The sequence below is a fragment of the Hippopotamus amphibius genome, chromosome 6 (genome assembly GCF_030028045.1).
Source record: "Hippopotamus amphibius kiboko isolate mHipAmp2 chromosome 6, mHipAmp2.hap2, whole genome shotgun sequence".
Taxonomy (NCBI): Eukaryota; Metazoa; Chordata; class Mammalia; order Artiodactyla; family Hippopotamidae; genus Hippopotamus; species Hippopotamus amphibius.
This window is the reverse complement of record NC_080191.1, coordinates 162,891,004-164,044,436: the sequence shown is the minus strand read 5'-3', so window position 1 is coordinate 164,044,436 and position 1,153,433 is coordinate 162,891,004. Positions and strand designations below refer to the sequence as shown.

Genomic DNA, 1,153,433 nt, shown 5'->3' with positions numbered 1-1,153,433 from the left:
TTTGCGTGTGTCTGTGTTGTGCATGTGTACGGTACTCAGAAAGATTTCCCTGGAAGTTACACTTGAGCTGAATCTTTAAGGATACAGAAGGAGTATAACTTCAAAGTGTGAGACAGCGTGGCTGTTCTAGGGAATTAGTAATTCCATATGGCCGAAGTACAGAATCAAAAATAAAGATTATTAGAAGACGCTTTTTTAAAATTTATTTTACTCAAGTATAGTTGATTTATAATGTGTTCATTTCTGCTGTACAGCAAGAAATTATACATATATATATATATTCTTTTTCATATTCTTTTCCACTGTGGTTTATCGCAGGATATTGAACATAGTTCCCTGTGCTGTACAATAAGACCTTGTTGTTTACCCATTCTGTATATGCTAGTTTGCATCTGCTAATCCCAAACACCTAATCCATCCCTACCCCACTTCCCTCCCCCTTGGCAACCACAAGTCTGTTCTCTGTGTCTGTAAAGATGCTTGGCATGTCACTATCAACTCGCTGTAGAAATATCCCATCTCACTTTGCTGTCAAGCAAATGAAGCTCAGGGAGACCAAGTCATTCTCCCAAGACTCAAGAGACATCAAGTACCAAACTATGATTAGGCTGGATGATTTCTCATCCTCAACATGGAAGGGCATATTTGAAAAAATTATCTTCAAGTCTTCCTTAACATGGAGACCAAGCAGTAGTTTGGAACTGAGATCCAAATTTCATATGGAAACCATGGCATAAATGTTGGTTAGGGACCCAGGTTTGTCTCACAAAAAGCTACTTTGTCTATAATGCACCTATAACACTGTACAAAACAGTTACAGTAACTGACTATGAAATACAACCAAGTTTGTGTGAGAAAACAGGCTTTAATTTGGAATGCTTGGAAAATCTCACCCCTACCTTCCTAAGTCAGGAGATGGAGACTTCTAGGGTACAGAAGGACAGGGAGTGAGAATGCAAAGGGAGAATATGATCATAGGACACTAGGGACCTGAAATATCTGGGACAGAGCATCTTTTCCAGAACAAATTCCCCAGGGACATTTCTCAGTCCTGCAGTCTCCATAATCATCTTGTCCCTCTTCTTCAGGAAACCCTTCCATGGTAGCACCTGAGGTGAAGGGCCATGTTTTTCTCCTCTTTGATGTCCCATAGACGCTTTCCTTTCCTCTTGAAATAAACGCCTAAAAATTTGGAAGTTTCATAAATGGCATTTGTTGCTAGAAATTATGGAAAATTAAGGAATTAAAAAAGCTCGAATGCCCCTTATAATTTCTTTTTTCAAGTATATCCTTTGGAGAAAGGCAAAAGTGTATAATCAGACCCACCTGTATTGTAAAGGGGTTAGGAATTCTTCTTTGGCTAGAGATCTTGGGCCAGTCAAAATTTAGTGCCCAGAACACAAGTCCTTAGTAGATTTTGTTTCATCTTTCCTTTGAACTTACTAAAAACAAAAAACAGAGGGAGGGAAAGTTAGCATGTGGTGCTTCTCCGTGTCTGGACCCACCAAGCATCCTGTCACCATAGTCCTAGATGCTCAGGAAGAGCAAGGAGTACAGGGTGGAGAAAAGAGAATAAAAAACATGGCAGCCCCTGATATCATCCTCCTTTCACCAATTGTATCTTCCTAGCCTAACAGTGACAAAAACAAATATTCAATGCTTTAGCATGTCCCCAAAATGTATAAACACTTTAAAAAATTAAAATACAGTTCTTTAAGTGTGAACGATGGACTGAGTTCATATAAATACTGGAAGGAATTCAGAGATGATCCCGTCCAACGTATTCATTCTATGCATCGGGAAACCAAGGCACACAGAGAGAACTCAATTTGTTCGGGTTCACAATGGGGACCAGGGGCATATGCAGTCAACTGAGCACTTTCATGTTCATTACCTCATTTGTTATTCATGAAACTCTGGGTTTGCCCCAAATCAGTTTGGTTAAAGCGATTTGCCTAAAGCCACACCATTAATGTGACAGCTATAAATAGACCCCAGATTTCTTAGATTCCAATTCCAGCGCATATAAGACTCTATAAAGATGGCCTTGTGGGATTCCCCAAAAAACATTTGACCTGTGGAATAGGTTAAGAACTTAAAAATAAATGATTGCATATGGGTAATCCCAGACAGCAAAAAAAAAAGCCCCAAAGTCAAAACTGTAAACAGAACTCTTCTCAGAATGAGTGTTAAATGAGCCATCTGCTTTTTTTTCTTTTCTTTCTTTCGTTTTCCTTTTTGTTTTTTTTTTTCTTTTTGGTAATATTTTACATGGCCCATCACATGGCAATTCAGGACACTCTAAAATTTAAAACTTCTGTAAAGTTTTCATTTAAAGAAAATTCTCACATACCTTAAGTCTTCTGGTTTGATCTCTCCGTGGAACAAATTGCTGTCGTTTTTGTTGTTGTTGCTGTTTTTTATTATTATTATCATTGCCATTTTCATCTCCTCGTTGGAGAGGAGAACCTGAAGCCCACAGTCTCAAAGGGAATAAATGCATAACACATACACCTAGTTTTGCTCTTTCTAAACCTGGTAGGTTACCCATTACTTCTGGCACATTTCAAACCATTTCTTGTTGTGTTTGCTTTAATCTCATGGAGAAACACATTTTGGCACCCACGGTCCTAAATAGTACATGTATATCTCAATGTCACTTTGTTCCTAGGTGAATAGTGGCCTATACATTTGAGACCAATGGATCATTACGTGAAGATTTTTGCTATAAACACTACCAGCAAAAATTGGTTTTCAGGATGTATTCATAAGTCCTCCTCTGCCAAATATATTTCAAGTTAAATGTTTAACTTTCAGTCTGTTCCTCAGATCAATGTATAAGTTAATGAAAAACTAAAGTGTGTAAATTTGTGTATATTCCTCTGAATAATGAAGATAAAAAAGGAGAAATGATGAAAAATTATCCTTTAAAACTTTCAGAGTACTTTAGTGTCCCTTTTTTATCTTTTTCTTTTTTAATTCCCTCTCACTTGGTCAATGTAAAGTTTTGTTAAATTTGATTTGTTTAAGTAAGTTCATGCTAATTTAGTGCAGAAAATGATTTTTTTTTCATTTGGTTCCAAGCAGATAGATTTATTTTCAGTTGCCTGAGCAGATATATCTCTGGGTAAGTACATGTAATAGATAAAAGTTCATAATCAGAACAGTTGTATCTTCCTCAATTCATGTGATGAGTCTGATAGCAATTCATTGTTATGTAGCCTGAAAGAAAGCCTTACCAACGCTGAATATTGTAGTTCATTTCAACCATTATGACTGAGAGCTAGGCTAGGTTGTTTTGTGAAGGTTAACATCTAGCTTCATTCTGGAACTGCTCTCAGAATCATGGAAACCAGAAGAGCACTCATACCTCATTTTAACCATCATCAGGCTGCAGCAAAGGACAAAGCAAGCAATATTTACAATGAAATTTAACTTTTATATAAAACAAAATCAACTTATAAGTTTTAAAACATCTCTCTTAAAAGCAAAATTATATTTTCATCAGTAACTTTAAAAAAAATAATTCTTTTTTCTTGTTAGGATATTTTTATTTGCAGTAACAGAAAGCCAATCAAAAGTAATTTGAACAATAGGGGTTTTCTCTTTCTTGTAAGAAGTCCTGAGGTCAGTAGTTCCAGTGAAACCTAGCAGTTCTATGAGGTAAAGCCATGATAATCTCATAACTAACAACACTGCCATTAAAGAGAGCCAGAAGCCAAGTTAATTAAAAAATGGTCAATAACATGGCTTATTACAGGTAATTTAATGTTGTAAATTGTAAAATGTTATAAGACATTAAGTAGTTTATTTATGTCTTTATTAATATGCATGTCCTAAAATATTTATGAAATGCCAATAACTCAATAGATTTCTGAAATTAAAAATTGCACTTCTAACAAATTTAAAAAGTCTGATGTCAATTATCTTAATATTGATAAAAAAAGATACGAAAGGTACAATTCAGAACTTTTTTTTTATAAAAAGAGTTTTAGTGATATTTATTTATGTAAGGATTATTTTAAATCCTTAACCCACATACACACCTGTGCTATTTTGAATTTCTGGAATTTCTGTTAAGTGTGACTTTTTCTTAAACCAGAAAAGTGATTATGTTCACAACTTAAAGAGACATTGAGTGAACGTGAATCAAATGTGAACATATACCTCCCTCCTTCTAATCTTTTACACCCTTAGAAATCACTAAATGTATGTACGCATGTATATATATATATGCAAAATTATAAATATAGAATTATGTATTAAGTACTTGTACCTATTATATATATGAATTTTGAATCAATATAAGTGAGTTAACAGTGCTGAAAATGAGGAAGATTCACCTCCATTTGACAGAAATTATATTAGGTCATTGTTATATATATATATGACACACACACACACATACACACACACAGAGGATTTGATTCCTGAGAAAAATCACAGCTCACACTAAAAGGGAGCACTGCTATAAAAGCCAGAAATGGCTTTGGATGTGTGTTTACCAAGTTTGAAGGTAATAGGTTCTTCAGAAGGAAAGTCTTTTGGGGCAACATTCAGGATAGTATGCAGAGAGATCTCTTCACACCTCTCACTCCCCAGGCGATATGCAGTAGAGAAAAATGTGGTTTTGCTCTAAGCAAGAGCAGTAACTATGAATGCTTAGACCTGAGACACAGGGTAGGGCCTTGGATGACTGGTTACATTTAAAAGGAAGAGGAAATTCACATCTTTGCAATGCCAGCTATTGGCATAACCTGACAAACAGCATTTTTCTCCCCTTTTTAATTTTGAAGACAGGCTGAAAAACACAGATATCAAATTCTCATAGGATTAGACATTCTTAAATAAAAAGATGAAGAGACAAATTAGAATCATCAATATTTGAGGAAAATCAATAACATGAGAGAGAAAGAGAGTCATCAACGTCAATAAACTTGAGAACTGACACTCAAGGAAATAAGTTCCTAGTGCAAAAAGACACTCTGAAAATTATAATTAGTATCTTCAGAGTAATGAGAGTTTACCATGTTGATGAATGAATAAGTCTGTTGTGAAAAAATACCAATTAGATATCTTGAAGATAAAACATAATTACCAAAATTAAAACCACAGTAAATTGATTGACTAGTACAATAGCTACAGCTGAAGATAAATCTGATAAATTCTTCCAAAACATAGGGGAAATGTCAGCGATAAAGTATATAATAAAAGTTAAGAAACAAAAAGAATAGATGCAAAATTGTAATAATCATCTCAAGAGAAACTTAGAAAGAGAAAAGGGAGGTAATAACAATAACAATACTATTATGGCTACTATTACATGGCTTTTTTATATATGGCTAATATAAATTTCCAGAACTGAAGACATAATTCTTTATATTGAAGAGTTTATCTATTATTAAGCAAGATGAAGAAAGAACTCCCCAATTTAGACACATCAAAAGCAAGAGTAGGTGAAAAAACCATAAAGTCTTCCAGGGAGAAGAAACATATTTTAGAAACAAGAATCAAATTATCAACCCTAGACACTAGAATAGAGTCGAGTAACGTCTTTACAATCTGAGGAAAACTTATTTTGATCTTCTAATTCGGTAACCAACTAAACTATTATTTAAATGTGAGGACAAAATAAATTCACTTCCAGCATGTAAGAACTTGGAGAGTTTACCATCACAAAACTTCTCTAAAAAGAATTATTGGTTGATGTGCTCCACAAAATGAAAAATAAAACCAAGAGAAAGATGCAAGCTACAAGGAATATAAATGGACACAGAAATCAATAGACTTAGAAACTAAATAATTATATATTATAACGAAATTAATATATATTTGAAAGTAAAGCCTGAGATATTTTTAATATGAGATGTGTCAGAAAGTTGTGGGCAGGGGAATGAAAGGAAACTAAGGGTCTTGAGAAGCTCAAGGGAAGATACTGAGCAGGTTTACTTCTTAATAAAAACCATGTTATTGTTTCTGTAAAATTGGTGCAGTTTCATTTTACTTATTATTCAGGAAAGCAGAATAATACAATAGTTACCTGAGATCCTATGACCACAGATAATACTAGATGAAAATCATTTCAGACATTTTTTTGTTTATAGATATTGACCAAAGGAGAAAGAGGGACATAACACAGAGCAATAGAAAGACCTTTTATTAAAAATATACTACTTTAATAAGTGACTGATTAATGTAATAGTATATAATGATATGTGCTAACAATAATTATAAATGCTTTACTTGAATTTAGCAGAAGCAATAGAAAGTTAAATTATTCTGAAGTGGCTGCTTTTTTGTGTGTTTCTTTGCTACCAGAAATATTATTTTGTAAAAAATTCTTCTAGATTTAAAAAATTAGTTATGAAAAAAATAGGGGAAGTCATTATGTTTTAACTACGTACTTTGAATGTAGACAGGATTGTGAATCCTTTGGCTAAAAAGATGAGCATATGAGAACTGACAATTACTGCATCAAATCCCTCCTCTCAGCTTGTGGTTTCTATTAGTTTTACACTGCTGATGTTTGTAAAATAAACTTTCTCTTCTGTTATCATAATTAGCAAAATTGTTTTCCGTTTATTTATTTTTTCTGTTTTTAAGCGGAGTCACTTCTTACTAGTCATCTTTATTATTTTTTTAAATCAGGCATTTTTCATTTCTGTATTCTTTGAGTCATCCTTTAATTGGCTAGATATTATTGTCAAGAAATGTTTTCCAAAAGGGCTTTTGCATACTTGTACTCCCTGGATTCTTTTGTGTGAGAGAATGTGGACCTGTAACTATCTTTATACAATGAATGAATCTCGATTAGTAGAATATCCTTTAGATACTGCTCTGTTGTAATCCAGAATTGAATGTTACTGGAGCAATGTCTGATTTTGGCCTGGATTTTTATATCTTGTAGATTTGTTTTCTCTAATTGGATGCTGGAGAAATTCCTTTATTATTTTTCTTCAGATTTTTTTCTGTGTTCTTTCTTTTATAGAGAGATAAAATATTACAGATACAATTTAGCTGCTTATAATTTCCTTCCTAATTCAAATCCCACCCTCTACCTCTGCAGAACTTCTATTTTGACTTTGTGTCTTGTCAGATCTCTGTAGGGTGCTCTGCTTTTACTGTTCAAATTCCATATTATGTTTTTGAGAGGTATCCAGACTAATATACATGGCTTTTGTTTATAAATATTAACTGCACATTTTTGGATGGATATTGTGTTGTTTCTAACTCATCACTAATGTAGCACTGCAATGAACACCTTAATACATGTTTCTCAGGGCATGAATACAAGAGCATGTCTTGGGGAGAAATTGAGGAGTCAAAGAATACATGTATCTTCAGCTTTATTAGATATCTCTAAAATTGTTGTCTAATCTTATTTTTCCATCAGCAGTGTAGAAGAATTCCCATCTTACAACACTTACTCTAAAATAATATGTAACACACGGTGTTACCAAACCATGAGTCCACTGGCCTGCATGCAGTAAAGCCAATCTACTGGGTTGCGGTGAAAGAAAGTGCAGCATTTATTGCAGAGCACCAAGCAAGGAGTCCAGGCAGCTAGTGCTTAAAAGGCCTGAACCCCCTCCTTCCCGCCCCTGCAATGACTTTCAGGGAAAGGATTTTTAAAGACAGGGTAAGGGAGAGGGTTTGGGAGTGTGTGATCAGCTCATGGACGTTCTTCTGATTGGCTGGTGGTGAGATAATCATGAGTCCACATCATCAACCTTCTGGTTTCATCCAGTCTGTGGTCTACATGCTTGTGGGCAGCAGGTAGTTAACTTCTTCCACGTGGTGGGGGTTTTAGTAGCTGTCAAACAGCTCAGAGGATATAGCTCAGGATATTATCCATAGCCCTTGAGGAAGAACTAAAGGTTCTTGGCTTTGTTTAATGGCTAAACTATTATTTTGTCCTGCTTGATTGTTTTCCTTTGTTGCTGCATTTTCTCATTTCTCTGATTAAATTTATTCTTTGAAACTCAGAGAAGGCCTAGGAGGCTACAGTTTTTCTACAAACAAGAGGCAGGCAGAAGACACAGGGGAGTCTGTCCCAGGAAGGCCCCATAGGGTCCTGCTAGGTTACAATGGTAAAGCACCATATGAGTTTTACTGTTACTGAGATTGAAGTAATATATACTTCACAATATGAACTGAGTTGCTTTCTCTGTATAGTGTCTATTTTATATATGTATTTATATATATGTGTGTGTCTATCTGTACATATACATATAACATATTCCTTGAAGCTGTGCTAAAAATCGACATTAAAGACACGAGCTCTGTATATTCTGAATGGAATATTTGATTATCAGTCCAATTTTTATATTATATTCATTTACATTATATTCATTTAATGCATTTATTACTTTTTGTTGAGTCAAATTTATAATTAATATTTTTCTAGAAAACAGTCATCTCTTCTTTTTATTCCTAAGGTTTATTGACAATTTAAAATTATTTGTTAAAATTTAATACAAATTAGCAAATATTTAGTACATTTATCCAATCCATTGCCTTTTCTCTCTTTTTCTTGATTAGTTTGGCTAGAGGTTTGTGCAATTAAAATTAGTTAATTTTTGTTTGGTTAAAGAATTTGCCCTTGATTTTGTCATTTATTTTCTTGTTTTAAAATTATTTTTGGCTCTTACCATTTGCATTTTTTCCTCCAATTTTTTTAGTTTTACACAGTTCCTCTTTTGTAATTTCTTGAGTCAAATATGATTTGCTCATTAACTCATGACTTATTTTAGAATGTGTTTCTTTATTTGCAAACACGTATTATGGCTGAGTATCAGTGTGAGCATTCTTTCATGTAGATGATGTCTAATTTAAAGCCACTTTGGTTCAAGAACATGATATTGATTCTTTGAAACTTAGTGAAACTCCCTTTGAGACCAAATGCTTGGATATTTAGAACAGCTAGTTAATTTTGTCTTCAAATCTTCCATATTCAGAGCTAAATTTTATTCAATTGGTAGACCAGTTGCTGATACATGTGTGTTAAAAATTGCCCACAGTGATTATGAATTTGTCCAATTCATTTTGTGAACTTTGTATTTTAAGACAATATTGTTTGGCAACTACAAGTTCATGATTGTCCTCTGTTCTTGGTAGTTTGTAGCATTTATTATTACCATTATTGTTATTATCATGATGTTGTTTCTGTTATTGTGCTTTTTTCAATTCCGCTGAACTAAAATAATTAATTTGCATCTTGTCTTTTAGGAAATATCCACTGAATTATCTGACATATTTTAGTTTGCAGCCTCATAAGTGTTAGGATACTCTTCATTCATGAATTCCCAAAGGTGCTAAGAAAGGATTTTATGTTGCTCCGCAATTCAAAATCATGCTAATAATTAATTGAGGGCATCCATGAGAGATTGCATTGGATTAGTGGGATGGTAACAGTGGTGCTGGTGGTGTGTGTATACACATGTATGTGTGTATAAATACAGCTGAAAGTGTTTGGGACTAGATAAATAAAACTTGGTGGACCTAAAAGCTTTTGAAGTGTGGTGACATGTCATGCTATACATCTTCACAATTTTAGAAAAATTTTGTTGTGACAGTTGTAGGGGGAAATCGCAGCATCATTGTTTTCACACAATAAGAATTAATTTGGCATTAGTTGTCAATAAAAACACTCTTGAAAAGCCCCTTTTTAATCCATTGTAATCCTGCATGTGCCATTAATTTACTTAAATTCTTATTTCTAGACAGTTCAACAAACTTCAGTGATATCTGTGTTGAATTCTCATGATTACTAATGATTTTACCTTTTCTGATACCGATATGCCCATTGCCATCTAATTAATTACTTAGGTGACTATGCATACAGTGTTCATTTGGAACAGGACCCTGTCTAAGGCTTTGAAGAGAAAGAAACAACAGGGCAACATTTTGTGGACTCCTACTTTAGTAATGAGGATAAATATATAAGAATGATATAATACAAAAAATGTTATGAGAGCACAGAAGAGGTTGTGGTGAATTCCACTAAGGGTTGCTACAGAGGGCGTGGTGTGAGGCGACTTCACAAATGCAATGTCACAGGATCCAAAAGCTAAAGAATGAGAACATTTCATCAAGAGGTTAAAAGAAGGAAATTCATTGCATCAGAATGAATGACTCAAGACTAAATGAAGAAATGGGAATATGCCTGACTTGATTGGGAAGAGCAGGTAGTCAAGTGTAGTTAGGGTATGAGGGGCAGGGTGAGAACAGTGGTTACTGCAACTGAATAAATGAATTAATTAAAATTATTATTATTATATCTAATATTTTTATGATGCTACTCTCTACCAAGCACCATTCTAAGTTATTTACATATGATAATTCACTTAAGCCTCAAAACAACTCTATGAGATAGCTACTGTGAGGGTAAGTCAAAAACTACCTGCACTCTGGCTGTAGAAATTATTTTAATTAACTTTTAGAAAAGACAAATACATCATTTTTCGACACAGTCTCCTTGCTTTTCAATATACTTTGTCCATCTGTCAGCAAGTTTTCATATTGCTCATTAAAAAGTGTTTTAGGCTAAGCTGCAAGCCATGAATGCACCGCTGTCTTCACTTCATCAGAAGTGACTCTTCAACCTCGTAGGGCTGCCTTTAGGGGACCAAACAGGTGAAAGTCCGATGGAGCAAGATCAGAACTATAGGAAGGATGCTGTAACACCTCAAAACGAAGATTTTGCAGCATATCAACAGTGTGGGCAGAAATGTGTGGACATGTACATCCTCAGACCACGAAAAATGAATCACTGCACTCTGCTCCTTTCATGCAAATCACAAGTGGGGCATCCATTTTTGCTCACACCCCAGTTACAAATGAACTGATGTAACACGTTCACACTTGCACAGCAGTGACTGGGGAAACAGCAGCCTTGAACGGAAAGTGCTGATAAGACAGTGCAGCCAACAGAAGTTTTAATATAACCGGAGTGTGGATAATTTTTGACTCACCCTTGTATTATTATCTCCATATCATGGGTGAAGGAATTAAGTACAGAGAAGTTACATTTGCCAAGGTCTTAGTGCAAAAAAGTAGCAGGAGTGGCATTAAAATCCAGGTATTGGGCTCCAGAGCCAGAGTTCACATTATTTTACACATTATTTTAAGTAACTACACATAGAGGGAATTTTTGCAAGATCAGCTGCTATCATAAGAAAGCATACAGATTTCATTTATTTTCTATTTCCATGGCATATATGATTCCCTTGGGGCAATAGTTGTTTGTAAGTACTGTCCAGATATAAAAGCAGAGGTGACACAGTTGGAAACTGACAAAAACTCTAGAGCCTGGCAAACCTAATATCATTTTTTTAGAATTGATTTTTAGTTTCCATTACCAAAAGCTGAACCTCATATACTGTGAAAGTAAGACAGAGTTAAAATAAGCCCTCAGGAGGAATATCAGGGTATACAACATCAGCTGCTTCTGTCACTGTGAAAATGCAAACTTGTGAATTATTTCACGCCCTTTCACAGCCCTAAAGTTCTTAGGGGCAAATGGTTTTATTTTAAAACTATTTAAACCACTTTAAGTTAATTTACCATTGTATTCTGTGTTCTGGCCTGAAGCCAGCAGCTCCCCAGTCCTAATCTGGTACCTAGTTGAATTCAAATTTTAAACTTAATGTTCCCAGTGTTGCTAACCCCAATTTCATGCACCTCCTTAGGGACTCAGACAAAGCTCCTCCCTATCACTTTCCCACGCTTAGATGTACTGCTGAAACATGCAAACGATGTGTTTTTCCAAACAGGGATCTGGTCAACTTTTCTAACCGAGCTCACACCATTGCTCATTTCCTTTACTTACAACTCAATGACTCCCTCTTCCAGAACAAGGTCCAAACCCCAGGTCTAATTTCCAGCCTTGCCAAGATTCTGGGTACATCAGTATAACAGAGATTTCCCTCCCACCCCCCATTTTCTACATGCTCTTTCTTTCAAACTTTATTGATGCTTTTTTTTTCCACTCTGAAGTATCTTTCCCAATTCTTCCTACCCCATGTTTCCCCAAAATTTACCCAAATTGCTTCACATCCAAAACATTTATTTAAGGCTTCTAAGAAAGCTCTCAACAAAGCCCCCTTGGAATTGTGTTAGCCGACATAACTTTAAAATATGGGTGCTTCTTCCCCACCCCCAAATGTTAGCACCCGCCCCTCAATGATGACCCACATAGCTTTCATAGCATTCTGTATGCAACAGATGCTCAGTAATGGTGGTTGGGATGAACAACAAAAACAGACATGTTGAAATCTGCAGCTTTATAGTGGAAGTTAGAAGGAATAGTGAAAAAACCATAAACCAAACAAACTCGTATTCAAAGCAGGACTCTGCCACTGTCGTTTGTAACATCAGACAAATAACTCTGTCTCTCTGGGCCAAAGAAGAATGCATTCGATGATTTTTAAGATCCCTTCTAGTATTTAGAATCTGTCATTTTATTATTTCCCCAGTAATATCATGCACATAAAACACTGACTACTTCTATCCTAACCCCTAATCCAGTTCGAGAAATTCTATTGAGAATATTTTGAAATATTGAGAAATATTTTGGACTATGACCCGTAAAACTACATCATGTGGGGTCAACTAGTGAATCTATTCGGTTCTAGTTTGACATTCCCTGACATTCTTGGCAACCTGGAGGACAAAAACAAAACAAAACCCTAAAAAAAACTCATTCTTAAAGAGAATTTGAGTGTAGATTTAGAGTCAAAACCTCATTTCACTAAAGAAGAATCGCAGTTCCGGGAAGGTAAATGATTTTCACTTGTCACGCAAATAATTACTAGCAGAGCACAGACTCTAACCCAGACTCCAGGAAGAGCTTTTCCTATAGGAATTAAGAATTTAAATATTTAACTGACTTAAAGGGCTGAGATAAAGGTAATGAGGAAGAGAAACAGAGAAACAAGGATGTGTTTAGAGCTTCATCGGGGCACTTGAATGTGGTGGAATTAATCACCGGGTTTTGGAAAGGCACTGTAATTGTAGTGTGTACTAACTGTAGTTCAAACATGCAGGTGGACAAAGTTTTCATTTTCTTTATTTGTGTATAATTGAACATACTGTATAAGCTGTATTCTCATTCTACCAAAAGGTAGAAAGTTAATCTTGGTCACTTTAGGGATCCTTTCTTTGTCCCAGGTTTTCGGTTAAGTTCCAAAGGATTTATTTTATGCTGAAGAACCTGGAGGCATCTGGTCCTCTACTGCCATCTAACCATTCACTGAGATATCCACCATGAATTTGATGCATTTCCCTAGGTCCATGCAGTCACTGCTCAGTCATCCCTCATTCTCATGGCCAAGAGGTCTAGTTCTCTTCCTGTGTTTCCTTGGTGCCCTTCTGCTGCTTCTGGGCCACGTTGGGCCATAGGAGACTCTGTGAGGCCAAGGTTCTATTGCACACACTCATTGCCATGCTGGGTTTTGCTTCTTGCCCAGGCTTTCCTGGGAAGCAAGGCACAGGCCTCTCAGCTCTCTAACTCTACACATCTGTAATAAGGACTAGGGTATCCTTCTCAAGGTTTTAATCTGGGGTAGAAAAAGTAGCAGAATAACTTTTTCAGGATCTCATAATATCTACATGTTCATTTCTTTGTAACCCGGTTCTCTCCCCAACCTAGGAAATATTTTCTTCTCTCTTTTTTTTTAACTTTCTAATGATAAAAAGTTGCAAATATATACAAAAATAGAGAAAATATAATGAACCCCATGCATCTGTTACCCAGATTTAGCAATCATCTACCCCAAACCAATCCTGTCTTATCTATACTCCCACCCATTCCCCACCAATGTTATTTTGAAGAAAATCCCAGACATCATATTATTTCATTTGTAAACATGTATGCAATCTCAAAATGATAAGAATTCTTTTAAAAAGCAAAACATAATCCTATTAGCACACAAAAAATAATAATTCCCTAGTATCGTCAGATATCTACTTAGTGTTCACATATTTCACACTTAAAGTGTCTAATAAATATTTTGCTTTTTTTAAACAATTTGCTTGAATTGAGATCCAGACAAGTAGGGTTTATTGTTATTGATTGATACACCTTTTAAATCTATTTTTATCTAATAGGTATGGCTCCATCAATCTTCACACACATCTCTTCCCAAAAAAACAAACAAAAAAGTTTTCTTAAAAAAAAAAAAAAAAAAACAGGTCGTTTGTCCTATAGCTTTTCAAGAAATCTTTATCTGGAGTCCAGGTGGGGAAACTCCACCCCCTGCCCCGCCCCTTCCCCTCACATATATGCATTCTCAGATACCCTCTTCAATCTATTTTTCAAGCTTTTTTTCCATTGTCTCCCGTATTAGTGCATCATATATAAACCCCAGATCGGAGTGGCCTGACACAACAGAAATATATTTCTTCAGGTAAAGTTTAGAGCAGGTGTCGCTGATCCTCGGAACAGTGGCTCTCCTCCATGCAACGATGCGGGCTCCATCCTGTCTAACACAAGCCTTTTGAGTTTGCCAAGCATGTCCCCTCATTCCAGTCAGCCAACCAGAAAGGAGAGAAAAGGAGCACGTAGAGGTGTTTTTTTTTTTTTTTTAAAATGCTCCCAGCCTGGATATGGTGCACATCACTTCCACTCACATTCCATGGCAACGCCTAACTGCAAAGGAGGCTGGGAAGTAACACTGAGCTGTGTGTTAGGAGGAAAAGGATATGGGGTGAGTAGAAAATCAGCTGGTCTCTGCTCCTCTCCAAGGGCTATACTTTTAAAGCTGAAAATCCAAAATAATAGTCTTTTTCTACTCACCCTGCTCTGCCACCTCTTTCCTTAATGAATTTACATTTACCTAGTTCAGCTTGGTAGCATCACGGAATTAAAGGGAGTACCAGGGTTAAGGAAGAAAAATATGAGTTATAATTTCAATTTTTTTTCCTGCCACTCAATGTAGTATTTTTAAGACAGGCTTGTAGTATGGTTTGATTGAGTTTGGATTCTTGATCTACTGCTATCTAGTTCTGTAAACCAGGAATTCCTCTGAGCTTCACTTCCCACATTTATAAAATGACACTAATCATGCCTTATTTCATAAGTTTGTGGTAAAAATGAAATAGCATAAACAAAGATTTTAATATAATACCTGATATAAGGTAGAATCTCAATAAATGGCAGGTAGTAATGATAAAGCGAATGATGAATTTGTCTGTAACTATGTCATTCCTCGTTACTTTAAGCCTAGTTCTATAGATCAAACCTCTACACAGATATATCTCATTTTCTGAACGTAGTCATCAAAATCTACCTGAAAAGTTTTGAGCACCTGTCTCCTCATTGTGAATGTGAACAACTACGAATGTCGGAAGCAGCAGAGTTACTAAATGATGTAAAAATGTGTCGGGACTCCCTGGTGGTCCAGTGGTAAAGAATCCATTCTGCGATGCAAGGCACGTGGGTTCAATCTCTGGTTGGGGAACTAAGATCCCACATGCCGAGGAGCAACTAACCCTGCACGCCACAACCACTGAGCCCATGTGCCTCAACTAGAGAGCCCAGGTACTGCAAACTACAGAGCCCAGGCGCTCTGGAGCCCGTGCGCCACAACTAGAGAGAAGCCTGTGCACCACAGCAAAATCCCATGTGTCACACTGAAGACCCGAAGCAGCCAAAAATATAAATAAATAATAAATAATTTTTTTAATTTGTTGATTTGAATAGTATAGATTGTAGTATGTGTTTTATTCACATTTTAAATGGATTATTTCCTTTAAATATCATGGAATAATTTTTGCTATTATTATTCTGATTCTCGTTTTCTGTTTTGTTTTGTTAGGTTTTGTTTTGCTTTAGACTTGTCAGCTTTTTGCCTTGAGCAATCTCCACAGCTGAATCTCCAAATGCCTGGAAATGGGAATTTGTCAAGGTAACTGTTGATCTTCTCTGCCAGCCTGAGGGATCCAGCTGGAAATAAGAGCAGCTGCTCTGGGTGCCCTAGTTTAGGACACTTCAAACACAGCTTTAGCTTTATGCCGTTTTAAGTACAGACATTTCAAGATCCCATGGAATGGGACACGACCCATCTACTTTATATTTGGATGCACTTTTACTGAAGATAGACTGCAGGGGTGGGGGGAGGGGAAGGAAGGGATGGAGTGAGAGCCTATTGATGCCAGGTCAATGATATCTGTATTTTTAGAGTACCTTTCACTTCCAAGAATGTGTCCACTATAGCGTGGTATTCTCAGTCACACCAGGCCCTCAAAATGTAGGTGGTTTAAAAATAAAAAGTCAGATAGTGGTATTTCACTGGAGTTGAAAAAAAAAATGAATCTGGTTGGGAATTGGGCCTGTCCAACTTTGTGGTTATTCACCTAACAGAGACCCTTCCTTCCTAGGGTAGAAGGGAGTCACCATTTCACTGCTCTGCTAACAGCCTATTTTTACGTTCAGGAAGTAGAGTTATTGCAGAATCATGAGAATTGGATATGGAAAGAATTCACGAAGCAATCCATTCCAACTGCAGGCCACTTAAGAAGAATTTTTAGTCTGTTCTCCAATGGTGGTGTAGGCCACCACATTCCTCTCACTGTGTGCTCAGCCGATTTTACCCGAGGCTAAACTTCTGTCAGTTTCATAAACAAAAGCACAGAGGTGTTAATGATCTATTTACAGTTAGTTTTAAGTGGACTGGCTTCCCATGAAAGAGGCTATGTTTCTATAACCATTTTCTTTCACAGGATAGTTACCTTTGGATACACGATATCCGAAATCCCCATATACTGATGAATATATCAGTATATATATAATTGCTAAAAATTAAACAAAACTAAAATTCTGCATAAAATACTTAAACTACCTAATGAACAATGAGACCCCAATTAAACTTTGCGAGACACGAAATACCCTTTTAAGATACTGGGACTCATCTAGGCATTATCATCCTGAAAATATATGTACAATAGCCAAATTTGAGTTATAGAGTCAGAATGTAAGAAAAAACTGAGATCTTTAAACCAGTCTCATAATTTTACTAAAGAAAAATGAGGACTTAGAGAAATCAAGGGACTTGCTTAAGGGCTCCCAAAAAATTATCTGTAGGATTCTTTACTGATTAACAAATCAGGGATCTTTGCAATACAGAATACTACACTCATTAATTGCTTAGAAGCTCTGCAAATATCTGATTGAAGTTTGCAAGTATGACTGTTCCCAAATAGCTTCAGCAGAACTGCGTGCAACATCTGGTGTTCTAGAAGTCTCTAAAGAACCTATGATGAAGTTAAGTTTGTGGTGAAATGCTTGGGCCTGGGAAAATTACCTGCTTGAAAATCCCACTGACCTTAATTCAGTTACAGAAAATAGCCCCTGAGGACAGAAATCAACAGTGTGATATTTTAGTGCCATCTCTGCTTCTGAATTGCTGGGTGAGTTACGGTGTTTACTGAACTTCTCTAAAATAAAAGTATTTAATTAAATCACTCCTAAGGCTCCTCTGAGAGCTCCATTAGTTCACCCAATATAGCTGTTCTTGCTCAATAAGTATTTATTAAAAGAATTTAGCACATATGTTCAGTGAAAGATTCTTTCATCATATAAAGTTCAGAGCATGTCTTTCATTGAAAAAAATTAATGAGGAAATGTAAACCAGGCATATTGATTTATTTTACAAACAACTATACTCTATATAATCTTTGTGAGATTATGCCCTAGTGCTCCATAATAATAAGTATACATATTTAGTTGTGAAAGGGGTCAAAGACTTGAAAAATAATATAAAAAATAAGTAGGACCACCCCCTATTGCAATGGCCTCTATTCACAGAGGAATTTTTAGGCTGAAAGTTTACCAATATGGAAAATATAAAATGAAAATGAAGGGTAAGAAGTGAAGGCAGGAGAAAGACTAAAATGTCAGGGAAATTCTTAAATTAAAATGTTTCTTCAGTGTAGCGAAAGTCCTATGAAGGAAGGGTGACCTGCTTACCATAGACCAACAGCTTACCATTGCACACAATGCCTGGAACTGGCCATTTCCTTATGCTTTCTTCAGCGAAATATTTTCAAAATCATATTTTGAGATGTTATCATTATCATTATGAAAATATGTTTGATTTATAATTTATGTGAAGTGATCAATTATCTTTGTTTTACAGAAATGGGCATCACAGTCAATACTTCTAGAAGGCATTTATTCTACATAAATTCTTATTAGTATGTTCTCTATATATGGAATTGTTTGTTGTTAAGGAATAGAGTTATAAAATGAAGTCTAAATGTTTGTCAGACAGGAAGCTTTCATAACTTAGAGACTGAGAATAAACAGTGTGACTCTCTCTCCTAAATCTTCCAACTTTATGCACCTCCTTGACGTAGTACTTCCATCACGTCGCCTGGAACTCGCGGTTGCACCCATTCCTTCACATACTTGACCTTTCCCACTGAACTGCCTTTGAGAACAGAAAACATTCCTCCTTCATAAGCCCAGCTAAGTCCTATTTCTAAGACATATTACATGTTAAATGAAAATTAAGTTCTGTGTTTTGGTGACATTACCACACTCATTATTCATGTGAACAAAGTCCATGATCCTCTCTGATCCCAAATCCCTAGTCTGAAGAAGGAGAATAACAGTGATTACTTGGCCACCTTAGAGGGGGATTGTATCAATCAAATGGAGAAGAGGGTATGACTGTAATTGTAATTGGCTCTAATAAATGAATTATTTAATGCAATTTTTCATCTTTTTTGGTGGTCACCACTTATTAACAAAAAAAAAATTAAGGCACTAAAGAAGAGAAAATAAAGTTTTTACAGGGTTGCACTTAGGGCATTAAGATGGATTTTTTTTTTCTTTAAACTATATGACAGTAACCCCTTCCCAGAAAGATTACCTGCTAATGTGAGAAATCAGTGCAATTGAATTAAAAATTTTACCAGGCAGTGTTCATTATTCATTTCACCCTTTAGGTCATGACTCTGTGCTTTTCACCCTTCAGGTTGGTTTAGCTCAGAACACGGGTATGAAGGATAGAAGACAGCACAGGCTCATAGAATCTGGTCACTTTTCTTCTGTACCACATTGATTTTTCTTTCCTTTCTGTTACCTTTCCTACATCTGGTCCAGTTCCATACCTTTTCAACCACTAGTGAAATAAATGTTTGTCAGGTTCCTCTCTCAAATCACCTTTAGACGTATTACTTGCTGAATAAACCTTCACTGGTTGATTTATTAACTTACATTGCTCTCATTGTCCCAGTCTCTCCACCTCAAAACTCACAAATTTCTTGTTTTGCAGTTACCCCAGTGAAAGATTGGAAACTCCCTAGAACCCGATCTGGCATCGCTAGGTACAATATGTGGAATCAGCATATAGAAATCCCACATTCAAAGGAGTCTTTACATTTTTATTACTTAGACTCACTGAGGGCAGACTTTGGAAATTACCAAGTCCACTGTTTTCAATTTAAGGTTGAGAAAGGAAGAAAGAGAGAGAGATGGAGGGCTCATTGTTCAATGTCACTCAGCTTATTAGCAGCAGAGCTGGAATTAGAACTTTACTTTCTGGACTCCCAATTTAGAGCTCTTTCCACTGAACAATTCCGTCTCCTTTACTAGTGCTAAAGTTTTAAATACTCAGAATTGTTCAATACCTTTAAATGGTCCAGTGTAAATTCCAAAGACTATTAGGCTTCATTCCTCCTGGGGTCACCCTGACACACAGCCCTAAGCCAGCCATTTTCAGACCAACCCAGGGACCAAGGAAGGTATCTGTGTTATTGAGTGTGAGTACATTAGTGACTACAAGTATCTGCAGTTTTAAGGACTCTTCGTGGATCACATTTCCCTGCACGTTGCACTGCAGTGACCCAGACACAACACTGACAGCTGTGGAGTAAATAAATAAAAACAGAGTATTTTGATCCGAGTGTGGGGGAGGGGCCAGCGAGAGGTTGAGGACAAGAGGAGAAAGAGGCAGACAGAATGAAGCAGCCACAGCTGTGAAAAGAACAGATGCCGGCCAGGAGAGAGGGAGAGAGTGAGAAGGGAGGAGAGGGAAGATTAGGGTTCCGCCAATGTCAGAAATGTTGAAGCTCTTGGAAAGGGATACACATACTTGGGACAGGTGGGAAGTGTTTACATTAAAACCAGAATATCAAATGCCTTCCTAAATGCTAGCCACATCGTTAAAGACCCAAGTTGACCCAAAGGAAAAAAAGCCGAAGTCCTTCCTCAGGGAGCCCATTACAGAGAGAGCCTCCAGAATTCTTTATATTCCATTCAAATTACTGGACATCAGCTGTGTGGCTGGATATCAACTGTGATGCTGTGGGCCCGTGGATCTCAGTGTGGTCTCCAGACCAACAGCATCAGCATCACTAAAGAAATAGATAGAAATGCAATTTGGGGGGCCCATTCAGATGTATGGAATCAGAAAATTGGGAGGGTAGGGCCCCAAATCGGTGTTTTAACCAAGCTTCTGGGTGAAGCTCAAGATGGACACCCTCTGCTCTGTTTACCTGACACTGCTCAGCTTCCTAACGATTCTCCGTAAACCCATCACCCCAGGCACCAGGACCCCCTGTGGCCTCACATGGTCTGTCTGGGTTCTGCAGGACTCATGCCCTGACGTTACCAAGCACAAGTCTCCCCAGAGGGGCAACAGAGGCAAGAGACGGTATAGCCTGTACCTCCAACAGCTAGGACAACAGACCAACTAAACCCACGGGACAAAACCCCCAAATCCATGCACTGAGATTCCATTTCGTATGTGTCGTCTGACCAGAGGTTAGCCCCGTGCGAGGGCAGCAAGCTCAGTCTCCAGAGCATTTTAAGCCACCTATGCAGTGCCTTTCGTTTAAGGAATACAAAGCATTGTTAAGTTATTGAACTTGAGTGTCTAGAGGACATTTGGAAATTTTGGTGGAAGGAAGTTCAGTTTAACATGAAGAAAAGCACGTTCTCTATCCCTTGACGTCATTTTTGGGTGTTGGTGATGCAGTGGCTGGGGTCAAGAGATCTACCTTTCAGGGCTACCTCTTCTGCTGACCTCTGACCCTTGAACCGTCATTGTACCCTCTCATCCCTCTTCCCCCGTCCTATAAAATGAGGAGCTTGATTAGAGAGGATACTTAAGATCCTTTTTCAGCTCTCTCAGATAATATCTTTGTAGTGAAGCCAGCAGGTGAGTAGAGCCAATTAGAGCAATTAATTAGGTGAAGCCTCTGAGTTCAATTCTCTGTGTGGTCTGCAGAGCTTGGCTCAGTACAGGCCATCCTCCTTTAATAAACATTGGTTTCCAAAGGACTCTGGTGGTTCATTTTGTATGTAATGGCACCAAGAGACGATCACCGCTCCAGAGAGGAGGATGCAAAGTACACACTGCTTTGTACCCAATAGTGTCATGGCCTCAATCATAAGCACATCGCAAAATTTTTATTAATGAAACAATCTTAGAGGTAGACTAGTAAAGAGTTTTTAAGACTAGGAAATCATCTCCTGATTTCTTGGGACTTTTTCCACTAGGTTCTGCCTTATGTTAAACACCTCAACGTATCTAAGACAGAGGGGTCCCAATTTGCCGAAAGACACCTTTTTAAAATTACAGAATATCAAAACTAGAAATTCCTTAAAAAGGAAAGTGAGAGAGAATGAGTATGTATTTAGTACTCATCCTGTACCAGAAACTGTGTTAGATGCTTTCCTATGACTATTTGACCGTAAGGAGGAACTCTAAACTTACCGTTCCGATGTCACCAGTGGGAAACTGGAATTCTCAGAAAAGATACCTGAGGATAGCTCACACTATGACTTAGGAGCAGACCTAGGACTAGATACCCAGGCTGGTGATCTCCTAACCTGTTTTGTTCCCTTTCCTCATATACTCCCTCCACCCCCTCTCCCCACCAAGGCTAGTTATCCTTCCAGAAAAAAATTTAGAGGTGATACAGAAGAAAACATGGGAAAGAAAAAATCCTTTTGATTTTTTTTCCCCTCCTACTGCCCACTCTAAAAATACCTGCATTTTAAAACTTGGGAATCCTGAAATTCCCAAGGATAGTTAAGGACTAGCTCAAAAGAGCACCCGGAGAGTGGCTTAAGTGTAAGGAATTCTGGTGCGGATTTCCAGAAAGACTTTCTCTTGCAGAGTTTGGGAATCACAGCAGCCACAGTTTGTAGATGTGGTGTCATAGTAATGGAAACGTGCTGATTCCTAACTGTGTGTCAACCACCGCGACATTACCCAATTTAACCCTCAAAGGCATCCATCGAAAGGAGCTGGGAACTATTATTATTGCCATTTCAGAATGAGGAAACAGATTTAGCAAAGTGACACAACATGCCTGAATTTAAACAGCTTCTAAGTGGCAAAAGCAGCATTTGAATAAACTTTGTTTAATTGTAGATCTTGAGCTTCTAACCACTATTCTATGCTCCCCTTGGGAACAGATGGTGTTAATTAACACCTATGTTGTCCTTCAGGGTTTACAAATGTTAATACCCTCCATCTTATTTAATCCTCATAAAAATGTGGGAAGGTGTCATGGTAGGAAATATTAAACTCCATGGAAGGGATGAAAACACCGAAGCCCTGTAAAGTTAAGGAACTGGTCTCAGATTTTGCAGGTGGAAAGTGCAGAAACAGAATTTCTGAGTCGTAGGACATTGAATTTTCCCTCACATCATAATGACAAACCCTAGCTAACCAAGCAGAGGATTGTGGAGATATATGACCAAGCCTTGGTCCAAGGCATTGCATACAGGGCTAAAAGTCAATCCCACTTGCCGCTGGGGAAGACAGGAAAGGTAGGGGCAGTGCCCAGAGGTCATGGCAGTGATGGAATATGCACTCAAGGCTTGTTCCTCTCCCTACCGAGTCCCAGGTTATTCCTTTAAATATGAGGGGGAAATGAGAGTGGAAATCATGGAAGATGGCTGTTCTTCCTGATAACCAGCAAGCATCTCTCTTTCACTGGCTTCTGATTTTTCTGTCTATAAATGGAAAAGGGAATCTCTAAGCTCTGACATCTGCTGATCCCAGGGGCCCTGGGCAGTCAGCTCAGAGTGGGAGTTAGGAGTACTCTGCCCTCCCCTTTGCAACAGGGTCATGGCTGTTCCCATTGATTCCCCACCTCCAAGTGCCACACCCTCCTTCTGGCTGTCTCTGCTGAATGCCTTCTCATCACACATTTTGGCAAAGCGTGCCTTGTGGTCTGCTGAGTCCACATCACACACTCAAGTACATTTCAAAAACAGGATATAAATAATCATATTCAGTTTAAGCCTTAACTAACATCGATTTTTATATAAAGAGAAAAATCCCTTTTTTATAAGCAAATTTTACGGATACTGGACTTCTCACCCCTAAAAACAAAATAAACAAAACATATGAAAAACAAAACCAAAAGAGAAAAGAAGGGTTTATGTGACACAGTTCTCTCTTTTTTTAATATATAAATTTATTTATTTATTTGACTGAGTTGGGTCTTCGTTGCTGTGCACGGGCTTTCTCTAGTGACGGTGAGTGGGAGCTACTCTTCGTTGTGTTGCGCAGGCTTCTCATTGTGGTGGCTTCTCTTGTTGTGGAGCACGGGCTTCAGGCGCATGGGCTTCAGTAGTTGTGGCACATGGGCTCAATAGTTGTGGCTCACGGGTTCCGGAGCACAGGTTCAATAGTTATGGTGCATGGGCTTAGTTGTTCTGCGGCATGTGGGATCTTCCTGGAACAGGGATCAAACCCGTGTTCCCTGCATTGGCAGGCTGATTCTTAACCACTGAGCCACCAGGGAAGTCCCATGACACAGTTCTTGAATTATTCAAATGCTGGTTTAATTGGAAAGTTTTCATTGATTTTTAAAGGAATGTAAAATTATTTTGCAATTACTCCATTTGCTGCTTTAAATATGTGGAGTCTTACCTTTTTCCCCATATGTCCATATTCATTGGCCATCAAAACTCTATATTATACATTTGTAAACACACAGAGATTTTGACATGCATACTATTACAAAATGCTAAGCTATAAATGCATAAGCGCTAATGAAGGTTCTAAGTGCAAGAGTTGACTATTAACCTTTCTCTTTAACCTTAGACAAGACTTTTAATATATCTAGTCCTCCATTTCTGTATCTATAAAATGGAAATAATAATCTCCACCTTGCTTCCTTGACTACATCACAGAATTTGCATAAAGGTTAAAAGAAACCATTTATATTAAACAATTTGGAAAACTACATGGCATTGTACCTGTGAGGCATTTTTGCTGTGGTTATAGTTATTTCTCTTTCTAACCTCCTCAGTCTCTATTCCATGTAATGTGAATCTGCCATCATATTACAGATGCTGCTCTCTTTAGCTGTTTTCATATCCTAGGGACATGTGACAATTTAGCTCGATGATTGTATAAATCTTTTCATTATTTGTTTTCTCAGTTACCTGTAAATCATTACTGTCTATGTCATTGTTTCAAAACTTGGGCATGCCAGGTGCCAAGTTTTATTAAGAAGATGCAGGTTATTATATTGTATTTGTTACTGATTAAAATAGTCATTTTTCTTTTCATTCGTTTTTCTATTATTTTATGATTGTTTATTGGAAATATCGCATTTGATATTTTAATCTGAATATTTGTTCAAACTATCCCATACTGCAACACCCACAACCTAATAGTAATCTTGTTGCTACATCAAAAAAAAGTTTGTCATTCATCTTAAATTATTGCAATGTTATATATCAATAATATCTCAATATTGCTGGAAAACTGTCATTCCTTTTTATGGTGGAATAGTATTTCTTCATCAGCGTTTATCTCAGCAGGGTTTTACACTTCCCTGACACCACCTCATAATCTGTAGCACCCATGGTCCAGTAAAGTTGTTTCTACACCAAAAAAAAATTTGTTTTCTTTTTGTAAGGAGTAAAAGAGTCAAAAATCACTGTGGGACACTTTAGATGTCTGTTTGCCACAGCCATCTCAAACCTACTGAATTAGCAATTATACATATATATGCATATACACGTATGAAAGATAACAAAATTTAAATTGTTTTACATAGACAATGGTGGCAGCTGTAAGATTTTGGAAAAGTCTTCATTTCTCAGTTTCTTACGGTTAAAATGAGGTAATACTCCCTTTCTATGCCTTATAGGCAGTTGTGGGGAACAATTGCAACAAAGAGTATGCTTGCCATTGATAAATTGTAGAAAGTGACCAGAACAGAGAGAATGTGTTTCCCGAATTCGTTGGCCCTGATGGTGTTTGCAGGTAGAGCTAAGCCAGGGACCAGGGCCTACATTCACAGTCCATGAATCATCACTCAAATCCTCAGTCATAAAGAGAGAGGCAAGTCTGAGCTATTCTTTGATTCGTTGTGGTTTTATGTCCTTTAAAGCCACGCCTATCTATATAAGAACCAAGAACTTATGAGAAATTCATTTGAAATGTTGGTTCTATTGGGTACAGCAACCTGGGGCCCAACCCTTTCATGATGAACCCATGTTGATTTTGTTAACAGCTTTCATCTGGTTTCCAAACTTGCCCTTATGTAACCCCGGTAAGTCCTAACGCAGCCTCAAACGTTAATGAAGACAGAAACCTCGCACATCAGGGCAAAGAGCCCTGTTCTTACAAACCTCCAATCAGTACAGCTTGGGCATCCAAAGCTACACAAAAGATGCTAGTGTTTCAGGGGTTTAACGACCAGGTGGAGGCATCCAGATCTTGCCCTGGGCTTATTACCATAACCCTGTTTAAGAGCACAGAGACCACAAAATTGCTGTGTGTGCCGCAGTGGGTAACGTAGTAATCCTTGGCTCCTGGATCATCATAGGGCCAGGGAAATGTTAAAAAGCACAGGGCCTCAGGGAGCCTCTAGGGGAACTACTGGAATGTTGTTTATCTTCAGACCGCAACAACTGGTCCAGTATTTCACAACAGGAAAGTCTGTCCTGGGGCTCAGACATTGAAGGCTTAGAGAAGCAAGGCCTGAAATAACCCCCTCCCCCTTATATTCTACCTTCTGTCTCCCCATCCTCCTGGACCTTCTCCCATTCAACAGTTCAGATAAAAAAAAAAAAAAAAAAAAAAAAAAAAAGACACAGCCAGGGCTGCGACCTTGAAATAGATACAGCTTTCTGAGCAGCTTGCAGTTAATTTAATACTCTGGCTGGGAAGGGACACAGCCTGATCCAAAAGGATTTTAGGTGACAGGGAAACTAGAAACTACGCCTTTTTTATTGTATTAACCCCTTAGTTTATAAAAATCACCCTTCCCTTCTATAGCATCTCTTTACAGAAGTTCAGATATATTCTCTTAGATCTCCTATACGGTGGAAAGGAGAAACTGATCGTGACTCAAATTCTAAAATGATATTCAGTGCCTGGTAACTTCATCTTAGCTTCATGTGATCTGGGAAATTCATTTTTTAAAAACTCAGAGTAAGTAGCTCTGTGATCTTGGATGAATTGATTAACCTCTCTGAGATAGTCCTCAAATATTCAGAGGACAGATGACAAGAGTTTATGAGAGTTTGCATGAGCTTTGCAAGTTCAGGCTCCAGGGATCTCTGAATCTCCCTGGCAGAGAGCATAGAACTCAGAAAAATCTCAGTGGTTTTATTATTTAAAAAAATGGGAATGTATTGTTGTTGCAAAAGGAATCTTTATGCACCAGACCATGAGATTGTTCCCGAGGTTTTTAGTAGTTACGGTAGGGACCCACTGGTCTCTAACATTTATGATCAAGTCCCATCACTTCAACTGCTTTTGCACAAACTGCTTCAACTCAACTCTTCTGTGATGGAGAGAAGGAAGAAAGCTGGATCCAAGAGAAACCTTCTCCTGGACAAGCCAGGATGGAGAAGCACTTCACCTCAAGACAGACGGTTAAATGATAATTGTTTAAGAGAAATGTGAGTACTTCATGTCCAACTCCTTCTTGGTCACATTTAACCCTTAGCTTTCTGGCAGGTCAAAGTGTAAACCTTCTGGTATACCTACCATGTCCTGTTTTAGGCATAAAAGAAGAACAATACTCACATTTTACACTCAAGAGAGACACAGAGAGAATAAATAAGTAAAAAAAAAAAAAATCAGCTCTAGTGTTAGGCGAAGTGAAGAACAGGTACGATTAACAGGTGATAGCTGTGGAATGCAGAGGAAACACAATTAATGCTGGCTATGGATGTCAAGAAGGCCGTCATGAAATTGGTGCCACTTGACCTGAATCTCAGAGAATATGGGGGTGAGCTCATTTCAAGCTGAAGTCAAAGCAGCAGCCAAAGCAAAAAAAAAAGACTGAAAATATGAGCGATACATACATGAAAAGTGATACATGAAAAGTAGTGGGCGACCAGTGAGGCCATAATGGGTTGTTGACCACACACCCCGCCCCCATCCTTGCAGAAGGACTCCGGCTTCAACCTGCTCTTTAAGGCACCTGTGAAGTGGAAACATTCTTTTCCAGAGCAGCCTAGTGAGGAAGTTAAAAACAAAGGCCTGGGGGTCCAGCTGCCTGGTTCCAGTGCTAGCTCTGTCACTTACCATTGTGCTACTCTGATCCAATTGGCTAACTACCCTAGACATCAGGTGCTTCCTCTGCAAAATAGGAATAATAACATTACCTGTTGTGAGACTTAAGTAATAAAAGTAATGTAAAATTCTTGGCATGGTGCCTGGCACATAATGAAGATTCAGTGTCACTCTTTTTGTTGTTACTTGCCTATTTTAGTTCTCTTATTAGATAGGTATTCCTAAAAGCCAAAGAATGGTCGATTCCTATTCTTGGCCCAGAATTTAGAATAATGTTATGCATAAAAAGGAGGACTTCCATAAACACTTAAATAAAGGAAAGAATGATTGAATTCGTATATAATAAGTGGAAGATCAAATTTCAGATCTAGACTTTCCTATCACCAGGATTTGACTTTGGCTCATGTCATTGAGCTGTGCAACTATCTTAAAACTTTACTATTTTACAGGTGCTAGTAGATATTCTGGTTGTGGTGATGTGCACTCAGGTGGACAGCTGGAGAGTGACAAGACATAGTTAGGGAATTCCTTGGACCCAGTGCTCGCCATTGCCTGGTTCTTTCTCTCTGAAGGATATTTACTTGGTTTGTAACTAAATTCCATCAGTTGCAAGATAAAAATAATTACAGTGACCACTTTATAGGGTAAACTCATTAGATGACCAAAAAAAAAAAAAAAAAAAAACCTCTTTGCAAAGGCGTTTGGCTAAAACCTAGCTGGATAATGAGGTGTCCCAGGATGTCAGACAGAATTGCAAGAACAGCGACATTTTAAACAAGCCACTTTAACAGACTCCTTATGTACTTTCTTATCCTCTGAACACATTCAGAATTAAGGATGAAAAAGAAAAACCAAAGTTGGCAGCTATGAGGTAATCAAAACTTTCAGATGTTAAAAAATATACATATATCAATACATAGAATATACATATATTAATACATAGAAATATCTAGTTCTTTTGGATGAGGAATTGGGTGCATTAAAAGAATGCATTCCTTTCTAAATTACCTTCAGGTCAGCTACAGATATTCAGCATGAGGTAGGAGTAAAAGGTAAGGATGAAGAAACAACAACAAAAATGGAATGGATGGAGACTCTAGAGGAATAAATGTAGAAAATTTTTAAAAAAATGGTTCATACCAATGGCCTGGAAGACTTGTGTGAATATTGATATTTCTGTACAATAGATCCTGAAGAGTAGACTTGCTAAAGTAAAAAAAGGATGGAAAATTTAAAACTAATAGGTGCTATCAAATTCTCCTTTCAAACTATCTGCAGCAAGTTACACTTACACTTCCTGCCTGGGGGCCCTGCTCTGACATCCTGGCCAATAGAGTCTACTGAAAAAAGAATAAGTTGAAAATTGGAAACAATCTATCAATCCATCAACAGTTAATGGATCAACACATTTTGGTATAACCATGTGGTGGACAACAACTGCACAATAAAAAGGAAAAAAATGTCACTGATGTACACAGCATCATGATAAATCTCAAACGAATATACTGAATGAAAGAAGTCATATATAAAAATAATACATACGATTCCATTCGTTTGAAGGGAAAAAACAACACTGTCCTTAGTGGCGGAAATCTGAGGCTGGAAGTGAGAGTGCATCACCTGCGGTTGTCTAAAAGGAGGAAACTTTTCAGGTGGATGGAAATATTCTATATCTTGATTGGGGTGGTGGTTACATGGGTGAATGTATTTGTCAAAGTGCTAATTATATTGCAATAAATTCCACTAAAATTTAAAAGAATAAGACAAAAAGAGGGAAGGTGTGATTCTCCAGGATTCAAATGTGGTTTGGAGCCTATCTGACCCTGGATTCTACTGTGTTTCCCCTGCCACGACAGCTTCTGTTAGAATATTTCATTTTCACTTTATATTGTTCTAAAAGTTGACATCCCAATCACCAGGGCACACCTAGACTCTTCCAGGGCTGCCAAGCAAGTAAATGAATTTGGTCCATAGTCTTTCATATCCAATATAAATTTAAAGGAGTCACCTTCAGTATGTATACAAGCTCTTACTTCCCTGAGGCATCCACACCAACCCTGGGCTACTGGAAGGCATTAATGTGCCTTCTTGCCTCACTACCATGAGCTTACCTTGGCTTTGACTCTGAGCCCTTTCCCACCGCTGAAATCTTTGCACTTATCTCTTCTTGCAGTCTTTTGATTATATTCTCTTATGGTCCTGTTGCAGAAATCGGTCCATCAAGAAACCAAGCACCACACTTGGAGGGTTGGAGAACTCAGGTTTATTAAGCCGGCGGCCCCAGACAAGCTAATGCTCTAAAGTCTGGGCCCTGAGCTCAGGGTGAGCTTTAGTTTTATAGCGGTCAGTGCACATGGTTATAGTTAGCATTGGTAGATTGGTTACTTGGTTTACAGAGCACGGAAGTTTCCAAACAGAAACTGACAAGAGCAGGTACAGAACATTCCATATTTAGCAAAACATCTTATGGTTACATTTGATTGCTAGGTCATCCTGTTTTTGTTTTTCTTTTTCGGCGCAGCAAGCATATCTTACAAAAGCAGAATGAGCATGGAGTTATTTTTAGCTGAGTACAAGTTTCTAATTTTCCACTTCAGTCCAAGGATCTTCTCCACAAAATTGAAATAAAAGAAAATATAAACAGGTTTCTAAATACACATGTTCCTACAAAACATTTTCACATGTATTGGGTTGGCCAACATAATATTATCTCATTGGATCTTCAGTAACCCTAAAAAATAAGAACATCTCCCATCACTTTCAGGATGTAATTTCAGCTCTTCCAGTTAGCTCACAAAGTCCTTTAGGATCTGGTTCCTTCCTACCCATCTGGTCTCATCTCTGACCCCCAGCCACCTACGTCCACCAAACTTTTTCCTCCAGCCAACCTGAGACACTAAGGCTTCCTAGCCTTCCTTACCCATGGACCTTAATACATGTTACTCTTGCTGCTAAACATAATCTTCTATCTTTGCCTTCTTGCCTAAAACCTAATTACCTCTAAAAGTTGGCCTGTATCAACCCTCTGAAGTCCACCTCTAATTGTTCCTAGGACTCTGTTGTAACAGAGAGCAGAGCATTCTTATTGTTGGTTTCCTGGATTTCCACTCCCACTCTGAGCTCCAAGAGGCTGGGACATGGCCCACTTGATCTTCTAGCCCTGGTTTCTAACATAACGACTGGTACATAAGAAGAACTAAAAAAAGCATTTGCTGAATGAATGAATGTGACGTGAAATTTCTGGACAAAAAGATGACTGTCCAACGTCTAAAGTCTGAATTGCAAACTAAAAGGAGGAGACAAGATCCTGATTCTGAGTTCTACCCATGCCTTAGTGGCATGACTGTAGTCTTTTTGTTTGTCAAAAAACGTCTGAGGCCAACTTAAGGACACAGAGACTGTAATTTCACTGTGTCGATCTCAGCTGAAACCAAGGTGCGTTGGCATGAGACAGTAATCACTTAACTGCCTTGTGCCTAAGAACACCAATATTTTGGACTTTCCAGACAGGCTCAGGAATGTGATTAGGAGCCATTTGAAAAATGACACCCCACACTAAAACAGAGCTTTGTGGCCTCTTCCTCAATCCCAGCTTCTGATCCTTTAAAACCGCCTTTAAAAACACTTTTTTTTTCCCTTTTCTTGTGTATGTTTATAAAAAAGGGAGAATAGGAACTCTCTTCTGAAAATGCTCCTAGCTGCCAAATTATCCACTATTTATTTAGGCAATATTGAAGTCTCTGTATTTAGAATAAACTTAAAACTGTCATATCCAATCGGCAAATGAAAGTCTATGATAGACTGTGCGGCCAGCCATCATACTTTGCCAAATGTGTACAAGCAGAAAATGACTTTGTGAGTTTGGTCCTCATGTTTTTTGGTCTTCCCTGTATCTTGCTGAGCCTTTAGAGATCTCATTTGTCTCTGTTGATATTTTTACAGTGCCATCATTAGCTAGCAGAATCTCAGGTTTGGACAGGAACCTGTTGTTGGATCCTTTCTGTGCAGTCCTCTGCCAAATGGCTCTGGAATTTCTGTTTGAAAACTTCCTCAACAAAGAACTCACTAACTCCTAGGAGAGGTTCATCTTATCTTTGAACAACACTGGCTATTTCACCTTGTGAAATCAGCTTTCCTGGAGCTTCCGTAATGTGAGTCCTAATCTAACCCTTAGAGCACAAGTATAAGGCCACCTTCATGCCAGCTCTTCAGATGTATGAAGGTGATAAAGGTAATTCCATTAAATCTTCTGCAAATGACTCCCTCACAGGAAATGGTTTAAGTCATGCTCCCTGAAGAGTCCTCTGATTTTTGAAGTCACTGGAAGGTTTGGTCTGTAGATCTAGGATCTGCCATCCATATGCCAACCATATACGTTCTGGTGAAACACAAAGAGCAGGAGCATTGACTACCTCCCTCACCAGTTTACATGAGCCCCACAGCTCTTTCCTTGACCTTATATTTTCCATTCTGCTTTCAAATTTACCTTGCAGTTTATTCTTTCATGACTCTCATATGCTCATTATATTGTCTTTTCTTCCCCCATGCTATTAAAATGTGTAGCACACATGGTATTTCCAATACAGAAAACACAGATACACAGAGAAATTTGTAATGCAATACATTTGTATATAATCGTTATTAAAGTCTCAGTTCTGTCTGGTGGCAAAAATTATTAGTTTGTTATTTGACTTTGCTTTTTTCTGACCATGAGATTTTCTCAGATCCACAGGCTGCTATCTCTGAACCCTCCAAGGAGATGCACGGAGCATTTCCCATACCTTCCAGGCCACTCTGAGGCTGCAGACCCTTCTAAGGTATATGTTTGGTCTTTTTTGTCCAGACATGATGCAACACCAGTCCTTGTTCAGTGCTGCTCCCCTGTGCTGAATAAAGTACCCTAGAACCTGTCGGAATCCATACAGGAAGTGGGGGCTCCTGATCAGCTATTAATCTCAGATCACCTCACCTGGGGAAGGTGTAATACTTAATCACTCACTTCCCAGTTCTTTCAAGTTCACCACTGAGGAGGGGGAGTCACTTTCTCAGAAACTTTCCTCAGCTTCTCTTCCCCATCTCCAGATATTTATTTAGCCATAGTAAATATGAAAACCATCCTAAGCCTTATTGCTTCTAGGCCAAAACCAATCCATGTCAGAACCTTCACTATGAATTTCTAAAAGACCCAGACTCTTAAAAGTTCTACAGCATTTTCTCTGAAGGTTTTCATCTCTATCATGGGCTTTGAAAAGCCTATTTTGAAAAGCCTTTTCTCCCGTCTTGGTTCTGTACTTCTGCAGTAACAATTCACCGTGATGGGATGAGGCTAAAGAGAATAGTCCCAGAATCTAAGAAACTGGAAGGAGGTAAAAATATCAATTAATATTTTAAAATCTTATTCAGCTTTCCAGAAAAATGCTTGGGATTCCTTGCCAGGAAGGAGGCCTTAAAAAGTATTTATAATGCAGGGGTGAAGGGGAAACTGAGACGAAGCTAGAGAGTAGCACAGACATATATATACTACCAACTGTAAAATAGTCAGTGGGAAGTTGTTGTATAACAAAGGGAGTCCAACTCGAGGATGGAAGATGCCTTAGAGGACTGGGGCAGGGAGGGTGGGGGGGACTCGAGGTGGGGGAGTCAAGGAAGGGAGGGAATACGGGGATATGTGTATAAAAACAGATGATTGAACCTGGTGTACCCCCAAAAAAATAAAAAAATAAAATAAAAAAATATATATCAATTGAAAAAAAAAAAAAGTATTTATAATGCAGAATTCCCATATCCCCGGCCTTTCAATCGTCCAGGTGCTCCTGCTGCAGGGTCTTAAGAGACAGGCTCAGGTGACCAGCAGTTACCTTGTTCCTCTTAGTTTATTAATCTCCTATCCAAGGGAAATCACTGAATGTCCTCCTATCTGATTTATCTCCTGTCCAGTTAAAATACATGTAGGTCACAAGAATTCCTTGTGGGCCTTAGAAGCTCAATGCAGAATCATAACAGCAAATGGACAGGAGGCCATCCTAGGGATGCACACGAGGAGGGAATACTGGCAGGCCCAGGGCAGTGAGGAAGGGGTGGCTGAGCCTCTCCAGAATGCATGCATATGTTGGTCTACTAACCTGGAACGGGGTGACATCCTCCTGGGTGAAAAAGGAGGATGCTACGAAAAAGTGATCACCAGAACGGAGGACTATTCCACCTCAACTCACATATAAGCCAAGGCAGATCTCCACCCTCAGAGTACCTCTAAAAAATGTTTACACTGAAGTCGATCCATCATTCTTAATCAGTTCCTTATGGGTCAATCAACTATTCAAATTATGCAGTGTTTTCTAGATCCTAGTCTCAAAACCAGGTGAACGAGGGAGTGTGTTGCCACATAGGAAACATCAGGAAACTCCCAGGACTGGGGTCAGGTTAGGTGAATGGTCAGAATGGGAAAGACAACATGACAACTCCGATGACAGAGAGCAATGAGGAAACTGGAGAAAGAGAAAAATCTCAGGGGTTGGGAGAGTCAAGAGGCTTTGAAGAGGAAGATTTAACCTGGGGTGTCATTTTTATTGCATTTCTAGCACATCTTTCCCCTGCATCCCAATTCTACCATAATCCACTGTGAGCTCAGGTAATGCAAACTCATTTTCATATCAGCAAAAGGGATTAAGGAGGTAAATCTTCAGAGGGAGAAAATATCCATGATGTATTTTAAAGCCGTATGCAGTATAAATGATTTTTCACCCACTCTTTTGTATTATTCATGCTTCAGCTCCCTGTCATGGCCATGAATAAATGAAATTTAACAAATGTCGTTTGGTCCACGGTGGCCCAGAATCACCCTAGAAGCTGAAGATCAGCTGCAACCCATTCCAGGGGCTCTTAGAGTATAAATGTGAAGGCCTTGGAGGTAATCAAAATCAAAAGACTTCCTCAGTCTTTTCAAACTCCCTTTGATAAACAAACAAACAAAAAAAACCACATGCCCACATTTAATTGCATTTGAAATTCAAAGTAAATTAAATATTGTGACAAAAAGGCGAATCAGATCAATGAAACAAAGTGTGCTCCTGTGTATTCGTGGCACAAGTCTCCCTTGAACTTTTACAGACTCTCCTTGGAGAATTAAGATATAGATCAGTGATTGGTAAACTATGGCCTGCAGCCTGCTTTTATATAGCTTCTGAGCTAAGAATGGCTTTTACATTTTTAAATGGTGATTTAAAAAAATATCAAGAGACGAATAATATTTCATGAAGTAAAAATTACACAAAATTCAAATTTCAGTGTCCATAGATGAAGTTTCACTGGAGCCCAGCCACACTCACCCTTATTGGCCGTGCCTTGCTTTTGTGCTACAGCAGCAGAGCAGAGAGTGTGCAAAAAAGAGCAGGTGGCCCCCAAGTCCTGAAATATCTACTATCTGGCCCTTTACAGGATGAAAAAAAAAAAAAAAAAAAATGTCTATCCCCTGTAAACCAATGCTTGCTTTTAAAGAGGAGAAAAAACCCAAGGAGAAGAAAGCTCTCAAGGTCACCCAGCTGGTATTTGGCAGTGTCAGCTCTAGAACCCAGTCATCTAAACTCCATGTAGGGTCTTTTTCATTATACCCTGGAGTAGGGGGTGGGGGTGGTGGAAGTGTCTCCACGGATTATACACAGCAAGCCCATGACAGAACAGACTGTAGGAACCAGAGCCACGGTTTCAAGATTTCAGGAGAATACATGAATAATGTGTTTCCTAAGGAGAAGAGAAGAAAAACAAAACAAAAGAACCCTGAAACTAATTACGAAGGTGTGTGGCAAATTCGTTTTGGCCCAGCACATGCCCTATTGTGAGATCTGGCCACCCTAACCTGGTCTGAACTGAATGCTGCATTCTGTTTTGGTCCCAGTACTTATCCACTGCTTGTGCTTACTCCTACTTTGCTGCTTTCATTTAAGAGCCCTCAGAAACAGGGATGTGGAACTTCCATGTGAGGGAGGACACTGGGAATAAACAAAAAAGAGAACCTGGGTGTGAGAGAGAGGGTGAGCTTGGTTTTCTGCTGGAGGCTACATTTTTATTTTTATTTTTTCCCGACTGGCACGTGTATCCTTTGTTTTGAATAATGGAGATAATTATACATTCAAGGGATCACATTCTAAACCCCCTAAACGATTAAGAAATCTTATTGCAAGCAATCATGAGAAAATGTAAGAGAGGATTACCCAGAGAGACAATGCAAATCATAGATCTTCAAGTCCCTCGCTTAGCACAGAGACCTAATCATCATTCTGCTCTCTTTCCCATGGCCTAATTGTTGATATTCCAGGCCTGTCTCAGGGCACAGCAATGTTCTCTCCTAAATCCTGTTCATGTGAAGTCAAAGGTTCGGATGGGTCCCTCTTGGGAAACTGCTATCTCGGTGATTTTGATTCTGACCTGTAAGCTCCCATTTACCAGCGATTGGGAATAGAACAAAAGCTTGCATTATGATCAGGCTGCAAGATTGTGTAGGGAGAAAGGAACCCTGTGTGTCATTTGCTCAATTCAACAAATATTTACTGGGCACCTACTGCAAAGCAGACATGACTCTAAAAGCTGGGATAAAACAGTGGAAAAAATATAGTCCCTGACCTTATGGGTCTATATCTATCAAGCCAGACAGATAGACAAGGAAAGAGGAAAATCAAATGTGTGTCATGAAGGATATGAAAAAAGTAAGTCCAGATTGATCGGGGACTGCCTGGGTAAGCAAATCAATTTGAAGAGTGTGTGGAACTAACTAGGAAAAGAGCTTAGAGGAGACATTTGTCAGGTCGAGGGGAGAAACGTGAAGCCCTGCAGATGAGGGAGGTCATGGATTGTTGAGAAAACTAGGGTAGGACTGATCCCTTGGGGAAGGGAGCAGCAGGCACGTGGATAAGGAAGGAGGATGACCAAGGATGGGTCTGGGAATGTCAGCCAATGCCAACCAGGAAGGGTCTTGTGAGCCTTAACCTGAGAATAAGGAAGGCAGGCATAATTGGAAGACAATGCAGAGGCTCAAAAGTGTCTTAATGACAGTGGGTGATGGGATCAGATTTGCCGTTACCTTGTTACCATAAAAGAATACCTTGCAGTCCAGGGATTATGTATCTGACTCACTATGCCCTCTGTTGCATAGGGTAACAGTAATAATAACAACGATAAGAACAGCGAATACATATTGTGTTACTATGTGCCTGGGATTGTGTGAAGCGCTTTACCTGAATTGTGTGATTTACTCTGTATAACAATCCTATGAAATACATGTTACTGTTATTTGTAACTGACAAATGAGGAAACTGAGGCACAGAGATTGAGTGGCATGCCCAAGACTGTACGATTCTTACGGAGAGGTGGTGGAATTGGAATCCAATGCAGTCTGTCTCTAAAGCTCAGGCTACGCATGGACCTGGGAATGAAAACATCAAATACAGCTTCCAACTCTGATTCTCAGTGTGACCATGGGCTTTCACTCGCTGGTTTTCTTGTCTTTAAATAATAAGAATGAGCTACATACTGCTCAATCCTTTCTCTAGTCTAATATCAAGATATAGTGTTTCTCTTAGATGTCAGCAGAAAACAGTAGTTCAGGGTAGTCATTTGACTCTTGCTGTTCCTAAGGCAAGAAATCGTTACAAGAAATCAACCCCTATAGAAGACTTATGATCTCTCTCGGGGATGATTCCAAATCTTTCCTCCTCTCCCCTGATTCCCTCAGTCTTCTTTCCCAAGGTTTGTGATGGAAATCCAGTGACAGAGCGATTTCCATAAACGTGTGTTGATTGTCAGTGGATCAGAAAATACAAGATCCCTGGAACTCTCCCCCACATGTCACTGTCATCAGGCTTTGTCTTCCTTATGGTGCATCGATGGTGACAATAATCCAGGCTCTGTTTTCTGTCTGTCAATTACACTCTAAGCTGGCCAGGGTGAGACTTTTCATTAAAGAAAAATCAACAGCTCTGAAAAGGCAGGTGTTAAAAGCTAACAAAAGGATTCAATATTCATAATGACTAAATTGTGTTTGTTGGATTTGGAGTGGCCAACAGGTACCTTTCCCTGAATTTACACCACCATCTATGATATAGAATGGAAGCCGTGATTGGCATAAAACAGCAGGCAAAGTGTAGAGGACCGTCCCATTTTAGTGTTCCCGGGATGTCAGAAGAGTATCCATGCTCAGTTGGCTTTTGATCTTGGAAACATAACTCAGTGGTCTCAGCTTCAGAATTCTTAGACTTCATGGAACCACAGTTTTAAAATCTTGGCAAGCCTGAGTCATGGCTTCAGTTTCTGTCTCCTTAGAAAAAAATCTGAGGAGCAAGTGATTTATGGTCTATTCTTCTTCTAGAAGAGCTCTCCAACCCCTGGCCACTGAATGGACTTTGAAATATGCCCACAGGGATCCTTTATCCACGGACCATCTCTGAGTGTTTATTATTCACTTTACTAGAATAGAAGCTGTTTAATCATTGTCTCTGCATTTGCTTTAATCTAGAAACTGTCAATTTATTAGCTCATAACATGCCTGAAGCTTTTCACCTTCTTACTGGAGGAAGACTTGTGTAAATTCAGGTGATGATTCTAAAAAAAGTCAGACTGATGTGAGGTTAAGTTATGAAGAGAAAAAATAATATAGCAGTTAGAGTATAGAACTAAAGTTTATTTCTGAAAAGAAGCATTCTATATTTTGTTTAAAGTGGAGTAAAACCATTTTTAACTCTACCTAGTAATAACAATTGATGAGTGAGTAAAAGAATTATTTATTATAAACATGAATTTAACCATTCCAAAGGATTTTCAGCACCAAAGTTTTAGGAAGTTACCCAGAGTGCACATTGGAGGGAGACTCCTAAAAATGAAAGTGATTAAGAAACCAGACTCTCTCTCTCTCTCTATATATGTATTTATGTATATATATTTACATATACATTTACATATATACATATGTATATACGCATATATTTATACGTATATATGTATACATATATATGTATTTCTGGGGTTGAAAAATCTCAAATATGTGTGTGTGTGTGTATATATGTGTGTGTGTTTGTGTCTTTTCATGGAAAATAATCAGGGCATCAAGAAAAATAAGGTTCAGGATAGAAGGATAAGGAGCCCAGGAGAGCCCAAGAGCAAAGCAGTGTACAGTGCGCATACCATAGAGAAGAGGGCATAAAAGAGTCCAGAGAGAAGGGATTGAAAGAATAACTGCACCTTGAATAAAACTGAGGCATTCTTGGCTTCCAGATGACGTAAAGACTGGTCACAGCTGGTCTAATTACTACAAGCACTGTGAACTCTACCTATGACATTCCTGATCTGTTGCTATTTGTCTTCCGTCTTTCTCCCAGAGTTGTTTTATTATCAAGTAAAATGTTTCTTTCCCTTTTTTTTTCCTTGCAGGAGAGACCTTTAAGATTACCTACTCCAACTCATTCACTTTACAAATGAGGAAACCGGGGCCATGAGAAGTTAAAGTGAAGTGCTCAAAGTCACCTAGGTGGAGAGTACCACAGACAGGACTAAAATCCTGAATCTTCTAATTCCCAAACCACACTTCATTCCAAGAGTCCATTCTTCCTATCAAATAATCAGCACTTTCATCTTCATCATAGTGGTAATTTCTGCAAAGGCAGACAAATACTGGAGGCAATGCTCAAATGTTAAATGTTTAAGTTAGCATTTGGGAACTTTATATAGAATTACTGGAAACTGAAAAGAAGACAAAATCATCACCTTTCTTTTTAAGAGGGTCCCAACATAATCTTCCAGCATATGTGCTTAAAATTGGTTCTTCCTGCCCGTTAGATGAGCCATCTTGTTTTTATTTGCTTACCAGAAATAGAATTTAAGGACTCAAAGGATCTTAGAGATCACCTAGACCCACTTTCTTATCTTGTAAATGAGAAAGCTGAGGTTCAAAGAGGCTGCCTTAGCAAATCACAAAATATTAGAATTTGAAGAAGCAGCAATATTTAGTCAACATCTTTTTTTAATTCAGAGAAATAGACATACAGAAAGTACTTAGCTATCATAACACCTGTATTTCCCACTACCCATAATTGATGATTCTTTATATTTGGTATATTTCTTTCAAATATTTTCATATAAGAAATAAAACTATGCAGATACAGTTGAAATACTTTTTTCCCAACCCCTAGTCTTACTTACCTCCTTAGCAACCCATGGACAGCCAATATTTGAAAACTGTGAATCCTTGCAATCTGCTTTGTATAATTTCACATACACATACAGATATCAATGGACAATACATATTCCCAGCTATGCCAGGGGGTTAGGGATATTAAATCAAAACTATTCTGATTTTGTTTGAGTGTATATGATTCTTACTAGAAATATTTAATAGAAAACTACCATATGACAACAACATTGTAAACAACTTCAATCTAATAGACCCATTTAACAGACAGGTCAGAGAGGTTAAGTGACTTGCCCCAAGTGGTACCATGTCACCATCCAGTTAGAACTCAGGTGTTCCCCCACCACTCCCATCTCCGCATTTATTTTCTCACTAGAAAAACCCCACTTGATTGTCTCTTTCCTCTTATTTTAAGTCCTCTGGATATTTCTGTTCATCATTTTTAGAAAGGCACATTTCTGTCCCACACCGCCATTCAGGAAAGAAACAATTCTGGGGTTGAGAAAGCTCATACCAGAAACAATATACTTTTTAACTTCACACTTTGTTCCGAACAGCAGGGCAGCCAGGCAGACACCAGGCTCACACACCATTATGAATCTGTCAGCAATTAGAATTCTAAACCCTATTCGGTTTTTACTTGCTTCAATCAACTTGTCACTGCAGTGAGGATTATCTCCTTTCTCAACATAAACATCAACAGAAGGGAGTGGAATGGCTTGGGTCCTTGGCGGAGGCTCCGCCAGGGAGAATGCTAAATAGCACATTCTGCAGACAGGAGGGATCTGGGGCCTTAATGGGCCATAATTAGAGGGGGCAGAGCCTATACCAGCCTTTGTGTAAGGTTTCAGAATTCCTCTCCTTACAACGGGGAGACATCTTGGGAGATGCCAGGAGCCTGCTGTTGTCTGCTTCTCGCGTCTCTGTTTCCTGAGCTAGAGAAAGGAAGGGAAAAGAAGAAAATGTGTTCCCGCAACGTTTTCACTTGAAAGCGAAGGACCCTGGGAATCATGCCACCCAACGTGCTTATTTAAAGAATTAGGAACCTGAGATCCAGAAAGGGAAGGCTGTGGCCAAGGTCAAACCCGTGACAGAGCCCAGTGTCCTGACTCCCAGTGCTGAGCTCTGCTCCCTTCAGGGGCAGTAGAAAGGTTCCGAGTCATAAGCCACTTTCTGCCCCCAAATACCCAATGATGCGAAAGACCAAGCAACACAGTGCCGTGACATGAGGACAGGGCAAGCCCAAGGTGCCAGGGTCACCGAGAGAAGACATTCATTGCACCTCAAACCCATTTTGAACATAGAGAGTGTGTAAGTATACAAGTAGCAATTAATTTGATTCCTTTCAAGTTATTTTTTTTCTTTAAGAACTTTTATTGAGATGCAATTGACATACAATAAACTGCATATATCTAAAGTGTACAATTTGATATTTTTTTCTTATTAGTAATGTATATATGACAATCTCAATCTCCCAATTCATTCCCCCCCAACCGCCCTAAGGAATTTAGAGTTAGGTGGGTGAAGACAAAGAAAGTTTGCTATCTTCTACTACTGATAAGAGCTACCATTACGTATATTAACTTCTTTAATCTTCATAATAACTTTATGAGGTTAGCACTATCATTCTCATCTTTATTTTACAGATGAAAAAAACTGAAGCATGGAGGGTTGGGTACCTTGTTCAACATTATGTGTATGATAATGGCAAAACTAAGATTGGAACCCAGATGGTCTGGCCCTAGAGCCGCCACTCTTAACCACAAGGGTAGGATGACCAACCATCCTGATTTCCTGGGATTGTCCCAGTTTTAGCAATCAAAGTCCCATATCCCAGGAAACCTCTCAGTCCTGGACTAACCGAGATAGTTGATCACCCTGTACAAAACTATACTGACTTCGTGGTTTATCAATGACTAAACCCAAGCCTCAAAAAATGATGCAGTTAGTCTGGTTGCCATATCCGTCTTCAAGCCTTGGGAGGCTGAACTCACAGGGAAGAACTTAAATATTAATATGTGCCAAGTACTATTCTGAGCAATTGTCAGGCTTTATGTTATTTAAATTCTCACAAGCCCTCTAGATGAAACATATGGATAAGAAAACAGAGGCTCCGAGAGGATTGGGTCAGTTGCCTAAGATCTCAATGTTAGCAAGTATAAAGCTAAGATTTGAATCTAGGCAAGCAGGAAGATCTTGAGACTTCTTTACAGAGAGATAGCTAAAATGAGGGCGTCTCAAAATCTGAGAGTCCTACCTCCTTGGTGTTTTTTTCCAGATATGGGAATTCACACCTAGAAAGTTAGATATAACTCTTTGAGAATTCCCTCTTTCTGAGTAGAGTTTTGTGCTTCCTTCTGACTCAGCTATGGGATACAGCATCAGCTGGCCACAAGTTGACACCAACACCCTCAAATGCCCTCCATGCTGTGTCCACACTGCTTTCCCCTCTTTGAAGATTCCTCCCCTGCCTCTGTGTGCATGCAAAATTCTTACCCATCCTTTAAGACCAGGTCATATACTACCTTTCCCAAAAGCCTTCCTTGGACTTCTAGTTTAAAATAATCCTTCTCTCTTCTTTCCCTTAGGCATCTTAAACCTTTTAAAAAGAGGTATCCCACTCTGCCTTATTCTACAGTCATAACATGCAAGGGTGGGAGAGGGCCATGCCTGGCTCTCTTGCTGTGCTGGGCCCTCTACCTCAGCATTATCTTATATCCTCTCTCAGGACTCCGCAGGACCAGAGACAGCACCTGAACACAGCCTGTAGTTTGATGGCCTCTTGAATGAATGCATGTATACATCAGTGTGTTTAGTTGTGAACTGTGATGTTTGTACATGGAGATTTACATAAGGAAAAAAATATCCAGGATGTTTGTGTATGTCAGGGGATAATTTCTTTGGCACGTCTAGGCTAGGTTTTACTCCAAACTAAAGCAAACGATTAAGGTAATTGGCTCGATGATTGTAGTAGGTATCTACCTCTATAAAACTTATCTAAAGTGTGTTTGCAAAATTATCTGGTGTTAAGAATAATGATTTTTAAATGCTCTAAAAGAAATAAACACAGGGCAAGGAGTTCGTTTCCACTTTCTTGGTGATGACCCAAACTCACTGTGTAACTTTTAGTCCTCTTTTTGCCCAAACTGTAGGATGATGATGGTGATAGAATTACATGATTTCTAGGGTCCCATCCAGCTCCACATGCCTATAATTCAGTAATTCTAATAATTAGAGTAAGTCTTTCCCCACAGGGACATTCTGTTTCCTACTGTAGCCTTGGCATTCAGAAAATTCTGGGTGAGTAGTAGTATCAATAACAAAGTCAAGGATCAGTCAAAGCCACCTGAGGAAGAAAAGGGTGTTCTGTTTGAAGGAAGGAAGCCAGAGATTCTGGAGGGACATGATGTGTGAAATGCAGGCTGGGGGTTTAATGAGTTTGAGGCGTGAAAACCCAAGCTTCAGGGCTGCATTCCCTGGCAGCATTGAGCACGGCATGTTTCCATGCCCTCTGTGGCCGAGTTCTATTTTAGCATGTGCTGGAGCTTGAATCCTCTTAACACAGCTGTGACTGTCTGTTAACTTTTAGGCATGGTTCTCCATTCAAGCAAATGGCTCTTGGTCTTATCCTGACAGACCTGGGGAAAAGCAGCTAGAGGAGGATGGACCTGGAAACTGCCAGAGAACTGATTGGTAGTGAAAGAGGTGTATTTACTGAGGTTGAGATGTAGCCAGCTTAGCCCAATGGACCAGGGTAGAGAGAAGACTGATCTATGAAGGTCAAAATCAAATGGTATGGGGCAGTCTTGCTGGACAACCCCACCTACCCAGCAAAGTTTCATTCAGCATTTGAGAGCCCCTTATGACCCTTTAGCCATTAACGTTCTTTCTAGCTGGGACACACCTCTTGAGACCTTAACCCATGGAAAAAATGAGAGCACAGATGACTCGTTTCACCATGCCCCCACCCTTCTCCCTTCTGGAATCCCCGCCAGGGCCCAAAGTGCCGAGCTGTCAAGTCCTGCCCTGAATGCTTTGGTTAAGTGGATGCCCAGCCCAACTAAGGAAGCTGTTTCAAGGCTGGGCTAAGCCCTCCAGCTGCTGGGAAGAGCAGAAGTGTTCACCATGGAAACAAGCCCCTCATCAATCTTGCAGTGACTTACAAGATCACTGGGATGCACAGGGGACCAGAGTCCCTGGAAAGACTACCTCTTTTCCCTTGAAAAGAGATGACTGCATTCTTGAAAACCAAGACAACTGCTTCTAAAATGGAGTGGAAATAGCCAGGGTTGCTTCTGCCTCCTGAACTTACGCCTAGATGTGCCCTGAGACTGTGAAGGCAGGAAGGTCCCCATTTGTGTGGATTTTGCTATTGTAGCTAGTTCTATTTGACACAACTCAATGTCAGAGGGAGAAGAGGACTCTGGATGTTATCTAGTCAAAACTCTCATCTTCGGGCTTCCTAGGTGGCGCAGCGGCTAAGAATCGGCTTGCCAACGCAGGGGACATGGGTTCAATCCCTGCTCCAGGAAGATCCTACATGCCTAGGAGTGACTAAGCCCATGGGCCACAACTACTGAGCCTGCACTTTAAAGCCCATGAGCCACAGTTGTTGAGCCCATGTACTGCAACTACTGAAGCCCACGCATCTGGAGCCTGTGCTCCACAACAAGAGAAGCCCACGCACCACAACGAAGAGTAGCCCCTGCTCGCCACAACTAGAGAAAGTCCACGTGGAGCAACAAAGACCCAACACAGCCAATAAATAAATTAAAACAAGCAAACAAACAAACAAACAAAAACTCTCATCTTTTAAAGAAATAACTGAGGGGCCTGGAGTGAATAACTTGTCCAAGGCCCAAGTAATGAATGAGTGGGAAAGCCAGGACTAGACCTAAGATTTTGCACTCCAAATCTGTTATTCCTTCCACAGTCCTAGGGTCAGAGTGAATTTTATGTGAAGCTAGTAAAGATTAAATTTCAAAATAACTCCCTTAATGAGTCCCTTCTGGGGCCCTAGCAATGTGTTACCTTGGCCATTTTTCTTTCTTTTTTTTTTTTTTTCCTTAATTTTCAAAAGTGAATTTTAACTGAAATTGGTTAAGAATGCTGTTCCTTTCCATTCTGTTTCCCCCTGTGTCACTCTTCCCCTCAAGTTGAATGTCAGAATGCCCATGGGCATTTGTGAGATAGGGTTAAAGGAAAGTAGATATAGGTTAGCATTTACCAGGGGTTAAGTCCGTAGAGTAAAATTATGCGGTTCCTAGTCACTTTCATGAAGCATTAAGGTATTCTTTGTTTTGATGTAGGACTGGCCTCCACTTCCAGAAGCAATTAGCATGAAGATTCAAAGGAAAAGCAAGGCCAAAATTCAGCTCCTATGAGAATACAAATGGTCTGGCACACAGGAAACAAAAGGACAGTGGAGAAGAACAACAGTTAAAATATGCAGAGCCAGGAGGTAGTCTGTGAAAATTCTTTCAAATCTCATATCACATATCTGGAAGAAACTTGATAGATATTTTCCATGATCAATATGAATTGTAAAGCTGAGTGAAGCTCTTCTAAGCCATCAATAATAATTTTATAAAGATGCATTTCAATAAACTGAATAAAAATGGAATTACCTATTCTCTTTACAGAAAATGATTTTAAAAATATACTGTCATAGGAAAAGGTGGTCAACCAATATGCAGTCAACACTGGATATGGATAAAGTATTATATAGGTGTGTTAATTAACAAAGATATTATGCTATTTTCTGAATTTTAAATTTTGTAGTAAATTTGTAATATCTGTATTATTTTAACTGATTGAGATGTATTTTGTCCTTCATTCAAAATATTCATTTTTGTGTCTAATTTTGTATTTCTAATATTACATTCTTTTCTTTTCTCAAAGAGAGCCCCCTTGTCATATAAGCTGCATAAAATCTGGATTCAGCTCCTGCCTGATACCTCCTTAATGAGTTTGCATTAATCACAGGATTACTGAAAATGATAGGAAATATCCTGAGTGGGTTTTGTGGATCAGGAACCCATTATTATTGTACAATCATGCTACCATCATTCTCATTGGAATTTAGCAACTTAGAAGCGTGCTCAGAGTCATTTGCATTGTGCATGGAGCAGCTTCTAATGCCAATTCATTGGGGTCAGTTTCATTGCCGGTAGCAAGAGCAAAGCCTTATAATACGTTTCTGTTACTCATCAGTGTCATGCTTGTCTACGCCTATCTCCCAAGTAACCAAACCACATAATCTCATTTCCTTTTACCAAATTCAATTCATCTTCCAAATATGTACATTTGCAAAATATGTCTGGGGGACAGGTTATTCTACCCCATTTTACAGAAGGAGAGGACTCAGTGATGGGGTGGGTTGTTGACATTCAAATTACTCAATTCCATCTCTGATAAGTTCTCAACTTAAAGAATTGCTGTGAGGAGCAAATAAAATAATGCGTATGAAATATCCTAGCCCAGACACTAGCACACGAGTGGTTGGTAAGTGTTAGTTTAATGTTGGATGATTCTTTACCGATAGGTAAGCATTTGCCAACTCAGGTTCACGAAGCTCCCAGATGCCTGGAGGTATTTCTACAGTTCCTTGGAAGAAAATGTGGTCACAGTACACAAGCTTCAAATTTCTTTGCTCCAAAATGAACCATGGATTTTAAACCTAAAGCAAGAAACCCTGCCCACTACTTTTTTCAAACTTGAGTCATTAGGGAATTTCATTGAGAAAGATTTGCAAGGTGATATGTCCCCGGAAAACTTAACTTGACTGTCAACTTCCCTACTTTCCAGCTGCGCGACCTCGATCAAGTCATTCTATTTATTTCTCTTTCAATTTCCTTATCTGCCAAAAAAAGATATTAATAACTTATAAGCCTACAAGAAAACCGTAAGATAACATATGGTAAATTTGGAGACATATACACGAGTTATTACTTTTGCACCAGCAAAGTAAAATGGAGAAGTAAAGCGAAAAGCAGATGATTTGCCTCACATTCCTCTTTCCACAAGCCCCATCACTTTTTTCCTCAGAATTACTAAGTGCAGACAAGTGTAACACACTTCATATGATTCCAGAACAGAATGTTAATGTTTATAACCTGGATAAGGTAGAAGTAAATGTGTATTTGATAAAAGGCAAAAATTAAGAGTTGCTAGAAAAAGTCTAGAGTTATCTCATCAACATCTTTATCGTCATAGAGGGGAGATGGGATCGAAACTAAAGATGATAGGGAAATGGAAGAGAAAATGTGTTATTTAAGTAACAAATGTTATCAATAGAAAAGTGAAAAAAAGAAAAGAAAAAAAAAAAGAAAAGTGAACATAAACCTGTAGGGAGGAAAGAGAAATGTCAAGGAGAGTGTATATGAACTAAGTCTGGTCCTTTCATAGAAGGCAGTCAATAGAAAATATATGGTATTAATAAACAAATATAGAGAAATACAGACACAATTTTCAAAGTTATGAAAGTCACTACTGACAGAACCAGAAAGAAAGGCTCTTAAAATAAGTTAGCACTAAGCTGGAAGTGGAAAGAGACGAGTTGGGAAGCTGCTGGTTTCCAATATAACTCTTTTGTATCGCTTAATTTTCTTTACCGTATGATAAAATACAGGCAGGAAAAAAAAAAAACCTCGAAAAGGCATGTGTTCTTTTTTATCTTTGGTGGCATCAATATAAGCTCAGATATTCAATATTGCTACTATTATTTCATTTTCAGCATCTTTTTCTTCATTCCTATACTAGTGCTATTTAATAGGATAGCCACTAGCCATATATGGCGATATGAAATTAAATTCATTAAAATAGGCCTTCCTAGGGGGCACAGTGGTTAAGGATCCACCTGCCAATGCAGGGAACACGGGTTTGAGCCCTGCCCCAGGAAGATACCACATGCCACGGAGCAACTAAGCCCGTGTGCCACAACTATTGAGCCTGCGCTTTAGAGCCCGTGAGCCACAACTATTGAGCCTATATGCCGCAACTACTGAAGCCCATGCACCTAGAGCCCTGCTCTGCAAAAAGAGAGGCCACAGCAATGAGAAGCTCTTGCACCACAACAAAGAGTAGCCCCCGCTCACTGCAACTAGAGAAAGCCTGTGTGCAACAACGAAGACCCAACACAGCCAATAAATAAATTCATTCATTCATTCAAAAAAATTCATTAAAATAAAATAAAAACTCTGCTCCTAAGTATCATCTGCTATATTTCATGACAAATGGCTACCGTGTTGGACAGCATAGGATTATGGAATTTTCCATTGTTGCAGAAGGTTCTATATCCTCACTGTAAGCAATTTCATCCACACTTAAGGTTTCAACTACCACTCATTCTTGGATGCCTCCCTGAGCTTTATCTCTAGCCAAAGATCTTGTCTCCTGAGCAACATGCCTTCACATGTACCTGCCGATTAGACAGAAATATTTTCACGTATGTCCCATAGCCCTTCATACCCGACTTATCCAAATCTGAACACCTTCTTTTCCTGCAGAAGTCATTTTCACTTCCTGCATTCCCCACTTCTGCTGGTGGAATCATCCTCTGAAAAGTCACTAGAATCTGTCGGCTGTTCTCTACCACTTGCAGCTCACTTTCCCTGAAGCTGATGGCAACCTGGGAGAGTCTCAGCTCATCTCTTCTTCCTGACACATTTCTTCTGGCCAGGGTATCTACCAGGTCATCATGTCCTGCTTATTCTAGGTGTGCCCTACACTTCTGCTAACCTAGTTCCATTCTGAAACTGTCAAGCTCCTGACTGGTGCTCTGGGCACCAGTCTTCTTTATGATTTTTTTTTTAACCCCAGTAAAATGCCATTCCTCACTCTCTGTAACGATGACACATTCTGAGTGTTGCTATGTGTTTTTATATAACCACAGCAAAGTCTGGGGAATAAAAAGACTTTTGGTAAAATCAGAACACTCTAACATCAGGGAGAAGGCCTACATTGGTCTCCTGTTCTGTAAAACCAGACTACCAAAAGGTAGTGATTTCCTGGAAGCTTAAACATGTGCTTCTGATATGGGTTGAAACCAAAATACCTAGGGCCTCAGTATCATAAAACATATCTACCGATCACCTAATATAGGTAAAAGTGTATGGTAGATGAGAAATGTGGACATTTTCAGGGAGTTTACAATCAGGTAGAAAATAGTTCAACAGTTATCTTAAATATGTCAGGTTGAAGATTCAGTAAAATGCCCAGCTCGACATCTATTTCAACCTTGTTCTGGTAGGCTTTTTTTTTTTTTTTTTTTTTTTTTTTTTTTACTGCAGCAGTTAGATAGCTAAACTTTATAATTCTCAGATCTGGATATGATTAAGTCCTAATTTAACCCAGGTCTTCCACCAATAATCTTGGCCAAGTTTCTTAGCCTCTTTGTACTTTACTTTCCTCGTTTCAAAATGGAGGTTGTGACATTAATATTATATTGAGAGATTTATTTGTGGATTCGCTGATGTAATGAATACAAAGACATTAGCACACCATTTGGTACCTATAGAGACTCAATAAATTCTTACTATCACTATTAAGAGGAATAAATGGAATGTCCTTCCCATGTCCTGCTTCAGAGTAAGTAAGGAGGAAAGGGGCAGAATATGTCACATTCATTTTGCTGGTACAGATCTAACAGATGTAATGAGGCACTGAAGCCAGCAGTTCCAGGAAAAGCTTCTGATTATTGAATCATAGCTAAGGTGCTGTGATCCTGGTACCTACGATTGTGATAGCAACTTCCTGATTGCCTAGTTTCTTGTGTGTGGCAGAGATAACTAATCCTTGGGTGGGCCAATTTTGCAGTGTTGTTCTGGGAGTCACTTCCAGAGCCCCAGCCTAGAATTTGTGACTCCAGCCTTTCTAACAATGTTGTAAATACTTAATCCCATGTACTAAAACATGTTTAAATTGTGAAATGGTTTATGTTATGTGAAAATGTACCCAACCTGATACGGGCAAAATGGAAGAAATGCCATCATGTCTCTACCACTAGGACGCAGTAGCGGCTTTGTGAGATATGTGTAACAGTAACTGGATCACACACCCTACTCCAGATGTGTCTCCTTGGTTATAAAATAGAAAGCAGTCTTGAAGCAGAATATGGAAATGGAATTCCATTTATTCTGCCCACTAAGAGGAGTTTTCTTCAGCATCATCTTTCAGGACCACCATGGAGAAGATGCCACAGCTGTCCACTTCCAGGTAATGCAGAAAATCCTGCAGAGTATCTGTAAATCAAGCTCATTTTTCTTCCTTCAGTCTATTGGTTGTAGGGAACTCTTCATGAAGCCATATGTGTGGGTTGAGAGAGAGGAGAAAATTAGGTAGTAGGATTAGGTACCGTAGTCCTCTGGGACAGTTATTCATGCAACTTGCTTAGCCCTCTGGACCTGTTTGAACCTTGTCAAGTATATATCACCCTCAACTGATAACAGAGTGCTGCTGTGCATGCCTAAATTTAAGACTTAGTGGGTCAGACCACCTCCAGTTCCTTACGGGCAGCTTAGGTTGCATTGCAACTTGGTGGTGTATGGTCAAGTGCTCAGTCTCCACTAGGGCCCAGGAGCAATCCAAAAGGAAAACTGTTACCTAAAAGAATGGGATATCTTTGCTTAATACCCTAAGGTCTATCCAGTGATTCATCTGGAGGAGCTGACCAAAGGTTCCCTGTAGCATCTCTATCTGCCGGATATTTTAAGTACCATTGGATCTAATGGGGATATAGCCCAAATGACAAAGTAGCTTTCACAGCAAACTGGACCAGTTCCAGATCCTTTTTCTTTTCTGTCCCCTACTCAAAACTAGCAACCTTTTTGATTACTTGATCAATAAGTAAGTTCAAATAGCAGACCCAAATGAGATATATGTTGCCTCCAAAGTCCAAGGAACCAATTGTACACTCTAAATATATGCAATTTATTGTCTGTTAACTGTATCTCAATAAAAGTTCTTAAAAAAAAAAATCCAAGGAACCCCATTAGGCAGGGTGGCTCTTTCTTAGTAATAAGAAGGCAGAAATTTGTCATTTGCCTTAGGAAGTGTATCTTAACATGTCCTAGACCACTGATACCCTAGAAAAACCATCAATGTGACTTTTGGTATATAAGCCTCAGAATTTGGAGAGATTTATTTCCATGCATGTGTCACACAAGTGTTGGAATAGTTGCTACTTCCTGTTCACCTGGTTATATCATCACATGATATCAGCAAGAAAACAGACCAATGCGATGTCTTACAGAACAGAGAGGTGAGCAAGTTTCCTGTTGACTAGGATATGACACAGGTTTAGAAAGGTGATGTACATTGCTCAGTACATTGCTGGTCTTAACACCTGAAAGTAAATTGCCCCTAATGATTTTTAATACCAAGTAAAAAGAAAAAAAACTTGCCAGATCAATAACTGCATACCAGGTGCCAGGGAATATATTGTTTGACTCAAGCAAAAAAACAAACAAACCAACAAAAAAAATCTGGATCCAAGACTGTAGTCAGAGTCAGCAGCAAATTCTGCTTCTAACAAATAAGGAACAAAAAATGTTATTCATGAGAAGCTGCAATGTGCCCCCAAATAATATTGACGTTTGGCCAATTTATACCAACAGAAAACTGGAGAACATGTGTGGGAACTGATTCAAAACATACTAGATCTACGTGGCAGGAATATGATGCTGGAGCATACAAAATGTTATTGATTAGAGTCTCCAGGATAAGATTCTGAATTCAATGTGTTGGAGTCACTGAAAATGGCTCCAATAGGGGGGCCTTGCAAGGGTAGCATGGGCGTGCAGAGAGCGACCCTGATGCAGGGCCTGAGGTGAAGGGATCTGCAGTATGAGGGCGCATGGAGGATGTGCAGGCTGAAGTCCTGCCACCTGCCTAGGGAGGCCCTCGCCAGAGCCTGCGCCTACAGGGACTGGTAGGGCCACTGGCAGCTCTTGGAGTGGAGGGACCTGAACTGGTACTACCCCTCTTACAGCAGGAGCCTGCAGTCCAGCAGCCTGGTGCTCCTGTCCTGGTTGCACTTGGAGAAGGGCGCAGACTCATCTGAGAGCATCATTGCTCCGTGAGTGCAATGCGATGGGGCTTGGTCCTGTCTTGGTTTAAAGAAGCTGATGCTTCCAAGCTGCAGTTCAACACTCCCAGCTGCTGTAGCGACACCATAATGGAGAAACGGTCCTTCAAGGTGCCTCTGGGAAAGGGAAGATGCTGTAATGTTTTAGCAGATGGATTCTATGAGTGGCAGCGATGTCAGGGAAGAAGCCAGAGGCAGCCCCACTTCATCTACTTCTCCCAAATCAAAACAGAAAGGTCAGAAAAAGTGGGTGTGGCATATGGGTCCGAGGACGGGGAGAAACTCTGGGACAACTGGAGGCCGCTGACAATGATGGGGATCTTTGACTGCTGGGAGCCCCCAGAGGGGAGGAGACTGCCTGTATTCTTACACCATCATCACTGTGGATTCCTGCAAAGGCCTGAAGGACATCCACCACAGGATGCCTGCCGTAGTACCAGGGTGAGTCAAAAATTATCCACACTCCGGTTATATTAAAACTTCTCTTGGCTGCACTGCCTTATCAGTGCTTTCCGTTCAAGGCTACTGTCTCCACAGTCACTGCTGTGCAGGTGTGAACATGTTACATCAGTTCCTTTGTAACTACCGTGTGAGCAAAAACACATGCCCCACTTGTGATTTGCACGAAAGAAGAGCAGCCTGCAGTATTCGTTTTTTTGTGGTTTGAGGGTGTACATGTCCGCACACTTCTGCACACACTGTTGACACTCTGCAAAAACATCATTTTGAGATGTTGAAGCATCCTCCCTATTCTTCTGATCTTGCTCCATCAGACTTTCACCTGTTTGGTCCCTTGAAAGCAGCCCTGCAAGGATGAAGATTCACTTCTGATGAAGAAGTGAAGACAGCGGTGCATTCATGGCTCGCAGCTCAGCCTAAAATATTTTTAATGACGGAATACGAAAGTTTGTTGACAGATGGACAAAGTGTATTGAAAAGCAAAGAGATTATGTCAAAAAATGATGTATTTTTCTTTTCTAAAATTTAATTAAAATAAATTCTACAGCCAGAGTGTAGATAATTTTTGACTCACCCTTGTAGATGGAGAGGAGGCAGTCTCTAAGTGGCTGGATTTTGGTGAGGTCTCAGCTCAAGAAGCTCTGAAGTTAATCCACCCCACAGAGAACATTACCTTCCACCCAGTCTCTCCTCTGGTGAACAACTCCCGAAATAGCACTCCTGAATGCCTGCTTACTGTTGACTTACTGGTCAAAAAGGAGCTCAAGGCAAGTAGTAGCAGCCAGAAGGTGTTGCAGTGGCTGGCCACAGAGTGACCCAAAAAGGAAGACCCACAGAACACCTCAAAAGGCAGAGTCAGATATGCCCTAGTGGTCCAGCCAGTTCCTGCAGAACAGCCCATTCCCCCCACCATCCCACCCCAGGAGAGGCGGCACAGGACTCCTAGAGTGATGTCTAAAGCAGGAGAAGAAGGAGGAGCTGGTGGCCAAGTGACCGCACACCCAGTAGCACAGGACTTCCAGGCAGCAAAGCCACGGTGTGCTGCGCTGAAAACCATCGTGATAACAGCTTCCAGCATCATGTGCGTGCGTGTGTGTGTGTGTGTGTGTGTGTGTGTATCGTGGGGGGGGAGGTGTTGCTTGGGAGGAGGTAGCACATTGTTCGTTAACAGTTGTGGCTTCTTGGGGCTGCCCTGGCTGAGGCCAGGAACCCCCAGTGGGTGGGATGGCAGCCTGAGAAGAGACAGGGCCACCGCCATCAACTCATCGTGAGAGGGGAGGGAGCTCTTGTGCCCACTGCCCTCTCTGGTAGGACCGGTGGAGCTTCCCTCAGGGCCTGACCTGACCTGGTGCTGCTAGCACAGGCTGTTTCCTGCTCAGCCTTTGGGCTCCTTCAGTCTTTTGGAATTAAGCTCTTAAAACATTGTATTTTTTCTGAATAAATTATATTTGATAAACTGTCTACATTTCATAAAATGCTGCTGGTGGGAGGAACTCACTGCTTTCTCCTGGCAACAGACTTAAGGAATGATTTTGTCACAAATGTGGGGCACTGGGGTTTTCTGTGGACAAAACTGCTTTTTAGAGACAATAAAAAGTCTTGGTGAGGGGAAAAATGGCTACAATCATTTGCTTGGGGTTAATTGACTAAAAGAGGGAACCAAAGGAAGTATATACTGAATAGAGTTGAAATGCTAGAGAAAGGCCCGCAGAGGCTTAGGGAGACTGTGATGCTCAAGTGGATTTATTATGCAAGAGCTTCTCAGCTACCCTCACCTATATCCCCTCAGAATATCCAGAGACTGGTCCTTCACGAAGGCCAAAGGAAATACATTTGTGAGGGGAAACCCAACATTCTAAGACAGCTTCATCGTGGCTATTCTCCATAGGCCAAAAATGACAGTGGGAGCTATTGCCATTGAATTGGGCAGTCTGCATTCAATGAGGATAATAGTATCGTGGTGAAATGAAGCAGGGCCCAGGGGCCTTCTCCTCCATGCCCTCTGCCTGCCTTTTGTCTGCAGAAAAACGTTAGCCAAAGAATGTTTCATCAGAGAAGTGAGAAAATGCAGAAGCAAAAGAAAACAGTTCAACAGGACATAATAATAATAGTTTAGTTATTAAGTAAAGTCAAGGACCTTTAGTTCCTCCTCAAGAGCTATAGATAATATTCGGAGCCATAGCCTTTGAGTTGCTTTGTAGATGCTGAAACACCCATCAGGTGGAGGAAGTTAACTACGTGATGACAAGATTGTAGCCATGACATACGCTGCCACAGTTCCAAGAACTGGCCTCAAAGAAATGGGAATAAACTGACCCTGGAACTGAAGATTAACTGTACTTCAAACAATTAAGATGATGCTGATCAGACCACCGATGACCAATGTTGAAATGACTGTCAGAGCTGACTGTGCTGTTTCTGCATGTAGCCCCCTCCCTCGGTCCTGAATCTCCCCTTTAAAGGTCTTGCCCACTGGTTGTCAGCAGGGCAAAGTCGGCCTTTGGACACACGTCCTCCCTCCTCCCCATCCCATTGCTAGCCTCCGAAATAAAGCAAACTTTCCTTTCCACCAACCTTGCCTCTTTATTGGCTTTAGTGCAGCAAACAGCCGGCCCCCACTTTCAGTACCAATGGGTGGTAGATGCTGATTCAAGTCAGACTTCCATTCACTCTTGCTTATACAGACCGAATAAAACTTAAGTGGACTGCCCATCTATTTTTGCTCTAAGGACAAAATGATCAGCTAACCAACGCCAAAGATCTCATGGATTAAACTATTCTGATTACTGCTTTGGCTCAACTGCCCATCATGGTAACCATTCCCACTTTGTCCTCTAGACTGAAGACAGAAAAAATCCCACTTAAAAATAATGTTGGTTGCTGGATACTATAGAGAAATAAGCTTGACACTGACTCAGGATAAAATATTAAATAGATACTCTAGAAAAAATATCTAACAAATAAATTTAACAGTCAAAAGAGAAAAGCAGTGATTACTAGGAGCTAATCCAGGTTCATTATGATTAATCCCTGCTAAACTGGTCTCTTTGGTTCCTTAAATGAGATTACTAAATCAGAAAAAAATGTTATGTATTATATATAGCATGAAGTTGACCATCAGATTCATGTAAATAAATAGTATAATAAAGAAAACCTGATTATTAGAGAAATGCAAATCAAAACTATGAGGTATCACCTCACACCGGTCAGAATGGGCATCATCAGAAAATCTACAAACAGTAAATGTCGGAGAGGGTATGGAGAAAAGGGAACTCTCCTGCACTGTTGGTGGGAATGTAAATGGATACAGCCACTATGGAGAACAGTATGGAGGTTCCTTGCAAAACTAAAAATAGAGTTACCATATGACCCAGCAATCCCACTGCTGGACATATAACCAGAGAATACCATAATTCAAAAAGACACATGCACTCCAATGTTCATGACAGCACTATTTACAATAGTCAGGACATGGAAGCAACTTAAATGTCCATCAACAGAGGAATGGATAAAAAAGATGTGGCACATATATACAAGGGAATATTACTCAGCTGTGAAAAGCAATGAAACTGGGACGTTTGTAGAGACATGGATGGACCTAGAGACTGTCATACAGAGTGAAGTGAGTCAGAAAAAGAGAAACAAATATCGTATATTAACACATATATGCAGAATATAGAAAAATGGTACAAATCAATCGGTTTGCAAGGCAGAAATAGAGACACAGATGTAGAGAACAAACATACGGACACCAAGTGGGGAAAGCAGGGAGGGTTGGGAGGGAATGAATTGGGAGATTGGGATACCAAATTGTACACTCTAAATATATGCAGTTTATCGTAGGTTAAAAAAAAAGAAAGAAAAAGAAAACCTAGATTTCACTACTAACAGTACACTGGCAAATGAAGAACAACAACATTCTAACCTGCACTGGTCAGCCTATATTTGAACGGCCATGCCAGTGTTGAACACAATATTTTAAAAGAAGTGTTAACCAAACAGAATAGCCCACAAACAAGAGAGGAGTTCAATAAGGGCTACGGATAATCCATCACATGTGGTAACTGGGGGTTTCTGTCAAAAAACAAAAATAAAACTACTTTGTTGGGAGAGCACTAATTAGCTGCCTTTATTTGAAGTGTGGCCATATGGAATAGGAAATTTATTCACTTGGGATAACTTCAGAGGAAGATCAAGGACCAAATAGGCAAATTTCCAGGGAGGAAGATTTGGATATAATACTTAGAAAAACCTCCAACTCACTGCAGTTGCTTAGCAGTAGAATTAGCTGCTATAGAAAGCAAGGGATTCTCTGCGCTGGCAATGTTTTCTGCATAAGCTGAGTCTGCGTCTGCTGTGGGTTTTGGTTGAGGGCATTCCTGCAACAGGTAGGAAGTTAAACCAGGTGACATTTAGGGTCCCTTCCAATCTCAGTTTCAGTGATTCCATAAAGAGTGAGCAGGGAATATGAAAGGAAGGAAAAGAGGTTCCTGAGACACATGGGCTAGGCATTGTTGGACAGGATGTGAGAGACAAGGTGGTAATTCAGAGAAACTGATCTCAACATATCCTCTATCCATAATGTAGCATCATGGTCTCTCATATCTACCTAAAACATGAGAGTTTATTAAACTGGACCTTTTGTTTTCTCACCTCAAATTATGATACATCTATTTAGAGGACAACTGTGATACACTGATTTATCAATAGATGACATGCCTTTCCCTGGGGATGGGGATATATGGAAGAAGCATTGGCTAGGAATAGAAAAATGGAAACTTTAGTGTTTAATCCCATTATTGCCCCAAACTTACCATCTGCTTTTTGAGCAATTTCTTGTAAATTCCATTTAGCTTCACCGAAAAGAAGACTAGTGAGATGCTTACTAAGAACTTTTAAAACCTGAGTGTGCGGTAGCTCATCAGATACAAGATCTGGGCTCAGAAGCAACCTCCTGACTTTGTTTCAGGTATTTCACATTGCAGCCCTGAAATGAAACAGAGCTCACATTTTTTTGTTTTGGGTTTTGAGGCTAAAGGGAGGATTTCGCAGAGGATATCATAATTCTTTCCCGTGGCTATAGAATTCTCATAGCGGGTTGCTACAATTGAGTGGAGTGAGGTAGGTATTGACCAAGTCTCAGTCAATTCCAAGGCCTTAAACTGAGTTCTTCCTCAGCTGAGGAACTGGTATCTGTAAGAAAATCAGGAGGCCTGCTCCTCTAACTGGCTTCAGAGCACGTTGTGGGAGGTGCAGACCAAAGGTGAGTTTACACATCAGTGACTAAAGTTTCCTGCCACTAAGCATAAGAAGTCACTCATGAGCAGCGTCCCTAAACCACAGCTACAGGATGTGGGCACAAGCCCTTGTATAATTGTTGGCCAAGAGCCAATGAGCATTCATCCCTGTGCAAATACTTGGGCTTTTGTTGTTGTTGTCAACCTTTGAAAACCACAGGCATTAGTTTCTCTCTTTCTTCCCCTTGGCACGAGTCATCTTCTTTTCTCCAACTTGGTCTCTTGTGTGTAAAGAATTTCTGAGGAGCTTTTAAGCCTGAATTTAATACTTTTGCCCTCCCTTCTCTTGCTCCACAAAATGCCAGGCAGAGGTGAAGCTGCCTTACAAAATATCTGCTGGCTTCCGCAGCTTTGTTTGGGCTTTTTAATCAGATAGGACATCAGAGAGCTCCACGAGTGACCTTAGCCTTTAACAAAATACAGGTAATTTCTGGAAATTCCCCCTAAACAACGGTGACCTATTGTTTTCTCACATCAGAATTAACCCGGAAACTATGACACACTGATTTAGATGGCATGTCTTTTCCTGGGAATGGAGATATATGGAAAGAGCAGTGGGGCTGGAAATAGGAGATTGGAAGCTTTAGAGTTTAATTCCCAAAATTTCGCCATCTGCTTTTTGAGCAATTTCTTTCCAGTTTCTAGGCCTTTGCTTCATGTTCTGTGAAATGAAAGCATTGGATTAGATGCTTTCTATAGTTCCTTAGCTCCAGACCTCTGTGAATGGGCTTCCTTAGTAATGCTTCAGCAAAAGCACAATGAAAAATGGGGGCTCAAGGCAAAAGATCCTCATAAATTGGCTTCTCTTTTCTGCCTTAGAGGATGGCCAAAGGTCAGCTCCAGAAAGGCCCCACTGCCCACTAGGAGGCCAGGCATGGTGATTCTTGGCAGTTCCCCTTCTTGTAAGTGTTAGAGAATCCATCAGCCTTGCTTCTGAAACCCCAATGCCCCACAGCCAGGTGTGGAAACACAAGCTGAACCTACTCCAGCATGGGAAATTTATTTTTAAATAAAAGAGATGGCAGATGGGTGTTCCAGAATCTAAATCAACAGAAGAACTTTCGAACCATCAGAACTGCCCAAGATGTAGCAGAAGACTGTGAGCAATCTGTCAGTAGGATTGTTCAAATAGTTTCTGAAAGGAGATTTATTGGAGATTTTCTAGTGGAATTTCTTGAATGGATAAAGACCAGATAGAAAAGATGGCCTCTTTGTGACCATACACTTTGTAGTTAATGCCTGTATCTAATCTTATTCCCAATCAGACCTATGATGCCCCTTAGGGAAAACGTATTGGTATAGTTCAGATGATAGCCTGAAGAAAAAGCCCAGGTATGCCTATAGGTTTGTGGGTTGTGGCCACTTAGGGACAAGGAACCCAAGTTAGAATACCATGTGTCAAATGAGAAAGAGATGGTCAGTAGGGTCCAGAGTGACCAAAAAACAATTCCCAGAAGAACTGGATTTAGTTCCCTTGGATGTTGTCCTATTTTCTGCTGCCAAAGTGACATCGCTCTACAAGCAGATCCTCAATGATTTTTATTTAATAAAATAATTTGACCTCATTTCATTGAATCCTCACAAGATCTTTATGAAGTAGGCAAAAGAAATAGCATCGTCTCCATTTTACGAATGAGGAAATCAAACCTTAGGAAAGTTAAGGTAATTTTCCAGGGTCTCATATGACTGATTCAACACTTTGCAAAGAAAAAAGGCTGTATTACGTAATCATTAGCAACACTTATTTGGAGAATCATAAGGTCTCTGGCTTTAAAGGATTTTATCAATCATCTCTTTAGCAATCCTTTTCACAATATCCACTTTATCTAGTCCCTACTAGTACACATCAAGTGATGGGGGACTCACTCTTTCAAGGAGCAATGCTTCCCATCTTTGGATATTTTTAACTGTAAGGAGTTCTTTCTTATCTTAACCTGCCATCCAAATCCCTGAATCCTCTCATCCTCTGGTCACAATCCTGCTTTCTAGATCCCCTTTATCAGTTTCTGGAATATCCCACAGGACCATCTGTGTGAAATGTGAAGACAGTTCTCATGTCATCTCTGAGATCACTCTTCTCCACACTAAATAGCTTTGGTACCCTATTGTTACAGACTGACCTCAGGGCTAAGAAATATTTCCTTCCTCTCATCTTCTCTGATTTGCTCCATTGATGATGCTGTATTGTGTCCTTTCAAAGGTCATTTGGGAACAGTCTAGCCTAGGTTCCAGGGGGAATAAATATGGAGAAATAAGTCAATTGTCAGACTGATCCTTAAATGGAAACTCAGGAGAATGTGCTGGACATTTCAGAGGCTTCTGCCAACAAATGCCACTATCTTGAGGCAAATGGGGATTTTCGGGCAGAGGTGTTATAATAATTTGCCAATTGTGCCTCCTTCAGAACCACTGCCAAAACAATCCAACGACTTTTCATTCCACTACTGTTGACAGGACAGCTAAGGATTTCAACATTTCCTTTTACAGTCTGAATAGAAGTTCCCTGCCTTGGGGACAGTAACAATATTTGCCATCATGAGGGGAAAGAAGTGGGTGCTGGGAAGTGGAAAGAGGGGGAGAAAAATACTAATGGAACTAAACAAAGATAAAGACAAAATAAAATGAGGGTTATTCAAGGTTTGGATTTTGAATGCCTCTATCAAATTGAGGTTTGTGAAATATCAGAGGACAAATCTTGAAAATTGAGGAAGTAAGCATTTTGAAGAAAAGACTTTAAAATAGACTTCATATAAGCACCCTCTCAAAAAAAAAAACCTCTAGAATTTTTTATTTGAATACCAGCTAAGGTGTTTCAACTTTGGGTCTTAGGACAGGCAAAAGGCTGATTGGAATAATGTTTATAGTGTTCGACATTAAAAGCTTCTTTCCAAAATAAATTAAAAATACAATAAAATTGAAAAAAAAAAAAAAAAGCTTTTAGAGATGAAAACAGATGAGATAATCTCCTGAGTTGTTCACAGTTAGACGTAAGTCAAGAAGAGACAAAGAGGAAATATGAGAGAAAAGAAAATGGAAACAGAATGAGTTAGCACAGTGTTTTTGGAAACATTCTTCTTAAACCTCTCTGGGATCCATAGACATTCCAGACGGGGGCACTTCTGAGACCCAAAAAAGAGGAGGTCAGTGGCATTCCCATCTCAATTTCAATCATAGTGGGCCTACTTCTATCTGTTTTACATATGGAGCATCTGAAACAGATTGCATTAGAAGGAAAGGTCTGCTATTGAAAACACAAAACTTAAACAAACAAACAAAAAAGCTGCAAAAGGAATGAGCCTTTGCAAGTTCTTGAGCAGGGAATTACATGATCAATTTGTGCTTTAGGAATATGGCAACCAAGTGTAAAATGGATTAGAAGAGGGTCAGCCTTGGAGCGGGGATACCAATTAAAAGCCTAGAGCAATTATCTAGGTACACAGAATTTAAAATGTGATCTAATAACATACCTGTGAGGATGGAAAGGAGAAAGAGTATATGAACAATTTTGAAAGAAGAATGAACTTTAAGTTTAACATCTGGGCATTGGGCACAATCTATGTCACATACAGACGTGGTACTTCTATGGTCTGAATGTTTGTGTCCCCCTCGAAATTTATATGTTGAGATCCTAAAGCCCAATGCGATGGCATTAAACAGGAAGCCTTAGTTTATAAGGGCAGAGCCCTCATGAATGAGATTAATGCCCTTATCAAAGAAGCACAAGAGAACACTCTTTCCCCTTTACCTGTAAGGATACAACAAGACATCTGAGCCCCAGGAGAGGGCCCTCACCTGACCAGGCTGGTACCCTAATCTCAGAATTCCAGCCTCCAGATCTGTAAGAAATAAATTTATGTTGTTTATAAGCCACTAGTCTCTAGTATTTCTGTTATAGCAGCCCAGACAGACTAAGACAGATACTATACAGAATGTATTTGGCAAGAAGTTTAAAGACATCCAAACGGATGGATTTCAGGGATGATGACTGGAACTATTAAAATCCCATAGAGAAATCCAGAATCTTGAAGATGCTGAATATAAGTGGCCATGGGGACGCTGATGTAGATGATCAGCAGACAGAAATGTAAAACTGAATCTTAAAGAAATACCAGGGATGGGAATATGGATGTGGAAGTCATCCTCATTTAAAAAAAAAAAGGTAACTAAAATAATACATATTGAGACCCTGATGAGAAAGCTTGGGATCAGAGCACTGAAAATAAAGACCCAGCACGTGCCTACATTTAGAGGACAGAGAAACAAGAACGTAGAGGGTCTTCCCTGCGTTTATGGTGAAGTATTCATTCGATAACATTATTTCACGGGCTTAGGAGGATTTATTTTCTGGTTTTAAGAAATTTGATTATTCTCATATAAGGTCTGAAGTATGCATGTATCAGTCTAAGCAAGCTTTTAGATCCCCTAAGATACTAAATATTCAAAATCATGTAATACTATTTAAAAGTAACGGTTTCAGTCCAAAAATATGGTGGGCTGAAACAGAATCTTCAATAATGATGTAGCTACCGATGAGGTACTTATCTACCAAAAAGAGGGTCAAAAACCAATACTCCCCCGGGCAAGGGAATAGCCAAGTTTGTTGCGGTTTCCAATGAATGACATCAGCCCCGTGTAGGTCTCAAGCAAAATGGGTTCAGTTAACACCATCAATCCCTTTCCTCTTCCAGATCCAGTGGAACTCTTGTGGGCATTCTGGATAGCTGGAACAAGCTTGGATGTGAACCCCGACAACTGAAGAGGAAAAGAAGGCACAGAGTTAGTGAATGCAGAGTAGGTCCAGAGACATCCCCTCCCCAGCCAGTCCTCACAAAAGTTGACCACCCTCCTGGAGCTGCAGCTATTCTTACTTCTTAAACAGAAATCATTTCTCAGAATCATTAACATTGCTTCTGTTAGTCTTTTAGTAAATTAATCAGTTCATAAATTATGTACATGATAAAATTAGCTGCCGCGTCTTGCTCATTTTTCATGATTCATAATTTGCACAACATTAAGAAGCCTGTTTAATAAGTATTTGCTGATAGTCTATTATGGATCAGACACCTGTCAGGTACTGTTGAAGATTCAAAGACAAGGGAGATATAGTCTCTGTCCTCACACAAGTGACATTATAATGATATAAAAAATGAACTTGTGATGATAGTACCAAGTCCACGAAAATATACAGCAAAATAAGGCACAAGATGCTAAAGAAACACAAAAGAGGGAGAAATAATATGTGGTTAAAGGATCAGCAGTGACTTCAAAGGGAAACTCTTGAGACAATCCTTTACGGGTTAACAGGGTTTCAATAGGTAAAATGAGGTTAGAGAGGGCCTAGGTAACAGCTGCTATTCTTTCCAAGCCAGCATCCTTTCCTCTATTTGAGATTCTTCTTCCAATAAGAATTTTCCTTGGAGAACCACATTTCCTCGATTTTCCTTTGGAGAACCACATTCTTCCATTTAGTCCAAATAGCTTAAATGGAGCTTACTTTAGCACATGACTCAGTTCTAACAAATCAGAGGAATCCATTCCTCTGATCGAGAGATTGGTCCAAGTATGAGCACATGACCAATGTGGTTGTGAAACGGATAGCATCCAAGCTCAGAAGTATTCATGGTCATTTTGGCCGCACAGTGAGAACCTGACTGAGACTGAAACCAATAAAAGTGAAAGAACTAAGACATGGAGAGAAAGAAATTCTTCACAAAGCCATTTGACTTACTAGATCAGCCTACCCTGAACTTTAAGTTGAATGAGTGAAAAAAATTCCTTCTTTTGCTCAAATCAAGTTGAATTGGGTTAAGAGGAGGTAATTCAGGGAGCATTGCAAAGGGAGATATGAAGAAGGAAATGAATTAAGAAAGCTCATGTCTTTGTATTTCCAGTAAGCTCTTTTATATCCATTATCTCTTCCAGTATAAGCCTATCAGGTAAGTAAAAGAAGGTATCATCATTTCCATGTTAGAAGTCAAGATTCATGGAAGGTAAATGATTTGTCCAGAATCACTCCACTTTCCGCACCATTGTAAAAAAAGAACATTAAGAATAAGGGCCTACTCACAGAGAGATCCAAATATGTTTCCTAGGCAACTGGCTTACGAGTCTAAATTAAAACTTTTAGAGTATAATCTAATATCTATCTAACTTATTAAGCATATTCAATAAACTGACCATTGTTTTTCCTTTTCTCCATGAAGAGGCCAATCTTGGCTTTGAGGGACTAATACAGAGGGATAATTCAATGAAGAAAGAAAAGCCTGCAGTCTTTCCCTGTAATCCCATTTTCAATATAGGTTTTATCCTGGATTCTTAATTTGATACCAAATTGCCTTTGGGCAAACCACTTCTCCATTGCAGGCTTAGTTTCCTTGTTGGTAAGAAAAAGAATCTAAAGTTTAGAATATATCCATCATTACTATTTGACCTAACTTATAAGAAAAAAAAAAAGGAAGAAGTAAGAAAAAAAGGCCATGCAAATAAATAAAACTGCTGATTTACCTGCTCTGTGACCTAATAAATTCACTTCCCCTTTCTGAGCCTCAGTTTGCTCTTTTGAAAAGATGCATTGAAATCTATGGTTCTGGGATAATATCAAAAGTTAAAATAGTGACTTTATGATAAACAATATAGAGTTTGCTAGGTTGCCTCGATATCTGTGGCTTTTCAAAATAAACTAAGGTATTTGTCCCTGTAATTTTAGTTAATGTAATATTTACCTAATTAACATCAAACCTTAATTTTAAAAAATAGACTTCACTTCTAAAGAATCACTGAGTAAAGAAACTAACAGACAAGTAGGATTTTGCTTGTTTTCCATGAGTTGCAGTCTATAGTGACAAAGACAGACAGACGTTATCTCTTATTACTAGTTCCCAGTCCCAGCATCCTCTTTAAGACCTTAGGATAGATCTAAATATGAGTGTTATTGAATGAAACAAGCTATAGTCACATAGCTTGGGGACTGTGGAAAGAAGGACATCACTCCTTACAGCAAACTCCATCAGTGCTTTAGTTGATTGGATAAGAAAAGCAGAAAGAAGTGTTCTTTCTTCGGTTTCCGAGAGAGAAAAGCAAAATGGGAATAATAAATTAATAACCTGAGTATTTAATCCCTATGCTTAACATCACGAAACAATCAAGGTCCGAAGTGATCTTAGGTTTAGATTCCAGCCACTTGTCTATTGTTTTATTTGCCCTGCCTCATCCTCTCCAACAAGCCACACCCCTCTACATGGCCATATCCAGTGATACGGAACTCACTGCAATCTAACCATGTCCATTCCATCACTGCATATAGTGGGAAAAAGCTATGTTTCCCTGCCCTATCCATCACTGATGGTGAGACTTTGGAAAAATCATTTCATCTCCCTGAAGCCTAGTAATTAATGATAGTGATAGTGATGGTAAAGGCCAACTGCATCAGATCCAAGTGCATTACACAAAAATATTTCTAAAACATTCTCTTTGTAGATATAAATATTATCACTTACAAGCAAGAACGATTTCAGCTTCCTTAGTCCTATTCCCTTCAGTTTCAGACTTTGAATGCCAGTTTCTTTAATACGCATGATAGACTCCAGAAAACACTTCTTAAAAACCTGTGATATGCACTATTTTAAAATAATAAAAGTTCCCTGATGCCAAAGGATATATTAAATTCTACACAGAAACCATGACTTCAAAAAACATGGGTTGAGCATCAAAGTACCTCTTCCAAGATATTTATCAGTTATAAAGGGAAAAATATGAAGTTCTAATATTTAGCAAAGAATTTATCTTCCTCATTTTCAAAAGGGATAGAGAAAAAAATCAGACTCAGTAATTTTCAAAACTTGTTCCTTAGAACACCAAATTTCTTCATAGGTTGGGTGACCATATAATTTATCACCCAAACCAGGATTCTTTTGAAAAGAAAGAAAGTGTTGGACCTCCCCAGTGGTGCAGTGGTTGAGCATCCGCCTGCCAATGCAGGTTACATGAGTTCAATCCCTGGTATGGGAAGATCCCACATTCGGCAGAGCAACTAAGCCCATGTGCCACAACCACTGAGCTCACGTGCCACAACTACTGAAGCCCGAACGCCTAGAGCCCATGCTCTGAAACAAGAGAAGCCTGTGCACTGCAACGAAGAGTAGCCCCCACTCTCTGCAACTAGAGAAAGCCTGCGCTCAGCAACAAAGACCCAACAGCCAAGAACAAATAAATTAATTAAGGAAAGAAAAAAAAGGAAAGTTAAAAAAAAAAGTGCTATTATTAATAGTGTTAAAACAAAAGATGCCTGAGGATTTGGGGAGAAGATACAGAAGAAAAGGTAAAAGGTAACCTTCAGTCCCTATAATCACACCAATCAGAGATGCTCTATTTTTGTCAGTTTTATACATTTGGGTTCTGAGTAAGATTTTATTTTTAAAAGACTCTTCCCTTAAAAAAAATTTTAAAACCCACTGTATTAAGCTTGCCTGAGAACCCCTAGCTCTGACAGTTTATTCAATCCACAAAGACCTAGAGTGCTCGTGCCTACTCATCTTTCAAAACCAAGCTCAAATCCTATCTCTTCCACAATGCCTTCCCAAATACTCAAGGCAAAAGTTATTTTTTATTCTGTTGCATTTCATGTATACATCTCAAATATTTCATCCAGTGTTCTAAGAATTAGAGTCAGATGTATGGCTGTCGATCTATACAACTAATCCAAGATTTCTCTATCTTGGAACTATTGCTGTTTGGGTCCAGATAATTCTTTGCAGCAGGGAAGTATGTCCTCTGCATTTTAGGAAGTTAAGCAGCATTCCTAGCTTTACCCACCAGATACCAGTGGCACCACAAACCCAGGTATGGCAACCAAAAGTGTTGTCCAGAGATTGCCAATGTCCCGCAGGGGTAAAATCATCTCCTGTTGAGAACCACTGAACTAAAAGAAATAGATAGCATGATGTAATGTGAGTATTAAGATCAAATAGATCTGGTCTTACATTGCAAATATGTGACCTTGAGCAAGTTATCTAACCTCTGAATTTTACACTTCCTTTTTCTATAAAATAAGGATTTTAATAGCATCAAATTCACAGGTTGGTTGCAAAGATTAAACTAACTTTAATAAACAAAGGGTTTGCAATAAGCTCTATGTGTGTGTGGCCATGTGCTAATGTCTTTCAGGAAGAGTCGGGAAAGGGGCATAAGATGAGGCTGGAATTTGGAGTCATATTGCAAAGGCATTAAAGGAAACATTGCCAATAATCAATATTGTCAAGAAATCATTAACTACATCATCATTGTCATCACTGAACTATGATTTCCCAAAGTCCAAGGTGCAATCCACCTCAACATTTCCATGGGCAATACTCTCTGGATTGACAGGATGCTTTTTCTTTTCTTTTTTTTTTCTTTAAAGATTTATTTTGTTACTTATTTATTTTATTTTTGGCTGCATCGGGTCTTTGTGGCTGCACACGAGCTTTCTCTAGTTGTGGCAAGGGGGGCTACTCTTCACTGTGGTGCTCGGGTTTCTCATTGAGGTTGGTTTTCTTGTCACAGAGCACGGACTCTAGGCACGCGGGCTTCAGTAGTTGCGGCGTGTGGGCTCAGTAGTTGTGGTTCGAGGGCTTCGTTGCTCTGCATCATGTGGGATCTTCCTGGCCCAGGGATCGAACCCCTCGGCAGGCAGATTCTTAACCATTGTGCAACCACAGAAGCCCATCAGGATGCCTTTTCATGGATCAATATGTATATATTTATCCATTTGGGTTACTGGATGCCTCCCCAGTCCTCATAAGCTTTATTTCATGAGAATTCTCTATGGCCTCAGAATCAAAGTGCTGGAAAGAAAAGTTAACACTGTTTCATACTCAGTGAACTTGCCATTTCATTCGAGTCAGACGCACTTCAGTTCTAGTCATTTCTATGAGCCCTTTAAAAAAGGAGGGGCCGTGAAGACAGCGGGACAAGCTGTGCAGTGAAAGGGAGGCAGACAAAAGGCCAAGTCCCCAAGCTGGCTCTTGAGCATTTCAAGCACCTGAACTCAATCTGTGTGACAGGAACGCAGTGTCATCTGATATGAATGCCACCAGCCACATACTTTTCTCTGAAAGCTTTTATACACCCACCCCTGGCTCTCTCTTTTATTCCAGTCTCAAAAACAGAGGGTCAAGTTTTAACAACTCCGGTTACATAGGGCCTGTGTGCTGGTTAGGGTAAAGCATAGCTCTGTGTACGTGTGTGTGTGTGTGTGTGTGTGTGTGTGTGTGTTTAGTGTTCTTCTTGACTTTACAGCAATTATTTAGCAGCTGAGTGACTGGGCCCCTGGTTTGCTTCAGGTGCTGTCTGCCAGCAGTTCACTGCCCGGAGTCTCAGTTTTCCTTATTACAACCATCGCTTGCTTCCTGTTTACACTGGGTAAAGAGACCAGGTTTCATGCCTGCAGGCCCGCATTCCTTAGCTGAGCAGGTTTTCCAAGCCTGCAGGCTACAGGTTTCAGCCTCCCTATGTAGCAAGTGAAGCATGTTGGAATAAAAAGTTAAGTCCATCCAATGCTCAACAATGGAAACCACTTGGTAAGTCACACAGCTGAACAAAATTCTTATATCATCCTTACACGTACTGCTTGGAATTATCTTTATAGAGACACTATAACTGTGGGTATGTTCAGGCATATAGAGGGAAAAAGGAAGATGCGGCGGAAGAGTAGTTTCTACAAATCCTAATTTCCATCCTCATCCTATTCCATTTTCCCAACTCTCCCTTTGCACGCGTGCGTGCGCACACACACGTATACACTTTAAACTCTAGCATAAATGAACTACTCTTTGTCCAAAAACATTTTACACACTTTCGCAATTTGCAGCTTCTAATCATGTTTCTTTTACTTAAAATGTCTTTTCCCACCTACTTTGATGCTTAAATCACTCTTACCTTGAGTTTCACATCAAACGTTATCACATTTGTTAAATTTTGGATTTATCTGTTCTTTCTGCTGGGCTCTGATAAAACCATTTGAATCTATCAACAGTATTTGTACATTAAATTATAATTTGTTAATTATGTTTTTTGCCTTCTCTGTCTACACTTTAAGTGTCCGGAGGGCAAAATCTGTTTTATTCTTCTTGCGATCCCAACAAGTATCTACAGCATTGCTCAGCAGGTAGTATTCAGTGCCAGGTGGGGACTCAGTAAATATTTGTTAGGGAATCCGCTGGCAGTCTGGTGGTTAGGACTCGGCTGCTAGGGCTCGGGTTCAATCCCTGGTCAGGGAACTAAGATCCCGAAAGCCATGCAGCCAAAAAAAATTAAAATTAAAATATATAAATAAATAAATAAATATTTATTTATTTAATTGATGTGGCATGAAACCAAGAGTTAAGAATATAAAGTTATATTTGATCGCTAAAACATTGGTTCCCTTTCACAATTCCCTTGAAAAGAAGGAGAAAGATGCCAGACAAATGTGAAAAGGGTTGGTCTGTAAATCACTGTGATTAGGCTGTAGAGCAGCCCTGGCCTACTCACTATTCTTCTACAGCTCTGGGCTCCATCGCTAGTTCCTCTCCACACAGTCCAAGAATCCAGCAAGACAATATGAAACCAAGAGCAGCCATCAATTAGATCCCTTTGAATTTTAACTTGCTTAATAAATTCTATTCTCTAACCTGCCTTCATTAACTAAGCTCACTTTAATTGTTCCTATAAATGCATGCACTCCAAGCTTCAGGTAGGTGAGAGAATGTATCACAAGATTCCTTTAACAGCTTCCTATAGATAACACCTCTAACTTATGGGTGGCCATAGAAATGGTGGTTTAAGTTGTTTTTCAGGAATATGGAGCTAGTCTAAACCAGTTCAAATTGGTTGAGACCACCGACCATTCAACCAGGCATGTGTAAGTGTGCAAAGGATGACCTTTTGATGTCAGAGGGCCAAAAACTCCACCCTCAGATTATACTAACACTGCCACTTTCTGAATACACATCCTAAGAAGAAGCATGTGATTCAGATATGCCTGCACAGAACATGGATTACCTCAATTTTTTCTTGCCTCCACTCACCTTTTCCCATGCCTCAGACCACCCTGTTTCTTTATCCCATAAATATCCCAAGACCCTTGTATTTTGGGAGGCTGATTTGAGATCTGTTCATCCATCTCCTTGCTTGGCTGCCTAGTGAATAAACCCTTTCTCTGCTGAAAACCTTGGCATCTAAGCATTTGCCTTGCTGTGCACTGGGCAAACGAAACAGATTCTGTAACAAATGGTTAAAAAGAGGAAAGATAGGACTTCCCTGGTGGTGCAGTGGTTAAGAATCTGCATGCCAATGCTGGGTACACAGGTTTGATCCCTGACCCCGGAAGATCCCACAAGCCTCGGAGCACCTAAGCCCGTGCACCACAACTACTGAGCCTGCACTCTAGAGCCAGCGAGCAACAACTACTGAAGCCCTCGGGCCACAGCTGATGAAGCCCACACACCTAGAGCCCATGATCTGTAACAAGAGAAGCTACTGCAGTGAGAAGCCTGAGCACCAGAATGAAGAGTAGCCCCCAATAGCGGCAGCTAGAGGAAGCCCACGCACAGCAAAAAAGACCTAATGCTGCCAAAAAATAAATAAATAAATTTATTTTAAAAAAGAGGAAATATAAGTCTAGAAGTTGCAAATATAAAGTGTATGAAACAATTGAGAATAAATAACCTTGGTTGTAAAATATCAATCTTATCATATCATAGCAATGACTGTGAACACACACACACAGAGTTCTTTCTGATTTTTGATCATTTCTCTGAGCACTAGCAAATTGTTTGGATGTGGAAATATAGTTGTTATTATTATAATACCTTAATCAATTCACTTAGTCACTCTACGTACCTTCACTTTTAAAAGTAGAGATAGCATCCTGACCTCAAATGGTTTTTGTTACTTGAATTACATGAACACATGCCAACTGTAATCAATAAATATAAAGTGTAACTACCTAATTTATATGAGATTGTTTTTATTACTTGTAATAAGAAAATCAACAACAAAAATTTTATTTCCTATTTTCACAACTGTTTTTTACTAGTAATGCAAAGTATGTGGACGCACAAGTTGAAAAAGGTGGGTAAGGCTTGGAAATAAGCAAGAATGTCTGGAAAGAGGCCATTTGACCATCATACTTACCAGATGTAGAGTGATGAAGAGTTAGTGAGATAGGTAAGAGAAGCAATGTATTTTGACAGTATTTCATAAATTTGACAGTGATTTTTACATCAGTGCTGAAGGACTTAGAGATAGTATAAATTTGAATTTGAATGCAATTTTTTCCATTAATGCTTCTTCCTCAGGTACCTTTCTGACCAATCAGCCCCATCACTCAGCTTTCATCCAGTGTTGTATGGTCGGAAACCTATCTTACCAGCTCAATTTTTTCTCCTGAGCTTCAGACAGACCTAAATTTCTAACTATCTGACACCAATTCAACCCCACATTCCATGGACTTTTCAAACTCAACATGTCCTAAACTAAACCTCTAAATCTACTGTTTTTTCAGTTTCCCCCATTCAAATTAATGGATTCATCATCTACCCAGACCGGACTGTGACATATTTGACTTTTTCCTCTCCTTCATCTACCATATCATACCAGTTACCTTCTTCCATTGATACCCAAATATCTCAAAGTCTCTTTACCTGCTCTCTGTTCTTAGCACCCCAGCTTAGTTCAGGTCCTTACACCTATCATCTGAGCCAATACAATCATGGTGGCTCAACTGTCTGTGTCTAGGATACTCCATGTACCTTCAAGTATCTCCACTTCTCGTCCCCTGATTTCAACTTCTGTTTCAATTCTTTAGTACTTACTAAAAATCTTTGCATTTGTATCTGCTTCCTCTATTAAGCAATGCCTTCCACAAAGGCAAGAACCTTGTCTCATTTACGTTTATATTTGTAACAACAATCATAAGAGCTGCACCTTGTAGGTACCAGAAAACATTTGTTGAAAAAAGAGCATCCAGGTACTGTAGAAGAAAAGACTCTGAGTAAAAACAAAAAATGAATTTTATAAACATACTTTTAAAAATAAATTATTCTGTCAGATTGTAAATAATCTGAAATTTTTGACTGTGGATATCTCAGCTCTACATGATTCCTTCTCCTCTACCATAATAGGTTTGCTAAATTACATTAAATTGCTTCAAGTATTTTATTTAGTTATGCTCTTCCCCCTTCTTCTACTTCTTCTTATTTCATTCATAAGGGAAATGAAAAAACTAGTCTATATCACCTTCATAAAATCTTACTATGCCAAAATATTCATATAAAAAGGATTCTATATCCCCAGAATTATTGCTCTTCTTATACTTTGACATTAATAAAACTGAGTATTAATCAAAGCCAATTTTGGAAAATGTCCTAAACACAAATAACTTTGTGACATAAAAACCAACAACAAAAGAGAAACTAAGACACAAAGAACTGGATCAGAGTAGTCATCATCTCATATCCCAGGCTGAGATCACTTGTTTTCTTAGGCAGCTGGGACTCAGGGTGGCCTCTGATTAAGAAATGGCTTGGCAAAGGAAAGTTCCAGACTGTTTTCAGGAAGGAAAAAAAGACTTCGGAAGGATAATTTGATGAGAAAAGCCTTAAAGAACATACACTGAACAGATTCACAAAGTAGTTTGATTGACTGGAAACCGATTAGCTAACGAACCACTTACCATCCTCATACCCGTGCATGGATGTGCACACGTACACACACACACACAGAGATACCTATGTTCTTACTTCCATCCAAGAAGAGCTATATGAACATCAAGTTTCCCCTTTAGCCTTGGCAGATAGGATGTCTTGGGTAAAACTTAGTGCTCCAGTCTACTAACTGCATCCATGGGCATTTGGGGACAAGTTATTCCATCCCCTTTTTATTTCCACCCCCCTTCTGGTATTTTATTTTTCAGCTTCCTTTTAAATTACTTGATTTTATTTCTATATGGCAGAAAAAAATAAAGCATTATCAAGTGCTAGAGCAATGTAGTGGCCTTTCTCTGCAGTTCCTTTACCCTGAATTTCTTCCAGCAAAGGACATTCAGAGAATAAGTGCTTTAAACATACCAGGTATGAGAAATAAGAGAAGACTTGGCCCAGGAAGTGATGGATGTAATAACCAAGGCAGTTGGTATTTATTTTTGACTTATCATAAAAAAGAATTATTACTACTTCAAAATATATATTATATTAATTATTAGATCCAGATTTCCTTTAAAGGCAGGAAATGGCTTTGGAAACATATATTATTAAGCTCTTTCAGTTGGATTAACAAGCGTATAAAAAAAGGAACAGATAAATGACTCTGCACATTTAATAAGAAAGAGAAAAAGATGAGGAGTTTGGGGAGGAACAAGAGCAGGATAGAGAGGATGGGAGAGAAGATTACGAAGCAATGCATCCCATCATTATTATCAATAAGGTCTTCTAAAAATAGGGAGGTCTGATATTCCATTTGAATCTGGGGGCATTATTATGATGTAAACTTCCACTCTATCTCCCAGAAGTCCTCAGTCTACTCTCACATAAATGCCTTTGTGCCAGTGCTGTGTTTGCTTATTGGTTTTCATTTTGGTTTTTTGTTATTGTTGATTCTGGGTGGTTACCCGTCAGGCTAAGGGCTGATGCTGACGCTTGGATTGAGGTATTGTGAAATAGAAGCATCACAAGGAGACTAGCAACGTGATCCATACAAAGAACCAATTTAACACCTGCAAGAGCTTGGTGTCAAAGGCAAACCCTGAGACCATAACCCCCTGAGGGCATTTGCATAAACCTCCAGAGAACCACTGACCTCTGCTGAGAGCAGAACTTCAACCCAACTTCCGCTACATATTAGGAGGAATGAAGGCCCCATCTAGCCTCTAATCTCAAACATTTTGCCTTAGATCCTTTTTTTATAAAATAGGGAACTTAATTAAAAATATTTGTTTATACATATACATATTCACTTGTATGAATAAGTGTGTTTAAAATAAGCCAAGAAATGTAATATATGCCATCCAACCACAGAAGGACTTTAGATGTAGACTGTCACGTTTTGAATTTATAGCGAATAAAGAGTTATGCTCTTCTGAAGTGAACAAGAACATATAAAGATAAACTTAGAGACAACAGAGAAGGCGAGAATTTCTAGGCTGTAAGCACACTCCCATGTGTATATCTGGTTTTGTTGAAAGTATAAAGGTTGCTTTTTCAACGCATTTACAGCTCCAGCTGTTTTACTTCTGACTACTCAAGAGTGTCCAAGGACTGCTTAAGTCTCTCTAGGGAAGATGAAACAATACTAGAAGGGGACCTTCCTGCCACTGATGGATTTGAAATCTATTTGGGGAGATGAGATTTAAAGGCATTAAAAACACTCTTCATTGCTTTACAATTTATAGAACATTTATATGTACTTTATCCCATTTAACCTTTCAATGTCCCAGTAAGGTTGAGGGGAAGGGCAGCTGTGCATTGTGTCCATTTTAGAGATGAGACTACCAAGGCCCAGAGGAAAAAAATGACTTAAACATGACCACAGAGCTATATCTGACTTCATACTTCACAGTATTCCACATTCCTTCCCTGAATAAAATAATTAGAATTTAATTATACACAGACAATTATATGCACCCTGTAAGCAATAAACACAAACACTATTATTGCAATTTTAAAACAATGTTACACTACAATTTTGGCTCAGAAATTAGCAAAGAGGAAATAGCATGGGATGGTTAATATAAATATTGATATTATATGTTTTTTCAAATATAAAACAGCTCTACTGTTTACTAAAAAATTCCTATAAACCTATTACAGGTTTTATCTATGTAAACCCTAGGTTGTACCTTATTTTTTTTTTAACAGTACATGTTTTAAAGTCACATAGCTTTACCAACAAAGTTAATTTAAGCATGATGTCCAAGCTGCCTCCTACCTTGCAGATTTCAAGAAACTTCTCACTGGTGTATTTCATAGGGTGCTCCGTGAAGGTAGCGTAAGGCACCTCAGTGGACCACGGATTCCAGCGGGATAATAGCGACTGCTGCTCTGGCCTCCCCCAGTAGATCCTAAGGCCTTCCCCTTGTCTCCTGCAAGAAAGGAGTTTTCCTTTAGATTAGCCATTTTCATTAGATTAAAACAAAAAGAAAAGGGTGGGAAGGGAACGTAATGCCCCATTCAGCCTCCATATAGATGCTGAGATAATTGGCTACCAACTAGTCAAACTGTTCCAGGGAATTTAGGAAGTGAGAAGAAAAGGACGGATTTGGTTTCAAACATGACGAGTTCAAGGTGTTGTTGAGAATTCTGTGGGTAAATACATAGTTAGAAATGCGAGTCTGGTGCTCTGGACAGAGGTCAGGGCTGGAAATATGGATACTAAACTCAATATTCTGATGGTCAAAATTAAAAAAGGAAGGAAGAAGGAAGAGTCAAGGTGGTGGGACAGGAATTGAAACATGGAAGACCTCATCAAAATGGGAGATAGTTTTGAGGCGAGGGAAGATGACTACAGTATCCACTAAGCAGGAAACCCAAGTAAGAAATGCCTGAAAAAAGAATCTGGACTTCCCAAGTAGGAGGGTATGTCTGATCTCCAAGAAGGTTGATGACCAATTCAAAATGCCTTGTGACCTCAGCTTCTATGTCTCACGGTTCTCTATTCTCTGCCCAAATTCCACCCACCAAAATTGCAGAAACAAACACGTCAGATCTCGTAGGAAGACTGTGCCTGGTCACAGTGCTAACCCACAGTATGTGGGAGGCAGCGACTATCTGTTACAGCCCAAGCTTGGTCATCTGGTAAACCCAAGTGCAGAGCAAGAGAAAGTCACCTTGGGAGGGATGATGGGAGGGAAGCTGTGGCAGGGGAATGTGGCCACATTGAATAACAAATTTGTAATTTCTATGGCCTCTTCTTTTGCATGTACCCATCAGAATTTACGGTTTGTGGTTTTAGACGTCTCTGAATGCAAAGAGGTCCCTGGAGGTTAAGCCAAGCTCAGGTGTTTTACATTCAACAAGCTTTAAAACTAAGTTGCCTGTAATTCTGAGCAGCCCCATGGAATATCGCAGAGCTCTCATTTCTTCTAGAAATTAAATCCTGGGATCTAGAAGGAAAAAACAGAGCTCAATTGTGATGCCTTCACAAAGCTGTCACTTCCTGTATTAAGGAAAGGTTCCTTTGGAAATCTCATTGTGGTTTCTGAATGTTTATCCGTGTAGAGATGTATGGCAACACACTCACACATATGCATACAACCCCCAAATGGCTGCTTCCTCAACGTCTCCTTACACAAGGGAAGTATGGAAAGAGCCTGGCACATTCTGCTGCCCAGTTCTTAGATTTTTGATGATTATATTTGATCATATTTGATATCCAGCTTTTTTTGTACTTAATCCTTTGCCCAGGAAGGAAAAAAAAAAAAAAAGAAAGAGAGAGGAAAATAAAAATAACATAAATACCTCTAAAGTTCCCTTTCTAACCCTTCATCTTCTCAGCTGCCAAACGGACATTTATCTTCCCTGCCCCCACCCCCACCCCCGTACTTTCCTTCATTCTTTTTTCCCCGGCCTGGTAATACGCCGTAAGCTCAATGATTATTCTATGCATGCTGCTTAATGGAGCATTCTGACTTGAATCCATTAAAACAACTGGCACGATGCAATTATTTACTGCTTCATATGTCAACTTATGTGCTGGGTACAATTTTGCTTTTATCCAAAGGGGATGAAAATCTGCCAAGATAGCTTTCCTAGTAAATACAGTTTATATCTTTCACTTCACGGAAACCCCAAATGAAGTTTAAGCGTGAAATTCAAGATGGACCCGATTTCTAAATAATCAATCCATTTGAGTGTGGCAATGCCCTTTCTCAGAGATGTAGTATACTTCTAAGTATACAAGTTCAGCCAATCTTCTCTCCTGAGCTCCAGAGGTGATAGCTGGGAAGAGAAATCTACAACTAAGTAGTCTCTCCAAAGGTAAAACTAAGGTGGTACTTCTCAGCAAATCTTTTAGTACTAGAGTGCTAAAAAAGTCTGTCATACTCTGTGAAATGTCATTAGGGCAACTGTGGAGAATATAGATGACTTTATGACCGGGAGTGCTTTATTAAACAGTTATTCGTGCTCACCATGAGAGCGGTCATCCAAGGGGACAGAGTGGAGGAAAAATTGCAACGAACAGGAAGTCAAGGAGTGTTGTGTTAGAGTCGTGGTTTTGACACAGTGCTGTGTGGCTATGTGACTATAGGCAAGCTCATTTCTCTTTCTGAATCTCAGTTTCCCCATATGTCCTTTAGGGTGTCTCCATGTGGTGATATCCTATGACCTCGGTAACTCTGTCTAAATGGTGTAGACAGCTATGGTCATGATGCTACTAGCAGTCACCCAGTCAAGGACATACAGGATCCATAAGAATCCTCTGGATTATGGCTTCTTTAGTTTAAGGGCATCAGATTAGCCCCCCTGAGAAGAACACATCTTGTGCTGCAAAGCCCACACCGAGCATTGTCCCATCACTCCTTGGAAACTTTAGCAGCTACCACGATACTTTACAAACATGGAAAAGCACAAATCAGCCACCATGTGGTAGAATAGTAGTGTAAAATTTATAAACTGTAGAATGTCAGAACTAGAAGAGTTTTTGGAAGCTACAGCCCAGTGCCTTCCTTCTGGAGATGAGAAAATTGAGTCTCGGAAAGGACTAAAACTTTCCCAAAGCATCACTGCAGATAGGTGAGAGCCCTGGTCCCTCAAGACTTTAATCAGGGATCTTTTCACCATCCTGGGCTATAGTTACCAAATACATTTCAAGTGAAGCTCCTCCATTATGCACTGTAGCTTTATTTCCAATAGACACAGAGTTAAAACAATTGCCCTAAAGAGCCTGCCATAATCTGTGGGCAAAAAGCCTGCCCGGGGATCCTAGCTAAAGGTCAGAAAGTAAATCTCTGTCTCAAAAGGAAATGTAAATTTTAAACACTCTCAACATTAGCAATTATGAGATTATTGGAAAATAAGTTAGCACTGAAAGTGTAAGGGGAAATTACAAAAAATGTTTTCATCAGGGTGAGAAGACTGGGTCTTTCTCACTGAGCTGCTCTGGTCAAATAAATCAACGTGGGATTTGTGCAGTGTATGGAGAAGGTGCTGTGACTGATCAAACATGTCAAAAGTGGTTTGCAAAGTTACATGCTGGAGATTTCTCATTGGACGATGCTCCACAGCCAGGTAGGCCAGTTGAAGTTGATAGCAATCAAATTGAGACATTAACTGAGAAGAATCAATATTATACCACGCAGGAGATAGCTGGCACACTCAAAATATCCAAATCAAGCACTGAAAATCATCTGCACCAGCTTGGTTATATTTATCGCTTTGCTGTTTGGGTTCCACATGAGTTAAGTGAAAAAAACCTTCTTGACCATATTTCTGCATGTGATTCTCTACTTAAACATAGTGAAAACATTCTGTTTTTTAACACAAACTGTGATGGGCGATGAAAAGTGGATACTGTACTATAAAGTGGAATGGAAGAGATCGTGGGGCAAGTGAAATGAACCACCACCAACCACGCCAAAGGCTGGTCTTCATCCAAAGAAGGTGATGTTGTGTATATGGTGGGATAGGAAGGGAGCCCTCTATTATGAGCTCCTTCTGGAAAACCAAACGATTAATTCCAACAAGTACTACTCCCAGTTAGACCAACTGAAAGCAGCACTCGACAAAAAGCAACCGGAATTAGTCAACAGCAAATGCACAATCTTCCATCAGGATAACGCAAAACCACATGTTTTTTCGATGACCAGGCAGAAACTGTTACAGCTTGGCTGGGAGGTTCTGATTCATTTGCTGTATTCACCAGACATTGCACCTTCGGATTTCCATTTATTTTGGTCTTCACCAAATTCTCTTAATGGAGAAAATTTCAATTCCCTGGAAGACTATAAAAGATACCTGGAAGAGTTCTTTGCTCAAAAAGATAAAAAGGTTTGGGCAGATGGAATTATGAAGTTGCCTGAAAAATGGCAGAAGGTAGTGGAACAAAAGGGTGAATATGTTGTTCAATAAAGTTCTTGGTGAAAATGAAAAACGTGTCTTTTATTTTTACTTAAAAACCAAAGGCACTTTTGGTCCAACCCAATATGTTCAGCTTCTGCTTCCCATCAATGTTTTGATGTATGTAATTTCCTACCTAGACTTAAATCCATCAGAGAAACTTCCATTCACCTCAAAACAGCCTTTCAATTCTCTTTTCTTCAGACTGAATAAGCCTAGTTCTGTAAAATTCTCTAGTAGGTTAAAAGTAATATTTTAAATCACCTTAGAGCTGGTTCTCTGAAACATTCCTAAGTCATCTATCTTTGATTCCACATTTAATTAGCACATTCTTTGTGTAGTGTATTGTCATGAGTAGAGAAATGGATACAGCTCAATCCCTGAACTCCAGAAACCCATGATCTGATGCTCTCTGGGCCTATTTTACTATCTTCTGCTTCCCAGGCCTAAAGAAGTACACATCAAAACCTGAAAGTCCCATTACGGAAGTAGAAGTTCACCTATTAGACAATTTATTTTGTTCCCACTTTCAAAGAAACCAGCTGGATCTGGTCTCTATTCCCACAGTAGTGGAAGAAAGAAAGTCAACGTACCCTCCACTTCTGGTAAATTTCAAAACCTTACAGAAAGGTAGAGAAGTAGAAGGACAGATCCATTAGCGCTTGTAAGAACTTAGTGGAGGAAGAGGGTTTTAATAGCTGGGGATTTTTAGGATCCTAGACTGTCTGAGTTGGAAGGCCCCTTAGAGGCGTGTTTCTCTTTCTTTCATTTTATAGGTATATAAACTGAGGACCAGCATTTTGAAAGACCAGGGTTCATCCTTTAGTCATGTTAATTACATGTTCTACTCAGTGACTCAGATGCAAAATTCTCCTCAAATACATTTGTTGGCAGGGTGGACAGCCCAAGCAATTACTACTTTAAGCCATCACAGCAGCCCAATAGAATCTTTGCCTCCTACACCAAAAAAGCAAAGGCATGTTGAAGAGATGAGGCTTATAGAGAAGAAACTATCAAACACGTTCCAAAGGGCCAATCATGGAAAATAAATACAGTTTAACAATACAAAAAGGAGCGCAAGTTCAATGGAGGGAAAACTTTCTTCAATTACAAGCATTGTGAGACAAGAATTATTTTTTTTTGCAGAAAGACTCCTCTCCTTGAAGTCGTTTCCAGCTGAACCGAAAACTATGACAGCTGGTCACTTGTCTGGGTTAATTTGCTCATTCCATACATTTTTCTTTCTTCAGAGAGAAGCCACGCATCCTTCTGCGCGGTGCAAGATAGCCAATATCCTTTCCCACAACGGTCCCTTCTCCTTGCATCCTGGCGTTCACAGATGCTGTGCTGAGGTATAAACTACCTGTTCAAAGAACCAAATGAGGGTGCTAGCTCCCCGGAAGGAGAAATGGCCCCTTCCATCACTACCTCCATCAGCTGCCCCTCCTTTCTACTCATCTCGAATCTCAAAGCTCCCCCCCAGAATTAAAAACATAGCTCCAGGCAGCAAACTGAGATTTATGAGGAAGCACAGACATTAACTCTTGCTCTAAACGCAGGGCGTGTGCTTGTAAGTATGGGTGAGCAAACAGAGGGAGGCCGCGCCTGAGGAGGGGCGGAGGCGGGCAGCAAGGGGGAGAGAGCGGTTCAGAGCAACACAGTGCATTTTCCAAACGGCTCCTTCCCCCTGCCTCCCAGCCGGTACTGTTGAAAGGCGGGCCTTCTAGGCCCATGAAATGTTAGTCCCTTGCTTATTTAATCTGGACAAAAGGGGGGACTGGGTTGGCACCCTGGAGGGTGTTCAATGCTCTTCTGCTCAAAGAACGACCTCAGACGAAATATTTTCCATGACAAGAGCCCAAAAGACGCTGGCTCTGAGTCAGACAATAAGATTTGCAGAATGTGTTTACATTCTCTCCGTGTCCCCAGGCTGTTCCAAACCCATCGGCAGGTGCTGCCTTTATCTGCTCTCTTTGCTCACCTGGCTCCCTCCCAGAAGTTTCCAGGGCCTTGGGCTCAGTGAGATTAACCACTTACTGGCATGGGTAACCAAGAGACTCTGTGGGTTATAATCCTTAAGGGAGAAGTAAGTGATAAAGTAAAACAGATCAGCAGCGACTATGAAGAGAGAATTCAGGGGCGGTGCGGTGCCAGAGTGGGGACTTTGGGAGTTAGGAGGCCTGCATTCAAAGGATTGATCTGCCATCTATTTGCTGAGTAACTTGAACCATTTTCTTCTCTCTGCTTCAAGGTCCTCTGTGAAATCAGGTAGTTGAACTAGATCATCTCTAAGATCCTTTTCTGTCCTAATAAATTAATATCTGTGCAGAAAGACCAAAATAATGTGTATTAATAAAGTATATTATTAGACAAAAAGCCAAAGGATAATTTAACAGCTAAGAGAAATTCTCAGAGGGCTGCTGAGACCTGACCTTTCTCCTCCTAGAAGAAGAAATAATCTTAAACTACAGAATAAAAGACCTAGGGGAAAACAAAAGCAGAACTCCAAGAAAGTGAGGGTGAATAATTACAAAAAGGGTAACAGAAAAATGTTATGGAATATCCAGGGCTGAAAGTCCTTAAAAGAGAAGTTGATCTGCTTGGGAAACTTTAGATGTACTTGTTCTTGAGGTGGTCATGTTCAGGGCTGAGGTGAAGAAGACTGAGTTCCAAACCAAAGGTACAACCTAAGATTTCGTGGCTCACAGTGTTGGGGTATGTGTGTGTGTGAGAGTGTGTGTGTGTGTGTGAGTGTGTGTGAGAGAGTGTGTATGAGTGTGTGAGTGTGTGTGTGAGTGAGAGTGTGTAAGTGTGTGTGTGAGTGTGTGAGTGTGTGTGTCTGAGAGTGTGTGTGTGTTCATAGCAAATACTTGGAATAAAATAAACATGGACGCTTAGAGTGCAAGGTACATGGTAATCAGTAAGTTCTTCTTTAATGATGATGGATGAATAAATTCACAGACCAAGTTAGGATGCCTATGAGTTTGAATGCCATGTGAGTTCATTCTTAGAATGTTACATGTTATGGACTTCCTAGCTGGCGCAGTGGTTGAGAATCTGCATGCCAATGCAGGGGACATGGGTTCGATCCCTGCCCCAGGAAGATACTACATGCCGTGGAGCAACTAAGCCCATGCGCCACTACTATTGAGCCTGGGCTTTAGAGCCCGTGAGCCGCAACTATTGAAGCCCCACGCTCCTAGAGCCCATGCTCTCAACAAGAGAAGCCACGGCAATGAGAAGCCTGCGCACCACAACGAAGAGTAGCCTCCATTCGCTGCAACTAGAGAAAGCCCGTGCGCAGCAACAAAGACCCAACACAGTCAATGAAATAAATAAATACATAAATAAATAAATTTATAAAAAAAAAAAAAAAGAATGTTACATGTTATGGCAGTATGATTCCTGAACTGGCAGTCACTAAAACCTGGGACTAATCCTAGCACCAGTGCTAACTTTCTGCGTGGCTTAGAGTTGGGCACAATATCTCTGTGCCCACAATATCACAATTTCCCTTTGCTATGTTTTCTCAATGTCTGTGTCCTCCCAAAACTTATATGTTGAACTCCTAATGCCCAAGGTGATGGAATTAGGGAGTGAAGCCTTTGGGAGGTGATTAGGTCATGAGGGCAGAGTTCTCATGAATAGGATTAGTGCCTTTATAAAAGAGACCCCAGAAAGGTCCCTCACCCCTTCAGCTATTGAGGACACAGAGAGAAGGCACCATACATGAACTAGAAAGCAGGCCCTCACTAGACACTGAATCTGCTGGCACCTTGATCTTGGACTTCCCAGGCTCCAGAACTGTGACAGAGAAATTTCAGGTGTTTATAAGCTATTCAGTCTCTGGTGTTTTGTTATAGCAGCCCCAAAAAGACTAAGACACCCTTCTTATAAAATAATAAAGGCATTGGATTAGATACCCTCTAGAAGACACTCCAACTATGCATATATCTAGCATTTCTGACCAGAAAGAGCCAAGGATTATCTACTTTTGGGTTTCACTTAAATGACATACGGAAATATTTTATTTTCCAGAAGTCGTATGAATGAATTCTTTGGATGGATATCATTTTTGAAACTCACATCCTTTTTTTTAAAACAGTTTATATTAAAAATAACTAATTCTTTTATGTCTTAAGAAAAATCATCACAAGCCCCAGACTTTAAGACATGGAAGGGATTTATTATTCATGTATGTCCTATGTCCTTCACCCCTTAATTTTGCCAAAATAGAGAACGAAATTTAGAAGAATATCTAGATTAATACTCAAACCCCCATAATACTTTCCGATCTCTAATGTTTTCCTTTATGCAGGCCAACTGTTGCACGTGAAGGGTAAGGCTATTACTCAAGTTCTAAAACGTTTTTTTTTTTGGCAGCACCATGCAGGTGCAATCTTAGTTCCCCAACCAGGGATTGAACCTGCACCCCCTGCACTGGAAGTGTGGAGTCTTAACCACTGGACATCCAGGGAAGTCCCCTAAAAGAGTCTTTTTTTTTTAATTAATTAATTTATTTTTATTTATTTATTTTATTGTCTGTATTGGGTCTTTTTTGCTGTGCGCAGGCTTTCTTTTAGTTGCAGTGAGTGGGGGCTACTCTTTGTTGTGGTGCGTGGGCTCCTCATTGCCATGGCTTCTCTTGTTGCAGAGCACAGTCTCTAGGTGTGTGAGCTTCAGTAGTTGCAGCACATGGGCTCAATAGTTGTGGCTCACGGGCTCTAAAGCACAGGCTCAATAGTTGTGGCTCACGGGCTTAGCTGCTCCGAGGCATGTGGGATATTCCTGGAGCAGGGATCGAACCCATGTCCCCTGCATTGGCAGGTGGACTCATAACCATTGCGTCATCTAGGAAGCCCCAAGATTCTTGACTGCTAAGTTTATTCTTATATCAGCTGTCTCTTCTCTCACCATCAGGCTGTCATTTCTTGCTGCTATCAACATTCCTGACTCCAGCAGCTCTTCTTTCTAATTCGCCATTTCTAGAAATTCCATTGACAAGTTAACTAGGAATGCATTACTATTGGAGTCATGGGCAATTAATTAAACAAACAAACAAACAAAAAAAACCCTCTTTCTCAGGCCCTTTCCTAAAGGGTAATGTGTCCATTTTATAGCAAAAGCTTTGGTTTCACAGATGCCACTTAAATGGAAAGCTAATCCCATGAGGTTTAGATAAAGGAGAAGAAACGCTTTTAGTGTTGGGCATCTAAATGCTCATGTTTTAGAAGGTCCATTTGTAGCTCCATGATTGTCAGAATGAAACAAACTGTGACCCCAGCATTAAAAATGATAACCTGCTTGCCACTGATGACAATGACATGAAATTTTGTCATCCTTAGAGACATACTCCAGTAGACAGGCATTCTCATATTCTGTACAAGGAGCCTCATATTCTGATCCTTCCTTCAAACCTCTAAGAGTGTAACTCCCACAATATTTAACAACTGCTCTGAGTGTCAATATTATCAGCAAATACCCATTAACAGTCCTCTATAAGGCCCAGAGAAATTGCTTTGGATAAAATTGTAAGAAAGACTCAGAGGTAGGAACAACCCCTTAGAGTTGAATCAAAGAAGGTTTCATTTATTTAACACAAGTTTACTGATCTTCAGTCTTGTACCAAGTACCATGCAAAGAGCTTGAAGAACACATAACAAGTCTTCAAGAAACTCAGAGCAGTCAAACAGCTTCGTAAAGTAGGTGGTCTTTTAGCTGGGGTTTGATGGTTATGAGGACTTTGATAAGTCAAGAAGGTGATTGAAAAACAATAGCATTAAGTGCACTGAAGACAGAGGAACTCTTGACAGCAAAGACCCAGTTGGTTTGGGGGTGGGAGAGAGGAACAGAGAAACAGAAAACTCAGTGTGTGTGTCATGAGTTGTATTGTTATGATGCTCTTATCTATTTCCAGTTAGGCTACATATGAGTCAGCAGGGTGTGGGAGACAGGCCAGAAGAAGGCTACATAACTTGGTAGGGTTGAGGGTAAGTGGTTGAGCAGGACAGTGAAAGCTCTAGAAGAGCAGCCTAGTCCTAACATAGAAGCTAGTGAGAAGCCACTGGAGAATCTGTGGGGAGTGGTTTAATTCACTGAGGGAATATGGCCCTGACAGTCACACTCAAAACTACAAAAATTAAATTAAATTAAAATTAAAATTAAATAAATAAATAAAACCCAACAACAAAAACAACCCCACCAAAAATTAGCAAAAGACCTAAATAGACATTTCTCCAAAGAAGACATACAATGGCCAACAGGCACATGAAAAGATGTTCAACATCACTAATTATTAGAGAAATGCAAATCAAAACTACCATGAGGTATCACCTCATGCCAGTCAGAATGGCCATCATCAAAGATCTACAAATAATACATGCTGTAGAGGATGTCAAGAAAAGGAAAGCCTCCTACACTGCTGGTGGGAATGTAAATTGGTATAGCTTATTACAGAGAACAGTGTGGAGATTCCTTAAAAAACTAAAAACAAAGTTACTATATGATGTAGCAATCGCACTCCCGGGCATATATCTGGAGAAAATTATAATTCAAAATCATACATGCACTCCAATGTTCATAGCAGCACTCTTTACCAAAGCCAAGACATGGAAGCAACCTAAGTGTCCATAGACAGATGAATGGATAAAGAAGATGTGGTACATATATACAATGGAATATTACTCAGCCATGAAAAAGACTAAAGCCATTTGCAGCAACATGGATGGAACTAGAGATTATCATATTCAGTGAAGTAAGTCAAACAGAGAAAGACAAATATCATATGATATTGCTTACATGTGGAGTCTAAAAAAATGATACAAATAAACTTGTTTAGAAAACAGAAATAGACCCACAGACATAGAAAACAGTCCTATGGTTACTAAAGCGGAAAGGAAGGGGATAAACTAGGAGTTTAGGATTAACAGATACACACTACTATATATTAAATAGATCAACTGTAATGACCTACTGTATAGCACAGGGAACTATACTCAATATCTTGTAATAATCTATAATGGAAAAGAATCTGAAAAAGAATAGATATGTGTGTGTGTTTGTGTATATATATATATACAAATATATATATTTATATATATATTTATATATATCATGCATATGTATAACTGAATCACTTTCCTGCTGTACAGCAGAAACTAACATAATGTTTTTACAATATAAAAATGTTATACTATATATAACAAATATACTTCAATCAATCAATCAAAAAAAAAAGAGAGGCATTTCTCCCAACCAGTTGTTCATTCCCCCAGTGAGCTAATGTAAAGACAGTCATTTTGGAGCTCACATTTTCATTTGTACCCTCTTCTCATCTGCATTAATCCACCCTCTGCCTTTTTCCATAGTGCTGATCCAACCAGCTCAGAAACTTAAAGTGACTTCCAGATGCCTACCAAATTCAGAATACTTTCCCAGCCTGACATTCAAGGCCTCAAACACTACAGTTCTAGCATTCATTTCCAATATTCAAAGCCAGAACTCCTTAAGTCTCCAACCAAACAATTCAACTTGCTGAGCTTGTCTTACAGCATTTGTGATAATTTCACCAACATGAAATTATCCTGTATACTTGTCTTATATCATCAAATGAACTGGGAGCTGTTCAAGAATAGAGTCAATGTCCAAACCATAGCCATTGCCTTCACAATATCCATCTTGTAATACATGGCCAACCAGTTTCGAAATGAATAGACCCATGGTCTTTACTGTTAAAAATACAAATCACAACACAGCAAAAATATTCCTTCCTCAGACCAGATCGATCTGGCTGCTGCTTTTACCTTTCATAGTCTACATTTCTGAACTTCATAGTTTAAAAATAATCTCTTAGGGACTTCCCTGGTGGTGCAGTGGTTAAGAATCTGCCTGTCAATGCAGAGGACATGGGTTCGAGCCCTGGTCCGGGAGGATCCCACATGCCGCAGAGCAACTAAGTCCGTGTGTCACAACTACTGAGCCCGCATGTTGCAACTACTGAAGCCCGCATGCCTAGAAGCCCATGCTCCGCAAAAAGAGAAGCATCCCAATAAGAAGCCCATGCACCACAAGAAAGAGTAGCCCCCGCTTGATGCAACTAGAGAAAGCACGCGCACCAACAAAGACCCAACACAGCCAATAAATATATTAATTTAATTAGTTAATTAATTAAATTTATTTAAAAAAAATAATAATCTCTTAAATTGTTTTGTTTGTTTAAAGGAGATGGGAGAATCCATCCATTTTGAGGTGTATGTAAAATGAGATTTTTAGAGAAATGCCCAGGACAGAGGGGTCGTACTTTTGCATGCAGGTGGTCTATCTGTGGTCCTGCTCTGAAAGCACTGTGCTGCAGATGCTGGCATGCCAGGTCCATGTTGGGGCCCTTCTGTGCCAAGAAGCTGCCACATATACAGAGGAGAGGTTAACTCTTGCAAAGCTACCAAGAAAAAATGCCACACAATAAAGGAAACAATTTTGAGGCAACTCCTTATATCATCAATTGGGATATTTGGCAAATTGCATTGGCCTCAGGTTTGTGTAAGTTTTTGTTTCCTTTCTTAAAAGGAAGTTACTTTTGAGTGCCCCAAATAACCAAGTTTCAACAAGCACAGAGTAGCTAAGTTTAAAAAAAAAAAAAGCTTCTTCTGAGAAAACACTTCTCTGAATCTTATGTTTCCATTTCCTCTCAAGAGGGGTTATGAGGAGATGGTCTGGAATACATAAAAGGGCAGTTAGAGAGACCAGTTATGATAAACTCCTGGCCCAAGTCTCCATGGCCCTTCGGAAACAACCCCAGCTGCCGAGGACGGCAATGGGTACTGACTCCGACTGACAGAGCAGAAACCCAGATCCTCTCCCAACACTGCCCCTTGGACCACGTTCCCATGGCTGCAAACGTCTGGCTTTTTCCACTTTGGAGGAATTGAAACTGAATAAATTTCAAGACATTGTATGTCATATACTTATTTATTTTTCCCTTTGAGTTTATGAAAACACTTCCTGGGGAAGTTTATTGATGGTATTTAATACAGTACTTTCTGTGGACAAAGCAAGAATGCCCATCTCTAACTTCCACACACAAATGTAGTCCACAATTAACATCATGTTCCCTCTTGGTCATGGTCAACGTCAGCCATTCAAACTGTTCAGCGAGAATTGGGTATTCAATGGCCCCTTCCATCTCTGCCCAAAGGGAATATACTCTACGTATCACAAATAAAACTCAGACAACAAAAAGCCCACGGTATTTAATGAGCTACTTTGATATAATAAAAGAAGTTGTAAAGTTTAGAGGATGCAGACCTGGGTTCAAATTTCAATGCCTTCATTTACTATGTGGCCTGGGGAAGTCACATTAATGCTCATAGTCTGTTACCTGGTTTGCAAAATGGAGATAAGAATGCCTACCTTGCAGAACTATTACAGGGTTATATGTAGAGTGCCTGGTACCTCTCAACACAGGTTTTAAAGTGCTCTTTTAGCAGAGCTCTGAAAATTAAATCAAAAGAAAAATCTGAATTCTCTTGCTCTCCTGCTAGTTTCTTTTACATTTTTGCAAAATCTGCCAAATCACAATTTGATGGCAGAGGATGTAAAGAAGGAACCTGGTGGGACTTCCCTGGTGGCACAGTGGTTAGGAGTCCACCTGCCAATGCAGGGGACACAGGTTCAATCCCTGGCCCGAGAAGATCCCACATGCCGTGGAGCAACTAAGCCCATGCACCACAACTACTGAGCCTGCACTCTAGAGCCCTCAAGCCACAACTACTGAGCCCACGTGCCACAACTACTGAAGCCCATGCTCCTAGAGCCCATGCTCCACAACAAGAGAAGCCACTGCAATGAGAAGCCAGCGCACCGCAACGAAGAGTAGCCCTCGCTAGTTGCAACTAGAGAAAGCCCGCAAACAGCAAGGAAGACCCAACACAGCCAAAAATAAATAAATAAATAAATTTATTTTAAAAAAAAAAGAAGAAGAAGGAACATGTGTAAAATACTAAGATATGTACACAGTTAAGAAATTCCAGACATTTCCTGAAATAGAACTGATTTACCTACATTCCACAGTGTATATTTGCTTTGAGGTAGGTGAGGTAGGGTTTACTTGGGGTTTTTGATTCACCTTCATGTTGCAATAGTATTGCTTTGCATACTTATGAGCTTGGGGTTTCATGATTTTGCTTCTACTTAAGATTTACCTCTACCATAGAGCTTTATATTTCCACCCAGGCCCAGAGCAACAATACAGACAGAGACCTGAGAACCTCCCTCTTATCTCAGTCCTGGTGTTCTCTCCCACAGTGTGGCAGCTTTGCATACTTGAGTAAAAACAATCACTCCATCTCTCCGACTTCCTTCCACAGGTGTGCTCCCCAAATGATCATCTCTTGAACACGGCTCAGGCCTAAGTACACATTCATTGGCAGCATGGTACGCTCTTAGGAGGACAAACTCATTGAAGAGCCCTGAAAGCCAGTGTGAGGCCATTTGGGCCAAGAATTCTAGCATCTCAGGTCCCTAGACCATGGTCTAAAACAATGCTTGACAAAAACTTTAATATGTATTTGAATCACTTGGGGACCTTGTTAAAACACAGATTCTGATTGGACCAGTGGAGTGGGTCCTGAGGTTCTGAACTGTACTTCTAACAAGCTCCCAGGTGATCCTAACACCACTGGTCCTAGTAACAAGTAGCTGGGAGGGAAGGACATGGGCTATGCGTGGGCATTTCCCTTTGGCCCTAAGAGCCCCTCACCCTTTAGGGTTGGACACAGCTAGACAAGGATCAAAAGAGGGCTATCTACAGTGAGGACCTAGGGCAAGGGTCTTGGTTGGCTGGTAGAAGGCACAACGGTTTGTACATAACTGCAAGCCAGGAATATTAGGGAAGAGGTTCCGTTGGTAATCTATAGTTCAAGGCAAAATCCAAATGCTATAATTTCAACAGTTTTCCTATCATATAATGGAATTATCAAACAGAAGTCCTCAAGAAAATTCATTTTTCATCAAGAAAATAGACTTGTATCAGGTTTGGTCGAAGATTATTCAAATGCTTACAGTGATGCAGCTTTCTATCATAGAATCTACCTTTGTGTGTGTGTGTGTTTGTATTTTAAAGCAAAAACAATGACAACAAATACCTAGTTTCTTCAACCATTCCTCATTTGACAAGGTCAAAAATTCCTGATCAGCCAAGTTACCCTCTTCTGAATACATTCCAGTTTTTCAATGTCCTTATTAAAGTATGTGGCCACGAAAGGAAAACAATACTCCAACAGTGATTCACTGATTGTGGAATACACTATGACAGCCCCCTCCTTTTTTTCTAGAGGCTGTATATCTGCTAGTTAAGCCAACAACAACATTAGCTGGGCTAGTGGCATACCACATGGCTGACTTACCTGGAATCTACCATCAAGTACAGTTTCTAATTTCTGAGTCTTTTTCATACCTGCTGCTGCTAAAATATCTTGTGAAGAGTTGATTTTTCAAATTGACCTTTGGAGAAGTAGACATGGAAAATATAGCTCATAGTTAAATTCCACCTTTGGCACCTGATCTTTCATAAAGAATCTTTTGATCAGAAACTATAAGGCAGAACAAACAAACCCTTCTGATGACTTATTTAGGCTAAAAGCTTAAGGCAAAGCAAAAGGAATTCAATGTGCTATATCATGGTAAGACAGGCATTGAATTACCAGCTTATCATACAATGTACCTCCATTTTAGAAATAATTCTTGAATTAAGGGAGATAAAGCCCCAAACAGGTGAGCTAGATTAAATAGATAGATGATTAGATAGATAGATGATAGATGATAGATAGATAGATAGATAGATAGATAGATAGATAGATATAGATAGATACATAATAGATAGATACATAATAGATAGGTAGGTAGGTAGGAAGGTAAATAGATTGATCTCCTATCTCTCATCCTGGCCAAAACTTAAGAAATGGCTTAAATGTTAAAAACAAAAGAGTTTAAAAATGAAACCAAATAAATCATCTTCCCACAACATAATTAGCAGGTGGCAGAACATTTCAGTGTCTGGCAAAATTAATTCCATTTGTATTATGAGCATTATGCAAAATACTGTAAGAGCCACAAAGACAAAGGTTGAGCATCATCTGTAATTAATCCTGCATCATGCCTAATACAGTAGCATGCACCCTTGGGAACTTCTACTAATCATTGAAATTAAAATCTGCATGTACACAAATCCCCTAAAGATGCTTCCGGTCCAACCACAGCCTTCTTCCACCATATCCCCACATTTCTACAGAGAGCAGAGAAGAAATGAGTGTCAGAAGAGCAAAGTAGCTTCTTCATAATAATTTAAAGGTCAAAGAGACCAAGGCCCTTTTTGTAATCAGAGTGATTGCCCAATAGAGTTTATGTCCACTAAGTACTGAATACTAACCACAAATGAATTTTCATTTAAAGCCATAGAGACAATGGAATTTTAAAGAAGTAAAAGATTGAACACTGTCTTAGCAACAATATTATTCATTCAGCAAATGTGAGCTCAGTGGGACCAAATACTACCCCAGCAGCATTCACTGGAGATAAACCAGGGAAGTCCTCTGCATTAGATTGTTCACAGCCTTCTGGGAAAGACACACGTGGTCTAGGAAAGAAAGGAGAAGAAAACCATGAAAAGAAAAGCAGAAAGGGAGATTCCACCACTGACTTAAGGATCAGTGAATCCTGAAAGAAGTAGCAATTGGAACATGAATGTATAATAAGAAGTGGGTACCCATAGATGAGAAAAGTTATTCCAAATAGAAAGACACGATATAAAGGCATGAATGTGGGAAAGTGTTGGAGTTTTTCTACTTCTTCCCTAAGCAGGATGAATATTGAGAACTGGCCTTGCACTTAAGTCATTAGCCAATTGCTCCCTGCTCTAAAATAAGGGAGAGGTACTTCCCTGGTGGCTCAGTGATTAAGAATCCGCCTGCCAATGCAGGGGACACGGTTCACTCCCCGGTCTGGAAAGATCCCACATGCCATGGAACAACTAAGCCTGTGGGCCACAACTACTGAGTCTACGCTCTAGAGCCCATGAGCCAAAACTATTGAGCCCATGTGCCACAACTACTGAAGCCCGCACACCTAGAGCCCGTGCTCCACAGCAAGAGAAGTCACCGCAATGAGAAGCCTGTTGCCACAACTAGAGAAAGCCCACGCGCAGCAACGAAGACTCAACGCAGCCAATAAATAAATTAATTAAAATAAAATAAAATAAAATAAGGGAGAAATTCTCTCTCTCCACTGCCCCCACTGTGCGTGTGTGTGGGTGTGGTGAGTGATCGTGGGTGGCACAGAAAAGGGGAGCATTCATGTTCTGCATGGAAGCACACAGTACATACATGGCAAGCTCTCCTCTGGTAGGTCATGGTCTGGTGTGATAAGAAATGTGGTTGCTATTTATTAATCAGACAATTTACATTCATTGCCTGCACATCTTACAGCAATCTTTCAAAGTGGATATCATTTTCTATATTCATGCGGAAATTGAAATGCAAACTATTCAAAAAGCCTAGTTGAAAGTAGAGAATTATTGTCTTTGGTCTATTTGACCTCAAGACCTATTTATTTCCTGCTCTTCATCTTTCCAAAGGGGGTAGAGGCAGGGTGGCAGTAGGTTTCACCCAGCCAAACTCCCCACAAAAATCATGCAAGATGCAGAGTCTTTCAATAATGTTAGTTTATCCTTCTAGTTTATCCTTCTAGTTCTACCTTTGTTCAGTCTCTCTCACTCAAGAAGTAAAATGGGTCCCAAGTACAAATTTTACTATCTTATATGGTGATATTATGCCATCAGTCTGAGTATTACATAATTTAGAATTTGTTCCAAGAGCTTGCTTTTTTCTTTTTCTTTTTTGTTTTGTTTTTGTTTTTGCTTTTTTTTTGTTTGTTTTTCCCATCTGTAGGATCTTATATATCACTGCAGAGGCAACACAGTCTGAATACTGGATCCCAAATCTTCCTTAATCTTATTCTTCTCTAGAAACTTAAACTATAGTTAAAATCACCAGTCAGTCCCCCGTAGGCAGAACCAGCTAGTGAGAAGATTAAACTGATAGGGAGATATTCACATATTTCATACATTCAGCTACTCCTTGCTCTTAGAACCTTACATCACATTTCCAGAAGAAATTGTAAAACATTGCATGGAAAATGTTGAGTGTTGCAGTGTGACTTAAGCCTAGTATATATGGGAGAAGATGTCAACCCAGAGGTTGGACAAATATATTAGAGTCAGGTAATAGAAGATATTGAAAACTAGGCTAATGAATTTATCTTTATCCTGTAACTGGGGGCTGAGGAAAGCTTTTCGTAAAAGTAGAGACATGAACTTGCACACAGCTTTGATTTAAATAAGATTAAGTGCCTCTCAAAACTTGAGAGGCAGGATGGATTTGGGAGAGTAAAAAGTAAGTGAGATCAGTTAGGAGACTCTGTGGAGAAATCACGAGACCTGGATCAAGGAAGTAACAAAAATTAAAAGTTAAAAAAAAAAAAGGTAGATTTCAGAATCAAAGGTAATAAGTTCTTGACCTCAAGTTGGAAATATCCTTGAAAAATCATTTAGTGCACCCTTCTCTCAATTTTTTGATGGCCCTGAGGTTTTCACCCTCAATGAGTGAGAAGACAATTAACCAGTGCAATCAGCACAGGTCCAGGAGGAACATGGGTTTATTCCTGAGCCTGCTGAGTTTGAAGAGTCTACGGTGTAGCAAACCCACCCTTGACGTTTCTTTGCTCCCTTTCCTGCCACATCCTTCCTGACCTTCCCTCATCCAAACAATCTCCAGGAATGAAAACTCTTCCATTATCCGCGCCCCAGATCTGGAGGCCCTCACTTTTATGTGCAGAAGGGAAAAGGAAAGTGGCTGGTCCCTGCAGGCACGCTGCCACCAGGGCCCTTCCCCATCTGCGAAGGTGGAGGTGGAAGATGAGGGCCTCCCATTCACACAGCACAGGCCTCCAACTCTGTGGAAATTGGCAGCCAATCTAGGGACACTGCCAGAGGAGCCCCCACATCACCTCATTTATAACCTGGGCAACAACAAAACAGATATGGGTAGTACGGAATCTCTCCTCACAATCTAGCTTCAAGTCGCCAACTTTAAAGAAGTTCCTAATGAATGACGTAAACCAATTAGAGAGCTGCCTAAACTGAGCCCAGGCTCTGAAACAGAGGCCGCAGGTTCCTATTAGGCGGAGTGATCTGAACAAGGGCCAAAACGAGCAGAAGCAGGACCCTGGGATGCCTGAATTCTGGCCTGTTCCAGAAGACAGTCTGACATTCCACGCTGCAGAGGCTACTGCCATCCGTCTCCTCACAGCTAAGGATGTCTTTGCAAACAGTGCTTCACAACCTCCCTTCTATGATAACCTGGCAGGCTTCTCTGCTCACTGCCATGTAGCATTTAATTAGACTGTCTTGTAAGAGCCCATCACCAAAGGACATGTGGGGAAGAAATGAGATTTGGATAATTAGTCACCTTAAAGCACTCACTTAATTTTTGCAAATGTGCATGTTTTATTCCACATAGAATTTTTTTCCAGCCTAAAACTATTATAAGTTTGAAGAGTAGGGAAGAAGAGGTTAGGGTGGTGGTAGCTATATATTAACTGATCACCTATCATATCCCATGATCTTTACATTATGTTCTTTCTTTTAATCCCTCACAACTCTGTGAGCTGCATATGATTATTATTATCATATTTCATAGATAAGGAAATTGAGAATCAGGGAGATGAAGGAAGTTTTCCAAGGTCACCCAGGTAGCAAGTGGAGGAAACGTACACCAGCTCCAAAGAGTGGTACTTTTGCCAACCTAATATAATTGCTATGTTGACATAAAATTTAATGGGGAGAAAAAAACAAGTAGCAAGTATGGAGAAACAAAAAGGCAAAAAAAAATAAGGAAAATTACATCTAATCCCACCACCCAGAGATAATCCCTCTTAATATTCTGTTGTAAATCCTGCAATTGCAGAAGTTTTAACTTCCATTTTGGAGCTCCTACGATGATTCTGCAGAAAGCTTTCAAACAAATTACATCTTTTTATTATATTCAGAATCATCAGGAAAAAAACAGAAAAGATATCTTTAGAATTTTTAAAAAGTGAATATGAGAAGTAGTCAACAAAGCCTACAATATCCTCGAACCCTGCTTGCTATCTGGAGAATTAAAAGGCATCGGTGTTCTTTTAGTATCCGTCTTCCAGAAGCTCCTGAAAGGGCAGCCACGGATAAGTAGAGGCATAGCCAGAGCTCTGGGAGGTCTCTACAACAGCCGCAGACGGGTCCACTGTACCCTCCATAAGCTTGGTTTGTGACCATGACCAAAAAACAATGCTCCCAGTTGCAATTTATCCATCTCCTAACTGGTGTTTATCCCTGCCACCCTGCTTAATGATCAGGGTTGTTTTCAGCCGTTAATGAGATAAATATTTATGAAATGCCTTTGAAATAAACAAAGCACTATGCAAATGAAAGATAATTGTCAAAATCTCTAATAATTAAGGACTTGACTTCTGAGATGAAGATTTTGCCAAGGAGTTAAGAGAGTCATGATGCTAACCCTTTAAAACCCTAAACCATACATTAGTGGCAAAACCATAATCAAAATGCTACCACAATAAAATCACACTTCTCACAGGGGTAGAATGTGAACAGTAATAGTAATGATGGTGACAATGATGAAGACTGGTACCTATTCCCTTTCGCATCATATTTTCAAACACTTTGTAAATGATCTGCATCACTTTCACATTTAATCATCAGAATAACCTTTGTGGAGATATATTATTATCTCCATTTTACAGATAGGGAAACACCATTAAAATTTACAAAATGTTTTTACATATAAACAGATCACCTCATTTGACTCATATCCCTATTATTATTTCTGTTTTTTGGATAATGAAACTATGATCCAGAAAGTCAATTTACCTAAAGTCACAAAATTTGTAGAAGTCAGATCTTGGTCTATAACTGGGTCTGTCTAGGGTTTTTTCCAACGAAACTGTAACTGCCTCGGTGTTCAGTCACACAATCATCAGAAACTTCCTCACCCAGTTAACTCCCCGAACACCCCAAGGTCGGCTCCTACGCCCACTATTTTGAGAGTGGGTTTACCTGACTTAGTTCCAGCCTGTATAACTCCAAAGACAGCTGCAAAGGTTTTCAAAAATGACCACGTCCCAAACCTCTTCTCTACCAAAAACTGCTTGCAGTCAAACATAGCCATGCCTCTCTGCCCTGGAATCATTCAGCGAGTTTTCCTTCACAGAAACTTATTCCTTCCAAAGAGATCCAACCTCTCTTTAATCAATGCTCCCCCCTGAACTGCTGATTCCATTGATGACAAATAATATATCTAGTTGTTTACTCATCCCTAACATGGCTTAAGACATAGCCTTCTACATTAGGGTGCTCAATGAAAAGAACTTTCAAGCCACCTTTCATACCCCTCTTTATCAATTCACCATCAAGACTGTAGTTGTAAGACATGGATGAATTTAAACCAAAGGACAGTACACACGACATGGGTGAGTACTGGGGGCGGTGGTCGAGTGATTTAGAAGAGTTCAAGAGGAAGGAACCAGGTGAGTCCATTTATTGGCAGAAGAAAGATGGGACAGGTATGGGAAACACTGATATGTCTGATTGATGAGGTTTTGAATTACATAAAGGGAATTTAGGAATGGACAGACTAGAAGGTTGGGACCATATTGCAAAGCTCTTTTGAGTCAAGCTATGAAGTTATATGTTACTACTTCTCACACTTTGCCAATGGAATATCCTCAGTGCTGTAGGGTGAAAGCCATTTGCTACAAACACAAAATTTACCTGCAATCTCTTGTTTTGTTTTATCGTTAAAATCATAGAATTATGTTTCCTACTGCATTTAATTTGCATGGATTGATTTTAACAAAAATTAATATTCTAAAATTTAAACCATTTAACATTGATCAAAAGTTAGACTTCAGGTAGATAAGGTGCATTTATCCTGTGGCTTCTCATAACCCCTAGCGCAACTCTGTTACCTGAGATTTTCTGTAATCCAGCTTATGAAGCATAAAGAGAAAACAGAGCAACGCTGGTGGAATTTTGAGCAGAGAGATAAATTGATCAGAGTGATATTTTAAGAAGATAATCTAGTAGCGTTAAATTGCATGAATTTAAGGACTAGTGGACGGTGAAGGCAGGAAGATCTAATCATCTCACAGCACTTAATATTGATTCAGTGTCGTATTAGATGTTTAAATAGTCTCAATCCTCACAATCCTATGAAATAAAAAGTAGCATCATCTCCATTTTACAGATGAAGAAACTAAAGGAAAGAGAATATAAAAGACATTCTAGAGACTATATAGTCGGTAAGCGGCTGAATGTGAACTTAAACCAGCACAAAAGGTCAGGAGAGTCCAGGCTCTTAACCACCACCTTGAAGCACAGTCAGGAAACAGCCATAATCACTAAAATGAAAGGTGATAAAGCCCCAAAAGCGGACCCAACAGTGGAAATGGAAAAGGTTAGGTTTAAGAAATGCTGCAAACTTGACAGAATGTAACAACCCGATTAGATTGGCAGAAATAAGAAGAAAAAGTCAAAGATGAGTGATTTTTCAAGCCTGGATAATTGGGAAGATAATGAGGCCATCCTCATAAATAACAAACCTGCAGAAGAGAAGCAGGTTTGTTGGGGGAGCATGAGATGGGGGAAGATGATGTGTTGAGTCTGAGATGCCTGTGGGGCACACAGGTGGAGACAGCCAAGAGGAACAAATGCAGGTGTGGAGTACCTCCCATCCCTGGGCCCCCACACTTGCTGAAGGTCCAATCAGCTATTGTCAGCCTAGGTTTTCAGTCTTAGGCTTACCCTGCACCTTGGTGACTGACACAGGATAAAATTTTCCGAAATGCATGGAACTGGAAAAAGAAAAAAGGCTCACACACAGACACAGGCACCCAGAAACTCAGCCACCTCATAATAAGCTGGAGTCTCTTCCAAAACCATCTTAAGCTGCTTATTTTCCAAAGTAAAATATTAGGCACACGAATCAGTGGTTGGAAGATAGATGCAGTGACATCTGAGTAATTCCTTCCTTCCCTGCAGCAAGCTGCCTTTGTAAAGATTAATTTGCTCCTGCATGATAATCAAGTCTACTTAGGAATTTTGAAAGTGCCAGTTGACTCAAAGTGATTTCCACTGCTCAGGCTTGGGCCTAAGAGGGCCCCTGACCTGGCTGAGGTGGAAAGAGAAAAGAAAGGCAAAAGGGGACAACTGGAGAGGAGTCCAAGGTGGGCAGAAAAAATAGGAGGTGGAATACAGAACCCCCAGTGTGCTTCACACAGCTGGCTTTGGTTGTCACTTACTAGGGATTTATGGTCATGGAGCACAACTGGGTTTGCCCTTCCTAAAAATAAGCATAAACCCAAAATTGTGTGGTAAGTAGTATGTAACTGTTCATAGTAGTTCTTTGTATTATACTAATATTTCCTTTCCTCCTGCAATGTATTTTGACCTTTGGAATTCTCTTCTTATTTCTCACTGCCACCTCATCACAGATTTCAGAAAGAACTAAACAGTATATAAACTTTTCTATCTCAGTTTCTCACAAATAGCAGCATCTGCTTGTTACACACAATACATTACTCACTTTTTTAAGATAAAGTGTAGTAGCAACGTTTTTGGTCCAAAGCCAAAAGATCTGAAAACGAATTTTATTATTTAGCTAAACTTTGGACATGTACAGACCACGTCATTCTCTCTTTTTCTCTCTCCTCTGTCACTGTTTCTGATATAAACATTTTGTTAAAAATCAAAATGCTAATCTCCATGAGTATGAAGTTAGGTGATACAGCCCTATTTCATCACTGTGAACTCAGTTCTCTACATCCTTCCCCATACTCACACCTAATTTTTTTTTCTTTAAAAATCATACCTTAAGTTCAGGAAGATTTTACAAAGATGGACACATTTGAGTCATGCTTTCAAGATTTGACTCTTCATTGAAAATGCTGATATCTCAAACACTCATTACAAAACCGTGTTGATTTTTCTGGGTGACATTGACTCAGCATCTTCAACCAAACTGACATTGGTACTGACAGATACTGTGATGCCCATAGCACTTGAACAGTAAAGCAACACCAGCAGCTCTGAGTACTTCCCCTCTGAAATCATCAGTAGTCAGAGCAAATTGCTCAGATATTAGAAACTCTTTCCTGGAAAAATCGCAATCACAATGCCCTTTGAACTGCCTGAAGAGTCTAAGGTATTTCTTGTTTCTTCTCTCGTTTAATCTGTTGGCTTCCACTTCCCTCTCATTTGTGCTCATAGCCAAAATCTATCATCCCAGTACTGGCAGATGACCCCTTAAAACAAGCATTTTAATCACTTTCAGCAAAGTTTATGCTCTTGTTCTTTTCAGAGACTCTTAAATGGTGGTGGTATTCTAGGAAAATTACACACTTTACTTCTATTTGAATTATAGAAAAATATACAAAACAATGAGTAAACAATTGACCCTCTGGCACAGAGAGTTCTAAGATCTGGTACTCAGTGACGTGTATCTTTACTTTTTACAAATTCATTGAGCACTGACCATGAAGGTAGCCTTGTTAGTAGTATATAAACGAAAGTCACTGCCCAGCCCAACTAGCAAGCCCTTACAGTTGAGCTGTAGAAAAGTTAAGACATGAAGTTAGACAAGGAATGCTGCTGGAGTCAGAGAAGAAGGCAATTAACGTGGTTGGAGGATTACACAGTGTGGATTAGAAAATATTCCCAAACCATATATCTGATAAGGGGTTAACATCCGCAATACAGAAGGAACGCCTACAATTCAATAGCAAAAACCAAATAATCCAAGTTAAAAATGGGCAAAGGACCTGAATAGAAATTTCTCCAAAGAATACATACAAATGACCAGCACGTATATGAAAAGTTACTCAACATCACTAATCATCAGAAAAATGCAAAAGAAAACTACGATTGTTAGAATAGTTATGATGGGAGCTGAGCCTTCCTTCATGGAAAATAAGATTCTCAGACCAAATTAAAATTCATAATCATATTTGCATATGGATACATGTTATATGTCCAGCACTATACTGCATGACCTGAAGGCCACAGGAGAACATTAGACATGTTCCTTCTCTCCAAAGCCTTGCATTCAAATTGGATACAGAAAACACTTGAGAGCAATTGAGACTCAACTCTGTGACACATAGCAGGTTCTTTGGGCCTCTCTTTGTGTCAAACTCTGTTGACTAGCTAACCAAAAGTCTTTTACAACCTCCTTTTCCTTTGCCATCTGAATCTAAAAAATCTAAAAGCTAAAATACTTGATTTCTCTGCTTAGGAATGGGATACTCTTCTGGACAATGAGATACAGGCAGAATTCCCCTAGGAAGACTTTCTCTCCAAAATGAAAAGGCAAAGCCTCACCAGGAGAACATCCTTTGCTTCTTCCTCTTTCCCCTTTCTTCCTGTCTGAGGTGCAGAAGTGAGGCCAGGAGGTGAAGTGCCACCTTGCCCATGAGGTGACAGTATGAATACCATGGTCTTCAGGTGAAGGATGACAGAATGGGAAGATGAAAGGAGGCTGAGTTCTTGATGGCCTCAGTAAGCCATCATGGATGCCAGCCCTAAACTTTTAAGTGTTTAAGCCACTGTGAGTCTTAATAGCTGCAAACAATCCCCACAACGAAACCACTCAAACTCACCTGCGTGAAAAGAAAGAATTTATTATAAGGATACAGAGCTCTCTCCCCAAACCTGGTAGAGAAATGCAGCCTCACTTCCTAAGAAATAGAGAACAGAGAGTACCAAGCTGCCTGGGAACCCAGACAGTGATTCCATCTCCCTCTATCCCAGGCTACATGCTCTGTTATGACTCAACTTCTCTCTGTGCAGCCCCATCATTGTTCTCTATTTGGAAAAAGACCGGAGACTTCCCTCAGCCTCCACACACATGTCTGGCCTCCAATTCTAAGGTTACATGTATTTTCTCATCCTACTCCCAACCCCAGTTCCCATCTAGTGCCTCTCAATCCCAGCTCCAAACACCTGGGTGGGAGAATATGATTGGTCCTGTTTGGGAGAGGTATCTGCTTCCATGGGCTGGTTGTAGGACAGCACAGAATAAACATTTATTCACTTAGCTGCAGTCAACTATTATTTATTGAGTTCCTGCTCCAGGCTGGAATTGTTTTAGGCACTGGGGATACAGCAGTGAACAAAAACAAGTCCTAGCTCTTGTGGCGCTCACCTTTTGGCTTGGGAAGACAGGTAAGAAATAAACAAATATATAATACATTGTGGAACTATGTGGTAGAAAGAAAAATAAAGCAGCATAAAGCAAAAGATCACTACGACAGGGAAAATTATTTTTTTCTATGGGGTGATCTGGGTTCTGGGAAGGTGATATTTAAACAGAGATCTGAAGAAAATGAGGAATTGATGCATGTGGTATCTGTGGAATGGCATTCTCAGCAGAGAACAGTGAATGCAAAGACCCTGAAACTAGAGTATTTGGTTGGCATTTTTTAAGAAATGCCAAGGAAACCAGCATATCTTCAGCAGGGGGCGGTAGGGGGCAAGTTGTAGCAGATAAATCAAGTGAGGGATCAGACTGTGACCTCTGGAATCCCACCTTTGAGAGCAGGGCCCCCTCGCAAGCAAAACCAATATGGACTGGACAACAGTCCTCAAAAAGGTCTAATACAAACTGGTATAAATGGACTAGAGCACTTAGAAAAGATAAGTCATCATGTGTGGAAAGTCAGAGAAGTCTCTGTGGAGAAAGTACAGGCAGAATGAAATAAGGGGAAGATCATGTGCTGTAGAGCCAGAAAGACCTGAGTTCAAATACTACCCGGACCACTAGAACCGCAGGGCCTTGGACAAGTGAATTACTCACTTTGACTCTCAGGTACAACACCTTAAAGGATTGTTATGAGAATGAAATAAGGTAAATCATGCACAGTGCCTGTGATATTTACATGCAGAACGTCTATGATGAAAGAGTTCTATGATCAAAGAACTTTGGGAAACACTTTTCTCTTCTAGACATTCTCAATGACCATTAGTCTAATAACATTCTGGACATGCATCAGGAAGAAATCCTTGACTTTATGCAGTCTGATATGTCTTCATTTACTTGGAGCACTGAACACCTCTCTTGTGCATGTGATTCCATAGAGCACATTGGGCCTGATGTCCTGGAAGGACCCTTCCCTCTCTGATGCAGAAAGGCTGCAGTGACTCACTGAGTGGAGCCCTGCAGCATGGTGGACCCACCTTCCACAGGTTTGCTGGGTCCTGGCAGGTACTGGAGAGAAAGATTCACAAATCAAAGTCCACCAATACCCCTCTTCTCCCAACAACATGACAAGCAGTATTACAGAAGAATAATAAAGACTGTTCTTAAGAAAAGGTGGAGAAATTGAAAGGGAAAGAAAAAATGAGGGCTGAGGACAGGGAGAACATTTTCTTCCGGAAGTTAATGGGGCAGCACTGATCCAAAGCTTGGGAACATGAGTGGGACCATGTTAGATACCTGCCCTTGTAACACCTATGCATTCTTTTCCTGTTAAATGTCCTTGATCTGCCCTGCTTTTAATACAATTCTGGTCACAGGAGAAGGGAGAAAGTCTCCAGTTATCTTGTCTGTTGCAAAATGTAAAAAATGGGAAAGTTTAAAGTGTCAATCCCTCTATCCAGATGTTTGATTTATTTAACACGAAAGTCAGATTTAGATCCTGGCTCTGCTAGTTTCTAGCTCTGTGATCTAGACAAGTCACTTAATCTCCCCATAACTTATATTTCCTGTTTTTAGTAAGAAGAAAATAATTTTTACCTCCCAGGGTTATCATGAGGATTAAATGAAACAACTGGTGGGTGGGAGGGAGTTACAGTTGCTTGCTGTGCGCAGTTTTAACAGATGGTTGGGGAATCAATGACTGACCAGTCACTGCTAACCATTCTCCATTATGAAAAGACTTGCCTTTTTGGCTTCCATGACACCATCCAATATTATTTTTAAGGATATTGTTGAAAACATCAATTTCATAGTCAGTCAACTCTGCATCCATTTACTCTCTAGTAAATCATATTAAAAAAAAAAACCTCAATTTCATAGCATTAAAATTGCCAAGTCATATTATAATAAAATCATATTTTGTTTATTAATTTTCATTATTGATATAAAAGAAATGAATCATTGTCTTTAAAAAAAAAAACAATAAATCCTGAGTCACATAAGAGACAGCCCCAGTCTTAAATTCGGAAAGAAGCCGAATACCTGTTTAATGCATCTGACAATGAATTGCAGTCCGTCCCATCTAAGATGTCCCATTACTTTAAAAAGTAGGCACAAACATGAGGCACAAATAATTAAGGTTTGATATCAAAATGAAAATGCATGGTTGAGGAACTCCAAAGCCTTTAATAATTAATACATAAACCTCTGGTAATTTAAATTATGGGCGAGGTAACTCAGACCCAATATATTAATTCACCTTGAGAGTGGGTTGACTTAAAGTTTCCTTTTTAGCTATGCATGGTCTACTTAGTAATAATAATAAAAGACAACCACAAAATTCCACACGCACAGCATCACTCCCTCCGAACCAGCCTCAGCATGCCAGGTTGCAGAGCGCTTAAACCCACACACCAAGAGTTTAACTTGAGCTTGGCTGGGGGACTTGGATGAGACTTTCACTATTCAGACATAGAAAATATTAATTATCATCAAATCTGTCATTATCTTACCATCCCCCCTCCACATCCTATCTCACCTATCTGATCCTTTTTCCCTCCAGCCAGCAAAATGAAAAGCAGTGATTTGCTGAGTGGATTGTGGTTTCACTCAAAAAGAAAAGGGGCCAGCTGTGTATACCTATTTGAAGTAATCAAAACAAGGAGATGGGAAAGATATTCCTTGAAATGCCCCAAGGCAAGTTTGTAGTAAATCCAGAAAATATGATTTCTTTAGAGCAGCTACAAAAGAAAGGTAGAGAGGAAGAGGGGAAAGGGAGAGAGGAAGACAGAGTGTGAAATAGAGAGAGATGAGGAGGGAGGGAGAGAGAGGAGATGATGCAGAGAGAGAAGAGGGAAGAGAGAACTGACTAGAGAGGACTGCAGAGAAAGAATAAGAGAAAGGAAAGAAATCAAAGGAGGCAAAAACAAAATAAGGCTCAAAACCACATGTTTAATGCCCTTTCCTCCACTCTCTCTGCCTTTTGAACTGCGTGTCCAGGCAGATATATGTGTGCAGAAGCAGCAACCAAAGTGGGCCTGGCATCCTGAAAGAATACACAAATGCCTACGAGATACGACTTCAGGAGCGCCTGGATGACCCACTGCCCAAAATAACACCATTCATCCCCTGAGCTGATACCTAAAATTCCACTGTTTATGCCTCATTGATTTTGGAAAGCACTATAGTGCCTACTGACATTGCCCTGGGTTAGGGAACTCTTTCAGCCTGTTTGCAACCATCTCTAAACTTCTTGTTCGTGACTCTCAAAATCTTTCCTGGGTGCTGGTTGGGAACCGGGGGGTAAGAAGAAAAAAAATATGAAGCTAGTAGATACCTGAGCAGGAAAGAGTCAAACCAGAAAGCTAAAGTCACGGGGGACAAAAATTTGCTGACTCAACCAGCGCTCAATCCTTGTGAAACCCAAGCTGACAATGAACATTTAATTTGCATTTAGAAATTAAGTAAGATGACAAAATACCAACTACATTTTGATTTTATATTTATAAAGTTATATGTGGTCCTTCTAGACTTTTACTTATGTAAGAAGCAGTATTGTGTAGTGTTTAGGAGTAGAGACTTTGGGGCCAGACTCCTAGGTTTGAACCCAGATCTACCACTTATTAACTGTATTGCTTTGGACTAGTTACTTAACCTCTCTGTTGGTCAGTTTCCTTATTCGTAAAATGAGGTTAATTAACAGTATTTACCTCATAGGATATATGTAAATGTATGTAAAGACCTTCTAACAGCATCTGGTTCATAGAAAGTCCTATTGCATGGGGGCTGTTGGGTCTGAATTGGGTCATACACTTATTCCTAAAGCCTTCACTGGCGAGAGGGAGCTTACCAGTCACTCATCTCAAGGGCTGGAGATCCCCTTCTCTGAATCACATCACTTCTCAGAAGAAAGTCAATACATTAATAAAACTGGTTCTGGCTAGAGTGGAAGAAATGGTTGCTGGGTAGGCAGTCATCAGTGGTGGCTACATGTGTTATATCCACTCATCCTCATTACAACTTTCTGATGCAATTGCCTCATCCCCACATTACAGGGAAGCTAAGACTCAGAGGGGTTAACCGGCCTAAGGCAATGCAAATAGCAGTGATAGGCTTGGTACTTTAAACCAGGATGTTTTCAAGTCCTGTGTTCTCTCCATCACGACCATCAGCTCCACTTTAATGGAAGCTCCAAGGCTTCTTTAAGTCTCCATCAGTATAGCTTTCCCTTAGCCTTAAGGAGCTGCATGCGGAAAGGATTTATGCCCTTGTCTCTATGCTACCACTTAGGAGAGTGGAAAAGTGGAGGAAGTGGGTAAGAAGGACATAAAAAAGAGCCACAAGTTCTTCAGTTCTTATTATTAATATGTCCGTTAAATGTACTGTGTTTGAGTCTCATCTCACATAAGACACTCTTTTTTTTTCTAAAAGTTTAAAAGGCATTAGAAGTATCTTAAGTGCTTACAGATAAGAAAGAAATGATAAGAATTTTGATGCATTTTGGGGCTTTCCTTGTGGTGCAGTGGTTAAGAATCCGCCTGCCAATGCAGGGTACGTGGGTTCGAGCCGTGGTCTGGGAATATCCCACATACCTCAGAGCAATTAAGCCCATGCGCCACAACTACTGACCCTGAGCCCACGATCCACAATCACTGAGCCCACGTACCACAACTACTGAAGCCCGAGCACCAAGAGCCCATGCTCTGCAGCAAGAGAAGCCCCCTCAATGAGAAACTTGCACACTGCAACAAAGAGCAGCCCTCGCTCTCCGCAAGTAGAGAAAGCCCTCGCACAGAAATGAAGACCCAATGCAGCCAAAAATAAAATAAATAAAATAAATCTTAAAAAAAGAAAACAACAACAACAAAAAATCCACCTGGAAAAAAAGATACATCGTACTTAAAAAAAAAAGAATTTTGATGCATTTTTGATAGACCTTGACTGATCTTTCCAATATTTTCCATGAAAATGGGTTTATCAAGTTTTATTCTTCCTGAATAAGTTTTTGTATTTTACTTTTTACCAAGAAATCATCAGTTTCCTACCAGATGTCAAATATTTTCCCATGGAATTGTTAGTAGTGTTCTCTTATGATTATTTCAACCTTTTCTCCAGAACTGGTTATACTTTTTCCTCATTCCTAATTTTATCTATTTGTCTAAAATTTGTGATTTTAGCACCTAATTCTCTGCTTTCATATTAGTGATAGCTTTATCTTCCTTGTTTTGCCTTAAAATGAATCAGGTTTTAGATGATTTGTATGCTTATTGCACTAACTTCTACTGTTATTTTTTTTAATTTCTATTTTTTCATTTCTTTTCATTTTACTTTAATGTTCTTTCTCTGTTTTATAAATATGAGAACTAGGTGATTTTTAGATAGTTTCTCTTCTGTAATGAAAGTATAAAAAGCTTTGTTGACCAGACCACATTTCCTTTTAGAATTTACTGTATCCCATAGGCTATGATTTATTTTTTCCTAACTAATTTATCATTTCAGGTATGATACTCATACTCATAAAAAAGCATTTTCTCCTATACTCTGCTAGGCTAAAAGGACCCAAAGCTAAATAGAACCCAGTTTACCACCTGAAATATCTTCAAGTGTAGCATGGTGATTGTCCTGTAAACAGCTGATGCTGACGTAGGATTTACATTAACAGCAAAATCTCTAAGTAGCAAAAGAGAAGATGTATTAATATCACTCCTCCCTCCTGTCCTCTGCAATAGGAATCCCACCCAATCACAGAGATCACAGGAAGTGGCTGCAGATCCAGCTCAGAGATTTTCCTGGTAAAAACCTGTGGTTTAATCGAATATTCTAACTCCTTGTTTAGAGACCTCTTCTTCTAATTGCTCTGCCTATCTGAAGGACTGGACCCAGTTTACCCTTTTACCCACAAGTTCCCCTTCTGTTACTTCCCTTAAACACTTCACTAAAGAGGGAATCACCTCTCTGCGCTGTTTCATTCAAAGTCACGATATACAGGTTGATAAGGCTCTAGACACAAAGTGAAGTAGCAGTTGGGGGATTCTGCTTTGATGTGATGAATCAGCTTATGTCATTTCCCTTCCAGACCGGACAGCTTCCTTTGTTTCTGTAATTGATTCAGTGAGATTACTCATGCTACCTTTCACTGAGGGCTTACTATGTGCCAGATATTGTATCAAATACTTTATATACATCATCTAATTTAATCCTTACCACAGCCCTTTAGACAAGTAAAAATATGCCTATTTTACAGATGAGAAAAATAAAACTCAGAGAGGCTGAATAACTTACACAAGTTAATAAGAATTCCTCCAAATACAAAGTGGCAGAGCTATGATTTAAATGTTGGTCCACCTGACTCCAAAGGCAGTGCTCTTAGCCACTAGACTATACCTTCCTCTTTTTGCACCCTAATCATATTGCAAAATATATTAGAGAACATTCTCGGTTTCCTGAAGTCTGCAGATTTACCAGGTGTGCCCTCTGCCTTAAACTGAATCACGCATAGGAATGTTGAACAGGACAGAACAAGGCCTTGCTATAAGCTGCCAAGGACTGTCCTCCACGACACTAACTGTCCATCCCCTGGGGCAGGGATTGACAAACTAGGGCCTGTGGCTCAATCTGGCCCACTGCCTGTTATTATTTTTAAAAGCTTTATTGGAACATGGCCACATCCATTCATTTATATATTGTCTATGGTTCCTTTCATTCTGTAACAGCAATGCTGAGTAGCGTGATAGACACTGTATGGTCCATAAGGTCTTATATATTTACTATCTATTCCTATAGTAAGAGGAAATGTTTGCTGACTTCCAGCCCAGAACATACCTGACCTCAGATATATCCTGAAAGGTTTGACTTGTGGAATTCTATTATTTTATACCATATACACACATCCTGAGAACACTGAGCAGCACGTGGCATGTTTCTCCTCCCATGATGCCATGTCCAGCCTGGTGGAATGAGCCCATGGACTATAAGGAGATGCAGGGAAACCGGCATCCCTCACAGCATCATTTTCCACGTTACTGAGATGGGACATTAAGGCTCTGGATAAACCATCTGCTCAGTCTGTAAAACAGTCCACTTCCCAGCATCAGCGTCTGGCAGCCCATGCTGGGCTAGAAGACCCAAGACTTCTCCTGGCCTCTGGACCCCTGCTACTCTCCCAACCCAGGGGAGTGGCGACCACTACTGAAATGCTCGCCTTGAGAACACACGCTCTGATGATCTAGATAATGGATTTCCCAAGCCCTTCGCTGCTCCTGAGCCATTGTGTCACAACAACATTTTAACTCCACAAACATAGAACATCATGGAAAGAAAACCTACCAAGCCTAAATCAAGTAAGCAGGGGTATGAGGAAGGGGATAGCGATAGAGGACTTTGATAGAAGGGAAAGCCCTCTGTGAAGAGGGTCAATCAGCCTAGAGACACAAAGCCTGAGAAATCACATGTACACAAATTGGAAACATTTATGAATATAAAGAACTAGGCTTCCATTTGGCTACAGAGGCAAAAGAAGCACTGATGGGGCAGCTTTGGCAAAATAGGAGATGTTTCTCTGAATTATAGTTCATTAAAAAATGGAACAGGTTGCCTGAAGAGGTAGTGAGTTCCCCATTTCTGAGCATGTCAGAGCAGACACCAGTTTCCCTTCGCCAGCTAGCAGCGTTTCCCACATAGACTGGGGAATTGGACTAGGAAAGCTGGAAACTACACTCTAATTCATGGATTGAATCTACCCATGCTCCTCAATGCATTTGTTTTCTGGTTGCCTATACATAGTTTTCTAAGAGTTGGTCTCCCTGGTTGATTAATTGGCTTTCAGCACTTTGAGCCATGAACGTTCATGTAATCTTCTATATTCTGCCCATTGGTCAAACATGTGCTGACTGCAGAGCCCTAGTGAGTGGCACATTTTGATGTGGGGAGGCTTGAGTTACAAATGAAAAAGAAGATGTGGTATGTATATACAATGGAACATTACTCAGCCATTAGAAAGAATGAAATAATGCCATTTGCAGCAACATGGATGGACCTAGATATTGTCATACTGAGTGAAGTAAGTCACACAAAGAAAGAGAAATATTGTATGATATCCCTTATATGTGAAATCTAAAAAGAAATGACACAAATTAACTTATTTACACAACAGAAACAGACTCACAGACCTAGAGAACGAATTTGTGTTTACCAAGGGGGAAGGCTGGTGGGGAAGGGATAGTTAGGGAATTTGTACACATGCACACATTGGTATATTTAAAATGGATAACCAACAAGGAGTGACTGTATAGCACAGGGAACTCTGCTCAATGTTATGTGGCAGCCTGGATGGGAGGAGAGTTTGGGGGAGAATGGATACATGTATATGTAAGGCTGAGTCCCTTTTCTGTGCACCTGAAACTGTCACAACATTGGTAATCAGCTATATTCCAATATAAAATAAAAAGTTTAAAAAAAAACATTAAAAAAAGCTTACTTCTAATAGAATAGAGCTGTACTGTTTTCCTATTCTTAACTCCATCTTACTATCTGCATTCTTTCTTCCACCAGACTATCAGACAACCCAAATCAATTCTTCTCCTTACTTTGAATTAACTCTTTTTCTGTAACATGTATAGGGGTTTTTAAGTTCCCCTAGGATCTCAGAGTAGGAAGTATTGTGTGTGCATATATCTGTGTTTAAGGTGCCCCTTCATAGCCAGACAATAATATTGGGCACAAAAGCAGCATATGACCTGGCTCCCATCTCACATTCAATGCTTTGAAAACCCTAGGAGAGCTGGTAATTGTTGAGGAAGCTGTCTAGGTTGGGCAGAAGGCCACAAGGCTACATGTTCCACACAGACCTCCTGTTCCATGTTATTTCCTCTCTACCTTGCTGTTGCCAAACCACCACAGTTCAGTTAATTCTTCCTCCAGCAGCATCTCACCCAGTGCTGCAATTACAGTGGAGAAATGGAGTTGGAAATGAAGTAATAAGGAGGCAAAGAAAGGAGGCCACCATGATTCATCCCTAAGGCATGTGGGGTCATTAAATATATCCTTGCAGTCCAGTAATCACTAATTTTACCCACTAAGGTAAAAAAAAAAAAAAAAAAAGGGAAAATGAAATGAAAATTAGGTGTTTGGAGAAAACCCTGCCTCTGCTGGTTTCTTCCCCAGGAAGCAGTTTGTTTAAGGGGGCATGTATATGTTTCAAGAAGAACGCCAAACCTGTCATCATAAATAATCCCAAGATATTATTTAGGACATCCATAAGCCAAGCCAAGAAATTGTTAACAGTATCTGGTTTTTACACTTTGCAGTTAATACACACGCTCTTTTTGCCCTAGACAACAGCACTTAAAAATGTACTTGAGGAAATATTTGGCCACTTATCCTATAGCCTGAAACTTTCCAGGAGGGAAGAAGGAGAAACTATGACATCATAACCCAAGAATTTTGCTCATGGCCCAGTTTTATGAAATTTGCTTTTTCTGCTTTATGGTAGTCCCTCAACACTGAATTCCACGCATTTCCCTTGAAACCAGCGTCTTGTGACTGCTGTATTCCCTAACGATAGTAGCACCATCTTCCTTGCCTCTCAGACTTCCAATCACGGCTGTTTTTAACTCCTTTTCTCATTCTTTTCCACTTCTGCAGTTTCTACTCCCATCCCCACTTCCAGCATCAAATCAAAATCTACTGCTAGGGACTTCCCTTGTTGTCCGGTGGCTAAGACTCTTCAGGGGGCCTTGGTTCTATCCCTGGTCAAGGAACTAGATCCCACGTGCTGCAACTAAGAGTTCACATGCCACAACCAAATATATATGTATATATAATCTTCACGCTGCTACTAAAGACCCTTCAAGCCACCGTGAAGATCCCACATGCTGCAAGTAAGACCCAGCACAGCCAAATAAATAAGTAAATATTTTTAAAATAAAGATCTACTGCTGTTGCTTCTTTCATAGGAGTCACCATCTCTTCATCCTCACAGCCATCTCAATGGTCCAGGCTCTTACCCATTCCATTGCAGCAGCCTCCTAACTGGCCTCCCTCACTCCCCCATCCTTCTTTCCCCAACCTCCCACTCAAATCTCTCTTCCCAGTGTTCCTTGTGTTAACAATCATATAAACTGCTCCAAGGGTCTTCTTGAAGCATCATTTCTCATTTTCTCCACCTAGCTGACTCCCATCCAATCCTTAAGGTTTATTGCCTTTAAGACACTTTCCATAATCCCCTAATTATATGAACAAGATATCCCTCTTGGTACGCATACCTGTATTAAAATAATTGTATTTGCCTCTCCTCCCTGAAGACTTTGAGGTGTGAGATGGTCTATTTTCTTTCTTTAAATTCTCGATAATTTACATACTGCCTGACCTATATAGGGCACTTTAAAAAATTTTGTAAAATGGATGGCCTCCCTCATTTAAAATTCAATAGTATCTCCACTGCTGCCAAGAAAGTACAAACACTTTATACTGGCATTCAAATCCTCCCTCCTTTTTCTGGCCCCATCTCTAGCCTCATCGTTCCCTATTCCTTCATTATACTCGAGCAAAACTGTATCCACTCACTATTCTCTGTATTTCTCTGTTCTTTCCTGACCATATGGCTTTATTCTTGCTACATCTTCCACCTGGACCGCCCTCTTCCCCTAACCCTGTCTTTACACCTCAGCTTCCTACCAATATCCTAGCTCCCTCCTTCAAAGTCATGTCATAAACCAACTCTTTTACGTTCCCCAGATACAGCCACAGCTGTGTGAATTCTCTCTTTGGTGTCAACTCCACTGCGATGGCATAAGCTTAAAGCTGCACCTTAAAGTATAGCTGTCCATATACACAAATTAGCTATTGCAAAGTGCACCCTTTACAGCAGGGACTGTGTTTCTTAGCTCTATATCACTACAACACCTAATGTAATGATACACACATATTCATACCCAATGCATGCTTATTCTATTTGAACAGATCATTTGAACCTGGTCCAAAATATTACTTTTATGCATGCTGCTTAGTGTCTGAGCCAAGCTTTCAAGTAGAAACTTGATTTGGGGAAGTTTAGTCAAAAAGGAAAAGGCCTCCCTATAAGTTATGCATTTTCCATTCTCTTCTTCCTACAGTGATCAAAAGGCATAAATATGTGCAGTGCCTTAACCTCAGTAAATTTTTGATAAATGAATGGTTTTTGTGGATTACAATTACTACAACTAATAATAAGCTTCACTTTTATACATATACCAAAATTCACTAAATTCCCAAGATATGCTCTTGGGAAAACTTAATGTCTTTTATTTGTTTTAGAAGAAGCGTAGATCAAAATAAATGGAGGTTCCTTAAAAAACTAAAAATGGAACTACCATATGACCCAGTAATCCCACTACTGGGCATATACCCAGAGAAAACCATAATCCAAAAGGAAACATGTACCATAATGTTCATTGCAGCACTATTTACAATAGCCAGGACATGGAAGCAACCTAAATGCCCATCAACAGATGAATGGATAAGGAAGATGTGGCACATGTATACAATGGAATATTACTCAGCCATAAAAAGGAATGAAATTGAACCATATGTAATCAGGTGGATAGACCTAGAGACTGTCATACGAAGTGAAGCAAGCCAGAAAGAGAAAAACAAATACCATATGCTAACTCATATGTATGGAATCTGAAGAAATGGTAATGATGAACCCAGTGACAGAGCAAGAGTGGAGATGCAGATGTAGAGAATGGACTTGAGGACATGGGGCTAGGGTAGCGGGTGGGGGGTGAAGGGGAAGCTGGGGTGAAGTGAGAGAGTAGCATAGACATAGATACACTACCAAATGTAAAATAGATAGCTAGTGGGAAGTTGCTGTATAACAAAGGGAGATCAACTTGATGGGTGATGCTTTAGAGGGCCAGGACAGGGAGGGTGGAGGGAGTCGTGGGAGGGAGGGGATATGGGGATATATGTATAAATACAGCTGATTCACTTTGGTGTACCTCAAAAACTGGTACAAAAGTGTAAAGCAATTATATTCCAATAAAGAGTTTAAAAAACAAAATAATAAAATAAAATAAGTAAAAAAAAATGTAAGGTAGGAATTGATAGCTATTCACATGTTCTCAAATATGATCAAAATTAGTCAGCTCTCTCCAAATGGTTTTAAATCGATGAGAAATACCTATTGCCAAGTTGAAGGACAAGCTTTATTTCCTTTAGGAAAAAAATAAAAGAGGAGATAGCAAACCCTGGGGATACGTTTGCAAAAATTTGAATCAGTGGTGAAAGTTTACTGAAATTGCATTCGAAAGTCTATGCTCTGATAACATGGTCTTAAAGAATTCTCAGTGCTACTACCTAAGTTCCATGCCTTAATTACTACTCTCCCTACCACACATGAGTCATTCAAAATCCAAAATTCAGTGAGTCCACTGTCTCTGTGAGTCCATGTTCTAAATTCTGCATAATATAAAAAATCTCCCAAGAAAGATTGGCATTGACCTTGAAATCTACCCAGACAGGTCAAACAAACAGCAATTATATTTTTTCCTATTCCAAAGAAAATAATATTTTATGTAATGGGACTTGAAGACTGGATTCCACATCCCATCATTAAGAGATTTCCCTCCAGCGGCTGTGAGATGTCCCATTCACCCAATATTTTCATTTCACTTTTGTTCCAAGAAAATTATCAGAGCTTGGCTGAAGCAGGTGGGAGTAATGCTTATCTCAGCTCTAAAAGACTTCTCAGACCCCTGAGTCTGAGCCACTAGCCCTTTCTCTGAAAATCCCTCCAAGAATGAGTGAAAAAAAACGGAGTGTAAGAATTTTAAAAATAAAGGATTTGAGATACCAAGGCATTTGAGGTACAAAACAAACTGTCATCAGGCCATCTTCAACATACATTTACATACACTTCTTCATGGGCCTTTAGACAAACACAATATTATTTCCACATAGGAGTGGGCAGACGCTGCCTTAGTCTTTTTTTTTTTTTTTTTTTTTGTGCTGGTCAATGGAAAGATCCCAGGGGCAACTTGCAATTTGCCTGGGCACGTTTAAAATTTCTGTGGGTTTCTCTAAGTGTGCTCTTAATTTTATGCTGAGAACAGTTCAGGCACAAGCTAAGGGTCATCCCAATGCAGGCACATAGTGTGGAAGAGGGGGGCTCAGTGAGACTTGATAAGGCCCAGATACAGGGAGATTAAGTGCTGATTTTCTACTCTAGGCTGACCAGTGAGGATCAGAAATAAAGAGGAGGGAAATCCTGGGAGATTCACCAGATGAGAGCATCAACTGTTTATTTTTAAATGTCCAGGACTAGTAACATGAAATGGTGCTATTTGCATCCTCTACAATGGGACATAGGCTGACATGTTCCATGTCTCACAGGAACAATGGTAGCAAAACTGAGATCAGAACTCAAGTCACCCGAGTTTTTCTGTGACTTCCAAAATTACACTGCCTGTCACATCCTAGAAGTACAGTTAACCTGCAGAGGATAGAGATGAAGGAGGACACAAAAACATTTGATTTTCAAACTCTTTGGGGTATCTTTCCTGCCCTCCTCCTCTAAGTAAGATGCAATCCTCTGTGTCCCCATGTTTTCATAGAGCAGCAATCGCCACATCACACTGCAGCTGACATTGTTCTTGTCTAGCTCTTCAGCCACACTCTAAGCCCCTGAAATAAGATGTCATATTTTGCCTCTCCAGAGCTCAGCACAGTGTTTGACATATAATAGGAACCAAATAGTTGTTGAATTAATGAACTGACTCTTGATTCTGTGTAGCTACAGAGGACAATACTAGGGCCAACAGCTGACAGCTTCAAGAGGAGCTTATTTCAACTCAGTACAAGAAAGACCATTCTAACCAGAGGCTCCTAGAGTGGGACAGGCAAGACGAGAAGTAGGGAATTCTCTTTTACCAGAAGCCTGCAAACAGGGGCTGGATAACCACCTGTCAGGTTTACCGGAAGGAAGATGTCTGCTTTGGGTGGTCTCCAAGTTATTGATTCTATAATTCTATTCTATTCCAAATCCCAGGCCACATCATTTTTCTGAGACAAGAGTCTCTAGTGCCATCTTCCTGTAACCTAGGGTACTCTGTAAAGGTCTATCCTTGCCTGAGCTGACTCATGAACTTGCTGATCTTATTTAGTATTGAGGCTTTGCAGTTAATAACAAAACAAAAACCAAAAACAAAACAAGCAAAAAACCCACCCAATTTAGCAGGAGAGGTCTACAGTTGGGAAGTCGCTAAATCTTGCATTATGAAGTTGATTTCAGTTAGAAGAATGACATTTGCTCACACCCCACTAGAAGCACAATATAGATATAATAAACAGGAGTCTCAATATATACCAATAGAAGAAAATATAGACCAATCAAATCTGAAAACTTATCAGAACCTTATAGATCACCTGAACTAAAATACTCCTGTATACTGCTCAAAAGGAGGCATTTATAATCACACAACTAGTGCCTGGTAGAGTTGGCACAAAATTCTGCTGATTACAAGGCCAGAATTCTTTTCATTACCCAATGTTGTGAAGCCCACTATAATATAACACTTAATTATACAGGTTCAGAAATACAAGTCAAAGCAGATCCCAATGTAATAATAGATGCTAAAACTACATACGGGAAAAGCATGCTTTAACATGGTTAACCTATGACGTAAATAAATTATAAAGGGATTGATTGCACTGTATTTTTCCCATCAGGGACTGAGTTATACTCCTGTATCATGTAGCTCATCTGTGCTGTAAACTCTAAAACACGTGATCTCATTCGAATCTAAACCAAATAAGAGACAATGGGGCATCGGGGTAGATCAGAAAAACAAAGTACACAGGCACTAGGCTTCTGAATATACTAGCTTATTTAGACTAACCTACTACCCGCAGTTATAATTATCTCTATTTTTAAAGATGAGACTGGGGTTCAGACACACCAACTGTTTAACCTCTTGTCATACTACCAGTAAATAAGAGTCAGGACTCAAATCCACGTTTACTTGGTTCTCAAGCCCAAATTCCCATCCCAAGGGATCAGGACACCCCAGTCACCCATGATTCTGTAAATGTGTTTGACTTAAATAAATAACTTTCCCTCTTTTGGACTTAGATCATCTCTAAGGCCCATTCTAGTTCCAGAAGTTCTCTGATACAACCTCCAACATTCAAGATTTGAAAGAAGTTCTTACATAAATTCTATCCAAAAATAAATAATGTAAAACGTAAGCATGTACAATAACCAAGATATCTAGATTACTTTCTTTTCTATTTTCTGCTAAGACTCATTTAGCTAAGTTTGTCTGAATGTTGGCACCGAGGGCCTTCAGTAAAGAAGCGACACATTCACAGTTTCTTTATGTGCATGATGGGCAGGCTTAAGCGAGACATCTCTGTGCAGCTGCAGCACGCACACGCACCATCACAAATGCAGGCGGGAGTCAGCTAGTGTTGAAAGACAAGGGCCATCAAGTGGATGGACAGCATCTCAATTCTATGCATTAAAGCCTAAGACGGTCCATCTACCTTTGGTGCAACTGATCTTAGAGGACAGCCCATGTAGAGAAAACAACCCATCTCTTCAAGGCACTGTGGTTTAGTGAAAATGTCCCAGCATAGGGATCAAGAGACCCAGCTCTTCACTGTTTACTGCAGACTTTGCCAAGATGACTTCTCTTTTAAATAAGCCTCAGTTTCTTCATTTATGAAATTAAAAATTAGCCAAAATTTTGCCTGACCCATTGATTCATTCACTTCAAAAACAGAGATGAGATTTCCGTTGTTGGCTTTATCTTTATTTTTTTTCAGCACTCCCATGGTAGGAGAAGTCTAGGTTTTGGTGTCATAGGGATCTGTGTTTCATCCCAGGTAAAGCGCTGGCTGGCTTTGTGGCCTTAAGGATGGTTCAGATAATTTTTCTTTTCTTCAGTTTCCTCATCTGTAACATGGGGATAAAAACACCTTGCTAATGCTGATATTTGAATTCACAAGGACATATCTTAAAAGCCTAATGTAGTGCCTGCTCCACAGCAGCTGTTTAGTAGATTGTAGTGGCTACAATAATTATTTACCACCCTTTTCAAATTATTTACCACCCATTGACCAGTGACAAACAAGGGGAAAGGAAAGATTCCTCCCTTCCCTGCCAATCCCAGCCCTACCAGCCCTACCAGCCCTTCCAGCTATGTCACTCACTTGCTGTGAGGACTAGGGCATACACTCAGTGCTCAATGAGCCTCGAAACCAATTTGCCAATCTGATTTTTCCATGGACTACCACTTCAGCACTTCTGCTGCCACCCAGCAACTGCCCAGGGGAACTGCATGGATTTCAGAAAATTAAGATTTAAAGAGATGGTTATTTGAAAATTCTAAGAAGCAATGAGGGGAAACCTTTTTTGAAAGGCTCATCCCCAGAAATGAAAATTGACAAAGGCACAAGGGATTAAATGCTGGGATCAGGTCAAATTGAAAACTCCTGACACTGATATCCAAGCATGTTCCCTTCCATGTGGTATAATTTCTGTAAAACCACCTGGGCTTTTTTTTCACCTCAGTATATCATTATTATTACCATTTTAAGAGTAATCAGATAATTTCAAATTATAGAATCTTAGTTTTGGAGGACACCTGGAAGATCACAGACTGCTCTCATTGCTCTGCAGATGTTTAGAAAGCAGTCCAAAGAAGAGAGAATATATTCAATAGTAATGTCTCATTTATGGAAAGTCAAACTCTTAATCTACATCTTCCATCTACCTGCCCAATGCGTCATTCCCTAGATGCTTCTAAAAAGTAGATTCCCTGTTTTCTGATTGCATAAGGAGAAGAAAACCTAAAAGGCTAGAATTTACAGACTTAAGTCAATGAACAATCTCCTTGGCTGTTTCCCCATCTTTAAGTTCTTCTCTCGGCTTTGTCATTGGGGGCCTGGACCAGAGTCCCCTAAGACCATGGTTTACATCTATAAAATGAGAACGATTGACCCAGATACTCTAGATTCCTGTCCAGCTTCAAAAACCTATATTTCTTATCTTTCATTCTCATTTATTGAAGTATAATAATAGCAAGTTGAAAGAATTTAGACACATCATAATTAGCAGTTTCTTCTGCAATAAATCAGAAGAAACAAATCTTGAACTCTGACTATTCCAAGTGTCCCCCAGTCTCCATGTCATTCCTCCAGATGGACTCTCACCAAAACAGACCCTACATAGCCTGGGGGCTCAGCCCCATCTGGTGAACAAGCCTCTTCTCACTCGCATTTAAGCTGGTACACATGGGGAAGGTTTCTTTTTTCTGGCGCGATCTGTGTCAGTGGATCCCCTAATGAAAAGGCATCCAAAGTGTTAAAAACAAAAAATAATATATGACTGGTGATTAACTGATGATTCAGAAAATCATGGGAGAGTCACAGCATGTGACCTTGATGCCACATGTTGTCATGGAGAACGTGTGTTTAAGATGGATCTTAATAGGAGGACCAAAAACAATGAACTTTGCTCCAGAACTCTGGAGTGATCTTTTTACTTGTATTTTTTGCTTATGCCTTGTTTTTTGCTGTCTGTTTTTGTGTTTTGTCCTGAGTTGTTAAAAAAATAAATAAAACGAGGATATTAACTGAGGAATTTCTAAAGGTGATTCCAAAAAAAGTTATAAGATTTAATCGTTGAATCCTAATAGTCTCATTCTGTGAAAATGGAAAGAAAATACATAAACTAAAAGGATTCTCCCCATAGAGAGACCAGAGAAGCTAAATTGATGGAGCCTGAAAAACCAACATTCAAACATTGATTACAAACCTCAAGAGCAAAGTCAAGAGTGCCTTACGTCCGAAAGATCCAAATTCCCTAGCTTCCCAGGCTCTGTGTTTGGATTCCAGAAGGAATCAGGCTCTTTTTCAGAGAACTGATCTGTCTCTCTTTAAAGCCAAATCCCTGACTTGGATTCCATTTGTGCTTCAGAATCCTGCCATTATGACACTGAAGACCAGAAGCGTTCACCCCAAAGAAACGCAATGTCTCTAACACTGGTGGGTTTTCTTGTTATTCAGAGCAACAGAGTTTAGAGAACCTCAAACTGGGTGCCCTCACACTATGTGGATAGTGAGTGCAGTAAAAACTTTGGAGTGGTTCTCAAATATTTCCCAGCAGGGGTGAGATCCTGCCCTCTACAGGAATTCCTAGGCAATAACTTCCTAAAGAGGTATTTCTCATTTAAATATAACCTCCTGGCAACCAAATATTTATCTAGAAGAAATTGGGAGTGGCCCTGTCCAATCAGGCACCTGGGTTCCGTCCATTACTCAAAAATAACAGTATTGTGGCATTTGGGGAACGCCTCCTCCCAGAGGTGTGCCAAGAAATAGCTCAGCAAAACCCCACCTTCCACCCATCCTTGTCAACACGCCTCCCAGGGCATTATGAGTGAGTGGACAGCACCGCACCCAAGATCAAATCCAGGGCATTCTTGGCACAGATTTCCAAAGGCAAAGTCAAGAGCATGTGTGACAAAATCCTTGCCTGCTGTCCAGTTCATCACAGTGTGTGATGTAACTTGATACTTGCTGAGGATGGTAGGTCCATAAACCCCAAGGCAATTCTGTTTTCAGACTTCATCTTCATCCAAGCAAATCTCAAGTGACTTTGCTCCATTGGAGTCTAAAGCCATTAATCAGTGTGGCCCGCAAGAGAATGATACTCAGATTCTCATTTATGACATCTCCTTTCCACACCTAGCTCAAGCATCCAACACTTCTCACCAGGACTGACTCAAAGATCTGATCATATTTTTCTCAGTGCTCCAATCCATCCTGCATACCACTACCTGGTCTGGTCATGTACTCACCATTCACTGAGTACACAGCGATGTGCCTGCCACATACTGATGTGCTACAGGCTGTACGGTCACAGAGATGCAGAAAACCTCTCTGCAATGAAACCTTTATGACTCCCACCAGCCAATCAAAATATATATATAAACTCCTTATTCAGTCATTTACTACTCTCGGTGAACAGGCTCTCCTCTCCCGGTGCTCTCTCCCACCACTCTCCCTACACTCCAGCCACGGAGGAGACTAGACATAGTTTCTGAAACAATGTTTCACACTTTTGTTTCATCACACCTTTTGATAATACTCTTCCCCCAGTCTATGAGGCTCCTTACTCTTCTCTACAAAAATTCATCAGTCTGTCTCTTTAGCAAAAATTCCCAACCTTAAAATAAAATAATTGCCTCAACACTGCTCCCACAATACATTGCTTCTATCTCTCATTTAGGGTTTGTCGTGTTATGCGTCCTGTGAAAATTAGTTTTCTATATACTCTCCCTGTTCCCAATTTGAGGGCCAGAGCAGTATATAATTCATCTCTCTTTCCCTAGAGACTACTAGGCACTGTCTTCCATTTGTTGAATCATCACATTAAGCTCTTACAGTTAAAGCTTGTTTCCAGAATCTAGGTGCAGCTATATCCAATTAACCGTGAAGGAGAAAAAAAAATGCAATGGAAACACACAAAGACTGTAACTATGAAATGGCTGAAACAACTTTTTAACTAAAAAATCAAAGATTATTCATTACTTAATGCTCTTAATTATAAATCAGGTTTTACACTAGGACCAGCTTCCTCTGCCTGCTGGCCCATCACCAAATAGTAAAAAAATATAATCCTGGTTGTTTCAGGTGGCTATATATTGGGTTTCAGGTCACTTCTCTATGCATGCCTGCAGGGCTGTCCCTTCTTATACAGTACCTTCTGCTTGGTCTGAATTGGGGGATACCATCTTGTTCCTAGGGGCATATTCATATGCCCCTTCATATTTCTGCTCCCAGAAATAGACTCCTATCTCCCTTTAACAGGGCTTAGGCTTTCAGGAACCAACTCATCAAATTCCTACTTCCATCAGAAAACAGGCTCCAGCTCTTCATTAGTATGCTACAGAGGAACAGGCCTTGAGTTGAATGAATAATTCGTACTTCTTTCCTGTGGAATTTACAGCATAGATCTGATGTCCTAACTGCCCCGTCGGTAACTTTTTTGGGAGTGGCTATCTATTAGCTTTTTGCAATACTTTAAAGGATACACACAGAGTGCCATCTCCCCAATTCAAAAAAAAAAAAAAAAAAGAAGCAGAGCAAATTGCAAAGCAAAGGGAAACTAATATGTTTGGAGCACCTATAACAGTCACCAGCTTGGCACTTCTCAAATGTTCTCATTTAATCCTCACAACTCTATACGGTGGATACTCTTAAACCCCAAATATGAACTATATGGCTGGGTCCAAGCAGTTTGGACCAAGAGAAGAGCAGGGAGGTAAAAAAGAGAAGAAAGAAGAAGAATATGTCCGTTGAAACTGGGAAAAAAAATGTATCAAACACCAACTCTGGCTTATTTTTTCTCCATTGGTTCCATCTTTTCCCGGGGTCTGCAAAACAGATGCACAAAAGTTCAAGTTCTGCCATGGATGTTAAACTCTCCCAAAAGAAAAAACTGTCATTGGTCACAATATTTCTTGACTACTGACAAGGAGTTCCTATTGTTCTCATTTCATGGGAGCAACGGTAGAAAGAAGGTTACAAAACCTTTGGCCCACAAGATGGCAAAGAGCTTAAAGATTATCTAATTTCACCCCTTTCACGTTACACAGGGGTAAAGCAAGGCTCTGAGAGGGGAAGCAACATTCTTTCAAGTACACACAGAGCACTGAAGACAGAATAGGGAAAAGAATTCAGATTTTCTTATTCCCAGCCCAGCAGAATCTCCATGGTGCATTTCTAAGTAGTCACATTCATTTGACTTGGATTGACAAAGGCAAGCGACCTTCGATATCAGAGTGAATGAGCTAAAAAGAGAGCACTCCCCATCCTCCATCCTGCCTCTCCATGCCTGCACACATCCCATCCACCTCCCAATACCTTGCTGCCTCTATTTCTTAACCTAAAACCCTCCTCAAGAACTCACATGAACTTCCCAGGTCTCTTAGTTGGGAGTAAAATGCCATAGCATCAAGACGCACATCTGATTTTAATCCCTCAAATCTGTTTCTGTCATCACTGATAAAGCCTTGTGTTTATATAATACTTTTCCCCAAGAAGCCCAGGGCGATTTATGAATATTATTGCATTACACAATAAGTAATTATCCTAAGAGATAAGTAGGCAATTTGATTCATTTTATACATTGAATCAGACCCACTTTCCAGCAGTTCCACAAACGGCCCTACAGTTTAGAGCACGGGCTTTTGAACTAGTTTTAACCGTGAACCCCTTCCCTCTCTCGGGAATACCAGTGCACGTGACAGACACCAACTGAATTACTCTAATTCTTTCAAATGCCATAACTCATCGGCATCTAAATATGAAATTCATCTCCACGTCGGTGTCCCTCGGGCCCTCATGTTGGCCTGTTTATAGTTCCTCAAAGGTGCCAGGCTCTCTCCCTCCTTCACACAAACTCTTCTGTCTCCCTGGACACTCTTTATAACCCCCCTCACTTTGTGAACTCCTACTCATCCTTCCAATCCCAGTTCCAGTAGCCCTTCCTCAGAGAAGCCTTCCTTCATCTTCTCCCTCCGATTTAGGTCTGAATCCTATCATAAATGCTCTGATCGCCTTCATGTGGTAGGCTCCCTGTCCCATGACTTCCAATGTCTACCTCCTGACATGCATGCCTGCGTGTGGCAGCCACCCCTTGAGTGTGGGCTGAATGTAGTGACTTGCCTCCAGTGAATAGAACCTGGTGGAGGTGATACGCTGTCCCTTCCAAGATTAGGCTACCTAAAGACCATGGCTTCTGTCTTGCTCAGTCTCTCTTGTTCTCTCTCACTCTATCCCTTGTTCCCTGTGAGGGAGGCCACAAGCCATGTTGTCAGCAGCCTTAGAGAAAGGCTCACACAGCAGGAAACGATCTCTCTGGCCACCTGCCAGTGAGGACTTGAGCCTGCCAACAACCACGTGAGTGAGCTGGGGATGCCATGGCCCCAGTGACCTGAACCACAGGACCCAGCTAAGCCACACCCATAGTCCTGACCCAGAAACAGAGAACTAAGAAATGATTTTTATTCTATGCTACCAAGTTTTGAAATAAGTAGTTACTTAGCAATCTTTAATTCACATACCCCATATATCTCTTCTTCAAAGCACTTTCACTGTTGTGATTTTATACTTCTTGGTATGATCATTTGACTGCTCCCTTGACTGTGAACTCCAAGGGGGCAGAAACTCTCTTTAGGACCATGGCATCACAGTGCCCAGCCCAGCACCTGGTAATGGCAAGTGCTCAGTAAATGTCGGTGGCATAAATAGTTTATCCCAACCATCGATTTTTTCCTGCAGCCAAGCAGGCACTGCAAAGAATAAACACAAAGAGCATCTTCCACTTGTAGGCTCACAGCCCCTTCCGCCACTCCCCCTCCCATACCAAGAACACCTAATTCGCTCCTCATGTGCCAGAGCGTCTACTGCAGCCAAGTCTTCTCACACCCATGCTCTCCTGTTCTCATCCACTGGCCCAGTTCAGGTTATTATAATTTCCCAACTCTACCTTCAGAGAATCTGAGAGTCTCTCCCTTAGCCAGCCCCTTTCTCCAGTTTCTGTTTCCTCCAAACCATCTCTTACATTGTTGCCCCCTCCTTATCTTCCCAAAGAAAAATGCCAATCATTTTAGCTCCTCCCCTAAAAACGTCAACACCTCAGATCCTAAGACAACTAAAACCTAAATACCTCATATTACGTATATCATATGATATCACTTGTATGTGGAATCTTTAAAAAAAAGGTACAAATGAACTTACTTTCAAAACAGAAGTAGAGTCACAGATGTAGAAAACAAACTTATGGTTACCAGGGGATGGGGGCAGGGGGGAGGGATAACTTGGGAGATTGGGACTGACATATACACACTACTATATATAAAATAGGTAACTAAGAAGAGCCTGCTGTATGGTGCAGGGAACTCTACTTAATATTCTGTAATGGCCTGTACAGAAAAAGAATCTAAAAAAGAGGGGATATATGTATATGTATAACTGACTTTGCTGTACACCTGAAACTAACACAACATTGTAAATCAACTATACGCCAATAAAAATTTCAAAAGATAAAAATAAACACCTCATATGATTATGCAAAACCATTCAAAAGCTTCCACCATACCTTCTCAACAGCTGGGACCCAGCCCCGCAGGAGACCTGGCGTGACCACACTCGTTGGGCATTTGTCTGAAGGCTTATGCCTGGACTACTCCGCACTGTCTCTCTGCCCAAATTCTGCTCATCTTATAAGGACCTGCTCAGATTCTACCTCTTCTCTAAGACCTTCCCATATCTCCCAGGAGAAATTCCCTCTCCCTCTCCTGTGCCCATGGCACTGTTGGTTTTCCACGGGAGCAGTAATCAAAGCCAGATGAAAGCGTTAGCGTGAGCACGTGTGTCTGTCTTCCCATGAGACCGTAAACATCCTGGGGACAGAATCCAGGTCTCGTCACCTTGTCATCATCATGCCTGCCACGTGGCCAGAGCTCAGGAAGAACTCACTGCATGTAATCGAGTTACTACTTGGAAAGAACATGCATTTAGGGAGTCGCTTTTTATTTTCAAAATGCTGCTGGGAGGGCAGATGATTAAATCAGTGGCTTTTTTTTTTTCTCCTTTTTTTAAGCAAAGAGACCACAAACCACCTTTGAAGCCAAGAAAAAGATGTGATTGGAGGGAAATGAATCGCTACCTTTAATCCTCCACTGAGTTTGGAAAAACAACAAAATGCCAGCTTCCACCAGATCATTTCTTTTTAATTAAAAGTTAGCTGGATGCTTTTGGAGCTCTCAATTTTCTGGTCAAGTCAACAAAAAGTAACCGCTGTTACCCACACTTCCTTCCCTGTCCTTCCATCCCCACTCCTGGAGTTAAGCAACCCTTGGGGGCGGCAAAGACTTCAGCTGTTTGCTCCCTGCTCATAATTAGATTGTCTAGACAGGAGATGTTGCTGGAGCAATAGGAAAATATTTTACAAGGTGTTCCGCAGAACCACACTTATAACAGTGATTAGGATGCACTGACAGACGCGAAGCCAGCAGAATCAGCCTGGGCCACAAGCCGCTTTCACCCAGAAAGGAGAGGCCCTTTGAAGCTCTCATCTGCAAAAGAGATGCCAAATTAGAGCTCTGGAAGCACGGAGCAGCTCTCTGGCCTTTGGATCCAAAGGAGCAAGGCTGAGGTGCTGGGATAATGTCTGGGATGTCCTTCTCTCTTGTGCCTTCTTCCTGCTCTCTGATACTAAGTCAACAGGGGGCAGCTCCAAGCCCCTGCTTTCACCTGCCTCTCTACAGGCAGGATGAGGGGTGACCACCTCAAGCGAATTACAAGCCTCCTCCTGCAGCATTGCTGTCCCTTATATTTTGCAGACTGCAAATTTTAAGCAGCATGGAGAGATAAATTTGCAATGCCTACTCTTGCAGGAAGGCATTTCTTGGCCTGACCTTCCCACTCAGCTTTTGTTGGCATATCAATGTGACGGCAACAATATTTTCCAGCAGAAAATCTCTTTGAGATATTTTTCACAGGAGTGATTGATTAGGTAAAATCATTCAGCCCTCTAAGATGAATGACTTCGGGAAAACTGCTGTATCAATAGAGTACCACAGAAGCACAGGATTTCAAGACCAAAAAAAACCCAAAAAACAAAAACAAAAACAAACAAACAAAAAGCACAAAAAAATTTTTTTAGAGTTTTAGGGATAAATTAGGAGTTTGGGATTAATGTATACACACTACTATATATAAAATAGATAAGAAACAGGACCTTCTGTATAGCACATGGAACTACGTTCAGTATTTTGTAATAACCTATAAGGGAAAAGAATCTGAAAAACAACATATATATATATGTCTGTAGGTATATGTATAACTGAATCACTTTGTTGTACATGTGAAACTAAAACAACATTGTAAATCAGCTATACTTCATTTAAAAAAAAATTCAGAGATTTTATAAGTGAGGAAACTGAAATTCAGTGAGGCAAAAGACTGCTGATCAAGAAAGTGGATCAGAACCCAGATCTCTGAATTCTAAACCAGTGTCTTTCTCCCAAATCTATTATAGAAGCTTACATCCTTCAAGTGTTTATTGCATACCAGATATTTTTCTAAACATCTTATATGTATTATTTCATTTAATCCTCAACACACTGAGATAGATACTATCACCCTCTCCAGTTTCCAAGTGAAGAGACCAAGGCACGGATTGTCGTGTGACTTCCTCTAGGTCACCCAGAAGCAGATCTAGGATTGGCTGTCAGGCAGCCTGACTTCAGAACCTGCTCTCTAAGCTCTATACTATCTACACTTTACCTCCTCATTTCAGACTTCAGATAGGAACAGAGGTCACGAAATGGGGCCCATTCATCCTCAAAAATTACAATGTATTTGAGGATCCATAAGAATTAGGTGCATGACAAAGGGAGGATTTGAAATCAGAGGATCTCATGTTCCAGACCCCACCATCGTGTATCTATTTGATTACATACAAGTCACTTAACCACTCGGTTTCCTCATCGTTACCTCTTGCAGGCATATTTTTAAAAATGGGAAAGTTAGCAAGTAAATATGGATTTTTAGAACTCTTTAAGTAACAATTATTTTAACACTTTGCAATTTCCAAAACACTTTTATATCCATCATTTAAATCTATCGCTACCTATGAGTTAGGCCTGACAGGATTTTTATTATTGACATTTTATAGATCAGAAATTGAGAGTCCAGGAATTAAAGTATATTGTCCAAATTCAAACAGTAAGAAAAGTGGTGTGGTTAAGTTTGGTCACAGCTTTAACCTCATGGTTAATCTCATAGAAACAGAGTCTTCCTCTCCCTCCTCCACTTTTCTAAGAGGCAGGATTATGAAAATTAAATTTTAATTAAAATCTGGGAATGAATCCAATTACAATAGAAATAGGATTTAGGGTCCTCATCTCAGATAAGGAACAATAACAAAAGCTATGTACTAGCAACTAGTTAAACTAGGTACCCTGTAGAATAAACCAGACCTTTTACCATTTCCTGGTTTTGTGTCTGGTGAATGCTCTAATTCAAAGAGAATCTTCCTTCATCTCACAAATAAATGATCCATAGCCTCTAGTTGTCTCTTCTCATCACCCTTTCACTTCACATTAAGCCAAAGGCAAAACAGTGAATAAGACAAAACAAGTCTGTTTTGTAAGCACCAGTACGTGGGATATGCTGGCATGCATTCTGCTAAGTTCCAATAGTCCTCTTTGTGGCTTCGTAACAGAAGCAGAAGCTACATTAACAGCAGAGGCTATCTTCACCCAGAGGGTCAGAGAGGAGGAAAGGAGAGGACAGAGGATGAAAAAACAGAGTCAAGATCATAGAGAGAGAAAGAAGGGAGGGCAGGGAAAGAAGGGGGGAGGGAAAAGAGGAGAAAAAGGAGATAAAATATTATTTATTAAAAAAAAGAAAACTGAACAGAAAGTTGGAATAATTGATTTTGAAACCCAACCCTAATACTAAATAGCTGGTGGTGCCTGAATCCCTGGACCCCTCTTTGTCTCACTTCTCTTACATCTACAATGCAGTCAATCCATGCTATTTATTCTTGGTGTTGAAGGTCAAATGGCACAAAGGAGGTAAGAGCTCTTGGTAAATAGTGTCAGCATCACCATGTACACCCAGCAGGTGCTAATGTTAAGTCATTGCATTTTCTGATAACAAGGGAATTTGCTCACTCTGTTCAGGCTTTCCTCTGGAGTCAGTTCATGATTATTTAGCAGCTGATTTTCCCTTGTCTCTTCCTCCTTTCTCTACCTGCTGCTGCCTGACCTCTGACTTATAACGCCCAACCAAGAAGGGCCAACTGACTTGGAAATAAAGATAACAATCAAATTAATCTACTCAGTTTCATGTTAACAAAAGCTATTATCTGAGAGAAAATCAGAACTTGTCAACACCTGGTATCTGTGAGGCATTTTACGAAGTGCTTTCAAGCTATCTCATTAGAGCTGTACAATAAGACTATTAATGAAACAGAATGGCAATATGAAGGACCTTTCAATAGATGAGGAAACAAAGCTAACAGTTATAAAATTTGGACTGAAATCCAGGAATCTACCCCTAGTCCAGAGCTCTACTACAGAGGTTTGCTAAAAAACTGAGAACTTCAAAAACCACCCCCTTCATCACACTGGGGCCCCTGAGAAAGCCCTTTAATTTTTAACAGCCTGCCAGCTGCTGGCACAGGCTTTCTTACTCTAACCTCAGAATGAAAATCTGAATAAAGCCACTCACGTTAATTAGGAGGGCTAGAATTATACCAACTCTCTATGGTAATAATTGGGTGCCTCATGGGTAATCAAATAAAACATGCCATAAAAAATGAAATTTATCTGGCAAAACTAATGAAAGAAAGGAAGTGAGGGATGAGAGAAGTGAATAGTATGAATATGTAGATTTCTTATGTTTCACAATGGAGATTTAATACACACTGCTGATGATGGCATATCAAGTGGAATCATATTCTTTAAATAAATAAGCATGATGGAACTAATAACAATAATCATAAGCAACTTTAAAAAATGAATGATAGAGGAGTATAAAAAGATGAAAAAGTGGGTTGTTAATGTAAATTAGTTTCTATTAGGAAGTAAATAGATAATATTCAAAAAGGATAGAATTTTGATTACCATGAGCTACATATGTAATCACTAGTAGAAAAAGACTATAAACTTTCTTGCTTAAAGAAAAATACACTCAATGGAAAGCAAAGGAAATATAGAAAATATGGTAATATGTTTAGAGAAATACAATAATACAAAAATCAAGATGGAAGAACTAAGACAGTAATTGTCATATCAATATTTATAAATAGGTTAATCTTACCAACTAAAAAAAAGGACCCTTGGGTTGGATCACAAAGTAAAATTCATTTATGTGCTGCACACAAGAACACACCAAAAAATGAACTCCAAAAGTTTAAAGTAGAAAACAGGCAGAAATATATGAAGAAAATTCAAATAAAAAGGATATAAGGTTTGCAATATTCAGCAGACAAGAACAAAAGCAAGCATGACATTAAAGGAGATAACCTCTATAATGAAAAAGATTAGAATCTAAAATAAGGATTCAACATCTATAACATTCCTACATCAAATAGGACAATACCAATAATCATAATGCAAAGCCACAAAGTATAAAAAAAAGCATAGTAATTAAGCAAAATTTAATTCTCTCTCAGTCTATGATAGATCAAGTAGCCAAAAAAAATTTAATTAATAAATAATAGGCAAAGACAGACAAGACACAAATAACATAACAACAATGAATCTAAGCACCACTTATTGAATTCTATACAAAGGAAGCAGAAAGTGCACATTCAAGTATTTATGAAATATTGATATAAATTAACTATTGAAATGTAAAAATATTCAGTAAATCTCAAAGAGTAGAAATAGTAAAGAAGACATTCTCTAAACACAATGTAATAAAACTGGAAATTAATAACATAACTCAAGGGAGTAGGCACATTATAGTCAAACTTCTGAAAACTAAAGATAAAGGTAACATTTGAAAGCAGCTAGAGAATATACAGAGGAATGGTAGTTCAAATAACTGTGAACTTCTTTTCAAAAATTATGGAGGCCAGAAGACAATTGAACAACATCTTGAAAATGCTGAAAGAAATAAATGTCAAGTCTGAATTTTCTAGCTAGAGAAAATATTCTTTAAGAATAAAGGCTAAATAAAGATTTCCCGTTTCCAAAAAAAAAAAAGAAAGAAAGAAAATAAGAAATTTTATTACCGTGGATTACACTACAAACAATGCTAAAAAGTGATTTTTCATGTGTAAGGAAAATGATATCGAAGAGAAACTCAAATTTCCTGGAACAAATGAAGAGCATCAGAAATGAAAACGTGTATAAATAGAAAAGACAATTTTGTATCCTAATTTCTTTGAAATGCATATGATTTCTTAAAGCAAAATTTAAAATGTTATACTTTGGGGGTTGAAATGCACATAAAAATAATATGCATGAGAACTGCAACATAAAATGTAGTGAGAAGGGATATAAATGGAAGACAAAGAAATAAAAAATAGAAGGGGGAAACAGAAAACAAGTTAAGGTAGCTTTATCTTCAATCATATCAAAATTACATAAAATGTGAAGGAACTAAACACTTCAATTAAAAGGCAGAGATCATCAGAACAGATTAAAAGTATGACCCAATTATGTGATCTCAACAAGAAAAGCACTTACAATACAAAAGAGAAAGAAAATGGATGAAAAAACAAATACTATGCAAAAATATGCATAAAAATGATGGAGTGGCTATAATGAGATATAAAATAGAATTTTAGACATAGAATATTGCCAGAGATAAAGAGTAACATTTCATAATGAAAACAGGTTCACTTCATCAAAAAGACATACCAATCATAGATGTGTATGAATCTAACACAGATTCTCAAAATACTTGAAGCAAAAAATAATAAAATTAAAGAGACAAGAGAAACTCACACAAGAACAGCAGCTTTTAACACTCCTCTCTCAGTAACTGGTTTAAAAAAAAAAAACTAGACAAAAATCAGTAAAAATATAAATAATCTAAACAACACTATCAAACACAATGAACTAACTGATCTATAGAAGACCACACACAAAATTCTTTTCAAATGCACGATACATTCACAAAAATATACTATATAGTTTAGTCAATAAAACAAGTCTCAATACATTTGCAAGGATTAAAATCAAAGACAGTATGTTCTCTAAAATAAAATTCAATAATATTAAAATACCTAGGAAAACTCAAAATATTTGGAAATTTGCTAACATAACTTCCAAAGTGACCATGGGTCAAAAAGAAGAAATCACAAGAAAAATTAGAAAATATTTCTAACTGAATGATAGTAATATAAGGACTACTTACTAAAATATGTGAGATGTAGCGAAAGCTTAGAAGGAAATTTATGGATTTAAATGCTCACATCAGAAAAGAAGAAAGGCCTAAAATTAATGCTCTTGGGTTCCAAATTAAGAAGTTAAAAAAAGAAAAAATAAACCAAAAGTAAGTAGAAGAAAAAAGAAAGAAAATAGTAGAAATCAATTAGATAGAAATCAGACAATCATGAAATTGGCAAAGTGAAAAGCATGTTCTTGTTAAAAGCATCAAAATCAATAGATTCATCAACAGAAAAAAAGAGAGAGAGAATGCAGATCACCAATATCAGGAAAGAAGACATTAAAGGGATAATAATGGAATAATAACTTTATGTTTTTAGATAAAAGATCTTCAACCACAAATTCCTTGAAAAATACAATTTACCAAAATTAACACAGAAGAGAAAGATATGAGTAACTCAATATTTATAAAAGAAATTAACTTTATTATCTAAAACTATGCCACAAAGAAATCTCAGGCCCAGAAAATTTCCCTTGTAAATTCTATCAAACATTCAAGGAAGAGAGAACACCACTTATACACAAAATCTTTTAGAAAATAAAAGAGAAGAGAACATTTTCCAACTTGTTTTAGGAGGCCAGCATAACCCAAATACCTGACAAAGATATTACAAAAGAATGAAAATAATAGACTAATATCCTCATGAACACAAAACTCCTTAATGAAATATTAGCAAACTGAATTCAACAGTATATAGAAAGGATAACACACCATGACTAAATGTGTTTATCTTAAGACTGAATGGTTGATTGAATATTTGAAAATCCTATTAACAACAGAATTTTTTTTAATTAGGCAAGCTGGTGGAAAAATAAATATGCATAAATAAACAAATTCTTTTAAAAAGAAGATTAATTAGAGGGGAGTAACTCTACTAGATATTAAAATGGCAATAAAATGTTATAATAATTAAAACAATTTTGCACTCTAATAAACAGATAAATGGAATGGGTAATTCAGAAATAAATAGAAGTACACACGGTAAAATATATATTGATAAAGGAGAGTACTGAATAAATGATGTTGAGAAATCTAGCCTGCCATCTGGATAGAAAAATAAAGCTGATTGCTTATCTTTTTCCTTACTTCAGGTAAATTCCAGATGAAACATAAATTTAATAATTTTTGAATAAAATTATTAAAAAACTAGAAGAAAACTTGGAAATATATTTTATAATTTCAGTTTGGAGAAAACCTCTCTCAAAAAAAATAAATAAAGAAATAAACTTAGAAGTCTTAAAAGACTGATACATTTGACAACCTAAAACTCAAAGAAAGTAAAAAATAGCATTATAAAGTTAAAAAAGATATGACAAATGGGAAAAAATATTCACAATATATATGGCAGAAACAGGACCAAGTTCTTTCATACATAAAGATCTCTTATAAATCAATAAGAAAAAATCAATATCTCAGTAGAAAAAATCATGTGGTATAGTCAAAAATAGGCAGTTCACAGAAAGATAAAATTATTTTGTAACATAAGAAAAACACCCTCAGCTTCCTTCAAATTCTAGCGATGGAATTAAAACAAAAATATTTTTCTTTATCTCCCTGGCAAAGATCAAGAGTTTCACAAAACACAATCTTGGTAAGAGTGCATGAAAAAGGATATTCATACTTCATGGGAGCATAACCTGGAAGGCAATTTGGCAGTATCTATGAGTTAAAATTCACATGACTTTTGACCTAATATTTCCACTTGCAGAAATTTACATTACAGACACACTTGCACATTTATGCAAAGTCCTATAAACAAGGATATTTATAGCAGTTTTGTTTGTAGTAGAAGAGGTTAAAATAAATATTCATTAATGAGAGGCTAGATGAATAGACTTGAATGGTATATTCTGCACAACTAAAAAGACTGAAGTTAATCTTTCCATGATTATGTAATAAACTCTCCAAGGTACATCTTTGGGTAAAATAGCTTGAGGCAGGGCATTTTATGGTATGTGTACCCACTGTAAAATAATTTATGATAAATGTGTGCATCAATATGTATTACAAATACATATAAACACACATACATACATCCAAAGACATTTTTATCCTTATGTGTTTACAGACTATTTCTTAAACAAAACAAAACAAAACAAAAAAACCCAAAACACATGAAACGTCCATCACCTATGGAGATAATGCTAGGAAACTGAAAGTCTGGGCTAGTAGAGATATCCTGACAGTAAATAACTTTTTGCAATGTTTAAACATATATTTACCATGTGCCTATATTATTGAAAAACCCACCATTTCAAAAATCAGTGAACTAAATCAGTCGTTTCTAACATCCATGAAAAGAGCAAATAAAAAACAGGTCTTTGATATGATATGCCTTATGAAAGAAAAACCAATCACTTGATCAACCTATGCTTTTTTCAGTATTTTAGAAAGATTTTTCAGCCAGGTGCTTAAAGAACAACGACAACAACAAAAGGTACCTGCCCTCAAAGAGCTCACAGTTCCATGGGAAGAGTTCACATTCAGAGGTTCAAAGGAAGACAGCTGTCCTTCTGGCTTAGATTTAAAATGTTGAGGAAAGTCAGTTCCTTCTGAGACCATAACAAGAGTTTACTCAGTTCAGCAGCCCTCCTCTATAGACCTCACCAGGTCTCTTGGTAACTGTCAACATCTCGAAAAGTGAGTTGATGTACCCTCCTCCCCTAAGCTTCCAGGGAAGATCCCAAAGAGACTCCTTTCAAGAAGAGCTATTAGCCATCATGGGTTCTGTCCGTAGCTTTATAGAATAATTTCAATTCCCAAAGGCATTACAGTTTTCCCACCTTCATTCCTTTGGTTGCTCTCTTCTTTCTGCTTGGAATGTTCTTAAGCTTTTGCTCTTCTTTGGCTGACTCCTACCCCATGTCAGATATTGGCTCAAATGCTTCACCAGGAAAGCTTCTCTGATCTCTGCCACATGAATTAGGTTAAGAACATTTCCTCCTTGTCCCCCCAGCTCTTTCCACTTTATATTCAACCATTCACTTGTCAGGTACCCATATTAACATACAAATGTATTTTAAATTGTATCCCTCGTGTCTGACATAGAGTAGAAACTCAAGGATTGTTTGATGAATTCGACTACAGCTTCACTGCTCTCCCCTGGGTTCTCCCAGCTTGCAGTACTGAGCTGCACTTTGTGGTTGTTTTCCCTGCATGCCCCACCCCCACTGCACCGCTTTCCCAAGTCAAAGACATCACACTCACTTGTCCAGTGACATCGCAGGGAAGGAAAAGTTGCCCAGGCAGATGCGATAGACAGCACTCAGGGGAATCCGTTGCAACTGCACACAGCTGAGCATGATAAAGTCATATTTGCAGATCAAAAGAGTCTTGTCTGTGACCAGCAAAATCTTCTCCTTCTCATTGTTCCAGTGGTCTATCCTGAAAAAAACACCACAGACAAGAAAAGTCCATGGCATAATCTTTCCAAGTTGAAATTGATGGCATTCACTGAAATATTTCTAGTAACACAGAAAATGATGAGGTATGATCACCTCAGAAGAAAGAAGAGCTGAAGAATGCCATTCCCTCTCTCTCTTTCTGGCCCCACGACCAAGTGAGGAGGGAAGTGGAGGATCACAGGGAAAGGTTTTATGGCCACAGAGCTCAGACATGATTACCTTTGACAGGATCCATTAGAGGAACGGCAAGATTGTATCATGTTGGCAGTCAACTGATCCATGCTCCTCCACGTCTTCCCAGTACTCTAGAAAACCTCCATGGAGCACATCTTCCTCAAAGGACACCAAAAATAATCTTTGTTCTAACTCAATCTGGATGACTCACTAAGCATTATTTGATGCTAATCTCCAAAGCTCACAGTGCTGACTGAAGGTAAAATGGAGACTTGAATATAGGTCCACTGAGCCCCACCTAAGCTATCACTATTTCAAGCTCATTCTATCATTTTCTTGTGGTAGAAATACAGTGAAACAAGTGAAGTGGGATTCTTCTGAGCCAAAGACAAAGAAGATACTAGATAAGTGTTTACTGAACTGATTTGCTTCAGAGATGAAAGCCTTTCAGGGTACGCATGAAATATTCTGAGAGTTAAGAATCTCTCCAACAGAGAGAACAGGAAGGAATCAAAGGAAGGCTTCTGGTTAAAAAATGTGAGCATGGGCTGAAATTCCTCTCACCCACAACACTTTTTCTATCGGCTACAGCCTTTGTATATAGCACTGCATGACTTATAACTGTTTCAGTACATGTTTTGTCTTCCCTAAGAGACAGAAAAGAATGATTTGTGACTGATTTATATCTGAATCCCCACTACATAGAATCAATCTAAGTTACAGATTAGGACTGGGAACCCTGCTCCCATCCATTCTCACACAGTACCCACAGTGCTGTTCTCAAAATACAAAAGGAATAATGTTATTCCCCTGTTCACTTTATAAAATGGCATACTTTTGATTTCAGGACCAAATCCAAGTTACCTAACATGGACTACAGGTCCCTGTATGGTCTGGCCTCTGCCCAGCATCATCTCGCAGCAGGCTGAGAAAACTTGTCCAAGCCATGGTTCAAATGCCTCCTTCAAAGAAGATTTCTTAAACTCGTAGGTAAACTTGTCCCCCTATTACATTTTCTCTAAGATCATGACCCTTTTTCATTTTCAGCACTTACCATAGTTTGTAAGAAAGAACAGTATGTAAAATATTTAGTAACTGGTACCACGCGAACGCTGACGAATCAGAATGGACACCAAATTATAGAGGGTAGGGCGATGCCAGTGAGTATGGTGTGAGCATCATTCCTGCGTGTGTGCGGGTGTGTGTGTGTGTACGCACGCCCGCGCTCCATGAGGGCAGAGACTATGCCTGCGGGACTATTTACTCTGTTCCTGTCAAATATCCTGAACTAAATAAATATCTGTTGAGTGCATAAATGAGTGCCAGTCATAAGCATTTTGGAGGCCTTTGGGCTGGATGAGTGTGGCAGTGAAAACTTCCAGCTCTACCAATGACTAACTCTATAAGAGTGGACACTCAGCCTGTCTGTAGCTTATGTTCCTTATCTGTGAAATGGAGACAGTACTCATCTCATAAGTTTGGGGAGAGGATTAAGCAACGCGATTCTCTATCGGTGGTTTATAAATAAGCTGTTATTATCATTGGCAGGGACCTAAGTGACTAAGTGACCTTGGGTAACCCCCAGTATATGCCATTCCTCAATGAAGGACAAAGACAGAGAGGCAAGACTAAATTAGACGTTTAATCGACAGGAGGAGGAACAAGAGGAGACGTGAAGGAGAGAAAGGGGGAGATGAAGGAGGACGAAATAGGGAGAAACAGTAGGAGGCAAAGAAAGATGAGATCATGGCCTTATTATATGCCAGCCATTATGCATGTACAAGTAGTAGCTCTACATCTCCCCACCACACTTTGAAGAAGGTCACATCAAAAGTCACTCAGCTAGAATATGGTAGTAGAGTTAAAGATACAGAGTCAAGAGATCTGGTTTAAATCTTGGTCCTATGGTTTCCATCCACCTCAACAATGCTGCAATACTCAACTTCTACTCCACCAAGAGGAGAGAATTCTTGATAATCTGTTTCACACTTTAAGTCTTAGTCAGAAAGAGATGAGGATTCTGAAATGTTTATCAGATATCTACATAAATTTCTCTAAATAGATTGTATCTACTTAGCAGCAAGTTTTAAGCTGCTGCCTAATAAACCAGACTTGTTTTTAGTCTAAAAAATCCTCAGATTTTGGTTGAATGGTTTTACTGAAAATGTCAGCACTCCATAATGAGATTTATTTTAAAAGGTAAAGATGGATTCAAGAAAAAAAAAAAAGAATTCTTTTTAGGAACAGAGTGCTCTGCTGTGACACAGACTGCATAATTTACATGTCGGGAAAGTCTGAATCCAAGTAAACACACAGGCTTATAAATAGTTTGGGGCCACCATCTCTAGCTTCTGGGTGGTAAATTTATTTATTTAGACTTCAATCACAGCTTTTTGCCCCAAAGAACCCTTGGAGAAAACACTGAATTTTATATTCCTAATATTAATATAATTTAAGTTTGGCGGTAATATTCAGAACAAATATAGGAGTCGGAATAACAATAACATATCGTGTTTGTGCAGTTCACAGAGGTTCACAAAGCCCTTGAATATCAATATTTTTGTTTAGTCCTCCCAACAATCTTTTGGATGAAAAGCTATTGGCTTCATTTTAAAGACGAGAAACTAAGGTCCAGAGACCCTTAAAATGATTTGCCCAGTGCTTTACACCCAGCAAGCCATAGTTCAAGGACCTGAAATAAGTGTGGAGACAGCAAATCCAGGCATAGTGCTGTGTTTCTCCATGGGGCCATTCACCCACAGAGGATGCTCCAGTGTGGTGTGCAAGTGTGATTAAGAGCCATCTCTGGAAGGAGCTGATATGATGATCTATGCCACCCCTGGAATTGTTCTCTCTGGGAAACCTCTCCCCCAAAACAGCATCTATGACGGTCCCCTCCAAACTTTTACCTCTTCCAGTGTTCCCTATCTTGGAGGAAAAGCCTCCATCCATCCAGTTATGTACACTAGAGACTTAGGAATCTTTCTGGACTCATCCTATTTCCTCACCTTACATGCCAAGTCCTAAACATTCTACTCCCCAAACATCTCTCAGAATCGTCCGCTTCTCTCCATCCTAATCCAGTCTTCCCACATCTCCTGCCTGGACCATTGCAGTCTTCTTCTCGGTGGGCTTGGGCTGTCAGCCACCTGAACCTGGTTTATCTACATTTACTTTAGTTCCCTCCCAGCCGTGTCATGATAAGGCAATAAGGTAGACCTTTTTAAAAACAAATCTGGCCTTTACCTCCCAACTCTGTCTTCAAACACCTCAACAATTCCCCATAGCTCGTATGAGAAATGCTAAAAATTTTTCACCTGGTCTAAGAGGCTCTGCAGTGTCGGGCCTTCCTTATTTCTTCAACAACATTTCAGGCCACCCCTCTGCATTCCCTTCTTGATCTTCTTTCCATTTCTTGGACTCACCACGCCCACTCCTACTGAAGGGACTTTGCCCATGCTGTTCCCTTTGCCAGCCATGTCCTTCCTGATCTTCTTTACCTGCTTAACTCTTACAGTGCTAAGCTCGATCACTCCTTACTCTGGCAAGCTTTCCCAGACCTCTGTGACTACGTCTCTTCTAATATGTACTTCCATAGAACTGCACATCTCTCCTTCACAGCACTTATCCCAGGTGCAATTTTATAGTTATGTTTATGATCGCCAAATTAATGTCAGTCTCCTCTCCTATACTGTGAACATCGCAAAGACAGAGTCCGTTCTTAGCACTGTGTCTCCCAGGCAGTAGGTGTTCAAAAAATATTTCTGAAATGAATTAGTGAGGAATTAACAATTCTTGTGCAGTGCAACCTGTATGCTTTGTCTCATGCTGCTTGAAGAATCCTCTCCTTGGATTTACGCATTGAAATACTCCCTCATAAAATAAAGCATTTTCAAAATAAAAAAAAAAAAAAAAAGCAGTAACATTGGGAAAATGTTCATACCAAAAGAGTGAGAAAAATCAGGATATAAAATGGTACCTTCAGTGTACTTCCAATTTTGTAACAACAACAACAACAACAAAATATGTAGATCAAAATGTTAGCCCTGTAGAGCCACTATAGAAAACAGTATGGAGGTTCCTTAAAAAACTAAAAATAGAAGTATCATATGACCCAATAATCCCACTACTGGGCACATACCCTGAGAAAACCATAATGCATGTACCACAATGTTCTTTGGGAAGGTGACAGTCACTTAAAAGAAGAGGCACAATGAAGAGCAACCAAATGTAAAAGATAAACTTTCAATATGATTATGTTAAGGTGAAATATATTATTAGTACTAAGTGTATTATTTTTGCCCAGAACAAGGTTTTTAATATGATTTTTTTTTAATTTTACTGAAAAGTCACTATAACACCTGAAAATAAATTTTCTTTAAATAAAAAAAAATAGCAGCACTATTTACAATAGCCAGGACATGGAATCAACTTAAATGCCCATCAACAGATGAATGGATAAAGAAGATGTGGCATATACATACAATGGAATATTACTCAGCCATAAAAAGGAATGAAACTGAGTTATTTGTAGTGAGGTGGATGGACCTAGAGTCTGTCACACAGAGTGAAGTAAGCCAGAAAGAGAAAAACAAACACCGTATGCTAACGCATATATACGGATTCAAAAAAAAAAATGGTACTGATGAACCCAGCGGCAAGGCAAGAATAAAGATGCAGACGTAGAGAAAGGATTTGAGAACATGGTGGGGGAGGGATGGGAAGCTGGGATGAAGTGAGAGAGTATCACTGACATATATACACTACCAAATGTAAAACAGATAGCTAGTGGCAAGCTGCTGCATAGCACAGGGAGATCAATTCAGTGATGGGTGATGACCTAGAGGGGTGGGACAGGGAGGGTGGGAGGGATGCTCAAGAGGGAGGGGATATGGGGATATATGTATAAATACAGCTGATTCACTTTGTTGTACAGCAGAAACTGGCACAACAGTGAAAAGTAATTATACTCCAATAAAGATCTGGCAAAAAAATGTTATCTCTGATTATTTCTGAGTGGTGGGATTCTGAGTAACTTTCACTTCTTCTCATGCTTTTCTTAGCCAACGTTTACTTTTTTATAGTAAACTTTCTACTGCTATGATAAAAGAGATAGTTCTTTAAATTTTTATTGAAATATAGTTGATTCACAATGTTATGCTAGTTTCAGGTATACAGCAAAGTGATTCAGCCATCCACACACACACACAAACACACACACACATACACACACATACACATATTTATTCTTCTTTTACGTTCTCCTCCTTCACAGGTTACCGCAAGATATTCCCTGCACCACACAGCAGGTCCCCCTTGGCTATTCATTTCAGGTATAGTAGTGTGTATATTTTAATCCCAAACTCCTCATTTATCCCCTTCCCACCACCCTCTTTGGTAACCGTAAGTTTGTTTTCTATGTCTGTGAGTCTATTTCTGTTTGATAAATAAGTTCATTTGCATCTTTTTAGATTCCATATATAAGTGATGTCATATGATATTTGTCTTTCTCTGTCTGGCTTGCTTAATATGATCATTTCTAGGTCCATCCATGTTGCTGCAAATGGCATGATTTCATCCTTTTTTATGGCTGAGTAATATTAAAAGAGATATTTTTAAATAAAAAAATCACCTATCCTTCAAGTTCCCAGCTTCAGTGCTATCTGCTTAATGTCCCCTTCACCTCACCTCCCTCACCCCCAAACAGATACCATCTCTCTTTCCTTTAAATACACACAGCCTTTACCAACGCTTCAGTTGTGGCCTTAGTCACAATTTTCTGTACTTGTCCTTCCGTTCTCCCCACACTTGATGGGAGACCTTCTGCTGTAGAAACAGCAACTGAGCCCTATCTGGGTCCCCTCACTGTGCCCAGCACAGAGCCAAAGAGAGAGCAAGGTCTTAGCAAATGAGCAGAGCATAGAGTGAAAAATTAGAATCATAAGAGTCATCCCCTCAGTGATGACAGCCTGTCTCTCCTGGCAGAGAATTTCCCACATCCTCCCACCACTACCATTCCTCAGCACTAGCTGCATTTCCCCCTTTGATGGGAAAGAGGCCTAGAGCTCCTACTGGAAACAGAACCTAGCTGCTCCTGGAGATTTGCAGTTTCCTGGGACTACAACAGTTTGGCCAGTAGAGGGCAACAGCGAACCAGCAATGACAGGCGGGACCCATTCGAGCAAGTTTTCCGGACCCCCCAACCCAGTTACTCAAACCATCCCAGAAGCCTTGCCAGTGGCCTCAGCCCTACACCTAACAATACTCTCAGTTGCTCTTTTAAGGCTGTGTCAAGTCAATTTGTGGTTTGGAAATGATTTTTCTCCCCAGAATATTCTAATATTTTTCTCCCAAATATGCACGCGCGCGCGCGCGCGCGCACACACACACACACACACACACACACACACACACACACACTCAGTAAGACATCTTCCCTGATGTGGAATAGAGTGATTATACCTGATTTACAAATCAATCTTCTTTCCTTTGCGCCTCTAGCCTCTTAGCATAACCAGCCCTTGAAAGAGGAAGACAGTATCTTGGCTAGCCAGGAATCAGCAACTCAGGAGGAAAACACTGAATCATTCATTCCACACATATTCCCAGAGCACCCACCGGGTTCCAGGCCCTGAAGAGAATCCAGTTTGGGTTTGCTGTTTAAACACAAACAGATGAAAAATGCATGGCATTGAAGCAAAGCAATTTCCCTCCCCCTGGGTTAAGTGAAGTCTTACAAAACCTTTAGCTAAATAAGCCACATGCAATTCTTTCAATCATTTGGTTACTTTCTCCCCGGGCCTCTCCAATTTGTTTAAAATAGGGGACCCTCCAAGTAAACACAGTATTCTAATAAAAGCCCGATGTCCACAAACCTTCCCTGTTCCCATCCCCTGATTTGAGTTCCTGTGGTTCATTTTTTTCCCACTACCCCACGCAGCCAGCCATGTACCTGGCCCTGTGCTTAGCTACTGGGAATACTGAGGAAAGCATTCAACTCTTAAGGAAGAGTTAATGGGTGTGATGAGACTGAATAAAGAGAGCACAAGTCCACAGATTGTGGTGTCTGGATTCCCAACCCATTGCCCACAGGGCTGCGGAAAAGGAGCACCAGGCATCTATTTGATGCCCTTAAAGAAGACTCTCTTATCGCCTTTTCATTTCCTGCTGTTTGGTGACCATCTCAGTGTTGGAAAAGCACAAGTTGCAAAGTACAGATGACTCTCTGGAGGTACACAAAAAAAGGTCTCAGGAATATTTTTTCATTTCTCCAACACATCTTTAACATGTACCACTACAGGGCAAAGTGTCCCCATAAAATATGCATAGGATGTACCTGGAAGCACCCATTTTTGTATCCACAGAGACTATTTTTTGCCTGAATAAGAGAACTCCTACCAGGAAATTTCATATTGCCGCAGTTGAGTGTAGAAAAAAAGAATGGTTCATTTTTCCCCTGGAAAAGAAAGTCGCCAGATGGGATCTACCATGTATGAAACAGCAAGGAAGCCAGTGTAACCAAAGCAAAAGGAACAAGGAGGAGAGTGGACGGAGGTTTAAGCAGAAGCCATGCCATATGCTGAAATAACCACAATTTCTTTGCATTTTGTGAATGTTCTCACATTAGAAGATTATTATCCCCACTTTACAAATGGAGGAAACAAGTCTCAATAAGGTGACATGCATCTAGTACCAATGACAGCGCCAAGGTGAGAATCCAGTGCTTCTGATCCCCCCAACCCAAGACATATGCATTCCATCTAGCTGCTTCTCCCACTTCTCTTCCCTACGCAGCAGGCAACTGTGCTCCCCCTACCACAGTACCATCAGTAAGAGGATATTTTAAAAGCTACACAAAAAAAGAGGACTCTGGGCACACCCCATCCTTCTCTCTTTCCCACAAAATGACTGAAGGGCTGTTGAATAGCTTCATCCTCCAGGGCACGCCAGGCTCTAACAGGAGGCCCACCCCCTGAGGGGTTCTCTCCTCCCCTCCTCCCCGGAATTCACTTCAGGGGATTCACTTGATCGGAAGTCAAAGAAGCTGGCAGGAGAACAAGGACTAATTTTCAGGAGGCAGCAGAAAGGGAAGAGCAGAGGGACAAGATACAACAAATGCTCACATCTTGCCACCTCCATTGTTTTATTCTTTTAAGTGGGAGAGAGATTTGCTTACTGTACTGTGTTAGTTACATCTCCTTGGGTACAGGGGACACAGCCCACATCAGGCAAGTCCAAGAAGAGGAGATGTGTTATAAAAATACTCTGAGGAATCCCACAGAAATCCAAGATCAGGAACCATAGCACAGTTGGGATTTAGGAAACCTGGAAAGTCACAAGGAATGAAATTTACTCCCTCAGGGACTGTGTCTCTCACTATGTCCATGTATCCCTCTACACATCTCATCTGTTTCCTCTTGACGGATGTCTCCTTCTGCTTACTGCCAATGTGTGTTCCTCTTTAATTCCACCTTGCCTATGACCTTATTATCTCCTTAGTCCTGACTGTACATGAACTTGCAAAATCTGCTCTCACAGCTAACTGCCCTCTGTAGTCCTAAATCTCCCAATTCAGACTCTCAAAATAGGGGATTCTGTTCGTCCAGATCATTCCTTTGACTTGTCTTTTTGGGTCTCACATCAGCTAACAGATTAGCCCTCATTTGTCCTATCAGCTCTGGCCAGGAGCTGAAGTTATACAGTAGAAAATAGGCATTGCGGGTGAGAAACACTTTATGCTTCTTTTTTAGAACTGTTTTAACTATTCTTTTTGTCTTTCCATAAAAATTTTAGCATAGTCTTGTCCATACCTACAAAAATCTTGCTGAGATTGAAAGGAATTATGTTAAACCTGTATGTGAAACTTGTGGAGAATTGATGTCTTTACTGTATGGATTCTTCCAGTCTATGAACATGGTATTTAGATCTTTGCTTCTTTCATCAGCAGTTTGTAGCTTTCACTGCGTAAGTCTTACACATATTTTGTTAGATTTACACTTAAATATTTTTCTTTTTTTGGTTATACATGTTATTGTATTTTTGTTTTCACTTCCTAAATGCTAGTGTATAAAAATATAATTGATTTTTTTAATTTTTTAAAAAATTTTTATTGAAAGGATTTCTGTGTGTTGATCATGTACTCTGAAAGCTTGCTAAACACATCTACTAGTTCTGGAAAATATTTGGTAGATTCCTTGGAATTTTCTACATAGACTATGATGCCTTCTACAATTAGGGACAGTTTTTATTCTTTCCTGTTTGACCTGTATGCCTTTTCTTTGCTTTTCTTGCCTTATGCTGGTTAGAACTTCCAGGACTACGTTGAATATCGGTAGTGAGAGTGGACACCTGCCTCATTCCCAATCTTAGAGGGAAAACGTTATCTTTTCCCACTAGCATGATGTCAGTTATAGGTTTTATGTAGATGTTTTTTATCAAATTGAAAAGGTTCCCCTCTATTATTTTTTGAGAGGTTTTGTCATGAATGGGTATGTTGAATTTTGTCAAATATTTTTTCTGCATCCATTCATGTGATCATATGATTTTTCTTCTTTAGCCTATTATGAGCTGTAAAGTGTTCCTTTCTCTTCTATTTTCTGGAAAAGATTATTTAAGTTGGTGTTCATTCTTCTCTAAACATTTAATAGAATATTTCAGTGGAAACATCCGGGCCTAGATATTTCTTTTGGAGGTTTTAATTACAAATTTAGTTTCCTAATTGTTATAAGGCTATTTAAATTACCTACTTCATCTTGGGTGTGTTGTGGTAGTTTGTGTGTATTGAGGAAATGGTTCACTTCATCTAAGTTGTCAGATTTATGTGTAGAGTTGTTAGCTGTAATTCCTTATCTCTCTGTTGTTGTTTGTCGGGTCCGTAGTGATATCTCCTGTTTTATTCCTAATACTTGTAACTTGTGTCTTTTTTTTTTTCTTTTTTGGTCATCCTTGCTAGCAGTTTGTCAATTTTATTGAACTTTTCAGAGAACCAGCATTTTGCTTCTTTAATTTTCCTTGCTGCTTTTGTTTTTTATTAACTTCTACTTTTATCTTTATTATTTCCTTCCTTCTTCTCAGCTTTGGGTTTGTTCTTTTTCTAATTTCTTGAAGCTGAAGTTTCTATTATTGACTTGGGACTTTTCTTCAATTGATTCGAGCACTTTTCCTTTAATGCTATAAATTTCTTTCTCAGGACTGCTTTAGCTGTGTCCCACACACTTTGATATGTTTTATTTTTATTTGGATTCCATTCAATGAACTTTTTAATTCCTCTGAGACTCTCTCTTTGACCTCAGGATTACCTACCCATATTTAGAAGTATGTTGTTTTGTTTCTGAGCATTCAGATATTTTTCTGTTAACTTTCTATTATTGATATCTTGTTTGATTCTATTGTAATCAGAGAACATACCCTGTATGATTTCAATTCTTTTAAATTTGGTGAGGTTTGTTTTGTAGTGCAAGATACGGTGAATCTTGGTACATGTTCTGTGGGTGTTTGAAAAGAACATGTATTCTGCTGTTACTCGGTGAAGTGTTCTATAAATGTTGATTGGGTCCTAGTGCTGTTAAGTTCTCCTAAATCCTTGCTGAATTTCTGCCCGTTTTTTTATATCTTATTGAAAGAATGGTTTTGAAGTCTCCAACTAAAATCATGGATTTGTCTCTTTCTCCTTTCAGTTCTATCAGTTTTATTTCACATATTTTGTGGCTCCATTATTTAGGGCATACATATTTAAGATTTCTCTGTCTTCTTGGATGAAAGGATTGACCCTTTCATCATTATACAATTTCCCTGGTAATTATCTTTGCTCAGAAGTCTACCTTTTTATTAATTCACATAGCACAGCATTTCAGAAGCTACAGCAATTCTTAAACTTGATAGTTCTTTCTATTGAACATACTAGTGGAAGCAGAGGCTATGTTCTCTTCACGTTGAGTACTCTTCTTAGATCCAACCTACTTTCCCTACAGCAGGGCATTTTGGGATAACCTAGGGACCCCACAGAGTGGAGACAATTTCCTCTTTATAAATCAGGCAGCATGTTTATTCATAAGAGACTATAATAGCTGTTTGTATAAAACAGCTGTAATGACCTAAATGTGTTGATAGCCTCAATATTAAGATTGAGGTCTTATTTGTCTTCTTTAAAACACACACACACACACACACACACACACACACACACACACACGTTGGCAGTCCCCTAAATAATCAAGACTAAGTTTAAATTATTGGGCAATTATTTCCAGAATCTATTGCCTTTCTAATAATGTCAACAGCTGATTTAACTCAAGACAGCCATGCCTTTATAGTGGTCATGAAGGAAACATAAAGGCAGTTGTGTGCTATAAATGGTAAACACATTCTAAAATAATAATAATGATGATGTCCTGATTTCATTTCCTTGGTATTAACTATCCTGTCATGACGGATTTCAAGATACCAAGGTGAGGTCCCTGGACCTGGAATTGGAAGAGATGCACCCGGTTGGCCGTCATGAGTGGGAGAGCCGAGCACGCACCACGGTATCAGGTTAAAAAGAGGGGCCAGTGCATGGCAGTGGGAAGTGAGAAGGTTCTGCCAAACTGGGAGCACATATCTTAACTAAAAACATCCAAATTCAAATTTTGAAAAATACTTAGCTGAGTGGAAATGGCTCTTGGATCACCGATTTGTGACTTGAGAAAAAAAATCTGATCCAAGCTCTTTAGCCTAGCGTTCAAAATTCTTGCCTTTCTGGTTTCTTTCTGCCTTTCCAGCTTGTTTCTAGTTCTCTGACTTTTGCTCACTAATCCAGCCACAGTGAACTGTCTGTGGTTCCCTGAGCCTCTCTCAGTCACCCTGCACAGATTCTCCCCTCTTCCTGGGATGTTCTTTCCCATCATATCCTTTTGGAAATTTCTCTTCCTCCCTTAATCCTGGGTATCCCCTTGACCTATGTCAACAAGACAGACACAGTGAGCTCTGCGCTCCCACAGAATCATGTGCAGGATTGTGTATCAGCAAGTATCATACTGTGTTGTGATTTCATTTACACGTCCTCCTTCCCTACCAGGCTGAGAGTTCCTTGAAGATGGAAATTTTGTCTTCCTTGTTTCTATATTTTCATCATTTAGGGCAGAGTCTGGCTTATGTAAGGAGCTCAGTAAAGACATACATAGATGTATAGATGAGTGAATATGATTAATGATAATAATGGTTGTTATTATTATTATTATAAAAGCAAACTCTTAGGTGGCACACACTATGTGGCATGAATTGGTATAAGCATTGTGTGTATATATATATATAAAATAATTTAATTATTAAATTAATATCCCTCTTTACGTACCCATTTTATAAATGATAAAACTGAGGTCCAGAGGATGTAAGAAATTTACATACCAAGGTCACATAGCTAATAAGTGATGGAGCTGGGCATTTGGCTGCATCAGACATTTTTTCACCTCTTGGCTCTTTCCGATTCCTCCTTAATTCATAGCAGTCTTGGGAAAACAAACACTTCCAAGTATGTTTGTGACTGCAGTAACTAAATGCCCTCACTGTCCTATAATTCAGGTTACTCAGGGACCATTAGCTATCTGGATGAGGCTGCTGTCATGGAAGAATTTACAGAGAAAAGCAATGTGTTTAATTAAGTGGTTGTCAAAAACACGCACCCAGCATAAATGGATTTTGGCAACAGAGGTACTTTTGTTACTGCCAGAGTCCTGCCACAGGTCATTAACATCTTGATAGATTTGAGGCACTTTTCAGCCTGAGTACTTTCACCCAAGGATGGAGGAAGTTCTCATTGGGCTTGGAGCTGCTTGGAGGCCCAAGGTAAGAGAGGTAGGACTCAATGGATGGACACTGCTAGTGTCAGTGAAGGGCTTCAAGCAGTAAATGACTCTATCAGAATTAGATGCAAGTCAAGTCCATGATCAGTTCTGAGCCCCTACCACATGCCAGACACTGCACTAAGTACTGGGACATGGGCAGAGACGCGCTTGGACAAAGGTGAATTAGAATCAGGGCCTGACTCAAGGAATTCTTTCCTCACAGTGTGCACATTGAACTATGTTAGGTGGATAAGGTAAGCACAGAGAAGGGAGAGAAGATAATTCTGGTTGAATTAATATGGAAAAGCTTTATGGGCACAGTATCCCTGAAGGACAGGAGAAGCCCGGATGAACAGGAAGGAGAGAAAGCATACCAAACAGAGCACACTGGGTGAGTACAGTCACGAAGCCAAGGCATCATGTCAGGAGCTCTGGGGGAACACCAGGCAGTTCAGTTTGACTGGCAGAATTTGTTAAGGGGCGTAATGGTGAATAAGGCTGGAAAGGGAAGTTCAGTCCACGACATGCAGAGTTTTAAAGACGCAACAGAAGGGTATGTAGGCAGTGAGAATCCACTGATGTGCTCAGAGCATGAGACTGAGAGTGATTGAGACCAAGGCCTCTCAAAGGTTAATCACAGGAATCAACTGGGAATCCTGTGAAAACGCAGACTCAGTTTCAGGATGACTAGGGTGGTTCCTGAGGGTCAGCATCGCTAACAAGCACCAGGTGATGCTGCCGCTGCTGGTTCCAAGACCACACGTTGAGTAGCCAAGTCTAGAATCAATGGAAGTGTGCAAAAATGAGTGGGGCTTGGTAGGAGATACATTTCGGGTTGTTAATTTGCATATTCTATTTATTATTCATGACTAAAAGGTCTAGCACTCCCTGATTCCTCAATTTGTTTGGGTTTCTTTTTTCTGTCTTTATTTTTTTAATTATTAGTAGCAGCATTTTTCATTATGAAATAATTCAGCAATCCTAATTAGACTGTGACAAGATAAAGTAGGACTGACTTTATCCCAGCAACAGCAGCCACCATTCCCTACAGGTAGCTGACTTTTTAGTTGCTTCTGGGGAAAGACTAAATAAAGCCACACGGACAACAAGGCCAGAAAGGTCTGGAGAGGAAAAGAGGAAAAGTTCGAACCTGCCCAACAAATCTCTGTCCTCCTCCCTGCCAACAACAGACAATCAATGAAGAAACCAGACAGAGGCACGAAGATTATTTAACCAATTTAAACTGTGGTGATGGCTGTGTCAGGAGATGAAAAAAATCACAAAAGGCAGCAAGAGCAGAGCAATGAGAAGACAACTGGGCTGGGAGAGAGGTCCCATGAAGTCAAGCCCTCCTGTGACCCTTAATAAGTGGTTGCCCTTAGATAGGTCATTTAATCTCTGGGTTTCTTCATCCATAAAATAAAGCCCGTAGTTCCTCCTTACCTTCTCCCCTGGGTCTGTTTGAGGATCAAATGTGGGCACAGGTGTGAAAGTGAACACAGGCATCGCCTTGGGGATCAGTGAACGCCAGCGGTCCCCTGTGCCTAGGAAATGGTTCCCAGTCTCCTGTGCTTCAACGCTGCTTTGCTCCAGGATGCCTTTCTTTTTATTTAAACATCTAGGATAGTTCTCTCTTCTGGGAAATCATTGTAAATTAAGCAGAGATGTCCTGCACACTTCCACGTACCCCACCAAGCCCAAGAAACAGAATTCTGAGTTTAGCCATCGGGTTACAACCTGATAAGGAGCGCACATGGAATCTGGGCTCAGTAGCAAAAGGGTCATTTTAGCAAAAGTCATGGCAGCATAATGCATTGGAGCCTTATCTCTGCCGCTTTAGAGCTGTGTTATTCTTTTTTTTTAATTTTTATTGAAATATGGTTGGTTTATAATGTGTTAGTTTCAGGTGTATAGTAAAGTAATTCAGTTATATATATATTCTTTTTTTACATTCACTTCCATTATAGCTTATTACAAGGTATTGAGTATAGTTCCATGTGCTATGCAGCAGGTCTTTTTTGTTTATTTATTTTCTATGTGTTACGCTTCTGAGCCTTGATTTCCTTATCTGCAAACTGGAGGTGATGTTTCCTACCTCAGACAATTGCTACTAAGACTGAATTTAATGAAGAAGAGTAATTTTTAAACTATAAAGTGCTATAGAAATATTACCTTTTTATCAAAAAATAAATGGAGATTGCCTTATATATTTTCATTTCCCTTTCCAACTGTGGAAAGTTACTCTGGCCCACTAGTAAATATCCCTTTCTTGGTGCTTCAATTTTAAGAGAATAATATAAACCTTTACATTTGTGTAGCCATTGACCGCTTAAAAGTAATTGTCTAATACTTTACAAAAACTACATGATAACTGAGAAAAAAAAGAGGAAAAATCTAAGAAAAATTCCATTTAGAGATTACCAAAATTATATAAATTATACCAACATAATGGCAAATGCATGGAAAGCACTTATCACAAGGTAAAATTTAAGTGCTCAATAAATGTTATCTATTAATATTATAACAATCTTTGACAAAAATGCATGGAGAGAAGCTGGAATGATATATACCAAAACTTAACAGTAGCTGTGCTTCTTTCAAGAGCAGTGGATTTCTAATGGATTAAAGACTATTAAAAAAAAAAGACTATATTAAAATAAACTCACTAATTAAAAAAAATGGAAAGCCCACTCAAGTTCACCTAGCTACACTAATAATAAGTAGCAGAGCCAGGAATCAAACCCAAGTCTTCTAATTCCAAATTCAGGATTCTTCCTATGACACCAGGCTGCTCCCTTGACTTCACTTTCATTCTACTGTCTATATGTCCAGCATAGTTAGTTAGTTGGATTTCAACAAAGTCCAAGGATATAAACCTAGGTGGATTTCGGGAGAGGTAGGCAATGAAACATGCTGAAAGTATTTTCCATGAAGATTAAGGGCAAGAGTTACTTGATCCCAGACACTAGAGGCAAGTCTTCTGGTTCAGGAATAAGAGGAATAAGAACAACAACCCCCCCCCCCCCAACCACTCCATACTAATGTGTGTGGAGGAAAGAACCCGTCTCCTACTGCCTCCTTAACCACCAGACAAAGGCATCTTGAGTACATTTGACTGAAGAGCCACTTCATTGCCATCGTATCGCACTTTTTGAGACTCCATAGTGTCAAGATGTTCTCCCTGGTGCTGGCTTAATGGATCACTTCTAAAAGCGTACACACTATTTATTTTAAAAGTCCTTTCCCAGAAGGTCCAAGAAAGACAGTTGAGAGGAGGAGATAAAGTTGAGATAAACATCATCCTGTCTTTATAGCTGTAAAGTTTGAAAGTTCCTAAATGGTCTGGGCTGGGCTGGAAACCTGAGTCTCACTTGGAGTCTCCTCAGGGTATTCTTAATGGTTTTAGCTAACTGGGGATCTTGCTGGAGTTGAGTGCATCTCTCCAGTTTTCCTTTTGGTCTCTCTGTCCATCCTCCTCGTATTCTCTACCCAAGTGCCTTCGAATTCATTTTTCTAATTCTGCTGAATGATATATCTGTGTAAATTTAGCACATAACAAAGAAGCTCATCTGCACTAGTTTGGGTGATATCTCTTGGAAAATGCCTTGACTGAAAATGTTATTTCACACCCTTAGCATCTATAGAAGGCAAGGTTACACAAATATGTCGGGATACCTGTCCGTTTTTGAAAACTAATGGAGACGGCATCTGGACCCATACGTAAAACCGTCTGTTTAATAACACCATGAGGAGGCTCTATGGACACCTCAGACACATTTTTTGCCCCAAAACTTTACTCAACAAGTTCTGTAAAAAGTGAATGACAAGATATCTGGGAAGATTAAGTGAGACTGTGTGCACAAAGTTTCTTTTCCAATGTTTAGCGCATGGTGGTTTCTCAATAAGGTAGAGTTATTGTGTCCTTCTAAACTTGGAATAATGGCGCAGACAACCCATCAGTTTGCCAGGCCAAAGCCCAAGCGTGACCCTGAACTCCTTTCTCCTAGATGATTAAACACAAAGATCCACAAAGCCCAGCTGTGTCAGTTATCTGCTTATTGCTTCGAAGTTCCTAATGCACCCTTCAGTATGTGCTGAAGTATGTACTGCACCCTGCAGTGTGATCAACAGAATTCCTTTAAGCACTTCTGCTTTCAAGTGTGCCCCGGGTTATGCTTTTGCAGCGGTAGAGGGATACAGAGGAACAAGAGGCTTTTTGTAGTTTCCAGTATGGGCTGGGAATCAGCAGGTAGGTGTGAGAACAGCCAGCGGCCTCTGCCCCAGACAGAACACAGACCCTCTGCAACCTTGCAGCCTCTGCCTGGCATTCATCTTTCCTCAGCCACCTGTACAGACTTCATCCATTCATCAATGAAAAAGGTGACTTTTTTGCTGAGTTGGAGAATAGTTTTTGAGTGCTGGAAGACTATTTCCTCAACTTTTTTTGTGCTATGACATTATGGCCACAGACACGACTCACTTTTAAACTGAATTTGCATTGCTAACACACCCTCCATTACTTTCTTAAATTTAGACAACAAATAAAACAATAAATCAAACTCTGATCTCTAGTGCTTATTTCCATGGTGTAATCGCTGCCACCAGGGCCAATTCCAAGCTGCCAACGCAACATCACTGAACATGCAGTTGGTCGAGATGCACAGGAACACACTGTCGTGTATTATTTCCACCACACAAATAGAAGAGGCAAAAATAACCCCCAAAGCATACATAACAGCAAAATGAAATAAAATCATCAGAGGATGAGGAATTTTGAATATATTACCTTTGTTTAAAATTTATTTGGGGTGAAACTCATTTAGCTTAATTTTGTATATAATAATAATTTGTGAAAGTATACAATTTAAATTTAATAATTAACAACGGACTCTCAAAATGCCTGAAATCCTACCATTCACCTCTTATGAACCCGTGGGAACCAGCTCGGGCATGCCACTGGATCAGACCCTCATGGATATTGCATAAGTATCTAATATGTCACCTAGCCTCCCACCCATTCGTTGATTCTCCACATTTCAAACATGTACAGGCCAGAAACCCTCATCCACAATTTCAAATTCAACAAAGCTCTGAAAATTGCAGCCGTGGTGTAAACTCACTTTGCTGTAAAATCATATCTGAACCAGTATGACCATTTATTCTATTTTTAATATCACGTTTCCCTGAAAAGATTTTAATATGTTTGATAATGGGGGGTTGTCCCAGACCTCCACTTGGGGCATAAACTAAACAATATCTGCATTGTTTTACAGTTCCAAAATCGGAAAAATTCTCAACGGATTCAAGGGTTTTAGACAAGAGATTGTGGACTTTTAGTGATCTTTGCAAAATAGAAATACAGTCACAGGTTCTCACCCATCAGTGCCTCCCTATCACCTAAGGGATAGAATCAAAGCTCTTAAACATGATATATAAGGCCCATAAGCATCTTTCAAGTTTCTTCTCAATAGCTCCCCCCTTGCCTTCCTATATCAAACTACTTCTAGGAGTCTGATCAACCAGAACTAAAGTTGGAGCTGGGCTCATTAGTGACCCCACATCTACACTGTGCATCCTTTGGGAAAGAATCAGGACCCAGGTAATGCAGGGGTGTGGTCCAGCTTTCTTGCTCTGTCACTTATGGGATCTTCATCTGGCCACTTCATCTTCCCTAGTCTCCACCTCTCATCTATAAAATGCCAGTCATACAACCAGCAAGCATGTAGGGAAGATAAAGCAAGTTCATGGACATGAAGATAATTTTGCATGTGATATATACTACATTAAAAGAATTTTTAAAAATGGTACTGATAAACCCAGTGACATGGCAAGAATAAGGATACAGATTCAAAGAATGGACTGGAGGATACGGGGTTGGGGGGGCGGGGGGCAAAGGGGAAGCTGGGACGAAGTAAGAGGGTAGCATAGACATATATACACTACCAACTGTAAAATAGATAGCTAGTGGGAAGCTGCTGCATATCAAAGGGAGATCACCACGATGATGGGTGATGCCTTAGAGGGCCAGGACAGGGAGAGTGGGAGTGAGTTGCAGGAGGGAGGGGATATGGGGATATATGTATAAATACAGCTGATTCACTTTGGTGTACCTCAAAAGCTGGTGCAAGAGTGTAAAGCAATTATATTCCAATAAAGAGCTTAAAAAAAAAAGAGTTTTTATTATTCGTCATTCTGAAACTAGAATATTGGTTTGAAAGCAGATATTGTTTAAACCACTGATGTATAGCCAGGGATTTCTCATCTCCCCAAAAGGAGCTGAAAGTTGATATACCTGAAGCCCAGTCATTTCTATCACATACAAAAAAATGCTATGCTTGAAAAGTCTTGTGTGGTTGGTCTATATTACAACCCCTGTAACTTGTAATAATGGATGGGTCTTATTCCATTAGAAAAAGGAGGAAAGGGGACAAGCGTAGCCCCAGGCTCTCACCTTTCTGGGCCTGTGTGTTTATATGTTTGCTTTGTTTAGTCTTGCTGCTGTTATTTTGGAGGTTTTTTTGTTTGATTGTTTTTGTTGTTGCTGTTTTTTGCTGCACTACAAATAAACAGAAGACTTAAGTGTGAAAGGTCATTCAAAACCTACGTGCGTGCCGTTCCTTTTACAAACAGCCTTCCGTCTTCTGCTTGAACAGTTACAGTGAATGGGAGCCCATTCATTTAGTCCAGATGCCTGAACTGTCTTCTTTACAACTAGCACCTCCTTCCATTACGAAAAGGAAGTCTGAACAAGCAATAAGGGTAAACAGGCAAGGAAAAGAAACTGGCAACGTCTTACTCTGGTAGAAATGACTGGAATCAGATCTTTTCTTAAAAGTAGGTTTTGGTGGAGGGTTGTGGAAGAAGTAAAAGAATTTTGAGAAAGAAGAATGACCAAAAAGGAACACAAAAATCACTACCTTTTAAAAAGGAGAAATGAGTTCCAATGTGCAAAGGAAGGAAGTCTGACAGCACATAAGCAAATATGATTGTTTGAAATTCTACATGCAGAGGATACACACTTCATTGTTGTCCTTAATATAAATGTGTACCACAAGACAAAAGAGAAATAGAAAACTAGTTGCCAGAGAGTTCTTACCAACTTTTTGAGCTTCCTATTAGGTTCAGAGGTAGGTACAAAACTTGTGTCTTTGGGGCAAAGCTATTCATATTTATCTGGAAACTGCTGGTTTTAGCAATCATCCTAGTTGATGTTAAATCAAGCACACAATTATAGTGCTAAACCTCAACGCAGATGACACAATCAGATTTACCTTTCGACAATTGATATCCATAGGCCATTGTAATCGCTGAACAAAAACATTCAAACAAACAAAAAAAGTTAAACTTCTATACAAATAAAACCAAACAAAATATGTACCATTAAAGAAATTACTGATACTATTATTTGAGAATTCAAAAATAGCCACCACAGATTTCAAAGGCCACATTTGTGCTTTCTTTCTTATAAATGAGATACACTGTAGAAATGAAATGAGATACATTATAGAAACGAAATAGGTAAGTGTTTACTTCTGATGTGACCTTCAGAATTTAAGTAGACATCTAGCTTAATCAAGGCAGGCTTTTAATTTGCACAAGTCATACTTTACCCTGCAGATGGGAGGTGGAGAGTAGGGAATAAAGTGTGAATTGGTGAAAGTTAACATATGGACTCTAAAAAATGGTACTGATGAACCCAGTGGCAGGGCAAGAATAAAGGCACAGGTGTAGAGACTGGACTTGAGGACAAGGCATGGGGCTGGGGTGGGGGGGTGGGGGGGAGCAGGGGGGAGGAGGAAGCTGGAAGGAAGTGAGAGAGTAGCATTGACATATATACACTACCAAATGTAAAATAGATAGCTAGCGGAAAGTTGCCGCATAACATAGGGAGATCAACTCAATGATGGGTGATGACTTAGAAGGGTGGGATAGGGAAGGTGGCAGGGAAGCTCAAGAGGAGGGGGATATGGGGATATATGTATAAATACAGCTGATTCACTTTGTTGTACAGCGGAAACTGGCACAATAGTGTAAAGCAATTATACTATAATAAAGATCTGGGAAAAAAAACATAAATAAAAGACTTTTCATTAAAGCTAACCCAGAGATAATATAGAGGTGGTCAAGATAGAAAAAAAGGTAGAGGCTACCAATAACAACAACAAAAACTATTGCCTTTTCCCAATGGTTAGTGCTTGTGAACAGAAGAAAGACACTGATGTCCATTGAAAATCCCCTGTGTGCTGGGGACTTTGCTAAGAATTTTACAATGTTATCTTGCTTAGTCTTCATATCAACTCTTCAGGTGTATATCATTATCTCCAATTTGTGGATGAAGACACAAATGCTCAGAAATTGTCAGGTTGGTTTTCAAAAGTTCATTTTAATTCAATTTTTGGAACCCATTTGAAACCATAATGTAATCTGGTGATCAGACAGAGGGACTCATAGGTTATTTGGTTCTGCATTCCATTGATGGAGGATTTATTCTGCTTGACTGGAAGGTGAAACATCCCAGTGTTGCCCTCCTAAAATTTACTCAAAAAACATGTCCCACCCAGAAGTGAAAGATAAAATGATTCTTCACTCAAGTACAGGAATTACTGAGACTTTCGGCTGGAACCTTTGGTGATTGTATTACCAAGAAAACTTACTGAATCAATTAAGTATCTCAAATGGAGTTCTAATTGCATTCTCCATTTAATATTATGGATTCTACAGAAGAAAAGAGATGCCTCTAACACTTATTATGCGCATACTTTAGCTATTATTGTAAAGACCACGGCATTCCTAATATTCACCTGGTGGGTGAAAAAAAGGTCACACAGACACTAGAGTCTTAGGGTAGGACAGAAAGTTAACCATCTTCATGGTGTCTTTTGCAATGAAAACCCCTGTGGCTAAGATAAGCCTTGAGGGTGAATGGAGCACTCATTAAAGTGACAAGGACTTAAGTGTTAGGTGTGGTTTTTATCCTAACTCTGGATAGGTGGCCTGTCTTTCAGGTGTTTTTCCTTGTTGTTGTTGTTAATTTTTACTTTATATTGGAGTATAGTTGATTAACAATGTTGTGTTAATTTCAGGTGTAGAGCAAAGTGATTCAGTTATACATATACATGTATCTATTCTTTTTCAAATTCTTTTCCCATTTAGGTTATTACAGAATATTGAGCAGAGTTCCCTGTGGTATACAGTAGGTCCCTGTTGGTTATCTGTTTTGAATAATGCAATGTGTACATGTCAATCCCATACTCCCAACCTACCCCTCCCCGCCTCCCAGGTGACCTGTCTTTATCCTGCATGATTCTCCCAGTTTTGTTGTTCATGTTATCGTACCCACTGATAAAATTCACACTGTATATGTTGACCTCATTCATCCTCTTTCCCATCCCTCCTTTCCACTGTACCCAGAGTGGGATGGTTAGTAGCCGGATGTGGTCAGAGGGAGAGTGCTTACAAGAAACAGAGACTGGAACCAGAGAGATCAGTTAGGAGGCTAATGCAATGGTTCCTGAGAGCAATGATGAGGGCCTGACCTAAGGTAGTCACGGTGATGGCTGAGTGAAGCAACTAGCCTGGAAAACAGGTGCAGAAGTCAAACCTGGTCATACCATCAGCCATGGAGCGCCACAAAACTTTACTCTCCAACTCTATATGTCAATCGATTATCTCACCGTAACTAGGAGGAATTCTTCCACGGGGCCATCTCTTATTCTGTTACAGCGTTGTCAAGGAAAAGGCTAGCTCTCCACTACCCTTCACTTAGTCATAACTACTCACTCTGTCAAGAGCCAGAAGCCTTGAATCGTCTCTCCAGAAGTCTTAGCAATGTGGCCTGTCAAGTCTTCCATGGCAGTCTCAATGGCCCCTGGCTGCGTAGGAAAAAGAAAATACCTAGTTTAGAGAAGACTAAGTCCTCTTCATGCTTATAATTAGTTACTACATCCCAGAAACTCCTCCAAAAAAGTTGACCAGGAAAGACAATTCTTGGAGTCACCCATTTGTTGTAGGCACTGCCTGCAGGAGAGCTTAGTCTTGAACTCTGGTATTTACTAAGCTGCTCTCCTTGGGTGGTCCAAAAGTGATCCAAGACCTGTGAGAGTTTCATAATCTTACTCATACTTTCTCATAGAAATTGATAGCCGTTTTCAGAGGGCTATTTTTTTCTAATAAACAAATGTGTATCAGGAAGTTCAATGCATTTAGCAATCCGTACATTTTAAAAATCTAACGTTTCTCTCTTTGAAGAGTACGTGGCAATAAAACACAAAGGAGGAAAGCTTCTCCCAATGTTGTGACTATAATTTTAGCTGGCTCTGGGAAATGAGCTTTTTGTCTCCTTGCCTCTCTTTCTCTACCTTTCTCCAAACAGGTATTTCTACCATGAGACTGCCTCCAGCTTAAAAATGGATAACCTCTGTCTTCATAATAAATTCATAGACCTTCTAGCTCAGTGATTCTTAATCTCCAGTGCACATCAGAATCACCTAAACTGTGTTTTAAAACAGATTTCTGGGCACTGTCACCAGAGTTTCTGATCCAGTAGTTCTGGGGTGGGGCCTGGGAATTTGCATTTCCATCAAGTTCCCAGGTGATGCTATTGGTGTGGGACTCTGCTATAAGAACCATCGTTCTCTAGGCAGTTACTTTCAGCCTTCGTTACCCATCAGGATCACCAGGGGAGCTTTTGAAAATCCTGACCCCAGGGCTGTGCACCACGCCGATTACATCAGATACTCAGTGGACAGGATCCACGTAACAGTACATCAGGATTTTTAAAAGTATCCCAGATAACTCCAATGTATAACCAAAGTTGGGAACCACTACAGCCAAGGGCTGTAAGCCATTTCATGTGTGAAAACGGGTCTACGTAGGGAAGTATATAACTAGTCAAGTTCACTCAGCTAAGAAGTGACAGAGACAAGACAGGAAACCCAAACATTCCACTTCCAGGTCTATAACTCCATGTTGGTCTCATGCCCAACCCTGGGACAAGTACACTACAAGTTCTCATATATTCTCTATATGATACGGCTTTATGCTAAACACTTAATCTTCCGTAAATTTTAACATTCCTAATCCTCCTAGCTTGAGACCTTTCTCTCCCAAAAGGAAACAGAGACAGTAGCCTGGCTAGGACCCATTCAAATGTATTCTCTTCCCCAGAGGTGATGTGATTTTAGGATTTTGGTTTGCTTCTTTTCTCAGTCTATGATAAAAGGCTTTGTTTTTTTGGTTGTTTATTTGTTTTTTTAAAACAATAGTAAAACTAATATTTAGTACACAGTAATTTAAAACATTTGGAACACAAACAATTAACATGTTAGATTTCTTTGTATAAGACATGTCAAGAGTAGTTTGATTAGTGCCTTTTTGTCATATAACTTCCTATACAGAGAGAACATCTTTTCTATGCCTTGGCGAATTGTACTCCTTTCAAAGTTTACATCAGCTTCCACTATTGTATACTTTGAACTTTCAGTTCCATGAAATATCTCTGAGAATTCTTTTGATGTAGTTTTTGCCAGCATCACTTCTTCCAGGAAACCTGTATCCTTGCTGTCACAATCACTTTCCTCACTTATGTCAATAAGCCCATCTTCAGTGAACTAGTGAATATTGAGCTGCATCTCTAGAGACTCTTGAATATTGGAGGTATCAAGATTCCCACAGCCAGCTGTTTTTTTCTATGACATCATCTACATTTTTTTTAAATTTTTTTTCTTTTTTCTTTTTTTTTCTTTTTTAAACTTTTTTTTTTACAATAGGTCCTTGTTGGTTATCTATTTTAAATATAGCAGTATGTGCATGTCAGTCTCAAACTCCCAATCTATCCCTTCCCCCTCACATAGGATAAAAGGCTTTGAAAGGTGTTGGCCGCAGAGTCCACTGGTTAATAAAAACCTTATATGAGTCCACATGTAAAATACAGGAAAAGAATGAAGCTGCTTCAGATTCAGTGGTGGTAAGTGACGCAGACCTTTCCCTACTTAGCTCTCCCCCTCCCTTCCAATTCATTCCGCATAGCCCAAGCCATCCAGGAAATGGACAGGACAGCTATACGGAGTTGAGTGACCTGGGTTCACATTCCAGATCTGTCATGAATAAATTCTGTGATCTACAGACAATTATTTAACTTTCCTTGGTGTCCATTTCTTTATCTGTAAGACAACTGAGGAGACTGAAAGAAAGCTTTCTGAGCCAAGCTGATGATCAAAACCTCCTGGAAATCTTTAAGAAAATATGATCATAGCCTTTTACACTGAGATTCTGATTTCTCAATTTTAATGTCTCCTGTTGAATTGGAAAGTCAGCCAGTGGACTGAATGATTTCTGACTCTTTTGTCATCCTCTGCTGCTGGTTAAAGGGTTGTCACCCCATGTCTGTCACCCCATGGCACCCCATGTCTGCTGAAACCTGTGTGTCATGCAATCAGTAAGTTCTGGGACACTAATCTAATATGCCTGGAGCTCCCACTGACACAGGAGGTTGTGTTAACATCACTGGTTTCCAGTGATCCAGCCGGTAGGACTAGACTACCCTGCAGGGAAATTTCCTATGATTCTGTGACAATTCTCCCATCACCCATCAACCTCAGCCCCCCAAGATACAATCTGACTCTACCAGGCCCACTGGTCAAAGTTTTCTAAAAAACGATACTTTCTTTGGTGACTCATCATGGCTATTTTTCCTGTCTCTCTTCCTGTATTCACATAATATCTGCCTCAAGCTAATATAACTTGGTAGTGAAACTAATACTTTCCAGAAGAAAAAAATTATAAGTGGAATTGGAGAATAATAAAATGACCCTAAAATAAGCATTTTGTGGAATGCTTTTATACCAGGCACTTTGACAAAAATACATAAAGATAAATAAAAGAATGTAGATTTTTTCAAAACCTTACTTGTCTTCCCTATGGAAGGCAATTGGCAAAATCTATCAAAATGATCTATCCCTCAATGCACACATTCCATTTCTGTGAAGTTATACTATAGACATGCTTGCATATGTACAAAATGACGTGTATAAAAGTACCTTTTGCAGCCTGGCTTGTGAATAGCAAAAACTTGGAAACTATGCAGACATCCATCAATAGGAGACTTGTTAGATATATTATGGAACATGTTCATGCAATGAAATATGATAAATAAGTAAAAAAACTGAACAAACGTATTAGTACGGAAAGATTTCAAAATGTATTATTAAGTGAAAGAAAAAAATATTCAGAAGAAAGGGTAAATATGCCACCTTTTGTGTGAAAAGGAGGAGAATGAATAAGAATAATTATTTGTGTTTTTTTGTACAAGCCTAAAGTCACTCTAGAAGGATACAGAGAGAATGTTAACAGTGGTTCCCTAAGGTTAGGGAAGGAACTTGATGAATGGAGACAGTGGATGGGTGCTGTTTTGCTGTACACCTTTTCAAAAGTTAAACATTAAAAATAAAGTGTACTCTTTATAGAATAGTTTGGAAGTCTCTGGAGTTCTATCCATGTCCTCACTGCCTGCATTCTCACCTCCAGTGGAAATATAAGTTATGTGTCTATGGAACAGTTATTTTATGCTCCTCCATTTATTATTATTGGTTACTCTGATAAATTAACTTCCGCCATTGAGTGTCAAGAATGACATAAAGTGTGTGAACACCTTGACTTGTGTCCAGGACAAGGTTTTAAACCTCAGCCTTTCTGCTGGCTGTGAGACCCACTTAAGTCACCTTGTCATTCCATGCATCCGTGTAGACGTTTGTTAGATGGGTAAGATATCATTAACTGTAACAGAGCTGTTAGGAAATGGCAAAAACATTTGGTAACACTGAAGAATAAAAGACTTCATTATCATCCTTCTTGCTAATATTAAATAGAAGGGAAATCATTGTACCAGGATTGGGGGATCAAATGATTACTGCAATGGAACGATTAGCTCTGAGACTATTTGCAGTCTAGAATGATATGTACTCATCATTCAATCAAAGGAAGCTTGGCAAGGGAGTACACATACATTTCTAAATTTTAAGAAAAAATCATTAGGGGGGTCCTTATTTATAAGTCACTGTGTCGCATAATGGGCAGTATTTTCTCTAATAGTCTAGCACTAAAAATTTTCAATCAAAACAAACGTACTGAGGAAAGTTCAAAGACATATATATTTGTTTCCTTGTGTTTCCTTGAACTAGACTAGCCCGGGGCCAGTTGTCACACAAACAATATTCATGTTGCTGCTGACATTTTCCCATGTACTGGACTCCTTAGCTAGACAGTGAGAGGAGGGGACAGGAGAGAAAGGAATGCCTCTAGGTACTTAGACACAATCAGCCCTCTCTTACAGGTGTCATCCTGCCCAGAGAGGGTTTGCTTTGTGGTAAATTCATAAGGTAAGAAAACCAGCTGTGGATTGGAGGAGATTTGTAAAGCCTAGGCAAATTTGTCTTTCCCTGAAAATGAAGGAAATGCTTCTTATTTCATGATTGTTAAATGTCTGCCCTCAGATAGAAACACCAACTTTATTACCATCTTCAAAGGATTTTGGTGTGAGAAGAGGAGTCAAGAAACCTTTTGCCCAGTGAGATATATAATTTTTAAACCAGAAAGAAGAAGCTCACACAGACCATAACAATACAACTAATATATTTAGTTGTTCCCAGTACAAGAGCAAGACATGGGGAAGCCTGTAGTAAGAGAAGAGGGGAAAGGAGAGAGTATGAAAGCCAAATTAGTGTCATGAAGGCAACGACATCTTGCCACACAATGGGAAGTCCCAAACCTGCTTATTAAAGTCTCGTTGCTCACAATGGAACACAGGCTATAAAAAGGCCATGGGGAACCATTAATTAAATATTAAAAGATCAAATAGTTTTAGTCCCATTAGTTTGTATGTAATTTACATTCTCAAGTATAAATTTAGAGATAATTCCCCATCTCTAATCGCTTTCAACTTTCTGATAAGGTATCTGCAAATGTAGAGTCCTACAGGGAGTTTAAATATATCTTTCCCCATGCAGATCAAGTATTGTTCCTTTCATGAGAAGTTGCTTTTGAATATCACTCTCCACAACTAAAGTGATTATCATAATATACTTCGAGTTATTAGCCTTGAGGGGTACTTTTGTTGAGGGAAGGCAGTAGGCCATTTTTAGATACGTCTAAGCAATTATAGCAGATGAACAAAAATAAGAGGAAAAGGTTATCCAAGCAGACTGATACCAAATGGTTCGACCTTCATTACAGTGACTCCTCATTCACTGTCCAGGGTCAGGGGCAGTGGATGGGTAGTGGAAAGTGCCAGGAATCTTGGGTTCCAGGCCTGCCACGGCCCCTAAGTTGCTGGTTGTCTTTGGACAAGTCACATCTCCTTTGTGTGTCTCAGGGGTGGGATTAGATATTCTCTGAGGCCCCTCCTGGCTCTGAGTAAGAATGTTGCTAAGACATATCGGAAGAGCAAGTTGCAGTAAATAAATAATTGGCTGGAAGCCTGAGGAAAGAAAGCAACAACCCAGAGTGACCCATAAAAGAACATAAGAGGTTTAAGGGACCGGATTGGCTCCCTTTATGACAGGGTATTCAGAGGCAGGATCTAATGCATGATGTTATGATGCTAAAAATGCCTCATTTGTCCTAAATTGACTCATACGTCCATATCAGTCACATCTTCACATATCCAGCTTGAAACTCAGATAACTCTTCTTCCTTCTTATTATAGCATGGGGTGTCCACTCCTAGCAGCTGAGAAACTGAGTTCCATCCTGCCTCAACAAGCCAAGGAATAACTTTCCTTTCCATGTTTAAAGATGTGAATAAGAAACAACCTAAATATCCAGCAAAACTTAAATAAACTGTACTACATCTTCACAGCAGGATGTTATAGAGTGTTAAAAGTGATATTATGAAAGTATAGTTATTGACATAATAAATATTTGGCATGTAATCCTATTTTTTTGCACAATAAAATGTGCATGTAAGGAAAAAACTAAGAAAGTATATTCACCAAAATGTATCAAAGCACATTCATATACTTTGGTTAACTTTGAGCTGTGGAATTATGGTGACCTCCATCTCGCTTATCCACATTTTCCATTTTTTTTCAATAAACCACCTCCTATGGAATTATTTGAAAACTCTTTAATAAAATAAAATGCATGGCCAAGGAATTTCCCCACTCAGTCACTTACTGCTCTTCTGAATTTGCCACATATATCTTTAAAATTCTTACACTATAATAAATTGATTTTTTTTTAATCACTGCATGGAATCACAGAACTATGAATGGGAATTGGGGAACATTGGCTCTAAACCTAGCTTTGCTACTTACTAGCCTCTTGGCCAAGTCAGTGCTAACTATTAGGACCTTGGGTGAGCCACTGCCCCTCTCTGAGCCTTAGCTTTCTCTGAAGATGAGAGCACTGACTAGCAATCAAAGTGTGGTCTGAGAAGAGAATGCATGAGTATTGCCAGAGAGTTCATATAAATGCAGAATCTAAGGCCTCACCCCAGACCTACTGAATCAGACCAGTATTTTAACCAGCTCTCCAGGTGATCTGTTTGCACAATAAGGACTGAGAAGCACTGGACCACATCATCCGTAGACTTCATTTCGGCTCTAAGAAGTGATACCTTATGATGAACGTTTCATAGATCTGAGTCATTCAGAGCCCTGGTCTGATTTAATTATCCCTTGAGAAAATGAGTTTCTTCATTTGAACCTCTTTCCTGCTACAGACCCTATACGTCTACATTTATATCTCACCTTAGAGGTCATGCTGAGGTCATGGGCCTCTTAATATCATTTCTTATTACCAATAACAGAATGTGAATGCCAAACCAATAAAAAAGAGGAAGAAAGCATTTAGAATAGCAAGAGATGCTGTTTATGAAAAGTTAATAGATGTGTCTTACACTCTACTAAGAACTCTTAAAATTAGCTTATTTAAACTCCCATATAAAACTGGTATTTTATCCATACTTTGAAGATGAGGAAATTTATATATATATGAAAAAATATTTTATATATATACACATACGTACACACACACATGCAAACATACATACATACATATATCTCCTCCCATTTCCTCAGCTACCAGCACATCAGCCGATTCGTGGTTTACAAGGTAGTAAAACTAGATTATTCCTTTATTTATTCAAAATAATATTTATCATTATGTTTCAATCGAGCCAACAATTGTACTTTCATTTTCTCACATGCATTAAAGCACATTCATTATACTCACATGCTAGAAAAACTCTTCATATTTTGCCTCTTGATCTGAAGGAAAGTGAATGCTGACTGCCTCGGAAATGTAGCCCTTTCAGCTACCTCCTAAAGAGTCCTCAGGTCCACTTCAGACTCACTGATAAGATTAGAAGGTCCTCCTTCCAAAGCTCTTGAGAACGTAAAGTTGTTTTCTATATACCTGATGGAGAAGATATTCTTCACAGGAATAAGAGTCGATCACTGAAAACCTTTCCTAAGGGGCCACATGTTCAATTGTACATTATGGTAGAGAGAGCACTGGCCTTAGCGACAGAAGATGTACAGCCTAGCTGCAGCTCTTACACTAATATTATGTGACTTCACTCCTCTGAAACTTCAATACATTTACCACTAAAACAATAATGATAAGCCCTTTCCTGCCTGCCTCACACTGCTGCTCCAGGGGACTGTAGTTTATAAGCTACATGGAGCCACACAAATAAAAGCAAAGAAATAAATAAATAATTGGAATAAAAATTATTTATTGGAATAAACAATTGACACAATCTAAAGCTCTATTATAGCTTTAGTCAATTTAGCCAAGCTAGAACTACATTTTCCAGAATTCCCTTTTCTGTCTGCTTCCACATTAGTGTTGGCCACAAGAGATGTTTGTGTCAGATTGGAAAGGCAGAAGTGAAACATCAGTCGTGTTTCCTTGCTGAATGAAGATCAGGGGAGGATAATCAGGTCCCAGTGCAGAATAATCAGGTCCCAGTGCAGCTCACGTTCACAGCTGCCAACCTCCTGTTTACTAGATGGTGTGGGAGGAAGGTGGGGGAAGCCCCTGGGCCCACGGCTCCTTTTGTTACAGTCAGGCCTCCTCCCTTAGATCCTCCTTCCCTGTGCATCTCGGTGGAGAAGGGCACTGGCTTCTGAAAGTGACTGACATCTTCAAGTTCAAACTTGGTGGGAGACAAACACAGGTTCCATTTTTCCATGGTGAGTGCTACTCAGTCAAAAGGAATTCCAATTACCATGCAGGTTCCAGGTTTTCCCTATTCCCTGTTCCTACTTCACAATGGTCAATTGGTCGACCTATAGCAACTTTAGACCCATCATCAAATGCAAAGACAACAGCTTTGCACAGACTTCTCAGGCAGCTCTCTTAATTGTACCAGCTTCCAATGACAAAGCCCTTATTTCATATCATTCATCACTGCTCTGTCCTCAAACCCTGATGGATACATCATTACTATCAAAGGAAAGGACACTTTAAGGGATGCTTTGATTTCCTTCCCAGCTATAGCTTCTAACTTAACTTTGCATATTCAATGAAGTTCACATACCTTGGAAAATAAGCCATTTGCTTTACATATGCAAACACACACACACACACACACACACACACACACACACACACACACACACACACACCATATGGAACGTGCCAAAGCACTTTGCACATGTGAGTCACTGAATACAGGTGAGTCACTGAATACAGATAATATGGGTATATATCTTCAAACACACACAGACACACACACACACACACACACACACACACACAGTCCCTTTAGTTACAACTTTATCTTAACCAAAGGTATATTTTAAAGGCTAACAAATCAGGGTTCATTTGTTAAAGCACTATAAATAGTTTCAAACTCTTGGCCACTTATTTAGGAGGCTGAGCTAAAAAAAATTTCAATAAAGAGATGTTCCAGGTACACTTGAAAAATCAAGTGGTCCTGCCACAGTGCACAACCCGCAATTTTGCCTCCAGCTGATCGCAGCCTATGAGCTCACTGCTTTGATGCTCAGGGAAGAAGCTCAGCTCCAGACTGCAGCTACAGACTTGGGATAAAGTGCCTGCCCCCGTACTGTTCTACCAGCATGCCCCCGCACACCCTTGAGGTTTAGCCCTTTCTCAGCACCCCTTTCCACTCCATCACCCGTGTCTTTTCCAAACATACTACAAATACTCCCTCTGGGCTCACAGCTTTATATTCTAGCCAGTCTGGTTCTCTCCCCATAGACCATTAATTTATTGGGGTCAGGTCTAGCATGAATACAGGACTGAGGAGTCAAAGACCCATGGAGGCTGGAGGACCTGCTTCTCCTTGATACTATCTGATAGTCAAAAATAGACCCTTAAGTTTCTCTGAAGTTCAGATCCTTCACCTATAAAGTGGAGAGAAGGATGCCTACTTCACAGTTATTGGACTATTACACGAGATAAAGGTGAAAACAGTTGGTAAAACATGTGGTATATGGAAGGATATTAGGATATTTTTAAGGAGAAGTCTTATATAGTATTTAAGAACACTAATGGTTTTATGATTTTACCCGTGTAACGAAGTACTTCCGTGAGGTATAAGGCTGGTGATAGGGATTTGGGTAGAGCGTTGATTCAGTCACGCTTGACAGCCTTGAAATCCTCCTTGGCCCTGAGACCGTGCCTGGGTCACCCTCCTCCGTGGACAGCTGATCAGCCTCAGAGGGTTGGTCATCTCCCTCTTGCTTCAGAGACACAGGCTGGAATCCTTCGAAACTCCCAATTGTTGACATTTCTTCAGCCTAAAACGAAGGAAGAAACAATCGTCTCAGGAAAAAAAAAAAGTCACCTTTGTTCTAGCTATGGCAACGCAGTCCATAATGAACAAGTGATGCTCCTGAAACTGACAAACCCACCACACATTAACTCAGCAGAGGCACTGGTAGATGCAGGGCAGTAACACAGACTCTACAGTCCTCTAGAGACATTTACCAGGGGGAAGAAGTGAAGACCCTCTGCACAGAGAAAAGGAAGCTGCAAGTAGTTCCCTTTTCCCCATCTTTATTCTTGGGGACAGGAAGCTGAACAAGAGAACAGCAGTATGGAATCATCATCAGGCAATTTCTCTTCAAGTTCTCGCAGCACTTTCGCTTGAAAACATACCAGCCTGCAAGCTTATTGAAGAGTTAAAAGCAATGATAATGCCCCTTCTTGTGCACCTCTTGGGTAGTAATAGGGCACAAAAGCACTTAGAACTGAACGTATTTTTAACTGCAAAACTGCAATTCTAAAAATGTATCTTCAAGGATACACTGGGAGTATAGCCAATATTTTATAATAACTATAAATGGAATATAGCCTTTAAAATTGTGAACCACTACATTGTACACCTGTAACTTATATTGTACATAAACTATACTTCAATAAAAATTTTTAATAAATAAATAAATAAATAAAAACGTATCCTAAGGAAATAATTTAGACAAATACCAAGACCTAAATATAGAAGGTTGTGCACTACAACATCGTGTCTAATAGTAGAAAAGTACATAACTTTATGTCTAATAGCAAAACATTGTGTTATAATAGCAACATTACACCCTCACACAACAGAGCATCTAATACCAAAAAATATATAGTGAAACTGAGTATCCATCAGCAGAGAACCAGTTAAATAAGACACCTCCGACTGCACAGCAAATAGAATGTAGTCATTAGAAATGTGAGGATGTATTTTTACCATGGGATGATGTCCACAAAAAAACTGGTAATGGAAAAAATGAGTTATAAAATGTTATGAATAATATTATTCAAATTTGTTACAATTCAGAAAGAAAGAAGGAAGGAAGGAAGGGAGAAAGAAGGAAGGAAGGAAGGGAGAAAGGGAGGAAGGGAAGAACTAATACCTGGACTTGCATATGTATATACACGTACCGTAGGACAGAGGTTAGAAAAAATCTAAGAGGAAGTAAAATAAAGTATTAACAATGATTATCTGGGACAAACTAGTGGTGACCAGTGGGGCGAGGGAAAGGGGGAGGGGCAAGACAGGGGCGGGGACTAAGAGGTACCCAGCACGCTGCATAAAATAAATAAGCTATGAGGGTATATTGCACAGCACAGGGAATATAGCCGATATTTTATAATAACTATAAATGGAGTATAACCTTTAAAAATTATGACTCACTGTGGTGTACACCTGAAACATACAGTATTGTACACCAACACTACCTCAATTAAAAAAAATGATTATTTATGGATGAGAGGGTTACAAATGATTTCTATTTTCTGTTTTCATACGTCTGGCTCCTTACAATGACTTTATCTGACTTAAATAGAAGCACAATCGATTTATCTCTATTCTGTAAATATAAAGAGGTAACACAAAGCAAAACGAAATAGAAAGTACATGCTAGCTTAGCAAAAAGCCTCCTCGATCGAGTGGCCACCCTCAGGCTGAAGCCACATGGTTCTGGCCACAGCCCGCTACCACCAATGCTGCAAGGGAGTGGGGTCTCACACCCAGCATCACCGGGGAACCGGAGGCGCCATCTCCGTGTCAGGGCTGCCGCGGCGTTCTAAATCAAATTCCATTTCCTTCGCTCTTACGAAACAACAGAAAGTGAGACGGGGCCCCTCCCCACAGCAAGTTTAGGTGATTGAAACTGGGAATAGAGTATTCAAGAGAGGTAAAAAAATAGCATGAGCATATAATTTATTGTCTAATCCTGGACCCTTCTGAGCATGGAAAAATTGCTATCAACGGATCACGTCAGGATGATAGGAGGAAACCAGCATTGTCTCAGGCAAGTGGAAACAAACACAGTCACCCTGAGGGGCTTGAGTGGAGGGAGAACACAGCTGGTGAGGGACTCACAAGTGAAAAACCCTCTGCCGATCACATTACAGGTTATTTCCTCCGATTTTCACAGCAACCTTAGAAGGATGGTTTCTTCTCCATCTCTCGAGGGATCCCAGAGTTGGTGGGACCACCCCGGGGCACACTGGATAGTGACAGCACCTGGACTCCCACTCAGGACGCCCAGCCATGCTTTGAGTCCAACAAGCCCACCATGGTGCTGGCTGTCTTACAACAGGAAGGGCTTCACTGAGTTTTAGGGTAATTTTTTAGGCTACTGGCCTGTGAGAAATACAAGGACATGCAAGGAAAGGCAGGAGACATTGTGTGTGTGTGTGTGTGTGTGCTCGCGTGTGTGTGAGAGAGAGAGAGGGAGCACTGAGGCACTGTGGCCTCCCTGGCAGCTGCGTGCTCCATTTTTGCAGGTCTACCACCTCTATTACAGTGGCTGTTGGAAGGAAGTGTGTTTCTAGAGTTCCCTGTAACCTGTGAAGGAAGGTTTGTGCCTTTGGGGAAGGAAAGCCTGCTTCTGTATTTGCAGAACTCTGTGAACTGGAGCCTAACAACAGACATCTGTGAAAGGCTCCAGTGCCTGGAAAACAGAGGGAGGATTTAATTAGCACCACTTCCTCTCCCTCAGGCTGTCTTCTCTGGAAACACTTGGGGAAGGGAAGGGAAGCGAAGCACTTGGAGACTGAGCTTTTGAGGTCTGGGAAGAAGGAAACTCTCAGGTCCAGTTAAATTCTGACAGCCAGGAAGAGTGGAAAAACTGAGCACAGCCACCTCTGTCCAGAATGATTCTAGTTCTGTGTGTCATGGGGACATCTTTGCAAGGAAAACGAACGTGAATTCTTCAACAGCATCCCAGATACGAGATGACTGCCACGCATCGAAGCAGCCCCTCCATTCCTCAGCACCACCTGCCCAGAGCCAAATCTGACTACATGTTGGATCTGTTTCTTTTACTTTAACCTTTGCTTCCCATTGTTTTTGTTCACTAAAAGGATACTGTCTATACACAATGCCTCAGGGAACCCTGCTCTTCTGCCTGAATGTTAAACCAATGTGCTTTTGTTCAAGGAAACATCCTGACCTTGTCCACCTGTGGATGGCTGCGAGAAAATAGACATGAACACATCCCCTCCCCAGGGATGGCCATTCCAGGGGACATTTGCAAATTGATGGCCTTCTTCCTCTGCTTCCTCATCTCCTCCACCTCTCTGTTCTATAAAAGAAACTGGCACCCAAACCCAGATAAGATGGTTAGTTTTGAGACTTTAGTCTGCCATCTTCTCAGTCTGCCAGCTTTCTGAATAAAGTCATATTCCTTGCCTCAACAACTCGTCTCTGATTAATTGGCCTGTTTTGCAGTAAGCAGAACGAGCCTGGACTCAGTAACAGATTTATTGATAGATTGATAGCAAATGAATTTTTGTGTTTTTTTTTTAATTTAAATCATGTTAGATCTGCTTTTATAATAAACAATAACATACACAAGTAAATGTGTTGTTCCACAAACTCAGGAGCTTGCCAGGTAAAATCTGAAACTGGCCTCTGTAAAGAAAAGGCAAGAAGAGACCAAAGAAAGAAGCAGACCCCTCCAGATTGGTAGGTGACTGGGTTCCCAAGCAAGGGAACTTACATACCAGGCTTTTCCTGGGCAGCCTCAAGGTGAGGAGACCTCCACACCTGCCTACCAGAATTTTAAAAGTTTATAGAGAGGCTTTAACCGGGTCCAGTCACATATTCAGTCCAGATGGTCTCAACACCACATTGCTCTCTCAAGACCGTGTCCTCGAAAAGGGCTGCCACTGTGGGAACAGGAGGTGAAATGTCCATGTACATTGCAAGGACAGGGCAGGGGGTGAGGAGCCGCCCATTGCCCAGTCCACTTCCTGATCAACTAGCGACCACGTCCTCTGGATGACCTCCTCCAGCAATGGCAAATAAATATGTAAAGAAGGGCTACCCTTCCTTTGTTCAGACAATAAGAATTCCACATTTCTCAGCTTCCAGCAAATTCAGAGTTAAATTGAATATTGTAGTGCAGTAAATAACTTGTTTCTGGATCCTGGTCTAAGCATACCTGCCTCCCTTTGTACACACTTTCATCTATCTCTCTGGGACTTTTTCTAAGAATATTTCAGGAGCATATAGGGCATAAATGACATTTAGAGAATTATTGTCTAGTCCAACTCCTTCATTTTTCAAATTTTGGAACATTGATGTAAAAGACTTGCCCAGGGTCACATCACTAAATAAGAATCAAAACACGAAATCAGACTCCAGGACTGTAATTCACTGCTTCAAGTTGTAGCATTTAGAAGAAAAGCAGAGAAGTAGTTATCAAACTTATGCACTGGTAAACTGAAGACACTTTTGCCAAAGGTTTGCAGTCAGTCAGCCTTGCTTTGCCCTGAGATGGAAGATACAGCTTCCATAAAGCAGGGCTTCTCCTCATCTTTTCCGCATCAGCAGCCCACACCCAGCACTGCAGGTGAAGTTTCCTCCTCATCTGGCGTCAGGCTGACTCATCCTTGGGCACAGGAGGCCTAATGCCTGGGTCCACCAAACTTGTAGGGGCTCAGGAAATGTTTTCATGTATTTTAAAATCAGAAGGGAAAAATTAAATTTCATGATCAAAAAAACTTTTCATTTTTTTCTCATATCAGAGAAAAAGTGAAATTTGTAGGCCACCCAAAATCTATTACATTTTTCCTAAAGACCAAAATAGATTGTTAATAAGTAAGTAATAAGATACTGAACTATTTATAGTTATAGAAACACAAGTTTGAACAGCGATATTATTATAGTAGAGACTTCCACAAAAGCAAGAGTTTTAGGCCCACAGAAGTCATACCTGACTTGAACCTGCATCTTACTATTCACGTTCCTTGCTTGATATTGCATTCTGGGGCTGCCCACTAGACCATCAGAGCTAGAAGCACCCCCGATTCTAGCACTGTCCAATCTCCTTATGAAACCGTGGGTAATCATTAGCCAAATCCATTTCCCCTTCCTTTACTAATCAAGGTTGTTCAAGATTTGTCTTCTGAGCAGCACGTAGCCTAAGTGAGAAGATGTTAGCCTGAGCTGTTTTCCGGGAACTTGGAGTCAGTTGTGTCCAGTTCGAGCTGAGTTGGTTAGGACTGGATAGGACCACTGACCCTCCAACTGGGCACGTGCAAGGGTCCATCCACTTGGTGACCTTTAATGCCAGAGGGCTAAGACTCCATCCTCAGATCATGCTAAGCACCTCCATTTGTAAACGTGCAAAAGCCTGTCGTCAAGTTACATCTACGGAATGTCGAGTACTGCACCTTTTCCCGATCACTTTTCCCCACACTCCCCACGCTCTCCCCACCTCAGATGGTCCCACTTTCTTGTGCTTTATCCCGTAAATACGCAGAGCCCCTTGCCTTCGGGAGGCAGGCCTGAGACTCGCAGTTCTCCTATCTCCTTCCCTGGCTGCCTTTTGAATAGATCCTCTCTTGGCTGCAAACCTCAGTGCATCAGCATTTTAACTTGCTGCACGTCAGACAAAATGAACCTGGTTCGGTAACACTTATCCTGGAAAATTCTGTTCCACTATGCACTGAAAGATTTCTGTCCTATAGACAAACTGTATAATCTTAAAATAACTGTTTCTGCTTTCTTAAAATCAAAGGGAGATCCAGCATAGTCAACCTCTAATAAATATGTGCTTCCCAGAGAAGTAGATGCATAAATCCCTGAGAACTTCTAATCAGCTTGAAAGGGGTCGCTGGCCACACTGAGTGGTCACAACCCCAGACGGAGACAAAGAATGAGGGAGTTAGGGGACTTTTTTTTTTGCCTTCTCACTAGAGTTTAATAAGGAACAGTTTGGACATAACAAAAAGCATCATATTTCTGATCAAGAAAGCAGGACTGACAATACAGAGAGATATTGGTAAAACTCAGCCCTGTTTCATGGTGAACCCCTTCTTAGGGCCGTGTATTCTCCATTTCCTCAACACGACTCTTCCTCTTTGTCCATCTAGTTTTAAGAAGTCCTTCTTGGCTCCCTGCTGTCTGTCACCCTGGAGAGCCTGCACAGCCAGTCTCTCCCTTGCTTCCTTTACTTTCCATGACTGTCTCCTAGGATGTCCATTAAGCCTCCATGGGATTTATTTTTATTATCCTATGCAACTCTAGTGCAGGTATCTGTGATTTGCACAAAGTTTTTGAAATATTAATAGCTACTTGAGTGTCCCTATTACCACCTCCCTGGATCCTTGGAAAGATAGAATGCCTCGGTAGGAAACACCCATCTATTCTAACCTCCGCATTTGGTAAATGAGGAAACCGAGACCCAGATGGGTTATGCATCCCCTTTAAAAGTTAAAGACGATAAAGAATGAAGTTACGGCCACCAGAGGATTAAAAATACAGTATCCAGAGGAATATTTGTGGGCCGACCAGTAGCTTAGAAAAGTCAATGTTTTGTTAACAAGAACTGCCACCCTCTTGCAGGTGAGGCAGTGCTGGGCTGGGGAGGAAATGTGAGTGTTAGTTCCGGTGGCTTGGGTTGCATTCGAAGACGTCAACTGTGTTTTTCTGATGGTGACATCTCTACCCACGTGAAGGGGTTAACATTCTCGAGGCACAGCCCCAAAAGGAAAATCTGCTTTTAATTTTGACATTTCATAAAGGTAATTTATGTGAATTTATGTGCGCAGCCTTTCCTGAGTCTCTCTGTGAGAACAGCCAAGGGGTGTGCAGTGGATACACAACAATACTCTAGCACCTCGAAACTCTCCAGCAAGCCCTCCTCTGTGCCAGCTGAGATAAGAAAATTGGCAAACAATTCCTCACAATTTCACATTTTGTACCTTAGTGATAACATGCCAGCAGGGCTGCTCTGTGTCCCGGGGGAAAGTGGAATTGATGAAGGCTCTCTTCCCTCCCAGCCCCTCCTCTGCCAGGCAGGGCCCTCTGCTCTGCTACCTGAGCTTTCACTCAGCTGGGGGGGCAGGGATGATGAGGGGAGAATACTGGGCCGTTATAAAGAAATGTGGGTCTCCACTCCCTCCCTCCCTCACTGGGTAACCATGGGCAATGGCGTCCCATCCTCTGCACGGCAGGTCCTTCATCTACAAACTGAGGGGCAAGACATTTATGACTGGCAAATATGCACTTCTGAAAATGACTAACCCATTTCAATCAAAACAGATCCATGCATCTGTTTCTGGGCTTCTGAAGCTTTCCTTTGGGGGGAAATGTACTGAAGTCCGGAGTTGTTGGACTAAATTATCCCTTCGAGCTCAATCACGCCACAAGATTTAATTTTGCTCCAGTGCCCGGAAGATTCCAGATCTAAGCGTAACAGAGGCTGTTCAATGTGGTTTCCCCTAGCCCCTCTCCAGCTGAGCGTGTTGGTTCCTTGTGATTCAAGCGCTGTGAGGGCAAAGGAAAAGGATTGTGATGGCAGTCGTGAATTTGGAGATTCTGGGGTGTTTGGCCTGTCTGTGACTTACCTCTAACACAAGTGGATACGCACAGTGACCAGAGATGCTAGGGACACCCACAGTGGAACATTGACACCCCACCCGTGCCAGGGCCAGAGACATGCTAGAGCCTCAATACTATTTTTGCATTTAAGAAGCGAAAATTTTAAAGGTTTAGAGGTTTGTGTGAGCTTCTCACACAAAACATCAATTTTTAGAGGGGTTTTCTCAAAAATATACCGAAAAGAATTGATTAGGATGAGGATATTGCCTAGAGCACTTGGTGAGATAACAGGTCCCTTGAAGTTAACGTGGCACGTGTCCATGAAGGCGTCTACCACTCACCCAGCCCAGGTTACGATGATGCTGGAGTTCGTGACTCCCGTAGTGTTTGTCACACTGCTCTGGAATCACCATTTACTTTACTCTCCTGTCTGCACTCCTGGGCTATGAGCAACTTAGAGACAACCCTTGGCATGGGATGGTCCACAGCAGGCACTTAGAACTAGTTCTCAGATGGATGGATGGATGCCTCGCTTGTGTCTCTGTTAGGTCTGAGGTCTGAGGGCAAGTCTTAGGGCTGATCTGTTGTTGTTTGCACATTATCTCATACCTCATTCATGAGCGCTCGGTAAATGCTTGTGGACTGAGTAATGAAGCTCTGTGAGGCAGGAACAGAAATAGCTCTGTACACATGCACTTACACTCAGACACACATCAAAACACATGCCACAGTCTTTCATCTTTAGATGCTCAGGATCTAGTGGTGGTGATGGAAACATAAGTGGATAACTACAGACTAACGTGATAGAGTCAGAATAGGAGAAAGTGCACAAATACAACGGAAACAGAAGATGGGAGTAGCAGGGGTGAGTGGAGAAAGAGGCTGGAGAGGGTGGAAATTTAGAGCTGTGCAGAAAGATGGGAGAGACTTCTCTCTCCAAGAGCTGACTGCATCTCAGAAGATGGGTGAGGACATTCCCGGCAAAGGTGCAAAGGGGTGAGGTATGAGGAGAAGGGTGTGTTTGAGGGACGGCGGATAATATGGTGCATGTAAGTCAGACGTCAGCTGCCCACCTCCAGCCCCTACCCCTTGAGGTGGTGCTAACTCTTGGTCAAAACTGTGGCTCTCTGACAAGATGAAACTCTGAAATCCTCCTCACACGTCCTCTGTATCCCCTTCTCTCTGCCATCTCCCCTCCATTCCTGCTGGGATATGTCCCCCACAGTCAACCCAGAGGCAGAGTCTGGGAGCAGCACTGTTAAGATTCCACCTGCTTCAAGAACTTCAAGGAATTAACAACTTCCTTAAAGATTTAGAGCAGTCATGGAGAGGGGAGTCACATTGTGTATGGTCCAACATTGCCCCATTCATCCATTTCTTCTTTCTGTCCAGGGTAGCGATTTCTGCTTTGTATGTGTGTTCCTTATTTGAAATACTTATCTATTTCATCCATATAGCCAGGTCTCTCAGGTTCTCCCATTAACATCCCCAAATTAATGGAATTCCCCACCAAGATGAATTCTGGAGATACTTATTAATATAAACCTGTACAAGGATTTGTGAGTCGGGGAGATGTGTCTAAAAAAGTAGAAAGGGGAGATTGGGGTTGACATATATATACGCTAATATGTATAAAAGAGATTAATTTTTAAAATTATTAATTTTTTTTAATTTATTTAAATTTTTTTTAAAAAAATTAAAAAGCAGAAGGGATCCAACCTATAAGCCAGACATCAAGGGTAATGACATCTCAGGCAGTAGCAGAAGCGTCTACTTTGCAGTTGGCCTAGGGGCAGAGAGGGGACAGGAAAGTGGTGGCATCCTCCTGGAGAGGAGAATGATTACGCCTAAATCAACAGCCTCCCCATACGCTCCAAAGAAAGAAAAAAGAAGCATGCAAGGCATTCACCATGTTTAAGATATTGGTCCCGACAATGAACTTTGGGGTCCTATAAGCACTTGAATTTTTTTTTTTTTTTTTCAGTACAAGTGAAAAAGAAAGGAGCAAAGAAGTGAAAAGAATCAACCCAGGCCAACAATTCAGCCTGCAGCAGCTCCATTTTTTTTTTTCTCTCTCTCCAAAGTAATAAGATCCCTGATTTTGAATCTGCTGATTCAAAAACGAGATGGTGACAATGCCTAAAAGTTCGAGCCAGTGTCTTTCCCAGTTATTGGGACATCCCAGGGGAGTGTGTGGATTCTGTCTACCAGGAATTACTACCTACCCAGCATGAATCCTTGTGCCAGGGAGGGGCACTAGCCTGCATTCCTCAACCAGGTGTTCCTGGCTGGGAGCTCTGTTTAAGGAAGTCGCCCCCAAAGCCTGGGTTTCCTGCTAGGCCAACTGTGACTTCTCACGTACAGATTTCATGAAATTCAGGGAAAGACATTCATCCAAATGCTGACAACAGTCGTTTTTCCCGCAAATAAAAACTATAGCCTTTATTATTTTAATGACATTTTCACTATAAACATTTTTAGTGAAGTAGGACATGCATTCCAAAAATCATAAATGTGCAGACCAATGAAGTATCATAAACATAAACACACCCATAGGTCAACAAACACCACATTCCTGGCACCTGGACAGGATTATTTTTCTCAAAGTGAATATTCGGTTGGCTTTACATGAGGGAATCACTGCCAGACAGTGTAAATACCATCTAACTCAACAACCTCAGATGACGAATAAGAAACCAGATGCACCCATGGGATCAGGGGAATGGCTACCTCAGGTCGCAAAGCAAGTTAGAGGAAGTACCAGGATTTCAGGCCCCTCTTTCCTGTTTTCATTGCCTTCAGTTTCTAGGAAGACTTAGCTGACCTGTGCAGCAAGAGGAACTTGCTTGGTGACTCATTTCTCCAGGAGTCTGAGGTCAGCTCCCTCTGGTCCCCATAGAGCCAGGCTCTGAGGAGCTGTCCTGAAGATACCACTCTGAAATTCACACAAACCATCATTTCCTTCTGTCAGGGGGCCTGGTATACATCCAACACACGATAAACTATTTGTTAAGTGAATTAATAAAAAGACACTTCACATTATCAACAGATGCTCTTCAAATTCTCCCTCTTCTTTTTCCATTACCAGACTGGTCATTTGGACCCGTGGCCTGTGAGATGACCCTCCTCTTTTCTAAAGAAGGAAGTTATCGTGGTGAGTGACCACTAACTGTATCACAGGAGGAACAGCGGAGGGAACTGGAGAAACTGGGTTGAGAAGAGAGAAAGAGTGGAGGACTCTGATGACTCTGTCTGGATATCTAAAGGCTTGACAGGAGGCAAAGAGCACATTTATTTCATTTGAACTTAAAGTCCAAAAGGATGAATGGATCTCTTGTTTTTCATGACTAAGCTTCTCAAAAAAAAAAAAAATGGTGCATTCTTTCTGTTACTCATTTTATCTCATCCACACCTTAATCCACAGATCTTAGCATATCTTTGAAATATTCTCCACAAAGCTCTTATGACTTAAGTCGATACTTTCCACTCTCTATTGTCCTTGGTGTCTTTAGCACTGTTGATTGCTGACTCATGTTTCTTGAAACTCTTGTTTCCTTCTGTTCCTTGGAAGGGCAGAGTCTCAGTTTTGTTTTGTTTAGTTTTCTACTTCCTGGCTCATGACTTGTAGTTTCCTTCATGGAAACTATACCCCTATACCTCCTTTGCGGATGCTTGCCAGATATCACTCTGAATGCCCTTGCTAAGACCATTTGTTCTCATTGTTTAACCATAATATGTAGATCTATGACTCCCATAACTACATTTACCGTCAGACCTCTCTCCCAAGCCCCAAATCCATCTACACAGCTGTCTACTAGATCTGTCCAGTTTGCTGGCCCACAGGTACTTCTAATTCTTCTTGTCCAAAGATGAACTTATTATCTTCTTACCTCCCCCGTAAATATGCTCCCCCGTTTTGTTCCAAGCACAGTGAAGGAGATCACAGCTATACAGTTGCCCAGGCCAGAAAACTGCCTGATTCTCTCTTCTTGCCTGATTCTGACCAATCGGTCACCTGGTCCTACAGTTTTTAATTCCTCAGTAGCTACTGAGTTCCCTGCTTTGCTCCACTCCTCGCCACAGCCTTCATTCATTTCTTGAGGATCATCATAAAGGTCTTCTAACTGATTTCTCTCCAATATTACTCTCTCAAATGTATGCAGCACACAGAGGGAAGATCTGTCTTCTGAAAATACAAATTGTGTCATTAGCCACTTACCCTTCGGTGAATCCCCACTGCCCCCTAAATAAAAACTGACTCCTGAGCGTGGAGGGCAAGACTTTCATGACCTTAACTCTTACTAACCAGTTCATGTCCTACCGAGTTTTTTCCTTCCCTTTTCTTTTCCAGCTTCTTCTTCCAGCTTCCCTGCCCCACAGCAGCACTTATGCCCTATGCTTCAGCAGTACTACTCTACCTATAGACTCATAAATTCACCAAGCTCCTGCTCATTTCCTTTACATGATTAACTCCCATTTCCCTTATTTGTCTCAGCTTAGAAAGCACCTATTGGCTTCCTTGGTCAATATCATGAGTTACATGCCTCTCCACTGTCTCTCCTTGTAGACTGTATTTATCTTTATAACAGAGCTTATCATATAGTACCTGTCAACTTGCCTTAACTTTCACAGTCTCCTCACTAATATGTTAGATCCCTGATGATAGGGACAGGGTTTTGTTTTTGTTTTTGTTTTTTCTGTTGCAGTATCCTTAGCACCTAGTAGAGCACATAGAAAGCAGTCATTATGTATCAACTGGACAAATGGATCAATAATAAACATCTATACTCCATGGAGCACCCATGGCAGAAAATGCAAAGGAGATTCATCTTAGAGAATCTCTCTCCTCTGATGTGATGGAACCAGACCTGATAAGGGAAGATTCAAAACACTTTCTTCTGGACCAAGCTTCAAACTCACTAGTTCCCTCAAGTTTAACATAAATGGCAAGTTAGAAATGCAATTTGACCTGTGCTCTCCAGGCACCATGATCTTTTATCAGCCAGTTCTTTAGTCATTGCCTGTAATTGGTCTCCATGAACAGATCGAAGCTCCGTGAGGGACGGAACCATGTCCTCCTTTGTCTTTTTGGACACTCACAGGATGTTGGACCCTATGTTTGGCACAGTGAACTCAGTCACAGAGGATGTCACAGAAGATGTCTCCACCATGAGAGGCACAGAACAAGGAAAAACTCACTTCTGCCTGCAAATACCCTGTGGGGTCACTGGCAAATATAAGAGCCTCTCCTAAGAACTGGGTGGAGGGAATAGAGGAAAGTTTATCTGAAAACCAAAGGGCGATATTCATCGGGGAGCAGGCACTTGAAAGGGATGGAAAAAGACCAGAAAGGGGAGCCTCTAGGGTCATAAAAACTATACTGCTACCTTCTTATCTTGTGGGTCACCATGGCTGAAGGACAATCTGTGTTTTACTAATGAAGTATACACTGAGTTCCTAAAATGCTGAATGCTAAACAAGACGCTTAATTGGACAAAAGAAGTGACATAAGAAAGTGTTAGAGTAATATCCTAAGGCAAGTTTGACCCATTTTCACTTCTCCTGGGTGAGAATGTAAACACCTGAAATTCAGTCTGTTCTGCAAGGTGCAAGAAGATCTAGATAGGTTCAGAGATTTCCACCGGAGAGAGAGATAAGGCAAGAGAACTAGAGCAAGGGGGTAGCTCTAATGAAAATAACGAAGGCCAGGATATTAGTAAGGAGAAATGAAAGCAGTTCAGTTTCAAGAGTGACATTCAGATTCATTACAAGATGATTTAAGAAAAGTGAACAGTTCAGGATGCTAAAGAATAAAAACTAAATACATATATGGTATGAATATAGTACATAGAGAGAGTGTGTATATAGAGTATATAGAGAGAGTGTATACAGAGATAGCATATATTTAGTGTGTGTGTGTATATATATTAGCTTGCTGAAGGTAGTTAGGTAAAAGACACAGGTGAAGAACAGTAACAACTGTCAAAAAAGGCCTTTTTTTCTGCATTTCAGCAAGAAAACAAAAAAAAATGTGTCTAAGAAAATAGAATTATATATACATATAAGTGCATAATATTAGAAAGTAAGGATAAGTGTATATTTATATGTGACCTGCTAAAATTACTATCAAAGCAATGAGCAACATTAGTCAGAATAAATAAATAGCAAATAGTAAGTGCACTGAGAAAATTAAAATGCTATCTTAATATTCAGATTTCCTTGGTTCTGTGAATGTGTATCTCAAGGCTTGCTTACTGGGGAGAGATAATCTTTGGTTTTGATCAGTCTTTCTGTAAATATATGACTTTACTCAGAGTGATCAAGAAAAGACCAGGGAAAGAGCAATCAAAACAACCATTACTAAGTGCGGTCAGTAATGTCATCTTCATATACTAAGTGCACACATATGCCATAGTAATGCCTCTCAACTTCTTTATCTGCAAAAATGTGCATGGGGATACCTGCCCTGCTTACTTTCTGAGATTTTTTTGTAAAGATCAAATTAAAAAGTTCTGAAAGTAGTTTGTAAATGATGGAGTGCCTTGATCTTGCATCTTTTGAAGAGCCATTAGTACAGAGGCAATAGAAGCATAGAAGAGGAGGCAATAAAATAATATTTGAGAAGTGCTGTTGGCAGTCTCTGAAAGATGCCAAAGGGAAAGTGGCACTACCCAAAGCTTTTAGGGAAGGTCAATCCTATATTGACAAAGTTGAAACTACTGGCAAGACGTGGGGGTGATGGTGAGGAGAGGCAGTGTGTTTAGACCAGGGATGTGCCAAACCTTCCCAGGAAGCCATCTTCTCACCCAGTCCCAGGGATCAGATGGAAACCAAAGCCCACAGGGCAGGAATTTGATGCTGCTCAGGTTACTTGTACACATACTTCCTGTGTCAATTCTTGCTCTAAAGTATCCCTTCAGAATATAAAGCAGTGGAAAAACACCTGTGGCATATATATATATATATGTGTGTGTGTGTGTGTGTGTGTGTGTGTGTGTGTGTGTGTGTATCCTATTTGTGATGGAGAAATTCAACTGAATGGACAAGTTTGATCACTCCTTACAGCTTCTCTTTTGTGATGTGTCATTAAAGTAGGTTAGTTCCCAGCATTACTGTTTGGTAGTATCTCTGCATCTAAGAACTTCAACTGTGACACTGCATGGTATTTAAAGAGATCATTGAAATGTTTGACACATCTCTAAAATTTATTCTTTCTTATCTATAAGGGAAGTTCCATCTTCCCTTCTAAATGAGTTGGGACCAATCTTCAACATCCAGTACTATTCCTAGTTAATGTTATTCATTACTTCTTCTCTTGCATACCACCAAAAATAGGTAATGCCAGGTTCCAAATACCATTAGTGTTTTCTGAAACTCTGTAATTCTCCCACCAAAGCCCAGCCAATGGATAAACTTATAGAAAATGCTGCAGAGAGGGCTAAAACCAACGTTCCTATTGCGAGTGACTGAATATGGAATCTTGAATTTAGAAGAGACCTTATATAGTTCAACATCACACCCAGTAGGCACCTCTAAGCTGGTTACTTTGGTTCTCTAATGATGTTACCTATCTATAGATTTAGGTCTCACGACAAAGGAAGTGGGATTAGTCGGTTCATCATTAGAAATTGTCTTGGTATATTTTAACACATGAGATAACAAGATCATTTAAGATTAGTGATGTATCTAGCTATCTTTTTCACTCATCATCTTCCAGTAGCAAGTCTAAGTGCATTCCTTATGCCGATGCCCTTTGAAAAATAGTGATAGTATTTTATTTATAATTTATTTTTAATAGCTAAACTACCTAAATGTAGTTTATATAAAATATTATGTAGCTGTTATAGTTAACATTGTACAAATACAATAGAAAAACACCCATGGTATATTTTTTAAAGCTATAAAATAAGACATAGAATGATCTTAGTTTTTATCAAAATAAAATATGCTTATGTATTACAAAAATATCCACAAAAACGTTAACATAGGTTTTCTCTGGGTGATTTGGATTACCCATTTTTTTTTTTTACTTATTTATATTTTATAATTTTCTACAATGAAAATGTTATAAAGAATATAAAATAAGAAAAAAGTATTGGCACTAGTCAGAACATTTGAAAAAGTAAAGGTTTTTTAAGCACTCACATTTTCATCACAAATTACCTATTCTCTACTACAAGGAAAAAAAAAAGTAGTCTCATACAGTAAATACATCAAAATTTGGCCCTCAGAAATTTTCCAAAAATTCAAGTCAAAAGAAAACTAAAATTCATACCCAAATATAGACTTTCCTGTACACGGATAGCTGTGTTTTTGGGCAATGACTTTTATCTGCCCACTAATATGCAAAAGCTGCATTCAGGAAATAAAATCAAAAAAGCTTTGAGAGATGGTGAAAGATAGTGTCTCTTAGGCAAGTTTTATCACAAGAAGTTATGAAACTGCTACGTGGGCCGAGAAGTTACAAACTCTTTATGGAAATTATGTAATGGAAAAAGGTGGGAGAAATATTTGTCTTAGAGAGAAGTCCAATGCACCTTCAGTGAAGAGATCCTCTGAGAACAAAGCCCTTAGTTACAGAACGACTGGACGGAATACTTTGGCAGAAGTTCTATTTTTCCCAGCAGAAGTTCATAGCAGGTGACGTGGATTTGGAGAAGGTCACCCTGTTTTAAAGAGTGACCTGGGGGAAAGGTAGTTGGAGGGCTGTGGAGGGGAGCCATTTCATACTACCCTGACCTTGACCTAGGCCAGCTTCAAAAATACTGGTCTGAAACAAACTAGAGCAAAATAATTTTCCTTTTTTCCTCCTGTGTTATGCCAAAAGAATTAGAAGTCATAATATAGCCCATATTTCTTTGAAAAAAGGTCAAGAGGAAATGCCTGGCCAAGGGAATCCATATCCCAAAATACAGCCCTAAATTTCTCTCAAGCCTGCTAACTCTTCCATGATTCTTCTCACAAGTGCTTCTCCTTGAAATACATTCTCTCTCTTAGTAGAGACATTACTTGTATTGAACAAAGCTTTTTGGTTTCTTTTCCTTTCATGCTTTTATTTTCTTCAACTTTTGCAAAACTTTAATTATTGTTTGTTTTCCATTGTTAAGCTTCCATCCCGTTTAGGGGCTCAGCCAAGCAGTACGAGTGGCTAAGCCACACAGTTCAGCTTCCTCCATTGGAACCTGAAAGATGTCTTTGCTTTTGATTTAAACACAACTTTGTGGGCAATGTGTCAAGATCACTCACCTACAACGCAAAGACACAATAATGTTTGGAGAATTAATTAAGCCAACTTTCCACAAGATAATGGATAAGGAACAGTAAAGACATTATACATTTCGTGTAATCAATTCCTGTATCAGGAAATAAGCTGGCACAGTAGAGAAAGCTTTGGAGTCAGACAGACCTGGGCTTCAATCCAGACTCCACAATTCACCAGCTGCCTGAGGTTGGGTAGCAATTTAAAAATCTTGAGCTTCAGTTTTCTCAAACATGAAATGGATCCAATATTTACCTTGTAGGACTGTGTAAAAACTAGAGGAGCTAATGGATCTAAAGGCCTAGCAAAGTACTTAAAATATAGTGGGGTATATGGGAAAATAATCTGAAAAAGAATAGATATATGTTTATGTATAACTGAATCACTTTGCTGTACACCTGAAATTAACACAACATTGTAAATCAACTATACTCCAATGTAAAATAAAAATAATAAAATAAAATAAATGAAAAAAAAAGTGAGGTTTCAGAACACAGTTTGAGAACAAGGAAGTCTAGAAGGAGTCTAATAATCAATTGAATCTATGTTAGAACAACTTGAACAATTGGGAGAAGACTATGCGATAACTAGTGATGGTGGAAAATGCCTTAAAGTGATAGGAGTCAGGAAATCTAGGTTCAGCTGTAAGTCGTTTATTCTCTCTGGGCATCGTTGTTTTACCTGTACTAGGAGGATATTGAAGCACTTGGCTCCCAAGTTTCCTTCCAGCTCTGCTAGTCTAGGACTCCACTCAGACCTGATGGTGAGCCTCTGTTCTACATCAAGATGGAGAGCTAAGAGGTCATCTACAAAGCAGGTCAAATACCAAAATTAATAAGGCTGGAATATATTTAATTGTATCATCTTTATCTCACTACAAATCAAAACCTTGGTTGTATGTTTAAAGAAAATTGCACCTTTAAGAGTATCCTGGATAAGAACTCAATAAGAGCAAGAGACCATATTACTAGCTTGTTTTTGTTTTTGAATTTAACTGTCAAGGAACACTGAATGGTAGGAATTTCTTGTTTGGTTTCATTAGCTGTTTCCTCCAACCAGTGAGAGCAGCACTTCAGAGTGGACTGACCTTCCTAGGCTGGGGCATCATCCAGCTAGACCTGGTCCAACCAGAGTAAAATTCTTCCTCCCACACAAGCAATCACAACATTGTGAGCACAGCCTCTTCACCAGTCTCTGAAATAAACCAGTCACAACCTCCTGGATCCCTGCATATCATAAAGGCTTCCACTTAGAGTTCATCTAAAACAAAGGATTTTATCTTTGTCAGTTGACCACATGACTACAATTCAAAGAAGAATCAAAACTAGATCTTCTTGCATGGAGTTTAGAGCCTAGAAGAGGAGATAATGATATAAGCATGAATCCTAAATTAGAGGTAGTTACTGTATCACACTATATGTACACACTCATAGTGGAATATTATGCAACCCTTAGAGATCACATTTTTAAGACAATTAAGTGACAGATAAAAATTCACCGAATAATGCTAAGTGAAAGAGTAGGATCCTAAGCTACAAATACCCTACATTTTTATTTTCAAAACCACAAGTATATATAAATAGGCAAAGAAAAATACTAGAAATTAACATATTGATGTATTAAAAGGAGTTTATCTTTAGAAGGGGGAGGTTGTAAAAGATGTCATAGAATAATTCTGTAGACAAATATTAATTGGCATGAAAAGATATATTATTATGAAGCAGAAATGCAGATTATAAAATAATATTAAAAATCACCCACACATGCATTGGAAGCACATGCACCAAAATGTCATAAATGATTATCTCTGCATGACTAGCTTACGGGTGATTTTTACTTTCTTTTTTACATCTTTCTAAATTTTCCAATTTCTTTTGCATTGAACATACATTATGCTTATGATTGAGGGAAAAAAATGTTTCAAGGAAGCATACCAAGTGCATATGTCAGAATCATAGGATTATGGGTACAAAAGGAATTGATTGAAATAGAATAAAAATCAAAGACCCCAGAAGGTGGTGGGTAAAGAGGCAATCTACAAGAAACCTCATCAAAGGTAACATGACATAAGGAGCTTGGAAGGGCTCCATCCTAGTCAGAGATTACTATACCTGTGGGCTACGGAAACATAGTTGTTTTTAAAGTCTATCTATATATAATATCATGTCATCTGCAAACAGTGACAGTTTTGCTTCTTTTCCAATTTGGATTCCTTTTATATCTTTTTCTTCTCTGATTGCTGTGGCTAAAACTTCCAAACTATGTTGAATAATAGTGGTGAGAGTGGGCACCCTTGTCTTGTTCCTGGTCTTAGAGGAAATGCTTTCAGTTTTTCACCATTGAGAATGATGTTGGCTGTGGGCCTTTAATATGTTGAGGTAGGTTCCCTCTATGCCCACTTTCTGGAGAGTTTTTATCATAAATGGTTGTTGAATTTTGTTGAAAGCTTTTTCTGCATTTATTGACATTATCATGTGATTTTTATCCTTCAATTTGTTAATATGGTGTATCACATTGATTGATTTGCATATATTGAAGAATCCTTGCATTCCTGGACTTGACCCCACTTGATCATTGTATGTGATCCTTTTAATGTGATCCTGGATTCTGTTTGCTAGTATTTTGTTGAGTATTTTTGCACCTATGTTCATCAGTGATATTGGCCTGTAATTTTCTTTTTTTGTGATGTCTTTGTCTGGTTTTAGCATCAGGATGATTGTGGCCTGGTACAATGAGTTTGGGAGTGTCCCTCCCTCTACTATATTTTGGAAGAGTTTGAGAAGGATAAGTGTTAGCTCGTCTCTAAATGTTTGATAGAATTCACCTGTGAAGTCATCCGGCCCTGGGCTTTTGTTTGTTGGAAGACTTTTAATCACAGTTTCAATTTCAGTGCTTGTGATTAGTCTGTTCATATTTTCTATTTCTTCCTAGTTCAGTTTTGGAAGATTGTACTTTTCTAAGAATTTGTCCATTTCTTCCAGGTAAAACAGTCTCTGTTTGCAAATGACATGATATTATATATAGAAAATCTTAAAGATGCTACCAGAAAACTACTAGAGCTAATCAAAGAATTTGGTAAAGTAGCAGGATACAAAATTAATGCACATAAATCTCTTGCATTCCTATACACTAACAATGAAAAATCAGAAAGAGAAATTAAGGAAACACTGCCATTTACGCTTGCAATAAAAAGAATAAAATATCTAGGAATAAAGCTACCTAAGGAGGCAAAAGACCTGTATTTAGAAAACTATAAGATACTGATGAAAGAAATCAAAGACAATGCAAACAGATGGAGAGATATACCATGTTCTTGGATTGGAAAAACCAACATTGTGAAAATGACTATACTACCCAAAGCAATCTACAGATGCAATGCAATCCCCATCAAATTACCAATGGCATTTTTCACAGAACTAGAACAAAAAATTATACAGTTTATGTGGAAACACAAAAGATCCCGAATAGCCAAAGCAATCTTGAGAAGGAAAAACAGAGCTGAAGGAATCAGGCTCCATGACTTCAGACTATACTACAAATCTACGGTAATCAAGACAGTATGGTACTGGTGCAAAAACAGAAGTATAGATCAATGGAACAGGATAGAAAGCCCGGAGATAAACCCACGCACATATGGTCACCTTATCTTTGACGAAGGAGGCAAGAATATACAATGCAGAAAAGACAGCCTCTTCAATAAGTGGTGCTGGGAAAACTGGACAGCTACATGTAAAAGAATGAAATTAGAACACTCCCTAACACCATACACAAAAATAAACTCAAAATGGATTAAAGACCTAAATGTAAGGCCAGATACTACAAAACTCTTAGAGGAAAACATATGTAGAACACTCTATGACATAAATTACAGCAAGATTCTTTTTGACTCACCTCCTAGAGTAATGGAAATAAAAACAAAAATAAACAAATGGGATCTAATGAAACTTAAAAGTTTTTGCACAGCAAAGGAAAGCATAAAAAAGATGAAAGGAATGCAAGAAAATATTTGCAAATGAAGCAACCAACAAAGAGTTAATCTCCAAAATATTAGAGCAACGCATGCAGCTCAGTATCAAAAAAACAAGCAACCCCATCCAAAAATGGGTGGAAGACCTAAATAGACATTTCTCCAAAGAAGACATACAGATGGCCAACAAACACATGAAAAGATGCTCAACATCACTAATTATTAGAGAAATGCAAATCAAAATTACAATGAGGTATCACTTCATGCCAGTCAGAATGGCCCTCATCAAAAAAACATACAAACAATAAATGCTGGAGAGGGTGTAGAGAAAAGGGAATGCTACTATACTGTTGGTGGGAATGCAAACTGATACAGCCATTATGGAAAACACTATGGAGGTTCCTTAAAAAACTGAAAATAGAACCACGATATGACCCAGAAATCCCATTACTGGGCATATACCCTGAGAAAACCATAATTTAAAAAGATACATACACCCCAATGTTCATTGCAGCACTATTTACAATAGCCAGGACATGGAAGCATCCGAAGTGTCCACCAACAGATGAATGGATAAAGAAGGTGTGGCACATATATAAATGGAATATTACTCAGCTGTAAAATGCACGAAATTGAGTTGTTTGTAGTGAGGTGGATGGACCTAGAGTCTGTCATACAGAGTGAAGTAAGTCATAAAAAGAAAAACAAATACCATATGCTAATGCATATATATGGAATCTAAAAAAAATGGCACTGATGAACCTAGTGGCAGGGCAAAAATAAAGATGCAGATGTACAGAATGGATGTGCGGACATCGGTGGGGGGCAGGGGGGAGGGGGTAGTGGAGGGGAAGCTGGGATGATGTGAGAGAGTAGCATTGACATATATACACTACCAAATGTAAAACAGATAGCTAGTGGGAAGCTGCTGCGTAACACAGAGAGATCAACTCGATCATTGGTGATGACCTAGAGCAGTGGGATAGGGAGGGTGGAAGGGAGGCTGAAGAGGAAGGGAATATGGGGATATATGTATAAATATAGCTGATTCACTTTGTTGTACAGTGGAAAGTGGCACAACAGTAAAGCAATTATACTACAATCAAGATCTGAAAAAAAAAAAAAATAAAGTCCATCTAATAATAGTTCAGTCCTGCCTCCTTAAGGAAGCTTTCCCTAGCTACCAAAACTCATTTGCGACAAATGGACCTTCTCAAAAAGATGAAGCATCTCAACAAGATTAAGATGAAACATGCACCGTTAAGGAAAATGCCCTTTCCCTCTAGGGCACTGTAAGCTCCTCTAAGTCAGAAACCACCCCACTGCCAACACTGAGTGTTCTGAACAGAACAGGTGCTCAACAAATGTTTATGATGTACATCACATGGGGTATGGCAGAAAGGTAAAGAGAGAGGGACAAAGGAGAACTGGAGGTAATCAACCTAGCGCTACCAACCATTGGATATGTGGCCTTGATGACAACAGTACAGAGAGATTTTGGTGATTTGACAATGAGAAAATCATGATAACACAGGCAAAGAACTGCTTCATTGATAAATGTTCATTTATTTATAGGGATGGCCATTAATGATTCTTTGTATCCATTGAACTTTTCTTATTACATTATAGGCCATACATATAAGCAAAAGAAGGAGAAGAAATCTTCCCTTTAAATCTATCATGCAGAGAAAATGAAAGTAAATCTTTTTGATATACATCCCTTAAGACTTCTACATTTATCTGTAGATAACATCATTTTTTCTACTTCAAAAACTGAGTTGTGAGAGAAAGAGGGAGGGAGGGATTTGGTTTGGGCTGGGATGAATTAGGAGATTGGGATTGCCATATATACATTACTAATAAGAAAAAAATCAAATTGTACACTTTAAATATATGCAGTTTATTGTATGTCAATTGTATCTCAATAAAAGTTCTTGGGAAAAAAATGACAATGACAAAAAAAAAAACTGAGTTATGCTGTAATTATAGTTTCAAAAGCTACCCTTTACACTTAACATGAGGATGCTGGCACTTGGTAGCAGTGTTTATTAAGCACTTACTGTGTACTGAACACTCGGCTTTAACTCAATGGCTCATTTCACACTCACCGTCGCCCTGTGGTCCAGGTATTACAATGATCCTCATTTTACAGATTAACACACTGAAACTTGGAATGGTTGAGGAATTTGCTCAAGGTTGCACAGTCAGTGATAAGAGCTTTAAGTTGATCAAAGGTCTCGGAGATCTCAAGCTCCTATTTTCCACCACTGTGCTACATTACTCAGTTCATGAATAATTTTCTACAGCAGTACATTAGTGACTGTACAGGGTTCCATTATATAATCATCTGTATTTATTTAACTCATCCCTTACTGTTGCTTGTTCGTGTTGCTTTATTTTTCCCCTTTGCTTTTATAATGACCATGCACTGAAGATCCTTGTAGGTAGAATTGTTCATAATCTTTCATTTTTTCCTCTGTATAAATTCCAAGAAATGGAAATGCTGGATCAAAGAGTTTGTAGATTCAAGGTTCTTCGTATATATGGCCAAATTGTCCCTCCCAGAAATGTTGTAGCAACTTAAGTCTTAGCAGACTATGAAGCCTATTTATCTGTGGAGTCTTTAAAAAAGAAAAGCTTACAGATACAGAGAACAGATTGGTGGCTGCCAGAGGTGGAGGGTGAGGGGTGGGCTAAATGGGTAAAAGGGGTCAAAAGGTATAAACTTCCACTTATAAAATGAATAAGTCTTGGGGATGTAATGTATAGTATGGTGACCATAGTTAATAATACTATATTGCATATTTGAAAGTTATTAAGAGAGTAGATCTTAAATATTCTCATCATAAGAAAAAAATTTGTAACTATGTGTGCTGTGAGTGGTAACTGGACTTATTGTGGTGATCAATTCCTAATGTATACATATATTAAATCAGTATACTGTGCACCTGAAACTAATATAATATTAGATGTCCATTTTACCTCAATAGTTTAAAAATTACAAAAATTAAAAAAAATAATATGACGCCTATTTTTCTGCAGGTCAGGAGAGGGTTTCATAATTTAAAAACACATATTTGGCAATAAATAGTTTTAAATAGTCCAATATTTGTTTTAATTTGAAATGCTTTTTTTTTTTTTTTAGTTATGTTTGGACATTTTTATTAGTTTCATCTTCTTTGTCTTATTGATCCACAAGAATTCTTTGTTTATTAAATACATAACAATCAAATGAGTGTTGATGACATCCACAGCTGTTAGTGATTGTACTGGCACTCCTGAGGGTTATAGGCATGAGTAACGATGGCGCGAAATTTTGAAAATGGACACATCCATTATACGTGTTTATGTATCCCTAACTATAGAGCAAAATGAACCACACCAGCTGGCTTCTAAATTAGAGATTTGATTTGCCTCATTCATTAATTCTGTTTATAAGAATATCTTAACTTGGATACTCTACTTTTTTCTTATACAACTTAGATTAACCTCCACTGTGAAGCTCTACATGGTACAAATTGTTTCATTTAACTTATTAATTCAAACACATTTTGGGGGGATCTTCTCTGTGCCAATCGCTATGCTAGGGAAAGGAGAGCAAGGTGGAAAGTAGAAGAAAACCCACAAGTATAATTTCTTTCTGTTTTTAAGGAGCACACTGTCTGTGAAAGAATTAGATCTGCAAATAGATAATTACAAGATGGCTGGATAAAGCCTAGATATTAATCTGTACAAAGTGCTGTAGGAGCATTCTAGGGGCATCACAGAATCACACTGAGCTGTCTGGATGCATATGGATGGTAGAGCTCTTGCAGGAAGCAAAACAGACCCCAAAGAAAAAACAGGTGCCAAGGATCCAGTATGACCTGCTGCTGAAAGATAACAGCTACATTTTACTCTGCAGGTTTCCTTTTGGTACCATCAGTGATGGGAGAGAACAGCTGCCACCAGGCAGGATGGTGGGGGTTGGGGGAGGGGAGGGGGACAAATGGTGTGCAAAAGTTTTTATTCTGGACATTGAGGACAAATTGAAATTATAACAGAATAATCATAGTTCAGGTATACAAAAATGGGATGGGGTGGCCATTGAGGATCTGATCTCAGACACATCCCTGCACCACTGAGAACCTGAACTTTCTTTACCCAAGGACACCACCAGCATATTCAGAACAACAGCCAACAGCTGCAACTTTATGGTCTCCAGGTCCCATTTTGTAACTCTCAACCATTTCAGACCCCAACCAATCCTTGCTTAATAAGCATTCTCACTTCTTGACAGCTGCAATTATAATTCTTGACAAACAACTTATATAACTAATTGTGGCCTTGCAGCTTTTGCCTTTATAAGCTTCGTCCATTTTGCAGTCCAGCAGAACACAGTTCAGGTGCTTCTTGAGTCTGTGTCTCCCAGGCTGCAGTCTTAACAAACCCAAAATAAATCTCTTTATTTCAAGCAGATCTCCGTTTCTGAAATTTTGGTTAACAACATGCATTGTCCAGGGCTGAATCAAATAATATGCATTTCACTGTATCCCTGTTTATAGAGTAGCAATATCCTGACCCTGAAATGTGTGGTTGCAGCTCTGCGGAAACGGAATTTTAACAGTGTATCAACCTCAAGCAGAGGGAAAGCAGACCGCACTAAGGATGTATCATGTCAGTAAGCAGATATAAATTCACTACCAGAGGAAGAGAGTCCTGTGAGAACCAGCCCAAGATTACCAGCATAAGAAAGTACATTCTCATCCTCCAACAGGCAGATGGTTCAACCTGAAGCCTTGTGTTGACCATATTTGAAAGACTCTTTCCGAATATTGCAAGTGTTCATTGATGCAGACACTGAGTTCTAGTTCCCTCCCAGGGCCCCAAACATCCTGCCTCTGATGTAACAGCTCCTGCAGTTCAGCAGACATACCTGAGAAGTGTGAATTCCTGGGATTTAGGAAAGGTCCTTAAACAATAACAGTAACAGTGAAATTTTTCTAGAGCTTTATAGAGAGTTCTAAAGCTATAAGCGATCTCCAAAGTTATCTGCTTACTGTGAGACAGTGGCAGTGAAGAGAAAGATGACTTTGACTTTTTGAATGCAGGTGTGAGCCCCATTTGGTATTAATTTGCTGTGTGATTTGGGGCAGATGACTTCAACTCCCTGAGCCTATTTTCCTTCCCTGAAAAAAAAAAAAAAGTAAGAAATAACCCTTACCAGGACTACTTACAGGTGTAGGAGAGAGAAAATAAAATACTCTGTGTGGATCAATCAAGTTACAATCTCTACAGAAGTACACTTCCATCACCTTTCTCTCATCATAAGGCGGGGGGGGGGGGGGGGGCGGGGAAGGCGCTCTCTTTCCCTTCTAACTTGGGCTCAATTTCTCTAGCTCCATTTATAAATGGGCTCCTTGAAAGAAATGTCTGTATCTACCAGCTCCAATTCCCCTTCTCTCTTAAACCCAGTTCAGCTCTCTGACATCATCTCATCCACCTCTCAGCAGCGTTGTGCCATCCAAGCCCTCTCTCCTCCTTGGAAGCCTCCTTCATTTGGATCCCAGCACACACCACTCTCCCCTAGTGTCCACCTCCCACCACTTCCGCTGCTCCTCCTCCGTCTCTTTTCCTGGTTGCCATAGAACAAGAAGGGATAGAGGGCGGTAGGAGTGATCTGCTCCAGGGTGCAGACAATAAAGGGGTGAGTATGTTGTCTATAGAAAACGTCATTGAAAAATGCTTTTCATTATTACCATGTGCCAGTGATTCTAAATAATCTCAGTGATAAAACCCTCCTCTCTGCTTGTGTAGGACCACCTCCCACCATGCCCTTTCCCCTTTAGTACACTGTTGACTAGATTCTCCCCACTTCCCTAACCCAAAACCCCAAAAGTCAGCCCTTAAACCTCTTCTCTTTTCTATCTATAATAACTCCTTTGCAGATCTCGTTTAATTTCATTGCTGTAAATATCGTGTATCTATTGATGACACCCACATTTTATCTTCAGCTCAGATAGCCTCACTGAATCCAAGATTCATATATTAAGTCACTACTCAGTCACTACTTGACATTTCCAGTGCCCTCCTATCCAAAAGTAAATTCCTGATGTTCCTTCCAAAGCTTGTTCCTCTCATGCTCTTCTCCATCTCAGACGAAGGCCACTCCTTGCTACCAGTTGTTCAGCAAAAATCTTGGAATCATCCTGGTCTCCTTTCTGTCTCATCACTCCCCATTCGATCAATCAAATACAGGCTCCAAACACGTGTCGCTACCTCCACCACTACCTGCTTGTCTAAACTTCCACAGCAATCATCTGGATGCTAAGAAAAGGTCAAGGTACCCTAAAACTTGTAATTGAAAGGAGTCTTAAAGGGCCTCTGGGTATAGCCCCCAAAATGATGCAGCTAATGCTTCTACTTAGGGGCGCCGAGTACCATTCACTACATGTAGTGGGCAGTGAAAGAGTTACAGCCCCAAAGATCATCGGTTGCCTGGCCTTGTACCCACCATGTCATCTTTCCAAGCCTCAGTTTCTCTATTTTGAATAAGATCGTTGATGAAGTGATTTCTTCAAGACTCCTACAGCAGAAAGACACTAAGCATATACGGAAGCCTACTAAAAATTACATAACACTGCAACCCACGGCATTGTGTTGGGCCCCTGGGGATGAATATTAGCACTGTCATAACAAAGTCAAACAGACACACACACATGCAAAGGAAATATTTCCTTCCACAACTAAGAATGATACAACCTTTAGAGCAGGAAGAAAAAAAAAATGATAGTGAAAATTAGCATCTTAAAAAATAAACTACATAATCACTGAAGATGAGATTTTCTTAAAACTGTAGAACAATGAGATATAATGATAGCTGTCATAAGAGAGGAAACTGCAGGAGTCAGTTTGAAAGGATTTGGAGATGTGTCGTCCCCCCCCCCCTTCCCCTCCCCCCCCCCCAGTTGAGATTTGCTTTTCCACATACCACAGTAAGACAGAAAAGCTAAAATATTTCCCCAGGGCCATTGTGATCAGTGTCTCATAACACTGCTGTTGACATTAAGAAAGTGTCACTCAGCCCCAAATGAAAGCCAAAGCACGAGTCAGGCTCCCCTTTGTCATCTTCTGCAATTTGCATATCAGTGTTCAGTTAACAAGGCCCCTTTACGTACATATTCTCATTCGTGCTCTAAAAATAGTCCATTTGATGAAGTCTAGATATCACTATAAAATCTCTCTCAGATGAATTCAAAATATCCCTCCCAATCTGCCTGAAAGAAAAGAACACCTTTTGTTTGCCATTTGACAGTTCAGGAAGCCCTTTCACTTCTCTTGGCTTTCTGAGATAAGCTGTGACCTGCTGGGGGGTGGGGCGGGGGCAGTAGAGGAAGAGAAAAGGAGGCATCTTATCTAATCTTGGCCTTAGTCTGCAGATCGAACTTGAACAAATCACTGCAATTCACTGAGCCTCAGTTCCTAAGTCACTGAATAGAGAAAATTATAGCTATCCCACTGTTCTCACAGGGTAGTTAAGATCAAAATCAATAGAGAGATAAGTATGTCGAGGGATTTTATAGGCTGAAAAATGCTGGTCTACAAATCTCATCAACCTTGAGCAGTAAGGAAGAATAGAGCACTTTTCATGGGGTCGTGGAGAATATGAGTCTAGATGGAACTACAGGTAGTGGTGGAGGGGACCCAAGACCCAAGCTGGGGACAAGAGGAATCAGATCATAGAAAGAAGCCCCATCTCTTTGTACAACCAGTGACAAGCCACCTGGCCTTACCTGAGTAGACCCTGGCCGGTCCTCAAGGATCTTCTGCTCCTCTTGGATGAAGCTGACCAGACCACAGACAGTGGCCAGTGGAGGTGTGGTTGGCTCAGAGGAAGCCAAACAAGAGGGTGTTCCCATGCTGTCACCCCACTCGGTCTGAATCTTGCCTCACCCAAAGGGCTCAGAGTGATGTACTCAGCCTCCAACAAAGGGTCAAATGAAAGAACTGGAGATGTTTACAGGGAGGGACTCCACCTGTCAGAGATGGGGAACTGGGTTTGTGGGCGGGGCCTTTCTCATTCTACAATGACACACCTCTCTCTCCTGTCTACTCCTACAAGAAGTCCTGGATTTTTCTGCCCACTCCCTCTTTGATTGACCTGCTCTGATAGGGTGGACGGGAGCAGCCTGCTGTCCATTCCTCCCTGGCATCTGAATGCTTCCCATTCGCAGTAAGAAAGCTTAAGCCTGAAGACTATCTTCCTTTTATTAATATTAATGATGACGTGGTTTTTTGGTTTTTTTGGGTTTTTTTTTTTTCGCTATTTGTGATTCTGAGTATCATCCTCACTTTCAGATCAGGAGAGCAGAGGCATGTAGAGCAGTATGTCTCTATGAGAATAAACACAAACTCTCTGGTCAGTATTCCTATTAGAGTATTTGCCACATGACACTATTTTGCATTCAAGTGGATGTCCCTCTCACTAGACTGCGAGCTCCTTGAGAGCAACAACCACATCTTATTCTCTCATAGACTCCCCACAATGTCTAGCATAGGGCAAGCACTAAATAGCTAGATATTGAATGAATGGTGATCAATTAGTATCAATTTAATGAATCCTGATCTGCCATGTAATGGCTTTGCAACCTGTGGCAAGTCATATTTTTACCATCTGAGCTGATATTTCTGTAAATTGAGAATATGAGTTCTCCTTCAGAGATGTGGATGGTATTTGAAAGGCAGCCTATGAAAATGAACATAGGATAAGACTTGACAAAGCAACAATGGCTAGAATATGTAATTGACTTCCTTTTATAAATTTATTTTTTATTTTATTTATTAATTTATTGGCTGTGTTGGGTCATTGTTGCTGAATGAGGGATTTCTCTAGTTGCGGCAAGCGAGGGCTTCTCACTGTGGTGGCTTCTCTTGTTGCAGAGCACAGGCTCTAGGTGCGTGAGCTTCAGTAATTGCAGCATGCAGGCTCAATAGTTGTGGCTCTCAGGCTCTAGAGCACAGGCTCAGTAGTTGTGGCACATGGGCTTAGTTGCTCCAAGGCATGTAGGATCTTCCTGGACCAGGGCTCGAACCCGTGTCCCCTGCATTGGCAGGCAGATTCTTAACTACTGTGCCACCAGGGTAGTCCCCAAGAAAATGTAATTGACTCTTAATGAATCGATTTTGAAACCCAAATAAGAGAGTCCTGCTTAGAGAGTCAGTATAAAGTAAAATATAAACTAGGAAGAGAATTAGAGGTCCATGTGTCTTTTTACAAGTCTCCACAATGTCTGTGATATAATCAGTTTATGCTTTCATTCAACAAGTAGTTAACTGAGCAAGGACCTTGGCTATTCTCAGTTCTCAGAGCAGACAAGGATCGGAAAATGAACCAGACACAGTCTCTGGCATAAGGAGTTCAGGAAGATGAAATATATAGAAAGTGATGAGCATCTCAAGTAGGATCAGAACAAGTGCTGTGGTAAGTCACAGAAAAGAGCAATCCGGGGAGGCTTCCCAGGGGAAGAGGCAGCCTACACTCTGAGCTGTTAATAGCTGGCATCTCAACAAGTGCCAGTGGTGGAGCTGGATATAAATGTTAGCTGTGAGATGGACTGAGCCACTGTCCCCGGATCTCACTGATTTATTTCCTCCTTTAATATAGACTCCGGGATGAAAGGAGTTTCACATAACTGGTATGTAGGTCACACCACTTATACACCACAAAACTACAGGGCAATTAGAAGTAATTGCGAGACAAATACTGTTCCCACTCGGCTCCTAGTGTCTTTATGATGGCTCAGGATGGGGCCAAAAAGCAGGGAGGAGCAGAGAGATGCTGGATGCCAGCCTGGTCATTTAAGAGTGGGACCAACCGATGTATTCCTGTTGACGTTATTGTTGTACTGAGTTAGTTTAAAGGGCAGGATACTCTGTGAAAAGACACCACGTGTCCATGTGGCGGCTATCTAACCATCAGTAGGTTGCCAGGGGCTGCTGAAGCCTCCTCCCAGCTCCTGCTGCACTCCTGTCACACTGCACCCTGCAGGAACTGGAGCAGGAAACAATATACATCCACAAAGGACATGAGCAGGAGAAATAACGTCACGCAGAAAACATGGGGTCTGGTCCCTTGCCTGCCACTCATGAGGATCTTTGGCAAGTAGCTTAGTTTTCCCCAAGCCTCAGTTTCCTCTTCTGTGCAATGGGAATTATAATACAGACCCTGCCCACCTCCCTGGGCGAGATTCTGGAGGTGACCCCAGCTTTGCAAATGCTAATATTTAGGCATGAATGGGCAGTGCTATTATGATGGGACATATGATGACACATTCCCAGTTGTATGACAAGCCATGTACAGATCTCCCAGTGGATGAGAAGAGAATCAACAGCCGAGGAGCAGAGAATCACAGAAAACTTTTACCAGATTGACAGTTCTCTTGGAGTGTTGTTCCTTCTCTCTTTTCTACATCCTGTACAATCGATTCCCCTTCCTCCTCTGTTTCAACCCTGTGCTCCCTGGGAGGGAATGTAAGTTGTTCCTTATTTGGGTTGGAAAAAACTGGTTTATTAGACCTCCTCCCCTCCTGCCATTTTTGAGATGGGGATGGAGTAACACCCCGATGTCCACACAGCTGGCTCTCCTTATGGCCTCTGCAGGGCTGATCCCTTGCATACGTGCCGGGGGCAGCAGATGGGTGGGAGAAAGCACGAGTAGGCATGGATCCTCACCATGTCTGAACCAGAACCACCGCCACCCTAGGATCCCCCCGCCCCCGCAGTGCAGAGAAAGATTGGTACATAGCCATGCATCACTGAGGGTAAATAGGTTCTGTCTATAAGAATCCCACATCCTTACTCCCCAGCTATGCGCCCTCCCCAAGAGCCTTTTAGGAAAGAGGAGAACAGTAATGATGAATAGATTCAGGCAGCAGTTGTTGAAGCAAACAGGAACCAGCAGGCTGGTTATCAACTGAGAGATGTAAGCGGTGTGAATTTCTCCTTCTCTTGAGTTCCAATAGCACACAGCAGGCATTGCTATTATTACTCCTTACACTGGTTAGTTTTCTCCCGTGAATACATAGCTGTCTACTTTCTGTAAAGGTAGGGGTGATGTCTTGAACACTCTTTTCAGCATCTAGCACAGTACAGGAGCTGGAGGTACCACCCAGTAAGGCAACAGAGATGCTCAAGAGAGGCCTAATAGAAGGAAGAATGAACAAGTGCACGAATATGTGATCTACTCTGTTCCCTTTTCCGGCTCCATGAGGTCTTGACGCCTGAGAGATGACAAGCAGTAAGTTCCCCCGTGATTTTGACATGGAACTAAATTCAGCCCGAAGCATCTTTTTTCCTCTCTCTATTTACTCTGGACAATCTGTCCCTTATCAGATGAGCTCAAGGCTGGTTGGAAATATGCGTATTTTATTGGAAAATATCATCTTCTCCCAGTTTTGTTTTGCTGCACAGACATTTGTCTGCTCTGCTGTGTGATGTGTTATCAGATAGGACTCAGACAAACTGCTTTGGCTTTCTAAACTGTTTTGTTTTCTCCATTCAATGATCATTTATCTCATTTCCCTTCCTGCATTTCACTCTTATTCCCAAGTTCCAATTTAACCCACAATGAGAGAGCACGATTTTGTTGTTACTCAGCTTCAGACTGAGAAAGGGCATGGAGACTAGAAGGTCTGAGATTTAGTCCCCATTTGCCACTAACAAGCAGCACGACCTTCCACGAATCACCTTTCCTACCTTGGCCTGCTTCTCCTTTGCAAAATAAAGTCTGCTCTTGACTGCCACAGAAGCTAAGGGCAACCGCTTGAAACTCCCGGGGCACCAAGCTGCGGTCACCCTTGTGCCATTTTCCACATTGAGTGCAGCTGGGGAAGACGTCTCGTCACTTTTGGCTTTGGTTCGAGGCCACGGTCTGGTGTCTACCAGCCGAGTGAAGCCCCCTCCCTCTCCACCCCAGGTTTTCACCCTACTCCCTGAACCACCCCCACCCAGGGCAGCATCACGGGCCTGCAGTCTGAACATCGCACACAGCCTGGCATGGCCCCGTGCTTGGTTTTGCTCTGCTGTCACCATTTGGAGAGTCTTTATAATTTTTTTTTTCTTTATGGAGGAGAACGAAAGAGTGGCTTTATTTCTTTGCCAGGCAAAGGGGGAGCACAGTAGGCTAGCACCTCAAGAACGGTGTCCCCCTTCACTGGGGAATAGGGAGGGGTTATATAGTCAGGGGTAGTGGTCAAAGGTGAGAGTCTTTATAATTTTTGAACAAGGGGCCTGCATTTCATCTTGCACTGGAGTCGCAAACTGTGTAGCCAGCCTGCCCCTCCTTTTCCACTCCTACCCCCTGCCCCAAAGCAAGAAAACTAAGAAGTGTTAGGAAGAGGGAAGCAATGGCGAAGCCCTGGCAGACAGGAATGGCCGTGAAGGGATCACCCCAACGCAGAGCCTTGCCACGGAACTCCCTTCCTTACACACATAAAACCAAACAAAGGACAAGGGCGTGAAACTTGCCACAGGCGCCATCTCTACAGACCTTCTCCCTCCTGGGAGGCTCGGGGGCCTGACTCATGCCGGGGTGTGGCTTACATTCCTGCTAAGCACTGGGCTCCTCCCTGCTCCTGCTCAGAGGGCACAGGCGGAAGTGCGGGTTTGCCCTGGAGTGGATGTGGGGACCATCCGGACGCCACCCAGCGTCGCAGAGCTGGGCGGAATCTCAGAGCAGAACCCAGGCCGCCATCACCACCCGCCTCCCTTTACCAGTGAAACAAACCGCTGCGGATTAGAGCATGGACTGAGCCAAGGTCACACTGTGAGTCAGTTTCCCAGGTTGCTCTTGCCATTAATTCTCTTTTAGATCCCTTCCCCTTTCTATATGTTTGGGATCCACAGGGAAAAAAACCCATTCTTCTGACACACAGGTAACACAGTCCCACACCCAAGGCAGAGACCAGCGGACTTCAGTGCTCAATTGATATTGGTCAAGTTAAAGATGAGTCTGATATCTTAAAACGCCATATATCCACTACCAAATGTAAAATAGATAGCTAGTGGGAAGTTGCTGCATGACACAGGGAGATCAACTCCAGGATGATGGGTGATGACTGAGAGGACTGGGATAGGGAGGCTGGGAGGGAGTCACAGGAGGGAGAGGATATGGGTTTATACGTGTAAATACAGCTGATTTACTTTGTTGTACAGCAAAAACTGACACAACAGTGTAAAGCAATTATATTCCAATAAAGAGCTTTAAAAGGCAAAACAAAAACAAAACAAAAAAAAACAGCAGCAAGATGAAATGATTACCACTGGCTCTCTTCTCCTATCCCACGTTCTTCTGAGAGCCTGCGTCATTTCACACGTCTCAGTGGGAAAGAAATCAAAGGAGGAGGTGAAGCTTGACAAAATTTAAACATGTAAATAAAGAGTGTGTGATAAACTGCAATGCAAATCAGATACACTTTTGAAACATTGAGACTCCAAGGAAAATAGGAAGGGTGAAAGTTATTATACATCTGAGTGTGTATGGAGAGTTACTTCTGGTTCCTAGTTCACTAACTCACTGAGTGTTCTTGGGCAAGTATATCTTTGAGAAAGTTTCTCTCTCTGGCCTTTGGCTTCCTGGTCAACCGCCTGAAGAAGATTGGACACACTCACTCAAAGCAAAGTCCCTTCCAGGGCTGGCTTTCTATGGCTCGAAGTATCAACAGTCATCACCTCCCTTTCAGTGTCATGACTAAAAGAGTGATTTGCAGAGTAAGATTACATTCTAGAACCAAAATTGGTGTGACAAAATAATGAAAACAGCAAAAGAATTCAATTCAAAGGGTTGAGTTGATTATAGGATGTGACCCACAGAAGAAACTGCTGTAGAAATCTTCTGATGCCAAAGACAGAAGAATACAACTCTGAGTGACAAAAGCATATTGGGGTGGGTTGGGCCTCCGTATCCAAGGAGGGGCCTTGGGCAACAAGGCTCCCACTCCCAAGTGACTCAGTGTGGACTGATACCCCCACCCCCAGCACAGTCCCTTGAACAGTCCTTCTGCTCTGTTGGGATGCGTGAAGATGAAGGGAACAGTGGCCTCTAAGGCCAAGGCCATGTTACTGAGGGACTTGAACACTAGGCCAAGAAGTTTGTTCTTAGCTTTCATCTTTATTATGTTTTGGGGACCATGTTCTATGAATGTCTTGACATTTGATGAGTTCCTGTGAGATGTTGCAGCCTCAAATAGCCTCCCCAAATCCCATGGGAAGGGGAGGGAGGGTTCCTTTCATGCTACGTCCTCCCTGACCCAGCCACACTCCTGATACGTGAGGATTTGGCACATCGGTAATGTTCTGTGACTTCGGAACCAAAGCAAGAACCACAGTGTGGGCTTCAAGACCCCAGTCTCAGGCCATACCTTCAGCTCAGGGAATTCTTTAGTGCCGGGTCCAGGAAAGACAACCCTGAAGATGTCTGATGTGTGGGCAGTATTTGCCCCACTGGCCTGAGAACTTTTCATTAAAAAAGCATATTCTCAGGTCCCATTCTTGATTTGCTATATGAGAACCTCTGGGGTGGGCCTAGGAATCTCTATGTTAAGAAGTCTTGCCAGAGAGCTGTTCTACATGTAAAAGCTTGAGAAGCAGAGTATTACACTTTCTCAATCTACTGTCAGAGTGCTCTAAAATGGAACAGCCTGTGAAAAACCCAAGGGTAGGAGCTTGGAGGCTGACTCCATCCCCACTGCAAGGAGGCAGTGGCAACACCCACGCAGCTGGGCGGTAGGCAGAGTGGAGCAAGTGATGAATTTAGAAAACAAGTCATTTGTACATAGGTGACCCACAGCTCTTTCACTTCTCTCTTGCTCCTGATGGTAGGATGCGAGAGCTCTTAGGTGAACTTTGAGTTTCAACATTCTCCATCCCAAGTCTTAACTGGATTCCTGTTCTCTCCCTGCCTTATTTTACACAAGAGAGGTGCTTGCTTAGCTACAACAATAATTAAAAAAAAAAAAAAATGCGAGGGACAGGGGCCAGCGCCACCCACGTGATGTGAAGGGTCACAAAAGAGATAGCCTGAAGGCTCTTGTGAAGGGAAGAAGTTTGGCCATTCGTGCTTCCAGAGAGACTCTCTGCCGTGTTCAGGGTGGGGGGACAGTGAGGACAAGTTCCCAGTCCCTGGAGTTTTCTTAAAGCACCAGGTGACGTGGGGACTGCAGAGGGAACCTGCCACCTAACATGGCATATCCGTTTTCAGAGGGTGTCAACACCCTCCTTCCCACACCTGCTGTTCCCAAATATCACAACCTGATTTTTTTCTCCAACCTCCTGTCTTGATGATGATGATTAAATATTCATGGGATGCTGTGTTGCCAGCATACTCTGTGAAATTTCAGATACCTTTTTTTTTAAATGGAAGCTTTTTTTTTTCTTTCAGATGATCCCGATTTTGAAGAGAGGTAGAAAGAAGGACTAGTGCCAGCAACTCAAAAACTAGAAACTGAACCAAAACTCTAACGTCCGAAGTTTTCACAATTGTCTTTCTAGCCCGCAGCGTCCCGCTTTAAGAAGAAGAGGAAAGCACAGAATCTAGAACACAGAGACATCCAGGAGTTGTTCGTACTACAAAAGAATTTCTCGTTTTTACCATGAGGTCCATTTAAATAGCAAAATCCCCAGCTTTGGGTAAAATACAAGTAAATTTACTTAGGTCTGTATTTATTTATCATTTAGTTAATTATTACACAAAATTTCACCTTATTTGAAAAAAATGTATATTTTTTAGAAGAAGAGTCTGTTAGCTATAAGCATCATCTTACCCAGTTGTTTTCAGAGTGAGTTTCAGGGAGCCCTGGGTCCACCAAGATGCCTTGGGGGCCACCATGAAACATAGGCTGAGCCCAAGAGGATAGAGCTGGGAGGTGTCCATCCCAAGTCACTCAGCACAACGCTACTCCCCCCAGGTATATATTAGAGGTACTCATGATATTTAATTTTTAAGAAGTTGGGGGGGGGGGGTTGTCTCAGCGGTACATAGAAGCCTAATTCCTTCATTTTGGGAAACTAACACAGAGAAGTGACTTCCCCAAAGTCATATATTATATTTTAGCTTCAGTCCAGTATTTCCTTTTTCACTGTAACTTATTGCCCCACGGAACTCTCAGAATTTGATTAAAGAAGCTTGTTTATCTCCTAGAAATATTAGGGCCTAAACCTGAAATTAGTCAGTCATTAAAATAACCAGAACAACCAGCTCAGAAATATTTATAAACTGAAGGTAAATTGCAAAACATTTTCTTGCTGAACAAGCCTGACATTCTCAAAGGTCTCCAGATGAGCCGGATAATGTCAGTGTTGATCACAGCTCTGCCTTGAATCACAACACAGATAACTTGAGCTAGCACCCTCTAAAATGTTATTCAAAATACCAACTAAAGCAAGGCACCATCAAGTTGAATCAATGCCTCAGTGAGAGGTAGTCACTCAGAGGAAAAAGTATGAATGAGAACCTTACGTTGGATCAACTTGTGTCCTATATTTATTTATTTCTAATTGTTTAACAAATTCTTATGTAGTGTTTGCTATGTGCCGGGAACTGCTGTAAGCGCCTTGCAAATATTAATCATTTCATCCTCACAAAGACAATGTGGGGAAAGTACTATATATTGTTGCCATTTTGCAGGTGGGAGAGCTGCTCACAAAGAGACTAAGTAACCCTTAGTTACCACTGTTACGGAGCTGTTCAGAGTGACATGTGTCAGAGACACTCTCCCACGTCACATTCAACACAAAGGGTACTATATCACCATCAGGTTTCTTTCACTGAGCTCCTCCGAAGTTTCTCCAAGACCTCCAAAAAGCAGAATCAATTAGAACCTGTGCCATTAATTTCACTATTAACATTCACCTGATAATAGCATCTAATATTAATGCTTTGTACTCTACCAGCACTATGTTAATGTACTTACATACATGAGAAGTCTATTAGGGAGACATCATCATTAGACCCATTTTGCAGCTGAGGGAAGAGACATAGAAAGGTTGGGAGATACGCCAAAAAGTATGGGAACCTAAAAGGTAGAGTTGGAATTCAAAAGCAGATTTATCTCACTACACGATGTGTGTTCTAGCAGAGTTCTTCAACTGACTCCTGCAGATTTGTTTGTTTTGCCCGCAGTGTTTTTACTTTTCTGAACGAGACGCTAAAACCTACTAATTGAGAAATTTCAACGAAACATCCAGAGTTGGTAGAAGCTCCCCTCTTTAGAGCAGGTGTGCCCTTTCCAGGATGCCCTGGTTTCCACCTCTCCGCATCGCCAGACACCCAGCCAGCTTCGTGTCTTTATGTCAGTAGCCTGGCCCCTTGAAACACTTGAGCTTGAGATGCTGGGCAAGATGGTCCAGGAGGCTCCCTGTGGCAAGTGATCCTTGGCAGATCCCTCAGAGTTTTTCAAACTTGAGAAATGTATGGACATGTTTCACAAGAAAAAAAAATAATGGCATGAACCTCTGAAATACATAAAAATCTCTGAGAGTCGCCAGAGCCCTATTCGAAAATCACTACCTTAAAATGAAATTGCTGTGACCAATGCAAATATTTTCAACTGCAAAGTATCACTGCACAGCATAAAAATTGATACAACTCATCATTTTTCTCAACATTGAAAGAACACAAAATTTAAAAGCTTCTATAGTGTAATGCTTTCAAGGGTCATCATCCATGGTTTAGCACGTATCAGTCCTTCATTTCTTTTTAGGGCTAAATAATATTCCACTGATGGCTATGCCAGATTTTGTTTATCCATTCATCTGTGTTTGTCAGGGGCTGAGGGACAGGGAAGTAGGGAGTGACAGCTTAATAGTTATAGATTTCCTTTTGGGATGATGGAAAAGTTCTGAAACCAAATAGACCATGGTTGCACAACATGTAAATGCATTTTGATAGTTACATGGTAATTTTATGTTATGTGAATTTTACCACAATTAAAAAAAAAACGTTAGTAGCACCTTCCAAGAAAACTGACTTCAAAGAAATGGTAATCAAAGTTAACTTATTTGGGTTCTTTATTTGATAGACTTACATTACTCTGACCTCTTTTAAAATAGAAACCAGTATCACTGATATGAACCATCAGAATCCCATTGTGTTTACTTTAAATTCATCTAGTCATTTCCCCTACTTGTATCTTACATTCACAGCAGACTCAATTAATCTTTTTTCAAATGATTCCCAAGGCTTTCCCACCTCTGTGTCCTTACTGTCTGCTTGGCTTAGAACTTGGAACGCTGCCACACCAGCCATCAAAACCCAGATAAATACCATTACCTGGCAGTTGCTAGAGCCAGTTGTAAACATCACTTCTGATACAACTTATTGTCTCTCGTCTTGCTCAAAAAAGCTCTCAGTGTTCCGTCATTGCAAATCAAACTGAGTACAAAATTATTACCCTGTCATTAAAAACTCTTAACAATAATGCCTCACCTTTATCCCCACTTGTCCCTTTACATATCATATGTTCCATCCAAACCAAACCGTCACCATTCCCCAAATGTGTCTCATGCATTTCTACACCCAAGCCTCTTCTCAGGCTGTTCCCTCTGCCTATAGCCCCTCCCCATCACCTCCACCTAGAGGAAGTCTTCACAGCCCCGGGACTGTTCCCAACTGATCTTCTCCACCAAGCGTCCTCCAGTTGTCACCATCCTGCCACTGCTCAGGGGCTACCTGCCTCAACTTTGACCCTCCACATTCTTTCACCTCTTTTCCAGCAATACAGTCTCTGTCTCATTATATAATAACTTCCGGACTGTGCCATCCCCTGACTAATCTGGGAGCTCTTTGAGAGAAGAACTGTCACATTAATCACTGTAAGTCCCATCATCCCTGGCATATAATAGGTGCTCAATTAACATTTATTTCATGGAAAGGAATGGCATAAAATGGAACAAAGAGAAGGTGAAGAAAAAAGGGATAAAGACCTAGCCACAATCATTTAGACCTAGTGCCAGGCTTTTGATCCTAGAGAAGGAGATATTTTGTACAGTCATGGCATCTGAATAAAAAGCAGTTGGTGGGGGGAGGCAGGCAGATGTGGATAAGAAGGACAAAAGGAAGAACTTGCTATTTATGAAGTTGGAGGGGCAGGCACTCTGTTGGGTAGTTGATATATTTGTATCATTTGATTCTCACAAGATCCTTCCATCTGATGGCTGGAGAAACTGAGGAGAAACAAGGGTGGATGAATAAGTTGGCCAAGGCCACACAGGCAGTCTGATTCTAACACCTGTGCTGTTTCCCCATAGTGTACTGTTTCTCATAACAGAAGAAAGGGGAGAAAGGCCATGCCTATTCCCTTTAAGCTTGCCCTCCATGGTGATCTTCTACTTGATTACCTCAGCCATGATATGTAAGAAAAAATTAACAATAAAGGCTAATACCTCTGACACCTCTACCATGTACTCAGTGAGTAGGTACTTTACACATATTGTCCTAAAATGTCCTGATCGTCCCATGAGGTGGGTATTACAAATCTCATTACAGGGAAGGAAACTGAAGTCCAGAGATGTATTCATGGTCATGCCACAGTGCAAAGCCAAAGATCCAACCCAGATCTCTGTGAGGTGCCTTTGCAATGAAAGCTCATTGCCTCTTCTCCATAGAGTCTAGGCATAAGGGATTTCAGAAAGAAAAAAAAAAGAGAGAGAGAGAATCACCCTAGAAGGAATGCTTTGAATAGGAAGGACACAAGAGTTTTCCATTTGATGATCTACATCTTTATCCCCCAGAGAAGAATATACATGGAAACAGAAGAACACCTCCCAGAGAAGCAGGTGAAGAGGGTGGGGCAACGCCAGCATCCCAACACTTCCTCTGAGCTTTTACCTTTCCCTGGAGTTCTTTTATTTTGATTCCCGTTGCCAACACCAAGCTAAGTCCCCTTTTCCCAGCGTGGGGGAGACAAGAAGGAATGAGAGACAAATACTTTCCCTCTTTTCTTCTCAGCTCAAGGTAAACATAATCTCTCTCCTCGTTTTTCTTAGCACAACTGAGACAGGCTGACATATTCAAGATGAAATTTACCAAACACTGAGAAAAACCTAACATGTAAATAAAGAAAATAACAACAGTACAAAATAGATGACTGATTCCAAGACTTCTAATTAGAGAAGGGGTTTACTGAGCACCAAAGTCTATTGCATTCCCCCAGCCAAAGATTTTCATAAATAACATACAAGCACCTTGCATGGGGTCCCCCCCATCTTGAGGTCCATATGGAATTATCTTCCCACCGTGAAGAAGAAATCACCCAATCAGATCCCTAGAGTCAACTCACAGACTGCCTAGGGTCCTTCCACTTAATTTTTTTTTTCAGAAAATTCAACACATAGATCATTTGCCAAGAGATGCTAACTGGCATCCCAGACATCCCTAAGTCCCAACAAGGTCTGCAGCCCATCTCAGTTCAGGCTGACAACTCCACCCACTTCCCTCTCAGCATTGTCGAGCTCTTCACCCATCTGCCCACCCAACCACCAGAGAGGTGTCCCTTCGGAATTTGAATTTTAGAATTTATTATTACATGTAGCAAAAAGTGGCAACGTCTGAGAAGGCCACCTCCTACACTCTTTTGCAATGCTCACGAGACTGATGACAGCGAATCTTTGCAGCTCAAACGCCATGGAAAAGCATTCCATCAAAGCATCACCTGCCACAGCAGACCTTACCCCAGAACTACAGATATGAATCTTCAGGACCTGAGAAAAACAGAAGTCCTCTCTCTCATCTCGCATCCCACGCTGCACTCCTAAGACCAAGAACAACATAGAAGATAATTAAAAAAACACCAGCCACTGAATCAAATCATTTCTATGTGGGACCCGTGGCTGACCTCAGGTCCTTGGTAGTAACAATGACAAGAACATGTAAATAACAGTATCAGCGTGAGCAAAGGCTGCTGCCTTATATTATTGCAGCACTCCATAGTCTGTGAAAGCTTCCCACCTCTCATCTCCATTGGGCTTCCCGTCAGTTCTAAGAAATCACCAGTACTGGGGATAAAACTCTGTCCTTCCTTCTTCCCTGTGTGCTCCTCCAGAATCATCTGTCACTTTCCCTTGGTCACACCATGCTCGCTCTTGCTTCTCTAATTTTGTCCATCCTATTTCGTCTACCGGAAACACCACCTCCATCCCTCCCTTTACCTGATGAAATATGCCATCTTCGGAGACCTATTTCTTGGGAAAGCTTTTGTAATTCTCAGAGTTGTTTCTTCCCTTGCTTTTCTCTCCATCTGAAAAGCTGGAAAGAAACTTTATTATCTTCTTTTTTAACGTGCATTGCTCAGATTAATTACCATTTTAAATACTTTTTAAAGAGTACACTTTGATTTAACATTGAAGCAAAAAGTTGTGAGCACAGAATGGCACAGACCCAGGGCAGCAGGGTGTAAATGTGGTGTGAGTGGAGTACAATTTTATCATCATAGGAATAACTGCCAGCTACTCTGAAGAACATGTTGGAGACAATAAACTTTATTATCTTAACAGCTTTCACAATCATTCTCTTTAAGAAGAAAATTGCCTTTGTCCAGGGCAAAAAGAAAAAAAAATACCTTGATAAGCTCTTGGGATAGAAAATGTGCTTTTGTGGACAGCTTCAGAGAAGTGAGTGAGCATCTGCAGTGAGAATAAGAGGGATTTGGTTTTATTCCTCAGAAGAGGGAATGAGAAAAGAAAATAACAAAGCTGTGAAAAGAAGGGAAAGAGACAGAACCCAACAAGGTGGAAACAAACTGAACTGAGTAAAGGGAGGCCAGGGTAATTCCACGTTGGTGGGAATGATGGTTTAAGAAAGGTGATGCCTGCTCTTCCCATTTGATGGTATTAAAAAGCTTTAGGTCCACTTGATTTCTAGGCGCCCCAATTTCCTAAGCTGTCCAAAGAGAATAATAATGAAACCTAGTTCACAAGGGCTGTTTAGGGGGCTGAGTGACACAAGTTAGTAAGAACCGTTTGAAAACCAGGAAATAATGATGGTTACTATTTCCTATTTCCTATATGAGATGCTCTGAGGGACCCTCCAGTGGTGATGGGGAATGCCTATGATTTCATCATTCAATATCTTTTCCAACATAAAAGGTTTGGGCAGAGTTTTTGTTTTATAAATGTAGTCCCTGAGAGCCAAAAGAGTGATGAAACATAAATAAAGTCCTGCAGTAAATAGGCAATAGCCTTTTAATTCATTTACTTATTTATCCAAGCTTTTATTAGTCTATATAATACACATTGCACAATACGTGGCACTAGTAATTCAGTCTTTGGTGCTATGAGACAAGATCAGGTTCCCCACAGCCAAAAAGGAGAGAGGATGGCAGAATTTATGGGAACTCCTGTCACGTAGACCCAGCAGGCTCCAACTTGTCAACCTGGCCCAGGGAAGAAGCTGGGGAGCAGGTTCACAAAGTGGATCTGCCCATCCTCCTGGGATGCAGCAGTAGGATGTTTTGTTTTGTGCTTTATTTTCCTGGAAACTTCCTCCCTAAAGGATTTCTGCCACACTCTCTACACAGTCTAATCACCTCCTTCTTTGTTTTTTCTCTTGTTCCTTGTCTTTCACCAAAACATCATTAGGCAAACCAGAACATAAGGTGGCCGGAACCTGCCCTGTGTGTCTGCCTCACAGAGTCCTAGCCAAAAGGAGGGTGCCCCTCACCGAGTTTCTGGCATTTGATGTCCAGTCTGGAAAGGAAGTGTGGCCATCTGCCTTGGACTCTGTTGAATAGATACAGTCCCACGGCTCAGTCCTGTGGACACGTGAGTCACGGACCATTTGGAACAGAAACAAGCCCTCTAATGCAGCCTAAGAAATGATTGCTCCAGGGTCAGAATAAAGTCCAATAGGACGGCAGGGAAGACAAGATGAGAGAAGCAGGTCCGTGCCTGCTCCTCAGGACCCAAGACAGAACCGTGGCTGATGAAGTCTCATTCAAGCTTCTCTCTAAGACACACCATTGATATCAGTGAGAACCAGAGAGCCAGGTTCAAGGGGGCTCGTGGAAAACACTGGCTCCAGCACTCTCAGTTAACAGTTGAGGAAACTGAAGCTGAAGATGAGAGAGTGACAGCAGGTGAACAGCGGAGGCAGAATCAGAATTAGGTGTCCCATCTCCCTGACCTGTTGCTCCTCTCACTACTCTAATAAGATTCTCGTCACTGGCTAAGGAGAGCCAGAGAAGGGCAGTGTTGCAAGTGACTGTCTCAGTGACGCTCTGCGTGAGGATTCTATCCCACAGCCTGAGAACCCCATCAGCAGACCATCAACAGGCCTCCAGATAATACAGTTTACGTCAAAACAGCTTTTATTTCCTGAGCGTTTTCTCAGCTGTGCCTTAAAATAAAATATATGTGTCTAATCTCGTCCAGCTCTGTGCTGCCTGCTGCCATCAGAGAACAGTGAGGAAGTGCTGATAGAGAGAGGCTGCGAGAGAGAGTGTGAAACTCTGCTGGGAAATTAGGGGAAGGGTGATGGCAGCAGAGAAACCCATCTGACCAGTTGAGCTGGGTGCATCTCCCAGGAATGTCATCCTGGCTCTGCTCCTTGGCATAGTAAGAGCAGAAAGGGCGCAGCCAGATGGACCTGGTCTCACTGTCACACACAGCAGGTCTTCCCCATCACAATAAAGGACATCCTTCCAGTGGCTCCATTGCCTACTCTTAAAGTTACCCCCGACTCTCTTTTTCTCCCACGTTGCGTCCCTTCTATCAGTAAACACTGTTGGTTCTAACTGCATAATACAGCCTATATTGGTTTCCTGTTGCTGCTGTAATGAATCACCACAACCGTAGTGGCTTAAAAAAGCAACACAATTTCTTTTGTCTTATAGCTCTGGAGGTCAGGAGTATCCAAGGCTGCATTCTTTTTAGACGTGTTAGGGGAAAACCTTCTCTTTGACTTTTCAAAGAAGCTTCTAGAAGCCAATTCCATTCCTTGCCTCATGGAGCCTTCCTCCATCATCCAAGCCAGCAGTGTAGCATCCTCTCTCTCTGCTTCTCCTGGCCTCACTTTGTTTTTTCTCTTTCTTACTCCGCTGCATGCCCCTTATAAAGACCCTTGTGATTACATTGGGCTCACCCCATAACCCAGAATAATCTCCCCACCTCAAGATCTTTAAACATACCTGTAACATCCTGTTTGCCATAAGGCTCTAGGGATTAGGACACGGACATGTTTGGGGACCAATATTCAGCCTCCCACACAGCCCAACTCGGATTATTTTCTCAGCACCTCTGCAGCTACCACCCTGACGCCAGCCTCCATTAACACTCACCTGGTGTATTGCAGTAACTTCCTAACCAGTTCCCCTGCTTTTGCCATCCCTCGACCAACACTGCCCTCCCCCTCTACCCCGAAACACATGAATTCTTCTAGAAACAGTGTCAGAGTGATTTATTTGAAACGTAAGTCAGATCAGGTCAGTTCTCTGCTCTATACATTTTCAGCTCTCCAAAGCCCCTCTGATCCAGCCCAGTTACCTCCTCTGGCCGCTCTCTCCCTTGCTCGCTCTGCCACAACCACACTGGCTTCCATGCAGGTCCTTGAACTTGCCAGGTGCACCCATGCCTCATAGTGATTTGCACTTGCTGTTCACTCTGCCCAGGACACTCCTCTCCAGACCCTCACGTGCCCACCCCCTTACCTCCTTCAGGTCTTTGATGACATGTCACTGTCTTAGCGAGGCCTACCTTGGCTGCCCAACGTAAAATGGCAAAATCTTCACGATACAGCCACTTCCTTCTTCTCCTTCCCTGATTCACTTTTCTTCCTAGTATTTATCTCTATCTGATGTACTGCAGGAGTTACTTATCTGTTATTTGCTGCCTCAATACCCCCTCCACAAACACGCAGACACGTACACTGCATGAGGGCAGAGATTCTTGCCAATTTTGCTCACAGCTGAAACCCCAGCACCTAGAAGAGTACCTAACACACAGGAGGCCCTCCACAAGTATTTGATGAATAAATGAATGAAGGTTCTTAACCTCTCTAAATCAATGAAAGGAGTTATTCCTGTGAGCCTCAGTGTTCATACCTATAAAATGGGAGTAACAGTATCAATTTTGCAAGTTATTCAGGAGGTGTTTTGCACATGCATCCCATTTTCTGTCCAGCATTCAACCCTTCTTCCTCTTTCTGAAGAATATCCCATGAGGTGAGTTCTGGATGAGATGATGTGCCTTCTTCCCATCCAAGAAAAAAAGAATTTCCCTCTCTTTATTTCCAGGCATTTGGTTAATGGACATATGATCTAGATATGGCCGACAGGCACTCTAATCAGAGGACCGGCTTGGAGGGATGATGGGATTTACTCACAGCAGTGCTGGTGTGGTCCAGGGGCATCTATACATCGTGCTGTCTTAGCTAGTCAGTGTTGGCTGAAAGACCCTCTCTGCACTGAGGGTCTTCTAAAGCATGGTCCTCTTGGCCCTCTAAGACTGCATTGGCTTCTGCCAATGGTCCACATCTGATTCTCCTACTTCTCCTCAAATCAGTTAACTCTCTATCGCTTCCAGTCAATTCTTCTTTGGCCTACACGAGTCAGAGATTTTGTTGCCTGCAGCCAAGCCCCCTGTAGTAGACTCGGTGGGGAGATCTGGAATACATGCTACTAGTGCCCCGTTTCAAAGCCCACTTGCCAACTGGTGCACCCCTCTCGCAGTCCCTGAAGGTACTGCAGCTCACAGCTCACACACATGATGTTCAAAGAACTGCCCTGGGCTAGTGAGAGCTGACTCCTCAGAGACACTTGGGAGGTTATCCCTTCCCTCACCCCATGTATTCAGTGACTGACTGATCCAGGGGTGAAGACGCGCAGAACTCTTGCTTCAGGTTGGAACAAGTCTCCTGTGTGAATTATACTCTAGACCTCCCCTGAATCGGAACAAGGCTTGATGTCACCTGAGATCACACTGTTGCTCAGCTCTTCCTTTTCCTATCCTTCCCTTTCCTCATTCCTTTGGCAATATTTTTCTGCAGAGCATACCCTCAATTCACCATGTGCACCCAAATCCCTTCTCAGTTTCTGCTCCTAAGGAAGCTGAATTAGCACAGACCTCAACTGATAACCAGATGAACAGAAATAAAATATTTACTTGGAACAATCTTAGCCAGTGCCTGGCACATAAATACCCAATCGGTGCTAATGATGGCACCTGTCAAAGTCTGGCAATGGTAAACTCACTATCTAATACAACCTCTCACTCCATCTATATTGTGCTCTGACTGTCAGAAGAAATATTTTCCTTAAGTTAAAAGATGTTTCCCTATATACGTCCTGTTCCTTTGTCCTATTTCTCTCCTCTAGAGTGATCTGAGCCACACCTGACACCACTTTCATAAGATAGCTGTGCAGGGACTTCCCTGGTGGTGCAGGGGTTAAGAATCTGCCTGTCAATGCAGGAAATATGGGTTCAATCCCTTGTCTGGGAAGATTCCACATGCCTCAGGGCAACTATGCCTTTGCCCCATGACTACTGAGCCCGCATGCCACAACTACTGAAGCCCTTGTACCTGGAGCCCGTGCTCCACAACAAGAGAAGTCACCACAATGAGGAGCCCATGCACCACAACGAATAGTAGCCCCGGCTCACCACAACTAGAGAAAGCCTGTGCAGAGCAATGAAGACTCAATGCAGCCAATAAATAAATAAATAATAAAAAGATAGCTTTGCAAATAATAGAGTAGCAATCCTACTCCTTCTAAGGTGTTCTCTTCACCAAATGAGCATTCCCAGTCGAGCAGACACAACCACCCCATCATCACACAGTCCTTTGTAAAGGAAACTGCCTTTGCAACATCTTCATTGAGTAATGGGATTTCCCTCTGGGTTTAGGAGTAGTTATGGTTTTGGCTACAACCTGCTTCTGGCCAAAGCTGTTTAGACTAGGAAGTGCCCATGACCGAAGAGTTGCCAAAATATAGGCTAATCAGCAACTATAGAATGACTTGAAAAAAACAATCTATCCAACCAGGGGTATGGTAATTAACCACAGAATCAGATTATGTCTCACCAGACTCTATAACATGGACTACATGATGAAGCTTGGTAGCAAGAAGAGGAAAAAATAGATTCTAAGAGAAGCAGAAGCTGACAGTAGCTGAGTTGCACTGAAGATGAAGCACAAGATCAAGGCAGGTGTGCCCTGGTTTCCACAGTCCTTGGAGCAAATCTAAGTCACTCTGTTGGGGCCAGATTACCTTCCCTTTCCAGTCGCTATGTGAGGCCTGATGATTAAGATCTGCCTGGCTTCCAGTAAGCCCAGAGACCTGTTTTTACATGTATGTACCCTTAAAATTAATCTTCCATCACTTGATCTAACTGGAGTGAGTTTCTCTTTCTCACAACCAAAGGAATTTAACACCCTCAGTTACTAAGTACAAAGTAGTACCCTATTCTAAAGCCCTTTGCAATGCAGTGGTTTTAGCTATATTTAGGGTCAGTTTTAACTCCATAATACATCTCCAACATGCTTACATTATGAAGTGAGAAGACCGTTGCTGGATAGCAGCTCTACTTCTCAACTCCAATCGGCTTCTTCAGCACTGATGAGCGCCTGATAATACAGTATCTGGGAACCGCGACACCCACCTGCTCTTCTGAATGCATGAACTTATTGAACCCCAAGGACAAGAAGCCCTAAGGGACTCATTTTGGAGGCATGTTTGCCACTTGAATTATCTGTGCTGATCTTTGTCCAGGTATCCTGAGACGTGAATGGAAGCCAACACTGGATTTGCACTAATTGAAAATTACTCAGCAGTTTCAATCAACATGTTGGGGCTTTTTTGGTACCTGAGACAAAACCGATGAAATCCAAGGCACTGTCAGAGAGGGGAGGTCCTGGAGAGTCAATGTCCTCATTTCACAGGTGGGAAAACTGAGGCCCTAAGATGAGTGACTCACCCAAGGTCACAATGCAGGAGCTAGGAGAGCAGGAGCTCTAATACCGGTGTCATAAGCTCCAGCCCTGGCTCTCTCCATCAACGTCCACTCTTCCCTGCCCTCAGGGAGCTATGGAAGAAGCTGAAAAACCCCAGACGCTACATGAGTAGCACTGCATTGTGTTTACTTACTGATTGTCGTTTGAAATGATTCTAGAAACAAAAGTGACATCTGGCCCTAAGGAAACTTTACTGAGGGCCCACATGTCTTCTGTATCCATATGGGTTCTTACAAATATATTGAAAATTTATTGAAAAAAGTAGTTATTGATCATGTACTGTGAGCCAGGTCCCAAGCCAAGCACTGAAGGCTCCTTCCTTCAAGGATTTCAGAGTTTAATAAATGGAGACAAGCATCAAAACCAACAGTTACAATTGAGCGCGAGGGAGCAGTGGATATTTGTACGATATCTAGTGTGCAAAGACCCTCCCGCCTTGCTGCTCTCCGTCAAGGGCTACAGGCTAAGTTACGTTTCCACTTTCTGTAATAAAACATAGAACGGCCCCAACCCATTCACTCCAAAGTGTGACATTCACTTGGTTAATGTTTATTGAACTTGGCACTGGGTATGTAAAAGGACACTGGCCAGTGCGCCCTCAGGAAAATAACAATTAAGTAATGCAGGCAAGAGTCGATGCTAAAGTAGTTGCTCAACCACATAGAAAATTCTGTGTACATAATCAAGTCCTGGGAAAAGTCTGAGTGGAAGTTAACATCTTCTTGTGAAAGCCTCCAAGAAAAGGTGAGGGCCTGCGTCGGAAAGATGTGGCAGATGTCAGCTGCCAGACGGCAAGAAGGAGGCAGTTCCGGACACAAGCTTGAAACAGAGAAGCTAGTGTGGGAAGGTGAGAGCAAACTGACCCCATCGTGCAGAAAGAGTGGGCAAGGCGTGAGGAAAGACAAGGAGCAGGAGAGGGATGAGAGGAAGTGCTGCAGAGTGGGTGGCATTTGTGTTTTGTATCTGAAAGTGTAGATCTGAAAAGGCAGGAAAATAACCACATCAGGGGAACAACGCAGCTTTTGGCCATCAAGGGAATGGTCGCTCTGGATCAGTTCTCAGACTGAAATCCCTCTCCTTCTGGCAAATGTCATCCAGAGGCTATGCATCTTTACAGAACAGAAAGACCTGCAGTTCTCCATCATTCAGCCACTCATCAAAAGGCTCTTGAATACTTTCCCAGGGTACAGTTCTTAGAATGAAAGCAACAATTTGCATACCATTAGTGAGAGCCGAGAGTTTCCTTCTCAAAGCTCCATCATAGATGGTCCGTGGGCTGAGGTTGCCACGTATGCTGCGGATACTGAATGCAAATTCATATATTGGACAGCAGACAAATGATGCTGAACAGGCACTGCAGAGATGACTAGTCTCTAGTCACCTTCCTACAGATGCCCTCTTGCAGCAGGAGCCAGGGACCGGGTGATACAGGTTTTGTGTTTAAGAAAGTGAATTTATTCACAAAATGGGAGTTACCGTAAAATGGGGTTTTCAGAACTGTTAACAGCTCTGGTAAAAAGCATAGGAAAGAAGTCACCCTGAAAAGGCTACACACTGTATGATTTCAACTGTATGACATTCTGGAAAAGGCAAAACTTTGGAGACAGTAAAAAGGTCAGTGGTTACCAGGGAGTGGGGAAAAGAGATGAATAGGCAGAGCACAGAACATTTTTAGGACAGTGAAACCCTAAATTAAACTATGCACTTTTGGTTGATTATAATGCGTCAGTGGAGGTTCATCAGCTGTAACAGATGTACCCCTCTGGTGAGTGATGCTGATAACGGGAGAGGCTATACATGTGGGTGGCAGGGAGTATATGGGAAATCGCTGTACCTTCACCTTAATTTTGCTGTGAACCTAAGACGGCTCTTAAAAAATAAAGTATTTTTAAAAATCAAAATTAAGTAACACATGTTTTGATTAATTTAAAAGATAGGAAAAGATCTAGAACCTAATATATGAAGACCCATGTCATAGGAGGGACAGGATGTAGTTACCTCTAAGACCGGGGACGATCATGTTAGCTAAGGGACCCTCCACACTGGTAGGTATCAACCCATGTTTTGCTGGGCCTTCCTATTGCTCCCAAAGCATCCAGATAGACCAAGGATGGGAGATGGGTGATGGGAGACAATTCTCTGTCACTTCTGCTTCAACCTGAATATCTGAGGTTTCCCCTTGTTCCCATCATGGATTTCCATAGAAGATTTCAAATAACAGGAGGGTCCAGATGCTTAAAAGCATATGTAGAGACACTTGATGTCTACATTACTTAACCACTGAAATTTGATCTCATCTTTTCCTGCTAACTCATTTTGAGTGGACTCATTGCCTTGTTTAGACATTCAAGGTCCTTCCTGGTCTGGCCTCAAACTTCTTCCAGTCTTTGTCTATAGTTTCTTTCCCACCTTCCTTGCTTACCAGTTAGACTACCTAACGACTTACACTTTACACTCCTACGATGGTGCTTTTTAAGTTGTAGTTAACATGTCAAGTGCTTCCATTAGACTGGGAGCTCTTCAAAGGCAGGAATCAAATTTTCTCCATTACTGCTTCCTTAACAAACGAAAAGCTCGGCCCCTTCTAAGTGTTGGGTAAACGTTCTCATTCGAACTGCAGTGACCAGCAGTTCCCACCAGATGGCAGTGTGTGGATACTTTTCCCTTACCAATCAGCAGGGAGGGGAAGGGTTCAGTGCAAGTTGCCTTTCATCTCTGTCCTTGTAGACCGACAAACAAATCTCTGCAGACATCAGGGCTTGTGACTAGGCAGGAGAATTCACATCGCTGAATCAGAACCTCAGGCGGCCGTTGTATTCCCTCGATACCGCCTCTCCCTGAAAACATTCCTCCTGCAGGCTGAGAAAGGATTATGCTGTTCTGTGTTCTAGGACGGAGGAACTTGGAGTCCAGTTTGATTGTCACAGGCACAAGGTGACCATCTTTTCAGCACTTAGGAAAAATGGCCACTAACACCCACTGATTACTGCCATCTGTTGAGGTTCCTTAACCTCCTGCCCACCCCCATCTGCCAGACCCAGGCAGCAAGCAAAAGTCAGCCAAACATGCCAGCTTACTTCTGAAGACAGCATCTTCTCAGGGTTCCTGCCTCCTTCCCCACTCGCGAGCACTGGGATGGTCAACTCAGGAGACCTGCAGGTGCTCTAAGCATAGAGCCTCTCAACTCTTTACCTGGGGTCCCTGTGCTGTGCTCTGGAGCTTCTCAGGAGCAAAGGGCTCCCAAATGGAAGACAGCCCCAGTCCAAATGAAAAACAGTACGAAACATCCCCAAAGGACCTCCCAGACTAAAAATGCCCAGGGGCAAAAAGGGCCTCACCTTTTCACTTCCTAATGTTTCTCTGTGTCTCTCTCCTCACTACAGTCCAGGAAGGCAGGAGCCTTCCCTTCTTGCTACTTTGAAAGCTTCTATGTTGTCTCTTCCATCATCCAAGATCCTCTAGCTCCCCTAAACTTGTCCTATTCCTACGGACTTCTCCTTTCTTCACTGCTAGAACAGAGGTTATAATGGGATATGAGTCAAGAAGATTCTGGAGAGCGACTTCCCTGGTGGTGCAGTGGTTAAGAATCTCCACCTGCCAATGCAGGGGACACAGGTTCGAGCCCTGGTCCAGGAAGATCCCACATGCCTCAGGGCAACTAAGCTCTCGTGCCACAACTACTAAGCCCGTGTGATGCAACTACTGAAGCCTAGAGTCCATGCTCTGCAACAAGAGAAGCCACCCCAATGAGTAGCCTGCGTGCCACAACAAAGAGTAGCCCCCGCTCACCACAACAAGAGAAAGCCCGCATGCAGTAACAAAGACCCAATACAGCTGATAAATAAAAATACAATAAATAAGTTTAAAAAAAAAGAAGAAGATTCTGGAGAGTTTAGCTCCTTTGAACCAAACAAGGCTCTCCGTGCTGAGGGGGTCTCCCTGGAGATGGGACTCACTGGCTAACTCTGCCCCATCCTGGGCACCATTCCTCATTCAGTAGACAGGAGGGTGGTTAAGACCCAAGCTCTGGAGTCATTGGACCTGTGTCAAACTCTGGCTCTGCCACATGCTAACCGTGTGACCTTGGGTGAGATGCTCAGCCCCTCCAGATCTTAGCTTCCTCGTCCATAGGATGGGGAATGTATCTACATATCTCACAGGGATGTCATGTTAGTTCAACAAGGCTTATAAAGTGTTTAGCACAGGGCCAAGATCAAGGTGCACTAAATAAACGCTAGCCGTCACTACTAGCATTAATAGAAGTACCCTGCAGAAGACCCAGCTCCCCAGAAGTAATTCTTGGTATTACACTCTGCACAGCTTCAGAAATATCTAAAGAGTCCAAAAGTTCTTCCTAAATTGTGTCAGGACCCATCCCTTAAATGAGACTCATTTTGTTTTTTTTTTATTTATTTAGTCATTTATTCAGTAAGACCTAACTGAGTCTATACACTGTGGCAAGCTCAGGGGAGGCCATGAAGATACCCAGATGCAGAGACACAGTCTCTGTCCTGAAGGAGCTCACAGCGCGTTGAGGAGCAACCCGTAAGCAATTATATTGTAGTGGGATCCATGCTCTGACCTGGGTGTGCACGTGATATGCAGAGGCAAGGAGCCTGAGACCCGACACGCCTCGCGAGGCATTGCCAGTCCTTCATGCTCTAACCCTTGCCTTCCTGACTTTGTCTACTCCCAGAAAGAACTGTCTTCCTGGCAATACGTGATATCTCAGACCTCTAACCTTGACATCAACTGGGCTCTCTTAACACAATGCCCAGCTGCCTGGAAAACTCCTATCAATCCTACAAGTCTCTGCCTAAAGGTGGCATCCTGTGAGAAGTCTTCCTCAGTCTCCCCCCAGAGAGACTTGGGGGCTTCTCCCTAGCAGCTGTGATCTTATTGAAAGTGGGGGCCACACACTTTTACTTTGGCCCCCAGCACTTGACTCAGTGGCCAATGCAAAACTGGCATTCAGTAACGGCAATGCGCGAATGAAACCTGCCTCCATGCTCCACCTCTGGCCCCGCCCCACCCTGGCTCTTGCAACCAGCACTGCCCTCATTTCAGCCAGAACAGGGAAAAGCCAGCTCATCAGAGATAAGGACCACTGTCTGTCAAGTCACCCAGATCCATTATAGGAAAGCTGTGCTGCTACAGAAAGTTTTCTAATGGCATCCAAAGTTTCCTTCCTTTTAACACCCACCCGTTTGGGCCTGGTTTTTCTCTTTAGAGCAATGGAGAATAAACATATTCCTGTTCTCTTCAATACAGCAGCCCTTCAAATACATGAAGGCATTGGACAGATATAATATCAATATAAAATCCTCCTTTGTGTTTTTCCTCTCTAAACACACACAGCTAATTAAGCCATCATTAACACACATTTTTAGGTGCCTAACATATGCTGAACACTTCTTAGAAGCTTTGTGTGTCATAAATTTAGTCCTGATACCACCAACACCACCAGCATACACAGACCTAAGTTTTGATTTATTTTATCGTGTTGATTCAGTCCTGTGTTCTAGAAGTTCTAGATCATTTTAGATACTAATGCTTCATTCTTGTTATTAATATTGCATTAATTTATTAAAAATATATGCCAAGCATAACACCAGGCTTCTTTTTAGAGACTCATTTGAACTGAAAAGACAAGCAACCACATTGTTTTTTTACAGGTAATGAGACTGAACCATCAGAGACTAAGCCCTGTTCAATGTTGCCTTGCTGCTAGGGGTCAGAGACAAGAGACAAGGTCAGCCCAGCCTTCCTCCAAGGCCAGGCCTCTTTCCATTGTACACACAAGGCCATCTCCTTGCACCAGTCTGAGGCATTTGCTTTTCCTTTTAGTTTGGTGTCATCTGCAAATTTGGACATTTCTCCTTCTAGAGAGTCTTTCAAGTCATGCATAAAAAAATATTGGCCAGAAAAAAGGCTTCAGTCCTCGCCAGAGACTGCTTTCTAGCTGACATGGAGCTGTTAGCAGCCTTAGGAGACACTTTTGTTACCCAACTGTGAAACCAGTGAACACATGACATGCTCCTGCTCATATGTCACCATCTTATGCAAAATCACATCACAGGAGGCCGCGTGAAGTTCGTCGCTAAGACTTCCTCATCCTGCTGATGTACCAATTTAGAGGCACAATAAGAAAAGGAAATGCGGTGTGTCTAGCATGACCTGCTAGTAGTGAACTTGCATAAACTTCTAGTGATCAGTGCCTTTTCTTAAAAATGCCCACAAATCAATTGTGTAATAATCTGTTCCCAAATTTCAGCCAGAACCTAAATTAAACTCATACTGTCTCCCGACTTCAGTGTTTAGTCCTGTATCAGGATGCCAAGTAAACCCCTTTATTCAAAGGGGAAACCTTTATGTACTTGTCAAAACATGATCTGTTCCCAGGGCTATTGAGAAGCATCTCCAGTTACATTTAACGCTCAGTTTGACAGCAGAAACTCCAGCTTCTTCATCTTGGTGCGTGATGTCACATCTGTGTTCATGTTTCTTTCTCTTTCATCACCTGTATGTCACCTGGAAGGATGCTTGGCAAAATTTTCCTAACCCCCAAATTAAAGGCGAAATGCTCTTTAAAACTGTAGAAATAAACAGTTGCTTGTGAGGTATGTGGATCTCAGAAGTCCACTTACAGGAAACAGCTTTCTTGCCCCAAGTGTGTTGAATCCAGGAGGACGTGGGTGAGGTCCAATTGTTCATCATTGTGTCCGCAGTGCCAGTAGCAAAATGAGTGCTCAGAAAGTATTTGTTACAGCAAATGGGGAGAAGATACAGCAGCTGCAGACCAAAAAATAAGGAAAATTTTAGGAGAGGGAACTCAAAGTTTTAAACTCATACTAAAATATATGTGACTGATGTGAGAAACTTTCTAGAAACCAAGCCTTGCTGGAAGACTGCAGGAAGTGTTCCCGAAGATTCCTAAAGGAGGATGGGAAAGCTGTGGAGAGAGGAAAGGGAAGGGAAATGTAGACAGGCTGGGCTGCTGCACTGGGAGCAGTAGAATAAGGTATAATGTTGGAGACAGAGATCCAAGATTTAAGACCCCGGTGTCCACTGTTAGCTGTTTGCCATTGAATAAATCTCACACCTTAACAGAGCCTCAATCCTAAGTGATGTGACAGAGACAAGAAGTCACATCTCACAGAAGTGCTGTGGCATCTAATGAGATAAAGAATCTGAAAGCATGTTATCAAATTAGTGTCACCTACACCTAAATCTGTGTTGGGATCAGCTTGAATAGAAGACCTGCATGGAAGAGCAGTGGATTAAAAGAATACAGTTAGGATGGATTAAGAGTCTGGTATCTAACTGTGAACTTTCAGCCAAACTTGAAATGTTTCTGACTTAGGAAAAATGGTGATCCCTACCAGGTTGAGAAGACAGGGCTTCTGCAATATTGGAGCAGCTAAGAGACAAGGCCATGCAAATATTCATCTAGCCCTGAGCCACCTAGTCCGCTAAAACTCAGCACATCCTAAACTGAATGTATAATCTTTTGCAGAGAATCAGTCATCCTATTTCTGTTACTCATAGAACTATATCTCAAGCAACTTGAGCCTGAAATCTGTGTCTTCTTTGTCAACCCCCTACCACTCTAAGGGGAGGCAGAGACCTCACACATATAACTGTCATCCTGAGACATCCTTTCTCTGCTCTGAGCCCCAATATTCTCATCTGTCAAATGGAGAGGATTCCACCTGCCCCACTTGGTTTCAGCATTTTATGAGAATCAGTTGATTCATGTAAAAGCTTTCTAAAAACTGTAACATGCTTTGGGAAAAAAAAAAAAAAAAAAGATGACTGCCTTTGTCTAGCCTGTACACAGAAAACTGAGTCCAAAAATCTGCTATTTAGTAACACCAAAAGATATCGGTTCAAAGAATTCTGACTACCACTTGTCTTGTCTAGCTACATAGCTTGAATCTATGGCGATCTGACACTGAAAGAATGAAGGAAATCATTACCACATTAAAAGTGCAAATCTTTAAAAAATATATTAATGAGGTGGTGGGAGTTGGGCTGACAGTAAAATAAATTTGGAAGTGTCTGGTTTCCCTAATTAAATGGAGCTAAATGAGTTTCTCCACTGAGCCTCAGTGCTGGGCTAAACAGTCTAACAAGCCTTGTATTGCCGTGAGCTCAATAAGAAATGGCCAACTGGAGGCTGAAAATAACCTGCGTCATGGGGTGACTTCACACCTTTGGGTGAAACCTTCGCATCAGAAGGCAGGAGCAAGTCGCAAGCGGTGTGCGGGGCTGAAGTCAGATTCTCTGCGGTCTTCAGAAGCTGCGGACTCCTCATGACTCCATCATGTCACAACGAGACACAGAGAATCGCAAAGCGAAGGCTGCCCTAGATCACAGATCCGAGCCGGGAACAAAGTGGCAAAGAGGAGAGGGAATTTACTTTCATCGACATTCACTGAGCCTGGAGATGGGCGGTAGGACACAGATATAAAAGGCATACCCCTGCCCTCCTCGTACAAGTTTTCGAACAAGTTGAGGAAATTGATATGACCTTTAAAAATCAGAAGACAACTTAGAGCATCCTCAGTGCTTCCCTTGGTGTCTCCAGATATAATCAATCCCTCCACGTAATTGAAGAAGCCAGTTATGACATGGCCCCGCCTCCCTCTCCATTTCTGGCCACACCCTGAATGTCTCGCCAACACACGCAAGGGGCGTGGATGGAGCGTCTCTCAGACCTGATGTGTCCTCTCAGACCCCTGTGTGTGTGTGTATGTGTGTGCGCGCGCGCGTGCTGCCCTTTTTGCCGGAAATGCCTTGTTCTTCCCTCTAGCCTTGGAGAAGTGGGGCCACGTGGTCTGCGAAGCCCTTCCCAATCACCGCTCCTTGTCACTCTGTTTCTCCCAGTTCCTCAAACTCTCCACACTCATTCCCGGCTATGGGACTTAGCATATGCGCTCTCCTCTCTCTCCCATTCTTAGTCCTACTCAGCTCCCAGGCACCCACTTAAACACAGCATAGAGAAGCATTCCTTGACGCCGCATCGCATCTAAATCAGCGCCCTATCTTACTGTCTGCTGGAATCCTGTTCGCTTACTTCGTTACATGTATGAAAGAATGAGTAATAAATAATAGGTTGTGGCTTAATCTGTCTGCTAGCGTCCTTGTGGCAGGAATAGATTGTTTACCACTACGTCCCTAGTGCCCAGCAGTGTGTCTGGCACACAAATAATTCTTAAGAGAATGGGTGAATGAATGAGTAGAACTTCTTTCCCCATGCTGTCCTGACCCTCCAGAGCACTCTTCAAATGCTGAAAGAATATTACATCCCAGCACCCTGGTGTTTCGTACACCTTCTGAGCCTGTGATTCCTGCTTGGAGCACATCCAGTAAAACTTACAAAACTTCTGATTTATAGAACAGTTGCACAACGAGGGCATCAACTTCCTTGAAATAATGATTTTTCTCCACAAAATGCTGCAGAGACCTGGAGGCACAAAGCGCCCTCCCCTCCCCCAGTGAATGTACAGCGTCATGTGATTTATTGAAAATTGCTATTTGTGAATTTCCCAAGGAGAGGTCTATTTTGTAAAGCTTGATGTAGTCTGGCAAACCAGGTAGCATGCTCCCTGCCAAGACAGTGTTCCATGTGGCATGGACACACCTGCAAGCAAGTCCAAGAAGACGGGCCAGGCTAGTAAGGGGGTTCAGAGGCTGCACCACATGAGGAAGCTGAAGGCGCAAGATGTGCTGAATGAGAGTAGAGAGTGTTTGCAGGATACCTGATAGTCTCTCCAAATACCAAAGGGCTTCCACCCAATTCAACTTTTGTGGTGTGTCCCCAAAGAAAGGCTTGGGGCAGGGGTGAGATTTGTCTTTAAAATAAGGAAAAACTGTTTCACAGAGTTGTACAGAATAGAATGAGCTGCCTTAGAAAGGACTGGCATCTTGGACACCAAAGGGGTTGCAAGTCCAGAACACAAGAACAATGGAGGGTGATGCTGTAAGAGACATTTAAGCATCTGATTTGGGAATGAGGATGGTAAGGAAGAGGCAGTGAATACTAATGGGCATCACTGACTGAGTCAGGTGTGTGCTTAGGCATTTAACCCCCACAGCATCTTAAATTGTGAAGGTACTCAGCCTCCACTTCACAGAGGAAGAAACTGAAGCACACAAACCTTCAGAACGTGCCCTAGGGTACCAAGCCAGGGACAGCCTCAGGATGCATACCCAGGTTCACCCGGCTTCAGAGCCCATGCTCCAAAGATTGCTACAGTCCCTTGCAAATCTAATACTCTGTGACGTTTTGAATATTGAGATATCAAAGAAAAAAATCAATAAACCAGTCCCCAATGTGACCAATGGAGCCGCGTCCTTTGCCTTCTCCCTTCCTTTGTCCTCCAGTGTGATTCCTATTCTCGTGAGTACAGAGCATCTAACCAGGTTTCAAGTTTCCTGTGTGTCTCTGTGTGTATGTGTGTATAGATCTGACAGGGCTAGTTCATTTCAAGTAACCAAGTATGTCTTTGGACAGCTCTTGTCAAGATCCAATAGAAGAGCCAATTCCAAAAATATGTTCCTTTAGTGGTTTTTTAGGGTTCTCTGCTCTGCACGGATTGACAATGTGGTAACAAGAGACATTCTGGAGACTGGATTTAATGCAACCATATGCTAGACAGAATGAGAACCCATATTGCAGCAGACCAGCCGGTACATTTCCATGTTAACAGAAGCTTGATTGCAAATTACATTTAGTCTCAACAGCTCAGTTCACTGCACACAGATGCCATGGGGGACTGTGAAGTTAGCGAGATGTGGGGGAGTACGGCTAACATTTTTTTTGAAAAGCAAAAATCCTTCAGCTGATAGAATGCCAAGGAGCATCAGCGCTGATGCTGAAAAGAAAATGCTGCTATATTTGTTTTGCCAGGAAAGAAAAAATAATCATTGTCGCGAGTTGTTAGTCAAATTATGAATACGAGCTCGGCTGGTAATTGTCTGATAATACAAACAGTGATATTAGGGCTGTCAGATGCTGCATGCGCTGTTTGACAGCTAACATGTATATGCTCTGTGAACGAGGAGTTGGTTCACTGATTCCAAAAGTTAAGCAGACAGAAGGGCGGGTAATGGAGGAGAATTTCCCCAGGATCCTGGCTTCGTATCCAGAACTGGATCTGGGTCAGCTTCCCCAAGTGCGGTCAGTATCTCCCCCATGCAGAGGTGGATCTGTGAAATTATAGAAAAGCATAATATGGGTTTGAGTTGCAGGTCTGTCTCAATCGCTGTGCAACCCCGGGTAAGTCATTTAACCTCTCTGGGCACAGGTTTCTCCACTTCTAAAATGGAGATGATAATACTCGACCATGTCCTCTTTCCAGGGATATTGGGCAGATCAGCTGAGAACTGCTGTGTGAGCATACCGTAAACACATGGTGCTCTATAAACGTTGGGGCTATAAGTTGCCTTGGCTGGGTTTCTTTTTGTTCCTGTTTTAAAAGCTGAGCAGAAATGCTTTCTTGCCCATTGTCTCGTGGCTGAAGCAGAATATTTTTGGTCTAGGCAGAAGCACTTTTCAGTTAGAAGCATCCATCTTCTTTCTTTGAGGAGTCTGGCTACTGGGCACCTCTGACCCAGAGCCTGCCTTGACTCCTTTATCACACGCTTTTCCCGTAGGGAAGCTAGAAGGCTTTCATCAAATCCCACCGAGGATGCAGAATGCCTTTACTCTCTCCACCCTCCTGTACTCCAGACTCCCAGCTGTGGCCAAGACTGTTCTGCTCGGCAATACATGTTCCCCCCTTAGCCACTAATTCCCCGAACCCCGTTGTAGCTAAGTGAGGCCATGTGGCTGGGGTCTGGCCATAGGGATGTGAGCAGGGATGGAGTCTGTGGCTTCCTGGCCTCACCTTTAAACCTCTTGCCTCATTCTCTGTCTCCATCCACCAGCTGAGCAGCAAAGACTCAGGACCTATGGGCAGACAGAGCCGCAGATGAAAGGAAACTGGGCCTGTGTATGACCACCCAGAGTATAACTCCTGCCAACCTGCTCTAGCCTCTGAAGTGAGTGAGAAATGAGAGTCTACTCTCTTCATCCACTGAGGTTCACTGGCTGGTTGTTAAAGTAGCTAGCCTACCATAAAACCCAAGCAGTCGTCTATTTTATCTCACTGTATAAAACGGACTGTTACCAGAAACACGGTGAGTATCTCATCAAACACACCCTGAGCACACTATACACATTCACACCTCCAAGCCTTTGCTTACATGGTGATTTTTTTCCTCTGCCTCCCTCACTCCCCTCAACCCCAACTATATGCTTTTCTACGGAGCAAACTCTTACTTCCAGGGCTCAGCTCTGAAGAACCCGCTCAGATGGCTTTCTCAGTTGAGATCTCACAAAACTTGTACCTGCCCCTTACTGATTATCATGGACTTATGGTTTCAGTCATCTCCCCCCTCTTAAGGCAGAGAAAATGTCTCATTCAAACCCTCAATGAATGTCTGAGAAAGCATCTTTCCTCTTTTGCTTCTGTTTTCTTTCATCCACTAACTGTGGGATTGGTTGCCCTGAGTCTACATCTTCAGCTTAAAGATGGAGGGGCACAGAGGCAAAGGTAAATGCCCATTTGACTTTACGAGCTCTCTTCCTACAGCTCAGGAAAAGAAAGCTCACAGCTCCCTTCCTACACAGCCACCAACCAAGACCTGTGCTTGATACCTACAGAGATGTGAGGAGGGGAAGGGTATTGGCCTGAGGAAAGCCCACAGAATTGTCATGGGCATGAAGGATGCCCCTGTGAATGGAGGCTTCCTCCCTCTCCCTGCTCCTCCCCGCCATATCCCCCTTGCCATCCCAGTGGGATGCCTATTGATCATCCTTCAAAAGGCAAGAAGCAAAGCTATGGCCTTTTCAGGTCTGAGTCCAGCTCAGCCTGTCAATCAGGGATGCTTAGAAGATACAAATGTAGAGTTCTGTTCACAGCAGGATGAGATACTCACATCAAACACCGCTTTGTACAATTTAAGGACACCCTGCTGGGTTCCAGCTCTAAGGGAACAAATCGGTTTTGTTTTTGTTTTCCAGTGGCTGTTGCTCTTGTTCCTTGTTTTGGTTTGGGATCTGTTCCCCTCCCCCCCACTCTGGAGTTTTCTGAAGCTGGTTGATTTCCTTACTTTCTTCTGTTTGTTACTTTGGGCTTTTCTACCTGCCACTCTCACATCCATCTGTATGGCATTGGCTATTTTTTTTAGTTAACTCCTAGAGAATGCTCAGGGATTTTTCCAAAGGCAATGAGGCAGAAGGATGGCAAAATTAGAGTCCTGGGTTGGGGATGGGCAGCCCAGCTGAGTCCCAGCTCTATCACCTCCCTGGGATGAATCACTTCACTTTAGTCCCCTTGTCTCTAAAAGAGGAATGAAAATATGAACTCAGGGCCTCTAGACTCTAACTCCATCAGGGAAGGGATCATGTCCATTTCATTCAAAACCGAACATACCTAGTGTTTGGTATGTTGCAGGCCCTCAATAAAGATTGTTCAGTGACCGACTGGCTGTTGCAGAGACCAAATAAGGTAATAGACATTAAAAAAAATGTGTAAATCCTGTAGTGGTATACACAGGAAAGCATTGTTATTACTGCACAGATGAGGAATGCATGGACTGTCCTCAAACTGAGTTACTTAGCTATTTTAAGATATTGAAAGATACTTTGGCAAATATGTCTCAAATGTGCAATAATATTCTTGGAGTGGCCCAGGGATGCAATTTGAATGGGAGACAGGGTGGAGAGGTAACTGCTGTCTTAACAGAGATGAAGAGAAAAGAAGGCAGCATGTGTTAGAGAGGCCTGGAATGTTCCTAAGCAGAAAAGAATTACATTTCAGAGGGGAATCTTATGCTCACTTGTTCTAGCAAAACACGTTTTATTGGCAGGCCAAGGCAATTAGAATCTAGAGTTGGATAAGGATCTTCCCAAGGAGTCATTATTCTTAATGTATTTTATATGTATTTATAATCCCACCAAGTCTGAAAAATGACTTACAGCAGAACTTGTCAAAATAGACCAACCCAGCTGATATTTGAGCTGGTCAAATCTCTCATCTCATAGATGGGAGAATTAAGAAAATGATGTGCCCAAGTAACTCAGCTAGATGTGATGTTGAGCCCTAGCCACATTCCAAACACAGCTTTCTGAATCACGAATTGGTGGAAACACTAACATTGGCTTACAGCAAGAAGGATTAAAACAGACACACAAAGGAAACAAGGACAAAAGTAGAGCCGCTTCTTGGGTGCCCTATGTCGCTCCATCCCTTGGTTCCAGCTCAGTTCAAGACCTGGTCATATCCTTGCCCTTAGGTTCTGACACCCCCACATCCTTAAAATAAATTTCTCTTTGTAGCCCAGCTAGCAGAGTTGTGTTTCTGTTCAGGGGAATCAGGAGTCTTTACCAACCCAACTACTTACAAGATGCTCCTTGAGGGTTCATGTGTCCCCACAGCTCTGGTACAATGCCTTGTACAGAGCAGGTGCTCAGTAAATATAAGATTTCATACTGAAGTTTCGGGAATCTTCCCCAATATCTGCTCTCCAGGAGTGGCTCTCTTTTCCACAAAGTCCTCTCCCATACAGATCTTGTACTGTCATTGCCAGCCACTCTACTCATCCATCTCCCTTTCTCAGTGCTCCTCTGTCCCAGTATAACCCCTGTGGGTTGCCATGTAGACCAGGTAGTAGCGGGGGAGGTAAAGAGGCTGGAGACCACTGTCCTAGAATTGTAAGCTTGTGTATATCACGTGAAGTTCATCAAGCATCCACCATAAGTTACTCGATCAATGTTGAAGGAAGTGAAAGAGAACAAAATCACCATTCCAGACTCGTGACAGAGAAATGAATAAAATATAGTTCCCAGCCCTTAAGGAGCTTTGAATTTGTTGGGAGATAGACACAAACACACACAACTAGAATATAACTTAAATATCATAAGAGACACAGTACAGAAGAGCTCAGACATGATACTGGGACGTGGGATCAAAGAAGGCTTCAGAGAGTAGAAGACATTTGAACTGGGCCGTGAAACATGTGTAGGATTTGCCCAGATGGCCAGAGTCAAGGAGGAGGGTATTCTAAGCAGAGGATAAAACAAGTGCAGTGACAGAGAGGGGTGGACACATGTGACAGTGATAGGGGGCTACAGTTCATCCGGAATGGCTAAATTAGCATTTTCCAGGAGATGCTCTGGAAAAAAAAAGTCTCTATGGCCAATAAGTATGGGAAATGCATCCTGTATTCCCATTTAGAAATTTAAAATGCATATTTGTCTATCAGAGGCTCTGAGAAATAAGTTAGGAAGCTACATAGCTAGTCCATGGAAATATGGTGGAGGGGTAGTAGATGTGAGGACCAAAGGGCACGGATGTGAGAGAGGTTTCAGAGGACACATAATCAAGACTTCCTAAATGCAGAAAAGGAAGCGATTTAAAAGGACCAGGTTTTGGCTTGTTGGACTGAAAGGATGGCAGTGCAATTTGAGAAGAGAAGTATTTGAAGAAGATAACACAGGTTTTGCTTCAGTCCTGCTGAATGTGAGCTGACAATGGGGCAATCATGTGAAGATGTTAACAGACAGCTGACAATACAGGTCTAGGTTCCAGAAGTGATTCTGTAGTTCTAAAAGATGCTGGACAACCATTCAAACCATTATGGAAAAGATCAAGCCCTGGACAGGGCATTGGATTGGACAAGCTCTAAGGTCCCTTTTGGCCCAGAGCTAGTATGATTTTATGGCCAGAGGTGCCCATGCTGAGGAGTATAGATGGTTCAGCCTCTGCCTGCTGATCACGTCCAAGTGCATAACCTCTTGCATCTGGTCATGGAAGTAATGACCACAGAGGAGTCTGACATATGCACACATCCCAATGATCGGAAGTGGTTTTAAAAAGAAATGTCTTTTACTAGTCAAACTTTGTAATGACCCTGTAAAATGATTCCATTTCTTTTGGCCCGGCCTCACTGGGAAGAAACAATGGAAATACAGAATACTCAAGAACCATCATGGAAACTGAGTGTGTTCCTTGCAATGTACCTCATTGACCCTTCCTAGGTATCCAGGCAGCCTGCAAGAGTGGAGGCAGCACTGCACTGAAAGTCAGGTAGCCAAGGTCCCGACTATATCATTAAATCACTTTATGTCCTTCAGAAAATTACCTACCTTATATGTGTCTCTATACCTCTATTTACACATCTGTAAAATACATTAAAATAATGATACCCGCACTACTTATTCCTAAGGTGGTCAGGAGGGATCAATGAGATGGGTTTGTTTTGTGAAAGGTAACATTAGCAATGGAGACCGCCTGTTCTAAATATACATCTTAAACTATTGGAGCCTTAAGGCTGGACACTGAATCACAGCACAGGCTCATTTTGCAGATGGGAAACCAAGTCCCAGGGAGGGCAGATGATTTACCCAAGATCAGACAGGCAGCCAAGCAGATCCCGTGGATAGGTACGTGCTCTTCCTTCCAAGCACCACTGCCTTCCAAAGACCAAAAGCTGAGACCATGGCTGGAAAGAAATCTGAATAGCCAACCTATAGTGTTCAGAACCCCAATCAGCAAATCAAGCCTGCAGTGCCCCATATTTCTACAAAATGAGGAATCTTCCTTTGTTTGTGTCAAACTAAATTGGCCACAGCTGAGTCTCCCTGACCCCTCAGCTCAATGACTTCAACATACACTAATGCATTCTGTGATGATGGGCATTTTTATATTGATATCTTCACTGACTACGTTAGACGTTTAACATGAACTTCACCCTCTCTTGTAGATCTTCTCCTCTCTAGCCCCAGAGGGAATGTTCTAGGTGGGGCGCAATGAGCTGTACTCTGACACCAAATGTGAGTGGGAGGGTTTCCCACACCAACCAATTGTCCAGCTACCTAACGCTTATGACTCAGGGTTAAGGTGGACCCCACAGGTTAAGAGGTCATTTCCACAAGACTGTGCCCAACTTCAGATGCCAGTTTTACCATGTAACACCTCTAACCAAACAGTTGTAAATTCAGCGGGTTCCCACAACCCTCTCCTCACATTTGATAATTTGCCACAATAACTCACAGGACTCAAGAAAACACTACTTACTATCACAGATTTATTATAAAGGATGCAGGTCAAGAACAGCCAAGTGGAAGAGATGCATAGGGCAACATACAGGGGAAGGAGCATGGAGATTTCTGCCCTCTGGGTGTGCTACCTTGCCAGTACCTCGATAAGTTCACCAACCTGGAAGCTCACAAAACCCCATTGTTTAGGAGCTTTTATGGAGGTTTCCTTATGTTGGTGTGACTGATTAAATCATGGGCCACTGGTGTTTAATTCAAGCTCCAGCCCCTCTTCCTTCTCCGGAGGTTGGGAGACAGTGCTGAAAGTACCAACCCTCTATTCACATCTTGATCTCTTTCTGGCAACCAGCCCTTGCCCTGAAGCTATCTAGGGACACCCAAACACCAGTCATCTCACTAGGGAAAAAAAAAAGACATTCCTGTCACCCAGGAAATTCCAAGGGATTTAGGAGCTCTGTGTCAGAAGATCAAAAGATGCTCTTATTACTTTTAGCACTCAAGAAATTACAAGGGTTTTAGGAGTTCTATGCCAAGAACCAGGGACAAAAACCAAACAGTGCATATTCTTATTATGCCAACAGGGGCCATAATTTATTTAGGTGAGTGTCTCCTAACTGCCCTTCCTGGATCTAGCTTCTCTTTCGACTCTTCTCCCCACAGATGGCAGTTATCTTCCCATCATGTCACTGTTTCTCCCCCTCCCCAACTCCACAACATACAGGGCAAGACCCAAAACTTCATCTTGGCATTCAAAGCCCTTTTGGATCTGGTCCCAATCTGTCTTTCAAGCTTTATTTCTTCTGCTCCCTTACTTGTACCCCACATGCCGAGCTAAACCTGGACTCATCACTGAATCCTGAAGACATGTAGACCTTGCTTCACATTAGTCGCACCCTCTGGTGGACCATTCACCAAGGTTCACCTCTGTTTCCTTTGCACCATCATAGTTTCATGTTTTTCCTGTTTTCAGCACACGTCTTCTTTCATAATATCGTGATGGGTGTACTTGTCCCACTTCCTCATTAGATGGTCCTCATCTCAGTCCCCCACAGCGCTCCATTCAGTGCCTGAAAACCAAGTCTTAGCCAGAAAATAACGTATTTTTTTGAGAGAATAAAAAGATACACACACTGTACCAGAACTGAAGACCACCATACTCTGAAACAAAAGCAAAAAACAAAAACAAAACACCACTGGCCAAAGATGAAAGCATTTCCACTCAGATTCAAATCAGAGTTGAGTAGCTAGTTCTCCAGACAAGCACTTGGAAAAACTTTTACCTGTTCCCCCTCTTGTCTGTTCAGTTGCCTAAGTTGCTTTGAAGTCTGTCAAATGGCCAATATCTCCAATCAGAGCAGCGTTTCCCTTCCAGACAGGAAGACTGCTGCTAAGGAGAGAAGCCACGCTTGTTTTTGAGGTCTGGGCTGCAGCAGTGACTCATCCAGTAAAGCCAGAGGCTGTCTATTTTGATCTTTCTATGTTCAGAGTCTATTTACGGTTGTAATTTTCTTTCTTTCTCTTTCTCCCTTCCCACCCCTAGTGACTTATCGGAATGGTCACACACGTTTGACAAACGGAACATGTATAAGGAGAGAGTGAGCAGGATGGAACAGGCTTTCAGCTAAAGCCCAAGAATGAATGCTTGTGTTTACAGCTCTGATGATAGGGTTCCGGTAATGACTTGGCCTTTTTCTCCTTGATTGAATATTCCCCTGGGCCTGCCAGTCTGGGCTCCTGTTATTTAATGAGGACATTGGAGCACAACCTCAAGATGTCTGCAAAAATGACCTTTTCTTTGGGCTCATTCCAAATGCAAAGAAAAGTAGAGCCCCAGTTAGACAGGGTGCTTCTGGAATACAGCTTTGGAATCCACTCTTTCCCTCAGAAACTCGGAAGCTTGGAATCACACCCTCTCAGAGCTGGAGAGAAGCAGGGAGGTGATCTGGTTACCAGCTTTCATTCTACGGATGGAGAAATCCAGGACCAGAGAGAAAAAGCAAGTCATCATAAATCATCACTGGGCAGGCACAGTCACAACAAACTCAGGCTTGGGACCTAAGTCTCTAAGTTGTAGTCAGTGTACTTTTGAATGGGTCAAGATAGAAATTAACAGCTGGTTAAATGGTGGCCTACAGAAAGGACAAGCTTCTCTTAATTTCCCCTGTGTGATACAGCGGCAGCATTACACTCTCCTTCAGCTATGCTCACGAAGAGAGACTACAGGCACAAGCAAAGAAATTAGCCTCTAACTATGAGCTCAGTGTCACACTGTTAGCTTTAAAAGCCGATATAGGATTAGCATAAGAGTCAGTGGTGTTGAGTCTTAACTAGGACAACCTCTGAGGTCCCAGACCTGCCTCATTCATACTACATCTTCACATGCAAAATGGGCAATTTGTTTACTGACTGTGAGCATTCTTATAAAGTTTAAATGAGAAAACATGGTCAGAAAGTTCTCGGTAATATAAAGTTCTGTTCTACTTGTGAAAAAGATTATTATTATGTGGTTAGACTCCTACTTACAGGGTCTTATTTTCTTCAGCATGGTGGTTTCATACTCTCCTGTTAAAGGAGACCCCCTAATTCTAAATGAGGGATTTTTAAAGATTATTTTTCACTACAAATTTTTCACATGCTTGTTGCGGACTACCTGGAAATCCAGAAACGTATTTTTTAAAAAGAAAATCAACTATTTCATTACCCAGCTATAACCACATGCAAATTGTTATAATTTTGCCTTTTTGGTGTGAGCTTTTTTCCCCAGGTCATTAAATATATATATACACACACACACATATATATAAAATTTGTTATATGTATAATGTATATCTGCATACTATTCCATCAGACTGCATCATAATATACTTAAATGGCAATCATTTTTTAACATTTAAGCAGTTTATTAGTGATTTCCTTAGCATAAGTTTAAAGATTGCATGCAGCCCAAGCTGGAATTTCTCTGAGCCTTCCTATAAATAGGGTGACCATATGTTCTCTGATCCACAACAGGGCATTTTTTTAGAGTAGAAAGTCATATTATTGATAATTATGCTGTAAGAAAAAGCTTAAATCTGAACAGTTTTGGGCAAAGTGGGATATATGGCTACGTACAGTCATAAAGAATTTTAGAAATATCACTGTGCACAGGCAACATTGCCTAAGGTAAAAAATACCCACTCTAGAATCAGAGCATTTGAGTCCAAGATCGGGATCCACCATTGTTAGCAAAAGTAACAGAATGGCATTGAACTTCAGTTTCTTCATTTTAAAATACAGGTTATTGGGCTTTCTGGTGGCACAGTGGTTAACAATCTGCTTGCCAATGCAGGGGACGTGGGTTCGATCCCTGGTCCAGGAAGAGCCCACGTGCCAAGGAGCAACTAAGCCCATGCGGCACAACCACTGAGCCTGTGCTCTAGAGCCTGTGCTCCACAAGAGAAGCCACCGCAATATGAAGCCCACGCACCACAACAAAGAGTAGCCCCCCGTCGCTGAAACTACAGAAAGCCCACACACAGCAGCAAAGACCCAATGCAGCCAATAAATAAAAAATAAAATAAATAAATAAATGTAAAAAAATACAGATTAGTACCTGCATCTCAAACTTAGCTGCATTTGAGTAAGAATGTAAATGAAGTCCTGTTGTAGCTGGAGTAAGCTCAAATGTTGGGAAGACTTTTTTTTAACGGTATTAGTGCACTGGAGCACTAATACCTTCTCTTCACATCAGCATTCTCCATGGGGTGTTCTAAACAATTCACATTCTGCTTGAATCTGCAAATGATTCCTCCAACATAGTAAACCACTGACCCACACAAGGAGAGTCTACATTTACCCATAGGTAGATCTCATTACAGTCCACATAAAAGGACAATTAGAGTTCTTTTTAAAGCTGTCCTTTAGCTTTATTGACTACTGGTTAAAATAACAGGCTACAGTTTAGAAATTGCTTGGCCATGCCAGTCCTTTAGCCTCTGATGATATTTGGGTCCCTGGAGTTATACCTGTATGGTCTGTTTCAGTCCCCTGTTAAGAAAGACAGCACCGAGAACAGAAGTTTAACTTTTCCAAGTACTATATATAATTTCCAATTTCTTAATGAGGAACAATGCTTGAATTCTCTGAAGCCTCATAGTTTCTTTCAGGCAGGAAAGGAATTGCAGGTCCCAAAGGCAGTCAAATGGTTATCTCTAAGTTGGGTTCTTCTCTCTGTGAATTAGGTGAGACTGTGGTGCTTATAAGTCTATGAACTAAGGCATCCAAGATCTGCACATACATCATCATCTGGCTGAGTAGCTTCTACACTACACAGAGCTGACCTTGCAGTGAGGGTTTGATAACTGCATTGTGGATACACCTGTCCTTGCCATAACCATCAAAGCAGCCATTTATCAGTTGAATATTCAACTGAAAAGTTTCATTATCACTTTTATAAAGAGTGCTTTAAGTCCATCTTTATCAGCCTCCTTGAGATATGTGTACATTTTTCTTTTCTTCACAGGGCCTCACACAATGCCTTGTATAGAAATAAGTGTTTGATCAATACTTGTGAAATGAACAAAATATTTCCCATCCCCTTTCACTGCACACTTGAAATAACTGTACCTTTACAGTAACCCAAACTCTTTTACTTTCTCCTTCACCTGTGCTTTAGTGACAGGAGCGATGAACTCAGAATGATAAGAACTGAGTTTAAATGCAAGTGAATCTACAACTCTTTCCTACAGAAGAATTTCAGTTAATAAATGTAGAAGGAATAAGGAAAATAGAAAATGACCAGAATACCACAATAATCGTGCAGTAAGCAAGGTCCACCAATAGATGCTAAAATTAGTTGGTGAAAGTTTAAATAGAAACATGGTATTTAGATCTTCTCAAAGCATGTCCTCTCTAAATATTTTGTAATCATAATGGAAAAAAATAGTAAATTTATGGTGGAGCAACCCAGCAGATGCTGTTTTTACCGAAAGATCAAGGTTAATATTTCCAATAGTATCTATCAACATAATCTGATATGCCTTGAGAAAAGCACATCACCTCTGCAGTATCCTTCCCAATACCTTCAGTATAACCACAAGAAAACATCAGACAAGCCAGAATGGAAGGTTATTCTACAAAATAACTCATCAGGACTCTCCAGAAGTGTTAGGATCATGAAAGACAAGGAAAAACTGTGAGGAATGTTGGCAGGAGATGCGGGAGACGTGACAATGACAGTAGTGTGCAAATCAGAATTGCATCCTGGGAAAGAAAAAGGACATTAGCAGAAAAGTTGGTGAAATCTGAATAAAGTCTGTACTTCAGAGAATACTACTGTAGCAAGGTTAATGTCTTATGTGACTACTGTCCTATGATTATACAAGGCGTTAAATTCGGGGGGGGGGGGTGAAAGGTATACAGGGAATGCTCTGCACTACTTTTGAAACTTTTTCATAAGTCTGAAATCATCTAAAAGTAAAAGTTTAAAAAATAACTGAAACTGAGTGCTAACACTGCCACCATCTGTGGAATGTCCTTGGGTAAGTCACCTAAACTCTGGGACCCTCACCTTTCATCATCTCTAAAGTTAGAAGCATGGTCCTCATATTTTGTTAATGTGAGGTCAGAATGAGATAGGAATTTTATTCTTTTTGTTGCAATGGTAAATGGGAGGGTTTCCTAAATTTCTCTTTCTGCTTTTTCATTGTTAGTGTATAGGAATGCAAGAGATTTCTGTGTATTAATTTTGTATCCTGCTACTTTACTAAATTCATCAATTAGTGCTAGCAGTTTTCTGGTAGAGTCATTAGGGGTTTCTATGTATAATATCATGTCATCTGCAGAAAGTGACAGTTTTACTTCTTTTCCAATTTGGATTCCTTTTATTTCATTTTCCTCTCTGATTGCTGTGGCTAAAACTTCCACAACTATGTTGAATAATAATGGTGAGAGTGGATACCCTTGTCTTGTTCCTGTTCTAAGAGGGAATTCTTTCAGTTTTTCCCCATTTAGAACAATGTTAGCTTTTGGTTTCTCATATATGGCTTATATTATGTTCAGGTAATTTCCTTCTATGCCCATTTTCTGGAGAGTTTTCATCATAAATGGATGTCGAATTTTGTCAAAAGCTTTTTCCACGTCTATTGAGATTATCACATGGCTTTTATCTTTCAGTTTGTTGATATGATGTATCACATTGATTGATTTGCATATATTGAAGAATCCTTGCATCCCAGGGATAAACCCCACTTGATCATGGTGTATGATTTTTTTAATGTGCTGTTGGATTCTGTTAGCCAGTATCTTGTCGAGGATTTTTGCATCTATGTTCATCAGTGACATTGGCCTGTAATGTTCTTTTTTTGTGACATCTTTGCCTGGTTTTGGTATCAGGGTGATGGTGGCCTCATAGAATGAGTTTGGGAGTGTTCCTCCTTCTGCTATATTTTGGAAGAGTTTGAGAAGGATGGGTGTTAGCTCTTCTCTAAATGTTTGATAGAATTCGCCTGTGAAGCCATCTGGCCCTGGGCTTTTGTTTGTTGGGAGATTTTTAATCACAGTCTCAATTTCCATGCTTGTGATTGGTCTGTTCATATTTTCTATTTCTTCCTGGTTCAGTCTTGGAAGATTGTACTCTTCTAAGAATTTATCCACTTCTTCCAAGTTATCCAATTTATTAGCATATACTTGCTTGTAGTAGGCTCTCATGACCTTTAGTATTTCTGCGGTGTCAGCTGTTCCTTTTTCATTTCTAATTCTGTTGATTTGCATCTTCTCCCTTTTTTTCCTGGTGAGTCTGGCTAATGGTTTTTCAATTTTGTTTATCTTCTCAAAGAACCAGCTTTTAGTTTCATTGATCTTTGCTATTGTTTCCTTCATTTCTTTTTCATTTATTTCTGATCTGATCTTTAGGATATCTTTCTTTCTGCTCACTTTGGGGTTTCTTTGTTCTTCTTTCTCTAATTGTTTTAGGTGTAAGGTTAGGTTGTTTACTCGATATTTTTCTTGTTTCTTAAGGTAGGACTGTATTGCTATAAACTTCCTTCGTAGAACTGCTTTTGCTGCTTTCCATAGGTTTTGGGTTGTTGTGTTTTCATTGTCATTTGTTTCTAGATATTTTTTTATTTCCTCTTTGATTTCTTTAGTGATTCCTTGGTTGTTTAATAGCATATTGCTTAGCCTCCATGCTTTTGTATTTTTTATACTTTTTTTCCTGTAATTGATATCTAATCTCATGACGTTGTGGTCAGAGAAGATGCTTGACATGATTTCAATTTTTCTGAATTTACCAAGGCTTGATTTGTGCCCCAAGATGTGATCTATCCTGGAAAATGTTCTGTGTGCACTTGAGAAGAAAGTGTATTCTGTCATTTTTGGAGGGAATGTCCTATAAATATCAATTAAGTCGAGATGGTCTAATGTATCATTTAAAGCTTGTGTGTCCTTATTTATTTTCTGTTTGGACGATTTACCATTGCAACAAAAAGAATAAAATACCTAGGAATAAACCTGACTAAGGAGGCAAAAGACCTGTATGCAGAAAACTATAAGACACTGATGAAGGAAATCAAAGACAATACAAACAGATGGAGAGACATACCATGTTCTTGGGTTGGAAGAATCAACATCGTGAAAATGACTGTACTACCCAAAACAATTTACAGATTCAATGCAATCCCTACCAAATTACCAATTTTTCACAGAACTAGAACAAGAAATCTTACAATGTGTATGGAAACGCAAAAGACCCCAAACAGCCAAAGCAATCTTGAGAAGGAAAAATGGAGTGGGTGGAATTAGGCTTCCTAACTTCAAACTATACTACAAGGCCACAGTGATCAAGACAGTATGGTACTGGCACAAAAATAGAAAGGAGGATCAATGGAACAGAATAGAAAACTCAGAGGTAAGCCCAAGCACATATGGGCACCTTATCTTTGACAAAGGAGGCAAGAATATACAATGGAAAAAAGCCTCTTCAATAAGTGGTGCTGGGAAAATTGGTCAGCAACATGTAAAAGAATGAAATTAGAATACTTCCTAACACTGTACACAAAAATAAACTCAAAATGGATTAAAGGCCTAAAAGTAAGGCCAGACACTATAAAACTCCTGGAGGAAAACACAGGCAGAACACTCTATGACATCCATCAAAGCAAGATCCTTTTTGACCCACCTCCTAGAATCATGGAAATAAAATCAAGAATAAAAAAGTGGGACCAAATGAAACTTAAAAGCTTTTGCACAGGGAAAGAAACCATAAACAAGACAAGAAGGCAACCCTCAGAATGGGAGAAAATACTTGCCAGCAAAGCAACAGACAAAGGATTAATCTCCAAAACATACAAGCAGCTCATGCAGCTTAATACCAAAAAAGCAAATAACCCAATCCACAAATGGGCAGAAGACCTAAATAGACATTTCTCCAAAGAAGACATACAGATGGCCAACAAACACATGAAAAGATGCTCATCATCACCGATTATCAGAGAAATGCAAGTCAAAGCCACAATGAGATGTCGCCTCACACCAGTCAGAATGGCCATCATCAAAACATCTAGAAACAATAAGTGTTGGAGAGGGTGTGGAGAAAAGGGAACCCTCCTGCACTGTTGGTGGGAATGTAAGTTGATACAGCCACTATGGAAAACAGTGTGGAGGTTCCTTAAAAAACTGAAATTAGAACTACCATATGATCCAGTAATGCCAGTACTGGGCATATACCCAGAGGAAACCATAATCCCAAAAGAAACATGTACCATAATGTTTATTGCAGCACTATTTACAATAGCCAGAACATAGAAGCAACCTAAATGCCCATCACCAAATGAATGGATAAAGAAGATGTGGCATATATATACAATGGAATATTACTCAGCCATAAAAAGGAATGAAATGGAGCTATATGTAATGAGGTGGATAGACCTAGAGTCTGTCGTACAGAGTGAAGTAAGCCAGAAAGAGAAAAACAAATACGGTATGCTAACTCATATACGGAATCTAAAAAAAAAAAAAAAAAAACTGGTGCTGATGAACCCAGTGAGAGGGCAAGAATAAGGATGCAGATGCAGAGAATGGACTGGAGGACAAGGGGTTGGTGGGGCGGGAGGCGAAGGGGAAGCTGGGATGAAGTGAGAGGGTAGCATAGACATATACATACTACCAACTGTAAAATAGATAGCTAGTGGGAAGTTGCTGTATATCAAAGGGAGATCAACTCAATGATGGATGATGCCTTGGAGGGCCAGGAAAGGGAGGGTGGGGGGGAGTCGCAGGAGGGAGGCAATATGGGGATATGTGTATAAATACATCTGATTCACTTTGGTGTACCTCAAAAGCTGGAATGAGAGTGTAAAGCAATTATATTCCAATAAAGAGCTGAAAAAAATAAATAAATAAAAATTTTAAAAAAGATAATGAGGGTTTCCTAGGTGGCGCAGTGGTTAAGAATCCACCTGCCAATGCAGGGGACACAGGTTCGATCCCTTCTCCAGGAAGATCCCACATGCCGCGGAGCAACTAAGCCCGTGCGCCACAACTACTGAGCCTGTGCTTTAGAGCCTGTGAGCCACAACTATTGAGCCCATGTGCTGCAATTACTGAAGCCCACACACCTAGAGCCCGTGCTCCACAACAAGAGAAGCCACGCAATGAGGAGCCCACGCACCACAACGAAGAGTAGCCCCCACTCACTGCAACTAAAGAAAGCCCGAACACAGCAAAAAAGACCCAACACAGCCAATAAAATAAATAAATAAATAAATAAATAAATAAATAAATAAATAAATAAATTTTTTAAAAAATGAAATAGGAAACTAAGTACACTCTTAAAATTATAAGCTCCTTCTTTAAAAAGGTATTTTTCATTATCATTTATTCCCCTTAGACTTTTCTGCCTCATCCACCTAGGGCTGCCAGGTAAAATACAGGATGTCCAGTTAAATTTTAATTTCAGATAAATAATAGACTTTAGTATAAGTATGCCCCATGTGATAACTGAGATACACTTAAAAACCATATGTTTGTTTACCTGGAATTAAAATTTAAATAGGTGTCCTGTATTCACATTTACAAAATCTGGCAACGCTACCTCCATCCAACTTCCAATACCCTGTTCCTGACTTTAAGACAGTCCTTCTTTCCCTTGTTCAGTGTCCCTATGTAACGCTGATGCTCTCAGCTCTGAGCATGCTCCAACACAAGGATCCTGCCTACACACCATGGCAGCCCACGTTCCAGGAGAGACCCACGAAGTTTAGTCAATAACCGGATTCTGACTCTGGCAAAGTGAGTTCATGGGGAGTGTGTGACTCGGAGGAATCTCCTCTCTCTGACCTATGAGTATGCAAAATTTATCTTTAAATCGTTAGGGTATTTTTATGACCCCCCTCACAATAGCCCAATGATAGTCTTATGCACATTTTTAAGCCACAAAGGAAAAATCGGAACCACCAACAGCCCAGATGATAGACCACCTCTTGGGATCTGTGGTGTGGTTTTGAGGAGGGAATGAGAAAAAGAAGGCGCATCTGAGCATGACACTTTCGCAAATGTCAGCTAAGCATATGGGGAAGTAAGCCTGTTCCCACTTTCCTGAGTAACTGAGATGAGGGAAAAACAGAGAACGCAGACTCTCCCGAACGCATAAGGAAATGACCATCTTTTTGCTTTCGGCCTTTCATTGCATCCACTTCTTATTCCTCTTCCATAGCACCTGGCCATCAGGGTTCTGCTCAAGGATCACCTCTTCTTGTGAATTTTCATTCCTGATTCTCCAAAACCGGAATGGTTTGTTTGCTTTGTTGTTTGTTTGTTTCTCCCTGACCTCCCACATTACTTTGAAAAGAACGAAGACCTTTACCTGGGACTGCAGCCACCCGTGTCCACATTTGATCTCCTTTTTTGGCTTTGAGGGCAAAGATTATGTTATGTTCATGTCAAGATTTCCTACGATGCCTCCAAGCAAAGGTGAGACTTTCTAAATTGGGGGTCGAGAGGCCAAGTCCTGGTTCAGATTAACCACAAACTTGGCCCATTGGTAACAGTACATACTGTTACAGGTACAATTTTAACATCGGTAAATACAGTCTGTTTATTCACATATATAATCGCCTAGACAATTTCTAAGAACCTTCCAGGTCTGACATTCTGAACTCTGGGGCCCTGGTGTCTGAGGGAAAAAGCATCTGAGTAATGGTCTTGTGCTATTAACACCTTCCTGGACTTCCCTGGTGACACAATGGTTCAGAATGCGCCTGTCAATGCAGGGAACATGGGTTCAATTCCTGGTCCGGGAAGATCCCACATGCCTCAGAGCAACTAAGCCTGTGCGCCACAACTACTGAGCCAACGCACCACAACTATGGAAACCCCCGCACTTAGAGCCCATGCTCTGCAACAAGAGAAGCCACCGCACTGAAAAGCCCGTGCCCAGCATCAAAGAGTGTCCCCCGCTCGCCACAACTAGAGAAAGCCTGCTCACAGCAATGAAGACCCAACACAGCCAAAAAAGAAAAGGAAAACAACTTCCCGTATCACAATCTTCCCTTTGGGTTGAGACTCCCACATTCTTTCTCCCCCCACCCTGGAGGCACATCAGAAATATTAAAAACAAAGATTTTCTGTAGGGAATGCCTCGGGCTCCAAGGACACCACCGAGCGAGCAGTAATAGGCTTTCCATGAGTCCACAGTGTGAAATCGCAGGGTGTCATTTCCCCCAGGTCATCTTCAGGAAGGATGTTTGCTGCCTCAAAGGGAAGACGCAGTTTCATTCTAACCAGCAGTAGTCACAGCTCTAAGTTTATATGTTGCTTTACAGGATATTCCTGCTGGATTTAAGTAAAAGTTACATATTTCATCTTTCTGGGCCTCAGGTTACCAGTTGTTCCACAATGGAAACCATGTGAAAAAGAGCAGCTCTTCTTTCCTCACAGCATGAGGTAGAAATCAAAGATATAACTAGCAACTGCTTATAAAGTACACATCACAAGCCAGGTACCAGGCACTCTGTATGTATCATTGAACTCTTCTAATGCCCTTATAACTTTGGTATTACAATTCTCATTTGAACAATGAGGAAATCCATGCTCAGTAAGTTTAAGCAAATTGTACAAGGTCACAAAGCTAGGAAATAATTGGAATGGGATTCAGATGCATTGCTGCCCCTACAAATCCATGCTGTCAACCACATGCTCCCCACTTCTTATGTGAAAATGCTTTAAAATCAGAAAGCATCACTCACAAGAAGGAATTGACACTCAATCCTCACAACATACCAGGGGATGGTAAAGCAGATATTTTTATCCCCACTTTATAAATAAACATAGATCAGACCTATTTTTGTCCAGCTAGTAAGTTGCAAAACTAGGAGCCAAACTCATTGCCCAGTTCCATGACCAGATTTCCTCAGCTAAAGAAAGAGGCATACAGTTCCCTGTGCTATACAGTAGGACCTTGTTGTTTATCCATTGCATATATAATAGCTTGCATCTGCGTACAACTGAATCATTTTGCTGTACAGCAGAAACTAACACAACGTTGTAGATTAACTAGACTTTAATATAAAAAATTTTTCATGTAAAAAGAGAATAAAAGGTACTGCAAAAAAAAGAAAGGCATAACCTTCAATTTCTGTCTGAAAGTAAAATGGTACATATTTTTTAATACTAGAAGAAGGTCATGCCACCTCACAAGAGTATGGCTCTCCCCTCCATGTGTCTTCTGAGTCAAATTGACTTATTTCATCTGGAACAAGGAATTTTCCCGATGTCAGCACCTCATAGCCCAAAATGGGCTTTTCTGTCTCATATATCATCCCCCAAACCTAAACTGCCAGCGAAGTCCTGCTTCCAGAATTTTTATTATCTCTAATGATGCTCTAAACTAAGGGAAAGAGCCGAGCTCTATTCCAGGCATCAGCAGTGCTCGTCATGCTGGCAGGGAGAAATCCACCTTGCACTTTGTCAGGGAAGTTAATCTGATACGAGATGATAAAGATGGAAAGCCACGAGGGCGATGTTCCCGCAGAAGCACTTTGCTGATCATGAAAGACATTTTCAAAATAAAACAAAATATAATGACAACAATGACTAAAAGACAGAAGTTCCATTTCCTGAGCAGACAATGAAATCTTTCACTGAATAAAAAAAAAGAAATGTAAAAGTCCGCCACGAAGAGTCTTGCAAAAGAAGAGGATGGTCTGCTCAGAGATCTAAGGTCCTGGAGCTGCCAGGATCCTAACGTTCGGCCGGAAGGTGCTGCTTCCTTCCTGCCTTGTGATTAAGAAGACACATGAGTAGGGAGACCAAAGAAGGATTAAGTGGGAGAGAAGTCGTTTACATGAAGCTGTAGCTTTTCATTTCTTTGCCAATCCTCCACCTCTGTGGACCTCGAAAAGCAGCAGTTGGGGGAGGAATTAATCAACTATAAACAAACAACCCTGGAAAAGATTATATGGTCTGGCAGGCCCAGGGCTCAGCGAATAATAAACACCTTCATTTATGTAACACTTCATAGTTCACAGTACACTTCCAGTTAGCTCATTTCTTTTGATCCTCAAAAACAATAAGGGAAGCCAGCTGGGATTGAATCCCCATTTCATAGGGAGAACGCTGAAACCCAGAAAAGGAAAGAAATGTGGTCAAGGTTACACAGCTAGTTTGTAGCAGAACAAGAATGTGAACCACTTTCTCTGACTCTAGACTACGGGTTTCCTGCCATGATGCAATATTATCCTCATTAAGTAAATGCTGAAAATAGTAACACCTATTGTTTGAGTGTAAGCACACTTCTTCATGTAGTCACATGGAAATTAATTAAATGAATAAAATCACCTTTACCATCCAAGTTTAGAAAACAGAAACCATAAGCAAGCATAAAGTACAGGCAAGTAGCTAAAAGTTCACTTACTAAACCGAATCAAAGTGAATCACTTAGGATCTCATTGCAAGACATATTGTTGATTTGGTAGAAGGTTTATTTAACTTTCAAGCGAACACATTAAATGTCACGATCTCTTTAACATGGCTCTTCTATACAAGAATAGGTCTAGTCACTGTCATCATTCACCCATTCAACAAATATTTATCCTGCTCCAACCCAGTTGCTGACTTTCCCAAACTGAATGTGAAAATATTGATACTTCAGTAGGTAGGTTTCATAGAGGAAGAACTAGGATCACTATTTCAGCACTGACTACAAAATAACACATATTTACTTAAGATAAATATTCTCCTCGTATGTGAAATGGGGAGGCCATTGCCTCTGCTACCAGGAATTTAAAGACTATATATTGCATGTATGCAATATGTATTGCATATTGTTTGTATTTTTTTGTAAAGCTCTTTGGTCTAAAAAACCCATAAGAAATATGTATATATGAAGCAAGTAAAAGAGGAAGTCTTCAGTTGAAGGGAGGAGGCAACCGGAGTTACACAAGAGGAATCCAAGCCCTCCCAGTCATCCAGTCTCCAGCCTTCTGCCAGAACCCAGTTAGGGAACCGCTGCTTTATTCCTTGTACACAAAGGAGCTCTCGCATCCCTCTGAGCTCCAGGGCACATTGCATCTTCTAGCTACCAGGTTTCAGTGTCATAAGGAATTTTCCTGCTTGACTCCCCCACCACCACCACACTAGACTGAGCACTCCTTGAGGACATGCCCCATGTCTTATTTCAAGTCCTCACTCCAGAGCCTTCCGCACGCTGCCTCTGACACTCTGGAACGCATTAATTAATGTGCTCTGAATAAATGTATGAGTTAGTGAGGGAGCAAATGAACAATAAGTATTTTGTAGAAGGAAGGCAATATCCTTGAAAGATCTGATCAGAACAAATACAATTAAGAAAAGATAATATTCTGTGGCATCATGCTAACGCATCTTGAAACCTAAATGATCATAGGGTAATATCTCTATTTTGTAAACGGAGGAGACGCCAGTCTCCATGTGCCTGCCAAGACCAGCAAGTCAGGGTCTGGGCGAGAGGGACCTGGGAGAATAGTTCCCAGGCACATCCCCAGTCTTTAAGGAGAATGGCTGCTGTCAAGTTAATCAGCCAAATCCTCCTGATGACCAGAGGTCAAGAGCACAGGCAGCAAACCATCTCTCTGCTGGCTTAGGCCAAGGGAAGCCTTGATAGAGTGCCAGGAAATACAATGAATGCTTTACCTTACAAATGCTGAGGAGACAGCATGTTCCTTTTAGCATTAATTGCTTAATTCAAAAGAAGCCATTTAGAATCTGAGTCTGGTCTTTTTGCTTGATGAGCAATTTCAGGCCGCCTACCAAAGCTTTTGTTTGTTGGGAGGAGAGAGGAAGAGAAAGCATTTTGTTAAGGCATTTTAATTTTCATATTTAATGAAACAGATTGGGTAGCAGGTTCCTTTGATTTTATTTTTCTGTTCCCTGAATACCTTCTTGTGTATTACATATTCTGCTGGAGCTTCCTGCAAGAACTTTTCAACATTTCACGAGTTAAGGCTGTCAAATGTTACCCACTGAATCAAATATATTTCTTGCGCCAATATTCGGTTGTTATTATTATTGTAACAGACCAATCATAAATCTCAAAGCTGGAGAGAAAGGGAACATGTCCTGATGTTTCCCCATATTCTCTTAAGCACATAAATTATATAACTCTCTGAAGCCCTCCTTTTATTGCTGCATCTAAAAGACTTTGCTTTCTTTACAGAATAATTTTTGAAGGGGTTATTTCTCCTTATTAAAAGAGAATTAATCAATAAATCAGATATTTCACTTGTTTTTGTTAATTAACAAAAACATAGAGGAAAACGCCACTGGATTTCAGTCAAGAGGCAAGCTCACTCATTTCAGCTATTATTTATTATAGTGCTTTCTCTCTCTTTCTCCTCGATAAAAGGAGGGCAGAGACTGTCTGTTTCATTAGTAATTAGAACAAAACAAGAACAGTGCCTGGACCATGCAAGAGGCTCAATCAATATTTGTGGAATAAATGAATAAGATAATTCAACGATTTGACTTGGTTTTTCTGGGCCTCAATTTCCTTGTTTTTGAAAAAACCGAAAGGACTGATAACATGTGTGTTTTCCAGCACACATAGTTATTGTAAGGATCAGAAGAGATAAATGATGGCTTTGTGGAACTGTTGTTACGCACATAATTAAAGGAACAGCATCCTTAGTAATAATGGTGGTTCTGCACCTAATCAGCTCCTGTGACCTTGGCCAGAACACTCCAATTCTCTAGGCTTTCGTTTCCTCATCTATGAACAGACAGGATTGGACTCGATGATTCTTAAATTTCTTTCCAGCCCAAACCAAGATCTTTAAAGCAGTCAACAGTACTTATTTCATACCCACTCTATGCAAAACACTCTTCTAGGGAAAAAAACAAGGAATAATGGAAGAGATTTCGAAGAAAAAAGAAAATCAATCAATTTTCTAAAATACTCCTTCCTGGTTATTTTTTGACATATAAAAAGCAACATTAAGGGAAGAGCATGGGCAGATGTGAAAAGCAGATTTCACAAGAAAAAAGTCATTTGGGGAAATCAAAACTTGAGTTAGCTGCTGGTATGCATCTTGTGGAGATCATTCTGACCTTCCAAACTGCTTGTGCAACAAACTTGGATTTGGCATTTGGTGTTGGCTTTTACTATCTCCCTAATGAGAAATATATTTTAAAAGAGTAAGAGTATGCTGCATGAAAATGTTCAGGAAAATGTAGATTTGAGGGGAGGGGGAGCCAAGGAAAAGGCATAAATATACCATTGTGGTTTAACCAAGCTACTTTCTTTGAGTATGTGGACAACTCAAGGCCATTCCAGCCACAGAGAAGACAAGCATCTTCTCAGCTTTCAGGGGAATTCATTGAACCAAGGAGTCAGAAAATTTCCTCCAGAAAATTTCCTCCAGCAGTGACAGAAGCAACCCATCAACATATGTAGGAGTTATATAGCTAGATTCTACAGCAAATTAAATGTAAGACTATAAGTATATACACAAAATACCCTCAATGATATTTATAAGATTATTCATGATATAAAGCTAAATATTCTTCTAACATGTCCAAAATTAATTTCATACTTTGTAATCCTCAAACCTACTCATCTCAATTCACCACTTTACCTATACAAACAAAAAACACAAGAGCTTTTCTAGATTTCTGCTCCCTCATTTTCTATGCCCAATGATTTGTCAAACCTTATTTTTATAAATGATCCTCACAAAATCCAAAGAGGGGCACGGGAAGACCTCTAAGTGGAGGAGTGTATTTGTCAGAATATGCCAGGCTATGCCTCAATAACAAACAGCTCCCGGAATATCAATGGCTTAACACAGCAAACATTTACTTCTTGCTCATGTTACAGTTTGAAACTGGTTGCCTCTACTCAGTGGTTCTCCTAAGTCATGATTCACGGATTCAGTAGCTTCTGTTTTTTAGCTACAAAAAGTATATTGTAGAAAGGGAGATAATACACAAAATATTTTCATTCAATTGCTTCTGTTTTTTAGCTACAAAAAGTATATTGTAGAAAGGAAGATAATACATGAGATATTTTCACAAGCCAAGCTTAGAAGTAGTTTACATCTCTTCTGCTCACATTCCATTGGCTAAAACTCAACCAACACAATCCTAATCTAATCCTTAATCCTAATCAAGCACTCAGTCCTACTGTAACCTCATGGAGGCTGAGAGATGTAGCCTTCTAAGGTATCCAGGAAAAGGAAGTTGCTCAGAGCCACAAGGACTGATACCTAAATTAGATTATCTTATCCTATCAAAAGAGATTTTTCAGGCACTAAAATTCACAAACACTCAGGGTTCCCTACCTAACTGACAAAATCCACTCTTAATTAAACTCTTCCTACAATTCTTGTGGTTTCATCCCCTAAGAAAATAAAAATATATAGATCTGTGTCTTTATTGCCTGTTACCTCATTCTGAGATAAAAGACTTTTGCACATACAGTTCTGTACAATTTAGTAATTTACCTTTAGCTTTCCCACAAGTGTTATCCTTTCTCCATTACAGAATAAAATGCCTTACTATTCAACAAAATTTTCCCATTTTCCCACATTCCTTTGAAACTGCAGAGATCTCAACATAACCTGGGCTCAGGTAGAAGTGTCTGACGATGAGGAGAAATTTAGATTTCAAAACCTGGAAATCACTTGACCCATACCATCAAGGTTGGCCAGGTGTGCCTTTCAGCTATAATTTAGACAAAATTTCCTGAGTCCTCATAACATTTCTGCCTCTCCAGCCCCATTTAGCCAATCAACCTTCATTCCTCTTTCAGGTCTAAACCTAAATACCACTTTTCTCTAGGAGGCTTTCCTGGCCTCCAAAGTCTGTTTGGATGTTCCTTTTATGTGAACTGAAAGTACACTATTCTTACTTTTCTCATAGAGTTTGCCATGCTCTGTGTTCAGAGCACCTATTTTGCAGGGGAAGAGGGGAGAGGAGAAGTTGTTAGTGCTCCTCTCTGAACTGTAAGCTCTTTGACATAAAGATGAGTTCTGGTGGCAGGGATGGTGGTGGTGGTGGTGGTGGTGGTTGTGTCTCCATCTCTTAAAGCACTTAGATCCTTAAACCATGTTTCTTGAATGAATGAATGAATGAATGAATGAGTATATCCATGAATAAGGAAAAAGAGCAGCTATTAAGTTTTGGAGTAACCTAAGGGAGAACAAACATTGTTGGCAATTGGTGATCACAGTTGAAGCCATGTAGATGGGAATAAGAAAGTTTCAGAAGAATTAACTTTGGAAAAGGGAGATGACTTGCAAGGCAAACTTGAATATCACTTCTTTCACAAAACTTGCTCTGCTCACTTCAACTTAGAAGTGGTCCTACCCCATAATCAGAGTACCTATCATGTGTTGGGCCCTTCTTATAACACCGAACATATGCAACTTTGTGTCATAGTGTCTTTGTCTTATGGCTCTAAGTAGATGGTGAACTCTTGAAGACAAGAACTAGTCTGTGTTTCAGTATACTTCTCAATACTTCATTCACTGCTGTATGTGTAGTAGGATTGCTGAATATGTGTTGTAGACACTATACCTTATAAGTGCATGTCAAATTGGGTGTAAATACAACATACAGAAGAATTTTATACCTGAACATACGTTAGAATTTTATATCTTCAGATCTGTCCTAGGTTTCCATGTTGATTCAACTCCTATCTTAAAGTCTCTGTTTCCAGTCTGTCTCCCATTTCATATAACTGTTTAGGAATAGCAATGACAAACAATTTATACATCATAAAATAGATGTATAACTTTTGGCAAATTCTTATTCTCTGTGTTTTATTATTCTCCTTTGGAAGTAGAGAATAGCAGAGCTTGTCCTGGATAAATCACAAGATGGTATATAACTCAAATTGGCTATTGCTTATTATCACACTTACAGTGTGGGAGAGTCTTTTAACCATTTTGTAAGCTTCATTATAGGCCACCTGAGGCACACTAGCTGTTCTCCTTGAAGGAAGAGACCAGCAGACTCTTGGGGTAATTCAGTTTCCACTTTCATGAGAGCTACCCTCAATCAAGCAAGCTGTTCCTTTGTGTATCCTCTGAGGCCAAGGTGGGCAGTTTAGCTTTTGCCTATAAAATAGTCAAACGGGTAAGAAGAGGAATTCATATTATACTGTAAACCAAACATCCTCTTGTTATTCTAAAGTATTCCTATTAGCATCATTCAATACATAAAAGACAATGAGATCGAATGTCAAAGTAAAGATTACTTTTAAAAAATTTCAATATGAAAGTGTCCCAGATTAGAACAATAAGAATTTCAAACCATTATCAAATTCTCATGGAGAAATTGAGGTTCAAAGATTAATGTTCTTTCTTATTGTAAAATTTATGCTGAGACAAAATCTTCCCTATTTCTTTTTCATTTCAGCCAGAGGATCGATTAGCTCAGAACCCTGGACAGGGCCTGAGTTCCTGTATCATCCTCAGACTGAACTCTCTACTAATAGAATAAGGTAGTTCCTTAAAAGCCTTTCAAATTAAATTAATCTAATCAAGCCTTTCTCACGGCCCATGAGTTTAAAACACCAGAAAGTTAAAAGATACAAATGTTATTTCAATGCCTGCTCCACACCCTCAAAATATAAAAACCACAAGCAAATTTCCAGCCCCTAGAACAAAGATACCGGTCAAAAGATGCCCTAGATCTCAAGGTATGCAACATTAAGACATGTAGCTGTTGCCAAAGCACAAGCAGATAATCAGGATATCTGAGTGGAGGAGAATAAAGAGAAAAAATAATATCCACACCTTTCAGCCTTACCAATCTCTTTGTCCAGAGTCTACCCTGAACAAAACTTGGAACTTGAACTTGCTGAGAACACAAATCATTAAATTAAGAATAAGGATATTTATGGTAATTGCATGTGGGGAGAATTCACTTGTGCATACTCTCAAATTTTCTTCAGAGACTGACTTCCTTGCTTTTTTATCTAAGTTTAGAAATTTTCAGTGGTAGCAGCCTCAGGCATCAGTCCTTTTTGAGTTTGTTTGTTTGTTTGTTTGTTTTCTTCCATCCAACATATTAAGCCTCTAAAAATATCCAACGCTACCTTGAACCTGTGCTCCGGATACATCAGCCCTGAGCTAAGAGCTGCCATATTTGAAGCAGGCATTCTGAGCAGAGTGGCTCTTGCCACTCCTCTTGCAAACGCTGCGTGTCCGGTATTTTTGCTATAGACATTTTTGCCACAAACGTTTCACTGCATAACTAATTGGCCTTAAGGCAGTTTGGCTGTGAAAGATAAAATAACTGGCTGACAGTTTGGGGTTTGACAGTTCAGTTCTAACTGGTTGAAATGTGTTAGTATTTCTTCCAGTTAGTGACATTATTTATGGCTTTATTGACCTGACAGATGAAGAGGATTTAGATCAAGAGTTGGTTTCTTATTTTGAAACACACTACATCAGAGGAGAGAGGCCAAGGGATTCAAAGGCTCAGAGTTAAGCCTATATTTCCCATAGAACTCCAGAATGTCTGTCAACAAACATGTGACAAGATGCCAAGAACAAACAACACAAGGCAAAGCTCAGTTACAAACATTCATCCTAGTATTTGGAACTGATATCTCTCTTAATGAACGAAGAAATTTTAGCGAGAAAGAAAAAGTGTGATGCCGAACCAGGAGACAAATCAATAAGAAAAAAAAAATGTAGAAACATCGTGAACGAAAGACTTGAAGGACAAATGCTTAGGTACAACCCACAAAATAAAGTCATTTATTTGCACAGTATTGCCGTGAACCTACACACATTCTAAATGTATTCAAATATTTTGTATTTCACAATGGTGTCCTTTTAATTTTTGATATTCATATCTCATGTTTTGTTCCATTCTTTTAATTCCCTCTTTTATTTTTCATGATTTTTCTCTCTTACAGCAAATTAGTTATGCAACAAAAATTCTTGCACCAAAGATGCTTATGGCAAAAGCACTTAGAACCCAAACACTGATATTTGGGGTTTTGTTATAGCAACTGGTGTCACTTACCCTTACTAACACAGGGACTTCTTCATAGAGAAAGTTATGAAGTCATGAGTTCTGAGTTATCCACTTGCATTTATTTTCAGCCGGATCTGGTCTGTCCACATCTCCCAGCATTACATGATGTTCCAACAGATTAATATTTATATAAAGCCTAGACACCATCTCTATTGACTTAGTATTTTTTACTTTAGTATGTCTCTGTGGTTGGCACAGTTCAAATGCCCTTTCAGGTCTCACAGTTTCTCACTTGTCTCCTAGATACTCGGCTCTTTTCCATGGAGAGCTCGGGATTCCACTGCCATCTCCAACACCTCCTCATCTGCTAGCATGGCCTCCACTGTGCCTGCTGTGCCCAAAACCAGAGTAGCTCCAGCAGCCAGGTCACAAAGGTACTGGTTCCTTCTACCACTTCTGGACTTGGGTGCAGAGCAAACCAATAGGGTATGGAACCCCAAGGACTAAGTACAACGGAGTCTCTCTGTAATGAGAGGTTTGAGTGACAGGTGGTTATAAGGAGCTGGCAGATTAATTCCTCTCCCTCCACTTTCCAGAGATGACCCACATGATTGAACAACCACTGGTGATTGCTTATGAAGATATAGACAGCTCAGTATTTGTATTTGCTTACCCTCTTCTCCCCTTCAACCTCTTTTCCCTCACTCTCTCTGACAGATTGTACCTGTCAGTAAAGTATTTGCATTAAATTTTGCCTTAGGTGAAGGAAGCAAGACTGTTTGAACTGGAGAAAGAGAGATTTCCTTAAGGGCAAGTTTGAGATCTTGGAGGACAAGCAAACTGATATGAAAGGAAAAGGGGATACAGCCAAGTCTAACTTCTCTTTGAGAAGAATATTTTTAGTGCTTTCTTTAATATTTTATTTTAAATTGTATTAAAATATATAATACATAAAACTTACCATCTTAACCATTTTTAAGTGTAGTGTTAACTACATTCACATGGTTGTGTAACCAGTCTCCAGGACTCTTTTCATCTTGTAAAACTGAAATGCTACACTCATGAAAGAACTCTCCAATCCCCCCATCCCCCAGCCTCTGGCCACCACGATTCTACTTTCTGTCTCTATGAATTTGACTACTGTAGATAGCTCATATAAATGGAATCATACAATATTTGTCTTTTTGTGACTGGCTTATTTCACTTAGCAAATGTACTCAAGGATCATGGATGTTGTAGCATGTTTTAGAATCTTCTTTTTAAGGCTGAATAATATTCCATTGTATGTGTATACCACATATTATTTACCTGTCAATGGACACTTGGGGTGAGTCCACCCTTTGGTTATTGCGAATAATGTTTCTATGAACATGGATGTACAAATATCTCTTTGAAACCTTGCTTTCACTTCTTTTAGGTATATACCCCAAGGTAGAACTGTGGGATCATATGTTAATTCCATTTTTAATTTTCTGAGGAACTGTCGTACCATTTTCCACAGTACCTGCCCCACTTTATGCTCCCACCAATAGTGTACAAGGGTCCCAACTTCTCCACATCCTTGTCTAAATTTGTTATTTCTGCATATCTATATTTATTTATTTTATAGTAGTCATCCTAATAGGTGTGAGGTGGTATTTCAGCATAGTTTTGATTAGCATTTCTCTGAGAGGGATTTTTAAAAGAGATTTTTCAGTAGTTAGTAGATTCAAGTAAGTAATAAGCCCAAGGAATGTCTCACAGAGAAGAAAGGGATGATGATGAGAGTTAGAGCTCTATCGTTCTCACCTTTGCCCCAGAATCGAATGTAATTCCGAACAAGAGAAAGAGTAATGGAATTAATGCAGGTTGATCTAATCCTGGTGGATAACACTTAATGAAATTTAGACTAGTGGATAACACCTAATAAAATTTAGACTGTAACTTTGTGGAACTTAGTTGTAGCTTTTGTAATTTTAAAGCCCAGACCTACAATCCTGAAAATATACACAGTAGAGGGAACCATTGGTCAACTATTAATACTTTAAAGGCTTGTATAATGAAGCACAACTGTATTGTACAAATCTATGCCTTCCTCAGCTCAAGGCGAACTGTAGATGTCTATTCCAGTGGAAATCCAGCCGTATGGATAAAACATAAGCCAGTGCCAATCACCTAAGTCAGATACACATAAGAATTTGGCTTACCAAAGTATCAAAGCCTACACCTAGTGACATATCGATTGCGTAAGGCTCAATTTCTCCCAGAGGTCAGCCTCCAAATACCAGCCCTTGGGATTATTTCTCAGAGTTCCCAGCCCATGTACCAATATGTTGAGGTTTGCATTGGGAGACAATGTATAATCCTCCTCTCACCTCTCAAGATCTGATCCATTCAAGAAATGATTTAGGAATGATCAAAGATCAAAATATCAGTTTTGCTATATAGAGATGGCTTTTCTTCCTCCTCAGTTTCGTGCTCCACTCCTGAGTTGAACACATACATTCTGCCTTAGCAGAGCTGAACAATATAACCACAAGCTCCCACCAACCAGAGGATGTGTATGTCCTGGAATCAAGTGTCTCCAAGAGTAGGTGATACAGAGCAAAAATAAGTGTTGTCTTCCCTTTACTTCTTCAAAAACAGAAATCCCTCCCTACTCCATGTGCTAAGAAGGTCACAGTGGGATTAGAGTTCTGGTAACATCTCCCTTCAGTTACAGCTACAGTTTAGTCCTATTGTAGTTGAGACTTTTCCAAGTCTTATAGTCCCTGAAGATTATCACTAAGGAATCCAATCAACAATCTATTTGACTTTCATGTACCCCTAATCTACCTAGAGCTTCTATCATCCAACTTTCTGAGCCAAGTACCAGGAATCAAGGCTTAGACAAAGTTAATAATAGGATAGTGAGGTCCTTCTCAGTGACGTAGGCCAAGACTGAATCTAGTATTGGCATCACTGTCCCTCTTCTTCCTGATGGTTCATCAAACTCTTATTTCGGGGAAGAGGGGGTGGGGAGCTCTTATCCTATGTGTCATTCATGGAATAAACTCAATGATCAGAATCTTCCAGACTTCATCTCTAGTTATTTAAACAAAAGCTTTGGGATTAAAATAGACATATACTTTACTTTCTCAAAATATTATTTTTGTCTATTAAGAAAAGTTATCTTCAATGCTTGAATGGTTGGGAAAGGACTCTGGAAAGCACAAGGGAGATAAAAATATTTCCCAATTTAATATCTCCAAAAACTATTTTACTGCATATAGAAATAATATTAGACATCTCTAGTTGATAAAATTTATGGATTATTTTTATTTCTAATTTAAATTTTCGATAACAATCATGCATTATCTTTAAAATCAGAAAAGAACACTAGAGCATTTTTTTAAAAAAATAGAGTGTAGTGTCATTATTTGGACAAAAAGAAAATTACCAGATTTCATGAATTATTGTTTCCACATCTGTGAAATTTTTTTGAAGACAAAAAAGATAACCTGAATACACAGCATCTAGACGTCTGGCACAAAGTCTGTGCCCAACAAATTGATTTCCTTTCCTCCAAAATGAGCAAAGCTTGCCCTAGAGCTGGTGCCACTGGAGTTGCATTCACTAGTTATCTCCCAAAACAACCCACAGTAAAATTATCTTGATAGAAGCTCCATCATAGAATAAGAGATTTTTGGCAATCTAGCTGTCTGCCAGATAAGTGAAATTTTTAAACAAATCCTGACAAACATCTGAATTGTTTTCATCACAAAAAAAAGTAATTCTTAAGCAAGAAATAATACCAATTCTACACAAATTCTTCCAGCATACTAAACAGCAGGAAACATTTTCTAACTAATTTTATGAGACCAGCAGTCCCTCAGGTACCAAAACCAGATAAGAAAAAAATATAGAAAGAAAAAAAGAAAGGGAGCAAGGGAGGAAGGAAAGTATATAATTATATAGCAATATCTCTTACGAACATAGGTGCAAAATTTCCACAAAGCACTATCAGATAGAATCCAATAGCATATAAAAAGTATTCAATTGATTCTTTCTGTATTCATCATGACCAGATAGAATTATCACAAGAATGCAAGGCTGGTTCAACATTTAAATGCCAGTCGATGTAATTCATCACACCAAGGGAATAAAGAAGAAAAAATAAATAAATCACCTCGATAGCTACAGAAAAATTTTTTGACAAAATCTGACATCCATCCTGATTAAAAAGAAACTAGGCATAAAAGTGAACTTCCACAATATACTAAGGAGTACTCACCAAGAGCTAAGCTAATATCACACTTAATCATAAAAGACTTTCCCCCTAATGCTTTGCCCTTAAGACCAGGATCAAGGAAAGAACATCTGTCCTCACCACCTCTACTGAGGTACAGGTCAATGCAACAAGGCAAGGGGGAGAAAAAGACACACAGGATGGAAAAGAAGAAATAAAAGAGTCTCTATTCACAAGTAAGATGATTGCTTAAAGACAGAATCTCAAAATGTACCCAAAAAAGCAACCAGAACTAACATTTGAGTTTAGCAGGAGTGCATGATATACGGTCAATCATTTTTACATGCTAACAATGGATAATTAGAAATTTAAATTTTATAAGTCTTATTTGCAATAGCAGCAAAAAGCATGAACTACTTACGTGTAAATCTTTCCAATTACCTAAAAGAACCTTATGCTGAAAACTATACAATACTAATGAAAGAAATCAAAGAAGACTTACAGAAATGGAGATACATACTATGTTTATGCATCAGATTTCTCAACATTGGTAAAATGTTAGATTTCCCTAAACTGATCTACAGATTTAAAGCAATTCCAGTCAAAATCCCAGTAGGATTTTTTTTTTTAAATTGAAAAGCTGATTCTAAAATTTATGAAGAAAGGCAAAGAAACAAGTAAAGCTGAAACAATGTTGAAAGCAGAAACAAAATTGGAAGATTTATGCTGCCTAATTTCCAGACTAACTATATCACCACTACATATAGTCAATTACTATAATAATCAAACAGTTTGGTATATAAAGAAAGGTTAGAAATATAGATTGATGAAATACACCAGAGAGTCCAAAACAGACCCACATGTGGTCAACTGAGTTTCAATAAAGGTACAAAAGCAATTTCAACAGTCACCTTTTCAACAAAATGTCCTGGAACAACTGGATGTCCACTTGCAAAGAAACAAACAAAATGAAACAAAATGAACCTAGATCACACCTTGCACCTTATGTGAAACAACTCAAAATGGATCATAGAACTAAATGTAACTACTATAAAACTTTTAGAAGAAAAAGGGGGGAGAAAACCTTTATATCTATGGAATAAGGAAAGAGTTATTAGATAAAGCATAAGCCATAAGAGAAAATTTGATATATTGGACTTTATCAAATGTAAGAACTTCTGCTCTTTAATGACATGTGGAAAGGCATAGATTGGGAGAAAGTATTTCCAAATGATAGGTTCAATTATGGACTTGTAGCCAGAATATATTAAAAACTCTCAAATTTCAACTACTAAACTAAAAAACAGTTTAAAAGTGGGTGAAATATTTGAACAGATAATTTACCAAAGATATAAAAATGGTAAGTAAATCATACAGATTAAAATCATAATATAATACCATTACATACTCATTAGACAAACAAATTAAAAAACTGACAATACAACGTGGAGTAGGTGGAGCTCCTCACACATTGCTAGTGAGGATGTGAATTGTTAGAGCCATTTTGGAAACTGATCTGGCAGTATCTTGTAGACATAAATCACACAGTGCAGCAAAGCTATTCCAAGGTTTTTACCCAAGTAAAATGAAAACCTATGTCCACACAAAACCCTGTGTGTAAATGTTTATAGCAGCTTTATTTGCAGTCACCAAAAACTGGAAACAACCATGGTACATACGTACAATCAAATACTACTCAGTAATAAAAAGGAACAAACTATCAATACATGAACAACACAGCTGAGTCTCAAATTCTAAGTGAAAGAAGTTAGACTCAGAAGGTTTCAATAGCTTTGATTCCATTTAAATGACCTTCTTGAAAAGCCAAAACTGTAGGGAGAAAAAACAGATCAATGGTTGCCAGGGGAGAGGGATTGACTACAAAGAAATACTGGGGAATTCAGGGGAGTGAGAGACTTGTTTCATACCGCGATTGTGGTGGTGATTAGAGACTAAACATTTGCCAAAACTTGCAGAACTGTACACTGAAAGAATGAATTTTACTACTTGTAAATCTTACCTTAATTTTTTAAGTGAGAGAAGCAGTTCTTGATTGTACAGCAAGTGTGCCTCTCAGTCCTCTGACATTGGTATACTATAAATATTCATTTTCGATAATTCAATGTAGTATTTCTATCCTGAGTTTCTATTCTGCTGGGTATGTGGACAAACATTGCCAGTTCTTCCTGAGACTTATCCCCCATCCTCGTCTTTCCTGAGCTTATGCCATAGTTAGGATCCCATCTGCAGTAGCAAAGGTGAGAGGGCAGTTACAACCAAGTTGCAGTCATAAGTCCACACGAGTTGCCTTATGCATTCTGCCATGGTGCAGGGCTCATTATATCTGATAACTCTCCATTGTTTCCCTGTCACTCTAGGGAAAAGGCATTTTTCTTACAAGGCTGCTGCGTACCAATTTTCACACTGCACTCCATCCGGGAGCCAGCCATTTCCTCTTTAGGATCTAGTTGCTGCTCCCACAGCACTGCTGGGAAGTAGGGGGGAGGGGTCCTTCTTCCCTTGGGACCACAGAGCTCTCTGAGTCATCCTTTCTCTCTCTCTCTTTCTCCCTTTTCCTCTCTTTCGCTCCCTCTCCCAACCCACACAACCTCACAGGCTTACAAGGTGCCCAGAGGAATACTCTGCTCTCTCCTCTGCCTGCTTCTGGCCAAAATACTTCGTCTATATCCTTAAAAACCAACATTTTACCTTCCCCACAAAAACTCTCAGAGATCCCCTGAGGGCTTAGGCTTCTCCCTGACAAATGTCAGAAAGACAAGCAGGCTATTTCTGAGTTCAGCTCTTTCCCTGCCTTCCCTGAGGCTATCAAGTACTGAGTTAACTATAGGGGTGCAGAGAGAGGGAGGGGAGAAACACTGGTAGGAAAAAAAAAAAAAACAGATTGTTATCTTAAAACATTACTCCACCTCACTTAGATAAAAACATTTAAAGGTGCTATCTTTATTGCAGTTTCTTTTACAAGAAGATGGAAATACCTGAGCAAACGACATCATTTCACAAGGTACCATAAATGTTGGGTTTTGACTTGACATGGTTACAAGTATGTTATGTTATCAAATTATGTTATTCTACAGAATGCAGAAACAGAAAGATTTTTGAATGTAAGGAATAATGTGTGAACCAACAAGTGAAAAGGAATGTGCATAAAATCTTACGAAGAAAAGTTGTGGTTCTATCAGCATTCTGGACAGTTGTTCTGAAGCAAAAAAAAAAAAAAGAAAGAAAACAGATTCTAAAAACTAAAATTTCTAAAAACTGTGCTGCCAAACGTTAAGTAAAAAATAATCAGTGAAAAAGACTCATTAATTCACATATTACATATTCTCCTTTTTTTAATCCTCCCCAGTGGCAATCATGTACTTTTGAGGGGGACATCTGGAAACCTAAGCTCTCTTAAAACAGTTTTTTCTAGCAAGCAGCTAGCCAGGAATCTCCATATTCTGAAAGCTGCTGTCAGCTTAGCCCTGCCTCCAGCCACAGATGAAGTCAGCTTGCCTTGCCACCCACCAGTCCAAGCAATCACACACTGGCTCTGAGGGCAGAGCACACTCTCCTGCTGTCCAGGATTCAGGGAAGCTACTGTCCAGACATAACGAAGCCCCATATTGCACAAGCCAGCAACGCGCTGGTGGGCGAGAGGGACCACATTTAGTTGGGTAGGCAACCAATCTGGTTTACCCCTAGGTGTATATGGTAGAAGTGAGGTGGTGACTTCCCTGTCACACAAAGTACTCAAGCAGGCAAGAGATGACTTTGGAGGACATATTGCAGAGGAGATTGAAAGGCAATTGGTCTAAATGACCTATAAAATCTCCTGCTACTGTAAGACCTTATGATTCTATGAAATTCCCTTTTTTCAAAGAAGAGAAAAAAATACTACATGATAGGAAACTTCCGTTCCTTAATGAATCAAAGCCTGGCTGATTCCATACAGAAATGAAAATAAATGATACCATATTGAGGAATTATATAATCTGAGATATAAATCAGAGATAGTATACAAATTAGGGAATATTTTTTAAAATACATCAATTCAGGGGCTTCCTAGGTGGCGCAGTGGTTAAGAATCTGCCTGCCAATGCAGGGAACACGGGTTCGATCCCTGCTCCAGGAAGGTCCCACATGCCGCGGAGCAACTAAGCCCGTGAGCCACAACTATTGAGCCTGCACTTTAGAGCCCGTGAGCCACAACTGCTGAGCCCATGTACTGCAACTACTGAAGCCCACGCGCCTAGAGCCAGTGCTCCACAACAAGAGAAGCCACAGCAATGAGGTGTCCGCGCACCACAACAAAGAGTAACCCCCACTCACCGCAACTAAAAGAAAGCCCGCACACAGCAAAAAAGACCCAACACAGCCAATAAAATAAATAAATAAATTAGTTAATTAATTAAAATACATCAATTCAGTAAAATACTTGTAGTGATATACATAATTCTTCATTTGAACTAAGTTTGTGTTCTATTACTGTTCTGGGAGTCTATGGTTTTCTAAACGCAAGAGAATAAACAACAGACCTTACTAATCTGAAGCAATGAAAGAGTGGTATGACTCAGTGGAGGAAAAAAGGCTAATGTATGGCATTTCTATAGAGGAATTGCTTGCATTGCTTTCAAGTCTCCATGTAAAGTCTGCATTGCAAAGGGGATGAGAAATAACGTGAAGTAAATCAATAGGAAAAAAATCATAATTTGTAATAGACATATTATGAAGCAAAGATATGTTCGAGAGTATTTTTAATTTTTTAAGCCACTGGCTTGATAAAAACTAATGTTTTCATCTTGACCAATTGTGCTCACAAAAAGACACATTAAATGTATTCAGATGAAGGCATCGTTTCCTGCCTTTAATCAATATATATTACATACAGCCTGTGTGAAGTTCTGTGAACCCCAAAGAAGTGGCATCAAGGTCAGTGGAATCTTCCCCTCACCATCTTCTCTGTAGTAGGTCACATGAAGAAACGCAGTCTTAAAAGTCAAGGGGTTGCAGGTGACAAATGGAAAAATCTCTGTACATTTTGCTCAGTTTTGCCGTGAACCTAAAACTGCTCTAAAAAAATAAGCATACTCGAAAGAAAAAAAAAATTCAGGAGGTTATATTTTACCTAGATCTTTCTAGGAAGCGGATACTATTTTTTTCCAAGTGAAAAAAAAATTAAATTTGGGGCATTTAAATCATTTCTAAAAGAAACTATTTTTAAAAATCACTAATAGAAAGAACACTAGAAAAAATAAAAATTTTAAAAGAACACAATAAATTTTTTAAATCAAAAACAATTTTTTAATTGAAGAAACAAAGAAGCACTAGACTGAGTCAACAATTCCACAGGTTACCAGCTAAGTGAGTTTGCATTAGTTCCTTTTTCTGGACTTTAGTTTCATCAGATGAAAATTGGGACAGTAATGACCACCCTTCCCTACCTAAAATGACAGGAACATGGAAAGCCTTTGAAAACAACAAGGCCGTATACAAACGTAAGCAAGGAAGGAGGGAAAGAGCGTGCTTTAGGAATCATTCATTCATTCATTCAACAAATATGTGAGTTCCCAACATAAACCAGGCTCTCTGCCAGATGCTGGGAATTTCACAAAAAATGAAGCAGACAGAATTGCAACCTTTTCGGAGTTTACAGTGTCATGGAGAAGACAGGTGCTAAATTATCATACAAATAAGCATATTTAAAATTGTGATGCTTGCTATAAGGAAAAGTTAAAGGCAGGTTGGAAAATAAATCATGATGGGTGACATGATTTAGATGGGGACTGGGGATATGGAGTAAAGGAATCAAAGAAAAGTATCTCAGAGACTTGAAGCATGAGGAGTTGGCAGGCAAATTTTTGAGGAGAAGAATGCAGGGAGCATTCCAGGCAAAGGAAAAAACACCTGCAAATGCCTTAAGGTAAAAAAGTCTTGACATATTCAAGGCACTAGCAGAAGGCCAGGGTTGCCATTGATGGTTTCTGTGTTCCTGCTATCATGATAACAATCTCATACTACTTTTGAGAATAGATTAGAATAATTATGAATATTGACACACTAATTTTTCCTTAGGCTAAAATTTCTTCCCACAACAAATGTTTCCAGTTTAGAATGTCTCTATATCCAAAGTAAATCCTGTATGACATTTGAGATATCCTCTATTCTGTAGGCTTCAAAGAGAAAGTCAACCTGTTAAAATTAAGAATTTTAAAAAGAAAATTGATAGGTCAGAATCTATCCTGAGTAAAGCTAAGTGGATCCAAAACTATAACACATGAGCAACAGTTGAAGAAAGATCCTAAGGCTGGTGGTGCTAAAAAAGAGAAAATAAAGGAGACACAGTCTTGATCCCACATACCTATTCCAGCTGTCACGTGGAGAAGAGGAAATGTCAACTGTCTTTAATGGACACCAGAGGATTCCATGGTTAAAGTTTGCGGGAGGGCAAAATATTCCTCAATACATAAGAAAGAACTGGAGAAGAATGAGAGATGCCTAATTTTGCAGAGAGAAAAAATAGGTATTCCTCCAGAAATCATAAAGAAATCTTAAATGTAAGTACAGATTAGATCGCCCCTTGGGGACAATTAGAGAAGAATCAGGTATCTTTAAAGACCAATGTAGTAAACAAACTTTAAAGTATCTTCCAGCACTGAGAGATGCCATTGAAAACTGTCTCCTTAACAGAAAGACTTAAGAAACTGTTCTCGGTAAAAGAGAAGTTTCATCTTCCAAATCTCTTAATCATTTAAGAGACTGGCACTGTGATTAGGAGTCGGATGGCCTTAATACCACGGCCATCAGAGAGTTGTAGAGAGCTTTGTAAGCTATATATGGTTTCAGCAAAGTATTTCTCAGTGGAGAGAAATTTTCATTCATCAGAAACCTTCTTTAGCATTATCTGATATGGATTTAGAAAAAACAGTTTGGTAATGAAAATTGGGGTAGGAGGTGAGAGCTCCAGGTACCTGGCTTGAGCAGAAATGTTCTGTACCAGGTCTGGGAAAAAGTTGTTTTATAATTTCTGGAGGTGGATGGGGATGAGTCAGGAAAGTTATAGAGCCAGAGCAGATACTGAAGGTTGGAGAGCTATGCAAATGAAGGAAATGGGGCAGAAGAAGGCATTTTAATATGAGACAAAGAGCAAGCGTGACCCAAGAGAGAAGGTATGTTCAAGAAAGTGCAAGAATCAGTAGTTTGGGTGTATATTGTGTGAGCTAGTTTGGTGAACAGCTTTGTTCATGAAAAAATAAACACTGATCCAGTAGGTCAGGGATTCTTAACCTTGAGTGTCTGTTAGCCTTCTAAATATATGAATATAGTTCCTTATTGGTACAAACAAGGGCTTTGTTCTGTAATGCCCTAGGTTTTTTTCTTAAGGAATCTGGCAACTCAGGGTGAGCCAAGGGCAAGTCCTGGCTTTATTTATGTTGACTTAAGCATGATTAGGAGGCAAGATGAGACACAGAGACTGATAGAGATTTTATCAGGTCATCACGCTGATGAAATTTTAAAGGTGATCTGCTAAGACAAATTGTCCCTAAATCCCCCTCCCAGGTCCACCCCAGATGAGGGATTGGAAAGTTAGATAGCATTTACTGAGTGTCTATTACCTGCCAAGTGTTGCATAAATGTTTTATTCTTAACTCAATCCTGTAAGATAAATGTTATTCTCATTTTACAGCAGAAGAAGAGATTAGTTCCTTTATTCATTCATTGTCATTCATTTATTGAGTCAACATATATTAGTTAAGCACCTCTTACATACTACTATGGGTCAGGGCACCTATCCGCCTATAGGTGCTGCTACAGGGGGAACCTGCCAGGAGCTACTATCTGTTCAGCACCTCTTTCTCTGAATAGTACTGCTTTTATTTTTGGATCTTCTTCTTTCTCTTGTCTATCTAAACGTATCCCTAAAACTTCCATTTTTTCATCTACCCCCTATTCCCTGACCACAAGTGGTGGTCAACTACCTTTTGGGATTTGGGACTAAGAGAAAATCAAAATAAGGTCTCATCAGTCGCTGAAAAGTATAAGATGAAATGCTGAGAAGCTGAGACAGGCCATGAATTTACCAGCTGGAGGAAGTCCATAACGACAGGGAAAATGAAGCTGACACCGTGACAAACAGCAGAGACGTGAGACAGAGACTGGATCCTGATGGCCGTCATCTATCTGCTCCATCGTATGCCTTTCCCTAGGTGTTCACTCTTCCTGACATTCCATGAGTACATCCCAAGATCCTTCAAAAAGTCTTTCTACATAAGCTTGCCTTTTCGTTTTGTTTTGTTTTGTTTTACTTCTAATAGATAGTTACCGGGCTAGGCATGGAAGACACAAAGATGAAAAACACACAGTCCCTGCCTTACGACACACTTAAGAGATGTTTCATAAGACACATGTGTGGACATAGATCATTACAACATTATCAGCGGGATGGGGTGGGGACGTGATCCCCTACATTGTGTATCTGAATCATCCAACTACCCCTTTCCTTGCCACTCATCCTCTGAAAGACCTTGATCCACTTCCTCCCTCCAGGCGGGCGTATCTCTGACTAAGAATTCGGCTATAGTGATGCACAGAAGTTGATGTAAGGTCAGGGGTCTGCAAACGTTTCCTGTAAAGGACCAGATAATAAATATTTTGGCTTTGTGGACTATATAGACTCTGCCACAACTATTCAGTTCTGCTCTTGTCGTGCAAAAGCAGCCATGGAGAATATCATGCCTGCGTTCCAAGAAAACTTTACTTACAAAACCAAGTGAAAGGCTGGATTTGGCCCATGGGCCATAGTTTACTAACCCTAGCTCTAGGTGTTTGGGGCAAAGTGAAGTTCAGAACCATGATGTGCAGTGTTAACTGATTGGCGGAAGTATGTGCCAGGTGCTGTAGAAACTCAGATGAAGAAAACTACACCATAAGCCTCCGGAAATAACATCTCTGCAAGAGATGACATCCGAGCTGAGTCTTTAAACAAACACAAGGTGGAGTTAGAGCACGAAGGGATGGGTAGGTCTCTCTTTGAGAGACCCTAGCACTTGAGAGACTGCCAATAGTTCCATACTACTGGGGCAAAAGTAAAAAGGAGAGTAGCAAAAATTTTTTAAAAGGAAGAGAAGCAAGGAGAATATTTTTAAAAGACTTAATATGTTAAGAAACAACTTTATCTTGAAAGTTTGGGGGAGCTATGGAAGAATTTTAGGCAGAACTCATCTGCCTGAAATCATCAATCAGACATCATCTGATCCCTTTTGTTTTCTTTAATAATCATTCAGGACTATAAAAACTAGAGGCAGGAATTTTACATAGGAAAACAATGAAATTGTTTAGATGTGAAGCGACAAGGGCCTGAATTTAGGCAATGAAGTCAACTGAAGCATTAGAATCAATAGGATCCAGCTTGGAGATAGGTTATATGCAAGATCAAGAGGAGAGATAAGATTACCCATAAGGCAATTGGGTGGAGCAGAGGGGATAGTCATCAATATTGGAACATCTGGGGCATGGTGAGTTCATGGGACATGTTGAGTGTGACATACCTGTGGGATGCAGAAGGAGCGTCAGCAGAGGGCTATGAAGGTAGATCAGCTTTTACATGCATCTGCTGACTATCAATACATATGACCCTACGACGGAGGCGCTGTTCTTATTTCCGTTTTGCAAATGAAGAAACTGAGATAAAGGAGAGGCAAGGGGAGGTGGTTTTTACAATAATTCCAGCTGGATTACAGAATTAGGACTTAACTGAATACAGGAGCAGGTGACAATTTCATTTGGAAAGAGTATGTAGGATGAAAAGAGAGGAAGACTGAGGCTGAAATCCCAGGAACAAAAACTTATAGGAGATGGGGAGAGTAGTGACTGTGGTTATTCCTTAGAGCCAGAATGTCTGAGTTCAAACCCCAGTTCAGTTGCTTATTAACAGCTGCATGATTTGAACAAGCCATTTAGACACCTCTAGCCCTGTTTCCTTACCTGCAAAGTGAGAATAGTAATAGCACCTATCTCCAAGGTTGTATGCATCAAACGAAAGGATGTATGTAAAAATCTAACCAGGTATCACGGCAAATAGTGAACACTCAAGAAATAGTTGCTATTGTTATTACTAACTGGAAAAGCAAAAAGGAAACAGAAATGACTGGTAAAATAGGAAAAGTAGGAATAGGTACAGTCCTAAAAGCTAAGGAAAGAGAAACTTCAAGAGACAGGAAATACACACAGCGTCAAATACTATAGAGAGGTCCAGGAAAATGGGCCTCGAACAGATCTTTTTGGTTTACCCACTTCACGGTCATGTGTTAAGCTGTGGAGGCAGCCGCCAGACTGGCTGGTTGAGGAAAGAGTGGGTGGTGAGGAGGTAGAGTCGACAATAGCCAAGTACACTCTCAAATGGTTCGTAGGTGAAAGAGGCAGAGAGTGTTGACTAAAGGAGGTATCAGTGGGAATGTAGTTTTCAATAAGTATGGGTTGCTTAGGTAGGAGAGATGGGTGATTTTCCATGCTAAAGGGGAAAAGCAAGTAGCGAATAAGAGACTGAAGATTCAAGGAATAGGAGAAAATTGTCAGAACAAAGGGCTTGAGGAGGAAGAGGTACATAATGGAATCCAGAGCTCAGGGCGGGAATGACGTAGAAGGTAAAGAGACACCTATTCCACAGAGGCAGGTGTAGACGAAATAAGGAATGATCCCAGATAGTTCTCATCTGATAACATCAATATCACTGTGAACTAGCAGATATGGTAGAATGCTGACAGTGATAGAGCCATAGGATAGAGCATTTGAGTCGCTAGAAAATTCCAAAATGTCTGTTGTAGGAAATAAAAGGAGGACAAATTCTGGATACATAGGAGACTTTACAGGTGTCACTGATGACCAGATGGAGGTTGAAACCATGAATTTTTAGTGGCTCCAATGTATGATTTTCGTCATTTGGCTCAGCGGTCTAAGCACAGGAACAGAGGAAATAGAGCGGAATTGATCAGAATGTGCAGTGATCACGAAAAGGGATGTATGATATCAACAAGAATGGCTCTCTAGGCTGGACAGAAGGAACAAATGGACTAGAAAGCAGAGAACTGTTAGGTGAAGGATGGTAGGCACGGACAGCACAAGGAGAGTTGAAAACCTTGGGGAACAGATGGAGTGGGCGAGAGGTAGAAAGATAGAGGTTTGTGGTCAAAGGACGAAATGCCGAAATTTGTAAAAGTCGAGGAATTGGATAGCGCTCTAGATAGTGACCACCCGGTACGGTGGTAGGACCTAGGGAAGGAGGGAGAACAGCCAGTTGTGTGCCCAAGACTCTAATGAACGTGGAGAGAGATTAAAAGGGCCATGGTTGGCACTGGGGGTGGGGTGGAATGTGGAGGATTTGGGTGGTGTAGCCGAAGACTATGTTTTTTGAGAGCAACAGAGACTCGGAGGAAGAATAATGGGTTGAAAGCAGCCCTGCAGAGGATAGGAAAAAGTCGCATTCCTCTAATATCAGAGTAAGACTTAAGAAAAATGTGTAGGAAACTCACGTAAGAGAACTTCCACACAAGTGGTACCCCCTGGGGAGACCAGCTTTCAGTAAAGGCAGAAGATAAAGAAGGAGCTCAATAAAGAGACTAAAAATATGAGTTTGTCGGCACGGACGGCTTCAGTGGAGTAGCACAAGGGGTTAGGAGCGATAATATGCAACAGGGAAAAGGAGAGGAAGCACAGCAGGACAGGTATGCGGCGATGTGCCCAGATGAGCAGTGATGACACAAGGGAATGGTTGCCAAGGAAGAGCGATGATGTGAAGACTGGCAGAGCTCGCTGCCTTCAAATTTCCAAAAGAAACTTTGGAATAAACTTGTTTTGATGCTAGAAAACCACGGCATTTGCTCAGGGTTCCAAAAACATGTTGGTGAAAATACAATGCCTCTAAAATAATATTTTTCTGAGTGTGCAGGGCAGGATTTTCTTTTACCAAAAACATAGCTTGTGGTGGAAACTGCAGTGATTCCACTACCAAATAAGAAGGCACAGATCTCTCTTGGTGGCACCAACTGCCGCCTGGACTGATCAAGCCAAGTGACCCAGCTCACCTAGTCACCCAATAATAAAGCTTATATTCAAACCCTTAGCTAATGGAATCAAGGTCTGTGCTTTTTCTATTAGTCTGCCTCTATTTAAAGCAAACTAGCAATGACTATACTAATTATTTCTCCGGGTCACTGTAGAGAAAGGACAAATGAGTTAACATTTGCAAAAGCAATGAATTTTGCTAGCAGGGATACACTGTACAAATATTCATCACTACTATTACCAAATAATTTATGATGTAACAGTTTGAGATACATACTATAAACAAAAGAGGAAGTGCAATAAAGTGTGATAGAGAGGTAGGGCCAAGACCTGTGAGGAGGGACTTGGCAAGGGTACCTGGCGGTGGTGAGATTGGAGCTGGCCTTTAGATGACATGTTTAATTTTCCCCAAAGATCCCTCTCCACTCGATTCTCAGCCATCCCCTGCCTAACTCCATTTCAACCAAGCTGAGGCCTTCTGGCCTTCAGTAGAGAATGGGGGGAAACCAGCAAGGCCTCCCACTGCTCGCTGAAGCTGGGTGTGGGATGGGAGAGCAGAGCCCACCTGCCTCACATGCCATCATCAACCCCTGGCAGAAACACTCCGTGCTGTTCCAGCCCAGCTCCTGGGGCCTGACCTCTTTTTCAAGCCTGTGGTCAGCCTGCTTATCGGGCCTGACCTCCTCCAGCTGGATCTTGTTTTCCACTTGGCTTCTTTCTTCTCAGCTGTTTCCATTTTAGGCCTCTTACTGCTTCTTGAAAGCAAAGTAGCCAAGCTTTCTTCCCTCTGCCCAGGTCAAGGCAAAGGGACTGTATTTGGGCACCACAGACCTAGGTGGGACGAAGATGTCCATCATTGGTTTTCTGGTAGAGGCCTCATGGGGGTACAGCTGTGCCTTCTCTAGGAGTTCGGGGCTTGGAAGAACAGGACTAGATAACTTAACGTGTAAGAATGAAATGAAGAGAGACTCAACAGGGAGGAACCGCAAAGACCTTGTTTCCCCAAATAATGGCTAAAAGACAATCCAGGGCCAGAGGGAGCAGATCCCTGAACAGCTACTGTCCACTTTCCTTCCATTTTGAGCAGTTAAGCTACTGAGGGGTATTCAGTCCAGCCGCACTCATTATACAGCTTTTTTCCATCTCTGAGGCCCAGCATGTACAGAGCCAGAAGCTCATCCATCCAGTCCCATAAACAACAAAGACACAGAGAAACCTTTCTCTAAATTTTTGTGCCACAGATTTGGTGTTGTACCTCCACCTCCAGGAGCAAGTGACTTCCTGGAAGGCTCAAGGGGATAAAAGAAAGCCAGACTGGTTCTTTCTATTACCCACTGTCACGCCACCACCCCTCCCGCCCTCCCCTTCCCACCCGCAACCCCTCCTACTCCCCAAGGGGTACCATTTTGGAGCCAAAATCCACTCTGTCAGCGCAAGAGCAGCCCTGCCTTCTCTTGCTCCACACACCATGTGACCCTGGAGAACCTCCAGGGCATATTTCATCTGGCATCAGCAACTAGAGGTCACCGTGACCCAAGACTTCCTGCCTTCTCGGGCCTGGCAGCGCCTGCCAAAGCCAGCCATCGCGGGGGAAGGACAGCGCCGCTGGAGGGGGAGCTGACCACGTGTGGTGTCGGCCGCCCCGGCTGCCAGCAGACAGCAGCACTGGTTTTCCACTGCCGGCCATTCATTGGACTTGGCCGGCTTTGCTCCTTCCCTGGGACCAAGTCAACAAGCTGAGACCAGAGGAGCTGCAACGCTGGCGTGCAGAGTAAAGCCATTTCTGTTCATATGCACACCGTGGGCAGCAGCTGTGCTCTGTGGTCCCCAGAGAAGTTGATTCCCCACCTGTCCTACCTGCTGGGCACTACAGTGTGACAGGGTTCAGGATTCCCAGGAATTGCTTTTTGTTTTTTGTGTTTTTTTCCTACATAAGAGAAAACAAATCATTATACAGACCAGAGACTTCATGTTCAAAGACAGTGAAGGTGAACCTCTAAGGCCGGGAAACAATTTTAGGATCAGTTTACAGTCCCCTTGCATGCAAGAACCATAAAGTTTTAGGGTTAGAAAAGGTTGTAAACCAACCAAGTCGGTGGTTCTTCATCCAGTTTGGTAAAGAGACTTTTGAGTAACTGATGAAAACAACTCACTCCCTGCCCTAACATAACCCATGGACATACAAGATTTTGCTCACAATTTGGGGAGTGCAGGGGCTCCTGGAGCCCACCAGTGGAAGGTCCTGTCTGCCTCCAGTAGCATTCATTTCTTCCCCACTTAGCACTCAGTTTGCAGGAGGGGACATGTGAAGCCCAGAGAGGCTGTTGACTCTTGCAAGAATCAAGGCTATCAGTGGTCTACTGAGCCCAGACCTCCTAGTTAGCCCTTTCTCACAGATTACATCATGCCCTCTCACCGCTGGAGCCCCTCTTCCCTTTGTCTTCTTTTCTTGACTCTTATTGTCTTTCTTTTTCTTCATTATTTCCCTTTCTGCCTTCTCTCCTTAGTTCTTCTCTCTTTCATTCTCATATTCTTTTGCTTTAAAGCTTGTTTCCTCTGTGCTCTCTTTGACCCCACTCTCTTTTCTTTCTTTCTGCCCTGCGCCTCAGGCACTCAATCAACTGATCCGTCTTAACTCTGGGGTCCTCTGAAGAGCTCTGCAGCTCCTGGTGAATCCAAATATATAACGTGTAAACTGAGGAAAGAATGAAATTGCAGGAAGTGGCCAAATCAAGGAGAAAGTCTCTCTCCCCAAGTCTTCAGGATAGATCTAGCACAAACGGGCCTTTTCACCCTTAGTAAAGAAAAGTTGAGTAAATGAAGAGGGAAAAGTACAGAAACCAATCCTGTAGATCAGTGGTTCTCAAAGTATCACCCAGGGACTCCTGGGGATCTCTGAGACTCTTTGAGGGGGTCTATGAGGTCAGAATTGTTTTCACCATAATGCTAACCTATTTTCTGCCATTTTCACTGTGTTAACAGTTGAATTGATGATGCAGAAACCATAGTGGGTAAAAATTTCTGGGGCCTTATCATGTGTCAAGGCATTGAAACCAAATAGGACTCATGGTCACTGTACTCTTCACTGCCATGAAAAAGGATTTTTTTAAAAAGTAAGTTTTTATTTAAGAATGCCCTTAAAGCAGTGGTTTGAATTATTTACTTTATTATATTTAGAACCTTGAGTACACATCTTTCTCTATTCTATGACAAAATGAGAAATGGCAGCAAAGCACTCCTGCTGCCTACTGAAGCATAAGAGTTGTCTCAAGGAAAAGTAGTTACGCAGCTGAGGTGTAAGCGACACTGATCACTTTCTCCAGTTTACCTAGAAGAATGACTGACAAACTGTGGTTATTTAAACCTGTGTATTTGGCAGATGTTTTCTTAATAACGAACAAAATGAGGATGACACTTCAAGGGCAAAATTGACAATACCTTTTGCCAATCACACATTCAAACTTTTGATCAAAATTAGAATATTGGAAAATGTATATCCACCACCATAAACTTCACTGCTTCAGAATACTTAAAACTTTTCTGACTGGATTCAGCAGTGATGGTAAAAAATGTGACTATCTGAACTCTGGAATCAAACGTGTCAACATTTGAAAGATCAATAGAAGTCAATAAACCAGTGTTTTCCAAATGACCAATGCATGCATTGGAAAAGTATCCACTTGGAATGCAAGATACAGTAATAGATTTTACTATATCTGAGTACGAAACGTTCATTAATATGGTTTCAGACTCCACAATGCAACTAAATTTTAAGAAACTACCACTATTGAATTTCTGATGTAGTAGCAGAAAAAAATGTCTACAATTATCTGAAAACTCTATTAAAATATTCCACCCTTTCCCAACTGCATGTATGTACAAGGCAGAATCTCCATCGACTTTAACTAAGCAACATATTATTGCAGTTTAAATATAATAGAAGATAAAAAAAAAATCTACTAGTCTCAAGTCAACCTTTGAAGAGATCTACAGAAATCTAAAACAATACCACTTTCTTTTGGAAAATATGTCAATTGGCAATTTTTTTTAAATTTCTCAATTTTAATTTGTCATACAGTAATATAAATAGGTATAAGCCACATAAGCAAAAACTCTCAATAACTTTAAAGAACACAAAGGAGTGCTGAAGCCAAAATGTTCGCTCATCACTGGTACAGACTGTTCTAGAAGGAAGGAGGGATAAATCAATGCAGCACTCATTTGCTCGGCTCCTAGTAGGGGCAAGGCTCAGTGCTAAGTACTAGGTGGGACCCAGCTCTTACAGACCTCACGGTCTGCTGGGAAGATAAGACATTCAGATCCACAACTGCACTATGAGCACAGAGGCCCCACTGGAGAGAAGAAATGTTTAGAAAACAAAACCAAAAAGAGGTAGAGGGAATGGGTAGGGGTTGTATCTGCCAAGCAGAGGGAAGAACATGGGGACAGGAGAGCAGAGGGTGTATTGAGTAAACATTCCAGTAGGACCAACTGAGATAGTATGCAAAGCCTCATGGGAGAAGCCTCTTATACAGTTGGTGCTCAAGAAATGCTTGTCAGATGAATCGCTATATGAAAACAGTGATTGACTAAGCCATGGATGGGCTTAGCTGTGTCTCACCAAGCCCGCTTCCCACAGTGTAAGGCAGAAAATATTGTGGATAAAGCTGCTAGAGGCCAAGAGAAGTGAGAGAGTTCATACAAAGTGCAAATCGGGGACAGAGCTGGGCCCTGACCAGACTCCCTTCTCCTGGCTCCAAGCTCTCCTTCACCAGTCAGCTTCTTCTGAAGTCAAGTCCTGGCTGGAATTCCTCTGTCCCAACTTGGAAATGAGACTGAATGAATAAGAGTGAGACAGACACAAGTCTTGAGATTTATCATTTGAAGCACTTCCTCTGAACACCCCACCCTGATAGGAGCAGTGAGAACTCAGAAATGAAAACACACTGCTGTTGTCCTCATAGTCTCTTGAACAAACATTCAGAGGAGAGAGACCCATTTGACCATGACTGAGAGAGAATAGGGCTACTCTAAATACAGAGCACAGAGAGGACCTCTGTCTAAAGGATGATGAAATTTTCAAGAGAGGTGGAGAAGATGGGAGTGATTCAAGAGACTTTGCAAGGATGAAGATTGATGGATACAGAGATGCAGAGTGCTCATTCACCAACCCAAAGGCTCCTGAAGGGCTGTGAGTTTGTCTTCTCTGTCTCTGGGTCCCTAACACTCAGGACAGTGCCTATCACAACAGAGACATTCCATACATGTTTGATGAGCTACTTTGAATGCAAAGGTGAAGAAGAGATATGTTACCAGGACCTAATTTTTTCCCGTATAACATATTTTATTTATATATGTTATATGGAAAAAAATTAAGATATTTTTGACATATAACATATGTAAGTACAACATGATTTGATACACATATGCGTTGCAAAATGATTAACACAATAAGGTTAGTTAACACCTCCATCTCTTCAGATAATTACCATTTTTGTGTGTGTAGTGATAACGTTTAAGATCTACTCTCTTAGCACCTTTCCAGTATGTAATACAGTATTTTTGTTTGTTTTTAAATTGATTTATGTATTTATTTATTTGCTTTTGGCTGTGTTGGGTCTTCGTTGCTGAACTCGAGCTTTCTCTAGTTGCAGTGAGTGGGGGCTACTCTTCGTTGTGGTGCACGGTCTTCTCATTACAGTGGTTTCTCTTGTTGTGGAGCTCAGGCTCTAGGTGTGCAGGCTTCAGCTTATAGCTGCAAATTTGTGCCCTTTGACAAACATCTCCCCATTTCCCCTAACCCTCAGCTCCTGACAACAACAATTCTATTCTCTAATTCTCTGAGTTTGACTTTTTTAGATCCCACACATAAAGGAGAACATACAGTATTTATCTTTCTCTTCTCACTTATCGCACTTAGAATAATGCCCGCAAGGTCCATGCATGTTGTTGCAAATGGCAGAATTTCCTTCTTCTTTATGGCTGAATAATATTCCATCATAAGTATGTACCACATTTTCTTTCTGCACTCATATCTTGATGGACACAGGTTGTTGCCATATCTTGGCTGTCTTGAATAATGTTGCAATGAACATGGGGGTGCGGATACCTTCATTTCCTTTGACTTCATTTCCTTTGGACATATACCGAGAAATGGAATCGCTGGATCATACTCTAATTCTATTTTTAAGTTTTTGAGGAGCCTGCATACTGTCTTCTGTATGATTGCACCAATTCACATTCCCAACAACAGTGTACAAGAGTTCCCTTTTCTCCACAGGCTCACCAATGCTTTTTGCCTCTTTTCGATAGTAGCCATTCTAACAGGTATGAGGTGATATCTCATTTTGGTTTTGATTTGCATTTCCCTAATGATGAATGATGTTGACATCTTTTCATGTACTTCTTGGCCATTTCTAAGACCCAGTTTTGAATAAGCCACACGTTATCTATACTCTGGTCTGACTCCGCACTCTCCCCTTCCCCAACACTAGCAATCTTATCAGTCATTGGGACCCAAATCTGCCACTGCAGGCGGCCTCCCCTGGACTCTCATTCAAAGGTAGAAGGTGATCCGATTTCACTGCAGACAGAGCTTCATAGGCAGCCAGGACAAATGAGACAGTAGCCACTGCAGATCAAGTCTGTTTCACCTTCACACAGTCTCTCTCATCTCCCTCTCTCAGCAGGCAGCGGCCAAAAGAACTGCATTGGTAGCCTAGCCGTGAGCCAGAATCTCTGCAAGAAATGCTACAATCAATACACATGACACAAGACTGATATGATGCCTTGGAATCGGGGGAGCAGCCTGGAAAAACTGATGCCAGTCGTCTCCTGATGTCATGTACTATGCTTCTTAGGATGGAAGGCCCTGCTCCCCACCTTGACCAGAGCTAGGAGGAAGGCTTCAGTGATGGGTGACAGCAAGGCAATTAGCACCCCTAAAGAAGGGATGTCGTGTACTTCTCTCACCACACCTATCAACACTGACATGCGCAGAAATTCAGCCCTACCCATCATTTCCAAAAACACCCACATTTAGAACACTTCCCCCTGGGGGGATTAGCTGCCAATACAAGTGACACCATGAGATAATTAATCACACCTGGGTGAACTTTGGTGCCATAACTCACAGCGCTTTGTTCCTCAGAACAAATGACACAAATTTATGGTGCGAGCAGGAGTGAGTGAGGAGGCGGAGAGACTTCACAGGAATAAATAGCAAGTCGATTCCAAACCCATGGACTTGAAGCAGTCTGGTCAACCCAAGACTTCCTAAGCAGCATTTAAAGGGGAATCTCAGAGCACTTTCAATAGATATGTTTTTGTTTATCAACAAAGCTTTAAAAGTGGGGGATTCAGAGGCATAGTGGAGTGAGTCGGAGAAACGGGGTGTTTGAGGACATATAAGAAAGAACAAATATACTGAAGAATATCTATTCATCCTGAGAGATCCAGGTAGAAGGTTACCTGTCCTGGACCCCAGTTATTCAGGTGGAGTGAGGCCCCCTCAGCTCATCTCATGTGATACGCTTTGCATCACCCCCTTACAACACACACAATGTGTTATCGTACTTTATTTCCATGTCTGTCTCCCCATAGGACCCAGATGGCCCCTGAACTCAGGGACTTGGTGGAATTATCTTTGTATCCCAAAATGGAGTCTCGGGCTGAGCCCACAGTAGGAGATTGGTGTATTTACAGGTTGTATCTGGAATGAGACTCAAGGGACAAACTGAAAAATGAACAATTGATTAGAAGTGGAGATAAATCTAAACAAAGCCAGTGTCCCAAGGGCTGCTCTGACCATGTCTTTCTGTTGGGCTACTTTCTTTACCAAGAATAATACTGTTTGATCTTCGTTAAAAACGATTAGAACAGCTCCTGGAGGCACAGTAAATTTCAAACTCTAAAGAAATAGATTTTGATAAGTATAGAGAATTGGGATTGTGTTTCCTGTGTAAAACAAATACTTTTAAAAACAGGGGAGACGTTTTTAAGTGTGTGAGCCTCAAAATTCCCAGAACCCAACTTATTGGAAATTAGTGGCCTGAAGTGAAAATACAGACTGTTTCAACTGTCTTTCCATTGTCCATCCACATCCTGAAAATTATAGGAAAAATCCCTGTGTTAAAAGATCACATTAAGCTGCAAATTCAAATCAGTCAGTTTCCAAGATTTAAATGGCTTCCTCTTTGGCATCTAGGTAAATATTGTCAATAAAATCCCTGCAAGCCCACAAAATAAGAGACCATTTTATTCAGCTCACAGAAGCAATCCATACAGCATAGAACAAGATGTCTCTCCAATAAACTTATGAAAATCTGCCTTTTTGTAAGCCAAAATTACTATTCCCCCCGTTCTCCTGGGTTATGTCTGTAAGGTCACTATAGCCAGAGCTCTCTCTGAATGTCAAGGGCTACTCAATTAATCTTCTTGTTTGCAGAGATTTGAAAGCATTTAAGGAAGGTCAAAAACTAACACCAAGCAAATGCAGCTAAATTCTCCACTCTTGTGCAAATTTCATCTTCACTCTGTTCTTCTTTCCCTTTTCCCTCTCTTCTCTTTATTGACACTTTCTCCCTGACTTCTCCTTTTTATCTCTTCTTTCTTCTCTTTTCTTCCTTTCTCTCTTTCTTATTCGCTTTATCCTGTTCCCTTCTCATTATACAGGGTTGGGCTTGGGGTATTATCCAACTACCCTGGAATATTTGGTCTACTTCATCCAATGATTTTCTTCAGCATCCTTCCACTTACGCCCAGAAATGAAGAAAGAAAAGAGTATATGATGAGAATAAAGACAAATTGTGTTCACCAATCTAAGTAAATTAGAGGGACTGAAAATACAGAAGGAGTGGATGTGGTTTAGATTTTCAAAGTCTGACAAGTTCCGTCCATCAAATGAGTTAATACGTGTAGCACTTAGTGCCTTTCATACCACAGGCACTCAAAAATGTTAATTTAATTGTTTCTATCATCTTAATTATTAGCTATGCTGGTCAGCCCTCTCCCCAGCTTGTGCTAAACAGTTGGTAGCAGTGGTCTGCTCATATGCTAAAGCAGTGAATGTCTGCTTTGAAATTGGGAGGGGGCTGGATCTAGAACACCCCACACCTGCTATCCAAGCTACCGTGCACTCTCCTCTGAGCAGAAGACCTGCTCCTTCTCCATCACGCAGGAGCAGGTAAGCAATGGGTAACTGACAACCAATTTTAAAAGATAGAGAAAAGAAGAAAAAAAGGAAAGGTAGGGGATGGGGACTTGACTGGTGGCACAGTGGATAAGAATCCACCTGCCAATGCAGGGGACACACGTTTGATCCCTTCTCCAGGAAGATCCCACATGCCCGTGTGCCACAACTGCAACTGAGCTCATGTGCGGCAACTACTGAAGCCCGCATGCCTAGAGCCAGAGCCCTGCAATAAGAGAATCCCGTGCACCACAACAAAGAGTAGCCCCCACTCGCCACAACTAGAGAAAGCTCGTGCGCAGCAACAAAGACCCAAAGAAGCCTAAATAAATAAATAATTTTGGGGGGAAGGGAAGGGGGGGGAGGGGAGGGGAAGGGAGGATAAGATTTGAGAAAAACCAACACCAGAAGAGAGAAGCCACAAACTGAATAAATGCAAGTTTTAGCACCCAAGAAACAGAGTAAATAGAGGATACAGAGGAAGACATTTAAGATGAATAAATCAGATCTTTAGAAAGATTAAAGAGGATATCACATCCATGAAAAAGTAGCAGCTAGAGCCTTGCTTCTCAAAGTGTGGTCCACATCACCATGACCTGGGAGCTTGTTAGAAACACAGTAATCTCAGGCCTCTTCCCAGAATGACTAAAACAGAACCTGTATTTTTACAAGATGCACACGTGATTTGTATGCCCTCTGCCATTAGTGGAGTATATGAAACTTTGATCACTGGGAGAAAATGATTGGCAGGCAGAAAAATAGAAATAGTTTTAGCTGAATTAAAAATTAGTGAGGTAAAAGTCCCAGTGGAGGCAGTTTCTTTCAGTACTGCATCTGAGCTCTTATTGGCAAAACGAGACATTAAGAGAAATTAAAGGAAAAGATATTTTTCTTAGAATCCTATACCTAGTATGTAAATTACCAGTGAAATAAGGAAGCAAAATAAAGGTGTATTTAGGGTTGCAAAGATTCAGGAAAGTTACTCTGGGGGTCGGGGGTGAGGAGGCAGGGGCGTGTAAGGAAAGAATTGTGTGAAGCACAAAGAAAATAAATCAAAGATTAAATACTATATAAGATACAAGAAAGAGTGGTGAGCAAGTGAAGTAGAAACCTAGATTAGGTTTAAATAACTCCCAATGCATGATTTTAAAATATTTATAACTAAAATCCTAGATTATATAAAAATATATAAAAATTATATTAAAAAATTATATAAAAATCCCTCCCATTTTGAGATTATAACTAATAATCTCAAAATGGGAGGTGGCAGAAGGAAAAGAGAGAGGAAATAAGAAAAAACTACTTAGGTTCTGGTCCCATTTAGGGGAGAATAAAGGTATTGAGTAAATAGATACTAATAACAAAACATGTTTAAATGTATATGTCATGAAAGACTGCAGACTGTATGATTTAATTTATATTTAACTCTAGGAAAAAAAATCTAATCCATAGTGACAGAAAACGTATCAATGGCTACTTGGGGCTGGAGAGGGTTCTATGGAGTGGGAGATTTACTATATGGAAAGTGGTACGAGGTATTTTGGGTTGATGAAAATGTTCTATATCTCAATTGTGGTGAAGATTAAATGTGTATATAAATTTGTCAAAATTCATCAAAATACCATACACTTAAAATGGGTATGCTATATTGTATGTAAATGATACTTCAATTAAGTTGATTTTGAAAATGCACGTCACATATACAAAGTAACTGTTCAAAGAATAAAAATTAGATGTACCACTTCCAAAATACTAGAAGAAGAAAGGGGGTGGGGACAGCTTGATTAACTCAACAAATACAACTAAGGAGAAAAAAACACATAATGATAAAAATAGCTAACATTTATTTGGTACTCATTCTTTCACAGGCAAAGTTTTAGATACTTTGCATATAATAATTTCCTAATCCCTACAACAAGTCAACAAATTTAGCATGGTCATAGTCATTCCCATTTTACTGTTGAAGAAACTGAGGCACAGAGACTTTACGGAACTTAACTAATGTTAAACATCTAGTATGAAAGAACTAGGGTTCCAAGCCAGGTCACGTAACCTTCTGCCCTACTGCTTTTCACAGTAAAGAGAAACCATAAAGTAAAATGAAAGAAACAATTGCAAAAATGTCATTCATCAAGCCAAAGGATTCATAAAAGGTTGTAATCTCAGAATCAATGTTTACTTTTGTCGGTCTAATATTTAAGCCCACTTTCCAGATGGTTCTCAACAAAGCTGAGGAAATGAGTTCCCTGCTTGGGAGGGGACTATGCACGGGGACTCAACCGGAAGCAGATGAGCCAGAGCCAGAGCATCAACAAGCGTCTCCTGCAAGTGAAGCCAACAGTAGTCTGGGCTGAGCTGCAGCATCCAGTTACTGGAACCCCGTACTAAATACACACACACACACACACACACACACACAATGTGCAAAGCACGCTTGCACATTAGCAGCCATCTTTCCCTTTTGTTTCCAGGGGTTATACGTCTTTGGATGGTGAGAAGAGCTCAGTCTGGAGCCGTTCCTTGACAGACACCCAGCTTCAGGCATTGTGTAGCCCCTACCCTTCTCCACCTGCAGGACCGTAATTTACATACATCTCACTTGCTGACAAAGCCTGTCCCTGGATTTTTGTTTTATTTTTGGGTTTTCTTTTTTTTTTGAGTCTAGGCTGCACTACTTTACAATTTATGCGATTGTGGACAAAAATCACTCAATCTATGTGTCCTCGCTTGTTAAACTGCATAATAACCCTGTCCCTACAGAACTGTTATGAGGAAAGTGCCGGCAGCCGTGCTTGGTAAACGTGTGTGCCGGTACTATCTCTTACTGCTAGGTAACATTTTTATGAAGCAGCTACTATTTATGAGGTAATAGAAGTGACACAAATGGGGTTGCCTTCCTCCAAGGATGTAAAGTCTCTCTGGAAATGTTTGGGTAAAATCATCATATTTGCAGCAACGGCGTAGATTTACTAAGTACCTGGTCGTGTTGGCATCGGGTAAGGTTATCCCAATAACACAGAGAAACAAGAGCTTTGTAAAACTCACCTGAACTTAGGCCACATCTCAGTGCTCTGTCTGGAGGGTGGGAGGGGCGAGAGGCCGAGGAAGGCGAGGAGAGGTGGCCGTTCTGAGAGCTGCAGGCTGAGAGACAGAAGCCTTAGCTTGCGAGAAGCTTTCCCCAGAGAATGATTAGAAATGAAAGAAGTTATATTTAGCCTAATTAAGCAAATGCTACTTTAATTAAGTTGAGGAAAATACGAGTTGGAAAGGTGGGGAAGACCCTTGGACTTTGTTCAGATTCTTGTCAGAGAAAGGGATGAGGAGATCTTGCTGAGAGAAGCGTGAGGAATGACAGCCTGAGAGGAATTCTGAGGCAAACTTCAATAATAATAAGGAGCTAAGTGCATTTTACAAGGATGTCTCCTAATTTTTTATGATAGAACCTATCTTCAGGAGAAGATTTTTTGAGTTAGCAAGTCCTCTTGACAAGCTCAAGTTTACGGATCATCTCTATTTGTACGCTTTATAAAGTTACATTTTTATCAATGGATTGATAGGGTCTGTCATTAGAATATCTAATTAAAAATACACTAACAGTGGGCACCACTTACAGGGCACCTCCTATGCCCTGGATGTGTTGTGTGTTTGTTTTTAATGACCTTGACAGGAGGTGTCACTATCCTCATTATACAGATGAGGAAGCTAAGGGTGATAGAGGTAAAGAAACATGTTCAAAGTCATATAGACAGTGGATGACAAAACTAGGACTTGAAGCTGGGCCTGCCAAGGGTCACAGGTAATGGCATGCTAATGATTCCACATCTAGAATTTGTCAAAATTTGTAACAAGTTGGAGGCCATTTGATGATAAGCTATCTACTGGCCTCATCTCAGTGGCACAGTAGATTGTATATCTTCCTCTCCAAGGAGGAGTCTGTCAGTGGTGAGGGATAAGAGGGGGACACTCAAGGTGGAAAATAGGAGAGGGTGTGTCTCATCTGTGGAGAGATGGTCTGCAGGTCAGTACGTGCACTGGAAAGCTATGCTACTTCAAGCGAGAAGACCTGGCTCCTTCAGCTCGGTGCCACTCTTGGTCACCTGGGCCCCAGTGGTTCTGCTTATGCCAAGAATCTCACAAAGTATTTTTTAAACAGATCTGCCAGCTTCCACCCACCCTCCCCCACCCTAGTCCACACTAATTATAGGCACTCAACCCCAGTCAATGGAAAAAATAAAAGAATGAACCACGCCTCCTTCTCTTCTTTTCCTGTCTTTCTTTTCCCAGACTCTGTCCACACCCAAACGTCATCTGTCTCCCCACAGTTATGTATGTGATGAGACATAAATACAGAGACATATTTGTGTGTGTGCGTGCGCGTGCAAGCGTGCATGTGTGAATGTGTATAAATGCAACAGGGATGTTGTCAGCAGCCAAATATCCTGTTATGCTTGGTATTAATTTGCTGGCCTTTTTAGGTGTCAGTCACACCATTAATGGCTACTACAGCTGCATTTAAAAAGTTCTAACCACCGGAATTTATCTCTCTGAGCTCAAGAAATTCAAAGTAAATTGTAAAGCTTGAAACAGAATCAGTCCGACCAAATGGCAGTGAGTGACAGGGCACCTGAGAGTATTTGTCTCTGTTGCTCAAGTATAAGATGTCACACATCTTGACCTGGACTAGGAATCAGTTGTAGGGACTCCACGAACAGGGATGCGTACAGGGACAGCCCAGAAAACTTGCCTGCAACCTTGAGGGGTTAGGCAGCAGGATTCACCAGCTGTTGTCTGGTCTTCAAACAAGAAGCCTAACGGATTTCCAGGTTTTGTCTTCCTGGATGAAGTATATTAAAAAAAAAAAAAAGTGCCACACATTCAACTTCCCTTGGTTAATCCTCTCAAAAGCCATGTAAGGCCCAGAGAGGTTAATTAATGATCTGTCCAAAAACATGCACCCAGGGATAGCAGAGCTGGGCAAGGAGCCAGGTCTTCTCAGTTGAAATAGCATAGCTTTCCAGTGCACATACTGACCTGCAGACCATCTCTCCACAGATGAGACACACCCTCTCCTATTTTCCCCCTTGAGTGTCCCCCTCTTATCCCTCACCACTGACAGACTCCTCCTTGGAGAGGAAGATATACAATCTACTGTGCCACTGAGTTGAGGCCAGTAGATAGCTTATTATCAAATGGCCTCCAACTCTTTACAAATGAGTTGAACCCCCTCCTAAGTCCCTTTTCATCTCAAAACAGAAATTAGTTGACCCTAAATGACTCAGGCAAATTCCAACCTCTATAGACAGATAAATAATACTACGAAAGTTTCATCAATATGTAATCACAACCAAGGAAACCTAAACATTTAACACCATTAATGTTCTAGAATACTCTGTAAATTTTGACATGCAGTTTTCCCAAGGAAAGAAACAGTGGAAGAGAAGATAGCTGTAGTGAGTGTGTGTATGTGTGTGTGATGGATTTTTTTTAATGGAAAGAAAAACATCATTACATTTTAACGAAACTTGAGAATAGAGAGGTTATCTTTGTTACTAAAAGATACAGAGTAAGTCCAGTGAGATGTCTTCTTGGTCTGTATTTTCATCAAATTTTCTCTATCATTTAACACTTTACAACCATACTTTGTTATTTTCTTCTATTCTTTCATTCAAACAAAAATTTTGGTTTTCCAAAATTGAGGATTTTGGCAATTGAGGATACCTTACCAACTGAACCATATTTCCTGTCCCTGTACAATATTGACTCCCCAACCTGCTCTGACTTGTCTTTTCACTTTCCTTCTTAAATTCTACCTATCCTCCTACCTTTTTAATTGCACTCTGTTACCTTTACGAACTCCTTCTTCCTGTCTCTTGTCTCTTCCATGACATTAGCCAAGGCTAGGCCTTTGCTCTCACAATAATCCTTCTTCCAAGAATTTTCCTTCCAGTTCCTTTTCATTCATTCTCCTGGCCAGCTGATGACCTCCAAAACCACATTGCCACTTCTGTTCTTTCAACCATGTACCAGTAGTATGTCTATTCTCCTAGATTTGTCTGTTTATATCTTCCCATTATCTCAAATCCAGCTCCTCCAAAAGGTACTCGTCATTTTCTCTCAACAGCTCATTTCAATTACAGTTATTCCTCCAGTTAGTCAGGCTGAAAAATTTGCATCATTTTTAACTTACACTTCATCTTCACCTTTTACAATTTGAAAAGTTTGGCAAACACTGCAGTCTACTTATTCTTCTCTATACCTGCTGTATTACCTTGTGAAGACTTGCTGGTCTACATGTGAATTATTGCAGTGTCTAGCTTTGTGGCTTCCCTGTCTCTGGTCTCGTCTCACTCCAATCCACTCTGCATATCCCTTCCAGAAATTCTTCCTTCAACACTATTTTCATCATGTCACTTTAATGATTCTTTAAAAAAAAATAATTCTGAAGCTCCCTGTCAGGTCTTCAAAGCACACTGTATCTTGGTCTAATCTTGTTGGACTAGTTTAATCCCAATACTACTCTACATGAACTTCTTGATCTACCCAGAGTGGCTTTCCTATTTTGTCATAAATATGCCTCACACCTCCTTGTTTTTGCTCACATAGGTCCCATGTTCCACAAGTGCCTCAATCTTGACCCTTCAAGTCTTGAAATTCAACTCAAATTCAACTTCCTTCAAGATCTAACACATGCTCCTCTTTCTTTAGGAACTTCTGTTGGTTAGTTGCCAGTTTGCTCCCAGATCCATCCTCTCCCTTCCTTCCCTTGCACTCCCTGTATCATTACTAGGGAACTAGGCTCCTCTGCCCTCCAGCTTTTAGGTAACTTTGGCCCTTAGAATCCATAGAAAAAGATTAAAGGGAAAGAGGAAGACTGTTTTTCTTTTCCTTCTTCTATGCTTTCTGTGATGTCTCCAACAATGGCTATGTCCCCTCCATGGCTCCAGCTAATATGGACAGTCCCAGCTTTTTAAGTCTGGAAACAACACCTCCTTTCTTTGGTCCTTCCAACTTAAGGGTGGTTCTTGTTTTCTGGGTTGCCTCGATAGCCCGTTTGGTTTCTCAGCTCTTCTATCACAGATATGACCATTTCCCTACATTGAAATTCCCTCTATTTAAATATTAAGCATTTCAGTTTGCCTGTCCAGACTTAAGCAAAGTTGAACTAGATAACTTTAAACATCCTTTCTTGCTCTAACAGTCTTTGCCTGTTACCACATAATGTAGCCCTTTGCTATACAGGGGCTGGAATTGTGCAATACTTTTTCTCATTTATTCATTCATTCAACAGATGTCTGTTAATATATGTAATGTACATTCAACCATATCAGGTCTTGGAGCTTGAAGGGAGAGCACAAAAAACTGTTGGGTACAAAGCATCTATAATCTTGGTAGTAGGGAAATGTATCCACAAACAAGTCAAGCATCAACATAAGGTACTTGGATAAGGGCAGGGTGAATGCGACAGAAAATGATCGTTTTCCATATTCAAACTTTTTGCCCTAAGAGATGAGTTTTAAATATGCACTTAGAGGATGAAGTTTATGTCCAAAAGGTCATTAAATATCAACTGGTTTATTTTTTCACTGTAGAAATTGCATATGAATTACTGGATTATGGAAAGTGTAGAACGTCAACCAAAACCAAGAAAATCAAAAAGATTTTTAAGACCAAGAATCAAACACCAAATAATCCTTTCAAAAATTATTATTAGGATGCATTGCTATTGAATTAATAATGAAAAGAGATCCCTAAAATGGAAAAAATTATTTATGCAGCATTTATTTTTGAACTATGCTGGGTGCTGATGAAAAACTATGTCATGGTCTCTGCCCTTGAGAAGCTTACAATCTAGAATGGGACACAAACAAGTAAACAATAACATATAGCATGGTGATGATAATTATGGCTACCTACCCTGTACCAAACATTGCACTATTGCTTTACTTAAATTACAAAAAAAAAATTTTCAGATATTATTATCACATATCACATATTATTACTGTACTAAAATAAATAAATAAATAAATAAAAACATAGACTCAGAGTAATCGAAACCTTGTTTAAAGAACGCAGCTAGTGTGTGTTGCAGCCAAGATATTTAAACCCAAGTGTGACTGCATTCAGAGTCACAAGTTACCAACCACACAATGCCGCATACTATATCTGTCACCACCAGATCATTTTCCTTCGCACAACCATGAATCTATACAGCAATAAAGAGCTTATAGAGCTTAGTAAGACAAAGGAGTTTAGACTACAACCTAGCTAAGGGAAAGCGCTTTCATTGCTAATCTCATTTTTCCTCTTCTTCCCTTATTCAGTAGAAGGTATGTAGGAAATTAAGAATACATCTGTAGGGCTTCCCTGGTGGGGCAGTGTTTAAGAATCTGCCTGCCAATGCAGGAGACACGGATTCAATCCCTGCTCTGGCAGGATCCCACATACCATGCATCACAACTATTGAGCCCATGTGCCGCAACCATTGAAGCCCACGCGCCGCAACCATTGAAGCCCACGCACCTAGAGCCCATGCTCTGCAACAAGAGAAGCCACTGCAATGAGGAGCCCATGCACCACAAGGAAGAGTAGCCCCCGCTCTCAGCAACTGGAGAAAGCCCGTGTGCACCAACGAAAACCCAACGCAGCCAATAAGTAAGTAAGTAAGTAAATAAATAAATAAATAAATGAATAAATTTATTTTTTAAAAAAAAAGAGTGCATCTGTGGGACATTCTAATTCTAGAAACACATTTTTAAGGGAAAAGGTTTCAGGAGAAATGTAATGAGGCCAACAGTGTTCTCCAGAGTAGATTAGCTGGAGAAATTGTCTGTGACCATGTTTGTTGGGAAGAAGCGCTGGCTTTGCTTGAGGAACATTGCATTACATTTAAACCACTGTATGTTTGTTTCTGTTCAGATGCAAAGCTGACAATGCGATTTCTCAGTTCTCCAACTAAAACAAAGTCCAAGAAAACATCTAGTAAGTAAGAGTTACTTTGCATTTCAACTAACCCATACTGAGTGCTTGAAAAGTGTAAGGTGTGAACAGCAATAGACAGGCTTGACTGGAATTTATGTTTCTCTACAGTCACTTTTTAATTGAGGTATAATTAACATACAATAAATGCACAAATCTTGTGTTCAGTTCAATGAGTTTTGATAATTTTATACACCTGTATAGCCACTCCCCCTAAATAAATTATTGAATATTTTCACCATCCTGGAAAGTTTCTTTTATCCTTTTCCAGTCAATTCTTTCCATAGAGGCAACAACTTTCTGGCTTTCAGCACCATAGCTTTCTGTACTTGGACTTTGCATAGAATCAGATAGTATGTATTTTTCTTTTGCATCTGGCTCTTTTCAGTTAATATATTTTTTATACCCACCCATGTTGCTTTGTGTCAGAATAGTTCATTATCTTTTTTTTGCTAAGTAGCATTCCATTGAATTAACATACCACAATTTATTGTCTTATTATCCTGACATGGATATTTGCATTGTCCCCAGATTTTAGCTTCTATTAATAGGTTTGCTAGAAACACTGTTGTTTAAGTTTTTATGGATTTATATTTCATACACTTTTAGTAAATACCTACCGATGGACTTGCTCAGTCATGGGGTACATACATGTTTAACTTTACAAGAAATTGCAGAACATGTCTCCATAGCCCTGTACCATTTTACACTCCCATTCGCAGTGTATGAGAGTTCTAGTTGCTCCTCATCACCACTGACAATTTAGTGTTGTTAGTCTTCTTGATTTTTGCCATTTATAGCTTATCTCATGGTGATTTTAATTTGCAGTAAGCACTTTCTCATGTGATTATTAGCCATCAATATATATTCTTTTGTGAAGTGTTTGCCCATTTGTCTACATTTAAAAAATTCAACTTCTTTTCTAGTCTGATTCAATGGCATAATATTTAATTTGATAGTTCAGGTATTCATATATCAATTCCAGAATAAACAGTGATAGATTTGCCTAGGTGGCCCATGAGTGTCTCCTTGGAAATTATTGGGCATGTTTTACTTAGTTACATTACTTTACCAATTCCAGTAATAATCTATGCATTTAAAAGCCGGTGAGATGAAAATTTTAAGCCCAGGGCTTAACAGAAAAGTTCCATGTGGAATCATTAAATCACTCACTAACTGTCTGCTCATGGTGATGAGCCCATTCTGTTTTATTACGGAAGGTTTTTTGTAAAGAACAGTCTAGTAATAGATAATACACATATCTTAAAAATGTGGTATTTAATCAACAACCTATGGCTTGTTGAGAAAGCAACAAACTAAAGGTGATTCAAAGACCATTACAGCTAAGAGGGAACTTAGAGCTCATCTCAGCCAAACCACTTAACATTCTAGAAAAGAAAACTGAGGCCCAGAGACGTAATTAATTTCCCAGACAAGAACAAAACACAGGCAATTTTACTTATAGCCCAATGCCCTTTCACCATATTGAGGCCTTTAAAAAGGAAAAGTACTCTCATCTCATTTACAGTCCAAATTAAAAAGAAAGTCTACACTCAGTAGAAGTTTAGAAAAACACTAAATGGAGAATTAAAAACCAACAGAAAGGCTGCTTAGAGTCACTAAAAGAATGTGGAATCTGAAGCCAGGAAACCTGGATTTGAATCCCAGCACTTTCACTCATTAACTACACGGCTTTAGACAAGTCATTTCATCATAACACTTTAATATCCTCAACTGAAATTTGAGGTTGATGACAATAAATATGTTGTTATATTGAGAAATAGAGCAGAAGTATAAACTGGGAAGGGGATGTTGAAACAGAAGACTTTCTGACCTCCAGAGCTAGAAGTCAGAAGTGGAAAGAATAATGGGATAAAATTGTTTTATGTAAGATGGGTGACAAAAACTAGGCACACTGCTTGAGGCTAAGGATTTGCTGTGAGGGGTGTCCTCGTGCTTATAGGGGACAGGGAAAAAAAAAAAAAAAGGTTGATAATTTTATCCCTGAAGCCATGGTTTACAGTCTATAGAAAGCTGTGAACCCAAGGAAGTAGGGCTGCAAAAACACAGCCTGATGTGGAACTGAACTAAAAACCTACTGATTCAAAGATTGGATCTCAATAACTCTAAAATCCCATAGAGCAGAAACCTTAAAATGCCATTATAAAATCAGGCTTGGGACTGGGTTTATAAGAGAAGTAGTTTCAAATGCCTGTGAAACTAAAAAACTACTGACTAAGAAGAAAAAAAAGACGAAAATATTCCCTCTCACTCAAAATGGGCCCATGAGCCTAAATTTGAAAACTGATGATGAAATCTGCAGCTAAGAAAGACAACCAATGAAATCAATGATTAGAACATGAATTAACTCATTGTGAAATTAATTTTAAGAGAGTGTGAAAAAGACTAAAATAAGAATGTTAGGCTACCCAGAGATGAAGGTATAACATAATTAAAATGAACCAAAGATATGAAAAAATCATAAATAATACAGTAGTAGGTAAATATGACAATGCAAACTTAATTGAAAGAGAACAGAACAGAGATAAATAGAGATATTAAAGAACAGTTAAGAAGCATGGAGAATAAACTGAGATGCTCCAACATATACCTAATAGTTTACAGGAGTAAACTATACCTAAGGCATTACAGAGAAGGGGAGAAAATCAAGAGACATATCAGAGGAGTTTCTCAACCTAAAGAATAAAATAAGTTCTTAGAATAAAAAACACTCCAAATACTAATGTGAATTAATAAAGACAAACCTACAGTACAACATATCTTAATGAATCTGCAGCATTTCAGGGACTAAGAGAAAGGCCAAATTCTACAAATAATTATACTTATGCTAGATTTCTCATCAGCATGAATGGATTTAAGGAAAATAAGGTAATACATTATAGTGTTGATGAAAATTAATGGTCAATTCACAATTATAATCCCTGATAATCCATCATTCAAAAGTGAGGGTAAACTATATGAGGTAATTTGGAGTATAATCAGAATGTATTGATAAGTAGTAAAAGAAAAGTGCAAAAGAAAATAATGATAGCATGTATTTTTTTTAATATAAGTAGAAACGTACACATCACTTTTTTGTATATTTTGCATGAGAAAGAAGAAACAACACATATTTGTGTTTACTCTTCCCAAAAGAAACATGGAAAGGATAAACCAGAAAATAAATTGCTTACCTACCAGAAACGTAAGGGACAAGGGAGAATGTGACAGTTCTATGAGTATACTTTTTTGTAATGTTTAACATATGAGATCATGTTAATTACCTATAAATTCAAAACAAAATTAAATCAACAAAGATGGGAAATAGAACAATAAAACCAAGTACAAACAGAAATAAATGAACAGAAGTATATCAAATGAATAACATAATCACACTAAATGGGAAAGAAAGAACTATTGAGGTAAATTTTGATACTGTCCTTTGTTTACATATCTTTCATCTAAAGGAAAAAAAGAACTGGAAGCAAATCTTGAATTTTTTACATTGGTTTATTTCCATAGTATTAAGAGTATAACAATATTTAAATAATTGGTGTGTGTTACAGGATTGAACAAAAGAGTATATTGATATGTTGGGGAACTAGCTTCCTTACTTGGAAGGAAGAGAATACAAATATGGAATGGAGGAGAGGGAGGAATAACTGTGGAGGTGAGATGGAATTGGAGGAGCCAGTTTAAATTCATCATTTCATATGGATGTCTATTTCCTGAAACTGTCCACTGAAAGATCTTGAAACAATGACACTCCCATAGTAATGAACACAACTAATGCCCAGATCTTGGATTCTAAATGTAATTCTAATTAAAGAAACCAGTGCTCCTTGGGAAAATGGCTGATTTGAGAACTGGAACAGGGAAAGTACAAAATAAGTATGGAATATCTTGTGCCAGAAGGTTAAAAAGTATCTAAAAATGTGGAGGCATATATCAATACCCAAAAGTTTACTTAAAAGTGCTCCCATTTTAAAATCCAGGTCAATTTGAGTGTAAAAATTAGTAAGGACTGTTGTGGACTATAACCTGTTGAATATAAGAATCCATCACTCCATACTAATAATAAATAGGTAGGTGGATAGATGGAGATGGATGGATCGATGGATGGATGGATGGATGGATGGATGGGCAATTAAATACATAGAAGAAATGCTTTCTTACAGAAAAATACCAACTGGTAAATATAGAAAAATTTGATAAAATTAGAAAATAACAATTTGAAACCATAATAGTAAAAATTAAATTTAGGCAAAAAGCAACAATGAATTTTGACTAGAGAAAGGCAGTTTTGTGAGTAACAGGACATTTACAAAATCTAGAAGTATATCACTACAAGTTACTTATAAATTTAAAAAGGAAAAAGCTGGAGAAACCAAACACTTTAACCAACAGACATCATGTGTGTCTGAATGTGAGGCCCCCAAGAAAGACACAGTATCATTTATATAGTAAATGAGCCAAAAGGAATATTATCATGAGGAAAGATCTGAAAAATTCACATTGGGGAACAATCTTTGAAACAGTGGGCCTATATTTTTAAAAATTATCAATGATGTGAAAAACAAAGAATAACTGAAGATTTGTTCCCAATCGAAAGAAAACAAAGAGCCATGACACCTGAATGCAATGCATGACTGTAGATTGGATCCTGAACTGGGAGAAAAATAATAGCTCTAAAGGACATTATTAAGGCAATTGACAGTTCTGGAATATGATTTGTAGATAAAAGTATTGTATCAATGTTAAATTTCCTCAACATATTGATGAAAGAAGGGAAATCCTTGAATAATAAGCCCGTTTACTATGCCTCTTCCTCTACATATTTTAGAATCCAAGTTCAGTGAGAATATTATATATTCATTTTCCCCCTTCATCACTATCTGATCTGGTCTGCCTGAAGGAGCCCAATACGGCCAACATTTCACATTCCCTGATCCCTACTCCTCAACTAACTGAGGTTTAGCTTCATTCTTCACGCACGTGTCAAGGAAGAAAGAGATGATACCAGGTTTTACGAGTCTGCAGCCTGCCTGAACCGAGCCCCGTGGAGACTCCTTCATAGAGATCCAGGTCCCGATTGTATCTGTGAGCACCAAAGCTGGATTGAATTGAGCACACAACCTACTTAACAGATTTTAACCTTAGAAACCTCCATTATGCTAAAAACCCCACATCATCTTTGGAAGCTAAAAATAAATGCAGTTCTGTTCATTAATTTACTGCAATAAGTGCTGAATACTCTGAAACTAATGGTGTGCCAAAGTACGATGCAGAGAAAGATTCATAACAGTTTTTCTTGTAGGGAGATCTCCGTATGTCTATACATATGCCACTGTGAAGGAAATTTTCTATACCTGTGTGACTACCTCTTTCAGCATTGTGTGCACACTTAGATATGTGTGTGTACAGACGTACACTGGTGATTGTGGGTGTAGGTTCATGCCTCTGTGCAGGCATGTGGACACCCCTGCACTGCTGCATTTCTCTGTGTACATGAAAACTTACACACTGCTAAGTATAAGGTCAATAAACAACATAACTATTAAGGATCTCATAATTGCAGATGACATTAAATGAAACTGAAAATTGTTTAAGCAAAAAGGAAATTTACTGACCCATTTAACTGAATTGTCCATGGTTAGCTTTAAATTCCCATTTGGGAAAGGGAGAAGTAGGGAATCATGCCTAGGGGTGACTAATTCTCAGCACAATTCAGCTCAACGGGAATGCCCGGGGTTCCCTGACCTGGAGTTCTTGCTTTGGGTCAGCTGAGCTGGGAGCCTCCACTGAGCTCTCCCCAAGTCATTTTTCTTTTTTGAGTTTTTGTTCTTTGCTTTTGGAGAATTCCTGGGACAAATAACAAATCCAGAAGTCTTATCAAATCTCCATATTTGAACACAGAAACTCACCTGGGAATTTCTGTTTCCTAGCAACAGGCCTCTTTTCATCCCCTTCACCCTCAGATTTGTGGTCTGTCTTGATCAGTCAAAGGCCAATTTGAAACAGTGGCCACAGAGGGAATCAAACTTCTTCAAGCCGTGATTTAATTTCCTGCCATATTTCTTGGGTCACTGCCTTTCCTCATACTAACTGTAGATCAGGGAAGTCTTGTCTTTTCAACACTAAGACTCTGGGATTCCTGGGTACTCAGATATCTTAAATTTTAAACTAGGTAGAAAGAATTTTCACAGCAAAACTGTAGTGTCATTCTCTCTTTCCCTCTCTTTTTTTACTACATGTTTATATTTAATTTAAATTATTATTAAGATTATTGTTGATTTACATGTGGTTATAATAGAAAACACAGAGATATCGCCCAGATAATTTTCCCATCTTCCCCACTGGTAACATTTTGCGAAATTACAGTGTATTACAATCAGGACATGGACTTTGATATAACCTACCAGTCTTATTCCAATTCCTCCAGTTTTACTTGTGATTATTTTTGTAGTGTATGGAGTGTGTGTGTATGTATGTGGGGGGGGTGTATGAAAAGATGTTCAACATCATGTCATTAAGGAATTGCAAATTAAAATAACAAGGAGATAACTCTATACACCTTTTAGAATGACCAGAATTCAGGACACTGACCACACAAATGCTGGTGAGAATGTGAAGCTCATTCGTTACTGGTGAGAAAGCAAGATGGCATAGCCATTTTTTAAGACAGTTTGGCAGTTTCCTACAAAACTAAATACATTCTTACCATACAATCCGGCAAGTATGATCCCTGATATTTACCCAAATGAGTTGAAATCTGTATCCTCAAAATACCTGAGCACATATGTTTGTAGCATTTTATTCATAATTGCCAAAGCTTGGAAGCAAGCAAGGTGTCTTTCAATGGGTAAATGGGAAACTGTGATACATCCATACAAAGGAATACTATTCAACAATGAAAAGAAATGTGCTATCAATCCATGAAAAGACATGGAGGAAACTTAAATGCATATTAGTAAGTGAAAGAAAGCAATTTAAAAGGCTACATATTTTATGAAACCAACTATATGACATTTTGGAAAAGGTTAAATTATGGAGACATAAAATGATCAGTATTTGCCAGGGACTTGGGGGGAGAGAGGGATGAATAGGCACAGCACAGAGGATTTTTAGGGCAGGGAAATTATTCTGTATGATACTATAATGGTGGGAATATGTCATTATACATTTATTAAAACCCATAGAATATACAACGCCAAGAGTGAACCCTAATGTAAACTATGGACTTTGGGTGATAATAATGTGTTTATGTAGGTTCATTGATTATATTGTTATTGGCACCACTCTGGTGTGGGATGTTGATAGTTGGGGAGGCTTTGCAGGGGGTCGGGGGGGAGAGGGAAGAGGAAATATGTGGATATTCTCTCTACTTTCTGCTCAATTTTGCTGTGAATCTAAACCTGCACTAAAAAATAAAGTCTATTAAAAAAAATTAGTTGGGCATATTTGTGTGGGTCTATTTCCAGGTTCTCAATTCTGTTCCGCTGACCTATGTGTCTATCTTTCCATCAAACCCACACTGTTTTGATTATTGTATCTATATGACTTAATATTAGGTAGAATGATTCTTTTCACTTTGCTCTTCTTTTCAAATTCCTTTGTTTATTTTAGAGGTTTTGGATTTCCATACAATTTTTGCAATAAGCTTGTCTATATCTACAAAGATATTGCTGGGATATTGAAAGAAATACCATTTTAGGAGAATTAAAATCTTTATGATGTTGAGTCATCCAATTCATGAACACAGTATGCCTCTCTACTTATTTAGGTCTTGTTTGATTTCCTTCATCAACATTTTATAATTTTCATATTCTTAAAAAAATTGTAACTATGTGAGGTCAGGGATGTTAAGTAAACATTGTGGTAATCATTTTACAATATATACATACATCAAATCATTGTGTTTTACACCATAAACTTAAATATTATATGTTAATTATATCTCAGTAAAACTTGGGGAAAACACCTGTTTTGTTAAGTGTATACATATAAGTGTTTTATTTTCTTTGGAATGATTTTTGAGTGGCAATACCCAATGAAACCTTTGAACTTTTAGGCTCAGGCAAGTTTCCTTGGTAGATGTTTTACATATGCAGTCACAATTCGTTCTTGGAGGAATTAAGTGCATCCTGTGTGACTCCACTAGGAGAAGACTCTTAGAAGCAGGTGCCTGGTTTCCTTCAGACCTTGGCCCATAAATCATTCTCTTTGCTGATTCTGCTTTTTATCCCTTCACTTTAATAAACTGGAACCATGAGTATAATAACTTGAGTCCTATGAGTCCTTCCAATGAATCACCAAATCTGGGGTGGTCTTAGGAACCCCCAACACACCTTGTTTCTAATGTAAGCATTTTGGTGCTATAAATTTTCCTCTCAGAACCGTTTTAGATGCCTCTTACATATTTTAATGTGTTGTATTTTTCAATATAATTTGGTCCTATGTATTTTTAAATTTCCTTTGAGATTTTCTATTTTACCAATGAATTATTTAGAAATGTGTTATGTAATTGCATATTTAGAGATTTCCTATAGCCTTCCTGATATTTATTTCCATTATGGTCAAAAAATACATGTTGTTAGATTTTAGTTCTTGTCAATTTATTGAAATCTATTTTATTCCCCAGGATATGGTTTGTTTTGGTGAATGGTTCACAGGCACTTGAAAAAAATGTTTATTCTATTGCTGTTGAGTAGAGGTTTTTCTTAAATATGTCAGTTAGATACTACTGGTGGATTGTGTTATTTATATATCTTATATACTTCCCAATCTTCTATCTAGGAATTCTATTGTTTGCTGAAAGGAAGTGTTGAAGTCCTGAATTGTAGATCTATTTCTCCTTTCAGTTCCATCAGTTTTTGCTTCATGTATTCTGAGGTTCTTTTTTTGGTGTGTACACACTTAGAATCATTATGTATTCCTGGTGGATTGATCCTCTCATATGTAATTTAACTTTTTTTCCACTTTCTCAAATATTAATATACCCACCCCTGCTTCTTTATTTTGTTTTTTGTTTTGTTTTGTTTTGCTTTGCTTTGCTTAATGTTCACATACTATGTCTATTTTCAGCCTCTTACTTTTGATATAGCTATGTCATTCAGTTTCAAGTATATTTCTTATAAACAGTATATAGTTCTTTACTTATGTATTTATTTTTGTAATCAACTCTGCCAATCTTTGCCTTTGATTGATGTATTTAAACTATTTACATTTAAGATAATCATTGATGTGCTAGCACTTAAGCTTGCCTTTTTAAATTTGTTTTCTGTTTGCTTTCTCTGGTTATTCTTTCTCTGTTTCTCTTTTCTTGCCTTCCTGTGGGTTACACAGATCTTTTTATGATTCCATCTTGATTCGTTTATAGTGTTTTTGTGAGTATTCCTTTCTATGGTTTCTGTAGGATTTCTTTGGGATTGCAATGATCATATGTGGCACCTCACATTCTACTGGCATCAACATTTTACTACTTCAAGTGAGGTGTGGCAACATTTCTTCCACTTAGGTTCCTTTGCCTTCCTCACTTTTTTTTTTTTCCTGCATTGAGTCTTCGGTGCTGCATTCAGACTTTCTCTATTTGGGGTGAGTAGGGACTACTCTTCGTTGCAGTGTGTGGGGTTCTCGTTGTGGTGGCTTCAGATCAGTGTTCCTCATCAAGTAATACCTCATTTCTCTCTGGCTGTGTTCAAGATTTTAAAGCCATTTTTAAAACTAGAAATTTTGTCCTTAGTGTTCAGATGTTTAATTATGAAGTGTCTTGGGGCGGATTTGGGGGAATTTATCCTACTTGTGATTTGCTCAGCTTCTTGAATGTGTAAGTTTCTCTTTTTGCCAAGTTTGGAAAGTTTTAAATTGTAATATCTTTGAATACTCTTTCAGTGCCATTCTCTTTTCCTCGTCTCTGGAACCCTGATGTTATGACTGGTGGTATTTTTGTTATTGTCATACAAGTCCCTGAGGCTCTGTTTTGTTTTCTTTTATTCAGTCAGTCTATTTTCTTTCTGTTGTTCAGATTGGGTGAATTCTATTAACCTGTTCTCAAGTTCACTGATTCTGTTCTCCATCCCTTCCCTGCTTCTATTCAGCCCATCCAAGAAGTTGTGTTTTTTGGGGGGGGGGGTTTGTTTGTTTTGTTTTTAATGTCTAATATTGTATTTTTCAGTTCTTTACATTCCATTTGGTTCTTTTGTGTGAATTCCATTTCCTCGCAGAAGTTTTTTATTTTTTCATTTGTTTCAAGAGAGTTTGTAATTGATGTTGAATCACTTTTGGGTGGCTGCCTTCAAATCTGTCAGATAATTCCAATATCATATTTACATCATATTTATCTCCAAGTTGGTATAAGTTGATTGTCTTTCTCACACAAGTTGTGATTTTCTTAATTCTAAGTATAATGAATAATTTTCTATTGTATTCTGGACATTGTTTCTATTATGTTCGGGGAATCTAGGTCCTATTTAAATCTTTTTACATTATCACTTTGTTTAGATTAAGCATGCAGGTATGTCCTGGCCTACTTTTTTGTGCTGTGGTTCTAATGATAGTGTAATTTGCACAGCACTTTCAACATTACTTTTGTCTGTTTGGTTTATGTGAATTTATCGGGGCTGGTCCCTGCTGCTGCTGTCTGAGGTGGTGGAAGGATTTCACCAGGCTGGGCCACCGAGTGTCTTCTGGTGGGAGAGGAGAGTTTCATGCCTGTGGACACCAAAAGGGTCTCCTGTCCAGGCACAAGTTGTGGTAGGATCCCCCTACCCGTGCTCCTCAGCTCCCCAGTGTCGCTGGGCAAGAAATGGGAATTTCAGGTTCTTATTCTAAGAGGATTTCCAGGCAAGCCCTCTTGTTTTGGCTGAGTTTTTCTTCCTGCTTCCACCCACCCTGATATCTCTGGGCAGGGGGGGAGCTTCTCAAGTCCAGCTAGGAAGCCCACTTCCCTCCGCTGCTCCAGATCCATCCCCCTTGCTGGTGATGTCAGGCACACCTGATGTTGTCAGAGAGACTCCTATTTAATCCAGGAAAGAAGGAGCCTACCTGGGCTGCCTTTTGTTGCCAGGTTGGAGGTCAGGAAATTCTGGGACTCCTTCTTCTGTTTCAGTGGAGGGGGTACTGTATAAGGAATCTTGCCACTGTGTTTTTCCTCCAGTCCTGGGTTCTAAACGCGTTTGCCTCTTTATTACCACATTTTAGAACTCTCCTTTTGGTTGCCTCTTATTAAGTAATGTAAGGAGGTTTATATTTGTGCTTAGGGAGGAGGAACATAATCTATGCCATCTTGTCCAGATTTCATTCTCTTTTCATCAATAAGCCAGCTTTAATATTAGATGGTCTCTTTCTTATAGAGCTTTGCTGGAGGCCACATGTTAGCCAGTAGACTCTAACATTATCAAAAGCACTGCATATTCCCCAGAAGAGTAAAGAATTCTCTCTGCCTTTCATCCAGCTCAGCCAGTTCTACTTTTTTTTTTAGTCAGTCACTTGCAACATCTCACTGCCTGGATTAATTTCTATATCCCTTAGGATCATGACATAAGCAAAATAAGTTGACTAAAATTTTTAAAATATTTCATTGTAAGAAGATGGATCACTTGCAGAATTGAAAAAAGAGGGGAGCATGTGGAAGAATCAGGTTTGATAGGTCATAAACATGTAACCCCAGAAGTCTTAGTAGGACAAATACCCTGAGAAGAAGCTCATCAGTCTCACCACTGAAATAAATGAAGAGGAAACATTTCTTCTGTTTCAGGGTTATACTACTAAGACTCAAATTACCAGAAAAAAAAGGGGTCCCTTTGCCTACATTTGTCACAGACCTATTCCTTGGTCAAAAGAAGGCAGAGCTCTTTGATTAACAGCTTTTTTAAAACAATGCATGATGGAGGAGAGATAATACCCTGAAAGAATTTTGCAAGACTCCATCAGCCCCTTACACCCACTAACTAGTTCTCTTATTTATAGTCTTCTCTTGGTCTATACCCAAATCCTGCCTTCACATTTTCTTCCCTAAAATGATATAGTCTTTGAACTGATTGGTCTTGTCAAAATTCTTTACATTCCAAGTGATAGAAATCCAACTCAACCTAGCACATGTATACAAAGAAAAGGCATTAGCTTAGATAACTAGGAAGTTCACAGGAAAACCTCAGCCACAACTGGCTCTAGCAGTTCAAATGAAGTGACTAGGGTCCAGCCTCTCCTTCTCTCCAACTCTCACCTCTCCTTGATTCTTATTCTAATGTAGGATAAGCTTGGCTTCTTACCATGATTTCTTATCACAAGGTCTTCATGACCTGGTACTTTTCTAGCCTCATCTCTTGAATTTTGTGACTCTGACATCAGATACTGGCAACTCAGTCTCCCCATATTCCACACTGATGCCACACCTGGAACCCTTTGCTCACTCAACCCTTCTTCACCTACTAACTCTTCTGACCCTCCCCTTCTGAAGCTGGAGAAATGCCCCTTCCTCAATGCAGGTTTGTTGTTAGTTACTCTGCATGCAATTTACATCATGTCCTAATTTGTCCTTATGTATTGTTCTAAGAATACAATAACAATAATAGGTAACATGAAAGCCTCTGGAGCCAGACTGTCAAGGTTTGAATCCCAGCTAGGCAACTACTGACTAGTATGACCTTAGGGAAATTATGTAACCTCTCTGTGCCTCAATTTCCTCATTTGTAAAATTGAAACAATATTCTCTCTCTCACAGAGTTGCTGTAAGTATTTGAGTTTATACATGTGAAGTGCTTAGAACTGTGCCTAGTACCTAAAAAGTGCTTGGTAAATATTATTCTTTGGCTATTGTTAAGGCCTCCTTATGTGCTAGACACTTGGGACTATGTCATACAATCCTCAATATAGTCCTGTGAATTAGATGACTTCATTATCCACATTTTAGATATTAGGAAACTGAGGCTTGACGTGATTAAATAACTTGCCCAAGATCACAGAGCTACCAAGTGATGGAGCCAAAACTAGTACATAGCTGCCCTGGGACATCCTAATGATCTTGGAGTCTTGGTACTAGTGCTCAGAGGGGCAAAACTAGATACGCTCACAGAAGGAGAATCTTCTACATAAGACCTCCTCAGTCAGTGTTTGCTACATCTTGCTCTTGAACTGGTCTCTGCACACATGGGCCTTTCTCAAAGCCTCTGAGTGTGTCTTCTAGTTAATATATTTTGAGGTCCATTTCACCAGTTCAGCCTGAGCAGCAAAAGCATAAATCATCCATCTCCTCCCCAGCCTCAGGGATAAAGACTGAATGTGTGTTGTAAATACAGCTGTTGTAAGTTAGCCACATCCGGGATAAATCACCTTTACAGACAACCTACTGCTTTCCTAAGAAACCATCAGTTTAAAAAAAAAAGCAAACAAACGGCATTAAGGATTATTTTTCTTAAAACAGTTTCATGATGCTTGCTTATGAAGACTGCATTAATCCTAACAGTACCTTGACTTTCTAAATTCATTGATCTAGTAGGAGGCTTTATGAGCCCCACAAAGTGGTCCATACACAGATATATATGCATACAGAATAACTGAGTCAGTTAGGTTGGATGTTTGGTACTATGTTATAATAACCAGCTAATTCTTCACTTTCTACCTGACTATTACACTGTCAACTGAGGCCAAACTACATTGTGGAGATGTTTTGTGTCCCAAGATTACACTCCTTGGGCACACAGAAGGAATCCATTGTCAAACTGATCAGAGCTGGCTTCAAGGAGAGAAAAACACAGGGAAGTGGAAAGATCCCATGCCCCTAGGTTAAAACTTTGGTTCTAGCAAATATTTAAATTACTTGTCCTCTCTGAGGCCTCATTCTTCTTGTATGAGTTGTGTAGTGAGGGTGCATTAGGTAATCTCTAAGGCCCATTTCTGGCCAAAAATCTATGGGTACAGAACTCACCATCCAGGTAATGAGTAGCCCAAACCAAACGCATTTCAATTAACACTCTGGAGGTCCAGAAGATATTCCTGACATACATATATTCTTATGCAAGTACACATATAGAAATATGAACTGTGCTACAGAAATGAGAATAACCCTCTCTTTTGTTGTTGTTGTTGTTGTTTTGCTTTTTTTTAATTTATTTTATTGAAGTATAGTTGATTTACAATGTTGTGTTAATTTCTGCTGTACAGCAAAGTGATTCAGTTATACATATATATACATTCTTTTTCATATTCTTTTCCACTAAGGTTTACCAGAGGATATTGAATACAGTTCCCTGTGCTCTATGCAGTAGGACCTTGTTGTTTATCCATCCTATATATAACAGTTTGCATCTGCTAATCCCAAACTCCCAATCCTTCCGTCCCCACCCCCCCCCACCCCCCACCCCCTCTCCGGGAACCACGAGTCTGGAGAATAGCCCTCTCTTGTCTTCTATCTGTAGGTCCATTTCTTCTAGCGTTTCATTTAATTTCTTTGTTTCAGTGAAAGGTTTGCCCACAGCTGTTTACACTTTCTCCCTTGGACTACACAGAAGAGTGGTTGGAGAATTCACAGAAGGTGACAGAACTGTAAAAATGAGACCACAAAATGTGTGAAAAGCAATCACGTCTCCGAAGGAAGTGCATCCTCTCGCACATGCCATCTTATCATCATCTCTGACTATTTTCTTTTTTATTGCCTTGTGTCTAGACAAAATACAACTGCTGGAGGTTTCCGAAATAATTTCCAATCCAAAAATCTTCTTTTTCAAGGAATAGCCAGGAGGGGATATTTTCCACTTTAATGTTTGAGACCAAAAGAGATGTGGTACACAAGTAGGCACCTCACGGATGAAGCATACATCACATGCTGGCAACACAAACAATACTAAGCCCAGGACCTCAAATGCCACTGTGTATAGAACATTTTTGGATTCATGCACTGATTTCCTAGGAATATTTTCTTCCTCAGCCTGTACTAAGTTCCCAGCAACTCCCAATCCTAATGGGCCTTAGAGAGCTTACAGAAAGCATGATAGATGTGATCTCAAGCCATTAATTTAGCAATGCTTCAAGGAGGACGCACGCGTGATTAATTCTTACACTTCAGAAATTATCCCTCTGGGTGGGGCGGTGTGGGGGGTGGATCTCAAGATGCCTTTGGAAGAATAAAGAGGGAGTGGGAGTAAACATCTTAGGCAGCTGAGATTATGTATCTTCTTCAATATTCACATGGCACTGATACTTTCCAAAGGTTTTTGCCATCATTTTGATTAGTAGCTCCAGGCAGTATAGCCCCAAAGGAGTAGGTGTGAACAAGAATAAAAACTACATCCCGCCCTGGTCCAGGACTATGTATTCAAGCGGTCCATCCGTCAGCATTGGGAGAATGTTTCAACCATTCTAATTAGGCTTGTCTGGATCCCTATTATGTTCAAAAGCCCATAGTAGGCTCCATGGTGAAGAATTCCACATGATCCTTGACCTCAAGGAACTTACAAACCAGCAGGGGATTTAGCACATGCATACAGACGATTATGATTCAAAGGAAATGTCCTCACAGAGAGTTCATAGGAGAGAGATTACTTCAACTGCCAGGAGCCTTGGCGCTCTGTTCACTCTTGTACTCCACATTTACTGGGGCCTACATATGGGGCGCAGCTCTCCACCAAGAAGGAGTTCCACCCGAGCGAGGCAGAGAGAATAAACAACCATACGTCTAGTATTACAACAATGGGAGCAGGCATGAAGTGCCCTGCTTGGCCTCCTCTCCTTCTGGGCTCTGCTTCCCTATGTCCTTCTGGTTGTTTCTGGGAACTCTTCCTTAAAATCAGCTTCTTTAAAACTGAATTCTTGCCACTGAGTCTGCTTCAGGGACCCCCAACCCAAGTAAGGAATGTTAGACAGTTTTTAGAAAGAAGATAGAGAAGGAGTTGCCACTAAAGGTAAGACTGTCTACTGTGACATTGATGTCTTTAGACTGGGAACAGGGAGATGCTATCCCATAAGCCAATTGCAAACCTTGGAAAAGTACCTCCTATTTCTGGCATAAGTGTCCACATACAGAACTTTTAATCTGGTCCAGAGGAACTACATGACTAAATACCAAGTAAGATTTCATTGGAAAAGTTAGTTTATTTAAGGCGAATGGATATTTATAAAAGACCACACATATATACACGTCTCAGTAATATACATGGTAAATCTCTTACTTTGATATCAATGTTTATAGCATCCTTTTCCATCTAGTTAGCTTTAACAGAAAGAGCCATACCTGTATTTTCAGAATAAAATAAAATAAAATAAAATAAAATAAAATAAAATAAAATAAAATAAAATATAAAATAAAATCTACTTGGATTCCAAGGTCTTTCCCTGCCTCAAACAGGGGTTGTACTTGTTCCAATACATTTTTTCTTCCCCTCTGGGTTCAATGAAGATTCAAGTGTTTTTGTATCAGTTTTTCTTGGTGGTAGTCTGAGGTAGTGTTGAGGGAGGCAGTCGAAAGTGTTGACTAATAGCCATAAAACAAAAATTGCCTTCCCTGGACAGCTTCCACCACAGGGAAAGCAGAATGGAAAATATCTTTAATCTTCAAACTTTTTAGAGAAACCAGTAAATCCTTTTGAGAAGCTGTAAAAACCTGTTGTGATGTTTCTGTTACACACTATTTGAATTTTCCCTGGTTTGTCAGATGAATCATTCCCTTTTCACTGTATTTCCCCACTGAGTTTTTGACTTAAAGAATTCCCTGCATAATGACTCCCTACAACTCAGGCCAGGAAATTTTTCCTAGATATTTCCCAGAGAAACAGCTAGCTCTGCCTCACATATTTTATCACTGGATCTTTGCAGGAGTCCTGAGAAGCAGACTTGATCATCCCTCTTACAGGACGGCATTGTGTTCTCTGAGTCCACATGGGCTTTGTGCAACACAGCACCCAAGAAGAATAGAGTTTACCAGCCATCTCTGTCTGCCCACCAGTGGACCCTGAATTTAAGTCTTGCTGTCACTGACCTAGAAATTCAGTGTACACACAGGAACCACTGACCCCCAACCAAGACTCAACTGGACTTTTGCTTCAGTTTCCTCAACTTGCTGGACCCCCCACCCCACCTCTTTGCAAGGCCCCAGTTGTCTACTGACCAATTCCATTCAGCCCTGCCCTTTCTGGATCCTGCCTCTCCACCTGACTTCGGGCAGCATCTTCCTGCAGCTGGATTTTTCCCTTGCTGACCCCACCTTCCTTCATAGCCTTCCTTTTCCGGCTCCAGGCCCTGCCTGAGCTGGGTGTGGCTATTGGACACTTGAAGGCAGACCACAGCCTGCCCAAGTGCCAGGCTCCTGCAGCAAACAGGTCGCCTCAGCCTCCAACCATTCAGTCCCAGGCTGGTCCCCTCCACCATAGTCCTTGGTGCTGTGATCCAAGTTTACTCAGGAACTCAACATTGTTGCAGCCATCCCACAAATAATGTTTCACTGTGTGGATATACAATCTGACATTTTGGAATTAGCAGATGCAAACTCTTATATATATGTATAACTGAATCACTCTGCTGTACACCAGAAACTCACACAGCATTGTAAACCAACTATACTTCAATTAAAAAAAAAACAAAAACTTTTTTTAGGAATTCCCGAGTGGTCCCGTGGTTCGGACTCCGAGCTTCCACTGTAGGGGGCGTGGGTTCAATCCCTGGTCGGGGAACTAAGATCCCAGATGCTGCAACGTGCCCAAAAAAAAAAGAATTTTTTTTTAAAGAAAACCAATTTAATATTAACAACAACAGTAATGATTAAAATTCTACAGTTTAGCAGACATTGGCTCTTCGCTGGCGCCGATACCATGCACTTTACAAATACTTTCCCATTTTACAGATTAAGAACTGAGGTTTAGAGAGATTAAGAAATCTGTTCCAGTACTACTATTATAATTGACAGAGTCAAAACTGAATCTAATCATCTAATTTCAATATCTGTCCTTTTTTCCATTTATACTGGAAAAACTATAAATGCCGATCTTATTATTTAGAAGAACATGTTGAGACTTACAGCCCTTCTTTCTCCTAGTGATGAATAGCTATTATACAAACCATATGCCCATGGAGATGAAATGAAAAACTGGACTTGGACGTAGATGAATCTACTGTAATTCTTGCAATAGAATGTTGAGCAATTGGCAATTAGATTATATTAGTACTGAAAATAAAATCATATTTGTTTGGGAAGTCCTTTAGTATTCTTAGAACTGAAATATCGTGTTTGCCACAAGGGACATTTATCTTTACTGTAGTGCTTTAAAAATATATATATGAGCATTGATTAAAAATAGACCTTAGCCAATGAAGGGCATGGTTAAAAAAACTCTCTAAGGGTACATTTCTGCTTATGCTAGATAAATTAGATCTTCCAGGGTAGCAGAGTTTTATTTGGTCATTTTCCAGGAATATTAATGAATACTTGCCTGAAAGAGTTCATTTTCTTCACCCAGGATGCGCACCACACTTTCAAAGAACAATCACACTTTGACATAAAATGTAATACTGTGGCCCTTTTACAGTGTACTATTATAGGTTTAAATGAACTCTAATCTTTTGTTCTGATCATAGCCTACCCCTTCTCAAAGACATCCAGTGGCTCTCCACTTTCAACAGAAGTCCAAAGATTCTCTCATTCTAGTTTCTTCTCAAGACCACCACAACTGACATTTTTAAACTTCTTCTCCACCTCATGTATCCTAGACCACAGCTCTTTTCCGCAGAAAATTGTTCCTTCCTGCCTTTGCTATGGCTTTCTTAACCTGGGTCTCCTCTCCCACTCTATACCATTTTTACATATGAAAACATACCTTTCTTTCAAGGCTCAACTCAAATTCCTTCTTTTTCATGCTGTCCCATTTAATCTCTCCAGCTCTGAAGTTCCTGGGATTCTTATCTCTTTATTACAGTACAGGTCACAAGCTACCTTGTACTTATTAATTTATGTCCATGTCTCCTCACAGTCTTTCCTGTTAATTCTTTGAGGAGATGGACTGATTTTAGACATTAAGATTCATTTATCTATCCAGCATTCCCTAGGTATCTGCCTTGTGCTTACTAGTTATAGAAAACATAGACACCAATAAACACTGATACTGGATCATGAGACAGAAAAATGAGACGTGAAAAAAGTTCAGTTCCTTATGTTAGTTTCGTCTCCTGGGTGAAGCGCAAATGCTCTAGATGGCACTCGTCATTCAGAGACCTCATTATTTCGAGAGCGAGCCGGCTTTCTCCTCTGGTAATGAAAGTCACTTCTCGTAATGACATCCTTGTGGAAACTTTTGGCTGCAGTCAGTAGCCATCTTTGGATCACAACCCAACTACTAGTTTTAAAGGGCAATTCAACCACTAGCCCCAAGCAGAAATGCCAATGTCACCGTGCCCTTCTCCAATTCAAAAGAGTGGGCGTCATAGAATTCCAGGGCCATTCCAGCACCGAAATTGAGGTGGTGAATGGCATGCTCTCAATATACACAAGCCAGTCCCTGGAGGAAGTTGTCGCCCAAAAAAATTTCAACAGGCTAAGCACAGGATTGACTTTGGTGACAGTCTGCTTCTTAGTAAATCAACAAATTGTTCTTTCACCTGGGGAAAATATGAAAAATAAAGAGAACACTTAATGTCACAGAAGGTCAAATCCCATAAAAGGCCCGCAGGATACGTGATGCAAACTTGCCGTGTTGGCAGATGGAAAAACTGAGGCTCGGAAAGAAATGCTTTGCTCCAGGTCACAGAGAAGGCCAGAGGAAGTGTTGGGAGCCTCTCCACAATCTGACACCCCTGATTCCCAGTCTCGGGGTCTTTACAGTGCTCCTTTTGTGTCCCTTTTCATTTGTACCCTCTTCGTATTTTTTCCTCAAAGAAAGAATCTTATTTTTGTAAAATCTCGGACTTCATTAGGCCCTGTGGTACTCAAGCCAGTATTTTACACTTCAGATTTACCTTATCTCTTAGTTTGGATTTAGTCTGTGTATATTCTTGCCTTTGTTTTCTGAGCAGGACCCATTTAATGTGACCTTAGAAGCTGGGTGGAAGTAGAAAGACCTTCTAGTTAGCAAGCGCCAAAGTATTCTCCATGGCCTTACGAAGGAGAGTACACAGATGATGGACCGTGTGATCAGTGCTGCCAGTCACGTGGTGCTGGGAACCAGGCCTACCCTGGCTTGTTTCCGTTGCCCCCTTTATTTAGGTCTTTGGGCCAAGACAGGGTTCCAGTGCCAGTCCTGGTGGTGAGCCACTGTGCATCTCTTGTAAGTAACTCTCCCCCTCTCTGGGCATCAGTTTCCTCCTTTGTAAAATAAGATTCCTCCAAGCCTTAGCAGATTATATGTTGTGATATGATACTTTACCTAAATGCCAAAAGAAACTATTTCATTCTCTATTTTTTTTTTTTTTTTTTTTTTGCTTAATTTTCTTCAGGCAAGACTGAGTTTATTTTCACCAGGGATTATCAAGTGTGCCCTAAGCAGCTGAGATATACTGTAAAGAAGCAGTCAGAAGCCCTGGATGTGAGAGCCGACTCTGATACCTGCTAGTGCAGGTATTACATGACCTCTCTGGGACTCTATCTGCTCATCTGCAGAATAAGATGACAGACACATTCCCCCTTGCTCTTCATTCAAAACCCACTTATTGAAAATCTACAGTGGACCAGGGTTGACGTGAGGCTGTTGAGATGTAGCTATCTAAACAATCTATAAGTTATGAAACCCCTTATAGGTGAAAAATATTACCAATATTTTTATTCACCTCTGGCTTAACAGTTTTTATATGTCTAGCAGTCTTGGATCACCCAAAGGGGGATAAAATACATGCTAAGATAGTAGAAAAATAAATGCAACCAAAAAGCATGAAATTGGCAAAGAAATTTATTCTTGATAGTTCAAAGTTATCATAATGCTCTCAAACTTCACCTTCTTTTGACCTTCTGATACTTATTTTTTGACCTAAGATCTTTTCCTATTCCTAAAGATGAGAATATTTTAGTTTTTCAATATTTAGGGCCTCTTACGGACGTAACCAGCCCTGATACCCAGCAGGTAACTCAATTCACTTCAACCTTTGTTTATGGAGCACAACACTGGGTCAGAAACAGGCCTCTAAAGTTGACATTAATGACCCAGAAGGATCCCAAGCTTGGGGCGGGGGGGGGGGGGGAGGGAATGTTGATTTTTATATCAGAATCCAAATTATTAGCCTTAAGATTTATGTCTGGCTTTGTATCTGACCTTGAGCATTCTAAGGAAATAAACTGATCTGAAGGAACAGGGACAAGGTGTGTAAAGGTGAGGGCTCTGTACAAGGCAGTTGCAGAATCTGCTGGGTTCCTCCCCCGTTTGAAAGCCTAGAATAAACTCAGGTGGTCCAAAAGAAATTATACTGTCCTCTGCCACCAGAGGGCCCCCCACCAGGGACTGTAATAGGGCAGAAAATTGCCAGCATCTGTGTGAATGACTCAGACTAGGAAGTTCCCCCTCCCCACTTGAAGGGGGCAGTTAATGCAATGAGCACCTCACCCATGCCCGTGTGTGATTTTGGTTTGCTCCCTATTTAATAATAGAAGCACATCCCACCTATTTGGACGCTCCATGACATATGTTATCTAATCCTCACAGCAGTCCTGTGAATTAGGCAATATTGCTCTTCACCTTTTATAGATAAGGAAACTGAGACTGAGAGCGCGTAAACAATTTGCCCAAATTACACAGTTAGAAAGGGGCAGAGTTGGGATTGAAACCCGAGACTCTCTGATTTCAAAGTTCAAATTCTTCGCCACGATGCTGCATTTTCTCTGTTACCTGGATAATTCGAGCAGCTTTTAGTCCATCATCTTGGACCCAGCAGTGAGTTCAGAAAATGTAATGGCCATGCTAAGTGAGACTTCAGCTCATGAAATGATCCAGTGTCTAGAGGAAGGTGAGCTCCTCCTCAACCAAGTGAGAGCAAGCAGAGAAGGGAAGAAGGGAGACTGGTGCTGTCCTAAAATAGCTGGGGCTGCTCTGCCTTTCAACATCCCCTTCCCCATTCTGTTTCCATCCATCATATCTAGAGCATGATGTTATGCACATAAAGGGCAAAGTGGTCCCAGTTCGAGCTGCATCTCTTTCAGCCTAAAATTGAGACAAGTCTGGGGAAGCCCAGACCTATATAGAGGGGACTGAACAGACCTGAGGAGTCTCCTGGGAAATAAGTCAGTCTAAGGAATAGTTGCCAAAACCCAGGCAGAGATGCCTAAAACTGCATCTGAGCTGGAGAGGAGGAATACTATTGAAGATTACCCACTGTGTTCCCTTAGACTCTTCACTTGGCTCAGTCCCTAGAGACTTGTGCCCAACTCCTGGGGAAAGAAGCCCTGCAAGTGAACCTTTAATGGGGCGTTTTCACCCATTGTCTTTGGGAGTAAGGGGTTACGCCACCGTGGGAACAGTGTAAGAGACAATGGCACAAAGAGGGGGGAGGGATTCTCTCCATCTCATAGACATCAGCAGGAGTAGCACCAGTTAACAGCAGTGGTACCAGCTTCAGGAGGCAGACACAGAAGTGCTCTTACTGGTGGACAGAATAGCATTGTGATTCCATTGGTAGATGCCAAGGGCCTTAGCCACAGCAGGAAGCAAAGCAAATTGCCTGAGGTGGGATTTAGAGGGCAAGAGAAGAACCCAAGAGAACCCTTGGCATAAATCTCTTGGCACCACCCACAGGGCATCCCAGCAGCAGAGACAGTGATGAAACTACCAGGGAAACAGGCACTTCGGCAACCAAGACTGAGGAGGCCTTTTTTTTGCATCCATAGGTATACCTCTGGGGATGCTTAAAAATAATTAGGGGATGGTTAGAGAGGAGTAGAGATCCAATATCTCACTCTTTTCTTGAATTTCTAGGGAGAGAGAAAAGTCTATTTAATCTTCATTAAAATTCATTTGATTCCTCACTACAATGAGGATATCGTGAAGAAGATAATATTTATAAGAAATGTGATCTCACTTCATGGAGGGAGGTGAGATGCTAGAGTTATAACCGGGTCCCAGGAAAGCTCTCTTAAGGATAGGATGATGTCTCTTAAAGGAATGGATCAATGGCCTGATTGAGATTAACTTATTATGGAATAGATGTTTGTGGATAGAATTCCCTAGCAGGCTAGAGTTATGTTAGTTAACTTTTTGGAAGCCACTTCCAGCTCTAATGTTTTGTGTTTCTTTGAAATTAAAAAAAAAAAAATCTGGAATGAGAGGGAGATATCTGAGAATGATCTCCTTTCTGAGCTGCCATCTGAATTGGGACAAACTTCACTTGTTTTCCTGGTTTTCCTGAAATGACAGGAAAACAGGTGAAAATTCTCTCTTAATAACTTGGTGTTCAAAACTAGAGTTCTGCTAAAATTAAAAAAACTGTGGCTCTTGGTACATGTTTTCACAGCCATCTTCACTTATGGAGTTGCTTCCCTTTCACTATGTGAAGGGAAAGAGCAGAACGGGTCTCCAAACTTCTAAACCTTCTGTCTGCACTCAGGGATGTCATGGATTTATTTCTCTTATTTGGCTGTCACAGTAACCTATAGTCTGTCACCACCATCACCATTCCCCTGGATTTAGAATTGCCTTCATCCTGTGCTAACACTTTTTTTAAATGCTCCGCTACATTCCTAATACTTTTGATGTATTTAGCTTCCTAGATCGTTTCCACAACAAAGCACTGAAAGTTTGGAGAGTGCTGGAGAGGGGGTACTATCTGGGCCTTGACAATGCCCTAGGACTAAGGTAGAATGGGCCAATTATAATCCTACTTAACGAAGAGATTCAGCAAGGAATACAAGCCTGCAGACTCAAGAAATCCGGCTCTAGTTTTACTATGCTTTGTTTCTCTCTGTTGTTTCCACTGAGCAACAGCTCCCGACCCAAACTATAATGCTCTGAGTATCCTTGCATATGCCATCTATGGCTCCATAAGTTTCTCTAGAGTATAGATCCAGAAGAGGAATTTCTGGTCATGAGATTCACACATATTCAGTTTCCTGACAGATTGCTCTCCAGAATGGCTCACCAGTTTACACTCCCACCAGCAGGGCATGGGGATTCTCATTTCTCCACATCTGTGCCAACAAGGGTACCATCTGACTTTCTAATTTTTACCAATCCGATGGGTGTAAAATGAGTCTCACTGTGGCTTTAATTTATATCCCTCTGACTGCTTGTAATGTTGGGGATCTCTTCAGGAACATGTAGGTAATTTGAGTTTCCCCTTCTGGGAATTGCCTATTCGTAGTTTTGCCAATTCCTTTCTTTTTGTTGTTGATTTGCAGGAATTGCTTAATTATTCTAGATATTAATCCCTTGTCAGTTTTAAATGCTGTAATTATCTTCTCCCAGTCTGTCTCCCATCTGTTACCTTTATCTACAGTGTCCTTCATTGAACAGAAATTCTTAATTTTTAATGTAGTTAGATCCATTTTTCCCATTATGGTTTGGAATTTTTGGGTACTGTTCAAGAAACATTTCCCACCCCAAAGTTATTAGGTTGTTGTCTAACATTTTCTTACCAGCTTATAATTTATCTACACATTTAGGAGTTCAATGCATTAGAAATTCTATCAATTCTTATTTTTCTTTATTAAGTCACTTTTGGCAATACTATATGCTAAAAAAATCCATCTTTCCATCACTGATTTACTATAACAATCTAGTACATGTAAGGACATCTTATCATTTACAACCTAACATGAGAGAGATTTGAGAGTGAAAAAGGATATTATTTGTAATTTTACTAGGCCAACAAGCACAAAGTTAAGACTTTGCCAGGCAAATTGGAATAGTCACCTTAATTTTATACTATATATCATATGGCTCTTTGATCTGTTCCATTATTGTATTTATATATTACTGTTATAGGTTATATAGTAATACAAAGTACAGTAAATATGCCCTTTTGTTTTTCTTTTCCAAAATTGTCATTTACATGTGGACTTTTATTTTTCAAAATATATTTTAGACCCAGTATTTCAGATTACTCTGCAGAACTCTTGATTTCAATTCCAAGTGCAGTTTATTTAACTTGCAACAATTTGACACCTTTAAGTTGTTATCCCATCCATGAACATGGTTTTTCTCTACATTTATTTAGATCTTCTTGTATGCCTTTAGATAGAGACATTAATTTCTCCAAAATCATCTTATACACTTTTCATTAGGTTAATATACTTATATTTTAAAGCTGTATTGGTATACCGTGAATGACAAATACATTTTACTTATTTAATCCTGGTGTGAAGAAAGTTGCTGGTTGTTGTATCCATCATTTATCCAAATTATGATTCTACACCAAATAGCACAGAAGATTGTGTTAGTTTCCATAAACGGTTATGTCATCTGAAACTCTTTCTCCTCCCAATATTGATAGCTCATTGTGTTTCTTGCTTTATTATATCAGTTATACTCTGTAGCATTAGGTCAGCTAGTAGTGGTGACATAAGGCTTTCCTATCTTATATGAAACATATCTAAAGTTTCTTCTTTTTTAAAAAATTTATTTATTTATTTTAGGCTGCGTTGGGTGTTTGTTGCTGCATGCGGGCTTTCTCTAGTTGCGGAGAGCGGGGGCTGCTCTTCGTTGTGGTGTGCGGGCTTCTCAGCCTAGTTGGCTTCTCTTGTTGCAGAGCATGGGCTCTAGGCACGTGGGCTTCAGTAGTTGTGGTGCACAGGCTTAGTTGCTCCACGGCATGTGGGATCTTCCCAGACCAGGGATTGAACCCGTGTCCCCTGCATTGGCAGGCAGATCCTTAACCACTCTGCTACCAGGGAAGTCCCTAAAGTTTCTTCTTTAAATAAGATGTTTGCTGGAAATATTTCATCTATAGCTTTTAGCTAGTTAATGATATACTTTCCTATGCCTATCTTTGTGAAACAATTGCATTGTATGTAAAATTTGAATTTTATTCCGTAAGTCTCTACCTCTATTGAACTAAACATATGATTTACTTACTTAGTAAATTAATCTGCTATTTACGTTGATGTGAAAAAGTCCTTGCATTGTTGAGATAAATCATATAAGACCACAATGTGTTATTTTTTTAAACGTAATTTGTGATCTAATGATTACTTTGAGATTTTTACATCTATGTTTATAAATAAAACTGGCCTTTTTTTTTTTACATATAACATTTTTGTACAGTCAAAAATCAATGCTGCATTAGCCTCAGAAAATAATTTAAACACCTCAGCCTTGTTTACTTTTTCATTATCTAGGACACCCATACAAAGAGCATTATTTGTTTCTTAAATTTTTTAAGAAATCACTTACAAACCATTTAGTGGAGGATAAAGGTTGGGATGGGGACTTTTCTGATAATCATTTCAGTTTCTTTTATAATGTTTGAATTTGAAATAATTTTAATTTAAAATTTTATGTTTCTTCTAGTGCTGATTCTGGAATTTTTTTCAAAACTTATGTATTCCTTCTAGGTTTAGCAGTTTATAGGTCTTTAATAGTATTTGCTGTTTTTGTAATCTCCTTTACACCTATAATTATACACCAAAGCTATAATTATAATCAAACATCTGCTCATTACATCTATAGTTATATCTTTCCATTTTTGTATTTTTCTAACGTTTATCTTCTTTTTTATCAGTATTACCAAGTAATTGTATATATATTATTTATCTTATCAAAGAATTAAAATTTATTTGTGCTCAGTTATATATTTTTATTGTTTCTTATTTCATTAATTTTATTTTCTTCTTTTTATTACTTCTTTCTTCCTCATTTGTATGGGATAATGTTGTGTTGTTGCCGCTTTTCTTATTCAGTGGAAAACTTCAAGGTTTTTTTCTCGTAGGTGTTTTTAAAGCACCGAATTTCTTTCTAAATGCTGTTGTTCCAGTCTTTTAGTACTTTTCTTCCTTTCATCTGGTTTAATTAACAGTTTTCAAGGACTGCCCAACTCCAGATAATAATTTACCTTTATTCAACCATAGTCCTGTCAGTTGTTGCTTTATACATTTGAGCATACATTGGTATGTTGAAAGCAAATATGCTTATGACTGCTATATGTCTTCATCTGTTGTTCAAGTTACCAGTATACTACATCTATCTTTTTTTCCTGAAGATAATTTTTCTCCATTTCTAACTTATTCAAGTTTGAAATTGCTATTCTGACTTACTATCAGGTTTTATTTGTCTACTATTTTTATGCCTTATTTTTAATCTTCCTGTGTGCTCTTCTTTAAATGTAGCTTATATAGATAACATAATGGTGTTTTTAATCCAAACTGAAAAGATCTCTTTTTGGTGGGTGAGTGTAATTCTTTATATTTATGTAATTACTACGTTGTTAGAACTTACTTCTAACAAATTGTTTTGTTTTTTATTGATAAAAATTTTATTTGTTTCCTGCTTTTCCTCCCAATATGTCTATCATTGGATATATCAGAATTTCTTCTGGTTGCTTGGAAATTATTAATTCTATTTTTAATATTCTGAAGTAATTCTTAAATTTTCAAGACATACCTATATTTAAGTCACCAACAATTTAAAAGCTAGTCAATATCTGTATATTTTCTTCAATCAGATAAATGCCTTAACATGCTCTCATGAACCTTTTGTCTCCTCTTGCATCTCCCCAAGCCTTGTTGCTATCATTGATAATTTATACATAGATTATTCTATACTTTTTTCTTTTATTAAGAGGGGTAGCAATTTTACTGTTACTTGGTTAGTTGTCCCCAATATCTAGTCTCCCTCTTTCCTATAGTGAGAGAGCTCTGGCTTTCCATTCAGCACACAACTACCCAAAATAAAGACTATACTTCCCAGCCTCATTTACAGCATGGCTATGTGATAAAGTTCTGGCCAAAGATATGTGAGAAATTATGTGTGCAATTTCTGGAACGTTTACTTCAATAGAAGGAATGTGATTTAATAAATGATGCTGGAAAAATGGACAGCTACCTGTAAGATGATGAAATTAGAGCATTCTCTAACACCACATACAAATATAAACTCAAAATGGACTAAAGACCTAAATGTAAGACTGGAAACCATAAACCTCCTAGAGGAAAACATAGACAAAACACTCTTTGACATAAATTGTAGCAATTTGGGGGGTGAGGTGGGGGGAAGCGGTAGAGAATCTGTCTCCTAAAGCAAAGGAAATAAAAGCAAAAATAAATAAACGGGACCTAATTATACTTGAAAGCTTTTGCACAGCAAAGGAAACCATTGACAAAACAAAAAGGCAACCTACTGAATGGTAGAAAATATTTGCAAGTGATATGATCGATAAGGGGTTAATATCCAAACTAAATAAATAGCTCATACAATTCAACATCAAAAAAACAAACCACCTGATTTAAAAATGGGCAGAAGAACTGAATAGACATTTTTCCAAAGAGGAAATGCAGATGGCCAACAAGCACATGAAAAGATGCTCAACATCACTAATCATCAGGGAAATGCAAAACAAAACCACAGTGAGATATCCCCTCACACCTGTCAGAATAACTACCATCAAAAAGAACACAAATAACAAATGTTGGTGAGGGTGTGGAGAAAAGAAAACCCTCTTACACTGTTGATGGGAATGTAAATTGTGGCAGCCACTGTGGAAAACAATATGGAGGTTTGTCAAAAAACTAAAAATAGGGGCTTCCCTGGTGGTGCAGTGGTTAAGAATCTGCCTGCCAATGCAGGGGACATGGGTTCCAGTCCTGGTCTGGGAAGATCCCCATGTGCTGAAGAGCAATCAAGCAGTGAGCCACAACTACTGAGCCCATGTGCCACAACTACTGAAGTCCACGCACTTAGAGCCTATGCTCCACAACAAGAGAAGCCATTGCACTGAGAAGCCCACGCACCACAATGAAGAGTTGGCCCCACTCACCGCAGCTAAAGAAAGCCTGCATGCAGCAACAAAGACCCAATGCAGCCAATAAAAACAAACAAATAAATAAATATATTTTTAAAAAACTAAAAATAGAACTACCATATGACCCAGCAATTCCACTCCTGAGTATACATCCGAAAGAAATCCAAAAACACTAATTCAAAAAGATAGCAGCATTATTTACAGTTGCTAAGATATGAAAGCAACTTGTGTCCATCAACAGATGAATGGATAAAGAAGATGTGGTGTATATATATATACAATGGAATACTACTCAAACATAAAAGAGAACAAAATTTTGCCATTTGCAGCAACATGAATAGACTTGCAGGGCATTATGCTAAGAGAAATAAGTTGGGGAAAGACAATATGATATCACTTATACATAACATACAAATATAAAAAATACAACAAACTAGTGAATATAACAAAAAAGAAACAGACTCACAGATATAGAGAACAAACTAGTGGGTACCACTGGGGAGAGGAAAGGGGGGAGGGGCAATATAGCGGTCAGGGAGTGGGAGGTACAAACTATTATGTATAAAATAAGCTACAAGGATACACTGAACAACACAGGGAATATAGCCAATATTTTATAATAACTACAAATGGAGTATAATCTTTAAAAATTGTGAATCGCTATATTGTATACCTATAACTTACGTAATATTGTATATCAACTATATTTCAAAAAAAGAGAGAGAGAAGGGACATGACCTTTCTTTTCCTGTTCTTTCATCCAGCTGCTTGAAACATATTTTAGTCGTGAGACATTTTTGACCATCAATGTAACCAACATTTCTAAGAGGAAAGATTAACAAGATATAAACATCCAGGATTCTTGGGAATCTCATGGAGCAAAACCATCCCACCAGTACTGGACCACCTATCACTTGATTCTTCTGTGAGAAAAAAATAACTCATCCCTTGTGTATTAGTTTTCTATTGCTCCTGTAACCAATTGTTACAATATTAATGACTTAAATAAATTTATTATCATACAGGTTTGAAGATCAGAACTGCTAAAGTCAAGGTGTAGGTAGGGCTGTATCCCTTCTGGTGGCCCTCCGGAAGAATCTGTTTCCTTGCCTTTTTCAACATCTAGAAGTTGCCTGCATTCCTTGGGTCATGGCCCCTTCACTCCAACCTCTTCTTTAGGCATCAAATCTCCTGTTCTGACTCTGAGCCTTCTTCCTCCTTATTTTATACTGGGCCAACCCACTTTATCTATGGTAATCTCTTTATTTTAAAATCTGCAACATAATCCCATCTGCAAAGTCTCCTTTGCCGGTAGCAACATATTCATACGTTACAGGGATTAGATGTGCACATCTTTGCAGGGACCTTTAATATACCTATAATACCTTATTAAAATAACCGTTACTTTGGATCAGTTTTACACATAACTAGACCTAAATTCTAATATTCCCTTATTTCCCAAACTCTATTAGTTTCTTCTTCTTATTGCTTACTTTTATTGTTTTTATTGCTTCTTTCTTGTTAAGATAATTCCTCCAAGAGTGCTTGCAGAGAAGATCGTTGTTTGGAAAACTCTTTTTAATATGTCATATACAGGGACTTCCCTGGTCACCCAGCAGTAAAGAATCTGCCTTGTAATGCAGGGGACATGGGTTCAATCCCTGGTCGGGGAAGTAAGATCCCACATGCTTTGGGGCAACTAAGCCGGTGTGCCACAACTACTGACGCTGTGTGCCTCAGCTAGAGAGACTTTGTGCCGCAAAACTACAGAGTGCATGCACTCTGGAGCCCGCACACCACAACTACAGAGCCCATGTGCCCTGGAGCCTGCACACTACAACTAGAGAAGAGAAAACCCTCATGCCACACTAGAGAGAAGCCTGCATGCCACAACGAAGATCCCACATGCCACAATTAAGACCCGATGCTGCCAAAAAATGTCATATACAATCTCTGCTGCCCCACTTCTCAAACAAGGACTGCCTGAAATTTCCTCTCTTGGTCTTGACCACCCCTCCACTAAGCCAATCATCAATAATATTAATAAAGAACCCAGTCTTGTGCATATTTATATTTCAAGAGCCTAAAACAGTGCCTAGAACACACTATTTACTCAGTAAAATTTTGCTGAATGAAGCACTGAATTGATTTTTATGACATTCACAGCAGAAAGAGAAAAGCCAACAACATAAAGGATATGGCAGGAGAGACACTAGAGAAAATAGTCATTTACCTCTCAATATTGCATGTCTTGACTTCCAGAGATATGCACATCTATATGAAAAGGCTTGATATAAGTGCATAAATAAAGGTAACATCAATCATGCACATATTAAGTATATGTGTACCATATATCCTGTAGCTAGGAGTTGTCTTGCCCACTTTTCAACTTTGCATAGTTTTCAGTGCCTTTTTTAAATTTTGTATTGAATATTTTCTCCAGCAGTTGGTGATAGAGTGCCGACGTTGATGACAAGAGACCTCTAGTAAGGGTACAAACACTGGAGCCAGGTAGTCTGCATTCAGGTGCTGAGATTGTCTTTTATAGCTGTGTGATCTGAAACAAATTCCTCAACATTTGTGTGCCTTAGTTTCTTCATTTGTAAAGTGGGATGATGGTGATAATAGAAGCTAATTGATAGGATTTGTGAAGTTTCAGGTAATACGCTCTGTATGTGCTTTATTTTTTTAAATGCCATTTATGACGCTCTCAATCAATTTTAAATGAGTAAATTAAGTCCCTTTTCCATTACACTTTATTATGAAGTTTGATGAGCATCAGGGAAACAGAATCCACCCCATCCCATGAGAGATTGTCATAGATGGTAATCTGCCCATTAACCCTTCTTTATGCCTCTAAGAGGAGGGCTCCACTCCACTCCCAGTGGACTAGGGTGGAGAGGAGCATGGGGGCATGTTTGGAGTAACACTTCCAGCTCCTCTCTTTGCTTTTTCCTCTGCAGGGAGATCGCCTGCATTTAATTTTTAGTAATTTTAATTGGGAATAACAGAAGAATGGGAAGCTGAACTTAGTTTTAACTCAAAGCCAAATTACCCAATCCAGATTTATTAGAGAAAACAAAAGGCTGAGCTCAATGTATTTTGTCTCCTGAGTCCAGTGACTATTCAAAACTCATTTGAGAAAAGTGTATGATTGACACCTCAGAGATACTGTTGCCAGATAAAATACAGGATGCTCAGTTAAATTTGAATTTAAATTTAACTATGTGTTTGTTTTGTTTTGTTTTTGTTTTTGTCTTTTGCTAAATCTGACAACTCTACTCAGAAACTCCAATAATCATCTCACTCAATTTCCTTATTTTATGATGGGGAAATTGTGAAATTGATGATGAAATAAAGTCTCTTCCATCTAGCAAATGGGACCCAAGAGTCAAAGCCAGGTCCTATGGTGTCTTCTCTTAAGTGAAACACAAATACGTCAGGAGTATTGAGGTTAAAAAGCAAATAAAAGGGGGAGAAACATCTCTGCTTTCTACTCCCTGAGCCAATTACCCAAAAATATCTTAAATTTGGGATCCAGCTTGCCAGTCATTTGTGAAGCCCTGTGCTACTTGACTGTTGTTCCTAAAATCATTAACCCATTAATTAAGATCACGTAGGCCTGCTCTGGAAAAGTGTATTGAATTGTTTTTGTCTGTTCTACAATAAATGACAGCACAGAGGCAGTTTGGCATTAATTACATTAAAGCCCTACTCATCTCTATTGATGTTAGCTCACGCACAATGTTTTATAGCATCAACATTTTATATTGTTTATTCCCTGCTCATTTTATCAGAAGCAGCATCATAAAACACTGAACCTCTAAGTGAACCACATTTCCATGTGCCTGTTTTCCACTGTGAAATCGCATCTTACACGTAAACTGATTCTCTGTTTTTCTCCTTGAACAAATTTAAATTTCTATAAAAAGGTATTATGTTCTCTGGATCCCTTAGCACAGGCTAGTGGACATTATTATATTAACAACTTAAGGGTAGAAAAAAAAAAAAGTTTAGTTTTCATTGAACTTCTTTCAAGTCTGTTCAATCCACCTAAAATAAATTCTCACATCCAACCCACGAAATCACTGTTTTTTCCATCAAAAACTTTTATTCGATTCCATTTTCAATAAGAAGTAGACCATGACTGGGAACATATAGAAAGTTAAATTGTTCTCCCTTGCTCCTCTGTTCTAAGATACCTGGTGTTTTCTCTAAAACCCTTGTCATAATCTGCTCTGTAGGCAAACTATTTATGCATGTGTCTGCCTTGTCCGCTGGAATAAGAGCTCCTTGAGGGCAGGGGCTGTGTTGAACCCTAACTCGTGCAGTAAAAATAAATTATGATATTTGTTCATCACTTCTCTATTCACAGAGACAAATGATCATGCTAACTGCCATTTATTGAGCTCACCACACTTCAGGCAATGTGCTCAACATCCTACACAAAGGACATCACAGTACTGAGTAGTAGGAAATATTAGCACACCTCCCTTACAGGTTAAAAACAAACAAATGAGGCTTGAGGGGTAATTCAAAACAACTAGAAAATACTAGAGAAGAAATTTAAATCTAGATTTCTTTGCACCGGAAGTTCTTTGTTGTTGTTGTTTTTTTAAGAACTTTTATTGAGATGTAATTGACATACAATAAACAGCATGTATTTAAAGTGTACAATTTGATTTTTTCTTATTAGTAATGTCTATATGGCAATCCCAATCTCCCCATTCATCCCACCCCACCCCACCTCCATTGGTTGGTTATAATCGTTGGTTATAATGTGTGAAGACCTCAGATGTGAGACCATGATCGTGATCCTTCTGCATGCTTCACTTAGTGCCAAGGAGTGAAAAAGCAAATACAAGTTATTCCAAGGGCAGCAGAGAGTGATGCTAGGGTTCTGGAGAAGAGATCATTAAGTGACACAATTGGTCATCTTCCAAGGCTTGATTATCTGGCCTCTCATTGTTTTCTCCACCCTTGCACAGTGGGCAATATGAAGAATACCCAAGGGTCTACCTCAAGCGCTCGTGTTGTGTGGCAAGCAGGGCACCGGAACGGGGATCGGAAAGCAGGAATCCTGGTCCTGATGCTGTAATTTACCAGAGTTTCCCCATCTGTAAAGTCGTGAGGTCAAACTACATAATCAAAGTTTTCCTCTGGCTGTGTCTTCCTATGACCCATTGGAATATGAGTTTCCTGAAAAACCCAGGACTTGGTACACAGTAAGTTCTCAATAATATACACTTGGATAAAGTAATGAATACACGAAAGAATAACAAAAATATGGCTTTTACTCCACTTCCCAGGAACCACAAATAAGGTTTCCCTTCACTTCAATGCATGAGAGAGGATGCAAGCTCACTGTTTGCAATGCTGGTGTTTTGAAGCCTTCCAACTCACTTCCATCTGGCCCTGATTTTCCATTCTCCCAATTTGGAACAACTTTTCCCATTCATTGGAATCACTTCCTTTCTTATGTTTACAAAACAGATGATTTGGGGATTTTACATAATTCATCCTAAACATAGACTAACTCAAACTGAGTCCAAGTACCATCCACCAGCAGCATGGAACATTGCATTGGATGTAAAAAACACCATTCTGTGTGCCTTTGAAAACCTAGTGAAAACTGCAACCTGACAGTATTTTCAATCACAAGAATGTTGCCTCTGTGAGATTGTCCTGCATATACCCTGCATGTGTTTACATTCCTATGCAGGGTTTAGAGTGTTTTAGTTCGTTACAGCCCGGTTGTTCAAGTGAATGCAGAAAAAATGAGATTTTTAAAGCATAGTTCTGCCTTTCTATTTACATACCTTACTTAGTCCAGATGTAAACTTTTAGAACAGCTGCATCCCTTAGATGCAAAGGATTTATCGGTTGGTTACAGGCATTCTGAACCCTGGTGGGGTATATTTTGGGTTTCTTTTGGCAACGCCAGTGAAAGCAGAGTGGAGCAGGCTGAAATCTAATTGTTTACAAAAGTAGACCTGAGATATAAACGTAGTGGAAACCACAGGCATCATTAAGTGCAAAACTTTTATTTTCAGGTTAGTCAAGGAAAAAAAAAGTGTTGATTTGGGATTTTTATCTAGTGCTTTCCAACCTTCACTATATAAGCTAACGGTTATAGAGCATTGCATGCCAGGTACTTTTCTAAGCACCTTGCATATACTGACTCATTTACAACTCATAACACTTTGATCAGCCCTGCCTTTCTTACAAAGAAACAAAAACCCAGAGAAGTAATGTCATTTGCCTAAAGTTATTCAGTTATATAAGTGGTATAAATTAGGTTTGGAACCAGACAGCCTGGCTCTGGTAGTCGATGCTTCTAACAACAATACCGTACCACACGGCCTCTGGACTATCCACTCTTGATTATTTCAGTGGCCTCCTAACCAGCCTCCTTACTTCCCATCTAATACCCCCACCCTCCAATCCATCCTTCACCAGCATAATCTGCCTATAATGCAGCTTTGACCCATGTCATTCCCCAGTTCAAAACTCTTCAGTGGCTCTCAGCCATCTTCCCAAATCAAGTGATACATCCTTATCCTGCTACTCCAAGGTTCTATAACTTTGTCCCAGTCTCCTTTTTCCACCTAGTTCTTATATCTCTACCTCCATAGATCCTATGTTCCAGCTAAACTTAAACCCTACTTGCCATTCCCAAAACACAGCTTTGATTTCTCTATGTCCATGATCTTGTCCATAGGGCATGGAAAACCCTCCCCAATACCAAGGCTAATATAAACCTCACCTGCCCTCCAATGTGCAAAAATCACATGCTCCCTGTTATGGGCTGAATTAAATCCCCCCAAAATTCACATGTTGAAGCCCTGACCGCCAGTGTGACTATATTTGGAGATAGGGCCTTTAAGGAGGTCATTAAGGTTAAATGGGGGCGTAAGGGTGTGTCTAAATCCAATATGCCTGGTGTCTTTATAAGAAAAGGAAGAGACACCAGGGATGCACACACAGGGGAAAGGCCATGTGAGGATGCAGCAAGGAGGCAGCCATTTGCAAGCCAGGAAGGAAGGCCTCCCCAGACACCAACCCTATTGGCACCTTGATCTTGGTATTCCAGCCTCCACAAGCATAAAAAAATAAATTTCCTTCATTTAAGCCACCCAGTCTCTGGTATTTTGTTATGGCAGCCCAAGCAGATTAATGCGCTCTCCCTTGAGGTAGGGATTCTCAATCTTGTGTTCAATGACTGTTTCCAAGCCCTTTAAATTCTGGTAATGCCCTAAGAGCAAACTAAAAATTTAAAAAAAAAAAACTCAAACAAATCACTATTAAAAACAGCAAGATCACTTCTGAGGAAGAACAGTGTCTTTGAATGTTTAAATATCACATTTATTGCACTTTTTCTGTGTTATTATACAGAAATGTGCTTGGTTTTATTTGATATATTGACTGATCTAATAGTGCTTTCTTAAATAACTGAAAGACAACATTCTTATATGTATTCTAAAGAACATTCCAGAAAGCAAGCACAGGCTTGATTACACCAAGCATCTTCCCTCTTACTGTCAGTAAGTTCCTCCCTGCTCTTCCCCTTATTTCAGGAGAGATGTCAGTCATTGGAGTGTGTGTGATCAGTCAGACCACAGTTTAGTCAGACATCCTGTTCACATTTCATCGGCACTCTTGAGAAGCACATCAGCAAACCAGTTAGGAATTATTGCATTTGGGCAATGACCACCTGAGAGTCACGGGATAACACTATAGATAAAGATTAGACATACATGTTAGGTTTATTTCTCTTGGCAGAGGACTTTCCATTAATACATGAATAGAAACAAAGGAACGGAAAGTGGTGGTAGGTAGAAGGAAAGGTTACAGGGTGGTTTTAGAGTAGTTTTTCTTTTTTTTAATGTTTCTCTGCATTTACAAATTTTCTCTGGTGATCAAGGATTACTTTTAGAATCATGGGGGTAGGGGAGAAAAGAAATTCTCACTGAACACGTTTCTAGTTCTCCAGTCTCCTAGGTCCTGCCTTATAGGATGTCAATGGATCCGCCTTCCCCAATTAGCACCATTCTTGCCCTGTTCCTTGGTCTAGTAACCACCCTTAAGCATCATTTACATTCACCAAGTCAGTATCTCTCCCTAAGGTCAGTCAAATAAATTGACCATATTAATAGGAACTAATAGTTAATAGGGTTCAGTGCTCTACAACTCTAATTAATATATTTTAATTTTGATCATGCCTTCAAAAAACTGCTCCCAAACTTGGACTTTCTAGCCCTGGTGCTAGCCAGTGGTCCATGAAAGTGTGGGTGGGGCTACACCAACCTTTGATCATTAATCAGAATGTGGTCACTTATTCAGTAACTCTTCTCTGTGCTGGAGTAAATCGTTAGTCCTGTGAAATCAAACAGACAGCTACAGCACCACACCAGGTTGCAAAGCCGTAGTTTATTCCCTTAACCTTTCTCATAGCTACCTTTGCTGATCCACTGACTCTCAATCTGGAAGAGTCAAGAGGCCTTAAAGAGACAAAAGAAAGTAAGTATTGAGGTGCCTATGCCTTATCCTGCTGGGAGACAATATAGCATAATGCTTAAGGACTCTATTCAAACAAACCGATTTTGTTTTGTTTTGTTTTACTTAGCACATCTTAAATTCCAAATGGACATGCTCCATGACTGTTCCTTTATCATACCCATTTGATGCCTTCCAGGGTCCATAAATCCTGCCATGCATCGTGCATGGAGCAAGAACAATCTCTGACAGCAAAGAGCAAACCCAAAACAAGAATATCATTACTTGGGAGCCTCTCAGACATCCTCCCAGCCCAAGGAATACAGTAAAAATTCTTGCTTTAGAAAGAAGAAGGCATAGGATACCAATTAATTTCTCATTGACTTTCCACTATTTAGTTAAAATAAAATAGTACTAGAGCTTGGGTTAGAACTATATTTCAGAGACCCTGGCCAGGGTTATTTCCACAACATTAATGATTCTCAGCCTTGGTTGCCCACTGGAATCACCTGTAAAGCTTTAATAATTACCAATGTCCAGTCACACCCCAAGAGATTCTGATTTAATTGGTGTGGAGTATGGCCAGTGTATAAAGTGCTTTAAAAGATCCCCAGGTGACTCTAAGACGCAGCCAAGCTTGCAAACCACTGATCACAGCGTACCGCCTCTCCTAGTGACAAATGGCCAACCATCCAGGTCCCATGGCCAGTGAATGGAAAGAGTAGACGGTGCCTACATTTTTCACCCCGGCTTCGCCACGCCGACCCTTCTCCCAATTCACATATGTGCAGGTACATACTTAACACAATGAGATGTTTATTTAACCAATGGCTTCTGCCTCCATTTAGAACAGGATTCTTAAAACTTTTCATTAAAGAGCCAGATAGTAAATATTTTAGACTTTACAAGTCAAAGAGTCTCTGTAGCAACTACTCAACTTATGCTATTGTAGCAAGAAAGAAATCATAGAAAATATGTAAATAGTGGGCATGGTTGTATTCCAATGAAACTTTATTTGTAAAACCAGGTACCCTGCCCACAGGCTGTAGTTGGCTGACTCCTGATTTAAAGTTTCTAAGACATATAATGCAATTACTACATTTTTTTAAAAACTGGGGCTACGATGATTCTGATGTTAGTGGTCTTCAGAATTCTGTTACAGTTGTCGAAGTGTATTAACCTGCTGCAGAATACCCCTCTTCTGCCTATTCTTGCTGTTGAATAGAGCCACTTTTTCAGGGCAGAGGCGGTGGCTGCTCCCTAATAGCCCAGATCCACGTGTGTTTATTATCTTCCTAATATCCCAACAGGGACATCTCTCCCTCTGGACACCTCTAGCTCCTTCTGTGTACCTGTGCTCCATCACATGTCACTTTTCACATTACTATTTTACCTGTCTTATTTCCCATTCTAGAACGTAAGCAATGGGAGGATCGTTGCTGTAACTAATACTAGTATTACTTTATTATTATTATTTTTACCATTTGCATGTGTGTGGTGCTTTACAGCTCACAATCCCTTTCGCATGCTCTAGGCCCTTTGATTGGAACATCTCCTGGGAGACAGACGGAGCCATGAAGATCATCACTTGGGTGTTAAGATAAGAAAACTACGACTCAACAAGATTACTGAGCATTAAGAGGCAGAGTCTATGCTTGAATCCAGATCTTGTGATTGCAAGAAAGTGTATTTAGTGGAGGATGGGGAAACTGCATATAGATTCAGAGAGAGCTGTATTCAAATTTACTTGGTAGGGGACATGAAGAAGATAGAAGACAACAGCACATTTGCCTTCATTGTAGATATCGCGGCCAATGAGCACCAGATCAAACAGGCTGTGAAGAAGCTGCAAGACGTTGACGTGGCCAAGGTCAACACTCTCCCAGATCAGCCCTGATGGGGGGAAGAAGGCATATGTTTGACTGGTTTCTGACTATGACGCTTTGGATATTACCCACAAAATTGGGATCATCTAGACTGTATCCAATTGGCTAGTTCTCAAGATAAATATTTTAAATGCAGAGGGAAGGAAACTCTTTTGGTACTTCCGTAATCTTGAACAAGTCTTTCCACCTCTCAGAATTTTTGTTTCTTCAACTATAACAATATGAATACCAATCAATAGTTACCTTTCAAGATTATTTTCAGAATTGGAGACAATCATTACTAGCTCCTGCAATGGATAAGTGCTTAGTAATGGCAGCTCCCATTATCATTACTATTATACTGTTGTTGCTGCTGCTGCTAACTGTCTAGGATTCTTTCCATTTTCCACATGCTTCCCCTCACTGTTGCACGTGTCATTATATTCAGCACAGTGACTTTAATTTAACAGCTGCCCAATTAATGCTCAATGAATTGAGCTAATTAGTTTACTAATGATTTGTTTATATAGGCCTCTATTTGAAATTTCCTTCTACTATAAGCTTTTTAAAAGTAATAAAAATATCCCCAAGGGTAAAAGAAAATTGGATGACTTCTTTATAAAAAGGCAACATATAAAGGGAATCTCCTTCCCAACTCAAAGGGAATCTCCTTAGCCAAGGGCACAGGCCCAGGAACACTTTTGTTAACTACTTAAAAGAAGGGGACGCAACTTAAACCAGCCTTAAAATAAGGCTGATTTTTCTTCCTTATAGAATCATTCATGCTTAAAAGTCCACAAAAGCAAAGCTGTCAGCAGGATATTTCTGGATTAGTAGGTGCTCAACTTTGGCTGAATCATCAGTAAAAATGATAATTTCCTCTTGATGTAGAACTTTTCTTGGAATTCACCTCAAAATATCCCTGGAGAGCTCTGGAGAGGGTCAAAAGTTCAGCTTCAGAGCTTGATTTGGAGATATCTCATCCCAGCTCCCCAATCACCTCTCACCTGCTCCACTAGGAAATCAGTAATCGATTAATTAAGTCTATGAGCCCCCACTATGCATCAGACACTTTGCTGGACACCGAGGTGATGAAACATCTATGAGTTCAAGCAGTTTATAATCTGATGAGTAAGAACAGGTGTACAATTCGGAAATGGACTGTAAAATATTCTATGGGGTGTTGGCTTCAAATTCCAGAGAGAGAGAGAGAGAGAGAAAGAGAGAGCAAGGTGGGCCAGGATAGGTGGAGAAAGCTTCCAAGGGCAAATTCCCAGTTCCAGATTTCTAGCGGTACGTGTATTTGCATTGAGTACAGGCCTCTGGGTAGGCATTTGAGGAGTTGATGGCTAGATGAAGAGGAAGAAGCTTTACCAGCTGACTCAAAAGAACATCTGAAGAGCAGGTTCCTGAAGAATTCTGCTCCATGCAATCACTGAGGGGTCCATGCTATCTTGTGTCTCTCCCCTCCCCCACATCCCTGAGGTCCTCACCATTCAACCGGATGGTGAGTGCTAGGAGAGACAGGATCAATGAGAATGGTTCTTAACGGCCAATCCTGGAAGTGGATACGTCACTTCTATTCTTATTCCGTTGGTCATAACTCAGTCACATGGTCACCCTGAACCACAAGGAAGATGAGAAAAATGTATCTGTGTGATCAGGAAGAGAGGAATAAACCAATATTAAAGACCACTAGCAGCTTCCACGACAGTGTGCTGCTCTGCCCATCAAACTTCCAGTTCACTTTTTTCCAGCACATTGAACACAGCTACATCCTCCCCAAAGAACACAAGACAAAGTCCCAACCAGTCACTGCACCAAACTCAAAGTCCAGGAGGTCTGAATCCATCCTCTCTGTTCAGTCTGGCTATATCTCCTTAAGTGCCAGTGACCTAGGAGCTACATGGAATATAAAATAGTGGAATAAGGAAGGATTACCAAAATAGAAATACTCATTCAGCAAAAAAGGAGAATGGGAGACATGCAAAAGTGATGCATCCCTGTGAATTCCTAGATCCCTCTGGGAAGGCATTTTGAAGGCCTTCTACTATGGGGGTGGGAAGGATTAGCTGACTAGATGCTGAAGCCGCCCTTGGGAAGCGCGCTCCTGTCTCCTGTTTCCATAGCTGCTGGCTCCCTCTTCGCAACTGTCTTCCCCGGCCACTACCCTCCGCCACATCTGAAGCGAATATTTATGTTCCTTTGGAGCAGTCCACATTTCACAGCCAATTTCCTGCTGGTATAAATATACAAAACCTGAAGAAAAGCGAACAGCGTTTTCAATCCTAAATCACAGTTTCTCTGACATTACAATGCGCTAGAAAGTTTGATGGGTTTACAATCTATCTGCTTCTTGTCAGTTCCTCATGTAAATACACGCACTCAAAGTCTTTCCTAGATAGAGGAGAGCGTGAATGTTGGTGAGCATTACTGGTTTCTGCTATAACTCCCCCGTGTATAAAAAGGGGGAGAAATAAGAACACGCATTTATATTTACTTGTCGTTTTGAAAATAAAGAGTAGAATGTTGACTACAAAGAGCCCGGAAAGACAGTGAACAGAGACAGGGTGGGAGGCAGATCTGCAGTTTATATCTGTTAACACTGTTTGGATTTTTGAAACACATTACTGTATTATTACCATTATGCAAAAACATATTACTATTTCTAAAAAACAGCAACTTTTAAAGTGTAAGTAAAGAACACCTGGTGCTCACATGCATCCTAATAGCCTGTCTTCCTTCAGCTCTTCAAAAGCATCCGTTCTCTTTGTGGGCTTCACTGATAACGTTTATTTTCACTAAATTTTGCTCAGATAAAAATGTGAATTGAATTGAATTGAATCAGGGGCAAGAAGCCGGTGGTAAAATTCACTCCTAAATCCTCAACCTAGTAGTATCATTCTCTTCAGCTCCCCAGAGGACTGATGGCAAGAACTAAACATATAGCTATGGGTATCTCTAAAAAATTACAGCAGGGACAATTCTGAGGAAAAAAATAAACATAAATATTGAGCCATGGCATTCTCTGGCATGCATGAAGGATCTTTTTTAAAAAGTTACATTTAGGGAATTCCCTTGCAGTCCAGTGGTTAGGACTGTGCCAGGGCCAGAGTTCAATCCCTGGTCAGGGAAGTAAGACTCCGTAAGCTATGTGGCATGGCCAAAAAAAAAAAAAAAAGTCCCATTTGGGTAAGTAAAAGAAAGGAGAAAGGACTTCCCAGACTAGCCTGCAAGAGGAAACTGTGAAACCAACCCATTCCAAAGAGCGAACTAAATTTCTAATTCACAGCCAGACACCAGAAATGAAGCAGGGAAGTAGGCAACACAAAATGACTTTGAAGTCAGTCAGTATATAAGGCGCAGCTCTCAGCTGCATTCTACAGTGATCAGCTACAGTAGGTTTCCATAAACTCTGAAGGGCAGTCTTAAAGAAGAGGGCAGAAACTTGGGCTTCCTGGTCCCAGACAACATTGCTGGAAGCCGAGATGAACGTTCCAAAGTGTTGCTAATTAAGAAAGATTGAAAACAGTGGTCCAGAGATGGGATGGACTACTCTGCATTTGAAGGAAGGAGTGCCACAGAGGCATGGGGCTCCACGAGCCAGAGGAGCTGCAGGAGCCCTTGGGGCCAGATGCTCTCTCAGTCCATTCCAACCGTGAAGCCTGGTGACTCGGCCCCTTGTGGGTGACTTTGGCACTGTAATTCTCCCTGGTTCTCTCCCTCTCTGTGCCACTGCTTAAACACTATGCCTGGCACGTGGTGTGGATCAAATAGTAAGTAGTACACACACACAATCACTGTTTCTGAAACCACAGCTGCAGGTGACCATGGCATGTAAAGAAAAACAAAAAGGTTTGTTTTGCCTTTAACCACCTAAGGGGATAAGCTGTGGGGCACACATTGCAGAACTTCATTTGGAAGATTCAAAAGCCATTAAAAAGGTAATAAAAATTACAGCTAATATTATTAAACTCTTACACATATATGCTAGGTGTGGTCAAGTGTTTTTTATATTTTATGTCATTTAACCTTCTTGGAGGAAGTGGCCTTTGAGCAAGTGCTTAGAAAAAAAAAAAAAAAACTGACATTCAATGTAGGGGGCAGGAGAATATTACGACCGAATTCAGGTCCTGGGTGAAGCCTGTGTTGGTTCCCAGCAAAGTCGCAATAATGTCCTCCAATCCTTTTTGGTACTGGCTCAGTATTCATCCGATAAAGGTGATGTCTACAGCCGTGAAAAATGTAGAATCAGAAAACTCTTTAGGGTCATCATTTATCAGCATGTAACTACAGGGAGAATGGAGTAAGCAGAGTTTGTTGTTGTTGTTGTTTGGGTTTTTGTTTGTTTGTTTTAAAGTTCTTGAGTTTGTGAGACATTTGGAGAGCTTGGTATTAAGTATTCTGTTCTATAGCTGGAGCTGCTAAACCTTCAAGGATAGACTTAAATGATTTTGTTGTGGTGGTTGAGCCTGAAGATAAAAAGATTGAGCCAACCTGATTGGCAAGACTCTCCACAGTTCAACAGCTCGTATCTAAGAATCACAAATAACTCCAAATCACAACCTCCTAAAAAAGAGTTTGCAGTCTAACAGCAAAGGAGAATGGTAAAGACAGGGATCAGAAGCCAGAGAATTCTGCTTTCAAATCCAAATTTTGCTTCAAGTGTTGATAAATCTTGGACACAATCTCTAATCCTCCTGTTCAGCAAGGCTCTTGTGATGGATGTGAAGAGACATGGATTTAATACCCCTTCAAGGAAGGTCTGTTTACCCCAGGTGCTGTGATTTTTGTCACAGATCACTCTCCGCAGTCAACCATTCAGGGGTTGCCTCCCATGCAACGCTGCTTTGCCCAAGGTGACACCCTTCCTGTTGTGGCACATATCCAAGAGTTGGGGCTGTAAAGGCCTGGCCACTGCAGTCAAGGTGGGCCAACTCTGATGGAGCCTTTTAGCTCCAGATTTCCTGGTGTTATTCGCTGAAACAATCAGGCAGATGAGTTCCTTTATGGCAGCTCCACTTCTCCCTCTGCCTACTCCTGCCTTGTCCCCCTCCCTTCCACAGGCACTGATCCCAAGGATGCTCCCTATATCCTGGTAATTAATCTCTGCATCGAATCTGCTTCCCAGAGAACTCAATCTTCCACAGTCACTAGTCAATGAGCTAGTGTTTACCTGCATCATCCTTCAATAAAACAAAGGTCAAATTTGCATGAAATGACCTTGAAAAATTATTTTACTTCTTTGGGCCTCAGTTTCCAACTATAAAATGGGGGCACTGCATATAAGGGTTCTTCTATATGTATGAGCCCATATAATATGTGGAATTTCCCCAGTGACCAGACAAAACGGGAAAGCTCTACCTACACAGTGTGAATCCAGAAACTGAAAAATTCACTGTGATTTAAAATATTACATTTCCAATCCACATGTCCAATGGCTACAGTGTCACATTTCTACTCCATAATTTAGGCCTCAGATTTGTCAATAGTTGAAATACATTAAACTGGTATAAATTCAAATAAGAATGTTATAACTGTAGGATGTACTATGTAATCTTCATGGTAACCACAAAGAGAATAACTATAGAATACACACAAAAGAAAATAAAAAAGAAATTTAAGCTTTTCTTTACCAAAAAAAAAAATAGACACAATATAAGAGAGTATACAAGAAATGAGGGACAAAAATGCATACAGCATATTGAAAACAAATAGCAAAACGACAGAAGTTCTTACTTGTCAGTGATTAAATGTAAATCAATTCAATTCTCCAATCAAAAGACAGCATCAGAATGGATAAAAACACATTATCCAAGTATATGCTTTTTATGGGAGACTCACTTTAGATCCAAAGACACAAATAGATTGAAAGTAAAAAGATTAACAAAATTGGCAAGGCTTTAACTAGCTGGACTGAAAAATAAGAGAGAAGAGTCTAACTACTAAAATCAGATATGAAAGTGGAGGCATTACTATCTACTCTATAGAAGTAAAAAAGGATTATAAAATGGTACTATGAACAGCTGTATGCAAATTTGTTAACCTAGATAAAATGAACACATTTTAGAAATACAAAAATCTACCAAGAGTAAATCATGAAGAAACAGAAAACCTGAATTGATCTATAACTAGTAATGAGATTGAATCAGTATCAAAAATCTCCCAACAAAGAAAATCCCTGGACCTGAAGGCTTCACTGATGAATTCTACCAAACAAATAACTAATACCAATTCTTCTCAAAATTTTCCAAAAGATTGAAGAGGAGGGGATAGCTTCTAATTCATTTTATAAGGACAGTGTTACCATAATTCCAAACCCAGACAAAGTCACAATAAGAAAAAAAAAATCAATATCCGTTATGAACATTGATGCAAAAATCTTCAACAAAATACTAGCAAACGAAATTCAGCAGCATATTAAAAGGATTATACATCATGATGAAATGGAATGGAATTTATTCTTGGATACAAGGATGGTTAAAGAGATGAAAATTGATCAACAATATACACCTCATTAAGAGAATAAAGAAAAAAAATTATCTCGATGCAGAGAAACATTTGACAAAATTCAACACTCTGTCATGATAAAAATATTCAATAAACTAGAGATAGAAGGAAATTATCTCAACATAATAAAAGTCATATATGAAAAACCCACAGAACATCATACTCAAGGATGAAACACTAAATGTCTTTCCTCTAAGATCAGGAATAATGGCAGGATGTCTACTTTAACAATTTCTAAATAAAGTAAAATCAAAATGCAATAAAATTGTAAAGGAAGAAATAAAATTATCTCTGTTGTCAGATGATATAATCTTATATGTAGAAAACTTCAGAAATTCCACACAATCTGTTAAAATTAATAAATGAATTCAGCAGAGTAGCAGGATACAAAGTCAACAAGCAAAAATCAGTTACATTTCTATATACTAGCAATGAAATACCTTAAAGTAAATACAAAGACAAGTGCATTTACAACAGAATCAAAAAGAATAAAATACTTAGGAACTAACCAAGTGAAAGATTTGTACAATAAAAACTACAAAATAGTGGTGAAAGAAATTAAAGACATAGATAAATGGAAACATATCCCATGTTTATGAATTGGAATATTTATTATTGTTAAGATGTCAATACTACCCACAGCATTCTACAGATTCAATGCCATCCTTATCAAAGCTCCCAATAATTTTCTTGCAGAAATTGCAAAAAAATCCATCATAAAATATGTATGGATTACCAAGGGATCCCAAATAGCCAGAAAAATCTTGAAAAAGAACAAAGCTGCAAGACTCCTGATTTCAGAACTTAGTACAAAGCTACAGTAATCAAACCATGTGGTACTAGAATAAAAATAGATACATAAACCAATGGAATAGAACAAAGAGCCCAACATTAATCCTTGCATATATGATTAAACAGTTTTGATAAGCATGCCAAGACTATGGGGAAAGAACTATTCAACAAATAATTCTGGAGATCCACAAGCAAAAGAATGAAGTTGGACCATATACACCATACCATATACAAAAATTAACTCAAGGGACTTCCCTGATGGAACAGCAGTTAAGAATTCACTTGCCGATGCAGGGGACACAGGTTCAATCCCTGGTCTGGGAAGATCCCACATGCTGTGGAGCAACTAAGCCCGTGCTCCACAACAAGAGAAGCCACCACACTGAAAAGACCATGCACCACAACAAAAGAGTAGCCCCCACTCACTGCAACTAGAGAAAAGCCAGAGCTCAGCAATGAAGACCCAACACAGCCAAAAATAAATAAATAAATAAATCAAAAAAAAATTTAACTCAAAATTGGTCAAAGACCTAAATGTAAGACCTAAAACCATAAAACTCCTAAAGGATAACATAGGGCAAAACCTTCATGACACTGGATTTGACAATGATTTATTGGATATGACACCATAGGCACAGGCAACAAAAGCAAAAATTGATAAATTGAACTTCATGAATATTTTAAAAATTTGTATATCAAAAGACAATAACGGGCTTCCCTGGTGGTGCAGTGGTTAAGAATCTGCCTGCCAATGCAGGGGGGATGGGTTTGAGCCCTGGGCTGGGAAGATCCCACATGCTGTGGAGCAACTAAGTATGTGGGTCACAACTACTCAACCTGTGCTCTAGAGCCCATGAGCCACAATTATTGAACCCACATGCCACAACTACTGAAGCCAGAATGCCTAGAGCCTGTGCTCTGCAACGAGAGAAGCCACCACAATGAGAAGCCCGCACACCACAACGAAGAGTAGCCCCCACTCACAGCAGCTAGAGAAAACCCGTGTGCAGCATCGAAGACCCAATGCAGCCGATAAATAAATAAATAAAATTCAATAGAATGCTTGTTTAAAAAACAAACAAAAAAACAATATCAACAGAGTAAAAAGGCAATCCACAGAAAGGGAAAAAATATTTGCAAGTCATATATCTGATAAGGAATTAATATCCAGAGTATACAAAGAATTCCTAAAACTCAACAATAAAAAGACAAACAACTCAATTCAAAAATGGGCAAAGGACTTGAATAGACATTTCTACAAAGAAAATATACAGATAACCAATAAGCACATGAAAAGTGCAATATCTCTAATCATTAGAAAAATGCAAATCAAAACTGTAATAAGATTCCGCCTCACCCCCATTACAATAGCTATTATCAAAAAACAAAAGCAACAAGTGTTGGTGAGGATGTGGCAAAACTGGAATCCTCACGCACTGTTTGCAGGCGAGTATAATGGTATAGCTGGAAAATAGGATAGCAGTTCCTCAAAAAAGTTAAAAATACAATTAACATATGGATGATCTGGCAATTCAGCTTCTGGGTATATACCCAAAAGAATTGAAAACAGAATCTCAAAGAGATATTTGTACACTCATGTTCATAGCAGCATCATTCACAACAGCAAAACAGAGATGCAACCCAAGTGTCCATCAACAGATGGATGGATAAGCAAAATGTGGTACATATGTACAATGGAATGGTATTCAACCTTAAAAAGGAAGGAAATTCTTCAACATGCTATCACATAGAAGAAACTTGAACATTATGCTAAGAGAAGTAAGCCAGTGACAGAAAGACAAATACTGTATGATTCCACTTAAGTGAGGTACTTAGAGTAGTCAGATTATAGAGACAGACAGTAGACTGGTGGTTGCTAGAGGCTGGGGAGAGGGAAGAATGACGAGTTAACAGGTACAGAGTTTCAGTTTTACAAGAAGAAAAATGGTTATGGAGATGGATGGTGGTGATGCTTGCACCACATCATAAATGAATTTAATACCCCTAAACTTAAAAATGGTCAAGATGGTAAATTTTATGTGATGGATATTTTGCCATAAGAAAAAAAATTGGGAAAAAAATTTTCCTGAGGGAAAATATTCTTCTCCTTCCCCTTCTTTTGGTTTCTTTGTTTTATTTTTGGTTTTGCTGTTTGTCTTTCTAGCTTAAGTATCTCAACTCAAATTTGCTGAACCTGAGGAACACCTAAATGAATGAATACATGTCCCTGGTTGGGAAGATCTGATGTGTTATGTTGTTAATATTCTCCAAAATTTATTTTTACATTTAATATTATTCCAGTCAAAATTTGGAGGTCTTTTTGAAATGAGAGTACTGTAAAAGACTTACACACCCAGGAATTGAATGGGACTAAAGAGCTATAATTCTTTAAATAATGGTGCAGGAACACAGAGATGGGTAAATAGAATAGAGGAGAAAGCTCAAAAAGTAGAGCCAAATACGTGTAATAATCATGCACATTAAAAACGAGGTAGATGAGTTCCATTTTTAAAATTCAGCCATCTGTATACTTATATAGGATTTTCTGTAGGTATAGCTCAATACTTTGGGAAGGCAAGCCTTTTAAATTAGAGAAGAAATAAAAGATTCAGTAGTTAAAGTGTATTGATCGATTTAACTATCTTGAAAGATAAAAACAGATATTAAACTTATACCACACACTAAAATAAATTTTAGTTTAATTAACCCTTTAAAAATATGACTGCTATTTATGATATCAGTGTAAGGAAGGCAGATGTAATATAGTAAAAGATGTACACGTTGAATTCAACCATAACCAACCGGTCAAATAAATTAGATTGAAGCATAGGTAGCAGTAAACAGTTTTTACAAATTGAAAAAGAAAGGTCAAATATTCCAATAGAATAATGGCCAGTGGCTAATTTTTATATAAAGCTTGCAGTCTATTCAATACTTTTTAAATATCAGTTTAATCAATAAGGACATGTTATGTTTTTCTATCAAATTTGTAAATTTGTTTTCTTTTTTTGTCCAAATTTGGCTATAGTGTGAGGAAATACACAGCCAGCGGAAGTATAAACTTGTATAATCTTTGGCAATATGTAGCAAAACCCTCACATCTTGCATCTTCCAGATTATTTGAGCCAACAAATCCAACTGTAGGAATTTATCTTAAATAAATAATCACAATGGAAAAATAGGTATGTATGTGAAAATTGATTATTACAGAACTATAACTAATAGAGATTATTGGAAATAATCTCAATGTTTGACAAAGGGGAAGATCAACTATATAAACTATAATATATACATATAATGGATATCATACAGCCATTAAAATTAGTTAATAAACTTAATAACTTTCTTTTCTTGCCAGGCATTTTTCTAAGTGCTCTACATGTGTTAACTCATTTAATCATTACAAAATCCTATGAGATATATACTACTTATTATCCTTCATGAGGAAACTGGGACAAAGACGTTAATTTGACCTAGATCCACCGTTAGCAAAAGGCAGGATGGAGTACAAAGTTGAGCACTGTGGCTCAAGAGCTACTGCTCCTAACCACCACGCACAAAGCCCATATTGTGGTGAAGGAATATTGAATACTATGCAGAAATGCTTTGCTCACTTTGGAATTGTATCTCTTTTTCAGTAGCTCTTATTAGAGGCATGCCATGAGTATTGTGGTCGATGAATAGCGTTCAGACACCAACAGACACTTTTTTGCCCAGGAGGCATCCTTTTTCCTCTTAATCTCCCACCTCTATGCCATCCAGTCCAATAGCAAGTCCTATTATCTGTACCTTCAAAGTATGTCCCAAATATGACCACTTCCTTCCTCCACTGCTCCCACCCAACAGCAAGCCAGGTTTTACATTCATTTGAACAATCTCAAATGTCTCAAACCAGACACTGGGGGAGATGGAGAGGGGCATCTGGGGATGGCATGAGGAGGCAAGGAAGATTGCAGATGAACTGCAGAGAGAAAGTTTCCCTATTTAGAATTGGTGATACTGGCGACAAAGATGCATAGGAGATAGCCCTTGGGTTGTGGTCGTTCAGATGTTCCCTCCCTGGATATATTGGTTTGGCCAAAAAGTTCCGTAACATCTTAACCCAAAACCCAAACAAACTCCAATATTACTAGGAGCTAGAGAAATAAGAACTCTTTTCAGAAACCTGAAAGCTTGTGCTAGTTCTTTGGGGCTAGAGGGTATCTTAGACAGTGAGCTAATTAGGCAAAATTTAGGGTAACCAACTCATCCCAGTTTACTTGAAACTGTCCCAGCTTTAAAACTGAAATTCCCATGTCCCAGAAAACTCCTCAGCCCCTGGCAAACTAGGATCATTGGTCATCCTAAAAGATCAGAACTTTGCACTGTACTTTGTAAGCAAAACTTTATATTTTTCTTATCTTTGACTTGATATCCCTATAGCTTTCCTCAGACTTTGATATATTTAAAAGTACCAGAAACAACTTTCTGCACTATATGGAAATTGAGTGTTTAAAGGGGACCACCTGATGGTGTCAATGTGATTACAGCGAGAGAGCCCCAGAGGAAAAGTGACATGTAAGGAAACAGAATTTGTTCTTCTCTGCCTAGAGATTCTCCTCCCTATGTCAAATCTTGAAGACGTTTGCCAAGGGGGAAAAAAAGTGAATGGAGAGAGGGATAGAGGGGGAAAAACATAAATGATTTAAATTAAAAACCATATGGAACTTGCACTGATGAACCTCAGTTCCTTTGAGTTGTTTTTCCAGCAATAAAGATGGAATTTACGCAGTTAATCTGCCCTCTCACACCAAGTCCCTCCTGTGGTCAAATTGCTCATAGCTAAGAGATACCAGCAAGACCACCTTCTCAGAGTTTAAGATTTAATTTCAGTAGAAAATGTATTTGATAAATTTCAACATTCTTTCTTGATTAAATAGGAATAGATGGATATACCATTCTGATTTCTAATCCTTTGTATGTGACATTTTCTATCATTTAGCAGCCTTTAGAAACTTCTGTTTGTCCATAATGTTCTGGGTCTTTTTCATTCATTATTATAGGTATCACAAGTACACTTCCAATCTCAAGTGTCATGTCTTTGGGATTGGGGAGATTTGACAAAATTATTACTTGAATAATTTCTCCCCTGCTGTTTACTCTGGTCTTTCTGGAGTTCCTGATTGTTGGATGTTAGGGCTGCTGGTTTGATCTTCTAATTTTCTTTTGTTTACTCTTGTGTTGATGATCTCTGTGATTTTATTCTAATTACTGGCTTATTTCCTTAATTTTATATTTCAACAATTTTTCAGACATTTTTATTGCCATATTTTTAATTTCTCAAAAGTTCCATCTTATTCTCTGGTTGTGTTTGTGTGTTTTGTCTTTAAATATATGAAACATCTTTTTCTTATTTCCAGAGTGCTTTATTTTCTCTTCTCTCTGAGGAAATTAATTTTAATATTTTAGTTGGCTTCTTCCATTAAGTCTGCTTGTTTCAAGTTCTTTTTTATCTGTTATTTTATTTATTTATTTATTCTGCTTTGTGAGAGACTTTTCTCAGATCTTTTTTTCTTTTTCTAGGAATTGTCTGTTTCCTTTGCCAAATTCTCTATTAGTCTGAGAATTTTTGTTGTTGTTGCTATTAAAGAACTCTTTATATATTAAAGATATTAGATTTATAGTTCAGTGTGGCAACCATTTTCCTGTTAATTAATCATTTGTCTTATTTGAGTATCTGTATAAAAATTTTTTAATTTTATGTGGTCAAATTTAGCAGTCATTTTATTTCAGAAGTTTGGGTTATACTGAGGCAAGCCTTCTATAATCCAAGATTATATTTTATGAAATGTTACAGTTTTTAAAAAACATTTATTTTTAACATATTGTTACTCCATCTGAGACTAAATTTGGTATAAAAAGTGAAGTAAAGGTTCCACTTTGTTTTTTCCCAATGACTAGGTACATGTCTCAACATAATTTATGGAGAAATTCACTGATTCAAAATGGCATTGATAGCAGTTAGAGTTACATTTAGCTGAAAATCTTAGAAACCTAATCAAGGTGATTAAATCAAGCAGATATTTCCCCCCACATTCAACCAGAAATCCAAAGATAAAAAATCTTGGGTTTTCATATCCCAGTCTCTTTCTACTCTTCTGTTCCTTGCATATTTTATTCACATGATTGTTTCATGTCATGTAAAGGCTGTCTGATCCCTTACATAAAATTGGCATAATCAGGGAGGAAGGAAGAAAAAAAAGAGAGGATACAGAGAATAAAGAGATGAAGGAGTATCTTAGGGATCTTATGAGTATCTTATGAACAATATTTGCTGCAAACAATTTTTAAGCTGTACATATTGCTTCCCTAAACAAATATTAGGCTTCCGTTAATAAAAGAGAAAGGGAGAGTAAATTTTGGATGCGCAACTAACAATTTTGGGTACCAAACTGTTACACATGGACTTGGTGGACGACAGTACAGTTGACTACATATAAAATAATAATGCAGAGTATTTTACAAAGCTGTTAGAGCACATGGGGATTAATTAGCTATATGTACTTAAAAATGAAGAAAATTAATAAGGCAATCACTAACTCCAGGAAAACCAGAGAATTGTACAAAAACGTAAGAAATCATGATTTACTATTTACCTCAACAATAAACCTTGCTTCTATAATCATGATAATGTAAATACTGAAGTCTTCCTGATTGCAGAAGAAAAGAAAAACCATTTCAAACAGCCTTTAAAGTTCCCATTTTTCCATCCTTGCTCATCTCCTGGGTTCCAGGTTACAGTGCATCAAGGACCTCCGTGAGGAGACCAGTAACAAGAGAAATATCACAGACCCTATGGATTCAAGTGGACTTCACATCAATTAGGATACTCTCCAGCTTAACTTTTCTCTACAATATCCCTGATCAATGGTTACTTGGCTTCTGCTTGAACAGTTCCACTAACAGGGAGCTCACTCCTCCTCCAGACAGTCCATTCCATTCCTGCACAGCTCTAATCACTGCCAGATCATTTCTTATAATTAGGTTAAGGTCAAAGGTCAACCAATTCTACTTCACTCTAGTCACCCTTTTCTGCTCCCTAAAGCTTTATAGAATATATTCACTTCCTCTTTCACAAGAAAGTAATTAGCTATTTGAATACTGTCAAGCTACTCACTCATAATCCTCCCCACATCAAATGCTTCCCCATGCCCCACCATTCGACATGGTTTCACATTCCAGTGACATTTTGGACATCTTCTTTTGGGTGCTCTTCATCTGGTTAATGTCTCTCTTAAAATATGGCACTAGAACAGAACACATGATTGCCAGATGGAGTGGGAAAAAATATGAAATACAAAGTTTCTTAATTTCATATTATATTTAGAAGGTACCTTGTAATATGTTTCCTTTCGGGGTCTTTTTGAAGATCTTTTAGCAAAAGATAAGACTGTTCGTCTTTACAAAAACTTATGGAAAACCATGCGTTTCATCCCCCAGATTTTACCAAAGACATCTGTCCCCATTCACTATCCACAATGCTATAAAAGTGCCAAAATCTAGGCATGAAGTGAGAGAGAATGGGGTCTGAGTGAGCCATCCTCTCTTTTAGGAATCAAAGAAGAATTGCAAGCTAGGATTCTTTTAACAATGCTGAATATCAAAGAAGTCCAGGATGAGATCTTTTTCCAACACCCTGCTCTACCCACAAGGAGACCGTGTCCCACTTTGCTGGATTCAAACAGCCAGGCTCTGTTTCTGATCTGCAGTCTCTGGCAGTATTCTTTTTCTTCGTATCTACTCATTCCTCTTCTTTATACTCATTTAGAATACACTAATGGAAGTAGCCTGCCACGTGGCTTTCCTTTTTTGCCACTTTTGCTCGGGAAATGTGATTAAAGAACTTGGAGTGGGCTGTTTTACGCACAAATATTCAGACAGTCTCTTAGCAATAAATGGCTGTCTCTTCTATTATCTGTCTGGCTTTGAGTTCTATTATCTGTTGTGAATTGGTGCAGGGCTCTGTAAAACAGTTTTCAGGCAGCCTCGTTCCTCCCTTCCACACCTTCTGCTCCGAGAGCGCTGCTGCTGTGATTGCTGGGTAATGTTTGCCATTAGACAAGGCACATAAAGGAATCGAGCTATGACTAATTCACTTGATGGCTGTGTGCCCTGTGTCGTGCTCATTAACACCTCTCGACTCCATTATTAAAGAGAATCACAGAGCAGATCTCAGCAGGCTCGCATTTATACTATAGTACGCTTTATTTTTCCATCGGAGCCACATCCCTTATCACCAACTTCTCCTGATTGCCCTTACCTTCTACCCCAGGCCTATTCCACTCAGCCACACTTAACTAGGTCTTTCAGTGAAAAAATAAATATTTATGGGAGTCTGTTGCCAAGAGGCCTGTAGGTTATCGGGAAATGTGAGTTTATGCCTTCTGAAGAGGCATCCAATCAACTTTCAACTGAAAAGTCATCAGACACGCTCCTGATGGAAGTCCAAAGGGAAATTGATAACACCTTAAAATATTAAAGTATACACAGCCCTTTTGTGATTATTATTTAATTTGAGGTTTACAACAATTTTTTGTGGTAGGCTGCATAAATACCACTCTATTAGTAGCTTGAACACTAGATTTTCTAACTCTGAAGAAGCATCATATAAAAGACAAAGAGGTTATCTACAATGATAATGCTGGGCAAAATAAAAAGCTATAGTATTATTTATGTTTGACTTTCCCAAGCTTAGTGATTAAAGTAATGGCAAAAGCAGAGAGAGAATATTTTCCTTAGCACTGATTCATAGTTTTCTGATCCAAGACTATGCAGGCTTCATACTTACCTGCCTTAATCATTAACTCCAGCTGAATAGTCACAAGTTCATATGGTAACTATTACTATTGTTCACCATTATCTAGGTATCCTCTACTTCTGAGTACAGGGAGGATTGCACTAATCTGCCTCTTGAAGTTGGGCATGGCCGTGTGATTTGATTTGACCATGAAATGTGAGCAGAGGTGACGAGCATTTGATTGCAGATGCTTGAACCTATAGCTTAGCTCTTCCCTTGCCGCGAGAATTGCAGACGCATGTAACCATATGGGGATACCATAAGATCTAAATAGCCTAAGATACTAAGTGACCACATGGGAGACGGTTGCCCTAGAGAAACACTTGGACTTTTAGTAGAATTTTAATGAGCACTAGATGAAATTTTGTTATGATAAATTACTATGATTTTGGAGTTGTTTGCTATCACAGCATGTATAGTCTGCACTGACTGATGTAGTTTTCATTTACTCTAGATGTATCATAAAATTAAGCCATTTGTGGAAAAGACAAATAGATACAGCATGGCTGAAGGTAAAAAGAAATAAATGAACTTAAAGTTGAAAGTTCAAATCCACTCTATGACATGAACTCTGCCAGGTACCATATAATGGTTTCCAAGGTTTTACAGTGCACAAGGACAACTAACTGGTAAAGACAAGTGACATCTGAAATCTAATGCATGCTTTTCTCGTCATGGTTCAGTGCTATGCACAAGAGTGTGTACCTTTCTCCAATTTACACAAAAGTGCTTTATGCAAAAGCTGATCTCACTTACTTTTTAGATGTCCTGTGAGACATCACTTAACTTCTCTAAAGTTTTCATTGTTTTTCTCATCTTTAGCATATAAATAAAAATCTTCACCTCTTTGTTAGGAAATTTAAATTAAATAAGAGATATAAAAGTGCATATGTAGTATCTAATAGCATTCAAACCTGAAGCATTAACTCTGATTGTTGAAAGACCCCTTCAGAAGATGTGGAGGTAATGTTTGTGACTACCGCAAATGACCGCTTTTCAAACAAAGTGGTTTGGAAAGCTTCACAAATGCAAGTTACATTGCACTTGTTCCACTGTTATGATAATATGTGTTTCCAAGTGATAGAAATCTGGTTTGAACTAATTTAGCAAAAAAAAGAGAAGAGGGGTGGCTGGGAGGAGAGTGGTAATTGGTCCACATAAACAAAACAAGATTTGAGTAAGCAAACCACGAGAAGAGGAGAGATGAAGCTGGACTTTGGAACAACTAGAAGCAGAGACTTGAACATGACCACACCCTCTCTTTCTTCATGTCTTTTTTTTTTTTTTTTTTTTGCTCTTTTTCTCTCTATGTGTCACTTTCCTTTCCTCTCACTGCAAACTTGCTTGTTCCAGATAACAGGAAACAGAGCTGCCAAGATTTCTTGAATTTTGCACAAGAAAACAAAGACTTTCTTTCTCAATTACATTTCAAGAAATTCTCGAACTAATTCTGATGGCCTAGTCCAATCAAGGACCCACACTTAGACCAATAAATCATTTCCACATAAGAAAACACCCTGACTGCCCCAATTTGAGTAGGATACCATTCATGGACCAGTAAACTGTGGCCAAAAATGGGATCAGAGCCATAGAAAATCATGGTAGCCCTGACTAAAACTAATCAGTTGGAATGGAAGAAGAAACAAGCAAATGAAAAGTATAGATTAGAAACTACGATAGATGCCCCATTTAGACAGTAATTTAAGGTGAATCAGTTGGGTTATGTGAAAATAGCAAAAATAAATTCAACATTCTGATGGGAAAGGAGCATCAAATTATCTCGATCGTGGGTTCGGTGGCAGAATTTAGCAATGTATTTCTAATTGTAAGAGTAATTTTCCAGAAAGACAGATTGTCTGAGCCAGTTGCATTTTTTCCCAACTAATACCTCTCCCATTATGGGGCATTATACACTCATCAAGGAGATTCAGATAAATCAGAAGCCATTTAACCACATTTCTCAGAATCCCCTTTGTTATATAATTCTAGATAGAGTATGTCAATAAGAAAAACTCATATTAAATATTGGAAGGCAGAAGTGATTAAGGAGGTCAAGGTGGCCACACAGGTGGCCAGAGGAAAGTAACACAGCCAACCAAGATACTTGATTGGGAGCTGAGACTCAAGAGTTGCAGCAGGTTCCTGGTGAAATTTTTGAAACTACTCATTATAGAGTTTCAGGCTGTTTCTCTGATATTTTAACTGAACACTTCCAAATCTTCCCTTTCCCAGAAAAATCTCTAATTCCTATATTAAAATATTATTCTATATTCTGTACAGAATTCGAAAACTCTGTTCTTTGTATAATTCAATATTATCTACATTTATATTCTATATAAAACATATTCCTGCATTGCTTAGACTGACTCTGTTTTCCTGTCCTAACAAGACTGGTACAGGTGAAGATCCAGTTAGATACAAGTAAAGAGATTCTAGGTTGGTTCACTATAAAGTACAGGAACAGGGACTTCTCTGGTGGCGCAGTGGTTAAGAATCTGCCTGCCAATGCAGGGACATGGGTTCTATCCCTGGTGCTGGAAGATCCCACATGCCACGGAGCAACTAAGCCTGTGCGCCACAACTACTGACCCTGCACTCTAGAGCCCACAACTGCTGAGCCCACATGCCACAACTACTGAGCCTGTGCACCTAGAGCCTGTGGTCTGCAACAAGAGAAGCCACAGCAATGAGAAGCCCGCACACCAGAACGAAGAGTGGTCCCCCTCACCACAACTAGAGAAGCCTGTGCACTGCAATGAAGAGTAGCTCCCCTTGCCTGCGTACTCACAAGCGTCCTATATTAATAAATCTACTTCTTGCTAAAAAAAAAAAAAAAAAGAGTAGCCCCAGCTCTCTGCAACTACAGAAAGCCTGCACACAGCAATGAAGACCCAATGCAGCCAATAAATTAAATAAATAAATGAGGGGAAAAAGATGGCACCGAAGTAGAGGGTCGTGGAATGCATCTCTCTCCACAGATGCATTGGGAACGCACCAAAAGACGCAATAATTCCCACAGAGAACCAACTGAATGCCAGCAGACGACCTCAGACACCAGAAAGGACCAGAAGGAGCCCGACATGACCGGTAGGGAGGCATCTACAAGGGCTCAAAGAGGGTGAAGCGGCGGAGCTGTGGCAGATGGGAGGGAGTGAGAAACACACGGAGGGTCCGCAGCGTAGCTCAGCGTTCCCGGACTGAGACCTCGATCCACAGCTGAACAGAGGGTCCGGGAGCGGGAGCATGGGAACCGGAGGGCTGGTTCAGGGTGAGAAACATTGTTGCCAGTAAGGTGACGGACCGAGAGGGCAGGAGGGAAGAAGTCCGCAGCGAGGAGTACCTACCGCAGAGGGCTGCGAGACCACAGTGGCGGCTGGATGCTGCTGACCCACAAGCAGGGGGGAGGAGCCGCGGGCGCAGCCTCTCTCTCTAGGCGCCTGTGACAGACAGAGGAAGGACCCCGGAAGGGCCAAGCTAAGGCACTCAAGGATAACAATGGCCCTCAGGCCCTCGGGCCAGACTGGCTTAGAGTGCCGGCAGGCAGCCGAGACCAAAAAACCCCAAAAAGAGGCCCAACTCTGAGACATTCTGTTTACACCTGAGCCACCGGCATCCCTCTGCAACAGGCACCTCCACGTCCCTCTGCAACAGGCACCTCCACATCCCTCTGCAACAGGCACCTCCACACCGACTGAACCGACACAGACAGTGGGCCACTGCTCACTCACTCCCGGGGAAGGAGCCACTACTGTACCCTCTCCCTCCCCACAAACCAGCGCTTACAGACAACAATAAAGGAAGCTCTGCTGGTCACAGAATAATACAAAAACCCAAGGTGGGTAGAAGGACACTTACAGCTGAGACCCCCAGGAAACAGAAATATTAGTATTAATTCTATTGAACTGGTCCATTCTGGGGTCAGTTCAGGTTTTTTGTTTTTGTTTTTGTTTTTCTTTATTAATTATGATCTTAGTCCTAAGGGATCTACAAGTTGTATAACATTTTTTACTCTATTTTTTATTCTATTTTTATTTTTAGCCTTTTTATGTATTTCCATCTCTAGCTAAGTTCTTTGTAGTGCTGACTATATATCTCTCCTACCTTCTTTTCATAATTATCTTTTATACATTTCTATTTCTTTTTATTTTCATATTGCCAGTCACGCTATGCTCTTCTGTTGCCCTGTCTTCTATCCTTTTTTAGTTTATTTTATCTTAACATACTTATAAGCAACATTATCGATCTGCTCAGTCTCCTTGCTTTATTCTCCACATGACACACCACCTTGGTATTTATTATTAGGTTTTTGTCTTTATCTTAGTTCTTAGTATAATTGTCTAATTTCATTCTGAGAATCTCCAGTCTGTCTGGTGGTACTCTAGCTCTTTTTTATATTTGATCCTAGCTTGCAAAATCTCCCTGGATTTCTGTTTGTGTGTGTGTGGTGTTATTTGTTTGCGTGTTTGTTTGTTTTTGCTTTTGTTTCTGTTCTGTTCTGTTTTGGTTTTGAAATTCTATTGGTTTCTTCTTTGAATGTCTAATAGCATACTGGGATTCGTCTGCCAGGTCTTTCTAGTGCCTTATGTTCTATTGGATTCAGTATTTGTGTGTCTTATACATGTATGTGTTTCCTAGACTTAGTATTTATTTGACTCAACACTTTGCCATTAGTCTGGGACTTGGACAGTCTTCTTGAAACCCCTTTATTGTTGGGACAAGCAACCCCTGAAGTTTGGACTACCATGAGAAAACAAAGAAACACCATGCAGGCAAAGGAGCAGGAAAAAAAAACCACAAGACCAAATAACTGAAGAGGAAATAGGAAAAATGTCTGAAAAAGAATTCAGAGTAATGATAGTAAAAATGATACAAAATCTCTACAACAAAATACAGAAAATACAAGAAACAGTCAATAAGGACTCAGAAGAACTAAAGAACAAACAAACAGCAATGGACAACAAAATAACTGAAATTAAAAACACTCTAGATGGTATAAATAGCAGAATAACTGAGGCAGAAGAACGAATAAGTGAGTTGGAAGATACAGTGGGAGAAATAACTGCCACAGAGCAGGAAAAAGAAAAAAGAATAAAAAGAACAGAAGACAGTCTCAGAGACCTTAGTGATAACATTAAGCACACCAACATTCAAATCATAGGCATCCCAGAAGAAGAAGAAAACAAGAAAGGGTCTGAGAAAATATTTGAAGAGGTTATAGTGGAAAACTTCCCCAACATGGGAAAGGAAATAATGAACCAAGTCCACGAAGCCCAGAGAGTCCCATACAGAATAAACCCAAGGAGAAATACACCAAGGCACATATTAATCAAACTAATGACAATTAAACACAAAGAAAAAATATTAAAAGCAGCAAGAGAAAAGAAACAAATAACATATAAGGGAAAACCCATAAGGGTAACAGCTGACCTTTCTGCAGAAACTCTGCAGGCCAGAAGGGAATGGCAGGATATACTGAAAGTCCTGAAAGAGAAAAACCTACAGCCAAGAATACTCTACCCAGCAAGAATCTCATTCAGATTCAATGGAGAAATCAAAAGCTTTCCAGACAAGCAAAAGTTAAGAGAATTCAGCATCACCAAACCAGCCTTACAACAAGTGCTAAAGGAACTTCTCTAAGTAGGAAACTCAAGAGAAGGAAATCAACTACAAAAACAAATGCAAAACAATTAAGAAAATGGTAATAGGAACACACATGTCAATAATCACTTTAAATGTAAATGAATTCAGTGCTCCAACCAAAAGACACAGACTGGCTGAATGGATACAAAAACAAGACCCTTCTATATGCTGCCTACAAGAAACCCACTTCAGACCAAGGGATACATATAGACTGAAAGTAAAGGGATGGAAAAAGATATTCCATGCAAATGGAAGTCAAAAGAAAGCTGGAGTAGCAATACTCATATCAGACAAATTAGACTTTAAGGTAAAGACTATTACAAGAGACAAGGAAGGACACTGCATAATGATCAAGGGATCCATCCAAGAACATATCACAATGGTAAATATCTATGCCCCCAACATAGGAGCACCTCAATACATAAGGCACATGCTAACAGCCATAAAAAGGGAAATCAACAGTAACACAATAATAGTGGGAGACTTGAACACCCCACTTACATCAATGGACAGATCACCCAAACAGAAAATAAATAAGGACACACAAGCTTTAAATGACACATTAGAACATCTCGACTTAATTGATACTTATAGGACATTTAATTCAAAAATGACAGAATACACTTTCTTCTCAAGTGTACATGGAATATTTTCCAGGATAGATCACATCTTGGGTCACAAATCAAACCTCAGTAAATTCAAGAAAATTGAAATCATATCAAGCATCTTCTCGGACCACAACGCCGTGAGACTAGATATCAATTACAGGAAAAAAACTGTAAAAAATAAAAACACATGGAGGCTACACAATACGCTATTAAACAACCAAGGAATCACTAAAGAAATCAAAGAGGAAATCAAAAAATATCTAGAAACAAATGACAAAGAAAACACAACAACCCAAAACCTATGGGATGCAGCAAAAGCTGTTCTAAGAGGGAAGATTATAGCAATACAGTCCTACCTTAAGAAACAAGAAAAATCTCAAATAAACAACCTAAACTTACACCTAAAACAATTAGAGAAAGAAGAACAAAGAAAACCCCAAAGTGAGCAGAAAGAAAGAAATCATAAAGATCAGCTCAGATATAAATGAAAAAGAAAGGAAGGAAGCAATAGCAAAAATTAATGAAACTAACAGCTGGTTCTTTGAGAAGATAAACAAAATTGATAAACCATTAGCCAGACTCATCAGGAAAAAAAGGGAGAAGACACAAATCAACAGAATTAGAAATGAAAGAGGAGACATAACAACGGACACCACAGAAATACAAAAGATCATGAGAGACTACTACAAGCAACTATATGCCAATCAATTGGATAACCTGGAAGAAATGGATACATTCATAGAAAAATACAATCTTTCAAGACTGAACCAGGAAGAAATAGAAACTATGAACAGACCAATCACAAGTACGGAAGTTGAGGCTGTGATTAAAAATCTCCCAATAAACAAAAGCCCAGGGCCAGATGGATTCACGGGCGAATTCTATCAAACATTTAGAGAAGAGCTAATACTTATCCTTATCAAACTCTTCCAAGATATAGCAGAAGGAGGAACACTCCCAAACTCATTCTATGAGGCCACCATCACCCTGATACCAAAACCAGGCAAAGATGTCACAAAAAAAGAAGATTACAGGCCAATATCACTGATGAATATAGATGCAAAAATCCACAACAAAATACTAGCTAACAGACTCCAACAGCACGTTAAAAAAATCATACACCATGATCAAGTGGGGTTTATCCCTGGAATGCAAGGATTCTTCAATATATGCAAATCAATCAATGTGATATCATATCAACAAATTGAAGGAATAAAAACCATATGATCATCTCAATAGATGCAGAAAAATCTTTTGACAAAATTCAACATCCATTTATGCTAAAAACTCTCCAGAAAATGGGCATAGAAGGAAATTACCTCAACATAATATAAGCCATATATGACAAACCAAAAGCCAACATCATTCTCAATGGGGAAAAACTGATAGAATTCCCTCTTAGAACAGGAACAAGACAAGAGTGTCCACTCTCATTATTACTATTCAACATAGTTGTGGAAGTTTTAGCCACAGCAATCTGAGAAGAAAATGAAATAAAAGGAATCCAAATTGGAAAAGAAGTAAAATTGTCACTCTTTGCAGATGACATATTATACATAGAAAACCCTAAAGACACTACCTGAAAACTGCTAACACTAATTGATGAATTTAGTAAAGTAGCAGGATACAAAATTAATGCACAGAAATCTCTTGCATTCCTATACACTAACAACAGAAGAGCAGAAAGAGAAATGAAGGAAACTCTCCCATTCACCATTGCAACCAAAAGAATAAAATACCTAGGAATAAACCTGCCTAAGAAGGCAAAAGATCTGTATGCAGAAAACTTTAAGACACTGATGAAAGAAATCAAAGACAACAAAAACAGATGGAGGGACATACCATGTTCCTGGATTGGAAGAATCAACATTGTGAAAATGACTGTACTACCCAAAGCAATTTACAGATTCAATGCAATCCCGATCAAATTACCAATGGCATTTTTCACAGAACTAGAACAAGAAATCTTATGATTTGTATGGAAAGGCAAAGGACCCCAAACAGCCAAAGCAATCTTGAGAAGGAAAAATGGAGTGGGTGGAATTAGGCTTCCTGACTTCAAACTATACTACAAGGCCACAGTGATCAAGACAGTATGGTACTGGCACAAAAATGGAAAGGAAGATCAATGAAACAGAACAGAGAACTCAGAAGTAAGCCCAAACACATATGGGCACCTTATCTTTGACAAAGGAGGTGAGAATATACAATAGAAAAAAGACAGCCTTTTCAATAAGTGGTGCTGGGAAAATTGGTCAGCAACATGTAAAAGAATGAAATTAGAACACTCCCTAACACCATACACAAAAATAAACTCAAAATGGATTAAGGACCTAAATGTAAGGCCATACACTATAAAACTCCTAGAGGAAAACACAGGCAGAACACTCTATGACATCCATCAAAGCAAGATCCTTTTTGACCCACCTCCTAGAATCATGGAAATAAAATCAAGAATAAACAAATGGGACCTCATGAAACTTAAAAGCTTTGCACAGGGAAAGAAACCATAAACAAGACAAGAAGGCAACCCTCAGAATGGGAAAAAATAGTTGCCAACGAAACAACGGACAAAGGATTAACCTCCAAAATATACAAACAGCTCATGCAGCTTAATACCAAAAAAGCAAATAACCCAATCCACAAATGGGCAGAAGGCCTAAATAGACATCTCTCCAAAGAAGACATACAGATGGCCAACACACACATGAAAAGATGCTCAACATCACTAATTATCAGAGAAATGCAAGTCAAAGCTACAATGAGGTATCACCTCACACCAATCAGAATGGCCATCATCACAAAATCTGGAAACAACAAATGTTGGAGAGGGTGTGGAGAAAAGGGAACTCTCCTGCACTGTTGGTGGGAATGTAAGTTGGTACAGCCACTATGGAAAACAGTGTGGAGGTTCCTTAAAAAACTGAAATTAGAACTACCATATGATCCAGTAATGCCACTACTGGGCATATACCCAAAGAAAACCATAATCCCAAAAGAAACATGTACCATAATGTTTATTGCAGCACTATTTACAATAGCCAGAACATGGAAGCAACCTAAATGCCCATCACCAAATGAATGGATAAAGAAGATGTGGCATATATATACAATGGAATATTACTCAGCTATAAAAAGGCATGAGATGGAGCTATATATAATGAGGTGGATAGACCTAGAGTCTGTCATACAGAGTGAAGTAAGTCAGAAAGAGAAAGACAAATATTGTATGCTAACTTATATACAGAATCTAAAAATGGTACTGATGAACTCAGTAACAAGACAAGAATAAGGACGCAGATGCAGAGAATGGACTGGAGATCTTGAGGTTTGGGGGGGCAGCGGGTGAAGGGGAAGCTGAGATGAAGTGAGAGAGTAGCATAGACATATATATGCTACCAACTGTAAAATAGATAGCCAGTGGGAAGTTGCTGTATAACAAAGGGAGTTCAGCTCGATGATGGATGATACCTTGGAGGACTGGGATGGGGAGGCTTGGGAGGGAGTCGAGGGAGGGAGGGGATATGGGGATATGTGTATAAATACAGATGATTGACCTTGGTGTACCTCAAAAACTGGTACAAGAGTGTATAGCAATTATATTCCAATAAAAAAATAAAATAAAATAAAATAAAATAAAATAAAATCCCACATCACCAAAAAAAAAAAAAATGTAAAGAATCAGAGTGGGTTTGGTGAAAACAAAGAATGAAAGATAAAGAGAATCAGGTGTTTGATTGCCCAGTAAAATAATACAGCAACTCTCAGGATCCAACACAACAGAAAGAACATACCGTACTTACCTATAAAATGTGTGAGGTTTTTTTCTTGTGTTACAAAGAATGTAAATGGGACAACTCGTAACTGTAAGATTAGATAATATGGTATCAATGTTAATTTCTTGACTTTGATAATGTACCGTGGTTATGTAAAAGAATATTTTTGTTTTCAGGACATATACACAAAAGTTGTTAGGTTTTGCAACTTATTCTCAAATGGGTCAAAGAAATTGGGTGGAAAGAGAGAGAGAAAAGAGGAAAAGAAAACTGGAACTCCCAATTTTACCCAGCAGTAACAAGGAACCCAACAATTGTGTGTCAATGTAGATTAAGTTGGGAACCTAGCTTCTACCCCTACATGGCAGTAACAATGCAGTGTCCTCCCCTCTCCCTGCCTAAGTGGAGTCACTAAAAGAAGGTTAAAACAGAAGGTTTGAGTAAGATCCAGTTTCTCATAACATAGTACCAAAATGTCCAAGTTTCAATTAAAAAAAAAACATTTATGCCAAGTACCAGGAAGATCTCAAATTGAATGAAAGAAGATGATCAATAGATGCCAACACTGAGATGATGGTGATGTTAGAATTATCTGACAAACTTTGCAAAGCAGCCATCATAAAAACCCTTTAATGAATAATTATAAACACATGACAAAATAGGAAATGCCAGCAAAAAAACAGGTCTCAGCAAGAAACAAAAAATATCTCCCCCCCCCAAAACAGTTAAAATTTTAGAACTTAAAAATACAATAATTGAAATTTTTAAACTCAATGGATGGGTTTAACAGCAAAATGGAGGGAACATATTAATTACTAAACTTTAAGAACAGTAGTAATTACCTAATCTAAACAAAAGAGAAAAATAGACTGAGAGAAAATGAGCAAAGCCTCAAGTACCTTTGAGTATATTGAGTGGGAATATAACAAAAGATCTAACATTTGTGTAATTGAAGTTCTAGAAGAAAAAAGAAAAAGGGTGGGACTGAAAAAATACTTGAAGAATTAAGCCTGAAAACTTCCCAAATTTGTCAGAGAAAATGGAAACACACACACACACACACACACACACACACACACACACACACACGAAAGCAATACTTAAATTCCCAGATTCAAGAAGCTGATCAAATGCAAAAAAGGAAAAAAAAACAAAGAAATCTACAACAATATGTATCATAGTCAAAGTTATGAAAATTGAATACAAAGAAAAAATTTTTGAAAGTGGCAAAAGAAAACCAAGAGCAAACCTCTATGAAAAACACCATTCAGATTACAGTGGATTTCTCAGCAAGGGCGAGTAGAGCCAAAGCAAGTTGTGCAACATTTTTCAGCGTAAATAAAAGAACTGTCAATCCAGAATCCAATGTTCAGTGAAAATATCTTTCAGAAGTGAAAGAGAAATCAAGACGTTCTCAGAAACAGGAAAATTAAAAGAATTTATCATAAGAAAGCTTACCATAATGGAATAGCTATGGAAGTTCTCTAAACAGAAATCATAAAAGAAGTAATACCAGGAAGGGAGAAAATACATGTAAGAAAAAATATGGATAAATAAAAATAGACTTTCCCTCTCCTCTTTTCTAAATTATTCCTGTTTTCTAAATTATTTTTGAAAATTGAAGCAAAAAATCATATTACTGTGATGTGTTTCTAAAGGTATGTAGAGAAAATGTTTAAGAAAGTTATATTTTAAGTGGGGGAAAGTTAAGAAATATAAAGGGAGGTAAAGTCTCATTTGTTACTCAAACTGGTAAAATGACACCAGTAAACAGTGATGTTATGTACATATAATGTAAAACCTAGAGCAACTGCTGAAAACAGCTATAAAAAGAGATATTCAAAAAAGCTATAGAAAATCAAAATGGAATTCTAAGCTTTCAAGTAACCCAGAGAACATTAGGAAAAACAGAAACAGAAACAAAAAATAGAATAAAAAGACAATTAAAAATGGCAATCATAACTCTAAGATATCAATAGAGTAAATGTAAATAGGCTAAATACATTAATAAAAGTCAGAGACTGACAGAAGAAAAGAAAAATAAAATGATATAAATCATGCTACCTGATATTAAGGCTTAGTATATACCTTCATTAATCAATTCAGTTTGGTATTGATGGAAGAATAGACACAAAGATCAATGGAACAAGACTGAGAACCAAAAATTGGATTCACAAAAATATGCTCAACTGTTTTTAACAAAGTTACAAAAACAATTCGATGAAGGAAAGACACCTTTTTCAACATATGATGCTGGAGTAATTGGACATCTACAAGCAAAAAACAAACAAAAAACCCAAACTTCAACATAATCCTTACATTTTATGTAGAAATTAACTCAAATGGATTATGGATTTACACGTAAAATAGAAAACTACAAAACTTTTATTTTAAAAAAATAGGAAAATATCTTTGGTATCTCGGGCTAGGCAAGAATTCTTACAAATTACACTAAAAGCATGATCCATAAGGGGAAACAAATGATAAAGTGGACTCTTACTCCAGGAAAGACTTAGGATATGATAGAACAAGATACAGACTGGGAAAAAATATTCACAAACCGTATATACAACAAAGGACCATTGTCTAGGATATGTAAAAACTCTCAGGGACTTCCCTGGTGGCACAGTGGCTGAGAATCCACCTGCCAGTGCAGGGAACATGGGTTCGATCCCTTGTCCAGGAAGATCCCACATGCCGAGGAGCAACTAAGCCTGTGCACCACAACTACTGAGCCTGTGTTTTAGAGCCCACAAGCCACACTATTGAGCCCATGTGCCACAACTACTGAAGCCCACATGCCTAGAGCCTGTGCTCTGCAATAAGAGAAGCCACTGTGATGAGAAGCCCATGCACCGCACTGAAGAGTAGCCCCCACTCACCACAACTAGAGAAAGTCTGCTTGCAGTGACAAAGACCCAACACAGCCAAAAATAAAATAAATAATAAATATTATAAAAAATCTCTCACAATTCAATAGTGAAAACAAACAACTGAGCATAGAAAAAATGTCCATTGTCATTTGCTAAGAAATTTAAATAAATACATAATGATTTATCACTACATACTTATGAGAATGGCTTAAATAAAAAGTAACAACAGCACCAAATGCTGGTGAAGCTGCAGAGAAACTGGGTCACTCATATGTTGTTGGTGGGAATGTAAAATAGTACAGCTACTCTGAAAACAGTTTGGCCATTTGTTTCAAAACTAAACATGTAATTACCATACGAACCAGCAATTGTACTCCTGGGCATTTATCCCAAAGAAATGAAAACTTGTATTCATTCAAAACCATACACACAAATGTTTATGGCACTGCGTTAGTTTCTAGTGCTGCCGTAACAAAGTAGACCAAACTGGGTGGCTTTAACAACAAAAGTTTGTTGTCTCACAGTTTGGGAGGCAGAAATCCAAGATCAAGGTGTCATCAGAGTTGCTTCCTTCTGAGGGTTGTGAGAGAGACTCTGTTCCATGCCTCTTACCCAGCTTCTGGAAGTTTGCTGGCCATTCTCAGTGCTTCTTGACTTATTGAAGCATAATCCCCATCTCTGACTTCATGTTCACATGGTGTTCTCTCTGTGTGCGTGCCTGTATCCAAATTTACCTTTTTTATAAGAAAAGTCAAACTGGATCAGGGCCCATCCTCATGACCTCATTTTTACTTGAGTACTTCTGTATAGATTCTAGTTCCAAATATAGCTATAATCTGAAGTACTGGGGGCTAGGACAACAATGTATGAGGAGATGCAATTCAATTCATAACAAGCACCTTTATTTGTAATATTCCATAACTGGAAACAATTCAGATGTCTTTCAATAGGTAAATATTTAAACAGACTGTGGCCTGTCCATACCATGGAGTATTACTCAGCAATGGAAAGTGGGGGGAAATCTATTGATACGCACAAGAACCTGAATGACCCCCCCCACAAAATTATGCAAAGTGAAAAAAATCCAACCCCAAAAGGTTACATACTGTATGATTCCACTAATGTAATATTCTCAAAATTATAAAATTATAAAAATAGAGAACAGGTTAATGGCTGCCAGGGGGTAAGGGGGTAAGGAGGCAAGCCAGAAATGGATACGGCTAAAAGGCGAGTAAGAGGGATCCTTGTGGGAATGGAATGTTCTGTATCTTGACTCTATGAAAGTCAAAAATCCTAGTTATAATATTGTACGATAGATTTGCAAGGTGTTATCATAGGTCAAAACAGGGTAAAGCGTACATGGGATCTCTCTGTATCGTTTTTTACCACTGCATGTCAATTTTAAATTATCTCAAAATAAATTTTTTAAATAAATATATACATAAATTAAATATTTTTTTGAAGTCCATGCTATTTTTCTCAAATTGCAATAATCATATATGACAAAAGCTGAAGACTTAGAAAATAAAGGATAATAACGGGGAAACATTTTTACATCACTCATAGAACACAAAAGTTTAGACTGTTATTTCTAAAAAGTAATGAGGTTACAATACATACATCTGGGATCTCTCTGCCTCTTAAAGCGTAGATAAGATTGAGTCAGGTACATCCTACTTCCATGTCCCTTTCAGTGTTCTATAAAAATTGAAAGTGTCTCTCCAGACTTCTGTTCTTGACTGGAGGTAGGAGCTGGAAGTGATTAGAACTCACAGATGCCTGTGCTTCTGAAGTCCTGCTTTGGTTGAATCAGTTCCAGTTGTGGATGATCTACCAGTTCTGTTCATGGCATATCCAAGGTGTTGCAGCCCTGCCCCTTTCCTGACACTCTACGCCCTTGAGATGGGTGTGTACTCATGTTTTAATAATGATCAAAGGAAGGTAACTGAGGAGAGAGCTATATCATACCAACAAAAATGTATTCAAACTGAACACCAGACTTTTCTTCGAGAATGCCTTTGATTCTCCCACAATTGAATATTGTCACTGTCCAATTTTCTCCTGAGGTCTTCAGCTTTATGCAACCTTCTAATGTCTTGTCTTTTCCCTCGTACTCCTTCACGTTTCTTCCCTCACTCCCAGATTCCTGTTCATCATTTATTCAAAGAAGGTTAGTCTTCTCTTTTGTTGTCTCGACTCCTGGTAGCCCATGACCTCTGAGTATTACTTTTCCAAAAGCATCTTGTCAGGGATTCTGCTAAACCAAGACATTTTCTTCCTTAAGAGAAATGCTTGTACCATTTGTTAAGGAAACCCATTTATTTCACTTACCACAGTACAAAAGTGTATGCTCTCAGTGGATTCTGACTAGCCATGTGTCAGGGAGCATATCTAGAGAAAGAGGTGATCAACTACCTGATCTTTGGTTTCTCTGAATCATTTCTAATATTGGCCTGTTCAAAACTGGTTAAGTTTGGGGAAATGAAGGATTTCAGCAATCATTACATGAAAAAATAACAATGCTAGTGAGTGAGTCATTCTTCCTTCTTCCTTGTTAACCAAGCCCCAGTGCTGCCTGAGCAGTAATATGCCAAATCCCAAAGGATCAGTCATGATGGATATTATGGACTGGATTGTATCTCTCCAGAACTCAGACCATATTGAATCCCCATTACCTCAGAAGGTGACCATATTTGGAGATAGGGTCTTTAAAGAGGTAATCAAGTTGAAATGAAGTCATTAGTGCATTAGAGTGGGCCTTAGTCCATTGTGACTGGTGTCTTTATAAGAAGAAGAGATTAAGACACAGACACACGTAGAGGAATGACCATATGAAGCACAGGTGGAAGACAGTCATATCCAACTCAAGAAGAGAGGACTCAAAAAAAAACAAACAAAAAACAAAAAAACAAAAAAACCCTGTGGACACTTTGATCTTGGACTTCTAGTCTCCAGAATCATGAGAAAATACATTTCTGTTGTTAGAGCCACCATGTCTTTGTTATGGGCAGCACTCTCTTATGGCAGCCTTGAGAAACTACTACAATGGCTCCAAGTCAATCATGGAAACATGTTTATACAAGGGTAAATCAAAAATTATCTGCACTCTGGTTATATTAACATGTCTCCTGGCCGCACTGTCTTATTAGCACTTTCTGTTCAAGGCTGCTGTCTCCCCAGTCACTGCTGTACAGGTGTGAACATGTTACATCAGTTCATTTGCAACCGCAGTGTGAGCAAAAATGGATGCCTCACTTGTGATTTGCAGGAAAGAAGAGCAGCGTGCAGTGATTCATTTTATGTGGTCTGAGGGTGTGCACGTCCTTTCACTTCTGCCCACACTGTTGACACTCTGCAGACACTTCATTTTGAAGCGTTAAAGCAGCCTCCCTATAGTCCTGATCTTGCTCCATCGGACTTTCACCTGTTTGATCCCCTGAAAGCATCCTATGAGGATGAAGATCCACTTCTGATGAAGTGAAGACAGCGGTGAATCTGTGGCTTGCAGCTCAGCCTAAAACACTTTTTAATGAGGGAATACAAAAGCTATTGACAGGTGGACAAAGTGTATTGAAAAGCAAGGAGATTATGTTGGGAAATGATGTATTTGTTTTTTCTAAAAGTTAATTAAAATAAATTCTATAGCCAGAATGCAGATAATTTTTGACTCACCCTCATATTTTGTATATAGCCCAGTTATGAATAATTAGGTATAACAGGAAATCTTTAAGATCTTTCAAAAAAACTCTTATGTTGTGCTTTAGACATTATTCTATGAAGATATGATGCTTGGAACTGTAACAGCCATCTTGAAAGCATGAATGAAATACAAGGAAAATTCCAGGAACGTTGGTCTTAATCTTTGACACTGATGAATTGCTGATCCAATCCCAGAACTGCTAATCTCTGGACGTCTTATTTTGTAAGTTTTATTAATATATCTGAATTGTTTGGATTGGTTTTCAGAGGTACTTACTATTTGCAGCCAAAAGCATCAAAACTGTTACACTTCCAAGCACTAAAACAACTGTTTTCGTAAGAAATCAGCCCTGCTCTTTGTCTGAAATCTGGAAGACGTTGTCAGAGGTAATGTTAGTATAGCAATGACCGGATTGAATTTCATCACCTTTCAGAAAATGGAGGGAAATGGATAGAGGTACACTAAGAAAATACTATTAAATTGTATCTAAAGCCTTTTGGTAGAAGGCTTTCCCTCCCTAGCCTTGCTGTATTAATTCCTTCATTCCAGAAACATTTCCTGAGCATCATCTGCTTACACTGTGTTTAGTGCCATTTCCATTGAAAGAGATATTGGGCTTATTTATACTTTTTCCTGACTTTGGTTCAAGATTGTTTATTGCGTAAATGGAGATTAAATATTTCAGCAAGACCCATTTGGCCGACAAATAGAACCAAGTGAGTGAGGTAAAACCTGGCCCGGTGCCTTTGGCTCCAAAAGCAGCCAGACACTATTCCTTCCACTTTCTGCCCCACACCATGATAGAGCGTCCACACTGGCCCTATCAGGAAATACCTGAAGAAACAACTTTAAAAGCAACAGTCAGTTGGTGGCCGCAGAGGGACGGTGCAGCTGTGAGTTTCTGCTCCAGGGAGCAGCCCACTGGCACAGGCTGCTTTCCAGAGGACAATACCTTTTGTAAAAGCATGCTGGCGCCACCAAGACATGGTCAAGCGCCCTTCTCCCTTGAGCCTTGCTGCCCCAGAGATGGGAAAACAGCTGACACAATTGGTGGCGCGTTAAATCATCCTTCTGAACCAAGCAATTCATCGCTGGAGTGAAGAGGGAAAAGTAAAATAAGCATTGGGTTTTTGTTTTTGTGTGTATGTGTGTGATGACAGCCAAGGAATCATTATTTTCCTTCCAGGTGCCCAATAACTGAACAGCGACTTTTGAGGGCGCCCACACTACCAGCTCAGTATTGTTGCTATCCCACTGAGGGGTGGGTAGAGGCTGGCAGTGAGACAGACTGTTTTAATTGGCCTCCTCCTGGAAGGGGAAGAGCCAAACGTTTGCGGGATGCTTATTGGAGCCAGTTTCAGGGTAATAAAAGTGCATCTTTGATACACAGAGAGTTTATGTTCTTCATAAAAATGCTAATTGCAATCTTTGCAGAAAGGAGTGGCTCGAATGCTTCCCCCTTCGGCTTTTTAATATGAATACGGTTTACTATGCGCATGACCTTGTGTTCATTAACAAGGGACAAGGCTTAAGTCCTCTCTGCAGCCTTTCAAAACCCACTTCAAGGATTCTACCACTGCGAATCTGAGAGCATTCAAACTCTTTTCATGGAAAACTGGAAAGCAATCTATTTGTTTCTTTTTTTAAAAAATCTCTTAACACAAATACAGAGAGGGAGCTTAGAATATTTTTTTCCTTCAGTGAGTATGTTTTTCCAAGGTCAATTTGGAGGTTCTTCCTATTTGGCCGAGAAAAACTGGAGCCCCGGTAAGCGTGTTCACAGCCCTCTCTGTGGCTTGGAAGACTTCCCCACCTACAGATGCTACAAGAAGTTGCTGATGTTTTTCCAGGGCCCCACTGTTTGCTTCTCTCGCTACGGAGAAGGAAGACTGGGTGATGAGTGAGGTTTTATTTATCCTGCGGGATGACTCATTCAGCAAGAGTTTCCGACCCAGAATCCTCATCTTTCTTTGCTCGATTCGTCTGCACCCCCAGCCCCTTTTAGTTTTCAGTCTTTGGGCTGGTTTCCATTCCTCTTCTGTCAGTCTCTGCCTGCAATCTCAAAAACATAATAAGAATTTTTTTTTAAGTTGAACTTCCCACAATTGCACTCAATTTACTCTGGGAACTCATTTAAAGGGCAGGGGTTTTGAAACATGATCAACAAAATAATCAGTCTGGGTTACATTAAATAGCATCCCTCCAGACTGAGCCAAGCCTTAAGAGGGAAAACAGCTCCCTTCAATCCCTCCCACCATGAATGGGACTCTGTGTCTCAAAGGCTTTTTATTGAATATTTCCCGAAATGATGTCTGTCTTTCCAACAGGGAGAATGCACAGTCTTTCTCAGAACCCAGTCCCATCTTCGGTCCAGCTGCAGGCAGGTGTTACTCAACATCCTCGGGTTGCTCTGCTGCTCACAATGTCTCCATAGCAGATGCTCTGTGTTCTCAGGAATCTTGCTTTTTTTTTTTTTTTTTGTAAAGGGGTGGGGTGAGGAGACGCTAAATAGAAGGGAATCAAAACAAAGTAGACTAACTGGACTGACAAAACATCACATCATCTCACCAGTTTTTATTGCAGCCACGCATCCCGGAAATCAAATGTCAAAATTTAGGCTCATGAAACCAGTTTCTAACATCTCTATCACCTTTTCTAATTCATTATAACACATACGAGATACTGTTCTTTAAATTTTGTCCTTCCCCATCTACAAATTGGACAAAGAGAAAGAAGGAACACAGAGCAGTAATATTTCTCATGAAGATGCTGCTGCCCAGCTTTACATTCTAGGTCACATAATAAAATAGTCATATGGAAACTCTCTCTTCTGCCTGTTCTAGATCTGGCACAATCCATTACTCACCAAGGAGCCCAGTGTTAACAGTAGCTTCTAGGGACTGCAGCTTATAGGAAGCAGGCTCTACCCCAGGCAAAAGTGACCAAGAATGGGAGGCATCAGACAAATCAAAGACTCTGTTAGGGAAGGCAGGGGTTTTAACTCAAGAAAGACATCCTACAAAGACCAAGTTTAGGTCAAGGCTAGCATCACAGATCCCAGAGTTCACAGCCGAATTAATCAGTATCAAATGCTATTATGCTCTCATAAAGAGAGAACAGGTGCTTAATGGGTGGGAGGAGGGGATGGGGAAAAAAACTGGTGAGCATGTTATAGTTCTGTGAGGAATGGAGAGGTCTTCCTGGAAGCATTGATATCTGCATTAATGAAGGTGATTTTAATTAACCAAGTGAAGGATTGCTGGGTGTCGTGAGGTAAAAAAAAGTAACAAAGGAAGAAAGAACCACAATAGCAAGAGTATGGAGACAATAAACAGCATGGCATGATGGAGAAGCACAGGAATATATAAACGATAAGTGAATGAATGAATAGCACAAAATGAGTAAGTCATGGCAATGGGGATTGACGGCATTTGAGAAGAAAAGCAACACAGTCAGATAAAGAAATACGGCAAGAGTGTGTTGCAGGATCTTGGGAGAGTCATAAGACAGAGAAACCTGTGACCTCCCTCCCCTGTTCTACTCCTGTGCACACTACGTGCAGTTTTATAATTTAAAATTTTTAATGTATATCTGCCACTAGGTACTATTCTTGTTTATCTTGTCCATTTCAGTATGCCCAGCACCTGCTAGACACCTAACATATAGGAAATATTCAATCAATTTCTGTGTTAAGCACATGAGTCCATGGATAAATGAATATATAAAGTGTAAAGAAACCCAGACCAATGACAGCCACAATAGAAACAGAGATAAACCCAGGCAAGTCTCTATGAGGTGTTAAGACCCATAGCACTTGGTAATTAATTAGATTTGAGGAACAAATAGGGAGAAGTCAAAGGTGACAGTTTAGGAACGAAGTGTCTGAGTGAACACCACAGCTTTGGGTGGAGATGAGAGGCTACGTTCCCAGGACCCAGAGTAGGACCAGGTCCAGATGGAGAGGAGGTTAGCTTTGGATCTGTGGAGTTAGGGTATTGATAGCTCTTGCCGAAATGTCTAGAAGCGCTAAAAATACAGAACTAGGACTCAGAAAAGAGGTCAAAGCTAAACAGAGAGATTTGATTTTACCTGTGGAGAGGTGGTTCAATAAAGCTGTAGGCAAGGTTGAACTTGTCCAAGAGGGCTGACAGAGAAGAAAAAGCAAAGACAGAGCCTTAGGGAGGGTGGCAAGATGAGCTGGTGTCTGACACTTGGGAACCGTGTCTTAATCTCCTAATTCAGCTATCTGATCTCTCAGCCACCCAGCCACCCAGAGAACAGCACAGATCCTTGTCCTGCTTAGGGAGAGGAGGCCTTTAAATGCATGTGGCATTCCAGCCCTTCACTACAATCAACAGTTCTTGCATTAACCATCAACAGCCACAGAGCAGCTCAAAGATTGCCACGCGAGGCTGTACATTGCAAACTTATTTTTCCCTCTGATGCTGTTTAGTGTCTGACGATGTTATTAAAATAAAAGGATTTTTTTTTAATGAGCTGGGAGGAAATCCACTTAACCAAATTGTTCACGAAAAAGGAATAAAACACATCAAGACTCTTTGCTTTGTGCCAATCCACCAATATAGGATCCGGCAAAAACCTTCTTATGTAAATATTTACAAGGCGAGTAAAAAAGGAAAGTGGTTTGGGGAGCAACCAGATGGAATAATGCAAGAACAAACTTGAATACAGTCAAAATGGGATTCAGCAACAACAGGGCATCCTCTCAGGAATCTACTATAGCCTAGGGGAGGAGGGTAGGGAGAAAAATATAGAGTTAAAAAGAAAAGCAGCTCTGGGAGAGTATCTCTTGAGGGCCATTTCAGCCAGTCTCTGAAAACTGGGTTTTTGTTTTTATTAAAATCTTCAAAAACCACTTATAATAAGCTCCCTAATAATAACAACTATGAATGAATTCGTTATTCATCACTCCTCTAGAACCAACTTCCGACCTCTCCTGATGTCTTTCTAAAGATGCCATTTTGGTGCTTGGGGGTCCACGAGCAGGAGTGGGGCTTCCTCCTGGGTTGTCTTTCCTGAGTCCCCAGGCTGCTCCACCTCACTTCTGAGGTTGCAGAGTCTGCTCCTACTGCTACACAGGAGCCCATGATGCTTTCTCAGTTTTCATATCTCCATCTGCCTTAGGTTGCTTGATTACAAAGAAAGGATCATTAACAAATATATCAATTATATAATGTTTGTGTAACTGCTTTCCTGCCCTCCCCTCCCCTCTCCCTGGGCTCCCAATGCAATCCTCTTCCAACTTAGGGAACATTTGAAGCAAGCTTGGCTCACAATGCATCTTGCAAACAAACCACAAAATAACATGATTGTAAAAATGTTAGCTGCAAAAGTAATAAATAAGGAAATAAATAAGTGCGTAACCACAGAGGCTTGTCTGGCTCCTCGGCCCTCTGCTGTCTGTCCTCACTACGGGGGGAGGCCAAGAACCTGGGAAGACCCTTCAGCCTTGCCCAGGGGGTCCCAGAGGTGAAAGTGACACAGAAACAGATTTTTTTTCTCTCTCTCACTGTGAGGTAGACAGTTCTATGTCAAAGCTACCCAGCAACAAAAGCATCACCAGAGAGTGGGAGAGGTGGGCTTCTTGCCACCACTGTCTCAGATTCACCGAACATTTTTGAGTACGTAATAGGGGTCAGGCTCTGTGTCTCAGTGCCTTCACAGGACATCTCTGTAGTAAGCCGGGAAGAGGATATGGTTTATTTCATTATGCAGATGAGGAAACTGAAGTTGATCAAGAAACAAGTGGAGGTCAGAGGACATTATTTCACAGATGCTATAAAATCTCCCTAATCATTGGAAAAGGGGGAAGGGAGCATAGGAGAGCCGTGTGTAATCTTTTCCCCCTGCTTTCAAGATTGGCTGTCAAGATATCTTTATTTACAAAGATTTTGAGATTAAAACACCAAAGTCTTAAACACCAGGTTTGCCAATTTTTTTACTAACTTTTACTTTGAAATTCTGATGGCCCCAAACTCCTCTTCACCAGAACACTTCTGTGGCTGATGGGTTCTGCCAAGAGTATGACCAGTACAATCCAATCAAAGATGAAATGCGAGGCTGAAAGCTGGGCCTGAAACTGAATAATAGAGTGCAACATTTTTGATTCAGGGCCCAGAATCCAGTACTCAATAATATTTTATGTCCTAGGACAGGGCTCAAGTATCAGGGATAGAAAATAGAATCCCTCATGTTTACTATTCACAGAGACGGCAACCTGCGAGGCTCTTTAGTCAGACCCCCTGCATCACACAACCATAGAGGACCCCGTCCACTGCATGGGCGTGTGACTAGCATTGGGCAGTGCACTGCAGAGCCATTCAAGAAAGTCTTTCTTCAAAGAGATAAAAAAAAAAATCAAGAAAAACACAACCTCACATAAGTTAACAATCAAATGAAGGAAAGAGATGAGGATGCAAAGGAGGCTTAGAAGCAGGGGTAGTTATAAGCGCAGTGTATAGGCTGAGAATGGAACCACTGTTCAGTTTACAAATCTCACATCAATTAATGCCTTTGGTTTTCACAACTCCATGAATAAGAGTTATTATCCCCTTTTATCCAAATGAGAAAACAGAGTTTCAAAGAAGGAAAGTGATTTTTCTAAAATCTCTGGCTTTTAGGTAGGAAGCTAAGCCCAGTGCCCAGGTCCCGAGGCCCCGCCTCAGAGACCCTCCCCTGCCCCTCCACGCCATATTGTAGGAGAGGGACCAACAGCACCAGTGTGCCAGGATGAGGAGGGGAGCTGATGAAAGCCACAGTCAGAGAAGAAGGAAAAGAAACCTTATGAATGCAGAAGGCATAGAGATGATGAGAAGGAGACTGAAAGATAGCTGTGTGACATAAAATGACTCACAGCACTTCTGGATTTATTAAAAGTCAAACCACATTATTCCTTCTCTAGAAGGTAGCATTCCAAATGCCGAAGTTTTCTGGCTTTCATACAGATTTTATTGTAATTCAGTTTGGATGGAACTCTTTCTAAAATCGATTATGCATTTGCCTATATTCTAAAACAAAGCATAAAGAATATAAATTAGCCATTTCTGAAAGGACTATAAGCTGTCACTTTCTTCACTGAACTCTAACGTAGGATGACACTCTAGAGGACTCTCAATTTAAGGACTGCTCGACTTCCACACTCAATCCAGATTGCTGTGATTTTTCTATTCTTGAGGATTTGTGGCAGGGTTTTGTTTTGATTTTCCGTCTCCTCTCTTATCAACCCATCCACCTCGTATTTCTCTCCATTTTCAAGAGCCTGCCTGTAGTAGCCCTTTCTCCCACTTTTAATTTGCTGGGTTTTGGTCTCATACGTATTTATAGGTAACCAAATTTACGAGCAGTCTGTATAAACTAAAATGAATCAAGCTCTGAGTGAAGGACTACAGCCCATCAGCAAACGGTGTAAACACTGGTGCGTTAAGCATGCTCCCTTCTTGTGGCTGTGCCCATATCCTTCGCTCTTATTTGCCAGGTTTACGTGTGTTTTTCACTGAGTGGCCTTCAAGATCTAACTCAAGGAAAACCCCCTTCAGAAAACATCCCATGAATTCCCGGCAGAAGTTACTTCTGCCTCTGAAATTCCCAAAACCACCAGATGTGTGGGGTGGCCACGACTGCCTACCTCTGGGTTATCGTCAGTGAGGCTGCTCCCTCTAATACAATGGAAGTTTAAAAGCATGATTTGGGGATTTTCCCGGTGGTCCAGTGGTTAAGAATCTGCCTGCCAATGCAGGGGACACGGGTTCAATACCTGGTCCGGGAAGATCCCACATGCCGTGGAGCAACTAAGCCCTCATGCCACAACTACTGAGCCCACGTGCTACAACTACTGAAGCCCACACGCCCAGAGCCTGTGCTCTGCAACAAGAGAGGCCACCACAATGAGAAGCCCGCACACTGCAGCAAAGAGCAGCCCCCACTCACCACAACTAGAGAAAGCCCACGTGCAGCAACGAAGATCCAACACAGCCAAAAAGTAATTAATTTTTTTAAAAAAAGACATGATTTGCATTTTATTTGTCTTTAATATCGTCCCCCAACCAGGGGTTTGTCCATAATTAAGACATGTGTGTTGTCCTTCAGGGGATTTCATCCTAACGGAAGGGGCAAATGGGAAGAGGAGAAGAGATACATTTGGTCGGGAAGGAAGATACGGAGGAGGTGGGAAGAGAAGAAGAGGAAGAAGAGGTGGAAGACCCTTTATTCCCTTGCTCAGTTCATTCTCCCACACAAAGTAGCAGCAGCACAAAGTGGGGCCATTTCTGGCATTTCCTGAGTCTCTCGCTAGATTCTGTCCAGTGGCTGCCAATGAATGTAGACAGTTGCCACCAGAGCTAAGATGGAGGACTGAACGGGGGCACCCAGGTGAGCCCCCACCACGTCTACTTGAAAGGATACCAAAGGCCAGGAGGCCCTGCTGCCTGGAGGCTTGCGGAAGGAGGGAGCTGCCCCAGCTGGCAGGAGACAATACAGTGCTGTCGCTGTGGGCTCTGCCCTTCCCTGCCTCCCGGCAGCCTGGCACCATAGCGCGGAGCTTGTCCTGGGGTGAACTCATCAGAGGCCCTCCCGCTTTCCAACAGGTATTCAAACGAGTGGATGTTTTAATTTAAAAGACTTTGTTTAAAAATATGGTCTCAGAACTTTCTCTGTTCCTCTTGCTGTCATGCTCACCAATGCCAGTTTGAAAAGAAAACTAGGCCAGTTTGAAATCAACAAAATGAAAGCTATTAAACATTTGGTTGGACTCCCAATATATGCCCTATGAATATCCCCGCTTTGGAACTTTCCACAACCTGTCTTCTTTCAGAATTGTTGAGTGAATTGACATTCTAATTCACCACGGTATCTTCCCAGCGTGTGCAGCATGGCATTGCCACATAGCGTTTGTCTGTTAAGCTCTCATGGTTTTGATGCTGCAAAGTTGTTTTGGTCTTTCCAGTAACTACTTTCTCCTATTTTGGCAACAGCGCTTCACTTTTCCTTCAGAGAACCACCCCTCCCGCTCTCAATCCACATGGCTTTTGAGCAGCTGATCTTACTCCTCTAGGCTCTGTTTGTGGAGGAGACCCAGGCTTGGCTAATCAGCATATCTAAATTGCTGGCCACAGTGGCCGAACTGGAGAGGGGCACATGTCCGTGTCACTCCATAAAGAGTTAATTGTGGAATTTTTGCCGAAATTACTTGGGGGAAAAAAAACAACTTTTGGCTACTGTTTTTGAACTGATAGGATATAAACCTGCAGCTGCTGAGAAACACCAAGAAAATGAGATGCTTGATAAAGAAACCAACACAGAGAAAAGCATAGCTGATGGAAGAAGAGAAACCTTGCTCTGATTTTTTCACTGGATATCTGTTGCAATTATTTCATTATGGGCCCAAAGCGTGATTTTTCACTTAGTCTACTTTGAGTTGGGTTTCTGTTTGTTGTAACCGAAAGTGTCCTGATTAGTACAGGTGCAGAGACAAATGTAATATAAAATTCCTATCTTTATAATGCTTTATAGTTTGTAAAGTACCATCATATACATTATCTCATTTAAATACCATAAAAATTCCCAAAGGTGGCCATGATCACATTCCCTATTTAATAGGTGAGAAAATGGAGATTAATGAAATTACCTAAACTCTGGTCGCCAGTACATACCAGAGCCAGGACTGAAATCTTGTGTTCCTGCTTTAAGTCCAGTATCACCCACCTTTGTTACAATCAAGAGGAGACAAGGGGTGTCCATGTATGAAGTTAAACAACACAAAATGTGACAGTCTATGTGATGGTGAAATATACCAAATAAGGCACCAGTTGTTTGTCAGTGAAACTGATGGTTCTTAGAATAAATGATTTGTGCGTTCAAAGGGGAGGGAGCACTGAGGCTTGGGCAGCATTAAGGGAATGTATGGAGGTGAAGGGATTGCACTGTTGTTAAATTTTCATAGAGGATTTTAAGGCATCTCGGGATATCACATTCAGAAAGACGTCTAAAAAAAGCTTCTAGTCCAATCCCATCTTTTTACAAAAACAAAAAATAAAATAAATAAGGAAATAGGAGGGCTGATAAGAGAAAGGTGTTTATTATTATTGTTGTATTATTGGTCATTCACTGAGTATCTACTAACTACTAGGCTCTATTTTTGTACATTATCAACATCACAAGTTAAATATTATTATCCCCATCTTTCAGATTTGGAAAGCAAAATCCAAAATTTTTTTCCTTTGGTTCTTTTGTACAAGCTGTGCCTTTATTGCAGAAGCCATTCCTTTTCTATCCAAGTGAGGAGTACCTTCTAATCTTCCAAGACATCCTTGAAGATGCCTTCCACAGAGACTTTTTTGCCCTTCACCCTTTACTGTGCCCTGCAGTCAAGCACCAACGAACCCTATCAAAGCACAACACTTCACTAGACTTAGAGGTTTTCATTCACCTGTCCATCTCCTCTCTACCAGACTGTGGGTTCCTTGAGGTTAGATACTCTATTTTATTCCTCTTTGTATACTCAGTACCTGGTTTAAAAGCTGGCACCAGAGCTCATGAAAGGAGTGAGAGAATGCGAGAAGAAAAAACAGAGGACACAGCCTTAAGGTTAGTGACATGCGCAAAGTTAGGAAGATGTGAAAAACTGAAGGAGGCCAGGATGGAGATGTTTGAGTAGAACCAGAGGATTTGGCTCTCAGGAAACACTGAAGGAAAGAATGTCAAAGGTATGCCATCTGCAGAGAGAGACAGGAGAACAAGACTGGATAGAAGGTCAGACAGTGGATAACCATGCTGGTTTTGCAACTCACTGGTAATTCCTCAGAAGAAATTATCAGGGGTTTTAGATTTATTGAGAGAAGTGCTTTTGTCTGCAGGCAATCTGGAAGATTTATAAAGTTGAGCCATGGTGTAATTACACTTCTTTCTGGTTTGACTAAATGACCTAGGTTGAAAGACCTTTGGGGCTTCTGGTTTCCATCTTCAGAGCAGAGACGGGTTGTAGCAGCTTAGTTGTGTTGGGGGAAAACCCAGCACAGACGATAGTGAGGCACATTTCATATGCCAAGGAAATTAGGATTCAAAACCAAAGTACAAGCCGAGCTGATAATACGCTTCACAAGGCTTTGGTTAAACTCATAGATGAGAAATTCTTAATGGATAACTAAAAAAATCTAGAAATATAGGAGCTACTCCCCTAGTTTTGGTTGTTGCAGTCAAAGAGACAAACCAGGTCCTTCTCCAGAATATTCTCCCTGGCCACTATCAGAGACCCAGTCCTGGGGTGGATTAGCCTTGGGTCTCCTCCCAGGGGGAGGAAAGAATGAACCAGAAGACCGAATTTCAGTGCTTCTTCTGACCAGAGGTGTGATGGTTGCGCAAGACATTTCCCTGCTCTGAACCTCAGTGCTTTTACCTGTGAAGTGGGTAGTGTAATACCTGTCCCACAGGGTCGGTGTAGGAATCCAGTAAGATACTGGCCTTAGAAGTTATTTCTAATATCTCAAGTCCTAATACTACAAATTTCCAGCATGGTAGAACTGCTTTCTTTACTGATGGAGGTAAACAGTAGAAAGAGCCCCAAGGTTTGAAATCCCAGCCCACACAACCCAATCTTCCTCCATTTATTTTTTGACCTTTAGGATTCATTAGTCTCCGTATAAGCATCTGCTGAGACAGGGACGTACATTTTTATTCTTTCCTCACCTATTTATTGAATACCTATTATATGCTAAACAGTGTTCTAAGCACTGGAGATATGAGGGAAGACGAACAGTAATAATAATAATAATTATTATTATTATAGTAATGATAACAACAGGTAGCCAGTATTCCTTGAGCACTTTCTATGCGCCAGGCTTTATGTTAAGCACTTGACGTGTACTCCCACATTTAATCTTTTTAACACACTGTGAGTTAGGCACATTTATTTATTTCCTATCACAGACGAGAAATCTAATTGAAGAAATTCAGTAATTTGCCCAAAGTCACACAGTAAGTGGCAAAGCCAGGGCTAGAACTAGGACTGCCCCAGGCCGCCTGTCCCAAAATCCTGTACGGTTACCACCGTGCTAGACTGCCGCAGTGGACAGGCTCCTTACGCTCACAGAACTTGCGGACTAACTGAGGATGCAGACAGATCGTCAGGTAATCACAGACAGTAACTGCCTCCATGGGGGGCATCTGGGAAGAGCAACCCTTTTCACGGACAGGAACGTGCAAACCTGCTGATCTGTGCCTGCCAGCCAGGATCTGATGCTGGTGACAGCCCTTAACTCTAACCATATACTTTGAGTACTGAATATTTTCCTCTGAAATGTTTACAGCCTTTTAGGTCTAATCATAACACTCTCCCCTCACGTTTCTGTAGGGTTTCATGACCTGTTTACATGGTATTTTACACTCATGATCTCCTTTGATCCCATGAGCGGGAATCTTTTATAAGATGGGCAGGGCTGGGACAATTATCTTCATTTTACAGCTAAGAAAACTGAGGCCCTGAGAGAGAAGGCTGCAGGTCCCGAGTCATTCCAAGTAGCAGAGAGGGGACTTCAAACTAGATCATCAGATTTAAGTCCAGGCATCACTAATACCATCTAGCATCTTGGTCCAGAAGATTTGACACACTGAATTACCTCTCTTGTCAAACCTGCAGATGTGTTACAATAGATCTCAGGGTTTTGAAGGTCTGCTTTCCATAAACCTATAGTTTTTTAGGAAAGCTACTTTGTATTTATAGAGTGTCTTTTGTTACTTCTAAACACTTTCAAGCTCAGAGTTTAGAGAATTTTCTACCCTCAGGATTACTTAGCCATTGACTTTGATACCCCCCAATCTTGTCTAATGTGATCATCTAATGTGATCATTTTAGTCATTTTAAAACATTGCTGGCCACAGAACACATCACTTAGGGAGGCCTGGCCCACACAGAGCACATCAGTATCAGAAATGCACTGTACTTATTTCCTGAGGCAAAGAGAGCCCTCCAAGCAGATTAGTCCATGGGCCTGAGCTTAAGGATAGCATTAGCATATGAAATTGATTTCTAAGCATCACGAAAAAGTCTTCAGAGACTTTGAACACATTTTCTACTTGCTGAATATAGTCAATATAGTTTTAAATACCAGAATATGTTTTTTATTTCCACCCTTTCTCTCTCCCAATTTCCCTGCTTTCCCAAAAGGCACTTAGCCATCTTGCCAGGGGAAACTCCATGCAGGCAGCCACTTTTAGAGTGATTAACACTTGGTGAGGACAAAAATTATTGCCACTGACTCCTGTGTGTCTCAGGAGTTATGAAGGATAACAACATAAGAAGTTATGATGAATGAGTGGGTTCTATATAGAGGTTTGAAAGCTATTAATATAAATTTAAGGCTCTTTCCCTTCTAAATCTTATCCAGGAGTGTTCCTTTGACCAAACATCCTTGAGTTTGATTTCTGCTGCTCCCGAGCATGTCAGAGAGTTTCTGGAGATAAACAGACTGAACCACTGATTCCTTTTTCAGGAGACCCAGGTTGAAATATGTTGTTATTCATCAAACTCAAAATTTGAATATGTGATCTGAAATATATGAGTATCTTTACAGTGACAATGGAGCAGAAATCTGATGCAACCTGTAAAACCCTGGGCACCTGATGATCGCCAGGAGGAGAGGGTGTGGAAGGGAAAGACCAGCCAGACTGCAATTTGCATGCATATCTGGAGGACTCAAGGCTACTGTGGCAAGCCACTGGACATTGTAACTGTGTAACAGAACTACTGAAATCGCTAAAAAACACAGCTCTGATCATGTTCAAAATTCATCCCTTTCCATCTAACTCCAGAGTGATCCATGTTGTTTGTTGCAGATGTGATTCCCTCCACCTAGAACGCCCCTCTCAGGTTTTTTCTCCTTGGAAAACTCCTACATCCTGATCTCTGGAAAGCTCAGATGTTACCCCCTCTGAGAACGCTTCCCTAACTACCAGTACAGTTAGTTGTTCCTGTCTCTGTGCTCTCTTAGCACTTTGTACATACCTCCAGGCTAGCATTCACTGTTGCACTGCAATTTTTTACATGTCTCTCTCCTTGGCTACATTAGACCAGAATCATACCCTACATATATCCTCAGTGTCTTACACAATGGCTGGCACATAGCAGGCACTTAAATGTTTGATGAAAGAAAGAAAAGTTTAAAAAGGAAGAAAGAGAGGTAAGAAATCAGGGAGGAAGGAAAGGAATGGAGAGGTGGAAGTGAAGGAAAGAAAGAAGAAAGAAGGAGGGCAAAGGAATAAGAAGAAGGAATGAAAGGACCTCTGTTTTCCCAACTGATAATCGTACTATGAAATAGGAATAATCTTTCTTCCCTCTTCACAGATATGAAGAATCCATATTTCTTTCACAGTCTCTCAATTAAGTTGATCATTTGGATCTAATAAGACATTTATTGATTCTTGGTTTTCTATAGATTCTGAAGAGGTCCTTCGGAAGATTTGATAAGTGTAGAAAAGATAAATAAGTGTACAGATAATAAACTCTAGATTACATAAGCATACATTACTTAATTACATTCCTATTAATACACTGACTCTGTAATGAATTTTGAGGCATTTAATTATCAATTTGACAAGATAATCTAGGGGTAGTTAATGATTATACCAGTAAATTGTTTTAAAAAAATCCCTGACAATTATTAAGTCTCGTAACAGACATCAAATTAACTTGCTGGAGCTGTCTGGTTAAATAGACAGCAGTTAATTATGAGGTACCTACACATGCCTCACGTTTTAATGTGCAAGCCTTTTTAATTGTGTAACGTCAAAAACATTGTGTAAGGGAATAGTTTAGCCATGGGGAATATTCCTATTCTATGCAGTGTAGCCACTGGACAAGCTGGAACCTGATCTGTGATGCTTAGCCTGGCTTGAAATAGGAAGACAGAACTCCCAGAAAAAGACAAACGATTGTCATATGCAGAGGGGCCTGTGGGGCCATTCAAACCCTCTCTCTCAAAAGGAACTATGGAACAGTGGTCAGATGACAAAGGTTTAGGATAATGATGGTAACATTTCCAACCTTATGAGCACCAGCGATGGGCCACACACCGTGCAAGATGCTTTACATGGACTATCTCTTGTAATGGCTAAAAGATAGAAAATCCCATCCATAGGCAGGTTTCCCTTGGAATACTTGGTGGAGGAGGAGGAATAAGAAATCACATGTACCAGGTCACTGAGATGATTTCATCTTAGCTCAGTAGAAGGCTGCCGGCCACAAGGTCTGGAACCAGACAGAGAGTGATGGTCCCAGTGTTGAAGACATAAACCCAGCCAAAGCTCATTTACTTTTCAGGAGTCCTGAGTACCTATTTTTGCAACTCTTCTCCAATTAGGATTCTGTGGTCCCAGGAGACCCCTACCTCTCCCCATGGCTGGGCCACTTTTTATTTAATGAGCAGTGGAAAGGTGAGACTTTATAGAGCACCTTTATTCTGACCTTCACAGTTCCAGATCTGACATTCTTTCTGGAGACTGACATATGCACCCTATATCTTGCCATCATCAAAACCCAAGGGTCAAAGCTAGGACATTCGCAGTACCTACTTTACAGGACTGCTGTAAAGATCCATTCAATTAAGTCCTTGGAAGAATGCCTGGCACACAGAATGCACTATGTAAATGTTTTTAAAATAAAAATAATTTTAAAAAAGAAAATCACCGCTTTGAATTGTATTCCACTTTACATTTTACAAAGCCCTTTCACATATGGCAACTCACATCACAGATGCACTGGAAGGATTATCCCTCTTAATCCCCATCTTGCCAGTAAGGAAACCAAGGCTTGTAAAGGCAAGTGTAGGTCAAGAAGTCAAGCAGAACGTAAATCATCATAGGGCTGGAGCCCAGTTCTGTCTTATTTAAGGCATATTTTCAGTTCAGTTCAGTATGATCTCCCTGATAGTTTTCAAATGTAGTTCTGACTGCAGTGTACGCTGTAGTTGCCTGGTTAGGGTAAGGGTTAAGTAAAGTCATAGCATGCTCAGTGTTATTGGAATAGCCTTTTTCTTGCCTAGTACTCGGCAAAGCAAAGGACTGCAGCCTGGACTAAGATGAAAGGTCTGTGATGTGGTGTGATAGAAATAGCCCCAGTGAAGGAGTCAGGAAACCTGAATTCTGGCCTTGACACAACCACTAACTTTTGTCAACTAATAACTAACATTGACTGAAGACTCACTCTGTGCCATGCACTGTATTGCTCTCATTTAAACCTCCCAGTAAACAGTGGGCATAGAGACGTTTATTATTCCATTTTCCAGGTGAGGAAACCAAGGTATGGAGTAGATAAGCGACTCGTTCAGGTCAAATTGCTAGTAAGTGCTATAATAAATCTTATTTGTAGAATGAGGGCACTGAACCAGTGTGACCTCAAAGGTACTTTCCAACCCAGTTCATCCATAATTCAAGGAGTCATTGCCTAATGCTTATTCCTCTGGGGGGCGGGGGGGTAATTCTGTGGTTCTGGGCAACTCAACGTCAAACCTCAGACCTCTCAAGGCCTCCCAGGACACCAAGGTTGAAGAGCTGGTGAAATGTTGCATAATGTGGGATTTTTCTAATCGTTGAAAGGATGAAACTTGAGTGAAAAATAGGCAAAAGATAAAAATCCCAACTCTCCCCCAGCTTACCAGTTTCATGCAGACATGTATTACATCTGTAATCATCAGGTTCGTTCCATTTTGCATTTTTCTTTCTTCACTCAATTTACTATCACAAACATTTTTCCAACAATTATGGCTAAAATCCTTCATAACTGTCATTTTTCACGACTATATACACAATCAGCAATAACTACCAGGTGGTATTTGACCAAACTATCATAATAAAATGATTACCCCTTGGCTAAATTATTTAAGCAGTTTTTGATGTATTTCTATTCTACGTGACGCTGCTATGAACCTCTTTGCACAGTTCATTTTTCCTATCAGATACGTTGTTTCCGTAACATGCGTTCTTCAGAAGGCAAGCGGAGCAAAGAGCACACCCACCTTTGTGGCTCATACACTGTGTGAAGGGAGAGGACAATATTGATAGTGACCGCCAGTGGCCCTGCATTGCTGAAACCTTAAGACAGGGAACCGTGAATCTGATTCCAGATTTTGAGTGAATGTGACTGGTTTACTAAGGTGAACAAGCATGAATTTAATAGAGGTTTTGAATGCTGAATTCTTGGTACTTGGCTTCAAGGGGGGAAAAGGTCCGTAAGAAGTGCTTACAAGAAACAGACTGACAGGAATAAAAAGAGATTTTATGGGAAGTTTAAAAAGGCCAAACCTTCAGGAGATTAGAACTCGGGAGATGTAAGCAAACCAGTTCTCTTGGACCTCACTTTGTTATTTTTAGCTTAATACTAAAGAAACACATTGCCGCCAGTATCAGCTAACCAGAAAATATGGTTAAAGTTGCAAATCATCTGAATGCATGTATTTTAACTTAAGACATTCATTTGCCAGTCAAGAGGCCAAGTCCTTTCTTTAAGCATGCATTTTCCAATTCCGGAGTTCCTTGTCATTTTTCTTGACTAAACCACTGCCATAACATATTCTCCATTATTTCCAGTTTCAATAGTTTTTGTTTTCATTTTGTCTGCTTTTATTTGTCTCAATGGAGGAAATCTTTAAAAACTTGCAGAATTCTTCTAGGTTTTCATTTTTGTCATCCTTTACAGTTATTTCACCCATAAACTAATTGCAGAGTATTTTTTACCAAATCATCCCCTTTAAGCCTATCTAAAGCAATTAACTCACTTTCATTGAAATGATCACTTTATTTGCACACTCATGCTTCATTTGTTTGCATAATATTATTTACGTTTACGTTATATAATTATATTAAGGAATACAATTGGCATAAATAAGTTTGGGGGGGGTTGGAAATCAACTGACCCTTGGTAAGCATACAATTCAACTGATGGGAGGAGATGGGTGCAGGACACCAGAGAGCGGCCTCACAGCCATGGTATTTAGTGTGCTATGGGCGTCTGTCAGAGTGCTTCACGAAGGGAATGGATGGCTTCTGTCAATTAAGTGGGAGTTACCTCTACTGACTAATGAGTGCTCCTCCACACGAAAGAGGAGAGAATGAGAACTGAATTCCTGTACCCTGAAGGCAGAAGCAGTGTCCATCTGCTGTCTCCATGTCTACAAGGGGCTAAAGAGACACTAAGTCTGACTCCATGAAAAGAGTTAGAGCTTACATCCTTCTCTTTCTTGGAAACCTAATTCCAAGGTTAACTCAGGGATTTGTATGAATTTTGAGGTGATCCTAAGGAGGTGGTGAAATCTAAGGAGGTTTTTTTCTCTCTCTTCAAGAAACTGCACAGAAGCCTTAACAACTACACACAGCTTCAGAAAGCTCATAGATCTCCTCTTGAAGCCTGATCCTACAGGATTCTGAAGATCCCAGGATAGGGATTACTATTCCAAAAGGGAGGAATGCTTTTGTAAATAGCAACCATACCACCGTTTGGAAGGAACCCTGAGCCAACACACTATGTAGGCTTGGAAACCATAAACCTTTGCTCTGAACCAGCCCTTAAAGATCCCATTGTTTTCCCCATCTTAATAAACTGGGGCTCACAGAGGGGAGTAGTTTGTCTGAGGTCATCTGTCCACTCAGAACAGAATAGATTATTTTTCTCTTTCTTTTTTTTAAGTTTACTTTCCTGGTTTATTTATTTATTTATGTATGTATGTATTTATGGCTGTGTTGGGTCTTTGTTGCTGTGCATGGGCTTTCTCTAGTTGTGGTGAGCAGGGGCTACCCTTCATTGCAGTGCCCGGCTTCTCAGAGCAGTGGCTTTTCTTGTTGTGGAGCACAGGCTCCAGGCAGCTGGACTTCAGTAGTTGTGGCACGAGGGCTTCAGGAGTTGTGGCTCGCGGGCTCTAAAGCGCAGGCTCAGTAGTTGTGGTGCACAGGCTTAGCTGCTCCTCAGCATGTGGGATCTTCCCAGACCAGGGTTCGAACCCATGTCCCCTGACTGGTGGGTGGATTCTTAACCACTGCGCCTCCAGAGAAGTCCCTAGAAGAGATTATTTTTCTATGCTCTACTAGCTTAAGAAAATAACTTCTCCTTAATGGCTAGTGAGTAGGGCCATAGGTATATTTGAAGCCCAAGTATCCAGCCAGAGTCTTGCTTCCAGATTCACTGAAGGTGAGAAACTCTGGAAGATGTAGGAATTGGATCCTGAACCTAGAGCCCCAGCAAAAGGTCCTGCGCTCCACGTCAAGCTTTACTACGCAGTCACTGATGCCGGAAGTCATTTCTATTCATGTGGTTTAATTATTCATTAGATAATTTGACTAGGAAATTTCTAAGATTCATTACCAATTCCCAAAACGATGTCTGAGTTTTCCTTCTTTTCTTGACCTTTTTTCCCTTTGGCGCAACCCAGAGATGATGACCACTAGGGGTCAGACTTGCAAGAAAGAACCCAAGTCTTGGATTTTTTTTTTTTTTTTTTAATTGGAAGGAAATGAGAGATCTTCTAGCCTGACTAGCAGTGCCACATTTAAACTCTTTCAACATGGGAGACTCTATCATATTCTTAAAAATTTCTAAGAAGCAGAGGTTTCACAACACTCTGTTCCAAGAAAGTCTTGTTTATATTTAACCTAGATTTCTCAAACATATTTTGAATCAATCGCTTATTGCGGTGTCTCAGCTGGTAATTCTAGGCTGTTACCCTCTGGGTAAGATATGTGTTCTTCTGAGCAAGCATCAATTTATGTCTCAGTTTCCACATCTGTGAAATAGGGGTCCAGGATTAGATTCACTCTTTCAATAAATAGCACCTAACGACCTGGCACAGTTCACAGAAAACACAGACATGGACCAGCCCTCAAGGAGTTTTGATCATCTCCAAGGTCTCTGGTGTTCGCTCTAAAGTTCAGTGATTAAATGAGATTACCTGTCATTTTCTTAAGTAGGGCCTCATTTTACACTTTTCAAAATAGAGGGGCCACAGTAAATATCCCTTAAAGCCTCTTACATATCTGTGGCTGTAGAATTCTATATGGTTCTGCTTGCTGGGCTATTCTACTCCTAGTAGCCTTCTTTCAGAATTCTTTCTTTGAACCATCCTAGTTATGCCTTATACCTTTTTTCCCCTCAAAACCTGTCCATATTTTATGTCTTGGATGCACCTTTTCTCTAAGTATTATTCTCAGCCAGACTTTACCATTTGTACTTCTTTTCCAGGCTCTGTTCACACAGGAGCACAGAGGGTGTCCTGGCAGAAGGACAGCCCACACATGCTCCTCAGCTGGATGCAGCACGAGACCCTCGGCCTCTTCCCATCCCACAAGGAGCCTAGTTTAGTTGTTGTCTTGGTTTGTTTTTAAAACACTTGTTCTATATTTTAAAGTCCCTACATATGTGTAAAAATTTCAACCAATAAACAAGTGCCTACATTTAAGAGTAAAATTTCCCATTTCTTCCTCTTGCTCCAATTGCATGTCTCAGAGGTAAAGGCTAGATACATTTTGGTGATTATTCTTCCAGATTTTTTCTTTTTGTACACACACACACACACACACACACGCACACAAGCTTTCAGTTTTTACCAATTCAATAGTCTCAAGGAGGTATGTGCACCACTTACTAAAGGTAGCTTTTTAGTGGGAATGAACAAACTGCTCATACAACCAGCAACAAGACTGAGTAACTTAAGACATTATATTGAGACAAATTAGACTTAATCAGACAAGTACATACTACATTATCCCACTTATATGAAGTTTTAGAACAGGTCAAACTAACCTATGGTGAAAAAACTCAGAAGAGAGTTTCCCCCTAGCTGGGGAAGACAGGGATTGACTGGGATGGGACATGAGAGAGACTTACAGGGTGATGTTAACATGCTATATATCCTAGTAGCAGTTTGGGATACACAGATGTACTCATTTGTCAAAATTCAGTGAATGTATAATTAAGACTGTTTATTTCATTGTATATAAATGTATATTAAAAGAAAAAGTTAATAAACATTGATCTTTAGCTAATGACCTTCATGCTGAAGAATTTAAGAAGTGTTATCTGCAAATTATTTTGAAATACATAATATGTGGATTGATGGATGGAAAAAGGAATGGATAAACAGATAAATGATAAAGTCTGGTAAAATGTTAATGGTAAAATCTAAGATGAGGGTATATGAGTGTTATGAAATTATTTCATCTTTGTTATAGATTTAAATTTTTTCACAATAAAATGGAAAAAAGAGGGCTTGGAAATTCTAAAAACATGCAAGTAGAATAGACTATTATTGATAATTGATTATTATTATTGATAATAACAGTAAGTCATCACATTTTTGAGCCCTGAAAAAATAGCATAGGGGTGAGAGGCCTAAAGCTGTCCTCTAGATCCTCACAAGTTATTAGCTACATCATCCACATAGTCTCCAGGAAGAAAAAAAAAAACCCTCAGGAAATAAAGAGTAATAGCTATGATATACTGGAGACTCCTGCATGCTATAAACTTCAAATACATTATGCCACTAAGTCCTTTCACTTTGAAAAATATTAGTAATCCTATGTAAGGAAAAGCAGGATAATAAGGCTTGGACTTAAGACAACTAACTCAAAATCACACAACCAGTAAATGGCTGGGCCAGGATTAAAAATGAGTCTTACATAACCCCAAAGCCCATGTTCTGCTCACTAGCATACACTGTCTCTCACACAATGCCCCTCTTGGCCTCTGCCTGCTGGGGAGAACCACAGACCTGGCATCAAGGAATGAAGAGGACGTGGAGAGAGGGGTCCCCAAAGTTGTAATGGAGCTGTAGCTGCCGTGGTCACCTGGACCGATGTGGTGATGGCTGAAGTTAGCTCCAGAAACCCTCAGCATCAATCAGTGCAGGCTTCAACGTGAAGTGACAACCTTCAGGCTTTGTAGAGGGAGTCACAGGCAGTAAACTCTAAGCCAGCAGTAAAAAGCAAATGTGTTCTGATGTGTTGGATCAAAACTTGGAAACCTCATGGGTTCCACCCTCCCCCTTCCCTCCATAACAGCTGCAAGTGTTTGTTTTATTTCTCTCACATCTGGCCATCCCATGTGTAAACAGAATGAAGGGTCAGTGTGAGGAAAAGATCTCAATGCCTCATTTCTCAGCCTCTTAAGAATATAGTGAAATGGGACAGAGCCTGAGTCAGGAAATATTTTTTAATTTCATTGGGATTTAGGCAGCAGTTTCCAAATGCATGTTAGGATCTCTTACTTACGGGTCCTTTTTCATGTCTTTGTAGGGAGGCAGAGTTGGGGAGTGGTGAGACCTCTGCAATGAGAATTAGATGACCCAGATTCCAATCCGGGCTCCTCCAATAACTGCCCTTGAACTTTGGGGAGATTTTTTTCTTTCTAGGTCTCATTGTACCATCTGGGTTATAAGAGGGTGAAATCTTCCCTAAGGTTTCATCCAGCTTTAATATTCCATTTTCAGCATAATTTCAGTGTTTACCATATTACTGCCTCTGTTTATTCAATAAGTATATTCCTAGCCACTGTTTTTTCATTGCCTACATGGTACTTCAAAGAGTATCAACCCCCGAAACTTTTTAATATCCAGCAAGTTTCACCTTGTTTCCCTCCAGAGAACATGTTATAACTAAACTCAATGCTAAAGATAGGATTCAATCTATCAGTTATTGCTTCTGTTTAAAAAGCTAATTATTTGAGCAAGGTCTTTTGCCTTGTTCAAAATTATAAGCAGATTAAGTATTTGCTGAGCCTGATTTTTAATGTGAAATGTAGGACTTTGATATTCAAATATACCTTTAAAAATTTCAATACATTTTCATTTCCTAAAAACTAGATCAAGGTAAAGTTCTTGTTTAAAATAAGCATGCTATTAGCCTTGATAAATGAAATGCAAACAAAATAATGCATTATGAATTTATAAATATACCTTGAAAGTAAGGTAGACTATTGACTTAATTTAGTGAGCAATGAATGGCTGATGAAAGTTTTTAACCTAAGGAGTAGTACAATCTGGATTAGAAATTGAGTTATTTCAAGAAATTGCTGTTTGTAACCCAGCCATTAGGCCTCAAGAAAACAGTAGAATCCGTATTTTTATGCCCATTTCACTAAACCCAGTTTCCCCTCTTTAAATCCTACTTTTTCACCACAAGATGATCCTTTAGGCTGAATTACCTCTGTGCACTCTTTCCCCAAATACTAATCAGCAAAATGAGACAAATGACATTGAAACAGAGGGAATGAGAAATGAGGAGGCAAGAGAACCTCGTGGAACGGATCCACCTTATTTTGAGGCTGCGTTTAAATAGGGGCAGCTCAGAGCTTCCCTGAAGGGGAACCCATCTCTCAAGGAAACCCGAATCCTTTCCAAGTCCCTGCAGGCCCCATTTCCAAGATGGTTGAGACTGCCGGGTCCCGCTCCAGTCCAGCAGAGGGCGCTCTTGGAGCAGAATTAAGGACGGTGGTGGGAGACTCTGGGAGGACAAGCTCAACCTCCTTCACCAGAGGGCTGGCTGGTGTCATCTGAGCCCTCTGTGCTGACCTGAAAGACAGATCATTGGTCCTTCTTGCCTTGTCGTACAGAATTCTGCTCATAGTCCAGCTAAACTGCTCAAGACCCCACTTTCCAATTCCACCTCTCTTCCCACTATCAAGAAAAAAAAAAAGACTAACTGAACCTTAAGAGATAGGAAATGAGTTAAGAAATGTGACATCCAGGCAATTGCACAGAAAAGCTGCTGAGAACTGAGAAGTCAGGGAAAGATTAACCAGGTTTGGTATGTGTCAGAGACAGTCAAAGCAGCTTAAGCAAGATCACCTATCTGCTTCTCCCTACCTCACCATCCACAAGGGAATACCTACCTTTTTTTTTTACGTGGTGGCCGATATCATGGACAGAGCTCAAATAATGACACAAAATGAACCTCAAGTTAGGAATAGGTAGCAGAACCCTACAAAGGTTTTTGAGCCCAATGATGATGCAATCAAAGCTTAGCAACTGGGTCGCCTAGCAAAAGATTTATCCATTGCAACCCAGCTAGTAGCAAAAAATAAGCACCAAGGAATAGTGCAGGTCTGGGGTCCAGCCCTGGCTCTGAGACATTCTGGCTCAATGTTTTGGGCCAAGTCCCTTGGGTAAGTCTCTTTAAGTCTCATTTTCTTCGTCTATCAACTGAAGGAGTTGAATCACACAATCTGTCATATTCATTTCACATTTTGGATTCTGAGTCTATGGGTTTCTAGCACTTTAGAATTACAATTTAAAATATGTTTAGGGAGTCCATGTAAGGCAGGTTAAGGGTAGCTGTCCATTCATTCAGTCACTCATTATTCAGTGAACACACATGTCCTCCACAGAGGAAAAGAGCTTGTGTCCAACTTCCAGCCACATCCCCACTCCCATCCAGATATGCCCTTCATCCGCCAGCAGTGGGGGGTGTGGTGTGAGGGCTACAGGTAAGGGAGAGAACACCCGTTTCTTAGCTGGTTTATAGACTCCAAGGAGGATCGTGGAGCTCCATCAGTTAACTCATGTAGACTCTGACTTGTAGGCAACAGAACATGAGGGCTAAAGAGACCTCAGAGTCCTGCTCTCCCCATCATGTAATAAACGCTCAGACACAGATCTCAAGACAACATAGCAACTGACAGAATCAACCTGGATTATGGTGTCCTTATGGGCTAAACATCAACCTCCATACAACCTCCACACCTGTTAATCCCATAACCTCACTGGATTACTTAGATTTTTCTTCTTCCAATTATCGTTGGGTCCTTGCACTGCTTACAGAACATCACAGTCCCTCAAACCTTCTCACACAAAACTGCAACTCAAACACAGAAGCACTAAGACAATCATTTGAGTGAAAGATGCTTTCACTCGTGACGCTCTGATATTCGGATGTTTTGCTTCAACTACAGTTAAGAGGGCTTCAGTCAGACCACTAGTCATAAGTGGATTTATTTCTCCACTTCACACAATGACTCAGATCCAATTGAACTTTATTTATTTACTTATTTACATAAACCTACATGGAAAAAAAATTGAGGACGCTTACAATAAAAAGCATAAGTATTTTAAAATCCACTATAAGACAAGAGCATACATGCAATTATCCCTGAATCAAAGAGAACTATTGCAAACCTCAAAATGACCAAAATAACCCCACTTTTAATGATATATTCTTCTTTACTATATGTGTTCAGTGAGGGTTTTCTATGTAGCTCTTTACATAAGAACCATTAAATAACTCAACAGACAATATCCCTATAGCACCTTCATAATAAAGAACCTTCTACGTGCCAATCCTACAGGGGACCTTGATAAACGTCAAGGCATGTTGTCAAGTCGCATTTTTAAGGCAGAGTTCTGAGGCCTCGAACCATGTGGTCCTGGATGGTATAAGGCTTCCTGGAAACCTAGTACAGGAGAGGAAGAGATCTGTAGCATCTTGAGGAGCAGCTGGTTGGCAGAAACCTCAGTGCAGTCTTCTCAAACATCAGCTGTCTCAGCCCGACTAGGAAGTAGGCAGCAGACAAGTCTAGACAGAGGTCGCTGACCAGGCCCTAAGCCCAGATGTACGGTGTCGGAGCCTGAAGAAAGATCTCCAGGCTCTGGACACACAGGGTGGCCTTGAGACCCGCTTGAGCTCTTAAGACGTGTCAGGCTTCCTCCCTGAGAAACAAGGCTGCCAGGACATGGATTTACCACGACTGCCCCACCCCCGGCCCACCCCCCCCACACACCTGTAAGCTATTTCCTCATGTTCTTTACTGCAGCATCTCAGCATGTTCAAGTTATTCCGGGCCATTTTACCCATTTATTTTACAGAGATGGAAACAGAAGTTCGGATGGAGGGGAGCCGCCATTTGCTTAAGGCCAAACTGGGATGTGACAGATGCCAGCTCGAGGGTGCCCCTCCCCAGACACACACTGCAGGTCGCGCCACGCCCCCGCTCAGTCCCCTCTACTGAGGGTCCTCAGGGGAGAGGGCAGAGGTCCCCACCCAGCATTAAAGCCCTCCACAGAGCAGTCCCGTTTGCTTGTTATTCCTGTCTCCCTGCTGCCCTCCTCGACTGCTCACGGGACTCTCGCTCCCACTCAGACAGCCCAGACTCATTCCCACCTCTATCCTGAGACAGATTCTCCCGCCCATCCCCAGTTTCCAGAAAGGCTGTTCTCAGTGAACCGAGGTGTCCCAGAAACGAAAGCAGCATCCTAAAATGGCCTCACATACCCTCCATGCGTGCCCCTCCAGAGAGTCCAAAATACCCTGACAGCACATCTGTACTGTTAATCATATTTTTGTTTAATTACCAAAGCCTCTTAAAGCCTCAGCCCCCTCCTGTGCAGTAGGAATGGCAAATACGCCCATTTTATAGGGGAGATGAAGGAAGTGAGACCCGATGCCGAGAAAGGGCGTATGATTCATGCTCCAGAAAGCGGTGAGTCAGAGGAGAAGGAAAGAGAAGACCCAGGCTTCCTGACGCTGGTGCTCCATTCTCAAAGCCAGGCATCTTGCCTGCTGTTATTTCCAAATGCTTGATATCTTTAAAAATAAGTCAACAAACACTCAGCCCAACAGGCCTGCTTTTGAGAAAACGTATGTTGCAAAAGGGCAAGGGACCATGTCTTTCCCAACCTCCAAGCCATACCTAGAATGTTAACTACATATTTCGTAATAAAGCAGCTCTGAGCTTTCCAAGCGGTGACCTCCTAAGGCAACAACATAAATGAAAGTAATCCTGAAGAGTTGGACTGTTAAAGAAATTGGGTAAGACCAGTAATCCAGTTGAGGTTGGAAATGAGGGCTTCATTCCACAGACTGGGTGACCTTCTCTAGCGTTTGATACCTCTTCCCGATGCCTGGCAGCTGTCTGACTATGGAGGGGCTGACAAGCATGGGAAGAGTTGGAGTAAGCCATTCCTAGTTGGGTCAGAACATTTGGTAAGCCTGGAAAGGCTTGTCAAAAAGAAAGTGGCACTAGGTCCTCCTGTAGTTCTTCATGAGGGAAGAGGAGGGGAAACAGCCTCTTCCAGGCTGGAGAAAAAAGTAGGGCTGAGAGCCCCCAGGGAATCAGGTAAGAAAGCTCTTATATATTCTTCATGACAGTTCACACATTCACCAAGTCTACCCATGTGGCAGGTACTTGGATAGAGACCCTCAGTAAGGTGACCACAGAATTCATCATCCAAACTAGAGCACTCCAGAGTGAAAGAGGGCGCCATTAATTACACCAGGGCAACAGGCATAGAGTAGGAAGGCAAACCAGGATATACGGTCACCTTCACCTTCAGAGCTGAGATCAACAATAAAGGGTCCCTATCCACAGAGAAATGTCTACTCCATAGGAAGCAGAAGATGCACGAAGGTGGCCCGTTACGCTGAGACAGTATTAAAAAGTCGCAAGAAGAGTTGAAAGAGAAAGATATCGCATGCAGAAAGAGGAGGTGGCGTTTGAGCTGAGTTTTGAGGGATGCAAAAGATTTGAATGTATGGTAGGTAATGACAGGTCAAAGAGTCTCCCAGGTGATTTTCAAAAAGAAGCTTCAGCCAAGGCCCAGTGGCAGGGGAGCGTCGGACTCCATGGGACATGGTGAGGCGGCACAGTGGGTCTGCTGTGGCTGCAGTGGAGAGCGGAGTGAGCCCAGGCAGGGATGGGGCAGGAAGAATGCCGATGCCCAGTTGGACTTGGTTCTAATTTTGTGGACGCCACCGGGGATGAGCTGTCCTCCTTTCTAAAGTGGGGTTGCATAAATCAGCTTTCCCGGTCTTGGACTTGGGGTGAGACTACCCAGATGTCCAGACTCATAGGACACAGGCTGCTGCTGTTGTCACCAGGCCGTCTTCCCTCTACCATGTAAGGGAGTCTCTTCATTTGAGGAACTGCACGACCTCTTCTGGTTTCAGTACCAAGCACTTTCTCTCTCCATCCAGCCGCTGGAGAAGTGGGTTTGGACGTTAGGGGGAAGTGTCTGTTTGGCAATCCAACAGGGCTAGACAGCTTGAGGGGGGTGGATTTTAGGGGCTATCCCCTTGTGAGTATTCAAAACTTTGAAGATTCATGGTGAAACTACTTACATTCCTATCTTTCAGGAGTACACACAAGTCCAGAAGAAGTCTGGACTTTGGGGCTTTCCGAGAAGTCAGGAGAGTCAAGGAGAATATCTCTGTATCTGTGACACGAAGCAGAGCTTTGCAGTTTGTAAGCAACATTCACATTTGAGCCTCACAATTTTGTGAGATAGGTGAGGAAGGTGTTATTGTGGCCAGCAACTGACATATAAGGGAATGAAGGAGCAGAGAAATGGGTGACTCATCCAAGGTCACACAGCAAGTGACAGAGCTCAAGTTTCCTGGAGCCAGGCCACATATGCAGGCAGCCACACCGCAGCCTGCTCTCAGAAAGGAGACAAGAGAGAAGAGGAGGGGAAAGAGGAAGAGGAGGCCGAGGGGGAGGAGGGAAGGAGGAAGAGGGAGCATCGCAGAAGAGGGATGGCAAACCCTTCACTCTAGTTGTGGGGTCTGGGATGGACCTAGAACCTTCTCCCTTAATCCTTTCCCACCCTGGTCCCATTGTTCCTCCTGGACGCAATAAAATGGGCCCGAGGCTGTGGGGCAGGGAAGGGCTGCCGGCTTACGTCTCTCCAGAGGCGCGAGCTTGGCCCCGCGGGGTGGCCCGGCCTTTCAAAAGCCACTTGTGCCCTGGGACGCGGCGCAGGGGCGGCCGGAGAGCCCGGGCCGGGAGGGGGGCCGGGCCTGCCTTTGGTGCCTAGAAATCAAAGCAGCCAACCTGGGGCTTTTTCCTCCCCTCGCACTGAGGCACTTTTATGCGCGCGATGAAGGGAGGCAGAGCGGGCCTACAGTCCTCGCTTTGCTTTCGGAGGTTAATGACCCAGTTAGCAGCTCTTGGCTGCGTTTCCGACATTTTGCAGACATCAAGCCCCGCGTCTCTGCCAAGTACATTCTGTTCCCTGGAGCTCATCCAAGGCATCTCAGATTACTATGTAATGCGACAGAGAGAGAGGGGCGGCGGGGAAGGCGGGAGCGGAGCGAGCGGGGCGGGCGGGGCGGGGTGAGGGGATGCCACCCTAAATACAGCCGCCCTCCTGGGCGCTCGGCCCCGGGGTGAGCGTGCGGGGGGCCCCGGCGCCCGGGCAGGAAGCGGAGGAGCCCCGCGGCCGAGGGCCACGCCCCCGACCCTGGACGCGGGTGGTGCGGGGCCGCCGGAGGCGCGCGGGGCGGGGAGCGGAACGAGAAGGGGCGGGGCTAATGGGATAGGCCCCGCCCCGGGGCACGCCCCCGCCGCGCCAGCTGCAGCGGCAGCCCGCGCACTAATTATAGACGTGAATGGGAAGCGGCAGCTTTTGAATGATCGCGTTGCCCGCGCCGACTTCAGAGGCTGGGGAGCAGGTGCTGCCCGGCTAGATACAAAGCGGTTCATTTAGAAGCGCTCTGCCACGCACGCAGCCTCACCGACGTGCGCAAGTCCTCCGGCTCTCCCCCGCCACCTCCGGGCAGTGCGTCCAGAGCTGGTGTTAAGAGACCTGGGCCCCAGGGTCTGGGACAGAGGCCGGGGGTGGGGTCGGGGAGGGGTGGTTCCTGTCTCTTTCACGCATCCTTCGAAAGCTCCCCGTGAGTAAGAACCTTAGGCCTCTTCCAGCTGCGGGAAAGTAGCATCCTGTTTTACAGATGGAGACACTGAGGCTGGGAGAGACGCTGGGATGCACCCGGGGCACAGGATGAGTCCGTGCGGAGCGGAGGAGCCCGCTCGCCTGACGGCCTCGCGCTTTCGCTTTACCAGGTTGGAACCTGAGCAGGGTTCACCTCGGTGACATTCGTTTCCAGGCACGGTTCCTGCGTACACACAGACATCCTCCCCGCTCCTTTCCCGGTCCAGCTCCTCCCCCGTCCTTCCCCGCACCGCCACCCACTCCCACACAGGAAACTTGCTGGTGCCAGCTGATTCTCACTGATAGGTTCAATAGTTCCAGGGCTGGAAACTGGGTAACGCGAAACCCATGCCCATCTTCCTGTCAGTTATGGGTGAGTAAGCCTGATGTGCCCTCTGTCAGCACAACCGCGGCATAACCGCGTGGAGAGGAACTCCAGAGGAGGCAGAACCTAGACTTGTCTTCCTCAGCATCTCACGTACCCCCAGCACCCACCGTGGGCTGAGTGCTCTCATGAATGTCATGACCCAACCCAGGCCACACAGCACAGTAGAAAGTCGTGGGCCATTTCGCAGAGTCCCTGTAGAAGTGGAGTGCCGGCGGGGGCAGTCCCCTGCTCACAGTCACCTGCTGGTGAGTGGCCCAGTCGGGAACCAAACCCGGGACTCCCACCCCCTCACCTAGGCTGGGTCTGGTACTCGTGCTGTGGTCTGCAAGGGGGAGCAGCAATCCACCTCCTCATAGAGAGGGGGCACTCAGAGTGACCTTGGCATCTCCAGCATGGGCACTAGCCTCCCCTCCCTATGGCCTTGGGTCACTGTCCCGATATTCTCACTTCCATCCTGGGCCATAGCATGAATCTGCACACTAACAGCTGCCACTTCCCCTGGGGCCGGGACTCTCCAAGCGTCCTCACTGCTCCTGGCTCCAAAAAACAAGGCCAGCCTCACTCACTTCTGGGACTTATCCTAGCCCCTTACCTTTGCTAACCACTGTGGGCTTAACTCTTTGCCTGTGTCTCCCCTGTGCCCTCAGAATCTCCACCAGATGGATGGATAAAGAAGGAGCAACAAGTACCATGCTGGAAAAAAAAGAGGAAATAGGTGTGCAGGATATTTTAATTGTTTTCTACTTGCCTCTTGGTACTGTATCCTCGCCTTTGTTAAGTCCTCACCCTGCCCAACATACCCAGTGTCCAGCCCAATGCACTGAGCGGAGCAGACCCACAGATGTTAAAGGATCATAAAACTTTCACATGGCTGAGGAAATCTGTATATACCTAGGCTGGCCCTTGTCATGTATCTCTGACCACACAGATGAGTGGTTCGAGAACATGAGCTTTGCACGTATAAGACCAGGCTCTACCCCTGATTAGTTGTACAATATTGAGAAGTTGCTTAATCTCACTAGTTCTCAGTTTTCTCATCTGTAAAATGGGTATGATTATACTTCATAGAGGTCTAACCAGGCAGTACTGGCAGTGCTGATCCTATGTGAATGGCCGCCTCCACAGTCACTGCCTAATTTGGCATCCACATTCAGTTATGGGATTTGGGTAAGTTTTTTAACCTCCATATGCCTCAGTTTCCTCATGTATAAGATGAGGATAATAAGAGTACCTCTCTCATAGTGTTGCATGAATTAAATGACTTGATAGGTGTAGAGGGCTCGAAATAGTGCCTGGCACAGAGTAAGTGCCTGGCACAGAGTAAGTAAGTGCCTGGCTGTCCTTTTGATTGGAATTAGAAAAGGATTGAATGGTGCAATGTATGGAAAGTCCCTAGCACAATGCCTACAGAGTGTCAGCACCCAGCGATAATAATAACTATTAAATGAGATTATGATAGCTCCTCTCACACAGGGTTGTTCTGAGGATTCACTTAGATAATATCAATATATATGAACACTCTTTGTAAACTATATAGGACTGTTCACATGCTTTATTATCAACTTTATTATTGGGGCACTGATTCAACATGTACTGTGTGTTAACTGCACCTCCTGTTTGAGATTCAGAGAGAAATAATATCCATGCACTCAAGGTGCAGAAAATTCGGTAAGGCCTAGGATGGGTGTAACTGTGTATAACTATCTCACACCAGGCAGAGGGTGAGGCATCGGGAAAGGCAGGGGAGGGGGGAGCAGATACCCTGAGGCAGAAAGAGGAGTTTAGGAATGGCTGCAGCAAGGATATAGGTGCATATATAGAACCCGGGTAAATGAGCAGGGTTTGGACAAGTGAGGATAGAGGTGAGAGAAAGACGTTTCTAGTAAAGGCAGCAAAGGCCCCAAAGCTGGACTAGAAAGGGGGTAATTGGAGAACTGTGAGCACATCTGCATTCAGAAAACAGTGCCTGGCAGAGAAAGGGTGGGGGGGGAGGTAGGCTAGGAGGCCAGGCAGCAGAGTCCCAGGGAGCCCAAGAGGGCCCTGTGATCCTCACTGATGAAGTAAAGGGACAATGTGCTGAGGACAGTCTAGGGATGATGATTCGTGGTAAGACTGAAGAGTCCCATGCAGCAGAAGTGCAGACAGAATGGAGGAATGCTTTTCCAGGGCCAGAGCTGAAATGGCAGGAACTGGGGTGGTTTCCGAGCTCCTTCATAGCACCTCTCAGATTTCATAATTGTCTATTTACTTTTGTGTTTTGTTCTTTGCTTTGACATGGAAGCTCTCTGAGAGATGAGAGTAAGAGTCTTTCCTTTCTTATTTATCCCCAGTGTCTGCCATGGTGACTGACACATATCAGAAGCTCAATAAAGACTCACTAAGCAAATGTATGCTCCCTTGATTTCAAGGCCAAGAACACCACCCAGGGGGTCCAAAAGCAGTCAAAGGATTTTCCAAGGTTTTTCCTACCTTTTGCTTCAGCAAACAGGTGTCCTCAGGGTGACGGAGAAGAGGTAAAAATTCACTGAACAGGAGAGCAGGACCTGTTTCACGATCCTTCAAATATGTCTATTTTTAGAAAATAAAATCTGAAAGAAATAGGAAAAAAGAGAAAAGAAGAAACCTGGAGCAGAAATAAAAGTCCTCCTATAACTCTGCATCTCTTACTTAGTTACCTTAATTAGCCACCTTCTATTTTTAGTCCTCACTTTCTAAAAAATAATAAAAAAGAGGAGAAGGATGGGAAGAAAAAGAGAGAAGAAAAGAAGTTACCCAAGAAAACTATGAGTGTGAGCAACTGGTTTTGTTGTCTTCTAAAACCCCTCTGTGACCTGGATCCCTTCCTGGCTCAAGTTAGGAAGCAGAAAAGAAATCCAAATGGTTTCAGATGTTAAGGATTTGGGACAAGCATCTGGCTGATAGAAGCCTTGCCTACTCTCTTATCTTAGCCTTCTTTAAAATATCAATGTTGCCTTTCTTCCTCTGTCTTGGGATGGCAATTTGATGCTATGGTTCCTGATCAGAGGCAAAGAAGGCCGGAGGTGGAACAAACAGAATCTAGAGGTTATTTGGTTCAACTCCTTTATGTTATAAATGAGAAAACCAAAGAAAAAGAGAGAGGCAATGAATTCTCCAAGGTCATCCAGCTCATTTGTGATGGAGAACAGGACCCAGGACTTCAGATTTCAAGTTGAGTGCTCTTTCCATACTCCATGACACCCCCTTTAATGAAGTAACATTCATATGATAACATACAACATTCATATTTTCCTGAAAAAAAAAAGAGCTTTGAAAGAAGCAGATCTGGGTTAGAATCCCAGTTCTACTATACACTAGCTGTGTAACCTTTAGGCAAGAAGCCAGATATTCTACAATAACAATAGCCATCGCTGCTGGGCACCTATCTTGTGTCAAACTCAGAAAAGTTAAGAAACTGGTCCAAGGCATTATAAGTTTGAATCTAATTTAGTCTGTCTTACTCTAAATCCCATGATTTTTCTGTTGTACTACACTGCTTCTCTATGCTTCAGATTTCTCATCTGTAAAATATGGGATATTTTTAAGAATGAATGAAATTAAAAGTGTCTAGCACAATACTTGATGTACAATCGGTACTCTATAAACAGCAGCTGTTATTATCTTGAACAACACATCTTGAATACTTGTTATTCCTGAGGTCTTACCATTTTGATTACAGTATATTACTCAAGAATGTTAGCTACTATCAGTCATCACCACCATACTCCTCAGTCTCCACCTTCCCAGTCTCAGTTTTCCCCTGATGTGTTCTCTCAAGGGCTGAGGTTCCAAACATGGAAGATCTAAGCAGAACAGGTATGGCAGTGTGCGACCAGCACCCGCCTACTGGTGCTGGAATGCTGAGTAGACAGGACAGTTCTGGCAACAGAACTACATCCATTCACAGACCAGGCAACCAAGTACCCAAATACAGATACTCTGGGGGCAGATTACAGGGATTTGAGATGAACAAAGTCAAAGGCAGACAGACCACAGATTCAGAGAGGCCAAATGATGGAAGCAAGGTCCAAGTTACCATTTCTGGAAAAAGCCAAACAAGACATTTGCTAGGAGGAAGTAAAGCTGGGTAGGAAGATCACCAGAAAAAGAACATAAAAATCAGAATTAAAGCAAAATCCAGTTGGAAAAAATAGAGATTGAAATGGACCTAGGGCTTCTGAACATGTCAGATGAGTCTTTTTTTCCCCCTCTGATTAGAAAACCTAATAAAGAACCATGAAATTGTCTTAGTTATATAAATAACCATGATATTATTTGTGGAAACATTCATTTGGAGTGAAAGTATCAAAACATTCATGGGGATGATACCTACCAAATTCAAATAGTGTTTTCCTTGGTAGAGAGTAGGAGGGAAAGAAGGAGGGAGGAGGAGGAAATGGAAGGTGGGGGCTTTAACTATGTGTGTTACACTTAATTTCTTATAAGAAAAAAGAGATCTGAAGCAAATATGGCAAAATGTTAGCATCTGTTCATTCTGATGGTGAGTACGTGACATCTGTTATATCTTTTCGGTATGGTTACATATTTAATAATTTAAAATAAAAATATAAAGTATAAATATATTTAAAACCTAGTAAATTATATTAATATGTAATCATTGTAGAAAATCTGGGGATTTTACAAATAATAACATCGGAAGATAATGAGTGTTAAAAGTTACGATGTTGGTTAGTTGATGTGATGTTTCTCAGGTAAGACAATAGGTCTTAATCCGATGAGATTCACAGAAGAAGTTAATAGTAGGTGTGCACACTGACAGTGCATACATGTGTGTTAGGAGGAAGACTTCAGGATTCTTCAAATCATACTCTCTGGCTAGCTCTTCCAGAATTGCCCAACTGGGGATCCCTCACCAGGCTGGCCAGAAAGTCCCATTTTAAGATAAGAACCAAGATCTTATACTCTCATTTGGAAAGAAAATCTAAAGAGACTTCTGGACCATCAAAGCTAATGTTACAAGCCTCACAAACTAAATTCATGGATAGAAACCTGGCAAGAATGTAGAAGAACAGAAGAACCCCATCAGCCACTGCATCTGATTGACATTTACAGAACACTCTGCCCAATAAGAGCAGAATACACATCCTTTGCAAGTGCCCATGAAACATTCACCAAGATGGACCATATCCTGGGTCATAAACCTTCTAGATGTCTCCCATGAAGCAGGGACCGTCAGGCCCTCACTCAGAAATGAATCTCGTTTTACATAAAACTGATGGACCATCTGGAGTCTCTGACCACAGCTTGACAGAAGAGAAAACAGAATTGCTTCCCCATGGGCAGCGCTCATCAGTAATAGCTGCCTGCCAAGCCATTTGGGAGGAGACAAAAGAGCTATAAAATACAGACACAAGGGCCCAGAGCATAGCTGTCTAGGGCCATCTAGTCCAGGGGCAAAGCGTAACAGGCCCAGAAATGCCTGAGGCACTCCTGCACTGGTACCCTCGATGGTTTAGTAGAAAGAGCCTGGGAGTCAGCTGAAAAGGGTTTGGACCTGGCCCTACCACTAATGCACAAGAGGCTGTGGGCTGGTCCCTTTCACTTCTCCTTTCTGGGAACTGGCTTCCTCTTGGGCAAAATGGAGTTACTAGAACCTAGTGGCTAGGTCTCCAAGATGTTTTCCACTTCTATCTCTCTGTGACTATTTTTGTGTTATTCGAATGCCCCTGGGTCTTCAAAGAAAGAATGAAAAACTCTTGGTGATTTCTGTGTTCGAAGGCAGGGGACGGCGTGAGACCTCAGGGGTGTGTTTGCTTGCATGCCCTGGTTTATTCCACCATCCTGAATATGGTACAAGTATCCCAAAGAGCTCCACAAGGACATATTTACAAACAGCTTCCAAAAAGCAGTAAAATGGCAAAAACAAGACTTGCAAGAGAAATTCTGTATACCAGACAATGTAATTGTGAACAATGGATCACATGAGGGTATATAAATAACTAATTACGCCGGACAACATGAACAGCTTTTGGGGATGATTGCAAAATTGGGGAGGAAGGAAATGTGATGGGTATTTATACATTTGGACCTCAGTCAAAGATTTCATATTCTCTCTTAAGCAATTTGACTTGCAAAATTAGCTCAGACGAGAACACGGTCAAACTGACAGCAAGCCTGCTATGGAACGGGAATGTTTGTGCCTGAGCCTCCGGGAGACTGGAACGGAGGGCTGGGTGTGTGCCCCTGCCGTCTCTGCAGGATGCTCCGAGAGAGGTGCCTTGGTCTCCGCAATGACCCTGAGGAGTACAGACGGTTCGAGGGCATTTGTGATAAGTAGTTTCAATGGGAAGTCAAGCTTATCTTGTTATCACACAAGCACATATTCCTGGACCCTCAGTTCCACTTTTTTCCTGAGTCCCAACTGCATGATCAATACTCTGCCAAGTCCTGGAGATGCAGAGACTGGATCTCTGCAAGAGGCACTGGGATGCCTCATTCGCCACTGTATGTCTGGTGCCTGTCCCTGATACTTATATACCAGGTGTGCAGAAATACTTATCTGACCGATGAATTGTTGAATGAAATGAGTAACACACAGTCCTTACCCAAACAGAATCCTCGGTCTAGTGGATGACATAGAACTGGGCAGTTCTCTCCAATACAGAGCAGCTGTTAATACATGTGATCACCGAGGGGCCAAGGGCTCTGTGAGAACAGGAGAGACAGAGCAGTCAATTCCGACCTTAGGGGTTGGCAAGGCTCCTTCCTTCCTGCTGCAGGGTCCCCACACACCCATTTCCCCGTTGATACTCTCTGCTAAGCCCTATCCATTGTCATAACATCACTTCCACATTTGAGCAGGACCTTGGAAAAGATTCTGACAAAGAGAGATTTAGGAGAAGAGAATTCCAGAAGGATAGAGTAGCATGACCAGAAGCAAGAAAGCGGCAAAGTGCACACAGGAGTGACTGAAATGGCCCCCAGGAGCAGACCAGTGTTCCCCACAAATGACACTCTGAGGAGTGGCAGTGGGAACCATCAGGGATTTTTGAGGTAGAGAAGTAAAAGTACCAGGGCTGGAACTTGGAAAAGTGGCTCAAGGAGCTTTCTGAAGGATTGACTGGTGGAAAGAGCAACAGGAGAGAAAAGGATGATTAGCAGGCTGCTAAAGTGACCTGTGGAAAAACGGATGGGGGTCTGACCAGGGCAGCTCTAGTAGGTACGGAGAGAGCAAAGACAAGGCTGCAGAATGACGGAAAGGAATCGTATGTGAAGAGACAGGAGGAGAACCCCGCAAGAACCCTCAAGTTTCTGCTTGGGAGACTGGCCGAAGGGAATGGAGCTGTGAGCAGAAATGGCAAAGGCAGCAAAAGGAGGAGGAGTTGGGAATGAAGTAAGAGTGTTCCATAGGGACACCTGGTGTTGGAGGTGCTGAAGAGCCATTAATGGGAACCTCCCCCAGACACGAGGAGGGCAGGACTAGGATGCAGACTTAGGCAGCACCTGCCCAGAGTGGGTACGGGAATTGGTGAGCCTTAGATGAGAATCCCCTGGGACACACCCCCTCCATTTTCCCTGCACAACAGCTCTTCCTGAGCCTCAGACAGTGGCTAATGAGTGGGAGGATGCCAGTCCTCCAGGATGCTACAACCCTCTTTCTGCCTCCTTTGCTGGAAAGAGCAGAGGCATACCCTGCCTGTCACTTGATTGTTGGTACAAAGGTAGGCACTGCTCTTGGATCCTGGAAAATCACCTCTCTAGCTTGAAAACTTTTTTTTTTTTTTGCCATGCTGCAGGGCATGTGGGATTTTAGTTCCCCAGCCAGGGGATCAAACCTGCACCCCCTGCATTGGAAGCACAGAGTCTTAACCACTGCACTGATGGGGAAGTCCCTTGAAAACCTTTTTGACTGTCTCTCCTTCTACTGGGCCCTTCCAACCAGTGCATGTAGCCTGGGTTCTCCCATCCCATGCTCCTAGTGAGACAGGAAGGAAAGGAGTAAGGCAGAACCATTAAAGAATGACACAACTATTAAGAACAGAATACGACTTAAACTAGTTAGAACCTGTTAGGTCCAAGGTGGCAGAAGATTCAACTTCCAGTAGAGCCTCATTATATGCTCACTGTAATACATTATCACTATGCTAAATACACACCCACAGGCGCCGTGAGGGTCGCAGGCAGACCATAAAAGCCAAGAAGTGGGTGGTGCCCCAATTTCTGGACATCCCCACCCCTTCTCCAAGATAGAATATTCCTCCCACTCATTAACCTATGAAATTACCCAGCCCATAAAAACCAACCACCCCATATTTCAGGGCCATCTCTTGCCTTCTGAGATGGCCTATACACTGTCTACAGCATGTATCTCTCTCAGTAAACCTGCTTCCACACCACAGTGGCTCTTTCTTGAACTGTTTCCTGTGTGAAGCCAAGGACCCTCACTTGGCGACCTGTCCCAGGGACTCACCAGAGACCTGGGACATGACCATCGTCTTACCCCTCAATTTTCCTGCAACACGAATAGTCAACACTAAATTACCCCTCACCACGGTGAGCCAAGGAAAAGATGGACTTGGGAGAAAAAGAGCACAAAGAAAAGCCCCACACAGAGCTAGAAAATATTCTCCTCCAGTAGAAACTTTAGCTTTGACTGACAGAAAGAGTACACCCTTAAGTGTTTCCAAATGTAAATAATGAGGAAACAAAGCCAAGTGCTAGATGGGTGTGAAGGAACAGCCCAAGGTGAGGGGCACCACACATGACAGTGGACAGAGAGAACATTGTTTCTTACCAGTCGTTGAGTCAGGCACGGGGAGGGGGAGGCCAGACCGACGCAGACACACTCAGCTCTCAAGGAGTTTTTCCTTGAAAGAGAAAAACAAAGGCAGGATGACAACTCCCCCAGCTGCTTCCTCCAGGAGACCTGCTGCGGCAGAAGTCGCCCCTCACAGATCTGCCAAGAAGGAAGCTTTGAAATTGCGACTGACGAGGACACAGGGTCAGAAGTTCCTAGAATTACTTCCTACTTGAATCAAAGAAGCGCAGGGAGAGAAGGGGGTCTGCCATCAGATGTGAGTGATTTTGAACCCTAGCCTACACGCCGATCCCCTGGAGAGCCTGACTACCTCTGGAGGTGAAGGGGGATCCTGCCTGGCACTTGACAGTCAGCACAGGCCATCTGCTTTTTTTAGGTCCCCAAAGCATTCAGCTTGAGCCTTTCTATGGGAGCAAGGACATGACTGCCCTAGGGCAGGACCACAACACCCTCCTCCCCCTCTCGAAGGGACGTCCATCATTTTCGTCTCGATTTTAAAATTTCTTTCTCTTGTCTTTGATCTTGGTATTCTCCTTACCATGGGAGGCAGCAAATTTGGATTTGGGCCCGAGTTTAAAACCCGCCCCGCCACTGGCATCCCTTTTGGTTTCCCTGCTGAGAGTTCTCAGGCCATTCTGAGAGTAGGTAATACTGTATGTGCACGTGGGAAAGGGCTTTGTGCTTTTATGCTCTCCACGCACCAGAGATTGTCATCAGGCACCCACTAAACCTGTCGGGTGGATTTTCTTCCTCCTCAGTTGCTGCTCCATTTCCCCCGAGGGTCACGCAGTGTGGTAAGAGGCATCACCTGCCTCCTCCCGCTGCTTTCTCTCCGTCTCTGTCTCTGTCTCTGGTGGAACTGACATGCCTACGGGGCACGAGGCTACTCAGCATCTCCAGTCTGTGAGACCTGCTTGCACAGCTTATGTGAGAGCAATAAGACAGGGAAAGAAAGCAGACTGATTCCCACCATTGATAGAATCCATAACGAAGCACACCCAAGCTGATGGGAGAATACTAGATCAACCAACCTGGCCTAGAACATTCGCAAATAAAGGGAGTTCATTCTGATGGATGGGAACTTGGAGCCAGATGGTCCTGGGTTCCAGTCTCAGAGCCACCTCTGGCTGGGTGACTCCAACAAGGGCACCTAATTCCTCACGTGGTCGATACCATGTGGTTAATAATAACTAATGAAAAGAGGTATCAATATTAAATTAAATGAGATAGCAACTCTGAAATTGTCTGTTACATAATAAGTCTCCAAACATATGGGTTTCCTTCCACATGTTTCTCTGGTTCTCGCAGGACCAGAGAAAAGAAGCAATAACAAGCACAATAGTAGAAGCTAATGTTTATATAGCATTTGTGATATGGAAGGCACCGTTCTAGGAGCCTTACTTGTACTGACTCAGTCTTCACAAGTGTTTCCATCCTTGTGTGATAGATGGGTGAGCTCAGTGAGATTAAGCACATACGTGAGGCCAAGTAGCTCTCAGAGGCAGAATCGGGGCTTCATGCAGGTAGTCTGACACTCAAGCAACGCGCTCACTCACCATGCTCTAGTACTTCCCGTGATTATGGATGGTCACCCACAAGGGCCCTTTCTGCTTTGTTCTGAGATTTGATACATAGGCTTTTCCCCTCTCATTAATATGGAATGGCTTTCTAGAAAATATACATTCTAATTAGTTTTTTTAAGATTGCAAATGTGCTTTCCTGTCATTTGTAATGACTCAGCTTCTGACAGGCTTGTTAATTGAATGTTATTTTTCCCCTGCCTAAACCTCCTTGGCAAAGTTCACACTCACCATGCAGTTATTTATGGTCTGAGGAACAGCATCCTATATGTAAACTGCAGAATGTTTATTAAAGTTAGAATTAACAGTGATTGATTTGATTTCACTGATTAGGTAATTGGGGAAATGAACAGGTAATTTGGTATTTACAGAAGAAGGTCAGGCGTGGTTTCTGGGAGGGGCCAGGAGATCCCTTCGAGAAGCCTTTGCTCAGCCTTGCCTCCCCCCAGACCACCCCACTGTGGAGCAGGAAAGCAAAGCACTGCCTCTCCATTTGCTTTCGGCTGAGTCACTTTTCCCACTGCGATGGGATCCACTCTGACACCTCCAAAGGCGCTGCTCTCTGTGGAATAAAACCAAACCTCAGATGGGCCTCAAGGGTCCTCCACACCTGTCCAATAGTCCAGATGGCTTCTCCAAAACTCTCTTCTACCACCCTTCAGACTGCTCTTCCCCAGTCGCTCAATATGCCCTCCTCCCTCTGGGCCTTTGCACAGACGGGGCCCTCCCCCTTGCACCCTGCCAAAATCGTAGTGCACTTTCAAGATTGTTTAAACTACACCTTCCCCACATGTATGTCCCAGATACCCCCAATTCAGAATTATTGTTTCTTGCTTGAATTTCCCACTATATAAAACTTGGCTGACATTTTAGAATTAATCACTGATCATTTTGAGTTAAAGTGTGTGTGTGCACACGTGTGTGTGTGTGTGTGTGTGTGTTCCTTCCACCAGAGCAAACCCATAACTGGCAGGGCGAAGGTCACATTCATCCCTAGTCACCCTCACAGTCCTTCATCAGCACAAGCCTTGGGGAAAGGAAGCTTTCAATACATTTCAGTTTACTTGAGTTGCGCTTCTCACACAGCAGCGTGAAACCACTTTATGCCTTGGCTTGAGTTGAGAGTCCACCCCCAGAGGCTAAACCAGCCAAGGAACTCTTTCCACAGTGACTGTGGCACAACTTCAGTCATCAATCTCTGAGAGCCTGAAAGAAAACTCTTCTTCAAGCACCTGGAGATTTACTTAACTAAAGGCATCATTCCACCAGAATGCGTGATTGTGATTTCTTTTATTATCCAAAGTATGAATAAGAATCGTTAGGATGATAAATTAGTGGCAGGAGTCATTGATTTATAGAAAGGAAAATTAATAATGCACCATGAAACTGTATTTATAGAATCTTATTCAGACGTTCTTTGCACATGCTCTCTAATAATAAGAATTCACTCTAGAGCACTTTACAACTGGTACATCAGCGTACGATTTCATCCTCATACCAACCCAGAGAACCTGGACTCATTGTCAATTTACAGCTAAGCAAATAGAGAGCCAGGCAGACAAAGGGACAGAGAATTATCCAGTGCTAGAGTTGGGCCTCAAACTCAGGACCCCTTACTATATGCTGCGTTCTCTTCTCCCAGGCATTGTGCTATAGATTGAATGTTTGTGTCTCCCCACAAAATTCATATGTTGAAACCTAATCCCCAACATGATGGTATCAGGAGGTGGGGCTTTTGGGAGGTGATTGGATCATGAGAGTGGAACCTTCAGGAATGGGATGAGTGCCCTTATAAAAGGGACCCCAGAGAGACCCCTTGCTTCTTCTTCCAGGGAGATGACAGCCATCTATGAACCTAGAAGCAGCCCTCCACCAGACACTAAATCTGCCAGTGCCTTGTTCTTGGACTTGCAGCCTCCAGAACTGAGACATAAATGTCTGTTGTTTAAGCCATCCAGTCTCTGGTTTGTTTGTTATAGCAGCCTGAACAGACTAAGACATATTGCCAAGGGTCCCAGGAACCTCCAAAAGGTACATATATCAGGTAAGCAGCTTCCTCTCCAGACACCAGGGGTCCTTGTCCAAGGCCTGTGTGTATATTATTTGTACCACCCCAGCCACATTTGGGCAAACACACTTGAGGAGTCTCAGTGCTGTGGAATTGCTCACCCTGGGGTGTTTCAGTATCTATGATTCTCTAGGATTCTGATAACATCTCAGGGACTTACTTTCAATTTTTGTACCCGAGTCCCCTACATTCAAGAAACAGCATTATATCCTTACTCTCTAAACACCTCCTTCTCCCTATCACCTTCACCCTGAACAATAAACTGCCTTCTTCTTTCAAATATCTTCTTTCAAGGTGAAATTAGCAACATAAGTGTACCCAGAGGAGGGGTTGTTCTAAGTGAGCTACATCTGCATCTAACTCGGTAGAACATTAGTTCACAATATAAGCTCCCCGGTTACCTGGAAGAGAGCTTGGAACACAGAAAGCACTTGGTACATATTATTGCTGAGGAAAGGCAAATAAACAAGAAATAATAATATTAATAAGCATGTGATTTAGATTTGTGGAGGTAATCACAATCAAAACTAGAGCCAGGATGGTCAGAAGTCCTTGCCTCTGCGTAAAATGACTCATGGTGGGCAGGGCATAAATGCGGAGCTTATTGTCTTTATTAGATACCTTCCGGAGTATTTGACTTCAGGGAGGAGTCAGCCTAACCCCAACTGAAGTCTTTTTTTGGCCTTTCTACCTGTTAGCCACACCTTCCCCACCTGAAAATTGAAAACCACCCACTGGGGAGCCCCATGTCTGCACCTGTTTTAACCACGTGTGGTTGTAGGAACCTTAACAAAAATTCAAACATTCCATACATTTTACAAATCAGTCCATTTATATGCTTTGCCCTTGTGGTTTCTGGGTTGTGTACACAAAGGACCAAAATCCTCTAGCAAGCAGCCTTTCTTCACTCTCCTTCCTGTAGCCTAGAACAGTGAGGCCAAATGGAAGAAATAAGCAAACACCAACAGAGAGACGCACCGCCCTTTCATATACTCAACACTGTGTCTTTCAGAATGATTTCCTAAGGCCTCTCCCCATCAATTTTCTCGTGAACTCGTGCCCAGAGTCCCCTGAAGTCCGCAGCCACCCCTTGTGTCTCCTGCTGTCCGCACTAAATCTCAGGCCTCCTGAACCCTGGACAGCCCCGCCCATGCAGAGAGCAGACGGAGAGTTCCTCCAGGCTGGTCTCACAGAAGGAACCCAGGACACATCTGCGGGGCTTCTGATTAGCCTGACAAGGAGACCGAGCGAGGATGCCTGCCATGCTGGAAATGACACAATTTAGGCAAAGGCCCCCACGAAATGTTTGAGTCTGAAATTAAACAAGAGAGACAGAGAGGAGTGGGTAGAAGGAAGCTGTGTGCTCCAGGCCTGCCTCTGCTGCCCCATGGCTGCGGGTCTCTGAGCAAGTCACTTCTCTGGGCCGCAGGCTGCTGCTCCCCCAAAAGTTAGGACAAAGCCCTGCCTCGCCAGCCTCATAGGGCGGCTGTGGTCCTCGGAGGAGATCCAGGGTGTTGAAACGTTTGGGGAGCTATAAGACACTGTATATTTTGAAAGCTTTTTGTTATCATACATGGGGCTGGAAAGAGGAGAAATTGTTTTATTTTTCCCTGGTCTGGAACTTTGAGTCACAAAGCAGCTCACTCAGCAGCTTTGGGGCAGACATGGGGAGGAATTCTGGCCTCCTGCCTCCTGTCCTAGTTGTTCAAATCCAGCACATTGCTCTAGAATAGAATGCATCATATAGATGTCAGCTTTAAAAGCAAACCCCGGGCGGCCCAAGGGCTGCTCTCCAGGCCCTCCCTGCAAGACCCCAGAGGACAGTTAGCGCTGACTCTCTGAAACCCGTGCTTTCTCTCCAGGCTTAACCTTTCAGGCCCAGGTGCAGAAAATAGGCATTGAGGGCCTCCTGTTTCTGGGGAAGGTTTATGGCATTTAGCTGAATTCCAACAACCCTGTGAGGCAGGAGCCATTATCACCCCATTTTCAAGATGAGGACTGGGGTTGAGAGAGATGAAGTGAGGTACTCCAGCCTACTTGGAATTCCAGGCCCAGATCTCTTCTGTCTGAGCCCCTGGGCTTTATGGTGACTGGACATGGGGCCGGGAAACCAGCTGTGAGGTGTCAGAACCCCGCTCCAGGCTAGGCTGGGCCAGAGGTGGTGGCACACCACTGCCCTCCCTCCCTGCAAAGCACTTACTCTCCAGGGAGGATCTAGAGGCTTCTGGGAGGAGCTTCTCCAACTGTAATAATAGTGCTGCGATTCTAGGGGAGACGTTGAGAGGGCCTGTCTGTTCCTGGCTTCTCAGCTCGAGGGGGCCCTTGCAGGACACGGTTATACCCAGGACAAATCTCCAGGGCCTCCATCTGGCTGGGGACCCTCTCCGAGTGACCTGCCCATGTCAGTCGCACTCAGGCTGAGTGAGCACGGCCTGCGTGGGTTCCCAGACAGTCACGGCCTCCTCTGAGAGCACCCCAGTTCCCTGTATGCACCCAGGGACAATGACAATAGGTTCTAGGAGGGGTCTCTTGGTCTCTGGTCAAGACAGGACTCAGGAGAAAGGGCTGTCATCCTGGAGGTGAAGCAATCATTATATTCTCTAAAGCTCTCTGGAGGCCACGCAATCTTTGTCTCAAGCGTTTGTTCTATCCAGCTTAGCATCTGATACAGGTTCCAGCTCAGGATTAGGGGATACTGGCTCTAGGACACCGTTCAGCTAAGAATCTCATTGAACCTCTGGATCTGGAGGAAGCTCTGGAGCCAGACTGAGTCCCAGACAGAACGCACTCCTCCTCTGACAGTAGGCGTGGGTGTTCCCACAGGCCTAACAGAGAGTTCTACCCTTGCTCGCTCCAGGTAGCTCCGCCTCTGACAGCTATGCTTCAGGGCAGCGCCTGGGCTCTCCAGCTCCCACCTGGGCCACAGGGAGGTAGGTGGGTTTCTGGGGGCCTTACAGCTCACAGCCTCCTCCCGCCTCTCTGACCATGGCCTGGGGCTTCCAGCTCTGGGTTTAGGAGAGTCGGTCTGCGGCTGTAGGAGCCTGAGGCCCAGGACCTGGGCTGCAGGAAAGCACTGAGGCCTGGGCCCATCACCTGGGGCCTGGCACTGCCGGGGAGGGGCTCCAGGAGAGCTGAGGGTATGAGGGCCCAGCTCAGGACGCCTGTGGGGGAGGACGGCAGAAACTATGGCTCAGGCTTCCTGTGCCCTCAGACTTTAGGCCTTTAGGAAGGAAGCCGCTTGGCTTCCCTGACCCCAGGCCGTGGGCTGTCAGGGATCTAATTCTGATACCAGGATTCTGAAAGGCCATCTGGCTATAGCCAGGGCGAGCAGGGATCCTGGCTAGGCCTCCCTCTACAGGCCGGGAAAGGGATCTGTGGGGCTGGAAATGGGCTGGACCTTGGCAGGGTGCAGGCTGCAAGGCTGGGGCAGTCAAAGGGGCAGTCAGAGAATTTCAGGCCTCGGAGTTCAAGGTGACTTGGAGGGTTCTGGACACCAACCTGAACTGGAGGTGATTCAGAGGGAATGTGTGTATCCTCTAGAGGCAGAGAGAGGGAAAGAATTTGGGGATGCCAGGAACATGATTGGGTTTGTTGGACAGCTGGCAGGAGCCACTTCATTCCCTACAGTCTCTGGAAATAAGCCCACGGGTCTCTCATTCTGGGCTTTCCTCTGGGTCAAGCAGGAGAGGCCGTTGCTGGGCAGGGTCCTGCCAGATTCTTCTGGCACAAATCCAGGAGCTCACAGGTGGAAGGATTAGGTTGTGCGTGTGGTTTAGAGCAGCTGTCCTGAACAGATTGGGAGGGCCTGGAAGGTTCAAGTAACAGTCAACCCCTTCCACCTCCGCATCCTGTTCCCCAAAGGCTACAGAAAGGCCAGGCTTGTGGGCACAAGCATCTCGTCAGGAGAACACAAGTCTAGGCAAAGGGAGAAGCCTGCCAGGCTGAGTACTGATTCAGGAAGGTCCTTGGGAAAGGTGGGGGCGGGGTCCTGGGTGACACGCAGAGCCTGGCAGTGTGGCTGGGGACAAGTAGTGAGCAGAGATTCAGGCCGTGTTGGGGACTGGGGGAACTGGAAGCAGGTACACATGCCCACACCTGGGCCAAGTCTGGGGACAGGCCAGGTCCCTCTAGGACAGGAAACAGGAGAAGTCAAGCATATTAGCTGGAAGGTAGGAGTCAATTCCAAGAGTTTATAAAGGCAGGACCCCAGGCTGAGGAGGAGCAAGACTGGCCCCAGATTCTAAAGGCAGGCAGAGGAATCACAGCCCCAGGGCCAAAGGGGTGGCGTCACCGTGGTGACTTGATGCTGATTTCCCAGAACTACTGACCAAAGGCTTCTTAAAGTCTAATTGATTTTTTTTCCTTAATAAAAATAAGATTTATGCACCAAAGAACCTAGGGCCAGGCTGAGCCTTCACAGGGTCTTCATGGAATCTGGTGCGAGTTACTGGAAAGAGGCTAGAGTCCAACGGCATCACTAAGTCCCTGTTTGACCTTTAATAAACCCCATCACCTGCTTGGGCCTTAGTGACCTCCTGTGTGGAAAGGGGGTGTTGGATCACAGCAGAGGTTTCCAAACTGCTGTCTGTGAAGCCCAGCAATCTGAGGAGGGGTCTCATGGGGGTCAGGTGAGACGGAAGCTTGATAGGGAGGCCAGAAGCCCCGTACCCACAATTGCCTAGAGCACTTCCATTTTTAATACGTTGGATTTCCGTATCAGATTTTACGTGGAAGCCGCAACAAGAAAAGCAATGAAAGGAAAAGGAAAGGGGGAAATAAAGACTAGGAGAGAAAAGGAAAGAAAGGAGAAAAAACAAGGGTTCTGAGCTGGATGATCTCCAAGCTGTTTCAGGCTTGTCCTTCTCTGACTCACCATGACGCTCTCCTGCTCACATTTTCAAGAACCACTTCTGTTCCTTCCTGCCATCCTCTCAGGGAAGCATCCGTACATAAGCCCAGAAAAAGCCACTGGTGAGATCTCATTTCCCAGCTCAGAGGAGTGCTGGCGCGCAGAGGAGGAAATTGGGGGGTTTGTGTGGGCTGGGAGGGAGGAGATGTGAGGCCCTGAGCTGTAAATCAGGCTCAGAGGTTTGGATTCCCTGCCGCTTGACCTTCAGATGCCCCCTCCACTCCAGAAACCCGCACGCTCACACCCAGGCGGAGGGAAGCGTGCCCAGCTCCCGGGCTGCCCCTGGAAGCTGGGCCCACTCTCAGGAGTTGTTTTGATTTTTTAGGAAAAACTCATCCAAGCCAAACCTTCCCTCCCAAGAACAACATAGGCAGGGATTTTCGATGTGCTTGGGAGATGAAGGCTTCAGGTGGCTCTTTGCCATTGCCCGGCTAGTAAGATCCACAGATAACATCCACACCTGAATCAGTACAGACGGCTCCTCCTGCGCTCTCTTTCTACTCTAAACACTTCCCACTCCTGCCGAGTCTCGGCACTTCCTATTTTAAATGGGCTGCTCTCCCATTTGCCAGCCTGACTGTGTGCTTCTTCCTCCCTCAATACCCAGCCTACAAGTCCAGGAATTCCACGGTTGCTTGGAGAGGTGGCATTCCAGCTTGAACTGGGGACCTCCTTCATGTCCACACACACCACCTAGCCAGGGCACTCTGCTGCCCTCTCACACAAGGGGAGGGTTGGTTGAAACTACCTGACCGTGCAGGGCAGTGGGATGAGGTCTGGGCAAGGAGTCAAGAGAAGAGGTCCCTGGAGCCATCACAGCTGGACCCAACCTCCACGCGAGCTCCAATGCATCACCTGCCCTTCCCAGGCCTGTTTCCTCCTCTATGAAATGAGGGGGATCCCTCACTCATTCAACCAACATTTACCACGTGCCTGCTGTCTGGTGAAGTGGTTCTCCTTGACCAAGGTCACAGCCCAAGGAATGGTGTGAAAGCCACATTGGTCAAATTGACTCCGGAGTTCAGTAGGGTATCTGATGTCAAGACAGTTCTGCCTCTGTAAAGGAAATGAATTAGATGTACTCCCATCCCTGGGAAAGCCAACAGTGTAGTGGAAGAGAGTGTGACATCGAAGGATAGTCACCTAACAGTGTGGTAAATGCACCGAGAGGCTGGTCCTACGTGCGTCCCAGAAGAAGTGACAGTTAGGTTGAATTTTAAAGGCTGAGTACTGAGCAGGGGAAGTGAGGTGGAGAGAAGAATATGAAAGGGGCAAGTCTGGAGAATGTCAAGTAATTAACCAAGGACGAGAGGTTGTGGGGCGGGAAGGACAGAGAAAGTAAGAGATGGAATTAATCAGATCTCCTGGGACCTGTGTCCATCAGGCCATGTGTATTTCAGCTTATGGAGTTCTCTCTTTTTTGTTGTTGTTGTTTTTTCCTGAAGGCAGTGCGGAAACACTCGAGTGCAGGGGAATAAGATAATCACATTTGTACTTTAGAAATGGCACTCTGGCCGTCTTGTAGGGTATGGTTTGGAGAGGAAGAGAAATGGCAGGCGGGTCACTCGGGAAGAAAGAGCAAGAGGAGATGGTGTTACGAGCCGTGTCAGGCAGGACAGCAGTGAAGAAGGAAGCGAAATCCAAGGAGAGAGTAAGGCCTGTGACTAGATGAACATTCTCCATTTCTGACTTTCTAGGACTCGACAGCTAAAGAAATCTCCCGGCACACATTCCACCTCCCATTTTTATCCATCCCTCCTCCCACCTCCCACACACCCCAAAGTCTGGCTGGACCCTCCCACTCCCAGGCTCGGATAATAGGCGTGGCAGCGGGCCCAGGAGTTCCCGCCATCCCCTCCACCAGCATGTTCTTCTGCCTGAGCAGTTGGCTGCAGCCATGAGTGTTAATTGGAGAGACATCTGAAGTGACCAGACTGGTGACGCCACTGCCATGATAGACACGCTCCATCTGCTCCAACAAGGCACGTCTCCTGCACACAGGAGGCCAGCGCCTCTCCCTTGGGCCGGGACGTGTTAGAAGCGAGACTCGAAGAAGTTAGAGTCACAGGCTTTTAAACTGAAAACTGCCTCGGAGAACATTGAACCCAAGCCCTTTGGTTGATGAGGCGGAAACTAAGGCCCGGTGTCACCCAGGGTTACTCTCCGAGCTCAAGGTTAGGAGGTCTGCTGACCTGTCCCTGCCCTTTCTTCCTAGGCGGGTGAGGTAGGAAGCCGGGGACTGAGCTTCTGAAATCGTAAGCTAACCTGTATGGCTCCCTCCACAGATCTGCTCAAACTATCCACAAACTGGTAAGTGTTGTGACTTGACTTGAGGGTGAAATTGCCATTGAACCTATCAATTCCTTGGAAAATTTTTATTGAAGTTTATTCTAGGATCTAGCTAGAAGGGAATTCAGAAATAGACCGATCCAATGGTTTTCTCACTGGTATTCGTTTATTTGGGTTTTGTTTTGGTTTGTTTTAGCAGCGGAGCCTCAGTTTCATCATCTGAATAACGAAAGGTGACAGAAGTATAACCGAAGAAGTTACAAAATATGGTTGGAACCGAGCTCTTTGAACCCCAAGCATGTAGTTCACATCCATTACCTTATTTGGTCTTCACAACTCCCACTGCTGCCCACCCGCAGTTCCATCGCTGATGGGGACAGAGAGGAGGAAAGTTCCATGATGAATAAGTGTCTGTCTTATTTTAAGCACTAAAAATCTTCCAGGACAGACTCTTTCAATACTACCTGCTCATTGTATGACATTTTCTAATTAAGTATTCACTTTCACGTATGCAGTCCCATGTTCACTGTGAAGAATGTCATGTGCGCCCATTTTACAGAAGACACAAAACGCAGAGAAATGAATTACCACACCGTCCACGAGAGGGAAGGCCGGGACCCAGCTGTCTCAGCGTTCAGACCTCCATCCGGGGACTCCTGTACCCAGGAGTTACCGTGCATCCTGAGAGCACCCCCACCCTCCCCAGTCGCCTTTTGTGGGCTGACTCCAGGGTGAAGGAAGAGAACCGCCGTTGCTAAGCTGCAGCATCACAACACGGCAACTTCCTTGATCATGGTTTATCAACAGGGAGATAGAAGTCATCAAAGAGACCAATCTGAGACCCGTAATTAACTAGGAGCCCAAGAATCCTGAGGAACCGGCAGCGACTGGAGGTCCCAGTGAAGAGAAGAAGGCTGTCTCCTTTCTGAGAGTCAGACAACACCAGGAAGCCCCGGCTTGGCCTCCTCTGCTGCCCAGGTGCTGAGCAGGTAAATACATTGGACCGGGCCTGCCAGAAGGACAAAGGTGAAGCTGTGTGGCAGGCCCTAACATCAGCAGCGTTGGCAGTGCAGGTAAGATTGGATGCCAGGGGACCAACAAGTGCTCCTACGAGACCCTGGTCATCTGTGGGCCTGAGGATCACCCTCCATCTGGGTGAAGGATGGAGGACCATGGCTAAGAGAGGCTCAAGACTAGGTCATCCCCTCCCCTTATGGACACTTTCAAAATAGGTTAAATCTGGCTACAGTGACCCTGAGCAGAAGAGAAAAGCAGTAGAAAATGCAGTTATAAGCGAGGCCATGGTTTTTTATGGGAGGGGGCTTCAAATGCATTTTAATTTAGCCTATTTTTGGTCATGCGGGAATTGAGTCACTTGGCAATGACAGCTGCCTGATTTTTGGAAGCAGCTAACAACTCTCCCACGACAATAATAGTGATAAAAATAATATGAATAGCAGTGGTAATTATTAGTATAAATATATATTAAAATAACTACTATTACTTTAAGGACAATTAACAGATATAAACAGTTTTTAGTCCACAACAGTCTTTACTGTTCATTATTGCATTTGCTTTTCACAAAACCCGCAGGTGGTAGTCAAGGCAGGAATGGTAGCCACACACATTTTATAGAGGAAGAAACAGAGGCCCAGAGACTAGGAGTGGGTTGTCCAAATCACACAGTAAATTAGTGACAGAGCAGCCAGGATTTGGAGGTGGGAGAAGGGAGGAGAAAAGTTGAATAATCTGTAGCTGCTAAGTCCCAACAAAGAGGGATGCGGATTTCCCTTTGGAAGGGATGTGTCATGTTCATCCTCCTGGGTAAGGCGGCCTTGGAAGGATACGCTGTTGAATGGGGAGTCAAGATCCCCAGAGATCCAGCTGTGTATGTGGAATGTGCCTTAAGAGGAACACTTTAAAAAGGGAGACACCTGGCCCTTCCCTGGCAGTCCAGTGGTTAAGACTTCCACAGCAGGGGACACAGGTTCGATCCCTGGCTGGGGAACTAAGATGCCCCATGCCACACATAAATAAATAAATAAATAAATGAATAGAAAGGGAGATTTCCATCTCTGGGCCTTGAGCCCAGACTGGACACCACTCACAGTTGCCTTGGCCTCACCTACATGACAGATGCCACAGAACCAATGGAATGGAACGAATGAGCTGTGAATGCACACCAGCGTCTCTCTTAAAGATCACACTTACCCCCACCCTGTCTATCGGCTCCTGATGCTCTGATGTGAGGAGCAGCTTGATGTCCAAGACTTTTTTTCTTCTTTGTCCTCGATGCCTATTACATCGCCGGGCACATAGCTGTGATCAGTACGTGTTGAATTCATGGGTGCGTAATGGATGGATATATCGAGAGGCAACTGACCTGGGGGCTGGAAAGACATGAAATGCAACTCTTAACCGAGATACCCTGCTTCTTGGTGCCAAGACCTTGGTCTCTGTGTGTCTCCTGCTATGAGACCACTAATATTTACTCCCTTGGAAAGTTCATTGAGAACAAAAACAACATTGAGCCTAAAAGACAAAAGATTAAATAGCAGCCTACGCCCCAAGGCATCACAGACAAGCTCTGCTTAATAAATGCCACACAGATGTGCCCACCACCACATTAGGCCTGGCATCATTTCTAACCTGATGAAAACCCAGCCACCTGAAATTGTGCCCAGGCAGTAGTCCCAGCCCACCTGGCTTCACATGTACAACAGGTTCAATCTAGTTCTGGGATTTTACCCGAAAGACTATCTGATTTAAATGCAAATACCCCCAAAGAGGGCATTTGACTTAAATTCAAAGGCATAATAGGCATCTACATGCTCAAATCTCTGTGTTAGTCAACCAGGGGATAAGACCATTAATCTGATTGGTCCTTGCTTTCAAGATAGTACCAGGCAAATAAGAAATAAATGCTAAGTAGAGAATATTCGTTTCTTCTCGTAGCTTTAAAAAATCACCCCATACTTAATAGCTTCAAATGATACAAATTGGTTACCATATAGTTCTGGCGGTCAGGAGTTTGAAAAGGGGCCACCGGGCTGCATTCTTTCTGGATGCTCTAGGGGAGAATCTCTTTCCTTACCTTTTCCAGCTTAGAGAGGCCACCTGCATTCCTTGGCTCCCGGCCTCCATCCTCTGTCTTCAAAGCCAGCAGTAGAACAGCTTCTCACTCTCTGACCTCCTTCTTCCCTTTTGTAAGGACCCATGTGATTACAGTGGGTCCACCTGGGTAATCTAGGATAGTTTTCCCGTTCCAAGCTCTTACGTTAATTGCGTGTGCAAAGTTCTTTTTGTCATGTGAGGTGACATGGTCACAGGTTCTGGGGCTTAGACCTTGGGCATTTGGGGGGGCCACTATTCTGCTGAGCACATAAAGGAACAGTTAGACGCTCTGGGGGTACAAAGAAAGTCATGGTGTGTTCCAACAAGAGGCTTGAGGATCGGAAGGGCGTCACAAAAGAGGCGACACTTGAACTGATCTTGAAAGATAGGTAGGATTTTATAGGGGGAGAGCGCAGAAGAAACCATGACAAATAATCTGGTGAGAGTGGAACATAAGATCTATGTGGGAGGAAGGCACTGGGAGAAGAGGCAAATAGTGTTGCTTAGACCAAACTGAGGAGCACCACCAATGCCATGTGAAACCTTTTGTGTTCTTTACGCAGGAAGACCTCAAACATTTTTTAGAAATGTTCTGTCCTTCTGAAAGGTCATTCTAGCATCAGCATGGAGGACGTATAAGAGAGGGAGGATATACAAGAGAGAGTAAGGCGACCAGTTTGAGGTTGTTGTAGTAGCCAAAGCAATAGATGATGACCTTGACAATGGCCTAAAAAGAGGAGATGTAGAGACACTGAAGGAGTAAATTTGTGAGGACTTAGTAATTAATTATATACAGAAGGTTAGGAACCTGGAAGAGAGATAGAGCTATAAACGCAGTACCTTGAACTGATACCCTTATATTGATTGTTAATTAGATGAACCACTTGCCAAAATGTATACGGGAAGAGGAGAGGGTTCAGGGAAGGAAGGGGATGGGTTCAGTTTAGGACATGCTGTTGAATCCAAGGTGCCTGTGGGGCTTCCAGGTGGAGATGCTGGCAGGTGGGTGGAGTTTCAGAAGTGGACAATAGACCAAGACCCCTTATATCTGGCTGCCACCCATCTGTCCGGGACAAGGGTCAGAGCTAACATAAGTTTTTGCAATGAGTTGCTAAGAGTTGTCATCACATGACAGAAATTCCAGTTCTCAAGACTGAAGAAAGCATGACAATAAGACCCACCGCCACCCCCAGCCTAGTGATTCTCAGACATGACATTTCCACATGTCGCAACGAGGGAGCAACTGTGGGTGCTGTCCTCAAAGAAACAGGAACAGAGCCCCTGTGGACCCGTGATCAAAGCCAGCCTGTGTGGGGCTCAGGCTGTGAGCCGAGGCAGAGGAGAGTGGGTGAGCAGGGCTCTCTAGGAGGGAGCTTACTCCCCACCATTTGTATGTGTTCCAACTCAACCCTCCTTCTACTTTCCTGCCTCTAGTGACTTATTACCTCCCCTTCCCCTTAGACTGCTTTTTCTCCTTCCCATCAAGGCTCAGCTCATACACCACTTCCTCTGGAAAGTCTTTCATGGTTCACCTCTAAGGACCGAATACTCTTTCCCTACCATTGGTTGTACATTCTTTATGATTTTCTGCGCGTAGGATCTATTACAATCATCTGTGTTATAAGTATCATCATTAGTATTACAATCGTCTGTGTATTTAAGCCTCTCTTCCTCACCCAACTCAGAATTTCTTGAGAGTACAGCCTTTGCCTGACCTATTTTTGGGAGCATGCTAGCACCTTACGTAATGCCCTACACACCGTCAGTGCTCCGTAAGTGCAGGATGAATGGATAAAAATAGGTGTTTGGGCATTTATGTTATTCCCTCCTTTCTTTCCCACCCTTTGATAGACCTTGAGTGACATCTCTGTGGGCAGGGGTCAGTTCTTACTAAACTCCCAAAGCATCTCTTATGGATATCTTTCAAATGACCGAAAATCCGTCCAACTTTGTTGAACTCAGTTGTGTTGATGACCTATGACTTTAGCAAAGAGACAGAATAATGAGGCCTGGGATACACTTATGTTGAAACAATATGCCATGAGACATATTTAGGGCAGGAATTCTTCCTGTCTGATTCTTATCAGTAGTCCCGTATTTTGTGTTTGTCATAATCTAGGTACTCAATATTTGTTGAATATTTGTCTGCCTAAAATAGAAAAAGGTCGAGGAGTAAGAAGAGATGATTTCTAAGGAAATTCTGTCTCTCCTAACCATACAACTGTACACATCATTCCGTTTACCTCTGATGCCCTTGGATATTCTGAAATGAAATACAAATTTAAGTCTCCATCATTATTGCAATGACATGTTCTTTGATATATAGTTGGTGGCCTAATTCTTTTCCAAGCCTCTTAAAAATTCTACCCAGAACATCTTTTGTTTTGGTTGAGGACTGTAATTTAAAATGCATTTTCTCACTTGATCCTACAGCCACCTATGGGGAAAAGTATTATTATCTTATTTTACAAGTGAGAAAACGCAAAGCTCAGCAGGGTAAAGTGATTAGCCCAGGGTCACACAGCTTGGCTGTAGCCGAGGCTCCCAGTCTCTTGATCCCAAGTTCTATGCTTTCCCTCTAGGCCTCACTGCATTTTAACCACCAGTAAGGTAAAGCTCTATACTGTATGAAAAACAGCATATGTAAGACAAATTCTCCAGGCTGCCATTGCTTCCTCCCCCATGATGGCATAAGCAAGTGGGTTCACTGGCCCATTTAGTTCTTCTCTCTATCAGTGCAAGGTCAGTCCAACTGTGTCAATACTCCAGGCTGTGAGGAGGACTCTGGTCCCAGAAGTAGAGAACATTATGGTGAAAAATAGAAGAGTACCTAGATATCACCTACTTTTATCTTTTTGCAAAGAAATGGAGAAACTGAGGCACAAAGAGAAAGTCACTTCCGAGTTCTCCTGAATCCAGATCTCTAAGTCACTGTACCATAACTACTCAGTGTCTCATGAACACCCAGGGGCAATCAAAACTGGATTCTCTGCTTTAGGAAAAAAGCGAGTCTGGCCTGCATTTGCCTGGTGGGGAAAGCCTGAATTAATGAAGCAACAAGGAATAAGAGTCCTTTCACTCAAGGACTAAAGGAGAGTGCAATCCTAGGCCCTTCAGAGCAAATCCCACAGCAAAGATGCTCTCAGGAGCCTGGACTTGAAACTTCATCCCTTGAGGAGTGTGACAACCTGAGAGTCTCTGCTCCAAGCCACAGACTGCCTCTGCCTGTGCAGGTGGGCTGGAAACAGGCCGGGCCCACAGCTAAACCTGAGCGGGGCCCTCAGGAGATGACTTACTTCAAGACCCCCCAGTCTAGACGGCCTCTAGGGGACCGAGGTATAGGACTTGATTTTTCCCTAAACTCGCTGAAAAAGGCAAGCTCAGGTTCTCCATTTTCTCCTCTGTAGAGTGTGGTAGGACAGCCAGGGGAATTAAAAGTGATTTCATCATTGACAGACACTAGTACATTGCAACATTACTGTTTTATCTTTACTTCTAAAAAAGCAGGCCACTTGATCAATAAACAAGGCAAGAGAAAGGTGTTTTCTGATTTGGGGCATTAAACAGGATTTTCCCCATTAGTGCTTAAAGCACTCTATACACAGTTGGCCTGTTGTAATTTATTAAATGTTTTTATATTCATTATATCACTTCACCCTGCTAGTAACTCTGTGAGGGAGGCAAACCAGGTACTCTTTCACTCACCAGTGGTTACTAGGTAATGGTAAGACTTTGCTCTGTGCCAGCATCTGTGCTAGATGCTGGGAACACCTGTGCAAAAGGTGAAAGAAGGGGAAACTGAGGCTCGGGAAGATGCTGTGATTTTGCCTGGTAGTACAGAGCTACTCTGCAGGGGAACTGGAACCCAGAGCGAGCTACGCCATGGGGCCTTCTCCTTGTCTACACATACCTCACCGCCCATTTCTGCACACAGAAATTCAAAAGGATGATCATCTCTCCCTCTTCCTTTCTTCTCCTAATTTACATATTGCTAAATGATGAAATTATACAGTACATAATTCCACAGCAACTCTGCTGCTTAAAAAAAAAATTGGGAATGGAGTAATTAGGCAGAAAGGATTCTCAATTAGGCAGTGGATTCTGTTTCTAAAGCAGTAACTGGGGAAGAGATATTTTTTAACTGTCTCTTGCATACATTCCACAGAATGTTTGCTGCCTCGGAGAGCAACAGCACGGCTCTGAAATGGAACCCTTTGGTCTGGCCTCCAAGCAGTATTTTGTATCTGAGTTTCCTGCCTAGTTCCAGACCCTCTGATTTTGAAGGTAACCTCGCACTTTAGGATCTTCGTCACCAAGATAGGCAGTCAAGACCATTACTTAATTCTAGGTGTCGTCTCTAGTTTTCTTTGTTTATTTTAAGGTAGGAAATGTGAAAAGTCTGGAGGTCTTGCCAGCATTCTTTGTGTTGGGAAGAAGCAGAAAATGATGGAAAGTATCTGGGTTTTCCAGAGCTGGTCCTGAATTCCTGAGCTGCCACCTTCAAGTTGGGTGGCCCTGCAGAATTCGAGCTCTCTGAGCTTTAGCTCTCTGGGCTAATGAACACTGGGTAATTCCAACCCCATAATAATAGTGGGGATGATGGGAGTAGTGTAATAGTAGGAGCTCGCATATGGTAGGAGCTAAATGGAAAGTTTATTCCCTTCCCTAAGAGGGAATGTTTACTATGTTCAAATTGAGGTAGGGTTGATATGAGGAAAAGGCAAGTTTGTTGAAATGACTTCTTGTCTGTGGAATCAGAGGATGTGACTAGAATCAGTATGTAGAAATTAAAGTGACTTATAGCTCAGCATAAAAAAATGGCTTTTTGTAGAGCTGTTCAATAGTAGAGTTCATCAGAGGCTGAGTTTCCCATCGCTGGAGAGAACCAAGCAATGGCTCAACAGCTATTTGGAAGAGGTGCTTTAGAAAGGATTCCAGCTGCCAGTAACAGCTAACAATCTGACCAGTTAGGACTTTTCCACAGCTGAAATGCCATCATTCGGACTGTGGTCACTCTCCTTTTGTAGCATAAGGGAAAGACCAACACCTATTTTATTTGCAAGGGCTTGTCTCTTCCCCAAAGAGAACGAACCCAGATATATTATCCTGTAAGATCCCGACCTTCCTCCTTCAGCGTTACTATTATGTTTTAGTACAAACAGCATCCCATCCTGTCTCTAGGCTATGATTTCCAGGAGAATCACAGGACAAGTTCAGACTAAAGGCAAAGGAGTGATCCTCCTGGCTTCCCGTGTCTTTTCATGGAAATTAAAATCCGAAAGGCCCCCATAGCTATTCACAGTGGGATACAAGCTTTGCTGATATTTTATTTACTTGGTTATTCCCTGGAAGATAAATCATTTCTTGGGTATGGACACCAATAAGGAGGCCACTATTCTTTGTTCCAAATTCTGCCTGTTCTGGGAAGGACTACATCTTTGCCACAGTGACCAGTAAAATCCGCCTAATGTCTTTAATGGATGAGCTTCACAAAGCTCAATGGATTTGATGCCAGACTTTGAGTGAAATAGAAAACTTAACCAACCCTCTGAGGTTGACACCTCTTCGTATTTGCAGGGAAAGCATAGCTTTTCCTATGAGTTTTTTGGCAAGGTTCGGTTAGACTGAAATTCATTCTAAGCACATGACGGGAGAAACATTGACAAGAATAATCTTTCACATGGGTACTTACACAGGCATTACTTCAAAACTTGGTTAAATTAAAGATGTGTGAATACCCCCATTTTATTGTTGATTACGTGACTTTCCCAGGAAGGGATTATATAATCCACATGAAAGAACCCAAAGTATCAGAGATCATTTACGATTTACAAAGAAGATCAAGTCCAAATGGCTTAGAGAAATTAGCAATGCATCTTTTTTTGTGAAGTTTTACATCAAGTCAAGCCTATGTAAAAAGAGGTGAATATGGGGCTGCTCTGGTGCCTGTAGGTGGAAGGTCATAAATTTGTAGTTGAGGAAGCTGAGGCATCCAAGTTCAGAAATGACTCATTTAGGATTACACAATGGCAGGATCAGAACTGAGACCTCTACCCACGTAGCTGGGAAAGCATGAAGGAACTGGCAAAAAAGGAAAAATAAGAGGGAAGCCCAGTCCTCAGACTCTTGGGCTCTCCAACCGTGAGAAGTATCACACACTTCAAAATTCTGGACCCCAGCTTTTGGACACCTGCTGTAGGGCAGAGTGCAAGGAAGGGAAACTCAGTCATCAGATTTTAAACGTTGACCTGGTCAGACTGACGAGAAGAACTAGACCAAAGGGAAGAGCTCATCCCATAGGAAAGGAGGCAACAAAGCCCCATCATACCAGACAATCAACAAGTGCTCTTGAAGGTCCTTCTCGAACAGTAGTAATGATGTGTTACAGTCTCATTCATCTACTTTTCAAAGGACTTTTACATTCACTATTCAGTTTGATCTTCCCACCAATCCTATAAAGTAGTGAGCTCTGGCATCGTTACCCTCATTTTATAGGAGAAGGAGCTGAAACTTGGAGAAGCTAAGTGATATGGCTGTGGCCAGTTACTAAAAGGTGGTTCTTGAGTGATAACTTGGCCCTGAATCCTGTGTGGTTCTCTTTCTCCACTGTGGTCTCCTGTTGCTTTGGGTAATATGGGCAACCAGAAAGGAAGATGCTAGAAATCTTTCTAAACATGTGCTGGGGATCTCTCTGATGTACTGGGAGGGCTTACAGCCCCCTTCATTCTTCCAAATCAGAGGTAGATGAAGGTGAAAAGTGTATCCCTACTCTCAAACGGTGACAGCCACATGGCTGCCATGAAAACCATGCTTTCTTGCCCTTTTTGCTAAATATTATTACAGGGAAATGGCGGAAGAAAGTCAGACAGAGGCATACGGGAGCTGGCATTCTGTGAAGCTCATCACTATTTAAAGTTTATGGATTTTGGTCACATTCTTCCAAAAGAAGACCACCTGTCTGATCATCCTAGTAGATCATCGGAAGGAGCCATGATTCTTACTCTAGTTGGAGGATACACAACACGCAATTAACAATTAGAGAGTATATATATATATGAATATGCATATGAACAAAAATATACGTGAAAAAATACATGTGACTATTTTATATGCAGATAAGGTAAATAGTTCCTAAATGAAGATTACGTCCTAGAGTTTTGGACAAAGTAATCAATTCACATTGAGTGTGCTAGTATTAGAGACTTTTATGATATTATATAACATTTTTGGACTAATTATTATACGTAGGCACTATACTGAAAGTTTTGCATATATTAATAATAATAATAACAAGAACACATCCCACATTTTCCATATACCACTAGCCTTGCAGTAAGTGTGAGGACATGATTTTAGTTCCCAAACATTCCTTTCCTGGTCTTATCCACACCTGAACACTTACAGTCGCCTGTAAATTTCTCTCAAACTATTTGTGAGCAGCCTGAGGGCGTGACTCACACATGCTCTCATACACAGCATCGTTTGGAATATGTCTTTTGGCCCTTCTAGTTCCTTCTGTTGGCTCTAGAATGAACTGAGGCAGAATCTCCATGCTGCCATCCCAAATTCAAGTTCATGCGACTGTCAAAGGGGCAACCACTCGTAGTTGTACTCTCAAAGCATGATAGCGACTTTGTGCTCCCTCCTTCTATGTTTTGCAGGCTGATGTTCCACGGGCCCCACGTTGGAGCTGCCTGGTGCTCCTAATCCTTACAGACTTTCATGAAACCTTGCTTCAGGTTTATTAAGAGCATCCGTTCTCCTGAGTTCTGGAGTGAGTTGAGGCAGCAGGCAGACCAGACACGAATGGGGACAATACTCTGAGAGCGGACGCTCTCCTTTCCCAAGGTTCATGTTCTATGGTCCTTTGTCAGAGGCCTCCACCCTCTCTCACCCCTTAGGAAACTTCCCTCTCAGTAGGTTTCTTGGTCTCCACTGCAAATAGTCACCTGCTGACCTACCCCACAGACCTTCCACTCCTCTGCAGATAGACCTGCATCCTGGGATAGGATGAACTCAGCCTAGCTGTAAGTCAACATTTCCACATCACAGATATCTACACTACATACATACACATGTATATATACATATATATATATATACATATATACACATACATAAATATTTATATATAATCCATAGATAACAAGTGGTTAAATTGTGCTATACTGACAACTGAAGGATAAAACTCAGCTGAATGCAAGTAACGATGGGATAGATTTTCAGGCTGTCAGGCTAAAGTTGCTTTCTCTCTGATCTTGGACAGTACAAGTAGTATAGACTGTTCCAGGGACACGGAACACGCATCAGCTGTACTGCACTCTTTCAAGTATGAATGCTACCCATATGAAATCCATTTCCATAACTCAAATGCTCAAGCCAAAGGCTGATGGGGCAGCCTGAACCTCAACAGCCCTAGGACCTCTCGGAGGTGGGTCCTCTTGTTTGTAGAAGCAATCGGAGGTCCCTTGCCCGACCAACGGCCATCAGCCCAGCAGTGCGAGGCAAGTTCTGCAGCCCCTTGCTTGGAGGTTTTGCTCTTAGAAGGTGACGCAGAAACTCTTTAAATGAAGATAACCAAAGACAATAGATCACTTCCTATGTCCGTTTCACAGAGGAAGACAATATTTCAAGGAAGCGGATGTTTTACATCTACACAATTTTCCACTTAGCCTCTGACCTCTTCTACGGCTGCTGTAAATCTGATGACTGCCCAGCTGTCAGCCTTCCAGACGGCATTTCTCTCCACTGCCCCTTTAGGAGAAGAAAAAGTGCACCAGAGGAGAGAGAGCCTGTCTCAGGCAAGGTCTCTGGGAACAAAGCAAACTGTCGTAGCAGGACATTAATGAGAAGCTGAAGGGGGTGAGGAAGAAAGGGGGTGTGCGTGCGCAGGCACACGTGTGGATGGGCACGCCTCCTGAAGCTCAGTCTTTCTAACCATCTTTTCCTCTTGTACCTCAACTGGAGTTGAAATTGTTGCTTACCAATCAGTTCTGAGGTTGCAGTTATGGAAACAATGTTGTTTTAAAATACTTTGCGATTTCAATCTTGTCTCTAGTCACCAACGGATGAAGTGACCTTGAACAGTTCACTTAACCCCACGAGTCTCCTTTTTTTTGCATAGCTGAGAAAAATGTATTATCGCACAGCATACGTGGAGCACACACTCTGCACTAGGCTCTCTGCTTGTTGTGTGTGGGTGGGGGGGGAGGGGAGAAAGGAAATAAGCAACACAGGGTCCTTTCTATCACGTTCTAACTGGACTAGTTGATTCTTAACCCTCTCCTCCCTTGGCTTGCGTGGCGCCATTTGTTTTTCTTGGAACCTGTCTGGCCCCCACCCCCGATATATCTGTCCCTGTGCACGCATCTTCCGTGTACACATCTGTAGAGTCTCCCTCAGGCTGCCTTCCATCTTCTTGCTCTCCTGAGCTCTGAAGTTCGTGTGCTATTTAGATTGCCCGCCATTTTTCCATATACACACACTCCCCAAAAGCCATTTCTTTCACCTTCTTAGCATTAGCACAGTTGTAATTTTACCTCCGTCTTTATTCTTTAATAAATGGCTCTCTCACCTGCTTGACTGAAACTTTTCACGTAGACAAGGCTCCCATCTGCTCTTCTTCAGCACTCTACCAGCAGAGCCCAGCACATTCCCTGATACGAAGCAGGCGTGGAATACTTGTCAAACAAATGAAGTAATGAACATTTGGTTTCTCCTCTGCTCTTCCATAGAGTCTCCTTCAGGTTTATTTCGCCCAACTGCCTCATTTTACAGATGAGAAAACTGAACCCCTGGGAGAAAGAAACTTGCTCAGCATCCCACTGTGCCTTAGAGGCTGAGACAGAACCACACACCAGGTTTTCTGACTCCAGGGAAAGAAGACAGAGTGCCTTCCATGTTGTTCTTCTTTTCATTTTGGAGTGTAATTGAAATGCCTCAGGGCTTACTGGTCTGTGACTACCAAAAAACAAAGAGGTAGAGGGACTTATTTTTTACTGAAAGTATGAGGATACAAACTTGTACTGGTACAAACTGCCTGGTTGCCAGAAATTAGCTTCCGTTAAGGTATCTCCTACCTGTAGTTGGGAGTCCCCAAAGAGGAGAGTCACAGGGACCCACAAAGTTGAGTGTCAGCTTTGCCTCTCCTCCCACTTGTCCACAACTGATTCCTGCAGAATGAATTGTAGAAACCTCCCTGCTTCCACCCACCATTTCAAGAGCATCAATTTTGGAGTCAAGGCTCTGTCTCCAATGTTTCTAGTCTGCAGGATGCAAGACCGTCATTTGTTTCCTGCAGAAGGAAGGAAAGCATCTCCTCCCCCACGCCTTATGCACTGTTCTCTGTGCTCAGCCTCGCAAAGGCTTGTGTCAATCCTCCAGACCCCATCAGTCTCACACCCTCCTCTCTGCAGGAGCCACAAATCAGCCTGAAGACCAGCGAGGGGCAGCAGGTACCACTGCCACCCTGGATCACCTTCCCCAGCACAAGCCCCCAGGCAAGTCTCTGAAGGGACCTTGATGGGGACTGAGACTGGGTGACGCGACGTGTTGTCTACACTACCTTAGTCCGAGCCTGGCCATCAGAAATGTACATTTTCATCAGTACCTGGGCTGAGGCAGCACAGAAACTCAGATGTTTAGACAGCAAAGCTGATGACCTTGCTTCTTCTTTGTAACAAAGGCATTTCCCCCCCGCCGTCCCCGAATTCAAAGCATTGCAGGTAAAACTACCTATTATCTGTCAGGGGCTTCCTTTATATCGTATTGCATCTCTCACTGAATGCAGCCCAGTGTACTTCTTGTGGAAGGCCCCATAATACATGTGTTTTATCTTTATATCACATCCTACAGGCTATCTCAATTGTTTTGATGCCACAGATTTTGTGAAAATGAACACTTGGCTAAAAATCATATGTCAGTTAGAAAGAGGGTGAAATGGAACAAAGTGCTACTTGGTCTCTCCTAGAAAGATCCTAGGGGAAGATGGAGTGTCTCTGCTCTTTCCTCCATCCCTTAATTTATTCATTCATTAGCATTTGAGCTGGGATCTGGGAGTACCAACATAAATAAGACCTGGGTCTTGGTCTCAAGGTGCATTTAATGTCCAACTGTGCTAGACATGTGAAAACAGAAACAACCTAACATCTAGCCAGAACATGCTGAAAAAATGCTGTCCATAGAGGTATCTGGGGGAGAAATGGCTAGAATCCAGATATCAGAGGAGCACAAGTTAATTCCAGAAAGATCTGAAAGAGAAAAATGCCAAAATAGGAAATTGGATATAATATGGACAAATAAAGGCCGGGAAACTGAGTGGGGAAGCAGGTGGCTACGTAGGTCTAGACACTGGGGAAGATCACTAAACGACACGTATTTGAGTGGCAACAGAACCAAGCCAGGAGGAAAGAGAGACTGCACACAGGATCAGAGTATCTCCAGTTGGGGTGGGCTCCTGGGGGATTCGGGCTGACACAGCCAGGAAAGCAGAGGGGCTGCTCAGACCCTCTGCTGGGTCTCAGAGACCTTGTAGGGCCCTTTGCTGATTGAGATTTTCTGTGTGACCCCAATTTTACAATGTTCCGGTTTGGGGGACAACTCCCCATCACTTGATCAAGGTCTTATAGAAGAAGATTTAAGACCAAAAATAAGGGCCCTGAACGCCACCAATTTTCCTGGTTGTCTGAGGACTCACAGTTCTGCGGAACACAAGGCCCAGAGAGCTCGCCTCAGAGCTACGGATGTGGTGGGGAAGTGGAAACCAAGCCGACATTTGGTGTGTTGTAGCATTCCCAGCTCTGGTTTAACACAAGTGATGTGTTTCGCTCACAAACTGGCACTGAGAGCTCATTTACATTTAAATAAGAGGCTTGTTAATGCCAGCAGGAGGACGCTGTCAGTGCCAAGCCTGGCTCAGGATTCCTGCCAAGGAGTTTCTAAGAGCATTGCTCTAGGAAACTCCCCCAGAAAAGAAGCAAGCACGCCTTCTCATTAAGACAACTCCACCACGGTGACATTTGCCTCAGAGCGGCAAGCCTTTGGCTGGGCTGGAAGCAAGTTGTGGAGTCTTAGAAAGTTATCTGTTGCCAAGACAGTCTTTTAGTTCAATTTGGCTCCACACACACTCCGAGACCACCTGGCACATGTAGGGGGGCCTGGTCAGGAGGGCGGCAGGTTCATTCCTGACCGATGGCCCCTCCAGTCATGTCAGGAGTTACCAAGAAGCACATGTAGATCATTTTGCAACATAAAGAGAGGACCTACCCCATTGTTGGACAACTCTTCACATTGGAAGTCCCTTCCTGGCATTGACAGGAAATGTGTTTGTCTCTTGTAAGGATGGTGCATTCAAATGCCTACAGATGCCAAGCAGGGAACGTAGAAGATGAGACAGGCTGTTTACAGAACCCTCCAAAGCGGTTGGGGGTGTAGCTGTCTAGTCTAAGGGAGAATGCGCTGCTCAGCGAGAACTGATTTTGATTTTGTAAACAAGGATCTTGTTCTCTGTGGCTTAACAACTAACGGGGAAGTCAGGTAATTAGACAAGAATCACAACACAATTAATGAGTGCTATGATGGGGAAGTAAAAGGTGCTGCTGAGGACATGGGAGTAATAGGGGTACCTAACTCAGAATTGAAAGGTCATGAAGGGATTGATGTTTAAGTTCAAGCTGAAGAATAAACCGAAGTTACCCGGGCAAAGATGTGTCAGGAGAGAGGGAGGAGCAGGTGCCAAGGTCCTGAGGCCATGGTGAGAACAAAGTACATTAGAGAACCTAAAGAAATTTTGTTTGGCCAGAGCTTAAAATTCAAGGGAGGAAAAGGATGAAGAGGTAACTAGGGACTAGACTGTGAAGGATTTTCCAAGCCACTGAAAGAGTTTAGGCTCTAACCTGAGAACGATGAGGTTAAGCAGAGGAGTACCAGGATCAGGGTTGATGCTGCCTGAGTCTTCTGAAGGTTAAACACCCTCAGTTCTGATAAGCCAGGCAGCACAGTGGATAGAGAAGAGCTCAGGACTTGGAGTCAGAAAGCTGTGGGTTCTGGGTCTAGCTCCATCACTCTGTAAACACGGACAAGCCTCATGTATCTCTCCTGTAAAATGGGAAGAACATACACATTTGCTGGTGAAACAATGGGGACAGCAAACTGTTGCACTCTGTCAGTGGTATGGTAAAATCATAAATTATTATGAAAATCTTGTCGGGGCTATTTGACAGCATGTCTCAGAAGCCTTAAAAATGTGCATTCTTTGGACCTAATAATTCCACTTCTAATATTTAGCCTAAAGAAAAAAATTAAGTATGGTTTGCAAATATTTAGCTACAATGGTATTGTATGTAGTGTTTGTAAGAACCAAAAAAAGGAGTGTAATTTAAGTGTCTGCTGACTGGATATTCCTCAAGTTCTTTCTCCCACTAAGGTCATTTTGGCTGTTAATATTTAAGCAAGTTTGGCTCAGGGACTCCTCTCACGTGCAGGGAAAGCCCTGTGACCCCAATCCCAATATCTCTGGCGGTTCTTGCTTTCCAAGTTGACTCTGCCTCCAAAATCTGTTTAATTCTCTCTCCCTGCTCTGTATTTTGCACCTGCCTCTGCAGTCACTTTTCTGTAAAGTACCACTCTGCATAGTACAATCCACCCCAAACATCTTTCACTCCCCCATGGACCTTGGCAAGGAGAACACGGCAAGGAGTGTAGTCGAGTTTTACTAAGGGTTTGGACAGTGAATGTTTTGGTGTTCAGCAGGCAGCTACCTTCCTCAGCAGCTCCCCCTGCCCTCTTCTAAGCTTTTTGCCATATATTCTCTTCTCTGTTTTTCAGGATCCTCCATTCTTGGCCTTTTCTTCGGCTACCCACCGCAGGCTATTTCCATTCCACTATACTTTTCTTTCTTTTTCTTTTATTTTTATATTGGCGTATACTTGCTTTACAAGATTGTGTTACTTTCTGCTGTACAATGAAGTGAGTCAGCTATATGTATACCTATGTCCCCTCCCCCTTGGACCTCCCTCCCGCTCACCCCCATCCTACCCATCTAGGTCATCACAGAGCACCAAGTTGAGCTCCCTGTGCTTTATAGCATGTTCCTGCTAGCTATCTATTTTACACATGGTAGTGTGTTTATGTCAATCCTAATCTCCCAATTCGTCCCACCCTCCCCTTCCCCGCCATCTACAGGTCTGTTCTTTTCATCTACCTCTCTATTCCTGCCCTGCAAATAGGTTCATCTGTACCATTTTTCTAGATTCCACATATACACGTTAATGTATGATATTTGATTTTGTCTTTCTGGCTTACTTCACTCTGTATGATAGACTGTAGGTCCATCCACATCTCTATTCATCTGGCTGTCTACTCAATTCCTACCCCACACTAACCAGAGACTCATGAATGGACGCTACTCAGTACCTCATCCATTAACAGCACAGAAGAATCTTAACTTTTCTCTCTCTTTCTTGCCTCCTCAGTGGTAACTGTGAGTGAAAAGACACAACAGAAAGATTTATTTCCCTACTCATATGCGTTCTTCCAACCTCTTCGCATTTTAGAAGGCAAAAGAGTCACCAATACTTGGTTTTTGTTTTCATATGCTTACCACTCTTGGCAATAATCTCAATGTCCCCAAATTGAGGATGAGATCAATCATGGTACAACGGTGCACCAGAGCACAATGGAAGGCGTAAGATAATATTGTAGAACAGATATCAACAAGGGAAACTGTTCAGGATCTTTGGTTAAGTGAAAAATGAAAATACAGAACAATGTATGTATTACAAGTCCACGCAAAAAATATGTATCACTTTTTTGCATGTAGGAAAAAAGACCCGAAAATGGCATTACTGATTATCTGTAGAGTTTTGGTTTTTAATGGGAGTAACTTTGCTGCTGGGGGGCGGATGGCAATGTCTCGTGACCTGCTTGCTGTTCCCGTGGGGTGGAGGGGACAGCGTGCTACTGGCATCTAACGGGTAGAAGATGCCAGGGATGCTGCTAGGTACCCTACAATACACAGGACAGCTCTTCAGCGCTGAGTGTCGGTACTGCTAAGGTTGAGAGAAACCCTCCTCTGAATCATGGGCTTTATGGAATACTAAAACCTTCTTTTTTGCTTGCTTTCATTTCCTACTTCTTTTTTTTACAATGCACATGCAGTTCATGTATAGTTTTTATTTGTTCGTTTTTGTAAAACACATTAAGAGAATACTTCTGAAAGAGATCTGGAGCAAATGTCTATATTTTTGCTATTAAGAAAACATATGAAAGTACTTAGCACAGTTCCTCAGGTTTCCTCATCACCAAGGTGACTTTCTCTAAATTCACTCCTTTAAATTGGGGCCAAGGGGCAGGGGTCCCTATGCCCCAGAAGAAGCAGATGACTCTCTCCCCAGCTGTGCTTCTAGTCATTCTCCCTACATGGCCCCGAGCCTTTGGGTATGGTCATCGCAACAGCTAACCCAGTGAAGCTGCTATTCACAAGTTTGTCACATACGTGGTCCCACAAGCCATCTCGACAGAACTGGAGGTGGAGCAGGGCTCCGGTAGAGGAGACAGGGTGCATTGCACACCCAGAGTTCCAGGCCACCGGATCCTCCATTCCAGGAGCCACAGCTTGGGGATGCCATTACCTGAGAGAACCTTGGCTAGGGAATGGATCTTGTGGTAATCAAAGTGTGTTTGCTTGGAAGTTTAATCACTTGAAGAAGTGGTTTATTGCCCCCACAGATGCCTCTGCTGTGAGCATTAGTCCTAATTAATAGCTGAAATAGTGATGATTTAGCAGAGTCTCTGTATTTGATGGCTGTGGTTTCTGGGCCACCAATCACAGCTGAAAAGAAAAAGGCGATCATCTCTGCCTTGTAATGAATCCTTCATACTAATTCCCAGGGAGCTGAAAGGCCCCGTGAGGACTGGCTTTTCCTTTGACCCTAAACCTTACAGAAGCTCAAAGTTTGTAGGAATGACTCACCCCCTGAGAAAAGTGGAGCTGACAACTGGAAAGAACTTTGGTTGATTTTTGGAGGGGCGCTGTGCCTCTTTTTGCAACGAAAGGAACAAAATCTCAGAGAGGGGAGCTTTTCCTCCTTGCCCAGGAATCACAGGCTTTCTCTGGGAGTAGCATGGAATAGTCAATCTCTTCTGTCACCAGACCAGCTTGGGGAGAAGCTGAGTGGTAGGTCTGGGGAAGTTGGATGAGGCAGGGATGACATCTTCTGATGTTTTGGAAGAAGAGAATGCAGGGAGAAAATATTGGGACTGAAAAGCTTGGATTGGACCATTTCAGCTCTCTGTAATCTGCCATGAGGAGGGAGAAGGGACTCTTTTGACCTTCCTAAGACACTCTGATGGGCGTCCTTCCTCTCTGTTGCCACCCTTTAAAGACATTTCCAGAGCTTTGGTTCCTCTCACTTCTCCATTTTCTCTCTGACAGACATCATTGCCAACCTGTCTCTGTGATCTAGTCCACACGGAAAAGGTTTAGAAAGTTTTTACTCTTGGCAAACACCACTCTCTGCAAAAAAACTTCCCAGAAGATGGAACTAAAAGGAATAGTCTACAGGGAGGTGGAAGGAACTGCTGGCAACCCAAAGGTGTGACGGCTTGTTTTGGAAGGAACACAGCTCCTGGCCTAAGAAAAAGGGTGTTTACATCGAGCCTGATGGGCGCCTGAGAGGGATGGGGGGACTGTCTTGGTGTCCCAGGGACACCGCAGACCTCAGGATGGACAAGGAAAGTGTTGAGTTCTCACTAGATCACCTGGGAAAGGTCCTTTTTGATATTCTTTGTTGCTTTTATGAATAACACAGAACAACAAAAATAAAAACAACAAAATCCAAGAACAAGAAGCCATTGCTAAACTTGAGAACCCTTGGGAGGTTTTGTTTTTGTTTTTGTTTTTTCCCTCTTCCATTTTTTTTTTTTTTTTTTCCTTTCTCGAGTGGTTATGACGAACAGGAAATTATTCTATCCAGACAGCAACATAGAGCAACAGCCTGGGACATTTCCATTCTACTGAGTCAAAAAAAAAGGGGGGGGGGGCAGAGGAAGTAATATTAGTCAGTACTTAGTCACACTTGAAAACAATGGGATAGTTTAACTTGGCTTCACATCACACATTTGCGTCTGGTTATGGCCAAGATGAAGTCCTCTTAGTGGGCAGATTTTGTCCCGCATTTGAAGGGGTTCCTCCCTGTCCCTGGATTATGGTAAAGCCTACAAAATGGTTCTTCACAGCCCCTAAAGGAAAAAGGATTGCACACAAACTCAGAAAGACTTGGGAAGGGAAAAAAATGGAGTGGGAATTCTCTCAGCGGCAAGAAAGGGCAAGTCTGTACTGGTTCATCTTCCTTTCCTCCTGGAGAAGCGTAATTGCTTTCCTCCTGCTCTGCACCGCACCTTTCAGTCTCCATTTGCTTTCAGGACAGCTCTAGAAAAAGAGTGTATTTTAACCCTTACCACCCCGTACAGAAGCACTCATTCACTCATTCATCCAACCTCCTCTTCATATGCGTGTATTCCAGGCCTGCTACGTATCTGGCTCAACACCTGCAGGGAGAAGTAAAACACAATTTTCAACCTTCAGGATTTAGTCCAGATGGAAATTTAACTAGAAGTAAAGAAAGAAAATTTTAGTTTAGTACAGTAAGTATCCTACTGTTATGTCTGAAGTTGTATAGGCTTACATACATAGTGACAAATGTCATACTGGAGGTCAAGGGGAAACAATTCTGGGAGGAGGTAACATGGAGTCTGGGTCTTGGAGTGTGAGCAGTGTCAAAGGTAAACAAAGCCAGATGCTAGTTAAAGTGGAGAAAACAGATTTTATCCTGTAGCTACTGACAGTAGGGCAAAGAGATTTCCATTTGTGCGGTGGTGACTGGGCATTTCAAAGGGAGAATGGGGCAATAGGAAGGGAAGTGGACAGGGGCTCAACTAGAGTCTGGGACATGAAAAACTACAAAAAAAGAGGATTGGTCAGTGTAAATGTGATCAGGCCAGCTGTGTCTGCTGGCTGGCAACCATTGGAGTTAGGATTTTATCCTCCCGCAGAGGCTGGGAGACAGAGGCTTTATCCTTCCCGATGATTACATTTTGAAGGAATGACTTTCAGGTCCTTGAGAAAGACACTGTTGGATTGTAGGAGATACATATATATATATATGTGTGTGTGTGTGTGTGTGTGTGTGTGTCTCAAAAGGACAGAGGATGTAAATATTTACAATTGTAAGTTTTTAAAGTAAATTCTCTAAGAAAAAGGAGGTCAGGGAGTCTATTGTCAGGTGTTGGCTGAACAAACAGTAAATTCTTTTCATAGCCTTGAGCTTTCGTAGATAGAAATTCAAAGGGGAGCTGGGTCGTCCCAGGGATGTGCCCTCAAGCTGCCAGCAGCTGTGCAAGAGTTGACCGCGTCTCTTCGTGCAGGGATTTGGATGGAGTTCTGTGCCAGAGGCCTTTTGTAGTTCTCAGTGGGTGCCAGGCAGGAGGGGAAGAGGCAGTCTAAACACGAAGAGGTGAGCGTAAACGCGTAGAGGAGTGAGAAGGCATGTTCTGTTTGGGAATGGTGCATGGTTTAATGGTCAGTATGTTGGGGAGAGGAGTAGAAGTAGATGAGTATGGAAAGATAACCTAGAATAACTGTCAACTAATGAAGCTAATAAAATCTAGACCCTCCAAAAAAAAAAAAAAAAGATAACCTAGAGTCTTCAAGGTCGTGCCAAGGAATTTGGATTGAATCCTGGGGGCAATGGAGGGACAGTAAAGGTTGGAATCAGAGAAGCAGGGTGGTTGGATCTGTGCCTTGGAAATAGGCGGGCCCCAGTGGAGGATGGTTTAGAGGTGGTGATGAGGTGTTACGTTCAGAAAGACTGAGACAGGAAGAGAAGTATTGACTGGTGATTTCCTAAAGGAATGAAACCCTGGAATGAAAGCTGGGTGGACAAAGTGAGGGAGATGGAATTAAGGAGAAGGAAGGGACAGCATATGGGAAGTCATTGGGTGAGGAAATAAGAGGGAGGGATTTGGAGGAAATTGGGACAAAATTGAGGTTTGAACCCTGTGTGACCCAAAGGACATGGCAGACTTTGCTGACATGGCCATCCTGTGTTCGCTTCTTCCTTTTTCCTACTTACCTGGCTCATTCCCTTCGTAAGAGCATTGGGAAGGAGGAAGCTCTCTGACCCGAATTTAGGAATCTTGTTTGTAAGACGTCATGCAGAATTCTCTACCAATGTTAGTTTTACAACATCATAGGGAAGTAATGAATATTTTATTTACTTCCTGACTGTAATAGCCAAGGCAGAAAGAGGTGAAATGCTTTGCTTTGAACATGAATCTGGGGTGAAATTGAAAGAGGATCAATTTAATGCCATAGGATAATCATTTATTTAGGGCCTGTAATGTGCCAGGCTGTGCTAGGCACTTTGAGGGCAACTAAATTCACAAGATCATTTCCTTCCCAGAAAAATAATGAGAATTGTTTGGGTATGCTGGTCTGCAGACAAGGTGGTGTGGTGGTTTGCCCTGTGGGAATGCTGGTATGCTGGTTTGCACTGGAATGGGAATCCAAAAGAGGGGAAGAGTCAGTTTCAGTAAAGAAAGCAGTGAAGGCTACATGGAAGAAAAGTCTTTATAGAAGATGCCAGAGGCAGAGAAGCCTGGGAAGAGAGTGGAGTCCTATAATTGCATGGCCCACCCTGAGAGCTTTGCTCCCCATTTTCAACTCACCTGCATTTGCATTACTCAGGAAGCAACTTCTAGGATTTTATATAAAAAGTGCTGAAAAGTGCTCAGCCTTCTTCTAAGGCAGCCTTAGGTTCACTAAGGATGTGTTGAGCACCTGACTCTGCGCTGGAGTGGAAAGAGGGGTTACCAGAAAGCATTTCTTCCTTTTCTTTCTCTTTCAACTATTATATTATGAAACATGATAGGTATATAACACATATTATAATATACATTAATAAAATGAATGCCTATGAACCTACAATCCAACTGAAGAAATCTAATATTAATAACAGCACTGAAGATCCCCTATGCCATGTTTTTCACAAATCGCATCTCCCCCCTCTATCCTAACTCCACAACACAAGGAGTTTTGCTTGTTTTAAAATTTTCTGTAAATGATATGATATGAATATATCTATTCTTTTGTGACTGTTTTTTTCCTCTAACATTGTTTCTGAGAATTGACCATATTGATTTATTCAACTATAGTTGATTAATTTTCACTATTATATATACATTATTCTATTGCAGAAACATACTATTATGTACTTGTCAGTTCTCCTTGGATGGATGTCCTATCTTCAGCTTTATGCCACTGCAAACAGTACATACTCTGTATGTCTTTGTACATGCCTTTGGGTTACATGGGCCAGAGCAGGAGTGTTGGTCATGGGACTTCCACATCTGCATCTGTATTAGATAATGCGAAATTATTTTCCAAAGTGAGTGTAACTCCCCATAATGTTGCTCCCATCAATGTCGTATGTAAATACCCATTGCTTCATGTTATCTCCAATACTTGACATCAACAGCCTTTTACATTTTTGTTGATCTGGTTGGTATAAAATGATGTTACATCGGTTTTCACTTGCATTTCCCTAATGACTAACATAAATGTTCTTTTATACATCAATTGGCCATTTGTATTTCCTTTTCTGTAAAATGCCTCTTCTTGTGCCCATTTTTCTATTGAATTTTCTTTTTCTTAAGAATTTTTTGTGTATTCTGGATAGTAATCCTTTATTATTTTTATGTCTAGCAAATACCTTTTCCCAGCTTGAAGCTATTATGAGCATTTTGATTAACTACATTTCTTAATTTTAATGCGGTTTAAATTATTAATAATCTTATTTACAGCTTTAATGTTTTTCATTTTGTTTAATAAATTCTTTGTAATGTAAAGGTTTTTTAGTAGGTCTTAAAGTTTTGCCTACATGAGGTAGGCATTGGATGTTAATTTTTTTCCACATGAAAAACCAATTATCTCAGCATCTACCCTTGCCACCGTGATCTGAAATATCATTCATGTCATAGATTAAGTTACCATAAATGAATGGTTTTGTTTTAGGATTCTCATCTGTGGTCCGTTTAGATTATATATGTCTTTTTCTTAAACAAATAATACATTGCCTTAATTACTATAGCTTGGAAAGTTTTATCTGGTAAATAAAATTATCTTTCCTTGTTCTTTAAAAATTTCTTGGGTATTTGGCATTTTGTTTTCTGAGTAGATTTTAGAATCAGCTTGCCAAAGTCCATAAAAATTCTTCTGGCACTTGGATTAGCATTCCATTAAATCTATGAATCAATTTAGGGAGAATTCACATTTTTATGATATTATTTTCCTATCTTTGAAGATGGTATATCTTTCCACTTATTTAGATCTACTTTAATGTCTTTCAGTAAAATTTTGTGATTTTCTTCACTTTATATTTTAAAAAAGATATTCTAGGGTACTTTACATTTTTGGTCACTATTACATACAGTTTATTCAAAAATACATTATCAAAAATACATTATCAGACTGTGGCTATTGCACAAAAATAAAATGCAGTTTTGGTATATTAATGTTATACCTAGCAAACTGCTATGTGTACAGGATACTGATTCGACAACCAAATACATTAATGGTCACCACAAGTCTAGTAACCATCTGCCACCATACAAAATTACTACAGTTATAGTGACTCTGTTCTTTATGTTGTACATTACATCCCTTGACTTACTTACTTTATAATTGGAAGTTTGTACCTTTTAATCCCCTTCATCTATTTCACCTAACACCCACTCTCCTTCCCTCTTGCAATCACCAGTTTGTTCTGTCTATAAGTCTGTTTAATGTTAATCATTTGTATATTATTTTGGGTTTCTATATATAGTTTTCTGTAATTATACCATCTACGAGTAATGGCATTTTTGTTTCTTACGTCTATTCTTTACATCTTTTGTTCATGTTTTTTTTATAACTGCACGGGTTAGAATCTTCAGTACAAGCGAATAGAAGTGTTGATAGTGGGTATCCTCTTTTATGATTTAAAATAGCTACTCCTAGCATAGACATATATACACTACCAACTGTAAAACAGATAGCTAGTGGGAAGTTGCTGTATAATAAAGGGAGATCAACTCGATGATGGGTGATGCCTCAGAGGGCCAGGAGGGAGAGGGTAGGAGGAAGTTGAGGGAGGGAGGGGATATGGGGATATGTGTATAAATACAGCTGATACACTTTGGTGTACCTCAAAAGCTGGTACAAGAGTGTAAAGCAATTATATTCCAATAAAGAGCTTAAAAATAAAATAAAATAAAATAAAATAAAATAAAATAAAATAGCTACTCCTAATATTTCACCATTTGCAGTGACTTCGGCATAGACTTTACTCAAGGAAGTTTCTTTCTATTCCTAGTTTGCTAAGGGGTTGTTCTTTATTATAAGTGTTTTATTTTATTACACTCTTTTCCTGCATATATTGAGATATTATGATCATAACACTTTTCTATTTTGGTCTGTGAAAGTGGTGAATCACATTAATAGACTTTCTAATGTTCAACTACTCCTACATCCTTGGGATAAACTCAGGTTATCTTAGACTGACCCATAAAATTGCCATGCTCTCTGCTCACCCTTCCTTGTGTGTCACTGATATTCCTTCCTGGTTTATTTTCTTTCTTCCCGAAATATGTCTTTTAGACTTTTTTTTATTTTTTAGTTATACTCTATGGACATTAAGCCCTCTCAGTTTTTGTTCATTTTTTGTCTTTCTTTTTCCTAGAAGTGGAAATTATATATAGAACTCCTTTTCTATTCTTTTCCACATTATTAACGCTGTCAGTATGATAGCACAGACTGAGGGTCAGGCCAGGACACAAGATCCAGCCTTGTAATTAAATTACATTGTGACCTCAGGTAAATTCTTTCCTATCTTTGGGACCAAGTATTCCTTCAAAAAATCAGAGAACATGCTAAGGGCCCCTCTAGCTCTCACATTTGATGAATAGGGGCAAATAAATATATGTGCAGTGTTAAAACACAAAACAGAAGTGGGCCAAAGAACACAAAGTGAGTAATTTGAGAAAAATAGGGAAAGGAAAGGCAAGGTTACATGTTACATGCCCTTCTTTGTTTACAACTTTCTGGCAAGAAGCTATGAAAATCCTAAGCCCCTGTCATGTATCTATTGTTTGTTAATTCAAAGATGCACATTGTGCCTGGCACCTTTGAAAATGGCTGCTTCTTGCAGAGCTCTCAGATCCCTCAGCATTAGTAGGCTAAAACATGAGGTTGGAGCGATAAAACCCAAAGCCTAAATGGGAAGGAGAAGGGATACCCTTTTCTGAATTTCATGGAAGGAATTTCATGTGCTCTCTAGTTCTAGTCACTCTTTTAAGTTTTAGATGGGACTAGGGGTCAGTGTACTGGTTTCTCTTGCAGATCTGTTAAAAAAATTAAAAACAAGTGTTCAGTGAATGAATGGTGACCTTGGATTGTTAACTTTCTCACATTCTTAGCATCTTTATCTATAAAATGTGGGTAAAATTCCAGATCACAGGGCTATTAAAAATGATATGACAGTGCAAAGTTTTGAAAATGCTGTTATACTCTCCCAAGGGTCTGATTCTTCCTGTCTTCTTACCAGGGTTATTTGTCAGCTTGACTAGACTAGAGACTTCTTGAAAGCAGGAACTATGTCTGATTTACATCTGTATCCCTCAAGGAGCCTAGTGCAAAGCAGATTCTCAACATTGGAAAAGTATGCATAGAACAGATGGAATAAAAGTGTGAAAGTCAGCCAGCCCTTAGTGATGTGAGTGGAGATCCTCCCATCTGCCCCCTCACCCCCCCCACCCCACCCCGGAAATGATTTACCTGGATCCAACTTGAAAAGGGGAAAGTTCTTTACTTGAAAATTTAAGACAAAGTGGTCAAGTAATTCTAGTACATATCTAACCTCAAGATCTTCTGTGCTAACAGTGGAGAAGAGTGGGTGCCTTCAGACTCTTGTTGGCATCATATTTGCTTTGAGAGACGTTGCCTTTCTCAGAGGACCATATGGAAAGCAAAGGATGCAAAAAATGAATCACAGTAAAAGAGGTTAGAAGAAAGGAGACAGGGATTATCCAACTCAAAAAGAATTCCACACATAAGCAAGTAAATGTAATAACTTTATTGAATTTCTAAATATAATAAAGTAGTTGCAATTCTTTTACAGAAAAAAGGAATATGATTTTCATATTTGTTCATAAAGAGCATTGGAAAAACATAATTGATAGAAAAAAACCAATAGAAGGTAAATAGAAACATGATTTAATATAGTTGGTAATATATAAATGCAAAAGAAAATATCCCAAATCACTTGCTTATAGTAGGTTTTATTCAGTTATTTTCATAAGGAACCACGAGGGCTATTTTGGATAGGTCAGTGATGGTTCATGATGTAGTGGAGAGATGCAATTTGCTAAGAATAAAAAAGAGAAATCAGTATTTTGGGGAATACCATGGTTCTGTCAGTATCATACATGTGAAAAAAGGAATATTCCCTGTATGTGTTTTGTGCTTTCCCTAAGTCAGAGACTGTTACTCAGACTTGCAGCTGATCGTGGTAGGGCTGTGATTATACTTAGTAGGAAGTTCCTGTTTTTGACACATTTAGCATAGAGAAAACATGGTTTCTCCCCACTTTTCCTTTGATCTATCTACTTGTAAATACCATTTAACACTTACATAAAACTCTCCCCTGGTCACGATCAGATTGAAACCTGGAGCAAAACTGTGCCGTCTCTTTCCCAGTCTCTCCTTTTTCCAAGGAGGAAAAACTCTGTAGCATCCTAGTGCTCCTTTTGACATCACACAGAGATTTTTGAATGCTTACCTAGTACTAACATCTGATTCTCTAAAAAAAAATAGAAAATGACTAGTGTTGAAACTGATAAAGTAAAAACAGAACATCAACAGCAAGAGTAGACAGTTTTAGTGAAGAGTATCACTTTCTCCAAGGAGACAAGTGGTCTCATAAAATGATGACAACGAAGGAAGGGTGGTCCACACTCTAGAAATTATGAAACCATGATCCATTCTGCCCTCCTCCCTGGTTTAAGAAGTGGAGCCCCTTAGATGGAAAGCAGAATGGTGGCTGACTTCAAGCATGTGGGACGCATCTTCTATTGCTTGTCCCCCTTTACTTCCATTTGGTAAAACTGGGTGGGATAGGAGACAACTTCATGACCAAGAGGATACCAGGAGCTCCCTTGGGGAAAGGCTAACTGGAGGTCTCCTGCTTTCCCAAAGCAGAGGCAGAATCAAGTGAACATGGAGCCAACTGACTTAGAAGGGAAGGGAGCGACTTGGCAAGTGTAATTTGCCAGCTGGTTGAGTCAGACGACACATTGAGAAAGATCTTTTTTGGAAGCTCGTCCTCCTTTCAACCCTTTTCCTAAAATTGTGCATAGTCTACCTCGTCCTGTTCGTCCAGCCCCTCTCCTATTGCCACACCTGGGTGAGAACCCAACTTTCTAGGCTGAGCTGCTGCTCCATCGACAATATCTACGGCTACAATGCCAGCGACAGAACCATGGAAACAAAAGCCATTACATAACATGTGTTACTATTTTTAGGAGTCAAAGTAAAGATGCTCTAAGGACCTGGCAAGGGCCTTTGGCCCCCTGAGCCACCAATTCTCAGAGCCAAGACTTTTCTTTCGTTTTCACTGATGTTAGCCTGAGAGATAAAAGGAGAAGCAATGTGCTGACATGCTAAGCTCACCAGTGCTGAGTTTATAAAACACACACATGACACGTATCCTAATACAGACCCTGGCTCATTAATTCTCTTAAACAATTTTTTTTTCCTGACTAAATGTTCCAATTCCATAAAGCATAATATATTCCCTTGAAGGAGAGTACAGGAAACCTCAGCAATATGGCACCATCCAGTAGGATAAAAATATAAAGTGGCTGTATCAGCAAGGAATGCTCAGGGAATGTGCTTGCAGCCTGTTTCACGGTGCTGCTTGGGAGGGGATATTGGAAATGAGTGACTTTCTTCCTTTTGGCAAGGTTTCCTTATCTTAGCACCTACTCCTTTCCATGGTATGTTTTTGAAGGCTGCACGGTATGACTCTGGGTACCATGTGTACATACATATGAAGGAATAACGTCTATGTTTCTCAGAATAGGCACTTTTTTGAAGGCAGTAAATCTAAAAGTAAAGTTAATAGCGCCTATATTTAGTGCTCATCTTCTCACTTTGCTGATGTGTATGCTGAACAGAAGATCACAGATTTGAGTCAGTCTCGCAAAGAGGCCGGAGTCGGCAAATGGCTATATTCAGAGCTGGGGAAGTCTTGCCAACTCAACTGTAGCTGTTAAAAGGCAGACTTGGAGAAGGTGCAACCGTTTTTCTCAAAGGTGACAGCACAGAAGGAGAAAAGCCTGTGACAAAGCCATGAAATAAAAGCTGGTGTGTGCGGCTCAGAGAAAATTACTATTCTCCAGCTCTGCACCTTCATGTCACGTCTACTTCATGGCTGAGATTTGCTACCCGAAAGTTCTTTCTTTTCCCTTTCTTTTTTTGGGGGGGGAATGCATCTCATAATTGCACATATTCCCAGTAGAGAAAGAGGCAACCCACATCTGTTTAACTAATGATAAAGGTGAAGTTAAAAGACAAAACAAAAAACAAAGTAATTAACTGCATAGATAACAAGGTAAAAGTTCAATACTGTATCCTGCTGTGAAAGTTTTGCATTTAGTTTAAAGTTTTGCTTAAGGCACATTAAAATCACATAATTTTATTCATGCTAAACAATCAGAGAGTTAATGCCATCTTTAATTCTATTTGCTTTTTCATATGCTTCTTGGAAATTAATGAGGACTAATTCAGATTTTTAGGGGCGGGGGGTTGGTGGTGGATATTCTGTGTTTAATAAGAAATAATTCTTGGATAATTTGCTCCAAGCTTTCCCAAGAGAATAAATGGATACTAAAAAGAAGAAAGTCATTTAAAAATGATTTTGCAACTACTTCATTATAAACTATCAGTGGTGACGAGATTTTGTTTTCAGGGTCCTACATCGCTTTCATCAAGGATACACCTCAGTTCAGACATTTCAGTTAAGAAGGCTGGCACGGTTTATCCCAGTTTCAACTTGCTACCTAGTGAGGAAGGTCCAAGGCACTTTAACACTTTTTGGCAATTTCACTCTGATATGTTACTATAATGGCATTCACCTAAAAACTAAGCAGAAGGCATATAGGGTTAGTAAAAACGCAAACACTGCCCAAATATCAACTCAACTTTTACTGTTTGAAAGTTAAAATATGAGGCCATTCCTATTGTTGGCATTTAAATGATAAAATCCCTTTTCCTCTCAAAGTCTGTGTTTGAAGGAATGAAACATGCTGGCAGATACATCATCACCTGGCTAAGCTCTTCTCCTACTTCTGGTTTATAATTACTAAGTGACCATCAACTGTCACCCAAAGGGAAAGAGAGATGAAAAGGAACTGGATTTTTTTTTCCTTTCTATTTGTCTCCCAAGACAGAAGAAAAATAGAGAAGTGTATCCAGGAAAAGTGAGCTCTCCTCCTTGTGCACTTTCTAAACTAGCTCGGAAATGGAGTCAAATAATTTAGTGAGGGAATACATTCAGGCTTAATATTTATTCCCTCATGATGGGGGGAAAGGAGTCAACAAAACAACTCATTCTTATGCCTCAGTAGGAAGCAAAGCAGGCACCGTACAAAGTGGCAATGCAACACATCAATAATGATGGTCCAAGAACTGTTCTTACCCTTTTCCCAACAGATAGAAATACAAAGAGAGCCTCAAGCAGCAGAGATAAATACCTTAGTTCCCACCCCCACCTCAAATTGCTTTGGCATGTTTTAAGAGGGAAATGGATCTGCACAAAATTTAAATAGCTTTTTCTTTTCTCTTTTGGCAGTCACTAAAATGGGTCAGGTCTAGGAATTATTAGTTTCTCGGCCTAAAAAACCCAAGTGTTTTAAAATAAGATTTCCTTTTTGAAGGATCAGCTTTCTTGGAAGTTGTGTGTGTGTGTGTGTGTGTATGTGTGTGAGAGAGAGCGCGTGTGTGCATGCACGTGCGTGGGGGTGTGTTTTGAAGACAACACAAGTGTATCTTCCCTAAGCTGGGGGGGAACACTGTTCACAATGGAGGAAGAAAAAAATGCATTCATAATTTCCTTTTCAGTATGTAAAGACAAATCAGAGTTTGTGGCTCTCTTAATTTTTTTAAAGGGCTGCTTTTTTCATATGCACAGCCTCATGTCCTTTTATTCCCTCTAATAAGACACCACAGGTTCCACGCAAGTGAGTCTTGGCTCAGGCGTCCTCACCTAGATAATTCTGAAAAGTTCTCCAAATGCTTCTTCTGCTAATCCACTCCTGTGGTGGGGGTACACCATTTATTCCACGAGAATCATTTTCCACTCCATCAATCATAACATGAATCAAACCTCACAGGAAGATCGGGCACTTTTCCAGTGTCTGAATGTTGCCGTCTCAGCCAAGGCTACTCTGCTGGCCCTACTGGCACCTCCTGCATTTCCCAGGTGTGAAGACTGGAAAGGGGTGAGAGGCCATTTGTTATTTAACTTGGCCCTCATTAATCCCAGGGAATTTAGCAGATGGATGATGAGACCAGCTTGATGATGGAAGACTCTAGGGAGGAAAAATGCCTAGAAAGCTTATTAGATAAGCTCATTTTAAAGGTTCCCCGCAGTAGATTTAACTCAGATGAAGAAAGAATATTTTTCAATCAGTTAACAGATTTCAACTTAAAGCCAAGCAACTATAATGAGAAATGAGAGAAACTAAAAACCCAAGAGCACACATCAAAAGGCACAGCTTCCGGAGGGATGCAGCTCAAGTGAAGGCATGCCCAGTTGTTGAACTGCCATGTAGAGCAGGTTCTAGCATATACACGTAGGCTTCCAAGTAGGTATGCTGGAAGCAACACAGTACCAAATTCTTCATGATAAGCACACACAAATCACAAAACGACCACAGGCTGGGGAAGCCCAGGCTATCAAATAGCAAAAGCCAAGCTGCAGAACTGCAGTCAATCCCATAGCATTTGTTCACAGACACTGCAAGGTCAAGGTGGGTTGATTGTCTCAGAAATGCCTGGTGCTGTGACATATACTTGATGGACCTCGATAACTGTGAGCTGAAAGAGAGAAGAAGATGCACTGTTTACCTAGGGCAGTTCCTGCCTCTGAGGGGCATAAATCGCAGCCCACAGGAGAGAGAACTGTCCTAAGGATCAAGTCACCTCTGCACGCCACTGAATTCTAAATGAAATGGCCTTGGTTGATATTTGGAACCTCACAGTTGCAGAGAGTTTTTCAGTTAATGTAAAGTAAACCACGGTCTCTGGGGAAATTTGCTGCGGTGTATTTCAGTGCCACAGTGTTTGTTCTTAGCGGCGGCCTCTTCTCACTGGCTCTGTCACACTGCCAATCAGACAGAATACCTAGTAGTTTCCCACAAGATGACACAGAAAAATGCATGCACGCTCTAAAGGATCTCAAACATCACAGGACACACAGGGCTCTGCCTCCGGATAGCTGAGTGATCTCTGTGAATTTCCTCGGATGCCTTCAGACAGGGGGACGGTGGTCTGGGAGAGGCATACAGCGTGCTCTGAGGTATTTTGTGCCCTGAGAGCGGCCACTGGAGAGAGCACTGGACTTGTAGGACCTGGGTATATCCCCAAATCTGCCACTTATCAGCTCCATCGCTTTTGGCAAGTCACTTAACGATTCTGAGGCTCAGCTATCTCTTCCAGGATAGGACTATTAATAACCTGCCTTCCAGGGCTATTTTATGTGTGAAAGCAGTCTGTGAGCTCTCTTAGGAATTATTATTTCAGAGCTCGGAAAGCCACCCCCAAGTCCTGCCCAGGAGACTGATGTCAAGTTCTGCCAACAGGACTCTCAAATTTAAGGCTAGAGTGGAAGGGCTGTAAACCTTGTCCTCCCAAAGACCAAGGAATGTTATTGATACTAAATAGCATCTCTGGACAGTAAGGAAAGAATGTATACATTTCTATATAAAACCATGACATAATATTACCTCCTTCATTTTGCACAGAACTGGCCAGAGGTAATGCTTTTCAACAGAACCAGTATCTTCTGTTTTTGACTATTTCCTTGTTGGATGCAATCACACGCTGATGTTTCTCACCATTGTAAGGTCATTATCAGCAGACTGGATAACGGGAGAGTGTTTCATGGGTTAGTTACTGGGGGATGGCATGAAGCTGTATAACAACTGTCAGAACAGTTTGTCTTTTGAATAAGAAAGTAAAAACAGCAACCCAAAACTCATTCTCTAGAAGCGGACCCTCAGAAAACCCTTCAGACTATTTTTAAGGATGTTTAAAGGTTTTTGTAATCTTCAGCTAAAAAAAAAAATCAAGAATTTATTTTTTTACAGTAATGTGTTGCCAAAAGCAAAATATATTTGGAAGGAAAACAGAGGGAGGAAGCACCATTTTATTATGTAGTAAAGATTAATTTTGTATGGCACCAAGGAGCACCTAAGCCCCAAAGGCTAGTTCTGGGAGCTTGGAACAAAGTGTGAAGGAGGAAATGGAAGAGGCTGAGAGGTAATGAGCTCTTTGATGCAGGTGATGCTTAAGCAGAGTCTGGATTACCACTTAGCAATAAATCCATAAGGGAATTTTAACACCCAGTGGAACAGACGAATGTGGAATCCTTTCCAGTGGTGGACCTAGAAGCAATAGGAAAATAGAGGTGTCCTGCTCATTGCCTTGTAGGGGCTCAAAAGATAGGGGTGTTCGGTGCAAGAGTGGAGTACGTAGTTATTCGCCAATGCAAATGTACATTTTGTATGTTATCAAAAACGATTTCTCTTCATACTGTATGTGTTGGGTTAAATTTTGACAGCTTATCCTATTTTACAATTACATAGAGATGAAAAAGCAGATTGAATCAGTCTTGCTCTATGCCTTTCCCTTCTCACTGACCCTGAATATCTGGAAGCCTTTTCTCCTGTGAAGGACATTCCAGAATCTGTGATACTTAAAGCAAAAGGTCTTTTCTGAATATATCCTATGCTTTCCTTTTGTTTCTGGTGCCTTAAATATTCTTCTCTAAAATTCTAAATCAAGCCAATGAATCAAGATTTCTTAACAAAGTTCACTCTTCCATGAAGCCTTACTGATGACACTGGGAAGAATTCCTTTTCCTGAAGCTATATTCCTTCCTATGGAGTACAGACTGAACCTATCTGATTTTATTTCAGTGGGCTTCAATCAAAGTTACTTAGGGGCTGATTCTCTTAAAGTGATTATTAAATTGAGGAGATGAGTAAGAGATAAAGATGTTAGAAAGACAAAAGTATACAGAAAACACAGACTCCTAAGGGTAGTTCTTAACTGATTGAGTAGGGAAGCTGCTAATTTGGTGTAGAATGCAACACCTCTAGGTACAAACATTTGAGCCCAGAAGAGTGAAAGCAAATCTCAAAAACCATCCAGCCAGAAATATTTATTCAGGATGGGAACATGGACAATAAATATCTTATTATTGAGATGACACAGACAAAGGGAAAAGGTTGAAGAGAATTTATGAACATTGATCAAGAAGTGAGAATCTAATGGATGACATATGTACTAGCTCACTTCTTATTTTGACTTTGGTAACATCAAAAACAGGAAAGGACAGAGAGTTAGAGGACTGTTTTGCACACATGGGAGATCTATCCTCCTCTAGCTTTCTGAGTCCTGGGGGGAAATTACCACATTGACTACCAGTTTCCTTTGGATGATTCCAATTCAATTTACTTTCAGCCATGAAGAAAGTACTTTTACCTAGCCTGACCCTAAGTGTTGGCTATATCTCACTGAGTAGATTGAAACAAAATTAGAAAATATTGGTGGGTCCAACTGTTCAAAGGAGAGGCAAGAGGGCAATTAGACTTGATACCATGTCAATAAATGAGGAAAAGTTAAAAGACTGATCTCTGACCTAGAGGCAAAGGTTTAGACATTAGACTTCTTGTGCATAGCTCCAAGTGCCAGAGTTTTGTTTAACACGAGGAAGAACTTTGGTAGAAAAAAGCTGCCCCAGTGATAGTGGAATGGTGACTTGTCAGGACAATAACAGGAGATTCAGATCCTTGAAGGACTCATGATTCTATGTCTTGGAACAGCACTGGGGCTTGGAGTCAGCTATAATGCTCTACACTACTGTAGAACGCAAGATGACACAGGGAAACCTGTCTCAATCTTGGTAGATTATTCTACTCCAGGGGTTGAAAACTGAATTTAGAAACTACGTTCAGTACTAAGTTGGTTGCATTTGTGGGTAGTTTAATAAGAATTCTATTGGGGTCTATTAGGTAAAAGTCTTGCAAAGTTAGAAAAATGATGTTTTCTCTTGCTCATAAGTGAATGAGTTATCTTGGAAAAAGTAGCAAGCATGCAGTAGGGAAGCATTAATGCAACCATCCTAAAGTATTACAAAGGAATTAGTTGTGGGTTTCTCTCTTCTTTCTAGTATATATAACATTTTGCTTGCAGAATACTACAAAATTTGTGTTTATAATGAGGGCTAGAATGAGAGATATTTATTAGGGTAGTTAGAAACTGCTGTAAATTAAGTAACAATCAGAAATAAAGAGCGAAGATTTTAGTAACTTTTTTTTTTTGTAACTTCATGGGAGAAAAGTCAATGAGTTTCATAAAATGCATCTTCTGCATAACTTTCTGTGAAATAAGCCACATGCACGGTACGTAACTAAGATAGAGTCTACAGCTTTTTCCACAGGGGCCAAGAAAGTAAAATAGAGCAGGGAATGTGTCCTTCCTTTCTATATTGAAGTGAAAATATGCCGTTTTATATTTCTTCTTCTTTGAACTTAGTAAGCTAAAGTTAGTTTTCTGTGCTTGCAGCTAAAAAGGAGAAAAGCAGCACAAGTCAGTTCTAGAAGAGCTGTTTAGGCAGGCCATGACAGAAGGTGGATGACGGGACTTGAACCAGCGACCCAGAGACCAGGACAACTCCTTCTTCCTGTGCTCACCAGGTAAGTATATTGGAAAGATGAAACATTAAGCGTGTGAAAATAGAAAGAGCTAACCTTCAGAGATGCTTAGGGTGTACTGCAGCTTGCCTGTGACTATGTGAGAATATGCATCGCCATCTGTCACAAAGAGAGCAAGCAACGGCCCTCTCGCAGAGGGATGAGAGGACACGGATTATGAGTCCTGTGTAGTTACGGCCATGCCACGGGGCCGCGAAGCAGCTCTCACTTTAACTCTCTTCTGACAGTGTTAGCTGTAGTGATTTTTAAACACATCATAAACTTTGAAATATAAATACTTGTTTAAAAAACTACAATTGCCAATTCTTAAAACCCCTATGAAAATCCTGTTACACTCTACAAGAATCCTCTTGTCATTGTTTTAATTGTGACCTGCCCTTTCTCTCAAATTCCTTCCCCCTCCCCGCTCAAACCCCTCTCTTCTTGGAGACAGGTTAAAACAAAACAAAACAAAACAAAAACACAAAAACAAAAGAAACAAAAGAAACCTCTGCCTATTTATCAAAAGAACACACTCACTGCGACTATCATTAATTCTGGGCAAATTCATTTGTGTATTGAATTATGTATGCATTAGGTATGCTTTTACTTTCCTCATATGTGATTCTCCCAAAATGGAAAATCAAGGTCAACTTGTAGAAAACAGACATGAGGACAGAAACCAAAAATGGAAATACATTCCTAGAATTATAAGCCTTTTTCCTAAACAAATTTATTACAAATGGACACAGAGGGCATGTTTTGATCAGTATTAGCCAGAGTTCAAAAGAATCTCAGACTCAAACTGTAAGAAAATGCTTTGCCAAAAGACCCATCGTTCTTCTCAGGTTGCTTTTTATAAACAGATTACAGGTCTGTAATCTGTGCTTCAGGAATAACTCTGTTGCTGACCTACTCCCTGCAAAATACTGTGTTTCTAGTATTAGGGTTTAATATTATTATCATGGGAAAAATGCTATATGTGTAAAAATTCCAGAAGGATAATGGCTTTTCCCTGCCATAAGGAAAACTCTCAAGTTTCACTGATTTAAACATGCCACCACTTAAAAACATGATTGTTTTGTTGGTCAAAATGCTTTGGATTAAAAAAAAAATCTTAAACTAGTCTTAGAAAGATCACTTTGCCTATAGCTGAGAAAAGTAGGCCAGTCATAAGTGAATTTGCCAAGAACTCTGTGATCTGAGTCCCTGATGAAAACTCATTAAAATAAAACTGAAAGACTCTTATTATCTCACCTCACTTTATGAATAAACACAATCTGGAAAAATACGCTCTTTTAAAGAAAGGATTTATGGATGACACATATATTTTGTGCTGCAATTCTTCCCTTCACACGATCATAATTCCACAAGGATTGTAATGCATTGACTTAAGTTATTTATGAAAAGTCCAAGCAGGATAACGTTAATGAGTAGAAATGGGAAGGAATAAGAAGGAAGACAAGGAGGGAGAGAGGAAGAGCTCTCATCACGCCACACAGCTTTAATCAGATCACTTTTTAAAGGTTGAAATAACAAGCGAACTAAACAACAGCCTCATGAGCAAAGTTAACTGTCAAGGAAATAAACTGACCTGAAATGTTCATGATTGCACCATAATAATGACTCAGAACCAAGATCCTCAACTTGTCCTGTACAATACTAAATTAAAAAAAGAAAGCAAAACAATAAACCAAAAAAATTGTGGCAATTAAAAGAAGTGGACACGCTGAATAGGTGTTAAAGGCTCAAGTGGACGTCTGTCTTCATTACCTGACTAAAACTAGAGTAAGACCACTAAGGAAGACCACCTAATCACTAACAACATCCAAGGCATCACCTTGTGGCATCAGAACGTTTTCCTAATTTAGGAATCCATAAGGTTACTTCCAAGAGATGGCGAGAACAGAAATACTGTTAAACAACGCTAAGATGAAGAGTTCCCACTTCTCTGGATTTTGACTTTCTGATGAGTATTATCTTTGAGATTTGGGGATGGTTATTTACGTGACAGACTCTTCAGTGGAGCATTCATAGTACTGTAAAGATTCTTTAAAAATAAGGCACAAATACGTGTTGCTCTCTGATTGTCTCCCGTGAAAGTGCACCAAAAGAGCCATCTCAGGAAATGAACTTAAGGCACATTTTGCAGAGGTATATCTTTTCCAGCCTCCTGGTTTCCTACAGATGGCTAAAGCAGGGTATGGAACATGCTGTCATATTTCATTCATAACACACATGTACTGTAGCTCTAGGCAACAGATGGACAATCGCTTGTTTAAACTACAAATGTGAAATACTAAGGTAGAATAGCAATATTTCTAGAAATGTATATGGAAAAAAAGCCTTTCCAAGCCAAGAGGAATGGTGAGAGGCTGTGAGGTTACATCAGTGTTTCCCTGATCTCCCTAGCAGCTGCCACAATTTCCCCAACACCCTTCAAAACTTGATAATGGAGGGTTCAAGGGGCAGCCGACACAGATTTGACAAAAGAAGCCCAAACCATATCGAGTAGAAATAACACTGTTATTCCTGGCTGGTTCACATTTAATAGGATTCTTACTAACTAGGAAAACTGTTGGAAGTTGTGTTTTCAGAGTCCGGTCTATATTCCGTAAACCCTCTACTATAGCCCCATGGTAAAATGCTCTTTCCCCACCCGCCCCCTGGATCCAAATATAAAATACTGGTATAATTATATGTCGTTAGAGTTTTATATACTTGAAACATCATCGCAAACATCTCTGCAGAATATTTCATAGTGAGAAAACAATGATAGTGTTCCTATCTTCACTGTATTAATTGGCATACACTCCACGAAGTAATTTTGATCAGAGAAGTTGCTTTTACAGAAACAATCTGTTCATGAAAGGAAAAAGAACCCACATCTTTGAGCTGCAGAGATGTCCGGGATCTCAAAGCCTTGATGCCCTTTGCTGGGACACATGGCTTATTTTTGAGTTTTAAAGGCCAATTTGTCTGCAGATGAGACTCCACACTGTGTCACCATGAACTGGAGATCCAGGCGGTGGAGACCTCTGTGAGACGGTCTGCAGAGCCCAGGATGTAGTGGGTTTTTTTTCCTTTTCCATGTCTCTCATGTTACATGGAATTACCAAATATTTGTGTTCTTGACAATTTTTTTTAAAGCCGGTATATTTTTAGTATATTTTTACAAACTTTCTCTTATAGACTCTATGATTCTTTTCTATTATTTCTGTATTTAAATGATAACATTCAAGACAGTATTTCAAAAGACAGTAGAATTATAATCCTTAAGGTACTAGATCTTTATATCTCTGTTATAGGCAAAATTTCATGTAGCTAAAATTTTTACTAAAGTGATTTGGCATTGCTGACACCAAATGATTAATAGAAGATAAGAAAGCAATATAAATCATATATTTAAGAAATCCTGAAATAAAATATTTTAGGATCCTTTCCTTATTATACCTTGTGAAAGAAAAAAAATTCTAAATCTAAATATTCTGTATATGTAGGTGTGCACATTCATTATTACAAAAGTATGATAAGTCTATATTAAAAAGAGATTTACATTAAAAATCTTTGGTAAAGATACTCTGAGGTTATGTGATAAAAATGCACTATAAAGCAAGCAGTATTCTGGCAGTGCCACAGTGAGGGGCCTGTGACAGCATTTTCTTATAACTGTCTCTCTCTTTTTTTTTTTTCGCATGTAAACATTCAGTTACATAAGGGGTTAAATGCAACAAATAAGTAGAATGTTATTGCATCCTTATAGGATAAATATTTCATAAATTTTCCCTCTTTTGGCAAAATTCATACTAATATGACTGCATTTCAAGAGATAAAATCCATCTCTCAATAAATCGGGCTCTTTGCTTTGGACCAAAAGACAATTTCCCCCCAAGTATTTCTTAGAAAACAAGTTACAGAAGCAATTCAAGCAGATATATACGAACATTATCACCCCAATTGTCTAACAGTCAGTACTCTTTGAGGTCATCAGCATGGTCTGGACTTTCATTTGGAAGACAGAAAGTCAGAGATGCAGTTGTCACTGTATCCTAAGATGCACACACTGCCCGAAGCGGACCCCTTGTACTTAACATTATGAGACATGTGAGGTTAAGGATAAGGGCCGCAAGGTAAGGAAAGGGCAGTGGTCAAAGGACACTTTGAAAAGCTATAACTGTGGTGGTTCAAAACCACCACTGGTGACCAAAGCCAATGAGCCACAGATTAACTCAGAAGCACTACAGGCTTGAGAGTTTCTTATTAAAAAAAAAAAAACAAACCACCTTTATGATTATTCCTACTAAAGTAAAATGAATTGAATTGGGACTCTTGAGGCCTGGGTTGCAATTCAAAACATGTACAAATAATTTTCCATTTCTGAGTGTTAAAATTAAAAATTAAAAATTAAAAACAAAAGTCAGATGGGAAAACTTTATCCCTTTCTAATCATGAAAAAGATATTTGTGGAATCAGGGAAGGGTATACAGGGGAATGTAACTATATTTGTTATATTTGATTTCTTAAACTCGCTGTCACAGAGATTCATTATATTATTATTTATACTTTTGTGTATATTTAAAATACTTCATAATTTAAAAGTATATACTTGTGGAAAATTTGAAGAAGGGTTTAACTAATCTTAATCCAAAATATGTAATTACTTTACAAAACGGTAACCTGCTACTAAGAGAAGTGTCCTTCTTTAAAAGAAACATAATAAAACGCAATTAAGTATGTGTGGTTCTGCAGCTGGCGGGCAAGCAGTTCACTGCCCAGTAAGAGTTTGAATAAAGATTCTAGGCAGAGACTCTGCATATTTTTAGCTCAAAAAGGCAATTTTTTTTCAGTGATTGTCTTTGAGAGTGTGGTGTAAATGTCACATCGATGATGTGAAAATGTCTTCTGCAATATGTAATTTGAGTTGCAGAAGGATTATAAGAATAATGAAACTGTGGTTTCACAATCTTTTCAAGCTTCTTTGTCTTTTTAAAGTAAACTAAACAAAACTAACACAGTTTTATGTGCCCTGATTTGCAACTGTCAGGCAAAAAGGACCTGGGCCTGGAAAAAAAAACAAAACCAAAAAACTTAAACTGCTCTTTATAGCTATTTTCCTCTAGAGAAAAAGTCAATTTTGGTAGTTATGTTTGGATTTTTTTTTTAAAAAAAGGCAATATTTCTGATATGAAAAGTGGAACAGTATTGAAAATGTTATATTCTAGAGAAAAACAAGTTTGTCCACATCATTATGTCCAGGTAGCATGAAAACGGAAAATCTTAAGATAATATTTCGGGGTAATAATGAGTTTTTCAAATATAACCCCCAAAAACTTTATCCAGCATACCCTATCTGTAATTTCTTTTTTTTTTCCTATGTGTAATTTCTTTAGAAAAATATTGAAATTTTGTTCTTTCTCACCAGTATCTGTTTTCAAATGAGCCCCGACCACTGGTCATTTTAGATTTTGAATTTGGATGGTTGCAAATTCAATTTGGGCTTGTTTTAACCTATGTAATTTACAGCTTAAATTCTTTATAGCCTGACATATAACTGTGCATTTTTTTTCCCCAAGGGACATGACTAGTTTAGAGCAACAGAAAGATCTATGTGGAAGTGATAGGATGGAGCCTTCAAGCCTAAAAGCACCTGTGAGTTGGCAGACTCACCCAGGAAAAACTGTGTGACAGCAAATACCACACTAAAAAAAGCCATTCAACCAGATGAAAAGTGAGACAAACATAGGGATTAAAAGTTAAAAGAATGCAGAAGTGAATAGGATGGAGCATAATCCGTGCAAAAATGTGCAAGTCCTTGGGAACAAAGGCCCATCAAGGTCCTACATGATTCAATGTGAAATGTGTATTTGGTAAGAACTTAAAAAAAATCTCATACTCTATGTGTTTCTAAAGAAAGATTAATAGTGGGTGAAGTAGAGATCATCCCACAGCTTGATTGCCTTTCCTCTTTTTTCCTATTTCTCTTCTTATATTTTGCTTGTGTTTCATCCTTCTCAGAGCCACCAACTAACCACTAAACAGGCAACTGGATTTAAAGGTCAGTGCTAGCCTTGGCGGTCAACACCCTGATGCGGGCAGAGTTGCAGGTCTTGCAGAGGATGTGTCCATCCAAAGGGTAGCAACCTTGGTTATCTCCTTCAGACAGGAGGCCACCACAATCCTGGAAGAAGGAAGACAGATGGAAAGGATGTCAGTGAAAACAGAAACAAATTCCTTTGCTTTCCATTCAAGGCTTCCACAACGAGGCCAATTACTACCTTTCCTCTTCAAACACCACCAACCCCCTCCAATCCTTCCCCAGGATATAGCATGGTGTGTCTTGCATTAAGTTGAAGCAGAGATTCAGGACATAAATATGAACAGGGTAAAATGGCCCTCCTGAGATCACTTAATGGGAAATACAGGTACAGGAAAAGAAGAACCTGAGGGTCTAGGCTCCCAAATAATATAGTCCCCCTCACCCAAACAACAGCAACAAGAACATGAGAAAATGTAATAAGAATAGAGCCTGAATCACGAATTCATCTTTGCCGTTTATCATTCATTTAAGGATCTCTCAAAAGTAACATACAAGTGCAGGGACAGAATCTTTTGGTAATTCCAGGACAGAAGCTAAGTTGCAGAGTGACCCCTGCTAAGCACAAGGGCCACCAATGGGTTCTGCACACTGATTGCAACTTCAGAAAGAAAATAAAATCTTAAGGTTTGCGGGGAAGGGCAGTGGCAGGAAATGACCTGTTGTTCTTTCTAAAGGATACAGCACCGTGTAAAGGATGCTGCTGTTTCTCTTTAGTCATAAAACCCAGTGTAAAAGCTGGAAATTTTTTATTCTCTTCGCTCACGTTAAGGCCAGAGAGAGGCATGTAGGGCCAGACACAGCACACTGCATAAAACAGGTGGTCTGTTTCAACTCAGGCAGTGAATGGAATGACTGCAGTCCTGGAGAGCAGGGGTGGCCCCGCTGGCCCTGCCAGCTTGTGTCTTGGGAAAATCTCCTCGTGGGACTAGATGAGACAATCTCAGGAGGATGTGGTAATAAGGAAGTTCATATTATCTCTCGCAGACAGAGGAGGGAGCTGCTAACTGCTGCACTCAGAAGAGCTGGTAGAAAATAAGAAAACTGCTTCACAACAGGGGCTCTGGGTAAGTCATAGGACTAGATAAGAAAAGGTTTTAAAATCATTCTCTGAATGTTTTTTATACCTTTTGATACCCAGATTAGAGGAGAAGGGCTTGCTGCCCTTTGCTGTATAAACGATGACATGGCCCTTGGAAAGAGGCCTCCCTTGTTGCTTTCAGCCTGGATTCCAGGCCTCTTGTAAAACCCAAGTCCCATGAACACAGGCACCAGGGGCTCCCCCAGATTTCATAACTGCTGTATTTGTGAAAATCCAGCTCTAATGGGCCTGACAGGGTGTGGGAGCGCTGACCACAGACCTCACACCGGTAGCAGTGAACATGGAAGTCACGATCCAAAGCCACAATCCGGACAGTCTCCTCCTGGCCGGGGGCCGGCATGATAGGCTCCTTGCACACAGAACAGCGGGGAGCAAATTTCCTGAAAACAGAGAGATAGTTCTGGTTAGATACGGAGCATAGACACTGGCAAAGAGGTGAGACTCGGACGTGAAAAGAAAAGGTGTAAACCAAGAGCCAGGACATCTGGTCTGCCGTCTTGTGTGATCTTGAGCAAGTCACTTTCCTTCCCTGGGTCTGCTTCCTCCGCTTAAAATAAGGGATTTACAGTCGGTGACTGTTGAGGTTGTTCTAGATGATAGGTATGGTATCTGTTGAGGTGCGGAGGGAGTGTGTGAACTGCTTCTGCACGAAGAGCTACCGTGGTGTGGGGTTCACCTGTGGACAGACCGCAAACACAAACCCTGGGCTTGGGCAGCTAAGCCAGAGCGAAGGAAGCCCCGATTTGTTTCTGACTTTTGCTTCCAGACGTTTGTATGGGCTCCCCAGGCCCTACCCAAGTATCCTGAGGTTGGTAACTTTGCCTCATTCCCAATTATTAGAGCCTCTTTCTTTGAAATGTGTCTTGAATCCTAGGAACGAACACAAGAAACCTCAAATACATATCTTTTCAAAACAGCACAGGTGAGCGAGTTTAAATGCTCTTTATACCAAACTTGCTACAGCAAAATCTGCACTTCTTATATTTTGGATGTGTTAAACTTTTGTTTACAAGGAAAAATTATGAAGCTGTCCAGTTCTCTGTTCTTCAAAGGATTTTTAGCACTTCCAAAGGGTATGTGTATATGAACACAGCCCCAGCACACAGATATCTACACATACACACACAGATACATATGTTTTTGAGGTTAACTATTGGTGAGGAATTCTAATATTTCCTAATCTCTTCATAATCCTTAATATGACTGATGGCAACAACATTTTTTTCTTGTAACAGATTAATAGGCTGTAAATATAGGCTGTGCACCCATCTGTATCTTCTGGAAATTAGGTGTGGCATTTATGAAGGTGTGAAATGAAACAGGATTTGAAATGAACATGGATAAGAACTGAAAAGATTGAAAAAGAAGGAAAAGAAAGACTGCACAACTCAGTTTTTTTCATGGTGATGGTTTTAAGATTAATGATGCTAAAATTTATCTATTTGTAGAGAGACTTAAAAAGAAATAATGATAGTAATCTAACACTTTGCAGAGCACTTTATGGTTGTCAAAGCATTTTTACATACATTATACTCTATATGTACATATCAATTTTCCTGGCAGCACCCAAAAGGCATCTGTATAGCTGCAATCTAAATAAATATGAATTAAGCAGCAGATCAATTGATTGCAATGAAAGAAAAATTAAAAGGATCATGGTACAACTGCGGCAGTAATCAGAGTTGTTATAATTGGTATTTTATGCAAAAAGTTTATGCTCAGTGGCAAAAAAAATTGCTTTGGACTACCTGATTATTTTTGAATCTGGGTCAGCAGTAGTGAAATACGCAGCCTTCTGGAATCAGTGGCAAAATTTCTTTTCCCCAAACCCACTGGGACTGTAAACTCTGTGAGGTCAGAAGTGAGTCTTGCCTGTCACTTTAACTGTGAGCCTTCCCCAATGTCCCCAAGTAGGATTACCTACTCCTTGAGGATAAAATATCTTTCGCTGAATTTGCCTATTTGTGTAGTAATTATCTACATATCTTTGGAGACCTCGACACTGTGAGCTTCCAAAGGACAGGATTTGCTCTATTTCTGAGTTTCTAGAAATAACGATTGTGACTGGTGCAGAAGGTAGAAAGTCAGGCAATATCTAAAGAATGACGTATTTGCCATATTTTGCATCAAAAGATGTTGCTTAGGCCTTTATGTTCCATCTCAAGGTCCTTCCTCTTTGGAAAGGCAAGAATTGTATTCTCGCTGAGTAATGATTCCTTCTTACCAATTGGCCTCATTTCTATGATGGGAAAAGGCAAAGTGAAGAGACAGGAGGTAGTTTCCACAGTCCCTACAGTGTTCCTTGGCCGGCACGTTGAGGGCTGTAACAAAGCCCAGGTGGTCTATTTCAAGGCTCAGCTCACTAAGTAGACGATAATAATAAAATTAATTTGATAAAAACACTTCTGATGGTTAAAAGAGCTACCATTTATTGTGTGCTTATTATTGTGCCAAGCCTTGTTAAGTACTCTATACACTTGACCTTATTTTTCACTGATAACAAATGTTATGAAGAAATACTTCTATCATTTCTGCTTTACAGCTATGGGAGCCAAAGCTCAGAGAGGGATGGTCTTACTCATTGGGTCCTGGCACATTTCTGGCAATCCACAAATGGATGCTGATTAAACAAATAAATGGATGCATGTAACATCCCTGAGAAGAAAGCACAGAGAGTGGAATAGAGGCTCAACACAATGAAGGGGTCAGTTAAATAAATCTGCTTTTCTCAGCTCACTGTCCTGACACTGGGAATACAGAAATAAACACAGACTCCAGCAATCAGATTAGTCAGGGAGTTCTGTATATTTCTGCATTTGTTCTATTAACATGTATACACATCCTATCATATTGCAAAAATGATTTAAGGGGTTACTATAAAATTGTGTGCCTGTGTGTGTATTCTTTATTACTCATCAGGCTATGTTAGGTGCTATCTATAGCAGATTTACAAAACTATAAAACATAGAGAAGGAGATATACATGTAAACATGGGTACAGGGAGGGTTTGAGCTCAGGGGAGGCTTCTTAGAGTAGATGATAATTTGAGTTGGGCCCTGAAAGATGGCCATTTAGGTGAAATGGGAAAGTAATCTGTGCGTGCGTGTGTGTGTGTGTGTGTGTGTGTGTGTGTGTGTGTGTTGGGGGTGAGGGTGGGATACAGGCAGTCTGCCAGGGAACTAGTTTGAGCAGTCATCTGAAATGACATATGGGAAAGCGTTTCTGCCTAATAGGATGGAGGATTTGGGCCAACCCTGACTGAAGGCGGTTATGGAGGGGATAGCCCATTAGCAAGGCTTTAAAAATAGCATTTTAGGAGCTTGTTCCTCAGAGTGTCGTCCAAGACCACCTGGGAGCTTGTCAGAAATGCAGAACCTTAGGCCCCCACCCCAGACCTCCTGAGCTACAATCTGCAGTTTAACAAGATCACTAGGTGACCTGTAAGCACGCTGAAGTTTGGGAAGCACCAGCTTAAAGGACGGGATTCTAAGCAGGAGACATAAATCCCTGCTCCTGGGCCTCGTGTGTCTCACCATAGCTTCTGTGCCCAGGCTGCTCTCGTCACAGCCAAGCAGATCCCCTTGAATGCAGAGAAGCCTTTCTTCACTCTGCGCTCTTCTTTATTGCCCGAGTCGTTCCTTCTGCCAGGAATCTCCATTTCCCATTTAAAACACTCTGCTTCCAGAAGCCCGCTCAGGTCCCAGGGCCGAGTAAACTCTTCTGGCTCTGACAGCTCAAGCCCTTGCCTGTGCCCTGCGCCTTCAGCTTCACAGTCTTTTCTGCCTGGTATCACGCAGAGCCTGCACTTATTCTCTCCCCTCCTCCTGGCTAGCTCCTTGCTGACAGGGGCTTCTCTCTACATAATTTGACCCATGGGATTTCTCTCCTTTAGCACTTAGCACAGTAACTTTGGCCCATAGAGGGCTCTTCATAGATGTGGTTGAATTGAATTGAAATACACTTCCCAAAAGCTCACAAATGGAAGCTCTGTTCAGCGTGACCAAACATCTGCAGAAGATGGCTGTATTCCCCTCTCTGGAGCCCACTCTTCGTAGCCATGCAACGTCCACGGCTAAGACACGGCTAAGGGTTTGGACGTGTAGCTGCTTTCTGTTCCAGTTTCAAGACTCGGAAACAGAGTTCTGTAAAAGGTATCTTTTATTCTTCTTTGGGAAATGGGGAAAAGCTCAAAAAGCTTCTCCGCCTGCATACATGCCAATCATGCAGACAACATTACTTTTAATAATTTGTATTTTAACTGGCCATTGAATTAGCAGTGGTGGGGAGCGTTGGGGGTTTCAGATTCTTTTTCCCTTTCAGTTGCTCAAGTCTGCCTTCCTGGAGTGTTCAGACCCACACACATGTCACCAGTCACAAGTCTCTAATTATGCTCCCCACTCCTAGAAATGAAAGATAAATGGCATAGATATAAACTTACATTTGTCAGGATTGATTTCCTGTTTTAATTGAGGGGTGTAACATATCAGTCTTTTCCAGCAACAGAAACATGTGTGCTCTGATTATATCTATCTGTCTTTCTTGGATTAGGGTAAGTCTGAGAGAAACAGTGACAGAAATACACTCCCCACTGGTATCTTTTCACTTTCTTTAATTAGATGCAGGTTTCTTTTTTTTTTTTTCATGTGTAATTAGAAGCTAAAAATATCAGTAACGTGAAGTACAATTTATGCTGTGACTGCCCTTTCAAAGTGAGCCCTTCTTTGTCTAATTCAGGTGGAGAATTCCTGCCTCTGGGTTTTTTTTTTTTTTTTAATTCATTCAGCCTCACATCTTTTGGTGAGGTTTTCACTTTTCCTGCTACTTGGAAAGCGGTCAGGAAATTCTTTTCTTAAAGTCTCTTTTTTATGAGTCTCAGGTCCCCAAACTCTTTGTGACAAGTACCTCCCAGCTGTTGACAGTCAACAGAGTGGTGAAAATTAACCCACAAGACTGCACATCTGGAGGCCGTAGGACGGATACCCAAACTGGTGAGCCATACGAGCTTCATCTCTGTGAGAGCCTCAGACTGTTTTTAAAGCCACTGCCCAGCAAACACAAGCCAGAAACCTCTGTGTCTGCCATTTACAAACCACATCTACAGCTGTCATATGGTTCCTAGAAATATGCAACAAACGTGATCAACCAACTAACCAACAAACAAATTGGTCAAATAAGAATAAGCAAAATGCAAAACTATACAATTTTCATGCAAACTCCAGCTATAATGAAGAAGGATCTACAAATGAGAGAAGTGAAGAAGTGGGGGCATATTTTTCCAGGCTCATCAGTTAAGTGGTCTTGACCTTGAAGATCTACTTTCTAATCATCCTCAAAAGATTAGAAGATATCCTCAGGAAGAGAAGACCTGGGTGGGGGAAGAGCTTAGGGACGGTGTGAATATGTTGATAATGGCATAAAACAGCCTCCAAATATGTGAGAGGCTTGCATGAGCAAGAAGGGTTGAATTGTCCTCTGTGCCAGTCCCTCCTATAACCTCCTACCTGCAGAGTGGCAAAGATGTAGAGGTCAGCTCTACAGAGAACTCTAGGCTGCCTCAGATGGGAAGCTTTAAGACAGGGTCTGGTCTAATGGCCAAACTGAAGAGCTCAGAGAAATTGGGCAATTTGTCCACTGTCACACATCTTGTGGATGTTTAGGCCAGGAAGAGCTACCCCAGGATCTGCCTCTTTCCAGTACACATGTTCTGCGGCTGAGTTAACTTTCTCACAATTAGAGCTACACAAAGATGTGATGGACAAGCCCCAGGGAAGCCTTGAAGCAGAGGCCAGGTTGGAGGACCACATAGATTATCTGATATCAATTCCTACATTGGAGGAGGGGATAAATAACCTCTTTAAGGTCCCACCAAAATCCGGAGATTCTCTAGCTTGGAGAGAGAAGAGTAGCCCAGATGCCAGGAAGTAGGAACAGACCTCAAGAGGAGCGTCAAGCTACAGGAGGGAGAGTAGATGGCTTACCTGTGGAAGTCCTCGATGCAGTGAATGAGGCCACCAGCGTCCACAGTGAACGGGATCCCATCCAGGCTGCGGTGGCACATCACACAGGTAAAGCAGTGAGGATGGTAGGCCTTCCCAGTGGCTCGGAGAATCCTCTCCATGATGGGCTTGGAGCACACGCTGCACTGCTCCAGGGTGTTCTGGGGAGGAAAAGAAAAATGCCAACATTAGGCTTGGGCATGAGGAGCTCCATTTATGTAGTAATTTACAGCATGGCAAGCAATGTTCCAGAATATGTGGGCTCAGGGGCCTATCACAGTATTCGGAGGAAGGCAGAGTGTATACCTTTATTAGAGGCAGAAGGAAGCACAGATGGATCACGTGGCTTTTCTCAGGTCATGCAGGTACTGGATGGCAGATCTAGGATTTAGAACTCATGTCATCTGACTTCTACTCTTGTTCCTTTCCAATACAGCAGGGGTAATGGCAGACGTTTCTGTAAAGGCCCATATCGTAAATACTTCTGACTTTCTTACAGCAACCCCATCTTGCTGTAGTGGCAGGAAGGCAGCTATAGACGGTGTGTAAGTAAATGTGCATGGCTGTGTTCCAGTAAAACCTTATTTATAAAAGCAGGCTGGATTTGGCCATGACTATAGTTTGTTGACTCCTGATCTACACAATCTGGGTTCTCCACTAGAGGAATATTTCTCTATTACTTTTAAAACTTGATTGGTCATCAAAAATCCTAGTGGGGTCACCAAGGACCTTATTTTTTTTTTTTTAAGGATCTTAAATTTTAGCGTGGTCTTTCTGATAACCCAGACTCACAGAGAGCATGCTGGGTGCAGAACCCAATCAGACCTCAGCATCATCAATGAGGCTTTTGGTCATTTAAAGCCTTGATTCAAACATCATCTCCACACTTAGTGTTATGAATACCTGATGGAAATGTTGAACCTAGTTTTGAGAAATGAATTAAGAAAGTCAATTTACTTGGCTTTAAAAATATGCTCAGCTTTAAAAATAACCTCTCAGACTTCCCTGGTGGTGCAGTGGTTAAGAGTCCACCTGCCAATGCAGTCGACACAGGTTCGATTCCTGGTCTTGGAAGATCCCACATGCCTCGGAGCAACTAAAAAGCCCGTGAACCACAGCTACTGAGCCCGCGAGCCTAGAGCCCATGCTCTGCAACAAGAGAAGCCACCGCAATGAGAAGCCTGTGCACCACAACAAAGAGCAGCCACTGCTCACCACAGCTAGAGAAAGCCTGCGTGCAGCAATGAAGACCCAACACAGCCAAAAAATAAATACATAAGTAAATAAATAAAAATTTAAAAAATAAAATTAAAAAAAAATACCGTTCCCCCCGCTCCCCTTGAAAGGGATACCATTTACCGAGTTAGGACTCAGAAAGATTGATAAAATTAGCTGTTAACTTTCCATCCTTGCCTAGAATCCCACGCTTTCTTATCAAACAGCCGTGTTTCACACGTACTATGCTATATTCTAACTGAAATGTCTGGATTGATTCATTGAGTCTACAACCTAGAAAAAACCTGGGATGGGGATATGATTAGAAAGATGCAGAACTAGAAGGGAGGTGGAAATCGAGGAGGAATTTCCCTCTTACCACTAGAACCTTTATTTATTTATTTATTTTTTAATTTTTTATTTTTTACCATAAAATGCATATATTTACAGCGTACAATCTGGTATCCAATCTCCCAATTCATTCCCCCCGCAACCCTCCCCGCTTTCCCCATTTGGTGTCCATATGTTTGTTCTCTACTTCTGTGTCTCTATTTCTGCCTTGCAAACAGGTTGATTTGTACCATTTTTCTATAGTCCACATATATGTGTTAATATACAATGTTTTTCTCTTTCTGACTCACTTCACTCTGTGTGACAGTTTCTAGGTCCATCCATGTCTCTACAAATGTCCCAGTTTCATTGCTTTTTACAGTGGAGTAATATTCCATTGTATGTATGTACCACATCTTCTTTATCCATTCATCTGTGGATGGACTTTTAGGTTGCTTCCATGTCCTGGCTATTGCAAATAGTGCTGCAATGAACATTGGAGTGCATGTGTCTTTTTGAATGATGGTGTTCTCTGGGTATATGCCCAGTAGTGGGATGCTGGGTCATATGGTAGTTCTATTTTTAGTTTTGCAAGGAACCTCCATACTGTTTTCCATAGTGGCTGTATCAATTTACATTCCCACCAGCAATGCAAGAGCGTTCCCTTTTCTCCACACCCTCTCCAGCATTTACTGCTTGTAGATTTTCTGATGATGCCCATTCTAACAGGTGTGAGGTGATACCTCATTGTCGTTTTGATTTGCATTTCTCTAATAATTAGTGATGTTGAGCAGCTTTTCTTGTGCCTCTTGGCCATCCGTATGTCTTCTTTGGAGAAATGCCTATTTAGGTCTTCTGCCCATTTTTTGATTGGGTTGTTTGTTTTTTTGATATTGAGCTGGATAAACTTTATATATTTTGGAGATTAATCCTTTGTCTGTTGATTCATTTGCAAATATTTTCCCATTCTGAGGGTTGTCTTTTCGTCTTGCTTATAGTTTCCTTTGCTGTGCAGAAGCTTTGAAGTTTCATTAGGTCCCATGTATTTATTTTTGTTTTTATTTCCATTATTCTAGGGGGTGGATCAAAGAAGATCTTGCTGGTATTTACATCGAAGAGTGTTCTTCCTATGTTTTCCTCTAGCAGTTTTATAGTGTCTGGCCTTACATTTAGGTCTTCTATCCATTTTGAGTTTATTTCTGTGTATGGTGTTAGGAAGTGTTCTAATTTCATTCTTTTCCATGCAGCTGTCCAGCATCACTTATTGAAGAGGCTGCCATTTCTCCATTGTATATCCTTGCCTCCTTTGTCATAGATTAGTTGACCATAGTTTATCTATGGACTTTCTATCCTGTTCCATTGATCTGTATTTCTGTTTTTGTGCCAGTACCATACTGTCTTGATCACTGTAGCCTTGTAGTATAGCCTGAAGTCAGGAAGCCTGATTCCACCAACTCCATCTTTCCTTCTCAAGATTGCTTTGGCTATTCAGGGTCTTTTGTGTCTCCATACAAATCGTAAAATTTCTTGTTCTAGTTCTGTGAAAAATGCCATTGGTAATTTGATTGGGATTGCATTGAATCTGTAAATTGCTTTCAGTAATATAGTTATTTTCACAATGTTGATTCTTCCAATCCAAGAACATGGTATGTCCCTCCATCTGTTTGTGTCTTCTTTGATTTCTTTCATTAGTGTCTTATAGTTTTCTGAGTACAGGTCTTTTACCTCCTTAGTTAGGTTTATTCCTAGGTATTTTATTCTTTTTGTTGCAATGGTGAATGGGATTGTTTCTTTAATTTCTCTTTCTGATCTTTCATTGTTGGTGCATAGAAATGCAAGAGATTTCTGTGTGTTAATTTTGTATCCTGAAATTTTACCAAATTCATTGATTAGCTCAAGTAGTTTCCTGGTGGCATCTTTAGGAGTTTCTATGTATAGTATCATGTCATCTGCGAACAGTGACAGTTTTACTTCTTCTTTTCCAATTTGGATTCCTTTTATTTCTTTTTCTTCTCTGACTGCTGTGGCAAGGACTTCCAAAACTATGTTGAATAGTAGTGGTGAGAGTGGACATCCTTACCTTGTTCCTGATCTTAGAGGGAATGCTTCCAGTTTTTCACCATTAAGAATGATGTTTGCTGTGGGTTTATCATATATGGCCTTTATTATGTTGAGGTAGGTTCCCTCTATGCCCACCTTCTGGAGAGTTTTTATCATAAATGGGTGTTGAATTTTTTCAAAAGTTTTTTCTGCATCTATCGAGATGATCATGTGGTTTTTATCCTTCAGTTTGTTAATATGGTGTATCACGTTGATTGATTTGCGTATATTGAAGAATCCTTGCATTCCAGGGATGAACCCCACTTGATCATGGTGTATGATCCTTTTAATGTGTTATTGGATTCTGTTGGCTAGTATTTTGTTGTGGATTTTTGCATCTAAATTCATCAGTGATATTGGTCTGTAGTTTTCTTTTTTTGTAGTATCTTTGTCTGGTTTTGGTATCAGGGTGATGGTGGCCTCATAAAATGAGTTTGGAAGTTTTCCTTCCTCTGCAATGTTTTGGAAGAGTTTGAGAAGGATGGATGTTAGCTCTTCTCTAAAGGTTTGATAAAATTCACCTGTGAATCCATCTGGTCCTGGACTTTTGTTTGTTCGGAGATTTTTAATCACAGTTTCAATTTCATTCCTTGTGATTGGTCTGATCATATTTTCTACGTCTTCCTGATTCAGTCTTGGCAGTTTATATCTTTCTAAGAATCTGTCCATTTCATCCAGGTTGTCCATTTTATTGGCATATAGTTGCTTGTAGTAATCTCTTATGGTGCTTTTTATTTCTGCAGTGTCCGTTGTAACTTCTCCTGTTTCCTTTCTAATTTTATTGATTTGAGTCCTCTCCCTCTTTTTCTTGATGAGTCTTGCTAGAGGTTTATTGATTTTATTTGTCTTCTTAAAGAACCAGCTTTTAGTTTTATTGATTTTTGCTATTGTTTTCTTTGTCTCTATTTCATTTATTTCTGCTCTGATCTTTATGATTCCTCTCTGTCTACTGACTTTGGGTTTTGTTTGCTCTTCTTTCTGTAATTTCTTTAGGTGTAGGGTTAGATTGTTTATTTGGGATTTTTCTTGTTTCTTTAGGTAGGATTGTATTGCTATAAACTTCCCTCTTAGAACTGCCTTTGCTGCATCCCATAGGTTTTGGATCATTGTGTTTTCATTGTCATTTGTCTCTAGGTATTTTTTGATTTCCTCTTTGATTTCTTCAGTGATCTGTTGGTTATTTAGTAGCGTATTGTTTAGCCTCCATGTGTTTGTGTTTTTTACAGTTTTTTTCCTGTAATTGATTTCTAATCTCATAGCGTTACCACTAGAACCTTTAAATGTGCACGAGGCAAGGCATGCCTGTAGGCAGATATCCAATGTGCTGATAAGAACTACAGCAACAGTCTCTTATTGGCTTCCTTGTTTCCATCTCTCTTCCGGTAACACGTGCCCACCCTCGCTGACTTCCATTTTCCTGACCAAGTAGCCTTCCAGCTAGAAAATCTTATATGACTCCACAATGTGAAAAGAGCTAGTTCCTTACCTGACATGCAACCTCCCTTTTTAGGCTCAGGTTCCCCTAATGTCTCAGACTGCTCACTCTTGTTCAAACCTGTACATTAGCTAATGCCTAGAACGAATCACAATTTGCTCTTTTGACCTTTCAAGGTACGGGTTAGAAGGCATTGCCCCAGTCAAGCCTTCCTCAGTGCCTTCAGTTGGAATAAATTGCTTCTTTCTCTTCCTTTCCTGAGTACTTAATTCATGTTGCTTAAAGCACTTACAGGGTTTACTGTATTAAAATTATTTGCACATATGTCTATTTCCTCTACTCTACTACAATTCTTTAAGGGCAGGGACTATGTGTTTAAGAATTTATTTCTCTGTTTCATGCTTCACCCAGTATACTACCTGGAATAAAAAGAAACTCAGGATGAATATATGCAAAAAGAATGAAGGAGGAATACTGTTTACATCCCACTTTGGCATCACAGTGCTGGCCCGATTCCCCTAACTCTGGAATCCAGAGGACGTAAATCCATCACCATCCTTTCCTCCAAGCTGCGGTTGCTGGAGGTTCTGAAATTGCTTAGTATGCCTCTGGTCACAGTCTAAACTCATGGAAACTATTAACCTATTTTCCCCCCATTTTGAAGTGGTGACATTAAAATAGCAGAAGAACATAAGATGAGAGTCTGGAGATGATGATGGTCTGGGCAATGAAGGCCCTGGTTCTTTTCTACCCTGGTGATCTGAGCTAATGTGGCTGGAAACTATCTTCCCAGGGTTTGTGTTTAGCTTTTCTGTGGGTTTTAACTTTTTTTTTTTTTTTTAAAGCCAACCCTGTAATGGAGTTGAACAAACCAGAAAATGCTTGACCAGAAAATGTTTTTGTTTGCATTGAGGCTTGGCTGAAAGATTTAGCTCATTTACTCAAAACCAGCAGCAACATATAAGGTTGAGTCAGTTTCTAAGGAAAGACTTTATGGTTCATGTTTAAAGACCAGGTAATGTGAACATTTTTGCTACAAAGGAAAAACAGTGTAAAATATACCTAAAGTGAGACTATTGTGAAATGCCCCCAAATCAGAAAATAAAGACTCTAAGAATGCCTCTGATTAGAAGCTTGGACTAGCAAATGGTTGAGGAGGACATATGAACCTTCTTGAGCCAGTTCTCTTTACTGTATTCTTCTTTCAGTCCACTAGGACCCTCAGCCATATCTTATCCTAAAGAGAGGATAAAGACGTAAAATGTCTGGGAGGAGGACTTTGGGAGTTCCTCTAGTCCAGGCCTCTGATTTCACAGGTGAGAAGATAGACCTGGAAGACTGATACAGCTGGGACCTAAGGCATGGAGATGATGAGGGGCAGAGGATGGATTGGTACCCCAGTTTCCTGCCTCTCAGTAATTCAGATGGGGATCTGATGAACTCATTATGTAGCCATAGAGAGACACAGTTGCTAGATGAAGAGTGTGAATTGTCCCTCTGGATTTGTCAACATCTACTGTATGACCGTAGGTAAATGATTTCTTCTCTCTAGACCTTGGTTTTCTCATCTGTAAATCAATGATTAATTCTAACGCTGCAATTTTATCACTCTGTGATATATCAGTATTAACAGAAACAGATAAAGGTTATGAATGTTTCCATGACTAGAGATACACTAAAAACAACTGGATAACCCCTCATCTGAGGCTTGAAATGAGGGTTCATGTGTTACAAACCTGGACTATCTAATCTTTACTTTACCTTACCACTAGGAATTCCAGAAATTGCTAATGGTAGAATTTTAAGCACAACAGAGAAAGATCTTTGTGTCTTCTTATAGAAGGTTATTTTAAAGGCAGGCTAAAGGATGCATTCTTTATACAGACATAAGGCTTTTCTAAAGTAGGTTAAAAAGAAATGGTTAATAAATAAAATAATATTTCAGAAAATAGAAAAATAACAAGTCTTCAAGCAAACAAGTAGAAGGAGGGTGTCTCTAAGTATATGTACTCAAATTATATTTTGTATGTGAAGTAGGGGTGCCAAGTTTGACAGATGGGAGTTAGGAAGGAAGAGAGTACTTCAGCATAAGGACCTTCAAAATTAGTAGAGTGCTTCATGACCTGGCTCTGGACCTATCTCTACTGGGACCCTACCCATGGACCCCACCTTCCAGCTGCCACACTGAGCTCTCTGCCACATCTTTAATAAGCTGTGCTCTTTTACAGACCCAGACCACCTCACATCCTTCTTTGTCTAGAGAATACCTACTCATTCTTCAAAGTTAAGCTCAAATGTTACCTCTTCTGCAAAACCTTTCCTAATTCTCCCTGTGTTATACTCCAAGCAGAATAAGTCACTTCTTCCTCTTCAATAGGATTTTATGATGCTTCTTCTATGACACTGAATATAATAATGTCCTTGATTTAAAGGTTTATGTCAACCTCCATGACCAAACAATGGCCACCCCGCTCTCTCTGTACGGAGCCATAGTCGTAGGTTGAGTTTCCTAGGAAACAGATTCTGAAACAGAGCTTTGCACAAAAGAAGTTATTGAACAGTGTCTCTGAGCTCACACCTGTGGGAAAGAACAGGAAGCATCTGGATAGAGGGAGGAATTGAACTACAATGCAGTTATAACAAAGGCTTCTGATGGTTTCATGGAGAACTCTGGAGTTAGGATGGCTGTACAGAATTGTCTTTCCTTGAAGCTAGGGGTTAAGGTGTTTATACCCCTACATCTGCCAGCCAAGGGTTATGGGCTGCTTGCAAAGAAGAAGAATGATGTGGGTTGAGGAGGTTCCCTTAAGTTTAGGGTAATTTCCAGAGAGGGACTCAGCTATGAACCATCAGCAGCCAACAATTCCAGCTGCTGGGGGAGTGAGAGTCTCAGTCCTGTAGGGGGTCTGGGCAGTGAAATACGGCATCCACAACAGTAAGCATCCTTGCCCAGGACCTACATGGTCCATGACACACATTAGGCAACAGGTAACCAGGTGTAAAATACCTTCTAGATGAAGCTGAATAAAGAGTCTAGATTTTATGCTTTTTAAAAATCCTAGGCCCCGTCTGACGATTTTTTAGGATTTTTGGAAAATGTTTTAAGCAGTTACTCCAATGAAAGTACAGTTAATGAGAGAAGATGTTAGAGTAGCAGAAAAAACAAGAAATTATGTAGCTGGTGAAAGGCACAGTTTATAAACTTTTCTGAAATGATGGCAATACAATTGTGATTAAAAACAAAAAGTTAAGTGAAAGTAAAAATAAAATCACCAACAAATCTTGTACACAAAACTTCCAAATGCAACTGTTTTTAAATTAGAGATACAATCTGGTTGTATCTTTTCTATCCTTGGCTATTGTATAAATAACTTTTCCAGTTCACAGGCAGAAGAGCTGGAAGAATCATCTGAATATAAATGAAGCATACAGGTAACACAAGCATTGACTACGAGTTACATGATGAAGGAAACAGTATTTCTAAAATTTATATATTGCTTAGGTGTATGCGTGTTCCATGTTGAAGATTTTAAATCAAGAGGCATAAGTATTTGAAGATTTGGAAGACTATAAAGTACTGCCATTTAGAAATGTTAAAATTTTCATTTCATAAAATTAAAATGTGATCTTATATTCAGTCTTTATTGTTTTTTTTTAGGTCCCAAAGCAATACTGGAACAGAAAAGACTCTTGGAAAGATAAGGGTGACATCTCACGTTCTAGATACAGTTTTGGTCTTGTTAAGCTAAGAATAAAAAAAAAAAAAAAAAAAAGGAGAGTTAGAAAATATGAGACTTTTCAATGTCTTTAGAGATTATTCTGGTCCAGGAGTTTTCAACTCTCCTCACTTGCCTCCCTCTTCCATAATCCTTTGCTCAGGGAAACAATTTATCAAGGAAGCACATCCAAGAGTCCAAAATCCCTTCTGGATGAAGAGCAGGAAAGGGTGGAGCTGGATGGGGATCCATACAGCACAGTTTAAACTTATCCAGCTGGTCCCAACCATCAGATTCAAGAAACTCAGGTGCAGAGAGGGAAAACGACTCGTGGAAGACTTGGAATTAGGGTATAGGTCTTTGTTTTTTTTTTTTTTTTAATCTTTATTGGAGTATAATTGCTTTACAGTATTGTGTCAGTTTCTGCTGTACAACAAAGCGAGTCAGCCACATGTATACATATATCCCCATATCCCCTCCCTCTTGAGCCTCCCTCCCCCACTCCCTATCCCACCCCTTTAGGTCTTCACAAAGCATCAAGCTGGTCTCCCTGTGCTCTGTAATAGCTTCCCACTAGCCATCTATTTTACATTTGGTAGTGTGTATATGTCAATGCTACTCTCCCACTATGTCCCAGCTTCCCCTCCATCCAGTGGATAATCCCACTGCTATATCACATGATACCTATTCCATATTTCAGTGGACATACTCCACATCACAAATTTAAGGCTGATGATCTGCAAGCTACATGCATATAAATAAAGAGAGGAAACATGCTGAGATCTTAAGATAGTTCGTCTACTGTCAATTTCATTGGCTCCCACAGGGTAAGATAGAAACCTCATTGTTGGACCCCTAGCATCTACAACAGTATCCTTGCATAAAACGTATGCCCCACAAATATTGGGTTCATCATGAATAAACTCTAGATACTTGATATAAAATAAAATTATTCTATTTAATCATGCAAAACAAGTCTGTATTCCAGAGCTTCTCAATTGGCAGGCTAAGACACAGTGTGCCTCAAATGGGCCCCAGGTATACCACATTTGGGAGGGTTGGAAGGGGCCAGAGGTTCCATAGTCCCTGAGCAGTCACCTTGGGCCAAGAGAAGCCTCCTCTACTCACTCCTGTGTGCTAAATGAATGCCATCACTTTCCACATGAATCATGATGTAAAAAAGGTTGGGAAGCACAGCCTAAGTGTAGGTGTTCCCAACAGAATAGCAATGTGGTACAGTAAGAAGAGAACAGGGCTATGACACAGCAAACTCCACTGAAATGCCATTGACATTATTTAAACTCAAATAATTGTATTACCTACTTTAATTTTGGAATATAAACTTATTCTTGATTCTGGTAATCAAGGCTTCCCAAATAATGACAGTACTTCCTTCACAGATGAAGACATCATTTTATGACATCATTTTATCTCGGTAGTTTTCCTCATAAGCCTACAATAAAAAACTGCCCAACAGCTCTGCCTCCCAGTGACGCACGCATTACTTACTGAAAGCTTTTGTGAACTTTCCAAATGTTCTTTGCCAACATCTATATCTTAATCTAAATCTATACTGTATTTATATCTGTGTTTCAAAACAGACTGAAATTAACAATGGTAAGCCTAGTGATATCCCATGCCTATGACTGATTTTCCAATTAGAATCAAAATTCCTACTCTATAGATGAGAATTCTAATTTTTCAAAACAGGAAAAATTTTAAGTCAATTTATCAAATGGCATCAAACCCGTAAGATGTATTTTCTTTTGATGTCATTACCTCCACACACAAAACAACAGCTATGAAACGTGCAACTGAAAATTCAGTAAAGGCACTTGAACATTCTTGTTTTTGTCACTTCTGTTACTCTTTCTGAGCACAACTCTTTGCATCCAATGCCTATATTATCTCAGCTTTCTTATAAGTCCCTTTGAAGAAACTTTTCACGTGTTTTTCTGATGAGCAGAGCTGCCTCTCCACTGAATTTAGCATTGCAGAAAGCCTACAGTGTGGAACAAAACATTCAACATTCTGGCAGATACGGGTGAAGAGAGAATAGATGGACACCATCCCTGCCCTCAGAGGTTCCCACCGCGGTAGGAGAGGTAGACACCTCTATAAATAACTGACTAGAGGCAAAGGGCACAACAAATTGCTATTATAGAGGAATGAGTAATGTGTGATGGGAACACAGAGAAGAGAGTAATTACTTATGAATGGGAAGGGAGCAGGTGATGTGGCGATGATGTATGATTCTGGGAACCTGTTCTAGGTGGGATTTGAGTCGGCTCTTGAAAAAATAAAACGCATTATAACAATTTTTGGAATTAATGTTGTGTTATAACAAAAGTCTTCATTACATAAGTCCCAGATACACCTACACTGAGACCAGATTCATTTCACAGGAAGAATATTGTAACAAAGTCAGTGTATTGGGCAGCACTGGTGAAAGGGAACTCAACATTGCTAGAGATGTGTGTCTATGTGTTAAACTAACACAAACAAAACACGTGCGTGACTATTAACCTAGAATTTAGGGAGAACAATTCTTCTGTTTATATTTGGACTAAACTGGATTTAAAATTAAGAAACGTGTCTTAACACCACAACAGAAAAAACCCACAGAAAGGACAAAAACATCAAGACAATTAGATCATTTTATTCAATTTTGCCATGAGCCACAAATCACCTTCTTCACAAAGTAAATAATGGCCTGCTGTTCATTCTGAAGCATTTGGGTTGGGATTACAATCTGAGCTTTAGTGAATTAAAAAAAGAATCTCCATTATAGGACATTTAGTTTGTCTATACCTTCAGGCCCAGAGAGGTGCTATCTTACCTTAAGATGTGTAGCCCTCATGGAATGCTAGTTCTTTCAAAACAAAAACACTTATCTTGAATGTCTCCTAACCCTTGAGAAATACGATGGGGGAGCTGGGACTTGATGAGCATGTCAGACCTTTATGCCAGGAGCAAAATTAAAAGATCACAGCACTCCACTGAAATTATTGTGAGAGGGGAAAAAAGAGTAGAATTCCTTTCCTTCCAAGATAAGTCAGATCATAGATTTGTCTTTACGACACATCAAGGTACAGTCTGTTGGGACTTGTCCACTCAGGAACCAGAGAAGAGTCTGTTATATGCGGTAAGTGGTAAATTCAAGAGACCTGGGTTCGAGAGTCTAGGCAATTTTCTTGACCTCTTGGTGTTTTGTTTCCTCCTCTTCTACACAAGAATGAAAATATTTACACAGAAGTGTTGTAAGGACTAAATGAGATCACATATATGAAAACAAGTACACAGTGCCTGGCTGTATAATAAATGTTAGTTTTGTGTAATTCTTACAAAGTCTAGGAGAATAAAACATACATTTAATTAATTTGACATTCCTTGATCATTTAATTAAATTATTATATGTAAGCACTACATTTCTAACTTTTTGCTTCACCACCAATTCTCATATTTTAATATATCTACTTAAAAGAAATGGCTTATTGAAGGAATTCTGTGTATGACACTCTGGGACAACTGGATAACATAATAACATAAAATGGGCTTCCGGATTCCTAAGAGATTTCCCCCCTACTTCCATGAGAATTTGTGGAAGAGCTGTTCTTACTTTTATGTACAATTATATCTGTAACGTTTATTTCTGAAAATTAAAGACTACTGCTAGCAAATCAATGTGACCACTGCATATGCCTTTTGCCTTTGTTAATATTAAACATGATTTCAGCAGCACTAGTGATCAGCTACTTTCTTCATTTTTTCAAGTGGACTGTTTTAATTTTGTTTATATTGTCTCAACTGTTGTCTCAATTTTATGTACAGTCTTTCATAATAAACCATTCTCTGATATGAAATTTTATAAATCTAACTAATGTGGATAGAAATGTAGACTTCACAGTTTTAGGATCTTTACTCCTATGATGAAACAAGACAAACCATTTGAATTAAAAAAAAGATTATATCTCAAACCCGTAAATACTTAGTTCTTCATAAAAATAATTTACATCATGTTATACTCTCAAAACAAAAACTGACCCCTTGCTTCAGTAGAGGTTTTAAAGTTTAGTAACTGTACACAACCAGGACCTCATCTGATCTCCACAACAATCTATTATAGTTGGTAGAATGGTAGAATTCTTATCCCTGTTATATGCCATGTGACTATAAATGTGGTCGGATTTGAACTTATGTCTTTTAAGTCAAAGACAAAGTTGTTCATTCCTCTACCTCACAAGGTCCTCCAGTTAACAAATTGTTTCCTATAGCTTGCTATCTGTATCTTGCTTCCATATAATGGCAAGTACATTGAATGCAGATATTAATCTTTACCAAACTGCTGTGCTATATAGCCTTTCAGAAATACATAGTTTGCTTGAGCTTGAAAGTCATCTTCTCCAACTCTTTCTCCTTATATACTTGGACACTACATTCAGGGAAGTTGTTTGCCTAATGTTGTAAACTAGTGAAAGAGCTGCGGTCAGGACCCAACTGCCTTGGTTTCTATACAGTGCTCTTTCCAAACCCCATATCAGGTCCTTCTTGGAGTACTAAAATTTCTCTTTGGTGTTCTGGCCCTTATTAACAATAGGAATATGGCAACTCCTGTTGCTTAGCTATTGACAGTTATTTACACGACCAATGGAAAATCATTAGGTTGAGTATCTTACATTACTTGGGTTTTGATCACTGTAGAGGTTCTCTGGCCAATAACTCAGAGGAGCTGATCCTAAATTCAGCAGCATGGCATGATGTCTTAGGCCCAGGTTTTACAAGGCCTGCTATTTGCAACTTGTAAACAGAGGTTATTAATAGACACTCAGGCCAATTTCACTGAGGCAGACACTTTCCCGAGTAGCTAGAATTTCACAGCATCTTGAACAAGATTCCATAATGAGTGTCAGTTTTCTCATCTATAGAATGAGATATAATTATCCTGTCCTGTCTACATTGTGATAATTAAATGAGATGAGAAATGTAAGAAGCACTCTTTAAGAATGTAAGGAGATGTAAAAATATTGTCATGAAGTTCTTTTCTCTGGGCAAAATTACTGTTCCATGTGAGAACAGAACCTAATCATTAGTTCTTCAGTTTCTAACGAATCAAGTGAGAGGTTATTTTGCATTATTCTTATTACTGGAGAGAAGAAAATATGATCTGTACACACAGACACCCACAGTCCTACACATAGTGAGTTTGAGAAAAGTGTTTTTTTTCTTTCTTTCTATTGTTGTTGTTTTGTTTTCAACAGGCATTTTCCTTATTATATTTTTACATACCCGTAATACCTAATAAGTGATGGAGCAGTTATATATCAGGCATTTAGGGAGCACACAGAGGATCCTCATGGAACATACTGTTTACCACAGATACACCTGGCAGGGTCCCCAACTAAGCCCCTCATACCTGTACCTGTGAGGCACCATCTTAACCACTCTCAACATGTTATCCTCAATTTACAGTAGACAGGAGGCCCCGATGGGGAAAATGACTCATCTTCTGGGTCTCAGTGCTAAGCCCAGTACTATTTGAAACTGGACTTGCTGAAACAGATGTTTATGGAAACCCTGCATGGTACAGTGACAAAGAGAAATGACCCTAAGCCCAGGGCTGTGTTCTAGTCTTGCAAAGCCCAGCCACTGGCAGGGGGGGCGTGTGCAAAGCATTTGCTTCTCTGGTCCTAAACTCCTTCACCAATAAAATAAGAGACTTAAGTTAACAGACCTCTTGGTCCCTCAAAAGTCCATGATTGCTTTGAGGGCGGAACAAAGCTTTCAATAGGGCAGGGCTCATCGCCTTGTCCACTGCTTCACCCCCAGTTCACTGAAAAGTGACCGGCACATAGAAGGAACACAATAAATATTTAATTAAGTCAATAAGTGAATGATTGGGAACGAATACTCCAAAGGGTCATCCAACAGCACCTCTTCCCACAGACAGACCCGAAGTTCCATCACCACCCTCAGATGTCCTTCCATCACCACCCTATTTAAGCAGCCCCCTCCCCTGAGGCAGATGGCAGCTCGTGACCCTGTTATTTGCTTCGTGGTCTTTATCACTATCTGATACCACCTCCTGCACTTAGGTGCTGACATACCTAGTGCTTCTCGCCCTACCAGTCTGAGACGACGGCACTCACAGCCTCCGGAGCAGTGCTTAACACATAACAGGCCCTTGATAAGTACTTGTCGAATAAAAAAAGGTAAATGACATTCAACTGCCTACCATGTAAGGTCTCTTCCCATTCTTGGGGTTTTGGGTTCTACCTCAGCAAGAGTGTATTTCTCAGAAAAATCAGTGCTACTAATTTCGCTAAGAATATAAATGATCTGAAGTTAATTACACAACACAGTAGGTAGGACAACACTCTTTTTACTTACAGTATCTGTGCACTGTGGGTAACGGACCCACCTGGGGGTAAAATCTAAAACTGGGGTTTCAGTGATGATGTTTTCAGAACCATATATACATAGTAATGACTGCCTGCCTGTGCATTTCAGATCAGAATTAAATCCATTGTGAATCATCCATTAGAATCAAGAACTGCAGGCAGAGACTAGAAATGTTCCCAGTACCATTCTGCTCACGTGTCAGTTCCCTTCAGAGTTGCCTGAAACTCAGCTCTGCCAAGATGTTTATTTTCTACCTGGCTTTATGAATTGCAGTTACTTCCTAAATTATAACAAGCCACAAGTGGTCCGAGCCAAACAACTAGGGTCACAGAAGGTCTCTCCTTGTACTTCTGGGGATGACAGAAAAGCTTGTTTGAACCAAACTTGATCCTCTTTCAAAAAAAAAGAAAATTTTAAGCCTTTAGCTCCTGGGAGTGGCAAAGAGAATAGCCAGAGGGCCATGAGCAAACTTCGATTCTCTAGAGTTCAGTTGAACAGATTTGGCAATGATTTGGCTTCTGTTGATAACAAGCCCTTCTAATTATACTTCTGCCAGTGGAAGACAAAAGACAGCCCCATAGCTTAGAAAGGCCATGATGACATGCCAGCATCATGGCTGCGACTGTGTAGTTTCCTTCTGAGCAGAGCACTGTTGATGTATGTGTCAAACACTGGGCTCTGGCACCCATTCACGAGAACGTGACCTTCTAAAGAGTACAAAGGGAAGCCGGTGAAGTGATTTGCTTCCCTTCAACTGTATCTTGGCTGTAATATTTTCTGACACTAGAAATAAAATAATTCCATGTTTTGGTTCCTCTCCCTACCCCCACTGTGGCAAAGTGGTTTACGTTAAGTAGATAAGAAAGGCAGAAAAGAGCATAGGGTTTTCCATTCTGTAACTGCTGAAAGACAAAGGGGACAGAAAATACAGATGTTTTCTCTTTGCTGCTGCAAAAGGGTGGTGGACTAACTCTCTGAGTGTCTCTGGAATGCAAATTTTCTTTCACAGTTTAGCAGTCTTTTTTGGATTTCAGCACAGTGAACTAACACTTTCCTGGATTCCAAGACCTCCAGAGAACCAGATGGATGAGAGGAATTTGGAAAAAAAGAACCCACGCTATTTGAAAAAGGTATGAATTTCTCACTCCGCATCTAGCCAAAAGCTCTGAAAATTAGAAAAGCGAAATCACTTTGGGTTTGTTCAAATGCATGCCATGCTAGAGTTGTTTGTGGTGGGTAAAAAAAAAAAAAAAATCTAAAATGATCTGATGGTTTAGAGTCTGCGTTCAGTTTAAGCTAGGAAGGAAACTTTAACAGAGATGATATGTTTACTATCAAAGGCAGGAAAGAATGTGGATGGAAAAGATTACCCAAGAGCATCCTCCAATATGCCTGTGCTCTAAAGCCAGTCTCTGCTCCCCAGTGCCAAACTTTTTAACTTGACCATCAAGGCCCTTCATGGTATTGTCTTCCCTCTCCTTTCCGGGCACCCACCCCACCATTCCCCCAATACAGTCCTTAACCTGTCAATCCAAACTTTTTAACACTTCACATGCCTTGTTCTCGCATGCTTTTACATCCACTGTTGCCTTTGCCTTGAATATTCTTAACAAGTTAGGTGGCTCAACTTTTAAGGCCCAGGGCATGTGAATGTAACGCCCCTTAATAATCATTTTCCCACTCTTCTGTTCTTTCATGGCACTGTTCATACCTTCATTATAGCATGGACCCTGTGTACAGTGTCCTCTGTCTAGATGCCACAGAAATGCCATGACAAAGCATACTTTCCAAAGATGATGACATCAACACATATTGCATCCCATATACTCTTCTTCCAGTGTGGTCCTGACAGCCCATCAGGGAGAGGTGGATGCTTGGGAGGACATTTGTAACCGCCTGGCCAATGGAATGCGGTAGAAGTGATGCTGTATGACTCCTAGTGCTACTCATAACATGATACTGTACATGGTTTTCTTTTGAGACACATACCTTTGAAGCCCTGAGTTGCCATATTAGAAGCTGGGCTACTCTGAAGCGGCATGCTGAAGAGACAACATGCAGATAAAGGGAGATGCCTGAAGAACCTCAGTTGTTCCAGAACAGCTATTCAAGTATTCCCAGGTGGGGGACCAGACGTATACGTGAAGATGTGTTTGGGCGAACTCAGACCCAGGAATCTCATGAGGGACCTCAAGCCAGAACTGCTCAGTTGAGATGCTATCAAATGTCTGACCCACCAAACTGTGAGAAGTAATAAATGATGACTGTTCTTTTCAACTACTAAGTTTTGGGGTGGTTAGGCATGTAGCCATAGTAACTGACACATAAGCACAGCTTCCATATTTGATTATGAGCTCTTCCAATATAACAATTAAAAAAATATGTTTCTAGCACTAAAGAGGTTGAATGAAATATGGAGGAGATTGTTTATTGCATAAAAACTTGAATGAATGAATATTAACTTCTAGACATGGCCACATAAATTAATGTCCTGTAACTTGATGAGACCAGTTAGATTTACTCACCTAGGGCATTTTGAGTAACAATAATGCCCAAACCATATAAATGCAAAATAGACCTTCCACTTTCATACAGGGGATAATGTGTTTTTCAAAATTGGCAAGCTATTGTTTATTCCCAGTGACAGCCTGAGAATAAATTGGTAAAGAACTATATGTATAGAAATCTTTTTCTTCAAAAGCTTCCAGTAATATTCTTAACAGCTCTACATGTGAAAAGACAACAAATTTCTCTTAGCATTGGCACCAATTAAAAAAGACAAATTATGTATTTAATTGTACTGTCAAAAAATTAAGGGGCTAGAACTTCACGTACAACATGTAGTAACATCAAAATGAAAAGGACCTTAGGGACCATCTGCCCCAGTCAATCTGATCCTTAAATTCTCTCCATAACATCCTCAGTCAGCCAGTCGACACCTGTCCAGCCCGCGGGACTGCTGCTGTCCTGTCCAGTGACAGCAGACTGTCTCAGAAAGAGCCATTCTACCAGTAGGTCTAATTGCTAGAATATTCTTTACTATTGCAATTTAAATAAATGCTACCTCATTAGCCCTCCTTCTGCCCTCTCAGGACAAGTCTGTTGCTTTTTCTATATAACAGCCCTAAAAAGTACTGGAAAAAAATTGTCCCTCCCCTTACTCTTCTCTTTATTGACATAAACACCTGGATTCCTTCCACAATTACTTATGGGACATGATTTCTGTCATTTTATCCTCCTGACCACCCTCCTCTGCACCAGTCCCCTTCAATGTGTGGGGCCCAGGAATAAACACATCACTCTAGGAACTACTGTTTCCCCTCTTCTGCACACTCCTCTTTATACGAGTGCTGCTGAAAGTGCATTTGCTTTGCTGTGGTTCTATTTATTATTATTAATCTTGGGGTCAAATTGCCTCCTTACAAGTCTTTTTTTTTTTTTTTTTTTTGACATGAACATCTGTCAAGTTAAGTGATCCTCATATGTACTTGTAGAGTTAATTTTTTAAGCTAAGAATAAGATTTGACTTTTGTCCCTATTATATTTTATCTTGCTGGATTTGGGTTATCGCTCCAGATAATGAAAAATTTTCAGTACTGTTAATGATCATATTTTACGTATTTTCCTCCCATCCATTACCTCAAACCAGTAAGTTCAAGTTAGATCAATTTCAAGAGCTACAGTTTTGCTATTATTAAAAGCTGTTTGTTTTTCTTTTAAGCACTTTTATTGAGATATAATTGACATACAATAAACTGTATATATTTAAAGTGTACAATTTGATATTTTTTCTTATTAGAAATGTATATATGGCAATCTACCAATTCATTCCCCTCTGATTTCTCTCCTTGGTGTCCATATGTTTGTTCTCCACACCTGTGTCTCTATTTCTGCCTTGCAAACTGGTTGATCTGTACCATTTTTCTAGATTACGCATATATGCATTAACATATGACACTTGTCTTTCTCTTTCTGACTTACTTCACTCTGTATAACAGTCTCTAGGTCCATCCATGTCTCTACAAATGTCCCAGTTTCGTTCCTTTTTCTGGCTGAGTAATATTCCATTGTATTTATGTACCACATTTTCTTTATCCATTCATCAGCTGATGGACATTTAGGTGGCTTCCATGACCTGGCTATTGTAAATAGTGCTGCAATGAACATTGGAGTGCATGTGTCTTTTTGAATTAAGGTTTTCTCTGGGTATATGCCCAATTAGTGGGATTGTGGGGTCATAAGGTAATTCTATTTTTAGTTTTTTAAGGAACCTCCATACTGTTCTCCATAGAGGCTGTATCAATTTACATTCCCACCAACAGTGCAAGAGGGTTCCCTTTCCTCCACACCCTCTCCAGCATTTACTGTTTGTAGATTTTCTGATGATGCCCATTCTAACCGGTGTGAGGTGATACCTTATTGTAGTTTTGATTTGCATTTCTCTAATAATTAGTGATGTTGAGCAGCTTTTCATGTGCTTCTTTGCCATCTGTATGTCTTCTTTGGAGAAATGCCTATTTAGGTCTTCTGCCCATTTTTGGATTGGGTTGTTTGTTTTTTTGATATTGAGCTGCATGAACTGTTTAATATATTTTGGAGATTAATCCTTTGTCTGTTTTTTCACTTGCAAATATTTTCTCCCATTCTGAGGGTTGTCTTTTCATCTTGCTTATAGCTTCCTTTGCTGTGCAGAAGCTTTGAAGTTTCATTAGGTCCCACTTCTTTATTTTTATTTCCATTACTCTAGAAGGTGGGTCAAAAATGATCTTGCTGTGATTTATGTCAAAGAGTGTTCTTCCTATGTTTTCCTTTAAGAGTTTTATAGTGCCTGGCCTTCCATTTAGGTCTTTAATCCATTTTGACTTTATTTTTGTGTATGGTGTTAGGAAGTGTTCTAATTTCATTCTTTTACATGTAGCTATCCAGTTTTCCCAGCACCTACTTACTGAAGAGGCTATATTTTCTCCATTGTATATCCTTGCCTCCTTTGTCATACATTAGTTGACCATAGTTTTTCTGGGCTTTCTATCCTGTTCCATTGATCTATATTTCTGTTTTTGTGCCAGTACCATATTGTCTTGATTACAAATCTACCATATTGTAGATTTGTAGTACAGTCTGAAGTCAGGGAGTCTGATTCTTCCAGCTCCGTTTTTTTTTCCTCAAGATCGCTTTGGCTATTCAGGGTCTTTTGTGTCTCCATACAAATTTGAGGATTTTTTGTTCTAGTTCTGTAAAAAATGTCATTAGTAATTTGATAGGGATTGCATTGAATCTGTAGATTGCTTTGGGTAGTATAGTCATTTTCACAATGTTGATTCTTCCAAGAACATGGTATATCTCTCCATCTGTTTGTGTTATCTTTGAGTTCTTTCATTAGTGTCTTACAGTTTTCTGAGTACAGGTCTTTTACTTCCTTAGTTAGGTTTATTCCTAGGTATTTTGTTGTTGTTGTTGTTGCAATGGTGAATGGGATTGTTTCCATAATTTCTCTTTCTGATCTTTCATTGTTAGTATATAGGAATGCAAGAGATTTCTGTGTGTTAATTTTGTATCCTGAAACTTTACCAAATTCATTGATTAGTTCAGGTAGTTTTCTGGTGGCCTCTTTAGGATTTTCTATGTATGGTATCATGTCATCTGCAAACAGTGACAGTTTTACTTCTTCTTTTCCAACTTGAATTCCTTTTATTTCATTTTCTTCTCTGATTGCTGTGGCAAGGACTTCCAAAACTATGTTGAATAGTGGTGGTGAGAGTGGACATCCTTGTCTTGTTCCTGATCTTAGAGGGAATGCTTTCAATTTTTCACCGTCTTTCTTTAGAACCTCCAAATTTTAGCTAGGTACACAGCTGTCCAGAATTAATACCACATTTTTCAGCCTTCCCTGCAGGTAAGTTTGGCTAGGGACTTGAAGCTGGAATGGAAGTGTCCTCAGAAGGAAGGGGTCTGGCCTCAGGGATATAGGAGCTGCCATCTTGCACATCTCAATAGGAGCCACACATTGAGTGTGGCTGAGGAATCCAGCAGGAGACTGGGTCCTTGCCTGCCACTGGATCTCCTATTTCTTTCTACAGAGAGAAATGAACACTGTCTTCTTTCATCATTGTTTTCTGTCACCCCAGCTGAACCTAGTCCTACCGAATCCACTTGCTTTGTAACGTCTAGTTATCCCCCTTCTTTGTGTTTCAGTTTTCTCATTTTTGTAAGAAAGAGTTTGGACTAGATGACAACTAAGGTCTATATCACATTCTCTATGACTGAATGACACACCATAGAGAAAAAATTCAAAATTGAAATTAGGATCGCAAAGAGATATTTGCACTTCCATGTTCACTGCAGCACTATTCACAGTAGGCCATGTATGGAAACAATCCAAGTGTCCTCTGACAAACGAATGGATAAAGAAAATGTGGCATATATATATGGCCACAATGGAATATTATGGACAATGGAATATTATGCAGCCTTAAAAAAGAAGGAAATCCTTCTACTCACAGCAATATGGATAAAGCTGGTGGACATAACGCTAAGTGAAATTAATCAGTCACAGAAGGACCAATACTGCATGATTCTACTTACACGAGATATCTAAAATAGTCAAATCACAGAAGCAGAGAATACAACAGTGGTTGGCAGGAGCTGAGAAAAGAGGGAAATGGGAAGTGGTTATGCAATGGGCATAAAGTTTCAGTTATGCTAGTTGAGTAAATACTAGAGATCTTCTCTACAACATAGGTGCTTATAGTCAATAATATGGTATTGTGCTCTTCGAAATTTGTTAAGAGGGCAGATCTCATGTTAACTGTTCTTATTACAAAAAACAAAGCAAAGCAAAGCAAAACAAAAGTGACACAGGGAATCTCTGGATGTTGTTGCATATATCTGTTATCTGGATTGTGATGATGGTATCATGGATGTTTTCATTGTCCAAACATCAAATTGTACATTAAATATGTGCAGTTCTCTGTATATCAATTATACTTCATAAATCTGTTAATGGAAAGAAATAATCCAGTCCTCAGGCTTTAAAAAAAATTCTTTCCCCTGTCAGCCTGACATCCTGACCTGCTAGTGACTGGCCTTTCAAAATCCATAAGAGTGCTACGTCAGTACCAGTGGAAGCTACTGGAAGAGAGGAATCTACCCTGTGCAGAATGCCAGTATAAATAGTTATCAAGCAATTGCCTATCATTGGATATTTTAATGATATTCCACTCAGCTCAGCCTCACCTGGAAACTCACAAGATAAGACTTGAGGCTTTAACACTACCTGCAGGTCTCAACTTAGAGTTTGTATCACCCCATGGTGGAGACATACCTAAGAATTAGACAAGATTATTAATCTCAAATGATTAACTGTAATCAATGCTAATGGACTCTCGTGGGATGGAGAATAGCATTTTATGATTTATGATCATAAATATTTATGACTTGTTTATTTTCAAAATCTCCTATCAGGGCCAGGATTAAGGTAAAGCAAGTGAGGCATTTAGGGAGCAAAATTTTAGGAGGTGCTTACTTTTAGGGGCCTGCAGGTGCCTGAGAATCTCCTTCACTTTGGTTCCCTAGGAGCTTTACTTCTCTTACCCTAGTCCAGGCCCTGCTTCATGTTTTCCATTAACATATCTTAGCCCTAAGAAATTCTATCTAATGGCTATAACCATTTAAAAGCTGTACTTCAACATTACCCATTTCTTTCACATCAGCTGAACTAAGGACTGTTCCTGTTGTTCCCATTGTGAAATGATTCACAGTAATAAGCCCACTCTAGGCATTTTGTACAGCCCCATTTCCTTACTTGTTCTCTTGGTTTCAAGGACAGATATTTGCCCAACAGCTTGTTACAGTTCAAGATAGAATGTGTGACACAGAAAATGAAAAAAAATTTGTATGCCTGTTCATAATGATAAGCCTTCCTCCTTTAGCACAGTACCAGCTAGGCTACTGACCTACAAGTGTATTTCCAATAGTCTTATCAATATTTTCCAAAGCTTTGAACTACACAGGGTCACGCTGAATACACTGCAATGTTTCCAAAGCCTTCTCTTCTGCTTGTGTCCCTGATTTTATGGGAATCCTATCTACTTAGCATCTAAAATAAAAACCCGAGAGTCTTCTTTGACCTCTCTGTCTCTCCCATCCCTTACACATCTAAGTAATCAGTCAATCCATCCTTGTTCTCCTCTCCACCCCCACCTGCCTGCACCCTATTCAGGTTCTCATCATTCCTGGCAGTCCAGCTGCAACATATCCAACAGAGATTTTTCTGACACCGGGTTTGCTTTACTCCGGAAGTCTCATATTCCAATACAAGACCTAGAGAGACAAGCCCAATGCATGACAAGCTTCGGCTGTATGAAATAAACAGTGCGGGGCATTGTGGCAAGTTGCAGAATGCATGCCCTAACCACTGGTGAAGGTGCTTCTCAGTTCCAGCTGATTGTTGCCAGGCAGAAATTGGGAATTCTGCTTTTTAGCAGAAGTGGGAAATCTAGATTTTTTTTTTCTGTGAATTCTCCAAAATTTTAAGAGTTTGAAATTGAATATAAAATTTAAAAAAATCTTTTGAATATCAAATAAAATACATCCACTGCAATGTAATGTGAAAACAACCAGTGTGTGACCTCTGCCCTACTCTACCTGATCACCTGTGCTACCCTGTCAGTGTATTTCTAAGGCACAGACAGCATCACTTCTCTGCCTTACCTAGAAATCATAAAGAGATTCCTTTATACGGACAGGAGAAATCCAACTCCTTGCAGCATGAGAAGAACCTTCACAGCTCTGATACTGTTGGACCTTCAGTCATTCCTCTTATGTAACCTACATCCCAGCCAAATCAGATGCTTGCCTTACCCTGAACACGTCCTACACTTTCCTCCCTGGTGCCTCTCTTCATCTGACTCTTCCCACTTCATCTCAACCTGGACAACGTCAGACTGCAGTCATATGTGCCCTCTTCTCTATGCCTTCCCTGAGTGAGTCCCTCTCAGGCAGAATTGGCTGCTACCTCTCTCTTCATCCATAAAACTTCTGCAGGTGTACTCTTGTGGCATTTTTACACTGCGTTCTGGTTTTGTGTATGCTGATCTCTCCCACCCCATTTGGAACTTCTTGAGAAGGGACCAAGTCTTACCCATCTTTTGCATCCCCAGCACAGTGTCTGGTAGAAAACAATAAGAGTGCAATATAAGTGTCTTTGCTAATGAATGACTCAATAAAAGCTCAAATGAGAAAAAGCCTTTAAGTTGATTCTGTTGAGGTCGACAGTGTGAATTCTCCTCTGGTGTAGTAAAGACTAGAATTCATAGACAAAAGTTGGGTTTAGAAGACAAAAGAAATAGCCTGGAAGTCTGGGCAGCAACTGTAACCATCTTCCTTATCTGAGGCAAGCACAACAGTAAGCACTGTAGCCATGTAGTCTTTTCTCCCATGAGCTCTCAGCCCATTGCAGACATGACCTTCTTCACCTTGTGTTTGAATCCACTTGCTCCAAGGTCAGAGAGTCAGTCTTTGGCAGAAACAACAGATGCCACAGCTCCTGATTCCCATGGCAGTGCTCTAATTCCAGAACACTGTCTCCGTTAACCGTGTTCCTCTTGTCAAGGACCCACGGTATAGATACATCAGGAAATGGATGAAAGATGTTGGCTGCAAGACCTGCTTACGTATGCTTCTCACTCACTCATGTCCCATCAAGGAGAACAAAGCACAAGCCTTCCACACAGGTACCTGAAGAGACGACTATTTCAAAATTCCAGATAAATAATGCCTGTCTTGCAAGCGAAAATTTACTTTATGGTGTGGATTTTTTTTTTTTTTTTTTTTGTAATTCACTAATCCTCCCTCGAGCTCATTGAAAATTTTAATCTCTCTTAAGCTTTCTACCATGCTCCCCCACACTCTCTAGTGACAGGAGGATGATTTCCAGATTCTGGGGCTGCCTGAGCCTCCACTATACCATCAGAAAACCTCTACCCATATAGAGGTCTTATCTCCGCAAGGCACACAGAGTGTGGCTACTTAGTAAACATTCTGATTATGCCCCATCTGGTCCTCTGCTGGAAAAGAGAGTGCACGTGGCTTTTAAGATATGATTTTCTGGATCTAATCACAATTTGGAAGATACACGCCAGTGATAAAAGATCTCAGACTCCGTCAGTGTGCACATGAAATTTACACTTCATTTAGGAAGTTCCAAAGTTAGAGATGTAAACTTTGGGCTTTAATTTTTATGTTATAATGAGACGCAGCAGAAATAACACCTCCAAAGTAATTGCATCACCACCTTTACTGGGTTCGTGCCTCATGAGCCATAAACTTCATATGTATTATATAAGAATCTTAAAACAACCTTGAAAAACAGAGACGATTTCTTCCAATTTACAGACAAAAATATTAAGGCCTAAAGAGGTTAAGTGATTATGCAAAGTTTTTCAACTGGAACATAGCTGGGCCAAGATCAAAAAATTAGCCTTTCTAACTCCACAAGTCCATGCTCTTTCTTACCCAAAATGTTGCAAAGACTATACCCAAGGAGATGGATAATAAAAATGATACTTCCCAAATCGATTTTTGCTCACAGATGGAATTTTGAATTTTCCACTGTATATGGGTAAATATTACTAACCTCTAAACTCCCTTGGTATCCAGAATAATTATATTACTGTGACTTAAGAGAAGCTGGAAAAATATCCTCCTTCACTGTTCAATAACTCCCTCCAGTTTAATTCTTTCTAAGGATAGATACTATTTCTTAAAGTGAAGCAAAGTGTGCCTTTAAAATAAAAAATTCATAGAAAGCATTTCCTGTAGGGAGAACATTTCCTGTGTTTCAAAGACCTTTTTCCCCTATGAATTGTGAAGAGGAGGAGAGGTGGTATTAATAAGTTGAGTTCTAAAGTAAAACAGACACTGACAAGTAAATAATATTAGCCCAGGACTAGCTGAAATGTAGGTAGGCCAGCACTTTGACTCTCTGGTGCCTAAACTCAGATGACACAACTATTACTACAAACAGGAGGGAAAAACTTAAGTCAATAGTTTAGAAGCCACCACCAAAGACAATGGTTGAACATGGGAGGGAGACAGAAAGTGCAAATCCACAGTGTAGTTTTGAAGTATGATATGAAATACAATAAAGTATGATATCGCTAATTAACTTTGCAAATTAATATCTTGAATATCTGATGCTTTGGATACTTCACCACAGAAATGCAAAAGAATGAAATCCCAGGACTGACTGATAAGGATGAGATGTCTGGAGCCCAGAGGAAGGATCTGCAAAGAACCATGAGATCTCTGAGATGAAAGAGCTGAAGGGTTATCCAGTCCAACCAGACCATTTTACTGATGGAGTAACTGAGGCTTGGCGATGAAGTGGCCAGTTATACTGCTGAGTGGGGGCAGAGCTGCTATCTAAACCCAGGTCTCTCAACTCTCAGGCCAATGTTCTTCTCAAATCCACAAGACACCTGTGGGAATGATGATGTCATAAATGGCTACTATGAGAAGCAAAGGTATATGCCTAATGGTTCAGATTGGTTTCAGGTGGCAAACACCTGAGGCCTTCACGACCAAATCAAAAAAGAGGAAAATGGATAAAGGAATTGGGAGTACATTCACACAATGGGATATTGCTCAGTAACAAAAGGGAACAGACTGATGACTAAACAGCGTGGATGAATGGATGAATCTCAAAAACCTGCACACTGAACAAACAAGCCAGAAACAAAAATAAACATGGTATGATTCTATTCATCTGAATTTTTTAAAAAGACAAATAATGTACGGTGACGGAAGTTAGAAAGTAGTTGCCTCTGAGGGTGGCAGGTGGATACTGGTTGCAGAGAGTCACAAGGAGATGTTGTGGGGTGATGTATACAATTGTCAAGTCTCGTCAATAGTTTCGAGGCTCCCAACAGAGACCCTCATGATCTGAGTAGTTTACTGCATGTAAATCATGCCTTTATTAAAAGTAAGAAAAAAGCACATAGAAAGCAAGTAATGATATTAACAAGTGATGTTATAAATAAATGCTAAAATATAATAATATATAATATATAAAAATGTAAATAAGTCAAAATAGGAAAAACATTAACTTTATAGCCCACCTAACACAATGAATGCCCTAACTAGACAGGGGTCTAACTCTTAGATTGCAAAGAAAGAAACTAAAATTGTGCTTTTTATAAGGATGGACATCCTTAGAAAGGGACGCTCTATTTCTTTGCTGCCTTAAATAGCTCCTACTCATAACTTAACCTTTTTTTTCATAATGAGATCTGCAGCTCTTTCAATCAGCTCTTTCAATCAACATAGAAAAGTTAAAGAACACTTTCAGAGAAGGAAGGGATGCTTGAAATCATCGGGTTCAAACACACAACTGGGTAGTTGAGAAAATAGATTCAGAAAGCCCAGGTGATTTTACCAGAAGAGGCAGGACTAGAAGTGATTTTTTACGTGTTCAGGATAAGCTCTTTTCAGTGTACCACACTAACTTAAGACCTTGAGAGATGCCTTGTGACTTATTGTGACTCACAAGCACACTTTATGGCTAGGCTGGTCCTCATGAAGAGCCTACAGTATAACCACAGCCCTGGTGCTCTCCTAATTCTCCTGATAGTTCAGGGTCGGTCTGAAGATCCCACAGCCCACAGTAACCCATGGGCTGGGACCTGAGAAGGAAAGCAAGTCCCAAAGAGAGCACCACTTTCCCACGGGGTCTGGATGCTGCCACATCAGACTGCTCCACCTTTAGTACAAACTGAGCCAGAGTTTGCTCTGGGGGCCTGAGGAAGGCAGAAGCAAGGCTGGAGATGGAAAAGAACATTATTGGATTCTGGAACAAGCCCAGATACTAATTACTGCCTCATGTAATTTCATATCATTTGCAAGTAATGTCACCGCAGTTTCCTTATCCATAAAATGAAGATAATAATGTCCCTTTGTGGGACATCGTGAAAGTAAAATCCAGCCTCTACAAATGCAGAGATTCACGTTATAAGGCGTGGCATAACATCTTCCCTTAGCCTGGGGAATAGCCATATGGCCTCCTTTCCCCATTTCAACACCTGGTCCTCTAGGTCTGAGAGGAAGACATGGTTGCGTGCAGGTAAAACACAGCCTAAAATGCAGTTGCACACACAGCTATCCCTTGAATTCACAGACACTGGTTCCCAAATAGATAAGGGATGCAACAAAGATCTGAATATATCATTCCTTGCCTCCATCGACAGCTGGAAAAAGGAAGGGAATCTTGAGTTTCTTAGAATATGAAGGAATAGGAAAACATATGGTGGGGGAAAAAAAACTACCTCTGGGACTTCCCTGGTGGCTCAGTGGTTAAGAATCTGCCTGCCCAATGCAGGGGACATGGGTTCAATTCCTGGTCCAGGAAGATCCCACATGCCATGGAGCAACTAAGCCAGTGCGCCACAACTACTGAAGCCCGTGTGCCTAGAGCCCATGCTCTGCAGCAAGAGAAGCCACCAGGCTGAGAAGCCCGCACACCACAACGAAGAGCAGCCCCACTCTCCGCAACTAGAGAAAGCCCACGCACAGCAACAAAGACCCAATGCAGCCAATAAATAAATAAACAAATAACAACATAAAAATAAATAAATAAATAAGTTTATTAAAAAAAAAAACTACCTCTGGTTAGCGATAAATCTTCATGTCTTTTGGTTTTCTAGGAACTAGGACTGGAATAATACCCATCACCCTAAATTAACTTGATGGGTGCCTTTTGCTCACATCTTACTTGTAAAGCAGACATTGATAATTTACTGTTTGTGGATAGTAAAACTAAAGTTCGGAAAAGTCAGGTGCTGACCCTGATGGGCTATTTAACAGTGCAGTGGTGAAGCTGGATTTTATACTTCGGCCTGTCTGATTCAATCCTAGGGCTTCTCCGCCTCTCTTTGGCTGTTGACTCAAATAACTAACCCTTTTAGCAGATGTCTGAGCCCAGTCTTGACAATGTTACTGCATTTACTACTAGTCCTAGAAATGATGTGCAAACTGTTTGCGGGAGCCTTGCGGGCTCTAAGAACAGAATAAACATCAGTTATCCTTACTGACCTCCTAAGGGAGCTGTGGGCCTTACACTCTAACCTGGGGTAAGAGCTGACGCTTGCAGACAGCTTTTAGATATTTAGATAAGACTCTCTTAAAAGCACCAATAAAACCTTTCCCCTGTTTATCCACCAGACTGTCCACTAGTTTCAAAGTTTAAAGAGGCTTTGTGCAGCCCAAATGCCTTTCCCTACCTGTAGGTGCGGTCAGGGTTCTCTCTCCTAAAGAATTTTAGGTAAAAGACCTCCTCTTTGGCGATTCTTACCAAGTTGTAAGTTGACAGAGGTGTGGGAGACCCCACTGCAATTGGGATCCCCATCCCCCAGCTTGAACTTTCCAAAGTCTTATAAGAAATTGCATTTCACAGTTTAAAATGAGGAATGAGAACCGCTCGTGTGAAATGGAACTACTTCCAGCCTAAAGCAGTATATTTTCAAGGAAGAAAATTCTTTCTAGGATATTTTGTGAGAAAGAGGAGACAGACAGGGGTGAGGGGCTGGCTAAGCCAAGCCTCTCTGACTCCGATCATGTCAAACGTTCAGGACCTCCAGGGCCTTAGGAAAGAACATGGGTTGAGGAGTGTCAAAATGTGGGTTTAAGTCTCGCCCACTGTTGAGAAGCAGGGCGAGAATAAAGATGCAGATGTAGGGAACAGACTTGAGGAGGGGGGTGAGAGGAGGGGAAGCTGGGATGAGAGTAGCATTGACATATATACACTACCAAATGTACCATAGATAGCGAGTGGGAAGCTGCTGCATAACACAGGGAGATCCACTCGATGATGGGTGATGCCTTAGAGGGGTGGGATAGGGACGGTGGGAGGGAGACTTTAAGAGGGAGGGAATATGTGGACATGTATAAATACAGCAGAATCATTTTGTTGTACAGCAGAAACTGGCATAACAGTGTAAAGCAATAACACCCTCCCCCCCAAAAAAAAGTTCTTGGTAAAAACAAAAACAAAATCAAATACAAAAAGCAGCAAACTTGTGTCACAAAATCCTTTATTCTCTTACAAGCTCTCTTTTTTTGGTCTGTAAAATGTAAACCATGATACATCCAATATTCTACTACATTCTATTATTGAATACATTCTAGATTTAGATATAATATATCTAATTAATATAATGTATATCTACATTAACATTCTAATACACCCTATTATTTAGTAATAGAATACTAACGTAAGAGAACATTTATTTCAATACTAGAATAATATTAAGTAATATTAACAATAATAGAATGATAAAATAATACTTTGTAAGTCATAAAATGTTAAATAAATATTCTCCATCATTTGAGATTGTTCCTCATGAGGAGCTACCTGACCAAACAGGACTCGGAAGAGGAACCACTAGAGATAGCAGGGTTTTTTTTTGTTTTGTTTTTTTGCTTTTTTGTTTTTTTTTTTTTTTACACAGGGGCTGAAACTGAGATTTATTAACACTTGTAAAATCCCATTAAAATCTTTCAATTTATGGCAGTTAAGCAAGTTTACATGCTGGAATCACTCAAGATTTCACATCTAAAGCAGATCATTTGATGTTTTATAAATTATCAGAGGTCTAAGAGACAGATACTTACAGCATAGTATCACATTTTATCGAAGACCTGATTTTCATATTCATCTGAGATCTTATTTTACTTACTGCTTTTGACAGGAGTGACTTCAGGGAAATATTTATGTTGTCACAGGACAAAAAAAAAAAATGGAACAGGAAGCTATTAAAAAAATCTACCAGTCCTTCCTGGCAATAATGTGAAGAAGTAGATATTTATAAGACTATATAATCCAAACAAAAATATGGGATTTAACATTAAACGAAAAGAAAAAAAAAAATAAATAAAGACTTGGCCAAAAAGGGTGATTTTGGAATAAAGATAGCATCTTCTCATTTTCTTTTTTTTGTGTGTGTGCTTTTTTTTTTAAAGCTCTTTATTGGAATATAATTGCTTTACTCTCTTGTTACCAGCTTTTGAGGTACACCAAAGTGAATCAGCTGCATTTATACATATATCCCCATATCCCCTCCCTCCCGTGACTCCCTCCCCCTCCCTGTCCTGGCCCTCTTAAGGCATCACCCATCATCGAGTTGATCTCCCTTTGTTATACAGCAACTTTCCACTAGCTAGAGATAGCAGTTTTTAATAATATGAGTTTGCATAGGTTAATCCCTGGTCCAAAGCTGTTCCACACTTTCCCACACTAGAGAGATAGGGAGGCAAGGTTTCCAGGGTTCCTGACGTTCCTAAACTCATAAGGCTAAAAGGACACCGTGCAAGGATTCAGACCCAGATTTTATAGAACCAAGCAAGGCTCTCCTCATTTCATGGCCATTCCGCCTCCCTTTTTTGACTCAAGCAATATCCCTTCCTATTTCCTAACTTGTTCTTGTTACCTTGTTAATTTTTCTCCAAGTAAACACAATATTTAGAAAGACCTCTAAGGTGGAAAAGATTTTGAAAAGCAGGGCTGAAGGCATAGCAAAAGCAAACAATGGCTTTAATAGTTACTGGCCAACAAACTTGAAATAAGGTCAATTTCAAGATTTGTCAGAAAATATGAACATGGTTAGCAAAATAGACTGAATTTCTCAGCTGGTTATGAAAATGACTATTGTTCTCTTTTGCCCCAACCAAAAGCAACCTCAGTTTAGCTATGAATACAAAGCACAGAGGTCCTGCCTGACAGGGAGAATAGCATCGCTGGAAATGAAGCGGGTAGCCCAGGTCACTTCTTAGCTCTTTTCTACCTCGGCTAGAACCGGTCAGCCTAGGAACAGTCACAAAACAGAGTCATATTACATTTGTACTGAAAAACATATTGTGAATACACACAGAGTATCTTGATTAAGGAGAGTACAAACTCCTAATTCATTCCCTAGCCATAAAGAATGCAAATATGTCAGCTTCATCATCTGTAAATGACACGGATTTAGATAGGATCTCTGAAAGCCCGTGCAGCTCTGAGAGTTTAGGAATTTAGGCCACATGAACACAAAGTTAGGCAACCAAGCTGGCCATGAAACCCAGGAATCCAGTCTCACAGACTCCATACCATTTCGTGGGAAGATATTGAAAAGATTAACTCTATCATTGGAAATATTTTAATTTCTATTCATTGGAGCTCTACGGAAAGTATCACAAACCATTTATGTAGGTATTAAAGAGCAATAAGAGAAATGCACCAATTAAATGTCTTATGAAAACCTAGGTGGTGCATCTAATAGAATTAAACAGCTCCTGGAATCAAACTGAAAATTCACCCATGCATTCATTCACGCGTGGAGCCTCTATTGTACACAAAGCTTAATTATAAGCCCCGCAGGGACAGAGTGAGGAATCAGACCCTGGATGCCACCCTTGTCAAGCTGCTCATACAGAAACAATAAGAAGGAACTCCATACAGGCCTGGAAAGTTGACAAAACTGAAAAGTCATGGAACACCAAATGCTTATTGTATAAGTCTAGGGAAAATATGAAAGCCCTAAGACCGGCACCAAGTATTGCTATAGAAATAGGAACACACAGAAATGTTTTGTGTTTGCCCTCCTCCAAGGCTGTAGACTAAAGAGAATAATCTTTTATTTTATGCTTAAAGGGACAACATCAAAGAGTTTAAGGCTCAAGATGTGGGGAAGCCAAAGCTCACACAAAGAGAAATCAAAACAGTAGTTTGGCAGTAGAAGCTTTTGATACATTTTTCTTTACTCTCCCCTCTTTAAAGAAAATTAAAATAAACATTTCCTGGAGTTTCAAAAAACCTAACATGACCCTACAGTTCTAGACAGGAGCACTATATGAAATTTATCTGAAATAAAAGGCAAAATTGCCTGAAAGCATTTGTTCTAAATCCTGGCAGACAGGTGTTCACAAGATAGGTAGCAAAGCCCTTGTTTTCTTTATCAGAAATGCAAAGACGTGCACAGGAACGAGATGCACATGGGAGACGATTGCAACGGTTTCCCTGCAACAAGAACTATTGTCCTTGCCTGTGAAGACTGGGCAGAGGCTCGTCCTTGATTCCAGACCTGCTATCTTATTGTAAACACCTCTCTCCCCCGTTGGGGAGGGATGGGCACAGCCACCCTACCCACACCTACTCCACTGACATCACCACAGACGGAGCTTTTCCTCACGGTAGCAGATGTCCTTTCTTGCTGCCACCACTGGTGGCTGCTGGAGCCCTTTCTCGCTTGCCTTATAGATTATTCGCTAGTTGTGCCAGGATCCGTGAATAATTATTTTATCTAACACTGGATTAAATGAGTTTCCTTGTGGGCTAAGGGATGCAACTAATTGGTATAAGTGTCTGTGATAAAATGAGGACAGACAATAAAGAAAATACACAGAATCAGGTAGGAATTAGTTCTACCACAAACCCTTCCCAGGATTTTCAGTGAGGCGAAGCCCTCCCTCAGGGTTGAGTTGCCTCATCTCTGAAAAGGGAAGGCTGAAGTGGATTCTGCCAAGGTCTATGAATTGGAATCCTCATTTACCTCTGAACTACTGGAACATAATCCATCTGTAATTTGGGTGCTTCCCACACAGATTGTCACGGATCGTTCAAATCCTTTCACCTGGGGTCCCAGATGCTATAGCAAAATTTAGGACTGCATTACTGGTCCATGAGAAAAACATATTTGAACAGTCATTCATGCATGAAATAAACAGTGACGGAGCATGGGCTTTCCGCATGGCCTTGTGCTAGGCACTGGGGTTATAAAGAACCAGACGAGGAGGTGCTCTGCGTTGCAAGAGCTCACCACCTACTGGGGGACACCGAGGAAGGAAGAGATAAATTAAAATTTCAATGGTGAGATTTATGGTGCGTTGATGAAAAGTTCTCTGGGATCAAAGATGAGAAAGCAGGTAACTTCCTTGGGGAAGGCTGGCAGCATGACATCTGAACAACTAGATAATCAGCCAGAGGAACTCCAAGGAGCCAGGCTTGACTATTTCATACTAGCATTCAACTTAGCACTGGACTTCGGGCCTAGATTGGCAAACGAAAACAAAGCAAACCAAAAACCAAAATTCAAAACAAACAAAGAAAAACAAAACACGAAAACGAAAATCAAAAAAATAACAGAATAGGTTTGGTAAAGAGTGAAGACACACAATGTAGCACTGACAGCACATTTCTATAGGTTCCTGCCACCTGTTGCCACGACACTGATTATCATGCTGACAAGAGAACAGGGTGTGTACAGAGGCAGGTAAAATTCAGCCCAAAGATAGGACACGTTTTTGTGGGGCCAAATAGAAAAGGCTGTATAGATATTTGGCTGACCGAACATTTTTTAATCTAAGTTTTTAAAAGGAGGGGTTTGTGGAGGATTTTGGCTTTAATAATGAGACCTTGGTTTTATTCTTCCTGAAGTGGGCAAAACAATAAACTGTCACTACAATAAAACAGTGATGCTTTTAATAATAATGTGAACAGTACAACATAAACGTAGATAGCCAACAGACCCTGAAAAATACAAGTATAAACATATTTTTCTCTTCCAAACGAGGAGAAACACAATACATAAATAGTCTGTACAAAAGGAATTAGCAGTGCTTTGCTGGGATATCCTTGAATGGACAGATTAAACAACCTCATAATTTCTTGGGCTCTTGGGGATTAATTTACTTCATCGTGGCTCGTGGTTGTAGGAAGGACTCTAAAGAAAATAAATGAGTTTGGGGCTGGCTAAGAGTGTAAAGTGGCTGGATTTGTAAGTGAAGACATTTTGCTTCGTGAAATCTTTCATCAGATAAACTGCCAAGGCTCCAACAGCCCTTCAAGAACAGAGAAGCATGTTCAAACCAGTTTTGCCTGCAGACAGAGTGACGCTAATTGCTTTACCCAGATTCTCTTGAACTTTCCTGCATGAAGAAGCAAACAAATAGCCAAGCTGTATACATTGCCCCTAGGAGCCAACCCTCCACCTGTGGAAAGGAATTCAAGTTTCAACTCTATTTTGCTGCCACAGGTTTGCTTTGGAGCCTAATTACCAACTAAGTTTGGTGACAACGTAACTGGCTCCAGGGCCTTCTTGTTCCTTCCAAACAAAACAAAAAACAAATTCCTGAAGCAAGACCTGAAATGCACTGCTGGGAATCCAGGATCAGTGATGCAACTCCAAACGGGGGCTGGTCTCCTCTTATCTTCACATCGGCAGCTTCCCTGGACAGCCTGTCTTCATAAGCGTGGACTAGCTTTGACAAATATTTACTGACAAGTGATTATTATTTTAATAATAATAATCATTTGCAATCATTTGCTGATGTACAGCCAACAACATTTTCACAGACGCTATCTCACTTGATGGGCACAGCTCTATAAGGAAGATATGCAGAGTAGGGCTTATTAACTTATTTAACTGAGTGAAAGTTGAGACTGCTGCAGAGCGGTAACATTGGGAGCAAGAGATCCAGTGTTCTCTACCTGTCACACGTATTCCCCTTCAGTCCTTCTTTTATGAAGAAGGATGGATCTCGACTGTTAGCCACTTGGGAGAGTCCAGACCCAAGAGAAGTAGGACCCCCTCACCAGCCTACCTGAGTTCATGGCATGTCCTAAGCTATGTCTGCAGAGTGTATTACCTTCACAAGAGCTGAACTTGACAACATGCAAACCTGTTTAACTCTGAAACGGGCTGCCCTGTGAAATGGCAGCTCCCTGCCGCTGAAGATGTTTAAGCAGAACCTTGGTAACCACTGAGTTGGACAACAGTAGAGGGGATTCCTTCATTGGGTGAGGCTTTTCTGAAAAATATCTGTTTAGAATACTGTAAAGAGTAGTGTGTTAGCTTTCAATTGCTGTCTAACACTCTTAGTGGCTTAAAGCAACTAATACATTTATTCCCTCATGGTTTTTGAGGGCCCACGCATAGTTTTTCTGGGTCCTCTACTAAATCTCATGGCTGTAATGGAGAGGGTGGCTGAGACGTATTCCCACCTGGAGGCTTCACTGGGGAAGAATCTGTTCGTAAAGGATAGCTGATTTGTGATGCACCAGAAACAGTCCAGGATAACTACAGAATTTGAATAGGTTCCTGGACTCTGCAATGAACTTGGCCCATAATGCTGAGCCTCTTACTAAAACAAGACAGGTCCACACATCACTTAGCATCACTGAATTGTACAGGTAAATATAGAAACCTCTGGGGTTTGCTCAGAAACAACCTTCTTCACTGTTTCTCAAGTGTGCATGTTCTTTGGGAGAGGGGCTATTTTAAATGATATTTAAACTCTGGAGAAGGAAGTTGTGCATACACTATTTTTTTTCAGCCTGTTAGCTTAGTAATGCTTTCGTAAATTCTATATTCTTTACCATTAGTGTCAATTCTTAGATATGCCTGAAAATTCTAAAGGGCTTCTGTTTCTCCGGTGTGTGTGGAAATGATAAAAACTTTCCATTTCTTTCCTTCACATACATCAGTCATTATATTTTCATAGAGTTTATTCATACCCCCTGACAACTTGTATTTTCTGAAATTTCTTAACATGTCTTTTAATTTTCAAAATATTCCTGTGAGTTGGGGAGGGCAAGAGTTACTTTTATTTTACAGAAGTGAAAATTGAGACTTTAAGGCATTTTTCTGGGGTCACAGGATGAGTAAACAGCAAACCTGGGATGAGAATTCAGGTCATCCAAGTGGCAGGCATGAACTTTTTCAAACTCTGTATTATTGCTTCAGATAATAGGAATTCAGGTGTTGACTCTGCTGATTTTTAGCCATGTGTACTTGGATTTTTCACTTCACTCCTCTGAGCATCTTTCCTTATTAGAAACATGCAGCTGATAATATCTGGTTTGTACCTCACATAGTTGTCGTAAGGATCAAACGAGAAAATGTATGAAATTGGTCTTTTACTAGAAAGTGTTAATCAGCTGTAGAGGAACATGCTTGCTAGACGTATGAGGCATGCATATGAGTTTTGATAGGGAGTGGGTGACTCCCAATAAGAAACATGGTTATGACTGTGTGAAGGTGGCATGAGGCTGTAGGAACTGGCTGAGTCCACAGAAAAATGATCTTCAAAAAGCTTCTGTGAAGGAGCAGAGGGGTGCGTAAGTCAGGGAGACAAGGACTGTGAGTCTGGCATTCTGTAAGAGGTGGGAAGGAATGGTGATTAGAAGGTAGGCTGGGGAGGAGGAGAGGATCCAGCTTGTGTTTAGATGTGATATGAGAACGGGGAGAATTAGGGAAGAATTCTAAAAACTGGCTTCCAGGAAAGATGACTGTGTCTAGGAAAGGGATATCCCATTTGTTTCTAATTTAGCAAGTGAACACAGACTCCTCTATGTGCCGGGCACTACGAAGGACATAGAGACCAACAAGAGGTTGTTTTTGTCTTCAAAAGTTCACTCCAGTGGGAGAAACAATCACAGACGAAAATATAGGTATTTTGAGAAAAATGGAATATTACAGGCACAAAGTCAGATGAGAATATCACACACACAACATATGCGTACATATTATATTTATATATTATACCATGTATAACATCACATTAATAATAATACAAACTAGGGCTTCCTAGGTGGTGCAGTGGTTGAGAATCCGCCTGCCAATGCAGGGGACACGGGTTCGATCCCTGCTCCAGGAAGATCCCACATGCCGCAGAGCAACTAAGCCCGTGTGCCACAACTACTGAGCCTGAACTTTAGAGCCCGTGAGCCACAACTATTGAGCCCATGTGCTGCAATTACTGAAGCCCACGCACCTAGAGCCTGTGCTCCGCAACAAGAGAAGCCATGACAATGAGGAGCCCGCGTACCGCAGCGAAGAGTACCCCCCACTCACCGCAACTAAAAAAAGAAAGCCCACGCACAGCAAAAAAAAAAAAAAAAAGACCCAACACAGCCAGTAAAATAAATAAATAAATTTATAAAAAATAATAATAATAATACAAACTAACATTCATTAAGTGTTTATAGGGGCCAGCCCCTGTGCTGAACACTTCATAAGTATCATCTCATGTAATTCCCACAACAAGCCATGAAGATACCCGAGAAGATCTCTCTCATGATCCCTGATATAAAGGTGAGGATGCTGAGGCCCAGTGAGGTCTATGAAACGGCCCAGTCACATGACTTGGATGGATGGAGCTGGGATTCCACCTCAAGCCCATGCTGTCTGACCCTGCGCTGAGACCTCTGGTCCCTTCTCTTCTGGAACTCCCTTTTCCTTCCCGGCTTATTTTCTCTCAGCACTATTACCTTCCCAATATTCTATATAACTTCCAATGATTTTGTTTATTGTCTCCCTCTTCTAATGGAAGCGCCACAGGGGAGGACTTTTTGTGTCTTTTGCTCACTGTTGTAGCCTCAACAACTAGAATGGTACCTGGGACCGGGTATGTCCTCAATGATATTTTGTTGAGCAGATACATGAATAAATGTCCAGAGATCACATTATCCTACTGTGGGTCTCACAGTTAGGGAAAAAGGTGGCCAGATGGAAACGTGTGGCAGAAGAATGCGATGTACCATGACAAGGTAGACAGAGAGCAAAGTAGGAGAATGGAAAAAGTTAGGTAGATAAAGAAACACTGAAAGCAGGTGGTGGGGAAGCAGATGGGAGGAACTGGGGTTGTCTGCAGGTCAGTGAGGAAAAGGACGATGAGAGAGATTTACAGTCCACATTCCAGCAGGCGCTCAGCTCAGAGCACACTCTGAATTCCCTCACGTAACGCTGTCACATGGCTGGAGAAAGGAATCTCCCCCCCGCCCCCCGCCCCACCATTTGGCTCCCGCCTGCATCTCCTCCTACTGCTGAAGTGCAGAACTCCCAGTATTTTCTTCCTGTCTACTCCTCTCCCTGTTGTGGGAATGTCAGCCAGCTCAACTACCACTTCCTCTTGTGCTGTCAATGATCTGACTGCCTGAATTTCACACATTAAGTCGTTTACCAAATACAAAATTGAGTAAGACTTGTCTTATCCCCTTACCCGGGTTTCTAATTCAGCTGTGCAGAACTACGATATGATGGAAACAGTCATGTTTCCTTCTTAAGTTGCTGCTATTTGGTTTGTACTATTTATATCAGCGAGGAAATAAATGTGTGTGGTGATGTGCTGTGGGGTGGGAAATTATCTTCCCATAACCATGTGTCTTGGCAATAGTATGTTTATGTCACTATTATTTTAGCTTTGTTTCAAAAGAACATCCTGAGTGGTTGTCAGACCTCAGTTACAAGTCCCAGCTCTGTGATTCCCTTACCATGTGTTCTGGACCGGTCATATATCAATCTTAGTTTCTTCATTTGAAAATGAAGATGGTATGGTAAAGGAGGTGGTGGTTAGATTCTGAAGTTCTTGGCAACTCTAATATCCCATCCCATTATTAATAAAATTCCTCAAATCTCCTATATGATCATTCTTTTTTTAATAACCCCAGTCAATGGAACAGCTCGCTCCAGCATTCTGCATTTGGTTTCTGCCATTTATTCACATACCTATTCAATCAGTAGTCTTTGAACAGCTACAGTGTGTGAGCAACCTAAGCCTGCCCTAAACCTGATTAGGAAGGGGACAGGAGGAGATAAGATGGGACCCGACCATCATCTCAAGGAATTTCACATCTAGTGGGAGATAAAGCATATTCAACCAAAAAAAGCAAATAACACCAGATAAAATGTGGCTGAACTTACTGTGAGAAGTACAAAGATGACAGTAGGAGTTCAGAGGAGAGGATTGTTACTCACAGCCAGGACAATTAGGGTAATACTTTTTCAGAGGATGAGGTATTTGAGTTGGGTCTTAAGGGATAGGATATATGCCAGTGGTCACGGTGATGGTGGTGGTGGTGGTGGTGGCAGTGACAGTAGTGGTGTGGTAGTGATGGTGACAGTAGTGGTGGTGATGGTGGTGGTGGTGGTGGTGGTGGTGAAGGAATTCCAGGCAGAGACAACAATATAAGCAAAGACACAGTTGATGGGAAAACCTACTGCTAATGTGAGGGGAGAATGAAAGGAGTTAGGGGACATAGAGTTAGCAGTCAGATCATGGAGGACCCACAATGCCAGGCTAAGATATCTAGATATTATGTGATAGATATTATTTGACATTGCACATTAAGCCACATTCCTATATGCACAGTCTTCTGCCTATTAAAATGTCTATCCTAATACACACTGCTCAAGCAGGACTGATAGGGCAGAACTTTCCAGATGAGACCTTGAACTAATTACTACTGCAAGTTAATGGGGCAAGAATCTATACTGAGGACAGCAAGATGTCTCCAATAAGTAAATCTGCAGAAACCAGAGAGTATTTTGTTAGCGTCCGTACCCAAACCAAGCATAAATTGGATGCAATCAAAAATGGCAAAACCCCCTCAGTCTACAAGACAGCATGGCCGCTCTCTCAAGAGCTAACCTGTCCACTGGAGAGTCTGAAAGTGTTTGCAAGTATACTGCTCTCTTCGGTCTTCTGGCAGCTGCTTCTGAACCAAAATGAATGTCAGGCTATAGAGAATGAGCTGTCCTCCACGTAGAGTGGCACATAAAGACCCAGGGGAGGGGAGCGTGATAGGCGACTCGAGGCGGTGGAGAGAGGAAAGAAAGGCTAGCTAGGATTATGTCAGCGGGTAGCCTAGGTAACCAGAAAACATCTTGTATATTCTGCTTGAGAGTTCAGTGGCACATGGAGGAAAAACGTGCCCTACTTCTGTCAACATCAACAGCACGGGAACAGGACATCTCTGTGCTTTGGTCAAGGTGAGAGCAGAGATTTCCAACGCCCTTAAATATTAAGCATCTGGCAAAAAAAGAAACACGCGGAGTTGGAGAGTGTATGTGTGTGTGTGTGTGTGTGTGTGTGTGTGTGTGTGGTGGTGGTGGTGGGGGAGGTGGTACTGGAGTGTGGAGGTGAAGAAAGCTCTCACAGTGAGTGGGAGGTACTGTGAAGGTCCCAGCTATTGGGGTTACCTAGTTCTGAAGGCAGCATCCTATCAGCTCAAGGGTTGCGTGGATATCCTGCAAGGGAAGGGCTCAACCCAGTTGACAGGGTTCAACTCCAGAGACAGGACGTGGAGACATCTTGCTGTCATCCTCAGTTTGACAGACCACAGGGTTCTGGGGGAGAAAGAGCACTGGACTTTGTAGGTTCACTAATGAGCATACTACTGTCCTGATAATTATGGCTAATTTATAGCTAAGACTAAATAGCACTTACAATGTGCCAGGAACTGTACTGAGATATATGTATGTGAACATACACATACATATATATGCATACATGCGAGTGAGTATATATGTGTGAGTATACAGTCAGCCCACCACAGCTGCAAGTTCTGAATCCACAGATCCAACCAACCACAGATCAAAAATATTCAGAAAAAGCCCCAGAAAGTTCCAAAAAGCAAAACTTAAATTTGCTGCACACTAGCAACTGTTTACATAGCGTTTACATTGTATTTACAGCTATTTACTTACGCAGCATTTCCATTGTATTAGGTATTATAAGTAATCTAGAGATGATTTAAAGTATACAGGAGGAGGTGTATAGGTTATATGCAAATACTAAGCCTTTTATATAAGGGACTTGAGCATCTGTGGACTTTGGTATCTGTGGGGAGTCCTGGAACTAATCCTGCCACATATATTTGTGGGACATATAGTCACAGACATTCTCATTTAATCCTCATGTCAATCCTGTTATAGAAACTCTTCTCCTCATCGTACGTAAGAACATTAAAATACAAAGAAGGTACGTAAGTTTGCCAAGACCACCTACTAGTCTGTGGTGGAACTAGGAAGTGAATAAAGACAGTCAGTTCATGGTCCACGTTGGGAAAAAAAGCTGAAACTGCCAAGCGTAAAGAAAAAATGTACACACACACATTCAGAGATACTCAGGCACCACTGCACCTACACTGAAATGAACCTCAGATGGTAAAGGCAGGATAAATGGTCACCACTCTATGATTTTATCATAATGTTGTAAAGGAAAAAAACTGCTGATATTAATAATCAGTACTAACTTGGGTATATGGTTTTACAGTTCATAAGAACTTTCAAAATGAGACATTTGCATAGAATGTGGAGGGGTAGCAAACCGTAAGCAGAAGGGACATGTATTTTCTGCTTCTTATGCAGCTGCTTCTGGTCACTTAGGATGAATATCTGCCAGCCCATAACAGCAACATGACTCTCAGATGTCCCCTCACACCTCATTCCCAGAATCATCATCCCACTCTACTTCAGGCTTCTAAGCTTAGCACGTCATCCTCACCTTGGCCTTGAATGACTGAATTTATGAAGGTGACTGTGAGGTTTCATTTTGGAACTCAGATGAAGCCAGAGAAATGTGCCAAAGATGACACTGGACATATGGTACTTAAAAATGATTCTGACGGAATTCAGAATAAGCATGCCCACTGATTTCACATCTGTGGTGAGGCAGCTGACACGCCATTCAACACAAAGTAACCACTCCCACGTGCCAGGGTCATGATCTTACACGTGGTTCAAGGAGAGATGGAGTTCTCTGAGGGCTGTACTATTCCCAGTAGCTCACAGGGCAACTCAGATTGATACCATCCAAACTCAAACAGCAATTCCCAACACTCTGGAAGAGGCTGTCATTCTAGATCAGTGCTGTCCAATAGAACTCTTCTCAATGATGAACTCTTTGCACTGTCCAATATGGTAGCTACTGAGGAGTTGAATTTTTAATCTTAATTTATTTACATTTAAATAAGCCACACGTGGCCAGTGCCTACCATAGTGGACAATGCAGTTCTCCATCACCTAGACCAGCATATTCATTTTACTCCTCCTGTGAGTCACCTCCTTTAAACCTGACATCACCCAAATGAGTGAATGCACTTTTCAGAACACAACACCGTGGCAACAGAGGATAAATGACTTGCTCAAAATCGCACAGCCATTCCACAGGAGAGCCAGGATTATAAAATAAACCTCCTGACTACTGTGATTCTTCTTCCACTTAACTACGTATTTCTGACATGAAATTATGATACAAGGAAATAGATTAGTATGAGTCAAATCATGACCGTTAACCTCCTATTTTCTCCTTAACATCAGTGACTTTGGTAGTAAAGTATACTTAAAAATCTAATGGTTTTAAGAATTAGCAACAGCAAAAACAACAAAGAAGGTCAGCCACAAAGACTGGGGAGATACACAAAGGGCAGAATGTAAAAGTTTATGACTAACAAATGACAAACCTGGCGAGCTGAAGACATAATTTGAAAACCCTAAATTAAAAATTATTATTAATAGCATAATCTTTTTGGGCTAACAAAAACGTGCTAAGAACCCCCACTAGAAGCTTTGCCAGCTGACTACTACAGTTCCACATCTCAGCCCTGCTATTTTCTCACTGTATTTAACTTCATTTTTCTTTGTCTTTCTATACTAAAGCAGTTAGGGGTTGTCATAAAATCCAAAAGTCTTTTGGAGTCATGGGAATGCAAAAAAGCCTCTTCAAAACAAAACATTTTAATTTGTTTTACTTGTTCTTTTTTTTTTATTAACATTTACAACAGAGAAAATGTGTTTGTTTTTTCCTCCCCCCCGCCACCCAAATCTGTACCCAATAAAAAATGTTTCCAAACTGGGATGCCAAGTTTCCATTCAAATCCCATTTTATTTTATATCCCTGGGTGAACTGTCTTTAAAACGAAGATTTACACTGCAGCTTGGATGAACTTAAAGTTGAAATGGTGAGATAAACCATCCTGTAGCCATCTGGGCCCTCCCAAGCCTTGACGGTACTGGGAGAGGAGCCTTTAAAGGAGAAGGGCCAGCTTCAGCGAGGTCAGGGATGCTTTCTCTCTGGCTACCAGGGAAAGCTGCTTGTAATCCTGAAGATATTTATTCTCACCCATCTCTTCTAGAAGGGCTGAAAAATCTCCCGCCTCTTTCCCATATTATCTTGACTATTACCCTGGCTTGCTTCTCTCTGGCTCACAGACTGGCTGGAATTCTAAACAAGACTCTCGGAAGGAAGCAGATAGTTGAATTATAAAATGTCTACATAAGAACTTTACAGCAAGAGACAGGCCATCTAACCTGAAACCGAGCCTTTATGCAGGACTGCTCCGCTCTCAAGAAAGCTACCGTGGTGTAAGGTTTACGGTTTCCTGTATACAAATGTATATACATGTACACGTATATATATGTATACACACACACACACACAACTATGACAGGGGATTCTACTTTGGAGAGATTTCACATCGACATAAGAAAGAATTTCCTGTACATATGGTCCCCAATTTTAGACACAATGCATTCCTGGAAATTGTATCATAAAGCAGATCACCAGAAGGGAAAGCTGTGATTGTGCCTGCTTCTTTCATTCAACAAACATCTACTGAATGCCCACTATGTCCCAGGCACAATGACAATCTCTGCCCCATTCACATGGTCTTAAAAATGATCCATGCACCAGACTGGGTAAGACAGTAAGAACAGAAATAAGTGTTTAGGAGGCTGTGTCAAACGAGACAGCAGCAGAGTGAGTGCTGAAGAGTCGGGACTGCCAGGACACTCTTTGGACCGCTGAGATTGGAACTTAACCATAAACTACCTGAATCCATGACTTTCCAAAGCAGACTGTCAGCATCCTGGGAACGTATGCCTTGTCACACCTAGGTGACCCCAGACCCTGTGGAATTTCAGTGCTCTCATCAATCTGCTGCTTCCTCTATCACTCTTGACCCATTTCTCCCAGAATTTGGCTCAGACCTTCCTGATGTGAGCCTCCAAACTCAGGCTCACTTCTCTTAGCTTAAGTAGATGGCCTTAACCTTTTATGTCAGAGAAGATAATGTTTATATGCCACATATTTCCCAATATTTTCCTACCTCACCTCAAAGAGTCCTTGTTGTCATTTCATGATCTGTGTTTCCTTTCTCAGAGGAGAAAGAGTAGCCAATCACTTCCAAGATAACCTCGACAGTTAGTAGGAACTCTTTCAAGGCCAAGGTTCAGTGCCTCTAAAACCCAGGGCAGTTCTGTGTTAAGTTCTGAGTCTATAGGAAGAGCAGAAAATAGCTGTTTCTTTAAATGCCAGAAAGAAATGGGGTACCAGGGAGCTCTCAGGGAGCTACTACTGTTCTTCCTGTGGAAAAGGCAGCCCACCTAGAAAGGAATCAATAGATCACTCAATATATTCCCAATGTAAAAATTGGATTAATGTCCCCAAATTGTTTAAGGATGTTTCTTGCAATCTTAATGTATAAGAATAAAAGAATAAGTAAATTATGATATAATTATGTAGTATAAATGTTACACAAATGTTAAGAATATTTTTGGGAATATGCAGGAAAATGTGCCTGGAAATGAAAGAGATTTGGAATAAAACCATACGCACATATTATAATCAACTTACACATAAATATGTAAATAGATATCCAATATATAAACATAAATAAATTTTATATAAGATATAAACATAAGATCATAAATATATATGATTGCAATTTTGTTTTAAAAAGAAACAAAGAAAAAGATTAGCAGGTAAACTGTTACAAAACATTTATAATAAATAGTGAATTATGGAATTATGTGTTTTAAAATTTCCTTGTCTTTTTGAAAACGTTTCTGTAAAAAAAATGTTGAACATCATAATAAAAAAAGATTTAAAACAATAATTTCCCACATGGGAATCACCTAAAGAGCTTTAAAAAATAATGATGCCTAGAACTCACCTCTAGATATTTTGTAAGTGGTCTGAGGTGCTGGCTGGATATAAGAACTTTAAAAGCACCTAGGTAATTCTAATGTTTAGCTATAACTAAGAATCAGTTTTTAAAATGTTTCTTTTCAAACAACTGCTTTATTTATTTTGAATATACATATTCAAAAAAGAACTTGAAAAACTACAAGTAAAAGTCATATTCATTAAGATGGTTGTAACTGTAATGTGAAAAAAAAATTAGTGACTACAGAGAAGAATGGAGGAGAGAACTGTACCAGAGACCTAGAAAAGATAGTTACTGTAGCACAGCATTATTAAATTTAGGCTTGGGACTTCCCTGGTAGCACAGTGGTTGAGAATCCACCTGCCAATGCAGGGGACACGGGTTCAATCCCTGGTCTGGGAAGATCCCACATGCCACGGAGCAACTAAGCCCATGCGCCACAACTATTGAGCCAGCATGCCTAAAGCCTGTGCTCTGCAAGAAGAGAAGCCACCAAAATGAGAAGCCCATGCACCGCAGTGAAGAGTAGCCCCCACTTGCCGCAACTGGAGAAAGCCCACATGCAGCAACAAAGACCCAATGCAGCCACAAAAAAAAAAAAAAAAAAAAAAAAAAAATTTAGGCTTGAGTTTCCTGGTGGCCAGGACAAAGAAGGGAATTTAGTATAAAATAAATATAATTTCTCTTAAAGAAGCCTAGAACTAAATTCTAAGAGAAAATTACCTTGCACATTTAAAAAATGACACTGATATAGTGGAAAACATCTTTATCAACAGCATCACAAAAAACACAGATATCTTTTCCTATAAAAGTTTCTTATACTGACTTCTCATAAAAGCCAAAGGAAAAAATAAAAGGAAAATATAAAGTGTTAGATATTAATATGGTGAAACATTTCAGTGGTGGACTGAGCTAAATGGTCTGGGCTTATTGCAGGTGACAATGTATTTATTTACCATACAAAGGGTTATTCAAGAACATTGAAAACTAAAATGTGTATTCTTTTCATTGAACTTCCATAGATCTGTAACACAGAAGATAATTTCTCAATTTAGCAGTTTCAGATATGTAAATTGACCAGATATAATAAATTTAAGTTGGGGCTATGTTGGGGATTGGGGTACCTTGGGGAGATGCAAATACAAATAGAAAATGAAGTAATTCAAATCAGCAAATATGGAAGTAGGTTTTGGGGGAAGAATATTCGACGTGAACTTTTGAGAACTACTTTCCACCTTTTATACCAATTAGCACACATAGACTTAGCTGTAAACAAAAAGATACACACATACTTTTGTATTTTGGTGACAACTTCCAAAATATATTTATAAACATTTGACTCAAAACAACTTGAGAATTTCAACTTGAGTCTTCTCTGACCTTTACTCAACTGCAAACTCACACACACACACACACACACACACACACACACACACGTTTACAGGAGAGCAGAACTTACCAGGGAGTATAGTAAAGAAGTTCACCAGGGAGTATAGTAAAGAAGTGCTATAGGGGAAAATTTTTGACCTTTAACAGAAGCAATGATTTATTGCTAACAGTACTTAATGTGAGGGCTTTAGAAAAATGCTTAGCACACTTCTTTGGAAGAATCTGCTAAAAACAAAACTGACCCTATTATACAACAGTAAAAATAACTCGAGTCTTGTGGACTCTGCATGTGTAGGTGAAGTCACAGACACTATGCAACCTTTTGAAATCTCTAGTCTGCTTCAAGTTAGGGCACAAAGCTTCCTTTTCAGATATGATGGCCAAATAGTATATAGATATACATATATATGCATATATATATAAATGCACACACACACAAATAATATATACAATTTAATCTCTTTAGGCTTTTAAGCTGACGGCTGACAAAGTTAGCTGCTTAAAATCCGTGCTTGGTCATGCTTATTCCACTGCTCGCAAACCTTCCTGTTGACCCCCAGGGATGAGTACCACTCAGGACCCCCCGTGAACCAGCCCTAAATGATCCTTCTACCTTTATTTCCCACTGCTGTCCTTTTACATTCCTGCCCCACTGGCTGGCTGATCACCACCCACTTGGTGATCTTTTCCACCTCTGATCCTCTGCCCAGGCCCTTCGATCTTTCTCCTCCTTTCCACCCAACATCATCTGCTGAAGATTCTACTCTGTCTTTAACAGCCAGCTCCCACCTCCTGTACAAAGTATTCCCTCCCTGATCACCTAGTTGGAATAAATCCTCTCTCACCCAATTTCATATTTCTATTATATTATAACACCCTTCAAATTCAACTTTTATTTTTTGGTAAACAACTTAAGTTTTTCCCTTTCCTCTTACAAACTCCCAGAAGGCAGAGCTTGTTGTGTGGGTCTTTGTCTCTCCTGCAGCGAGGTGTACCATAGGTATTCAGGACAGATTTTTTAAAATGTGGTTGGATTTTTAAAACCAGACCAATCAAATAGAGTCATAGAGCAATAACAGAGATGGCAAAAATTTCACCATAAGTTATACACATATAGAAATAACATATGTGTTGCAACTTTTTAGAGATGAAGGAAAACAAATCCTTAAATTAGCTTCAACTGAGTTCTCACGACAATTATCAGACAATTATCTTCATGGCAAATTACCTTCTCCTCTTACAACCCAAGCTGGGGTGAAAGCAGATGCTGACCACACAAGGCTGGGAAAGAAGCTGGCATGTACTATGTGTTTACAAGGAGTCAGGTACTTCGCATGTGTAATCCAATAGAAACACTGCAAGGAAAAAACTTAACTCCTTCTCCCCCACTTTTTGATCTGAAGAAACCAAGACTAAGAAAGGTAAAAAGTTTGCCCAGGGCCACCCTGCTAGAAGAAAGTATAAACCCTGGGCTATAGAATCACGAAACCTACACTCTTTCTACCCGGCCAAGCTGCCTCACATATACACAGTTAAGAATTTAGCTGAAGATGAAGGAGGGAACGATTCTCATACTGCCTTATATTTTTTCAGGGTTTTAGAGCAACATCTGTCCATGGACATGGAACTACAAAATCCTGGCACTGGCTTAGAGATGTACGGGAAGAAATAGCCCAAGGGAGAAAATAACAATGGAAACTATTATAGGGCTTGAAAATTATTAAAATGAGGATGCATACTTATGTCAACTATTAAATAGTTCTGTTAGATTATACACATTTTATCTTACTATTGACAAAAAAGTATAGGTATATGTACTACAAAAACAAAAGAGCATTAATTAGAACTCAGGAAGCAGATTTCAGTACAGAAAACCATAGACTCAGCGGTGGTATCTTAAGTAAGTCTTTTCCTTTGCTGGGTTGTTCAGTAAAGGGGTAGATGACATGATTTCCAATGAACCCTTTGCTTCTGACATGCTGGGAGCCTGAGGCTACTAACTGATCTACCTACAAGATCTCACTAACAATGAAGACAGACTCTGCGCATGTCTGCCCTCTGAACATTATTTGATATGCATCAAATTAGGATCCACATCACTTTCCTAAGAGTTTTAGTTTAATGTTGATGCTAAGTTAAGAATCAGAAGCAAGAACAAAAATGTGAACGCCTAAAAAAGGCATCTGAAGGTGATTTCCTCGTTGCTTTCCTTTGAAAGGAGCCCAGACACCTCACTGCACTATAGCATCTGCTTCTTCACTTCAGGTTAGGACTTGGAATTTCAGTTTTGAGACAGACACAGGATCTGGTTTTCCATTTTTGTTCTATATACAAAGCGGAGTTACAACCATTTTGAATTCAAGCAGAACGTCTCTCCATCCCACAAGCCCACAAGAATTCTAACAGGGCTGGGTTTTGTTTTGGGGTGGGGAATGGCAGGAGCCACAAAAATACTTGTAACATGGAAGAAGGTGTGATACTTTGCAGAAAAGCGATGAGCTGCCAGGAGCAGCAAGGATGGAAAAACCTGGCATCCTAACTGAAACAGCTGCAGAAGAAGTATCTAGTTTGTTATATTCATTTACGTATCTTTACAGTGCAGAGCTAAGTGCTTGAGCAGCCCTTTTGAAATCTGAAAATGGGTTTTCTATTCATTCAGAACTTATACATTGGCTCAAACTAGCTCTTGTTCAGGAAGGTCATCTGGGAGGTCATGGCCCACTGTATGCCAGAGTCTGCATCAAACTTCCATAAAGCTTTGGGAAAACAGGCTAAGTGCTGCTGGGAGGATCTTTGGAACTGTACCAGCTTCTACTCCCACCACACCACTCTGGCCGCCAGTGCCCATAACATAGGACATTCTCACAAACAATTACAATAATGGGGAGATGACAGGAAATTGACTCATTTGCTCTAAAGACTTAGTGTTGGCTTTTGTATTAGTTCATTTCAAACTTATTTGAAAACAGTCTGCTCTTTTCAAGGAACCACATTTTCCCCTCTCTGTTATTTACAAATGCCTGTTTCCCTGCAAAAATCAAAGAGGCAGAGGAACACCAGGGTACTGGTTGCTTCTCTCTGCTTAGTTCTGAGGGAGAAAAAAGGAGATCGAGAGTGGCTTTTCCTCTATCAATGGAGTTGTTATCAATGTTTTATTGAAATATTTTTTGTCCCCCTACTGGGTGCTTAGTGCTGGGAATTATATACCATTTTTATAGTATTTAGGAACACAAGATTAGTTATTTCACCTATTGGTCTTGGCTTCCGAAGTACATTCAAGTTCTGTTCACTTCTCAGCAAGTAGATAAAAACAAATTTGTTTCACACTGTATCCAAACGGCATAAAATTTTAGAAAAGGGGAAGATCTTGGGAAATGTTTCATTAATACTGATTTTAATATATACAGAGGGAGGTATAAGCTCTGCCTGATTTAGGAGGTGGAATTGGGAGAGTAAATCAGAAAAGCTTCCTAGTGGATGAGGAGACATTTGAGTTCTAGCTTAGATAAAGAGAGTAGAAGCAGTGACTATGTGGTACCAAAGTACCTATGGAGCACTTTATACTTAATCATCATAGTTTCTGATTTCAACTCAATGATCTCTGTGGGAGACAAGGTCAAAAGTGGGCAGAAACTTTACTCATTTGAAAAAAAAACCTCACAAAACTAAAAAATCATATGGGCAGGATATAGATTCACTTTTTTCTTATGATATTTACTTTTGGATTCTCTCTGAACACAATGGATATAAGTGATCATGAATTGATGCAAAGACCTTAGTAATAAAATATGCTTCCCCGTGGCCTGTAGGAGCCTGCCTGCAGCGCACCATTGGCTTGAGGCAGATAACATTGCTAGTCTACCCTGAACAGTTGCCAAGGGAACAGCCAGTGATTTATGACATTATGGTCTGATTAGGGTGAAATAGACTGACCCTGTAACAATGCCAGGAGAAGACCAGCTGCTTGGAAAATCACAATGCTTATCCAAAGTCTTCTTTCAAAACATGCAAACAGCAACAGAAAATCCAAACCAGCATATACAACCATGAAAACAATTGCTTTTCTTAACAAATCCATTGCAGAGTCCTGGCCTAAATATAAAAGTTAAGTACTGTTTTTTCTTCTTCTTCTTTTTTTAATCAGTGAGAATCCCCTGTTATCTTGTCTCATTCAGAGATATAATCTTAAATCCAAACTTAGATTATTTTAACCAACATCAGCCAGAAAGGAAACGTGTCTGGGTCGGAATACTTTACAGCAAACCTATACCTGGCTCTATAGTCCTTGAACATCGTGGCTTTCCTCATAAAATACTCATGGGAAGAGACGCAAAGTCTAATTATGCCTGTATCACATCAGAATGCTTATAGAAATGCCAGAAAAGTTATCCAGGTGGCCTAGGAGCTGCCTTGAGTTCAAAGGATAGGGCTGGGTTTGGAACAAAATGATGAAGTTTTGTTAACCATATGGTAGCCATCAGAGCAAAGAGTCAGGGGCACTAAATTCTAGTCCTTTGAATATGTACCTATTAATAAATGCTTGGATCTTCATAGATGTTTAATTCATGTTTGCTGAGGTTAATAGTTAACTAGTGTTCATTAAGTCAGTGTGTGTGAGGCACTGTTTGGCATGTATTTTCTCATTTAATCCTTATAATATCCAAAGGAAAGACATATTATCATTGTCCCCATTTACAAATATGAGCACTGAGTCTTGGAGATGGGTAGAGCAATTGGCTTGACACTCCAGAGCTCACAAGCAGGAAAGCCTGTCTACTGAGTCCTGCCTCTAACCATTCTGCTATCTTGTCTCTCAACTCAGAGACTGAAGCACTGCAAGGCCCAAGTTCCCACAGTGGGTGACAGATGAATCATAAACTGTTTCTGTCTTCTAAGACCTTACAAAATAGCCTGGGTTTTAGTGCATATGTCTGTGAATGTGCATTAGTGTAAAAGAGGAGTGGAGAACACACTATCCAAACTAACCAAACATGGAGTCACTTATATGTCAGGGACAACATGGAGACAGTCAATGCAGGCGCAAATAGGAAAATTCACCTTGCAGGGATTTACAGCTCTTCTCAGAAATCAGCAGAGGACACCAGCCAATCCCCAAATGCCAAGTCTGTTCATGTCATTTCTGGACCTCTTTGTTCCCCCGACTCAGATTCCCTGACCCAAGTAAGAAAGAAGACTACTAGGCAACCTATCAGCTGAAAAAGCCAAATAACTTCTATATTTGTCCCATACAAATCCCTTAGCCTATGAGTAACTTGGAACTCATTGGTTCTGTAGCCTTGAGTTTCCCCAGCTTGCAAGTCAAAAGCTTTGTAATAAACTCATGTTTCTGCTTTGTTTTATTCAATATACAGAGTTTGGGTTTTGACAACATACGTGTGCAGACAACTCTCAACCAAGCCAGAACAAATCTACAAGAGAGGAAAGAAGAATTTGGGCAACAACAAAGAGGAATTTTAATCCCATTTGACCTGGGAGAAGCTGTTTAGTTTATTTGAAAGGGAATGGAGGAAATCCAGGTGAGGAGGCCATTGAGTGGAATTTCATTTAGGAGTAAAGAGAAAAGCTTAATCCTTTAACCCAGAGCCATTTCCCTGAGAGTGGACTATAATACTTTGAGGGTATAATAAAGAGAGGGGGAGGGGAGATTTTAATATTACTACTGGGGTACTAGTTACCTTCACCTCTACTTCTAAAACTGAGTCAGTGCCACATAATGATACTGGGAAAGTGAGGTTGTAAAACTGTTCCCAAGCTAACCCCTTATTGTGGTTTGTCTTCTCAGTTACTATTTCGGTGTATAGTTTTGGGCAGCGTTCTCATCTACTCATTAAGAGAGCTAGACCAGACGATCTCCCAAGGAAAGGCCCGTCAGCATCTCCTAAAATGATATTGGGGTGCACTGCCCATGACAGATAGTGAATGAGTGCTTTGTTAACCAAATTCCTTCTAGCTCCCTTACAATAAGCCAGATTTTGCTCAAGTGAGTCCCTGAACTCTTCAGCAGCATTAACCTTGTGGAGCCTGGCAGTTCCAAGGGGCAGAGCGTGTAGCCTCCGTGTGAATATCTAGTGTTATCTGGCTGAGAGGTTATAAATGCAATTAGAAGAGGGCCTAAAACTCTGCCTGACGCAGAGTAGGGCGTCCAATGATATAGCAAGTAAACGGAGACATGAGTACTGATTGAGAATTCACTACCTACTAGCCTTTTAACAGTGACCTACTTTTCTCTTTTGATATCAAGTAAACAATCATAGCAATGGTACTGATTTAATCACTGACATGGTTAAATAATATCTGGCAGGTAAAATGCCCAGCACAAAAACTAGCACAGGATAAAGCGTGCAGTAGGTGATTAAAAACATTTTATTTTTATTTTTTCCTCTTTTTTTTTAATTGGAGTATAATTGTTTTACAATGTTGTTTCAGTTTCTGCTATACTATGAAGTAAATCAGCCATATGTATACATATATCCCCTTCCTCTCGGACCTCCACCCCCCATGGCACTCTTATCTAGGAGTAGGTGATATTATTAAAGAACCCAGAGGGACATGCATGATTGAATAAATGGGTATCAGTGTTACTGTGGTTAAATAGCTAAGGTATTTGTTAACCTCATTGGAGGCTAGTAAGTTCATACATACGAGACTATATGTAGTGTGTAATTTCCATTATTCAATGACTGTTTTTAAATTTAATTCATGAATTCTGTATATATCTGGGTGGCACAACTTTTTAAGCTTCCAGTGCTCCATTACCAGGATTGGCTCTAGAATTTGGGGGGAACAATAGAAAACTTCATCCTGATTCGGAAGCTATGTTTTGTTCATAATTATGCATCAATTCCCCTATTCATCTAGGTTCATTCTCCTTTCCTTCCCCTGCCCTCACTGATTAATACTTTAATTTAAACAGAAAATATAAAGGACACTAAGAGAAGTGTAAATTTTTCTCGAGTGAAACCTGTACCTGGAACATTAGACATCAGGAATAAAATTTATTAGACGTAATATACAAAAACAATAAAATATAATTGGCTCCCAGGGGTGAAGGAAATCTTAAAAATTACCCTCAAATGAGGGAAAAAATATCACTCTGAGGCTAGCCCTTTGAATTATTTAATAATCACATCTAGAAAGCACACACTAATCTAACCCATCAATGAACATTTTGGGGACTAGTTGGTTTTAAAAATGTAATCTTAAAAAATCCTCAATATGTACAAGAGAAATGAGAAAACAAACACTGATGTGAAAGAAACAAACTGAATTGTGCTTTTTTGGATTCTCCTAGTCATCTTTGCAAATTCCTTCAAAGTATGCATTTAGATCTTTTTATGTTCTGATTACAGTCGCCATTAAAACATTGGGTAAAATCCACCATTGCTGCCATTGTGGAATTGGAGGTTAATGCTAGCTGCAAGAAATAAGCTTTCAGAATTCTCTGGTTGCGTGAAGGATGCTGTTTGCCCACTGGCACTGCAAGTATCAATAAAAGGAATTGGGAAGCATTATAATGAAGAATTTTGTGCCTGAGTCACACAGAGGAAAAAGAGAGTAGCCAGGATTCTCAAGGTTTTACTTTATTCTCTGTTGCCTAGATCATCATCTGTATAAACTACCTTTCGTTTTGAACAACAAACCATATTTACAAAATATTTAAAAATTTGCTCACCCTTGCCCTTGAACAGGCCAGGAGGAATGTAAGCGAATAAGAATTCTTTCCTTATATCTACAACCACAAAGTTCACTACACAAGGTTTTGTGAAGAATAAAAAGATGAGGAAGACGATGTTTCACCGCTCAGAACTTTGAGTACAGCTGGGAGATTTCAACAAGTACATATCTCAGCAGACCACAATTCTAGGTAAGTCCCTTCCTCTCTCTGGCCTTAGTTGTATCACCTGTGAGAGGTTAGGACCTGGTGATCACTGAGAGTATGCCATTCTTTAATGAATGATCTAAAATTATCTCTTCCAGGGGAAAAAGACCCAGATATCCTCACTATCTCCTATAAAACAAGGTCATATGTTTCATTCCTGACATAATGACGATAAATTCTATGAAATCTCTGAAGAAGATAACTATAAGAGCAAATTGATACAGGATGATGCTGATAGAGATGATGGCAGTGACATTTCCTGAGCACATGAGATGTGCGTGATGGTGCATTATTTAATTCATGATGCTATTATGATTACTCACATTTTAGAGAAAGCAAGATTGAGTTTTGCCCAGCTGGGATGTGCAGAACTAGGACTCAAGTCCTAATCTCCAGATTCCAGTTCTTTTTTAAGAACTTTTATTGAGATATAATTGACATACAGTAAACTGCATATATTTAAAGGGTACAATTTGCTATTTTTTCTTATTAGTAATGTGTACATGGCAATCCCAATCTCCCAATTCACCCCACCTCAAGCCCCTCCCCCCAACTCCCACCCCCACTTTCCCCCTTTGGTGTCCATATGTTTGTTCTCTACATCTGTACCTCCACTTCTGCCTTGCAAACTGGTTGATCTGTACCATTTTCCTGGATTCTGCTTATAGGCATTAATACACAATATTTGTTTTTCTCTTTCTGACTCACTTCACTCTGTATAACAGTCTCTAGGTCCATCCATGTCTCTACAAATGTCCCAGTTTTGTTCCTTTTTATGGCTGAGTAATATTCCATTGTATATATGTACCACAGCTTCTTTATCCATTCATCAGTTGATGGGGATTTAGGTTGCTTCCATGACCTGGCTATTGTAAATAGCGCCGCAATGAACACTGGGGTGCATGTGTCTTTTTGGACTATGGTTTTCTAAGGGTATATCCCCAGCAGTGGGATTGCTGGGTGATAAGCTAATTCTATTTTTAGTTTTTTAAGGAACCGCCATACTGTTCTCCATAGTGGCTGTATCAATTTACATTCCCACCAACAGTGCAAGGGGGTTCCCTTCTCTTCACACCCTCTCCAACCTTTATTTTTTGTAGATTTTCTGATGATGCCCACCCTGACTGGTGGGAGGTGATACCTCATTGTCGTTTCGATTTGCATTTCTCTAATAATTAGTGATGTTGAGCAGCTTTTCTTGTGCCTTGGCCATCTGTATGTCTTCTTTGGAGAAATGCCTATTTAGGTCTTCTGCCCATTTTTGGATTGGGTTGCTTGTTTTTTTTTGATATTGAGCTGCATGAACTGTTTAATATATTTTGGAGTTTAATCTTTTGTCTGTTTTTTCATTTGCAAATATTTTCTCCCATTCTGAGGGTTGTCTTTTCATCTTGCTTATAGTTTCCTTTGCTGTGCAAAAGCTTTTGTTTCATTAGGCCCCACTTGTTTATTTTTATTTCCATTACTCTAGGAGGTGGGTCAGAAAAGATCTTGCTGTGATTTATGTCAAAGAGTGTTCTTCCTATGTTTTCCTCTAAGAGTTTTATAGTGCCTGGCCTTCCATTTAGGTCTGTAATTCATTTTGATTTTGTTTTTGTGTATGGTGTTAGGGAGTGTTCTAATTTCATTCTTTTCCATGTAGCTGTCCAGTTTTCCCAGCACCACTTACTGAAGAGGCTGTCTTTTCTCCATTGTATATCCTTGCCTCCTTTGTCATACATTAGTTGACCATAGTTTTTCTGGGCTTTCTATCCTGTTCCATTGATCTATATTTGTTTTTGTGCCAGTACCATATTGTCTTGATTACAAATCTACCATATTGTAGATTTGCAGCATAGCCTGAAGTCAGGGAGTCTGATTCTTCCAGATCCATTTTTTTCCCTCAAGATTGCTTTGGCTATTCAGGGTCTTTTGTGTCTCCATACAAATTTGAGGATTTTTTGTTCTAGTTCTGTAAAAAATGCCATTGATAATTTGACAGGGATTGCATTGAATCTGTAGATTGCTTTGGGTAGTATAGTCATTTTCACAATGTTGATTCTTCCAGTCCAAGAACATGGTATATCTCTCCATCTGTTTGTGTTGTCTTTGATTTCTTTCATCAGTGTCTTATAGTTTTCTGAGTACAGGTCTTTTACCTCCTTAGTTAGGTTTATTCCTAGGTATTTTATACTTTTCGTTGCAATGGTGAATGGGATTGTTTCCTTAATTTCTCTTTCTGATCTTTCATTGTTAGTGTATAGAAATACAAGAGATTTCTGTGTGTTAATTTTGTATCCTGAAACTTTACCAAATTCATTGATTAGCTCAAGTAGTTTCCTGGTGGCATCTTTAGGAGTTTCTATATATGGTATCATGTCATCTGCAAACCGTGACAGTTTTACTTCTTCTTTTCCAATTTGAATTCCTTTTATTTCTTTTTCTTCTCTGATTTCTGTGGCAAGGACTTCTAAAACTACATTGAATAGTGGTGGTGAGAGTGGATATCCTTGTCTTGTTCCTGATCTTAGAGGGAAAGCTTTCAGTTTTCCACCATTAAGAATGATGTTTGCTGTGGGTTTGTCATATATGATCTTTATTATGTTGAGGTAGGTTCCCTCTATGCTTAACTTCTGGAGAGTTTTTATCCTAAATGGATGTTGAATTTTGTCAAAAGCTTTTTCTGCATCTATTGAGATGATCATGTGGTTTTTATCCTTCAATTTGTTAATATGGTGTATCACATTGATTGATTTATGTATGTTGAAGAATCCTTGCATTCCAGGATAAACCCCACTTGATCATAGTATATCATCTTTTTAATGTTCTGTTGGATTCTGTTGGCTAGTATTTTGTTGAGGATATCTGCATCTAAATTCATCAGTGACATTGGTCTATAACTTTCTTTTTTTGTAGTATCTTTGTCTGATTTTGGTATCAGGGTGATAGTGGCCTGATCATCAGACACACATCATCGAATGTGTTTGGGAGTGTTCCTTCTTATGCAAATTTTTGGATGAGTTTGAGAAGGAGAGGTGTTAGCTCTTCTCAAAATGTTTGTTAGAATTCACCTGTGAAACCATCTGGTCCTGGACTTTTGTTTGTTGGAAGATTTTTAATCACAGTTTCAATTTTATTACTTGTTTTTGGTCTGTTCATATTTTCTATTTCTTCCCGATTCAGTTTTGGAAGGTTATGCCTTTCTAAGAATTTTTCCATTTCTTCCAGGTTGTCTATTTTATTGGCATATAGTTGCTTGTAGTAGTCTCTAATGACACTTTTTATTTCTGCAGTGTCTGTTGTAACTTCTCCTGTTTCACTTCTAATTTTATTGATTTGGGTTCTCTTCCTCTTTTTCTTGATGAATCTGGCTAAAGGTTTATCAATTTTGTTTATCTTCTCAAAAAAACAGCTTTTACTTTTATTGATCTTTGCTATTGCTTTGTTTGTTTCTTTTTCATTTATTTCTGCTCTGATCTTTATGATTTCTTTCCTTCTACTAACTTTGGTTTTTGTTTGTTCTTATTTCTCTAGTTTCTTTAGGTGTAAGTTTAGATGGTTTATTTGGGATTTTTCTTGTTTCTTGAGGTAGGATTGTATTTCTATAAACTTCCCTCTTAGAACTACTTTTGCTGCATCCCATAGGTTTTGGATCATTGTGTTTTCTTTGTCATTTGCCTCTAGATATTCTTTTGATTTCCTCTTTGATTTCTTCAGTGATCTCTTGGTTATTTAGTAGCATATTGTTTAGCCTCCATGTGGTTGTGTTTTTTTACAGTTTTTTTTCCTGTAATTGATTTCTAATCTTATAGTATTGTTGTCAGAAAAGATGCTTGATATGATTTCAGTTTTCTTAAGTTTACCAAGGCTTGATTTGTGTCCCAAGATGTGATTTATCCTGGAGAATGTTCTATGTGCACTTGAGAAGAAAGTGTAATCTGCTGTTTTTGGATGGACTGTCCTATAAATATCAATTAAATCTATCTGGTCTATTGTGTCATTTAAAGCCTGTGTTTCCTTATTAATTTTCTGTGTGGATGATCTGTCCATTGGTGTAAGTGGGGTGTTAAAGTCCCCCACTATTATTGTGTTACTGTTGATTTCCTCTTTTATAGTTCTTAGCATTTGCCTTATGTATTGAGGTGCTCCTATATTGGGTGCATATATATTTATAATTGTTGTATCCTCTTCTTGGATTGATCCCTTGATTGTTATGTAGTGTTGTCTCTTGTCTCTTGCAACATTCTTTATTTTAAAGTCTATTTTATCTGATATGAGTATGGCTATTCCAGCTTTCTTTTGATTTCCATCTGCATGGAATCTCTTTTTCCATCCCCTCACTTTCGATCTGTATGTGTCCCTAGATCTGAAGTGGGTCTCTTGTAGACAACATATATATGGATCTTGTTTTTGTATTCATTCAGGCAGTCTGCGCCTTTTGGTTGGAACATTTAATCCATTTACATTCAAGGCAATTATCGATATGTATGTTCCTATTACCATTTTCTTAATTGTTTTGGGCTTGTTTTTGTAGGTCCTTTTCTTCTCTTGTGTTTCCCACTTAGAGAAGTTCCTTTAGCATTTGTTGTAGGGCTGGTTTGATGGTGCTGCATCCTCTTAGCTTTTGCTTGTCTGTAAAGCTTTTGATTTCTCCATCAAATCTGAATGAGATCCTTGCTAGGTAGAGTATTCTTGGTTGTAGGTTCTTCCCATCCATCACTTTAAATATATTGTGCCACTCCCTTCTGGCTTGCAGATTTTCTACTGAGAAATCAGCTATTAACCTTATGGGAGTTCTCTTGTATGTTATTTGTCATTTTCCCCTTGTTGCTTTTGAAAATTTCTCTTCGTCTTTAATTTCTTTCAATTTGACTACTATGTGTCTTCGCGTGTTTCTCCTTGGGTTTATTCTGCCTGGGACTCTCTGCATGTCCTGGACTTGGGTGGTTATTTCCTTTCCCATGTTAGAGAAGTTTTCAACTATAATCTCTTCCAGTATTTTCTCAGGTCCTTTCTCTCTCTGTTCTCTTTCTGGGACTCCTATAATGGTGCATCTAATGTTTTCCCAGAGGATTCTTAGGCTGTCTTCATTTCTTTTCACTCTTTTTTTTTTTTTTTTTTTTAATTCTTTCCCATGTCAGTGACTTCCACCATTCTGTCTTACAGGTCACTTATCCATTCTTCTGCTATGGGTTCCTTCTAGTGTATTTTTCACTTCAGTTATTGGATTGCTTATCTCTGTTTGTTTGTTCTTTTATTCTTCAAGGTCTTTGTTAAACTTTTCTTGCATCTTTTTGATCTTTGCATCCAGTCTTATTTTGAAGTCCTGGATCATCTTCACTATCATTATTCTGAATTCTTTTTCTGGAAGGTTGCCTATCTCCACTTCATTTAGTTGTTTTTCTGGGGTTTTATCTTGCTCCTTCATCTGGTACAAAGTCCTATGCCTTTTCATTTTCTCCTTCTGTGGTTGTAGTTTTTGTTCCGCAGGATTATAATTCTTCTTGATACTGCTGGCTGCCCTCTGGGGTATGAGATTACCTAAGAGGCTTGTGCACACTTCTTGATGGAATGGACTGGTAGTGGGTAGGGCTGTGTGTTGCCCTGGTGGGCAGAGCTCAGTAAAACTTTAATCCGCTTGTCTGCTGATGGGTGGGGCTGTGTTCCCACCCTGTTTGTTGTTTCACCTGAGGTGACTCAGCACTGCAGCTTACAGGCTCTTTGGCAGGGCCAATGGTGGACTCCGGGAGGGCTCACACCAATGAGCACTTCCCAGAATGCCTGCTGCCAGCATCCCCATCCCTGCTGTGAGCCACAGCCATCCCCTGCCTCTGCAGGTGACCCTCCAACACCAGCAGGTATGTTTGGTTCAGTCCCCTATGGGGTCACTGCTCCTTCCCCCTAGGTCCTGGTATGCACACTACTTTTTGTGTGCCCTCCAAGAGTGGAGTCTCTGTTTCCCCTAGTCCTGTGAAATCCTGCAGTCAAATCCCGCTGGCCTTCAAAGTCTGATTTTCTGGGGATTCCTTCTCCTATTGCCGGACCACCACGTTGGGAAGCCTGATGTGGGGCTCAGAACCCTCAGTCTAGTGGGTGGACTTCTGTGGTATAACTGTTCTCTAGTTTGTGAGTTTCCCACCCAGCAGTTGGGATTTGACTTTATTTGCTACCCCTCCTACCGTCTTATTGTGGGTTCTCCTTTGTCTCTGGATGTGGAGTGTGTTTTTTGGTGAGTTCCAGTGTCTTCCTGTTGATGACTGTTTAGCAGTTAGTTGTGATTCTGGTGCTCCTGCAAGAGGCAGTGAGCGCATGTCCTTCTACGCCACCATCTTGAACAAAATTCTCCATGATGCATCTCTTGGATACCAGTTCTTAGTTTATATTTACACTACTATACGTGAGGGTCCAAATCAAATGCCATGTTCTCCAATATGCTTTTCTTGATTTTCCCAGTCATGACTTCTCTCTCCCCACTCTTTACTTATTTATTTATTTTTGTACATAACTTGATCATGTCCTATCTGTTAAGCTCCTCAATGGCAGTGACTTCTCCTTCACCTTTCATTTCCTAAGTGCCTATTATGCTAACAGTTTCTCAGTTAATGTTTATTTGAATATCCATAGATCTATCATATTACATTTTAAAAGCTGGCCTACACGGGGCTTCCTAGGTGGTGCAGTGGTTGGGAATCTGCCTGCCAATGCAGGGGACATGGGTTTGATCCCTGCTTCAGGAAGATCCCACATGCTGCGGAGCAACTAAGCCCGTGCGCCACAACTATTGAGCCTGCGCTTTAGAGCCTGTGAGCCACAGCTGTTGAGCCCATATGCTGCAACTACTGAAGCCCACACACCTAGAGCCCGTGCTCTGAAACAAGAGAAGCCACGGTAATGAGGACCCCGCACACCACAATGAAGAGTAGCCCCCACTCACCGCAACTAAAAAGAAAGCCCACACACAGCAAAAAAAGACCCAACACAGCCAATAAAATAAATAAATAAATAAATAAATAAATAAATTTATTAAAAAGAAAAAAAAAGCTTGCCTATGGTCATTTAAGTTGGGTGTACTTTTCCATAAGTCATATTTCACAGAAAATTTTTATAAAGATTATCTATCAAAATTATACGTGTATACCTTGTAATGCATATATATGTATATATGTACTCTATAACTCATCAATTCTACTCCTATATCTTACAGAAATATTTATATATGTGCACCAAAAGATGTGATCATAGAAACTTTATTTGAAGTTCAATATTGAAGTTGGGTTCAATAAACCCAACTCTAAATAATACAAATTTCTCTCAGTAATAGAATAGAAATAATTGTGTTATTTTGTATACAATGGAAAGCTCTACATACAAGAAAATGAATAAACTGAGATGGGTGGCTTCTGCATAAGATAAAGAAAGCTGGAAAGACTACTGTTACCATCCTACGACAACAACAAAACTATGCCAGACAGTTTGCAAATACACAGTTTTGAACCCATTAGAGAAGTGAGGCTATAGAGTAACCAGGCTAATATGAAATCTAAACAGAGACAGATGCCTCCAAGGAGAGACAGGATACCTGAGGCAAATGCCTCTGGATGTCATACTATCTAGTAAGAAGTCACCTAAAATTATTAACACATTGTTAAAGGCTGGTTGTGGACGAGTATAAGAACATAGAACTCTTGGGCAGTTCAGATAGAAGGGAAATTGATTCATGCCCCCCACAAAACCCTTTGTAGGATTTTCTCCACAGATCTCACCATATTCTCACCTGAGGTAGGGTGAGAGTTCTGATAAAGTGTTTGTCCTGGTGTAAGCCTGGGGAGGGGAAGACAAGCAGCTGTGCAAAAGGCTTAAAGCCCTACCCAGATTCTTATCTCATATTTCCCTTCAGAACAAAAACCTTAAGCCCTTGGGAAGAGAGCAGTGAATCCTGTTGCCCTTAGAACACCAGTGAAGACCCACTGAGACTGGGGAAGGAAACAAAATAAGACTCTAGTCCTGGGAGAGAGGCAGGGTCATTGAGGCAGCTTGATCCTGAGACCCAGACAGTGCTGCCATAAAACTGAGATTAAAACAGAATGGGGAGCACCTCCCTGGCTTTATGAACATCAAGTAAAACATTATAGCAGTCTAGTATTGGGAGAGAGATGAGAGACTTCTCCGAGGAACTGGCACAAAGAAAAGACCTGAATCTGAGGGTGGGGCAGATACTGAGAAAATCCTTTTGGCAAACCACTCCCCACTGCAAAGACAACATTAGAGGAATTTGAAACCTGTGGTGCACTGAGGGTAACCAAAGCAAAAAAAACAAAAAAACAAAAACAAAACTCTAAACTACGGGCAACTCATGATTAGACTGATTTCAAACACCCTACACTAAATGCTTAACAGAAGAAAAGATATGTGTATTTTCAGGCACAAAATATATTGGCCAAAATCTCTACTCTTATACAAGATGTCTGGCTTTCAAGAAAAAATTACAATGCATGTGAAAAGCAAAAATAACATTATACTTTATAATGCATATATGTGTATGTGTGTATATGTACTCCATAACTCATCAATTGTATTCCTGTGTCTATACCTTATAGAAATATCTATACGTGTGCACCAAAAGACATTTGATCGTAGAAGCATTATTTATAGTAATGGACCCAACTCTAAATAATACAAATTTCTCTCAGTAATAGAATAGAAATAATTGTGTTATTTTGTATACAATGGAAAGCTATACATACAAGAAAATAAATAACTGAGATGGATGGCTTCTGCATAGGATGAAGAAAGCTGGAAAGACCACTGTTGCCATCCTTACAACAACAAAACATGCCAGAGAGTCAAGAGATAAAGCAAACAGCAAAAACAGACTCAGAACACAGACGTCTGAACTGTCAGGGAACTTAGAATAACTGATTAATGTTAAAGGCCTTAATGGAAAAGCCAGAACACATGCATGATCAGCTGAGACACAGAGACGATGTCCTATGAGACTATGTCTTGTTGTCTCTTATGAGAATAAACTAAAAGTGCTAGAAATGAGAAACACAGAAGAAAAATGCATAAAATAGGCTCATGTATACTCTCAACAACTGGGGAAATAATCATCAAAAGTGAAGATAGGTCAATAGAAATTATGCAAACAGAAGAAAAGTGTGCAAAAGAACAGGGCACCGAAGAGCTACAGGACAATATCAAACACACATGTAGTTAAAATCCCAGGAGGAGAAGAAAGAGGGAATGAAGCAGCAAGCAAAAATTTGAAGAGGTGATGGCTGAGGACCTCCAAAATTAAGGACAAACAAGAAAATGCAGATCTGAGATCCAAGAAATGAAGGGACCACTAGGCAGGATACATATAAAAACTAAAACTAAAACAAGAAAATGAAAAAATCCTATAAGTATAACATTTTCAAACTGTTGAAAAACAAAAATGTCTTGAAAGCAAAGGGAAAAAATACATACTGCATAGAAAGCAAAGAAGAAAAATTTTGGAGAGACTTCTTGTCAAACATTATGCAAGTGAGAGAATAATGGAACAACACCTTCAAAGAGATGAAAGGAAAAATCTGTCAACATAATTCTCTACTTAGTAAAAATATCTTTCAAAATGAAGGAGAATTAAAAACAGAAATTAAGAGGGAATTCATTTCTCACAGACATACTGCAAGAAATGTTAGAAGAAGTTCTTCAGGCAGAAGGAATATGACACCAGACAGAAACCTGATTTACACACACACACACACACACACACACACACGGAAGAGTGCTAGAAAAGCCTAAATAAATAAATAAATAAATAAAAGTTTTCCTTATTTTTAAGTGCTCTAAAAACTGTCTAAAGCAAATTTAGCAGCAATGTGCTGTGTGTTCATAGTATATCCACAAAGAACAAGAATGACAAGAGCATAAAAAATGGCAAGGAGAGTGGGAAAATACTATGGTAAGGTCCCAACGCTACACATAGTGATATATTATTTGAAGGTGGACTCTGATTAATTGAGATGTACGTTATAAATCAAAGGACAACACTAACATTAAAATCAAGAGTCTAAATAATTGAAAAAGAGTAAAAATAACATAGTTGTGGAAAATACACAATCCAAAATAGAAAACAGAAAGAGAATCCAAATATTTAGAAATTAAGTAATATACTTCTAAATACCCATGGGTCAAAAGGAAATGAAGGAGAAATTAGAAAATATATTGAATGAAAATCAAAGGACAACATACTGAAATTTATAGGGACTTCCTAGGTGGCGCAGTGGTTAAGAATCTGCCTGCCAATGCAGGGGACATGGGTTGGATCCCTGCCCCAGGCAGGTACCACATACAGCTGAGCAACTAAGCCTGAGCGCCACAACTACTGTGCCTGCGCTCTAGAGCCTGTGAGCCACAACTACTGAAGCCCATGTGCTGCAACTACTGAAGCCCATGCACCTAGAGCCTCTGCTCCACAACAAGAGAAGCCACGGCAATGAGGAGCCCGGGCACCACAATGAAGAGTAGCCCTGGTCGCCACAAGTAGAGAAAGCCCTGTGCAGCAATGAAGACCCAATACAACCAAAAAATAAATAAATAAATGAATAAATTTATATTAAAAAAAGAAATTTATAGGATCCAGTTAAAGCAGGGCTTATTAATTAAATGTTTATACTAGAAAAGGCAAAAACTTCAAATCAATGATTGATGATTTAACTTTAAGGAAATAAAGAAGAGCACATTAAAACTAAGGCAAGAAAGAGAAACAAAATAAAAAGAGCAGAAATCAATGAAAGTGAGAGTACAAAAACAGTAGAGAAAATATTGATGGACCCAAAAGATGATTCTTTTGAGAAAAAAAAATCAATAAAATTGCTAAACTCATCCAGACTGATCAAAAGAAAAAATTAGATAAGATATAAATTTAAACATCATGAATGAGAGAGAAAACCATACTACAGTACATACAAACATTAAAAAAATAATAAGGGAATACTGTAAACCATCATTGTGCCTATAAATGCAGCCACTTAGATTAATAGACCAACTTCTTGAGAGACACTAACTGTTAAAATCCACTTAGCATAAATTAAATTTGTAGATAAAAACTTTCTAACAAAGAAAATTCCAGTTCCAGATGGATTCACTAGAAAATTCTGCCAAGCATTTAAGGAATAATACCAATTTTCACAAAATTTTCCAGAATTTAAGAGAGGATGGAACACTTGTCAATACCTTTTATGAGACTAGTATTACCCTGATACCAAATCCAGACAAAGACATTACAACAATGATAAACTATACAACAGTATCCCTCTTGAAGATAGATGCAAAAATCCTTAACAAACTACTAGCAAATTAGATCTAACAATATATAAAATGTTTAGTACAACATGACCAAGTGGGTTTTGTCTTGGGAATACAAGGCTGATACTACATTAAAAAACTCATCAGTGCCATCTGTCATAGTAGCAGGCTACGGAAGAAAAACATCATTGTCATAACAAAGCATGCTGAAAATCATTTGACAAAATTCAACACACTTTCGTGATTAAAACTCTCAGAAAACTAGGAATAGAAGAGACTTCCTCAACTTGATAAAGAGTACCTACAATAACCCTACATCTCACATTATTCTTAATAGCAAAAGACTCAAGCTTTCCCTTAAGACTGGGAATAGGCAAGACTATCCTCTCTTACTACTTCTATTCAACATCTCACCAGAGGTCCCAGCCAGTGCAATAGGACAAAAAACAGAAAAGGCATAGATTTGAAAGAAAGAAATGAAACCTTTCATTCACAGAAAATATGATGTTTTTCTATCCCCCCACGTTAAAAAAAAAAGCTACTAGAACTTTAAACTAGTTTATCAAGGTCACAGAATATAGGGTCAACATACAAAAACCAATCTTATCTCTATATAGCAGTAATTAATGGTTGGAAATTGAAATTTCCAAAAAAAATACCGTTTACAAAAGCATCAAAACCCATGAAATACCTCATTATAAATCTTATAAAATATGTACAAGAGCTTTATGCTGAAAAGTGCAAAACACTGATTAAAGAAATTAAAAATCTAAGTAAATGGATAGATGTACATACTGTATTCACGTATTGCAAGACTCAACACTGTTAAAGTGTTATTTATCCTCTTACTGATCCACAGATTCAACACAATTCTGATCATAATTCCAGCAGGACTTTATGTAAAAACTGGCAAATTGATTCTAGAATTTGTATGGAAAGGCAGAGTAACTAGAACAGTCATAATAATTTTGAAAAAAAAAAAAAAAAAAAGAACATGTATAAATACAGCTGATTCACTTTGGTGTACCTCAAAAGCTTGTACAAGAGTGTAAAGCAATTATATTCCAATAAAGAGCTTAAAAAAAAGAATACAAATATAGTTCAATCTCAAAAAAAAAAAAGAACAAGTAAAACTCTGATTTCCAAGTTTACTGCAAAGCTATAGTTGTTCAGGAAATGTGGGAATTGGAGACCTGACAAACAGGCATATTGATGGAGCAGAACAGAAAGTCCAGAAACAGATCCACATATTGCTCATATGGTCCACGGAGTTCACATGTTTCAGAACACACACGTGACTAATTACATTTCAATAAATGGTGCTAAAATAGCAAAGAACCTTAATCCACAACTCATACCTTTTGCAAAAATTAACTCAAAATAATCAAAGATCTAAACGTAAAACCTTAAACTATAAAACTTCTAAAGGAAAATAAACTATGGCTACACTTGAAATCCTACAAGAACCACACAAACATAACGTAAAGTGAAAGAAACCTGCATGAAAGCATCCATAACAAAAGTAGTTAAAAGCAGATAACAAAAGCAGATATACATAGCATCATACATCAGGATAGTGGCCACCTTTGGGAAGGAGGAAAGGGATTGTGCTGGGTTGACATAAGGGGAGCTTCTTGGTGGTACCATGAACTGCTAATGTTCTATTTCATCACAGGGTGGTGATTATACGAGTGTGATCACTTTGTGATAATTCAGCCAACTATACATTTATGATTTACAAATGTATCTGCATATATGTTATACAACAGTAACACTTTTGTTATCTTTGTGACTCAGTTCTTCATATGTAAAGAAAGAAGGTTCAACTAGATCATCTTGGTTCCTTTCTATGAACAAGGTGGTAGCTTGATGCATGTTTTTCTCAGCTTACATTTAGTTGGTCTAATATATTATACTTGGAATAGAAAATAAGTAATTAGCATTTCTATCACTGATTCTGTAACTTAGGATGAGGAGTTAAACCTCACATAAGTAACATGTTCCTTAAATGGACCCTTAAAAGCCCTCCAAGGTTCTAAATGATCAGTGCCCTTTCCCCCAAGTTACCTCTCTGACATCATCTCTTACTACTCCCCAGCTTGCTCACTTCTCCGTGGTACTCTGGACACTGATGTTCCTCCAGCACTAAATGCACACTCTTTGTCTGGGGTCCAAGAGCTCTCGCCACTTTCAACTCACTGTTCAAAGACCATCTTCTCAAGTCTGACCCCGCCCACCCAATTAAATGTTGCAGCCTCCACCTGTACTTCATTCTTGATTCCCCTCACCTTGCTTTTTTTTTCCTTTTCATTGCATATATCATTTTCAAATATGCTACAAAATTTACTTTTGTGTCAGATTTATCATTTATTGTAGATCTTCCCCTGCTAGGAAGGCAGAGGTTTCTGCTGTTCTCTGATGTCTACAAAGACCCTGGAATATCTGCTGAAAGAACTGAATGAATAATTGTGAAGTAACCCTAGATAACTATATATTTGTAAAGGAATAAAGAAGATTTTTGAGTATGCAAGAGTAAGTTATCTTGTAATATAAATATCTACCACTTTTCCTTTTAAAAAATCTATTTTGAATGTCTTTGAATTAATCTGTTATACTAAGTCTTATTTAATGAATCAACTGGTATAAAAGAGCCTGTAGATGACTGCAGAAATCAGCCCCTTCTTAAAGGAACCAACACAGAAAGAAGCATTCAGAAGAAGCCCCTCAGTCTACTACCTGGACCATTTAGAGTTATTACTCTGCTCTTATTTCAGAGAGAATGAAAGAATGAGAGCCATAGCTACATCTTTTAATTTTTTTCTTTCAAGTCTAAAAAACGAAACTGGGAAAAATCAAGCCCATTTCAGAGGAGATGAGTGCTAAAATATCAATGCTAGCCTACATGATACGAGGATATGTTAAAAAACAAAACACAGTTAAATACTTGCAGTTCCTGTTCCAACTAGCAGTCCTTCTTTCAACACCGCAATAAAGGGCAACACATACTTGCATTATTCCTCGCATTTTTGTACGGTACTACGCTATTCACAAAAGCTAAGAACGTTCATCATGCCTCCACTTTACCTTAGTCAGGATGACGTGTGCATTACTACCCTCACTGTAAGACAGAAAAAAGAACGGAGGTGAAGAGATGTTAAGAAGATCTGCCGAAGATTAACCGGCAAAGAACAGCAAAGTAGGTAAACATACACTGCAGGAGGAGTCAGGACTCTAAGGATCCGGGTGCCGCTCTGGTATTAACTAGCTGAGGGTCCTCAAAGATTCTCTCTCCACTTACAGAATCGAAAGTTTGGCCCACATCAGCTACTCACAACTGTGGGCAGCAGATTCTTGCTGGGTCTTCAGTCAGCAGAGTCCTCAGATAAATGCATCATCTATGGACTACATAAAGTAACAGATAATAAAGCAATAACCAAAATAATAATGGTAAGTGCTGAGCATTGTCTACAGTCATGTGCACACTTTCAGTTTCAAATATATGTTGAAGCTGTTATGAAGAATAAAACACTTAGTATTAAGTATTATGGAATTCATGACAGCTATCTGTCAGTATCTTATGTATAAACGTTATTAACAGTATAGTTTACATGACTTAGGTGTTTGTAATAAAATTGGAACTTAACATTTACTCTCTAAGGGCTCTTCCAATTTGAAAATGCTAAGTTGTAGAGCCTGAGACAGATCACTTCATGACAAATCTTGGGCTCTTCCTCCCACAGCAGTGTTTTCTCCACATCTTTTTAGCCCCTGGAGCCTTTTGAAAATCTCAAGTCCAAAGTTCAGCTTGAAATGCAAGGGGTGAAAACTGGGCCACTATGTTTGATCGGTGTTTCTGTGTGGTTGGAGTAAGAAGAGGAAGGTAGGACCCTGGAGAGCCTGCTCAGCCAGGCCACTTTTTCCTACTGAAGCTCTTTTCCAAGGAACCCCAGGGCTCTGGGGAACAGTTTCAAAATAAGCACTAACAAAAGGTTAAAACTCATATAACTTCTGATATGTCCATAAGAAAAACATGAATAACTCAACCAAAAAAAGGACAAAGGATATGAATAGTCAAGTGGTTACTAAGCATATGACATGATGCTAAACCCACTACAAATTATAAACGTGAAAAAGAGTCCTATTTAGGGGGGCAGAAATTTAAAAGATGAACATGTACACGGTCAGTGATGGTAAGTGGAATTAGGTGTTCTTACACACCACTGAGAAACATGAACTGCGACTGCCTTTTTGGAGAACTATTTCCATAGGTAACAAAAGAGAAATGCACGTGCGCTTTCAACTCCGCAAGCTCATTCTAGAAATCTATTCCACAGAAAGTCTCAAAATTGCATAAAGATAATTGCACAAGGAGATTTGCTTTTAATGGCAAAAAATGGAAACAATGTAAATATCTCTTGGTAGAGAAATGACTAAATTACGGTTCATGCATCCTACAGAACACTATAGCACCATTACAAAGACAAAAGTAGATCCATATATACTGTCATTTTCAGAAAGATATCAATCCTCTACGAGGGGAAAAACAAAAGTGAGATATAGAGTACTATGTATGCTGTGTCTGTCTGTGTGAATACATATGCATGCATGTGTTTATAATGTATAAAAGATTCTGGATTCTGGAAGTAGATACACAGAACTGTTAACAACGGCTTCTTCTAGGGAAAGGAGTTGGGGAGAATTTCACTTTTTATTTTAGATATTTCTGCATAATTTTATTTTTTACTAGAAGATCAATTACTTTTGTTTTTTATTTTTTAATAAATTTATTTATTTATTTATTGGTTGTGTTGGGTCTTTGTTGCTGCACACGGGCTTTCTCTCGTTGTGGTGAGCAGGGGCTACTCTTCATTGTGGTGCATGGGCTCCTCACTGCAGTGGCTTCTCTGGTTGTAGAGCACAGGCTCTAGGTGTGTGGGCTTCAGTAGCTGCAGCGCATGGGCTCAATAGTTGTGGCTCTTGGGCTGTGGAGCACAGGCTCAGTAGTTGTGGCGCACGGGCTTAGTTACTCCGCGGCATATGGGATCTTCCTGGACCAGGGATCGAACCCGTGTCCCCTGCACTGGCAGACGGATTCTTAACCACTGTGCCACCCAGGAAGTCCCGATCAATGACTTTTATAATTAAAAAAAAAACCTCTACTGTATAGCATGCTCCCTCTCTACATAAGCATTGCTGAACGAGAAAATGTAAGCCTAAATTACACATGAAGTGCAAGAGACAATTCTGAAACTCACTTCCATACCCTTTTGCTGATAAAGTCTATAAAAAGAAGGTGGCAGGCACACTTTACAGGAATTTTAGCCCTTTACACATTCTGAAGACAGATAACATTAAATACTTCTAATTATGGGAAGAAAAAGGATGTCAACAACAGTCAAAAAAAGATTTAGTGGCATTAATAAAGACCTTTGTTAAAACAGCAAGTCACTATTAAAATAATTAACAGGGAAGAGGACATGAAAATGGAAGGTAGTGAAGAGTGGCACCCGGAAGTTTCCAGTGACCCCCACTGCTTCCACAACTCTTGAGAAATACATCTCTGAGAGGAACGGGATCAGTGTACAAGCCCATGAAAAAAGAGGTTTAAATTTTAAGTGGTTTTGTATCTGTTGCGAATACAAAGGTTAAACGGGTATTAAAAGAGCTGTAATGCTTTCTGATTAAATTTTGATCCAAAGACAGAGGAAAATGTTCAAAGCGAAGTAGAGACTTTATTAACAGTTACAGGAGACGCTGTGAGAGTTAGAAAAAAAAAAAACTCACTGTCTCAGGGGGAGCTCTTCTTCCTTTCTTTTTTCAGCTAAAGGTGAGGTTGTAAAATTGGAACCTTCTCGCTGCAGCAGACTGAAGGAAAACCTGTTAAAAGGCAGTTGACTAATTCTGGATTATTTTTTATTATTGAGAAGACTTGGCTTACACTGAAGGGGAAAGAAGCAAAACAACTACACACATGTAGCTGAACTGACAATTAAATAATTATTCAGCACAAAGAGTTAATCATCCTTCTAAGAGAAGAGGGCGGAACCCAACTGCCGCTGCATTTTTACACACTGAGCAAGAGCATTCACTAGCAAGTGGCAGAGTTCATAAAACCTAAACCTGTAGAGGCTTCAGAGTGTGAAACCTCCCTCTTCTTAAGCATTCTTCCCTCGTTTCAATTCAGCATCTTCCCAGCTTGGGCCACCCAAGTGATGGTGAGTGCTTGACCCAAGTCGACACGTGGCTACTTCAGAGTCCCTCTAAAGTGTTCTTTGACATCAGGGACTATAGCTCCTATTTCTGCTGCCTCTCTGAGTAGTATTTCAAAGCAACTATAGCGTATACTTTAAAAGGCACATAAAAGAATCGGAGCCTGTCCAGGGCAGAGAGACCAAGATGAACACAGGGAGAGGGCAGAAAATCTGACCTGTGGGGAAAGATAGGATGGACTTGGGCTGTTTACCTTGCAGAGAAGGCAGCGTGGGGGGACCTGAGATTTATTGTCGAATGTCTGGGAAAGTGAACAGACTATTATGTCCCTGGACAGGGCTAGATTTATGAGTTGCACTGTCTATTTAAGTGATCATTCAGCTTGGAGAAAGCATCAAGAAGGCAGAGTCAAGAGCACAGGTTCTGGAGTCTGACTGCCTGAGTTTAAGTTCCAGTACCTCTAATATCCATGCCAAGTTTGGACAAATTACTAACCTTCTTTAAATCTCAGTTTTCTATTCTATAAAATGGGATGGATCAGAGTACACATCTCAGTGGATGAAATACACCACATAAGTATTAACTAAATATTAAAAGTATTATTATTAGTTATAAGATAGTTTGTATTTTGCATAAACATTACACACCAACCACAGACATATCAATGTGTGCAGTAAACCACGCTCTTTAAATATCTACCATAACTAAGTGCCACATCAGGAGTTCTCTTATAAGTCTTGTCATTTATTCCTCACCAATGAGATTCTTCTAGGGAGGAATTTAGGAGGTTTAGATAAGTTAAGAAACTTGTCCAAGGTCATAAATAAATGTTTTAATCACAGAGCTGTGTTTGAACTAAATTCTTACTGACCTCAAAACACTTTTTCCCACTAGAAGGAGCTCTAGGAAACAAAAACATCAAGAAAAGTTATAGGGCCTTCTCTCAAAAGCTGCTCTTATGGAGAACATAAGATATACACATATAAAGCCATCAGTACATCAATAAAGATAATCTGTGTCATAAAGTGAGCAGGAGAGAAGTGATTACTTCCAAACCATGAGACAAAAAGGAAGCTTCAGGGATGAGGTGACATTAGAGTTCGCCCTGTAAGATTTTGACATAAAGATGAAGGGAAAAGCATGTCAATGCAGGGCACAGAATGAACAAAAGCAGAAGGTCAGAAAAGGGTGAGACTTTTTGAGGAATACACAGGAGGTCAGGACAGCTGGCGTGTGGGATGTGTGAAACGAGATGAGATTATCTGCTTTTTGATAATTTGGGGCACATGCAAGGCTTTGATCTCTCCAACTCTTCTCTATCTAGAAGTTTAGAAGATTCCATGATTTTACTCTTTAGGCAACAGTGAATCTGTAGGAATGAACACTCATCGGGCAACATGGATAAGATGGACTGGATTAACTGTAAGATGCCTCACTGCCATTTGAATCATCACGAACCTCGACCCTCTGGCACAGGAAGCACCACTATGCATGGCTTGTAACCCATGGGGGGCATCAGCTCATGTATTAACACACTGAGGAAGGACACTCTGTAACAGCTGGACCATGGCTTTCCAGCAAATCCAGGATAAAGCCAGCCTTCGAGGCGCAGCTTCCCCCGCTTTGCTAAATCACCAAAGCCCACACTCCCCAGTCCAGAGCCCAGAGTTGAGTTTTCACGAAAAAGAGCAGAAGACAATTCCCTCAAGCAGGTTTTCTATTCAGTGGGTGGAGAATAAAATCAATAAATTTCTCCTCAGGGCAGATTTTGTGGAGATGACAGTCTTGAGTTCCAACTTTAAAGTTGGTTCCAGTTTTAGAAAGAAAAGAAAGGTCATCTCAGTGGGGAGAAAAAAGGGTAAAGAGTAAGTGACCTGGTTCAATCAGAAGGGATGTCTTAAAGATTATGGAGAGGGGAGAAGTACAATTGGATCTGTGTGGAAACGTGGAAAGTCTATTGGACTAGGAATCAGAAGGCTGTAATCTAGACCCATTTCTGAAAATAACTGCTGGAAAGTTGCTGATAAGACAGAATTGGCTGGCAGAGGGGAGGCCTGGAAGTATGACTCCCAATCCAATACGACTCTCTACTGAGTCAGGTAGAAGATGCAGACAGGGATCACATCTGGAAGAGGAAAAATTCACTCTGCAGGTTGAGTCCTTAACTAAGTCATGTTTCCTTCAAGCTTGTCTTCCTCTCAGCTCTAGGAAACAATGAGGAGAATTGGAGAGATGGAGAACACGTGGTGTGTGGCTAAAAACCACAGCTCTTAGGGAAAAGGCCACTTACTTACTCACGATGTTGCTTCCATATGTACCCGATTGCCAAAGGCCTTTCAGGAAAAGCCCGTGACAGATGAGTGGTGTAAGAAGTAATGAAATGGCTGGGCTTTCCTTTGCTTTGGAGAGAATGGCCCAAATCCTTAGCATGGCCTAAGTCCCTCATGGTCTACCTCTGAAAACTCGACTTACGTCTTGCTTCTCCATCAGCCTCTGAGCTCTGACCACACTGGCCTTCCTTCAGCTCCTCAAGTCAGCCTGCTCCACTGTCTGAGATGGCCAAACCCCACTCACTCCTCCTGCCTCGGTAGAGGAGCACTTCCTCAGGGATGCTTTCACGACCCCTTTGTTTGGAAACCCCAAAGGTCAGGTTCCTTTAATTCTTTTAAGACAATCTTCTTTTCTTTTAAAACACTCTGTCCAGTTCCCTGGAGAACACAAACTCACTGAGAGTAGACTGCTCGTCTGTGTTTGCTCACCCCCGAATATTCAGTTGCTGACATGTGGTGGGCTCTCAAGGAATATTTGATGACTAAGTAAGTAAATATTTTCTTCCTCAAAAATTAGGTACATCCTTCAGTTGCAGACATGGAGGAGTTAAAGGTTAAATTATCTAGTTGGGACCCATGGAATCTATTTGTTAGTCATTATTTTAAAGCAGACCAAGATAGAAAACACATAGAAGAATAAAGATAAATTATATAGTTGAAAAGTGTCTTTTACATACTTTGTTAAGCTAAATAATCCACAAAGTTTGATCTGGAAAATTCCAGGAAAGTATACTGTTGATGATTAGAGCATGACAAGATATACACTTAAACCACTTCCTCTTCTTTGGGGGCACACAGTGGTGATATTTCCAAGCATTCTTTGCAACTATAGCCAAATGACCACGTCTCAGCCAATGGAATATGAGGTAGAAAGGAACATTATACCACATCGCCCAGTCTGGCCATAACCATCTCCACCGCCACCTCACGAGATCCTCAGTGCTCCCTCTTCCCTCATGGGCCAGATGGCAGGGAATCTAGCACAGGACCTGCCAACTCTAGGGAATGGTGGAGACAGTGGACGGGATAAGGCAGAGCCCCTGCCTCCCCAAATGGAAAGCACCTGCCGAATATCTGATTTTATCAGAGAGAAGTAAACTGTTGTATTAAATCACTGAGACTGGGGAGTCTATTTGCTACAGGAGTCAGCATTATTTGCCCAAACTAATACATAAGGCATGGCATTAAGAAAATTATATTTTTAAAGTTTTCCTTCTCCATAATATTTGAGGTGAAAGCATAAGGGTTAGATTTCAAAGCAACTTTCTACCAGTTCTACTGCTCCATTTTTTCAGCGGCTGTAGATTTCCAGGGCTGGACAAGACCTTAGGGCCATTTTGTCCAGCTCCTAGCCAGTGCAGAAAGCAATCTTTGTTACCACAGGTCATCAACGGTCTCAGCCAAGACCTTCATAAGAGAGAAGGAGGGAGGACCCTTGAGGTGGCTCTTCTCAGCCTATATTAATTGTTATAAAATCCTTTCTTATGTTGAATCCTCAATCTCCTCTACGGCTTTTCCCCCAGTGAATCGTTCCTTTAACACGTAAAGAAATGGGTTTAAAAAACCGTGTGCTCCTCCTTGTCTTCTCATATAAGTCTTGGGAGCAAGATGAGTGGTGGGGGGCAACCACAGTCACTTAAACTTACAGTTGCAGAACATGCCAGAAAGTCTGAGAAAACAAATCTAAATTCACCTGTTAGGCTGGTGGCACTCGGGCACTGGAGCGTTATCTTCCTTACAAATGAGCTGTTAAAAGTCAGATTCTTATGTGCTATTCGATTATTAATGACTTGAAGTAATATATTGCCAATGCCTAGGCCTTACTTGTAAATGTTTTGATTTCACTGTTCTGGAATCAGAGTTTTAAAAAAAATCTAATTTTTTAATGATTCTAATGCACAGCCAGAATTGAGAAACAGTGAGTGATATACTTCTGTCTATCAACTATCAATATAAATTATCCACGTAGGACTACTACAGGGAATAAAATGTAAGATTGCTTACAAAGATTCCTGTCCAAAACAGCCCCTAAAATCAGGCTGGATTCATTGCCTGAAGGAAAGAAAAGCATCTTTTCTTGCCATGATTTTCACTCATTATCCAAGCACCCTAAACTGGAGGATGATGACGAGTCTTGATGAGAAAGACCTGGCTGGAGGTCAACTAAGACAAGGACTTAGGTCCTGCAAAACACCTCCAAAGGAAATCATGCCAGCAAGTCACTTTATTTATTACACAAGAGAAGCCCAAAGCTCTTTACAGACACGGGAATGTGAGTTCCAGGAGGGAAGGGACCAGTGTACCTTGCTCCCGGCTCTATTCCAAAAATCACAATACTGGCCTCTAAGCACCTAAGAGTGAGAATTCTTTTTATAGGTTCTTTGAATGATATTGAACCCAGTTGGATACGAAACTAGAAAAGCTGTCCACTCACTCATAGGAAGAAGAGGATGGCTTCTAAGAGATTTGGATACCCCTCTGCTAATGACTAAAGCTCATGTGCCCTGGATGAGCTGACGTCACTTAAAGGGCGGGCTGGTGGTCATTACGGCTTCAGAGCATCAGAGAAATGATTGGTTACATCCCTCATCTGGGCCTCAATTTCACTCTCAGTACAATGGGAAAGGGAGACTTGAGTCCTTTATGTTGACAATCTCTTCCTTCTAGATTTCTAAACAGCAAGACACTTCTCTGTGCCTCTGCCTGCTGTGAGCCAGCCCCTCTGAAGCTAACAGCCACCACAGCTGGGCTTGCTGTGATGTGGACCAGTGCCCACCAGAGGGACTAGAGACACATTCACTTACAGCCCACAGCCCTGACGTCTTCCCCTCTTCAGAAGCTTCAAGATGCTGTGGCTTCTATTCTTTATAAAAATCTTCCCTTGCACCAGAGTATCAGGAAGTCTGAAACTACGTTCAGTGTCATGTTTACCTTACACGATCCACACAGCTAGTTCTCAAACGCAGTGCCCATGTATCCCAGAGGTCTTACTAACGGGGTAGGGTGACTGAGCAGAGGGACCCACTTTGATTTTACCTGATTTCTGATTTCAACACACATTGTGAGTGAGTGGGGAAGAGGAGGGACAGATTAATCTAATCCATTCTTGTTTGCATTTTGCTGTTCCTCCTCTGCCTCAGAGTCGGCCAGGTAGGGCTGTCTCCTCCTAGAAGAAATCTGTGACCTTTTAGATGGTTTTCACTGCACTGCCCTGCGTCAGAGACGTTGGTCCTGCCAGGAACAGGAGCCCTTCAGAAGAGGAGGGAACGAGTGATTCGAAAATTCTGCCAGTGCAAATCTGAATTCTTGTCTTAAAACCTGTAATAAGAGGTTGACTGAAACCCTAAACAGAAAGGTAGGATTCACAGCCCCACTTCTCACCAGTGGCAAAACCGGTAAGGCCCAGCACAGTGAGAGGTGCAGGCAGCGAGCTTGCGTTAGGTGGGAGGAGGAAGGGTTATGATGGTGCTGTTCCCCAAAACCATCAATATTGACTGACTCATGCTACATCCATCCGATTGGAGCTGCAACTAGGAAAGGTGGGAAACAATCGCAAAGTGAGCACGATTCCAAGTATTCATTCCCTTCCGTGCTAAACAGAGTCTTGAAGGACATTAAATTGTCAACTCCTATCCTGCCCTAAAAACTCTGAAGAGATACATGATCACACTGGCTCAGTGCTTGGGCTAAGCAAACAGAACAAGCGGAAGGCAGGGCGAAGAGAGCCTGGCACAGGAGCCAAAACAGGGTGCTCAGGCTCAGAAGACGTGGGGTCTGTCTGGTCTAAAGCGTCTTCATTCAGTACACACTGACACATCTACTGTGTCAGGCACCAGGTTATGGCAAGGGATATAATAGTGCCCTCAATACAACCAGAGGACAGAATCTGTCCTCGTCCTCGAAGAGCGGGATGCAGACAAGCAAAGCCCAAATCCACCCTAAAAAGTACTAGGTGCTATGAAGGGAGACCCAGGGTGCTATAAACTGCACACATCAGCAGCACAAAACTGGCTTCAGAGGCCAGGGAGTCTCCACGGAGGAAGTGAAAAGTCAACTGAGATCTGAAGGATGGGAGAGAATATTCTAGGCAGCGAAAGATTATGCACCAAAGGGCTGTGGGTGGACCCGTCACAGTGCAACTGGAAAACTGAAAGTAACTGAAAGTAACCCAACGTGCTCAGAGTGGAGAGTGAACGGATGAGGCTGGAGAGACACACAAAGTCTGCCGTATCTCACCCACTCTTTGGGCAGCTGACTCATTCAAAACATGTGTCACTGGCTCAAGGTCGGTGACAAAAGGTCCCATAAACAAGGGCACATTAAAATACATTAAGAAGCTTTGGGTTTATATATAGAGTAACTAGGGACAGAGAACACTGGGAAGAAGAACCTACTTGAAGGGTTTGAAATAAGGGAGCACTCTGATGAGGTCTGAATTTCAGAAAGATCACTCATTCTCCCATTAAGAAGATACTCTAGAATAGGAGGCAAGCACATGAATCTAGGTGGCAAAGGGGCCAGAGGGAGTAAAGAGGAGACGGGCGCTCATTTGTTGCAGATGCAGGGCCTTGATCTGCAGAAGGAGGCTATTGTTGAGAGGGGATGGGTGGCCTCTCGGGTCCTCCCACTCTGAGGCCTACGCGCCACGACAGCTGACAGATCACAAGGCACAGGAAAGGCCAAAGATTAGTCACCTGCTTGGTATTATCATTTGGGGTGAAGGTGGGAATTCTGACTTGCTGAGTGGGATTATTAATTTTTTCTTACTTTAAAAGTCATATAAATCTAAAGCTTCTGAAGTGTTTCTTTTTTTTTTTTTTTTTATTCTTTAAGATTTTCTATTTGGGTCAATTAAATTGGGCAAACCAATGAAAAGCACTGCAGCTCACTGACATAAGAAAAACTGAACTGAATACTGACTTTCCAAAGTTTTATATGTACGCACATGTATACGCACTTAAAAATCGACTTGGCGTAGAAGGATGTAAAGTGAAAATGAAAACTCCATCCCAGAGGTAACCACCCCAGCGTTGACGATTCCTACAATTTCTCTATGCTTGTACATAAATGGGGGGCTGTGAGCCCACACACATGTGCACATTCACACATAAACACCCTCTGAAAAAGGTTTTCTTTAAACACCAATGAGATCCTTTAGGTACTGTTCTCCTTGTTTTTTCTTCAACTAGTTTTTCTTGGGTGTCTTTTAATAGTACATAGAAATTTTTTTTAAATATATATTTTTAATGTCTGTGTTTCTGTTTTATATATTTACTTATTTATTTATTGGCTGTGGTGGGTCTTCGTTGTTGCACGTGGGCTTTCTCCAGTTGCGGTGAGTGGGGGCTACTCTTCATTGTGGTGCGCGGGCTCCTCATTGCCGTGGCTGCTCTTGTTGTGGAGCACGGGCTTGAGGCGCGTGGGCTTCAGTAGTTGCAGCATATGGGCTCAATAGTTGTGGCTCATGGGCTCTAAAAGGCAGGCTCAGTAGTTGTGGCACATGGGCTTCGTTGCTCCGTGGCATGTGGGATCTTCCTGGAGCAGGGATCAAACCCGTGCCCCCTGCATTGGCGGGCGGATTCTTAACCACTGCGCCACCTAGGAAGCCCAATAGTATATACAAATTTATCATGTTCTTCTAAGAGTTTTCATGTTGTTGTAGGAATCTGCCGCATCTTATTTATTTTGTAATTTTATTTAACTAGTCTCTACAACATAACAATGCCACAATGTACATTTCTGAACAGGTACTGCTGTGCCCTCCTGAAAATCAAACAGCATACTGTTTGAAATTAAATTACAGTGTCAAGATATGAGTATAATTAAAATTTTGAAAGACAGTACTAAATTTTGTTTCCAAAAGATTGTATCAATTTGTACTATAATCAAAAACACACAAGAGTATCTGTTTCCCACACCTTTGCCAAAAGTAGGTATCAAACTTGTAAATTGTGGCCATTCTGATAAGGGCAAAATGGTATTTTAAACTGCATTTCTTTAAATAAAATAAGGCTGCACATCTTTTCATAGGTTCAGCAGCTATTTTTATTGCCTCTTCTGAGAATTGCCTGTTGATGTCCTCACTCTTTCTGTCTAATGGATGAGCTTTTTAAATCAATTTTCATGTGATCTTCATACACAATCAAAATTATTGGTTCCACTGTTTATTATTTTTGTTCACATGAATAAGTCACTGAGCCTCAGTCTCCAAATGCGAGAGGATTACATGAGATAACGGCCATGAAAGCATATTGAGAAGTGTAAAGCGCTGCATACACATAATTCTTATACTTTATAAGATTTCCTCACTGGAGTGTTCCAAATCATCGCACACATGTAATCTAGCCATACAGTGGGACACAAGGAGATGCGTGTTTACTGCCATAAGATAAAGACACCCTTTAAAGGGACGGGCACATCGCATGCTCCAGGGCAGCCCCCTCATCAGTGGCAGAGCCAGCAGGGTCCAACGTTCCTGATTTCCAGTTCAATGTACTTTCCACTAAACCAGACGTGATATAAAAACTGTTAAAAAACGACAAAAAACCCCAGCTCACTATGGATGAAGCAACATATTAGATGAAATTACCACTGAGGTTGGAGGGACCACAGACTGGGAGGATCAGCCATGCCCTGCTGCGATGAGCCAGCCAGCAGAGCAGCAGCCACTAAAACTGAGAAGGGGCGCCAAAGACTCATGATGTCACACTTACAGTCAGCACCAGTTAGACCCTGAGTCATTCTGGCCTCTACAATGTAGGAGAGAACTTGCAAAAGCAATTGAAGAGAGTGCTGGCAAGACTCACAGGAAATGACTAAAAGGTTTGGAAAACTGGGGCTGTGCAGAGGGGAATCATTCATCCAGGACATGGTCATTTACCCTACAGCTGCCCCTATAGCACTTATGCGTATGGCTTTGCACTCAGTGATCTCATCTTTGTTCAGTTTAGTCCAACCCAGCAGTTAAGAAACATGAGTGTTTACTATAGGATGCAATGAGGAACAAGATATCATCCCTGCCCTTGGGGAGAGTTTATAGCGAATGGGGTACATGAGAAATGCATGGTTCACTTAAATACAATCGTCTAAGTGGTATGGCAGGGGTAAAGCAGAAGATGCTATCACAGGGCACTGGGGAGGACAAGGTATGAGGACCATACTTTTAGGGATGTCTAAATTGAGGCCTTAAGGAGGAGAATTCTTGGCTAGGTGACGAAGATGAAAGTGAGAAGGTCACGCATTCCAAGAAGGGAAAGTGTTTTCTCAGCCCCAGGGGTAAGAGAAAGTCTCCCTGTTTTGTAAGTGTGTGTGTGTGTGTGTGTGTGTGTGTGTGTGTGCGCGTGTGCACACAGGGGCACGTGTATGTTGATGCATGCATGTGGCTATGAGCTTTTTATATGCCAGTCTGAGCAGTGTGAACTTTATCGTAAAGGCAGTAAAGTCACTGAAGGATTTTGAAGGTAGATATAAAGGAAGCTAAAGTATTATATCAGAATCTGGTGAGTGATGGATAAGAGGAGAAAGTGAAACAAAGGCAGGAATCAGGACAGCTCCTGTGCCTTTGATCAGGGCAAGCAAGTGGTGCTCTTCACCACAGAGGAACACAGGAGAGAGCCGTTTTAAAAGGGAAAATCGTGGCTTCCGTTTTGAAAGTGTTGGATTTGTGGGCCTATGAGCCAATTTATGAAGACTGGTAAGCAGATAGATACACACTCTGGAGCTCAGAGAGAGCTCTCCCCTGCAGATCTTGGCCAGAGAGTTTTCAGCACATAGATGGTATTTGTAGTCATAGGAGCAGACGAAATTACTTAGGAGAGCATGGAGTGAGACCAGAAGGGACATTAGGGCAGAACTCAGAAAAACATGGAATTAAGGAATGAAGAAGGGAAAGGAAATCTGTTGAAAAAGAGTGGGGAGTTGTGAGTAGAGAGGTAGAAGGAAAACCCAGAGTGGATGGTATCACAGAAGCCAAATGAACATGTTTTGAGGAAACAGTGTCAACAGCTTAAATGGTGCACAAGGCTCAAGAGAGAGAAGGACTGAACAGTCCCCCATGTACTTAGCATCACAGAGGCCGCTGGTGGTGCTGAGGAGTGCAGTGTAAGTGGAGAGGTGGGGACAGAAGCCAGATTGCAGAGGGTGAGTAGTGAGTAGGAGGTGAGAGAGCAGAGAGAACAAAGCTTAGACGTGTGTATGTGTGTGCGCACACACACGTGTATACGCATGTATTTATTTCTAGGCAATTTTATTACATGTATACAGGTAATATGTCCACCACCACAGCCAAGATACAGGACAGCTCCCTCACCACAAAGTGCCCTTCTGTTGCCTTTTATAACCACATCCACTCCCACCCGTCCTTAACCCTTGACTCCTCCCTTCAACCATAACCCCTGACAACTGTTCATCTGTTCACTGTATCTGTCATCCTTTCAAGAATGTTATATAAGTGGAATCATACAATATGCAACCTTTTGGGATTAGTTTTTTCCACTCAGCATAATTCTCTTGAGATTTATCCAAGTTGTGGTATGTATCAGTGATTCACTCCATTTTAATTGCTGAATAGTATTCCTGGGTAAGAATATACCATCTGTTGAAGGACATCTGGATTGTTTCCAGTTCGGGGCTATTATGGATATAGCTGCTATGAACAGACTTTTCAGCAAACACATCTTCATTTCTCTGGAATATAAGCCCAGAAGTCAACTGTTGGCTTATATGCTATTTGTATGTTTAATTTTTAAAGAAACTTCCAAATTGTTTTCCAGCACGGCTATACCATTTTACATTCCCACCAGCAAAGATGAATGATCCAGTTTATTCACATCCTTTCCAGCATTCCATCATCATTGGCCATTAGGGAAATGCAAATTAAAACTATAATGAAATATCACTATATACTTATCAGAATGGCTAAAATGAAAAATAGTAACAATACCATCAAGGTACCTATTTGAGACATGACAGCATATTGATGGTACTTGGATGCGTGGGAGGAAATGAGAGTAACTACACAGAGAACTGGGGGAGAAAAGTAGCCAAGAAAAGCTAGACAATTTAGGGACATGGAAGAAGGACCAAGACAGAAAAAAAAAATTTGAGAAGTAGACAAACAGAAAAATCAGAAAGCTGGAGATGCCAAGGGAACTGGGAGGATAGCTTTTTCAAGATGAAATGTCCATCCCAGCCCCTGCTGAGATATCATGTCAGATGAACACTGACATTGATCTATGGTTTGGGCAATGTGGAAGTCACAAGTCATAGATGTCCTCAGCCAGGGTAGTAGAGGTAGGAGTGCTGAGGAGAAAAGCCAGGCAGGAGGAAAGACAGAATGTGAGGTAAGGAAAAGGAGGCAGCATATGTAATGAAAAATCTTCCAGAGTCTGGCTTTGAGGAGGAGGTAATGCAATAGCTCGAGAGAGCTGTGTAGTCGCTGGGGGCGGGGAAGAGGATCTATGCCACGCTAGGACACACCTGGACACTGATGAGAAGAATCAATCATGAAGGACAGGCAGAGGATCCAGAATGAAGAACAGCAGACTATGGAGTGAGGGTCCTCTCAGGATTAGTGTTTGATAATCTGACGAGCTCTTCTGCTTGTTGGAACAGAAGGAACAGAGAGGACAGGCACAAATTTGACAGCAGAAGCTGAGGAAGTGTTGTCTGGTGGCTTTCACTGTCACTGTGGAGAATGAGGCAGTCATCTCTTGAGGAGAGAGTGGGGACGGGGGCAGTCAGAAATCGGGGTAGAGTAGAGAATGCAGGTGACAGCTGAGAGCAGCGTGTAAGAATGTAGGCTGTGAGTGGGGTCAAGATGGGTCACAACTTATTGTGATATCCACATGCCTGGATGTACGCTTTTCTTCAGAAACATTCAGCTGCTTTGCTGAGCAAAAGACAAGTGGTTGAGCTCATCCAGATTACAGTCCTACCAGGGAAGAGTGACAGGAGAGAAAAGCAAAGGACTGAAGGAAGACATCATGATGTAAATCTGTATGGTATATTTATAATCCATTTTCCAGAGGAGGTATGGTATACTAAATGTCTTCAGGGTGAATCTCAGCAACAACAGCTAGCATTTATTCAACACCTATTAGAAGGCAGGCACTCTGCTTGGCACTTACACGAGCTCGTTTAATCTTCCCAGTAGCCGAACACAGTAAGTACTATCAACCTCCTTTCATAGCCTTGCTTTAGAGAACTAAACAACCTTGATCCACCATAAAGTACAGAGTAGTAGAGTCTGGGTTCATACTAATTTCTCTTTGATTTGATGTCTGAGTTCTGTGCACTGCCATGCAGCCTTCAGTTCAAGTGCATAAGCCAAGTGACAAAAATGGTCCTGAATGTCACAAGATACTGAGTTTGGATTTTTCATCTTGGTATTTCCTGATGTGAATTTGCAGTTGCAGGTGAAGCTAAGCATCCTTTAACTGAAAAAGGCATTCACTGGTATGGCCATATTATTTCCATCCAGGGCACATGAATAACTCTGCTACTCTTTCAAGAAGACAGGTATACCATGTGGGCTGTTGGTGCAAGCACATGAGAGGGTTTATGGACAAACAGGTCCTTTTCCTGTGTTGCACTTTCATGTTGGAAGGTCTGGAATAGGTCATTTTTTCCACTCCCCCTTCCTTGACAAGAGTTATCTCTGATGAGTGGTCATCTAGAACCTGCCCCTTTCCTCTTTCAGTGGCAGGATGCTCCTGTTTGACATGGTGTGTGTAGTCTCTTTGGAGATCTCTCAAGTGTCTGCCTTCCTTTTAATGCAGTACCTATAGCTGAGGGCTGAACAGGACCCATGAATGGCAGTGGACACTGTCTCAAAAAGTTCTACTTGATATTCACAAAATCCTGAAAAATATCGTTATAGCAATTTTACATGAAGAAGAAAGTGAAAACCCTGTTTACCTCTTCCAGTGAGTTCTACCCAATGAATATACACAGGACCAGTCTAACAGCCCTTTCACCCAAAAGCTCTCCAGTGCTGTCACAGTCAGGGTCCAGATGCCTTTCAGCATCCAGACGCATGCTTTAAATACAACTTGAAAACGAGATTGCTCAATCTCCTTTGAAAGGGTGACCATTGCTTAACAGTTGGAAGTGTCTTCTCCATTACTGGAATTGGCTGCCCAGTACTGGGATTACTGGAAAGGGCTTGATGGTTGGGACACTTAATCTAATGTGGAAATTTTCAGCAGCATTCTGAAAGAAACAGTGGGCCCCATCTGATAAGGACATGGATCCAGAAACAGAATGGTGTGATGAGAAGGCTCCCTAGGCAAGGCTGAGGTGGGATGGATGTGGAGCGAGACGTGGAGCGATGGTGGGGTGAGGTCAGGGAGGCAGTGAAGAGGTTTTTTTACTAGAAGGGAGAAACAGGTAGAAGCACTGGATTTTTAGCAGAAGTCCAGACTAAGCATAAGCCTAGGCTTCTGGAGGACTGTGTCCAAGTGGCTGGAGAAATTGGCTAGAAACTAGGAGCCCCAAGCTTGAGCTCTTCCCGGACCCCATAGCTGATTTATTTGTAATCATCGCTCTCTTCACTGAAGTCTTGTTTCTCCCACATGTGCTTCTGAATTTGGATACAAAATGAGCCTGTTGCTGGGAACCTTTAAAGAGGTTCCATTTGCTGTCTCAGTTCTTGTCCTCACCCATTCCCACAAGTTACTGCAGAGTCATTTTGGATACAGAGGCTATAATGCTCCAAAGAAATGCTGCTCTAATGCAGCTCCTAGAAACCCAAAGGATTGCTTTCAAATTGACCAAAAGCCTTTGAATTTGAATAACACCTCGAAAAGGGTATAGAAATCAAAGCTCTCTCTTCCCTCAAAGCATTTAAAAGTGCATTCTACCCAGGCAGAAACCAAGGGAGTGATAACAAACTAACTGTGCTCTGGTTTAAATGACAAAGTTAAGAGCCACAGTGTCTTATATTCAAATCCTCCAACCAGCTCTGCATTCTAGGGTAAGTCTTTTAAGCTTTCCCTTGATTTCCTCATATTAAAAACAAAAACATTCATAAAGATCAGATCAGAAATAAATGAAAAAGAAATGAAGGAGACAATAGCAAAGATCAATAAAACTAAAAGCTGGTTCTTTGAGAAGATAAACAAAATTGATAAACCATTAGCCAGACTCATCAGGAAAAAAAGGGAGAAGACACAAATCAACAGAATTAGAAATGAAAAAGGAGAAGGAACAACTGACACCACAGAAATACAAAAGATCATGAGAGACTACTACAAGCAACTATATGCCAATAAATGGGATAACCTGGAAGAAATGGATAAATTCTTAGAAAAATACAATCTTCCAAGACTGAACCAGGAAGAAATAGAAAATATGAACAGACCTATCACAAGTAATGAAATTGAGACAGTGATTAAAAATCTCCCAACAAACAAAAGCCCAGGGCCAGATGCCTTCACAGGCAAATTCTATCAAACATGTAGAGAAGAGCTAACACCTACCCTTCTCAAACTTTTCCAAAATATAGCAGAAGGAGGAACACTTCTGAACTCACTCTATGAGGTCACCATCACCCTGATACCAAAACCAGGCAAAGATGTCACAAAAAAAGAAGATTACAGGCCAATATCACTGATGAATATAGATGCAAAAATCTGCAACAAAATACTAGCCAACAGAATCCAACAGCACATTAAAAAAATCATACACCATGATCAAGTGGGGTTTATCCCTGGGATGCAAGGATTCTCCAATATACGCAAATCAATCAACGTGATACATCATATCAACAAACTGAAGGATAAAAACCATATGATCATCCCAATAGATGCAGAAAAAGCTTTTGACAAAATTCAACATCCATTTAGGATAAAAACTCTCCAGAAGGTAAGCACACCTACCTCAACATAATAAAGATCCTATATGACAAACCCATAGCAAACATCATTCTCAAAGGTGAAAAACTGAAAACATTCCCTGTAAGATCAGGAACAAGGTAAGGATGCCCACTCTCACCACTACTATTCAACATAGTTTTGGAAGTCCTTGCCACAGCAATCAGAGAAGAAAAAGAAATAAAAGGAATCCAAATTGGAAAAGAAGAAGTAAACCTGTCACTGTTTGCAGATGACAGGATACTATACATAGAAACTCCTAAAGATGCCACCAGGAAACTACCTGAGCTAATCAATGAATTTGGTAAAGTTTCAGGATACAAAATTAACACACAGAAATCTCTTGCATTTCTATACACTAACAATGAAAGATCAGAAAGAGAAGTTAAGGAAACAATCCCATTTACCATTGCAACAAAAAGAATAAAATACCTAGGAATAAATCTGCCTAAGGAGGCAAAAGATCTGTATGCAGAAAACAATGACACTGATGAAAGAAATCAAAGATGACACAAACAGATGGAGGGACATACCATATTCTTGGATTGGAAGAATCAACATTGTGAAAATGACTATACTATCCAAAGCAACCTACAGATTCAACGCAAACCCTATCAAATTACCAATGGCATTTTTCACAGAACTAGAACAAGAAATCTTACGATTTGTATGGAAACGCAAAAGACCCCGAGTAGCCAAAGCAATCTTGAGAAGGAAAGACGGAGTTGGTGGAATTAGGCTTCCTGACTTCAAACTATACTACAAGGCTACAGTGATCAAGACAGTATGATACTGGCGCAAAAACAGAAAGGCAGATCAATGGAACAGAATAGAGAACTCAGAGGTAAACCCAAGCACATATGGGCAGCTTATCTTTGACAAAGGAGGCAAGAATATACAATGAAAAAAAAGGCAGCCTTTTCAATAAGTGGTGCTGGGAAAATTGGACAGCAACATGTAAAAGAATGAAATTAGAACGCTTCCTAACACCATACACAAAAATAAACTCCAAATGGATTAAAGACCTAAATGTAAGGCCAGACAATATAAAACTCTTGAGGAAAACAGAGGCAGAACACTCTATGACATAAAGCAAGATCCTTTTTGACCCACCTCCTAGAATAATGGAAATAAAATCAAGAATAAACAAACGGGGCCTCATGAAACTTAAAAGCTTTTGCACAGGGAGAAAAACCATAAACAAGACAAGAAGACAACCCTCAGAATGGGAGAAAATATTTGCCAACAAAGCAACGGATAAAGGATTAATCTCCAAAATATACAAGCAGCTCATGCAGCTCAATACCAAAAAAGCAAATAACCCAATCCACAAACAGGTGGAAGACCTAAATAGACATTTTTCCAAAGAAGACATGCAGATGGCTAACAAACACATGAAAAGATGCTCAACATCACTCATCATTAGAGAAATGCAAGTCAAAGCTGCAATGAGGTATCACCTCACACTGGTCAGAATGGCCATCTTCAAAAAATCTAGAAACAATAAATGCTGGAGAGGGTGCAGAGAAAAGGGAACCCTCTTGCACTGCTGGTGGGAATATAAATTGGTATAGCCACTATGCAAAACAGTATGGAGGTTCCTTAAAAAACTAAAAATAAAACTATCATATGACCCAGCGATCCCACTACTGGGTATATACCCAGAGAACACCATAATTCAAAAAGACACACTCACTCCAATGTTCACTGCAGCACTATTTACAATAGCCAGGACATGGAAGCAACCTAAATGCCCATCAACAGATGAATGGATAAAGAAGATGTGGCACATATATGCAATGGAATATTACTCAGCCATAAAAGGGAATGAAATTGAGTTATTTGTAGTGAGGTGGATGGACCTAGAGACTGTCATACAGAGCTGAGTAAGCCAGAAAGAGAAAAACAAATACCGTATACTAACCCATATATATGGAATCTAAACAAAAATCGTTCTGATGAACCCAGTGATAGGGCAAGAATAAAGATGGAGATGTAGAGAACGGACTTGAGGACACGGGGTGGGTGGGGGGCGAAGGGGAAGCTGGGACGAAGTGAGAGAGTAGCATTGACATATATACACTACCAAATGTAAAATAGATAGTGGAAAGTTGCCGCATAACACAGGGAGATCAACTCGATGATGAGTGATGACTTAAGAGGGCTGGGATAGGGAGGGCGGGAGGCAATCGCAGGTGGGAGGGCGTATGGGGATATATGTATAAATATAGCTGATTCCCTTTGGTGTGCACAAAAAAACTGGGACAACCGTGTAAAGCAATTATATTCCAATAAAGAGCTTAAAAAAAACCCCCACAAAACAACAACAACAGCAACAACAAAACACACACACACATACACACAAAACAAAACCTATGCACCAAGCTCAAGTTTAGATTGGAAATGTTTTAAAAACTGGAAAGCACTAGGTATTATTATTATTGTTCCTTAATTTTGAACAATTAATGGACATCATTTATACCAAGACAGTGCTGACTGCTAAAGGTGCAAAGAAATGAGTAAGTTATCCCTTTATCCCTGGATGGAGATGAAACATATACTTTAAGTTAGAAAAGGATAAATGTTGTAAATCTCATTTTACTTCTGCTTAAAATAAGTTGAAGAGAACAAGATCTAATATGTAATCTTACTTCATTCCACTAGAATTGGGAAATGGGTTATAAAATTTTCCTTCATCTTTAAAGCATGTATTGTAACTCAGAATCTTTTTCTTTTCTTTCTTTTTGTTGTTGTTATGTATTTGTCCTTTAAATCAAGTTCTACATATCCCAGTACGTCCATTTCCTTACTTAAGGTAATGGAAACTCTAAATACTACACTGGAAGAATGATATTGATATGCTGGACGAATCCAGAAAAAAGTGGTTAGGATGGTAAGAAGCCTTGACATCAGGACAGACAATACATGGATGGAGAATTTAGCCAGAAGAAGAGAAATTCAGATGGACTTGAGAACTGTCTTCAAATACCTAAAAGGCTTTCAAACAGAAGCTGTATTAGCTGTATTCTTTGTGGACAGATGAGATTTTGTAAGGAAACAGACTTCCGTCCAAAACAAGAAGTAATTTTATAAACTTTAGAGAGTTGAACAAAGGAAAAAGCTGCCTTGAGAGCTAGTAAATTTCCCATCACTGGAACTACGCTTATTTAAAAAAATATAATGGTAAATCCATTGCAAAACAACTTTGCAAAATCCACGGCAAAAAGACTTCTTTTGAAAAGTGAGTAAGCACGCCTCTGTTTGTTTCTTTCATAAACCGTTCACTTGGCTAAATGGCACCAAATGAAAGTAGACCTCCAGAGGCCAAGACCCACCCAGAGAAAGAGAACCAAACGGCACACTTGATGAGTCTGAAGGGACCTTTTATGTACTACTCAAGTGAGCCTCTGCCACCATCGGCTCCCTGTGCTCCGTCCTGCAGTGGTCCACAACCCTTCCCGATTGTACTAAATGAAATAAGTCTTTGTCTATAAAGTCTGCTTTGCAATCTACTTTTCCTCATCAAGGGAATGTGTCTCCAGTATGCACTTTCTCCAGCATCCCTACCTCTTGACAACATTATCATCAGGTACTTCTTCAGAAGGGGAGGTGGCAAATTACCTCCAACTGCATGAATTTCTATAAGTGCAATAACATTCCTCCATTTCTAAAGGGCATCTTTTTTTTTTTCTTTTAAAGTTGTCATTTGAATTCAAACTCTTTGGAAAACATGCATAATAATCTTAATGATCCCATTGAGCAGTTTAAATTCAAATTGTGGAGCATCTGAAATACCACGTTGGCAGCACTTTCCATAAATTACTTTCAAATTCAATACACACACACACACACACACACACTCTTAACCATTCCCACACTCAAAAATATTTAAATTACAGTTTCTCTTTTCTAGTCCCATTTAAGTTGTTATTTGGTGGATAAATTACTGCCACAGTGTCTGCTTATAAATTTCCAAATTATTTTTCAAGAAAATAATGGGGGTAGGTATAAATTTTTACTTCCCCTCAGGGTAAGTGGAGCTGTTTTATGTTAGGGTTCCTGGCTTTGGTGTGAGCTTGTACTTGTGTTTGTAGGCACACATGAGTGTGTGTCTTGGTGTTTGGTAAATCCAGTCCAATTTACTCGTTTACCTTGCAATTCACTATCATTTTTTGGAAATATTGGGAGGCAATCAAAAAGATCACTTCTGCTAGAGAGACTGCTCAACCTAGAATCTTTATAATGAGCTACTGTCTACAGCAGAATTGAACTAATTACATCTTGGGAATTTAATGATTAAAGGCATCTCCTAGATATATGAGAGAAAAACCTCATTTTTGCCTTATTTCTAGTATCTTTGTTCACAAAGCTTGCCAGTAAGATTTCTGAAACCAGGAAATATACATAAGTGAGCTGGGAAATATTCTGTTTGTAATATATGGCCAAAATAAAGCAATACAAAATGTTGGCATTGTGCAGCAGAATTCCAAGCTTGTGCAATTGACACATTTAATCACAACTTGGCTATGAGGAAAAATTTCTCCATAATTTGAAAATATGGGTGTTCTTTGGCACTGAAATCCATCCCCTTTCTGTGCAAAACAGTTGCAATGTTTGATACCATTCAAAATATCAATGAAACAGTAATGATTAGATACTCGGGAATAATTAGAATTTTTAAAGACTGATTAGAGGCTGTTTTGATGTGTTAACAGCCCCTAATGAAAGTTACAATTCACTGACTGAAGAAGAGAACAGTCATACAAGTACAGGACTCTAAACTGCGACTATTAGGCAAGGACTGGTTAAAACAGAAGGTCATTACTATATTGTCTGTTAGGGTTCAGAAGCTATCTCATACCGTTGTTTATTTTTCTTAAAAGTGATTTTTAAAAGGCTAAGTCACATTTGTAAATTAAACTCTTTTCTACCCAAAGGCCAGCAGGAAACCTCTCCAGTGTGAAAGTTGGAGGGAAAAATCATCAGCATCTTCATCAACAAATACTGACGGAATGGCTGCAGAGTATGAGGCCTGTGCTTGGTCTCAGGGGAGACGGAGATACAAGACATGGTAAGACACTTACAGTCTAGTTGGGCAGATAGGACTGTGACATGCTTAGAGAAACAGCTACAAAATTATTCCCTCTATCTTATGTGTCCCCCCTTCCCTCAAAGACCCAGTATGTACTTAACATGCTACATACGTGTCTGTTTGAATGGCTATCTCCTTCAAATGTGGAGCTCCCCAAAGGCTTGCGGTTGTATCCTTCTCAACTTTGTAACCCTAATGCCCACTACAAGATTTGATATCTAGAAGGTGCTTACTAAATACTCAATGAATGGATAAATGACTGAAGACCATTTCGTCAGGCAACTGAGATGCTGAGGTAAGACAACTAGACTCCCACTCAGAAGATGGAAATCAGAGCCCGTTTCCATTTTGTAGCTATACGGGCTACCTTCTCTGAGCCTCAGTTTTCTCGTGTTTAATCTAGGAATAACACCTGCCTTGTGGAATTGTTGTTCACGTCAAATGAAAAACAACTATAATGGTATTTTGGGCACATGCATTTAAGTACAGGTATTATTATGCTAAGCAATTGGTACAGATGGTAAATGCTAAAAGATATATAATTATCTTAACTGGAAAACAGGCAGATTATTAAGTGAAGCTGCCTAATATCATCCAATAGCAACTCAGGGAATTGGGAGCCAAGTTATTCCTTCCTGAAGCCTAATCATTCTCTTCCATGAGAAGGTAATATAATATCTAATAGTAAACCTGATGTTAAATGATTTAGGAAGTTCACTTGGTTCTCGTTTACCTGGAAAAACTGTATTCTGGGCTTCAGTTTACTAATGTGCAAAAAAGTAGGGTTTAGTTAGAGAGTCTTCAAGGTCCTTTCAGGTTTCAATGGCATCAATACTGACTTCCATTCAATTCTACTAGCAAAATGGACTTAAACGGTCTAAAAGGTATAGCAGCACTTTTTCATAGCTTTTAAGTACCCAGTTTTTCAGAAAAGGAAGAATAGCACCAACACGGCTTTTCCATTGGCTGCTGTTACCGGTGGTTCCAGGACCAAAGAATTTGGCCTTTATAATAAATCCTATTAGGACGCCAACAGAAGAAGGTAATGAGTCCAAGACTATCTTGTTAAGTATGCAGAAAAACCCGTGAACCAGAAGATCCTCTTTACCTCCTCCCCTCTCACTTTTTCTGCAGAATAATACACATGTAATGAATGCTCAACAAATCCTTACTTATCAATGGGCTGGTTTCTTTTCCTTTTATCCTAGAACTTATAGAGGAGTTCAACATGGAAAACAAATGTTTAGAAACTGGAATTGTTTTTGTGCATTCTTTTCCCCCTGTGATATCCGACTCTACTTTCAAGGCCTAGCTCAAATGCTGCATCATCTGGGAGGTCTTTCTTGGTGCTGGTCCCCTCCACACCCATCCTCTGCTGTGCTCTCATCACTGCCTGAGGCTCCTGCACAGATACATTCTGCCTTATATTATATTTGTGTATGTGTCTGGTGCTGCTTCTCCGTCTAAAGGCTCCATGAGAGCAGATACCGAGCCTTCTGCTGCTCGTATCCCCCAGAGCATTCCACCCAGCCCTCTGTACACACGAGGTCCTCATTCGACGGCTCTCACAATCGGCAAATAGATTACTCTTCAGTTAAAAATATTTGAGATGTATGTTGAAATGCTTGCTTTTCCCAAAGCAATGGGAGACAGTAATCCCCTCCATCTCCTGGATTCTCTCCTATAAAAACTCAGAAACACTCCCGAGCAAAGTCTGACAGCACAATTTCACAAAAACAACCTTCTTCATTTTATTTTACTTTGAACTTAATTAACAGTAATGCTTAACCTGCCACCTCTTAATTACATTGGCAAGTTGGTGAGGCTTATTGATCCGTGCATGAGGAGTTAATTCCAAAAGAGACTTTGAGAGAAAGCACTTTATTGGAGAACACATCGTTATTCCAGCAGCTTTTTTGGAATGACCTGCAGACACTGCCTGGCGAGACACAGGCCAGTTTGGCTTCTTGCCCCTCATGCCAATTTCCTAATGATCTAATAGGAATGCACAACAACTCTCCAAAGAATCAAGTCTTTCTCTTTTCTCTGACCTAAAAAATGAGGTAAGATCTAGTGGGTAAAAGTGTAACCTTGGGCCCTACTGAAGGTCCACCAAAATGCTTTAAAGACAACAGGATACTCAAATGCCTGTTAAATATCTCAGTCTGTAGCTTCTATATCTAGAAACACAGGATATTCTAATCACCACGCCATCAACCAGCACCAATAATGCACTTAGACGTATAGCCAAAAGGTATAACTTGTTGCTATGGACTGAACTTCTCCTTCCAAAATTCATGTTGAAGCCCTAACTCAGAGTGTGATAGTATTTGCAGGTGGGGCCCTTGGGAGACAATTAAGTTTCGCTGAGGGAAAAGGGTGGGATCCTTATGATGGGATTACTGCCCTTATAAAAGCAGACACCAGAGAGCTTGTACTCTCTTTTTCTCTCCCTGCCATGTAACAACACAGTGAGAAGGCGACCCTCCGCAAGCCAGAAAGAGCTCGTCCCAGAAATCCACCACGCTGGCACCTCAATCTTGACTTCCAGCCTCAATACTAAATACCCTCCAGGGTGAGAGGTATTGCTTTGGGCACTATTTTGGGAGATGTGGAGAAAGGTTTGGGCATGAATGGGGAAAAGAGACACAAAGAAGAAGAGGAAAAAATGAGCTTGCTTCTTAAGGCGCTCACAGTCTCTGTACATGTGGGTGAGACCATTTGCTAACTTGTAAGGTTAAAACAAGAGCGAATGATTAAAACAAAGGTATAGATAAAAGCTCTGGAGAGACACAGGAGGAAGCTCTTATCTTCAGCTGGAAGGACACAGGGAAGAATTCTCAAAACAGTGGTAACCAACCAAACTGGGACCTGAGGGCTGTTTTTAAAAAAAAAAAAAAAAGCCTTGTTGATTAAAAAAAAGACCTATCTGATGACAGGCCATCTGTTACCTTGAATTTACGTAATTAAGAGAAAGGTAGAGGTTAAGATTTAGAGTGCAGCAGCTCAAAGTTCAGCTCTAATCCTATGCTAATTCCTCATTTTCCAAAGCCCTTGGTTTTTTAAGCCTTGATTTTGTTAATATGTAAAAACAAATAGTAACAGTTCTCACTCACCTGTCAGGGTAGAAAAAGAATAAATATGTAGTATTAGGAGAAACTAAGATTTACCATGTGACACACTGGTACTGAAGACATTCTTGTTGAGTTCCTCCTTTTTCCTCCGAATGTCTCCACTCTCCTAGTTCTTTCCTCTGAGGCCCCAGCACATTCAGTACTATACAGTTTCTGGAAAAACTATTTGTGTATTTGTTATGCTTTTATAATAGAATTTACTTAGAGTTTTTGCCTAAACTAAAATAAAAATATAAGTTTTCACTTTTTCAGGGATACATTTTAGGAGGTTCAGTTTTATTTTAACTATGTGTCCCAATGGCTTTATTGATATAAACTGCCTCAAATATCTTTTAGCATTATTAAAGGGCCCATAAAGTAAAAATAACTTCTGTGGAAGATGTTTATGCCTCAAAATAACTGACACAATTTAAAAACTCATCACGTATGTGCATTTGCGATTTTCGGATTTCTTAGAGTTCTCAGTCCATCTCTGCATTCATGACATCTTGAGCAAGTCTTTTCCCCTCTCCTGGCATCCTATTTTCCCATATAGTAAATGTAGGAGACTGAACTATTAAATAATCTTCAAGTTAAAAAAATACTTTTTGAAGACCTTTCAGGTATACCAGATACACCAGGCCCTCCTCACTATGAAGTGCTCAAAAAAGAGCACTTGCCCTGCTATAAAGATGACGCCAACCTCACCTGGCTTCCCCTGACTCTGCAGGGAGGTGAGCAAAAGGGAGGTTTAGGAAGCAGATTTTTTTTTTCAGGTAAGCCAGGCTGTGGGAGAGAATTACCATGTCCCATTCAAAGTCATCAGAACATCAGAGAACTTCCACCCTAACTCCCCAGCAATTTTCATCTGCAAGTCGTGCCTGTGTGTTTGACCTTGAGTACAGCGGCTCTTATGATGATTCTACAGCTGGAAGCGAGACAGCTGGCTTCACTCACATCCTTCCTTTCAATCCTTTCAATCTTCTACATTTACATTTCAGCAATGACTGCTCACAGGCTCCCAGAGCCAAATTCTCTTCTTTGCTTCCTATACACACACACAGTTCCCAAATCCAAGGTATAGCAAAGGGCAAAGAGTCAAAGACTCTCCTAGGAGACACTGTGATCTAGAGGGAAACCCAGTCCATCTCCAGCCCTTTACCTCAAATAAATATCAAAACAGCCATAGGTGCACATATTTGGAACAAGAACTAAGGAAAAGACAAAAATGGATAAAATGTAATACTCCCGACTCCAACACGCACACACGCGCACACATGCACATGCACGCACACGCGCGCACACGCATGCGTGCGCGCACACACACTAAGGGTTTCAAATCAGTAAAGACCTGTGCCGGGAATTCTCAAATGACTATAATACCAGTCGTAGAGGGTTAAATCCTATAAGAGAAAGAAAAACGAAAGCCTTGCATGTTCAGGAAAGGCCACATCTATTTGGGGAAGTTCCAGGAAAGCTTTTTAAGGTTGGATGACACAGATTTTCAAATGATGGAGATGGAGAAAGCTACAAGACAGACAACAGTCTGAGCAGAGAGATTGCTAAGGTGGCAATGTCTGGGAGAAGTGTCCAGTTTGGTCAAGTGTTCCAAAGGAATGTGTAGGAGAGAGATGGGTGTAAAAGGGAAGCAACTGGGGACTACTTCTTACACGAGCTGGGCCTGGAGGTACAGGCACATGGATCTCAAACCTGAGCATGCATAAGAATCTCCCCCAAAAGCCTTATAAAAGATACTAATTTCCTGGCTGTTTGTGCAGGAATTCTGGGGAGTGGTCCAGAATGTTATTTTTAATGAGAACTTCAGGGTGATTCCAAAGTAGGTGACCTCTGACACCTTTGGGGAAACCAAGCTTCCAGAGTCTGATGACTGGCCACTGCCCTTCAGACTCTTGGAGCTCTTAAACTGGCAGTGTGCAGGTGACACTCCGGAAACTGAAATGCTGGCGCGTAACTGTCCTTTGGTGATTCAAGTTAGGCATACTTCTCCTTTGCAGGTTTTGTAGGTGTGTCCCTGAGGCTTGGTCTGTACAGTTTTTATTTTTTGTTTTTTAACTGCTCAAAGCCCTCAGACTGTGAGTTTTATTCAGCCCTGTCAACCTCTCTGAACCCTCACTTAGCCACTGAGGTAAGAAATACCCCTTTCATTCTGTTTGTGAGGAAATTTAAGCTAAAAGAAATGAGGCGAATGCAGCACAATAGCTGGCCAAGCTGGGTGTGAATGAGGTCTGACTTTAAATTCCATATTCTTTCTCTAAAATCATTTGCTGCCTCACATCAGGTCCCCCAAGTGAAAGACTGGATACCTTACCTAGGACTCTTGAACTTATTCCCAGGTTTATTTCTAAAATCAATTTCAAAGCATTAACTCTCTCCCTCTCCCTCTCCCTCTCTCCCCTCTGCCCAAATCCTTTTCCTTCTAATTGAAAATGTATTTCCTTTTCCTCTTCTGAGGGTATGGAGCAGTTCAGAAGATGCTACTAGCACAGAGCCCATGCTGTAGCTGGCTAATTATCATTCCTTCATCCTTTAAGAGATATAAGATAAATATGAAAGAAAACGAGGAACAGACTCTTTCCCTATTTTCTTTCCATCCTTTTATCTCCAAAGTAGGAAACTTACTGAACCACTGCCAACAATTCACTCAGCCTAATGAAGTGTATAAGTAATAGGATTAAATAATCTTAAACCATTATTACAGTGGCCTGATGCTGACATTCATCCAAACTCTGGCAAACACCGAGTGGTGAGTTCATGCTTGATTTAAAAATAAACAAACTAGGGCAGTGGGAAGGTTCTAGCATAAAGTTTCAGAGGCATTTAACCTGGAAATCTGAGACGCTCCATGTTGGTTGGGGCTGAAGCAAATGCTGTCCTATTTCTAAACTCTCCAACCAACATTTACGCAACCAACATTTTCTAGGGATGTTTCTGCGGGGCCTGTAGCCACATATGGTTCAATCTCTTCATGTCAGTCCCAAAGAAAGCAGTGCTTTGAAGGCATCATCAAGGCTCATGGTTTCTGTTCCTGCCTCTGAGATTAATAAACCATATAACCTCAGGCAAATCAGCCAGCTTTCCTGGGCTTTAGGTTTTCTTGGCTGTAAAAATGACGTTATTGCATTTCTAAGGTTCCTCTGGGCCCTTAAAAAGCATTTGAGTTCGATGACAGCACAAATGAATACAGTTTGGGATAGGAACTGGAGGAAAAGGTTCTGTTTGGCTAGGTCTCTGTTGTCCCCAGCGGTCCACTTTCAGGTGTGAGTCTTACTACCCTCACCAAGGACTGCCTTGAAGCCTGCAGGGATGTGGTGGGGAGAAATCGAAATCAGCAAAGGGCTGGGGCTATTTGGGGAAAAGGGCTACATAAAAACCATTAGCAAAGGACAGTGCAGGAACTATTCTTCTCCCACTGAAAGCTGTGCTGTTGTATAATTACAGGGTGCTGATATAAATGTCTGCTAAAGTGAGAGGTGCTTTCCAAAGCGTAGTCAATTCCCAGATCACTTTGCTCATGAGTTAATTATCCCTGTAAAATTTTATAGCATTCTTCACTTAGATCATTTACGCTTTTAAAGGTTTACCTAGGTGTTTTATACTTTTTGTTACTTCTGTATAAGGAATTTTTTTCCTGTTATATTTTCTAAACTTAAATTCCTAATTTTGATGTTGGTAGGTTATTAAACTTTTGTTATTCTAATACTTTAGGTTTTCTCAGATTTTCTTAAGCAATAATCATATCATCTGTAAATATTTATACATCCTAGTCTTATGATGTTGAGTGAGAAAGTTTCAGAAAAATAGGCATGATACAATGCCATTCATTTAAAATCAAGAAACACTATATGCAAACAACACTATATATATTATATATATATATATATTTTAGAGATGTGTAGTAAAACTACAAAGAAATGCATGGATTTGATGAAAAACCAAATTTAGCTAGTAGCTACCTCTGTACAGGAGTCTTGAGAATGTGATTAGGGACAAGAACCTAAGGGATTCCAACTGAATTTCTAACATTTTATTTCTTAAATTGAATAATGGATACATGGAATTTCATCTTATTATGTTTTTTATCTTTGTGTTAGAAATATGTAATTGAAATATATATGTAAAACAAAGTCTAGAATGTTAAAAATAATGTTAATATAATAGCAGGGATTCTATGCATATCTAGGAAAATCTAGGAAGAAGGCTCACCATTAGTTTATTTAATCCTATTTAACTTAATACATCTTTTTTTTCCTGCTATTTTACTTAGAGCTCATTTTGAGTTATTGCAGATGTTTTTGTTTTTAAACAAGAATGTGTGATAAATTTCATTAAATGTCCTTTTGGCATCTATAGAGATGATTATCTAGTTTTTTTAAATTTGATATATCAATACAATGAATTATGTTAAAAGATTATTGATACTGTTCTAACATTGGAATCATGGAATAACCTGGGTTGTTTCACTATGTGGCATTCAATTTGCTAATATTTCATTTAGGATTTCTACATTTGTGAAAGCTTAATTACCATACAGTGTTCTTTGGGGGGCAATCTAGGTGAGGTATTATTAATCAGGATCAGGCTAGCTTTACAAGGTGATTTGGGAAGCTTATCTTCTCTTGCTAAGCTCTGAAAGTTGAAATAGCACAGGAATCAGTTGTTCTTCAAAGATACCAAAAATCCTGTTAGTGAAATTTCTTGGTCCTTTCTCAGGTGGTAGCTCTGCATTTCATCCATGTTTATGAGGTTATTTAAGTTTTCTTCCTCTGTCTATAGATTTGCACAGAAAATAGCCTCTTTTATATAAAATTTTAACTGCAGTAATTTTTATGTCTTCTATACCTATGCGAAAAGCTTCTTTCTTCACTCCTAATTTTCTGTAATTTTTCTTTCTCCCTTGATTATCTTCACTGGATGTGTTTATTTCATTGCTTTTCAAAAAATCATCTCCTGGACCTAAAACTCCGAGCATTTTTCAAGGTATCGATAACTGCCTTTCTTTTAGCTAATCCCTTCTCCCTTTGGGTTGATTTTGTTGTCCTTGTCTAGTTTTTTAGGTTCATGTATTTGCACTCTTTCTTGTTGCAGTTAGCGATTCTAACTGTACTTGGAACTCAACTTTGGCTACCGCCCCTTCTCCTTGCCATTCAGTGTTAGCGTTGTCACTATTTTCTAAGACTTTTTTAACCCAAGAGTATGTCTGTTTACCCTTTAACAGATTTCTTGTCTTACTATAACACTATGGACAGCTCTGCCGGCCAAAGCAGGAACTGTCTACATCTTCCTTTCAGACTACAATAAGCTGCTTTTCTAAATCTTCCATGAAGATTTGGAAAGAAGATATAATCTCTTTGGTTGTACGGACCAAAGAGATTATGTTCATCATATTAATCATACTATTCAATGTTTATAATTGGTTTGTCAGAGACTGCAAGAGATGTGTTAAAGTTTTATAAAGACTATGGTTTTACCATTTTCATTTCATATTTCATCAATATTTTTATATCATATATTTCAGTGTAATGCTATTTAACGAAGAAAGACAGCTGTTCTTTGGGAACTGTGACATTTATCAGTAAATAATATTCTTTGGCTTATTCGATAGTTTTGTGCTAAATTGTATTTTGTCTGCTATTTTTTTTCTCTCTTTTTTTTTCTATTTGGCTGAGCCTCGTGGCTTGAGGGATCTTAGCTCCTCAACTAGGGATTGAACCTGGGCCCCCTGCAGTGGAAGCGTGGAGTCGTAACCACTGGACCACCAGGGAATTCCTGTCTGCTATTAATATTATAGTTAGTAGGTAATTAATATTATTTTCTTTTGGTCTGAGTTTGCCATTACATCTTTTCCTATCTCTTTATTTTTAACTATTAGTTTCATTGGTTCACGGCTTATCACCATTTTATTTGCTCTGGATTTCCCACACACTTTTTGATTAATTAATTTGCTGCAATAGTTCTTTGAGTCACTTTTTCGGAAAGGACGTGTACATAACACATGTTCTTTTTGAGTGTCCATGGAATATTTAAAAGAAACTATTTCTGTGGAAGGAAAAGTCTGATATACAATTAAGTAATAAAAGCAAGTTAATTCGTATGAATAGTATGATCTCATTGTGTTTGTGTGTGTGTGTGTAAACATTTATACAGAGGTGTGGTTACATTTATAAACATATATCCATACACAGGAACACGAAAATAGAAAAGGAATATGTGGTAAAATGTAAACTGTTATAATATTTAGACAGGAGAGCTACATACCTTTTAAAAATATTTTCCAATTTTTCTCGAATAAGCACGTAATAGTTAAAAACTGAGTTTTCTTTTTTTTTTTTTAAAAAAGAGTTACTACCATAAGAAAAAATATTCTGAGCTCAGTATGGTAACAGAGACAAAATTAACACGGAAAGAGGAAATTCAGTAATAACAAATGAGATTTCCAATGATTTGCTGGATATGTGGAAAGGGCTGGACTTATGAAATCGAAAGCCAGGGTCAAGTCCTGGATCTGACACTCATGCTCTGTGGAACACAGCAAGCTGTTTTTTTCTAAAACTCAATTTCTTACTAATGAAAATGAAGGCAATAATAATTGTACCTATTTTCTAAGATCATAAGACAGTGACATGAGATGAACAGTGCTTTGTAAAAGTTAAAGCACCACACAAACATTAGTTATTCCTATATTATTTTTAACCATAAAAAGAGGCTTTTGCCTTAAAACCTGAGGCATTTCAAAGACAGTGAAAAGCAAATGCTCAAGAAAAGACGGGGCTATGGTTTTAAGTCAGTAGAAGTGCAGCCTTTCAGTTCAGCCTGTAATACTGGAAGGCATGATTCATGTGGTCATCAATGAAAATCCTGGGAATCAAAGGCTATAATCCCAGGGGATGGTCAGCATCTGCACATTTTTAGAAAGCTGAACACTAGTTTCAGGGCGGCAGTATAGATACAGCAATAAAATGCAAGTTAAATCTGTTTCCTAGTCTTTGTTTGTCTTTTACTTTGAAAATATCAAAATCACTGTAAATGGAACTAATACTCCCCCCCTTGTGTGTTTCACAAGGTGCTGACAGGTATGGTAAGGTGCAGTAGTAGAGCTCAGGAGCACTGTGAAATGTCAGGGGCTGCACGAATGGAAGAGAGAACTATTCATGGTGGTTAGCAGGGTTCAATCGCTCAAGAGCAAGCTTGACGCGTTCTTCTCTCTCTTGAACCATTTTTCTCCTCCCTGAGAGAGTGCTTGTGGGATGATGATGTAACATTAAGAAGAAAACGTGTGTGTGCATGTATGTGCGTGTGCGTGCGTGAGAGAGAGAGGGAGAGAAACATTCCTTGGAGATGAGAGGGCAGAGGTGGGCAATTAAGAAAAGAGGAAGAGGGACGTTCATATGACTTTTTCAAGTTTAGTCCAAACTCTCAAGTCCTTTCCTAATACCCAAAGCACTGGCCGTAACTGCTTTTAAAACATTTAATTAGGAGGAGTCGCGCATATAAAAGGACAACTTTCCTGCAAAGGCACCAAACCTACCTCTTAATGTAGCTTGAAAAGTTAGAATGTTTTGACTGTAGCCATTTAGTGACAGAGGGAGCAAAAGGCTCTGAGTGTGTCGGCCACTAATGCGTCAAATTCAGGAACCTTCCAGTGTTTAGTCTCCTGTGGAGCTGGCCTCCTCTTTCCTGAGGTCTTTTAATCACTTGGATTGTAACTGTAATAAAAATGTCTGTACCAACTTCCACTGCTGGAGAGTCGGGAGTTGGATTCCATCCACTCTGAGTAAGAGCCCTGGTTTAGGGGAAGATCCTTGGCTGCCATTTCATAAACAGACTTGCTGAGAATCTCTGATGCACTGTGTCTCTAGGCCCAGACTCTTTGGCAATGCTGAGAACACAGCAATTCTTTTGTAAATCTGTACTCATGAGTAAACCTGTCTCATTAAGGGCAGAAGGACACATAAGTGGGAGGCACTGTTGCTGCCTAGGCCAGCACAAAAGTCCTCTTAAGAAAATCGTGAACCTCTTCTTCTCATGTGTGTCCTCATGTTCTTTCTATGACATCTATTTATTTCAGTATTTCCATAGCAACTGCAGCGATGAAATTACCCCAAACTTAGAGGATTTCTAAATTCTATCAGATTAAGCTAAGAAATGTTATTAATCAGATCGGGCCGTTACATGTGTAAGCCATTTCTTCCTGATGTACAAAATATGACACTTGTTCATTGCTTCCCTTTGAAAACAGGGAAGACGTTAATATCTCCCTTTCATAAATGAGGATACTGGTACTCAGAAATTAAATCACTTATCTAACATCACACCAGGAGAGCAAGGACTAAAACCAATGTATTCTATTTATATCGCTTTTCTTCCCAAGGAAGCTTAGTGCTCTTCATTGATAACCTGTTCATTGATACAAATCCATAAGAATAATCAAAACTAAGCTTTCAAGAGATCCATCATCAACGTAGAAAAGCATCTCATTGATTTTGCTAATTATAAAAATTCAAATGAAAAACTATTACATAATGCACCTATTAAAAATTGGTTCAAAATAAATGTAAACAAACCTCTTCAGTAGTGGATAGGTCATAGTCTACCATTTGGTCTCATTATTGCTCATGGTTCTGAAAATTGGGAAAATCTTTTTAGTAAATCTAGTAAAAGTTCTCCAAACGTCCATAAAGTAAACTTGGTAACATAAATCAAAGAATTTATGTTAGGAACATAATTCAAAATAAAATAACATAAACATTTTTACTCAGTTATTTATAGGCATGTTATTTACAATACTAAAAGACTGGAAAATATCCAATATCTTTCTAGTGGCCAATGGTTTTAAAATGTGGTATGTAAACATAATCTAAAACTAAACAGATAAAAAGCTAAAACGGAAACTATTAACAGTGGAAAGCGATTTATATTAATTCAATCAATAGAAAATACAAAAGAAAGCACGTATAAAATGATTAAAGAGAATTACAATGCCTTACTGAATCCAAATTTGTTTGATTACAGCTGTGTACATGTAAGGATTAAGGATTCAAGAAATCATAGGAAAATATGAATAATCATTAAATCAAAGACAAAGCCATAACTGGTAAAATGTCTCTCTAAATTATGTAAATGTTTAATTTAAATACGATCTTAAGTTGATCAATAACCAAGGGAGGCAAGAATAAATTAAATTTATAATAGGCTTGTCTCTTTCCTGCACTCAGAGCATCAAACAGGGTGGTCCTTACACAAAAATAATTAACTAAACCACTATCTTCAATATTCTGATTCCACCACCATCACCACCACCACCACCAACAACAAAAAGACACAGACTGAAGCCAAGGGCTTAGGTTTTCTCTGTTTTGTACAGGACGTCTTTCAGGCATCTCGTTTCCACTAACGGAACAAGAGGCAATTTGAATTAACGACATTGCCAGTTGCTTCCTGTTCTAAGGGCTTTGGTTCCAAGAGAGATACACACAGTCTTAGGGTCCTCCTTAAACAAACTCTATCTTCAAAACAAACTTATGTCATTTTATTCTCCCAGCTTCCTCAAGCTCCCCCCAAAGAGCACTTTTAGTGTGGCAGCTTATTGGACTTATGAAAGTTCAGAAGAAATTAAAATGCTGAAACATCCATCTGAGGGCTTGAGGGCTGTGCTGAACTCTGAAATCAATATCGAACAAGGGTCTTTGAGTAGAGCTTAACTGAATTCTGATAAGAATTAAATTACTTTTAGAGTCACCAAGGATAGATCTCATTAAAGAAAAATCTTGATTAAAGTTTCTTGGGAGGGAGTGAAGTCAAAAAGGATGGTAAGAATTTCCATTACTTGAATTCACCCACTTCTTCCAAGGATGTGATTAAATATCACCCAGATAGTGTCCCGTGTCATGAGCAGAGTATATAGTAACAGGCAACCAGGGCTGAATGAAACACATCCTAGAGAAAAGCTGAGCTGCTACGCCTGGAATGGAGATGGAAACCTCAGTCCACCACTGTAGAAGCTCATGATTAACCAGCTTAGACTTTCTTCAGTTTTGCCACACACTCAGGAGAGCAAGCAAAACATTTAAAAATGGGAGAGGGGTATGTCTGAGATTTCCCAAACCCGATGCATCTCACTGCACATGTAAGATACTCCCTTTCAGAAATGCTAAATAGGCCAGAAATCTTATCGAAATGAATCTCAGAATAACATTCATTCCACTGCCCTTCCCTGAGCCAGCCAAGTATGCTTTACAAGGACGGCCTCATTTCATATTTGTAAGTCTGGGGAAAATCCTGCAATCATCACCATTATATATATGAGCAAACTGACACTTTGAAAGATAAAGTAACTTTCAACAACGAGACAAAGTATTAAGTGATGGGACCAAATACAAACCCATGTTCTTCATACTGTGTTATATTGTTTCCCAATATTGTTCCTGTGATTCCTAGCTTGTAAGAGATACAGGAAAACTGAAGGAAGCAGCCACAGGAGTGTCATTCAAGTAGCAAGAGTCAACGGTGGGGTCAAAAAAAGGGTGAAAAATAGACACAAGAACTACAAAAAACACAGTATTCTGTGGTCACTTAATGTATGGACAAACAGCCATAGGTGTTTCTAGAGGCTCTGCTGACATCACTGCCACAGAGCTCCCTGCAATAAATAATTTCACTGTGGTCCTAGGTCATTGTGAATGACAGTCTGTTGACAAAGGCAGGGCATTTTGTAATTTTCTCTTTCAACAAAGATTTCTAAGAGTGATATTTGAAACATTCTTATTTCCTAAAGAAGTAAACTTTTGTTCACTAGACTTTTCCTGATATGTAACTGTTCCTTCCAAATCAACGGGATATCACGATGCTTGTGTTTATGTTCTGGATGAACTAAAGCCTTGTGGTGTCTGCAACAAACATGAGACTAGTGTGAACAACCGAACTTAATCCTGGCTCTGACACTAATAAAATGACAGAAGTCATTTTCTTCCTCTCTGTCTCTCTGTATTCTCACTTCTAAAGAGAGCTGTTAGATAAATGACCTCAAGTTTTTTTTCCAGCTCCAACATTGTGTGGCACTATAATGATGTTATATGTGGTTGGGGAGGAAAATGAAATAAAATTGAACTTAAGAGATACAAAACAATATTTAACCCTGTAAGATCTTAATCTCGAAGAAATTTCAGATCTGTGCTACAGATTCCAGGGCTGCAATGAGTTAGAGCAGTCAGGTTATGGGAAAATCCCAATGAGGTCAAAAACTTCTGCAATAAATCTGAGCCTTGGAGCTCGGCAAAGCTATGCCTAACTTCTAATACCCAAGATTTCTCTCATGTTGAAATGTTGGTACCGAGGGCCAAATCATGCCTCTTGTGCGGGTTTGCAAAAAAGCACTACATTTTCCACTAACAAGTGTTCAACAGAGAGAGAAAATCGTGTAGAAGGATAGCAGGGAAATTTACTTTAGATTAAAAAAGTTATGTTCATTTACCAAACTGCTCTATCAGAAGATAGCTTAACATGTAGATTTAAGTAGCCTGGCAAAGAGCTAAGATAAAGTGACCATGAGTACTTTTTAGTCACCCAGTTATGTTATTAAAATATAGTTGTGCATTTAAAAAAAGGAAACAATCATTAGCTCATTCAGCATGACTATTTATTTCCCTTTAAGGTATTCCATAATACTTTCTCTAACTGCATCACTGAAAACCTGCTGGGTATGACAGGTAAGAGAAATTCTAGGCAGAAAAAAGGTGATTCAAGGGACCCAGGAATTTGAAACAGCGCTCACAAGTCCGAAGGCCCTGAAATGTTTCTCTACAAATACGACATCAAATACAGAGTGAGACCTAATAATAAAAGGTGTGACTCTGCTACTTGGGAAACCTTCTGATGCTTCAAAGGGGGAACATGTTAGCTTGTACATATATGCTTGTAAGCCACAGGGTAATACTCTTCCTGGCAGACCACTAATTGAATGGTAGCCCCATCTAATGCACCCTTTGACCTCATATGAACAGGGGACATATAGATAAAAATTAAGATATGCCAATTTACACACACACACACATTCTGAAGTCTGATGAGAAGCAAAGATCTGATAGCTACGTTTGAGCTGGAGTGACTGGCATTTTGCCAAATAAGTCATCTTCGTAAAGTACCCGAGGACCAAATCTGAACTTACGATGTAGCAGGGCTCGCAGTAGGCCTTCTTCTCCACCGCGTAGAAGGGCTGCCCTCGGAGCTTGTTGTTACAGATGATGCAGGTGAAACAATCCACGTGGAAGACCTGATCCATGGCAGTGCATCCTGTACCTTCCCCAACGACGTTCTCCCCACAGCGAGCACAGCGGCCTGAAAGAAGAAAGGGGTTGACTGTTCAGAACACACCTTCAGTCCTCCTAAAGATGACACCGTTGGCGGTGGGCGTGGAGGGCAGGGAGGGGGGACAGCACATCTGTACGTCGACAGCAGCGACAGGATCACCACCACCGCCACCACCATCATGAGCAAGGTGACCCCTACAGCCCCCACTAGCCCCCACGAGGCCAGCCTGATGGGGATTTCACGAGTCAGTTAAGGAGTTCACCCGCCCAGCCACCGTCCCACGGAGAGTAGGACTCAGGTCTCCTGATGTCGAGGCCAGTGCTCTGCCTCTAATCTCACACACAAACGTAAGAGGAACATGACTAAGGATGGCAGGAGTACAAAGCATAGTCTGGAAAGTCTTTCTCCTTGGAGACACTACGTATCCAGTTAGACTGTGAGGCAACTGGGTCCACACTCAAACCTCAACTCCTTCACAAAAGCCTGGGTTGTAAAACCTCTACATCCAGCCCTCGGTGACAGGCAGATAAAGAAGTAGTCCATTTAATTTCCAGACAGTGGCTGACTGCTAGAAAGTGTTCTCATACTGAGCTGGAATGCTTCCTCATTCTGTTATCCAGTAGTCCCAGTTCTGTCTCAAGAAATGTCTCATCTCTTACACCTGACACCCTTTAAGACATTACAACTCAGCATTGCCTCCAAGTGTGTTTATAGTTTGAATATCCCTTAATCATACAGCACTTCCATAGACTGTAGGGTTTTGAGGCCCTCATGGCCTTGGTGGTCATTGTCCAGCCCAGTGTCCTGCAAATTTTCAGCATTATTAAATTGACTCATGGGGCTTCTAACCATATATGGACATTGCGTTTAGGTTAAAAAAAAAAAAAACCTCACTAAATTTTGAATCATAACGGTAACATGTAATTTACAAAATAACATTTATATCATTGAGAGGCCTTGTGCTGGCCTAAAGCTGTATCCATAGCTGGCTTCATTGTGGGAACCTTGAGCCGAGGTCAGAGCCAAATTCAGTTTCTCTTCTTATTCTTTATTTCTATGAAGGTAAAAGGCCTTAACAGGTAATTAGAAGCCACTGGGAATGTCAGTAAAATCAGCGGGCTTTTACAGATAAGCTTTAGCAGACCTAGTGTTTCCTATGGGTCAGGCATTTTCTTGGTGCTTTATATGTATTAACTCATTTCATATTCACAACAACCTATGTGGCAAGTACTATTAGTATCCCTATTTTACAGATGAGGAAACTGGGTTACAAAAGTGGCTAACTACCTACTAACCCAAGCAGTCTAGCTTCAGTGTTGATGGTCCTAAACCACTCTGCTGTCTTGCCACTGCCTGGTTCTGTGCATCAGGATTGAACACAGAGCTGACTGACATGGTGGAGAGACTTCTCACTAAAGACTGCTTTCAGCGCTCCATCACTTTGGATTGACAACTATTTCGCACCTAAAATGGAGGGGGGTTAAGCGTTTCAACTTGGGAGAGAAGAGGCAAATATGTTTCTAATCCTCTCTGGTTGCATTGGCCCTGGAAAGTAGTTCTTTATATTTCGTTGCAGAATTTGAATGCATCTTTAAAATATAGCCCAAACTAAAGAATAGTTTATTCTCCTAAAGAATAAGAAATATCAAGTGCTGAAAAAAGAATCAAACTCTTGGAAACAGAGCCACTTCCATCATAGTTGATATTTTTATGAAGTCTTGATATCATATTCTTGACATTGATAAACTTGATAAAATATTTGTAATAAACTTTGTGGCTTGAGTTACAAGCTTCTATCCAAGAGTGAACTTGTATATGTTTTTATGATAAGATGTATAGCCTTAGAAAGGTGCTTTAAAATTTTAGACTCTCATTGCCTTTAGTAACAAAACTAGAATTTTTACGACACTATTTTTGTGATTATTCAGAAAAAGAAAAGCAATTGGTTTCCTAAGAGGTTCACTATACTATACCTGAAAAGGATGCTAAAAGTCTGACAACATTTCATTACAGACAACACAGTGGGAATTGCAGGCGAATGGATCCCCAATCCATAAAACATAACTTAAAAAATACATCCTCATTACAGCATTCAAATTTTTCTTTTTCAACGGCTTGCACAACATAATCACTTTCATCCCAGTGTATACAGACTCATTTCCAATATTTATACTGCAGTTGTGTTTGCTAACACTTATATTTGTAATATTAATCTGAAGTGGTATTTATGGCATTATCTTTATCACTATTTTTTCCACTTTCAAAGAATCATATTCAAATCACTGATCTATTTTGGCGAACTGAAGAAATAGTGTAATATAATAGTAATAATAAAAAATGCAAGTTTAGCAGCAGCAGGAAAAAAAACATACTAATGACATAAAAATACTATGAGCTGAATGGCACTGTTACTGAACAACGGTTAAACAACACCAATCAACACAAGTTTTGTGGTACATATGCAATCTTTAAGAATATGATGATTCATTAAGACCATATTGGATTCCTGTGAATATTGTAATTTTACATTTCAAGTTCATTAAATGCAAGTCAACGAAATAATTATTTATTACTCATTCTTTTCTAGACACCAAACTGGACTCCTTGATACTCCTGGGGACTACTAGCGATCTGTGGACCACACTTTGGAAAAAATCTGTTCTGGCCAAATGTTATTGACTATTGGTCATAGCGGTCGACGAGGCAGGTAGAGGTAGCAGTTATGATTCCAGACTGTGTCTGCCCAAAGTATAATATCTGGAATCCAAGAGCCTGAGCCTACATGGTTTATGGAGAGTTTGAGAGCTACCCATGAGGATCTAGGAGAAAATTTCCATCACTGATTAAAGGGAAAGGTCGGAGCAGAGCCCTAAAGGTCAGGATGAAAAGCTAAGCTCTGGAATTATTATTGTATTCAACAGGCATTCCCCAGGTATTTACTCTTTGCCCAGTACTAGAATCTGTATGATACCCAGAAATGAATTATACGACGTCAGTGCCTTTCACATTAATTATGAGACTATATACATCCTACAATCACATGACAAAATGTGGTGTCATTCGAGAAAGTGCTATGGAGATGTGGAAGGAACATCACACCAAGAAGGCTCAGGAAAGGTTTTGTGGAGAAAGAGGCATTTAAGTCCAACCTTAAATGATGGAATTTTGACAGATGGGGATAGAAGAGAGAAAAACACTCTAGTTTTTCCATAGAGGGGATGAGTGGCTGGGTTTCCTGGATCCAAAAACTCTGCAGTGGCTTGGTGGTGGGACAACAAGGTTTTGTCCTCTCAGCTATGAAAGCAGATGAACTGTGTTCATAAGGTCACAAGGAACAATCTTTTCCTTTATGTTTTGGAGAATATTCTTCCAGAGTGGGTCAGGCCAATATGCTGGACCCAGACATGACCAGCTCTGCTGCCTCCCGTATTTTTCCTATTCTTGGGAGAAATCAGGGACACCAGGCTCGAGAGCAGTCAGTCTGGCACCTTTAAAATCACAAGCACAGAAAAAGAGCGAAGAACAAAAATTAAAAATAGCTCTCTACATCAGCAGGCCAGAAAAGGTGCCCGAATGTTCCCTTTTCACATTAACAAAAGTTTACAAACTATGCCTTTTAGGGAGGCATTTACAATGGAAAGAAAGTCACTCGAGCATAATGCATCCTTGCCTGTAGACGGGTTCACGCCACACATCATTAAAAGCATCCCACAATCTTGCTGCCCATCCTGGAGACAAGTATCTCAGCGCTTTTAAACGACAAAAACCAAGGGAATGGTAAGACTCGGAGGCATCAGAGCATGAAGGAAACATAGCTGATTAGGGGCCAGTGGGAAGCTCAGGGTCAAGTTCAGACCCAGGGCTCGTATGACGAGTTTGTTGGCAAAGCTTAGCACAGTAACTTAAAAAATCCAGTGACAGAGGGTTAGATGCCCGGGAGAACTCTGTCAGTGAACCAGATGCCTAAGCCAAAAAAAATTTGTCCATATATTATCGTTTGTTATATATATATTGATTTGTATCGACTGCAGAGAGAGTCAGGGATTCTTCTCATCCCTCCCCCTCCTCCTCCTCCACCCCCGTAACTATCACAACCTCTGCAAAGTCTCTGAAATGCTTCTTTTCCATCACGTCTGCTGCCCACATTGGGCTTATTGTCTTTCATGGGTCACTGCCATGACTTCCTGATTGTTCCACTAGCTCTGATTTACTCCCTCTTACAAATGGAAAGGCTTTACGGTAGTCTTACTACTTTAGTCAAGTCTGGAAGTTTACACACTCTTTGAACAACACATTTTTAGGAATGGTATGGGTGAAGGATGACATTACAGGCAAATCTACAAGTGAAGCAGCAGAGGTGGAGTAGTGGGACATGGGTTTTCATATTTAATGGTCCCAACTTTCTCTTTTCGGGATGTGAATTTATTTCCTTTCTAATGTGAAAATAAAATTTCATTTAAAAATGATGTTCTTGTGACCAGTACACCATGAATACAACAGGCCATAGAGCCTCTTCTGCAGATACGGCTTGCTTCTGAGGTGAGACCAAAAGTGTCCAGTCATTTTGAGAGTCAGTGCCATGGTGATGGGGGTGAGATACTCCCAAACTTGTGCATTGTTCAACATCAAAAGCAAATGAGTACAGGACTTCCCTGGTGGCACAGTGGTTAAGAATCCACCTGCCAATGCAGGGGACATGGGTTTGAGCCCTGGGCCAGGAAGATCCCACATGCCGTGGAACAACTAAGCCCGTGTACCACAACTACTGAGCCTGCACTCTAGAGCCCGCGAGCCACAACTGACAAGCCCACGTGCCACAACTACTGAAGCCCATGGGCCTAGAGCCCACGCTCCACAACAAGAGAAGCCACCACAATGAGAAGCCCGCGCACCGCAATGAAGAGTAGCCCCCGCTCGCCACAATTAGAGAAAGCCCGCAGGTAACAATGAAGACCCAATGCAGCCAATAAAATAAATAAATAAGTAAATAAACAAATAAATAAAGCAAACGAGTACATTTATGCAGACATGAAGCCAGGTCATGTGTGTCTTCAGGTCCTCCTTGCCTCTTGACAGAAATTTCAGGCATAAGCAAAATTAATATTCTATCTTTAAATATTATAATGAATTGAAACTTCATATGCCAATTGTATGATATATCAGCTTTTTCACTAAGCACCTTTTAAAATACATTCTGAACAAAGTCCTGTTCCAAAAGTTGGATCAATCAGGTTATATCAGAGTAGTGAAATGATAGCAATTATTCCTAGAAACAAAGCTTGCTCTAATTTACCCTATATATATCCACTGGAGTTATCTTCCTAAAGCACAGCCTCCATTAAGCTGATTCAGAAATTATCTTCCACTGAAAGTACAAAAAGATCACAGGACAAGTTTGTACTCTTTATGTGACAGGTCTATACGACATTCGCTCAAGGTTCTAGGATGATGGCATTTTCTAATTATCACAGCTTTTACTTTATGGAACCCTATTAATGCATGTAATAACAGACAACTGCTTTTTAAACTGCTTAAGTCCTAGGACAATGCTTCTCAACCTTGCCTGTATGTAGGAATCATGTGGGGAATTAAAAAAAAATACTGATCTCTGGGTCCCAGCTCCAGAGATGCTGATTTCATTGGTCTGAGGTGGATGTCTTAGGATTGGACTTTTTAAGAGCTCTCCAGGTGATTGCAATGTTCAGCCAAGTTAAGCCACTGTGCCAAGGGGTGCCTATTTCTGTACTGCTTGTCAGGGTAACAGCTGACAAGTATCGCCCAAACAGACTTCATCGGCACGTAAAACAGTTAGGGGGCAGACTGTTAACCATGCGTTGGCTGCAGAAAAGAAATTTCTGTGGCATCATAACATATCCTGCTTTTCAGCAACAAGAGTAATTTCCTTAATGCTGTCTCTTTATGTCTTAGTTTGAAGAGTTTTCAGTAGCTTTCCACCCATTGATAACACACATGAAGAGAATCTGCTAAGTTTTACCATAAAATACTTTGCCAGCATTAAGCCAGAGAAAGCAGTTCACGGATATTGATTACAGGCTCTCCTATAGAACAGGCTTCTTTTGTGCCATAAGTAAATTTATCATATGACACTGCTAATATGGCCTTAGACAATATAGATAGCCATTTAAGGTGTGATAGCACACAGTACCCATCATACATCAAATCAAGTTTTTACTATTTTCTTGGACTCTGCCTTTAAATAATGTACCAATATTCAGTCTCCTCTCGTTAGTGCTATTTAGCTCTGTGAATCCTGGGGTCCTTATCATATATTAAAAGCTGGACTGAAGGACACATCTAATTTTGTCACTGCTTGTGTGTATATAATTGTATTATACTACTTGACTGTTATTGCTTAGATGGTCCTTGCAGAGATGGCTTGCAGATTCAATGGGCACATGGATGGGAGGAAGCAGCAGGGGGCAGATAGCTGTTCTCCTCTCTCTCTTCCCTATTCTCTCTCTCTCTCATGCACACACGTGCACAGACAACAGGAAAAGGAGCAATGACTACAACAGCACTAGAACCAGCGGTAGACATAGAAAGGGTTCGGAAAGAGACAACATAAGAAGGATTTTAGTACAAAATAAGAAATCAAGCTAAGTGACAAGAAAACAAAACAAACAGACTCCCAAAAATTTTCAGAGAGAATGGTTCGAGAACGGGTGGACAAAGTCCTGGGCAACAAACCTGATGGGATGGAGGGAGAACCCAGGGACCTGGTAAAAGGAAGTCATTACAAAGTCTAGCCATGAGGTGATTCATTTATAGATACATATTTGCTTAGGCTGGACCTTCAGGTAAGGAGGTAAATTGGGGTGGGGGTCCCATATAGGGCTTCAAAAGCAAGTATGTTTCACGATTTAAATATACTGCGTTGTGTAACAAAAACATAAAAGAAAATTACTGTGTTTTTCCCTCTGGGCCGGACACCGCCTTAAGCCCTCTCCATGTATTCTCTCATTTAGTCCCATCAACCTTTATCTATTCTTATTCTACAGATAAGAAACCTGGGGTTAAGTCACTTGGCCAAGGTCTCAAAGGTAGAATGAGGTGAGGCTGGGATGGGAACCAGGAAAGACTTCTAAAGCCCATCTTCTCAATCAGCACGTGGTTTTCTAGGAATACACTTTATTCTTCAATCATACTGCGATGTTTTCAGCACTGGTGAGAAGTGGGATCTATTCCTACTCCTAGGGAAAGAAGAGCCAGTAGAGCATCACTTCTCCAGCCCCCCAAGCCTCAGGAGAGCTCAGTGAAGTGTCAGGATTGGCTACAGGTGGGGAAATCAGCACAGGTAAGGGTCCTTCAGAGAAGAGCTTGAAGTGTTGAACCTCAAACTCTGGCTTCCCACCAGGAAAGCTTTTAAAATAATACCGATAGTCATGCTGCACTTGCAGGGATTCTGATTTATTTGGTCCGGGTGTGGGGCTCTGAAATCACGATGCTAATGTGCTGTGGGGCTGGGAACCATTGCTCTAAAGGGAACCACGTGTGTATGTGGTCCACAAAGCAGAGTCTGTCCTAGAGTATCCTCAGAAAGGAGTGACGTTTGGGACCAAAAGCCTCGGCCCTAAGGAGCTACTTCCCAGGAAATCGCAGAGGGAGCCAGTTGGGCACCACGTATCCCGGTCCTAACCTCCGCTAAACTAACACACACACACAGGCACAGTGGTCAGGACAATCACTGTCTGACAACAACTTCCAGTCTCAGGAGGAGCAGCACAAACAGAACCAAAAACCAGACAACAACAACAAAAGCAAAACAGAAAACAATCATGCTCTGCAGTTTGGGATACAATACACGGTGCCCTCTGAACAAAATTATATATTCCATGGTATAAAGGCAGTCAGACAGCACTGCAAGTCTTGCCTGTGTTACTCACTAGCTATGGGAGCCCGGACAAGTTTCCTAAATTCTCGGAGGCTGAAGTCCCATGTTTTCAAACAAGCAGTTGAGTCATCTATCCAGCTATTCTTTCAACCCCTCAACACACACACTTACTGAGCGTCTATCATGGGCTAAGTCCTGTGCACGGTGATAACCGTTTCTCATCCTCTGTGAAAAGGAATGGATAAACAACAAGGTCCTACTGTATAGCACAGAGAATTGTATTCAGTATCCTATGATAAACCATAATGGAAAAGAGTATAAATATATATATATATATATATATATATATATATATATACACACAATGGAATCACTTTGCTGTACAGCAGAAATGAACACAACATTGTACGTCAACTATACTTCAATTTAAAAACAAATTTTTTAAAAAAGGCCATGATGATGACTGCCTTGCCTACCTGATCACCAAGTTCAACGACAGGAACAGCTACAAAGTGCCTAGCACAGGCCCTGCTTCTTTCTCCCTCCAGCTATAGGAGGTGGAGGACAACTTCAAAAGGAAGAGCGCAGTACGACCAGGACTAGAGATGAACGCTCTGAATCCGCCTCTAAAGTTGGTACTCCGTGTGGGGGTAAGAGGCAGCTGCGTCTGTGAGGCAGTTATGTGAGACTTATATTTACCAATGTGGTACTAACAGAATTTAGTGTTAGAAATTCCATCCCAAACTTGAAAACATTTGTGGACCCAGAATGATGATAATCGTTGTGATTTATTCAGCACGTATTTGCCAAGCACAGTTTTAAGTACTTAAACATATTATCTCAAGCAATCCTTCCAACAACCTGATGACGTAGGTCCCCTCATTATGTTCATTATAGTATAAGAAATGGCAGCCTAAAGAGATTAGGTAACTTGCCCAAGGCCACAAACCTATTGAGGATGGAACTGGGGCCCAATCCGTCTGGCCTAAAGCCCACTTCACCCATCCTCTAACCTGGCTTTTGACGTTAGAATGCCAAAATTCTTAAAAACATCCAGTCTTGCAGATGTAAGCTTGCATAAACCAACAACACTCCTAACAGGAATACAAGTATCTCTTTTGGCTAAAGCAAGATTTCATTTCAAGTTAATTTTTACACACAGGCATTTTCATACCCCGACTCTTAATGTTCAATCTATTCTTCTATATTTAAAATTCATTTCATGATTGATCTGTTAACAGGAAAAAAGATCAATGTTTACTAGTACAGTTAAAACTGCTACTACAATGATTATTTTTGACATGATTAAAATGTGCTTGATGGTATCTGCGTTTCCCTCAGGCTCCACTCAAAGCTAAAAAAACTTTGTTTGCTGTGTTACTTTTAGTTTTATTGGTGAGAAAGCTTCAAATGTATTTTGGTTACTTAAGAGCAAATCCAACACTGGGTGCTCCTGAAGCTATTGTATTTCAACGTCTAATTGTAGCCATAATCGTCTCCTTATAATATTAACAAGCACTCCTTATATTTATGTATTGCCTTATAATAGTAAATGTACATTTTCACCCGACACTACCAAAAAGAGCAAAATAAAACTTATAACTAACACCACTTCTTTTAGATTTCTGATATATGAAGATTGATAGTAAGCCTGCAATTTCACATAAAACTTTATCATTTCCATGTTCTCATTTGAATCTTATAGTAACTAAAACCAGATAAGACAACTATCCTCTTTTAACAAATGAGGTAGCCTATGAGTAACCTTGTACATGATTTGAAAGGTGGGAATTCAAGCTCAGTTCATCTGACCCCAAGTCTAGCGATCTTTGAGCTGGACCACATCACCTGCTTGCAATGGTGCTGGACCCAGGGATGGGTGATACTCTTGCCTGACACTACATCCCAGGGAAGCCAATGAATCTTACTTGGGTTTTGGATTTTCTACTCAGTGCTGCAATGCCCATAATGCATTGTCAGAGGATTTTAAAAGTCCTAAAATGTAAGAGCTGTGAAAACTTAGAAACCATCCAGTCCAACCTCGTTTACAGATGAAAAAGCAAAGGCTCAGACAGAGGCAGTGCCTTGATTCAGATCCTATAGCAAGCTAACAGCAGAGGCGAGACCTGAATCCAGGCCTTCAGGCTCTCAGTAGAGCGCGCTTGTAGCTGCACGAAACTATTTGCCAGTGTGCTGCCTCAAATATGTTTCTTTCCACTAGCAGGCGCTGTGGCCTGAGCATAAGGTAAAGTGTCACTGTATCAATAAATGCAAGTATTGTGTGGGAAACTGCAGGCCACCAGGATGAATCCTGCACGATTCTGGAACAAGGTTTACTCCATCTCTATTACCCTCTGAACCAGCACCACCATTCCATTTCTGTCTGAAACACCTGGTATACTTTGGATCTGTACATCTGTATGATCTGAAAATGGAAAAAATGGCAGTAGGATGTGGGGTACTGGGTTCTGCAGAGGTACCTTGGAACCACAGAAGGCCAGGTTCTGGTTTCCGTTTGACCATAGCTGGTCTGAATCGATTTGGTTTGTACATTGGAGTTACATTTAATATTCACTTGATGGGTTTCCAGTTTTATTTTGTTATTCATTATTTTTTTAAAGAGTAAGAACCACTTGAATGAAATAAGTGGCAGATTTGTGGTTAGAAGAACTGAGTTCTAGTCCTAATTCTATCATAACTATGACTTTGGGCAAACAACTAAGTGACCCAAAGTAACTGGGAGGAAGATATATATATATATATATATAAATATATATACACACACACACACATGTATACAGCAAAATGTAAGAAATTCCTTCAAAATATATCACTGTAAAGTAAATTTTGTTATGACTATTAATACAAATCACATGCACAATACAGCAGAAAATATTTATATATCTGGGACTTGCATCTAGAAAACACAGTTTAAGGAATTCCTATGCAAAAGCTACAAGATGGGATGCAGTATTGGATGTTAGTGGAGAGACTGTGAGGATCTAAGCTTCCTGGAAATGCTGGCAGTGTCATTTATCTTCACAGTGGAGTGGGCAGATGGATGCCATGAATATTTGACACATGATGCTACACCAGAGCTCAGAGGGAGACCCAGGCGCGAAGTCTTAGACCACAGGCCATCTTTGCCCTTGTGTGTCTGTAAAATCCTCGTTGCTAAACTGCAGTCGGCATGGATTCCATCTGTGGCACTTGCATAGCAACACTGAGCTCTCAGAGCGCTGAAGTGACGTCTTGGGAAGAGTTATTAATACATGTATGTATGCATACAGTATGTGAAAATATGCAAGGTTGAAAGCGATTAGTGTATTACTTTTAGGTAATACGTCCCACCGGGACTATGCTCCTGGAAAAATTTCTCTCTCTCAAGAAGCTTGCACAATTGTCTGCTATCACTTACCAAAATGTTTGGGATACAAATGGTGTCAATTTTAAGGAAACACACTTCTCAATTTTCTTTGTTCACATCTGAATAAAACATGAGAAGGTTCCTACTTTTCCCCTCTCCTCTTTCATTCAGAGAATAAGTCCCTTCACAACCTTGCTTTTTGCGTGAGAGAGGAAATAATCACCCTTCTTTGCCACCTCCAGAATAGCACGATCACTGGGTTTAAAGGTAGAAAAGTTGAAATTCCATTCTAATAAATTCCACTGGTTATCATCATTTCTGCGGTGTGGTGCAATGTTTTATAAAAAGAACAGAGCAAGAAATCACATTGCCACTTTGTAGAAATTCATGGTTCTGTGAGATGGAGAGAGCAGCACAAGGAAGGCATAGAAAGTTCTGCAGGAAGGATCTAGTTGGGATTGCAAGAACGCTTTCTGGACCATATGAGAGCTTTTGAGAAAAACATGGAACGAGCACCGGAATTACAACTAACTGCTGAACAATCATTGACAGAAAGACACTGGAACTCACCAAAAAAGATGCCCCACATCCAGAGACAAAGGAGAAGCCGCAATGAGACGGTAGGAGGGGCGCAATTGCGTTAAGATCAAATCCCATAAATGCTGGGTGGGTGACTCACAAGCTGGAGAACAGTTATACTGCAGAAGTCCACCCACTAAAGTGAGGGTTCTGAGCCCCACATCAGGCTTCCCAACCTGGGAGTCCAGCAACAGGAGGAGGAATCCCCAGAGAATCAGACCCTGAAAGCCAGTGGGATTTGATTGCAGGACCTCCACAGGACTGGTAGAAACAGAGACTCCACTCTTGGAGGGCACACAAAAAAATGTGCTCACCAGGACCCAGGGGGAAGGAGCAGTGACCTGATAAGGAGACTGAACCAGACCTACCTGCTGGTGCTGGAGGGTTGCCTGCAAGGGGGGGGGGGGGGGGCAGCTGTGGCTCACCGAGGAGGCAGGGGCACTGGCAGCAGGGGTTTGGGGAAGTGCTTATTGGTGTGAGCCCTCCCAGAGTCTGCCATTAGCCCCACCAAAGAGCCTGTGGGCTCCAGTGCTAGGTGGCCTCAGGCCAAACAACCAACAAGGTGTGAACACAGCCCCACCCATTAGCAGACAAACAGATTAAAGTTTTACTGAGCTCTGCCCACCAAATCGGATTAAAGCTTTACTGAGCTCCACCCACCCAGCCCTACCCACCATCAGTCCCTCCCATCAGGAAGCACACAGGAGGCTCCTAGATAGCTTCCTCCACAAGAGGGCAGACAGCAGTATCAAGCAGTATCAGCAGTATTTTGTCTTGTGGAACTGAAAACCACAGCCACAGAAATATAGAGAAAATGAAAAAGCAGAGGACTTTGTACCAGATGAAGGGACAGGATTAAGCCCCAGAAAAACAACTAAATGAAGAGGAGATAGGCACCCTTCCAGAAAAAGAATTCAGAATAATGATAGTGAAGATGATCCAGGACTTTGAAAAAAGACTGGATGCAAAGATCAAAAAGTTTACCAAAGACCTAGAAGAAGTAAAGAGCAAACAAACAGAGATATGCAACACAATAACTGAAATGAAAAATACACTAGAAGGAACCAATAGCAGATTAATTGAGGCAGAAGGGCGAATAAGTGAGCTGGAAGACAGAATGGTGATCATCAACTGATGCAGAAAAGAATAAAGAAAAAAGAATGAAAAGAACTGAAGACAGCCTAAGATACCTCTGGGACAATGTTAAATGCACCAACATTCGCATTATAGGGGTCCCAGAAGGAGACGAGAGAGAGAAAGGACCTAAGAAAATATTGGAAGAGATTATAGTTGAAAACTTCCCTAACATGGGAAAGGAAATAGCTACCCAAGTCCAGGAAGCGCAGAGAGTCCCAGGCAGGATAAATCCAAGGAGAAATATGCCAAGACATATAGTAGTCAAGCTGACAAAAATTAAAGACAGAGAAATGTTATTAAAAGCAACAAGGGAAAAATGACAAATAACATACAAGGGAACTCCCATAAGATTAATAGCTGATTTCTCAGCAGAAACTCTGCAAGCCAGAAGGGAGTGGCACGATATATTTCAAGTGATGACAGGGAAGAACCTACAACCAAGAATACTCTACCCAGCAAGGATCTCATTCAGATTCAACGGAGAAATCAAAAGCTTTACAGACAAGCAACAGCTAAGAGAATTCAGCACCACCAAACCAGCCCTACAACAAATGCTACAGGAACTTCTCTAAGTGGGAAACATAAGAGAAGGACCTACAAAAACAAAACAATTCAGAAAATGGTAATAGGAACATACATATTGATAATTACCTTGAATGTAAATGGACTAAATGCACCAACCAGAAGACACAGACTGGCTGAATGGATACAAAAACAAGACCCATATATATGCTGTCTCAAAGAGACCCACTTCAGACCTAGGCACACATACAGATGGAAAGTGAGGGGATGGAAAAAGATATTCCATGCAAATGAAAATCAAAAGAAAGCTGGAGTAGCAATACTCATATCAGATAAAATAGACTTTAAAATAAAAAATGTTACAAGAGACAAGAAAGGATATTACATAAAGATCAAGGGATCCATCCAAGAAGAGGAGATAACTATAAATATATATGCACCCAATATAGGAGCACCTCAATACATAAGGCAAATGCTAACAACTATGAAAGAGGAAATGCAAGGCAGAAATAGAGACACAAATGTAGAGAACAAACACATGGACACCAAGTGGGGAAAGCGGGGAGGGTTGGGGGGGAATGAATTGGGAGATTGGGATACCAAATTGTAGACTCTAAATATATGCTGTTTATTGTCTGTTAACTGTATCTCAATAAAAGTTCTTAAAACAAAACAAAACAAAACAAAACAAAAAACATGGAACATTTCCTCAGCGTACCTGGGCTGAGCATATACTTTCTATCTCCTGCTATAAAATGAACACACTGAATCAAGTATCAAGTGTTTTTCTAAGCACCTTCCCAGCCTTCAATTTTTCATTCTGGGATAAATTTTATAAGATGAATATGCAAACTGAAGTTAGATTAAGTCTGCCTGAGGATAAGGAGAATAAGTTCAATAACAATCTTTGGACAGACCCCCAAATTTGTTGAGAACTTATAAAAATTATGAACTAAAAACAAACAACAACAACACAAACATAAAACCTCAAGAAAACCAGGCCATAAGCATATTCTATTTATGTCAGCAGAGTATTTCTGGGTGATTCCTCTTGTACTAATGTAGTTTCCATTTTTAGATTATCATATTCAGTAAACATTTTTTACAGGATGACTAATACCCAAGTGCCTAATATCTACTAAGATAAGTAAGGGCTCTCCCTTACTAAGGCTTATAGGGAGCTCCCAGAAACCAAGTAAATCCATAGAAACTGCACAAAAACAGATAAGCTCAGTAATGGGTTCTTGCATCAGCTCCTGCTTATGTGCTTTTATTTGTAGTTCTGTCTTGGGCAAGAGGTACCACACGAGCGGAGTGCAAAGTTGAAGGTCTTTAGCAAAAATTTGGACTGTAAACACAGCTTGGCATTATCGGCATTCTGTTAAGTTCAAAGAAGAGATCGTTACAACAAATACAGCTTGCTTTATTTCTGAAACAAAACTGTGCACATATTTGTGGCCATACTACTAATTAACCTGTAGATTGTTCCTTTCATCTATTCAGTGTGTTTTTCTCCCCCCTGTTACAACATGTTGGGGTTATTTCTTCCCATCTGCAATATCCTCAAACTGTTCTCTTAGAGGCACTAGAGAGAAGAATGGTACAAATGATGAAGAGACTAGAGAGACTGACTTGTACAAAAAGATTGGAGGAGCTATGTATGTACATATAACGAGGCTGAAGGATGACTAAGGAGTGCCATGATGATGGTCTATAAATACTTGAATGGTGTAAACACCGAGGAATAATGTAGCTTGGTCCAGGTGGCACAACGGGAAGCAATGGTGTATCTTAAAGAAAAGGGAAGATCCCTATTAAAGAAAAATGTTTAAATATATATAAACGTTTAAATATATAAGATGTTATCCGTGGGATACAGCAAAATTGAAACAGAAATGTAGTTAAAAAACATTAGCATAAAAGTCAGAAGACAGAGCTTGTGGGTTAGCTTTATCATACATACACAGCTGTGTGACCTTCGGTCATTCAACTACCATGGGCGTCAGATACCCATTTCATAAGTTAAGGTGTGAACCAGAATCAGAGATTCTTAAAATGTGCTCCAAAGAACCTTAAGGGATCTGAGGATTCGAATACGTGGGATCCTCAGGAAAGGAAGAAGACTGGAAGGGACTTCCCTGGTGGCACCGTGGTTAAGAATCTGCCTGCCAAAGCAGGGGACATGGGTTCGATCCCTGGTTGGTGAAGATCCCACATGCCGCAGAGCAGCTAAGCCTGTGTGCCACAACTACTGTGCCTGTGCTCCAGAGCCCGTGAGCAACAACTACTGAGCCCATGTGCCACAACTACTGAAGCCCATGTGCCTAGAGCCCGTGCTCTGCAGCAAGAGAAGCCACCCCAATGAGAAGCCCGCACACAAAGGGTAGCCCCCCTTTGCCGCAACTGGAGAAAGCTTGCGTGCAACAATGAAGACCCAACGCAGTAAACAAACAAACAAACAAATAAATAAATAAAGGAAGAAGACTGGAGGGGAGTGATGGATGATGACCAGAGACCCTTTATCAGTTTCATCTCTATACTATCAACTTCAGAATAATTTTTCAGGAATTTCCTAAATTAAAAAAAGTTTGCACGAGAAATTTTCCAACTTGAAAACTTTGAGAAAGTTATTAGAGATGAGTTTAGACCCATTCTTCCTGAGAAGGCAGAAGACTCATTAAAATTATGCTTTCACAAAATGTTTATTGAGTATCTACTATGGGCCAACATAGTTGATAAAGCAGTAAGGCAGATATACCCTTGTGGAACTCACATTCCAAAATGTGATTTTTAATATAGGATTGCCAAAGATTCTAAAATGAATAGAGGCTTAACTCATGTAATTTCACATAAGGTTGAAAATAATTCAACATTTCTTGAGCACTTACTATCAAATCCTTAAGACTCATGATAGATAATGTAGAAGGTAATCATTCAAATTAAGCAGATATTGAGCACGTACTGTATGTCAGGCACTGTGTGACAAACTAGCAATCTTCAGTTTCCATCCCAGTGGCCACTAAGTCATGTGTCTTTGTGCACAACGAGTGAACACGGCCGTGAGCACAGCCTGACTCATGCTCCAACCTGCTACCAGAGTCAGCTGGATTTGATCCTAAACCTACTCATACCACTTGAACCTGTTATCATAAATAAGCTATTTAATGAACTATTAAGTAAGCTAGCAAAAAGGCGAAAATGTTTTAGTTTTTAAAAATAACATCTAAATAGAATGTTTTGGAAAAGTTCCAGAGAGACATTTCACTTAGGAAAAAAAAATTACTCAGTAAGGTATGGATAAGCAACTTTAAAATATTAGGGGAAAAAAAGCTTAAAAATTGTAAAGCATCCTGCACTCACAATAGTTCAGAAGTGCCTTTAAATTCTTGCTCTCCTTTAAATGAACCCAAGTTGGAAACTGTAGAGGACCCATTATGACATTATGCACCATGACACAACAGACACAAAGCCAACGGTCCTCACTCAAATATATCTTGTTCATATTTCAAAAAATAGGTGAAATGTGCATTTTGTTGTTTATTTATTAAAATAAAACTTATTGAGGTATAATTTACATGTAATAAATGAACTCAAGTGTGCATTTTGATAAATTTTCAGAAATTCATAGGCCCTTGTAGCTATCACCAAATTCAAGTCCTGAAACATTTCCATTAGACTGAAAAGTTCCCTTGTGTCCCATTAGAATTAATCCTCTCTCACAGCTTCAGAAAACCACTGACTGTTCTCTGTCCCTGTAAATTTGTCTTTTCTATGATTCCATACAAACTAAATTATATATCAGATACTTTTTGGGGGGAGGGGGAATGAGAGGTCTGGCTCATTTTGCCCAGCATAAAGTTTGTGAGGTTTTTCCATGTTGCTGTACTTCTGACAGTTCATTTTCATATTACTGATGGGTAGCATTCCATCCTAAATACACAGCACAATTTGTCCTTTGACCTGTTGATGAGCATTTGAGTTGTTTCCAGTTTTTGGTTATTGCAAATAAAGCTGCTATGAATTTTTGTGTACAAGTTTTTGTCTAGAAAAAAGTTTTCATTTCCCTTGGGTCAGTATACAGGAGGAAAAATGCTGGGATCATATGATAAATATGTGTTTAACTTTTTAAGACACTACCACAGTGTTTTCCAAACACTTTGCACCATATTACATCCTCACCAGCAATGTATGAGAGTTCTATTTGCTCTGTCTACTAGTTAACACTTCATAATATCATTCCTTTAAATTTCTGCCATTCTAACCAATTTGTAGAAGTACCTCACAATTTGTACTTATCTGAAGACTAAAGCTTTGGAACATTTTTTTAATTTGCTTATTGGTTTTGTATATTTTATTTCAATAAGTGTGTCCAAATATTTTGCCAATTTTTAAATTGAATTGTTTGCCTTCAAGTAGTAAGAGTTCTTTCTACTGATATATTTTGGACACAAGTGCTTTGTGACATGCGTATATATTGCACTTATTGTTTTCCAGTATATGGTGTGTCATTTCATTAAAAATTTACTGAGGTAACACTAGTTTATAAAATTATGTAACTTGCATGTGTACAATATTATATTCCTACAAACTGATGGTTGCAAGGGGGGGGGGGGTAAAATCAATGGTATTTGCCTTTCTCTGTTTGACTTATTTCACTCAGCATAATAATCTCCAGATTCATCCATGCCATTGCAAATGGCAAGATTTCACTCTTTTATGGCTGAATAATATTGCATTCCTTTTTATCCATTCATCTATGGATGTTCATAGGTTGCTTCCATATCTTGGCTATTGTAAATAATACTTCAACTGGGGTCTATATTTCTTTTTGAATTAAGTGTTTTTGTTTTCTATGGATCAATACCCAGAAGTGGAATCACTGGATTGTAAAGTAGTTCTATTTTTAATTTTTTGAGGAAACTCCATAGTGTTTCCCATAAGTAGCTGTTCCAGTATGCATTCTTACCAACAGTGCTCCACCGTTCCCTTTTCTCCACATCCTTGCCAACATTTATTATTTCTTGTCTTTTGGATAATAGCCATTCTGAGACATGTGAGGTGATATCTCTCACTGCGGTTTTCATTTGCATTTCCCTGATGATTAGTGATGCTGAACATATTTTCACGTGCCTGTTGGCCACATGTATTTCTTCTTTGGAAAAAAATGTCTATTCAGACCCACTGCCCATTTTTCAATCAGATTGTTTCTTATTTTGAAGTTAAATTGTATGAATTCCTTATATATTTTGGATATTAGTTCTTTATAAGAATATTATTTACAAATATCTTCTCCCATTCATTAAGTCATTTTTCATTTTGTTGATGGTTTCCTTCACTGTGCAAACATTTTTGTTTAATTTGATGTGGTCCCATTTGTTTATTTTTTGCTGCTTTTGTCCTTGACTGAGGAAACAGACCTCCCTCCCCCACCCCCCCACAATACTGCTAAGACCAACATCAAAGAGTGTAGTGTCTATGTTTTTTTTCTAAGAGTTTTACAGTTTCAGGTTTTATATTTAGGTCTTTAATCCATTTTAAGTTTATTTTTTGTTTATGGTGTATGAAAATAGTCTAGTTTCATTCTTCTGCAAGTAGCTGCCCAGTTTCTCCAAAAAGATTTCTTGAAGAGACTGTCTTCCCCATTGTTATATTCTTGCCTCCTTTTCCATACATTAATTGACCACGTAAGTGTGGGTTTATTTATGGGCTCTCTGTTCTGTTCCATTGATCTTTGTGTCAGTTTTTGTCCAATACCACACTGTTTTGATTACCTTGGCTTTATAGTATAGTCCAAAATGAGGGAGCGTGATAACTCCAGCTTCTTCTTTCTCAAAATTGCTTTGATTATTTGGGGCCTTTTGCAGTTCCATACACATTTTAAGATCTTTTGTTCTAGTTTTGTGAAAAATGCCATGGGCATTTTGATAGGGATTGCACTGAATCTGTAGATTGCCTTGGTAATCCTAGGACCTGGGGCACAGTGGGTTTGGCCTTGGCAGATAGGCTAGAGCACCTGAACTATGTTCCTGCAATACTACAAGGTGGAGGGGGAATGCAAAAAATGGCACTCTCTGGCCCCTCTGACACAGAGTTCCAGCAGTTTCCTGACCACTTGGCAGAGGCACTCGGGCTAGCAAATGGATTCTTCCCCCATATACCCTGTTCTTAAACTGCTCTTTTTCACTGTGTTTCAGGGTGGGTGAGTCTGCCTGCAGGCCCCTCAGTGATGTCCCTGCCCACTGCAGATTGCTGCGTTGAGGGTGGGGTTCCTGTCAGTACTGTATCTCCATCTGTCCTACTCATCTCTATGTGGTCCCTCTTTCATTTGTTGTGCAGAAGCCATTCAATCAGCTCTTAGTTCTTCTTCAGGAGGAACTGCTTTATATGCAGGTATAGATTTGGTGTGTCTGTGGGAGAAGGTGAGTTCAGGGTCTTCCTACATTGCCATCGTGGACTGGAACCTCATTTCATTTAAAAAAAATTTTTTTTTTTTTGAAAAGCCAACATTTTAAAATTTTTATAAAATACAATTTACCCTTTTTTTCTTTTTTTAAATTTTTGGCTTGTGGGTTTTTTTTTTCTTTTAATCTTCCCTAGGAAATCTTTTCTTCCCCCAACATCACAAGGATTTTCTATGTTTTCTTGTAAAAGTTTTATAATTTATCTCTGACATTTGGTTCTATGACCCAAAATAAGTGCAAGACATTTACAATGAGAACATTAAAACATTTCTGAGAGAAATTAAAGAAGATCTAAACAAAGAGGGAAATATGCCATGTTCATGTATTGGAAGACAATACTGTTAAGGTGTCATTTCTCCCCAATTTTATTGGTACAAATTGGCAAACGGACTGTAAAGAAGGCAGAATAGTCCAAATAATTTTTTAAAAGAACAAAGTTGGAGGACTTATATTATCTGATATCAAGATTTGATCTAAAGCTACAAAAATTAAAACAGAGGATTACTGGTACAAGGATAGCTATAAAGGCAAAAATATTAAAACTAAATTATGTAATCTCCCTCTTTTTCTCAACTGGGATTCCCCAATTCAAAATGCATTTGATTAGCTCAGTGGACCCAAATGCATTGAAAAAAGATTCTATTCTATTTCTTTTCCATAAAATTTTGCCAAGAAATTTCAAGGGTTTTTTGTTTAAATAACATGTTTAGGAAAGCATCACAATTCCTTTACTAACTTCCTCTATAAAGGTACTGAAATTTTGTGTTTTATTTTTATTTTTTTTGATGGTTCATACCAGTGAAACATACTAATGTCTTTTTATTTGTTTTCCCCTCCAGAAGAGCATCTATAAGTATCTTATCAAATAGATTACCATTGTCCCTCAAATTTTTTATTTGCTAAAAAACAATAATTGTGTATGGTCATGGAAACTGAGAAGAGGCAAATGATCAGCAGAGAGATTTTACATTTTGTCAAGAGGTCAGAAGTAATACCTGGTTTTTGATGTTAAACAAACAAAAATACACACTTTTCTTTCCTGATGTGGGAAGGATGATAATCATTTTGTAACTCACAAGAATCAAATTTAAAACACTTTCATTTCAATGAAGCCATTTCTTATGGATCACTATATAAAGATATGAATTTTACAACCCGATGAGCATATCAAATAAGTTAAACTGTATGATCAAAATCTGAAGACAAAAGACTTCTAAATGGTCCTTACCCTATGAATTCAGGCTTATTTTTCATTTCTTACCATTTATCGTGCCTGAAATATTTAAAGTAAGTTATGAGGGCCTGAAGTATAAAGCACTCCTTATAAAGGAATATTCTTCACTAATAAGCCAATGTAATTTTTCTAAGTCTGTGGAATAAAATATTCATAATGGATTAATGTGAAAGGATAGAGACACAATTAAATGTAATTTCTCCTCATTAAAATTGATGTCAGATATTGGGCTTAGATAGGTATGCTTTAATAGAAAATATGAATGTAGTAGAGCATAAAGCATATTACTATATTACTTTTTTTCTTGCAGTCCTAAAATGCAAGAGTACACTCTGAAGTCCGCAGGTAGATCCACTGACTCATTGTTATTATTATGAGCAAATTAAGGCTCATAGCCCATCAGGTACCATAGTCCCTGTTGCAAAAGCAACACTTAGTAAACAAAGTGGCTTGGTGATGCCTGCGTTAACGTTCACGTTCACTCTCTTATGGACACCCTGGAGGAAGTCAACTTCCAGAGTCTGTTAGTGCATACGGAAGTACATTTTGGCCCTGGATGGACATAGGTAACATCCTTGCAGAGCTCTGTGGGCATTCAGCCTAAGAAATAAAAGGCAATTTTTTATTACTTTTTAGTATCAACAAATTCGAGACAATGATGGTCGCCGAATGATAATCGTTGACCATTTACCTTCATGAAGTGCGAGATATATGTTGCTAAGAAGCAACTTTCAGAGATTATTATAAAAAGGCACTGTTGTCAGTCAAACTGTTTCACCACCAAGCAAGAGTAAGGGGTTATTCCCAATTCTGGCCTTTAACAGGAGATAAAGCTAGGATGATAGGAACTCAAAGGACTATCAAAAATTCTGGTCTTGTAAAGCAATTCTACTCCGATAAAGAGCTTTAAAAAAAAATTCTGGTCTTTAGTAGGCTTATAGATAACACTGTTACATCCACGCAGAGCTAGTTTATCAAGAATATTTGTGACCCTGAAGTAACTAACTCCCATCTTCAGTTTCAAGCCTCTTCTATCAGATGGGAGCAGATTTTTAGGAACTTCTAGATTTATCTTATCATCCCATCCCCAGTTTCCCAGAATTCATCCCCTAAAGAATCATGTAACAACACACCAATTGAAGTGAAAAGCCCTCCAGTACAGGACTATAGAAAGTTGTCCCTATACATCTCCTAAGAACCAGCATAGATCCTTCAATATTACGGGGGATTACATATTTCCCTCCTGACTTGTTTCCCAGTTGCTCCGTGTTTTCCAACCTCTGTGTCTTTCCTGAAGTTATTTCTACCTTCTCCATGTCCTGCATCCCCTTTTCACCAATCACAAGTATAAGTAATTATCCAAAGCCTGTCTCAAATGCTGCCTTCTGACAGAAGCCAGACAAGAAACCAGTCCTTCCCTCTTCTTTCTTTCCTCCCTCTCTTCTTCCTTTCCTCTCTTTTTCTAATAAAAACTGCAATATTTCCCCTTCTATGAATTGCCTATTTAAAACTTCGACCCATTTTTCTGGTTGGGTCCTTCAGGAATCCTTTCTTTATACTCCCAAAGTGTGTGTGTGTGTGTGTGTGTGTGCGTGTGTGTGTATATAAAACATGTCCCTTCTTCGAATTATTGTAGAAATTTTGGCTATTTTCAGGCAATTATATTAATTTAGTTTGTGTTATAGGGATTTATGTAATTGACTGATTCCCCACGAGGAGATCTTGAGAACATTTACAGCAAAAACATTTGTTTATGTACTCCACGTGGATCCCAGCCAAGGCCTCATATCAGAAAGACTTCAAATAAGTATATACAATGGTAAGTCATCATTTTTAAGAGAATTTTTTAAACAATCAGGACCCCAAGTCTTTGCAAGAAAGGAGGTTGATGTTTATGCCAGTTAATGTTCTCACAGTGAGAGTTGAGAGGTACCTTTCTCCTTGGTTTACAGGAATTATGTCTTGATAGTGCCCAGTAAAGGAGTAAAGTGAAGGTAACTTTCATAACAAAAGTCAAATAGACATAGCACCAGAGATCCAATTAAATGTTCACAGTTAAGAGTTAGGGGACACCAGAAGGCTTGCGTTAGCAACTAAGAAACTATTTACATTTGTGATTAAAAGTAGCCCGTATTTTATCAAGTGACTATGTTTGGAAATGGGAATCCCTTGTACCTATATAAAGCACCACAGTAAAATAAAGAGCTTTAAACTCACCACTAGGGTAGACTAAAATTCTCCAGATGGTCTCAGCCACATTACTATATTTAGAAAGGAACCCTTAGGAGCAAGGTTCCTGAAGTCATATTATCTGCCTTTAAGACCTGGCTTTGACACTTACCAATGTGTATCCTTGGGCAAGTCACCTAACCTATCTGGGCATAAGTTTCTTCCCCGGGTGAAGCATATATAATTTTATTCTATAATATTAGTATTATTAAATTTATTTTAAAAGGATATAATCATACCTACGTAAGCAGAGGTGCTGTGAGAATTACATGTCAATGCATAAAAAGAGCACTGCATAGCACCTAGCACATCTATAAATACCATCTTTACTGTTAATGTTATTGCCAAAGAGTCTGCGGATACCCTACACGACTGATCCTTATCATCTGGAAATAACAGCGCTGAGAATTTGTTTGCTCTAAAATTTAATTTCCTCATAATAACAGATCAAGATGTGGGACTAAGAACAAAAATGCATTCCCTGACTGTACTGAGATAAAAGCATACAGGTACCAAAAATAACAACAGCAAAAAGTGGGGGAGGCGAGAAGGGGAAGAAAAAGAGAACGTATGCTGGGGGGGGAAGGTCACAACAGGCAAGCGATTTCAATTTATGTCTGGAATTTTAAAAAAAAAGAGCAAATGAGAACAGGTTGCTGCAAGATGTGGAATAGGCCACATCTTAGAAGAAGGTAGGTTGGAGCTGAGAAAGGTAAAGTGAAGGCTGAACAGCAGAGCATTCTACAGTAAAGGTTTCCTGGACATGATGACTACTATTTCAGTCTGAATCGCAGGGTCATAAAAGGTGGATTTAGACTTCCTGGGTCCCATACTCAGAGGGCACCACCACATTTCCTAAGGCTATTAAACATTGCAAAACCCATGGTAGCTATATTCAGCCAGAAGCCACAGCCAGCGCCAGCCAAAAGTCACTCTGATGCGGAAGTGGTGTGTGGGTCTAGAACTGCCTAAGAACACAGATATTACTGAACACATGCTTCTCTCATCTCAAAGCTGATGCCAAGTGGGAAGGGGAAAAATGGCATCAGTAATTTCTTAGTTCTCTTCCAGAAGAGGATGATCAATGGGAAGGAGTTCAGAAATTCATCCTCAGGAAATTTAGTCTGGGCTACTTACCATCCGCCAGGGTTGGCAGGCCTATGGGTATACAGGGAAGAGCTCTTGGGTAAAACACTGGCTCATAGAATCTTTGAGCCAAAAGAGACAATCTCAACAAATCTCTCTGGATTCTAAAATCCAGATCTCCCCACTTCCAATCTAGAGTTCTATTCACTATCTCACTCATAACTTCCCTTCCTTGTTCTTTCTTACATTCTTATTTTGTTAGTTTTATTTCTCTTTTTTAAAAGTATTTTATGATTACAAAAATAGCACATGTTCATTGTAGATGATTTGAAAATTATGAACAAAGAATCATACAATCTGATTACTGAGAACTAGTCTGCTTACATTTTAATGTTTTCTTAAAGACCTTTTATACATATTTTTAACCTAAGTTTGATCATACTAAATACACAAGTTTAAACCATCCCCCTCAGAAGAGCATTTTCCTAAATATATTAAATTCTTCAAATACAGTATTTTACTATTGCATCATTTGGGATCTATAATATTTTATGAAACAGTTCCCCTACTTTTGGTCATTTAGACTTTCTGTTTCTCATCGTAAATTGTTCCTCAGTGAACATTTCTGTAAATAGGTTTTGTTCAAATTTCTATTTCCTAAGGACAGATAGACGATATAATTGTTTATATGTACATCTACCTCTCTGTTTGGATTGAGAGATATGAAACATTTAAAGTTCTTGAACAATATTGGCAAATAATTTTCCAGAACTACTGAACTAATTCACACTCCCACCATCTACAGATGAGAGTAGGGTTTTTTCCCTAAATCTTTGCTAATTTCATATGAAAAATTAGACTTCAGTTGCTTTAATTTTCATTTCATTTTAGTGAGAATAAAATTTAAGTTAATCGTTCATTGTATTTATTATGTTAAGAATTATTTACATTCTTTGTGTTTCCCTACTGGGACTTCTCCAATTGTATAAAAGTTTTCATACCATATATATCATATATAAAAAGTATTTATTATATGTATTGCAAATATAATTCCCATTTATTTTCTTATTTTTAATCTCTGACATTTATAAACACTTTAATTTTTTCTCAAATCTATTGCTAATATCTTTTGTTATTGACCTTATTGCTTTATAAACATAAAGCATAAAGAACATCCTTTCTCAATACTAGGTCAGATCAATTCAGAACTGATTACATTTCACCATAGGTTATTCTTAAATTGTTGTTAGTTGAACACTGAATTCTTTAAACATTGAATTCTTTAATTCACTTGGATTGAGCAGATAGTATCAGTTAAGGAACTTTTTTTTTTTCCGAAAGCACTATTCTTTGGATAAGCCACAAACCTTATTCTTAAAGGAGTTTAAGCTTTCAGGAGAGGTTGGTGACACATCCTGTCCACCTCTCCGAATTCTGCTCATCCAGACCACCTCCTGCGTGCAAGTCTGCTGGGCACCCTAAGGCATGATCCCTCTGCTAGAATGGTTGCATGAATCAGTTGGCCTGTCCCATGTCTACCTTTGCAAACTGGCCATTGTTGCCTTATAACTCCTTATGCCTGACATATTATTCTGAAAAGATTTGGAGGCATTTCTCTTTCTCGATGACTTTCAAAGAGATTAGGACGTTACATATAATGAAAATCGGATCACAATTAAAGTGATTTAACTTGGTTAATTCATTGAAGCATTTTGCCTTTGTACCTATAATACATTTATTGTTGATATGCTTAGGGCAGCTCTGCTGAAAGATTAATCAGGCCATTTAATTGCCTGAAACAAACACACAATAATCTCTGAGGAACAAGGTTAGAAAAGTCAAGGTCAGTGGTCAGTGCATTATGATCTGGCTTAATGAGAAGAATCAGACTCAAGAGCATTTAAATTTACAGATAAGGATCAGCTGGGCTATCTGCTAAAAAAAGAATTCTACTTGTTATCAAAGATTTAAAGTACTCTAATTTGAACTACATATGCATATAACTTTTAAGGGCATAATAACCGAATGTTGGGTTTACATGTAGAGGATGGCATTCTTGAATGCAGGGCACAGGGTAACATTGAGTGGCTCCAATTTCAAGAAGGGCTGAATACCCTCAGGCTCTTGACCATATGCTCCCCAAACCTATCAGTGTTTCTCCTGGACTCTTTTCAAACTCAGCAAATGCATCCTTTCCATTGAAGTCACTGGGATGGATGACAATCTTCACAGGTCATCTAATCTGTGCACCTGCCTTTAGGCAGGGCTGTTCTTAAAACCACCCAAGACAGATGGTTCTTTGCTGTTCTCAAAATTCCCCAGGGAAGGAGGTTCCACAGGCTGCCACAATAATCCATTCCCATGTCTCCCAGTCACCCGTAGGACACTGAATCCTAAGTATTTAGTTAATAGCAGGTGGCAATGAGACAACTCTTTGTCTCTCTCTGAGGAATTGGAAACTGCCCAAATTAACCATAGGGCAATTGCCAAAGTGTACAGGAACCCCAATGCTGCTCTAAGCTTTACAAATATCAAGTTAAGTGGGGGTATTTAGTGTTCCCAGCTGACAAAACACCAAATCCAGCAATGAGCTGGGCATGTTTTATAATGCTCAGTCTGGAATTTATATGTCAGTAATAAATTTCAGGGCTTAATTTCTTTCAATTTAAAAAAAATAGAAAAATAAAAAGATGAAAATAACTGGGGAATACATTTCTAAATAATTCTTAGATGGAAGAACAACTGAGTTATAAAATATTTATAGTAAATATAAAAAGACATATCAAAAACCCATGGGCCGCAGATGAAGTTAGAGAAATATTTATAAAATTAAATGCTTTCATTATTAAACGAAAGAGATAGAGAATAAATGAACTAAGATCCAAATTAAGATGCTACAACAATGGATAACTAAATGAACTAAAACAAAGTAAGGAAGTAGAAATTAATAAAGCTACACACTAAAGGTAATGAGTTAGGAAAAAAAAAAAAAAAAACTCCACACAGATAAACACACACACATACGAAAACTCTTAGAAGAGCTTAGCTAAAAAGAAAACAGGAAAATCAGACAAAATTTTTAAAAAGAGAGATAAATATAGACAAAGACATTTTAAAAATTATAAGTGAGTAATATGCCTACATCATGCTAAAGTAGTTAAAAATGTTGATGAAATGGATGATTTTTATAGCATTTGGCTATAAACTACCAAATGAATTCTAAGAGAAGTTCAAATCATTCAGCAGTCCAATAGTCACTGAAGAAATTTAAAAGTTCGTTAAAGATTTACCAATAAAAAAGACAGACTTTAAAATTCAGTTCACCCTAATGTTTAAGGAGGATATACTTTCTAAATGAATCAAACTATTCTAGACCATATTAAAAAATGGGAAGTTTTCAAACTGATTTTAGGAGGTTAGCCTATGCTTAATACCAAAATATAATATTGTGCAGAAAGAAAAGTATAGCTCAATCCTAATTTATGAACATAGGTACAGGATTCTAAATGAATAGCAGTAACAACTTGAAGCTATCAGTTTATTAAGTAGTAAAAATCATAAAATAAAAGTTAAACAATGTAAGGATAGATCTACTTTAGGAATTCTACTAATGTAATTCATTTACATGAATAAATAAAAGAAAAAATGTAAGTAAGGTTGAGCAAATCTAAAAATGTAATAAAATTTAATGCCCATTTCTAATTTAAAAAATACAAGTGAGAGAGAAGGAGAATGAAATCTCCAATAATAAAAAAGTATTTGAATGAAGCTACTAGTAAACATGTCAAAATATGAAATGCTAAAGACATTTCTATTGAAATAAGTAGCAAGAAGAGATGTCCAATATTATTGCTATCATTCAATAATACTTTAAAAAACTATAGTAAAGCCATAAGACAAGAAAATGAAATAAGCAGTATAAACATTCGAAAAGACAAAATTGGTAAGTAACACTGTATGCTTAAAAGAACCCGAGTAACCCCAACAAAAGAATTGTAGAACTAATAACATAATTCAGTAATGTGTTTGGGTAGGTAAGTAAAAGTCAAGAGCTTCCTTTTATACAAGCAATTACCATTTAGAAATGGAAACCAACGAGAAAGAATTGCACAATAGCAACAAAAACTGATTTAGTTTACTGCAGAAAGCTATATGACTTAGGTGAAGAAAATTATAAAAATATGTACTGAAGAGCATGAAACAGAATTTAAATAAAGGGAGAGAATATCACGAGGAAGCCTAATTTTTAAAAAGAAGTGACTCTAATATAGAATTATGGGGCAACAGGCAGATAGTAAGTTATTTTTCAGAAGTATTATAGAATTGTTTAGCTTTTTTACAGAGGTTATTTTTTGTCTTGATGCCTATTAGCATGGATATATATATATATATATATATATATATATATATATATATACACACACACACAAAGACACATACATACATACATTTTTGGTGAAAGAAAACAAAATGGGATGAGTGTACCTTACTACAGATATAGTCACTCTGCAGCACAGCAATACGGCAATGTTCCATTTAGACTATGCCTATTGCACGGTAGCAATGAGACTTGGGTTAGGATTTAGGACTGCTAAAAAGGTAAGCATCCCTATGGGACTCCCCTGGTGGTACTGTGGTTAAGAATCCGCCTGCCAATACAGGCGACACGGGTTCGATCCCTGGTCCAGGAAGATCCCACATGCTGCAGAGCAACTAAGCCCGTGTGCCACAACCACTAAGCCTATGTTCTGGAGCCCGTGAGCCACAACTACTGAGTCCACATGCCACAGCTGCTGAAGCCTGTGTGCCTAGAGCCTGTGCTCCACAACAAGAGAAGCCACTGCATCACAACGAAGAGTAGCCCCTGCTCATGCTCGCTGCAACTAGAGGAAGCCTGCGTGCAGCAACAAAGAGCCAATGCAGCCAATAAATGAATAAATTTTTTTAAAAAATCTTTAAAATCATTAAAAAGAAATAAAGATAATCATCCCTAAAGTAACAAAGTTCAAACCCTCTGTGGACATGACTATGGCAGTAGGAGAGCAGAGACAGCCAGTGCTGGTACTTTCCCCCTAAGTCTGACTTCCTCTTGAGACTCTCCCACTTTGATACCCATGGCCAAAGTAGTGGCTAGTCCAACTTTTCTCTCTGGTTCAAGGAAGAGAATTATCTCTAAGGTGAAACAATAGAATAAAGAGGAGCAGAAAGAAGAAATTTTACAACCCTAATAGTTTAAAAAACATTTTTCACTGATATTATTCAGTTTGACCTATATCCCAGAACTGTAGGAGACATTTAACCATTATTTTATGAGGAAGAAATATGAATCAGACACCTTAAAATTTTTTGCCTTTTCTCTTGTCAGTAGGATATTCTTTTGTAATCAATATTGGTTCATCTGTCATAATCAGTCAGCATTAATATGGCAACTTACAGGGCAGTGATTCCTGGAAGAGGGAATTGTAAATGCAAATGCAAGTGTATCTTGAGGACTACTAGAACACATTCCCTATTTCTCCTCCTGCCCAGACCTCAGAGTAACTTTACTCATTTCTGAATTGTGTCTGACCTGATTCTTATGGTTGGAAATAAACATTTCCACTTGGGAGCCATGTTTGTTTTCTAATTCAGAAAGAATCCATGCTTTGATGAACACATCATTTCCCATAGCACCAGTCTTAAGATTCTATATTTCCCTTTAGTGTCTTCCACAGAGCTACTACTCAATTCTGGAACTCCTGGCTTAACTATTTCCAGGAAACACAACCAGTTTTATAGGACTACCTAAGATTGGCATGGGATTGGGGATAAGGATCCTTTCCTCCTGGCCTCTTCTCTTTACCCATAAACTCTTTAACACATTTATTTAACCCTCATCTTTCTTCCCTAATCCTCTTCTTCCTTTCTTCCAGCACTTCTCTGGAAGAAGGAAAGAAAGGGAGATAGGGAGGGAGAGAAGAAGGAAAGAATGAAGGAAGGAAAGGGCCTAGATATACAGTAAGAGAAGGATTGGAAAAGAGTGACCAGTGTTGACAGAAACTATAGCTGGGTTTCTAATAACTTATAAGCTTAAATGTTCCATCAAAAGGATCAAGCTAACCAGGGAATCAGAAAATTTGTTTTAGATACTCCAGGACCTTCATATGGTTGTTTAAGTCAGAATGACTTTTTTCTCACAGTGGAGGTATCAACACCATAAAATCTGTAGGCAAATCTCAAGTTTTCCTTTACTCCAAGGTTAGAATCCATAGAAAGAGTTGGGATCTTTAACAGATAGGCTTTTGGGGGCATCTCCATGCATGTCCCAAGTATGAGCCTGGCATTGTAATCTCTAGAAGACCATCAGAAATTTACCAGAAGGGGATTTTGGTAGGAAGCATAACAGTTTCCATATCTTAATCCCTAGAACCTATGAACATATGACAAAAGGGATTTTACAGATGTGTTTAAGGATCTTGAAATAAGGACACTATCTGAGATTATCTAGGTAGGCCTAATATAATCTCAGAGGTCTTAAAATCACAGAACCGTTCCAGTTGTGGTCAGAGAGAGACTTGACTATGGAGAAAGGGATCAGTGATACTATGCTGCAGGCTTTGAAGATGGAAGAAGTGGGCCCCAAGCTAAGGAATGTAAGCACCCTCTAGAAGTTGAAAAAGGCAAGGAAGATTCTCTCCTGGAACCTCCAGAGAGAATGGAGCCCTGCTAACATCTTGATTTTAGCCCTTTGAGACTGCTGTTGAACTTCTGAGCTACAGAATTGAAAGATAATACATGTGTATTGTTTTAAGACCCTAAGTTTTTGGCAACTTGTTATAGCAGCAATAGAAAACTAATACAGGTCTCATAAACTAATACTGGCACAATTCTTTACAGTTGATAAAATAATCTCTCATGTCACATAGAACCAATCTGAGAATGAAGAAAGGAGGAGAAGGCCTCATGTTCTGCCTACCCATGCCCTACCTCCTGCCCCTTGTGAAAGATGATTTGAACTTAAGGTTGCTATGATAAATCCAATCATACTTCCTTACTGAATTCCTCCAATACTTTTTTCTTATTGTTTCTACATTTACAAATGAGTGCCAAGACACCTGTTACCTTAGGATAACTCACTCAATCCATAACCACCAAACACTTTGCAAATAAATGATACAAAAAAATGAGGTTCCCATTTTTATAATGAATTTATAATAGTGGAAAGAACCAAGTTTTAACCTGGGCATTGTTACTTGGTGGCTGTGGCTTGGACTCCTGCTTCTATCTGGACATCACTTTTTTTATCAAAAAAATGACAGGATTAGGAGATGACTTCAAAGTACTTTCTACGCTAAATACTACATCTATTCTAAATTCTTAAGGAGACATCCAGACCTTGAAATGTTTTCTGCTTAAAGGCAGGACCAGCACAAATAACACACATGTGCACGCGCACACACATGTACATACACACATACACATACAATAATTTTCTGAGGATCTGTGTAATTTTTGAAAGTTGAGAGTCATCTTTAAATTTTTAGCTTCACGTTTAAAATCTGATGGTCCTCCATCAGTTGAATCTGGTGAATTATTCACATAGCAGTATTCAGCAGCAGTATTGCTGATGTGCAAAAAGCAAAATACACACAAAACACACCAAAAACACAGTTGACTCGACTTGCGTTTTTGCATACCTAGGCACTTCCTGTTTTGAACTATGAGTAAAAAGATAGCCATATCTTTTTTCTCACCCCACAAGTCACTTCAATCTGTTCTCATGAAATTTCCAGCTCTATTATCCCTTGTGAACTGGCTCTACAAAGTTATCTAGGCCACTAGTACTGTTACATGGCAATAAAAGTGGCTCTCCCCTCAATTTTTTATGAACCACTAATCTGATATTGTCCTCTAACAACAGTCAACAATTTGCATTTTTGCACAGAAAAAGATACAAAAGATCCTTTCTATGACATCACACCTGATCTTTCATCATTGGACCTCAGGTTCTCTATCCTCCCATGTCCCAAGACTTTTCCTACAACTCAAGTTTGGTTTAGTCCCAGGAAACTTCTGAAATGAAATCTGTAATACTGACTCTTCCCCAATACACCCTGCTTTCCTACCTCTATTCTTTTGAACATGCTGTTTCTCCTCTAACATTTTCCCCTCCTTTTCTATTTGGAAAAATTCTGTTCCTTCTTGAAGGCTTGGCTCAGATATCACTCTCTCCACTCACCCAAAGACCCTCAGTCATTCTCATAGCTACATGCACAAAGCTCCTTATCACATGGTAAAAGGATTATTATATATTTTTGACTCTTTAACCTCTAGTAGTCTACAGATTTCTTGGGATCAGAGATCTCTGAATTTAATTACTAAGAGCACATTTTTCCCCCAAAAAAAGATTTACAACAACTCTTGATTCAACCCACCTAGGTCAGTGATGGACATATTATAGGTTCTCAATAAATATCTACTTAAACAAACCAAATAACCTTATAATCTACTGTGTCATTATGAGATATACTGATTCACTAGAGAAGAAAGATCACAGAAAATCTAAGAGATAATTCTTCTTCTGAGTTTTCTCATCTCTGCTATTTGTTCTGTTATCAAAGGAACAGAAATTGAAAACAGACACAAAAAAGCTATGCAACCCACAAACCTACTATTATGAAAATATGCATTACATATTGATGAGCTGTTACTTAACTAGAACCAAGTGAATAGGTGGAGAAGAGCATAATATAACAAATGTATCCTCTCTTGACCAACTGATTTGTTATGGGAACTTGGGCAAATTAATCACTCCCTTTATTTTGCCTTATATACCTCTAGAAGCATCAAGGAGGCCACAAAGGCAGTTTTGAGGAATAAACAAGAAAACTGCTCAATACTGAAAGTCTGAGAGGGCCCAGGTTCTACAGGCAGATGTAACATAAATGAGCTGTGATCCTGGGGAAGTTATTGTCACTCTCTGATTCTCAGTTTTCACTACATGAAAATGTATCAGTAATTCTCACACACACACCCCCCTTTTTTTCTTTCCACCACCTGGGGAATGTGGCACAGTCCATCAGCTAAACTTTCTCAGAGTAAGAGCATTCTCTCAGTGGCGATGGGCCCAAGTTATGTCAGAATCACAATGTACGTACAAGGCAGGTGGGTGTGGGTGTGTAGGTTTAGTGATAAAGTTCCCTCCGGTGATTCTTAGTCTTCAAGTTGACAACCAGGAAACTCCCTCCAGATCTCACCAGCAAAAACAACCTATGATTTTATAATTTTATGAATGAACAGTATGAATGGCACAGAAAGGACAGTAGTGTAAAATGCAGACTGCCTGCCACATAAGTAACTACTTAAGAAAAAATGTATCATCATGGAAAAGTTATGTGCTAAACAAACAAGAACAAAGACTGGTTTATGAAAATTTAGTCTGTGCCTCTTACTATCTTATTTGTGTGACCTTGGACAAGGTACTGAACTGCCTTTGGACTGAATTTTCTGATCTCTAAAATCCACATACAAATACCTCCCTGCAGTGGGATTAAGTATGATCAACTATGTAAAACACTCAAGCATGGTGCTTGGAACTTCGTCAGTACTTACTAAATGGCTGTCAACATTATGAGGCCAATCTGTGCTCGATGTACATAACTGGATCCTGGTGTATTCCTGTCTTTAAAGGCTAGGGTCCCACTTCTGGTTTAGAATCGCATCTAACTCAACTCTAGAATAAACTGCCTACAACTAATGTGAAGGAAATGAATATCAAAGTTATTTTAATGTGTTCTATAGTTACTCAGCGACCTAAAGGAACTTGTTCATATTTTATATCTTCACCGGAAATTCCAGAAGATCTTCTATGTGGCCATCGTCAGAGATTGGCTTCAAGTTTATACCCAAACACACAAAGCCTAAATAAGCTATATCATAATGTTCTAGTACCCTTAGTATTGTAATAATAGAGTGACATTTTCTGAACATTCACAATGTGTCAGGCATTGCTGTGAGTAATTTACATGTATTAATATTAACTTATTTAATCTTCAAAAACACTATCATAAATACTATTACAATCATGCCTATTTTGCAAATGAGGAAACTGGCTCAGAGAGGTAAATATTGCTTAAGGCCACAGTGGCGAAGGAGAAATTCAAACTCAAGAAGCCAGATGCCAGATCCCAAGCATTGGACCTGTCTGGTACGGTGGATAATGGAAGCAGTTCTACATGAACTGTTAAAAAACCTAAATTCTAGACCTACCTGGGTGTCCTCAAATGAGCTACTTTCTTTCTCTGTCTAAACTAAAAGATATGGATTAAATCCAAGGTTCTCCAGCATTAAAATATCAGAATTATTATCCTGGTTCAAATAATCTCTCTCTCCCTTCTGTGAAATTCTAATTGATACTCTCCAGCATTTTGAATGACAAAGATCAGTGTCTGAGGGAGCCTCCATTTTTTTTCACTTAAAAAAAATATATTTACTTCTTTAACTGCTGTTTTCTTTTGTGTTTCCTGGCATGTGTTATGTTGGCAACACAAACCATTGTGTCTACATTTCTGTGTTTGTAAATGTTTACATTGCTACTGCTGTTTATTTTCTTTGTTTAGGAGAAATAACAATTTATCAAACACAAATGGAAAGGAAACAAAATTAGGCAGACCAGATTTCACCAGCAAGAGGAACCTCAAAATGACATTTGTCACATTATTTACTGCATTCCTTCCACCCCCAGCACCGCTGTTGCATTCACGATCCCCCTTCTTCTGCTCAACTTTTCTCTATACCACCGTCTGACATACGCTGTATTTGACCTATGTATGTGTTGTCTTTCCTTACTGAAATGGAAGCCCGTAACAGAGGCTTTACGACTATTTTATCTCCTGCTTTTGCGGCAATGCCTACAACAGTGCCTGCACACAGTAGGTGCTCAATACGCACTAACAAATAGAACTACATTGCTTCCGGATAAGGAGGCTCTCGGGGGACTGAATGCACGTCACCAATGAATTTGTGTTTTCTCACCTCACTTGATGTCATTATCCACCGAAGAGAGCAGCTCAGGAATGAGCCTCCACGCATCTCATACTCGCCGCTGAACTGTCACAAGACTGCTGAGGCTCAGGCTCTTTACTATCCCCTTAGACTAACGCAGATGCCCTTCAGTCTCCCAGATCGCCTCCCGTTCAATGACCATCTCTCCAACAGTACCCAGCATGATCTTTGATCAATGTCTATCGGATCATGTTGTTCCCTTGTTTAAATCCTTCATGGACCCTCAGGGCCTTCAGGACAGATTCTAGACTCTTTAGTAGGAAACAAAAACCTCTTTTGGTATGACCACTGATCATCCTTTCAGTCTCCTTTCCCCACTCCGGTACCCTAGTCACTCTGCACTTGTAATCTTCTGCTGGTCTCTTTGTACCCACTGAATCGTTCGTCTGAAATGCCCTTAAGTTCATGGTTTACCTGGAAAATGACACCACATTCAGCCCCAACGTCACCTATGCTGGAAAACCTTTCCCCACTTTTCCAATCACAGTAAGCCATTCTAACTTTTTTCCTCCAACAAGACTTTTCACCTAACTCCAGTAATACATTTATCATAGTGAAATTAGTTATTTTTAAAACTTCTGTTTCTCTGTTGTAGACGAATAGTTAATGGAAATTAACAGTGCTTGGCCCATAGTAGGCTTTCAGTAACTACTGAATAAAGAACTGAACAAACAAATACCATAAATGTCCTATCTAGAAATCCCTATCCTTTTCATTTAAAGCATGTTTATAAATAAATCAGATCCCAAATCCTTACCAACGAGACAAAGTTTAGAATTTTCCTAGTCTTACCTAAACACATCTCGTGGCCTGTCTAGGATATCTCTTGACTTTGACAGTAACTGCAGTGCTGACGCCATTCCTTGCACAGGCATCTTCTTACGTGATCTCCAAATAAAAATCCACCTTGAGCCTAAAGTATCAGTGAGAATGCTGCTAAAACAGACACACTGTGGAAGGTAACCAGACGCACACACCTGAGCTGTATTTCCTTGGTCGGCCAGAGGAGAACCAGAAGCAATAGTATCCCCACACCACCTGTGACCAGAGATGTAGAGCAGGGGAGATTCCAGGATAGTAGGATGTGGGGTAGACTGTTCCCAGGATTGCTTTAGAAGCACCAGAAAAGTTTTCTTTAGCATCAGGGTGTCACAACAGCTGCCTGAAGACACCACACATCCAAAATTAGGAGTGGGAACTAAGTCGAAGAATCAGTTAATCAGTGTCTGGCTTCCTGAACCACCTTAATGAAATAAAATGCCAAAATTCACAGATACATTGACACTCCTGCTGACGGCCTAAAATAGCATCAACTTCCGACTGAGTGAGCCAATTGCTAGCTATTGCACTGAACCCTTCTATCTGATGATATGTCAATAAGATGACCTTATTTTCAAGATAGGTTCCCTTCTCCTTGCTCTCTCTCATTTTTACTTTGACAGTGAGACTGAACTTGGCTTATTCTAAGGCTCACTACATTAGAAGATGCCACTGTGGATGGACTGCTGGAAGTTAAAAGTAACTATTTCCACGTGTGAAAGAAAGCTTCACTGGACTGGGATGAAGCGTTGGGAGAAGGGAGTTTCTGGATTTAGGCAACGCTAAAATCACAAGAACCAGGTTTCAAGTTCAAGAGGGAACAGAGGAATAGAAGTGTGTATTTCAAGTGCTAACAAAAATAGTTTTATATTCAGCACTTGTCCTACATCGTCTGGAGTAAGTGGTCCACCCGGGCACTATTATCCTTGTAGGGGAACCAAGACAGTGTCACTGCAGATATCTGGTAGAATGCAAACAAGAATGCTGGTCTGCAGGTATTTCCACCTCTGCCTGGCCAGTCAGGTGGGGACTCTTCAGTCAGAGGAAATCAAATCACACTAAAGAAGTCCCCCAAGAGTAGCAGAGGGAGAAACAGAATGGAACTTGGCAGGAAAGCCACATGATGAGTGCAGGCTTTGTGGCCCAATCTCCTGCCAGACCTAGTTAGCTGACCTTCTGCAAGCTACAGTCATAAACAAAGTACATATAGTGGTTGGGAGGGAGGCTCTGGGTTCAAATTACAACTCCAATAATTACCAGACCCTCGGCAAATTATTTAGCTTCTCTTTGGTTCAATTTTCTCATCTGTAAAAGAAGAGTGCCTACACCTCATAGGGTTATACTCAAGAAATATGTGTAATGCATGTAAAACTTGTAGCATACAGTAAGTGCTCAGTGTAAGCTAGTCTTATTTCAAACAGAACCATTAGCGGGGATATTTAGAAACAAGTCACACTAGAGAACCTCTACGGCAAGCAGAAGTCTTGATGGAGTGGCACAGGGAGATTTAAGAACTCATCTAGCTCAATCTCCTTGTGTTGCTCTTCGGGGAAGAGCAAGATAAGGAAGATGTGGTCTTTCTTCACAATGACCTTACAGTAAAGTAGAAGGTATAGACATATAAACATACATTATGTATATTACATAGTATATATAACACATACATGTGTGTATGCATATACAGATGAGAAATAAAGGCCATAAAATTATGAATAAAATATAATAGTAACAAAAATGTAAATGAAATTAATGTTGACTTAGGGATTAGAGACTATGTCCTAGGGTAGGTTATAGTATCTTTCTATCTGTTCAAATCCCTTTTTTAAAAAAAGCTACATTTGCAGGTAAGATAGATTATACACCTAGATCCTGGACTCCAGCAGGACAAAGTCTTCATTTTTCTTTAATCCATAATCCAAGTAAGTTAAATTTAAGGAAGCAGCAATTCTACCCCGGCCAAGTTTCTGCTATTTTGCTGTCTCCCTGCTCCCTACTGAACTGAAAAGGAAACTGGGATCAGATGTGGTCCAAGCTTGTCCCGTCTCTGATTGGCCTCTAATTGTTCAATAGAGATCACAGGTACATATCTGAATGCTTTGGACAGCAACTTCTGATGAATCCCAAACTCTCCTGATTGGAATGCTTTAACCAAGACAGGAAAAAAAAAAAAATCAGCAGACAAAGACAAAATTAACCATGTTTTCTACTATCTGCAATTCTTAGCCCAGTAGTAATATAGTCTTTGTTCTGCTGAAAAACACTCTATATTGATTATGCTGACACTGACAGTAAAGCTGTGTGGTGGCTGGCTTTATTTTAATTTTTTTTCTTCACATCTCAGATGAGAAAGTGGGTTATGATTCATCCTGCACAATCTGAGTCAAAATTCATTTTTGTCTCTTTTCAATTAGTTCTTCTGCATTCCACATTAAAAAGCAAGAGTCGTTTGCTCAGCAAATGAGAACACTGTGGTATGTCTTTGTGTGTTGCTTTCTCACACACAATGGCTGAAAAACATTTTTTGTAATGATATTCCAATAACAAGAGAGCATCATAAGAAAACACAAAGTGTTAATTCAAATAGAGACAAACAGTGACATTAAAAATTCAGAGCGGCTGATTATTACACACTAATCATACATGGCATAAATCAAGCTAGATGTCACACTGGGAAGCAACACAGACGTCTCTTACAGTTTTAATTTGTTATGGTTTAGAATACGTTTTCAAGTCTATTTCTTTAACTTGGTCCTCACAATAACTATATAAAATAGATAGGGATAATCTTTTTTAATAGGTGAAATAACTGAAACTCCAAAAGGTTAAGAGGTTATATAAAGTAGCTTAAAGCACATGTAATTTAATCCAGAAAACCTACATTAAGAATTTGGTTCCATCTCTTAACTGGTCCTTGGATAAACTGATTACTCTGACAAAATGATAACTCTAATCTTGAAACTGCTAAAAGAATGTTTTTAAATAATTCATAATATGTTCTAAAGCATATTGCAAATGTCAAATGTCACCAATGTCAGACAGAGAAGATACAGGACTTACACCTGGATTTCCTGACTCCAAGTCTGGTTCTGGTTTCACTATGCCACGTAACAAAAGATGAATTATTTATTTTTATGACAGTGCTATGTTATACACTGAAGACCATCATCACATTAATGGTTAACAATATTATTATTTATGTACACAAAGCATCATTAGTGAACAATGTATTAAGCCAGGAAAATCCTTAAACAGTAATGCCAGAATATCCAACTCAGTACACAGTGTTCCTTATATTCTACAATCTTATTTTATGTTTATAAACCGACACAAAGCTGCTTCAAATAATGTGGACCTTCTCGTAAATCTTAGCAAATGAGGAACAGTACTGAGCAGAGTACAAAATAGTCTAGGAAATGTAATTCCTGATTTCCAATTCTTCTGAAGCAAACAATAGTGTAATTCTATTGATACACAGGGCAGCTATTTTCCTACCCACATATGTTTTAATGGTGTATAAAGGACAACATATGAAAAGTATTTGAGGTAAGTAAATTAAGAGGCCAAGGGATCCCAAGAGATCATGAAGTCTACAAGAGATGAGGTCCATGGAAAAGGGGCTGGCCTAAAATGTCACAGCAAGACCCAGAATCTGGCCGCTGATTGCTTGATGCCTGGTTCCTCACAGCACTACACTGCCTCTCATGATAACATGATGATGCTGGGTGTGAAAACAAAATTTTTTTTTTAAATAAAACTTAAGTCATTGGGTAACCTTGAGGACATCATTTCACCAGAATATTCTATCAGTTTATCTTCTGGTTGAGTTATACCCACATTTCTCAGTATTTTGAATATTAGAGGGTTCATGGATGAATGTTTTTAATTATGATATTTAGTTTTATGTCTTTCAGGGGAAAAAAAAGCAGCAAGCACTTTAATCCATAAAATCAAATTATGGATATGATTGACATGAATGAAGATAAAATAGGTTAAAAAGTAAATGACTTGATCTGAACAAAAATGTTAGGCAAATAACAGTAGAGATAGTTTACATATATGGTGAAAATTACGAAGGTGGGAAGCTTCAAGTTGGAAGATGTATAACTGGAAGATTTATAATTTATAATCTCTAACTTTGCCATGATCCTAGGGCTGAATGGTGCGTGTGTATGTGTGTGTAGAAAGAGAGAGACAGACAGAGAGAGAGAGACAGAGAGAGGCAGTAGAGGTTAATAACTGTCTTCAGTTACCTGCTGCCCACTGCACCACCTCAGCCTCCTTCAAGTCGCTCCTGCACAGTGTTTGTGTTCTTTCTTGTTGAATTTTAACAAATGATGTTTACTTCCAGGTAGGTGTGGAGCCAGGTCCAAGACTCATATAAATTGAAGTTTTGATAGCGAACCAAACAGGGACTGAGATCAGAACTGCGCAGCGCTCTAATGAAACTGGGAGGATTGAATGTAACACGACTGGCACTGGAGTCAGAATCAGGAAGAAAATCAGGATAAGGTCATTAATTCGGACCTGCTCTGGGACTTCCCAGTTTACTGGCCTTGGATAGTTTCTGCTTGCTTTTCTCTTAAAGCATTCAATTGTCTTTGCTGAGAACTCTATCCACAAATAGTGCATCACCAATAGGTCTCTCTATTCCCCAGCAATAGGTGGACTCCTTTGGCATTTTATCTGGCGCAGGTCAGCTGGCAATAGTGGCAAAAGCCCCTGAACCTGGATGAAAAAGAATGTGTTTTCCACTGTCAGTCATGAAATCTGTTTTCCATCAAAGCCCTTGGTGCTAGAGGATTGAACAAATGCTTTCTCTCCTTGGCCATTATGTTACCTTATTTCCATTATCTCCTACAGCACATACTTCAATGATTGGTGTATAGCAAGCACTCAATAAATATTTGTAGATGAGTGAATCTGTGCAATTGAAAGTATAACAGATGCCTACCAAGTCTAACTCTGCAGATGTTCAAACAATGGCTTTGCTGACAGTCAATTAATTATGCCTTCTGACAATTCTAATGTCACTTCAAAGTCTGGAAGGAGATGATTATCTGTGTGTTTTAGAGAAAGTTGTGGGGAAAGTTCAGGTTGGGGGAAAGGAGGGTGGTTTGGAGGGGAAAGGGAGTTGACTTCACAGTTATCTGTATTTGTGTGTTTAAGATCAGAAAATGCATAATTAGCACTTGTAGGTTTGGGTCTCAGCTCTGCCATGTGTCAGTATACAACCACAGACAACCTACGAATTGAAACTTTCTTTTGCCATACACAACGTGTGCCCACCAGCTCTTTCTCTCTCAGAACATCAAGCTTGTTTCCACAATTATTAGGCAAAGGATGCTGGATTATAAAGTAAAAATCTCTTTTCTACTTTTCTTTTCATTCTTTGACAGAGAGAATGGTGATCCCAGTGCAACAGAATGAGTGAGTATCTGCTGTATGTATGAAACACCAATCCTGGGTGATGCTGCCCAGACTTGAAGGAGCATAATGTAAGAGAAGGACCTTTCACAACTGGTCACTATGGAAAACACATGTAAACAGGAGAAAGGATTTTTTTTTTCATTGTGATGCCCTGCCCACCTGACCCAATTAGATTAGAGCAAGAAAATTGAGGAGGTAAGAGATTGTCTTGCGAACCAAGGACCACAAAGGAACCCCAGAAGGGGGAAAATGTGATCTAGAACTTAAAAAAGAAAATCCTAACTTTGTAACCTATCCATTGATCAATTTTGATCTTTAATTTTCACAGAAAACAGATGGAAAAGAGATCAAGTTCAAAGGTATCAATCTAATTTTGACTGAAGTTCAATGATTGTAGCAACCATGTGTTGCTCCACTTTAAACATTCTCTACTGCCTTTAAGAAATCACTTAAAAAAGAAATGAGAAAGTCCAAGTTATAATCCACGGCTCTGTCACTAAGTAGTTTGAATATAGAAAACTCCCTTATTTTTATAATCTCTAAAAATGAGAGGATTTTCCTAGTCTCTAAAATTCCCTCTAGCTGTAACATTTTATGATTCTATAAGGTGCCAAATAAATATATGTTAAACAAATGAAGTATTTTCCCTCTGCAGTTTATACCATGTCCTGCCATAGGGACTATGGAATGTCTGCTCACATTTTTTTTCCATGGGTTAGTTAATTAAATATTAAACATCTCCTATGTTCCAAGCATTGATCTAGGACCAAAGATGGGGGCACAGTAGTGTATTAAACAGAAACCACCTTCAATCAGACTTACATCCTAGTGAGGGAAACAATAAATGCTACAAGTAAGTAACTTGATGAGTATGAGAAAAACAGATATTGGCAATCTCTTCGGTTCACTTATATTTGAGAATCAAGTATACGTACATAGGTTCTAACAAGTTTTTATCATTTTATTTTATCATTTTTAAAGGCAATGTATTCTTTTTTTTTAATTAATTAATTAACTTATTTATTTTATTGGCTGTGTTGGGTCTTTTTTGCTGTGCGCGGGCTTTCTTTTAGTTGCGGCGAGTCGGGGCTACTCTTTGTTCTGGTGCGCGGGCTCCTCATTGCCGTGGCTTCTCTTGTTGCAGAGCACGGGCTCTAGGCGCGTGGGATTCAGTAGTTGCAGCACATGGGCTCAATAGTTGTGGCTCACGGGCTCTAAAGCGCAGGCTCAATAGTTGTGGCGCACGGGCTTAGTTGCTCCGTGGCATGTGGGATCTTCCTGGAGCAGGGATCAAACCCGTGTCCCTTGCATTGGCGGATTCTCAACCACTGCGCCACCTAGGAAGGATTCTCAACCACTGCGCCACCTAGGAAGCCCGAAGGCAATGTATTCTTAACTGAAGTTTGAATAAGGTGTAACCAGGTCTGGGTTCACAAAAATAGCAGGGCCAACCTATTTCCTCACCTTCGTGAACAGCCCTGCCATCCCTCTTCCTGCCAGCAGAGACTAATTTCTATTCTTTGCTCAGAAAGAAAATTTTGGCTATAGAGTTCAAAACACTTCCAGCTGCATGACCTTGAATGAGTCATTTGGGCTTTAATTTTCTGGACAGTGCAAGGTTGTCCTAGATAGTTGCTAAGATTAAATTATTCTTTATGATACTACAAGTCTAGGTTTCCAAATCAATGCTTAAAAACACACTATGTAGCCATATTAATTAAAAATTAACATGTGCTAAGATAGAACACATAAAATGCTTAGGATTATTATTTATTTAGTGCTGAAATCATACATTGCCCCAAGCAAACATTTTACCAGAAATCTCTACCACAAAAGGAAATATATCTAATATGTCTCATTAATAGAAAACATTCTATTCCCACGACCCACAGAGACCTTAAACAAAAAGCTGGAGAGAAACAAAACCAAGAAATCCATTTTTTCCCAAATCGATACCACCTTTCTCTAAACCACTTATTTTCTACTTATTCTTCCATTGTGGTTTTGGGTTTTTAATTAATTAGGTCATTTTTCTGTGAAAATAAGATCCTTAAGGCCTCAGGTTCCATCTGTACTAAAGGCAGCTCCCACTTGGAATCACTTTCTAGCTTGTAATTGACAGGAGCACTTTGGAAACCATTTTCTTGACACAAAAGAATAAAAACAATGACATACAAATTACTTATCACTCGAAACCCTCTAAAAACTTTTCAAAGCTATCACATTGCTCCTTGTACCAACAAAGAAGCTAAAACACAGAGTATGTTCCCTGATTCATCTCATAGTCTATGACCAATCCAGTAACATGGTGCTAAGAGAGTATGATGGGGTAGGAAGAGAACGGGATCTGGAGTCAGTAGGCCTGGGCCCCTGCGTAATTCTAACGCTTACGGGATCCATGACTAGCGGGGGTGGCAGAGGGCTATGAGGAATGGGCAGTCCCTTAACCACACAGATTCTCTGTTTCTTCATATGCCAAATGGAAATAAACATAATGTCTGTTTTGCAGGGCTGCTGTCTCGCTTAAATGATATAACAAGTATGAAAGTGCTTTACAAAGCATTATATAAAAGTTAGTTGTGATCATGTAATAATAATGATAAGCTATGGGCAGCACTAGAAATTAGATGCAAGAGCTTGATTCCCAGGCAAGCTGAGATGCCTAAGTCACTGAATATCAAAGTTGGACAGTATTTTTGAAATCTAATCCCATAGTCCACTGAATACTTGAATACCTATCACCACTTCCCCAAGAAGGGGTTGTTGGGCTTTGGCCTAGGCTCTTCCAAGAAATTTCTTCTATCTGTTAAACATGTTTAATTCATTATACTGAATGAAAACTTGCCAGCTTCCCCTCATTTGCCTTTTTAGCTAGCTTTGGAGTAATACATATTAAGTCTAATTCCTTTTCGACATGGCAGCTCTTGAATAGCTTTCAGGGCTCCAGGTTTTCTTTCCTCCACTCCTTCAACTGCAGCTCAAATAGTGGTTTCCAGTTTCCTAAGCCTCATAGTCCAAATTCTCTAAACATGCTCACTTATCCTTTGGTCTTGCTAGTATAGAAAAGAAATAGACCCTCTTCCCCATTGTTTGGGGCACTCTGCTTCCACTCACAAACATCCAATGGACCTCCATCTTGCTCTCAATCAAGAAGATACGTAGTACCAAGTATGGTGAAGTGCTTTTATCAGTAATCATAGCACATGCCCATCCATGCCCTTCTTCTCTTAGGGCTTGACACATGCCAGGTCCCCACTGCTTCATATCTTCCACTCTGTCCAGTGGTCCTTTGAAGCAAAAAAGCCTACTTCCCCTAGAACCAACTTCTGGTTTTATACAAAACTAACAATATGCCTCACTAACAATACTCAAGAGATAAAAAATTTCTTAGATAAATGCCAAGTTCTGTTTTACCTAGTGCTGCTCTAAAGGCATAGCATAGGGATTCTTCAAATAGCTCACTAAACAATTTTAAAACTCACACACTTCAGGTTTTTTTTTTTTTTTCCTTTTTTAAGACGGAATAAGACAACACCATGTAAACATTGCCAAGATAATTACAGCTTCATGCTTAAAAATAAGCTGGTAGATATTTTCAGTCCAACCTCAGATATATTACATTATTCATTTCCAGATATACTACATTCCAAGATTGTTGCCTTCTGCCTTAGGGTCTGTACAGCCAGAACACCATTATTTTGGAGAGAATCAAGCCATAGTCGCAGATTGAGACATGGAGCCTCTCACCTACAAACATACTTTCTCTTTCAAAGTGAATGAAAGCACAAAACTTAGAAGCTGTGGGTATACCAACCAACATGGAGAACACCTGGATAAATTCACAGACATGGCTCGAGGATATCTAGAGACAAACTCAACTTTCCTTTATATTCCCCCCCTCAAAACTATCTGAAAAATATTAGCTCCAATGCTGGCCACTAGCCCTGTAAGTTCCCTAATTTTCTAGCAACCATAACTTTCTCCCCCATTAATTTTAAGAGCTAATTTAAAAATCCTCCCTCTCTGATTTTAAGTTCTGAACTTTACCCTAAATTATAGTGATTTATAGTTCATCCTCCCTTGTTCTTTCTATTTACCTACCCCTGGCACTGAGAGTCTCCTCTAGTAGAAACATAGTTTTCTAGTTGCCCAGGGAAACAAGTTGCTCCAAGATGCAAGCAATTGAACCAAGGCCTGTAGCCTTGCAAATGATTTGAACTAAAGATCTACCGCCTGGTTAACTGAATTAGATGAGAATTTCTCCTTTCAACTTTCTTCTATATTTCCTCTCTTCCCCCTATAGCACAGCATTCAAAGCCCACTCAAGTACACCCTTGCTAATGGAAAGACACTTGGGAATCTGCTACAGCCAAAATTCAAGTCCAAGTAGATGAAAAATGTTCAGGCTATCTTCCCTTTAAAGATCTGGACTTACCATACTGCTCTACTACGATTCATCCTCTGTGGCATTTAGCTAATATTGTAATGCAACAGTTACAATTTTTGATGAAGATGGAACAGGAAGGGCACACGGGAACACTAAAACTAGCACCTTTTCTGAAGAAATCATTAAAAAAAAAAATCAGCTGAGACTCAGTTGGAAGTTCCATCTTGTAATATTTTATCAAGAAATGACTTGAGGACAGAAAGAGAAAAACAAATATCGTATATTAACACATATATGTGGACTATAGAAAAATGGTACAAATCAACCAGTTTGCAAGGCAGAAATAGAGACGCAGATGTAGAGAACAAACATATGGACACCAAGTGGGGAAAGTGGAGAGGGTTGGGGGGGAATGAACTGGGAGATTGGGATACCAAATTGTACACTCTAAATACATGCAGTTTATTGTATGTTAACTGTATCTCAATAAAAGTTCTTTAAAAAAAAAAAGAAATAACTTGAGAAAACAATCACTGTAGCTATTAGTGATTTGCCTTCCCTTAAGGTCAATAGTCAGCTAACATGGTTCGGCTATCTCCCTACAGTACATATCTGAGCCCTGGTAAAAAGTCTACACTTATTGTCACATCAGTTAATTCAGTAGTTAAAGATAGTCAAAGTATATTACCAGTGACATTGAAGTCAGGGCTACAGAAGCCCGGGGAACAGTTGGTCTCTTACTTGAAGACCATGACTTCAGAAGGGAAGGATGACATGTGGCAGGAATAGCCAACTACAGGAACAGCTTAGGCCTTTTTGTAATGGTAAAGAATCAGAAAGGACTTGAGATCAGATGAATAAGTTCAAATCCTGAAACTTATTAGCTGTGAGACTTGAACAACTCATTGAGCCTCTCTGAACCTTTGTTCCCTCCTCAGAAAAATGAAAACATCATGGCCAGACCTATCAGTCAGACCATGACTGTGAATAGGCTTTTTAAACTTGTGGATCTTTAAGTAAATATCAGCTTTTGCCATCACCACCAGAATGACTATCATCTCACCAACAATAGAAAGGGTAGGTGTCCAGTACAAAATAAAGATACAGACACATGAGGGAAATTTTAAAACAGTCAAGTTTAAAAGATATAGGAATGACTTTCTACTTCTCCCACCCAAGAAGGGAGTGTTAAGAATAATTCATCTGTGGGACTTCCCTGGCTGTCCAGTGGTTAGTGCTTGGTGCGTCCACTGCAGGGGGCATGGGTTTGAACCTTGGTTGGGGAACTAAGATCCCACATGCCATTTGGTGGGTACAAAAGTAAAAGATAACTGATTTGTGACAGGCTTCAAATACTTTTGGGGGGAGAAAGGGTATCCTTTGTAGCTGTACAGTTATAGTATCTCTAGTCGTTATAATCTGAAGTGATTCTGCCCTCCTCATAATATCTCTACATCTATCTATCTTGCTTCAAAATAAGTTGCCAACAGAATGACACTTCACCCTAAATACTTCAACATTTTGCTCCTAAAAACCAGAATATTGTTTTATATAACCACAATGCTATTACCATACCCATAAAAGTAACACTGACATATTATCTAAAACAGAGTTCATATTTGAATTTCTCTAACCTTGCCCCAAATACTTTGTTTTTTTTTTTTTTTGATCCAGATTCAATCAAGAGGCATGCCTTGCATTTGAATGGCATGTCTTTTCATTTTCTTTAATCTTGAATAGTCTCTGATAACTGACATTTTTAGAGAATTCAGGACAGTTGTCCAGAAAAATGGCACATGATCTAGATTTGTCCATTTCCTAATGGTTGGATTCAGGTTAAATATTTCAGCAGGACTGTTACATAGGTGATGTTGTGTACTTTCTTCTACATCATTTCAGCTAGCACATGTCAGTTTGTCCCATTATTGGTGATGCTGAGTTTCATCACTTGGATTAAGAAAGTTTCCAGATTCTCTGGGAAGGTTATCTTTTCTCCTGTGTACTTAAGTCACCTGTGAGGTGATCTTGTGATATCCCTCCCTGTGAAACATACCATAATTATAGTTCTTTAATTACAAAGAAAAACTTCTAAGAGTGATGGGAAACTCCATAATGAAAAGCAAAACAAAACCCAAATATATTCGTGAATTACTCCCCTTAAGGAAAAAGGAAAATAGAGGTTGCAGGGAACAAAAACCAATGTGACCACAAGGGATTCTATGCCATTGACACCATTTATTTACATTTTGTTCCCTCTCATTCACTGGTGCAGCTCATAATCTAGTAGGAGATCTTCGACATGAAAGCACTTAATGACCTTCAGCAAATCAGCTATAGTGTCAATGAAAATTCCAGCATTAAGTAGGCATAGAGATAGGAAAAGTGAGGGGGTTGAGGTGGGGCTGGGGATGTTGCAAGAGTGAAAAGTTCTTTTATGGTGTTGATTAGCAATGCTATTTCCAGCTCAGAATGGAACTAAAGTAAAATTCTGACAGAGTACAAAAGACAACTCTTATTCATCTCTCTTGGGTCAGTGTGTTGCAAACACACTGATTGTAGCCTTCCTTCTCTTATCTTCAGACAGACTTAACTCTGTCTTCTATGCTCACGTAGTGTCTCAGGCAGACCCAACACAGTGTTGCCTGGGTGTCCCTTGCACTCAGAGGAAGGCATGGAAAACTTGTTGGGGGGGATATGTTTAATGGTTACAGAGTAGAGCAGTAAACCACAGTTCTGTTAACTGATCCTTTGCTTCATGCTTTTATCTAGCCAGTTAGAGGTACAGCTGGCATTGAAACAAAGGCATTCTGGCTTTGGGACCCACATTTCATGAAGCAGTTCCCATAACCTTTGATCTCAACGTGTAGGGCTCATTATATAAGACAAAGTCCTAAGTCTTTAGGCCATTGGTCCCAGGCAATCTTATTTCCCTATATCTGTTCCTTCCCACATGGGTGCTTCACTCCAATGATCTTATTCCCTATTATGTTAAAATTCTATGCATCAGAAATCTTCTCTACTATCATTGCACTTCCAAATCTCTATTACCATAATTTAAAAAACAATCCAAAGACTATCCACTCCATAAACACTTTTCCATTCCTGCCTCATGATGTCCTCTCTCTTTTTTCTGAATTCTCAAAGGGCTTTGGCTGTACTTCGAATAAGTTACGTGTCACTTTCTGCCTTGTGTTATGATTAAATACCATAACATTATACACATCTTCTATTAGACTATAAACTCATTTAAAGGGAAGACTCATGTCTACCTAGCTCCATGTGCCTCCAACACCTACCCAGTAGAGTAGCCTCCACATAATAGGCCCTTGGTGGATGTTTTCCATACAAAGTAATTTTCCTTAAATAATCCTGGCCTCAACCCATATTCTGTTCATTCTATCTACTTAGAATACAATACCTTTCTCTTATTTTCCATGTGTCCAAAGCTTACCTCCACCATTAGACCTTTCCTAAATATCCAGACTAAACTTTGGAAGTGATGGGTATGTTATTACCTGGATTGTAGGGATGGCAATACAAGTGTACACATACATCCAAACCCACCAAGTTATATACATCAATTATGTGAAGTTCTTTGTGTACTTCAATAAAGCTGCGGAAAAAGCTTTCAGAAGAAAAAAAAAAAGTAGAGACCTGGAGTTTGGATTCTAATCCAGTTCTGCAACTTATTAGCTGTTGATATTGGGCAGATTACTTAACATTTTTGTGCCTTGATTTTCTAATCTAGAAATAATAATAGCATTTACTTCACAGGGTTATATTTTTTCTGTAAGGATGAAATGAGTTAATTCTTATAAAGTACATACTGTATAACAGTGCTGCCATTTTGTAAGCACTCATTAAACTTAATCATTATTCCGTGTCTCTCTCATGGTTTGTAATACTCATTTGGCAATGATTATTTACCAACTGGTGACACATGTTCTATTTTTGCTAGGAACGTAAGTTTAAATCAAGTATTATTAATGCCTTTGTAATGGGCATATCTTGTTTTCTTAAGTAAAGCATGGGATAACATTGATTATTGAGCATATTCTGCATGCCAAGAACTTGGCTAAAGTGCTTTCTATAAATATTTCATTCAATAGTTACAATAACAGTATAAACTAGCTGTTATTTCCACATTATAGATAAAGCCAAACAAAAAGATGTAGAGAATAAGCAATTTGTTCAAATTGTCTAAGCTAGTGAGTAGTAAAGCTAGGACAGTTCTTGAAGGCAAAGATAATATTTAATTTATAACTGTCTCCCAGAGTGTTAAAATAGATTCATTAGCACAGTTACTACTGATGTTCAATGTTTTTTATTGCTGTCTATTTTGTTGCTATGAAAATTGAAGCATATATATTTGGTATGTTAGCTTTTTGTTTTTGATGTACCTCAATACAGAGGCCTTATTTTTCACTTTTAATAGGCTTTTTAAAAAAGTTATCTTAGGCTCCAATATAAGCCCTTCTCCCATGTCAATGACGAGACCATGATACACTTTTAGTACATTTTAATATAACTACAGATTTTTTTCTTTTTTACTATTCTCTGTGCATTTGTACTAAACTCTATCAACTTACATTTGACTTTTAGCCTTGTATACTTCTCTGCATTAATGATGTTTCTATAGTGAACTTACTATGAAAAGAAATGATAAAGAACATTTGTTCCGCACCTCTGATTTACCAAGGCGGGAAATGGGGTTGAGGCCATTTGAGGAATGGGCCAATATAGCTTAGCTGGTGAAGGGCAGAAAAGGAACCAGAACCAGAACTCTTTATCCCCACTATCACACTCTGTTAGCTAAGCTACACTGTCTCCTACATAGAAATAAATTGCACATTTTTCATATTTTAACCCAGTCCGTTTATGGTGTGGCTTTGTGTCCTCAGTTTACCTGTCATTACATACTCCCAAATAGGAAGCAAGTGGGAAGATATGGAAAGAGCAAATATTTGAAGAAGTAAAAGTCCTGTGCAATGTTTCCACCCCTGTGCCTTTGCTCCCACTACTCCTCAAAAGTAATATCTTCTCTCTAGATGTCCTGAAAGCAGTGCTACTCAGAATGATCTGTGGATGCCTATCTGACTAAGACATGCTTTGCACTCCGCAATGAGACAAGTACAGAAACAGAGAGTATTCAGAAGGTATTATAGCAATTTAATAGAGTAATTTATTCCTGTTAAATCTAACAATGGTAAAACTTGGTCTTTCATTTTGTATTTTTATTTCATTTTGTTAGTAACTAATCTTAATTGTACTCTATGGAAATATTGATTTCCAACAGATTAGGGAGGGAACTGAAAATCTGAAACACACTGCTTTAAAGAGTCCAGGTTCAAGAACCACCGATGCTTCCTGAAAGCATTCTTGATGTTTTTGATGAATAGAGCTTATACATTTTATAACATTTGACCTAAGCCTCTCTTATGCCTCATAACTTTTGACCTAGACTAGCAACTGTTTGTGTGTTTTCCTTATCTTTTCTGAATAATTCCAACCTTCCTGAGGACAGATTATGTATCTTTTAACGCTTGATAATTGGCATATAATTCATAAATTCACATTACACGAATGGACTGGATGGATTAAGCACTAACAATTATTCACAAGTTTGGAGAGAGGAGAAGTTAAAAAAAATACAAAGAGAACAACTCTTCCTAAATAAAGAAAGGATGGAGAGCACAGAGTTAGATACTACCCAATTCCACATTTTGTAAATGCACATTTAGATCAGTGAGAGACCTGAAGCCACATGGAAACCCTATTTCTGCCTAAGGAGATGCTAATAAATTGTCAAAAACTAACTTTTAAAACCAAATTTGTATTCAAGAAACTCTGCATTACCCCTGAAATTCTAATCCAAGCTAAACAGATATCACATTTACAGCAGTCTCACAAAGCAATTTCCAGATCACTCAGGTGTGTGTTCATGTCTACCAACTCCAACACATCCAGCCTCAAAGTCTTTACCAGTGGAGCTGATACTATTCCTAATTACTAATTAAGGAAAACAGAACAGAGCCTTTACTTCAGAAGTCAGCCCTGGACCCCACTCACCGAAGTATTCATCGGCGGGTGGATTTTCCATGTCATACAGCATCTTCTTGGTCAGGTGCTCGAGCTCGTCTTCAGGGCGGAAAGAGGGGGGAACAGCCGGAGGCCCCATGGACCCTGTTTGTCCACCCTAAAAGGCAGAAAACACAGAGTCCTTTAAGTGCAATCTAAACATTGACCACGGCAATCAGGTAGTATTTGCACTGTAGAGGAAAAAGCATTGGACGGGCCTATTAGGAAGCCTGGGTTTAGAACTGGTTTTATCAGCTACTCAGTGTCTGACCCTGGAGGCACCCATTTATTCGCTTGACTTATCTAGATGCGCCATCTATCAGGCTTTAGAAAGCTATATTTACAAAGAACCGGACTCTATTTCATTCAACAATTGCTAAGTAGTCACTATGTGGCCAGTTGTATATTTATAAAAAAAAAAGACGAATAAATCGAATCTCTTCCCTTACGGAGCTTACAGTCAACTGAGAGACACAGGCACCCCGACAATGAAAGATAAAGCAACCGTAGAAAGTGCACAGTCAGGGCACAAAGAGGACTCCCACCTGGACTGAGAGGAAGAATTCCAGAGGAGAGGCATTGGCACAGACTAGGATTTACTCAGCTAAAGGAGAGGAAACACACTGGTTGAAGTTTTTTACATTCAGGTGAGGAAAGAGCCAGGCCGCATAAGGAGCTCCTGGCAGCTGTGTATTTCAGGACCATTCATAAAGACTGAGACAAGAAAAGAGATGAATATTATTGGGTACATGAGGTCCAGAAAGTGCAGGGTCTTGTGTTCCAGTTAAGGAGGTTGAGTAACTTCTGCTACCCCAACCCTGCCAGACCACCCCTGCACTGCAAACAACCAGCTATCAAATGAAGAGGTAAATCAGCATCATTAAGCACTGGACTGGTGTTAAATAGGTGGATGCACCTGAATTAAAGCAACACAAGGGAATCAAATGTCAGGTGAAAGAATACTTGAGGTGATCAACCAAGAATCTAAAGTATGTAAAGAAAGAAGAAAGGCCAGATGCTAGATGTAAAATAGCTCGTGCAATGTAAATAAGAGGGAATTTGTTATATTTTCCTTTGCCCATATCATAACTTTGACCATTTCTGATATCACACCCCAGGATCTTCAATCAGACTATTAAAAATAGACTGTTAAAGGTTTAGAAGTAACGGTGATGACATTCCCCATGGCGAATGGGAAGAGCTGAGATTGGGAATGTACTTCTTTGACGTGCATGCATCTTAAAATTGTTGACCAAGAGTTTCTCCTTTCATGAATCGTTTACACGAATCAGTTCAACAAAACTTGAAGCTGCATATAGCGTCATCTTCACTATACCAAATGAGTTCCTGGATGTGAAAATCCTGTGAAGTACAAATTCCTGTACAAAAGTTTCATTATTATTACCAGCATTTATTTCAATGACCAAAATGGTTATTAATTATTTGTGTTAGGGCTAAGGCATGAAATGCCTTCTCAACACATGTGAAATTGTTCCTTAGTACGCATTTGGCCTTTTCTCTATAATTATCTTTCATCTTGTATCTGTACAATCATTACCTCAATCTACTCATTCTAAGGTAAAGAAACTGACACCCAAAAAGTTCAGGGCAGGGCTAATTAGGATAAAGCCGGGGCAAGAGCCCCTCCTAGATTCACTCATTTATCCTAGAAACATGAAACATTAATTTCACAGCCTCCTCTACACTGCAAATAATGCCTGCCCTATAGAGTTAGTGTGAGAGTTAAAGAAGTCCATGACTCATTCACGTTTCTTTTGCTTATCAGTTTATCCACATGTTCTTACAGTGTCTGTTTTGTGTGTCCTCTGCAAGCATCAGGGAGGAACACAAAGATGTATTAGACAGTCTTTGCCTTTGAGAAGACTGGAGTCTAGTGAGGGTGAGAGACAGACACACATGATTAGTTCCATAAAGCACACTATATTGCGGGGAGTGTATGCAGATATGAACATTGGAGGATTTGCTAGTATTATTAAACTTCAATTACTCGTATATGCTATCAACTTTCGGAAAAATTTTACAGAAATATTCATATAAGAACATAAAAGTATCGTGGCCAGAGATAGCGAAGGGATGTATGGTGTGGCAGTGGCATTATGGCTGGAGACAGAGGTTTAACAAGGTGAGCTCGTGCACCTTTATGAACTTCAGTTCCCCCTTCTGTAAAATGGGCTTGCCAATGCTACCTCACAGTCTTTGTGAGAATTAAGATGATAGAGCTTGCATTTCATGCCAAATAGATCTTAACTACTTTCAGGCTGTAGTAACAAAGGGACTCTGGATCCCCCATTCTGCCTCTGAGGGAGGGGACTATCCCAGTTCAGGTGACAACATTGAAGACGAGATGGGAAAATTATCTACATCTTTTTTTTTTTGCAGGTTCGCAATTAAGTGAGAACTTGAGCCCCCAACTTGGTGTCCCCTGACACTTAATTCCATGCATTTTTTTCCAACCAAATATCGCTTTCCATAGAGAAAGGGCTAGAAAAGTATGAAATATTGGTGGTAGCTGTTTTCATTTAAGTCAGCAACTAGTAAAGAAAATCTGATAATTCCTGCTTCCAGCCTTAGGGTGAACCCTCAGGGAATGGACACAATTTATCATTGGCCCTAAAATCTGCTTGCTTCCCTTTTCATATAAACAAAGGCAGCAAGAAAGCCAAGTCTGTCCTAGTAAATCTAAGCCAGCAATTCTGATTCTGCCTTCAGCACTTACATTTCAAGCAGAGGTCTAATTTCAAAGTACTTACCTTGTCAGTATATCACAGATTTTTAAGAAAAAAATATGTATCTTATTCCATTTATTCTACAAATACTCCTTCCTATTTGCTTGCAATACTGTTTCTGAAGGCTCTTTTCTTTTAGATTCTAATCTCCTATAATGCTGATCTTGGATTCCTGGTATTTCTTACGAATAAAGACCCCAAGAGATTATCTTTTCCAGTGTTTCTGGACCTTATTTGGCTACAGAACTCTCCCCACCTGCCACCTCAACATCTTGGAATACATAGTCATAAAAACTCAAGTTCTTCCCAGTTGTATCTTACACCAAGGAAAATATAGCTCAGGCCTTTCTTCAGGGTTCAAGTCTCGTAAGTAGTAGTTCAGCACTTTCTCAATGGGATGAAGAGACCCCTTTCAATTTCTCTCTCCCGGGAGTGCTCAGGACTCAAGACATCCTAGGAAAAATTAATAACTGTATCCAACTCATCTTTTAATAAGCAGCTTCCAAAACTGTGTCTGGGTAACAGAACCCAACTGACGACTTGTAAGTGGCAGTGAGGGAGGGCTGACAGGGGACGTGATGTGTTATTTTGGTTTTTTATTTCTTTGAAGGTAGAAATGTGAATAGTATCAGCAGCACACTCGCTGTGACAAAATAACAGTTCCTTGTATCTGTAGGACCCTTTCCAAAGTGTCTGCTTTCACATATATGTAATCTCAAATGTTCACGCAACAGCCCTGCGCGATACATCATCCTGTTTATCAGAGAAGATAACTGAGCAACGCTGTGTGAAGTACCAGCCCTGAAAGATGGCAGAGCCCTGACCGAGATTCGGTATGCTGAGTTGGCCGTGTTCTGGCTCCACTTCAACGCCTCTCTGGGTTTTGGTATTGCTGTCTCCAAGCCCTTCTAGCTCCATTTCTTTTCTTTTCTTTTTCTTTTTTCTCTTTTTGGATTTATTTACTTTATTTTTATTTATTTTTGGCTGCATTGGGTCTTTGTTGCTCTGCATGGGCTTTCTCCAGTTGTTGCGAGCGGGCGCTACTCCTCAATGCTGTGCATGGGCTTCTCACTGAGGTGGCTTCTCTTGTTGCGGAGCACGGGCTCTAGGTGCACAGACTTCAGTAGCTGCAGCACACGGGCCCAGTAGTTGCGGCACACGGGCTTAGCTGCTCCGAGGTATGTGGGAACTTTCCGAACCAGGGATCGAACCTGTGTCTCCTGCATTGGCAGGCAGATTCTTAACCACTGCGCAAACAGGGAAGTCTCTCTAGCTCTATTTCTATAGCCATTTGGATTTTAAAGTACTGATTGTATTATCTAATAAGCAAAGATGTTTTTCAGTGTGGAGGCTTATAGCTAAATAGTGAAACAAAAGCATTGCAAAACAAATATAAACACAGCCTCTAGCCTTTTCTAAGAAAATCACATTCTTATAAGTATCAATATTAATCACTAACATGTGTGTTCTCTGAAATGCCTTGACCTCCTAGTAAAGGCAAAATAAAACAAAACAAAAAAACAAAAAAACAAAACACATGACCCACAGATGAATTATTGAGAAATAAATTTCAGAGAACTCCTTCAAAATTCCCTTAACATACTTTTCCTAAGGAAATGCCAACTGCTAAGCGCCAGCATTATGAAGTCAGGTTATTCAGGATTCCTGCCTCAGGCAACCCAGGAGGAAAGAGACATGAAAACAGGTAATCACAATAAGGTGTAAGCATGAAAACACAGGTATAAGTTCAGTGTCCTGAGATTACAGAATGCTACCAGAAAGGAGGTGACCACTTAAGTTTGATATTAAAGGATAAACTGGATTTCCCCAGATGAACCACAGGGAGAAAGAAGGAAAGAGAGAGAGAAGGGGCGGGGGGGGGGCGGGGGGGAGAAGGAAAAGAAAGAAAGAAATAGAGAAAGAAAAGGAAAGGAAAAAAAAAAAGAAAAACAGTGAAGATATTCCAAGAACAGTATGTACAAACGAACATGAATATTAGCAAAAATGTTAAGAAACAGAGGAAGAACAGAGCTAGGATGGGGCTAGAGAAATGGACTGTGGTCAAAGTCAAGACTGTCTTAGGCAACCGACAATCACTAGGAGATTTAAAATGGTGGGTTGACTTTACCAAAGTTGTGCTTCTGAAATATGCCTATTGGCAAATATCTCAAACACCAAAGCCCATGATGGTGCCTTAAAAAAATGCAACCAGAAATCATGGTTACTCTGAGCGATTTAATGGTTAATATGCTTTAAAAGAACTCTGATATGTACCAAGTAGATTTGTTAACTGCTCACCAAAATGTGTTTCTCCTTCCTTCTGAGCACACACCTAGACTATTTTCCACTCTTCCCTGCAGTTAGATACGGCCATGTGAGGCACAGGAAGAGAGGAGCTCACTCCCGGGAGACAGCCATCCATTGACCAGGCTGGCTGGCCTCAAACTGTGACTGCGGGGAGACTGGAAAGAAATATGTTCAGAGGTTAATGGTTAAAAGTGATGGGGCAGGGGTTTATATTCTTTTTATTTACATGTTCCTTTTTCTACAGTGAAGATATTTTCCTCAGATGTGAAAAAATAATTTTTTTTCCCTGACACAAAAGGGTCAGGAAACAGAAAATGTCCAAGTATCTACAGCAGGCTCTTCTCTGCCATGGTTCTTTTTTTGCTAGGGGCCCAGCTGAAGATCATTCTGGGGAAGGCTTAACATGAATACAGCAGCCCAATCTGGATCTAGGCCCCTGGTAACGGTTATGGATGAGACTGTGCAAAAATAAGGACTGTTTCTGCAAACAAAATGCACATGGACAGAATCTGCTTGGTGAGCAAAAAAACTCTGCCAGATTCAGAATAGCACAAATAGCTGTATCCATCATATATATATATAACACTTCATGCTATTTGAAGTGTTTTATATTTTCTTACACCAGAATCTATTAAGTACAAAAGAACTATTTATCTCTCTAATCTTAGTTCCGCCTTTAACTTGTCCAGTCATTTTGATCAAATCATTTCTATTCCCTGAGCCTCGGTATCTTTATGCGTTAAATGGTGTTTTCAAAGATTCCTTTGATTCTAACTCTATCACATTTCTGTACCCATAATATGCAGATATGTACAGATATTTATAGTGAAATCACAGATATTCATATATGGATACTTTGTAGTTTATAAAAACAGACACACACTGAGCAAGTGGAAACCTCATTATTACAGAGATTTCCATTTACAGGAGGACTTAAACCACTTGTCAGCATCCCCTGAAACAATGTAGAACTTCATTCAGCATTCTGAGTCTGAGTAAGCAGCTGGCAGGTCACAGGGTTTCTGCAGCCTACAGAACTTTCACTACACATGGGGCACGAAATCAAGAACATACAAAACTTAATCACCCTTCCTACTACCACCTCTCCTTGGGTGGAGAAAGCAGAATTCTGTCCCTCCTAAAGAGAAAAGGAAGCATGGTAAACAGCCTACACTGAAGTGCAAGCAGCAAAGACCCCTAGGAGAACACCCACCTCCGTGAATCTCTGTTACCACAACTTAACTATTTAAATACTATGTACTAAGGACCCATTTTACAAAATGGCTGCCTAATCTGCCATCACATCAGCCTTCTGAGTGACTCTGATGTTGACCTTGCCATGGGCCATGTTTCTCCCGTGAGTCTTCACCTGCTGCTGACTTCTTAGTTACAGAGGGCTAGGTAACTTGAACTCAGTGCAAATCTGCACCTTTCCAGAAAAGCACCGGCCAGGCAGGTACAACACTGGGAAAAGGCAGCCAAGATATTCAGAGAGATTACATGATAATGATTACTTTATCACTGGAGGCACCAGAGCTGCTCATTTTTCTTGTCCATTTGCAATGATGTACAAGAGGTTCCTTCTCTCAGAGGAAAAATAACTTCAATTATGTGCTCTTGAAAAAAGAAACATTGAAATTATTGTCTTTCAAAAGGTAGAATTAGCCCCATTTTGGAGCTGAAAGCCTGCCAGAAAAAAATATATTTCTGATATTTTCATTCTTTTTTCTCCCCCTATTTAACTGTGTCAAGTTTGCAGTTCACAGTTTCCTGAGGCCGCTTCTACTTTCTGACTCTCACTGAATTATCACACTCTCGCTCGACGTCTCTATGTTCAGGGGGAAGGAGCGCCCCGTCAGGCCAAAGGCAGAAGGTGTGCCGGGCACCTGCCCTGCTTCACGGGTCACAGAGGAGGAAGGGGCAGGAGAACCACTCATTAACAACGAGAAACACACCAGCGAACATTCCTCACAGCTTCAATGGGTGCAGAAAGCCACGCACTTAGTTCCCCTATTCCTAAGTTCCAATTTCCTGGAGGAGGAATGGTAAGGGCACAAAGAAGACCACCCAGAAAATTTGACTTTAAACAACTGATTCTAGCTTGGAAATCCATGCCACTTAGTCTTCAACTTTCAAAAGCTTGGTTTTCTTACAACTTCTTTTTCATTATCCCCTTTCTCATGCCATGCATTGATGCCCCTAAATCACCCTTCTTAGGCCAAATTTGGAGATATAGCCAAGAACCGATGATTCTGAACGACAGCGTGGTGGAATTACTGGATGTCACTGCAGCCAGGGGAAAATGCTGGGTGTTCACTAAGAGGCTATGGTGTTGGCACACCAGGGAATTATGGTGATATAGGCTGAGCTGAGAAAGTGGCTTCTCTCCACGCCCACCCCTCCAGTCTCCATGTGTCAGGGTGACCTCAAGAACACCCCTGCCTGCAGCGTGCTTCTGCCTGGGCCTGATGTCTAGGGCACCATTTCAATTCCCCAAAGGTTTCTTTCTCTATTAGACTTTTTCATCTATTAACTGGAAGATAATACTATCTAATTCACACGAAGAAGCTTTGTAAAATACTAAACATAATATTATGTTTAAATGACAGTTACAATTACCAGGAGGGACACCTTACAAACAACTAACAAAGATGATTTTCTTCTTGGAAGTGGAATGTCTGCAGAGTAATAGTGTCTCTCTAGTAATTCTTTACTCTTCTATTTGCTGATAAAGTACTTTGGTCTAGTCTAGTCTATTTCAATTTCCCATTAATTGTTGTAGCAAGAGATGTAACTCCTCTGAGTTCTTTTAACTGTGAACTTTGAAATACATGACATTTGGTGATGGTATGCTTTGCTGCCTCTCCAAATTGTTAAACTCTCTACATTTTAGCCTTTGGCACTGAAGATAAATAGTAAAGCAGAGCTCACGTTTGGTTCTTCAGAATGAAGTAGCCTCTCTTATGGGTTCCTGCCTAGATGAGTTCCAAGCAAAAAAGGCATAACCACAGATGCTCTCCCACCTGGTAGGCAGGTAGGAAAGGTGAGAAGCAGGAGCCCCAGATACTCAAGGTCAGGGAGAAGCTAAAGCAAAGATCTCTTGCCAATCTCCTCCATGGTTCTCCTTTCACTGCTCCCTCTCCATACTCCCATATTCTCCATACTTTCCATCCTTCACAAAGGCAGGCCTTCCTCAAAGGAGAAAGCCAGTGGCCTCTGGGGCAGGTGATAAGATCTCTATCAATTTGCTTCCTTCCTATATACCACCTTCCTACACAGGCTAATAGAAGCTATTTCCACAGCATGAGAGTTAAAACCTACCTGCATTTCTTTGCTCCATTAATTAGGCTTTATGCCTGTTACGCAGAAGGGATTTAATATAACAAAGGCAAGACAATGACAAGACATTATTTCCATTGGTAGGCTTCACCGCAACAAGACTCAAGACATAAAAGTTTGATGAATGGGACGACCTGTTGTTCGAGGCTATGTTTTCAAATGAAACCAGATCTTGGTCTTAGCTGTGCTCCACTAGTACCTGGCAATGACTTCCACCGAAAAGACATTTCATCTTTACTTGGTTGCCTGGAACAATGCAAAGGGCTCCAACACTGGGAAGAACAGTTTTACCACAACACACTGCTTTCCAAGCACTGTCCCACAGAAAAGCCATCTTCAACTGATACCTTAGTGTTTTTCTTACCAGGGCTCCAGCCTTGACCATGGTTCTAATTCACTGGGCTTTCAGCAATTCCTTACTGTTACATATTTAGGTTATTTCACAATTCTTCCCATTATCATGTTAAAAAACAGAAGGCTATTAAAGTAGTACTGATAATTACAAATGTATACAAATATACACGTCAGAGTGCCAGCGTGTGTATCCAAGTAGGTATGAAAAAACTGCTTCTGGGAGAAAAAAATACCACAGTGTTAAGAGCTCACGTTAGGATGACAGGATTATTAATGTAACACTTTTCTTTAATATTTCAAAATTACCTAAACAGAATATAGTAAAAAAAATGGATGGCTCTTAAAACATAACAGCTATACTTTACAAAACATGGGACTTCAGTCTTTTCTTTAGCATTTTCAGATACAAAGCCAGAAGAGAAAGAAGGATGTAAAGTGGGGACCACTGGTTGAGAAAAATAAAGGCACCTAGATTTTCAGTCAGATATGCACAGAAACACTTTCCTACTATACAAGCTGTTTCTATCTAAGTGGGCTTGACAGATGCCTGAACGAACGTGACACGAGACACTGAAATAACATGCAAATCAGTTTTCGGTTTTAATATGCAAATGTGACGCTTGGCACATCACTTTCCATGGCTGAGGTAAATTTCTGTTTTTGAGTTTTTCGTGGGAAATGCACGCCAGCAAACAAATGGTTAACTCCCCATATTTCACCTAACACAAGGTGGTTTTCATTTGAGTCAGAAAGGTTCTTGCTCAGCAATCCAAGGCACTTCGGATGCAAAGGAAGGGCATGTGTTTTGTTCAGTGACAGTGCCACCCGCAGCAAACAAGTCCCTCCTGTGACAGATGCCCTGATCACATTGGATTTCTGGGCCTCGGCGGGGAGGCACGCAGAGTGTCTCTGTGAGAATAACAGAGAAAAGGTTTTTTGCTTGACCTGTGAAAATCGAATCAAAGTAGCTCACCATGGTGGGAAGATTAGCTTCTGGAGACAAAGAAGAGGAAGGAGTGAAAAGTCCTTGCTTCCAGGGTACTGAAGCAGTGTGGAAAACCATAGCCTCGGAGAAATCGACATTGAATTATCCACAAATACTAGTAATTAGGCATTATGGCAATCATCAAGATAACTGAGGTATATTCAATACCTCAATTAGTGGAATTGAAATTCCAGTTCAAGGAATTTATAATTCAGTCAAGAAATCAAGGCACATGAGGGAGAAATAAAGAATGAAGCAGAACGCTGATGGCAATCGTAGGGTTTAGACACTTGAGAGTATAGGCTTAGGGGCTGGCTACCTGCTTGGGTTCAAACCCCACATCTACTACTTACTGCTCGTGTGACTCCGGGCAAGATGCTTCATTCCACTAAGTATTAGTCGCATAAACCGTCAAATGGGGTCCACAGGATGGACCCCACGCGTTAAACGAGATGGCCCACGTAAATCAGTCACTGCCTGCACCGAGGAGGAGCTGCTTCTTATCCTTAAAGATATGCTATACAGTAATAGATACCAGCTGAATACACCAATGGCTGATATGAATTTAGAGGAAAGAGAGGTTACAGTGGACAGGGGCATACCAAAAACACGCCAGGGGGGATAAGAAGGTTGCAGTGGGACTTGAGGCAAAGGAAGAAAGGCCTTTGCATTTCCACACGCCTTCACAGGCAACAAGGAATTCCCGGGCAACGTGCACACACGCTACATCTCATTGAATACTTTCCGAGGCAGGAATGTGTGCTTTTTTTGTACAAAGAAACAGACCACGTTAGTGGCTTGTTAAGGGACTATGTTCAGTGACTTGGCCAAAATCACACCCATAGTAGTGGCAGAGCCAGGAATTACACACGAGTCTTCAGATCCAAGCTCAGTGTTTTCCCACTAATTTACAGCTGCCTCTATATATTCATTTAGAAACATGAAACTTACATGATCTGTCAGAAAGGTTAATCAAGACAGTCAACCTCACTGATTAAAGCCTGAGGCTAATTATACCAGAGGTTGGAGACCAATGTGGCCCCATTTACTTTCAGAAACATTGATTGTGGTGTAATGGAGAAAGTGTGGGCTTCGGAAGCAGAAAAGGCTGGTTCAAATACCAAGTTATAGCCCTTATTTTGCTTAACATTTCACAAGTTTTTTTTTAAACTTTTCTCAGCATAAGCGCCTTCATCTGTAAATGGGGTCAGGGGGTAGGCAGGGAAGAGGGAGTGCTTCCATTTCAGGGCCGTGTGAGTAATACCTAAGACGATACCTGGCATGTGCTAATATTTAATAGGGGCTCATGACTTGTATTAAATGCTCACAAACAGTCCGTCAAATCTGAGCTATGGCTGCCTTTCAAATGTGGCAGGAAGCTGGATGAGGGAACACGGATGACTCAGGGCCATTCATCAGTGCTGCGGCAGAGGGGGAAAGAGCTCATGTCCTGATACTGAATCTAAAGGCCAACAGCACTGAGTATTTCTAACTGATCAGCAGCCTTGATTCAAATAACGGTAATTCTATTGAAGGAATATCCCTTTCCATAAACTCTGAAAGGTAGGAATACATGTGTTTAATTTATATATTTATTGATTTATACTTGATGACACTGAAAATAACTAAGGTATCCTGAATAGTTTAGCAGGGACCAGACAATGTTCAAAATACGTTAACTCATTTAACCATCAGTGCAGCCCCATCAGATGGGAGATTTCGATTTTACAAATGAGAAAACTGAGGCACGAGATCACCATGATGGTACCTGGGAGCTTGGAATCGGAATGCAGTCATCAATCCAGAACGTTGATGCTTGGCCATCACACAGCTGCCTCCGCCTCTCAACCCATCTACATTTTTTTTTCCAGAGGGATTTTATGACCTATCTACTTATGTTCAGGAGAAATTTAACCTTGTATTATGAAGTCTTGAACCCTCAAAGGAAACTTCCTAAGGAACAAATACTAACAGCTTTTTTTCTTAACTCAGTATAGTTCATTTGCAATGGTGTGTTTGTTTCTGGTATACAGGAAAGTGATTCACTTGAATATATCTAAATATATTCTTTTTCATATTCTTTTCCATTTCTAGTTTATTACAAGATATTGGATATAGTTCCCTGTGCTATACAGTAGGTCCTTGTTGTTTGTTTTATATATATATATACAGTAGTTTACATCTGCTAATCCCAAACTCCTGATTTATCCCTCCCCTGCCTTTTCTCTTTGGTAACCATCAGTTGGTTTTCTATGTCTGTGAGCCTGTTTCTGTTTTGTATAGTATGTACATGTATAGTATTTCCTCTGTGTAGAAAGATAGCAACTTAGAAAATAACAAGTGTCCTGGGTCATTCTGATGTAGCACAAGACTTAGAGAGACAGGGCCATCTTTGATGGCTTCACTCATGATTCAGCAAGAAAAGCAGAGCTGCTCTTCAAAAGACTACTTCCTTTATCAATCTCTGATACAAGCTGGAGGGGTAATGCTAAATCTTAAAACAGTAAAGAGAAACGATAATTAGCACTGTACTAACTGTACTAGAGGTAGGCAAAGGAAAAATTATTACTCTAATATAAAAAACGGAAACCATTTCCTAGGGACTAAAGTAATAATTATTTTTCCTGCTGGGTTAAAGCCCAAGCATGAATGAAATACTACACCATATTCTATTCTACAAGAACTTGGGTCTCGCTGTCGTCTATTTGGGAGGTAACTGTAGATCCCCTGCACTCTCTTGAGCATTCCGGAAACAGAAGACACACTAGAGATCATTTAGTGGTAGGTAAATCCCCTCATTTATAATGAGAAAACTGAGAGTCGAGGAGGGGAGCTAAGTTGTCCCAGGTCACCTAAAAAATGAGTGGTCGAATCAAGAAGAAGCACTTAAAGCAGGTCTATTTTGAAACTAGTTCGTTCTTTTTCCACCATGAAAGATGCACTCATCATAGTGATGCATTCTCGATGCCCTATAAAGTATGTTCCTTCTTGGCACAACTTTAGGAGCCCTCATCTCCATTTATGCAGCATTCTGAGATCCTGAGATGGAAGTCGCTGTGAAGTGAAAATCATGGCTGTTATTCTTGGCGAGCCTACACAGACTGACAACAGCTGGCACAAACAGATGTGGTCTCCAGAGGAGTCTGCAGGCTGTGCTGGTGCCACCCCCGTGCCAGTCTCCTTTTCCTCGACTTAACAAAAGGTGTCTCTCCTCACAATATGTGGACACCGTGAGCCGCTTTTTGTCATAGGTGAGTCCAAAGTTCTCGGCAAGTTGGCCTCAACCTCTCCCCTCTCTTTTTGTCTTATCCATTGTATCCTAACATCATGCATGCCTTTCTGAAAGAAATACTTCCTTCTGGTGAGAATTTTCTTGATCCAGGGCCTTATTCAATACCCAGGGATTACAAAAATAACAGTTATGGTGTCACTCTCCTGTACTTGTATTGTGTCCTTCAACCTCTGAAATAATCCAATGACATGGGCACTTTTGCGTACCTCACTTTACAGATGAGGAAACAGACACAGAGACTCTGAAGAGCTTTGCTCAAAGTCACAGAGCTGGTGTGAGAAGGACCTAGGATTGGTACCCAAGCGCACTGATTCTAGAAACTGCCTCTCAAGTTCCAGTAACGAGAGATTAAAGCCCCAGGAGGATGGGGTTGAAAGTGTCACTCTAATAAGAATGAAGTGGATTTGATATAATTAAGTTCCTTAAACATACAAATGGTTATTGTGACAACACCACCATGAATATCATTAAAAACTCTGTGTGTTTCACCATCACTGTCATTCTAACGACCTTCAGTAACAGGTAGGAAGCAAGTTATGACTGGCTTTATTCTTTTTCTAACCAAGAAAGGTACTGCAGTGACTGACCCAGGTCACTCGGCAGTGCCTCAACCCTCATAACAATGCTGAATGTTACGGACTCAGCTCCCCATGTTTCTCGAATATAAAGTGAGGTTTTGGGAGAAAAACAAGTACGCGATGTTACAGTACACCAAGCACATTAAGAATCACATTATTTCACATATGAGACACAACCTAGCAAGTCTCTAATAACACAAACACTACACATAACTGAGGAGATGACTGTAAGTAATACATTTATTCACAGTAAAATTGCCAAGCGCCTAGCAAGTGCTAGTGCTAAAGAAATGAAAGAAATAATGGAGATGTGGCCCCACACTCTACGAGATGTAGTAGGAAATATTAGACATCTGGAAATATCCCAAAGTAAAATATCCAAAAATACAATACCCTAAGTGGAATGTTTTCATCAGTGCTACCAGAACACAGAGAAAGAAGAGGTGGCTCACGTGGGGGCGATGAAGGGACGCTCACGAGGGAAGGTGGCATTTTAATCAGGTCTTGGACAAAGATGGAATTTGGACCTCCAGAGATGGAGCAAGAATGACATTTCAGGTGAAGACCCCAAGAGGGACACATGAAAGAGTCAAGCTGATAAGCTACCATCTTTCAGTTCAGGTAGACATCACATGTAACTGACCTTTGCCCCTTACGCCCCTCTATGCATGTTCCTTTTTGTTAGTTTCACTGTGCTGTGCATGAAGATGTCGGTAATATTTTAGTGCAAGTGAGGGAACTGTCTACTGGGGCATCCACCCCCACCTGAGGCTGCAGAAGAAGATGTCTACCCTGCAGAAGAGGATGTCTACGGATCAGCCCATGACCTTGGCACAGCAGGTCAGCTGCTCCAGACGCGAGTAAATACTACTCACTGAAAGGCTTGCTTTTTGCCGCTGATCTTAAAAAAATGATTGCTTTAATGAGAGGCTGAAGAAAATGAGCATCGAAGTGGCTGTGATGATTTCTGATGCCAACAACTCAGTGCCTAGAGGAAGGTCAGAGTAGAGAAGCATGGGGGCCCCGGGATTCTGCTGCAAGGGCTGTGCTGACACATAAAAGATGGAACTCTTGATGGAATCTGTTTATTTATTTGCTTGTTTGTTTGTTTTTTCAGGTTCCGTAGAGGGATGTGCAGTCTTTACATAAAGCTTGGCTATACGTTTTCAGGAGTCCTCTCCGTTTGCGCCTTAGGTATCTACATTCCAGTGGATGTAAAACACTGTCATACAAAGCCAGTAGTGCCATAAAAGATGGATTGAAAAAACTCGACGACGTGCTTTACTGTCTCTGTAGCTTAATCCGCAATCAGATAGTAACTAGGAGTCAAAAATTACTTTCCCCAATGAAGAAGTGTATACAGGAAACAAAGACAGAGCAGCCTGGTGGTTAGGAATTGTAGCTCCCTCTTTGCCATCAACTTGCTGAGTACAATTTAGAAAGTCATTTCCCCTCTCTGGGTCTGGTTCTCTCCAGTGGGTATAATCGTCAGTCTCCTAAAGCATATGTTTCTTGTGGCAAATAAAGAGAGCAAGAGGGGTAACATTACTCAATTAATTTGTGAACAGCAGCAAGCATAAAGGGGGACACACAAATCACACTCACCCTCCTCCTCCTCCTCCTCCTCTTCCTCACTGCTAAGATTTACTGAGTCAGGCTCTGCTTTAAAAATGCTGCAAATGCACCTCACCCTCCCAACCTCCTGCTCAGGTAGTTACTCTTACTGCCCTCACTTAGTGATGAAGACATTGAAGCCTGGAGCTGTAAGTAGAGCATTCAACGTATCACAGCCAGGATTCAAACACAACCACAGTCCACGGCCTTGACTGCTACACCATGTGTGGTATTCTGAGGGTTGCATCGTCAGTTTTCTATTTTTTAAACTTTTGGCTATGTTGTTATGTGGCTCTTGTACATAAAAATTAAATTTTGTTAATCCAAATCATATTTACTGAGCAGGCACAAGGTGGCAGATACTGCATCGGTCAGCACTTTGATTAGAAAGGTGAGGATAAAATTAGACATGCAAAATACCCCATGACACAGTAGCATAAACTGACATTAAATGTAGTTGATACTATTTCTTCTCTATGAAGTATTTAAAAGGGTAACTAAAGGGGTCTTGGATGAAGATAAACACAGTGATAAGAGGTGATCATAATTACCAACTAAAAAATGTGCAGACATTGTACTAAATCAGTGTTCTACAAACTACATGGAATAGCATTAGACCTCTTTCTCCGAATGAGGAAAACAGAGACCCGGGAAAGTTAGGTAGATTGTCTACAGTCTTGCAGATAGTACAGGGAGAGCCAAGACCCAAATCCTGGACTGTCTGGCTCTAGTGTTTGTGTTCTTAACCACGAAACTGCCTCTAGAAGAGGGAGGAGGATGTGGAAGGAGAGAAGAATGTCGTGACTATTCTCTTATTCTACCTGCTTCTGACTACAGGGATTTCAGTGAGTATTTATAGAACCCATCTATATTTCACACTGCTATTTATCAGCCTTTAAAATGTGTTATTGCTTGTGCTCGAAGGGAACACAGAAATTAGGCCAACCTCTCACTTCCAACTTGTAGATTAAAGAAACTTAGAACATTTTGGGGGATGTTAAAAAAATTAGAGGTAAAATTGGGAAATAAATGAAAACTTCTCTTTAAACAAGTGGAGCAGTCCCTTTAAAGCCACATATTTTTCACGTTGAAGGGCACATAATACCTGTATTACTATGGCAAACTTAGAAGGTTGTCAGTTTAGCTTTACCAGTTCTAACATCCAAAGGGAAAGCCTCACCAACAGCAAACATCAAGGAGGTCAGATGGAGGCCAAGATGTCAGGTATTGTAACAAACACCAGAGTCAGACCAGAGTCAGAGCCAGAGAACTAGAATTTCAGCCCTACATCTGCCACATACTAGTCACATGACCTAGCATATGTCAAGTGATCTCTCTAGACCTTATTCTGGACCAGGCAGGTTCTACCTACACTTCACGGGGTACGTTTGAAGATAACTACCCTTGGAAGCTTTATAGAAATCTTTAAGAGTTTGTCAAATGTAAATACTGTCAACATATCGAAGACATGGTCTATGATGGAATAGGTTTACCTTGTGATCAGTCAGGGAAACAGACACAGTGATTTCACAGATCAGAGAAGCATATCAGTCTTAAGAATCCCATTCTGCATTTCCTAAGCTCACTCACTGAGCCAAAAAACGAACTCAGATCTCCTGATATACCACCATGTGCTAACCAGACAAAAAAGTGCTAATATCTTTCCTCACAGTTTCTCTAATGTAACAGCAAACCACTTACAAGCACATAGCACATGGAGCTTTATGACTTTGAGCAAGTCCGTTTACTTTTGTGGGTCTCAATCTCCCTGGTAACTGACTGAATATAGTGAAGTGTTCAAATTCCTACCCTGTGGACCTCAGAAAAACTTTATTAGGAATGAGTGAGATCATGAATTGTGAAAATATTCTGAAAACAACAAAATATCAAACGGAGGCCAGGGACAGCCAACACCATCCCTTGAAGCCACTGTGAGAAGGACTCAGTCACTTGCAAATACAATTATAAGCACAGGCAAATCAACTTCTCCTGCCAAGAAGTTTTGTTGCCCTTGATGAAGTGATAGCATTTTGGCTAGAAAGACAATTTCGTCATTTTCATTTGACTTTGGGTTCTGACTTTTGCAAGATGCATGCCTGGGATTCAGGGACTGAGGATCCAGAAGGCAACACAGTCCTGACGGTAGTTCACAGCCTGGAGTAAGAAACTTGATCACTCCAAGCAGAGAAGGGATCTGCCAGCTACAGCTCCCAGGCTGAAACCGCCCCCAACCCTCAGGCGCCAGAGTCGACACAGGCCTTCCAAGCAGCCAGACAGCAGAAGAGTACTTCCTGAAGCCTACCACGAGCCAGGCACTGTGATACAGAAAGAAACAGATTACAAAGCTCCTGATGTGTCAGGTGCATCCTATCTTCTCATTTAATCTTTCCACATCCTCAGTGAGGCAGGCGCTAAGAGCCCTGATGTATGGATCAGTGAACTGAGGTGCATATAGTAAAAATGATAGAGCTGGGATTGTAATCCAGGTTTAACTCTGAAACTTGCACTTTTTTTTTTTTTTTTTCAGTTGAACAAAAGTGCCTGCCCTCCAGGAGCTCACAATCTAGTGGGAAAGTCAGAAAGGCAACTCAATAGACTGTGAGCTCCTTGAGGGCAAGGACCATTTTTTATTCTTTATATCTTCAGAGCCAAGCGTGGTGTCTGCCATGCAGAAGGTGCTTAGTTAGTGTCTACTGAATAGATAAACCATAAGCAGATGTCTTCTCTCTTGAAATACAAATCTACTTATACTACGCCTCTGTTCTCACACACTTCTGCTGGCTGCTCTTTGCCAATCCCATGAGAATTACTTTACAAAGTTCTTTGCAGCCCTGCCTTCGCAGCCTCAACTCCCACGATTCGTGCTCTTCCCCATGCCCTGTGCATTTCCCCAACTTCCAACCACGTGGGCATGGAGGTGGCATTCAACAAATGTTCACTGAATGAACACACAAATATGAGAAGGGAAACGTCAGTGCTGTGTATGAGCCCTGAATATGATAATGCCTTGTGAACACCAAGGTTAGATTTATTCATTGGAAAGCTTCACAGGAGACAACTGATTTGGGCCATCTAACCCTAAAATCTCAAAGGCTAGATGATATTGCATAGGAAAAATTCAGTCCTTTTTTTCTTACTATTAGTTAGACAAGTGACATCAGAACAAAAGGTTTTTCTTTAAATCAGAATATGAGCTGTGCCAAATTCTATCTGCTGCTAAAGGATATGGGTGCAGGCCAAAAGCCCATCATATACGTTATTGTTTTTCTTCTCCTAAGTACTTAGGAAAAATTAAGTCTCATTTGGCATGCGGTAGCTCTCAGCAAGGTCATGGTTCTTCTGCAGTGGTGCCTGGGGCAGTTAAGGTAAGAACTATGTTTTCAAAAAGAAGAAACTTCAGCCATCTTTGAAAATAAGACACCTGGTTAGCCAGGATGGCATGGGAATATTCCAGGCTTTGGTCAAGAGAACAGAAAGAGTGTGAGAAAGTTAGCCCTTCCATCCTCAAACCCTGCATTGAGTAGATCACGGGCACTGCCCAAGGAGACAAGAGATCTGCTCCTACAGGACTGTGAGATGTCAGGCATCGCTCGGTTTGCTCAACTCTAAAATGAGGCAGCTTGAACTGAACTAAATGATTTCCCATAATTTGGAAACTGGAAATGAGAAAGCATGGGAAAAAGAGATAAGCTGTAACCAAGCATATAAATCCAAAGACTCATAAGAAAGCCACAGAATTCCTTTATTATTTTGACAGCAAGCAAAGCTAAGAAAATTTGTCCTTTCAAAAAGCTTGACATTGAGGCGTTCACATCAGTATATATATTTCACCTCAGTACGCACACACCAGGTGACTTTGCTGGTCCCCAAGCTAGAGTTGTAAAGCCCCTGCCTAATATCTATTTGAAGATTAGAAGCAACTTTCACATCCTTGATGTTGACGTCCCCCTACCCCCGCTTTTTCTGTACTGCCTGCAAATGCGGGCCAGAGATAAGAGATGGAGCAGAAGCAAAGCTCCAGCTCGCTAGCACTTGTTGAGTCTGTCTCACGGTTCTTCTCACGGTTGCCCTGAGAGCATTTCCATTTCCTCCCTCGGCTCCCCCATCCTCTAAGTCATGGGTTCTGAATCCTGACTGCCCACCGGAATCAAATGGGGAGCTTAAAAAATAATAACACCCATTCCCCACCCAAGAACTATTAAATCAGTGTATCTGGGGATGAAGCTCAGGAATTGGTGTGGTTAAAAGGCTCCCCAGATAATTCTGACCAGCAAATGGGGACAAGAACGAGTGCTAGTTTAAACAGTGGCAGTCATACACCAAGTTAACTTCTCTCTGTTTTACTCTCTGGCATTCCTCATGGGAATCCTCTAACCCTCCTGCATCCATGGTGCCCATTAGATTTCTCCCCAGAGCCAGCAGTCAGAGCAAAAGTTGCAAGAATGGCTGTGGGGACAAGTTGGAGCCACTCACCTTAGTATAAAAGAGCCTAGAACTTTCTATACCTTCCCCATATCATTACTGCCTTTGGTACAGGCCTGTGGCTACAGAAAATAAAATCATCCAGAAGAGTTGGTACTCTGACTGGTATGATTCATCCTTCATTTATTATCAGTAATAATAATGGCTACATTTACTGGATGCTTAGAGGGTGCAGGTACTGGGATTTTACACAAATGATTGCATTTAATCCAAAACCCTCTGTGAGGCAAGTACAGTTAATATCTCCATTATACAGATGAGGAAACTGAGGCTCAGTGAGATGAACTATGTATGACACACTCTGGCCCAGGGCTGCCTGCTTTCAAAGCCTGTAATTATACACATTAGGCCATGGTGACAGCCTGACTGTATCACTGTCTTCACAAAGATGGAGGGAAAATGAAACTCTCAGTACGTGAACGTTTGACTCCAAGAGTAAGAAGTCATCCTTTGGACCTGTTTGTGTGTCTAATAATACCCCTGACACTGGCCTAAATAACAGCCAAAACTGAGTGAAGAAAAGGGAGGTAATGGTTGGTAGAGGAAAGAGAATCTTTAGAGGAAAATCAGTTGGTAAATTAAGAAATTTTTTAGGCATAGATGATAAACTAAGCATGGCAGCTAAACTCAGCACAGGCTGTGATATCAAATGTTTTTCCAAAAGATTTCAAGTGGCATCTGAAAAAGTGAGCTGTGCAGCTCCCAGGCAGTGGGTTCGTCTTGCTGTGGGTAAATCCAGCACCATGGAGGAGGAAGAGGAGATGCAGCTGCGTGTGAGCCGCTGATGCCCAGGTGGGCAAAGATGCTTTCCTCAGCACTTTGCCCTGCTAAAGGGCGCCCCCTTCAGGGGGCTCTTTACTCCTGTCTATCCTTTTCTTGGTGGAGACTTAGACCTACCTAGGAAGGGATGACCCGGAAATCATTCAAGAGAAAGTAGAGAAGGTTGACCAAGGGAGCAAGAAAAATGTCTGCAACTCAGAATTCCTTGGCTCCAGCGGGGCATGGGTTGTACTAAAGAAAATGGGTTGAATTTGTGAAGCTTCCTTCACCAACAGAGAGGTGAACACCTCTTAGGAAGTGGTCCAGCTTGCTAGGACAGAAGGTGTTAGCTGTTAGCATCTTTACCTTGAGCAGAAAGCTGCAGGGGACACAGGAGTGCTCTGCTTGCCATGTTGGTCTTAGACCTATAATTAATTACCTAGTGGCCCCACACAGACAAAGGAAATCACTGTTCTTTCAACACAATTACAGAGGCCATTTTCCACCTCAAGGCCACTGCCATAGTATGCCCACTGCTGTGAATGCCCAGAGCCAGACATTCCCAAACATCCTCTGTAGGGTCAGTGCTACCAGTCTTCACATCCTACTTCAGACGCCTCATTCCTTGATCCTGAACCCGAAGCAATTTCTTCTTCTTCTCACCTCTCAGAGCACAGCACAGTGCTTATGAGCACACACACCTGAGCCTACTGCCCACTGCTACTGACTGTGTGACTTTGAGCAGATGACTTACCTGCTCAAAGTCTTACCTTACACATCAGTGCAAAATGGAGATAATCACAGCACTCACATTTCAAAGGACTGTTTTGAGGATGACATGAGTTAATAAAGTAAATAGAACAGTGCTTGACACGTAATAAGTGCAACATAAGTACTTGATAAATGAATAAGTGTCCTTTCTGAGGCACCAATTACTGTCTAGCCAGAAGTGTAGTTATATGCTTTTAGCACATTATGGGAACTCTTAAGTGTTTGTTTCATTAATAGTGTCCATACTTTCACAGCATGGACCCAGCACCTAACCCAGAGAAGGCAAACAGTAAGTGTTCACTGAACTGAACTGTGCTGAACTAATGAATATCAATGCCACATTCCTATGATTCTGCAAACTGAGTAACAAAAAAAAAAAAAGAGGTTTTGGCTAAGTTTGAGCACCTTTGTTAGCCTATATCATCTTCCCAATAGCACATAAAGAAAACTAGGAAAAAGGAAATTTTGTTTTCCTTTCAGTGTTGTGTAATTTTGGTCTCATATTAACATGCCTCGGGGAATAAAATATGTATTTACATAAAATTTCTGGTAATGGCATCTTGAAAAGTAATTAAATGAAACAACAGATTCTATCTGCTGGGGGCTCTGTTTCCAACACTAGGTGTGTGATGATGTTTCAGAATGCGACCTGGACAGCTGCTCCCCGCAAAGAGTCTACCCATGAACCACAGGGGAGAACCCGGCTCATCTATGACTTCAGGAATCCAGTACCATCTTAGGCATATGCAAGAACCTGGCAGGTATTAGGCCCACTGACATAACTCCCTGGACAAGGTGAACGTGGGGTTCCATAAAGTAAGAAGACATTCTTCCTTCTCCTTCCCTGCCAGCTTTCACTCCCTAAGAAAGTTCAGAAGAGAACTTAACCTAAGAACCTGGAGAAGATTTTAGAAATTGTCTAGGTTACTGGCCCTCAACCTTTTGCCCCTAGAGCCTGGTGTGCCATGATACCTGTATAATAGAGCTTCAGGTTGACTTCAAATTTTCAAAAGCCTAAAATATACAAGCGTTTATCTGGGGTTAGACTGTTTACTGATGGATTACCAACTCACTGCAGTGACGTTGGTTATGTCACTGTACGGTCAATGTGTATGTGCTTGGAATATAAAAACTGGAAAAGAATGCACATTTCCTTGATAAATGCAGTTTGTTGGGCAGAATCTTTAGCACAAGGGGTCCTCATTCCAAAATTAAAATGAGGCTTCCTGTGGTGATGCAAAGAAGCAGCCTGAGATTAAAAAGACATAAAGACTCAGGTTTCCTGACTTAAAGTCTAGTGTTTCTTTAACTATGTCATAGCTGAGGCTTCTGCCCGGATGGTCCTTACAGGGATGTTATTGTGTCTGCATTTATATTTTATATGCAATGTCTTTGCATCTGTAGAATAAGACTTCTTGACCCTTCATTGTTCATTTACACTGGCTTACTTGCTGTAAACCTATAGACAACTAGAAACCCACAGACACAAACTGTCCTTCCCTACCCACCCTAACCATGATTTCCTAACTGACCGTTCATTTTCATAAACTTATTATCTTCAAGAAATTTCAAGGGGGTTCCCCTCCTTTTGGGCTTTGTCTTTTCCTGTCAGATGATGAAATAATCAGAGCGCACAATCAAAACTCAAGCGGGCAAGGCAGAAGGACAAAAAAACAGCAGTCTGACAAGCTGTTTCCCTAGGAAACCAGGCAAAAAAGCAGGATTTTGACCAACTATAGAACTAGCAGTCAAAATGTGGAAATAGAAACTTCGAGTCATGGACGGGTGGGAAACCCCAACAGCCCGTCTCTGCAAACCACACACAGGAGGTGAAATCAAAGGAGAGGCGTGTTTCATTGGGTGAATCTAGTAAGCTTAGAGGACATGCACTGCCACGGTGATAAATTCCAGGAAGAGAAGCTCACACGGGTCTCCACTGGGTCTCCTGAGTCATTTATGAGAAAGGAAAAGGGAAAGAAATGAGTCCTACTACACCAAGCACCCCCAGTTCATGGACTGCAGCCTGACTCATGGTCTAATGGAGAATCAGACTTGTGAATGTGTAGACATCCCTTGCACCCCATTACGATCTGTCTGAGTGAATAAGAAATGAGGCCTTGGTGAGTTCATGGACTCCTCACTGCCACTGCCACAGAGTCTGTGACTTAAGATCTCCTTTGTACAGTTTTTTACTGACTCATCTCTCCCCTCATGGGCTTCAGATATTAGCAGACGCTTGTTTTCTCTTGTACTTTAATGTAGGAGCCTATATCAAGGTATACCTTACTCCCCTTTGTACTCATCCCGTTTTAAGATAAAAGCAAAACAGAGCGGTGCCTGAAAATAGAAAGTGACTGTTGCTACACCTCAATTTGCTACCAAATGTCTCCAGGTCCTTCCATGCATTAGGGCCTTAAAGGGTGTCCTTGCCTGGCTGATGTGTAGGTACCAAACTGGCCTGCAACAATAGGGGGAGATAGCATGTAATGGCTTCTGCTTCAGCAAAAAATGGTATTTCACGGTGATTACTGACATCCTTGGACACTCAGTACAACTTCGTAATCTGCATGGATGTTTACTGCGTTTGCCAATGTGATGAGCTACAATTAGGGTGAATACAAACTTTTGACAACAGCCCAGGTTAGTCCTACTCCTGAAATGCCTGCTGCTCCACTTCCTTCAAGCCCTTTGCACTTGCCAAAGGGACCATAACAAACCCTGCTGCATGTCACCTGGCCTTGGCCTGACCAGGCAGGGAGGGCCTGTAAGAGGAATTATCAACGGGCTGGAAAAGGACAAGCTGAGAGCTACGGGGGTGTGTGAGCGCACACACACACACACACACACACACACACACACACAGACATATATGCTAATAAAGGCAAGAGGATGGAAAAGAAAGACCTTTCCTCCTAGAAAAAAAAAAATCACACAATCTGTGTTATCATTGGATTGAAAAGTTAGTCATTTCTTGTGTACGCATCATGCACTTAAATTTGGAAACAAATTTTCCTCGTGTGACTTTTTTTTGCTTTGCTACTAATATAGCAAATTCCCAAAAGACAGAAAGAAAAGGATATGGAAACAGAAAATCTGAGTTCAAGTATTGGTTTTGCCAGTGACTAGCTATGTGAGTGGTCTCAAGGCTTTAGTTTTGGTATCTGCAAAACAGGAAGCAAGCATGGTACTGTATTTACCTCGAGGTGATATCTTCATTCACTCACCTAATAAATATTTATTGAGCTTCCCCTCTTTGTTAGGTACTGTTCAAGGAGCTGGGGACATAGTCATGAATACAATGATGTCTTTGCCCTCAGAGAGCTTATGTTTGTGTGTATGTGTGTGTGTGAGAGAGAGAGAGAGAAAGAGAGGGAAGCAATATACACACACATTAAAAAATATACATGGAGGTAGACACTACACACCCACACACACAATATTAAGATAGTGATGAATGCTATGGAAATACAGCGAAAAACTGCACATGGTAAAATGGCATACACGTCAAAAGTACTTAGATTTATTACATTAGGGGCCTAGATATAAGCTTTCTATAGTTGTCATATATCCTTCCTTTTATCTTTCCCGCCTTCACTCCCTTCTCTCCCTTCCTTCCATAAGTATTGGTTAAAAGCATACTTTGAGAATTGCATCAGGGCACAGGTTCATAAGGGAAGCAGAAAAATTAGAAGCAGCTCCTGCCCTCAGGAAGCCTGCAGATGGCATAAAGATAAGGCTTTGTGTAAGTTACCATGGTCTTAGTTACATCGTGATCAGAGCCAGCTCAGAGAAGAATAGGTCTAATGCCATGGAGGTTTCCCACAGAGACATCATTTCCACTTGGCGGGGGGGGGGGGGGGGGGGGGGGGGGGTGGAGAACAGCCCAGGAAGCACCTTCTGGAGGTGAGCGGGAGGCAGAGCCTTGGGTGGGAAGGGCTGTCCCAGGCAGAAAGGAAGGAGGGAGCGATAGGAGTGTGTCCTAACATGGACCTGTGACACTGGCTGTCTCCCAGGACCTAAAAGGGAAATGAACTTGGGAAGATGGAGTGGGGATCCGCCAGCCTCCCCGCCATGGAGAATCAGCCCACTTCATGCTCTCAGCTCCATTTTCTCTGTAACAAAAAGCCCTGACTTCTGCTGGGAAACTTAGTTCTCCAGCCTCCAAGTTCTGGTCTTAATCAGAGTGAAACGAGATCTGTGTTTCATAATGAGATTTTCCCTAATTTCGAAGTTTGGGTAACTATTACACAGGATCCTTTTCAGTAACAATGACACGATGAGCCTTTCACAGATGACTTCTAAGTAAAAGGATAAGCAAAGGCATCTTCCTCTGTTGAGTCTGTATCTCTACTTACTTCCTAAAGATAGGCTTTCAGAAAAGCTGAGGCCTTTCCTATAAACGGAAGCAAATGATTCTTTTTTTCTCTTGTTGCAGTTTGAGTCTGAATGTGTCACTGTCATTTTCTGCTGCTGATCTGGGGATAAGGCCGGGTAGTAAGGAAGGGTTCTTCCATTACTGCAAGCATCTGTAATATGAAGTTAGAGAACTAAGTTATGCTTTCTGGCTTGATTTCAAATACCCTTCTTATTATGAAGGGTGTGAACTGGAAATAAAGATGTCTTCTTTCATTTGAAAGATTGTGAGCATTCCTGCCTGATAGTCCAAATAAATGGATGAAAGCTGCCAACAGTATGTGGCTTCGAATCAGCTTGTTCTTAAAGCCACAGTGAACTGAGACAATCAGCTGTGATCCAATTTAGCAACACTCCTCTAATTGTTACGACTGAAGGACAAAATCCGAACAGAGGGTAAGAAAGCATAGTCGGAGCCCACATCTCCCATTGCCCTGAGAGATGGAAAAGAAAAGATGATGAGGAGGATGAAGGAGAAGGAGGAGCAGCCTCAGCTCTGTGTTGGTAAAACGGCAATTTTAAAAAGTGCCAGAAGAAAACGATTCCTTCCTCTGACGGATGCTCCTCTGGGAGCCATAAGCGTTCAGTGCTTATTAGCTCATATTCGCCAACAATTCTAAGGACCATTTTGCTGCTGCTTCCTCATAGGAGAGATGAGAACCGATAAACATTAGAAGGTGGTGGGAAAGACTGCGAGAGGCAGCGCAGTGACAGCAGAAATGGCAGCTGACAGCCTGAGGGGACAGGAGAGACGAATTCCTGCATTCCAGCAGAGCCCAGTAATAGATGGTCATGATGGTGACCTTGAGTCATCAAGGGGTTTTCAGATGCTCGGAATGGCCTCTACGGAAGGAAAGAAATATGAAATGCATTTGAATAAGGTTTTCGACAGAAGCCCTTACCATGGCTTACCATTATTATTATTATTATTATTATTATTATTACTAATTTTGTCTCTGTGAGAGGAGAAAGCTTAAGCTTTGTGGAAAAGCCAAGTGTAAGGTACAAAGTGGCTATACAGAGCATGCATGTAACACAAATGTGAGTACACAGAAATTCACCAATTCCCCAATGACGCCAAATATTTTACACACACACATGAGTATTCAAAGTCTTGGCAAACTAAAGCAAGATAATCACAAAGGCTAAAATGCACATTTGCTTGCTGGCTACAGTGAACACCAGGAACAGCCACGATTTTAAAGACAGGTTGAAAGGGCACAATCTTAAAGAAAATGGCTCCTATTATATTCCTGATAGTAGAAAAATGAGTGAACTTTCCCATAGATTTTTATGATTTACAACTACGCCTGCATTAGTAACTGCATGTAACTGCATGTCTTCTAACCACCCCGTGAGGGGGGCCTTCCAGGGATCTCCATGTTACACCTGCGTCGTCAAAGGTGTCTAAGCCTTGGCCCACGTGCACAGGCTGCTGGGTGCCTGGAGCCCAGGTCACTGAGCTCTCACCCCACATGCCCTCCTCTGCCTGGCACTACTCCTTCCTCTTCCTCTCTACCAACACCCCCCAGAGCTCACGTTGTCACTCCTACTGCGACTTGTCTGCGCAACGCCAGCCACTCTCCATGTTTTCGTGTTCAATCTTCCCAACTAATCTGTAAAGCAGATTATGAGACCCATTCTTCACATGAGGAAACAGTTCTCAGAAAGGTCGTTACCTACCTAAAACAGCAGATGTATAATCTACTGCACGCACTTGAGCCCAGCCTTCTTTTTGTGCATATCTTTTTCTTTCTTTCCACAAAACTCGGAATTTCACTTCCTTAATTACCTTTTTCTTTATAAGGGCAAGATGTAGGCCTTATCTATCTATATTCCCTCATCATATCTAACATGGTACCCCGGACATAGGAGATGCACAGAAAATGTTAGCTGAATAGACATCTGTACAGAAAGTTTGGAATTGGAAAGACTAGGATTTATGTCTCTTCCTTGCTATTTTTGAGCTTTGCATCCTTGGGAAAGTTTCCATAAGCCTTAGGAGTTCTCTGCTAACTAGTCATGCAGAACTATATGACATACTCTGAACGCAGAAGATAATCAATACTTTCTTGGTTAAGTTACAGTCCAATTGCTTTCCCCATAGTCTTTTGGGTGACCTAGTCAGAATGCTTTAGAAATAGTTTAACAAAATGCTTAACCCGTAAAATAAATCTAAGCTACATGTAGCTACACCAAATGTAACGTCCCTCAAGAGAGTGGTTTGTCTTATTAACACTTAAGCATCCTTATCTGCTCATTCTTTCCCTTTTTCACTCTTTCATTCAAAATTGAGGGAAACGTGCTGTAAGGTAGCACCATGATGGAAACGGAGGCTCCAAGGAAGAGGGGCTTTGCTGATAGTGGAAAAGAAGCTAGAGGGATGTGATAAGAGCTATAAAGAAAGAAGTATGAAGCACCACTTCTGAGAACTTTCCAAATAGCTCTTCATCTTCCATTTGGTTGGTTGGGTGAATAAAGAAATTCTAGAGAGCATAGCTGAGGGTTTGGTAATTTCCCATGTAAGTCAGAAGAGGCGTGAACACACTGGGGCCACTTTGGGGCTACTCCAGGGCTAGAACTTGTTTCAGAGTATTAGGATCCTCTGTCATTTCCAAACTGTCAAGCCCCTGTCTTCCAACAAACTACACCCAGGGGTCACCTAGACCCATGGGAGGTGAAAGAGGCAGCTCTGATACAGACACATCCTTCTTTCGGCCAGTTTGGGTGACTGCCTCACTTCCCTAACCTTCTCCAGGCTTGAGAGTGGCCATGTAAAACAGCAGTTTCCTTTTAAGGCTCCTACTCTCATGATCTGTAACTAAATTTCACTAGAATGTAGATGACAGAGAAGCTCACAGAATGATCTCCACACCCCATTTCCCAGCAGGAGAAGTTCTGACATACCACCTATGGCATAAATCAGAAAGGTTTGAAAACAGCTCTCAGAGAAACTCATCTTCATGTAATTCAACTGGATTCAGCAAGGATGGATCAATAATTTTCAAACTTATCCAACTTCCTTATAACACAGACTCAAGGGACATCTCCTTTGAAGAGATATCAGAAACCAAGGAGCACATTTAAGACCAACACAAAGCCACAGATAAGTCTATTTATAAATAAAATACCTTCATTGGTTCTGAAGATGGGGTAACAAGACACTTTCACTTAGCAACTATCCTGAAGAGAATGAAATATGAAGAAAATGGTGGATTCTAAAAATAACACAATCATATTAAATATTGCTGCATAGCAACAAAGACTTAGTGGAGTGAAACAACATACATTTATTGTCACAGTTTCTGTGGGTCCTGAGTACCATCATGGCTTAGCTGGTCCTCTGCCTCAGGGTCTCACCGGCTGCAAGCAAGGTGTCCGCCACGGTTGTGATCTCATTATTAGGTTCAACTGGGGAAGGATCTGCTTTCAAGTTTACGTGGTTGTTGGCAATATTTAGTTCCTGCAGGCTGCTGGACCGAAGGCTTCAGTTTCTTTTAGCTACTGTCCTTGCCACATGGCCCTCTCCATAGGGCAGCTTACAACACGGCAGCTTGTTTCTTCAAAGCCACCAAGGAGAGCGTCTCCTCGTAGGACAGATATTATAATCTCATGAAGCATAATCCTGTATGAGTAATCTTGTACATGCCATCACCTTTGCTTTATTCTATGGGTTAGAAGCAGTCACAAGTCCTGTCCACTCTTAAGGGCAGTGCCAAACACAAAGACATGAACACCAGGAGGTGGGGATAACTGGGACCCACCTTAAGGTCTATCTGCCTTCGTGACATTTCCTGCCTTCTGCTTAAATATCTGTCTATGAGGCTGCAATGTCTTAAATACAAGAGAGAGGCTTTCATTTTCTAATTGAGAAGGAACTGTAGGTGTTGATGAAGATTCTGCCTTATCTTGCTTTGTCTAATGTAGAACACGTATTTTTTCCTCTGTTAAAGCACAAAGACATGCGATAAAGAACAGAGAAAACATTTTTGTTGTTTTATTTTAAATCCTTTATAGTATAACCTCTGGACAGAGTTAGAAAACTCAAGGGTTTCTTTGGATGCATTAATCCTGTTCTGAAGTCCAGCCCTGGACTCATCTTCAGTGCTAATGGCCTGTCCTACACCCACTTCAAATTAGCTAAGAGGTGGGGAAACAGAGGAGATGAGTGAATACACTTGTTTGAGAGTTGGTACAACCTGCCCTTGGGATAAAGTGTAGCTATTTCAACAATTTGGTGTATCCTCTCAAAAAGCATAAGGCAGGATTTTATCTAGAACATTCCACGAACAGACAAATATTCAAGGGTTGGAGTCCACTAGAAGATGGTAGTGACTGCTACCGACTTTTTCTCCAACATGTTCCCTTTTCAAATGTTTTCTTCTCAAAAATATTATCTTTTTATCTAGTCTACCTCAAATTCTGAATTAGAGATGAGTAATCTTTCACCCCTAGTACTCTTTCTCTTTAATAAAGAAGGGGATTTCACTCATCAAAACTTAAAACTGCCTTCCAGTGTAAAAGGGACGAACACACCAAAACTTAAAACTGGTGTCTATTATAAAAAAGAGGAACACGGCAGTAGAGACATTAAAGTACAAAAAGGAAAACTAAAAATTAAGAATTTTGAAAGCATGATTCCAGAATGTTTTTTATAACAAGGTCAGCCTCTACCATTTTTGAGGAGAAAGAACACACCTCTTTTGCTGCATACTAGCATAGTTAATATATGTTCATGTAATGCAATGGGCAGTCAAAGCACACTAAGAATTGTACAACCATTAAATGCTGGACTTGAATTAGAACTTGATGATCATCCAGCCTAATCTCTACAATTACAAGAGGACACTGGGGAGCTGGGAGGTTACGTGACTTGCTTAAGGCTACACAATAATCTGATAGTAGAACTGGAACTAAAATTGGTATACTTGGCTTATAAACTTAGCAGATTTTACCACCATCACTTTGTGATATACTGTCCTTCATACACAAACATCCATACATAACCCAGGAAATATAAGCTTGAAGATATTTCTCCAGTTTGCTTGAGCTATTCACAGTCTCCCTCTTCCTCCCTCTCTTCCTCCCTCCTTTCCTTCCCTCCCTTCTACCTGTGCTTTTTGTCAACTTCTAGAACAGGTGAGGAAGTCCAGTGATGGAAATGGAGGTCCAGGTTACCCGATCAGACCTTATTATTCCTCAAAGCTAGTTAACACCCACATCCCTGCTCTGAGAGGCTTTCACTATATCCCAGCCAGCAGAGACTTGACACACTGCCTCATCTCTGTAAATATACCTAATCAATGCCAGTTGTTAATTGTTTCAATTCTTCCATCTTTTTATCTACCATCCAGAAGGACTATTTTTCTCCTTTTATATTATACAAATAACTAAGCCTAATGCTAGGCATGTAGAAGCGGTTTAAAAATTTCTCGATTATTGAGATGCCCACATAATCATAATTACTTTAAACAAGACCAGAATGGCACCAAAAGGTCATTTTGTCAATGACTTACACCACAGAATACTAATATTTCATTCATACATCTCTAGTTGCTAAGGCAGGATGCATACTCTGGGATTATAAACTCTGAAGTAAGAAATATGTCGTAACCTCTGAAGGCTCCATCTTGATCTTCTGTATGGTTTTCCATGAGGTGGAAAGAGAGTGGACTTTGAAGTCAGAGATGTCTGGGTTCATAGCTCACCTCAGACACGTAACCTCAAGGCAAAATATTTAATATTTCCGGGCTCCAGATTCCACATTGCAAAGTGGAATAGTAACCCACACCTAGCACGGTTACCATGAAGATGAAATGTGAAACTGTGTAAGAAGAAGCCTTGCCCAATGTCTGTTACAAACTAGGTACCCATTATATGTTGTTAGTTTTCCTTCCTTACCTTCACTGAGAGTATGGTATTAAGTTAACTCAGAACTTGGGCACAGCAGTATCAACAAAACTAAGTGAGGTTTACAAAGGAAGAGTTTCCTAATCTAAATCATACTGTGGTATGCTAAAAGATTTAAATGTATGACCGTGTATCCAAGACAGGATGGAAAAGAGGCCGGAAAGCCAAGCCATTTCTGCAATGAATGGAAAGTGAGAAGAAAGAAGGGAAAGAAATCAAGCGTAAAATAGTAAAAAATTCACCCGAAGTGTTCACAGAAAAGCAGTTGGGAAACAACGAGTTGAAGAGTAGCAGGAAGAAAGCTTATTAGGAATTTGAAAGTTGGGAACTCCTTTGTGCCAAAATGAAGAGTTGAAGAGTTTCCAACCACATTTTTGTAAACCTGCCGTCCCTGAATGTACTAAGTGGACACTTAGCCAAATATGACTGGCTCAGCTCAGAATGGGGCAATTCAATACGGAGGGCTGTCAGGCTAATCTGGTAAACCAAGAGTTCAACAACATATTCCAGAAAGCGCTGGTGTTTGTTATGACATGTCCATGGTTATAATGGGGTGGGAATGTTCTTCCCTACACTCTACAGGAATGAGACGCAAATAACCCAAGGGGTATATTTCATCAGTCATCTCTAAGATCCAGAGACTGACTCTTACTCAATCTTCTTTGAAGGCAAGACAAAGAAAAGAAAAATAATTATCAAAAAAAAAAAAGAAAGAAAGAAAAGAAAAAGAGGCTCTAATTTTCCTCAAGAGATTATTGGGTGTTGGTCTTGGCCATAGTCCAATTTATCACTTTTCAGTTATTCCACCAATTCACCACCCCCCTTCCAGTTTCAGCAGGGCATGCTACATTTTCATTTCTTGTCCTCAATGTGGAGAAGCAGCAACATGGTCCTTTTTTTTTTTTTTTTTTTGCCAGGAGGGGCAGGAAGGTGCACAGAATCCAGAACCAGAGCTTCAGGGAGAGCTAGAACAGTCAAGATCAGCAAGTTAAATTAACCCTTAGCTGATAAACGAATTCTGCCAAATGGCCTCTCCCCATGATGTCTTAAAAGCCTCAGAGACAGAAGACATGAGTCTAGTTATCACTGACATCATAGATCCTAATTTAAAATGGGAAAGTGTTATAGAAGTGCTACGTCCATTAATTATAGAGGCTGTATGCTGTCAAACCATTTTAGAAATATTTAACAGTTTATATAAATGTTGACATGGGTGAACACATCTTTTATCTTTCTTTGACACTATGCTGTAGTTTTTGTTTGTCTCTTTTCACATGCAGGGCCCTCAGCCGTTCAAGAGATGATGTAAACTGACCAGGGGCCCTCACAGTGAAAGGAAAGGAGGGCCTTCTTTATCATGAGTTTGCTCAGCTGAAGTTGAATTTCTCCTGGCTAGCAATAAGCTTTTCCTCACTTGAACCTCCACAGGTTGTTTTATGTGTACCTCCCTAAGCTGCCTCATCACTTGAAGGAAAGTTATTTATATGATATTTCATTTCCTCTATCTGAACAGACTATGTTGCCTCCATCTTAGTGTCCCAAATGGAACTTAAGACAGCTTGGAGAGTCTCAGTAAAGGAGTGCTAAATGGAAGCAAAACAAAAGAAAAAGTGAAAAAAGAAATTAGTTTTGTCCTCAGATACAGAATTTATGTTAAACCTTATGTAATGACGTCTACAGAGATTCACACACTGTTTCAAGTCCATTCCTCTAGTTCCTGTCCTTCAGGGTCCGGACACTTAGAAGGAAGCTTTCTCTTCGCAGCAGCTCAGGGAGCAACCCTAGAGGGGTTGTCAAAGCAGTGAAGAGAATGAACAAAACTTTTTTTTGTGGGAAGAACAGGTGACTCAAGAGCAGTGAAGGTGCAGACCTTCAATGGCATGGAGTAGGAGGAAGGCACTTGCCTGCAGCTCCTGGGATCAGGAAGTGAGTTGGCAGCAGTGAACAGAAACAAAATGGTGCATGTAAAATCACTCTCCCTTCACCCCACATAGGCACCACACTGAATGTGACAAAGGGCAAAAGACAAATAGTATTTTTACTTGGGTCTTTTAACCATCACTGTACAATAACAACACCACACACACAAAACAACTAATCAAGAAAGTTGCATATATTAAAACAGAATAAGTGCAGTCACTGTGGACAACAGTATGGAAGTTTCTCAAAAAACTAAAAATACAACTACCATGTGACTCAGCATTTCCACTCTGGGTATACATCCAATAAAAACAAAAACACAAATTCAAAAGATACATGAACTCAAACAGCAGCATTATTTATAATTGCCAAGACATGGAAACAACCTATGTGTCCATCAACAGATAAATGGACAAAGACACAGTTTTGCCACTTCCAGCAACACGGATGGACTTGGAGGGCATTATGCTAAGTGAAATAAGTCAGACAGAGAGACAAATACTGTATGATATCACTTACATGTGGAATCTAAAAAATACAACAAACTAGTGAACACAACAAAAAAGAAGCAGACAGTTATAGAGAAGAGATTAGTGGTTCCCAGTGGGGGAGAGGGGCAACACCGCATTGGGGGAGTGGGAGCTGTAAGACAGGGTCAAGGGTGTATTGTACAACACAGGGAATAGAGCCAATATTTTGTAATAACAGTAAATGGGAAGTTACCTTTTAAAGGTATAAAAATTAAAAACCAAAAACCAAAATAAGAGCCTAAAAGACAATGTATGAAATGAGGGGCTATGGGTACTTACCATTTTTTCTTTCATATATTTTTGCATTAAAAAAAAATCTTTTATAACAATTTCAAAATGAAAGACAAAAAGCTCACCCTAAATAGCATCTGGAAAACAGACTGCCTTTTATGAAGTACCATGAAAGATTATAATAAACCTGAGTCCTGCCTTCCAGGAATGCAAATAGCTTCCTCATTTCTGCTCCTCCCAGTTCTTACTTAAATTCTTGTACAGTCAGTTCAGACTCGTTCAGTCCCTTGATACCAAAAGTGTGAGCAGGAAAGCATTCAAAATGCAAAAATGAAGATTAATGGAGGATTTTCAAGCACTTCTATTTAAACAATGTCTTGCACAGAATGTGTTCTTGTTCTTTGGTGGCAGTGCTGCTAGAGACCACTGAAGAATACTTATTTTTCTCATAATTAGATGTCCCACAAATGAAGTAAATGATGCAAAAAGAGCACAATGTTCAGAGCTGTCATTTATGGTTAAATAATTAGTCGACATTACATTCAAATGCTACCTCTGGTATTACAGCCTGAGAGGTTCTGTATTTCACTGAATGCAGGAACCTATTCCAGTAATTTGTCTAAAATAGACTCCCTGTTTTCCGGAGAGAGTGGGTCTTCCCCTCCACACCAGTTACATTTCACAATGCAAATAAGGAACAGCAGAGAATTAAGTAGAATCCTCCCCCCCGCCACAGCATATGCAACTGCCCCTCGATTTCTTTTCAATGCCATTTCCTTTATTTAAAGCCACGTACCCACACAAACACGTATGCACACACACGCTCAGTGAAAGAGTTGATTAGGTTATCTTCACTTCAAAAGTAAAGTCATGTTCGGTATGGGGCAGATTACCAGGCAACTTTTTTGAAAAATAGATGATATATGGGTATTCAAATGAATTCACTCTTTCATGAGATATTTATTGGACCTCTACATGCAGAAGACCTTGTGCTATATAATACCGTGCGGGGAATCAAAAGATACAAGTGACCCCGGTCTATGCAGAACTGTACAGGCACAGGGACAAGGTTTAACACAGAGGGTCTACGTGCCACAGTTATGTTTTAGTTTTGGGGTTTTTCCAAAACTCAGTTATTACTGGCAATACTAGATGTAAAATGGTAAGTAATCTTAAATATCTATAAAATGCTATAGAAATTTAGAATAAGAAGGCACTCTGCCAGTCTCACATAGAAAATGGTGACATCTTTGATTCCTCTCTGCCTTTCCTACCTAACACCCAATCCAGCAGCAAATCCTGTCAACTCTACCTTTGAAATATACCCACAACAATCTGAACACCTCAGCTACCACCTTAGTCCAAGACACCATCACCTCTTGCCCAGCCTATGGTAACAGCCTCTTAACTGCTCTCTTGCTTCTGGACTTTACCCTTACAGTTTATTCTCTGCAGAGTAGCCAGAGTCATTCATTTAAAAATTGGTCTGCTCATCCATGCTTCAGCTCAAAACATTACTATGCCTTCTCAACTCATTCAGCATAAAACTCAAGTCCTTAGCATGGCTTATAAGACCCTGCAGTATCTAGGTATTGGCTGCCTCTCTGATCTCATGTCCTGCAACTCTTCCCCCATCATCACACTCCAGGCATCTGGTCTTTCTTGCTTCTGCATATTTCAATCATGCTTGGGCCTCAGAGCCTTGTATTTCTGTTCCCTCTGCCTGGCATGCTCTTCCCCAGATCCTTCACACATCCTACATGTCATTCAAGTCTCAATCCAAATGCATCTAATCAAAACAGCACTTCCATAATCCACCCCACTGCATCTACACTCCATCTTCTTAATCTCTGATTCTCTTCCTAGCATTTAATATCACTGAACCCAATGTGTGTGTGTGTGTGTGTGCGTGTATGTGTGTGTGTGTGTGTGTGTGTGTGTGTATATCTTAATTGCTCTTTTCTACCCTCTCGAATTTAAGCTCCATGAGATCAGGAACTTTAACTTGTTCACTGTTGTGGTGAACACTTAGGCACCTAGGACAATGCCAACCATACAGTTAGAGCTCAGATTTTGGAGTAGGTCCCTAAAGGGTGGAAGGATTTAGACACAATGTGGATAGAAGCAGTATCCAAAGTATTCAACCAACAAACATAAATCAAGTTCCAGTGCTCTGAGGACACTCATTCATTCAAACTATATTGAATGCCAACTTTGTGTAAGGCATTGTTGTACTCTATGCACAAAAAGGCCAAAATGGAAAATAAGGGTTGTCTATGAGTAGACTAAACTCCAAGAGGCTGGGAGATGTAGGATACCTCTCAAGGAAGCTGGAATCAGATTAAATAAGGTCCACAATGTTAGTTCTCACCTAAAAGGAGAAGGCTAAGAACACTTGATTTATTAAGAGTAACATCAATCCAATCAATAACCTCACTATTCTTCCCCCTTATGATGCCAGAGCTGCACAGACTCTCAATGACCCTCTTGACCAACCTTCTTTTCAGGTGGCACGAAAGTTATATTTTCAGAACACGTCACTTTACTTCCATTGCCTAATTAAGCAGTTCTGATGGAGAAGCTGTGAGATTTAACCCTGATCAGAGCTGCCCTGACCTATTTCACTCTAGTGTCATTCAAGTTTGCGGAGTGAGCTAGGCTAGATTCTTAGAATTCATGAATTTGTGGATAAAAGGGGGCAATGGGACAAAATGTTAATATTAACAAAAGTGTTTCTCCTTTTATCACATCAAGATATAATTCTTCCTATTGCTGTTGTGAAGGAAAAGGGGAGGGGAGAGTATTAGTCAATTGGATCTGTGCTTTTTGTTGAGAAAATGGCCAATCTTTTTTTCAATTTCAATGAAGTAAATTTTGAAACATGATAAACTGAAGGAAATGCTGACAGCTTTGCCAATACTTCTAGACGTCAACTTTTACTGTTTTTACCGTGATTGCAAAGAAAGTCATGTGAAATTTTTAAGGATAAGGGATATTATGCCAAAATAATTTATTCCCCATATATTTATTAAGCAAAAAAGAGGCAATGCTAGGTTCAATGGAGATGCTAACTATAAATACAAACTATTCCTCTTCTCAAGGTTTCAATACCTAGTGTCAGTATAATAGCTGTAATCCAAAGTAGGCTTTAATAAATGCCATAAAAGAGGCAGAACCATTTTAGCCTGTGTTGTGCTTGATCTGAGACTTGAAAATTGGAAGGATTTTAAAAGGTAAAGAGAGCATCCAAGGAAGAACCAAATTGCATCAACAAATGTGGGAAGAAAAGGCAACTGATGTGGAATATGTGGAGTGGAAGCACTGAAATTGGTCCATTAGGTTAGAAACATGCAACTGACAAGTAGCAGTGATGGATGCCAAGGCCAAAAAGGTAATGAAAGAGAATTAAGGAAGGCTTAGGATGGCAATGGGGCCAGCAGTAATAATGGCACTGACTGAAATAAAAAGCCTGTGGCCATGAGATGTGACAGTTCAGAACCCCTTGACTGCATTTTGTTCCCTCCGCCCACCCCCCGCCTCCAACTCCCATCCCTATCCAGTTTGGAGGCAAAGGAAGCTGCATCCAAAAATAAGTATAATCTTCAAATGTCTTTGTGGTAAAGGTCTTAGCTCCAACAGCATGTGTTACATCCAATAACAAAATTATAAAGGGGAAGAGGAAGTAATATGTATGCCAACACAGAGGTGAGTTTAGTTCACTAGGAGATTCCTGTCTCAAAAATGCCCTCATCTGGAATTGGTTCAAACCCCAAAGGCTGGCCTGAAGTAGCCTTCACCAGCAGTAGACACAAATACAAAACCAAAAGGGTAGAGGCTACTGGCTTGAATAATGGGCAACATGGGTTCTCATCTTGTGTTTTCTATTAAATAATGTTGAACATCTGTGCGACCATTGGCAAATCCCTTCCTCATCCAGACTCTTGCTTTTCTCATCTGTGAACAAGGAGCTTTGATTAGGCAAATCAGGGCAATCTTTTAACTCTAGTAATCTGACTTCATATGCTGCGTGCTCTGAGTAGGTAAGACTCTACAACCACCTCAGGGCGGGCATGGAACTAAAATGTCCTTTTCTCAATCACAATCCTATCGCCGCTGCCCAGTATCAAAAGGCTCTCTACTTCCCTTTGCAGGTTTCCTAAGATTATACCTTTACCTGTTCCTTCTTTCCTAGTCTATATACCACTTAAACATCCCACTGAACTCGTGTTTGTATCAGATAGCGCTCCTAGTCCAGGACCTTGCAGACTTTTATTTGTGGAGTGAAAGAATGAATGAAATGTCAGAGTTTTGTATAACATAGCAGATTATATTTACAGAAAAATCTTGGAGGAAGTATTAACAATAGATATCAAGGAAGACTACACATCGTTGTTCCTATTATCATTATTATTTTATTTTTGGATATATCATAGACAATTGGTCCAAAAAGAAATAACTGTCCGAAGGAAAAATCAGCAAATCACTCAGCAATGGTGCACTTCCGTGCCAGACTGTGATTCCTAGCTCAAGGCTTTATCCCCAGATTCACGCGTCAGAGAAGCATAAGCCCTGAGAATCTAACTTCCAGGCTTGTCTCTTATGCTTACATACCTATTAAAGAGGCCGATTACATCTTGGCTGTTTCAGTGCCACTGGTGATTTTGGAATTAAGAGTTGTTCAGCACTGAAAATTACTTGTTTGTAAGCAATTACACATACTGCACTTCCTAAGTCATCTAACAACTATTTAATACCTGAAAAGTTACATAGTTCACAGAGAAGCCATACACTGAGCTTTGATGTTTGCAATGAACACCTCCCAATACCCACTCTGCATAACACACGGTGGGTGTAAACTAAATGACTTCCCATTGTACGCTGTTCATGTCATGGGCGTAAAATTATAAGAGTTTCCATCTTCAGAGTCAAAAAAAAAAAAAGGAAATAGGAAAAAAAAAAGGCCCTAATTTAACACATCATCTTTAAGAATAAATGAGGTTACAAATCTACATTTGGAAGAACAGAATCTAGTCCATATGTACCAGATACCATTTTTTTTTTTATTCAAACTCAAACTCCGGATTTCAAAATGTATACTCTCTCTATATACCGAGGTAACAGCTTGTCAGAGAAATGTGGCAAGCAACAGCAGGACTAGCACAGCAGATGGGTAGTATTTTTATACTGGCTTTTAAGTGATAATGTGAGTTTACATAGGGTCATCCTAAATATTGTTCAAGTGCATGGAATGACTTGAGTCACTGTCTAACCTTGAGTAGGCTGTTTTGCTTTCAGTTTTTGTCTAAATTTGCTGCCGTCAAGGCTTCATCGAGAGAAGTCTATCTTTTCTTTGAAATAGGAGCTGCACAAATTTCTCAGAAACCCTCTTTTCCTATTCTTGTATGTGTTTTAAATTGACATTAAGAACATAGGGAAGAAAACAGCTATGATAACTTCGCGAGTTAACACAGTGGACTAACTCAGTCTCTGCCAACAGGTCCCAAAGGATATGTGTCCTGGGAGAAAAAACATAAAGCCCTGGAGGCTGGTTGGGGACCCTCAGTTTTCATTTCCGCTCTCCCCTATGAATTGCCTTCATAGAATCTCTGAGCCTCAGTTTCCATATGTGGAAGATATGCTTATCAATAACTACTGTACAGAGTTGTGGGGGTGAGAGGTGTCGAAAGCAAAGAAAGCGCCCACCAACACTTTCAAGGTTCACACTCTTCCCTTCTTGCACCTGAGTCTAGTTCCCTTTATGATAAAATGGAGGGAACAGTCCTGCTGACCTTCAAGTTCAATTTCAAAAGACTTTATGGATTTCTAAGCAATCCTATGTATTCAGAACAAAAATTTCATTTGGTTCATTCACAAGTAATGTACATCAATCTTAAGAAAATCTTCAGAAAGCCTTAGGAGGGTAACTTTTATCAATACTTTCTCTGTGCGGGAAACCGGGGGACAGAACACACGAGGACTAGAAACAGTGGCTTCCTTTAAAGCGAGACTTCTCAAATGGGGATGGGTAGGTTGGAAGAGAGTGGAGTGGAGGTTTTAGGATTTTGGCAAGGTGTTAGATACTAGATCCTTTGAAAAACTGGGACGCCCATTATAATACAGTCAGAATGAAAGCAGCCAGGAGGCAGGTATTTTTTATTGTGTTCAATACTGTATCTCCAGTGCCTAGAAGAGTCACACTCAAAAATATTTATTAAGGGACTGTTAAACAAGTGGCAGGCCCATTCAAGCATATCCCTTTCCTTCTTCCCTGCTGAAAAATCACTGTCCTAAAGAGATCTGTGAGGTACGCTCTTTTTCCCAAGTAAGAAAATACTGTGTTCAGAATTAAGCATCTTACCTAAGTTTACATATCCAAGAGAGTGCCCTGAAGCAGGTATCCCACCCCAACTTACAGTTTCCTAGTCTTTCTCCTAAGCCAGGCTGCCTTGCTGAAGCTTGTAAGTTGAAAGACATAGGTCAACTCATCTTAACACAGACAAGGCTGTGAATCATTCTGACCTTTCCAGCTCCACCTCTGTAAGGATGGGTTAATAATATAATACTATAGAGAATCACTGGCTCAAAAGAGATAAAATTATAAGCGAGTAAATGGCGAAATAAGAATGTGTTCTCTGGTCTCTTGGGTGCAAATAGGAATATGTGACTTTGCTTTGTAAGTGATAAAACACTAGAGAAATATTAATAATTACTGACATTATGATTCTTGGTTTACAAGCTTCCTTAGCCAGGGCAGGTATTTGCCTACTCATGAATGAACTGGCCAGCACTTGATAAACAGTGTCTGGCCAAGTTGGCATTCTGAGACTGAATGACTGGATAAATGAATAAGAATGCTAAAATCTTAGTGGGATAAATGTAAATGACTATATTTCTGGTAAAACATTAATTATATAATTATAGGATGGTCAGATCCTTCCAAATAAGGCAGAGGTTAAGATAAAATTATGCACTACATGCAAAATTCATAGGTCCCCATTCACTTCTTCAATAAAACTGATCCTTATGACAAAGGAAAAGACAACTTGGCCTCAAGACGTGTATTTTTAAAATTGTATTTAGGGATGAAATAATACGTTAGCGATATTTAGAGAGGAAATCACAATTTTCTAATAAAACAGTAACTACTCAAACATGAATTGTAGGAACTGTGATGAAATAAACTGATTTCCCAGAATCTTTCTTTCCTTTGTCCTAAAATCCTACCATTTAGATTGTCTGGAAATTTTACATTTTCTAGAACTTAACAAAATTCAGCACATTCAATTCCATTAAAATAGTTAGACAGGTCCAACAGGGCACGCGGTAACAAAATATGAATTTGAGAGGAACCAGAGAAAAGAAAAACATCACAGGATTCTCAGGCAACCCTTAATCACAATCAGTCTCAGAGCTCCATAAATCCAGACAGTGGTTCTCCAAAGACACCAGAGTGAGAGGACAGATTCCTCTGGGGGCTTAGTGCACGGGGGCTGTCTTTGGTTGTCGCAATGGGTGTGTGTGTGGCGGGTGCCACGGGCATTTAGTGGGTAGAGACCAAGAAAGCCAGCGTGCTGCCATGCACTAGACACTGCCAAAAAATGAGGATTGCCCTAGATGTGAATAACACCGGTTGAAAAACACCAGACTACACCCTAATTGACTCCCCAGTTTTCCATAATTTTGATCCCTGGCGGCTTTTCTGTAGCTATTCTGATGGCTCACTGGATGTGTCAACTTGACTGGTCTAAGGGAGGCCCAGGGAGCTGGTAAAATATTATTTCTGGGCTTGTCTATGAAGATGTCTCTGGAACCGATGAGTACTTGAATCCGTAGACAAGTTAAGAAGATGTGCCCTCTCCAATGTGGGTGAACCTCATCCGATCCACTGGGGGTCTGAATAGAATAAAAGGGTGGAGGAAGGGCACATGTGCTCTCTGCTGGAGCTAGGACATCTGCTTCCTCCGGCTGTCTGGCATCAGTGCTCCGGGTTTCTCAGGCCTTTGGACTCAGACCAGGACTTAAACCATCAGTGCCTCCTCACCCCCAATCCTACCCCCCTCCACTCTGATTCTTAGACCTTTGCATTCTGATTGAATTAAACCACCCCCTTTCCTGGTTCTCCAGCTTTCAGACAGCAGACTGTGGGACTTCTCAGCCTCCACAAGTGCTTAAGCCAATTCCTACCATGTTTAAATACATGTACAGCCTATTGGTTCTGTTTCTCTGGAAAACCCTAATACACCTTCCACCTGAAAAATCAATGTCGGATCAAAAAGATCACTAACACAAAACATACAACAGAAGATACAGTCTCAAAATGATTGAGAATTTTTAATTTTTTCACATAACTAGAGGACACAGCCAGTGGGTCAATGGCTCTCTCTCTCACACACACATATTCTCTCTCTCTTTCTCAAGTGGCAAAGGTAAGTAACATTTTAAAAATTGTTTTGATTAGGCCACTAAGTATATGAAAGTGTTAGAATACACAGGCCTAGAACTTCACAGTTTTAATAAAAGCGGACATCTTGATAGTCAAAGAAATAGGTCAACTTGAAACATGTTGTGTGATTTTCTTTGTTCATCCATTCAAACGAGGTTATGGAACACCTTCTAGGTTTTATGCACTTAGCATACCAACATGAGTCAGTAAAAAGCTCATTTTCACAGAGCCTGACGTCTAAGAAGGGTGCTAAGACATGCAGACAGATAACTCTAATAGGATGCAGGAGATGAAAACTTCCACGAGAGGTGCATGATCGGGGAAGAGGAGTTCAGACGGGGGCATTCACTTTTAGCTCAAGGATCTGAAAAGGCTCACAGGCCAGGTGGCGCCTGAAAATAAAAGGTTCCTGCTCTACCCACCCTGCCACTTTCAGTGTGGCAGATGGTGGTGATACACGGCTCGCAATGGACCGAGTGTGCAAACCAGGTAACTTGTAACGGTATAAATTCTAAGGCCAATTTCATTAGAGTACCTTACAAAAGTATTTGCCCCAATTATAGAATTCCAAAAATCATCCTGAAGACACAAAATGACAATAGTTGGCTTTTTCCCACTGATGAGAGTTTTCCAGATTGCATCAGAAAACAAGGTCCTGGCATTGTGCTCTGAACAAATGTGTGTGATATGTATGTGTACACGTACCGCACGTGATAGCCATGCTATTTGTTGTAGCTTTAAGCAGTAACATGCATGATACTTAATATGACAAAGAAGGGTGGAGAAGAGAATAGCAAAAACTTGTTTGAAAGAACTTTAATGTATTAGGTGCAAAGGGATTTAGAAGGGAAAAAAAAAAAAAAAGAGCCTCCTTGGAAACACTTCATTCACCTAACAGCCTGAAATCTTTACTGTGGATTATCTTTTATGTGATGCTTCCCCATCCCTTTTTTGGAATTTGTATACTGCAATTAAAGGAAATATGAAGCGTAGCTGCCAGGGATAGATACCACAGCCCTTTAATCATCCAGATCTGAGATGCCTCCACTTGAAACAAGAATGGGATGTCCACGCACAGGTTCACGTTTAGATAGAGACGCCTTCCAGCAATTTTCATCCTACCCCGCACCGCTTGGCCTGGATTTTTTCTTCTTTCTTGCTTCTCTTTTTCCTGTGGTTTTTCAGGGAACTTATACTGCCTTCTGTTCCACTTGAAGACACCTTGTCAATGAGATGCATTCTGTTCAGTTCAGAAGTTCATTAAATTCAGATAACACACCATTCTTGCAAGTTGACTGATGTTTATTAATGTAACATGCGAAACGGGTGATTCACCAGGGAATTTGAGCCTTTCTTTGCATCGCTCAGACACCTAGAATAATGCAGTCAGTCTGGAAATCATCAGGGACTTCATGATATTATTTACATATTTAAAGAATCCTTGAAAGTCACATGCCTTTAAGAAATTCAAGAACGTGTGCACTGTGCAAAGATAAATCAGATATAGGCAATATGCTGATTCACGGCTCTAAATAGCTCTGATTTTTGTGTCTGCATTGTGGGGGGGATGGAGAAGGAAAGGGGGCAGTAGAGAGGCAATAAGAAGTTCTTTACTTAATTAAGTGCTGGGTTTTTAATAAGATGTTTGAGATTACCAACAGCTACAATAACAATAACCTTTAAATTTAAATAGTAAGTGCAATTTTCAAAGTTATTTTCCTCTATTTGTTGTTGTCGTGAACCTGGGGTTTTCTATTATGCTTTTCTGAAGAATAAAAACAAACATAAATGAAACAAATATTAATTGGGCCAGTCCTCAAGTCACATGATCTTGCTAGCAGGAGGGATTTCCGAATTACATGGAATTGAAAGAACTGGAACTCAGGGAAGGGCATGTACCCACCACCCATCTGGCTCCCTCACATCTTTATAACCTTCTGTGCCAGCTGACCCCATTAAGATAAAGATGGTGGATGGAAGCCCAATGATGGCATGCCATTTCAGATAAGTAAAGCTATGCAGTTCACTTCAAGAAACATTGTTTAAATGCCTACCACCCGGTGGGCACTCTTAGATCCTCTGAGATAAATCCCTTCTTCTTCGGGAGCTCACAGTTTAGGAAGAAATAAGCAAGTACCATATGTGCATAACTGCGAGCAATTGTTTAAATATTGCTAATGTTCCACAGATAAGCAGACTGAGCCAATGATACTGCCTTCTTTTCCTTTCTCTCTCCCCTCTCTTTTTCTGATGACAATAACAGCAAGCACTGACATGTCATCATGTGTGTACAAATTTGATGACTGCAACAATGGTCAATAATTTTACTTGAGAGTTAAAAAAAAGAGAGATTAAGCACTCATTGAACATCAGAATATTCTTGTATCCCACCAAGGCTGCTCTCTATTATGTGAGTCAAAGAGAAAAGAATAAAGAGAACTCAAAGAAAAAAATCAGCTGCTTGCAAGTTAATCTTTTAAACCCATTTCAAGAAACGCTCTACATGAGGGAGGGTACACTGGAGCAAATGTGGTTGGACGAAAACATCTTTGCCAAGAGGATGAGAAGACAAGCGCAGATGGAGAGAAAATATTTGCAAATGATATATCTGATTAAAAACTGCTATCCAAAATATACAAAGAACTCATAAAACTCAACAATAAGAAAATGAACATGATTAAAAAAATGAGAAAAGACATAGACACCTCACCAAGAAAGATACACAGATGGTAAGTAAGCAAGTGAAAGCATGTGAACACCCAATGTTACTGAGAATTGCAAATTAAAATAACAATGAGACACACTGCATATCTGTTAGAATGGCCAAAGTCCAGAACACTGACAAAGCCAAATGCTGTCCAGGATATGGAGCAACAGGAACTCTCACTCATTGCTACAGAAACGCAAAATGGTACAGCCACCGTGGAAGACAGTTTGACAGTTTCCTACAAAAATAGGCTCTTACTGCAAGATTCAACAATCACACTCCTTGATATTTTCCTACATGAGTTGAAAACTTATGTCCACACAAAAACCTACACATGGATGTCTGTAGCAGCTTTATTCATCATTGCTAAAACTTGGAAGCAACCAAGATATCCTTCAGTAGGTACATGGATAAATAAACTGAGGTATGTCCAGACAAAGAAATATTTTTCAGCCCTAAAAAGAAAGGAGCTATCAAGTCATGAAAAGTCATGGAAGAAACTTTAATGCATATTACCAAGTGAAAAAACCAGCCTGAAAAGGCTACACTACTGTTCAATTCCAACTATGTGACATTCTGGAAACGGTAACACTATGGAGATTGTAAAAAGGTAGATGGTTGCCCGAGATCAGAGAGGAAGAAGGGATGGATGGGCAGAGGGTTTTTACTGAAGATTTTGAACAGTAAAACCATTCTGTAGGATACTATAACAGTGGATACATGTCATTACACATATGTTCAAACACATAGAATGTACAACACCATGTGTGAACATTACATGAACTTGGGTGATTATGATGTGACAATGCAGGTTCATTCATTGTAACACACAAACTATGCTGGTGCAGGACGCTGCTGGTGAGGGAGGCTGTATATTGCGTGGAGGCAGGGGGTATATGGGAAATCTCTGATCTTTCTGCTCAATTTTGCTGTGGCCTAAAACTGCTACAAAAAGGAAAGTCTTTTCAAAACACACACATGTATCTTTAGAAATCCACTTCAGGCTGGGAAGGACTAGAAATCCTATGATGCTTATTCAACAAAATAGCTGAAAGAAAGAGGCTTTTGAGAGAGAAAGGATGGAGTGACTCGTGGTTCTAATCTTTACTAGCTGTTCAACTTCTCTAACAATCTCCACATGTGAAAGATGGGATGAAATACCCACCTATAAGGGGTTTTGTGAGCATGAGGCTGAAATAACGGACACACAAATGCTCCACACTTCAAAGCACGTGCGCATTACTGAATGTTTCTGCTTTTAGGTGGTTGCGGTAACTTCCTTAAAGAATTGGGTCCCAAGAATTGGGTTTTCAGTTTGCATATGCAAATATCATGCATTCATTGTGGGGAAATAAAATTGGAGTAGGAGGTAAAATCCTGGTGATTGGTGGCCTTCGCAGGATTCTCAACCATCCTGAGGACAGAGGCAGAAACTAAGGAGGTCGTGAATGTCAAACGAAAAGCATGTACACAAATGCACACGTATGTGAGCTGTGCCACGTGTCATTCCCTATTCATTTAGTCTCACATCCTTAAGCGGTAAAAGACCTAACCAAGGAAGTCTAGAATCAACTCATTTCTGTTGTATGTAAAATGAAAACCACTGGGGCAAGAGGTGAAGAGTGAGGGGAAGTGGATTAAGAACAATAAAGGTTAAAGACAAAGGCTAGAAGGGTTGCAAAAGCCTTTCCAGCTCTCAACTTGTGCCTGTCACGTGGGTTTATGTATAGGACCCAATCCACAAGGAAGAAGCAATGATATAAACCTAAAACTGAATAAACTAATCAAATATTTATCAGTGCAATGCAAGAAGCCTGAAGGTGAGAACTCTGCCAAGCTCTGAGATGAAGGAAGGATCTGGAGCAATCCTGGGGTGCCATGGGGGAGTGGGCAAGACTCCGGCTGCACTTCTGGGCTCTAGAGGGGCCTCTCCCCAAGCTCCCAACACACCTGCGCCTCCGCTGGACTCTTCTTTAGTATAACTCAAACTCTGCTAAACAACTGCAGAAACATTTGTTAATTAAGTGAGTAAATGAATGGCAAAAGAGTATGTTAAAGGCCATCCCAGATTCCTTCCTTCCTTAGCAACTTGTGAGCTGCAGAGATAACCAAATATACTAGCTCATGTGATTGTTACGCAAAATGCTTCCAGGGAAAGGATTAGCAATCCTATTTTACCAATGGAAACTGAGACACTGAAAAAAGATGTAACATGTAAAGATGGCCTTTCTAGAAAGCAGCTGAGTCCAGGTCTCCAGACTTAAATAAGAATGTTCTACCCACTGTATCATATCCCAATCACCTCCAAACAAAGATCATTAAGTTCCTGGGAGGCAGAGAAATATATCACATGTAAGCAATTATGCCCGACACCTAATAGGTTATTTTATACCATAAAGAATCTATCAACATACACTATTGTTTCATAACACTTATTAAGTATCTAGACTATATTTGTTAACAAAGTTGAGATGTATATAGGCTGTCAGCTCTTTGGTCATAAAAGCTCCTTTGTATTTCTTGTAAGGACATTAAAAATTTCCAAGTTGTCTGTCATTATTTCTCCTGCAACTTTCAAGACTAAGTGTTGTGTGGAAATTGGGCCCTAGAGGATCATCAAGTCACTCTTTTGGCTCAAAGGCAAACATAATCAGTCTAAAACACCAGGTCAGCAGGCCAGCAATGAAGCCAGCAGCAAGAAAGAACCTCAGTGTCACAGTTTTCTGATTTTGGAGGGAGAAGGGCTAAAGCCACCCAAAGTAGAAGCCTCTAAAAAATCAAACACACATATAGAGGGCATAATCGTATCCTTTGTATTGTTAATCCACAGATAATGTCTAAAATTCATGAATCCTCAGATAGGAAATATGCCCCCTTTTGAAACATGGAGCCATGCAAGTGCCAGGGAAGAGCAACTAAATGTTATTTGCAAAAAGTAGGACTGGGAGATTGGAGAAGGGTGGAGTGTAAAAAGGATATTGTTTGTTTTACACCTATTAGACCTATCAGGCTTGTTAAACTAGAAAAATATATTACTTTAATTTTTAAAAAGAGGGAAAAAAACTTGAGAAATATGGAACACTTAAATGACAAGATTGCACAGCAAAGGAAACCAGAAAACAAAAAGACAACCTCCGGAATGGGAGAAAATAATTACAAATGATGTGACTGACAAGGGATTAATTTCCAAAATATACAAACCGTTCATACAGTTCAATATCAAAAAAACAAACCACCAAATCAAAATGTTGGCAGAGACCTAAATAGACATTTCTCCAAAGAATTACAGATGGCCAACAGGCAAGTGAAAAGATTCTCGACATTGCTGATTATTAGAGAAATGCAAATCAAAACTATAATAAGGTTTCACCTCACATGGGTCAGAATGGCCATTGTTAAAAAGTCTACAAATAATAAATGCTGGAGAGGGTGTGGAGAAAAGGGAATCCTCCTACAATGTTGCTGGAAACATAAATTGGTGTACCACTATGGAGAACAGTATGGAGGTTCCTTAAAAAACTGAAAATAGAACTATCATATGACCCAGCAATCTCACTCCTGGAAAAGAGAAAACTCTAATTTGAAAAGGTACATGCATCACAGTGCTCATCGCAGCACTATTTACAATAGCCAAGACATGGAAGCAACCTAAATATCCACCGACAGAGGAATGGATAAAGAAGCACGCGTACACACACACACACACACACACACACACACACACACACAGCCATAAAAGTGAATGCAGTAATGCAATTTGCAGCAACATGGATGGACCTAGAGATTATCATACTAAGTGAAGTAAATCAGGCAGAGAAAGACAAATATAATATATCACTTATATGTGGAATCCAAGAAAATGATGCAAATGAACTTATTTACAAAACAGAAATCGACTCACAGACATAGAAAACGAACTTATGGCTACCAAAGGGGAAGGAGGGAGAGGGATAAATTAGGAGTGTGGGATGAACAGATACACATTACTATATATAAAATAGATAAACAAGGACCTGCAGTGTAGCACAGGGAACTATATTCAATATCTTATAATAACCTATAATGGAAAATAATCTGAAAAACTATATATATATATGTATGTCTGTATATATGTATATATACACATATGTAACTGAATCACCTTGTTGTATACCTGAAACTAACACAATGTTGTCTATCAACTATACTTCAATTTAAAAAAATAAATAAAAATAATGACAAGAACATCAATTACTCATTCATCATCATTGTCACTGTGTTGATGAATAAATAAATATATTAGATAACCCCAAGGAGGTCAAGGAGGTTAAAATTTAGTAGGAATATTAAGATGCCCTCCTGTCAGGTGCACCATTACATGTTTTTATCAGCCACTGTTCAGTTTACAGGGCACATTCTCATAGGGCTGTAAGAGAGGTTCAATAACGTGCTGTGGGCATGCAGAGGAAGAAATTATTTCCATCTGGAGGAATCTGTGAAGGTGTCACATAGGTGGTATTTTTGAGCTTAGCTAACCTAGATTTTAAAAGAAAAAAAAAAAGAGCATTCTTCACAGAGGGACAATCTGATTAAAAGCAGAGAGACGGATGGCATGGGTTACTATGCATAAGGACCAGCTCTTCGATTGGATCGGGTAAACTGGGGGGACTGCGAAGAAAAACTGGGAAAAAATAATGGAGAGAGAACAACAAAAATCCATGGATATCAGGCTCTGGGGTGCAGGCTTTCTTCCATTGTCATGGGAAGCTGTTCGAAGCAAAATTAATAAGTAGCAAAGTGACTACAGCAAAATGAAAAAGCATGTAAAATATAAAGTAAGTAGTAGTAAGGCTAAATTTACATCAGCCTGTGATCAATGATTTAAAATACTGAGGAAGGCCCAGTGTTGCAAATGACATGAGAGCAAACATGTTCGAAGTTAAGGTTGTAATGACAGTCACCCAATTCTGTGCCATTTTATAGTGTTTCTTACATCAAAGTAAAACGACTACAATCAATGTCTTACGTTCTCTGTCTTTGGGTATACATTCCTTGACAGCTCTGGAAAACTAATACATCACTAGAGTATTAAGGAGAATGTGCACACTGGAGGGGAAAGAGGAGAAAATAACTGAATTCAGATATGATATCCTGGGACAACTTAAACCCCTCAAACAATTAAGCAACTAATAAAATACCTGAAAACTTGCAAAACATCCCATGGAAATGGGCCAACATGGACTCTATTTGGAAAGTCCTGTGAGAAAGTAGGGATCCGGGATTATCTTCAAAGGAGGTAACAGAATCTCCTTTTCAAGAACTATAGAATGGGTGGTTAGCTAGAAGCAGGGTCATGTAGTAGAAAGAATAAGAGATGTGATATCGGAAAACCTGAGCTTCAATTCTTGCTTCATATTTTACTGGTCCTGTGATCTTGAGAAAGTCTCTTCTCTAATCCTCAGTTTCCTCACCCATTCCACAGGGCTGTTGTGAACCTCCAATGTCAATGTTAGTTATTAGTCACTATTATTCTCTCAAGTGGAGAGTTTGCATGGAACCGTCATTCCAAATGGAGAAAATGAGCTTGATTTGCTCCATCTCATACCTCTAGCCAGTGGGAAAGTCACATTAAGAGTGAGGCCTCCAAAACCCTTCCAGATTTAACCACTAGAAATGGCTCACCTGCTGGCAGGACACGGTCTGATGTCATTTGCTGCAATTTGGGAAAAAACAGAAGCTTAGCCACGAGGCCTTGGCAGGTGAGCAAAAGGGTTGTCGCTGTTTTTTCCCAACACTTTGTTTTTAAACGTAATTGTTTGTTTGCTTTTTGTGAGTCTACACAATCTGTTCTTTGATTTGGGATCTCAGTTTGCTATTGCTTCACGGCTTTGAAGATCAGCTTCAAGAAAGGAAACCAACGAGCTGTCACAGACGGTGAGCATTAAAGCTGCCCATGTTTGCAGGCATTACCAGAGGAAGAAGCCTCAGGTTTGTCTTCGGGACCCTCACTTAGAGGCCTGGCAGCACCTGGGTACTCTTGGCGTGGGGTCTCTCCTTAGAGTGTTTTTTAAATGTGAGATTTTCACTGCTTGCTATTTGGACAAGGAAGCATCAAGATCACAGGTTGATGTCTTCTGAAGTCACAGTTAAAAGCTGCATACAGTGGGTTTTGCCTGAAAAGTTCAGACCAACGTCAGGATCATCTAAAATAAATAAATTTGTAGTTGAGCCAATTCTCTCTAACCTCTGACACATATCTTTCTCTATTCTTTAGGAAGAACTCATTTTTTAGAATCTTAAGGCTGGAAACAACATTCACGGTGATCTATTCACCCTCCAGCCTCTGCTTCATGTGATGAATCCCCACTGCAATCTTCCAACCTCTCCAGAGATGGAAACCTCACTACTTTCAAAAGCAATGAGCCTTCTTTCAGACAGCTATGCTTTGGTCTTCCTGTCATTGAGTTAATCTATGTTTCTTCCATATACCTTCCACTTATCTCTTTCACGTGGTGATGTTTATTAAGCAATCTCCCTAATTCTGTCTGCCAATTTTGCCTCATTCATTTTCTAAAACCCATCTTAAACTTCATTTCTTCTAGAAGCTCATCAGGACTTCTCTACCTTTTTCGGATATCTCTTCCCTCATCCTGAACCTGATAGTGCTTTCCAAACTCTAGGCTCTTTTCCAGATTATAGTAGGAACTAGACCTTCTCTTCTGGACTTTCTTACCCTGAAGTTAAGAGGGGAACAGGGGCATGTTTTAGACCCACACCAATATCAGGTGACTGGATCATGCAGATGTGTCAGTTAAAGGCCAGCATATCATACCCTTCACTGCAAAACAGAACATAAAGCTAAGAACACTTCATTTTGCATCTTCTGTTCACAGTTGGCTTCCCAACGATACACATAATTTCACCCAATGAGTAACTTCTATCATGTTATTTTATTTATATATATATATATATGTTTTTTTCCATATAAATTATGTCTCCGCCCACCCTACCCCAGGGCAATTTTCTCCTTCTACAGGATGCCAGCCCAACACTATAAAATCCCTGGACTGAAACTATTCTATGAGTCTGTTCTCTGAGTATGATTAGGATTATCTTCTCCCTGCTGGTGTAACCAAGTTGAAGCTATCGTCCTCATTACTGACTGATTAAAGGGACAGCAGGTGGGCGTGGTCTAAAGTTCATCTGGGAAGGGATCCTGGTACTTGCAGATGTAGATTCTCCTATCCTCAGCCACTAATCCAGGAAGGGACTGGCTAAGCTTTTGGAGACTACGAAGAAACTCAGCAGGACTGAGAAATATTGACAGATTTCATCATTTTGCAGAGTGCAGTGCTTAAGCATGCAGTTATTTGCAGAAAATTGTGGAAAATTGCTCCATTTGGTATTGTCATTGATTTGTGGAAACGTGGAGTTTGTGTGTGTGTGTGTATGTACACACACACAATTCAGAAAGAGTTTGATTGTCTGCATTTTGAGGGTTTACTGATTTTTACCCTAAAGTGTGCGGGTATCTTGAAGTAAAATGTGGCTATATTAATAAGAGGTGCCACTTTTAACCCATATTAACAAGCATAGGCAGATTGAATGTCCAGAATTGCCTACCTCCCTAAGTGTGTGTACTCATACTATTTCCTCTATCAGGAATGTCACTCTCTTAATACTTACTACCCCGAAGCCACTGATTGCCCAAGCTCAGTGGTAAGACCCAATCAATACCACTTTCCTTGCTAACCTCCTCCTCTCGACTCCCAAAGGACATTGTTCCTCTTCATGGCACTTAATATACTCCACTTTCTATACCCACTTGTATATTGGTGCAAATCTACTGGATTTACCTTTTGCATAAACCACAGTATTCTTCCTAGTTCCAAACATATGATGAGGTCCTTAGAAAACCTAGCATAACATATTTATAAAGTATAAAATAGAGGTCATGGCCATTTAATAAAGCAAGCAATGAAATACCTCCATCGAGTCTAAGCTCACAGAGGACAGGGGATGCTAGTACGGTAACCTCTCACCCCATTCTAGCACCAAGCAATGGCAAGAGTGGCAATCACTAACAGAGCTCACTTTACAAGCCTGAGGACAGATATGATAGGACAATTAATTAAAGAGCTGTCAGTTTTATATCTAAAACCCATGAGCAGATGCAATCCAACTATTGACTGTCATTCCTTAATTAATGAGGAAACAGACAAGGTCAAAATGTATAAAAGCAAAAACCAACAAAGAAAACATTTACTTCATAAGCCAAATGATTGAGGACTGTATACATGACCATGATTGGTTGCATTGGGGCAGGTGCTTTAGAAATGCCTATCTTTGCAGACTTTGTTATCTTTCAACACCAGGTTCCTTCTTCAAGTTGGAGTATCTCTTATGATGAGTGACTTCAGTCCAAGAGTTTCTCTGTAACTCATCTTTTGGAAATCAGGAATGCATGCTTTCATAAAAACAGTGCTCTAATTGGAGGTTAGGCTCCAAGGCTAATCCAAAAATTCTATTAAACCTGTGATTATGTGAATCATATTTTCTGAACCCAAAATAGAGACATGGTATGCAAAGTTCAGGGAGAAGAGAAAAATAAAGATAATAACAATAATAACTAAACTTTGCACAGCCAGAGGCTGTCCTAAGAACTTATCATGTGCTCATTTAATCTTTACAACAGCCCGATCGGGAAAGCCCTTGCCCAGAGAAGCTGAGAGTGATGCTTAAGGTCCCAGCTAGTAAATAAAGTAGCAAGATTGAAATCCTGACCAACTCATTCTACAGCCCATCTCTTAACCTCTATGTTTCATGACTTCTGGCTGAGGAAAAAATGTACTGAAAGCTCCAACTTATTTTTTTCAAGACCACTCTTGTTGGGGTAAGAATTGACAGTACAATCTGTTCCTTTAGCTATGGAAGAGCAGTGGGAAAAGAGACATTTCTAACACACATTTACAATACAATGTTAGAGGTTTCCATGGCCCAAGGCAGGCAACTAAGGAGAAAATAGAGGTTTTGGGGATTAAGAGCTTCAACATTTGAAGCTAGGGATCTGGAGAGACAACTGAGCTCATAAATGCAGAAGAGGCATCTGGAATAGGACTTGCTAAGGGGAGTGTGGGCTCAAGGACGTAGGCTCAAGGTTACCAGACTGTGAATAGCGGAACTTGGTGAATGGTGGGATTGGAGGCCCTGCTCTCTTTCATCACATTCTAGGAGGTGTTGGCATTTCACCAGATTTCCCACCCTCTGTCCAAAACTCCCTTAGTGAAGGAGGGAACTCTGTGATGAGGGGGTACACCGGGTGTAGAGAGTCTATAAGCTGGTATCGTATCCACAACAAGGAAGGGAAAAAGAATAGAAAGTAGAGAAAGATCCATGTTAATTGAGAATAAGGGAATCCTATGAAAATCTAACGAGGGCAGCCATACGACATAAGAGGAAAGCATAGGGCGTCCTGACCATGGTTACTTCAACCAACATGTGCAATAATGCCAAATGCAAAAAAACACATTTCTTAGCAATGTCTGAAATAAAGCAGGTTACTCTAGTGCAGGCAAAGTCAAAGGCCCTTTTTTCCTGTCTTTCAGACCAGTTACAAGTTCCAGGAATATTTGTAGACTTAAGTCAGGGAAGATTGACTCAGGGGGGACAGTCTTGTGGTTTTGGAGCCAAAAGCAGTAAGGTCAGGTCAGTTTTACTGTTTATAAGCAATGGAAATTTGAACATGTGACTTATCTGTCCCGATCAACTCTCAGTTCTTAATAAAACGTAGAAAATTATTATAACTAGCTTCCATTATAAAGACAAACAGATGATTGGGATTGCCATATATACATCACTAATAAAAAAATATCAAATTGTACACTTTAAATACATGCAGTTCATTGTATATCAATTATATCTCAATAAAAGTTCTTTAAAAAGACAGATTATGGATAAATAGTATTTCATAAACTGTGATGCAGTTATTAGCATACCAAATTATTTCAAGGTAGAGTTGAAGCTACTAGAAATAAAATATTTCTTTCTACCCTTGATCATCTATCAAGGCTCATCCTTTCAGACACAGGTGAAATTTTAACAAGCCTGTGATAGCTTTCCCAGAATTCCAAGAAGGCAGGCCACTCCTAGTCTATGCCTCCTCCTGGCCTCTTTATTCTGTCTCCCGTACAGCATCTATCCGTGTGAGAAGCATTTGCTGATTTGCATGTCCGTCTTTGCTAACAGACTGGGAACTCAGATTGTGTTGTATTCGCCTGAATATCCAGCATCTGACAGAAATTCCTGAAACATACAATATCCTCAGAACAAGTTGGTAGAAGAAGATGAGCATTATACTCTATGGATTTCTTGTCCATCATGTCTTAGCTTGGGCTTTTTGCTTTGTTTTTTTTCTCTTCTTAGTTGTTCTGAGTTTTATTCATGGAGAGTTCCAGGACCACACATTGCATAAATTGAAAAGTATGATTAGGGACATTATAATTTGTTTGCTTTGCTTTCCTTCAGAGATTCGTAAGTTTCCCTAGCTTGGCAAACTTCTTATGTAAAGAGCCAGATAGTAAATATTGTAGGGTTGGTGGGCCATTTGGTCTCTGTCGCAACTACTCAACTCTTCTGTGTAGAGAGAAATCAGCTACAGACGACACATAAACAAACGGGTATGACTGAGGTCCGATAAATATTTACAAACACAATTAGTGGACCAGATTTGTCCATGAGCCATAGTCTGCTGACCCCTGTCCTGAATACGTAACTCAAATCTCTTTTTCTATTTTCAACAGTTCCAAGTCACTTAGATAATGTGAAACACTACGTATCAAATGCCCTATGGCTCCAACAACCAATCCTAAATTGCAACACTTGGGAAAATGCTCGTGTCTTAATTTTCAGTCTTTTACCTTCTGACAGCACCTGGTATATGTCCACTGAAACCAGACCACAAGGACAGAAGACAAGAGGAAAGACAAACAGGGCAACCATTGTGTGCATCTCTTGGCTAAGATGAGCGGAAGTAAAGCTGCAATTACAGTGGCAAGCATTCATGGTTGGAAACAATGTCTCATGATAGTAGAAGAATATATGTCCTCGCTTTATGCTAATACAGTGTCTGACATGAAATGAATGCACGGTCGACACTCAAAAGATAGATGATGGGGAAACATTGATTCTGGGGTACAGGCATCACTCTCAGTAGGGAATGCCTGAGTTTATGATTGTAATGACATCGCCTTCAAGAAGTCCCATGTGTCTTTTTCTCTAATTCTTATAGATCCATAACATTTACGCAGCTGTTTTTGTCTCCATTATTAAATCACAAGTTACTGCCTAACCGAATTCTGTATCTCCATTAGGATATAGCAAAATGTCTGTCCTATGGAGGGCATGAACTTTTGTAGGATGGATGGATGGATGGATGGATAGGTGGATGGATGGATAACTGGATAGATGGATGCAAAGCACCAGTCAGGCTGTGTTATCATGCGAAGATTCCTTCCCAATATGAAACACATCCTTAGGTGGTAAGTTATAGATTGATAGATAGATAAATAGAGAGATAAATAGAGAGATACATAGGCTACAAATAGTAAATGACCATAATGATACAGAAAAAGGGCAAGGTAAAAGCCAAATTACTACCTATGACTGAGGCAAATTCCTTCAAGAAGAATTCATCAACGTCTCCCATGCGCTTCCTTGGTATCCTGTCCCCTATACCTGGCTTACCTGTTTGGAAATAGCAATTTACCCACCTGTCTCCACTCCTTGATGATGAGCTCTCTGTGGACAGGAATCATATTTGACTGAGGAATCACATAAGTCACCTTCCGTCTCTGTCTCAGATGCTGCTTCGTTTCTTCTGTGGCCCACTGCAAGGCCTGAGCTAATAAAGCCTTCATAGCTATACGAAGTCTAAAAGTTCTTGGACGCCTGACAGAGGAACACAGGGATTTTGCTATCACCTCAGCACTAGAACGATGGTCTTGATCTAGCTTACGATTTCACCTGTGGTTCTCACGTCCCACAGCGGGGTGGATTTCCCTGCAGGAGCTCTGAGTTCTCTTACAGTCAAGGCCAGTCTCCTTTGGGGTGGCTGAGATGAGGGCTGATGTAAACATTAAATCAAAGTGCCTCAACTGTCACCCAAAACTTGGAGGCCCCTCTGGCAAACAGCCCCATCCCCTCATCCCCTCTTCCTCCAACAATGCTGTTTGTTTGTTTGTTTGTTTGCATAGTTACAATGTTACAATAGTCTGGGTTAAGCCTCATTGTTTACCTGTAAATGGTACCGTCAGAGCAGGACGCCTAGAAGCTTAAAGCTATTTTAACTTTAGGGTTTCAAGAACTGTAAAACTAATTAGTATCTCACTATCACTTTTTTTTTTTTTTTGCATCTGAAATTTCTTTTGTTGAATTTACTTAAAATATGGAATATCCTTGGTACAAATAGAACATTCCTGCTATTAAGCTGAAAACGACAATGACGATAGCACTTTGACAAGATAACATGGTGATAAAAACATTCTGTAGCAAACACTTCACATGCCGGAATTAGAATCAAGCAAACACTCCTATCCTGAAGCATTAGAGAAAAGAGGGAAGACCTTTTCAGAGAGAAAGAAAACATATTTTTTTGACATGTGCATCTTAGCTTGGTTACAAGAGCTAAGAAACCAACACAACCTAGCAACATGCAGGCCCAAACTGGCCAACAATAAAATAGAAAGGGGAAAAAATAAACCCCCATGCCAGATGCGCCTCAAGCGGAAATTTTCTTGGTACTTTGACCACCAAAGTCTGCAGTTAATGCTGGAGAAATCTGCCAGCCTCAGGAATATTGGAAAGAAATACATAAATGAGGGTACCATTTACTTAAAATAAGGGTACCCTGAAGAAAATGGTTCTAGAAGCATGGGGGCTGGAGAAAGCAACGGAAGGAGAAGGAAAAAATGAGAGACCTGTAGGACAAGAGGACAAGGCTTTCACTGCAGTGGGCCAAAGCTGACGTCTTGAAGAGAGCTAAGTCAGGCCTACAGTTATGTCATGGTTCCCTCCTCATCCATCATCTTTGGTGAGTATTCATTATCGGAAAAGAAAGACCCCATAAGCCAGTCATGAGCACTAACCAGGATCTAACTTCCCATCCTGATTTGACATTAGGTGAACCCCTGCTAGCTCAGTGTATTCCCAGGGGCCCATATTCATCATCTACAGAGTGAAAGCAAGGCTTTGGGACCTCCTTTGGGACCTCATGCTGGTGGTAGAAAGAACTCCATGTCCTTTGCCTAGCCTGCATGGCCCGTAGAATCACACTGGGAGCTCATTTTCTCCATGTAATTCCTAGGGAAAGTTTAACCTGAAGTCGACCGCATCATATGCTCAGATCAATGCAGAGTGCCAATTTATTAGTAGAAGATGAGAGAGGTCCAATACAAATTTCCCTATTTATATAGTGCTCTATTGTCTAGGAAGCACTTTCTCACTGAGTCTCATTTTTAAACCTCATCATAGCAGAGTGGAATAGACAGGCCAAATATAAGTATCCTGGATTTCCAAATCAAAACACCAAGGCCCAATAGGACTAAATAACTAAAGTCCTGTCTTCTGACCACAGGCCCTGTGTGCTGGCCACAAACTGTGCAGCTCCCTTCATTGGTGCTGCCTCATCTTTAATTATGAAAGAGTAACACTTTTTGAGAAGTGAAAAATACGCTAGAGTAGCCAAGGCAGAGCAGAAAAGGATCAGGTCAGGACAACAGTGATACATTAGGGAAATGACCGGCAGTGACCCTTTTCTTGAAAGAACGTGCTTGAGGGAAAGTCGGGTGCTCTGATGGTCTCTATTAAATCCTTGTGGCCAGAGTGGAGGTGATGCTTGTTCTGAGGTCCCCATAATAACCAGGACTCATGTGAACACGCACTCTGTCTCATACCCACACGCCTTTTATTGTCTCTTACAGATGTCCACGGGGGAACGGGGCGGGGGGTGGGGGGGGGGTGGCAGAGAAAGGTTTCTCTTAACCTTGGAAGAGCCTTAGTAGCAGCTGTGTCCTGAGGTGTAAACACACTAAATTAAACAAAAACTAAGAGAGGGCAAGAGAAAAGGAGCAAGTGAATCAAGTCTTCTGTTTATAGTCCTTCCTGGCAAATATTTTGTCACTCATGAAAGATGCATTCATGAAGCCCTATCTCCTACTGAGGCGGGTGCTTCCACCAGGCCCTGCAGGAGAAGCCCCTTAGCCAGACGGGGCCAGGTCCCCTGCCCCTAAGCACTACGTGAGGTCGACTGTTAGGGTCCCAAGGTAGGCAGCGGCTCACACAGGACAGACCCGGAGCCACCATGGTGGGACGGGGGGCTGGGAGGTACACCGTGCTCATCTCCAAGTGGGGCTACACAGGGAAATCCAGAAACGAACAGCCCCAAACAGCAGTCCTAACAGCGTAAGAGGAGCAATGAGGCGACGAAAGGAAGTAAATATGAGTGGCGCGTCCATTATGGGCCAAGCATTAAGCCAACCACGGACATGTCCTCTTGCTTAATAAAGGTCAACACCCTGCTTGGCGCGCATTACTCACAGTGGGGCTCAGGGAGGGAAAGCGGCCTAGCTCTACAGACGTGCCCAGGAAGTGGCAATGACATGTGCACTGAGGTCACAATGACTCCGAAGCCTGCCCTTGGACCTTGTAATAGCTTTCTGATGATTTCCTGGGTTTATGCATCTAACCCTAAGCACAAAGTGATATAAAGAAAACGTGTGTGTTGTTTCCACTTCAGGAACAATTTAGCCTTCTTCTGCCAAGGGAGGGCATCAGAGGAGATGATTTCTAAGGAAAATTTCAGATCTAGCAATGTTCCAGTTCTGTGGACCTCTAGGGGTTTTCTGTACCTAAATGTAGCAAGCTACCCGTGGTTTTGAGGTTATGCTTCACAACATGCCAGCTTACAGTGGGTGGCTCTACTTGATATCCTTACCTTTATAAGCAACCTTACCTCTATGGGCTTCAATAGACTCATCGGTAACACAGAGACAATAATAACCCTGCCTTAACTAACTCAAATTTGCCGGGAGGATCAAATGAGTTTACGGTGCTTTATAAACCAAGAGTCATTCTGTAAATGTTATCAGCACTCCTGCTCCGCCAAAGGTTAGCTTGCAGGGTTCCACAACTGCCTCAGAAAGCAAGACATTGCGTATGGTTCTGTCTAAGGCACGGCTGTTCCAGGTGATGGACTGAGGTTCTAATGGCCATCGTTGGCCACTCCCCTGGGTAAATCCTACAGGAACATGGAGGGCAGATAGATACTGGGATCCTAAAGTGAACGTCTGAAGCTATGTAGTATATTTCCTCAACAGGAAAGGTAGATGCTATTAATACCAACTTGCAAACAAGAAAGCTGACGTTTAACATCACATAAGTGAAGAGAAGGCAAAGAAAAATGTTGCGTGTGAATTCAAAATTTATACTAACTTTTTTCTTCCTGTTCCTGTCCTTCTCTGCACCCTATACCAGGCCACAATCAGCTAGGAATGGATCTCGCCAACAAATATAAGATTCAGAAGAACTGATTTTCCTTTCCTTGAGTTAATGAGTCTGTCTATAGTTGGTTTTATGCCATCCGTCACCTGTAAGTATGGCATTTCCTCCCAATTGTTGCGCCGTTGAGTTAAAGACATCACCATGCCATAGAGCAAAGCCTCACAGATGAAGCCAACATTTCCAGAGTCCTTAACATTAAACGTTAATCTCCTAAAGGGAGACCTTACCCAACACTGAATGAGGGCATTTATTCCATTTCTTAGTCTGGCACTGTGTGTGGCTGCAGGAAAGTTGTTGACTACTAAACGTTAACCAAACATCCTATTTTAAGAAGAATATTTAGCTCCATCTTTATAGTGTCTGGACTTGCAAGTACCCATTTCTCTAACATTAAGCTGAGCCACACAAGAAAATTACTACAGTGATAGTATTTCCAGGGCACACTGAGTCACCGTCCAATGTCTAAAATGGGAAATAAATAATTTGTGAAGATTTGTTGGCACAATGAGAAGGCGGATACTCCACTGTTGCTGTCCCGTAGTAAACCTCAGGGTTTAATGTGGGGGAAATGATCTATTTCCCCCCAAAGGGGGTTGCTATTGTGTTTTTTAAAATAATACTTCAGGCTTAGGAATAAGAAAGTAAGAGTGGGCAAAGGCTAGTATCACCAATAATTATCAAGTGTAACTGCTGTAAAAGCAAAGATGCGGTTTGCTTCTGATGGTAACAGGCCTTTTTGGGAGAATGAGTGATCAGAATCACCCCGCCCAGCAACCAGCCAGGAGAGAAGCCAAGGATCAAAGGCCTCCAGACTCAAATCCCAGGCCACACAGAAAGAAAAGGGTTTCTGTCAGAATAGGCCAAATGTCACAGGTATTGTAGGAGGTTGCCCTCTCCCCACGTGAATTAACAGAAGCTTTGCGTCTGAACTTCATCCATCCGAAACCTTCCTTTGCTGCCAACTTCACCTCTAAAGGAAAAAAAGAAGAAGAAAAACAAAACAAGCCCAGCGGATTACAGAGGCGATGGTGACGTACCTGTCTTCACCGTGGCCAACACTGTTTTGATCAAACCTAAGCCTCTTTTAAGATCGTTCTCCAACAAATGTTCCCCTTCAATTTTGATCTTTTCATAGGTGAAGAGAAAGGAAAGGATAAAAGAAACAAACAAAACTCAAAATACTATTTACTCTCCCAGCAGAGCAGCATGGTGTAAACAAAAATAATAGTTACGCTCCTGGTTTCTGAACCCTCACAGTGTTGCTGCAGAAAATAATTTTAATGGAGAGCCAGAGAGTCTTGCAAAACACGTAACGAAGCCATAATAAAATGGGATACTTATCCTGCTGCTCCGATTAGGCCACTTCCATTCAATGGTTGTAACTAATGGCTTGTTTTTCCTCTGGTATTAGGAGCCCTATTACTGTGCTGAACATAACATACCTCATTTTGTTTTCCTAGCCATGCTTGTCTCTTTCACTGATGACTGCAATTCGATATTTATGAAATCACATAAAAATAATGTATAATCTTCCCTATTACTCCCTCCCAAATTGTATAAAATTATTCAGAGGACAATAGATTAATGTACACTCCAATGTATGTGCCCTTCTTTTGCTAACCACTTCTATCTGACAGTCTCTATCCCTCGCGTGCTCTCTCTCTCGCTCTCTCTCTCTCTCTCTCTCTGGCTGGAGAACACACTGTACTTTGGAGATAATTGACTGTGGAATATGATGATGTTTATTCAAAAACAGGTCACACAGACTGCAATTTGAGAGTCTTCCTTTATCCTTCTTACTTATTCTCATCCAAGGGAAATGCATAATACCGTTTCCTGCAAATCAGAAATACGGAGTCTTAATTACGTCTTTAGATTTAACCTACTGAGAAAAATCCACTGCAAATGTACCCACCTCCCTTGAGATTGGCGACATTTAGAAAACTCACTTCCGATTACTCATGTGGAACCAACTGGAATGAGATAGACAGCGCACTCGTGTCATTTTAACAGTATGTTCTACTGTTTCTAAACAAGCACATTATGGCATTTAGACTTTGTTTTCTCAGAAATTTCACAAATGGACAGTAACTCCCAGGTAGGAAGGTGTGGTTGGGGTGGGGAAAAATCTTGGGCTATCAATAACCTCTAGCAATGGTATGGACATGAAGACTGGTCTTTGACCTGAGGGTAGAGCTTTTCCTCCTGTCTGCTGCTGGTGCATTCTGACTAAGTAAAAGATGGAGTTGTCCAAAAGGCAATGAGAATTCTGTCACTGAAAATGTACCCATGTAAATCATTTATGCCGTACAAAGAGGCAATCATGTTGAATGGGTTGAATTTCACCCTAAGGTGATTTTCACAGGGATCTAGTTCTCCATCTATAATACAATTCAACTGTTAGGGCAGACAGGGTAGAGCAGGTGACTGGTAGCATATTGTCATCACACACACCCCCACACTCACACCCATACACAAAAGAGTCCATCACTTTCCTGCCACTTCTCAGTGTAATCCAATATAGGCCTAAGTTTAGGAAATGGGGTCAGATCACAATGACAATGGTCTCATTCACTGTAGTCTTTTCATAAATGTCTCCTGTGTACTGGGCTAGGTGCTCAGAAATATGCTAGGTCTAGAAACATGAAGGCAATGAGATACAAACCTGGAGTTTAGTTAAAAGAAGTTAAGAACTATGATTAACTTGTCATTTGAAAAATCATGATTGATATTTCCTTGGTATCTACTTAGAGGAGTTTTCAATGAATGTGTGAGCTAAATACTAAGCGTCTTGATTCATAGGCTCTTTAGGCACTTGTAAAAGAGAACAGAGTCCAATCTCCTTGTTTTGTAAAACTGAGGAAAACCGAGATAGATGACTTGTGTAAAATCACGCATGGATTATGAACTGGAGCTAGAGCTTAGGATTTTTGACCTAGAAGAAAGTTTGCTTTCCTAGATCCCACACCACTTCATTTTTTAATTTCAGCTTGTGCATTAAATCTGGTATTGACTTAACAAATGTTTACTGAGCGTTTACTGTGCCACTTGAGAGCTGAGGAATACATTTTCATTATTTCAAGGGAAGAAGTACACATCGTTCATTCTTCCATCCCCCAAGGCATCCTCTCATTTCCCATGGCATCAAATTCCAAAACAGAGAACAGCTAGATTCCAAGATACCAGAAATGGTACACGGGATGTTGGTGTATGGAGGCAATTCCCAGCGCCTGCATACTCAGAGTAGGGCACCCCAGGGACTCCAGCAGCGTCGTCTGCACGTCCCTGGAATGTACATGTTCCGCCCTCACGTGGTTCAGAACGCCCCGGCTGAGCATGTCAAAATAGCCTGACAAAGCCTGCTGTCACCATATTTGTGGGGGGGCTAGAACCGAACGTGCTGGGAACCTCTTGAGAACAAGCTGTCTTATGAGATCTATGCTCTACAATTCAAATGAAAGCACTTGAGAAACACATCCAGACTGTTTGGGTAGATGCAATGCAGGCTTTTTAAACTGCTGCTACTGATGGCCAAGAAGTATTGTCACAAAAGAAAACCTTCCTAACAACCCAGAATGTGAGACAGAGGCTTCTGAAAAGCTCAGAGTACCCAAAATCTATCCTTTCTTTTCCCAGATGTCTATGGAATTAATACTGAACACCAAAATGCATAGTTTATGCATAAAGTTTCAACACAGAGCCCATGAAGTTTGTAACCAGGAACAAGAATAATTTCAATCCATCTGCAGATTCTCTGTGATGTCCCACGTTAGGGGGATGGAGTGGTCATGGGAAACCTAGAACTGAATGGTTGGCTGGGAGACTTTGTGCTAGTCTCCCTTCTCCCTTCTGTACCTACAAAGCCTTGAGTGCATGGCTCTAAGTGTTCATTTCCTTGCCTATTTCCTACCAGACTGAAGTCTCCACAAGCAAATACTGTATCTTCCCCATCTCGGCATATGCAGCCCCAGGCACAGGGTTTGGCACGTGAGAAGGGCTCAATCAATGTGGGTGGAGTAAATGAGAGGAACGAGGGCTTGAACTAGCCATTACCTAACCCTTCTCTAGTGCTCAAGTTTAGTTCAGCCAAGAAAATAGAAGAGTGGTCTCTCGAATGTCTGAGAAAAGGGATAAGGAAGAAAGCTTTGATTCCAGAAATTGAGGCCCTGCATGCTTCCTGGTACTTTCTTTTTATTAAGGTTTATGGAACTACACTTTATATGGAACATTTTCATTCAGCCTTTTGTACAGATCTCCTTAAAACATATCTTGTGCTGAACCATTAGACTGACTGAGACAGGTAGTACAGTTCTGGTCTAATTAAGCTATGCAGTTTATCTGATAATTCCATGGCAGACAGAATGAGCCAGGTCTGGAACAGAGCAAAAAATGAGATCACAGCGTGAAAAGCCTTCCAATTAATTCTCATGACCAAAAGCAAAACAGAAATAAAGAAGAATGCGGTATCATATTATATAATATTTTGATGATGCATCAGTCAAAGACAGACCAGTGATAGTTGGAAGAATTACTGTATGAGTGATATACAGATATATTTTTCAATTATATCCCGGCCATTTTACTTGTAAATATTGTGACTGCATTACTTGCCATTTGTCAGAAGAGTGATTGATTCTTTTTATTGGCATATTCCCCTCACTCCACTCAATTTTAATTTAATATACTCATGCCATTAGAATAAGTTATGTGGAAAAAAATCACCACAGGGAGCAAAATTATGTGAGATCTAAATGTGTTCAAGGAAAGTGTCTTCATTCGCTATAAATGGAAAGATAGCCTTTGTATAGTCTTTCCTACTATTATTCCTAAAAACTCAGTACACAGACAGCCATTCCCACCAGAGAGGAATCTTAATACTGCTCACAGGGCTGCTATCTGCCACCATTAACCCTTACACTACCAGATATGTCAGGAACTGATTCATTACCTTTACTCCTCAAATTACAGTAAGAACCATCATGGAAGCCATGACAAAACCAGTGTAACATTTACTGAACACAGGCTCTGTGTAAAGAACTGTGTTTCTGCAGTGAAGTGGGAGGCAACCTGGCTGGGTTCTGTTTAGACTGGTTGGTGCCTATGCACTACCAGTCACCACTATATTGTGTACTTTACTATTAGAGTTCCTTACTCTCAAGGGACTCACAATCTAGTATGTTGATGGCAAAATGCCTGTTTCACAAAGATTAAAATAACCAACAGATCTGCATGACTTGGCAGAATCATGCAAAGATGACTGAACTTTCAGGACTTCCCTGGCGGGGCAGTGGTTAAGAATCCACCTGCCAATGCAGGGGACACGGGTTTGAGCCCTGAGCCAGGAAGATCCCACATGCCACAGAGCAAGTAAGCCCGTGCGCCACAACTGCTGAGCCTGTGCTCTGGAGCCCACGAGCCGCAACTATTGAGCCCATGTGCCACAATACTGACGCCTGTGTGCCTAGCGCCGGTGCCCCGCACCAAGAGAACCCACTGCAATGAGAAGCCTGTGCACTGCAACGAAGAGTAGCCCCTACTCGCTGCAACTAGAGAAAGCCTGCACACAGCAACTAAGACCCAACACGGCCAATTAAAAAAAAAAAAAAAAAGATGATTGAACACTCAAATATCTTTACTGGTTCTGTCACCAGGTCACACTGGTGATGTTGGGCCAACCACTTGCCTCAGTTCTCCTGTGGATGAGACACTGCTTTTCTAGACTCTTTCCCCTCCGGGCCATGGAGAACTCAGAAAGAAGGCTGTGCCTAGACTGTCTTCTATGGGAGAGAGAAGAGTCACTGGAATAACTGAAACAAAAGAGCAAGTGGGGGTGGGGAAAAAAAGGCAACACAAGCAAATACTAAATTTGGGAGACAGCTGGGGACGAGCGAGAGAAAAAAACAGCAAGTCAGAAATGGAGCATCAACATTGCTACCAAACATCACGGAAGAATAGATTCTACTCGTCCATGGGTGTAGTACTGAAACACAGGGTCTTAGTGAAAGGGTTGTCTGAAGTCTTATCTCTGGTGAAGTGGACAAAGCTATTAGCTTAATTCCTTCAGATGCTCTCACAGAAATGACTTAAGGGATCCCACAACAAAGATGTGATCAGATGTTCTGAACCTTGAGTCTTGAAAGAGGCATCAAACTCTGGAAGACATTTCTCAAAAGCACAGAGATGGCCACTACATCAGGGATTTCCCCTTAGTCCATTTGTTTTGACCATGTAACCACATAAAACTTTACATGTTGCAGATACAGAAAATGTCCTGTAGAGGTACAGCCACATGCAGCATCAGCTATCTGGAAGGCCCTTTTGTCTTCCCAGTATCACCAGTCCCAATCCTAGCTATCCTTTAGGCCAGATCAAATGCTGCTTCCTCATAAAGCCTTCCCTGATCGCTCAAGGCGAATGTGACCCTAAATCATCTGATAGCCGTAGATTTTATCTTTAACAGCTTTGGTTACCCATCACTTCATACCTGTGCTGTAGACATCATCATATGTGCCTCATCCCTCCTAACATAGGGTCTGGAATATGGTGAGAATGGAATAAATATTTGAGAAAGAGAAATATGGAAGGAGGGAAGGAGGAAGGTAGGGAAGGAATAACTCTTCCCCAGCAAATACCCAGAGCAGAAGAGATACTTTTGAACAAACATGGACTGACAAGAAATTAAGCTTCAGGGCCCCTCACTTCCTTTGGCTCCTTCTAAGATCCCTGGGGGGGTCAAGCAATGTGTTTTCTGCTGACTGTCCTCTGTTACATATTCATGCGGGCAGGGTTGGAATGGTGTCAGGAATCTGGGGGTTTGGTTAGGGGAAGATGAGTTTTGGGTACATTTAGTTGAGCATAGTGGCATCCGTTTAGGTATGGTGTGCTGTCACTACAGTGTGTGCATAAGGCATGGCCAATTATCATTGTGTAGGAATGACTTCCTGGCATGCTTTCAATGCCCCTGGGCCCACTGCTCTCCTAGCTCTGGGGCTCAGGAGTATGGAGCCAGAAATCCTGTGACAAGAATGAGTCCTGCAGCACCCAGCATGTGCATTATGCTGGTAGAGGAGAGAAGCAGAGTGTGAAATGCATGGAGCCAGAAGCTAAGTCAGCTGAAAGTCTTACCAGTTGTCAGATGTATAAAAGTATACACACAGGGAGGACTACTCAGTACTCAGTGATGCAAAGAGATACACTTTCTCTTATCAGGACTGTACTCAATGATGTAGTAGAAGCAATTATAAATGCACCACTGACTTTGATTTTCTTTTTTGATGTGGATTTCACAAAATAGAATATATCAGTGTATGAATTTACAGCGATAGTACAAACATTTTTGTAATAGCTTTCAAATAGAAGAAACTTGATAGCAGTTTCCCCAAATTTGACAATCATCTTAAGTTCTAGGACATTACCAATAAAAGTTGTATAGATTAAAGGACATTTTCCAAACTTTTAATAGTAATAATAATAATAAATGTTTATCAACATTTAAGAGTAAAGAGTGAAATTATCTTTCTGTTCTCCCTATAGAAAAAAATTACACAGTTAGGTTGCATGGAGAGGTGCACCAGAGAGCATGAAGCCACAAAATGTAAAAAAAAAAATTCATCGGGCATTTAATTAATTACTTAAAATGATATTTTTCTGGATCTTGTGATTTTTGTCATATTTCACAGATTTTAAAAATCAATTTCAAATATGTTTCATTCGCTTTTCTCATGTGAAATACATATTCATTTTCTTATATAATTGTTTTAGGATGAATGATGTCCCCCCAAATTCCTATGTTGAGGTATCCTAGTAACGCAGAATGCGACTGTATTTGGAGATAGGGCCTACAAAGAGACATTTAAGTTAAAATGAGATTGTTAGGTTGGGCCTAACCCAAGTTGATTGATGTCCCTATAAGCAGAGGAGATCAGGACACAGAGACACACAGAGGAAAGACCAAGTAAAAACACAAGGAGAAGATGCCCACCTGCAAGCCAAAGAGAGAGGCCTCCAAAGAAGCCAACCCTGCCAACACCCCGATCTCAGAACCCCAGCCTCCAGAAACATGAAAAAATTAATTTCTGCTGATTAAGCCACCCAGTCTGCAGTACTTTGTTATGGCAGCCCTAGCAAACTAATGGAATAATTTTCTGGTCATTATTTTTTATTTTTTAAAGAAGTCTCCTCGAAGTGATAAGCTTCAAAGCTTTAGGTCCCACAGCATCTGAATATACCTACACATACACACACACACGCATGCTCTCACTACTCACTGTAGGGTGTATTAACTATAAGTAGTGAAAGCCAAGGCTGTTTTGTCAGAAATTTTTACTTTTTATATAAAAAAGTATAAAACTTTCCACTTGAACAGTCATTTATATTGTAGTAACTAACAAATAAGATTCGATCATATAATCAAAAGTTTATTTCGCTTCTGAGATTTGTGTAACCTTGTCATCTACAGAGCCATCAACTGCAGAGCCTTCCCAGATGGAGCACTGAAGAACACCTAGATATCACTAGCTATCGGCCCCAGCCTTTTATTGACTGTCCTGTTTAATGAATTTCCTATTTTCAATCTAAATTTTAAGCAACTGCAGGAGGCATTCTGTAAACAGAAAAGCTGGGGATCGCAATTTCTTTTAGTTCCGTGTTTCATGCTATGGATTTTATAGACAAGGGACAAGGATTCTATGATCTACATAATGTGCAAAATTGGAAGTGATGTGGCTTCTCTAAAATAGTGTCCTCATCTGTAAAAGAGGATAATTGTCAACTCTCTGTCCACCTCAACAAGTTTTGTTTCGTTTGGTTTTCAGGAACCAATGAGACAACGGATACGAAAATGTATTATGTTAAAAAGTTCACTGTTATTTTATCAAAGGCACTGATAAATTACCTATCAATGTAGACATAGGATTGTTCTTGATCTCCCAAATCCAGAGGTTTAAGAATTGTTTTAAAGTCCTGCCTGTGTGACCTTGCACAGTCATTCTCTGGGTCTTAATTTCATGTAAATAGTCAAGATGGCTTCTTAGGAAAGCAAAGGAATACATGCATCCCTGAAGCCTAAAAATCTATGAACTTCCCATCACTGAGAACATTTTTGCGGTAATTATTATGTTCCAGAAGACTACTGGGGAAGCTCGTTTTCATTTCTAGGACTTTTTTTTGTTTGTTTTTACTTTGTAATTGGTTAACACGAAGTAGAAAACTAGACTTCTGTTTTTAATAGGAAATGCTAACACTTAGTGTGATATGAGCATGGAACCAGAGGATATAAAATGGAAACAAATGACTCCCTCATCTGAAAACCTCTTGCTAAAGGAAAGGGTCCTTTGTCAATATGATCCATGCAGTTAAGGGGAAAAAAAAAAAAAAGGCAAGCAAGCTGCAGCAGCACACTTGTGCTTGCCTCCCTATTAATAGGCTGGTACTAGAACTTGTAGAACTGCCACAGAAGGCTGAACAGTCCTGGGCTTTGCACGTGATCACCTTCACACTTCCACGGTTCCCTAAATAAGGCTTTCCAAACAAACTTGGCCTAGGCTCACTCATTGGGCATTTCTCCTGTAGGAATGCAACTCAGTGTTCTACCCAAAGGTTCTAAGAATGACAGTTTGGGATATTTATTGATCGATTTAATCCTCTCTCAGGATAGGCTCATTTTGAATCAACAGCAAATGTTATGAGTCAACTGAACACTCACTTTGTCTGACTTTGTACTTCGAGTATAAACGGGCTGGATTTTACAGCTTATTGTAACTTTTTCTTTCCCCTTAGCCTTTTCTGATGACACTGTCAATTATTCGTGCCAAAAATGCACAAAACAATGTTACTCCTGGCATTTTGCAAGCAGTTCACAGGTTTTTGGGGAAAATTATATCACATTTGAAAAACTGGGCATTGCTGGTTTTGTTACAAGTCTTTCCCCCTCACTTGGAGACACTGTGCTGATGCCACCCATTGGCTCTGAGGAGGCCTTCATCTTCAAGCATCTTCAAGCAACTTGTCCTGCATCTCTCAGAGCTCAGCAGTACCTTCTGCTCTGAGATTAAAGGCTATTGGCTATATTCTTGTCTATGACATTCCATTTAGCTCTATTCCATAGCCCACCCATCACACCCCTCAGGTTGATACTTCATGAATGTCTGGCAGAACAGACCAGTAGATGAGGAGTGAAGAAATGAACTTATGTCATGTATTAGAAAAAGAATTAGGAAGCTTTCCTGGCAGATAATCTCTCAATGGACTCAGGCTAAGAAGAGGATCCCCAGCAGCTTAGCACATGGGTCCTACTCAAGGTCAGAAGAGAACCTGATTTAAGGTTTAAAGCTGGGCTACTGCACATCAGGGAGGATTTCTGTTTACATCCTTTTAGAGAGACTTCATGTGGTATTGTGCATGGCTAAGAGCTTGTCGTGTGGTCTTGGGCAAGTAACCTAATCCCTCTCTACCTTGGTTTCCCACTAAGGAAAACATCAGGATATTAGTAGTACTTTCTTTTATACCTTCTTCCAGGACTAAATGAGCCAACACACATGAAGGCATCACAAAGAGAAATAATAACTCGCCTTGGGTGCTATCTAGCATTCACACTTGAAAGCAGGTTTTATAACTTCAGAACACATACACGTTTTGCCACACTAGATTTTCAAGCATAAAGTTTCTCAAGTGATTAGAATACGCTTCCTAAGGGGGCATGAGCTCCCATTAGTTAAGACTCACTGCTGTTGATATGTCATTTATTAGCTATCGCTCACATGCTCACTTTGGTGAATAACAAAAAGTTATGTTACGGTCTTCACGTTGCATGGTTGTCTTTTTTGTGGTTGTTGTTCATTTTAATTTTAATTTTTTTCAAAACTTTTTATTGAAATATTGTTGATTTACAATGTTGTGTTAGTTTCAGATGTACGGCAAAGTGACTGAGTTATGTTGATACATATATATAAAAATATATATATTTCTTTTTTTACATTCTCTTCCATTATAGGTTATTACAAGATATCGAGTACAGTTCCCTGTGCTATCTACATAGTGCAAGCTTGTCTTGAAGCTGTAACATGTAAAGATGTAAGTGGGGAGCCAGGCTTTAAACTGCTCTTATTTTTAGAGGTAAATGGCTAGAAAAATGGAGAATCAGAATGGCAGTCAATTAATACTGAAATAAATCTAAGTTAAGGAAGGTCTTTTGATTTCTCAGCCATTAGAGGCTGTGGACAATTACACAATCTAATCTTGCCTACCGTCCCACCCCTCATTTCCACCGATTCAAAACTAATAGAGGTCACGTCCTACCTGAACCCTTGCAAAACTGAGGATCACTGCCTCTTCTGAAGATCACTAGAACTTTCTCAGGGCCTTTCTTTTAGCATTTACAATTCTTGGCTTGTGTGAACTATCTGTCCATAAGTATCTGATTGTGGGGGAAAATGTTCTATTCTCTAAACAAGTGGGGAGGCTAGCTCTATAATTCTTTTTTTTTTTTTCTCTTGTACTTCACACTGATCAATAAGAAGGTAAGAATGGTCAAAGGACAGTGTTACCAATAATACATATCTCATTTTCCCTATCAGATGTTAAACTCTTTAAGGATGAATTACATTTTAGTTGATTTTTTATTTATCCTTTGGCATCTAGAAAACTGGTATATGTTATTTACCAAAAGTAAAAATTTAAGAAAAATAGTTCTATGGAGCAGCATAGCAACAGTGGTACTTTGTAAGCAGCTCTTGAGCTGCAAAGAAAGATCGTAAGATGTCCCCACATTGCAGGTGCTGGGAAAGCGGTCCCCTATTGATAAACACTTTGGGCCATTTATGGAAAGAATCATTATAAAGACTGCAAGGTACTGCAGTAGTAGTCATTTCAAGGCAAAGGGATAACCTGAAAAGGATAACTTGAGAGAGGAGGGGGAGAAAAAAAATCAAGCTGATGAGAAGCACATGTCAAGGTGAATGACATGTGGTGTGAACGGAAAGTCTTAAAGAACAGATGTCGTCATTTGCCTCTTATTGGTTATACTGCCACCAGGGGTGGCGACTGCATGAGAAAGAAGGTCCCTGTTATCCTAATGAGGCTGTCGTAGAAACAGAAGTAGATAAAGTTCTCAGCCCTCACCTGTGCCCATGCTGTCCTTAACTTTAGAGTATTCAGGTTTTAACTGCTCAAGTGCCATTTTAAAAATATACAGTAGTGTCATACTATATCTTTTTGGTGAAGTAATTAAAACCAAAAGATTTTGAAAAACAGTCAACTCTAGTTCATCTCCCAAATGTTTTGAACCATCATGGCTTCCATTCCTACCTGTCTTGGGAAAACTTGCCCTGCCACTTTTGAGAGAGTAAGTGGTATGTCTTTGCTATTTCCACTTCTCATTCAACCACCACATTCCTCCACTGCCCCTAGAGACAGAGACTGTGAGTCTGTTTAAGCATACAACTATAGGAATCTGGAGATATACACTCTATACTCATAAAGTGGCCCATACCTTCACATTTCTTAATATAAAAGCTCTTCAATTGCAAATAAGAAAATTCGTAAACCCATCTTTTCAATAGTTTTAAGAGAAACCACAGAAGCATCAGAGCCTAACAAATCTTCCTACATTCACTTTGATCTTACACAGTGGCTGGGATTATCTTAAAACAAAACCAGGCCGTGTAACTCCCTTGCTAAAATGCTCCAGTGGATTTCCATTTCACTTAGAATAAGGACAGACTCCTTACTACGGTCCATAAGATCTGGACCCTCCTCACCTTTCTCCCTCATTTTATCCATTCTCTTCCAACAATTAAGTTCCAGCCTCCCTGGCTTTCTTTCTATTCCCATAAATGCCAAGCTGAGAGGACTCATCCTTGCTGTCCTCTGCTTGGAATATCCTTCAGCCAGATCTTAGAACAGCTGGCCCCTGTGCATTATTCAGATTTTGGCTCAAAGGTTATTTCTTCAACAACTTGCCTGCGTTGGCTACCTACACGAGCTACTCTCCATCCCATTCTTAAAATCTTTTATTTTATCCACAGCAAGTATCACTGCCTAAAATTATGTCTTATTGCCTCTCTTCTGAAAACATTACTAGAATATAAGCTTTAAGAGGAATGAAATATTATCCTCTTTCTGACAGTAACCCAGCACCAAAAATAGACATTGAATAATTTTTTAATGAATTGAATGTCCAAAATGAAGCCATGTGTTGGCATCCAGTAAAACTGACCTCATTTGCCTTAACTCTTAACTTTGTTTATATTCATGAAAATTTATAAAAGAAAGAGTTTCTGGATTCAGTAAACTATTTAATCTCTTCAAGACCCAGTTTTTATCTACAAAATGAAAATAACACTATCTACCTGAAAGTGTTACTGAGAAGACTGCATGAGCTAACTCATGGAAAATGCTTAGCAGAGTGCCTGATACAACTGTTTAATCAATATTAGCAGCGAGTAATCCACATAGCTTTAAAATATTTAACAGTCCCATCTATCACTTAAGATTCTCAGTTCCTCTTCTTTATTCTAAGTCCTTCAAAATATAATAATAAACTTTCAAATAGGTGTGGTATTTTATTACCAAAGAGTACTTGCCCATCTGTCATCACACAGGACTTTCTTTGTAGTTTGGAATGCAAACCTCAGATTTGATGTCAAACACCACGGTCTACCTACCATGTCCACACTGTCACGGTATTAAAGGGAGGGCTGGGGGAGCTCCGGTAGTGAAGAGGGGGGTTGGATGGGGAACACACAGTTTGGGGAAATCATACATAAACGGATGTCATATACTGGAAGACCTCAGGGCTTTGCACCCTTTTCACATAAATAAAAGCCATTGTCACATCACTGCAGAGTTATTTGGATAAAAAAATAAGAGTGGGAATGGTCCTGTGCCCAGCATTTGTTCATTCATTTTTTTTTTTTTCCTGAGGACTTACTCCTTGTCAGGCACTGTTCTCTGTATAGCACTCAACTAAATGACAAACAAACAAACAAGCAAAACTCTGCTCTCGGGACACATTCTAGAGGGAGAGACACAAAAAACAAATGATTAAGACATACAATATGTTAGATGGAAGTAAATATTACAGTGGAAATGAAGTGAAGGTGGAGAGGGACACTTTGTGGGCAGGAGAGGGGTTTTAGGGTGGTCAGGAAGACTTCTGTAGCAAAGTAACCTTAGTGTAAGGTCCCGCAGAAGGTGAGAGAACAGGCCAAGTGGATATCTGGGGAAGAGCATTCCAGGCCCAGGGCTCAACAAAACAAAGGCCCTGAAACAGCACTGCAGCTGGAGCAGAACGAAGGGGTGGCTGGGCTAGATGAGGTCAGACAGTTAATGGGTGGAGAGAGTAGGGCCTGATAAACACAGTTCTGGCTTTTCCTCAGGCTGAGATGGAAAGCTGTTGGAGAGTTTTGAGCAGGACAGTGAAAGAAAGGGACACACAGGATGACTCTGTGTTGAGAACAGGACAAAGTGGAACACAGGTGAGCAGAGCAGAGCGACAGGAGGTTAAATGGGGGGTATGTTAAATGACCCAGCAAGATGGGCTGGGGCTTGGACAGGTGCAGGCAGTGGAGGTGCTGAGATAGGGTGGGGTTTTAGACAGACTTTACAAAGGTGGAGATGAATGCATTTTGCTGTGTGAGAGAAAACAGGAGTCCAGCATGACTTCAGGTTTCAGGCCTGAGCTCCTGGAAGGGTAGAATCACTTCTGAAAAGAGCAACAATGCCATGAAGGAGGAGGTAAGATGGGAAAGTCCTGTTTTCCTCAGTGATGAAAAAGGCTTCATTAGGTTTACACATAACATGAGCTGCGTAGGACAGAAACAGAGCAGTTTAAACTGACCACAACAAAGGAGACAAAAACTACAATGATGCAGGCTGGGAAATTAACAAGGACTAAAACAGACTCCTTCTGAAAGAAGATTAATCCACTGATAATACAAGCTAGGAGCTAGAGACCGGAAGAGACCAGGAACACAGCTAGAATTTAAAAAAAAAGAAATACCTATAAAAGCATACCTATTAGAAAAACACATAAAGAACTCTCAGTTATAAGAAATGTATGTGAGTCCATGTCCATCTTTTCACTTTGATTGATTCTTTCTTTCATGAGTGCCTGACACATGCAAGATACTATGTTAAGTGTACAAGAAACAACTCAGACGTGATTCGCACACTTGAAGAACATAGATGTCTACGTGGGAGGTGGACATGTAATGTGATTAAAATCAAATGGGATGTGGTGATGTGGAGAAACTGAAATACTCATACACTGCTGGTGGAAATGTAAAGTGGTGTAGCCCCTCTGGAAAGCAGTCCAACAGTTCTTCAAAAGGTTAAACAAAAAGTCACCGTATAACCCGGCAAGTTCACTGCCCGGTATGTACCCAAGAGGACTGAAAGCATACGTCCATACAAAAGCTTGTACTCAAATATTGATAAAACCATTCATAATAGCCAAAGTGGAAATAACCCAAGCACCTATCAACTGATGAAAGAATACAGTGTAGAATTTCCATACACTGGAATATTATTCAGCAATAAAAAAGAATGAAGTACTCATACGAGCTACAACACAGATGAAACTTTAAATATTATGGTAAGAATGCAGTAAAAGATCACATATTGTATAATTCCAATGTCTAGACTTGGCAAATCCATAGATACAGAATGTAGGTTAGTGGTTACTAAGGGCTGGAGGGTTTGAGGGAAATGAGGAGTGACTGCTAATGGGTAAGGAGTTTTTTCCTGGGTGGAGAAAACTGATTGTGAGGATCGCTGCACAACTCCATGCATATACTAAAATAATAGAAACAAAAATAATAATTGAATTGTACATTTAAAATGAGTAAATTGTATTGTATATGAATTACATCTCAATAATGTTATCGTCTATTTAAAAATATCCAGTAAGAAGCATGCTACACTAAAGGAATTTTTAAAATGCTATGAGAAAAATTCAGAAGAAAGACAAACTAATGACATGTGGGGACTGGGTGAACAGTCAAGCTTCTCAAAGCAGTTAATATTACAGATAGCTCTTGAAGGCTAAACAGTAGTTTACAGGCTACGAGAAACACGAGGGGTGTAGCACCTGCTCTGCAAGTAGCAGGTTAATTTTGGGTTTTGATATTTAATTCTTCCCTTCCCCCCAAATTCCCACCAACAAGCTCCAGCTCAAGATGCAGGATATATGGGGTAAGAAAAAACAACTGAGAAATATTCAAGCAATTTTAATGAGAACGTAAATTTTGCGAAGTCGTTTCCATATTTTCAATAAGGGGTTGGTAAACGTTTTTCTGTAAAGGGACAGAGTAAATGTTTTGGGCTTTGAAGACCATACAGCCTCTATTGCACCTTCTCAATTCTACTGTTGTAGTGTGAAAGCAGCCACAAATAACATTTAAGCAAGGGAGCATGGCTGAATTTCAAATAACACATTATTTACCAAACCAGGTGGCAGGTGAGATAGGCAGGGCCCTGGTCCATGTTCCCCACCTGCCTTCCTTAACTCTTCTCTGGTTCTCTGCTGGTCACCAGCAATTTCCTGCCTCTACAGGTATTACCAGGCTCAGTTGTCTCCTAGAGAGCCTGCTTAATACTTTGCATCCTTTGGATGGGATGAATAGCAGTATTAAAAATGGGGTATCATCTTCATAGTAACTGTATCCAAACTTATATTAAAGACAGCATGTGTGCACCATGAAAAGTATACTTCGCTAACAGACCCATAAAGATACAAAGCGTACCTGTACTCTCTTATCCCTTTTCACAATAATACCTAAAGCCACATCAAAAATAATAAAATGTCTGTGTTTGAGCAATAAATATACCAAATATTTATAAAGACAGAATAAAAGGGGGCCTGTTATCTGGAACTTATATTTAGTGCATAGTCTCAACTCCTGGACTCTTGATACAATGTTGACTGAATCTTGGATTCCAAATGTTAAATATATGTTACTTCCCAGAAATATAACTCTGAAGTTTTAATCCCTAACTGCTGGGCCCAAGGAATATTTGAGGTTTGGATAAGTGCACAATGAGCTAACACATGTAAACACAGAGAGCTATGAATGGAGCCAAGTGTCATGGAGTGGAAGGAACACTGGGCTGGCAGTCAGAAGACCTAAGAGCTCATCCTTCCTCTGACATTGGGTGTTGGTATAATACTAGGCAAGTTGCCTCTGGACATGTTACACAGTTTTCCCCACATATGAAAGTTTGGTAAATTTTGGTATAAAAACGCTACAGGTTATTATTATATAATTTAAGATGTTATATTTAAGTCAGTAAACTTCTGAAGTAAACCATATTGTATTTTCTGAATAACATTCACTGAATTCCAAGGATGAAATAGAGCAAACGTTGTACTATTTGCTAAAAGTATATCCAAAAGTTGGGTTTTCCATATTCCAGAAAATCAAAGAGCTAACAAAACAAGTAACTATTTCTTGGACAATGGCATTTTTGGAAAGTCGACTATTTGACTTTCCCTTTGGGATACTTCCTAATACTCTGTGTGTAAACTCTGTCGAAGTTTTTATATTCACCACTAATTAGTACACGTTAATGGTGGTCAAGCTTTTTTGCTTGCTGGGGAGGAGAACAACTATAGTTTCTCCTCTGAAACAGGACAGTGTGGGTGTTTGCAGCTGGCCAAGAAGGAAAGGAGATTCCTAGAGGGACATATCAGGGGGTCCACTTGCAGAATGAAGTGCATTCTCTTGCTCCTAAACACAAAAAATTACACATTGTTAAAGTCACTTGTTAAAACTATCTAATTTTCCAAAAAGATTAGGGACCTGGGATATTTTTAAACATCGAAATCTATGAAAAAGATTAGATAAGTAAAATGAATAAATAACATTCACAGACATGTCTTACTACACTAGGACATCCATCCTCATGGTAACTTTTAAAATCAAGGGAAGGACAGATGATGGACTGAGGCAAAATCATGTAGACCCTAAGAACTAGTCTTCTCACAGGAATACTGTGAGCCTGAACTAGGAAAACCAGAATGACAGTCATTTTCTATTATTAGGGGCCTTACAGAACTAGTGTGGAGGTCTAAGGCTAGGAGATCAGCTCCTTTTAATAATAGTCATTGTACCTTTTGAAGGTCCTTTATACCTCCAATCTCACTGGTCTTGAGCCAATGTAGAGAGAAATTGTGATTTAGAAAAAAACATTAAATTTTCGACTCAGATGTGACCCTTATTAGTTGTATAACTAACCCTTCAGGTCACTGTAACTCTTCAGGCCTCAGTTTTCTCATCTGCAATTTTAAGGGATTATAACCTACTGATTCTGAAGATAACTTCTATGTGACAGTTTCAATGGACTAGTCTACAGAAGCAGAGAGTAAACATTTTTAATTTTTTTCCAATTTCTATCCTTCAAATTTGTAGGAAACTGTCTCTTCTTCAATCAAGAAGCAAATCTTCCAAATGTAGAAAGTTGATGGATAGACTCATAAACAATTGAATCAAGAATTTATTTGCAGATGAAATGCTCACGTAGAAAAGCCTAAGTAATCTTAAGAAGCTAGTAAAACTGTTAAACATAAAGAGGTCACAAGATGCAAGGTCAATATTGTATACACTACGAAACGACTGCGAATTAAGAATTTTTTAAAAATACCATTTACGATAGCACTTGGAATATGAAATAATTTAACAAAATGTATGTAAAACTACAATACATTGTTGAGAAAAATTAATAAAAGCATAAATAGAATGAGAGATATACCATGTTTGTGGGTTGGAACACTCAATATTGTTAAGATATCAGCTCTTTTTCAAACTGATCTATAGATTCAATGAAATCTCAACTGAAGCCACAGCAAGCTATTTTGTGGAAATTGACAAGCTGACGCTAAAATTTATAAGGAAATGCAAAAGACTTAGAATAATCAAAACATTTTTGAAAGAGAAGAAGGATGGAAAGTTTATATTGCCAAATTTCAAAATCTTCTATAAAAGTCAAAGATCAAGACAGTGTGGCACTGGCTTGAGAACAGATTTACAAATTAATGGAATAGAATAGAAAGTCGAGATGGACCCACACATTTGTGGTCAGTGATTTTCATTGAAGGTGTCAAGGTATTTCAGTGAAAGAAAAGAGTCTTTTCAACAAATCATGATTATCTCGGGGTGGGGGGGTGACCTTTGACCCTTATCTCACACAATAAACAAAGATTAACTTGAAGGGAATTATAGCCCTGAATTTACCTGTAAAACATCTAAAAAGAAGCATAGAATAAAACCTTTATGACTATGAGGAGGCAAAAATTTCTAAGGAAACAGAAAGCATAAACTATAGAAGATAAAATTGATAAATTGACCTTCATCAAAATTGAATACCTCTGCTCTTAGAAAACAACATTAAGAAAATGAAAAGTCAGGTCACAGACTGGGAAGAAATATTGGCAATGCATGTATCTAAGGACTCATTCAGAATATACAATGTATACTTTTAAAAAAAGAAACAGTCCAATTTAAAAAATAGGCCAAAAATCTGATGACACTTCACGAAGGAAGATATACAAATGGCTAATAAGTGCATGAACAATGTGTTCCACATCATTAATCGAAAAGAAAATGTAAAGATAAACCACAATCAGATACATCTACACAACATGAAAAGAGCTGAAATTAAGAAAGCTGACAATACCAAGTGTTGCCAGGATTAGGGAGCAACTGGACCTCTCATAGGTTGCTGGTGAGATTGTAAAATGGTACATTTAGGAAAACAGCTTGGCGTTCTCTCACGAAGTTAAATCGTTTCCACATGACCCAGCAATTCCTCTGCCAGGTATTTATCTGAGAAAAACGAAAACTATGTTCATATAAAGACATGCACATGAATGTTCACAGCAGCTTTACTCATAATTAAAAATGGAAAAAAAAAATGCCCCCAAACAAGTGAATGGATAAGCAAAATGTAGGATATCCACACAATGGATACATACGCAAACAAAGCTCAAAAAAATTATAGTGAGTAAAAGGAGCCTAGATGCAAGACCGTATACTATATGATTCTATTTATATGGAATTCTAGAAAGGGTAAAAATTATCCACGTTAGAAAGCAGAAAGGTTGCCAGGGGCTGAGGGTAAAGGGGATGGACTGCAAGAGGGCCCGAAGGAGCTAAGTGGGGTAGTGGAAATGTTCTCTACCTTGACTGCAATAGGGGTTACCCAAGCGCATACCTTTTATTGTATATAAACTGAACCCCAAACAGGTAATTAAATAATCTGAATCAACAAATTCTATGGACACTTGGCAAATGCATGAAGTAAAAGACTGTGTACATAGCAGCATACACATACACATATGTATCCCAGAAGGGATGTAAAATATTAGCACAATTGTGAACATGAGAAATTATCTAGCTACTTTGGATACTGAGTTGCTGATATGACAATGCATGTGATACTGAGGTTGCCTAAGCTGATTTGGTGGTGTAGGTTTGGGTTTTGGCATTTTGATGAACAATCTAAGTTCTAAAATAGGGCTTACTCCTTATTTTACTAGGACATGTGTAGTCTCTTCAAGCATCTTCATTAAACAAGAATGTATTATGTACTGTCTTAGTTACTCTGGAGGAAACAGTGTTCAAACATGATCTCTATCCCCTAAATCTTAGAGTCTAATACATACTAGGGCATAGGTTGGTGGAGGACAGGTACATGGTGATTCCCGTACAATAAGAGTGTGAAACTTTCCATAAGAGGGGTTAAAACAACGCATAACTTAATTTTAGAAAGAGAAGGCTTCACAAGAGAGATTAACACTTTAGCTTGATCTTAATGGGTCATACTGGATATGGAAATATTTATTTGCAGGGAGGTCTGGGAAGGCATTTGAGAAAGAAGGAGATCCATGACAAAAGCTATAGAGATGAGAAATAACTAGGAATCGAACTTCTTAGCTGAAAGCTGGGATGCTCAAAAGGGCTGATAAAACTGAAAGTCTAGGCTGGAATTTCAGTCCATCCCCAAACTGGCTGGAACTTCTGAAAGTTTCTGAAAAAACACAATTAGTGACAAGTGCAGAGACGTCGAGTAGAAAGATTAATCTGGTAGCATGTATAGGATGAAGGGACATGGAGAGTGACTAGACGTGGAGGCACCCATCAAGAGGCCGTTTCAGTGGCTCAGGTGAGAAACGGGGACTAATGAACCAGCACAGTAGCAAGGGGGATTTTGATAAGAAAGCAGATTTGAGATATTGTGAAGGTAGAAAGACTGGGATAAATTGTACGTGGGTGATGGGGAAGAGGAAGCATAGCCCCACAATGCCAAGGCTTGGTGTCCAGCAGGGGTTTAACCCGTGCTTCCCCTCCAGCTGTTAATCTCATGACACAGCACCATGACTGCCTGAGCCCACGGACACGTCTGCCTGCAATGTGGGCCATAGTGGAGCCATGCCCAGGGGATGGGGATGCTGACGTGGCACCCCCCCCCCCATCACCACCCAAACACCAAACCAACATCCACAGTTAGCAGGTGGAAAGCATGAGGAAGACCTTCCAATAATCTGATTTGGAATCGTGGCTCACCCATGAATTTGACATTTGACCTTAGGTGAGTGACTCTCATTACTGAGCTTCTGAACCCCCATCAATAAAAAAGAGACAAAAACCTCTATCTGCGCTTATCACTCCTGTTTTTTGAGAGGTCCACAAAGCATTTTGGAAACTGAAAAACCCTGTGCAAAGGGGAATTACTAATATTATAGTCACTGTTCTCCTCATGCAATCTCTTCCATCCTCAGCTTTATACAGACCCAGGTATTATCAGCACTTGACCTGAGGCCTATATCCGTATCCATCCTTCTCACCACCCTAACTATCTCTTCTTTTCTGTTTTTCTGATCCTGGAATTGAGGGATATTTAGCACAGGGATTGCCATAAAGGTGGTTTTCTCCTAAATGCCACCAATTCTCTGCAGGACACCCAATATATACAACCTTCTCTTTTCCACAATGAAATGAAATTTAAATATTTTCATATTACTTGAATACTTGAAATGCTGCTATGTCAACATTCTCAAATATTTTCTTAATCTCAGCAATTCCCAGGTCTTGGGGCCCCGTCAACACTGACCCCAGCAGTTCATTACCTTCACTCTCCTCTCTGACACATTAAATATCCCCCAGATTCAAACCCTAAATGAACAGCAGTGATCCGTTCTAACTCTAGATGAGATAAACTTGGTGTTGGATTTATTGAAAGGTGGTTGGTTGATCTCCAAGTTCTCACCACCCTGAAGGATTTTCCAAAGAAATTTTAACAGATAATTTTAGAATGTAACCTAACCCCAACACTAGGTGGGCCTCCACAGCTTTCCTGAGATGCACAGCACCAGGACTCTTTACATATTATGGAGCAAACACCTGTCTCTTCAACAGAGGGGAGGCTGACATAGGTTAGGTTTATAACAAGGAAGTGGAAGCTAAAGATACTGCCGCTGTGGACCTGTGAGTGATGACTGCCTCCAGGTCCTGGCTCTGGGGCCTTCAAGCTGACTCACTTTATCCGGTTATTGGAGGAAATACATATCCCACCTCAAGGGGATGTGAAGATAGCACACAGGACAAAAGTTCTGTGGACAACACAGCAACTAGCAGACATTAGCTTTTATACATTGGCCAAGAGAATAGATTCCACTGTGTCTTTAAGAAGATTTCCAGTGAGAAGGCAACATTTCTCTCCTCTAAAGACTTGCTTATAACAATATTTTTCAAGGAAGTCAGCTCAGATGGTCCAGGAAACACATTATGGTCCACTGTAGCATACAAATTCAGTGCTCAGCACATTATGGAAACTCAATATAATCATGTCCCCCAAGCCTTGCAGGTTTTCATTTGATCTCCTTCCTTTCTTCATTCTTCCTTTCTTTTTCTCTTTTTTCCTTTTCTTTACTATTTTCTCCTTCCCTTCTTCTACCTCTTCTTTTATATTACACCATGGACTAGGAAAATTAAAACACCTTATTTCAAATATAAAGAAGATGTATTTTCATTTTTAAAAATCTTTTTCCTTAATGGATTAAATGCCAAATCCCTAAGAACTTCTCAAGGTAAGAAAAGATAATTGTTTTAAGGCACAGAGGTAAGTTTTCCATCAGTGCCTTAAAAATTGGAAATAAAAGAAAGCCAGTGAAAAAGCTGAATAGTCCTCACTTGGCAATTATTCAGCCCTTGGAAATTTCCAAGCCCTTTGCAATCAGTAATTAATTAGTGAAGATGACATTCCACTTTACTGAGGCTGGAAGCGTGACATAAAGAGGTCTAGAGGCTTTCCTCAAGCTGAAAGAAGAATGTCAAGGGAGGAACTGGGGTTAGAATTAGGAGCTCATTTCTCAAGCCAGAAGTCACACCACTAAGCCAAGCAAAGTCAATATTTGAGACAATAAGGTCCTCTGTGCACAGGTGCAGTTGAATACAGTAGTGTTCTGCTCAAAGACCAGCTGTGAAAGAGCCACCCCTTCATCCAGCAACGCCCCCACAACACACACAGACCATATCTCCTGCTTCCTCAGCCTCTTTCCCCAGAACACAGATGCTTAAATATCAACCTCTAACCACTCTCCTTAATAATCACAGCAAAAAGTACGATTTGATTTTCATTTTTTAAATGTACAATATGATGTTAAAACGCATGACAATGTTGAAAAACAAACATTTCAGAATTTTTTTAAATGACATGAAATGCACTAATATCCAGAATCCTTACTAAAGGAATAGGTCATCCTGAATAATTCTCTTACTCCAATAAGAAGGGAAATAAAGTTTCATGCTTTCTGGAGAGTGGTTAATAAAAGTTCATTCTGTCACCCCGAGTAAGTTGATGAAGACAGAGCAAATACTAGTGATGTTTCTGAACCTAACATCTTAGATCCAGGTCTTGCAGTGGGTGCGGATTCTTTTTCTTACACTACTGGGTTGGTTCCAAAGGGCCCAATGACACGATGGGAAAACAGGAAACTCAAAGATTGGCTCAATACTTCTCACCAGATCATTCTCTCCACCGAGACTTACTTTTGCTCTGTCTCAAGTCTGTTTCCCCAGGTTGGGTAACAGGATCCTTAAATAACTCAGGGTCCATCTCCTGCCCTTAGGAACATCACTCAGCCAAACTATCACAGTCAGGTTGTTTTGGATAGGGCAAAACTGCATACCTGTTTGAACTGAAATGGTGAAGGCCATCGTGCCAACCTAAATCTTTAATCTTCTGTAGGGGAATTTGCTGCGGTTGTACCAAAATGAGGTAAAGCTGAATAACCCCATTTTTTTCTGAACCAGTTGCTCTGGGGCCGGGAGGGACAGATGCAAATAAACTGCAATGTTAACAAAGGGCAAGGCTGGCCAGCTTGGCCGTGTGGGGCAGTATCTATCCTAAAAACAAAACAAAACAAAAAACCCTTAATAATGTTTCTTTCCACAAAGAGAGTTTTGGAAAGAAAGCCCTTCCAAGAGTCATGTCTCGAAAACACTTCACATTTTCACTTGGAATCTTTATGCTGGAAGATGATCATGGCTGGTCCACTTTCATGTAATGAGCATTCATAAGGTCGACGGATGCCTCCAGCTACCCACAGGCCCCACTTGCTGGATAAGGGTTCTTTTGCTCCAAGGAACCTAAAATCCATCTGTACCATTAACAGAGCAGATGCTTTCACGTGAGAATAGTGATTTAGTAAACTCCCTACCTGGAGAGTAAGGACCTCACTAAATGTTGTTATAAAGTTGAACATGTGAATGGATATTCCTGGAAACTGACCATCTAAACCGTGTAAAGGATTTAAAAAAACAAAACAAAACACATAGTCCAAACTTCTACCCAATACATTCCCCCAAGTTACCACTGAGCTTCTAGCTAATCACGGGCTCTCCAATTTCTGACTTCTTACAGTTCTAACTACAGGATGGGAGAATTGGTTTTAACATAATGGCTGGAAACTAGATTGCTTTCTCCGTCTAACTCCTTCCAAGTAACTCTCCTCGGTTCCTCTTTTCATGGTGCGAGGAAATGTCATGTTTGTTCTAGTACTCAAGAAAAATCCAAGTTGTAGGTGAGTAAGTGTGTATAGTATCACATCTTGCCTACTCACAGGAAATAACTGATCACGTTGACTTAAAACATATACATGCTTGAAATTCAATCAAACAACAAAAAAGATAACTGTCATAAGGAATTTTTTTAAGTTGCCTAATAGGGTTAAAGGTTGCAGAGTAATATTCTTCCAAGAGGATCATTAATGCAGATAAACAAGAGATAATAAACAAGTGCCATTATGCTGCAACCCCTTCCCCAAGCAAACTACACAAAGTACCTGCATTACTGTAGATCTCCTTGGCCTCACTTGTCTCCTGGGCCCTTGGCCACTTGTTCTTCCCTAGCAGTAGGTAGGGTACCAACTATGCTTGGGTTCTGACTGCCTTCACATGAGCCCAACCTGACAGCAGCTCATCTCATGTTGCCCTGAGCATCTCTCACCTCCACATCTGAGGAGTCCCTATCCCTTCTGAGGCATCAGATACTTCAGATCTATTTCATGGCCAAGGAAATGCAACATCTAAGTATGAGGATATCTCTGACCCGCAGAAGGAAGCTTTGACCAACGGGAAACGAGCTGGAAGATAAATTATTTTCCCTTCTTCCCCCTGAACAGATTGTCCTGAGCTGCTATCGTTCATATGGTCTTTTCGAAGATGGTCCTTCAGGATTGAACAATTAGTTGTACTTGATTCTTAATAAAAACCATATTGGTACCCACCCCCCATATCTCCAGATAGGATCCCCCCATTTTCCTGCTTCACTCACGCACTTTCTAATGAAATAAAAGCAGCACATATACTTTTGCCTTAAGCTCTCTTTCTGGGGAAGGCAGGTCATGATAGGTACTCCCTTATTCCCAACACTATGTTAAGGAGCTTCCTACCTTTGGTTGTAGTGGTGGTGCACAGGGGGCTGAAACAGGATCTGTGATATAGGTCTTCTTGGGACCAGCAACCGGATACATCCCAGCAGGGTTCTGGTTCCCGGTGCCAGAAGGAGTATACCCTTGTTCCCGCTTCCAGGTATTTGGGTGACCTTGTTGACCATAGGCATTATCAGAGTCATTTTTGCCCCCATAGCCAGGGCCCCCTGGGCAATAGGGTTCATAATAGTGGCCTTGGTTGGGGGCGTACCCATACCCAGGCTCAGGCTGAAGTCCTGGTGGTGGAATATAGGCATAATCCATGCCTCCCCGTGTGGAAGGAGGAGGACCCTGCCCAGAGAGAGGAACTGGTTGAGTGTTATAGCCCTGGGCCCCCGGCCCTGAGCCATAAAATTGTCCCGGTGAAGGGGCAGCCATGTAATGAGAGCTGGGCTGGGCTGACTTCACCTGCACATTGAAAGTAGGCCTTGAAGGGGTGGATGCCGTAGTGTAGGAGGCTGGGACAGGCTGAGGCTGGGGTTTTAGCGTTCCAATTGGAGCCACAGGGATGGGTCCAGCCTGGGGTGCAGGCTGTGGTTTCAATGTAGACTTTTTGGTTGCTGTCAGAGGGGGTTGGTTGGGTATGACCATTCTCTTATGTCCTGTGACAGGGGTGGAGACTGGAGGAGAAGCTGTTGTTGAACCAGTAGAGCCCTAAAGCGGGAGAGAGGAAAGGAAAAAAAAAAAAAAAAAACACAAAGATTACTGCTAATGAAAAATAAAGATACATAGACAAATATTAATAGATGCTATTATTATTTTTATATTAACTCTGCAAAATACAAACAAGGCATGGTTCCTACCTTCTAAGAGTTCACAGACTAACACAAAAATCACTTGTGCTTCTGTGTAATAACAATGACCAACCCAAAAAAGAAATGAAGAGAACAATTCCATTTATAATAACATCAAAAAGAAAGGAAAAACTTAGGAATAAACTTAGCCAAAGAGGTGAAAGATTTACACACTGGAAAGTACAAAACATTGCTGATAAATTAAAGATACAACTAAATGGAAAGACATCCCATGTTCATGGATTGGAAGACTTGATATTGTAAAGATGTTAAGACTTGACATTGTAAAGATGTTAATACTACCCACAGCAATCTACAGATTTAATACAATCCCTGTCAAAATTCCAATCGAACTTTTCTGCAAAAGTAGAAAAATCTATATGGAATCTTAAGAGACTCTGAATAGCCAAAATAACCTTAAAAGTAGATTGAAGGTCTCACATGCAATTTCAAAATGTGTTACCAAGCTATAGTAACCAAACAGTGTTCTACTGGCATACAGACAGACATAGACTAATGAAACAGAATAGAGAGCACAGAAATAAACCCTTGTGTACATGGTCATTTGATCTTTGACATGGGTGCCAAGACCATTTGATAGGGAAAGGATAGTCTTTTCAACAAATGGTGCTGGGAATACTGTATATTCACATGCAAAAGAATGAAGCTGGACCCTTACTTTACACCATATACAAAAAGTATCCCCAAATTTTAGCTCGAAATGTAAGAGCTAAAACTGTAAAACTATTAAAGAAAAACATAGAGGAAAAAAATTATGACATTGGATTTGGCAATATATATATAACACATCAGCACCAAAAGAAAATAAATTGAACAATGTGATCTCAAACAAACTACAAAAGACTTGGTCACCATACTCCTAAAAGGTGATCTAGAGAAAGAGAACTGAAGGACTAAGCAGAGGGGACAAAAAAAAAGAAATGAGGGGTGTTGAGAGAAATAAACAAATACCCCTGGTGCAACCAAAAAAATGCTAAATTTAGGATCAAAGATTCCTTGCAAAGAGTGATTTATCAATCTTTGCAGCCTCCTCTTCCCTTTATATCTTCCCTCTCTGTTGCACTCATTTGTTCAATTCAGAAATACTGAATACCCTAAAAATGTCCTAAGGCTACAGAGATTAAAGACCTTTTGCTGAACTGTTAGAGATTTTGGTTAGGCTGGGGATAAGTAAAGGTTTAGAGAAGGTTTGAAGACTCAAACATCTATCCTAAGGCACTAGTCTATTAGGGATCTGTAAACATGTCAATGACAGAATGTTCTAATTTTGCTCTGACTTACTATGATTAGATCTGTTGATACAAGAAATGAATGACCACGCCCTAACTCAGTCATTCATTAATTTCCAGGTAAATTCTCGTATGTTTCTCTAGTGTCATTTATCCACACCAAGGCATTAGAGATGTGGGACAGATGCTGCTGTTTCCTCATACTCACTGCCCTTCTTCATTACTCAGAAAATTTCAGTTTTGTTCAGAGCAGCAATGTGCCCACACTTCCCTAGATTACTTTGCATGTAGGAGTTGCCATATGATGCAACGCTGGCCAATGAGACGTATGCAAAGCATTTCTGGAATAACTAGATCTCTCCTGACATAGCATCATCCCTTCCTACTCTTCTCCTTTCTTCCTTCCTGCCTGGGATGTGGCTGTGGGGCTGGAGATGGTGCAGCTATCCTGTCACCACCATAATATACAAGTATATTGATTTAGACATAAGGCTTTCTGGGGATAGCTTTCTGGTGATCTAGGTTGGTCCAGAGATAAAGATTAAAACATTCCCAGGGATGTTTGGTTAACTATATGTTAACCAAAGTGGTTCTCTCTCTCTCTATCTCTTTTTTTTTTTTTTTTTTTTTTTTGGCCTCTCCATATGGCTTGCAGGATCTTAGTTCCTGGACCAGGGATGAATCCTGTGTCCCCTGCAGGTGAAGTGCAGAGTTCTAACCAGTGGACCACCAGGGAATTCTCTGTATAGCAGTTCTCAACTGGAGAGGAGATCATCTAGTGACCAAGAAGGGTTCAGAAATATGTGGCAATGTTTTCTTATTGTCACAGTGATTAGAGGATGCTATTTTCCTTGACCTGGTAGAGGGCAAGAACACATCACTGTCAAACCCAAGATGACGACAGCGCCCCTGTTGAGAGACACCAGTACACTCTTGAGCCACATTTCTTCTGACAACCTGATCATGAAGTTCCCAGCTGTCAGCCCAGGAGGGTCACTGGTCACTGGTCCTATTCAAATAACTGCTCTCCCCCTTGGTCCTCTTGAGCCTGGGGCAATGGCAGCTCTGACTCTGCTAGTCCCAGATGATCACTTTGTCCCTAATGGCTTCTCTACACTCTAATGGAACTATGTACACAACGCATTTATAAATCAGCTCCTTGAGAGGGGCTCGTTTCTGAGTGCTGTCATTTTCATTGGGATCCTGACTGTGACTGCTATCTTTCCGCATCATTTGTGATTTGTCTCAATTATAGTTTCCTAGAGATTTTGTAATTCTAGATTTAGTTTTCTGTTAAATTACAGAAGGCTGTTGAATAGAGTTATGTTTTCTCCTTTTTTGATCACCTCTCAGGGGACAAACTTGCCATTTCCTTTTGTAATTTAAGCAACGTGAGTATTGTCTTGGTGGAGTAACCTTCCCCTTCTGTATGAAGTTGGTCCCAATAGTACCCAATAGAAGAAGATGCAGTTTCCACTTGAAGCAATTTGTTCAAATATATGTCCTGAAGAAATTCCTAAATAAAGGCTCAGTAAGACCCTGACATTTTATAGTAGACAGTAGGGAAGAGTCAGTTTGAACCTAAAATATAAAAAGTAAGGTTAGATTTTTCTAGTCAACCATGTCAGTCTTAAAAAATGTCTGCATGGATGGAACTGAATGTAGGAAGGAATAAAGCTTTGCTTTTCTTTGATGACTCAAGATCAGCAGAAACCCAGAGTTCCTATTTTAAACACTTTACAAACCCAACTATAAATGGAGACAGTGACTGAGCAACTGAGCTAATGACAGGCGTACTCTGGGCCACAGCTGGAAAGGAGTCTGCCCCCAAAACAGATATTTCAAAAGTCACATACTTTGAAGATGAAAACCAATCACATTCATAAAGTAAACGAAACAGAATTAATGTAGACCTAAAGCCTTAGAAACAACTTTTTTTCAACAAATTTCTCTTTCGTTTTTTCTTTGCTGGTGAGCCAGCACACACGCGCACACACACACACATATACAACTTAAAGATTCCTAAAGTCTTTGAAAGAAGGCATCAGGGCACAATTTCAGGAGCTGTTGCTTTCTTCTAGGAAATATCTCACTAGATGAGAAGGTTTCTCACAACTTTATGATGAATTCTGCTGTGTATGTGCCGGCATGGTTCTCAGTATTTTCTATTTCATAACTACGTATGTGAAAATAGCACATTTAGCTGTACTTTTTTCCGTTGCAATTTTAAATTCTTTACCTCATTGGAGGTGGAAGGGGTAAAGAACAGGGATCATTTTAAAGCATGTTTATTTATGTTCTTCATGGTAAAAGAAAGCTATGGCAACACTTTCCTGGCCCACAGATTCAATTAAATACATAGCGAATCTTTTCCACTTACTGCATTAGTAGGCGCTTCCAAATATTTATTTTTGGCATTTCATTTCTTTTTTGTTTTTTGCAAGAATTCTTGAAGTATTATCATGATTTAACATTTTCATTTTGAAAATCAAGCACATGTTAAAAATTACACTCATACAGATATATATATATACACACACATATACATACATACATACATATTTTTTCCCCTGAGACTTCAATGTCTCTGTAGCAGTCTTTTTTATGTGGTTATTTTTCCATTTAATTATTTTCTAAGAATCTTCAATGTGGAAAGCTTGGTGCGGTTAATGGGAGGAGGATAGTGTCCCAGGATGAACAGGGTGTGTCTCTCTGTCCCCCAGGAGTTTGTAGTCTAGTAGAGGGACTGATACGTAATCAAAAACTGTTGAATGGATGTCTCCACTACCAGGCAGAGTGGCTGCAGCCAAGAGACAAGAACAGACAAGGGGCTGTGAGAGCACCTCTTATGCTCACCTTTGGGAACAGGCCCTCAACTTCCTTTTTGCCCAACTCTGAATAACATTTTACATTCCTCTATCCCTCTCCCCCTTGACCCACCCATTCCCTGAACACGCCCTGCACACATGTACACACCCTTAATCTAATCCACTACTTGGTCTTCCATATAAGCATCCCTGTACTTTACCCCAGTCTCACTTTCTCTCTCCTACTTTTGGCACTCACCATCCCTTCTCAGAGCTGTTTATTGCCATGATCTAACCTCACCTCTCTACCATATCTCCTCCTCAGTACTGTCACAGTGATCTCTCTGACATGAGAATCTGATCCTGGCTCTCTGCTGACCCAGATTTGCCAATGTCTCTGCCTTGTGTGGACCTCTTCTTATTATGCTGTACTCTCTCCCTTTTTCAAACACATTTTATAAGGACTTTTCCAATCTAGCCCCTGCCTCTTTGTCCAGCCACCTCCTTATTTTCTCCATCACTCACAGCATACACTCAATATTAGGCTTATGTAGAGATGGGAATAGACCATACACTCATGTGTGTACTCATATCTGTCAGCCGGGACCTCCTTCTACAGTCTGTGATTTGTTCTTTATGACTTTCCCCCACGTTTTTCCCGTGAGGATCAAACAGCCATCCCCTGCCTGGCAGTTGCCTACCGATCCTTTAAGTCTTCGATCAAATGGTGCCTCTTCTGTAATGTCTTTCTGGAAGTCTGGAGACATCCATTCAACAGTTACTGTGTATTAGCCCCTACATCAGACTATAAACTGCTGGGGGACAGGGAGACATCCTACCTCTTTCCCATTAGCCTCACAGAGCTTTACACGTTGAAGATACGTACAAAATAATTAACGGAAAAATAAAAACATAAACAGACATAGAAATCCCCTGGAAGGATTCTGGAGTTTTTGTATAGTCCTTTGGTTATACCCCCAATGGGTTTTGTACATACCTCCATTAAAGTAAATACCTTACAGTGTTTTAATAACTGACTTGCATGTTTTATAAGTTGGGAAGAAGTCAAACTGTAAGCTACAGAAAATCCAATTACCATGGTCACAGATAGAAATTTCTCTTTTGTAATAGAAAGGGCAGCCAAGAACCACTATGTCTGTTCAACCGTGACAGCAAGGACCCAGGCTCTAGCTTTCTGCTGGAAGCACTTTTCCAATCATTCCATAAAAGTGTCACTGACAACATTAGTCAACATATTGCCCAATGGCTCCCGAATAATGATCCTTTTAATCTGACACAGGACCTCCTCTCCTCCCTATTAACTCTCTTCAGGACATGCCCACAATCTGAAATACCTCCTATGTATGAAGATTCTGTTGAATTTTTCTGTCTAGAATCCATCTGTACTCGAAATGCTAGGCCCGAATATTCAACTGTCTATTTCATGTGTTTACTTAGATGTCTCATATGCTCTTCAGGCTCAAGAGGTTAAAAGCTGTTTCCTCATCTTCCTTGAATCTGCTTTTCATGCCTTTCATTTGGTTTTCTCATCCACCCTGGCGTTGTTCAAATGAGAACACTAGGAGTCATTCTTGAGCCTCTCCTTCACATCCCATTCAAATATCAAATCCTGTTGATCCTATTCCCTAACTAGGAAATTCTACAACTCTCAAAGATGTCCACATTTCACCATTTCCTCTGCTGTAATTCAATTCCAAGACACCACCACCTCTCACCAGGAATTATCCAACAGCATCCAAACTGGTCTCCCAGTGTCTATGCTTGTTCCCCTTCAATGAATCCTTCATTCTGTAGGAAGAGTGATTTCTCTCAAATGCAGACCTAATCACATTACTTTCCTGCTTAAAAATCTTCAATGGCTTAGTGGAGTGATTTGAACTCAATCGATTTCTTCTGTCTCTCCTCAAGAGGTACATGTGATGTTACTCTCTGACACTGACGTCCTTTCATATCTGATGTGCAAGACTCTCTCCCATCTCATGGACTATACCTCTGTGCTTTCTCACCTCTCTCTGGATTCTATGTCTAGTTAATTTCTAAGAACCCCTGAAGTCTCAGCCTGAGTGTCAGGTTCCTCAGTGAACCTCTGCCCAAATCCTCTGGCACAGTGAGCTCTCTACCCCTCCCCTTCTACACATAATCACACTTGCGTATGTCTGTTCTCATAAGATTAGAGATTGACCCTTTTATTCATTGCTATTTTTGCATTGGCTTTTTCATATCATAGTACATAGTAAGCATGTGACATTTGAATAAATGAGTAATGGACTCCCAAGAAAAATGCATTTCTCTTGTCAGATTTCAACCAAATATTTAAATTTGAGCTATCTCATTTCTCTTATTACTTGACAATCAAGGAACTCTGATATTTTTACACGTTTTAAACTGGAGATGTATTATGGCCACAGGCGTTAGTTTCTGCAAAAATCCCCTAGTCAATAATGTGTTAATGCATGCTTAATTACAGTAATCTCATTAGTTCCTCCCACCCTCTAAATAGTTTAAGAACTCTACTTTTTAAATTTATCAATACTACTATCTTTCAAAGAAGCATTTGAGGTGCTTATTTTCATTTCAATGGTCAGATTGTATATGTGAGTTCTACTTGATGCCAGCTCAAACTCCTACAGAAATAGACAAGAGGCAAATTTTAAATAAAAGTACCATGAAAAGAAAGAGACTAAAGCATTTCAAAATAATCTTTAACATGTACTGAAAAGAAACACATTTTGAATTAACTATCAAATAATTATAATATCCCAATCCCTTCAAATTTAATGAATCCAAGGTATTTATTAAACAAAAATTTATTGGAATTCTGCTATTTGTTAGGCAATGAGCTAGCTGCTAAAGACACAATCAGACAAAGGGAATCAAAGTCACTGCACTCAAATAATTCTTAATTGATTCAATTTTTTGACAAAATTTGGTGTAATGATCAAAAATGATTTCTACTTAGAAAGGAAACTTTTGAAGATAACAGAAGAGGAAAATATACGAAAGCTAAAACCTGACATATACACAGCAACATGAAACTCAAAGTCCCTCATTACATTTTGATTCCAGCAATTATAAAGACATGAAAATATGCCTGAGATGTTAAATGAAAATGTAAAAGTTAAATGAAAAACACAGAATGTGAAATCAATCATGTATGTAACACAATTGAGGCTACACAGAATGATATTTCCATATGGACAAGCACTAGACAAACTATGGAAAGAGAGATGGTTGATTTGTTAGAAGATAGTGTTACAAATATTTCAACTTCAATTTTCTTTACATGACACTTGTTTAAAGTTATTTGAACAAGACCTGATGACCATTTGTCACTTGCAGTTATCTATTTTATCTGTATATCCTTGTGGCAGTAAAAACAAACTAAAATACCTACTGGTACCTTTAAAGAGATGTATAACAATAGCAAACATTTATGTAGCATTAACTTCGCATAAACATTTTGTATTCAATGCAGTTTATACTTCCTCCTCACAAGTACCCTCAAGACAGAAACTACTTGTCCTTATTTTCCAGATGAAGATACTGAAGCACAGAAAAATGAAGTAACTGCCCAAGGAAACACAGCTAGCAGGTGGCAGATATAGAACTCAACCCAGGTAACCTAGTTCCATAGTTTGAAGTTTTAAAAACAATTCTGCCTTTCTCGGGTAAAGAAAAAGTAAAATAAACCACATACGAGAAATTTACAAAAACAACAACAAGAGGCCTTCTCAGTCTATGTGGGTACAGAAAAATATTTCCCTCCTAGAAGAAAAATTACGGGGTAAATGGGACAACAGACAGCAAGTGACAGTGATGTCATCTAAGGAACAGTAGAAGGACGTGAACTTGATAAAATAAGAGTTCATAGTCTAAAGCAGCTGCTGGACTGTGCCAGCTGACGGCTGTCATGTGAAAAATGGATTCGACGTTCCTCTAGTGACTTTACAGCTTTGCCAATTATTATTATTATTATTATTAATTATTATTATTATTATTATTATTTTGCAAACACCAGAAAGCCAAATGAAGGATTTCTACAGGCCAATGGTAGTGTGTGAGGTGCATTTTGCAACTTCCATTCTCAGTTAAGGACACTGGCAGATAGAAACATTAGCAGGGAGGATGAGCAATTACGTTGAAGGGTCATGCAGTAGAACTCGGGGGGAAATTCCAGCTTTGCCACTATTTAGAGTTGAGTGACATTGAAAAATTCACGTTACTTCTCCAGACTAACTCCTCATTTGAACAACAAAGACGACCTAGGAATACTGTCATTTCTCCTCCTTTTTAAATAAGTAGTCAATCTTTTTCTTCAAATAAAAGTCTTTTTATAACTCACACAAAACAATGAGCTTCACTGCACAAGGCACAGAGCTGAGGGCAGTAGCCTCACGTTTCCTGTTCTTCTAATACTATCTCTTTACAAAAGATGATATAAAGACATTCAAAATCCAGTGATTCCCTCTATGACATACATCAAAGCAAGATCCTTTTTGACCCACCTCCTAGAATCATGGAAATAAAATCAAGAATAAACAAACGGGGCCTATGAAACAAAAGCTTTTGCACAGCGAAAGAAACCATAAACAAGACAAGAAGGCAACCCTCAGAATGGGAGAGAATACTTGCCAATGAAGCAACGGACAAAGGATTAATCTCCAAAATATACAAGCAGCTCATGCAGCTTAATACCAAAAGAGCAAATAACCCAATCCACAAATGGGCGGAAGACCTAAATAGACATCTCTCCAAAGAAGACATGCAGATGGCCAACAAACACATGAAAAGATGCTCAACATCACTCATCATTAGAGAAATGCAAGTCAAAGCCACAATGAGGTATCATCTCACACCGGTCAGAACGGCCATCATCAAAACATCTAGAAACAATAAATGTTGGAGAGGGTGTGGAGAAAAGGGAACTCTCCTGCACTGTTGGTGGGAATGTAAGCTGGTACAGCCACTATGGAAAACAGTCTGGAGGTTCCTTAAAAAACTACAAATAGAACTACCATATGATCCAGTAATCCCACTCCTGGGCACATACCCAGAGAAAACCATAATCCCAAAAGAAACATGTACCATAATGTTCATTGCAGCATTATTTACAATAGCCAGGACATGGAAGCAACCTAAATGTCCATCAACAAATGAATGGATAAAGAAGATGTGGCACATAGATACAATGGAATATTACTCAGCCATAAAAAGGAATGAAATTGAGCTATTTGTAATGAGGTGGATAGACCTAGAGTCTGTCATACAGAGTGAAGTAAGCCAGAAAGAGAAAAACAAATACTGTATGCTAACTCATGTATACAGAATCTAAAAAAAAAAAAAAAAAAATGTTACTGATGAACCCAGTGAGAGGGCAAGAATAAGGATGCAGATGCCAAGAATGGATTGGAGGACACAGGGTTGGGGGTGGGGAGGCGAAGGGGAAGCTGAGACGAAGTGAGAGAGTAGCATAGACATATATACACTACCATTTTACAATAGCTAGTGGGAAGTTGCTGTATAACAAAGGGAGATCAACTCGATGATGGGTGATGCCTTAGAGGGCTAGGACAGCGAGGGTGGAAGGGAGTTGAGGGAGGGAAGGGATATGGGGATATATGTATAAATACAGCTGATTCACTTTGGTGTACCTCAAAAGCTGGTACAAGAGTGTAAAGCAATTATATTCCAATAAAGAGCTTAAAAAAAAATAAAAAAAACAGTGATTCCAAGGGCAAATTCTGAATATTTGCGATGAAGTTTACTGGCCAAAGAGAGCTTGATCTCATCATAAGGATTCACACCAGGTAAGTACTTAATAAATCATGACTGGATAAATGAAAGGACAGACTTGGTGTTTGTGTTTATACAGTGAGGAAAAAAAAGGAACCATGGTTTACTTATTTCAGTTATAAACCCAAGCATCCCTTATTTCCTACTTTGTTTTTTAAAAATTAGTTAATTAATTAATTAATTATTGGCTGTGTTGGGTCTTCATTGCTGTGCACGGGCTTTCTCTAAGTAGTGGCGAGCGGGAGCTACTCTTCATTGCAGTGTGAGGGCTGCTCATTGCAGTGGCTTCTCTTGTTGAGGAGCACCAGTTTTAGGGTGCATGGGCTTCAGTAGTTGTGGCATGTGGGCTCAGCAGCTGTAGCTCGTGGTTCTAGAGAGCAGGGTCAGTAGTTGTGGTGCACAGGCTTAGGTGTTCTGTGGCATGTGGGATCTTCCTGGACGAGGGATCGAACCCATGTCCCCTGCATTGGCAGGCGGATTCTTAACCACTGCGTCACCAGGGAAGTCCCCCCACTTGTTTTTCCCTCAAGAAAAATTACTTAACATTTTCTCCAAGCCCTTTATATAGAAAATAACTTAATTTCGCTTTCCTGAGTCCCTTGATTATCTTCCATAATTCAGGGTTTAATACCCACGGCTCCACTCCTCACTCATTCGAGTCACACTACCCACTTGATAGGCGATCCCAAGAGCTAGAAAACAACCCAACAGACTAGAAGTACAATATATGAATATGCTACTATACATTTAGAAAAGTACTTTTCAAGTCTAACTGTACAGCAGAATCACTGAGCACTCTTTACATACAAAGTAACTTGCATTTAGAGCTTTTCAGATACAAATTATTTTGGACCCATCCTCTTGGGGAGTGAGATGTGGAAATTAAAAAGAAGAGGAACAAACAATTTCTGTTGAAACCAGAGTTAAGAACCACCTTTTCAAGTACTGTTGTTAAAGCAGAATAGGGAATCATACCTGCAGTTGGGTGCTACGGGTGATGGGAGGGTGTTACCCCAATTGTCTTCAAAGGGCAATGTTTATATAATTTAGACTTAGGAACTAACGTGATATTTGTTTTATAAACTTCCTATGGGCAATCTGTGGGTTAATTTGGTGATGTGCATCAGAAGCCCTAACAGAGTCCATATCTCTTATTTTTAAGAATTTAACCTAAGGAAATAACCATAGATGTTTACATCTTCAGATTTCAAGAAATGTTCATGGCAATATAGTTGATAAACATAAAAGATTATATGCAATTTAAATAATCAATACATGAGGGCTGGTTAAATAAATGATGGAATGTTGTATTATTCAAATGTTTCAGAACATATCAGTACTCTAGCAATGCCGCTGCTGGATATATACCCCAAAGATCTCACAGCAGGGAAGGACTCTAACCAGCATCTGCATGCTCGCGTTCATAGCAGAATTACTCACAATATCCAACAATGTGGGAGCAACCAAAGTGTCCACTGACAGATGAATGAATAAACAAAATGCACTATAAACATACAATGTTGTATCCTTCAGCCCAAAACAAGAAAGAAATCCCAAAACATGCTAAAACATGAATGAACCATGAAAACATTACACTGAAATGAAATAAGCCAGCTGCAAAAGGACACGTATTGTATGATTCCAGTGAAATAAGGTACCTAAAGTAAGAGAATTCAGGAAGACAATGTAGAATGTTGTCACTAGGGAGGTCAGGGGAGGGGGAAAAGGGGAGTAATTATTTAACTGATATGCATTTTCGGTTTGGGAAAATAAAAAATTCTTAAGATGTATGGTCGTGATGATTGCACAAGGATGTGAATAATGCCACTTAAATGTATCCTTAAAGATGATTAAGGTGGTGAATTTTGTTAGGTATATCTTACTATAGTAGAAAGGCAGGGAGGCAGGGAGGGAGGGATGGCGGGAGGGAAGGATGGAAAAGAAAGGGAAAAAGAAAAGAAAGAAAAATCAGTAATTTTATACATTTAAAAATCATATTATGGAACATTGTTTTATATCTGTTAATCAATATATGCATCTACTTATATCTCTCATATACACATACACACATATATAGCTAGAAGGATTTGTTCCCCAAATTATAATGGTGGTTAATTTAAGAGGATGATTTTGGAGTACACACTTTTCGTATTTTCCAAAGTTTCTAACACAATCACATACTGTGAAAGATATATATAGATCTTCCTCTGATGGATGTATATATACCTACATATATGTACATGGTAAATATAGTTTTAAATAATATATATGAAATAAATTATTTTTAAAAATTATACACACCAAAAAAATAACACTGTAGTATCCCAAGTTCTGTGTGTGTATGTGTGTACATAGAAAAAAAAAAGGAAGGGACACAGGAAAAATTAAAAATGATTTTAAAATACTTTTATAAAAGGTTAAAAATGGCAACAGCTGATACAATTAACAGAAATTTTTATTTTAGTCTTCATATGTTTTTGTATTTTCTACTTTAAAGGAAAATGTTACCTGAAAGCTGGTGAATGGTTAAAATGACCTCAAAGATGACTTTTGAAATTAAAATCACAGGATTGTAATTGGTGCCACTGAGTTCACAACAATGCTGCCAGTACAGGGACACTACTAATAATATCCTAATTTTCAGTCATTGATGGACACCTAAACCACGCACACACACACACACGCACACACACACACACCTGACAAGTCTCCCAAAGAGTTATTGTCACAGAGATACAAAGATGTCTTACTTCCATGCGCTGTATCAGTGCTTGTTCATTTCACAGTGTGGTGCTTTGCAAACACATACAACAGCTAGCGAGGGGCTATTCTTAACACCTTCAGGAGTGTGAAGTCGCAAAAACAGTACAGTCTGGTGTGGTACTCCAGGGCAGTTTTTGTCTTAGAAGCCTCTCCACTTAATTAACTCTCACGACATTCTGAACGGTATAAGAAACTTCGAGGACAAAGGGCTCCCTGGACTACAGAAGACATGGATGCCAGCATGTCAATTTGTTTTCCCAGAAATAAAATCAAGGCAATTGGGAGCATCAAGATGCTGCCTGAAGTGCTCCTTTCTTAATCCCTAACTGTTCAACAAAGAAGCAATGATCCAGGTGAGGCCCTGCACTCAAGTGTTCATAAAACTAGCATGTCATCATGTTAAAACCAAGAAAGCCGGTATTTTAACGAGCATTTTCCCCCCAATAACTGTCATATGACATGGTGTGTCATCAGTTTTGAACTGGAGAGGTGTCCGGGGCTCCTATTTATGTAAATACCAATACGATACAGAACACTTAGTCCCTAGCATGCATGGGACTGGCACTGGATAAAATGCCATTATGATGAGGGTGAATACAATATGAGTGTGTTCTGTAATCGAGGAACATGGCGAGAGAAGAGCCTACTTCCATAGCAAGCAATCTCATACACTTAGTCATCCCATCAAGGGCCTATGTGCTTTTCTCCAGTCAGGCCAGGGGGTTAGTGAAAAGCTCCTAGAGTTGAACCACCTAGTCCAGAAATAATAAAACACAATCTCTGTGAGAAATGACAGTGCAGGTGCATTATTACATGACTGGTAGCACTGGAAGTTGGAATAATTCCTTTGGTGGGTAAACTCACAATGAAGAGCCATTAAAATGCCCATAACTTAAACTGACTGTATATTTAAAAATAAAATATTAGAGGATAACTGAGAAAGTCATGGTGCATTGTTATGATGGAATGCTATACAGCTGATAAGCAAGGAAATAGATATTCAAAATAATGATCTACAAAGAAAAGTAAAATGAGTGCATACGTATACTGATAAAATGTTGTAAACCAGAAATATTGAAGGTTAGTAGGTATTTCAAAGATTTATAGTAATGTGATTGAATGTTATAAATATGGCCATATTAATTTTTCTCCTCTTGGTATTTTAAAGGTTGTTGATTCCATCTCCTAATTACCTTCAATCTTTCCAGTTCTCACTACTGATGTGTTGATACCATCACTGGTGCCCTAGTTTGCTATAATATGTATATACATATATATGTATATTGCAAACACACACATATGCTGATACAGGTATTTTTAAATGTGACCTCTTACTGGTCACCAGTACACTCTGCTGCAATATATGCTGCAATCAGAATATTCCTAAAACCCAAATCGATCGTTGCCTCCTTTGGTAAATCTCCCAAAGGTTCCCATTGCTCTCAGGATAAAGGTCAATTTTTTTTTCTGATAGAGCCATCACTTTGCTTTCTAGTCTCCTCTCTTCCTCCTTCCCTCCCCCTCAGGACTTGATGCTCCAGCCATCCTGCAGTTACCTGACTTGGATGCTTTCCAACCTGCCTCACCTCCCATCTCCTAACCAGTATTCATCCTTCAGCTTTCAAATGAATGGCACTCTGGAAAGCCAGTCAGTCCTGAGTCTCCATGTTTCAGTAAGGTGTCCATTACTGAAATCCCTTAACAGACTCTACTTCCCTTATGATAGCCCCTGTCCACTGTTTTGCAATTCCTTTAATGTTCTCTTCGCCTCTGAGCTTCATACAGGCAAGGATTTGTCTTTCTCATTCAACATGATATGCTTAATGACCAGCAAACATATAAGCCATTTGTATTTATTTAACGAATGAATTATTTCAAGAATGAAATATTGACAAACTCTATGAAAGAGAGGTTCAATTAAATAAAAGAAGAATGGCAGGGGAATCAAGATGGCAGAGTAGGTGGACGTGCACTCACTTCCTCTTGCAAGAGCACCGGAATTACAACTAACTGCTGAACAATCATCGACAGAAAGACAGTGGAACTCAACAACAAAAAAAAACACCCCACATACAGAGACAAAGGAGAAGCTGCAATGAGACGGCAGGAGGGGTGCAATTGTGTGAAAATCAAATCTCATAAATGCGGGGTGGGTGACTCACAAACTGGAGAACAGTTATACCACAGAAGTCCACCCACTAAAGTGAGGGTTGTGAGACCCATGTCAGGCTTCTTAACCTGGGGACCCAGCAACGGGAGGAGGAATCCTCCGAGAATCAGACTTTGAAAGCCATTGGGATTAGATTGCAGGACCTCCACAGGATGAGGGGAAACGGAGACTCCACTCTTGTAAGGCACACAAAAAAGTGAACTCACCAGGACCTAGGGGGAAGGAACAGTGACCCCATAGCAGACTGAACCAGACCTACCTGCTGGTGTTGGAGGGTTGCCTGCAAAGGTGGGGGGCAACTGTGACTCACCGAGGAGACAGGGGCACTGGTGGCAGGGGTTCTGGGAAGTGCTTATTGGCAAGAGCCCTCTCAGAGTCAGCCATTAGCCCCACCAAAGAGCCTGTAAGCTCCAGAGCGGGGTAGCCTCAGGCCAAACATCAAACAAGGTGGGAACACAGTCCCACCCATTAGCAGACAAGCAGATTAAAGTGTCACTGAGCTCCACCCACCAAATCAGATTAAAGTTTTACTGAGCTCTGCATACCCAGCCCAACCCACCATCAGTCCCTCCCATCAGAAAGCACCCACAAGCCTCCTAGATAGCTTCCTCCACAAGAGGGCAGACAGCAGTATCAAGCAGTATCAGCAGTATTTCATCTTGTGGACCTGAAAACCACAGCCACAGAAAGATAAAGAAAATGAAAAGGCAGAGGACTTTGTACCAGATGAAGGGACAAGCTAAAACCCCAGAAAAACAACTAAATGAAGAGGAGATAGGCACCCTTCCAGAAAAAGAATTCAGAATAATGATAGTGAAGATGATCCAGGACTTTGAAAAAAGACTGGATGCAAAGATTGAAAAGTTTACCAAAGACCTAGAAGAATTAAAGAGCAAACAAACAGAGATATGCAACACAATAATGGAAATGAAAAATACACTAGAAGAAACCAATAGCAGATTAATTGAGGCAGAAGGGCGAATAAGTGAGCTGGAAGACAGAATGGTGATCATCACTGATGCAGAAAAGAGTAAAGAAAAAAGAATGAAAAGAACTGAAGACAGCCTAAGAGACCTCTGGGACAACGTTAAATGCACCAACATTCGCATTATAGGGGTCCCAGAAGGAGACGAGAGAGAGAAAGGACCTGAGAAAACATTGGAAGAGAATATAGTTGAAAACTTCCCTAACATGGGAAAGGAAATAACTACCCAAGTCCAGGAAGCGCAGAGAGTCCCAGGCAGGATAAATCCAAGGAGAAACACGCCAAGACATATATTAGTCAAGTTGACAAACATTACAGACAGAGAAATGTTATTAAAAGCAACAAGGGAAAAATAACAAATAACATACAAGGGAACTCCCATCAGGTTAACGGCTGATTTCTCAGCAGAAATTCTGCAAGTCAGAAGGGAGTGGCATGATATATTTCAAGTGATGACAGGGAAGAACCTACAACCAAGAATACTCTACCCAGCAAGGATCTCATTCAGATTTGATGGAGAAATCAAAAGCTTTACAGACAAGCAACAGCTAAGAGAATTCAGCACCACCAAACCAGCCCTACAACAAATGTTAAAGGAACTTCTCTAAGTGGGAAACATAAGAGAAGAAAAGGACCTACAAAAACATAAACAAAATAAGAAAATGGTAATAGGAACATACATATTGATAATTGCCTTGAATGTAAATGGACTAAATGCCCCAACCAAAAGACAGAGACTAGATGAATGGATACAAAAAATAAGACCCATATATATGCTGTCTACAAGAGACTCACTTCAGACCTAGGAACATATATAGATGGAAAGTAAGGGGATGGAAAAAGATATTCCATGCAAATGGAAATCAAAAGAAAGCTGGAGTAGCGATACTCATATCAGATAAAATAGACTTTAAAATAAAAAATGTGACAAGAGAGAAGAAAGGACACTACATAAAGATCAAGGGATCAATCCAAGAAGAGATAACAATTATAAATATATATGAACCCAATATAGGAGCACCTCAATACATGAGGCAAATACAAACAACTATGAAAGAGGAAATCAACAGGAACACAATAATGGTGGGGGACTTTAACACCCCACTTACACCAATGGACAGATCATCCACACAGAAAATTAATAAGGAAACACAAATTTTACATGACACAATAAATCAGCTTGATTTAATAGATATCTATAGGACATTCTATCCAAAAAGAGCAGATTACACTTTCTTCTCAAGTGCACATGGAATATTCTCCAGGATAGATCACATTTTGGGTCATAAATCAAGCCTTGGTAAATTCAAGAAAATTGAAACCATATCAAGCATCTTTTCTGACCACAATGCTATGAGATTAGAAATCAATTACAGGAAAAAAACTGTAAAAAACACAAACACATGGAGGCTAAACAATATGCTACTAAATAACCAACAGATCACTGAAGAAATCAAAGAGGAAATCAAAAAATACCTAGAGACAAATGACAATGAAAACACAATGATCCAAAACCTATGGGATGCAGCAAAGGCAGTTCTAAGAGGGAAGTTTAGAGCAATACAATCCTACCTCAAGAAACAAGAAAAATCCCAAATAAACAATGTAACCTTACACCTAAAGAAACCAGAGAAAGAAGACAAACAAAACCCAAAGTTAGTAGACAGAGAGAAATCATAAAGATCAGAGCAGAAATAACTGAAATAGAAACAAAGAAAACAATAGCAAAAATCAATAAAACTTAAAGCTGGTTCTTTGAGAAGATAAATAAAATTGATAAACCTCTAGCAAGACTCATCAAGAAAAAGAGGGACAGGACTCAAATCAATAAAATTAGAAATGAAACAGGAGAAGTTACAACAGACACTGCAGCAATAAAAAGCACCATAAGAGACTACTACAAGCAACTATATGCCAATAAAATGGACAACCTGGATGAAATGGACAGATTCTTAGAAAGGTATAAACTGCCAAGACTGAATCAGGAAGACGTAGAAAATATGATCAGACCAATCACAAGGAATGAAATTGAAACTGTGATTAAAAATCTCCAAACAAACAAAAGTCCAGGACCAGATGGATTCACAGGTGAATTTTATCAAACCTTTAGAGAAGAGCTAACACCCATCCTTCTCAAATTCTTCCAAAACATTGCAGAGGAAGGAAAACTTCCAAACTCATTTTATGAGGCCACCATCACCCTGATACCAAAACCAGACAAAGATACTACAAAAAAAAGAAAATTATAGACCAATATCACTGATGAATTTAGATGCAAAAATCCTCAACAAAATACTAGCCAACAGAATCCAACAACACATTAAAAGGATTATATATCATGATCAAGTGGGGTTTATCCCTGGAATGCAAGGATTCTTCAATATACACCAATCCATCCATGTGATACACCATATTAATAAACTGAAGGATAAAAACCACATGATCATCTCAATAGATGCAGAAAAAGCTTTTGACAAAATTCAACACCCATTTAGGATAAAAACTCTCCAGAAGGTGGGCATAGAGGGAACCTACCTCAACATAATAAAGGCCATATATGACAAACCCACAGCAAACATCATTCTCAATGGTGAAAAACTGGAAGCATTCCCTCCAGGATCAGGAACAAGGCAAGGATGTCCACTCTCACCACCACTATTCAACATAGTTTTGGAAGTCCTTGCCACAGCAGTCAGAGAAGAAAAAGAAATAAAAGGAATCCAAATTGGAAAAGAAGTAAAACTGTCACTGTTCACAATGACATGATACTACATAGAAACTCCTAAAGATGCCACCAGATAACTACTTGAGCTATTCAATGAATTTGGTAAAGTTGCAGGATACAAAATTAACACACAGAAATCTCTTGCATTTCTATACAGTAACAGTGAAGGATCAGAAAGAGAAATTAAGGAAACAATCCCATTCACCATTGCAACAAAAAGAATAAAATACCTAGGAATAAACCTAACCAAGGAGGTAAAAGACCTGTACTCAAAAAACTATAAGACACTCATGAAGGAAATCAAAGAAGACACAAACAGATGGAGGGACATACCATGTTCTTGGATTGGAAGAATCAACATTGTGAAAATGACTGTACTACCCAAAGCAATCTACAGATTCAATGTAATCTCTATCAAATTACCAATGGCATTTTTCATAGAACTAGAAGAAGAAATTTTACGATTTGTATGGAAACGCAAAAGACCCCGAATTGTCAAAGCAATCTTGTGAAGGAAAGATGGAGTTGGTGGAATCAGGTTTCCTGACTTCAGGCTATACTACAAGGCTACAGTGACCAAGACAGTATGGTACTCGCACAAAAACAGACATATAGATCAATGGAACAGGATAGAAAGACCAGAGATAAACTACGGTCAACTAATCTATGACAAAGGAGGCAAGGATATACAATGGAGAAAAGACAGCCTCTTCAGTAAGTGGTGCTGGGAAAACTGGACAGCTACATGTAAAAGAATGAAATTAGAACACTTTAACACCGTACACAAAAATAAACTCAAAATGGATTAAAGACCTAAATGTAAGGCCAGACACTATAAAACTCCTAGAGGAAAACATAGCATAGGAAGAACACTCTTCGACGTAAATCACAGCAAGATCTTCTTTGATCCACCCCCTAGAGTAATGGAAATAAAAACAAAAATAAATAAGTGGGACCTAATGAAACTTCAAAGCTTCTGCACAGCAAAGGAAACTATAAGCAAGATGAAAAGACAACCCTCAGAATGGGAAAAAATATTTGCAAACGAATCAACAGACAAAGGATTAATCTCCAAAATATATAAACATTTCATCCAGCTCAATATCAAAAAAACAAACAACCCAATCAAAAAATGGGCAGAAGACCTAAATAGGCATTTCTCCAAAGAAGACATATGGATGGCCAAAAGGCACATGAAAAGCTGGTCAACATCACTAAATATTAGAGAAATTCAAAACAAAATGACAATGAGGTATCACCTCACACCAGTCAGAATGGGCATCATCAGAAAACCTACAAACAGTAAACGCTGGAGAGGGTGTGGAGGTAAGGGAATGCTCTTGCACTGTTGGTGGAAATGTAAATTGATACAGCCACTATGGAGAACAGTTTGGAGGTTCCTTGCAAAACTAAAAATAGAACTACCATATGACCCAGCAATCCCACTGCTGGGAATATACTAGAAAACACCATAATTCAAAAAGACACATGCACTCCAATGTTCATTGCAGCACTATTTACAATAGCCAGGGCATGGAAGCAACCTAAATGTCTGTCAACAGATGACTGGATAAAGAAGATGTGGTACATATATACAATGGAATATTACTCAGCTGTAAAAAGCAATGAAACTGGGACATTTGTAGAGACATGGATGGACCTAGACTGTCAGACAGAGTAAAGTGAGTCAGAAAGAGAAAAAACAAATATCGTATATTAACACATATATGTGGACTATAGAAAAATGGTACAAACTAACCAGTTTGCAAGGCAGAAATAGAGACACAGATGTAGAGAACAAACATATGGACACCAAGTGGGGAAAGTGCGGATGGTTGGGGGGGAATGATATGGGAGATTGGGATACCAAATAGCACACTCTGAATATATGCAGTTTATTGTATGTTAACTGTATCTCAATAAAGGTTCTTAAAAAAAAAAAAGAAGAAGAAGAACGGCCGTAGTTGACTAAATGATAACCTCTCCACACCATTCTACTTTCCCCCACCAGCTTTTTTTTTTTTTTTGGCCACGCCGTACAGCATGCATGAGGAACTAAGATTGGATTTTAGTTTCCCAATCAGGGGTTTGAACTCATGCTCCCTGCAGTGGAAGCATGGAGTTTTTACCACTGGACCACCAGGGAAGTCCCTTCTCACCAGCTTTGTGAAGCTAAACCCTTGGTTATTTATCCAAGAACTATTTAAGTATGGTAGAGAATTCTGTAATTCAATCTAATTTTTAAAAAGTATTCTGAGTTAGTTTATGCGTTTTACGTTTCTTAGCTGTAGGTAGTAGGAAATGTGGTGAGACTGGTTCAGTAGCTTTTGGTTATAATCAATTACGGTTATAGAACCAACAATTCCAGTCTATTGCTACTACTCAGAAGCCATTAAAAGACAAAAAGATAAATAAAAGAGTGAGATCCTTTCTCTCAGGAAATCCCCAGGTCCTATAGGGGTTTCTCACTGCTGAAATTTGCCTGTCGGGGTGGAAATTAAAATGTGGCCACCTTTGAGACACAGTCTGAAGAGACGTATGTGGTACAGATGTAGACACAAAGGAATTTATGAGAAAGAAGAAATAAAGTTGACTTACTTGTACATGATTAAAATACACAATATTCTTTACAGAATCAGAGTATTAGAGCTTGAAGGAATTTGAAGGGCATAAACTTCTACCTTCTCCTCAAGGAAACTAGGCTCGGGAAAGATTTGCCCAAAGTGATAAGGCCTTGACAAGGCAGAATTAGAGTCCAATTTTCCAAGACCACTGTTGGAACTCTAATACCAGCACCACTGCCATCACACCAGAAATGACCAGACTTAGTAACAAGCTTATGCAAAGGCAACAAACCCAGTTTTGTTTTTTAACCAAAGTGAACCTCAGTATATAGACACTGGGCAGCATTGCGTGGAAATCACCCACGAGGCTCAGTGGGGACAGGTTGGGTTGCTCTGTTTTCATACAGGAGTTTCCAAAATAGTAGTGGAATTCAGTGAGGGAAGCCACCAGTGTGAGCAAATGGCTATATTTGCTTCAGTAGAAACAAACAGACCTTCTTCACATATGTCCAAAGGAATCTGGGTGACCGAAAGCAAAGTGAAAAAAAAAAGGAATAGGTGGTGTGTTACAGTCCTCAGAGAACACGGCGAGCAAAAATCTGCTAAGACCTATCAAATAATTCAAATAAAATGCTGCAAGGACACCATATCTACAGCACAATAAGCTCATAGCACAGCCGCTAGATATGCTTGCTCTGTTTTTTCCTTTTTTGCAGAAAAAATGCCCATTATGAAATGATCACTATATTATTATGATTCGAATGTACATCATCCGCATTATATACTGTATGGGAAAATGAAGTTTCTCTTCTCCTAAAATATTTTGTTCAGAAATGGAGGCTGTTTGTCCACTTATTGTAGATGGATAAAAGGGCTGAATCACAGAAGGGTATAATTTCTAAGGAGAGAGTACTTTTGCCAAAGAGTAGGAGAAAGGGTAGAAAAATGTTTTCATAAAAAGCGACTATTAGAGACAAATAAGAGCTCTATTCACCAAACCTGTACATATCCCTTTATCCTTGTAAAACAAGCTATGAAAGCACATAATGACTAACTGCAGCAAAATTACTCACATTCTAACTTTGCATAATCGCTAAAATGGTTCTGGTTTTTACCCCACCCCCTTCAACAATTCTGCACTCTTAAAACATTTTTTTTTATTTCAACCACAGCACAAATGGTTATAGCAAACGAGTGTACCAGGCACATCTGCTGTTCCAGAAAGAATTCACTCTCCTGTGCCAAATCCACGTCGATTGGAAGAAATAAAAATACATTGCAAGCAGGTTCAGCAAATGCCCAGATAAATCCTGCAATGACCACACGGAGTAGATTGATTTCTGCCCGTTGGTGTGGCCAAAAAAGGGTGAGGCAATGGAGGAGCTGATCTGGAAGCAAAGGTTTCCCTCATGCCTGTCTTTGTCACTCAATTATGGAGCACACGCTTAAGGTAGCTCCCTTTGAGCTTTCTCCGGACAACTATTTAGGTAATAGGATTGAGTTTTTGCAACCTCAGAAGTGAAGAGAATTTGGCACAGTGTTTTGCAATATGTGGTTAGTCTCCTTAAAAACACCAATGACAAGAGCAACAATAGTCCTCGTGTCACTGGCCCCCCAAACCACCCCTTGCTTCTCTGTCCATTTATATTTTTGAAAGCTTTGCAGATACAGTCCATGTGATATTTTAGATCATGTAGTGCAGTAAATGTGCTCAAATCTGAAGCAGTAAAGAATTTTTCTCTTTTCTAGACAGGCACTGTCAGCTGGACATTTGAAGATGGCTTATAGGAGGGACCACCAGTATTTTGGCCATGGCACACGGTGACCGAGTTCTAAGGAAGAGCAGGGAATGGTGGCAGGCCAAGATCAGGGCAGCAGCACCTCTACTGAAACCCTTCAACAGCCGAAATCCTACAAAAGGCTAACTGAGTTCAGTCATTTGGGGGCTCATTTCTTCAGGGGAACTTCCTTCTGAAGGTAAAATGAAGAGTTATTTGATCCTTTCTTCTTTCTTTTTAGCATTACAAAATAGAAAACAATAACAAATTCAAAGATAAAGATTCTTTGGGACACAAATTAAAAATTGGGACAATGAGGTCTGAAAGCCCTGGGTCAAAACAAATTCACTTATGTTGTTCTTTGGATCTCAATTTCCTCTTTATAAGTGGAATTGAATGGAAGAATGCAAAGATCTTTGGATGCTTAGGGCATCTCAGAAAAGCCTTTGATCCCATAAACTCTGATACCTGAGGTCCTCTGGAATGGCATATAAACTGAGACACTTCTACTTCTGATACTATTTTCAAGATTCAGTTTGATACATCTCAAGATCTATATAGGTTATAGAATGCTAACCCTCTTATGTTATAATGTTACAAGAAAATAAAAGGGCATAAACTTGTACGTATAGCATGATTTGACTCCAGTATCTGAATAAGAAAAAACACTGAGTGGTTATTATTAAGAAAATAGGTATTTTTCTTTTTTTTTTTCTTTTCATTTTCTTTTATAAAATGAACGTGTATACTTATATGTAAGATAAAACAGCTTTACTTACACAGAAAAAGAATCATACCTCCAAATATCTTTTCCTTTCAGAGAACAAACTGCATTTTCCCCAAGCCATCTAATAGCAAGGAAATATATTAGTTGCCTCTAAATATACAACTTTAGAAAAAAAATTTTTTCTTGAAAAATGGTGTCATTCATACAGTCATCAACCATTAACTGACCACCTTCTAAATACCAGGGATTTTGCCAGCTGCTGGGTAGCAAGTTATGGTTCCTGGCCTCAATGAATTCAACTATAGTCAGGGGAAATAGGCAGAAAACCAGTGGAAACTTCTCAGATTCCCAGAAGTCTGACAAACGCTACTTGGAAGACGCTGCTCCACTTCAACCCATTCATTTTTTAAACATTGACTTGAGCTTGAGCCAGCCAAAAAGCACTGTCTTAAGAGACCAAGGGCCAGGGTCCTGTGTAACTACTGGAAGACATTAGGCAAGTCCTTGTCTTCTCCATTTCTCAGCTCCTTCCCCTCAAGTACTGGCTAAAAATGCTTCTGTTTGAACATCACACAAGCAGCTGAATTCAAACATCTTTCCCTAGCCTTTTCTTCCTCTAGCCTGTTCTTCCTCTGATATATTTCAGATAAATGCCCTCATCTACGTAATTCTTATGCACTCTCAAGTTTCAGAACTGTGGTGCTAAACGATGTAAGTCGAGAGTAGGGACCATAACTTAATAGTCATCTATTCATCCTTTCATGACACTTACAACATGGTAGCACAAAGATCAAGGCAGGATAGGCTATCAATATCTCATTGAGGAAATAATGCTTTAATAAATATATTCAAGTATGAAGTGAGTATGAAGTTATCCCTCTTTCTTTAATTTAGAGAGAGAGAGAGAGTGTGTGTGTGTGTGTCTGCCCTTGTGGGTTCTAAGTATCAACTATATCACTATTTGGTGATAAAAAAGGAAAATCACAGGAACAAAAAAGGAAAAATTACCACAAATGATCCCAGGTATCAGAGATGTAATCTATAGTGCTTTTCATTTCATTGCTAGATTTCTTCACTCAATACCCCAGTTGTTGTTTTTTTTTTTTTTAAAGAAAAGAAGGAAAAAAAAGGAGCAAAACATACAATTTCCCAGAAATACGGATCATAGACGGCAGGCAGTGGAACTATTCAAGATGTTACTTTACTTTATAAAAAGATAATTCAACTTTGCCTATGAAAAGCATTCATAATTCAAAACCTTAGTGACAATAACTGTTAAATTTTGGTTAATTTCCAAGCTTTCTTTTCCCTATGCATTTAGACATATGTGTGTGTGTATGTTTCTGTGTGTGTCTGAGTGTGTTTTTGTGTATGTGTGCAAGTGTGTGGTTGGTATGGGTGTCGGCGTTTAAATGTGAACCCCGTCTATATGTAGTTTTCTATCTTAATTGTTCTTTTAACATGTCATAAAGGACAAATTTAAAAATTCTTTAAAAAAGCTGTTTACAATGCGGAAACCAAGTAGTCAATCTGCTTTAACAGATACGAACACTCAAATGCAATAACCTCTTATTTAGCATACATGTTTAATTGCAAAACCAAGACCAGGATGGAAAGCATTAAGACTTTCCCACTGTCCTGAATTATGCTATATTTTCTTGACAATGTGGTTTGTTTCTGATAACAAAGATTTGATGAGGTGCAATGGTTTATCAAAACATCAAGCATGCACTTCTAACAAAATGTCAACTCCCCACCCACTCACTTCTCATGTTTATCAGACGATCTTCTTTCAATCAGTCACTCTGTACACATGTAATTCAGACCCACGCCAAATACCTCCATGTTAAACCCTCTGATACTGAGTTCCAAAACCCTGCTGTCTCAAGACATTTGATATTTGAGATGGAGCATCTAAGAGCATCCACAAATTACCATTATCACCATCATGATTACATTCCTTCTATATGTAAAACAGGTAGACTCTTATGAAGCCACATGTAGAATGACAGGAGCAGGACTGTGTTGAAGAAAATCTAGAAGCCATATGTTTATGAATGGCATAAAGGAAGCCAGATGAGAAGCTATGGCAATAATCCAGGCAAGAAATGAGGAGGCCCGAGCGAGAGGCGAAGCTTGAAAGAAAAAGGCTCTCACCGCATTAACTAGAGAGCTTATACCTGTACAAATTCTGTCCCAGCAGATCTTTTTCTAGCATCTTTTATCTTGTACAATGCTATTTCCAAATACAAGTAAGTACAGAGCAAGTGAGATCCACTGGTGTGGCTGATTTGATGGAAGCCAAGAAAATATTACTGAAATGATCATTATTCAGACATCTGGAGTGTCAGAACAGAGAGAAAGAGAATCATGGAGTAAGGCTGTTAAAACTGAAGATCTCAAGTCTGGTCGTCAAAATTAAGTGATGTTATTCACATTAAGTAGTCCGTGGTTCCTTTAACAGAGGGGGTGATTTGTTTTCTTTTAGGAAATCCAAGTATTACAGCAGTCATGCATATGTTTTAACAGAGGGGCTAGACAATTTTGTGGGGAAGCACAACATATGTGTCCCAAAGGACCTAAATGATTTGACTGCAGCCAAAATCCAAAGATATAATCTTGCCTCTGATTCGAAATGTTATCTTCTGGTTGCGGAGATTCCTATATAAACACCCAGGGAGGGGGGGTAAAAAAACCCAAATTATACTATATTTATTTCACATACTTATTAGACTTAGTCTAAATAGTTCAACCCAAATTGGGATTTGGCATTAGAGAAGCATGACCACTTTGGTTTTGTTAAATAAAGCACTAAACTGACTGCTTTGCAGTGGTGTCAAATCTCACAAATTGTCTTAGAAGTCACAGGCCACTTAAGTAGAACTCAGTCACAGGGCTCTAGCAACACTAAGCCTGCTTTGCTACACGCAGCTTGGGTTATAGCCGCCACACTCATCGCTTCCTAGTATTTCCCAATCAGAAACGAGGTGTCAACTAACCACTTATCTCCTTGCTGGTATTGCGGTTTTTCCTTTAATGAAGGGTAAAGTGAAATACCTCTTTTGTAATAACTTGTCTATCTAAAAAATGGAAAGAATATTTGCTCTAAGAAATATGGACAAATATGTAAATTATTCTTAGGTGTGCTCTGTGTAAACAAGCAGTATCTCTAAAGGGAAAACCTAACGTAAAATGCCGTTATGAAACAAACCATATTTTTTGGTCTGCTCTGATCACTTACCTGGATGTATGATAATGAAATCACCCCCCTAGAATAAGTGACTTGTCCTTTAGCACTGAGGAAACATAGGGGTTATTTAAACCTACCTACAAGAGTGCTGTGGGATGCAACAGAAACAGGAAACAGACATGGAAACACTGTTGCAAAAATAAAGCAAAACAATGACAACCAAAAGCAAAAATAAAATCAAGCCAAAAATGCCACAAGCAGTAAAAGCTTCATATTTTCAAATAAGCTATGCAAGCTATGCATTTCATGTCTTTAATTCAAAATTTGTTATTTTTAATAAAGTCTACAGCCTTTAAAAAGTCCAATAATAAGGATTTCCTAAGTGGCACAGAGGTTAAGAATCTGCCTGCCAATGCAGGGGACATCGGTTTGAGCCCTGCTCCAGGAAGATCGTACGTGCCAAGGAGCAACTAAGCCCGTGCACCAAAACTATTGAGCCCGTGTGCTACAACTACTGAAGCCCGCGCACCTAGAGCCCGTGCTCCACAAGAGAAGCCACCACAATGAGAAGTCCGTGCACGGCAATGAACAGTAGCCCCCACTCGCTGCAACTAGAGAAAGCCCGTGTGCAGCAACAAAGACCTAATGCATCCAATAAATAAATAAATAAATTTATTTTAAAAAATCCAATAGTAAAATATTTTCTAATAGAATTTGCAAAACTATCATGTTTTATGGTTTTATGATTTGTTTTTAAAATGGAATCAAGTAGCTTCAATGTATAAAGGTTAAACACTTTTAAGCCTCACAAGTTTTCAGCGGTAAAGAAATAATGCAACATAACTTTTCTCATGGAATACAGAGTGCTAAAATATTATTTCAGAGTAGAATATTTTTAAAGACATAACAGCATTAGAGTTTCCAGAATGTAACTGTTGGTTTATAACCCACATGAACATCAAACACCAAAAATATATCACACAGGCACAGAGAGCTTCTTGTGTAGTTTCCATAAATAGAGTGTATATGTGCATTAACTGTATATGTAACATTTAAATATTCTGTCTAGTTATCCATTGATATAGAACATCATTCGTGTAATAGAAGTAACAGATCTGCTTTCATTTTCCTCTAATAAGGAATTTGTCATTCTTTTGCAAAACTCTTGAGAGCTAAAGGAGGGAAGGAAACACAAGAGGAACTCACATATTGCTCAAATGGACTAAATGTATCTATTTTTGTTCCTCCTAATTTTCTGACCTCAGCCAATGCCCAGAAGTGATAAGATTAATGCAAAAATATAAAACACATCATGTGTATTCAAAAGTGTTTCAAAGGGAGATCAACTGGATGATGGGTGATGCCTTAGAGGGCCAGGACAGGGAGGGTGGGAGGGAGGGGATATGAGGATATATGTATAAATACAGCTGACTCACTTTGGTGTACCTCAAAAACTGGTACAAGAGTAAAGCAAATATATTCCAATAAAGAGCTTAAAAAAAAAAGTGTTTCAAACACGATACGAAGAAAAGCACCCTTTGCTAACTAAATAAGCACCACAGATCACAAGGCAATGGGTTCTTTGCAGTGAGGAGAAATTCATCACATGAGTTCTCTGGATTCAAGGAGTTCATACACCAGCAAAAGAGACAAAAGACACTAGCAAATGCCTCTAACGTAGCACTTGAGAATACTAAGAAACACAAGAGAAGTTATTAAGGTTTCAGATGGATTAGCCCCAAACTGGAGGGCAGAGAGGGGCTCTCTAAGCTGTCTCGTGGGGTGGACACAAAGATGGCTTCGTGTTGTACGCTTGCATGTGCCTGCCTGAAAGAGGAGGGTGGATTCTGTTTCAAGCAAAAGATGTGGCTAGAGGCACAGACAAAAGGTTAGGGCATGAAGGAAGAGCAATCGGATTCAACAGGAATTGAATAATAGCTGAGACATCCTATGTGCCAGCCCTTATCTAAGTGCTTTACATAAAACAAAGGGCCTGTTATTTCCATTTTATGGATGAGGAAACTGAAGTCTAGTGAGTTAAGTAATTTGTCAGGGTCACAGAATAATCTAATATTGGTGTCTGAATCTACACTTTGTGGTTCCAAAGTTGTTCTATTAGGCCCTTCTATACTAAAAGCAAGTACCTAACAAGTCTGCAAAATTCGATCGGGACAGATTGTGAAGGGTAACATCTGCCTTTAATTTTAGTTGACAACTAATCTGATAGAATTAAGGGACAAGTATTAGGGCAAAAGAAGGGCAGGAGAGGGACTCTCAGTTCTGAGGAAAAAAAAAAACACACACACTGCAAGGAGAACAATTACTTTCTGAAGAGAGAGACTGTTGTTTCATTAAGAGTAAGGACACACACCTCTGATGCAAATTACTTCTGTTTAGTTGAGGGTGACATTTTCAAACAGTCTTGAAAAAGGCAGCTTACAAAATATTTTTTTATTAAAGCCCTATTGCCATAGCTACACTATTCTGTATCCACGTGCAATCTCAGTTTAAAAGATAATATTTTTAAATATCAAAGATTTTCCTGCATGTGTGGTGCCATTTAAAATTCTTCCCTCACAGGACTCTGGGGGAATTTAATTATCATGTTAACACATTGTGAAAACTGAAACAACATCAATGATAGCCACAGAAGGAGAAGCACGACTTTCCCTTTATTAGGAACCACCACAGTACCATGTACTCTATACGACTTGAAATTAACATTATTTGGTATTGCTTGGGGTTTTTAGAAAAAGTTAGAGGGAGGGAGGGAGCACAAAGCCAATAGATGAATTATTCCCTCAATATCTTAAATCGTGAGCCCACCAAAAAGCAAGAAATCTATTTTATTTTAAAAGAAGAAAAATAAGACAAGAGCCTACAAGACCCCTTACTAATGTAAAGTCCTGGGTACGTTGCAGCAGGTAATTCTGGCCATCCATCTCTTCATTTAATTCAAAACTCAACAGACACAAAGCACATAACCACTTTAGGAAAGGCTGTTTCAAAACACACTGCCTTTTTATTACCCTGTTATACAAAAATTATGGTAATTTCTTAATAAAGTTATGGAAACAGGTCACATTATTAATTGTATTGCAAATATAATATTTAATTAAAGATACACTATGTTGATAGAATTTAGCATCTGGCGCTTGGGCTCTACAGACCGCGTAAAGTAACAACATGAAAATAATCACCATAAATGCCCTCTTGTGTTTCAGTCCTCAGTAGAGTCAACTTTCTCTCGAACGACAGTTAAAGTCCATTATATTTTGTAAACAATATCTAGGACTAAGGGAGAAATTCACTTGCAACGGTCACATATTACATCACCCAGCGTTCCGTGGGTCCATTTCTCTTAGGAGACATAAACAGCTCTTCTACAAGCATGTGTCAGAAACATGGGAGATGCTCTGAGGACCCTTACACACAATCACCTGTTTCTAAATTTAAAAACAGATACCCGAAAGCCTTATATTAGTGTAACATCAAGTTTTCTTATATATACTTCCCAAAGCCTTCCAGAATCTTTCCAGTGTTAATTAAACGTAGTCCATGGTAGGCGAACAAGACCTATGTAGTAGCGACTCGTCATTTAGTGCACTTGCACTACTCCCTACGGGGCTTTATTTCTCCCACTGAACCACAATCATATCTCATGTATATGGCTTCATGACTACTTTCTGGTCTAAGTTTTGTCGCTGACATTTGCTTAAGAACAAGACTCTTCCATCAAATCTAAAGAACGTTTTCCGCTTAAAAATGTCAAGTGTTCCTAACTTAACAATACTACAGTCAAATTAAGATAGTTACTCTCAAAAACAACAATAAAAACAACAACAAAAGAGTTTTTTTTTTTCTTCTGGCTTAAAAGGTATTCCACGTACATGAAAACTTGGACAAGCCGGCACACAGACACTTCTGCACGTAGCGATGACCTTGCTCTGCTTCAAAGCAGAATGTAAAAGCTCTCCACACCTCATCCTGCCCCAAGGAGACCCCCTCCAAAAAAACTGTAATCTTTTATTACAAGATGCAGTATGTGACAGCATTTGGAGATGGATAAAGAAACTGTAAGAGTGTTATCTAATAATGCTGCTCTTTATGTAGATTTATATATGTATATACATATACAGATATGTGTTTATGTGTGTGTTTGCATATATTTCACACACATTTAATGAAGGAACAGAAATAATCTTGGCAATTCAGATATAAAACAAGTGCATTTACAAGTTCTCTATTTTTTCCCTCATGAAATACTGATATAAATATACAGTAACAGTTAGCGGGTTTTCAATTGTAAATGGTTTGGACATTTTCAACTTCAGAATTTTAAAACCAGGATTTGTAGCCCAGAGGCAAAAGCACTATGTATACCTAAACTTTAGGACTGAAAGAAGAATGCCAAGTCCCTTAGAGTGTGGTCCATCCGTCTTATAGAAGGGACCATTTCTTTGTCTCACCTTGGGCCATGCTGTCAGAGTGGTGAGAGAATCCTCTCTACTCCCAGGAATCCATTCAGCTGCCAAGGGAAGGGTTCAAGCTCAGAAGTCAGTCTTCAAAAAATGAGAAGAAGAAGAAGAAGAAGAAAAGAGAAGAGAAGAGAAGGGAAGAAAAGAAAAGAAAAGAAAAGAAAAGAAAAGAAAAGAAAAGAAAAGAAAAGAAAAGAACCTGACATATATCCTAACATAAAATAGTGAACCTTCAAAGAAGTAAAATGGAAAAGAAAGAAGGTCAAATCTATGCATTTTAACAAGCCATATACCCTACTGGCAACAAATTTCATAAACTTCTAGGATGTTATTCTACCTTCTTGAGGACTTTGAATTCTCTAAATGAGTCACTGGTTCTCTGTGGAATTATAAAAATGTTGAATTATGCCATGTGATTGATTTATTTGTTTCTTTAGGTTGCCAGATGAAATGTGGGGTCCCTAGAGAAACCTTCAAACGACATCTATGTTTGCCAGAACTCAGTAGAAAAGCTTTACATTTCAAAGTCGTTTTGTAAATAAAACATATTTTCTAAACTCTTAAGGAGATGATGTTTCATTTCAATTATATCAAACAACTTTTGTACAAATGTAACCTGTTATAGAAATGTTACATGAATGGAACTTTTCAGAGAGGGAGAAATTTACATCACAGAAGGAATGCAGACCATCGTCACCACTTTTAATGTTAAAAAAGAAGTTGGTTGAAGAAATCTGGGTTTGGGAAGTAAAATGATGTGTAGAGTATTAAAAAGTAAGACCCATATATAGAAATATGGAAAAAAAAAGTGAGGGAACAGGATGTAAAAATGAATAATTTAGATATAAAACATAAGGCATGAACCATGCCAATAAATAGACATAATTTAAATAGAAAACGCCCTGTGATTGTTTTAAGCCATGACCAAATTCATACAGACGCAAAAAGACCAAAAGTAAAAAACAACATCAAAACCTATTTTTTCCTAGTCTAAAACTGGAAATAGGAGCTTACTTTTTAAAGAAAAAAAAAATCCCTCATTTAATTCTTGTTCTTATCAGAGAACCTTCTTTGTCAGTTTTAACAGCAGATTAATCACTTTCACAACCTACGGAAAAAGTTTTCTGGAAAGCATAACAGCCTGCAAGTGTAAATGACAGTATTACTTTTCCTACAGCTCAGCCGCCTACAAATTCTCTCTCATCCATGACTCAGCATGAGGTAAAAGGAGCTAATGAAAAGGGCCACATTTCCTTTTAAAATTTGTGAACTTTCTTTCAGCACAGAACTGTTAAAAAAAAAATATCCCCCAAAGCTTGATAGAAAAGTAAAGCAGCTCTCCATGAACGCTTGTCCATTATATACCTAGAAACTTCCTTCCAAGTAATGCTAAAAGTGGGTTTGTTGTTTTCTGTCTTCTCCACCCATCCAAGGCCAAACATTAAAATCTACTGGGGATTTAGTGTAAACACATTTCTGTATTACATTTATACGATTATGGGGGAAGGACAAAAATGTTGCTTTGCTGAAACCAAGATTTCAAAAGGAAAGACAGAAAACATAGAACTTTGTGGTCAAGACTAGGGACTTGTCCTGGGGCTTTCCCTCCTAGCAAAATACCACTTGATTTGATTGTGTAAACAACTCTCTAGAAGCAGTCAGGTTCCTAGGGAGCCACCACAGAGGTAGGAGAATTATATTTTATGGTACGTTTTCTCCCACAGAAGGAACAACGTGATCACTTTGTTGGAATCGTAAGTGAATTAGTGAGACCATCTCGTAAACATTCAATTCAAATATTCACCGCGAGCCTAGTCTTTCCCAAGCACTGGGCAGCAGCGACAGGGAGCTTAACAGGCTGGTCAAGGTCAGGAATCAATGTCTGCACAGAACTTACGGTGGGTGATCAGTGGATGATCGAGTGGGAGGAAAAGGCAGCGAATACATGAGCATTTACAGGACAGGGTAGAAAGTACAGGGATTATGAAGCTCAAGGGAAAAGATACAGGAGCACAGTCAGGGCACCTAAACTGCATAGGAGCAGAGGGGGTCGCTGAACAATTTCGCAAGGGAAAGGACATCTATGTTGAGATCCAGCAACAGAGGGCTGGGGACGTGGGCAGTTTTCAACGCTTTTGGGGATCTGAGAGAGAAGTCCACTATTGCTTCATGGAGCATAAGAGGGGCAGTAGTAAAAGAAGAAATCAAATCGCATAAAACATCTTAAAAAACAAAACAAAACCCCCTGCTTTCACTATTCCTATTGTACATATGGGAACAAACCAAAAATGGCTATTTGTCTAAGATTACATAGCATGTAAGTGAGATTCAAACTCATTTCTATTTGATTCCAAGGTCTGTTTTCTTTTCTTTTTTTTTTTTTAAGCTCTTTATTGGAATATAATTGCTTTACACTCTTGTACCAGCTTTTGAGGTACATCAAAGTGAATCAGCTGTATTTATACATATATCCTCATATCCCCTCCCACCCTCCCTATCCTGGCCCTCTAAGGCATCACCCATCATCGAGTTGATCTCCCTTTGTTATACAGCAACTTCCCACTAGCTATCTATTTTACATTTGGTAGTGTATATATGTCTATGCTACTCTCTCACTTCGTCCCAGCTTCCCCTCCCCGCCCAACCCCATGTCCTCAAGTCCATTCTCTACATCTGCATCTTTATTCTTGCCCTGTCACTGGGTTCATCAGTACCATTTGCTTAGATTCCATATATATGAGTTAGCATATGGTATTTGTTTTTCTCTTTCTGGCTCACTTTGCTCTGTATGACAGACTCTAGGTCTATCCACCTCATTACAAATAGCTCAATTTCATTCCTTTTTATGGCTGAGTAATATTCCAGTGTATATATGTGCCACAGCTTCTTTATCCATTCATCTGTTGACACCGGTCAGAACGGCCATCATCAAAAAATCTCGAAACAATAAACGTTGCAGAGGGTGCGGAGAAAAGGGAACTCTCGGCGCTGTTGGTGGGAAAGTAACTTGGTACAGCCACTATGGAAGACAGTTTGGAGGTTCCTTAGAAAACTAAAAATGAAACTACCACATGACCCACTAATCCCACTCCTGGGCATATACCCAGAGAAAACCATAATCCAAAAAGAAACATCTACCATAATGTTCATCACAGCACTATTTACAATAGCCAGGACATGGAACCAAGGTCTGTTTTCTTAATCACTCTGTTATGCTACTGGGCTAGAATGGTAAGGCATTAGGGGAACTGTACAGTGAGATCTGCATTTCAGGAACAGACTGGGTGGCAGACAAGGGGCTACAAGGAAACCAGTTAGGAGTGTATGGCCAATGCTATACAAATGTGGTACATGTGAGATCCTTCAGAGGCAGTGGAGATGGGGAGAAGTAGAAAGGTTTGTGAAATACTCAGGAGGCGAAATTGACAATAAGGGAAAGCGAGGAGTGTAGAAATAGTACCCAGATTTCCGGCTCAGGGAAATGATTAGATGGTGACACCATTAAATCTAACAACACAAGAGGAGAAGGAATTCCAGAGAGAAGTCAATGAATTTATTTTAGGCACGTTGAGACTAAGTGTTCTGTGATATATACAAATGTACCTGGCTGGTAAGCACTTAGGTCAGTGAGGTCTAAATCTGAGGTGTAAGAGAGCTTGCTGAAACACATCTGTGTAACATTACAGCACAGGTATTGAGACCACAGAAGTGGGAGTCTCCAAACTAAATATGAGAAGTAGCACCAGACTCCAGGAAAGACATCCCCCACCCCTGGCCCCCATCACCACCACCACCAATGAAAATCAATATCTAAGAGAAAGCAGATGAGCTAAGGAGAGCCTTAAAAGTGGAACTGTTCAGAAAAAGAGGAAGGAAACCAAGAAAGTATGGTATGTAAAAACCTGGAAAAGTTGGCAAGATGGCCTATGTGTGCGGCAGGTTGAAACAGGGCAGGTACACAAGTGAAACTCTGGAAAAGGCCAACTGAAAGAGTGTCAATAGTGGGAAGAGGGACTCCCCTGGTGGCGCAGTGGTTAAGAATCCACCTGCCAGTGCAGGGACAAGGGTTCGATCCCTGCTCCAGGAAGATCCCACATGCCGCAGAGCAACTAAGCCCATGCACCACAACTACTGAGCCTGCACTCTATAGCCCACGAGCCACAACTACTGAGCCTGCATGCCACAACTACTGAGCCCACGTGCCTAGAGCCTGTGCTCTGCAACAAGAGAAGCCACCGCAATGAGAAGCCCGCGCACCACAACAAAGAGTAGCCCCTGCTCACCACAACAAGAGAAAGCCCGTGAACAGCAACAAAGACCCAACACAGCCAATAAGTTAATTAATTAAAAAAAAAACAAACAAACAGTGGGAAGAATGGGCTGAAGTATTGAACATAAAATCTAAATTGGATAAGAGGAAATAAAGTCAGGGCCTGATGGGGAAATAGAAATAAAGATAATGGAAGACAAAGATTCTGAAGAATAGAGTATGAGTTGTCTAACTAAGAGCTGGAAGAATACAGGGCTGTGTTTTTGTTTTGACCGATTAATGAACCAAGCAATGACAAGATCCGGGATGTAACCCTGGGATCGGTGGCTACAGTTGAGTGGAGAGAAGAGTCACAGGAGACAAGAGATCAATGGCCTAAGAAGCCAGCAAGTTGAGCCCTGAAATCTTCCAATAAGACTGAAAGCCTGGACCCAGAGGAGAGAGAGTGAGCCATCTGCCACGAGGGTAGTGAGTGACAGCCAGGACCAGGAGATGAGGGGATGAGAGCGACAAGGAGGCAAAAGCATTTCAGCCAAATGCTTTCAACGCTGAAGAAGTATATAAACAGGTTACTACACTGTAACTCAAAGAACACAAAAGGCACTACAATCAACTCTGCTGTTCGGAATTTAGAACTAACACAGAGGAACTATTTGACGAGCACTAGTTCTATTCCCAGAGCAGGTAGGCAAAGCCTGCTCAGGTCTCAGCATGCATGAGGTAGGACAGTTACTGTCTCCTGTATCCGTCATCACTCCCAGCCACCAGTCCTGGTGAGGCTGCTGGGATCCTCGAGGCTCCTGCTGCACCTTTCCTGCTTCCCTTTTTCTGACCTCTCAGTGCCATGGCTTCTCTACCCCAGATTGATCTTTTGTAGAAAATAGCTAGCCTTCTCTGATGATCAATTGTATGTGTCAATTTTGCTAGACTATAGTCTCTCCAATTATTAAATCAAACACTAATCTAGGTTATGGCTGTGAAGGCCTTTTGTGTAAGTGAGTAAAGTCCACAGTCAATTGACTTTAAGGAAGGGAGATTATCCTAGATAATGTGGGTTGGCCTGATTGAAGGTTGAAAGACCTGGAGAGCAAAGCTGAGACGTCTTTAAAGGAGAAAAGGTACTGTCCACTACCTGAGGACAGTAGTGGCAGCTCCTGTAGCAAAGATTCAGCCTGCCCATCCTAATAGCCTACACTACAGATGTTGGACTACCAAGCCAGTCCACACAATCACATAAGTTAATTCCTTGTAATGAATTTCTTAACATTTATCTCCTACCAGCTCTGGTAAAGCATTGACTAATATACCTTCTATAGGCATCACAAGTCACACTGGCTGATCTTTGACTTCGGTAGGAAACAAACCATTCACAAGGTTTGCCAAAGTTGCTGAAGACTATATGTAGATCATTCTTGCCGCATTCTGATTTCCACCCTAAACAAAACTGTAAGGTTGCTTCTGAAGAAAAGATGCCTTCCTACTATAAGCCAAGAACACCAGCAATGTATCTCCCCAAGGGCCTTTCAAGATGGGGACTTCCTGGATCCCTCAGAAGGTTCCAGCTGTCCACCAAGAGGCACGGGAGCAATTACAAGACACAGAAAGCTAACAAAAATGTCCTTATACTCTACATACAAAGCAAGGTAATTAAAATCAGAAGGAGGGCAGCAATGGGTAGTGAAAACAATGGAGAAAAACATATCATTGAAGAGGCAGAGGTACTAGGCATTACTGATACATCAGTTCTTTTTAGGTTTGATCTGTTTATAAGTAAACACTAAGTGCCTTCGGTCATTTTTTTTTTAATTGGGAAAGGAGGGATTTATTGAGAAACAATACTATATCAGTTGTAATATTACTCTCATGAGAAATACGAGAGGATTTTTGGTAAAATAGTTCTTGGTACCTTGTGCATCGCATATAGTATTAGAGTTTGAATAAGCCATGGTTTGAGCCTGAGCTCTTAATTCGACAGGGCCTTTAAAAGCATAATTAAATCCAGAATTGTTATGACGTGACTAACGAGAAATGTATTTTTTTCATTTTTAAAAATGGGATTGCTTTTGTCGTTGTTTCATTTGTTTTAGTTTAGTTAACACAGAGACATGATGACCATGCATGGCCTCTCTGTTCTGGAATAATCTAAAGCACAGAATACCAATGATGGCAGATTTTAGTCTGACATCCTTATTTTACACATGATAACTAAAATGCCAAGGAAGGTAGGTAACTTTCCCAGTATGATGGAATCAGGTCTAGAATGCAGGATTTCCAGCTTTTAGCCAGTGTTCCTTCCACCACACACTGCTGGTAAGGAAGCTTTAAAACATAGTCACATACACACCTCCATATCCCTCATTTTCCCTAACCTTAACCAAAGCCCAAGGGATGCTTTTGGCAGGATTCAGAGAGTGCTTTGGCAACTCTAACCACATTCCTGGAATCCATTTGCAAATGCTGGTCAGCAGAGGCTGCTTCATTCCCTTTTTGGTATTACTCACTCCGTAAAGGTTAAGTGTATGTGAATTATCATAAGTTTATTTTTATTCTCCCGCCACCCCCTTTTTTTGGTAAGTGATCATTGACTACCAGGCACAGGAAATACATTTCACTGAATGATTTTCTAAAATCAAAACTCCATCTGGGTTGGAACTGAGACAGACTTAGGGATGATCATTTATAACATTAATACCAGCTACAAAAAGCCATTCAAAGATGATGAGAGAGAGGAAAGCGTCTCCCATCTTTTCCTGAAAGTACTTCCCGGGCTGAACCTTGGCCACCCCGCTGTCTAGTGTGCGGTGTGCAAGAGCACGCAAGCAGCTGGTGATCGCATTGTGACTCAGTGCACCTTGGGGAGAGGGGGGCCACAGGAGGAACTCACTCAGAATTGTAGAGCATGAGTCTCAACTAGCAAGTACTAAATGCGGTCTCCTTAGCTGGACAGATCAAATTGAAAAAAGAAAAAAAAAAACAGAGGATGAACTACTAAAGTCAGTCTCCTTAAGTGAAAAATAATATTTCCCCTTAAAAAATTCAGAGAGATACACAAACACGTGCCCCCTTCACTCTGGATTAAATGAATATCATAATAACTAAAATGAACAGTGTCACATGGACTGACAAGGGAAATATGATACAAAGAAAAAAGCATACATAAAGCAGACACCTGGAGAGAAAAAACTAAAGTGCATAAGCTTTAGTTATTAGGACCCAAATTCCTTGCTGCTACAAAGCTAATCAACCAAGATCTTACAAACTTGACAAGAAAGGAAAAGAAATCATCACGGCCACTGAGAACCATAAAGGGCACCCAGCGTGGATGTGTGCTACGAGAATCACCAGACTTGTGTTTAAGTGTTCTGTTCTCTCTCATCAGGGTGGTTGGGAAGGAAAGTCTATTCATTAAAGATTGAAATTAGTGTTAAAAAAGCATAGTTCTACTTTTGTTTTGAGATAGGTTCAAGTACCACAATGATATGTGGATACAAGGGCAAGACACCTCCTCTCATAAAACACATTCTGTTTTTCTTACACACTGTAGTTAACAGTTTCTATTCTAGAAGATTTGCTAAAAAGGTGCTGGGCAGGAACAAGAGAAAGAAAAAGGGATGGAGGGAGAGATTAGATAGAGTAATAGAATGATAGAAAGAGGGAGAGAAGAAGGAAAAAAGGGAGAGGGGAAGGGAAAAATTAAATAGTTTTAAAATTTTCCTTTGTACGTGTTTATCGTTAAAAGGTGTTTTACTTTGCCAAAACACTGTAAGTGTGTGTATATACACACACACATATATTTATACAAATTTATGAAAATAAACATTTTATATACATTTACCAAAACATTTATATAAATTACACTATACGTGTAAGACAAAAGCAAAGTAGGTTAATTATAGAAACTTTAAAAATATGTAGAATATAAGAAAGAAGTCTTATCTCCTATGACCCCAGAAATAACTGTTAGTGTATCTATCACTTTACATGTTGTAAAATACGCATACGTACTTGTATGTGTATGAAAATATATGTCACAATTCAAGGAAAATTTAGATTCATACCTAATTAAGAGAAAATATAATAGATGTGGAATTATCAAGGGTGTTATTTCTCATTTCACACGGAGTAAATTAGAGAACAATTTGCTGTCAGGGAAATAAAAACAATTAGGATTTTAAAATCTAAGTCCCTACAATTATGCATAAGGAATATCAAAGATACTCTCAGATTAAGTTTTACACGACTAGAAAGTTGAGGGGTGTAGAGAGAGGTGAATGTGAAAGATAGCCAGGTGGTCACAAGACTGACACTACTATCTTCCATGAGATCATGTCTTTACAGCTGAGAAAATGCTTCTCACTCATTTCTTCATAACCCAACATACTTATCCAATATTATTATTGTTCCATTTTTCTCATGGGGAAATGAGGTCTGAAGACATCAACCACATTAGTTAAGGTCACCAAGCCAGTAGATGTGGGAGCCAGGACTTCAGTGAATGTCTTTAATTACTAGCAGGTGGGAAAGCTAGCACAGAATGTGGAATGCTTGATGAAGATGCATAATTCTCTTTACCATTTTGAAGTTCTGCTTCTGGAAATCTGCTCCCTGGTGACAAAGTGAGTCATGGGAATATCCCTTCTCCCAGGTACACAGTAAGATGAGGCCCCCGCTTCTCCCTGGTTATTATCCTTCTAGACAGGATGTGCCGACACTCTTTTCAAGACAAAAATAGTTCTGGCATTAGAATTTCAAGAATTCAGATTCAGCATTTTTAATCCTTGTTTTGCTTTCTGAGATACAGAAGACCGACCTTGACATACTACGGTATAAAGAAAACACTGGACGGCAAGTTAGGAACTTGTGCTCAAAACGCATCATCATAACCTCACAACCCTGCAAATGAGCAAGTCACCTCTTCCAGCTCTTCCTTTACCTCCTCTATAAAATGGAACTAATAATAGAGCTGATGAAATCCACTTAGGTAATAGGCAGTGCGCCTGACACGGTGCATGATACGTGGAAGGAAGTAACACAACAGTCTACCAGCCTACCAGGCCCCATCTCAGGGGGCTGACAGCCCACCAGCATGAAGAACGTCACTTCCTCCAAGCTGGTGTCACTGGGCTAAGCACTGACTAGCTTCAATTCTATTTAAATTCTGTGTATTTGAAGGAAACTCACCAGTTGAATTAGGGTGAACCAAAGCAAAATCTTTGTCCATCAGAAGTCTGTAAAGAATATCGAAGAGCTGCATCTTTCCCTGAACCAAGTCCGGATATAACCCAACAGGCTGAAGTGCGATAAGAACCACACAAATAGATGACCGTGAGCCTCAGCCATTCAGAGCAGAGCCCTAACTCAGCAGACTGGGGTTGGCGGGGGGGTGGCTACTCAAAGAGCAGGCAGAATCCAGTCGGGCTTCTTCCCATGTACTTCCATGGACCTCCAGCCACTGCTGAAAGCCCATAGTCCAAAAAGACAATCCCAGCATAACTCTCCAATCCAATCACCCAAACATTTTTGTGTGTTTGGTGGAGTGAAAGAATGATCCCAAATGGTCCTAAGAGGCAAAAACAACTGGTGAGAACCCATTTCTTAGCATCCTTCCATCAAGACGTCCACGTCATCAGCAACGCTAATTTAATAAAACCGGAACGGTGGTGCTATAATTGGATTGCATTCTAGCTAGTGGGTTTCCAGGGTAACCGTGTTCTTGCCACAGATAAAATGCACCTAGTAGCACAAAGATTAAGGGTTTGGGAAGAGTCAGCGTCAAACAAGAGGTCAAGAATTCAGGCTGAAGAGAGCTAGCTATAACCGAAAGCAAATGAGTGAAAATGGTCTAGATTCAAAATCCCAGCCCGGCCATGTCCCAGCTATATGAATTCAGGGGAGAAAAAAAAAAAGATTTTACTCCTCTAGGCCCTCTTCTCTTGTCTCCTCATCTGTAAAATGAGCATAACCACGGCATCTGTCTCACAGGGTTGTTACAAGGATAAAACAGGGAACTTAAACAATAATGGGTACATTTTAAACTCTAATGTTAAAAAAAAAGAAAAAGAAAAAGAAAAGCTATGATGGATGTTTCTAAACCTAGATTTTCAGAGAGGCCTGAAACACTAGAGCAGTGAGTTTTGTTTTCTTTTCAGTTGGGTGCTTTGGAGGGAAAGGCCCTGAAAGCTTCCCAAAGGAGCCCGGAATGACTTAAATCCACGTTGTCTTACAGCCGTGCTTATGCTATTCCTGCTTCCAAGGCCCTGACTTCTGGGAATATGCTGCCGTGGCAGAGGCAATCCGGCAAGTCTTAATTGCGGAGGGACACAGCTTTTCAGGCCACAAATTAAGGATGGGGAAATCGCCCTTGCTTAAGGAGTAGCAGCTAACTGGAATGGTTCATAGCCATAAACACAGCAGCTGACTTAGCACGCTTCCCCTCAGGGGAGAGACTCAGCTGCTGCAAAAGCAACAGTTATGAAGAAAAAGGGAAAAGGGAAATTTTCTTTCTGAATGAAAGAATGAATTTCAGGAGGAGGGGATATCTTCCGTTGTATCTGTTACAGTTAGAACAGGTACCAGAAGGGGAAAACCTAGAATTAGGTTCAGCTGTAAAACCCATCATGCTGGGTCCCTCCTCGCCAACTCCCCACCCCGGCCCCCTGCAATGGGAAGTTAAGCTGGCAAAGGAGAAAAAGAGCCACTAATAAATGCCTGTTCCCACACTCACAAACTTCCAGGCAACCAACAGCAAAGCAGCGAGAAAGACGAAGTTTGAGAGCAAGAACATGCACGCACAAAAAAAGTTTCTGTTGTCCTCAGATTAAATGCTGAGGCAGGAAGAGATACTATTCTTGAATCAAGTGAGAAAAGATGGTAAAGTGTGATATTAAAATGCAGCACACTGGAATAAGTTTGCCTCTATAAAAACTGTTATGTTCTGTATGTGATTTAAATTAATGCCTATATTTGTTGGAGATAAAATTAAAATGAAGATAAACGGTGCCAACATATAACGTGTTCGCTGGAGCAATAAATAAGGCAGTGAAAGGTACTTTACATTGCAGTCACATCTATCTGAGCGGGGAGCTCACAGCATTTGAGGAACATTTGTTAATTGAATGTTATAACAGATTTGTGAGGCCCCCGGATGGTTAGTATACGCGTCGTTCTAAGAGACAGGGAAGTTCGATGACCCAGGGCCCTCTAGATGCTGCTGATTTTGAAGTCCAGGGAGGACAGGCAGTGTGCTTTCTACTTCTGTGGATTCTCTGCCTGACGGTGGGGCCCAGGGCACAGAGCTCCTCTACGCTGCCCCATAACAGACATCAGATGTCCAGCTCTCACTGTTTATTAACTATCTCAGTGGTGGACAAGACTATAGTTTTAGCTGGGGAGAAAGGCAATAATTTTGACATACATTAACAACAAATCTCTCCCTTCCCCACTTACCTTGCAAGAGTGTCCCATGAATAATTAAATACTGTCACATCATTTATCCTCAGCGTGAAAACTTGTCCAAAGTATTGATTAGTGACTCCCTCTCTTCAAATCAACCTCTTGAATCCTGTCCCCTCCATGTCCTCACTAAGCCTCCCCAGCACAAAGCTGCCAACTGATCAGCAGCTTTCTGTTTTCTGAGTCCTGTTCTCTGAGCCCCACAAACCCAAGGAACTCAGTCTGTGTTCAAAGGTCTACTTGATAGATGGCCAGATTAATTTACGAAGCTAAGACAAGCAGGATTAGGTGGGAATTGATAATTGTATATGGATAGCTGATCATTTGGTATATTAGGTTCACTATAATCTTCTACTTTTACATATGTTTGAAATTCTCCAAATAGAAAGTTCAAATAAGTCAAAGCGGGAACATTCACAGCAACCCTGGAAGCCCATTTACTGGGACAGCACTCCTCTCTTGAGCTTCTAGGGGAAGTGTGCTGGTCAGGGGAGGGCCCCTGGCTTCTGAAGATGAGGCTGCAAGAGAAACAGGGGAGTCACCTTTCCTGCAGGTCATTTTAGGATTCAGATGAAACTTCAGGGAGCCTTAGGGATCACTTAGTCCACTCTAGTTTTTCAGAATAGGAGAAATCTCAACTGTATCTTCCTTTCACAGTTTAAAGCGATACATTCAATTCCATCATAGTTTAATATACCTATCAATGCAATAGATCCTGCAAAAGCCTTGCTGTGCCTCTTCTGCACAGGTTTATCTACCTTTTTGTGCCTCAGTTTCCCACTTGCACAATGGAGATCAGGAGCACACCTACTTTACGAGGGCTAAAGGATGCCACACCTGGAAAGCACGTATAATACAGCAGTTTCTGGGATACAGGAACTACTATGATTACGATTACTGCGGACTTTGCGGTAGTCATCAATGCTGCTTTCCAATATTTCCAACTCTCTGCTTTCTGGCACCTTTGTGGATGGATACAGCCAAGTGAATAGTTTTGGCTGACAGCTGTGAGTACAAGTCCACATGTGTTGCTTATAGGCCACAGCATGCAATTGCCTGGTAAAGATGCTCAGAAGTCTTTTACTCTGGGGTGGGGGCCTGCAGTGTTTGAGATCAGCCTTCAGAGAACTTCTGACCCACAATGATCAAGTAGCAGAAGCAAAAAATACGCTTTTGTTTTAAGCACTGAGATTTGGAGAACACTTGTTAGCAAAGCACTGCCTTCTTACTTTGATTTTCAAAAGCCTTTCACTTCTATTATTCAACTTAACTCTCCTAATCAAGAGAAAAGGGCAGTGTGCAGGTACTTAGAAGATGTGAATGTCAGTCCAAGTTAGTGCAACATCCACTGAATGAATGCAGGCAAGTCTTATTGATACAGCTGCAAGTCAAGCTCTCTAGACTTTCGGTAAATCCAAGGTATTCTTTCAATACACTTAACTCCGAATCAAAGGCCTTAAGACCATTAACTTTGACAATGTACCTACTCACATTAACCTTAACCCAAACACTAATGAGAACTGCCAGCACTTTCTGAGTGCCTACTACACTGTCCCATCAAAATAGGTGTCACCACTTACAAAATGCACCACTAGTTATTGCACCACTAGAAACAAAAAATACTGTGATTCAAATTATGACAGTGTTTGGTTATTAGAACTGTTGTTATATGTTACTGAAAGAAACATTTTAAAATTATTTAGACAGCTTTTTAAATATCATGTCACTCCACTGTATATATATATACAAAAATACACAATATATATGAAAAACACTGAAGCATTCCAAAAGCTTCTTCATATTTAGAGTTCAACCCTTTGACCCACTTTTCAACGGAAAATCATGGACGTTCTATGCTTTTTCCCATAATACTGTTCGCTGGGCCATCTCTAGCTGTATAAAAGAGGGTTCCACGATCACCTGCAGGATTTTCTTCCAAACAAGTTGTGATGTGCACTTGCAACAATGACAACAAACAAATATAGGTTTTAGGATTGACAAAATATAAGTATGTGAGGACACAGTGCTTTACTGACCTATGCATACTAGTGATTTACTTCTCATAACAGCTGTATGAGGTGGGCACTGTATTATTATAGCCATTTGGAAATCAGGAACTAAGAGGCATGGAGATACTCTATTGCCTGCTGAAGGTCACACAGCTAATAAGTGGAAGATTCAGAGTTCTCCATGGCAGGCAGCTGCCATCTTTTCAGTAACGGCTCTTAGCCACTATGTGCTACAGCTTCTCATTATAGCAATCAGATCAGTACTTTTTTGGGGGGCGGAGCAGAGCAGTGGGGGTGGATGGAGAGTGAGGCACAAGAATTACAAACACAAAGAAAGTGTTCAAACATTTAAGTCTCTTTCAGTTTACACACTGGTCTGTTTTGTTTAAAGCAAACCAAAGAAAAATTGACCCTTGTGTTATGGCCATCTTTTTTTTTTTATGTATATACTAAATGGACAATTTAGCAGATGTCTCAGCCTGCTTTTGGTTATCTTCAAAGAATTACTGAAAAAATTTTCATACAGCCCTATCTTTTTAGAATATTGGGATATATGTGCAGGGAACACAGATATATAACATCTATACCTACATAGAGATACATGCCACAGCTCTTCAAACACATTTTGATCACATTTAGTTTTACTAGTGTCTATGTTTCTACATGGATGTTATCTTTGGAAAGGCAAAGAAGTCACCACTGTTAAATATTTGAAGACCAAATGTGTGCTTGATCCTTACAGAGCATGAAATTAGACTTAATCTATACCCAGAGGGGGAAACCTTACTGAACAAGTATAACAATCGATTTTTTTTTAGCAGTTCTTTATCTCTTCTCCTTTATAAAGGACAGTTAGCACAACTGAACAATTACTTAGGACGTACGGTACAAAGCTTTGAGTGTAGCTCTTTATATACTTATCAAATGAGTATTATAATTTGCTGTAATTCTCCCTCCTGATTATATATAGTAGCTATTTCATTCTCTAAATAATATCTTATACTTTTTTTTTTAGAAGTTGGTTAAATTGCTTAGGAGGAGAATATTAGGCTCAGTTTCTTTGAAGGGTAATATAGTGGGAGTGACTGTATAATTATCTCTACCGGGCTCTCACCCACTATACAATGTCATCTACTATATCTATTACTTTCCTGTTGAGAACTCCAGTTAATCCTAACTAACTAGCACACAGGAAAAATGAGGCAGGAGGATTTTATTTTTAACTTGCGACTGAGAAAATAAGAAAAAGAAATGCTAAGATTGATCAAATCTGGTGCATTTGCAATTTTTATTTTAAGCAATTTTAGATATATGCACTACCAAATAGGTACAGTAATCCAAGCCATACAGTTACTTGTATAGCAGCATCCTACTTGGTACTCTCTGCCCGAGACCAATTGTCCTTTAAGCCACTGCACAGCTGGGCTATTTTATGTCTGGCAATTACTACTCTATTCTGGATGGGGAGCTTTATTTTATTTAAAATTGATGTGGATTTTATCCTTAAAATGCCAAGCAGTCCAAATGCTTCCGAAATACTAGATTTTTATAAACAATTCAATGGCTTCCAGCAGAAAGAAGTTTAACACAAGTCCTTTAACAAATATACCAGAATTTCTAGAAAAATTCCATCCTCCAATGCTGTTCAATAATGTGTCCATTTGTGTATCAGCATCTCTGAAAGACAAACGGAGAACTCAAGTGTGGTGCCCGGAGCAGTCTTACTCATGTGTATATGACTAGTGACTGACACAGGGCTGGCACTTTTACATTTCTCTGCCCTCGATTAAGAACAGAGAACATTACTTGCATGCAGATGTTAGCGATTAGAAGTTCAAACTGTGTTAACACTCCTGAGTTACTGAGTAAGCCTACTGGACTGCTACTATTCAAAACAAACTGTCACTAAAGTGAAGTCACATTCATTTAAAGACTGATGACCACTAAAGCAGATTCGAGGTTACATAGGGTTGGAGGTTAGAATAGAGAGTGACTACAAATGGTATGAGATTTCTTTTCAGGATGGAAGAAAAGTTCTAAAATCAGATCGGGGTAATGGTTGCAAAATCATTGAATCATTGAGTTGCAAAAAAACCCAAAACAAATAAACAAAAAAACGTGCCCCCCAATTCCTCCTCACCAACACCATCACTGTTAGTATTTTTGATTATGCATTTAGTTGTGAATTCTTATAATTAGGCTTAGGAGCTAGACTCTGCCACTTACTAGTTCCAGGTTTCTCTCTAGGCCACAATCTCCTCATCTGTAAAACGGGGGGAAATGATAGACTGACTGGGCTGTTGTGAGGATCAAGTGAATTAATACAGTGTATTAATTAATACATGTTTTCAATGAATGTTGGTTATCATTTCCATATCTCTTATTTAATTATTATTTCCTAATGTTAGAAATGGTTGAACACTGGTGCAAAGGGTAATTGAATTTTATATAAAATGTCAACTAGATAAGCTATAGTAAACAATAGAGATGACATACTCCGAAGTTTCATTTACATCCCAGGGCTCCTCCAATTCAAGTACATCCAGTTATCTTTCAGAAACTTACTTCTAATGTCTTTCCTCAGATCTTCAGTGTTCCAGTCTTCTCTCAAACTGCACCCCCTACCCACCCCCCAGCTGCCTATGGGATGGAGAGCACAGTGTACAGATTCATTGCATTGCACAGAATCCATTTATAAGCTGCTCTTCAACCCTCACCAATGTAATATTTGGGCTCTATTCTTCCTCTGGTTCACTCACCTCATCTTCCAAGTCCTTCAAATTCCTTTCCCAGCTGAAAACACCATTCTTTTACACACGTTTGTTTCTACAATTGCAGTTCCTTCTGCCTGGGCTAACTACAGACTGCCTCAAAAACCTCCTAGACATCCTTTGTGACTCAACTCAAATGTCACATCCTCTAGCTGACCTCATCCTCCTTTGTGACCTCATAGTAAGACACGCACATTTCTATGAAGGCACACACTGACAGACTCTATGACCTCCAGACCCAGCAGAAGTGGTCCTTCCCATACCGGCCCTCGGGCTCTAACCCTACTGAACTGCTCTGGGTTACCCAGGCCTCACCTCTGTGTGCTGGCATGTTTCTTTCCTCCTCCCAAAAACACTCTCCTCTCTTTTGTCCCCAGTCATCAACCTAGCAAACTCTCAAAAGGCTTCTCGGATTCTGTTTAGAGATGACAGTCTCTCAGAAACCTCCCCCCGTCTCCCAAGAGTAGGTTTTCTTTGTCCCTCTGGTGTGTTCCCAGAATACCTTATGCTGACACCAAATGTTGGTCTTTAACAACGTATAGAAGAGAGTCTGTTAAATAGATCCAAAGACATAGAAAACAAACTTGTGGTTACCAACTGGAAGAGGGGGGTGGGGAGGGATAAATTAGGGGCTTGGGATTAACATACATGTACTACTATATACAAAATTGACAACCAACAAGGATCTGCTGTATAGCACATGGAACTATACTCAGTATTCTGGAATAACTTATAAGGGAAAAGAACCAGAATCACTTTGCTGTACACCTAAAACTAACGAACACTGTAGATGAATAAAAAAATAAAAAAACAAAGTAAAACAAAAGATTCTGTTGACGGACATTTTGTGAGAGGCTAGGTTTTGTAGAACTACTGTCAGTCCCTCTAACCCCAGTACCTAAACAGTCCCTGGAACATAGCAGATGCTCGTAAAATACTTGTTGAGTAATGTAGTAATTATCTCCCTTAAAAATAGAGTTGGTGAATTCTATGGTAAGTGAATTACACATCCAAAAAATCTTTTATTAAAAAAAAAATCTGAGTTACCAATCTATGATTTTCATTGTAGTTTAACCTCTCAGTTGCTGGACAGAAGTCTTACATGTTTGCATCCCTATTGTGGACCCTATAAGATGCTCAATTATATTTAATTAAATGATTTAATAAAAATGAAAATGTTAGCCAGATTCTAAGCCACTGAACCACTTTTTACAAACACCCAATTTATATGATGTTTCTTAGTAAGTAAATTAATAGCATTATTATTATAAATCGTACAGCTAGAAAATTCATTTATTTCAACATCCACATTTTATAAATGAGGAATCAGGAGAGAGAGAAGCAGCGAATTATCCAAGATCATGTGGACAAATCAATATCATTAATGGTGCCTGACTTGGAAAGATGCATGTCATTGCTAAATTCAGATAAAGAGTTATGAGTGTGGACTATGCAAGGACCAAATACTGGTGCTAAAAGCTATGTTTGTAAACAAATAGATCACCAGTTATTTTTTTTTATATGATCAGATTGAACAGGTGTTGATAATTATGAAAAGAGAAATAAATAAACTCTTGGCTTGACATGAGTCATTATTTGAGGGGCTATTTCAAGACAGAATTGATATTTCTAAACAGCTGATACCAAGAGAGGCAATACCAAAGAACCACATAAGTGTGGGGAAAAATCACTCATGATTTCTTTTATAGAACAGTTTCATACACTGTGAAAAGGTAGCACTTATGGATTTGTAGTATTGGAAACTTCCACTTAGAAGAGTGCAGGCTTCTAAAATCCTCCAAAACCAACCAACCAACAAACAAAAAAACCCAAAAAAACAAACAAACAAAAAACACCTAGACATACATACATGAGGCAACTAGATATCACTAGTACTGTACAACGTTAGAAAACTAGGGAAAATCATTTAATAGCTTGTCCTTCAATGTACTCATCTAGAAAAGAGGAAAAAACAATCCATGTGCTCACATCCCTCTCTAGAATATTAGAACTTCCCTAAAGCACTCAAAAAAATATAAGCTTATAAGGTATGGTAAAGAATACCCAAATCCTTTGCTTCTGAGAGACAAAACTCAGCATCTGCTATCTGAAGCCCAAAATCACAGCTACCTTAAGGACCATAGGCATCTAGTCCCCTGGTTCACCCCAGCCCATTCCATTTCCTTAAAAGATCCAAGCTCATTTCTGTCTCAGGAGCATGCATCGTTCTGCAAGTGTGAGTTCTCAACCTGACACTGAGGTGTCACTTCAGAAGTCAGTTCCTCAGAGAAGCATTACCTGACCTTCTCAGCAAGCATCCTGCCAGAGACTCCCATCTGCACCTTTTATCCAGTTTCACTATCTAAATTTGTTTATTGACTCGCTTATATCTTACATTCACCTCACCTCTCTTTAGCATTTAAGGTCAAAGAAAAAAACCTCATCTGCCTTAGTTACCGCTCATCCTCAGTACCCAGAGTTCATACAATGTAGTAGGACTCAATAAAGGTGAGATAAATGTAGCATAAATAAAACCCGAGTTCAGGCCTAGGTCTTTCACTTACCAGCTGTGTGATCTCTGCCAAATATTCCAGGCTCTATTTACTCAAATAAAGATCAGGAATCATAAACATATCTGCCTTATGGTGTAGAAGTCAATGAGATTAGGTAAAAATGCCCTACAAACCACAAATATGGTATTCAGACAATGATAACTGTATCACGCTGTAAGACCTATTGTGGGCCAGGTTCTGTTCTACTAAGCACCTTACATGTACAATATGATGCCTTTGATAGTAAGATGCATTATTATTTTTTTACCAGTAAGAAAGAACTGCTGCCTATTAATCTGCAACACAATAAAATCTTATCAAATCAATCACACTATGCACATCAATCTCAAATAAATTAAACCATGGGGAAAAAAGGTGCTTCCTAAAATGGAAGAAACATAATTTTATACATTTCATGCTTTAATGATCCTATGAAATAGGTCCTATTATCACCCACATTTTCCAGATGTGAAAACTGAGTCACAGAGAGGTTAAGTAGCCTGTTTAAGGTTACATAATGAATTTTCACGGTGATAAGATGAACAAGGACTTGTGAAACTTTGTTTCCGTTCTCCATAAAATATCAAGAATTAGGTTTGCTTTTTCTAAATGATACACTTGAACCAGGAAATTTTCCTCCTCAAAGTGTATGGTATACAAAATTGTAACAATTCTCATGGCAAAGTATTATGAAAATAAAAGTAGACAGATACCAGTTTTAAATACTGAACTTCAAGTTTTCTTAATTTGCATCCTCTTTGCATTTATATAACTCAGCTCTTACTAGACCAATTTGCACTCATTTAGATTTTGCTTTTAAGTTTTCTTAATCCTTTCATTTATCTGTTTTCTGTATTCATAAGGATATGGGCGGCTATTCTGGAGATGATAGTCCATTTGCGTTTAGATCTACTTTCAGCCCGCCCTTCGCCACTCTCCATGCTTTTTGCTCTGAGCTTAGTAGGCATTAAATAAATGTTGCTGACTAATTAAAAGCAAAAAGAAGATCTGACTTGGCATCATATTTCACAGTATGATATTAAAAAAAAAACCCACAACTCAAGCATATATCATCATGAGCTTCCCAAATATGATTAGTGGCAATCAGTGTCATTTACATAAAGAGAGATCATGGCTTTTTGAACTAAACAGCAAAATCTTGGGGTTTGGTATGGGGGGGAGGGGCACACAAAACCAACGCATACAACACTTTCAGAGATGTGACCGTAATATTATTAAGATGTTGTTCTTAGGCTGATTATAGTTGAACTAAAAAAAAAATTCCCAGTTACTTGGTGAGGTTATAAAAATAGCTAATGAAGCTCGCCTATGAAATATGACCCAGATTATAGAGAGCACGGTCCCCATCAACGCTCATTTTGAAAACAACATTCTATTATATATAAAATCCCTCAAAGTACAGAAAAGTTGTTTGCGGAGTCCTGCTCCCACATATGAAAGTCAAGATGTGATGTTCAAAATTATCTGTGAAATTCTAACATACATACTAGGAAAAGCAGACAAGGTGTAAGCCCTTTTGTATTGTCTTATAATCCCGTAAGGGAAGATCAAAAAGAAACACAATTGTTAACTTTTGCGATTGTTCCCCATCAAAGATCTTGGCTAGCTGAAAAGTTACAGAGAATATAAAATTAAACCTTATTAACGCATATATGTGGAATCTAGAAAAATGGTACAGATGAACCTATTTTCAGGGCAGGAATAGAGACACAGACATAGAGAGCAGACGTGGATATGGAGGGGCGGGGGAGGGTGGGACGAATTGGGAGATTAGGATTGACATATATACACTACCATGCGTAAAACAGACAGCTAGCAGGAACATGCACAGGAAGCTTAACTCAGTGCTCTGTGATGACCTCGATGGGTGGGAAGTGGGGGGGAGGGAGGTCCGAGAGGGAGGGGATATAGGTATACACATAGCTTATTCACTTCACTGCACAGCAGAAACTAACACAACATTGTAAGGCAATTATACTCCAATAAAAATAGAGATGCCAGAAAAAAAATTTATTAACCCATTTTTCTATCATATGAAAAGTTCTATTAACTACATACAGTGAAAAAGCTACCTTGCTCATACACAGGTTAAGAACTAGAGGCTGTTCCAAAGTTATTTTGTCTCTAAATCCTAAATGACAGTACACAATCCCCCACCCACACCATCTCTTAGTGGCAGGTAGAGAGGATTTGCATATTCTGGCAAACAGCTTAATCCACATTTGCAAACAATTTGAGAATTTGTGAGTAAAGGAACTTCTACACATATTCCAATAATACATGTTACTAAAAATAACCTTGAGGTCTAGTAAAAGTCCTTTTTGAGTCATCAAATATTGAATCCTTTCAATTATTTTAATATCAAATGTCTTATTCTACTTGGTTCTTTAATTCCTTCCCCACAATCCATAAGACACAATATGCACCTGACAATGTATTTATGAACAAACTAAAATTCTATTCAGCATCAAAAAAAAAAAAAAAAAACCTACTACAAATTTTAGCTTTGAATGAACAGAAATAGAATGAAACCTCTGGAAGCTGTCAAAGCCATGATGCTATCTCACAATTGTTTTCTAAAGGCTCCTTGCTGTGCTAATTCTCCTTATCAGAAATCTTTAAAGTAGGTGTGTATGTGCTGCTAATTCATCCCTTTTAAGAAATATTGGCACTTTGAAGAAAGGTTTACTTGGACAGGAACTTACGCGCCCTCTGTTCACAGGTGTACACTCATAGCTGTATTTGTATATGAAGAGGCATTTGTGAGGAACTGGATATTTCACATGATGGAATTAGCAATGTGAAAGTGTCAAGGGAGCCAGCTTCTCCTGCGAGGATTTTACTGTTTGAGCTCTGACTAAACCTCTTTGGCTGTCAGTCGCACATTCTGTAGAAAGGCAAATACAAAAAAGTTGTTCTTGAATACCTTAAAGAGTCACTAAGATGTGAACGTTACTTGAAATACAAATCTTTAGTAATGACAGTAATTTCCTTTATTAATCATGCTCTTATGGGAAAATTTCCACTTTAGATGCTAACTAAACTTCACCGAGACTGCACATCAGAAACCTAAGGATTCTTTCTTAATGTCTGGATCAGCCAAAAGGACTATTTCACAAACTCACTTGAAAATCTCTGAAAGTAGACACATCTTATTGCAGACAACGGAACACGGCTCTGATGCAATACTGCCACATGGGCTTGCAGAAAAGCCCACATGAGCTTTTCTATAAACTGGAACATTAGGAAAAATCATGTGGTCTACACTGCCTTTCAGCAAACATAAAACTGGTGATGGTGCTACCCTGCAGTTTTGAAACCACAGTGAAAACTAAGTACTAATGAAACATGGACCTGGAGCCCAAGGCAGAGGCAGATCTGCTCCAATGACAGGAGCATATCTCTAAGCTACAGAACTTGTTAACTTGCAAGCATGGGGGAGAGAGCCTAACTCAGATAGTCAGTTCACCCTGACTCACAATTCCTCCCTTTTTCTTACCCCACTGGACACTCACGTCCACTCAGCAGTACCCACCACCTAGCTACATCCCAGACCTCACCTCCACCTCTCGCCACACTTCCTCCAGAACAGGTGCCCCTTTTCATCATCTTTGCCTTAGCCATCTGGAGTCTCTTTGCCATTATAAGACATCAAATCACTCCATCTTCATCCAGTCCCTCAATACCCCATTTGGAACTGCCATCACTAAATGAAGGGGGAAAGTTCATTCCCTACTCTTGAGTTTTCCACAGGGAGGGACCTTCCATGGAGAAATATTCCTATCATCTGTCTATGCCCCACTCATCCTCCTGACAAGGAGGAAAAACTTAACCCTGTAACTTGGAGGAAAGAAACAAGGCAGGTATGGTTCAGGTCCTTTCCGAGTTCTACTCAGAATCAGCTGCCTGCAAGATCATGCTTTTCGCGACTTTTTCAGGCTCGAAATTGTTTAGGGGAAGGGGGTTGGAAGACAGCTTCACGCCAGGAGAGGCCTGCAGGTGACCAGTGCTGATCACTGTCAAAGGGCCATCTGTCTATTCAGAGGTAAAAGAGTAGTAATTTCCTTGGAACTAAAGCTAATGCCAGTCATCCAAGGTGCTTTTATCTGTCATAAAGCTGACATTTTGGTCTCCAACTATCTGATTCCTCTGTTTCTCAATGACTGCTGAACATGGGTAGAAAGGAAGGTATTATTTATTGTGTTCCCTTAAGTCACAGCAATTAACACTCAATTAGCCTCGTTCCCTTGTTTTTCACCCAACGTCTCTGATAACCTTTAGCTCACAGTCACCCATAGTCTCTTTCCTCCCTCCCTCCCTTTCTTCCTTCCTTTCATTTTATTTATTTTTTATTTTTTGGTAGCTCTGGGATTGTACACATTCTTGAGAAAGGGAAGAAATAGTGCAGACCTAATCGTTAGATTTCAAGTGGGCCTCAGTGCTACACCACAACGTTTTCATGTGTCTCTTTATTTAACATCCCACAAAGGGTCCATTTAATGTCCTTGGCCTCACATGCTCCCAGGCCGTCTTTCCACACATAACTTCCCTCCCTATTTTGGAGAAGAGTGAGGTTCTATTAGCATAAATGTTCTCCCCCAGTCACTCACTTCTCATCAACCTATCTTTGTTTCCATACGTGTACTTGTCTCTATCTGCAGGAACAGAGGAAAAATAGCCAATCTCCCTGCTAAGCAGATCTTTCCAGTAGTGTTCTTGATTCCAGCCCCTGCTGCCTCCTCCAGCACTCAGTTCCCTCATCCCCTCACTTCTCCACAGTCATTAGTATCTTCCATGGCTCCCACACCATGGGTGCATTTCCAAGGGAATACAGGTCTCACTTTTAACTTGGGGGCAGAGGACAGTGGGCACTTAGTCCTAGTCCTCCTCTTCTCTTAAGCCAGCTTTTTCCTTGTTACAGTAAACTTCTTGAAAAGATGGGGAAACTGAAGCTTAGAAATGAGAGCGAAACTCCAAGCTCCACTGCTGGTTAGAGGAACGTGAGAACCAGAACCTAAGTCTTCCTGATGTTTCTGGAGCATGTGGACTTGAATGTTGCATCTTCAAAACCTTCCATGTGGCTGAGTTAAAACCTCACTGTGATAGAGGAGGGCATAAAATGTTGAGTCTCTACCACATCCACAGTTCTCTTTAAGGTGAGAGACTCAAGAAGTTGCTTTTTTTTTCCCCTGCTAAATCCACTACCACAGCTTTGTAAACAGGTAATTCTGAATTTGGCCCACAACTAACTGGATCAGAGATTGAACCAAAACCAGCTTCATGAGATATGTTGAAGGAAGACGTCCTTCCCAATTTGTACTGGACAGGAACCAGCTAAAATAATGGATCCCACTGCTTTGAGTGCAGGCCATACAGAGAAAGGACAGCCAGTAGCGGAAATAGAATGGGGCAAAAGCAAGAGATATACAGAGTACTATGAAGGAGCCCTAAGGCAGGAGAGGGCGTTCCAGAGTGAACATCGTGGTGTCCAGAAGAAGACCAAACAGAATCATCCACAGGAGCAGCAGGAGGAAATGGAAAGGAAAATTGAGTGAAACTAAGTCGTAGGCATGGCGACCCACTGCAGAAGGAAACACAGGATGTTTACTTGGAGGGGATAACAAAATCAGCTACTGCTGTGTCCTCAGTGATCTTCCAAGTTTCCATGGGCCTTGGCTGTCTGGCTGCTGACACAGTTTTGGGACTTCTTTCCTTCCTTTTGTATCCCTTCCACAAATTCCCACCATCTAATGTCACCCGAGGTAGCTTTAAGCACATCTTGGCCTCCTGCAACCAAAAAGGACCCAAGGACAACAAACCTGGGAAACGATTTCTTTATTTTCAGAGAACGTAGGCAAACAGGATTCTGAACTATACTGGTATTTATGGTTTTAAAAATAACCAAAGCCTTTTAACAATGAAAAAGAAAATGGACGGGGGGAAGGGAGTTTATTGTGTGTCTCTGCTTGTGACACATTATTCGTGTTTTGGGAAATATCCGTGAGAAGGCTCTTCCACAGTCTGCAAAACTGCACAAGAGCTCTCTTCTCTTCCATATCCAGATTTTAAGACTTTGATCCCTATTAATTACCTTCAGGACGAAGCAGCAAGAAAACGCAGAAAGAGACAGGATGATCTGGAAGATAGAATTGACTCTCTGGACACTCATGTCATATAATTGGTACAGAAAGTTAAATCATATTTTTTTCAAGCCTGATTATATAAAACACTTGTTTCTTAACAAAGAGTAAATTTACGGTAGTTTTGAACGCATGGCACCATTTGCCTTTTTAATTCTGGTAGATATTTTCATTGCATTAAGTAACTTCTAGGCAAATGAGGAATGTGGCTGTTTTAAGTAAACAAAATTGTCACAAGAATACCCTGCTCTTCTTCCATGGTGACTGCCACCTGTATCCAAACCACAGAGCCATGGAAAATAACCTCCCCAACATTTACTCTCTTGGCCACAAGAGTCTGTTTAGAGAAGTGTCTAGATCGGTCTGAAAAACACATCCTTGAACAACTAAGTGGAAGCTCAGGTCTATAACACAGGCTAATATGAGGATTCTCACACTTGGGATGGTGGTTGAAACCGACTTTTGATAAACCTCGAAAAACCAAGCAATTCCAATTCCAGGCATTTAATTCTGGATTCACACAAAAACAAAGATCCCCATGCAAGGAAGCTCATCTTAACATGACGTAATAAAGAAGAGCTGAAGCTTATCCCGAACGCCTATGAGTGCAGAAGAGGTACATGATGGTGCATTCAAACTATGGAGCACTGAACAGGTGTTAAAAACAATACAGCACGTCCCTGTTTACTGACATGGGAAGATCTGGAGGAGAAGAACAAATTAGAGACAAGAGATAATATCATACTATTTATGTTTAAAATAAATGTTCCTTGTACAGCCATAGCCATATATTGACTATATTAATATCTTGGTAAAACACTGGGAAGAGGTACAAACAGACTATAGTGATTACTTGATGAAAACAGTATGGAGTTGGTATGCGTAGAGAAGAAATAGAGTGTTGAGTGAGAGATGACTCTGAAGTTCTATTCTGCATACTTCTGATTGTTGGGATAGCGTCGTGAGCGTTTATCCACATATTCTGTTCATACACGTTTCAATAAAGTTAAGGAAAAAGATGCCTCCAATGTACTGCACACGTATTTGACTGGTGAGCCAGTACTGAAAATTCGAGGAATCACTGGATTCTAATCAAAATCAAGGGACTTCCCACTAGGTTCTCAATGCAGGGGCGCAGGTTCCAACCCAGGACAGGGAACTATGATCCTGCATGCCACTTGGCAAAAAATAAAATAAAAAGAGTAAAAATAAAAATCAACAGGGCCACTTTAAAAGCAGGGCTTTGGGGCAATTCATTCAGCCTTGTGGTTAGTAGGGGACAGTAGTTTCTGGCCAGGCAAACTCACAGACTCATGTCAGGATAGGATGAGAAACGGACACAAAGCCACCCTACACGCTGCTAAGCACGCTATAAATCTCAACTACTACTACTAGTGTTTGTGTTATCCGACCTCTCCAATTTCCCTGGGGAGAAATTGACAAGTTTGTGATCACAGATAATTTATTTTAAACTCCTCCGTTTGAGCCACATCGTTTCATCTCCTCCGTCTCCTCTCACTAAGGTCTGAAATGAAAACAAACATCAAATGAGGCTGTAGGATTTTATTTTATCTGTCACATACTGCTGTCATTAAACACACTTGAGATGAGTGGGTTTAGTTCATATAAAACTGCTTCTTTCTCAAGCTCAACAAACACGAAGTGGGGAGAAAAGGAAGCCTGCACTTGAATCGCGCTCAGAAGCGCCGCACACTACACTTCAAGGAGATCCATCTGGCAGGCTGACACAGTAATAAGTTCTTTTAATTGTCAGGTCAGGCAGACGACAGATCTAGGCTGTCAATTCTTTCATTGCAATTTTATTTTGTTATCGGTAGCTCATTAAAAAAAAATTCTCCTAGTGATTCAATGTAAGAAAAACCACCTATCAACCTTCCTTCCTCCCTCCCTCCCTCCCTCCCTCCCTCCCTTCCTTCCTTCCTTCCTTCCTTCCTTCCTTCCTTCCTTCCTTCCTAGGAATCTAGGCAGGCAGCAATTCAGTGCAACAAGCGTTTACTACCGAGTACCAACTACGGTGGAACCGTGCTGGAAATTTAAGAAAGAATACATGCGAAATTCTGTCCTGCAGGAAGTCACAGCCAATGCGGAGATAAACAAAATCAGTGATATGACAATCATTGGGACCAAAGATGCTGGTACACCTGATTTTCTCCATCGTTTTAAAGGAGTTACTTATCAAACGTACACATCTACTTAATCTTGGCAGTTTATCTGCTTGCTGAAGTAAAAAGAGCAATAGTCAGGGGACCCTTAAAAGAGGGTGTGTGTGTGTGTGTGTGTGTGTGTGTATGCGTGAACATGCCTGCAGTACACACTGTGGTGATCCCCCAAACTCATGCCAAACCGCCCATCCTCACGACCTTCTCTCTTAACTGCTCACCTCCACACATACAGATGCTCCGTGACACCTCATTCTCTGTAGAACCCGTGCTTTCAAACTGTCCTCATCACTCATAATTTCTTCTTTTGGATGTCTCCCTCCTCCAAACTTCTATTATACTTTAATTATATTTCACACACTCTGTACTCAATAAACAGCTGAAAAGCCTCCTCATTTTACATGCAAGAAGCATTTCCTTGCAAAATGCAGACAATGAAAGATAGTATTCCAGTAAGTGAGGAAGGAGGAAAACTTGCTGAAGAATTTACCAATCATTAGAGCTGAAAAGAACCTTAGAAAAGATCTAGTTCAATGCTTTATAAAAGGTAAACAAGATGTTCAGATAAGTGTAGTGATTTTTTTGAAGTCAAATAATTAGTGAAAGAGGAGGGTTTGGAATCTGCTCTTCTGACTTTTAGCCCAGTGCTCTTTCTACATCATACTGTTCCCTTACATTTTTGAGTAATGACAGGGACGTGTACTGACAAGCCCAGCTGATTATTAAGTATGGGATGGATTTCCATTGAAGACAGGGGAGAAAAATCAAGGGTGCTTATTAAAACAAGTGTGCTTTCTTTTACAGTGACTGCCTCTCAAGTTAATACTCAAGGCAAGGTACATTCAGCTACCACGTGCACCCCTCTTGCCGATCACAATGAAGAAGTGTGCTTTACTGAGAATTCTGCAGAAGCCAATGGTAACAGTGAATTTCTACACTGGAGTAAAAATGTCCCTTGAGCTTAACAAGGAATTTAAAATTAGGAATGTATTGGAAAAGGAGGGAAATGTAGATCCTATAAGCTTCAGAAAACGTTTGAAAGTTTCAATTTATACTCATGTTAGTAAAGACAGATTTGCTCAGGGACCAATAAGCACACAGACATTCTAACTCAGGTTGGGCGTCATGTTTCCATGCAGAACAAAGGCCAGGACATTGGTCTGTGAGAAGAGGGATGCTGCCTGAAATCGAGGCTATGCAATACTTACTATAGAACTCCAGAGCAAAGCATTTTGTCTCTCAGCCTGCTTCTTCATGTCTAAAACGTGGATAAGAATCCCCATCTTCAAGAGTTATCGTGACACTTCAGTACTGAAGAATAAATTAAAATATTTTATAGACTCTAAGATATCAGAGGAAAGCACTGAATCATCATGATCAGGAAGGAAGACCAGTCCTTGAAGGGCCCATAGATTAGCCAGGCTGAGAAATGTTACCTAGTGACTATTTCAGGGGTAACAGTGGGAACACATAAGGCTTGAGTCGTAGGAAAGGAAGGGGACACAGGAGAGGATGGCCCTCAATACTTCAATATCCAACAATATCCAATAAACAAAAGCATAAATAAATAAACTATGCAGCTCTGGGGAGACCTTAAGGGATAGGACTGTCATTTAAATATGTGATAGAAGGAAATGGGCTGGCATAGGTCAAAGACTAGGTGAATCTGAGAGTTAGGGCTGGGGTCCAGGGCTGGTGGAGGTCATTCTACACCATGCAGACTATGAAACAACAGAAGCCTGAGAAACACACAAGGAAACTGACATCACAGTGCTGTGGCCATTGCTGCGTAGTGTTCTGAGGCCTCACTAAATTGCATGGGATCCTGAGTGGTGGTTGCCTGCCATTTTTCCTAACTTATCAGAGTACAAGTGAAGCAACAGAACCACGGGCCAGCTGGAGGAGGGGAGGCAAACCTGCACATACTAGGTCATGGGATGGACACTTTCTATGCATTTTGGAAAATGCATAGAATTTTCCCATAATTCTAATCACATCAAAAAGTAAATGTAATCACTCCTCCTTCCTGATGAGGAAATCAGGATCTAGAGAAGTTGAATACCTTACGGCACTCACAGAGCCGCCGAACGGTAGCACAGGAATCCAAGGCCCGGATTTCAGAGGGAGACCAGGAGCTCTTTATGCTTTGCCTGACGGGCGGCCCCAGTCCTGTCCCAGCCCAGCAGGCAGAAGGGCCTGAGATGCTGGAAGGAGAAGGTCAGGAGCGTTGCTTGTGTAGACAGCTGGCATTCAAAGGAGAAAGTGGTTTGGGGAACAGTGTTACATTCACATTTTCTGAAGTGAGTTTATGTGAGGTTAAGTGTTTTTATTCTCTCTGATGGGAAACTAGGCAATTCTCGGTACCTTTTTCAAAGGAAAAATATTTCTGTTTGTGGCTCTGCTGTGGCTAAAGAATAATAAAATATGCAAAACTATAAATATAGCTGGTATGAGTCAGGAGCCAGAATGACTTGGACAAAGGGTCTACAGGACGCTTTGTTTTCCAATTTTGAGCAAAACAGTTGATTCTGTGAACACAGAGATTCAAGAATGAAAATAATGCACGCTCACTGGTTTTCCTTCCTAGAGACAGGACTACATATGTGAGCTCCAGGCTTCCTATAACGGGAGCTCTTACTATACCATCATCCTTAACTCATAAAAATCAAATTGTATTACTCCCTTATAATGTTCTTTCTGGCTTGGTGCATATTTCACTTACCATTTTACAATCTAATGAGATCCCGAACAGGTTATATTGCATATACAGCTGATAGAATATTTAGGACTCAATTTTCACCATCACTGAACAGCTTTACGCAATTCATGTATTCAAAAATGTGTGAATAATCAAGTACTGGTGATCATGACGGTGGGCCAATTAAGAGCTGAAGGTTGGCCATATGTCATCAGAAGGAATGAGTCCTCAATCTCCATCTAGCGTTCCAGGTGGAGGAAGCACTGGAGGTGAACGACTTCCACTCTGTCATGACATCCGGAGAGACCACCACCCAGAAGAGGCAGGGGCATGCTAAGACAGGAACACAGGCAGGGCATGCCCTAGAACACAGATATTTTGTTTCCTTTTCTCTGTACAGAGGTTTGTGTCTCCCATTGGAAACAAAAAGTCAAGCTCTTTGTTACAACAGTGACTCTTTTTCTTCCCCCATGAGTTCAGAATAGGACAAAGGCATGGCTGCTCTGAGAAAAAGCAGAGTCTCGTGCCGCTCACTAGACAGAAATTTCATCAAATGTAATCACTGTTGCCCATTATCCTCTAGATCATCACATTCATTTGTGACCTTTGGGGAACCCGTAGTTGTATTTTGCTTGTATTTAGAACAGCAAGTGGGAGGTAAAAATGGCAAAAATAACTATGGCCTGGCAGTCCCGGAAACTCTATTTGCTGAGTTGTTTTAAAAAGCGTTGAAGGTCTGGTTCCCACCCCCCCCCGCACCTTGTCTTCACGGGTTCAGCAAACATCCACTGAGAACCTAACCGTACCAAGTCTTTTTGATAATTTTACTGATTGTTTTATTCTATTTATGGGTCATTTACTATGTGACAGATACTGTGCTAAGTGTGTCTCTCATTCAATCCTTCCAATAACCCTATGAGATGGATAACATCATTTCCTCTCTTTAAAAAGAAGCACAGAGGAAGGTGAAGTAAGTCATACACACTTAAACAAATAGTAAACGTGGAACAAGGATTGGACTTCAGGCAATAAAATTCTGCAAATAAACCACGTCAGCTCCCTTCATAGTCCTCGTATTTAATGATCCTTCAGTGTGGAGTCCACCCGGCCAAAGGAAAAGTAAAACAAGTGTGAGCCAACAGCTCAGGAGAATGGCGAGAACAGTTTGTATCAAGGTAACAACCATCAAAGACTTAAATCCAGTGGTCCAATTTTTAAGCCTCATAACATTTGATCCAACAGTACAGATCGCTTGTTCACTTGCTCCCTCCGGAAGCACCCTTCTCACTGTATTTTTGGATGGTCTGTCTCTTGATTCTCCTCCAACCTCAATATCGCTGTTCACAACAGCTCTCGTGACTCCTCTGTGTCTCCAAGAGACAAAATCTTGGCCCCAGGGCCCAGTCCATCACCTTAAACAATGCCACTCAGTATCAAGACATCACACATAGCTGCCGACTCCTACATCTATATCAAGTCAACACTTTGCCCTTGAACCCCAGACTCAAATATATAACTGTCTACTCAAGAGCTACTTGTAAGGCTAAGAGTTGGCTCAAATTTAACATATCGAAAACCAAATTCCTGATCACCTCTTCTTCTAAAAAAAAAAAATCTAAAAACAAACAGCAACAACAAAAACCCACGAAACTAAGTATCTTGCTGTCCTCCTGACACCTCACTAAATTGCACGTCCACCCTTCTCATCGCTCAGGCTGAAAACGCAGCAGGCATTCTTGACCCTTTTTTTGCTCTCATAGTCTACATTTAATCTGTCCACTAACCTTGGTGATGATACCATCAAAATATGTCCAGAACCCCAGTACTTCTTAGTACCTGCCCCATACCTACCAAGCAACTATCATTTCTACCTCACATTCAATTCTCCACAAAGTCGCCAGAGTGATGCTTAAGGTGAGTCTGATCACATGACTTCAATGTTCGCCATCTCACTCAGAGTAAGACTCAAAGTCCTTAGAACAGCCCGCAAGGCCCCGTGCAACAGTCCCTGTCACCTCCCTGCCCTCATCTTTTCTCACTCTCCTTAAGATCACTTAACTGTAGCTTCCCTTGACTCCTTTACTCTGCCTCAAACAAGCCACTTGCCAGCCAGGTTCCGCCGCCAGTGCTTTCCCATGTGCACGTCCCTCTGTCTGGAAGACACTGACCGCTGTCCCAATTCCTCAATCCCGCATCTTCTTACCTTCTCTGAGCTTCTCTAACTACCTCATGTAAAATAGCCACCATCATTCTACTCCAACAAGGTACTCCCTCTCCCCTTTTTGTCTTGCTTTATTTTTCTCTGCAGCACTTAACTTCATCGGACTTAAATGTTTACTTGTTTATCTACTTATGATGCCTCTCCCCAGAGGAAAATGAACTGTTCTAGGAAATACACTTTGCTCTGTTCATCGCTGAGCCCTCACCCTCTAGGAGAGACTCGCCGCCCACAAGTGTTCAATACGTATTTGAAGTGGCAGTGAAAAAATGCCTCTCCTGGTCACTCTTACAGGAGTTCCAGAAATAAGACTCAACCTGAAGACTCCAATAGTGTAGAAAGCAAGGCAGCAGTGTAAGCACTTCTAAAAGTGGCTTGTTGATTTAGAATCGAAGTAACATATTATATGTCACCATAGATCTGGACTGTGAGTCATAGACTATTAAACTTGGGAGGCAGCTGTGCTGGACTAGAAAGAAAGTAACTGGGTGCCAGGTGATGATGGCTCCAGCCTTGGCAGTGCCACTGACCTACTGCATGACCTCAGACAAGCAGCTTCAGCTCTGTGGGCTCTCCTTGTTCATCCAGATAAAGAATAGTTCACCTCAAATCTCTAACGCTTTGTATTTCGGTATGAAATTCAACTACCACTGTTCAAAAGATACCCTTTGTGAGTTCCTTTAGAGAAGATCAGTTCACTGCTGTCAACTCGACTTGCAAGTTAGGAAAGAAGTCACATTTGAAATTGCATGCCTCTTCTGAAAAAAATATGTTACGTACTTAACATCTAAAGGGGAAGATAGAAGCTTCTTCCTCTCCATGCACCGCAGCGGGTGTTAGGTGTTATTAACTACACCATAGCAGGAGCAAGGATTCAGGATGCTAAACTCTTCCAGAAAAACACACATACATACACGTATGCACACACACACCCCCCATGTACATGAAATTCACACATGGAAAACAACTCGCAGTTTTCTTCAAAAATGCTCATTTCCCATTCTTGATCTGCAGTCTCACATAAGCATAAAATGCGTTTTCTCATAAGTGATAGAGATGACCTTTACAACTACAGCCCTCTCCTTACTCCCAAGCCTGCCATCCCATGAAGATCAAAGCCCGTGTGCTATTCAGCATCCGCACTTCTGCGGCCAGATATAACGTGGGCACCCTGATCCTATCCGTGTCAAGGCATCGTCTCACAAGTGACTTGCTTCGTAGAAGCTCAGGCATTGAACACAGCTCTGACACCATCTCCTTCGAGGTTGATTCCACCTTGGTGTTGTCACAAGCCAACATCCTGTTTAGCTGCTTTCCTCTGCAATACAACAGGGTAATTGGAACCGACTGAACAATAAATCTCAATTTCCCTGTGCCATCAGGAGAATCTTTGAATTTACTAGTCTCCTTCTATTCACCAGCTCCTCCTTGGCATGACGAATCATTCTTGAAGAAGTACACAAGTTAACTGCCCACTTTTACACTGAAGGTACAGGGAGGCAGTGCCAGTTCTTTCATTACACTTCCTAGATCTGTTCCTTGGGGACCTGAGAGAAAGCTGGGGGGTGCTCTTGGGTTGAATATATGAAGAGGCCATCCACCTCCTCACTCAGGCTCTCTCAGCTCCAGGAAGCACAAGTTCAATGTGCCACTGTTCCGAGAAACAGGCATTTCTTTGTCTACCTAAGCACCTCTTGCTGCTACCAAGTTCCCGTTTCTGCACCTTTGCCCGATGAAAGCCATCCTGAACTTTTCACCCAACAAGTCATAGACCATGAATGGCATTCCTTCAGGCTCCAGAAAAATTAAGTAGGGGGAGAGAGTAGAAAAGGGCATGGTAAAAAGGGAGGAATAGGGAACATAACACTATACACTGGGCACAAAATATGTCTCAGGATACTGAGTCCAAAAATAGGCTTAATTTTCCCATAGAAATAAATGCAAAGGATTGTTGGGTACCACCAAGCTGCTTTCTTCAATAGTTTAACTTCATTATAGATTAAATATCCCTGTACTAAAAAGAACTGACTAGCTCCCTATTGCCATCAGGATACTTTGGAACTCTATTGAAAGCACAAAACACATGATCTAGCCACTTCAGTTCTTCTCACGGACATCCTCACTTTCCATGGAGTAAGTCCCCTACATAGGGACCTTCCAGTGGCAAACTTTCAAAGATGCGAACGTAGGCTTGCATGCCCAATCACGTAAGTTAGTTCACGTGTCTGGTGTGAACTGTCATGTGCGTGCCTCCTCTACAAGTGGTTGTGCTTTTGTGTACTTTACTGTACAGTGCTGTATACGGTGCAGTTGTACAGTATCTTTATTTCCAGCTCAGGATGTCGGGAAGCAAGCGTGGAAGCAGTGGTGCTGTATTTGGTACTGCTGAGAAGCGACAGCTGTTGTACTGTACTTTTCAAGGTACTGTAAGATTAAAAATGTTTTCTTTATTTATTGTGTTTGTTTTTTATGTATTATTTGTGTGAAAAGTAGTATAAGCCTATTACAGTACAGTACTATATAGCTGACTGTGTTAGTTGGGTACCTAGGCTAACTTTGTTGGACTTACGAACAAATTAGACTCACAAATGCGCTCTTGGAAAGGAACTCATTCGTATGTAGGGGACTTACTGTACATTATTAACAATGTGTAATTATTTATATTCCCATAAAAAAGACTGTGCTAGACAGAATCATGGTACCCCTGTAGATGTCCACATTCTGATTCCTGGAACCTCTGGAAGCATTACTTTGTTTGGCAAAAGAGACTTTGCAGATGTCATTAAGATTAAAGATCTTGAAATGGAGAGATTATCCTGTATTATCTAGGTGGCCCTAATCTAATCACATGACCTCTTAAAAGCAGAGAACCTTTCTGAGCTGTGGTCAGAGGGAGATAAGACTATAGAACTATGGTCAAAGAGGTGCAATGTTGCTGGCTTTGAAAGGAACAGGAATTTCCTTTTGAGAAAAACAGACCACAAGCCAAGAAATATGGTGTCCTCTAGAAGCTGGAAAAGACAAGGAAAGTGATTCTGCCCTAGAACCTCTAGAAAAGAATTCAGTCTGCCAACAGCTTCATTTTAGCCGAGGAGACCTGTACTGAACCTGTGAACTGCAGACCTCCGAGATAATAAAGAACTGTGTTGTTTTAAGTCATCAAGTTCATGATATTTTGTTACAGCAATAATAGAAAACTAATACATACACCAAGCTCATGTCCACTTTCTGGCCTTCGCTCATGATGTTTCCTGAGCAGGTAATGGTCCTTACATCATCCTCTACTTACTTCTCATGGAGTTTTCCAGATCATATTTAAATCAGAAATACGTGACTATTCCCCCAACCCCAGTTCCCACTGGACTCTTCATAACTTAAATTTATTCAATACCAGGTCCCTGGGACCTAGCACAGGGTGCTGTAGATCTACTGTAGAGCCACTAGTTCTGTTATAAATACATACTGAATAAATTATTCTCAGTGGGAGGTTAAAATTTAGTAATTCGAGGAATTATGAAACATCAGAGAGCAGAGTCACAACTTTGAGATTAGAAAGTAAAGACGCTCATTAGATAGATGAGGAAACTGAAGCTCAAGGATGGGAAGGCCCCATGGACACAATGCAAGTTTCCTTCAGTGAATCAGTGAATATTCAAACTATTTGCACAAACTTTTCCACCTGACTTGGAAGGCACTTCAAGACGGAATCATACGTTTCTAACCTGAACTTTTACCATTCCTTCCTCCTTGTACCCTACTCCAAATGAAAGGCTAAACTGCTCAGGGCTTCCTGCAATTGCTTATGCTAGGGATCTCTGCTCCTAGAGCAGCACTCCAACCAGCACCACTGAATGTCCACAGTTGACCAGTTAATAAAGGCCAAGCTCAGACATGATTTTTTTTCAGTGGAGAACAATATCTTTGGCAGAAAGTGACTCTTCAAGAGCAGCCACCATCACTCCCAGCCCCCAACACCCATAAGGTGTACATTTTCCATTCATGTCTTATGGGCCAAAGTTCCTCCTCTATATTCTCTGTTAGTATATATGTTACAGTGTCCCTACTTACAGGTAATTCCTAAAGGGAAGGTTTATTTTTTTACAGCCTGGTGAGTAACATAGTATCTGTTCCATATACACCTATTAGTTTGAAGAGAGGCCAAAATGTTTTTTTAAATATTTGGCAATATTAGATATTTTATAAGCAACTAGGTTTATTATTAAGTTTAGTAATGTTACTTCTCTATGTAGAAAGTTATACAGTTCTTACTGAAAATATCCTATGATCCAGTTTCTTATTGTAGACAGAACAAGCTCCCTAAGGCTCGTAAGGGGAAACTTTGCCAAAAGATCCATGGACACCACCTAATATTTGGAGACATAATAAAGCTCTTTCATTGCTATCATCTCATTTAACATACAACCCCACGAGTTACACAGCACAGCTACCATTGTCTCCACTCTAGAAGTATGGGATATTCACTCATACAGCTCTCCTCATCATGATGTATGTTTCCTACCACCTCTAACCAACAGCCTTTCCAGTCAACCCTCCGGTAACCTAAAGCCTGTAAGCGCAATAGACTAGCTAATCTGTGCTTTACGAAGATCTCAATTACCAAAAGTAAATGAGTGCTTAGGGCTAGCGACTGGTTAATACTCCAAAACCTGGTTTGTTTGTCTTATTTTTCAAAAACTGTTGCCTTGCTAGTTTTTGTTTCTTTGATTTCTTGTTCTGCTCTATCTTGAATTATCCTTTTAAAATTTTGCACATATCACTATTTATAACACAGAGGATTTCTTTAATTTAAAAAGTTGTGGGACTTCCTAGGTGGCGCAGAGGTTGGGAATCTGCCTGCCAATGCAGGGGACACGGGTTCGATCCCTACCCCAGGAAGATCCCACATGCCGCAGAGCAACTAAGCCCATGTGCCACAACTATTGAGCCTGTGTGCCGCAACTACTGAAGCCTGTGCGCCTAGAGCCCATGCTCCACAACAAGAGAAGTCACCACAATGAGGAGCCCGGGCACCACAATGAAAAGTAGCGCCCCCAGCCCTCCCCCGCTCACCACAACTAGAGAAAGCCCATGTGCAGCAACGAAGACCCAACACAGCCAATTAATTAATTAATTAATTAATTTTTTAAAAAGTTGTGGGGAGTGTCAAATGGGGAGAAGGAGTTCTGTTTAGATTCTAATAAAGTAAGACTGCCTTTGAAGTACCTTGGTCACATTAACACCAAAACAACATCCCTTTTCTTTTACCACAGAAGTACTCTGTCAATGTACTACATCATTGGAGACCTACACAAAGCTCAGGAAAGCTTCATGACCAGTGTGCAAAGTGATGATGTAAATACAGTGAGAGAGGTCACAAACACCACTTTCTACAGAAGTGGCAATGAAAATGTAGCACTAATATTTTAACGCACACCAACCTTGAACCTCCACATGTTCATCAGCTTCCAGGGTAGGAATGATGAACTAATGAAAAGACAACTTGACTGGTAAGTACAAGTCCTATTTTACTAAATTCCCTATCTTCTAAATATTCTAAATACTCTGTAACTTTAAGCCAGTCATATGTCTCACTGTTCTCACTTACAGTAAAGTGCAACATACATGAGGCGGTGCTTTGGAAAAGATACTGCTGAATAGGTCTAAGATACTGGTTCTTGCAGGAGTGGAACTGCACACATCAGCTAAGAGCTGTGTCTTGGCTCTGAATATCCCTGCAATGAGGTAATGGCGAAGCCAATCCAAGTGTTTGCTAGAATAAACAAGAGGCCACTGATGAGATCTGACATGGCTTCCCCTCCCAGGCAAACAACTAGGCGACAAGGTCAATAGCAGAAGACAGGGTGAGAGGTAAGGGGACAAGAGTGGCCACACCTCAAATGCAGACACTTTCCCATGTTTTCCAACAGACCTCTTTTGGCACCATCTCAACAGGGCTTAATTACACCTCTATGAGGATATAAACTGAATTATTTTCCCATTAATGTACTGGCTCAAAATCACCAGAAAGAGACAGAGAACGTGATCAGGACCTAGATGTTCTGATTTCTAGTCCAGATCTATTCCTACCATAATAGGTCACCTCCCTGTCTGGAAAAGTTACTTGGTATAAATCTCAATGTGCAAAGAATTCTGATTTGTTTTTGAAGAGTCTTACTTTTAAGAGGCCAAATCTCTTCTCAAGTGTTATCTCAGAGTACCACTGTGTAGTGAGTAGGAGCATGGGCTTTGGAATCTGACGGCCACAGCTGTATTTCCCACTTACACAGTCATGGGCTGTGTGACTTAGAAAGCTTACTTAACCACCCACCTCAGGCCTCAATTTCCTCCTCTGTTCAATTGGGATACTACCAGTACCACCTCTTAAGTATAAACATGAAACAAGAAAATGCATGCAAAACATTTAACAGAGATCTTAGCAAATAACAGGAACTTAGGAGCAAATGATAGGAACTATTATCCCAGCAAACAAAAGGAACTTAGAGCACTACTTAAGAGGTGTGATCTTTACTGTCTGAAGACTTAATAGTCATAGCTGGCGTTGACTATTACATCTAAGTAGTGCTCAGAATGTATGGGTATCTGTTACACGTGTAAGGTGTGTGCATATGTGTAAGTGTAGGAGGGTGTGTTACACATGTGTATTTCTGTGTGTGACTGTGTGATCATAACTCTATATGCACATGTATGTTGTATAAGCGTAGGTGTGTACGTGATGTGTTTCTATAAACAGTGAGTATGGGGGTATAAGTGAATGTGTGTATGCTTGTGTACACGTAGGATTGGGGAAGCTAGGAAAGGGGTGAAAGGAAAATTAGAGAACTCAGGGTCAGGTAGATGGGAAGAAGCTAGTTACAAACCAAAATAAAGGCCTTGACAGGTAAGAGCTTTAGAAACACATATCCTGTGTTTATTTGGGGGGGGGGGGGGGAGCAGAAGGGCAATTAGATATCTCATAGCACAATAATAACACATCTTTAGATTAAGTTTCCAAATCTGTTCTCCTAGTCTAAGGTCTTTTCTTCTCAGAAATTGCTCAACAGGGAACAAGCATAAAGGCATAAGCCTGTGCTCATATGTTTCTTACCCACTTCAGGAAAGGCTGTGAGGTGCTCATAAGAATACAAACTTAATTTTTAACGAAGAACCTTATCCCCCCACAGAGAAAAGGAAATGGGTGGTGGTGGAGGCCTCTGTGCTCCTCAGTGTCAGGTAAGCTGAGTTTACATGTATTGGGTTTATCAGTCTTTTCTGCATCTCAGATGCTGTACTCAGAGATGATGAGATAAAGCACAATGCTACACACAGTCTTCAGTGGTAAAGCCAGACCACTGTTATAAAGCAGAACTGTCTGGTAATCAGGCTCTGTGCTACCACAGATACAAAAACGAAATAATAAAACCACTGTTTGCAGGTCTCTGAGATACCAGGCAAGTCAACATCCTCTAACCTCTTCAGATGGTGTCCATGGCATCAGAAAAAAGGATTCAGAGAGGTAGAAGCACCACAGTGAGGCCTCATCAATGTATACCTTTCTTGGATTTAAAAAAAAAATAATATGGAGTTTTAATATAAGAGGGGAGATAGTATATTCCAGTACTGCCATATCTTACGTTCCAGGTTAAAAAAAAAAAAAAAAAAAGGAATCAGTAATGAGTAAAACAAAATAAAGACTTCACTTAAACTGTCCACCAACACCCAGCTTACATGGGAAACTGCTTTGTATGCAAACATCTCGTAACTATTTTCATAAATTCAAGGCCTCTAAGCACATTAAGTATAATCCAGCAATGAGAGTGGTGTCTGTTATCAAAACATTAAGCTGATGGTTTTGTCTTCCTGCCATTCCTGTGAGAGTCTTGGTTTCTCCTCCATTAGGTCTAAGCCGTAGCAACAGGCAACTATTCAGATGGACCCACAGTACTGGGGCATCTTAGGACCACCTGGCCCCTGCACCCACCGCTTTCCAGTGGAGGCCATTCTCTACAAACCACCCTGTGAAAGGCGGTGCAGGAGCCCTGCGAGCGGGCACGTCAGTCCCCGGCCCAGGACTTGCTGTCGTCCTCTTGAAGATGGAGGGACTTGACTCAGAGGACTTCCAAGGACCCTTCCCACATTGTGGTGTTGGACAGAGGAAAGGTGGGATGTGCAGCCGTTTACAAAGGGCTCTGCCATCAGTACCATCCATGCCCCTCCCGGGGTCCACCTGGCCATTCTTCCTACTTTTTAGATCCAAGTCAAATCTGATTCTTCTAGGACAGGAGATACAGTGGCTGGCGATTTTTACATTCACAGCCCTTCTCCTTCTCTGCCTTTCCCCTCCCTCTTCTTCACCCCAAGGAATCCCCACTTATTATCCCCACATTCAAGGCAGCAATGTAAGGCAGGAAGTCTAAGGAACTGTTTGAACCCCATGAACCAAACACGCATGGACAAAAAGTGAGTGATCACCTAATTCCTACATGATGATAACATGCAGCTCACCAGGTCAAGCTCCCTCTACCCATGAAACATGACATTTCTGAAATATCTACGACAGGAGGTCATGAAAGAGAGTGGGCAACACTAGGGTTGATCCTTTTGGGGTCTGAGGCAGGACAAGCTATGTGTCTGCCTTAAGGAATGAAGGCCTCTTGGAATATTTTCTATCAGAACCTGAAGGGACCTGGAGTTCAGATCCTTCGCCTGTGAACTGAAATGCTGGCACAAGAGAAGGGAAGTAGCTTATCTGCTAAGAATCTCCCAGCAAGTTGGAGGCAGAATTAAAACGAGAAGTCACATGCTCCACCCACTGCACCACCCTGCCTTCGTCATCTGGTTCTTTTATTCTCTCATCCGCTGGGCTTTGAGCCACAGGAACTCACAAAAGGATCAGTGGGAGAATGGTGTGACTGACCCCACGTGGGCAGTGGCTCTCGTCCCTCATTAATCCCACCCTAGGCAGCAAAATGGTCATTAGGTCTTCCCTGAGGGTTCCTAGGAAGGATGTGAAGAATTAGCACAGTGCAATGGGGCTGGTTTTCACATTAGAGATGGAGAGGCCCCAGGGCAGCATCTGGAGGAGCAGGATGACACTCAGCAATGCTCCAGAGCCCCAACTCCGTATTTTAACCAGAGCTGTTTCACTTTAGCCATTTTATACGCCAAGTTCCAATTCAGAGTTCATCTGAACAGAGATCACACTGTAGAGCACCACTGACGTACTAGAAATATGTTGGGATTTGGAGACAGAAGATATGAACGAGTGTAAGCAATGAGTTCTCTAGTTTGCTCTTCATGAGAAGTAAGGCGAGACGTTTCACATTTCTGGACCTCAATTTTATCTTATATTAGATGGATTAATAACTAACATGTGCTAAGTAATCAAAAAGACACTAGGGTAAGTGTGACTTTTTGGAAGTGCAGTGAAGCACTTCCAAATCATGAATGTCACCACAGGACACTGCTGCAGACAGGCCCAGCGGCTTTAAAAAGAAGGCATGTGAGAAGAAAGGTTGACCCTCGTGGCTCTAGTGACTTATGACTGGTGTAATTTTACCCTGACGGGACACAGGGCTTTCTAGTCCCCATCCTGACAGTTTTTAGATGAGTCATTGGCAATGAGGTATTTGCACGGAGGACAGACAGATAGAGGGATCACAGAGAAATGTAACACTGTGTATGTTTGTTGTCTGTTGCCTGAGATTCCTGATCCTGAGTCATCACTGTGTCTACAAGGCAGACAGGAAGACAGAAGGAGGGAATGCATTTGCAGAAACATTTACCTGCCTTCCTTTCCAGGCCTGTGTCATGACATTTGCCCTACACACCCTGAGTTCTAAACAGGCTGGACTATTTCCAGTTCCTTTATATATCTATGTAAATACCATCTCCGGAAAGCCTCCTCTGACCTCTCCAGGAGGGGACGGGAGCACCTTCCATTATGAATCCATAAAGTTTTGTTCATTGCATTTGTCATATATCCCTGTCATCTGTTTACACATCTGTTTCCTGCATTAGAAGTCCCTTGTGGGATGGGGAACAGTAAGAACTGTGATCCCCTCGATTTTAAGCTATAGCATCCTCTATTCAGTAGGGGCTTAACCATTGTTGAATAAAGAAGTGATACAATTTCATGAATAAATAAATTTTAAAAACTGACACAAGCTAATACATAATTAGCTGTAGTCTTCTCAACTTAGGGGCTAGACTTTCATAAAAATTCCAACATAGGAACCGATTCCAATGTACGATTTAGTCACCAGGCAGAACACCAAGTAGGTGAGCTTTGGTGGGACAAGAATAGATGCCCCTCAATTACTTCAGTTTTCAAATATTGTCCCCTGTTTTCCTTTTTTTTTTTCCTGATCTGTCTCTTGTTACTCAGTTGCTCTCCCTGGCTTCCCCCAGACTCCCATATGTCTTTTTAAATTAAAGGCAAAATCATCATGACCACTGCAAACTCTGGACGGAAACAGTGGCAGGTTGTTTCTATTCTTGAGGCCTCCTCACATTGGTCCCTGGAGCACCCAGGGACAGGCTCAGACCCATCACTTTCAGAGGCATTACTGCTCCTACATGTGACCCCTCCCTATTAATACTGCTTCTCCTTCTACTCATTCTTTTTAAGGTAGACAGATGGAGATGGGAATGGGAAAGGTGTAAGAACGTGGTATGCACAAGGATTTGAGATATAGATAAAACATAGAAGTAATCAAGTAGAGTGGTTAAAAGTATGTGTTCCAGAACTAGATCACCTTAATTAGAATCTGAATTCTGCCACTTATGAGCTGGCTTGACTTAGGCAACTTACTTCGCATCTTTGTGCTCTGGTTTCCTCATCTGAGAAAATAAGAATAATGACTACTTCATGGGGTTGTTGTATAAATTAAGTGAATTCTAAGAGAATTATAGAACTTACAGCATATCTGGCACTTAGAAAGTACTCAACAATGGAAACCAATACAATATAACATAGGCCATTATAATATGATAGGATAAACTAAGACATGACACAGTACAACGCAATACAATACACTACAGTGCAATACAGTGCAACTACAGATTATATTTTCTGAAGAACCATGCCACAACCCCATCAAAAGGTGAACCCTATGTCCTTTGCCCTTGAACCTGCGTGAGTCTTTGTGACTATCTCAACCAACAGTGTACAGTGGAAATGACACTATACATGACTTCTAAAACTAGGTCATAAAAATGCATGCATTTCTACTTTGTTCTCTTGGGATATTCACTCTTGCAACTCATCCACCATGTTATAAGGAAGCCCAAGTAGTGTGTGGAGGTATCCATATAGGCAGAAACTATGATGCTTGATGCACAGCTGTAGCCAAGCTCCCAGCACCAACCTGCCAACCAATAGTCACATATCTTGAAAGTGAAGGATTGGGGGGGGAACGAATTGGGAGATTGGGATTGCCATATATACATTACTAATAAGAAAAAAAATACCAAATTCTACACTTTAAATATATGCAGTTTATTGTATGTTAACTGTATCTCAATAAAAGTTCTTAAAAAAAAAAAAAGAAAGTGAATGAATTCCACACCCAAGTCAAGCCACCCAAGAATATTTCACAGAACAGAGATAAGCCATCCTCATGGAGCAGTACCAAAATTATAGATTTGTAAGCAAAATAAATAATGTTATGTTTGGGGTAGTTTATTATGTACCACTAGGTGACTGATGCAGATATAGAAATAAATAAAATTATCTGTATTTTTATGAACAGATAGTCATCCTTTCTGGCAAAAAGGGGTGTTTGTTTTGCCTCAAACCACACATCATTAGTTTCAACAAAAACATACTTTTTTCTAAAAGTCTGTTACAGGTTACAAAGAATTTTCACAAACAAGAATCAATGTGTTCATCAGACATAAATAGATATACATGACAAATGATAGCTCCAGGTTACGCATTGAGTAACCATGTCTTAAGGAAGTAAGGTCACACATCTACTCAGAGGCAAATCAAAAGTCACAAAGCCAGATGTTTTCATCCTAAATCCAGAGCTATTTCCATTATATCACACTGACAATCTGAACAAAGAGGTGTGAGGACTTTGATCCAACTATTGGCTCAGCTACAATCCCTGTAGCCTGAGCAAGGCCCTCTATGAACCTTGGAGTCCTTGAGGAAATGAAGTGTTTAGATCAAAAGACCTCTAACACCCCACCCAGCTCTAACATTCTCAGAGAGTAGAATTCTTCCTACACCTGTTAAAGCCTTTCATTACCTCTTATTCCTTCCAGATTGGATTCTTCTCTGGATATCCCACCTGCTTCCTCTGTCCTTGACTCACACACTCACCAGATTCAACAAGCAAATTCATGTTTGTGTTAAATCCCTGTGCAGAAGATACTTCACCCTCTCCTATGGTAGGCAGGCTTCTGAGGTGGCCCCCAGTGATCCCTGCCTCCTGGGATTCTCAGCCTTGCATAATCCCCTCCCCCTGAGTGCAGTCTGATCCCAGTCACTTACTTCTAACCAACAGAATGTGGTATAGGTGATAGGATATCACTTCCACAACTAGGTTTCACATGATTATGACTTGCATCTAGTAAGCAGACTCTACTTTTTGCCTTCTCAGCTTCCGTGCTTTGATGCAATGAGCTGCCATGTTGGAGAGCTGCACACGACCAGGAGCAGAGGGCTGTCCCCAGCCAACAGCCAGTCAGAAACTGAGACCCTCAGGTCAGCCACCCAGGAGAAATTGAGCCATTGACAACAACCACCTGGGCTTGGAAGCAGTTCAGTCCCCAGTCGAGCCTTCAGATGAGACTGTAGACTCTGGGCTGATCCCGATTGCAGACTTGTGAGAGACTGTGAACTGATGGTCCAACTAAGTTGTGCCCGGACTCCCGACACCCCCCCCCCCCCACAAATGTCAGAACACGTATTGTTTTTAAGCTGCTCGGTTTTTAAGCAATCTGTTGCCCAGCAATAGAGAACTAATACTTTGTGCTGTGCGTTAATACGGGAGATCCTCTGAATATCACTGAAGGGAAAATCTCACTAAAAACATGAAAGCCTTGTCTCCACCCCCACCACCCAACATCTCTATCTCAGGGGATCCAAAACAAGACACAGTCTTGTTACATTTTCAATCATACCAACAGAATCACAGCCCTAAGAAACCCAGCCACGTCCTGAAGGAAAGGTATGGAGGAGTTATACTGCGTCAGATGAAATGCAAACAGCAGTTAGGCCTGAGGCATGAAAAGGAAAACATTCCCATTAGAATAGATCCAGGTCAACGTGGATACTCTGTTCAGAGTTTCTCAAGAAGGTGATAAATATCATTTATAAGCTGCCTTATACCTTTAATACCATAGACACTGTGAGTGGAAGGAATGAGTAAGATCTGGCCTCATTTACAAATGAGGACCTGAGGCTTAGAGAGAGGAACTGACTGACTTTACACAACCTGTTAATTGCAGAACTGGGAGCAGAATCCATTTCTGCTGGCTCAACTCAGTTCTGTTTCCAATGCAAATGCAAATGCAAAAAAAAAAAAAAAAAAGGTTCATTTCAAGCCAAATAGCAATTCATGTTATTTCCTTCTTAATAAATGTGACTTGTAGGCATCTTACATAAAAGGATACTAGGAGAAAAATTCATAGTACATGCATAAGTGCATGGCCACATCTCACATATATGTAAGTATTCAGATGCATAAATATCTAAGTGGCAAATTCTAATTGCTTATTTTTCAAAGCATATTAGCAGAGAAATCAATGTAGGAAGGAAATGAAAAAAAAATTCTATGCAAAAGGTGACAGGTTTATAATGCACTGCTTCCTCCCAAAATCAGTTACAAAAGTAATATTTACCCTAGGTGAGTGGGAGAATGACGTGCCTATCATAAAATATATTATGTTTAACATGATACTGCATCTGATAACTGGGATGAAAAATATCTGTATAGCACTTCATAATTTACAAAGCACGTTAATACACAGTATGTCATTGACTTCTCACAAAACCATATGTGGTAAGCGAGGAGGTATTCATATCATGGGTGAAGAAAATGAGGTTCAGAGAGATAAAGCAACTAAAATTCATACTTCCTAACGTGGCAGAGCTGGAATTGGAATGTTAGTTTTCTAAATCTAAATGCTTAGTCTAAGAATTAGAGATGCAAATCGTTCTCAATTAAAAACAAAACTCTTCCAGATTCTGTCAATTTACTGTGTAACCAAGGGGAAATACTTCTCTGAGTTCGGGTTTCCTCCTCTAGAAAATGAAGACATTAGGCTAGTGCCTGCTGTTGACACCAGAGCGAGCCTTTGGAGAATAGAGCTGTAGAGGTGAGAAAAGGGAGAGAAAGGATGCTTATAAAACATTTGATTGACAAGTGGCTTTAAAGGGTTCCCAAAGTGTGGTCCCAACATCAGCACCATCTGGGAACTTCTTAGAAATACAAATTCTTGAGACTCACTGCAGACCTACTGCAACAGAAATTCAGAGAGTGGAGGCCAGCACCCTTCTCAACAAACCTGCCAGGGCATCCAGAAGAGGAGTAACTTGCTCATAATTGCCCACGCTTTGTCTCTATGCAGGTGATATATGATGAGAATAAATTATACCAAGAGTCCAATATTAGGCTTATTATAATGTGACAAGTTCATAATCTATGTCATGATTTTTCTTTTTAAAGTGAACCTTATTCAGTTATCAGAGGGATTACCCTGTAATCCACAGAAACAGATGTTGACGATTCATGCGTGTGTCAGATGAAAGGTTATTAGTCTAGTTTGGCTTTAGAATCCATGCATTAGAAGCCACTAAAATAACCAAAAGAACTGGACAAAGGCTCAGGAACAGCTAGACCCACACTTTGTGGCATATTGTAAGAATGACTACCGGTTTATGTGAGGTAGATAACCTGTTCAGAGTTGTATGGTGATTTCAGCCCAACTTTATATAAATCAATCTTTTCTTTTTTTACATAAAAGCAACAACTTGGACAATTTTAAAATAAGCATTAGCATTTAGTTCCCAATAATAAGACCTGCTACTGCAAATGGTGCTAACTATATACCAAGCACTGTTTTAAGTGCTTTACACACGGTAACTCATTTATTCCTCATCACAATCCTATGAGGTAGATACTGTAATTATCTTCATTGTAGAAATGAAAAAACTGAGGTCTGAAAAGCTTAAGTGACTGATCCCAGGTCACACAGAATGTGATAGAGTTGGGATTTGAACCGAAGGCAGTCTGGTCCTAGAATTTATGATATTAATCACTACAATATACAGCATCTCAAATAATCTTAAACTCTATGAGGCTGGTTCCAAATCATCCTAAATACTATGAATGTGGGTTCACATTATCTTGAAAAACATGAACTTGGCCCTTCAATCTGCAGACACTTCTCTCTGGTTGTACATAATGACTCCCAGTAACTTCAAACCAGTCACACAGAAAAATCTTCTGCAGTGAAATAACAAAAGGACAAAAAGAAAAATCAATATATACATATATTTTTTCTTTTATACAGAGCAAAAGCCATACCAACTCAAAGCTAAAAATGCCATTAGAGATCATCTCATTCCTCAAGTCCAGTTTACAGATACTGAAACAGACCCAAAGAGAGGTAATGATATTTTGGCCAGTCATGGAAATTCTGGACCTCATAGGACATTTTAAATAATTGTTTCCAGAGGTCTAACCAAGTTGCCCAACTTGTTTATTTTTAAGAGATGACATGTTTTTGCAAGGTTGAGGAAGTAGTCTCTTTCTGCTTCACCTTCACACTGTTTCACCTATAGCCCTTCTCAGTGTTCATCAGAGTTCTATTGATATTCATAAAAACCATCTTCCAAGGTCATTGAAGGTTCTTGCCAGTAACGAAGTGAGAGAGTAGCAAAGACATATATACTACCAACCGTAAAATAGATAGCCGGTGGGAAGTTACTGTATAACAAAGGGAGTTCAACTTGATGATAGATGATGCCTTAGAGGGCCGGGATGGGGAGGGTGGGGGGGAGTCCAGGGAGGGAGGGAATACGGGGATATGTGTATAAATACAGCTGATTGACCTTGGTGTACCTCAAAAAATGGTACAAGAGTGTAAAGCAATTATATTCCAATTAAAAAAAATAAGATTTTGTTACAAAACAGTTTTTCTGGGGGAAATAAAAGAAACTTTGGTTAAAAAAAAAAGTCACACGTATATACCAACTATTATAGCAAACAGCATAAAATCATTATTGAGGCTGAATAGTTTGTCTTAGGCACAAAAATAGTCAATTTGGGGGTTTGGAATAGGACCAAGGACTGTCTTTCCCTCCAACTTTTATATCAGGGAAAGAAAACTCCAAACCTGGTGACCAAGAATGAGAGTACCACAAAATCCTAACATCATTCAAATCAATTCTCCCATCTGTTGCCTGCATTATTTTCCCAGCATTATTGCCAAAATTCATTTGATAATCATGATGGTGGTGAGAGCCAACAGTCATAATGGTGTTATTATGTGCAAGACAGCATATCCACGCATTATACACACACCCATTATTTCATGTGGTCCTCATGTAAACTCTGAGATGTATTATTAACTCAGGTTAATAACTGAAGTTTTAGAGAGTTTAAATAACTCGTTCAATAAAATCTAGAGTATCATTTCAACCGGCTCCAATGAAGGCAAACTTGTCATCTTCCGAGGCACCCACATTGAATTTCAACTGTCCCTACTGGTAGAAAGGTCCTTACACTATATCGCTGACTCCCTTTCTTGGCTTCTAAATATTAGTCTTTGTTCTGCTCTCTGGAGCTGCGTGGAAGGCTGTTCCTATCTGCAGAAATTCCTATCCAAGGCACAGACAGCTTCCATGACATTCAGGCTGAGTTCTGACTCTTCGTCTTCCAGCAGCATCCTATTTGTGCTTCTTCTTTAGGGTGTCTACACTGTGCTGTAATTGCCATTTGTATTCTCCCAATAGACTGTGAGCTTCCTTAAGGCGGGGGCCATGCGCAATTTTATCTGTGTATTCCAGGCACACTGCTCAATACAGAGCTCTATTTTTTCAAATTTTTAAGTGAGATATAATTCACATACCACTAAATTTATTCCTTAAAAATGTAGTGTTCCTTAGTATATTCAAGGAATTGTGAAATCAGTATCACTATCTAATTTCAGACTATTTTGGTCATTCCCAAAATAACTACAGCCCCCACTGGTAGTCACTTCCTGTTCTCCCCAGTCCTCAATCACTGGCAACAACCAATCTGAATAGAATCATGCTATATGAAGTCTTTTGTGTCTGGCCTCTTTCATACAGCATAATTGTCAAGACTCATACATGTTATAGCATGTATTAGTATTTCATTCTAATTTATGATTAGGTAATATTCAATTTTATGGACATATTACATTTTGTTCATTCATTCTTCAATTGATAGATGTTTAAGTAGTTTCCACTTTCTGGCTATTATGAATAATGCTGCTATACATGTTCACTGGCAGGTTTTTGTATGGATGTATGTTTTAACTCTTTTGGATACATAATTAAGAAGAGAGTTGCTTGATCATATGAGAACTCTATGTCTAATCTTTTGAGGAGCTGCTAGACTTTTTCCAAAGTGGCTGTACCATTTTACAATCAACCAGCAACGCACGACAATTCCAATTTCACTATATTCTTGCCAATGTGTGTTACTGTCTGTCTTTTGTATTATAACCATCTTAGTGTGGGTGAAGTGGTATCTCATTGTAGTTTTGATTTGACGATTTCCTGGATGACTAATAATGTCAAGCATCTTTTCTTATGCATATTACCTTCTTGTATATCTTTGGAGAAATGCCTATTAAGATCCTTTGTCTATTTTTTAATTGGATTATTTGTCTTCTTATTGAGTTGTAAGAGTCTTAATATATTCTAGGTACAAATCTCTTAACAGATATATGATATGCAAATGAATTCTCCCAGTCCATGGGTTGTTTATTCACTTCCTTGATGGTGTCATTGGAAGCACAAAAGTATTTAATTTTGAAAAAGTCTAATGTATCAAATTTTTTTTAGCTGTTTACTTTTACTATCACTGACTAATCCAAGGTCATGAAGACTGCTCCTGTGTTTTCTTCTAAGAGTTTTATAGCTTTACTCCTTATATTTATGTCTTTGAGCCACCCTAAATTAATTTTTGTACATGATATGAGGTTGGTGTCCAACTTCATTCTTTCACATGTGGATATCCAGTTGTCCCAGCATTACTTGTTGAAAAAAATATTCTTTCCTCATTGAATATCTTGGCACCCCTGTTGAAAATCAGTTGCCTTAAATGTAATGATTTATTTCTGGACTCCCAATTCCAGTCTATCATCTTATATGTATACTCTGTGACAGTACCACACTACTTGATTCCTGTAGCTTTCTAATAAGTTTTGAAATTGGGAAGTGTAAACCTCTGCGTTTTTTTTCTTCAAAATTGTTTTGGCTATTCTGGGTTCCCTGAATTTCCGTGTGAGTTTTACAATTCACCTGTCAACTTCTACAAAGAAGAAAACTGGAATTCTGACAGGAATTAAAACTGCAGATCAATTTGGGGAACATGCCACCTTAACAATATTGTATCTTCCAAGCAATGAACCCAGAATATCTTCCCACCTATTTGGATTTTCTTTAATAACATTCAACAATTCAACAGAGATTTTATGTTCAGTTATAATCAGTGAATAAAAGAAAAAAAATAAATGAGTGAACAAACCAATCAGTGAATAAGAGAGAGAAAGCTCTTAGAAAAACATACATGATGGCCACCTTCTCAAATTGCATTTCCCTCTTCAAAAGCCCCCCTTTACTAGTCCCAGTTTTCAAGATACATTTCAGTCTTTTCCTCACTTTTTTGTTTTTTGTTTTTTTAAATAAGTTAAGGGCAGACATGCCCACTAAGCAACTTGAGCCAGAGACAGCAGCACATGCATGGCAGGTTTTCATGAGGGTTTTCTTTTCTTTTCCTTCTTTTCTTTTTTTAAAAAGAATGAAGTTTGATTGATTGATTGATTGATTGATTGGCTGCCTCTTGCACATGGGATCTTAGTTCCCTAACCAGGGATCGAACCTGTGCCCCCGTAGTGGAAGTGCAGAGTCCTAACCACTGGACCACCAGGAAATTCTCACATTTTTGGTCATAAATTATATTATATCTTTCTCTTTTGTCCGCTTATATGATGGGCTGTGGTGGAGAGGTGATGGCTGAATGATGCATCTCCATTCACACCTTTCCTTCAGAAGGTACTCCAGGAAACTTGTTCTAACACAGCTGCAAGCAGACCACCCTGAACCTCCCTCTTTTTTTCTCCACACGCTGGTTGTGAGGTCTCATCTACAAGCAGACTTCCCCATAACTTTTAGCTATGCTAGGCTGGCTGATGAGAAAAGGAGCCCTAAAATTAGGATTATATAGACTATTAAGTCATCCAGGATGCTATTTGTAAAATCTGTTCCCTGGCTTTGACTGCCTTGGTAAGGATAACTTTAACATTGGCCGTTTAGGAAATAAAACATCACTCTGTGTAGGTTGGGTGGCAGAGAGAGCCAAGAAGATTCCTTATTGCACCTCTAGCAGTACCTGAGAAATAACATTTTCCAGTATTTTCATTTAAGGAGTACAATATCAAGATGGAATTCAAAACAGTTCAAGACACTTTACAAATGATTCAGGTAATGGGCTTACATGTCTGACTATCAGTACTTCAAGTTTTTTGAAACACCACATTTCTTAAAAGAAACAAATAAATATTCTATCTCTTTAGCCCATTTTAATTCTTATATTTTACTTATACCATCAGAATATGTTACTTTAATGGATCCATTGTTTACCATCCATATAAGCAAAAAAAAATCCATTTAGAATTAAATTATCTCTTTAAAATAAGTCTGACGTTTACATACTTTTAAGGATGTTCACAGGGACATACAGAGAGAAAGTTTATCTCCTTTAAAAAGCACAAGCTAGGTTAAGGTAGTTTATTAGTTTTGAAATGGCTTATAACTGGCATATACTTAAGACATTTCAAATATCAGGTCAGGAGATATCAGAAATAATGTGGTAAAGGAAGGAGGAGATGAATCATAGAGGCTTGAGCAAAAGAGGCATGATAATTCTGCAATCTTTTTGCTTTTTTTCTCAAAAAAAGGAAGCATACATCAGCTCATCAGTCAGGTAACTTTTTGTCTCCTATCATTGAATCCAAAGAATTTATCATGTTGGTCTTTGTATTAGGTAACATGCGTAACATAAAGGTTCTCTCTTCCTAGCAGTTACTTGGAAGGTACAGAAAAGAAGCTGATGCTCCTTTTTATATCATCCCAATAATTACAGAATAGTTATAGTATTGAATTATAACCCCAGATAACATCATCTTTTCAGCCAAGTGCACTGCCTTCAAGTGGTACAAGGCAGTGCAGGGATAAAGCTAGAAATTTTAGGTGATTCAGCAACTACCATTAAGTTGTCCTTATAAAACTCATTTGCCTCGGCTGTACTATTTTTTATTGGTGTAAATACCTATTAATTATGGACACTCAGAAAGCAGTTATAATTATATCATGCACTAACTTGATGTTAATTGTGGAGTGGGTTCTCTAGTAGATTTCTAGGCTGTGAGTCCTTACATCATGACTGGGTTTGATGACAACATTCACTTATTTATCCAGCAAATATGAATTTGTATGCCTCTTGTTTGCTAGGAAACAAAAAGATAATCTTGTCTCAACGACTTCATAGTCTGGTATTTACCACAATTATTTCTTTAATGGTCAAGCTTAAGGCGTTATATAATTTTATATTGTCTCTCTAAGGCACACTCTGTGAGGCACAATTATTAGAATTTTTACTTTACATTTGAGTAATTTGTGATTTAGAACAACAAAACATGATCCAGTTCTCTTCTGTGATCTTAAAGCCCAATATGACAGCACAGATGAGGAGCATGTTTGGATGAGGGCCCAGGATCTCAGAGAGGTCAAATTCACAGAGACACACTCTGAAATTCACAAGTGGCCTTGTCTGCACTTACAGGTGAAAGCTACACCTACTGGATGGACAGCAGAAAGTGCCCAATTTGTACTTTTATTCCAATAAAATTCCAGCTTTTAGTCTTAAGTAAACTGGAAATATATATGTTCAAATTATGAAATATAACAAATTAAAGTTTCATACTTGTAAGTTAATATATTCACTGAAAGGAGATGTATAACTTTCCTGGTAATTCTTCCACAGTGTGAAAGGAAACTTAGCAGCATACTCCAACGTGGTATTTTGTGGAGAGGACAGACCAGTTACTCACCACGACAAATGGTGACATGTAGGATTGGTTATTAACCACCTCCAACCTTCTGTCTAGAGAGACCATCTTTATCATTATTATACCTTAGTTTGGCTATAAGGCATATAAAGGAAATGGGTGTCAAAATGCACAAAACAGTGACAATATCTGAGATTCGGCTTTCACACTTAAAACACAATATCCCCATGTATTTGCCATGATAAAATCTAATCATCTTGAGTAAAAAATATAGCCAGACTTGTATTTTGTTATTTGCTTTTAAATTAAAAAAAAGAAGAAGAAGAAGAAGAAGGGAATAAAGGGAACCATGGGGTTTGAGACTAAGGCTACTACCAAAATAGATATTTAAACAGTGGGAGGGGAGGAAAGAAATAAGGAAACCAGTCCTGACAAGAAAGCTCTTTAATTCTGCAAATGTGATGTGTGCTTCTGCATGGACATAGGGCTAATTATTTCCACTCAGATGCTGTTGTGAAATGGAGAAGCTCAACAAGCAGCCTTGTGAGTGAGTTTCTTTTTAAACAAATGCCTGGATGGAGTGACTCGGTGTAATATAACATAATCATCTGTGAGCCAAGGTCTTACAAACAAATCACAGCTAAAGGTTACCCCAGGGGACTATGGTAAGATTCCTATGGTCAGGGTACCATAGAAGATTCCCTCTCCCTGCCCTGGGCTCCAGCAGAACTGGCTTCTCCTGGGTACCCTCAGCAGCAGCTGCCTTGCTGACCTTCCTCCTATTTCACTGCTTGGAGCTAACCTACACCACACTCTCAGAGCACACTCTTACACTGGGGCGAGTAAAATGAGCATTTTGCGGCAAAAGTTTTGTAGAGGTGCAATTCAAGGTAGATCTTCAACCTAGGGTACCACTCTGAAAACCTTACATTTTCATGACACTCAAAACAAAGATTAAAACCTAACTTTATTAGGCTTGTCACATAAGACACAAACACAAACATCACCTTCTTAAAAAGGAGGATGAGGTATAAATGTTACTGTGACACAATTATATGCAATCTAAAAATTAATTGCCCATCATCAAACTCATGGCATGCAACTCTGAGTCAGCTAACCACTCCTCCACCCCCACCTCACTGTTACTTAACTGAGGTTTCCTGGCAGGTACAGACTAATTCAAAATAACCCAGGTCTTCCAAATATGGGTACTGCAAAGAATTAGATCCCCTTTTCTTTCAAAATGGTATTTCTGCCCTTATTATTTTACTGGACTCCATCTGGTATCTTATATTTACGGTTTCTACCATATTTCAATTTTGACCATAGCTCTCAAAGAAAGTTATTAGTAAGCAGACAATACAGATACACAGACAAATCTGTTTTGGGTTTTTTGTCTTTTTTTTTTTTAAAGCAAATCACAGTATGCACCTAATTTTTTCACAGGCGAATATGCAAAGAGGAAAATGACACTTTATCCACACCTCTTCTCTTTTTCAACAGCATAAGACCCAGTTCCTGTCTCCATTCCCAAGAAGCCAAACAAAGCAGCAGCAAAGTCCCAGTCTATAGGGATAATCTACATCTTATCACACAGTATCAGCATGTTGCAGCCTTCATCCCCCAGTAGCCTACATGTTTGGATTACACCAAATAATATGGAATATTAAAAATTTAATTATTAATTAATCTCCCCTGCAGCTGCTCACGGCTTTTGCAAGCTGGAACATGGAGAACAGAAGATCCATGGCACCGTGAGACTCCACCCTGATTACGCCGCCTGCAAGCCCTCAGGCCCATGAATTCCAAATAAAAAGCCTTCCACGCAACACAGACACACCTGAAATAATTTCTCAGGTTGCCTCATAGATTATTGCTCTATGAAAGGAACTCAGTGTGGGAGTACTGGGATTTCAATTCAAGACGTGTCCCTGTGACCAAACAGCATGTATGTACTCAGTTTCCAAACAGACTAAGAAATTGCAACACTTAAAATGCTTAAATGGGAAAGATTAATATATCTTTGATAGGGTAACTAGCATTCAGAAAGGATAAACCCCAAACCTTCAAAGACCTGAAACTTAAAAGAAAGCTCCAGACACAAGCTAACAATCCCAAAACAAAATGGGAAGGGTTGAGTGGACAGTTGCTCAAAGCCAACATTTGATTTCTTATAACTCTAGAACAATATGGTGTCTCTGCAAAAGGGGAAAAACTGTAGTTACCATGCCCATTTTAGAAATATGGAAAAGGAAGTCCAGACTGGTGATGTGGAGAACTCACACAATTGAAGCTCTTTTTGGAGAGGGGATCACAGGGAATTGAGAATACAGTGCTCTTCTTATTGGCAAACTTGGGAGCCTAGGCTATCATAGTAGGTGCAACGGTATCCTTATCCCTGGAATCTCTCCAAATTTGTTTACAGTCTAAATAAGGATAGTGAAATTGCATTTGACCAATTCCAAAGAAACCTGATTCAAAAATACTAAATGCCCAGTTACAACTACTATAAAATATCTGAAAGTTCTTCCAAGTCACCAGCTCCAACCCTATCAAATTCACTGCAGGGAAGAAAAAGCAGCTTTGTACTAGGAATTAGAAGGCCAGTACTCTAGGCCTGGTTTTGCCAAGAGAAGGGAAAGAAAATCACAAGTCCATGGATTTATCCTTTGCCTTTTAAGAAATCAAGAGAATTTCAATGTGACCCCTGTGTGGTGCTTCCCAAGAGTCTAAGCTTACTTCTACCAACAGTAGAATGCCAGATGCGTGGGGTCTAGACACACTAACTCAAAGACACTCTACTATCATAAATTTTCTGTTTACCTTTAAATTGTTTTTGATCTCTCTACTCCTTTACATTTCCAAGCCATATTTTAGGGAAAGCACCACAAAAGAGAGACATTTTGGAGTAAACTAATTGAAATGCTAAAGGAAACCAAAGTGCCCCTTGGTTGCTCTTAGCATCCACAGGGAACTATTATGTCATGTTTCAGGAAAAACAGAAAAAAATCATTGATCCTACCTCTAACTGAGTCTCAGTGAGCAATGTTCTTTTCCTCTCTAGACAGAAACTTTCCTTCTGTAAAGTAAGAGTTTGGCTACATGACCCCTAAGCTATGAGTCTGCCATTCACCGCACAATCACCTCCAAACTCCTCACACTTGTTCTTCTAAAACCACTCCCTAATATACACATTTTAAAATGATCAGGAATTTTAGTGCTAAACACTAAGGTACTTTAGTTGCATTACTCTGTGCAGTGACTGGCACGGAAGTACATTTTTATATCTTCTGTAAAACTTGCCAAAGGGTCCCACCCCCAAAGGCACTGTAGCCAGAAACACTGTGGCTACCCCTGCCCCCTGCCCCACCCCCCCGCCGCCAAATTTTTCCTTTTACTATGAGAGTCCTTGGGCATCAAGAAGGCTACTTAGGTACTAAATTAGTGCCTGTGATTTCATCCGCTGTTCACTTTGTACTCCACACACCCTGTATCACAACTGAACTACCTTATTCTTCCAACAAGGCATTCACTTTCAACATTCCTTGGCTTTCTCATTCCTATTATTCTCTCATTTGAATCCTATGCCCTTCCCATGACATATGCAGCCAAGGGAACTCAAATTCTACCTGCTGTGCAGTCGTCCCTGACACTTCCCTAGAAAGGTTTAAAATATAATGTTGATACTCCTATTTTTGATTTCTCAACTATTTCAACATCTGGTGAGTCACAAAATAACTTAAAGTAGCACATCCAACAAAGCCCTTCTTTTGTATCCCTCGGAATTGTTTATGCATTTGTCTCTTCTGAAAGATGAAGAATTCCTCTAGAGCAAGAACATGTTGATACTAACCTCTGTATTTCCATGCCTAATCCACAGTGGGATTTCAATAAATGTTAGGTGAATGAATGAAATGTGCAATGAAGCCATATTTCCCAAATAAAAATATGGATAAATAAGTGAACAGAAATAAAGTTGGGAAATCTGAGAGTGGAAATTGTCCCTTTTGAAAAAGGAAGAAAATATCCCATAAAAATCTGTTTTCAAGAGTGCAGATATTTTTCAAAGTTGCTATCTGACTAGAGCAACCTTGGACCTCTTCTTAAACAAATGTTCCACCTATATAATCATTTTCTCCTAATCTCTGAGTCAAAGCAGCCTTGGAAAGGTGATTCAGAGGTGGGTTCGGAGAAAGCACATAGCACATGCTTGAATAATGAGACATCACAGACCTACTAGCCTAGTTTAAGTAGTCAAGTGATTTAACAGGTTTTGCAATTTGCTTTGGATCAAAAAACACCACAGTTGGGCATTAACAGTCTACATTTCTAGGACTTTTCAAGCACCTTTTAATTACAACACAACACAGTCTACTAAAGACATCATCTTCTCTTGGCACATATTTTTAATATTTTTAGTGTGTGACTATTGTTCTCACAGCATATAATTATGTTAACCAATAAATACTAACACATCGAATTCAGTTCCACCAGAGTGAAGATAATTCAGAAGAATGAGCCGTTTCTCCCAATTAACTCTTGGTTTCTTAAATTAGAATAATAAAGAAGTTAGAATTGATAGCTCTTTAATTTCTGAATGGAACAGGCACATGGAAAGTAGAATTCTCAACCTACTCTACTTAAGAGTTATCACTATTAATTTTTTAATTTTTATTTTTATACAGTTTTTAAAACTAATTTTCCATTTACATTATTACAAAATATTAGCTATATTCCCTGGGTTGTACAATATATCCTTGAGCCTATCTCATACCCAACAGTTTGTACCTTTCACTCCCCGACTCTTACATTGCCCCCCAATTTTTTTTAACCCTTTGAATGTTTTTCTTTTTTTAAGAAAGCCATACTCAAGGGACACTGTTACTCACGTGACTGATCAGTGTCCCTTGAGTATGGCTTTCTCATAAAAAGAAAAACACTCAGAGGGATAGCCTCAATCTGGTTCTAGAACTTAAAAATCAAACACAGGTCTAAATTCAAGGTCCACCTGTGCGCATATTGTAGTCACATGTCCTAACGCAAGCCACTTACCTATAAGTGTTTGTTTCCTCATCCACAAAATAAGCACACCATCGATATCTCAGAGTTGAGATATCTGTATTTCACTCAAGTGTGAATAGATGTGAAAGTACTTTATCATACAATCAGTAAAGCACTGTCCAAGTATCAGTGATTATCAGCCTGTGTGCACAGTGAGATTGCTCAAACAGAAATGTGGCTGCTGAATAAACCCACTAAAATGCAGTGGTTTATCGGAGGCATGTGTAGACACAGTCTTAAAGAATGAAGGCTATATTAAGCCAAAACCTCTAAGCAGAATCTCCCCAGTATAGATTAGGGTATGAGAATTTAGGAGGGGAAAAAAAAAGGGGGTGAAACAAAATTCCTATTTAAAAAGGGGGAGAGGGCATAGAAGTATTTACTCACAAAATGGATGAGTTCAATGGCAAAGTCAGTGGCCTTGTTGTTCCGAGAAAGTGGGCTTGGAGGTATTTGCTTGGGTGAAATTGGAAACATGCTTAACATCAAACAGCGGTTAGAAACTCTAGAGTAAGCAAGGCTGGCTGGAGAATGTGTCTGAGACCTGGGTCCATCCTCCTGCATCTTTCCAGAGTCTGTCTTATTTCCTGTGCTCCTTTCTCAGGATGAATTATAGCTTCCCCCTGCTTGAAAACCTTCAGCTATCCCCTATTATTTATAAAAGACAAACCAAAATCTTAATCTGGCATTCAAACATGTCCATGGGCCGTCTAGCAGGAAGCCTCCCAGGCCCTCAATCCCACTTGAAGCTTTCGATGGCCTCGTCTGCAGCCACCAGGATGCTTGCAGTTCTCTGAATGCAACCTGGACCTTCCTGCCCTGTGGCTCAGGCTTCTCTCCTCTTGCCTCCAACATCACCATTCCACCCATCCCTCAGCTAAACATGCAAATCTACGGATGAACCTTCTCAGATTTTGCCACCTTTAAAAGAATATCTCACTCTTTTCCTTGTGCTTCTATTGATATATATCTGCCACTGTTGAACTTATAATATTAAGGGCTCCTGGAAGATGACAACTTGGTCCTATTTCTCTCCCTTTCCACCATCCTCTTTCCTTCTCCTAATAGTTCCCTCAAAAGACCACAGCACGAGCTACCTGACACAGCACAGCTACCTACCTACAGCTCAGTACATGTTTACGGAAATAAAGTGCATTTTTACCACTGACAAGCCTAGTGGAGCCAAGAGTGACGATAGCTAGGGAAGGGCTAAGCTCTACTGTGTTTGGCCTTGTGCCCCTACATAGCTGACAGTCCCATTGTGTGTCTAGAAAAGGCAATGGGAACATGTCTAAAGAAGAAAGCACCTTACACAGTTTTGTGTTGAAATGACTTACAGCAGAGAAGCAGGACTGGTTTTTAATCTGTGAAAGGAACCACTGTGAATACAGGAGCTGCTATTGAAGAACTGAAGTGCTGTAGGTCAACCAAACACCATATGAGAGTCAAACAACACAGTGACAACAGTGCTGGTCCAAGGTCTGCATGCAGAGTCCTGCTGGCTGTCTTGTGAGGACTCAGAAGCCCTGAAATTGATTTGTCATTACTTTCTCAAGACCAGAGGGAAGCAGGGAATGACCACTAGCAGAGAAAGGTCAGCTTCCAAAATGTAGATAATAAATGAAGGTGTAGAAAAATAGCCATGCTCCAAAGGAAGCCAAGAGATACAAAGAACTGATAAGGCACCATATGCATTTAAAAAAAAGAAAAAAAAAGAAAAGATTAATTGCTGTCCCCAAATCTGATAAGACTGGAAAGAAACTGTTGTATTCAAACTCTTGGTACCAGTACAAACTATTCACCATCCATGGAAAGAAAAGTAAAGAAAGTGCTCATAATGCCCAATGTACAAATCCCACTCTAAAAAAATCTGTTAGGGAAATAGCTCCAAAGAAAATATACATGAAAATGTCCCACATAGAATTACTTACAACAACCACCAGAAAAGGAAGCTGCCTCAATATCCCACATAAGGAATTTTTTAGAAAAGATGTAGCCCTCACCCTAACTTTAGCCTAACCATGTTAAACCATATTTCTGAAGACTGTACCAACATATAACAAAATACCCACGTAGGCAAAGCCAGAAAAAGAGCAGGGCAATGGAATAAGAGATTTAACTTTCTAACATTTTTGTATAATACTCTTGGGTTATTTTAAAGAAAACACTAATCAAATCAATGAAAGAAATGTCTGTCTGTTAACTAACACATGTTGACATTACATAAAAAGACAACTTAGGCCACTGACTCTAAGAGAATCAAAAAAGAATGGAAGGGCTATACGAAGCAGCTTGTTCTCTCAGATCACTGCAGATTATCTGTAGCTGATATTTACAGACAGCCTTACCTGCGGGGGCCGAGGCTTATAGGGGGAGCTGCACTCCAGGTCAGCCAAGATGCTAGTCAGTGAGTCAATCTCAGCATCCAGGCTGGAGCGTCTCTCCTCAAGGGTCTTGCCGCCAGGATTTCCCTGCGAGAAGCAACACACACAGATTTAAAAAGGAAATTTCAAGTTTCCATCCATATCAGTCTGAGTTCAAATTTCTGAAGTTACACTGTGGCTTTGTCCAAGTTTTTCTGCACCTCATTTTTTTTTAGCTTTTACAAAATGTCATTGAGGTAGGCTAGAGAATGACCCCACTTTGACAAGTAAGAAAACTCAACTATATGAGGTGATTTTCCTAAAGTCATACTCTTATTTAGAGGATATTTTCTTCAATGAATATCCAAGTTAAAGGAAGTCAATGTTTTCACCCCTACATTCCAGGAGCAGATTCAACTGGGGACGTAATGCAAATTCTATGCTCAGAATCTACTGTATAGAATGATGACATTTCAGTTGGAACAGGAAAAGGCAAGGAGAGGCTCACAGTCCAGGAAGAGGAATCAGTGGGAGATCAGTGGACTAGGTGTGTCTGTGTCGGAGAGAGATGGCAAGCACCAAGCGATGCCCTTAAAAGGTGAACTAGAACAAGACCGCTCAAGGTCCTGGCCAAGCAGCTGCAGACGAAGCATGTAGCTGTGACCACTGATTATGAAGCGGGGGATCTGTGGATTCATATGTCAATGTCCCATGTTAGCAGGAGCACCGACTGCTACCTGCATTCCGAATCCATGTGGAGAGAGCAGAGGACAAAAACACCGCCACAAGGGCATCCCCAGGAAGTGGGAGCAGGCTTGGGAAAAACAAGCAAACAGTTTGCCTAGAGCTTAAGCCAAGGAAACAGAGAGTGAAATACAAAGGAAATATAAAGGTGGCTCTAGAATTCAGAGGCAGGGTGAGTTAAAATAATTTTTTAAGATGACAACGTATTAATGATCGTGGACACATGATGGGAATGTCTCTCAAGACTCCATCAAGAAATCAAAGTGAATCTGCAGTGAGGCCCAGGAGGAATGAAATAATGGCAAGTTAGTGTAATTGAATCAACTCTATTGAACTTGTCTAAGGAAGTTAAATATCAGTATAGTGTCTGGAAAAGTCTAGGGAAAAACCGAGAAAGCAGAGTATCCTCAGCGACAACAAAAACTAGGGTACCCTGACAAGCTAGTATTAAAATCTTACAATTCTCTAAGTAAATTTATGTTTTTAATGAATATGACGCATCAGACAATGAGAGCACAATGGTATTTCCGATTAAGACCACAAGTTTCCTTCTCCTCTAATAACCTGCTTCCCAAACAGCCTTTCCTGAGCTCTTATACTTATTTCTTTGCATAAAACAGCTCTAATGGGACCTAGTGTATTGGTCAGTCTCTTGTGAATTCAGCTAGCATGAGTTAATCCTTCTGGACCTTGTCTATCCCAGGCACAATGATAACATCAAGGTCTATAAAGCTATAGCCCAGCCCCCTGCAGCCAAAGCCAAAGACTGCTGCCTGCCCTGGAGGCAGTGGCATCCGTACTTGTAAGCCCTCTTTAACTATGGGTACCTTTTATCACACAATCTAAAACAATTTTCTCATCATTTTCTCATTCTGGATGCATTTGTATGACCCCTCTATGGCACTCTATCTCCTCGCCCTGTTTCTCATAATATCTATCACCATCTGACTATCTCTTATGTGTATTTGTCTGCCTATCATCAGGCTCCCCAGGAGAATGTAAGCTTCATGAGGGCCAAGGAATCTGTTTCCCTCCTCGCTGTTTCTTGCTCAGGGCCTAATCCATGGAAGTGTTCGATAAATAATTTGAGTAAATAAATGAATAAGTAATGACAGACTCCGCCATAGGTCCAGCCCACAACCTTTTCCATATCAACATCTTTTGGGTAAAATCAGCCAGAAATACGGCAGGATCAGTGGATGTGAAGGGAAGCAAAAGGCTCCATGTGCCTGTGTGTGTGTGCACACCTGTGTGTGTCTGTGTATTGCACGCTGTACGGCCCAGATTGGAAGGTCGTCCTTGTGACAACTGAGAGGCTTTCCTCAGCCCCCTTGCTACAGCCAGAAATGGCGAAACAGTGAAATGGCAGATTGGTTATGTCTTCTCAGAGTCTGAATTTCCAGTCTGACCAAACCCTCAAAGACCAGTGGGTTTCTGCCCTAGAACCAGATGTTTTCAAAGAATTAATCCCTCTGTCAGAGGTGATCTCATCTTTACCTCACTGAGTATTAATAACTATGGAATACTGTGGTACTATTAAGAAAAAGATCCCTTCAAATTTAAAATTCATGTGAACATTCTGACAGTAGGACATTATTGTTATGGAAGGCAACTCAGAACTGTATGAACCTGATTCTCTTATATGCAGTTATAAAACATTATTATTAACATGAATTCAGTCACTGCATTCCCATATACTCACAGACAGCACAAAATATTTGTAAGGGTGGTGGATTGGAGTCTGGTTACATTCCCCCTGGGCCATAGTTTCCTCATCTATAAAACGAGGAGAACATCACCTGCCCTACCAAAGCCAGAGGGATGTTACAAGACTCAGATAAGAAAATGGGTAGGAAAAACACTCTTTAAATTGTAAAGTGCTATAATTACAATGATTTTCTTAAATAGCATTAATTATAGCAACCAGTAACTATAAATTAATATGAATAATATAGGTATTTTTAATTATTCTTCTTCTTAAAGGGAGCATCATTCATTAAGTATTCCCTTGGGGTATCAGTAGAGAGACAAGATTTAATCAGGTCTTCAACATCTATATTTTACTGTAGCAGACAGCACAGCAACTGCCCATGCCCTAAGTACTGGGATACTACGGAGCCTCAAAAGTCACAGAATTACCCTGAGCCATGCAAGGAAACAAGTAATTATACTGTCCAACCAGCCTGTGCATGTAAGACCATATTCTGCCTTCCCTCTGAGTTGGGACTACTCCCCCTTTTCAGTTTCTCATATTAGATGGATGCCATGGAACAAGGTCCAACCTAATGCTGGGAGATTTTTCACCCAAGACCACACTTGCTGCCCTACGTGGCCTTCTGATAAGAACTTTGTTTCTGGAACTTCCCTGGTGGCGCACTGGTTAAGAATCTGCCTGCCAATGCAGGGGATACGGGTTCAATCCCTGGTCTGGGAAGACTCCACATGCCAAGGAGCAACTAAGCCCATGGGCCACAACTACTGAGCCTGTGCTCTAGAGCCCGTGAGCCATAACCATTGAGCCCACGTGCCGCAACTACTGAAGCCCACACGCCTAGAGCCCATGCTCCGCAACAAGAGAAGCCACGGCAACGAGAAGCCCTCGCACCACAACAAAGAGGAGCTGAAGAGCACTCTCCGCTCACTGCAACTAGAGAAAGCCCGCATGTAGCAATGAAGACCCAACGCAGCCAGTAAAAATAAATAAATAAATTTGTTTAAAAAAAAAAAAGAACTTTGTTCCTACATTTCAATCCCCATTATGGACTAGGATAGGCTTCTTTCTCACCACTGATTCTCTACGTCATGTCTCGGTTCAAATAAGTGAAGTCCCGCAGAAGTCCCACCACCGGCCCTTCTCTTGGTGCTTCATCTACTGCCACAGCACCTTTAGATCCAGGAACTACCCTGCTACTCTCAACACTTTACACTGCGCACGGGAGGACACAGTCCTACAACCAGCTAATGGAATCCTACACACAAACCTACATGTCTTCTCTTTAACTCCCTGTCACTGCAGCCTTACCAGTCACCTCATGGTTGAATGACCCACCCGAGGCCAAGTAACAATAAGGAAGTGTCTCCTGTCTCTTTGCCTAATGCTTTTTCCAGATACCACAGGGCCACCTATAAAGTGGTCACTGTGATGAGAGTGATTTTCACACTCTTTAACAGTAAGTAGAGAGATTTCATTGTTTAAGTCTAGGATCTGCCAAAAACAAAGCCTGAGACAAAGGCTTATGTGCAGGTCATTGATTTTGGGAATCAGTCCCAAAAAACAGTACTGAAGGACCAGACAAGTTAAGCAGGAGAGGAGGGAAAGCCAATTCAAAGGTGCTGGATTGAAGTGGTCACCAATGTGGACAACTAGGACTCCATTCTCCTGGGAGCCCTCTGAGGAGTTCCATGAAATATGCCTCAGATTTTCCCACCTAGAGAATGAGAGAAGAGAATATTGATCCTCTGGCTCTAGTTCTCTACTGGTTTCGAATCACCTACAGGGTTACAAACTCCCTCATACTTATCCCAAGAAGCACAGAGGTAGCAGAAAAGCTCCAGAACAGAAAGTAAGAGAAAGATTTTGCAGCTGAGGCATGGTACTGCCAGGTCGTCCCTATGCAGAGGTGGTTGCCATGGCAATGGATGGTGTCTGAAGGTGGGAGGAGAGGATGAGAAGCAGGGTACCAAGGGTGTCCAGTGACTGTGTCCTCTTAGTAACAGCCATAAAGCTCACATGAATAAGCCATTCATTGGATATTATTTTCTATAAGACACAATTTCATTCATTCACTAAGTATGTATGTAACAAAAGTTCACCAAACCATAATCGGGGCTTATTATAATTTGGAGAATCATAACTCTTAGTGCCACTACTAGAATTACAGGGTGATGACTCTCCCACTGCAAGTACACAGAAATATACTTTAAAATAGAGCCCAGAACCAACATGCACATCATGTGAGGCCATACGGGTCATATTGCTAGTCCACTAACTACAGGAGTGCCAGCAGTGAGTCATGAAAGAGCATTCACTTATATTTATTTATTTATTCACTCTTTACATCCAAACATCTTCTTTAAAAAAATTAACTCGTAGAAAAGTTGAACAAGAAGCAAAATGAACTCCACTCTGATTTATCAATGGCCAACATTTTGCCCTCCCCTCCCTCCCGATTTCTAATAACAAAAATATATTTGCTTGCTTGTTGTAGTTTAACTACTCAAAAGAAGTTGCAGAAACTTCCTCGCCGTATACTTCAGCTTACATATCCTAAGGACTAATTTTTCAATACCATTGTCACACCCAAGAAATGTAATGTGGGTGCAGTCATCTCATAACGCACACATGTTCACATTTCACCAGAAGTCCCAGTAATGTCCTTTTATTGGTTGTTGTTAATGTCCATCCAGAATCCAATCAAAGATCATACATTGAGGTGACATGTCTTTTCAGTCTCTTTTAATTTCGAACAGACTCCAGCCTATTTTCGTCTTTCACGAAACTGACTTTGGGTAAAGAATTCAGGCCAGGGGTCTTATAAAAAGTTGAACAATCTGGCTTTGTCTGATGATGGGATTCAGATTACACACGTGTGTCAGGAATAGTCCACGCGTGATGCTGTGCTCCTCCCATCGCATCACATCAGGAAGCTCATGATGTTGTTTGGCCGTTTAGGGATGACAAGTTGGATGACTTGGTTAAGGCAGTGTCTACCAGATTTCTTCACTGTAAAAGTGTCTTCTTCCCTTTTAAATCAATACATGATCTGTGAGGTGACACTTTGAGACTCTGACAGTATTCTACTCATCACAAACCTTTCACTCAATGGTTTTAGCATCCACAGATGATCCTTGCTGGAACGGATTATTGCATCGGTGGTTGCACAATGGTGAGAGTATCCATTATTAATGAATGGAAATAAATGGATCCTGCTTAGCATATTAACAATTTATTTGTTAAGTATTCATTTCCTTTCTGAGGTAGGGAGCAGAACTAACTACAAAGTCCTCTGCTATGAAAAAACATCAGGAACTTAACCATCAAATCAACATTGTTAAAGAGAGAGTTCTCACTCAGGCTGTTAAGAAAAACAAAGGACTGGGGAATAGTCTAATTAATTCGGAACCACTCTCTGCCCTAGGAAGTTTACATCCTAGAATTAGAGCTGATACACAGTGTCATACTCAAAACATGCATGGACTGACCTACTCCTCCGCGACCTCCAGAATCTTTGAGGTGTCCAAGCAATTATACTGATGCATCACAGAAGGGGGATCTGAAGAGCCAAAAGCTGCATGTGACTGCTCAAAATAATCAGAGAGAAGACTTGGTGTTGGAGGTACTAAATCTGTGATAGTCACATTGGCGCTTCACAAAGCTCACAGAACTCCTCAGGGCCAAACCTACGTGTAGCACCAAGGGACTCCCAACCCCTCCCCCTATGCCTGGACTTCCCTTTGTGACTCATTAGAGAAATAAAAGCTCTCCTTGATAGCTTAGGAATATAAAACTACCTCATCTTAGGGAACCCTAGAATGCAAGTAGCACAAAACAGTATATTCCTTTTACATACAATTTTGATTTTCTTTTCCATGGTATTATTTGAATATTAATAATATAGTGTGATTTTCATTTCATTTTTGTTTTCTTTTATGATCAGAAAAGTTCATTATTCCCTTATTTCTAACATTAGTGTTAAAAAGATAATGGCTGGTGATAACAAAAGGGATACCAAAAAGCTATATTATCTCTAAGCAACAAAACTAAGTATCATTTATCCATCATCTTGCTATCTTTGATGAAGCTGAAAATATAATCATCAGTGAATTTCTTTGTGATCATTTTTATTACATTTTACCCCTTAACAAGAAAAATCTAGTGGTGAAGGCTCTGGAGTCAGACTGGAGGGGCCCAAAACCTGGATCTGCCACTTACCAGTTTTGTGACCTGAGGCAATTTACCTAAGGTCTCTGGGTCCCAGTTTGTCATGCAGTTGTTGTAAAGATTCAATGAGTTCATACGTGTCAGGTACTGTTCACATCTTAAGTATTCAATAAACAACAGCTACTCAATTATTTCCTTCATCACAGTCTCTAAATAAATGCTTTGGCTGACATGGTTGGTCAACTGAGTATGTAGCTTTTAAAAGCATTTTGATTCAAAGTAAAAGTCAGCTGCTGGGGGCTTCAATTAGCTGGAGCACCTATGCTTCTTAACACGTAACAGTGCTAGGAATTCACTGTAAAGAACATAATTCTACATCAGTGGTTCTCAGACTTCAGCCTGTATAGAACCACCTGGAGAGCTTGTTAAAACAAAGATTACTGGATCCCACTCCAGAGATTCTGATTCTGTATATCTTGGGTGAGGCCCAAGAACTTACCTTTCTAACAAGTTCCAAGTGATGCTGATGGTGCTGCTCTGAGGACCACTCTTTGAGAGCCGCTGCTCTAAGTACATTTCTAACACAGTGAACATTTGAAAGGGTAAAGAGTGTGTATTTTATATGGTTAACGATGCCATGAAAATTGCCAATAGGCAATCCAAATTATGAGTAAGAGAAATCTGGATCAAAATAAAATGGAAACAGGAACATTGCTTCTTCCTATAATCCCACATGCTATATAATAACATGAGCACCCTCATCACACTGATTCCAGTAATGCTGAGTGGAGACAGGCAGCATTCAGCAATGAGAACTCCAGAAAACATGACCTATTTTATCTAATAGAAATGTCGCTTTATTGAATTTGGCGGGAAATGTTGAAAGAGAAAAAAATGCTTTAGCTCATGGTTGTGCATTCTTCTTCTCAATCACTGAGTTGAAAGGCTTATCTTTCCAAAAACCCATCTATCTTATCATGTATACTCTCCTGCGGGAAGGCATCACTGATAACCCAGCTTCTATAACTGACTCTGTCTAATTCTCTCTGATAGCGCTGTTCATAGGGTAACTCATTGGTTCATGCCAACAGCTCTTCTCCCTCTCTGCTCTATGAAATCTTTGTGCTAAGTAGCAAGCAGTCTAAGGAAGGCGTGATCCCCAACCTCAAGAAGGCTACAGTCTATTGGATAATATGACTTTCACACCTGCCTCGTGATATCAAACACACTATGTTCGTTAAGACTGTAAAACCACATGGAGGAGACCGAGATTTAAACAAACACACAAAAAAACCTTCCCTAAGAAGCTTATTATCCAATGGCAGATAGAAATGCAATTCAACTTTTCTACTGTGCAAAACCAGGCTGAAACTCAAGTCTCATTACTATGTAAAAAGAGTCATCTACACTACAGGTCAAGGACAGCAGGGAAGTGCCATAAAAGCCATCTTGGCGCAAACCCTGTAGCATTCAAAAGAGAGACAACATCTTCACCATTCCCAGTAGAACGATAGCTTGGCAACTGAGAGTATGGCAATGAATAAACAGAAAGTAAGGTAACAATAGGAAACAGAGAGGTTTTCATGGTTCTAGCATACTTGAAGCAAAAAACATCAAGATAAAACTTCAGCACTAGGCTTGACACATGCCTCAGTTTTCTCCTTTATATTCCCTATCATCTCATCCTTTTCAGGCCAGCACACTCACCCAAAGTTGATAAAGTCTGGTCCATCCACATCTCTTTAAAGGAAACAGTCCTGCCCCCAGCCCTTGTGGCCAAAAGAGCCATGCTTTGCACCATGAGGACTCCACTTCACAACACTGTGACCCAAGGAAGCAAGGCTGGATAGCCTGTCCCCACACAGCCTGGTGAATCTAACCTTTGGCCTGTGACGAAAAGATGAGCTAGGCAATAATCCTTCTCTTATAAATATGAATTAAGTGACATGTGACAAAACCACCATGAGGATGAACTATGGTTATGATAAACCAAGAGGATCGTGTTCAAAATCAGAGCATGTAAGAAGATAAGACACAATTATTGGAGACAGGAGATTAAGGAACATGCAAATTATAGAAAAGTAGAGGATCAGAGAAGGAGAAAAGGGAGAAGAAAAAGGGGAATAAAAAAGAGAAAGAGATGGCCCCATCCCTGAGCCTTCTGGTGCCACACCTCATCCACATGGATCTTTCAGATAAACTCCTTTACATGGAAATACCCCAAGCAGCCTCTGTTCCACAGTCAGCCTTACGGAAGCAGCCAGCACAAGACCTACTCATTCACAGGGATGACAGCAAGAGGCCAGGTCTACCTGTGACACCATCAGTCACTTTTCCTTTCTGAAACCCAACTTTCATTTCTATAAAATGAAGGGGATGAATCTTCCAGGTCCTCTTTTATTTTTATTTTTGAGGCTCGCACACTGCATGAGTCTATAATGACATTCCACAGCTTGCCTACCACGATTCTTGCTGCCCACTCACAACCAGACGCAAAACCACCAGAGTTAGGCCCACTCAGAGTTTAAGCCAACTCAGATGTAAGTAAGGACAGGGGCATGGTTAAAGTGGTCTGTGCTAGAGTACACACAAGCAGCCCCTTTGTTTACTGCTCTCTTCAGATAAGAAAGTAAAACGTATACAGACACACATAGCGTGTGCGCGTGCACACACACACATATGGAATTATTTCTACTGAATTCTAATCTTTGTAAAATAAATATTGATAATGAACTCTTAAAGTTACAATTAAAATAAAGGTCAATTTGTATGAGAATAGCTATATAATAACATAGAAAATACACATAGTATCTATCCATTGATAAAATAAACCATAAAAATAACCACAAAAAGATTAATTATTTGACAGTAAAAGAGACATTTGGCACATCTTTATTAAGCAGCAGAACCCTACAGTGCAAATGAAATCATACACGGAACCCCATTATTTAAAACAGATAAAAACAGAGCTGCTCTGGTTCAAGTACAAACAGGGATGCAGAAACAGAGCTGCTCTGGTTCAAGTACAAACAGGGACAGTACGGTTACACCCACTGGGTTTTTCCCATTGCCTCCGGTAATGTCTCCTGAAGCAGTTCTATAAAAGATAGCTGGAAAATCACTGCTGCAGATTTTCTGGGCAACCTACGGAGGAAGAAACAGGATCCTTAGGGGAGCCACTTTACCAGTCAGTCCACACACGTAGTTTAGCAAACACTATAGCAAGCTGCCTTTTTTGCACTCTGTGTGCCTGTGTGTGTGTGTGTGTAAAAAGGAGATACATCCAACTGAGATAATTATAAAGATATCATCATATAGTGTCTTGGAAACATTCCCAGGAATGCTTTGCCTAGTACAATTAACAAAATAATACAAGTATTAGAAGTTTTAAAAGGTAGAGAAAAAAAGAGATCGGTTTGCCATTAAGGAAACAATATTGAAGGGGGAGGGGAAAGTAGAAAAGCAATTATCATTCGAACCTATGAAACAAAGAGACTGTCGAAATATTTTTGGTCCCTGCTGTAGCATGCTATAGAAAATAGACCACTCCGGCTATTTCTGCTATTAATTTTAAGACCTCATGGAAGATAGTTTTCTTGTTTTGCATTTTGATAACACAGGACCAGTGGGTTTTGGGGCATGATAAATTCCAGAAACCACTTTCTCACATTCCCCAACAATGCAACATAAATACCAGCAGCAAATATTCAAACACTGAGAAATGTGATGTTAACTCTATATATTTGGTTCATCACCTTTTATCGTTGAATCCTTTATGGACTCCTCAAAATGTTACCAAAATTGAAAATCAAAGAAAGTGTTCAATTCCCATGTCAAGCACTCCATCTCAAGCACTCCATGTCAAGTAGCCAAAGCATAAAGCCAAGGGGCTTGTCATCGAAGCAGATAAGGGGTGAGACATTCCTTTAAACTTTCCTGTATCTGATTCTATGTGCTAAAAGCACCATCAACAAGGACTTACAGATAAAAGATATTCGGGAAAGTGTGAATAGATTGTAGATGATTAGCACAGAAAGGGTAACTCGGGCTCATGAACTATTGGAACTGGATGGAGAATTTAAGCAACTATTCCAACATTTTCACTTAAATATAATAAAATGCCCACAAAGAAGTGATTTAGATGTTGGCGATAATAATTCAGTGAAGGGACTGAAATCAGTCTAAAACCAGAATGCCTTATACTGTGAAACATCTTCTCCAGAGCAAATATCTCATACATTATTTCAACTGTTCTTCTTAAGAACCCATGAAATAAGCAGAAAGTTACTCTCATCCCATCTTCCAGATGAGGAAACTTTATGGAAGAGAGGAGCACAGGCAGTGTCTGAGGATCTCCAAGTCTCACTGGTGGGACAAGATCAACAAAATTAAGCCAAGAGAAGAGTCCATCCTCCAACTAGCTGAGAATGCAATATGGACACACAGGTGCAAACCAGCGTTACAGAAATTCCTAGAGGAGAGACACCAGAATGGATGCAGACACTTAGATTCATGGGCATTGAAGACAGGAAGATCCTTAGCTAGCATCTATTATGATATCATAATCGTACCAAAAAGAAAACAAAGGATCAGAACACATAAGTGATTTACTGCTGGTCAAACAACCAAGTGATAAGCGTGGGACAGGGAGACCTGAATCAATGCTTCCTTGTCCCAGTCCTTCCACTCAAAACTCACTGTCAAGTAAAAGAATACAGCATTGCAATTCTCTCCTAAGAAACTTATCAGTGCCCTAATGTCAGAAGATGACTGAATATTTAGAAATGTTGACCCAGAAAAGTGACACATTATCTACCCAGTGCAACCACAGAACTCCCTTTAGTGAACAGGGAGGTGAATGTGTAGGCAAGGAGAGTAGAGAAACAACAAAGGAGGCATTTTGTCTTGGTTCTGCCTTAATTCAGTAGGGTGGCCCTGGGCAAATCACTTTCCCTTTCTAAGCTTCTGTTTTCTCACCAGCAAAATGATGGGTTTAGACCTGATCTTTACGTTCTCTTTTAGTTTAAAAGTTCTGTTATTCTAGCACTAATTCATATAAGTACAGCCTACCTAACATTATAAGGAGTTTAAAGTTTGTCATTGTTGTTTTTTTTTCCCTTATAGCCACTTACTGGAACCAAATTACTGTTTCTATTTAGCTTAAGTGTACTTTGAGAGTCGAAAATTCAGAAGATATAGAGCAGATACTAACAAGATACAATTTGAAACACTCACTTCAAAAATAGGGTTACTGATAACCTCAGAGAGGAAGCTGCATTCGATGGCATTGTTTTCAGAGTCACTAGCTGACTCATGGAAATGGAAAAAGATAGGTGAGAGTGACAACATCCTAGCAAGCAGGCAGGAGGGGAAAAGACAAAACACACGTCATGTCTTATCTCAAAGGCTAAGAATGGAAAAGATATGGGGGAAATTACCTAAAATGGCACGAATCATATTTTCTAACAATCAACGATGCATCGGTTCCCTAATAATCATTCTAGATCTATTCTTCATTTTCTCTTGGTCAAACTCTCTCTTGCAAGACAGTTCTGGGAAATGTCCTATGAACCTGCAGCACTGCTGGCCATCTACCCAGTCCACTGTACACAGCCTGGGACGCAGTTACTGCTGGGAACATGGAAAAAGAAAATCACAGCTCCCTCTCTTCACACTACCATTATCAACAGAGACGTGCCTAAGTTTAGAAAAGCACTTTCATTAATATGGTCTCTTTCAATTCTCCCAGCAATCATAGAGACTGGTAGCTATTGTTCCTATTTTACAAAAAGAGGATACCGAGAATCAGAGAATAAGAGACTTTTCCAAGTCACTCAGGTAGAAAATGGAAGAATTAGAATTAAGGACTCAAACAGTTTGGCCCAGAGCTCTAACTCTTGCACTTTCCATGACACTAAGCTGGAAATGTTAAGGTGGAAAGGTCTTCCCTTCAAAGGTGAAACGGCGATTATAAGGGCCTATTAGGTCCCCATGAATTAGGTTAGGGCTGCAGCTACTGTTAAAAGCCAGGCTCCAGTCCTCTCTCTCGCCTTCCACCTCCTCATTTAGCACGGTTTTCTCTCACTTTTCCATAAATATTTATCAGATATTCACTACATATTGATATGAAGGACAAGAATTATTTAAAAAAAAAAAAAGGAAAATATTGATTCTCTGTCCTCCAAGAGCTTACAATTCCATTAGAGGGGCTAGTTTGTCCACATATAACCATATTATAGGGCTGAATACAGGCAGGTAAGTATTAAAGTATATGAAACACAAGATGCCAGAGGAAAAAAATAGAAAATCAGAAAGTGCTGCATGGACGCAGTGAGAATTGAGAAGATCTTAGAGCGAGAAAACACATTTTAAGATATATGCCACAGGAGCATAAAGATATGGAAGGCAAACACTGCAACGTGCACTAGCACTTGGCAAATACAAGTGTTCTTTTAGGTAAAAATAGAGAAGGGTCAGACGCACAGGATCAGCTGTGGTCAGATTATGCAGGTGTGCAAAGCCTAGGCATAGAAGAAGCTTGGCTGGTATCCAGGGAACAGAGATCCAAAGGATAAACACGGTCCTCATGACGGAAGGAGAGAGAGTGGGCAGGGGTAATTGTATCTTGGGACTTAACGCTGATGTGGGAACAAACACATGGTATGAATCACACGTATTTTAGGCCGTGCACAGACAATTTACATTAATGACACTCCCAGGAGGAATTCCTATTTTTCTGAAGAGGTTGCCATTTATAAAAAGTATGGGACCCCAGCAGAAAGCTGAATTCACCTTAATCAGGAATGAATGTGGGTCCACAAGACACCAAACATTTCTGCCTGCCGCCTTGGGAATCCCAATTATTGAGCACTATGAAAGGCCTGCTGTCTCCCCAGACAGAAAATCAAGAAGCCAAAGGAGGTAAGGGATGGTGCCACTCAAGCCTCAGCATTCTCACCTCCACTGAAAAAGCCTTCCTCGACTCCACAATTCTGCTCATGCCTCTTTTCAAGCTCTTCTGAGAAATGTTTCCTTTTCACAGAATAGTCAGAGTCAAGCCATAATCAAATGGCTACTATTTACCTAGCAATGGTTCAATACCTAGTCTATGTTAAAGGACCAGGACAAATAACAAAGAAATAATGAAAAACTGAATTTGGCATTTCTTCCGTTCCTGCCCTCTTCTCACCTACTGCACTGTGAACTTTCTTATTTATGACAATTCCACTTAAACCAGTTCTAGATCCTCTGTCCCCAACTGTGGTTCAAAGTGGAATCTGGGCCTCCACCTAGATTTCAATCAAAAGGGTTTAAAGTAGTGAGATATCTCACCAAGTCATATCCCCTTCTCGGTTTTAGTTCCCACCTATGAAATTGTAACACAAATCCCACAGGGATACTTTGAAAACCAAGTGGCTAAGGTCTTGGGAACCATGTGTCCTGTAGAAGGTTAAGGGTATAGCAGGTTCTTCTATCAGTGTTGGCTCCCAGTGTGTCTGGAAATGAGAAGATTGCAGGATTATACTAAGCCAGTGGTAGGAGATATTACATCACAAGTCTTGGTCTCAGGATGGGGCTAGATTTTGGTGGTGAAAAGAAAGATCCTACAAGAAGGAAAAGGCTGAGGTTTTGAAAGGACACTGAGCCTCCTCTGAGGACAGAGCACCTCTGATGCCCTTAAAAGGGAAAATCCTTAGGCCCCCATCCCAGATTGACCAAATTTGAACTTTTGGGAGCAGGCCTAGTGATCTGCATGTAACAAGCCCTTTGCAACCCCTCCCCCTAATTCTTTCCCACACTCCACTTGAAATCTGCTGGCCTAGAAGTTGGTTATCGGGCGCTAATGCAAGTGCTAACAATAACTGGAACGATTTAATTAAAATCCCACAACTCTGAACACATTTAAAGAGAACTCTTTACTAATGTATGCTAACCCCATTCCCGGGGACAGGGCAAAGACTCGTCTCTCCTTTGACAGCTCTGTGTTCTCACCCACTGTGCCAACAGAGCAAACACAAACCACTTCACTTGTCCTCGTCTGTAGAACGGCAGCGGCGTTTACCACCTCAAAGAGGTGCTGCGAGTTTGCATTTACTAGAGTTTATAAAGTCTTCTGAGTGTTCTGATAAACCCACCATAAGTTGGTATTATTCACAGCACCCTGTGGGAGCTTAATACATATTCCATTAAAAAAACAATGACAACAATACAGCAATATCCACAAATGAGCATTCATTATAGCAATGTATTCTTCTCACCCTACCATCACAATTTTATCTAAGCAGAGCTGTTTCTGTCTGGAGACTGCAGAGTCCCTCTCATTAATGAGGGGTAATCGCTGCTCAGCGGTATCCACATTTCCTCTAGTCAAGTTCACATTGCCCTTGCCTCAGAGTTCTGATTTTTCAGAGGATTTTCCTATTTAGCAAACACTAGGATAGAAAGCAAATATCTCTTTCCTGAAGAAAGTCAGGACCCTGCAAAGCATCTTGGACCCCTGCATTTCCCATTCCCCCTCTTTCCAATGGGCTCTGGACTCTAGCTCCCCTTCACCATGGTCACGGCCACTAGCCTAGTTCAGGCTCTGGGCTGCCTCACCAGACTCTTGCTGTTGACTCCAAACCATCCTACCATTTCCACCTCTGACCAGTCAAGGCCTGCTATATTATACAAGTCCATCTCAATATAGACCAGGCAATTTTAGTCTCCTTCATAAAGTTCTTTATTGTTCCCTAATGATAACTAGTATAGCCTCAGATTAGGAAAACCCCCAAACTGTCACCTAAACAGCTAAAGAGAAGTAATTCACTTATTTGAATTAGGGGAGTAGCGGTAAGGCACTCAGGGAAAGAAAGAGAGCAGAGAGACACTCAGGCAGAAGGAACAGCTTGAGCAAAGAGCTATAACACTAGGTGTCTCTTTATCTATGTAGTTCAGAGTTCAGCTGTCTCTAGAGGGCAACATCTGGTAGCTGGCCAAGACTCCACCGATGGAGGTGTCTCCCTCCCCTCCCCCTGCTCTCTCTGCTCTGTCTGTCAGGCACTGGAGCACGTCTTGCCATCCTCGGTTCTGCTGACTCCAGTCTCCTCCTCTGCATGGGCCTTTGACATGCATAGTTGAGGTTGAGGAATCTGTGCCCAGTGGGTTTGAGGTTTCATCAAGAGAAAAAGAAGGAACTTACGTGATTTCACTAAGTAACTATTTTCACTACAAAAAATTCCCATATTTATTTTTTTCCCTTTTTGAAATGGCACTAAGGAAACACATGCCAGACTGCCATGAGCAGGGCTGTACTTTCCAAACAGTAGCAAGGACTAAAAATAGAAAAGCCTGATTTGCTCAAGATGTATATAACTTCCTCTCCCATTTCCTTTCCCCACCACGCTGAGCCAGTGCACAGAAACATATATGTTGGACCCTTTGGGTGTTTACAAAGCATCAAAAGGGTGATAAGCCCATGTATAGTACCTACTCCATAGAGGTTTCCAGAGAATTCTCATTGCCAAGACAAAGAATGAATCAATCAATCTACAAAAATATCAACCAAACACTCCTCAGTGAGATAAACACTATGGGTGATGCAGAAACGTGAGCTGTGATCCAACTTTCAGACAGTTTCTAAAAGGGGAATAAACAAAAGGATAATAGATAGCCTTCAAATCTATGAGTCCAGAACCTCCAACTGGGATGGGAGCCCAGGTCACCTTTCTTACTAACTGTGTCACCTTGGGCAGCTGACTTAAGAAATCTGGGCACCCATGTCCTCAACACAGGAAAGATGAGCTGGATTATGATCCTTTCAAAGCTGTAGCTCTATGATTTGTGATGTTAAGTGATTCCTACAGGTCTCCCGTGTCATATTTTGATTCTGGCTTTATGATATAGAGTTTGGAGGCACATGATATAATTACATCAATCCACAAAGAGCTATATATTCAGTGGTAGGAAAATGAAACAGAATTAACTGATTTCTCCATTAACTGATTCATTGTAGACTTTACTATGAACTAGATACTACTGGACACTCTGTTTATCTTAATTAATCCTCAAAATAACTTTCTAAGTGATCACTCCCATTTTACGAAGATAACTGGTAACACACTGGTAAGCAATAGAGCAGAGCTTCCTGGCACTCAACCATGTCACTTCATCATACCACACAGTCAATAGAGTCAGGATGCAAAGAAGGGAGAGATCAGGATGAGCTGGTGGTGTCAGAGGGTATGAATGAGGCTTTTAAAAAACGGGGAGGATTCCTGATCAGCTGAGAGATGAGGGTGCTTCAGGCAGCAAGAAAGACGCAAGGAAAATTAACCCAGCATGGGAAACTGACAATGAGGCCATCAGCCTCACAAGAGCAAAGATGGAAAGAGCACAGTGGGAGATATGGATGAGGCAGGTCTTGCAGTACTCTGAAAATCAACCAAGAGAGGAAATTTAATGTGGCAGTCAAAAAAGGCCATAGGAGGAAAATAACATTTTTTGAAGACTAATTGGTTAGGGAAATGCAGCTGGAAGGGAAAAAAAACCACAAAGCAATGAGTCTATTGTGATATGGAGAAGGAATGAGCTAGGACATCGAAAATGAAGAGACTAGAGCAAACCTGAGAGTCACTTTGAACCAAAAGAATATCAAATGTTGGTGATAGATATATTTAAAAAGCAAGACAATGTAGAGAACAGACTTGAGGGCACGGGGCGGGGGGGCATCGAAGGGGAAGCTGGCACGAAGTGAGAGTAGCATTGACATATATACACTACCAAATGTAAAACAGATAGCTAGTGGGAAGTTGCTGCATACCATCAACTTGATGATGGGCGATGACTTAGAGGGCTGGGATAGGGAGGGTGGGAGGGATTTGTGGGAGGGAGGGGATATGGGGATATATGCATAAATATATCTGGTTCATTTTGGTATACCTCAAAACTGGCACAACAGTGTAAAGCAATTATATTCCAAAAGAACTGAAATAAAAAAATAAAATTTTAAAGTCTGGAAAAAAAAAAAAAAAAAAGGAGGACATATCAACAATGACCACAGAGTTTAGAATTTGGGAGCCAAGAAAATATGGCAGTGCCTCTAATAGAATGGAAATTTGGGGGGGAAGACATGAGTAGAATTTGTGGACCTACTGAATGTGAAGGTGTTCCCTGTGGAAAGACGGTCTATGCATAAATGGCACACGAGCTGTCAAAGGAAGATATCGCACCAAGAGTCATAACCAGTCCAAGTCATTACACAGACAAGGGATGGAAGTTGACTCCGTGAGAGTTGTGACTTCTACTGAGAGAAGGCAGAAGGTCAAAAGAAAACACTGAATGGACACCTAAAAACTTAGAAACAGAAACAAACAAACAAAAACACAACAGGAGTTCTAAGAGAGAAAAGGAATAGTTGCAGATCTAGCAAGGGAACCAAGGAGGTTCTTTTTTTTTTTTTTTTTTTTATTTATTTATTTTATTGGCTGTGTTGGGTCTTCATTGCTGCACACTGGCTTTCTCTTGTTGCGGTGAGTGGGGGCTACTCTTCGTTGTGGTGCACAGGCTCCTCATTGTGGTGGCCTCTCTTGTTGCAGAACATGGGCTCTTGATGCGTGGGCTTCCGTAGTTGTGGCACACAGGCTCAATAGTTGTGGCACATGTAGTTGCTCTGTGGCATGTGAGGTCTTCCTGGGGCAGGGATCGAACCCGTGTCCCCTGCATTAGTAGGCAGATTCTTACCCACTGCTCCACCTGGGAAGTCCCCAAGGAGGTTCTTTTAAATGAAAATTGAAGGAGGAAGCAAGGAGGTTCAAATCCTTAAGAGTGTCCCTTGCCTGACAGAGGTAGAAGAATGTCTCAGAAAATGAACAGTCACTAGGGAAGGGCAGGGGTGGGGATGGGGGGGATGCAGATGTATACAAGAAACATTCCGATAGAGTTGAAGGCCTTAAGTTCATGGCAGGACCTTAACCGAAATCCCAGAGAGAAACCTGGTGGAGGGGAGGGGAGAGAGCCCCATTTGCTGAATCTGTAACTGTGGAAACACTTCTCTGTAGTCGGCGCCATGCCCCTAAACTGATTTCTATCCCCACTACGTCAGAAGAGAAATACTAAAGTGACACTGTATGGCTTTTAATGAGCTAAAAGGAAATGAAAACAATCCAATAGGCACATTTCAACTCACAAAATGGCTTGATGTAAACTGACAATAAAAATGATGAAGTTCCCTGACGATGCACAGTGAAATATTCTTTCGGTTGCTGTATTTTTTATTTAATTGTTTCATCATCTCTCAATGGAATACCTGAGTCTGAGCCATCCAGGTGCTCTGTGTAGTTCTGAGACAGGTCGTCTGAAGTCAGGACCCTGACTCTCAAGTGCACATATTGGCACAGTAAACTATGGCTTGAATCCTTAAATCTCTGTTCAGGGACAGTTTGCCACTCTCTTTCCAATGCACATCATACATCAAACATACCATTGAAGGCCATTCAATTAATCATTGTTCTAGATATATAATTTCTTTATTTCTTTAAAGATTTATTTATTGCTTATTTATTTGTTTTTTGGCTGCATTGGTCTTTGTTACTGCATGCGGGCTTCTCATGGCGGTGGCTTCTCTTGTTGCAGAGCACGGGTTTTAGGCGCGTGGCCTTCAGTAGTTGCGGCACATGGGCTCAGTAGTTGTGGCATGGGGGTTTAGTTGCTCTGTGGCATGTGGGATCTTCCCGAAGCGTGGATCGAACCTGTGTCCCCTGCATTGGTAGGCGGATTCTTCACCACTGCGTCACCAGGGAAGTCCCCTAGATATATGATTTCTAATAGAAGAATTAAAGCTCAAGGATGTTAAAATAATGTTATGAAAAAAATATATTTTAAGGTAAATCCTTTACTTACTGATTCAGAAAGTGCTATCCAATACGTTATTTTCATTTGACTATCAAAAAAACACAGAAACAAACAAAAACAAAAACAAAAAAATGCAGAAGAGGCGAGAAACAGAATCAGTATACTAGTTCTATCACTGAAAAAAATGGATAGATTGGCTCTTAGAGATGGTCCTCCTCCAATCACATATCATCTGGATGTGTCACCTATAGGTCAAAACAGAAGGTGGTTTCAGGACAGGTACAGACTCCTTTAAGCACTAAAGGGAATGAAACAAACTATGGGGAAAGGAGGGACAGTCTGGGCTCTTTCTCTCTCTCTCTTTCTTCACCTCCCCCTTTTTCTTTTTTCTTTTTTGGCAGGGGTTGGTCAGGGGAGTCTCATAAACCAAATCCTCTACCTCCAGTAAAGTTACATTTCTTTTAAAGTGAAACCTCTCTTCCTTGGGTGTGTCACCCCCACCCCCCATTTCAAAAAAAATTGCCACAGAAACACTGTTTACACCAGGTACCACCAATTTTACTTTTTTCTACAGTAATAAAAGTTGACATCTTTACTGAAGTTTATTGGTGAAATAAATATAAAAACAAGCAAAAAAATCTGGAAAGGATTCCATTTTAAAGGTCTACAAGCAGCTTTCCTATATTTTAATGTCAAAGTACAATCTTCCAATCTGTAAAGATGCAGACAATTTGAAAAAGGCTGAAGACAATACTGCAATAGAGGATTCTACAACCAAATTCTTAAGAGCATGGGCTACCAATTAATGAAATTACTTGGATAGGAACATGACAACTGGTGTTTTGTATCCTTCATTGAGAAACAATACAAAGGAAGAGGAAGCAATGATGCCAAAAGAGAAAGAAATGGACTGGCATGACTCAGAAAAAGGTACGGTCTCATTCCTGCCCAAGGCACTTAATACCATGGAAACCTGGAATATTCCCTAATTGTCTGGGCCTCGGTCCCTTCACTAGCACAAGGTGGAGAATTATCCCTACCCTTCCCCTTCATAAGTTATTTAACGGTTCAAGTGAGATAAAGTATATGGAAGTCTTTCATTACAAACAGAATAAAACAAAACTCAATGTCAGTTTTGGAATTTATGCAAGTTACAGCGTAGGAGCCTTGGACAGGTCAAACTCACAAAAGTTAATGATAAAATAATGATAAGAATAGCATAACCCCTCAAGGATTCATATAATAGTGCATTCAATAATATATTTTCAGTTTTAAATACCTGACTTTTGAATTCATCAATCCAAATCAGCTATGCACAGAAAATCTCCCTAAGACATTAGAGTTTCAAAAATAAATATGAGTTAATGCCCTAGGTTTTTGATTTTGGCATCCTCTAGTCCCACTTTTACCCCTTCTTTCAGATCAAGTTGTTTTGTGCTTATGTTGAATAGATTATGTAAATTACAAAGGAACTAAAGGATTTGTGAGCCCAATAGGGCTTCCTTACCAAATCCATGGATAAGAAGTACATGGTACAATCGGTGAGGGGATTGTCAGGGAATATGCTGGCGGCTGGGATGGAAGATGTGCTTATTTCCACTAAAGAATTACCAAGAAAGCTATCTTGGTGGCCCCTGGCCACTAGCCATGAACACATACTGTTGATGACTTTGGCTGCTTTTTCAGAATTTAAAATGATCTGCCTTCTCTCATTTGTAGGGAATTGATACTAAGCCAAGAGGCTTAAAAGTCCCCCACGTGCATTTTGTTTTTGTTTTCATCCATTTAAAAATAAATCACTGCTTCCATGACACTTGTTGTGAAATCTAAACAAGGTGCCTCAATTCTTTGAACCTTAATTTTTTTTTGTATTTGTTAAATTATATGTACACTATTCTTACGAAAATCAAATTCAATAATATAAGGTATTTTGCAGTTTGTAAACAACTATGAAGTTATAAAAAGCTAATATTTTATTACCAAGGTGTTGAATTTTAGAGCCATGAGAGATCTAAGATTCATTCCATCATTCACTTTGAAGAAAGAGCTTGTGGGAGTATTTCATTAATAAAAAGCCTTAAAATCCTCAAGCATATAAGAGCAAGGGATGGCATCATCAGTGATTCTTGGGGAGGTGTGGTACAAAGCAAAGGACCAGCATTAACTGTGCCAGAACTCAGCACAGAGACCAAGTAGCCCAGAACAGGGTAACAGTAACAGCATCAATGGTAAACATGTACTAAACCCTAGGCTAGCGCAGGCTCACATGATAGTCTCTTTGTAACCGCACAGCAACCCAAAGAGTTAAGTACAATCACTCCCATTCTACAGATAAGCACACAGGGGCATGAAAAGGTTGAATAACACGATCACAGTCACACAGCTAGTGAGCAGGGAGCCACGTGAGAACCGGGTCGTCTAGATCAGCACTTACAGGGATTGCCATCATACCATGCTGTCCCTGAAGTTTACTTGGCCTACATGATGCAATCAGGCAGCCCTCAAGGGCAGCAGTGCAAGCTTGAGATAAATAGCAAAAGGTAGCAATATCTGAGCTGACTTTACACTGCCATGACAAAAAGGGTGAGGGGGTGGGGGAACCTCTTGGAAGAGGAAGTTTGGGGTACATAATGAAAGCCAGTCAAAACAGCCGCGAAATCACTTAATGAGTTCATTCTTTCTAACAAAAGGTACTTTGCCACAATCCCTGACACTCCTGGTGACACTGTCTTTGAAAAGCATGAATGGGGAGATAGTGAAGGAGGAAACTAAGGCTGGCCACAGCCTGTTGCTGCCCTCACTGGGCATACACTTACAGCATGTAACATAGGGACTTTGTTACCCACCTATGGCTCTTTGCAACTGATAAATAGCCTTGATGCTTGCTGTTCTGCTCTAGGCAAGTGTATCTAAGGGAAACCTGTTCCCCAGCCTGCCTCCCTAATTACACACACACAGTGATGACTGGATGCATATACCCTATGGCTGCCCTGATATGTAAAGGACTATATGTTAAGGTAGGTTCCCCCTATGCCCACTTTCTGGAGAATTTTTATCATAAATGGGTATTGAATTTTGTCAAAACCTTTTTCTGCATCTACTGAGATGATCGTATGGTTTTCACTCTTTAATTTGTTAATATGGTGCATCACACTGATTGATTTGCGTATATTGAAGAATCCTTGCATCCCTGGGATAAATCCCACTTGATCATGGTGTATGATCTTTTTAATGTATTGTTGGTTCTGTGTGCTAGCATTTTGTTGAGGATTTTTATGTCTATGTTCATCAGTGATATTAGCCTGTAATTTTCTTTTTTTGTGATATCTTTGTCTAATTTTGGTATCAGGGTGATGGTGGCTTCCTTGAACAAGTTTGGGAGCGTTCCTCCTTCTGCAATTTTTTGGAAGGGTTTGAGAAGGAGAGATGTAAACTCTTCTCGAAATGTTTGATAGAATTCGCCTGTGAAGCCATCTGGTCCTGGACTTTTGTTTGTTGGAAGATTTTTAATTACGGTTTCAATTTCTTTACTTATGATTGGTCTGTTTATTACTGCATTGTATAGCAGAAACTAACACAACATTGTAAAGCAATTATACTCCAAAAAAAAAAAAAAAGTGGCAAGTAAAGGACTATATATTACTGATCTAGATAAAAGATAAAGTTTGGAGTACAAGCTAGCTAGGTCTTCCAGAACAGCAGATTCAGAGCCGCCCCCAAGCACATTTTCTCCCTAAATTCAGGTGTATATAGCATTTATAACTAGAGAGTACATCATCACCACACAAATTAAAAATAAAGAAAGGAAGCAAGCAATAGGGATTCTTCCATATGGTAGAACTATTGAAAAAGAATACCAATATGAAGAATGGGGGAGAAAAATCCCAAACCATAAAATACGAGTTCCATAAGGAAGAAAAAGGCAAATGAAAAATTAAAACTAATTTTCCCAATGTCACAAGAAACTTCCCCCTTAGCTAAATAAAAACTTGACCCCTCAGTTCAAAGGGATTCACTGAAAGCTGAGTAGAAATACTGGGGTGAGGGAAGCTGTATCTAGAAACAGTGTAGAAAAATTGCTGAGTCCCACAAATAAAGCTTACAGATCAAACAAGAAAAAGTTAATAAATTGGAAACAGAATCAAACTGGCACCAGATTTCTCATCTGCAACACTAAAGACTAAATGATACAAAGTAATAACATAGAAACCTTTGTTGAATATTGATGTAAAGGAAATTTGATGCTAGAATTCTTACAGTCAAATTTTTACTTAACTATGAAGCAAAAAAAAAAAAAAAAAGTCATTTTCAGATATACAAGGACTCAGAAAATACATTATTCTTGTAGCCTCTCCCCCACCCCCCCGAAAAAAGGACAAAGAAGAACAAGGATAATGAATTCAAGAAAAAGAAATAGCAAACAAGAAATAATACAATAAGAAAAGCTATAGTTTATTAAATGTGATGGTACAATTTAATGTGAGAAATAATTCTTTAAAAAGAGGTGTTATAAAGTTTAAAATGTTGCAACACATTCTCCAAACTGCGCTAATACTTTAAATGAGGCAGGAAAAGGAGTGCTCAAACTTCATACGGTGTATATATTGGGAGTGGGGCATATATGTATATCATAATTTTTCCTTGATAGAGAAACATGTTTGAAAATATTTAATCCATATTGCTTGATTTATTTATATTGGTAGGAAAAAGCATGCATTACTTTTCAGATGTAGAAAAAAATAAATAAATATATCTTAGCTTTGAAGGAATCACTAAGATTCTTGATGGGAAAGACAAAATGGGATAAAAACTTCCACTGACTCAGAAAGAACCAACTGAAGTTTCACTTAATTTGGGCAAAGGAAATTTTCTGAAATATGCAAATATTGTAAATTACTCCCTACAAAGAAACTCGGGAGCTAAAGCAAATCTAACCTCATTGGTTATCTCAACACACAACAGAAATGACCGCAACCCATTTCCCCTGAACACTTTTCTTGTCCAGCGATCAGCCAAACCTTCGCTGCAGAATGCATGCGTGTGTCCTCGATTATTTCAAGAGAGCAGCAGCAGTGGTAATTGAGTTGATATGGGTGAATGAGTGTGTGTGTGTACACATACTCCACTATCGATCCCAAGGAAAGGGTTTACCTTTTTAAATAGATTCTTAAAAAACAAGGATGAAAAACTATGACATTCCATGAAAAAGGGTCAAATTACTAAATGAAATGCTGGAATACTCCCTATCGGCTCTGGCCTGCTACTTTCAAAGAAGTTTTTATAAGTCTAGACGCCAAAAATATCTCTCTTTTCTCATCTGAATACCCAATCGGAGGATGATTCAGAGCGAAAGGCAAACAGGAAAACGCCGACATTCGCTTCTAGAAAGTCACACTAACTGGCCGGTGGTGACACGCCTAAGACTCCGCCAGCCCTGCCAAGCATACACTGCTCTGTGTGTGCAGACCGTATGCAGACCGTAAAAGGAGGTGGTAATCACCAACAAAACTGCTGCTGTTGCCAGGGTCACAAACAACCCTACACATCAACTAGGGCCTCTCACTGACCCAAGACCCCCAGGAACAAGGCAAAGGGCCAGGAAAGAATCAGCATCTCGGTCACTCCTCGGGTATGTTTCCAGGGATCAAGATAGTCTTACATCCTCACTACACGGGAGAGATAAGCACCTCAGGGCGGATGAAAGCTTTTGCTGACCATTTCGGTTCTGCTCTGGCAATACTGCATCTCTACTCTTAATTTTTGTGGCCTGGATCTCCTTTTTCACCCAGCATCGTCCTTCCTCACCTCACTACCAGGTAGCAGAAGGGATGACTTCTATGGTAGGGTATGTCCAAACCATATAAAGCAAGGCCTGTTACCTATTTCTGTGAGCTCACGAATGAACGTGAGCATGGCTGGGGGCCCGAGTTCTCTTCGTCTACAAGTAAAATTCTGTCACTCCATACCCGTGATCATGATAGCACCAGACTAAGGGTCACAAGACAGATTTCAGTGCCAGTTCTACGGAAACATCCATAAATTTTTAAGCTTTTATTGATAAATGAAATACATAAAATGAGCAAGTAGATAAATGACTACAATCCACCATTCACCCTACTCATATATGAGCTTTGAAATTGTTTTCACAAGAGTAGAAATGAGTTGGCCTACAAACCTTTGGACACTGATTTTAAGACAAGACCATAAAGGATTTCAGAAGTTTCTCCAGAAACACACTCACAGACATAGAGAACAGACCTGTGCTTGCCAAGGAAGGTTGGGGGGTAGGAGGGAAGCAACTGGGAGTTTGGGGTTAGTAGATGGGAGTTTGGGGTTAGTAGATGCAAACTCTCATGTATAGAATGGATAAATAACAAAGTCCTACTGTATAGCACAGGGAACGATATAGTCAATATCCTGTGCTAAACCATAATGGAAAATAACATGAACAAGAACGTATATATACTGAATCACTTTTCTATACAGCAGAAATTAACACAACATTGTATATCAACGATGCGCCAATAAAATAAATGTTAAAAAATTAAAAATTAAAAAAAAAAGAAGTCCCTCTTCTTCCCTCTCTTTTCAACAATCTCTGGGCGCTTCCCCAAGTTCAGTCAGTGAATAGCTCACATGACACTGTTGTCACTCTCTCCTCAGAAAAGTGACCTCTTTCAGGAGTTTCATGGGTCACTCCCTTGAGACAGACACCACCTACCTCTCTCCTGGCCTGACAGTTCCTCTGACTGTGCATCATTTTCTAGGAGGGTAGGAAGAAAATCAGTATGAGAAAGTCACAAAGGGACAAATTTCAGTTCAATAAGAGAAAGACACCTGTAATACTTGGAGTAACCAGCAATGGGCGAAAAGTCTGTTTTCTAAGGAGGAGGGGCTGGAGTTACCCTAGCAAAGGCGGCCATCCTGCCTGAATGAATGGAAAAGGTGATGGGCACTGGAAAGGTAAAAGCCCATGATCACAGACACGTAAAAGCAAGCCACGGTCTGGGTCACAAAGAGAGAGGCAGAGTGAGAAGGTGTCAGCTGGAGGTCATGAAGAAAGAGGCAAGCAAAGATGTCATAAAAAGAGGAAGTTAAAGATCGGGCACCTGAACTCAAAGCCATCAGGTATGAGCACGTAAATCCCTGAGGAGCTCAAGGAAGTCTACCAGACAACTCAGAGCTATTTGCCTAGGGCTTCCCACAAGGGTGGCATGTTTTGTCTGATGGTGTGTTAAAAGCACCACTTGGCACCCAACAGCTGACCTGGGGATGTCAACCTTATATTTAAATAATAACAAACACCTGCAATGATTTCACCATATTCTTCAGAATATTCTGTATTCTTATTCTTGTTACTTTATTGCCTAAAAATCCATTCCCCCGTTTGAAAATTAAGATCCTAATTAGCTATCAAAGTTCAGTTCAGTTGAAATTGTTTCCAAGAAACCTTCTTGCATGTCTCTAGACAAAGTTAATTTACCCCCCCCCCCCCCACCACATCCCTACTACAACACGGGACTAAGATCGTGCTTCTGGTCAAAGCATGATAACTAAGGAATAATTTACAATGAAACACCTTAATTTAGAAGCTGTGTATATATGCATCTTCCAAGTTTGAATCAGAGGTTGTATCTGATCCATTCCTTAGCCTTCAACATTGCCTCGGCTGTAACCGTCACCCATAAACATTTTGTTAAACTGAAAAAAAATTAGGAGATTCAAACAACAGAAAGGCACTTGAGTTATGACCTCTAATTCCCTTGCAAACCTGAAATTCTGTGACATATACTTCCTCTTGAACACCACCCTAAACAATGCTATCTGCCTGCCCATTGGCTGGCTGAAATAGGAAGGAGTTACCAACTGTGGCATCAGGTCAAGCAAAGCTAATGGTCCCAAGGTTGAGACCCAGGGCACTAGACCCGTGACGACAAGTCCTAAGGCTGTAATCCCTCATGCAGGTGTCTGACTTATAGAAGGTATTCAATGCATCACGAATGAATCAATAACTAACGAATAAATGAAGTGACTGCTAAATGGTCACCCCAAACTTTACAGCCACTATACTGGAACTGATACTGACAGAAAGGAAGATCTCTCATTGAATTTCCAAGAGCCAGCTTTTCCCACAAAAACGGTAATTCTCAAAACAAGAATTCTTGACACTAAACATTCGCCTTTTGCAAAGGAAAAATGTTTACAGCCTACATCAGAAATTCAGAGTAAAGTGACCCTCCAATAATACCTGGCCCTTCCAAACAAAAGCATATTACCCCCTCATCTGAACCTCAGAGGCTTGAGAGGCCTGAAGCAGAACCATGTGCATAGTGAGAGGAAGGACAGATAGAGGCAAGATTTCTCAAAAGAGTTTTGTCAGAAACTATAGGACCCACATCTGCTTGGGTCTGAGTTTCTGCATTTGCAAAGAGAGGGAATTAATTCATTCAGCAAGTACTTGAAAAGCTGTAACCAGATGCCTGGCACCAGGGTTGGACTCAATGATCTCTTAGGTCCCTTTCAGCTCTGAAAATCTTATAATTCGTATAGTCACACTTAACAGAGATTCTTTTGGCTCTGACCTGAAAATTTGGCTGGAAACATAAACAGACTTCTACATAAAAACACACATTTACCAGCTATAATTTGGACTTGGCAACAGGAGTTTTCACCATTGGCTGAGAGAAAAAAGTGCAAAATTTTCTCCGGTGATTACATTACTCTGAGTTCCAGTGTAGCTCAAATCTAAAGTTGGGGCAAATAGAGCAAGAGTGGAGCCAAGTCTCTATCACATCACATCACTACCACTCAAGGAAAGGACATGCCCATTTTCTTGTCAACAATCTTCCATATATTCAAGAACAGCACACTCCTCCTACCAGATCTGCCCTTTTCCATTTGGCAAAATGTATTTTATTTTTTATCCTTCTTCCTTCTGTTTTACAGAACATAAGCCAACATGGCAACAGACTTTTTGTTTATTTCCTTCCTCTTCAAAAACAAAGTCATAGTTTGGATATAGTACATGGTCTCTACAGAAAAAGACTTTGTAATTTTATGAAAGCCCCAGGTTTGATTTTTCTTAATGAAACACTCTGGCAGGCCTTATTATTATTATTCATGCTGCTGTTATTTTTATATGGTGACAATAACCTCAAAATATCTGTACAGTGATTATACTTCAGTACTTTCAAATCCATCTGTATTTCATTCAATTATCAGAGGTAGTTACCTTTAATTACGAGAAAAGTGGTCCTTAGTGTGACCTGCTCAAGATCATGTGACAAGAATAAGCTGCTCCACTAGCATCAAACTTTTCAGAACTCAAGATTTTAAATGCTTACAAAATTGTTACATAACTATTCAAGAGAGAAGACAGACTAAATAAAGTGTTTAATTGTATAAGTTAAACAATATTCAAAGAACAGCCCTTTTTAACATATAAGTTTCATAAGGGCAGAACCCTGTCTGTCTTTTTTGCTGTAGAATCCCTAGTGCTATCAAAGCGCTCACACAGAGCACAGACATATTTATTGAATGAATTAATCATTTCTACTTTTGTCACCCCCAAACTGAAATTGAGGAGACAAAGTCACATTATGAACTGAAATATTTAAGCAGACACTTTCTGTGGCTTTTCCTCTTTAAAATTTATTATGGAAAATCTTAAACACATACAAAGGTAGAGCAAAGAGTGAATTAAACCTCCACGTACCCAACAATCATCAACTCACAACTAATATTTTCTCATCTTTATTCTCACTCAGTAGATCCCTACACTCTTATGATTTTTTTTTGAATATAGTTAATTTACACTGTTGTGTTCGTTTCAGGCATACAGCAAAGTGAATCAGTTATACATACATATATATCCACTCTTTTTTAGATTCTTTTGACTTTAAAGCAAGTGCCAGGCACTATTCCATTTCATTCACCAATCCTGCCGACATTTCTCTAAAAAATAAGGATTTTTTTTCTTTGACATATCTGTAGCAACATCATCACCCCTAAAAATATGACAATAGTTCTATGACATTATTAGTTTCCCTTCCTGACATTTAACTGCCTACACAGTGGCAGCTCATCACCAGCGGCCCTACATGATCACAGGCTGAGAACGTTTACCGTTGCTTTTGACTTCAGCCCCGAGTTACTTTGCTATCAGCACTCCCTGGAGCACAATACTTCTAAATAGTCAATACACACTATACTCTGCATGCCTGAACTCACTCAGAGGAGAAAACCTATGAATTTTTGCTGTTGCTTTTGCTAGAAAGATGTTGCTGACCAATTAGTACCCACAGTGACCAACCAGAATCTTAAAAGGTCAGCCTTACTCATTCAGAATGCAACGTCTGTGGATGGAGAAAAAAAGGCAATAAAAAAGCACGGTTGTGTGTCCCCAGGATAACAAGACAATGTGGACTTCTCAGATGGCATTCCTAAAGAATGGCTTTCAGTTTCAAAATAAAATTAGTAGGTAAAAGGATTTCCAGGGCTTCAGAGTGCAAGCCAGCAGACCTCTGAGAAGCCTGAGCTGGGCAGTTTGCATTAAAGTGCCTTAGTGCTTTGTGAGTTGTAACGCTCTCTGTAGGCTCTGGATAAATGTTTATCCACCACAGAAACAGTCTCAGAATTCATGATTCCTAGCATGGCTTATAAACACGGCTTCAACCGCAGATCTCACCTGTGCCCTGAAAGCAGGGTCCTCCAGGGGCGGTGGAGGAGGGAAGTTTCCAGAGCCCGACGGAACAGCACTGGAATCATCTAGAGGTGGAGGTGGGGGTGGAAGAAAGTCACCTGTGGGAAGGAAACACACCCATGAAATTCACATGCATGTCATTTTGTAGCTTTCTTTAAATTTACAGACAGTCCCCAACGAACGATGGTTTGACCTACCATGGTGCAAAAGCAACAGGCATTCAACAGAAAACGAACTTTGAATTTTGGTCCATTCCAGGACTAACCACATGGGGTGCAATACTGTTGTGATGCGGGATGGGGCAGCAAGATGCAGCTCCCAGTCAGCCAGGCAACGGCTGGATGAGAAACCAATACGCTTACAACCATTCTGTACCCTCACAACCATTCTATTTTTCACTTTCAGTACAGTCCCCAATAAATGACATTAACATACTCAACATTTATTGTAAAATAGGCTTTGTGTTAGATGATTTTGCCCAACTGTGGGCTAATGTAAGTGTTCTGGGCATGTTTAAGGTAGGCAAGGCTAAGCTACAATGTTTGGTAGGTTAGGTGCATTAAACGAATTTTCCACTTAACAGTATTTTCAATTTGCAATGGGTTTATCAGCATGTAACCCCATCATAAGTGGAGGAAGACTGGTATTAGCTGGCATTTTACTGCTTTGTAACTGGCTTTGACACATCATTTTTTGTCCTGCATAGCAATTATTCCCTATCTTCATTCTCCTCAGTTTAATTAGCAGCCCTAACTTTCAGAAGAATGAGGACCGGATGTGATACTTAGAAGTGACATAAAGCTAGCGCAGAAGCATCAAGTACGTTTAGGCAGAACAAGGAAGGTGCTTGGAGTGGTGGATTACCGAGGTGTATGAGACCTGTTACTTGTCCTCAATACATTTTCAGTCAAGTGGAGGGGGAAAAAACTGTAAACAGGTAAGGTAACACAAGATGCAATTTATTAAGCTCTACAAACAAACTCTTCTGGAAGTTAAGATAAAGGAAAGCTTATGTCCAGTTGGAGTAACAAGGAAGCTTTACTGGGGTATTTAAATTGTCCCTGAACATCATAATTAGAGACTAAGTACATGCTAGACAGAAATAAAGGAAAATAAAGGCATAACAGTAAAAAAAAAAAAAGAAAGAAAGAAAAAGAAAAGAAAAAAAAAACAGAGTCTAGAGAATAAGGAGCAAGTTACAATATAGTATAAACATAGGAATGTAAAATAACACCAGTAGGTTATAAAAATTAGAGCAGTATGAAAATAAGCTTTCTACGTGTGTTCCACATCTAGCTAAGAGTTTGAATTTTATTATGTATGCCGTAAGGCTCCATTAAGGATTTCTTAAACACTCCAAGAATATGATTTACTAAAGACTAATCTAAACATGTGTGCAGGACAGGTTAGGAGAAACAGGAGTAAGAAACATCCAATTTGGAAATCTATATACGATGCAGGCTTTAGGATCCTAGGAAATCCAACATTGCTTTGGGTTAATGGTATGGACTCTTTTTAAATACTCTTTGCAAGAAATTCTAATAAGAAAAGGAAACCTTCATTTTCTAAAAGAAATTTCTCTCTGTGTCCTTTTCCTTTTATAAATAATATTTTAGACATGTTGGGGAACTGTCCTCCACGATGGATAAATAGTTTCTCATTGCATTTCAGCTGTTCAACACTTAGTGGTATAGTCTCTACCACTCTACCATGAATCACTGTTGGATAGTATCAAAATATCACAACTTAGGTCTTCAGAAAAGAGTCTAAATCTCACAGCGGATAGATGGTGACTTGAACTGCTTGTTCTGATACACCTTTGTGATTGTTCACTTGCACTCCATTTGCCTTGTAGGTAACAGTCTTACACAGAGAACAGATTTGTGGTTGCCAAGAGGAAGGGGGACGTGGGGGAGAGATGGATTGGGAGTTTGGGATAAGCAGATGCAAACTATTACATGTAGGATGGATAAACAATAAGGTCCTCCTGTAGAGCACAGGGAACTACATTCAATATCCTGTGATAAACCATAGTGGAAAAGAATATGAAGAAGAATGCACATATACGTATAGCTGAATCACTGTGCTATACAGCAGAAATTAACACATCGTAAATCAACTACACTTCAATAAAATAAATTAAAAAAAAAATAATAGAGTTGGAAGAGCAGCTAACAGCTGTCAAGTCTAGCTCCCAGCCATATTCAGGCTACCAAGAAGTCAAACACACTATCTTTAGAGTACTCTGTTTATTGAACCCTCAACATGCACCAGGCACTGTGCGACGATTTTCCTAGGCTACCTATTTTGCCCACAGCACTTCTCTACGCTGATGGTTCTGAAACTTTAGAGCACACTAGGATCACTGGAAGGTCTGGTTAAAACAGAGATTGCTGGGTCCCAAGCCCAGAAGTTCCCATTCAGTAGGTCTGGGTCAGGGTCTGATAATTTTCATTCCTAATAAGTCCCCAGGTGACGCTGATGCTACTGGTCCTGGGACCACACTTTGAGAACTATTGCATTAAGCAAAGTGTCATCTTATTCCTACTTTAGACCCCATAGAATTGGGAAGGTTCAATGGCACATCATATAGAAACATCTCTACTTCTCTTATTCTTCTGAGTGTCACATCTGGAGATATATTTTGTCTATATCCTTATTAAAATTATGTCTCATAAATCTTTATTTACTCCATTCAGTAGTTCTAAACATTGGCTAGATACTAGAATCACCAAGGAATCTTATCTAAAAATGCAGATAGCCAAACTCTATCTTACACCAATGCATTCAGGATCTCGGGGATGGGGAAATTAGGTGAGGAAGAGGAGTCAGATGCCCATATTCCTTTAAAACCCAGATAATTCTAATGTGCAGCCAGGACTGAGAAACTCATTGGCCTTCATTTGGCCAAACACTTCCCTAAAAAAATATTTAACACCTGTCAAGTAAAAAGAATCATCACCAAGATCTTCCGTACCTTTAAAAGTCATAATATATGAGATGAAAGCTCACAACAAAGTTTTAAGTGATCAGCAAAGAAGTCTGGGTTGATGGAGACTTGATGATCAAACTCTACTTCACAGCTTAATTTTCAGGTTCAAATGTTCTACCTGGACCTATGTCTTCTTCATATTCAATTTAAAAAAGAATTTCTGAGCACCTTTTTATATTTTACCAGATTCTCTATGTCATAGAGAATTGTCAGAGCATTAAACAGTATCTGAACTGAATGAAATCTTGGAGATCATATTATAAAGTTAGAAACACAGGCCCATAAAAGTCACATGAACTGCCCAAACTCTCACAGCAAATTTGTCTTAGAATAAAAAGTACAACTGCCTGTCGCTGAGGTCCCTTCCAACTATATCCATCTTGATCCCATATTTCTGTCATCAAATATAGTGAGGTGCAGGTTGGTGAGAGTGCTGGGAGGTTGAAAAGGAACCGAAAAAGAAAAGAGAATGTATTTTTTACAAGAAAGATCTTGAAAACAACATAAATCTAGACCGTGTGTTCCAGGCAAGATGAGGCAGATTGTTAATATCATAGTGATAGCCTCATGATAATTGTCTGCTTATTTTAATCGGCTACTAAGTTAGACCAACGTTTTCCATTTTTCAAGCTCAATCATCATAGGCTTCTCGCTACATTCTTTGGAATGGAGCTCACATTTTAAAAGCGTGTGAAGGAATGGGTAAATGTCTAGAAAACAGATACACACATGATAAAGGGAAAGAAAATGGGTCCTTTGGAGGGAAGCAGGCCTAGTTAACACAGTTGGAATGAAAAACTCTTAGTAACTATTTTAAATCAGACTAAGAACTGTTATGAGAATTCTGACTTAAGGCTCACTTACCATTTTAATAGGCAGGTCAGCAAAGAAAAATGTCTCTAAGTTGTAATAAGAATAAGTTCAGCTTAAGAGAGAAGGCACAATTTCCATGTTTAAGGAAGATGGCAAAAAGGAAAGAACAAAACGTGTGTTTTTTAACGCGGAGGGGAGATCCTTCCCTTTTCAGTAGATTTCTTCAAACAATAAAAGAGCATCTCGCTGAGATGCTTGGGGGGCAACCCTCCTAGAGAAAAAAGCACCTGGATGGAATCAGCTGTAGTATCTTAACAACCAGCAATGCTAAGATGTAGACCTTCACATTAGTGCATGCCCTGTCCTCTGGGCCTGCTGGAGAAATCCAAGTGAACTCCCAGACCCTGTGAATTACAGGGCTGCTGAGTAAGTCAAACAGGCAAGCCAAAAAAGGACACACACCAGGCAACGGGGGAATGCAGGGATACATAAAAGCTAAGAAACATTTGGTTTTATAAGAAGGGGAGTAGTCATAGACACAGGCCTATAAACCTGGTTTCCTCCTTACCTTTTTCCTCACTATTCAAAGCCTACTCAACATGCAAAATACATTTATCCCCCAATTACCAGATAAAATGGTTTACTCCAAAGTTACACAGCTAGTGAAATACGGAGCTGGAAATGGTTTCTCAGGAGTCCTTGGAGAGAAGCGAGGAAAGATCTGGCTTAATTTGCTCTCTACCATCCCATCTCATTCCGTCAATATTCAAAAGGTTTTTGCTTTGTGCCAGATGTAGCACCATGAGGCAGTTAAAGGGTGAGTGCGGCAAATGAAGTACTATATCCCTGATTCCCAAACACTAGTTTATTCCAGTTTACATCAGAAAATAGCCTGTTATGCATACCATTAACTTGAAGAGAGTGAGGAAAAACTCCCAGAAACCCAGCTATTTTTACTTCCTCAAGCTACCCTTCCTAGTCTAGGGGTAAAAAGACAGTGGTGCTGAGAAGCAGCTGTGGCTTCTCGGGAGTGAGTTATCACCCAGTGTAATTACCCAAATAATGTGGCTCAGGCATGTATAAAAGGAACCTACCTGAAAACAGTTTGCTCAGCCCGTCATGATATAAAGTCCCCCACGAGAGAGAGAAAATAACAAGAATTTACCAACAGAGACGATGGTAAGTTACTGCTTACGTATGATCGTAGTGCAAAACTGCAAGGGGGTAATTAAACTCAGATCATCAATAAAGGCTGGATTCATTTACTATGGCTTAAAAAAAAACAAACAAAAAAAAAAACCAAGCAATCACTCTCTTTCTTCTTGATCCAAATACCCATGTAAACCTACATACACACACACATTTGGAATTAGATAACAGCCCTCTTTGTGCCTCATACACGTTCCATCCCAGCACCTATAATACTTGGTTGCATTTATGAGTTTATCATCATTCTCTCCTAGTTAGAACTGAAACTCCTCACACACAGATCCCACTCACCATTTATCTTTATATCCCCAGCACGTGGCATACGGTTTGGGCCATATCATTCCTCAGTAAACGGAGGTGGAAAACTAAATGAATAAAGAGCCATTTAATCACTCGACTGCTTTTCTTTTTAATGACCTTATGTCTTACAAATCACCAAAAGGATCTAGCTAAAATGTAGACTCTGATCCGGCAGATCTGGGGTGAGGCCTGAGAGTGTGCATTTCTCGCGTGCTCCCAGGTGATGCTGATGCAGATCCGTGGACTGCACATGCAGGAGCAGGGCTCTAGGGCTCCTGCAGCTCGCAGATGTTGGCTCTCTAACTTTCTTAAATGGAGAAATTTTGGTTGTTTAAGGAAAATCTAAACTTTAAGGTAATTATAAATAAAATTACTTAGGAGTTCCGCAAATTAAGAATTTAAATTATGAGTACACAAGAGATTGGGTTGGAACACACACACACACACACACACACACACACACACACACACACACACGTGAAATAAAAATAATTATGGTGACCAAATCATAATCTTCAAGTAAAGACAGTTATTCTTTTCCATTAATAGTAACTAATAAGAGAAAAGAAATATGTTCCCCAAAAAAGAGAACAAAATTTCAAGCCCCAAAACTTAAAACACAAACCTAGCTCCACCCTTTACTACAGAAAAGGCAGTGCTACCATCTCAGGTTCATTTCTCACCTATTAAATGAGGATAACAACATTCACTTCACGGTGTCACTCTACAGATCAAAGCAGTTAAAACTGAGACTCTGAACTTTTTTTTGACTACAATCCAGAGTAAAGAAATAACCTTTTATATCTTGATGCAAAACGCCTATCTGGACATGTGTAAGTACATGCATATGTGAAACAAGGGTTTCGTGAAACCATACTTATTGCATGTAATCCACATTGACATTTTCTCTTCGTTTATTTATTTACTTTAAAGCTGTTGTTTGTGACCCACTAAAGTGATGATGACCCACAAATGGGTCTCAATCCATAGTCTGAACACTGCTAAGCTAAACTGTATGTAAGTAACTTGTATAATGTGTACATGATAGAAGTGACTTGTACAATGTGTACATGATAGATGACATTTTTTTTCTTTTCACTTATGCACAAAAGAGCAGCTGACTCTAAATTTGCCCACTCAGTAGAGGAGACCCAATCTGAGAAGATGAAACTCTCTGAGCAAGGCTGAGTAAAGACAGCAAGTGAGAAGATGGACAGCACAGGAATGAAAAATCTCTGCAAGGTGACTGAGTTACATCACAGCCGTAGCATTCTCCTCATAAACAAGAGGCAATTTATTATGAAACCAAGCAACTGGAGATTTTGTTTACAATTTTACCCTCAAATCCATCTTCAGTTTTCATTAAAACACATGTGCCACCAAGAAAACGCCATCAGAAAGCACACTGAGTAACATATTTTAAAAATGAAGAATCAAGGTTTAGGACATTAGGTAAATGTTATTTGTGTGACAACATATATACATATATGCCTGTATTATCATGGAGTATCTTTTAAATAGATTCCCAAGAAATTGTTAAAGGCACGTTGCCTCCAAGAAGAAGATCAGTTTTGCAACTGGGGAACAAGAGTGGAAGAGAAATTCACCTCTCATTATCCAAACTTCTAACCTGCCTTTGTTCTACCCACTTATTTTAAAATAACACATATACACAATTCAAAAGGGAATTTTCAGTAGCTAGAAGTGCGCCCTAAGGTTTTAAAACCACCAGGAAATACTGGGGTATGGCAGAGATCAAGGAACCACTGAAGGTAAGTCCCATTTAATGCACCCCTGCCCAGTCTTCTCAATCTGTTTACTACCCATTGGTTGTAACTAAAAATATGAAAGGAATTGCCCTGGTTTATTCAATATGTGGTTCCTATTAGAGATAGGATAAAAAGCCTGCTTATTCCCAGAGCTAAAGCCTAGGCACTGTCTCAGAGTGACCACAGACCTCCTTCTTGGATTAAGCATTCATGGAGCTACTAGCAAAGCAGCTCCTGAATTCTCATTTTGCTCCTGTTCCTTGAGTGTGCAGCCCCTTTGAGAACGCACTGGCAGAAGTGATAATTATCAGGGCAAGGCTGGGCATCCCTGGTTCCCTGTCCTCACTGTCACCAAAATAGCAACAACACCGCCCCCCTTAAATGACACATCTTCATCTGCAAATGAGAAGATAAGTGACCCCAACCAAGTAGCTTCAGTTCTCTAGTTCTCACAGTAGAAATTTTTGGAGTTCGGGCTTTTTTATATATAATTATATATTAGAAGAGAAACCTTTCTACTTTTCTTCCATTTTTATTTTCTGCTGCTTAACTCAAAAAAAAAAACAAATTTTTGATCCTGCTAGTACTTAATTTTCTAAGTCATGTCATTTAAATGAAAGGAGCAAGATTAAAGAGTGATGAAACACAATATTGGTACAAGGTAATATAAGAAATTCAGCATTCTTGTATGCTACTTATTTATAAATAGGAGTGTTAAAGATAAAACTTTCTCAAGAAAATTTGGCAACAGGTGTCAAAAGTCTTAAAAATATTTATACACTTTGATCCAGCAAAACCACTTTTAATAAATTATCCCACTAAAGAAGTGACTAAAGAGTATACAGGGAAGCATGTTAAAGAATCTTAATTACAAGGAAATACAATGGAAATGATCAGACTATTCATCAATAAAGTATGGATAAAAAAATCAACTGCAGTCCATCACACACTGGAAAATTGTGTTGCCATCCAAATGATGATGTTGATCTAGATCCACTATCTATTTAGTCATTGATTGGGTGCCTTCTATGTGCCAGGCGTTATTTAGACACCAGAAGGAAACATCAAACAAACAAATAAATAAAACAAACACAAAGAGCTGCACTCGTGCAATTTATACTCTATAAGGAGAACACTTTAAAAATACATTACATAGAACATACCTGATATCAAATCTTGGTAAGTACTATAAAGATATATAGGGCAAGGAATGGCAAAAGGACTGCTAGGGTGATGATGGAATGTTGCAGTTCTAAAGAGAAAAGTTGGAAAATGCCTCATGGAGGTGATATTTGAACAAAGACTTAAATCTAGTGAAGGTGTGAGTCATGGAGCATCTCGGAGAAGAACATGAAAAACTGTTTCTGATGTATTACCTTGTGAGAATAAAGTGGGCTACTGAATAGTGTTAATAATATGGCACTATTTCTGTATAAACATTTTGTATATGTTAACAATGGTTGTCTATAGCTCATGGGATGACAAGTGTTGCTTTTTAATGCCTTCTCCTTTTGGTTTAATTGTTATACAATAAATGTGAATTATAGGCATGCATTTTTTAAAAATCAAAAGGAAGATACTTTGAAATGAATTGCAGAATCTACTTAAGCCAGAGTTTAATTTTAATGCATCACTAAATTTACCCAAGCCAAAATGTAATGTCTCCGTCATCCTTCTAAATAACTTAGCTTGAAATGCTCTTTCAGATTCTCAGATTAAAAGCAGGAAGAATGATTATCCTAAAGTAGATGAAATCTTCCTGATTTTCAGATGGACAGTTTCCCTCTACATCTAACTAATACAGAATGCCTGGGTCATCACTGAGTTCATTAGTACTCACGTTTGACCACAAATAGTCTGTATGAAGGTGAAACGCCTTAGGCCATCGTATCTAAGTATACTGTATTTCTCTATCACATAGTGGTTTTCATTTGTTGAAAAAAAAATTTCCTTTCTTAGTCAAAAAGCACTGAATGATTTTCAATAGTATGAAATTAGGAGGACAGTCTGGTTCTGCAAATGGACTAAAACCAAATAGCATTTTTGAATCCACCAAGTGTCAACTATCTTACAAAAAGACAGTAATTTCCACTGAAACAACAAACCACACCATATATTTTGGCTTCCAAAGATGGGCGTTCAAAATAAACAGGCCAATGATTTAAGCCTGCGCATTAATCTTCTACCGACTACTGAGATACCTTCAGCCCCATACCAAAAAGTGAAATTCTCTCGGTTTAAAAATGAAATAAAAATTAAAAATTCATGTCATGGACAGAGAATGAGGCGACAGTCTAGAGAAACAAAAAATCTTAACTTACCAAAAAAAGAAGCTGGCAAACAGATATCAATGTGCTGAGAGACTATTCCAAAAATACTTCTTTTCCTTAGAGATGGGACGTCACCCTGTGGCGGCCATTGAGGCCAGAAGCTTACCTTCCCTCCAAAAACAGTGATGAAGCTGGAGGGAGTGTGGTTTCAGAATAAAAACACTTTAAATAGCTCATTTAAACTTATTTCACTACTGCTGTATCTGGATAGAGTGACAAATCATTACTTTCAATGATAACGTATTGTTCCTTCCTGATTCAGCTCTATTGGAGCACATATTCTGCTCTGTAAGTTTAATTGCATACCTATTGGTTTCTCCTATCAGACAATAAGCACCTTGAGGGCAGGCTCTCTGTTTTAGAGAGCACATAGAGCACATAGGAGATGCCTGATAAATAGTAATAATATTACTATTATAAATGATTATTATTATAAATTTGTATTATGTTAAACTGAACTGAACTCTGAGAAAACAAACATATGTATTTCTACCAGGGACCACTTTGCCCTTTTTCAATTACTGACATCAGGTCAATACACTATAGTACTGGAGGGGGGGTCACAGGTTCTGCATGATGCTCATAGCTGGACAACTTAATAACATCGGTCTTAAAGTAGCCACCGAGTTTTGCTGTTGTTGTTGTCGTTGCTATGGCTGCTGCTGTTGTCATTGCTTTTACACATTAACTTACTCAGAGCATGTCTTCAGGATACATCCCTAAGTCACCATCTGGTAATGGGAACACCCTCGCCTCAAGAAACACTGCAACCACGTGCGCTGTACTTGATCTTTCTTCTGCAATAAAAGGTCTGTAGAAAGGTCTTAACAGTATCTTAACCTGCAAGGTATGTAGAAACTCCTTCAAATCCTCCAGGAAGGTTGGAGGGTTGGGTTTCTGTTCACAAAGAAGACATGGGAATGGAAGAGGAACAGGGGAAAGAAGGAAATGGAAGGAGAGATGTTATATGAAGAGAAACTCAAAATGGTAGTGCTGAAAGTATTGAAACAGCTCTGACTTTTAAACGAAGCTACGCGTCAGCCTCTCGTGAAGCACCTTCTTTCACTACATACAGCGAGGCCCCACTCTACAATCCTTAGATCAGAATCCTTGGGTTCGGGACCCAGACACAAGTACCTTGGCCAGCTCCCCAAGTGCTTCTAATGTGTAGCCCTGGTTAAGAGTCACCCACCTCCATGAGAAACAAAGTAAGACTGAGAAGCTATTATCCTAGCTTAAAGGAGACTAAGAAGACAAGGCGACTAAAGGCGACTAAAGGCAACTTGTGATTCTGGACAGGGTCTTAGACCAGAAAAAGAATCTTAATAGGACAACTGATTAAATCTGAATAAAGTCTATATATTCGCAAGAAGTATTGTGTCAGTATGTTAAGTACCTGATTTTGGTAACTGTACTATGATCATGTAAGATATGAACATTTGGGGAAACTGGATAAAGGCTAAGTGAGAATCCTTTGTACTATTTTTCAACGTTTGTGTAAAGTCTGAGATCGTTTCAAAGTAAAAAATAAAAATGTATCTTGAATTTTCGGAAAAAAAAGTCATTGATCTAGTCCGATAACTTTATACACAGAGAAATTTTAACCAGTGTGGTAGGGAGAAACGAATATCGTGTAGAACCATCCCAAGAAACCCACCGTGACCTCATGTCTCCTAATGTCTGCCTAAGGACACATTTACCACAAATGGTGACAAGTTTAGCGTGAGAAACTGAGGCTGCGTAAGAATGAGGAGGAAACCTGTTCTGCCCCTACAGCTTCCGAAGACTATGAAGAAGAGAAGAGTTTCTTACTAACTTAGGAGACGTGGATTAGATGATCAGAAACACATGAAATATCTTCAATAACATCCCGGCTGCATGCAGCATGGACAGGCCAGGAATCTAGCTTGACGATCAGCGCAGTGAAATCCCATCACGCTTCCTTGGGCCCACTGTGCGAGCCCATTTCCCTGCCTCAGGAGACTCCCTGAGGATGAGAAGGGCTGTCTGAGACCAGGTGCCTCCTGTGATTTCTCCAGCCTTCATCTTTTATGCACAAAGGACTTCAAATTCTTCTCACTGAGAAACTCTTGTTACTATTTATATAACATGATGCCAACCATTACTCACTCTCCTTCAACCCTGCCATTTCATCGAGACTGAGGCTTAGCAAATGCATAAATGCTTTAAAAATAATCAAACAGAGACACTCATTTCATTTCAAGGTGGTTGTTTTTTGGCATGTATTTTTTTTTTTCCCAAAAGAATACTGGAGCTGACAGGTACTTGCTCTAAAAATTTACTTCGCCACCTGCTAGCTGAAATATTGCTTTCATGGATTTATATTGTATTAAAAGGTCACTGGCTGTTTAAGTCTTAAACAGTTTTAATCATTCTACAAGTCTCTTAACAGTAAGAAAAGGAAGCTCAGAACAAACAGCAGCAGGGACTCTAATTAAAAGGGCCAATTCATCTAATTTTATTTGGGGTTAATTATTCAGGATTCATTCTTTGATGTGTAAGGAATAGCAATTAGTAATTTTAGTGATTTGAGAATCATTGGAGGTGTAATCAGTTAAAATGAGTGAGTGTTTACAACACAAGATGGTGAATTAGTCTCTCTCAGCTGGAGAACAGGAACATCGGGCTCCAAGAGATCAAGGCTGAGGATTGCAGACCCTGGTAACAACAGTCACTTCAAAGCAAAACGCATGTCAGCGTCTAGCGTTCTCTTTCTTCTGAGCTAAGGCAATGCACAGAAGCGTCATGAAATTACCTTTCACCAGATCTCCATCTTTGCTGCTCTCGCCAACCACATCCCTTCATTTGGCTCTTGCCACCATGGTAACCGTAAATGCATAACATTAAAAAAAAAATTCTAAATGAACATACCATTTATAAGCAACATAAGATGCGGAATAACCATGACACTCCCTTATGCCATGTCAGCATCTGTAACTGATGGCTGGGTATCCCCATCTGAACCTCTAAGCTCAGTGCTCAAAACTGAATTCAGATCCCCTAACCCACAGACCTGCTCAGCTCCTCTCATGTCCTCTATTTTTCTATTTACTTCAGTACAATTCTTCCAGTCCCAAAGGTTGGGAGGAAACCCCTTTTCTCTTTTTTGTCTCATTCATTCACACTGAATATAGCAAGCCATATTGAATTATTTCACATTTCAAATCCATTTACGGCGCTCCAATTTGACTGCCACCAAAATACTTAATGACTAGTTACCTCATATCTAGACAGCCTAAGTGGCTTCCATTCTTTCCAGCCTAGTCCTTTCCAAATAATCATATACACTGTTGCCAGACTGAAAACTTCCATTGGTCCCCAAATAACCAAAACAATCTCGGGGGCAGGGACAACGTTGGAGAATTCTCCCTTCCTGGTTTCATAATTCACAAAGTTACAGCAATCAAAACAGTATGGTGCTGACATGAAGGTAGACCTAAAGACCAATGAAGTAGAATAGAGAGCCTAGAAATTTACCCTCACATAATGGCCAACTGGGTCAATGGCAACTGTGCTGGAGTTTTAGAGAAGGGTGGCTTGGGAATACTAGAGGCTTGGTAAGACCTCTGCTCCAGGTTTCCCAAGATCTGACAGGACCTCATCTGGCACAGGCAGAATCCTTAAACAAGACGGGCCTCTTAGGAGAAAACGGAGAGCAACTTCACAAGTTCGCTCCACCATATACCCTCCCAGAGGGTATGCCTGCTTTGAGACCACTGCTGCCAACAGCAGCTCTGTAAGTTCTGCCCTTCACAATGCTGACTTTTGCTCATCCACATACCCAGTCATCTATCTGACCACCTTACTTGACTCTAAGAATTTGCTCGTGGCTTCATCTCCATCAAGACCTCCCTCTTCACCATTTCTTCATTTTGAAACCCAAGCTCTTCTTAGAGGCTCAGGTCACCTACCAACACTACAAAGCCTCCCTTGGCTGTCTCCCGACAAAAGCACCTTCCCAACTCTCACCCTTTGGAGCCCTTCGAGAGCATGTTCACGATGCATCTTGTTGAGAATACAGGAGCCATTTACCTGCACCGTATGTTCCTTGAGGGCACACATCACGTAGGCTCCATCGCTCTAGCCCAAAAGCACCTCTTCCCACGCCTCAGAGAACTGAGATGGAGAAGAGTTAAGAAAATATTTGCTGAGTGGGTACATGCATGAATTCTTGACAACCACAAGTTGAATCCTAGCCAAATTAAAGTATCCTTTAAAGGAAGAATCTGAGTGGTTATCAGTCTCAAAATAAGTGTATGTACGTGTGAGGGAGAGAGAGTGAGAGGCGGGGGGGGGGGGAGGAGAGAGACAGATAGAGACAGAAAGAGGCAGAAAGGCATAGGAGTGTAACTAAAACAATAGCAAAATGAAGTCCTAGCAGCCAAATAAACAAATACTGTGCTCCCTCCGGGATGTTTAGAAATCTTGGAAAGGAACCACATAAAGAGCCCTGAGGTAGCACTAACTTGGCACATCAAGCACTTCTGTGACTGATTAACCCAACATTTCCTTGGGTCTGGGAGTATTACTAGGTCGCTTTTATTATGGACAAACTGTTCTTGAACAATCTGTAAGACATAAACAAGCTATTGTGATGAATCAATCAAAGAAGTCAGTTTTGTCCTGAAAACCCACCGAAACAGTCAAGGCAAAACAACAATCACCACCACAACCAGGCAATCAGACAAACAAAAACATCCCCAAACCCCAGGGCCTTTCACTGAGTTCTGGATGGGCTCTTCTTGGCCCACACTGACCTATAAACCCACAACCCCATACTTAGAATGGGAAAGTTCTGTATCACAAGAAAACTTCAAAATGCTTCCAAAGCCTATTAGATGCTGCAAAATCTATTAGATCCTTGAACTTATGTTTTTTGAATTAGAAGAGAGAATTCAAAAAGTAGTCTCCTGAAAAGTCAAGTTTTGTCTCTAGGGAGGCACTCCAAGAAAAACCTCATTCTTTGTATTCTATTCACTCTGCTTTCTTCACTTCCTCAGATTAGGAAGTCATGTGATAGGAGACAGTCCCCAGTGCAAAGTTCGGTGACGTGTTCTGGGCAGAAGTTCAGGCACCTTCTTATTTTGACAGACCTGCTCTGGCTGCCCAAAGACATAATTTAGCTAAGTGCAGACCTCACCCCCTCCTCCTGCTTCATTTGGCCAGCTGCCTCGGAAGGTCTTTCATTCCGGAGGGCAATGGATTTACGGCTCTCTTTTATTTCTCCAACAGTAGTTCCACTTCTCTGAGTTTCAAGTTCAGTGAGCTCAGCCTTGGCATTCAAGGTTCTCCTTATGCCTCATCCTCAAGAGTGTTTGTCCCGGGTCCATTTGCCAAGGACTTGGTGGCAGTTCCCTTCCTGGCATTCAAGCAGGCAATATCATGCTTCTTCTTATAAAAAGACTCATCCCATTACTTAAGTTACCTCTCCAAGTCCTACTGGCACTTGTATGGCTTAACTGGCACTGATGGTACAATTTATAAACTCACGAAATCATCAGATTAGAAAGGAATTAGAATGGAATAAGGAGGTTCTGCTAGTCTACGAGTCAGCAAACAATGGCCAAATCTAGATTGTCTCCTGTTTTGCAAATAAAGCTTTATTGGAACACAGCTACAGTCATGAATTTATTTTTCGTCTATGGCTGCTTTTGTGTTCTGTTGGCAGAATTGAGTAGTTGAAACAAAGACCTTACAGCCAGCAAAACCTAAAATATTTTCCATCTTGACTTCCAGCACCCCAGATCCAGCTCTTGAACTCATTTTACAGATGTGAAAGTTAAGATTCGGTAAGGCTAAACAATGTTCCCAGGGAGTAAGCAGTATCTGCAAAGCACAAGGATTAGGGCAGTGCAGGGCACAAGGTGCTTACACACTTGGTAAATACTAGATCTTTCCAGTGTTTGACAGAATATTTTATTCCTTTAATGTGGAATAGAGCAAAGACTTTTTTTTTCAATGACAACATTGTTGCCTTTGAGAAATTTATTGTCTAGGGGAGAGGACAGACATATAAACAGGTAATATCAACATAATATTGTATCAGTTTTCTACTGTTGCTGCAAAAATTTACCACAAACAATTGCTTAAATACAACACAAATGTATTATTGTACAGTTCTATGAATAAGAAGGCTGTCATGAGCCTCACTGGGCTAAAAGCAAGGTGTCAGCAGGGGTGCATTCCTCGCTGGAGTGTCTAGGGAGTCCATTTCCTTGCTTTTCCAGCTTCTAGAGGCCACCATCATTCCTTGGCTTGTGGCCCCTTCCTCCATGTTCAAAGCCAGCAAAAGTTATGGAGATCTTTCTCGAATCACATCACTCCAAAGACCTCTTTTGTCTCCCTCATCCATTTCTACAGACCCTCATGATTAAGGACCCTTAATTCCATCTGCAACCTTTACTCCCCTTTGCCATCTAACTGGACATGTTCACAGGCTCCAGAGATTAGGACATGGACACCTTTGGGGCCCTTACTGGGCTAACCACAGGTATCATGAAGAAGGAAGTGTGCACAGTGCTATAAACCTCAAAGCACAGTTCATCAGCACAGGGGCTGATGTAGTGCAGGCAAGAGTCAAAGCTCTTTCACGGTACAAATTTTCTGGAGTTTTCTCAATTTTCTGAAAATGTCATCCTATTTCACTGTATTTTAAATTTAAATGTATTATTTAAAGTTGTTTCATTTTGTTCTACACACATAGTTCTTTTCTTTTGGCAACCATCATCCTGATACCACATTTAAGAAAAGAAACCCTATTAGATATTAGGTTGAGGACTTTTAAGAACTAAGTCTGATTTCATACTCTCCCTGTGGGATTGCTTTTCTTAGGTCAATTTCGTGGATAAGGAAACTCAGATAGACTAGGAACCTGCCCACACAGACCCCAGCTAAAGCCTAGAGAAAGTCACTTCATCTCTCTGAACCACATAAACAGAATGAAAAATGTTAGGGCAGTGTTTTTACGATGATCTACATGGCAATGTCTTAAAGGGCGGGGCGGGGGGGAATAAACTCTATTACTTTGAGAAAAATAAATGTAATGATTTAGCAAAATGATAGAGTACACATTTTATTTCAAATATATTTAGCTCTTTAGACAAAACTATAACTGAGACTAAAAGACATAAAAATATGTGCCTTTACTGTTATTAAGATGTAGAAAGAAAAACTATGTTTGCTTAGCAAAAATGTGAAGAATTTCACAGAAACATTAACAAAGGTCTATCAGTAGAGTGTAACCGCATTTACAAATCCTAAGGCATAACAGTGAAGACTGAAGAGAAATTACCTGCTTTGAGAATGTGTGAGTGACATGTAACTACAAGTGTTCAAGTAGAGGCTAGAAGACTACTTGATGTGAACATTATAAAAGACATTTGAGCTTTACGAACCCAAGAGACCCTTTAAAGGCCCTCTCAATACTCGTAGTTTGTGATTTCACAACTTAAAAGTACAATAGTCAATTAACGGCAATAAGAAACTCAAGTTTCCTTTTCATGGATATAGTCAGAAAATGCCCTCTGATGCCATAATAGGACAGCTATCCCAACTACAAGTAGGTGCTTACCAAGCATAGGACATAAAATAATTCTCTAAGCAAGATCAAGTGAAAAGCAGCTTGTAATGTAGGCAATACTTATGGTCTGACCCTGACTCCTCTGTCTCACTGCCTCACTGAAAATGAAGCTATTTCTATTCAGAATTTCCCCAAAAGTTATATTTTACTCACTATAAGGCCACAATTTTCCAAAGGACAAATGAGTGCTCACCTAAGCCGAGTGAAGGGGAGTACCTAGGCTGTCAATTCTTGCAAATGTTACCCCTCAGGAATCCGTAAACTTGCTTCACGGAAACAGTTCGTCGTTCCCTTTGACTTAACAGATACATAAAAATCCGGTAGAGAAGCTTCAGAACATGTGAGAACTTTCTGACCTGGCCCTTGTTAACCGAGGTGGAGATGATGCAACAATATTTCTTAAATTAAGGTGTACACATTTCCACCCTTTACAATAAAACCAAGTAAAATACCAAATTACCAAGACGGAAAATTCCCACCGTAAACAAGCAGAGCTACCCAGAAGAGAAAAACAAGACACCCAGTCACAGGAGCTCAATGCCCTCCTGTTAAGAGAAAATACACACATTCCCACGCAGAACCCTTTGCTTGTGAATAGAACTCAAGGTGCAGGAAATAGTTTGATAGAGACATTATATTACTTAGACAAAACCGAACTAGATTATCTGTTTGTTTATTAGATTACGGCTTTGGGCACATTGTTCCTCCTAAGAGCTCTTGACATGAGCCGACACACACATTCTTCGGAATGAAGGCTTTTGTGAGAGTATTTTATGGTACTTAGGCTCTTGAAAAGACTTGTGAAAGCCTTCACAGCAGAGGATTAAACCCAGTCGTTGGGGCCACCACACTAGGAGGGTCCAGTTCACTTCACACAGCCTTAACTAGGACATGTGAGCTTTCTTGGACATAACACCAAAAAGGTTGCAACTCATTCACTGCGGAATTTCTCATGTGAACCCGCACCCGTTCATCTTAGTCGCAAACCAAACACCAGATCCTGAATGCTGGCAGGTGAAATTGAAAGCCGAGTACTCTAGAAATGGAATTCTCCTAGTTTTCATTTCTATCTGTCACTAAAGGAGAGGTGATACTCTTGGCTTTATGTTTATTTAAATTTCAGTCAGGGACATTCTTAAAATAATAAATGAATTCCCAGAACATATCACATCACATATTCTAATTCTATATTTGCCTGTGAATAAAACATCATGGATTAAAGACCATGGTATCCACTTGAGTTCCAGTTTGATTTTGTTGGTTTGTTTTCAGTAGTCGGGCTTTTTCAGCCTCGAATTGAGTCTAAAATTAGACCAGTGTGTTGAATTCAAAGAGTCTCATTTTAAGCTTCCTTAACATTTAAGGGACTCAGAATGACTGTTCATCCCAAACCGTCAGAGGTATAATGTAAGAAAACCACATATTTTCTAGAAACAGAAAGACCTCAACACTTTATTCAAACACCTACAGCCTCTGTTTCTCTAGTATTTAAAGTGTTGGGTCTCTTAATCCCCTCAGTTATAGAATAAGTTTAGTAAGTACTGATCTATCCTTATGGTCAATGATTTATATATCTTGTTCTGTTGATTTTGTCCATGAAATCATTTGAAATCATGACATCTCATTGTTTCATCAATGTTTCATCATTAAGGAAAGAGTTCTTTGACTAAAACTTACAGAAACCCATAAGGTACACCTCAATACTTCTTCTTCCTTTTTCTTAAACCTTACATCTGTAGAATCATGTATACCGATGCTGTACAACAGAAATTTCTGCAATTTTGGAAATGTTGTGTCAGTGTTTGCCAAGTGTGGCTCTCTTGAGCACTTGAAATGTGGCTAGTGAGACACTGTTTTTTAATTCTATTTAAGTTTAATTAATTAAGACTCAAGTTCACATTTGTAGCTTCCACATCAGACCTCACAAATTTCATTATATTTTACTTAGAATTTTACTCCCCATTCCCCCAAAAAAATTCTTCTATAAAAGAAATCCAAGATTTCAGTAGCAAATAACTTAAGTCGTGTAAAGATTTTAGATTAAAAGCCGGAAACATAAACACACACCTGGCCCTTGTTAACCGAGATGGAGGTGATGCAAAAATTTTTCATTTATTTAAATAGAGCAATACCTTTGAGAAGAAGAATTACATCTTACTTTCTCTCAAAACTCCAAATCCAACACTGTGTCAAGTGCACTTACAAATGAAAGACTGCAAATGGGAAGAACTTTCCTAGTATGCACTGACGTACAAAGGAAAAAGCAGCACAGGGGCCAGTGCTAGCTCTGCCATGGGCTTGCTGTAAACCTGGGACAAATCGGTACACAAGACAATTCTCATGCTTCCATTTAATGAATAATACCTTTACTCATTAATTTTGCTGTCTCTTTTACTACATATGTGTTTAATGTATATGCATGCATATTTTATTCCATTAATGTCTGTCTATTCTTGTGTAAACACCTCCTCCTCATCAATGTAAGGATGTTATGCTGATCAAATTACAGGAAGGATGCAACAGTGTCTCAGGAAAGCCTAACATAGAACAGGCAATGAACAAAAACTGGTTAAAGTCTACTCTCCATCTCACCAAAAGGTGAGCAAGAGGGCGGTACAGCTGGTAAAGTGTCTACTCAGGTCCCATCCTAGCCGTGACAACCTAGCACGCTGCTCACGTCCTCTGACACAGGGAAGAGCATTTAATAAACTTAAGTTGGGCGGAACCGGATTCTTGCAAGTTCTCTTTCTTTTTAAAGACACTGCAAAGGTGGCTAACAGAATCTAAAATGAAATTAATGATGAAGAGGTGTTTACACAAGAAGAGACAGACCTTAACGGAACAAAATGTACATGCATACATATATAGTAAAAGAGAGCAAAAGTAATGAGTAAAGGTAAGATTATTCATTAAATGGAAACACAAAGACATATACATATGTCACTTAAAAATTAATTTAGATCCTCACCTTAAACCAAACTTAGTTCCAGTTCGGTTTATGAGCTGAATATTTAAAAAAAAAAAAAACATGAAATCAATATGTACACACTTCCAAACTGGAACAAAACTGAAGAAAACACCCCAAAAGGTAATGCATACATACACTTATATACAAAGCTCATACAAATTGTGTAAAGACGCTAACACGATATACAAATGATTTTAAAAAATTCAGTGAAAAGGATATACATGAGAGACAACAGAGTATCAGGCTAGAGACTATAAGAGTTTAGAACCACAAATGTGCCACTCTTCGCTTCATCACATTGGGTATGTAACTCTGTTTCTCAGTTTCCCCATATGAAAAAATGAGAGAAATGGTAATAATAATCATAACATCTATTTTAAAAGTTAATTTAAAGCAGCAGAAGAGGGGATGCACAAGACAGTTTAGCATAGTGGCTGACCACATGTACCAAATGTATCACTGGTTTACAAATATGTGAAAAAAAAGATGCCATATTAATAATTCAAGAAAAGGAAAAAATAGTTTCTCATAAAATTAGAGTATTTTTTTAAATTACCCGTATATGGCTAAACAGGCATTATCATGCCTTACTAATGGAAGTATAATTTGGTGATTTTATGATAAAAGAAATTGGTAAAATAAATCCAGAGTTTTAAAAATGCATCATACCACTTGATTTAATAATTCCACAAATGAGAGTCAACCTGAAATACTGAGTGTGATGATGCGGGTGAAGAGATGAGGGTGGAGGGGGTGCGGAAGCTTTACGCCCAAAGAGTTTAATTGCTGTAAATTAAACTCTCTGGGCATATAAAATCGCTAAAAACAACCTCAATCTCGAATGTTAGAATATTGGTTACATGGACACGAAAATTCTGCCTATAATTACTTATTTCATAAGGCTAAGCATATATAAAAAGTTACCAAGAAGAGCATTGCTATTTAAGCCTGCCAAAAAATGAAGAACATGGATTAAAAATACTTGGTATTACTGTATGGTCCCTATTATATTACAACTTCTTTCAACAGTTCTTCATAAGACATGGTATCGAGCACTCTCTCCATCTTGTCTGGCTTTCTCTGGATGACAGTGTCTATTCTACAGTGGACTGCTCAGAAGTGAATAGCAAGTTTCCCAGAGGAGGTCTGGCTGGGGGAGAGAAATCTTAGACATGAGGCAAACTCTATGCCATTAATGCACACTCCTTGCTCTGTGTTGCTAACTCAAATCAAGTTCACCCAAGGAACACACTCCTAATCACACACTTGCAGACTTTACAGACTGGCTCCTCATCGTCTCAGTTATGCACCCTGCTTTCGGCTCTACCAATGTTCTTCCAAAGTGAAAGTTTAGAAGTGAAACTTATACCTATGGTCTTAGAAACTAAGAACACAGTTTCCTGAAATTTTCCCATAAGTCATAAAAGAAAAATCTGAAATAGCCTACTATCTTACACTAGAGGAAAAAAATCAGTGCTGATAACGGGGGCACAGGATTAAGGAGAATGCTATTCCAATGGTCACTGTCTCTGGAAAAAGTCAAATTTCCTGCAACGGACAAAGCCAGGTTTTCAAGTTCCACTACTATCTCCAGGACGTGTTAAATCCAGGGTCCAGTCATTTAAAGTCTTCAAAGACCCAAGCGGAGAGAACACGTAAGGAGTCTCTTGTTCAATTGTTTTGTAGAGAATGGTAGAAACCAAATCGAAAGTAGAGGTGCCGTTTTCAAGGGCACAAGCTCTTTGTGAGAAGAGCCCTGAATGGCCTTCCTATCTGCACTCGAACTCCAGCCAACTTTAAGAACTAAATACGCTTCATTCATGGATCCTGTTCAGGTTCAAAAACAGGAAAGGCAGGCACAGCCAGGGAAGCTGGTGTTTGCACTGATGAACAGAAAGTTGTCTTTAAATTGACGAGGCAGCTGTTTATATTCCAAAAGTTTTCATCGTAAGGCAGACAACACTAAGCCTCAAATTTTTACACAACTGACTACTTTACTCAATGTGCAGGAAATGAATTCATCAAACTGCTGCTATGAAATGGTCAACCAACTTGCCATCTTTCCTTGAATGTAGGCATTCCAATCTCAAACAAGAGATTCATGAACACAAGAAAGATGAAAAACTGTTGACTGAGACAAAACATGGACATATACCTGGGCATTCTCCTGATCTCAAAATGAAGGATCCCAAAAGAATAAACAACATATATTACTAAGAGGAAAATAAGTATGCTCTTAACCTGATTCTATTGATGATAGTCAGATATTAAAGTTCAGAACGAGGTTTGGTATGAATATTATGAAACCCTATCTTTCCCTTGAGATCACATTCAATTAGAAAGGTCTCCATGAAGATGGATTCTCAGAGTTTTCTTTCCCACAGTTTTTATTTTAAAAAGCAAAACCACACTGAAAAGAATTATTTTGGAAATAGAGCTAATGAAGCAGGTTTCCTGGAAAAGTCAATAATGAAAAGGAAACGTACTGAGCCATGGGAAACTGGAACCAGTGCATAAATTCTTCTCCCTTCCTCCCATTAGTGGACTATTTTGAGACACACTGGCATGAGGGCTTTTGTGAAGACATGCTGTGAAACCAAGCCGTCAATTCCACTCGTTAGGAAGTGTGGCCAGCTTGCTAATGTGGCCTTTATATCTGCTCTCCCTCCTTCTGGGTCTCACTCTTCTTTTCCCCTGTTTTCCTCTCTTGCTACCCTGGGTCTGCTCCTTCCAATCAAGCAACTTTTGTCTCAGGCTCTGTTTTCTAGGTAATCTAGTACTTGGTACTAGACCTGGTACACAAAGACCCACTTCCTCCACTCAGGGAATGGGAGGAGTCACTGTAGTCGAGTACTAAAGTGTGCTCAACTTGGACTTACACTTCAGTATCTTGACTTACAGTGATTTTTTTTTTTTAATTTTATTTATTTATTTATTATTGTTTTTGGGGTACACCAAGTTCAATCATCTGTTTTTATACACATATCCCCGTATTCCCTCCCTTCCTTGACTCCCCCCTCCTCGAGTCCCCCCCACCCTCCCCGCCCCAGTCCTCTAAGGCATCTTCCATCCTCGAGTTGGACTCCCTTTGTTATACAACAACTTCCCACTGACTATCTATTTTTCAGTTGGTAGTATATATATGTCTGTGCTAGTGCTTTTTAAATTAAGACCACACCTCTGCTAAAAATAGAATACTAAATGATACTCAGGTAATTAAAGAATGCTAGCTATTTCGGCTTCAGTGCAAAAGAATCGTTAATGTTCATCTGGTTTACCTGACTAGACAAGTACAAATAAACTTAGATTAATCTGTTGTCTCTCCCGATCACTTAGAGTTTAAACCCTTATCCAATAACACCGCCATGTTGTGCCCCCAAAGCTAAGCCTACCTTAAGGAAGTAGACAAACAGGCAAAAGACTGCATTTTCTAATCTACTCTTGCATAAAACAGTAGCTACTTCTATACTCCTACCAAAGCTAGAAGATCAATAAATATCTTTCAAAACAGGCTTCCTAACATGTTCTTCACAGCTGAGAGAAATCATTTAGACACAACTACTAACAATGAACATTTACAACGGCAATTAAATTATATGGTAGCTGGGATTAGCTTCAAAATAATCTTGGGTGAGGGAAAGAAAGAGGTATATAGATGAAACAAGACTGGCCTAAGTCCAATCATTGCCAAAACTGGATAATATATTCATGGAGGTTTATTGCAGTATTCTTGTTACTTTTGTATATGTTTGAATCTTTCCTTAGGAAAACATTTAAAAAATGAAAACTATAGGGACTTCCTAGGTGGCACAGTGGTTAAGAATCCTCCTGCTAATGCAGGGGACATGGGTTCAATCCCTGCTCCAGGACGATCCCACATGCCATGGAGCAATTAAGCCCATGCATCACAACTAAAAAAGAAAGAAAGAAAAAAAAGAAAGAAAGAACAGTATATACTCTTAAAAGTTATGATAGCAACCCCCCATTCTCCTAAGATTAAGAAAGGTAATGACGCTTAACTGTGTTCACCTCAATTCTTACGTAAATGTGCTGCCCTCATCTTGTTTTGTAAAATAAGAAAAGACAACTTTTCAGGATCAAGAAAAAGCCCATCTTCAAGCTAGTCTCAGCCAGTATGTTTAATGTTTCATGCGGGTTGGAAGTACCTCAAATCCCTGCTGAATCTTTTATACACAGACCCAATTTACCCCATATCCAAGTTCTCCTTCAATTATCTCTTCAGAAGCTTAAAAAGGAGCCTAGTGGATGCAAAACTAATAGTACCACTTGGTTCATATTTACTGGAAACTGTTTGCACTAGAACTCTAACTTGTGAATGCCTGAGGTAACTGTGCAAGTACAATATTTGCATTTGCCTAAGGAAATGAACTAAAAATACAATATCTACTGCTCCATATATCAGCTCATAGTTTAATTCCAATATGCTGCACGTTGTATCAATAATACCACCATTATTTGCATAGCACCAATCCAGTGACCTCAGAGGATGAGGGGAACACTACCAGATTTTAATTCTCTAATCATCCCCCCGAGGAGTGCAAGTGTTGGGAGAAGTGACACTTAAGCAACGTGATTCCAAATACGCCAGCATTTCATGTGTTTAGATCCATCATGGTGAAGAGCTAGTATTTTGCTCTCAGTAGGAAATTCTATCTAGGCAAATTCTAGCATTTTAATGGCTCTTCTTCTCTTTAAAAAACAAGACGGAATTGAAATTAGATTGACACCCAAATGTCCCAGGATCCCAGTCCATTCTTCCTGTGTACTAGGAACTTCTGAAAATTAGTATCTAACAGTACCACAAGATAATAAGTTTAGGGTGAGGGGACGGGTTATAGAGCAGGAAAACATCTGCATGCCGCAGCACCAACCTCTTACTCACTGAAATATCTCCTCTCCCAGCTCACCTGGAACAGTACTGTCCAGACTCAGAGACTTCAGCGCCTTCTGAGGAACCCTGCCCCATTTTTTAACAGGACCAAATTCTGGGGAAGATTCACTCCAAATTGACCACCCACGTGTATGTTCCCAAAGCAAACTGAATACTTCTTTCTAATGGTCCTCAAATGATTCTCTTCCAGATGTGAAATTCTGTGACTCTTTAGTACATTTCTGATTTGGATACCAAAAGGCAGTGCCCAGAGTTTCTAAAGAGTTGATACAAATACTAGAGCTGCCTAATTTTCTGCAAGGAGCAAGGCCAGCTCTGGCTAGTTACCTCTTGCCCTTTCCTCACAGGATTCGGGGACTAAGTGACGGCTGTATCCTCTACACAAGCAATCTTAACAGGAATTAGAGACTGCTACCATATCACTCCACACACTTTCTTCCTTGGACTTAGCTCTTTTTCTTATAAATCGCAGGCATTGTCTAAAGCCCCAGCTCCATTGGTTTAGCTTCCTTATGCGCTCAATGCGTTCACATTCTTCTTAAACTCAGAAGCCAAAGTTGGTTCCGCCATCAATGACCAAAAGAAATGCAATGCTTCTTTGAAATATCATGACATGTTTCCACATGTTGAACCATATCGACACACACAAATCCCCATCCTGACTCCCATGTGCCAAACCCCATTCAAAAGTAACGAACAGTTCAAGTCCAGGACAAATGTCATCTCCTCCATTAAGCCTTTGCTGATTTCTTCATTCAAACTCTTTTCTGTTTTCAGTGTATTTTCATAGCAGATATATGTGTCATCCTTACAATATTATCACTTTCTACCTTATAATTGCATCTAGACCTACTTACTTGTCAGCTGCTTGCTGATGAAAACTATGATTAATTTCTAGGCCCCCCACCCCCACCCATAGCAGTTTCTCAGATATGCTTGGTCACCACCTAGAAAAAGAAATGCATTTTACAGAGATCCAGCACAACCGAAGTACATGTGCTTGTGCATCCACCCACCCCCACAGCACACACAACTGAAACAAAAGTTTTCCCAAACAACACTTAGCCTCACTACCTGTGAAATGTTTATTCTTGCTGGTCATATCACAACCCACTAATTCGATTTGTTACCTCCTAATTGGTCGTGACCCACTTTGGTAACAAAGTGCGTAGCACAGGGTTTCTTATGTAGTGTCAAAGTCAAATGAATGCACGTGTCAGCTAACAAAAACAGATTTACTTTTTCACAACCGCATTTGTCAACTATACTTCTCTTTGTTCGCTTAATAAAAAGATTCCCTGCAAAATGCTGGATAAAACTAATATCCTCTTTACAGGTCAAGCACTGAGAGCTGGTTTTACCATTTACCAGAACAGGTCACATTCATTTTTTTGCCCTAAAAAGTTCACCAACAATGCCGTTCTCCTTCTTACGTCATTATATTATGATAAAGAGTTCACTTTAAGTGTCATGTTTAAATCAAGCACACATATCTACTGTTTTCAACCTTAACCTATGTCTTACATAGAACAAGTGATTGATAAAATCACACTGAATTAAATCTCATACATGATATCAATGACTCCACCAATCAAGCAAAGCAAGGATCCAAGCACTCTTCCTCTGAGTGTGTTTTCTTTATGCCAAACATTAATTGAGCCCTATTATCAGGAATGCGTAAAACCTAGTCTTCAGCTTCAAGGAAATCACATTCTCCTGAGTGTGTGTAGATTCCATTTTATATAAACTATACAAAGGAATCTTTCTAGGACTAGGAGGCCAAGAATATCAGGTCAGTACCTCCCTTCTCCCCCCCATCTGTGCTTCCATGGTAGCACTTTGGCCATCCCCAAATGTTACCATTAATGATGGTCTTCAGATTTCATCAGGCTCTCACCTAAAAATTTCATCTATATAAACCACCCTAAAACCATCCAGCTTAATGAAGTAACACCTATGTTATCTATTAAACCATCTTCCACTTGAATTGTCTCGCCCTAGAACTATAATTCTCTTCTAGCTCAGCGCTTGTAAAGACAAACATAAAAACAAGGTATTAACAACCTGTTATCTCCCTTATATAAAGACTACTTCTCCGAATGTTCGCTACTAAGAAAAGTTGCTTTTCCAATAACATATTATGAATACCTTCTAGAACATAAGACAAATAGCTAGCTCATCCTTGTGTATAATGCCTAAAAACTGCAGTTGTTTTCAAATAATATAAACAAAGATTTATGGCTGAATTATTTGCAGGTAGGAAAGTTTTAGTAGTTTATCTTAAATTATAAATTTCAAATTCCACAACTGAGAAATCTTTGGAAAGATTAAAGTCTTGAAACACAAATCAAAGAGATATGTTAGTTTTCCATTGGGAAAAGTTACTGAGAAATAGCATAGCCCACAATTCTCAAACATTATTAACTGAGAATGTCAGTGGCCTTAGGCTTTTATTTTGAGCCCCTGCTCACCAGCAGCTTTGCAGGGCACTTGAAGCACAGGCTGTGGAACCAGACTCCTGGGTCGGTATTCTGGCTGTCACATGCTGGCTGCACAACCTTAGACAAGTTACTTAACTTCTCTCTGCCTCACTCCTCATATGTAAAGTGGGAACAGTAAGATGAGCTGCCTTAAAGAATTTCTATGATGACTACATTAAATAAACATTAAATATGGATCACAGTGGCTGGAACACACTAAGCACTCAAAGAAAGGTAGACATCACTCCAGTACCCTGCCCACAACTGTATTACAAAAGGTAGGACTCTATAAAAAGGGAAGAATGGGGTATGGTGGAAAGAATTTTTCATTAAAACGTGAATTAGAACCTCTACACTTCTACCTGCTCTATTTGTGACTTGGAGTTATTTAAACTGAGTCCTGTCTCCTCATCTGTAGAATGCTAAGAAATAGAACAGAAGTGCTACATAAAATGTAGCAGAAACTCAAAGAAAATGAAAATAACTTTCAGCAAAGAAATTAGAGGAGGCTTCATAGAGAAGGTACTATTTTGATATAGATCACAGAATAGACATGTGGAAGGAGAAACACTGATAAGTGTATTCTAGACAGTGGGAACCGTTCACGTGAAGATGCAAGGAAGCAAAAAGTGTGGCCTGTTTTCAGAGAATAGCACGTGGTCCAATCTGGCCAGCGCGAGGAGTGTAAAGAGAAGCAGTGGGAGTCGAGGTTAAACAAACAGATTCCATCAGCAAGGGATTACAGATCCCTGGGTGGACCGGGACTTATTCCCATAGGCATGTGGATACAAACAAAGATTGCAGTAGGCCATTAACAGGATCAGGTTAACAGTTTAGAAGAAACAGTGCAAAGTGCAGAGTGATCAGAGGCACAGGGCCTGGAGATAAGGAGTTCCACAATCTATAAGCAATCTATAAGCAACTGCCAAAGAATGGAGGGGTGTGATGCCATGGAATGGCAGAGATGACGGGGATGCAGAACAAGTGGATCTCAACACCTGAGGAAGAAAGAAGCGGAAAAGAAAAATGACATAGCTGTGCAATGTCAGGCACAGATGCCTGCGGAGGAGCAGACTTAAAAGAGATGGAACCAGAGAAGCCACAGAGGTGGTCCACCTAAGGAGGAATCTTAAACAACCAACTACAGTCTCCTTCCTGTGGGCCACTAGATGCAAGTGAAAACCATGTGCAGTATGTGAGCTAACAACGTCAGAGGTAAGTCTGAACCTAAAGATGCAGGATCAAGAAAAGAACTGGGGCTGGGGGAATGCTTGGAGAAGAGAGATGTAGGAGATACAAAGAATGAAAAAGATGTGACAAAACAGGGGTTTTTCATAGGGCACAAACTAACTCCACCAAATAGACAAGGCAACACCAGACCATTTCATGGTCTCTCTCCCATGAAATGGACCATTCGCATGATGTATTATGTCTGCTTCATCTCTTAGAAGATGAAGCAAGGGCCAATAACAAAATCTCCCCTCAACATCAGCCATTTTCCACTCACAAAACACGGATGGTCAGGGGCAAAAGCGGTAGGAGTGAAACATTAAGTTATAAGGTTGGGAAGTCAGGAGTGGGTAGAAAGCGTTCAAAAAAATGTTTATTGTTTTCCCTTCACATCACGTGTCAGTTAAGGAAAAGGTGACTTTGTCACCCCGGGCAAAAAAATAAACTCAGTATTGTCATGCAAAATGCATGACAATACTGACTGAGCAGACAAGAGCCTGACTTTGTCCCATAGCAAATGCGGGCTTCCTGGAGACAAGAAGAAACAAGGGGTACGGAGATCAGTCAGCTAAACAGTAGGCTCAGAAACCAAAGGCTCTCTGTTTTTATAGCAAATCCACACAAACAGACTATGTGCCCTTGAACAACACACAATATATTGCTGGGCTTATGGCAAAAGAAGACAAATAAGGGATATTTGCTGATAACAGCAAGGAAACTTAATTAATATTAAGAATGCATCTCCTGGTGATAGTAAGATATCAAATCTTACAGGCCCCTGATGAAGAGGGTCTCAGACAAACTGCACCATCTTCTGATAACGGTAAACAGAGGTTAAGAGAGATCTGAAACCAAATCATTAAGAAACAAACAAAAGATCAGTGGAACTTTGGGTGCTTGAATTAGAGAAAAATCAAGGAAGATGAGTACAGGATAGAACCCCCTGCCTGCCTTCCCAAGTTCATCTCACTCAGCCCTCCGTGCTATGTCTCTTTCACTGCCATATTCTGGACTACAGTAAGCACTCAACAAAAATGTGTTAAACAAATGAATAAATGCCTTCTAAACAACATTCCCTCTTCCATTCATTGAAGATAGCAGATTCCTTCTTGCTTCTAGGTCCCTGCACAGATTATTCTTTCTGAATATACCTCCTCAGCACTTCACCTTATCCTGAAACTTTCCTGCTATACAGCATCCCCATACACATGCATCAGATAAACATAAGTACATCAGCTACCCCCATCATATACCAGAACTGCTTCTGCCTCCCCTCCATATGACGTGCCATGGTTCACGTCAGCACGAGTGCTTAACTAACAGCTATCCTCCAACTAAACCAGAGGTTCCAAGAAACCAAAAGTCATGTCTACTTTGCTCACAATTGTGTTCCCGAGTACCCGGGAAAGTTCCTAAGATGCAGTTGTCATTCAATAAATTTTGGAAAAAATGGAAGAATGAAATAAGGACCCCTCAGTAACATCAGTAGAACAGTCTGCCTCGATAACACCACTTCCCATCCACGAACCCTGCTGGCAGTATGAACCACACTCCTAGAGATTTGACCAGAAATGGACGTTTTGCCATTGTGAAACAAACCTGTTACCCAATTACGTTTGAGAGAAGGAGTCAGCTTATCATGTGTAGAACAGAAGTAGAATCTAGCAGGTACCACGCTATACCCATCGTATTAGTAAAAAGTACAGTCACGTGATACTACATATTAGAGAAAACAGAACCCCAATATTTTACTGAGAGAAATGGACCCCGCTACAGACTATAAGTAAAAAAACCTGGCAGAACCTAGTGAAAGTGAGTATGAAAATGTACTGGGACCAAGCATACTACTCCCAGCCAGAAAGCTGAGCTAAACTCTTCCAATCCTTGAGAACATTTGTACAGAGATGTTCATCCCAGGTCACACAGGTTTATGGGAGCAGGGAGTCGGAGGCAGCTTTGAGGTATATGAAAGGAAAATATTTGAGGAAAATGAATCCATGAAATGCACTAGATACACACTCTGGAATACCCTGCAGTGTCAGAAGCGGTACACCTCTCTGAGGTGCAGCAGTGTAAATATATCTTTAAAAGACAATGCTGATCATATAGACAAGTGCAAATTCATATAATTGTTTAACCCATTAGTAATAGTGGAGCAGTACTTCCCATTCTGGGGCAAGAGTGTATATCAGAGATACTGCAAGGGTTCTAACCATCATATGCTCATTGAGTGTTATTTACGTATACAATTAAATATATCTCACACAAGCTTGCACAGTTTTGAAGTGTAGGCAGTATTTTCTCATCTGTTAAAAAAAGTAATACCAATATTTTAGAGGTATTCAAAGTAAACAATCTAACTCAAATGAATAATGTCTGATAAAACCTAAAGCCTCTACAAATGTTATCTATGTCTTACAATTAATAAAAATACTACTTAATTTGGGGAGCAAAAAAAGACTGTGCTGAGCCACAATAAGAGCAAAAAAGATAAGAAATGGGACTAGATCTACAGCACAGGTCCACAAGCTGTGGGCACCAGAGCAAAATAGCCAAGAGGGAGATGTACAGAGTCAGACTACATGGGCTTTGAATCCCGGCTCTGCTACTAACTTGCCATCCATGTGACCTTGGGAAAGGTACCTTCGCTGTGCTCAGTTTTCTAATCTATAAAACAGTTAAGATAATCATCCCTGCATCACAGAGTTTATTGTGAGAATTACTGGAGCTAACACCTGTAAAGGACTTGAACACGTGTAGAGGAATTGAACTTAGCAAGTGGGAAATAGATGATAAATATTAGGCATTGTTATTAGGTGAATTAAAATACTATATATTTCTAAAGATTCACGCATATATAAGGACTATTCCAAACACATTAAAGCAGGAATCTATGGGGTGGATGGGAAATGGGAATGAGGATAAAGGATGAGGCAAAGAAAAAAAATTTTTTTTAATTAAAAAAAAAAAGATAAAAACAAGAAAGAGACTCTTCAAGGACCAATAGTGAAAACTGATCATCCATGGAGTCAGTTAACTCAGTCTAAAGGAGGAAAGAGCAGAGATGCACATGGACTCATGGGACGGAGGGGCAATAATGTGAAAGTCTTAAAACTCTAGTTTCCAAGGACCCCAGAGCTACTGTGGCTCCCGCCTTCGTGGCCTTCGACCTCCCTTTAACTTTCTAACATATGGCAAACCAACCTTCACTTGGTTAGTATGAGTTTACTTTGTTTCTTGTACCTTATAGTATTTAACTAAGAAAGGCCCTCAAGTAGAAAAGAGATCTGTTGCTCTGTGTTACCTCAGAAGGCAAAAGGCTTAAGACGGAATCCAGGATGAGACACATTTCCAGCATATGATTCACCCAACAAATCAATAGGCTCCAGGGAGTCATGAATCACTTATCACCTTGGATGTGCAAGCAGAGTCTATGCAAACTTTAATCCAGGATGCAAGTGCTGGGTGGGAGGCTGAACTAGTTAGCTTCCAAGGTTTTCAGGAGTGCATGGTTCTAGGACTCACTAAGATCTTTATGAACAGAAAAAGCCTCAGGTATACAAAGGAGAAGTGCAAAATATATTTGTGATACAAATGTTGGAGGAGATTTTGTTGCCTTACAGGCTCGTTTCCTCCCATTGGCAACCACACGCCATGCATGTTTCACAGGTGAGACTTGTCCGTGGTCTGCCACCTAAGTCCCAGCAAACGTCCTAAGCAAAACGGACAGAAATCACTCTGTGGCTTGGCCACATACTTAGTCCTGTCTCCTTTGCTGCAGCAAATGTTAGATAGACCTAACTTCCAAATCGATTAACACTTATTGAGTATCTATCCTGTGTCAGCTTTCACATATGTCATCTCGAGAAAGCTGCCTAAAACCCACAAAGAAGGGAATGTTATCACCATTATAAAGACGGAGGGAAAGAGAGCTCAATAGAGACAGTTTTTTCAAGTTCCCAGACCACATAAAGCCAGAATCAGAACTTGAACCCAAGATATTCATCAAGAAATATGATCTCTTTACAATGTACCACAAATACCTCTTAGGAACACATGCCACCCTTTGAAGTATCCCACGCCCTAAAGCTAAGTCCTGTGACCCTCTCCCTGGGAACCATACACACCCAGTTATCCAGACTCCCCTTCCATCCTGAGTCAACCACCTACAAATGCTCCCTGTTGACAGCACTGATGAGTCGGAGCACTGAACACCCTCTTGTCTACTCTCCTGTGTGATGGAGCCTCAGGAATCCTTCCCCCCAGCCAGGCCCAGAGGAGACAACCTGACTCACTAAATGAGAGTCAGTGGTAGTAAATGCAGTAGAAACGGTGCCTAGTGCTGACCAGGAGACGATGTTCTTGTCCCTGCTCCACAGTCATGCTGCTATGACAGCCTGAGCAAGTCACCTTCCTCCCTGTAAAATCAGGTGGTGAGATGAGCTCAGTGTTTCTCAAGCCTAGCTTCCCAGAATCATATGAGAAACTTGTATAAAGTACTGATGCGCAGGCCCAGGCAGAACAATTAAATCAGAATCTCTGGAGGGGAAAGCCCGGGCACTCGTAGTTCATTAAAGCTCCGTTCCTGATTCTCAGGTAAAGGCAGAGTTGACGGCCCAGATGATCTTCCAGGTTTTCCTTGAGACTTTCTAAGGTTCTTGACCCAAAAGAATCGAAGAGTGAGACCACGCAGGCTACAACAGCACTTCAGGATTTCTGAAGCTTCCATCCTTCCACACCTCAGAAAGCATCTTTCAGACCAGCAGCCAAAGGAGAGACACTATCTTGTCTTCCAGTCGTCACGCGGTCACCAGCATCTGCAGTTTAGAAAGCACTTGGGAAAACCACAGTTCAGCAGTTCTATGGCAAATAGGACACGTCTAGAAGGCTTAGAAGTGAGACTTAGGGCTAAAAAGGGCATGGGGGAAATGTAAAAATAAGAAATATAAGTTGTCCAGTCCTACTCTGGAAAACTCCACCTCCCTGCCATTTGCAAACATAAATGTTCGCAAGCAAAGGGTTTTGAAGAAGGAGAAGGTGAGCGGGGACTTGGAGTTGGCAAGGAACGCAAGGCACCAAGAGAGACTGACAAGCTCCGGGATAAGCTCAGTATTTTCATCAGTCAGTAAAAAATTAGGAAAGCTTGGGGAAATGAGGTTAGAAAAGTAGAGTGGGGCTAGATCATTAACATACAAGTAACAAACAACAAAAAAAGAAAGAAAAGGAAAACCCACAGAAAATTTCAGATGCATTGTAAAAGCAGTCACCTCAGGAGAGAAAGGCAGAGAAGTTAAATGTCATCCACAGTAACCAACAGGTCACAAAGAAGCTTTTACAAAGAAAGAGCTGAAATGATCTGTGGTCCATTTCACGAAGTGTTGACCCTGACAGCCCACTGGCACAGAACCTGGAGAGCGGCAGAAAGAGACACATTTCAGAAAAACTAAAAGCCAAACACCACCTGCTACTTTCACTAGTTCATAAAGGCCAGGTGAGATTTGAGTAGCAGAAGGAAGCCAAACCTGCAGCCTCACTTCAAATGATGAGATGATCCCGGTGTGCTTACTAAAGAGAGCTGATTCTAGTCATTTCAGTGGTGTCCCACAAGCCTTTTTAAGGTACGTATTGTGGACAGGACTCTCCTGAGATTATTAAGCAGAAAACACACGTGCAAGGCCACTATCTTCAAGCAGAGTATGAGAAAGTTGTTTTACTGAAAACCGAAAGCATTAGGTACAGAAGTGGCAGACAACTCCACTCCCCACTAGATGGGACATGGAAGGAACAAATGAAATCATGCCTTATAAGAACAGAGGCCTTTAAGGATGATGGAACTGATGGCAAATCATTACATCTATCCTATCAATATATCACAAATGACTGGGGAATTCTTTATCTTCTTACACTAATGTGTAACACACTGATATGTATGTGTGTGCATGAGATTTTCACCACTTGAGCCATTATGCATTTATTTCTGTATAGTCCAACCTCCTCCTTTTTACAGTGTAAAATCCAGGGTTGGTCATTGCTTACTTTCAGTCCTAAAATATCACCTGTCATATGATGAGTTCTCAATGCTTGACTAAACGAATGAATGAACAATGAGTGAATTAGTGTCTTTTGTCTTTTCTAGAATGAATTTACGCTTGCATCTTTTCTTTCACAAAATCCTGAGAAAGATCTCGTTCAGGTATAACGTATACGTTTTCCTAGTTAATACGTAATCAGAGAAGCAGACACAACCATTTGATTTCAAGTTTAGGACCGCGATGCACAGCTAAAGTTATAAGATGATTTTGTCCACAATTGTGCCTTCACGTCCCAAAATTTACCTCTATTCCACTTTCTTTTCAAAATATACATGAAGAGCTACAGACTCAAACACACACAGATACGAATGGATTATTTGTATTATTTGAAGAAGAAAACAGCCCAACCGTGTCAACGCTGTACGAGCCGAAAATGCATCATCTTTATAGTTTAAGATATTGAAATCTTTTAACTGTTCTCTTCACAAGAAGTGAAAAATGTCTGAATTTCCAAAGACAAAATTTCCAGGTTGGAACATTTTAATGAAGAGAGGAAAAACACAGATTCTGAACAGGTTTGAGACAGATTTAAACGCATATTTGAAAATCATGCACTGTATTTGCAGAGGGAAGACTCTCTGCTTAAAGTACGTTCTTTATACACATGCTGACAAAATTAAGGGCACACCATCCTTTGCTGAATGAGAGCTTATTAGAAGTGCTGGTGTGAGCCATTTCCTTTTGTTCCCTGGAGAAAAAGCTAAGGCTTGAAAAAATACTCTGTTAATGAATCATCTTAAGCTGGCAAATTTAAATTTTAAGTCAGTGAGATTGATAAATTAAGGTTCTGATGGCAACACGATTCTTTCCTGTCATGCACATGGTAGAGCTATAACAGGAACAGTTGTTTCCATCTTAAGGATCAGGGAGGATTGATACAAGGCTGAGATTCGGCATTGCTAATTAGGAATGTCAGCAAAAGAAGTTCTGACGCTCTCTGTGCTGCTGAAGTCAAAATAGCACAGAAAGGTACGTGAGACTCATGCTCCCATTTTCTCCTCAGCCAGGGGGTGAAAAAATAACAGCCCTTCATACATGTTCAGCACTTGCAATTTACAGTTCACTTCTGCACACAACTACTATGTGAACCTATACTGGACGGTCGAAACATACTGTTTACCCCCATTTGATAAATCAGGAAACTGAGTTCAGTAGGATAAGTGACCTCTCCCATGTCACAGAGCCTGCGAGTGATAAAGCCAGGCCTCAAAGGCAGACCAGTACTTCATTTTTATACACAAGGCGGTACTGAATTACAACACCGGCAAGAACTTGCCTTCTACTCTTTCGCTTCGCTTAGGTTATTTTCAAAAACAAACAGCGATTGCCATTTCTGTTGCTGGGATAGTGTCAATGAATGAACCAGTAAATGGAGCCCAAGTATGGAAACGGCTTCCACTTTTAGCAAGTATTATGTGTTCCTTTGTGTATAAGTGCGTTGGTCATAAAAGCATGGAAAATCAAGTTCAAGTAGTGAAAATCAAGCTCTGAGAGGACAGATCACAAAGGTGCTTTCATGACTCGTGCATCTGCCTCTATCCTGCCTTCGAAACAGAAAGAAAAAAAAAGTGTCTTTCTTAGAATGCTTTTTGCCTTCCCCAAAATGGTTTTACAAACTGACACATAAACCCCTGCAGTGTGTTCTTAAGCGAGGAGGCCCTGGGAGCCAGTGAGAGTTCCCCAAGGTTACCCACGTGCTCTGGTGCTTTGTAAAGCCAGGTGACATCCTGAGGACAAAACACCTCAGTCTGACATACAGCAGTGAAAAACATGAGGCATCCTGGCAGAGCAGTTTCTATAAAAAAGGGGGAGATATATATATATGTATATATATATATAAAAGTAGTCACAGAGCTTCAGTCTTCAGTTTGGGAAACTCTCCACAGTGAAAGTATGAACTGAAGCCATGGCCACAAAACAGTCTAAGCAAGAAGAGCCAAAGAAACCTACCTCGGAAAGCACGTCAAGTTATAGAAAGTGTGTGGTTACCCAGGCTGCCCATATGTCATGTTAATATATGAACAATCTAAGTATCAGATTCCGGCAAGAAAGACAGAGGGAGAGAACAGTAAGGGAGAATGGTGGTGTGGATAGTTAAGAGAGGGGTTAAAGAAACACAGTAACTGGTGGAAAAGGAGAAAGAACAACGAACACACATAACTTTCGAACACGTGTAACTTTGCAGAGTCACTCTGAGCGCTGATACAGTGCTCACCATTCCCACTGTCTCTCCACGTGACCCTGTGATTCGTCCCCACGACCCATTCACTAAATATACTGTTCTTTCCTTACATCGTTCCCATTCACGAAAACCTCTACTTTCCAAGATCCAGATGACTTACATCTCAGGAAGCCTTGCCCACTGTCCCTGATCAGAAATAGTATCTTACTTCTCTCTGCTGTTCTCAACAGACTTTGCCCAGAGCCCTGCTAGAATTCATTTCACATATTTTAAATCCCGCCCCCCCCCAATAAATTATTAGTTTTTGAGGGTGGAAAACTTGTCTTGTTTCTCAGTATAAATTGCAAAGCATCTATGTCAGTGGTTGGAACAAAGGTTTTTAGTACTATTTTATGGAGTTGAATTCAAATATTGAAAAGGTTCCTTGTAGTACTGACATTCTGGACTTAAGCAGTGTGTACGCATCTCAATCATTTACCCATTCATTCATTAAACAGTTATTTACTAAGCATCTACTGCCTGCCACCTATCGTGCTCAGACCCCTAAGATGCAATGGTGCCCCCTTACAGTTGAGTCTTGGCAGTGATCAAATAATTATGCAATTAGAACTGTGGTAACTACTACAATGGAAAAATTTAGGATTTGAAAACACCTAAGACTGAAACCTTAACACTGAAACTTCCAGGGACCGGTTATCAAAACACAGACAAAGGCAACTGTGATAAAAATAAGAAAAGGAGTATGCAGGCCCCTAAATGATGACAAATGCAGCTTCACTGCAGTTTTATTTTTATTAGGAACTTAAGCAACATTACAAAAGAAGAAGTAAGCATTCAACTTCAATCTGAAATGTTCAACTTCAACCGATATCCAAGCTTCTAAATTGTCTTCTGATATACAACATGGTGAAAGATTATACCTGCCTCAGGAATTTGAAAATCTGTTCAGCCCTTGCTCTAGAACACACTAGCTGTTGACTCTGAACTTCCCCATCTGTAAAATGGAGACCATAATCTGCTGTGACAACTACACAGGGTTGATGTGTAAGGAGTCAATGACAGTGGAGCATAAACACATTTTGTAAAGTGCATATTGTGTGTACGCAGAGATATGTCAACCCAAAAGTCTGATATATAACACCATATGAAATATATACATATATTCATATATATATACACATATAAATTCATATATATATTATGTATATAGTTGGATTTTGCATTATGTTACTTTTTTTTCATCACAGCAATTTTTCAGTCACTCTGTTGTTATTTACAATACACTTTTCTCTGCCAGCAGGAGATGGGAGAGGGAGGTAGGAGGATGTCAAAGTCTTTCTGCCTGACTCCTCTGCTCACAGCCAGAATAAACAAAGGACAAAGGACCAAGGACCTGAGTCAAACCCCATAGGTCGAGCTGCACCGCTGGAGGATGCTACCAATTAACATAACCTCTTGCAAAACTGTTGTCAGCAATAAGTATCTGGAAAAAGTCTGAGACTTTAATGATACCATTCATTGACATCGAGGGGAAACGGGAGCATAATTTTTACCTAATATTTTGTCAGCAATCGTACAAGAATACGCGATGTATACAACTGAAACAGCATATTTACATCTAGTTTCCTATGTAAAGAAGGCTGACGGAAAATCCTAGACTGCGTGTCTCTTCTCTATCAATCATAAAGAACCGCAAGAAAATCCTAGAAGGAAATGCTAACACTTCATAAGCAGCAGTAAACTCACTTATTAATGATAACATTTAGTAAGTGCTTACTAAATGCCAGACACCATTAAAAGAACTTTCAGTACAACAGCCAACCTTCACGACAACCTAGGAAGTAGGAATAATTATCCTCTTTTTTACAGAAGAGAACATTGAGACTCAGAGAAGTTCACTAATTTGTCTAAGATCACATAGCCAGCATTGACCAAACAGACTGAACAGCACCATTTATCTGGCACTGTGCTAGGAGGCCAGGAGAAGTGGGAGAGGGGAAAGGTCAAAAGGGAGACATCCTTGATTCAGAATTAAGTCATACACTGCATCTACCCAAAGAATCTGCAGCAAAGCTAAGACAGGAACATAAGTTATTATAATCCAAAGTAGAAAATTTTAAGTACCATAAGAAATGCACAGTTAAGTTCCATCTTGCTGTTTATTGGTGGGGGGGGGGGGGGGGGGGCATGGGTTTCATACACAGCACACGAGATGAATTCTAGGCCGAAAAACTGACAGAAGTAACATGAATAACCTTATTCTTCACAACTTTGCAAATGTCCAGGGCTTGATTCCTTTAGGATAAGCCTATGGGCTATGTATTCTCTAAGTTTATTTCGTGGGGTAATTCAGTAATACAGTTCACAGTAAGTAAGCTTCCTGAGAACTGGTGCTGTCTGTACTGTATCCTCATGCCTAGGATGGTGTCTAGTACACAGAGATGTGGAATTAGGTATTGAATGAATTAATGTGTTAATTAGTTAAAAAGAGAGCAAATGAATGAATACAGAAGCACAGAGTCAGGTGTACACTGTTGAGAAGTATAGACCACACTGGAGTTCATGAACTCAAGTTCCCTGACTGCGAAAGTCCCTGTCCCCAGGTGTAACTTTGCAAACATGAGTGCCAAGGGACTTTTGCTAGACAGCAGGTGGGAGTTCTCTTTACCGAGAGACCACACTGGTAACCTACCTGGTCAGTGATTTGAAGAATACCAAGAAGCAAAACACAAGCTCTTGTTTTATTCCCCATTATGGCAGGAAGCACAGAGTGAACCGCAAAAGCTGTATTATCTAGAACTTTCTTGAGAGCTATAAAGTAACTCATTTGCAGAAGTCGTTGATTTCGCACACGGGGACTGTTTGGTGAGATTGAGGAAGCGAATGATGGTTAACTTCCTGGAGTGAGTCATGGCTGTAACCCCCCTTGCCAGTATTAATAGAACGGGGGGAAAATTTCCAGGAAACATCAATTACCACAAGCACCAAAATAGAAAACACGGCTAGTGACTTAATCGCTAAACTTTTGGGGAGACTACTCCCTTTCTTTATCAGAAGAAGATAATAAATGAAAACTAACACATTTTGAAACTGGTTAACAGCATCCTTTCACAGTTTGCAGAGTTATCTTTTAATTCTACACTAAGATTTTGCTTTAGCAAAATGACCATGCATACTCTGGGCTAATTACAGTTAAACCAAGGTTCTGAGGTCAAGATTTAGACCTCCAAGAAACAGACATATGTATTGAATGATTCACTCATCCATTCACTCCTTCCTTCAAACCTTAAATGAATAGGGAGTTAATGGGCATCTACTACCATGTTCCAGATTCATACTCCCTAAGAAACAAAGAACTAAATAAAAGAGATAATACCTATAATAAATGTCTTGATCTCTGCTCACTGTCCTGGCTAAATCTGTTTACAGTGCTTGCAGGTTATATTGGCATTAGGGGTAAGAGATTAGTTCTGCTTTGTAGCCTCAGAAAGTGCTGGGAATCTTAGGTCAATCTAATAGGTTTAAAAACCTAAGGGTTTCAGTCCTACTCTAAAGGCATGGTGTATCTGCCTTCACAGCTTCATTACTTCATAACCTGGAAGCATAGTGTAGTACCTACGTGTGCAAGTTCTGGGACCCAAATGTCTGGGTTCAAAGTCTAGTTCCGCTACTCAATGACTATGTGACTTAAGAGCAAGTTATTTCATGCCTCTGTGCTTCAGTTTCCACATCCAACAAACGGAAATGAATGGCAGCATTATTTTATAGGATTATTATGGGGTTTAAATGAGTATATATGTATAATTAGGAGAGAGATATATATATATACGTATATTTATATGTAGGTATATTTATACGTTTAGAATGGTATCTGGAACATAGCACTTCAGAAAATTTTACTATTATTTTCGTTACTATTATTACCCCACTTTGTCCAAGAGGGGGGTTTTTCATTGCTCTTCACAGGAACAGAATCAGTTGAAAAGCTCTAACCCTGGTCATGCGTGCCGAAAGACCTCTGTCTGCTCGCTCACCTGTAATTGAACACTGTGCGCTGCTGTCCTGACTACCACATGCTCCAACACAAAAGGGTATTATATCCAGGCAATCCAGTTGGACCACCTTTCCCTCATTGCGGTTTATTTGCTTCCATTGCCTATTTAAATTCAATAAGTGTGGCTAAGAAATAGCCTGCCCATCCCATCCTCACCCACCTCAAACACATAAAAACTTTCTGAACTAACCAGTTCTAAGCATCCTTTCTGGCCTCCAAGTATGTCACCACAGCTGCTGTACTTACTGCAGAATGGAATTTAATTAAAAGGGTATTTTGGTAAGAACCAGTAATAAGTGGGTCATAAACGTGTTCCCAGTTTCTTCAACATGCTCTCTCCTTAAAAAGCTGTAGCCATGAAGACCTTCACTGTGTTCTCTAACAGAAAACACTGGAAGCAACACATGATTGGCAACATGGCAATGTTTGAATAAATTCTGGTATATCTACTCCAAGGACTATAATACCACAGTATTCTTATTCTATAACACTGCATGAAAAAAAATGCAAAATTACCTCTCTCCTGATTACACATTATAAAAACTATACACCTATATTACTGAAGACATAGAAAAATTGGGTTGATGTGTTAGGGAGGCAGGACTGTAGGTATTTTTTAAATGAGTTTATTTTCTTATTCTTATAAAAAGCACATGTGCACATTTAAAAATATATAGCCATAATCTTCAAATTTACCTAAAGTCCACAAAGAAAAAATATCTTAAGAAGGATTGATATGATTGCAATACATTTGAAAACTTCAAGTGCATAACAAATCATCCTAATAGCAGGAACTTTTCCTTCTGAAGGACACACGAGTACTCCCCAAATTAAATCCAGGCATTACTCAGCACGTCACTCAAATGTAGGCACGTTGGGATGGAAGTCCTCATGTCCTCCCAGATCCATCTAGGCCTGAAGCCCACAGAAGGAGCAACGTGCCCAAGCCTCACTCAGGAGCAGCCTCCAGTACTACTTAGGGAGGTGCTCACAACCAGGAGCATCGTCTTAATTTCTAATTATTACCATGTGAGTGGCTGTGTCAACGCCTGGATGAGGCTCCCTAATTCCAAGAAGTTTACATCCTTAACTCCCACTGTGGCTCTAGGCTCCAGGCTGGAAGGCTGGCAGCGTCTTCTCCCTTCCCTCCTTTCGGTCATTCCTTCTACACCTAGGCGATAACTCCCTGCTGGCCTAGGTGCCTCCGACTCCCGTCGTAGTCAAGCATCTCTCTTCCAGCTGACCACCCCATCCACCCCACTTCTGCCTGCCTACCCCCACCACCCCACTCCCCATCCCTCACCCCACAGCCAGTTCTGCATCTATCCAACCTTCAGAACCCACCTACTTTCGACTATCCAGGCCTAAAAACAGATACTCTTTTCTCAAAATTCCTACTGAGCTTAAAGTTTGGATTACTTTCTAACGGGCTCATTATTTTTTAAAATCTCACCAAAAGCACTTTTGAGCATCTCAGGTATAAATCCCAGGTCTTAAGTTGTTGTCGTCATTTTCTCCCCAGGACAATTAATAATACTGGACAAATATTAGGGCCTGAGTAAACATGTGCCTAAAGAATATTAATTATACACAGAAGATATTGACAATAAAGAGGAGTTATCTGTGAAATGCACACATACTTCTCAAGTAATACAAGCACTGTACAATGCTATGGATCAGAACAGGGGATCTGGAGAGGGATAAATCTGTGAGGTACTATGTTAAACCCCTGAGACAGGGAATTGAAGACCTGCTTCTGTGTACTGACCTCTGAACCACTAAGAACTCCATCGCTCTCGGCCTCAGTTTCCTCGAAAATTAAAAGTGGTCAAGCAGATCATTTGTACATCAGCAGTGACCTTCCACAATCCACCTAATCTCCTATGGCTCAGAAGTCAGGAACCCTGGTTCCTCTGGTCTTGGTACCATGACTTTATAGATGAGTGATACAGATGACATCACGTCTGGATACTGCAGCTTAGGCATCTACAAAATAAAAAGAGTATCCCCTGACATTCACCTATCAAAGACGAGTTCTGAGGATCACATACAAGAATGGCTGTGAATGTGTGCTTGGAATGTACAATACCACCTGATATGAAGGAACTGTATTCAGTCCTGTCACTGTTAATATTAGGTTTGGGCCAGAGGAAGTATTGGGAGTATCGTCTATGGGACTGTTGCTCCAGAAGAAGCCTATGGAGAGAAAGCAGATTAGTAAATGTACTTCAAGAGGGCAATATGCTTTTCTGTCTCATTACACCGATAAGAAAACTTCAGAGAATTGGGCGGTTGAGTAAGATATGAGTGGGGCTTCCTCAAGGAAAGGCACAAAATGGAAGCAAAATTACAAAGTCCTCCCATTCATTCTGGAGTTTGCACTTAATTCCCTTAACTGACTTAACCAAACAGTCTCGTTCAGAAAGTGACATCACTTAGAACATTATTTCCAATACCTCCAACAGTGCCAGGTATTTCCATGGTTTATACCAAACTAAATAAGTTCCTGCCTAACAGGGGAAAAAAAAAAAGAAAAAGAAAAAGAAAAATGTTCAAGCATTATTTGTTCTGAAAAAAATCATAGGTATTAATTTGTATTTCCTTATTTACTTTCCTCACCCCCAGGGAGGAAAAAATTTGTAACAACACCTTGTATTTATATAAGCATGTGTCTCTTAGCAGCAGGGAGTGCCATAAGATATTATTTAATCAAACTTCGCCTTAGCACTAGGCAGTGGACAATGGGTCCTTATTAAGGGGTCATGTTAGTTGGGAAGAAAAAAAGTCATAAAGTATAGAAAATTTCAGGGTGGGGTTAGGGGTGGGAACCAGCCCACCGTACAGGGTTGTCCACACTGAACCCGTAGCGGTGAGCGCAGGGAGGTCAGACCACAACTCAGGGCAGGCAACTAAGATGCCATTCTTCCATCACTTACAGTGTTTAGTCTACCTGCAAGTCCCGCTATCATCAGTCTCTCCATGTATGAATCTTTTTTCTCCCCTTGAAGTCCAGCCCAAGAACTTCTTCCTCCTATATTAAGGTAGCCTTCATTCATACTTTACCTTCACAGTCAGACTAATTTATCCTTTCTGGTGAGTTTTTATATTTGAATTCTACCCTAACTAGTGTTTAACAAGGGGGGATGTGTGCGTGTGTGTGTGTGTGTGTGTGTGTGTTTTCCGGCCATGCTGCATGGCTTGTGGGATCTCAGTTCCCTAACCAGGAATCGAACCCAGGCCACAGCAGTGAAGGCCCGGAGTCCTACCACTCGGCCACCAGGGAACTCCCAAGCTGTGTCTTTCTGAACTTAGCTGTATACGCGTCTTTACTCCTATGCCAGCCTGAGACATCTGCGGTAAAAAACTAGGATTCAGTTTTTTGTGTACGTTGCTTCCTGACACAGAGCCTTAAATTTAGGAAGAAGGGAGTCTGTCAATGTTCTTTTTCTCAAACTGAATCTTAGCGATACAGTGATTAGACTGGATAACTTCTGGGGTCCCTTTCAGCTGTAAATTCCAAGATGTCACAGTCAGAAGGAATTTGTGACATTATCTACTGCAACTCCATCACTAAGCAAGGCGCTCCGAGTGAGAAAAGAATGTGTCCAAGCGGAACCAAGTCTCCTGAGTCCAAGCCAGTGCTCGCAGGCCACACTCTGGCACCTTTTCTAAACCGTTGACAGGCCAAGAGGAATCGCTTCAGGTTTACTTCCCTAAATTTCAAGCCAAGTTCTTAGGATGCATCTACTTGACAGATGACAAGAAAATATTCAACTTAAGTAACTGTTACTCGGAACATCACAATGCTGGCCAAGGGCTCGTCACCATGGCTGAACTTGCTGCTTGGCATCATTTTAATACAACTGCAACGGAAGGCAAATGCTGACCTTAGACTCGTGTTTTTCAAACTGTAGAAAGCAACTCATTAACGGATCATAAAATCAATTTCCTGGATCCCCAAAAGTGTTTTTAAAAACCGAAATAGAATAGAAACCATCAACGTGTACCATGTAAAGTAAGAGCGTGTACTATGAAGTGAAATTTTCTTTCACATCTTTATATACATCTATAAGTGTGTGTAATTATCAATGTAAAATGTATTTCTTACTGCCACTTGTGTCAAAAGAAAGTTCGGAAGCCACTACCCTGGATCAAAGTCTGCAGTGATCAATATTAGTAGCTACAGAACTGACCCCTACACAGTTAACAAGGAGAGCAGGCAAAAGCGGGTCTTGTAAAACCAATAATACCACCGCTACACTTTGCATGCCTGTTCCTTGGGAAGTATTCCAGTATTTCCAATCTCAGCTGGAAACACGGGGCGCAATGAAATGACACCACCTCCCTCCCCCAGCTCCTCTTGTCCTTGGGACCACCAAGTCCCTGTTTTAGGAGACAGGGATTCTTTGGTCCCTGCCCACCCTTTGCCTCTTTCTCCCTCTTTCTGAGATAAGTTTAAAAACAACAGATTACCACAAGAGAGAGGAAGGAAGACAAAGAAAGAAAGGGTTCTGTTTCAGAGATTTGTCTGTTTATTTCTTTACTTATTTATTTCTTACTTTCTTTGTTTTTTTAAAAAAAGAGAGAGGGAGAGAGAGAGACCCAAGCCAGCCTATAGGAGCTGCCACGTAGGAATCGTGTTCCTGAGCACTTTCAGCAGACTTTCAGACTATTTTTCTTTCTCCTTCCCTGGCTGGATGGCCGGGTTTGAGTAATTTTCTCTTTCTCCTGGGGTTGGTTGCTAAGAGACACTCTATTACTTCTCTTTCTCTTATGACCCGATTACTGTGATCAGCAAAGACGGCACGCAGACAACACCCTGACATGGCTCATACAGGCTCGCTGGGCCTGGTTACAACATGATGGACTCTCTTTAACCCTCTCACAGCCACTGGACCAAGATTTTTGAAGCCCTTTTTTACAAAGGTCTAGGGATTGTCCCATCTTCCTTTAAATGGTGGTTGTGATAGATCAACTCCATCCATCATTACAGCAGCCAATATTCATATTGAAATATATTTCCATAAAGCTTCCATGCCACCTCCTTATTTTTAATATACATATTTCTTTATTTCACAAGTAAACGAATAGACCAAAAAATACTCTGGGTTCATCTCCAGCCTGGATAAGGACAAAGCTGAGAGGAAACTCGTAAACAGCTTCTCAGCCAGAGTCCTCCAGTCTCCCCTTCTTTTGCTTGAATACAAAGCCAAAGTAAGGACCACACCTTCTTTATCGCTAATCCTACACAGCTCTTGGGACACCTTCAATGTCCCAGGTGCTCAATGGATATTTGCTGAATGAATAAACGAGTGAGTGTTCAGATTAGGCTTTTATTCCCATCTTGGGAGGCTCCTATCCACTCCCTAGCCCCCCTTTTTTATTTCAGTAAAAAGGAAAAGAAATGGTTACAGGTTCTTTTCTAAAGGTTTTGATGCCCTCAAAACAGACTAGGATTTTTTTAAAAAATAAATAAGTTTAAGGCAGTAACAAAGATCCTGAATCTTTATCCAATGTATCTTGCCGAGTTTCTGTTTCCTTTATACTACTTGAAAGAATCAGATAGCCAGCCATTCATGCATTCCCTCCTCCTCACCCTGAGGTTAACTTGGAAGAAGCTTTATTTTAACACTCTTCTTGCCACATGGCGAAGTTCCTACATCATCTCTAGTATACATCCAGACATCATGGCCCCCAGACTCCTCTCCTGCTATCTCCTGATATCTAAGATTTATCATCAGAACTTCATGCCTTCAGTTTAAGGCTCTGATTTCTATTAAAAATAGAAGTCCTTCTGGCAAGGTTCCACTCTGGCATACTCTCAAAGATGTAGACCTCCCTCTTTTTGATCGCTGGTTAGCTAGCTGGATATCAATATACAGATACAGATAGATACACATCTGTATCTCAGTGTGAGCACACAACAAACATTTCTTGTACAGATTTTGGGAGTCAGCATACAAAATACAATAGAAAGATGATGAAATTTGGATTTTAGAGATGGCTGGATTCAAATCAAAGATTCATTACTCTTAGCCAAGAGACATCAGACGACTTATTTCCTATCTTTCTAAGCCTCAATTTCACTATGCGAACATTTGAAATATTAGTTCCAAATTTCAAATAATGATATAAAGATGATATATCATAAGAAAAAGGATGTTTGAGGATATTAGCCTAGAACGGAAGAGTTGAGAGGGCATGAGGGTGGCAGAGGAACATACTGAGGGCAGAGAGAACGGAGAGGTTATGGCACATTTTACAGGTTTAGCAAATTCACAATATTCCATGGGAACAAGTCTACTCCATTTCTCTCAGGAGTGACCGATTTTATGCAATTTCTGTAGCTGAATCATACTCTCACACAATTTTGGAGCAGGAAGGAAATGAAGAGATAATATTGTTCAATTTCACTGCTTTACAATAGGGGAAACCGACCCCAGGCAGTTTGGTGATGTACATGGGCCATAAGTGCGCAGCTGAGAAGTATCCTTTCCACTGGACCACACTTCCCTCCGGTTAGCTCTTATCATGTGCAGTGGTTGCCTTCCTGATGGGCTGGCACTTCCTTTTTGGTGTAGCTAAGGTAAAATTTCCTTGATTCTAGCAAGTTACTTGTTCTCTCTTTTCAACGGAGTATCCACACAATTCTGAGGCTGCATTCAGAACAAAGTTAAACTCTGCAGTAGATCCTAGCTATTAACTAGGATTCATGGTTCTTTCTACTCTGGGGAAGAAATAACAGGTGCTACTAGGGTTGAGTTTATTTCTGAAAACAGGATGTTTGAAGGGCACTTTACGCGTGGTGCCCACATTCTAACTACAAGCCTTTGCCCTGGCATTCCCTCTGTGACTCTAGCTTTGCCCTTCCTTTACTTCCAGCAAATGCCCAACTACGGCACTGATCTATTACCAACAAGTGTCCTGGCAGCTGTTGGAGAGAAGGAGAAGTCCTTGCAAATACCCAAAATGAGCACAGATCCTAAGATATCTCCTTCAGCCTTGGGCTGAGACTGTTTTCCAGGATAAAAGGCAGCAATGCCTAATGAGAATTTCAATCTAGAGCTGACAATATTTCCATATAGGCTAATTCTTATCTGGGCTATATCCAATACAGAGCAAACTGCATGAGACACAGTGCTTAGGAGTGCTACAGATCCACCACTTGCAAAACATGATGCCTCACAAAATGCTATCTTTAAAGGGAACTACGGTGGAAGCTCTCTGAAACAGTAACATTATTTGGAATCCAAGATGCCTGAGAGAAAAAAAGAATTATGACACAGTTCAATAAATTGAAAGGAGAATACTGGAACAAATAAAATCTACATACCCCCCAAAATATCTAAACTGAGGTGGGGGTGGGGAGGGGTGGGGTCAGAGGGCTCAATGCCATCAGTGACAATGTACAAGTGTTTTCAGTGTTATTGAACTTGGCCTTATCTATGTGGCTTTGAGTTCGAAGCCTGTGCCTATGCCTCTACCTTCTCAGGTTGCCACAGAAAGATCTTAGAAGTTGTGGGAGACAATCTCACCAGTACCTCCTCTCCAGATGTCTCTGGGTGTTGTCATCCGCCTCTACTACTCCATGTGTGCTTTACATTCTAAATAAATATATAGCAGAATAAATCACAAAGGCAGGTGTAACTGTCAAATGACTGCCGCCACATCATCACCTTAACTTGTAGGTTGAGTTTTAAGAGCTTTGATGTTCACTCTTCCAATTAACTGATGTTTTAGGCACGCCACAACCAGGTAGGGGTAGCATGGAACTGCAACAGATAAATAACAAATCACTGGTACAGGCAGTGGGAAAGTAGCAGATTATCCTCTGTCCTTAAGAAAAATACAATAAAAAGAATAATAATTGAAGAACTGTGAAACAACCTCAACCCATGAATAAGACAAACCAGGCAAAGCGACTTCAAAAAACAATTACATGGGCAATGCTGATGATCTTCTTACTAGTCTTAGTTTGGCCTCTACCGTTACTCATTTTGAACTCTTAACTTTTCCAATTTGTTTCCTTAAAATTTAGACTTGCTCAAGTCCCATGAACTCCAACTTACTTACTGAACTATAAATCCTATTTGCCCTAATCTAGCTACTTAATCTAATAACAGGAACATTCTAAATTCATTTGTTGAGCTTACTACCCTCCGAGCCCTTGTATTCTTTTCCATTTATAGTAAAAGAAAAAGAGTATTTTCAAAAGGATACACATGAACTTTTAAAAATTCAACCATAATAATAGCACATAGCCTAGGCCTATAAGTAAGCCTGACAAATTGTGCTGAAATGGTAAAGGCAGTTCTTGGTACTTGCACCTTTGTTTGGGACAAGGCATTCTCTTAGAGAATTCTGCCATCCTCCGTCTGCACTCAGCAGCATTAAGTTCAGTGCTGGGTCCTGGCAAACAAGGCTTTCCAGAATAGGCTGAACAAAAAATTGCAAGCTTTAGAAACCCTACAATGGAACTGTTCAGCTTGAAGTGGTGGAGGAAAGATGGGGTGAGGGACACATCACTACCTTGTGGGACTCCAAGGGCTCACACAGGGAAGAGGACTTTTCTTTGCAATTCACCTGAATATAGGAAAATATCTTTTAATCCAAAAGAAACACGAGTGACTCCATAAATAAAATATGCTCCCACCTCCACCATATATTAAAGCCAAAGCAAACTTACGATTGCCTAAGAGGATAGATCTACAACAGGGGGATTGCTGCTGAGTTTTATGTCATTCCAGAGAGCCTGAGGGTCACAATTTTGGCTTTGTTCTTGTTGTGTGGCTAGAGAAGTTCCAAAACTCTTATTAAATTTGTGCCTGGACATTTTAAGCTTTATTCCCTCTGCAAAAGGGACCTTCTCCCACTCTATTTTCTAAACCATTGTTATATTTTAAACTATCAGTTTTGTATACTTAACTTGAGCCACCTTAACAAGTTTCATACATACTATTTATTCAGTAAATATTCACTGAATGTACCTCAAGCATGTAAGGCACCGTGAATTTAATGGTGATCAGCAGAGAGTTCCTCCTGCCCTTAAGGCCGAATCGGCTAGTTGGCAAGGTAACTCTGATGATGCCCCACTAGAATAAGTGCCTGTTTAATTTGTTTCTCTGTTTGCTCTCCACCATCCCTTTCCCAGAGATTCATAAAATCAAAGGTGGTCCCATTTAATGAGAACTAGATCACAATTAGGGCAGTGCAACTAGATTGTTACAGATTTTTTTTCCCTCTGAGGATACATGCTTACAACATTAAGTACTAACTAAACTACATGACAAACAATTATAAATTTATAAGACTAAGAGATATGCCCACTGATTTTCTGAAAGTAGATTTCAAATCAGCATAAAGACGAACTTTCCAAAAACTCAGAACCGTCCAAAAACAGAAAGGCCAGTTTCAGTTTCCTGCACTAGAAATAGTCAAGAAAAGCCTGAAAAACACCTTGTTAGAGATGGTAGAAACTCAAGTATAAGAAGAGAGATTGCCTGCCTCAGCGGTTCTAAGACTTGGAAGGTGTTTTAAAAAAAGATAAGGTTGGACTTCCCAGGTGGCGCAGTGGTTAGGAATCTGCCTGCCAGTGCAGGGGACACGGGTTTGATCCCTGGTCCGGGAAGATCCCACATGCCGCAGAGCAACTAAGCCCGTGTGCCACAACTACTGAGCCTGTGCTCTAGAGCCCATGAGCCACAACTACTGAACCCATGTGCCACAACTACTGAAGCACATGTGCCTAGAGCCCAATCACTGCAACAAAGAGTAGCCCCCACTCTCCGTAACTAGAGAAAGCCCATGCGCAGCAACGAAGATCCAATGCAGCCAAAGATAAAATTAAATAAATAAATAAACAAACTTACTAAAACAAGGAAAAGAAAAGGTGCCTATCCCAGACCAATCATATTAGAATATCTAGGGGTGAAGGCCAAGTCTTGGTATTTTTAGAAGCTCCCCAGGTGATTTTTGCATGTGCTGAGGGTAGAGACCCACGGAGAGACATTTAAAGCCCTCTGCAATACAGTGTGGGCTGTTTTCTAAAACGTTTGTACATTCTAAGCCCAAAAGTAAGGGGAAAAGGTGGTAAAAAGACAGTGACATAACCTCTTCAACTTTAGCAGGGTCATCGAGGAGAAAGGCAGTGAGCTACAACACTGGCTGTAATCAACGAGTCCAAGTTCTAAGATGGGTTCATGACGGAGAAAGGCCAGAACTATCAGTAAGACATTGGATGCAGACAGAGAAAGGGAGACACACACATGTTAAGATTCCAGAGACCATTACTCTCTCAGGCTCTGCATGGAAAAGTTGTACCAAGTAAGACACACATTTCAGGTTGTTAGGAGGTCTTACTCCTTTTCTTCCCTTTATTCATTTATTTTTTACACCGGAAACTCCCCAGGCACAATCTCACCTCTTCCAAAGCTGCAGTTAGGATAAAGAGATATTTGCAAAATTCACTGGAATTCTGGGAAGACTAGCAGGGGAAACAGCTTAGCAAAATTCTTTTATCAAGGGTAGAGCTGTGGCTTTGGGTATTGAAAACAGATCTACCAAAGGCATAAAAGCAAATGTAAAATAAACTCCAGGCCCCCACTGAATGTCTGTGACTTCCAAGTACCATAATATGCTAACACTATAACACTAGAAAACAGCCTATTTTTAGTACTTGAGGATGTTTTTGAAAATCACCATGCCATTGAACCTCTTTTTTTTTCATACTGCATCTTTTCTATCCCTTCACAATCACTAATGATTCCTGACCAAGATACCCTACAGCCAAAGGCAACAGTGGTAATAAGGTTGGCAGAACCTGGGAAAGGAAGAGTCCACCTCTCCCCTTCAGTGGCTCAGAGGAAGAGAAAGGTAAATGGGGAATAGAAAGGTAAGTGTATTGGTCAAGGCCAGAGTGAAAGCTGGCACTGGCCCCAAGAGAAAAATGCAGAAGTTCTGACTCTCAGCCCTTATTGCAAACCACCAGCCACTCTCACTTCCCCTGCCAACAGCACTGACTTTTGCCAGGGAGGGAAGAACTAGTTTCACAAACAATTATCACAATAAGAAACAAGGGTGGGGTATGAGGGAATCATAACCATGGTGGATTATTTTTTGACTCTATGATTACTGCCAGGCTTTCAAAAGACATTGATTTGTTCCTTCAACACTTTATTAGACCAGTTTATAATAAAATCAAATCAGTAATTGCTGCTTGTGTTGATGTAGCTGAACTTTCTGTTTAAGAGTACAGAAAGCTCCAGAGGATGGAGAGAGGCAAACTTCACCCGAACAGTTAACCTTCAAAACAAAAGAGCTGCCATAAGAGCTACCACAAATGAGCCAGGGCAGGGAAACAAAAGGGGATTTTCTACATCCATTAGTTGCCATATTACCATTATTATCATTATATAACACCGTAAGATATGGGGAGTATTAAATGGTGTATTTTCCAAAGAGACTCTGGCCAACTGGGTTAGGCAATGGCCTCCTTGAATCAAAACCTATTGCTCCTTGAGGCTTGCATAGCTGCCTTGATTAAACACAGCGGCAGGCTCCGACTGAAGGGACGATTCTTCTTTTTTTTTTTTTTTTTGAAGGGAGGTAGAATAGAGTAATTGCCAGATGTTTGCAATTTTAGCTATAAAAAGATGGCTGCTTTCCATTCCTGAGTATGTTGAATCTGTTTCTTTTTTCCTTTCTACCCAAGCTATTGTGGTTCACTAAAATAGGCCACTGCACTGATGAATCATCATTCAAAACTGCAATAATGGAAGCAGAACAAATATGACATTTTAAATTCACATGTAGGAGAAATAAGTAAAAAAATATATGGGTAATAGTTATATGCTAGGCAACAGAAAGCATACTGCAGTATGAAGAACTCAAGAATCTCCTCTTGACTACTTTCTACCTGTAGGACCGGGTATAGTCGGTTTTATCACAGAACCTCCATCTCCTCAACTATCAAATGGGAAGGAAGAGCCCTGCAAGGCCTCCCTCTCAGAGGAAAGAACCCCTGCCTTATTCATCTCCATGCCTCGCCTTACATATGCACTGCCCAGAGGAGATGCGCAAATAGATATGAACGAGTATCAAACCATATAACATGAGGTAATTGTGTATACACATTGTATGTTACAGTGCACATTCATTGTAATTTCTAATATAATTATCAGAACCCCCACCACCATCACCACCAAATGCTCAGTTCTCTCTTCAGACACTGCCTCCTACATTTGGCAGTAGGAAAAGGAAAACTTGGCTCTTATTTAAGCAGCATTAATATAACTGTTTGGGAGACTGGTGACCTCTTAGGCAAGGGATATTATCTTTCTTAATGAGTGAGTTAAGCATTTCTTTGAGGATTTGATGACATATGGACACTTTCCCTGAAAAAGACATACACATGGACCAAGTTTAAATACAATTGCAGGAGACTGGCTAAATTCCAAGTATGAATCCCAGAGATTAATGGGACCCAAGATAAGATTCCTAAGCAAATTAATGATTTTTCTGTGATGATATAATTAATAACATCTTTAAAATCTCTCTGCCTCATTTAAGAATTTGGAAAACAAAAGATTTTTAAAATTAATGAAAATCACTACTTTATACAGTTTGCTTTTATAATGTTTTATAATGTATATTATCTGTGATACTGGTTCAATAATAAACACTTTCCTTCTTAAAGAGATACCATACTTATGAATTGTTTTTTCTTCCATATTCACATGGTTAAAGTAAAGCCTCTCTGAGAAAGGTGTTTTGCAAATTCCAAAAAGGACATATAAACACATCATAATTCTACCAGGAATAAGACAAGCCAATCCTAAAGTGTCAATTAGCAAAACATTACCACAGAACAGAAAAGGATAAAACCTGGGTTATTTTCAAAAATGGCCAGCAAATGCCTTAGAGGACTGGGACGGGGAGGGTGGGGGGGACTTGGGGTGGGGGCGGGGGGGAGTCGAGGAAGGGAAGGGAATATGGGGATATGTGTATAAAAACAGATGATTGAACTTGGTGTACCCCCCAAAAAATATAAATAAATAAATAAATAAAATGGCCAGCAAGAGTTATATTTAGACAATTATGATAATAAAATATCCATGGATGAAAAAGCTGGACTATTATTCCCAGGGTTAATGTTCATGTTTTAATTTTAATAATAATAATAGCAACAATAACGCTGGCAGCTTTCATCGATTTAACCGTTATTTTGTGGCAGATACTACGCCAATTTATTCACTTAATTTTGAAAACAACTCTTTGAGATACGTGTATCTCTATTTTAACGTAAGAACATATTGAGAGGGCTTAAGTAGCTATGAACCTAGTGAGCCCAAGTTCCTAGAGAAGTAAGGGGTAAAATTAAAAACTTGAACCCAGATCTATGATGTTAGAGTCCATGTGCTTAACCACTGCCTCCTCTGAGTCTCCCCTCTTTTATCCTTCCAATCCTGTCCTGGCCCCATGTAAACTCTTCTTCCTGAACCCTCTGAGAAGTTAACCATAAAGCCACTTCACAAACAGAATTTATAGCTTTATATTGTTAGTTCCCTGATCATTTTCATATGTCAGGTTTCTAATGAAAATACAAACTGCTTAAGGGCTAACATGTGTTCTTATTCTTTCCCTATCTATTATAGAGTCTGTTCAATAAAAATGGCCTAAGATGCATCTGAATTGGGCCAAGTAGGGGAACTGAAGTAAATGCAGAGGGTGAGATATGAAAATGCAAATTCAGTCTACGGGGAACCACATTGGGTGGGTATGTATGACACCTCAAATGGTGATGTTTCTATAGATACACATCATATAACTCGGAGAGTTCTTTTCCAGTAAATATTTTTTACAAACAAAGCACTTAATAAACCACAAGTCATTATTATATATGAACAGATCAATAACAAAACTATCAACAAATTTAAATGTCATGTTAATTTCATTTTACTGTCAATAAAACTACCAATGACATCTAACAAGTCTAAGTAAGATGACATAATTCACCAGAATTAATGGATATTTCAAATGGTTATTCCAAAGACTCTTTGAAATAATGTCTTCTTGGCAATGACTTAGAGAGATTACTCTGGCTGTTTTATACTCTTCATACATCATCCCACACACACCCATGCACAGGTGATTCTAAGTAATTTTCACATATTATTTGGATAAATTCAATTTTCAAACATCTCTGGACGGTAATGATTAGGGAGAATAATTGTGAGAATTGTTCTTCCATTAAAAAATAATAATAGCATTAACATGAGATGCAGTATAGTGCCGAGGAAGAGCTCCGGACTTGGAATGAGGAAAAAAGGACTTAAGTCCCAGCTTTGTCCTGTGCTGGCTGTTTCACTTTGTATCATATTCTCTGTAGCCTGAGGGTGATGATACCATCTTTTAGAGTATAACTGAAAAAATCAGGTGAATAGTGAAGAAGAGTGGCCTTCAGATGAACGAGACTAATAAATCCACTAAAAAAGTCTTTCATATCCTTACAGCAAAGTTCTCGCAGAGCAACTGTTTTAGTAATAGCACTAGTCAACAATTATTATGCAGTGGTAATTCTATATTACCAATGCTTTAAAGGGAAAACACTTATATTTCATCAAATGTAGCTTCTACATGTATAAGCTTCACCGTGAGTCCTCTGAATCTCAGACTGTTCATTTGTCTCTAAGAACCTTAATAATATAGGAACCATAATAATGCTACAGGATATGGTGGTAATTAAATTAGATATTATGTGGGAAAGTGCTTTGAAATATATTCTCACACACACACACACACACATCTTTAAAGTTGCAAGTTGTAATGAATATTTCATAATAAAGTCCTCTTTCACTGCTTCCTATTTTCTCAGGATCACCCCAAAAAGGAGATAAACCAGAGGAAAAAAAATGCTCTAGTTGGCTCACATCTCACACTCTTAAAGATGAGTATTTGACTAGGTAAAAAAGGCTGTTCTGACCTAGTTTGGGGAGAATTAAAAGAGAGACTGGGTTTTTTCCACCCTGCTTTTTTGTTTTAGCATCTGTACATACAGAAACATTTCATTCTATACCGTGACAGACATTTGGAGAGACATGGCCTGATCCTTTTGGCCAGGACCACCAGGATAGTAGCTCTTGCCCACGGTGTAATAAAATCGGTATGCTTTTGTTTCTTGGTGCTTCCTGCCTGTAGCTACCCAACTTCCTGGAGCTATCCCTAGATATGTGTGTCAAAGCACACAAGGTGTTGAGTCCACTCCGAGTGAAGTTACTGTGCTCACATTGCAAAGCTCCCAGGAGCCCCGGATGCACTACCTAAGGACGTCAGCAAAGAGCTGCTAAAATTACAAGGGTCAGAACGGGCACCTTGCCCTGCGTTTGTACGTGCCGTTCCCTTTGCTTGGCACATCGTGCTGCCCACCGCCCTTTTCTGCCTGGCTAACAACTAACTCACTGTCCAGGACTCAGATGTCCCCTCCTCTGTGACGCTTTCCCCAAGTCCTCCTACACCACGTCCTTCATCTTGTTTTACGGCGCTTAATTTACAGAATGCAACTTCTGCTATTATATGTCTATCTTGACTAGCAGACCACCTATTCTGTTTGAAAGCAGCAAGATACAGAACAACACACAGCATGGTTTGTAAAAGAGAATGCTGGAAGGTCAGAGAGCTAGCAGGGTCGAGGGGTCACACCTCAGGGATCTGCCCTGCTCTGTCTCTGGTGCTGTCCTCAGCCTACCAATCTCTGGATACTGTAAATTTAAGGAAGGATGATAAAAATATAACACCATGATTTTTTTTTTTTCTTTTACAGCTCCTAGGGTCCATCATTGTTCCAGGGTATGATTTCTTTATATGGTATATTTGCCCAAAGGCTTAGGTGTCGGATTTATTTTTATAATACTCATAATGAATCCATTTATAGATGATTTACATAGGCCTGTCATGACCCAAAATCGGCTGAGATTTCAGGCTTTGCTACCTGAGGTTACACAAGAGCAAGGGCTCTATAAGGAAGAACTTTGGGCACTGCTGAGGCATTGTAGAAGAATCTTCCTTTTTTATTTACAACTTCTTCTGTTTTTGGATCCCAATTAAAATTCCTTGGGTCAACATATGCAGGAAATTGGTATTTATGATGAAAGCACAGGGAAAAAAGCATAGCATCAGGAAGGATGATTTGAGTCCCTGAATCTCTACATTGTTCATATGATAAAAGATGCATAAGACTTCCACAGCCTCTATCATTAACTAAGGAGAGAGTCTGTACCCACAGGACCTGGAGAAGGTTCAAAGGCATTAAAAGACTGGCCCCTGCAGTTACTGAAATAAACAATGGTTCCCAAACTTAGGTTGAGCATCAATCAGAATTATCTGGCGAGTTTTATTTTGTTTTGCTTTAATGCAGATTTCTGGGACCCATGCCCTGAGATTCTGATTCTGTAAGATTGACATGAGCCCCAGGGACGGTGTTTTTTTGTTTTGTTTTGTTTTATGTTTCCCAAGTTTTTCTGATGACTGGCCAGCTTTGAAAACCACTGGTCTAAACCACCATTATGACAGTGATCTTCAAATGGTGCGTACAAGATGGCACCTCAAGGAGAAGAAAACATTAACAAACCTACGTGTGTGTATTTATCTTATTGTTATTAAACTTTTTATTTTAAAATATAGACTCACCAAAAGCAGTAAAAATAGTATTAAGAGTCTCAAGTACCACTCACCCAGCCTCCCCCCCAACAGTAACATCTGATAGAGACAGAATACAATATCAAAGTCAGGAAAACTGACATTGTTTCATTACTGCTAACTAGCCCTTATTCAGTTTTCACCATATTTTAACCTGCATTCCTTTGTGTGTGTATATAGATCTTTGCTATTTTAACCCATGTATAGGTTCACATAACCACCACCACAATAGAGATACAGAACTCGTCCACCACCAACTTCCCGTTGCGTTTTCTTGATGTGAAATCCCTGCCCCACTCTACCCCCCTCTTCCTGTTCCCTAACAACCATTAATGCGTTCTCCATCTCTAGAGTTTTGTCATCTCTAGAATGTCTTATAAATGGAATCATACAGTATAGGTAATCCTTCGAGACTGATTTTTCCCTTGAGATGAATCCAGGCTGCTGCACGTATCAATACATCACTCCTTCTTTTTAATGAACAGTACTATTCCACTGTATGGATGGACCAGAGTCTGTTTAAACACTTACCCACTGGAGGACACTTGAGATGTTTCCAGTATTTTGCCATTACAAAAAAGGTCATGAACAGTCATGCACAGGAGTTTTTGTGAGCATAAATTTTCATGTCTCTGGATTAAATGCTCCAAGGTACAATTTATGAATCATATGGTTAGTACACATTTACTTTGGTTTTAAAAAAAAAACAAAGCTGCCAAAGAGTTCTCCAGAGTGGTTATACCATTTTACACACAACTACCAGCAACGTATGAGGGATGCAGCTTTTCCACATCTTTGCCTGCATATGTGATTTTTCCTTTTAGCTGGTTTAATGGGTGTGTGGTGATGCCTTGCTGTAGTTCTACACTTATTTTTGTTCTTAAAGAAGAAATTAAGCTTTCTTCATATTTCACTTATGGAGTGAAAATTGTATTACACATTTATATAATTTAAGAATGAAGATTAAAGAGCACCTCACCACACAAATTGCATTATTCACAGCTTTTGGAGTCAGACATGGATGAGGAATCTACCACCTCATTAAGGCATTCACTGCAGCGTTAATTAAGCTGACAGGTTACAAAATAAAAGAGATTTTTGTCAACAATTCATGGATTCTTTTTTGTTCTAAAACATCTAATCCACTCACTCTGTGCACATACATTAATTCTATCACTGCAGATTCTGAGTAAGTCACCCCAAACGCTTCAGCAACACGGAACTGTGACAATCACGGAAGGACCCGCAGGACCAGGCTCAGCCTCACCACTTACTGTTCTGTAACATTGAACAAGCCACCCAACCGCTCTGAGCCTTTAAAACTGAGGTAATAACCCCTGCCTGTATCCGACAGTTTTGGTTTGTTAGTTACAGCATTCCTAGACCAAAGGCCCTATACCTCCTAGAAATGTATTAGGGAATTAACTATCCTTATCTGAGAAATGAAAGTGTATTAGATAATTTTCAAAATTCACTCTGGTTCAAGAATTTTATAATATCTATAATATTGAGGCACTGTGATTCCTATCACTGTTATTAGAAGTTAATACTGTTTATCAGTATTTATGAATATCATTATTAGCAATAATTATATTTATATTCTTATACATTTATTAGCCTTATAGTACTAGTATTATAATTTAGAATAATTATTAGTAATAGTGTGTAAAATTATGAAATGCATTTATTAAATACTATTTTATAATTTTATCAATATTCCTTAAGATTAATAAAAGCAACTAGTTATTTTTATTATAGCAAGAAATACACGCCATGAGGGCAGAGATCAATCTCTGTTTTGCTCACTACTTCAGCCCCTAGAAGAATGTCTGGCATAAATTCTGTTTTAAGTAAATGATTGTTGAATAAGTATGCAAAAGTAATTCCTAGAGTTGTAAGGTATTTTATAATTTATAAAACATTTTTACACTCGTTATATTTGATCCTGAAAACAATCTCATAAGATAATTAATATCACCAAATAGTTTTATAAATTAAAAAAATATGGACTAGAAAATTGTCATGCCCAAGGTCAAGTGGCGAACCTGAGGTTTGAATGTCAATGTGACCGCCAGGTCAGCACTGGACCTTGGCTCTTTTCAGTGTCAATAAGGCCTATGGATATTTCGTAAGATCTGATTTCACTATTTCACCCAAAGAACTGCAAGTTCTTTTCTCTTCAGGAAGATGCAATGTAAAGATCAAATTAATACAATTATTACAGGACCCTTTAACGAATGAACAGCTTGTCCTTTTTGCCCCCCGAGGCTCTGAAAATTAAAACCCATGTACTGGCACTCCACAGTGATAGATGAGGTTCAAGATGTTTACCCTGAATCAGAAAAGGGATACGCCAGTCAAACTCGAGTCGCGTTAGAGCTCCTGATGTTTCAGGGAATTTGCGACTGTCCTCGTGACAGGCCATGCACGTTTACAACAAACAGTCTGAGGAGCTGCGAGGGTTCTTCTGTGATGGCCGGCAACCTAACAGAACTGTCAGAACTGCATAAAGAGGATGTTTCCCATTTGTACCTCCACAGTCACAGGCCAGATTCACCTTTCACGTCAGGGAAGAGAGACTAGAGGAGAGTACAGTGCAAGTATCAACTTGTTCAGAGTTCACCATCAGTCCTTATATATTTTCTACTGCCAAATATTCCAGGTGTAAAAAAGAAAAAGGTTTTACTAACTGTAAGAAGAGAAGCAGTATCAAACTGGCTTATATGCGCAAGATTAAAAATGGCAGAAAAAAATCTGTTCTAAATTACTCCTTCAAAGGTATTGCCCTAGGTGGCCATCCGTTTCCCTCCCATTTGAGCTGTCTGGTGAGAAAACAAATACGTCCTGCCTGGCCAGATTACATGACTTCACATCACTAAGGGCTGGTTCTCCACGAAGTAGCAATAATCAAAGACTCATCGATTTCTAGGGACCAAGCCCCAACTTTGTCTCTTCCAATCTAAGACAGTGGAGACCCGATGGATGAGCACACTTAGGGCCTGAGCTCCGGAGCCAGTTTAGCCCCAAAGTCTTGGGTAACTTTGCGAAGACATTCTCTTCCCTCTCAGACTGAGTTCTCACATCTGGCAAGTGAAAGAACTGGCCTTGAAAACCTTCTAACTCTTTTCTAGTTCTGTTGCTCAAAGACTTTGTGATTAAAACGTGAAGAATGGCTCTGGCAGGAGAGTGGGAAGGAAACAAGTTAGGCTACCATTTCCATCATGGGAGGCCAGTTGTTTATGATGGCATTTTGTTCTAGTTACTATGTTTACCCCAGATTATCAATTACCTATAACTATTCCCTCTCCATATGCAGAATGGATTAGTAACCTCAGGTAGCAGAAAGCACAGAGAGATCTAGTAAAAAATTTCCAGGCCCACTGCATAGAATTCATTTCACCTATTCTGATTTGACCTTACAAGTCTAGGTGAAGCAATGTAGACAAAGCTTGAAAACAGAGGCTTTGTTTATATTATACAGAAGTGTATAAGGTAACATACATAGGAAAAGTTTGTGAAGAGAGCAACCATTTTGAAATTAATTTCAAAGAAAAATCATGAAATAATAAAATGAGTTAAAATAGATGAGGCTGTCTAGCCCAATCTCTCTAATCAATAAAAAATAGAACCCTTTAAAATCAGCAAGAGCCCTAGATATAAAAAATAGAGTCTAGCTCTACAATCTTACTAACTACGTGATTATTGAATAAGTTACTTCGCTTCTGGTAGTTTATCACTCAGTAAAATGACAACAACATGTGTTCTACCTAACTCAGAGAGCTTCAGTAAGAACTCTCTTTTGAGAGTTAAATAACAATGAATATGGAAGTGCTAGATAAACTGTGAAAGACTGTACAAATAAAAGGAATTCTACTGAAAAGGTCACCTGGAATTTGTACCCCATCGGTTCACTTTTTTAGAAATCTTATATAAAAAATAATTTTTAAAAGAAACTTCAGGCACTGAAGAAAGTCAACTCCAGGCCACAACATAACTCCAACTTTACAAACTTGAGAACTTTACAGATCATTCTGTATGACAATCTACTGTAATAAGGGATATAGAATATTATCAAATTTCATTTAGCCAAACTATTGAGAGAGAGAGAGAGAGAGACTTTCCCATTGCCAGAGTTATAATAGTAGGAAAATTTCAAAGCCATATCAATAAAATAATGTATTAGTAAAAAGGAAAGCTCACTTACTTTGGTATCTACCAAAAACAGAAAAAAGAAGATCTATACTCTCTTCTGCCATCAAAGTCTAAGGCTTTCGGGGATTTGCAAATTTGAAGCAGAGAGAGGACCCAGATTATAGGATAAAGAACACTACTGCTAGTACTTTAAAGACCAAAAGAAAAACTGCATCATCTAATTGCCCTCATCAGTCTAGAACAGAAGGTGATGAGACAAAACTATATATACACACCAAAATCATTCCATAAAAAAATATGTAGACACTTAACATGGAAAAATTTGCAAGACAAAACAATAAAAAACATACACGGGCTCATAAGCATATAGCACAGGACACAAAAGGCATTTGGAAATGCAGGGGCATTCCAAGACATACAAGCTGTTGAAAAAAAAAAAAATCAATGAAAAATGAGAACAATGGTAGTAAAATAAAAAGACCCTGAGGCCTAAAGAGCTACTAACTAGGGAAAAAAGTACACCCCATTTTAAATATGCCAAAGTGCTTTAGAGAAAGTTATTAGCAGAATACCTTACAAAAGAAAATTATAACATATGGTATCATATAAATATAAGTTGATGTGGAAAATATGTGGGTACTTTTTCTACTTTCACAGTCAGAATTTAAAAATAAGAAAGCAAACCCCAGAGATTACAGACATAATACCAGGGCAAGAAATGTAATCGGTAACTTCAAGGTAGCACTGGTTAAACAAATCCTGGGCTAAAAAGCTCAAGGAATGGGGAGAGGAGGTAAAAGAAATTCAAGCAGAACCATAAACCCTAAAAAGTAGTTTAGAAGCTCGAATCTGTGCCTGAATAAGCAAGCTTATATTGCTGTAGTTTATATTGCTGTAGTTTAACTATCACCACAAACATCATTGAATAGCTACGATGTGTCAGGTGTCCTGAGGGATGCTGTTGGGAGTAAAGGCATGAGTCAGGCAGCCCCAGCCTCCAAAAGGTCCAACTCTACCAAAGGAGACATCCCCCGTATACAAGCAAATCTATTAGAAGGCTAGTTGTGAAAAGGATAGTATGAGATGCATAGGAGTCACGGCTGAGGGACAGTGTCCTAACTACAATATAATACAAGGTCCTGATAACTCTGGACTCAGACAAAGGGGATCTGAGGTTTGGTACCAACCTGACCACAAGCAGGCCATGCATCTTCCTACAAATCACTCACACGCTGCACTGCAGTGTTCAGCTTTATACCAGCAAAAGGTGGACTGTGTGATTTCTGTTAGTTCTTTGTGGCTGAGGTTCTTGGAAGCCAGGCTCTGAATTACACTATGAATGTTAAGACTTTATGGGCTTGATATTGAGGGCGAGTGTGTACAGAGGCAAAGAATAGCGTAAGCTGAGACACGCATCATCAATTCACTCTGTAAATGAAAACTGTGTTACCTACTACCTGGGGATTTCACTAATGGTACAGAACATTCTACATGGACAAAAAAAAAAGAAAAAGAAAACAGATACAAACTTTAGAAAATGTATAAAAAATTAAACAAAAAGTAATATGAATTATAAAAAGCAACAGAGGATGCACTAACATTTAAATTAAACATTAAGGAAAGCAAATCTTACACTTCTAACAAATATCATGTCATAATGTATAGCAGATGAAGAGATGGAGCTACATTTTAAAAGTCTGAATATCATGAACCTTTATCTACGTTTGTCTTTAAAATGTACATATGCAAGGGAAATTGCTTCCTTCACGTATTCAAAAAAGGTTATATTAAAAAGAAAGAGAGACTGGCAGAATTGCAAGAAAGAATCAAGACTCCAGAAATTCAGTGAGACTGAGTTGCTTCAAGTGAGGATGCCACATTCCAAACTGTTTATTGCAAGAGAAGAATTACTGAGCAGTGCACTCACCCATCCAGCCATCCGCCATCCATCCAAATATATACACACATAAGAACACACAGACATGCCTTTGACCATACACAACCATTCCCACTAAAAACAGAGTAGCGTAATAAGAGCCAAGAGGAACATAAGGATGAGTGAGAAACCATGTCTTGTCACTTAAGTGGGGAAACAAAGCTTCCATTCTTATAAGGAAGTAGGCAAGTGTCACCATCATGTGGGGCCCGAGTGCCACATACGCCAGGAAGAGAAGGGCTGGCGGCACAGCAAGCTGGCTGAGGACAACCGCTTCCCTTCAGAAACTCTGCGGCCACAAGACCATAGAGAACGTCACCTCTCTTCTCGAAGCCTGCATCTCTTTATGTGTAAAGAACACTCGGTTCATAGGGTTAGAGGAGAAGGTAATAAAATGACAGTGAAAAGCAGAGCGCCTCACACGGACTATCTGGTCAACCGTGGCAGATTAAGAAGAGCCGGAGGAACAAGAAAAGACGTAGAAATTTGAGAGTCAGAATAAGATGTAGGTGGAAACCCAGGGAAGGGAGTGATTACTTCTGATCTAAGTCACGCCCAGACACGGGAGAAGGTGACACAAGGAGGACTGCGACAGGTGACAAAAGGGTGTGAGGTGGCATGTTAAGAAAGAACAAAGAGTGGAGCAGACAGCTGCAGAGGATCAGCGATGACGCCAGTGTCCCGAGAGAACCAGCTGGACAGTGGGAGAACCTCACGGAGCACAGTGACAAGGGCGGCGCATCTCACTGCAGGAAGAATCGGCCAAGGGGCCGAGTCACCGGCATTCACGGCGCTCGAGTGGAGGGGTCTGAAGCATGACCGTCACCTGCTTCTCTCCTCCCTCTCACACACGCCAACGCGATACAGGACCTGCCCCACCGTGACCCTCGGGTGTGCATCGACTGTCACACCTACTGGACCCCCTCACACTTCTGCCTCCTTCTCCATAAGAAACCCTGTCTTTACTTCCTTTACATCAGAGGGGAGTCCATTTTCCTCTCTCCCCAAAAGTGAGAAGACAATATAATAATCCCCCACAGCGAGCAGACCATGGGAAACCTTGAGAAGACACACGAGGAAGCCCCCAGTGGCCCCTCTTGTCTTGTGAAGGGAGATGCTCTTCCACAGCCCATTCCTGAGTCCTGCAATCACTAAAGAACAACGAGGCAAAGAAAATCAGTTTCACTACGTCCTTGATTGACAGCGATGGTGCAGTCTACTTCAAGGCCAAAAAGCTTCAGGCGCTACCATGGGGATGAGTAGAGCACCAAGGGCTTCACATATTGTTTCTCCAGAGCAGCTCTCTGATGGTCTTGTCGCTGCCCTCCCTGGGCAAAGAAGACCCAAAGGTCCACAGCCACAGCCCAGGTGTGTATGAGGATGCCTGACCTCCTCCCTACCACCTGCCTAAGCGTCCAGCCACCTGACCCACACCAGACATCTGGACTAGGCCTCCAATATCACTCCTAAAGTGACCAGTAAAGTGTTTACTGGGGGCAGGGAGAAGACTAGAAAGAAAAGAGAAAGACTAAACTATATCACAGAGGATGAAGCAGTCCCATGTAAAATTGCTCAAACACACTATTGTCATCCAAGAAGGAATTAGAAACATCCTGGAGAGGGTGAGGTAATTGTTTTAAACAGCAGGATGGGGGAGAAAATAGAGAAAGGGGATCCTTGTACTGCCTCTTCCCTCTCAGTTCCCAGGAGTCTAATATTCTACCCTTAGTTATAAGTTATTTTGTTTCGTGGGTTTGGATCAACTGCTGACATGGATTGGTAAAAATATGGCACTTCTTCAACCAAGGCGTACAGCACTTTTTATGCTGCCTGGAGGGTTTAGCATGTGAGGGTATTCATGCATACACACCTGGGATGCTGAGATCACATCCATCTTTAAGTTCCCCGGATGTCAACCGAATGTACCGCTATTAAAGCCCTTAAAATTAGGCTTCACTCAAATTTGTCCATGAGTTTCAACAAATGCAGATCGCACAGAGCTCTCCAGACAACTTCATCCTACAACAGCCTCGGGGTGGAAAAATAACCAGAGAAGGGAAAACAATTCTAGGTGCCTTATTAGGCTCACTTCATATGGGTATCCCATCAGACCACTGCTTGGTAGCCTTTTTGGACACATGTCCAATGGCCATTGGGTGGTAGACACAGTTCTACAAGACGATGGGATGGGGATGGAGGATACAGCAGTAGAAGAGCCCTGAGCTACGAATGAAGAGATGCAGCTCAGTGCTCTTGTAGTGTTCACGCTGGCCCGAACTCACTGTGTAACCATAGTCATATAACCCCTAAGAGATCTCAATCTTTATGCCCAAAAGGAGCGTGGCCTAGATGCTTACTAGGTGCCTCTTAGCCTTTGACAGTCTATACACGACGATGACCACACCACAAACTCTTGAGCTACCTGGTTCGCACACAACATTGTGTTCCAGCCACTGTTTATGACACTGAAGTCTCCTGTTCTGGGCGCCCCCGTCCGCCGTCCCCACACTCACCTTCACCGCCAGGTGGCTTGTACGGGTTGTACTTGGGCTTCGGAGCAACGACTGGGGCAAACTTCTTAGGTGGTTGTTGTGTGGACACTGAAATGCTGGGGGTCCCAAAGGAATGGGTGGTCTCCATCCGTGCAGACACATGGCCCAGGGGCTCAGCAGTGCTTTTGGGTGGCAGCCACGATGGGTGAGACATTGTGGAATCTAGAATTTAAAAGAAACAAACACAGCTGTTTTAAGGAAACACAACAACAAAGGCAATGTACTTCACTTCGTTCCTACTTTTTCTTAATCCACACTTAATGAAACCGTGAAAAATGACTCTGAGAAGAAGAACTAGAGAAGCAGGAAGGAAGGGAGGGAGGGAGGCAGGGAGGGAACAGGAGGGGAGGGAGGAAGGAAAGGAACTCTCCTCCTTGGAGAGTTATGAAACACTCGTCTTAACAGGAAGAGGAAAAACTTGAACACTCCCCTCAACCACTCTTGAATTCCTCTCTTCCAACAGTTACGTATTTTCGTGCCTAGCACTCTTCAGGAAATAGATATGAGTGAGAAGTGGTCCCTAAGCTTAAGAAGTCTCCACGGTAAGAGAACTTTATACCAACAAGGTTGGAAAAAAGCTTCAATTGTATTAATAATCTATTAAAATGATGACCACATCAACTACATGGTGATGCGTTACCTAAAGGAGGTGATATTATCTAAATGAGGTAAAAAATAAAGTGTTGCTGGAATGCAGAAAAAGATAAGCTCACTTCTTGCAGGGAGCAGAACGAAGACCTCGTTAATGAGGCGACCTTCAGACTGGGCCTTGAGTGCTGAGCAGAGGTCAAGCCTGAACAATGGCAGCAACGCTGCAAGAGCAGAAAAGTACACCGCACTTCAATTTAGTGTGGCTGGAGGGGGAATAAGGAAAAGTAGCTGGGAAAAGATCTAAAAACGTGGGATGGAACCAAAGCACTGACAGCTTTGCATGCAAGCTTGAGGAGTTTGAATTCATTCTGCAGGCATGAAGGAACCACACCAAAGGTTTACTCTTGAAACAAGGGCACAAGCAGTGCATGGCAGGACACTTTAAAATGATCCCTCTGGCAGGAGCAGTACTGCTCTTCACCAAGGGGCACTTGGAAACTGGGGGGAGGGGACATTGTTTGCCACAAGGCCTAGGACAATCACTGGTACTTAGTGGCCAGAGGCTAAAATATTCAACCCCTGTAACGCACAGAGCAGCCCCACATATGACGCCCATCAGGAGCTCTGCTGAGCTGATACCATACTGGACCTTCAGGAAAAACTCAGCTAGGAGGGGGATACACCAGCCAGTCCAGGGACTGAACTACTCAGATTAAAACACACTCTGTGAGGAAAGAAAAATGATGTCTTGGTGTCAGGGTAAGCCAACCACCCCTCCAGGCAGCCTGCAGGCAGGAGCTGGGCCTCACAGACTGCCACTGCCACTGAGAAGGGCTCTCCAGTCTGATTGCAAGAGCTCTCCAGCGCAGGGAGGCCCGGAAGCCTCCCTCACCCTCTCCCAACCCCAAATGCACCCCATAATTTATTAATTGGACTGAATTAATTGAGAGGGCTCCATGATTACCTCCAGATGTCTGCAACAGCACAGAACACTGGAAATGCAGGAAAAAATTAAGGACTCAGCAGGTGGCATGGCCATGGAGAGATGGGGTGAAGGGGGAAACATGGGGCCCAGCGTGGCCTAGGTAGGTAGCATTAGACCACACCAGGAGAGGGTGACATGACCTTGAGTAGCCCCGCTACCCTCATCTGGTGTCCCAGGCATCCCTGCTCCCTGTCCTCCTTAACTCACAGAGTTTCATGACAACATGAGATAACAACATTAAAGCATTTTATACACGGTCAAGTGCTAAGCAAAGTGACGGGAGGAAAATTGTTGGAGGTGCAGTTCTCTCAATCAAAGAGGACGACATGAATCAATGAGGAAGCCTCTAAATTAGGAATCCGGAGGGTTCTGTTACTTAAGCCAGCAGTGACATTGGCTTTTCACTCTGATTGCAGGGCCTTCTTTTCCTCTTCCTCCCCTGCACATTGTGCACCTGCTAATGAACACAGGCACTTAGTAAACTGTAAATTCCTTGGAAGAGTGGGGACCATATTTTGTACATCGCTAAACCATCATTAAGGCCCAGCACAAAACCAATACAGAAAAACAACCGTAACTCTGGTTCACTCCAGTTCTTAAAACTGGCTGCGTATGTAGAAGTCTTAGAGTTGTTTTGTTTGTTTGTTTGTTTGTTTGTTTTTAAATACCAAAACCAAGCTCATCTCTCAGGGTTGAGAAACATTAATTTTGGTTTTGTTTGTTTAATCGAGCCTCAGTCTTCCACTAAGAGGGGATAAAGTAACTGTTCTCCTCTCCACAAGACTAAAGTGAGTATAAGTGGGCAACAAGTAGGATAAAATAAAGATATGAAAATTTTAACGTGCTATGCACATTTGTAGTATAAATTTCATTTGTAGGTTTTTTTTAAAAATGGGTTAATATTATCCTTGCAAATTTTCTATAAATCTCAAGTTATTCCAAAATAGAAACTTTAAAAAATGGGTTAATATAGGATACAGTGATTTTAAAGCAAAGAGGCACATTTCCAGAGCAATTGCACGTTGCCAATTGACTGCAGAATCCTGGCCTCTTCAGAAATTCTGTAGGTATAAAGGAACAGGCAACTTCCAGGAGAGTATGAAAAATGAAAATGTAAGCATCCACATGCAAACCATAGACCCCCCCCCCCCATACTTCCAGTTATCCCACCACCATCTATTAACCTGACGCTGTACTCCCCACACAGGCAACCCCAGCGACACCTCCAGTGAGTGCCAGGGTCTGGCCAAGTACCTGTCTGCATAAGACCTTATCAGCATTTTCTCAAACCATTCCTCTTTACATTAACAATGGCCCAGTGACACCATTCCCAGGATTCATAATGAAATTTAATGATCCTGAAGACTTGCCCACGCTGCGTCTACCATCTGCAATGCCATAACTTTCTCCCAAGCACCCCACTTCCACTTTTTTCTATCTTGACCCAGCTCAAATGTCTCTGATGCTGTGAACATTTCCCTAACTCCCTCCAAAAAGAGTAGCTTAATTCCCGGGCTCTTCTAGTACTTGTTTCATACTTATAACAGTCCACATGTAAGCTATTTAATCACCTTCCTATCTGCCCCAATAAGCTGGAAATTTCTAAGCGGTCTCACTATACCAGCACAATGCCTGGCCAGGAAGCCCTTAGAAAAATACGTTATGCTTGAATGGGTGAATGAATAAATGCTGATCTCCTTGGTTACTCATCCCTTTCTAGAATCTCTGCATCTCCCTTCTCAGCATCCAATGATGCAATCATCTATTTTTCCCCCCTTAATTTAGAGATGTAATGAATTGTGGTGATAGATTTCCAAATATTGAACCATCTTTGCTGTCCTAGGAAAAAACCCTACCCAGTCACAGTCGCAGTGTTTTGGTATACTGATGAATTAAATATGCTATTTTACATCAAATTTTTGTACATATAATCATAAGTAAAATCATTCTGTACTGTTTTTCCTCTGCTTGTTTTACTATCATTATTAGGTTTTGATATGGGGGTTCTGCATCCTCTTCTACTGTTTGGATTAGTTTAACGATAAGATTGGAACTATCTGATCTTTAAAGGTTTATCAGAATTCAGTGCAAAGTCATCTAGATATGACACTGTCTTTAACAATAGAACTTAATCATATTTCCAAGAACTTCTACAATCATTGCAGCAGTCTTAAACTTCTTTTGAGGTCATTTTTCAGCATTTATATTCTGCTGGAAATTCATCCATCTCCTCTAGGTTTTCTCTCTGCTCTTCTTCATCCAAGCTACCTCTCTATCATAAAGGATGTCTCATCTACTGTGTAACATTTAGATCCTGAGCATCACTTCCTACTAGTCCTTGAAGACATAATTCACATTCTCCATCCTCCAGGTCACATTATGTCCCCTTTCACTGCACTTCCGCCGCACCTGGATTACTGCCGTCATCACACTCATCACACGTCACTCTGCCTCCCTGTTTGCCTGTATCACAACCTGAACTCCTGAATCCTTGAGAGCAGAAGAAATTATCATTCTCTAACCTAGGGGCCTAATATATGATAAGCACTCAGTAAAAATGTCTGTTAATTTAATGAATGAATACGTTTATTTGCCAAGCACTAGAGCTCCAGATAAAGCAAAGTCTCACCCAGCACTCAGATGGTTTAGATTATCCTCCTGTTTTCAAGGAGTTTAAAGCCTACCTGAGGAAGATATATTTTTATATAAGAAAAGAGAAAAAGAGCAACACACTATACAAAAGAAAAAAAAAACCCACAACAACAACAAAAACGCACATCAATCGGGATATGTCACAGGACCTAGCACAGGGGTAGCCATTAATAAGGACTTTGAAAGCTAGGTGGCTCTGAAAAACAAACAGAACAAGCAAAAGGACAATGCCTGAAAATTCTGTGAACTGAAGGAAGGAGCAAGGGGTAGACCAGTTGAACTGAAATGAGGGACTTAGAATATCTGGGGAAAAGATTTGGAAGGTTAAATGAGCTTTGCTCTTTAAAGGTCTTATATAGAGAAATAAAAAGCTAGAACTTTTATCTTTGAACAGGAATCTAACAGAAGTGAAAACTCTACGTAAGAAAAACTAATCTACGCAAAATCGATCCAAGGAAGGAGATAAATACAGCAGTACAGACATAGAGTCCCTATGACCCCGGTTCTAGTCTCAGCTTTGCCAGTGTGACCTTTGACAAGAGAGGATGCTCATTTGCAGAATGAATGTCTGTAAAGTCCCAATCAGCTCGAATATTCTAGAGTGCTTTCCTTCTCTGAAATCTTAATTACAGCCCTTCATTTTGATAAATGGGTTTGAGAAAACCTCACAAGTTTAGTGAACGGACGAACCAGAACATTTCCCTGGGGTTTCTCAGCTTCTCAGAAAGAGACCCACGGTAAACACTAAGATAAGCACTGGTGAGAGCTGGTTTTGCTGGACCAAAACTTACCCTGCTCTTACTTCCTCTGGTTCTAGATTGGTTTCACTCTAAGCATATAATCATCATGAAAGCAAGAAGTGAAAGGGAAGAGCTACACAGAGGCTCTGAAAATACACAAACACCATCAAAAGAGAGGAAAACAAGAGAAGTGGCCCTTAGCATCTAAACAAGATGCCTACTGCTCATGGGAGTTAAAGAGCTGGGGCTCCCTAAGCACTGGTCTTTCAGGAACTGTCATCAAATGCAAAGCAATTAAGAAGAACCTAAGGTTTCATTTACTGCCACTCTGTTGCTCTTCTGTCTTCTCCTCCTAACTGTTCAAGGGGTACAAGAAAGCTACAGACTGATAATAAATAGCAAGTGTTTATTGAGGACTTACTATATGCCAAGCAATTTTCTACTGGCCCCATAATCATGCTGAGTATTATATGAGGTAGGGTTATCTTTCTCTATATTTAGATCCAGAAAGTAAGGCTCTAAGAGTTAAATAACTTGCTCAATGATACACAGTTAACAAACAGCACAGCTGAAGCTTGGACACAAGTGTTGCACCCAAAAGCCATGGTCTTCGCCATGGTACTACCTGCCTGTTTGGAGGAAAAAGGAAAACACCATAATCCAAAGGAAATCACCACTTAGAAACAGGAGCTTTTGCTTTTAAACACATATCCCTAGCTCCTGCATCCTACTTGCCATGATGTCTTCTCTTTTTTGTTCCATCAAAGCTAACTATCATGGGCCACAAGACCACAAATTGATGGAGCCAGAAGTCCAGCCAAGTTGATTAGACACAAGAAAACACAAACAATTGCAAAACGCCCTGTGACGTCCAAGACCCCTCCCCTACGGGTGGGAAAACTTAGGGCTACAGGTAAAGTGACATTTAATACTAAAAATAGCTACCAAGCCTCTCTAAAGATAGCATGTGAATGACAAGACACTCATATCCACAAAAATAGAACAAACTAGTGTTTGCTCAAGTTTTGCTTCTTTTCTAAAATCAATACTAAGGGACTTCCCTGGCGGTCCAGTGGTTAAGACTTTGCTTTCCCGATGCAGGGGGTACAGGTTTGATCCCTGGTCGGGGAACTAAAATCCTGCATGCCACATACACAGCCAAAAAAAAAAAAAAAAAAAGCTTAAAATCAATAGTACGCTCCTTTAAACATTTACATAGGTCACAAAAATTAAAAACAACCAAGCACCCATTGTACAGTATTATTGAACACCAAGTGCTATAAGCTTAAAGAAGTGGTTTTCAAAACTGCACACTAGACTCATTTGGGAATCTTCATGTGTATATTCTGATTCAAGGGTTGAGAATAATTGACTTAGAGCATTTATATGAGTCTTTAAATCATGGTGCATTAGTCCCTAAATCTCCCTTGGCTATTAAGGCCTGGATCTTGGTCAATGTTAGCTGAATCAATGAATGACACTGAAGGAAGAGACGGGTATGAACACCACTATTTTACTGGTGGAAGAACTGAGAGGCTGAGGTGCTTTGTGACGTCAGAAGCAGTTGATGGCTGACTAAAGTTTAGGATTTGTGTCCTAGCAACATTTTCTCCACTTAAACAAGCAATTAAGATTTATATAATGCTTTCCTATACCTTTGGAGATTTTTCACGATCTTCCTTCTTTGTCTGAAAGACAGTGCCTTCCTAGAATTTCAAAAGTGCTTTCTTAAGGGACTATTAAAACGGTACACTGTGCCCCCACCCCTAGACTATAGCTAATTATCCTTTTCTATATCTTGGCCTTCAGCTGGGAGATACAGATCTTCTGAATTCAGATCCAGCTCCCAGTCTCAGCTCTGCCATGAGCTCACAGTGCAACCTTTGCTCTCTCTGGGATCACAGTGGCCTCCTCCGAAAATAACGTGACTCGATTATTAGATGATGTGGATGACAGCTCTACTCACAAACTCACGCGTCTGGGGAAGATTCAGAATGTAGAACCAGCCAGAAACAAGTTAAAAGTCAGCTATGGAGATCCCAAACCATCCACAATTCTCCTCTTAGCGCATCAGTGAGGAAACACAGCCCTCTTTCTTTTTTCACCCGTTTCCCTGACTCTTCAGTCCTCCCCATTGTGGGAGGGAACCTTAGATGGATCTCAGAGATTACCAAGGTATCAATCAAGATTTATTATGCACAAGTAAATAAGTACTTTAGGCAAACCTTTTCCAAACGGTGTAGGTAAGTCCCTACCAGTGTAATTACAAGGCAGATACGCTGTGGCATGTGATGGAAGCGTGGGAAGCCAACGTCAAAGAACAAGGCAGGCTGAAAATTGCACACAATTGTTGGTTGAACAGCAAACGTAATCACTCTGCCTCTGATGAGCGCCGGAAGGGCAAACAGGATCTGCCATGGGCTGAAAATGTCAATGCATTCACTCTACTTCTCTGTACAGGCAGCTCTGGCCCCGCACTGGCTAAGTGCCCCACTCTCTGCATGGACAGCTGGCATTACTCGGAAGGGGTGATGAGAGAACAACTCCACAGAAATGCCAAACCTTTATATAGACTATCTGAGAGACAGTTGGAAATACTGGAAAAAACACTGGACTAAGATGCAGAGGACGTGGGCGGAATTTCTAGCTCAGCCACTAACTGGCTCTAGGACATTAGTCCCTTGACCTCTTTGAACCTCAGTGTGTCTCCCTATCTGTAAACTGAAGATAAGATGCCTACTACCATTCCTCCCAACCCTCACGTTCCATGACTTCCCCTATAGGTCCGCCAGTTGAGTGAGCTGAGGTTTCTTGCAAAACCCTCTTCACTCCTATGAGTCCCCTTGACCACGGATGGTAGAGTGAAGGAGGTAGGCTAGGAGTCAATAGGTTAAAGGCCAACCTGCCTTGCACAGAGTTAGTATGAATACAAACCCATGCTAAAGGTGCCAGCTGGCAACACAGCTGGTGGCAATGAAAACCCAACTACACTTGCAGATGCTGGTAAACTAAGAAACAGAAAGAGGGAGAAGCATCCGTCCACCCAAGTAAAGGTTTTGTCTCTGATAAAGAAGTGAGGCAGAATAGAGACATATTCCACACTGCACTGTCACTTCAGATTCAGAATGTCACACAAAAAGGGAACAATCGACCCTGACAGGGAAACAATAGCACTGGAAGACCAGGCCTCTCAGAAGAGGGTAAAGGAGAGGATGGAACAAAACCAATTACTAACTCATTGGTTTTTATTTGCCACAATCGGTGACAACAGCCAGGCTATTCAATGGCTAAAAAGTCATAGGGGAATCCCAGCTGGGAGAAATCTCAGGGACCAATTTGTTCCTTCTCGTTCGAATACCCAACAACCAAGATTTAGAAAAGCTGAGATGGCTCGTGAGACACCACAGAGCAGCTAGTACATATCAGAGGCTGGATTCAAACCCAGCTGTACTGCTTCCAGAAAGCGTTTGCAGTGGAAAAGTTTCATTAAACAAGTGAGAAACTCTATTAATTGTTGGATGATAACTAGAAAAAGTGGGTAAAAGGCACAGAAATAGACATAGGAGTAAAAAATTTCTCTTCCAAAAAAGTCAGCACTCACACCATTGAAAATCAGCACAGAAGTCATGAGATCCCAACTTTGCGCTCTAGATTTCATTTAATGACAATGGTTCTACTTGGCTAAGTGAACAAGAAAATACGTACCTTGTCTGGACCTCAAATTCTCCAGCTCTAAAATAATAAGCATTAAGAAGATGATCTCCAAAATCCCCTCTTTCAACAACATGTTATGTTCTGCAAATGGTATGGCTAGTTTGTGGAGTGTGCTGTGCTTACGTTAAAAATGTGCTCTTAAGGAGGCTTCTCTTAAGTCTCTGATTCTAATAGACTTTTGCTGTACGAGGCCAAGAAAAGAGGGCAAACAATACCGTGAGCCCTTTGAGCTCCATGAGTCTACTTCCAAAAGTGGAAATCTGGATTTACAGAGAGGAGATCCTGAGTGCTGATTCATAAGGGTCTAAAATCCTGATTTATATCTTGCCCCTTCACCAGGATAAAAAAGTGACCATGGGAAAAATCACCAATAGCACCTCTAACAAGGCCTAGCAAGCTCTCTGGTGGTATCTGGCCGGAATCCTCTCATTCCAAATCCACTGCCAGGTGGGTAGGTCCACAAGTTCCTTGATGCTCACTGTCTACACTCCTGTGACAGCTTGTCCAAACTTGTATTAAAACACACGAACACGGTGTTTTAGGTATCTGTTTACAATTCTGTTGTACCCATTAGACAGGTCAAGGACTATTACCAGCACTTCAGGGAGGTTTTCACTGATTTTAATTTTTTAATAATTAATTTTGTGTTCTTTATTACAAATTCACTTTGATATCCCAATAAAAGCTTATTGAATAAAAGAAAAAAAAACTCTATTTTAGATATAACTTGAAAGGTAGAAATATTTCCCTTTGTCTTCAATGAATATAAACCCTCTATTGACAAATCTCAGGCCATATTTACACTACTATATGGGACTCTGTGAAGCAACCTTTGCTCAGACCACAGAACCTGTCAAGAGTAATCACAGCAACAAGACAGAGTTAACTGTTACCTTCCAGCCTTCGAAACATTATGTTGCTCACAAAACCTGTCAACTGTGCTGTTTGTATCCTACTGTCTCATTACTGACTGTAATCTAGTTCAGAGCTTTTGCACAGAGTTTAGATGACATAATTTAAACTAACGTTATTGAATTTAGATAATATGATTATTACAAGTTAAAGTTTCCAAATTAATCTTTGTTTCTCTAATACTTAATTTTCATCTTAAATTTCTGTTAAATCCGAACCTACTTCATTCTGAGATTAAAATATAAGGACACTGCTAAATTAAATTAAAATGTCCAGTCACTGGAAAAATAAAGGGGGAGGAAGAAGAGGCGCAACTTTTCATCCGTCAAGGATCATGAGATACAGCTTTAAAAAACAAAGAGACTCAATGCATTATATGCTCTGAAATAATAATTTCTGTTTAATACCAATCCAAGAGCCTGGAGAAATTTCTCAGTATTTGATATGGTATGAAAAACAGACAGGCATCTCATTAGAATGTGTTATAAATTCAAATTATGTAAGAGAGGCTAGTTTTGCATTTTCACATTTAACAGCAAAACAATTGAAACCGTTTTCAACTGGTGACCTTTTTCTTAAGTCGTGTTGGAAGTTGTTCCACTTTTATTTCAAGATTTTGAAACAGAGACAAAATCTGCAAGAGCATCGACCAATAGCCGCTGAGTAAAAACGAGCCAGGCTGTTTCGGATCAGTTTCAGAATGACATGGGTGGATGTTATTCCCTTTCAAATTTCTCTCGATGAGATTGCTGGTGTGTATTTTTATCAATTACTGACTACCATGCAAAAAAGACAATGCCATGTGTGAAGAATATGCTACGTTGGCTAACATTCTGGGGAAACAAAACACATTCACACACGCACACTTTAGACACGTCTAAGGCAGTAGCTAACAACTTACAAATACAGAAGTTTAATATCCAAGAAGCATGAAATTGTTAACGACGTTATTTCTTCTAATGTGGAGCTGAAGTTGAAACTTAATCACCCTCTGTGAGTTTGCTTGTCCACAACCAATGACAAGGAACTTACTGCCTCATAAGGCAGCCCCTTCGATGGCACAAAAGTTGTAACTGCTAGAAAGCTATATGTGGCTGAAACCTGTGTTCCCCTAAGAACCGTCCGATCAGTCCTGCTTTTCCCTTGAAATCACAAGCCCTCTTATACATAGCAGCCCTCCAGATACTTAAAATATTCTGTTAGTTTCGTACTTAATTTTTTCTGTGTCCCAAGTTTAAAAAGTCCAATTCTTCCCTTTTTTTTTCCAACTAGTCTTACAGCTCTAAAACAATAACATAAAATTTAAAATCTCAAACCAGTAGTTTTCAAAGTTTTCTTTGGCAAAAAATGGTTTCTTCATGCCAAATCTTTAAGAAAATCCTAAGAATAAAATAGACAAATTGATAAAATAGTTCCTCAGATTTATTTAAATCTCCGTCCTTTGGCAGAATACACTTCATTTGTGGGGGAAGTAGAAAGCGTATTACTTCCTTAGCCCTCCTATGAGAACTACACTATGAGCCAGGTTGAAAACCCTCTGCTCGAAAATATTACGATTATGAGAAAATAAAGAACACAGATGGCATCTCCCTTTATTTTCCTAGTGTCTTATACAGAACCTGTCCCATCGTCAGTGCTCAGCAAGAGAGTATTATATAAAAGAGAAGGTAAACTTGGGAATATAAAGCGTTCAACTCTGCTTCTGAATCATGTCGGCGCACATTCCAAACGCTGTTCTCCACAATTCCTTATAATCAGGGTGACCATACATTCAGTTTATGCTTGCTGGTTTGGTGTAATTACTACCAGTGCCTTTTTTCACTTTCAGAAGTGTCCCAATTTAGACGATACCTTACATAGAGTCACTTTACTTATAACACAGTAATAATGAGGTTTTGGTCACTGAGTCCAAAAGAATTCTGAACAGGATAGGGTCCGCTGCCAAAGGCTCCATGTGGCCAAAGACCTCCCATACTTTGAGTGTATTACTGCAATTGCTAAGAGGGCAGAGCAAGTAGCAGAGAAGGAGAGGAGGTCTTGGGGGCTTCCCTGCTCCAGAAGCACGTGCTTCTCAGTAAGGAGGGAAGAAGGTACCAGAATATTGCGCAAGAGTAGAAAAATGCAGGAGAGAGCAGAAATCTAGAAGAAGCTAGTATCAACTACCCTACTCACTCAGCCTCTTTCTCCTGAAGCAAAGACTATCTCCTTTTCCAGGAAAATCAGATTATTTACTTCCATTTGATCTTTACCACCTGCCCACTCCTGTCCCCACGACCCTCAATGTTACAAGTGGATTTATGTCTACTTGCTTTCAGGTAGAAGGACAGCAGGTTTGCCTAACTCTGAATCTGGAACAGGAAGGATAAGGGAGCGGGCAAGAAACAGAAATAAAATGTGTTCAGATGTATTCACTAGGGGATCAGAGTAAAGACAGAGGGGATTACTTATAAATGTTTTATATTTTTAAATAAGGGTTACATGGACGTTAAGGGAAATGAAATCAAAAGAATTCAATGCAGGTCCACAGGCTATATATCAGTTTAATGTTTTGGGGGTTTTTTTTGTTGCAGCGTATAATCTTTTTTTTTTTTTTTTTACAATTTGATATTTTTTTCTTATTAGTCATGTATTTTATACATATTAATGGATATGTCAATCCCAATCTCAATTTAATGTATGTTAAATAAACTATTTTACTTTGATTTCCCTTGGAAATTTGAAATGTATATTCCACAGGGGCAGGGGAGAATGTGAAGCATAGAAGATGGAAAGCTGACAACCCTTGCCAAAGATGGAACTCCCCCCCAGCCATGGGAAGCACTGTTATATCATAAGATCGCATGTCTCCTTGTAGTACTTTCCAAGATGTTTGAAACCAAAACAGTTTAGAATACTCTCCCAGCTCAGGATCTTCCCTCCTTATGGCATTTTTTCTGATACATAGGAATTCCCCTTAGGGATTCCCTAAAGTAAAACTCTTGCCTTCCCTTCTGTTACATAATTAATTATACTGACAAACAGAGATCTAATGGAATGTAACTGTAAATCCATCCTCAATTTAGCATCAACTACACACTGAGCCTTATGGAAGACATGCCCGAAATGTGACGATAGCCCCGTGTTGCAAATGGTGGCTGGGCACTCAACCTTGCCATACTGCAGAGGCTGCCTTGCAAGGGTAGGGTTTGACGGCAAGAGAGGTTCTGCCAAAATGTATGTACCAGCTTGAGACTTGGAAGACAAATTGAGATGGAGGCCATGTTCTGCCGCTTTGGCTTGCTGTCTGCTGGAAACACGCTCATGGAGACAGAGCATCCACTTTCCCACATTCAGTCTTCAGCCGTGCGGTTGTCAACAAGCAGCTGTGGCAGAGGAAGCAGCTGGACTCCAGGTTTCAAGGTCCAGGTACTACTTTCTCAATCATGGCTTCTTAATCTCTGGTCCCCAAGTAGCGTGATGTGTTCTTGACCACGACAGTTCCAGGTAGCCTCATGAATCTCTGCTCTCCCACACATAGTAATTTTGCGTAGTTCTGAGATTTATTATTGGGAGCTCAGCGTACAGCCTGCTCTATACAATCCTTCCAATGATCTTGAAGCACCTAACACCCTGCATTAAAACCTTTCTGCTTAAAATATCTTGAGTGGTTTACTCCCCAGAGTAAACCCTGACAAAATCCTGCCTCTGTATCCTTAAAATTCCATTTGCCAATAGACAGTAATGATATTTTATCAGTAAGAGACAGGTTCAAATCACTCATTGTGCGAAGAAATCTTGAGTGCATATGCTAAGCTCTCTGATCTGCACTAAGGCGCAGAGCCATGTCCAGAGTAGACACGATGCCAGCCCTCTCGGAGCTCTGGTCGGAGGAGGCATGACACAGCAGAGGAAGCACGAAGTGACATGGAACGATACAGCAGAGAGCCTCCTCTAACCCCAGCAGCCTAGCCTCCTTTTTATCACTAACTGGCCACCTTTCAAATCAAGGGGGATAGATGGATGAAAGTCCCTTGAAACCAACATTCCACAATTCTATGAGTCTCTGTACTCACAAGGGAATTTACTTGGATTCAAGTCCTAACAAAACTTCCTAAATTTTCAGTTCTCTAAATTTGAAGGTCAGAACACAAAGGTCACACAACACACAAACCTCATAGAGTTAAAATAGGAACAGGAATCACTGGCCCCCAAATGTGAAGCGTTGTGGCAGCCTACAAGTAGAAAACCTCAGGGAAAAAAATCCAAACTTATGGCTGCAGTAGTTGTTAAGAATACCAGAGAACAAACACAGTTTCTTCAGGGTCTCTGTCCTCGCTGAAAATGCCTGCCTCACTGTCTGAAAAAAAAAGGGGAATAGTTACATGTAACCGTCTTCTCTGAAAGTACTCAAATAGCCAAGTGAAAGAAATATTAGACAAATGCAATAATGCTTAGATCTCTCAAGAAAAGTCACCAGTTTCTTCTTGTCTTGGACAAGAAAATCCCTGAAACTCATAAAAGAGAAGCAGTTCTGTGGACAGGAAGAAAAATGTCAGCACAGTCAAGGTCATGCATTTAAAGGCAGTTCTGCTACCAGCTCCAAGGGCAGCCTCAGGTCAGGGACTTCCAGATCTTGCTGGGCCTGAGTTTCCTCATCTCTAAAATGAAGGCAACAGTCTCTGCCCTGCTTACCTCATAGGTGTTGATGAGAATGAAGTGAAACACTGGACACAAGAGCATGTCATAAACAGCAGATGATAGATACAGATGAAGAAAGGTTATTAGCAAAGGAATTTCAAAGGAAAGCTGTGAATGGTACTTCGCAAGCTCAGGCAGCAAAAGGAAATATAAATATAGCCATGATTTTACAATTTTATAATCAGGAGGAAGAAATGGTGATCAGAATTGTAACAAACAATGATGTCCAAAAGAGAAGAGAAACCAGCTCGGCTCTGTCATAATGGTCTCAGTTCCTGTAGCACACACAACAATGGAAAGACTGCAGGGAGGGGCAGGAGCAGCCTTCGTGATGGCAGCTCACCCAAGAAACGGAGACCCTGGACCAAGAAAAAGACGCTTCCACCTCAGTCACGATCATCATCTCACGGTGCATGTTCTCTAAGAATTTTTGTGTGGCTCCGGGCAAGGGACTTCACCGCTTTCTCAGTCTTATCTCTCGGAAAATAGAAATAACCATCATCCCTCAGGAGTGAAACATAATTCTGATCGTTCTTTAAAGTAGTGCAATTGAAAGGAGGAAGGCTTAAGCTCTAGGGTTTCTCACCAGGATGGACAGCAATGTAAAGGTAGATTTTGCCCACAATTGGATTTCAGGGCCCAAAGAGCATAAGTAGGTTCAGGTAATATTCAGACAACAGCCAACTCTAAAAGAGCTGCAGGCAGCAAAGCACCACTATGGAGAGACAAAGCGGTCCCCCAGCCTCAGGCTATTGGCAAGTAGCTGGCCTAGGACACAAGTTAAGATCTGAACTGAAAATCACACCCCAGGCCCTTGAGCACAGAGTTATAGGAAGAGTTATAATCCATGAAGCAAAATGGTGCCCTGTTAGTCTGCATGGGTCTGGAGATACCACAGGTCTCCAGGGCCTTGGGACATGAAGTGACAAGAAGATAAATAATAAGTGAGATAAAGTAACCCTACTTGTAATTCACTAAAGAGGAGACCGCAATGGAAAACAAATATAGCAAATAATAATAATAAAAATACACACACGTATACAACCTCAGTAGTAGAGATGCAAATTTAAAAAAGCAAGGAGATCCTACTTTTCACACACTGTTTGGCAAAAAATTATAAGATACATAAAATTCACTTTGGGAACAGATGTGTGAGGAAACCGACACATAATATTATGTTTCTTCTTACAAACATATGCATTCTCTATTTCTTTATTAGATGTGTGACTTCTTTTCTATGGCTGCTTTGGTGCCACAACGGCAGAGTGGAGTAGTTATGACAGAGACACTCTGGCCTCAAAGCCTAAAATATTGCCACCTGGTCCCTTACAGAAAAATTTTGCAAACCCCAGTTCTAAACTAAAAAAGTTATTGTTTCCAATTACTAAACATATAATCAATCCGTTCTTTTCTTAAAGCTTTTTGCTAGTTGTCTTTCTTTAAACATGACCTTTTAATTCATAGCAGGGTCTATTTTGATATACATTCATGACACAACTCTTTTTTATTAATGCCTACCAATTATCCCAAACCCATTAGGAGAACCCTCCCTTTTCAGAATGTTTTGAGGTGGTCCCTTTATTGCATATTCAATTCGACCTACAGTTGCTCTGTTTCTCAGTGAGTTGTGTCAGCACCACGGCGTTCATGTGTTCTGGCAATAACACTTCACCACTTCAGAGTCCCCGTATATAATCTGCTTCAGCATCTGGCCAAGATGGTCCCTGTCCCTCATTACTCTTGTTTTCCAAATTTCGCTTAGCTATTTTGCTTGTTTATTATCTAGACCATTTTAGAATTTTTTTGTTAAGATTCAAGAACAATTAACTTGAGAGTTGTGCTGAGATTATATAAAATGTAGGGGGAAATAACTACTTAACAGTCTTTATATTGCCATTTAGGAACAAGGTATGCCTTTCAATTTATTCAAGGGCTCCTTCATATGACTCAAAAAGTCCCAGAACCTCTTTCTACAAGCCATGCACAATTCTCATTAAAATACTGACTCTTCCTTTTGCTGCAAATAGGTTCCCATAGATCACAAAGTATTAATTTTCAAATGCCATAAACAAAATGTAACTTGACATGAGACATGAGGACACATGTTTAACCTCACAATAGCTAAAGAAATACTAATGCCAAAAAGACTATGTATCTAATGCTGGCACCACTGGGGAGAAGCTGACTCACTCACACATTCCTGCTGCAATTACAGAAACATCCCTTGTACAACAGAACACGTCATCGGTGAATTTGAGTAACTATAAAGTGCTAACCTCGACCCTGAGATCTCAATCCCCCAACATGTTTAAGATTTTTGATGAACTAAGCTATATTTATGCATAAAAATGTCCATCACAGCAATATATAAAAATAATGGAATAATTAAGATAGGGCATAACCACTCAATGAAATATTAAACAGTTATTAAAATTGTAACCTTTCAAGAATACGCAGCAATACAGAAAAAGCTTAAGATATGATGCCACATATGTATATGATACATAGCACTATGGTAATTTTTGCTAATAGTTAAAGACTGGAAGGTAATACTCAAAAATGATAGGTTGTACCTGTATCAAGGTGGTGGAATTATGGATGGCCTTTTCCCTCCTCAGTGGTCTGAGCTTGATACAATGCTGCAACTTATAAAATTTTTTAAAAGAGGGGACCAATTTTAGTTTGCAATTCCTTTGTTATATAAGGTGGAAAAATGAGACGCAGGTGTCTGATTTGACTTTCCTGAGGCCCACAGATCAAGTCACAGGCAGAATTGGGACTAAAACCCAGGTCTTCAGACTTGAGAGGTAGTATTCTTTCTTACACGGCATTTTGTGTTGTCATTTTTCTCAAACCGACTCTGGGATCATTTTAAAATTTTATATATTATAAATAAAAATGAAAATAACAATGTTCAATTACCTCTCTAAGAGAGCACCTGCTTTTAAAAATCCTACAAAATGCTCCAATGTGCTAGAGACTGAATTAAACTTCTTTTCTAAACATGGCTATTCAACACAGTGGAGGGTATCAAAGTATGTCTTTTCTACAAAAGCTTGCTTAGTAGAAATAGTCATTTCCTCCTAAAGTCATAGATCAATTTCAGTGCTGAGTTAAGCATTAACTTAATAAAGAGGTAAATAAAACTTTGGCTTTGGACACTTACTTTAGAACCTGCAAAGTCTCAACTGGCAGTATTATCACTCTAGGGGAGAAAATTCCTTCAAAATTCAAAAGCTAATGAGAACTGGTTCCTTGACTTTTCTCAACGCAACCTGCCAACAAATTTGGCAGAAGAGGTATTTATATATCTGTATACACAATGGATAACAAAATTAGTTTCTAATATTCCGTAATGTCTAAAGATAACATTTGGAGCCTGCATGTATTCTAATGTTCTGTGAATTTTGAGAGGTTTTAATTAGGTCCCAGTGGAGGTAGTATTTGGAAAGGAACAAGGTGAAAGAAATCATCAAACAAAAGAGAGTCAGGAATAAATGGTTAATAAGGCAGAGAGAGAGAGACGTGTGTGTGTGCGTGTTTGTGTGCCTGTGCACACTCTGATTTAAGAATCGTCTATTGAAGGCACACTTTCCAAGAGTCTGAGCAAGCACCTCCAGCAAATGGGGAGATAGCTTCCTATTTCCTAATATGCTACAGACCTCTGTCCCTAATTCCTCTGGTTCTCTAAACATTGATATACACATCAATCTCATACCTTTTTATTCACCTTCTCAAAAAGAAAGCGTGAGTCTTTCATTCTGCTTTGATACGAGTCAAATCATAATAAAATTAAAATGAAAAGATTGAGAGTTGGAGTGAGGCAAAAGCCAGTTAAAATTTTGTATAATATATAAAGAATATATATGTATATGTGTGTGTGTGTATATATATAGCTTTATATTTAAATTTTATTTTAAAATTTTATATTATATGTGAAGAAGAATCACCTCAGCAAGGAGACTGTGAGTGTTAAATACACAAAGAAAAATGCGTATACTGGCAACTTCATGAGAGTCCCCACTCAAGTTTCATCTTTTCTCCTCACATACTCCAGCACGCATTTTTATGTATTTCATGTTGAAAGCATCCTAGTCCAGCCAGTATTAGAAACTTCCCATTAAAATGTTTGTCTCTTCCACTAGACATAGAGCTCCTTGAGGGCAGGAATACACCTTAACCATGGTATCAAGTCCTAAAACATCCTACACATTGCTTGGCTTAAAAAAAGAAAAAAAAATTAAGTGGCAGACCATGCTAAGCAGATGAGGAGAAAATAAACTGAGAATAATATTTACCCAAAAATCAATTAAGATGGATTACATTGATCTATACTGTGGACATGCAACATGATAAAACAAACACAGTAAGTTCTCCCCTAACACATGGCAAAATGCTTTCCATGCCTGGTGTCACTCCTGATTACGTCTAGGAACAAATACACCACAACAGGATGAAAAGGGGAGTGCAATCTGAGGCAGGATAGGATGGAACTGGGTTCAAAAATAGAATGCTAATGAAACTTGAATGTGACAAAAGTCAGTCATTTCATCCTAAAAGCTGAAAAGAAATTTAAAAGGCAAGAAGCTAAACAAACATCAGCCAGGCTGAGTAGAAAGCAGAGAATTGGCACCAACCCGAAACCAGGACCCACACTGACCTGGACCAAATATGGACGAACTCTCTCTGGGCCTTAGTTTTCTATGCAGTGGCTGGACACTATGTCCCTACAGGATGTAAGTGTCAGCAGACTCACTACCGGCATCATTGCTGGGGCAGAGTGAGAACATCAGGATATCAGGAGAGACCCACCTGACGGCGGTAGCACAGCACACCAGCAGAAGGTGAGACACAAGGGAGGGGACAATACAGTCAGAGAATAAACTCATCATGGAGAAGTTAATATCCCACTAACACATAGGGAAAACCGCTTCAAAATAAATGCTACAACATCAATTTAAAAAAAAAGAAAAAGGAAAAGGCTAATCATTATCATGCAATGAACATTAAAACATATAGGTACTGAGGAAGCTGGAAAGGAAAAAGTGTATATAAATGCAAAGGAGCTTAGAGGTTACCTGGAAAGTGGAAACAAGCAAACATCCTAATTGCTATATTATAAATGTGGAGAAAAGTGATTTCTTTAAAGATTCCTTCTAAGGAGCTTTCACATCAATTACCATAGAAAGCCAACACCAGCTCTGTGACACAGATAGCATAGGTCATTGTTCACCTCATTTTACAGACTTGGAATTTGATGTTGAGAGAAAAATCAACCAATGAATCACACAAATAGCGAATTACAAAGCCTGGACTCAAAGAACAGCTCTACTGATTTCTAAATAAATATGAGTTCCACTGTATTGGGCCACCTCCCTTCCAGCTTTAGTAAATACACAAGTGACCTGGATGAACACATGTTTAAATGACAAGAGGAGATTTACAGGAGTCCAGGGGCCAGTAGACATTGCCCAGGTTAGTAACAAAAGGGATACCTGGGCAGATGGGACTTGAGATAGATGTCACCATCTAGAAGGAATGGAGGAAGAGGACTTTGTCCTCTCTCTTCAAAAGTTCCTTGAGCCATCTCATCTACTGCTCTGCTTTCACTGTATCCCGACAGTCCCCAACTGTAGTCCTGATCTTTCTCCGAAATTTTAATCTTGAACACACAATACTTCAGTTGCCAAACTTTCAAATCCGAAAAGCTAAAAAACCTCCCATTCTGCCCTATACCCACATAATAGGGGAGCTCCCTTCAGTACCACCTGTTTCAATGACTGACACCATCCAGTCTCCAAAGTCAGAAATCAGGGAGCCTCCTGCGTAGGAGGGTAAGGCATTGGCTTCAGGTACTTTGCTTTCCCTCAACAGTGTTTCCTGTGCAACAGCTCCACCAAGGACCTTCTAGGGTAGGGAGGTGCTGACAGCAGAAGAGAAGGATAGCTTCCAGGTCCCCCACCATAAAACCATCTTAGGAACATCAAAACACTCAATTACTAAAGATTCCATCCTAACTCAACAAGGTAAGTGCTCCGTAATGCTTGTTGAAGGGAGAAAGGAAGGGGAGAGAGAAACAGAGAAGAGAGGGAAGAAGAAAAGAAGACGGGGGTGGGGGTGGAACAGAGGATGACGGTCAGAAGCAAAAGCAAAAGGTCAAAAAGGAGCGTTTTTTATTCAATTTTAACATGTGTGTTGAAGTCTCATGGTTTGACTTGGGGTTTGTTTGTATCACTGTCACATGTTGATAGGTGTGTTTCACTTCTCTCTGGGCTTCTACCCATTTATCAAAAGAGGGTCAATCAGCTCCAGAGTCTGAACAAGGCAAAAGAGAGAAACGCAAAAGACAAGCTTGGTGAAAATGCATGAGTGAGGAGCAGGGGCTCTGGCGTCTGACCACAGGGTGTGAATCTCAATTCTGTCACCTACCAGCTCTGGGACCTTGGGCAAGTTGACAATTGCTGTACCACTCAGTTTCATAATCCATGAGGATGAGTTGTAAGGATTTAACAATATAGGTAAAGGAGCTCAATATGATTAGTATACAAGAGATTTTTCCTCTTTGAAGGGACAAAAGCCACTTGAGAATCTTACAGGCATTGAGGGGAAGGAGATATGCCTCTACACGAATTTAGAGAATTACACAAACAATTTCAGGAGGCTCGTGGACACTCACCCTTAGATCAATAATCCGTGAACCAGATGATCTCTGAAATCCCTCCTTTTGCAAAAGCCTGTGACATAAGCAGCTCAGAATCAAGCAACAAGTAATTTCTGTAGGCTCTGAGACAACCAAACATTTGCCAGCTACACTTGGGATGCCTCTGACTTTCATGTGGTCGGCAGGAATCTATCAAATGGATATGGGGAACACAGCCAAGGCCACAAGTCCAAAGGAAATCAGAATGAAGTAAGATTCTGCTATGGACTGAACTGTGTTCCCTATAAGATGCCTACGTTGAAGCCCTAACTTCCAATATGATGATATTTGGAGATAGGGTCTTCAGGAGGTAACTAGGTTTGGATGAGGGCGGGGGCCCTTAGAAGAAAAGACACCAAAGGGCTTGCTCTGTATCCCCTCTCCATAAGGGGACACAGTGAGAAAGTGGTCTTCCACAAGCCAGAGAAATATACCACACCAGAATCTGACCATGCTGGTACCCTTAACTCAGACTTCTACCCTCCAGAACCACAAGAAATAATAATAATACATTTCTGTTGCTTAAGTCTACGGTATGGTAGCCCAAACTGCCTAATACAGACTCTGTGTCCAAAACAGCACATGACAGGATACTGTAGAGGCAACCAAACGGGCTGGAGGACAGCCTGGTTCCTCACGATGGGACAGACATACATAGTGGCTTTACCGTGAAAATATCGCTTTATCCCAAGTGTCCAAGGAAGAGCAGTTTTAATTATAACCCTCAATATACAGGTTTATTTTTTTACATGCTTCTAATAGTTTTTTAAAACAATTATAATAGAAAAAGTCGCCTGTACTTTTTTTTTACTCACTCCAGCTAACAAATAACAAGCAAGAGGCAATGGAATGTGAGGAAAAACTACTTGGGAGTTAGGAGTTCTTGATTTCACATCTGGCTTTCCACAGCCAACCTGGGTGACCTTAGAGTTTTAATTGTCAATTTCTTTTCATCTTATATCTATCAAGTCATAGTACTCCCCTTTCAAAAACATCTGCGTCCTGAGAGAAGTTCAAACGTACTCCTAATTTTCATACTCTGGCTCCAAATTATATTTGCATCTATTTTTACCATGATGTCCCCAACAAGCCCTACTCTGCAGATCCAATATTCTGTTTTTAACCTCTCAAACACAACCTGTACTTTCGCAAGGAGACCTTTCTCTTACCTCACCCTAATGTATCATTTTGGGGTGAACTTCCTTCCATTCTCCAGCAATCAAAAACCTACTCATCATGTCACAGCATGGATGAAACTAGAAAATATTATGGTAAGTGAAAGAAACCAGTCACAAGAGAGCCCATATTGTGGGAGTGCATTTATATGACATGTTCAGACTGGGCAACTCTGCAGGGCAGGAAGAAGACTAGTGGCAGCTTAGGGCTAGGTGAAAGGAGGTCTGGGGAAAGAAGGGGTGACTGCCCATAGGTACAGGGTTTCTTTGGGAGGTGATGAAAAGCTCCAAAATTGCTTTTGGTGATGGCTGTGCAACCCTGTGAATATAATAAAAACCACTGAATTGTATACTTTAAAAGAGCTAATTGTATGACATATGAATTAGATCTCAATAAAGCTACTATTTAAGAAAAAAGAAAAAAAAAAACTTGTCCATCCAACTTGGCTTTTCAACTGCTGTATAAATTTACTCTCTGCACCCTGTCAGAATTAAAATCCTTCAGTTAAGCCCCCTCGGCACGTCACCTGTCCCTCTGGTTAACACATTTAATTTTGGCTGGCAATATAATTACGTTCAGTGATTCCCATGTCTGCCTCCCCCACTAAACGATGAGGGCTTTCAGAGCAAAACAAACCTGTGTGAGACATACCCATACCCAGGCCTCTGCTAAGCTGTAGGTTCTTTTGCTCACGTTAGAAAAATGGACCCGGTCTTGGCTTGGCAAATAGAGAGGGGGCAGGACTTCAGTCCCCTTTGCCCTCCTGCCCTAGAGCAGGATACAATCCGAATGGCAGTAACCCAGTGGCTCTGGCTCTACCCTCTTCCTTCTCACCTCCAACAGCCCATTAACATATGTAACCCAAGGGGGGCACTCTGAATAGATAAATATATGCAGAATGAAAATGATACATCCGAAACCATTTCTTATGATAAGACACTCCCAGGTTCCAGCGAAAAGCTCAAGGCATTGGTATTTCCGTTTTTCTTTACCTGTTATTTATTTTTGTGTTACTTAACAATGACATGAAAAGTGTTTTTCTTACTAATTGGATTCAAGGACCTTGGGTGTACATACGAAATACAGTGAATTATTTTAACACATCGAGGAAGTAGTGAGGAACACAGAGAAGTTTTTTTGCTTAAGTCCATTTGCAGTTACTAAACCAGGTCATGATACTACAAAAGCCCACCATTTAAAGGCGGGTGAAAGCAAGAAAATATTCTGAAAGGAGTTTTATCATCAACTCAGGTTTTAAAACAGTCTTCCTCATCTCAACTTCCACAGCACTGAGCATTTTCTACCTTTATGAGAGGTGTCTGTCCAAGTCCGCTCCCCTGTGCCCACCTTTCCCTGGCTAATTCCACTTCTTTGGGGAAACATACCTTGCCCACACACTAGGCGAAGGAAAAAAAAAAAAAAACTGTACACCATGTACCTTTGCTTTGTGGCACCTATCGCAGCCATAATCATATAATTATCTGAGAAATTATGATGTGGTGGTTGTCACTCCTGAACCAGAAGTCCTATGACGAGAGGGCTTGAATCTGCTGGTATCCATAGTTCTGATACTTGGTCATGGTGGGCACTCAAGAACTAATTTTTTTTTTGTTCTGTTTTGCTTTAATGTTTTTTGTTTGTTTGTTTGTTTTTTAATTTTTGGCTGCATTGGGTCCTCACTGCTGCGCACAAGCTTTCTCTAGTTATGCCAAGCGGGGGCTACTCTTTGTTGCGGTGCACGGGCTTCTCAGTGCAGTGGCTTCTCTTGTTGTGGAGCACAGGCTTTAGGCGCACAGGCTTCAGCAATTGCAGCGTGTGGGCTTGGTAGCTGTGGCACGCAGGCTCTAGAGCGCAGGTTCGTTAGTTGTGGCGCTCGAGCTTAGTTGCTCTGCAGCATGTGGGATCTTCCTGGACCAGGGATTGAACCCATATCTCCTGCACTGGCAGGCTGATTCTTTTTTTTTTTTTTTAAGCTCTTTATTGGAATATAATTGCTTTACACTGTTGTGCCAGTTTTTCTTGTACACCAAAGTGAATCAGCTGTATTTATACATATATCCCCTCCCTCCTATGACTCCTTCCCTTTAAGTCATCACCCATCATCGAGTTGATCTCCCTGTGTTATACACAGGCTGATTCTTAACCACTGCGCCACCCAGGAAGTCCCAGGAACTAATTGTTGATTGACAAAGTGAATCCTCTCCCCTTCAAAGTATTGGGTCCTTATAAATAGGGATTATGTCAAACTCATTTTGGTATCACTATTGTGTCTGATAGGTAGGTAATTTCACATAATTCATAGGTAGACAAAGGAAGACGTGAGCTCCGGAGTGTCACTTATGGAAACTGGAGAGACCATTCATTGGAGAGGTGTGTTAATGGTAAAATAAGCACACTGAGTGGGTTTGGAGTTAAAGGCAACCCTCCAAGAAAGCTAGTCCCAGTAAGAGATCTTGGTACAGCATCACACAAAGAAGGAAGGCCGTGTCAGAGATGGACGATGTCTGCGATCTAAGATTTACATCAATTTCCTTGGGCTCTAAGAGTCAATGTTCTCCCAATTTCCATGGGTGTGACTCTTTCCCAGATGCAACTGGGCTACAAATCTTGGCTTGTATCCAAGCAGAGCCCAAGAGAACCAGGCCTTCAGAAAAATAAAATAACAGCAAAGCCAAAACAAGCTGAAGCAGCCAGGAGACTCTGGTGGAGAGTCTTCAACCAGAACTCACTCAGGCGAAGGTAAGCAGCCGTGAGAAAGTCGGAGCGCGCACAACACGCAGAAAACAAACGGGCCGCAGCTTGAAACTTGTCTCCCCTGTGGAGACTTGTCGAGAGTCACACCACAGCAACCTCAACTGGCTTTTGATGTGAAAAGGTCATCCCATCAAACACACTCTGGAGAGGTGCCCATGGCAGGCCTCCCTGAGGGGTTCAAAGACTCTAAGGTTGGCCAGAAAACAAACGGTGCGCATACAGGGGAACACCACCCTTGGCCAAACCCTGTGTCAGACCCTGGAAATTCACATTCCAGCACTGAAAACCTGCAGGCAAAACGCTGGAAATCTAACGGTGGAGTTAAACCACCGAAAACCTGAAAAGCTAAATGATAATCATGGAGCTGATGAGATGAGGAATCTGACACCACCACACACCTGGGGTCGCCGGAGAATTCTTCAACTCTATCTAGCTGCCGTCACTCTGGGGCACCAGAGCAGAGTTTGAATCTCAGCTCCGCCACTCACTGGCTGTGCAGCCTTGGGAAAGTTACGCGAGCTCTCTGTGCTTACGTGTGTCCTCCTGTGTAAAATGAAGATGATGATGGCTCCCAGTTTGAATGTGCGCTCGGATTACTGATCAGTGACTGAAGCTGTGAGGGGCAAAAAGACTGCTGTACAAGATCACAAATCCCAGAACCAAAGGGCCCTTACGTCTGACCAGAGTTCAAGGGCTTCTTTTACAAAGAATACATCTCAGGCCCAGGGAAGGGAATAATGTGCCCTCAACCACTGAGTAAATCACCAGCTGATCCAGGTAAGCAGCTGCCTGGTGATTTACAATGCCGGGTGCTCGTCACTAACACACAGATCTGCTGTCAGAATTGTGAACTAACAGACATACAAGGCTTAAAACGGTACCTGGCTCAAAAACAGCAGTGTGGATGTGTCTGCTATGATTATCGCTTACCTGATTGCGGTAAATACGCCTACACGAATTTATAGGGTGCCTTATAGTTTACAAAGCCTTTTCATATCCATGATCTCATTTAATCCACACAACTCCAGGAATCATGATTCCCCAAGCCCCAATGAAGAGATTAGGGCTGAGAGAGGTTTTTTGGTTTTCCCAGGATCCCATAGCTAGTTAGCAGAGAAGTGCAGCCCAGAACCCGTATTTTCCGCTACTGAGTTTAATGCCCTTGCCTTCTTCACATGCTGCTACACCACAGTTATCACAAGCACCAGACTACAGATTCCGTAGTAGCTTTCTGATGGGGAATTTCCTAAGATCTTTAACCACCAAATCCTTCTACCTAAAGGGAAAAAACTCAAAGGCATGAAAATTTTATTTTGCTTTTGCTACAGCTGGGTGAAACCCTGCAAAAGGAATGTCTTCCTTGGATCTGAGCTTTCTTTCCTGTCTTTGAAGTGAGAGAGCCCTCCTGCTGAAGACACAGGCACTGGAGAAAGGAGAGGCTGCAACTGCGAGACATGGGGAGGGGAAGAGGAGAGAAATAACCACATGATGATGTATAACTAAGCCGTAGCCCTTAAGCCCTTGGTGATGAGCCAGTTCTTCTCCTTGCGTCCAAAACCTCCATGGAGTGAATCCCAACCTGAAATAAGAGATCAAAATGTACCCTCTTTTTCACACCTATTCTTCCGTTGAAGTGAATCGATTACTCAAGTAAACAGTATCAAAGAACAGGCCTGAGGTGGGTGAAGTTTTTTTTTAAGAAAAAGGAGACAACCAAGGAACTGAGCAGGGTCTTCTTCCCTTGAGGATAAAAGAGTTGCTAATTATGGGCATCTATCTATCATCTATGTATGTATCTATCTATCTACCTACTATCTAATCAAAAGAAGCAATTAACTCCTTTCTTTTTAAGGATGTACAATAAATAAAAAGTTACTAAACATTTCAGTAAGTGAAAGTTCTTGATTTTTACTTCTGGTTTTGTCACTAACCAGTAAAGAGACTTAGAAAGGTCACTGAAGCCTTCTGGGCCTCTATTTCCTCATCTGTCAAGTGCAGGCTCGGACAAGATCAACAAGACCCTTCCAGCATTGGGGGGAAAAAAACCAAAATAAAAAACCCCTAATATCCTAAATAAACAGAAAAAAATGCCATGATGGTCAAGCCAACTGTTTCAGAAAAGCTAAAGAAAGTGTTGTCACCTCCACAAGCCCTGGCGTTGAATGCAAGAAACATGTCAGTTTAAAAGCACCCATATTCAGGTCTCTGATGGTGAAAAAGTCCCCCACCAAAAGCCATGAAAGTTGTGCTATTTTCAGGAACGACTCTTCAAGTTAAAGCCCTAATTCACAAAATTGGGTTTGGCTGGTACAACACTGTCTTCTTTCTGCAATTATTAGGCTCTAAAAGGGGGTTTTTTTGTTTGTTTATTTGTTTTTGTTGTTTTTTTTTTGTTTTTTGTTTTTTTTTGCCTAACAACATTTCATTTGAAAAGTGTTTGATCCTGAAATAAACCTGTAATTTTTCCTATGGAGAAGGGAGGGCAGGTGAAGGTCTATAGTTTATCCCAAATGACTTTATATTTCACACAAGACTATTACAAGATGACAGATGTGAACCGTAAGAATTTTAACAATAAAGTCATGCTATCCAAAGAATGTCCCACAGAACGCGCGTCTGGGAAACTATGCACAAAATGGTTCCGTGATAAAATAAATCTGACAAAACCTGCATTTCACATAACAGAACGGAATAGTGTGATTACTGCTTTTTACCTATAGATCTTCTCAGAGTTAATCTTGCTAAAAGTGCATGAAGAATCTCCAAAATGGAGACTGCAATAAAAGCAACTGATTCCCAGCCTGCTTTTTTTTTTTTTTTCTGCCCACACCACGTGGCGTGCAGAACTTCCCCGACCAGGGATCGAACCCGGGCCCGCTGCATAGGACACGCAGAATCTTAACCACTGGACCACCAGGGAAGTCCTCCCAACCTGATGTGACCATTTATGGAGCTAGCATCCCATGGAGCACCTTTTAGGAAATGTTGCCAGTGGACTACAGCAAGGACATAGCTTTATCCCTGACAGAATCCCTACCCCGAAAGGTAAGGTTTACAATTCAATTAGGAACTTGTATGTTTAACTCTACCTTCATCTACACCAGATTTTATAATAGATGTAACTACAGCCAACTAGAAACTTTGAGAAAGTGACTTCTATTTCCTAAAACTTTCTTGTAAATATAGAAGGAGGCTCACCCCAAGAGGGCTGGGTTTTCCCTGTGCTACAGATACACTCTGGGATGTTAGGGAATGCTAAAGGGAACTTTTCTCCCACTCTCTCTTTCTCTCTCTTTTTCTTTCATAGGCTTAATACAGAATCAATTTTCCTTAAGGCAGAGAAACAGAGACAATAATAGGCAGAGAGAGTTCACAACGGAATTGAGAACTGATGTTTCCCCATCTAAGGGAAAGACTCCACTGTACACATCAGTATTTGTCTGAGGGCCTCAGTGTTCTCACATTCAGAATGAGGTTATTGGAATTCACGGTCTCGTATCTCATGGTTCTATGACTTTTTCGAGTGCCTCATCATCTCTGAAGGCGATTCCAAGGATGCTTTGAGCAGTGGGAGCAACTTAGGACCCTGCGCTGGAATGGCACCCCCACGAGAAGCACTGCGAGGATGACTTTACTACTTGCATCTACTTGTTCCAGGGTGTTGGCTAAAACTCCAGTCTCGCTATTTTGCAACCATGCCATGTTATGTTTAGCCAGCGCCCATTATGGTGCCTCCTCAGGTCACTTGCTAAAAGTGACAGAAAGTTTAAAACCACCTTGACATGGCAGAGAGCTGAAGGAGAGCAGCCACAGTGCTGAAACACACTGACCAACCACCACGGGGTTGTTGGTAGAATCCTGACTTATAATGACCTTCTTCTACAGGAAAGGCATTTAAATACCCAGATCTTTTGCCCAGCATATAACGTATTCCTGGAAATACTCTTGTATTTCCCACCCAGATTTATTTTTAAGGACAGAGGACAAGTGATTTTCATACTGGCTCTCAAAAAAAGAAAGAGAGAGAGAAGAAGACGAGACAAGGAGAAAAAAAAGTGACATTTTGAACTATAGATAGATAGATATGCAAAAGCATCTATAATCTCCCCAAAGAGTGATCTAAGAAAAAATAAAGAGCACTCAGTTGCCTTTGTTATAATCCCTCTACAAACATCCAACATTTCCTGCCTTTGTCTCTCCTGTTCTTCCTCTCTCACACCCCCTTTAAAAGACGTTCATTAGAATGGACCAGGGGGCTGGCTCCTTCATCCATTTTTTATAGAGGGCCTGGGGACTATGAAAGCCTCACTCACACACTCATTGGCTTTCCCACTGAGGTCCTGCCTCAGCTCTCCAAAGGGCCTGGATAGTGGCCAGAGGGCAGCAAGAGGGGTTGTGGGAAAACCAAGTGCAGCTTACACCCTATACACAGCCTGGGAAGTCTTTTCCCCTTTTCAGTCAAGTTGAATTCTACCCAGCATTCAGATGGCACAGCAAATTCCTCCTCCTCCAGGAAGACTTCCTTCATTTTCTCCACATTTGTTTTCAACCCCAACCAAACCCAATGTCTCTCTCATCTAAGGACCACAAATTCCTTAGCTAGACCTCTGAATATTTAGGGATACCATTCAAATACTCTAACTCTCACTGGAGCGATCTCTAGTCTACCTCCAATAAGAGTTACCTGCACTAACTTCCATCAACCCCAACCTCCTCTTCAAAACACCCCCCGGGTCTTATTGAATTCATCAAATATAAAGATAAAATCTGTCTAAAGAAAGAATTAAGACAAGTATATAAATAATTATCTGACAGGAATGACTCTATTAAAGACAAAACGACAGGGATAGATGAAGGATCCCAGGCTAGAAGTGAAACAAGTCTGTGTGGAATGTGTACTAAAGACCTTCACACAGAGAACAGTACATTGCCTTATAAAAATGGAGGCAGCTAACATTAACTGAGCACGGCTATGAGTCAGGTAGAGGCTTAAACATTTTCCAGGTATTAACGCTCATAATCTTCAAAGCGACCTTGGAGGTAGGTACTGTTTTTACCTCCTTTCGACAAGGCACTGCAGAGAGCTCATGCAACTTGCCCAAGCAAATACAAGAGCTGGCTTCACACTTCAGCAGAGAGACTCCAGCTAAAGTGCTTGGCCACCACCCTCTCCTGCTTCTGCAGAAGATTGTCCACATCCTGCACAAAGGAAGAGGGAGGTGGTACTTTCTAGAACCCAATCAAAGGAGAGACTTTTACAAAAGGACCCAAGAAGTAACAGCATACCAGTAGAGGAAACTTTAAGGATAAACTTCACATTCTAGATGCCTGTACCTGCACTCACAGAAAGGTGACACTCTTGGTGTTTGAAAGAGGACTAAAGCCACTTTAAAGCTGTAGCTTTTTCTAATTTACCTGACTTCCTCAAACTAGAACTTACGTATTCTTTGCCGAGAGCAGTGAGGCTGAACTTCTTTTTCCTTACACTGTTATTTTGTGAGTGAAAGAAATGGGGTTGTTACCTTGACTGCTAATGTTAGAGATGCTCTGTGATGACCTGGCTGTTATTTTCCTTCCAGAAAAGACGAAAGGCCTTTTAGCAAAGAACTGGATGTGAAAAATCAAACTTAAATGATAAAAGAGAGCATCTTGTGGCCAATCTTAATGATACTTAATTCTCAGATGAGGAATTCTGTAGTAAACAACCTCTTGATTCTGTGCAAAACATTTTTAATTTCATGCCCTGCTAATCACACAGCTGTTAAATTTCCCTTCCCATCAGTTATAAAAAAATAAATAGATAATAATTGTAATAATAATTTAAGAAACAGTTGGGCCTCAAACAAAATTTGAGCCCTAATGAATCCTCCCATCTGGAATTAATAACGTAGTGGATGGTGAAATTGCCTGGATACAGTTGATATAAACTTATATTACATGATTATAAGTATCAAAGTATAGGGCTAGGAACATCACAAGCTTCTAACATGCGGGCCACAGAATGTAAAGTCAATCTACACTGCATTCCCAGACAAGTGGGGCACCTGATGTTCCATTCCAACAGATTTTAACAACCTGTTTCCTTTCACTGCTACCTTATCTCCTCTTGGCCACAACAGGCACTATACGCATATAAGTACCACCTAGACTTGGTGTTACAGGCTTGGCAATCAGAGCCTGAAGGAGAGAAAATCCTGCAAACACGTCAATCTAATCAATACAGGGACATTTTTAAAAAGCTATCCTTGGGACTTCCCTGGTGGCGCAGTGGTTAAGAATCCGCCTACCAATGCAGGGGGCACGGGTTCAAGCCCTGGTCCGGGAAGATCCCACATGCCGCGGAGCAACTAAGCCCATGTGCCACAGCTACTGAGCCTGTGTGCCACAGCTACTGAGCCTGTGTGCCGCAACTACCGAAGCAGTGCCCCTAGAGCCCGTGCTCCACAACAAAAGAAGCCACCACAAGCAGTGAACAAAGACCCAAAGTAGCCAAGAAATAAAGAAATAAAATTTTTTAAAAAAATCTATCATTAATGCTGCAAATCAAAACAAGAGTGAGGATGAAAGGGGGTTTTTAACCAGTTGGGGAACAAAGAAAGAGGTGGTCCAAAGCAGTATGACGATGTGGTAGCAAGGGTGAGCCAACTTTGCAGGCGAGAGAGGCTAAGGTCCAGCAAAGAAAACACCAGCAAGGAAGTCGCAAAAAGGAATATCCTGTAAAGAAAGAGGGGACAGATATACTACAGGAAGTAAAATAAGCATGGTCAGATGGACCAGAACATCAGCAGGGGATCTTCAGAAAAGATCTTCTGTGTCTGTGCATCAATACCTTTCCCATAACCTTGGCTCTAAAACACTATAGGAAGGGCCTGGAGTCCTAATATACCGTCTCTTTAACTGGCTTACTCCAACTTGAAGTCAGTTGGCTGAAATCCTTTCAGTTCTTCAAGGTGTGCGCACACATGACCTCCTTCAGGAGCCCCTCCCCCATTCACACCCACTGAAACCCTCCTCCAGGTTCCCACAGCACGCCACCTGTCCCTCTCCTTTGTCACGTGCGTGGTTTTGCTTCGTGAAACAGCTAGTTGCGCGTGTGTCCGTGTCTCCCATTGGATTGTAAACTCCGTGAAGGAAGAAATTACACATCCAACCATATTTTTATTCCTCAGTGCCTGATCTAGGCTTTGCACTGTAGGCACTTAAGGAATGCATATGCTATCTTAAGAAAACTTAGAAGAGGACACTTTCTTTTTTAGGTATTCTTGTTACAGAAAACAGAAACTTAAGGATTTATAAACTTACCCACTAGCAATCCCCTTACAAACCCCTGTAAATGACAGCCACTATGAATACTTCATCATGCTTCTCAAGTTTACATGAGAAGTTCAGAAAATGAACACAATTTTCATAATCATTACCACGGTCTACCTGAAGAAAAAGCTCAACATACACGCACACGGCTTTCCTGACCTGAGCACAGACTCATAATTGTCAGTGTCCGCGTGAGAATCATTTCCAGGAACCGAAAAGCGCTTTCCTGAAATCTCAGCATCGCTTCAGCCCCACCCTCCACTCCACATCTCATTAAAAACCACCAGCATTTCCTTCATGCCTCACCATTAATGATAGAATGAATGAGTCAACCGTACAAAACAAACAAAAACACCAACAATAATCTGCTGTGAACATCGCTGCATTTGTACCGCCCTGTATATACCCACTCTCTCACTTGATGTTTTCCATGAGCTTCTGCAGCAGAAGGAAATGGAATAATTATTTCAGAGATGAGAAAACTCAACTCTACAAGATAGGATTTGCCCCAGAGCACACAGCTCACAAGCAGCTATGACAAGATGTGGATTCAGGATTTGAGAGTATCCACCTGGACTTGTGCTCATTTCTTCAACGTTGTCTCTCTTCTCGACAGCGTTTAAGCAGGCACGAAAAGTTGATAACGGAGCCCCAGAGACCTGCATAAATGAGACGTACCTAATTCCCAGATAGGGCCTCAGATGAGTTCCATTAGAATATGAAAGACAGAAAGAAGAAGAGAGAGAAATGAAGAAAGAAACTACTCTGGGTAAAAACAGTCAGTTAAATTTCCTGGAAAACAGGGGTCTTGAACTGTACTTTAAAGATGTATTAATCAAAGTGAGCCCACAAACGGACAGTTTCAGAATCATCTGGGAGCTTGTAAGAAATACAAATTCTCTCGCACTGTGGTCTCCGACCTCCAGGACTGTAGCCTCTGACAGTGAGATGCCCCAGGTGATTCCAATGCCCAGTAAGTTTGAAAAATGTCCCTTGAAAATTAAGATCAGACCTGAGCAAATAACAAGATGGTAACAGGTAGGTTTCAGGAAGAGGAGAAGGGAAGTGACATTAAAAATTCAGAGGCCCAGAATCCAGAAAACTCAAAATACGTCAGCAAAGAAGGTCCAGAACGCTGGGCTAGAGAGGAAGCATCCGGTGAACAGTGCTGTCTGCATGAAGTTACGATAAAGTCTCACAGTAGAGAAAGCCGAATGCAGGCAGAGCAGTGCAGCTCTAGAAGCAGGTAGCCCTAAGCAACAACAAGAGCATCATGCAGTTCAGGATGAGCGGTCCCACGGGGTTCAGAAGGTCTTCAGAGGAGAACCTCTTTTACAACCTGGAGAAACACAACCTCACCAGACAGACAAGGATGGAAAGGAATATGGGCACGGTCCAAGATATAAAACAACGTGATCTATTCAGCACCAGTGAGATACCCTGGATTCGGTGTCCTCATCTATACAAGAAGAGATTAATAATCCTAACCTAGTGGGACAGTTGAGGAGATTAGGTGAGAAAGCTGTACACGACGACTCTGAACATGGTATCCGGGAGGGAGCAGACGGTCAACACAGTCCACTGCCTTGCTCTTCCTTTCAGGACAAGGCAGCACGTGAGAGGGAGCCAGGCTCCTGGCGCTCTCCGGGGCTGGCTGGCAGGCTCCTGACTTAAAGGATGTTTTCTCATAAATGTTCACAGGGCAGCCTGCCGGGGGAGGTCCCGTGGTTGCGATCTATTGCACTGACACATTCCATTTCAAGACCTAGGGCTCCTTCACTTCCTGCTTCTCACTCTTACTTTTTCAGAGGGGCTGCAGGTTCTCAAGGTTATCTTGAGCACAGCTTTCTTTCTAAATGACACATAACCACTTCTACAGCAAAAGTGCTCTACGCAACTTCTTCTTTCAGAACGGGACTTCGGGCTGCCCTGAAAATCAACCTGCTTCTCCTCTCAGAGGAGCTGCTGGACAGCGGACACAGATCGGTCCAGCTGGTGGGCTGGAGGTCTCTGGGAGCCTGTCTGCCCCCGGATGTTAACCAGAGTTGCTCAAAGGGAAAAGCCAAGTGGCAGAGTCCACTGAAAGCAAGCTGACGGCTGTCGCACAGGGCTTCCTGAAAGACTTAGCAAGCTAACGTACATCCTTAATACCTAAGAGGGCGCCAGAGTATGCTGCGTTCTCCAGGCTCGTGGGGACCAATCTTTTTAGAGTGGTATCTCCTTGGACTGATATTTATTGGCCACGTAGGAGAAAACAAACTGAGTCAAAGCATGATCTAGGTAAGGCAGGGATCATCTATTTGCCTAGAGTCAACTCCCAGAAAGATGATGCTTTTCCATCTTCCCATTCCTTACCTTACTCATCGTGTCCTCCCCTTCCTCCACAAGCCCCTTCCCTTCCCTGTTGCTCAGTGCACACTGTTTTGGAAAGAACCTGCTACACTTATCAGCATTCGATGAACTAACATCTTCTTTTTCACCACCCTGCACATCCGTACCTCTATTCCCTTGTTCATTCCATTTGCTCAGCAAGCATCCCCCTTTATCAAAATCCCACTCATTCAAGGCCAAGCCAAGTGTCACTTCCCCCAAGAAACCTTCCTTAATCCCCTGCCCTTCGCCCCAACTGGAAGTGATCATTCTTTTCTCTTCTTTAAACTTTCTCCACAAGTTTCTACTTTTCTACTTTAGATTATAGTTATTTGTGTGCTGCCTCACCTTCGCCAGCTGGTTCACCCCTTTCCTAATACTTTCACATCTATCATCGTGTTTCAGCCTCACGACACGCTGGGAAGTAGAACAGGCAGGTATAATGACACCCACAGTATGGAGACAACGTAGCTGAGTGGTTCAGAGAGCAGCTGCTGGAGACAGACTACCTGAGTTCAAGTCCTGGGCCTTACCTTTCATGAACTATGTGACCTCAGGTAAGCTGTGTAACATTGCTGGTTCTCAATTTTCCATCTGTGAAATGGTGGTAATAACAATACCTTCCTCGGAGGGTGGTTGTGAGGATGAAGTGAGTTAATGAGGCAAAGTGCTCAGAATAATGCCTACCTCAGTAAGGGAGTTTAGAAGTGGCCAGGTCAGAATTTTCCAGATTTGTATCATGTTTCTTTCCTCAATGAGGCTATCGTTCAGTATCACTCATTCGTTCAGTAAATATTTACTGAGCTCATAGACAAGCCAGGAGTGACTCTAGGCAACTGGAAAACAGAGAAGAAGCCTGAGAAGACTCTGAACTCTCGGTCCTTACGGTCCGACAAGGAGATAAAAGAGGCAGAGGGAGTCCATGCAAAAGTAAAACAACTAAACAAACGAGAGCAAACACATTGGGTTTTATTTTGGTTTGTCCTCATGTCACCCCCTCTGTCCGACCAGTGCTTTATACTATTCTACTTCGACCAAAACTATACACAAAACGCTTCCTGTTCCACTGAAAACTGAATTTCCACCACTTGACACTGGTTTAGAGAATTTGGCCTCATGTCACCAGTTTCTTCGAGGAACAAGTCAGGAATCACTCCTGGGTTTTTTCTAATTATCCAATACATATATTTTGGGTCATCCCTTCCCCCCCAACCCAATAAGCCCAGTGCATCTCCAGTGGCTGATATGTGACTCAATAAAAGAACATTCTGTCTTGGCACTCAGCTACTGCTTCTGGGCTTACACCGTTTTTATGAGATCTGTTACCAAAGGGGCATTTCACTATAAGAAATTGTCATAACAAAACTGCAGACTTGACCCTTCCCTCCCTTCACAGCTCCAGATATTAGGAGAGTTAAACTAATCCCCTGATGTGATCCCTGAGGACCTCTGAAAATGAAGCTTCTGAATGTCTAGCAAAATGGGCATTCATCCTCTCTCCCAATTTTAGGACACGTTTCTTTAACTCTAGGAGACATATTTTCTCCAATTTGATTTTATTATGTTCATACGTAAAGGCTTTTCTAAAGTCTTACTACGTCCTGACCCTGGGTCATTTGTCATTCTTACAGTCTCCTCCTTGATTTGTAATTCACAACGTTTTATTCACCCACCCCCTCATTCTGGGGAATATACATGGACGTATGCCCTGCATTGGGGATCAAGGTGGTGGGAGCTGCACATGCGTGCGGTGGAGGGAAGGAGATAACAAGGGACAGAGTAAAATGTCAAGCTGTGGGCGCCCACTCTCCTGCCCAAACTGGCTGAAACGCTCCAGCTTACGCAGTCACATTCATACCCCCAATCAAAAGGAGATTAAATACCTGCCAAAGCTTCTATATCTTCCTCTGTCTGTACTTGTTCTAAACAACAGTCTTTGCTGACCTAAAAATCTGCTAAATTGGAAAGTAAGTTCATTAAGACTAAAAAAAAAAAAAAATGCAAGGATTAAAGTCAGACATAGATATGACCTCAGTTGGTGGCCCTTCCCTCCAATCTCACTACGGAGGATCCTCTGCCGTTGAAAAGACTTCCACGGAGGCAGCCTGCACACAGGCAGAACAGAGGCCAGATTAGCCGAGATGTGCTGCTGTGGTTACGCCCTGGGATCTCCCAGGAAAAGAGCCACAGAGTCAGAGAACGCTGACTCTGGATCACATAGTAACGTGGCTGCCAACAGGTAGGCAATTTGGTCATTTAAGCAGTGGAACCTTTTATTTAAATGAAATAGTATATAAAACTAAATTAAAACAGATCTAAGAGTGAGCTGCTCAGGTAGAAGGGCCCAGAGTCCTCACCACTCTCCCCGCACCCCAACATCTGAGGCCATACGTCCACCCAGAACTCTGGGCTCCTTGAAGGCATAAGCTTAAAAATTCACGAGTCTAATCTAATTTCAACCTTAACAGTTCTTCAGAGGAAACTGAGGCCCAGAGATTGAGTGTGGTTCATGTATCCGGAGCTAGTAAGATGCATAGCCAGGAATTCTTCTGAATGAAACCATGCTGCCTTTTCCCAAACATTTAATATTTATGTTCTAGTATTCTGCCCTTTTATTAGGATGAAGAAGTTGGTATAATCAATGTGCCAAGCAGAATTCAAAAATGTGCTCAAGGTCAAAGAGTAAGGACATCTAAATTATACCTTGGGAAACCCAGCTTGGAGAAACACAAAACATCTATTCTACCAAAGTTTCATGTGATGGTTTTACAGTGAAAACAACAAAATTACAGTAGGGGAATTTTTTTTTTTCTTTTAGCTTCTATACATAAATATGTCAGGCACAAAATCAAACTACTCTGAAATGATGTTAAATCCATTCAGTTGTAAGTAGAGGAAAACATAGCAGCATTTGTGTGAGGTGTGGGAGACATGTAACCCAAATATGTTCCTTGGGTTAGTAACTTGAACTTGGAATTCACTGAAAAAGTGCGAGGAGCCTACAAGAAAGAGCACTGAGCAAAAAAACACTGTGAGACACGTTTGATATAACAGTCATATGATTAACAAACTGTCACATCAAACTTTCCCGCAACGTGGGAACACTTTGACACTTCATATTTTTAAAACTGACATTTTGATTCATTACTGTAAATAGCACATTGGGTTAAATATTGTGACAAGGAACAGATCATATATATATGATAATATATATATGTACATATATATTCACTCTATATATTACGCTTGTATATTTTTCCTAGCTCTGTAACATTTTAGAATATACGTGACTTTTTCTTACAGTAACAGTTTGGGCCAGTATGTAAACAGGCTATATTGCACTACTTAACTATCCATTTTTCTTGCAAGTAGGCAGATGGACAACATTTCTTCATTCCACAGAAGGTCTATGAAGCAGAGTGATTTCAAAAGTAATAAGATGACTTCTAAAGAGATTCTGAATAAGCCTATTAACTCCAAGTAAAGGATGTTATCAAAGTTGTTTTGATTTACTGCACTTGAGTTCACAAAATCGTCCTCACAAACACGCAGAAAACATTTCTCCTGTCTTCAAGGTGCTCCCACTCTACTTAAAGAAACAGACACACACATAAGCAATTCTAAAGCAAGGCAGACTGCTTCACACATGCAAGGAAAGTACACAGTACTTCTTCTTTTTTTCCCTTTCCTTTATTTATTTAGTCTGTATGCGCATTGCTTATACTAAATAACATATTTTCTAAGCCATTATTCAGTGTAAACTGATTCAATCAAATTAAGCAATTTCGGGCATCAGTGAGAGACTGAAGAAATTTATGAAGTTTGTAAGAATACTCAAATTCCCAAGCTGAATGAGGGACTGAAGAAATTTATGAAGTTTGCAAGAATACCCAAATTCCCAAGCCAAGCTTTCTTCGCAAAGAAAGTATAGTGTTTGGTTTCCATCTGACACCAGACAATACACTCTTCTAACTTTTCACTTTGCCTACAGCTCTAAATCAAAAGATAAGATATTCATCCCTCCAAATTTCAAAGTTATTATGTACTTTCAAAGGATAGACAACTTTATAAAAAGACTGAGCTAATCGCTCTCTCACACACACACACTCACACTCACACACACACACTCACACACACACACACTCACACAGACACTCTCTCACACACTTCACACACACACACTCTCACACTCACACACACTACAGAAATAGATTCCAAGCACATTTGTTTTATGTATTCAACTTTCTCTCTGGACACTATATCATTATTATTCAACGCATTCGCCTCCTTAAACACCTGGAAAGTTAGGCACAAAAAGGAAACATGAGATTTATATATATCAAGATATTATGCTCACTACAGATAAGCCTTGCCTCTGTGCTGAAATTTAAATTAGACAACTGTGGTCTTCGAAGCACATACATAACAAAGGAAGACCACTCCACATTTATGTTTTGTCAGAAAAGATGCAGGATATTATCCAGCAAAGGCACCTAAACCCTATGAGAGTTAGAAAGCATTATGGATATCATTTAATGAATATGACAAATACGGAGAAAAACCTACAAAACATCAGTATCAGGCAAAACCCAGGTTTTAGCTACAGCCACAAAATATTCTTATGTCCTTCATTCATAACCAAAAAAAGTGGTCTAATTTTGTTCTTAGCTAAATTAGTCAATTCATTTAGGGCAGAAGGCCTTTTTCCCCCATATTCTGGATGTATCCAAGTGTATTAAAAGTTCAAAGAATCTTATGCACCATTTCAAACTAAGCAAATTAAAGCATATGGAAATGTGCTGTTTTTCCCTTGGCTGAACTGGGGGAAAAAAAAAAATCAGCCTAAGGTTGTCCCAACCATAATAAGTCACTGTTTGAATCTGAGGACTCATATTTACTTTTCCAAACTCTTAAGGGGGTAGGTTACAACCTTCAAAGGTTGGAGACTCCTCCATGGAAGGGTGAAGCACGGTCTATGGAACAAGTAACATTATAACATCTGAAGACAGAAGATCTAGATGCAGATCAAATCTCACCATTTACTCCTTGAAGTGAATCAGAACAGGTCACTTGGCTTTTGTTTCTTCATTGTAAAATGAGGATGATACTGGACAGTGTACTGGGTTTCATGAAGAGTAACTAAGAGTGTACAAAAAATCTCACTGAATCCAAATTGGTGAGAACACTATTCCCCCAAACCTTTATTTGCCAATTTTCACCATCCATTAATAAAAATGTTAAGAGGTCATCCGAATTCAACTAAGTTCAACTCAACAAAAATGTACTGGATGTTCATCACATGTGATTCAGGTCTCTGCCAGGTGCCATGATTGAAGGGGGGCAGGGGAAGGAGAGAGAGAGGGAGGGAGGAAAAAGGAAGGGAGGAAGGTCCATTTAAGACACAATTTGTGTAATCTTGTGGAGGAGACAGCATTTCACATAAGAACTTTCTGAAGAATACCTAACAGTATATAATAAAGTACCCCAGAAAGGGTGGTGCTCACAATGGCTTTTAATGCTAGTTTTATATGAGGTCCACCATGAGGTTAAGAAAGGGCTCAGAATAATAGAGAATACGACCTTGATATTCCTCTGCCCCATAAGCATCTGCTTCTCAGTGGACCAATCTGTGGAATGTGATAGAAAAGAGTCTCTTCAGATGGGCCTTGCTGAGGCACACCTCGGGCATTTACTCTGGCCTCTGTCACCCCCACAGTATCTGTAACCCCCCCTCCTTTCCTCATTCGTCCTTCTGCACTGAGCTCCCCTCTCTCTTCACCTCTTCCGACCATTCCTAGGGACAGCGATGTCCCCAGGTCCGGCTCATCTCCATCCACAGCCATCCGGACTGAAAAGGGCCCTCAGGCAGGGGTACGGGTGGCACCGTTGGAACACTAGAGCACCGAGAATCAGGAGACCTCAGTTTCTGTCCCAGCTTTGTCCCTGCTTCACTCTGTGACCTTGAGCAAGTCACTTCCACTCAATTGGCCTAGGACCCTCACTCATCAAAGGAGACTACAGGATATGTAACAGCTTTTCTTGCTCCTAATTGTTCAGTGTCTGTGACCTGACTTACCGCTTCCAACAGTTTCCACGTCACCACTGAGGGCCCACCAGTCACGCAGCTCCTAGAGAGGCACTGACATGACCGCATCAACGGTTTCTATTGTGGGGAAGGTCAGGGACTCCTTCAGAAAATAGCTGATCTAAACAGAGCCCAAGGAGTGTCATGGCAACACTGCTCGCAAGCTGCCAGAGGTAGAGAGGAAAAGCAGCCAAGATGCCTGTGCAGCTGCCACATTTCAGAGCAGCACTCAACCCTCGTTAATATCATCTTGCTTAATACCGAGTCTCATAGATCAGAAGCTATTTTTACTGCGTATTTAACAAATCTGTGTACCGTCTTCCCTGCCAGCATTTTCATAGTCCAGTACAGGGGACTCTGCCACTGGAGAGCCTTCAGGACCTGAGGCCACCCAGGGTTAACTCAGGAGAGGGAGGGAGGGGGAGAAGGAGAATGAATAGGATGGAGAAAAATAGACTCAGTGGGGCTGCAGGCTAGGGGAGAGGCGGGAGTAAGATGTAACCAGAGCAAGTAGGAGCCAATACTACCAACCCCCAAGTGTGAGGCACTCAAGTCTCAGCTCTCCAAAGACTCAGGGATGCACGTGTGGAGGAGAGAGGGGGAGCGCTGAGTCCTGTCTTATACTCGGGGGAACACGAGTCCTCCCACCGCAGTTCCGATCACCACCTTGGCTTTCATTCGTCTCCCCATCAGTTACCCTTAGAGGAGCGAAGAGTGCCACTCCGCAGAGCCCTCTGCCCATGTTCTAGGAGGCAAAAACCTATCCACCACCGTGCACTCTTTGGAGCTTACAGGGAAGGGCTCTGGCTAAATGTCCTGTTTACAACCTGTCTTCCGCACATAGGGGTGGGAATTCTAGCTTATGATGATGGACCAAGCTGAACGACGTGAAAGCACCTGCCACGGGCCTGTCCCATAGTACATCACAGGAGACACCCATTAAACGTCTGCTGGTTTCCATCTGCTTCCTACAGCAGCAGTGTCACGTGTACCACCTTTATTCCTAACGTTCTTCATAGAAAGAAGGAAATGGGCCAAGGCTCGCCCAGGGGTGAGCGGGAGCTCAGGCCCCAATCCTCCCTCTCCTGCTTGGCCAGATGGGGGCGCCCTGCTCAGACCTGCCACTCATTGGGCAGGGAAAGTAGGGTAAGCCATTTCTTCTCTGGGAGCAGAGACCAACTAGACAGAGAGTTTTTAAGTTCCTTTCCCGTTCTGAAATTCTATAAATCTCTAAGTGTCATATCCGTCTTAAAAACAAGCAACAGGGCTTCCCTGGCAGCACAGTGGGTAAGAATTCGCCTGCCAATGCAGGGCACATGGGTTCAATCCCTGGTCAGGGAAGATCCCACATGCCCCAGAGCAACTAAGCCCGTGCACCACAACCAGTGAGCCTGCGCTCTACAGCCCTTGAGCCACAACTATTGAGCCCATGTGCCACAGCTACTGAAGCCTTCGTGCCTAGAGCCCAAGCTCTGCAACAAGAGAAGCCACCGCAATGAGAAACCCACGCACTGCAACGAAGAGTAGCTCTCCGCAACTATAGAAGGCCCCCTCACAGCAATGAAGACCCAACACAGCCAATAAATAAAACTAAATAAATAAATAAATTTATTAAAAAAAATAAAAAATAACATAAAAACAAGCAACAAGCAGAGGGGAAAACCACTGAACAAAACAGCCGTGTGCTTCTTTATCGAGCACAATACAGAAGGCATGGTGCCAGGAGCTAAAGGGAATTCAGAAACGCAGAATAAAATAGTCCTTAGATGCAGAACGCTTATAATGTCTGTATATTGGTGGCGGGAGATAAGAGGAAACATAAAAAGATGACAATATGAAATAAAGTTCAATTATAAAACAGTCCGGTGCTAAGACTATACTTCTAAGCCAAAGGGTGGAGACAGAAGGCTTCCCTAGGAGGAGGGATGTGTGCTGGTCCTTAGGCAGGAAAGCAAAGCCCACACAGGCAAAATGGAGGAAGGTAGCACTTTATAAGAGTGGACTCTCCCCAGTGGAAGGGTCATCAGGTATGTAGGATGGTTAAATATCTGTTTTATGTCTTAGATTGTTTCAAAATTCCGTGTTTCATACATTAAAGGCTGGAATAATGACGGTCCTCCCACCCACTCATTATTGTACCGCTCTGGGCAGTGAGAGGAAGAGCAGTGAAAGAGGAAACAGGACACTTGGGTTCTGGGCCCGGCTCCACTGCCACCATGAGCCGCCAGCCTTTAGCCGAATGGCTCACCGGGCTGTGGGATAGGAGATCCTGTCGAATTCCACTTGCAGCTCTTAAGGCTTCTTGAGAACCAAACTGTCCAAAGCTCACATGTTGCAGATGAGGAGACGGAGGTCCAGAAAAGAGGTGATTTCTCTCAACTACACGTTTCTGTCATCTATGCCCAGTTCTCTGGGCAGGGCTGGTACGCACCTGCTTCTGGGACTTGCCTCAAGCTGATTCTTGCCTGCCAGAGATTTTCTCTGAAGTCCCTGTAATGTCCCATCAAAGTCCATCCAACCCTCCTTCAAAGCCAATTCCAGTCCCTGGTTTTATAAGAAACCTCCCGTAGAAAGAGCTCCCCACATTCTCTCGCTCACAAAGTATAATTTCTGAGCCCACATGTCACACTGAGTCCTCGCTGGCCCTGAATCAAACTCACCTCCACACACCTGCCAGCTCCCTCCTTCGATGTCTTAGCGAGCCACCTCTCGCCGTTTAAGTGCTAAGTAAATGCTTCTTAAGCCAGGTTGGTCTGCACCTCAGTTTTCTGACACTCCGCCAAGCACCTTTCTCAAACATATCATGCTGCCTCTGATCATCACAAACCTGGATGTGTGCAATCCCCAGAGCAGCCAAGAGGTTCAACCACCTCCAAACCCATCAAGCTACTCACCAGATCAACTAAACACACAGCAAGAGAGAAGAGACATCAAGAAAAGGAGAGGAGGAGCAAAGGGCCTGGACTACAAATCAGATAAACAGACACGCCTGCGAGCTGAGATGCACTGGAATCACCGTTCTGGGTTTACAAGGGAGAAATCTGCAGTGCAGACACTAGTGGGGGGCCCGGGGTCTCAAACATTGTCCCCCGTGGAGCAAGGAGGGCCAGTGCTGCCGTCTAAAAGGATGCCCTGGTAAACTGTCAGATGGACAAAGCCTCAATACATAGCCATCGGCCAGGCAGGCCGATTCAGTCCACTGCAGAGAAACAGAAAACATCTGGAAAGGAAGGACACAGCAGCCCCCGACCGCAAAGCTTTTATATACTGAGTGACACGCTACCAGTAATGTCAGAACGAAAACATGGCAGAAAGATTTACGAGGCAGAGCTGTGTAACTCCAGAGGCAACCCAAGGCACACATCAGATGGGAATTTTAAATAATCCCTTTAAACACACGAGGACTCAGATGCCAGCACACGCAGTGATGGCCCCAGCCAGACAGCAAAGGCATATTGGCACCACTGTAATTTGTCCATTCACCAATATGCTTCCCAAAAAAACACCCATATGCTTTCTTTTAGCTTCCATATGCTTTTTTAGCAAGGAAACTAAAATATTTCATTAGTTTTGAGTAATTAATAATTACTTATTTCACAATAGTCTCCCTCATTAAAAAACGAAAATAACTGATTAAGCTGCAGGATCCTGGCTTTCGACTCAAGCTTTTTTAATTTTTTTTTTTTTTTTTTTAATTTTTCCCCTCTAGGAATTGAGTAATAGAGTAAAACAGCCAGTGTGGAAATACGGGCACTACGGGGAAGGAGGAGTTATCGTCCACACAGCCCAGCATTCCTCTGGACTGAGATGCTGTGGTGTAATGAAAAGAACATGGTCTTTGGGCGCCCAAAGCCTTGGGCTCCAATCCCAGCTTGACCCCTGGTGAATAGTACCTCTGAGGAAATGAAGGGCGCTGAAAAGATAAAGCCTGCTGGATTCCTGCAACCCGGCCTTCCAATACTCCCAGGGAGCTGCTTCACAGGGCTCCCTCCTGTCTCTCAAGGCCTGGGGAAGGCATGCCCCCGAATGCTGGCTCGGACCCAGGCACTGTCAGCAGGCCTGTGGCCAAGAGTCTCGGAACTGGTCTCCAGCAGAAAACAATGCTTCACAAACTCTAAGGAGCCTGGGAACTACCTGGGGATCTTATTAAAATGCAGATTGTGATCAAGAGGTCTGGAGTGGGGCCTGAGGTCTGTATTTCTAACAAGCTCCCAGGTGGCTCTGATGTTCCTGGTCTTCAGACCAAACTCTGAGAAGCAACGATCTGCAAAGTATCAAGATGAAGTCAGGAAGCAGAATCTGCAGCAACAGGACACGAGTGCCTGTGTCACTGCGATATGATGAGGACTGGTAATCACACGGACGAGGACAGCTCTGTGTGCTCTACAGCACAATGGTATTTCACTTATCCTCACACCGGTCCTGCCAATAGGGTGTGATTTCCATTTCACAGGCAACAAATCTGAGACCCAAAGAAATCAAGCAATGCCTCCAGAATCACGCAGCTAATAATGCTAGGCTCCCAGTTCAGGGTCAAGTGTGAGCGGGAGCCGATGGAAGACAGAAAATTTAAGCAGCTATTCCTGTAGGGTGCTGGTATGAAGTCTGGTTCTTGTTCTGCCATCAAACTGCTGCTACCCCTTCTCGGGGGTCTCTGTCTTCCCATGCGAAGGTGTCACCCCTGACAATCTCCAAGGCCTCTTCCATGTCTAACACCAGCCTTCATTCCCAGGGCTCCCACACAGACTCACAGTGGGTCACCAGGCACTGAGATGAGCTTCACACATGTGGCAGTCATTACATCTTGGCACGATCCACATTCTAGCTGCTCACATCTGCATTTGTGCTGATCTGTGCACGGCCAGAAGTCTATCTCTGGTAAAATAAATCCCACGCTCAATATAACGGAGAAAACAACAAACGGATTCCCCAAAGTACTGCAATTCCAATTCACTTGATAACTTGCAGAATGATCAGGGTTCTGTGACCCTAAGCACTCTGTCTCCTCCTACACTCACTTACAAAAATGGAGACTCTGAGACCACTAAGCTGATAGAAGTTTGAAAGAAAAGGAAAAACATGAGTTATTTATAATGCAGTTTATACAACTGCCCAACTTTTCTTATCCTGCCTTAAGGCACCAGAAGAGCATTTAATTAATGAAATATGTAAATGATTCCAGATATGTGATCTTGTCCCTCTCTGAACTCCCAAAGCACACATTCACTGCACTCCTCTGGGGCCCACTGGCTATTTTCTACCGGGAATTTCTATCATTTACAGAACTGTTTCATTGTCCTTATTCACATTCAGTGTTATCTCTGGAGGTATTCACATATTTTCAAGCAGATCTGGATTTGAATCCAAACTTTGCTATTCATTTGCTGTATGACGTTAGGCAAATTACTCAACCTCTCTGAGCTCAGTTTCCACATATGAAAAGTGGGAAAAAGTAACTTTCTATTTTATGAGATTAAATGAAATGATGTATAATGGTGGATCGCACTTAGCAGATTCTGGGTTAAAAGTACATTTGAGTGAGTTAGTGAGTGAACAAATGAATAAAGCAAGCAGAATAAGAGTTTCAATATTAAAAGATCACTCAACAGTTTGGAACATGTAAATGTCCAGAGTCACGCTCATAAATGAGTCTGACTCTCAGAGCAAAACAATAGGTGAATTGTGGGAGAAATTCAGCAGCAAAGGAAATGTGTGATACCCAAACGTCATCTCAGACTTCACACTCTGAAAAAAATCTTTCGCTTAACCTAGAACCTATGTATGGCCTTAAGAGGGTTTATAAACGTCATGAAATTGTAGACAAGATTCTATGCAGATGTGCATTTTCTAGCTATTTCATAGATTCATCCAAGTTTCCAAATATTTCATAATCCTCTTCCCTACCACTAAACACACACACACACAGACGAATTAATAACTACTGCCTTAGGCAAGTCCCTTGACAGAAAGGGATCTGCCAACTGAGAGAGAAAAAGTTCACTTAATAAAACGAGGCTGAACAATACAAGCATGCGGTTTAGAAAGTATGGACAGTGGAAGTTTTCACCATGAGCACTCCGAACCAGAGAAAGGACCTCTGATTCTAAGACTCAGCTTGGCTGCAAACTTGCTACAGGACCTTAGATCAGAGACTCAGGAAAATAAGGATTCAGGGAAGCGCTGACATCACCTATTTCACCCTCTTCCTCCTCCCCCTCCCATCTCACAGATGGAGAAACTGAGGTTCAGAAGAAACTTTGCCTTCACTGAAGTCACAGCAAATAAAGTAGAGCCAGGATTTGAACCTCAGACCCAGTAAAATGATTTCCACACTCTGCGTGTCAGTATTATGAAGTACAGGATAAGTGTTTAGACCCAGTGGCCTCTAAGTTATCTTCTAACTGATGGATAATTACTACTCTCTTCTCTGGACCTGGAAGTCTCATGAAAACATTAGTTTGATTTTGGCAAAGATCATTCCAGCTGCTTCTCAGTCCCAGCCCAGTCCCACAAGAACAAGGCAGAGAGAAGGTCTGAAAGGATGAGAGATGCTGCTATTAATCTTGTGTAGCACAGAGACTGGGAACTACAGGCCTTGAACTAGATTTCACTGTGTTGGCTATTACTCTCCTGTCCTCCTGCGTATTAATCCTGCATCTGTCTTCTCTTTATTAATGTTCCCAACTATGCACAGTACACAGCCAGCTAGGAACTCATCCTTAGCTTCCTATAATTCACTGGATCAGAAAAGGGCAGGAGGAAACAGTGGTGATGTCAGGGTCAAGTAATCTCTTACAGGAAGAACTGCAAGGCAATCCACAGCCTCCCAATAAACACAGAGAGCAGAGGCCAGCCAGAATCCTCTATCCCATGCCTCACAGAATGAATGAAGAGGCCTGCCATCCACTTATGTTTCAAGGGCATCTCACATCCCTGCATTGACAATGAGATTGGTTCTGCCTGAAAGATAACGTCCCTTTAAATATTGGGAAGAGAAAAGACACTCACATACAGATTCCTCTCCTAAAACAGGGATATAACTATGGAGTCAGAAGAAAGAATTCTAGCCCAGGATCAGATTCCCTCCCTGACCCAAAAATCTCCATCTCTGAGATTTGGCTAGACTGGCTTTTGTTTTGTTTTGTTTTTATAAAGCTTCCATATGATTCTTTTTTTTTTTTTAATTTATTGTCTCTGTTGGGTCTTCGTTGCTGCACATGGGCTTAGTCTAGTTGCGGCGAGCGGAGGCTACTCTTCATTGTGGTGCGCAGGCTCCTCTCATTGCTGTGGCTTCTCTTGTTGTGGAGCACGGGCTCTAGGCGCATGGGCTTCAGTAGTTGCGGCATACAGGCTCAATAGTTGTGGCTCACAGGCTCTAGCGCACAGGCTCAATAGTTGTGGCACATGGGCTTAGTTGCTCCACAGCATGTGGGATCTTCCTGAAGCAGGGATTGAACATGTGTCCCCTGCATTGGCAGGCAGATTCTTAACCACTGCGCCACCTAGGAAGTCCCTAGATTTGTTCTTAAAGTCCCTTCTGCCTTTGACATTCTGACCTCTCCTTACAGGTCACTAACTCACACCTGGAAAAGTCAAACAACAGAAGAGCAACCTCTCTGTTATTACCAGAGCCTCTAAAAGTGAGACCCAGATTATGAAGCAGAGAAACATGGAGGAAGATGGATTTTTTTTTCCCTTTCTAACCAGAAACTGAATGTTGCTGGGGGCAGGGAACAACAAATGCATACATGCCCAAAGAGAGTGTATACATAATTCAAATCACTAGCTGCCCTTCAGGTATGTCTAAGAATCAAAAGCTAAAAGGAACAACTATTTTCACACACTGAACTCTTCTATGACTTTGGAAAAGTGGCAGCAGGAGGAAGAAAGAATTGACCAAGAAATGAAATCATAGCTATTAGGACACTTGACTAGAAATAATGCCATAACCAAGTGGTCCAACTCTAGGTGTTGTTAGATGCTGAAATGGACCCCAAAGAGGGAAAATGACTTGCCTGAGGCTACACAGAGCTGGGAGCTGAATTAGATTCTTATGACTCCTGGCGCATGGAAGGTAACCCGTAACACATTACTTCACTCCTGCAAACAATGAGCCTCTATCCAGGTAACTAAGAAACTAATTTCACTTATAACTGCTGTCTCTAACTCCTCCTCAAATAACAATACCTGATTTGTTTGCTTTAAGGCAGACTAGGCCTGTTTCCATCGAATTCTAATAAACAATTCATTCTAGCAATATAGACAAGTCCATGAGAATTAACTGGGCATTATTCATCCTTCCAGTGAATCACCCTGTGGAAAACAGGGATAATCAACAGTCTACCAAAGGCCAGGAGGCTGTTCTTGCTCAAGTACAGATCTTCCCTGTTAAAGAACATCGGGTCTCAGCTCTAAATAGTAAACAGGGTATACAGTTTCAGATTCCATGAAGTACAGCTTTAAATAGATTTGGTTTGGAAGTGGGACAGGGAACACACCGCAGTCAGTGGATCAACGCTGAAAGCCGAGAAAAACAATGGTTACACTCATTAAGGGGGTACCTGTTGACACATCTACCGTCAAGTCTAATCATTTATTTAAACTGTTATTCTTTTTTCATTGCTGCCACTGACACCAATTATTACCACAAGATTATTTTAAATTTCTGTAGCATGCCCCCAGAATATTTACTTCTCTACCTTCCAAAGGCTACCTGAGAAGTGTTTATCCTTCTTTCCCCAAGAAATCCACTTCCAAAATAAAAAAGACAAACAGATGAATGGATAGGTGGATGGATGGATGGATGGATGGATAGATAGATAAATAGATAGATAGATAGGTAGATAGATAGATAGACAGACAGACAGACAGACAGACAGACAGACAGACAGACAGGGATGAAATTCCTCTTTCTCAAGAGCAATTTTTCATAACCTTTCCAGCCTGGCTTACACTCTTCTTTGTAGTTTCAAGATGGGTTTCAGTGGGGAAGTGGGGGCAGAGTGAACCACTTTTCAGAGGGAGGGAGGGAGGGAATATGGGGATATGTGTATAAAAACAGATGATTGAACTTGGAGTACCCCCCAGAAAATAATAAATAAATTTAAAAAAAAAAATTTTACTGATATTTAACAATTGGCATCTGGAGAAAAGTTAATATAATAACTGCTGTTTCTAAGTGAACAAATAGATCTCTGCCTAACAGAGCCACCAAAAATTATGATATCACATACCTACAGGACATTCTTTTCTGATGCGTTTATCCCTAAAAATACATGAAATACATAGGAAAGGATTTTTTTGCAGGGGCGTTTCATGGACTAGAGAGGGACCAAAAAATGCGCAGCAGCCACTCCTGTATTTTGGGCTACCATCATTTTTTTTTTTTAGTAACCCTCTCTTTTGTAGAAACAAGCATAAAATCTAAACAACACAAATGGCTTCTAGGTCAGATCTGCTCCCAGAGGCGTTTCGCAGTCCACACGCCCCCTCACCGGCCTTGTCTGCACCTGACCTCTTCTTAGTCCATGTGTATGATGAACACCACCTCTGAAAACGTACCGTTATTAACGTAACACCAAAATTTCCACTCGTTTCTAAATTGCTAGCTCCTGCAAATTGGGGTCAGTACCAACAAACCTCAGTTCTTTCAAAGGTCTGTGTCATTAAAATTATGTTTAAACTACCATATATAAAATAAATAACTAATAAGGACCTACTGTATAGCACAGGGAACTCTACTCAATACTCTGTAATGGCCTATATAGTAAAAGAATCTAAAAAAGAGGGGGTATATGGACCTGTATAACTGACTCACTTTGCTGTGCACCTGAAACTAAAACAACAGTGTAAATCAACTACACCCCAATATAAATTTTTTTTTAAATTATGTTTAAGATCATGGAAAGAACATACCAAAGGGATAATCAAAATATTCATCAGAACAAACGTTTACAGTACTTTAAATGCCGATACAAAGCTTCCACAAAGTTGCTATTCTATAGGGCCTGCAGTTAGGGACACCACAGTAACTACTTCACCTCTTTTTGCCTGAGGCTTCTAGAAGATTATAGAGAGCACAGCAGAGCAAGCTGGGAAAGTACAGATATCAGCTGGTTATCTGCAGAAGAAAACTCAGACTTTGCAAATTTTAAAACTTTTTATGCTTCCTTAAACACATAAAACAAATTTTATGCATCCTTATTTTTTTTTAAACTGGTCTCTGTTTTCTTGCCAAACTCAAGAAGAATGAATTCTTCTGCCAAAGCCCTAACCCCTTTATGCTAGGTCCCCAGGGGAGTGGAATGCAGATAGGACAGGTCCTGGGTTTCAAAAGACTCTAACTCATTTCCTGTATTCTTAAGATTTTTGCTGTGGTGTAGCCTTAGATTATGTCCTTTTGAGATGTTTTTTGGGCAGTTAAGAGGCAGTGGCAAACCGACAAGTAAAGTTTGGCCCCTTCAAAGCCAGGTAACACAAGCAGCATAGTGTAGTGAAAAACACACTCAATCATCGGCCAGGAAACTGGACAGAAAGCCCTCCTGCTACAGACCAGCTGGAGATACAAGAAGGCCCTGGATAGGAATGTCCTATATAGAGAACAAACATATGAACACCAAGGAGGAAAACGGGGTGGAGGTGGGATGAACTGGGAGATTGGGATTGACATATATATACTATTGATACTATGTATAGAATAGATAACTAATGAGAACCTACTGTAGAGCACAGGGAACTCTACTCAATGTTCCGTGGTGACCTAAATGGGAAGGAAATCCAAAAAAGAGAGGATATATGTACATGTGTAGCTGGTTCACTTCGCTGCACAGCAGAAACCAACACAACACTGTAAAGCAACTATAGTCCAATAAAAATTAATTAAAAAAAAAAAAAGAACATCCTAGGACATGGCATACCATGAAAACCATGTTGCCCAGACTTTTGTGCTTTGGTATGAAACCCTAAAAAGCTAGGCAGTGAAAGAGAAATCAAATCAAGAAGACATAAAAGGGGCGAAGTTCACTGTCTTGGCCATTTTTCCGGTTTTGGTGCTCATGAAATACCTTAGTATTTCTTCTGCTGGGAGTGAGATCCACCTTAAACATCATTGGTTAAGATGCCTATTGGCATTCCATAAACACGGTGATGCCAAACCTCTCTTACCTTGGACAGCTAGCTCTTGGAATGATCAGCGGACACAAGGTTGAACCAACTGCAATGCTAGTGTCTGGAAATGAAACAAGCAAAAGTTACCCTTTGGTTCCAAGCTCTGTTTATTCATTAACAGTCCTAAACTCTTCTGTCTTTATGGCAGTTTCTTGATTTGCAAAACACTTTCACATTCATTATCTCATTTCACCCCATGACACCCTGGTGAAGAAGCGGGAAGATCTTACTCTACCCACTTCACAGGTGAGGAAAGAGAAGCTCACTGAGGGATAAGGAGGATGAGAAGGGAACTAACGTCTCTCTCGTGATTAACATGACAAATGTCATGGGAAACGAGTACTACTGTCCTCATTTCACACATGTGAAAACTGATGTTCAGCAAAAGGAGGTAACTTGCCTGAGACTACGTAGTGTATAGGATATGGCAGAGTGAGAGTCTGGACCCTCTGAGCTCTGCCTGTTCGTCCAGTGGTCTTTCCTTTATGCCTAGGACATTAGGTAGGAAAACACAAGGACTGACGACTCATTGACTCGATCCACTAGACTTAGCGGAAGAGGGAATAATGAAATAAAAGCAGCTATTTGGTTGACGTGAAGAAGGAGCAGAAACACATGGGATTCGGAGGCAGTCAGACCTGTCTTCCTCTTACCAATGGCCTTAGGCAAGTTACTGAAGCTCCGAGTGCCAATTTCCTTACACGTAAATGAGGCATACGATACCTAATCATAGCCAAAGATGAGTTAAACTTATTTTGGAAGATTTTCCTCCATTACTTCATATCTGTAGGTATGGACAGTGGTGGTATACAAAATGGTAACATTTCTTCCTATGAGCCCATGCTTATATGATCAAAGAATGATATTCTGAGCACGCAAGGCTGGAGGATATCTCTGGGTTGGGTATTTCCTTGATTTATGGCCCTAGTTTTAAAATACCGCAATATTTATCTATGTCAATCTTACATGGCCTCACCTAACAGCAGCACAAGGAACTTTTGCTCCAAATGACAAAGCCTCAAAAGTTAAGAATCATGTATCCCCTCAACCCCCAAAAGCAAAAGAAACTGCTTTAGGTGAAAGACCTTCAGGTTTATCACAGATCATTTAAAGTTTGTGCTTGTATCATGCTTTAGGTTCAGAGCGATGGAGCTTCCAACAGGACTGCAAGAACAAGAGGATCTGTTTTAACATAGGGATAGATTTATTGAGAAGTAAAGGCCCCTGGGAAGATTTATTAATATATCCCATTTTCATATAGGGCTCATATCAGACGATTATGAGTAGAGAATGGTTGATAAGATACTCTGCAAGAAATTCTTCCCCTATGCCACCAAAATCAAAGCATTAATCATCTTTGACATTATACTTCATAGCTGGAAAAATACTTCATGGTCATGTTATCGCAAATCATCCTTGACATAACCCCAATGAAACCTTATCACCCTGATTTCACTGATCGGGACACCAAACTTTAAAAATCACACGGCTAATACAGAACAGATAAAAGCTGAACCCCCAAAATCTTGATCCCCAAACAAGTAAGGACCCTCCTGCTACACGATGCAGCCTCCCATTTGGGAGCGCTCTATGTGGAGGAAAAGGTAAAATGAGTATATACCCTATAAAAGTCCATTGGCAAGGCACCAAAGCACACTTAGTATTGAGTCCTGCTTCACTGGCAAGTGAAAGGAGAAAGACTTCACATCTGTGGTCTAACCAGAAGGTGACACATTACTAAGCTGAGGCAGAGGAGTGTTCGATGCAGGGTTACCATGAACACTTTCGCAGCTCTCCCCAGTGAAGTTTCAGAGATGCAACCTCCTTGGGCAAGCTATCGAAACACAAGCCACAGAAACAACGCAGGCTGTACCACTGAATTTTCGTAAAGGGGTCTGCATCAATAAGTTTCACCTCACACCGTAGAAAAGCTGAAACCTTCTAGCTAAGAAGTTCACCGTCCTCTTCTCACACAATATGAGTGCCATGTGTCCTCAGTAACTTGAGTATTTCCCAACGCGGTGGAGTTCTCCACCAGACCCATAAAGACATCTGGGACAAGTGACAAATCCCACTCGAGCGTCTTGGTAATGAAGCCAGTTATCCTTGGCTGTCTCTGTGGATTTTATGACTGCTGACCCAGAACCTGGCAGGTCTGCATCCTTTATCAAATCATCCATCCACTCCCAAGAAAACTGTTCTCATTTCCAGAAGCAATTTCAACCAAAAATAAAAAAAAAACCTGTAAGATGAACCTGTAACTTGCAAAACTTCAACACATTAATTAGAATCAATGCAAAAGCAAGACTCACCAAACCTAGGTGGGACTCGTATAAAACGACTGATCATTTCTACTATATTTAGGGGGAAATTGGAGAGAACAATGGCGTCAAAGGAGAAAAGAGAGTGAGAGAGAGTGGAAAGAAAAGTGATGGGGAATAAGGAAAAAAGAAGAGAGGAATAGGAAGACATGAGAAGTGAAGAGAGCAGAGAGACCTGTTTCGACAGGTTTTCACAAACTATGGTAACTTCTGGCTCGATCACTGCACCCCAGAACATTTTTTAGGCAACATAACTCTAGATGGTGATCCTGACGTTATGAAAAAAAATTCCAACCAACTGGCTTGAAAATCACAAAGACCGATGTACATAGGCCCCTTAATACTTGATATTTTACAAGTGCTATAGTACAAATGAGCAGTGGACAGAGCTTTATAAAAACTTCCTCCAAGCCAACGAACAATTAAGTCTTCAGCCCTGTGGTCCCAGACATTCTTCAGAACAAGGAGTGTTATCTTGAAAAGAACACCTGCAATGGGCAATGAGGACCTGGGTTCTGGTTTTAGCACTACAATTCCCAAGTCTTCCAAATTTAGAAGTTTTATTAAACATACATCTTTCTGTTTCTCTTTCCACAGGGCTTGACCATGGTTATCCCTAAACCACTGTGAAAAGGCCAAGAATTACTTTGTCTACACTTTGTGCATCTTAAGTTTTATGGATTGATAAAGTTGGTGGTGAGAGGAATACTTATACATTAAACAATATCATAATCTTAAACATGATTATTAGGAAGTCTGACCCCAAAAGCAATTGAAATGTGAGATTAGGCCAAAGGCTTTAGATGACAAACATGGAAAGCCCTCCATTCCCATCATCAAATCCCTTAGGAAGAACATATTTCAAATAAACACTCACCTGATACCCTAAGACGCTTATCAAGAATACAACGTACTCCGTGGCTTTTGAACGATTTGGTTGTCTCATTAAAGTAATGTTCGCCAGTATTTAATTGCTTCCCTCCCTGATTTTAATTTCTTCACCTGTCAGCATCTATCAAAGGCACTGAGATCTTCTGACATCCTGGCTGATGGTGTTGAAATTAATCAGATTTTTAAACAGTAAATTGCTATGGCCTAAAGGTAATGCTCATCTTTTTCATGTGCTATTTATAAGGGTTCTATCAATGGAAGTTATAATCTAGAAATTAAACCAGAGGCTTTAGGAATCCTAAGCAGAAATATAAGTAGCTCACAAATTTCTGGCCCTGGACTTTAGAAGATGGGTACTTTACAAAATTCAATCAACAAGTGTTTATGGAACATATAGCACTTGCCAGCAGTCACTACTGGGTAAACAGAAGAAAGTAAGACACGAAGCTGCCTCAGAAATTTTAAGAAACAAGTGAAAATTAATTAATTAAGCTGAACCGACCTTGACAAAGTAGCCAACAATCTGGTCACTCAAAAGGTACATTTTGTACAAGTATTTTCAACTGTGATTAGTTATATACATTATGCTTTCATGTGGATGAATGATTTGATTCCTCACCTCAAACCAGTGATGTGAAATTGGTATTATTGTTAATAACAGTACCAATATTCATATTTGGCAAGTGACAAATCTGAGGCACAGAGTAGAAAATGGACTCTTTTCTAGATACCTGGTTATGGGCAGAGCTCGTCTGTGATATAATAAAATCAGACAATACAGCACCATCACTTTGAAATAAAGAGAGGAAAAATTACTTGGAAATCCTCCAAACATAATTATTCAGTGCTAATTCTTGTGCTAATATCTATCTGTAACAATGCTTCAGATACTCGCTGAGGAAACCCGCAGGCACTAAGCTGTTCTATAAGTGAACGAAATGATGGATAGAGAAAGACTTTGTAACATGTCCTACCAGCATGAGATGAGTTTTACATACTTATGTTATTATTCCTACTTTGGAATACAGAAATATGCATTCATGTAGTAATTATGTCCCCAACACTGGCTCTAAGGCCCCTGAACTAAACAGAAGAAAAGGCAAATGTTGCATGTACGCAATGCCAGACAGCAGGGATAGGGAAGTCAATGATAACACCTAGAACTTAGAAGCTGGCTTTATAACCAAAGATAACCAAACCCTAGTATGGGTCTCTTCTTTCCAGTGGACTCTGAGCCCCTACTCAGCCTTTAAACGTATCTCCTGTTATGAAGCTTTTATTGACCCAAAAGGGTTTGGTGAGGCAGCCTTTCCAAAGAAGACCATATCTAGATCACTAAAATTACCACACTGTTTTATAAGTTTTCCTTGCTTGTGTGTCTTGAAGGTGAAACCTTGTCAAAGTCAGTTTCTTGAAACCAAACCCCAAATCCAGAATCTGGTCCTTAGTAGGTACTCAAGAAAATGTTTATTGAATGACTGCATGAACAAATGATAAAAGTGTTCTATGTAATTCCTATACCATTTAGCTCAACACATGTCACATAACAAGTGCTTAGTAAATGTTGGTTGAATTGAAATTAATTGAACAGTTAATTTAAAAAGTATATTGTTCAACTAAATGATTCTCTTTTTTTCAAAGAATTTTTATTTATTTTTTTTAAAGAACTGTATTATTTTTTGGCTGTGTTGGGTCTTCATTGCTGGCCACGGGTTTTCTCTAGTTGCAGTGCATGGGCTTCTCATTGCAGTGGCTTCTCTTGTTGAGAAGCACAGGCTCCAGGCACGTAGGCTTCAGTAGTTGCGGCACACGGGCTCGGTAGTTGTGGCTCGTGGGCTCTAGAGAGCAGGCTCAGTAGCTGTGGCACATGTTAGTTGCTTTGTGGCATGTGGGATCTTCCTGGTCCAGGGATCGAACCTGTGTCCCCTGCACTAGCAGGCAGATTCTTAATCACTGCGCCACCAGGGAAGTCCCCAACTAAAGTGAGTGGTTCAGTGAAAAGTTAGGTAACCTGCAAAGGCCCAGCCATCATTAACCCAGTAGGGGGTGAAGAAATGTTTTTCACAGGAAGAATAATAAAGGCTGAACATATGAATACAAAAGTAGGCAGGAATTGAGAAAATTCATGTAGAGGGAAACAATACTTGTCAAGAAAACCATGCTAAATGATATAAAATTTAAAATTTAAGGGGAAAACAAATCTAGAGATAATGGGAATTTCTTTTAAGATTACAGGTATAAATAATATCCAAACAGGGAACAATGGAGAAAGAAAGAGAAAGGAAAAAGGAAAGATTCTTGAAGTAATGAATTCTAGAAACAAACTCACATGTGAGGGGAAAAAATCAAACACAAAAGAGTATATATATATATATATACAGCCCACTGAATCACTGTCCTATACACCTGAAACTAACATGATATTGTAAATCAACTCTACTTCAATTAAAAAAAAGAATTAAAGATTTTTTAAAAAGTTGATCGAGTCAAAAGTAATCTCTATTAAACATGCTATGTTTCTGTAACTGAGCTAAGCACTTCACATACTTTAATCCTTAAAAACATTCTTAGAAGCCATTGTATATCCATTTTGCATCTGAGCAACGAAATGCTTAGAAAGAGTAAGTAATCTGATCAAGTTCACACAAGCAGTAAGTTATGGTTCTAGAATTCATATCGAGCTTTTAGGGCCCCAAACTCACACTGTTCTCAGTGTAATAACAAAGAAAAGAAGTGGGTTTGAAAGCGGCATCTAGAGTTGGATAGCACGGTAGAAATCTATAAAGTGATGTGAAATTGGGAAGACATAAAGAACATGAGCATCGTGGGATGTAAGTCGCAAGAAAAAGACTGAACGAGGAAAGAAGATGGATAGAGAATCAAAGCTATCTTCAGGTGTCTGAGGATGCGTCCTGTAGAAATTATATCATACTTTGGAAAAATCTGCAGTGCTAGAACTATTAGGGATGCAACGACAGAAAATCCAGTTTCAGAGCAATGCAAAGGAGAACGTTAAACATTGGTTTTATCCAGCAGTAGAACCAACTGCCTCACAAAGAATGAGAAGTGTTCAAGTAGAGGCTAAGTGGCCGTCTGCCAAGAAAGGCATGCATGACATCCTGGTGGGAGGGAGTCAGAAGACGGGCCAGTGCAGCTCTGTGTTTCAGAGATTTAGCTGCCCAATACTGAGAGATAAACAACAGCTCAAATCACTAGATAAAAATCTGAAGAATGCCCTTTGAAGAAGAGACCCCTGGATAAAAATAACATCCATTCAACACATCCATGGAGCTCCTATGATGCACCAAGCACAGGACAGACCCATGCTCCAGAAGTCCCAACAGGGAAGCAGAGAACATTGTGAAGAGTTAGAACTGTTGCTAGGCAATTTTCGAGCCTAATAAGTGGCTAGGAAGAACCATAACTGGAAGTCTAAAACAGAAAGAAAAAAGACGTTAATGGTTTGCAGGTAGCTAAGGGCAGGAAACATCAGTTTTGTGGAAAGAAAAGGAAGTTACCAAAGGCCTAGGTTTAGGGAACAGCTGATTCACACAGGTGACCAAAGGCCAAATCTGATCACACTTTGGGGTAATGAAAACAGTCATGGGGAAGAATCAGAAGATTAGAAAACAAAGTTTAGCTCACAGAGCTTACAGGTGAGGGAAAGCGATCAAAAATTGGATGAGAAACAGGAAAAAATGACGTCTTGCAAAAGAACATCCAACTTATTTGAAAATGAGAGAACAATACATTTGAGTCTGCAAACGTACTTTTACGGGTTGCCAGATTTACTCATTTTCATACACTGTAACTGCTTTCAAGCCCCAACCTCCCTCAAAACTACTCTAAATCAGGAGGAAGATATTAAAGAGAAAATGCAATATCTAGGTCTGGTTCTACTGCCTCTCTCAGTATCCTCATTACAATTTCAAAATCTGACCAATTTTTATTGACGAAAACAGATCACATAAAATATTAACATAAGCAAAAGCAAAATTAAGAATAATTTCTATTGGACAACCTCCCTCCTGTGGGCAGGGAAGAGAAAAAGAAAGAGAGAGGGGGAAAGAGAGGAAGAGAGAGAGAGAGAAGCTTTAACAGAGACCTGAAGGTTAAGGGTAGTTGGCCAGTGAGATGACTTGTCATGATTTGAAAGATAATAGTTGTGTGTACAATTTCCTTTCCTGTGACTTTTAACTAATCTAGGTGGAGAAGAAAGTGGCTGCTTCAGCCCAAACTCGCTGATTCTTTTTCCCCCACAAAGCTGGAATTCTAAACCAGAAAATGAATAAGTAGTCCACTGCTCCCTCACCTTCTCTCCATTTGGCAAAGACAAAGCATGTTCTGTTTTAAAGGGGCAGCACTGGTAACTACTGAAATACTGAAAAGCAGAAGAGAGAGCAGTGGTGCAGTGCTGAGTACAGAGCAGGGAAAATACGCTAAGGCTTTAATATGCAAAAAAATATAGAAATCTTCCTAAATGTGTTCAATAATTATATATTTTGACATCACCATATTCACAAAAGAACTTCACAAACACCTACCTTGAAATTTCTGAAACTGAAACAGGAAGTCAAAAGCAAAAAAGAAAGAGGAATGCATTAACAACTGAGTTCTTGTCCCTGTTCTACCACTAACTGGTGGGGTTGTCTGGGATTGGTCTTTTCCAGCTCCTCTCTCTCATAAAATGCAAAGACTGGATTAGATCAGTGGCTCTCGGTGTGTGATACATAAACTCAAAGGTCCTCTAGACCTTTTCAGGGGAGAGTGCAAGTTCATAATACTAAGATGTTATGAACCTTTTTCACTGTGTGGACATTTACACCAATGGTGCAAAAAAGCAGTAAGTGGGTAAAAATGGCTGGAGTTTTAACACGAATCAAGAAAGTGGCACCAAAACGTACTGATAGTCATTGTACTTTTTCACCACAAGCACCCACAGCAAAGGGGAGTCGAGGGGGACTTTTTCACTTAAGACTGTCCTTAATGCATTAAAAATCCTTCATTTTATTAAACCACAATCCTGAGGTTTTTACATCGTCTTTATAAGATTAATACATCTTTTTAATATTCTGTGTGAGCTAGTAGGAAGTATTCACAAAGCACTTCGGCTGAATCCCAAACTATAATGTTTGTCTCCAAGAAACACGCGTGTGTGATTGAATTGAGAGATGAACTGACAGGTCTTTGCGCGAAACACCATTTTTATTTGAAAGGAAGACTGACAAACTGTGGTCATTCAGACTTGGTCACATCATACATTTTCTCAAAAATAAACCAAAAAAGCCTATCATTTCAAGAAAAACGACTCACAGGATCTATTGTCAATGATAAAACTCAAATGTGAAATTGAAAATTAGAATTTTTAAAACCTTGCACCTACTATTATACACCTGACATCCTCCTAATACTTAAAGGCTCTTTTGATTAAATCAGTGGTGATATTAATGACTGTGATTGTTTTTTAGATGTTAAAGAATAAAACATGTCAACATTTGGAAGACGTGCATAACTCTGTGAACCAAATAACCAATGAATGATGTTACACAATCATAGGTGAAGATCAATTCGAAGTAAAAATTAGACCAGTGCATTTTAATATAACGGATTACATAAAAAAAAAATTTATTGATATGAGTTCAGATTTCACATTGCAACTAAACCTTAAGAAACCACCACTTGTCAAATTTTGGTGTAGTATCAAAGAAGAAAATCCACAATTGCCTCTTTTTTAACTCCTTTTCCAATCCTTTCTGTAAATCCTTTCTGGATTTTCTTCATAAATTTTACTCAAAATACATACTGCAAAAAATTCAATGCAGAGGTAAGAATCCAGTTGCCACTTCTTTCACTAATTTTTTGTTTGTTTTGGAAAACGTACTTATTTCCATACAAATGTTTTTATTAAAATATCTGCTTTCTTTTTGTTTCATTTCCAAGATAATGAATAGCATGAGCTATATCACTCACAGAAACAAAAACTCATTTTTAATTGTAAATAGGTCCTAAGACCAAACCACTGGACTTGATGGGATTTATGTCTGCTCCCTTCCTGCCTCGTTCGAACCTGCTTTGGTTCTAAACCTTTAGGGGAGATACAGAGCGGCCTCCAGTGCTAGGTTCAGATCCTACTACCTGTTTACCATAACGTAGCTACAATGTTGGCGAGCATTTAGAAACACTGAAACATCTGTATGACTTCACCACCGGGCCAGTCCAATGGTTAGTCAACAGATAGTCACCGTGTGCCTTCCATGCGGCAGACAGGAGTCAATACAGCACGTGGATCAGAATCCAACTCCTTGACTTCAAAGCTACGCTCAAGATATAAAATCTCTCCGAACCTGTCTCTTTAATGTAAAATGAAAATGACAATAGGACCCACTCAAGATCACTGTGTCACTCCAGTGAAATGATCCAGCAAAGAGCTTAGTACACACAGCACCCGGCATGTAGAAAAAGTGAGTGAATCTTACCAACTGCTATTATAACTAGGATGTCTCTTACAAACCAGACTATTTGCCATGAACATGAAAGAAATAAAAACGGTTTAACATATATATTAACAGGGGTTTAAAAATCAACCCCAGTTACCGAACCATTCAGTTCCACAGAAACATAGAAGCAAAAGTCTCCGGGAGCACTTGTTTCTCACTTCTAGAACAAGAATCTGGGGGTTCCCTGGTGCCCTAGTGGTTAAGATCCCGGGCTTTCACTGCCATGGCCCGGGTTCAATCCTTGGGTGCAGAACTGAGATCCCACAGGCTGTGGCAAGGCCAATAACTAAATAAATAAGTAAATAAATGTTAATTATTTAATTAATTTTTAAAATGTCATTCTGCTTTAAAAAAAAAAAAAAGAACAAGAATCTGTCTTTGACCAGGAATGAAATCAGGGTTGTAAAACGGACCCAGCCACCACATAATTCCCTAAACTTTCTGTGGTCAAACGAGCAAGCAGTTCTCACTCAGCAACATTCTTGGCACTGTGGGGACAGGACAAAGGACAAGCGGGGAGTGAGGACTCAAACGGAGTTACTGATTAGACAAGAGACTTTCACTTTTCCTTTGTTTGAGCAAAAAGTCCCGTTCATTTTATCTCTTTACTCCACTCCATTTAAAACCCAAAAGGAATGAGGTTGCAGAAAAATAAGGATGCTTGTCAATCTGAGGTCAGACCAAAAGTCAAAAAAGATGCCCTAATATTGCTAAGAATGAATTATAAGTAGGAGAAGGGAGGTACTTGATAAGGTTCTTTCTTTCTTTTTTTTCTTTTGGCCTCACCACATGGCATGCCGGATTTTAGTTCCCTGATCAGGCATCAAACACGTGCCCCCTGCAGTGGAAGCTCGTGGAGTCTTAACCACTGGACTGCCAGGGAAGTCCTGAGAAGTTTCTTTAAATAAAAAAATATAATCTGGAGGAATAGATATACGCACACTTACCTACAAATTTTTATAAATATTTAAAGGAATTAATCATTAAACTAATTATATGGATGAGGCCCAAATTTCATTTCTAAAGGGAAAAAAAAAAGATGCCTTTTTTCACTTTATTTCATCAACTCTAAGTATAACCACTTCTAGTGTCAATATCTTACTAGCCTGATAAGACTTTAAGTGCTGATTTAATAGAATGATGTAAGTTATGCTTCCAGAATAATGTATAGAAACGATCATGCCCCCTTAACAGAACTTGGATCTTCAATCAGGAAATTCAATTTTAGCTGCAAAACTATGTTTTGGCAAAAGTGCAATTGAACTCAGTGTACTTGTCACATTTCTAAATATACTCCGGTCACCATGACAACAAGGGAGACTGATGGATCGCTTAAAAGAGTACGGTATATTTAATTGTCAGCATTTTAAACTGACTCAGAAAAATGTTGTGTGATAGGTCTACTCACCATGGTTACTGCCGGCTGAGTCCATAATAATAAAAGGTTCACATACGCACATCAACAACACGCGCACAAAGAACACAGAAGTCGGAAGGCCCTGTATTTCCAACCAGGCCAAGCGCCAAACTTAAGGCTTTAGAAAGACTTGTTCTCATTAAGGTGCCTTTCAAGAACCTCTCTCCCAGATTTTCAGGTCCTGCATCTGCACCCAAAGCCACTAGAACAAATCCTAAATCAGATTCCAATGCCTGTTCCACCTCTTAGACTAAAGACCAACTTAAGGTTATTTTCTCCTGGAATGTATCTGGAATAGGGAGGCGAGAGACTCTTCGTTCCTTTCATCTAGATTTGTTCCCAAATGATAATCTCCTGGGACCCATTCATTCATTCCCTAAATAACAATTTCCCAAGTGCCTCTCCTATGTCAGGCAATCTTCCACAGACTGGGGATATAGTGGCAACAGACGAGGTCCCCACTTTAGAGCTGACATCTTTAGACAAGAGGAAGATAAAGATATCAATAAATAATCCTTCGAGAGAATGAGGTAATCCAATTACCTAATCCATTCGAGTGCACTATCAGCGGTGCCTGGTGCATGAGAAGCCCTCAGCAAGTGTACAGAAAGGTAGCAAGGGGAAACCATGAAAGTATCCAGACCATTTCAGAGACTCCATGGCCACAGTCAAGGTTATGAATGTTGACTTGGATTGGGTCACTACTCTACTCCAGTGCTTTTCCACGCACACGCTCACCTTCCCAACCACCTTTTACAAAAGACGTAGTGAGAATGATCAGAATCAGGAAATCATCCAGAGGCAGAACAAACACACTGGCCAAGCATGTGCTCAGAGCAAAGGCAGCAGGTGGTAGCACGTGGGGTTGGACATGGGCCCTGCAGCAGGGTAGGGAATGTGCCCCAGGATTCAGCAGGTCTGGAAGGGGCTTAAGAGGTGCATGTCTAGCAAGCTGTGAGGCTTGATGGTGGCACTGCTGCTCAGGGAACCACACTTTGAGAACTAGGGCTCTCGAGAGTCTGGAGACAGGAACACCGGTCAAGCAGGAGGCAATGAGAATGCGTCTTAAGGCAATAATAGATGGAACAGAGAAAAGGGGAAATATCCCAGAGATATAGCAAAAAAAAAGATAACACCCAAGACTTGAGGCCAAAAATCCATGAATGCAAATAAAAAGGAAGATGGCAGAATTGATTCCAAGCTCTCTTTAATGACTTCGTTCATTCTTTCTAGTACAAAGCACTTTCACAACTAATACTTCCTGCAGCCACAGTCTATCCCTGTAGAAAAATGATTGTGGTGACATAAGAAAAATACCAATAGCAAACACAATACCAGTCATGGATTGAGAGTTTATTCTGTGCCAGGCACCTGACACCATGTGCTACCTCCAGTACTGACAGCAACCCTATTCCTACTTCACAGAAGACAAAACTGAAACCCAGAGACAGAAGCTCACCCAGAATCAGCCCTGCTGCAGCTGGATTCAAACACAAAAATAGACCCTATACCCCATGACCTTCACCTCCATCCTGCCTGCGAGGTTAAATCTATAGGAGAGTTAGACATCCACTGGGGGCATTCATCCTCAAAGTCAGGGTCCTTTCCTAATCTGACTAAGCTTCAAGACTGCAAGTGGCAATGCCTGATCCACGGACTCCAGCAGCATAGGGGTGAAGCGCCCAAGGTCAGGTGGCCGGTCTGGAGCCAGGCCGTGGCTCAGTTCATAGCCTCACAAAACAAACACGGCTTGAGTGCTTCCATGCTTGCACTCACGGCCACACTTCTATACACTACTCCGGTGCTCTTCCATGGCCCCAGGCTTACCGTCTCAACTTTCCTCTGCTTTATAACTTTTTCTGCCCAGAGAGGAACAGGCTCTCTACACACTGATGTATTTGGAGTGAGGATGTGAGAAAGAGGCCCCTGTTTGTGAAGATGCACAGTGAACGGTAGTGGATATTGACAAGGCATCAGCAGATAAGAAAGATGAGCTTAGACATTTCCCAGCCCAGGAAGTGGGTAAGAAGTGAACCACAAGATCTTCCTCCTAGTCACCCACACTGTGCTTTCCCAGGATGATTCACAGGTATGGCTCCACGGACCTGACAAAGGGGACCATCTTCAGGAAGATGAAAGGATGTTTTTATGCCTGCTCTCTCTCTTTTTTTATTTGTTCCTTCTTGAGTAATAACTATTAATTGTGCTATGCGGGCAGTACAGAGATGAGTCTACCGGGAAACCAGCACAAATCCATCAAGTGCTTTTAGTCCGAGCTTTTTAGAAGCAATTGCTTACCACATTTTCCCTGCCCTTTTTCTCACAGCTAGAATTAAAGTGGATTTTACCACACGATCACCCCAATGCCTTCCTCCCCCACCTCCAAATGAAGACTGAAGATGGCTAGTGGTCTATCACCAGCAAAATCACAAGACCTGTGTGAGAAAACCAATTCATTTAGTGTTTATAAAGCCTAAAGTTTGGTCCCTAAAATAGTCCTGCACCTTTATTCACATATGACAACCCTGGGAAGTAGATATTGTCCAATTTGAACCAAGGAAGAAATTTATTCTCAGAGATAATATGTTACTGGCCTAGAGTCTGACAACCAGAAAACAGCAGAGCTAGGAAGTAAACACAGGTCTTCTGACTCCAAAGCCAATACTTTTTCCACTCATCACAACCACCATGTACACACTTCCAAGAGAATCTACAACCGTCCATCCTATTCAACAGAAGAATCAAAGCGTCAAATATCCTTACAAATAAGGCTGTATATAACTCAGAAAAACCTCTTTCGAGAGGCCTTTATTAGGAATAGTGAGCAGCAGAGTCATCACACGTTCTCTAAGTCTTGCCTGACCAAGGCAACATGTCCTTGACTACGTCTGGACATTACGTAGAGTCCGCACCTTGCATAAGATAAAAGCAAAAACCATGGAGGCTCTTGAATTTCCCAGCACAGGGCTCAGGCCAAATAACAGCATTGCACAAAGCCTGCTCCCTAACCCAGCCCCCGGGCTCATACTGAAGAAGGCGGACTCGAGAGAATGAATGTAATGAAAGAGTGAGGGCCTGTAAGTCATGTGTTCACAGAGGCTCTGGCTCAGCAGGAAGCAGAATAAAATTTAAAAACCAGATGAAAAGTTCCTATCGTCCAAGCTTAAACTCATTTTCCATTATCATTCCTAGATCCTCCGTAGCATAGGTAGATCATAAAAAAGGATCAAACAAGAGGCAAAATAAGAATAATCCAGCCTTCAGGACCTCAGATGTCATATCTGCACAAGGTGAGGATTATTTTGTGCAAGCAGCATCCTTTCCTGTCTCCCCTTACCCAGGGGGTGGTGAGGTTAAGCATTTTGGAAAGATGCTTTATCATAAGCAGAGCTGACAGGGACACCTGATAAGAACGATAATTAAATCAAGAAGTAAATAAACACTTGGATCAATGTTCTTTACTTTTGGTGGCTGACTTAAGAAAAAGGGTTGCCTTATAAAGGTGGATATCTCTCTCTTCCAACCATAAATATAGGGTAGCTTCATAAGGTTTTCACTTTTTTAAACATTATTTTGCTTCTCAACAAATGCCAGTTAACCACCTTCTATGTGTGTGTTAGTGTGTGGTTTGGGGGCAAAGGATGGTAGAAACAGAAAGGACGCCATCCCCATTTTCAAGCACAAAATGTTGTGATTTTTTTTTTAAGTCAGCAAGTTATGTTCTCAATTATGAAAATACCAAATGTCAGATTTTTCTCCAGTCCAAGCAATCATGTAAAATGAGCCAATTCTTCTGAATCAGACTTTTTTTTTAATGAAAATTATGACTGTTGAAGCTTTTTCCTCTAATGCCAACATTATTAGCATTCAGAGGAGAACACAAGGTCAATTCACTGTGTTCCATACACTTCCCAGGTTCTAACCACTGTCCAACAGAAATATAATGTGAGCCACATGCAATTTAAAATTTTCTAGTCACCATGTCTTAAAAGAATATTTGAAAGAAATTTATTTTACAAATAGATACAAAATTCTATTGTTTCAACATGTGGCACTAGCCACATTTAGAGTGCTCAATAGCCATACATGGCTAGTGGCTGTCATACTAGACAGCACATCTCCAGCCTTTCCTCAACCTCCACCCCCTCAGGAAGCAAAGAGAGTGACACATTTGTTGGAGAAAGGTGACACGTTTTACAATAGCTATTAAGATGCTCAGACTCCCACTGGCAGACCCAACTCACCCAATATTGCAAAGTATTTCTCTCACCTGTATACCTCAAGAACAAGGGATTGTAGGTCCCTGTGAAGGCAAATGCAAGAGGAGGAAAATGCTCCATCTCATGTGCGAGGATGAGGAAAAACAAATAGGACCAAGGATTACTACCAACAAAACAGCAACTTAGCCACTCTACCCACTGGGATACTGATACCATCACCTAGAGGACCTGAGCGTCTACCCTCAAATCCTTTGTGGCTTGAATCAAGGTTTGTCTTCCAACCCTAGTCATCAGTACTTCTCTTCCCAACCTGACTGTGCATCCTCGGAGAGTAACACAAGGTAGGTAAAATTCAGTAAGTGTGCAGCACGTCAATGCATGAAGCTCCCAAAAAAAAGAACTGAGAAACTCTTCGCCTTTTCACACCTTCTGGATTGGATCCGTGAATATGGAAGATTCTCTTCCCTGGTCAAATGCTAAAGGGGTCTCCCCCTATCACTTTCTCCCCCAAGATGGGAAGGAGGCTGATAATGGCTGGCATCCATTAAGCCACATCAGTCAAGGAGCAAGATCACCTCCAGAAGTCTGGCAGAGTCCATCTCTCACTCTTTCATGCCTTGCCTAGGGCTCTCCTTGATGTTGCAGGGTTGGTTTCTAAAGGCCCCAACCCCCGTGCTGCTCACTGGCTAAAAATGCATAAAACCAGCATCGTCCTTCAGCGCTCTCCACAGGCAAGCCCCAGGGTCAGGGAAGAAGAAATGCTGGAGCACGCCCCAACATGGGCCTCACATTGGAACCACGTTTTCCAATTGAGCTTTGGCAGATACTTGCTTTAGGAGTTCTGCGCTTCCATTAGAATGAAGCTGGTAGTTTGAAGACTAGTCAGTGATGGTCACCACTAATGTGCCAAGATGTCAGTGTTAACAGTACCAGACAAATGGTCTTCAGTTAAAACATAATAAAACAAACTGATAAACAGCAATGTTAACATCCTAGTAAGAGGTCGTGTTCATATCATGTACTCCCTGATATGAAGCAATGAGAAGGGCTTCACCTTCATGACGGTCTTCCCAAAATCCACAAACCCAGTCTAATCGTGAGAAAACATCAGAGCGACATTCTACAAAATATCCTGCCCGACACACTTAAAAAAAAAAAGTACCAAGGTCATAAAAAGCTTGGAAAAGCTGAGAAACAGTTACAGACAGGAGACTGAGAAGACATGATGACCAAACACAGAGGAATATCCTGAATTGGACTGTGGAATAGACAAAAAGCATTAGTGGAAAAACTGGGCAAATCCACATAAAAGCTGTAGATAATTGATCGTGTGAACTGATACTTTCTTAGCTTTGATAAATGTACTTTGGTTACGCGAGATATTAAGATTAGCAGCAGTTGGGTGAAGTGTATAAGGGAACTTTCTACTCTTTTTGTAACTCATCAACAAAAACAGGTAAATATTACTGGGGAAATGAACACCCTGAGGCTGCTTCCAGCCAAATCAAAACTTGATCAGGAAATGAGCTGACAACACTGAACTACAAGAAAAGACATTACATAAAGTGACTGTGCTTTTTGTTGTTCTTATAATAAATTAAAAAACATTTTCAATTAGTTAAAAGATTCACTGCAAACTATAAATTAGCTGAATTAAAAACATTTTAATTATAAATAAATAAAGAAATAGAATATGAAAGGCCAACTTTGCCAAAAAAGAAATTGGTAATTGAAAAAGTCATATTTTTGCTAATTATCGAAATTTTTAATTTTATATTTGGACTGGCATTATATAGAGAATCATCTTCCCAAATCACGTTTGAAAGCCTCAGAGATTATATGGGCTCTTTTTCACTGATAAGGAGTCTGTCTCCATCTGTGCTAAGAAGAAAAAAAGCTTAGCCAACACATTCACAGGGTTTTCAGATATTCAGTGTGTCCAGACTTTTTAGTTCCCATCCCAAGTGTCTGTGAAACTGTATAACCTAGGCTGGAAAAAAAATCCTTTTCAAGGAATCATGACACTTTTTTTTTTTTTTCAATTTTTTCTTTCAAAAGTCAGTTTTCTTCAACTCAGTTAACTTGATTCACCAAACCAACCAAAATCTAAAACATAAGAGAAACTAAATTCTACCATGTTCCACAGATAGGGAGGGAGGGTGGGAGGTAGGGAGGTCAGTGGGAGAGTGGATGGAGGGAGGGAGGGAGGAAGAGGGAAGGAGAGGGCGAGGAAGAGGGACAGAAAGGGATGGAGAGGGTGGGAACAAGAGTAAAAGCTAAGATCGTCTGAGCCCAGTATGTAAGCTGAAGTCCTCTGTTAAAGAAAAAGGACTTCTGGAAATATGGCACTCCTTCCCGAAGCCTTAGCACTGTAACAGAAATATCAACATATTCACTGAGAATATAGCCCTAGTTTTAGAAAAATGTTTTCCCTTCAACAAAGGTAGTGAGCATTAGAGAAGCCAAGTCATGGAGCCCAACACTCTTTGGATGAGGAAAGAGTGAAGCTAAAAGAGAAATGGAATTACACAAATCAGCTCTTTCCTGCCAGAACCCCTCCTAAACATTCCTTCAGATATTTAACCTTGAATTAAAAAGCAAGGCCAAAAAAAAAAATTTTTTTTAAAGGCAAGTATTGTGAACAAAGCGCCATGCTAATGGCAGGATACAGAGACAAATAAAGAAGCCGAGGCCATCCCTGGCCCTAAGGAGCTTTGGAACCATTTTTATACTCCTTGGAGGGCATGTGGGGGGCTTTCTTGGAGATGGCTCTTCTCTGAGGATGCTCTTCTCCCTGTACCCTCTCTGTCTGTGTCTGCCTGCCCTCTCACACTCCAGCTACACAGGGATCAAAGCCAGCGCCAGTATTTTTCTAGTCATTCCTTCACTATCACACACCCTGCCTCTAACCTCCTATTCTCCCACCTGTAATTTTTACTTTTACTTTTCCATTGAGACTTCCAGTGCCTAAGATCGCCTCTTTTCTTCTTAGGTGTCATTCCTTCAAGGCAGCATTCTTTTCCTGGTTTAAGGTAGAGCCCATATTCTACAACATTTCAGGCATTATTTTGGTCCTTTATCTGCCCTAACCATCCCCAATGTTGGATAAGTAAAACAATCTACTTTCCCAGCTCTCATACCTAGTACTACACTAAACATAACCTTAACAGGCTACATTATCGACCAATGCAAAAATAACTTCAACAACAACCCTCTCGATTTACGGTGTAGCGCTACCGAAGCATTTCCTCACTTATTAACCTCATTTGATTCCCACCACCCTAGTAAACAAGCATAAGAGAACTGGATGCCCATTTACCAGAGGGGAAGCAAACTTGCAAAGATGGGAAGTAACCTCTACCCAGGGCTCACAGGAAAATTCTGGCCCTGCTGAAACTGGGACCCAAATCTTCTCATGTGTGGCCCAGGGTGCTTTCCATTACCCCACACACCCAAGGTTCTAGGATCCTCCGCACAACAAATGACACACCAGGATGAGGGAGGACAAATCTTAACCTACACCAGAATTGGACCAGAATTTTTAGTTGAGTTAGAAAGAGGGGAAAATTCAAAGAAAAAAGTTCTCCAACTGATCCTGGTAGAGACGATTAGCAGAAATATCTTGCAGAGAATGTGGGTGTCCTGGAAGACTCATCGTCGTTGTCATTATAATTTCTAATCATGGTGTGTGGGCAGGTGTCCGTGCAGCAGAAACACCATTGGCACCCAGATGAGCAGTTTCATCAGGAGACTACGTCTGCCGTTCTTAGACCTCAGAGCCTGAATCACAGCTTTTCCCTCTGGAATCAGCAAATAAATGGCCTGTGCCTTAGCAAGGATTGTTAAGCCTGCCAAGGGAGGTCATCAAATATCAGGTCCATCAAAAAGCACATTCTGGTGCAAAGTACAGGAGATTTCCGGGAGCCCGGAAATACCATTCAATGCAGAGACAGAAGGCCGGAGTTGTAGTCCCACGTTATGCCTCTAATTCACTGAGTAACTTTGAATGAATCATTTGCCTCTTTGCATTTTTGTTTTCATTCTTATCTGAAAATTGAGAGTTTTTGAACTTAAACTATGGGTTTCAAATGAGACAAGGGAGGAGGTCAGGAGGGAAGGCGGCCAGCAGTAGGGTTTTGGGCTTCTCCTGGCTCTGAGCCCTCTCCTCTACTACAGCAGGTCTGCTTTTATCATTTTACATTCTGGATTCGGGCCTGTCTGCAAGACTTAGCTTGAAGAAAGGGCCCAAGTCCACCAAACTCATGGGCATGATTTCTGATAACTCTTCAGCTCTCACATGCTGATTCCAGTCAAATATATTTTCTCTGGGCTAATCTTTACAAAAATCTTTGTACTCAAGTTCCTTTGATTTGGGGAGAACTGTATTGGTAGACTTTAAAAATAAATCTGCTAATAACATACTCTGAAGATGGAACGTGAAGCATATCTAATATTTTCTCATGCCTCCACATTAGGAGATACCGAGAGAAAATGTCCAAAGATGGCAGAGATGAACTAGAATGACAGGCAGAGCCAGACACAAATCTCGTAATTATTTCATAGGGTTATTTATTCACACAAAAACATTTCTTAAGCATTTGCTATGTGATAGGCACTATGGTAGGCTCGAAATGAATAAACAGACAGGTTCCTATCCTTATGATGCTTACATTATAATTGGATCTGGCATTTTAGAAAACAGTACATAGCCAAATATCTAAATCAAAAACACCACTTAACAAAATGTATGGCATACAGCTAGAGCAATCTGTAAAGGAAAATGTATTCCTTATTTATATGAATAAGAAAACAGAAATGAAAATATGTGAATTAAAAGTCAAGCTCAATTAGAAAAATGACAAAATAAACCTAGGCAAAGCAGAAGAAACATAATATTGAAGATTTTAAAGAGAAAATAAAGAATGGTAGAGCCAATAATAAATGCAAGAACAGTTTTTTGAATGAATAATAAAACTTTTGCTAAACTAATCAAAAGGAAGATGGGGGAGGGAGACCAAACCACAAAACTTAAAATAATAATGTGGAAATAACCATAAACAGAGAGGAAATGAAAATAATTACAAGAAATTATTTAACTCCAGGCAAATAAATTTGAAATAGATGACCTTCCTAAAACACAATTAACAAAAGTAGCCACAGAAAAGATATAAAAGAAAATCAATCCAATTACTAGAGAAGAAATAAAACGTTTTTTTTAAAAGGCAAACACCTCTACCCTTCCAAAAAAGGCACCAGGTCAAGGCAGTTTCAGAAAGGAAATCTATCACACTTTTAAAGAATAGATCATATAAGTGTTACTTAAACTATTTCAAAAAGGAACAAATAAAAAGAAAAGCTTCCAAATTATTTTTATGATGATTTAAGCATAACACTAACAGTAGAATCTGACGATGCAAATACACACACATACACACAAGCATAATTTTCAAATAGTCGCATTTATGAAAGTTGATGCTAAAATTGTTAATAAATCACTGAGATCTAGATTCCAACAACACTAAATATATATATATGTAAAATAAAATAATGCACAAACTATTACCAAGTGGATATTATTCCAAGAACACTAGCATGATTTCCTGTTTGAAAAATGTGCTTATGAACTTCACCAAATTTATAGGATAAAAGAGAAAAAAGTCTCTTAGAAAAGAGAAAAGGAGACAACCTATGATTATTTCCATAGTTTCCAAAAAGGTATTAGATAAACATTTAACAACCAGTCTCCACTTAAAAAAATGAAAATAAGAAAACACTCTCAGAACAAGGATGGATAGTTTTTAACACAATATATTTCTCAAAACAAAACCCAATATCACAGTGACTAGGCAACATTATGAGCATTCCCTTTGAAGTCAGAAAGAAGAGGTCATTCACTCTAATACTGCTATTCAGCATTCATTCTGCTACAGGTGGCAGACAATATAACTGGAAAAAAGCTATGAGTTACAAAAATTAGAAAGAGAAAGGTAAATTATTGGCAGATGATATGATTGCTTAACTAGAAACTAGAAAAAAAATTTTTTTTGGAAAAAAAATTAATTATTAAAGTAATGAAAGACTTTAGTAAAGTGGCTGGGTAGGAAAAATACTGAAATCAAGAGGCTACAAACACTCACACACATACAATTAGTTAGATGGTATAATATAAGAAATAATTCCGTTAACTAGAGCAAACAGAAAATACCTAGGAAAACAAACCTAGAACGATGCATGATCTACATGACAAACTTAAATGCTCCTGGGGATGTAAAAGAAGACTTCAACAAATGGAAAGGCACAGTGTTCTAAGAACAAAAAACAACATCTTTCCAGTGCATAATGTATGATGTTAATGAATAAGTTTAGGGCAATTCCCATAAAAATGTCAACGGGACATTATTTTTAGAACTGGACAAGTTCATTCTAAAGTTCATGGAAAAGTAAACAAGTGCTAAAAGACAAAAACTTGGAAAAAAAGGAACTAATGAGAGTGAAGTGGCACCATCAGATAATATAAGGTATTATGCAGCTACCGTAATTGGTAATGATGCAGGAAGTGACAGACGAATGGGGCAGAAGGCCCCCAAATGAGGCAAATCCCTAAGTACTAAATATGTAAGTACTTAAGCATTAAAGTATTTAATGTATAATAAAGGTGGCTTTTCAAATCAGTGTGGAAGAGATGCACTATTCAATAAATAGCTTTTGGACAGGTGGATCTGAAAAAATATAAAAATGGATCCCTACCTCACATCTTTTACCCAAGTGTAATTTCAATGAATTGGTGATGAGAGAGAGAGAGTGAGAGAGAGAGAGAAACCAAATGAAACAACTAGAAGGCAAATTAGAAGATTTTTTAAAATAAAGTGGAAAAGACATTTCAAAGTGTTACACAAAACCCAAAAACCATAAAACCAAAAGATTGAACTTACTATATATATTTTTAAAACTTTGATCTGCAAGTTAAAAAGACAGATGCAAAATGGTGGGGTATTGCTTCTCCTATCACAGAGTAGGGGCTCATTTTCTTAACTGTAATAAGCAAAACATCCAACAATCCAATAGAGAGGCAAAGGGCAGTTCATAGAAAAGGAAATACGAATGCGGATAGTACCTATTTAAAATGATGTCCAAAATCACTAAACAACAGAAATGTAAATTAAATCTACAAGATACCAGACATAAGATACTGATACAGAAATCATCTAGGTATGTGATTATATGAAAAAAGCAAGATGCCAAATAATGTGTGTAGGATGCTCCCCTTTGTGAAAATATTCTATATATACTGGGATATAAAGGAATATAAATACATATATATATGCTTGTTTATACCCAGTTAATTTCTACAAGGGGACGTAAGGCACTGATAACAGTGTTTGCCTCTTGGGGGATGGAGGGAGTCGAGAGATGAGATATTGATAAGAGAAAGATTTGCTTTTTATTACATGCATTTTTGTAACTTTTTAATTGTGTACTGTATTTTTATGTTGATTACTCAGATTAATTTTTAGTTTTCTTTAAAGAAAGTCTGACCAACAGTGCATCAATGAGAACTTCAAATGGAGGAGAAAGAAGCCTGCTAGATGGCCAGCAACCTTCAAACTCTGCAACTGAATAAGGCGTAGGGGAAAGAGAATGACAAAGGTGTCAGGGTTTGAAACCTAAAACAGCTACTTAATAGCTTTGACTTTGGGGAAGTTCTTTATTCTTGCAATACCTCAGTTTCTACAGCTGTGAAACAGAAAGCTAAAATTCACACCTCAACAGAGTTGTGGTGAAAATTAAGATAAGTATAAAGCACTCAACCCAAGGTCTGGCAAGGAATATATGTTCAATAAATGTTAGCTCCCCACACTATAAGGACTGTTCCTGAATTAATAATAACAATAATTATAATCATCATTGTAGTACCGCTCTGCTCAACCACATGCATTCAGCCCAACAGCCACCCCCATCCCTGGCCTCAGCTTCCCTTCCCATGGCCACAACACCCCAAGTCCCCATGAAGCAAGAGTTGAATAAATAATCACCAATTTTAAATACCAGTCAGGAGAATGACTGGAAAACATCTATTTCAACTCCCACATCTCAGTGAGAAAGGAGCAGAGGCCAGCTGTGGTTAAGTGGCAGCCCCAAGGGATGAACCCTCAAGTCTACTGACCTCCACTCCATAGACTCTTCACCATACGTCATGTGTCAGCAAGGAATGGGCCTCTTTCCCTCAACTCCACTGGTCTCTCAATTGTAAAGGGTGCCTTGTTTTACCTCTAGGGAGCTCCCTTTTTACTCTATAACACGCCCCTCAATTCAGCAACTCTGGCCTCTCTCTCCTAGTCGACTTGAACAGTCCCAATGCACACGAAGTCAACTGTGTCAGGTGCCCATGCACATAAGAGGACAAAATTACCCTTCTTGCAGTCTCACAAAAGGCCAACTTTGCCAGTCCTCCAGAAAAGGGGGGAAAAAAAGAAAAATGTGAGAAATGCAGGCCCCTTCCCTTAGAACGTGAGGCCTTAGCAATGGCTAGTTAGAAAGCACGCATCCTCAGCGCACTGGGGTTTTGTTAGTGGTGATGGTGGTGGTGAGGTTTTTGTTTGTTTATTTTGTTTTATGTTTCTTTCTGTGTTGGGTCTTTGAGAAAGATTCTATTATGGTTGCCATCAATTCTCATTTAGAGAAATAAGGACCACGTATTAATAATGAAACAAAAGTACTCCTTTTTACTCTCTGTGGTCTGCAAGGAGTTTCACATTCCACTCAGATCAGAACTCCATGTTTTACTGATGTGAAAGTGTGTGGTTTTTGCGATAGCCAAGTTCTTCTAATATTCAACTTTCTGTTGTTTCTTACTTGCAATTTACAGTAAACGAATCCCAATTTTTCCCCTTTGTCAAAATCAGCCCATTTTCAAAACAACCAGGCCATCTCAGACATGGCACTTTTCATGAATATCACAGAGGCACGAGCCTATTCACACCCAGTTTACTGCATGAAACAATGTTAATTATGAAACGGATAGCCCAAATTGTACCTCTGGACTCCACGCAACATAACTGTTCTGAAGACGCACAGAAGAAAGTCCAGTCCTGCCTTTGCTTTTCTCCCCTTTCCCCCAAAGTCCTCTCAGCATTCACTTTTGGCTACATTTGCACAGAAAAAGCAGCGGTTGTCGGTCCACACGAGGAGAAAAACCACTACTGTCATCGTCCTGTCCGTCATCACCCTTAGCTTGGTTACAGTGCTTCGTCTCGCAAAGTTCCTTCACGGGGGCTTAACCATCCTATCCAGCCTGGGAAACAAGGGGCGCCAAAATGACTCTCCCTCACTTTGTATTAGAAGAAACTTGGGCTCAGAAAGGCCAAGTGAATTGCCCAGAAGCTTCCAACAAGAACTAGCAAGAACAGGTCCTCAACCTAAGTTTTATCTTTGCGAAACAAGATCTCTTCCACTCTCCCCCCTGCCTGGGGAGAGCAACCCAGAGTCTCCCTCCATCCTCTGTACGTCGCTGGCTCTTAGCTGCTTCGTCATGACAGGCTCTGACTCCATCAGCAAGGCTGTACTTGATGGCACAACTGTTTCTATCGGGGTCACTTTTGATGGTTCGGTGCCTGGGCCATACCAGCCGTTAAGCATTTTCACTGTCACCGGGGTCCTCCAGTTGTCAGATGCGTCACAAGCAATTTGTTACTCGTCATTGTTAAAGCCCTAAAGTTCCAAAGGAATTGTTCTTATCTAGAAACTAGTGCTCTGTCCAGGTTTATCCCTATGATATTGTCAGGCACACTCCCACGGACTTTCTTAAGTGGAAGAACAGGAGGCAAAGTCATAGTTAGGTCTCTAGTTATTCCACGTAACCTCAGCCTGCCTTCCCTTGGTCACAGCCTGTGGTGTTCTGTCATAGGAATATTATCTATCATAGGAGTCTGTGATGAATCAAGGCTGAGAACTACTGCTATAGACGGTTGGGGCAGAGTGACCTACAGAAGTTGGCTTTCCTAGAAAGAGAGGAGAATATCTGAATTCCCTGTAGACTGGGTAAACCTCTACCATCAATCCTGAACCTGTCCTATGGCCTAATCTTTGGGTAACAAAATTCAGAATGCTCTGCTTGTAACCCCTGGCTGTCTCACTAAAAAAACTGTAGTCAAATAGAGTGAGATGAGTGTGTTACCTATGACTCAATTTACACTTATACACACACACACACACCAGAACACAGAAGGGATCCAGTCCAGCACAGCAGATAAGCAAGAATGCCCCACAGTCCCTTCAGCAGGTGCCAAGGCAATTTATCCTAACAACATCTAAGACACAAACTATGGTATTCCAAGTTTCAGTGAAGTGGGCTCGACCACCACTGTTATCAGCTTCTCTCATAGAACCAAGGATGTATTATCTGTCTTCTTCACTAGAATGGAAGTACCCTGCAATGAAGGACCAATGACTCATTCAAATTAATATTTACTAAGTCCCTACTATCTGTCAGGCACTAATCTGGATGGTGAGGATACAGCAAGAACCAAACAAAACCAAAAACCCAACTAAATTCCTGCACTCATGAAGCTGACATCCCAGTGGTAAAGGCAAAAAATTCACAAACAGGTAAATGAACACATAATTTTCAGAGAGCAATTAATGCTCTAAAGAAAAATAAAATAGGGTACAGAAGATCAGGAGTGCCTGATGTGGAGAGAGGGGCTATTAGCTATATTGCTTCTACCTCTAATCACTGATTTGGAGCTCTTTAAAAAATACCCATGCCTGGGTCCCAACCCCAGATATTCTGATTCAATTAGCTTGGAGGTAGGTTTGGGCAACAGTATTTTTAGAGTACTCCAGTGATTCTAACATACAATCAAATTGAGAACCACTGGCATGTTTGGTTTTGAAGATGAACAGGCCTGGGTTAGAAATTCACCTGTTCCACATGATCTGTGTGATTTCAGGAAAGATACTTAATCTCTCTGAGCCTCAGTGTCCTTATCTATAAATTGGGATAATAATGGTAGTAACAGCACCTCTGGGTTATTATAAGAATTAAATAATACACGTAAAGTCCATAGAAGAGTGCCTAGGACATGGAAAGGACTCAGGAAGTGTTAGCCATCATTTACTGTTACCTTTAACAGTTAAAAATGTGCACAGAAGATGCAAACTGGAGGGCGGCAGGTCAAAGCTAGTCCTTAGACAGGTTCTGTTTGCCATGTACAGTGCGGACTCAAAGTGCTTTGCTGTTGTTGTGGCTGTTGTTGTTGTTTTGAGCCAACATTGATGTTGCTCGTTGAGATCCTAAGTTGCATTTTTTTCTCCTTCCACGAGGAAGTATCTCTTGCAACCTTTTAAAAATATGTGAATGAGTTGCCAACATTTGAAAACCTAAACACTTCACCAAACAACATCTGACCATGCATTCCTATATGTAATAACTGATCAGTGCCAGGCAGCTGCCAGCCTTCTCAGAGACAGCCCTCTCAAGCTCTCCACATTCTCACTACCCCCTGCAGCTCTCTCCCCAAGACACACACTCAGACTGTGGCTAAGGACCAGTGGCATTTCATCAGCACACTTGCACTGTTGTCTTGCCTACAATAAAAAGAAAAACAGAATACATCCAGTACCTAAGACACTAAGGTGGGAAAAGGAAAGCTAGAGAAAAGGGCTTTGTGTTTCAAGCAAAGGTACTGGAAGCATTTCTTTGTGGAAGTCAAGGATCTCTGCCTGTGAACGGTGCAATGTGTCTGTGTCAAAAGCGTGAAACTTACATGTCTTCTGCTCCCTGTTTTACATAACTCACCTGGCTCTGTAAGCGAGTGACCTCTCATGGCCTGGGCACTGAAATAGGAGCTTGGCAAACATTAGCTCCTTTAATCCCACAACTCTGTCGGGTACTTTCCATTACAACCGTTTTCAAGATGAGGAAACCAAACCTTGGAAAGAATGAGCAACGGTCTTGGGTCACATCAATAATAGATGGCAAAAATTCGGTACGGAACCAGAACCGTCTGACGTCAAAGTCGAAACCTCTTCCACCACACAATGCTCCCTCCACCCAGGGAACGATTTAGTGTAATTCAACTATTGAGGAGAACAACAACTAGATGGGAAAATTCTTGGAAAGAACACCCTTCGTTTAGAACAGGATACTCTCTCTCTGGCCCATGTGCTTGCTGTCCACACCACTGATGAAAAGGCCATCTGTTTCTTTTGGACTCTGAGAAAGCTGCAGGTGACACAATGAAACCTCCTCCTCTCTACCTTTTGTCCCATGTAAAGACAGTTCTACTCGTAAATCTACAAACAGATGGGGGGGGGAGACCATCACATTGTGCGTACAGGTGTGTGTGTTTGTATGTGTTGCGTTGACAAAGATCAAAACCAATGGCTAAAATGGAAGAGCAAGACATATTCAGTTTCATCTCAAACATCGTCTCTTGGCTACAGCCTCCTTAACCTGCCTCCAGATTCCAGTACAGGTTATTTGCATCTAAGATTTCTATATCACAGTATATGTATGTGGTATATGTCAACATCCCCACCAAACCAGAATTCCCTTAGAGAAAGAACTATCTTTTACTCCCTTTTCTATGCCACCCCCAATACAGCCTTATTACCAGTATTATGTACAAAGCATGGCCCAAAGTCAGATGCAAAATAAGACTGAATTAAATGAACAGGTGAAGATAAGACTGACCATTTTCTACCCATGTTTCTTTAAGTAAATATATATTTAGTATGAGCACCTACAGAGCTAGGCTTTGTGGGGGTGCAGAGATTAATTTTTTTTGGACTCAAGATGCTCACCATCTCCTGGGAGAGACAAATGTACATGTATAACCATCATGCAGAAGAAATAAAAATTAAGTCTTCTAAGATGTACAAACAAAAAGAGTTCTGGCAGTTGAGAGCAATATGCAAGATATGAAATTTCTCAGGAGTCTGCTATAATCTTTATTTTAAGTGGTCAATTAAAATATATCTACCCAAATAAATACGCAATTTCTTTCTCTGATAATTTACTGACATTTCTTTTTTGAAGTTGCTGACATGTAACTATCAAAAGAGCTGTTAAGAAAAGTTTCAGCCATAATGGGGAATTCAACTTTTTTGGGTTTTTTTTTAAGGAAATTTAAGAGAAAGTATCTTTGTATTGCAGCAATTCTGGAAAAGCCTGACTCTTCTGACAATATAACTGCAAAGAAACTTGCGTCAAAACACACAAGAAAAAAAAAGGATGCTCAAGATATTTCAAGTCTACAATTACTTGCTGAATACATGCTAAAGTGCCAAGAAATATGTTAAGCTCTCCAGGGAAACAGAGCTCAGTCTTTATTTGGGGTAACAATGAGATACAGGTCCAAGGGAAGATATTAGGATATAACTGGATGATAAATAGCATAGAAGAGGTATGGGGAAAAGGCTATGAGAGTCAAGGGGAAGAGAAATTACGTAAATTAGGACCTTGATTGATAAACGTGGCATGGCACTGTGACAAGAAAACTACATGGAATAACTTGGTATTTGCGTTATACTCTTGGTTCTGCCAATAATTTGGTGACAGAACTTAAGCAAGTCACTGCCTATACTGTAGTTCAGTTTCCCCCATCATTAAAGACACATACGGCCCTCCCAGTGGCCACAGTCTACAAACCTGGGCATTCAATTAAATGACCTTCTGAATTAGAGTTACAGCAAGAGAAAGCAAGTTCTCTACTGTGTCATTCGAATCCATCTGCCCTCTTAGATGTTTGCCAATCAAGAATTCAAAGGCAATAAATCCAGTAGCTACACAGAATTTGAGATTTTCATTATAATTTATACAGCTGACTAAACATGCCATCCCATCACAAAGGCTGGAATACTCCTACAAGATCAATAGGGGTCAAATGAAGACGGGCAGATGATTATGGTGGATATCTACCAGAGTTCCCCCTCCATTCTATGGATGGAAGGTACAGGATAATTCTAGGTCCAGCTGCCATCAATCAATACTGGTTCTTTTGGAAGGAAAAGTAAAAATTTTATTTCCCAACAGAAATGACCCCAGTATTTCTTTCCTCTGTCATCTCCCACTACTACTTCCTTGCAAACCTTTATTCATAAGCTAGTATTGGCCAAATTTGTGTTACTAAATCACTAGGGAGGGAATTTCTAGGGAGGGTCCTAGGAATCTGCATTTTTAATAACAAGTGATTTCAATGATTAGGCAGGTCAGGGAAATCCTATTACAGTACCTCTAAACCCCTCATTATTTATCACAAATGTCCTGCTTCTTGTCTATGTTTGTGTTTCTTCTGCCTACAGTGTGCTTCTCCCATCTCTGCTGGTGACATATATTTACCTATTCTTCAGAATCCAGTTAAAATACCACCTGATTCCTCTACTCACACATATATTTCTTTTCTCCTCTTCTATATTATGAACTGTTAGAGATCAGAGGAGGAGGCTCATTCCTTCATTCATTAGCTCACTCACTCAACAAATATTTACTGAGCATCTACCGTATGTCAGGCACTGTTCTAGGCATTAGTGACATCGCACTGAACAAGACAAAGTTCACTATTTCATGGCCATTTGAGTATTGGAGTTGGCAAACTATGGCCCACAGACCAAATGTGGCTCACTGCATGCTTCTGTAAAAAGTTTTACTTGAAACATGGCCACACTCAATTGTTTACATGTTGTCTATGGCAGAGTTGAGTATTTTACATATTGTCTGATAGTAAAATGAGTGGCTCTTACACAGACCACATGGACCGACAGGGCTAAACTATTTACCACCTGTCCCTTTACAGAAAAGTTTGCCGATCCCTGTTCTAGTATATCCTTCCCACACAGCAGAGTGCCTGGTAGACAGGAAGCAACTAATAAATGCTGAGAGAATAAACTGAAGATGGAAATAGAGAATAAGATCATGTAAGGCAGGTCCTTTCCAGTCTCTATCCTCATTCCTAGTAATGTCATAACATTAATCATTAATAATTTCCAGGATGTTATTTGCAATGTTACAGTTTAGCATGATAAATAGAGAGGGGATAAGCTTTCAAACCTATGGAAAATTTAAGAACTAAAAAAATTTGCTGTGTCTTCAAAAGTCACGACTATTTCAGGCCCACTGTGATCATACCAGCTGGCCTGGCAAAATATATTATAGTAGCTGTGTTTTTTGGCTTTCCAGAGCTAACCAAAGTTTGAGGGGAGTTGTTATTGCAGTTCATTGGTTTGTCTGCCTTCATAAGATGCATCTTGTGGAGGGGAACTTTGTGTCTTTCGGATCAAGCTGACTAAGAAGACTCAGGTTAAGTCAAACACAAACACACAGCTGCACATGAGGAAAACCCCATTCTGTCAAATACCAGAGTCAGGTTTCTAGATTCAGTCTCATATCCATAGCCTCAGATCTGTCTTCTTTATCATGTCCGTATGCAAACCCTCTCATCTTTCAAGAAAAGAACTGAAAACTGCAGGATCTTTTTTCAGAGGCTGAGTTACTATAAAATTTAAAGTGGAGATCTCACATACAGCTAAGGTTTTACAAGTCTTCGGCCCGGTGTCAGTGTGATTTACGACAAAGAGTAACAGTTTTAGAGTTAAACAAGTCTTGGTTCCAAGAAAGCTGTGCTGCTCGTTAACCATGTAAACTAGTAAAATTGTTTAGCTTCCTTGAGTCTCTGCCTCTTATCTACAGAATGGGAACAAGTTACATCACAGGGCTGATGTGAGAATTAAAGAAGATAGTTAAGTACAAAGCAGCTTTCTCAGAATCAGAAGAAAACAGGTTTTCAGTAATAGTTTCCTTCCATTTTATCCAATAACAAGTGCAATACACATCCCTATACCTCAAAAATATCCTTGTTTGATATATCTAAATTCCCTAAAAATGTTACGATACATTTCTTAAGTCAATAAATTTGGAAAGATGTCATTTGCACATCTTTGGCTTTTAGTCCAAACTCAAGAAAATTCTGTTCCCGTCTGAATTTACTACTCAATAGCACTTGTTAGCCTATCTCCTGGTGACTGATTTCTAGCAAAATATTAATGGAAACAACATTCCCCAAAATGCAATATACTAAGAACCTCCTGATGAGCATCCCAGAACAGGTAATGAGGTCAGTTTGAACACCCCCTCTGATTTCAAGGTGAAACAAAAATGGTCAAGTTCCAGTCATTTTCACTTTCTGGTTCTTGTGCCCTTGCTTCCTAGGATCCCCTCTGTAAAATGGAACAAAGGGAAGCATGTGCTTCCATCAAAACAGCCTCCAATCACTTTACAGATAGACACGGACAAAGACGAGCGATGAAGACGGTGAGTGATAAACGAGAGGGGTAGTCAGAATGGCCGGGGAGAGATGATTAGATTGGTGACTGGATGGATAAGCGGAAGGATGGATGGGTGGGTGGGGGCACGGACCCAGAGAGGCATGGGGTTCAGGTACATGTAGATGACAAGATGCCCCACAGACATACAGAAATGCATACAGTGAGGCAAAGAGATGATCCATGACCAAAAGATCAATCTCAGGACTGAAATACTAGCACAATTCCCTCTCTAGCCCACTGCTACTTAAATCTCCATTTTTAAGAATATCCAATGGTTTCTCCTCATCATTACATCATCACATCCAAATATGTGGTAACGGTGGTGTACTGCATGTGCCCAGCAATGGAAAATGAACCCTTTGGGCAAAACAAATTGACCATATTCTCCTAGTAAGAGAAAATAAAAACTTTTCCAGAAGGCATCAAGCAACTTATCTAATGCAGTACATTCATGAGACTACCCCTTACTATGTTTCAATGTCTCTCTAACTAATGTTATGTTAATTAAGAGAACCTGGCCTAACAGATTTTGCTCCTGTCAGAATTTTCTCTAAATTAACAATTCAACAGGTGTAACTTTACCTTAAAACTGAGATCTTAACTAAAAGTGCTGCTAAACTCCAGCCCAATATCTATTACTAAAGGATGAAGTAAAATACATCAAATTCCTCTACTGTAATAACAGCATCAAGGGCCCCTGCCTGGTTTTAAAGCAAGTTTTTTTCTTGATAAACAGTCAGTGCTTCATAATAGAAACGATGGTCAAATATATCACAATAAATGCAAACACAGCAGTCACATAATGCAATATCATGCAGTGATTAAAATGTACTTTTGAAGAATGTTTCATGACACGGGAAAATGTTTACACTAAAAGATCATGTAAAGGAAATGTATACAACTAAACATGTGTAACATGACCCCTCTTTAGAAAGAGAATAGAGTGTTTATATGTGTAAAATAGAACGATGGTTATTATGGGGGTTTTAATATCTCCTTCATACTTCGGTGAATTTTAAATTTCTAAAATGGGTGTATATAACTTTTATAACTGAAAAAGAAAGGTTTCTTTTGTTTTAGGAAAAAGTCCAGCACCTGTGCTAAGGTAACAACTAGGAAGGGGTTGCTTGGTTTTCCTACTTACACAGTATCTGTATGCGCATCAGTAATTCAACTGATGCACTCAACGACTCGGAGAGATGGGTTCAAGGGTCCCCACCGACGGCAAGCAGTCAAGCTCATACAGCAGCAGGGGACAGAGCAGACCCAACTCCAGGTGTCCTGGTACGGCATCACCTTCTTCATAAGGTCCATTCTTTTACCTCAGGAGAAGAGTTTCCTTTTGTAAGGATTTTTTTTTTCTAAAGGGGCTCCAACACTGTTTTGCTTTCCTCCCACCCCCAAAGTGTCAACATTCTATTTAAAAAGAAACAAAACTGCACATATATGCCTACCTGGGCTCCTTAATACCGTGCCCCAGGGTGGGAAGGGAAGGGGATGCTGTTCAAGAACAACAAAATGTCCGTACTGTTGCTATTTTCAATGCGTATACAGCCCATTATCCTAATGAGACCAGTCCAATCTATGAAGGGCATGTCCAGGTACAATTTTTTTTAATAAATTTATTTATTTATTTATTTTTATTTTTGGCTGCGTTGGGTCTTCGTTGCTGCGCACGGGCTTTCTCTAGTTGCAGCGAGCGGGGGCTACTCTTCGTTGCGGTGCGCGGGCTTCTCAATGCAGTGGCTTCTCTTGTTGTGGAGCACGGGCTCTAGGCGCACGGGCCTCAGTAGTTGCAGCACACTGGCTCAATAGTTGTGGCGCACGGGCTTAGGTGCTCCACAGCATGTGGAATCTTCCCGGGCCAGGGATCGAACCCGTGTCCCCCGCATTGGCAGGCAGATTCTTAACCACTGCACAACCAGGGAAGTCCCAGGCACAGTTTTTTTAAAAGACACGGCCTGACCTAGATAAAGAAATCTGAGACAAGGATTCGAAAGCTGCTTAAGATGACAGAATACTGAGGGAGGCTTCGAGTCAGCAGCATCGAAGAAGCACCACAGCTCAAATCTTGCCGGTCTTGGGATGACTCACCAGCACTGCTGTGACGCCTTCCTGCCCTGTTCATCAGACAAGTTTTTTCCATTAGCATTTACTAACGAGGTGCTCCCCAGTAAGGTGGTAAGATCAATTCTGCAGTTTTAAAATAGGGAAGATATGACTGAAAAGTCATAACACTGATTCCACATACTGCCCTCAAAAAAGCCCAAGGAGAGTAAAATGCCAGTTGAAAAAATACTGGTCTCCTTTTCACCTCCACCAGCAAGCAGATGCATGCACCGCAGTCTGGTCTGGATTTTTTACTAAAGAATTAACTGATTCTGACAAAACCTGGTGTATTACGAAAGCTATAAGACAGATTAGTTAGGTGGGGAATATACAGAGAAAAAGGCTGGGCCTGCTTAGGGCCTGGGGACAGGAACAGAGGCTGGGTTGTTGTCGAAAGGTTGACACCTACAGAATAAGATAGAGCCTCATGACTGGCCTCATCGTCAGTGGGGATGAGCTGAAAACTCCTGCCCTCAGTCTCTGTGCTGTGGAAACTTCTAGAACAGAACCCAGAGCACATACGTGCGGGAACAACGAGAATGTTACTCGGCAAAATAAGTACGCATTAGGAGCATAAGAAGCGGATGGTCAGGACACTGAGCCTTGGTTCTCCTGTAGTATCGTCCGGCTTCCTCCCCACCCTCCTTGACTCTCTTTTCATGCCCCGACTTTGTGCTTCCCGTCCTGGAATCAATGGCTTACACGTCTTTTAAAAAGCTTTAATTTTAAGCACTGCACACCATAAGCAAACTGAAAACAGCAGATTTTAAGCTGGGGTGCCCATTGGAATTACCCGAAAAGGTTTTCAAAATGCAAATGTCCATGTCCACAGCCAAAGATTTAGGAATGCAGACGGAAAATCTGAATTCTGGTAAAGCTGCCCTAAGGGATGCTGATTCGCAAATTCCGGTGGGAAACTACAGCCAGAGGAAGCAAGCACCAGACTGGGAAGGAGAGCCATGAGTACCCGGGCTGGTGGCCCCAGGAGGACCAAGTGGCCCGTAGGTAATCAGCGCTCATGGTGCACAAAGGGAGGAAGGGAGGACCAGAGAGGGACCAGGGTAACAGACAGGTGCCCCAAGGGAAGAGCAGTCTGTCCTGCCAAAGATCTCCAGAAAAGAGGATCCACTTAGGAGACACGGAATGAGATAAACAAGGAAATCTGGACAGGATTTAGGTTTTTCAGGGATGGGTGTGCAAAAGGTATTCACACCTCAAGAAGGCTAATTTATCAATCTAGACAATATTTTCAAATATTATTATCTTGTATTATCTTGAAAACAGACAGGAGATAAAAATAGATGAGCATATCCTCTGCACATTTCTTTAAATATTGCTGTAACAACAGCAAGATCCAGATGAACCCTGAATGGAAAGGAACCTGTCATCGCTCCGCCACCCCCAATCAAAGATGTATAATCCATCATGGCCACTGAATTTCCATGACACATCTCTTCAGCCAAAACAAGGTAGAGCGCTTAGCTAATTACATCTCCCTGTTCCCTTGGATGTCAAAACCAAGTCCAATTCATTTGTCTTATGAGTCCCTATAAACAAATCCTGCTGTTTCATTTCAACATGAAAACCCTGATATAAAACAAAGGATTAATCTAGCTGAGGAAACCTAGTCCAGGCGTGCTAGGATAATGACTTTCATATTTGTCTATTGTTGTCTCATCTGTAAAATGGGAATAACAGACTTCTCTCCACAGTATGAAAAAGAAATAATACCCTAGGCAGTTGCCAAATAATGAAATACCTAGCTCCAATTGCTAAATAAATTAATGACTTACGTATTTAAAATCTAATACGCATTTCCTTTGTTCTCTATAAGCAACATCGAGTTCCTAATTTGCATCATCAACCTAATCAAACCCGAATTGCATGAATCCCTTCTGCTTTATCCAAAATTCCAAATATGGCATGTATCTGTTCGATTAGATTCTCCCACTTCTGTTATCATTATGGAAGTCATGCCTTTACCCTGTGGATTTCTTTATCCTATGACATTCTCTGGAAAGAAGTCCGGGAGGAAAGCAAAGAGTCTGATATTCACCTGTGACACGTGAAGTTTAACACTGAGGAGTGGTTGCTATTTCTGAAATGGGGGCTGATTCTGTGACTGATGGACCACAGACCTTGAAACCTGTTTACTCCAGTTTGAGTTATCTAAGTGTGTCCTTCAATCAGTGTTTGCTAAATAGGTGAACCAGCCTGAATGACTGAATTACATCATTCTCTGCTCAGAAAACTGTCCCTCATTTCATAATACAGGTCTGGCCTCCTTCCAGCCTCCCGTTATTGCCCCTAAAAAAACTATGTTGGGATCGGGTGAGAAAGAGAGAGAGTGTGTGTGTGTGTGTTGGGGCTGGGGGGGTCAGGAACCTGGGGGTGGCAGAACATCTATGTTCTCCCTTGCTTCATGCCTTTTCATGTTGGCCTCCCTCCACCCTCCCTGTCCACACGGAAGAAGCGGTGGGTTATCTAATTACTGAGTCTGGAGAAGGAACTGGGCATGGACAACTCAGCCCCTTCCTCCCAGTCTTGGGATGTACCTGACTGCGGGAAGCATACCCTCCCTGCCACTCAAGGTGAGGAATTTTACAGGCCAAGTCCCCTATGGGGGAGTCGTCACAGGTAGAAGACATCCGAGAGGAAGAGAGTAACTTTGATTCAGGGATGCTGTGTTAACAAGCCCACTGAGCTAACAGGCCTAAAGCCCATTCTCCAGCTAGTCTTTATCTCAGCTGCCTGATGCTGCATTACCTTCAACCGGTTTCTAGATGAACACACAAGAACAGGAGGCAGAAGAGCAAATGGTGCCGGAACCGATGCTTAAGGGCCAAGGCAGAAGCTAGATTCAGCCTCATCGAGCCCCCTCCAGCCCCGAGGTATCACCTAGTCTAACCACACTGAACATACCCGACCCTGCACATGGTATGTCGGGGCTTCTGCCTTCACTCACACTCTTCATTCATCCTCAAACTACCTTTCCAAATCCTTCCCTGGCCCCAGCCTGACCCCCAGGCCAGGATCATCCAGCCTTCTCAGACGCGGCCAACCTCAGGGATCTCTTCACTCCCTGGATCCTCACTGATCCTTCTCTCTTGGTCTTTATTCCTCTGTAATCACAGACATTTTTAAGTGTAAATCAAATCTCTTAGTTCCTTCACTGTCACTCCCAATCATCTCCTTCCTGTCCCTCCTCCACTGGCACAAGTTAACTAGCATTTACTGAGAACTTATTATGTACCAAGCATGAAACTAAGAGCACTGTGTTCATTACCTTGTTTAATCTTCCCTAGGAAGTAGGTACAGTTATCATTCTCTAGACGGAACAGGGTCTGTGCTCAAAAAGGCTCACCATGCCAAGCACATGTCACTGTGTCTGGGTGTAACTATGGGAGACTTGCACACTTGAGGCAGAACAGAAGATGGGGATGGGAAGTGTGACTCAGGGGGACTAAATTCAGTTCAAAACTGAAGGTTCCGCCTTCAGTGCCTTGACCTTGACCTTCACTTATACTTGCCCCTGGGTTTAAGGACAAGAAGAATGCTCACTTTAAAAAAAAAAGAAGAAAAAGAAGATGGAGAAAATAAAAGTCCAGGTGGTCACTGCTCCATGAAAGGTCTAACTGCTCAACGTGAAAAGGCCCCCCAACCTGAATCCTTGCTCTGAAAACAGAGGTCTGGATCACTGTGGTTTTGTCACGAGATGAATAACAAGCCCTGAGGATTGCTCGAATTACAAGGCCCAGACCAGATCCACTCAAATATAGCTGGAAGCTTTCTAGTAACTCTAACCGTGCATGGGGAATGAGCTGCTCATAGAAGTGACTCACTTACTGGAATCCGTGCTGCCTGCATTACTCAGCTGATATTAATACACCCACTTGTTCATTAAAGTTTAATTGGAGTTCATGTGAATTGGTTTCACCGGATACTTAATCAAAGAGAAGTGTTTGTGTATGAAGTGTTCACATACAAAGCTAGAAAGCACAGCTCTTCTCCAGCCTCTACACACTTCCACCGACTGCTCTTCTAACTCTGTTGACACAGTGAGTTAGTCAGAGAGGGTGGGACAGTGATCTTGAAAGCAGAGGGGGAAAAGCTGTCCAAACACAAAACAAGAATCAACAATAAATCCTCTGTACAGCACGAGACACGGTTCCCTAGCTCATCAATGACAGCCTGACATCGGCCAGGACTCAAATACCAGCTCCTCGATATGAACTTGTTCCTTTCTGGAGTTCATTATCAAAGCTGCAGGGCTCCTTTTTTCCCTGGGCACCTGTCTCCCAGCCGTACATCTTTATTTTTAAAATGGGTGGATAAGGAAATTAACCATCATTCAACATAATCACACATTTCTCTTGTACTGACAAGCAAACCATGAACACAATCCCAAACGCCTATTTATACAATCAGGTCTGTCAGTACCCTGTTATTTCTTATCGGATATCTCACTAATCAACATTTCTGGAAGTTTAAGTTTTTAAAGCTCCTGAAAAGACTGTGTGTGAAGTTGAGGAGAAATAGATTTCAAGTTTGGTGGCTCTGTTTGTATTATCAATTTTTCCTTAGGAATGGTCACCATTGCAAAGTACACATGACTTCTTGGCCCAAAACAAATCAAGATGGGTTAAAAGCCTGGCGCTCTAGACTGTTGACTGAAGTAACCCTCAGAGACTGTAGACTGAAAGGCAATGTACTGATTTATTTAACAGCTTTATTGAGATACGATTCACACGTTATACAATTCACCCATTTAAAGTCTATAATTCAGGACGTCCTAGGTGGCGCAGTGGTTAAGAATCCACCTGCCAATGCAGGGGACACAGGCTCAACCCTTGCTCCAGGAAGATTCCACATGCCGTGGAGCAACAAAGCCCGTGCGCCACAACTACTGACCCCATGTGCCACAACTACTGAAGCCCATGCGCCTAGAGCCCGTGCTCCGCAACTAGAGAAGCCATGGCAATGAGGAGCCCGCACAGCACAACAAAGAGTAGCCCCTGCTCACCGAAACTAGAGAAAGCCCACGTGCAACAACGAAGACCCAACACAGCCAATAAATAAATTAATTAATTAATTTAAAAAAATAAAGTCTACAATTCAGTTTTTAATATATTCACAGAGTTGTGCAAGCATTGCCACAATCTAATATTCTCATTGTTCCCCCAAAAAACCCATACCCATTAGCAGTCACTCCCTATCCCCCACCCCACTCCTGCCAGCAACCACTAATCCATTGCCTTTATAGACTTTACGAATACTGTAAACTTTTCACATAAATGGAATCATATAATACGTGGCCTTCTGTGACTAGCTGCTTTCACTTACCATTATGTTTTCAAGATTCATTCATGTTGCATCAGTACTGCATTCCATTTTATTGCTGAATAATACTCTCTTTTATGGATATACCAAACTTTGCTTCTCCATTCAGCAATCCACCTTTGAAAAATAAAATAGGTCTACCAAAGACTATCAAATTATTTAGAAGCACTCAGATAATCTGCTAACCTCCTCAATGATCCAGTCATGATTACGCCATATCAGACATGTAAAGTAAGTGGGGTTGTGGTACGGGCTTCACAAATGTGGGAGGAGGTGGCAGAGCCTAACAGCCTCACCTCCCTAAAGTTAAAGCTCATCAGGATGGCCCATCTGCACATGGTTTCACGGTTTACAAAGAGCTCACACTGACATGATGTAGCTAGATGGTGGTTCCTTGAGGAAGGAGCTGTGGTGTCTGCATCTGATTCCCCAAGGCGCCCAGCATCGCTTGGAATGCACTGAATGAACAACCTGAGCAACCACCTCTCTCTCTCGGAGCTTCTCAAGAAATGACCCAAGTACTTAGTAATATGCACCAACGATGTGCCAGGCACCATCGTGGTGATGAAGAAGATATGACGCCTGCCCTATAGGGGTTTAAAATCTAGCAGAAGAAACACAGGACACATCCATGCCAGATGAACAGAAGTAAGGGTGTGAGAGAAGAGCAGAGAAGGAAATCTCTCACTTGCTACACCTCACGTGCCATGCTAGTGGTTTCATTTCTAACCCTGTTTGTAGAGTGGGAGCTAATTACAACATAACAGTCACAGAGTGTACAGAGACTTTCATGGAGATGGAGAATTCATAGCTAAAAGTGTCCTGAAAAAGTACAAACTGATCTGCATCTGGAGCAAAAACCAGAGCCAGCTTCAGCACCCACGTGAGTAACATCACCAGATGACACAGACCAGAAAAGCAACCATCAAAGATGGAAAGTCAAGGGGGTCATCTGTCCAAACCAAAGGATTTTCTGCCTCCTTCAAAGCAGGCTTTTCAAGACACTGTTGGGATGCTGGCAATTCACTCAGAAGAAGTTGCCACCTGAGAAATCATGCACTGTGAAGGAAAGAAACAGGCTTCCAAAATACATGTAATCTAATCCATATTCTGGCACATGAGGCCAATAATACAGCACTGTGCTTTACTTGGTGCCATGTGTCTAAGGGACTCAGAGAACTCAGTCCTTCCCACCCCCTAAGCAAGTGTAGAGTTGACTCCTAGTCATTAAGAAGCTCAAGAGCATCTTCCATTCGTCTATTCTGAATTCTGAGGACACATCTGAACCCCCAGATAAAGGCACTATGCCACCAAATGAGAAGCCCAACTCATGTTTGTTTCTTGGAGTGCAGGGATGCATTACCTTCCTTGGATCCAACTCATGGAACAGATTAGATTTTCATCCGAACCCAAAACAATCGATACACTTAGTGAGAGCTTCTTTCACTCAAAATTTCTACCAGCATGAAACCCTCTTTAACATATTCATCCAGTTTGAACATCAGTACAAGTGTTCCTTTTTAAATTCCTATAGCAAGTTCATACATCCTGTTTCCTAATTACCTTATGCAAAAAAGGGAATTTTTACCTTCACCTCTCTTGTTCATTAAAGCAAGTTTCAGGAAATGCTTTGACATTTGATTTCTTAAAATCATGTGCTGATTTAACAGAAAGTTTTAGAGATTCACTGCTGCCCATACTTGGGGAGAAACAAGTTAAAAGCAAATCAGAGCTAACTTTTTAACCAACAGAAAAAAATAAGTAAATAAAGGGGAGCATTTTTCAGGTTTATTGCCACTCTATATAACCTGGATAGCACTTGGTAAGAATGACCTCACTACACTCGAATCAGGGTGGTGAAGCAGAAAGCAGCCCGGAATTAAAGGCTCTGGGTTTGCAATCATCATTGCTTTAAGGAAACTCACCTCATCTCTCTGTACCCCAGTTACATCATCTCTAAAAGGGAAAATAATGACAAGCTCTTCCTTGCCTACCTCATGGGGATGCCATAAGGTGCACATAAGAAAATGTGTATTTAAGTGCTCTGAAAACCACAAAGCCCCGTAAAAATGTGAGGTATTATCTTAATGTTCTTTCCTTTCAAGACATTTTTAAGTGACATGAACAAACACTTTGGCCTTTCTGTTTCTATTTTGAATAAGCCAAGGAAACACCCCCAAAATCAGCCCTACCAATTCCAGGAAGTTTTCACACATGCGTACACACACACACACACACACACAGGCTCTGTAACAAATGCTGTAGAAGACGATAAGCCCAAGGAAGCACCAGCTCCTGAAGAATCTTCCATCTCTGAGCTACCCTCATGAGCACAACTTTCAAATTAGTGTCTTTCAGTGTATTCTTAGTTTTTGAAGGTGTGTGAAATATGTTAGAGTATATCACCTTTCAAAAAAGCAGTATGATAAAATCCCCACCCACCTTCTTCTGGTGCAGGAGAAACGGTCCCAGGAAGATGTGGCCCCAGCATATCAATGTCTCCTGGAGAGGAGGCACATGGGAGCCAGCGCTGAGGACAGGATTCAGGCACGTGCAGCATGAAAGCAGACAGAACCTGCCTGGGGGACGCAGAAAAAATACCACCCTACAGGCCATCTTTGATCAGCAAACTGACCCTCAGAAGCCACATGGCGATGCTCCAGGAAGCAGCTTATCAAGGAAGTGGATGCCTTCCACCCCACTCCCACCCTGCCCCACGCATGCTCCATCATCTGAAGTTTACTCTCTCAACTACCATCTGCAGATAAGCAAAGATTAAGGACAGAGAAGCCAAAACTTTTCCAAGGTCATGAGTGGCTGTGCAAATGCAATCCCTAGGTCCCGGGCAAAACTGGTTCCTGGTCCTTGAGTGAACAGGCCAGGGTCCTAAAAAGGCCTCAACCATTCAATTGGTACCTGTCCTTCATTGTAGCAGGACGGAAAAATGACAGCTAACACTTACAGAGGTCTTGCTGTGCCAGGCACCATTAAATATGCTTTACATATATTTTTAACTTATTCTTTAGCTTATTTAACCCTTATGACAACCCTATGAGGTAAGTACATTGTATAGAGATGATGAAACTGAGGCACCAAGAGATGGAGTTGTTTGTCCAAGGTTCCATAGCATCAAATAGTGGACAGATTTAAACCCTGGTGGTCTGTCTTTGTTGGCGGTTCCTACCCACACACACTCTGCCTATCGCTGGGTACTTCCCACGCTGGCTGAATACCAGGAGCCAGGCACCACTGGAGGCTCTCACATCTATTTTCTAATTTATTAACACAGTGACATTGGGAGAGAGATTCTATTATCCCAAATTCAAAGAAGGACACAGAGACTCTAGGAGGTTATTTAACCAAGGTTTTAACAAACACTTAGAAGCATACTAGGATTTAAGCCCCTGTCCAATTTCTTGCGCTCTTTGTAAACCTCCAGGTTCTGTCCCAGCTCTGACATCAGCAAACTTCACAGTCCTCTAATCACCATTAGCACTGTCTACCTACCTAGCTATCTACTTATTCATTTTTTTGCCAAGTGGTGCAGCGGAAAGAACATGCGTTTAGGAGACAGGAAGACCCGAGAGGTTCTACCACTTACCAGCTGCGTGACTTGAACAAGTTATTTAGCTACTCTGTGCCTTAGTTTCCTCATCTAACTAAGAACAATGATAACAGTACCTACCACTACCCCCAGGATTGTTATAAAAATTAAATGAGATGATGCATGTAACACATCATGACAGTGACCAATACATAATAAGTGCTCAATAAAAATTCACTAATAATTGAGTGAAACATGAAGATTAAATGGCATCACGTAAGAACAATTCCTACCAGAGTTCCGGTCATATAATAGCTGCTCAAAAACAAAAATGATCTTCATTTCTTGTGAATTTCCTCTGATAGCCTAAACGTGTCTTGTCTCACAGCCCTCCCTGATCTAGTCCCTAAACCCCAGCCCATGGCCAGTACATACGTTGCACATTAGAGATGTCCGGAGTCAACAATTATATGATCTTTCTCTGAACTTACTGAGGAAAGAAAATCTAAGAGGCTAAGGTAACTTCTCTGAAGGTTTGGAAGCTTTGGTTGTCCGTTTTCACCCAAAAAGTTACCTTCAGTGTGAAAATCATTACCCATAATTGAAGCCTAAAGCACACTAAAACATCTCAATTGAATGTTCTTATTTATTTCTGATACATTTCTCAAGAAATAAAGAAGAAAAATGATTTCCCAGCCTCGACATTTTTAAACCTTATGTCTATCTTCTCTAAGAAAGACCACCACGTTATTTATTCAATCATTTATTTTGCACCAGGTCCTTCATGAGGCTTTCCTGAGTTAGTCGCTAGGGAACAAGAGAGAGGAAAAAGGGAAGGGAGTGGGGAGGGAGATCGTAAATACACGAAATAGAGGACATTTGATCTGAACAGAAAATTCATATGACAGAATTGCTTCAACCAAGACATTAAAGGAAAAACAGCTGTAAAAGTACCTCCTTAAATTTGGAGGAAAGAAAAACATGTGTATGTGTGCGCAGGTGTATGTGTATATAGGTGTGTGTGTATGTCTGCATGCACGCACATGTGTATAAAAGAGCTAGAATGAAAACCATCCACCTCAGGGTGGGAAAAAGACTTCCCACGCTAGAACTTTGGGGCAGCATGTGAAGGATGATGATGCTGCCAGGGCCCTGGGGGCTGGAGGACCAGGTCTGCAGCCCAGCTCTGCCATCCAATTGCCCCATCTGGAATGAGCCATTTCAACTCAGAATGGAGCCCTCCCAGGACTGGTGTGAAATTGAAGCAACAAAAGAGATGCAAAAGTGTTTTGGAAACATCTGTACAAACATAAATGGGCATTACGACCCGTTTATTCCACTGCCGAGGAGAGCGACTTTTCATCTCAGCCACCGTGCCTCACAAGGGGAACCTATTCCCATCCCAGCCTGCTTTCGGCACAGGAACAAGGGATGCAGACAGTTTTCCAGAGAGGGCGATGCTGTTTAATTTCTCTGTTATTTCGAAAACAAAAAAGCAAAAACCTTCCCCCCCTTTTGTTTTTCCAAATAAAAATAAATTATAACCCTAACTTGCTAATAAATGCAGGCTGGAGCTGTCCTTAAGTAAAAGCTTTTGATAACAAATTGCCTGCACTAACTGCTATTTTACTGCTGAATTTTTTATTGTTGCTTAAGCATAGCAATTATGCTAATAAGCCTGGGAGGATGGTACATCGAGTATTGAATCTGACAGATAAAATACTCAATAAAATGCTAATCTCACCTGAAAATTGGAATCAGACAGCCTTATTAGTATTTATAGATATGGCATCCTAAACATGTTTTTTTTTAAATGAATATATATGAAATCAATGTTGTCTCCTAATACAGTCTGCCGTTTCTAGGCCTCTGTATGCTTTAAATTCAAGGCGACGATTCTTCATCGCCTCAGTGTTGCTTCTTGACAGAGAAACGAGAGCTTGTTGGTCATCTCTGCCACAGAAAGAATCAGGCCATAAAATGCTTTTCTTCCTGCACCTCCCTCCCTCTCAGCCCACCCCATCTCATCCCCCCAAAAAGGGAAGGTAAGAACTGTCTTTCTGAGCAGAAAGAGGAGACAGATTTGACAGCAACAAGAACCATTTGTCAAACCATCTGGCTTCTCTCTTCACCTGACAGGAGGGAAGAGTGATGTGTCAGAAAGAACAGGGAATTGAGGATCCAAAGAGCTGGCTTCTCATCTTGAGTTTTGCCATTTCCTGTATGGGAGGCCTTGCCAGGACTCAGGTTCCTACATAGGGACCTTCAGAGCCCCATCATGAAGTCTCTACGAGAAGCCCGTCTCCACGGGGGAAAAAAAATATGGGGGCCAAAGCCCCACTGTCTGTGAAGAATGGAATACTACAAGCCAAGGTAGACACGTCGGGGATTCTTGAACTTGTGCTTTGAGTACATTTACATGGTCCCTCCTTACCATGTATCCCCAGTATGTATTTTAAATGATTCAGGCTTAAATTCAGAGACCTCAGACACCAAATAAAAAAAATAAACAAGATTGGACTCTTTATCAACTATGCTCAAGAATTTAGCTGGTTTTCTTCTTTGGTATCAATACATTACCTCCGGGAGGGAGCAAAGAAAAGCCAGCTGCCTATTTTAAGCAGCAGAAACTAATGCTATCTGAATATTGCAATATTATTTATTTAAAAAGCCTTCTTTCCTTTGATTTCCATATGCGCCCCACACAGCAGGAGAGAGTAAATCCTCTTCTCCAGAAGCTGCCATAGATAAGAAAATTAAGAATCAGAGAGAACTTCCTCATCCATCCAGAGTACGTGAGTTCTGGAGTCAGGACAAACAGTTTGCCTTCTGACTAATTCCAGCCTGCCGCCAAGCACACCCAGGTCCTCTGGGTCAAGGGCCTGTTGACTCACCCAAAACCCAAATAGCCAAGTTTCTAGTCACTACTGGATGCTAGAGGCGGTGAACAGGAACCTCACACCCGTAGCAGCCACACCAGCGACTTCTCCCACCACCTTCAAGCCTTCAAAGAGCTGACACCCCTTCCAGAAGTTTCTATCTCCCCGTAGGTAGGTCGTCAGCACAGACAAAGCAGGCTTGCACGGAATGGAGGAATCTGACATCTTGTGACAAAACCGGTCACAGATCCCAGAACTCCAATTCACTCTGGAGCCTTGGAGAGTCACCTTTCTCTAAAAGCCCCTGTTTCTTCCTCTGAGCCACTTCATCAAGACCAGAGGTGTCCCTTGGCATCAGCAGAAGGGAGAGAAAGAAAATGGGTTCTGAAAATACAGAGTTCAATACAGCTTACAGAGGGCCTTCACATCCCTTTCTTCAGCAACCCCCCACCATGCAGACAAAGCTGCACTGATCATTATCCCAATTTTGCAGATGACGAAATAAAGGCCTAAAAGTTCAGAAACTCCCCCCAGATAACACAAGAGCTAGCAGATCCTCAGCCCATAGCTGGGGGTAGGCAGGGAATGCGGTGCAGGGGGTCAGCCCAGGGCAGGATAGAGCCAAGCAGTCAGTAGATTCTACAGGCACTAATCACAAAGCTCCAACACACCACGCCTCCAAAAAAAGAGAAAATGCTGGTATTACTTTAATATTAGTGACCCATGCCATGAGAACTGACCGACTCACCACCTCCCCCTCTGCTTCACACACGTAGAAACAAAACCCAAATCCAGACACCTCTTGATCTTTACTGTACCAGGACCACCGCTGCAATTCGCAAAGCATCATCACAACAAACTCATCAAGTAGGAATCATTATCCTCCAATTTCCAGGAGGACAAAGCCAGGCACTAAGAAGTCTGCTCACTCGCCCAATTCTCATCAGTATCTGAAAGCCGGGCCGGCACTCAGACCCTGGCCCCCTGTTCTTTCCCCTTGATTAAGCCACCTCTAAATTGCCAGGGCCACCATCTCTTTAGTAAACAACCACAGCAGAAAGTCAGCTCTGAACCGAGACATCTCCCAACAGAGTAACGATTCGAGTCATACTTCGAGGAATAATTTCTGGGAAAGCAGAGGAGGTGATGCTATCAAACAGTGAAACTTAAAACTCCTACTCACTACCTGCCTCGGAGGGAGCAGGAAATGGGGCTGAGGCCCTTTCCCTCCATGTTCCCCCTGCCCATTTCTGTCACTCACAGTCATTACTAAACTTAGCACTTTAAGCAAATGAAAGATGTTTCCTAGCTGCGTGGCCTTGGGTAAGTCCCCAACCTCCTTGGTCCTGTTACTAATACACACTTACGCACACACGTGTATACACAGATGCGCGCACGCGCACACACACACACACCCCTAGGACCATCTCTTCTTTTTCCTAGCGGGATGGTGATGACAGAAAGCCCCTGTGCTTCTTATCCTACAAAGCTGTGCTCCTACACTGTATTTGCTCACGTAGTGTCTCCAGCCTCTGCACCCAATACCCTGACCAGAACCCTCCACCTCTTCCTTGCACCTCCTTATTCCTATCCTCCTCCTGCTAAGCCCCACTTCTCCATCCTTACCTGCCACTCTCATCTGTTAGGCCTGGTCACCTCCACTCGGGACAAGCACTAACTCTTCTCTCCATCAACAACCTCAACCTTGCCCTCACACCTGAAATCCATCTTTCTCTAAGTGAAATATTGCCAGCTCTTCACCAGCTCTTCATATGAAAGCTCCTAAAACACCCTCCACCAGACTGGCTGCACTTCTCCACATGCTCTGGTTTGTAACCTCCGAAGATCAGCATCTCCGTAACTAAGTCTATTCTACAGGTCTGGTTTCTGGAGAGAAAGGATTTGTGCCCAGGATACAGGAAGAAAGTATGGCACTAAGGGGAACTGCAGTCAACACTCTGAAACACATCACCCCACTGCGTACATCTTGACACTCCAGAGAAGCTGGGGCAGTGGGGAGGATCAACCCCTGGGCCAGATGCTGAGAAATACCACCGTGCTAGGTCTTTTACAAATGTTCTCTGATCTTTACAACTTAGCATGCAAGGTATATATATTTAATCCCCAATAAAATCCATTTAAACTGGGACTCAGAGAGGTTCAGTCAGTCAGTATCACTGAAGTTACATAGATCATCCTAATTCAGACAGCTACTGGAGCCAGGCTCATAACCAAGTCTATACAACTTCACGAAGATTCTCTGTTGTTGAACCGTGTCTGGCGCTCTGCCAGATGCTTTGCCTAAATAACCTCAGTTAACATACATAACAACCCCTCCTAGTAATTATTAGTGTCTCATTTTACAGATCTGGAAAGTAAGGCCACATGCCACACAATATGTCTCTGGCACATTTAGGACTGGAAGCAGGGGCCCTGGACTTGCTGTTTTTCTCTTTCTCTATATCACGCATCTTCTTTATACCTAAAGTCTCTATCTGTGGTGGGTTAAACATGAAGGGTTTTTCTATACGTGAGTCACTAGAAGCAACAAACATCCAGCAGTCCCTGCAAAATCTGCACTGCGAGTCAGGAAAAGGTGTTTCACAAGCAGCAATCGAGTTCAGATCCCAATAGTGATAGTGGAAGGTGGATTTCTGGAACACACCGTGTGAGCACAGCCTGACCCTGAACTGTTCCCAAGAGTCAGAGTCACAAAGCAAGGCTGGAGTTTCACTCAGCGTCCCAAAATGCACACCTTGGCTCATCCGCCTTCCTTGCAGCAGGAGCAACTGCAAAGTTGTTTTCAAGAAGGTTCATAATCAAAGTCAGAAATCCAAAGACCATCACATAAACCACTTTCTCCTCTTCAAAAGGAAATATTTTCAGGCTTCCTAGGTGGCGCAGTGGTTGAGAATCCGCCTGACAGTGCAGGGGACACGGGTTCAATCCCTGCTCCAGGAAGATCCCACATTCTGCGGAGCAACTAAGCCCATGCGCCACAACTATTGAGCCTGCGCTTTTAGAGCCCGTGAGCTACAACTACTGAGCCCACGTGCTGCAGCTACTGAAGCCCACACACCTAGAGCCCGTGCTCCGCAACAAGAGAAGCCACGGCAATGAGGAGCCCACGCACCACAATGAAGAGTAGCCCCCACTCACCGCAACTAAAAGAAAGCCCATGCACAGCAACAAAGACCCAACACAGCCAATAAAATAAATAAATAAATTTATTTTTTAAAAAAAGGAAATATTTTCTAATAGAAGGAAGGTTGATACTCCAAGAACTTGAGAGCTAGGAGAAGAGATGGTACAACCTGACCTAATCTCACTGGATCATCACAGCATCTCAAGCAGACATCACCTTCCTCTCTGCCTCTGGAAAAACAGGATTTAGAAGGAGCCGGGGAAAAGCTGATAGCTGCCCTTAAAAGCTATAGGCCCCTAAATCAGTTCACAGGAGCCCCTCTAGATCCTTGGGTTAACAGTAAGATAACCTTCCAACCCCTCAGGCCTCCTTAGTAATTCAATTTAACACACATTTACAGAGTACTGAAAAATGCCAGCTACTGAGCTGGGCTCCAAAGGCTCAGAGATACCCACCTTCTGCAGATCAGAGCTCAGAAACAGACATCACCCATTAAAATACAAGATGGTCTGAGAAAGTGTTTCTGAAAATACAAACCATGGGATGGGGAATGTAAGGCGAAAGAGACTGATTCCAAATGGGCAAGCTGATGTTTCTGAGAAAGGTGGAATTTGAGCTGGGTATGGAAGGATGCTGCCTGGTATCCACAGTCAGACAGGCAGGATGGCCCTCCATGTGGAGGAAGACGATGAGCACGGGGTGGACGGGAGGAGTCAGGGAGCAGGGGGAAAGGCAGCCTGAAGTCAGATCGGGTAGGGTCCTGTGCAGGCTTATCCCATATATTAAGGACCCTGGGAGACCAGAAAAACACACGGCAAGTCTCATGACAAAGGCTGTGAGCTCACCACTCTCAGGGCACCCCACCAAAATAAAACCTACCCCTCTAAAAACCAAGGAACGTGCATGTATGCAAGCCAACCTTCTACCACCCACAGACAGAGCAAGGAAAGACACGTATCGCTCATGCCCCTACATGGCCTCTTGAGGCTGGACATGGTATCACAACCTCTGGTGTTAAAGATAAGGAAAGAGAAGCCCAAGAAAATATATTGGTGAGGCCTGACAATTTCAAGCTGGAACTAAGTGGCCAAAGCCTGATTCTCCAAAGGCCTACTGTTATACATCATGTATAACACGTTATACATCATGTATAACACGTTATACATCATGTTTACATCCTGTAAAACATGGTCACTAAGACCCAATTTAAGCTAAGGACAGAGATTTTTAAAAATGAAAAGAGGAAGAAAGGTAGGGAGGTAGATAACCAGGGAGGGAGGAAAGGATGGAAGAAAGAGAAGGCAACAGATGAGAAGGGAAGGGTAGGCGAAGGAAGAAAGAAAGAAAAGCCTCCCAAGGCCACAGCAAGACGAGAAAACAGTATAGGTACCACTTTGCCTGCAGATAAAGGATGATTATACATAAGTCGAACATGGGAGATTCCTTTAAAAAACTAAAAACAGAGTTACCACATAATCCAGCAATCCCACTCCTGGGCATATTTCCAAAGAAAACTCTAATCTGAAAAGATACATGAACCCCAATGTCCATAGCAGCACTATTTGCAAAAGCCAAGACATGGAAGCAACCTAAATGTCCATCAAGAGATGGATAAAGAAGATGTGGTACACATATACAATGAAATACTACTCACCCACAAAAAAGAATGAAATAATGCCATTGGCAGCAACATGGATGGACCTAGAGATATCATACCAGGTGAAGTAAGTCAGAGAAAGACAAATATCTATGGTATCACTTATACGTGGAATCTAAAATATGACACAAATGAACTTATTTACAAAAAAAAAAATAGACTCACAGACGTAGTAAGTAAAAAACTTACCAAGGGGAAAGAGGGGTGAGGGATAAATTAGGAAATGGAGATTAACAGATAACATACTACTATATATTTATAAAATAGATACATAACAAGGACCTACTGTACAGCACAGGGATATCTCATAATAACCTATAATGGAAAAGAATCTATAATGGAACTGAATCACTTTACTGTACACCTGAAACGTTGCAAATCAATTACGCGTCAATTAAAAAAATAAATATGTCAAACACGGCAGTGCAGCTCCAAGTGACTGTTTCAATTTTGATAGTCCTGGTATTTTTTGGAAACAACAAAGAATGTAAACTTTGTACAAATGATTTTTGAGGTTTTTTTTTTAAACCAAGAAATAAATATATATGGGGGAAAACTAGACACATACTAAAATTTTAATGATGGTTCCTTCTCGGGAGAAAAAAGGATGAGGGAGTGGGAAGGGGTTTGGTAAACTGCAGAAAGGGTCACAAACTCACCCACTCCCTGCCTCCTCACCCTTGCAGTATAAGGTTCAAGCTTCTCTACCCATGTTACTAAACAGTGTGTATTTATACATGGACCCATAAATTAATCCACTACTTCTCTCATGATCCACCCTACATGTCTCCACCTGATCTATAAATATGTAAAAGATTTTTAAATGCTTTATTAAACTCAAATGTCTCCCTACGAAGAGTAATGATAAGCATTTACCAAATGCTTAATGCGTGCAAGGTGTTGTTTTAGGTACTTCACATGCCTTATTTCATAGAGTCCTTCTCTGTTCTATCGTCAGCCCCACTTTATAGACAAGGAAGCTGAGCCTCAGAAATCAAGCAACTTGCCTAAGGCCATGTGGCTACTAAGCAGAGGACTCTGGATTTAAACCCAGACAACCTGATTCCAAAGCCTGCCCGGTCTACACTGTGTCTATGACATCACTCTAATCCACCAGCCGATGAACTCACGCAAAAAGGGAAACGGCGAGGTGACCCTGTTCCGGCTCCTGATGAGCACAGCTTCCTTTCAAAGACTCACAAATCACCTGTCAGAAAAGCCAGCCTAGAATTATACCAGGAATCACAATAAAGTCAGCAGATTCTAGACTCAGGATATGGGTTTGTTTGAGTTTCTTTGTTTGGTTGTGTGTTGCTTTTTGGTTTTTTCTTTTTTTTTTTTTTTTGATAACAATATCTATTTCCTCATCTCTCACTTCTGGCATTTCTGCTGATTTCCAGGTTTCCTCAGAATTACTGGCAGCCCTTCCACACTCACCATGCGATGTTCTCTGTATCCTGAGATGCAGTACCTGTGGCCCATGAACTTTGAAATCATTTAGTAGAGCAGACAGCTCTCTTGCAACCTCCTCTTCTGTTGTGGACATCAATTTCTTCTTAATGACGTTGACTCTACCCTTCCTAGTTTACAGATCAGCCCCTTTCCCGTGACAGAGATGACTGACAGAGGCAGAAAACAGTCCTGAAGCTCCATTTTCTCTCTGTCATCTGGGCCATTACATCACCCTCCCCAGGTTAGCGAATGCTAGGTGTCCGCAGTAAAGGACTCCCTCTCCTGGAGCCCATTCTAATCCCACCCCTGCCCAGGAAGTAACTGGAAGTGAAAGCCTGTGATTGGCTGCCAATTACATCATTGCTCTACAGGCCTGACTGAACTCTTAATTAATTGAATGCCACTTTACTCCCGCACCTGACTCTATGGACAAATACATAACCACAAAGAGAACAACATGGGATGAAGGCAGTAATAAACCGTAACCTCTGGCTCAGGTACGGAAGAGGAACAATTCGCTGGGGTTACCTGTCATGAAGAATGATTTGGTCACCAGGTGAGGACATACAGTTCTCTACATTAAGTTACAGGAATGATTCAAAGCGGACCGGTTTCAGCTGACAAGAGCAAAAAGAAAATCAATTTCAGGTTGCCAGGACAACTAGACTTTTCCTGCAAGAATAAATTTGACACAGCCCTAAAATCTGACAACTAAATGTTTCCTCACATTACATCATATCACTAAAACGTGTGTTGAACCAGTGAGCTAATCAAGCCTACTAATTACTTTGTACAACATCCAAAAGATACAGAATTGATGGTCTTGGCTCCAGTCTGGCTTTCCTCTAGCAGCTCCACTCAGGACCTCAGTTTTATAGTGAATGAGGACTATGTACTTCTTCAAACACATCTGAAGGCTTATCAATGTCAGGTTGTCCTTGCATGCTGGAAAAGGGAAGGTGAACACCTTTTGAATACACATCCCCTAACGGCTGAGTTCTATAGCCATGTTCCCTGTCGTATAATTCACCAACTACCCCTTCCAAAGAAGGGGTCCAAAGTCATAGAATTATATTTAACACAATGTTGGATCTATCGGGACTCGGGAGATAACTCTTGTTCTACCAGAGAGTGAATCCAAGACACAAATAGGCAAAGGGACAGCTCAAGGTCAATACAGATGGTCAACAGCCACGTCAGGACTGGAATCCAGGTCTTTTGACAATAGCTTCTACGCAATTTCCTTAAATAGCTACCACCACTCCCCCTCTGCCTTAGAGACTCTGGGAGCTAAAGTTAAGTCCACTTGATCTCCTATTAATCCTCATGAGGCGGTGACCCCAAACGGCCTTATCCCAGGAGGTTCAAAGTCCTGACCCCAGATCCAATAATATCTGATGAGATGAGCCTTCTCTATGCATTTATGTTCTCAGAAGGCTGAATATCAACTTACCTCCAGGGGCTATTAAAAACAAGAACAGCTAATAAATCACGGGAAAGCACTTTGCAAATGTAAAGTAATACAAAAATGCTAAGCACCGATAATATAAGTGCCGCAGGCTGAGGCAGGTCCCTGGAGGGCACCATGGCGTCCAGGGGCGGGGCTGTGCTCGCCATCACCCACCAGAAGATGTGACGGCCACGCCTCTCTCCAAACGTCACTCTCTTTCCTTAGGCTGCTCCCAAATGCTCAACTCTGCCTCTAGATCTCATCCTAACATTGTATTATGATGGACATGCGGGAAGGTACTTGCTATCAACTCATACGGTCATAGAGTCTTTGCTAAGTGTCGAGAGACGCTGAGAGGAGATCAGAATCCAACAGACAGGAAAGTAGATGTCACGCTGTCCCTCACTGGTGATAAACCAAGTAAACCATGAAAAACAATGAAGCCATTAGAAGGTGCCTGTCAGCAAACGCAGCCTTGAGAGCCAATTTAGAATCTGATGAGAGGTCAGAAGAATAGAGTACATACTCAGGTGCTCTGGCTACAGGTGCCAGTGGGAGGAAGAAGTGAAGACAGAGCACTCCTCCTATCCAACACCTGGTCCTTGGCTCTCATAAGCAAGGTGAGAGGAAAAGGACAGGAGAGGGAACCAGGGGTGAGTAGAGAGATTCAGAAATCAAAAGCTGGTGTCCGAGGTATTTGACTTCTAACCCAGACCCTGCCATCACATGCTGTGTGATGTTGGGCAAGTTATTTAAACCTTACTAAGCCTTAGTTAGCTCATCCACCCAACAGAGATAATACTACTCTCTGCGACACAGGCTGGCTTTGAGGACTAAACGAAAGCAAATATGAAAAGCAGTTTACTCAATGCCTGACATTTAGTACATGTGCAATAAACATGAGCTACCATGCTAACCAGAGAGGCTGGAATCCAGGACAGAAACAAAAGGCAAAAAGTAAAGCATGAAGTTAGAGGTCAAGATCACGGGAACAGAGAAGGAAAGCTCTGTCCTACCAGCTGTATTTTGTATCTACTAAAGAGTTATCAACGGTCACATTCCCAAATATCAGATTTAGGGGTGGATGACAATCACTCAGAAGTGGTCAGGCATCTGCAAACCTCAGGCTGGAGTGGAAATCCAGGAGCACTTGAAAATTCAACTCCTTAGCCAGTGCGGAGGTCAGCTCTCTGCATTTGAGCCACTAAAATCTAGGGTTGAGCAGTAAATGTGGCTCCAAGATTCTCATCCCAAAACAAGAAACAAATTTCAGTTTTGGTTAGATATCCCCCCCCACCCCACCCCAGTTCATTTAAGATGCTTTAGTCCACGCCTCCTAAGGAGGTAAGAAATGGGCACAAGAACCATGAAATTAAAGGGGGAGTCCCATTAAGTCAAGCCCAGATAAAGAGACATGAGACTTCAGAGAAGCGAAAGAAACGAAATTTACTGAGCCCCTATTGTGGCAAAGATGCATAAGAACTGAGAGGAGAGACTCAAGGAAGACTTCCTGAGAGCAGCCCCTATGAGCTGATACCCCACCAGGGCACCTAGGATTTGGGGCCACATCCATCTCTTCAACAGGATCCTGACAATACAGTGCTGTGGGGTGGGCAACCAAAAGCCCCAGAATCATCAGCCATCCTTCCCTTCAGGTTCCAGTTGGCAACATGCACATCTACCCACCACTGCATGCCTGGAGGCGAGGCAGGGGCACAGGGAAGCGAGCGAGCGGGCAGCAAGGTGGGAGCAAGCCAGAATCAAGGCTCATCTGCTGCACCCCCACGTACAAAGCACACGCAGACTTAAAGAGGAGACAAAGACTGACAGCCTGCACAGAGGGAGACGTGAGAAGAAGCAGTTTGTGTTCACTGAGGCCTAATTTCTAAGCTGTACAATATTCCGAAGAGACACACGCGCTATGATAAAGGTATAAATCACCCAGTGAAGTTTCCATTTCCTCATCGTAAGTGGTCCTTCTCTTTCCTCTGGGGATACATCAAGGTGAATCTCGCTGGTCATCACCCACATGATACTGGTTTTCCTTACGAGCTCATTTGTTATGTTTACTGCTGTCTCTGTGGATTGTTTCCTGTGTATTTCATATTTACATTTAAATTCCTTGTTCCCCCAAATGTCTTACCTAATTATGACTGTAGTTTTACATGTTACTTATACCCTGGTTCCAAAGTAAAAAGCAAAGTTTACAGATAAAAGACACGATGACCTGGAGACCAATGGCCATGTCTGGAAATAGGGGAAGAAATTTGCTGTTTTTAAAAATTTTTATTTTATACTGGAGTATAGTTGCTTTACAACGTTGTGTTAGTTTCAGGTGTACAGCAAAGTGATGTAGTTATATGAGATTTGCTATTTAATAGATGAAAATGAAAGCATATCATTGCAAACAAAAGAGGGTTTGCCCATCGCTGGGTTATTAGATGCTTTCATTGTTCAATTAACTGGTCACAAAATATCAAAAAAAAAAAACCGAGAGAGAAGAGACAAAGAAAGGAATGAAGAAAATACGGGCTTCTTGGTAAGACAGGGTGAGAGAATAAAAGGTGGTGAGTCAGGTTATGAAGAGGGAAAAAAATGAGAGACGAGAAAGTGCAGGAGGAAAGGGCAGAAGGAAAGAGCTGGTATTTGTTTATTATTTCTTTAAGCATACTCTGCCGAGTCATTCTTTAAAAAATCATACTTCTGTTAAATCCTCCACATGTTAGCTTGAGAGGACTTTGTTTTATTTGCTGACCAACATCGAGAAGAGTTCCTGGAATATAGTAGATGCTGAATCAATATTTACTGATTGAATGAATAATGCTCAGCTACAGTGGGTCACCGTTGCTGAGAAGAAAGAGGCTCTGAAAGTCACCAAGAAAAATAGCAAGATTCTGTTTATACTTCATTCGCTCACTTTCATGAGGTGGGATAACGCAGGTGAAAACATCATTCATGGCTCCTGGTGGGCAGTCACCGTATAGTCACCAAATTTGAATCAGACTGGCCCACACTTCAGGACAAAGGAAAGGCAGGCCATTCCCTGGATGAAATCCCTCTGAAACTGATGGTTCAAAGCCAGGATGGGCCCTGGCCATTCCACTGTCTCCTTTTGGAGAAAGGTGCCCTTTTCCACCGCTTGAGAATACCGATGGTCTGGAAGTAAAATACAGGTGACTGCAGACCCCGTGAAAGCAGTAACAGGTGAGGAAGAGGACGGGATCTAGAAAGGACTGGATTTAAGCACTGAATTAAAGCCTGCCTAGAAGACTTGCCTAACAGTTTTCATGGTGTTCCTTCGATCCCTCTCCTGATGAAAATTGGAAGGCTTAAATCTTAGCTAGGTCAGAAAGCAACTTTGCCCATAACGAGGACTAGACCGTGACGTGCAGATGAAAACTCCAACTACAACATGATGAAAGGAGGCAATAGCACCCATTTGACTCTTCCACTATAAGATCTATCAGGAGTTTCTGTGGCCTGCAAGGTCAGCACATCTTTCTGTGGCCGTGCCTCATCTCGAGAGCCCGTTACTATTTATTATTACACATGAAGCACTTTCTATCTGCAGAGTGCTTTGGAATCATGTTTTATAAGTTACTCAGCAATCTTAAATCTAAACACAGCTAAAGCCCTAGAGGACGGAGGGGCAAACCCTGTGATTTACTTATTAATCACATTCAACGGGTCCATACAACTCCTCCCAATGACTGGACACGTTGAGGAAGGGGCAAAGAAAGCACTAAAACTGAAAAATCCAATCAATCCAATCCTTTTATCAAGGGCCCCTGGCACTGGGCTAAGGTGTTTGGAGTTGCAGCAGTAAGAGGCACAGAAATATATCTGACACAGCTCTTGACCTCAAGGAATTTATAGTCTAGGTTTATCTGAGAGAATCTTTATGCTATGCTCCCTTTCAACTTGAAGAGTTTGCATTTCTAAGAAAGTATAAATAGGTTTCAAATGCCATGTGCAGAAACATGTTCCTACATGACCCCAAATTTGAGCAATTTTGCAGATATAATTCTGATCCCAAAAGTAGAATTAAAAGGAAAGAATATGACATGAGCTTATTTCCCCAATTTCACCTTCCAGAATCAAGATAAGCAGCCCCTAAATCATATAAGAGGAAATTTTAGGAGAAATGAGAGTTAATAATCTTTCTCAAGAGCAGACAGCCAACCCAAGGAGCTTACTCTAAGAAGAAAACATAAATTTAAGAGGTTTCCATTTTCATAAAGCCACTTAATAGATGCATAAATTAACACCGATGGACATTACAAATAGTCTGGGTATTTCTCTAAACATTAAAGATCAAAGTGTTTGGAGCAACTACCCTCTACTATAAGAGATCACATGAAATAGTCAAGTACACTTGGACACATCACCTGACGAGGATAAAAGAGGAGGGACTAACGGATGAGAGGGAAGACAGATATTCTACACCCATTTTAAAGTCCTTCCCAGCCCTTGTTTTATGATTCACTTCTACGGATTAGCATCTAGCACCAAGCCTGGTATATATTAAACACTCAATAATTTTTAATTCTTTGCTGTCTTAAGCAAATCAAAGTACACATGCAAGAATGAACAGTCCTAAACTAGAAATCTTCAGTTCTGTTCCCTGTCACGGTGCCCTAGTTGAGAATTCAGCTGTGAAGTGAACTGACTGTCACATCACCCTACTCATCACCAAGACTGATTCACCAAATATTATGGCTCGCACAATTCACAACTAACTAAAAACCATCCTCTACCATCCTCTGATGGGGGAAGTGGGTATACATGTTCCTGTGTGTGTTTATCCTGATTTACTGGCTAAGCTGAAGCTTCAAAAAGAAACACGGTGTGGGCATAAGAGCCCTAGACCAATCTTTGCTATGCCATCTCTTTACCACGTGACACTGGACAGTTCTTCCACTTTGAGCATCAGTTTGATCTTAAGTAAAGGGAGGGTATACTCTTTAGCCTGCCACCTCATCTATGAAGATCTGATGAGTTCATGGGCATGGAAAGGGGTTAGTCCACTGGAAATCCCTGTGAAAACCTACCTCACATATCATACTTCCCAAAGGATTAGTCACGGCCAATAAATTATTACTGTGTATATGATTGGTGTTCCCTGTGGTTTTCTTATAATAACACCAAGCATTTGTTACCTTTACAATGCATGCTTTCTACCAAAGCAAAAGATATACTGTGCTCAGTATCCTTAAACATCCCCTAAATTACTGATAGTCTATTGCGCAGCCCCAGGATCCTGGTTCATTCTTCTCGGTTCCACTCCAGCCCCAGTTACTCTGCCTTGTCATCAAGCACAGTCGCCTCCTTTTAAACACACACCTACCTCCGCGGCACCAAAGGGCTCACAGCAAGCTCCAAGTCAAAGTGAAGGCCACAGTGCAAAGAAAGGCTGCTGAAGCCCCTATTCCCCAACCTGCAGCCATCAGTTGGAACGAGACCGTGAAGGGAGTGGAATGCCTTACTAAAAACTTTGGTCAATATAGTATAACGAGCGGGAGCCCACAGAGGAGCCTTTGTTCTGTTGGACGTGAAGGAGACCCAGTCAGAGTACACGTTAATGAGCTCAGTACAGCTGGGGATATGAAGCAGGAGGGATATGAGACATGCAGAGACGATCTGGAAATTATTAAATTCACGTTTTCAGAAGAGACCTCCAGGGCCCACTAGCATTTCACTTTCCAGGTGGAGTAATGAAGGCCTAGAGACCTGAAGCATCTTGACCAAGTCACAAAGCAAGCTCTCGGCACAGGTGGCATCAGAACTCAGACTTCTCGGCTCCCACTCTCCCTGGAGCAATCACTCTCTGCTTTCTCAGTACGTGCCTGCCTCCTCCTCCTCCACCCAGGACGTGAGGGCTACGCAGGAGCAGCTGAGGTCCCATCGAAGGGGCCACCGCAGCCAGGCAGAGCGGCACGGGAGCTCAGCCTCGGCAGGGAGAAGGGGCACCCCGGGCGCCTGCTCTCACCACGGCCTCCTCAGAGCAGCACCTGTCCGCAATGGCTCAGCGCGCCGGCGGGCACGGGCTGCCACCCAGGCAGGAGAGCCTGAGGCCTGGAATATTTTGTCAGGGAACAAGGACGTCTCCCTTTGTCTCGACTGAGAAATGAAAGCCAAGCCTTTAGAATGAAAAGGGAAGAGGTCAACTTTGGCTAGAACCCCTTCCAGAAGGAGCAGACAGTTAACAAACGTCTGCAACGAGACTGCTGGAGTCTGTTGTCAACAGATTACAGAATCCAGAAAGACGAAGAGGGCCGTCAGAAATCACGCCTCCGAAATGGACACAACAGTGGAAGTCGACTATGCTGCAACAGAAAAGAAGAAGAGAGAAAAAAGAGAGGAAGGAAGGAAGGAAGGAAGGAGGAAGAAGGGAGGGGAAGAGAGGGAGGGGAGGAGAGGGGAGGAGGAAGGAAGGGGAAAATGGAGAGAAAGACAGGAAGGAAGGAAGAAAGGAAGGAAGGGAGGGAAGGAGGGAGGGAGGGAGGAAGAGAAGGAGGGAGGGAGGAAGAAAAGGAGAGAGGGAGGAAGAAAGGGAGAGAGGGAGGGAGAGAGGGAAGGAAGGAAGGGAGAAATCATGCCTGGTCTCATAAAGTAGAAATGACTGTGGTCCTCTCTAGGGCCAGAATTTTGTATTTTTATTTCTTCTTAACCCTCTCAACATCTGTGACAGGCAAGTGACTCATCCAATTACTAACCGGAGAGCCAACACCTCCATTTCGCATCCCTAGTTCCATTTCCTAAGGTGTGAGGAAGTTTCCGGAGCTGCCTCCTACCAGTCCTGCTTCTCCCACAGAGGAGAGGGAATTTATAAAAGAAGCAGACAACTAATAAGGCCATTACGAGGCTGCACTGGCTAAGTGCACACCTGTTCCTACAGCTCTGTGTTGGGCATACCCGAATTTCCTCTCCAACAGCGACAGGGACCAGCGGAGTGGAAGCCCGTGAGGGTGCGGCGAGGGCAATCACCCCCACCCACAGCAGGAAGCGGTCTGCCAAGTGAAGGCTAGCACTGCGTCCAATTTAGACTTAAGGAAATCACAAAGAAAAACTCAAGACCAGGGTTTTTATTTTGTCTTTTTCAGTTCAAACCACAGAAAGCATTTGGAAGAATTAGAAACTACCTTCCATGGGGAATTCCACAGGAACGGGAAAATCTCAGGCAAAATTAGAACCAAAGACAACAGAAATAGCAGAGATCTCAGAGATCGTCAAATTCAGCCCTGCCACTCTGACACTGAGAAAAACAAGCCAGAGAGAGTTTCACAGCTGGATGGCGGTCATACTGGGCTGAGTACCCACAGCTGCTGACTCCAAGAATAATTTTCCAGCCCTCATTCCTTGCTAGCATTGACTTCAACACAGACTCCAAATTAAACCTACACGGGACCAAAACGAAAGGGGAAAATAAACTGTTCCCTGTGGCAGATGCTTGGAACATCAGCTTCTTTCTGAAAACGCCACAGTTCATGTTCTGCAGAAGATGGAAATCAACGAGGGTCCTGTTTTGTCAGTTGCGAAAGCACACTTCTCAGGAATGCGTTTTATGTCTGGTATTCTCCCTCCGCTCCCTTGCCCTGTTTCTCGTTTGGCCATATATGGACCTGAGCTCCAACGTCTGGGTCACAGAACTCAGGCCTCGGGTATGAGAGCAATCTGGTTCCTGAGCTGTTTGTCTTTACTGGAAATTTGACGAATCCATCTAGGAAACATTTACTAAAATGCAGAAGGCAGGGAAAATTGATTCACACCCTGAACTTGGCACAGAGACAAAGATTTTTCTTTTGCTCACCCAAAGGTATGCTAACCAGATTCTGTGGAGAAAGTGACAAGTTTAACAAATGTAAGAGGGTTTCTTGCTCAAATACTGTGTGTGTGTTGGTCTGTGTGTCTGAGCGAGCACGTGCTTACGTGTGTTGGGGGAGAGGCAGATCACTGTCCTAACACGAGAGTTAGAAAGACAAAATTGACGGTGAAAAAAGCAAGACACCACCAGCAACCCAATCAGAATATGTATTCGGCATTCATCTTTCCTGATATGACTTAGTTACCTCTTCATGTGGTGTCTGACTTTCAAACTTTTGCAAATTGCATTTCAGAAGCAGAAACTCTCTTTGAAAATGGGGATTACCTGCAAGTATCATTTCAATTTAAAACAAGCATTTACGAAGCATCTATGATTCCCAACAATATTTTTGAAAGGACTTATACAAAGAGAATTCAATAAGCACATTCCCCAGACATGTGAACTTAGAAGGACAGAATGATGGGAGCAGGAAAGAAGAGCTATTTTGAATGAGGGGGAAACCAAGGGCCCAGGAATAGAAATGACTTGCCCAATGGCGTACAGATCAGTAATTTCCATGTGGAGCCCATAAAATCTAAAATGAAAGTAGAAAAGACTTCATAAAGATGTCAGGAGCTCCAACAGCAGAGAAAGAAAATGGCCACCTGTTAACCCTTAACACCATGCAGCACTTACCAGGACGTGTGGTCACCCACAAACTGGCTTTGTCACTTTCAAGAGAGCACTTTTTGTCTCGCTAGTGAGGACCAAGGATGGGCAGAGATCACATCCTCTATTTGAAAGGCCTCTGGAGGCAAGCAGTCCTGTTTAGAATAGGAGGCTCACTGACTCTGTGAAGAGGAATATTCCGTGAGTTACTCGTCCTCTCAGTATCTCCAGTGATTCCTCTGCAAACTGGACATGATCATTTCTACCTGATACAGTAGCGAAAGAGATTAAATGAGCTTTCTACAAAGTGTCTGCCCAGCAGTGTTTGACACATAAATAAGCACTTAGCAAACAGTAGCTGTTAGTAGCATATGCATTCATAATTCCTGCTACAACGAGAAGGAATACTTTGGTGCAGTGGTACAAGTCAGGGAGCCTGAGGTTCACATCCCCGCAATTCTTCTCAACCGGACTGTGAACTGTGAGCCTAACTCGGATTCTACATGTATTACCTCGTTGAGTCTCCTTTGCATCTGCATTATTGAGAGGCTCAAGTGAGATCTTAGCTGGAAAAAAGCTCTTTAGAAATCGTCTTGCAACCTGAAGATGTAAAGTATAATCATACAGGTCAGAATCTTCTTTGGGGAAGAGCAGAGTGTCATAAAATGGTAGGTACTGTATTAGCATCCGTGGAGGAATGAGAGGCAGCCCATGCCATACTTTTCTCCCAAAAAAGAAAATTCAGCACTTTAAAAAAATTTAAAAAAATTAAAAAAAAAAAAAAAGGTTTCCTTACAAATGGCTTGAATGGCATGTTACTCCTCTCTTAATGTTCCTGAGACAGAGGCTGTGAGCCCAACAGTGGTGGCAAGAATTTACTGAGATGACTGCTCAGTACAATGAATAATAATGAGGTGCTGGCCACGGGCAGGCCCAGGTCCAGGCCCAGGTGCGGAGGCCCAGAGGCTGAGCAGCCCCCCGCGAACAGTCACGGGAAGTGCACAAGCCAAAAGCCCTTCATCACGCAGGATTTCACAGCCCGGGTAGGGAAACCGGCACGGCTCATGTCTCCCTCTGGACCCATCTTCCTCCTCTGCACGGGTGCCACTGTCTCAGCCTTGACAGACGTCCAGAGAGGCAGACGGCTTGAAGAGGCCAGCACCATGGTCACCAGGGCTGCCAGAAGTCTTAAAGTGCCGCCACTACAGTGGTTCTCAAAGTGGGTTCCACAGAGGCACAGAGTTCTGGAAGATAACTTGGCCCCGGATAGAAGCCTATTTAACCATTTAATGACACTGAATGACAGCATCACCATATAACTATACTTTGGTTATTTTATATACAGGTATCGTCTGCTCTTCAAAAGCTTTCTTTACACCACTTTGCTTTTATGAAAGACCTCCATTAGCACCTGTTTTCATCAACCACAAGAAAGCTGAAGAGGACTTTCGCTTTACTCCATTTCGGCTCATGAAATGTTTTCTAGGAACGCTCTGCTTTCGGACAGCAGGGGAAACCTATAGCGGGATTTCCCATGACATCCTATGAGGGGGTTAAAAAAGAATTCCACCAAGGGAAAGGTTCTGAAAACACCAAGGCCTGATGAGTCTCCTGTCCAAGCTCAGCCGGCCAGTTAACGTCTGGGCCACAGAGACGTTTCTTGGATGAAGGTCCGGGAGTGAGGGGCTAATGAGAAATAATCCGAGGGGATTAAAAGCGCTCCGGAGAGCGCGCACTGCGATGAGAGGTCAGCTCCACCGCCCCGCCGCTCTCCTCCCCTCCGCCACCCCTCAAAAAGGCTGGATATCTCTAGAAAGATTTCAGAGGCAAGAAGCGGAGGATCATGGGAGCCAGAAGGAATCGGTATCCCAGGTCTGGGGCTTTTCTCCACCACGTGCATCTCTGGGTCTTGGCACCCAGGGGAACCACCCTGGAAGAAAGCTCTTCCTGCTGGGCAGTGGGGCCCTGAAGGAGAAGGGCGAAGCTGGGAAAGGAGAGCACACGCTTTTCCCTGGCTCTTCAGATGGCGCTCTGGCAGCTCAGGGTCAAGTCCCTCTCGGGCGCCAGCGGACTTCAGCTTTGCATTCCTCCACCTTCCGCGGGCCAGACAGCACGAAGCGGATCCACGTCAGCCCTAGAGGAGTCTGGCGAACTCGCAGGGAGGACTCTCCAATCTGCTTAGTAACGGCAACAGAAAGTGCTAAATAAGTGAGTCAAGAAATATTTCTGGAAGAGAGCTATTCGACTGGAATGCTTGGAGAGCCACCCGCATTGCAATAACTCGATCTGTCCTCATCTTTTAGAACACCCATGAGCCTGGGTTTAAAAAAGGGACTTCACAGCTCCAGGAACAGCCAAATAAATAAATAAACACATAGAAAGCTCTCAGTGGCTGATAGAAGTTATTAGGGAGAAAGTTATGTTCTCAATAAGGATGCGATTTCCCTCTCTCTCTCTCATTTCAGATCTGCTCTCCAGCCACTTTTGGTAGTGAGCAGTCTGTCATGTTTCCAAGGGAAGCGACGCAGTCTCCTGAGCGGCCGCTCCATCTAAAAAACATATCATCTGTCTCTGCGGCAGAAAGCCCAGTTGGAAGAAGCAAGTTCTGTGCGTTCAACTAGAAAACACTTCTTGTTCTCGCTGTCAAAATAATTCTGTATTAAACTTCTGGGATATGTGACTAATGTGCTTGGAACCTTTTGGAGCGACTGGTTTATTTCTTTTAGGGAGGGGAGGGCTGCTGCTGCTGCTGGGGGTGGGGAGAGAGAAAGAGGAGGAGAAAAGGAGGAGGAAAAAGGGTGGGAAACTCTGCAGAACATGCCCCGGGTCTGCTCGGAGACCTCACATCCCTCACATCGGCTCCCGGGAGCCGGCCCCGCCACACTTCATTATCAGAAGCTGGACCAGGCCCCAGGCCAGGCTGGAAGAGGAAAGAAAAGACACAGAAAGACAGGGCGTGCACACGTCCCAGAGTTAAGGCTGCCTCACAGTTCCTGAAAAGACTCGGCACATTAAAAAGTAAAAGCAAAATAAAACACACACACGCACCAGAGCAATCCTATCACTGCTGTTTCTAAAACTCATAACCACTCCCCACAGCTTACAAGAAAAAAAGCCCCACACATATCGTATGGGGGCCGGGGCGGGGGGGCATGCATTTACCACGTCTGTGATTTGCCATAGACGCCTCGCCGCCACAGTCTGCCTCTCCCCGTTCATCTGTGTCCTCTCCTGCCTTGGTCTTGAAGCCGCATGTCTCTCTTCCTTGTTTATTAAAGTCCCAGCCATCTTTCAAGACCTTTCCGCACCACACCCCCCAGTGCAGCCTTCCCCAGCAGCAGCAAAGGGAAGCCCCAGGTGATCATCATTTGCGGACACACCAGTCTACCTACTCTCTGGCCCCTCTTGCATCCCAAGAAACCAGTCTCCCCGCAACACCCAAAGTATGCGTGTGCATACACACACACACACACACACACACACACACGCAGACACACACACACCTGAGCCCTTGCCTTCAGAAGTCCAATTTTCCTATCTCAGCGTGCCCCACAAATAGCTTGAGGCCTACATACACCAAGCACTCAGTCAATGCAGGCCCATCACTGAAACTTGGTGCCTTCCACACCAAAGCATCTTGAGCAGTAAATTTGAGAGACAAAAAAAAAAAAAAAAGTCAGCTGAAAATTCTTCAGAAAAAGGCCAGGAATTTGCTCATGCTAAACCTCTAGAGTCAGCACTTGAAAACTGCCCTGCTCCGCTCTCAGATCCTGTGGTGTGGTCAGAGTCTCCTCTCCGGTTTTGAGTCAGAAAGTGAATGAAAGTTTGGGAAACGAAATGAGGAGGGGTGGCAGGAGGGGAAGCTCCCAGTGGGAAACAGATCACGTAAACAAATCTAAAACACATCATTTTTATAACTGTGGATTGAAATTACGTGTTTGCCTTGTGTTTTGTTTTAATTTTCCTCCAGCTTCTCACTGATAATACTTACACTTTTAAAAAAAAAGGAATAAGGAAAGAAGAAAAGAAGAAAAGAATTTTTGTTTTGAAGTGAAGAATAGGGATGGCAGAGTGACCAGGACAATGAGAATGGAAGGGTGGTCTGTCTGCACTGCTGGGCAGCCCTCCCTCTAAACCTTCTCTCCAGGGAGCTATTTGGCAAAAGAGCTTCAGAAAACAGTTTTCACTTTTCTTCTCCAAACCCCACCTCCTCCCCCACCTCATTTGAAAAATCTGCTCCAACCTCCTAAAGAGGGAAAGGAAAAGTGAGACCCAAATCCCTTCACATTTTATACCACTTAAGGAAAACCGTTTTTTGGAGTAACTGCTTTGCAGTTCAGAGAATAATCTACTCTCTCATCCCGTTTCTCCCTACTTCTGCAGTTTTCCTTTCATTCCTGTCTTTTTGCCTTTCTTCAACTTGGAAGTGGTTCTTTGCCCTCAGAACTAGGCTCATTCTTCTTCCCATTCAAAATATCTCTTCTCTCTGTTCCTCTCTCTCTCCCTCTCTCTCTCTCTCTCTCTCACACACACACACGGAGTGTTGTTCCTATTTTCTTGCCTTTGTTAGAAGGTAATAAATACCCACAGAGAAACTCTTCATTCATTCATTTATTCAACTTTAATATAGCTTAATAGGTGCTTATTAAGTAGGGGAGATCAAACCAACCCATCTGAAACTGTAAAGCAACGTCGATGGTGATAGGTCACAGGGGTGGTAGATGTGATAAATCTCCCCCAGCTCCAGGAACCGTGGAAGCCTTTCTAAATAACGCACCTGGCACACAACAGAAGCTCTAAAAATATCTGTTAAAGGAATGAAGAATATGGGAATGAGTGAAGAAAGAAATGGATAAAGATGCACCTGAACCTGGCCTTAAAAGCATGATTAAGATTTAGACAAGTAGAAGTGAGAGAGCCAGCACGTGAAAGGTGAGGGTCACAGCTGCACAGAGGCAGGAAAATGAGGGAGCCGTCTCAGGATCGACCAGAAGTCTGGGGCAAAAGGGAAATGCTATCAGTGGAGGAGCTGGAAAGGTAACCTATTTAATAAACAAAGAAAGCACTTTCTATGAGATGGATTTGGACCTCGTCACCGGTAAACCTTTACAAATCCTAACTCATTAACTCCCCAGAACAATCTTATTCCCATTTTATACATGAGGAAGTGGAAACACAGGTTCAGTAACCTGCCCAGGTAAGAGTGCTAAGTGGTGGTAGAAGAGCCTGGCTGCCAAGTCGGGCTCTTAACTGCTACATTATTACATCTTCATATTATATCAATGTCAAGGAGAGATCACAGAGGGCCTTAAATGCCAGGCAGGAGTCCATGCTTTGTTCTATATGCAAAAGGAAAGAACTGAAGGTTTGGGGAGTTCGAATAATAGGGGCACATTTAGAGAAAATGAATAATTTGCATTCGTGTATACGACTTCTTGGAGCTCATGACTGAATTACAGACTAAGATGAATCCACCCCAACTTCACCCCCTGACCCACAGGCTCACACATCACTGTTTCATTGTTAGGTACACAGTTTAACAGGATACGCAGCAATTTTTTTCTGTGTACACTCAGATCCTGAAATTTGACTGAAAAAGCCCATGCGCATCTGGTTTCTGGGCCCAGGATTCGTGGAGGCTGCCATGGAAGAACAGCATGGCTGCAGTCAGCAGTGAGCGGCCTCTTGGTCCAGCCGGAATGCTGCGAGAGGCGGCATTGTACACGTACTGAATAGTCACAAAAATAGCTCTAAGAAAGGACGCAGGGGAAAAAAACTGCACTCTTTAGAACTGACGTGTTTTTCCTTTTCTCTCTTCACCACTGCTTCTATGACCTAGTAAGGAGGTATCACTGTCGAGCAGAAAGAGCACTGGACCGGAATTCAGCAGACCTGGGCTGAAGTGTCGATTGCCACTTTTTTTCACATGATTTTGGACAAGGCCTAGGCCTCAGTTTCTCTATCTGTAAAATGAGAGATGGGTTCTCAGCAAGAGTGGCCGTCCCCCTTTGTATGTACACATGTGTGTGCATGTGCATGCGTGTGCAAAGAGATGTCAAAAGAGATGAAAGTGCATTTTGGTTGAACTACAGTATTTTTTTTTAGTCTCAAATGCCTTAAAAATGTTATATAAAGTAGAGCTGAGAACTAGGTTATGGAGGGTGAGTTCAGGTAAAAAACCTGGGGTCACACAGCCAAACAGAGTTCCACAAATAAAATGTCAAAGTAGTTACCTGTCAAAGGTGGGACTACAAGTGGTTCTCATTTTCTTTTTCTACTTTCCTCTACATTCTAAATTCACAACATGAGCACATGTTACTTTTACCAAAAGAACCACTATATTTAATATTAATTTTATTCATTAATTTTAATAATATGCAAAACCATACGTGCAGGGAATATCAGGGGCGTCCAGCAGCTCACTGACAAAGGGGTGCAGTCTTTTCACTTTCGTAAATGAAGAACAGAACACAGACTGTCATCCCCGCCTCTGTGCCCCCTGCACACCCACCCACCCACCCACCGCAGCACGTGCGGCTTCTGGGTGCGCACACTTTGGCCAGGCTGAGCCCAGGAGGGCAGACACAGCATCTCCGGCTCTTAATCCCTGGGCTGGGTACAGTGCCAGCCCCATTCTAAATGCTTAGTCATGGGACATCACTCATATGTGGAATCTGATTTTTTAAAATGACACGAACTTATTTACAAAACAGCAACAGAGTTACAGATATCAAAAACAAACTTCTGGTTACCAAAGGGGAAACTTGAGGGGGGCGGGGGAAATAAATCAGGAGCTTGGGACCAGCAATACACACATTACTATGTATAAGATAGATGATCAACAAGGACATAGTGGATGGTACAAGGAACTCTACTCACTATTCTGTGATAACCTATAAGAGAAAAGAATCTGAAAAAGAATGAATATATGTATATGTATACCTGAATCACTTTGTTGTACACCTGAAACTAACACAACACTGTAAATCAACCATACTTCAATAATTTTTTTAATTTTTAATAAAAGGTAAAAAATAAATTTAGTCAATATGTCCTCAATTAACAAATGACCTTGCTTAGAACTACTACAGGAGTAAAACGGATCATATACAATTATATATCTAATTTTTTAATCAGAACTTTTTCTAATCATGAAGCCATAAAAAAGGGGGGGGGTGATTTTAAAAGACATGTAAACAACAGTCACCATAAATAAGCCAGGCTCTTCTTTCACAGAGGTTAAACATGAGCCTTCCTCACCAGTGAGCCTGCAGGGGATATTCTGTAACTAGGTCACCATATTTCACTCTATCACGGTAGACCTCTCCAAAAGCTCACCAAAGCTACCAACATCTCATGAGGTTAATTTTGGACAACTGCTGACTTGAACTAAAAGTAACACATTTAGTCAAAAAACATTCAGGGAATGCCTCCAATATTCTTGGCACAGCAGGAGACACCAAAATTAAGAGCCTGCCCCACCCTCCAGAAGCTTACCGAAGAGGAAGAATTATCCACACGCATAAATAAGAATAGCTCAAGGTACAATGTAATAAATTCTAAAAGTGTCCCCACTCAAAGCAGTGTGGGGTTCTAGGAAAGAAAAGGTTATTTCTAGATGCTGGGATGAAGGACAGAGATAATGTTCCCGGCAGGATGAGAAGGGAACAAAGGAAGGATCGGGCAGATCCTGGTCCAGGGTACGGTTCAGCTGGCTGGAGCCCAGGACAGTAAAGAGTGGCCTTAACTCTAGAATGAAAGACTGGCGTCAGGTGATGGAGAGAACTGTGACTGCCGGGCTGGGAGTTTGGGTGTACTTCCCCCAGAGCCAGATGGATGCCTCTGTTGGCATTAGTGATTTTGTCAATTGAAGCCATTCTTTTTGATGTGGTAGTAAACATCATCAGTAAACAAAAAGTAAAGAGGTTATAAACATCTATCCAATCTAGTGTAAATAAGCCACGATAGGTTCAGGAGTAAAACATTGTTGGAAGTAACTGTGAATACCCCACAACTAGAAAACACGCTCCTTCAAAGGCTGGAAATCTGGTGCGGGAGTCGGGGAGAGAATGAATTAGGAGGGAAGGTGGCAAAAGTCATGGCTCTTTGGGTCGCTCCCAATGATCCGATCCAAAGTGGCTCATTCCCGTCCTCTAAGGCCAATTTCAGCATCAATTTGTTCTTGTAACACCCTCTCCAAAGTCTAAACCAACTCAAAAAAGCATGAATGCTTTCAGTGAGTTAATTCAACCTCTCAATGGAATGACAGCATCATAAAATTGAGGGTTCACAGGGATCAAAAGGAAATATACCATGTCAACAAAAGATTGGGGCTTGCCTGGTGGCGCAGTGGTTAAGAATCCGCCTGCCAATGCAGGGGACACGGGTTCGATCCCTGGGCCAGGAAGACTCCACATGCTGCAGAGCAACTAAGCCCTCGAGCCACAACTACTGAGCCCACACACCGCAACTACTGAAGCCCATGCTAGCCCAGAGCCTGTGCTCCACAAGAGAAGCCACTGCAATGAGAAACCGGCACAGCACAAGGAAGAGCAGCCCCCACTCACCACAACTAGAGAAAGCCTGTGCACAGCAACAGAGACCCAATGCAGCCAAAAATAAAATAAATAAATAAATAATAAAAGAAACCTTAAAGGAAAAAAAAAAAAGCAGTTCTAATCATGAAAGATAAAAAAAAGAGTGAAGAAAGGGCTTTTCTGCTCCTAAAGCATTGACTTTGACTGGACATTAGAATCTTCTGCAGTACTTATTTTTTTAAAATGCTGATACCCAAGGCCCCACCCCAGTCCATTTAAATCAGAATGTCTAGAGGGTGTACCCAGGCATGGTTGTAATTAAAACCCCAGGTGATTTTTTTTAAATAAATTTATTTATCTATTTATTTATTTTTTGGCTGCGTTGGGTCTTCTTTGCTGCACACGGGCTTTTTCTAATTGCTGCGAGCAGGGGCTACTCTTCATTGTGGTGCGCAGGCTCCTCATTGTAGTGGCTTCTCTTGTTTTGGAGCACGGACTCTAGGCGCGTGGGCTTCAATAGTTGCAGCACATGGGCTCAATAGCTGTGGCTCATGGGCTCTAGAGCACAGGCTCAATAGTTGTGGAGCTCAGGCTTAGTTGTTCCGTGGCATGTGGAATCATCCCAGGGCAGGGCTCAAACCCGTGTCCCCTGCATTGGCAGGCAGATTCTTTACCACTACGCCACCTAGGAAGTCCGACCCTAGGTGATTTTTAACATAGGGCCAGAACTGAGAGTCATGGCTAGAAGTTAGGATGAAATGTTCAAAGGAAAGCAAGACAGAAGATAAATGAAAAGAACGGACTGGTTGTTCAGCTCAAGCAGCACAGTAATCCCAGTCAGGCACCAGCTCCTTGTCCAGGCCTCCTCCCTCTGGTTGGGAAGTCCAGGGTAAGCTCTTTGGGGAAGAGGTGTTAGCTTCCCCCGGGTCTGTAGGCAGATGCCTTGGGGGGGGGTCATCAGCATCCTGTAATTAACGAAGGTGTGTCGCCCACATCAGGACACAAGTCAAGGACACCTGGGTAGCAGGAGCCAGCACTGGCCCATGCAGAGTTCTCCCCATCACTGTAATAGGATGGGGGGAAGGAGGAGCCCGTGGATCTCAGCTTCCAGCCTTGGATGCTGGGGCAGTGTGGAAGTGGAGCTGGGGTACAGGCTGTGCAATTAGGTAAATGCTGACTGTGTCACTTTCTTCATGAACTTAAAAGCAAGTCCTTTCATCTGTCTGAGCCTACCTTTCCTCATTTACAAAGTGGGAATTAGAATATGATCCTTGCACGTCATTTTTCTCCTATGGTTAAGAATGATGTATGTTTGCAGCAACATGGATGGACCCAGAGATTATCATACTAAGTGAAATAAGCCAGACAGAGGAAAACAAATATCATATGATATCGCTTATATGTGTAATTGTAAAAAAAAAAAAAATGATACAAATGAACTTATATACAAAACAGAAATAGACCCACAGACATAGAAAACAAACTTATGATTACCAAAGGGGAAAGGGGCAGAGAGATAAGTTAGGAGTTTGGGATTAACATGTATATACTACTCTATATAAGATAAATAACCCACAAGGATCCACTGTAAACCACAGAGAACTATACTCAATATTGTGTAATAACCTATACAGGAAAAGAATCTGAAAAAGAATACACACACATGCACATATGTACAGCTGAACCACTCTGCTGTACACCTAACACTAACACAACATTGTAAATCAGCTCTATTTCAATAAAAAACAAAATAAAATAAAAATACAGAACAAAAGAGTGATGTGTGCGTAGTCTGGCACATACTAGATGCTCACTAAATGACAATGAATATGTCATTACCATCATTACTGAGCAAATAAACCGACCTGAAATTGCCTCCAAAATTGCATTCCGTGACCACACCGTGAACTGAAGACAAAAATAAGAAATATGTGTGGCAGATGACCAATTTCATCTCATAAACCAGGAAGAAGTAGTATTTACACTTCCAGTGTCAACTAAAAACCAGCCTCTTTAAACCTAGATGTAATTTATTGCCCTCAGTCACACCTGTCAGCAAATACAAATTGGCTTGGACTCCCACAGTCGTCAAGACTCGCCTTTCCTCTACTCAGCCCTTATCACACAACAGAAAGATAAAGCTGAAAGGTCTCTGGAGAAGACATGACCATCAGCCTCACTGTGCAAGCAAGAGAGGAAACCAAGGCTGATGGGGACACGCAGCAGGTAAGAAGCACGTCTGTCCTCAAGAAGGTAGTCAAGTTTAATTACACTCAGAAGCCACTGATGTTCAGAATAGAACTGTAAACATATCTTAATTAATGAGTGTACTAACACTTCTTCTCATAAGACTGGCAGTATGGAAATCAAATGCCTTACTCTATGTGTGCCAGAAACAGCTCCAAAGCCAGGACTAACAGCCAGGTGTGAGGGATTCCAAGCACTGGGATGGAGATGGGGTCAAATGTTCAGGCTCCCCCAGCACCTGGTGTCCTCAGACCACTAATGCCCTTCACTTCTGTCAGCCACAGCTTCCCTCTCTTTAATAAGGGACTGACTTCCTTAAGGATCACCGGTAGAATTAGAAGATGGTGACCATGGAAACCATTTGTAAACAAATTAATGGTAAAGAAACCTGAGGAATTGGTTGCAGTCTAACCTGGAGACACCTACATGTCGTCTCCCAGTCCAAAAGCATAAAAATCCACTGATAGAAGATCTGTACCCATTACCCACTTGGGCCAAGTGCCAAATAGCTGAGTGTTAAAAAATCAATATTAAGCCAAAGCTGAGGCTGAAATCTATTACCATCATCATCTGGATTTCCCTGATATAAGAATACAAAATTTCTCTGTGTTGAAGATAATTTATCAATGATTTGTTGTACATGATTGTGGAGGTTTTCCTGATGATGATATATTGAGGGGACAAAGTTAGCAATCTACTTATAATTTATCTTTAAAAAAATTATGCAATTCTTAAATAGGACTTTTCTGGAAAGATTCATGGCCTTAAGTAAAATTAAATACTGAAACTTAAATACAGTTTCTAATAGTCACTTTTTAATTACGGAAGCATTCACCAACCAATCCTATATTGATTAGAATTATAATATAATTTAATCTCATAATAATGCCTCTATTATAATTTATATTTTTATAAACACTTACTAGGTAAGAATGAGTATGATGTTCTTCCCCAAGTTACCTAGCTAACGTACTCTCTGAGGTACTTGATGATGGGTGATGCCTTAGAGGGCCGGGACGGGGAGGATGGGGGGAGTCACAGGAGGGAGGGGATATGGGGATATGTGTATAAATACAGCTGATTCACTCTGGTGTATGTCATAAGCTGGTACGAGTGTAAAGCAATTATATTCCAATAAAGAGCTTAAAAAAAAAACTAAGATTTCACTAATCTAATACTAGCATTTAGTATCAATTTATTTCCCTAATTGTTTAACTATTTGAAAGTTCTTAATTTTTACCCATAAATTTAATAGCTTTCACAATCACCATTAAATATTGTTGCATTTTGCTCTTATATACTTTTATATTTCAATGGACTTGAATTTCAGGGCATAAAACACTTTTAGAAGACTTTTCACTACAAATTACATGTAAAAGATTCACCTGTATTTGAAAGTAACTTAATCTGGAAATAAATTTTCCAGATTTTAAATGGAAAGTAATATCTGGATATAAACAACAAATCTGAAATACATGTCTGTTCACATTACAAATGATTCTATGCTGATATGGCAGGACCTATGTGATATTAGCTCTCAATCACTTCCTGCACAAACTCAGAGATGCCCAAAATGTTAATGAAGCAGGCATCTGGCTATCTTACCCTTCCAAGGGCTGAAGCAGTGATGTAAGCCAAAGACCATGTTTTCATGAAATATTAAAGCAAAAACCAAAGTCAGTGCATCCTTAAAGGCAACTGAGTTGCCTCATTCTAAAATGACACTTCTAGATTTTTAGTGTCTTAGCATGGAAACACAGCATGGGGCAAACACTAGAATTTCCAACACAGATGTATCAAAAGCCTGCCATGAATCAGATACCTTATTAAGTAAGATACCTAGAAGAACTCATAATTCAGCATAGGAGACAAATACGTACACAACAACCATCACCGTGTTCATAGAGGTCTGGCACAGAGTGTGTGGGGTGGGGAGCGGAGTGTCAAGAGCATCTTCACAGAATAGACTTTCCAGCCCCAAATGAAGGCTGCATGCCCCAAATCTAGGAGCAAGCTCTGAGAAACGGTGATGTTCTAGAATGGCTGGGTGGACCGGAACACTGACAGATTTCATGGCTTTTCAGACCTGGTTTTGAGTCTCAGTTCTGTGACTACTACCTCTGTGACCTGGGAGAGTAACATAAAATAGCTGAGCCTCAGTGTCCTCATCTGTAAAATGGGGTAGCATCTCTATTTTGAGTGGGTGTTGGAAAGATTCTATGAGGTGTCTAGTGGAAGCATCTAGCACAGTCCCTGGCTGTGGATACGGCATTCTATATCCTTTTTGCTCCTTTCTCAGTATCAATTCACACGCCCAGTACATGAGTGCAGCCAAAAGGTTCTTAACCTTGTTGCTGCAACAACCAGGATATTTCCACAACTCCATCGAGGCAAAAGGTACTTTCCCAAGAAGCCGCAATAGGAATAACACTTCAGTAAGTCACTCAAACATTTTATAACCTCCCCGGCATGGGGTGGGAGTGAGACGGCATGTGAGGGTTCATCTGTGTTTATCCAGCACTACACAGAGGAGACAGACACTGTGGCTGGTGAGTATGGCTGAGAATGAGAAAGCCTCCAGGGATCTAAATATTTAGGCATCAATTTCTGTTAGATGTCCTGTTGGGAGAGTACACTCCAGCAAGGCGACGATCCTTCGATAACGGTTGCCCTGGGCAATTTTTGATCATTCAGCTACACGTGCCACATCTTCCACCGAAGGAGAGGCAGTAAAGGAATTCTACCCATTGTGTATGGTGGGCATCAGCTTGTTGGGGCCCCAGAGAGGAAGGTGCCCGTGGAGTAAAGAATATTCTCCTTTAGATCCTCCAAACGCTTTGCTCCGATTCTTCCTTCACCATGCAACGCCTCTGACAACCAATCCCATTCCCACAGCATCCAAGGCAGAGCACAGACACTGGCAAGCCAATTAATGAAAAGCTCTTGCTCCCAGACACGTATGAAAGTGGCACTGAGTTGATCCGGGGCTGCCTCATGCATCTGACTAATGCAATTTCCTCCCCATCCCACTACTGAAACCCTGTTTCGCTATTAAAAAAAAAAAAAAAGGTGGGGGGGGGAGGTTCCAGGCCTAAAATGATGAGGACCAGATGTATACTGTGCTGACCACACAATAAACTGAGGCCCTGTCTCATAACTGGCAGACACTTTCAAATCACCAGAGGTAACTAGCACCTACTGAACTGGTTCAAGCTTACTGAACTTGTCCTGCCCTTATAAGGGCAGCTTCATCTGTTTTGGCTCTCATCTTCTTCTGTAGTTTTGGAATACATCATATGTAGAGTTTAACTTCTCAAGAATAGGTGGGCAGATCCAATTCTGGTTTAATGTCTAGTCACTAAAATTAATCATGCATTTACTGAGCAAAAACCATGTGCACAGATGGTCCTAAGCTAGCCCCTGGAAGTACAAAGGTGAACCAAGATACAACCACTGACTCGTGCAGCACAATGATTTGCCTTGTAGGCTCTAGGTAAAGGTTAGCTGTTGAGTGCTGCAATACAAAAATACTATAAATATTAATTTTAATGTTAAAAACACAAGACAGATTTAACAGTGGAGGACTGGTTTAAAAAACAAGCCACAGAACAGCAGTCTGCAGTGTGTACACACACACACACACACACACAGGATAAAGCATTATTCACTATAACGTATTTTGCGGTAATAGGATGACAGGCAGTTCAGATTTTGTTCCTTATATATACTTTTCTGTTTTCCAAATTTTCTACAATGAAAATTAATTACTGTACTTGTATATGCACAAAGAGCACTGATATAATGATGAAAACAAAGAAAGCCCACCAATAGCTCAGAGTTCTGAGTTCCCAAAGAGCTCCTGTGTTAAACCTAGATATCCGACACCTTAGCCCCTCGCCCAGAAGATGTGTGTGGACGTGTGTATGCACATGCGCACTCACGCACCTAAGTACACATTTATGGCCGATACCAACTAACCTAAAATATGGGATCCTTTGTAAGATCCTGGTTGGGATGGAAGGGTGCAGGGAAGATTGGACAAGCTCCAGGAGATAGGTGGTCACCCTTCAGAGCAGTTGAAACTGGAGTACATCAGAGTGGTCGCTGATCAGAAAAGCTATTCAAAGTTATAAGATGCATGAGACACAGAAAACCAACAACTGTTTCCAGGATGAGTTCTAAACTGAAAATGCAGAAGGGCAGAGCTCCCGAGGGCAGGCGCTGCCTTATAAACTAGCTGCTTCTCCCAGGGCATTTCTATGTGCCTATTTCAGGGTGACAAGCAGTAATGATTAAATCATTTATGTAATAAAGATTCAGAATTAAGCTTTACGCCTCTACAGAGGCCAGGAAGTTATACACAGAACTCTTTGCAAATATGTTATCTGATTGTTAGGACTAAAGAGAAAGAAACTGCTGTTTAAAACATACACATTTGGAAGGGGAACAAAACCAGCAACACTGCAGCAAAGTCAATGAGAGCTGACAACTTCAAGCTCAGAAACACTTAATGAGCACCTACTATACTCCAGGCACTGTGGGTGTTTGTAGCACAATAATAAATAAACGCCTTAACACAGCTTAACTTCAGAAGAGTTTAGGAGGAGACAATAAAACCAAAAAGGGCAGGACTTCCCTGGTGGCACAGTGAATAAGACTCCACACTCCCAATGCAGGGGGCCTGGGTTCGATCTCTGGCCGAGGGGACTAGATCCCACATGCATGCCGCAACTAAGAGTTCACATGCCACAGCTAAGGAGCTTGCAAGCCACAACTAAGGATCTGCCTGCCACAACTAAGACCCGGGGCAGCCAAATAAACTGATTAAAGAAAATAAATATATATATATATACATATAAAGGGGGGGTGCAGAATGCTGGTACTATATGATACAATACTGCAGCCCTAATACACTTGACCGTGCAAATCCAAGTACCAAAGTTGTTCATAGGTATAAAATGGGTTGGGAGAAGGGGGGCAGTTATTTGTTCCTGATTAAAGAAATTTGACAAATTCATACTAAGAGCTCTGAGAAGTCCTACAGCAAAGAAATTTGCATAAGCTGGCATTTCTCACACATGTTTGACCACAAAAATTCCCCTTTTCATGGAATACCTATCCACAGATCAAAGAAGGCTAACATTCAGCAGAACTCAGTCTGCAAAATGCACAGCAATGGCCGTGCCATCAATATGAAGTTATCATCAGGTGAGCCCTTTTAAAAAGACAGGAGAGTTTATTATGCATTCTATAAAAATTAACACACTTTTAAATTTTCATACTCTTGAATGAATGAAACTTATTTATTTGGAATTCTTCATTCCCCATAATCTAGGAAAAAGAGATTTTGCTATATTTCCCAACTTGCTGGAAATTTATGGAGCTGTAAAACCAGCCTCCCCCAAAACCCCAAAACCTCTGGGATCCCTTCTCACCCCATGTGGTTATGGGTTACAAGCAGAGGAGTCACTGAAACACAGGCAGTTGGCAGAAGAGGGCACAGTGGGTAATCAGTGTGTGACCAGGTGCGACAGACAACAGACACGGAGTCACAGGTGCTCACCAAAAAGTATGTGGCCAAGTTCTCATAATCTATTTCAGGGAGAAGGAGTGGTTACAGATCACTGAGAAGGAGAGCACAGATAATAACTAAACCCCTCCTTTGTTTTAAACATCTTTCCTTTTAAATATGTTAGTCAATTTACTGACAGGAGAAATGGATGAGAGAGGTTGACTCATAAAAGATCAAGCGTTCTGGGTTGAGAGTGAGGAGATTTAGGTTCTAATCTGGTCTCAGTCTTTAGCCAGAACCTCTAAATTTTCCTCTCATCATCCTATTCCATTGTTCCCCATCATTCACTCTCTATCACATCAAGTCATGGTATAGGTTACAAAGTAACCACCAATCTCAAATCACAAAGAATGGTTTAACTAAATGGTGTTGGGGCCCTAGACAGCCATTTGGATAAAGATAAAATTAGAGCCATTCGTCACATTATATATAAGAATAAACTGCAAATGAATCAGAGATCTAAACATGAAAAGTGAAACTACACAGGTACTGGAAGTAACACGAGTGAACATGGGGTCAGGAAACAGTTTCGAACTATGATCAAAGAACAGAAGCAATAAAAAAAAAGACTGTTAAATTTGTCTGTACCAATATAAACGCTGTCTTTTTCCATGACAAAAAAAGATAACCACTGTAAACAAAGTCAAAAACAAAACAAAAAAAGACAAATTGGGATAAGGTGTTTATAATATACTTCATAAATTAAGGGCTAATTTGCAGAGATTTTTTTGAGGAAGAAATGACCAAAATCCAAATGAAAAAAAACATGGGCAAAAGATATGAACAGACAATTCACACAGATGGAATTTATAAAATTAACAAATATGGTCTTTAAACACAGGAAAAGATGTTCAACTTCATTCATAATAGGATATATGCAAATTTAAGCTACACTGAGGTATCATTTCTCACCCATCACATTGGCAGCAATTCAAAAGCTTGACTCTGCACTCTGTGGTTGAGGATGCTGGTGGGGCCCCCCCTGGAGAGGAAGATGGCACCACCTACCTAACAAAACACTCGCCCTCGGCCCGGCATTCCCATTTCTAAGAATATAGCCTGAAGATACACCTCCAACATTATGAAAATAAAAATGCATAATATTATTCATGGTAGGAAGATACTCAACTGTCCAGGCATAGGAGACAGTTGTATAAAAGAAAGACAAACAGACAGAGAGAAAGAAAGAAGGAAGGAAGGAAAGGCAGAAAGTAAGGCAAAAAGATGGAAAAAAAGAAGGAAAGAGAGAAAGGAGGGGAGAGTGAGAGAAAGAGAAAGACAGAAGGACAGACAGAAGCAAAGAAGGAAGGAAGTTCTAAAGAAAGAAGCAGGGAGGAAGAGAAAGAAAGAAAGAAGAAAAGAATTTTTGAAAAGCAAAGTACAAAGGAGCATATATGTTACCTCTGATGTAAGAAAGAAATGGAAATATGAGAGCCACAGGAAGGATAACCAGGGAAATGATGCGGCTGATTACCTACAAGCGGTGCAGGGAGTAATAGGGTAGCTAGCGTACAGGAGGGAGTAGCACTTCTCTGCGTATACTTCTTCGATTACTTTTGACATTCGAAGCATGTTAATATTTTACATATTCAAAAAATAAAGTTACATCAACAGGACAAGGGTGGGAAGGAGGGAAACCAAAACCCAAAGCCAGCTGGAACAACAGAACCCAAACAAATTTCACATATACAACATGACGACACTGAGGGGTTGGGGGAAGGATGGCAAAGAAAAAAGAACCAATCCAGATAATTCCTCAGCACGGTATCTGACAACATGCCCTCAGTCCTGGAGGGGTTAAAGCTGGGGGAGAAGCTCACAGGCAAAGCCTGAACTCTTTTTAGCAGGTTTGTTTTGTGTCACGTATGATAATAAAATCATCATTTTTATTTGCATATACAGATACACATCCACACAGCACAGGTACGTACACAGGTAGGTGCTTTACATACACACGCATACGCCTGGGTACGCTTACGTGTACCATTCCCCAGCTCTGGCCATTGAAGGGGCCTAGGACCAAAGGCACCACAGTACTCATGAGCACACGTAGCACTCAAATGTTGGTCCCTAACCCCGTTCTCTACTGAAAGGAAACAAGACACAGCGAAGAAAGGGTTAATTGCAGAGCTCAGGCAGACAAGATACAAGATCGAACTAAAATACCTTTAATCCATGCAGGTAACTAAGTGCTAACAACAACAAAAATGGGGACATATCACATGGACACAGGAGCCAGCGTAAAGGGGCTCCCCCTGGGACAGTCTGGGACACGGTAAGCATCACAATAATTACATAGCACTAATGAACGACACAAGATTGAAACAGAAATCTGGAATCCATACCTACATTTGAAACAGAGAGAAGGGGAAGGGAAGGAGTAGACTGCAGAATGTTGCATAATAAACATTAAGAAAGCACTAAAGATGGAAAACCATCCTTTTGCAAACATCACAGTCAAGACTGGTTTCGGCAAGAATTGCGAGGAAATTTTTGATGAGGAGCAAGCATACAGTATCTCCTCATGGATGGCTTAATAACTGCAAGGGGAGCTTCCCTCGTGGCGCAGTGGTTAAGAATCCACCTGCCAGTGCAGGGGACACGGGTTTGATCCCTGGTCCGGGAAGATCCCACATGCCTCGGAGCAACGAAGCCTGTGTGCCACAACTACTGAGCCCTCATGCCACAGCCACCGAAGCCCACACGCCTCGATCCCATGCTCCACAACAAGAGAAGCCACCGCAACAAGAAGCCTGTGCACCACAATGAAGAGTAGCCCCCCATCTCTGCAACTAGAGAAAGCCCATGCACAGCAACAAAGACCCAACACGGCCAATAAATAAATTATGAAAATAAATAAAAATTAAAAAAAACAAAAAATAATAATTGCAAGGGGAAAGTAGTAACTATCTAGTGGAGAAACTGAACAACACCTTGACCAGGCACTCAAAAGCACCATCATGGGCCTCCAGACAGAATTCCTGAGGAGGACACAGCATCACCTACACAGTATCCCAGGGGAAAATGTATAATTGAATCTTAACACAAAGAAACAGTGGACAAACCCAACATGAGGAATATTATATTTCTCAAAAGGAGGGTACTGTATTTTTCAAAAATGTCAGCATCATAAAAGAAGAAGAAAGGTTGTGGAAATGTTCCAGATTAAAAGAGACTAAGGAAACATGACAACCAACTGCAATACCGGATTTTAGGCTGGATTCTCTACTAGAGGGAAAACATGCTGTCGAGTATATAACGGGGCAAATTGACAAAACAGGAGTACAAAACAGTAGATTAAAGTATTTAATCAGCGTTACGTGTATTGAAGTTGATAACTATAATGTGAATATGAAGAGAGGATCCTTATTACGAGGAAATACACGTGGCACTTGGGCACGGGGGCCATAATGTATCACGACATATGCAACTTCCCCTCAAACGCTGTAGAAAAAATACTATAGAAAAAAAAGCATATATATACACACACACACATAAGAAGACAGAAAGAGGGGAGAACTGCAAGTGGGATAAAATGTTAATAATCAATGAATCTGATAAAAGCATGGGGGTGTTCTACCATATGACCCCGTCATTCCACTTCTGGGTATATATCTGAAGAAAACAAAAACACTAAATCAAAAAGATACACGCACCCCAATGTTCACAGCAGCATTATTGACAACTGGTAAGATACGGAAGCAACCTAAGTGTCCATCAAAAGATGAATGGATACGGGGATATGTGTATAAAAACAGATGATGGAACTTGGTGTACCCCCCAAAAAGTAATAAATTAATTAATTAAATTTAAAAAAAAAGATGAATGGATAAAGATGTGGTGTGTATATATATATATACACACACACAATGGAATATGGTTCAGCCATAGAAAAGAACGAACCTTTGCCATTTGCAACAACATGGATGGACCTGGAGAATATTATGCTTAGTGAAATGAATCAGATAGAAAGAAATACCGGATGATATCACTTATATGTGGACTCTAAAAAATGCAACAAGCTAGTGAATATAACAAAACAGAAACAGACTCACAGATATAAAGAACAAACTAGTGGTTACCAGTGGAGAGTGGGAAGTGGGGCGGGCCAAGACACAGGTAGGGGATTAAGAGGTACAAACTACTATGTATAAAATTAAAAAGCTACACAAATATATCATACAGCACAGGGAATATAGCCAATATTTTATTTTTTTTATTTTTAATCTTTATTGGAGTATAGTTGCTCCACAGTGTTGTGTCAGTTTCCACAGTACTACGAAGCGAAAGAACCACGTGTATACATATAGCCCTAAATCACCTCCCTCCCAAGCCTTCCCCTCTACCTCCCCATCCCACCCCTCCAAGTCCTCACAAAGCATCAAGCTGGTCTCCCTGTGCTCTGTAGTAGCTTCCCACTAGCCATCTATTTTACATTTGGTAGTGTGTATATGTCAATGCTACTCTCCCACTACGTCCCAGCCTCCCCTCCCCTCAGTGTCCTCAAGTCCGTTCTCTATGGCTGCATCTCTATTCCTACCCTGCCCCTAGGTTCATCAGTACCATTTTTCTAGATTCCGTAAATATGTGGTAGCATATGGTATCTGTTTTTCTCTTTCTGGCTTACTTCACTCTGTATGACAGATTCTAGGTCCATCCACCTCAGTATGAATAGCTCAATTTCATCCCTTTTTATGGCTGAGTAATATTCCATGGTATTATATGCGCCACATCTTCTTTATCCATTCATCTGTCGATGGACATTTAGGTTGCTTCCATGTCCTGGCTATCGTAAATAATGCAGCAATGAACACTGTGCTACATGTATGTTTTTGAATTATGGTTTTCTCCAGGTATATGCCCAGGAGTGGGATTGCTAGGTCATATGGTAGTCCTATTTTTAGTTTTTTAAGGAGCCTCCAAACTGTTTTCCATAGTTAGCCAATATTTTAAAATAACTATAAATGGAGTATAACCTTTAACAATTGTGGATCACCATGTTGTACACCTGTAACTTAAATAATATTGTACATCAACTAGACCTCAATAAAAAATAATTTAAAAAACCTTAAAAGCATATGGGTATTGTTTGGACTATTCTTTTCACGTTTGAAATCACTTACAATAAAAAAGTTAAATAAAAATAATAACTACTGAGAAAGAGAAGGGGAAAAAATGTAGATTTAAGAAGTAGCTCTATTTTCTAACAGGATTTGAAAGTAATAAATAAATTAAGCCCAACGTACTTCATATCATATAATATTTATGTGTCCACATGTTTCATAGCTACACAAAGAATTTTGCCTATTTTAATTTCTTACCATGGAAAAGTATCCTATAATTTCTTCTTCTAAAACTCCTGGGGTAAACAATACCTAACATGCCCAAGGCCATGGTGTATATGTAACCAGGGCTACAATTACAAGATTTGTAGGTCAATTCAAGCCTCTGAAATTCCAGTTCCCCACATTTGCAATCCGAGCACTATTTCCCTTCTAGAAAGAGCACGTTTAGAGGAGGAAGATGAGCTATATCTAACAAGGTAATAGCTAGCCTCAATTTTTTAAAATCAGCAGTGGCCTTTGAGGTTAAGTATCACCAAATGCACGGGGTGGGGGGGTGGGGGGAAGGCCTGTGCAAGGAGCACTCTTTTTGTCAAAGTATAGATTAGGTCACATGTGCTCCCTTACACGACACACTTGAACTTCCCAGCAGGAGGAAAAACTAGTGAGCCAGGCCTTGAAGTTTCCTTCCTGGATACGTTTGGAGAGGGAAAAAAAAAAGATATGAAGGTTAGACATTATGAGGTCAACAACCATCCACCAAATAGAACTTGATGTTTAAATAGAAACAGGTAAAATATCTGGGAAGGCAGCAGAACTCTCAGCCCTCTAATTCCAAAACAGGCTCTGCTGACTGGAAATATATATATATATATATATATATAAAATGTATATAAAACATATATATTATATATATAATTAAAAATTATACTGCAGTTGAATACTAGGTATTGCTCCTTTCCAAAAAGCACTAAAATATAAAGGTCAGTTAGCATAAATGGTATTTTACTGCACATACTTTTAAAAGACCTTGAATAATTAAAGCAATGAAATATACTCCTTGCCATCAGGTTAAATGTTCTTAGAAGCATAAAAGAAGGTACGCACCCGTATAAAAAATGTTAACCCCATATCTCCCCCTTTATATTTATTTCAAGGCCTCGCAGAACTTATAAGCCTTTACAGTAGAGTTTCCAGTGCGTTCGTGTTGTTTGGGTGCAATTCTAGGTCATCCAGCAGTTTCACTTGGGTGTCAGGGGTGTGACAGCCCAGAAGTGGGCACATGGAGAGAGATATTTACCAAGATACCACTAAAGACACAGGTTAAAGATCAAGACTAGATCAATGGGTCCCCCAGAAGCTCTAAAACAAGACCCAAGCTCAGACGCTCTAATTCAGGTGAGCAGCTTAGGGACAGGGCATTTGTTTCTTAATTCCTCCAGAGATGTTAATAGGTGGCCAGGCTTGCAAACCACTGGACTGGAAGACTGTAAACTCCTCTGCAGCTCCTAAGCTCTAGGAAAAGCTTCAAGCATCTGCTGCTTTACAGTACCCTTAGACTGACACTCACAGCATCCTATTATTTCTCTCCCTGGTTCAGTTTCCACAAAAAGTAAAATGGCAGAAATGACAAACCAATTTCACCAGGCTAGAGGAAAAAAAGGTGACAGATTTTAAGGTACTTTGCATATGTGAGTATCAGTTTTTATCAACTTCCTCACATAATATATAAAAGCGCTCCTTACCTTTTCAAAGGTACTGCTCTCCTGCCAAATAGTCTAGAAGCAGTCTAAGGCTCTAAAAATAGCCTCAACCTTTTTTTCCCCATCCAAGTACCTGACACCTAGGACCTTGGGTGTGGTACTTGCTCACAGAATGATAGAGTCCAGGGTAGGAAGAGCTCCCCAGAAGTCATTTGGACAGCCCTCTGCTTTTATGCAGAAAAGAGGTCATCACCCCATTTCACACATGGGTCAAGTGAGGCTCAGAAAGTTCACGTGATTTCATCTTAGTCACACTCAGGTCCCCGCACTCCACACCGATGTGCCTCTCTGATTTCCGAAGGCCTTTAAGAGGTTTTCCTGTCAGGCCTTTACGAACAGGATGGCTATAGTTCCTGCTCCAGTTCACCCGAGTGATGAGACAGCCAGAGGCCCCTCGCTAGGCCTTGGTTCACTAACCTCTAGCGAAGGAGGCTGAGATCCCAAAACCTCTCATCTGAGGACATAAAATGAAAGAAAAGCCTTAGATGTCAACAAAGTGTTGTCACTTTGAGCAAGATATTTAATGCAAGAGGGAAAGACTACCCTATCATTACATTTTCAAACACGCGCTTGGGCTATGAGAAAGGGCAGAAGATGTTAATTACAAACAAATTAGTGCAATGGAGTGCAGGGTGTCTGCTTCCTAGAAGCGTCTGAAACTTTCTGAGGCTGATGATTATATGGGTGTAGGGGTCATCATTCCACTTAAAGGTCAGAAAAATGAATAGATGCCTAGAAATATCTATCTGTTCTCCAAACTCTCAGGGATCATGGATTTGAAGTTAATGGGGGGAAAAAAGTTGTGGAGATCATCTTGATGATCTCATTTGAGAGATCGAGAAATGACAAGGGATAAAGAAACTTACTCGAGATGACAAAACAATTAAGAAGCATATACAACACCCAAGGGACACTCTCAGTCAGTTCTCCATTAGAAAATCCTTACACCATGTCACACTCTCTTACGGTATCAGCCAATAAATAAAATGGAAAACGCTGAATATGTATTTCAACAATTACAGTCAAGAAACAAATCTTTCTGTTTCCCTAACATACCACGATTTCACAAAGGAAAACAGTAAGAGTAGCACGATACATTTACCATTAATTTTTTATAAGCAGAGCACACCCAAAAGCAGAGTTTTTTTGACCTACAAAAAACATGGGGGTTGGAGAATACTGTTTGAATATGTAGTTTACTTTGCCATCTTCATTGTATGGGAGGCATTATTAGCACACAAGCTGCCTCCTAAGACGAGATGAAAGGCCTAGTGGCCTAAGACCTCATTCTCACAACCCACATCTTTTGTCTGCTCAAGAATGACAGGAAACAAGAGGGCAAGGATCACACCGAAAGGATGCATTAATTAACCGTGGATTGCAAAGACAGATCATAAGAAATTAAGAAGTGGGGCTTCCTAGGTGGCGCAGTGGTTAAGAATCCGCCTGCCAATTCAGGGGACACGGGTTCAATCCCTGCTCCAGGAAGATTCCACATGCCGAGGAGCAACTAAGCCCGTGCGCCACAACTATTGAGCCTGCACTTTAGAGCCCGTGAGCCACAACTATTGAGCCCATGTGCTGCAACTACTGAATCCCACGTGCCTAGAGCCCGTGCTCCGCAACAAGAGAAGCCACGGCAATGAGGAGGCCGTGCACCACAACGAAGAGTAGCCCCCACTCACCGCAACTAAAAGAAAGCCCGTGCACAGCAACAAAGACCCAACACAGCCAATTAAATAAATAAATAAATTTATAAAAAAAAAAAAGAAAAGAAAGAAATTAAGAAGTGAGGGAAGAGAGAAAGAAACCATTTCACAACATCTTGTCCACAAGTTTCTCGAAGAGCCTTCCCAGACCCTGCCTTCTGCAGTCCCAACCCATGTCCTTTGAGGTTTGCTTTCCCACTAAACTGCCCCAACTCTCAGTTTTCCTAGCAGTCTCCAAGAGCAAAGGTGGGAGAGGACTGCCAATTTCTTGTGAATCCTGAAGATTTCCTTTATGAGTCATGGGAAACTGAAATAACTCGGGGGGCGGGGATGACTTTAGAAACACAGTTTTAAATCAGTTCCCACTAATTTCTCCTGCTGTGTGGTATAAGTCCTGAACACTGGAAAAATTAAGTTTCTAGAGTTGATGCAAAAATGGGAGTTTTTGTTAGATTCTGTCAATTGTCACCGTGGCATTTCTTATTAGGATTTTTCTTACTGTCATTTTTTTGTTAAATTAATTATAGTTTGATCAGTGTAGGAGCTATTTTGAATCCATGGGACTTTCCTCACCAGATTGTTTTGGCATTTTAAAGTCACTCACATTCAGGGCCTAAACAATATGGCAAGTATCTCTTTTTCTCTCTCCTTTATACTCAAATTCTAAACAAAGGAACCATCTGTTCTCTCTCGAAAAACATCGGCCCTTGTTTTCATTTTTCCGTTAATAATAACGCCTCAAACTTATAGCACGTCTTTTTCCAACTCGCTTATTAAAGCATTTTGTAGATATTGCCTCATTCATCTGCAACATCACCCCTGATAAACTAGGAAGAAAAGGGAAACGTTTGCCGATTTTTAGTTAGATAAGCAACTATCGGACGTTTGATGAGTTTTGTACAGATGACTGCATGTGGGCCTCCGAAAGGACGCGACCGTGACCTAGCCCAGCTCTGCCTCTTCCATATGTGAGAGGGAGACCCAGAAAGGAGAAGTCACTCCCTGATCTATTTGTGTCCTTGGTCCTCTACCCGCATCTGTAAGGAGCCAAGGTGAGAACCGTGTCTTACACATTTTTGTGTCTCAGGTACCTGATGTGTAAAAAGTGCTCATTTCAATATTTCTTGAATAAATGAAAATTCTGAGGGTAGTTGCACAGGTGGTTGCGGCAGAGCTGGGGTCGGAACTCAGCTCACCCGCCCGCTTACTTAGTGTGTTATTTTTAATAATACCGAATAGACCTAAAAGCAAGACGAATCAAATAGAGACACCACCAAACAAGGGGGGCAGGGAGGTGGGGACACACGACACAGGCCTGTGTCTAGATGTAAGAAATCTGTTGAACAAAGCCAGTAGGCATCACCAAGTGTCGCCACTGGCCATGCTCAAACATAACCCACGCTAAAGCTGACTCTTCAAACACTCTGCGTTCCTTCTGCGCTCCGAATACTTGGGGATTTGGTGGAGCGCGTCCTTTAACATGACCCGACTGGAAGAAATGATGCGTTTTAACACCAAAGGACGGCATGTCTCTGTTACCACCCAATAAGAGCACACCCTCCACCCTGAGATTTCCCCTCATCACTCACTGTAACCTGAGAGCACTCAGTCTCAGGATCACGAAATCCACCAGCCCAGAGTTTTCCAAGGAGCAGAGAGGTCACTGGAATCAAAACCTTTTTTCCATGTGCCTCACTGGAAATCAGCAACTCATTTGGCACATTTATCTTATTTTCAGAGTGCCCTACTCCCCACTGCTACTCCTTGAAGCTAAAGGGAAAAAATAAATTGTTTCTAGAAAAGCAAGTTAACTGTGGGATTCTGTCATCCGAATTGCTTCTACGCTAGTAGGTCTAACGAAGTCAGCAACTCCCTAGAGTCTTCAAAAATAGATTGTCTGCGTAGATGAGAAAGCTAGAGGTCTGAGGAAAGAAGGAAAAATACCTTTTTTAAGTAAAAGAAAAAACGAAATCATAGAGCCAAACAGAATTCAAGTATATCAAAATGTGGTCTCACATAAAGTGAATTTGTTTCAGATATGAATAGGAAACAAACTAGCGACAAAATACAAACAAATCAGCATAAATGAACCTTCGAACAATTCGGATGATTTTCTTTTTCCTCAAAGGGGGAGACAGTGGGCATGGTGGGGCACAGGGGAGAGAAAGACATGGGAATAAGGATGGAGCCACTTCAACCCCCAACACGCTGCGTCTGACCCGGACACAGAGGTTGCGGGCAGTGTCTGGGATTGTCCAACGCACGGTGGGAAGCATTCATATCAAGCCATGCAGTATCAGCAGGAGAAAAACACAGCGAGTACTTCAGGGCAGACAGCTGCAGAGAGGGCCCCTGCACAGAGCGGACACAGCAGGCTGAATGCATCTCATATCAATAGTCCTTCCCTCGCTCACCACACTCAGCTCCTGGAGGCCTTCAGGGTCAAGGCTGTCCCCAGAACCATTCATCATTCCTGCAGCCACTCCCCACTGACCCCCTCTCAATATGTTCCTGACAAGTTTGCCATTTTCATACATACGGACCTTCCTGCTCTCAGGCTACCTCTGAAAATATCACCTTGGACTTTGCACCCATCCCCGGTAATCCAGCATCTTAACGTTTAACGTTTAAAAGTGAAAGGGTCCTATGTTAAAGAACATGCAAAAGACCCACAAAATGTTACTTAACTGGCCTTCATCTCCAAACCTAACTTTTTCAGAGGATCATTTGGAATCTGGCCATTGAAGAGGCTGGTTAAGCAGTTCATCTGATGTCTGATTAGGTGTCTGTCACGTCTGCAAGAACAGACAAGACCTGGGCTTGGAGCTGTCATAGGCCTTTGACAATCTTCTCCTGGCAAACCACCTATGAGAAAGGAACCCCCAAGAAGGCAGATGCTTCCTCCCACACGAGCAGCCCTACTGGCTAACCAGTAAATACGATTTGAAACTGATGATCGGTACTTTTTCAAATAAAAGTTTCTATCAAAGGATGTTGCTGGCTTGATATTCTAACGACTCAGTTCAAGCTGGATGACTGGGGGCAAGGCTCTCAGCCACTCTGGACATCAGTTTCTTTTTCTACAAATAAAGCAATCCAATTCAATAAGCTTTAGACTTCCTTCTGGCTCAGAAATCATGTGTCTAATTATTTAGTTCTTGCTGCCAAGTGGTCTGCCCTCTTCCCCTTGGTTTGTTCATCTCCACCCTCCCTCTCCCTCTCTCTCTCTCCCGCCCCCATCCCCCTCTTTCTCTCTCCCGCCCCCATCCCCCTCTTTCTCTCTCCCCCTGCCACACACACACACAATCCACTCCAACATCCCTCTTATCCAGTCCACAACCTTCTTAGGTAGGCAAACTGCAAGCAATTCCTACCCACAATCCCCATCATTGCTTCTCTGCTTAAGATTTGACACCAAAAGGATTTTTTAATTAGTTTGAGAGAGAGAAAAAAGGGGACCCATGGCCCCCATTTACACACTGACCTCACCTTGAGATGAGATCCTCTGGGGCTCCAGCAGTCTCTTCATCCCCGGGCCACAGAGGCAGCCACCCACCGGGGCTCCAGCTGTTCAAGTCCGATCTCTACCCCCTACTCTCTGACACCTTGAATAAACCATTTTACCCCCCTGGGCCTCAGTTTCCCTAACTGTAATGGGAGGTGTTTGGGATAAAATAAATGCCAAAGTAGCTACCAATGCTGACATCCTTCTCTAGAGCTCTGAAATTTCATTAAACATCAAAGCAGACACCCTCCAAAGCCCTCTCTCTGATATCGGTGTTGACCTACAGGCTCCCAGATAAACCAAGGCGACTTTTTGCATGATCTTACACAATAAGTAATAATAGCACATCAATAGGGGCAAATACTTCTAATTTGTGTTTGTTTATTTGTTTATTTCCAGGCTAGAGAAGCCGAAGGCACCACCTGCCAATGGCCTTTGGAGATTCCATGATGCCTTTTTTTGTCTTTTTCTTTTTTTTTTTTAACAACAGCCCAGAAGTTCAGAAACTAAAAAGGTGAAAGTGGAAACCATACAGGAAAAATACGGAGCCTGAAAAATTGAGAAAATGATTTAGGGTAAATATACCACATCCCTCTTTAAAACGTTTTTTTAAAAAAACAATAATGAGAGTAAGAAGGGGTACGATAAAGTAAAAATAAAACTGGGCACAGAAAAGCCTGATTTGCCTAGGATTCCTCTCAGCCATGTAATCAGCACGCATTGCGGAGACCGTATAATACACGTTTCTATTTGTTGCCCTCAACTGACATAGCTGGTCGTTTGTTTTGTTTTAAATAAAATGGGGAAGCAACAAATATATTAAATCCATCTGCAAAAAACCCATATTTGCATGTGGAAAACAAATAAGCGAGTGCCTGAATGGGTGATTAGGCATGCAATTGCTCATCTGCACCCGGGGCCCCCGCCTCCCTGCAGGTGCGCCTGATGCAGGAGCAGAGCCTCGGAAAGGAGGGTCCGCCACCATGAAGAGCGACAGGCAGGAGGGAAACCCTACCCTCTGCAGCGGGACTTGTTCTGAGCTGCCCCCTGGTACTGCCCCAGCTCTCCGTCCACTGTCCCTGCACCTCAAAGCTGAATGCCAGAAATAGCTTCCCTCATCCTTGTCTTAGATCGCTGTGGATTCTTTAAATCACAAAGGCAATTTTTTTTTTTTTTTTTCTGAGCATCTTCAGTACGTGCTTAAGTGAACAAATATTCGGTGTTGCATCTGTCTTTACGGGACTGGGCGACCTCCTCTCCTGCACTCTCTAACTCGGTCACTCCACTCCAGCCACACTGGCCTCCTCGCCTTTCTGGAATGTGCCAGGCATGCTTCGGCCTCAGGGCCTTGGCAATCGCTTTTCTTTCAGCCTGAAACACTCTTTCCCCTCTCATCTCCAGCTGACTGCCTCACTGCCTTCAGGCCCGTGCGCCTGTGTACTTGTATCAGCAAGACCTTCTCGGACCAATGACTTTAAATCTGTGTCGTCTCCACTCTCTGTGCCCTTAACCTGCTTTATTTTTCTTCTGAAAATAGATCACAACCTAAATATTATCTGTTTACTCACTGATTTATGTGTCGTCTGTTTCCATCAAAGAGAACGTCTGTCTGATGTTATTCAGGGTTCTATCCCCTGCACCTGGAATAGTCTAGCATAGGTGTTCAATACTCAGTTGTTACGTTAATGAGTCATCATCATTATTTGCAAGCCGCTACCCTGGGCACCATGGGTCCCCTTATGGAAGAAGACAGGATTTATGCTCCTAGGAAGCTTCTACAACCTAGTGGAGGAGGAGGACTGGAAATCTGCTTATATAGCAAAGTGACACAACTGCTCCACTGGAGGTATAAACAAAGCACTTAGGTAGCACAGGAAAAGCAAGCCATTGACACTGGAAGGGGGAGTGGGCGGGGAGTGGACTGAGGGAGGCCAACAGAACAGAATTCTCTGGAACTGCCTTGAAGAGAAGCACAGAAATCATCCTCAAAAATACATTCAGCACAAACAAGTACTAAGACATCCTCAGTGAGCCTCCTTTCCTTCATCAATAATGCTAAGTGAAACAAAAGAGTGCCCAAGAAAAGTCAGCATTTCTGTGTGCCAAGACCACGGAGAGAAGAAGAATCACTTTCCTCCATAAAGCCTTCATTTTAAAATGGAAATTATTTAATGTGCACACAAAATGCACACAATACGTGTCTTCAGAAAATTCCAGGCTCTCGGGACAAGGACCACCTTAAAGGGCATCCAGTGCAACGTCTTATTTCCTCTGTGAGGACCCATCAGTATCAGCCTCTACCTACATACCCTCAGTGATGGAGAACCTACAGCCCCCAAGATGGCCCATGCCACTGTGGTCTGCTCCTAATACTGAGAAATTCTCCCTCATGCTGTCTTTCTGTTGCTTCCACTCTCTGCTCCCAGAACTCCTCTGGGGTCACAAAGAGCGAGCTCCTGTTCCCTTCCACGGCACAGTCCCACTCTGTTCCCTCCTCCTCCACCCCCTTTCTCTCTTCTCCACGCTAACCACTTCTGGTTCCTTCTCTCATCCCTCAGAGGCTCTGGTTTGCAGTGCCATCGGCCATCCTAAACTGACCCCTTCTTTCCCTTCCATCTCTCCGTCACTGTTTCAGCACTTTTTTTTTTTTTTTTTTTTTTTTGAGCTGACCTAGTGTTCAAGCAATTTAGCATTCTTTGGAGAGCTACGCATTTTGTCTGAGGTTGGGGAGAGGGGCACAGAGGATCCAAAGGAACATGGGTTAACTCTGTGAGCCCTGACCCAGGAAGACCCTGGCAGAGTAACCTAACTTCTGACCTTGACCTTGAAATGCCATCTTTGACATAAATTAGAATCCTGTAGACATTATAACTCTTTGGAAGCAAAGAAGGCAAAGAGGTGAAGAGCATCTCCTGACCCCACTCCAAGGACACACAGGATTTGGGGAGTCTTGTGCCTCCAATTAACCATGGCCCCTCTAGGCCTACTGATGCCAGCTTTTCAACTCCCACGTCCAGCCTGCATTAGAATATGTAGTTTTTAACCATCTCTATATCTGAGAATTGGATTGCCTGTGTGACTCTGGGCAAAACACTTAAAGTCAGCAAATCAAAGCATCCCAGAAGATGAAACAAAAAGAGAGCTCTAAATCATCCAGTCCAAAAACTGCTCAGAGACCTCCTGTGCACCTCCACCCTCCCATCCCCACCCACAGCCATGGCAGACATTGCTAAATGATCACGGATTCTTTCCTCCTCTGTCAGGATACTGCTTCAGAATTCTCCTCAACACAGCATCTCAAGGAGCCACTACCAACCCACCATGTGGCCACATGAAACGAAATCCAAACTACTCATTCTTCAGATGAGGAAAACTGAAACTCAAAGATGGGCTGTGACCGCCCTGTGTTTCAGTGTTAAGAGCAGAACCAGAACTACAAAGGCCCCTTCCCCATTTTCCTGAGTGCCTTCTGCTCCTTTAACTCTGATATTCTATCAGTGCTCCTTGGAGTGGGGATGGGGAACTTGCTGTCGTATTAAGTTCTGCTGTATTAAATACAGATAAAGGGTTTCTAACTAGGAAGCTTCAGAGAAGGCTTGGAGGAAGAGGTGCGGCATTTGAGCTGGCCTGAAGAAGTCTGCTACCCTTAAGAACCAGTGAGCTGCATCTGCCTTTAGCTGAAGAAAATTCACAATCCGGGAAGCATTTCCTGTAGCAAGAACAGCATAAGCAAAGGAACGGTGAGGTCCAGGGTATGATGAGAGAGGCTATGGGCTGCTGAGCAGAGCTAATGCCAAAGCAGAGGCCAAGGAGAGCAGCGGGGGAGGGGAACAAAGATGATGACCAGACAAGATTAGAAGAGCCAACCAGAGTCTCTGTGGGGTTTTAAATGCTGATTTTTTTTAATTGACTTAAAGGCCTTAAGACTTACAAATGGGAAAACATGATAAGAAAGGAGTAGAGGGAAAGTAAAGAATCCATCTCCATTCTCAATGGAAAGAAAAGCCTTGCCCTAAACTGTATTACAGGAACACTTTCATTATGTAAAAGCCTATTTTGTTTTCATGTCATTCTTAGATTACATCATAGAGTGGCTGCAGCCGTCTCGTACCGTATTATAAATAAATCACCAGCTTAATCATAGAACAAGCCAGGGCCCTAGATTTAAAAGGAAAATATTAGATCATTTTTAATAACTGATATAACTCAAACCAGTCACCACTGAAGCAGGGGGAGGTGATGTCATCCTAAAGGAGTCCAAAGAGGAACCGGAGAGGGTCAGCCCTGGGCAGGACCCAGAGACTCTCCCATTTACAAAGGAAGAGGTGCCTGTTGGCAGCTGAGCGGAGCTCATCCTCTAGACTGAACAATCTTGTCACGAAAACCAACAGTGACTTCTCAATAGACCTTCCTCGTGAAACAGTGTTCGAATAGTTTGTTCCCAGAGCGACTATATTTCCAAAGCAGAAAACATGAGCATATTATGATGTCTGTATTTATGTCTTGGGAGCCACTAAGCAAAATTATAAATGTTAAGGCTTTTAGTTATTCAGGAAAAGGTGAAATCTGGAATGACATATGCAAATGCTGCAGGTCTGGCCCAAGCCAAGGGGACAGTGCAAAGTGGGGACATTGAGACAACGGCCTGACAAAGAAAAGAACTGGGGTGGTTTCTAGCAGTTACAGACTATTAAGGAGACTTGTAACTAACAGTTAATGTGCACCAATTATGCACTAAGTACCACACACAATTGGCACTTTAAATATATTACGCTGCTTTGTGAGCACAGAAGTATCTATAAGGTGTGAGCACAGAAGAATCTATAAGGTAGGCGCTACTGGCACAAATTTTTTCAGATATGGAAACCGGTTTAAAAATGATTAAGTGACTTAAGTAAGATTATGCAGCTAATATATGATCATCTCCCTACTCCAAATGCCACTTTTTCTCATTGCCTTCCCCAGTGAAAATTATTTCCTACTATGGAATTTCAATAAAAATTAAATAATTGATAAGAAACACTTTGAAAGCAACAAAAGTATAAAAACATCTTGAAAGCCGAAAGGGACTGCGGAGTGAGGAATCATATGAACACTCTGGCCAATGACAGCCTCAGTGACCAAAGCTAGCCTTCCTCACTTTGGCTGCAGGGCTACTAAAGAGCTTGACCATCATTTTCAGTCTCCAATTTCCATTCATTTTTTCAGGAATGTTAAGGTGGGCTCTAAGGGAATCTGTCATCTTCTATCAAATGTGCTGCCAAGCTTGGGTTTTATAAAAAGACTGTTTTGGTGGGGGGAGGAGATGGGTGCTTTGGAAAGGGGCTTTCTGCCAGACACAAAGTACTGGCTGAGGTTTCTTGTCTGATCCTGTCCGTCTCACAGCGATGTTGTGTATCGGCTCACTGTTCTTAATACAAATGTTATTCAAAACTGCAGAGACACACTGTCTGAGCCAAGTAATACTGATTTATGCAACTTTTCAGGACACAGCATGACTCAACAGGAGATGTAGACCCTGAAATTTAACTAAAGGGACAACATCAAGGCTCAAGTCTCCAAATTTTGACCTGTTTTCCCCAGTCTCTTTCTGGAACAGGAGAAAGGTTGTGAAAAGCAGAGAAAACACGCCTGAAAGTTACACGGGCTGATTTGGAGGCAGATACTTTGCAGGAAGGTGGAGGGGGTTCATTGGGCTGGAGTCGGAGGTGCCTTAGATGTCCCTCCCATGGCTACCCCTGCCTCCGTGGCCCTGGAAGAGTCTGTCCCCATTCTGGGTCTTGGTGTCTCATCTGCATAGCAAAGAGCTCGAGCAAGAACATGCAAACATTTCCACCAAAGCAGCCCTAACTGCTAAAGAGGACAAAGAGTTGGAGGTACAGGAGCACAGTATTAATTAAAATCTTGTGTTCTTCCTCTGAAAAGCCATGCCAGTTTTGCATTCTGTGTGATTATATATCAATGCTTATATTCAGATTTTAAATGGAGTTCTCCCCCAAAGAAGTCTTCAAGTAAAACTGATCCACACAGGTGTGCTGAGTACATGCACCTTAGCACATGCCACGTGAAGCCTGGGTGTCTGTGGCAGGCGGCCCCCTGTAAGTCCACCTCCTGCTCTTCAGGCCCTCGTGCGCCCCCTCCCCTTGACTGGACGGGATGTCGTGACGTGCTTTTAGCAAGTAGAACGAGGCAGGGGAATGGTGTGTCACTTCCAGGATTAGGTTACAAAAAGGCTGTGGATGTGGCTTGCGCCTGAGGGATTCTGTCTTGCTCACGTGCTCTGAGGGAAGCCACGTGCCATGTTGTGAGCTGTCTACGGAGAAGCCCACAGGGCAAGGAGCTGAGGGCAGCCTTCAACCAACAGTCGGCAAGGAACTGAGGCCCCCAGTCCAAGAACCCACGGGAAACCGGATCCTGCCAATCATGTGATTGAACCTTGCGGTGGGTCCTCCCCAGCGGAACCTTCAGATGAGACTACAACCTGAGGACAGACCTGGAGGCACCCATCTAAGCTGCTGCCAGATTCCTGACTCACAGAACCTGTGAGATAGTCAATGCTTCCTGTTTTAAAGTGCTAAATTTGTTATGTAGCAAGAGCTAAGGAAGACAGCATTCCAATCTGAGAGGTCCAATCTGAGAGTCCTGGATTATTTTAAAGGCCCCTACCGACACTGTCATTTTGGGGGGCGGGGGTGGCGGGGAGGGGTTTGAGGCTTAGGGAGTAGACCAAAAGAGATCGGCTATCAGGAACCCTTGAAAAGAAGCCTTGTCCCACAGAATGTAGAGATGCTTGGTGGCTTGGTAACATACACCTAGGCATGCTCTGGCCACCTAGAGATGACCATGGAAATAATATCAGTGCAACTCAAAATCAACATGATGCTTTCGACAGAGTACATTGATGGGAAATGAACCAGAGACTGAAGCACACATGGAAGGTGAAAGGCTCCTTGTCTGGCCAGCTGTGTTCTGCCATCAGCTACACCACCCTCAGAACCCATTCAGCCCTACTGAGCCTAACTGCAGCTCCATGGTTCACTGAGGAGTTTTGAGATCAGACCCCCTCCTCCTAGAAACCTTCCCCAATATTCTTAATTCTTTTTTATATGTTTTATATATTTTTTATTTATTTATTTATTTATTGGCTGCATTGGGTCTTTGTTGCTGCACGGGGGCTTTCTCTAGTTGCGGCGAGCAGGGGCTAATCTTTGTTGGAGCTACACTTCGTTATGGTGCACGGGTTTCTCACTGCGGTGGTTTCTCTTGTTGTGGAGCACAGGCTCTAGATGCTCAAGTTTCAGTAGTTGTGGCACGTGGGCTCAAAATTTGTGGCTCATGGGCTCGAGAGCGCAGACTCAGTAGTTGTGGCACACGGGCTTAGCTGCTCTGCAGCATGTGGGATCTCCCCAGATCAGGTTATCGAAGCCGTGTCCCCTGCTTTGGCAGACAGATTCTTAACCACTCCACCACCAGGGAAGCCCCAATATTCCTAATTCTTTCCACTCCCCTGTCCTTTCATCTAAGCCCCTTGAGAGCTGAGGCTATAACTTAATTACCTTGATTTCCCAAGCACCTAATATAAGACCTGGTGATCCAAGAACGTGCGGTGTAAACAATATCTTTTTAATGTGTATTTCACTCTTATGTATGTCTTTCTCTCCAACTAGACTATAAGCTTCTCAAGGTTAGGGATTATGCCTAATTTACCGTCGTGTCCTAAAGATCCAGAGTTTCGCTGACTTCCAGACAAACACTGGGATCAGGGCAGAGAGCAAGCGCACGCTCTGTGAATCAGCAGTAAATACCTGGCAGCAGTCTACATAGGACACGGGGGGCTCTCCATCCATTCTCCAGCAGCCCCCTTCGGCCACACAGTAGCCCAATGCGGGACACCCTGAGAACGCCTGACAGCCGAGGGCTCCACCTGCCCAAGGTACAGTAGAGGTGTGTCCACTGCGCTGAGGTCAGGAAATAGAAGAATGTGGAATTGGGAGGAAGGGAGCAAAAAACAGAGCGATAGCTCCACCTTCTACTTTCATGGACAGCAAACATCCCCAACAACACATCCCTTGGTTAAAGAAGAGCCACAGGGCCACAGGAGGCTGGATGAGTCCCTGCCCACACCCAACAAATCCTTTTGTAACTTTTGAAGCGGTAACATGAAAGCAATGAAAGCTGGCTACACAGATGGTCACACATGCCCAGAAGCCACCTGACTGACAGACTGGAGGGAGCCAAGACCTTCACCTCTGACGGAAGTGACCAATGCTTTGCTTCCGGCAGAGACTAATACCTGACTTTTCTGAGGACCAAAGAGGAAATATTAAAACTGAAAGCCCTTGGCTACCATCAACAATTGTAGGCTAGTATCAACAGAGGGAAATAATTTCCTTCCTGACTCCCACGGGGCCAGTCACGCCTAGAGCAGAAGGTGTGATTATCTAATCAAACAAAGCAAGTCCCAAATGGCTAGACGGTGGCTTCTGGGGGATTTCTCAAAGCACTGAGACTTCCTCAGTCTTTGAATCTATTTCCATCTACCTCCTGCTGCCTAGAGCAAAGACAAATATGAAAAGTAATCATGATACACAACTTCATCTAAACTTTAACCATCATCATTAAGCTAGGTTCCAGACCTAGCTCCTTTGCAAGACTGAGGACAAATGACTGCCCATCCAGTCCTGGGGATGATGGAGGTGCAAAGTGGGAAGGAAGGACACACACTGAGCATATACGATGCACCAGCAAGAGTGCAGGGGACTGCACATTACATTGTCTTATGTTTCTTTATATTCCAGATCAATACCTTTCTTTACAGTCAATGTCTTATCTTTCTTTATATTCTTTATACTTAAACTAAAGAAGAAAACAGCTGTAATGACCTATGGTGTATGGACCACACTTTACAGTTTGCAAAACAGGTTGGCATCTATCAACCCACTTACTCTAAACAAATATGAGAGGTGTGCAGGACAATGATTATTATTCCTAATTCTCCAATCAGGGAGATGAAGGCGGAGGGATGTTGTTTTCTAGCGTTGCACATCTAATAATTGGCAGGTCTTCTGACACCCCATCCATACTCACTACCTTTTTATGTACTCACAAAGTTCCTAAGGCATACTGGTCCCAAAAGCCTATTTCTGTCCAGCGATTTGTTTTATTCTCATAAAACTCTGCAATTCAGCCTCATCTGGGCTAGAATTCCAAAAGCTTTCCAACAGAGAATTGGACAGCGCCTGACAGAACACCCTTAGGAAAGGGACAGTCACTACTTTTAGATTTAGTCTTTCTATCCATGAAAATGCACTGTGCCCCTATTATGTGCCAGAGATTCCACTAGCCTCCGGGGCTACACACATGCGCAGGAGATGCAGTCCCTCTTCTGACCTCATTTTGTATTCTTAAAGGCCACTGTCATGTGTGCCCTGCGTCCTAACTTTTCCGGGTCTCATTCCTGTAACAGGGGGACGTCATTTCCGGTCCTCTCAGCATCCTAGTGTGGAGAGGCCAGTTGGCTATCATCCCTTTCAGGAGGAGGCAAGGACTAAAGTCCAACAGCCTAGGAGCGCTCCGACAAGACAGTAAAAAGAAAGTTCATGGTTGCCCACAAACCATTAGTCCTCTCTCTGCCCCCTAACAGCACCCAGGTATTCCTCTGAGGGACCACCTCTTCTCCACTGAGTAGCTGCCATAAGTTTCCAGGTGACAGCAGGCAGCCAGCTCATGACCATGAGGGGAAACATCCTGAAGATGAAGTTGACACACACACAAGAGGGGAGAGCAAGAAGCACTGCAGAGGCACAGAGCCCGTGTCCTGTGCACACTGAGCCTGGGGCCCACCTTCCCTTATGGCTTCCGGCAGGGTCACCCACCCACACTGTTCTCTCTGTACTGCAGTCAGAGGCTCCATCCATGTTTTGGAAGACAAAGGCCACTGATGGCTCATAATTAGCTTATGGACAACAGAGACTTCCGAGTTTCTTCCAACATACTCCTGGTAAGGCATTCTCTCCCATTCTGTCATAACACACTTGATTTTATGTTTGAATCCAAGTACAAGGCTTCATGTTCATCACAATTTAATCTGAAGCACTGGAAAAACTCAGGTGGTAGAGCAGAGAACAAAGATTTACATCTGATGCTCAAAGGGTATGCTTGGGGCAAAACATTCCAGACCAAGTTTGAAATGTTAATGAACTGAAATGTTTGAGTCCAAGCAGTGGTTTCCAGCCTTTTATCTTATGCAGAGCCATAGGCACAAAGAGAGCCAGGTGTTCTTTTAAGATACATTAAGAAAACAAAAGGTGACAAAATGTAACTATAAAGTCAGCCACTTTTTTAAGTGAAATTAGGTTTTATCGATCGCAACAGTATCCACTCCCTTTCGAAAAACTACACCATAAACATGACAAGACATATTATTTATTCGGCAAAAAGCCAGAGGTGGGGCACATAGCGACTGGCCCCAGGGATAGAGAGCACAGATCTAGAATGCTAACTAGAAGCCTTTCCCAGAATCCCCCAGCTATTTCCCTCAGCTCCCCCTACCGCCCATGGTATCCCACAGCAATGATTCTTTTCTAGAATAGGAAGCTCTATCTTCTATAAACAGAGAGGAATTTCAAAACACAGGGGAGGGCGTCCCTGGTGGCGCAGTGGTTAAGAATCCACCTGCCAATGCAGGGGACATGGGTTTGAGCCCTGGTCCAGGAAGATCCCACATGCCTCAGAGCAACGAAGCCCGTGCACCACAACTACTGAGCCTACACTCTAGCGCCCACAAGCCACAACTACTGAGCCCACGGGCCAAAACTACTGAAGCTTGAGCGTCTAGAGCCTGTGCTCCACAACAAGAGAAGCCATGGCATTGAGAAGCCTGCGCACCGCAACAGAGTAGCCCCTGCTCTCCACAACTACAGAAAGCCCATGTGTGGTAACGAAGACCCACCGCAGGCAATAAATAAACTCTCATTCACCATTGCAACAAAAACAATAAAATACCAAGGAATAAACCTAACTAAGGAGGTAAAAGACCTGTACTCTCAAAACTATAAGACCCTGATGAAACAAATCAAAGACGACACAAAGAGATGGAGAGATATACCATGTTCTTGGATTGGAAGAATTAACATTGTGAAAATGACTATGCTACCCAAAGCAATCTACAGATTCAGTGCAATCCCTATCAAATTACCAATGGCATTTTTCACAGAACTAGAACAAAAAATCCTAAAATTTGTATGGAGACACAAAAGACCCTGAATAGCCAAAGCCAGTCTTGAGGGAAGAAAATGGAGCTGGACGAATCAGACTCCCTGACTTCACACTATACTACAAAGCTACAGTAATCAAGACAATATGGTACTGGCACAAAAATAGAAATATAGATCAATGGAACAAGACAGAAAGCCGAGAGAGAAACTATGGTCAACTAATCTATGACAAAGGAGGCCAGGATATACAGTGGAGAAAAGGCAGCCTCTTCAATAAGAGGTGCTGGGAAAACTGGACAGCTACATGTAAAAGAATGAAATTAGAACACTTCCTAACACCATACACAAAAATTAACTCAAAATGGGTTAAAGACCTAAATGGAAGGCCAAACACTATAAAACTCCTAGAGGAAAACATAGGAAGAACCCTCTTTGACATAAATCACAGCAAGATCTTTTTTGATCCACCCCCTAGAATAATGGAAATAAAAACAGAAGTAAATAAGTGGGACCTAATGAAACTTCAAAGCTTCTGCACAGCAAAGGAAACTATAAGCAAGACGAAAAGACAGCCCTCAGAATGGGAGAAAATATTTGCAAGTGAATCAACAGACAAAGGATTAATTCCCCAAATATATAAACAGTTCATCCAGCTCAATATCAAAAAAACAAACAACCCAATCAAAAAATGGACAGAAGACCTAAATAGGCATTTCTCCAAAGAAGACATACGGATGGCCAAGAGGCACATGAAAAGCTGCTCAACATCACTAATTATTAGAGAAATGCAAATCAAAACGACAGTGAGGTATCACCTCACACCAGTTAGAAGGGGCATCATCAGAAATTCTACAAACAGTAAATGCTGGAGAGGGTGTGGAGGAAAGGGAACTCTCTTGCACTGCTGGTGGGAATGTAAATGGATACAGCCACTATGGAGAACAGTATGGAGGTTCCTTGCAAAACTAAAAACAGAACTACTATATGACCCAGCAATCCCACTCCTGGGCATATACCCAGAGAAAACCATAATTCAAAAAGACACATGCACCCCAGTGTTCACTGCAGCACTATTTACAATAGCCAGGACATGGAGGCAACCTAAATGTCCATCAACAGATGAATGGATAAAGAAGATGTGGTACGTATATACAATTGAATATTACTCAGCTGTAAAAAGGAACAAAATTGGCCATTTGTAGAGGCATGGATGGACCTAGAGACTGTCATACAGAGTGAAGAGAGTCAGAAAGAGAAAAACAAATATCATATATTAATACATATATTCACAATATAGAAAAATGGTACAAATGAACAGGTGTGCAAGGCAGAAATAGACACAGGTGTAGAGAGCAAACATATAGTCACCAAGTGGGGAAAGCAGTGTGGGGGGTGGGGCGGGGCCGGGGTTGTGGGGGGATGAATTGAGGGATTGGGATGGCCATATGTACATTACTAATAAGAAAAAAATGTCAAATTGTACACTTTAAATATATGCAATTTGTTGTATGTCAATTGTATCTCAATAAAAGTTCTTAAAGAAAAAAATAAAAATAAAAATTAATTAATTAATTCACACACACACACACACACACACACACACACACACACACACACGGGAAAGCTTACCTTACCCTGCTCACCATTCCACTTTCTGAGTGTGCAACAGGATTCAAACTCAGATCCCCGTGCAGCCCGTGCAGGCCCTTTAAGACACAGGTGCCCACACTTGCCTAAGCAAATCTAGCCTCCCCTCCCTCAAAAGGCTGATGTAAAAATACAAGATCACAGAAGAAGCCTCTCCCACAGGGCTGAGCAAGAGCCGCTTAAAACTGCTACTTCCTTTCCTCACAAAGACTCATAACACTGTTCATTGACACTTTGTTTCTGGTCTTTCCATTTCAAGAAGCCTTCCCTCCATGCCAAAGGAGAAAGAAGGAAGCAATGCAATTATTGGCAACCCGAAATCCTCATTACTCCAAATTTTCTTCCAATTTCTCTTCCTGCCACCTTCCAAGAGCTGAGTGCTGCCTTTGCTTTGCCATCCATTTTATTAGCATTATTATATCTTGTCCACTGCCAATGAAATCAACTCAAGAAGTAAGGAAGAACATTTTTGCTCTTCTTAGTTCTTAGTCCATCTTAATTACCAGTGCCCATGCTTTAAATGGAAACCACTGATTTTTAAAACTCATTAAAACACGCATATTGATTATAAAAGGAAAAAGGTTTCTGTTTTGAATAGGACTTACCAACAGAGGAAAAGTGTCTTCCCTCCGATGAGTGCCCTGTAGAATAATGGAGAAAGCACTGAACTGGAATCAGGTGACTGGATTCTGTCTTCAGTTCTGTCTCCTCAATGTTCCCACCTGTGGAAATGGGAGAAGGAGGTTACTTATGAACCTCTAGGATCTTACCAGCTGTAGAACTTCCCAAGTTTATGAACTTGCTGGGTAAACCATACTGGGAATGATACCTGGCTTGAAACCAACAAATCTAGCCGCTGAACTCTGTACTTCCTAAGCCGCCAGTCAGCTCCTAACACTTGCATCTCACTAATGTGTCTTAGAATGATAAGGAAGGAGAATGCTGATACCCCACTGTTCACGCCTCCGGTTTTGGGGGGAAAATAGCGTCATCATAATATCAGAAGTGAAAGAGGTAGATCAGTTAGAAACTCCCGTTTTAGGCAAGAAGAAATTAACAGCAAAATCTGAACTACAATAAATAAAAAGAGACAAGGAATATAAGTTTGCAGACAGATTTCCAACTATGGGATCTAGTGGCCACTGTGAACCTTAATTTTCTTGCCTGAAAAATGAGAGCCAGTGAGCAACAGAGGGATGGACACTCTTGATGCTTCCTGGGAAATCCTCATTACTGGCTTTATTTCATTAAGAACTATTACTATTTTGCTAAGGATTCTGCAATATATATTCCAAAAGAGAAGTACTCCAGGGTAGCTGGTTCCTACAAAATGTGTCTTTTGTAGATGCAGGGGAAATCCACATACAGAAAAACAACTAGTCCCATTTTCATTGTTGTCATTTTAAACATTATTGAACCAATCATACAATTCTTTTGTGAATATGATCTCATCCAATCTTCAAACACCTGTACAAGCTCAAAGTTGAGAAGGACCTTAAAAATGACCCACTTCAACTTTCCAATGACAGGTGGAGAACCTGGGGGCCAGAGAAGGGAGGTGGCCACCCAGAAGCACACCGTTAGTGACTGACAGGCAGCCGAGGGCTCAAGTTCAGGGCTGGCTCAACTGCACCGAGTGATGGCCATTTTAACAGAAGAGATCACCGACACTCACTGGCCAGAGAGACTTGCCCTCAGCCACACAATCAGCTTTGGAGGAAAACCAGGACTTACACACTCAGATTTCAGAACACCTCTGAAGCTTTGTTTCAAAGCTCTTGCATACAGCCCGACAGCAGAAAGAAACTAAGTTGGGAAAATGTAGTATAACCAAGATGAGTCCAGCAAAGCAATGTGTTTCCTGAGAGCTAGTGGTGTTCATGGGCATTTGAATTTTCAAAGCCATCACACTGAAATGAGAGGAAGACATAATTTCAAACTTACTGAGGGACAGAATGCAAGGAGGCCAACACTGGCTCTGTGGACAATGCAATCTCATAAAAAAAAGAAAAAAGAAAGAAAGAAAGAAAGAAGAAAGAAAAAACAAAAAGACCCTACCTCCAAGCCCCAGGAAACCTAAGCTTCTCCTTGCAGAGGGAAATGTCAACCAGGACAGTTCCTACAACAGCAGCAAAGGGCAGCTGACTTCCCAGATTTTCAAACTTCGCTGAAAGGTAAAGCTCTCCACCTTGGGCCTTGCACAACGTGTCGAGCACTGGCTAGCTTCTCTTCGTGCACCAATGAATATGGTCCCCCTTTTCCATAGCCACCTTCTCTTTTAACATTTTTTTTCTTCTTTTTCCGTAAAGAGAACAAGCAGTTTTGCTAAAGAACCGCTGTGAAATGATTGAAGTTCTCATGCAAACAAACCATTAGCAGAGTTCAAATGCAATTTAAATTACCAGTTGTTAAAGTGCGCCTCAATTTCTTCGTAAGTTTCCAAGGAGAATTACATACTATACACTAATTGGTTGTTTTCTATTTTTTAACATCCATTTATTCCCCTCCCCCATTTTATATTTCAGAAGTGTCTATAGAAGCTTCCCTTTAAAAAATTATACATTGTGAAATAGATTAAACCTAAAGATTGAAAAGTATCAGAGAAACAGCTGCAGGATTATGCAGCTCAGCAGAAATTGATGATTTTGACACCACAAGACACGCAGAGTGTCTTAAAATCTTAGGAGTCACCTAATGGTGCCCTTATTGTTTGCAGATGAAGACATGGAAACCCCAAAAGGGAAAGGAAGGCTTGGCCCAAGTCCTCTCACTGGTCAATGACAGATTCCAGGTAAGAACCTACCTCCCAGCCCAGGGCTGCCTCTTCCCCAACACACCACATGCTGGAGAAGACGAAATACTGAACAAATTTAATTTCCACCTGTAATTTTTTTCTTAAAGAAAATATGAAGTCATCTTCAAATGTACCGCTGCCCTCAAAAGTGGAGCTGGCCAATGGCAAATATCTCCCCAAAAGGGAGAAAGAGAAGTAAAGGTTGATGAATGAATATAGTCAAAGGAGCTCCAAATAACAGATTCCAGGCAGGAAAAGTCAAGACACTCTTCAAGGCTCATTAAACAAGTTATGGGACATCAAGACTGCCTATTTCCACTGCTTTTTCTGCTCCAGAACGTGTGGCTGCCCTGGAATGAAGGGATAAAGGCAGGTCTTCTCACATCTGTAAATGGAAAAGACTTCTAGATGCCATCACAAGTACAGGATGAAGTTCAGGGCTTTGACATGGGACTTGGGTAAACTATTTAACCTCCCTGAGCTCAAGTTTTCCTGTCTGTAATATGGGGCTAATACCACCTACCCATCAGGGTGTATGTAATCATTTCTTGGGATTCCATACCCAGCATGCAAAGCAGACCCTGCACACAGTATGCATTAATCAATGTTCACCCCCTCATCTTCCAAAGTTTCTGTATACAATTTCTCAAAGCCTATGGTTCTGTGGTTCTAATGTATTAAGACTACAACTGAGTCTTATAAAGCCATGTATGCTCCCCACGTCTGTTAGAGGCTGTGTGTCCCCTGTGTAAATTCATTTATTTTGTCATCCAAAAAATAAAACAAAATAAAACACATGCCTGAAAACTTACACATCCACTTTGTTGTCGTGGTTTTTTTTAACTTATTTTACTGGAGTTGATTTACAATGTTGTGTTAATTTCTGCTGTACAGCTAAGCGATTCTCATATATATATATATGTATGTATATATGTATATTCTTTTTCATATTCTTTTTGCATTATAGCTTATCACAGGATATTAAATACAGTCCCCTGTGCTATACAGTAGGACCTTGTTGTTTATCCATTCTCTATGCAGTAGTTTGCATCTGCTAATTCCAAATTCACAGTCCAATCTTCCCCCACCTCCCCTTCTCCTTGGCAACCACAAGTCTGTTCTCTATGTCTGTGAGGCTGTTTCTCTTTCGTAGATAGGTTCATTTGTGTCATATTTTAGACTTCACATGGTAGTGATATGATTGTCTTTCTCATCTGACTTACTTCATTTAGTATAGTAATCTCTAGGTCCATTCATGTTGCTGCAAATGGCATTATTTCATTCTTTTTTATGGCTGAGTAGTACTCCATTGTGTATATATATACCACATCTTCCATATGCCTTCATCTGTCGATGGACATTTAGGTTGTTTCCATGTCTTGGCTATTGTGAATAGTACCGCTATGAACATAGGGGCGTGTGTATCTTTTTGAATTATAGTTTTGTGCAGGTATACACCCAGGAGTGGGATTTCTGGATCCTATGGAGAAAAGGGAACCCTCCTACATTGTGAGAGTGTAAATTGGTGCGGCCACTATGGAAAACTGTATGGAGGTTCCTCAGAAAACTAAAAATAGAAGTTGCCATATGATCTTGCTGCTGTGTTCTTAAGTGAAATAAAAAGCTCAGTGCCCTGGCACTGAGCAGACATCTGTTGGGTATGTGGGAAGCAGGCCTGAGAAAGGTTAGCAATGAGCTGATATCAGGGCAACTCAAAAACAGTATTCAAATGTCTGGGCTCACGATCAAACGAATCACAAGTAATCCTAGTATGAGCTTCTGAACACCCCCCGGCGCAACTGTTGGCTGCCACGATGTCAGATGTCCTGCATTTAGAGGTGCACGAAACAGACATCCGCTAGCACCTCCTGTCCTTAAGAAGGCACGGTGTATGGGCCTCGCAGATGGAGGCACTGAGTTAGACGTGCCTTGAGCTCTCAAAGAGCTCACAGGCTCACAAGGGACACACACTCCAATGCCAAGACAGAAGGAAAAGTGTGCAAAGTAGCAGTACACGCAGAGTCCTTGTGAGGATCTGGACGAGTTCTGCTGATGATAACTGAGCCTGAACACCCCAAGAGGATCACCACGTATGAGCAGGCGGGCAACAGGCCCGGAGAACACGATATACTAAGGCCTTGAGGAGATGAGTTCAGGGTGTTCTTGGGGAAAGTGACTAATCTGGTGAGGCCAGTGGCAGAAAACACGGAGGGAAACAGTGGGACATGAGGCAGGGAAGGAATGTTGTGGCCAGAACATGGAGGGCCTCGTGTGCCAGGCTAACACACGGGCTCTTGAGACTCACGGCTATTGCATTTTGGAAAATGACACAAGCAAAAGTTAAATGGTAGAGCTTTTGGAACGGATCCCTTTCCAGGGTCGGCTTCCAAGCATAGCAAGGGTGGGAGTATCTAAACAAAAGCTTCCTCTGGAGGGACCCCTTCTCTGTGGCCCCACCCAGAGAAGTCAGAGGAGTGGGGGACCCTCAGAGGTGCCCCGAACCCATACCTCCATTGACCCTTTCCTCTGGTGCAGAACACGCACTCATGGAAGACCCAGGAAAGAAACCAAGTCTCATGTTCCAAACAGGACTTCCACGCGGCCTTTAGGGAAATGTCAGCACTGCCCAATTTCATGAATGTAAAGAACACAGGCTAAACACAAGCTCCAGCCTCTTCCCTGTCACTCAAGAAGCAGGAGCCAGGGACATCCTAGGTGGTGCAGCGGTCAAGAATCCACCCATAAATATTATAAAAGTTAGAATCATGGGTCCATCTGGAATAATGGGAGAGAGAGAGGGAGTTATAACCAGGGAGAGACATGGTCCCGGGGGGTTCCAGAGTGAGGGTCGTGTTCTCGTTCTTATTTTGGGTGGACGTTATGTTGGTGATCATTTTGTAACAATCTGTTAACTTGTTTCATGCATTTGCTCCATTTTTGTTATATTTTATAATAAAATTTTAAATTAAAAAAAAAAGAGAATCTGCCTGCCAATGCAGGGGACACGGGTTCGAGCCCTGTGCCAGGAAGGTCCCACATGCCATGGAGCAATGAAGCCCATGCGCCACAACTGCTGAGCCTGCACTCTAGAGCCCGTGAGCCACAACTATTGAGCCCATGTGTTGCAACTACGGAAGCCCACGTGCCTCGAGCCCGTGCTCCGCAACAAGAGAAGCCACCGCAATGAGGAGCAGCACCCCCTACTCGCCGCAACTAGAGAAAACCCGTGTGCAGCAATGAAGACCCAATGCAGCCAATGAAATACATAAATAAGCCTGAACGGATGCCACCAGTGATGTTATATGGAATTCTCTCCCTTAAAGGAGACTCTGTGGCAGGTCCCATATGTCAAAGGCACAGGTAAGATGTGATTCCCTACCTGCCCTTAAAGAGCTCGCAGTCTCGAAGAAGAGATGAAACATAAAGTAGGTGATGACAAGCACCATAGAGGACGCACAGAGGACACTGCAAACCTTCATAACAACCCTGTGGGTTGGTGTGATTATCTGTACCCACTTGACAGATGAGGCAACTCATCAGGTTAGTTGACCTAACAACTCACAGAGCTAGGAAGCATCACAGCCAAGCTTCAAATCCAGATCCCAGGGTTGTGAGCAGCATATGGTTATACTTCACTGCCTCACAGCCCATGGTGTTGTGAGTTAGCAGAACGGAGAACAGAGAGATCACTGCTAGGGGAGTGAGGATGGTACACAGTGGATGGTGATCAGAGGTTACTTCATTCAGAAAGTGGCATCTGTGCAGAGTTTTACAGGAGGAGCAGGAGTTCTAGGGACAAAGATGGGAGAGGTCATCTCAGGCAAAAGGAACAGCGTGAGTTCCAGCATGAAGGTGAGAAAATGAGTGGGTAGGAGCATCAGGGGTGCTCAGAGTGGACAGGTACCGCTGTCTGGTTACAATGACAGCAGTAGCAGGGGCAGGAGTTTCTAACTTAAATGCCAAAAATACTAGGAAAACATTATAAATAACAAAATAAGTGAATTTATCATCCGGGAACATACAGCTGAATATACGAGGAAAATAATAAGTGTTTCAAAGCAGGACTGTGGTGTGGTCTCAGTGCTCTTTGGGATTCTGTGCTTTAGTGCTAAGGCCATGCGTGAACCTTTCAGGACCTGGGCCAGGGTCAGGAACAAGGGGCCCTCGGGCCCTTCCAGGTCAATGTACAGAGGGACTCTGGACCCTCTGGAGGTTAGGACTTCTATACCTATCTCGCTCTCTACCTATCTCCTGACCTGCTCGAGAAGAGTTTCTACAGAGCACTAAATGAATCCCAGGCCCTCAGCAGAGCGTAAGTCCCCCCCCAGTTGGTAAACAGAGCATGGAGAACAGGAAGGGAGTTACAGAATCTAAAGACCCTGCACTTGATTCTTGGATTCTCCACTAATTAAGTGTGGAATCCTGAGCAAGTCACTTCCTTTTAACAAAGGCACCGTTTCCTCCGTTGTAAACTGCGAACAATCATACTCACATAGCTAGGTTCCCATGAGCGTGGACAAGGAATCCGTGAGATTAAATATAAGGATGTGTGTTTCTACATGTCGGGTAACATGTTGAGAAGAGGTGCTCCCCCTGAAAGCTGCCATGTTGACAGGAATAGTATAAAAACTGGCCAATCCTCCTGGTGAAGTAGCTAAATCTGGAGTTGTCAGCAATTCTCCCCCCTGTTGAAAACTGAGCTCTATTCCCCAAGCAAGTCATTACATCTTTTTGTGCCAAATTGTTTTCATGTTTTAAATGACCCAGTAATCCCACTTTGGGCAATATACATAAGGGAATAATCCAGAAGGAAAAAAAGAAGGCAATTTGTTCAGAGATGTTATTCATAGTGCTATTTCTAGCTCTTTATACATCCCTCTATTACAGCACTTATCTCACTGTGCTGTAATTATCCACTCCCATACGCCTCCAAATTATCTTTGAATCCATCCCCAGCACCTAGCACAATGCCTGGCATACAGTAAGAACTCAATAAATGTTTGTTGACTAAATGAATGGATAATACAAGAGAAATTTTAAAAGAAATTTGAGTGAGCAAAAACAAAACATTGTTTTTAAGAGATGATGCTAAAAGAGGTTTTTTTTAAAAAAAAAAAAAAAGGAAAAACCCTGGTAACTACAGACTGCAAACTATTTGAAGAGGAGTTTGTGAAGAAGCCTCAGGAGTGAACTTCAGATGATTTCATCGATAATCTCTGAGCATCTCCAGGCTTAGGCCGAGTGCAGTATAAGAACGCCATGAGACACCCCACACATGAGGTCACGTGCTCGGTCACTGTGGCCTGGTGGCCAGAGCACGAGGGTCAGTCAGGAATCTTGGATTCCCAAACTGACTCAGCCACTACCTAACATTGACTAAATCACCTAACTTCTCCAAGACCAGTTTCTCTTCTGAAAACTGGAGTATTTACAGGAAAGTTCAGCCCATCAAAAGGAATGACAGGGAGCAGACACGGGTGAATTCAAATGTAAATAAAAGAGGAGGGCTGGGGGGCTGCTCTTGGACCAGGGTCCCCAAGGCACAGTGGGGCTTTGAAGCCTCCGCTCCTCCGGGCCCCCAATGAGCCTTCCAAATCCACGTGACAGGGTGGTTGAAGGCGCCTCCCCATGGAATTTACAGGAGGCAAGAGTCTCTGCAAGAACAGAGGACACATCAAGGGAAAACAGTAATGTTAAAATGGCGCATAACGTCAACATCACTCTGAATGTTCCGTATCCTTGGTGGGAAAGAATGCTTTATACAAATACCCAGAGAGAGCAAAGGAAGCAGCGTGTTCTGCAGGGCTCATTGTGGGGCGGTCCAGCAGCCCTCAGCCAGGAAGTCAGAGGCAGGAAGCCACTGCCCTCCGGTCCTTGGCCAGAAGCTCCAGGCTAGAAACCAAAGCGGGGAGCACTCAGACTCCTTAGTCCAAACCAGCTGCAAGTCTCTGCACTCCCACTGCACCTCTGTCGGGGTCGCTCAGATTCCTGCCCACTGGAGCTTCTCATTTCTCTGGAGGAAGCTACACTTGACATCCTGCAGACGATCCCACCAACGCATGTCAGGAACCCATGCGCTTCTCTCTGGCTCCACTTGGACCGCCCTAACCACTGTTAGCATTTCCCCCCACGGCAGCCAGAGTCACCCTGGTAACCGTAACTCAGGTGCTTCCCATCACGCCTCGACTCGGGTCCAAGCCCCCTCTCACTGACACCTACTGTCCCTGCTTGGCCCTCATCTCACGCTCCTCCTCCTGCAGCCCACTACCTCCTGGCGCACTGGGCTCCTCTGTTCCTCAAGCGCAAGCTCATTCCCACTCCACGGCCCTGGCATTGGCCTTGCCCTCTGCGATGATGCTCTCCCCACCCCCAGCTTTCCCATGGCTGGCTCCTTGCCATTCAGGGCTCAGCGTAAACATCACTGCCAGGGCCCTTCCTCCGTTCCCTCACAGGCAGAGCCCACCTCAGTGTCACTTATTATCCTCTGCTGCTTCCCTGTTCATCTATTATCTGCCTCCTCCACACCTCCCTACTAGAATGTAAATTTCAAGGGATCATTGTTTTGTGTGTCTTTTTCTTCACTCTAAACCCAGTACTGGATCAGCACCCAGAACAGTATGAGGCACATAAGTGGAAATCCAATAAAGATTTAATAAAATTAGGTGAATGCATGCCGCAGACGACAGAAACCTTAAAGGCTGCTCCTAGGTAAGTGGCCCAGGACTGTGTCTAACATCCTGGGCTTTGGAGTAAGATGCAGATCACTGATGCTTGCTCTCAGGAGCTGTAGGAGTTCAGGCAAGTTTTCCCACTTCTCTAGGCCTTATTTTTCTCAAGTAAAAAGGGGACAACAGCACCTAACTTGTGGGAGTGCTAGGAGGATTGAAGGAGATAAACCATCGGGAGCACCTAGAGCAGGGCTCAGCACAGACAAAATGTTCGCTGTCACCAACTGCAGCCCCACTCTACAGGTGGGAAAACTGAGACTCAGAAAGCACATGCGTCTTCATCCAAGTTAGACACTGAGTTAACAGCAGAGCCAGGTTAGAAAATCCCATTTTTAGTCTCTGTCCACTGCTCCACAGACCAGCTATTCCTTAGACAATAATAATAACAAAAATATCTGATATCATGTTCCAGAAAGAATCTGAACTACCTGACAAAAGATGCACACCATTCATGACTTTTTTGTTTGGTTGGTTTTTTGTTTGTTTGTTTGTTTGTTTTAAGCTCTTTATTGGAATATAATTGCTTTACACTGTTGTGCCAGTTTCTGCTGTACAACAAAGTGAATCAGCTGTATTTATACATATATCCCCATATCTCCTCCCTCCCGTGACTCCTTCCCACCTTCCCTATCCCAGCCCTCTAAGTCATCACCCATCATCGAGTTGATCTCCTTATGTTGTGCAGCAGCTTCCCACTAGCTATCTGTTTTACATTTGGTAGTGTATATATGTCAGTGCTACTCTCTCACTTCATCCCAGCTTCCCCTTCACCCCCAACCCCCCCCACCCCCACTCTGCCCCATGTCCTCAAGTCCGTTCTCTACATCTGCATCTTTATGCTTGCCCTGTCACTGGGTTCTTCAGTACCCTTTTTTTAGATTCCATATATATGAGGTAGCATACGGTATTTGTTTTTCTCTTTCTGGCTTACTTCGCTCTGTATGACAGGCTATGTTTTTTTTAAAGTAAGAAAATTGGAAACAGAGATGGAAAAATCAGGCAAAGGAAAGGGACAGGGGTTACAAAAAGTACAAGCCATACGTCTCATACCATTTGCTAGAGGTGGGCTTCACATTCAGCTCTGAGCTTCCCAGAGTCCAATATAAACCAGAGGAAAATACCTGTGTCCATACGGTCCGTGGGAGCACTTGGTTACTGAAATGTCACAGCAATGTGTGAGGAGGTGTGACCATCCAGGTGAGAATCACCCTGGTTTCTCACAATCCTGACAGCTGATTCCACCATGTGCTTACTCCTGATCACACACACTCGGAAGCCACACGACCTGGGTTCCAATCCCAGCTTCACTACTGACTGCATGATGTTATTAACCCCTCAAAGCTGCAGGTTCTTCCGCTATGAAATGAAGTTATAAAATAGTACCTAAATGGATAAATAAAATGTGGTGTACATACACAATTTGTCACTATTAAGCCATAAAAAGGAAGGATATTCTGACACGTGTTAGAACATGGATGAACCTGGGACATTATGCTAAGTGAAATAAGCCAGTCACAAAAGGACAAATACTGTATGATTTGACTTCTGTAAGACAGATACGTAGAGAAGTCAAATTCATAGAGACAGAAGGCAGAATGATGGCTGTCGGGCTGGGGGAGGGGAGAATGAGGAGGAAATGTTTAATGGGTACGGAGTTTCCTTTTCGCAAGATGCAAAGAGTTCTGGAGATTGATTGTCCACAATATGACTGCAATGAACACTACTGAGCTGTACACTTCAAGATGGTTAAGATGGTAAAAGTGGTGCTGTGTAGTCTACCAAAATTAAAAATACAATTAAAAACAAATAGTACCAAATGAATCACTTTGCTGTACCACAGAAATTAACACTGTAAAACAACTATACTTCAATAACATCAATCTTAAATAAATAAATACCTCCCAAAATAGTACCTACTTACAGGTAACTGTAGTGGTAAATCAATGTAGGTCAGGTGCTTAGCCCCGTGCTTGGCACCCAGAGAGCAATCAATGCATGTCATTCCCCCTATTGGCAGTAACAGCGTCCCCCTGGTACTATCAACCCTAACCCCTCCGTGCCTCTTGTCAGCATCACAGCCGGAAAACACTCCAAGCCTTCGTGCTTCAAGGCAGCCTCCTCCCACTGGTGAACAGAGCCTACAGTCATGACCCAGGCACCAGTCGAGGGGAGGAGACAGGATGCAGGCAGCATCCCTGCCTCCCAGTGCCTCAGAGCACCTTAGAGAGATGCTTCCCCGCCATTCCTCACTGACCACACAAACTCAGGGCTCACAGCACTTCCTCCTGTTAAGATCTGTCTCCTAACGCCACAGGCATCAAAGCACTTCTCCAAAACACATCTCCAATATCTTCCCTGCATTAGAGAAAGGGGTTCCCAAGCTGATGGGAAACTGATCTGACTACAGTGAGTTACTCATTAATTATGGCTGCGTAACACCTGGGGGAATGTCATAGGGTGGCGCCCTCTTAGTCTCTGTCGAATGCTGCTGTCACACCAAAGAAGGCTAAAGGGGTGTGTGTGTGTGTGTGTGTGTGTGTGCATGTTTAAACTCTATTCAGAATCAGGGCTCACCTGGGAATGGGGATTATACTCCAGAATTCTTACAGCTTCCAGAACAGTGCTTGAGGCTTAGCTGGAAAGCCCCAATCTGTTTCTTTCAAGGCCTGGGCATAACTTCACCTCCACAGATGAAACTGAAATAAAGGCCTCCGCTACTCAGTTCCTCCTCTTGGACAAGCTATCATCCTCTTTCAGGAAAGAAAAAGATATAGGCAGCAAAGCAAATCGGAAGGTAGCAGCTCACATTCAAACAATATTCACATGACTGAAAGCAGGAAAAGGTAAGCAGAAACCAAAGAAGGAAAAAAAAGTGAAATTTGAAAAATCAACAAACTGAGGCCTCTGAGTCCATGTAACATGACAGAAAGAGGTCTGACCTGGGAGAACTTGGTTCCAGTTCTCAGTTTCTCACAAATTAGATCAGTAAGGGTGGGCAACTCGGGCATCTTGAGTCCCAATTTCCTCATCTGCAAAATGGGCATCTTCTCTGCCTTTGCCTGAAGGGGTAACTTCAGTGCAGTGGAAAGAGGAAGGACCCGAGAGTGAAAAGATCTGGGTTCTAATCCCACCTAATTAGCCGTGTACCCGCGAGGCAGGTGAGCCGCACTCCTGGGCCTCCCCTGCCCACCATCAAGCGGTAAAATACAACAGACCAAACAAATCATCCCTAAGACTGCTTCCAACTCTGACAGCCCATCAGATCTACACACCAGGTATTTATTGCAGAGCAGATGCCGTGCAAATGCCTTACAAAAACCTTTTGAGTACTGTGAGGTCCAACCATAAAGTCTGCTTTTCAGGATAAAACTTGCCCTCCCCAAGTGTCCACAAACACCCCTTCTAGCCTGCTGCTCTAGCCTTAGCAATCAGACAGACAATAACAGTCCCAAATTATCTTGCTCCCCAACGTGAGCTAGGCCTCAGGTGGGAGGAATACCTCTCTAATTTTTAATACACGAATCGGATTTTTCCTCAGGCATAGCCCCTGTCTAAATCCCACTGCGAGAAGTATTCCCCTGGGAAGGCAGCTGTCCACACCCCAAGTGAAAGCAGCCGGCGCTCCCAGCCACATGTCCCATCACCATGCAAGCCAGCCAGCCCTCAGGACTCTGAGCCCCGGGTCTGCGGGCAGAACCGCCACTGGCTCTGGCAACAACGAGGTACTCACGCGCCTTCAGGCCCCACAGGCAGCTGGCCCTCCGCTGGCCCCCAACTTTCTCTCACACACCCCGAGTCCCACTGCCAGTAGGTGGTCCCCAGGCCGGAGGGGAACAGCACTGAAACATTCTCTCCTCGGCTCCCAGAACAAGGGGCAAAGGAATGGAGGGGGAGGGGTGGGGGGGGAGGGGGTGACTTTGTTTCTGGAAACAAGAATTCAAATCCTGCTTCTCCTAAACCCTGAGTCACCTCCTTCCCTTCCAATAGATCAGTGTGGTGGGTAAACATTTCCATATAAGGAGAAGCAGGCTGGAGGATGTCAGAAAAATCACCCTTCTCTCCTCTGGCACTTGAAGAACATGCCCCACTAAAGACAGAATTCCTTACTCGGAGTGAATGCTTAACCCACAGAGAAGTAGAGTCTCCACAGGCTCTCCTGTTACAGGAAAAAGGCCCCCCTCCCAGGCAAGGAAGTGACTGGTTTGAAAGGCTTTAAGTTCATCTTAGGAACGGGGCCATGTAGAATGCAACTATAATTATGAAGTCCCTCGACGCACTGGAGGTGGAGGAGGGGTCTGGGGAGATGCGCCTGAAGATGTCACCAAGAATCCAGCCCACGCGTCTTTCGGTGGCAGATGAGTCCTAACCCAACCCTCAGACCCCAATCCCTGACTCCCTCGGGCCAAGTCCTCTTGGGAACTTAGTTTCACGTGAGTTCTTCACAGGACAGACATCAGGCAAGAAGACCCAGAATAAAACCACACTTCCAGGAGAACACGGGTGGGGAGGAGGGGGACAGAGGGGTGACATGCTCAACTTCGTTTGTAAGATTAATCCCCTTAGTGTGTAAGATGAATTCGAATCCGAGGGTCCTGAAAAGTGTCCGATGACGAAACTGAGCCAGTGAAGTCAATCGGGGATGAATCTGGTCTAAAATGACTCCAGAATGAATGAGAGGAGAAAGGAGAGAGATGAGATGCTGGGGAAATGGCAGTCGGGTCTGCTCAGAGGAGGAATCCATATCTTGGCTTCACAGCGGTTCTATTCCTTTGCACGACCTTGTTCTCCTGTTGGCTGTACAGGCTTTCTGTAGGTCAGACGGGCCGTTGTTCAGAATCACTGCCCACTTGCTGGCCTCTGGACCTTCACCACGAGGCTGCTTGATCTCATCCCAAGGCAACTTTCAAGCAATAAACAGCACTGGCCATGGAGTGAGGGGACCCAAGACCTAGGCCCAGATCAGTCACTCCTTACCACTTTGGACAAACCCGTTCTCCTCTTGTAGCTTATATTCTCTCATCTACAAATTGGGTAGCTATCCCAAAACTGTCCAACCATGTGCTCTAAAAGCAGCTTCTATCTGGCCTATCGAAGGAGTCCTGACTTTTATTTTGATCACTTGTTTTCTATTTTTGCAAGCATGCCACAAGTACCTGAAAAACTGGCAAACATTTCTTACTTATTGCATGTTTAATACATAAACACAAATATACATGACTATTCAATGAGGTAAGGAAACAGGATCAGAAAACCTTCTACCACATGCCTGAACCAGAACTCAGCACAGAATTCTTTCCACAACAGTGCTCCCAGGAGGTCCCAGAAGTAGGCTTGAAAAAGGTAAGGAGAGACTTCCCTGGTGGTGCAGGCGTTAAGAATCCGCCTGCCAACGCAGGGGACATGGGTTCAATCCCTGGGCCGAGAAGATCCCACATGCCATAGAGCAACTAAGCTCGTGCACCATAACTACGGAGCCTGTGCTCTAGAGCCCACAAGCCACAACTGTTGAGCCCATGTGCCACAACTGCTGAAGTCCATGCACCTAGAGCCTGTGCTCTGCAACAAGAGAAGTCACCACAAGAGTAGCCCCCACTCTCCACAGCTAGAGAAAGCCCTTGTGCAGCCACAAAGACCCAAAGCAGCTAATAAATAAACATACAAATACATTAATTAATTAATTAATTTAAAAAAGAAAAGAAGGATAAGGAGATGGTCCTTGTTTGTAACTGAGACTAAACCAGCCATCAGACTTGGTGGCTCTATGGAAAGACTGTCATCTTTTCAGGAGCTCAGAGTTCCTTCCATCATTCCAACAGGAGCATTTCAGCAGAGAAAAGAGATATTCCATGGAAAATAACTGCCCAGGAATGGCCTGGGAACTCTGAAAACCGAAGTATCAAGGACATAGCTACAGAGATAGGTCTGAAAACCAGAATGAAAGGTCTATGGGTACCCTCCATTCTGCTAGTAGTAGTAGCACTTGGAGATCAGTTTGTATACCCACAAAGGGACCCTTCACTCCTTAATGTACATGTGCCTTTCTTCCTCTTGACCCCTGAGAACCACTGGCTTGGGGATCTCAGGAGAAGAAAAGACCATAAAGGCCACTGAGCCCAAAGTCCCTCCTATTTATGAACCCCTCCTCTGCCGCCTATGGCATCCCTGACGTCTCCAGTGAGGTGGAGATCATTATCTCCTGCAGCTGTAAATTCCATCTTTCCAACAGAACAGTCTTCCTTATATGGAAATAAATATGGCTCCCCAGCCTTCAACCTCCGGCTCCTTATTTTGTCTCTTCAAACCATACAAGCAACCTATGTCTGTCTCACGGGTTTGGAATTTTTGTAGGTGAATGTGGATATAGAGACGAAGCTATCCAAGATCTCATCCCTCGGTCCCCCTGGCTGCTTCCTGATCATATCACACCCACTAACTCCTAATACATTTGTGGCCAACTTGAGAGCCATTCTTTTTGGATTTTTCCAATAAGTGTTAGTGCTAAGTAACCCACTCTGCATAGGTACTGCCGGCCTTGTGGGTTCACAAGACATACCCTATTAAATCCCAGTCACTGAGAAAAGAGAAAACAGCCTTCAAGATCAGTTCCTCATCCACCTCCACCCCATCACCCCCACCACATCCGCACCCTTCACGGACGAAGCTCAGGAATGTAGAGTCCCACCCCCAGCTCCGCACTCCGGCTCTCCAGTCCGGCCGACCTAAAACTGTCTCCTGGATACAGGACTGTTCCAAGAAACATTAAGAGCGAGCTCTATAAGAAAAGAGGACCTTGCCAACCCGAGCGCTCTCAGAACAACAAAGCAGCCTGCAGGCAGGGCAGCAGAGCCAATCTGCTGATCACAGGGCTGGTAGCTCGTGATCCCTGACCACTGCTGGCACCATTCTGGATCTCGGTGTCCTTACAAGATGGGGGGGAACTGTTCTTTTTCTGCCATAGTTCTGATGTGGCACTATTTGAATTCAAGGTACGTGTGATAATGACGTCCCATTATCACATGCTTTACTGTTTAGTAAGTGCTTTCCCAGACAGTCTCATTTAATTCCCACCGACAACTATCCCTGGAGGATTATACCCATTGTAGTGACAGGAAAAGTGAGGCTTAGGGAGGTTAAGTATATTCCCAAAGTCCCACCGATGGTAAGCAGTGAAAAGAATGCTGGTTTAAGAGTTAGACCATTTAAGATTCCAGTTCCGGGACTTCCTTGGTGGTCCTGCTTTCCAATGCAGGGGACTCGGGTTCGATCCCTGGTTGGGGAACTAAGATCCCACATGGTGCGGGGCAACGAAGCCACACACCATGACTGAGCCTGCGCATGCCACAACTAGAAAGAAGCCCTCACACCGCAATGAAGAGCCCACGCCCCAAGGAATTATCCCGCATGCAGCAATGAAGATCCCACATGCCGCAGCTAAGACCCAACACAGACAAATTAATTAATTAATCAATTAATTAATTTTTTAAAATTCCAGTTCCAATTCTGCTGCATACGAAATATATGACCTCTGGCTACCTGTCTGACTTCTCTAAACTTCAGTTTCTGCAGCTGAAAATTAGAGATAAAAATAGCACTTCTCCTACCTCTCAGAACAGGATCAAATGAGATAATTTGAATGAGAGCCCTCTGGAAAACGGGTAGGCGTTACAAAAGTGTAGGGAATTATTGTGATTACTTGCCAATCACTGTGCATTCCATTACAAACACAAAAAGCAGTGAGGTCATTGTCAAGACAAAGATACACTAACGCTCTGGGAACTGAAGGGAAATGATTCGATGTTCTACAGGGTTGTATTACTACAGCATTCTGTCTATGTGCTACTCACTCATGCACTTGCAACTCAACAGCAACTGTCAGATTTTCAACCTCCACGAACGTCTCCAGGACTGCTCAAGACAAATTCACCCTTTTTTGGTTCAAAGCAAATGCAGGGCCAAAAGGAGGTAATAGAGACAGGCTCTGGGAAGCCCCCCTGAGTGTCTCAGTTCTGAAAAAACGTGACCCGCAATGTTTTCCTTGAAGAAGTTGTTAGAAACACAGGCTCCAGTCGCTGCAACAACCCCAAGGGAAATAAACGTACAGTGCGCAGCTATTTACCAGAGAGCACGAAGGAAGCGCCAGAGCATGAATTAATCAAGGGCACAGGATATTTCAAGTTGCAGATTCCAAAAGAAATCTCTAACCCATTAAACCTCTGGCCCAGCTCTCAGACGCTCAGCCTGGCATTTGGGCAGCCCAGGCTGCAGAGAAGCCCATTTACATACCAGAGGTCCTGCTGCAGGCCACCAGGAGCCAGAGGGCACCCAAGAAGCTCTGAGAGCACAGGTGGGGGCCTGGCTTCCTTCAGGCCTCCCCCAACACACTAGTCATCAGGATTCTCTTCAATTTCTGCAAAGACCCAAGTCATCCATTTTATTTACAGAGGGGCCGGATCTTCCCCAGAAATCCACTCCCAAGACTGATGCACACACAGCTCACCGATGATTGTTTTCTGGTTTGCATTTTATCACCTGCCTCCTTGTGCTTAATGTTGGAGGAAGGCACACAATTAATTTGTTGCACAGATGTGCGATTCCTACCGTGAGCGTGTGCCTGCATCCTCAAGGATGCTACAGCAAAGGGCTCTGAGATGCAGACAACTTCAAGGAGCTCACAAGCATGGAAGAGAAAGGCTGGCCACCATACAGGACAAGAGACTTCAGTAGGGTCCCCTTTGATGAGAGGGATGGATTTCTGGGCCAGCTATTAAGAGGGTAGGACAGGAAAAGGGGGAGGTGAAGGAGTAAAGGACATTCCAGGCAAAAGGAAAGATGTGAGCCCAGGCGATGCGGAGCTATGTCCAGTGAACAGCAAGCTTAGAGGATGTGTAGGGAACTAGTGGGAAAGGTGGGCAGGTGAGTGGAGACAAACAATAACTCAGCAAGGCAAAATAAAGCCAAATAATTGCTGGAGGCTAAGGTGCTGGATTCTCGTTCTAAAAACAGTCTTTTTTGAGAAGCAATCTTTGATCACACCATTGATCAGATTTAAAAAATCATCTCCGGGTTTCCTAGGTGGCGCAGTGGTTGAGAATCTGCCTGCCAATGCAGGGGACACGGATTCAAACCCTGCTCCAGGAAGATCCCACATGCCGCGGAGCAACAAAGCCCGTGCGCCACAACTACTGAGCCTATGCTCTAGAGCCCATGAGCCACAACTATTGAGCCCATGTGCTGCAACTACTGAAGCCCACACACCTAGAGCCCGTGCTCCGCAACAAGAGAAGCCATGGCAATGAGGAGCCCGCGCAGCACAACGAAGAGGAGCCCCCACTCGCCGCAACTGAAAAGAAAGCCCGCGCACGGCAAAAAAAGACCCAACAAAGCCAATAAAATAAATAAATAAATAAATAAATAAATAAATAAATAAATAAATAAATAAAAAATTTATTAAAAAAAAAACATTTATTTGGCTCCTCGCTGCCAAACAAAGATAGCAACAACAACAGCTACAATGTATTGAGTGTTTAACCTGTGCTGAGCATTGCTGGAAACAGGCTGCACACACGTCCCATTTAATCCCATCAACAACCCTGTGAGTTGGGCGGCCTGGCTCCCATAATACAGACGGCAGAGGCCAGGATTAACGAACTCACAGTGCAAACGCAACGCCTTGCAACTCTAGACCGCGCGCTCTAATTTCTAACCTTCCTTCCTACTGCCCAGATGCTCCCTATCCCATTTCTGTGAGATACACTGAAATCACTATCACATATAATAATCCTATGTAACAAACACCATGATCTCCAAAAACAGTTGAAAAAGTTCTTTATTCGGTTCTGCTTCCCCACAAACCCTTGGCGTCAGGAACCTTGTCTGTACACACAGTAGACAATCAATAATCACACGTTACTCAGTTAGACAAGGTCTTTGAAGGTCGGGCCGGGGAAGTAACACGGTACTGGCTGTAATTTCCACTCTCGTCTACACAGAGATGGAACTTAACCTCAGCGAAGTTCCCAAGATCCAGAGGGGAGACGTAGCCAAGTTGAAAGATACAGGTCAAGGATCCTGTGCATGGAGTAGGCCGAAGGTTCTGCAGCTACTCAGGGGCTGCGTGCTCCTACAGCCAAGTGCTCCAAAGGCCCCTCAGAAGGAGGTGGACTGGACACACATTTCGTTGAAAAGGGGAAAAAGCTCCAGGACCCTCACAATTATGACTTGTGCTAAGCCACTTTGCCTTTCAGACTTAGCACAAAGACAGACTGGGCCAGCACAGTGGTTTTCACACTTCTCTTCCCCAGCAGTAGAGCTTTTCCTTTCAGCAAAATGCTCTGCAGTTGCTTAGCTTGTAAGATAAAAGCAGAGCTGCTGAGACTGGGCTCCAGAGGCCCCCTCCCTCCTGCTCCTCTGACCATGTATCACCTCCCCACCGTGCAACCCAACCCCAAGGCCCCTCTTAGAGTCTCCCAGACGGAGGGGAGCCCAGCTTGAAAACCAGCAGCCTCTGAACGCTTCATAGTACCTTCCAGCTCTGATTCTAGTGACTTCCAAGGTCTGAGATGTACCTCCTTGATAAGCAGTTCTGCATTTTTACCAGTGAGACAGGCAATATATGGTGCAGCAGCAAAGAAAGAGGTCTCAAATTAGAAAACTTGGATGATAATCTATTTAGGTCCTGTGTTCTCAGAAGCAACTTGTTTAAATCTTACTAAGCTTCAGTTTTCTCATCTGTAAAATAGGAAATAATATTGTTATCCACCTAATAAAGTGTTTATGAGAATTAACTAACTTAATGCATAAGCTGTTTAGCAGAATGCCACGATAAATACTGTGTTATGATCACTCCATCTACAAATTTATCTAGGTCCACAGATGAAAAGCAGGCAGCACTGCATCCAGGGCAAAGTAGACGCTCAACAAATGACAGAGGTCCATCCCCTTCCTTCCTTGCTCTCCTGGACATTTCAACCTAAACAAACAATATGAACACAATAAAGAGCTAAAGGGAAGAACACATTTCATGTCCCAAGTTCCCTACAGCTCACCTTTGGAAATATTACATCTTGTCTCTGGAAACTCTGAAACTCATGGCCCTCTCAGGCCTCCAAGGATGTCAGCCAAGACAGTCCAGGATGGACCAATCCAGGTCATCGGCACAGGAGAAAGTGTCAGACTTGGCATCCCAGGACCTGACTTCCACATGGACCAGCTGAGTGGCCTGAGAAATACCCCCTGCTCGCTGAGCCTCAATTTCCTTACTTGTAAAACAAGGATGAGAGCAACCCCACCTTCTACCTCCTCATGGTGTTATACAGAACCAGGAAGTTAATGGGTGTGAAAGCTCTTGACAGATTCACAGCTGTCAAGTATTATCGTTTTTATTATAACCTCAAGTAAAAAGTTGAACCACTGAAAAAAATATCTTAGAATGTGCCCCAAACTTGGGAATCATCCCATCTTCAGGTCCCACCTCCAACTGCAAGATTCCCTGTCTCTCACCTCTGTTGTGCCCCAGGTTCCCTGAACATCCTGAAGGTGCTGCCAGTAAACCCCCAATTTCATCACGACTTCCCCAGGTGAGCCCTCTGAACTTAACTGCACAAAAAATAACATCCAACTTCCCTCAGGCTGGCACTCAGGGCCTCCAAGATGGGCCCCAACCCATCCTTCCAGTCACATCTCCCATGATACTGCCATTGAGGGTACCAGGCAAGAGTGTACCCCCAATTCCTCCCAACTCCAGGATTTGGCCATGCTTCCCCCCAGACCTGTGCCTCCAAATCTGAGTGCAAGACCTCTTTACTGTGCAGTAGGGAAGAGGAACCCTTGGGAGTGTTCTGTGGTCAGGTGTCGTCAGCAGTGTCTTCACTGCCCCAACCTTTTGCTAAAGATGGTCCCATCAATCACTGGTCCATAAACATCCACATCATGGGAGGAAGAAATATCTCTGTATTTCTTCATAGCCTACAAAGCTTTTCATATGGCACACCTTTTTTAAAGGGTTAATGTGGGACTTCTCTGGTGGCACAGTGGTTAAGAATCCGCCTGCCAATGCAAGGGACACGGGTTCAAGTCCTGGTCCGCCACATGCTGCAGAGCAACTAAGCCCGTGTGCCACAACTACTGAGCCTGCACTCTAGAGCCCGCGAGCCACAACTACTGAGCTCGTGCACCACAACTACTGAAGCCCGCACACTTAGAGCCCGTGCTTCACAACAAGAGAAGCTACCGCACGCACCACAACAAAGAGCAGCCCCTGCTTGCTGCAACTAGAGAAAGCCCACGTGCAGCAATGAAGACCCAATGCAGCCAAAACGTAAATAAATAAATAAATAATAAAACTTTTTAAAAAATTAAATTAAATTTAAAAATTAAAATTAAAAAAAAAAAGGTTAATATAAGATATGACCATGACACCCTCTACATAAACAAGGAACCTTAGGGTAGGGAATAGAGTCAGTGGCTCAGAGGGTAGCCAAGCACAGGGCTTTGGCTCCAGAACCCATACACGCTACACGCTCCCCCAGGAGAAGAGTGCAACTGAAACCCTGCTATAAAAGGTGCCAGCCTCCTGGCCAGCTCACTGCATGGCCCCGGGTACATCAGTTTCCTTCCGTGAGCCATAAAATGAGGGCTCTGAGGTCATCCTACGTATCTACACACCCCTTTCTCTCTCCCCTTGAAAGACTTCAGAAATGAAACCTTAGAGGGGAATTAACAAGGCAACATCTTACTTAAGTGTTTGGTTAGTTCCATCCTGAACTTTCCCTCCCAAACTCCCAAGCCCATCTGGAATGAAGGAAGAGGGACTGACCTGAGTGTCAAAAAGCCACCAGGACTCTACAGAACAGCACAGAGAATGGCGTGTGGAGTATCACCACGCAGACCAGCAAGCTGCTCCCCAAGAACAGCTGCAGTCGTGGTCACAGCGCACGAACCCTGTCAGCAGATTGCTGGCTGGGTTGGCAATTTTTAATAAACTCAAGATGTACAAGCATTAATGCCGACTGCACAGTATACATCTTACATGCCTCATGGCCTAGGCTCCACGAGGGAGGGAAATGGAAAAATCTCTCTTTCCTTCAAGATTCTGAAGACACTAGCATCTCTCTTTAGCACAGGCAACTACAACTGCTACCTGACCACAGCACTCTTATCTGGATCCACATCCAGACTGTATCTGAGTAGCAGGCGGCCATGCCCTCTCCATGCATTCTCCTAAAGTCCAAATGCTGACCGCCAGGCTCTCCCAAGATCATGGGATCCTAGATCTGGCAAAATTCAAGTAGCACCTGGTCCAATTCCTGTAAACAACTTGTCTGGGGCATTCATTCATTCAGAAAACATCACTGGGGACTTCCCTGGTCTGGGGCATTCATTCATTCAAAAAACATCACTGGGGACTTTCCTGGTCTGGGGCATTCATTCATTCAAAAAACATCACTGGGGAATTCCCTGGTGGCACAGTGGTTAAGAATCCGCCTGCCAATGCAGGGGACACGGGTTCGATCCCTGGTCTGGGAAGATCCCACGTGCTGGCGAGCAACTAAGCCCGTGTGCCACAATTACTGAGCCTGTGTGCCACAACTACTCAAGCCTATGCACCTAGAGCCCATGCTCAGCAACAAGAGAAGCCACCTCACTGAGAAGCCTCCCCACTCGCCACAACTAGGGAAAGCCCGAGCACAGCAACGAAGACTCAATGCAGCCAAAAAAAAAAAAAAAAAAAAGCATCACTGATGTCTCCTTGATCCACAGCAATAAGATGAGGCTAGGAATCTCCTCTCAAGAACCCTGTACCAATATCTTCAGTGGCTTCTTAATGGCCAAGGAATAATCCAAGTGCTTTATCAATTATCTCAAGTTTCTTGATAGCTCAGAATCAGTCTTCTATTTCCACCATAAACTCCCTCCTGCTACCACTCAACACACATTCTTTGCTTTATTCAGACTGAACTCTTAGCTCTTATTGCCTTTGCTTGACCTACTACCCTTCTCCATGACAACATCAAACACAGATAATCCTACAACACCTACTGGTAGCTCTCAACCAGAACGAGATCGCTCTTTGAAGAAAGGCAGTTATTTCCACAGTGTCTTATGCATTACAGGGTACCTAGCATTTCTTGCCCTGACCAGTAAATGACAACGGTGGTCTGGCCTCCAGCACTGAGATAACAAAAAAAACACTCCACCACATTCACAAATGCTCCTTAAAGTGATGTTACCGCCCCCAACAGAAAATCACCGGACCACCGTCACCCCGCATGAAACCTCCCTTGCTTTTCGGTCCAGCCAGAATAGTCTCTCTTCGCTGGATTTGCTCAGCCTGCTATCTGGGACATCAATCGTGACCTTCCCCATGCTATTCTCACTATGTACTTGACATATTCCCTTTCCAGGGAGGCCTCCCAAAGGGAGAATCTGTGACTTATCTCTGCCCACAGTGCCAAATCTAGCACAGCACCAGGCTCATAATAAGTGTTTAATAAACATTTATGAACAAATTATGTAAACAAGATAACTGCCCAGGGCATGCCTCTCAGGAGGACATTAAACTGAGCTGGAAAGTTACAAATCGACCACTGCTGTCAAAACTAATGAGAACTACTTTCAGAAACTGAGATTGGGCAAGTGGCCCGTTCTTTGAGATAGTAAGTATATTAATGTTATACATTTTATCTAAATAAACAAATATTAAGTAGAATACCAGCTATATTACAGTATTATAACTAATTGTACATATTAAGTACTTGGGGATGGTAACCCTGGGCATTTTTAAATGACTGTGTCAGTGGCAGATACATTCTCTCAATTGGCTCCAAGTTCCCTCATGCCTTCTCAAGTGCCTACCTGTGCCGCAGAAGCAGACTGCTAAAAACTACATTTCCCACACTCCCTTGAAGCTAGTAAATCAGGTTCCAGTAATAAGATGTACTTGTGCGAGACGTAGCAGGTGGAAGTGAGGCAAAGTCCCCCTGCTGCTCCTTCTTCTGGCAAGCAATGTCTTGGAATCATGAGCCAAAATGTCGTTCCATTTGGCAATCCAACGTCCCCGCCACCAACCATGAGGATATTGAGAAAAGTGCCAGAGGTCTCCGTAGGGGCTTCCCAATCCCATCTTCCTTCTCCCTGGGTTGTAGCTATGGAATAAATTCTTAAACTCAATTGCTACAGATGTAGCCTCCTGGCTCCCACTGCTCCAGCCTTTCCAACAATTTTGTGAGCATCTCTTTCCCTGAATTAATCCCTTTCCATTTAAATTATGTGGCATGTCTTTCCTGCACGTAAGCCTGAACACGCAGGAAGGGAAAAAAAAAAAAAAAAGACCAATTAACCAATCAACCATTGGTCTATTTCTGATCTGCTCAAGTAAGACCTCGGTCCTTCTATACCTAGACCTTCTCCCTTGCCTCTATGAAGGGGAGAAAAATAGCTCACTTTACTGTAACGAACTACACAGACCCTTGGGTCGTAAGTAGCAGGTGTCATAAACCAGCTGATGATCAACAGAAACTCCAATTCACATAAAATGAAGCACGCTTATAGCATCATTAGACTCCTTCCTGAGAATTCTTTGGCTTGACCTCTTTGTTTTCCAGATCTGCCACTAAATACTTCAGTACCTCAAAGGCATACCGGCTGCACACCTAGCCCATCTGCTCTGTGCAGCCCCACAGAGGAGGCCTCCAGAAATGTCTGCTCTTGTCCTTGTCTCCTTATTTGTAAAACAGGGATAGCAACAGTACCTTCCTCGTAGGTTTCTTTAGAGGAAGATCACTCTGGATGAAGCAGCTACAAGAGCGACTGGCATGCAAGGAGTGCTTGCTAAGTGTCAGCTAGTGTGGAACCTAGAAGCAATCTTAGGGCACAGGTCTAAGTCCTGTTTTATGGACACAAAGGAGGAAACTGAGACTCAGATTCTATAACTCTCCGAAGGTCAGACGGCTGGTACGCGAGGGGTGGAGGCAGGATGAACATCCAGCTCCACAGCCTCCCAGCAGATGCGAAGCTATCTGCACCTTGGCATCCTGCTTGCTAAGAAGCACACCTACTGGGAAAAGGTATTAAACGGGAGGAGCAAAACCAGCCCAGACATAACAGGGCTGTACCTTGGGAGCTCTTGGGGCATCACAGGATGATAAGGCCAATGTCATAAGTCCTGCCCTTCGGCACAGTCAGCTCCTGTGGGTAAAATTAGCTCAGCTCTGCTCCAGTGCCGCCTGGAGCCCCGAGGCAAAACTCACCCCAGGCACAGCACGACCTCACTTGACCCTCACTCCCAGGAAGGGTCCCTCATGCACCTCATTAGGGCCTGAGATGACTCATTTTGCTCTTTCTGGCTCTGGCTGCTGAGGTCACCTCTGCTCTCCAGAAAGGCAGCTCCAAAGGAGAAGTAAAGATGAAAATTCAAGCAACCAACCTGCATTCCTTTCCACCAGGGCAGCTCACGAGCAAGGATGGGGTGCCTGCTGTCATGCCAGCTGTGCCCTGGGGGAAGGAGGCTCTGCTCAGTTATACAACCCAGCTCAGGACCAAAGACAGACACTAGGCCAGGTGGACTCCAGAGATCATTCTCCTGATTTTACTCTGGTGATGACAATACTGATCAGGGCGGGGCCCCGCCCGTACACCTGTGTGCTGTAGAACAGAGCACACTGATGATGGCCACCAGGGTCTCCTCTGCATCCTCCCAACCCAAAGCCACTAGACTTGAAGGTGGAGCTCAAATGCCACCTCTCCTGGGGCCTTCCCTGCTCCCATCCCTACCCAGCTAGAATTTTCATCACAATTTTCGCAATGCCTTATCTCTACCCTTTTTATTTCACGTTTATTGGTTCAACAAATATCTCTTGCACACCTATTTTGGACTTGAGGATACAGAAATAAAAGGAGTAACCCTCACCCTCAAGGAAAGCCAACCAAATGCAATAAAGAGCCAAAAATGGGGGAAGTGGTGTTATCAGGGTTCAGAGCTACCTTCCAAGCAGAGGTGATATCAGAGCAAAGTCTTGAAAGGAACCTGTAAGCTACCCTAATAAGGTGGGAGGGAAGTGATGTTTTGACAGAGAAACAGTATGTTAACTCGTGGAGGCTACAGAGAATCCTACGAATATTCTGGGAGCAGAGGATCAGTGAGATGAGGATAAAAAGAAGCAGGGGCCAAATTCCCCACAGTCTTCTGTTTTATGCAAAGGGTTTTGGATTTTATCCTGAATGAGAAAATCATTGAAGGATTTTAAAAACAGAGATTTGGCATGAACGGATTTGCATGTTTTAGAAAATCACCCTGGAAGAACAGAGAATGGAAAGGAGGGTAAGAATGAAAAACAAAGGCCAGGGACTTCCCTGGTATTGCAGTGGTTAAGACTCCACACTCCCAGTGCACAGGGGCCCAGGTTCAATCCCTGGCCAGGGAACAAGATCCTACTTGAATGCCACAAGTAAGAGTTCACATGACACAACTAAGGAGCCTGCCTGCCACAACTAAGACCGAGCACAACCAAGTAAATAAATAAATAGATATTTTTTTAGAAAACAAACAAAGGCCAGTAGAGCATTACTGAAACCCTGCAGAAGAGAGATGCGGAGGGTCTGAACTGAGGCAGGGCAGCAAAGGCTGGTAGGTAGGGTATAGCTACCTATAGTGGGTAAGTAAGAGTAGTTACCATGGTTGACTTAATAAAGTCTGAGGATGAATGGATAGAAAGGTGAGGTAAAGGGAGGAAGCATCCAGAATGAGTCCCAGTTTCCAGGCCTGGGTGATTGAGCAGACAGACGTTGCTATCATTCATGAAGGTGACAATGCTAAGAGAAAAAAAATAACATTAAGATTTCCAATCAGAGCATCCCAAAGGCACTTACATATATGAGGACAGAGATGCAGGGGAAGAATGAAGGAAGCAAAAGGGGTCAAGAGCGAGCATACCACAAAGGCCAGATCAGAGCAGTGCTAACAAGAAATGAACTTGGCCCCCACAGACCTGAGCAAGAGCTGCTTCTGTCAGACTGAAACGGGATAAGAGGCCAAAAGAAGATGAGGAAGGAGAGACAAGTGTAAAGACAGAGAAGCAAAGAAGAGGGATGGCATGTTGTCAGAGAAGGCTATGTGAGTATGCATCTTACTTCCCCTACTAGGCGGTAAGCTTAGAGAGCAGTGCTGCCCAGTAGACAGATAATGCAAGTGTCATACGCAATTTGTTATTTTCTAGCAGCCACTTTTTTAAAAAGCCAAGAAGGAACAAGAAAAATTAATTTCAATAACATGTTTTATTTAACCCAGTATACCCATACTCATTTCGTTGGTAATGAACATATAATTTATTAATATTTTACTTTTTTTTTTTTAATACTAAGCCTTTGAAATCTGGTATTCTACACTTACAGCACATCTCAATTTGAACTGGGCCACATTTTAAATCCTCAACGGTCACATGTCATTCTTTTTTTTTTCCCCATAAATTTATTTATTTATTTATTTTTGGCTGCGCTGGGTCTTTGTTGCTGCACGTAGGCTTTCCCTAGTTACAGTGAGCGGGGGCTACTCTTCGCTGCAGTGCACGTACTTCTCAGTGCAGAGGCTTCTCTTTGCGGAGCATGGGCTCTAGGAACATGGGCTTAAGTAGTTGCAGCACTCAGGCTCAGTAGTTGTGGCACACAGGATTAGTTGCTCCGTGGCATGTGGGATCTTCCCGGACCAGGGATCGAACCCATGTCCCCTGCATTGGCAGGCGAATTCTTAACCACTGCACCACCAAGGAAGTCCCAGGCACGTGTCACTGTGATTTAACTTTGACGAATCAGGAGTCAGCACGGTAGCTGACACACTGCATTTTTTTAATATGCTGAAATGAATGCACAGGTGATGGACGAAAGGATGGATGGATGAATTGTCATATCATTGAGAAAATTACTGAAGTTTCCATGGTTCTTTGCCTTTATCAACTACACTTTAAAGTTCAAGTCTTGGGTCATATTTTGACTGGCCCCTTGGTAGAGTAATTTATATATTAATATAAACAGCATAACTGCCATTCCTTTTAAACTTCCTCTCCTCCTTCAAAATTCAAAAACAGTGTCAATCTCTCTAATTTTCTTAGAACAAAACAACTCTATTAAACACTGATCAGAAGACCTACCACTCACATAGCTCTCAAGCAGGTCACTTTACCTCTCTGAGCCTCCCTTTTCCCTACCATAAAAATATAACCCCAACTCTGCATATCTCATAGACCTATTGAAAACTCAAAATAGTGAAAACACTTAAGTATTACACAGAAGCAAGGTATCACCAAGAAGTTTCCCTACATTATAAATATACACCTATGAGCTTATCATACTATAAACTCCAATTATGCCTACATACACACATACAAGACAAATAAAACTCTGAGTGGCTACATTAACATTAGTATTTTAATTTCCAACACCACTATTCTTCCCGTCTCCCTACAAAAACCACAGAAGATGTGGCCACCAGACTTAAGTAGAGACTTGAAGGTGCAGGGCCAGGACATGAGTAAGCTTGGGAGATGGTACGGTTGAGGGCTCCATGGCCGTTCCACAGATGGGACAGAGAAAACATCCTGTATTGGACTGACCACTTACAGTTTAACAGTTAAAATCTCCTCCACCCCGCCCAGCTCCCAAGATCGGAATGGTAATAACTATTTGCTTTCATTCGGCTTTTGACGATGAGACGAAGAAATATTGGGGGAGATTAGAAAAGGTGTGAGGCTGAAATGAAGACTTCTTAGGGGCACAATTGCCAAATGGAGAGAAAAAAAATTAAGATGCTCAATTTGTGGGACTTCCCTGCTGGTACAGTGCTTAAGACTCCACACTCCCATTGCAGAGGGCCTGGGTTCGTTCCCTGGTCAGGGAACTGGATCCCACATGCATGCCACAACTAAGAGTTCTCATGCCACAACTAAGAGTTCTCATGCCACAACTAAGGAGCCCACCTGCCGCAACTAAGACCTAAGGCAACCAACCAAATAAATAAATAAATAAAATATTTAAAATTAAAAAAAAAAAAAAGATGATCAACTCGTTTCTTTTGCTGACCGAGGTCACCATCCAAAAACCTGACTTAAAAAAAAACTTCCTTCAAAACTCTGCAGCTAACTGAACAAGAATGAGGGCCACTCATAGACCCCAGACAGGAAGGAGCTCATCTGACCATCCAGCACCTAATTTTAGTGGGGAAGAAATAATAAGAAAAAGAGAAAGCGGAGGCCCCTAGATGGAGGAAGAGGGAAGGGGGGGAGGCGTGGCGAGAGCGGGTCACCCATGGAGTTATGTAAGTGGCACAGCAAAGCCGTAAACCCTAACGGTCACAATCCAAATCTTGTATTGTCTCCTTTTACGTGACCCCTGATTTGTTTAAAAGCCAAATTAAAAATTACCCACGGACTGACCCAGCCAGATAAAACTACTGACACACAGGTTGCAGAGTACAACGCCAGGAAAAATTTTTAAATACATAAACTTCACTGTAAATGCCATTTAATCCAAACTCTGTTCTATGAGCAAAAGACAAATCTTTGTTCCACTTGGCATTTCTCAGCCACACATTTTCCACAGCCAGTAAAGTTCTTCTGGCAAATCAGCCATCACAACCAGTCTCCACCCAACCACACATGTGAACGCATCACCTTTCTGTTCTGACCACACAGCAGAAGTCAGACTCGTGCCCTCATCTGCCAGGTTTTAAAGAAAAAGCAGAACACACTAATACATCCTGGCCTTGGAAGGCAGGGTCCATTTATAAAACATCACTGTTGTTGATTAACAAACACCTGTTATGTGCCAGGTAATTTTCTAGGCCTGCTGCCAATATTAACTCATACAACCTTCCCAACAAGCCCTATGAAGTAGGCACCATTATCATTATTCCCATTTTACAGACAGGAAAACTGAGGTACAGGCAGAAACAGAGGTAAACAGTGACAGAGCTGAGAACTGAATACAGGCCATCTGGCTCGAAGCCTGTGCTCCTTTCCTCCACGCTTTGCTGCCTCTCGGTTGGTTTTGTTTGTCCTCCTTGTTTTTATTGCTGGAGAGAACACAAACATTAATGGAAAGTAAGAAATAAGAAGGGCAGGACTACCGTGGTGGCAGAGTGGTTAAGAATCCGCCTGCCAATGCAGGGAACATGGGTTCGATCCCTGCTTCAGGAAGATCCCACATGCGGTGGAGCAACTAAGCCCGGGAGCCACAACTACTGAGCCTGTACTCTAGAGCTCATGAGCCACAAATTTTGAGCCCACGTGCCACAACTACTGAAGCCCTCGTGCCTAGAGCCCATGCTCTGCAACAAGAAGCCACCATAATGAGAAGCCTGCACACCACAACAAAGAGTAGCCCCCGCTCACCGCAACTAGAGAAAGCCCACTCGCAGCAGTGAAGGCCCAATGCTGCCAATAAATAAGTAACTTTATAAAAGATGAATAAATAAATATTAAGGGCACATGACCAACACACTCTCTCCCTAAAGTCAAGTGACAACAGAGGCCAAATCTTAACCAGGAATCAAGGTACTGACTTGCTCTGAGAAAGCCCTGTCACAAGACCAGATATACGCAGTGTCCATAGATCAGCATATTTTCTGTCACCATCAGGAGGCGGTCTCAGGAGAGGGAAGGCAAGTCAGAGTTTCAGGGACAGCAGGAGAGACAGACTGAAGCATCACTCCCGCGATGGGCAGGCTGAGGGGGCTGGGAGGCACGACGGAGGCTTCCTCCTCCCTTACTGCTGCCAATTCTTGGAGCAGGGGCTCCGATCCCCATTCTGCAGACCAGAACACTGACGCCTCCAGTTTTGTTACAAGTCACAAGAGAAGCACGCATTCCTCCCAGACTTCACTACGAGTGCATGGGACACAGTGGTGGAGGGGTGGACCGTTCAGGCTCTGCAGTCGGACAAATCCGAACATCTGCTGTGTCGGCAAGGATAAAAATCCCTACCTCCCAGGGTTACTGGGAAATCAGAGACAATGTGTGCAAACGGCCTAACACCTGGCCCAGGGAAGCTACTGCTGTCCTCCTCCCCTTATCTTCGGTTTCTGTAACCCATGGTCAATACAGTCCAAAAACATTAAATGGAAAATTTCAGAAACCAACAGTTCACAGGTTTTAAATTGAGAGCCATTCTTGAAATCTCACCCCCAGAGTGAAACACCCCTTTGTCCAGCTCTTAAGTCAGTAGCCGGCTTGGTTATCAGATCTACTATCTCCGTATCAGTGACAGTGTTCAAGTCATCCTTCTGTTACGTAATAATAGCCCAAAGCGCAAGTGTACATACTGATAATCAAAGGTGAAAGGTTCTCCACCTAATAAGGAAAAAAAAATTGTATGCTGAGGTTGCTAAGATCTACATACAGGAAGAACGAATCTATGAAATTGTGAAGATGGAAAATGAAATCCATGCTAGTTCTGCTGTCGCACCTCAAACTGCAAAAGTTATGGCTACAGTGCATGATAAATACTTAGTTACGATGGAAAAGGCATTAAATTTATACAAGGCATTTTGAGAGCAAGACTACATTCACATAAATTTTACTACAGCATATTGTTATAACTGTTCTATTTTATTATTGCTGTTGTTAATCTTTTATTGGCCTAATTTATAAATTAAAACTTTATCATAAATGTGTATGTATAGCAAAAAACATAGTCTATAAAGGGCTCAGCACTGTCCACCGTTTCAGGCATCCACTGGGGGTCTTGGAACCTATCCCCTGCAGATAAGGAGGAACTACTGTATTTTAAATAAAAATAAAAATTGCCTGACACACCCTCTGCCCCCGGATCTTTTCACTTCTCTTGTGGGAAGGATAACATAGATGTACTGCTCTTCTACCTTTCTTCCCTGCTCTTTCAGTGGAGCTGCTGTGCTCACTGCCGCCTGGGCATAAAATCCCTTAAGCCCCTCAAACATCCAGTCACGTCCTCTGCTGTTTCATACACTGGTGCTCTTATCCATGTTCTCCTTTTTTGCCTAGAAAGGTTTTTTTACCAAACTCCTATTCATATTACAAAACCCAACTCAAGCCTCCCTGAGCCCATGAAGCCATTCTAATCAAAGCCTTTCTAATCGTTCGTTCCTCTGTGCTTCGTGTGCACGTCAATCATTACACTGATGACACTAAAAGATAACTGAATAACCACATGCAAATCTGATGCTCACAGCACACAGAGATATGGCAACACGGATTGCTAAAATATTTAAATATGTCCTTGCTCAGTTTCTGTTTCGAGGCCCCCAAATGTCCTCACACCACCTCAATTTTCCCAATCCCTCCCTTAGGACCCCTTGAACCTCCCCACAATCCAGCAACAAAAAGATTCCCCATAGCGGAGCTAATGCCCCTTCAGGATAGGAGATTATACACATACACACATCACCTCTGCCTATAAGGACAACTCACCTCTAAACTAAATGTTGATTTACATACTTTTTGGAGCAGGACGGGTACTAATTACTGGGTAGGATGCTCCCTGGGGGTTGGAAGCACGCGATTTCTCAGAGTTGAGAACACTCCACACAAGGCAAACAGAGCAAATGACGAAGTGATTCACAATATCTCTTACAGTTCTCCCTCTTCAGCGAGGACTTGGCACATGGTAGGCCTTCCATAAGCACTTGCTGCCCGAGCGCCCTGCTGTGTGCAGCTTTGCAGTCAGACTCCGTTTGACTCCCGTCTCCCCCAGCTGCCTAATCCATCTCCCTGACCCCACTGCTGCCCCTCCAGTCCATCCTCACCCCCAAGGACACGAGCAAGAGGCCAGCTATCTGTTCCATGCCTCCAATTGTCTCCCAGTTTTGACAAATCCAATCCAAATGTTCCTGAGACTGCATGGGGGCGTCCTCATTCTTGACCTCCATCTAGGAATAAAATAATGACCGAGGCACACAATTCCTCAAAGTACATGAGGGGCAGTGAATAAGTGTAAGAAGTTACCCCTTTAAACGCTAGCCAAAGCTGTTAAAAGCAGCTCCTTATATTTTTATAACCTATTAGGGTCTTAAAAACCTTTCACATCAAATTGATCCACTTCCTTCTCCCTCATCATCCAGTGAAGTAGCAAGAACAGGGATGACTTCCTCCAACAGTAGCGATGGGAGGTGATTCCGCCACGTAACACAGCTGAGTCACATCGGCCACGACTGAATTCTAACCTCAAGAATCTCAATCCAGGGCTGTCTGGTTTCCTTGGGTAAGCGCGTCTCTTTAATGCAGTTTTATGGACCAGGATATGAAAGCACAACATACGACTCTCCCGATCGCTGTGTCCTCATGCTGCTGTCCTCTCCAGGGCAGCACCTCTCACTTTCTGAAAGCATGGATCTGTTTAGTTGTCTGTTGTCTGTCTCAGCCCCTAGACTGCAAGCACTCCAAGGTCATGGACTCTGCCCGTCTCTTTCATCACTATATCCCAGCACCTAGAACAGAGCCTGGCACACTTGACTGTGAAATAAAAAGAGGATTTGAAGTGAGACCCAATATCGACTCCCTCTACCCTCACTTACCAGCAGCCTAACAGTGGACAACTAAACCTCTCCAAGCCTCAGTCTCCTCATCCTTAAAATCCAACTAATGACACCTACTCCCCAGTGTGTTGGGGAGGAGTTTAAAAAAAAAAAAGAATATTTGCCAGTGCTCCACACAAGATAAGCAGCCAATAAATGTCATTCCCCTTTCTTTACCAGTCACCAGCTGTGCTTCCTTCATCCCCATCCACCCCTAAAGGTCTCCTTCTCCTATCGATCACCCCCATCTCCTGCAGCCCCAGGGCTACAATTACACCCTTCTCCACCTCTGAGCATCAGATCCTTCCTGTGGCTGGTGTCTACAAGGGGAACCCAGGCTGAGCTCACAGCTGCAAACAACCACATTTTCATATCTGCCAAGCTCTGACCTACTTCCCAGCCAGACCAAAGCAGGTGATTTTTTTTTTCCCCAAGTCATCCTGAACATAGGACATAACACAGAATCATGGGCTCACAGAGTTCAGAGCTGAAAGGTCTACAAAGCCCAGCCCATAAGATGCAACTCTCTTATTTTATAGATGTGGAATCTGTGTTCTAGAGAATGGAAGTGTCTTAGCCAAGAAGAAACCCCCCAAGTTCCCTGAAGACCAGTAACAACAGCATGGCTCCAGCTATACCCTAAGAAACGACCCTGGCTTGCCCACCACTTTCCCTCATCTCAGAAATGATTCCTTGTGTCTCAGAGCTTAAGTTCTTGCTGATTCCATTCCAGGCAAATGTATTCTCTCCACTGTTAACTATTCTGCATCTCTGTAGATGGTGGAAAAGTTCTCTAACTTCCAGCCCCAAGAACTACCGTTTACACACCTAGAAATAAAATCGCAACTGTTTTCAATTATAAGAGATGGTATAAGAAAAGACCAACAGACTAGAAGTGAGGAGGTATGAAGTCTAAACTTGGTTCTGCTACTAACCACTTATATGACCTTGAAGGAGTCCTTCTCCCCTCTGGGTCCCCTTTTCCTCATATTAAAATGGGGCTGTTGGAGCAGATGCTCTCGAAGCTGTGATATTCTGGATCTATGTGTCTCATCATCACCTTAGATATAATATTATCACCCACTATCCAAAATAATTGGACTGTGACTCATTAAACCCAGAATTTTTCCATAGTGTAACTGGGAATATGTCCTTTAGCATGTGCTCAGTGTTGCCAATGAATTATAAAGCTTTTCAAAAACAAGTGCTGGGGCTTCCCCAATGACGCAGAATCCGCCTGCCAATGCAGGGGACACGGATTCAAGCCTTGGTCCGGGAAGACTGCACATGCCTTGGAGCAACGAAGCCCGTGAGCCACAACTACTGAGCCCATGTACCACAACTACTGAAGCCCATGCACCTAGAGCCCGTGCTCCACAACAAGAGACACTCCCGCTTGCCACAACTAGGGAAAAAGCCCATGTGCAGCAATGAAGACCCAACGCAGCCAAAGCTAAAAAATATATAAATAAAAAAAAGGATCCCATTTTTATGTAATTATGACACAGACTTTGTAAATACCATAGAGTAAATGCTGCCAAACTGATGAAGTTTTAAAGTAATGCATGCCATAGGGTGACAGTAAAACAATAAGATGGTCTCATCAATACATCAAAATTTAGCCTCCTCGTGACTGTGGCTTTCTTCACAGTGGTTCCTTTATTCTAATAATTCTGCCATTCCTCAAATCCCTTCCTTATACACTTTGTGAAGAAGCAGCTGTAGATCTTGTAGAATATTCTCAATGGGAGTACCTCTTTGATTTTGGAGACAGATTTTGATTTTTCTAACAGTCACTGAGAGACAATTTCAGTGAATAAGGGAGATGATCCAGTTGCAGGTGATCATGCTGAATAATACTTGGCCAAGAAAATTATCACGTGAAGTTTGTGGGTGATAAGAGCATCACAGGCACAAGTCGCAGAGCCACAGCTGACCCCAGAGGACTCAATGAAAGAGGGTGATAGGATACTCCGTGGATTTCTAGGCAGTATCAGGTTTGCCATGTCACACTAAATCTTCCGAAAGCTGCCCAAAAAACTCAACGTGCTGATTCAGAGGTGGTAATTCTCTCCTGCTTCCTACTGCTCTTCTCCCCAAAAAGAAAAAAGTCTCTTAATAAGAAACACCAGGTGATCTCTATGAGAACCCAACACAAGCATAGTCATTGGAATATGTCCTCAAAGATGATGATGACCCAAGTTCCCCAGTTTTCTTTCCCTACTAAGCACTCATGAAACAGACTAATGAAAAAGGCCTTATGCATTAAAATGTTCACAACAGTGTTATTTAGAAGAGCAGGTAATTGGCAATAATCCAAGTCCAAAAATAGGTAAATGGCTACATTTTAAAACAGTACATTGACTCAATGGAATATAAGTGGCCATTAAAAATATGAAAATTATATGGGACTTCCCTGGTGGTCCAGTGGTTGAGACTCCACACTTCCACTGCAGGGGGCACGAGTTTGATCCCTGGTCGGGGAACTAAGATCCCACGTGCCCCGTAGTACAGCCCTCCCCCAAAAAAGAAATGAGAATTATAAAATAACCTTAAAATGTTCATGAATACTCACTGGAGAAAAGAAAAAAGCAAGCAAAACTGCCTAGTATGACCAAGTATAAGAAAGTCCTGGTAGATAATATTTGAATAATATACCTTCTTTTGAATAATAATGATCATGACTAACAGCTAATGGCATGACTCAGGACTCCCCCATGACAGCCTGGAAATATCTGAAGCTATGATAAAGACACAGGAGTTTAAAAAACAGAAGGCAATCAGAAACTCCAGAAAAAACAAACGACTGCAGGAGAAATCATGATGCAAATTTGGAGAAACCAGTCCAAAATGAAAGGAAACGTTGATGGAACTTCAAAAGAAACGCAGAATAGACACCAAGCAGGCAGGAGAGCAGTTAGAAAGACAGAAGATAGATAGGATATGGTAGGAAATACTTAATTACTTAATTTTCTTCTCCCAATCAAAAAAACACAACCCTCAAAATCCAAGAATATCAGCAACAACAACAAAAAGCAAGAGGCTCAGCACTGAAGTAAAACGAACAAGCTGGGATGATTTTAAGCAACTAGAGAAGAATTAGAAGGATCTATTAGATTTTGATGCTAACTAAGGGAAAGTTCAGTGCCCTGTGAGTGGCTTAAAGGTGGTGACCTCAGAAGCCTAGAAAAGGAAATGAAACCACAGCACATGACTTAGCCCTTGAGCAATATTTACCTAGAAATCATAATGTAAATGCTGTTGATTGCTTTCAGTTTTTGAAATCAACCCACAGACACAGCACAGAAGATTCAGTATGGTTACAAAACCTTATAAAAGTGCGTGTAGACATGTATCTGTTATAGAAGCTGGAGATGCAAAAGGTAACATAAAACATAACTGACAAATTTTAAGAGTAAAAATGAGAGAGGAAAGGTACAGAGAAACCTCAGCATCTTCATCTTACAAAATGGTGGGTAAACAGATACGACCAAAAGCTGAGAGGGCAAGGAACAGAGATGCATGCACATTATATAAATTTACAAAGGAAGCTAACCCAGAGAGAGTAAAAGAAATGACCCAACTGTCAAAAATTGGGACGGGGGATGGGAAGTGCCAGTGTGTATATGAGCTAGTCCTTGCCTATCATAAAAGCCAATAGGCACACCTAAAACTAATAACTTAAAAACTAAAGATAGAAGCATACTCTTTACAGATATGACAATAAACACTAGAAGAATTAAAGAACGAAAAATGGTTACAAGTGGGGAAAGGACTGGGGTAGGGAGAGATGGGACAAGAAATTCTTCTTCTTGTTTTTTGGGGTTTTTTAAATAAATATTTCTGTAGTGTTTTACTGTATTTTTACTATGAGCATCTACTTGAACAATTTTAAGATTTTGAAAAATAATAAAAATAATATTTCAAAGGAAAAAGGAAATGCTCCAGATAGCATGACCCAGTGGTCATAGAGGTCAAATGTGGAGGGGATTTCTCAGGTAAATCATCACAAAAGGACACTCTCGTGGAGATACTAAATGCACAACCGGTCCCCTTTTAAGTCACTTTGCCCCCTTTTAAAACCTCCCCTCCCCCCTTCTCTCCCCAAGCTCTTTAACTCTCTCCTAACATCTTCCTATAGAATTTTGAACACTCTCTGTCCCTCAGTTTTCTTCACTGGCTTCAAAATAAAAAGTAAACCCCAATGCAAACTTGAAAATGTAAAGAATCCCTGAGGAAACCCTAAAATCAACAGACAAGTCAGGTTGCGCAGTCCTGTGGCCTAGAAGCGCACCAGGGCCTGGAGGCTGGAGCTATAATTAGCTGCTTCTGGGCAGACAACAAGGACTCCTGTTCCCTGGAAAGGAGGTAATTAAAGGAGGCAGATTTCGGCCTGAGGTGGTAAGTCTCAAGGAACTGTGGCTCCGGGCAATCCCAGCCTGCACCCTGAATGTGGAAACAGGAACCCGCAGGCCTGACACTCCATTCCTAAACCATTTTTTCCTCTCTCCAGTTTCTAAGGCCAGGAGAATGCCAGCCATAAGCCCAATTACTTTTCTTTTTTTTTTTAAACTTTTTATTTTTAAATTTATGTATTTATTTATTGGCTGTGTTGGGTCTTTGTTGCTGTGCATGGGCTTTCCCTAGTCGTGGTGAGCAGGGGCTACCCTTCATGGTGGTGTGCGGGCTTCTCATTGCAGTGGCTTCTTTTGTTGCAGAGCACGGGCTCTAGGCGCGTGGGCTTCAGTAGTTGTGGCACACGGGCTTCGTTGCTCTGCAGCATGTGGGATCTTCCCAGACCAGGGATCGAACCCGTGTCCCCTGCATTGGCAGGTGGATTCTTAACCACTGCACCACCAGGGAAGTCCCCAATTACTTTTCTTTTGGTCACTTAAGACCCATTTACTGGGCTTCCCCTATGTATCACGTATGTGCTCAGTGCTACAGGGAGGGTGGGGGTGAGTCAGACCTGAACCTTGACCTCAGGGAGCTGACGGGGGAGCAGGAACATAACTTAGAGCACACAGCACCCCTGATAGACTTTCTCTCCGATTCCCGCAACCACCCTGCAGGGTAAGATGCTTTCCCCCTGTTTTACAGACGAAGAATCTGGAGCTCAGGGAAGAGAAACCACCTTCCCAAGGTCACAGACTCGTAGAGTAACTGGGCACAAACTCAAAACCAGGCTTCCCTAGCTCTAAAACCCAAGCCTTTTCTCCCTGTGCCACCAAAAGGGATAGGAAAAGAAGGCATCTCTGCAAACGGGGCAAAGGATATAGGCCAGTGACCACATGTGAACCTTTCTCAGAGCTCAGAGCAGCACTCTTACGGATTTCTGTTTTTAGGAATTTCCAAAATTTCACATTGCACCTGCCCTGGTGTTTAAAGGACTCCCTCTCATACCATCCAACACCTTAGATGTCACCAACTTAGAGTTTAGAGCCTTTCAAAACGTGGGCCCTGGCTCAGCATGTATCTCCCAGGGCTTTACATTCCACAGGGTCCTTGCTTTAAGTAGGGAAGGATCACACAGCATGAGCCACCAAAACCCCACAAGTCTGAGCTCCATCACCACAAACCTAAGGGAGGCAGTAGCTCCGGCTTCACACCCTTGACTCGCGTCTCAGCATCCACCCCCCTGAGACTCTCCAAATACAGCCAGGCTTCTCCGGTGAGTGGCCCAGGACAGCAGCTCTGCCAGGGACATATCTCTCCTGCACAGCGGGGCCTGCCTTCTGCAGTTCTGTGTCCATTTGCTAATTTTCCCTGCACATCCACCCAAAACTGCCCCCATAAACTTGATGGGGTGATGCCAAATTTCCTGTGCTTGGAAAGGAGAAGAGGCACAGGGGTGGGGAGGCTTCACATAGGACTGGATCATGACCTTGTCATGAAACAAAGATCTAAGATCCAATTCAGCTACCTGATGTACCAGTTTCCCCATTACATGCAGCAACTCCATGATTTAGGGACATGGCTTTGCTATCCTGTATGAAAAAGAAACCTAGAGTCTAGTGTGCAACTGAAAAAACACAGCCTAAGTTTTCTTCTAACATCACATCCACTGATCAGCTCCTCTTACCCCAACCCTTCTTGTAGACACATGGACGCTCCTGCCTCTTTGTTTGGACATCCTGAAATTGGAACCAAGGTTGGCACTGAGATCAGCTACTTAAATATAGCTGTGCCTTGTATGCCTTGGCCCACATTTGTAAGTTTGCTACACTTTAGCAAGTGTCCACCTGGCTGCCAGCTACACAGATACTCCCATGAGAATTTTCCGTGAATTCTTCAAAACTTTCTAGCCTAAGAATTTAAGGGGACTTCCCAGGCATTCTCACACCCGTCCTTAATGGTCTTTTACTACAACCGGAGGTAAGAAGTAACTTACATTGGGTATAAGTATATGAAGGCAGACAAGGGAGTCCTTCATTCACACCTCTGGCAAAAATGTACTGAGCAATTAATTCATGTAGGCACTATGCTGTGTTAAGTGCTTGCACACAGAGCTGGAAACACATGGAGGCTGCCCTCAAAATATTTAGCCTAAGAGCAGGCCAAGGACAAGCAAATAATTACACAAGTACTGGCACAGCAGAAGCCATGCCATCCACTGCTAATGCCCAGCCTCCTCACGGGTAGCAGTGCACATCTCCCATAAGCCAGCATCCCTGGACCACTCCCACAGATGCTAAAACACACTTCAGTTCTCCCGGCTGGAAGTGGGGGAAGATAAAGCACTTGATAGCTTAGTAGTACACAATGAAATCTATTTCATGCTGAAGAAAAGGGGGATGAAAAAATAGAGATGAAAAGGAACTTTTCCAAGAGCTTCTTCAGCTTTCAGTTACTAGAAGGTATCAGACAGAGAGACAAAGGCCAAAGTACGGGGAAGTTCCCAGCTCTTTCTGGCTCCACTCACCAAGGCACTGAATCCAGATCAAGACCAAGGAGATCGAAGAGATGTGGGACCCTTACACACCTCAAGCCTGCAGAGATAGTCGAGTCTTACCCAAACCTCTACCTACACAGCTCCCTCTGCCTGACAGGTCCTTGCCCAACCTCTCCTTCCAGCTCGCCCCTGCTCCTCCTTAGAGGTAAGCTCTGCTCAATCCAGCTACAACAGCCACACAGCAAAGTGCTAATGGAATTAGCTAAGACATCCCTGCTCTTTCTCCGCTACTTTGCAAAATAATGGTTTAACAGATCCCTATAACTTTCAGAAGAAGCCCCAGAGACTCACTCTTCCATTTCTTATCATCCAAGGCCCTCCACAGCAGGGCGCGACCTGCCTTCCCAGCACATAGTCAGTGAGCTCCATCTGAAGGAGTCTAAGCATGCTTGAAAGCCCAATTCAAGTCCAATACTGTAAAAGCACAATTCCCTGCTCACAGAACTAGCCCTTCTTCTAAGCCCATAGGACATACCCTTGTCCACTGTCCCCACACTGTCTGCTCTTGGAGAGTCTGTCTTTTCATGGAAGCATGTCCTCCCACCCCTCCTGGCCGAGGAGCTCCCTGTGGGCAGGTCCTCACATCCAGGACACCCCAGAGCCTGACAGTCGTGGTGTGGTTTCTTGGAGGCCCTCAGAATCCACCACAGCACAGCTCTCACAGCTGGAAGTAGGCCATACAAAATCAAAAATCCACCGCCTCTCCAGTGCTCAATATATACATTTTCACCTATTATACTTTTTATTGGTTTATGACTGGATCCTCCAGTTAGATTTACACATCTTGGCCAGTCGAATCCCCATCTGACAGTCTCCCACCAAGAGGCACAGTATGTCTCCCTGAACCCTTCCAAGGACCAAAAGTCTTTCGGCACTCATTTTTTGATATCTTTTACCATGTGTTCTTAGATATTGAGTTCAATCTATCTCTGTGGGCTTCCTGATTAAATCCCTAGGAGCAGCGGGTGAGAAGGGTTAGCACAGGACCATCTGGGGAAGCAGTGTCATGTGACAACTGAGAGCGTGGACTTTGAAATCAGGCAGAACTGGGTTCACTTCCCAGCCTGCCACTTGGATGGAAAGCATCAAACCCCGGCCTCTCATGGCTGTTAAAGGGTAACAGAAATAAAATTCAGGCAGAGTGCCTGGCACAGTGAGTGCTCGATAAAGGGCAGCTATCACGTACTTCGTTCTATTCCTGTTCCCCATCCCGGCCTGCCACGTCATCGGAGTGCTAATCGCACCCTTGACCTCTCCGTGATGCCCGTGCATCCTTCCACAGGAGGTCTTTGCAAAGCCCCAGCCAACATCCCGTTGTATTTGCCGCTGGCAGGCAGGACTGGAAACAAGGGCTGACCAGACTTCTCATTAAAACCCTGGCACCGAGGGGACAGTGACAGGTCAGGGGGAATGCAGATTCTCGAGCTGCCTTGAAGGGTGCTGCCCGCCCACCACTCTGCAGAGTGAAGGACATCAGATGCCACCTGGAGCCGTGGAGGGTGCTCAAGCCTCTCCGAACACAGCCCCAAACGCTGGCATCAGGAAGGAGGACAAAGGTGGGGACAAAAGGGGAGAGCAGCACGTCGCCACGTCTGTCCTCCACACCCAGGCTGCCGAGCCTCTCACCGCCCTGGGACACGTCTGTGCGGGAGACCAGGTGACATCTCTTCACCCAGTTTACCTGCCACCCATCACTGCAGGCTGGCAGCAGCTCAGGGGCTGTGTCCTCAGGCAGAAGACACGGGATCCCGTCCTGGCTTCCGACTAAATTCTAGGTGATCCCGGAGGCTCGGAGATCTCTTTGAGCTCACTTTCCTCATCTGTCTAACTGGATACTGGCTTAGACTGTTGGTTCGTTAACCAGGGAAGCCTGGCAAAAACACTTAGGGAATTTTCTCTAAGTACTCGGGACTGGGCTAGCTCTGAGAAATTCTGATTCAGGACCAGGCCGGGAGCTGTGTGTGTATATGTTTTTAAAATTCTCTGACGGATTCTAAAGCTTAAGAATCACTGGCCACGGTGGGCAGTGGCCAATTAGGAGTAAGCAATTAACAGATATAAACTACTATATATCAAAGAAACAATAAAGATTCACTGTGCAGAGAAGTATACCCCTTATCTTGTAATAACCCATAATGGAACATAATCGGCAAAAATACTGAATCACTACGCTGCACACCTGAAACTCACACAATGTTGTACAGCAACTACACTTCAACTTAAAAAAAAAAAAGAACTCAAGGGGGAAAAAAAAAGAATCATCGACCTTAAAGATTCCTACGTCCTCTCCGGCTGAGATCGCCACGGCTCCCCCTTGGGAAAATGTGTGTAAAGATCTTGGCACGGGGCCTGGAACACAACAGGTACTAATTAAGGTCTCGCTCCATCCACCATCACATCTACCCCCAGCCAAAAGCAATGGCAGCCATACAGGCTCCAGCAGGTAAGGTGGAGGCTGTGAAACAAAGTCTGTTGGCCAGTCACGACAGTCCACATCAGGGCACAACCATGGTCCACCCCCAAGAGGTTTCCACCCATGGAAAGAATGCAGAAGGGGTGCCTGCAAGTAAACATTTGCCCGGAAGAGCGCAGGTGAGCACTAGAGTGATGCTTCTCAAACCTTAATGTGCATCCCTGCAGGAACTCGTTAAGACGCAGATGCTGAGGTGGGGTTGAGCATCTCCATGTCAACAAGTCCCAGGTAATACTGATGCAAATGACCCAAGAAATAAGTCTTGAAAAGCAATGTTCTAAACACAGGCATTTGGAAGGGATAAACTCTCACACAAATCTGCTGAGCATCAACTGAGTACCACTCTGCACTGGGCTGGGGCTGGCAAGACAGAGATGGATAAGATGCGGGAAAGAGACATCTCAGCAAACATGCACAATAAAAAATGCTTTACATTCTACGTCAGAGGCAGAGCCAAGGGGTCACGGGCATTCCAGCAAGAAGCCATTCATAACATCTGGGCAGCATGAAACAGAAAACCATAAGGAGCAGTGAGGAGGTAGTTACCTTGTGGAGGAGAACAATACAAAATAGTATGCATGGCACGGCCCCACTTTGGAGGCTAGGACTGTAATGGTTCTAGCCAGCAATGGTTTTATATCTTTTAAAGCGAAAAAGAAGGAGGAGAAGGAAGAAGAAAAGGAGCAGGAGGAGAAGGAGGAGGGGGAGGAGGAGGAGGAAAGGATGTGACATAGACTGTATGAGGCCTGCAAAGTCTCATACATTTACTATCCAGCTCTTTACAGAAAATGCTTGCCCATACCTGGGCTAGAAAGATAGACAGATGCACAGATACGATACACAAATTTCACACTGGTTACTGCAAGTGACTACAGGTAGTTTTTTTATTTTCTTCTCTGTACTTTTCCATATGTTCCTAATTTTCTTCAGTGACCATAGATTATTTTGAAATTAAGGGTGAAAAAAGGTTCTTGCACTTTGAGCAAGCAAGCTCATGTCCAAGCAGTCTATCTTAGAAAATAATCAGAGGTGCAAATAAAGAATCTGGTGGAGGATGTTCATCACAGTGCTGTTTACAATGATGAAAAGTTAGAAACTCAAATGACAGCTACCAAAAAGAAAGATTAAACATTATGGTACATTCCTATGATGGAATAATACCCAGTCATCAAAAATTACATGTATGGGGACTTCCCTGGTGGCGCAGTGGTCGAGAATCCACCTGCCAATGCAGGGGACATGGGTTCGATCCCTGGTCCGGGAAGATCTCACATGCCGCAGAGCAACTAAGCCCGTGCACCACAACTACTGAGCCCACATGCCGAAACTACTACAGCCCGAGCACCTAGAGCCCGTGCTCCACAAGAGAAGCCACCACTCTCTGCAACCAGAGAAAACCTGCACGCAGCAACGAAGACTCAGTGCAGCCAATAAATAAATAAAATTAAAATTAAAAAAAAATTATATGCATGAAGAATTCCTAATGCCATGAGAAGGTGCTCAAAGCTCTACTGTTTGGTGAAATGGTAACATACCAAAAAACTGTATATACTGTAAGATGTCAAGTCAGTAAAATGCAAATGCACAAAAAAATAATAAAAATAACTAGTCAGGAATATTAAAAACAAACAGTGCTTGTATCTAAATTGTGGATTAATGAGTGCTTCTCATTTCCTCCTTTATTTGGTCCTATATATTTGAAATATTTTATTATGAGCGTGTACTGCTCTTAGAGCAATACTTATCAAATTTGGGCTTGTTTTATACTTTCACAACTTTTCCTGAGGAATTGAGAAGTTCAAGAGAAGAAGACATCCGTGCTATCTTTTAAGGGATGAGCAGGCGTTCACCAAATAGAAACAAAGGGCCCAGGGTCAAGAGGGAAGGACAAGCAAAGACACAGGCATGCAAGATGGGGTGACCAGTAACACACTTGCGGTAGCTGAAGCACAGAATGTGACTGGCAGGGGTTGGCAGGAGACACTTCGAGAACTGAGGCAAGCTCAGATGATGGCAGGGTGGAGGTGTGCCCAGGGAAGGATTTCAGCCACAGGCCATGGGAGACAGTAAGTGAGAAGGCAGAGGCCAGCTGGGATGCAGAGCTGGGGATTGCAGACGCCCGGGTAGAACATGGAGAAAACTGGTAGGTAAGTGTCTTCCGCTCCTTTCCACTCACAAAACGATTCTCCTTCATTTTCTCCTAACAGGACTGTGCGTGTTTTTGCACCTCCAACACACTCTTATCACCCCATGCATTGCCAGAGGCCATTCTGACTTCCTCCTAAAAGTAGACCCAACCACCCCTCTGCGTTGCTTCACAAGTTACTTCTTAGAGTCAGGCACAGATGCCGGGCAAAGGAACAGGTGCCGGGCAAAGGAACAGGTGCCATTCTGTCCAGCAGACCCAAGGCAGGAGGCTGAGTGGACAAGAAGGAAGAGCAAGAAAGCCTCACACGCTGGGAACAAGGAGGATGAGGTAAGACAGGGCCAGGATGGTCCCTTCTCCAGCCGGAGGTCATGATCTTGGAGGGGAAAAGAGGTTGCAGAGAGTCTGTGCTAAAATCCTATTCAAGGCTGGCTTCCCAGCAGGATGAGAAATGGGGTTCCAGTAAATCAGAAGGAATGGTGCTGGTGGGAGACACTCAGACCCACTCACGACGGCTTTAAATGGAAATATGAGAGCAAGGGAGGAACTTGGAAGTGCAGAACATACATTGGGCAAATAAGTGTGTCCCAGATATAGGCACCTCAGGGTACTCCGGAATCACAGGAGCTCCGGAATCACAGGAGAAGCCAGCGGAGAGAGACCAGTCTGGCCAGCCCTCCCAGCCTCCAGGGGCCCTGGGACCGAGGCAGGAAATGAGCTGCAGAGCTTGGCCAAGAGCCCGGGAGGAGATCGCAGGGCTGCATGGAGGGCTGCCCATCACAGGGTCACGGCTGAGCCAGAGAGGCAGGCAGTGCAAGAGGAGGCCGCTGTGGAAGATTCTGCCCAGCCTTCAGGGATGGCAAACTCAAAAGCCCTGGGGGTGAGCACACTGCCAAGATCAACAGGGAATGGGGAGGACGGTGACTCTGTAGGGCCCACATCAACGCTCTCAAAATGTCTCTCTCTTTTTCCTTCTTGATGGCCAAATATGTCTGCATGTCTGCAGAGCCACTGATCTGCAACCCTGACGGGCTCTCTCCACCACCCTGCTGCCAGGACTTCCTCTGTGTCTTACACACACCCCCACCCGGCACTGCTTCGCCCGCTGCCCCAATCTGGTTTGCATGTCTGCTTCCTGTGTCGACCACAACCTCGCAGACGGCTGAAAGGATACCTTCTTCACCTTCTCCGCCCCGTCCCGGGAACGGCAGACAGTGGACACAGAGCCGACATGTGTCCTCTGCTCCACACGTCGGCTGTGACTCTTTCTGCACCAAGCAAAACGCCCGACGGATTCTCACCCTGGCTCACCAACAGCGTGACCCGCGGTTGAGGGAACCAAAGAGGTAAGTGATCGCTCAGAGCTTCATCCCGACCAAGGAAAAGTGGTTTAATGCAGTGGACAGAAGCGAAACACTGGAAGAAGGATACCGCGTTGTCCTGCGTGAAGATCTGAAGGAAGGGAGGTTCCAAGACTTTGGAAAAGCATGCGGGAGGCAGCAAGGAGCCAGGAGCTTCGAGGCGTCCCAGGCAGCAGAGAAAAGAGACCACCCAACCAAGAAGGGTAGAGAAGGCAAGACATGGGGGGTCAGCCGGAGTGGGGTGCAGAGTGAGGGGACCCTCACAGAGAAAGGAGGAGCGTGAGGGGAGGGGGCCCTCCCTATGGGCGTGTGGTGCACGCGACGGGGGACAGACCTCCCAGTGTGGGTCGCTCCCCCCATGTGGGAAATGAGCGGAATCCCTGAGGTCGCTCCGAGCACAGACCCGCTCTGGAGCGACGAGAGAGCCCGGACACCCTGGCAGGGCTGTCCGCCGCCCCAACACGCCTGTCCTAGTGAGACCACAAGAGTCCCGCTCTTCTCACCCGTGTGAACCGAGGGTACTGCCGCGTCTGCCCCATCGGAGCCCCCCAGGCCCGCCCGGGCCGAAGCCCCACGAATGGGAAGAGAAAAGTGTGTGCTGGATCAGCCGGGGCCAAGCAACATTCTCATGGACGCGACCCTACACAACTGTCACACACACGGTCCCATCCTCCCAGCATCCCTGGCCTCCCCTGGGGTGACTTCCCAGAGTCCTGTAGCAGCTCCATCTCTCCACCTCTCGTGCTTCTGCAGCTCTTTGGTGCTAACCTGTAATATGAACACCATGCACTCCTCTGGTATTTCCTAACCACGAAGCACCTTCCCACAGACAAATACTTTCATTTTTCATCCAGACAGAATGGAGGACATTAGCATAATTGCCGTCATCACTCTCCTTTTACAGATAAGGAAACTGAGGCTTGTGGGAGGTCTTATCTGTATCTTCCCCAGGACCACCCCCACTTCCAGCCAGGCCTCTCCCAGCTCCTGAACCAATCATAAAAGACAGAGCAATCATATCCAGCACCTTTCTAATCTAATCTCTTTGCTGCTAAATAAGCCCAGAAACCAAGGTGCCAAGGTCACTCCTGGGTTCTAATCACTGCACTGTCTTTCACTCTGTGCTGGTCCAAAGTGCAGGACCGTGAATGCACCTCCAGGCCCTAGTCCAAAGCAGATGCCATGACTGTGGCCATGCTCCAGCGCTGGCACCCACATCACTTCAACCAGCCCTCCCTCCCAGTCCTCGGGACTCTCCACTGGTGGGGTCCCTGACATGGGAGTGAGGACATGTCTTTTGCGTTTCAGGCAAGTCCCTCTGTGGACGACCGGCCCAGTCTACCATTCACTGGACCACCCCCAGACCTGCTGCCCCTTCCCACACCAAGGCTCAAGTCACCCAGCTCTTTCTACCAGCCTTCCTCAATAAGAATCATTCCCCGTCAACCTGAAACTTGCACCTGGTAGACAGATTTCCACCTTTTCCCAATTTCCGTCCTTTTTCTGGTTTGCTATGTTCTTCTAGTATATAAATTAAGTCGACCTGCTATAAATTGTAGCTCAGAGAGGTCAAGTGACTTGCCCAAGACCACACAGCTAGTAAGTGGCAAAGCTGGGACTTGAACTCAGCTCTTCTAATTCCAAGCCATGTGTTTGTCCCATCGATTCCCACTTTCTCCTAATTGTAGGGCTCAGGAAGCCACTTATGCATGAAAGGGTGGGGACCACATCTTACCACCTTCAGTAATAATGACGGCAACCAGAGTTACTATTCACGCACTGAGGGTCGGGTACATGATCAGCGCTCTACCTACAGTCCAGGGAGGTGTTACTGTTTTTGTTTTCAGATGAGAAAATGAAAAAGTAATTTACTCAAGATCAAACTAGCTGAAGCCCATGCTTTCGGACTACTCCAGTGCTACACCACCTCGGGTTCAAGTGCAATGCCTAGTGAACAGCAGTAGTCAATGTGGGTTAACTGATGAAGAATATGTAGGTGGAGACAGCTAAATGGAAGACCATGAAAAATAAATTTATGATCAGATCAGGCAAAGCCGGTGAAACCGAACCGTTACCCTGCAGTAGAACTAAAAATAATATTGTTCCCGGACAGTCTCTGGTGACAGTTTGGAAATGACTTCAAACCAGGATTCGTGGTTTTGACTCCAGCTTCGCTCCTGACAGCTGTGTGATTCTAGGCAAGTCCTTTCCACCTATCTCTGCATCTTGTTTCCCCATCTATAAACTACCAACAGACCAGCAACTGGACTAGGTCCGTGGTTCTCATCAGCATTGGCACAACCCGTGAGCTTATCGGCAGTACAAATTCATGATCTACTTCATCAGACTCTGGGACAGGGTCCAGCAAACCCTCCAGGATGACTCCAGTGCTCCTTTGAGTCTGAGAACCACTAGACCAGATGACCTCTCGGATCCTTCCAGCCCTAACCACTCTGAGAACCTTAAGCTTCCACAGCTCAGCATCGTCAAAGTCCTCCCAATGTTGCCACTCTGATTTTGGTCCGACATGAACCTTAGTCAGCTGGCTCTCTCATCTGGCCGTGTCTGACACCTCCTCCTGTGATTAACACAGAAGGCCCCAAGAAACAGACAGTTAACTCCACTGCACTTATTTTTCCCATTTATCACCTCAGCGGTCTGCATCCTGTCACTATATTAAAAAAATCAGAGTAGCGACATTAGCAAGGATGCCCAGCCATGAACACTGTGCTATGCTGGTACCATCCTTCAAAACACTGGGATGAGGAATTATCCCTAAGGAAACCAGGGAAGGACTGCCATATACGCTGGTGCCTTTCTAAGCCCAGTGATCTCTCTTTACTACCAAGCCAGCTGAAGGAAGAAGAGAGCATTTGCTTTGACACCAATGACACATGTCGATGAAACAAAACATTTCTTGCTTGGTCCTTCTGTGTCAAAAGAAAAAAAAATTCCGGATAAAACAAGAATAAAAACATATCCCAGAGAATACTATATTCTCTACGCAGGCTATCAACAAACAGACTATTCACTGCTTCAACCCTGAAGTCTATTGTGGAATGAATGATTGAATGAATGAATGAACAAAGGGCACCTTTCTCAGTACGGACACTGGGGGGATGTAGAGATTAGCAAGTTAAAACCTGACTCTAAAGGAACTAAGTTTAAAAGCAGTACGGGCAACGTCAAACTTGTCCGTCCATCCATCCATCCATCCAAGTGTTTGCTATACATCTGCCAGATTCCAGTTAGGAATGAATGTCCTAAAGAAGTTAAAGACCCCAAATAAGATAGGCACACAGATAACTACAACAGAAGGTAAAAAGTGCTCAGTCCAGATAAAGGGCCATGGGAGATCACAAGAGGAAGGGATTACTTCCTGTTTAGGGACAAAGGGTGGAAATCAAGGACTGCTTCATGGAGGAAGTGCTGGCCTTGAAGATCAACTGGGATCAACTGGGATTCAAACAGGTGGTGATGATGGCAGAGAACAGCAATCCAGACCGAGAAAATGTTATGCTGAAGCAAGAGTGAGAGAAAACGATGGAGGTTAGGTTCCAAAAGTCAGCTGGATGGATAAAAAGTCTGGATACAAAGGATGTATGTGGAGGCAGTAAAAACATCAGTGGTTGCCAAGTTTGCGGGTGAGAGGTAGGTAAGAATAGGCAGATGACAGGATTTTTAGGGCAGTGAAATAATCGGTATGATATAATGATGGATATATGTCACTATACAGTTGTCCAAACCCACAGAAGGTACCACATTGAGAGTACAACCTAACGTAAACTACGGTCTCTGGGTGATAACGATATGCCAACGTAGGTTCACCAATCGCAACAAACGCACCCCTCTGGGAGGAGATGCTGACGATGACAGAGGCTACGCATGTGTGGGAGGCAGGGGGCATGTGAAAAATCTCTGTTCCTTCCTCTCACTTTTGCTGTGAGTCTAAAACTACTCTTAACAAGTAAAGTCTTTAAAAGTTAAAAAATCTCTTAAAGACTTACTAAGTATTTACTTCTCTGGGATTCTGCCACTGCCTTGACTGCCCTCAGCTTGTCCACACGGCCTCCCCGCTGGAGATGGCCTCCCTCCATCTCTCCTGACACTGAGCACGACACCGGACACCTGCTGGCCTCATCCCGCTTCCCGCCTCCCATGCCGTCTCGGCCGCTGCATCCTTGCCTTCCTCCTGGGTACCAGTGCCTGCCGCAGGCTTAACTGTACTTACTATGCCATGTCGTTACACTACTGTTTTCTGTAATTTATAAAACACATACTGCCCACGAGTTTGTATTTTTAATTCCTGTAAGAAGTTTTGGGATCCAATTTGTGTGAAAGTCAGACTGCAACATAATGTAGTATTGTATGATAAAAGCCTCTAAGAATAAAAACAGACAGTATATATCCCGCTTATCAGAAACACAAACACTGGTTCCATTTCTGAGTGTCACAGATTTCCTTATGAATGACTGGTTTTTGTTTTATATCAGTTTGTCTCCATCTTCTTGAAATCAGTTCTAAGGATAAATTTTCCTAATTTTCAAGGCTTCTTTTTTTCAAATATTTATTGAGAACCTACTATGTTTCAAGCTATACTAAAAGTAAGCATCTTGGCTCACTTAACTTTCACAAGATAAATGGTGGTACTTTGTATTAAGTACTGCGAGCTAGCACTGACCGTTGAACCCATTTTACAGATGAGAACAACTGAGGCAGACTTCCTAGGTAGCACAGTGATTAAGAATCTGCCTGCCAATGCAGCGGACACAGGTTCGAGCCCTGCTCTGGGAAGATTCCACATGCCATGGAGCAACTTAGCCCGTGTGCCACAACTATTGAGCCTGTGCTCTAGAGCCCGTGAACCACAACTATTGGGCCCATGTGCCGCAATTATTGAAGCCCACACACCTAGAGCCCGTGCTCTGTAACAAGAGGAGCCACTACAATGAGCAGCCCGTGCACCACAATGAAGAATAGCCCCCACTCTCAGCAACTAGAGAAAGCCCGTGTGCAGCAACGAAGACCCAACGCAGCCAATAAATTAATTAATTAATTAATTTAAAAAAAAAAAAAAAGAACAACTGAAGCATAGAGTGGAAAAGACTGGATCCAAACCCAGATCTTCCACGGTCCCTGACTGTTGCTCACTCATCCATTCAACAACAGGGACAAGATCAGGGTATTCCCACGATCTTTTCTGACCTTCTCTGGGCTTCCAGTTTCACCCAGCATCATCACTCCCCATTCGGGGGCCTCTGTCCCCTCCCGTGAGAACAAGGAAAACGGATTATGGCGATATTTAAGCCCTGCTTTACCAGAAGCTCTTCAAATAGAAAAAGCAGGGAAGGGCAAGAAAGGTGGGTCCTGTCCTGCCACATTTCACCCACAGCTGCTCCAGCTTATTTGTTCAGCATTACACGTTGTGATGGGCTTTTCTATAAAGAATCCGTCCCTAACTATTAAAAAAAAAATGAAAGTTTTAGAACCACTCTAGGCTAGGGAGGTATGACCTAAATGCAATGTGGTACCCTGGGCTGTATCCTGCAAAAAGGAAAGAGGACATTAATGGAAAAACTGGTGAAATCTAAATAGAGTTTGAAGTTCAGTTAACAGTCACGTACAAACCTGTTTCTTAGTTTTGACAAATGTACCATGCTAATGCAAGATGTCAAAAGTGAGAGAAATTGAGTGAGGAGTGCATGGAAATTCTCTGTACAACCTTTACAACTATTTGGTAAGGCAAACAACTATTCGGTAACCTAAAACTATTCCAAAGTGAAGTTTATTTAAAAAGACAAAAAAACAAAAACAAAAAACAAGGGAAAAAAAACCCCACAAAACATCATTCATCTCTAATATCTTTTCCAAATCACAGTTTTCTGACTTTGTAAGGATAACAGGTAACAGCAGCTAATATTTGATGGATGCCTGGCACGTGTCAGGCTCTGTTCTAAGGGCTTGCCATGGCTCACTTAAACCCCACAAGGAGACAGGCAATTTTCTTTCTCCCATTCTATGGATGAGGCAACAAAATTCCAAACAGACTGAGTAGCACGTCAAGGTAGTAACAGTAGAGCCAGGATGCAGCCTGGGGCTCCAAAGCCCATGCTCTTAAGCACGACACAGAACAAAGCTTTCAAAATGTTTCTGGATTTTTTCAAGTAGGCCTATATCACTGGGAAAATCCAAAGAACTAATCACAAAGACCAAGAGGCGAGGGTTATGTTTGATACAAAAAAGAGGAAGCCAAGGGATTCTTAAGGTAAATTCCTAACTTTGGAAAATCTTTCCTGGAGCAGAACCAAACCTCACTGCCATTACCACGTGTGAATGACATCTCTGGGCCTGTGCTGTGCCCTGTGCTCCCTGACACATCATTCCTGATGATGTGTACCACCAGCCCACGTTATGTGTCACTTGCCAGGCTGCCTGCTGACATTTTCATCCCTAAAGTGTCTGTCCAGGTGGATGGTAAAATGAAACATGCAGGCTGCCTTTTCAAGGTCTGCAAAACAAGCTTCAGCTTTCCAAGTGATTCGTTTTCCTAGATGCTTCAGAATCCATGCCAAGGACCTAACAGGGCATTGCCCAGTTCTAGAAAGCAAAAGACCTTCCTCTCCAGTGTATAATGTTCCTCACTCGCTACGGTTTCCATTAAGTATCAAGGAGAGGTCAGAAAGCTTCTCACTGCCATTATGGGCTCTCTCAGGGCAAGACTGGTCTCATTCACTGAAGCATATCCGTTCAACAAAGAAACAGTTCTGAAGGACAAACAGTCTCCCAGAAAGATGTGCAGCTGGCTAGGACCACCGTTCCCCAAGCTGCCCCACCATGGGCAGAGCCAGAAGGGAAAAAGGAATGAGAGCGAGCAAGCGAGCTAGGGAGCTATCCAGTTGCGCAATGGGAGAGGAACATTTACAGCAGGGGGAGTGTCGGCGAAGAAGAGATAAGCTTGAGTGGCAAAGGAGGAGAGGTGACGAAAAAGCAACAGGCAGCAGAAGGAAAATGAGTGCAGCTGGAGACAGGGCGCTGGAGAACCACGCCTCCCGTGTACGGACACGGAGCTCTGCCCAGTGCCCATTTTCCTGTATTGCCAGTCTCCAACAATGTGTCTCATCAAACAGCCCAGACTGACCCCAGCGAATGCTGACGTAGCAAACACGAACACCCAAGATGTTTAGTTGGGAGGACCCTGAGAGCACACCTAGCCTTCACCTAACAGTTCACAGATGCATAAACTGAGGCTCAGACAGGGGAAAACTCGTGCCCAGAAACAGAACCCAGATCTCCCCATTCCTTTGCCTGCATCCCTTCCGTACAGACATGATTAACACGGTGGGTACTGAAAGAAGCCAAACAGAGGGCAAATCTCCCCTGCTCTGGAGGACCAGATCTGTAGATTATCCTCCATTTCATCCAGCACGTTCCATCTGCTGGTTGCTCCTGGAGGGGAGAAAATCGGTAGCACTATTTTGAGTGAAGTAAATGACTTGTCAGGAAGAATATAAAGGGTAGCTTGCCTCAGATGGAGAGGAGGATACAGATGGATAAGAATGAAAAATGCAGACACAGGTGACTCATCGGAAGAAGGGAGGCTAGGGAGGAAGGAAAGTGGAGCAAGTGGGATGTGACGGGGCAAATGGAAACCGGACCTGCCAGACTGAAGCAGAGACTCCCTCTTCACAAGGCAGAGGCTCTGCCCCAGAAGGTGTCAGGATGCCTCACAGAAGGAATCACTCCTGCAGATGGGCAGTCGCTCGGTTGGCACAAGACCTAAAGCAGACAGCTCCGCACCAAAAAGTCTGCCGCCTCTCACCTCTCCAGATTTAGGCTATAGCAAATACTGGTCTAAGTTGTATCCATACGCTGAGGTGTATCAACCAAATCAGCTATGTCAGAATTTCACAGTTGTTCTGTTCCCGATGACTCTTTGGCAATCCTTCGGGCCTCTCCGCTTATACAAATTGTGTCTCTCTCACCAGCCCAGCTCTCCTCTATGAGAAAAGTTTGCTCTAATTTCACACCTTCAACCCCCGTCAAAAGTCTTATGTCTGAAATCACCCACTTTTTCCGCACACCTTTCTTACAAATTAGAACTTCCAACCCTGCATGGGTCTTACTAGGGTGCATGCCTGAACACCCCTGGTAGGCTGAGATGCTGAGAGACAGGATCCGTGGCTCACAGTGGCTTTTCCCAAAGCACTCTGGAAGACTGAGATCAAGAAATGTCAGGGAGGGCGGCGGCGGGGGGAAGGTTGGTGATGCAGAGAGTCTAGGATCTAAAACTTTGGGAATAAACCTCTTGGGAGGTCACGATGCTCATTAGTTTTGTAAAGATTCAGAAAAGTCCCACAGCAAAGATACCCATTTAATTTTGTTTAACCTACCTGGACTTTTCCAAACTTTCTCGGCTACACGACATCTTTTCATAGAACACTAAGGGATCCCAGTGCTTCTACAGCAGCACCTAATCCAATATTTCTACTACGGCTCCTCTCATACTAGACTGCATGTCTTCCTTAACAGCAAGGACCTTGCCCAAATCATCACAGTATCTCTGACAGCCAGCAGAGTGCCTTACAAGCTGTAGGCCAAAAAGTATGTATGAAATGAATACACTAAATCTAATCCTCTCGTTTCTAAGATGAGAAAATAAAAGCAAATATGTCAACATGACCTCCTCTATATCTTCCTAAGTATTCAAAAGAATGTCTTACACAGAGAATGAGCTCAACAATTCTTGAAGAATGGAATGGGATGGGATCGGATGGGATCGGATGGAATGGAATGGAACAGAAAAATTTTCCAGCTGTGCCCCAAGCCAGAAGTTCCCATAACACAATAGACTCCTACATCTTCTCCTCCTCCTTCACCCAAGTAGGATGTCAAGCAGATGAAAATGAAGATGACAAATCCAAAGAGGAAAGCCATGGGAAAACCAAAGGCCCTTTGGGGGTGGGAGGTGGGGAAATGATGTTTGCAAACTGATGGGGATAAACAAGACCTGTCTGTACCTAATTTAGACTTAATAAGATAGTTTGCTGAATGTTAATTAAATACTCAGTGGTTGTTACCAACTGTGGTGATTAACTTAATTTTGAATTAAATAAGCAATAAATGCTTAACTGAAGTTCTATTAAATTTTACCCAGCAAGTGAGGAATATGAGGCTCTTAATTGACTTTAAACAAGATAGTTATGGCAAGTTACTTGAATTTTTATTACCTGAAGATAACTGCCTTATTAAAACTAAATTGACTCTTTTATGTGATAGAGAAATATGTCACCTTTTCTTCCCATTTACGAAAAACATGTCCAAAAAGGTTCACAGTTGGTCTAAACAGCTTAGATGGGATACTTTTGTTTTCTAGTCCTATCTGAATAATAAGTGTATTCATTTAAATGTAAGAGACAAAGAGCTCTAGGAAGCAGTTATATATGAGACTGAAGAACCGGGTGATCATATTTTCTAAACCAAAAATCAGAACTCTTCTTTCTCCATGTAGATACAGTTTGGGGGTGTTGTCTCAACATCACTATCCAGGATGTTTCCAAGGCTTACAAGGCTACTGATACAAAGCATATGAAATCACAATTACTGTTCAAATAACTGGTTGGCTCTGCTACTGAACAAGCTGAATGACTGTGGTAATTAATCTCTTTTTTCTAGATCTCAGACACCACACATATTATAGGAGGAGGCTGGAGTAGAGATCACTGACTTTATTCACTTAATTTTTTTCTCTGTGGTATGCATAGCTCCTGGAAGAGTGCCTGGCACAGAATAGGTGCTCAATAAACATTGAGTAACTGAATGAATATACAAACTCAAGTGTAGGCAACTCAAAACACTAAAACTTTTTTAGCCCTTTCATATGAACCTTCTCCAGCCCAGACCATTTTTAAATATTGCCCTTTGAGAATTCATGCAAGGGGACACACAAACTCTAAACCACTTCTCGGGAAATTTTTTCAGTAAAGTACTGCAAATTGAAAGAATAATGAAATATGATTTCTTACACATTAATTTAGCAGAGACAAATGCAAGTTATAAAATTAAATTCTAGGGAAGACACAGAGAAAGCAGTAGATTCACCCACTGCTAATGACTCTGCAAATTAGTACAGTTTTTCTGGAGGCTGAAGAGCAACCGGTATGAAAAGTAAGAGAACTATTCCGCACTTTGTGCCTATAATTCTCCTCTGAAAGAACTTAAAACATATTTAGCCAGCTGATAAACATGTATGTAAGGTCTACCTGCTGTGGGTCAGACTCCATGGGGAAATACAAGGGAAAGGATCTTGGTTGTCTTATCATCTGGTGAGTGACAGAGAGCAAAGACGGCAGAGAGAGTGTTTTTCAGCAGATCCCACGCAGGGCAGGCTTCCCTGCCTACACTGACCACAGAATCCCTTCCACAATGACATTACACTGAAGGCACTATTACCACCTTTCACAGATGAGGAATTGGAGGTTCAGAGAGGCTAAGGAACCAGGATAAGATTATATGACTATCAAGAGACAGCGCTGTGATTTGAACCCAAACCTGTCTGACTCCCCAGCCATACGTGCATTTTCTCCTACATCCCCGGGGAGAGAAGATACATAGTCACATAAACACATAATACAAGGGACAAAATGGTAACCGGTGTAAGGGAAAGCAGAAGTGCCAGAGAAATCATTGTCTTCAGGAAATAACTGAGAAGAAAGTAAAAGCTCTTTGTCCACTGATGTTTACACTGCATATTTTAATATACTGAAGTGTATTAAATTTCTTCAAAAACTGAAAACTCTTCTAGCGCCCACATCCGTAATATCAACTTCGACAAATCTTTAGTGATATAAAAGATAAATTTAAAGAAGGAAGAGCTTCTCTTGTAATAACAGGAAGTGGAAGGAAACATTGTACACATACAGGGAAGTGGACCCTGCCCTTTCTGGGGAGTTAAAATCAGGGTTATGGTCCCCTAAGGGATCAGAGACAGGTATTCAGGTGAAAGAGTTTTGGTGGGAGCTGCTGTTTTTTTTTTTTTTTAATGAAGATGAGTAAATGTATTCTAAATGAGTTCTTTCTCATTGTCTTTTGATAACAGATTAATTAATGCTTAGAGGAGCTCAATTAGGTTTTTTTATTACTAAAGATATTCTTAAAACTCCAGTTGTCATTTATTACTTCATTTATATTACTCATTCACATGCTCATTCAACAAACACTGATTAATCCTTACCACCTATCAGGATCCACGATGGATTTAAGGCTATCAGTAGGAACAAAGCTAGAGCCTGTCTTGGGGCTCTGCGCAGGGCTGGGAATAGGAGGGATCTGAAATCATGCGAATAGAAAGCTCACGTTGAAGTCTTGGTCCGATGTCCAGCTAGCTTGGGCCCTGAGCAAGTCATTTAACTTTCTCAGCTTCACATTCTTGATCAGTGAAACTTGAACAATAACAACTACTCACAGGACTATTGGGAGGATTTACCCGTAATCTGTAGGAAAACACATGATGAACTGCAAAGCACTATAAAAAGTGTCATTAACTATACGGTGGCTTCCACTTTCATCAGGATCATGCAGGCTGGCCTGGGCCACAGAGGTCTCCCTGGCGAGGATTAACTTACTGGCACCTCAACGGTTATTCCCTCTCTGCTCTGCATGAACCATAGCCTAGCATTCCTAGCGCCTAATCATCCATCTTCAACTCCCTCTACCTTTCGTCCAATTTGGCTAAAATGATCCTGAGAAGCCAAATAGATAGAGGAACCCCAGGTAAGACTGTTACAAGTATCTTTTCCAAGGAGGGAAAAAAAGGGGAGAGAAGGAAGAAGGGAGGAAGGGATGAAAAAAAAAGTCAGGGTTATACAATGGAGAAAAGGCAGCCTCTTCAATAAGTGGTGCTGGGAAAACTGGACAGCTACATGTAAAAGAATGAAATTAGAACACTTCCTAACACCATACACAAAAATTAACTCAAAATGGATAAAAGACCTAAATGTTAGGCCAGACACTATAAAACTCCTAGAGGAAAACATGGGAAAAACTCTCTTCGATGTAAATCACAGCAAGATCTTTTTTGATCCACCCCCTAGAATAATGGAAATAAAAACAAAAATAAATACGTGGGACCCAATGAAACTTCAAAGCTTCCGCACAGCAAAGGAAACTATAAGCAAGACGAAAAGACAGCCCTCAGAATGGGAAAAAATATTTGCAAACAAATCAACAAAGGATTGATCTCCAAAATCTATAAACAGTTTATCCAGCTCAATATCAAAAAAACAAACAACCCAATCAAAAAATGGACAGAAGACCTAAATAGGTATTTCTCCAAAGAAGACATATGGATGGCCAAGAGGCACATGAAAAGCTGCTCAACATCACTAATTATTAGAGAAATGCAAATCAAAACGACAATGAGGTATCACCTCACACCGGTTAGAAGGGGCATCATCAGATAACCTACAAACAGTAAATGCTGGAGAGGGTGTGGAGAAAAGGAACGCTCTTGCATTGCTGGTGGGACTGTAAATTGATACAGCCACTATGGAGAACAGTATGGAGGTTCCTTACAAAACTAAAAATAGAACTACCATATGACCCAGCAATCCCACTCCTGGGCATATACCCAGAGAAAACCATAATTCAAAAAGACACATGCACTCCAATGTTCACTGCAGCACTATTTACAATAGCCAGGACATGGAAGCAACCTAAATGTCCATCAACAGATGAATGGATAAAGAAGATGTGGTACATACATACAATGGAATATTACTCAGCTGTAAAAAGCGATGAAACTGGGACATTTTTAGAGGCATGGATGGACCTAGAGACTGTCATACAGAGTGAAGAGAGTCAGAAAGAGAAAAACAAATATTGTATATTAACACATATATGTGGGCTATAGAAAAATGGTACAAATCAACCGGTTTGCAAGGCAGAAATAGAGACACAGATGTAGAGAACAAACATATGGACACCAAGTGGGGAAAGTGGGGAAAGTTGTGGGGGGAATGAATTAGGAGATTGGGATACCAAATTGTACACTCTAAATATATGCAGTTTATTGTAAAAAATAAAAAAATAAAAAGTTAAAAAATAAAATAAATTTTAAAAAAAGAGTCAGGGTTAATAGACTTCAAAGATATTCTAGACCAAGTCTTCAATCAGTGCCTGAGTTTTCACTGTAACATCCCAATCAGCCACTGCCTGAATATCTCCAGGGATCAGAGATTCAATAACTCTAGAAAGAGCCAATTTCATTCAGAGTTAAGAGATTTCATGGAATTCTTAAAAGATAAAAAGTGATGGAGATCCTCCTCTTGACAAACGGCTATCTCAGAAACTAGGCACCTGTCACCCTTCTAAAGACACTGGGCAGAGGATGGATCACCTGGGGGTTATGATGGAACCAGGCTGTATGTGTTACCTGCTCGGGGCCTGGGTTTCCTCTTGTTTAAGTGAGGAGACTGGGTGACCTCTATCCCATCTGTGAACTGTCCCTCATATCCATTGGCTCAACCCCACTTCAGCTTCCATTTATCCTCTGCCTGGACTACGGCAGCGCATCTCACCATCTCCAGTATCCGCCCCCTCCAACCATCCATAACCCATCATTTTCCTAAAGCACAGATCCAATCACCTTTCTTCCCTAGGTGCTGCTCCTTTCACAGCTCAGTCTCAAGTCCTCAGTCAGCAATCAAGACCTTTCTCAGTCTCAGTCCCATCCCACCCCTGCACCCTCATCTCCACAGCCTCTCTACTCCACAATCCACCCCCCATGACTCCACTTTTCCAAGGCACCATGCACTTTTTCACCTGTTCATGTTACTTTCCTTGCTCAATGACCCCCTCCACCGCTAGTGCACTAGACAAATCCCCACTCATCCTTCAAAGCTCAATCAAAGGACAGTCTTTTTATCTGTGAAATCTCTCCCAAGTCCCTGAGTTAGTCACCACTCAATTAGAGCCACCAGATATTTTTTGCATACACTTTTACTTCCTCTCTTGATTATTTAAATGACCTCTGGAGGCAGGGATGGGTTAGGGTTAGGGTTAGGGTTAGCACAGCCCCTCGTTTCCATCCCCCAAACCCAGACTAGAAAACCAGACCAGCGAAACTAGAGTTCCACTCATTCATTCATGGGTACGCCTGGCACCTGGCATGGAATGAGTGAACACACAAACGCATCACGCTGATGGACAGATGTATCTTGAGGGTCCTGTCCATCTGTCATTACTGGAACCTTCATAGTTTCCAAGTGAAGCTGCTGCATCCACGAAGAGAAATGCAATTTGGAAACAACCAGACTACAGGAGAGCTGACCTGCCTTTTACCTCATTCTAAGAAACGGTGCCGCTTACCCTCCGGGTCACTGCAGAGTTTGCCTTTCCCATGAGTCAGGACACACCCTGCCCTCCCTCTGGGTAGCAACTCCTCCCTCCTCCAGTTCCTGAAAATGATTCGTTTTCATATCAAACAAGACAGAAGCTGTAGGTGCCAACTGTTTTGTTTGTTTTTGTTTCTTCCTGGGAACTAAATAAGAGCCATCTTGTTCGGAAATTCATTAGAAGAGTAAGTATAGGTTACTCCGGTGACCTCTTGGCACAGAACTTGATACTGCATTAGGCTTCCACAGTTACAGTTAGAGATCTTTATCAAGATGGGCCACTGGATGGAAAATAATAGATTTTAAAACCCAGCTAAAATACACACATGGGGAATTCCCTCGCGGTCCAGTGGTTAGGGCTCTGTGCTTCCACTGCAAGGAGCCCAGGTTCAATCCCTAGTTAGGGAACTAAGAACCCATGAGCGGTGTGGCCAAAAATAAATAAATAAGTAAAATACACACATGGACAGAGATTCAATCTTATTTCTTAACTATAAGTAGCCAGAGCAATTTTAGCTGCCCCATCACATCTTGGACTAAACCTTCCTGTCCTTCCATGTTTAATCCAAGGCCCAGCCCTTCCAACAAGCTTCTGCACACATTCCAGAGAACTCCATTAGCCCTCCATTCGTACCACTTTCCTGGCACTTTCTCATATTAACACATTTTTATCAACCTAATAAGCTCTAACTGCCTACAAGCTAGACATTCCCTGCAAACATCCTCAAACTTTACCTTTACAAAAGCAGTTCACTGAACAAACACTTCTTGAGCACCTAGCATCTCCTCTGACAAAAACAGCAGATGTTTGTTGATGTTTTACTTCAGGTCTGGCCTTATACATATTACTTATACAATCTCACTCAGTACTAACAAGCAGGGTGACCTCCAATCAGAACACCTCTGAGAGTGAAAGGGGACATTCGAGATACTACAGCAGGCCACAGGCATAAACCAGGGCTGTCCTGGGAAAACCAGAAAGTATGGTCCCTCCACCTCTGAAGCAAGTACTGTTGCTACAGCCATTTTTACTGATAAGGAAACCGAGACTAACATGATGGACAGGATTCCCTTAACGTTCAAAAAGCGGTCTGCTGAAAAAGCCAAAAAATTCGCACTACACATGCCCACAACCATCTTCTCCAAACGGCGTAGGAACCTCTTCCTCCTGGATCTGTGCACCATGACGACGAAGCTGCTGGTTGATGGCCCGAGTGGCTAAGGAACGCTGACCGCGGCTACGGCGGGAAAAGTGCCCATAGCGGGGATGGAACGATGCCAAAGCACACCTCTTGAAGGTCCGTGAAATAACCCTGCCCTGTCCTGACCCTCTTGCTTACCCATGAAAGCTTCGCACAGACGTTTCTGAGGAAGGCCTGGAATCACCCCTCATCACCAGGTTTCCATGTGAACTACAGCGGTCGTCTATGGGAGGCGGGAAAAGAAGAAGCAAAGGCTGCAGAAGAAGCAAAGCACAAACAGAACGCAAACCAAACCCCAGAGGCCCCGGCCCCGCCTGCCTCTTCCCTTCTCCAGCCTCCGCAACCAGAGGAGCTGCCGCCACGTCCGCGCACTGCTCCAGCTTCTTCATCAAGAGGAACAAGCAGACCTACAGCACCAAACACAGTGCTATGAAGGCCCGCAACTCCTTCCGCTATAGCGGGCTCATTCACCGCAAGCCTGTGGGTGTGAAGCCGGCGGCAGAGAGCAAAGTGGTCATCATGGTGGTGATGAAGCAGAGATCCGGCCCACGAAAGCCGGCCACCCATGTGCGGACCACCATCAGCAACACCCCGGCCACCCTCAGCAGCATCCGGCACGGGCTCCTAAAGGACAAGCATCGCCCAGGTTTGCGCCTGGCCGCCGCCTGCAGAGCCAGCGCCATCCTGCGCAGACAGAAGCCTCTGATGGTGAAGAGGCAGCGGACCTGCCCCACCAACAGCGTCTGAGTGATCCCCTTCCCCAAAGCTCTAAAGATGTCAGCCGGTTTTTCTCAAATAAAAATAACAGTCATAAATTTTAAAAATTAAAAAACCAAGAGAGAGTGGGATGGTCACAGTGAAGAAGAAACACTGGGCAGCCGTTCACTGGTGACAAACCATCTCTCTGCACAGCCTGGAAATGCCTGTGAACGTCTGTGGCACTCACTCCACTTCGCAAAGTGACTCTTGTCAACAGTGATGCCCTCATGAATAAGAAGTCTAAAAATGAGTCAGTCGGTACACCAAGTCGCCGGGGACCACCCCAGGGAGCACCTTCCATTAAGTAGCACAGCTAAGACTTGAACGGGGAGCTGCCTGGGTCTAAATCCCAGTCTCTTCTAGGAGGACAAGGTGCCATTCCTGTGGTCTAGGCACCTTGCCGAGAATTAGCTACGTGTACCCACTGCCACGTTGCGACCACTATACAACTGTTTATACAGCACTGTCAGGGAAATGTCTAGTTCTCACAGACGCATTGGGATAGATCCCATGATCTATAATCAAAGGTAACTTAGGCTCAGGAATGTTCTGGAACTTGCTTAAGATCACAGGGCTAGTGCGTGGCTCAAACACAGGTCTTTGTTTTCTTACACCAAAAACCGAGTTGGTGATGGTACTGCTGAAATGATAGCATATAATGCCCAGACCCTCAGGGCCCTGGGGTCTCCAACCAGATTCTCAGGTGCCTTCCAAAGTCAACCAGATTCTCAGGTGCCTTCCAAAGTCACAGACACAGGCAGCTAATGCTACTAATTAGCACACCATGAAATAATAGCAGTTTCTCGCCTGTGTATAGGGCTTGCTAAGGACTTTCACATCCATTACCTCCTGCTCACCAGCAGAAGTGAAGGAAGGAGCAGGACAGCTTTAGAGCTGGGAGTCTGATTCTCACTCTACCACTTAAGCACCCCAAGGGAAGTTTCTTCACCCCTGAACGTTTACAAGATTGCTCCTGCCAACCCATCTCTTGGATGGCAATTGGGAGCTAAGCAATAAAAATGACCGTAAAATGCATTCGTCACATAAAAAGTGCTACAAAAGGCTGTGAAATGCTAATGGGTTCTATGAGATGGGTGGTGATGGGCAGGTTTCAGACAGAAAGAAAAAACAGGAGGATCTACCGTGTAAGGGATCTAATACTGCAGCCTGAAAACCTATCGGCAAACAAAAATAAGTAACAATAAAAGGGGAATGAGGGTGGCGGCTGTCACAGGCAAGGAACCTTAAAGTTATCATGGAGTCAGAAGCTTGGTTCTTGCAAACAAGCGACAGGCATAAATGGCAGAAAAAGAAATCAATCCCCAAACCACAGGAAGACTGAAACTGAACCTTCTTAATCACTTTGTTTTCAAAGTGCAAAGAACAAGGTTCAAGCCCAGTAACAATGATCTCCAAAAGTTGTAGTCCCTCCCAAATTCTCCCAAGCAAAGCCCCTGGGGCTGGGGCTGGGGGGTGGGGGAGGGGGGGGAAGGAATGTGTCCAGCCAGGCTCAGCAGAATGAGAATCAAAAGCACCCTTGAAAGAGGGCAGGAAAGGGAGTAAGGGCCACGCCCAGCTCCAGCTCAGCTGACAAGGGGTGTGACTGAGCACTTCTGTCCTTTCCCTGGGGCCTCGGTTTCCTCACCAGCAAAAGGTCGCTCTGGCCACCAAGGGCCCATTCCACACTATTAAGGCATGAACTGGCTGCCAGCCTGCTGCTTCTACTGCCTACAAGCTTTTTTGGTGCTCATAAAATAGCTTTTCCAGTCAAGGCTGATAAGCTGGCAAGGAGGACAAGAATAGGAACTAAGCTGCCTGATGAGATTCTAACAGTAAACAACTCTTTCCCTCTCTACTGCTGACCGGTTGCAGGCCCGGTATTTCCTGACCTGGTGCATTTCAGCAGCCTCCTATGCCGTATCCCTGCCTCTGGCCCTGACCTGCTGTCACTCTGCCACCAGAGTTCTCTGAAACACAGACCCAACAACACCCTCCTTTGCTCAAAAAGTAACAAAAGCCTTCCTGCTCCGGACCCACCACCACTACCAGTGCCACCTTCCTTAGCTCATGCTGCCAGCCTTTTACCCTCTAATCCTCCCTGGCCAGCCCCAGCTTTCTCGCTGATCTCCAAACACACCCCCCAAACACTCTTAGGCCTCAGACCTGTGCTATATATCAAGGTCTCTCTGCCCAGAAAGCTCTTCTGCCTCTGTCCACCATAAGAACTCCTACTCACCCTTCAAAACCCAACCCAATGTCTTCATCTACATGAACATTTTTGCCTGTTCTTCCAGGTAGTCAGTCAGCTGTTTCTTAATGCTACCATTATTTCTTTGTTCATCACTCTAGTAGGGCCTTCCCATGTTCTATTTCAGTCTGTCTCCTATGCTCGAGTGACGATCCTTGAAGACAGAGCCTTAGCTATCTTTGTAAGATCAGTTTCCAGCATTTCTGTCTGGCATGGGGTAATCACTCAGAACCCGAAAGATGTGCTGCACTGAACACAAGAGACTGAGATGCATGTGATCACGCATATATGTAGGGTGTAAGGGGCAAGGAGTCTGGGAACAGCTTCATGGCACAAGGTGGGTTTTCGCCTTGAATTTAAAAACTCATAGGTTTACAGCAGGCAGAGAGGCCTGGAACTCCAGGTAGAGAAAACAGCATAAGCAAAGGCATGGACAAGAAAACAGAGGAATGTTCAAAGACAACACGACCACCTGGCAGCGAGGGAGAAGGGGAAGAGCAGTTTCAACGGCACATGCTCTTGGGATGGCTAGTTAGACGCTCAGGTCTACACTCCCGCCCCCTAATATTGACCCTGAAGGCGGGACTGCCCACCTACACAGCATTGGTGATGCTCAATCCAGTCCCAGACCCAAGAGGCCCAAACGTCTCCATCAGTAGAAACAGTTTCTCTCCCCATCACTGCTATCTTGTGGTTGCAGTAAACAAAGCAATCCCTTTCTTTGCCTAACAAATAGTTCCAGAGCACCCACCCTGTGCCAGGCACTCCTCTGGGCATGGGAACATGGCCACTAACAAAGTAAGCATCCGTGCGAGAAACTCGTGCAGCTTATTTTATTTTATGTTTTTTAATACACTTATTTATTTACTTTTGGCTGCGTTGGGTCTTTATTGCTGCGCCGGGGGCTTTCTCTAATTGCGGTGAGCGGGGGCTACTCTTTGTTGCAGTGCTCGGGCTTCTCATTGCAGTGGCTTCTCTTGTTGCAGAACACAGGCTCTAGGTGCGCAGGCTTCAGTAGTTGTGGCATACAGGCTCCGTAGTTGTGGTGCACGGGCTTATTTGCTCCGAGGCATGTGGGATCTTCCCGGAGCAGGGCTCGAACCAGTGTCCCCTGCATTGGCAGGCGGATTCTTAACCACTGCACCACCAGGGGAGTCCTCGTGCAGCTTATTTTAAAGTGGAGGGGAAAACAAAGTCAAGCAAATATATGTGGTTATGTGGTGATCTGTGCTTACACTGCATCAGTAAATGTTACTCATTCGAGTAAACAAGCAGTTACTAAACATCTGCATGGTACCAGAGAGGAGAGGTATTCAAAGAAGAGAAAGCCAGGGTCTTATTTTCTTTGCTGGGTGCCATTCTTAGGATCTGTCTCCTCTCCCCTGAAAATACCTCATCTGTAAGTCATCAAAATGCAAATGACCCACCTGAGGTGGGTAGGTCACAGGAAGGACCTGAGTTGATCCCTCAGAGTCCTGAGCCAGAAAGCCTTCCTGGAGGAAGAGGTCTGCATGACCTAGGGAAGGGCGGGATCCAGCAGGAGCTATTTGGCTCAACTCCAGAGAACATTGTCCCGGGAGCCACAGATCAAGGGCAATGACTAAGATCAAGACCCTCCATCACTTCCCTACTTTGTTATCCTAACTCCCCAACTGCCTCTCTATGGGGTACCTCAAATCCTTATTACCACAAGAGACTGGGGAGATGGCAAGGTTGGGGGGAGGAAGCAGATGTTTGCTAGAGAAGCTCTGTCCTCTCCAGTTAGCTTTGCAGAGAGAAGACACCCAAAGGGCAGAGGGAATGGCAGCATCTCAATACAGAGGGGGCTGGAGCAGTACTGGTATCACAGAGAAAAGCCTGCCTGCCCAGGGAAACCTACAATTATGACCCCTCTGGGGCCCCGTGAATGGGTACTGAGTTAAATTCTGAGGAAGAACCCTGAAAGACGATGATTTTGTGAAATAAAATTCATATTGTATGGCAAGGCAAGAAAAATTTAAACATAAAAGTTCTTGCCTGCCCTTTGGCCTCCTCTCTGCCCCACTGCGCATCGTGAACCTGCACTTTGCATCGACCAGACCTCCCCCACCGGCAGGAATACCTGCTCCACCATCAAGAGCAACATGCTTGAGCAGCAACGAGACAACTCCTTAAAAGATAACATTCCTTCTTGATCTGGTAAGGGCTCACATGACCCACCAGGATGACGCTTAGATCTGGATTAAGTAAACTGTCGATAATACATCATGTCATGTGCAGCCCCCTGTCTCAAAGAACTTATATAACTGTGCCTTGACTTCTAAACAGGTGGAGCAGTTCTCAGAACTTTCCGAGATGCTCTTCCCAGGTTATAATCCTCAAATTTGGATCAAATAAAATTTTCCAATTCTTTTTTAGTTTGACTGATTAATTGTCATTGATAATTTGCACTTTTCCTTCTGTGGGCACGGAGAGAGTGGTGACAATCAGGCAAATGATCGAAACTCGACCATTTCACTTAGTAGTTGTGTAACCTTAGTTAACCAAACCCATCTTCTCATCTGCAAAATGAGACTGATAACCATAAAACCTATTTTAATGAATCAGTATGAGAATTATATAAGTACATGGTAAGTACTCAAAGTTTTTTTAGTTATATTATTATTACTATTAAGAAAGAAGGGGGATTCCTAGGTGGCACAGTGGTTGAGAATCCGCCTGCCAATGCAGGGGACACGGGTTCGATCCTTGCTCCAGGAAGATCCCACATGCTGCAGAGCAACTAAGCCTGTGTGCCACAACTATTGAGCCTGCGCTTTAGTGCCCATGAGCCACAACTATTGAGCCCATGTGCTGCAACTACTGAAGCCCACGTGCCTAGAGACCGTGCTCCGCAACAAGAGAAGCCACGGCAATGAGGAGCCCGCGCACGAGAACGAAGAGTAGCCCCCACTCACCGCAACAAAAGAAAGCCCGTGCACAACAAAAAAGACCCAACACAGCCAATAAAATTAATTAATTAATTAATTATAAAAAAAAAAAGAACACAGGATTGAAAGATAAACATTTCCTAGCCTCAGTTTTGTGGTTTACCTGCTTCCAGACATGAATCCCATTAACGTCCTGGCCAGCCACCCACTCTATTTGTAAAAAATCAGGAGAGGTGAAGTCCTCATCAATGCATCAGTATCCTTTCCCATTTCTATGACTTGCATTAAGAAGGCACCACCACTTCCTCCAGGCATCCAAGCCATCTACAGCAGACTCCCACATCACGATTCCATTCCTTCTTCCCTTCCCCACCTCTGCTTCACACATACCTTCCAGCCGACCCAGACAGGAGCCTCCTGCAAGCATCACAACTTTACGTCCCCTTTCCTCGCCTCGGTTTCTTCCAGCTAGGTGCAGCCTTCCAATGCCATATTCCAGGAAAAGTCCACACCCACCAACGCACACACTGAGCTAGGACTCTTAATTACTGCCCAGGGTCAAAGTCTCAACTCCACTCAACCACGTACTAAATGTGTTACTCTTCTTCCTGTGGTTACCACCCCAATACCTAATCCCACAGATGCTTCCAGAGTCCCTGCCCAGCCTTGTTTTCGTGCGAATCTCTAGAGAACACTTTAATGGCCTTTATAGCCCACAAGATAAATTTAAATCTACTCAGCAAAAAATGAAAGCCCTCCCTTTCCTTCATTTCCCATCACCCTGTTCATGCTGGCCATGCAAAGGCCGGCCTCAACCACCATAATCCTTCTCTACATTTGTCTGCATATACCTAACAGGTTCATCTCTTACCTGTTCTTCTTCCACTTGGGCAATTCCTATCTAGCCCTAAAGATTCTCTTCAGACACCACTCCCTCTGGTAGCTTCCCTGAGGTCAAAGCACCTCAGTGCAGCCAAAACATACCCCTAAAACAGCAACACACACACACACACACACACACACACACACACACACACACACACGTGCTCCCCAAGAGCAGGGACCATGTCCTCCTTGATAAATGGAACATTTATAAATGGAATATTTCCTGCCATATCAATAAACAAAGGATGTCACAGTCACCAATGATTGCAGCCCTCCAATGGGAGCTGGTGAGCCCTGAGGAAACTCAGGATGTGAAAATACAGGATACTGGCCCCAGAGAGCTGAGGTAGGATATCAAAAGAATGATTTCAGGGAGCCCAGACTCTTACTTCTTCCCATACGAAGAACAGGGCTAAATTACTTGAGATATCTGGTTTTCTTTATTTAACAATAACCCTTTGACGTTTCCAATTACTTGCTCTTTGTTGCACAACTCCTATACATCCTGGCTGCTCCCCTCGCCCCCTCGGAGCCAGTTTCTCAGAGTTGTCTGAAATGCTGTCTCCCGGGCTGCAGTCCTCATGTTGCCCCAAAGAAAACTTAACTTGCCACTCTCACGCTGTGCATATATATTTTTTTAAGTCAACATCCTCATCTTTGTACTCCCAGGGCTAGCCAGTTCCTGCTTCACAGCAGGTAGGCTCCAGAACCTGTGTGTTTCATCCACTGCTCCTCTCCTTTCTGTGTGAACATAGCAGCCTGCCCCCTCCTCTGGTTCTACTATGTTACCTGGCATCTTCTATCTCCCTGCCCACTTTCTAGTTAATGCAACACATCTTTGGGCTAAGGGATCCTCCAAGTCCTGCTGAGTTATACTCTGCTCTTGGCCAAACACCAAAAAACCGCCATCATTCCAGCATCTGCAGCCATAGTTCTGAAATCAAATTCAATCTGACTCTTCCCGTTCCCACTTAACCCACGCTAGTTCCACAGCAGGGTAAAGTCACACATTAACACCAAGAGTCAAAGTTCTGAGCTGTCATTTTGAGCACATTTCTAACTAGCTGTGTGATCTTGGGCAAGAGGTAAAATCGAGATGACAGGGTCACCAGGTCCAATTCTCAGGGGATTTTTGAGGTTCAAATGGAATATCTGATGGGAAACTTTTATAAAGTGCAAAGCACTGTACATTCATAAAGGGTATGATTAACAAATTTTAGCAACTCTAAACCATCAAGGGTAAGATAAGCCATTATCAACTTAGAATGAAGAGCTGCTCAACTATGACACATCTGTGATTATAAGACAACCCAATTCAGTGATACTAAAGTGTGGAAAAGTGTACCTGTTCTGATGAAATACAATTTGTCTCAATAAAATAAGGAACTTGCCATAAAAATTTCACCTTTGCCAATGACACATAATAGACACTCAATAATATATGTGGAGTAAATAAGCAACAGCCACTTATAATACTGTTAGGCCAGATTGTTGCCTCTCTCTGGAACGGGTGGCAGAAAGCGTCCCAATGCCAGTTCCTCCCCTCTCACTTATGTCCCAGCCTGCCCAAAACCCTCAAATGATGACTTCAAGTCATGTCGTCATATCCATGCCTGGCATTTTTAAGGACCTTCATAATGAAGCTTCCTCTCCCCATCACCCACTGCCTGGAACTACCTGTCCACTGGAATATGTCGCTCCAAGAAGGGTCCTGCTCAGTCAGTCCCAATCATAGTAACCAGCTCATCAGCTCCGTTTCTCCTCCTTCAAAACCAGCCCTAGGCCCACCCACTGCTTACAAGGAGTATGACCCCCTGGGGGGGAGTGGGGTTGGGGGGGTTTGCCTGACCCAAGGGCCTGAGGCTTCCACCCCTACCATTCAGACAGCTAACCCCAGCTACTCATCTCCCACCTAGAGTCCACATTCTACTCTAAAGGCCTGAGTGTTGGGTTTGGGGGCTGGGGGGTGGGGGGAAGTTCTGCCTTGCAAAGATTAAATGCAAGATGAGATACACATTCTTCCTTTTGACTGACCCTGGTGCAGGCAGAGACCCTGAAAGGAAAAAAGGCTGGTCATGGGGTACAGAGAAACCTACTGGGGGTTCTGGCCTCCAGCTGGCTACCATTATTCAGTGTAGGCTTTTGAATGGGCACCCATCTTCTCTGGGCCTTTATTTATGTTTCCCTATCTGTGAGAGCAGGGAGGTGAGGATGTGGAGGAGAGGAGGGTGTTAGCTGCTTTCTCGCCTCCCACTTAAAAGCTTTCTCAAAATGCTCTCCTGCTGGGGAAGGTAAGCCATTAAGTCACTAACACCTTAGTGAGAATGAGTTTTATTGGGAAGCAAGCAATTTAGAAAAGGAGGAGATGGAAAGAGAGATGGGACTGGACACAGAGTTACGTGAATCTGGTACTAGAAAAGAAGCTCAAACATGAACCTCAATTTTTGCATTTCGTGTTGAGGGCAAGCAGGCACTGGATCACTGGGAAGGGAAGGGAAGGAAGATCTTTCAGCTCCCCCAGCACCCCAAAGTCCCAAAGACACACCCGTGTCCAAGTACTCAGGCACAGTTCCACTGATTATCTCATCTCATGTACCCACGCCGCCCAAGCCCGGGCCCAGCACAGTAACAGTTACAGCTCCATCTCCACTCTCCACATTTTATTTAGTCTTCTCTGATCTGCAGTTCCCTCCCGCAAATAGCCTGCTCCTTGTCCCTGGCTGGCTTCAGGAAAGCCCCCAACCTTCAAAAGCCTCTGATCCCTCCTGAGGGACCGGAAAACCAAACTCTTCTCCCCAGCACTTAGCACCTTCTATCTTGGGTCAGGATGGCTCCTGGGTTGACTGAGCGCTCCCTGAGGGCAGAGTCAGGGCCCTGAATGCCTGAGACCCAACCATCCGGCACCGCGCCCACAGTGGGTGCTGGAGAGCTGCTTGGAGAGAAGAAACGAGGGGTCGGGTCGGGAGCCATTTATTTTCATTATGGCTTGGCCTCTAGGGAGCGACTTTAGGGAGGCTCTCCCCCTCTCTGGGCCTCAGTTGCCCCAACTGGAAAATGGGGGAACTTGATGCCAGGGCTCCTAGGCCCCTTCCACGGTGACAACTGGGATTCCGCGAAAGCTGGGAGCTGCTGGGTGTGGCCCCGCCCCCTGGGAGCCCTGAAAAGCCCGGGCAGGGGGCGCGCGGGGAAGGCCTCCAACCCCGCCCAGCCCCCGGTCGGCGCTTCCCGAAAAACTCGGGGTCCCCCTCCCCCACGCGTGAACCCCGTGATCGCGCTGCGGCCGGCACTTCCGCACCGCGGGCCCTGCGGCCCGGGCCGAGCGCGCGCCGGGCGCCCCGCGCCCCGCCGCTCCTGCCACCCCGGAGGCGCTCGCGCCCGGGGAGGGCCGGGGGTTCCCGAGGCGCCCGCGGGCGGAGGGTGGGGGGAAGGAAGGCGGATTTGCAACAATACCTCGGGGAGGAGGCGGCCGGGGCAGCGGCGGCGGCGGCGGCGGCTGGAGGCGGAGGCAGCGGCGAAGGAGGAGGTGCCCGGGCACTCCCCCTCCCATTGTCCCCGGCCCCGGCCAGGCCCGGCCCCGCGCCCCGCGCCCCGCGCCCCGGGCCGCGCCGCCAGCCCTTACCTTGCAGCGCCCGGCTTTGCCCCGCTCGCTAAAGCTACTTATCCCGGGAAAGCTCGCGCGGGGCCCGGGAGCGAACCCACAGACAAAAAGTGAAACTTCGGCAGGGCTGGAGCGGCTGCTGGTTGGTGCCTTTCCCCCTCCTTCCTCCCCACCGTCCCCACCCCCTCCCCTCGGTCTCCCGTGCGGTGCCCTGAGAGCTGGAGGCTGACGTCAGGGGCCTGAATTCCTGACTTTGCCTGCACGCATTTGTCCATGTAAGGTATGGGAAGGCGGGGGCCCGCGGGGCCGCCGCGCCGCGCTCGCCGCCGGGGGAGGGGGCGCCCGCCGCCGGCCGTGGTCCTGCCCCACGGCGGGCTCCCTGGGAGGAAGCGGTGAGGACGCGGGGACGCGGGGAGCTTGCGGAGGAGGAGGGGAAGGAGGGAGCTGCGGAGGCTCTGCCCGCCCTGGAGGAAGAGGAAGGAGGCGCAGAAGGAGGAAGCGGCCGGGCCGAGGGGCTGCGGGAAGGATGGGGGAACCTGCGTCCACCGTTAGGGCGCCAGGGCAGGGGGCTGCGTGTGAGCCGACGAGATCCTGCCGTGGGATCCCCTTGCGAGATCTTGCTCGTGAGCCCCGCCCCGGATTCCCGGCAAGGTTCGAACGTAGTGGCTGTCAGAGCCGGCCCAGACCAACTTCCAACCCGGCCACTTCACACAAGGGCGCACTGAAGCTCTCGCAAGAGCAGTGACTCGTCCAAGGTCACGCCCGCCAGGGATCCAGGCGCGGGACGCGGATGCTGAGCCTCCGCGCTGTGTTCCCGCCTGCAGGCAGGGCCCTGACTCTCTCCTTCCCGCGGAGCAGTGGGCCGGGCTGGGTGTCCGCGGGCAACGCCGACCTCCCTGGAAAGAGAGTCCGGAGCTCCCTGGGAAGAGAGTCCGAACTTCCCTGCGCCTCGGTCCTGAAAGGCTCTGCTCGCCACTTGAGCCCTGAATAGCCACGCCGAGCAGTTGCTTCAAGGCAACACCCTCTGTCCGGTGGTCCAATAAACGAACCCCTGGAGTTTACTTCACAGCCCTGCCCGGAAGCCCAGAAAGCTTACTCTGTGCTTACAGCTTCAAAAAATCTGCGAACTGGGTGAACTGGTTTCAATAAAGGCAAGCGTGTTCTTGGAAGGTTTGAGTGGGACTTTTTTTTCCTCAGATATTTGTAAATGTGAGCAGCCAGGAGACCCACCATGTACTATGTCAAGGGGTTAAAATGTGCCTCAGCCGTTGCCTGGAAGGCACTCCAAGGCTGGAGACTTTCCTTGTATTTCCATCCTACTGATGCCCTCACCTCAGCACATCATAAAAGCACTTTCTCACTGGTTTATTAGATCTTCTTGTTAGGACAAATTATAGTCCATCGTTTACATTTGAAGTAAAAGGTCAGGTAAAATGACTTGCCTAACACAAAATAAGCAACAGAGCAAGCACCTGAACCCCCCTCCCCCCATCCAGGTCACCTGACTAATCCCATGCTTTTTCCACCCAACTAGGAGGCCCTGACCTCCTAATTTCTATTAATGAATGCTGAGAGTTACTAATGCATGAAACCTCCAATACTTGGTTCTTTGGGAATTTGACCAAGAATTAAAGAAACAAATGCAGAGACACATTTTTGCACTTACCATTTGTCCAACATCTTCTTTGTGCAGAGCCTTTGAATTCACACATTCTTGGGTCCAAATTACTTAATCTCTCTTAACTCTCAATTTCTCATCTTCTCATTCAAAAATATGAAAATAGTAGTAGAGGTAAGGTCAAGGGTACCTATTCCGTGTGATAATGAAATATTTTTCTCTTTGCAACTAATATAGTTTGAAATAGGAAATATGAGCTCTTAAAGAGATTTTATTTTGGGACTTTAAAAAGATCATTCTGATATACCACAATTCACGTACTCTGTCCTCAACATTTCAGCAAACCCACGTTCTGAGGGGTGCTACTGTTTACATGAAAAACTCTTGGACTCACACAAAGTAAAAATGGATTCACCCATTCCCCATCAGATATAATGGGACTTGACCAGCATTTCTTTTTTTTTTTCTTCCCCAGTAACCCAGTTATAAAGAATAATAGGGTTCTAATGGGGATTAATAAGATTTAATGAGGTATAATTAGAGTCATTCATTTCCTTCATCATACACATTGTAAGAGTGCTGTGTTAGATCCAGAAATGCTCCTAATTACGTTGGAACTGTTGTATGAGTGTGTTAGGGAGGATCCCTGTGTCTCTCCTCCTGAAATATTTATGAATTACTCAGGTGGGCCTGGAGTTAGCACAAGCATTATATAAAGTTAATCACAAAAGATAATTTCTACGCAGGAGGCACTCACCAGGAGTATAAGAGGCAAAGTCGTAAATTGGATGCTTGGTGAACCTCATGCAGTGTTGTCATCAGTGCCAACCCAAATCAAAAACCTCATTCTCATTTGCTGATCTGGTTTCTTTCACATTCGCACTTTTCTCAACAACCCTATTAAAACCTGCTGCGTGCAGGGACTTGGGAAAGAAGGGAAGGCTGTGTAAATCTGCAGACTCAATGCTAGAGAAATACAGGTTTACCAATTCAGAGACTAAAAGAAACACAGAATTTCAGGGGGGGGGTGCAGGGCATGTGACTGGAGGATTGAACACTGGTGGCCTAAAGGCCTACAGATGCAGTCTCTTTGGTCCAGGGATGGCACCAAAGACTTTGAACAGCACTAGGCTGTGGTCCCACCATTTTCTTGCATCCATGACGATACCTTTCCCCAAAGCCTTTGCGTAGCTCTTGTCAGTCCTTTCTCTGCCCTTGTATATGCCCAGCAATATTCTAAGGATTTTTCATCTGCATGTCACTTAACCCTCAGAACACCCTTCTGAGGTTGGCATTATTATTTTCTCTAGCCCAGGGAGGTTGAGTGGCCTGCTCTTAACACAGGGCCAGTACCCGAGTAGGCTGAGATGCCCCCCTGAGTCCAGGCAGCCTGACTCTTCCCTTACCCACTGCTGAGTGACCATCTGGTCTCAGATTGAACATTCCAATGTGCAGAACTCATAATCTGCCACTGCTGACCAAGAGGAAAGGATATGAAGAGGCTACTGGAGAACTAATAAGACAGTGGCATTGAAGATGGAAGGTCAATGTCAGCCCAGTGTGGCCTCTCCCCAGCTTAAGACCCATCAGGCCAAGCTCCTTGGTGCAGTTGGCATAGCCCTTCAGGTTCGTGTCTGCCAGTCCTTAGCCCTCCTGCCAATTGGAGGTCTGGTGGTTTCTCAAACTGCCCCTGCTTATCAGCCTTTGTACGGGTTCTTCTTTCTCCCTGGATCCCTTTTTCTTCTCCGTACACCTGACAACCCTTACCTAGCTTCTTCAGACTCCCCTTAAATATCACCTCCTCTGAGACACCTTTTTGCCCCTCCCACCAGCTCCAGTGGATGCATTGCCCCTACAGAGTGCTCCCATCACTCTATCTTTACCCTCAGTCCCTGTGGCTCTGCATGATGTCATTGGTTACCGTGTCTTTCTCTGCTGCTGGACTGAGAGTGAAATTGTCTCTGAGTCCCTAACAAAATGCCTGCCTTTGCCAATGTAGGCATTCCGTTGTGTTTTGTTTTTTCCCTCCTTCTTGTTCCCGGTCAAAGGCAGAGGAAGATGCAGAAAGTATAGGGCCTGGGTATTTAAATAACATCAGATAACTTCCTCAAGAGATGAAGCAGACCAGCAGGAAGGAAGAGGAAGAGTCAACAAGGCCTGGCCATTTGGAAATAGAAGCGGGATGGGCATGGGGAGGTGAAGGAGAAGAAGGTTTGTAGTCCTTTCCTTGTCCTAAAACTGCTGTGTAATCTCATGGCAAGTCACCTCCTCTTTGGTCTCAGTTTCTTCATCCACACAATTAGGTTCTCAGACTTTATGCTCTCCAACACTCTCTTCAATTTGATGCTGTTTTCAACCTGTTGACCAAATTCATCTTGTCACGTCATACTCTGAAACTTGCAAAGGTTCTGTGATATCAACCACATTAAATCCAAACTCTTCTGCTGCCCCTCCCTGGTTCCATGATCAGCTTTTTCCAACTGTAGACTGTACCTCCAACCCTCCACCATCACCACCACACACACACACACACACACGCGCGCACACACACACACACACACACACACACACACACACACACACACGAGCTTCCTGCACTTCCTGCCTCTGGACTTTTTCTCATTTAGTTTCCTCTTCCAGAAATACTTTCCCAGGTGGGCCCACCTCCACAGATGCAGATTTTACCTGTCCTGCCAGCATCTTCTCAAGGAATATCTTCCCTGTTGCTCATTCCCTCCAAATCTCTCCACTGACATGAAAATAATTTCTCTATCTTCTGAAAAAGGTACTTACTGGCTTGTCCCATTGCATTGTAATTTTTCCTACGTGTGTTTGATCTGCTCCTGTCAAACATACAACTCTTCACAGTGGGCTCTGTGTCTTCTCCGTTTCTCCTCCCCAGCAGCCATGCAACACCTGGGACTTATGGTCAAATGTTATCCAGTGAGTGAGTGAGTGAATGAATCCTTCATCTTGGCTAGAAAAGCAACATGGTTAATGTCGTCTCTCTGGAAGACCCGTCATGTTATCTTAGACCATGACTCTGGGCAGGTACCTGGAGGGATGAGGGAGAGGGGAAGGATTCATATTTGTCTTTTGTTACAATATGCCCTGTGTGCACTCTTCTACATCATTTCACATTTAGCATATATCAATTTTATAAATTATCTTAAGGATATAGTTCTGCTCTAGAAGTAGGCACAGAATTAAAGCAAGGGTTGCTTTGCAACTTTATATCAAATGAATTTAAAAAAAAATACTAAAGATCATCTTTTTCCAGGAAGAACTAAGCACAAGTGACAGTTTAAATATTTGATGTGTACTGCTCTATAGTTGAGCTTAGTTCTCTTCTCAAGACTATTGTACCAGTCTGTGATGCAAACAAGGCCTCTGACCGGGTCACATAAGCAGATAAGCATCAGCCTTTTGTAACGAGATGAAAACTTGTTATGGTAAACAACAGTGGTAGGCTTTTAGTAAATGCAGCACTAAAGATAGTGAAGCTGTATTACAAAAGGTCTGTTTACTCTCTATTTTTCACACCTCATTGTACAATGGGAAAAAATGATCTCCATTTAAAAAGGAATAGGTTATCGGACTTCCTAAATGAATATTTTCTCCCTGTTTTGAGAGGGGAAAAAGACTTGGTCTTTTCTTGAGGGAAAAATGGTGTCACGGGCTACTTTACTAGTTTTTAGGAATCAAGCCAATGTGGACAAATGATAGTTTGTATCTGCCCATGAGTTTCTGCACAATTTTACTGAGCTTTGCAGCTCAGGGTTCAGCCAGAGGCTGTAATCATTGTTTGCATTTTATCAAAATCAGTTTATCTGAATTCATTCTGGCCCATTCCAACTCACCCCTTGCACAAGTCTGCTGGCTTTTGACCTCAGGTAAGCCCAAAACATGGAGAGCAGTGACCACACCTGGAAGCCGAGGAAACCTCAGAGGTCAAGCAGTCCAGTCTGACGGGGCCAGTCTGTGACAGTAGAAATGTTGATGGATGGAGCTTGGGTCCACTACGGATGAAAAGTTTCACAGAGATGCAAACACAAAGGGAGATAGTTTATGCCACCTTTTTATTTTAACAAGTATATAATATGCACTTGCTGACTGTACTAGACCCAGGAATAGTGTTGAGAAAAATAGACACAGGGCCTATTCTGCATGCTAAAACAAAGATAAAACAGGATAGCAACTCCAAGGGAAGGAATGAATGAGAGAGCTCAGCTGAAATCTCCCAGCTGAGAGACCCCTGGAGGGACTGGACCTGCTACTTCAGCCAGGAGCTTCTTTTGATAGTGATGGAGCAGGCAAGGATGAGCCTGAAGACAACACCCAGGGCCTTTTGGAGGAACACAAACATGGAGCACACATTTTTGTCTTCACACAACAGCAAGAGATAAAAAGATGATGTCCAAGGGTTTGATGCCTGCAGCCTTGGTCTTGGTGGCCTCTCAATTCCTTTAGGAAACTGTGTAGAGTGTGTGACTTCTGAAGAGGGTCTGCTAGTTCTTGATGATCCACCTATCTGGGGATATGCTTTAGGATGTAGTTTGCCTCCTTTGTGACTCTGATACACAGTTTCATCCACTCTTAGGGAATCACAGCAGATATCAGGAGAGAGCATCTCTGCCCAACAATAGGGATTTGATGAGATTTATATTTCCAACTGCAATTTTAGGTGAATGAAAAGAGGTCCATGATATATATTTTGACAGCTTAATTGCAGTATAATTTATATACCATAAAATTCATTCATTTTAAGCATACAAGTGATTTTACATAACTTTATGGAATTGTATAACCATCACTGCACTCTAATATTAGAACAATTTCATCATTCCCAAAAGCAACCTTGCACCCTTTTACAGTCCTTCCCCACTTCTGCCTGCAGCCTCAGGCAACCACTGATCTACTTTCTGTCTCTGTAGATTTGCATATTCTGGACATTTCATGTAAATGGAATCATAAAATGTGTGGCTTTGCTTCTGGCTTCTTTCACTCAGCATGCTTTCGAGGTTCATCCATGTTGTAGCATGTATTAATGTTTTTGTTCTTTTTTTATGGCCTAATAATAATCTATTGGATGTATATACCATATTCTGTTTATCCATTATCAGTTGTTGAATATTTGAATTATTTCAACTTCGGGGCTATCATGAATGATGCTGCTATGAATATATCATGTAAAACTCTCTGTGTGGTCATATATTTTCATTTATCTTGAGTACACAGTGTTTTAAAGTGGAAAAAAAAGGTTGTTATATAAAAAAGGAATCTGAAAGGATATGAACCAAGGTTTTCAAAGTGATTATCATGAAATGGTAAGATGGTTTCTTCTTTTTACTTATCTAAATTTTCTTACAATGTAGAGAACAAACATATGGACACCAGGTGGGGAGAGTGGGGGGCAGTTGGGATGGGATGGATTGGGAGATTGGGATTGCCATATATACATTAGTAATAGGAAAAGAAATATGAAATTGTACACTGTAAATATACGCAATTCATTGTATGTCAATTATATTTCAATAAATGTTCTTAAAATTTTTTTCTTACAATAAGCTTATATTATTTTAACTTTTCCTATCTGTTTGGAATAAGAAAAAAACAATATAGCTCCTATTTTTTTAAATAAATGTATTTATTTATTTATTTATATTTTGGGCTGCGTTGGGTCTTTGTTGCTGTGCGCCGTGTTTCTCTAGTTGCGGCAAGCAGGAGCTACTCTGTTGCGGTACATGAGCTTCTTAGTGCGGTGGCTTCTCTTGTTGCAGAGCACGGGCTCTAAGCACACGGGCTTCGGTAGTTTTGGCGCATGGGCTTAGCTGTTCTGAGGCATGTGGAATTTTCCTGGACCAGGAATCGAACTCATGTTCCCTGCACTGGCAGGCGGATTCTTAACCAATGTGTCCCCTGGGAAGTCCAAGCTCCTATTTAAGACAAAAAAACCCAACAAATATTTGGAAAGTTGCAGTCCCTCTTTTGACAATTGAATCTTCTCGGGAATCCGTAGCAGATGGTTTATAGTGAGATATTATTTTGAAATATTTAATGAGATTTTTACCTATATTTCTGTTAGCCCTTCATTCAACCAGTTAGCTTAAGAGAGTCTGTGTTAGTGCATTCCCAGAGAAAGGGTGGAACAGACCTCGAATTGAATGAGACTAGGTTTCTTCTACCTTGCAGAATAAATTTAATTTTAATTAGAAGCTCCCAATTGTAGACAATTTTCATATTTTTATTTCTTAGTTTTGAGTTGTGGATTAAAACTGGTATCTTGTATAGGCTATCCAACCTTTATTTGGGAACCCTCAAACTCAACATGGCTCTAAATTCAACTTCCTAATTCCTCCCTACACTATACCTCCCTGCTTCCAACCACCCCAATCACAACCCTGAATCATTCCTGACCTCTCTCCCCCACCAACTCTTCTCTTTAATGAGTTGTCAAGTCTAGCCACTTCTGCCCTAAACAGTTCTCTCCCATTTGTCCCCTTCTGTGAGGTCAGGTTCTCATTACACTGTAGTCCGTCAGTGATGCATGTAGCATCCACAAATCAGCATGAGAGCAGAGAGGGGAGAGAGGTAACCATGGAAATGTTGCTGGTGGTCCTCACCACCAGGGTTCTTGTGAGCAGGAGGTACAAGATGTGAACCTGCTGTCCCACACTGGGTCTCCCAGTCTCTGCCTGCCTTTCATTGTCAGCTCTCCCACCTCTGTGATTTTGCCATTCAATAATACCCATTTTTCATTCAGCATGGTCCTCAGTTAAAAGCCAGCTACTGCTTCTAGGGCTCAACCAATAAACAGCAATTAATTCCAAAACTGGAGGAAAAACAGGCTGGGTTGGGCTGCAACATGGCACCTTCCTAAGTACTTTTCAAGGATAATTTCAAGCAAAAATTTTCACCATATGCTTTCATTTCAATCACTAACACTAACATTAGACGGGCTCCACTGAATGGTCACCAGGAAAATTCAAAGGCACTTTGGGTATACAATATTAGCACAATCCTACCAAAAAAAAAACCCCAAAAAGAATAAAAATAAATATCCATCAAGCACAGTAGGTCAGCAATTCATGTTTACATCCTAAAATGATTTTTTTAAACCAAGGGTGCTTGGTGTTTTCACCTTCCATTTGAACCTTACAAAATTCCTAGTCAGGCACCTGGTATTTCCTTTGTCACGCTGACTCACGGATTACCACACTACCTTAATACTCTCACCTTCAGATCCTGATCCCCTCTAGTTCCAGATCACCCGGGTGGCTGCAGCTGTGTAACTTGAGGCTCAGATACCTGCAGGGCACTGAGAAGGCTCTGGCAATAAGATCTAGCTTCCTTTCAGCAGGTTTTTACGACAAGTTTTCTCTTTGCTCACAACATATGGTTTAATAGACAGACAGGGAAAGAACCAGAGCCCTTCGAGATTTCCTTAGCAGAAAGATAAGCCATGTGGATGGTTTCTGGTGGCACTTGCAAATTCCAAGCAGGACAGGTGACATTTTGTAGGTTCCCCCATCCCATGCACAGATGAAGCACTCAACCATATAACTAAGCCCAGGGGCGGATGCTCAGGCAAGGAGTCAAGAGACTTGGGTTCTAGTCCCAACTCTGCTGATGACGAATAATGAATGTGAAAGCACATTGCAGATTCTAAACACCATGCAAATATATGAAACAATTGGTATTGGTTTCCTAGCTCTGCTCTTCCTACCCTCACTGAACCTTCTCAACAATGCTCTCAAAATTAGCCTCCAGTGTTCTCCCATGGTCTACATGACCCTTAATGTGTCAACCTATTGATAACAATAGATCTATTAAACCACAATCTGACCTCAATGCAATATAACTGAACCTTGATTTCCCTGAATAGAATGTAGATAAGAAGACTTTCTAGGACATCAAGCTGTTAAATGGAGGATGACTGAACTGATGTCTAAATGCTCCAGGTGCTTTTCTTTAAAGAGAAAAAAGTGGTTGTTGCATTGGGATGATGGCTGAGTCTCCAATTAAATTTTATTTATTTATTTATTTATTTATTTATTTATTTTATTTATTGGCTGTGTTGGGTCTTCATTGCTGCACGAGGGCTTTCTCTAGTTGAGGCGAGCAGGGGTTACTCTTTGTTGTGGTGGCTTCTCTTGTTGCATAGCACAAGAGAAGTTGTGGCACATAGGTTTAGTTGCTCCAAGGCATGTGGGATGTTCCTGGACCAGGGCTCGAACCCGTGTCCCTTGCATTGGCAGGTAGATTCTTAATAACTGTGCTACCAGGGAAGTCCTCCAATTGAATGATTTAAAGCACAATGGCTTTGACATTGTATTCCTATCTCTGATTACAGTTAGAGGATTATGCTTGATCACCATAGCAGAGGTAGAAGAAACAGATTTGATTTTGTTTCCTTCTGCTTTATAATGACTAATTATTACAGTTCAAAAAGTATCTAAAATGCAATGTTTTCCAGGCATGTTCCACACTAATTAAAAGGGAAGTAACATTCACTGAGGTAAAGAATAAAGAGAATCAAGAACCCTGGGCAGTTTATCAGATGCTGTTGCTAACCCCTTGCTTACAGTTTGATTATGAGATGATAAGCTTTCATACTCAGTTTGTCCTTCTAGAGAGTGAGTGTAATACCAGCAGCTCTTCCTGACCCAGCACCTTCTAGCTTAAATCAAAGTCTACAAAACAGCTATTAATGATCTGGCGAAGGGGTGTTGCTAGCTAAAGAAGGTCATCATATGTCCCACTAGCCCCAGACAATCCCAACTTAATGTCTATTGGCTCAAGGTAGTTATTAATACCACTGCCTTTCACTCTCAAAAATGACCCAATTTGGACAATTGATTGTTTTGGTTACCATATAGCAAAGGACATCTTGAGTGCCTATTAATGTGGCAGCCCCTGAACATGACATTCACTTGAACCATTTAAAATCCAGGCATGGATTTTACTCCAAAAGAACAGAGTCTCATAATCTGTATATAAGTACTTTACACAAAGAAGAAGGTCATTGTATTTTAAAGTGCTATGCATGTTTAGGGTTGGGGAGGAATTACTTTCAATTGTTCTTGTATTCTTTCATAGGTACCTGCTACAAGGCAGGCACTTGAATAGATATTAGGGATACAACAGAGAATGACATAGCCAAGGAGTTTCCTAGAGGTTAGTTGGGGTTATAAATAGACACACACACACACACACACACACACACACACACACACACACACAATTACTATAGAGAGTGATTTGTGTTTACATAAGGATGTCAGAATGTCATGGGCACCTAGATGAGGGGCGCCTAGGTCTTGGGGAGAGGGAGGGCAGAGATTTGTTGAAAGAAACAATTGATAAGATGATACACACGGGAAGAGCAGGCATTAATTAGGTTAAGGAATGCAGGACGAGGAGGATTGCTGCGGGCAAAGGGTACAGCACAAGCCAAGGCTGTGACATCATGGTAAGGTCAGGGAGTTAAAAACAGTTCATTATGGATTGAGCGTAGAATGTGGGGAGAATCAGAAAAGAAAAGCTTATGAGGGAGAAGGCAATAAAGCTAGCAAAATTGGACCAAGGTAGAGAAGGGACATAATTCAGAGAAAGGAACAGGGGGAGGCATTAAGGCGTGGCAGAGCCGCCAGCAACCTATCCTGGCCACCGACTTCATCCAAAGTCCGCGGAGGAGTTTTGAGCAAGAGATAGGCTGGGGCTTCCCTGGTGGCACAGTGGTTAAGAATCGGCTTGACAGTGCAGGGAACATGGGTTTGACCCCTGGTCTGGGAAGATCCCACATGCCTCAGAGAAACGAAGCCCGTGTGCAATAACTACTGAGCCCGCAAGCCACAGCTACTGAAGCCTGAACACCTAGAGCCTGTGCTCCACAACAAGAGAAGCCACTGCAATGAGAAGCCTTCATGCCACAATGAGGAGTAGCCCCGGCTCTGCAACTAGAGAAAGCCAACATGAAGCAATGAAGACCCAATGCAGCCAAAAATAACGAGAGAGAGAGAGAGATGGGCTGCCCCGAACTGTGCTCAGGTCGATGGTTGTAAGCAGAAGGACTGGGAGTGTGTGAGCTTGGTTCTTGTCTCTGGTCCCTCTTACCCTGCCTTGCCACTTGTGGGTCAGCCTTGCATGCATATACAGGTATGTAGCCTTTAGAAATCACTGAATCCCTCTTCCACTTTAATAGGTGAGGAAACTGATCAGCTGGGCAAGACATGTACCTGACAGAGCCCTAGGTAGCTACCCCTTTCCCCAGCAGACCTCTATTTCTGCTTTATCAGAGCTAGGAAATCCCAGCCCCAACCAACAGACCTACGCAGAATGAAAACCTGAAGACACCAGGAATTGGATCAGAAATGGAGGATGATATCCAGCACTCCTCTGAGAATGGGTTCTACCCAGATCCAGGTGGATAGAGTGGGGTCAAGGATTTACTGTAGTAAAAGCAGATGACCACCCATTTAAGAAATGGTGTACCAGAAAATAAGACCACCATGGGTTTAAAAGATATTGATTGTATCATACAGGGTTCTTTGCTGTGAATTAGACTCTGACAAGATAAACAGAAAATAAATTTATTAAACTGATGTTGAGGAGCTTCCATAGGTTCAAAGACTGTATAATCAGGAATGAAGCCATTTAATTGGTCCTGTGGTGACACTCCTAAACGCCACAGCTGTCTATGGACATTACTACTTCTACCCAACACTAGGTGCTACCTCTAGAAAACTGCTGTCATGCTGCATCTGGAAACTGGATTTGGCCAGTTCTGCTCTGCTTCCTTGATCCACTCTTGTTAGTCAATGCCTAGAACAGAGACATCTAACTGGAGGAGCCTAATCCTTGTGCCCTGATGGTAAGGGAGTTGGAAAAATTGAGTTTCTGGCATTTTCAGTTTCTGTACGGAAAACAAGCTTTGCTCCACAAAATGGGAGATTCTCCAAACACAGGAAGGGAGAAGGAGGAGATTCAGACACTGAGACACAAAAAGAATGACAAATGTCCATGACCCCATAGAACAAGGGAAAAGAGAACATTATCCTGGAAAAACAAAGGGCGAATGGCCTTTGATTTGCCTGAGGAAACAGAAGAAAATGAGAAAGAAGTTTTTGTCATTCTCTAAAAGCTTAAAGGCAATGCCTTTTGCAACTAGGACATAAGTAATAAAGAGAGATTCCAATCTGAAAAGACAACAGAATAACTGAAATGGGAAAAGGATAAAATGGAAAAATACTTTAGGAAATTTAAGGAGTGCCAATAGCAGAATTAATATCCACTTTGGGGGCAAAAAAACCTAGAGCAGAACTCACCCAGAAAAATCTAGCCAATGACATAGAGGGTAAACTTAAAAATCTCTCCTAGATTATAGGAAAAAGCCTAAAGAGATCGAAGTAAAAAGAGAAAATGATCTATGTAAATCATGGGCCAGAGATCCAACCCGAAAAGTATTGAAAGTAAGTCCTTAGGAAGAAAGCAGCACCTTGCTCAGAAACAATCATGAGTCAGAAACATTGACTAGGGCATAAGTAGAGGAAACTTTCCCAAGCTGCAGAGGTTACCTGGGTATGCAAGTTACAGGGTCCACACTGCATTCAAGGCAAAACCAAAGACAAGAGATTTACATGCAGACACTTTAGGGTGGAATGTTTGTAACATGGAGTAAAGCAAAACAACAGTAACAAATCCCTTAAACCTCTGGATGGCAAAAAGAGTTTACCTAGCAAGGAATAAAAATCACTTTAGCCTCAGCATTTTTGGCCAAAATAAAATTTCGAAAGCAAATAAGATTTACATAACTTGGGGGAGAAAGGTTTTGACCAAGTGAATGTGTTTTACTTGTGTAAAAGCAACAGTAAGACATATTAGTTATGAAAAAAAAAAAAAAAAAACCTCCAAGATCTTGCTGCTTGAAAGTACTGTCTGGGGACCCGCAGCATCAGCACCATCTAGGAGCTTGTTAGAAATGCAGAATCTCCAGCCCTCCAGACTTATTGAATTAGAATCTGCATTGTAACCAGATCCTCAGGCAATTCCTCTGCATGTTGCTGTCTGAGAAAGACTGGTTTAAGATGTACTCTATGACCAAGAACACGGGAATGGTGAAGTGATGGTTTAAATGACTGGCAAACCGCTCTGTGAACTGTCAACAGAGCCCCCACCTCATCAGAAGGTCCCCGAGGAGCACAGTCAAGATCACCCATGACTAAACAGGTGGCACGAAGCATCTGCAACAACGGGAAAGGTCGGTGCCCTCTTGCAATGGTGTCCGCATCAAAGTTTCCCTCTTATCCTTTTCATTGTGGCATTTTATCTCTTTTGAGACTAATGCTGTCACTGGACAAAGGAAATTTCTCTTGCAGGATCCATTACTCAAGTAAGGTTTAACATTATTGAGGAAAACAATTGTGTGATTAAAACAATGTTGAAAAAAATCAGAATGGCTATATGTCTGTTTAAAGAAACACCAGAAGGAAATAAAGCAAATTATGAGATAATAAAAATTATTTCTTTTTAAATCTCTATATTTTTTTCAAGTTTTCTTGAATGAGCTGATTATTATAGATTATAAGAATAAATTAAAAAAAACTGTTTTCTGGCATCATGAGAATACCTAAGACAGGAAGCAAATCACAACTTATATGGGACGTTTCCCCTAAGCCTTCCTTTCCAGCATTTTCTCTCACTGTTCCACTTCCTGCTCTCTGTTCTAACAAACCTGCCTCATGCCTTGTCACCTCAGTGTCTTTGCTAACTGAGAAATCCACCTCTCCCAGGGTACAAAAAATGTCTGTGGGGACAAATCCTATTGTCCTTGAAAGCAGGTTCAGGTGACACTTTCCCTGTGAAAACCTCTCTGATAGTTAGAACCGCTGGTATTCTAACCCTCCTTCAACTCCCTGTATGTTTCTTCAGGTCTTTTACACTTTATATCTCATTATTGTGTTATTAACAGTAATAGTAGTAATAGTAGTAGTAGTAGTAGTTTAATGCCTTTGCTATACTACGAGCTCTTCAAGGCCTTTTGGAGTTTTGAAAATACCTTGATTACAGTAAACACCAATAGGCATTGTTAAGCGAATGATTCATCATTTGTCCTAGGAGTTGAGGAAGGTCCGAAAGATTGTGGAAACATCATGTCATGTCTTCTCTTTTTACCAGCTGTGTAGCATTACTTTGAATTTGGTTAATATAACAACCGAGCAGTTTTAGTAACAATAGCTTTTTAGGCTTGACAAATAAAAAACTCAAGAAAATACTTGTGTTTCTTTAAAAAAAAAAAACAAACACCAAAAGAACATGTTGTATCTTTCTTTATTTAGAACAACTTACTATCCTGCCTTGGGCAACTTGCTTCCTGGGCTCCAGAGGAATTGCTTGCTCTAAAATTAGAAGAAATGAGTTTGGATTAAGAGCTCTCTACGGCCCCTTCCAAATCTAGCCTTTCTATAATCCTAAAAATGATGACAAAGCCAAGTTTGGCTTTTAGGGACTTCAGTTGTTGTGTTCCAAATACTGTGATGTCAAAGAACCATAACTATGAATGATGCTTAGTATTTACAGGAACGTGCAGCCCGATCCTTCTTTCCTTCCCTCCTTCCTTCTTTCTTCTTTTTTTTTTTTTTTAATAATTTCTATTGGAATATGGTTTCTTTACAGTGTTGTGTTAGCCTCCACTGCACAGCAAAATGAGTCAGCCATACACAGACAGATATCCCCTCCCTTTTGGACTTCCCTCCCATTTGGGTCACCACAGTGCATTAGGTAGAGGTCCCTATCAGTTGTCTATTTTACGCATAGTATCAATAATGTATATGTGTCAATCCCAGTCTCTCAATTCCTCCCCAATTCTTTCCTGGTTTTCATATTACCTAGTGTCTGCTATAGCATTATTCTTTCTTTCTAGAACAACCTAAAGCCAGAGGCTTCCTCTCTGATTGTTTGCCTTCTCAAGTGGAGACACGCCTTCTGCAGCCACAGCTGTCTACAATTAACCTTTCTCCTTGCCGGCAGTGCACGAGCCCCCATGACTCAACAATCCCAGCCTCTGAAACAGCCACCATCGTGACAAACCATCAACCATTAAGCTTTCTTGCACATTAGTTCTGAGTCAGGCAAGTACCACTTTTTTCCCAATGTGAATCTCCAGATCCAATTAAGTGATCAACTTTCGATTCATTCCATGGGAATTTTATTGATAATCTATTAGGTACATAGTTACACCTTATAAACTGGATGATATGTAACACATAACCTACCATAACACAAACAACTAACCTTTATGTACAATTTTACAGTTTATGGGTGGTTTCCACATATACGTTTGCCATATTGTCTCTTAGAATTCCTATCAGTGATGGTTGAGTTGACTTTCAAATGTGTTGTAGTTAAGAAACACCAAGAGAGGCCTGCTCTCTTGTTGTGGTCAACACAGAGCAGAGTCCAGTCGTCCCCACTGCTGCATCAACAGAGATGGGGACATTCTATTCATTCAACCAGACGTGATCACTCAGTATATTCATATATCATCTCACCTGCCCAAGTTCAAATCAAAGGTTTCTTTCTCCATAAAGTCTTCCTAGATTTCCCACCTCTCAGGCCAGAAGTATCTCCCCATTTCTGAATAGCCATAGTTGTGAATAGATGTGAATTTTCCTATATCAAATCTATTATATTTTTTTATATTAAAACATTTTTATGACACTTTCCTTCTTGTTCACGTTTTCTTGCTTCTACTACTCTATGAATGTCTACTCTAGACCCGTTGAAGCAGGGTCTAAGAGGCATTTGTAATCATAAAAACTGTAAAATAGATAGCCAGTGGGACGTTGTTGTATAACAAAGAGAGTTCAACTTGAGGATGGAAGATGCCTTAGAAGACTGGGGCGGGGAGGGTGGGGGGGACTCGAGGGAGGGTAGGGGGGGAGTCAAGGGAGGGAGGGACTACGGGGATATGTGTATAAAAACAGATGATTGAACCTGGTGTACCCCCCCCCAAAAAAATCCTAAAAAAAACAAAAAAGCCTCGTGGTTTCATATGTGGAGGCAGGGACACCTGTGTGAAAGGCAGGACCCACATGCATAAGTCACATGTCTCCTGAGCGACAGTGGACACAGCGGTGAAGACTGGAGGTGCTGGCGTGCCCTTCTGCCCGGATTCACAGCCCAGCTCTGTCCCTTACAAGGTAGGCCTTCCACTCATCACTTCACCACTGTGAACTTCACGTGTGAATGAGGAGGTAACAGAACCTGCTTCATGGGCTCATGGTGAGCTTCAACGAGTCCCCATGCACAAGCACTAGGAGTGCCTGGCACTTAGTAGGTGCTATGCCTGTCAACTGTTATTATCCCCGGTGGAAGCGTGTGCCCAGGAGCTACTTTCTGATTAAATAAAAAACAAACCAAACCAAACACCATAAACACATAATTCTATTGCTGTGAAGCACAACCACATGCATAGACTTGTATCACTTATTTCACGGGGGACTTAGGGGAACTCATTGATTTCAGTTCATAAATCAGAGCCCTCTGTGATCCTTACAAAGCATACATACTAGCACATGCATTATTTCATTTTTATGTTTTTACAGCAATCAATCGCTTTCTTCTCTCTGTGGCAAAGTTCATTCATGGGCATGTAATCGCTGTCCGCAAACAGCAAGTCCAGGACACTTTTGAAGACTTCATTGGCCCAACTGCGCCATGCGTGGAGAGTCCCCGAGCAGAGGAACTTTCATGGGTCATTTCCCAGTGACATGTGACAAACTGGAATCCTAACAGAAGCCTCAGGTGAGTGAGGCCAGAAGGTGCACAGGCCAGACCTGAGGACACTGTGGGCAGGAGATTAGGCTTTACGGTAGCACAGACAAGGGAAGGACTCTGATGTATTTTCACTTTTCCTACAACTTGTGTATATTTTGGTCCCCAAACTGCATTATATATACCTTGTTAAAATATCAGGGAGTAAGAAAACGTAAAGTAAGTATCTTTCAGCAAAAATCAGCATTGGTTATGGAAGTAGCATGTTTGCAAAGATGACCACAGTAACCTCTTTGCGATGTGACTCTGCCATTCCTCCCACAAAGAGGTGGAGTCTACTTATCCATCCTTTGAATTGTAGGCTGGCCTTGTGACTTTGACTGCTAGAAGAATACAGCAGCAGTAATATTTTGCAACTTCTGAGCTAGGCCTTGCAGCTTCTGCTCTTCCCCTCTCTTGCTGTGTGTACAACTCAATTGCATGTGAAAAAGCCTCAGCTGGCTTGCTAAATGTTGCAGGCACACAACCTAGCGGAAAGCACACAACATTGTAAATCAACTACACTCTAATAAAAATTAAAAAAAAAAATCCCAAATTAAAAAAAAAAAGAAGGAAGCGTTCAGCAATTTCAAATGTGTATAAAGACAGAACATAGCTGGAACAGGTTATTCACAGACAGAAACCAAAGTGAGTTAATGAACTCCCCACCACCTTCTATACACGTGAACTCAGATTTCCAGACATTTTCACCACGGACCCTACAGCTCCACTGTGCTCTCCATTTTCCACATGTGAGGGACCTGGGCTGAGAAACTTGTTTGCGGTCGTTCAGACTGCGCAAGGCTCCAACAGGAGTTTACTGAATGGAAGCCCAGGTCTTCCACCCTTCCCAATGATCTTTGGGAACTGGCAGCTCAACCGCAGGAAAATTATACACTACATGTATGTCACTGCCCACGTATGGTCACCATAAACCAAGATTCATGATTTTTTTTTTTTTTTTTGGCCACACCACATAGCACGTGAGATCTTAGTTCCTTGACCTGATCAAACCCACACCTCCCAGTATTGGAAGCTCTGAGTCTTAACCACTGGACCGCCAGGGAAGTCCCCCAAGATTAATTTTTAGCGAGCGGAAATAGCCTATGTTTTACCATCCTTGTAGAAACCCTTGCACCCAAATGTTAGCAAAGCAATGGCTTTTTGGCTTCAGCAACCCATGGAAAAGGAACTTGCCCTTGTGACCCCAGAGGTATAGAAGTTAGAACCAAAAGTTGGAAGTGGCATGAGGTAGATTGTAGCTTATATGTTTTTAATGCTTTAAAAAAAAAAAAAATCTCTGTCATAAAATTGGCACTTCCCGTCCCTAAGGTGTCCAGAATCTCGCAGATGGGACCCCAGAGCGAGTCAAGAGGCTGGTTAATCTGACATCGTGGATTCCTATACGGAAGATTATGAAAGCTGAGTCCTTGGACTTAAGTAAGGATGACTGCTTTTACTGACTCCCTGAAAAATCTTGTCCCCAAAGAAAAGGCCTGCTGCATCTGTTCCCCAAACATTGAGGAACCCTTTATTCAGGACCCTTTTGGAACATAAAGGACATTTGTTCTCACTAGGTAGCCTGGCAACTAAAGTTCACCAGCCTTTCATATGTGTATATTATGGTACCAAAGATATTTACGGTAGGGTCTTTAGGGGTCTCGAATACCCTTGGCCCAATGTCTTCAGTATTGGGAAGACAGGCTTCTACAAGAGGAAAAGCCCCTTGTAATTTTGGTCTATTGCAGTTTTTTCACATGTGTCAAAGTGAGAAGAAGTAAGGTGGGAGAGGGCAGGAAAGAAAGAAACTGGTATTGGTCCTTGAGGGTATGCCAGGCACTGAGCTAGGGGCTTTACAAAAGTTATCTTTAATCTACACAACCATAGAGATAGCTGATTTTATTCTCTTTATTTCACAGACAGGTGAACTAAAGCTCTGAGAGGTTAACTTCTCCCTGGTCTCATTGCTAAAAGCTGTCAGCTGGCTCTAAAGCCCCCACCTTCCCCTGCAGCAGCCACACAGAAAGGCTTTGGTAAAAGTTGCTCAGTCTCTCTCCTGGAGTCCAAAAGAAGAATCGTGTATCAGTGTCCTTAAGCCACGTAATCTGTGTCATACACGCAAGCCCTCACCACCTCAGGAGGCCCCTGAGGAAGGGAAAACTGTTCTGATTCAGCGGAAAGCCCACTGGGCTGACCAAATGCCATTCTCTGCTCTGAATTCCAGTTTGTCCACTTGTAAATAAAGGGCTTCGGACTTCTTGCTTTCTTCGGCCCTATCTCTAGTTCTAGAAAATGTCCATGGACTCACTCAGAAAAATGATTACCTGAGTAACACGTGTTAAGGAATTTCTTTCAACAGCAGAGAATCCCTACCTCTGGGAGTTTTATTTTTAAATTTTTTTTCACATGCCTACTTGGTAGGAGTAGAAGGTGTGAGAGTGGGGACCTTTATTTATTCCCAGGGTGTCTTTGGCATAAGCAGGAACTGAGCGAGAGCTTCCCCCACACATGCGGGCGTCACAGATACCTCCTCCAGGGCGTGTGAGCAGAGCCCTGCTCAGCCTTTGCTGAGAAGATAGCAGCCTTCTGGGGGGGCTGGAGGTGACAGGGAATGTGGTGGGAGACAGCTGCAAGAGCAGTGTTGGGCATAACGAGATGCCATTCTAGTGTGGACCCCGACGCAGAGTGTGATGGCAGGTAAGACAGGGCTCTTCCGGCCTCTCATTTCTCAGCTCTGAAAAGAGGCGCTTGGGCTGAGAGATGATCAACCAACCTAAGAAGATGGCCTGCACATGACCATATAACTTGATGCGCTGGTTATAGACTTCAGTTATTTAGAGTTAGATTTAAATGTATGTCCTTTGGACCTTCTTTCAGCTTCATAGATCATCTTGGGCTAGTCACGTTCATCCTGAACACTATGTGTCAGTGTGTGAATAAGTTACCTTACGGATCATCCAATCCAAGGTTCCAACTCCAGGAACAAAACAGATTTTGCTTTTTTAAAAAATTATTTATTTATTGGCTGCGTTGGGTCTTTGCTGCTGCGCACAGGCTTTCTCTAGTTGTGGCAAGCGTGGGCTACTCTTCATCGCCGTGCACTGGCTTCTCATTGTGGTGGTTTCTCTTGTTGTGGAGCACAGGCTCTAGGTGTGCAGGCTTCAGTAGTTGTGGCTCGTGGGCTCTAGAGCACAGGCTCAGTAGTTGTGGTGCACAGGCTTTGTTGCTCCACGGCATGTGGAATCTTCCCAGACCAGGGATTGAAACTGTGTCCCCTGCATTGGCAGGCACATTATTAACCACTTAGCCACCAGGGAAGTCCCAATTTTGCTCTTTATTAAGCCAAAAGGTATTACTTGAGAAGGTGCAAAGAACCAACTGAAAAACTCCTTGAATTAGACAAAAATGGCTATGGGGAAGTTACCCACGCATCATTGAGAATGGCTCTTGCTACCCCCCATAGACAGTCAAGTAACAGGCCTAGATTTAAGAACCCAGTCTCAAGGAGACCAGAGAAAGATGCTAAGCTGAACTCTTCCCACTAGTGCTCAGCCCAAGTCCCAAGTCCTCCAGCCTGAGAACCTTCAGTGAGTCACAGCCAGCTGAGAGGCATAGCTTGAAAAGGACTGTAGGTCTCTAGCACTTGGAAAGTGTTTTCATTATACCTGTTCACTGGATGCTAGTCCATTATCCTGCCAATCCAAGAATCTTCTAGAGCACCCCTGGCAAATGGTTGTTCCCTTTCTGTTTCAACCTTTCCAGCAACCAGAAATGTATCGCTTTGATGTGACAGCCGGTTCCATTCTTTTCCAGCAATTAGTTAGAAAGGTATACTGCGAGAGCAGTCTCTCTGTAACTGAGTAAAGGATGTCTTTCTAGCATTCATTTGTATCAAGCTTTCTAAAGGAGGAAGCATCTCCTATAGAGCTCATCAGGGTTGTTGCCTGAAAGCAACAGAAACAGGCTCTGGTCGCATGCAAAAAGGCACTACATTAAAGTGTTATTAGGGCTCACAAAGCAAGAGGGAGATTGAGAGAATGAGCTTGGGCAACAGGCAAATCTACAGTCAAGACTGTATTTCAGAAACAATCTGGTCCTTATGTACATGCTTAGATTGCCTGACCTGCAAATGCTTTCTCCATCTGTACCTATTCACTAAAGAGTCCAAGTCCTGCAAGTAAGTGTGTGATTAGTTAAAGATCAAGGCATGTGGGACTTCCTTGGTGGCACGGTGGTTAAGACTCCATGCTCCCAACGCAGGGGTCCCAGGTTCGATATCTGGTCAGGGAACTAGAGCCCACATGCATGCTGCAACGAAGAGTTTGTATGCCACAACTAAGGAGCCAGCCTGCCGCAACTAAGACCTGGAGCAACCAAAAATATATATATTAAAAACAACAACAACAAAAACTCAAGGCATGTGGTTTAGATTTGGAGAACTTACAAGTCACACTTTCTTCTAAAGAAGTGACCATAAAGCCTTAGTCATTGAACTCTTTGAATACATATATATATACATGGCTTACTTCTTTGTACCCTAATTATGCCTTGCACAGACTAAATGCCCACTGCCTGTCTCTGGTGGAGACACAGCGTTCTCCTCCAGGGGGGTATTTTAGAGAGGAGAAGAAGTGAATTTTGCCATCAAATCCAGTTGTACCTTTCAGTTTGTTAATGCCATGCATGACTTTACACTTCTATTACCTGCGCTAAAACGCACCAGTATCACTTAATGAACTTTTTAATTGGCTCTTTAAAATGGTAGTGCAATCAGGCTCCTCATTTGACTCATGCACAAAAGTCTGCAGACAGCCTGAAAGGAAAAATGTGAATCACAGTTTAAATAGATGATTTTCAACTACTTTGTAAGACAAACAGATGTATTAATTAGCACATACTTTAGGGCATGTTTTATACTTGAAAGGAGAAAGGAGAACAGAATATCATCTCACCAGAGGCAATAAGAAAGATTTGCATTCCGACCCCAGAAACAAAATGGCATCTTGTTTTCAGAAATGCCTGTTTCTGAGAAAAATGAGTTCAGGGGCTTAGAGTAGGGCTCTGAGGGCCTGAACAGGCCAGAGAAATGATCCCTGGATTTATGGAACAAGGAGGCTCTTCTCTAAGACGTATCTAAGAAACAGACCACAGCCTAAGTAATGTGGGGAGAAGCCTTTTAACATAGATACAGATGAAGAAATCCAGTAGGCATAGAGCTAAGACATTTTAAAAGGTCTTTATTAACTCAGTTGTGCTCCTGTATGCCCAGAACTTAAGTATAAGAAGATTTGGCTGAGGGTAAAGGCAATATTTTGTGCATACATGATATTATACTGTGTTATTGAGATAATAGAGACAACAAGGTCCCTACCTTGCAGGAGATTTGAAGGGGTCATGTGGACACAGACATGAATTTAATGTAATGTGCTTTCTTGTTGTGGTAAATTCTTTTTTTTTTTTTTTAACTAAAGGAGAGACAAACTCTTTTTCTTAAAATGATGATTCTGTGATTCTTTCCTGCCTTGAGTTTCTTTGGCATCCATTCCCACCCACCTTGGGTCATTATTTGTAGGTCTTATTAGATTTTATGCATGAGAGGAAGAATTATGTCTTCTCCCTTTCTTTTTCTCTACCCACCCCCCATGCTTGCCTAGCACATAGAGAATTCTCAGCATGTGTGTGCCGAATGAAAGAATCATGAAACAGAATCAGGAAGACATAGGGCTCCTTGTAGTCCAGGAAGAATTCTTCCATTTTAGACAAGGCTGTGTGAAGCTGGCATGTAAATTCACCCATCTGAGGCTTTCCTGTAAAATGAAAGGGTAAATATTGGCTAGATTGAGGGTGGGGGTTTTCAACTCACATGCCTACTTAGACTGCTAGTGGCTGAGTTGAGCCCTAGTTCGGGAAGGATTTGAGGCCACATCTGGGCTTAGTCAGGAGGAGGATTGTGATTGATTAGCTACATCTGTCATGGGCATTGGAGCAGCAAGTGGTTGCATGTGTCATCTCTCAGTCAGAAGATACCTGCATCTAGGACCTTTTAACTGTTACTCATACTGAGAGCTTCAGTGGAAAAATAAGATGGAGATGGACCAAGAAGTTGGTCAACTTCTCTGGGCTCTTCGAATTCTCTCTTTGGCTAGATTGCATACTTCTGGTATGGGCAGGCAGAATGCTGCCTGGTGGAAAAGAAACAGGACATTCTGAAGCTTCTGTGCATCTGATCACTCATATGCCCTGCTAACCTATAGGTTGCTGTATCTGCATTGCTTTATAGAATGAGGAAGTAAATGATTTGTAACAGAACATTAACAGAATGCAAAAATTACGGGAGAGTCCTGGCCTGCCTTTCCATGTAGATAGCATCTTACCCTCTAAGCAGTTCTCTAGAAAAACATCATGTTTATCAAGTGTGCAAGTGGAACTGAGCAGGCAAGGTTATGATATACCCGGGATTTCCAATTGCAGAAGCTTATTTTAGGCATAGCTTCCTGGGTCCTTCCCTAGAACAAGTGAATCAAAATCTTGAGAATAGAGTTTGGGAGGAATAATTATGTTTGTAAATTTTTCACAATGATTCTGGTATGAAGCTAGGATTGGAAAGCACTGTTTCTGATGGCTGAATCATAGTCCAAAAGTGTCTGAAAAGGGTAAACAAGCAAGATAAAATGTCATAGACAAATGTAAATTCCTCGATTTTACAGTAACAAGAATTGGGGGTATCTAGGCTGACAACCACGTGTAATAAATCTGCAGTATTTGATTTTCTGTGAACTCAGGATGACCTAACTCTGAGACTCAGCCTCCCGTATGGCTATGGTGGTATTAGGCTAAATTCATATAAATGTAATATCCAGAGCAGGGGTGGAGATCTCCCTTTCCTAGTCTGTACTCTTGGAACACAACTGGATTACATTCTTGATTTAATAGTAGGAATCGTTATTTTCAGTAGTAATATCCAGCAGCAGTAATAATTTTTTTATGAAGCACTTCATCATTTACAAGCTTTCTGTGTCCAACCTTTCATTTACCCTACATAAAAAACTTCAGTTCATATCTGCATTTGGACTGTTTGTTGCTACATGATCCTGTTGTGGATTCTAACGTTTTCTTTTTCTAACAAAACATGAACAATTTCCTAAAAAAAAAAACAAAAAAACTTCAGTTCAGCTGTGTTGATGGAATACAGCCCATTGTTGGATGCACAATTCAGACCTAGGTCTTTTGTCCCCAGGTCCCATGTCGTGTTTGACAGTTTGGAGCATTTACAGACCAGAGGAGTAATACAGCTGAAAACAATGCCATCAGAAGAACTAGAGTTTCTTATCCTGGAGAAGATGTAATAAGGCCTTGTGTGTTGTCTCCAAAGGTCTGGTGGGTTTCCATGGCGAGGGAGGATAGATTGCCATGGAGGCCCCAGAGGACAGATCTGACCAATGGTAGAAATTACAAGGGAGTCAGACCTTGACCCACACCGTGACCCAAGACATTTCCCAGTAGTCAAAACTCTTTAAAAATGGAACAAATTCCCTCCAGACAGAGGCTGGAAAACTATTTACTAGCAATGCATGGGGAGGAAGTTTGGGGTTGGTGACGTCAGAGGTCCTAGAAAGAACCCCGAATTGTGAAACCCAGGCCCATCCAATCTTCTGATGCTCAGGCAGGGGTTGTGGGGGGAGCGTGGAGACTGCATATGTGGGAGTCTTCCATGTTGTGCCCAAGTGGAGGAGAGTCTCACCTTTTTTGCTTTTCTTTCTTTTTAAAAAATATTTATTTATTTAGGCTGCACTGGGTTTTAGTTATAGCATGTGGGATCTTCGTTGTGGTGTGTGGGCTCTTTAGTTGAGGTGTGCAGGACCTTTTTTTCTTTTTAGTTGCGGCATGCAGGATCTATTTCCCCAACCAGGAATTGAACCCGGGCCCCCTGCACTGGGAGCGAGGCGTCTTACCCACTGGACCACCAAGAAAGTACCAAGAGTCTCACCTCTTGCCCTCTGACCTTTTGCTGGAGAGTCTTGTGCTTTAAGCTGAGCCAGAGCGTTGGGAGCAGCCTGATAGCCATTATGCTTCTGGCAACCCCAGGCTCTCTCCTTTTCTGTTTAGTGATCACTGATTTAGTCATAGAACCACAGAGTCCCAGAGCTAGAGGGCACTTAGAGGTCATTTGGTCCAAACTGGCCACATTATAGATGATATACAAAAAGCAGGCAGTGAAATATGTTACTCGGATCACAAACACCATTAAGTATTAGAGTTGGAAGAGGATTTTAGGACCCTCTGGCCACGTGCCGTCATTTCCCTGCCACCTGAAAAGGGGAGTGACTGAAGCCCGGTCTCTCAGCACAGTGTTCTCAGTTGTTCCACAAGTCACCTTCTGTTTCTCCCTGGGGATCTGGTCTTTCTGTCCCACTAGGGACAGTACCCTCTCCTGTGAGATGGATGGAGGCTGGAGCTGAGCTCATGGAGTGCCCACCCCATCATGCCCAGCGCTACCTGTGCTCCAAGCTGGGCCTCTGGAAGGCGTGCAACCCTCCCATGGCTGCAATCAGGGTTCTCCAAGCACGAAGCAAAATGTCAGCGTTTTATAATCTGCAACTCACATCACTGAGGTTTGCAAATAATCCGACCAAATATTCTTTAGGATAATTCTACTCATTAATCCTTCCCTGGGTAAGTTTTGTGTGTGTTTGTGTGTTGGAGATCAGAGTTAGTATTATGGGTGGAAAATAGAATTTAGTATAGAATAGAATGTATCCTTATTTTAGTTGAGATTTTTTTTAATGGAGTGAGAAGAGAAATAGCATTTGGCTATTTTCTCCCTCCCTCTTGGCCTCCCTCCCTTTCTCCTTCCCTCCCTCCGTTCCTTTCTTCCTTCCTTTGCTTTTGAATTTTCCGACTCAGGGCTGCAGGTGCTCGTCAGTTGAACAACGAATGTCCTCACTCTGAAGAGCTAGTACATACCGCTCTAATTTAAGGATGCTTTATTCTGCCTTTCAGCTTCTTTGCCTGTCTAAGAACACAACTCTAAAGAACTGGGCCATCACACACTCTTCTTTGTGAAAGTCTATCCCCAAAGCCAGTGCAAAAATCCCACTTAAGTCTGACTAACACACTCATTTGTTCTGAAGTTATTATCTCTGCAAGGCCTAGTGTTTGCAGTCACAAATACCAGAGGTTACCAAATGCCTGGCCTGTTTCAAAATTTCTATCTGCGATTGCTCACTGCTCTTTGAGAAATTTTCCTTTCTCCACTGGAATTTTCCATAGAGTACTCTACCCTAAAGGTGAATTTTCCTGGTGAGGAAATGCAAATATCCCATTTACAGATTTTTTTTTTTTTAATTATGACTGTACTTGCCATTTTAAGCAGGAAAAAATTTCCAAAATCAGAAGACCCACCTCTCCCAAATCTAATTGCCCTAGAAAGTGTTTCTCTAGGGTAAGAATCAGTTTCCCCAAAGGTACTCAAGAAAGAAGAATTTGGAAACGAATGATCTCACCTCCTGAGAGAATGGAATGAATGTGAAAGAGCAGGGGCCTCCTTGGGATGGAAGGACTGGGCTCATCTCTTGTTTTTTCCACTCCTTGTAACCTAGACTGCCAGCTCTACTGTTTACAAGCTGTGTGACCTTCAGCTTAAGTGACTTAACCTCCTTGTACTTCACGTGGGAATAAGACAGCTCCACACCTCGTACATTTGTTATGAGGGATAAATGCGTATCTGGGTCTCAAGCATGCTGAGAGGGCTTCCTTGGTAACAGAAGGGCTGAAGCAGAGGTCTGGAGGCTGGCGTGAGGTGCCTGTGTGAAGGACAGGATGTTGAAAAGAAAGGCCATCTGATCTGGGCAGGGCTATAGCGAATGCAGCGGGGCGGCAGGTGGCCAGGGCTGGCCAGACCTGCGCCCTGAGGGCTGCAGGAACATCAGGCCAAATGAGGATGCTTCGGAAAGCTGGGATTTCCTCTTCTCAAATGAAGAAGTGGAGCACAGCTGGGAATAGACAGTGGGGTCAAACCTTGTTTCAGGAAATAGACCATATAACAAATTATCAGATTTGGAAAGAATGTTGGCCAGGAAGACAGGAGATCTCAACCTGCTATTTGACGACGGCAAGTAAGTGGGCAAGTAACTTGCTCTTTCCAAGGCTCACTTTCCCTGTTTCTTAAGAAAGGAAGCATGGCTAGGTTTTCTCCTCTGGCTCTGATATTCTGTGATTTCTGATTTATGAGCATTCTCCTCAGTGCTTAACAAGGAGAGGAAAGATCATGCTGAATTGCAATTTAAAAAGAAAGAAAGAAAGAAAGAAAGAAAGAAAGAAAGAAAGAAAGAAAGAAAGGAAACCCTTAAGATCTAATAGAACTAGTGAGCTGTGCACCATTTCTAGCAATCCCTGGCAAGTGTTTCATAACAGTAGCAGCTTGCTTACCCCTTATGGAATATTTGTAGAAAGGGAGGTACAGATTGTGAGCAGGAAGACACTCGAGATGTTGAATATCTTTGAATGTCTGATAAGAAAAGGGAAAGGAGGAAATGGCATTTGATGGTAATTTTATTCACTCAATAAACATATGTCAAGTGCACACTGTGAGGCTGTGCAGCCGGCCCACGTGAATCCCACTTGATTTGGGTCCTCAAGAAGTCACAGTTTAGTGTAGGAGACAGACATGGAATAGAAAATTGACTCAACAGACTTAGTGAAAAAAGAGCTGGAGAAAGGAGGGATTCATCCCAACTGGGAAGATTGGGAAAGGCTCCACATAGGGTAATGTGGAACTAGCCTTTGAATGATGAGTAAGGTTTTGATAGATGGAGAGTGAGGAAAGGGGGCATTCCAGGCTGAGATAATGGCATGAATAAAGGATTGCAAAGTGGGAAAGTCTGGGTATTTTTAGGGCACAGAGGTAGGCTGCATTGCTGAAACAGCAGCATGGGAGATCTCAGAGAAGTGGCTAGAAAAGAAGGGATATTTTTTGTTTGTTTCCTAGTCTTTTTAATTGAAATTAACTTACTTACGGCTCTTAATAGAGAATTCTACCCAATATTCATTTGAGGGACAAAAAAATCATTAATAAAATACTTGGAAAGATAATGTCAGTATTTAATAATCCACCCAAGGTCGGAGTACAGAGGCCTATGGAAATGGCTGATGTTGTCAAGGAATGAGTATTGGTTTTCATTCTTTGGCTTTTTATTCAGAGTAAGAAATCTATTGGGGACTCAGTGCTTATGGTGAGGGAACTTTGACAAGTCAATTTATATCTTCAGGTCTCTCTAGATGAATGACTTGCAGTGAGTTAAGGATGATTTTCAAAAATAAAGATTCTGAGGCCACAATTCAAAGCTTACATTTGACCCTGTCACAAATGAACTCTGTGGCCT

At 41.0% G+C, this 1,153,433-nt stretch overlaps 3 protein-coding genes and 1 pseudogene across 11 annotated transcripts; 2 read left to right on the top strand and 2 right to left on the bottom strand.

The window, feature by feature from the left end:
• Positions 1-51,242: 51,242 nt before the first annotated feature.
• TPRG1 (tumor protein p63 regulated 1) lies at positions 51,243-195,762 on the bottom strand. Of its 3 annotated transcripts, none has more exons than XM_057738127.1 (6): positions 192,817-192,945; positions 166,792-167,022; positions 157,035-157,126; positions 134,063-134,239; positions 74,467-74,620; positions 51,244-62,277 (listed from the first exon to the last, which is right to left on the bottom strand). In XM_057738127.1, the coding sequence occupies exons 2-6, from the start codon at positions 167,011-167,013 to the stop codon at positions 62,083-62,085; spliced, it is 840 nt and encodes a 279-aa protein (XP_057594110.1). In that variant the 5' UTR covers positions 167,014-167,022; positions 192,817-192,945; the 3' UTR covers positions 51,244-62,082. The 3 variants fall into 3 exon arrangements, with proteins under 3 accessions (XP_057594111.1, XP_057594110.1, XP_057594109.1); XM_057738126.1 differs by lacking the exon at positions 192,817-192,945 and adding an exon at positions 195,550-195,762 and having other exon boundaries at positions 51,245-62,277; XM_057738128.1 differs by lacking the exons at positions 134,063-134,239; positions 192,817-192,945 and adding an exon at positions 195,550-195,742 and having other exon boundaries at positions 51,243-62,277.
• Positions 51,546-53,236, top strand: LOC130855128 (abasic site processing protein HMCES-like; annotated as a pseudogene).
• A 241,953-nt stretch (positions 195,763-437,715) lies between the features above and the next one.
• Positions 437,716-1,124,779, bottom strand: LPP (LIM domain containing preferred translocation partner in lipoma). 7 transcript variants are annotated; one of them, XM_057738617.1, is made up of 13 exons: positions 1,124,474-1,124,505; positions 1,085,348-1,085,636; positions 1,052,247-1,052,363; positions 948,662-948,725; positions 896,793-896,993; positions 830,554-830,666; positions 800,396-800,518; positions 707,316-708,008; positions 620,443-620,569; positions 568,088-568,257; positions 459,763-459,941; positions 454,044-454,164; positions 437,716-452,766 (listed from the first exon to the last, which is right to left on the bottom strand). In XM_057738617.1, the coding sequence occupies exons 5-13, from the start codon at positions 896,983-896,985 to the stop codon at positions 452,638-452,640; spliced, it is 1,848 nt and encodes a 615-aa protein (XP_057594600.1). In that variant the 5' UTR covers positions 896,986-896,993; positions 948,662-948,725; positions 1,052,247-1,052,363; positions 1,085,348-1,085,636; positions 1,124,474-1,124,505; the 3' UTR covers positions 437,716-452,637. The 7 variants fall into 7 exon arrangements, with proteins under 7 accessions (XP_057594600.1, XP_057594597.1, XP_057594601.1 ...); XM_057738614.1 differs by lacking the exons at positions 1,085,348-1,085,636; positions 1,124,474-1,124,505 and adding an exon at positions 1,124,643-1,124,779; XM_057738618.1 differs by lacking the exon at positions 1,085,348-1,085,636 and having other exon boundaries at positions 1,124,474-1,124,490.
• Positions 1,114,448-1,114,969, top strand: LOC130855521 (60S ribosomal protein L28-like). Its single transcript, XM_057739251.1, has one exon. It carries the CDS (start codon positions 1,114,448-1,114,450, stop codon positions 1,114,967-1,114,969), a length of 522 nt encoding a protein of 173 aa, XP_057595234.1.
• Positions 1,124,780-1,153,433: the final 28,654 nt, after the last annotated feature.

What these genes read in the sequence shown, in the direction of transcription:
- TPRG1 (XM_057738126.1), bottom strand. Translation starts at nt 195,675, where the DNA reads ATGGGAACACCCTCTTGTTTGGCTTCCTCTGAGCCAACCACACCTCCA. An exon ending in GGAAGTACTTCGTTACACGG is followed by an intron (nt 157,127 to 166,791) that starts GTAAAATCATAA and finishes TTTCCTACGCAG; the next exon opens with CCAGGGGCCATTGAGACTGC. An exon ending in AGTTTCTTGAAATCTGCAAG is followed by an intron (nt 62,278 to 74,466) that starts GTAGGAGGCAGC and finishes TTTCCTCTTCAG; the next exon opens with TTGTCGGGGTTCACATCCAA.
- LOC130855521 (XM_057739251.1), top strand. Translation starts at nt 1,114,448, where the DNA reads ATGGGAGGCGGGAAAAGAAGAAGCAAAGGCTGCAGAAGAAGCAAAGCA.
- LPP (XM_057738612.1), bottom strand. Translation starts at nt 1,124,570, where the DNA reads ATGGGAGGGGGAGTGCCCGGGCACCTCCTCCTTCGCCGCTGCCTCCGC. An exon ending in CAAGCCACCTGGCGGTGAAG is followed by an intron (nt 830,667 to 896,792) that starts GTGAGTGTGGGG and finishes TCCTTCCCACAG; the next exon opens with GTGACTTTCTTCCACCCCCA. An exon ending in ACCCTGCTTTCAGGGCACAG is followed by an intron (nt 800,519 to 830,553) that starts GTGAGATCTGCG and finishes TGCTTCTCGCAG; the next exon opens with GGAAATCCTGGCGGCAAGAC.